The sequence below is a fragment of the Megalopta genalis genome, chromosome 2, assembly GCF_051020955.1.
Source record: "Megalopta genalis isolate 19385.01 chromosome 2, iyMegGena1_principal, whole genome shotgun sequence".
In the NCBI taxonomy this organism is placed as follows: domain Eukaryota; kingdom Metazoa; phylum Arthropoda; class Insecta; order Hymenoptera; family Halictidae; genus Megalopta; species Megalopta genalis.
Genome location: NC_135014.1, coordinates 16,757,493 through 17,910,925, shown reverse-complemented (window position 1 = coordinate 17,910,925; position 1,153,433 = coordinate 16,757,493). Strand labels below are relative to the sequence as shown.

General features: G+C 39.2%; 38 protein-coding genes and 5 long non-coding RNA genes across 103 annotated transcripts; 17 read left to right on the top strand and 26 right to left on the bottom strand.

Annotated features, from left to right (window-relative positions):
* The first annotated feature begins 112,629 nt into the window (after positions 1-112,629).
* On the top strand, positions 112,630-441,724 carry LOC117219293 (protein turtle homolog B). 2 transcript variants are annotated; one of them, XM_033468332.2, is made up of 15 exons: positions 112,630-113,369; positions 125,601-125,808; positions 177,535-177,667; positions 212,450-212,655; positions 267,722-267,832; positions 282,318-282,545; positions 307,264-307,415; positions 333,385-333,520; positions 400,503-400,633; positions 418,657-418,816; positions 420,409-420,756; positions 426,494-426,760; positions 432,116-432,355; positions 437,632-437,744; positions 437,927-441,724. In XM_033468332.2, the coding sequence occupies exons 2-15, from the start codon at positions 125,691-125,693 to the stop codon at positions 438,005-438,007; spliced, it is 2,424 nt and encodes an 807-aa protein (XP_033324223.1). In that variant the 5' UTR covers positions 112,630-113,369; positions 125,601-125,690; the 3' UTR covers positions 438,008-441,724. The 2 variants fall into 2 exon arrangements, with proteins under 2 accessions (XP_033324223.1, XP_033324220.1); XM_033468329.2 differs by having other exon boundaries at positions 333,379-333,520.
* Positions 441,725-442,974: 1,250 nt separating this feature from the next.
* On the top strand, positions 442,975-447,061 carry Atac2 (Ada2a-containing complex component 2). The gene is made up of 6 exons (XM_033468462.2): positions 442,975-444,753; positions 444,823-444,971; positions 445,056-445,280; positions 445,361-445,708; positions 445,787-446,308; positions 446,398-447,061. The coding sequence occupies exons 1-6, from the start codon at positions 444,350-444,352 to the stop codon at positions 446,751-446,753; spliced, it is 2,004 nt and encodes a 667-aa protein (XP_033324353.2). The 5' UTR covers positions 442,975-444,349; the 3' UTR covers positions 446,754-447,061.
* Positions 447,062-447,292: 231 nt separating this feature from the next.
* Positions 447,293-451,854, top strand: LOC117219359 (dnaJ protein homolog 1). Of its 3 annotated transcripts, XM_033468466.2 has the most exons (3): positions 447,719-448,308; positions 448,860-448,973; positions 449,758-451,854. In XM_033468466.2, exon 3 carries the CDS (start codon positions 449,769-449,771, stop codon positions 450,855-450,857), a length of 1,089 nt encoding a protein of 362 aa, XP_033324357.2. In that variant the 5' UTR covers positions 447,719-448,308; positions 448,860-448,973; positions 449,758-449,768; the 3' UTR covers positions 450,858-451,854. The 3 variants fall into 3 exon arrangements, with proteins under 3 accessions (XP_033324358.2, XP_033324357.2, XP_033324355.2); XM_033468467.2 differs by lacking the exons at positions 447,719-448,308; positions 448,860-448,973 and adding an exon at positions 447,293-447,619; XM_033468464.2 differs by lacking the exon at positions 448,860-448,973 and having other exon boundaries at positions 447,824-448,308.
* stl (ADAMTS metallopeptidase stall) lies at positions 451,844-456,022 on the bottom strand. Its single transcript, XM_033468461.2, has 4 exons — positions 455,305-456,022; positions 454,543-454,755; positions 453,677-454,449; positions 451,844-453,609 (listed from the first exon to the last, which is right to left on the bottom strand). The coding sequence occupies exons 1-4, from the start codon at positions 455,419-455,421 to the stop codon at positions 452,406-452,408; spliced, it is 2,307 nt and encodes a 768-aa protein (XP_033324352.2). The 5' UTR covers positions 455,422-456,022; the 3' UTR covers positions 451,844-452,405.
* Positions 456,023-456,687: 665 nt separating this feature from the next.
* gpp (DOT1 like histone lysine methyltransferase grappa) lies at positions 456,688-467,602 on the bottom strand. Of its 8 annotated transcripts, none has more exons than XR_004489998.2 (13): positions 466,719-467,602; positions 465,096-465,275; positions 464,688-465,014; positions 464,339-464,606; positions 463,582-464,260; positions 463,036-463,507; positions 462,348-462,962; positions 461,813-462,240; positions 461,507-461,740; positions 461,154-461,404; positions 461,005-461,087; positions 460,355-460,504; positions 459,579-459,616 (listed from the first exon to the last, which is right to left on the bottom strand). XR_004489998.2 is itself a non-coding variant. In XM_033468460.2 (12 exons), exons 1-12 carry the CDS (start codon positions 466,794-466,796, stop codon positions 459,097-459,099), a joined length of 3,906 nt encoding a protein of 1,301 aa, XP_033324351.2. In that variant the 5' UTR covers positions 466,797-467,584; the 3' UTR covers positions 456,688-459,096. The 8 variants fall into 8 exon arrangements, 3 of the variants coding, with proteins under 3 accessions (XP_033324351.2, XP_033324350.2, XP_076374729.1); XR_004489999.2 differs by lacking the exon at positions 459,579-459,616 and adding an exon at positions 460,100-460,286; XR_013032660.1 differs by lacking the exon at positions 459,579-459,616 and adding an exon at positions 460,106-460,242.
* LOC143258793 (uncharacterized) lies at positions 465,975-466,712 on the bottom strand. Its single transcript, XR_013032661.1, has 2 exons — positions 466,437-466,712; positions 465,975-466,344 (listed from the first exon to the last, which is right to left on the bottom strand). It is a non-coding gene; the product is annotated as an uncharacterized LOC143258793 (long non-coding RNA).
* Positions 467,603-468,305: 703 nt separating the features above from the next.
* On the top strand, positions 468,306-470,839 carry PSR (bifunctional arginine demethylase and lysyl-hydroxylase PSR). The gene is made up of 6 exons (XM_033468455.2): positions 468,306-468,738; positions 469,236-469,441; positions 469,533-469,815; positions 469,898-470,253; positions 470,350-470,585; positions 470,677-470,839. Exons 1-6 carry the CDS (start codon positions 468,666-468,668, stop codon positions 470,702-470,704), a joined length of 1,182 nt encoding a protein of 393 aa, XP_033324346.1. The 5' UTR covers positions 468,306-468,665; the 3' UTR covers positions 470,705-470,839.
* On the bottom strand, positions 470,602-480,466 carry Klp31E (kinesin-like protein 31E). 4 transcript variants are annotated; one of them, XM_033468443.2, is made up of 17 exons: positions 480,065-480,465; positions 479,054-479,172; positions 478,356-478,740; positions 477,836-478,282; positions 477,641-477,749; positions 477,355-477,558; positions 476,977-477,275; positions 476,652-476,895; positions 475,676-476,577; positions 475,239-475,591; positions 474,951-475,139; positions 474,765-474,884; positions 473,583-473,751; positions 473,413-473,518; positions 472,800-473,339; positions 472,446-472,716; positions 470,602-471,357 (listed from the first exon to the last, which is right to left on the bottom strand). In XM_033468443.2, the coding sequence occupies exons 3-17, from the start codon at positions 478,704-478,706 to the stop codon at positions 471,279-471,281; spliced, it is 4,383 nt and encodes a 1,460-aa protein (XP_033324334.1). In that variant the 5' UTR covers positions 478,707-478,740; positions 479,054-479,172; positions 480,065-480,465; the 3' UTR covers positions 470,602-471,278. The 4 variants fall into 4 exon arrangements, 3 of the variants coding, with proteins under 3 accessions (XP_033324334.1, XP_033324333.1, XP_033324332.1); XM_033468442.2 differs by lacking the exon at positions 479,054-479,172 and having other exon boundaries at positions 470,602-472,186; positions 480,065-480,466; XM_033468441.2 differs by lacking the exon at positions 479,054-479,172.
* Positions 480,467-481,335: 869 nt separating this feature from the next.
* On the bottom strand, positions 481,336-482,246 carry AIMP3 (aaRS-interacting multifunctional protein 3). The gene is made up of 4 exons (XM_033468456.2): positions 482,085-482,246; positions 481,781-481,984; positions 481,595-481,690; positions 481,336-481,497 (listed from the first exon to the last, which is right to left on the bottom strand). The coding sequence occupies exons 1-4, from the start codon at positions 482,166-482,168 to the stop codon at positions 481,366-481,368; spliced, it is 516 nt and encodes a 171-aa protein (XP_033324347.2). The 5' UTR covers positions 482,169-482,246; the 3' UTR covers positions 481,336-481,365.
* A 238-nt stretch (positions 482,247-482,484) lies between these two features.
* ras (Inosine-5'-monophosphate dehydrogenase ras) lies at positions 482,485-485,844 on the bottom strand. The gene is made up of 2 exons (XM_033468451.2): positions 485,331-485,844; positions 482,485-484,817 (listed from the first exon to the last, which is right to left on the bottom strand). Exons 1-2 carry the CDS (start codon positions 485,655-485,657, stop codon positions 483,573-483,575), a joined length of 1,572 nt encoding a protein of 523 aa, XP_033324342.2. The 5' UTR covers positions 485,658-485,844; the 3' UTR covers positions 482,485-483,572.
* Positions 485,845-487,139: 1,295 nt separating this feature from the next.
* Positions 487,140-490,887, bottom strand: LOC117219348 (uncharacterized). 5 transcript variants are annotated; one of them, XM_033468444.2, is made up of 11 exons: positions 490,750-490,887; positions 490,626-490,680; positions 490,411-490,554; positions 490,227-490,346; positions 490,040-490,156; positions 489,886-489,958; positions 489,584-489,817; positions 487,979-489,525; positions 487,685-487,899; positions 487,428-487,618; positions 487,140-487,335 (listed from the first exon to the last, which is right to left on the bottom strand). In XM_033468444.2, exons 1-11 carry the CDS (start codon positions 490,811-490,813, stop codon positions 487,303-487,305), a joined length of 2,793 nt encoding a protein of 930 aa, XP_033324335.2. In that variant the 5' UTR covers positions 490,814-490,887; the 3' UTR covers positions 487,140-487,302. The 5 variants fall into 5 exon arrangements, with proteins under 5 accessions (XP_033324335.2, XP_033324339.2, XP_033324338.2 ...); XM_033468448.2 differs by having other exon boundaries at positions 487,454-487,618; XM_033468447.2 differs by having other exon boundaries at positions 489,611-489,817.
* Positions 490,888-491,479: 592 nt separating this feature from the next.
* On the bottom strand, positions 491,480-495,917 carry LOC117219350 (solute carrier family 35 member F5). Of its 4 annotated transcripts, none has more exons than XM_076518618.1 (9): positions 495,616-495,917; positions 494,797-495,011; positions 494,580-494,729; positions 494,452-494,508; positions 494,196-494,390; positions 493,874-494,056; positions 493,477-493,793; positions 493,158-493,403; positions 491,480-493,058 (listed from the first exon to the last, which is right to left on the bottom strand). In XM_076518618.1, exons 2-9 carry the CDS (start codon positions 494,956-494,958, stop codon positions 492,989-492,991), a joined length of 1,380 nt encoding a protein of 459 aa, XP_076374733.1. In that variant the 5' UTR covers positions 494,959-495,011; positions 495,616-495,917; the 3' UTR covers positions 491,480-492,988. The 4 variants fall into 4 exon arrangements, with proteins under 4 accessions (XP_076374733.1, XP_076374731.1, XP_076374730.1 ...); XM_076518616.1 differs by having other exon boundaries at positions 494,127-494,390; positions 495,635-495,916; XM_076518615.1 differs by having other exon boundaries at positions 494,127-494,390; positions 495,616-495,915.
* A 558-nt stretch (positions 495,918-496,475) lies between these two features.
* Positions 496,476-506,866, top strand: BBS4 (Bardet-Biedl syndrome 4). Of its 2 annotated transcripts, none has more exons than XM_033468453.2 (10): positions 496,476-496,635; positions 497,021-497,163; positions 497,236-497,348; positions 498,123-498,217; positions 498,890-499,052; positions 500,125-500,278; positions 501,912-502,034; positions 504,545-504,716; positions 505,987-506,180; positions 506,705-506,866. In XM_033468453.2, exons 1-10 carry the CDS (start codon positions 496,551-496,553, stop codon positions 506,798-506,800), a joined length of 1,338 nt encoding a protein of 445 aa, XP_033324344.1. In that variant the 5' UTR covers positions 496,476-496,550; the 3' UTR covers positions 506,801-506,866. The 2 variants fall into 2 exon arrangements, with proteins under 2 accessions (XP_033324344.1, XP_076374734.1); XM_076518619.1 differs by lacking the exon at positions 506,705-506,866 and adding an exon at positions 506,272-506,313.
* LOC143258794 (uncharacterized) lies at positions 504,568-505,698 on the bottom strand. The gene is made up of 2 exons (XR_013032662.1): positions 505,584-505,698; positions 504,568-504,994 (listed from the first exon to the last, which is right to left on the bottom strand). It is a non-coding gene; the product is annotated as an uncharacterized LOC143258794 (long non-coding RNA).
* Positions 506,867-513,421: 6,555 nt separating the features above from the next.
* LOC117219212 (G-protein coupled receptor dmsr-1) lies at positions 513,422-610,203 on the bottom strand. Of its 7 annotated transcripts, none has more exons than XM_076518623.1 (5): positions 609,853-610,203; positions 548,928-552,543; positions 518,959-519,070; positions 516,945-517,129; positions 513,422-515,876 (listed from the first exon to the last, which is right to left on the bottom strand). In XM_076518623.1, exons 2-5 carry the CDS (start codon positions 549,515-549,517, stop codon positions 515,468-515,470), a joined length of 1,296 nt encoding a protein of 431 aa, XP_076374738.1. In that variant the 5' UTR covers positions 549,518-552,543; positions 609,853-610,203; the 3' UTR covers positions 513,422-515,467. The 7 variants fall into 7 exon arrangements, with proteins under 7 accessions (XP_076374738.1, XP_033324055.1, XP_033324056.1 ...); XM_033468164.2 differs by having other exon boundaries at positions 609,875-610,203; XM_033468165.2 differs by having other exon boundaries at positions 518,959-519,067; positions 609,875-610,203.
* Positions 591,095-613,133, top strand: LOC117219213 (uncharacterized). The gene is made up of 6 exons (XM_033468166.2): positions 591,095-591,292; positions 604,163-604,920; positions 605,587-606,081; positions 607,034-607,302; positions 608,186-608,449; positions 609,986-613,133. The coding sequence occupies exons 2-6, from the start codon at positions 604,193-604,195 to the stop codon at positions 610,264-610,266; spliced, it is 2,037 nt and encodes a 678-aa protein (XP_033324057.2). The 5' UTR covers positions 591,095-591,292; positions 604,163-604,192; the 3' UTR covers positions 610,267-613,133.
* Positions 613,134-617,491: 4,358 nt separating this feature from the next.
* Positions 617,492-620,955, bottom strand: LOC117219246 (uncharacterized). Its single transcript, XM_033468229.2, has 2 exons — positions 620,673-620,955; positions 617,492-620,559 (listed from the first exon to the last, which is right to left on the bottom strand). The coding sequence occupies exon 2, from the start codon at positions 619,966-619,968 to the stop codon at positions 617,887-617,889; it is 2,082 nt and encodes a 693-aa protein (XP_033324120.2). The 5' UTR covers positions 619,969-620,559; positions 620,673-620,955; the 3' UTR covers positions 617,492-617,886.
* Positions 620,956-630,585: 9,630 nt separating this feature from the next.
* Positions 630,586-631,318, bottom strand: LOC143263840 (uncharacterized). The gene is made up of 2 exons (XR_013037165.1): positions 631,078-631,318; positions 630,586-631,008 (listed from the first exon to the last, which is right to left on the bottom strand). It is a non-coding gene; the product is annotated as an uncharacterized LOC143263840 (long non-coding RNA).
* Positions 631,319-633,649: 2,331 nt separating this feature from the next.
* Positions 633,650-639,365, top strand: LOC117219303 (uncharacterized). The gene is made up of 3 exons (XM_033468341.2): positions 633,650-634,110; positions 635,703-635,742; positions 638,130-639,365. Exons 1-3 carry the CDS (start codon positions 634,059-634,061, stop codon positions 639,109-639,111), a joined length of 1,074 nt encoding a protein of 357 aa, XP_033324232.2. The 5' UTR covers positions 633,650-634,058; the 3' UTR covers positions 639,112-639,365.
* A 1,295-nt stretch (positions 639,366-640,660) lies between these two features.
* On the bottom strand, positions 640,661-645,993 carry LOC117219245 (guanylate kinase). 4 transcript variants are annotated; one of them, XM_033468228.2, is made up of 4 exons: positions 645,871-645,993; positions 642,706-642,973; positions 642,413-642,636; positions 640,661-642,336 (listed from the first exon to the last, which is right to left on the bottom strand). In XM_033468228.2, exons 2-4 carry the CDS (start codon positions 642,960-642,962, stop codon positions 642,215-642,217), a joined length of 603 nt encoding a protein of 200 aa, XP_033324119.2. In that variant the 5' UTR covers positions 642,963-642,973; positions 645,871-645,993; the 3' UTR covers positions 640,661-642,214. The 4 variants fall into 4 exon arrangements, with proteins under 4 accessions (XP_033324119.2, XP_033324115.2, XP_033324117.2 ...); XM_033468224.2 differs by lacking the exon at positions 645,871-645,993 and adding an exon at positions 643,639-644,182; XM_033468226.2 differs by lacking the exon at positions 645,871-645,993 and adding an exon at positions 643,917-644,073.
* Positions 644,373-649,577, bottom strand: LOC117219243 (ribosomal protein S6 kinase 2 beta). The gene is made up of 13 exons (XM_033468223.2): positions 649,107-649,577; positions 648,792-648,989; positions 648,626-648,707; positions 648,284-648,444; positions 648,107-648,213; positions 647,846-648,026; positions 647,598-647,763; positions 647,367-647,522; positions 647,025-647,284; positions 646,706-646,954; positions 646,398-646,636; positions 646,064-646,325; positions 644,373-645,993 (listed from the first exon to the last, which is right to left on the bottom strand). Exons 1-13 carry the CDS (start codon positions 649,233-649,235, stop codon positions 645,865-645,867), a joined length of 2,319 nt encoding a protein of 772 aa, XP_033324114.2. The 5' UTR covers positions 649,236-649,577; the 3' UTR covers positions 644,373-645,864.
* A 1,522-nt stretch (positions 649,578-651,099) lies between these two features.
* LOC117219287 (jerky protein homolog-like) lies at positions 651,100-654,395 on the bottom strand. Its single transcript, XM_076518608.1, has 2 exons — positions 652,174-654,395; positions 651,100-652,088 (listed from the first exon to the last, which is right to left on the bottom strand). The coding sequence occupies exon 1, from the start codon at positions 653,675-653,677 to the stop codon at positions 652,178-652,180; it is 1,500 nt and encodes a 499-aa protein (XP_076374723.1). The 5' UTR covers positions 653,678-654,395; the 3' UTR covers positions 651,100-652,088; positions 652,174-652,177.
* A 139-nt stretch (positions 654,396-654,534) lies between these two features.
* LOC117219288 (uncharacterized) lies at positions 654,535-656,776 on the bottom strand. Of its 4 annotated transcripts, none has more exons than XM_033468323.2 (5): positions 656,667-656,776; positions 656,337-656,589; positions 655,962-656,272; positions 655,168-655,865; positions 654,535-655,085 (listed from the first exon to the last, which is right to left on the bottom strand). In XM_033468323.2, exons 3-5 carry the CDS (start codon positions 656,096-656,098, stop codon positions 654,703-654,705), a joined length of 1,218 nt encoding a protein of 405 aa, XP_033324214.2. In that variant the 5' UTR covers positions 656,099-656,272; positions 656,337-656,589; positions 656,667-656,776; the 3' UTR covers positions 654,535-654,702. The 4 variants fall into 4 exon arrangements, with proteins under 4 accessions (XP_033324214.2, XP_076374726.1, XP_076374725.1 ...); XM_076518611.1 differs by having other exon boundaries at positions 656,482-656,589; XM_076518610.1 differs by having other exon boundaries at positions 655,962-656,589.
* A 7,294-nt stretch (positions 656,777-664,070) lies between these two features.
* On the top strand, positions 664,071-669,864 carry LOC117219332 (BTB/POZ domain-containing protein KCTD3). 2 transcript variants are annotated; one of them, XM_076518606.1, is made up of 11 exons: positions 664,071-664,292; positions 664,740-665,053; positions 665,116-665,286; positions 665,364-665,552; positions 665,621-666,100; positions 666,174-666,290; positions 667,851-667,990; positions 668,076-668,262; positions 668,351-668,629; positions 668,705-668,909; positions 669,601-669,864. In XM_076518606.1, exons 1-10 carry the CDS (start codon positions 664,231-664,233, stop codon positions 668,905-668,907), a joined length of 2,142 nt encoding a protein of 713 aa, XP_076374721.1. In that variant the 5' UTR covers positions 664,071-664,230; the 3' UTR covers positions 668,908-668,909; positions 669,601-669,864. The 2 variants fall into 2 exon arrangements, with proteins under 2 accessions (XP_076374721.1, XP_033324303.1); XM_033468412.2 differs by having other exon boundaries at positions 668,705-669,864.
* Positions 667,602-668,150, bottom strand: LOC117219335 (uncharacterized). The gene is made up of 2 exons (XR_004489992.2): positions 668,011-668,150; positions 667,602-667,928 (listed from the first exon to the last, which is right to left on the bottom strand). It is a non-coding gene; the product is annotated as an uncharacterized LOC117219335 (long non-coding RNA).
* Sras (Ras converting CAAX endopeptidase Sras) lies at positions 669,394-673,260 on the bottom strand. Of its 4 annotated transcripts, none has more exons than XM_033468417.2 (6): positions 673,120-673,260; positions 671,421-671,526; positions 671,208-671,346; positions 670,911-671,147; positions 670,777-670,839; positions 669,394-670,697 (listed from the first exon to the last, which is right to left on the bottom strand). In XM_033468417.2, the coding sequence occupies exons 2-6, from the start codon at positions 671,442-671,444 to the stop codon at positions 670,498-670,500; spliced, it is 663 nt and encodes a 220-aa protein (XP_033324308.1). In that variant the 5' UTR covers positions 671,445-671,526; positions 673,120-673,260; the 3' UTR covers positions 669,394-670,497. The 4 variants fall into 4 exon arrangements, with proteins under 4 accessions (XP_033324308.1, XP_033324306.1, XP_033324305.1 ...); XM_033468415.2 differs by lacking the exon at positions 673,120-673,260 and adding an exon at positions 672,064-672,377 and having other exon boundaries at positions 671,238-671,346; XM_033468414.2 differs by lacking the exon at positions 673,120-673,260 and adding an exon at positions 672,064-672,367.
* FBXO11 (F-box protein 11) lies at positions 673,184-696,845 on the top strand. 3 transcript variants are annotated; one of them, XM_076518605.1, is made up of 9 exons: positions 673,184-673,323; positions 674,346-674,687; positions 674,766-675,554; positions 675,792-676,644; positions 676,714-676,934; positions 677,012-677,230; positions 677,700-677,907; positions 679,500-679,677; positions 684,031-696,845. In XM_076518605.1, the coding sequence occupies exons 1-8, from the start codon at positions 673,227-673,229 to the stop codon at positions 679,627-679,629; spliced, it is 2,859 nt and encodes a 952-aa protein (XP_076374720.1). In that variant the 5' UTR covers positions 673,184-673,226; the 3' UTR covers positions 679,630-679,677; positions 684,031-696,845. The 3 variants fall into 3 exon arrangements, with proteins under 3 accessions (XP_076374720.1, XP_076374719.1, XP_033324309.1); XM_076518604.1 differs by having other exon boundaries at positions 680,065-696,845; XM_033468418.2 differs by having other exon boundaries at positions 679,500-696,845.
* A 3,939-nt stretch (positions 696,846-700,784) lies between these two features.
* Positions 700,785-713,777, top strand: side-III (sidestep III). Of its 2 annotated transcripts, none has more exons than XM_033468421.2 (14): positions 700,785-702,181; positions 705,313-705,445; positions 705,517-705,725; positions 705,844-705,954; positions 706,797-707,000; positions 708,577-708,722; positions 708,800-708,950; positions 709,808-709,938; positions 710,022-710,181; positions 710,481-710,777; positions 711,564-711,884; positions 712,509-712,808; positions 712,878-712,987; positions 713,385-713,777. In XM_033468421.2, the coding sequence occupies exons 1-14, from the start codon at positions 702,010-702,012 to the stop codon at positions 713,496-713,498; spliced, it is 2,559 nt and encodes an 852-aa protein (XP_033324312.1). In that variant the 5' UTR covers positions 700,785-702,009; the 3' UTR covers positions 713,499-713,777. The 2 variants fall into 2 exon arrangements, with proteins under 2 accessions (XP_033324312.1, XP_033324310.1); XM_033468419.2 differs by having other exon boundaries at positions 700,786-702,181; positions 712,869-712,987.
* Positions 713,778-714,685: 908 nt separating this feature from the next.
* On the top strand, positions 714,686-715,776 carry LOC117219341 (uncharacterized). Its single transcript, XR_004489994.2, has 2 exons — positions 714,686-715,332; positions 715,393-715,776. It is a non-coding gene; the product is annotated as an uncharacterized LOC117219341 (long non-coding RNA).
* Positions 715,606-717,165, bottom strand: MED6 (mediator complex subunit 6). Its single transcript, XM_033468423.2, has 5 exons — positions 716,821-717,165; positions 716,554-716,713; positions 716,302-716,476; positions 715,976-716,222; positions 715,606-715,898 (listed from the first exon to the last, which is right to left on the bottom strand). The coding sequence occupies exons 1-5, from the start codon at positions 716,846-716,848 to the stop codon at positions 715,819-715,821; spliced, it is 690 nt and encodes a 229-aa protein (XP_033324314.1). The 5' UTR covers positions 716,849-717,165; the 3' UTR covers positions 715,606-715,818.
* Positions 717,166-717,334: 169 nt separating this feature from the next.
* Positions 717,335-721,299, top strand: Naa80 (N-alpha-acetyltransferase 80). 4 transcript variants are annotated; one of them, XM_033468429.2, is made up of 5 exons: positions 717,335-718,723; positions 719,126-719,245; positions 719,320-719,453; positions 719,522-719,632; positions 719,723-721,299. In XM_033468429.2, exons 2-5 carry the CDS (start codon positions 719,133-719,135, stop codon positions 719,863-719,865), a joined length of 501 nt encoding a protein of 166 aa, XP_033324320.1. In that variant the 5' UTR covers positions 717,335-718,723; positions 719,126-719,132; the 3' UTR covers positions 719,866-721,299. The 4 variants fall into 4 exon arrangements, with proteins under 4 accessions (XP_033324320.1, XP_033324318.1, XP_033324317.1 ...); XM_033468427.2 differs by adding an exon at positions 718,808-719,000 and having other exon boundaries at positions 717,402-718,723; positions 719,522-721,299; XM_033468426.2 differs by adding an exon at positions 718,808-718,952 and having other exon boundaries at positions 717,403-718,723; positions 719,522-721,299.
* On the bottom strand, positions 720,233-721,646 carry LOC117219339 (flavin reductase (NADPH)). The gene is made up of 5 exons (XM_033468424.2): positions 721,386-721,646; positions 721,086-721,250; positions 720,713-720,802; positions 720,489-720,620; positions 720,233-720,426 (listed from the first exon to the last, which is right to left on the bottom strand). The coding sequence occupies exons 1-5, from the start codon at positions 721,456-721,458 to the stop codon at positions 720,281-720,283; spliced, it is 606 nt and encodes a 201-aa protein (XP_033324315.1). The 5' UTR covers positions 721,459-721,646; the 3' UTR covers positions 720,233-720,280.
* Positions 721,647-722,393: 747 nt separating this feature from the next.
* Positions 722,394-730,464, bottom strand: LOC117219337 (proteasome activator complex subunit 4A). 2 transcript variants are annotated; one of them, XR_004489993.2, is made up of 15 exons: positions 730,313-730,464; positions 729,322-730,084; positions 728,989-729,129; positions 728,741-728,912; positions 728,287-728,679; positions 728,045-728,193; positions 727,644-727,966; positions 726,609-727,578; positions 726,256-726,526; positions 725,803-726,186; positions 725,108-725,674; positions 723,460-725,031; positions 723,147-723,374; positions 722,584-723,081; positions 722,394-722,499 (listed from the first exon to the last, which is right to left on the bottom strand). XR_004489993.2 is itself a non-coding variant. In XM_033468422.2 (14 exons), exons 2-14 carry the CDS (start codon positions 729,570-729,572, stop codon positions 722,938-722,940), a joined length of 5,565 nt encoding a protein of 1,854 aa, XP_033324313.2. In that variant the 5' UTR covers positions 729,573-730,084; positions 730,313-730,464; the 3' UTR covers positions 722,394-722,937. The 2 variants fall into 2 exon arrangements, 1 of the variants encoding a protein (XP_033324313.2); XM_033468422.2 differs by having other exon boundaries at positions 722,394-723,081.
* Positions 730,465-731,700: 1,236 nt separating this feature from the next.
* LOC117219343 (uncharacterized) lies at positions 731,701-738,930 on the bottom strand. 4 transcript variants are annotated; one of them, XM_033468431.2, is made up of 5 exons: positions 738,600-738,930; positions 733,419-733,590; positions 733,198-733,341; positions 732,905-733,090; positions 731,701-732,785 (listed from the first exon to the last, which is right to left on the bottom strand). In XM_033468431.2, exons 2-5 carry the CDS (start codon positions 733,584-733,586, stop codon positions 732,198-732,200), a joined length of 1,086 nt encoding a protein of 361 aa, XP_033324322.2. In that variant the 5' UTR covers positions 733,587-733,590; positions 738,600-738,930; the 3' UTR covers positions 731,701-732,197. The 4 variants fall into 4 exon arrangements, with proteins under 4 accessions (XP_033324322.2, XP_033324325.2, XP_033324323.2 ...); XM_033468434.2 differs by lacking the exon at positions 738,600-738,930 and adding an exon at positions 734,104-734,194; XM_033468432.2 differs by lacking the exon at positions 738,600-738,930 and adding an exon at positions 733,974-734,173.
* eIF3j (eukaryotic translation initiation factor 3 subunit J) lies at positions 734,570-738,280 on the top strand. The gene is made up of 6 exons (XM_033468440.2): positions 734,570-734,731; positions 734,824-734,906; positions 735,444-735,572; positions 735,861-735,999; positions 737,625-737,792; positions 738,011-738,280. Exons 1-6 carry the CDS (start codon positions 734,716-734,718, stop codon positions 738,202-738,204), a joined length of 729 nt encoding a protein of 242 aa, XP_033324331.1. The 5' UTR covers positions 734,570-734,715; the 3' UTR covers positions 738,205-738,280.
* A 1,112-nt stretch (positions 738,931-740,042) lies between the features above and the next one.
* LOC117219342 (acidic mammalian chitinase) lies at positions 740,043-744,727 on the bottom strand. 2 transcript variants are annotated; one of them, XM_033468430.2, is made up of 6 exons: positions 743,797-744,727; positions 742,194-742,460; positions 741,831-742,112; positions 741,522-741,758; positions 741,024-741,447; positions 740,043-740,745 (listed from the first exon to the last, which is right to left on the bottom strand). In XM_033468430.2, exons 1-6 carry the CDS (start codon positions 743,853-743,855, stop codon positions 740,605-740,607), a joined length of 1,410 nt encoding a protein of 469 aa, XP_033324321.1. In that variant the 5' UTR covers positions 743,856-744,727; the 3' UTR covers positions 740,043-740,604. The 2 variants fall into 2 exon arrangements, with proteins under 2 accessions (XP_033324321.1, XP_076374717.1); XM_076518602.1 differs by lacking the exon at positions 743,797-744,727 and adding an exon at positions 742,553-743,011.
* A 145-nt stretch (positions 744,728-744,872) lies between these two features.
* On the bottom strand, positions 744,873-747,573 carry LOC117219345 (transmembrane ascorbate-dependent reductase CYB561). Of its 2 annotated transcripts, XM_033468438.2 has the most exons (6): positions 747,350-747,573; positions 746,628-746,751; positions 746,275-746,487; positions 745,986-746,194; positions 745,703-745,860; positions 744,873-745,615 (listed from the first exon to the last, which is right to left on the bottom strand). In XM_033468438.2, the coding sequence occupies exons 2-6, from the start codon at positions 746,665-746,667 to the stop codon at positions 745,453-745,455; spliced, it is 783 nt and encodes a 260-aa protein (XP_033324329.1). In that variant the 5' UTR covers positions 746,668-746,751; positions 747,350-747,573; the 3' UTR covers positions 744,873-745,452. The 2 variants fall into 2 exon arrangements, with proteins under 2 accessions (XP_033324329.1, XP_033324330.1); XM_033468439.2 differs by lacking the exon at positions 746,628-746,751 and having other exon boundaries at positions 747,350-747,565.
* Positions 747,574-748,002: 429 nt separating this feature from the next.
* Positions 748,003-749,919, top strand: Coq5 (ubiquinone biosynthesis protein COQ3, mitochondrial). The gene is made up of 5 exons (XM_033468437.2): positions 748,003-748,717; positions 748,805-749,217; positions 749,343-749,431; positions 749,499-749,622; positions 749,691-749,919. The coding sequence occupies exons 1-5, from the start codon at positions 748,558-748,560 to the stop codon at positions 749,778-749,780; spliced, it is 876 nt and encodes a 291-aa protein (XP_033324328.2). The 5' UTR covers positions 748,003-748,557; the 3' UTR covers positions 749,781-749,919.
* On the bottom strand, positions 749,885-752,741 carry LOC117219223 (uncharacterized). 4 transcript variants are annotated; one of them, XM_076518598.1, is made up of 9 exons: positions 752,527-752,741; positions 752,227-752,370; positions 751,957-752,160; positions 751,606-751,763; positions 751,164-751,533; positions 750,797-751,093; positions 750,450-750,722; positions 750,262-750,354; positions 749,885-750,190 (listed from the first exon to the last, which is right to left on the bottom strand). In XM_076518598.1, exons 1-9 carry the CDS (start codon positions 752,638-752,640, stop codon positions 750,023-750,025), a joined length of 1,821 nt encoding a protein of 606 aa, XP_076374713.1. In that variant the 5' UTR covers positions 752,641-752,741; the 3' UTR covers positions 749,885-750,022. The 4 variants fall into 4 exon arrangements, with proteins under 4 accessions (XP_076374713.1, XP_076374714.1, XP_076374715.1 ...); XM_076518599.1 differs by having other exon boundaries at positions 752,688-752,711; XM_076518600.1 differs by having other exon boundaries at positions 752,464-752,682.
* Positions 752,742-753,482: 741 nt separating this feature from the next.
* Positions 753,483-811,713, top strand: LOC117219258 (uncharacterized). 2 transcript variants are annotated; one of them, XM_033468245.2, is made up of 9 exons: positions 753,483-753,834; positions 757,806-758,178; positions 767,560-767,794; positions 803,087-803,309; positions 804,521-804,686; positions 805,670-805,948; positions 807,112-807,254; positions 807,937-808,197; positions 809,312-811,713. In XM_033468245.2, the coding sequence occupies exons 3-9, from the start codon at positions 767,767-767,769 to the stop codon at positions 809,454-809,456; spliced, it is 1,245 nt and encodes a 414-aa protein (XP_033324136.1). In that variant the 5' UTR covers positions 753,483-753,834; positions 757,806-758,178; positions 767,560-767,766; the 3' UTR covers positions 809,457-811,713. The 2 variants fall into 2 exon arrangements, with proteins under 2 accessions (XP_033324136.1, XP_076374708.1); XM_076518593.1 differs by having other exon boundaries at positions 767,555-767,794.
* Positions 811,714-813,665: 1,952 nt separating this feature from the next.
* Positions 813,666-821,269, top strand: LOC117219215 (kynurenine/alpha-aminoadipate aminotransferase, mitochondrial). 2 transcript variants are annotated; one of them, XM_033468175.2, is made up of 10 exons: positions 813,666-814,001; positions 814,170-814,253; positions 816,103-816,346; positions 816,467-816,632; positions 817,025-817,211; positions 817,344-817,460; positions 818,721-819,044; positions 819,142-819,268; positions 820,819-821,027; positions 821,121-821,269. In XM_033468175.2, exons 3-10 carry the CDS (start codon positions 816,280-816,282, stop codon positions 821,184-821,186), a joined length of 1,263 nt encoding a protein of 420 aa, XP_033324066.2. In that variant the 5' UTR covers positions 813,666-814,001; positions 814,170-814,253; positions 816,103-816,279; the 3' UTR covers positions 821,187-821,269. The 2 variants fall into 2 exon arrangements, with proteins under 2 accessions (XP_033324066.2, XP_033324065.2); XM_033468174.2 differs by having other exon boundaries at positions 813,666-814,078.
* A 624-nt stretch (positions 821,270-821,893) lies between these two features.
* LOC117219216 (uncharacterized) lies at positions 821,894-823,578 on the bottom strand. Of its 3 annotated transcripts, none has more exons than XM_076518595.1 (4): positions 823,438-823,578; positions 823,067-823,229; positions 822,915-823,000; positions 821,894-822,582 (listed from the first exon to the last, which is right to left on the bottom strand). In XM_076518595.1, the coding sequence occupies exons 1-4, from the start codon at positions 823,476-823,478 to the stop codon at positions 822,387-822,389; spliced, it is 486 nt and encodes a 161-aa protein (XP_076374710.1). In that variant the 5' UTR covers positions 823,479-823,578; the 3' UTR covers positions 821,894-822,386. The 3 variants fall into 3 exon arrangements, with proteins under 3 accessions (XP_076374710.1, XP_076374711.1, XP_076374712.1); XM_076518596.1 differs by having other exon boundaries at positions 821,894-822,270; XM_076518597.1 differs by having other exon boundaries at positions 821,894-822,017.
* On the top strand, positions 822,368-1,147,673 carry LOC117219214 (autophagy-related protein 16-1). Of its 5 annotated transcripts, XM_033468167.2 has the most exons (13): positions 822,368-822,533; positions 823,100-823,160; positions 823,484-823,565; positions 823,680-823,880; positions 823,961-824,274; positions 824,414-824,672; positions 824,762-824,924; positions 825,022-825,110; positions 826,389-826,442; positions 827,342-827,480; positions 830,014-830,119; positions 834,698-834,840; positions 1,141,230-1,147,673. In XM_033468167.2, the coding sequence occupies exons 4-13, from the start codon at positions 823,795-823,797 to the stop codon at positions 1,141,353-1,141,355; spliced, it is 1,479 nt and encodes a 492-aa protein (XP_033324058.2). In that variant the 5' UTR covers positions 822,368-822,533; positions 823,100-823,160; positions 823,484-823,565; positions 823,680-823,794; the 3' UTR covers positions 1,141,356-1,147,673. The 5 variants fall into 5 exon arrangements, with proteins under 5 accessions (XP_033324058.2, XP_033324061.2, XP_076374707.1 ...); XM_033468170.2 differs by lacking the exons at positions 822,368-822,533; positions 823,100-823,160; positions 823,484-823,565 and having other exon boundaries at positions 823,747-823,874; XM_076518592.1 differs by lacking the exons at positions 822,368-822,533; positions 823,100-823,160; positions 823,484-823,565; positions 1,141,230-1,147,673 and adding an exon at positions 1,065,391-1,065,869 and having other exon boundaries at positions 823,747-823,880.
* Positions 1,147,674-1,153,433: the final 5,760 nt, after the last annotated feature.

Below are 1,153,433 nucleotides of genomic sequence, written 5' to 3'. Positions count from 1 at the left end.
TCTCTAAATATCATGCTACGTGCTACAATTTTAATTATTATTTATTATATTCTCGACATATTTATTATATTATAATTATAATATTTATAATATTTATCATATTATATTAGTAATATTTATAATATTTATTGTATTATATTTGTAATATTTGTAATATTTACAATATTTATTATATTATATTTGTAATATTTGTAATATTTATAATATTCATTATATTATATTTGTAATATTTGTAATATTTATTATATTATATTTCTTATATTTATTAATATATTTATAATATATTTATTATATTCACAAAATTTATTTGATCGTCGCACACGTGTAACGTTAGTAGCGAACGTGTTAAGTTAATTTATTTCACTCGTATTTTTAACATTTTGTCATGCATAGATTGTATTTTCAAACATAAGCGAAGGTTTTCGTAAATGTGACACGCGCCACTATGATTCTAACGCATTTATATCCTTTAAACCGTTTCACGTACACGACCGGCCCAAGACGGTAATCTTTTCCTCTGTCTTCATAGGTCCTTGAATCAATTCCGAGTGCATCAAAACGTACGGCTCCGAGTTCGTTGGTTTTCGACGAGATTAAGGATAGGAGTTTCCGAGGCATCCCGCTCGCAGAAACGAAACGCGTTCCATCGACCGGTCGACGGCACAATTTCAGAGCACGGTAACTCAGAGCCCTGCAATTCCCTTTACGATCTTTCTTCTCTGCGAAACTCCGCATTATTGGCAATAGCTTGAAATTTCCGTACCGCCTCTCCCTTCTGCTCCCGACTTTTCTATTGCTGTTTGTAATTTTTCCGAAATGTTTCATTCCTTCGCTGACGTAATCGCTCGAGAGTTTCGATGGCCACTTGGACGCGAACGGATAGAAGCGAGGCACCGGTGCTTAATATCTAGCTTCGGACAGGATTCGATCACCCCCCGGAGGCAGAAGCCGCGGATGGGTACGTCGTGCCGTGTACCAATCGAGGGTTCCATAACGTACGGGAACCGTTCGTATTGGGTATCGTCCGGCCTGGAGTCCGACAGCTGACGGTGACGCACCTTGTTCCCGTCAGCCTAACTGGAAATATACCCCTGTCGAGACTTCGCTAATACCCGTCTACCCGATATTAACCGTGACTACTCTGCGGTCTTAGCGTCCCGTCATGCAAATTCCAATCGCGTCTGAGCCGCAAATTCATCCGGATTAAAGCATCCGGCGTACTCTTTGTTGGCAATGCAATTTTACATTGCTTCTTCACGATCCATCGGAGGTAGCGAAATTATTTCAGTTTCATCAAAATTGTAGGCGGGACCATTCGAAGGTGCGTACCATTCGCGGAGAAGAATGCTACGCCACTTCGCTTTTGCCACGGGAGAAATTACTTCGCGCGGCGGATCTAGCGGAAAAAATATTTTCTTTCGAGACGTTTGAAATTTTATTTATCGATATTTTCCAATATACAGGACGTTTCTTAATTCGTGGCGCAAATTGGATCAGGAAGATTCTGTGGCTGGAAATAAGACGAAAATCAAGAATAACGGAATTGCGTGGGAGACTTCGTGATCGAGGAAATCTAATTTAAACGTCGAATTATGGAACAGCCTGTATTCGCTGGCGGCGGAGTACAGAAGTTCTTCCCGGAAATTCTTTTCGGGTTGCTGTGAATTTCCCTGTGCCAGTCCTACGCCTATGTAATTTATGGCTACGTCGATGCTAAGGTTCGACGGAGTCGGTCAAGCGTGTGTGTGTGGCATGCGACGCGAATTCCCGGAAGACAATGCGAAGTGGTCTCTTTGGGTGTGAGTCAGGTAAGAATAACCGCGGTGCTACAAGGTATAGTAAATTCTCCCTAATTGACGCTCTGATTTTACACAAAAATGGATAATTTGAGAAGAGAAGATACGATTATTCGAGCTTTGCAGCTCGTTTGGATAGATGTTGAGAATCGGTAACTATAAAAAAGAGCCGCAAGGCTCGTATAATCGTATCTCTTCTTCCAAAATTTTCCATCTTTGTGTACAAGCTGACCCTCAATTAGGAAGAATTTACTGCACGTGGTAGGTACTAGGTACGTAACCGTCGAATCGTGGCATGTGGCCTCTGAATTGCCTTCAAATCGTGTCATGTGGCCTTCGAATTGCCTTTGAATCTTGGCATGTGACCTCCGAATTGCGTTGGAATCGTGCCATGTGGCCTCTGAATTGTCTTAGAATTGTGACATGTGGCCATCGAATTGCCTTCGAATCGTGGCGTGTGACCTCTGAATTGCCTTCGAATCGTGCTATGTGGTCTCCGAATTGTCTTAGAATTGTGACATGTGACCTCCGAAATGCCTTCGAATCATGGTATGTAGCCTCCGAATTGCCTTCGAATCGTGTCATGTGGCCTCCGAATTGCCTTCGAATCGTGGCATGTGGCTTCTTAATTACCTTCAAATCGTGGCGTGTGACCTCCGAATTGCCTTCGAATCGTGGCATGTGGCTTCTTAATTACCTTCAAATCGTGGCGTGTGACCTCTGAATTGCCTTCGAATCGTGGCATGTGGCCTCCAAATTGCCTCCGAATCATGGCACGTGGCCTCTTAATTATGTTGTGTCAATTCTTCCCCCAGAGTATTCAAATTGTTCACTAAATACTGAATCTTCAGTAATTAAATCAAAGATGTTGCTATTAGGAACAACTAATTGCTAATAATCCGCAAGAAATAATAAAGCTCAGAATAGTAGTTCTAAACATCGTCAAATGGTACAATTATGGAAATGGTCCTCCGGTCCGATGGTTAAAAATGATAACAGCAATTTTGCACGCGAGACTTGTGCCGAATCTTTCCAGAGGCGAATTATGGCAACGATTCTGGTCAAGAAGCCGCTCCAGCGAATTTTCAGCGGGCGTCGTTTGGCTCGTCATACGGCGGATGGATGACGAGCCCACGGCGTGTTCCGGTGGAAAAGTGCCGTTTCGTGTTTTCCCGGTATTTGCGGGGACATTTCGAGCGCAGGCGCTGCTAATTCGCCGCACTCGCTGTAATTAGGGGCCGTCGGTGGCGTTTTAGGTTGGCACGGTTACCGTGCAAACCGCACGCTTAATATAGACATCGCTGTTGCGAGCGTTAACGCGGGATCCGCAAACGAGGCCCGATCTGTTGCGATCTGAACCGACAGGTTGCGATCGAGAAAAAAATAACGCCGCCGAGCTTCGAAACGCTGCTCCCAATTTGTCGCGAGCCTGTAAGTATGATATTAGATATCGATTGTCGCGTTGGAGCGACGTTCGGGCGCCCGGCCGCACCGTCGGCCGTCGGATCGATACCTGTCGACGTTTCCGCTTGACGGCGCGTCAATTAATTTGCCTTTTAGCATTTGCCTATCTTGTCGTTTCGCTGTTTACTCTGTAACTGTTCCGCCGTGTTGTTCGTACACCACGTTGTCACGAGGCTCGATACGATGTACAGGGTGCTCCGTGATTCATTCATTACAGGAAACTGATTTAATGCTGGAGCTAGTACCTTCGCCCGGGTGTATGAGATAACAATGAGGCACGCTGCCGTAAAGCAAAAATACCCTGGTATCTCATGATACATGAGATGTCAACGAAATCTCATAAATATAAGATCTTATAACTGGCTGCAAGAATTATTATTAGTTTAATATCAATTATTACTTTCTTTCATTTATAATTAACATTAGATTCACGGAGCATAAGAAACAGCTGTTTTATATTAGTTTATAAAAGTAACAAGAAGGCATTTATTCTGATTTTTAACAAGTGTTATTGTGACATTTGCCGTGAGAAAACGTATAAATTGAATAAATAACTCATAAATGTATCTTTGATGTGAATAATGATATGAATAATTATAAATTAAAAAATTAGTGGCCCATTATTTTGGTTTCGTAAATCTAGTGTTAAAAACGTCCGAGACTCACCGAGGACACCGAGCTTAAGCGCAGATCTTCAAAAGCTGCCAAATTGTTTCTACAGTAGAAATTATAATATTTTATCATTTCTTACTGACAATGAAGCACGAACATGGAAAAATAAACTAATGGTTCAGCAACAAACGATATAAATAATGATTCTTTCTCCTATCTTTTTAATAGGTTCGATACTTTTTACATGTTATTTTATTTGTTTATTAATTTAATTTGATTCAATTGCCTTGTAAAACTAGTACAAATAATAAATTTATACACAATTAATTATCGCGTTACCGTTTTAATTTTTCGTTTGTAGAAATCTCGGGCTCGATAAATACGGATCCGAAGAAACAGCCATAAATATCCGAGTAGCCGACTATCTCATCAGTAGATGACGGATATTTATGTATTTTTGAAAAAGAATGCGTAGGTGGAACATAAATTAATGGAAAGGTTAAAAGACTTTAAAAGAACGCTGTCACATTATTATCAACATATTAGAGCTGTTTAGAAATAAAACAAACATTTATCTTACTTCAGTTTGTTGCAATTGAGCATGAAAATCATCTCGCATAAAAATCCGCGGTTTGCTCAGGTCAGGGTAATTACTCGGGTCAATTACTCGGGTAATATTTCTTTACCACGACAACCCGGGTGTCTCAAAAGTCACAGCTCTGTTAATATCTGCTCTACCGACTTTCGAATCCATTTTGTTCCTTTTCGTTTTTTTAGCAAAGCCACGCAGGCAATCTCGTTATTTTTCTAGCGGTCGAGAGTTATCCGCAGTCGGCGGAAGCCCTTCGGGGTTCGAGCGAGCAATTCGCAGAGATTCCTGCGGCGCTTTTCCTAATCAAGGATATTTCCGAGTATCGGACGTCGAAAAGGACCATCTGGTAGGACACGGCGGAGCCGGGAACGGAGGAGACGCAGATGGAAAACGAGGCGAGAAGGGATTGCCGATGGAACCGATAAAAGTGTCAGGTAGTAACCGAACCAACGCATAAGACTCCGTGAAAGTTTGAAAAAGGGTACAGCCGGCTCGGCGGCGTGGCTCGAGCAAATAGAAGAAACTGGATGGAAACGGGGCGGAAGAAGAGGTATTCGCGACGCGACAGAAGATAAATTTTACGACGCATAGACTACGACCTCGTAAAAATAGCGGACCGAGTTTAATTCTACGACACCGTCCCAACGAAGAGAAGCCCCGGCCGCATCGGGCTCGACCCGGAACCCGCGTAACTTGCATTTAATTGCGACCGATACGAACGATTTCGAGTAAAACCACCGCGAGAACTAATTTTTTTCTCGACTGCGATATAACCGATAACGATGCCACTCATTCTGGTTATAGGTCATCTATTGTCGCGACGTCGATGTTGCATCGGCGGCCTGCATTACAGTTTCGCTTTGGATTGCTGCGATAGGTGATCGTCTCATTTCGTGACTTATAACTCGGCTGCGGATAAGGATCCGTATAAAGATATGGAAAATAAATGTTCTCTACTCCGATTGCAACAAATAGAAGTGAAACAGTCATTCGCTTTCATTCCTATCGTTTTTAACCCTTTCGCTCCGAACGACGGATATATCCGTCATCCATATGAACACTCGCGGAGCCGAACGCCGGATATATCCGACATCCACATGATCGCCCTCTGGGGACGAACGCCGGATATATCCGACATGCTGGTAAAATCGCCTCTTGTTACTATTGCGTGAATCTTTTGACGAAACAAACAAACGACAGTCCGAAATAAACGACACACCATTCAAGTTATATTTGTTCTACCTGCATTTCCCATTATTATTGTGTTACATGTCATAAAGGGATAGAAAATCGAAAGTACTAACTTTAGGACTAATTATTATGTATTATGTTTTGTATTATGAATATTATGTTTTATTTTATTACTGTATATTATATATTATTTCTTCACTTTTTCCATTGTTAATGAAACTTTTTTTACCTATTAAATAACTTTATACCTTATGCAGAAATTATAACTATATTGTTTTAAAGAAAAATCCCTTTTCTTCCCAAATACACTATCCACGCGCAATGTGCACAATTTCGGCGGGTGGTTCCGTTCAGGAGGGGCGCTACGGCGGACTGAACCGCCGTAGCGAAAGGGTTAATAACTTCAGAATAATCTAACGCTACTGTTAAATTTTAGCTCCTGCATTTAATGTTTCGCATACTATCTACACACTTTCACCAATTTTCACTACATTGCTCACAGCCCATCCGTTAAAACAATTGAACTCCGGCCATTACACCCTGAATCACCAACTCCTTCCCATATCGAAAATCTTTGTAATATAAGGTTATAGTTCCTAAGCTTAGACTTGTTGCAGAGCTAAAGTATAATATCGTCTCGAAATATCTTGCACGTCGACATCTATTATGTCGGCCTACGTAATCCAAAGCATCGCATCACGGCAGTTTCACGTACACTAGACGGCAACGTCGATTTTTTTAACAGTCCCCTGCAAACCTTTAAACGTCAATTGCATAATATTATCACTCGTGCAATCATGCAATGCTTATAATATCCTGCTCCTATGTATAAAAATATCCATAATAATGTATACAAAGGGTTCAGGCTGTTTACCAACAAATAATAACAATAATACCCAACCACACCAAACTGAAAAAAACATAAACTAACTAATATTAAATACAAGCTAAAAGGACGAATCTCCAGTTACTGCAGCGAAACGCAAGGGAAAAGAAGGAAAAAACCGCTGTTCAGTCATTTCTAGTCCACGTATTCTATGCAGCGACTGGACGTTGGATTCAGTGACTATCATCGCAAGTATTAGCCGCGGGATTGTGCGCACCCATAACATCTATCTCCGTTTCAAATAGACAGCCACGCTAAATGCACGTGTGCAACGAATCGGGAGCACGGAACGAAACGTGACAAGGGCGAAAAAGGGTCGAATATCCGAGGGAACTGGAACGCTCGGTGACGAGCGTGCTCGGTGAACCGTAGATGTCCGAAATTAGCGATCGAATCGAATTGTCTCTACGCCGCAGCCCTTATCCTCCGTTTTATCGTGGCTCGTAGCCCGTTGCTCGCAGCTCGCGCGAGCATTCACGCGGCCACGGCCAATGTGTACTCGACGCACCCTCCATTATGCGGGCCCATTATTCAAATCTCCGTTCACCAGACTACAAATATCGTTAGCGCGCGCCCCTTTCCTCTAATAGCTGGGGTCTCGCTTCGACCGTCAGCCGATCCTCTTTTCACCGAGTGCACGCGATCGTCGCGTTTCCCATTTCCCGGCTCTCCCTTTCCCTTTTCCCGTTTCGAGTCAATCGAAAAAAGGAAGAGCCCGGGGGAGCTCGTTCGATTGAGAGATCCAGGGATCGCGTGACCGGCACAAATCTTGCCCCGCTACTTTTATCATGCGTGATCTACTTCCATTCGCGGTACATAAGAGCAACGAGAGAAATCCTTTTGTTAGCCGCCTGGGGTAACTGGGATCGAGGGCTCGGACAGGACCGATAGATTCCTGGAGGGAGACGCAAGGCGCATTTCATAACCCCTGGTAGGATATTGTAGGTTGAGGCTAATTAATCCAGAATTTGTTTAGCAATAGACTAAGGATAGCAAATGCATATGGATTTATACTTTTCGCAAATGCATATTTTTTTTATTGGAAATAGGTAAAGTTATGGTACCTGAACGGAAATTTGTTTTATCGTTTTATATTCCGTCCATATGTAATAGCATATATGATGTATATGTATATTATATATATATGTACATTACGAGAAATGCATCTTTCTTGCACATTTGTTCCATGTTCCAATATATTTAACCTACACAAATGCCCGCAGTTTAAATGTGATCATTAGAATGCGAATTTTGTATGCGGTTATAATATAAATGAGTAGATGAAACTTTAAACAATGAAAACGCTAAAACAATTTAAGGACGTCCACGTATTATTGTAATATTGTATAATATTGTTAAAGAAGAAAGAAACTGTCATTCGCCACATCTTTGCTGAAATTCACGAAAATAAGTTTTATTTTGCAGAAACATCCGCAGTCTAATTATGACCATAAATAATTAATTACATCCCCGGCTATTTATAGAACGTGTTGACCAGCTGAGAGAAGTAGGAGACCGAAGTAAAAGACAACTGCATACGATACTGATTCAAAGCCAAAGTTTTGTGGAGCATAGCCCCAATGTCGCGATCAGAAACGACAAGACCTCGTCGGTAACCCAACAAGTGCATGGATTAAGTATCGAATTTAAATGGAATATCGAAGTTTTCTAGAAGAACCTAAACTCGACTTTCGGCAGCACCGTCGGATCCGCAATTCTAAATTACGAGATGCAGTCGCGAAACGAATGAACGAGTCCCGGGTTACCTCCGGTAACCTCGCGAGGATGACTTTTCCCTCCATTCACGATTCCAATTCATTGGCCACCGTAACGAGCGTCGGGCGAGCGCGGAGCTCCGGCTCGGTAAATTAATTAGTAGTTGTAATTCACTTTCGTCGAATAATAATGGGAGGTGTAGACAATGGCGCGGCGGCTCCGCGCGACGAACGCTAAATGACAATTTACCCAAAAGCGACTTCGCTGGCTGTGCCAGTGGAGAGAGAGAGAGAGAGAGAGAGAGAGAGAGAGAGAGAGAGAGAGAGAGAGAGAGAGAGAGAGAGAGAGAGAGAGAGAAAGGGATAGAGAGAGAGAGAGAAAGGGATAGAGAGAGAGAGAGAGAGAAAGGGATAGAGAGAGAGAGAGAGAAAGGGATAGAGAGAGAGAGAGAGAGAAAGGGATAGAGAGAGAGAGAGAGAGAAAGGGATAGAGAGAGAGAGAGAGAGAGAGAGAGAGAAAGGGATAGAGAGAGAGAGAGAGAGAGAAAGGGATAGAGAGAGAGAGAGAGAGAGAGAGCCTGACTCTGACGGCGTAGCGCCGCGAATTCTCATCTTTGCTCGGCCGAATTTTAATCATTCGCCTAAAAACTCGTTCCTTCCGTGCAATCTGCTCCGGCGCTCTGCAATTAATTCCGAGCGAACTTGCCAGTCGATCGATCGCTCGTCCCCGAGGTGCCGCCTTTTAAAATCCCACCGGCTCTCTTGTCTGGGGAAACGGTCGAAGATTACGAAAATTTGAAGCAGGAGAATCGACGGAAACAACGGGCGACGCTAATCCTCGGAAAATTGTATCGTGAATCGCGAGTGACCCGGTGTAAATTTGAACGGTTCGCATTGTTCCTGGCTAATAGATACGGGACCACTTTAATTTAATTTGCTAAGCTTACAGGTGCGAGTTCTTGGTAGAATTGCTATTTTAACGTTGCAATGTGAGGATACCTCAATGACGCAAAATAAATAATGACATTGGGCCTGTAATATTCATGTGAAACCGAGAAATCAATCAAATCCTCGAAGTCATTGACATTTTTGTTATTTATATACCCACCGCGCTCTTTGCGATCGTTAGAGGTGTTTTAACAGAATTATCAGCTATGTAAACTCCTACAGCAACAACAAAAATTTCTTCTATGGCTCTCAAATCTTCCGACGCAATTTACACTATCTACTTTCGAATTAAGTCACCGTTTATATTATATTCTGTGATCTAAACTATTCTGGATACCTTACTATAATCTAACGTATTTTGACCGTTTAATTAATAAATAATTAATAATGATAGTAATGATAATAATGATAATGATAATAATAGTGATAATAATTATTCTTTTTTTGGTTTTTAAAGCGGCGGAAATTTTTCAACAATATCCCCGAAGCCGGCCAGACTCTCGGAGAGACTATCTATATAATAATAATAATAATAGTAATAGTAATAATAATAATGATAATAATAACAATTATTATTATTATAATAATGATGATGGTGATGATAATAATAATAATGATAATAATACTAATCATAATAATAATAATATTGATAAAGACACAACTTAAACAGTTAAATCGGCCATATAGTGTTCGATGAAATTCTTCCACAAGGATCGGACGATGTCTAAAAGCTATTACAGTAAACTCCTCGTAATTGACGCGCGGATCGTGCACAAAAATGGATAATTTGGGAAGATGAGATACGATGATCCAAATTGTCAAATTGCAAAATCCGAGCGTCGATTATGAAGAATTTACTGTATACGATACATTTGAATGAAATCACGACAGAAGGGAATACTGGTCCCATTTAAGACTTTATAAGCGAACAGTGGATCCGAGATAATGCGGAAATTGTTCGGAAATTGGGAAAAGTGTGTCAAGTTGACGGCGGCAGCGGACGGACGAAACTAAAAGAGAAAAAAAAAATACCGAGAACGACCGTCGAATTTTGCCGAGGAGAAGTTTCGTTGATCGCTTAACTTGCCGGAACAACATTTCTTAGAAATGTTTCTTGCTGTTTCGAAAACCGTGGAAGTTATCGCGGCGAGTTCTCTCAGGTGTCTCCGGCTGTGTTTGCCGAAAGACGGCCTCGGGGGAAATGAATGTTTGAAGGTAGCTCCGACAGTCAGCCAGCCAGCCAGTCAACCAGCCAGCCAGCCAGCCAGTCAACCAGCCAGCCAGGAAGAGAGTCAGCCAGCCAGCCAGCCGGTTGGCTAATTGTCGCGTTTCCCGCGATCGCTGTGTTCCGGCCGCGTTCCCGTTTCCAATGTAAATAGAGCCGTTCTTAATAACTCCTCGCGCTATTCCCTTTATGCGTTTCTATGCCCGATCCCGATATTAATTGAGTGGGAACGGCGCTCGGGGACGCGGCGTGTCGCGAATCAGGAGCTATGCACCTAATTCGCGATAAATCCTCGTTACATATCGTTACCGTTCCGATCGCATAACCGGCATAATTGTCGAGTAATACACCGGCAGGCTCGGCGTGCCGTTAAATCGCGAATTCGGTGCATCGAGCAGGCAGCCGGTCTCTCGTTTTCTCTGGGAACCGTGAACGCCAGGGAAAAGTGAAAACCTCGGAAGCGGGAGAAGAAGGCGAACGGCGCGCGGGCAGAGCCGTTTGTTCGAGTCGAGAATCGAATCGACCCGATTAATTTTTCGATTTCGACCGATTTCCGGCGCGATCTTGTCCCACGGAGAACGGTGTCCTCTCCTCTGTCCTCTTTCGCTCGGGATCGTCGTTACGACTGATTTCTGTTCGCGAACGGCGAGCTTCACGGCGCGCCTGGCAGGAAGCAGGGTAAACGAGTTCGGAATACGGCTATTAATCGTAAAACTGCTCTCCCGATCTCTTTTCTTCGCGCTCGGACACGTGCGAGCCGAAGCACGATCCCGCCACGGCGGGATTCCGCTCGAATCACGGGCTCCGTTGAGATCCGTGACGAGAGAGGCTACGAGAGACGGCCGAGTGCTCCCGAGTCGCCTAACTCCGTTCGTCCTCCGTAAATTAGATATGTGCGCGCGCTTGTTCAATCAATTCGGTCCACGTACACAGGCGAAAACGTTTTCGATATTCGTTTCGCCGATTGAAGTCCCGCATCGATAGCCGTCGGTTGCGTTCTCGTGCCGGCGCTGTTCGTCGGTGCCGGAGGAAACGCGGCGGGCAGCGGGACGCGCTGCGAGAAACGGGGAGAACGCGAACCAACAAGATTGCCAATCGAGAAATATTTGCGTGATTTTTTTCTCGCGCGGCCGAGGCAGCGTAAATAACCGTCGGCCGAGTAGCTCGCCGGCTGGAAGAGGGCAACGGGGATGGAAACGAAAATACTCGCCGGCGGAGGAGACTCGGAAATGAGGCAGGAGTGCAGGAGATACTTTCTTCGCGCCGGAATCGAACTGCTACTGGCCACGCGAAAGTCGATGTTGGATGGTACGAGGAGCGTCCGAAGTGCGACCTCCGAAAATTCGACAATTTTAGCACGAAACTTGTCGCACGTTGCCCGAGTATAACGATATATTGGGTTGGCAACTAAGTAATTGCCGATTTGTTCAATGAAATAAACAATTTTTTTTACTTGGAATGGAGTTTAATCTGTAATGTATTTTCCATTTTGTTCGATGACCTTTTGCCGTCTCTCCGACAACTTGAAAATTCCACGCTCGTAGAAAGTCTGATCCTTTTCGGCCAAAAACTGAGTTAAGTGAGATTTTACAGCGTCATCATCGTTAAAAGTTTTACCACGAAGGGAGTTGTCCAGGGATCGAAACAAGTGGTAATCCGATGGCGCGAGATCGGGGCTATATGGCGGGTGTAACATCAATTCCCAACCAATATCCATCAATTTTTGCCGAGTGGACAAAGACGTGTGCGGCCTAGCATTGTCCTGCTGGAAAATGACACCTTTACGATCGACCAATTCTGGTCGCTTTCCCTTGACCGCTGCATTCAATTTGTCCAGTTGCTAACATTCACGGATAATAAAAAATAACATAATAATAATAATAATAATATTATAATATAACATTTACGGATATCATAAAAATGGGAGTGAGAGACATCTATAACTGAAATCGGCAATTACTTAGTTGCCAACTTAATATATTCTTGTAAAACATTTCGTTGACAGTTTTTGCGGGAGCTGTCGATAATCGGAAGCAATGCAGCTCTCCTTGTCGCATTTATATTATATTAATTATGTTATACTAATTTTCTTAAAGAACCATAAAATATCCATGCACAGATATTCATATATTATTAAAGCGCGGATCTTTACGGAAAATAAAAGAAAAAAAAAAATATTCGTTGCAAGACGCAGGAGTCACTGAGAGATTTCTATCTTCCTTTAAATACGTTGTTAAGTTAAAAATGCTGCACTGGCATCATTAAATTGTTTTAATTTTACCACTGTTTTAAGTTGCACTTACTCAGTTTTGTTACAACTGCATAAAATCCGCAGTCTATATATTTTTTCACTTACAAGAGAATACAATCTACAAAATATTTTCAACGATATAATACATGCAAATGCAGTATGTACGCCATATATGATACATTACATTAAGTATATTGCATTACGTTACGTTAAATAAAGCAAAGTAAATAGTTAAATTTTTATACCCTACTTTTGAAGAAATGAAAAGATACATAAAGACATTTTAATCATTCAAGAAGCAATGAACATTTCCACGGTCTATATATTATTACCAATAAATGTTACTTTTTACTAGGGATCCATGAGCAGCCCACGTGGCCAGTTTTGTCACACAAGTCCACGTGTGCACTGCCGGGTTAACATCCTCCAATAACTCCTTCAATTCTTAGTCAAGTGCTTTACAAAAATTCGTAAGACTACTACTACTACTTCGGAGATGCTTGAACAGATCAATTTCAAAACGCAAGAACCGTTTCTCTAAGGGAAAACATTAGACGGAGCGTACCAATTCTGATAACAACAATTTCATTACGGTGTTGAATACAAAGCGAATTGGCGGGGGTGTAAGGATAGCGAGGATGAGAGAAGTTGAGCGATGCTGTTTTAAAGATAACCGAATTGCGGCCGCTCGTCCCCTGATTTCCATTTCCATTCGGAACCCAGGCGGCGAAAGCTTAAGAGATTCCGGATCCAGGACCCTGGATCGTAACGTTACTTAATGCGACGCTTTACGATGACAACGTACCGTCGAATCGACGCCGATAGGTCGTGAAAGGCGAGGACGAGAGCCGTCTAGAAACGGAGGCGGCGCGCGTCAAAGCCGCGACGTGAAACACGTAGAGGCCTTTGGCTGCGATTAGATAAGCGATTGCGCGGCGAAATTACCGCGTGGAACGCGACAACGGCAACGACAGGGATAATGAAGGCAACCGCAACACCGAAATTACACTCGGGATGATAATCGAGTTAGCCTCGCGTCGTTGTTCGCGCGCAACCTTCGCATCGGCGAGATTTCGATCCGCAGTCGCGTACTCGGTCTTTCGCGCGTCAAATGGACGCCACACATTTCGTTATTAGCTTTTGATTCAGGGATTGAAAAGATTCTGGTAATAACTGCTTCAAACTGTTATACAGTAGCTCGAGAAAGTATTCGAACACCTTTCGAGAAGCAATAACATCTTTAAAACTGAACTAAATGTCTCGATCTCGGTTTTTAGATGATAGTGGGACTAATCCACGAGACGATAACTGAGATGCTTTTTCTTAATTTTGCTCTTATTTGAAATGACAAAACAAGTAAAAAAACGAGAGTTTTTTTAACTTTTTTATCTGAGCCTGTAACAAAATTTAAAATAATGCCTTTCGTATATCTCGGTAACTTATATGCACGCTGATAATTTTATCGAAATTTGTTGACGTTGTTATGAGTTACAAATAGTTAAAGATCGCTGAAATTTCGTCCCGGTTTTTGACACTTTTGACCAAAAGCTATAAGAAACCTGCAGTTTTTGAAATCTATCGAGATAATATATGTGTGTATATGTCGAACTAAAGTTACCGAGATCTTGGAGGGGCGGTTTCTAAATGTTTGTTATAAGCTCAAATAAAAAAAAATAAAAGAGATCTTTTTACTTTATTTGTCATTCCAGGTAAGAGCAAAATTAAGAAAATGCATTTCAGTTGTTGTCTCGTGGATTAGTGGATATTAGTACCTTATAACAGTCATGAGAACATTTCGGTTTTTCATAACTGTTTCAAGAACCGAAACCGATATAATAACTGTTTTCAATCCCTGCTTCTTCTGATGCGTCCCGGCTGTTGTTCGTGTTGATCATGTTGCCGATGTTACCGATGTTGATGCTGCGGCCTGGGTGTTGTTCGGGGCCCTCTCTGTACACTCGTCGTCCGTGAATTCTGCGACACCGAAACAACCGACGAACCTCGCTTTGTCCCGATATTCGATATACTGGTATCTATGTATAGCTGATGACAGCCGACTAAACACCACCAGTGTTGCCGTACGATCTGTGCGTCGCGTCGATTACATAATCGGGCTAATTGGCTTCCTTTTTTGAAACACTTGATAACGTTGCTCGTCCAGTGGTATGGACACTTTGATGATGTCAACGTTGAACTTGCAGATTCTATTCCGGCAACATTCTTTAACTTCCGAAGATAACTCGTCAATCATCTTTAATCATTTTAGTGCCGAACAAAAAGTTTCTGAGAGGAAAAATACCGAATCTCGTTGACGTAATAAAGTTTTAGGAAGAAATGATTTAAAGTTTGTAGCATTTGATAATTACAAAATTTAGGGTAGTCAAGAATGATATATCGTTGGTCGACACTATTTGTTAACACTAGATCCAGAGAGTCATAAATGCGGGAAATGCATATTGTTTTATAATATTGACAAGATTGGATCTATCTGAATTTGATACTATTGCTACTATCATATACAGGGTGTCCCAAAAATGTGTCGCAATCCGGAAATAGGAGATTCTACGACTCATTTGAAGTAACTTTCTCCTTACCGAAAATGCAATCCGCGGCTTTGTTTACGAATTATTAACGAAAAACAGTGACCAATGAGAGGCCAGATCAGCTGGCGCGAGATGACCGAGTCAATGAGCCGAACTGGGCTTCGTGCGCTCGTTGGCTGAGCTGCCTCGCGTCAGGCGAGCTTGTCTCGCATTGGTGACTGTTTTTCGTTAATAACTTTTAAACAAAACCGCGGATTGCATTTTCGCAAAGGAGAAAGTTGCTTCGAATGACCTCAGGAACCCCCTATTTCCGTATTACGAGACATTTTTGGGACACGCTGTATGCCGAAATTGTATGCCGAAAAATTGTCGTAAAAACATCTTCATAACATCAGAAACTGATGTTACTCGTTTGGTAGTTCTACAATTAACCTCTTGACGTACAATGACGAGTGGGGTCGTCATCCGAGCCTAACTCATCAAGGGCCGTTTTCGGCGGACACCGTGCAGTATATAATTAGGTTACTCAGTTACTACACTCGTGCGTCGATTCTGGTTTGTTTAATAATGTTGCATCCACAAATCAGTGAACCAAATTTCAAAGTAAAACATTCTCTTTCTCAGCTTGCACATAACTGTTTAGTTGAGCCAAATTATATAGTATCTTTCGGACGCATGAAATTCCATTTGATTTGTGTGTCAAGGGGTTAAGGACATTTTGTTTCGAGGTAGACAATCTATCGTGACATCTCAATTAAATGTTCTTAGCCTCGACATCCAGAATCGAGCACGAAATGTTCAATATCCACCTTGGCCAAGTGAATCGATTAAAGGGTGACGCTTCAATTTATCCGTGCCGCCCCCCCCCCACCCCCCGGCAGTTTGTGTCCTACTTAATTTCCAATGGAGATATGGCGTAAAAGCCGAGGTACTCCAGACTGATGCAACACAGCCCCAAACAGACTAAATGCCGCCGCGAATATTCGCGCTGGTTTGCGGATCCTTTGAGCGGTGCGTGTTGGAGGTCACTCGGTTCGTTAAATTTCCACCGCAACACCTTTCCGCTTTTCTCAAAGCCGTCGTCATCCTAACCGAAAAAGCCTACTCTACACTCGCCTGGCAGCGTCACACGCTGCGGATCCTCTTCTACTCGTCCTCTTCGTTGTTCCAGGATCGGTTTCAAACGAAACTGGATTTTTAAAATATTGCCACGCTTTTCCCTTTTGAATTGTCTAGGAAAACCAGTCAATGTGTTTATTTAGAACTTTCAGCGCAACGAAATAGACCATTCTTTCGAGTAAAAAATTACCATCATGAAACAAACTTTCCTTAGTATCGATGTAAAATCCTGATGTAAAATAGTTGAACTCAACGAATACTCATCGATATGATAATTTGTTGCTTTAGCAAAAGTTGCTTTATAAATGTTACCGTCGAAATGGAACACACAATTACATCAATTATAATTTTCAATATCGCAAAATTAATTCTTTATTATCGTCGAACAATTTGTATGGAAGTGTAGAAACCTTACTGATCAATATGAAAACAGAATCAACCGGTTTTAATTTTCGTTATCGTAAAAATAATAAAACATATATTGTTCACCGATTGAAATAATTCTTGAAATAATTCAACGAAATAGACCTTTCTTTCGAGTAAAATATTACCATCATGAAACAAACTTTCCTCATTATCGATGTAAAATCCTGATGTAAAATAGTTGAACTCAACGAATAATCATCGATATGATAATTTGTTGCTTTAGCAAAAATTGCTTTATGAATGTTACCGTCGAAATGGAACACACAATTACATGTATATTATTACACAATCACATCAATTATAATTTTCAATATCGCAAAATTAATTCTTTATTATCGTCGAACAATTTGTATGGAAGGGTAGAAACCCTACTGATCAATATGAAAACAGAATCAACCGGTTTTAATCTTCGTTATCGTAAAAATAATAAAACATATATTGTTCACCGATTGAAATAATTCTTGCAAATATCTCTACAGATCATCGATTAACGACAAAAATGTGAATCTAAGTCTCGCTACACTAGTGAATAACCATTGTTTCCTGCGGTTCAAAATTTTCCTAATGTACAAGGTGGTCTACAAGTTACTAAACCTGAAACCAAAAGCAAAATACAGTCCTCGAAAATCAGTTATGAGAAAAATCACGACTAAGCAGATAGAAATAGTGGAGAAAATTAATTGTAAAAGAACTATTTGACTGTTGAATGGCCTAATGAATTCTGAGCCCTCCTGCACAAGGTGTTTCCATTGCTCCAAGGACCTCTCTAACTTCGTCGTTCACCGTTATAGGAAAATACGGTCGTTCCTCAGCTTTTGAGTCCAATAAATTCCGAAAGACAAAATATTTAAAGGGTCCCTGTTTGAACCCGTCGAACCGACGACATCTCCAAGTACTATTCTCACCGCGGGGGTGGAGGTCCGTTTGCCAGGCGAGCCTCCGTGAAAGGCAAGCAGCCAGCAGCGATATCGATCTTCCAGCAATCGCTCGGCCAGAGAGATGTAACGACGAATGGATTAGTGCCGAATTCCGGTCCGCAGCAATTTGTCAAGTAGCGGGACATTTTGGTCTGAGAATGTGTGCGGCCTACTGCCGTTTCACGAACATTCGACAGGATCAACGGTTGAGACTGAACACAAGACGGAGAAAAACGCGCTTACAACACGCGCCAGTCGCTGAAGCGACGTTTCGCGTCTAGACGACCTGCCCGGCCCGGCCCGACCAGGCCCGGCCAGGCCCGGCCTGGTATTATTGAATTCGAAATTTATGACTTTAATAGAGACTAAGTTTACGCGATCGTAATTCAAAGGAGGCTGCGTGTCCGGCGGGCTGAGCGAGCAGCCCGCCCTTCTTCTGCTAGCTGGCAACCCTTCGCGACGTTCCGCTACCTTCGTCCTCCCTTTCCTTACGTTCCGCTATGCTCCTCGAGTCGAATCGAGAAGACATCCCGCCGAGGTGCCACCCGGTGATTTGTGACCCTAGTCTGCACGGCGGAGTAACGAAAAAATATGTGTGAACCTTCTTGCGAAAGTTCGCCGCGAATCGCTAGGCAGATCGTCGAAGAAGCGGAAAAGTACGACTACTGGGTATCCCAAACGTGAGCCAATAGAAAACTGCGATTTCTGCGGTCGCGTTTGAAGTAACCTTTTCCTCAGTTATCAACGAAAAACGCGAACCAATCAGAGAGAAAGAGCACGTTCGACTACGCGTTCCGGCGTAACCTTTTTTGGGACACTCTGTATATATTCTGCTGTCTTGCTGCGTCGACAGCTCAGCGCGTGGTTTTCCGAAAATGAGCTGCCTGATTATACGCTTCTGGAACTCTTCCCGCCGCTTTTCTCGTCGGCGACACGCTTTGGTTAATCCCGAGACTAAACACTCGCGGCTATCGTTCGCTTCCGACTTTCGCCGGGCCTGATTAAATCGACGGTGAAATGTTTTCTCACAGTTTATTGGCTGTGATCGTGCTTTTATCGCAGATCCGGTGCGTGCAATGTAAAATAATTTACGAACTGGTCTTTTATTAGCAAATTCAACATTAATTACCTCAAAAACTATGAGCTGTCTGCCTCCAAAACCGGGTACCATTGGATTCAGCTTTGCAAGCTCTGTCGCTGTATCAAATCTCATTAGAAAGTGAGCGTCGATCCTAGGGAGCTTCCCTTGTAAGACGGGTTCGGAATCGTTCATTCGACTGACTATGTACTTTTATTAAGTCGAAGATGATATCTAATCTACACCTTAAATTTACATTCTAGCTTAAAACGATGCTATCTTCTCCTGTATACTAACTAAGATCATTGGTGGAGGGCAGATTGTGCGAGGTAACAGTAGGAGTTAAAGTTTTCGCGCAGCCAGTCGGAAGCGCGCGACGATTGTGGACATTAGTGTCAGGAAGTCTAACAAGTTTTGCGATATTAAGTTGTTAATGAAGATTTTATCGTTGCGAGAAGGGGACAAACACCGTCAAACATCTGGATCGTGAACCACGCCACGAGAACAGCGAAATATTCAAGGAAGTTTCAAGAAGAGACGCTTCGCTTTCGTCTTGATGAAGTTCCCAAGGTACGAAACGAATTTGGTAATTACACAGAAAATGGGGTTAACTCGTTGATTTCTATGATGCAATCTGTTGTTACTAGAACCCCCGGCTCGAAGTTCCCGATCGTATACACTAATGTACAATTTATAACAAATATTCGCATTTTGGTGTTATATTAGGTTCTTCGGAAAGTTCGTGCCGATTTTTGATAGGTGGCGTAAGGACAGGTCTGAATGAATCAGAACGATTGGAATCAAACGACATGCACACATATCGCGAAAGACGGTACTTTCAGGCATATTTGGAAAAAAATTTTGGTTACGATACGTTAATTTTTGTCATTTTTATACGCCTTCGAATATGAAAGAAAACAAAGTGCGCGGCCTCGGGTGTCTTTGATAACTCGACAAAAGTTGTTGGAGCTCGTTTGAGATGTTCTACCCCATCCATCATATTCGCCAGACCTTGCGTCCTCTGATTTCCACCTATTTCGATCGTTACAAAATTCCCTTAATGGTAAAAAGCTTCAACTCTTTGGCCAAGATAAAAAATCAAGTAGAAAAGTTTTTCGCTGGGAAACCTGAGAGATTCTGACAGGACGGAATTTTCAAGTTGTTTGAAAGATGGAAAAAGGTTGTAGAAAAGAATGAAACCTACATATACATATATATAATATAATAAATGTATACTAAAATTTAAATCTCTTGCGCATCAATTTTCTTTCAAAATCAGCATGAACTTTTCGGACAACCTAATAAAATGTTCTTATATGCAGTGGTGAACGTAGATGGGATCTGAATAAAGTAAATAAGTTCAATATAACACAATCTTTTATTTATTACAAAAAAACCCACAGAGGAAACAAATTGTTATGTGGAAAAAAGTTTCCGATCAGTACAAATGTTGGAAAAAAGTATCCGATCATTGAGTTATTAATACTTTGTTAAATCACTACGTGCTGGTGTGACACTTTTAATGCGTCGGAGCATTGATTTTGCGAAGTTTTCATACTCCATGGAGAAAATTTCTTTCCACGACAATTTTATCGCACGTCGAATTTCCTCTTTAGTTTTTATTTTTTTCTCGTGAATCAATTTTTTTAATTTTGTCCACATGTTCTCGATCGGGTTCAAATCGTGACTGTTCGCAGGCAACTTCAATGTTTTAATATGATTTTGCTCTAATTAGACTTGTACTAATTTGCTGCGGTGACAGCTAGCGTTGTCATCTTGAAAAAAAATGGTCGAGATCTTTAAAACGCATTGTTTGTATTTTCGTTCCCGATTTAGATAAAATGTCGAAGAAAGCATAATTCGAAAATGTTTGTATCATTCTAGTTAATTGTAAATTTTGCAAAAACCTGTTTACTCGTTGTCTGGAAAACTAATCAGACTAACGTCTCAAACAATTAATATCACTTGCCGAAAATGTTGTTGTCAGTAGCTGAATCGTGAAATTGGTTCAGAGCTTCTGCTTAAAGTGCAAAACCTTTTCAGTGCATTCTATGAGCCTAAACAAGAAAATACGTTATATAAACATATGTTATCGAGTGTTTTATTAAAAAGTTATAAACAAAAGTACGGATATCAAAGGGAAACGTTAAGCGATGTTTACATAGAATCCAGAAATGTATTTCCGTTCAATCGAGGGGATAAAAAACACGGCTCAATTATCGTATCGTTGTACATGCCAGCTGACACATTGCGATGAAACTGATGTTGAAAGCTTGCAGTTCGAGTTAACACGAGAATTTGCTTGCGCCCAGAAACAACTGTTACGGCTATTAAAAATTTCTCTTTTTTGTGAACGTTGTTTCATCTGTCCATAATTCTTGATCGGAACAAATTATTTTCACCCACCGGATCTGCAGTGGATAAAAAGAGCATTCGAACGCTTTTTAAAACGATATAGCTTCGACGTGTTTCCAGCATAATTAACCTTACGTTTAACGAATAAACCATATTAAATTTATTCACACATGAAACCATAAAAAATAGTGCTCCAAATTCGAACAATTTAGTGACCGGAGGTAAAGTTTTAAAAAAATCTTACTTTATCAGCGAGAAAAGTTCTCTTGAAACTTCGTTCATGTTTTTCGCGAAACTACATTTTTCAACCTGGCCGTCACGAAATCTCCGGAACTTATAAGTCCGATTTACTTCAAATTTTATGGAAATGTTCTTCATAGAATATTCTACAACGTGACGTACGCTACCTTTGATATGTCAACTGTTCGAATGTTTCAAAAGAACTTGAAGCTGATTTTTTTGTTCTACGAGAAGGAATTACGATATGAACAACGAACAGCCGCGCCATTTCGTACGATTTTTACATTTAACAAATTGAAAAACGAAGCTGGAACGTACAATTCCATTCTCTTAAAAAGACTAAATCTTTTGTGTAGTAATTACCTGTAAACAAATTTCTCGAACGTTACATATTTCTTAACACCTCGTGGTGGTGTCACCCCCGCCCCTTAAATCTAGAACACCCTGTGTATGTAGACCAAATTGCGGCTTCGGTTGAGATTCCGGTGGATAATGTCTGAAATATGAAGGAAACCGTTCGATCGGTAATCGCGAAACAATTTCTCCGGCGTTGAAAGCCTTCGAAGATCAATCGGACTTTGGCCAACGCCGGGATTCGCAAGCAGTTCACGAACGGACGACCCAACTTTTTAGAAAGGCGGGTGGATAGAGAATGGGAGAAAAGTAGAGAACGAGAGAGAGAAAGATGGCAAAGAGAAAGGGAGGCCGAGATGGGAAGACAAGAGGAGAGGAGAAGAGTATCGTCTCGAAAGTTTGTCGAGGGATTTTCATCGGCGTGTCAGAGCTATCGGTGGCGCGGCGGAACGGGCGGGGCGAGGGGCCGCTCGGGAACGGAGAAGAGCGAAAGAAAGTAAATCCGTGCAGGCGAGAGGCGCACAAAGAATACTATAGAAACGAGTCTTCATCTTGGCGCTCGAATAATAAATATGTACGTCCACCAGAAGCATTAGCGCGGAGTAACTCCTCTTTTTAAAGGAACGCGCGGAAACTTCCGCGAACGAAGTTCGTGAACTTCCTTGAACGGCTAACGGCGTAAAAGTATTGAATTCCGAACAAATTTTTGCCGAGCGCCGGCGTCCCGAAAAGTTTCCGTCGAGATCCGACGCGATTCGACGATAGTCGTGCGGCCGGTCGTCGCGAGCCGACGCGGCTCGAATCGACGGAACTCGCGCGGCTGAAACGTCCCGTCAATTAATGGACATGGGACGACTTATCGGTATTGACGTAGGCGCGGCTATTGTTTGTCGCCGATGTATTTACTCGATTATTACGTAGAATAATGACCGGCAGAGGCACGGTAATAAATGGGTGGCCCGGTACAATTCGATATTCCGTAGAAAGGATGATTAACGATACATTCGCCGTTGATACGGTATTGATCGGAATTACCCCGATTAATGAACCGTTCGGGGACGAATTATGCGAGACGTTCAACGCCGACCAACGAAACATCCCACGGTCGACTGCTTTCACTTTTTCGGAAACGTGCACGTGTTGTTTCACCGTGGACATTAACAACGCCATTGTTCGATTTTACGAAAAGAGCCTTAACACGTTACCGTCTGGATGACTAGAAATAGTAATTTGCTTGATTGCTCGTGAAACCATTTTCACGACGGTCGGCGATATTTGTGTAAATTCAACGACAACAATAACAACACATTTAATATAACAAATTTAATATTTTTTCTTTGCGTGATAATTATTAACACGTTCCGTGCCACGTGTACCATAAATGGTACACGTTAAACTTGACCATCAGGCCACGTGTACCATAAATGGTACACGCGGACATATTTATTTAAAGCGCTGAAGACATACATTTTGTGATACATTTTGTGACAAATTTGATTGTATAAAATATATTTCCACCAAAAGGATGAGAGGCATTGTAAAAAATGCTGTATAGAACAAAGCACATAAATTTGTTTAATCGTTATATACACAATAACTATTAATTACAATGTTTGACTTTTTTAAAGCAAGAGCTGCATAAAAACGGTTGATTCGGGCAATCACTACTTATCTACTGATGATATAATGAAATATTATGTGATAATGTATCAATCTTTAGTCAAAACATCAAATGGCCTGAACGACAAGTTAGGCAAAAATGGCTTGGCACGGAACGTGTTAAAGCAATCATCTACATAATTATTAAAGCATTACACACGTGTTGTGTGAGCGGCCGCTTACTCATCTACAGTATTTAAAAACTTTGGTTGGAGGAGATTTTTGGAGAGGAGATTTTCGCGTTAGACATCGATATCGAGTTCCTACTTCGACCTACAGTTTTGATGAAGTCTGATTGAATGAGAAGCTATCTGTTATGTTAACAAGAATTAGGAAGGATTGCAAGATTCGCTCTCAACAGAATAAGTCTGACGAAAGACACCGAAGCACATACGTATTATTGCGATAATTGTCCCGACTAGCTGAGGATGCATCTTGGAGACTTTTATAAAATATCATACAAAGCAACGATATAGAGCTTAATGTTTAACAAATTTCCTTTTTTGATGCATAAAAGTACGTAAAATTTTGATACGTAAACACGTCAAGTGCCAAATATTAACTGGAAAAATGCACACAATATCAAATTCATTTAATTAACGAAACCGAAACTAGAATGTGACAATTTACCATAAGAAATGTAGGTTCAGTTATTTTGTATTCTACCAATGCTAGCAACATTCATTTGTTCAATATATTACAATAAAGATGAATTTCAGAGACCTAGTTAAAAATTAGTGTCACCCATACGTGACTCACGCGGCACGTGAACGTGTTAATTTGTTTGTGATCTCATTTTAACTTAGCCGTAAGAAATTCACCAAATATGTATGCGGGAAATCGTCTCGAGTTGCTGGTTCGCCCGAGCGGAAAAGACCTCGAGTGCAAAGGGTTAAGATCTTATCATTTTTTTTTCTTACCTCGAAGAAATTTCGAGGATATTAACTTTCTTCCACGGACTGCTTAGAAAACGCGTAATCCAATCGAGCGTGCGTTAATAATAGGTACCAAGCCCTCCACGTCTGTTGTCAACCTCGAAACGGCCCATTCTTTCGCGTTTCCGCAACAGTTTTATATTTTAATTAAATTTTAATATTCAATGAAACAATTTCATATTTTCGTTAGGTCGGCGTTCCTACCCCGGCTCCGAATTTAATTAAATCGAACTACCGGGAGCTGAAAGCGACTGGCTCATAAATGCATTCATTGATTTATGTAAAATGCACGTAATGAAACTATATGAAATAATAAATAAAATGAAAATTTCGCCGGAGTCGGCGAGTGAAAAGGATTATTATGAAAAGAGAGTGCAGAAACGTTTTTCAATCTTCTCTTTCAATGAAGCCGAAATATTACCGTGGCAAAAAGATGGAAAGTTGGATAGACAAAAGAATGTTTGAACTGATTGTATGTGTGTATGTATGTATATGTGTGCTGCAACGGGCCGGTGAAAGTTGAAGTGTAGCAACATATGTCGAGTCGCAGTCGGGCCGCGTAGGATGCTTTAAAAACAAAGCGAGGGCTGAACGAATGGCGCATTTATAATGATTTGTTAGAAGAACGGGAGCCGAGGGTTTCGATTACGCGTTAACCGATATCCAAACCCCTTGTCTGCCCTTAAACGGGAAAAGGTTTATTCGAACAGCGTTTCGAGAGCGGCGAGGATTGTGATATTTTACGGGCCGGCGGAGAAATATTACGGGCCGAGTGTTATACGATCGAGTTTTTCTCGTGTAACGGCTGCGCGAATCGTTTCTCAGTAGATTTGCATTGCATCAATCGCGAAAAATGGATTCGGAATCAGATTTACGGGTTCCCGCCACTGTTCAGTTCGAACCGAGCAATCAGACGAATGAGTTTCGAGCGTCACGTTGTTTCTCTCGCCTCGTCCACCCTCGCTCTGCCGATGCTTAATCCAGCTTAGATCGCGAGCCCGAAAATTGCCAAATTTCCTTCACCGTCACGCGCGTTTTTTTTCGCGGAAATGATAAACACGCCGGCTACCAACTTCGACGCTGTTTTAATCACCCTGATGCACATCGCGGAGCTTAGTCATTTTAATTACATCTAGGATAGTCGAGCCGGTATCTCCGGGCTGACTAATTACCTTTCGTTCGTTTTTTCGGCGTAATTCACTTTATATTTATCGAATAAGACATATCACGTTTCTTGTTCTTTTATCTTGTTTATATTCGCATATATATTTATGCTATGTGCATTTGCAGTTCACAAAGCAATCATTGTAAGCCCACTTTTCTTTGAGATTGAGATTGCGTTACGCAGTGCAGACACATCTTATCACAGGACCTTTCGATCGATAAATCGATTTATTCGATTCCTTTGTAAATAAACAATAGATAGCGGCACTTATATTGACCACGGGGAATGACTAAACGAAACAAAACAAAAATATTTAAAAAATACTAAAAAAAAAAAAAAATTTCCTCACGATTTAATTATCATAAAAATTGTGCTTTGTGTTATTAGTGGAATTCTTACTTTTTACAGCTAATTTGCAACATTCTTATTTATCTCCATTTCGAAACTAATGGACCAATAGCCGCGCGCGGTGAACTGCCGTACGATTTTTTCCACGAAATTACAACGGTTTATACATCGACGATTTTTCATTTACCATCTTCGCGGTTGAATCGTGAAGCAACGAATAAACTTCCCAAGCTTTTTCGCGCATCGAACGATGCAATAACGGCCGACAGCAATTATTCCCATCTAGTAACACGAACGAAAGCGGAACGAAGTTTTCGTTGGTACCCTATATGCATTTTGTAGCCGGATGTTGAGCGCTTAAAAGGGGAGAGAATCGGCGACAATGGCGCATTCGCGCGATGCCATTCCACTTTGTAACAACGAACGTCAAACGATACGATCATTAATCCCCCTTCTACGGCATAGTGTTTGCTGATCGTGCATTCTCCGCTTAGGAAGGGAGCGACGGGGAATTCCTGTTGCCTTGCTCGCGAAACGGGACAAAACCGGGCCCAGACGGACTAGTAATCCGTCTAGTCGACAAAACTGTTCTACGCGGGTGGAGGGGAGGGGCAGTGCACGGCTGCACCGCTGCACGAGTGCACCGAGTGCAGACAGTAGCTACGGTCGGATAAACTTTACAGGCATATTAATGTAACTGCCGAGCGAAACGCTCCGCCGTGTTTTTTATTCGGAGCGCGCGTCTTTCGTAAATACCTTCCGTGTGCTCCTTCTTCTTTTTTCTTTCTTTTCATTTCGTCTTGCTCCTTCCTGTTTCTTCCGCTCCCCGATCTCGCAGTGTTTACCGATCCTCCGCTTCCTACGGCGCGGAGCTACGCAAACATTCCATATTGTCTGATGACGATAACGACCGCGTATATTTAAACAGTATTACACAGCTTCGCCTCCTCCTTTTCTTTTCCGATTCCGGTACGCGTGACCGTGTAACGTTTCAGAACAACGGCACCGTACCAACGGCAAACAGAGAGCGGCTCTGCGAATATTTTGAAACTGCTCAAACTGAACAGTGTGCTTTCGCGTTTGTCGATCTTCGGAAGATACGGGAGAAGCTGCACGGAAATATTGCGATTTTTGCTAATTGGAGCGGCGCGGATGTGGATGTGGAATTAACGTTGCGAACGTCTGAAGTGAACAGGTCGCAACTGGCGTAAATGAGGAACGAGAGAAAGAGATGACGAAAAACGTACCAATGAACATGCAGGTACTGGTAAAATTGAGCGTACGCTTTTTAAAGAGCAATAACTTTTTTAAACCGGACCAAGTGACTTGAATTATTTTTAGATGACAGAGGGACTGGTCTACTAGAAGATGACTAAAATGCCTTCTTTAATTTCGCTATTACTTAGGATAACAAAGAAAAATTAAAAAACTCGTTTTTTAACTTTTTTATTTCAGCCTATAAAAAAATTTTTTTAAATGCCTTTCGTAGATCTCGATAACTCATACGCATGCTGAAAATTTGATCGAAATCGGTTAACCCAGTGTCGAGCTGTAGGTGAAAAGGATATTAAAAAACAGCAGATTTCTTCAAGTTTTTGGTCAAAATCGTGATAAAACTGCGATTTTTGCCATCTTTAATTTATTGTAATTCGTAACAACGTTAACTGATTTCGATAAGGTTTTCAACGTGCATATAAGTTAGCGAGATCTACGAGAGGCATTTTTTTTTAATTTCCGTTACAGGCTCCGATGAAAAAGTTAAAAAACGTGTTTTTTATTTCTTTTTTTGTCATTCCAAGTAATAGCAAAATTTTTTAATAGTCCAGTCCCGCTATTATCTAAAAACGATTCGAGTCATCTTAGTCCAGTTCTAAAAAGTTATTGCGTTTTAAAAAGTGTACGCTCAATTTTGTGAGTCACTGTAAATGCTGTACACTTAATATTGTGGAAGCATAGGTGAAAAATAGATGGATGTGTTGACGAAAACCGAGCTTGTGTTGCGCAATTAACACACTATACGCGGCAAAGCTATTATTACATTTTTGAAAGTTTAATTGTTTTTTAGTTGCGTTATGTATTTTAAAAAATCCCCCTGTGAAATCCTAGGAAGTCCTTGTTATGTACTTGTTATCAAAATGTTATTGGCAATTTCGCAAATATTAAATATTTTTTTCATTAAAAACAGTTAAATTTTGTAGAAAGTTATTAATACTTCTCTCGCATACGGAGTTGCGACGATAACTCGCGGGGAAGGGGGGATAGTGGCGACACAATTCGATGTTCGCTTACCTCGGATAAAAATTTCTCTGCGTTCGATTTGTTTATATACAGGGTGGGCCGGAATTCGTAGTACAACCGAACAGACAGTGATTCTACATGAGAAAATAAGAAACATTGGCATAACATTTTTTTATCCGTTTCCGAGAAAATCGACTGTAAAGTTTGTAAAATTTGTTCACCTTTGTAAAGGATTTAGTTGTCTATTGTTGTAACGGAGGTGTCTCTGTCCAAGATCGAGCTTACAAACATTGACACCGATGGAAACATTCCGTTTACTAAGCACATAGTCGCAACAATTAATGCTTGTAAACACTATCGCGGACGGAGGCAACTGCGGTTGCTGTGGAATTGACATTTTGGGCGCCTGACACGGAAAATGTGGAAATAGAATAAATGAATGATAGAAAGTCGAGGTGACGTAGAATTATTTACAAGTATACAATCGGTCACGAAAATATTAGGACACCAGTCCGCCGAAGTAATGAAAACTTGCTCGTTTCACAATCTTTCTTTAATTGCTTTTAGACCAACGTTAATCGATTTCGATGAGATCTTTGGCGTGCGTACAAGTTATCGAGATCTATAAAATGCAATGTTTAAAGCTTAATCGCGTTCGTTCAAGTGGAAAAGTTAAAATATATGAGATCTTTGTATTGAATTTTGCAATTTCAACCTATTTTAATTTTTGCAGAAATTCAGTTCGCGATTGTTTGGTAAACCGGTAAACCCTCTAACATTTCAAGAAGTTTGTAGTCAATTCGGTCCAGTGTTCTAAGATTTATTACATGCTAGAAAGTGTCCGAACATTCTCGCGAACGAGTGCAGGTGCTGCATAATTATTACGGGCGTTTGAAATGGAATACGCAGATGTCGAATAAACGTGAAAAAAATGTAGAGTCCGTGGAGCACTCGCGGCTTACTTTTCGCGCAAAGAACCGCGCGCGTAATCGCAGGCAGTACGAAGTATCAAGATCCTCGATTCGAATTTATGATCCAGAGATAGGATGTTTAGGAGACCGTGTCATGAATCTTCAACGCGATTCCAAAGAACTGGTTTCAGGAGAAAAGCTTTCCCGAGGTTAGACGTGACTCTCGCCGGCAGCGACACCGTAAGATTTCATATTTCTCGCACTCGTGACCGCGTACTCGTTCCTCGGCTCTCTTACACCCTCAGAGTTCTTATCTTTCCATCGCAGTTGTCACGTTTCCCGCGCCCTTTACTCTCCGCGTCGGTTTCTCTCTCGCTCTCTCTCACTCTCTCTCGCTCTCTCTCACTCTCTCTCGCTCTCTCTCACTCTCTCTCGCTATCTCTCGCTCTCTCGCTATCTCTCGCTCTCTCGCTATCTCTCGCTCTCTCGCGCTCTCTCGCTCCTTCTTGCGCTCTCTCGCTCCTTCTTGCGCTCTCTCGCTCTCTCTCGCGCTCTCTCGCTCTCTCGCGCTCTCTCGCTCTTTCTTGCGCTCTCTCGCTCTCTCTCGCGCTCTCTCGCTTTCTCTCGCTCTTCCTCGCTCCCTCGCGCTCTCTCGCTCTCTCTCGCGCTCTCTCGCTCTCTCTCGCTCTCTTTTCCTCTCTGTCTCTCTCTATCTGTCTCCCCGGTCCCCTCTCGCCTATTGCGATCCGCCCGGTAATTCGACGCGTAAATAAAACGCGGCAGCTTGATACCCCTTCGTACTTACAACGTTTCGTTCAACGGGCCGCTCTGGTCCACAACGCGATATTTTAGGCTTTCCCGCTTTCCTCCTCGAGATTTAATCTTTTAATAAAACACACCGTTTGCTCGAACGGCGCCGACAGTTTTACTTCGGAATAAAGTATACGCGACGCGACGAAACTCAATCGAGTCCCGACCTTATTCGATGTAAGAATCTTTCCCGTTTCTTAACGCTTTTTGCCCGGGGTGTCAATTGCAGTTTCTTTTTTTACAACGCACAGTGCGTTCAATATACGATTTTCCATATGGCGACGTTGATATTGTTTTGAAAAGAATACGAAAATGCATTATAATTGATGAAAAGTGCCTGAATTTGTTAGCAATTTTTGTCATTGAAATTAATTGTTGCTCGTGAATTATTGATGGAAATATCTTTTGACAACTATATTAAAAATTCTTGAAAAATTATAAGGTATGCATGGTGGACGATACACCTTGTATCAAAATTATTATAAGTATAATGAATTCCATCTGTTTTGTATTCTGAACACGGTTTCGATAAGAGTAAACACTTGTAAAAAGTTCTTCTATTCATAATAGCTTTTAACTGGATTGGAAACAAAATTATATAACAAATTTTTTGGCAGTACCTGACGGATAATTCTTGCGCCATCTTTAACATAACATAATAACGAAAAAATGCAGAGAAGATGAACGCGAAGGTTTGTGAGGTATATTAGTAAAAGTTGATCAAAGTTAGCAAGATTATGCTTTCTGATGCATCTGGAATATGTTTAAAAAGGATGAAAAGAAAAACAGGAGAAAATAATCCGTCTATTTGTATACTTCAACAAATGTAGTATCAAAATACTATTACATTGAGTAACTATTGTAATTGTATGGTTTCTAATGGCCCTCGGATTGGTGGAGCGTTAAAAATCAAAATGGAAAGGATGACAAAAGAAAATCGAAATATATGTACATATATGTACTTCTGACAGAGGATTCGATTACAAACAGTAGATCATCACGTTGAATGCCACGGGGGTCACCGGTGACCGGCGCTCCCAAATTGATAGAAATATATATAATTTCAAACAAATGTCAATATCTAAAATTTGGTATTATTACCATCGTCGATTCAAACAGTGATCCCTGTCGCAATTAACACGTTCCGTGCCGAGCTTTTTTTACTCGAATCTTCACACTTTGATATTTTACTAAAACTTGATGTATTACGTGCAATTATTAATTCTCGTACACATAACAACGTAACAAAAACTTATCAACGCCCATTCTTGCGGTGGAAATTGATTCTTCGGTTCTAAATTTCTTGTCAACAATTTGTTCAGTTCACTAAGTAAACATGCAAGCGTGTACCATCGATGGTACACGTGGCACGGAACGTGTTAACATGTCAAACATGGTTATACACTGCAACTTATCTATTGCAGATAATATTTCAACATTATATGTATCGCATAAAAGAAAATTCATCGTGGCGCCGCGGGCAATTTCTGTAAAATCGGCGTGGCATTCAACGTGTTATGCTAACGGTAACGAAAGCAGACCCGTTTCACGTGCAATTTGCATCCACGTTCGTCCGAGCGTGAGGTGTTAACTTTTGAAGATTCTTTTTATGAATCGGTAAACGTCGTCTACATCAAGGGAACTGCGCAACAAAAGTTAAACCGCGTTATTGAATGAATCCCGAATAAATCGCGCGAAATTGTTTAAACTTTGCGCCACACAGCTTTCCCGCGATAAATTCGGCAATATGGCAAATTTGTTCGCGCGGCGGTGCCCTTTTCCGACAAAGTTAATTAAAGAGAGTCACGCGCGGCAGGATTTAGGGCAACAGCAATTGTCGAGCGCGGATCAAAGGGAGCATGGTAAAAATTGGAATTTTTGCGAAAAATATGTAGATCGATTTTTCCGAAGCTTCTGAAACTCGCGCAGCCCCCGAAGCGAAATTTTTTCTTTTCCGCGGAGGCAATCGGATTGGCAGCGTTATCCCCGGTGCGCCGATGTGAATACGATACACCGGCAGAGAGATTGATCGGGCTTAATAGTCCGTGCGAAATATTAAGAGGTTCATTAGTAGAGAAGTTCCGCGTCTCTGCGCTCGTTATTGGTTTATATTTCCGCGAACGCTGGAAGTCCATTAGGAGGACTGAGAAAATTCCACGTAATATAGCCCCTCCGGGCAACTCCCCGGGCTCGCCGGAGAGAGCAGCTCGCGAGCTCATCCCGCGATTTACGGCCACGGCCGCCCTCTGTCCGTCGTTAAAACTACGTCAATCCCAGGGAAATAATATATCGCGATCCCGCGATCCCGCGATCGAACCTAATCGCCGGTTGTTTTCGACAGTATTATGGGAAACGTCGCGTCGTCGGCCGCCGACGACTGCACCCTACGCCCCCGCAGCTCCTCCAGCGCCGACTTTCTCCCGGCAAAACTTTCCCGGACCGCGAAATATCGGCAGTTGCTAATTATCGTTAAGAGCGACCCTCCTGTTTTTGTCAGCTGCCGGGTAAGGGGGGTCGTCGTTCCACGGAATGGAGCCCGATAATTTCCGAAGAGCACGTCGGAACGATTAATCGCGACCGAGACCAGCTGATATATCGTCGGACGGGACGCGCGCACACGATGTTTCTCCGATCGATCCGTGTATTTTACTCGTAGACGCGGAGTTACGCGGCCAAACGCCCGGTCCCCGCGATCCTGCTCGATCAACATTCTCATTTAGTCAGGTTAAAAAAATCGATCTTCCGATCGATTCGAATCGCAGACGTCCGAGACACTCGGGGCCCGATATATCATACACCGATCGATATGGATAGCCGAAAAGAGCATTTGCAGCATGTTATGCCTCGTTGTTTTAAAAAAAGGTAAATTGTTTCTGTTTTAACACTTTATCGTCCGGTCGTGGTTGAGGCTGCCACTCAGTAAGGACTGGCTTAGTCGCGCGCGCATTTGCTCCCAGTACCGGCTAAATTTTCGCTATTCATTGTGTTGTGCTTATTCCTTTAAAAATAATAATAAATAATAATAATTATTATAATTATAATTCATATGGATATGGGGAGGTCAGCATACAGGAGGTCAGCTACTAACAAAACAGTAAAGAAGCGAAAACCGTCGATAGCTAAAAGTCGATTAATAGGCTATCGGTCGATAAGCATTGGCAATCGAAAAGCCGATTAATAGGCTAGCGATCGATAAACATTGGCAATCGAAAAGCCGATAAATAGGCTAGCGATCGATAAAGTGTTAAAAACTAATTCCCACTAATTGTTTCTACCTCGAAACACAGTAGCTTTCAGTTGCTTCTATTTAAACAAATATTAACGAATTCAAATTCTTATGTTCGAACTATTAAATTATAGTCAGCGTTCGGTTGACGCATCGTCGAGCTACAACCACCGAATGGTGTAAAAAATTTTTTTGCGTTTTTGATTGAAATTCGCGAAAAGTTGCTGTTTTCACAAACTTTAAATGTCGAGCTTGTAACAGTGTCAATCGATTTCAATGAAATTTTCAGCATGTACTATACAAGTTTATGAAAAACCGTCATTTTTTAATTCTTTCGTCATCCCAACCAATGGCAATTTTTGAACACAATTGCTTCGCCATTGTCCGGGTAAATTAACTGTTCCGACATCAAAAAAAAAATATAGATCGCTTGGACCAGTATTAAAAAAAAAGTTATGCATTAATGATTTCAAAATATTGTTACATTATTTTCAAAGTTTACAAGTCAGTAAAATTGAAAATCAATTTATATATATTTATTTTATAATATTTAATTAGAAAGTAACATTTATTTCTCAGTAACAACTTAGCCCAGAGCGTTAACAGCTTGCTCCACAACGGGGTAAGAATTGTCACTTGAGTTGACCACGAAAAAACGAGTTTCTGTGAAAAACTTATTGCGATATATTAAATTTGAGTTGATAATCTTAAAGTAGAATCAATTTACCAATAAGTTAGTCAGAAACGAAAAAAGTAACTGCATCATTGCGTAGTCAATTTTTATATTTTCTCAAAATTGGAATTTCTAGCCCCGATCTCCCCTAGTAAACTGATCCCTCTATCATCTAAAAAAAAACTTCACGCCGTTCAGTCCAGATTTAAAGAATTTATTTCGTTTTAAAAGGTGTCCGAATATTAATCGGAGTCACTATATAATTTTGAAACATCCTGTACATATGGGGGAAGCTGGTGTTCCGTTTATCGTTGTCGGAAATGTGTTGCCGATCTCCTGATTGCATGATTCCGTCTATGGTACGGTTGATTTTCTTTCGCCTCCAGTTTCCCAAGCTCTTTTGAAAGCGGTGGCCGGCACTCGCCGCGGTAGAACAGGGATTCCTGAAACTTCTTGTCCGCAGGAAGAGGACCTCGATTTTTCGATCCGAGACTCTCCGGAGAGAGAGCTCTCCTAGGCGTGGGAACGGGACTAATTGGATCACGCGTCAAATCTTCGAAGTTGTAACCGATTTATGAATGCGGCAACGCAACACGGGATCGCACTACGAGCCGGAAAGTTTACGGTGTCCCATCTGCGAACGTGCCTCGAACTTCCTCCCTCTGTAGCAACGTTATAGATCATTCGGCTCCCCTTAGCTGCATCGAGGACGCCTCGAAAACGCCTCTCGATCCGTTCTTTAACGTCGCACCGACGGCTCTCGAATCACGATGCGCGTGTCGCGTCGATCACCGGCCGGCAATTCGGCGGCGCACCGAAATCGAGTTTTTATTGGAACGATCAAGGCTCGCCGATATTTGCGGCAGCGCGTTTATAAGGGATAATAGGGGGGAGGGGGGCAGGATAGGAGACAATCGGGACAGCGTCGAGCACGGTAGTCGAAGATTTAGAGTAAGCGCGCTTAAACAGAGTTAGTGCGCCGAAACACGGCATCGGGCGTCCTCAAATAGTCTCTTGCGGTGTAACTCTGGCTCCCAGCGAAGCTTTCGATATTAAGTTGGCGAGCGTAGTGAACATGCTCGGTCGCTATCTCTGGCCAATGATCGCGACATCGATTCGCCCACCCTCCCGCACACCCGAAACTGTATTATCTCTGTTATCTGTGTCGCACGGCCGACGATTGCCAGTCTCCACGCTTATTAGCGGTCGCAAACCGTTCCGATGATATCCGTTTATGATTCCGCTACGAAGTCCCGGAAACCTCGATGATCGCGGAAATAATAAGCGTAACGAGGCCCTTTGTCTCCTTGGCGATCCTCCGATCGTTTTCTCCGTCGATCGATGAACTCCAGATCTTAACGCATTGCAGCCCGGATGGCTAGAAGTAGTCATTCTCTTGACCGCTCGTGAAATTTCGGAGAACTAAAAGTAGTGAAAACTTAACACTTAATCTTTTAGATACGGCTGAATTCTACGCGAGGCTATTTCTCTGTGGACGACAGAATCTGATATTTACAGAGTGTCTGTATATTCTTTCTGTATATTGTTATGATACAGTTATATTGTTAACAGTTATATTGTTAAGATAAGTCTGTATATTGTAAATCGATGTGAAGACAAAAGAAGTGTGAAACAATGCATATGAATTATTATTATTTGATTCAAACGATGGCCGAGTGAGCTACTAGAGTAAGCCACTATAGTGGTGCATCGTTCAGAGAGATGATATCCGCGAAAGCCACTATAGTGGCGCGTCGTGCCTAAAAGGTTAAAGACCGGCAACGAGATTTCTCGTTTTTATCTCCTTTCTCTGAAAATGATCTGTCCTAACAATAGTTGCTAAGCATTAGAAAATATTCGAACGAATTGTCAAGCTCATTTCGAGCTTGTTGAACACTGTTTGATATTCTCATAATACTTTCAATTTAAAGAAAATTAAATTTCCGCGAACAACGTCAAGAAAGGACACTAATTTGTGTAACGAAATGAGTTTTCTGCAGTGTTACGCAGACGATTTGTCCGATATATGTATGTATCGAGCGATGAAAACTGTAATTCTATTACTGATTCTTGTACAGCTTGTACATAAAAATGGACAATCTGGACAGAAATGGACAAAAGGAGATACGGTTGTTCGAGCCTTGCGGCTCGTTTTTATATAGTTGTCGATTGTAAACAGTCATGAAAGCCTGCTGCAATGTTATTTATAATCGTACCTCCTCTTCTCAAATTGTTTATTTTTGTGTACAAGTGGAGCGTCAATTAGGGAGGATTTACTGTATTTAGAAAATGTTGAAGGTTGTCTCCAAAATAGTGATAGCGATGACGAGATTATTCTGCGCAAACGTGAAGCTATGCAACTAAATATAAATTGAAGTGAGCCTGAACTATCGGAAAATGAAGATGTTTGGATAAAGAAGGGCAGAATCATAAATCTAGAAGCTTCTGAAGGCAATTCTGGAGTAAAAATTTTACCGGAATATGTTGAAAACATATCGCAATGTACTGCACTGTTTCTAGTCTTATAGTAAGCCTACGGGAAATAATATGCAGTCATTTAAGTGTTAATAAAAAAAACTAAATAATTAAAACTTTAATTTCTTTTGAAAATAAGAAACGCAAAAGTTTTCGCACAAACAGCCCGGACCGTATTCCGTTAATATTTGCGGTTGTGTCTGGGCGAGATGCAGGACATTCAAGGAAAAATGGAATTTTCGCAATCTCCGCGCGTGCCTTTGTAAGGTTCACGTTAATCGAGTTCAGGAAGCAAACGATGTTTCTTTGAATGCCGAGCTCTTCATTTATTCTCTGTTGAACGTTCTACGATGGTTCCTTTGTTTCTTGGAAGCGGCGATTTTTGCTTCGGATAAAGGTCGATTTATTAGGTCTACCGGAAAGTTCTGTCCGATAGTGTCACTTCTAGTTTCAATCCATATGCACATGTTGATTTGAGGCATATATGACTATCTCTCTTTATCATTGCATTTACACACATGTACTCTCCTAAATAAACTGAAACAAAGATGTCTCATGTCATTATTAAGCGAGACGCGATCGTGAAAACATGGCTACCGATGACAATGCCAGACCACGTGCTGCTTTGGCGACTCGTCAGAAAATCGCAGAGTTAGACTGTGAAATTCTGTCGCATCCACCATACTCCCCAGACCTAGCACCTTCCGATCATCACTTGTTTCTCTCTTTGCAAAACTTTTTACAGGAAAAAAATTCAAAACTGAAGCTGATGTCAACCAAGCACTAGTCGAGTTCTTCGCCTCTAAAAATAAATCATTTTTTTAAAATGGCATTACAAGTTGCCGTCACGCTGGCAAGAAGTCATAAGTAACGATGGAAAATATATTCTACAATAAATATTATTAAATGTACGAAAATTGTGTTATATTTCAATTCAAAAACGGACAGAATTTTCCGGTAGACCTAATATATTATCCGTTCAGGCACCTATCCGGTAGGCACTAGTCCACGTTCGGCAATCGTTAGTCGGAAAAAGTCTTCTATTTAAAAAAAACTGTCAATTGAAAGTGTTCTCACATTTATCTTTACAAGTTCTGTTCTGCACAGTACTGTTTTTAGACAGCGAAAAAGACAGACGAAGCAGCGACTAAAAATAGAACGTCGTTTTGACGTTCATGAAATATTAACCCTTCGCCATACGTTCACGAGTCTGACACGTGATGGAGATTTCTTGTAATAACCCGTTAAATATGAACGCTATACCGTTCTCTTTAGTCCGAATAAAATTCTAAAATTCTTGTCAGCCGGATTTAACCCTTTGGAGTCCGATTTAGTTTTCGTTCATTTGCGTTATATCTGAAGTCAAGTTTTACGTACATGTGTTAGGTCATTAAGTATGAATTGTCCGATTTTTGAGACTGAAAGTATAGTTTATTGTATCTCGGGCCAGATCGAAAATTTTAAAATATTAATTAATAGTAATGCCATTAATAGTAATAATAATAATATTTAATAATATATAATATATAATAATATATAATAATATATAATATATAATAATACTATTAATAGCAATGCCATTAGCAACGCAGAGTTAATTTGACGTAATTTTTTTTGGTCGTAATTAATTTATACAGAGTCAATTTGCCACAAGTCAGCACTATTGATACAGAGCCAATTTGACTTCCAAATGCCATTATTGACACGGAGTCGATTTGCCGTCAAGTCACTACTATTGTTGTGTTACGGAGTCCATTTAACGTACATCACCAGCAGTGTTACGAGTCAATTTGACGTATAGTCCTCAAGGAGGCACCTCTGTGTTTACATTCCCCTTACTGCCCCACTGGCGCGCCGCAGCTAGTAAGAGGGGGAACGCGAACACAAAGGTGCTTTCTTGTCGCGCGAGGACTATACATCATGACCAGTGTTCGGAGTTAATTCGGCGTACGTCACCGTTCTAAGGCTAACCGTGGAAAAGGAAAAGTCGTACATTCAATAATCGGCGAGCGCCGATTTCACGCGCACAACATATTAGCGAAAGAAACTGTAGTCCGCGATGTGAACGTGACGTTGCAAAGCCGACGGAAGATTGCTCAACCGCTAGAAATAGCTATGCAAATAATATCTGTTCGCAGGCGAATTTAATCAAGATCGCTTCTTGCATCGACGATAAGCAAACGAAAAGATTATATCGCGGCTGGTTGATAATCGAGCAATTATTTTCACGACAATCCACCGTGAATCGGGGAATTTGCGCTTTATTGGCGCCGCGGGATGCCGGGTTTACGAAAATTAATGGCAGGCCAAGTCATCCGGCCGGAAGATGAAGCCGAGGGTGATGAAATCCGTGGGCTGTTCGCCCGAATGCTCGTATATTCGACCTCTGAACCGACTCCGAGACGAAAACGGCGAACACGGGAAGATTCGAGGCCGGAGGTAAACGTTATTACTCCTTCACGCTGGATCCTTTTACTTACTTAGCGAAATTGAGCCGGTCGAACGAGCCCGGCTGCTCGTCCGTGTCCGTCTCCGTTCTCGAAACGAACGCGAAATTACCTGTTCATACCCGGAGGTGGTGAAATCCCGACGTTCTTCCTCCCCGCCTCTGCCGACACCGTCGTTACGTTCATCTGTGTCCTTCGAATTTGCTAATAAAAGTCCTCCAATCTCCTGCAAGCCGCTAACAAGGCCGAACGTGTTTCTTCGGGGAGAACGCTGACAGGGGAAGAGAGCGAACGTCGCTTCATCGTTTCGCGTAAGTCGGCTTACGTCCGAAGATCGATAAGCGATCGCTTGATACAACGAGCTCCCGGATTCAATTAGAAGTTATCGTTGCCACGCGATAAAGAGGAGGAGGAGGAGGAAACATCTACGACGAGTCCGGGAGGGCAGAGTTAGGGGACTGGGTAATTAGGGGGCATGTGAGCGTATCGAGCACGCCGGCAATTCCACGGTCAGTGAGCCAGCCTGGATATTTCCTGTAAGACAACGATCGGGATGGACGGACCTGCGGGTTAGGGAAATTCGAGATTTCCCGGCGGATCCGAAGAATTTCTCCGCCTAGTGCTGTCTCGGAGCCTTGCCCGTGGCTCTAGGCTGCGTTTCGAACATTTTTAGAGTCTATCTTGCCGAGACGGAATGTTTTCTAGCGCAATGAAATTCGCGATCTTGGTGTTATCTTTATCCGATCTCTCCTTCGGCTAAGCACATGTAATAGGTAGGAGCCGGCATTGCCTTCGAGACCGTTGGTTTCCTCAACAGAGCTGGCAGATACTTTTAGAACAGGGATGTCAAACTCGAAAGCTAACTTGGGCCAAATAAACAATGCTTAACCTTAGGTGGGCCGCAAAAAAAAATCAGTGTTCATAGAAACAAATATTTTTATTTTTTGACTAGTACATTGTAATAAAAATATATAAAGTTAAATTATTGTTTACGTCCTGATACTTGACATCTCTCTTTTCTGATACTATCTTTCCTATTTCGGGAGATAGTTTATTGGCCGAGACTACTTTCCAAATTTCTAATTCACAATTCTATTTTATTTTTACTTTGCGTCGGATATATTGACTGGGCCGCAAAAATGTTCATCTCGGGCCGCGAGTTTGACACCCCTGTTTTATAATAACAGTACAATACTTTCAGACTTCTTTATTCCTCATTTGTCCGTGAAAAGGTATAATCAACCATTTATAAGTCATTTATAATTTATAGTCAATCGTTTAGGAATAAATAAATGCCGAGACGTGTGGCAGTTTAATCCTTAGGATAAAATGTTTATTCGAACTGAACAATTATAGCACAGCGTGTACTCGCGCATTCAGCGAAATAACAATATGTATAATGTGCGGCGTCGTTGCCCTCCGACAAGGTGGAATGTTTTCTAATGTATTCGAAAATAAACAAAGTAAGAAAATAAAAAAATTGATTACGTCTCATTCGATTAACACGTTCCGTGCCACGTGTACCATCGATGGTACACGCTTGCATGTTTACTTAGTGAACTGAACAAATTGTTTACAAGAAATTTAGAACCGAAGAATCAATTTCCACCGCAAGAATGGGCGTTGATAAGTTTTTGTTACGTTGTTATGTGTACGAGAATTAATAATTGCACGTAATACATCAAGTTTTAGTAAAATATCAAAGTGTGAAGATTCGAGTAAAAAAATCTCGGCACGGAACGTGTTAATATAATGTTAATTATGCCCGAAAAAATACCAAAGATATCAGCAATTGGTCATCCCTCCTACCTAGCTGTAAAAGTGACGGATGCGCGCTGCTTTGTTGAAATAACAAGATTGAATTTATCCAGGCTTCTCGCCATTTTTGTTGTAATGTAAGCTTGAATGGAGGTATTTATTCAATCGTTTCTCAAAGTCTTTATGTTCAATATTTTAAATGTAGAAATTGCGAAGTAACTAACCCTCATTTCTGGGATCCACAGACCTTCGTAAAGCAATACAAATTGAATAATTATCAATTTGGAAGAGTTGATTGTCACTGAATTCTTCGATCGGGCCCACTATGCAGCGTGGTAGGTTTAATGTTATCCTAATTTTAAAAAAAATTATATCATTTTTCAAGTGTCCTTAAATCTATGGTCGCCTCTGTATACAAGGTTTTTTAAATTTTCGTTATAGACTCGGGTAAAACAGTTGAGAAAACATCATCTTTTAATTTTTGTATCACTCCAGTCAATTGCAATTTAAGAAAATGATGTTGTATACCCATTTTGTATATTCTAGAAAACTTGTAACATTTCAAAGCAATTCGTGCCATTTGGACCAATTTTAACCCTTTGCCGTACTTCAACTAGTCAGACTCGTGGTGGAGATTTCAAGTAAATAAGCTGTTGGGTATAAATGTTGTTCCATACCTTTAAGTCGCAACAAAATTCTATTCTCTCGTGACCAACGTTTAAACATTCAAGTAGATGCAAATACGCAATAAATATAAAGTTCCGTTTACTTCTAAGAAATCATTGCAATCGAGAGAATTCTAATCATTGTAATCGTAAAGAAAATGGTACGGCAAGGGGTTAATATCTCCGATAGAACGAGACAATTTTTGTTCCTTTTACATCATTCGTGTACCATCATTCCTAAGTTATGATAACAGTAGAATCAGTTCTCGTTTCGATTTAGAAGAAACGAACGACATACTTGGTCACTAGCTTATGCATGAAATTCTCGTCGCGAGTCCGACTCGTTGTTATAGTTCAAGGGGTTAAAAAGGCTCTTCTATCGTCTCGGTCGTGCAGTTATTAACGGAGAGCAGCACGTCTCCATTTAATGTTCGTTGCTCGCAGTCGGGCGCCGGAGGAGTTTTATTCTGCATAAAATTGAACGTCATTTTTCGCCGCGGACGACCGCAGCGACGATACCGATCGTCGGTGCCGCGCGTAGAGGTTCTTTGAAATTCGGCCCGTCTGGGTCGAAAGATACGTCGACGAGAGCCTTTCGATATCGATTGCCCCGTCGCTACTCATTATCCTTTCTTAAAGTTCGAGGCTGTTACGGGAATCGAAGCAGAAGTCGAGTGCTGCAGCGACGGTCGGCCTTTAATTGTAATTACTCCGAATGCGGCAAAAAGCTTCGGCGAGCTTGTGATCGATAAAAGGTCCGCGAGCGAACCCGGGGAGCAGACTCCGGCCCGTATGTACGTACGTGGAACAATTTGTCGAAATTAAACTGCCGCGCGATGCACGCGATGCCGCACGCTATGTGTACGCTGCGACCCGGCGCGCTTACTCTTGCTCCTGTTCCTGCGTCCGCATCGGGCCGAGGCTTCTCCATCCGCATCCCATTTATTTATCCTCGCCGCCACAGGAACTATCGTTCCGCGAAAGGAAACGTTTAATTGCTGGCCAACAATTAAAGGTCCGCCCCGGCGTCGTTCGGATAGTCGCGCACACGTGGCCGTGATAATGACCTGTGGCCGAGCAATCAGCTTCAAGCGAGCAACTATAATTCGATCGTTTCCCTGATTACACGGCCGAACTCAGAATTCCCCACCCCCTTGGTCTCGCCTTTCGTCTCCGCCGGCTCTTTGAAGCTAACTGCTTGCGGCGACAAGGAATTTCGGCCCTTTGCCACGGTGTCTCCACCCAGGCCTTTCGAAGCTCCCCATACCATCCAATTTCCGTCAAACAGCAGTACAACTATTTTTATATTTGTCTCGTCCTCGAACTCCCGTGATTCTGTTCAAAAAGATTGATATTAGTTAGTTAGTTTCTGGTACGATGCATAAGGATACAATGTTCTCCCTTTCGCACCGAAAATTAGAATTGAAAATGTACGAAACGAAGTTCATTTCAAAGTCTAATGTTACGTTGCCACAACACAATCGGAGAGTTTCCTAAATTGCCCTGATTCGAGAATATTGCGTTCATTTCAATTTCATATTCTTTTATTTTGTTTACACTTCAACAACATTATTTTTATTCTTTTAGTTTGTTTGTTTTCGAATAAAACGATTTAATATGTCCCATTCGATAAATAGAGAGTTAATTATGCCCGAAAGCAAACCGAAGCCACAGCATATGGTCACAATATGGCTTCACTATCATATGCAATGTGGACTACAAATGTACGCTTTTTATAACGCAATGACTTCTTTAAAACTGGATTAAGTTTTAATTTATATTTTAATTTTTTAATTTAACTAGACGATGATTAAAATGCCTTGTTTAAATTTTGCTATTACTTGGGATGACGAAAGGAAATTTTTAAAAACTCGTTTTTTAACTTTTTTTATCCGAGCTTATGACAAAAATTTAAAAAATGCCTTTCGTAGATCTCGGTGATTTATATGCGTGCTGAAAATTCGATCGAAATCGGTTAACCCCAGGGTCGTGCTACAGGCATTGAAAGATTTAAAAGCTGCAGATTTTTTCCAATTTTTTGGTCAAAATATGATAAAACAGCGATTTTTGTCATCTTCAATTTGTTGTAACTCATAACAACGTCATCCGATTTCGATAAAACTTTCAGCTTGCATATGCATATGTTACCGAGATTTACGAGTGGCATTCTTTTAAATTTCCGGTACAGACTCAGATGAAAAAGTTAAAAAAAACGAGACTTTAAAATTTTAAAAAAGCATTTTGGTCATCGTCTAGTAGACTAGACCCGTTATCATCTAAAAAAGATTCAAGTCACTTAGTCCAGTTTTCAAAAAGTTACTGCGTTTTAAAAGGCGTACACTCAATTTTGCGATATATTAATAGTAAGTGGTGAAGATAGTTCTGAATATTCGCATACATATAACAAGTATGTTGAATAACATTAACAGTAACATTAACAATATCAACGGCAAGTAATAATAATAGTAATAATAATAAGAACAAATCTAATTTGGACTGGAGCAGACCACTTTCTGATCCTTCAAATCGATTTCATCTGAACGATTTTCGTAACTGCTTTTTATATCCTCATGCGTTCCTCAGGATTTCTGTAAACAACGGACACATAAACTAGAATTTGTAGATTTAATCGTACGGAGAGAAACTGGACGTGGCATTATTCTTCGGTGCCGTTTCTGAGGATTAAAGCGTAGTGTGTCAAGCTGAATATTTCTTTAGACTGCCGGCATGATATCATATGGAGTTATTAAAATATTGTACCGTATTTTGGAGAATAGATCGTTCTCCTTCATCCGACACGATTTGTGAGGGAAAATATTTATGAAAATTAATGCGTTGCTAGATGCTGTGTAGACTGCTCCATAAATAATTTTGCTCGCTAAATATTGTTCTATATTTATATATTTAGGAAACTTCATATGTCGTTAGATGGCATGAAATGCATCATAAATAATTTTTCTCGCTAAATATGTTTTCAATATTTATATAAAATAAAATAAAAACTAATACATTATTTGATGGTGTAGACCACACTATAAATAATTTTGTTCATGAAGTATTTTTTATGTTCACATATTTATGAGAACTAATATGTTGCTAGATGGTGTGTAGACTGCACTATAAATAATTAGTCTCACGAAGATATTTATTGTATTTAAATATTTATGAAAACTAATGTCTTGCTAGATGCTGTAGACTGCTCCATAAACAATTTTGCTCGCTAAATATTTTTCATACTTAAATATTTAGGAAACTTCATATGTCGTTAGATGGCACGAAGAGTGCATCATCAATAATTTTTCTCGCTAAATATGTTTTCAATATTTATACAAAATAAAGTAAAAACTGATACGTTACTTGAGATGGTGTATCGAATATTTTGCCCGATAAATCGAGTGATACGAGGGACAACTACCTCCAAACATTCTGCAAAATACGTACCTAAAATAACTCGATATGGCATCATGCGCCGGCAGTCTAAAGGTTAAAGCTGCAGGTAACACGTAGCTTACTCCAAGGAATGAATGATTCTCTTTGGTGCGCGCCTCGCAGCGGAGAGAACGGCTGTTGGAATTCTTGTCCTCGATTAACCTACAACGGTGACTTTATGCTTTAATCAGCCGCGAAAGCAGAGTATTAAAAGCGGCTCTTGATCCGCGGGAGTTTTCACTGTGGGACATTTCGAAGGATTTCCTGTCATTGGAGAGTAATGACCACCGCCACGGTTTCTCCGCGCTGAATGCCACCGCCTCGGCATTCACGGAGCTTTCGTAACGGCGGGCTCGAGGATTTAACGAAGCTCGTTTTCCAAAGGGGGTACCAACGGCTATCGCGTATCAAGAAAACGAGCCTTAATTAACTATTTTTTTTCTTCCACTTGCTCTCTCTCTCTCTCTCTCTTTTTCTTTGCAGTCACGGCGCGGAAACCTCCCCACGTCTACGTCATTTCGCGAAAAGACCCCCGGGCAAACAAGATTATCATAGTTTAGCCGCATCCTTCCACGGCTTCAATAATTAAGACCTTTCTTCCCGAGGTCTTGTTTGCTTAATTGGCGACGGTCCTTTGGTGCTCGCTCGATCCGGCTGGCTCTATTTTCCTTTCATTTTTTCTGCTCGCCGTTGTAACCTCGCGAAACGAGCCTTCGCGGGACGCGAGACTTCTTCGTCACGATATTCCCGTTCGCGTCCTTTGATCTCTCGTTCATTCGATCGCCGGATCCCGCGACGTCGTTCATATTCCTAACTCCCTATTTCGTTCCCGTTCAGGCAAAAGATGGAAACTCTCGAATAACAAAGCGCGGCGATGCTCTGAAAAATGTAGATTGCAGCAGTATCGTCTAGGAGACGGTCCCGCACGAAACACCGGCGGATCCATTATTTTATTCATCCGGAGCATACAAATTACGAACAGGACTTTTCCAAAGCGATCCCGCCGAGCGAAAGACGCCGCCGCGATTGCATTCGGCGGAACAAAAGTGCGTGGCTGCGCCCGCCGGTCGACGATCGTGGAAACGGAATTGTGGCGGGTGACCCTTTGAACTTCGGGATCCCGCGATCTCCCGGCGCCGTGGAAGAGTTGCGTATCGCCGAAAGACGAAATTTCTGCCGGCGGAATGAAGCAGCCGTGGGAGATCGTACGAATACGAAACAAAGATGGCGGGGCTGGGCACGCGGGGCGGCGAGGGGCTGACAATAAAGGACAGAGGAAGAAGAGGCAGACGGGTCGACAGCGAACATAAAGCAGGCTACGTTGCTGACTTTATGGATTCGATTATTCGCGCTCGCTGCCTGTGCAGCAGTTCTCTTGACCCAGCGCGCGGGCCCAGCGGGAGAAAGAGAGAAATAGAGGAAGAGAGCAAGGACGGAAAAAGGGAGAGAGAGAGAGAAACGAGGGAAGAGATAGAGGGGAAGAGACTTGCTTCCACCAAGCATAATTTAAATTTATATCGGGCGAACGCGGTGAGTTGGCAAGTCTGCTTTAGAGGCGTCGTAAAAATGATTGCGTCGAAACGCGGCAGCCTTTTTTTCCCTGTTCCGTTCCAGCTGCTTTCTCCTTCCCTTTTATCGACCCTGCCCTTCGAGCTATCCTCCTCCCCTGCCCTCCCCTCGATCTACCATCCTCTCACGATTTTGATATTTGCACGCTCTGTCGCGAGCGAATTACCGAGACCCGCGAGCTACGTCGATCAAAGACCTCGGTCGTGATGCATTCTGCACGGAGCTGCATATTTTGCAGACAGAGAAAGCGAGGGACGTCGAAGCTGCCGAGTAGATGATTCGCATCCAAATAGAGGTGTCTGGGTTTATTTGATCAGGGAATTTTCATTACAAGTATTACGACACGCTATGTTTCTCTTATACGACGATGATCTTCGGGTTTATCACCGGACCGAGGATTTTATGCGAAATAAAAATGGTCTGCATCGATTCCAAAAAACGTAACAGCCAAATGCAGCTTCTTCTATTTCTCTTTTAAACGATCTTAATGAGATGGAACTAATGTTTCACACAACATTCTTGGTTTCTTGTAGTCTCTTCGCTGTTTTATGGTTCGCCTTTATATATATATATATATATATATATATATATATATATATATATATAAAGTGCGCAGTAAAATACCATTCAGAGTATTATAAAAATGATAAATAAATATTATATTATATTATTATTATTTATTTATTATTATTCTGTAAACCATCGCACAACATATCGACGATCTCAAAATTGTATTATGAATGATCAATCATCCTAACTCCGTACATGGAAAACAGATTTATATTGTACAATAATTATATTTATTATCCTTTGTAAGCGATAATATTTTATTTTGCATACATTTCGTTTATTAAATATAAATGAAATATAAACGAATAAATATAAATAAAATGTTTAATTAAATATAAACGAACGAATTGAAGTGAAATTATTTTTGCAGAAAGATAACCTTTTTGTGCCCAGAATAGCGTGATTATTAATGTTGCGGGCTTCATGTATGAGTATAGAGTTTGATAATTAGGGATTTCGAGGGGTAATGTAATTATGGAGGGAAACTTATGGAAATGGGAATGTTGTTGGAATATTTGTTTCCTCTAGATACTCCCTTTGCAAGCATAAACGACGACCGAAACGTAAAGTATGCCCAGGCAGGGCATGTAATATTTCAAAGCAACGGAGAAACAGCTAATGAAACCGGACGAAAAGTTTCGTTCGGTGAAAAAAGAAATCTCCGGGTGCAGACTGTATACCAATGTTTGTGCATTCATAGATAGCGAAACAAAATATGCTGTATCGTTTAATTTAGTTTCCGGGAATTGGACGATCATTTTATTCGATACATTGCCAATTTTCGGATGACTATAACTTTGTGAAAGACGATCGTACGATCTAAATGCACTCTGTCTCGTTTACAGGGTAAAGCCTCCACTTTCGTCCTGTGTTCGGCTGCTTTGTTTTTCAAACTGTTTTTGTACCAGGATGCAGATCAAAAAAGCGAAGGTGGTCTTATTTTCGCGAAAACATCGCCCTAAAAATTGTCGATCTTTGATCTGCTGTAACTTCGACACCAAAAATCGAGCAACGCGCCCGTTTTACAGAGTAAAGCCTCCACTTTTGCAACTTCGAACCGATTTTCTACGTTCTCTTTTGTACATTCTCTTGAAAATATTTTTTGTTCTTGGTAAGATATTTCAATATGTATCTCGATAGATTGTCGTTATATGTATATACAACCGAAACAGATATCGATAGGAAATATATATATATATATATATATATATATATATAATAATATATATATTTAATATATAATATCAATATATATTAATATATTTTATATATATATTTCCTATCGATATCTGTTTCGGCTGTATAATTTTGTTATCAGGAAAGTACTAAAATTGGACGATAAAGTTTGATAGACGTTTGTCCGATAACCGGCGTACCTTTACGGGAGAAGAGAAATTCTAATTTTTTGTTGCGGTAATAAATATAAAATAAAGAAGAGAATGAATGTTTATATAATTAATTAAATGAATGTTACATGAAACAGTAGCGTGATGTAGGAGCTCATTGTAGGAGTTCCACGATTATAAAACAACAACGACAATATTGGTTTTTGACATGAGAGTTGAAAAGAAACATGAAATATGCAAGGCGACGAAGACAAACGAAATCATACAAAATTTCACCACGTTTCCGAGCGTCCATTAAGCAGCCTCTCAAGGCGGGAAGAAAATGAGATTCAGCGGCCAAAAATTAATTTTTCGGTGTTTCCAAAAAAGTAAAATCATTCGTTTAATTGAAAAAGGTATGTTTACCACTAATGATTACCATAGAATGTTTTTCAAAAAACTTTTACTTTCATGCGATTAAAACGATTAACATAATTAAATTTATATATTATTTGTAATATATGATATAATACTCGGTAGACAGGTCAGAGACAAATAGCATAATAAAACTATATTAACAGTTGAACTGTAAAACATCGTGATTTTTTAATTCTGTACCATATATGTGCATAACTGTAGATGATTCTTGTAGCTGTAAACATATATTTCTGTATATATTTGGTTCATTGTATCGTGAAAGATTTGAAATCTAATTATTAAACAGAAAAATCAAACAAAAAGATGTTATCTTGCTCTTTTTCTAATATAATTGATTCAAGCGGCTTTGGCCTTTTGGATTAGTTAACAGTCATATCGCATAAAAATAAAAGCTTTTGAACAAAATCGTTGGTATTCATTAGTGGAAAACACTTCCAATTAAACTCTTTCAAATAAAGAAACGATTTCACTTTTTTGAGAACACCGAAGAATTGATTTTTGGCCGTTCTCATTTACTTCCCACTGTGCGACGAATAGGTCAGCTTTGGGTATATTTAAATCGTTCACTTAGTTACCGAATTTTCGCTAATTATATAAAGTAAATTGCTGTTACATTAGGAACATCAGAAAGACTAATATAACTTAGTTACCGAATTTTCGCTAATTATATAAAATAAATTGCTGTTACATTAGGAACAACAGAAAGACTAATAAGTCTGTACGAAATATCTTTAAAAACATGTTTCGAAAAATTGCCGAACGAAGCTCGCGTTTGTTCTGAACGTCGTCAATGGTACAGTTGCGAAAATGGTCCGCCCGTCCGAGGGTTAAAAGGGTTGCGAAGAATCGAGTCAGGCTGACCATTATTCCTCGACACCGTGCTTAGTGAGTGCCGGACGGGAGCGTCGGCCCGTTGAAAGGTTGCCGGTTATTATTTCCAATTTGAATAGTTCGATACGGAATCGGGTCGCGACACCGTCGTCGTCTGTCGCGAAGGGGCGTGGAGTCGCGAGAGTACCGGCGGGGCAGGTTGGCGAGCGGGGCCGCGCGGAGCCGGCGGCTCGCAAACGAACGAAACGAGTAAATAAGGAGACGCTTCAAACACAAAGCCTTATAATTTATGGCGGGTCTTTAATATCAAGGCGCTTCGCCGTTGCCCTGGAATTTCCAGCGAGCCAGCCAGACGGTGACAAGGGGTCGAGACCGGAAACGGAGGATGGGGGCCGAGAGAAGGAGGAAGAAGGAGGAGGCAGGGACAGAAGCGGAATGGTACAGAGGACTGATAGCGGATGATGCGACGAAGCCCGATATAGCAAAAAGGAAGGAGGTTTCTCTCGCGGTATCGAGATGGGCAAGCACGAACCGAGAAAGGAGAGAATTTCTCGCCTGGCGCGAGGCGACCCGACGCGGAGAGCAGAGTAAGAGGGGCCAATTATTGTGCCCAGTTTGAGGACTTTAGGAGTTTTCGCTACCAAAAACAACTTTAGCAATTTAATTGTCATTTCTCAAGGACTCGAAGGTAAATTTCAAAGTTTCTTTTGCCGATATCAATTTTCCCATAACACGAGTATCTCAAATCTCCTTTTAATATTAACAGAAAGAAATGAAAACGTTCTGGAGCCAGTTACTGCGTGTTCATGATCTACGAAAATCAGTTACTGTGCTCCCTCTCTGAATGTTGTGTTTAAAAAGCTAATTGTATCTAATTGTTTCTTTTTATAAAAAAAATAATTGCTTCTACTTGTCTCTGTTTTAAAAAATAATTCCTTCCGCATGTTGTTGTTTTAAAAAGTCAGTGCTTTTAATTGTTTCTGTTTCAAAAACTAATTCCCACTAATTGTTTCTACCTCGAAACACAGTAGCTTTCAGTTGCTTCTATTTAAACAAATATTAACGAATTCATATATGATATAAATATTAAGTTGTCGCATAAGTTTCTCTCGCACCACGCTAGGAATGACTTTAATTGGCTATGGGTGTCTCGGAATTATTGTAGAAGCGGGAACTGAGGGGTTCCTGAGGTCATTCGAAGTAACTTTTTTCTTTACAAAAATTGTCTCCGAGGCATCGTTAATAACTCGTAAACAAAGTCGCGGATTGCATTTTCGCTAAGGAAAAAGTTACTTCAAATGACTTCAAGAACCCCTCGTTTTCCTACATTATCATAATTTTGGGACACCTTGTACAAACGTGCAGGCTTATCTATTAACCTTCTGTAGTTAGTAGCCGTCTGGTCGTTGGTGACACAGTTTTTTTTAAAATTCTTTTCTACATTTTATTCTACGTTTATTTTATTTTATTATATTTTATTTTATTTTATTTTTATTTTATTCTACTATCTATTCTACATTTCTATGTTATGCCTCGTTGTTTTAAGAAAGGTAATAGTGGAAAGGATACTGCAGACCAGATTTGTACCGTTTATTGCGACAGTCTGCAATTCGTTTAAGAGATTTAGAGCGGACAATTTTGACTTGAAAGTTGAATACGGACCTTATCAAGGCCGTGCTCGCTGAAAATCCGCGATATAGTGTGCGTGAGATAGTGGACGGCACTAACATTCCCAGAGCAACGTTACCCTGATCAGGTTATGGGATATGAGCCGTTTATTTTGAAAGTGGCATAAGTCACTTTACCGTAATGAAAAGTGGTGATTTTGTAATGTTTATACGAAATTATTTATACTGAGAAGAATATCAGTATCCTGAGATAACAAATACAAGTAAATCATCTCGAAAGTTAGCATTCATATTTTTAAACGTGTTAAAACGCAAAGCCTTAAATATATCGACTTAAAAACAAAGTGACTTATGCCACTTTCAAAATAAACGGCTCACATATCGATCGATGCGAAGTTTGGGTGCCGCACCTATTGACGAAGACTGGCCTTATGAACCGCGTCTCTGCGTGCGATTTGCTTCTCCAGCGACATGAAAGAGATCCTTTCTTAACCCTTTCGCTCCGAACGACGGATATATCCGTCATCCATATGAACACTCGCGGAGCCGAACGCCGGATATATCCGACATGCTGGTATTGCGTGAATCTTTTGACGAAACAAACAAACGACAGTCCGACATAAACGACACACCATTCAAGTTATATTTGTTCTACCTGCATTTCCCATTATTATTGTGTTACATGTCATAAAGGGATAGAAAATCGAAAGTACTAACTTTAGGACTAATTATTATGTATTATGTTTTGTATTATGAATATTATGTTTTATTTTATTACTGTATATTATATATTATTTCTTCACTTTTTCCATTGTTAATGAAACTTTTTTTACCTATTAAATAACTTTATACCTTATGCAGAAATTATAACTATATTGTTTTAAGGAAAAATCCCTTTTCTTCCCAAATACACTATCTACGCGCAATGTGCACAATTTCGGCGGGTGGTTCCGTTCAGGAGGGGCGCTACGGCGGACTGAACCGCCGTAGCGAAAGGGTTAACGAGACTTATCACTGGAGACGAGATGTGGATTTTCTATCGAAGTGCGCATCGAAAACGCGCTTGGTCTAAGAACAATGAACCGTCAACTTCCGCGAAGCCTGCACTTCACCCGAAGGAAGTTCTTTTGTCCTTTCGGTGGGACTGGAAAGGTGTAGCTCCTTCCTCAAGGTGAAACCATCAATTCTGCCAAACACTGCAATCGGCTTGATAAATTGAAAGCCGCCACGGCAGAGAAACGGCCAGCATTGGCGAACCGACGAGGCGTCGTTTTTCATCACGACAATGCAAAACCGTATATTGTATTGGTTGTAAGAGAAAAGCTGTTACAGTTTGATTGGGACATGCTGCCGCATCCTCTATACTCCCCTGATCTTGCTCCATCGGACTATTACTTGTTCCTGTCACTACAAACTTCTGTTCATGATAAACGGGTTCCAATCCGTAAGCAAAATAAAAACGTACCTCGAGGAATATTTTGCAAGTAAGCCCCAAGAATTTTGGAAAGAGGGAATCAAGAGGCTTCCTGAGAGATGGAAGAAGGTGATAAAGCAGAACGGTTCATATACAGGGTGTCCCATAATTATGTTAATACCCGGAAAGGGGTTGTAGGGTGCTGCCACCTGCGCTCTTTGCCAGATGGATTTTCCATTTCCAATCCGACTTAATTAATATATATGTATATACAATAGATTTGTATATACAAATTTCATCCGTCTTTCCTCCTCTTCAAAAATATGATAGAGATGATTTGAGATTTGAAGTTATGTAGGTCTATCCTATGGCGCAGTAACAGTGCAGTTCCAGTGCAAAATAGATTCACTTACTGTGCACGATAAGTAAACTATAGAAATTAAAACCGAAAGCAAAGATTCAAATAGCAAGCACAATTAATATTGTGCTATCTTTCTTGGAACGTGTTTTTTCTTTTACCGAATATTCATTTTCATTTGGTGGTACTTTAAGAACGATCCGTCTTTTACACGTTTCATTGTATCAAATACATAGTGAATTGGATTTAAATAAAAGAAATTTAACATGTCTCATATTATGAGATTAATTGTGCTTGAAAATAAAGTAAAGGCACAGTAATTGACTATACAACAGTAACTGGCGCCGCTATCCTAGCTGGCTAAGCGAAAAGGCGAGGACTGCAGACCGAGGTCCTGGAGACACCAGGAGTGCAGCCACGGCTAACCGAGGAATGGAAATGCCGGATTGCCGGATGCTGATGGGAGACGCTGCTCGGCCAGGCTGAAAGCGGGCCGAGAATGTGCCGAGGAACTATTCGTCCGCTGAATTTTCAAAACACATTTCCCGCTTAAACCTCGGCCCGCCGAAGAAAATGCTTCCCGGAAGAACGAAGAATAACAAGCTGCTCTGCTTGTTTTTCCGCTGGCTTTACATTTTCTCCGACGCTCCGTGAGCGACATAGAGAGCGTCGGTCGATCGTATTTTCTGTTTAAATACGGCCGAACACTTTCTTTTTCTCCACGACGCTCGTGATGAATTTGAATTGGAAAACTGAGCGGAAGTTTCGATTCATACAGCGTTGTCGGGCATACAACGTTCGTAGAGACGAGCCGGCGCAACAAATTCTTGTTCGCAATCAGTCGTGCTAAGAAATCTCTAACGATTACCTTCGTACAAGGTATACTCCGATTTCGCGTGAATTTCACTCCGTGTACAGTGTGCATAGAAATTATATGTCACAAGTGATTCTACACCTTTGAATCGATGAAGATCTGCTAAAAAAAAGATTGACCGCAAAAGTGTCGTTGATCTTGAAAATCAAGATCAAAGGGTCAGATTTTCTTTTTTCATTGTAACGCATAGTACTCGTTGAGAGGAACGAAAGTCTAATCGTGGTGGAACGGGCCGTGTAGTGATTCTACGTGCAAAAATAAATTAAAAAAAAGATTAATATTTTTCTGCTCACTTTGGTTCACTTTGTACCATTTTGTTCCATTAACACCGCACACCTCGATTTACGCTTCAACTGATCGCGCACGTCAATGTGACATCTTATCACTCTGCAAAACAAGCTTGATTTGATCATCATTTTTGAAGGCTATTTTTAAATTCAATTATTAATTTTATTAAGTTATTTATTATTTTTAAATGATTTTTAACTCAAAGGTTAAACTAAATTCTGACAATGTACAATTGAGCCGTTTATTTTAAAAATGGCATGTCACTTTGTTTTTAAGTCGGTCACTTTGTTTTTAAATCGATATATTTAAGGGTTTTTGCGTTTTAACACGTTTCAAAATATGGATGCTAACTTTCGAGAAGATTTACTTGTACTTGTTATCTCAGGATACTGATATTTTTCTCAGTGTAAATAATTTCGTAAAAACATTAAAAAATCACCACTTTTCATTACGGTAAAGTGACTTATGCCACTTTCCAAATAAACGGCCCAATTATAGCCGGGCAATGTAACTCGATTTTAACAAGAAAATGCTATCCGACAGCAATCGGCAAACGCACCAATATTTCATTCACACGTACGAGAATCTACGATTACAATTTCGGGATGTTCAAGGACGTCGGGAACGTTTAACCAAAGCCTCTGTGACGCCTGACCCGAGCCAACAAAGACTGTGCGACGTCTGGTGTTTGGGAACGGGTGCTGATCGTTCGCCCGAACCCTTCCCCGTCTGCCGCGTCATCAAAGCGATACTAATTATTATCGTATCGCCGTCGAGTCTCCGTTAATTCGATTCGTCGACGGCTGGGAGCGGATCTCTAATAAAGGGGAACGGGCCAGGGGGCCAGGGAGCGGAAGTGGCGCCACTTGCATTCCTCCCCTGGGAAAACTTTTTCACTTTGTCTTTCCTGGATTCGATATAAAGCAGGAATATTAACGTGCCGCCATCTCGACGTTAATATTCCTCGGCGCTTCTTCTTGATCCACCCTTTCCCCCTCCCGGTCTCTTCATCTTTGCCGTCTCGCTCACCGGTTGAACCGGCCAGGCACTGCTGTTTCGGCTGTTCCGTCTCCGTTTAAAATCTTCCGCCGAGCTCCTCCACCCTCGGACTTTCCTTCTTCTTCTCTCCCCTTCCCCTTCCAACGTCGAATACCACCCAAACTCTAATAGAGTTTATTCTCGCAACCCGTTTTCGCGTGCTCGAGACCCGCCGCCGTCGTTTCGAGTCCTATTATATTCCTCGTTAAAGCCAGACGGACCCGTCTCGCATCAAACGTGACTTCTCTCTCGAGGATGTCTGTATTCCTTCGATTTCCTATCAACTTTTCCATAATTCTGTCCGCACGCTAATCACTAGGCTGCGAATTTTGATGCATTTATGTCGAAAACGGATATGTCAAATATTATAACAGTGAACACTTTAGAAGATTTTAAGGGTACCGTTGTATTATTCGCAACTTGTTAACGTTAATGGAAGGAGAAATATATCTCTGTGCAATAGTCACTTCTTACAATTTGTACTCTTAGTTCTCGTCTACATTATGCACATAAAATGCGGTACAAATTTCAGTTCGAAATCTTTATTATTATTATTATTATTATTGTTGTTGTTCGAGTTATTTCAATTTTAGTGATAATCAGAGTTCGGCAAAATTTTATTCGGATGACGGATAAGAGATAGGAACTAACGAATAAATTTTTATTCGACACTATCGGATAGTTTCTAAATAAACAATTTTAAATAAAAAGATTTACATAGAAGTTTTTAGATACAAACATGTACAAACACGATACAGACGATCTTGAAACATGTGTGAATATATTTAGGTAGACATCGCAATGTGCACATCACAATTTTTTATTTCTCTTAAATCGCATTTTCTAGGATAAAAAATTGTTTGTTTCAATGTAATAACGTTTAAAATTACTTAATCCACACTTGCGATAAATCCAACAAGCAACTTTCTTCCTCACAGTAAAAACGTGGACAAATTCGGTTTTCATCTTCTTTTTTTGACAATTGCGCAGTTCTATGAAAAATCTGAGAAAAATTAAGCGCACTGCTTGTGTTAGTACCGTATCAGAGAATCAATATCAAAATGGCATGGTATCTTTGTTTTCGAGGTATCTTCAATTTTCCAATTCCTTTTTGATTTTCCATTATTGATAACCACAGCTTGCAATCGAACAGTCTGAAAAAATTCTATAATATACGACATGAAGTCCACAATAAGCCACATTTTTTAAAAAAATTTTAAAAAGCCACCCAAGAAGAAAAATAGGCGGAAAAGCGCCCAACTTAATTTACCCTGTAACTACCCTCACGGACATTGAAATTTTGAACAGATGAGTTTTTCTTGGTCAGCCATCGAACGGTATAATAATTATTAAAAAAAACCTCTAGGGACAATTTCGACCATCTCAATCGCCTAGACCCTTTTTCGATAAAAACCAGCAAAATAATAAATAAATTGAAGCATCGAAATTCTTTGGGAAAACTGACTCGATGGTCGGAAGCTATGGGAAACGCTAAGCGGTGCGAGAAAAACCGTGACCCGATTTTGTGGGTCGACAAAAAGAAATGTGAGCCATTCGAACAGCGATCCACAAAGTTTCGCCATCTTTTCCGGGGGGGTAGTATCGTAAAACAATTTTAAGAGAGGATTTCAAGGGACGGGGAAGATCGGGTCCGAGACGGATCTCTTAGCGTATCGAGGGTGAGAGATCGACCCATGGAATTGGAATAATATGGAGTGTTCCCCGCGCCCTTGTGTCCCCGTGTTCCCCGTTGCCCGGATAGTTCGACAGCGCGTGCCAATTTCCGTCCCTAGAAATACAGTGCGCTCGGCCGGTCCTCGAACGACCTTCGTTCCGGCTTTGAAGGTTTTGCCCGGGCTTTATCGTCCGGCCGGAAGTAATTCCTATGCTAATCCCTCTTTGTCCACGAATTGACCGTGACTGTCCCGATGGAAGGCCCCGGCGCTGGGTAACTCCGCGACGCGTCGTACGTTCGATTTCGCTAAACGAGACCCCCTCGTCTTGTCTTGTCTCGTCCGATCTCGTCCCGTTCCGCAGCTAAAAACTCCTCGAATTCGCCGCGGGTCTTTCCTCTTGGTACCTCTTCGTTCCGTCGCGAAGCGACCCGACCTCGAAAACCAACGGAAAATATCCGGAATAAATAGACTGCGGATGTTTATGGAAATTCCCGTTTACATAGACCAGTTTCGGGAAAGTCGAGCCAAGCGGAACTTGAGTTCCACGCAAGCCCTCGCATCCTAAGATCCTGCCTCGGCCTGTTAGCTCGATTCCGTAGATAAAACGGAACCGTACGTACACTTCTCTAGTGGACTTTTTAATTGAACGGAAAGTTACGAGTAAAGTTGAGACCTAATTTAGACCTCCGTGTCGCCGGGAATTACTTTTTTTCACGATTACCATAATTTCATTATCCACCGTCTCCGACTGGAACCAAGGGTCCCATTGCTCGCACAGAAACGCGGCCCGAGGTCTGAGCTAAGCACACTATGATAATCATACGTTTCGGTGTACGCGTCTCTCGTTGGTAACGGTATTAGGGATGCAGATTCGAAGCATGTCGAAGCAACGGAATTTTGAATCGGAACCACGAAGGAAACAGTCGCCGCTGACACTTGGAATCGAAGCTGTCACGCGCGTATTAACACTTTATCGACCGCTAGCCTATTTATCGGCTTTTCGATTGCCAATGTTTATCGATCGCTAGCCTATTAATCGGCTTTTCGATTGCCAATGCTTATCGACCGATAGCCTATTAATCGACTTTTAGCTATCGACGGTTTTCGCTTCTTTACTGTTTTGTTAGTAGCTGACCTCCCCATATCCTTATGAATTATAATTATAATAATTATTATTATTTATTATTATTTTTAAAGGAATAAGCACAACACAATGAATAGCGAAAATTTAGCCGGTACTGGGAGCAAATGCGCGCGCGACTAAGCCAGTCCTTACTGAGTGGCAGCCTCAACCACGACCGGACGATAAAGTGTTAAGCTTTCATATTTGCACAAAATGTTTTTTCTCTCGAATAAGGAGCCCTTAAAATCTCGATGTTTAAAGTATCAAATCTTTCAGATAATTTACCGAGCAGATATAGCGTTTCAAGTGCAAAATTATAAAATTGGAATTGCAATTAAGTGGTTCAATTGTTCCTTCCGCAATGAATGGAAGGCGCGAGTAGATACATTTCAGTTATGGCGATATAAGCACGTTTTAATCAATGTGCGAGGAATATATCAAGTTAAGTTAAATGTAAACTTTGAGAACAGTTTCAGAATTCAGACGTTCAACATGTATCCACGTGAATTTTAACCGAAGCTGCTCCTAATTAAAACTTTCCAGCTGGTTTTAATTCCACGTGTATTTCGACAAGCAGACGTTCGCATTACCACAGCATTATTGCAAGAGATATTTAGGCGGAGGCATTTAGGTGGACCACCTTGTATATTTCTGACTTGATAATAGAATATCTGATTCCGCGACGAATTCAATGAATAATAATATTACGACATTAAAAATAATATAATACAATTTAATAATAATATAATACAGTAATAATAATATTACGACATTAAACCTTGTAATAACGCTGAAATAATTTTGGACACGATTAACAGATTTTCATCGCACTGCGCTACGAACAGTTGGAGCATGCAAGCTTGGCTTAGACGCAGACAGCCTTTTCGGCTCGTACTCGGAGGGCGCGTTAATGGATTCGTTTTTCCACCATCGCCATATTTCCAGCTGTCCACGCGATATGTCCGCGATTCATCCGTGTAACGGTCGATAGCTGTTGAAATATTTTTAAACGACCGTTCCCATCGCCGGGGAAATTCCTCTGGTCGGAAACGGCTGCGGCTCGTCACGGTGTTTGCAGCTCGGGAAATTTATCGCGCGCGATCGATTGGCGTTCAATCGAGCCGAGAATCACGAATTACTTTCGCCTTTTATTCAAATCAAACCGAATCGAATCGCATCGAATCGCATCGAATCGCATCGAATACGCAACGCGCCGGTTAATCAAGCGATCGATTTATCCCCGGTAACTTGGTTTACGATCGCGGACAACGAACCGGCACGGCCACGCGGTACGTGTGCGCGGCTCTATTTTCAACGTTAATCGCGGCCGAAAATATTCATTTGCGAGAGAATCGCGCCGCTGTGTGGACCCGGCGAGTGTTACAATGAGCCAATCGATGATCAGAAACGCATCTGTTCGCGCCTGTTGGCGATATCGGTGCATCGCGAGCGTGAAGCAGCCGCGTCGCTCGCGTGTCGGCCCGGCGAACGTTCATTGGGAATAAAATATGACTGCGCCCGGTAAAACGGTTCGTACAAACGATTTGTTTGGCCGGTAAACAGTGGCAGGTGGCCGACTAACGAGCGCCATTTGTGGCGTCCGACAATTACGCGCCGCGGCCCATTCTCGGTCGCAGGCTCCCATCGAGATTTTTCTCGCGTGTGTTCCGCCGCGACGCGACGCGCCGCTGCGCTGTCTCCCATTCAGAGCTGGCATAAGGCTGTTCCCTGCAAACAGCGTCGCCTAAAATTTTCATGCAGCCGCTGCACTCGCAAATGAAGCCGTACACTGCCCTCGATCCATTAGTACGCGGCGCACAGCGCGGGTCGCTGCGTGCCGAACGCGATGAAATATATGTTATATCTTGAATCATGTGTGTACATATATTTCTTTATATATTATTTTATACGATGTAAATATACGTGCGAAATATTACCGCTTCTGTCTGATTTTCTTTTTTTAAGCGAGACTTTATTAGTCGTAATTTTCCTCTTCAAAAGTTCTTCATCCTCTGCCGAATAATAATCTCGACTTGTATCAAGGCGGATTCTAAGAACATTAACTTTTCATCCAAATTTCATAGGTAAAGGATGAAATGAAATTTAAACGTGTTCGGTCGAGTACGTGTCACGTGCTCAATCGTAAAAGTAGCAGATATATAAAAACGAAATTTAGTAGACTTTAGTAGAATTCGGCAGACCTGATTCTGCCACACATTATTTCATTTAACCCTTGAATGCATGATTTTTCGTTTTGAATTTTAAAAAATCGTTTTTTATTCGAATGTAGTCATAGGTTACGTAAAAAATAAATAAAAAAATCTAGGTAATAATATCGAGTATTTATTTTGAAAAGAAGTTGTATGTAGACTTTTGGCAACAATATGCGTTTATTACTCAAATTATTGTAGACGTAAACAAATGGTCATGTATTTATATTATCTATTAGTATAGGAATTTTCACATTATTTATAAATGAAATGCAGCAAAGCAATTGCGATTTTTGTTGCGACACAAACCTTTCCTTTATAGGAAACTCGAAAAAAGAAAATATCTCTCCAAGTAACCCACCACATTCAAATGTCAAAAAACATATAACTTACTCGCCAAAGGTAATGTCAAGTCTTTTATTTCACACATGGTCTACTGTCTATTGTTATCAACGTGTGCTCGGAAACGCACATACTCAGGTTTTTGAGTAAAATTCAGTGGAACTGGAATGTAGACAATTGGCAACAATATGCATTTAAGGGTTAAAAGAACATCGCAATTAGAAACGACAATGCCTCCACTGTGCGGCGTTCTCGTTGCTGTCGTCGTTGTCGTTGTCGTTGTCGGGACCAGGAGGCGACATTTTTCGAAATCCGCGTCGAACCGAACGCTCTGCATGCAGAACGCGATAAAGGAGCCGACCGTGCCCGCCTCTCTGAAACATTATTCCAGCGAAATCTAATTTGGAGGTGCGCCGTGCACCGGGTGTCCCGCTCCGTTCGCGAATATTTACGAAACCGGCGGCGATGGGGGAAAAAGTGACGCGACTACAAGTTGAACAGATTCTAAAAATCGCCGACACGCGAACATCAATTGTGCTTTCTGAAATGCGGAGGAACGGTTTTCGACGCGTATGCCCCGATGCCATTTGTATTCGCAATTAAAAGTTTCCAAGCTACTCCACAATGCTGGGTGCGGTGTCGGTCACGTATGAGTGACACCAATTTTGAACTAGATTTCGAGGTTCATTCTGATTGCAACATATCGGACGAGCTGAATGTTTCTAGAATTTTTAAAATACAAAAGCGTGAAACTAATACAGTGTATGATAAATTTTTACTTTCCAGTGAAAAATTACATGCAATTACAGCAACTTAAACACTCTTCAAAGAGATTTGAGAAACTAACTGATCGAAAAATGTGCGCAATCGTTTAATAAATTATTCAGGTTTATTTGCGGGTCCGTCCAAATCAATCGGCTTTGATTTCCCTCGTTCTTGTTTATCTCGACAGGTTTTGTAGATGATCGAATTAAATGGGATGGACTGTAGCCGGGCAAATAGAACAGGTTCGCGTGTAGTCAGACAAGCGCAATCGACAGAGAGTGTACGGTTAAATGAGTAGAACACGAGTGAGCTATGATGACACAAGTGGAATAGAATGGCATACAAGTTAAATGGGATGGTCTAGCTAGTCCTGGACAATGTGGGGCAGACAAGTTGAGCAGGAACGCCCTGTGATCATGCGATTAGGATAGAGATAATTAGATCGTGGATCTTTATGAATGTATGGTAACGTTATTGCGGTTAAAATATAAATAAATTAAAATATAAATATAAATTATTGTAATTAAAAATAATTGACTTATAATATAAATATTCTTAGATCGTAATAATTTCTCCGACATATCTATAAAAATTTGTTTCCTTTTTTATCTTATTTAGTGCGCGTTTCCTGTAACTAAAGTTATTATATATAACAGAAAATTTATTTATATTTTATCTATTTATATTTTCTACACGAAAATATATATAATAACATTAGTTACAGGAAATGTGCATTAAATGATACAAAAGAAGAAACACATTTTTATAGATGCGTTGGAGAAATTATTATAATTTCAGAATATTTATATTATAAATTCTTACAACAATGTTATATAGACACAATATGGACTCCAAAAATTTCGTAGAAAAAAGAATTTAATGTATTTTCTATACAAAACTTTTTAGGCTACGTGACTCGGTGAATCATAATAAAAATAAGTATCATTTTTACTTCTTTTCTACTACAACGAACCTTTTCTTTGCTTTTGCTTTCAGAACTATGTTGAACCATATTTAAGCACCATTTAGCATAAGCTAATTGTGACCTAGAATATAAATATTATTATTTCACTTATTTCCTGACAATTAATTGAAATTTTCTCGTTCTTCATTGAGGTGAATAGAAATACAGTAAATTCTCCTCAATTGTCCTTCAGCTTGCAAATGAAAATGGAAAATTTGGGAAGAGGAGATACGATTATTCGTCATTATTGCCATCAACTAGAAAAACGAACTGCAAGACTCGAATAATTGTATTTTCTCTTCCCAAATTGTTCATTTTTGTTTACAAGCTGAAGAACAATTGGGGAGAATTTATTGTAAAGAATATGTTAGGTGAAATTGATAAATAAAATTATAAATGTCCTTAGGCATACTTAGCTGTAGGTTTTTCAAAAAGTTTCGTCGTCCGTGTCTTGATGAGATTTTCGACCGGTAGTTGGCTTAATTCTAATTTTCTGTGACGAGGTAGATTCTCATCATGAGTGTTAGTGTTTGTATGGATAATGTTTGATCGATGTACAGTTGCTTCCATTACTATTCGGATACAATAGTATTTCTTTATCATTTGCTTTGTATAAGATTAGAGTATTACAAATTATTCTTTTATGACAATAAGATCTATTAATTCAATACATTTTAAATAAAAAGTTGTCACACTTTCACGACTAATTAATATTCGAATATTTTGAGAAAGATAAATCTTTCATACATAGATAGCTTTAGTATTTCATACATGGTCAGATTATAAATAACATTTATTTAATTATCCTGAAGAAATCGAATCCCATTCTTGCTTCAGTAATTAATTTAAAAAATTAATTTGAAACTAATTTAAAAAAAAATTAATAATCTCTAGTTAACAATCATCGCGCGCGGTTTATTCCGCATGTTGGAACAAATGGGTTAATTAGATTAATCACAGAAGCGTAAAAATTTATGTATAGTAACTTAGGAACAGAGTGTATTCAGTAGACCAAGGCAGCCTTTAATCGGATCAGTGAAGCGATGCAGAATATGGATAGGCAAATGAATGGATCGCCTAATGAGCGGATTAATAAGACCGAATGTGTTCGTTTGACGAACAGAATACCGTAAATTCTCTCTAATTGAAGCAACAGATTGTACACACAAAAATGGACAATTTGGGAGGAGGAGACACGATTATTCGAGTCTCGCCGCTCGTTTCCACAATCGTCGATTGTCGACAACTATAAATTTCAACAACTATAAAAACGAGCCTCGCGGCTCGAATGATCGTATTTCCGCTTCCCAAATTCTGTCCATTTCTGTTTTTACATGCAGACAGACAATTGGGGAGAATTTACTGTACATCATCTTTTATTCGTAATATTTTTCGATGTCACGAACGGTACCGTGGACATTCGAGGGGACCCATTTAAGGGGGTCACCGTGTACATTCGAAACGGCAGTTCAGCTTTGACAGGGATTTAGTATGCAGGGGATCTTTCGATAGCGATGAGCGACGACGGAGCAAAAAAAAAATACGATCGGAATAAAATACAGGTAAATTTATCTGTTTTGCGAGAACTGCCGTCTGCTAACGGTGCCGTGGCCGTTGCCGTTGTCGCCGCTGCCTAAATCGAACGTATCGGAGCGATCCACGTGCAGGCTATCAAGCCCGCGATGGATCCACGGCATTCCGAGCCGGCCCAATCGTTTTTTCCCCTCTTCAAAGTGGATTCGAAACTCGAGCCGCTCCGTGTGAACTCGCGTCCCGATCCTGTCGTTCTTCTTCTCCCACACCGGACCTACACGCGCGCGGACAGGGACACGCGCGAGCGTGCGCGCGCGCGCGCGCGGGGGTGGAACGCGTGCGCGAGCTTCGAACTGCAAGCCACGTCGCCTCGCCTCGCCTCGCGTTGGCTCGATTACGTCAGCTTTAATTCACGCTCGTCTATCGAAACCACGGCCCACTAATTCTCCCGTTTTCTGTCTCCGATTGTCCACTGTTCTCGCTAACGAACCGCCATACCACGCGCGCTCGCGCGCTACATGTTTCCGTTGTACTTTGCTTCCGCTGTCGAAATCCCATTCGAAATCGGTTATCGCGTCCGGCGCTGCAAGGAACCGTTGCGAACCATTCCACTGTTTTCGCTCGAAAATCTACCGGCAACTAATTAATTGCTTTCCGAGCGGCTTCGCCGCTTCGGGAATGAAGCACAAAATCTACTTTCAGCCGGATCAAGCACTTCTACTTCGGTAACTTATGAGGCGATCGTAAGTCGGGTCTTCTGGCTGGCTACAAGTTTATTGTTCGTTTAACGCTGATCATTGATTTCTTTTACGCAGGGTGTCCCAGGTATTTTCGGCCAAATTTATCGGCATATTCTATCGGCGAGAATTATATGAAAATGTCTTACAAACGCAGGCTCAGAAATGCTTTATTAAAAAGTTAGAAGAAAAATAGTGTTTGTTGTAAGAATTAAAACTATAGGAAATTATAAGAAAAATAATGTTATCTGTTATTTACTTGTTCAAGCAATGTTTACTAACTCGTTCAATTTTTCATAGATGACACTGCTGTATTTTTCCGTTGCGCTTTCGAATTTTTCTTATAATTTTTTTAATAAAGCATTTTTGAGTCTTACACGACATTTTCTTTTTATTTCCGCTCGTAGATTATGCCGAGAACGTTTGGCCGTAGAAACCTAGGACACCCTGTACACTTGGCGTATTACAAAGCAATATCTCCGATATTGTTGCTAGAGGAATAAATGATCTAACCCACTCATTTTACCGAATTTCACATCTCACAGTGAACTATATTCAGAACTATACAATTAACAATGTTTATGTCCATTTGCAGCTTTCTTCATCAATTTTTCCAACCACATTTTCGGGGACACTTAGTCTAAACCTAATAGCCTTTCTCTTGTTCCTAGTGTAACAGCAATTTATTCAATTGAATCGCCGAAAAATGAGTAATTATTTGATGATTTAAATGCACTCGGGTCAATATGACCCGGTAACCGCAGTCCAAGAGTTAGTACCTATTGCAAGCACTCGAAATGATTCGTTTCGGTCCCACCAATGTGTAATGAAGCGATAATTTCAGACGAGGGATAGCCAATTCCCGTCGTGAACGCAGAAAATCCGTTTAGAGGACCGAAAACAGTATCGGTCTCGAAGATTTCAGGAGCACAAACAAATTTCTTCGGCAAATTACACTTTGAATGTTCGCCGCGTCGTTTTGCTTGAAGGGTTTCTTTGGAACTAGCCCAGAAGCGACGGCGGCGGCTACGGCCGTTAGTACATCAAGGTAGAACGGGGGGAAAATGTCTGCGAGCCATTTAAACCTCGTGCTGGGAATATCCGAAAGTTTCTACTTCGCTTCTTGCTAAAAAATTGTTCGACTCTCGTGGCCGTGGATGAAGCGAGAAAAAGAGGCAGATAAAGAAAGAGAGAGAGGGAGAGGGAGAGATAGAGATAGAGAGAGAGAGAGAGAGAGAGAGAGAGAGAGAGAGAGGGAGGAGAGGGATGGTTGTAACTCTCGACCGACCATTATACGAGCCATTTTCCCGGGCGTTTTCATTTCCATCGGGCAAGTTTGTCTGTTTGATCAGCCCGATGACTGCGAGAGATCGGGAGAGAACGGAGGTGAGGTCTCCGGTCACGGCCAGCGGTGAATGAATTACGTATAAAGTATGCGCACAGCCACAGGCAAGCGGTGTACCGGGAGCAGCGGTTCTTTACAGAGAGGAATTAATTATTTCGCCAGCTCTTCGATCGTTAATGAGCTTCGTGTAAGCTGAGTGCGAACACTTTAAGCCGCCATAACGAGCTGTCTTCCGGCTCGCTCGGTTTTCATTCCGCCCCTGGTCCCTCGCCTCGCGTCTCGCTTGCCGTTCGCCGTTCAACCCTCGACTCGTTCTCGGTGCCGAGCGAGACCCTTTCACGCCGCCCCATTCCCGCACGCGTACACCCTATAGACCGTACACCCTACATCGTGCACACCGTGAACTGGAACACCGTACACCGCCGCGAGATATGTACAGTATGTGGCGGCGTCTCCCTCGACCTTTCGAGTATGTGTGGCCAAGATATTTTCCAGGTAGCTCGTTCACTTCGCGACAGCTTTCCCCTTTCTTTACGCGCCGGCTATTTTTCTCTCCCGCAGCGCCGCCCTTTGTTTCCCGTGCGACCAGCGAAAACCCTTTCGCCTCCTCCACGGCCCGTTAATCTTCCTTTCGAAACGCTAAATAATATTATCCGACCGCACGGGATAAGGCGGTCAAGAGCGAGAGAGAGAGAGAGAGAGAGAGAGAGAGAGAGAGAGAGACAGAGACAGAGAGAGAGAAAGAGAGAGAGAGAGAAATAGATAGATAGAGAGAGAGAGAGAGAGAGAGAGAGAGAAATAGATAGATAGAGAGAGAGAGAGACAGAGAGAGAGAGAGAGAGAAATAGATAGATAGAGAGAGAGAGAGAGAGAGAGAGACAGACAGAGACAGAGAGAAATAGATAGATAGATAGAGAGAGAGACACACACAGAGAGAGAAATAGATAGAGAGGGAGAGACAGAGAGAGAGAGAGAGAAATAGATAGATAGATAGATAGAGAGAGAGAGAGAGAGAGAGAGACAGACAGAGACAGAGAGAAATAGATAGATAGATAGATAGAGAGAGAGAGAGAGAGAGAGAGAGAGAGAGAGACAGAGACAGAGAGAAATAGATAGATAGATAGAGAGAGAGAGAGACAGAGAGAGAGAAATAGATAGAGAGGGAGAGACAGAGAGAGAGAGAGAGAAATAGATAGAGAGAGAGAGAGAGAGAGAGAGAGACGAATAAACGAGCGGAACGTCCACGGCAGCCAGTTTCCACCCTCTTATGAAACGGCGCGGCGCGGCGCGGCGGTCCGTTGTTCGCCGAAGATTATTCGATGGAATCCAGAGTATCCTGCAACTATTTCATAGAAATCCGAGCCGCGCCGGCAACCATCCGCGGAATTCCAGGTAAAGTAATAAATATTCCTTCGAACTGCAGAGAGCACCGTGGCCCGCAGCCGCGGTGTCGTCTCCGGCGCTCGTCTTTCCGCTGTCCGTTTCCCCGTTTCTTCAAACCCTTTGCGGCCGCGCGATTTTCACGCTGCCGAGTTTGCTTTTCTATTCCTCGGAGGACTTATTTACGGACTCTTCCGGCTACCGGACGTTGCCCGACAGCTCGGAGACGGTATTTTCGGAGCAGGAGTGCCGTGAAAGGCTGCTTTAAAATTCAAAGTAACAACGACTATACGTTTTCATCTCTCGAATATCTCCGTTTCAATGAACGTGGATATAACACGGGTGGGATGGTTAACTGACGCGGAGAATGCGGCCCAATGTTGTCGCTAATAGCGTCTCAAATTCTCAAAGAAAGTCGACCGAAAAGGCCGGCCGTTTATCAACGTTTCCCACGAAAAAAGACTTCTCGAATAATTTCCGGGATGATGGACTGCACACAGTCGCGGCAGACTGTGTCCTTTATAAAGGCTCCGCCATTCCCGCGGCGCTGTCGTTTTGATCGATGCAAGCGCCGCTGAAAAATTCTCGCATTGCTTGTATCGCTGCCGGCTCGCGGGGATATTAATCTTCGTTAACGAGTCGGCGACCGCGAGATAAGAATTGCCGGAGCGGCGGGACCGGTTTCGGGGGACCGCGGCGTCACGGGCTTCGGAACAATTGCTTCCGTCAGGCCCGCGGACGATCCAGCCTTTCCATTCCGTAAAGTATTTAACGATAACGACAACGGACGACGGCTGCTTCCTATTGTATCCGCGCGGCGATCCGATGCGAAGCGTTCGTGACCAGAATCAGTTGTCCCGAAAGCGGGACCATGGGCCGAACCTTCGAGTGTCGCGCAAATGGGACGATTACGATACCACTGGCGATCCTGTTTGCTGAACGAACGTCAACGATATTTATGCCCTGGTCGGGGGGACCGAGGGCGCGCTATCATCGATCCGACGGTTTTCGGAGCCGAAAACCGACGCGGAAATGGCAACCTTTGTGCACCCGACCATCGTCTCGAACGACAGGCAGAGGTGGAGGGTTTTCGGTCTTATCTCGCGTTTCGAGAATCAGAAGGAAATCTCTGTTCCGCAAGTGTTGCCGATGTTCTGTTTCATCGTGGAACGATCGTGTCGTGTTGTTTGACACCCCGGCTATTTGTTTTATGATCGAGGTTTCTTTATTCTTTAGTGATCTGTTAAGTGGTGTCGCCTAATTGTTAATAGCTGCGTTAATTTTTTAATTAAGAAGGGTCAGAGTACCGTGATTTTGTTCTCGGTATTATTTTTACAGGTCTCTTGGGCCGTCGCGCATCCCACGCGCCGCTTTATGTAACTTTAATCCTTTGCGCACGAAGCTGAATTAACGCAAAATTTAAAACAGCTCTTCTGACCCACGGTATTTTCATTTTATGTAACCTAGTGCATTTTATATATATATATATTAATTTGAATTGAATTTTCATGCAACGGATTCAACAGTTTTTTTAAAAATATAAACAAGTTTGATTAATAAAATTATTTTGAAACGAGACATAACAATTTTTAATGACGCCTTGGGGTCGCTGCTCGAGTGCAAAGGGTTAACTGACGCGCCCGAACCAGGGATAATTCTCGGACTGCGGTTACGGGGTCAGTTTGACCCAGTGTATTTGAATCGTCTACTAATTGGTGAATTCTCGACAATTGAATAAAATAAATGGATGTTACGCTAGGAGCAACAGAAACACTAATAAGTCTACGCGAAGTATCTTCGAAAATATGTTCGGAAAAATTGTATTCTCGTCAATTTTATTGTTTTGAAAATGGGCCGCCGGCCCGGGGATAATTGTAATTAGACTGCGCATTTATTTATATATACACTTGCTTACCCATGTTTTGAAACTCTTCAAAAGGTGCTTCGTGGAATTTCTCTTTCATCCTTTTCGCTACTTCCCGGTCCTCCAGGATGAAAACATCCCTTAAAGGTCTCTGCGCGCTTTCCTAGTTTTCTGTTTTCTGCTTTTCTAGTTTATACTTTGAACATTTTGGTGGACGAAAATAATTACGACGGAAATATAGTACTGAAATTCTTACGTGGTAACTCAAAAATGAACTTTCAAACATAGACAAATAATTTACACGCGTTCGAGTCCGTAATTAATCTCTTAAGTGGAAATCACGCAGACATTTTCTGTGCGAAATTCGAATTTCTTGGTCGATGCCTATATAATACTTGCTGACCGTCAACACACACGTACGTAATACGATAATAATCGTTAATACGTAATAACAATAATCGATAACTGCTTAGCTACACTACCACAGTAATATTTATTGTGTTTATCGTATTAAATACATCGTATCTTCTTACAAAATATGATATAAAAATCGTGAAACAGAAGTTATAAATTTCCTAAGTATCGTGCTGCGTGTTACAGTTTTAAATAATTATATTCACAAAATTCATTCGACCGTCCTCGCGTGAAATACAAAATTTTTAAACAATTATTTTCGCAAAGATTCAGCTACTGTTCTTTGGGTGAAATACAAAATTTTCAAATAATTATATTCACAAAATTAATTTGACGTTTCTTCCGTGAAATACAAAACTTCTAAATAATTATATTCGCAATATTAATTTGATGCTTTTTACGTAAAATACAAAATCGTGGTCGTCGCACATGTGTGCCCGTTCCTGGCAGCGAACGTTTCAATCTGTTCTATCGCAAATGAAACGGTGACCACATTTATACAGACATAGTCGGTAGAGACCGAACTATTTTCATTTTATTTTGTGATAATGCGTCGACACAGAGTTGCGCCGAATGAACTTGTCGGCACAAGCACGTCTCCATGAATATAAATCGTAAGGCAAAGGATTAAACGCGTTAATGGGACCAGTGTACAAGACTCGACACAAGCCAGTAGCTCGAGCAACGAGGGGATCACAAATGGTTTCCAATTTTCGCATAACGATAACAATAATCCCGTCCTAGTCTGACGTCGCAAACTTGTTAAACAAGCTCTTCGATGTTCCGCCATCGAAAGTGTAGCTAGGTTAGCCAGCAACGACGAGACTCTCGACCAAGGAAAACGAGAGAAGAAAGACATGGAGCTAGAGATAGAGAGTGAGTTAAGTATTATACAGATATATAGTCAGTAGAGACCGAACTATTTTCGTTTTATTTTGTGATAATCCGTCGACACAGAGTTGCGCCGAATGAACTTGTCGGCACAAGCACGTCTCCATGAATATAAATCGTAAGGCAAAGGATTAACGCGTTCATGGGACTAGCGTGCAAGACTCGACACAAGCCAATTTTCGCATAACGATAATAATAATCCAGTCCTAGTCTGACGATTTTCTGCCATCGAAAGTGTAGCTAGGTTAGCCAGCAACGACGAGACTCTCGACCAAGGAAAACGAGAGAAGAAAGACATGGAGCTAGAGATAGAGAGTGAGTTAAGTATTATACATATATATAGTCAGTGGAGACCGAACTATTTTCGTTTTATTTTGTGATAATCCGTCGACACAGAGTTGCGCCGAATGAACTTGTCGGCACAAGCACGTCTCCATGAATATAAATCGTAAGGCAAAGGATTAACGCGTTCATGGGACTAGCGTGCAAGACACGACACAAGCCAATTTTCGCATAACGGTAATAATAATCCAGTCCTAGTCTGACGATTTTCCGCCATCGAAAGTGTAGCTAGGTTAGCCAGCAACGACGAGACTCTCGACCAAGGAAAACGAGAGAAGAAAGACATGGAGCTAGAGATAGAGAGTGAGTTAAGTATTATACAGACATATAGTCAGTAGAGACCGAACTATTTTCGTTTTATTTATGTGATAATCCGTCGCACAGAGTTCCGCCAAATGAACTTGTGGCGTCGCATCCCTCTACCTGAGCGCGGCCGCTAGCAAAATTCCCTAAAAAACACGCACCCCTAATAAAACAATTCTCCTCACATCTGGACATCTCGACCCGCACGGGACTTACCCAACTTTCTCCCTTCCTACGAAAGTCCATCTATTCCTTTCTTCTCTTCCAGCATAAAAGAGACAAACGCGCAACTCCAAAAGCTCGGTCCGTCCTAAGTTGCTAGTCCTACGACGTCACGCTAGTCGCGCCCGCGCTCATCGATAGCAATTCAATAAACTGCATTAATAGTAACCTTAGTCACGCGCTCCGATTCGCTAACCTTCCCTTCAGTGCTAAAAACTTGTCGGCACAAGCACGTCTCCATGAATATAAATCGCAAGGCAAAGGATTAACGCGTTAATGGGACTAGCGTGCAAGACTCGACACAAGCCAGTAGCTCGAGCAACGAGGGCATCACAAATGGTTTCCAATTTTCGTATAACGATAATAATAATCCCGTTCTAGTCTGACGATTTTCCGCCATTGAAAGTGTAGCTAGGTTAGCCAGCAACGACGAGACCCTCGACCAAGGAAAACGAGAGAAAAAAGACACGGAGCTAGAGATAGAGAGCGAGTTCGGTGTAAAATCTGTTCCTTAATGGAGAAGGGAACGGAGCTGTTTGCGTAAATGTCGGAGATCGACCGAAACGCGACAGCTCGTTACGAGGGTTCCTCTTGCCTTCCCGCCTTTTAAATTCTGCCCGAGGATTTCTCGGGGTAAAGAAATATTTTTTTTCGCACGCGCGCGCGGCCCCACGGCCGTCATCTCGTCCACGTTGATTCGTCCCGCGCGCAGTCCCTTAATTAAAAGCGGAAATGACGTCTGGACGGGGCATAAAAAGCTAGCCGAGACCGAGACTAGCGGTCGTCAACTACGAAATTACACTCGAGCGAGCGGTTCGTGCCGTGCCACCCACGCAACCCGCGCCGAGACCGGCCTTGGTTTCTTCGATCAAATTAGACGGGGCAACTGTGATTTTAATTACTCTCGCTGCGTCGCTCCGAATCATTCCCACATTAGCCGCCCCCCTGTTTCTACTGTTCCCTCGTGCCAGCCATCGGCGCTAACATTCTCCGAATGGGACAGTTGCTCGCATTGCAACCCCTCGCTGCTAAATATTCAATTGAACGCAGTTAGGGTATCTCTCCGACAGCTCTAATTAAGCTCTGCGGTGGAGAAAGTCGAATCGTATGTTAGCATACTGCCGACCGGCTGTTATTGACCCTCGAGGACTTTCGCGGGCTAGATTTCTACTCTACGCGCGGTATTTGTATTCATGTTTTTGCTACAGTGGCCCACAAAAGCGATAGTACACCTTTTAAAAGTCAATTTTGAAAAGTCAATCAAATGATTTGCATTCTTTTTTTTAGATGATAGAGGGACTGGTCTATTAAAAGATTACAAAAATGCCTTTTTTTAAATTTTACTATTACTTGGAATGACAAAAAGAAATAAAATACTCTCATTTTTTTATTTTTTTTATCTGAGCCTGTAAACAGATTTTTAAATATGCCTTCCGTAGATCTTGGACTTCATATGCGTGTTGAAAATTTGATCGAAATCGGTTAACCCAGAGTCGAGCTATAGGCGTTGGAAGGTTTAAAAAAACTGCAGATTTTTTTCAATCTTTGATCTAAATCGTGATAAAATTGCGATTGTTGCCATCTTCAATTTGTTGTAACTCATAACAACGTCTACCGATTTCGATAAAATTTTCAGCATACATATAGATTGCCGAGATCTACGAGAGGCATTTTTGAAATTTTCGTTATAGTCTTAGATAAAAAAGTTAAAAAATGAGACTTCTAGATTTTGAAACAGCATTTTGGTCATCGTCTAGTAGACTAGTCCAACTAGTAGAAAAAAATTCATTCACATTGTCATTTTTTGATTCTTTTAATCTTCCCAGTGTTTTAAATTGCGACCACTCAATTTGTCTATAAATGCATAAAATCCGCAGTCCCGTGATAAATATTATATTTCATAAGTTCGTCTCATAAGTTCGTGCCGCGAATATGTTTATACGTTTTGACGTGTTTCATTGATTTCGTAAACGAAGTCTACCACGCAATTTTGTTATTCTTGATTTTCGCCTTATTTCCAGCCACGAGCCCTACCTGACCTAATTTCCACCATAAATTATGAAACACCCCGTATATTCATCCAGAATACGAACATTGTTATTCGACCATTCAGTTTCCGACAATTAATTTATACTTCCATATATTTCGTTGATATTTATGAAAAAAAGCACTAATTTGTTTAGACGGAATCTCCTAAAAAACATGTTGAAAGAATTCATAAATAACATCGCAAATAATCCTCAGCTTACTCGGTTACATTTCTGTCAAAAAAACTCCGGCGTTCGAAAACCAAGAGTGTCTCTCGAAACTGTTTCCGTTTCAATTAAATTAAGTGCTTGTCATACGGTAGTTCTGAATTCGATTGCTGCCGGTAACGTTGGCGAACAATGTTGTTTGAAAAAAACCCGTGTTTCAGTTCGATAGTTTGCTGCGGCAGACCGGAGCGAAGACAGCTCGCGATTCCGAAGGAACCCGTTCGATCGATAGGCAATGCTCTCTCTTCTCCTCGATTATCGAGCGATTGATTCAAAGCGCGACTCTGCTATTAAATCGCGTTAAACCGATTGGGCGAGGCAGAGACGAGGAAGTAGAAAGCGGATCGGGCAGACGTCCGTCCAAGTTCTGGTTAAGCTAAAGTGGATTAGACGAGGCTGGGGGAACGGGGGGGAGAACGAGCGGGGAATAGCGCCGGGATTCGGACGGCTGCTAATGAAACGATCTTACGCAAAATCCCTCCGCAAGATTGCTGCCAGTTCCGACGATCGCTGTCGATCGATTCCGACACGTCCCGGAGCTTGAATTCCGACTGGCCGAACTCGGTCAATTTCTACACTCGCGGCTTATCGTTCCTCCGAACAATAACCTTAGCATTCTCACCTATAGATAGAAACATCTCCCATTTTTGTTGATGCTCGAATGAAATTATTGAAACAACAAGATTACCATAATTTTTTATTTCACTATACAGCGACCTTTCCGTAGAACCATCTGATATTTTGGTGAAATAGCGCATGAAATAGCATTTTAGAATTAATTTAAAGAACCATGTACAGTGTACCACAAAAATGTGTTCGGACACTCTTTAAAAGGCAATAACTTTTTAAAGATCGGACTAAGTGACTTGAATGTTTTTTAGATGATAGCGGGACTAGTCTACTGGACGATGACCAAAGCACTTTCTTAAAATTGTGCTGTTGCTTGGAATGACAAAAGAAAATCAGAAACTCTCGTTTCTTAACTTTTTTATCTGAGCCTATAACGGAAATTTAAAAAATGCCTCTCGTAGATCTCGGTAAGTTATATGCATCTTGAAAATTTTGTAACTAGTTACAACAAATTACAGATAGCAAAATTCGCAGTCTTATCACGATTTTGATCAAAAACTGGAAGAAATCTGTAGTTTCTTAAATTTTTCAACGTCTGTAGCTCGACTCTGGGTTTATCAATTTAGATCAAATTTTCAGCACCCATATCAGTGACCGAGATCTACGAAAGGCATTTTAAAAAATTTTTTTATGGGCTCAGATAAAAAAAATTAAAAAATTAAAGTATTTTACTTTCTTTTGTCATTCCAAGTAATAGCAAAATTTAAAAAAGACATTTTAGTTATCGTTTAGTAGACTAGTTCCTCTGTCATCTAAAAAAAATGTAAATCATTTAATTGAGTTTCAAAAAAGTTATTACGTTTTAAAAAGTGTACAAATACTTTTATGGGCCACTGTGCATGATTACATTCATAGATGTAACATTCATTTATAAGAAAAAAGTAAAATGTATTTCATCGAAAAGCGTTATTTAATAATATAATCGTTAATTACTTAATATTTAATAAAATCGATATTTATTTATAAACGATTTATTTATGAATCGTTATCTATAAATCGTTATTTGTATCCAGATTTAATAAAAAAAACAACGCTGCAATGAGTCGTAACTTCGTTAGTGGTTCGTTAATGATTTGGGAATGCATTCAGATTCAATAAAAAACTCCAATCTGACGAATGAATCGCAAAACGAATTCGACATAATATATGGAAACGTTGGAAATGGTTTCCATACCATTTTGCGAAAAAATTGAGTTCTTTTACTTTAGTTATCGAATTTGTCTCGAAACCCACTATTATAATGTCATTGAAAAGATATATGGTCTATAAAAATTAACACTATCTTGAAATCTCCGTCATTACTCCATCCAGGAAAAAAGTATTAACGCCAAGCGATCTGGACCATCATACTAAACACCTTTTATAAGAACTTTTTTTCATGTTATCAACCGCAGGTGAGATATTAGGGTAATGGGACCGATTACTACGAAGTTGGCAATTATTGTGCCTTTGGTTTGTTTTCGGGCACAATACACTTTACATTTACCGAATTAAACATATTAACATTTTGCACTTGAAATCCATTTTAACTGTAAATCTAAAACAATTTGACTTATAGTAGTATTTCTATTTAATATCACAAAGTGCATTTTATGCATTACACATTTAACAATTTTTTAAATCTAAACTTTGACAATATCAAAATTATCTTGGAACGTGACACAACAATTTTAGGGGTACCTCATAATCACCGCTCGAGTGCAAATGGTAAAATCTTTTTATTAACACCTTACAGGTTGCACGGTTTTATGAGAAACCTTCATGGGAAGCCAACGTTTTATCCTGGATTAAACTGCTATTTTATAAATAAACAAAATTATAATTAAATTATAGTTTGCAAATCAGCAATCAATTGTCAGGTAAACTTCACAAATATTGAAATTTTACGTTTATTATTATATTATCATTTATTATTATACTATATTATCATGTGGAGGGAGTCCCGCAGAGCGGCGCGGCGCCTCTACCGAGTGAGCATTGTAATTCTGAACTACGATGGGGACGCGACGCGACGCAGAGCTGCAGGTACAATACAATACAATAGGTGCCACCCTGCAGACGCACCACGCCGCTGTGTGGGACTCTCGCGCATGCGTCGCCTGCCCCCACTCCTTGCGTAGCGACTTTTCCTGAATACACTGCGCACGATGCACATGTTGTACCAACGGCCGATAACGTCAGTGTGTACCATGACACAACTATGTGTCAGCGGCCGCTAAAGTGTTAAAAAGTAAATAAAGTAAAAGAATAAATAAATGCCTCCTATTCGATAAATAAAAGATTAGTATTGCCCGAAAGCAAACCAAGAGCGCATCGGTAATTGGTCGGCCCACAGTAATCGGCTTTACTACCCTACTACACTGTTTTCATTTAAACGGGACACACTGTATGCAGGTATACAAAGCTCGGCGTCATTTTGTCCGGGGTTGTACAAGCAGCCCCGCGTGGAAAAATTTCGCCTAGCGATCGTTTGCGGCTCGCTGGTTTGCAAAAAACCAGCTAGCAAACCTCTCGCAGTTCTGCTTGGGGGAAAAGATGAGGGGCGGGAGTGTAGATCGACCGGAAAAACCGCGCGCGACTTCGCCGAACGAAACCGAATAAAGGCAAAACCTCGGCTCCCCGCGCTCATGGTACACGCGGTATTCTCCGGTGATTGGAAAAGCGGGCCATGGTGGGAGTAAGAGCAGCGTTTCCCGAACAGAAGCTCTAGGGTGCGCCAGCATAATGCACTCCGTGAGAAAAAACGGCGCCGCGAGCTGAGGAACGTTCGATCCCCGCGTCGGATAAATTTCCAGCCGCGAATTTATCAGCCGCGCCGGCACGGCGTCGGCGAATTCGCGTCGAACACGTGTTCGCAATTATCGTTGCTCGTTTCGCTCCCATTTAACCGTGATTTCCTATAGAATATCGGGCTCGGCGATGCTACTACCCGAGTCTACTAAATATCAACTTCATCCATTTTTCCATTCCGGATACTGTATATTCTTTTATCGATTAGGTTGTAATAATTTGGAGGAATTGGTCGAAATAGCAAATCGCCAACTTGTTGAGTTAATACTCGACTGCCATGCCACTCGCAATTCGATGAATGAATTATTTCTTGAAATTTGGAAGTTAAATGTTATGATACAGAAGTAATTTGAATTCATTAGATTAATCCTAAAATTCATTCGAGATTATTATGTCATCATCACTTATTTGTTATGCCATCATTAATGTGTTGCGTCAGTATTGATAGGTTACGACATCATTAATGTGCTATGTCATCATTAATGTGTTACATCATCATGCATTATGTCATCGTTAATGTGTTATGACACCGTTAATGCGTTACGTCATTATTAGTGTGTTATGTTAATTAGAGTAGATAATTTCATTAATGAATATAGAGTAGTAATTTAAGTTGGATTACAATTGGATTCATAAATCTCGAACTTGTCATGATTTCTCATTTTTCGTTTACATTTCATTACACAGGTTTCTACACAAACACAAATATCAATATATCAATATATATACCATATATATCAATATATTATAATTGAAATATTACAGCGGTATAAATGAGTTTTAAAAATTTTATAAGAATTTTCATTATTGCGATATTAATATTGCACAAATTGATTTCTCAGATAAAAAAAAATTGTCAAAATCGTGGAATAATTGAAGTAGTAATCTCAATTTCTCAGCGTACGTTTCACGAATGAAATTACTGAAACAACAAGGTAACCTTTCCATAAAGTGATATTTTGGTGAAATCTTGTTATATATATTCTGTCGTAGCAATGAATAGGTAGCGTATGAAATAACATTTTTCAACGCCTCCACTTTGACTCTGGCTTAACCGATTTCGATTAAATTTTCAGCATACATATAAGTTATCGAGATCTAAGGAAGACACTTTTTAAACGTTTGATAAAAAAGATAAAAAAATTAAAAAACGAGATTATTTTTTTATTTTACGAGATTTTTATTTTATTCTAAAAACAATTCAACTCATTTTGAACAGTTTGAAAAAAGTTATTGCCTTGTAAAAAGTATTCGAACATATTCGCGAGTCTCTCTACGATATGAACAAACTGTTTAGATTCTATCGTGGTCTCTCAGTTTCCGTGATGGGCGACCATCTTGTGTTAAGCATGACGGACGAAGAAATATTCGAAGATCGAGCGAATTAGACGTTGATAGATTGGGAATGCGGCATTGTTAAAACAGTCCCGCTAAACAATTATTCGAGGCGCGGCGCATCATTTTGTTCCCGAGTGTATATCCGCCATTTATCAAAAGCCATCGCGCAGACGGCTCGCGTGGGAAAGTTTTGTCCCTTCAGGCTACGGAACCCGTTCCGTTCTTGCGATCCGCACCCCGACGAGAAGAGAGGTGGGTGGAGTGGAGAGGAGAGGAGAGAAATGGATTACGCGGACCGGCAGGTCTGCCGATTCCCTGCATCTCAGTTTTTTCGCTGTCGCGGGCCGGTCCCGTCCCGGCCCGTCTTGTCCCGTCGCACTTCTTCTCTTTCCGATACGCGTTTGCATCTTTCGAAAGTTTCCGCGCGCGCGACTGTCGTTTTAAAAGCGTCGGATAAGAAGAAAAGCTTCGGAATTATGGTAATCCTCTAGCCTGTCACGAGGAGGTGGCCGAGGACCGCCGGCATCTCTCTTTCTCCCTCTTTCTCTCTCTCTCTCCCTCTCTCTCCCTCTTTCTCTCCCTCTTTCTCTCTTTCTCTCTTTTTCTATCTCTTTCTCTCTCTTTCTCTCTATTTCTCTCTCTCTCTCTATTTCTCTCTCTCTCTTTTTCTCTCTCTCTCTTTCTCTCTTTCTCTCTCTCTCTCTCCCTCTGCCTCTCACTTTCTCTCTCTCTCTCTTTCTCTCTCTTTCTCTCTCTCTCTCTCCCTCTGCCTCTCACTTTCTCTCTCTCTCTCTCTTTCTCTCTCTTTCTCTCTCTTTCTCTCTCTCTCTCTCCCTCTGCCTCTCACTTTCTCTCTCTCTCTGTTTCTCTCTCTCTCTCTCTCTCTCTCTCTCTCTCTCTCTCTCTCCCTCTGCCTCTATCTCTCTCTCCCTCTGCCTCTCTCTGTCTCCTTCCCTCTCTTTCCCTCTCTTTCAACCGTGTGTCCCCTATTTCGGAATTCTTCGGAGGACGATCCACGAAATCTTTGCGATTTGTTAGTCTAAACGATCGTTTCTTCCTTTCTAGCGGCGCGTGTTGCTGCGGATTAAACCGAAAGTTTACGGTTCCGTGGAAAAAGAGAGAGGAGATCCTCGTGGCGGAAGTTAAGCGCACGCGTCGCTGTATTGGCCCGGTTACGAGGGCACTTTTAGCCGGCACTAAAGACAGCACAATGCTACCAAGAAACCCCTTTTCCATTCTTTCCGGCGGGCCACGTTCTTAAGCTTTGTCTCGCCCCGAATGCCTCGCGCCTTTCGCTTTAATCCATTCCGCGGCGATAAGTGCGGCGAACGGCGAACATTCCTGTCGCGCGCGGCCGAGGCCGTGGCCAGAACTAGCGACGCGCATCGATTCTTAGACAATCGGTGCTTTAGTTTGCAAAGTCGATGTTTTAAGATATCGATTAAGACTGAACCGACCATCGCCGGTCAAATGGCCGGTTTCACATTATCGATTTCATCCACTAGAAATTGTTGAACACGTACAGGGTGTCCTATAATCATGCTAACACTCGGAAACGGGCGATTCCTGAGATCATTTGAATTCAAGCATTACATTTTAGGTGCGAGTTAGCGTTTCGACCGATTTTTCTTAAATCGATTTTCTGAGATTCGACGTCGCAATTTAGAACGATTACAAATCGATCTTTTCGAATGAATCGCCATTCCTAATTCGTATCTCTACAGGGCGTCCCAAAAATATGGTACTTATGGGAAATGAAGGGTTCCTCAGGACGTTTGAAGTAACTTTTTCCTTAGCGAGAATGCAATCCGCGGCTTTGTTCACGAGTTATTAACGAAAAACACCGACCAATGAGAGGCGAGCGAGAGCTAGCTAGGCGCTAGGCAGTCGAGCCAATCAGCGGAACTGAGCTTCCACCGCTGATTCGGCCGCCTTGCGCTAGTTGAGCTCGCCTCTCATTGGTCAATGTTTTCCGTTAATAACTCGTAAACGATGCAGCGGATTGCATTTTCGCCAAGAAAAAGGTTACGTCAAATGACCTTACGAATCACTCTTTTCCAGCCGTTAATATAATTATGGGACACCCTGTGTATCTCTTTATTCAGACACATACTATTATAAGAATTTTCGTTATCTGTTGAACACAGTTTGGACACGTGACACAATGATGGTGATACTAATTTCTTGATCGCTAGGCGTATCATGTTTAAGTAGTTTTATTAATGCATACGATTATTAATATTTTCCAGTACCTGCCGAAAATGTGTAAAGCATTCTTCTAACAGAAGCATCGATATTTACGGATGCTTGTTTGGAGAATACCAGTTATAGAAATTCGATACGTTTTACAATAGACGTTTTTAACGTCGATAGTTCTTTTCAACATCGTCTATCAATAGACCGCGGATCTTCGTGCAAAATAAAAATAGTTGGTATCAGTTTCAAGGAGCAAAAAGCGGATAGAAATGTCATTCCTTCTTTAATAATCTCAACAAGTAAGAAATGGTATGTTTAAACTAAACCTATCATGACGGTCATTTCGACCGGTTGCACATATTTTATGTGAAGATTATTGACGTTACATAAGTTCTTATGTAGGAAATGATTGAACAGACCTCCTAATTCATGCATACATTGTCATAAAATCGATTAACCGCCTAAATAAATTCGATTGTGCTATTCTTAAAAAATAATACACGCGAGAATCGCTTTCAGTGCTCGGTAGGTTTAGTGTTAATATTCTTAAATTCATTCAATCTCTTCGCAATTATGAATTTGTCTCACTCGTTCCTGCCATAAATGCATAAAATGCGTTTTACGCAATTTACCCGTCGCTAACTGGAATCGGGGCCAGAATGGGGGGTCACAATGGGGTTCAGAACGGCGGCGAGGGTGAACCAAGGAAACGGTTCGAGCCTCGACACGGTTCTCTCTCTCTCTCTCTCTCTCTCTCTCTCTCTCTCTCTCTTTCCCGATCCTTCCAGTGAAATTCGCGTGGTCGTTTGTTAGAAATAATCACGTTGCAGGCTCGGTTTGCGTCGAGCTCGCAGAGAGCCCGCGTCAAAAGCCCCGGAGAAAAAATCCGGTCGTGTACTTCATCTAATCTGGCACAAGTGCGAGCACCAGCAGCTCCGCGCGAGTGCTATGCCGGCTGCACGCGCCCAGAGAATCCAGCAGCGCCGCGCCGTCCACGCTTTCCGCATTCAATTTGTTACTGTTCCGCCCTCGGCCACGTTTCTTCCGAGGCACACTGATCTGGACACGCGTGTTTCGCGGCCGAAATCACATTTTTCTACTATTACATTTCGAACAAATTTTTGGCATACGATTTGCTATTTCAAATCGATACTGAGACACTTGAAAAAAGAACGTGATTTGGAGAAAATTCGTGGTCGAAATCACATTTTTCTACTATTACATTTCGAACAAATTTTTGGCATACCATTTGCTATTCCAATTCGATACTGAGACACTTGAAAAAAGAACGTGATTTGCAGAAAATTCGTGGTCGAAATCACATTTTTCTACTATTTCATTTCGAACAAATTTTTGGCATACCATTTGCTATTCCAATTCGATACTGAGACACTTGAAAAAAGAACGTGATTTGCAGAAAATTCGTGGTCGAAATCACATTTTTCTACTATTTCATTTCGAACAAATTTTTGGCATACCATTTGCTATTCCAATTCGATACTGAGACACTTGAAAAAAGAACGTGATTTGGAGAAAATTGGTGGCCGAAATCACATTTTTCTACTATTTCATTTCGAACAAATTTTTGGCATACGATTTGCTATTTCAAATCGATACTGAGACACTTGAAAAAAGAACGTGATTTGGAGATATTTTTTATTATTTCATACCAAATAGTATTATCTGGATAATGCAATGCTCACATACAGCGGGCTCCCATCAATATTCGGACACATTTTAAAACGCGAAACCTTTTTAGAACTGGACTAAACAACTTGGATTTACTAGATCATAATTAGAATGCTTTATTAAATTTTGTTATTGCTTAGAATGACGAACGAAAATAGTAAACGCTCATTTTTCAATATTTTTAACCGAGCACGTTGAAAATTTACGGATAGCAAGTGAACGGGCATTCGTCTCTTGATGCTGATTAAATTCTATATACGATATTTGTTGAAGTGAAAAACAAAAACAGAACACCCTGTATGCAAGATATAAAAGGAACATTTCCTACTCTTAATTATAAACGACTACGAAATATGTCGAGTGTCTCATTCTTTTGTCCAGCACCGCGTTTACTGCAGCAGCCCTCTGCTGTTATACTCGGGAAATTGCATTTTGGCCAATTTTTCGGGAAACCGTGCATCGTCGCGTTGTTTCCCGCGAAATCGATGCGCGGGAAGCGTTGGTTCGCGCTGTTATTTCGCAGTAAATCGCAAGGAATTCGGGGAACCGGCCGTTTCATATGCAACAACCTAATATTTTCGGAAAGCACGCTTTCGACGAGCGTCGTCGCCGCGCGGCGCACAGTTTGTAACAGCTTGAAAAAAGAGTAAGAGAAATTTCGCGGAAAAGCCAACGACTTCGTCCTGGTTCTCTCGCTCCTCTTCCGCTACGGCGAATGTCCTCGGTTATCCTCCAAATAAAAATCAACTGTCGCCGAACGAAAGTCGAGAGAGCGTGTGGCGCTCTCTCTCTCTCTCTCTCACACACACACACACACACACACACCCTTCCTGAATCCTTTGCCGAAAATCTTTCGGTCGATTCGCTCGATTCAGCCCGGGGCTCGACGCGTCGCCATTCGCGAGATTTCGTCAGTTACTTGGAATGACATACAGCACCGGTGATTCCTGTGTATCCGGTTACGCGGCGCCGGTTATACTATATTCTGAGAGTCGAGGACTTTTCCCTGGGAAATTCGAGGAGCGAGCGCTTCGAACACCCAAGCGGAAAATAAAAACCGGTTTGCGTTCGCGTTCACCAACGGGTTCACCGTCGCGTTCGAGCGGCTACGTCTGTTCGTAAATTTCCAAGAAAGTCGATCTTCTGCTTCGCCCAGTCGCCTAGACAGGAAGATCGTCTTCTCCTGCGATTAGGGAGAACTTCCATTCTTCTGACGGAAGTTGTTTCCGGAATTCGTTGCTACGATCTAAACATTTATATATTAGGTCCACCGGAAAGTTCTGTCCGTTTTTGAATTGAAATATAACACAATTTTCGTACATTTAATAATATGTATTGTAGAATATACTTTACATCGTTACTTATGACTTCTTGCCAGCGTGATGGCAACTTGTAAATGCCATTTAAAGTTTGGCAAATATGGTGCCAAGTATGGCAAGGTTTGAATCATAGGTTTTAGTAAGAAAATAAAAAAACCGAGTACAGTAATTTCTCCTGGAAATGCCAAATTTCTGGTTGCTGTGAATTTCCCTGTGCTAGTCATACGGCTGTGTAATCGATGCTATTTTGCGTCGTTTGCTTGGTCAAACGTGTGATCGGAACGTGACTGTCGAAACGTGGCATGTGGCCTCCGAATTGCCTTCGAATCATGGCACGTGGCTTCCGAATTGCCTTTGAATCGTGGCTCGTGGCCTCCGAAATGCCTTCGAATCATAGCACGTGGCTTCCGAATTGCGTTTGAATCTTGGCATGTGTCCTAGTTATCTTCGAATCGTGGCATGCGGCCTTCGAATTGCCTTCGAATCGTATCATGTGGCCTCCGAATTGCCTTCGAATCATGGCACGTGGCCTCCGAATTGCCTTCGAATCGTGTCACGTGGCCTCCGAATTGCCTTCGAATCATGGCACGTGGCCTCCGAATTGCCTCTGAATTGTGGCATGTGGCCTCCGAATTGCCTTCGAGTCGTGGCATGTGGCCTCCAAATTGCCTTCGAATCGTGGCAAAAAATTGGAAATAAAAAGGTTAAATCATCGTTTTTATTCTAGCATTACTATGTATTCGTATTAATATACACCAGCATGCTGGTCACTGCCTTTTGTTACCGACTGCCCCGAGTTTCTGTAAAATCGAGCCGCGAGGCTCGAAGAATCGCGACTTGATATTCTCAGATCTGCCGGTATCAATTCCGACTTCCGAACGTTTCTGAGAGAAATTACTGCATCTAATATAGAATTTTCGATTCGAACTGAAGTTGATGCACCGTAGATTTCGCGAATTCTAAGTAAAAATGATAGCATCGATGAAATGAATTCAACACCGACTGCAAGCGAGTCCATACGTGATGCAGTGCACATGTTTAAGTGACATTCACGAGCAATTTTTATTTTCGTCCTCTCACCGCGAAGACAAATGGACCGGCTGCTCTCTTACCGCGCGTTTTATTAAAACTGCGGCGAGGTGCAGCCAGAAACCGTTTCGAAACCTGACCCCGAATTGAAAGCAAGTTCAGCCGGCCTCGTCGGGGAACAAATGGTTTCACGGCGCGTTTGAAGCAGGAAAACGGAGGACAGATTACCGGGGGCGGGATGGGGGTTCGAATACGTGGTTTGCCTATGGTCGGCAAAGGAACGTTGAAATTTTGATGAGCGATGCGTTGCCGTTTCGAGCAACGAAGCCGCGTCCTCTCGTCGTCGCTCGTCGCGCGGCTCAGCAAAGAGGGAGAGATTGTTAGCGATTAAACCGGAATTCGTGCCGGGTCCGCGCGGCAAGGAAACCCAGCGAAATTTCCGCGTGACCTTTCTCTTTCTTTTCTCCGCCCGTTCGTTCTGCTCTTTTCCGATCCGCTGGAAACGCCGCGAAAACGCCGCAAACGAATCCGCCGGTCCTTGGTCTCCGTTACGTACCAACTCTGACGGCCGAGCCCGAGAGCGGTGTTTAGCAAAAGCGAAAACTGTCGCCGACGCAAAGCAGAAAAGGCCGCGGCGCAAAAGCTAGACGGACAAAAAGCGAAATCGTTTCACCCCGGCGCAACGGAATGACCGACGTTGGCCGGGCTCGCGTCTTGCCCGCTCACGGGCCAGGCCGGACCGAGCCATAGCGAACCAAAACCGAAGCGAGACGAAGCCGGGAGAACTCTTTCCGCGACCCCTATTTATCCTGCATTCTTCTCCCGACGGCTCAAAGGAACGTCGTCCTGCAAACGAAAGGGGCACGCGCCGATGCGGACCGAAATTGAAAAATTCAAACGACCGCCGCATTCTGCGCTCCGCCGTCTCGGCGAAATAGCCGGAATTAAGACGGAAATTCTCATGTCGCCAAACAACGAGGTACCACCGCGAGCTGCGGCTTGTACGAGGCTTGCTCGACGAAGGATGGACCAATAAATTGGTCGGACAATAAATTAACACCTTATCAAACGGAATTCTTTAACCCGTTGTTGAAAATATAGTATAACAGTTTTTTCATAGATTTAAGGACACTTGAAAAATGGTATCATTTTTCTTAAGACTGGATTAAAGATCTACAAAATGTATTTATAAATTTTCGTTGTAGGCTCAGATCGACAAGTCGAGAAGCATGAACCCCTTGTTCCATGAAACAAATAAGTGGAATTTGAAATGGATTAATAAACATAGACTAGGATCCAGTGTGATTGATAAATAAATTTCAGATCGATTATTAGCCTGGGGATCTTTATGCAAAATAAAAATCGTCTACCTGAATTGCATCGAACTAAAACAGTTAGCTTTCAGCTACACAATGTTTCTCACGGATGCATAAAATCCGCAGTCTAGCGATAACCCTCGACGGCCTATAATTTCCTCGAAGCATTTCATCTTGAATTGAAATCGCGAAGACTCGCGGCCGGGCGAAGGATCTCTCGTACGCGGGCTGCCCACTCGGCAATTGCGAAAGTTATCGTCGGACCCGATTAGACCGCGTTCCGATAAAAATTGTTGAACAATCGCGGAGAGGGTTCCGCGGAGAGGTTGTCACGGCCCGTGTATTACCGAGCCCTTTTCGCGATAGCTCTGTTCGCATTGTTTTATGTCACCGGCGCGGGGGCGATGCAAGGCCGATGCAGGGCGGCGTTCCCCTTAAACAATAATGGAACCATTAAGCGCTCTCGTCGCAACGAAGCATGCTCGGCGCTATCGCGAAAGCGTCCGGAGTGTCGCTTTAACGTTCTAGACCCGGAGCAACGGCGTTGCGAGTGACGGCTACGAAATTCAGGAATTCACCCGGAAATTACAGCGACCCACGAGCGGCGATTTATCGCGGCATTGTTAACCGTCGAATGTAGAAGGCCACCGCGTAACCGCATTGCCGGCCGAAGGGGAATCGATAATGCGAGCGAGCGAAAACAGTCGATCTCGCGATCGATCCCCCCTCGAAGTCCGATGTCCGCTAACGTCTTTCGCCTATCAACGATTTCCCAGCAGCCCGTTCGAATCGTTAGCCATATGGGCTCCGATAAGATCGACCTTGGACTTGAACAAGATCGGTCAATGATATTTGAAGGATACACGCGCGTATAGATCTGGCTATGACAACGATTTAGGGCATACAATGGGGGAGAAATACAGGATATTCGGAAAATCGTGGCACATCCGGCAAGGGGATGATCCTACATGCAAAAATAAGTCGAAAAAGAAGAATAACATTTTTTCATTTCACACTCCGTTCTCGAGAAGACCGAGTTGAAAGATGCGCCAGATTCGCGTGGCTCGTAATATGACGAGAAGTAGAATTGTTATATCATGAGCAGACGCGCCAGTTGATTCCTATTCAATGGTATATACAGAGTGTCCCGAAAATGTCTCGCAATCCGGAAATGGGAGGTTCCTGAGGTCATTTGAAGCAACTTTTTCCTTTGCGAAAATTTTCTCCGAGGCTTCGTTTACGAGTTATCAACGAAAAACACTGACCAATCAGAAGCGAGCTCGGCTGGCGCGCGGCGGTCCAGCCAACGAGTGCGCGGAGCCCAGTTCCGCTCATTGGCTCGGCCGTCTCGCGCCAAATGATCTCGCCTCCGATTGGTCACTGTTTTTCATTAATAACTCGTAAACAAAGCCACGGATTGCATTTTCGCTAAGGAAAGAGTTGCTTCAAATGACCTCAGGAATCCCCTACTTTTGGATTGCGAGACATTTTTGGGACACCCTGTATAATATTTAGGTTTCCACAGAATTAGAAAATGAAAGCATTTTAGTCACCGTTTAGTGAATTAGCCCTTCTACCTTAAAGAAAAAGAAATAGAAGTCAAGTAACGTGATAGAAAATGTTCTGCAATAAACACGATCCGATGATAGTGCGCTTAAAATTGAATATTATCACCGAGTTGACCAAGAGTTGTTCGAGATTTTCACTCACTTATAAAATGGAAACGCAGTTATGAATTTTCAATTATTGCAGACAGACTTAAGGTCTCGTACGCGGTGGCACACTTTCGACCCCGGCGGTCATTTCTTGCGCCGGAAACCGCCCCGAGAGATCGGAACCGCTGCCGCGTTTCGCCGATTCCGTTCGGTTGGCGTTCTACTCGAACGATCAAAGTCTCGCGTCGTTTGTGGCAGTGGAGCGAAGTGGCGCGCGGCACGGCCGCGTCCGTTGCAGCGCTGCATCGGAGAACGGGCCCACGCGTAGACGTATTATCGCGCCTTGCAGCAACTGCCGGCTGTTCTCCTTTACAGATTACACGCTCCTAACTTCGACGGTTAGCACCGCCATAAATCCGGCAACACAACCGGGAGACCCCGCTCATCGATGTACAAGTATCCCCGGCGTCTGTTACGACTCCGGGTTCTCCCGCTGAACATTATGCTACCCGCAACACAAGCGGCCGACAACTTCGCGAATGATGCACCGCCCAAGTTCCACGAATTTTCACCGATGAATCTTAATTCGGCCAGATGCGTTCGCCCCGGCTGGAACGAGCGGACGACGAGCAATCGGGAAAATTGACGAGGAGACTAAGATTTCTGTTGTTGCGGGCCCGGGCACTTGCTCCTCGGCTGTTGCGAGAAAATTAACGTGTTACGTCGAGCCAAGTTGAAGCCCGAGCAATCCCCCGACGAATTAATCCCTCGAGCCGGTGATTCAATTTCCGAGGATTCAATTACTTTTTATTGTAATATAGGGTAAGTTTGGGTATTACTACGGACGCCCCAAATACTGTGGTATTTTATAAAAGTGATAAAATCTATAACATTTCATAGTGTGTGATCTTCTGAAAATTAATCGCATAATTTTTTATATGTTTAATATTGATAATTTATGACGTACAAGTAACAGTAATCGCAGTTTCAATTCATTTATTGATTTTTGATATTCGGAAGCTTATGAAAACGTTCAGTTTTTATGAAATACTCGTCATGGCAGCTGTGAACGCTGATTCGGAAGGCTTTATATTTTCGTAATTAATAATAAACTACTCGTTTTAGCGTTATTATTAGATAAAATAATCATTGCTTTGATAAAAAATCGATATACATTGTCGCTATCATCTATTCTTAAATATTATTTACTAACACAGTATTCGGCGCATAGTTTTTAACTACGTGTGTACATTACTGTGGTGTTTTACTGAACTGCGTACCTTAACCTATACATATAGTGCAGTTCTCGAAGAGCCGGAGAGAACTACAGCGATAATGTCTTGATTCTAGGAATTATAGCTGTGTGTGTACATTTAAAAGAAAATGGGTTATGTCATCTTGACACGCAGTAATGGGAACGTTCGCAGTATTTGGCTCGCAGTAATAAATACATAACCGCAAATACATAACCGGTTTCTTTTCATTACGCTTTTTAATGAAATTTGTTGCTTTCAGAGGTCCAATATTTTGAGAAAAGTAAATATGCGAGTTAAAGAATAATAGGTATAGCTCAAGTTGTCAGTTCGTTGGCGTAAAAGGTCGTATTTTCTCTGTCAAAGTTCGCTTTCATTGAGAAACCGCAGTAATAGCGGTTAATATTTAACATTTAATATTTAACCTGAATAAATTGTAAACGTATACCAACGAAGCACGAAATATTTAATATAGTACGGCGTTTTTATACATATTTGGCAACCAATGCGGCGTCATTAAAACGACCGACATCACATTTTTTATTTCATAATTATTGAAGTCATAAAGCTGCTTCTATTAAAAATTGCTGAATATGTTCCTTTACTTCATTTTGAACAATTTGAATAAATCCTATCTTGTAATTCTTACGAGGCAATTTTTGTTAGTCGGCTTTAGATCTCGGTAGATTTAGTGTTAATCTAAGCAGAGACTGAATCTGAACAAAACACTAAATCTACAAAACATCGCACATTGTGGGGCATAAGGCGCCTAGAAACGATGTAAAATCCCGTTTCAAGAGTGCGAAAATTAAAAGTTTAGAAAAAACTATACAGGTTGTGAATTGAACATTCGTGTTGAGGTTATATGTCGAACATTTGTGGTGCAATTTTAAAACAATTTTTATTAATCGATAACACACGATTTCAAAAAAGTAAAATTATTATTTACAGCGTTGTTCTTTTCTTAATTTAATTAATTGCTAGACTCTGCGGATTTTATGCATTTATGACGAAATTGAGTGGCAATCGTATAGAATAGTATAAACGTTAGAGGAATTTCAAAATGTCAATCTATTCTTTGGAATTTATTAAAATAACTAAAGAAAGAACGAACTTGCTATTCAATCCGTGTGTTTTACAATTAGTGCAGACTATTTTTATTTCGCATAAAAATTCGCAGTCTACTAATTACTCGTGACAATGAGTATATTAGGTATATGTATATTGCATTGCGCAAAGTTTCATTTCGATAGTAGTCACTTTTGTTGACCTCTATTCCATTTAATATTTTCACTTCCGTTCTGAAGTTTTAAGGCAAAGTCTTTATTTTAACAATCGAACAAATTATTTGTTTCTAGGTAGCTAAAGAAGTAGCTAGAGGTATTTAATTAAAACTAAAATTCCAGTTGTGACATTCATCTGAAACTCGACCATAATTACTTCATGTATATTACATTTTGAATAGTTGTATTTTATAGTCATATCGTTATGAATGAATGTTGTTAACAATTTAATTTTCGTAGTTATTCCGTATGAATAAGACTACACATATAAAACGTCGTTTTTAAAAGAAAATACAAAAAAATAGACATAAACACATGTATTTCAATTAAAACGTCTCTTTTATCGCTTTAGGGTATTTTCTGTCTCGCAATGGATCGTTTCAATTCTAGCTGCGCTGTATTAATTAAGAGTGATTTTATAAAATCGTGCAGCAAAATTTTCGGGCTCGTCGAAGAGAGGAGTCTCTGATCTGAAAATGTATTTTAAAACGAGTACTGTGTGGCAGATGTTTCCGTTCTGCAAAATCGTTTGAGTTCGTGAAATTTGGCGAAACAAAAAGCAACTTTCCGCTCGGATGTTTAGAATAAAGCGTTTGTTACAAAGCTGAATTCGTTGGTACAAAAGAGTAGAACGAAGAGTGAACGAACTCCAGTTGAGCATCGTGTGATGAATCAATGGCCAAGAATATTTTATTTGGAATTGCTGTTCTGTTTTGACTCGGATGAGCCTACAGTATATTTGAACGTGCGGTAAATTCTCCCTAATGGACCCTCAGCTTGGAAACAAAAATAGTCACTTTTGGAAGAGAAAGTACGATTGTTCGAGCCTTGCACCTCGTTTCTATAGTTGTTAACAATCGACAATCACGAAAACGAGCCGCGAGCCTCGAATAATCGTACCTCCTCTTCCCAAAATGATCCATCTTTGTGTACAAACTGAGCGTCAATTAAGGAGAATTTACTGTAGTTCGTCGGTAATGGTTAAAGAGCCGCAATAATTTTCTTCCCAACGCGTTTTCGCAATCGGCAGCTAGTTGTTCCAGAGTTTGAAACTAGCTTGCATTGGATCGAGTGCATGGCAAGCATAATTATCGGAATCTCAATAGCTCTGTGTACTATTCGAAACTCGCGAAACGAAAGTTTGGTATTGAAATTGACTCGGCAAGTGACTGCGGTCCTTACCTGCTGCTGTCTAGCAGCAGCATCGACGTGGCAACGTCTGCGAAAGAGGAGCGACGAAGGAGCAGAGCCCTTGAAAATTCATCGACGAATGAAAGTTCGACGCGACGCGTCGCGACGATGCACGTCCGTCGTTACGGCGGGTGCACGGGTAAGCTAGGAACTTTCCTAAACGGTGTTATTAGTTCTTCCGTAAGAGTTTCGGGTCCTAGGAAGAAACAGTTGGTGCACGAACATCAGAACACTTTTTCTTTCAACGATGGGACACTTGCGTCGATCGTCAATGAACACTGCGCATTGTACTGGGTGTCCCAAAATTATGGTACTTCCGGGAGATGAAGGGCTCCTGAGGTTATTTGAAGTAATTTTTTCCTTAGCGAATAATAAAAAAAAAATAAATAATAATAATAAATAATAATAATAACTTGTAAATAAAGATTTACGAGTTATTATTATTTATTATTATTATTTATTATTTATTTATTATTCATTATTATTATTATTATTATTTACTATTATTTATTACGAGAAAAACACTGACCAATGAGAAGCGAACTCGTCTGACGCGAGGCAGTCCAGCCAACCAGCCGCTCATTGGCTCGGCTGTCTCGCGGCAACTGATCTCGCCTCTCATTGGTCGGTGTTTTTCGTTAATAAATCGTAAACAAAGCCCCGGATTGCATTTTTGCTAAGGAAAAAATTACTTCAAACGTCCTGAGGAACCCTTCATTTCTCATAAGTACCATATTTTTGGGACCCCCTGTAGACATACGAATTAGGAATGGCGATTCATTCGAAAAGATCGATTTGTAATCGTTCTAAATTGCGACGTCGAATCTCAGAAAATCGATTTAAGAAAAATCGGTCGAAACGCTAACTCGCACCTAAAATATAATGCTTGAATTCTCATGGTACTTTAAAACCGATTTACAAAAACATGTTGTTCAATAAAAAAAATAACTCAATATTAAGCGAACAACATTTATAACATTATCGAGATACCGATGGTATCTCATGACAAGATACTAGTTTAGAGATTTTGTTTATTTTTTAACAGAAAAGTTTATCTTAATCTTTCGTTTTGTTTATTTTTGAATAAAAAAGATTATTTTATTCTTCTTCGTTCATTTCTAAATCAAAATAATTGAATTCGTCTTATTCGATACATATAAATTTAAATATGTTGAAAAACGAACCAAAGGCACAGTAATTGGCCACCCCACAGCTACTGGTTCCACCACCCCATACATTCCCTAATATTCTACCGTATTTTGGAAAATAAGTAGACCTCTTTCACCTGACACGATTTTTTAGAAAACCTATTTAGTGATCCACCATCTAACAACATATGAGTTTTCATGTTTTCATAAATGTATTTGTTCTCACGAAACGAGCCAGATGAAAGATACGCGGTATAATATTAGTGACTTCATATGGCGTACTGCCGGCTGTCTAAAAGTTAATTCCGAACTTTTTAATACGGCGTGCGGCGTACGAGTTTACAATAGCCGAGGAAGCGACACTTATCTTTCTCGCGTAACAGTTCGATCTGCAAAATGTTTTTTCGTGCAGCTTCTGAACGAACCAACTTCCGTCCATCCAACTTGTTGGCGGAGGGCCGCATTATGGAACGTATGACAATGTACTTTCTCGACGCGGCCGCGCGCCCCGCCAGGTGTTTTTTGTGCATCGCCGGGAATTAAATTACGGCGAGGCCAGGTTCTGCAAATGTCCGGGTACTTGCCCGTAACGAGATTATATTTGTATCGGTACGGTGTTCATTAGTTGCGGAATGCCGCGCGCGTTTATCCGCGTATAAACTCGACAACGCTTTCCCTAATTTGCCCGGATAGATTCCCCGGATATACAACAAATACCCTTTTTCATAAACCGGACGTTTAAACGCCGCTAATCAAAGGAATCGATTCCGCTGTTTACAAATTAGTCGCGCAGCGCTCGCTAGGCGCCGCGCTCCCGCAATTATGCTAAATTAAAGGTAATTATGCACGTAACCGCGGCATTCGTTGCACTCGCATACAGACCGTGTTATGAGCGTTTTAATTTCTGCGCGCGCGAACGAAACCAACGCGGCGTCCCGTGTACCCTTAATTAATCGCGCGGTTCGTTTTCGATGCGTCGCATCGATGAAGCGGAACTTTGAATCGATTCCTGCGACCGGTTTCCACCGGCGTGCCGGTTCTTTTGATCCTCCATTGCCGAATTCTATTCAAATCTATGGAAACGCGAGCTCGCTCTGACGCCGGTGCATGATTTTCGTTCGGAGCGCAACGGAACTGCAATAAAAATCGTACAGGCACTAGCATTAATATTCGGACACCGTTCGAAACAGAATAACTTTTTTAAAAGTGGACCAAGTGAGTTGCATTTTTTTCGAGATATTAGAGAGACCAGTTCGCCCGGCAATGTGCACAAAATTTTGTTTAAACATTTCGAATAGTTGGAATGAACGAAATAAGTAAAAAATGTGTTTCGTACATTTTATCGAAATTAGGCGACGTTAGTGTGAGTTGCAAACAATTAAAGATAACGAAGATCACAGTTTTCCAAGACTTTCGACCAAAAACTGTGAGAAATCCAGGGAAATTGGCGTCTTTCAATGATTGACTCTGCGTTAATCGATTTCGATAAAATTTTCACTCTGAAAGTTTCGTTATAGACTCGGATAAAAATGTTGCAAAAACATCACTTCCAATTTTCTTGCTGTTGTCTAGTAGACCAGCTCTTCTATCGTCTAAAAATAAATTCAGTTTTCTTGGTGCAATTTTCAAAAAATTATTCCTTTTTAGAAATTGTCCGAATATTATTACAAGTGTCTGTACGTATGCGTTAAATTTTTTGGAACTGTTGTATGCAGGTCCCCGAACATCTGCGATTACTTAGACCGCGAACAAAATTTTATCGTCTCTTTAGAGGCCGCGAAATTTGAGCTCGAAGATCGATAAAATGTTTCGCGTTAGATGATCGTGAGAAAAAAATTCAGAAAAATCCAAAAGAGCATTTTCATGGAAACATCGAATTAAGGGAATTTTCAGTCCCTAGTTTCCTAGCGGTTTCACCCTGTAAAATGAATCTACTCTGGTTGGCAGAACGATTTTTTTCATCAAATTGCAGCGCTTAGACGTTGCAGAGCGTTATGAATAAATTTAATCGTTTATAATTAATGTGCGAAAGCATTATAAATGCAACGTCCACGCTATTTTATTCCAGCACGGATACACGATCAGAGATCGCACGAACTCGAAGCCAGAATAATTTTTATTTATTTCTTCTTTCATTTGATTTTCAATATTTCAACGGGAATAAAAATTGTCTGCATTATTTGCAAAATGCAAAACCTATATAGACGTTTCTTTCTATCTTGAATTACTTCGTTGCGTTGAACGTAATGAAATAGTATTTTTAAATTCTTGAAATATTTTCGTTGTTTTTTTATTCGGTCTACTCATTTTTCTCATAATTTTGGTAAATGGTAACAAGTGTAGGAGTCGCTACGATAAAAAAAAAGACAGAATACAGAAATACAATAGAGCAGAAGATAAACTATATTGTTGTAAATGGAACTTGAAACGAAAATTCCTATAACCCTTTCATGGACACAATACGAATTTTCAAGAATATTTCAATTCAATAGCAATTTTCAACGGTGGGAATATTTGAGCCTGGCGATCCATATGCGCGCTGAAAATGGGTGGGAAGCATAGTTAGCGGTGCCTATGAAAGGGTTAAATGACGAAGCTCAATCTCCTACAGATATCAAAATAAAATAGTGCTTGCGCTCGCGAGGGTAAACATAAATAATGTTCTGCATAAACTATGCAGAAAAGAAGGATGCGTCAGCGAGATAGTTGGAAAGGTTGACCTTTCAATCGATCGTTCACCGTGGAATTTGTATAGTCCGGAACACAGTGTACAGGAAAAGGGTAAAAACGCAGTGTCGACGTTACCCGAGAAATTTTCACTAGGCTCGTCGGACAGGTAATTGCAAAACTTTCCGCAAGGTTGTTGCTGATATCGATCGGGACCTGCACGCTTCCCGGCGCGAGATAAAAACAAAACGAAATTGCATGGGGATATATCGTTGATAAGCGGCTGTAATAAATTACGGATTTACAAGACACCTAGATGAGGTTTCGCTAAAGAAGATTAATAGGAGAAGATTAAAAGTATCCGTGCGTCTTCAACGAAACTTCGAGATCGCGCGTTTTCAGCGAGAACGTATTGCCCATTGGAAAATAAAAAAGAAAGAACGACGCTTTCTTGTTGGTGCTAACAAACTTTCCGCTCGGAAACTGTCGGTGATATCAACGGGAGAAATAATTAATGCCTCGAGCGGGCTTCAAAACTACGACGAGCCGATCGATACGCCGGATTCGCAGTTTTACAAATGAGCGCAAATCGTTGCATCGATGCACGCTAAATATTTATCAGCACAAACATGGACAGTTCCAATAGCGCGTCCGAGTGCAGTATAATACGCGAAAGCTGCGATTTCGAGCAATTCGGCGGTTCCAGCGTGAAAATTGCCGGAGAAATTCGGGAAATCAGTTCGATAAATACCATTTTTGAAAGGACACGTTTCACGTTGCAACGTGCGGGGCGATGGTACCTCGAAATTTTCAGGAAGCGTTCGCTGGACATTTTATTTTAAGGAAGAAGCCTCGGGTAAACCGTGAAAATAGTGACGATTGTCGGCAATTCTTTTTATAACGTAAAACATTGACGATACTTTTCGTCACTTTCCATACATATTCTTTGACATTTCAAAATACGTGAATTCTTTTTCGTTATATTTTAACGACGTTTACTGAAATAATAAATCTTGTTGCAGTCTAGCATATTTTTCGTTCGATCTAGAACGAAATGTAAAACGGAATTTTTTTCATAATAATACAACGCATCGTATGGACCAATATCTCGTTTAAGAACATTCGAGCAGATTGATAATACGCTGCACTGAAAACAAGGGCTAATTCTTGTGTAAAACTTTGATTTGAATTGTGCAATAAACATAGTTCGCGCGAATAGTGAATATTGTGAATATCTTATACGGAATAAAAATGTTATGCATCAATTGTAAGATAAAGGAGTCAAGTATAATTTCACTTTTTCCTGTAATATTTTTAATAAGTTGAAAAATTAGTACTCCAACAATCTCGTATGCCACGTAGATTTATAATGAAAAAAAAACTCCGTTTTACATTTTTTTCTAGGTCGAAGGATCATGGAGAACAAGATTTATTATTTCAATAAACGTTGACAAAATGTATCGACATGAAGACCGACGTATCGCGAAATGTCACAGAATATTTATGGAAATCGACGAAAAGTTTCGCCAATGCTTTACATAACAAAAAAAAATTGTCGAAAGTCATCAATTATGTCAACGATTTACTCCACCCTCAAAGAAACGTCCAGGCTGAAATGTCGAAGATTTCGATCGTTGCCGGCATTAACCCGTTAATTGTGCATCGAAGCGCATTGCAGAGCGCATCCTCGGCCTCCCACCGGTTATCTTTCCTTTCGCGGACAATGCCAGAAAAAAAGGTTTCGCCCGTTGAGAGCGAGGCCGCCGGACCTAATCGCATAAGCCTCTTAAGAAACAACTGTTCCTCGTAGACCTTGCTTTTTCATTTTCCGAGATTTCCCTGCAGAATACCGGGAAGAACGGCAGTACAGGTGACGACTATCCTTTGTGAAACGAGGACGAGCGATGTTGGTGACCATTTCACGAATACATATTTCTCGAACGGATACCGAACCAACCGTGCATACCAGGTGTCCCGAAAGTCGTAACCGTATCGCGAACAGCTTGTTCGACGGTGAAGCAAAAAATCAATGGAAAAAAAAACCGTCGGCCGGAATGTTTCCGTAGGAAATATCGCGCAATTTCCTGCATTACACTGCATATCGACGATAACTTCTCAACAATTCTTTCTGTCGTTAAAAACGCGCCAGCGATTCCGAGCTGCTCGCTTCGCGCGTTTCGACAATCGCGGCGCGCAATATTTCCCGCGTACTTTTGCCGTGCAACCAAATAGAACAAAAATAAAACGGAATCTGATAATCCTATTTTCGCGCGACCGTTTTCGATATGTTTTTTTTATGCGGAATTACCGAGCCTCCCGGCAGCGCCGCAGATTGGGTACGTACGCGGTATGAACAATTTGTGACTCGATTTCTCTGTGAAAAATCGTGCCCGGAGTTCAGAAGCGGCCGCCTGGCATTGTCCCGCGTAAACGTGAAAGCAGATGGCACGCCGTGCATGTAACAAGCCGTCATCGCTTTTATTACAATTGTCGCGTCTGACCGGGCGAAATGTTATGGCGTTTTCGATGATTTCCGCGTGTCCGCTAGAAAATATTGTCTTTGTTTTCGGGCGACCCCGAGGCCGTTAAACACATCGGCGTGTGCACGCGCGTGTGCGCGTTGCGTACGTACAGTGGCGTATATATTTTTTGTTGGCCCGGTGTTTTCCCGTGTCGGACAACCGGTCGCAATTTATTCGGGATCCGCCGGTTAGACACGGGGACGAAAAATATTGGATAATTTGCGAATGGAACCGCCCGCGCTCGACAGAATAAAATGTCGTAATCGGCCCGTTTTTTTTCTACCCTGTTGTCTTTGTGCCGGGAGCGCCACCATTGAAACGGCGCGGCGGGGTGCGGCGGGGTGCGGCGCGGGGGGAGACCTCTGCGCCACCGTAAATTAGCGATATTGAAATCGCGGAATACTATCTCGTTCATGAATTACTTGTCGTTTTGATCGGCGGACGCGACGAGATACATTGCTAATGAATTTCACCGGTGCATCGAACGCAAAATAATGCAACGCGATACACGCGCGCACGATCGGAAACTCGGCGAATTCCGCTATCCTCTCGACCCGGCACGGCCCGACCCGACCCGACCCGACGCGACGCGACGAGACGCGGCGCGACGCGAGGTCAATATTACGCTCCTCGAAAAGAAACGCCGAGTTTTTGCGATTACCTTCTTATTTGCTACTCTAAAACTTATTGTCTCGTGCTCCGTTTCATCATTTTATTAACCCTCGAATAACGGTGCCGTCTAAATTCTAATTTTCTGGCGACTATATTTTTTTGATTAACAGTTCGACTGCCGCGTCACCCGTGTGCGGGTGACGGAATTATTTGAAATTTAAGAAATAAATAAATTTAATATATATAAATATAATATAATAAATATATATATAATAATAAATAATATATATATATAAATATAAATTTAAGAAATTAAATTTCAAATAATATGGTTTAGTATAATAGATAGTATAATAGTATAATATAATATATAGTATAATAGTATAATATATAATAAAGTTAAGAAATTTTTATGGATTAGCATAGAAATATGTGCTAATCCGTAAAAATTAAGATTCGCAATTAATTAAGATTCGCAAGCGGTAAGAATGTTGAAATAGTAATCTATAGCATATAACTTTGCTTTGCAAATTTCACATTTAATTGATTGAAATACTTTAATTCTATGAATGTTTTAGATGTTTTCGGCGCGGCCGTCAATGTGTTAAATGCAATTGAACTTTTCACGTTTCATTTACTTCGCATTTACGTTGATTAAGCTTTATTTACAGCCGATAACGAAAATTCTGGAACCCCTTTTAAAACAGAATAACGTTTTTAGAACTGGTCTAAACGACTTGAATCTTTTTAGATGATAGATGGACCAGTCTACTAGACCATAAATAGAATCTTTTTTTTTCTAATTTTGCTATTGCTCGGAATGACAGAAGAATAATAATAAAAAACTCATGTTTGAGTATTCAAAGTCGATTTTTTATTTGTTTCTTATTCTTTATTTCTTTCTTTATTTGTTTCACCCCCTTCTCAGTTGTACCACCGATGTTGGGACAGCCTGTATAAAGTACCGAGATCTTCGAAACACATTTTTTTTAATTTTCGTTACGAGCTCGGATATGAAACTTCAAGAAGACGATATTATTTTATTTTATACCATCCCATCTAATTTTTGAAAACAATTTTTCAGCCATTGTCTAGTAAACGAATCCCTCCAACATCTCAAAATGATTTGGATCGTGGCGTTCGCATACTTCCGCGTCTCACTGTAAACGCCTAAACTCTGCAGTCTACTGATAACTTCGGCCAACATTGTAACGATAACTCTTTGAAGAAAAAGAAAAAAACACCAGGAAATATGCGAAAGCCGGGAACGGTACACGCCGTGACGTGTGCTCAGCTCGGAGATCGAGGCTCGAGATCAATTTCGACGCGTCTGAAAACTTTAATTCGCGGGGATCCATAAATTCATGAATCCCGGGGCTGTCTTATCGACGTGTCCGGCATCGTATCGCGCGGAAAACGTAAATCTCGCGGCACGTAGTTCGGTTCTCATGGTAGCCGGCGAGTCGACGATCGTGGACTAGTATGGCGGATTAAATCGCAATCGATCTCCCGCGGGCGTGGGATCCGCAGGATGCAGGACGAGGCCGGTCCGAGGCGGGCCGACGCGGGCCGCGGGATGCAGCAGGATCCCGACATTATGATAATGTATCGGCCATTGGTTGGGCTTGTGCTCGCCTTTGGACCCATCTGTCGCCACGGGAGCACCGGCTATCGGCAATAATTGCTCGCAATAATCCTGACAGGAATCGTCGATTCGCCGGCGTCGTTCGTTTCCAGGATCCGTTCCGACCGCCCCCGAGATTCTTCTTCCTTTCTTCGGGGACGTTCCAATAAAGGCGGCGGCACCGGACGAAAGTTCCGAGCTTAAAATTGCGCCGGCCGATCTAACGGGCGTTCTCCGAGTCGAGTTGCAAAGTTTATCGACGTGTAGGACCGAGGTGGCCGCGACTACCACGCCGGGGAATGATCGGCCACGTCGGAACAACGGCATTATGATAATCGATCGGCCCATTCGTTTCCTCGTTACAGCTGCGTTCGCATTCCTCGCGGCTCGTGTGCGCCGAACGCTCGCCGGAGCCCGTCGTTTCTAATAAACGAGCTTTCACCGAGACGACCGACCGCGTTCCCCTGCTCTCGAGGAACGGGGACGAACGGGGACGAGCAGATACGGCGGGACCAATCCTGCCAACTACTGGAACCTCCGGAGTTTTGACCACCGCTCTTCAATAGTCGGTTCCCATTTTCCTTGGACAGCGACATGTTTGGGACAGAGTCGGCCAGTGATCGATTATTTTGTGGTTAATTTTGTAATTGATTAGAAAAAGTAATCGCGATTGTCGTAATCAATCAATTAATCGAAAGGAGTCAGTAATCACGATTACTTTTAGTAAGCTGTAATTATTAATCTGAAATCTTGGACGAATGATTAATTTCTGTTCTCTGATCACTTGCTATTGGGTCTGGATGAGGGGCCCAAATAAAAAATTGTCTTCCATTGAGACATGATATACGAGCAGATCTTCCAAAAAGTATCCAGAATTATTATTAATTATCGTGGTAGCAAATTTTTCAGTTAATCATAATCAAAGAATGTCATATGTAATTGCATGATTAATGATCACTGTGTTAATCATGATTAAGCTGCGGATCTTTATGCAACATAAAAACTGTCTAAGTTAATTTTGCGAAATATAAATTGGTATTAGTATATCAATATAAATTAGTATTAGTATTAGTATTAGTATTAGTATATAAATATAAATTAGTATTAGTATTAGTATTAGTATTAGTATTAGTATTAGTATTAGTATTAGTATTAGTATATAAATATAAATTAGTATTAGTATTAGTATTAGTATTAGTATTAGTATATAAATATAAATTAGTATTCTAATAATCGTAGAAAGTTGATAAGATAATGTAACAATATTTCTAAATTCTTCTAATGTCATTACAGTTTTGTGTTTGATCCATCCATTTTTGTCATAAATACATAAAATACGCAGTTTTGTCCAAAATCATAGTCATACGTATCATAATATTCAAAAAAGCCCTTGACTCACCTTTGCTAAATTGTTTCTATATTTCACGACGAAATTGCATTCGATAAAACACTCCGGCGATCAAGATGTGCAACGAAACGACACAACTCAGCGAACGTGTTTAACTTTGTCGTGAAAATCTACTCGGTGCTTCTCGTGTCTTTCATTTCCTCGAACATCAGGCTGTGTATCCTGCAACGCTATTAGAAATTGATCTTTGGACTATATACAGCTAAGCTTCCGGTCGAGATATTGCGTTGAACGGTTACATAACGTGTTCTTTTCATCGGGTATCGATACGATATTCACAGAGTCGATCCAATAACATTAGCTTACAACCGGGCGGAGCGTGATTTCCCGTTCAGGAAGGCGTCCGGTTGGCGATTAATCAAGTTCGTAATTAAGTCGAACGATCCATAAGATCGAATAGCGCGGCGTCTTCACGGTTTGCCGATCGAGAAGCCGAGATTACGCAATCCTGGCAGCTCTTGTTACCCGATGAATACACGTAGGTAATTATGCGTGCAGCATATGCGCTGGTAAACTTACGTAGGGAATACATATCCTGTCACCTTGGGAAACGCGTGTAAGACAGGATTCGCGCGCGACAACTGCACCGGGTGGCCCAATAATAACGCCGCCTATCGTTGTTGAGCCACGAGCTTAATCTTCTCACGGTCTCCCCTTGTTCCCTCGCAACCCCGCCTCTCTCATATTCCCGTAGGAAAATTCAAAACAATCGGGACTTCGTCATAGAGATAATGGAAAGATCGGCAGCGCGTCGAAGCGTCACGTTCCGCCCAAAAATGATAAAACCTTGGACTAATAAATTTTCAACGTGAACGCTTTCACAATTTTTCAAAGAGAATACAGAGATAGATCGATTTGCATAATTGACAAAAATTATACGAAATCAACGATATTATACGATCGCGTAGAAAGAGTTGTAGTCGCCCTGATTTTTCGTTGCACAAAAAGACACGCCGATTTAAAATCCGGTCGCAAATTTTATCTACCGCTTCGGGAGATCTTGGGGAAACATCGGCGGGTCACCAAACGGCCACGATTTCGTTAGCTTTTTCACTTAAATCGATTTCTGTTTAAAAGCCCGAAGTGGCAGATAAATTTTACGAGCGGATCTGGAATCAGCGTGCCAAAATCCGCGGGAAATGATGTATAACGCGTCATAAAAAAAAGTCCAACTGAACACGGTATTGGATAAATCACAATTTCGTTGATATATTTCGAGTTCAAAAAACGTTCGTACTACATTCGCTCTATTTTTTTTCTCCTTATTCCGCAACGTTCCAGCGTTGACGTAAAAACAAAAAAAAAGAAAAGAAAAGTAAAAAAAACGACCGTCGGTTCTCATCTCGACTCTATCGAAAGTTCTCCGGTTTTGACAGAACTTTGTCACATCATCCGACTGTGCGACGTCACGGCGACGTATCTGCGAACGTTCGCGGAAAGGAACGGCAAGAGATCTCCGCGCGGTCTGGCAAAAAAAGGTGGAGTCGATACTCGTTCATATTAATGGCGCGTGCGAAATATTTCAGGGCCGGAAACCATTTAGCCAGGGCGGGGCACGGTCCTGGAAATTTACTCGAGCCCCGAGCAAGTCCGTTCCGAGAACGTTCCGAAAACGTTTCGAAATCGTTTCGCGAGTCCTTTTCGCGCGGCGGAAAAGGATCGGAATCCGGATGCGAGGAGAGCCAGCCGCTCGGAAACGCTCGATACCGGCGGCGCGGTCCGGTTCTCGGATGGGAATGTTGCTCGCCCTGTCCTCCCCTGAAAGAAAAGGATCGGTTGCGATTCAAGGTTGCGAAAAAACCGGCGGATTTACGGGGAAACGGCGGCGGAGGACGGAAAACGACGGGAAACGACGGGAAACGGGGAAACTAATGCGCCGGGGCTCCGCAGAATGCATCGAATGCTTGTTCGGCGGCGTTGCCCGCTAGGCTGCGGTCCGCGTTGACAGTTTCTTGATGGCTATTACATTTCATTGTCAACCGAGTGCACTAGCCCGGCAGCCGGGCCCGGATCCCTCGGGAGAATCATGGAATTCGACTCGTCCAACAAGATACGTGTCCCGGATGCAATTATTCGACCCGTTCGACCATTCTTCGGCCGCTTCGATTTCGAACACCATCGATTCCGATGTTACATCTACTTTTCCATTCGATGCTAACAGTATCTTCGAAGGAACTCGCCGAAATTGTTTATTTGATTTTTCTTCAGCGATCTCGACGAAGAGCATTTTCAAAATTCACAATTTCCCATATAGTGATCGTAATAATTTGATCATTTATTTATTCGTGTGTGCGGGATTCCCTATCGCCGAGTCTTCCGAACGGATATCTCGATTAAAGAATAACCAAATTTAGTATTATATTATATTAATATTATATGATATTATATATTACCAGTACTATGTAATATTATATATACTTCAGAAAGTCGACCAGAACGTTGGTCATTTTCAAGCGAAAAATCTTCAGAAAGAAATGTTTTTAACCAATACTGACACGTGCGTTTTGTACAATAATCAACGCCATATATTTCGCATATCTCATTGCAATGTTTATTTTTGCACTCCGCGTTAAAATTGACAGCGAATTAACAGTAGTAAACAAAACTGCACGGAATTTGTTTCTACAGTAACCTAAAAGTGTCAACTACCAAATCTGAAAACGAATAGTTACAACTTTAATAGAAGAATGACAATACAAACATAACACTATCTACTGGTGCAAACCGAAATTAGTTTTTTACCAACCAAATACATACATACTTTCGGGTCGCTGCTCCGCTTCGCTCAGCACACGGCACACGCACTCGCAACACACACATACATACCTTGCTCTCCACACACGTTCTTAACGCGCGCGCACTTCGCTCACTACATACATGTGTACGGGCAAAAATCCTTTATATTTCTATATAACTCTATTTTCGATTTTTTTTTTATTGTACTCGTGCGACGACAATATAAAAGCTGTTTCTTTTTAGTTCTTTTTCTGTAACAAAGGCTTTTATCATTTGTTATATGACGTAAAAATTGCAGAAACGTGCGAAACATTGTGGTTACTTAAATTTATTTGAGTAAAACTATCTCTTTTTTCATCAACTGCTAGATCGTCAGATGTTCTTCGAAATGGTACGTTTGAATGATATGTCTGATACGAAAAATAATGAAAATGTGTTATTGTTCTCATTAAATTATTCACTCGTTTCGAATGTTCTACGGTACTGAATTCAACGTATCTATAGAAACTAAAGATTGAAGATAACAAATATTCCGTCAATTTATTCTGATTAAAACAGTTCATTGGTTTCTTGCATTAAAATCGAAGTAGAAATTTCAACAACAAATTGGTGTACTCTGTAAAATCTGTAAGTTTCAAAAGCTGTGTGCATTTCGCCGTTAACACGTTCCGTGCCACGTGTACCATCGATGGTACACGCTTGCATGTTTACTTAGTGAACTGAACAAATTGTTTACAAGAAATTTAGAACCGAAGAATCAATTTCCACCGCAAGAATGGGCGTTGATAAGTTTTTGTTACGTTGTTATGTGTACGAGAATTAATAATTGCACGTAATACATCAAGTTTTAGTAAAATATCAAAGTGTGAAGATTCGAGTAAAAAAAGCTCGGCACGGAACGTGTTAATGTTTCGCGAATGAAGATTGTTTAGATTTCGCAGCGCATCGTTGTCTCGCAATTTTCTGCATTTTTCATTGTACCAGATTCAGACCGCTTGGTCATTTTTGATTCAACATTATCAATGCAACATTCTCACAACGTTTACAACGATCGTTAACGTTATTCGATAGTCGTCCATATTATCACCGTAGTCGAATGCAAATACGGACGAAAATTATATTCGTCCAGATTTAAAAACTAATTTATCCGCTGGTAGATCGCGCGTGCCTTACTCCGGCTCTACGAACGCCAATCCGTTAATTAACGTGTTAATCTATTATTAACATCGATTCTCTGATCCAATATTATCTACGTTGCGCGGCCGAATAATACTCAAATGTTCCAGAAATACGTTTCACGCCTTTAAAATAATTTAGTCTGCGAATCCCACGCGTTTGCACCGTGCATTCACAGTCAGCATAAAACAAGTAGCAGAGACTCGTTTCAATTCTTTTATAATAATCATTCGAAGGCTCGATTGATCGAAACGAATAAAATGCTTAAATTTTTCATCTCTCCCGCGGCCGAATGAAATCTACGACGACGAGTACGAGTTGCAAATCGATTCGTATCATTAAAACATACCAGAGATACGTTTCGTTCACCGAGCACAATTATGCGAATCTTAATTATCCAAATCGAATAAAACGCTGAACGAACGTGTAAAAGAAAATGTTCATCTTAGCTACTGACGAGTAACATCCGTCGATTCCAATTATTCCAATAATTGAAAAATAGTACGGGAGATGTATGTATTTGATCCGTCTGTAATAATTAAACTGCAGATTTCATGCGTTCGTGCAGTATAGTCGTGCCGAACAAATCGCAGAAGCAATAAAAATATAACGAACAAGTAACAAATTCGCATTCTATCCATGATCGAACGAAATCCCAACCGATGAACGTAATTATCCGAGTGATTGAAAAGTACGTTGCAATTAATAGATAATAATATTATTAGGATAATAATATTTAGCTGTTCTTTTTATCGCTTTTTCTTCAATATCAAGTTTTCTTTGCTTTCTAGCCTTCTATTTACGTTTACGCGTTCAGTGCAGTTATAATTAAACGTTACCGTAGCGTATATTTTCTTTACTATTTGTGTTTTCGCTTTTCTCCAACTATTATATATGTATTAAATGCGGCCATTAATTAACAAACAATCCCCATTTAAGCTCATTAAGTAAACAGCTAGTTAACGATTGTATTTTCCTTAATAGGGAATGCGATGAGTTAATAGGTTCTATCGAACAGAACCGCAAGTTACCGCAGCTAATCTTAATTACAATGTAATTAACTACATTGCAATGCATCGTTCGAGACAATGCTCAAAGCGGAGAACAATGTAGACGCATTGTTTCGCTCTAATGGAATTCACGGTTAAATCTTTATTTTTCGATGATTCGCTAAATCGGCAGTCCGCTGAGTAATGAAGACGCTTTCGTAAAAATACTTATAGTAATCACCGTTGTAAAACATATGTATCGCTACCAACAAACATGAATGTGTCGTTCTGTCATGCTTCCTTTAATAAAGTACAAATCAGCGTGAAAGTCGGCGTTTCGTTGCAAGTGCAAAACACTGGTTCGTTTTAAGTTGACTCTCTCTCTCTCTCTCTCTCTCTCTCTCTCTCTCTCTCTCTCTCTCTCTTTGATATGTAAAAAATACGGTACCCCTCGCCTTCGTGGGATCAGCAAAGCTATTCGGAATATTATTATTATTATATATCATTATTATTTATATTATTATTATATATCATTATTATTTATATTATTATTATATAATTATATATTATATATTATTATTATTATATAATTATATATTATATATTATTATTATTATATAATTATATATTATATATTATTATTATTATATAATTATATATTATATATTATTATTATTATATATTATATATTATTATTATTATATTATTATATATTATATATTATTATTATTATATTATTTGTTAGTCTAAAATCACATGAAATCAGTAAATACATTTCCAACATTGTGAAAATAGGGTTTTGTCCGCTGCTGAACCGGCGAGCGGCGCGGCGCATGCGAACCCAACGCGAAAACAAGGCTGGTAAAAATTGTGTTCGCGCGTTTAACGCTTCCGCCGTCCCCGTGACGCTTCTGCCGCGCGTTTAACACAACGATTGCTCGTTAACGATAACACGTGCGCATTTATTACGGGACCGCTGCACCGGCTGAATGACGTTGGAAATATGTCTGTTTGAGCGTAACCGGATCCGGCCCGCTTCGCTCGGGACGCCAGAGACCGAGCACATTTTTAAAAGCGCCGCGTAATTTCGCTGGCACGCGAACTTCCGACAGCTCTCTCTCTCTCTCTCTCTCTCTCTCTCTCTCTCTCTCTCTCATCCCTCTACATCTCTCTCGGGTCCAGAGTAAATTCGTTTCGACCAGAAATTACGTAATACGTTGTCGCGCGAGTTGTTACAACTTGGAAAAACGTTGCGTCCCGGACACAACCGCCCGTAATGTTTTTCATCCGATCGGGCGAATTACGGAGCGTTCGATTACCGCGCGTGTACGCGAGAACGAGCGCTCTGTTGGTTAATCGAGAAACGGTTCCGCGTATCGCAAACATTACAGAGATTATCGCGCGTTTCATTTATTTAGCAGCCGACTCGAACTCGACAGAGCATCGATACGGCTCTACGGGAGCGAGAGCCGCGGAGCGTAACTATGGCCGAACGCAGCAGGGACGGAGAGAGAGAGAAACGGCACTTTCGTTACACCGATTCCCGCCGTCCCGCCGATGGTTATTGTGTTCCACATTGTTGAATTTGTCTTGATATAACCATATATATGTAACCGTGCGCGCGGCGTTCCCACTCGCAGGATTGAAAGTTGCTTTAATTTCGTTAAAAGCGGTATGCAAATACGGAAAAATCATACGCACCTTTTGCGCTGTTTGCAAGAGACAGTAATTGGACCAGGGATTCATTTAGGCATTTAGTTATTGTTTATTGGTCCGGATGCGGAGAGCGCTATTAAACAATATATGAATATGGACAGGAATATAATATTATATATTGTGCATCTGTGACAAAAGCGAGGGGGCCGAATACAACGCATTCGATGGCAAACAAAAATTTAACAATGCTGTTCCATTGTTTTCAATTGATTCAACATGCTGAGAATGGAAATAAGTTTTTATTTGACTTCTGTTTATTGCAATCGAGCTAGAGAATTTTCATTTTGCATAAGGATCCGCGGTGTAATAATAATCGTGCATACAAAACGAGGATAACGAATGCTCGATTATAGTACTTGATCATAATAAAATGTTAAATTAGATTAAGCTACATCGGTGATTTCGATTTAGAGATTGACTAACGCTAAAGCCAGAATAATAAAACAATGCGGCAGCTTACTGAATTAATTCATTAACTACCCAATTTATATTTTTTAAAAAGTCCCAAATAGGGAGTGTGACAGATTGCATGAATAAAAAATAAAGAAAAATCATTTTTACTGCATGAAAAACAAAAGATGGTTTAAGTAACACATAGTTACTATAACCTCTAAATTACATATTTATGTATGGTATTTAATTATAATATAAAAACCAAACCAAAAATATCATGCTTCAAATATGATAATTTTGTAGTATTCAACTTACAGATGATTTCCAAATTTGTTCACTTGTTGAAAAGAAACGAAATACACCGTCTGCTATAAAGAATATTGACTGATATGTACAAAATGACATTAAACTGTCAAACGCATCTGATATATTCTTCGCGCCAAGTAGTGTACATAAAATTCCAAAATCCCCGAATGGGGATCGTAACAGTTAATGGGTTAATAATACATATTAGATCTACTGAAATGTTCTGTCTGTTTGCGAAGTGAAAGAATATAATAAAGTATTCACAGATTTCCAGGCGATTTTTCGAAATTAAAATATTTAGCGACTGACGTTAAAGTTTGAAAAATCTTAATTTATCAGAGAGAAAAGTTAGCGTAAAGCTTCTTTTACGTTTTTCTTGAAGCTACGTTTTTCAATCTGGTCGTCATAAAATCTCCGGAACTGTATATATACATCCGGCTTACTTCAAATTTCATGAAGATATTTTTCATAGCATGATATGTCAATTATTTAATTATTCATAAGCATTTAAAGTCGATGTTGTGAGATATAAATAGCTGTTTTTTTTTCTTGAAACTGTGTGACCATTTCTACAATTATTACAATTCTCGAAAACTCATACGCTACATTTCAGACAATAGTTTCGAGTTTATGAATCAATAAAATGTTTCTACCAGATTATGAATCAATAAATGTTCTACCAGAACGGGTTTCGGAAGCAACGAATAACTACGTCATATTGTACGATTTTTACTTTTAGAAAATTGAGAAATGAAGCTGGAACTCACATTTCTATTCTCTTAAAAAGACTAAATCTTTTATTTAGTACTTATCTAGAAAAACTATTCCTAAACTTCACCTATTTGTTAACACCTCAGGATGGTGTCTCCCCATTAACACGCTATCTGCGGATCACAAATCGAGCTTTCCATTTAATATTTGCGAAACTGACGATAAGATTTTGACAACAAGTATATAACGAGGTTTTTCGGATTTCGCAGAGGGATTCTTTCAAATATGTAACGAAATAAGAAAAAAATTAATTTGTTTAAAAAGATATTAATATATCTCTCCCGCGCGCATGGTGTCAAAAACGTTGAAGAAATAAATCGAACAGACAAGTCTTAGCAACCAACAACACGTCTTCTTTGTTCAGGGCAAATTTGATTTCGATGCCGAGATTCTTTACGGTCCTATAAAAATATCAGTAAGCTTTTCCAGGCTAACCCCGCACGGTCCGCGGGGATGGAGACGGGGGATGGCTATGAAAACGTGCTTCGTCGTTCGCGCTTCCTGCGAAAAAGCGTGCGATCTCCTCCCGCCTGTCTCCCGTGCGCTCGCGAGTTGCGAGATTAATGAGACCACGGGCCCGATAGCGTCACGGCTTTTTTACCAGGGTAATTAACTCGGGGGATATATCGATTGAGCCAGCGTTCGATCGAAATTAATCGAGCCCCGCGAATCAGAGATGGGAGAGCGAGCTTGGCAGTCTCTGACTATGCGGTTCTCGAGTGCCAAGGAGACGTCTACCACCTCGTTCCGCTTCGGACCGCTTCCTGTTTCCCTCTCAGAATCGATGACACGCGAGTCCCGCCCCATTTGACGGTTCCTGATGACCACTTCGACGACTTCGCCGCACCAATTCGAACCGAGTCAACGAGCCCGCGATATATCGTAGTCGGCACTTTCTTTCTTAGATTTCTCAACGTTATTCTGACCTTTTCTACGAACGTTGCAGTTTAACGATCAATCTACCACGATGGTCAAAATGACCGGTTCCACAAATTTTATTTAAACATTTTTGGCATTATTGGGCCACTTTTGCAGCAAATGATTGAATAAATTTCTTGATTCAAGCAAACATTATAATAAAAATTGTAAAATGTCGAAATAAGTTCAGTCTTGTAATTGCTAATAAATGATGAATAATAAATAATATAATATATTATATAATAAATAATAAATAAGTAGTAAATGATATGAATGATATTTTATGGTATCAGATTTCTGTGACGTTAAAAGTTTACTTCCACGAGTTCCCGCGAGAGGTGCTAATCAAACATCGGTGCTCTCTCTCTCTCTCTCTCTCTCTCTCTCTCTCTCTCTTTCTCTCTCACCGATACATTATCTTGATAAATTATATTTGTATAAGTGTGGTACCACTATGATAGTATAATTGTAATGGGTACTGCACATGCACATACAGAATAGAACAACAGAGACTCTCGCCGATAATACGAAAGTTTCGCTAGATCACCGTGATTTAGTGCTAAAAATATTTCCGTATTTTTAGAATGTGTACAGAGTGTTTCCTCTAACCGAGTACACTGAAATATCTCGGGATGGATTGAAGCTACTAAACAAATATTTATACAAAAGCTGTCAAAGAGGTGTCTTACGTAATATTAACAATTTAAATTAACAAGGATATTTCAAGTTCAACTGGATTTTTCTAAATCGGGTCATACATTTTCTTATTCGTATTACGACTGTACTCGGTTAAACGAAACGCCCTGTATATTGTTATTTATCACTGAATTATATCTAATTTACAACAGTAAAAAATTCACATTTTTCTTTATTGCACCGTGCATGAAACATGGCCTTCGAATGATTGAATGGCTTCGAGAGAGCCGAGCCAAAATGAGCTCAAAAATGATTTTTGTTTGTCGGATTGTCGAACAATTATGCGGAGATAATTTTGATATCATAAAACTGATAAAAAAAAATCGGGAAACGAATAAATAGCACAGCGCGAGAGACAAGGTCCCGCCAATGAGCCCAAATAACAGCACCGGGACAAAACTTCCCTCCAGACTCAAACAACTAGAATCGACTGCCACGACAGACGGGCCAGTGACTCAAATATTTGTTCGCAAGAAGCTGTTGCATTTGTTTGACCGAATTACACAGCAAGGAAGCTACTAACAAGAAACTATGCCGTTCAACAAAGAGCCGTGGACAACTGTGTTAAGAAAACGACGAGTTTACACAGTCGGAAACAGGTCTGGACCAATAAAAGCGCTACTCTGGAAGAAGACAATTATTTATTTACGCGTTTCCTATTGAATCCGAAACGGAACCGGATAGCTAGCGCATGAAATCGATCGCAGTGAAATCATCGAAACAAACTAATTAATATATCTATCAGAATAATTACATAATTCATTTCCCGCGGTATCATCTCGCAGTGTAAATAAATGATCATTTTCTAGGAGAGCGGCCGGTTATCGATCCGATTCTGCTCTTCGACGCGCGAATTACTATCAAAATCATTATCATCCAATTTATATTCAATCCCCCTCGAAACAACAATTGCATCCGTTACTATTTTATCGAAATAGTATGCCTGGACATCGTACACGTGCCGATGCGTCGCATGTTTTTGAACGGACGCGAACGAGGTAAATGTACCCGTTATGAAACACCGCTCGATTTTTAGCTGTTCTTGAAACAACAGCACAAACAATAGGATAAAAAATAGCCGGGGCACGTGAAAAACGGTGTAAAAATTCGACCTATATTTTCGAACGCGGCTCCTTCTAAATTCACGGACACTGCTATGTAACAGTCGGCTGTAAAAGGAACGTTCGTTCGAATGGAAAAAAAGATCCCTTGCAGGCATTTGAAATTCCTGTTTCAAAATAGGAACATTGAATATGAAACACGGGGACATGGCGCGAAGACGGTGTCCCGTAATATAAAGACACGTTCGTACATTACTATTTCATTCGTATTACTTTCATTCGTACGAAATAAATATTTAGAGATCAGACCGCGGAACTTTATGCAAAATGAAAATGTTCCAAGATGATTGCAAAAAAAACCCAGAAATGAAACAAAAATAAACTGTTTCTTCTAATAATTCAAAGAAGCAGGAAATGCTCTAACAATATTATCAATATTGATAATATTCTTTTCATTCTGTTTATGTCTTCAGAATTTTCAGAATATCATGTTCACTCGTTTCTGCAATAATAAGTGTATTCACTGCGTTATCCAGAAACATCAATTTACCGCACAGTAATATAAATATTCGACGACAACACCTTTCAGTTGTATTCAAATCGGTGACAATGTCATATATCCTTGGAAAGCGTTCCATAATGGGTACTTTTACCTTGCACATTTTTGGACAACATCCCGAAATTCTTCTCGTTCTCGATGCATCGCCTGGCCGGTCCGTAGCCTCTTCTCTCGGTTGTTCATCTCTGGAGCGTAGGCTGCGAGCTCGCACGAAGATTATCGAGCTCGCACGAGAGAACAGAGAGAGAGAGAGAGAGAGAGAGAGAGAGAGAGCGAGAGGGTGCGCAGTCGGGGGTGTCGTTGGGAACGGGGGTGCACGCGCGGCAGAGGTCCCGACTAGGTGCACCGGAGAGAGATCCAGCACGGCGGCCAGCGGAGGAGAGTAGCGGGGGGGCCGCGAGGGTGCAAGAGGGTGGAGGAGGGTGGTTTCGGGCGCAGGTTGGAGTGAGGATGGTATCCGTGCGCGAAAGTTCGTCGCCAGCATCCAGTGACATCGCGGAGCTCGGCGCGCGCGCTTCGTTTCCCTCGAGCAACGTTCCCACGCAGTGTTTGCAACCCCCGATGTCCCGCGATCGGCTAGCCTAACCGGTTAGGCTGGCCCGGTAGCCGGTCCACGCGTCCCTCGTCCCTGCAACCAGAGGATTTCTGCGGTTCCGGTTCGTAGATCCCGCGGGATCGGTCCGTTCGTCGGGATCAGTGATCGATATTCTTGTGTTTACGTCCCGATCGGGCTCCTACCCGCGATTGGATACGCAGCTGGTCGCCTCGATATCGTCGTTCGGGAACAGGAAAATCGGGCCCGGAGCCGCGAGACATCGTCGGTGGATCATCGGGATCCCGAGGATCGATGGAAACAGTGCGTGCGAATGCGAACGGAACTCGAGAACGCCGCGAGATGATGTTCTCTCGGGACAGAGTGGTGTGAGACGCGCGGCGGACACTTGAGACCGATGACAGGACGTAGTCAGGCCACGTGTTCGGCGCATAATTCAGCCTGGACTTGAGTTCACCGCGAGCGAGCTACTCTTCGGACCATGGTGTGCTGGTTGGAATAAAACGAGACAGAGAGAGATAGAGAGAAAGAGTGAGGGAAAGAGAGAGAGAGAGAGAGAGAGAGAGAGCGAGAGCGGAAGGGAAAGAGAACGCGCGAGGAAGTGTGCGAACTTACGTGCGAGTGTATCGGCGTGTCAGGTGGCTACGGAAGTCGGAGAACTCGGACAGGACACAGGTAACCGGAGCTGCTTTCTTCAACAAATTCGCCCGGTAATCACTGGATTCGGCCCCGGGAACAAAAAAAAAATCCAGCGCGGAACTGCTCTTTCGAATTCCTGTCCTCCGGCAGCGCTTCGTTACACTCACGCCGATGAATCGACCCTCGGATTTTTTCCGGCCGATTCTTCCCGGTAATCGATCGCCCCGTGGGCTTCGAAGTTCAAACGAATTTTCGGAAAATGCCGCGTTCGAGTTCTACCTTGGCTGCTTTGGGGACGGGGTCGTTAGAGGCAGCCCTTCGGCTCTGCTTTGCACGGTTTTTACCGTTTTTACTTCGAATTAAGTAGCCTGCTCTTGCTCTTCTTTTGAATCGCGTTCGAAAGCTGTGCATTTTGTTCGATTCTTCCTTTACCAGAGAGGGCGTTTTAAAAGTTGATCGTTCAGCTTACCTGATCCTCTGCCGTCGCGTCGATTTTGCATCTGGGGGGTTGGTTAATTTTGCAAATTAACGCTTCATCTACCAGCAGTTAAACGGTAATCCATGAAAAATCGAGCACCTTGCAAGCGAACAGCAACAGTAATTTTATTCGCAAATCTTCCGCGAGCTCCTCCGAGATTATTGTTTCAAACTTGTTAAGATCTTCGTAGACGCGGCGGCTAACCGAGCGACGGTTGCTAAAGTTTGGACGAGGGTCTAGAAGGTGCTCGATCGAAAGGGCCGTGTCAGGATCAAGTTGCAGAAGAGTTTGCGAGGAAATTTCGAAAAGTCGGTCCCACAATAGAATCATGATTCCCGATGCGACGCAGAAAGGTTTCGCTCGATGGCTTCCTGAATATTTTCTACTGCGCCAGCAGATACAGCTGTGTTATTCCCGAATGATACCTGCGCGACGAAATTTGTTTACCAGCGGCCGAATATTGGCCCCTTGCGGGACCCGCAAGATATGCTTGCCTCCGAAAAATTTTCTAGTAAATTCTTCTCTGACTTCGGTGGAGCACCGACCCCGCCATTTCCTCTTCCGAAGTTCACTCCGCTTATTCGGATTTTTCTCGATTTGTATATCCCTCTTCGTTTCTTAAGTTCTCCCCTTCGACCAGCAATAACGCGTTGCAATCGAAGATAAAATTGATTAGTCCTTGTTGAACAGCCAACCCTTTGTTTCCTGTGTATTTTCAAAAGAATTGTAACACTATTCTTGACCCGTTAACCGGGCAATTAACTGTTGTTCAACACGTTTCACAATGGGGACTGTTTTCTTTCACGGTGAAAAGTTATTTAAAGAATCGCTGTTCAATTGTTGATTATTTAATCAGACAAAATATTTTTCTGGCACATTTAGAAATGTAGACCAAATATTTCCAATGTACGAAGAATTAATTGAGTAAATAGCAATAACTATCTTACGGAATGCTATTTCTTGAAGCAATTAGGCAATTAATTAATTTTTATACAATAATTAATTCTTTTTCTCCATTTTCCTGTGATTTTATAACTAATTGGTAACTTCCCGTAAATATTCAATAAATGAATAAATAAATAAATTACCGTCGGGACATCAAGATCTCGATTCTTTCCCCAAACTTTTCGAATAACACGATTTCCACTTCTTGGTTACGTTTGTTCTTGAAGGAAATAGATGCCTTCAATTAATTACACCTTCCAATTAATCTATACGATTTTGGCATCATAGAATAACGTCCTGCACTAACAGATGATGCCTGTCCAAGGGATGACACCCTCGTTCGAAACTAAACTGTGCAAATTCGAAGTGTTATCATATGGTGACGCCAGGTTTTTATAAGCAAGAACGACGTAAAACTTCACGTATCACTGTTAAAAATTTCCATGCCGAAAAAAAGCCCGTTGGAGATGTCTTCCCGCTATGACGAATTATTTCGTCCAGATTGCAAATGTTTATGACCAAACTTACACGAAACGGAGTGACGAAAAATCGTGCTCGTGCTGCTAAAGGTGTCGCTGCATTTTGACGAAGACGAGAACATCGCTGAGTTTTATTAAACGTTTTATTATCCATACTTTTATAAGAGTAATGCGTAACATTCGCGGTCGAAGCGTGGCTGACACAACAGGGTTAATGCGCCGAGGAAGAAAATATAGCTGCATTCCCATTAAAACGGCTCAAGATTTTACAACCGCCCGGTGTTACCGTGACGAAAATAGCCATAACCTTGTCCCCGAAAGATGATCCAGCTCTCGGATAGGCTGCGACATTCCCACCACACGTAATGTTTCGCACGGAAAACATTTTTTTCTCGGCTGCCGCCCGATACGCTGATGGATGTCGCCATTTATCAGTCACTGGCTGCATCCTTGTCAGCGGGCATGACAGAGAGGATATCGCGAATTACGCTTCCCCGATTTTATTTTGATTTTCACCCGTACTTCGACGCGAGAGAAAAACAGGGAAAGAGAGAAAACGAGAGAGAGAGAGAGAGAGAGAGAGAGAGACAGAGACAGAGAGAGAGAGAGAGAGAGAGAGAGAGATTGTGTGTGTGTGTGTGTGTCGCGCTCATACACGCGCGCGCTTTAAAAAACATCGGCGGCAGCTCGATAAAAAAATAATACATTTCAATCGGTGATGCGCGAGACTACAATCGTTCGTGCGCTTGTACGCCTCGCTCGAAAAATGGCTACGGTGGTATAATGCGTAAGGTATAACACGGTTTAGATCGGGCAAATCGTGCGGACGGAACGCATCGTTCCGCTTCGACTTCCGTGGAAACGTTTCGCCTTCCCGACGATTTACGTGTTTTCGCGGAAATATAACCGCGGCCGAGAGTGAATCCGCGAACCGAAGCGCGGGCAACTTATTAATATTAACCGCCGATAATATTAATTGATTTCGTTTCACTGTTGATTTCGCCCGTAGTCTGAAGCAAGTATCGCCGAGGTGCTTCGATAGCTTTAAATAGAAGAGTAAGCCATCGTTTAATTTCTCTCTCATTTATTAATTACCGTAATTTAATCATCGATTGACTCATCGGCACTGAGGCAATGTCTTCGCTTCCGCGGAACATTGCACGTCGCATGCTCGCGTGTCTGGCCACGAAAGCTGACCGAAATTATTCACTTCGTTTTTGTGCAGTTTGGGAATGGAATAACGCCAATACTTACTATTATTTCGCTACAAAAAAGTTCGGGGTGTAACAAAATTTACAAACGAATTTATAGATGCAACTTAAATTATTTTATCTTAATGCAGACATTCTTTTGTAATTATGGATTTGAACGAGCTAGCGTCATCGAGTTTATTCGTTCTCCATCGAACTCGTATATTTTTTAGTCGTTTGGCCGGATTAGGCATAGAACAGCAATGGAACGTTGTTTCTTTTTATATTTTTTTTCCTCCTTTTTCTTGTAATTTTATAACGAATTGGCTACTTCCCGTGTACATTCAATAAATAATAAATAAATAAATTATCGTCGGGACATCAAAATCTCGATTCTTTCTCTAAGCTAATTTGCGCCTATTGGTTACGTTTGTTTTTGAAGGAAAATGATGCTATATAATCGACAGAATGCCTTTCAATTAATCTAGATGGTTCGCCGGGTCTTCGTTTGTCTTATTTGATCGAACTTAAGACTTCTACAGACGCGAATTGGTAGTTAATCCTTTTTATATCGATATTAACGCGATATCGAAACATGCGTTCGAAATTTCATTGGAAGCGTAAACAAACTCTGTATGAATTGATCAATTCAGTCACAATAACACTGGTAATACAGTACATATGTAATACTTAACGTAAAGTAAAATACACACTTATCTAAAGCACCTACAAAGGAGAGCTGGCATTAATATTACTTGGATCCGTAAAAAAATGTCGGTCAAATTTTCAGCACGCATATAAGTTACCGAGATCTGCGAAAGACGTCTTTTAATTATCGTTATAGACTCAGATAAGAAGTAAGAAAACGAGGGTTTTTAATTTTGACTTTTCATTCCAAGTAATGACAAAATTAAAAAAAAATGTTTAGCTCTCGTCTAATAGACTAGTCCCTCTGTTATCACTTTTGTGGCCCACTGTATGTACTTCACTGTGCGCCGTTCGACACTTTCCGCTGTCAATTCTGCAAATTTCGACGCGTAATCAAGTGGCATTGACTTCGGAGCACTCTCGCAAGAGGGTGGAAGATCGAATTTTGGGCTGTCCAACCCCGGAGGAAAAATATCGAGTGCTTTCAGAAACAGCAGATAGACGGGCGTATTTCGCGGGGGGAGGTACGGAATATGCGTTCGTGAGTTAACTTCCTTATCGCGTCGGGAAAAGACGAGGTAAAAGGAGATCTCCTTGTTTTCGCTGGGATTTCTGGAACGGGATTAAAGGTAAACTGATTAGCGGATCTTCTAAGCCGATTCCGAAGCGTACCCTTTTGATTGGGGCTAGTAGAAAATTAGCGTCGCCCCGCGTCGCGTCGGGTATTCGTCGCCTAATCGTCTCGGACGCTTCTCCGAATGTCGGTGGGCCTTTAGAAATCCGAGGGCACCCCGATGAACAGCAGGGCGCAGGGGCGGAAGAGGCGCGCGCGCTCGAACCTCGCTAATGGCCGTTTAACAGCCCTGTGAAAAGGCGAGAAGTGACTCGACTCGAACTTCTCGATATCTCGTCCACGTTGCGTCTTCAGCGGGCGTCGTCTCGTCGGTCATTTTCTCTCGGCTCGACTCGCTTGCTCGCGCGGTATTAACCGCTCCCCGAGGACCCTCCCTCAGACACTTCGATTCTCGTTTCGAACGCGAATCGACGACAAATTGGCCACCAATTACATCGCGCCGTTCGCTTCCCGGCCGTTTCCATCCGCTCGAGAATGCACGACGGCGCGCGATTCTTTGCTGCACGACGCGCCGCGCCGGCTCGTTCAAACGCTGGTACTATCGATCACAAGACACGAATAATTAGACCATTGTTTTCTCGCTTCGACGCTGCAAGTTCTCGCATCTTCGCATTGTTTTATCTTATTTCTCGCACTTACGATCGTTGCCGCGTAGAGCATGGCGTTCGAAGAATTATGAGGAATAAATTGCTTTTCTGATAGTAAGAGAAAGGTGCCGAATATCAGACCCAGTTTTGTTTAAATTATAATGCTTGATTAGAAACTGTAGGAGAAAGTTCGTCGACCGATCGCAGATAGATTCGAACCCGGATCTTTCGCTTATCGGGACTGACTGATTTAACCCGAGAAAGATAACCTACGTCGCAGAGGCGCCTGCGAAGACTGTTGATTTTTGTTAATTTTTCATTGAGGTCTAGTGATTTAAGTTTAAAATTACTTAAAATATAAAAAAATATAATATAAATGCATTTTATTTTTACAATAATGCCAAACCTTTAAAATGACTAGATTAACTTAAATAAATATCCATTGTTAGTATAAAATTGACGCCTTAGAAAAGCATGCGCCTCTGAAGCGTATGGTTATCTTTTACGTACGTTGTCATATGGTTATCTTTCTAGGGTTAAGGGGAGGGCAACCCTGTGAACATCAGCTACCAGTAATATTTACCATAAAATCTTGCAAATATATTCCTTTAAAGGATTTTCTACGACAAAGTCAAATATATAGAGATTAATTTTGTACACATATCTTTTTGGTAAGGAACAAAATTTTAGCTATAGAAAACGTTACAATTTCCACAAAAATAAAGTTTTCCGGCTGAAATTTTGTTGCTTCAAATGATCTAAGGAACCCACCACTTTCGGATTGCGGGACATTTTTGAGACCCCCTGTAGTGGCTCACTCTAGTAGCTCACTCGCTCTCATTCGATCTTCCTGTGCATTGTTTCGCATATCTTTTGTCTTCACATTGATTTACAACAATGTCAACAATATACAGACGGGATATACAGCATCAAACTGTGTACAGTACATATCAAACTCTGCCGTCCAGGGAAACAGCCTCGCGCAGAATTCAGCCGTACCTAAAAGGAGTTAAGGAGAGGTCTCGCAGTATGCAACTTCCCCACACAGCCACCAATTTAATATTGATATCTTCCGATTGGTCGTACCGTTATTTATGCAACAAAAATGCACGCGAACGTTAACTCGTCGCGTTTATTTATTCAGCTCGTTATTTATTTACGGCGCGTGCAACGCGCGATACTCAGGCAGTATTACATTGCAGTCACGTTTATTTATTTGCAGCGCGCGATACACGATTATAAAAACGTGCGAATTAAATCGCACACTCCACCCCGTTCGAAACTGAAACCCCCGAATATGTAATCAGAGTTTCGCCGGTATTTTGTTCGAGCAAAACGCGCAACTGGATTTCGCGAGAAGTTCTCGCCCAGCAAACGGCTGAATTTGCGTAAAGATCCGCGGCCGACCGGGCAACAAAGTTTCATTGCTTCGATCGCCTCGTCGCTCCGCGCCGTTCCGCGCCGCGTCGAGTTTCCGCGCGCCGGTTCGTCGTTGCGATTATGACAGACAGCGTCGTTCCGCTCGATCCGAACAACAGCAGACAACAATATCATTCCGGTGTCACGATCCCCGGTCACGTTTGTAGCGTACGATAGCTCGACTCGACTCGAAAGTAGACTGAAGTAATTCCGTGCGTCGGATGCGGAACACATCCGAGAGACAACTCTCTCTCTTCCGATCTCGTTGGACGAGCTTCGACGGAACCTCCCTCCTTCCGCCTGTTCCCGAAGTATGTATTCGGCGCCGGCTTTCGATGCCGAAGACGAAGCCGAAGACGAAGCCGAGGCGAGTAAAAAGCGGTCTCTCGTAATGGCGCGACGAGCACCGTAATTTCGCAGCGGAGATCGCTATCTCCGACGATAATTTCGACGTTGAGCTCTTGAAAACCAGAATGGATAGCATTTCGCAACCTTTACTGTCTCCCCCACCTCGGGCCGGCTATCTTCCAGAGTCGATCTTCTCGGTATAACGTATCGCGAACCGTAAACCAGGAATATATTTCGCGAATCGTTCAATGGTTTTACGATGCACGGTATTTGCTCGCGAATATGTTTACGTTCCTTTAAATCCTAATCTCGCGGTCGGACGGCGCGGCGTTCGAGCCATCCTCCGTATGTATATAGCATTCGCCTGGTTGATAGATGGAGTTTCCCCTCCCTAAACGACAAGCAGTAGACTGCTGCGGGATCTTTTAAATATTTTACGACGCCGAGTCCGAAAAAAAAAACAAACGGATATATGGATACACCGCGAATCCGCGACCTTAAAATAATCGATATTCCTCGATGAAAAATTTACGAGAATTGCTCGCGAACTGCATCCGTCCCGCAATTTACGCGAGTCTATTCTCACGCGGTTAAATTATAACTGGGCCGCGGATTCGATGGATTTATTTATAGGAAAATTTGATGAACGAAACACGGAACAGTGATGGCACAAAAAGGAATTCACAAGTACTGTCGCATTGGTGCCAATGTATCGACATCGTTAAATGAGTATATATATATATATTTTTATCGCATTCGTAGTTTACGTAATCGATAAGGAACGTTTATGTTTTGCATAAAGATTCGTTGTCTAATTTGAACACTATTTACGCGGTTTATTTTATACCCGTTGTCAATTTGTACGATCCGAATTTTTCAAGCCAGTAAATCTTTGCGAGGGTCTTGAATTAGCTAAAATATTAGCTAAAATATTTCGACAAAATTTAACGAAACGTTGCAGCAAATATACGAACTTAATAAAAGAAAAGATTGAGAAAAAATTGTTCAAACAAATTTGTAATATACAATGGCAATGAAAATGGAGTCGAACTTCCGAATATTTCAAGCGATCAAAGATGATGAATTTTTATGAATTAAAAGTTACAGTAAATTAACTTTTCTTTTCTGAAATGTCATAATTATATTTTTTTTATTAAACTGTATGAAATAAATATGTTCATTCTAGAACTTACGCCAATTAAAAAGAAAAGCTTAATTGTTTTGAATTACAGTAGCGACAGTGATACATTGATATAAGTGATAAATTGACTTTTCTGTTCTAAAATGTCATAATCATATTTTTTTTTATTAAGCTGTATGAAACAAATATGTACAACCAAAAACTTATGCCAATTAAAAGCAAAAGCTTGATTGTTTCAAATCACAGTAGCGATAGTGACACCAAATAAAATTGACTTTTCTTTTGTAAAATGTCATAATCACTTTTTTATTAAGCTATTTTTATTATACCAACATCAATTTCCAATACATTTTATTTTCTATTTTCTATTTCCGCGACCAAATCCTCATCGAACGGAAATTCGCGTGCATTTAGTGTCAGGTGTACAGCCATTCAAAATGAAAGTGTCGCGTGAAAAAGGCGACACGTTTGCCCGTTTTCGAGAGAGAAATTCTCAAAGATCGTCCACGTATTCGCTTCTCGTCTTATCTTTAGCGCGGGCATCTTATCATTGCGAATTTATTTACCACGAGCTCGCAGTCGCGCCGGCGCGGTATGTATTTTGCATACATATTCCGGCATGGCCGACGTAGCGCCGAGAATTTCGATAAGCACTTTTATCGGAAATTTCTCGAGTAATACTCGTCGAGGTAAAGTTCGCCGAGGAAAATTGGTTTGGCCGGCCGGCAAAAGGAATTCGATTTTTTGACCGTTTGGCGCCGCAACGTCGAAAGACGTTTCTCCGGCCATCGGTCCGGTATACCTCGCCTCTTATCTAATCCGTGAGAGCCCCGACACTTTTCTGTTTCCATGTGAGCGCCGTAGCCGGCCGGAAGGAAATTACGGTCCCGGATGAATTGTTTCCTGGCGGGCGAGGCCAGAAATTTCGATAACCCTCTTTTCCCGGGCCAGCCGGTATCGAATTGCGAGCAGACTCTATCTACCCGTTGCGCGCGCGCGTGTAACTTTGTTTCCGCTATCATCTGTCGGGTTTGTTTTTGGTTACAGGAAATGAAATTCTGCACTGTGTGCGGCCGCCGTGGCCGGGGGCGAACCGAAGAAACAGCCGTCATATCGGAATACGGTATCGACGCCGCGCGAACCTCATTTTTTTTCACCGACGGCTTGCGGGATATCATTCCATAGACGGGGTGTATGGTGCGGGTTGTTTACCATGGGAACTGGTAGTCGTTTTTCTCGACGCCCGTTAATACTCGGACACTTTTCAAAACGCGATAACATTTTTTAGAACTGGATTAAACCACTTGAATTTCTTTTTTGGTGATAGAGGGACCAGTCTACTAGATCATAACTAGAATGCTGTTTTTAAATGTTACTATTATAGTAAATAATCTCTGATTGACGCGCAGATTCTGCACAAAAATGGATAATTTGGAATGAGAAGATACGATTATTCGAGCCTTGGATCTCGTATTTATAATTGTTGACTCTTCCCAAATTGTCCATTTTTATTTCCAAGCTGGGCGTCAATTAGGGAGAATTTACTGTATCATTGACGAGCCAATCAAGAAGCATGGATTACATGCGACATTACATGCAAGGCTCGAATAATCGTATCTCGTCTTCCCAAATTAACTATTTCTGTGTAGAATCTGAGCGTTAATTAGGGAGAATTTGCTGTACTTAGAATGATCGATGAAATTTTCAGCAAGCATATAATTTATCGAGATCTACGCAATGCGCTTCTTAAATTTTCGTTACGGAGACTAATAAAAAAGTTGGGAAAACAGTATTTTAAAATTCTTTTATCGTGTCCACAAATTGCAATTTTCCAAAATAATTTTTTAACCATTGTTTAGTAAACTAATCCTTCTAACATCCCCACAAAAAATTCAGATCGGTCGGCCCATTCATAAAAAAAGTTATTCCGTTTTTGAAAGGTGTGCGAATACCTTTTTTGCCCACTGTACGTTGTACAAAAATTGCCATACGACGCATGTGTTATGTTCGCTGAATTTATTCATTCTTCTTTTATGTTCTTCACATTGTTAGTCGATCGTAACAATATCTACGCTCGTTTATAAAAACAAGAGACGTTTGTACACATATATCGACATTGTTCTATTTTCGGTGCTCTTGCATCGGACAAAATACTTCGCATTTAATCGGAAAGAAACGCTTACAAGAGGAAACGTTTTTCTGTGCCATAATTCTTTTAGAAAACCGGAATTTCATTTTTTATCGTGATCTGTAGAAATATCCCCATAAAATACTTAGAAACCATGGGAAATCCTTCGCTCGTTTTGCAACGTTTAAATTATATTTTGTATTCTCGTCACAAATTCTTAACGAAGCATTTGCGGACCTTTTGTTGTATAACATTTCAGTCTTATTTTTTACTTGTAGAACAATGTTTACAACGTGAATTTTCCGGCGTGCCCAAAAGAAGTAGCCGAAAATCGTATCTTGCCGAATTTCCGACATGAAATAAACGCTTAAAGATGGTTGTGCAGGTGCAGGGACAGCAGCGGACGGTGAAACCGAGCGTATGAAACTCGATTTGAAATAATTTCATTTTCACGGCGACATCTTGGACCGCCCGGTTATCGGCTCGACTCGAGCCTTTCCGTTTCTTGTCCCAGCATTCGGATCGAATTCTAATGTCGAGTTCCCTGCGCGGTGGCCGGCCATAATCCGGAACGGGTTTATTCCCTATTAAAACGTGCTCTTCCTCTCCTCTCCCCCCCTCTTCCTCGCCAACCACAAAAAGATGAATTATGAAGATTGAAAAAGCTGGATAAACCGCCGTTCAAGGGAAGAGAGAACTTGCGAACGCTCGTTTAACAATAGAAGATTATTAGACCGTGGATTTTTCTGCATCCCTGGCAAATACGATCTCGGGGAAATACAATAAAATACGTTGTTCGATGAGATTTAATATCGCTTGCGGTTCGACGCTGGATTAATCATATTTCGTGAAATAATTATTTCATTATCGATTTCTGCAGTGGAATGAACGCCGTTTATTTGTTCTGCAATTATCTGAAGAGCACTTTTCAATCGTGCGAACTCATCAAAGCCGGCCGGAGAAGACAATTAGCGAGCTGCCGTTATGTGAACAATGTCCCGTGTCCGTAACGTCTGAATATGTAAACGGAGTTTTACCGTAATGTAATTTCGTCCTACTCGACGCGCGTTGGCGAATTACGAGACCCTGCTGTAAAATGCTTCCCGGTTTAACCCCTTAAGTGACTAGCCCGTGACAGTCACGAGTTCGCACGCTTGTTGCTCGATGGCATTCGCTAAAATTTAATCGTGTCCAAATCGACTGTTCTGTACGCCATTTTATTTTACATATTTCTTTAGTTTTTCATCGACACTCCGCTGTCACACTCGGCGAAACTGTCCCAGATTTTATTTCTCGATAGAGTGATAAAATCTGGGACATTAGGGGATGATATTGTAACGAGAAGAATGTAATTAACGCGTTGACTGCCGCGTGGGCCATGTCGTTCGCATATGCGACCGACAGAATTCTTTTACCAATTTTTCTTACAATTTATTAAGTATGCCAAAGTCTATTAGGATCTTTTATGCAACGTGAAACATTTAACTCCTTTACTTTAATTCTCTCTTGTAAACTATATGTTTCGAACAAAAGTTGTTTGGTATAAAGTGCAGCATGCACGGCAACAATTAATTTTTTTGTTATTTTTGATACTATTCATTCTTTGATACTATTGCCAGAATTTGTATACAGAATAATTCATTAAGCTGCGCCATTGATTCATTTCAATTTATTTATATTCAATATATAATATTATATTATAATATTGTATATAATATAATATAGTATTATATTAAATATTGTATATTTATATTTAAATATTATATATATAATATTTTTTATTAATATATATATGTTATATGTATATTAATATATATTTATTATTGACATATTTTTGTAGGCGATCGGCTCCCGAAATCGCCGATGTAGCCTAATCTGAGTTAGCATTTTGTTATGAACAATAACTACAATCGGCCGTTCGATACTCTCTTATCTGCATGTTCGATCATTATACTAACATAGTTAATATTAGCTAATTAAGTTGTTCTGTCTTTGTGTATCTTTCGTGGACACTGGCGTGACACAATTAACATATTAACTATTAATTAAACGTACTTGGAAGTGAGATATCGCGTTCTAATAAAAGAAACTATGTTTCAATTATATTATATTTCGCAGAAAAATCGCGACAGCGGAGAGTTAAACAAAAGAGAACGCTGCGTTACATAGGAGTTTCAGCTTTAATTCTCGAATGTCTCTTAAGGGGTCACCTTGCCTCGACATTCTTTAAAAAATCTATCGACGCTAATGCGCTCGTTCCGTTTTTACAGTTACAGACCGATCCTTGTCCCGAGAACAAGACGCGAAAGTCCGTCGTTAGGATGGTTTGAGGGTGAAGTTGTCAAGAGACGTTCGTCAGTATGCTGTGGATATTGATCGCAGTGACGTGCATCGAGGTATCGACCTTTGCCAGCGCACAGCCGAAAAAACCGACCACTGCTCAAGAAGATGCGAACAACACCGAGCCCGAGCATCCCAGTGAGTACCCTTTTCGAGTTCATGCCATTGTAAAGATGGCGGCGAGCCTCTTTCAGGAAAACAACAAAAATGAGCCGTGTACCAACAGCCGTGTCCCCTTGAAAGGGATGCTGCAATCTACAAATGTATATGCATGTGTATAGTCAGGCCCGAAAAAATTGTCCAATGTTTTTAGAGACAAACAGAGGCTTCGAGGTTTCAAATTAGTCCAGATTTATTGTCGTGCAATTCTTTTCTGAAATCTCGTCAGGATTTTCGTTCTATCGGGGACCCGATCGACGCGCGTTACGATGCCTGAATTGAAATTTTTTGTTCAAGTTTCCAAACATATACGGTAAATTCTCCCCAATTGACGCTTAACTTGAAAAACAAAAATGGACAATTTTGGAAGAGGAAGTACGATTTATTGAGTTTAATATTAATATTAATTGATAAATAATATTATTATTTATATAATTAATATATATATATATATATATATATATATATATATATATATATATATACAGATTGTCAACAACTATAAAACTCAATTAATATTATATATTATATATTATATATTATATATTATATATTATATATATTATATATATTATATTATATTATATTATATATATATTAAAACTCAATTAATATTAATAATATTAATTATATAAATTTATATAATTTATATTATTAATATTAATTGAGTTGTTGACAATCTGTAACTATAAAAACGAGCCGCGTGGCTCGAATAATCGTACTCGTATCCTCTTCCCAAATAGTCCATTTTTATTTCCAAGCTGAGCGTCAATTACGTAGAATTTACTGTATCACTGACGAGCCAATGAAGAAGCATGGATTACCTGCGACATGTTTCGAAATTGGTTTTACAACTGTTTTGTACCGGAGGTCGGAGATTATTTGCAACGAAAAAGTATTAGTTTTAAAGTTTTGTTACTGATGGACAAAACGCGCCAGGCCATAAAACATTAACTGGTTAAAGCGTTATTAAAACGTTAAAAATAGCGGCTACTTTCAAAACTTAAAAAAAAAAATGACCTCGAGAGAAAGATCACGCGAATCATAATATTCGTAGATTTGGACCAAACATATTTGTTGCGTCGCACCTTTTCTCGTGTCAGCAAAAATAACAGAAATATTTCATTGGCAGGAGAAAAGAAACACCCTATACACAGAATGACTGGTACTACCGATTGTATATACTTTCGATACACGTTCTACTAACACAGAGTTATCGTTCCTCGGTTTATTTCATCGCGACGAAAATCCGGTCCCTTTGAGATCCAACATTTTTCGTCTCCGGGAGACCTTCCCCCTCCCCTCCGTCTCACCGTCGATAAACCGAAGCTCTAAATGAAAAATGAAATTCGTAGAAGCCGGCGAAGCAAACAGTATCCTGCAGCATTAATAAGACCCGGAAGTACATATTGAATGTCGGTCGGCGGTAAGATAGCCACTTGGAATTTATCGAACGAAAGGTCGAAATAATGCAAGGCTTTTTACACGTGGCCCGTTCGTCACAGCCCCGGTTCCCTCGTCCCGGCCGGCCCGCCGGGAAAAACAATTTGTTAAAATGGCTGCATGAACGTGCCTCCGCGGCAGAATGTTCTCTTTTACTGATCGTGTTGTGCAAACGAGCCGCGGGGCCCGGGGTAGCCGGAAAATAGAGAAACTACTCGCACAAATTCCCGCGCGCGCGGAACTTGTTCTCTAATTTATTCGCGAGTTGCCGCGCACGCCTCGCGAATATCAAAATTAATGTTAAATGGATACGTGAGCCGGGATTAGATTCGGGGGAAGCTCGTCGAACAACTTTTTCCGATAGCGGCGCGCCGCCGCGCCGCGGCCAATTAGCGGCGGACGTTCGTCGAGTGCAGCCAAGAAACGGCTCTCGGAAGTTCGACTCGTTTCGCGCACGGATTCCGTCGGATTGTCCGTCAAGGAAGAAGATCCCCAGGATCCGATCCGTTGAAGGAAGATCGCTGCGGGATCGGTAACGGCGGATGCGAAACGTCGAGTTTCGGGTAATTAACAATTACTAATTACAGCCTCCGTTCTATCCTGTAGATCGCAGAGTGCACAGCCGAAACTTCTATAAGCACGGTACTTTGGGAACATTGCGTCGATATACAGGGTGGGCCAAAATCTTTGTCCACCTCGAATACTATCCAAGGCAACGATGAAATAGAATTTTTTCCAGGGTCATTTTTTTAACGAAATTTCATGGACATCGATGTTTCTTTTTTTTTAAACGGAGTACTGTTTGTTTTTACTACGGTGCGACAGCCGCGGCCGAGACGATTTCAGAATGGTACTATGGAAGGTCATTCAAGATCACCAAAGACAGGGTCAACAGGGTCAAGATCATTAGAGTAGCAGCAACAAGGATTCTTTCATAAATAATAAAAAATAAAAATTACATCACAGTTACAGCGAAAAAGAAATGAACGAATTTGTTTTAATTTGTTAATAAATTTGTTTTTCAACCGAGCCCGGCGTCACGCGCGTTTCTAAATTTGGAAAAGCTGAATTGAAAATAAGGAAAGTGGTAGTTTCGCCGGCGTCCACGGGAAACCGTGCTTTGGGAAGATCGTGACCAGCATAATTTCCAGGCTAATCATAATAAAAATTTGAATAATTCGGCCCAGGCCATTTGTAATGAACTCGATCTTCATTTTCCCGTTGGAGCACAAAAGTACGTAGCCGCGGTCCCGCGACAAGAAGACCGCGCGGGCCCGCGAAAAATCAATGGCCCCACTTTTGTAGTCGTCTGCCGACGCGTTCATTTGTAATCGTTCATCAAATATTCATTGCTTGCAACACAGTCGATGTATTAGGTGTACCGGAAAGTTCTGTCCGATAGTGTCGCTTCAAGTTTCAATCCGTATGCACATGTTGATTCGAGACATATATGACTATCTCTCTTTATCATCGCATTTACACACATGTACTCTCCCAAATAAACTGAAACAAAGATGTCTCATGTCATTATCCATGGCAACGATGAAATAGAATTTTTTCCAGGCTCATTTTTTTGACGAAATTTCATGGACATCGATGTTTATTTTTTTTAAACGGAATATTATTTGTTTTTACTACGGTGCGATAGCCGCGACCGAGACGATTTCAGAATGGTACTATGGAAGATCATTCAAGATCACCAAAGACTGCAAAATCACAGAATTATTAGGTCTACCGGAAAGTTCTGTCCGATGGTGTCACTTGAAGTTTCAATCCGTATGCACATGTTGATTGAGACATATATGACTACCTCTCTTTATCATTGCATTTACACACATGTACTCTCCTAAATAGACTGAAACAAAGATGTCTCATGTCATTATTAAGCGAGACGCGATCGTGAAAACATGGCTACCGATGATAACGCCAGACCACATGCTGCTTTGGCGGCTCGTCAGAAAATCGCAGAGCTAGGCTGGGAAATTCTGTCGCATCCACCGTACTCCCCAGACCTAGCACCCTCCGATCATCACTTGTTTCTCTCTTTGCAAAACTTTTTACAGGAAAAAAAATTCAGAACCGAAGCTGATGTCAACCAAGCACTAGTTGAGTTCTTCGCCTCTAAAAATAAATCATTTTCAAAAAATGGCATTTACAAGTTGCCGTCACGCTGGCAAGAAGTCATAAGTAACGATGGAAAGTATACTCTACAATAAATATTATTAAATGTATGAAAATTGTGTTATATTTCAATTCAAAAACGGACAGAATTTTCCGGTAGACCTAATATATTATCCGTTCAGGCACCTATCCGGTAGACACTAGTCCACGTTCGGCAATCGTCAGTCGGAAAAAGTCTTCTATTTAAAAAAAACTGTCAATTGAAAGTGTTCTCACATTTATCTTTACAAGTTCTGTTCTGCACAGTACTGTTTTTAGACAGCGAAAAAGACAGACGAAGCAGCGACTAAAAATAGAACGTCGTTTTGACGTTCATGAAATATTAACCCTTCGCCATACGCTGTCAAGAAGTCATAAGTAACGATGGAAACTATATTCTACAATAAATATTATTAAATGTATGAAAATTGTGTTATATTTCAATTCAGAAACGGACAGAACTTTCCGGTAGACCTAATACTTACAACGTCTCGCGGAATTACCATTGAAAAGAGAATGATTGAGATCGTTCCGGGGATTCGGTTTCATCGGTGCCGAGTGGTATTCGTATGAACGACGAAAATGTTGCCGCTACGGGGTAGGATATCGGATCGTGTTCGCGCCAAAAAATTTGTCTCGCTGTTGGCACGAACGCGATTTCGGTAGGTGGTCCGGTTGTAGTCTTGTCTCGAATTTACGCGTTGCCCCCGTTCGTTTGCGAAGAAGCCTGGAATCCAATAACGGTGAGAAGTGGATTGTGCCGGGCGGCTTGGACGGAGTCGAAGGAGGGAGCCCGGGGTGGACCCGGAGTTTCTCCGGCGGATCCACTAAAGAAAATACTTTAGTAAACTCTCGGACTCGTTAGCGATGGAAAGTTAGCCCGGCGGGCAGCATCGGCGAGGAAGGAAACGGCGATGTAAATTTCAAAAATCGGAGAATGCCGGTTGTGCTGCTGGTCGCCGCGTTTCGGGCCCCGTCTATCGAACCGCTGAGTTACAGCGTTCCGGATCGTTTCGAAGCTTCCTTGCGCTCGAATTTTACGGTTTTTCTCGGGAACAGGCTGGGTGGGAAGCCTCCAGTCGGGACGGGAACGTTCAATCGCCCTCTTGGATGAAATTTCACTGCGCCCGAGGCTGCTCGGGATGTTCGGTTCGCCCAATAGCCTTTACCGCTGCGTAATTAATCGGTGTTCTGTTTCTCGAATTCGAATCGCCGGAACATCAGCAAACTCTCGAGTCCGATGTTACTCGCCGATCAGTTGGTTGATCATGGTGGAAGGTTTCTTTGGGTTTTTTTTTATTACTGGGTTATTGAATGAGGTCGCATTAACGGTGAAGTTATCAACGATCGCTTCTATTCTTATCAAATCCACATTCGTTCTTATAGAATCTGGATCAGATAGGAAAATTATTACAAAACATAAATGTAACGCGAGAGGAGAAGCGAAAGATGAATGCCGAATGGCAAGTTTGTAAAGAAACATATTTACGAAGAAATGAAGACTGGTATCAGTGCAAGATCTGTAGTAAAAGGGTAAATGAAATCTAAATCTAAATCTTTTTTCTGCTTGTTATGCAACTAATGTTTAGGATATTTGTTAACATCATTTTTATGATACCTCTATTCGATGATTTCGGTTAGTTTTGTTCAGTTTCCTTCTATGAGCAGGCATAAAATATTAAAATGTGATATTAACCAACGATGCGAAGAAAGATTTACGTAATTTAATCCTTTGCGAACGGAGTCGCTTGATCAGCGAGCGTCGCTTCGAACGAGATGTATTGGTGCGTGCAGTTGAGAAAATATACACATTAAACGTTTGCCTTTATACAAACTAAGACTTTATTTAAATAGAAGAAAAATTTTGTCAAAATCCAAGAAAACATATTTACATGTATGACAGTTACACTGTCCCATTCGATACAACCGATTGACGAATGGGACAAAATGCACTTTTTAACCCCTTGACGTACCATTCTCTTCGCAGTTGCTGCGATTAGAAATTTTTTGATTGCCATAATCTCTTAGAAGGGAAAGAAAATTGATGCTTATTGTGTGCCTAAATTTACTTGAATGCTTGAATATTGATGACGAGAGATTAGAATTATATTCAAATTTTAATGGACAGAATATATACTATATATATACTATATATATATACTATATATATATATATAGTATACTATATATAGTATACTATATATATGTATATATGTTATAGTATACTATATAGTATACTATATAGTATATATAGTATACTATATATATGTATATATGTTATTCACATATACATATATATGTTATACATATATACTCAATAGAGTATATATGTTATTCTGTCCATTAAAATGTGAATATAATTCTGATAATAACTTATAATTCTAATTCTAATGATAACTTATTAGTTATTACTAGAAATTTTTATGACGAGTCAGACTCGACAAAGTACGGCAAGGGGTTGAGAAGGTTTCGGACTAGGATTACTAGACAACATTCCTAAACAAGAGCGTCCCATTCATGGTAGTCTCCCCCTAAATCTGGAAACGGTTCGACGTCCGTTGGTTTCTGTTTAATCAAACGCGGCCAATTACCGGCGTCGGCTGCTCATCCTTCCGGAGCCGTTGTCCCGTTTCTTCGAATGAACAGCAAGAAACTCGGGCGAGCCGAATTCCAAAAACTAGTCCAGGAAAGTTGTGGACACGCCGGCGAGTCCCGGTCTTCGACTAGATTAGCGGTAACGGAGTAGCAGTTCACGGTGGATGCCACGAGGAACACGTACGGCAAACTGGATAGTTTCGTTGGCCCTGGTTCAACAACAGGGTTAACCCAATACTCGACTCGATACTTAACCGTCCAGCTAAACCGATTCCACTGGAATCCTCTTTCGAGCCGCGCTAATACGAAGAATCGAGGCTGACCCAGAAGAAGAGCGGTCGAACAGTTGAGTGGCTTCTTCAACGTCGGAACGAAATTGGTATCGTCGACGCGTCATAAAAACGGGACTGCCAGGAGACGTTGCGAGAACGTTCGGGACGTGTTTCACCGGTCTGTTGATGCTCCTCGAACCGACACGAGTGCTCGGTCGACGCGTTGTCTCTGCCGTCACGATCTTTATCGGCTTTTAATTATTACTTTCGGCATCGGTACGTTTCTCCGGCGACAGTTTACTTGGAATTGTGCGATCTGGAATCACTTGTACGGAATCCTGTAGGGTAAATTCTCCCTAATTTTCCATCAGCTCGTAAATAGAAATGGACAATTTGGGAAGCAGAGATAAGATTACTCGAGCCTCGCGACTCATTTTTGTAGTCGCCGATTGTCAACAATTGTAAATACGAGATGCAAGGCTCGAATAATCGTATCTCCTATTCCCGAATTGTCCATTTTTGTTTACAAGCTGAAGAAAGATTAGGGAGAAATTACTGTACTTCTTTTATAATACTAACAGCCAAATGAACTACACTATTGCAGTACAATAATTGTACTCATTTACGCTATAAAATACAAATAAATTATTATTATTATATTATTATTACTATTACATAATAGTAGTAATAATATATAATATTACTATTATATAATAATAGTAATAATATAAAATATTACTATTATATAATAGTAGTAATAATATATAATATTACTGTTATATAATAGTAGTAATAATATAAAATATTACTATTAAATAATAGTAGTAATAATATATAATATTACTGTTATATAATAGTAGTAATAATATATAATATTACTGTTATATAATAGTAGTAATAATATATAATATTACTGTTATATAATAGTAATAATAATAATAGTAATATATATAGTAATAGTAGTATAATTATTGCTATTATAAAATACAATCAACAAATGCCGTCTTAAAGATTGCCACGTATATTTGACCACGTCTGTATATCCTAGCTCAAATTTACAGAATGGCCATTGAATGACTGAATGATATAAAACAAACATAACTTTCACAAACGCATGATTTTTTAATCTTTTATAACTCTATTTGGAAACATAATCGGCGGACATTTTTCAATATTATACGTGAAAAACATCCTTTCAATGACCGTCATTGTCTGCTCACAAAAATAAACGTACGAAAATAAAATAGAAAATGAAGTAAAAAAGAAAATAAAGAAGATTGAAAATTAATAAGTTATGACTTTTTCAAACCCTTCAGTTGTCCAGTGGCCATCCTATGGAAAGATGGAACTATGCATCGATGTATTGCAATGTCAATTGAGAAGAACATTAACCCCTTGCCGTACTTTGACGAGTCCGACGTCCCATGTTATTCCGTCCTTTAAAAATTTGAATAAAATTCGAATCTCTCGTCGCCAATATTTTCGCATTCGAGTAAATTTAGGCACACGATAAGCATGAGAATTTTCTTTCCCTTCGAAGAAATTGTTGCAATCGGAAAGTCGTTGTTGCTGACAAGACATTGTTTTTTGTCGAAAACGCGAAGGAGTACATTTCGAATCTCTCGAATCCGGCCCCACGAGATCCGGAAATTTTGTGAACGGAATCTCGTGGGTACTTCTCTTTCGTATCGTTTCCCGGAGTCCCGGGGCACATGGTCGCGAGAAAGAATGGTTCGGAAACGACGAGGAATAGCTTTGTCCCGAGCGGGATCGGTGATATAGCGCACAGCTTGTCGCCGATGGTGCAAAGTCTCGTCTTCGGAGACTCCGTGGAGGTGTCCGGACATGTTTCTATCTAGATTGCATGTCGTACGTTCGGGCGATTCGATCCAGTGGAAGGTTGTTTCAGTTTTGTCCGGCGCGTGTCCCTCTTTCCTGTTACGACACGCGCGCGCGTCCGGTATATGCCTGGCTCGTGCGGTGTCATTGCACCTCACGTTTTGCACGTGTGTCAAAGAAATGCAGCGGTGCATCGTCTCGCTTCGCGTCCCTCGCCTCGCCTCGCCTCGCGTCGACCGGTCCCCTGTTTCCAGGTAACGACGCTGCTAAGCCAGACCGAGGGATCCTTCTGATTTCCATATCGTAATTAATTTCTCATTTACCCGGTGCACCGCATTAATTATGTGTCCCGCGGCGCCGCTTCGACTATATACATACCTAATTAGTTTGGTTTCGTCCGGGATTTATAAAGTGCGCGCGCGTGCGAGCCGCCCAGCGAGCTCCATGTAGCCAGACTAATCCGCTAAATCCCGATCGCAAACACACTCGCAATTCATCGGTGGTCTTACCACGTACTTCCTCTTCGTTCGCTGCCGGAAGCCGCGCCGCTTCGCTCTGCTCCTCTCTGCTCCGCTCCCGCGCTATCCTCCTCCATCTTCGATCGAATCAACATCATCAAGAGACCGGACGATTTTCGAATGCTCCTGGAATAGCTGTTTTCGAAACCGAACCCGGGAACCGCCATCAGCGGTTCCAATGAATCTTTCCAGCAACACACCGTGGAAATCTACGAAATGCTCGTTGAAATTGACGTTACCGAGTCCCGCGCACGTCGCGTGGCAAGATTTGTAGCAGGTCGAGTTAAGAAATATCGATATATTAGATTTTGAATCGATAGAGACGCTAACGCGTGCGGCTTGTCTTGAAGTAACATTTACTTTGATTTATTTGTCATAAACGAACCAGATGCCCTTTCAATTTTTTTGCGAATGTTTGATGTAATGATAATAACAGTGATAATAACAGAATAATAATAATTGGAATGTAAATAGAAACAATATGATTGCAATGTGCACAGCAAACGCAAATTAAACATCCTGGCTTCTAATAACATTATATAATTGATTTTACTATTGGAATTGTTGAACCCTAAATAAGGACTTGTGTATTATAATTTTATAATCAGACTGCGGATTTTATGCATTTATGACAAAAATATGGTGGTTGCAATTTAGGATAGAAGAAAGATTAAAGGAATTTGAAACTGTCAATATCTTATCTGTAATCTATTACAACGATGAGATTTTTCTTATTGCTTTCTCAAAGATGGTAGCCTAAAAAAAATGTAGAAAAAAAGAATTTTGTGTCGGAGAAAAAAGAAGAATTTCTCTATTTCTCTATTTCTCTATTTCTCTATTTCTCTATTTCTCTATTTCTCTATTTCTCTATTTCTCTATTTCTCTATTTCTCTATTTCTCTATTTCTCTATTTCTGTATTTATTGAACGGGCTATAGAGCCCTATTGTACAATATAAATAGATAAGAAAATAACAATCAAACTTACAAAACTAGAATAAAGAACGTTTGATTGAGTACTCGTTTACAATACAATGTTAACTTCAATTAGGTTACATTGGTGACGGACCACGTTTTGTAATGATCAACCAGCTGTAACTTTCTTAATTTAATTTTATTATTTCCTAATTTCTCTAGATATATTTTTGAACATCCAATATTCTGCAAGACAATTTAACAAAATATATCAATACTTTTAATGGTTCACATTGGAATGTCCTTTTAAGAGGTCTTATAGGAACGCTGTTGCTTCGGATACACTGTCCTCGAAGAAAATGCTTCTGCGTTTCGTGGTTTTCGTGCATTTAATGCTCGACGAAATCGTGTCTCGATCGTCACCGGCCGACAACTTGCTCGGGTCGTGAAAAATGAGACGCGTCTCGGGGGAAGCTTGTAGCGAAGGCGCTAGGTGAGATTTCAAGAAGGAGGTATTTCACCGCGGAGATACGCGTTTAAAGGTGTGCGAGAGAAGGGGACTCGATGGTAAATGCGCGCATCGTTGAGTGTCCTTTTAAGGGACGGTGAGTGTACTCCATCGCGCCTTGTCGAGGAGGGTTCGTTGGTCGCGGGGGGAAAGGGGGAAGGTGAAATATCGGGGAAAAATTACCTCCCGTAGGGGATGCTCGAACGGAGACAGTTTAGATAAAAATTCGCCGCGTTTCTCATGGTCCGCCCTAATTAAAGGGCCGAGATTAATGCGGCCAATTTCCCGGCTGCTCTCTCTCTCTCGCAGTCGATAGCCCGGTTTCGGAAAATTCGAATCCGTTCCGAAATTCCAGGACGTCGTCGGCCGTTTCGGTGACACACGGCGCTCTGCCTCTCGTATCTGCGAGGTCGAAGCGAGAGCCACGTCTCGCGAGTTTTCGTCGGCGAGATTTACCGTTCCGGACCGCAGCCCGAACGTACACACCTCCACGCAAGAAATTAAACTTTTTATCTGGCCCGGGAGCGTAGCGCGAGCTCCGGCGAACCGAGCCGTCTCGCGAGGAGGACATTAATTTGGCGGTAACGCGGGCCCGAAGTTGCCGGGAGAACGGCCACGATTCGTGGCCGCGATAGTTTAATTTACTATCCCGCGAACCACGTTAAAACTTTGCGACGGGGCCGGCCAGGCCGCCGCCTGCCGCCGGCCAATAGATCTCTTTAATAACCGCAAGCGGATCCGTAAACGTTGCTTCCTCGCGGTTTAAATCAACGCGAGCTACCGTTCGACGATCGACGATCGCCGTATGCGAAATGTCGGCCGTTCCGTCGCGTCTTAACCCTTACGTCGGCGATCGGATACTCTTCTGCACATTCTCTTTAAAATATTTTTTATTTCCTGTAATTACCCTTTCCTCCGAACTTCATCGTACACTTTACCTTTTACCTTTTTATCATAATTGTTTCAACCGTTCAGTAATTAATACGGATCACTGTGAACTCTTTCCTAATTATTTTCACAGCTCATTCCCATCCTTCAGAAACGCAGCTATTTTTCTATCTTTCTCTATTCGTTTCTCTTTTGTATTCTTCTTCTTTTATTTTTTCCGAACTGAACTGGTTGTATGTCTGATAAAATCTCTCATCTATTATGCAGGGAGTCCCAAAATTATGGTACTTTCGGGAGATTGAGGGGTTCCTGAGGTCATTCGAAGTAACTTTTTCCTTTACAAAAATTTTCTCCGAGGCATCGTTCACGAATTATTAACGAAAAACAGTGACCAATGAGAGAGGCGAGATCGGCTGGCGCGAGGATAGCACTAGACGGCCGAGCCAATCAGCGGGACTGTGCTTTCATCGCTCGTTGGCTCGGCCATCTTGTACTAGCTGCTCTCGCCTCTCATTGGTCACTGTTTTTCGTTAATAACTCGTAAACAAAGCCACGGATTGCAATTTCGCTGAGGAAAGAATTACTTTCAATGACCTTAGGAACCTTCCCTCACTTCCCGGAAGTACCATAATTTATTTAGTATATAGAATATAGTACCATAATTACGTACCTGTATTTTTTTGTACTGTAAAGTTTTGTTATATTTAGCATATAAAATCATTTTTCTGTAATAAAGACTTTTTTACCCGTATACGTGAATAAATAAATTATTATCACTATTAAAACAGCCCAATATATACATTTGTTTAACAGCCGGTATACCCGGGCATCCTCCTTACTTAAAATATATTCTAAATATATTTAGATTATTTTATTTTTTTTATTTCTAAACATATTTCATATAAAAAGTAACGAACTGCATCGATTGGCGCAACAAAATATATGCGATTCCATGTAAACAAATGAAATTGACCTTCCCACCTTTCTTACCCGTTTACCTATAAAAATCTTACTAACATCGAATTATATGCTCTCCGAAATCATTCAACTTGCATTTGAAACATTTTTCAGTGTCAACAACAGTTCGTCAGACTGGATCGATGTAAACTGGTCACGCCGCATAAAATGAACGAAAATGAATGTTTACACGATTACATAAACGTTATATATAATAAAAGACCGGCGCTAAATATAGGAGCTCGTCAAAGTGATTCTCGAGCGCTACGGTTATTGAACGACGTCGACAATTTTCGTTATTGACATAAGGGTTAAGCTGTCGAATGAAATTCGTTCTATCGCCAGCCACGTTCTCGTGTAAGCAGCTTTGAGTCTCTTCTTGCGGGGCCGGCTCGCCGGCATCGGTGCAACAGCTCCGAGACCCAGCTGGTTGCACGAAACAACGATCAAGCCGGTCTAACGAGTGTTTAAACTAAGCTTGTTAACCATCACGGCCCGGCAAGAAGCGACGACGGGACGCGAAAGCGAGGCGAAAGCGAACACAGGGACGACGACGATGATGTTGCGCCCCTTCCCAAGGGGTAACGGACTTTCTGCTCCGTTTTGCAACCAGGCCAGACATTTTCTCCGCCGGCGAAAAGAAACGCTCGCCGCTGATGATGCAAACCATCGAGGCGCCCTCTTCGGCGCCCAGCAACCAAAGGCAATTGCGAAGTTTTTGCCGGTCGCGTCGGCAACCATCATGTTTACAAGGGTCCGCGAAATATTCATCGCGAGCTCCAACCTTAACCCTTTCGCTCCGAACGACGGATATATCCGTCATCCATATGAACACTCGCGGAGCCGAACGCCGAATATATCCGACATCCACATGATCGCCCTCTGGGGACGAACACCGGATATATCCGACATGCTGGTAAAATCGCGACCTAATTCTTGGACTGCACCGCCTCTTGTTACTATTGCGTGAATCTTTTGACGAAACAAACAAACGACAGTCCGAAATAAACGACACACCATTCAAGTTATATTTGTTCTACCTGCATTTCCCATTATTATTGTGTTACATGTCATAAAGGGATAGAAAATCGAAAGTACTAACTTTAGGACTAATTATTATGTATTATGTTTTGTGTATTATGAATATTATGTTTTATTTTATTACTGTATATTATATATTATTTCTTCACTTTTTCCATTGTTAATGAAACTTTTTTTACCTATTAAATAACTTTATACCTTATGCAGAAATTATAACTATATTGTTTTAAAGAAAAATCCCTTTTCTTCCCAAATACACTATCCACGCGCAATGTGCACAATTTCGGCGGGTGGTTCCGTTCAGGAGGGGCGCTACGGCGGACTGAACCGCCGTAGCGAAAGGGTTAACCTTGTCGGCCGGTTGGGTCCGTACGCGAACCGGAACGCACGGAACTAGCATTTGAGCCGTTTATTTTGAAAGTGGCGTAAGTCGCTTTACCGTAATGAAAAGTGGCGATTTTTTAATGTTTATACGAAATTATTTATACCGAGAAAAATATATCAGTATCCTGAGATAACAAATACAAGTAAATCTTCTCGAAAGTTGGCATCCATATTTTTAAACGTGTTAAAACACGCGAACCCTTAAATATATCGACTTAAAACCAAAGTGACTTATGCCACTTTCAAAATAAACGGCTCATATACCTATGTATATCAAATAAATAACTCGTAAATGTATCTTCGCTGTCTGAATGATCGTGGATCAAAAAATTAGTGATGACCCATGATTTACACGGGTTCCGTAAACCTAGGATTAAAATAATCAGCTACGTGCGCATTTCGAAAGATAACAAGAAACAAGAAACATAGGCGTCGAAGAACGTCATATCTGAAAAAAAAGCTATTAACCATCTACACCCGAAAGGCTGTACCATTAGCTTCAGAAGTTAAAGCTCTACCGTTGCGCAAAGACTGATCAGTATGTCAGAGTTACATCTGGGCATCTTTCCTCGTAAGAAAGCGAGGTTCCATCGTGTTTGCTAATCGAATCGAATCGAATCGAATCGAATCGAATGGAATCCCGCCGAGAGTATAATCGTTAACAACACGAACCCCCCGATAATCGACAGTCAATTAGCACGATAACCGATTTCCAAGGACGCCTGGTACTCCTCCGCCGGTTTTCCATCCGGAGAACTACGACGTCCTCTATCCCGACATCCCAATGTCCCGACATCCCGGTTACTGCTCGCACAACGCATCTCTGCCCCATATCTAGCCAGCTAAATCGGTTAAATCGGCCGGCCGATGCCGCGTGCGGCTCTTCTATGTGCATAGTCAACCGGTAACTGCATTGGATGGATGTTGGCTGCGATAAGGCTGCGATGCACTCCGGTGTTGCGGTCACCGTTGCACCCTTCCGTCGTCGTCGCCGTCGCCGTCGTCGTCGTCGTCGCCGTCGCCGTCGTTGTCCTCGTCGTTCGCCGTCGATGTCGATCCGTTCTCCGACGTCCACGGATATCTCGCCTCGGTTCCGCGTCCGGAACCGACGTCGTTAGACCGCCGCGTCGCCGAACACGTCGGAATTAGTGGCTTCGGCGCGCACCAGCTATCCGGAATAATTCCGTCGTTTTTCCTCGGAGCGAGTCGACGCCCGCTGAGAAACCACGAAAATGTTGGCCGAAAGTTCTTGCTCGAACGAGAGTTGAACAGACGGCGGAGGAAACGGTGTAACGACCCCGGTCCTTCCGCGAGCAAATGCGTTTCCTCCCCCGCGTAAAGCGCTTCCCGCGGTGACGGAGCACGCCGGCCCGGATTTCACGAATTAATGCAACGTTTCACGAAATAATCAACTTTTTGCTCGGCCACCGCGTTCGACGCGCGCGCGCGCGCGCTCTCTCTCGCGCGTTCTCGCCGATGCAACTCTTCCGACTCTTCCGTATCTTTTCTTTCAATTGCAAATTTCGTATAAAAGTTAAAAGATCACCACTTTTCATTACGGTAAAGCGACTTATGCCACTTTCAAAATAAACGGCTCATATGTTGCCGTAAATATTACAATAACGCTGGTCATAAATCGGAACGAATGTCCTGTTGTTACTTTCGTAAACTAATGGAAACTAGCGTTAATAGTTACCTCTGTTAAAATTGACACTTCTATGTTCATAATATTATTTCATTAAAAATATTTTTGTCAGTTAACACGATCGCGGTCAGTAAAAATATTGAACGCGGGCTGCAAGAATTGACGGATGATTTAAATTAATTGCGACGTCCACGTTTTGATTAGTCACGTTTCGTCCGAGCGCTTAGAATATCACATTTTAATAGTTATATATTTTATGCGCAAGAGAAAGCTAAAATAAAGTGAAAATACTCGATGAACCAGTTAGCTAATACATTAACGTGCATATTAATATCAAAATTAGTTAACTGTATTAGTTATAATTAATTCTAATAATATAATTAATTACTGCAATAATAATTAATTATAGAATCGAATGCGTAATAATTTGGCTTATAAATTTGAATGTTGTAGCATTCGCGTCATTTTGCATCGGATTGATGTACTCGAAGAGTATTAACATTGTTAAAATATCTAGATGCTCTATTGATAAAATCCAAAAGTAATCATTTTCGTCACATTCGTTATTAATGTTCCCGTTATATTTTGGATGTCACTGCAAAAGAATCCTCTGGCGATAAACGTGTCGATCGTATAAGGTTTACAAAATGTTCATCTATAGACAATTAATTTCCAATATTACCGTTTCTGTCAAGGAAGTATATTACATTTTGCTCGCTCTTAGTTCCCGCTTTTAGAGCTCGCTCGTGGAGGTCGCCGTGTTACAGTTCGCCTTTAGAGCTCGTCTTTTTAGAAACGTAGTTTCTGACTTTCTTCACCGGCCCGTCGTTTCCTGTCAATCGATAGAGCAAGTCCGCGTGTAATTCGGAACAACGGGAAGAAATCACGTTCGCTCCTCTTCGCGACTACGGCATGGAATTACGCTCGGCGTTGTCGACGAGCTCGAGTGGCACGGATCGCGCGATCATATCGCGACGGCATCGACCGTGTCGTTAAAGCCGATGAAATGGGAACGATTTGCTCGCGAGTTGCCCGTCGGCCGCGTATCTCTGATTTATTAATTCCGTGCCGTAAATCCACGGCGACCCAGAAATATGCTCGCGCACAGCTCGATTCCTAATCATTGAATAAGAACTTTATCGAGCAAGAACTTCCAGGAGGAGTTTTATCGAGTAAAAGTTCCACCCTTCGAAAGTTGTTCAAAGGATTACCGTTTTAGGAACCTAAAGGTTGCGGAAACCACGTAACCCCGGCGATCTCGCGAGAGAGCTCCAATCCATTTAAGTATTTGCTAGATATTTCGAAACGATGTCAACGTGTGCCCGCGCGCGCGCGACCAAATGATCGAAATCTGAAACATTCTGCGCCACGGGATTGGACGGCATCGAAGCGAGGAGGGATTTTTGACCGAATCGGGAACGTCTTTCCCGATATCTATTCGACAGCGAACTGTGGAATAAGATTCGCCGCGATTCCGAAGTCGCGGCCGACCGCGCTCCGAATCTAATTAATTACAGAGTTTCGTCTCGGGGCGTCATTAGGACGGGAGCTAATTAAGGTGGATCAAAAACGATTAGACATAGCGGTTTCGTATCGCGAGCGACCGGGAACTTTTCTCCGCTCGGAATTCAAACGAAATTCTTCGGGAAACAATAATGCCAAGCGGGGGACGGCGCCGTGCCGCGCCGCGTCGACGAGCGGTCATATAATAAACCATGCCTGCCTGTGACATTTCCGTTGATGGGTATAATTACCGCAACGCTCGGCGGCGGCGCAGAATTTTGATAACGCCGCGCCTCTCTCTTTCCCGGTGCCCGTTGATTTGTTCCCGCGCCCCGCGAATTTTGGCCACGCGGCCGTCTTGCCGTTTCGATTTCGCCGTTCGCGTTTCCGGCGACATTTGCCGCGGGCTCGGTTTCGGTAAACACGTTCCGTGCCACGTGTACCATCACCATGTAGGTTCTACCACAATGTAGAACCTGAAATTTGATCGAAAAATGTCAAATTTGACATAAATTTTCAACGTCAATAATTGTTCGTTCTCTCAGTTTCTCAATTTTCGCTTATTCGAGAACATTTCAAGTTTCATTTAAAAAGATAATATCTCTAGCTCATTTCTGTCAAATGTTCTATGATTTTGACACAAGCCTGGTCATTTTTCTGCACTGAAAATCTTCTGCGAACATCGAAAATTCAGTAGTAAGTCAATCATGATACTAGCGAACAAAAATGTTTATATCTCAGAAATCGTTGACCTTTTGACCTATGCTTTTTTACTCAGTACAATGTATCCTAATGTGTATCTGTAAAAAGATAATATTCTAGCTCATTTCTGTCAAAAGTTCTATGATTTTGACACAAGTCTGGTCATTTTTCTGCACTGTGCGGCATCCGCGCGTATCCTCGACGCATAAACAGGGCATTAAAAAAAAATCATACGATATTAACACGTTCCGTGCCACGTGTACCATCGATGGTACACGCTTGCATGTTTACTTAGTGAACTGAACAAATTGTTTACAAGAAATTTAGAACCGAAGAATCAATTTCCACCGCAAGAATGGGCGTTGATAAGTTTTTGTTACGTTGTTATGTGTACGAGAATTAATAATTGCATGTAATACATCAAGTTTTAGTAAAATATCAAAGTGTGAAGATTCGAATAAAAAAAGCTCGGCACGGAACGTGTTAATCAATTCTAAGTTGCTCGGAAATTTGCCGGGCTGTTTGTTCTTCGCTCCAGCGTATGCTGTGTTCTGTGTACGATGCAGATGGACAAGCTTTCTTGCCACCACTTATTTTCTTTCTTGAGAAGCTCCGCGCGACGTTCGCTGCCAAACGAAATGAAATTCTTCGGTGTACGTTGAAGGAAGCAAACGCTCCTCGTTTCGGGTCTTCTCATTAGTAGTAAATGCATCGTAAATAAATATAACTTTCCTTTGAAACGCTTATGATCATAATTAGACTGCATAATTTTATACGTTTATGGCAAAATTGGGTATAGATTAAAAGCATTTTAAAACGTTAAGGTATTATTATTTAATCTATTAAGATGATTATTAAAGGAAGAATTAAGTTATTGCTATTTTCTATTCCTTGCAGTCGATGCAGATAATTCTTATTTTGCATAAAAATCCGCAGTCTAATGGTGATACGCGAAAGGAACGTGGCGGAAACCATTAACATGAAGACGAAGTGGCATTATACAAAGTGGCGATATAAATCTATCCGCAACTATTTTTAAAGTGGAGGAATATACTATCCGTTGCTTTGAAGAAGTCCGCTGAGAAAAGTGCAGGATCGATCCCCGGCAACCCACTTATTCTAACTCATTCGCAGAAGTAGGGTGAACGCGTTTCCCATATTGACAGAAATGTTCCTTTTCGATTAGTCCCAAGTTAGTCGTAACACTGAATTCCCAGGAAACGAGGGACTCGAGTTCGGCCGATTAAAAGCAAACTAATTTCCGTCACCTAGCCATTTTTGGCTAGGTGGACAGCAGTACTTTCTTCTCGCGTAAAAGAAGGCAATATTAACCCTTTCGCTACGGAGCGCTTGCGTCAAAATGTGATCGCTGTGAACGGAGCGTATTATTGAGTATTTAGCACTGAAGTACGGAATGTATTTCTGTAGTTCCAAGTTTTCCGTAGTCCAAATAAATTCAGATTTTTGTGATCTTGAGCACCTTACTGTTTGTCTTGCATGGCAAACGCTTTCATTATCGGTATATTCACTTTCAGTATTTCCACTATCACTCGTGAAAAATATTCTCCTAAATTTTCTTTTCCCCATTAAATACTTTACTATAATAATATATATTATATAATATATTAGCATATATTATATGTATATTATAATACTATATACTATACTTAACTATATTATAACTATATTATTATTATATTATATTATATATATATTATTATTATATTATAACTATATTATATACTATATACTATAATATATTAATATATAATATATATTATAATATATGACATTTTTTATAAATTTTCGTTATAAGTTCAGATAAAAAAATGTTAAAAAACGAGAGATTTTTATTTTTTTACCATTCCAAGTAATAGCAAAATTTTAAGAAAAAGCATTTCATCGTCTACTAGTCTAGTCCCTCTGCCATCTAAAAAAGAAATGGAAGTCATTTAGTTCAGTTCTCAAAAAGTTATCGCGTTTTAAAAGGTGAGCGAACACTTTCGTGGCCCACTGTACATTTATTGATAGCTTACTGAATTAACGTAATTACAAATTCTGTATTCCGTAACTTTCCTCACTTTCTTATATCCATAGAAAATTAGACATTTGTGTCATGGAAAAAAGTTGATATGAAACAAAAAGAACTTTGAGATTTACCTTCAAGTCCTCAAGAAATGTCACTTAAATGGCTAAAGTTGTATTTACCAGGGAAAACTGCTGAATGTTGCTAACACGGCACGGTAATTGGCTCCTCCACCTTATCTCCGGTCGCAATAATTTCGAGCAACGAGAGTTGCGGCTGGGAAGGGTGAGGGGGACGGATATGAAAGTCTTTCGACCGGAAGAAGTTTGAGTGGCAAAAGGAGGATAATCCGAGAGTTATGTATCCTCGTAGAATGATTTCGACGGCTCGCGAAATTCCGTATTTAACGGATGCCTTCCAGTTGGAAGCGCGGCTGGCCAAAAAGAATAGGCAAAGCAGAATATCTTCCTGGTTCTTTATGTCCGGTCGCCGAGACGGAATGTTGGCCCGTGGAAAACGGGTCGCAAAGGTTTCGCTGCAGCTGGCTTGCATACATTACGAGCCTTTATTCCGCGGCTACGTAAAATGGAGTGGACGTGGCGGGGAATGAAGCCCGACCAGCGAACGAATCTTCCTGAAAGACGGCTGGACGGAACGGAAAATCTAGAGCTCCGGGTATACCGGCAGATCTGAATCAAATCGCGGCTCCTTCTCGAAGAATGGACCTGGCCCACGGGCGAGAATAGACGACGACCAGAGGCGCGGACTGGCCGGCCTCGTTATGCTCCCTCGATGGCTCGCCGGGGCTTGGACGATTTTAACGAGATCGATTACTCGTTAGGCGAGTCGCGAGTTAATGAGCAGGGCCCGGTACAGTGAGGAATCGATGGATTATTCTTTGGGTTAATGGATTCGAACGGGGACGTTCAGCGGCTCGTGTGGGCATGGATTGCCCCCTGGGGCACGACTCCGGTCGCAGCAAATTTTCCTGTAATCAACAACTGCAGTGACTAATTCATGCACAGAGAATACTTGTTTAGTTGAATATTTGTTCGTAGGTATCTAGCATAAACGGGCCACAGATGTTCTTTGAATTTTCTACAAAGATTCAGCATAATAATAATAATAATAATAATAATAATAATAATAATAATAATAATAATAATAATAGTGGTAATACTAATGAAATAATAATAATAATAATAATAATAATAGATCAAGAATATTAATAATAATAGAATAACAATAATAAAGTCAACAATGATGAAAATTAAAAGATGAAGAATAAAATATGAAAAGTGAACAATGAAAAGTGAGAAATGCAGAATAAAAAAGAGAAAATGAAAAAGTGTGGTTTCTGAAGCTAAATTTTTGAGAACGTTGAGACTGGACTGTCACAGATTAGGGCTTCGTACAAGCTCGGTGGAACGTGAAGAGCATCGAAGCCACGCCCACTTAAGATACTTTAGCAAGAGAGTGATTTAACTTGAAGCGTCACTCTGCGAAATAAGTGATTTACCCTGAAGCTCTAGAATGGCCAGTGAGGTATATACAGCCTTTTAGAGTATTGTCCCGACTCCATAAAAGTTGGGAGCAGCGAAGTCACGCCCACTGAGAGCATTGTATACAGAGCGAGTAATGCATACAGTGAGTCCTGTAAATATTCGTACCGCTTTTAAGACTGTATAACTTTTTAAAAACTGAACTTAAATGACTTGAATCTTTTTATATGAGAGAACTATACGAAAGACTAGAGTACACTAGACGAGAGAGAGAGAGAGATGACTAAAATATCATTTTAGTGAAAATACTTTCTCGAAATGTCGTCATTACTTGACGTGACAGCAAAAGATGAAAAACTCTTGTATTTTAACTATTTTAGCCGAGACTGTAACGAGAATTTGTAGATCTCGATAACTTACGTGCATGTTAAAAATGTCATCGAAATCGGTGGACGCAGAGTCAAGCTACAAGTGTAGCTTGTAATGAGATGGTCCATAGAAATTGGGAGCAGCGAAACCACGCCCACTTAGAACATTTTATGCAGAGCGAGTAATGTATACACCTATTTACTTTTTTCTACAATAACATTAGCCTTGGAACGTCACTTTGTAATAGTGAAAAGCACAGATTGCTTGCTCTCTGGGATACCGTCCCGACTCCATAAATATTCAGATCAGCGAAACCACGCCCACTCAGAATATTCTGTTACATTGTCATGTGCCGCTGTAAAGTGTTGCTAAGGTAAATAAATACTCGCAAGACCATGTTTTAACCAGATCCCATTACATCGTTCATTCATAACCATGGTACAGGTGAACTTTAACCGAATCTCTACGTCTACTTTCTGTCTTGAGCTATAAATAATTTAAGGCAGTAGTTTCTAAGCTGACAGCCGGTGTTCACTTCTTAAATATTATATTTTCTGAAAAGCGTCTCTTGGCAAGTCAATATTACGCGGCTGGAGGACAAACTAGCGCGACGTTGTTAAATATATAAAACTGTCGCGAGTTTCGGGAGCAACGGGAACTTGCGAATTTGCATCTGCTGGCTCCCCTTGCCTGTGCCGCCGCTGCACATTCTGGCCGGGTCGTTAGTCTGTCTACTAACAGTCCTTAAAACCTTTTACAGTACGTTGAAAATATTTTTCAGGGGGAAAGCATTGCGTTTACATTTTTACCGTAGGAGGTCATTTCAAACAGATATTTCCATTGTTACGTTAACATGGAACCTTCACATTTTTTACTTTAACATCGTTGAAATTAGAAAGAGACTCTTCTATGCGAAACAATTCAGTACATTTTGGAACTAACACCCTTCGGTATTGTACTACGTAAATCTTTCATTCACTCGTTATTATTTCATCAATATCTCGAATGAATTCTTCGAATACAATTTTGCTCGAATAACATTTCGAATAGCATTTTACGAATCGAATTTTATTCGACTGTCCGTTTGAATAAATCGTTCAAATCAAGTTTGACTCGAATGACATTTCCAATGAATTCTTCGAATGAATTATTTGAATGAATATTTCGAACGAATTCGACGAATAAAATTTAAGTAGAATAATGTGACGAATACAATTTTGTTCGTATAAAACTTCGAGTAAATTCTACGAAACAAGTTTTATTTGTTATTCGTTATTCGGATGAAATATGTCCAGCTCTGCCTACGTACACTGTGATAAAAATTTCACAGCAACGGTCGTCGCTTTTACTGCACGGTAGGTTAACTCCGCAGTTTAATTCAGGCCTGAAACTAGAAAAGAACTTTTACGCAAAGAAATTCGCGATACTGTTACAATGGACAGAGTAGTATCAGGGTTGGGTAAAATTGAATACGACTAACGGATAAGAGGTAAAGATTGATGAATCAAATTTCATTGGACACTATTGAATAAATATTCAATCGAATACAAAATTATTCAAATAAGGATTCAATCGAATAAGATTTCATTCGAATAAAAATGTATTCGTGCAGAAATTCCTACGAAAATTAATCGATTCGAATAAAAACGATAGAATACAATGTGTTTCTTCGTAGTCCATCGATTTACATTACCATTTCGAATTATTCGAATAGAAAATTACACGAATAAAGAATTTTTCGAATTATTCCGGTAAAAAATTACACGGATAAAGAATTATCGGAATAAAGAATCATTCGAATAAAACAAGATTATTCGGATCGATGGAACAATTTACGACGGATAACGAATTATTCGAATAAAATATTCGACCGAAAGGAGTCCATTCGGACAATTATCTTCGATAAATATTTATTCGAAACAATGGCCGATCCGAATAATGGCCAACGGCGAGTAGTACAGTCAGAGACCAGTGCATTAAACGTTCTCGAATCGAAGTGAACGCAGGAAGGTGACGCACGGGGCATCGAAAACCATCGCCCTCCCAATTTCGAATCCGCCGACACCCGCGCAATTGTCTGGGGTTCGACGAGCGGGAACCGCAGCGCGTCGGTTTGCCGTAGGAAACCTCGAACGGGAGCGGTTCTCGCGAGAACTCACGGGATCGTCGAACATAAGTAGAATGACAGGGAGTCGCGGGACGTGGTTACGGAGGGGCACGGAGGCGTGGCGGGTGAATAAAAAGGCCTCCTCTCGTCGGAGCAGCGCGGCTTTGGCATAGTTGAGTGCCGCGGGAGCTTATTCACGGGTGACGTGATAAAGGCGCGCGATGAAACGATCGGGCTTCAATTTTGCAACGTGAACCTTCCCGGTGAAACGGAGATCGTGGCCGGCGACCAAGTAATTCGCAAACAATCGCCATACGGCCATTGTTGGCCACTGCCCACCTTTCAACCGTGTTACGCGATTTCGATTGGAGCCGGCACCGTGCCGCGGCACTCGCGCCGGGATACGTTGATTTTACAACGGGGCGAAATCTGCGCCGAGTGCACTGTAAAGGGGCGCGTGTACACGGGCCGGGGTCGCCGTGTTTGCCCCCGGGTTTACGCAGCGGACCGCGTGTGCACGCGGCTTAATTTTATAACGTTGTTTATGGATATATATATACACGCGCCGGTCGGGTGTCCTTTTTCGAAATTCTCCCCGGTCCACGCGGCTCGGCTCGCGGACTCGTCCGTGATTTACCGGGCGCGACAAATGCCGAAATGATCGCGCGCCAACGCCGATAAATCATTCCAGCCCTTCGGCGTTATCTTGATTTGTCAGCGAAGGAAAAAAATCGGAGCGCGCGTGGCCGGTCGCGCGCTGCATCGATGACAGCTCCGATGAGATATGTGGCAAGTTCGCGCGAAACGCAGCGACGAGACGTCGCGCTGGCTGCCAGCCAGTTCGGTAGACTGCTGGCTCGCTGTTTACCGAACTGTTTGGGCGGCACCGGATCGCGAGGACCACTTCCGGCCGGTCACGCGGCACCCTCTGCAAGCCGATACTCTGCCGATCCGAGATCTCGAACTCCGGCTCGCTTTCACATACTCCGGTGACATTTTCTAAAACCGCACCTTACGAGCATCGTGGATTTCCGGCAGCTTTTTGGTTCACGTGGATTCGCCACTGGATCGTCACCGGATAGGGAAAAACGGTGGAACTTGTCGATGCCTATTTTATTACCCGGTTGCCGTGTAGAATGTTCATCTTGAGAAATGAGAGAATGTTCATCAGAAGACAATTAGAAAGTATAAAGTGAAATGTAGAAGTATAAAGGGAATTTGTTTCGGATAGTTGAGAAAGTAGTGTACCAAAGAGTGCCTAAATGATTTCTTCTAAGATTGCGATGACAGTAAATTCTCCCTAATTCGCGCTCGGATTGTGCACAAAAGTGGACGGTTTGGGAAAAGGGGACACGATTGTTCGAGCCTTGCGGCTCGTTTTACGCGCAATTTACGATCACGATCGCGAATACGATTACGATTACTATTTACGAACACGGCTGCGATCGCGATCACGATTGCGGTTTACGATACGGATAACGATACGGAATTGTATTACAACGAACGCGTCTTCCAACTTCGGCGTACGATTACGAGAATTATTGCGTGGGTGCTACCGCCTGCCCTCTCCGCCAGATGGATTCTCCTTTCCAGCATGTAGCCGATCCGTTTCAGTTTGTATATACAGGGTGTTAAAAAAAACCATTCGATATTTATATGGTATATAGGATACATTGTACCGAGTAAAAAAGCATAGGTCAAAAGGTCAACAATTTCTGAGACATAAACATTTTTGTTCGCTGGTATCATGATTGACTTACTTATGGGGATATTTAAAAAGCCTGGTATATTCCTCGCCAATAAATGACTGAAATTTGATCGAAAAATGTCAAATTTGACATAAATTTTCAACGTCAATAATTGTTCGTTCTCTCAGTTTCTCAATTTTCGCTTATTCGAGAACATTTCAAGTTTAATCTGAAAAGATAATATCTCTAGCTCATTTCTGTCAAAAGTTCTATGATTTTGACACAAGCCTGGTCATTTTTCTGCACTGTGCGGCATCCGCGCGTATCCTCGACGCATAAACAGGGCGTTAAAAAAGAAACCATACGATATTAATATCGTATATAAGATACATTGTACCGAGTAAAAAAGCATAAGTCAAGAGGTCAACTGTTATTGCTCGTGGTGCTCCTTGTGAGCTTCGAGCTTTGTGGTATCTTGCACGTTAGTGTGCCGACTAAAAACTCTATTTGCTAACCGGGTGCTCCAACGATTAGCTTCCCGGGAGACCTCTGTATCCACTGACGACTCGAGATGTATCAGGGTGGATGAACAGATCAGGACTGTCGAGCAATCGTGTGGCCTCCACGAGGTCACCTCGGTTAGCCCTACCTTTACTTCAGGGTGGGCGGCGAGGAAAACCTGCCCAATCATGGCAGGCCCAAAAAGCGAACGCTAATTGGTTGGGAAAGGGTACCGCGAACGCCTCCAGATGAGCTTCCTCCTCATGGGAAAATTTGGAAATCTACCCCATCTGGAAGCAATCGCGCCGAGCGGTCCCAGTCCCAACTCCGCTAGCGCCTGGTCATAAATCAGAGATAAGGCCTTCACGGAGGACCACCATAAACCTGTCGACGGGGCCCATGAGAGTTACGAGGCGCGAAAACTAACACTTCTGCCACGGGGTGACAGGCCCACCCCCCTAGCCATCAAGGACCCACGTGTCTGGCCCCCGCCGTGAAGCCCAGATGGGGAATCCCTAACACTCTTGTTAAGATTCAGAACAAGAGTCTCATTATGACCTTTATAAACCCTAACATACCGCCCACCTTGAACTAATCTAGTTCAATTGCACTAAAAATTAAGCGAACATATCGTAATATAATGCTAGTGGTTATAAACTAGTACAACAATGAACTATGACAACAGTTGAATAATGTGACTAAAACTACTGAACGCAAACTATTTCTACTTAGTGTTCGCTTAGTCTTCTATGGGCAGCACACAAATTTGAGACGCTGGTCTCTTGAGCATTCCACGGGTAGTGCGAATGGTGGACACTCTGCTGATGCCATCCTGGCCCGGATGCAGCTCAACCACGCGTCCCAATGCCCACTTCAGGGGTGGAAGGTTGTCCTCCTTGATAAGGACCATGTCCCCGACCTTGAGAGGACTGCCGTGTCCCTGCTTCCATTTATGGCGTTGCTGGAGATTATGCAGGTAGTCTCGCTGCCATCGCCGCCAAAAATGTTGGATCGTTTGCTGTAGCAACTGGAACCTGTTAAGCCTATTTTGACGAATATCAGTGAGATCGGCATGGGGTAGAGCCGTTAATGCTTCTCCCACAAGGAAGTGACCAGGGGTCAATGGGTTGAGATCGGATGGATCGGAAGACAATGGATATAGGGGACGGGAATTGAGGCAGGCTTCAATTTGCGCCAGTATCGTGCACATTTCCTCGAATGTGAGCCTTTGCTCCCCTATCACGCGCCTCAGATGTGCCTTTACTGATCGAACCCCACGTTCCCATAAACCGCCAAAGTGTGGAGCGCGTGGTGGGATCAACTGCCACTGAATGTGGTCTTGGGCCAACGTCCTTGCGCATTTTTCATTGTGAGCACGGGATGCCAATAGCTCACCCAAATCCCTTAATTCATTTCTCGCCCCAATGAAGTTTGTCCCATTGTCAGAATAAATGACACGACACTTTCCTCTACGCGAGATGAATCTCCGAAAGCAATTCAAAAATGAGTCGGTGGTCAAGTCTGTCGATAATTCTAAATGAATTGCCTTTGTGGTGAAACATACAAACAAACAAAGATAAGCCTTTCTTATTGTCCGAGAGCGCCCGCTGTCCACTATCAAAAACGGGCCGGCATAGTCTACGCCGCAGGTAGCGAAGGCGCGAGTGGGGTTAACCCGATCGGCAGGTAGAATGCCCATTTGGGGTTGCGCGCTGATAGGATTCGCCTTGAAACATTTTATACAACCGCGCAAAACCTTACGCGTAATCCGTCCACCAGACACAATCCAGTAGTTAGCGCAAAGAGAAGCGCGCGTCTGCTGGCAACCAGCGTGAAGCAGTCGCAAATGCTCGCGCCTAATTAATAACGCGGGCAATGGACCCGAATTCGGTACTAATATCGGATGCCTCCGTGCGAAGCTTATTGGAGCGTTCTGGAGGCGACCGCCCACCCTAATGATCCCGTGATCATCTAAAAAGGGATTTAAGGAAAGTATAGAACTAGATCTTTCCAAAGGGTTCCCGGCCCTCAACTTGTTCATCTCCTGGCCAAAGTGTTGCTCTTGCACGAATCGAATTACAACGCGCTCGGCCGACAAGAGTTCCCCCACTGACAGTGAGCCACGATACTCGCTATCCGTACTCTTATTCGAACGCGGGCCCTTACGGCAAAATCTAAGAATGTAAGCTACGATTCTCAGCAGCTTGCTGTAACAAGAATACTTGTCTAACAAATCCATTATTACGTGGTCGCGGTTGACCGGAGTAGTTAGCTGTATTATTTGGGTAGGCCGTGCTTCCGGCACTTCCAGATTAATTAATCGCCGCTCCGCTTGAGTGCACGACTCGCCTAATTGGTGAAGCCTCTCATTGAATGGAATGGCTACGATGAAGCGACCTTCCTTATCGCGCCTTGTGTTTTTGGTGAAATGCTGTTCGCAAGGATCGCGGGGATCGAACAGGGGAGTGGAAGCACTAATTTCCTCGACCTCCCAAGAACGCGACAAACTGTTCTCTAGTTCGGCATTGGTTGCCGCGTGAAAGGACATGGTCCTTGATTGCGGTGTCGGACATCGCAGACTACCGCCTAACACCCAGCCGAGTCGGGTTTTCTGCAATGTTAAATTCCCGGTTCCCAATTTGATCTGACCAACGCATAAGAGATCCCAAAAGATTCCTGCTCCTATTAACAGGTCAATCCGACCCGGCGTCTGGAAATCGGGATCGGCTAATTCTAATCCGGTTGGTACCGGAACTCTGAACGTGTTCAAAGGGATGTTGGGCATTTCCTCCGTGATAGTTTCTATCACCAAACAGGAAAGACGCGATTTGAAATGGCCAGACGCGGATTTTAACCTTATCTGAGCGGAGGATTGGACTCTACTTTGCACTCGTCCCAAGCCACCGACCATCTTTTCGGTGGGCAGACGAGGCAACCCCATGCGCTCGCAAAGCTCTCTAGTTACGAAATTTGCCTGTGACCCTACATCTAACAATGCTCGGCATTTGTGATACCTTCCCTTGCCATCAGCTACTAACACCGATGCCGTTGACAGAACTACGCAATCAGAGTGGACGTTAGCGGAGCATGCTTGTAACACGTGCGACGAGGATGGCTCGCGGTCTTCCTCGCTGACCAGACTTTCCTGAGAAGTCGTCTCTCTATGGAGCAAGGTGTTGTGTAGCTTTCCGCATTTTCGACACTTTGACCGAGTACACGATTTCACACTGTGGCCAGGCAGTAAACAATTGAAGCACAACCGTGATTGCTTCACCGTGTCGAATCTTTTTGAAAAGGGCATAGCTAGAAATTTGGGACACTGCGCAATCACGTGCTGCTCGTTGCATATTACACATTTATCTATTTTGCTCGCAACATGAATCGCGGGTACAAAGGTCCTGATGGCTCTTTCACTATGCGCCTTGTTCCTGGGGCGATCAGCTCCATCCTTACTAACGTTCGATCTATTAGATTCTCTTCGGTCGAGATATTGGGACCGCTGCTCTAGGAACTTTGATAGTTCACGAAAGGTGGGCAACGAACTTGAGTTCGTGGTACGCTTATCCCATTCGTCTAGAGAACCCGCGTCTAGTTTTCTAGCTAAACAGGCGCTAATGAGCGCATCCCAAAGTTCCGCGGGTTTGAGAATTGATTCGAGAGCACGCACGTTATTAATTGCAGTATCTACAAATTCGCTAAGCCCTTTGCCACTCGGCTTCTTTAGTGGCTCTACATCTAATATGGAGTTTAAGTGGTGGGTCGTGAGCAACTTCGGATCATTATATTTTTCCTGCAGCCGTTCCCAAGCTAATTTGTAGTTGGCTGCAGAAACACTATATGACTCGATGACGCGAGCGGCCGCTCCAGTCACCGACGACGTTAGGTAATTAAACTTGTCGATGTCACCTAGTCTTTCGCTATCGTGCACCAACGAGATAAATGTGTCCCGAAAACGGATCCATTGGTTACAATCCCCTTCAAATATGGGGAGTTTGATTGTGGGTAGACGAACCGCGGGCAAGGCATCGGACAACGACGGTGTAACGCGATTCGAACTACCCGTCGCGGTAGCGGAGTCGCCACGAGCCTCTAATAGGCGTGCTTCGGCCTTGGACATCGCACTGAAATACGAGTCCTCAAACTGCTCGCGCTCGGCTAACTGCGCTTCTTCTTGCGGGGTACCTATGACGGCGCATTCTATTCGAGTCTGGACGTTATTGAAAAGTTCGTACAGGCCCTCATTTGCTCTTACGCGTTTTTCGAGGGCCATTAGATCCGCGTTCGCGCTCTCGGACTCGAGAAACCTTTTAAATATGGTGAGCCTGGCCTTCACAGACCCGCGCTCAGTAAAGAATGCCTTTGCTGCCTCCATGACGTGCACGACTGACAACAAATTAAAGGGATGGTGACTTACGGACTGGATGGAGTGAGATCAGCTTGACTTCTATCGTCCCACAGGATGCCCGTTGCTTCCTGGCGGCTAGCAGTCCTTTCTTGCGTGATCCTTGCCCAATGTCCGCAGTCTCGTGCACGAAGCGTGGACCCTGATGACGGCTGTCGCTTGTTCCTATCACGTCCAGAGGGGTGGTGAGCTCAATTCCCACGCACGGCAGCCGCACTGGATGTACAAGCTGACAGCGGACTTCCAATAGGTCGAAGTTCTTTCGAGTATCCGGCTCTGGCGGATCAAATGTTATTGGTCGATGCAACCCTTGAAGATGCACGCCGCTTGCTGCTATCACGTCCAGGGGGGTGTTGAGCCAAGTCCTCACACACAGGCGCCTCACTGGATGTACAAGTCGACGGCCAAGTCTTCAAACAATGTTACAGTACTGTGTGGACCTTTCCACACAGTATCCGGCTCGAAGGACCAAATGTTATTGCTCGTGGTGCTCCTTGTGAGCTTCGAGCTTTGTGGTATCTTGCACGTTAGTGTGCCGACTAAAAACTCTATTTGCTAACCGGGTGCTCCAACGATTAGCTTCCCGGGAGACCTCTGTATCCACTGACGACTCGAGATGTATCAGGGTGGATGAACAGATCAGGACTGTCGAGCAATCGTGTGGCCTCCACGAGGTCACCTCGGTTAGCCCTACCTTTACTTCAGGGTGGGCGGCGAGGAAAACCTGCCCAATCATGGCAGGCCCAAAAAGCGAACGCTAATTGGTTGGGAAAGGGTACCGCGAACGCCTCCAGATGAGCTTCCTCCTCATGGGAAAATTTGGAAATCTACCCCATCTGGAAGCAATCGCGCCGAGCGGTCCCAGTCCCAACTCCGCTAGCGCCTGGTCATAAATCAGAGATAAGGCCTTCACGGAGGACCACCATAAACCTGTCGACGGGGCCCATGAGAGTTACGAGGCGCGAAAACTAACACTTCTGCCACGGGGTGACAGGCCCACCCCCCTAGCCATCAAGGACCCACGTGTCTGGCCCCCGCCGTGAAGCCCAGATGGGGAATCCCTAACACTCTTGTTAAGATTCAGAACAAGAGTCTCATTATGACCTTTATAAACCCTAACATCAACAATCTCTGAGATACAAACATTTTTGTTCGCTGGTATCATGATTGACTTACTTATGGGGATATTTAAAAAGCCTAGTGTATTCCTCGCCCATAAATGACTTAGAAGAATCACGTAACCGAATCCACCATGCTTGTCAAAAAGTTCAACAGAAATGTGGAATTTTCGAGAGAGTTCGCGACTCTGTAACAAGAAGATGCGAAGCGTGTGGAGAAATGGAAGATGGACACGTGGAAAATCTTCTGTAAACATCGAAAATTCAGTAGTAAGTCAATCATGATACTAGCGAACAAAAATGTTTATATCTCAGAAACGGTTGACCTTTGGATCTATGTTTGCTAAAGCTTTTTTACTCGGTACAATGTATCCTATATACCAAATAAATATTGAATAGTTTTTTTTAACACCCTGTATATAGAAACTTCGTCCGTCCTTCCGACATCCCCGCGTTAAAAGCAGGGTCCTCTAGAATAGCCTTATCGATGAGTCCTCTAGCGGGACTCGGATGTAACGCTTCACTTTCTTTTCCTCCATATTCCACGATCATTTTCACGACAACATATCGCTGGTGAACGACGTCAACACACATAACACCCATAATCGTATACTGCTTTATTGTATTTCGTGTGTGTCACTATTTAATAATAAATAGAATAGTTTCAAAAACCTACTATCTCTACATTACCGATTGTCAACAACTATAAAAACGTGCCGCAAGGCTCGAACAATCGTAATTTACTGTAGTTGGATCGACGAAAAGAAGCTCACGCCTTTTTACCATTTTTACTTGAGAATTTCATCGAAATCGGTTAACACTCATTGCATCGACTTTTTTTGTACGTCCAACGAATCTCAAAATGTCTTTGCACAATCTGTTCCCTAATACTAATTAATGCTAAAGAAGAGAGAGAGAGAGAGAGAGAGAGAGAGAGAGAAACGTTGTAGCGCGGAGCTTTCGCATTGGGCTGCCATGAAAGTCGATTAAAAGACAGTGCGCAGCGATTGTGTAATGTTGAAGTTACTTTGAACGCGATTTTCTTGCAAAGTAACGTAACGAGGAGCCTAATTCTTTTTACTACTAACAGAAAAGATTTCTGTTCGAGCATATTAAACCAATTACACCGATCGCGAATGTTCGCTGCCTTTTTAAAAGTTCGCAAAACATCGTAAGCATTGTTAGACGATGCTTCTTTCCGCTTAAATATTATCGTTTAAAAAGTTCCCGATCTTTTACCTTAGGTCCCGTGGAATCCAAGCTCGCGTAATAGAACAGGAAAGCAAAAGCTGTCACAGAGGTAGAATTCTCTGCGTACTACAAAATGCAGCTCGTAAAAGCGAACCATCGTTATTTTGATAACTCTTCGTTCATATTTCTCCTGCACTTTAGTCCGACGATTGTGCATTACAATTGTGTGTTATTTCGGATTCACTGCCATCGCATCGTCAACAATTGTTGTACAGTTCTCGCATTTGTTAAGCGTTGTGCGTCAGACTTCGAAAGCTTGAAGACTATTAACACGTTTAGGCCGCGTCAACCACCGGTGGCTGACAGTGTGAAATATATAAAACTAAAAAATTTACATTCTTTTCATAAATTTTAAGTAATTTCAGGATTGTACCATTAATGTACTTAAATATTACTTATCAAAAATCTTTAATGGATTTTGTTGAAAGTTTCGACAACAAAAAAAACGGTTGCATGCCTTGACCGTTATAAATGATCTCATAAATGGGCGTGGCAGTCAACGTGTTAAATTATTATGCCGTTGTCTTGTGGGGCAACGCGATACCCGATCCTACATTTGCAAGAAAATCGTTTCTTTCCCGACGACGACGACGACGTTCCTTTTTGCAAAAGCTTGAAGACTATTAAAGTATTACCTCGTCTTGAACATTTGGTCATTTGGCCCCCGCATCGGAGAATATGCATAAACAACAACTCGAAAGAGTTCAATTACAACTCAAAAGTTTTCTCAGATTTGCAGCGTTTAAGCTGAGGCGAAGAATAACTTTCACAGATTATAATTATGCTACTTTATCCCGTTGATAAAGTAGCATATAGTATAGCAGTATAGTATATAGTAGTATAGTATAGTATTATAATAATAACAATAATATTTATTTATATAAATATTATTGTTATAATATTATTATTATAATATAATATTATATATTATTGTTATACCATTATTGTTTATAAATGTATTGTTATTATTTATAAATATTATTGTTATCATTATAATCATTCTCCGATTACGTCTACGCTTAACGCGCGCGCGCGCGTGATTGATATTTACTAACATTGAAGGTAAACAGCTACCCTTATTAAACGAAAATAATAAAAATTACATGCGCTGCGTTCGATTAAACAAAAGTATTTCAGAGAAACAGTGCCGCGCTGGTGTGCATGATTCCGTCCATCTCGTTAATTTGTCAAAGAAAAGGTGTCAATGAATGCAATGGATTGCATCGCGACCATTGAGACACCAACATTTCTCGGTCGCGGAAAACTGTGAGCTGAGCTGCGAAAAAATTTTCGAAAATTAAGTTCTGATCGTCGCGAGTTGCCGCCGCGCCTTACCGAAGGGAACTAGAGACGAAGAAAGAATTTCGAGGAAAGTTTGTCTGCGAGTTGTTCCCGAGTTCCGGAAAGATTCGCCCGGAATTAGTCGTCCGGTTCGGAATTTTCGATTCGTGCGCCACGGCTCCGGAAAGGGTCGCATTTAGATGGAAATCATTGGTCACGATATTGGATCGCGATGCCCGATCCTTCATTTGCAAGAAAATCGACGAGTTTGTCTTTGCTTTGTTACCCCGCCTCGTTTCTTTCCCGACGACGACGACGACTACGTTCTCTTTTTGCCCGCGGACCGTCCGCTGTGCGCCCTTTTCTCGGTTGTTCCCGCTTTCGCGTTGCTAGTTGGTAGCAACGGTGCCTCCGGCGGCAAAGGGAAAAGAAAAAAGCTTACATGTGCCAGGGATTGGTTATAAAGAACAAACAGAAAACGAGATCGAAGTAATTGATGTAGCAACGAACGGCGGTTCCCGCTGGGAGGGAAAGCAACGCAGCGTTCCGGCACGGCGAATGCTTGGAATCATCGCGCCGAGTGCATTATTTGGCCCGAAATCGAAAGTCTTTGGTCTTTTGCCTTTCGTCTGACGATTTCGCCTCGGTGATTCGTGTTACAATCGCTTCCGCACGGCTGGCCGCGTTCTTTTTCCGGAGAACCGCTGCTACCATTGCATTTCGAACAGCGAAACTTCCTTTCAATTAGATCTTGACGATGAATTTTCATGGCGAAACACAATGCTGCGCACAGTTCGCCAACGAAAATGTAATAAAACGAAACGAAAAAGTGCATCACATGAAAAATGTAGCCGGGATTTCTCGTTGTGAAATTCCGCTGTGCACGGATTTGGAATAATTTTTAGTATGCGGATTTTCATGCAAAATAAAAATAGCGAGCATCAATTGCAAGAAGTAGAAACTGTACAGCAAGTTCACCCTTTTTTTAATCAATGGATTAAAGGTGATGCATTGATGGCATTGCAATTTCTTGTTCTTTCCGCTGTTTTAGATTGCAACCGCGTGTTTCTTTTTATTTAGGGGATGAAACCAGCCCTCGAAGTTTAATACGAGAGATAGCTTAGAATTAGCTGAAAAATGATTTAATTTGTGGCACGTCTGGATGGGCGAATAATATTCTTGTTGTCGGTCACCCTTATCATGGGGTGAACTACCCCCAATCGTTTAAATGTACATTTAAAAAACTTGAAACCTGCTGAGTGTTTCATCAAATCTTTAATGAAGTTTTATCTTTAATCAAATCTTTAGATTAGATGCCAACAAATTATTGCACGATAACAAATTAGTAATTTTATTCAAACATACGATCTCTTCTTCCTCACTATGTCATCCTGCATTTAGTAATTTCTCGTAATAATACTAATTATGCATGTTTGTTGGTCGGTTTGTGTAAACCAAAGGGTATGTCATCTGTAAATAGATAGATAAATAAATAAATAAATGTCAGAGGACCACGAACGAGTTCTGTGATTTTTACAATGGATGAAGCCATCGAACATGGAATTTGTCATAATATTTTAAGATATTAAAATTAGAACTAACAAAAAGCAGTCAGGTTGATTGGTTTCTGATTTTTTCTTTCTTTTCTTTTCTTTCTTTCTTTTTTCCTTAATTTTTACACGAACGTCATCACCGAAGCATATATTATAATAAAAATCGTCGAAACCTTGAATAAATCAAATCTTGTCGTTGTTATAAATCAATATACATTGGTCACGTTTAAGGCTCGGTAGTTCCAGTGTTAATTGGTCATTGCGTTGATTGTTTACTAAGGGTGTCAATTGAATATCAATCAAGCTGAGACCATTGGGAGAGAGAGAGAGAGAGAGAGAGAGAGAGAGAAGAACGGGGATTAACAAAGAATTAAAAGATGAAGTAGAACTGCCGGATTTCTTGTCCCGCCGGTTTGGTTGGCCTGTAGCGATGCAAGTAGAATAGCCTCGCCTGTGACCAGACAAGCGCAATTGGAATAGCCTTCGGCCAAACCGGTAGAATACGGATGAGCGACGCCGAGACGAGTGGTTTGGTGCGGTTGCCATACATGCGAAACGGGACGGTCTATTCGCAGGCAAGTGATACAAACTCGTCAATGAGCGGACAAGTAGAACAGGATCGGATTATGATCGCGCGATTACCATAAAGATGATTCCTGACGAGGTTAGCGAAATAGAAACAATCTATGATCGGACGAGCTGTACAGGATCGGTTGAACAAGCAAAGCGAGATTGCTATAGATAGACACGTGAAATAGTCTCGCAAATGAGTAGATTGCCGGAATAGAGTGGGATATGCTGTCTGACAAGTAGAACACGACGATCTATGATCGGACCACCGCTATATTTTTAAAGTAACAATGGTACAGTATATGAAATTTTTATAAGGACACTGCTTTTTTAATAAAAATGTGAACAATTTTGATAATGTAGCAGAAGAAATGATAGGAAATAATTGAGGCATAACAGAAAGCAGAATATTAGTATGCAGAAAGGAAAAAAAAAATCGTTTATATTTAGCATAACTAAGATAATACAATTTATTGAGGTTAATAATGTATAATAGTTATATAATAATTAATACCTATTATTATATATTAATTAATACCTATTATATATATATATATTAATTAATACCTATATATAAATTATATAATAATTAATACCTAATAATAGACAACCTCTATTGTTAATTAGTACAAATGTTGTTTGAAATGTAGTTTCATACTATTAACTAGTTTCTATAATAAGGATTACATTAATATTCCGCTGTCATATTAGGTCAAAATGGCCCAAATTTTTTTCCGACAAAGACAAAATGTCTTCGAGCTCATGTAACGTTCGACATCGGCTACACGATACAATAAAAATATCATAAGATTATAAGCATGACCTTGGAAAAGAAATATTTTTATAACATAATGATTTCATCGAACAATTCAAATAGCATGCAAAATATTTTTTGTACCCCCGAAATTAGAGGAGATATTTGGGTGACCTTATTTAAGCGAAACACCCTATATTCGGTAAACGAAAGCAGACTTACAATTTCAATAATTATTGAATTATTAACAGCAGTTAATGAAAATTATACCATCCGCGCCGATGCAAAACTCTACGAACAAATACAGAGAAATGTTCCGGATACGTTTCCGCGGCGGTTTTGTTTTATGGCGGAGTTCATTCGATCTCCAGCGTTTGCATCGCAATTACCGCGATACTAATTGCTCGCCTCGAGCCGTACATTACCGGCGATCGTTGCCGAATATTTACGATCGATCCCATACATCCGGCGCGGTGAAAAATACCGGTTGTTTCGTTGGACGACACCGCACGACTACGAATTTTTTAATCGGCCCCGGATAGGGAGATAATGTCATTATTATTCATTTACTGTGTTTACGGGTATACAGAAAATACAATAAGTTCGTGGTAATGCGAACGTCTCAATTACCGTTGCTTCGAAATGCTGCTTGTATCAGTTTTCGCGACCCAAATACCGATAAATCCAAAATATTTCTAATTTGTTTTTCATGCATTTACAAATATATTTATACTGAATTAACTTTCCGATGAACCATGTTCAACTTAAATGAAACTATTAACCCCTTAACTTGTAAGCTCGAGTTAATTCGAGCGCGCTAAACAGGCCAAACTGTGCACACTCGAGATAATTCGAGCGGCGTTGTATTTTATGCTGCTATAATTTTTCACACTCGAATATAATCGAGAATTGAAAATAACAATGTGAAAGCAATGAAAAAAAATCGTTTTATTGATATTTATCATTTACATGTGTAAGTTATAGCACTTATTTATTCAAGAATAAAATATAACCTTTTTCCATGGAACAAAAGAGCGCAGTATATCAAAATTCTCCGTCAAAAGAAAAGTTGAATCAGGAAAAAAATTGATTTTTTTGGCCGTTTTTTTTCAAAAAGACTGTGCGTCAGGGGGTTAAAGTACAGAAATTGTAATAAAATATAGGATATGAAGACAGTTGGCACACTTCTACAAATTTTCAGGTTATGTAGATCGATTACAAAATATCGGTAATATGACAAATGTTCGAAAACGTGATGCAATTTTATACTGCTGCATTTATTCTAAAACTGTGAAACTAGAAAGAATGATAAAGTTCACACTTTCTTTGTAAAATCGTGTGATTTTTATAGTATAAAAACACTGCTTATATCGACCGAAAGCTAACTGTTTAAAATGATCATCGTCTACATAAATTCGATTTCTCAACTATATCAGTAAGTGAAATGTATCGTTCGCGGCAATTACACATTTTACATGACATTAGTGCAATATTTATGCATATAAAATTCAGTCTATATAACAGTTATACTATTAACAGTTCTTTAAAAATAAATAAATTTGATAACGCAAAAATTTTTGTAGAACATCCTACTACAATCTTGAGTGGAGCCATCATTCTAGTACAAAGGGTTAACATCATATTTTAATTAACAACACAGCAAACAAACAACTATAATTTAATCATTTTCTTAGAACTTATTAATTAAACTGTGATGCTGAATCTAAATGATATAATATCAATTATTAATATAATATCAAATGTTACGTTCAAATCTTATTGTTTACAATTCTTGTCATATTATTGCGCGATTATCGTTAAAACAAATATAAATAACCTTATTCCGAATAACCTCGGTAATTATTATCCTTACCCTAGTCATGTCAGCGAGCCGATATTGGTGTGTTCGCGTAATAAGAGGCCACTCTGAGGAATCTACGTTGTACGCTCTCGATTAATCTAATGCGATTTTTAATGCTTGGATTAAAATGCGCTCCGTAGGCGGCCTCGCGCGACAGCGGGCGAGCACGCGAACGAGTATGCGAACGAGTATGCAGGGGCGAGTATGCGAGCGGTCGCGTAAAACGAGTTTCACGAGAAAATGACGACTACGCGGCGGAGTTTGTCGGAGAAATTCGTTTAAGTCGATGTCGCCTCGGCGCTCGTCGACGAGCGGAGGACCCGTCGTCGAGGGGCTGCATGTATTTCACCGTGGAAACACGTATTGCATTTACGTTAGCGTTACAACGACTTTAGGCAAGTACGTGCCCTAGCAAACTGCTGGCTGCTCCGTTCTGTAATACAGAAATTCGTTTCGACCGGCAGAATCACGGAAGAACCGGCCGCTGCCGGTCGGCCGTTCGCGTCCCTGCTCATGCTCCTGTCCCCGTTTAGGGTAGCCCATTGCCATCCAGTCACCGGGCTCCGGATTCATGCTCGACAAATTGGAAAATTCAATCAAACGCGCGCTTCGACGATCCTCGTCGCACTTTTTAATCCGTGGATCGACCGTGCTAGCCGATCCGTTCTTCTTTGATACCTTCTCGCTTTCTTTCTTGTCAATTCGCTGTTTTAATTCGATTTAAGAGATATTTTAAAGAGAACGTGATTTGGAGATTGTCTACCATCTCATAGCAAATAGTACTATCTGTGGATTACGCTATACTGACATATCTTTAACACTTGAACCACCAAACCAATCAAAATGACTTTTTTCATTTTCAATTCCCGATATCATTAAAATATTTGTCTAAGAATTTTTCAGGTGAACTTTATTATTCAAGCATATGTTATAATAAAAATCTTACGAAGTACAAACAAATCCAATCTTGTGATTGGGTAGTTCCAGTGTTAAATGACAAAAGCATTAATCACCATATCCCGCTGTTTCATTTTTACGTTCTTTGCGTGAATCTTTTTTTTTATATGTACGTCAGTACAAAATTTAGTGAAAATAATATTTCATTATTTTTAAAACCCAAATTGTTATTAGGAAGACAAAGCTATAAATACCTTTTTCTTTAAACTTTATCGTTTAAACATATCTCAGTATTAAATCAGTATACAGGTTGTCCCAAAAATATCTTACAATCCGAATGAGATCATTGGAAGTAACTTTTTTCTTGGCGAAAATGCAATCCGCGGCTTTGGTTTACGGATTATTGACGAAAATCCCTGACCGATAAGAGAACCGTGAAACTGTCTTGATAGTGAACATTAGACTTATTATTTACGTAATTACATATTTACACATTTATATATTTTTGCGCATATTTTGCACATTTTTCACGCATAAAGTTCATATGCATTTTACACATTTATCGTGCAAAATCATCGGCAGCATAATTATTATAAATCTATATAAAAGTGTTAGGCTAGAGCAGGTTAAGAATACTATTTAGTCATAATTCTGTCCCCCGCTCTTATATCGGGTCAAAATGACCCACATTCTATTTTCCGAAAACGTGAAATTAATCATTAATTCGATATATTTAGAAATGAGATATCGGTCTCCAATAAACGAAACAATATTTTAGAACGTTCAAATTATATCCTCAAATTTTAGGGTCTCAATAGTGGCTCTACTTTTTGAGTGACAGCTGTCTGAATATTGCATGACACGCGTGCTTCGTGCAGGAACTGTGACAGCGGAGAGTTAATTCCTTGGAAACCTTATATAAATAGCTTTATATTATTTAAACATTGATGACAAGAGAACAGAATTTGATTCCGAGTTAAGGGAACGGAACAAAATTCGTACGTAGCAGCTTATCGCTTGAAATCTCCACCACGAGTCTAACTCGATAAGATTATGGCAAGTGGTTAAAAACAACAGGAAAACTCGCTGCGACGACAGAAGTAAATCGTAGCCCCGGCTAGAATAAGATTCGTGTATTTCCAACGAATTTAGAAAATCGTCGCTCGGAAACCGAACAGCCAAATCGAGCAGACATTGACTTAGAACAATCGAAGTTCCGCGATACGTTTCGTTTCCCTCGAATTTTCTGATCCGGATAATTTCGCGGGGCACCCTTTTGCGGGACGGGCGAGCCCGGGAATTCGTTTCTAAGCGCAAAAGTTTTCTCGAAATAAACGTAGCCATGGTCTCGGGCCGACCTGTATCGCCCCCTCGCATCGCTCTGCATCGTTCTGCATCGTTCTGCATCGCATCCCAACGCAGAACGTTCGAACTTCGGAGCAATTATCGTTCCCGTAGCGTGTAGCGTGTAGCGTGTAGCGTGACGCTATTAGGGCCGGGCTGATTCCAGGACGCTGTCGAGGAAGGAACTTGACGGTTCCGGGAAGACGAAGAGGAAGAAGACGGAGAAAATTAATAAAAATACCTTGCGGCCCGAGCAGCCGATTAATTAAAACTTTTGACCGGGCAAGATTCATCGGTCGACCCCCGCCGCTGTTTTCCTCTCTTAGCATTTTCAGATACCATCGCTTTCAGCAACGGGTCGCGCTTTCATCAAGCTTTTCCACGGGAAAATTTGACTGTCAGTTCAGAGAAGCTCGATGCTCTCTCTCTCTCTCTCTCTCTGACGCGGACGTTGAAGCTGGGCGAACGAAAAAAAAGACCAGCACTGTTAACCCGCTGTGTTATAGAATACGGTTACACGTGCTCCCGGCGTCCAGAGTTTCGTTAAGCTGTGCATTTTTTGCATCAGTGGAGTGCAAAGAGCGAAGAGAGAGAAAGGACAGAGAGATAGAGAGATAGAGGGAGAGACTCGCTATGTTTGCGCGATTAACAGTAACGCCGGCTACCGCGGCTCGTTCATCATCCGCAAGTAATTAAACTTGTGACAAGAAAATCAATTGCTCTCTTGTCCGTGTGTTCAAAATATCCGAGGATGATACCTCGCTTAATCATGGCTTCTGTTCCCTATACAGGCGATCCCCCTTCCGGATTGATAAAAAAATCTTCCGACGCGAAAACAAGCTGGCCTGCGATCGATATTTTTGTACAGCGTCCAGTCGAATGCAACGACACTGTCGAGACACAGCGAGGCCCCAACTTCACGAACAACGCAGTCGCGACCGCAACGTACGATCCGCAAAATTTGGTAATGTGACATTTGTACGTACAGTCGCCTCGGAAAGTACGTTGACGCCTTTTCAAACGGAGTAACTTTTTTTTACAAAAATTGGTTCAAAGGACTTGAATATCTTCGAGATGTTAGACGGACTGGTTTTTTTATGAAATTAGTATACAAATAGTTCTTTTAAATTGTAATTTATTGGAATGATAAAAATATTAAAAAACGATATTTTTTCAACCTTTTTTTTATCCGAGCCACTAGCTACAGCCACTGAAAAATGTAAAAATTACCTGTTTTTGCTTGAAATTCATGTAAAACTGCGATTTTCGCGATGTTTAATTGTTTACAGCTAATAACGAGGCCAACCGATTTCGATGAAATTTTCAGCGCGCACATAAATTACCGAGATCTACGACATGCACTTTTTTAATTTTCGTTATGGATTCGGATGAAAAAGTTTAAAATACATCGTTTTTTAATTTTGTTGTCATTCCAATCAATTGCAATCTAAAAAAACTTTCTGCACACTCGTCTCAAAGAAAGCTGGTCGGTCTAACATCTCAAAAATATTCAAGAACTTTGAACGAATTTTAGAAAAGTTATTCACGTTTGAGAAAGCATTAATGTACTTTCCGAGGCGACTGTACATTGCTGAACGTATTTTCTACTTGCGTACAATGAGTTTTAATGTCCTACGTAAGGTTTTGGGATCTCATAAATTGCAAAAGGCATTTTTTGAATGTCCGTCATAGGCTCGGATAAAAAAGTTAAAAAAAGCGAGACTTTTAAATCTTAGAAAAGCATTTTGGTCATCGTCTGGTAGACTGGTCTCGCCATCATCTAATCAAAATTCAAGTGCACTCAGTGCAGTTCAAAAAATGTCATTGCGTTTCAAAATGTGTACGAACGCTTTAGTGAGTACACTGTGTGTATTAGCATTGTCGCGAAAGAGCAAAGCGAGACTTACAAGCCGTCCGAATTCTGCACACGAGTTTGCAATAATCGACGAAGCAAGAAACCCGTTCGCGGATTACAATATCTTACGTTTCGCCACGACCGGACTTCTCCGCCGGCTCGTCCGGCTCGTCGCGATTTCGGTGCACGTCCGCCTCGTTACCCGGTGAAATAGAGAGCCGCGTGAACAATCTGAAAAAAAGGTTCACGCTGCCGCAACTGCGTAGATTGCGCCATTGAAACGTATCGCGAAACACTTGGATCCAGCAAGCGTTTTCGGCGTTTGTGCGAGCGCAACGTTACACACGCGCCGGACGAAATCGAACGAGCGAAATTTCACCGGACTATCAAGCGGGGGTTGATAATCCGGACAACGCGACGAGCCGTCGCTTGTACCCGTTCGCAACAAAAGGGGCGAAAACGTTGCTTTTCATTCCATCGATTTTATCGCGTCACAGCACAGGCACGGGGCAAAGGGTGCAGAGCTCGCGCCTCGAGTACGGCACAATGTTGTTGCATTAACGGAACATTCATCGGAGAGCCGACATTGTTTGCGCCGTGATTAACTTTTGACCGTCGACGATGGACGGACGGAGGCTGCGGCGGAGGCAAAAGCGGAGCTGGCCGAGCGCGGCCAAAGTGGAGCAGTAATTTGCCGCGATGTGTTTGCGATAAATTCGAAAAACAAAAAGCGGAAGGAGGAGCACGAGGCCGCGCGATTTAGCGGGCCGGTGTTCGCGCGGGACGGGGCGGTCAATGAAAACCCCTTATTAAATAATAGCCGTTACCATGGGACGTTCGCGCAAATATACCCGCGATATACACAATCGTACATTCATATACAGGATGTTGAAAAGAACCATTCAATATTTGTGTGGTATATAGGATACATTGTACCGAGTGAAAAAGCTTTAGTAAACACAGGTCGAAAGGTTAACCGTTTATGAGATGTAAACATTTTTGTTCGCTAGTATCGTGATTGACTTGCTACTGAATTTTCGATGTTTACAGAAGATTTTCCACGTGTACATCTTCCATTTCTACACACGCTTCGCATCTTCTTGTTACAGAGTCGCGAACTCTCTCGAAAATTCCACATTTCTGTTGAACTTTCTGACAAGCATGGTGGATTCGGTTACGTGATTCTTCTAAGTCATTTATGGGCGAGGAATACACTAGGCTTTTTAAATATCCCCATAAGTAAGTCAATCATGATACTAGCGAACAAAAATGTTTGTATCTCAGAGATTGTTGACCTCTTGACTTATGCTTTTTTACTCGGTACAATGTATCTTATATACGATATTAACACGTTCCGTGCCGAGCTTTTTTTACTCGAATCTTCACACTTTGATATTTTACCAAAAATTGATGTATTACGTGCAATTATTAATTCTCGTACACATAACAACGTAACAAAAACTTATCAACGCCCATTCTTGCGGTGGAAATTGATTCTTCGGTTCTAAATTTCTTGTAAACAATTTGTTCAGTTCACTAAGTAAACATGCAAGCGTGTACCATCGATGGTACACGTGGCACGGAACGTGTTAATATCGTATGATTTTTTTTTAATGCCCTGTTTATGCGTCGAGGATACGCGCGGATGCCGCACAGTGCAGAAAAATGACCAGGCTTGTGTCAAAATCATAGAACTTTTGACAGAAATGAGCTAGAGATATTATCTTTTTACAGATACACATTAGGATACATTGTACTGAGTAAAAAAAGCATAGGTCAAAATGTCAACGATTTCTGAGATATAAACATTTTTGTTCGCTAGTGTCATGATTGACTTACTACTGAATTTTCGATGTTCGCAGAAGATTTTCAGTGCAGAAAAATGACCAGGCTTGTGTCAAAATCATAGAACTTTTGACAGAAATGAGCTAGAGATATTATCTTTTCAGATTAAACTTGAAATGTTCTCGAATAAGCGAAAATTGAGAAACTGAGAGAACGAACAATTATTGACGTTGAAAATTTATATCAAATTTGATATTTTTCGATCAAATTTCAGGTTCTACATTGTGACGTGTGGTTGGATTCTCCTCTTGTATTGTTATGCATCATTTCCTGCAGATTCTATCACGTATAACGTTTTGGAGAAAAACAAATTATTTCGTTCATTTTTTTCTTCGAAATAGTTCTATAACCAGTTGGTTTGATTGCATGCACTGCATTTATTCATTCCAATAAATATTGGAGTGAGAGACAGAAAGAGAGAGAAAGAGAGAGAGAGAGAATATGTGAACATATACAGGGTAATCGGTTTAATTTGACTCGGTAGAATATTTCGCGGCGCACTGAAGTTATCAGAAATACGTTCCTACAAAAGTTGTTTGGTACAGAGGGGGACGTTAGATGATATAAACAATATTTTTACAAGTGTAGTAGTGGCAGAGATATTGAAGTCAAATTAATATTTCTAAATGGGACTGTGTATTTTTTTTTTTTTTATCTATAATATAACATATTTTGTTGAGACGACCTATAGTACAATGACCTATAACATGATATTATTCCGTGTAGTAAAATGAAATAGTAATAAACGAAATGCATATGCTATCGGCTAGCTGTATCAAATGACGCTGTAAAAATGATCGAGAATCTCTCTTTTACCTTTTGGTTTCTACGCGACTATATTATTCATTTATATCAAATCGATTGTTTTGTTTTTCGTCAGCTGATCATCTTATGAAGAATATGCGAATGTTGCAACAACTTGTGCATAAATTAATATTAATTTGCACTTATCGCTATTCAATTTGTGTTAGAAAGTATTTAAAAATTTATTGTCCTTCAACATGATCGCCATCGTTAAGAATACACGTATGCGAGGAAATAACAGAAAAAGTATAAAAGCATATAGAAAAACAAACTTTCAAAGGAAAAACTGGATTAATCCGTCTTTTGTTCTCCAATTTAGAAGTGTCGTACAAATTTTGCTGCGAAATTTCAATTCGGGTTAACAGAATTTATACAGGATGTGTTCCTGGAATTTCCGCGTTATACGAGGTTCGCGAGTTACGACTTTTTTACAGAGATATAAACAAAACTTGTTATATTTCGTTAAGTTTCAGTATTTCAGTCGTGCTTTCCTTTACAGGAGCCTGTTCTATAATTAGAAGCGAGTGTTGATAAACACAGAGCTATCGGATATCCTTGTAGCTACACCAACCATAGAATAAACATTATCGAGCTCTGTTTCGGTCGATGTGTTGTTGTACGGTAACAGTTGAACAATTATCGAGTGAACTAGCATCAGGATACCAAGATTTGCGAAATGCTGAATACACTTTGTATACTGTTTCTGCAATGGAAATGCGCGAGTTGCGTAATTTACTCGCGGATTCTCCAAAGAAAAGCAACGACTGAAATATTGGAACACAGTAAAATAATGAAGTATCTATTTTTTGTTCATATCTCTGTAACAAAGCGTTAATTCGCAAACATTATGTAACATTTCTTTCTTCTTTTGGTCCTTAGATTAAGCTCTCGCGGTATAGCGGGAAAATCCCGGGACACCCTGTAGAAAATGATATATACAGTGTCTCAAAAATGTTTCGCAAACCGGAAATGGGAGGTTCTTGGGGTAAATTGAAGTAACTTTTTCCTTAGCGAAAATGCAATCCGCGGCTTCGTTTAAGAATTATTAACGAAAAACACTGACCAATGAGAGGCGAGCTCGGCTCAGCCAACGAGCGCATGACGCCCAGTTCCACTGATTGGCTCGGCTGCCCAGCGCTTCACCGCTGACGACGCGGGCCGCCTCGCGCCAGCCGAGCTCGCCTCTCATTGACCAGCGTTTTTCATAAATAACTCGTCAACAAACCGGCGTATTGCATTTTCGCTAAGGAAAAAGTTACTTCAAATGACCTCAGGAACCCTCTATTTTCGGATTACGAGACATTTTTGGGACACCCTCTATAACAATAAGCCACAACCGATATACCTTATAACAGTTACGAGATCATTTCCGTTCTTCATACCTGTTTCAAGGAACCGATATCATAACTGTTTTCAACCCGTGATAACAAGTCAAGAAAAAAGAATGCAAACACATGTCCTAATGGAAATAGCAACATTTTACCGAAGAACATCAAATTTGACATAAATTTTCAAAGACAAGTACCATTTTATAATTGTGTTAAACAATGTTCTGTAAGAATATAGAAACTAACAAGAAATAATCTCGAATACATGTGCATATAATAACCCTGTATTCGCTAAATAAACTATCTGGTCTAAAGAATTAATAAATAAATTCTGCATAATATTCCATTGTGTTCTAGAATATTTTGAGTTTAATTTAAAAAAGAAAGTCACCGCTCTGTCTCGCTTCTGTGAAAAGTTCTACGATTTTTGTACGAACTTGGTCTTCTTTTCCTCAATGTGCGCCGAATCACTGCGGATCAACCCGATTACGGCACGCTGATCCGTATTATTTCGAGAAGCGATTCGCAGCTGCGCTCCCCCGCTTGTTCCTTTGACAGCTCGTGGACCCGCAACACTTTTATCCGCGAATCACGGTCCGGTGAGCTTTCCACGGCAAAACAGGAAACGCCAAAAGTAATTGCTCGAACGTCGACGGCACGGTCAAAGGAGCCGGACTAAACCGGTAATTAATCCAGTTGCGCGCGAACGAGCCCCGACGTTCCCAGCGGCGCGTCCCAAATTTTCGGAAATCAGGTGAACCGCGCGCATATCTGCGTTTGCGCGTGCAACCGCGGCTGGCGGGATCATTAACGTTTCTGTCGAAGCGTTCCTAAATTTCTCGGCAGTTTGTCCTTTTTCTGCGCGGTGCGTTCTCTCCAAGTTCTCGACAAGTTCCTGCGGGTTCACTCGTTAGCGCGGATTATCCTCGTGTACGAGAGCCCCGCGCGAGCATAATTTCTCTGAAGGCGTTACGATAACGGTGAACGCGGACCATTCCGGCAAAGCGAGTCGACGAGGGAGGGGAAACGAAACCGGAGGGGGCTCGACACGATTACGGCGAGTTTATTTTAAACGAAGTTCGATTTTTCAGGAGACCGTGTGCGTCGTCGCGGCCGTTAACGAAATCGTAGACGTCGAAATGACGTTGATCTGTATTATGAAAACGATTTCCACGACGTTTCCGACTGTCTTAACTCTTTGTACTCGGAACCATTTTAACTCTGAATCCAAAATAGCCTTTCTGACCTACGTTGTTTCCATTTTAACACTTTATCGACCGCTAGCCTATTTATCGGCTTTTCGATTGCCAATGTTTATCGATCGCTAGCCTATTAATCGGCTTTTCGATTGCCAATGCTTATCGACCGATAGCCTATTAATCGACTTTTAGCTATCGACGGTTTTCGCTTCTTTACTGTTTTGTTAGTAGCTGACCTCCTGTATGCTGACCTCCCCATATCCTTATGAATTATAATTATAATAATAATTATTATTTATTATTATTTTTAAAGGAATAAGCACAACACAATGAATAGCGAAAATTTAGCCGGTACTGGGAGCAAATGCGCGCGCGACTAAGCCAGTCCTTACTGAGTGGCAGCCTCAACCACGACCGGACGATAAAGTGTTAAATGACTCAGTGCATTTTAACTTTCGACGGTTTTTCGAATATAAACGAATTGGATGATTCAAAAATTATTTTCGAATGTGATGGAACAATAGATCTCGATACGAAACGTGTTGCAACTCGATATAGAACACGGTGCAACGCGTTACAATAATTCTCAACGCGCCATTTAGTATTTTACCCTCCGCCGGCAAGGCCTCATTTTTTTTATTATTTTAGGCTTTAATGAATCTGGAAAAATTCTGTAACATTTCACCTTCGGTCGGCAGTGGCCAGGTCAAATTCGACCGAAGCATCAAATGTTCGCTTGAACGGAGATCGGAACGAAGGAATGTATTTCCGTCAGGTCTTGCAGATCAGTCGGAATCTATCGAGGAGGAAAGATATATAAAACACATTCCGTTTTCTAATTTCGACGATGACATATTCGTCTTATAAAATTATATCTCCAGATTTCATTTGCTTCGTATAAAATTAGTGTCTTATAGTTTCGATAATTTTCTTTTCTTTTTATCGTTCTTTCATCATTTTACTCGTGGTACAGTTTCAGTGTGTACAGTTTTGACGTAGAAAATATTGGGCCAACCCGATATATTAAAATGAAAGAAATTAAAGCAAATATACAGTTAGTGGAAAAAGTATTTTTGATGTTCGACAAATTGTCGATATTAGACCGTTACAATTTCGTAAACGCGTGTCGTTTACGAAACTACTATGTACGCTACGCATCGTCCATGTTCCTGTAACATGCTCTTTCGCATAATACAACAGGTGGGAAACTGGAGACGTGCACTTCCTAAAAAATGTTACGGATCGAAACGTATATAAATACAGTAAATTCTCTCTAATTGACAAACCCAACTTGTACAAAAAAATGGGCAATTTGTGGAAAGAGGAGATACGACTATTCAAGCCTCGCGGTTCGCTTTTATAGTTACTAATTATCAACAACAATAAAAACGAGCCGCAAGGCTGGAATAATCGTACCTCCTCTTCCCAAAAAATCCATTTTTGTTTCCAAGCTGACAGTCGATTAGGGAGAATTTATTGTGCACCGAAATATTTTGTGCGCAATTGAGCCTAACACTCTTTACGTAAAAGAAAAATCGTAATTACCAACTACGGTATATTTACTTGAAATCAGCGAGTGGAATTTTTGCGTCGATTTCTTGGATTGCCTGACCTAGGTGTGTAGGGGGAGGGTCATACACGGCTATTGGATGAAACGACTCGAACGGAGGGGCGACTCGCTCGATGCATATCTGCATTACTGCCGGAAGTGCTCGAGTCGCCGGTGTCGGGCGAGGGAACACGGCGGGTGTCGTGAACCGTGCTGAAGCGTCCACTAAGCGTCGAACGACCGACAACCGATTTGTTTTACGCGCGGTTACGGTTTGTCGTTCGAGCGTCGTCCGTCCGACGAAATTAATGCTCGCCGTGTACTCGCGTCGAACGCGTAATCCCCAGCTGGGCGCGTCGTTTATTTTCACACGCGCCCCGAACGCGCGGAACTTCCGAAAACCTCGAAGCCTCTGAAAAGAGAGAGCTACGTGCTCGTACTTTTGTTATTTCGCTGGTATTATTTCTTCATTTCAATAAATATTCTCAAGTTCGTTACGTCATCTAGAAACATCGATCTATCGAGAAATCGCACAGACATTCGATGATAACACTTTTAATTGTACCTCCCACGTTTAACACGTTCCGTGCCGAGCTTTTTTTACTCGAATCTTCACACTTTGATATTTTACTAAAACTTGATGTATTACGTGCAATTATTCATTCTCGTACACATAACAACGTAACAAGAACTTATCAACGCCCATTCTTGCGGTGGAAATTGATTCTTCGGTTCTAAATTTCTTGTAAACAATTTGTTCAGTTCACTAAGTAAACATGCAAGCGTGTACCATGGATGGTACATGTGGCACGGAACGTGTTAATTATACCCCCCCGTAAAGCGTTCCATAATAGGTACTTTTACTTTACAAGGATCACTGTTCAAACTCTTGTCGTATTATATTCGTTATAATTAAAATACACATTTTTCGATTGTTATAATTTGTTAGAAGAAAAGGGAATATGTATTTATTGTGTGCCTACATTGATTTGAATACTTAAACATTGACGTCAAGAGAACAGAATTGTATTCCGACTTCAAAGAATGCAATAACATCCATAACCAACAGGTTATAACAAGAAATCTTGATCACTGATGGCAAAAACGTAGCAATTTTTTATACGGATCGAAAGTATATGCGATCATAAAAATGTCAATTTAAGGTGCTACCAAGGCCTGGCCTGACCTAGAGAGATCAATAAAGGAGCAATAAGGGTGCTTCGTTTGGAGTACAGCTTATTTTTTGCTGATTCTGATCTATAATTATTATCTATTCATTATTGTTGTTAATCTCTACTAAATACTATTTAATGTCATCCATTAATATATTATCACACTCACGTTCTATAATTTAATTTCATGTAACGAGATAATTATTTTCGGATAGACGGTTTCTCATTCTCTCCCCCCCCCCCTTTTCTTGTTCCTCCTTTGCTGATCGATCGAACGAAATAATTGTCAAACTATTTCAAAGAGAAAAATCAATGAAATAGTTTCTTTCTTCTCCGATGGATATCCATAATGGACAAACCAAAATTAAATCTATGCGACTTCGTCATCGGTAGACCGCGGATTTTATGCATCTATGGGAAAGATGCATAGGTGAAGCATAGGACAGTGAAACAGTGAAAAGAAACTAAGAACGATGACATGTTAATTGCAACTTATTAAAATTATTTAACGAAAAACTCGCGATCGATGCAGGCAATTTTTATTTCGCGTCAGGACCCGTCGTCTAGTCATCAGATAAATATCGTATCCTGTTAGTGTCAAATAGAAAGAGAGTCAAGGAAATCGGAGGGTGGCGTCGCGTCGTCGCCGCGGCCCCGGGTTCTCCTTCGCCCGCCGACAGGTGATTCATTTCGCGCACGATTTTCCCGTCGATTCGCCGCCATGAAAGATTAAACGAGCCGCATGCGTGCGCGCGATTCCTAGCGAACCGTTAAAGTGTATTTTATTACGCGGCCGGTCGCGCCGTGTGCGAATACGCCGAAGGGTGAATACGAAAAACCAATAAATTATTTCCGCCCTATTAACGTAACCGTCGATACTCTCCGCCCCCGTGGTAATGGATCACTGGCAGTGATTCTTCCTTTTTTGAGAAGAAGGTAACTCGCCGCGCCACGCTGCCACGTCATAATTCTTAATTCCAAAGGTGCTCGAAGCTCGCCGCGGCGACCTCGATAAAAGCCTTTTAAACGGGACGTCGATACATTCTTCGTGTCCCGGGGTCGCCGCCGCCGCCGCCGACACTACCGGGAATTAATTACGAGCATCGCCTTCGAAAATGAATGGTCGTTCGCGAGCTTTTCTCCCCCGGTTCCCTTTTATGCGTGTCTACGAATTCGAACGCGCGTGAATTGCTCTCGCTTCTTTGTTCGTTCGCGCGCGATTCCTCTTCGATTATTTACACCTTCCTCCGTTGCCGCGAAGAATCACGGCTAATTAACAGCTTTATCCCGCACTCGTAATTCCTCGTTACGGGTCGCGCCGTTTGCCGAGCAGAGTTTTGAACGCCGTCGATGTGTTGCAGTACCGATGGAGTCGATACAAGGGGTGGCAGGACAGAGAGCAACTTTGCCCTGTAATATACAACCCCGCGAGCCGAACGATGCCGTCTCTATGGTGCTCTGGTTCAAAGAGGACAGCGGCGAGCCACTCTACAGGTAAGCCATCATTGTTATTTACGCGCGAGAGTGTGCGAGAGCGAGAAAAAGAAAGATAGATAGATAGAGAGAGAGAGAGAGAGAGAGAGAAAGCGAGGAGAATGAGAGACCTTTTAAATCTCCACGCGGCTCTTTCGCCGATATATTCAACGAGCCTGTCGTCGCTGCTCGCGTGTGCCCTCGTACCGCGCCACCGCAAAAACCGAGCACCGTTCCCGGATTGTTGGAACCGAAAGAAATTACCATTGGCTCGCGCTTCGATCCTGTTCGCCGCGCAGAAATAAATCGAGGCTCGAACCAATGGGGAACTACTCCAGCCCCGGCTGTGGTCGGAACTGCGGTTCCAGCTGGTCGAAATTAAGAATTCTTTCGCCGATGAGTTTGACAACCCCGCGGTTACTCCGGTAGCTAAATCCCGTCGGGGCTGGGTATGCTTCTTACGCTGCTTGCTTGCGCAACGCGAACGATGTTCATGTTGATTGATTGAATTGTTGATTCAGTTGATTGAATTGTCCCGGTATTACATTGAAAATTGTTTAACTATGCGCTGACTATGCGGCGTTGTTTAGCAACGTTTAACTAATTCGTACGTTTCTTTTTGAACGTAGTCTCGATTGTGCGTTGGAGCTAAGCAACTGGAATTGTTTTATAATTATTGAATTATATTCAGTTATGTGGAATAACATTAATACTTTGCGTTGTTTGGACAATCGAGTAGAATTTTCTATTAAATAAAGAAGGTATAAAATAGGTTCACTCTCTGCGAGACGTCTGTGATTCAACTAGGTGAAAACTATAACGATTGGAAAAGACAAAATACATTATCACATGCTGTCGCGATTAAATTGTATCGCGTGGTGAATAGAAAACTATTTGCTATATTGATTTTTGCATTCAACCTATTTGTTGAAATTCAGCGATAATTAAAACAGCAAAACGGAAATGTTGATAATGAAAATATGGAACAATAGAAATAACGGAGACGTACATTTTTTTGACACTATTTTTACCGAAAGGATCAAAAGGCATCTTTAAACAATTTTAATTTCACACTATTTTTACCCAAAGGAATTAAAGGACATTTTTCAATTATTTTTTAAAAATGAATTCGGTAAATTCTATCTGTACAAAATATCGGTAAAAATAACATCGAAATTGTATTTCAATAAAAGTAACGAATAAACAATTAATCATTATTCGGTTAATTACTATTCGAGTTATTCACTGGACAAATATGAATAATAAGATGTATCTCTTATTTATGAATTCAAATTTCAAAGATTACGTATTAATTATCATCCAATTGTTTATTATTTGTATTCGGCACAACTCATTCATAATTAATTCATAATTAATGTATTTGAATTTCCTAGTGTTTTCTATTTGTACACCTACTGAATTAGGAATTGCATTCTAATCTAATTGAATGGTCATCTGAATTACAATGTAATCGAATTACACTGTAATTGTATTACAATGCAATTGAATTGCAATGTAATTGAATTACGATGCAATTGATCAAGCTATATCTTCTTTTTGGTTCATGTTAGGAAAAAATGTGAAAGGAGAAAGATGAAAAGCTTTAAAGGAGTCATTATGTGAAATAAATAATTTTTCCATAGTTGGGCGCGTAGAGATCGTGTGAACATTATCGACGTATATAAAAAAAAAATGAATGCTTACATTTCTTTCCCATATATCAAATTCTTTCTTTATTCTGCAAAAAAATATGTTAGGGCAATATTATCGAAAAATGAATAGTTTAAAAGATTTTTTGAAAAAATGTCTTCTTCCATCACCTTTCCAAAACATTCTTAATATTTCACACAACGCTTCTTAATCGTTTCCATTGCCGAATTAAGTTGTTGCTTGGCTATTGCTCCGCAACGAACTGTAATTTGTTCTCTGCAGAACAAAGAAAGGATTCGATATATTCGAAACAAAAAATGTAAATATCCAATTAGAAAAACGTCGATGATCTTCGCATGATCTCAACGCGTCCACCTACGGAACAACTATTCACTTGACATTATGTCCCTTTTAAGACCATTTATCTTTCTCCACTAACATTGTTTCCTAACCAAAACGAAGATCATAGCTTATTACAGTTCCGTGAATCACCCTGTAGCCGAACAAAATCGCATCCTCTAAATGGTACTTCGAGTCGGGGAACACGAGAAAGAATCGTCGACGGACCAAGAGCGTGCGCACAGGTTTCCGGTATGAAATGTCGAATCGTGGCAGTCGGCGATCGGTAACAGAAACCGGAAAGATCGAGAAGGAGTACAGCCGAGAATCTCGGTTGCAAGCTGGAGCTTCTCGAGCGGGCATTACGTCGCCTCGTAAAAAAGTCTTATTCCGCGGAAAGAAAAATGCATAAAAGAGGCGCAAACTCGGTTTTATTCGTCTCGCGAGCAGTGGATCCGAGGCGGGGCCAGACCCCCTGCCCCCCTGCCGTTCATGGTTCGCCGGCACTCGTACGCCGGTACTCGACGATAAAAACTTTCGAAATGTCTTGGTTCGAAGGCGCCAATGATATTCGAGCCGCGGCGAGAGCTGCAGAAGCAGAATTCAATATTAATATTTAATCTCTGCGAGCGGATGCCAACGGCGAACCGGGACCGTGCCACGGGGAGAATAAATTTGGTCGCGAGTCGGCCCCGCGGAATTCATGCGAATCCTTAGGGTTCGCGACGCGTCGCGAGTCGCGAGACGGCGAACTCGCAACCCGTCGTGCCGCCGCGTTATTCCAACGACCCGCCCGGACAAAACTATTTCGTCGAATTTACGATAGAACCTCGCGGAAAGAACCGGCGGCTTCGTAATACGCAACGATGTCGTAAAAGATTCCTAATATCCCGCCGCAATCCCGTAAAATATTCCGTTAAAAATCCGACCGCGTTTAACACTTTGACTGCCGCGTCAGCCGTATGTGGCCAACGGAATTATCCCCGCGGATTTGAAGATTAAGCTAACCTGTTACATCTTCCACGATTCCATTAGGCTGCGAGGAACGTATGGAAAATATGAAAATATTTTATATATATAAGAATAATAAAAATAATAAAAATATATAATCTATTTTTATACGTCATTTTACAAGACTTAGTATCAAAGAAAAGTTTCCTTCGTCAGCTAAAAGCTTATCGATCGTAAAAAAGAAAATAGGAATATCATTAGACCTTGTTTACTTGCACGATGCCTTGCATTTGACTGCACGCTCTATAAATGCACAAGAATACGCAGTTTAGTAATTAACCATCCGTAGACCAGGTGAACGAACTGAACATTATCTGTCTATAAATATATATAATTTTAATCAGAATACACGTTTAAATGGCGTTTCAACGTTTTAATAATTAGCACTGAAATGTATTATTAATAACGACAGTTTTAAAACCGTTGCCTCGTGTTGTACGATTTCACTTTTCAATTTTGATTTGATTGAATAAAATGTCGTTTCCACTCTAAGTAAATACCAAATATATGTGATGTACAAAGCGAAAGCGTTTGCTACACTTAAATATAAATAATTACGATACACGTCGAGTGTCTTATACATTATTTTGTCCAGCATTACCGAAACTATTATCGTATCTCATTTTTAGACACTGAGAGTCAAAAGCGTGATCACAAAAATGACGAATTCCTGTTGCTCTATGACATTCCGCGTTATGAATATTCGCCACTGAAATTTAATTCCATTCTGATTGATGGAGCTATCGATGCAAAATTGACTGTTCAATCAAGCGTAATTTGGTAATGCACCGCGTTGTTATTAAATAGAAATATTCAATCGAGTGGCATGCATACCTACTACTTCATCCATAAAGTTTGAAATCCAAATGGCGCCGAATTAATGGTAAAGGAACGAGGAGAATTGAAATTAAATTTGTGAAAATTCCGTAGCACAAAAGTCAAAGTACGAAATGTCTAGAATGGATGTCCAAATTATTGCCACATTAAATTCATCGCGTTAATTATTTCAGAAGTGATTCGACCTAAAAATCATTTCAATATGCAGCAGAATAATGTTTAAAATCTCTTTGATCAAAGAGAAGCGTTTTATATTATAAATATTATGTGTTAATTGCCAACTAACGGAAAATGTAGTGCAAAGGAACTGCAATGTCCCTATAGCTGTGATTTAAAAAATCGTCGTGTCCGTATAATTGCCACGAACGTGACTCAATCACTGTCATTCCTATTGACTAATTAATGAATTACAAGAAATTATTGCAAATCAAATCATTGTATATGAATAAACGTAACGCTACGTACGCGCATTGCAAACAACACAGACAATAAATGAGTGCAAGCAACATGCAAACATTTCACGATTTCGATCAAAATATCAAACTTCAAACAAGACAGATTTCAAGCTGGAAGCATAGATTAATGTATGCAGCGTATGCTGAGTATACTGGGCATACTATGCGTGCACGACACGTTAGTCGTACCGATTACTGACGACAGTAACATGGACAGAACAATAGAACATTGTCCCAAATGCTGCCACCACTAATTGTTATAAACTAACAACAAACGTCATTACACTTTTACCACTATACCATACTTTTTCGACTACAACTTTTCTTTCATTCGCATCAGTCGCATTTTTCACACGCTAACGATCCATTCATGATTTAATATAACTTATAAATATAAGGTGTTCCAAAAATGTCTCATAATCTGGAAATGGGGGGTTCCTCAGGTCATTTGAAGTAACTTTTCCCATAGAGAAAATGCGATCCGCTGAGTTGTTTGCAAATTATTAACGAAAAACAGCGACCAATGAGAGGCGAGATCAGCTGCCGCGGTACGGCCGAGCCAATGAGCGAAACTGAGCTTCTTGCGCTCGTTGATTGGGCTGCCTCGCGCCGGCAGTGCACGACTCTCATTGGTCAGTAATTTTTCGTTAATAACTTGCAAAGAAAGCAACGGATTGCATTTTCGCTAAGGAAAAAGTTACATTAGATGACCTCAGGAACCCCCCATTTTCGGAATGCGAGACATTTTTGGATCACCCTGAATTAGTGTGCAATGTTTCCCTATTATTACCTGAAACAAAATAATAGAATGAATAATAATAAAAATAAAATAAATAATAATAAAATAATAATATAATATATATATATATATATATATATATATATATATATATATATATATATATATAATAAATAATAATAAAATAATAAATAACTATCTTTCAAGTCGATCATATAAAATATGTGACTAAAAACAGAACAATTTTTATTTATCAATTTCTACGAAATTTCAGAATAGTAGAATGATTTTTGTTCCACTTCATCTTTGTAGATATAGCAAAATCACAATTTTGACAAGATTTGCTCCGGGTTGCCGATGAGCACTTGCATCAGAAAAATCTTTCGAGCGTCAACGATTAAGCAAAATAATTAAAATGGCAGTTATATGAGCAGTATGCCAATAATCGGTAAATCTGTGCTTCTAGAATTATTTTGGTCTTGCGGAACGTTTTGAAGGAGTAGATTGGCAATCAACGCGTTCGTCGTGACGGCAAAGGGTAGAGGTATCGGAATTCGAATCACGGACAAAGTGGCAGTGTTTCGACAGTGCTCGTTGCGATTCTCTAGGCGGCCGGTTTGAAACGCCGCGCGACCCGACAAAGTTCTTTGGCCGCGCGGTTTCTTCTCGCTTGGTAAAGCTGCCGAGCAATTAACTCTTCGCAGTTTGTCGCAGTATATTTCGCGCCGTTGAAGCACCCCGTGCTTGCGGAGGAGGACTATTACATTCCTGAATGTGCAAGCAGTTTCTTTTTAATCCTGGCACGCGTTTAATAAGCGCACTGTTGTCCGTTCCGTAGAAAGGCGGGATAGTTAACGCCCCTGCCGCAACTCGGAATAACTCGTTCCCTCTTCCTCTCTCTCTCTCTCTCTCTCCTCGCCCTCTCTTCCTCTCCTCGTTTTCATCTCGTTCTCTGTCCGGCCGTAAAAATCTTGGAAAATTCTCACGAAAACCATCGCGAGTACACGGCTCCCGTGTCGCGATTCCTCGGTCAGCAAAAGCCATGAAAACGTGTAAAGGAACAAGAGTTTCCTCGACGGGTTTCCGTTTCCGTCGCAGTTTCCATTCGAACGAGTCGGCTCCGGAATCTCGATGGCGGAGAGAATGCAACGTCTCGCTCCGAGCAACGCAACTTTGCATCCGAACGCTTTCTAATTAAGTCCCTCTCTCCTTCTCTCTCTCTCTCTCTCTCTCTCTCTCTCTCCCGGGCGCCGGCGGATTTGCATTTCATAAGGGACGTTCATTTACTTTACGACGATGAAGCACATTAATTACAGAACGACCGTGATGGGAGCGTGTATCGCGCTGACGGAGCTATTTGTTATCCAGATCGTAACCGCGTATCCTGTGTAACTTCATTTATGCAGGTATACACAGCTGTACCAATGCATGGCTAATAAGGGGGATTGATCGACAGCCATCTTGAAACTCGTGCTAGCCGGGCGTTCGAGAAAGTGAGTCGTGTACTACGCGTTATCGCCTCCTTCAGCCTCGCAACGAAAAGCCATCGATCCCCGGGCTCGCGTCGATCCCATCTCCCGCGAGCCGACGATGCCGATCCGTGCCGCGCCTCGTTAATTGTAAAGCGACTCCCTTATTTCGTCCATGGAAGTGCTTGTTTATTATCGTCTACGCGTGACGGTCGCCTCGAACGACAAATTAATTGTTCATTAATGTGAATTTTTTCTATGTCACACGAAGAGTTCGGCTCATTGAAATATTTCGTTTAATTGCATTTGTTTGGCACAAACGGGCCGGGGACCTTCTAATTATTCTACAACAATTCGACGCAATAATTGTAATCATAATATAATAATGGCAACAATAATAATGATAATAGTAATAATAATTGAATTAGGAAGAAGTGACAATAGTCACAGGTAACAATAGTAATAAGTAATAGCCACAATAGTAACAGGCATCGCCCCAAAATCATTTATACAAAATCTACAAATGTTACACTTGTCACATGCATACATATAGAGCAATCATTCGGAATACAACGACAATAGCATGAAAATTTCTGCAATAGAGACACCATCATAAACTTGGCATCGCCCGTGGATGATGGTCACAAATCAGAGGGGAAATCCTTTGAGAACTCATTACAATAATAATAATAGTAATAGTAACAATAATAGAATAATAATGAAAATTAAAATAATATGATTTCAATATACAAAGCAAATACAAACTAAACATCCTAGCTATATTATTATTATATAATAATATAATATATATATTAATATAATAATAGTAATTATATATATATATATATTAATTATAATATATAATTATATATATATAATGTAATTATTATACATATTATATATAATTATATATAATATATACAATTATATATAATGTAATTATATATAATATATACAATTATATATATATATAATTATTATAATTACTATTATTATTATATATATTAAAATGATCCATAAAGAAGTCAATGTCGTTAGTATATGTGTATAGTCAAATTGAAAGTCTTGCTCAAAGGATCCGTGTTGTATTTCTTATTACATATATTGTTGTACGTATTTCTTAATTAAAAAATAAAAATTTCTTAATTTAAATCCTTTGAAAGTCTTGATAGGATTCTATTTCACCTATCCATTCTTGCTATGGATGCATAAAATCCGCAGCCTGATCATTATAGAGAAAACGAGGACACGGTGAACATACACAAAGATACGATAGGTTCTCATAAAAGATTGCGGATGGTTCAAATGAATCGATTTCGTAACGCTAGGCTGGTCTAATTGCCACGTCCAATGCGCAGCTGTCCGTTATTCAGAGTAGATGCTTATAAGACTGACCATAAATTATTTAACACAATCATCAAAATTTGTACTTACATTAATTCAGTAAGCGACGACATTGACCTATTCTCTGGCTCTACCAATAAATTTAGGCAATCGGCTCTCAAAATCACCAATGTATCCTAATCGAAGTTATCATTTTGTTGTAAACAAATACTCCAATTGGACGTTCGTTACTCTAGTTTTGTAAGTCCGATTGTTATTTTCTTATCTATTTATATTGTACAATAGGGCTCTATTATCTATAAATAAGTAAATAAATAAATAAACAAATAAATAAATAATCTAAAAATAAATATCATGACCATTTGAGAATGATCTCGTCTGGATTCTTCGGCCAGTGGATCGATGAGGGCGCAGCGTGAAGCTGATCGACGCGCTCGAACAATCGTTTTTCACGCATTCGGCCGGTTCGACCGAACGTTATCTCGTCAATATTTACCGTCGGAGTTGAATCCATAGTTAACGGTTTATTAGCTTGTCGTGAATTAGCAGCTGTCATCGTCGCGCACTAAAAGAGATGATTTATCGATATCGACATCAAACATACATCGACATCATTTATTGGAGGCAGGAAATCTAGGTGGACGGCGGACGCGCGAGATAAAAGCGACGGGGGCCGATATCGGTGCTCGCAAATGCAAATCAGGTCGATGATCTGTGATCGGTCACCATTTATCTATCGGCGGGGGCTGCTAGGGCGTCACCGGCGATTTCGGTCGGGCTGCTACGTCCGTCCGTCCGGGTTATCATTAAATCTCCATCGCATTCATAGAACTCGCTGACCAATTATTGCGGTCAGCTTACACGGATAATCGGAGAGCCGCGTCCGCGCGGTTACGTTTCCGTTACGTGCTCGCTCGGATGTCTTGTCGACCGGTCATTGTCCGCGACCCTGGACCTCGTTAAAAGTCTGATAGCAATCGAAACGATTATCTGTAATTCCGCCCCGAGAACCGGAAACCGTTTCGAGCGGCATCGTCTAACAGGAGACGCGGACGAAACTTGATCTCTCGTATCTTCCGGCGAACGATCGCCTCTCTTTCTCTTACAAGGAGAAGTTCCCCAAGGCGCGACACTCGCTCCTCGATGAGATTTCGCACAGTGGTAGAGCTCGTAAAACCGGATCCAATGATACCCGGTTTTTTCGGACGGCTTATAGTTTTCGGGACATTTATTGTTAAGGTTGTTAGAGTAGCAAAGCCAGGAAGATAAGCTGGATTTCGGGCCGTGGCATCGTGCGGTGCGGTGGCGAGGCGGGGATGTGAAGGAGAAGAACCTATGGGAGAACTCACTCGTTCCCATTCCTAATAAGAATAGCCGCAACCTCGCTACCTCTACATATAACTCGAAGATATGCCTACGTGTCGCCTTCATCGTTGATGCCTCACCACGGTGCTTTAAATGAAAAAATGTTATCCTTTTCGTCGACTTATTTTTGCACGTAGAATCATCCTCTGATCGATTGTATCGCGACTTTTCACCCACCCTGTACAGAGTTTCGATTATTTCAATTAATAACGATGAAACCATAGAGGGATCTCAATCAATCCTCGACCCACCATTTTATTCTGTTGCACCATTAATTAACCGACAATAACAAGAATCGAACAATCAATTTGGAATTCGTATAATCGAAGTTCTACTGTGTCCGAAAAATCTATTTAACCCCAGCTCTCTCTCTTTGCTGAAATCGCTCCAATTTGATCACGCAAGCCGATCTATTTCGCGTAGAACGACCCGAATGGTCGGTTGGGCGTGACAGTGGTCGTGATCCGCGCATAGTCAGAGCCCATCAACGCGATTCGCGATTTATCTAAACGGTCCAGAGGCACGGCAAGAGAGAAAGAGAGAGAGAGAGAGAGAGAGGAAGAGAAAAAGAGAGAAAGAGACAAGAGAGAGAGAGGAAGAGAAAAAGAGAGAAAGAGAAAAAGAGAGAGAGAGAAAGAGAAAAAGAGAGAGAGAAAGAGAAAAAGAGAGAGAGAGAAAAAGAGAGAAAGAGAAAAAGAGAGAAAGAGAAAAAGAGAGAGAGAGAGAGAAAGAGAGAAAGAGAGAGAGAAAGAGAAAAAGAGAGAGAGAGAAAGAGAAAAAGAGAGAGAGAAAGAAAAAGAGAGAGAGAGAGAAAGAGAAAAAGAGAGAGAATCGCAGCCTAGAAAAATCGGTCGGACCGCTCGTTGTCCGAGGAAACGAAATTCTCGGACGACCAACGCTATTAGTTAAGCGACGTCCAACTACCGCGATAACGGTTAATCGGGGACCGAGGTACGCGTGACAATAGCCCGTAATAATGGTCGGGTGGGGGGGAGGGGCGGTTTGTCGGTTCATCCGTACTGTTCCGCGTACGAGAGGTCCGCTACCCTGTTGTGTAACAGCGTAGACAATGGAGCGATAATTCGAGCCGGTGGAACGCGGCCCCGGGCTGGCAAGACGCGTGCACGGTTCTACACGTAAGTCGACCACAATACCGTCGCGGAAACGGGTCAATTAACTTCTCGATCGGGGACGTTACCATGGACGCGTCGACATTTAATCGAACGCCGCGCCACATCGCGCCGTTGCGTTCGCCAGCTCGAGGCGATCGACGCCGATCCCTCGATTAAAACGCGAGGCTCAAGTGGATTCTCTCTTTCGCCTCTCTAACGTCGCGCCGCGCGCGAATAATGACCGTGATGCTCGAGAACAGCAGCGCATTAATAACATCGTCGCTCGCAGTTGCGAAGCACTTAATCCCGTACACGGACCCGCGAAATGCTTTAAAATTATTATATCGTGCTTTGTGGTTCGGCTAATAATTGAATACATCATCAGGACTGAATCAGGTCAATGGTATTGCTATTTATCGTAATTTGCACCGTTAAGGCCAAGGGACTTGATGCACAATTCTAGATTGTTTATTCTTCCCGCACTCTTACCCACTCCGCTCCTCCCTTATTTTAATTTAATTTATTTGGATATTTTGCATGTTGCGTATACTCGGCATGTTTAAGTTACAGGGTGTCCTAAAATTATGGTACTTCCGGGAAATTAGAGATTCCTGAGGTCATTCGAAGCAACTTTTTCCTTTGCAAAAATTTTCTTTCAGGCATCGTTAACGAATTATTAACGAAAAACAGTGACCAATGAGAGGCGAGCTCGGTTGACGCGAGGCGGCCGAGTGTTCACTCCTCATTGGTCAATATTTTTCGTTGATAATTCGTAAACAAAGCCAGGGATTGCATTTGAGCTAAGGAAAAAGTTACTTCGAACAATCTCAGGGACCCCTCATTTCCCGGAAGTACCATAATTTTGTATACTGTATACTGTAATTCGAAGTATAGTGCATCAGAATAACTGTACAACGTTTCTTGATACTTTAATACTAGCCGTGGTCAAAATGACCGGTCAAATGACCGTTTTCTTATTTTACTTTAGCGAGTAAGTAGCCGCCACAAGTCATACTGTTTAAGTGTATCTAAAAGAATTAAATTTATAGTTCCTATTAAAATAATGGCAATTTATATTATATAGACTTAACAGTTAAGTGTTGTGGTGTAGAACATGTGGTAGTAATTTCTCCCTTGCGGCTTGTTTTTATAGCTACCGATTGTCAACAATTACAGAAACGTGACGCAAGTCTCGAATAATCGTATCTGCTCCTCCCAAATTGTTATTTTTTCTGCGCAATCTGAGCGCGAATTAGGGAGAGTTTACCGTAGTTAATAGCGTGCATATTTACATATTCTCATGCACACCTTGCATGTTTTTCTTGCACAAATATCACATGCATTCCGCATATTTTTCGTGTACAAGTGTCATATGCGTTCTGCATATTTGTCGTGCATAAACATCCGCGGTCTAATAATAACGTATCGACCCCTGGCAGCCGAAAAGGTTAATACAGTAAATGCAATGCGGCGAAGATACTGAGCGAAGTTTTGCGAGCACCGTAGTTCCTGGAAGGCTTCGGAGAGGATTTTCGAACGGAGAACGTACTCGCGTGTCCACAACGGTGACCGCATCTCTTCGAGCCAGACAATAGAAGGATCGCCTAATGAAAATTGGAACCGGTCGAGACGGTCCGCGATCGTAACGGGACAACCAGGTTCTCTTCTTTGGCCGAGGAAAGAGGACAATGGATTTCGTAAATCTCGTTCACCGTCATCCGCTCTAATATAATAATTCTGGCGGGCGTTCTCGCATTCTCGGCCGTCGTAAATACGGCCGCCGATTGTCTGGCAAGGCGAGTCGGAGCGAGGCATCCGCAATCTCGAGAGGATGCGGATTCGTAGCTTCCTCTCTCTCTCTCTCTCTCTCTCTCTCTCTCTCTCTCTCTATTTCCCTCTCCCTCTTTCACTCTTTCCGCGGATCGTAGGTTATCGATATACCGAGGAGGTCGTTACATAGAGGCCAGACGAGTTTTGTTCCGGTCCCGTGGCTAATTCCGCGATCGCGTCTCGCGAGACGCCGCGAATCGATACGGCGGATCGGCGGATCCGCGGATGAAAAATCTCTGTAACAGCGCGCTTCGATTCCGCTGGCTCGTGAATCGAGAGAAATGAATGTGAAGCCCTCCCTTGCTTCGCCTCTTGCCCCTCTCTCTCTCCCGCAGTTTCTCTGACTCTCTTTTTCTCTCGCTGTCTCTCTGTTTCTCTTTTTCTCTCCCTCGCTGTCTCTCGATCCCTCGTTGCCTCTCTCTTTCTCTCGCTGTCCCTCTGTCTCTCTTTTTCTCGCTGTCCCTCTATCTCTCTTTTCTTTCGCTGTCTCTCTGTTTCTCTTTTTCTCTCGCTGTCTCTTTCTCGCTGTCTCTCGATCTCTCGTTGCCTCTCTCTTTCTCCCGCTGTCCCTCTGTCTCTCTTTTTCTTTCGCTGTCTCTTTTCTTCTCTCTCGATGTTTCTCCGTCTCTCGTTGCTTCTCTCGCTGTCCCTCTGTCTTTCTTTTTCTCTCGTTGTCTCTCTGGCTCTCATTTCTTCTCTATCACTGTCTGCCTCTCCCTTCCTCTCTCTCGCTATCACCCTTTCACTCTTTTCCTCTCTCCCGCCGTCTCTCTGTTTCGTGTCTGTCTCTCTGTCATTCTTTTTCTCCCTCCCGCCGTCTCTCCGTCTCTCTTCGTCCCGCGCGACCGACGCGCCGCGTCCCATTTCACGAGAGTTCGCGAGGAAGAATACCCATCGAATGAGAAACGATCTATTACGGAGCTATGAAAATGATTCCATTGAAATCGAAAGAGCTTAGAGATGAAACCCACGGGAGCGGGGAAATACTCGATACAGATCGAACGATCATCCGTCTTCTGGGATTGCCGCGAAACGAGTGCATTGTGGACTTCGCCAATCACCACCCTTTTCCAGCGGTACGCTCTTTTGTCACCCTCCCTTTCTTCCACGCCTCCCGATCCCCCCCGAGCCGCTCTGTCGCCGCCGCACACTCCCGGAGCCTCTCTCGATCCACCTCCGCCGAGGCGCGCAACCCCGCCGCGCGTCGCGGCCTCGGATTCGACTCTTTTGTTCAAGTTCTTCCATTCCTTAAAGCGCTCTTCCTCGTCAACGAGTCACGGATAAAATCGATCCTCGTGCTTGTTCTGCCTACTTCTTCTCGCTTCTCCTACCCGGAAAGTAGGGATACTCCATTGGTCCGGCGGGCGTGATCGAAAAAATTCGCGCCGCGGCCCGCGATCTGGCGGGCTTCAATTTTCCGGGGAATATGACAGTTCCGTGGGAAATGATAGCGAGCTACGATTCTCTCTTCTTGCTTACCGAGATCTTGCTTGTTCCTTCGCGACGTTTACCTTCGATTTCCTCAGCTTTACGTGGCTGGAACTTTGTAGAATGCGTCGGATGCAACATACTGTCTCGGAAATTAATCTCGTGTTAGATTCAATATTTTTTCAGTCACCTTTTACGTTCTATTTTCGCTTTACTTGGAATCGATTTGTTCGCAGAGTTTAACGCTAATTTCACCGAGCGCTAAAATCACACATTTATTTTTTATTATAATATTTACTACAACTTGAATTTTGTTATAAATTTCTGATTGTATATCCGACGAAATAAATGTATTGAATAAATACCCATAAATTTTTGTTTTACAATATCAATAATTCAGTTTAATTTAATTTAATTTAATTTAATTTAATTCATTTTATTTTAACTGATTTATGTATACGGGTAAACACACACACACACACACACACACACACACATACACACATTTTCGCAACGACAGAACAAAAACGTATCATATCTCGACTGACAGAGAATCGGCGAATCGGCAAATTCGGTAAACAGTTTAAAATAAGCAATAATCGTAAATTAAGAAATTTTGAACGCGTGAAAACGACGCGTTCCACGAACCTGGTGTTAAACATGTTCGTTAGAGAGACTTGTCTTGTGCTATTGCAGACACTTTTCCACGTGACTTCATCGCACGAGTAGCTGCAGCGTTAGGAACACACGTGGTCTGATTCGATAAGCATTCGTACCGGCGCAATATTCCCCCCGAGACAGTACATTTAGGATATACCGCATCGTTGCGTGTAAATAGTCGTATTTATAATGGCAACAAGGTTTAGCAGCGATAACAACGCCTGGCTCGAGTAACGAGGTCAACGAAAACGATATTAAGAACTGTTCGAAGTTCAAACTTTGCTCGCCAGGGACATTGATCGACATGCTTCGTTCTCAATGAGCTGCCACCGTTTTTATTTATCGGACATTGTTCGCGTCGAGGAGTAAAAACGACCATCAAAATCAAGGGCAACAACACAGCTCTTTCGACAGGCATTGCAGGATACTTTGGGATATTAGGAAACATCTATTTTTGCTTTAAATAAGATTACATCGATAGGTTACATTATTTTATTAAAAAACATTTGATGACAAGATCATTAGATTTCGTTCTTCCTCGTGATGCGAATAGATCAACCCCTTAAATGACAGTAGACAATTTTATTTTACGCATTTCTGTATTCTTCATCGAACAAGAAAATTACCTTAGTTAATAAACTAGTTGCGGCTGTGCAACAATACTTATACGGTGCAAATTCTGTCAATTAACCCCTCCCTCCCTCCTCCATTCCTAACCCTTTTTCTCATTTTCCTAATCCCAGTACATATCTGGGATTCTATTTTGTTTGCTCTAGCGATTTCATACTGTATTATACTCTTCTATTTTCACCGTTTTCGCATTATTTAAATATCTTGATCGCTTGCTCCATCTTCTGTTGTATCTTTCGCTTTCTTTACTTCTTTTTGATATGCTAAATTATCGACGTAATTACTTAGTTATTTATTTTTGTTTAGAAGCACGTATTTCCTCATTTTACACCGGAATTATGCGACTTATTGTCATACTATCATACAATTTGTCTCATAATTATGTTAACACCCGGAAAGGGGTGATTCCTGAGGTCATCTGAAGTAGCTTTTTCCTTAGTGAAAACACAATCCGCGGCTTTGTTTACGAGTTATTAGCGATAAACACTGACCAATGAGAGGCCAGATCAGTTGGCGCGAGGCGGTCGAGCCAATGAAAGGAACTGGGCCGCCCATTGGCTCGCGCCAGCTTATCTCGCCTCTCATTGGTCACCGTTTTTCGCTAACGCTTTAGCGATCACTGACACAACAGTTCTGCCATGACACAAACTGGCGTTAACGGCCGCTGGTGCAACATGTGCATGTATCATGCGCAGTGTATTTAGGAAAAGTCTCTGCGCAAGGAGTGGGGGCAGGCGACGCATGCGCGAGAGTCCCACACAGCGACGTGGCGCGTCTGCAGGGTGACACCTATTGTATCGTATTGTACCTGCAGCTCTGCGTCGCGTCGCCGTAGTTCGGAATTACAATGCTCGCCCGGTAGACGCGCCGCGTCACTGTGCGCGAATCCCTCCACATGCGCCGCCGGCCCACTCCTTGCGTAGCAATTTTTCCTGAATACACTGATCACGTGACGATCGGTACCAGTATCGGTGGTACAAGCTACTAGTCACTTTCGATTTGACTGTGAACGAGTGCCAGATCGCAATTTACCTTGATAATATAATAATAAACCTAATATTTTAATATTTATGAAGTTTACCTGACAATTGATAGCTGATTTGCAAACTGTAATTGAATTACAATTTTGCTTATTTGTAAAATAATAAATCGTAATCGTAACAGTAAATAGTAATCGTAAACAAAGCCGCGGATTGCATTCTCGCTAAGGAAAAGTTTACTTAAAGTTAACATAATTATGGAACACCCTGTATAAACAGGCTATTTCTCCCGTTGATCAAAAAACAAATATTCTTATCCTTCTTGTTATCAGCATTAAACATCGTCTCGCAAACATGCCAGAGTGTCGCGCTGGGTATCCGTCGCAGAATCTCGAAGAAATTAGAATTTTGATTCGCTCGATTCGATTAGATTCTGATTACTGGAAGTATATTGATGGAAGCCGGGGGGCGTGTCGCGTCGCGCTGCATCGTTTCGAGCTTGGGCACGATTTATCGAACCGAACAGGGTGATTTACACAACGGCGAGGGGTAGAAGAAAAGTGGAAGGGTGGGGGGGGGCGAGCGGGGCTGTGTTCGGATATTACGGAGCGGAGATACATCGCCGGCTAAGGAGCAGGGTGGGAAACGCGCGTAGAGACGTTTAATGTCGGCGTCGCGACGCGGGAACAGCCGACAGCAGACGACACGCGACGGATCCCCGTGTTCGCCGGCGCGGTTGCTGTCGTCGCTCGTGTAATCGGATATTATATTATATTCACCGATCGGATTGATATCTCTGTCCTATTATGCGGCGGCATGAATCCCATTTCGAAGAATGCCGGGCCGCGGTTTCACAGTGATATTCGAATGGAGGGTAGATAGGCGGCGTGACGAGGGGGCTGGCTGACGGAAAGTGACACCCCAGAAATGACGGGGACGGCGACTGTGCGGGATGGGACGGCGGGAGAGCTGCAGCTGCAACCGGAATCAACGATTTCGTCCGATCGAACACGACGCACGGTGCACAGTCTTCGCGGGCGTTCGGGACGAAGCATAAATGTTGAACTAATGAATTTTCAGAATAAGCGCTGTAACATTTTTTTTTTTTTAATTGTACACGGATGCACCGATTTGTGCAAGAAACATACAATTATATTAAAAGAATTGAAGTCATTTTCGTTTCTTCTGAGATTGATAATGTTTGCATAATATGCATTATTCAGTTGTTTTTAAACTAAGAACCGTCTAACATGAAGTAACGTAGAACAAATCGGAGCGATGTTTTTTCGTGTTTCTCGTTCGAAGTCTCGTCAAAATTGATAAATAGATAAACACAATAGATAATAAACGTAATAGATAAAGAATAAACATAAAAAAGGAAGTATGAATTATTAAAGATTGTAAGAAACGATTTAGTATTTATGAAGACACCGCGACACTAAACACAGATTGTAAACGTGTAATTTATCACAGAACAATTCTGACAAGTATTTAACGAAATGCACGAAAATTTGGAATTTCAATTCTAATGAATTTTTATTATAAATTTGGATTACAATAGGTTTTTAATAGAAATCTGAATCTCGTATACTTTGAAGAGAAATTTAAATCTTGGTACTAGCGTAATCCTTGACGATACGTGGATTTTGGTAAACACTTTGTACATTTATTAATATCCTCTGATACAGAAATTTACGGTTTAAATACTTTGGTTTTATCAGTTTTCTTCATTAACGCACATTGTGCGACGATCACGGAAATCAACGCGATTTCCATGCGGACTTATGGCGACCTCTTCTTCTCTCTCTTTTCCTCTCTCTCTTTATCGATGGCATTTGATAAAACGGACTCCGAGCGTTAATTAAGAACCGTTTGGAAATCGTTTTAATTAAGAAATTAATTCAATTTTTCGAAGAGGAATGGCTGGTTTGCCGTGTTTCTTCGCTCGGACCAACTGAATTACGAAATTAAAAGCATCGCCGCGATCGTCGGACACTTCTGGTGCTCCTCTCGTCCACTCTGTCCTCCTCTGTCGACAATCTTTCAACGGAGATTAGATCGAAATGGCTGCTGCTAAAAATTAATTTTCTCGCAGGTTTGTTTTAACCGTTGTTTAGAATATTCTATTGGAGGCGTAGGAGAAATGATCACACTTTTCTATCTGACTGAAGGAACACTACACTTTTTATACAGATCGAAAGTACAGTAATAATTGTATCTCCCCTTCCCAAGTTGTCAATTTTTGGGGCGCAACCAAACTGTAATGCTTGGCTGTATATGCTTGAAAGTTCACAAAAATGTCAATTAAAAGTGCTAGCATGGCCAGGTCTGATTTTAAAAGGTCAACCAAGAAGGAAGGAAAAATAAGGGTGCTGACTTTCGTTTGGAGTTCAGTTAATTTCTCTGCTGGCTTCTATTTAATATTATCTATTTATTATTGTTAATCTCTGCTAATTCTTATTTATTTTTTGCTATTTATTAATCTATCATCACTTACGTTTTATAATTTAATTTCATGCATGGAGATAACATTCGTCATTTTTCCCCTCATTTTTTCTTCCTTCTTTGTTGACCTCTCAATGTCAAATCAGATCTTGATAGCACTTTGAATCACATTTTTTGTGATCTTTGTAGCGTACACTTTCGATCTATGTACAGTCACTCCATTAATAATCGAACACCTTTTAAAACGCAATAATTTCTTCAAAACCGGGCTAAACGATTATTAATCTTGCTTTTACATTAAATTTCCGAGACAACATTGCCAAAAATAATTGTTGCTAGAAAATTTTATGTTTGGCTCCTGCTTCTAGTAATCGATGCAGATCTCTTGCATTAGTCGCGAACCGAATCTCTTGCGCAAACCGAAATAGAACAGTTATACTAGGAACCGATAGAATATTCAAGTATAATAACCAAAAACGGAACCGATAAAAGCCAGAACAGCTACATCTTCCAACAGTTCTGGATACTTTCTTGGTTCTCCATAACAGTTTCAAGAACCGAATCCGTTGTCATAACTGTTTCCAACTCCTGCTTTCCGATTCCAGTTCGTTCATCAAATTACTTCGATTTTCTGGGAATTTTTCGAGTTGTGATTTTTGCCAGTTAACAGATCAACAAGGATACATGTGCGAATCTATTGTAAATAGTCTGCACTCTTCTATCGATCTTCTTTTCAATCGTCCACTACTTTCTTTCAAACAGAATTTAAGGCGTATTACTTAATATCGCAACGTTATTATAGTCCGTAGGGCTTTATCATACTAATTTAAGGAATTACGGTTATCTTATTATACCTAACTTCTGTATTTTCTTTTGTAATTTTATAACTAATGGGTGGCTTCCCGTACATACTAAATAAACAAATAAATAAATAACTAAAATATTATCTACACTAAACGTACGAGCAATTAGAACTACTTGTTCGATGGAATACTTTCTTGGAGAGCGGTAACTAAGGATTTTGAATGTTTGAACAAGCTCGGCTCGCGGAGATTCGTTCGCGATTTTTATTTCTCTCGTTTTTTTCTTCGACTGCCGCCGCGGCTCCTACCGTTCCCCGTAACGTCGTGTCGCGGCAAACGCTCGGGGAATCGTAAATATCGTATAATTTCGATCCACTTTCGCGGAGCGAGGTAAACATCCAGGCACAGATATCCAGTGCAAACTAATTTCCTGTTCGATGCGGGACGAAGTACATGGAAGCAATCGCAAAGTTTTCTCCGATGCAAGGCCGCATTATAGTCGGCGCTCTGTTCGGGGAGAGACGATCCTTTCAGGCGTTTCATTAATTAGCGTTCGCCGCCGCTTCCTTTCCATATTTCGCTCAACTCCGATGCGAGGCACTTCGTTTTCCGGCTGTTTCCGACGCCCCCGCCCGCCGACCCCTTGTGTTTCGCCGGGTAGAAACTCGTCCCTCCGTAACTCGTTAATTTGACGCTACTTCGCAGCCGGAGATTCGTTCGAGGTTCGGCGCCTTCCTTCAGAATCGGCGAACACTGCGTACCAGACGATGAATATCTCGCGGTGTCGAAATCATTCGACGATTCTTGAACGAGGATCAGCGCGGCTTGCGGCGCACACTGGGCCAGTTCGAGAAATTCAGTGACATTCTGTTAGAACTTTTGTACCATTCGTGATATTGCAATGAAATTATCACCAAAAGTATTTAGAAAATAGTCATTTTGAACTATGGGTAATTAAATATTTTTTGCCTTTGTTAAACAATAATTTTGAATTAATTTTCATTGATATCTTTTATGGTAAAGAAAATTGTTGAAACGTGATTTTTGCAAACTATTTTGTAATTTCTAAATATATATTTCATATTTATGTTTTACACGTGAAACGTTTTGTAGAATATGTAAAATATAAATTCTCTTTTAAATCAACGCATAACAAAATTTATCGGAAAATTAAAAACGCATCGCGAGTGTGACGACAGATATTTTTTATAATCATTGATAATAATTATAATTTTTTAATGGTGCATTCCAGTAAACAGATACCATGAAAAAACTTCTGATCATTGTAACTATGAAGAAAATGATACGGCAAGGGGTTAATAATTTGTCAACAAAAAAATACAATTCATGAAAAGAATTCTTGTCACCTTTACCTTTCATTGAATAAAAACTTTTATTTGTATTAGAAACTATTAAACCGTTAAAAATGCATTGAAATGACATTGAATTGTGTAAATGTTGCGATAAATCCTTATAAAACCGTGTATAATAATTTCGACCGTCTAAATCGACGAAATTGCCTACTGTGCGATATTGAGAAAGCGCGAGTAACGAAGTAAGGAAGTAAGTAAAGTGATTGTTGAAACGTCGAAAATTACGGAAGCTATCGAGAGGCGAACGATCGGCGAATAATCTGAAAGCATAATGCACGGGATACGAATAATTTCCATCGTCGATGCAGCAACCTCGCAACTTTATCGATGAAACCGTGCAAAAATTGCCGGAAAGCTACGCGTCGAATTTGTTTCGCGTTTCTCGCATTTCTTCGTATCGGCACGAAAAAGCTACTTGCCCGTAATAATTTCACAAGGCTGTACGATCCCGAACGTTGGCGCGGAAATTCCATTCCGCGGGGAAACAAATTCCCCGGGCGGCCGCCGCTTAAAATTTCAAATGGAAATATTTGTTCGTACGAGAGTTATGATGTAGGTACACAGTGCTTAAAAGCGTGGCACCGCGGCGAACGCCCGAAACACCGAAGTTTCGAGCACTTTTTTTTCGGTAATGTATAACTTGAAAAATTGCCAAACATTTTTTACACGACTTCCGGTCCGCGCGGAGCTGCCTCTGTCGCGAGATTCCGCTCGTCTTTTTGTTCCTTTCCCACCTATTCTCCGTTCTGGCCGCCTTTTGTCGCCGTTGTCGCTCGTAGCCCGCCGCCTTTTTGGACTTGGCCCACACGTTTCTTCACGGGAACACCCTTTTTCCTCGTTTCCGAGTGGACGTGGCAATTCCGCGGCCGGGGCTCGACTTGCGATCAGCTATGCTTAGCGCAAGAACGATTTTAATTCTGTTAGTTGTTGGCAAACGTCTATTAAGATCATTTCAACCCTTTGCACTCGGAACAGATTTCGCGCACGAACATTGAGATTTCGTTGTACAGAGTCGAACCGAAAGAGAAATCATTATGCTGCTCGAACATTTTATGGGAACTGATAAATACAAGATTTTGTGTTTTTAATTGTGCATTTTTTAACCTTATTATTATGCGTTTTTCGCTTTACGGTATCGAGGAAAGTAAGAATTATAAAGAGATGTCAGAGTGCAGAGGATTAATTGATCGCGATCTAGATTTGTACCCCTTCTTCTCAAAATCAATAGAAACTGTTCGATCTCGGGAAGACTGGACGTCAAATTCTGGGACGCTCGACAGTCCTGGAAACGCGTTCCACTGACAGTTTCCTGCTCCTCCAATTGAAACGATTTCCATAACGACTATAAAACAATTAGAAATTCACACGCAATTAATCAGGCCAAAACTGAAATCACAACGAAGACGAGACATCACGAACTAGACAAGTTTCCTTTACGGCACAGAGTGGGGAAAAGTGACGAAGTTCTGTCAATGAAGTTCTGAATTTCTATCACTTTTGATAGAAATGAGATAAACAGTGATTTTATTTTAAAATCAATTTTATTCAAAATCGAGTCGAGAAAGAGGAATAATATTTTTTTAAATTAATGCTCCGTTTTGGAGAAAAATTAGGTTGAAAAAGTAATACTATCGAATAGGAATCAAGTGAAGCCACGCGAATTTGACGCATCTTTCAACTCGGTTTTCTCGAGAACGGAGTCTGAAATGAAAAAATGCTATTCTTCTTGTTCGACTTATTTTTGCACATAGGATCATCATTCCCTTGCCGGATGTACCACGATCTTCCGAACACCCTGTACAAATGAAATGTTACGAAAAGTGCAATATAGCAAAAGAAAAGACTGCTTAATTTGTCGGAAACCTCCGAATGTTGCTCCAACGAGCACAGTAATTGATACACTTATCCTAGACGACGCTAGCGAAATGCCGAAACAAAATGTACCAGAGCAACGCTGTCCGAGGTTTAATCGTGGGCGAAATTTCGCCGGCACGAGCGATAGATCGCAGCCAGAATTCGCCGGCGAGTCGGGTTTCGATTGTCGGGAGCCGAAATTCGCGGTGCATTAACGGCCGGGGCAACATTGCTGCTGGCCTGTTTCGCCCCTTTAAATTTTTACGGCACGATGCGGGACAATAGCGCGTGCCGGGCTGGATTAGGAGGATGAGCGAGGATGAGGGAGGATGACGCGGGGAATATCAGCGAGCGGGAATTGCCACGGCAACTGCAATTGCCGTTAGTCACGTTCGCCCCGAAAGAAAGGCGGGAAAGGTGGTGGAAAAACGAGCAGCCGGGCGGAACGCGACGAGCGCGGCCGTCGACGTTGCGGACAGCGGAGAGTCTTTTATCTGCTTACGCTTTATTTGCATCCGCGGCGAACACGCCGGACCGCTGCCGGACATGAACTCTCGTCTGGCTACGACGAGAGGGCCCCTATCTATCCTCGTGTAAACGCGAGCGAGCGATGAATATGAAAGTATCGCGCACGCGTCGGCTCGCGTCACGCGGCACCGCGACAACCGATCCTTTTGTTCCCGCCGTCCATTTCGGCCGAAAACAGCTTCCGCTCGATCTGCCGTTCCGCAGCCACCGAAACCAACGGACTCGTTGGCGAACCAATACACAGGCTTCACCCTCCTACCACGCATTCGCCGCGGGTTCCGCGCTTTTCTCGCGCGAAATCGAGGGTGCTTCGCGATTTTCGTCCGAGATAAACGGACCGCGAATCCGGATCGGTCCGCGGTAGTCTTCTTTCACGATTATTATTATCGCTGCGTCGCCTTTATCGCTCCGGAGGTGTATGGTAGCTAATGCTGTTCGGAAGTCTAGTAGATTCTGCTGAATCGCATTCCTGGTTAAATTGGTCAATTTTGACCGCAGTTCGGCATTATTCGAGTTGTTCCGAATTTATCGGTTTAGCTGAAGTAATCATTCGAATGGATTCTTTTTAATCGAATATTTTATTCGAGTAACAATTATTTATCACTCGTCATAAGTTAGTCTATCTATTTAATCGAATAATTCTTCATTTTTTGTTCTAATAATTCTTTATTTTTTATTTGAATAATTCCTTCACTTTTTGCTCCAATAATTCTTCATTTTTTATTCGAATAATTTGTCGTTCCTTATTCGGATAAGTTTTATTTATTTATTTACGAATAAATGGGCATAGGCTCATATAGTACATAGAATTTATAACAAAGAACTTTTCCATTTTTTCTTGAAATAATTCTTCATTTTTTCATTAAATAATTCTTCATTTTTTTATTCGAATAATTCTTCATTTTGTGTTCGAATAATTCTTCATTTTTTGTTGGAATAATTCTTCGTGTTTTATTCGAATAATTCTTCATTTTTTGTTTGAATAATTCTTCATTTTGTGTTCGAATAATTCTTCATTTTTTGTTGAAATAATTCTTCACTTTTTATTCGTATTTATTCTTCATTCCTTATACAAATAAGTCTTCATTTTCTATTCGAATAATTCTTCATTTCTTGTTCGAATAATTCTTCACTTTTTATTCGAATAATTCTTCACTTTTTATTCGAAAAGTCTTCATCTTTTGTTGAAATAATTCTTCATTTTTTATTCGAATAATTTATTCGAATAAATGAAGAATTATTCGAGTACATTAAGCATACATACATATACATATGTGTTGTAACTAAGAATCCTGGAACGCACGATGACTTCCTTTGAACCCGAAGAAAGGTAATTTACTTATTAATCAATGATCAATCGCGATCAAAACTTCTTTCATTCGAACAAGAAACGTTCGACACAGATGATTAAGTATGAAATGTCCCCTTCATTTAACAACTTCACTACAAAATCTGCGCATTTCATCCTCGATGGCCTAATATTACTCGCGAATTAGTTGCCGATTCGAGAACAGGTCCTTTGACATTGAAAACGGTAAACGAATTCTTCCTTCACAAAGTTCACGGTGCGAAGTTCCCGCTCGACGTTTTATGGACACCATACTATCCAACGATCCCGGATAACGTCCGAAATTAGCGTCCTAACGAGCTCTTCGGAAACTCTAGTCGCGACAACAGGGTGCCAACCTCTCCAGATTCTTCCATTTTTCACGGACTCGTGCACAAAGAGAAAGAGGAGCATGGTCGACTGCCGCGAGGCGTCGCAGATTTACTCGTGGAAAACAAGTGACTAATGGATCAAACAGGTCACCGACGTGGATTAATAATACCCGGAGAAACGGAAAATCCGCAACCGGTGGACGGCGGACGGCCGCGGACTCGGCCGGATGAGCGACGAGGGGATGATCAGCGGCGCGGCGTTCGGACGCGCGCGGCCGCTCTTACATAACCGGGCTCGAATTTTTCAGCGAACTTTCGCGATTCGTCATAGTCGGTGGGGTCCGGACGGGGAAGTTTGCCTCGGCCTCGGCCGCGGCCCGGCCCCGGCCCGAGCTTCAAACTCAATACAGACCGAGCGAAGTGCACTCGACCGAGAGAATCGGATACCTTTTACTTTGGAGATCGAGCTCGCCGAGATGGCATTAGAAGATGTATCAGAGTCGAGCCTCGAATGCCCCGAGGAGAAGGACTCGCTTCTCTCTCCCTTCCGACGGCACGGACAACTTCATAACTACTCGCCGAACGGACAAACATCATATACGTATGTATATATACACTGCGCGGACAGCTCCTTTGCCCGGACGAACTTTTAACCTGTCCTCGAGCCGGTTACCCTGCCACAGAGCCCGGATAAAAATTTCGCTGTCGACTTAATCTCTGTCCAGCAATTTTTTGTCAGTATGCCCTTCGACTTTGCTTCCTGTTGCGTTTTCAAATATATCAAGTATTTCAAATATTTCCGCTGGGGACCGAATTTCGCGGGGTCGTAAAATTCCGGTCGCTCGCTCGCGACGATACTTCGAGGAGCTGTTTTAATGAACGAGCGCTTTGTAATGGAACAAATTGTTGAAATTTTACCGACTAGCGTCGATCACTGTGCCTGTTGAAACGACGTCCGAGGTTTCCGTCGAATTAAATGGTTTCTTTTACCGACATCGTGGAATTATATGCAAATAAAATATTGAAATATTTTATGTAATATTGTTACGGCGAATTGTCCAAATTATGTTGCTGTAACGTGAAACTGTCTTGTTGTGAACAACTCCTTAGGAAATAATGGAAGATAGGGGTTGCCACGGAATAGTAATACCAACAGACAGTCGAGAGTCGAGATCGGACCGTCGAACGATTAACATTACGAATTCAAAGATCTGTAATATAATTGAATTGTATTGTGTTATATTCTATATTAATTGTAAATAAAATGCAACGACGCGAGAAAAACAGAGAGATTCGCAGCAATATATAATATTTTTATATAATATATAAAATATTGAAATTAAATGCAAATTTGATCATGATTGGGATATATAAAGAACACAACAATATTTAACGAAATATATAAAACAGTTTTCGAAGGATATACTGTGCCCTTAGGAAGCCGTGGGGAAATCTCGAGTGACCCGTTCGAATACAGCTAATTGCGGCTAGATCTTTCCTGGAAATTAAAGGTTCCTTCGAGGTTCCTTTGAGGTTTCATAAACGTTTGCTTTTACGTCATAAAGTAAGGCTCTCATAGTCTCTCTCAATCAATTAAACTGAACCACCGACAACCAAGAACGCACTTCATGACAAATTATTTTCAGCTTATGATTGTTAACATTAGATTTACGGAGCACAAGAAACAGCTGTTTTATATTAGTTTATAAAAGTAACAATAAGACGTTTATTCTGATTTTGAAGTGTTATTGTAACATTTGCCGTAACATATAAATTGAACAAATAACTCATAAATGTATCTTTACGATATGAATAATCGTGAATGAAAAAATTAGTGACCCGTCATTCTGACGGGTTCCGTAAATCTAGTGTTAAAAAAAATTACGTTTTCATGTAACTTATATTCCTTACAGTTAACATAGATAATTTTTATTTTGCATCAAGATCCGTGGTCTATCAATAACTGTGCGCATATATTGGCAGACGATCAAACAAAAAAGTTCGCAACATGTTCGCAAATGTTCGCGCGACGAGTCGATCCTCCATGTCATATGAGCCGTTTATTTTGAAAGTGGCATAAGTCACTTTGTTTTGAAGTCGATATATTTAAGGGTTTGCGTTTCAACACGTTTAGAAATATGGATGCTAACTTTCGAGAAGATTTACTTGTATTTGTTATCTCAGGATACTGATATTTTTCTCGGTATAAATAATTTCGTATAAACATTAAAAAAATCACCACTTTTCATTACGGTAAAGTGACTTATGCCACTTTCAAAATAAACGGCTCATATCCATTTTAATTTGAAATTTCGCAGTTCACTTGCGATTTCGGCGAGCAAATACAATAACCCGCCGTGAGCGAATACAATGGCATTGTGCGAGCCAATATCAATGAAACGCGCGATATGAAAAAAGAAGCAAACGCGTCCGTATACTTTCGTGCGAAGCGACGATGCGCGCAGTCGGTCCGGGGGGGTTGATTCGCTGTTACACCGTAACGCTTCCGGTTAAAAATCATTTTAGCCGGCGCGGTCTGGCCCGACGGGACGCGCGGGCCACGAAAGTTAACTCGCGCAAATTATATTTTCCGGTCGAGCGGAACGAAGGAGACGAAGAAGACCGTGGAAGGAAAGAAGGAAGAAGAAGGGCGGCCGGCGCGGCGGCAGCGGAGGGCGCCGAGCACCCGGGAAAGGTTGCCGGGCAGGGTCGGTGGATAAAACGACAGCGGGAAAAGAGAGAAATGTGCTGCCGCAGTGGCGACGCCGTCTGCAATTACAATGCCTTAATTTTATGCGCGAAGTTAAGCTCCTTTTAAGAGTCCCGGGAGCGGTTGGTTCCCTTCCTGGCCCTGTCTCCGAGCCATCCCCGACATCCCCCGTCCCCCCCGACTTGGGGTTTCCACTTTCCACGTCGTCCGCGGTGCACTCGTTCCACCGACACGAGCGTATTCATGGGAAACGTTCTTCTGCCAACCGGCAAGATTCTCCATCGAGCCGCGGCAATTATTTTAATTTGTTTAGAGACCATCTCTTCTCCCGTCCACACCTTTCCCTTTCCACCGACGGCCGACCTCTCAGGGACCGTTCCATTCGCGACGATTTTATTCGAGACCGACCATTCTTTCACCTGGGCTCTCTTCTCCGGTTTTGTCCGCCTTTGTCCGACTACTCGCTGCCCGCAAAAAAAGGTAGTCCAAAAACGACCCTCTGCCATCTTTGCCCCCTCGAACCACATGCTGGTCTTCCTTAACAGTTTCCCCGGCCGTTGTTTCTGCAAGTTGATTGTCCGCCTCTGCTCGTACCGTTGCCCTTGCAACGGCACCCCGGTGTCCGAGACACGCCGATTTTGATGAAACTTTGCACAGTTGTTTAACCCGTTGGCAATCTCTTTGGAAAACGTGTAAGTCAGTGTAATTGTACTGTGGATGTACGATTTTATTCGTATTTTGATCTATTGCATTCGGATAAGTCAGAAGGCAGTTTGTTTAATTACTTGTAATGTGAACAGGGTGTCTTGTTTGAGCGAATATAGCAGGATATCTTGGAAGGAATTATAGTTACCAGAAAAATGCTCCTATGAAAATTGTTTAGTAGGCTCTACATCATTAGTATTAATTGTTTTTTCGTGAGTGGAAGTAGTACAGGAGATCCAAAGGTCAATCTAATTTTCTTAAATGAAAGGATACATTTTTTTCTTCAGAAAGTAACAGCAGGCATTGAGAAAAATCCAATGAGGTGCTATATGAATTTTTCCGTTCTAAATTTGTTAGAAACTATTTTGTTTAGCTCATTAAGTAAACATGTAAGTATGTTCCATTGGTGGTACACATGGCACAGAATGTGTTAAAATACAAAACAGACACGGAAAAGATAAAATTGTTAGACGAAATTTTCTTTGGTAGGTCAAATGAACACTTGCGTAGAGTTTCCTTAAAATCGGCTTTCGTAATCTCGATACGATCTCTCCTCGGACCAAGCAAAGCAGAACTGCGGATTTTATCTATTTTTCTTACAATTGGCTAGGTTAAATACCAAACAATGAAGACATCGGAAGAATTTAGAGATGTTCTTACATACTCCTTAATTTATTGAAACTGTTAAATGCAGAAGTATATTTTTACTTAATTTTTATTCTTTCCAATTCATCAACCCCTTGCCGTACTTTAACAAGTCTGACACGCGATTTTCTAGCAAAACCCTGTTAGGTATGTGTTGCGTCCAGAGACAAGGGCCATAAAAAGGTCCCACCATTGGGGAAACCCTCTCAGGCCCCAACAAGGGTCAAGGCAGACACCCCCCTCCAAGGGGTGATTCGTGCCTTAACCAATAATAAACAATCTACCTCCATCCACGGGTGCTCTTCCACGACTTTCCAGCGTTGGAAGAGCATTCTTCCACCAGCGCTCGCAGAGAGTACAACACAAAAAATAGAGTTCTCTAAGACTACTAGAGACCCTTCCACGTCATTAATTTGCCGTAGGAAGCGCGAATCGAGCGTACAATAGTTCGGTCGCGCATGTACGTTAGGCGACTAACCGAACGTACGGACAAAACAGTATGAACGTTATTCCGTTCTTTTAAGTCGGAATAAAATTCTGTTCCTTTCTCCGTAATACTTAAGTATTCAAAGCAATGTAGGCACGCAATAAATACAAATTTCTCTTCCAAGAAATTATAATAATCGAGAAACGTCTAGTCGACATAACTGGGAAAAGAACGATACGTCAAGGGGTTAAGAAAATTTTTATTTCTCACGAGGATCCTCGGTCTGCTAATTTTGTTCCGCATTCCAAAGAAGGCACGGTGCAAAGAAATATTATAAACAAGCGCTAAAAATAAAATAAATTTCATTCTCGAAGTCCACTTCGAAAGCCGACCAAAGCGCGAACGTCTCGAACAGTTTCCGGAGAAGGGATGACAGTGACAATAATCGATCTTTGTCCGGCGGATGGAGAAACCACGCCGCCTCCTGGGGCAGATCGAACTGCGCATCGTTTCTGCCTGGGCGCCGGTAAATTGTATTTATCCTGTTCGTTGCGTAACTCCGGCCGCCAGGTCGACACGCCTCGCGATAGGAAAACGTCCGAAGCAGAGAGAGCCACGGGTGAAACCAATTACTTGCCGCCCCGTTCTAATCGCGTCCCGTCGTCCGGTCCGATCATCCGCGTTCTCTCCGCGCCGGCATCCTTCTCGCCGGCTTTTTACCGGTATTTTTACGACGCCGCTGCTGCGTCCGGGCTGCCTTCCACCGAAGACTTCTCGGGCGGTTTTCATTAGAAAGACCGACGAAAAATTGAATCGAGACCGGAAGACGCCGCGCACCACCCCGCCGTCGCGTCGTCGTCATCGTAGCAACGCTCTGCGATCTCGCCGGGATTAACGGGTCCGCCGAGGTGTTCGTCGTTGTTTCCGAGCGCGGCCGGACTCGTTAGTTTTTTTCTCGCGAGGCGAGTCGAGTGCCATTTGTACAGATTTTATCCGGTCGACGAGGGCGCGCGGAGAAAAACGGCACGGTAATTAAGAGTTTTTCCGAGGGGTAGAGTGGGGAGGATGCGCGATCTCGATGCCTCTTTAGTTTCTCGTAAATCAGCCGACGCGGAAAGTAAACGAGCGACGATGCTGTTTCGGGGGCTGGCGGGGGATGGTGCACACCGACGACGACGACGACGAGTCCGTCGAGATCGGATCACCTCTCGGTGGCTCTCGGCGCCTCTCGGAAAACTCTCTCGAGTCATCGTGCTCGTTAAAAACCGATCCAATTTGTCTTACGACCGCGGACGAACTGCGCGCCCGAATAAGACCCCGTTGAAAAGTTGCCACGGACGTCGCAGCGACGTCCGACGAAACGGGACGGAACGAGGCGGAACGGGACGCCCCGTTGATCGACCATCGGACGTCTTATCGCGGCAACTCGGCCGAACTTCGTCGCTCGATTAGACGCTTCGAATCGCACCCCTCCTCCCCCCGTCGACCCACCTCGCATAATTGATCGACGCCGAGCCGAAAACTTGCACCACGAATCGCTCCGACAAGAAACGAACCGAAGAATCGCATTCGAAATCACTCGGACAAAATTATTGGCTCTCGAGCCGCGGCTGGGTGGATGTCGCTCTCAAACAGAGTAGCGCTAATTCAATAAGATTGTAATTCAATACGTAATTTAACTACATTTTATTATATATTATATTACATTGTAATTTCATTATGTAAATCGAACCTTCCAGTTCAATTCAATTACTAATTCTTTTAATCACTATGTGATTGAAATGTAATGTAATTGAAATAAAATGTGATTGAAATATAATATAATTGAAATATAATATAATTAAAATATATTATTATTGATACACAGTTCTTCAAATTACGTTGACATAAGCCTTGACATAACCAGAACTTCGAAGAAGTGGGATACATTTTTATGTTCTTCAAAATTAAATCATGTTTTAATTGAACATAAACTTCGATTATTGGTTGCAGATGAAATATTAACTTAATTTGTGTAATTCGTTATTTATGAGAGTAGCTATAGCTAGCGGACGCAAAAATAATATCCTTCCGTTTATTTTTTAATTCATACTTTCGATTCAATCACATCGAAATTCTTCATTAATGTAATTGAATTACCTACAATAGTATTTCGTAATTGTACTCCTATTGAATTACATTGTGATTTAATTGAATCGAGGAATTACAATGAATTACTGGCGCCTGAATTACGAATTACAATGTAATTAAATTACATTGTAGTCATAATTCCTTGAGTAATTCAATTGTAATTCTGTAGAAGTCTGTTCGCAGTATTTTTTATCTACATTATTTGATCAGGAATGATGACGACATTCAATATTTAAAATGCAATTGTGTGTAGTTTCTTATATCGTACAAAAACGTGTGCCAAAACGAATTTTGTGCTTGCATCGCTTGCTCAGAAGAAAAAGAGAGATCGAGAGATCGGACTGTAGGTGGACAGCGATCGTGTGGTGCACCGACGAGGTTCGTCGTCAGGTTAACGTCTGACGTCAGCGCGATTGGTGTTTCCGTCGGACGAAACGAGTCCTTGGAAACGGTTCGCAGGTGCACGTCGGTACTCTGCAAGTTTACCGCACAATCCAGCGATTCATCGGGCGAAGCAATTAAAGTTTGTATGCGAGTTTGATGATCTTTGCTCCGTTTCGGGCTGTCTCCGGCTGTGTACGTGCACGCTCGATTACACGACCGCGGGTCCCGGGTCGCACAAGTACTCTCGGCGAACCCGCTCTGTGTCCTCTAATTACGCGTTAAACGCGGGGAGACGAATCGGAACGATTCGTTATCATAATTCGGGATGTCTTTGCTCGCCGCGCCTTGTTTCGTCTCGTATCGTATCGTATCGTATCGTATCGTCTCACCTAAGAGGAGTTGCAGAGGACTCGTGGAGAAAATGCATCGGAATCGCAAAGAAAACACAGAGCAATTGCAGAGGAATCGTAGAGGAAACGTAATGGAAGCACAGAAGAATCGCAGAGGAGTCCCAGAGGAGTCCCAGAGGAATCGCTGAGAAATTGCAGAGAAATCGCAGAGGAAATGCAGAGCTATTGCATCGCGAAGTCCCAGAAAAATTGCATAGGAATCGTAGAGGAATCGCAAAGGAGTCCCAGAGAAATCGCAGTGGAATCGCAGAGAAGTCCCAAAGCAATTAGAGAGCAATCGCAGACGAATCGCAGAGGAGAACCAGAGAAATCGCAGTGGAATCGCAGAAAAGTCTTAGAACAATTGCAGTAGAATCCCAGAGGAATCCCAGAGAAATCGCAGTGAAATCGCAGAAAAGTCCCAAAGCAATTAGAGAGCAATCGCAGACGAATCGTAGAGGAGACCCAGAGAAATCGCAGTGGAATCGCAGAAAAGTCTTAGAACAATTGCAGTAGAATCCCAGAGGAATCCCAGAGAAATCGCAGTGAAATCGCAGAAAAGTCCCAAAGCAATTACAGAGGAATCGCAGACGAATTGCAGAAAAGTCACACAGAGCAATTAAAGAGGAATCGCAAAGAAGTCCCAGAGAGATCGCAGTGGAATCATAGGAGAATCGCAGAGGAATCGCAGAGGAATTGCAAATTAAGCGCAGAGGAATCGCAGAAGAATCGCAGAGGAATCGAAAAGGAATCGCAGACGAAACGCAGACGAAACGCAGAGGAATCGCAGAGAAGACCCAGAGAAATCGCAGAGGAATCGCAGGTGAAACGCAGAGAACGACGAAGGCGTGGTTTGGAGGCGTGAGTGACCACCCGATCGTCTGGTACCAGCGCTCGATCGGCTCGCGAGAGTTTCGTCCTGCCAACCGAGCGGAAGACTCAATCGGATTAGAACGGTTACCCCGCTGGTGCTCTTCGGAAAGTCGTGGTCAGCAGAAAGTTTCGCGCGATGAAAGGCACCGGAAATGAAGAAAAAAGGAGGAGGATCGAGCAAGCGGGAAACAGGAATTGGATCCTGCGATCGTCCAAGGCCTGTCACGGAAGAAACGTACATACGTGTACATGGATCCGTCGGGTGATAGAATGTTTGCATCGAACACATGGCCGGAAATGTTTTAGTTCGCTAAACCTTGGAAGAAGAGCTGTCAGATCGTTTTACGTGCTCGTCTCTGGATCATGTATGCGATTGTATGTTTCTTAATCGCTATTCTCGCGGCACGTTGCATCCTTACAAGATGATCTCGATTCTTTGCCTGTGCGCTTTAATTAAGAAGATCGTCAACTTTCTCGTAGACACATTGACTCGCATATCAGTAACAGTAAATGAAAAACTCCAAAATCGATCATTTTATCTGGTTTGTTAGTTCCACATTTAAAAAGAAACAATGATACAATCAACTTCCTACTTATATCTTTATTATTTCTTAATGATAAATATTGTGCGTTCTTTATACGTACATTTTAATTATTAAACAATTCATACTGATATAAAAGTAGCGCGTTGTAGGCAAAGCCAGAAGCTATTTGACATCAGACGTCACTCCAGTGGTCACAATAATTAATTGACACACTTACGCTAGTCCAACGAATACGTCTATACTGCGGAACGCAAGGTAGAAACAGCTTGAACAGGTATCGAATTTTGACTTTTAATCAACTTCTCGATGGAAACGCGACACCGTGAGACGACGAGAACGAAGTAGACGGATCTGAGATAGAACGGGAAGGAGAAGGGACCAAGCAGACGCAGGTGAGACCAAAGTCGTGAGAGAGAGAGAGAGAGAGAGGCTCGCAGTATATAGCACGGCCGGGCGTAATATCACGTCGCGCGCGTTTAAGGGGTTAAGGGTTAGACCCGGCGATGCGTTTGTATTCGTGTCAACGATCCTGCACGGTTAAGCGGAAATGCCAAGTGGCGCGCTCTCGTTGGCCGATGCGATGCGTCTGACGGCGAGTGCGCGATTACACTTGCTCCGACGACGTCTCATCTTTGAGTTCTCGAGGATCCACTGTCCGTGATCCACGCGTACGCGTGCCAATTTATTTCAAACGTCGACCCGTCGAACGGTGAACGAGCAATCTATCCCGTCGAAGATGCTCCATTTTCGTTCGAAATGATCGCCGCGTATCTCGTAAGTACGATTTACAACGATCGTCTCGACCTTTCGTAGCAGCAGCTCGATACTAACGAGACAGTTTGAGCAAGAAATTCGAACGATTTTGGAATTAATACAACCCCGTTTTCATCTATCTTTATGGCCCTCGTATTATCGTTTCTCTTCCAGGCAGTTCATATCGGCATTGTTCCAGCAAAGCTATACCGAAACTTACATGTATAATAGCGAAATTTGAAATGAATACCGATATTGTTTCGGTATTCCGTTGACGTGTGGGGAATTAAAGATGCCAAGCTTATTTTACAGAAATCTCAGCCATCTCAATTTTTGAACAAATATATAATAAATATAGTAAAGAAAATTATACCGGTTATTGACCTCTGCTTAAAGAGAATCTTGAACATTAGAATGAAATCTAAAAACCGGAAAAATTGCAGGCAAATTAGATAATTTAATAATAAATAAATATATATTTGTATACATAATACAATATTGTATTAGTATTTTTATGGTTGAAATTAAATTATCTAATTTGCATCGGTGTGTGTACCGATGTTTCACTAGCGCCTCTCGCGGAAACTCGTGGAAGTAAACTTTTAGCGTTACAGCAATTTTGTGGTGGGGAATTCGCTGCTCCTTAGACCATGACGTCACAGCATCGATGAATAAAGTATCGATCGATTATCCTCGAACGGTAGATAATTGGCAACACGTTTCTGTTTCAGCTACGACGCGAGAAATCGACAGTTCGGCAAGGCGAAGTTGTGGAGCGCGCCGACCTTCTGGGGCGACAGAGCGACGTTCAGAGCGAGCCCGCCCGCGCAGCTGACGATCCGAGACCTGCGGCAGACCGACGAGGGAGTTTACAGGTGCAGAGTCGATTTCCGGAACTCGCCGACCAGGAATCTCAAGGTTAACTTCACGGTTATCGGTAAGTCCACCGTCCGGCGCGGTCCGTTTCAATCTCGCGCGACCGTTCCGGGAACTTTCCCAGTTTCCTTGATCTCCGAATAGCCGCGCGTTTCATATCGAACCGAACGAGAATTCGATCGGCGAGACAAACCGGAGGGTGTTGGGACCGGTTCCGTGTGGCCATTGGAATTTAAAAACACGATCCGCGTATTTTCCGTTAGCCCGAAAACTTTGCCAGTTTCGCGGGAAACTACCTGGAAAGTTGTCGCAGTTTCTGGACATTGCGATGCTCGGATAGATCGCTGGGAACTCGGGACCGCCCCGGTGCAGGAAGGGCAAGATCGTAGCGACGTATCGGTGGTCGGTTTCAAGCAAGATCGTTGATTGGAAGCTCGAATTCGGAAGCGATTGTGCGACGGGAACGACGCGTTTTGCGGTCGATCAGTTTGCCGAACGACGCCGAATACCCGTCCCGTTGGATCGGCCAGCCCTGCTCTCGATTGTTCGAGCCCCGTGCCAATGATTACAGCCAAACTTTATTCGGTGGCCGAAAGATTGATCAACCGGAGACTTCGGACAATGATACCGACCTCGATCCCAGACAATAACGGATAACCGAATCGGTTTTCGGAAAAGATTTCGGGTTTGTTGGCCGAACGCTCCGGTAACTCGAGTTTGTTTAGACTAGGCATTGCAAATGCAACCTTGCAACCTTGAGAGCGAAATGATCGATTTTATTGAATAAATTGAATCAATATTACACGAATGAAAATATAAATTGTCACCTCATGTTACGATAATTTATAATGTAATAATTCAATTTCATTAATTTACATCGCAATAATGCATAATTCTGCATATAAATGTTATAATATATTGGCTGGCCGATTGCTGTTCCTTCGATTCCTTTTTTGTAATTAATTTTATATTTATCGAATCCGACACATTGCGTGCTTCCATTCAAAAATAAATTAATAGGAAGCGAGAATATATATGTATATATATATTATATTATATTATAATATATATATATATTATATATATATATTATATTATATTATAATATATATATATTATATATATTATATTATATTATATTATATTATATTATATTATATTATATTATATTATATTATATTATATTATATTATATTATATTATATTATATTATATTATATTATATTATATTATATTATATTATATTATATTATATTATATTATATTATATTATATTATATTATATTATATTATATTATATTATATTATATTATATTATATTATATTATATTATATTATATTATATTATAATATATATATTATATATATTATATTATATATATGAGCCGTTTATTTAGAAAGTGGCATAAGTCACTTTACCGTAATGAAAAGTGGTGATTTTTTAATGTTTATACGAAATTATTTTTATACTGAGAATAAAATATCAGTATCCCGAGATAACAAATACAAGTAAATCTTCTCGAAAGTTAGCGTCCATATTTTTAAACGTGTTAAAAAACGCGAACCCTTAAATACATCGACTTAAAAACAAAGTGACTTATGCCACTTTCAAAATAAACGGCTCATATGTATACACAGCATGCTGTGCTGTATTCGTCGTTTCAAGGTTCAATGAAGATTTATATTTGATTCATTGTGCGAGGTTCAAACTCGGTGCACTTCTGCTGCCACGTTAGACATATCTTCGCTGAATATCCGGGCATTACCGAGCACTAATAGCGACTAGCAGGATTGCATTTCACATAATCGATCCTGTACATAAATGCTATTCCGGCGGAAACTTGGAATCGATGTCTATTTCAAACGTACATTCTAAATCGCCCTATTCATCCGAGCTTATCGTATGATGTTATTTGAGAAGTGCGTGTGATATCATTCTATACGATATTATAGAGCCATACAATTCTATTATAAAGCGACGTCCAATATAATTCTATCTCGTTTTGGATGACTCTATGCCCAATTTGGAATAATATTGAATTCTAAGGAAGACAGAATCGTATTGAATGTTTCATGGAATAGAATTGTATCGAGCGATTCTATCTCTTTGAAATTGCGTCATATTGCAATAACTTTTCAGATAGAATCACATATCATAGAATCATCCTTTAGATATCTCTCTATGAAACGCTGATCCGAAATTGCGTTATACGAATAGGTATCGACGAAATACACATCTATCAAAAATATTTTCATTATTATTGTAGAGATAGCAGATTTGGCAACTATCCTATTTATTCCTAAACAGTGACGCACACAAAATGTACAATGCAAAAAGACAGCGAAGCGATACTTTTAAAAAGGCAGTGAACATTCGCGGTCGTTGTAATTGCTTTAATATGCTAGAACTGAAACTGTCTCTGTTAGTAGAAAAAAGAATTAGGCTCCTCGTTACGTTAGTTTGCCGGAAAATCGCGATCAAAGTAAATTCTACATTACACGAACGCTGTGTGTGTGTGTGTACTTTTAATCGACTTTCATGGCTGCACGATGCGAGAGCTCCGTGCTACAACGTTTCTTCTTTAATATTAAAAATGATCGATATTCGGTTCCAATTATTGCACGATTATGGGACATACTGTGTAAAAACTCTTTTTGAGATTCATTCACTTAAAAAATTGAATACGTAGAAATTTTGTCTCCATGAATTCGTTGGATGTACGAAAAAAAGTCGACGTAATGGATGTGACACCGATTTCGATGAAATTCCCAAATAAAAAAGTTGAAAAGGCGTGAGTTTTTTTTCTCGCCAATCTAACTACAGTAAATTACGATTATTCGAGGCTTGCGGCTCGTTTTTGTAGTTGTTGAGAATCGGTAATGTAGAGACGGTAGGTTTTGGTAACTATTCTATTTATTACTAAACAGTGACGCACCCCAAAATACGATACAAAAAGAGAGTAAAGTAGTGTACAATAATTCTCGTAATCGTACGCCGAAGTCGTAAACCATATTAGTAAGCCGTGTTCGTTATAATATAACGTTATAATACAGGGTGTCCCAAAAATGTCTCGCAATCCGAAAGTAGGGGATTCCTGAGATTATTTGAAGCAACTTTTTCCTTAGCGAAAATGCAATTCGCGGCTTCGTTTACGAGTTATTAACGAAAAACAGTGACCAATCGGAGGCGAGATCATTTGGCGCGAGACGGCCGAGCCAATGAGCGGAACTGGGCTCCGTGCACTCGTTGGCTGGGCCGCCGCGCGCCAGCCGAGCTCGCCTCTTATTGGTCAGCGTTTTTTTTATTAATAACTCGTAAACGAAGCCTCGGAGAACATTTTCGCAAAGGAAAAAGTTGCTTCACATGACCTCAGGAATCTCCCATTTCCGGATTGCGAGACATTTTCGGGACACCCTGTATAATTCTTATCCGTACCATGAACCGTAATTGGTGCGCTGGTCAACCGTTGCGAGTCTCTTTCGTGTTCGTTTTTAATTACAAATCGACGAACGTGTTAAACATTTCAATCCAATTAATCGGTCTGTTTAATTTGTAACTTTATATTCTATTTTTATTCCAGGCTCTCGTTGCCCCATAGCGAGCTCTCATTACCCCATACGTGGGGCAAAGAGGGCTAATTGCTTCGTTCGTTTATACACAGTTTCACAACTACTTTTTCAAATGTAACGCTTCGGAATTATATATTGAAGACGTTCATCTATAATTTAAATTTGCTTTAGCATTCTTTTACCAAAGGAAACGTTTAACATCCCTCTCCAAACTTTTCTGTGCTAACTCTTTCCCGGGTCTCCCCTAAAAAGTTCGAAAATACGGAGGCGATAGAATAACTCACGCGACGCGAGCGAACGATCGTTCTCACGATCGCGACTTTGAAAAGGGATTTTTGGCGACGGAGGATCGGGCGTCTGCAGCAAAACAATCGACGGGGTTCCTTAAAGACACGACGGCCGAGAGGAAGAGAACCGTAACTCGCATGGAGCATAGAAGCGTATCAGGTTTCGCGTATCGGCGAGGGCCGAAACTCCTGGCAGGCTTCTCTCGATACTTCGCCGAAAGTCTAAGACGGACCCAGAGGACGTTGCTCTTGTCTTCTAATAGAATCGAACCGGTATCGTGGTCTCTGTTTAAGGAGAACCGCTCTCCGTACCCTCGAAACCGGGCAGAAGCCCAAAGTCCTTTCAGGAAACCCCTAACCCAATTTACTCATCGATCGACTATTAAACTGAGTTAAGCGCCGACTGTCGATTCCGCTCCAAGGAGTACGCGGAGAAACTTTAAGACGTACCTAAAATCTGCCGAAACGTGAAACGGGGACAAAAGCGGGCCACTGTCGATACCGCGACCGATCCTGGCGACCTCGCGGCATCTACCGGGCGTCTTCTTTTAATAACTCGCGATAGATATCTGCGAGCGTACTGCGAAAATAAATCCGGCGAACTGGGTCACATTAGACTAAGAAGTTGGCCGACGAAGGGAAACTATCCCGGAACATATTTTCGACAATAGTTTCCAGCTGATAGAGAACCAAAAATAGTCGTTCCACATTCGCTAGCAAATTTCTCGAAGTTTCATCTACGCGACAATTGATTGTGTAATTCTTCCAACTTCCCGGAAAGTAGAATTCAATGTTAACCTTCTTGCGGATGATTTTTTTCAAACATTAAGCTTTCACAGTCGAGTGGTGTCCCATCACGTTTCGACATAATTGTAATGTTATAGAATTTGTTTATATTTGACACTTTGACGGCCGTGGTAGACATCTCGAAAGTTTCATCAAATTGAAATATTTTATTCAGTGGAATATAGAATAATTGCACAGCATATTTATGTGATATACATTATTTTTGCAACATTCTTACCTCTTGCGAATTTTAATAAATTTAAGGAATTATAATGGACGAACGAAGAAATTAATGTTCGAAAATGAAATGCTAAATAACTGTCACCCACGTATGGGTGTCGCGGCGGTCAAGGTATTAATAGTGTAATTACGATACACTTTTTTAATAGTGCAATTATGATATACATTATTAATAAAATAAACGGGATAAATTTGGTTAATAATGTAATTATGATGCATTCTTCAAAAAATTACGCTAAATACATTTTTATAATTCAAGTTTTCGCGAAGACACGTCTACGTGAGTCCATTAATAGTGTAATTGTTGTATGAGCCACAAAATACCATTTTGTACGTATAAAACGCACTAGGTTATGTAAAGTGGAAATGCTATAGGTCAGAAAAACTATTTTGGACTTCGAGTTAAAATTGTTCCGACTGCAAAGGGTTAATAATATTTTCCTCAGTTCATTTGTCAGAGGCTTAACTAATGGGAAATGCGAACATCGTTTTCTGATCTGTTGTTACGCACACCCCCGTCCATAAGTCACCAGACATTTACTTGCTCCTTAAAATAAGTGTTCGGTGACTTGTAGACAGGTGTGTACGTAACCGTGTAACGTGTTTGCAACTTCTGAAATAAGACGTACAATCCTAATGTCAACGCAGCGTCGACATTCGCCCTCAAAGGAATAAAGAGGTGATTCTCTTTCAACCCCTTGTAAAATGCACATCGTGTCAAACTTGTGACGAAGACTTTCAACAGAATCTACTGCATGTAGATGTTGCTCATACACTTTAAACCGAAATCAGATTTAATTTGTCTGTTATCGTCTGTTATCGAAAATTGGGCTATTGAGTAAAGCTTTTAATACTTTTAACCCGAGAAAGATAACCTACGTCGCAGAGGCGCCTGCGAAATAAACAACTGACTGCACCGTTTTCATAGAGGTCTAGTGATTTAAGCTTAAAATTACTTAAAATATAAAAAAATATAATATAAATGCATTTTATTTTTACAATAATGCCAAACCTTTAAAATGACTAGATTAACTTAAATAAATATCCATTGTTAGTATAAAATTGACGCCTTAGAAAAGCATGCGCCTCTGAAGCGTATGGTTATCTTTTACGTACGTTGTCATATGGTTATCTTTCTAGGGTTAAATACGTTGGACTATTGAATAAAACTTTTAATAGTTTTAAATACTTTTCAAATGAAACTTTTTTAAACTTAAATTATAATAAATCACTAATATTGTAACCTATTTTGAAGTATAGTACTCCTTCCTCTGACTCGATTTGTAGGAAAAAACATTTCGGAATAATTTAAACTAATAAAACATATGTTGTTAGATGGTGTATAGGTGTAGTTTCCGGACTTGCCGGTATGTGGCCACGCCGTAAATGATTTTCTCAGAGGTGAAAATATCGCGCTGAAAACAACTAACGAAAACATTGCAATCTCGTTATATTTTTTTAATGTATGTAAAGTAGCGCTACGCCTAAAATCTTGTTTAGAAAATGATCACGGCGAAGTTGCATTGCCATAAACGCAATGGAAACAAATATAATGAACAAGATTAATTAAAAACGGAAACCATAGAAAGTGAAGAAAAAACAGAAGGAAAAGCAATCGCAAAAATACTTTCAACATCCATTTTTCCATTTCGTTAGCCCGGAGTAACTGTGCAATAAAGTTGTAAATATATAACTTATTATTAAGATAATATACAGTTAAGTCAATTAATGGTAACTTTAGAATTTATTCCACTTGTCCCCCCAACCCATTACCCGCCGCAATTAAAAAATACAAAAAGAAATTAAATTGAGCTTATTAGTTTTAACCTGAAGTTTACAATGATTTAAAGCAAAATAGTGGAAATTCTTAATACTTTCATGAAGCACGCGACATGTTCTCACTGTTTTAATGCTACTTTATTGAAAAGTTGCAGTTTTTAAAAGAAAAACAATTTGAAAAAGTGTCCCAAAAATGGGACATTGGCGGATGATGGTTTTAATATCATGTCACGCGCAACAGATTACATTTTGAAACGCAAGGCTACATCTTCGAAAACACGACTTACCACGCCACTATGATTCCGGCACACTCATATTCGTTTCAGTGATATTTCGCGAGCGCGCAACGATCGGACCAATTTTTCAGCGGCAGGTTTGCCGATCGATTAGCAAGTTTTTTCCGCTAGGGACGGCGCAGCGTCTCGCGATATCCGCTGGAATAAAGCCGGCTGGTTGCTGCTGTTCGCCGAGTTATTCTTGAAAGTTAATACCCGACGTGTTTGTTCTTCCCGTGCATATTGAAACCGTGAGTTTCTCGCGAAATCCCGAGGGTTCCTCGGCGGAGCTGGAGCCGCCTCGCTCGAGGAGGGTCGAGGGGCCACGATAGAAACTTGCGAGCGAAAGCTGCTGAGGCGTCGAGTCGGTGAACGTTAATCCGATTAGGATTTGGTTTAGATTTTGACAGGGTGCGCTGCCCACCCACCCTATCTCCTCTTTGCCCTCTCTCGTCTCCTCCCTCCTCGGAATGCCCAGGGATCGTTTAATCGCCGATTACGGGAGAAATTAATTTCGTCTTATCCAGCTTCCCATTCGAGCCTGTTCTATCCGGCGCGCGGCGGTCTATCCGTCGCGACAGCGCAGCGCATCGGCACGGATGCGCGTGTCGGTCTTTGCGCGGGTCGTAGCTTGGAAAGTTCTCGAGAGACGGGCGCACAGGAACCGGAAACCCGGCAACGGTCTCGATAGCACCGAACACGTCCCGCGGGGTCGCCGAAAATCGACGCACTCGCTAGCCACGAGAATCCGCGACGCGCGACGTTTAAGCTGCTTACCGGAGATTATGCATCCGCTTCGACGCGGGACGGTGCATCGGGATCCGATGCGTTGAACCCTTGAAGGAGAATAATGTCTCCCGACGAAGCCATCGTCGCTAAAAGCTCCCCGCTGTCCCACTACTCTGTCTGCCACCGTTTAAGCCTCTTACCACCAATTACTTTGAGTCGCCGACCAGCGGAAAAAGGAGGGAACCAAGTCCGGCATCAAACAGTTGCCGACTTTGCTCTCGGCGGGATCCGCTTCGGAACGAATCACTTCGGCGAACATTTTTTGCGAAAATACCGCGCCCCTGCTCTTTGTGCCGGGAAGGGGGGAAAAAACAGCGGATGCGCGCTCCCCGAGAAAATATTGATGGGAATTATGCTCGAGCAACGGAAGCCTTCGAAAATTTAGCTCGATTCTCGAACGGTTTGCTGGATTTCGTTCCGTAATATATGTACGTTCTGGAAAAACATTGTAGCGTGGAAAAATGTTGGATAGAAATTGGCCGAATTCGACCGACGATAACTCCGCGAAGGATCGTAAAAGTCGCAGCCACGTTTCTTTTTTTTTTTTTATTAAAACCGAAGGATCAAACTTCATTCGTCCGCGAACGGAATCTGTGAAAAAAAATTCGCCGTGCATTTCGTTAAACTTGGCAATTGTGACAAACGTGACCCCGCATTTAAAGGATTGCAGCGGCGAAGGCGCATCGAACTTAAAATCTAGAAACGCAGTTTTAAAATGGAGGTTTCAAGCTTTAATTTAAAATAAAAGTCATCATTCTACGATGATTTTTCGCGGAGTTATCGTTAGTCAATTATGGCCAATTTTTGCCCAAAATTTTTCTGTGGTGTAATTTCTTTGTGCAGTATATTTTTGATGAAATTTTAGGCTGGCATTTTGGATACAATCAGTGTCAGAAAGTTTCCCTCTAGACGCATTAATACGAAATTTACTAAACACATTCGTTGTTCAGATAGCGTAAATTCTGTTATTATTTGTAGTTGAATGTAATGGGGATTATAAAGTGGATATTTCTGTTGGAAATTTAAACAATCTCTGCAATCTTTGTTTGAAATTTAAGCAATTTTTGTTTGAAGTTTAAGCAATTTCTGTTTGAAATTTTAGCTATTTTTGTTTAAAATTTAAGCGATCTCTGCAATTTCTGCTTAAAATTGAAGGGTAGGTCAAATGAAAAGTCTCATAAAGGTCGCTTAAATTTTAGCTACTTACATTTTTAACTACATATAATGGTATTTCACATTTCTAGACAACTAATGTGTTCAGTAAATTTCGCCTTAATGCGTGCGATGGAAAACTTTCTGCCAGCACGTTTTACCATAGACCAACATGAAATTTAAAATTCACGATGAATTTCTATTCAAATATTTGCACGCGTGTTACATATTTTAGTATTCGCCTGTTCGAAATATATTTTCGTTTCATCTGCGTCTCTTATTACAAGAAAGCGGGTCCACACACACACATTATGCAAAATAAAAATTCTCTGCATCAATTGTTAATGTGTAAAAGTTATTTCTTCTTTGAAATAATTTCAATGACTCGAGACTAACCCTATAGTACTCTTATATACTTTTGATATTTTCACTGTGTCAGATTTCAGTCCTTCACTTTTCCCATAAATGCATAAAACTGACAGTCCACTCGCTACTTTTCGAAATTATAAAATATGAACCATAAAACATGTGAGAACGCTATGCGAAAGCCGATATTACGATGGGAAAATTTATATTTATTTATGTTTTATATTTTAATTTATTCTATAAATAAATATTATGGAAGGTTGTCTCCAAAACAAGCTAATGGTTAATACATTGTAGGCACACAAAAGATATTAAGCATGGGATTAAAAAATGGAGTTCTCCACATGCTTGTTCGAACAAGCAAAGAGGATCTTCCAATTAGAAAAATCATGGAAATCGACGCGTTGCAACCACGCCTGTATCTTTTGGGCTAGGTATATTAACCAGTTAGCTGTGTTTTTTACGAGAATACTCGCGAAAAACAGTCAGCTGATTAATCGTTTAAATATTTGACGAGTGTAGTCGTTATAACATAAAATGTTGTCATTTATTTGTGACGATCACATTCGTGAAAAACAGCTAACTGCTTAAGAAGGATTTATTTCTTTATTAAAATCGATTTATTTCTTTATTAAATGAACTGATATTCTTCATTAAATAAATTGATATTCTTTATTAAATGATATATTTTATAAAAGTGTAGTATTTAACCCTTTGCACTCGAAGCTGTTTTAACCGAAAATATAAAATCATTTTTCTAACTTATAGTATTTATACTATATTATAAATATATATAAGCTATATTACTATGCTATATATACTATATTATATATTTATATATATAGTATTTTACTTTATATGACAAAATGCATTTTATGCATATGGAATCGACTCTTGGGATTCGCACAACAGTCGCAGTCTTAACAATTTTTTACGTCTAACCTTTGTTAATATCAAAATTATCTTGAAAGGTGATACAACAAATTTTCGTGGTGCCTCGGAGTCACCACTCGAGTGCGAAGGGTGAAACAAAATATAAATAAAGTCATACGTGTGCAGTATAATTATAATAACTTGCACACTTCTTAAAGAGATCGCAACAGCTAATCTCGCACAATTCAATTTCGAAGAAATTGTTCTCTTTCAGAGTATTCAGATTTTAGCGAGACACCGCGGCCAATATCGGAAGAATGGACAGCGCGATCGTCGCACCGATTGGTTTTGTCCAGAGTTTCGTGTTTCTGGTTGGACGTACGCCGATTCCGATATTCGGCCCCTTCCGTCAGTGCCGCGTTCGCTTGAAAAACCCGACGCAGCTTTTGCCCGAGTAAGGTCTATTTCGGAAAATTGAAAAGACCTCTCCTCGGCGTCTCTCGCGCGCGCAGCTCGACGTCAAAATTGAATCGGTGCACGCCCGGTAAGACTACTTTATACTCCGGAAAATACTTTCGGAACGAGACGGGGGCAGGGCGGGAGAGATAGAGAGCGAGAGCGAGTCGGAAATGGGGATTCGTTCTCGGACGAAATTTACCGCGGCTTAACAACACGCCACGCTTGGCAACGCTCCGCACCGCTCCGCGCCGCGCCACGGTTCCATCGCGGCGCTTTTTCTCGGAGCCCGACAGACCCGCGAATTATTTATCGCGAGCCGAATAATGCATCGCCCAACCGTAACTTAGACTCCATTCGGGGGGGCATAGTTCCCGGAACAGGTAATGGAGACGCGTTTTAGCGTCTCGAAGCGAGACAACCGCCGCCCGGCTACTTTGTCTCTCCCGGCGAAATAAGACTGAGCGAAACGAGGAAGTTCCGGCTTGGCCTAGCCGGAGGTAGATTACTTCCGCGGACATGCGGTTTTCCCTCCACCCCTCTAAAGAAATCATGAATCGAGCCTCAATAATGTACCGACCAATCGAACTCCGGCAAAAGTTCGTCGAGCGGCCGAGACCAATCGAGTCGGCCCGCGTCAGATAGAAACTTTCGACGGCGGCGGCCGAACAGAGCATCGAACCGGCAAGTTTCGAGTGCACACAGTCGGCGACCGAACGCGGCGGCACTCGACGATTTTTGTTTATACCGAATATTTACCGGCGGATCGTCTTTGCCGTTACCGTCCGTATCCACTCGGTGTTTACGAACTTCCGATCCTTCCGTTCAAGAATATTAACCCTTTTGGTTATTAATCCGGTCGAAAGTATCGTTCTTATGCGATAATACCGAGCCAAGTTATCGTAATTTTGGTAAGGTTTAAGACAAAGTTATAAATACATTCTTGGAAAGCTATAATTAGAAATTTCGTTAAGGGATGCACTGAGAAATTAATGGATTATTTAGGAATTATTTAGGAATTAGGGATTATTATTTTATTTGGGGATTATTTAGGAATTTAGGAATTATTTGCGCTCGTAGTCATTTTATTTTCAAATCAAAAACACGGTTTCTCTTGGTGCATTTCATGCATATAAAACTCAGTCTGGTGACTCGTATAACTCTTTATTTATTTTATTGTACTTTTAACGGGTTTTTGGATATAAACAAATTCGATAATGCGGATATCATTGTGGAACGTGGTAATACAATTTTTTGTGGTGTCAGATTGATCTCAGAGCCACCAGCCGAGCGTGGAAGGTTGAACAGTTTAGGATACGAACTTTTCCTAAATGTAGCCAGCTACGATATACTGTTGTTCGGCACAATACGGGTTAAACCATCCAACGTGACATCATTAATTCACTTATTTATGTATTCATCGAAGTAACGTATCTAACTAAGCCCAACGTAACATACACAGAATAAAAGGATTTAAAAGTATATGGAACGTGTCCGACGTGTTACATACAAATCAGTAATGTCGCTTCACAATTGTAGATATTTCCAGTGAAGAAAGTGTTAGTGCAGAACATTAGTATTAGTTTACGAACATTGAATTACTTCAGATGACCTCCTTCCGGCTGTTAATATAATTATGGTGCACCCTGCATAATAATGTATACTTTCATTTTCATCTTCAGAACTTGAAAGCACACAGGTACGTCTTCATTTACGTAAATTCAAAATATTTTCCAATTCCTGAACATTTCCTTTGTCCATAATCTCATTGTCACTACTTCCACTATAGAGTTCAATTTCATTTTCTTCTAATTCACTTCCTTCGTGCTCATACAATTCACCATCCTCGATATGACAGCATTCCATTGGTATATTGTTCACATTTCGCAACAATTCAGAGATTTTCAATCGTTTTGCCATTTTTAGGTCTTGTCAAATATCGTTATATAAAAAAGAGTTCCAACGATTACGATATACAAAATGACCGCTTGAAACAACGTCGAATTATTACTTACGTTATATTACAATAATTTGTATTGCATTTATATATTATATATAGTTTTTAACATTTATAAACAACAATTATAAACATTTATATATAATATAATATGTTATGTATTAATACACAATATATTAATACATAATTTACTTATTACATATTAATTTTATATTAGATCGCTATGTTTATGTTTACGTTGTTATATAAGACGTTGCACGCGATCAAATTTCATGACAAAACATCGCAGAATCTATCTAAATATCTAACACAAACAGATTACAAGATGCTTCTCCACTTTGAGAAGTACCAGTCAAAATTACTGATATTAATGCAAGTAGCCATTAAATTCATTATATCACAAATTTACGTATCGCTGCAAAAATCGTCGCATCATTGCGGACAAAAACATATAACGCAAAGCAAGAATTTAAAACTGAAATTGCGAAACCGGTCGTTTCGACTGGTGCGGTAGTTCTAGCGTTAAGCAAAATAGGGTCATAGTCATGGTCGGTTAGAAACATCGCTGTCGCATTTATTTCAGTCGAGTGACCATCTCCGCCACGCGAATTTCCATGCATCGTTCTTTCATCAAATACCAGATTGTCGAAGCGGTTCGATCATTGGAATTCTATACACATTAATGCAACCACCGTGACAACAACACAGAGACACGGCCCCCGGGGATTGATACAACCGTCGCGTCGCGCCGGTATCATCTGCGATTCCGATTCTTCCCGTTCCACTGGGCACGTCCGTCCAGAGTTCCCATACACCTATGTACGTTCTTTCGAAGGAAAGTTGATCGCGGACCGGCTACGAAAACACGACGTGGCTCATTAGCCGGGAAGACTGTCCACGGGAATTTAAAAGCGCGCTGTTCTCCAAGGAGGAAACTAGCTGTATCGAGTAGCCCCGTCTCCCTTTCGCCGCTTTTTCCCTCTGTTATTTCGCTCGACGACAAGCCGAGCAAACGAACGAGCTCTCGCGGCCCTCGAACGTGCGCTCTCCCGTGTAGCCCGTACGTTTATCTTGTTTGCCGCGTTCTTAAAGCGAACTCACGGACGCGAAGGAGTTGTTGCAACGAATAAAGAGGAGAAATCCATCGCGGCTCTGGTCCATGTATGTATGTACTGCCGCTCGCTGGATCGATCGGTGCCTGCTCCCGGATCGGCATTGTTCGCTCGCGGTGCCGTGACACGACAGAGGGATTCGAAACGCGGATACATTCTTCTTCCGGGCGACGCGAGGAAGCCTTGAAATAACACGGAAAAAATTCGTCATCGACCGGACCCCTCGCCGAGACGTTTAACCCTTTCGCTACGGCGGTTCAGTCCGCCGTAGCGCCCCTCCTGAACGGAACCACCCGCCGAAATTGTGCACATTGCGCGTGGATAGTGTATTTGGGAAGAAAAGGGATTTTTCTTTAAAACAATATAGTTATAATTTCTGCATAAGATATAAAGTTATTTAATAGGTAAAAAAAGTTTCATTAACAATGGAAAAAGTGAAGAAATAATATATAATATACAGTAATAAAATAAAACATAATATTCATAATACAAAACATAATACATAATAATTAGTCCTAAAGTTAGTACTTTCGATTTTCTATCCCTTTATGACATGTAACACAATAATAATGGGAAATGCAGGTAGAACAAATATAACTTGAATGGTGTGTCGTTTATTTCGGACTGTCGTTTGTTTGTTTCGTCAAAAGATTCACGCAATAGTAACAAGAGGCGGTGCAGTCCAAAAATTAGGTCGCGATTTTACCAGCATGTCGGATATATCCGGCGTTCGACCCTAAAGGGCGATCATGTGGATGTCGGATATATCCGGCGTTCGGCTCCGCGAGTGTTCATATGGATGACGGATATATCCGTCGTTCGGAGCGAAAGGGTTAAGCGGCCAACAGCATACCCAATTACGGTGGCAGACGAATAGAAGGGTGTTCGTTCGAACGGTCGCGCCGACTTTTCAGGCATTTGCACTAGTCTGATAACAAAAATGTTTGAAATTAAAGGTAAGCACTTTGAGCAGAACGAAGTGCAATAATAAGAATTTCGAGACGTTTTTTATTTGATAAAAAGATCGGGTCACTTTGTCCTTTCTTTTTTTTTTAAATAGCTGTAGGTATTTTTGATTGTGTACTGTTATAGCTGCACAGCTATACAGGGTGTCCCGAAATTATGCTACTTCCGGGAAATGTGGGGTTCCTGAGATCATTTGAAGTAACTTTTTCCTTAGCGAAAATGCAATCCACGGCTTCGTTTACGAGTTATTAACGAAAAACAGTGACCAACGAGAGGCGAGCTTGGCTGGCACGAAGCGGCCGAGCCAATCAGCGGAACTGGGCTTCGTCCACTCGTTGACTCGGCCATCTTGCGCCAGCCAAGCTCACCTCTCATTGGTCACTGTCTTTCGTTAATAACTCGTTAACGATGCCTCGGAGGAAATTTTTGTAAAGGAAAAAGTTACTTCAAATGACATCGGGAATTTTCCCGGAAGTATCATAATTATTAAATAATTATTATAATTATCATAATTATTATAATTATATTGAAATTTTTAAATACACAAGGAGAAGAAGAAGAAAATGAAAATTCTCGATGAACATTACATTGATATAATGTGGCTATTAAATTTGAATGTTATAGCATTCATGTCATTTTGTATCAAAATGAAAATTAATGCTGTTGCATTCACCTCTACGAATGCGTTAGTACAGATCGTGACAAAAATAGGAAAATATGCTCGTTTTACAAAGGGAGGAAAACATTAAACGGAAGAAATTGAAGTAACGACCTTGTTTGAGTGAAGTACATAGAGCAGCACGGTTGAAGTTTGCTCGCGAAACGTTCATTACAAGAAAAAGTTGAAAAATATTATTTTTAGCGATGGGAAAAGTTAAATTTAGATGGCCTTCTCGGTTGGAATTTTTATTTTCACGATTCAAGGAAAGAAGAGCTGTGTCGAAGTCGTCGCTAATTGAACGGTAATGTTGGTTTGTTCTTGTTTGTTGACGAAATAAAACAAGAATTACAGTAAATTAATAGACGAACAGTTAAATAGATGCGCAGTTCATATCGCAGACAATGAATCCATTTTCAACGGGATAATGTCGCTATTCATAGCGCGTGAGTTGTAAGCCAGTTTTTTGTTTGAAAGCAGATTCAAGTTTTAGAATAGTTCGCCTGCCCACATGACCTAAATGTAATCGAAAACGTTTGGAGCGATTTATCTAAAAAAGTATTTATGCGGGTGGAAGACAATGTAAAAATGTAAATAAACTAAAAGAATGCATTGTTCCAAAGCGCAACGAATTATCACAAAAACGAATAAGAAAATTATATGTATGATACAATTCGAAAGCCGTTGCTAGATGTAATACAACGAAAAGGTGTTCCCATCGAGTATAAATATAACAATTGTCGAAATATTTTTATAAAAGAAATACCAATTCTGTATTACTGTCTTATATTTTTTCTAATCAAAAGTCAATTTATTTTGACAGTCTTTCATACAACTCCAGCATCGTATTTCCTTGCAGATTAAGATCATGTAATCACAATCTGAAGATGATCTATCATATATATATATATATAAGAAGATTATATATATTATTATTATAATATATATAAGATTATATATATTCTATATATTCTATATATATATATATATAGAATATATATAATATATATAATCTTCTTTCGAATACATGAAAAGCATTAAATGCCTATAATGCACTTGATTTGCCACCATATTCTAAGGCGTACAAGACTGATAAAAATTAACGAATCGTAATCAAACTTTTTTCCAAATATGGCCGAAGTTATCTCTTTTAGAATATGTACACATGTCATTTGCTTTCAATAATTCTGATATATTCAGTCAGGTCTCTCACGCTACCTACCGAAAATCGGCACGAACTTTCCGGACAAAATACCTTGCAAAATACCTTGTATTTTTGCCCGGCACTGTATACTTTTTAACGACTGTGCCGTATCTGAGAGATAGCTCGGTCCTTTATTGATCCCCGCAACGTTGTGTTACGACTCGGAAGCCGCACATCTTGTTCCATTCCATTGCTAGAATTTACCGTAACATTTCAATGTTCTGTCATCACTTTGCGATCCAACGATTTCTCTATATCTATGTTTGATTTCGCACGAATCAAGCTTCCAGTAAATTCAATTAATTGGCCATTCAAACTCTTGTTTAGAAAATGATCGAGATTATGATAAAAGGATTCCAAAATGTACAGATACACACACATCGGTATATAAATTGTGCTGCGTCCAATTAGAGAAGCTAGTACATATCCTTCATTAATGCTTCATATCGTTGCATCACGATTTGGTATATCTTGTTCCATTTCATCGCTAGAAACTACCGTAACATTTTACGCCATCCCTTTGCAACCGATTTGGTCTCGCATCGATCGAGTCCTGCAATAAATCAACTGAATTGTCAATTCGAATGTTATCAAAATTATTAATCGCGCGATATGAATATTTCGTTCGCGCGCAATCTCGAACACAAGACAATAAATATTCTTTAGTAAGTTTCCTTTTCCCTTCTGATTTTTGCATATGTTTGTTCTTCATATTTTTCTTTATTCTTTTAAAGAATATTCGATTCCGCTGTTGTTGTTATACAATGATTAATTACACGTTTATGGATGTTAAGTAACCAATCAGTGTCTCTCGAAGAAAAAGTTAGAGATTTAAAATTCTCGTTTTAAGTTTAGATATAGTTTAAATATAGTTTAGATATACATATATAGTTGCTAAAAAAGTGGCTAAAAAATTCATATCACAATGTTCAAGCAGGACGAGAAATTATCTTTCGGGTACATCGAACAAATATTTTCTTCTTTATACAGATGTCTATTTCATATCTAACCAAATTAGGACAGATGAATGTGTTTCAATAGTCATTTTACATTATACACATATTTGAACCATGTATTAATATCTTTCATATACATATTTTGAGATATTCAATGGGTTTAACGTGTAAACGACGAATACGTAAATCCTATATGCTACAGTTCAATTAATGCAAAAACTTAGATTTTATGAAACCGAGACATGCAACGAATTAACAGTCACAGAATTAACCCAATTAATTTTGCGACGACCATAGCAAAAGTCGAGAAGCGACTAGAAGTAGAAACCGTAGAAGATGGCAGACAATTTTTATTAAAAATAATCAAAAGATATCCTTGAACCCCTTTGGTAAAATGATAAAATTATTTATGAACGCTATTTAATAAAATAGCGTTAAATAGAAACGATTGAAAGGTGTCGACACCGTCGGTAGAAACAGCGTTAATCATCGAGTCAACGTCGAGTATCTCGGCCCGTTACGCGTCAACGATCTGGGGATGCGAGTTTCATGATCGCAAGGTCGACGACGATCGAGGAAAGGAGAAAGGATCCGGGGGTAAAGATCCGCGGACGGTTCCGGCTGCCATATTTTTCCGCTCCAGAAAGCTCGTTCGTCTTCGGCGAGGCAGCGTTCCCCTTTTTCTTATCTTATGCAACGCGCTAGTTGAAAAGAATAGGGATAGGTATAGGTTACGTCTGGGCGTTCAACGCGAGCTCGATCATCTTCGACAGGACGTTTGCCACGTGGAAACGGAGAGGTATTATTTCTCCGCAAGACGAACGACAAAGGAAACCTTGTCTCCGTCCCTCCGTTATCGGACATTCTTCATCCGGCACGGAACGACTACCGAAGCGGGGTGAAATGTAAATTCCTCTCTTCCACGGCATAATTTATAATTCTCAATTGAATTTCTCGGCTCCTCGCGAGCCCCGCGAGACGAACATCCGACGTTCCGGCTCGGTATCTTGAATGATAACGGGATGGCACCGGCGACTTGGATCTTGATTTTTCTGAAAATCCACGCGGATGGAAATTTCTCTCTCTCTCTCTCTCATTCTCTCTCCCGTTCTCTCTCTCTCTCTCTCCCGTTCTCTCTCTCTCTCTCTCCCGTTCTCTCCCTCTCTCTCTCTCTCTCACTCTCTCTCCCGTTCTCTCTCTCTCTCCCCCGTTCTCTCCCTCTCTCTCTCTCTCTCTCCCGTTCTCTCCCTCTCTCTCTCTCTCTCTCGCTGTCTATCTCACTCTCGCTCTCTCTCTCGCTCTCTATCTTCCACTCTCTCTTTAACTCTCATTCTTTTGCTCTCTCTCTCGCTCTCTATCTCCCGCTCTCTCTTTCTTGCTCTCTATCTTCCGCTCTCTCTGGCTCTCTCTCACTTTTTCTCTCTCTTTCTCTCGCAAGATAAACGCCGCATGAGAGACACAATTTTACGAGGGAATTCTTTACGTCGTTTGCATTTATTTGTCCTTGTCGTGCAGCTTTAAAAAATCTACTTGCTTTAATTTAAGTAGGTGTTCTAGTGTTGATTGATTTTCTACAAAGTTACAATCGATTTTCTTACAGTCACAATTACTGTATATTGTACAAAAATTACTGTATATTGTACGAAAATATTTACAAAGTTTTTCGGTTCAAAAAACTTAAAAATAATGGCATCGACTGCATCGAAACATACACGAATTTCTAAATCACGGTGCTATCATGGTGCTACTGCAAGAACTGGAGCAAAAGCAAATGCTTGATAATTACAAAAATTACGATATTTTGAAATTCGCTACACTTCATACATATATCACGTTCCAAAATAATTTCTACATTATCAAATTTGTTCATAACTGCAAGATTGTTAATAGCGTTACTATAGCATGGGTCACAAGACTCAATTTCGTGTGCCTAAAATGCAACGAATCATATAAAATGGAAATAGTGTATAATCTGGATTTCTAGTTAAAATGGCGTCGACCGCAAAGAGTTAGATAAAATACTTCAATTTTATGCAATTTACGAGCTCGTTGACGTGGCCATCGAATTAATTAAGAACTTTTTAGGAAGATATTCTAGAGAGAATATGGCGACACGAATACGACAGATCTTAAAACGAACAATGTTCGGTGTCACTGGAATGCCACCATGTTCACTCTATTTAACTGCAGCCTGTTGGCACACGTAATATTTGTACACAATTTATGCTTCCATAACATACATTCAATATCCTCTTTATCGTCTACCTTACTCGTGGCAACATGTAATCGAAACAAAGAGGTCTGAAAGCGCAGCGTCCTCGAACAATACGAGCAGAAAAGCGTTTGTGTGTTTATTCCAGTCTATTATATTATTATCATTGCGGAGCTGCACAAAGCGTTGCAGATACATACGATTGACAGGAAAACTTGAGCCAAAGTGGAACTCCGTTAACACGCAATTAACATAGTAAGCTGATACGGAAGGCCAGAGGGATCGGAACGATCTTCATAATTCGCTGAGAACTTAGTAGCAGCTTTACCAAATTTAAATCAAGATTAAAGCCCAATTTCGAATGCGAAAAACTTACTTAAATCTCCGCGTACTATATAAACGAATCACTTCGCGGAAATCGACATAATTACGAGCAGAGCATACACGTTAATTAGACGAACTAGCTAAGCGAGTTGATTCGAAAAAGAGAAGAGAAGATGAAATCAAAGAAGATTAATCTTCCTTTTGCATTGAACATCGCGGTAAATTTGGAAATTTTTATAGTGACAACTATATAACATCTCTCCAGTAACATCTCTTTTCGTCACGTGTTCCATAACTTTTTAAATTTTAGTGTTGTTAATACTCCTCATAATTTATAGTGACAACTATAACATCTCTCCAATAACATCTTTTTTCGTCACGTGTTCCATAACTTTTTAAATTTTAGTGTTCTTTATGTAGTATTATGATTTATGTGCCAGTATCGTTTATAGAATTATTTATATTTATATTTACATTATATTATTATATTATTTGTATTTATTTATATTTATATTTTGTATGAATATAATATGGAACATATAGTCATTAACATGTACGTACTAATATTTCGTTTTACAAAAATTTTACAATTATTTTGCATAAATTTCTCGTGTTTAGCGAATTTGGCGATCAACCATGCTTTTTCTCTACCAAAATCTTATCTTTGTTTTTAATATTAATTCCAACAGTGGCTGCAAGAAGGTTTACTTTTTTACTGTTTTCAAACACTCTCATTTTATTTTGGAAAGGTATTATTATTACATTATACTTGTTTCAAGACTAGTACTGTATAGGTACCGTATAATTATAGTAAGTATATAGGGCAGTGGAGCTGATTACTGATGACCAATTGCTGTGCCATTGGTTTGTTTTCCAGCATAATTAATTGTATATTTATCGGATAAGACATATTACAATTTTTTATTCAAAAATAAATAGAATAAGAGAATTATCTTATTCAAAAATAAACAAGATAAAAGAATTTTTCTATTAAAAAGTAAGCAAGATAAGCGAATTTTTCTATTAGAAAATAAGCAAAACAAAAGAATTCTTTCCCCGAAAAATAAGCAAAATGAAAAGATCTTTTTATCCCAAATTGAACACAATAAAAGAATGAAGTGTGTCTTATTCGATAAATATAAACCTAATTATGCTCGTAGATGAACTTAAGGCGCAGCAATTGACCACCCCACAGTAACCGTTCCCGCCACCCAAACTTCTTTTCGAACACATCGATCACCGTTGAACAGTGCAACGCCGGCACGTAAAAATTATGGGAGCAAGACGCCGCGGCATTTACTCGTGTGGTAGCTATTTATCCAGCGGGGAACGCGAACCGCGTTCAGCGTCGATTCCAGTAAAATGGAGATCCCGTGGAGATCGGCAGGTATACAATCGGAATAACGTTGGTTTCTGGGCGAGTTCCGTAGCCTCGGTCGGTGACCTGCTCCACTTGCGAAGTAGCTTGATGGTTCGGGAAAGTACAATTGGGATTCAATTTCGAGGCAGAGACGCGCGTTGATTACGCAATCTCCCTTTGGCGGGAGAGAGGAGGTCGAACAGGAGACCGGAACGTCTTTGAGGGGAGCAGAATGCGAAACGTGGGAACGTTAGAGGATAGAATGCCGAGGACCTGTGATCGGGACACGTTCAACGGCTGCCGGCTCCTCTCGGCTTGGTTCGGCTCGGCTCGGCTGGGCCACGATAGGTCAGGATACGCTGAACCCGAAGCCGAAGTCGGACTCGGAGCCGAAGCCGAGGCCGAAGCCGAGGCCGAAGATAGGAATATCTAGGACGTCGGGGAATCGTACGCGTGACTCGAATATCCTCGATTCTAGCCGGCTGCTCTACCGATATCGGCGAACCAGACTCGCAAAAGTAAAGATATTTCTCGCAGGGGGGGTCTAATCAACGTGTCCTCCCCGTCTTGTCGTCGAGACCCAAACGCCGCCCGACTTCCGGTTCTCCGATACAATAACCCGCTCGACCACCGGATACGGATCGTACACGTGTACTCCGAATCCTGATTTTGAGAAACCCCGCTCGCTAATACAACGCTACGGACCGAAAGAACAATCGAAATTTTCTCTCTGTGCACGACGCTTTCGGACGCTTTGCCGAGTCTCTTAACCCGGCAGTACACACGTGAACTTGTGACCTAATGTACCCATGCGGGGTACATTTATTGATAATAATAATAATTATTATTATTATATATAATATAATAATATAATAATATATATAATAATAATAATAATAATAATAATAATATAATAATAATATATATATATAATAATAATAATAATAATAATAATATAATAATAATATATATAATATATAATAATAATAATTATTATTATATATATATATATAATTTTTATGTCTCTCCATGAAAATTAATATAATATAAAGGTAAACAAATATTCGTATTATTTATAGTTCCGAAGTTTGGCAGAAATTTGTGCTGGCTGTGACAAAACATAACCGAATACCTCTCTCTCCCGCAGAAACGAAAAATCTTACAAGTAGACTGCGGATCTTTATGTAAAATTAAAATTGTTTAAGTTAATTGTAAGAAACATAAAGTAATTGAAAATAATTTAATAATTATAATAAGTTGAAAATGATGTAACGATATCCTCAAATTCCTCTAACGACCTTAGAATTTGATCCACCATGAATTTGAGCTATGCATTTATGGAGAAATTGAGTAGATGAAATATAAAATTGTGAAGAACAAGAATTTAATTTCTGTTTCTTGCGATCGTCTTCGAAAAATTTTAGTTTACACGAAGGGCCGCAGTAAAAAACATCCCCTATTTTAGTCGATAGACACGTACCAGTTTGTAACAACAATGTATAAACAATTGCCAAGAAAAATTGAAAAAAAATTCTTCTTTTCAAATATTGTTTAATGAAATAACTTTTCCAGAAATTTTGTCCAGAGACCAAATTCGTCGATCAAAGAGACATGTTTTAAAGAAAAATTCATTGCTCTACTCCCTCTAGTTGTCGAGATACTTAAAACCCTCCGACTTCGAGGACAAACTCCAATATCTTCACCCTTTAGATACAGATCATCGAAGATATAAAAACATACGTGCGAAATATCTCTCAACGAACTATCGGGTTGGCAACTAAGTAATTGCCGATTTGTTTAATGAAATAAAAAATTTTTTTTACTTGGAATGAAGTTTAATCAGTGATGTATTTTCCATTTTCTTCGATGACCTTTTGCCATCTCTCCGACAACTTGAAAATTCCACGCTCGTAGAAAGTCTGATCCTTTTCGGCCAAAAACTGAGTTAAGTGAGATTTTACAGCGTCATCGTCATTAAAAGTTTTACCACGAAGAGAGTTGTCCAGGGATCGAAATAAGTGGTAATCCGATGGCGCGAGATCAGGGCTGTATGGTGGGTTTCATCAATTTCCAACCAATATCCATCAATTTTTTCCGAGTGGACAAAGATGTGTGCGGCCTAGCATTGTCCTGCTGGAAAATGACACCTTTACGATTGACCAATTCTGGTCGCTTTTCCTTGACCGCTGCGTTCAATTTGTCCAGTTGCTAACATTCACGGATAATAAAAAATAACATAATAATAATAATAATAATTTTATAATATAACATTTACGGATATCATAAAAATGGGAGTGAGAAACATCTATAACTGAAATCGGCAATTACTTAGTTGCCAACCCAATGTATTATTACTAAATTCTCGTTAAAATCAGTCTGTTACACTCGTAAAAGCTGCACCGCGAGACAAAAGACTGCGCGTGCCGGCAACGGTGCCCTAAATGCTAAAACTACGCAGTGGTATCGTTGCATTCCGACACAGGGTGTCCCAGCTAAATGAAATATTCAGTCCCGGCGCAACCTGTCGGAGAATAATTGAAATTCCTTAAGGATTCGTAACGAAGGAATACCTGGAGCGTTTCTTGCGCCCTCCTATCGCGGGGATGATTCTATTATAAACGTCAGGAAATTTCGAGAGGCGGAACGATTGCTTATCGAACAGTAATTGATATCGAGCCGGGTTGCCGGGAATGCTTTCGAAGCGTTCCCCCGAGATTCCGGGCAAATGTTAAAACCTGGACGAGAAGAAGTTCGAGTTGCTCGGTCGTCGCGAAGATTCCACGGAATCTGGATCACGGTGGCGCGAGAGAGCGGGCCGTGCCAACGAAAGTAAGGCTCTCGAAAAACTCTGCTAGTGGAAAAGATGAAAGCCGGGGGGTTAGGTCGCGGACCGAGAAACTGTTAAGTAAATCTCGGGGGCGGGCGCGGCGCGGCGCGGTGGGTCGTCGGACTTTTAAGTAACACGAAGGAAAATCTCGTCTCCACCCTGGTTCGGTCTCGATTCTGTGCGCGCCGGAGTTCCGCGTGGCTGGAGGCAGACAGCTGCAATCGGCGCGGCCGACGCGACGGCCGGTCGGGATTAAGATTTAGACCCAAAGCAATTAGAGAGAACGCACGATGAAAGCGCGACCGCGAACAACGCCGGCTCCCCGGATACAAAAGTGTGCAGAACATCGCGATGAAAGGCTCGGCAGCGTGGAGAAGCTAACCGCGAGCCGGCTGGCCGTGCGCTGCGCTGCGTTGCGCTGCGCTGCCCTGCTCGGCGAAAGAGGATCCGCGCTCTCCAAAGGCTTCCCTCTGGAAAAAAAGTAAGCGGAATGAGAAAAAGAAAACACGCCGATGCGAGCTTTCGATCCACGCACGGATGCTGATTGCTTCGCATACCGTTGCTCTTTCCTTCATGATACGCCTCGCGATCGGAGAACCACGATGCCTGTCCGTTAGGCGAGCCTACACTCACGCGGCAGAATAACGAGAAGCCAGACTGTCGTTTTTATGGTAGAAGTTTCGCTTAGCGGATCGGAGAGCAGGCGAAGGTTAATCGGTCTACAGTAACGTAGGGATTCCCTATCGCGAATCTTCCGAACGGATATCTCGATTAAATAATCACCTAATTTAATATTTTAAAGATATATATATATATATATATATCACCTAATTTAATATTTTAAAGATATATATATATATATATATATATATATATATCTTTAAAATATTAAATTAGGTGATTATATATATATATTCTGGTGTAAAGTTCGATGTATAACGGCTTCGAGGCTAGACGCTGACTATGTACTTTCGCCCTTTCTTTCTGCTTTATTCTCTCGCCCGAGACACTGCACTCGTTTGTTTCTTCTTCTTGTTCGGAGATCGGAATTGAAACCGGCAGATCCGAGAATACTAAGTCGTGATTCTTCGAGCCTCGCGGCTCGTTTTTATAGAAACTCCGGGCAGTCGGTAAATAAAAGGCCGGAGTACATTAACGCTTTAATGGCCGTTCACATAACACGTGTATAATGCTACCGCCGAAGGTTATTGGAGAAACAAAAAAAAATGGACAAAGGAAGCTTCTTTCTATTTAGTAAACTGTGCTATATTTAACTCGTTTCGTATATATGAACATTTGAATAGTGATCCCATTCGGAAATTAAATTACCAAGATTTTTTACTTAAATTCGTTAACATGTCAGTAATAAAAAAGGGTGTATGAAGGGATTGTCGTGTTTGCTATGCCAATAAAAGTAGAAAACCTATATATCTTATATGCAAAACTTTCCAAGTACCGTAAAATGTAGGGGTGATTGCTTTAATAATTATCATACAAAGGAAAAATATTAAATGTGTTGTTATTGTTGTTGTTTCTTTTTGGTTTATGTGTATGTTCGCACATGTTGAATTATTTCGTGAATTTTCATAAAGTTTTTTTTAAATTAATTCTTTAAAAATATTGAATACATAGTAATGTTAGAATAAAAAGGATGACTTAGCTTTTTTATTTCTAATTTTTTGCCACGATTCGACAGTCGCGTACCTTGTATCACTGCAATTTTTCTTACCTGACTAGTAGCAATAAATTACATAGGCGTAAGACTAGCGCAGGGAAATTCATAGCAACCCGAACTTTGGCATTTCCGGGAGAAATTACTGTATTTGGAAAAGCATAAATTTTCTTTTCACCAGGAAATATCCACAAAAATTTTTTAAATTTTCAAGATGTCTGACCTATAACCGAGCCGCACTACTTTTTAGCAAGAATTTTTAGATTTGTCTGATTTACCGTTGACTTGTACTACTGGGACAATATTCGAATGTTTCACATGCGTGTCTGACTTGTTATTGATTTACACGAACATTTACAACTGTGACACGTCGATTTCTGCGAAATTTTAATATAATACCGTGGAGCCTCGATTATCCGGATTACCTCTGATATTAAAATTCTTTTTTATCTGAATACGTTACATATGTAAATATTTCAATCGAAGGTGATTCATATGCAACAGTTTCTATCATAAAAACGAATACAAATTTAATCTGTTACCTTAATTAAGTAATCGCTCTGTTGTCCGAACAGTTATGTTTCTTTTAATAGTTTTAATTTTTTAATTTACTTTAATAATTTTCCTTGTCGAAAATATTTTATATGTATTTTTTATACCTGCAATGATCCATATCTGCGGGGTTAAAGCAAATGGTCTTTGCCCTCAAAGCCGACGATTAGGTTATAGTATACCTTATATACCATTCAATGCATATGGCACCTCAAAAAAAAAACAACTAACCAATTTACCACGGAATTTATGTGGATCCAAATGCTGTTAGAAATTTATGTTATCGGCTACAAAATACATCCGAAAGTTCTCCTTTCTACGTGATCGGAAAATTTCTTTAAACAATTTTTAATAACGTTAAAGGCTATTAAACATTTACTGTATACAGGGTGTTCGAAAAATCGTGGTACAACAGGCAAGGGGTTATTCTACATACAAAAATAAGTCGAGAAAGAGGAATAACAATTTTTTTTCTTTAAGGCTCCGTTTTTGAGAAAAATTAGGTTGAAAAGGTAATACTATTGAATAGAAATCAACTGGCGCGTCTGGTTATGATATGCCAATCCTACTTCTCATAATATTAACAAGCCACGCGAATTTGACGCATCTTCAACTCGGTTTTCTCAAAAACGGGGCCTCAAATAAAAAAATGTTATTCCTCTTTCTCAATTTATTTTTGCATCTAGAATCACCCTCCTGCCGACTGTGCCACGATTTCTCGAACACCCTGTGTATAAAAATTAATTTAGAATCCTTTGCGACCGCTCGGAACAACTTCTACATCGACAACAGCGGATCGTCGATGCAACGCCTCTCCAGTCCTTTCCGGAAGTGCTTTCACTGAACGGCGAAAGAAACTGCGCGCGATATGCAGCCGCGAAATGCATCGGTGCCGGCCCGGCGGATCGAAGCGTGGGTGGAATGCGGGGCGGGCACCTCTCAGGGGGGAGGGGTCTCGCGGGGGACGATACGTGGGACGGTGTTCGAAAGGCGTCGATACGGCAACTTTTCCAGAAAACTTGCTAACCAAAAGGATTGACAAAGCGACGGATCCGGCGAGACCGGTTCGTCGGGGATAGCGCAGTGCACTCGTGCAAGTGCAGCCTGCGCGGGTGTTCCGGAGCTGTCGGAGATGGCGCATCCAGATGCCAGGCAAATATCCCGGCGAACCCCTCGGGAGAGGCGATCCGACGACACGTTTCTCGAATCGGGTTTGCGCGGCGATACCGACGCAATTTCAAAGATGTTTGTCTCGCGCGCGCGCGCGACCTTCTACTTTCGAAACGGGCCCGATAGCGTCGCGAGAGGAGAGCCGTCGCGTACCGAGAACAATTTCCATGAAATTTCAGGGGGAATCGCGTCGCCGATTCGTGGACCGGCGGCTGGAAAATTGAAAGCGAGCCTTGCGAAGGATAACTGCTTCATCGAGGACGAGACAAAAGGAGCGGGAGTGGGTGAGGAAAGGTGGGGAGAGGCGAAGAAAGGCGAAGAAACGGAAAGAGAAAGAAGGGAGAAAGCAGGAGAGAGGAGAGCTGGATGACGTAAAAAGGAGCAAAGAGCACCCATATGACGGATGTTCGAGTCTCTATGGACGCGGCAGCTGCGCCGCCAGCTAAGTATGTAATATCGTTCTCGGAGTCGCTGATAAAATTCTCCGGAGAATCTCCGCGGGACCCATATACGGCAGCGAGTACAATGCGCCCGGCGAGAAGGATCATGCATTTCTCCCCTTTGAGTTATACGTTGTCTCGTTTTAATTCCGTGCGGCGCGGATGGAACGGATGGCGCGAAATCGTCCGTTCGAGGCGCGAATTCTCGTCGCCTGTCGTCGCCGCCCCCTTGCCGCGGCACCGCCGAGGGAATCGAGAGAAGCTCGATCGCGATAAAATCGAGAATGGGAGGATCGTGACGGGTTACCGGTGTATTGTTGCCGGACCGGAAGAGAATGGCCGGCGATCGCGTCGCGAGTCACGCTCCTGACGAACTGCCGTCTGCCCTCCGCGTCCGCCGACGTGAAGCGAGATAAAGTTATGACGACAGCCCTGGCGAAGAAACGCGAGGATATACGAGGCTTGTCGTTATTATCGGTCACGAGCCACGAACCACCTACCGAACGACCCTTCGTTCTCCCGGCATCGGTCGTGCACCAGCAAATGTCGCTCCCGTAATTCCTCGTGTGCACAGGTTTTCCAACGCGTTCGACGCCGATCGAACCCGCACGCTCCCATGAAATCAGGTTTGGCGGATGTCTTGGAGAAACCGGAACTGGAAGGTTGATATTTGAGCCGTTTATTTTGAAAGTGGCATAAGTCACTTTACCGTAGTGAAAAGTGGTGATTTTTTAATGTTTATATACGAAATTATTTATACTGAGAAAAATATCAGTATCCTGAGATAACGAATACAAGTAGATCTTCTCGAAAGTTAGCATCCATGTTTTTAAACGTGTTAAAACGCAAATCCTTAATATATTTATCGACTTAAATAAATATTAAATAAATATTAAATAAATAAAAATATCGACTTAAATAAACGGCACATTTATCGTAGGGTAATCGAGCCGGTTACTTGTTTTCCGGCATAATTAACTTTATATTTATCGAATAATACATTCAATTTCTTTTTTTATTACAAACGTAATCGAGAGGTGCAAATTTTGTTATTCAAATGCTTCGAGGAAAAAATCGAGATTTTTCGATGTCCCGAACGAAACGTTAATCAAGGAAAAAATTAATCAAATCCATCGACTTTTTCGATCATTCATTAAACCCTTTCGGACAGAATTTAAGGCGTATTAAGTTTAGGATTAAATTAATGAAGGACTTACCATATTAATTTAAGGAATTGCGGTTATATTATTATTATTCTATACTTCCCTTAAATAAATAAATCAAATTGCTTCTATTTTGTGTAAACGAAACCAAACTTTTCCGGATTAACACTAGATTTACGGAGCACAAAAAACAGCTGTTATATGTAAGTTTATAAAAGTAACAATAAGACATTTATTCTGACTTTTAACAAGCGTTATTGTAACAATTGCCGTAAGTAACATATAAATTGAATAAATAGCTCATAAATGTATCTTTAAGATATGAATAATCGTAAATTAAAAAATTAGTAACCCGTCATTTTGACGGGTTCCGTAAATCTAGTGTTAAAGCTCTCGACCTAATAATGAAGCACGCGTGTTTACTCGTTTACTGCAGTGCGTGGTACCGCACGAACGGCATTGCGGATGATAAAGAATAGTCATTTTCTTGATTGCTCATAAAATGCCGGATGACTAAAAATAATCAGAACTTAACATAAAAAAAAACTGAATAGTTAAAACTTCAATTCTTTTCTATTCTTTTTTTTGAAAATAAGAACTCCGTCTCGAGCATGCCGGCTACACGCAAAAGTTTTCGCACAAACCGCTAGGATCGTATCGCGTTAACAAAAGCAGAAATATAACTTCCCACTGCGAAGAGGAAAGACCCGATTGCGAAACGAGGCGAACAAAAAGTTAATTCCCCGGCTTAACAGGTTAATGTTTGCTTCGTACTGTGAAGTATCCGGAAGCATAAAACGCTTGTTTCGTTTACTCCGGGAAGCGCGGAAGGGTTGAGGTCGTCGGTCGCGCAGGAAAGGGTCAGACGGCGAGGAGCCGGCGGTTCCCGAGATTTCCCGCGTAAGGGATACGTCCTTGAACGTTGACAGGCGTAAGACGCTCGGAAGCGACTTGGATTTATGTGCGATGGAAATTTTGCGAACGGATCGAGCGTCTCTAGAACTCGTGGAAACGGCACGGTCCGCAATCTATAACATAATGCGAGCGTTCGACGGCTGCGATGGTATCGAGCGACGGCTCTCGATTGAATCTCTGGCCGGCACTCGCGGTCGAAGCCGCACCAAGACGTAGCCGATCCTCGCCGATCCTCGCCGATCCTCGCCGATCCCTGCCGATCCTCACCGGCGAAATCGCGCCATCGCGATAAATCTCGATATCGTTCCGGATACCGTTCACCCTCAGCCGGCACCCTGGCTGATCAATTTTATCGCCCCCGGAATCGTCTGCCCCTCTACCCCCTCCCACCCCCCCTCCTTTTTATATCTATATACACGCACGAGCGGAACGGCCGCTACATCGCCTGCATCTCGAAAACGTTTTACGCCGTCCTCATACTAATCGGATATTGTTCGGATCGGTACTCGAGCTATGGGTGAACGGTGTCCCACCTAGCACGCTGTCCCGTTCCGACGATCGAGCCGGCCGAAAGTCGATTTCGTCGGAATCGTTTCGCGTGAAAAACCCTACTGGAGAACCCGGCACTGCGAGTGCCGGAGTCCGCAATTGCTTTCTGCTTTGCAGTTGACAGTAGTTTGGAATTTCGGCTCGTAGCTCCGGAACCGCGCGCGCTATCATTTTGACCCCGTGGCTCGGAAACGATCTCCAATTGCTCGTTGTTCGTTCCCGGCAGTCGTTAAAACTCGATCGGCGGTTGCCGAATCAACCCTCTGTCGCGCGCATTTTTATGACAAGTTCCAACAGATATATGCCGGCGTTGCTGCACGTGAATCAGAGCGCGTAGGGGAACACGGGACACGAACCGACATCCGTAATGTAGATTTCTTGCTAACAAAAAGCCACGTGGCGAGGCGAGCTTTTAAACAGCAACGAATACCTTAATTGGACCTTGCGGAATCGGGAAACGGAAATTCGTGTCGAAGTTCAACAGATAGGTCGAATACGAACATCAATCCGGCAAATAGTATCTTTTATTTTCCACTTTGATACGGTTTAATCGCGAAGAGCGTGCAGCGATGCGTTTTGTTCTTTGCCGACCGTTCTATTGTTTCGTCGAGTTGAATCATGTTAATTAGAGCGATAATCATGATGATTAGAGTGAATTAGAGAATCATGTTAATACGAGAGATATCTCGTAAAGAGAAAACGTATTCTATGCCTTCTTTAATTAATAGACGGATTAATTGATAGTTGAACGGTGTCAAGTGAAATTATTATTCTCGTAACTAATTGTATAATTCCAATAGTTCTTTTATATAAGAATTATTTGGTTCAGAGGGTGACAAGGTTTCTCGAAAGTAGTCGAATATCAGGTTTTGCCACATTGGTGTGGGTTATATCGGATACCGAATAACGAATACAGTAATTTTTCCGAGGAATGTTCGAAGGTCAGGATTGAAATCGGCAGATCTGAGAATACTAAGACGTGGTTCTTCGGGCCTCGTGGCTTTATATAGAAATTCGGGGCAGTCGGCAGAAAAAATACAGCGGTCAGCATGCTGGTACACATTAATATGAATACATATTAATTTAATAAAATTATATTAATTTAATAAAATTATATTAATTTAATTAAATTATATTAATTTAATAAAATTATATTAATTTAATTAAAATCTACAGTGTTTCGGCCGAATCGCGGACCGCGGGTCAACGCACGCTCGACTTTCGATGTACGCCGTCTCGCCGTTTTTGTCGAATAAACGGCGAGGCGGCAAGACAATAACACGATCGACGTGCGTTGGCCCGACCGTCAAACGCTCGCCTCGGCCTAATGTATACATGCAGCGTTTTTGCCTTGGGAGGCAATGACCGGCTTTCGACACCTGACGATGCGTCACCTTGAGCATCGGCCAGGTGTCTATATATACTGCCGCAAATGTGATAACGGCGAGATTCTCCAAGTATCGTTATCGCTTACAGACAAGTTTAATTTAGCGCCCCTTGCGCCTATACGAAGCCGTGCTTCAATTGTTATACTTCTGTCGTAGCCGTGCTACACTGCATACGCCGAACGGAGCCGTGCTCCAAAAGCTTGTAAATCAAAGGACTGTGGAGTCCAAATCAATAAATCGCGTGTCGTCTCCTCCCGAATTCCGGCGCTTTAATTTTGTGCCGTGCGCAACATACAGTAATGCTAGAATAACAACGACAAGTTAACTTTTTTACTTCTAATTTTTCGCCACAAAAAAGCGCACAAAAAAGTGTGGGCAGAAGCTAAGGAAACGGCCTATACAAAAGTCTGTGAAACGAAATAAGAACTGCACGTTACTCTGCGACTCGGACAAAACTCGGACCATACAATATCGTTGACTTCCGACAAATTATTTATTCAAAATATGCGTTACTTGCGGCAAATATTACGATAACACAGGTTAAAAGTCCGAATGAATGTCTCATTGTTACTTTTCCAAGCCAACATAAAACAGCTGCTTTTAATACTCCGTAAATCCATTGCAGAACTACGGAACATTTGTGAAATTAATTAAGTCCCCAATCGGCAACGGCGCGCGACAAGAGCGTCGAAACAAAAGTGGAATACGGAAGACGAAATAGCGACGCTTTCCTTCGGAGGATATTTCTAGGATCGAAAGCAAATGTACACCGTTTTATGCAAATTATATAACCGAAAACAATTTCGGCTAGCTAGACCGAGCAAATACTCTGCCGTGTGTGCGACGGCGAATCAGAGGACGGGGAACAATCCGAGAGCGTTGAAACACTTGGCACGCTAGTGCGGATAATTGTTGGGCGCGGAGCGTAGGTCAACAATTACCCGCGCTCGGAGTTAGTCAGCGAGAATATCGCTGTTATTTGCGGTCGAACGATGGAATTCCTCGGGAGAAAGCGCAGTCGAGGGAAACAGCAGTTGAATAAAAGTTCTAAAGCAATCTGCCGGGCATCGATCCGAAAAAACGCGGGACACGCATGGCAAGCATTCCCATTGTGTTTCGCTCGATCCGCACGCAGCGCCCAGCCACTTCGGACAAGGGTTCGTACTCGTCGAAGGAGCAACGAGACCGTTTGTCTCTGTGCCGCGATCGGAGCGTGTGCTGCGAAGCGTAGAGGAACGATCCTGATACGGTAACCGTCGCGCCTCGGTATCCTTGCTGTCCTAACTGACGCGCTTTAAAAGAACGAGCAGACCGTGGCGCTCGCTGTACGAAAACAAATGGGAACGTCGCTGCTGGAAGATCGGGGGAACGTGCACGAGAAAAACCAATGGGGCAGACGGGAAATATTTGCGTAATCCGGCCCGATCGAGTCCAAGGGACAACGAATGGGAGCCGGCGTTTCATTTAACCCGATCGCTCCGGATATCGAGGCTCCGAGCGAGCGAATCCGAAGACGGTCCATAAAAAGGACTATACACGCGGCCCGAGGATTTATTGGAGTCTGGACGAACACGCCGGATCGAATCGGCTGTTTCCCTGCTCTCTGGCATATTCGCGATCCCGCGGGAGTTCTCGCAGCGAGACACGCCGAGCGCCGTGCATGGAGGGCTCTCGCGAGGAAACGGATGGCAGGAAGGGCGAGAGAGAGAGAGAGAGAGAGAGAGAGAGACAGAGAACAATGTCAAGGGAGGGAGACACGGCCAGGCTGCCTACCGAGGAAGCGAAAGACCGACAACAGAACGGAAGGAGGCCGCGCGCTGAGTTACGGCTACGTCGGAATCGTTTACGAGGCCGTAAAATTCCACATTATTCATCGGACGCAGTCACTCCCCCGTTCCTCCGTAGAAATTACCCGCGGACGAATTCCCGTCCTTCTCCCGGCAACCTGTTCTCTTCTATCGTCCAGCGAAATTGCATGGCAGGTGGTTATAGCGACTGTGATTAAGCATGTTCAAGTCGTATCGATTACTTGTGACGAAGAATCATGATATGAAATTGCGGCTGAGTTTTGCGTTCGATCAATTGAATCTGTGCCACGCGAATGCAATGCAATCATCGAATCCAGGGGTTATCCAACAGTCCTATCAGACTGTTATGGAAACTATAGACATTGGCGCATCGCTGTTTGTCATTACAAGTGATTATACAGGGGTCCCAAAAATATATCGCAATCCGAAAGTGGCGGGTTCCTCGGGTCATTTGAAGCAACTTTTTCCTTTACAAAAATGTTCTCCGAGGCACCGTTAACGAGTTATTAACGAAAAACAGTGACCAATAAGAATCGAGTACGGCTGACGCGAGGCGGCCCAGCCAACCAGCGCGCGAAGCCCAGTTCCACACATTGGCTCGGTCGCCTCGCGCCAGGCGAGCTCGCCTCTCATTGGTGACTGTTTTTCGTTAATAACTTGTTAACAGTGCCTCGGAGAACATTTTTGTACAGGAAAAAGTTGCTTCAAATGACCTGAGGAACCTGCCACTTTTGGATTGCGAGACATTTTTGGGACATCCTGTATAACTTAAACGATGCATGTTTCTTAACTTATGTCGCGCAGCTTTTGACTTATTTCTTCGATTCAATTTGATTGTGGCCCTTGTGTACAAGTATGTTTGAGAAAAAAAACTTGTTGAGCATTGATGTATGGGATGCTGTCTCGTTATGCTATTTTTAGTTCCAGCCTATGTATCTTAGGAAACAGAATATATCGAAATGTACCAAACGATTACGTTGTTTCTTAACTTTCGTCAGTAAGTCTATATGATTATCTGGGTATCGAAAAGTATCGATCGCTGATGATAGCTGCTCAGAAGCCTCGATCCTTTATAAGTACAGTAAATTCTCCCTAATTGGTCCAGAGCTTGGAAAAATGGACAATTTTATTACATTATATTTTATTCGATTTCTTTTTTCATTAATTATGTAGCCAGTTTTGGAAAACACTCTTCCAAAAGGTACCGATGTTGCCATTACGTAAAAATATTCTCTTGCCAGTTTTTATATCATTGGGTATTTTAATATATTTGTGTGTGTTTCAAATACGTTAATGGACAAACCTGAAAAATGAAAATGATTACACTAGTTTAATGCTATTGCTGTTAGTATTTTAATAATTTTTAATATCAAATAAACAGAGATGTTTCAATGAAATGTCAAATAGACATTGAACATCTCGAAAGATGTAAAACGGGTATTGAAATTCTCATAGAAGTATCAAACGGGTATCGATACTTTTATAAGGTATCAAACAGGTATTGATACTTACACAGTGGTATCAAACGGGTATGGATACTTTTGTAAGGTATCAAACAGGTGTCAATGCCTCCTATTGACTACTTTGGTATCGAATCGATTGAATATCATCGACGGTATCGGTATCGATCCGATCACTAGGTGGTACGTCGCGATAGTAATCTATGTATAATATGATAATCGGAACCGGACATCGGCAACAAAGCTTTCGGAGTTTTGTGTGCCTTTAACCCTTAAATGCATGATTTTCTGTTTGGAATTTTAAAAAATCGTTTTTTATAAGAATGTAGTCATAGATCACGTAAAAAATAAATAAAAAAATCTAGGTAATAATATTGAGTATTTATTTTGAAAAAAAGTTGTATGTAGACTTTTGGCAACAGTATGCGTTTTATTACTAAAATTATTGTAGACGTAAACAAATGGTCATGTATCTATATTATCTATTAGTACAGGAATTTTCACATTATTTATAAATGAAATGCGGCAAAGCTATTGCGATTTTTGTTGTGACACGAAGCAATTAGATAAATCACTCCTTTATAGGAAACTCGAAAAAAGGAAATATCTCTCCAAGTAACACATTGAAGGTTATCACCCACCACATTCAAATGTCAAAAAACATATAACTTACTTACGCCAAAAGTAGTGTCATGTCTTTTATTTCACACATGGTCTATTGTCTATTGTTATCGACGTGTGTTCGGAAACGCACATACTCAGGTTTTTGAATAAAATTCAGTGGAACTGGAATGTAGACGATTGGCAACAATATGCGTTTAAGGGTTAACGCGGCAAGTGGTCTGAAATAGACGTTCAGCGGAAACCGGGTTTCAAAGAGTTTTAACAAGCTTGTCTGATTTGCGTTAGTCGTACTTGCTGATCACGGTGTAGGAAGAATAGGTGGCCCGACGCCCATCCCAACTACGCTGATCTTAATGAGGCAATTCCGGCGATAAGATCTCACTGTCAAGAGCTTGTATATATATGTGTGTGTGCGCGCGATATCGCATACATGCACCACAGACGATGTACTTTAAAATACTCTGCACAGATACGCGCGTGTTTTACACGCATGATTTATCGCGGTATAAAATCACCAATTAATAAATTTCGTACAACTATTTATTATTATTTTTATGAATAAAAATATTTATTATGTATTTTATAAATGAAATTATTTATTATTAATTTTATGAACGAAACTATTTTCATTTATTACATAAGCGAATAAGTAACGCACTAGAGATCGATTTTGTTTCTATGCTTATAGCGATACTCTTTCTTTTATACGTAAACATTTTTCATTCCACATCTGCACATATTCTAACTGTTTTAACAATTTGATACGAAACGGAAGGTAGAAATTATAAATGCAGTTGAAAACGATATTCGTTATAGAGGTATACGTTATACTGAAAAAAGTTCGTGCGAAAAAAAAGAAGTGATTTAATTAACGAAATCCAAACTAGAAAGTTCGAATTGGTCATAGCGGGCGCTGTTTGAACGCTTCTCCTAGTTAAATTCAGTTTGTTCGAATATATTGCAATAAAAATGAATTTGGGAAACTGGCCCAAAACGAGCGTCGCTCAACGTGTTAAACGAGGGATTCAGTTAGGATGTTTCTTCCTAAGGATCCGTGACGCGGCTCTTTCCGGAATTTTAACGATATTTTACCACGTATTCAAAATATCGGCGAGAATTTTTTCCTTGAGAAATCTCACATCTTGCAGAGGATATTAGATGTTTTATGCAGCTACTTCTGAACAGAGTTAATGGAGAGCGCCCGGTTGGGGTCGCTTGAGATAAGGCGATCTTTAAGATTTTGTTCTCGGGGAACCGCCGCGCGGATCGTTCCAAAACTTTCAAAACGTTTTACCACGTATTCGAACAACAAGTGTGAATTTTTTCACGGAGAGATCTCACAGTGTTTAACAAGTATCAGATGTTTTACGCTACTATTACTGAGAAGACTTAATTAGGAGTCTCGTTGAGGTCGTTCAGGATAAGACGATCTTTAAGACTTTCTTTCTCATGGAATCGCAGAGCGGATCGTGCCAGAACTTTCGGGCCACTTTGCCTCGTATTCGAAGAACAGGTGTGAATTTTCCCATCTAGAAATCTCGCATCATTCGCGGGATATTAGACGACAGCCAACGATCGAAATCACGCGCGTTCAGCGACGGACGTGTGCTACCGCCGCCGTTGTAACTCGCGGAAAACTAATGTCACTGCTCGAAACGAATGCTATTCGCATTCTCCATAGGTGAGTTAACGATCAGAAAAAGTTTGGAATTATGGTAGTCGACAGCGTCCGCGTTCGGGAAAAATTGCGATCGCAGCGGGAAATCAGGGCGCAACATTTCCGTAGGAATAATCGGAGCGGCGGAACAATGGCGGGCGTTCCGCGGAGAAATTCAATTGGCCGAGGGAACGACGGGACCACGAATCGCCGCTTGGCTCGTCCGATAAATCTCGATATCGCGATCAACGTCGCGATACATCGTCCACGGCCGCGCTCGGCCGTGGCTTTTACTACCTTGTAAACTCTTGCCGCCGATATTTTCGCGGGGAGGCTACGCCGGCCGGCCGCCGATAGAGAGGATAACCGTAAAACTGGTGTACGGTCGCGTTAGTCGATGTCCTGAAATAAATCTCCGAGTAATCCGCGATAGAAACGGACAATTTAGGGGACGCTCTCTGTCTACTTTCGAGACTCGGTATCCTAGCGCTATCGTTCCCAGGCTGAAAAACCCGACAGACCCCGTAACTGGATATCCCGGCCGCGATATCGCGGTGAACGCGATATATTCCGTGCATAAATCTCGCGCGGCTATATCGCCGCGCAATACGCGGCTATTATCCGCAGACCCTCCGCGAGATCCGATGCCTGACCTCGCCGCGAGTGTTGCAGATAGATAGGCAGTTTTCCTCGACAAAAGGACCACGTTTCCCGTCGGCCGAGGTCGATGTTTCCGCGCACGTGCGCCCGGCCGTGTCTGCCTTCCCCGGATTTCTCCAGACGAGTGTCTTCCGGGCGACGCACCGGCCGGAAACCAATCCGAAACGCTCGTTTCTAATCCCGAAACAACGATCTTTCAGACGACAGGACAAGCGCGTCGATTACCGTGCGATCCTGTTTATTCCGTTCGAATATTTGCCGGCAGCAAGAATTACGATTGAATTATTCGAGGAATTGTAATTACGGAATGATTCGATTACATTGATATTCGTAATTCAGATCGTCATTCGATTATATTGCAGAATAAGTCAATTACGTTGTGATAATTCGTAACTCGAACGAAAAGCGAGGCCGCGTTCACGCGATATCGCTTTTCTGCATCGATCCGATTTCGCTCGATTAGATCGTTCGGTGGGTCCCTATCGTTCAATTGTCATGTCAATCGAACCATTCCGCTTCCATTCAACTCCATACCACACATTCTCTAGGCCGACACTCGTTGGTACAAGAAACATGGGAAAGATACGGATTCGTAGTTCAATTACACTTCGGTGTAATTTGTGTCGGTCACATTGTATTTGAATTACACTGCATTTGAATTGTCATTGTACTTTAATTATACTCATGATCAAAATAATTAGTAATTGGACTAACTCATAGGTTTGAATTACTCGATTTAATTACGATGTAATTCTCAAGTATAATATAATTGAATTACAATGTAATTCGACTACAATTATGTCATTGAATTATGATGTAATTCGAATATAATTTCGTGATTAAATTACAATGTAACTCTAATACAATTACGTAATTGAATTACAATGTAATTCGAATACAATTGCGTAATTGAATTACAATGTAATTCGAATACAATTGCGTAATTGAATTACAATGTACTTCGACTACAATTATATCATTGAATTACAATGTAATTCGAATATAATTTCGTGATTAAATTACAATGTAACTCTAATACAATTACGTAATTGAAATACAATGTAATTCGAATACAATTACGTAATTGAATTACAATGTGATTCGAATACAATTGCGTAATTGAATTACAATGTACTTCGACTACAATTATGTCATTGAATTACAATGTAATTCGAATATAATTTCGTGATTAAATTACAATGTAACTCTAATACAATTACATAATTAAAATACAATGAAATTCGAATATAATTACGTTATTGAATCACAATGTAATTCGAATACAATTTCGTAATTGAATTAGCATGTAATTACTGTGTAATTCAATTAGCATCACACGATTTCACATGACGTGACATTAGTACGTGATACAAAAATTTGTATCATTCTTCCGAAACTTCCGTAATCGATTTTCAGATTCCTGTGTCAAATCTCAAAGTAGTTCCACGCACCTTTTCGCATTCTTAAGATGATTTTTGGCCAGCTGTCAGTTCGCTTAAGAAAATGATTCGAAACGAGAAAACAATCTTCTTCGCGATTAAGAATATCGTACACGCAAAAGTGGGGTACCTTCCTTTTACAAAAATACCGTAACAGTCAACATGAAAAGCTGCATCCGATAAGTATGATTCTTGATTCGCTGTCTGTACACGCGCATGATAAAACCTTAGCGTCTGATGTTCAGGCTCGGGCCGGAAATTACGTCGACGGAAATACGCGTGCGTCCGGTTACGGGGCCGCGAACAATCGCAGCCGTGGAATGGGGGGAGGGGGGCGGACGATCGCGGGCTTCCTGGTTCCCTTGCTTTTAAAGTAACAGTGCCGCCCCCCTGTACTCCCCTTCGCAAGGACAAGGATCGCTTGTCAAACGCAAACGTTCGACCCTGCGATAAGAAAAATGGAGGACGGCCGGTGCATCGGGCGAGGGGGAGGATGAGGAGGTGGATGAGGAGGAAGAAAAGACTCGCGGGACGCGAGGAGAGAAGCGAGACAAGCAGGAAAAGCGACGTGGAGAGAGAAGGAGAGAGGAAGAGAGAGAGAGAGAGAGAGAGAGAGAGAGAGTGCAGGGCAGGTGGAGCGAGTCCATCTTTCCCGGTCACGTTCCCTCGGAGTCGGCAGCGTTCGTAAAACATCCAATTTCCGTAGAAGGCGCAAACCATAAAACACCACAGCGGGGTTCTATTCCAATGCGGCGGAACGACGGCCACGCGGGCATCCTTGTTCGACGAGTTTTATCGTTCGAGGATCGACGCGCGAGTCCGTGACAAGCTGCTCGAAAACGGAGGCGTTCTCCGCAACGACCGGCCCCAAGGTCGCCGTGCATTCAGCAGGATTTCCACCGGAAACGTCGATAAGCGGCGTTTCGGGGACACTGGAATCGGTGACACAAATGTCGAAGGTTCCGACAGAGGATTGACCACTGGTCTAGCACCTGCTTACAAGGGTCTGGCATGTAAATCGTCATAATAACTGTCCAATACCCTTCTGTTACTTCAGATTTTTGGGATAGCAGTCGACTTTCAACCGATATCTAGATTATATATATTATATTGTATATCTATATATAGATTACCACTTACAATAGATTACACTATTGGGTGTTGCAAAAGTAATTGCGGCTTTCAAAACGGATAGCTTATAAAAATATCGAAATCAGTTTTGCAACAAGCCAACGCAACTCATAGCCTTATTTGCATCATTAATAACTAGACAGCGGATTTTATGCACGTATATATATCATATATACACGTATATATATCATATCATAACGTTATTTACATCATTAATAACTAGACAGCAGATTTTATGCACGTACGGGAACAACAAGTATGTGAAATACCAAACAATCGAAACAGTTGAAGAATTTTAAATTAATAGGTTATTTTTATCTAATATTTAATATTATTTAATAGCAAAGGTTTAATTTGATATTCGACTATTTGTAATTCATTAAATTGTTTAACAGAGGAAATACGTTTTTATCTGACTTCGGTTTGTTGCAATCCAGGTAGACAATTTTTGTTTTTTACATAACGTTTCGCTGTCTACTATTAAATAACACTGTTAAACTCTTGCAGTACAATCTCGCGACGGAGATTGCTAGTAATTATCTGCTAACACATGGATCGCCGCGTTAGTCACATATGTGTGACACTAATTTTTAACTAGGTTTTGAAACTCGTATTTATTGTAATACATTCGAGCAATGTGAATGATACTAAGATTTTTAGAATACGAAGGTGTTAAACTACTACTTCCCATGATGGATCTTAACTTTCTACTTTCTGTTTCGCGTTGACCTTCCGTGAGCCGTTGCAGGGTCTCGCGAGACCCGCGAATTAGAGTGGTATACTTTTTCGGTATACTTTTTATACTTTAAAATATATACTTCTCTTATTGTATATAATAGAAAATTAAACTGTTTAATTTTTAATTTTTTAATTTTATCTTTGTAAATAGTTTATTAGACATGATAATAAACAATCGATCTACCAGGCTACTTCTATTATAAAACATAACGGTGTCATCAATGACAAATTTTGCAACTATGGAACTCATTCCAGGCATCTTCCCAAAAAGAGGTCGCAACCAATATTCGTAAACTCAGGTCAGACGTGCTTCGACAGACGCCCACGCAACTCTTTAAGGATTCCAGTTCGAGTACGATGCTCGACGGATCCTGTCAGCGGCTTATGGAAATTGTAACGCTCCCCTTTTTCCATTCCGGTCGCGTTCGCGCTCTGAATCACTCGCCGGAATCCCGACGAGGCTGTAAATAAGCTCGACAGAGTTCTTTAATTAAAACACGGACTTTAATTGTCGCTTCATACGTCCACGGCTGCGAGGATAAAAACCCAAGATATACGGGCCAGTGGGTGCGCAAATTGCGAAAAATTTATAGGCTAGCCGGGCGTAGTTCGCTGGAAGATAGAACGGCCACTTTCTAAACAGATTTCTGACGGCGCGGTGATCTAATACGCTGTAGATCATCGCCGAGATTTTACGCAATCCGAGAAAATGCATTTCCGTTGTCTGATCGAAGGATATTTTCTACCGTGCAAGATCGATTGACCAAAAAACTTATCTGCTGTCTTGCCGAAAGATATTTTCTACTGCACAAAATCGTTTGACCAATAAATCTTTTACCCCAGAAGATTGTGAAACTAAGACTGTCTGAACAAAAAATCTTTTCTACTGTACAGGATTGTCCGACCAAAAAGTCGTTTCTACTATACAAGATTGTCTGACCAAAAAATCGTTCCTGCTGAACAGCATTGTCTGACCAAAAAGTCGTTTCTACTATACAAGATTGTCTGACCAAAAAATCTTTCCTGCTGAACAGCATTGTCTGACCAAAAAGTCGTTTCTTCTATACAAGATTGTCTGACCCAAAGTCTTTCCTGCTGAACAGCATTGTCCGACCAAAACGTCGTTTCTACTATACAAGATTGTCTGACCAAAAAATCTTTCCTACTGAACAGCATTGACCGACCAAAAAGTCGTTTCTACTATACAAGATTGTCTGACTAAAAAAATCTTTTTTACTGAACTGGATTGTTTCACCAAAAAGACGTTTCTACTATACAAAATTGTCTGACCAAAAAATCGTTTTTACTGAACTGGATTGTTTGACCAAAAAGACGTTTCTACTATACAAGATTGTCTGACCAAAAAATCTTTCCTGCTGAACAGCACTGTCTGACCAAAAAATATTTCCTGCTGAACAGCATTGACCGACCAAAAAGTCGTTTCTACTATACAAGATTGTCTGACTAAAAAAATCTTTTTTACTGAACTGGATTGTTTCACCAAAAAGACGTTTCTACTATACAAAATTGTCTGACCAAAAAATCGTTTTTACTGAACTGGATTGTTTGACCAAAAAGACGTTTCTACTATACAAGATTGTCTGACCAAAAAATCTTTCCTGCTGAACAGCACTGTCTGACCAAAAAATATTTCCTGCTGAACAGCATTGTCTGACCAAAAAGTCGTTTCTACTATACGAGATTGTCTGACCAAAAAATCGTTTTTACTGAACTGGATTGTTTGACCAGAAAGACGTTTCTACTATACAAGATTGTTTGACCAAAAAATCATTTCCACTATACAAGATTGTCTGACCAAAAAATCATTTCCACTATACAAGATTGTCATACCAAAAGATCTTTTCTCCTGGATAGAGTTATTTCACCAAAAGATCATTTCAACTGAAAATAATTGTCTGACGTAAAGTTCTATTCTATCCTAGAAGATGGTCCGACGAAAGGATCTTTCCTTTTGTTCAAAACCGTCTGACCAAAAGATCTCTACTCTACAAGATCGGCTTACCAGAAAGTCTCCACTGCTGCAGAAACCTCCCCGATCACAGAATCTTCTCATCGCGGTAGAAGAAGACATGAGCAAAAAATCTGTTCCACCGTGCAAGACACGCAGCAGGATGCTGTGAAGGTACCACGAAAATCCAGGGCAGAGCTGCAGCAAAAAATCCTAAAAGTCTTGTTATACCTACGGCGTGTTGCACGAGTTGTTCGCACCCCGTAACCGGCGTAGTAGCGATTCGACGGCGGCGCCCGAGGCGCTTAATCGTTCGATTCGACGTCGCGGAACGTCGACGGAAAACAGCGGGACGAGAATCGCGACAGCCCGGGCCGTTATTGTCATGAAAAATCCAACGGGGAATACAATTGCGACGGGAAAGGTGTTTCGGAGAATACACAAAGAACTACGTGCGGCGCATAACCAGGATGGCGGAATCCGTGGACAAGAGGGGCGGCGGGGAGCGGGGATCCGCAGCCACCATCGGCGCGGCACGCCCGCGTAAAAATAACATCGCCTCGGCCGGAATTTTCCTAAATTTTTAACGGTAATCGTTACGTGGGTTCGGCCCGATACCCAAGTCACGCAGCAGCCAGTCACCAACACGCTGGCATGCAACTGCAGCTCGACGTGCAACCGTCGCACACGTGCACCGCCGACGCCGACGGCCCCGCTCGTGTCCGTCCGTCCTTACGTCTGTACGTCTTTCTGACGCGATGAGAGCCGAATGCAACCGCCGCTCTGAGAATCCGATAAACTCGAATCGTCCGAATATTTTCTCAGCCCCGTCGAATATCTACGGACCGGCTTACGGATTAAACAGGAGCTCTTACGAATTCCTCGACGGTTTCCGGTTTATGACGCCGGATCTTGGAACAGGGATCATCCGGTCGTCCCAGTCCGGCTCATAGGTTGAACCGCTAAGCATCTTGAGAAAGAAAAATTCCCGCAGGATCACTGTTTTTCAGGATTGCGTGGTCAACGACGTTTGAATCCAATCTGATCTTTTTCGATCGCAATAATATCATAGATATTATATATTATTATTATATATATTATTATAGATATATAGTTATATAAATAGCTTCGTATTATTTAAATATCGGCGACAAGAGAATAGAATTTGATTCCGACTTGATGGAACGGAACGACATTCATACCTAACAGCTCACTGCTAGAAATCTCCACCATGAGAACGACTTATTAAAGCAAGTATAGTAATGAGGGGTTGTTCTTAGAAAAGAGAACGTGTTTATTCTTCTTTCTCTTTGATACTTCTTTTTATATAGAAACTATGCAATTCCTTGCATCGGCGTTTCTCATATATGTAGAGGGTATCCCGTAATTACGTTAACACCCGGAATGGAGCGATTCCTGAGGTCATTTGAAGAAACTTTTTCCTTAGCGAAAATGCAATCCACGGCTTTGTTTACGAGCTATTAACGAAAAACACTGACCAATGAGAGGCGAGCTCGGCTCAGCCAACGAGCGCATGACGCCCAGTTCCACTGATTGGCTCGGCTGGCCAGCGCTTCACCGCTGATTGGCTCGGCCGCTCAGCCGAGTTCTGCTTCTCATTGGTCACTGTTCTTCGTTAATAACTCGTTAACAAAGCCGCGGCGACCATTTTCGCGAAGGAAGAAGTGTCTCGTAATGGCCTCAGGAATTACCCGATCCATTAAATTCGAATATTTTCAGGCCACCCTGTAAAAAAGCCACGGGGTCCACTCGCGAGATGGTCAAAGCTCGCGGAAACCTCTTCAGACCAGCGCGGCGCGGCGCGGTGCGGCGCCGAGACCGTGGCGGGTGCTCTATCTTCGCGATTAAACGCGTCGGTAATGGATACGGGAGGAGGCCGCGTTCGTTAAAAGAAAAAGGACGAGGCGGGAATGGCTCGAGAGCGAACTAAATCTCCGAAAGTAACGGGAGAGTCCAATAACGAGTGCGTGATACAGTCTGGAAGTCGATAAATCTGATCGGTGTCCTGGAAAGTCCGAGCCGGCGAGCGAGGGAGCGCGCGGTCGAAAGTGGAAGTGGAAGCGGGAAAGTGGAGTTCGTTAAACGAGCTTAACGTGTGCCGTCGCGGTAAAGCATTACTCCCGGCTAACGGGCCGTGTTGCAGACCCTATTAGCAATATATTTTCTCGGTCCACCGGATCCGCGGCTCGGCCATTGTGCCTTGCCATTCCGCGCCGAGCCGAGCCGAGCCGGGACGGCCGGCTTGCAAGACGCGTTTTCACCTTTGGCCTCGCGGACCGGAAACTTCACGGTCGATCCGGAGGCCGGACTTGCAGTTAAGTCGCGATTGAGAGTTCGCCGTTCCCGCGAGACGCCGAAGTTCCATCGGAAGAGCGCTCTCTGCTCGCGGGAAGAGCCGAACACGCTTTGAAAATATTTTCGCAGATTTCGCAGACATTGTCGGGAGGCGGGACTGTAACGCAGCAACAGCGTATTATCCGACGTTAGTGATCGGATCGATGCCGGATCGACACTTATCGGTACCAGCTCGCAAATTCTGATACCGAATCGAGTACTATCGAAGATAGAAGTATTGTTACGAGCCGAGGGCCAGGCAGGTTGGGTGGCCGGAGGTTGCGTGCAATTGGGATTTTTGATAGGGGTGCGTAGACCAGCCGATGCTTATTTCGGCACGGATGGCTACCTTTAAGGTAGGGATAGTATTTATTTGGGGAAATTGGTATTAGGCTGCCTCGTAACTTTGTAAGAAAGAGAAATAAAGATATACCTCGAGCGGTAAAGATATGTCTTTGTGGGTTATACCAACCACTGCTTCGAAATAGGAAATGGAAATAATTGAACTTGTAACCCAAGAAAACTGGTGAAAGCGAATTATTTATATATGTATTTCTCTTTCTTACAAAGTTACGAGGCACCGATACACACCGATCGCGAATATTCGCTGTTTTTTAAAAAGTACTGCTTTACTGTATTTTTGTATTGTATTTTGTGTGCGTCACTGTTTAGTAATAAATAAAATAGTTTCCAAAACCTACTATCTCTACAATAACAATAATATTAAATTGAACTTCTCATTCACATCTTTAAACTATACGAATAACGCAGATTACAATTTTTGTCGAATTAGAACTGCTTAACTAAGTTACTGTTTTAATAACTTTTAATATGAAATAAATACAGATGTTTTAATGAAATGTCAAATAGATATTGAACATCTCGGGTATTGAAATTTTCATAGAAGTCTCAAACGGGTATCGATAGCTTTTCAAGGTATCAAACAGGCATCGATACCTCCTATTGAGCATGTATTTTGGTATGGAATTGATTGAATATCATCAATGGTATCGGTATCGATCCAATCACTATACGACGTAATTCGTGGTTTCCCTCCGTCCCGTGATCCTTCGGGCACGAACGCGAGACAACAGAAAACTTTGCGATCGAGAATCGCCAGAAGGTATCGCCGAAACAACTCCAAGACCGTCTTCCGAGTCAACGTCGACAGAATTTCCTCAGATATCGAACGAATCGGCTCCGAAAGCGGCCGCGGGCTATCGCGGAGTTTTCGATAGCCCGTGTTTTCTTCCGTCGGAGTCTTGTTTCGAATCGCAACGAGAGGGATACACGCGACGTACAGGGTGTCGGGAAAATCGCGGTTATTCTATGCGATAACTCAACTTAGTATTCGGAGACGTTCTAAAGCAAAATGTATAATCGAAGCTCATAGCTCTAGCACTCGTCACTGACTTTTGCCGAAATTCCGCCCGGCTAGTTTACGAAAGCACGATCTCTTAACTCTCATTTCTTTTTAGTTGCCAATAATATACCACGTAAGTGGTAAGTGAAATGGCCTCTACGCGCGAAATACGTGGTATCTATTGGGTTGGCAACTAAGTAATTGCCGATTTGTTCAATGAAATAAAGAATTTCTTTTTACTTGGAACGAAGTTTAATCTGTGATGTATTTTCCATTTTGTTCGATGACCTTTTGCCATCTCTCTGACAACTTGAAAATTCCGCGCTCGTAGAAAGTCTGCTCATTTTCGGCCAAAAACTGAGTTAAGTGAGATTTTACAGCGTCATCGTCATTAAAAGTTTTACCACGAAGGGAGTTGTCCAGGGATCGCAATAAGTGGTAATCCGATGGCGCGAGATCAGGACTATATGGTGGGTGTAATATCAATTCCCAACCAATATCCATCAATTTTTTCCGAGTGGACAAAGACGTGTGCGGCCCAGCATTGTCCTGCTGGAAAATGACACCTTTACGATTGACCAATTCTGGTCGCTTTCCCTTGACCGCCGCGTTCAATTTGTCCAGTTGCTAACATTCACGGATAATAAAAAATAACATAATAATAATAATAATAATAATTTTATAATATAACATTTACGGATATCATAAAAATGGGAGTGAGAGACATCTATAACTGAAACCGGCAATTACTTAGTACAATAGTTAACCGTTTGCCGCACGATTTATTTTCAAAGAAACGTGCAATTTAATTTAGCGCAACTCTGTGCGACGAGTTGTCAGAAAGCAAAATTAAAATATTTCTGTTTTTATTTAATATGTTGACATAAATGTGGGCACTGTTTCATTTGCCATAGAACAGATCGACAAAGTAATGCTAATATTACTAATGTTGAATAAAAATTGAAAAATATCCCGTTTAAGTTACAATGAAATTAGGAAACAAATTCTTAATAGAACTGAAATTATTGTGAACAAAATTTACGAACTATTTCAATTCCCTTTTAACTCACCACACTCCGATACGGCGACACTAAATTATTATCTATTATGTGAAATGCAAATAAAAACACAAAATCTCTTATTTACTAATTTCTATAAAATTTCCCATTGAGTGAATATGCTTCTCTATAGCAGTGTGTGGGAGCATTCCAGTTTCCTCTGCCAGTTCCCTTGTCGCTGAACGCGAATTTTCGTGTAAAAGTTGGTTTAATCGCTCTTCATCGAACTCAACTGAACGGCCAGAACGAGGTGCACCTTTGAGGTCAAAATTTCCATTTTTGGACCTGGCGTACCAATCACGAGCTGTTCTTTCAGCTGTGGCACACTCTCCATACACAGCATAAATGTCGCGAGCAGCTTTTGCGGCTTTATAACCTCGATTAAAAGCAAAAAGAAGGAGATGTCGAAAATGCTCGTTTTACTCAACTTGACATTCCATTTGAATGATCTGAAAACTAACATAAATTAACTCGAACAAAAAAAAAACATAGATTCCGATAGAACAAAACATCCTCTTTCGAATGATTTAAAACATTATGCCAAAAACATTTAATGACATGCGGAATGTTAAAATCGAAAAACAAACGGCGGGAACTTAGTTGCCAATCCGACATAAGAGCCACAGGAACTGAAACGAAGAATTGCAATGTTTAATTACATAACTGTTATATCAATCACGGACTGTTCCATCAATGTCTCGTGTACATGGTTCCTATCGCAACAGATCGACGTTGGGCCAAGCGACGAATTCCGCGTGTGCCTCGATGATTGGGATCTTACCGATTTCTCCTCTCCTTTAAAACGCGGCACATCCGTGTTTTAGTACGCAGCTGTGGCAGGACACTTGCTCCGGGAACTTTCGGAAGACGCGCTGCTCTCGGAGGCCGCGTCTGCTCTATGGGGACCACAAGGACGGCACACGGTGACGACGAAAGCGGCTTCAGTCTCGTCACGTTCGACGAGTTCCCAGAGTTCTTCGAGCTGCTAACGCGTATCGTTCCTTATTTCGCCGACCGACGTCGTCGACCGTGGCTTGTCGCCTTACGTGCGATCTACGAGGTCGCTTCTTCTCGCGTTGGTGAACGCGAACGCCCGGCCGTTATGCACGATCCGTCTTGCATTTGTTTACCCGTGCGTGCTTTCTCGTTCCTCCGTGGCCGTATAACCGGCGCTGCACAGTTTCCACACGTTTTCCGAACCCGGAACCCATGTACCGGGTGTACCGGTGTCGCCGGACCGTGTTGCCGCCATTGTAACAAAGGAAGGAACCGGGCTCTTTGTGTATTCACAGTAGAACCGTTGAACGTTCGAATAATAGAACAAGCACAGTGCCGACGCCTCCCTGTCTTTCGAATAAGTTAAGGTACATTGTTGGTTCCACGACGCAGCGGAGCTTTCCGGTTGCATTTTTCCGGCACGCTTATCGGCCGGGAGGGAAAATCGCGGGACGACCGACCGGGCGAGCACCCAGTGTGCTCACGGGCCGCAGCTATCTCTTCCCCGCCACGATCCGGATGCACCATTTGCGGGATATTCTCCGACGCTATCGGGACAAGACGTGCTCGGCCGCCCGTCGTCCTCCTTTCCCGCTCATGAACTCGGGACCGCCTATAGATTCCACCCTGTCGTCTGTTGCTCCCGCAAGGGGCAGACGTTTGTCCGACAACGCGGCGACGATTACCATGATTCCGATTTTTCGCCGAGTTTTCGTCGGAAGCCGAGCGCACGACGGAAGGAAGACGCCGGCGCGCGACGCCGACCTGCGCCGGATTCGCGATGCTCGTTGCTCGGGTTTTATGCCGGCACTATCCCCCGTCCCGCCTTCTTTTCAGTTTCCACGGAAATCGCGTAGTCGATATCGCGATGCGACAGTGTCGAGGGACCCAGACGGCCCGGAATAGCCTGTTTGCTGCAGAACGTATCGCTTCGAACCACGGCTACACTGTCGGCGACGGATTCGCCCCCCCTCCTCTTTATTGCAATAGTGCGTTTAACTTCCGTTTTAGAACGTACCCGTCGTTCTTCTCCTCGTTCCCGCTATTACGCAATTTTGCATTCTCGCGAGCGTTGACGTTCGCACGGGCGACCATGCCGCACGTAGATCGTTTCGCAGCTTTCGAATTTAGCGCTTCGAATACTGGAGTCTATCGGGCATTAGGAACATTCTTTTTCATCATAATGCCAGCAGCGGTGTGACTGCTTCTAGGTACCAAAGCAGAGGATCGTATGTTTCACTTGTTTGTTATTTATTATTGGACAAGCAACTATAATATAATATATAATATATAATATATAATATATAATATATAATATATAATATATAATATATAATATATAATATATAATATATAATATATAATATATAATATATAATATATAACATATAATATATAATATAATATAATATAATATAATATAATATAATATAATATATACATAAACTATAATGAATAGACTGCGATTTTTCATGCAAAAGAAAAATTATCTACATCAATGAGAAGAAATGGAAACTAGCTAGCAAGTTCATTCTTTGTCCAGTCGTTTCAATGGATTAAGAATAATATTATGACAATTTTAAAATCATTTAATCGTTTTACTATCTTAAATTGCAATTACTCAATTTTACTATAAATGTATAAAATGCGCAGTCTAATAATGAAGTTACTATCCGAGAGCAAGAACAATTGAACGTTCTTAGAACCGTTTTCCAAATAAAGGTACAATAATAAGTGTGAGACCTAATCGTAACAATCCGAGTGATACAAAGGGACGCTGGAGTAAAGATCACAGTAAAAACCTATCTCACGTGTCGTCTAATAAAGACATTTTTACAGCAGAAAATAGCTGGGTACATTTTAAATCTATTGTTAATATTTATAATTTTGTAATAGAATTTCACAGTAGAATTTCACTGACCCAGATTCGATTTATTTGAAAGTTGGGCGATGCCAGATCTAGCGAACTTCTACCGAAGTCCAATTATCTGACCAACTGTCGAACGTTACTCCAATTACGTGAACAGCTATGCTGGTATTATCGTCTGAGAAATGAATTCACTGAAATAGCGTTAATTATGCGCCTTCCTGAATTAACTTTATTGCACAAATGCACACTGTGAAACCAACGCGAAATATGGTGTTTTTGTACTAGTAAATAAACACATTCATTTTAATACTAAAACATTAAAAATAATAAAAAATAAAATTTATAACATTCCATAGCTGGTAACGAATTGAAAACATTTTTCCTGAACAAAAAATTCACTTTATAAAGTGAATATATATATTTAAGGGTATAGTTAAAGTTAAAGTTAGTTATTATTAGTAGTTATATTTAAATATGTATATATATTTAACTATACCCTTCAGAAATACGCACGTTTTCTTACATAACTTTGATTAGAATTTTATGATAGTGATATAATTGAAACTGTGGGCTGCTAACACCTGCGCTCTCCTCCAGACAGATTCTTCTTTCCCGCAAGTAGCCGATCCGTCTTAGTTTATATACAGAGTGTTCCAAAATTATGGTATTTCCGAGAAATAGGGGGTTCCTGATGTCATTTGAAGTAACTTTTTCCTTAGCGAAAATGCAACTCGCGGCTTCGTTTACGAGTTACAAGTAGTTGGGATGACATATCGTATAAATCTATCCGGTTGTACGAAGCGGAGTCTTGTGGAGTTTTTATAAACGGAGTCCATATTAATATCCGTTTAATGAAAATCAATTCCAACCAGCACGCGGCACCCGAGTATGAAACGAATACGTCCGAAAGGATTAACCTGCACCGATCCACATAACAAATCGCTTAGTAACCGTGTTTGTCCCGCTCGGCGTCCCGGATTAAATCGTAAGGAAAGGGTTTAAAGTTTCGATTGCTCGCAGAGGAAGATCTCCATTGTCCGTTCGCAAACTGCGCCCCGTAGAATCTAGACGATTGAAGGCAGCGAGACGAGATCAGCCGCGGCACTAATGCACGTCGAACCATCAAGTTCTCGGAGTTGTTTTCGCTACGTGCCCGTCCTTTCGCCCCCGTCCACGGGTCTCCCTTCATGGAGACTCGCGTCAGTTCCGCTTCGAATGGGAAGAGATCGTGATCGCGTTCGTTCGTTCGTTCGAACGTCGAGCCATAAAATCGGCGAGGCAACCGTTCGGCCCGGGGATCGATTCGCGAAACGAGGGGGATACGGTTTTGCGAGGGATTCTCGTTCCGGTCCTTTCTCCGGAGAACGATCCTCCGGTTCACCGGCCAGCCGTGGAGCCGGAGGAACGCCGACCTAACCAGCATCGGAGAACCACCCCAGCCGATGCGGAAAGACTCGCAGCCGACCCCCGGGAGTCTGTACAACGGGACGGACGTCGTAATCTTGGCCGAGATTACAGCCGGGCCGCCCAAGACGCCGGTTTAGCGCCGCTAATGCTGGCATTCACGACCTTTTATAGCAGGTTTATCCGGCGAGCCGCCTCGAGACACCGACCTTCCCCCCACCCCCACCCCGCCAGATCCAGATCCGATGTTCCCCGTCTTCGCCATTGTTCTTCCGTGACAATCGAGCCGCTCTCTTACGGAGACGACCTTCCACCGCCATTGTTCCCGGCCGAACGTTCAATTTTCTGCCGGGAGTCCCGCGCCCCGCACCCGGCCGCGATCATCCGACGCTGCCGACCGATTTCAGCTGCCCTTCGATTCCAACGAGTTCGTCCCTTTTCGATTCTACCAGCCGATTTGTATTCCGACTTCGGATTTTATGCTCCAAGAACTGCAGGGGCCTTCAAACAAGTAATCCGTGGCAGATTAACCCTACGCACTCGAAGATATTTTAACGATTGTATGCGGAAGCTGTCGGTGTTGGACTTATCCGATAAATAGACGAAAATGATCTTCCATCATCTTCCTTGTCGACTTTATGTGGTATATTTCCGTAGGCATTGACGTTAACTTGTCGAACACGCTGAAAATTTGGATACGTATAACTTTTGAACCAATGAGTTCCGCACATTGTAACTTGCATTTTCGATATTTTCTCGGCATTACCTACAGGAATATGCCATAAATGTCGACAAATTTTGGTTACCCATGGAAAACAATAGACCTAATTTATAATAATTTGTAATAAATAACTAGTTATAATCGTTAATCATTACTCAGATTTGTTTCGTCCGATTATTATAAATCAGTTATAATAACTAACGAGTTATATAAATGTTAATCATTAATCACATTACTTTTTGTCCAACGCTAGACTGAAGTATCTATAGCAATTTATACGGAAAAAATGAAACATTTATTTTAATTAATAGCGCATAAAAAGAAGGCCACCTGATCACTACTGATCACCTAAGCCTGATCACATTCTAATAATCATCTTCGAAATTACGTAATGCAGCGCCTCGTGTACTTACTATACTATACTATACTATACTATACTATACTATACTATACTATACTATACTATACTATACTATACTATACTATACTATACTATACTATACTATACTATACTACATTATAGGGTATCCCAAAAATGTCTCGAAATCCAGAAATATGGTGTTCCTGAGGTCATTTTAAGTGACTTTTTCCTTAGCGAAAATGCAATCCGCGGCTTTGTTTACGAGTTATTAACAAAAAAACACTGACCAATGAGAGGCGAGCTCGACTGGCACGAGGCGGCCCAACCAACGAGCCCGCGAAATCCAGTTCCGCTCATTGGCTCGGCCGTCTCACGCCAGTTGATCTCGCCTCTCATTGGCCACTTTTTTTCGTTAATATCTCGTAAACAAAGCCGTGGATTGCATTTTCGCTAAGGAAAAAGTTACTTCAAATCTCCCCATTTCCGGATTACGAAACATTTTTGGGACACTCTGTATACTATACTATATAAACGGCACTGCTTTACCGATTCATACGCATTCGAATTCCATTGCGAACTACACCATACGCAAGATCGTCGATCCCGGCAACCCAAAACTATGGCGACAACGTACTTAACCCCTTGCCATACCATTTTCTTCACAGTTGCAACGATTAGAAGTTTTTCGATTGTAATAATTTCTAAGAAGAAAAGAAAACAATTTATATAATATTTATTGTATATCTACATTTACTGAAATATTTAAATAACGACGACAAAGAATCAAAATTTTATTCAGACTGAAAAGAACGAAATACCATTACAATACTTAACAGATTATTGCTAGAAATATCCATCACGTGTCAGACTCGTCAAAGCATCGCAAGGGGTTAAAGGCGGTTTCTTAGCCGTTAAACTCTTAACGATTACGACTAGTCCTTACGAGAGTCGGTACCAAGTTTAATATTGGCGGCAAAGATATTCCGTTCCACCGTGAAACTCGCTGGACCGTTTTCGATTGGAAAGATCCTTGAACCAAAGGAGCGCGGATTAAAGGGTAGTTCTTACGGGACCGAGAAACATTGGCGGACCGGTACAGGGTACGCGTTTTCCATCCTCCGTTGCGACAATGGTCGAGGGCAATTTCCATCCGGCATCCGGTGAAGCACGCGACGTGACGGGATGAATCTCGGCCTGTTTGCGGTTGCCGAGAGCGAGGGCTGTATCGCGAACCAATCCGGTTGATGAAAAAGTGGAAGTAGTAAAAGAAGAAAACGATGAGGAGGAGGGCTCTAGGTGGAGGGGAAAAAGGTGGGCCGAGAGACGGAAACGGAAGGCTCCGGCTCGAGTGGAAGCTATTTTCCTTCTGCAGCCGTCTAGTCTCCGCGAGAACGCGGTGTTATTCCGTTACCCCGCGATCACGGCCTCTTTTGCTATCGTTTCCACGTCGGGGCGACGTCCCGGACGTATTACGTTTCACCGGCTCACGTTTCGCCGACTGTTTTCTGTTCGCAGTGCCGCCAGCCAAGCCGATAATCTACGACGCCAAGAGGAGAGACATGAGCAAACTGTTCGAGGCCTACCCGGAAGGTGCGGATCTGTTCCTTGTATGCGAGGTCCACGGAGGTGAGTGTCCGACGGTTTACTTACCCAGATTTACCGCCGTTTGTCTTCACCTGGTTCCGATTCCCGCCATTCGTCTTCCGAAAAACTCCTGCGTCGTGGTTCCTGACGCAAGCTCGGCCAAAAGTGTTGATCTAGGTTGGAGTTTGCCAACGGGGCTGCCACTATTCATCGGTGGGAGGATCTGGAGACTTTTAATCCTATATCGGAGTCAGGCTCGACATTGACTTTTGCATAGTTATCTTGTATTAATGTATTAGGTCTGCCGGAAGGTTCTGTCCGTTTAAGAAATGAAAGGAGATAATAGATTTTTCATAAATTTAGTAATATTTATTGTACAATATAATTTCCGTCGGTACTTATGGCCTCTTGCCAGCGCGATGGCAATTTGTGAGCAACATTTTTCAAAAATATATGTCTCAAATGAACGTGTGCATACCTATCGAAATTTGCAATGACATTATCAGACAGAACTTTCCGGTAGACCTAAATAATTTGTTTTATATTCATAGTTTATTTAGAGGGTGTCTAGTTCTACCGGAATATATGTTTTGTTTTTCTTTTGTTCGAGTTAATTTACGTTAATTTTCAGATCATTTATTTTTTATTCTTAGAGTGTTTCATACTTCTTCAATCTTGAAGTGCTACTAATATCTTGAACTAGATTTTCTGCTAGCTTGTTGCTACGATTAGACAGTCTGCCTTTGTACCTGCTGTAGTATAGTAGCATTTCTTCTGCCACTATTGGTATATTTAGGTCATTTCTAATTCGAGCATTGGGTATATACATACCAGGAAGCGTTGACAATGTTCCGTAACGTACTACATACATATATTGGAATCTCTGAATTATTTGAATACTAGAATTAGATGCTACTATCCAGAGCTGGATTCCACACATCCGCACAGATTTTCATCCCTTGACATATCACTTCCTTCGCAGTTACTGCGATTAGAAATTTTTCGATTGCAATAATTTCTTAGAAAGTAAACAAAAATTGATGCTTATTGTGTGCCTAAATTTATTTGAATACTGAAACATTGATAACAAAGAGATTAGAATTTTATTCGAATTTTAAAGGACCGAACAACATCTATGCTCGATAAGTAATTACTAAAAATGTTCACGACGAGTCGGATTCGTCGAAATACGGCAAGCGGTTAATAAGCATTTGTACACCAGTATCTTGTCGTCTAACGCGAGTTGAAACTTTTTGCAAGGCCTTAACCCTTTGGGTACGGCTGAATTCTGCGCGAGGCTATTTCTCTGGACGGCAGAGTCTGATACTGTATATTCTGTCTATATATACAGGGTGGCCCAAAAATGTCTCGCAATCCGAAAGTGGCGGGTTCCTCAGGCCATTTGAGGCAATTTTTTCCTTTACAAAAATTTTCTCCGAGGCGTCGTTAACGAATTATGAACGAAAAACAGTGACCAATGAGAGGCGAGCTCAGCTGGCGCGAGGCGATCGAGCCAATGTGTGGAACTGGGCTTCGCGCGCTGGTTGGCTGGGCCGCCTCGCGTCAGCCGTACTCGATTCTTATTGGTCACTGTTTTTCGTTAATAACTCGTTAACGGTGCCTCGGAGAACATTTTTGTAAAGGAAGAAGTTGCTTCAAATGATCCGAGGAACCCGCCATTTCCGGATTGCGAGACATTTTTGGGTAGACCCTGTAGACTGTTATAAATCGATGTGAAGACAAAAGAAGTGTGAAACAATGCATATGAAGACGATTATTTGGTTCAAACGATGAGCGAGTGAGCTACTAGAACAAGTCACTATAGTGGCGTGTCGTCCAGAGAGATGACATCTGCGAAAGCCACTATAGTGGCGTGTCGTTCTAAAAGATGACATCTGCGAAAACCACTATAGTGGCGTGTCGTTCTAAAAGATGATATCCGCGAAAGCCAACTATAGTGGCGTGTCGAGCCTAAAAGGTTAAGTTCCGATTTTATTCGATCGAAACAGCCGCCATCTCGTTCGAAATCCCGCGAACAGCTTTGAAAGGAGATCGTTCATTCGATCACCCATAGCTGTTAATTACCGCTCAAGCCACGGACTCGTAACATCCACAAACCCGACGAGTTAATTGGCTCGTAGGCGACGCAGAGAGCTGCCGTCTCCGATACCGATCACGAGGGTAATGGATGGCCTGCGGAAAATACTGCGGGCCACCGGCCGGACGAATTATCATAAGTAGCCGCGCTTATAACAGGTAGAGCCCCGCGTTCATCCGTCACACTCGATCAAAATTTTGAATCGAGCCTCGCTGACCGTGGAAAGGAAAACATGCCCGCGGGTGCACGCGATGGAGAAATGCATCGAGCGTGGAGAAACTAAAGGGTTTGGATGGACTGGAATTCTTAATAATATGAGACTTTTTACGAACACTGTTTCACGCAACTTAATAATCTACGACTCTAAGTAGAGCGATTTGATAAACGCACCAATTCGTTGAAAGGAGACCATTCGTTGAAAAATTTGATTGCGATCTTGCCGATATTATCTTCCATTACGTTTAGCTGGATCGTATTGTTTAGCTTCGGACGAAGAACTCGCGCAGACCTGAAATGAGGCCACACGAGACTATGCAGCCCCAGTGCATTCCCGCGACCGTAAAATCGACGATAGCTCCGCCAATGCATCGAATTCCGATCTGCGACTCGCTATTATTTATTTCCAGAAAAGAAATGTATTTTCCGGACCGGTTGCTCGAGTCGGCGCGCATAAACGGCGCTGGCCGATTTATTTATCGCTTCGTTTCCGGCGTCGGATACCCGGGGGCCCGGGCTTTCGAAAAATGGCGTCCCGCGGGGTGGAGAATGTGTCGCCGCGTTAGGATAAACGGAAATCGTCCCACGCGCGGTAATATCTGGCTTGTCGTGCCGCGACGTCTGGCAACCGGAGGAAATCCGTGCGCGGCGCGCAGGCGATCGCGCGTAAATCGCTGGAAAAGAGATTGCGGAGGCGCAAACGTCTTCCGAATCTTGCGTACCGAACGAGAAATCCTATTTCCTTGAACCGCGAGTATTCACTGGCGCGAGGCCAATTCCATTTAAAGACGGCGTTCGCGTACTCGAAACGAAGTAGGCGAACTTGAACGAGGACGGCGGATAGGGGATGGATGAGGGTGGGCTGCCGAAAAGGAGGGGTCGCGAGCCGCACAAGAGTCTCGGAAAGAGTCCAGCTTCGTTTTTCCGGGACTCCTCGCGGCCGACGGTGTCCAAGCACCCGGGGATCGCGATTCTGGAGCCACGCCAATTTTAATCCACGAAACTGACGTTCGCACGGCACGAACCTCGACGTCGTGCTTCGTGCTCGATCATCGGCCAACCGAGTCACCGCCATCTTTTTCTGATACGTCCCACGGAAACGCGGGAATAACCGTTAGACGCATTCATTGTTTCCGGGCGCGATACCGCGGCGAGAACTGTCTTCCGCAATACACGGTTCGTCGGATGAGTTCAAAGCTGTTGCCTGAGACTTTCCATCTTCTTCGAACTTTTACCTAGCTACATCCACTTTTTCGTGTCGCAATGTACTTACTTCGCTGGAAGTGTCGGCGTTAACCTGGTTGCCATTTGTTTTGTATCGTCTCTCCTACAAGCAGAGTTCGGCAAACTTCGTTCGATGCACGAGCAACAGAATAAGAATAACATTTTTATTCGTTATTCGCGGATAACGAATTCGTTTATTCGATAAATGTTTATTCGAACGAGAACAACATTTTTATTCGTTATTCGCGGATAACGAATTACTTCGTTTATTCGATAAAAGTTTATTCGAATGAGAACAACATTTTTATTCGTTGTTCGCGGATAACGAATTACTCCGTTTATTCGATAAAAGTTTATTCGAACGAGAACAACATTTTTACTCCTTATTCGCGGATAACGAATATATTACTCCGTTTATTCGATAAATGTTTATTCGAACGAGAACAACTTTTTTACTCGTTATTCGCAGATAACGAATTACTTCGTTTATTCGATAAAAGTTTGTTCGAATGAGAATAACGTTTTTATTCACAGTTATTCTTTGTATTTAAGTATGTTGAAATAAAAATCGTCGTCTTAAATTCTAACTATGTGATCATAACCAAATATCGAAAAATTAACGATATTCAGAAGAAATAAGTTAAAAGTAGCGCTTATGCCAGCAGTGCCTGATTTCCCATTTTGAATGTTGAATTTTTGATAACTGTATTCGAATTCGGCAGCCTCGAAAACAAAAGGGTACCGATTTTTGTAAAAATTGTACGATGTTATGAATTATGTCCGACTTTGGTCATATCAAAAGAATGAAAAGAAAATTAAATCTCGCTGTGACCGAAATTCTTTTAAATTTCGAATTCCTCTTTGTCCCATGGCACGCTCGCCGCGTATCATAATTGCGAGCTGTGTGCCTAACACAGAACGTTGCAACGTTTGTTCTCTCACACTGATACAAGCGAGAGCTGTACGACGCGAGGATACGAAACAAATGGATACGCAGCTTTGCACTTAAACGAAGTAAATGACCTGACACAAATTCACTGTTATTCCGTAGCGCAAGTCATTAACGCGGCGATGTACTTAGATGAACAATTTAGGAAGTTGTTGCTGGAACGTTAACCTACTCGCAGCATCGTTTCGCCAGGGGTGGTTTCCTGTCGGCGGAGAGCAGGAGCACGGCGTAAAATACGAGGAATCAGGATTTCTGATTAGAGAACAATTCTTTCTCCTGTCGCAGTTTCCAAGTCATGTCGGAACGTGGATGTGGCCAAGGCGAATGTGGTTGCAAGTAGGTGATTGTAAATGCATGGTTGTGTGACCGAAATGATTGAGAGATGAATAGTAGATGAACGGGCACCGATCGATATTCTGAGCGAGCGGGATCAAATCGATCCGAATGATTCCACGCGAACGTAACGTCGCTCGGTCGACGACACCACGGCGAAACCGAGCATATTGTCTATCAAAGGTTGAAAACGTTCTGAAAATAGCTGTCTAAAATTGTTATATGTACATATATCGGTTTCGACTGAAACAGTTTCGGATCTTTATGCAAAATAGAAGTGTTCTGCATTTGTTCCGAGAATCAAAAATCTCTCATGGATTTCTGTCTTTCTTACTTACAAATAAAACGCAATTTTATCCGAAAAGCCTAATATATAGATTTATATAATATAATATATCTTATATATAAGATTGTAATAATTGTATTTTATTATATATACAGGGTGTCCTTAAAATGTCTCGCAATACGAAAGTGGCGGGTTCCTCAGGCCATTTAAAACAACTTTTTCCTTTGCAAAAATTTCCTCCGAGGCACCGTTAACGAGTTATTAACGAAAAACGATGACCAATGAGAGGCGAGCTCGGCTGGCGCGAGGCGCTCGAGCCAATGAGCGGAGCTGGGCTTCGCGCGCTGGTTGGCTGGACCGCCTCGCGTCAGCCGTACTCGATTCTTATTGGTCACTGTTTTTCGTTAATAACTCGTTAACGGTGCCTCGGAGAACATTTTTGTAAAGGAAGAAATTGCTTCAAATGATCCGAGGAACCCGCCATTTCTGGATTGCAAGACATTTTTGGGACACCCTGTATATATATCTACTCGAATAGTTTCTTCGAATAATTTTACAATATCTATTCGAATAATTTCGTAATATCAACTCGACTAATTTGAGATAAATAGAATAATTTGTGACGAATAACGAGTAATGTCAATTCTCGACCGAAATAATCGACAAGAAAACAATTCGAATAATACCCAACTCCGCCATCTGCGGTCTATTTCCTGCGGTAAGGACAAACGCGCGCCGCACTGGTCGGAATCCTTGTGCCCAAAAGAGACTTTGCGCCCGGAGTGCGGCGAAGTCGACAACGGCTGAGGCATGAACGGTTTTTCTCCCGGCTCCGTGACATAATTCGTTTGAAAATGCGTGATTCGGGTGCCGGCTGACGCAGGAATCGCGGGCACATAATTGTGCATTGCGCGGGGATCGGGTTTCTCGTGCGAACCCGAGAACCCGTTTATTCGAAAAGCGAATTATACGTCGGGAGGGCTAGAGACGACGAGTGGCAGCCCGCTAATCGACAAAGACGAGGCACTCTTCTGTCTGTAGTGAGTGGTAGCTAGGGAGAGAGCCTAGGAGAGCAAGAGGGAGCCTAGGAGAATAAGAGAGAATGGGGAAAAGAGAGAGAGATGGAGAGAAAGAGAAAGAGAGAGAGAGAGGAGAGAGAAAAGCTAGAAACGGAGGAAAGGGGAATCGAGGGTGAATGTCACACGCTCTCGACTTTCCGGTTTGCGTCGCGGGGAATTATTTCATTGCCTCTGTGAGAGGCGGAAGCAGAAAAGGTGGAAGGCAGGGGACGCGGACCCGGGGATTGCCGTGGGAGGGCTAGAAGAGGGATCTTTATTGCTCACCGGGCTTCCACCTGGTATCATGGATGGCGCAGGTAGGTATATATCACGGGGCTCGCGGGCTGGATACGACTCGGTCGTAATAATGTTACGCGACGGCGAAGGAGGCACAATAAGAAACGAATTTTAGTGGCTCTCGACGGTGTCCGCCCGGCGTTTCTACGACTCCGGATGATTCTATTCCGGCCGCGCCGGCTCCTGTTACGGTCACAGCGATCACGTCCTCTCTGATTTTAATTCCTCGTAAAACCGTGTTTACCCGTGCGTTCCGCCGCGGTATACTTCCCTCCTAACGAGCTCTTTCGCGAGTAATTAGCCTGCTCGCGATTAGCGCTCTCGCCTCTCGGTTTTATCGGCTGGCCATTCCACGCTGTTCGCTCCCACTTTTTCTATTGTCGCGCGTCACTTTCGAGAAACCGGGTTTCCCCGAAACACGCCGCATTACAGGAGAATCCCGCGACAACTGTCCAGATTCTAGCCCCATCACTGATGGAATAACCTTTGGAAGCGATCAAGCGTTTGCAGATGCCCGACGATCAAGCAAAGCGTCAAGCGCGTGATCTTTTTGTACGAAACGTTTGTCATAGTATTCGTCGCGTTTTTCGTTGATTAAAATGGTCTCAAACACGATATAATTACGATTATAATTACCATCTTCGTCTCGAAACGATTCGATTTCGATTTTCTGATCTTCTTTCTCTCTTCTTCATCTAAAAGAATTGCTGTAACAGCTATTTCTTTGGTCGACAAATTAAATCACGTTTTGTATATGTAGAAAACGAAAATAAAGAATATCTATCATGAAATTTCTATGAAATTCAAAGTTTTGTAACTCGCGTTCAAAATATCGTACAGAGATCTCACAGTTGTTGACAATCTCCTCTTCTCAAATTGTCTATTTTTGTGTATAAGCTGAGCGTCAATTAGGAAGAATCTAGTGTACTTATACAATGAATACATACAACACTAATACTACAGGGTGTCCCAAAATTACGGTACCTCCAGGAAATGAGGGATTCCCTGGGTCATTCGAAGTAACTGTTTTCTTAGCGAATATGCAATCCGCGGTTTCGTTTACGAGTTATTAACAAAAAATAGTGACCAACGAGCGTCGAGATCAGCTGGCGTGACGCGGCCGAGTCCGCCTCTCGTTGGTTCAAATGACCTCAGGAACCCCTCATTTCCCGGAAATACCATAATTTTGGAATACCCTGTAGATTTGATCGGACCAAGAACGACAGGATACCGGCGCGGCGATGTGAGCACGATAGGATTTTCCAGAGCCGGAATCGAGACCGAACCGGGAACGGCACGATGGCGTGTTTAATTCCACCGTGGACCAGCGAACAATACAAGCGAAATAGAAATATACGCAACGCGAGTCGCGTTAAAACAAACATTTTACCGCGGTCCGCTGGAAAATTGCATTCGAGGCGACACTCGAACAATGGGGCGACGCGCTCGCCGGGAAAGGTGACGCGCGGAAAAGACTGAAGACAGTATATTGTGCGGCAACAAAGCGTTTCAACTCCTCGATCGCGCGTCGGTGGCTGCGAGCGAGCCAGCTCGTTCCACGAGATACGAGGATGGAGCTTTATTTCACCCGATCGCCGCCGATTAATCGTCATCTATCTACCGACTCGGCTTCTCGCGGTGCGAAACAGGATAAACGACCTCGGCGAGAGATACAGTAAACTGTTAGGTTTCTCGGACGCTCTTCTCATCCGATTTAGTATGCGTGGTTTCACGATTTGCTACTCAACGCACGATTGAAATCTGCAGATCTCAGGGAAATTCTGCCCAACAAAAGGATGACGTTCTTTTGCTTCTCTGTAGAATGTTTCGAGGACCTCGGTCTGTATTTCACTTTTGAAATGCTAGGTCCGCGGTCATAATTCAACAACCAACTGAATAAATGTCTTTCGTTGGACGAAGAATGAATAATACTCAAGGGTTTAGAAGTTGTTAGATAACACTTGTAAAAGTTGTTGGATAAGATTTTGGAGGTTGTCAGATAACACTTTAGAAGTTGTTGAATATAGATCAGCATTGTTTTATTCTTGGATACATAGACACGATGGGAAAAGTCTTCGCACACCTTCTGGAACGGAATAACTTTTTTAAAGTTCAACCGAATGGCTTGAAATGACTGGATATAAATAGCAATTGCATGGAACGACATTCTTAAATTATGCAGAGACAAGTGACAGGTATTAAAAGATGACAACATCTTTTAGGTGTCTTCCAGTTTTTGGACAAAAGTTGTGAAAAACTGTGGTTTTCGCAATTTTCAATTTTTATAGCTCGCAACAATAGCTCGTTAACCAATTGCAGTTTTTGCACAGCATATTAACTCATTGTCTAATAAACTATTGGGTTGGCAACTAAGTAATTGCTGATTTGTTCAATGAAATAAAGAATTTCTTTTTACTTGGAATGAAGTTTAATCTATCATGTATTTTCCATTTTGTTCCATGACCTTCTGCCATCTCTCTGACAACTTGAAAATTCCACGCTCGTAGAAAGTCTGATCCTTTTCGGCCAAAAACTGAGTTAAGTGAGATTTTACAGCGTCATCGTCATTAAAAGTTTTACCACGAAGGGAGTCGTCCAGGGATCGAAATAAGTGGCAATCCGATGGCGCGAGATCAGGGCTATATGGTGGGTGTAACATCAATTCCCAACCAATGTCCATCAATTTTTGCCGAGTGGACAAAGACGTGTGCGGCCTAGCATTGTCCTGCTGGAAAATGACACCTTTACGATCGACCAATTCTGGTCGCTTTTCCTTGACCGCTGCGTTCAATTTGTCCAGTTGCTAACATTCGCGGATAATAAAAAATAACATAATAATAATAATAATAATAATTTTATAATATAACATTTACGGATATCATAAAAATGGGAGTGAGAGACATCTATAACTGAAATCGGCAATTACTTAGTTGCCAACCCAATAGTTCTACAACTATTTAACACAAATCAAGTCGTTTGGTCCGATTAAAATGTGTTGTTCAGTCTTCTACGGTGTATGTAGACTTTTCCTAAGTGTAAGTTAACGACCAAGTAGATTTCACTAAGAATAAGTTGATGTCTGGTTCTTCAGTTCTTATTGCCTTTCATTTCGTTTAAATTTCCGCCTCTTCGTTGTTCCTCCACGGAAGATTTCATGTTCGCGGCAAGTACGAGAACACTGTGAATAACGTTAATCCGTCAACGTTACGTCAAACGAATGGGCTCACGTAGGATCAAGAACAGCCTCATTACGTCCTGTGTCATAAGGATCGTTGCTCGTTGCGCATTTGAATGCAAATTTCTCTCTCCGATCCTACTTTTACGTGCTCATCAAAATATTACAGCCCGCGATATCGGTTACAGATATGTTGGGTACTTAACGGGAAAGGATTTTCTTCGTAATGAAATAGACCGAAGAACACAGTAGCTCGTATATATTAATATTATTATTTTATATTTAATCCTCCTAGTGCCGTGCAAAAGAGTCGTGTGCACCTCAGCGAAATCTACCAAATCTATTTGATGTGGCTTGCTAAAGTCTCGAAAAGGAATTACAAAAATTTAGTAAAACCTGACAGTTAGAAAATTCAGAAGTCAGTTCAATTACATTTTTATTAAAATGAATTCTAACGGAATTCAAGTATAACCTATCATAAATCTAAAAACAAACTTGTCTCTCTCTCTCTCTCGGTTAGACTATATTATTAATTTCAATTATAATTTATTTCTAGAATAAAATTCATTGAATTGCAATCACCCTCAATGAAAACCAATTAAATTAAATTTTAATGAAATCAATTCCTAGTTGAATTTATATAATAATGAACTAAACCATGAAATTGTATAAATGATGTTAAAAATTACATCTAACCTGTAACCATTTTTTTTTAATAATTAATGCTTTCGATATAAATCAAACAACCCACCCTGGTTCATATCTTTATCATAAACAGAACGGAAGTTATAGAATTTTGTCGCGAGAATACGGGTACGTTCGGTGCACCGCGGGGCCGGTTCGAAGAAAATGCCGCGCCAGGGAGCTCCGTAATCTTCCTCGGTTCCTCCGGAGGCGAGAGGATTCCTCGGAGAGCCCGAAAAAAAAAGGAAATGTCTCGCCGAATCGTATAAAAGTTCGGTCGGAGAGTTTTCCCCGTTAATTTCGTAGATTCCATTATTCAAAGTAATATCGGACGTTTAATGAAAGTTAAGCATTTCGGAAGTTTTCCCTCCATCCGCGAGAATTTTTTCGGATCCCCTCGCGAGGGATGGCGCGGACGACGAGCCGCTCGTAAACTGGCTGCAATTAACGGTTCGCGGAAACGCGTGCGCGCTTCTACTTCGCGTCGACGTCGATGCAAACTTCTTAAATTTACTGCCTGCAGGGCCGGCGCGGCGCTAACGAATGTCCTTCTGCTTCTTTCCCCCCGCGATTTTACCGGAAACTTCTGCCACTTCTGCGTGTTGCATCGTTTCGAGACGCGTACGCAAAATATGACGGCGTGCAGTTCATTCTGCAGAGTTCGTTCTGCTCAGTTCGTTCTGCACAGGCGTCGGCGAATAAAGTGTTGCAGGCTGTTCTCCCATGGTGCGTTTCCATTCGAGAGTTTCCATCGACAGTTGCTTTCGGCAGTACAATAAATTTTCCCTAATTGAATTGAAGTTTTTTCTCAATGATATTTCGACCATCAAGACGGTTAGAACACGAGAGCTAGAGGCAGTTCCACCAAATGGGCTAGAACACGCATTTGAATCACTGTTGAATCGCTGTGACAAGTGTATTGAAACTGGGTGAGAATATTTTGAATAAAAAAAATCGAAAAATACTCATATATCTTGTTTCAATGACGTTTTCCTCGGCCAGTCTCGAAACTTATTTGTCGCACTGTGTACAATCGAAAATAGAAAAACCGTGCAGTATAAAACAAAGCACATAAGCTTGTCTAATTGTTATATATACAATAATTAATAATTACATGATATGGTTGACTTTGTTAAAACAAGAGATGCATGAAAATGGCTTTTTCGGGCAATCCCTGCAAAACGTCGTTACTCTTATAGTTTTTTGTCTTGCTGCTTCAGTCCCTCGTTCGTTGCTCAACAAATTCGAATACAGCAGGTTCTTTGTACAAATCGAAGAGTTTCGGACTGACTGATTTTTACAATCGAACTGACCGCAGCACCACGTGTACCATTTATGGTACATAAATAATAATGGTACCATAAATGGTACAAATACAAATACAAACGTACAATTTATGTACCATAAATGGTACACGACGCGATAACTGCTCTAAACAAGCTAACTACTTATGGATTGACGATGCAATCAAATATTGTGTGATAATATATCGATCTTTAGTCGAAACGTCAAATGACCCGAACAACAAATCCAGCCGAAAACGGCTTGGCATGGAACGCGTTAAGGAATTGTTTGCCCGAAGGACGCAAGTAAAAATGTCTGGAGAATTAGTCGTACGATGTGTCCGACGGATCTGCCACAGGATCGCTTTGGGGACGGCGATCCGGGTCCTTTGTGCAAGTGATCCTTCGTCTCGGAGCCGCGACAAGGTAAACGCGAACGGTTGAGCATGGCAGGAAGGAGGACACGGCGTCTCTGGCGAAGCGTGTCCATCGGCCGGAGTGTTCTGCGTCGCTTATGCGTGGCAAACGGGTTGATTGTCGACTAGGACAATCCTCCGAAGTTGAACCAATCGGAATGGACAGCGCGGGGCGGATCGAGTCCGCGTGCCCGAACCCGAGCCCGAGCCCGAGTCCGAGTCCGAGCTGTAGCCCGGTGTCTACGTATGTGTATCAGAGGCTGCGGGCTAGTCGTCAATCACGCCGACCGACGGGCCTTACTCGGCCGCAACAATAGCGATCGCAATGGAAACCGCCCGACGTCCGTTCGTCAATTTATTGGTCCCGATGTACCGCCTGCACCGACACCTAATTTCCCAGGTTAATTATTCCCCTCCCAAGCTTGTCGGCCAGAAATCGCGAGCCGCAATTCCTCCAAGAACCTCGCCGCGTTCTTCGCCAGCTGTATCACGCGAGGCCGCCGTAACGTCGCGAAGACTGCGAGAGACGTTTAATTGACAGCCGGATCGACCATGAATCTCCTCACCAGGGGATATGGAAACCATCCCACGGCCGCATCCCCTAAACCCAAACGACGCTCGCATTCCTCGGTAATAGAACTATAGCGTCTCTCGAAGTGTGCACATGCGTCTTGTCTACGTAAATCGACGCGCAAGCAGGGTTGGGTGGTCATTAAATGTTGATATGCCATCCGGCACATGGTCACGTGCCCGACATGCGATCGGGATATTGCGAGAAAAATAGGGCGAGACTAATCGGTATGTCACTATAAGTGACATTAACTAAGTCTTAACTTTAACTTCGGCAAACTTAATCGAATTCTACCGAAGGTATTGGTAGGCAACTTTTAATGATTTCTATTTAACGGTAATTTTATCAAAGGGGTTAAAGTACGTCTTTTAATCATTTTGAACAGTAACGATTTCCTATGTTCTACGTTTTTCATGTGATCAATCGTTTCTCGACTTTTGCTGTAGCCGTCAGAAAATGAATTCGGTCAATTGTGCGATACGAAATATCGGTGAAAATAGCGTTAATGAAATCTTGAATCTGAACTGAGAAAACCAAAGCTCGATGTTTGCATGATAGTGGACTGAATAAAATGATCGGCCATGTTCTGTTTTCTATGTAATCGCTTCTCGACATTTGCTGTAGCTATCGCAAAATGAGTTCGGTAAATCGTACAATACAAAATCAAGTATATATAAATATAAAATAAAATATAAATATAAATATAAAATAAATAAAAAGTAAAATAAAATAAAATAAAATAAAGTTATTAAATAAATTATATAAAATAAATTGTATAATAATTAAATTACACCTAGCAATTTGTGCCAGAAATGCATAAAATCCGCAGTCTAGATATCTATCTTCGTTTATCCATAATGTTCTACCTCATGTTCTACCTCGGATGTACGAGTTCATAATCGAACCTTTATTATACCAATTGTTATCAAGCATATTCTCAGATAACTGAGAATGGTGTAAACCGATTGGTATGAACCAATCCCGTATACACGAGTACGTAATTCAATTAGAAAACAGCATAATTAACGAAGCATGTAATCCTTACGGCAGATATATAATATAATCCTTAGTAGCAGATAGCAACAATTTTTCAGAACAGCGAACAAGATAATTAACTCTTAATAAGAATATAAAAAAACTTACGAAACTCGTTTTGTGTTTCAATTGATGCTGTTAGGTTACAGACGCCCAACGGTTAAATAGCCGTTTCCTCGCACCACCGGTTACAATCATTTTAACACTTTATCGACCGCTAGCCTATTTATCGGCTTTTCGATTGCCAATGTTTATCGATCGCTAGCCTATTAATCGGCTTTTCGATTGCCAATGCTTATCGACCGATAGCCTATTAATCGACTTTTAGCTATCGACGGTTTTCGCTTCTTTACTGTTTTGTTAGTAGCTGACCTCCTGTATGCTGACCTCCCCATATCCTTATGAATTATAATTATAATAATAATTATTATTTATTATTATTTTTAAAGGAATAAGCACAACACAATGAATAGCGAAAATTTAGCCGGTACTGGGAGCAAATGCGCGCGCGACTAAGCCAGTCCTTACTGAGTGGCAGCCTCAACCACGACCGGACGATAAAGTGTTAAGCTGTAGCCTCTATTATCCGAATTGATAAATAGGAACACAGTGGAAATAATAACTAGCGAACCGCTCTGTTATCGGAATACCTCGGTCATCCGAACTGTATTCTTGCTTACTGATTCACTTCTCCGGCCACTGTAGCAGCCGGGTCAATTTGATCCGCCCCCACTGTCAAAGGTCGTATCGCAGAATGCATACAATAGGAGTATGCAAGCAATAGCCCGTTATTGTCGCGATGTATTATTCGGGCACAGTAATTATCGACCGGATCGATTCGTAGAATGACAGGAACGAATTGTTAGAATCGTATTTCAAGGCGTTCGCCCGTTTTGACGCAGGTAATCCTCGGCCCCGTGTGACATGGTACCTGGAGTCGCAGATAATCGATGCGCCATCCGAGGTTCGAGAGACCCAAGGGCTGGCAGGCGAGACCAATGTCGTGACCATAAGCAACGTGACGCTGAAGGGCCTCACGAGGAGTCACTATCACGCGAAATTGTACTGCAAGGCAAACAACACCCATCTGGCGCCGCCGCTGACCACCGCTGTCATCATCGAGCTTCACAGTAAGTGGTCCTATCGATTCTCCGTAGCCGCTAATTAAATTTACGAGACAAATTGAATTCGATCGCCCTCGAATTTCTAGCAAATACCCTCAAGTTTCCTCTCCCAGGGTTTCAGTAGAAAAAGCTGATCGTTCTGAACAACATTTTAAATTGTATTTGGCTCTGTAATGGTATTCTGAGGGGTCTCTTATGACCCCAAACAAATTTTATGCAGGCGCGGTACAAATATCCATATGTAGACAGCTTTTAAGACGGTATAATCTCTCTAAAATTGAATTTGAGAAAGGATTTGAATTGTTTTAAGATGATACAAGGGCCATTTTGCTAATCACGTGCGTGATTAATGATTACGAATCAAGTAATATGATTAATGATTACGATTTCTAAGTAATCAAGTAATCATGATGATGATTAAAATTACTAAGTAATCAAGTAATTATAATAATGATTAAAATTACTAAGTAATCAAGTAATTATAATAATGATTAAAATTACTAAGTAATCAAGTAATCATGATGATTATTCAAATTACTAAGTAATCAAGTAATTATGATGATGATTCAAATTACTAAGTAATCAAGTAATTATAATGATGATTCAAATTACTAAGTAATCAAGTAATCATGATGATGATTAAAGTTACTAAGTAATCATGATAACTTAAGTCATCGAAACAAATATAATCGTTGATCATGATTATCACAATAATTATTAATCATGTAACAATTATATTTTTTTTATTCTGACAAATCTAGTATTATAGTATCATAGTAGATGATAATTCTGAATAATCTTAGAAAATCTGCATGTATTTCATGATTCAACTCTTTCTATCCTAGCCCTATATCCTAGCCCCCCAGTAGCAAGTGATGACAAAAAATAAATGAATCATTCGTCTGCGATTGCAAATTGCTAATCGATGATTACAGATTATCAAAAGTAATCATAATTACCGATTTACTCAATTAATGATTACTTGATGAATGATTAACGACCACCATGATTACCGTCCATAATCAATTACAGATGTAATCAAGATCAAGACAGGCTTCTAAATATTGTCGACTCGATAGTATCCGAATTAGCAGCGCATTTGGCGTGTTAAACGCGAGTCCTCCGACTCGAGTTTAATTAGCCGAATTGCTGTGATTCGGTAGGCGTTTTTGGGGACGGTTACGGCGTGCTAATCGAATGTCATTGAATTCGGTGAGCTGGGACTGCTTATTGAAAAGCCACGTAAAGTCGCCGATCCGTGGGAAACGGCGCGAAAGGAGCGGTTAACAGCACTCTCGATTAGAAGGTAACGATAGGGCCGCCGGCTTTGCCGAATCATGGGAATGGCGTCGCTTAGGCCCGTGGCCCCGAGACAATTTCACTTAGGTCGACGATTCGCGGAATCGGCGCATACGAAACGAACCGTTCCGTAATGCTCGCTCGTTCCACCGACCAACCGACTTACCCTACAAACGGCTGTTTCAACTTCTTGGATTCTTTCCACCGGTTCGCCCGGCCCCCCTGCTCCCTTGTCTACTTTCCTCGGCAACCCCGTGCAACCCCAGTTCGTTCGAGACGCATTATTCGCGGCGCGGCACCGAGCACACCAACCGCGAAACATATTAAAAGCATAAATACGCCAGAGCGGAGCGACGCGCGCGGAAAAATGCCGGCCTTCCCGTCCCGGCCACCCTCGCAAACCCCTGCGACACCCGCCCCGCGGCGACATAAAGGATCCCGAATGAATTTCAGACGGGAATTACGCGAAACCGGTCGGCAGACTGAAACCGACACTCGAAGATCAGCGTCCGCCGGTTGAACCGTCCTGCGAATTTTCATTTGCAAATTCCAATCGGAAGCCTCGCCTTTCGTCGGGACCACGGCAATTTTCCAGCAGGCTTTCCCCGTTCCCGACAGCACTCGCTGCGAATTCTGATTAGAGGAGAACTGCCACGAATGGGACACTTTTGGCCAGACACCACGAATGGGACGCTAATTCTATAGTTTCTAGTTTGAGAAAGATCAATTCTTTTATTATTAGGTCGAGTCGTAAATAACGTCCGTTCTTTTATCGGACATTTATTTTGTTTTCTCTTTATTTATTTTTGTTTTGTTTTTTTTTCTTTCATTTATTTTGAACGCCTATCTATTTAAAGAACGCAAAATCTCGTTTGTCCCGGTGACTCATAGTGGGTGGACACGAACAATAAATTCTACCTAGACGCATCGGAAGTTATTTTCGACTCGAGCTAGTATAAGTTGACTGCGGATTTTGTGCATTTATGACGAATATGGGTAATTGAATCATAAAATTGGATTTGACAGAATTTGACAGTATTGTTACGCTATTTTCAACTTATCAAAATTAATACGAAAATCGATATATTTTTATTTAATAGTTGTCGACAAATGCAGGCCACTGCAAGAAAATATTGTATAATAATGTCGAGGACAGTTCAAGAAATAGTTTCCCGTTGAGATTCCAAGATATGTTTTACCATTTTCGAGGAAAGTTAGGCGAAATAACGTTGACAATATTGTTACGCTATTTTGAATTTATCAAAATTAATAAGAGAAACAATACATTTTTATTTAATTTTCGTTTCTAGTAATCGTTGTCGACAATTTTTTTTTTCATAAGGTAGCGCAGTCTAATCATAAAATTAGATTAATTATAAGATTATTCGATTATTATATTTCATTTTTTTAAGAACTACGTTTTGTTCCATCCATGAATTGGTGCATTGAACGTGACGGTGTAACAATATAATGTAATATTGGTATCAATCTTATAAGTACTGTTCGTTTATTCATTGTAATCACATATAATATTGCGTACTAATCTTAAGTGACATCGATCTTCTTTACAGATTCAATCTTCTTTCGTACAGACAGAAATGAACAAAAATTTCTGAATAAAAATATCTTAAAAATTAATGACATGAGAAGCAGAAAAAAAGGTTCATAAAAACTCAGTCAAAAGTAAAACTGTACTTTATATAATACAACGTTACGAGAGAAAAGAGAAAGCATGGGAAGTACTTTCAAGCATAAAAAGAATAAATTGAGCCGTTTATTTGGAAGTGGCATAAGTCACTTTACCGTAATGAAAAGTGGTGATTTTTTAACGTTTATACGAAATTATTTATACCGAGAAAAATATCAGTATCCTGAGATAACAGATACAAGTAAATCTTCTCGAAAGTTAGCATCCATATTTTTAAACGTGTTAAAACGCGAACCCTTAAATATATCGACTTAAAAACAAAGTGACTTATGCCACTTTCAAAATAAACGGCTCAATTGTCTGACACAGTTAGGCATCAACTGGCAGCGGCTTTAAATTAGGTGTGCTTGGATACGCATGATACGGTTGTAAAACAGGTATAAATTTATTCTATAGAGAGATTCACAATTTTTGAGATAATGGCAGTGTCCCGTTCATGATAGTTCTTACCTACCCTCGAATGGATTGTTTCTTTCTTGCCGCGTGGCCGCTGCCGAGGCTCGCGTTCTCATTCTTGTTCTTTCTCCTTCCGTTTCTGTCCCTGCCTGTTCCACTTTTTTTCGTCCCGTGCCAGAGCATCCTTATCGATTTCGGCTCCTCCTATCCCGGTCGCCCCGCGGATCGCAGACAACGATGCTGTTCACGGTCCAAACACCGACCACCGAAACCGACTAACCGCTGGTCTCTCGTAAAAATAACGAGACCGCGCTTTTATCCGAATTTTTACACGATTTCTATTTCGAAGCGAGTTTTGAACGTTCCGAGAGATTTTGACACGTTCGCGGTATTCTTCTCCCGTGGGAAAATAATACGCGACACCGGGGCGGATCGCGAGGATCATATCGCGAGTTCTTGCTCGTTTATGGTAATAATAATAAAGATCCGAAACGCCCAGACCGTTTCAAGGCGATGCGACACTTTCGCTCGATGCAGAGTTTTAAATCGCTTTGTGCAAAAGCGAAGGTAAAAACTTTAGGAGACCTTCCGAACGCTTGTAGTCTCCTTGACGTGTTATAAATGGTTTGTGGAAATGGGTTTCTGTTTGCTTGTCATTGAGTACAATTGTTTCAATTTCAACAGCGAACCGACCGAATACCAAATAGCAGCACGCGCCAGTTGCTTTTCAAGAACGACGAGACAGAATTTATTTAAACTCTTCCCTATTTTTATGATAGCTGGAACTAAGAATAAATATATTCAATCGTTCTCTATGAAAGAGTCTTCACGATTCCAACAATGTTCAAACAAAAGTATTGTTATATTTGAGTAATTTTATATCAGTAAATTCGATCTTGAATGATAAAATTGAATTAATTTATTTACTCTTTCTTGCATGGAATTTTAAACGAAATACGTTTAGGTAGGACGATTCGAAATTACTTGTACACTCGTGTGCGGTGGAAAACTCCTTTATTCGTTCGCGGACTTTGTCTCTTGACGAGTCGCGGTGCAGTGTGGCTGTTGTTAGAGAGCGAATTGGAGAGGGGATGACGTTTCGTCCGGGGTACAACGTTTCTTCTTTAGCATTAATTAGTATTAGGGAACAGATTGTGCAAAGACATTTTGAGATTCGTTGGACGTGCAAAAAAAGTCGATGCAATGAGTGTTAACCGATTTCGATGAAATTCTCAAGTAAAAATGGTAAAAAGGCGTGAGCTTCTTTTCGTCGATCCAACTACAGTAAATTACGATTGTTCGAGCCTTGCGGCACGTTTTTATAGTTGTTGACAATCGGTAATGTAGAGATAGTAGGTTTTTGAAACTATTCTATTTATTATTAAATAGTGACACACACGAAATACAATAAAGCAGTATACGATTATGGGTGTTATGTGTGTTGACGTCGTTCACCAGCGATATGTTGTCGTGAAAATGATCGTGGAATATGGAGAAAAAGAAAGTGAAGCGTTACATCCGAGTCCCGCTAGAGGACTCATCAGTAAGGCTATCCTAGCGGGCCCTTGCCTTAGACGTTGGGATATCGGTAGGAAGGACGAAGTCTGTATATATAGGAATTGAGGCGGATCGGTTACTAGAGGGAAGAGGAGCCATCTGCTGGCGGGTCTGGAGGTAGCCGCCATATTCGGAAAGCTTCGTGAGCAGCGCAATTATGAATTTTGAAGGGATTCAAAGTGTTTAATTGCCACACCAACTACCTCAAAAATTTGCTAATATATAATAATATATTATATTTAAATTTGCTAATATATAATAATATATTATATTTAAATTTGCTAATATATAATAATATTATATTAATAATATATAATTATTAGGTTTAATAACGATACGCTAATAATAGTATTTGATTGAATGAAATCGAAATTGAAAAATTCAGCTCTTTAACATCGATGATGTCAACGATCCCACGTTTCGCGGATCCTAATAAAATCAAAACGACAAAATAGATCGGCGTAAAGATCGATTTTCAAAACTATGCAAACCATTGCGTCACCCAAAAATGGGCGAACAGGGGCGTCGAAAGCGTAGGGCTGTGCACGATGAAGATTGCAAAAGAACGAGTGAAACAAACAGCGCGACAAAGATCACGATATTCATAGCAAGCAAACGTGGCGTCGCACGTTGCAACGTGATTGGTCTGAGAATAGGCCAATAAAGAGGAGAGGGGCTGAAATTATTTGTTCGCCGCGGCTTCGATTATCGGGGACCCAGTTACCGCGACGAACTTCAGCTCGTCTCGAGAGTGGTTTAAACCCCTCGGTTCTTCAGCGCGTTGGCGGAGGTACTTTCGAGAGTCGTTACCCCGTTCGCGACTCCGTGAACCCACAAATGTCTCGAGTTTCGTTTCCATTCGCGGAACCGTGCTCCTCCAAGAAACTTCCCGCCGATCGCCGGGGAGGAATCTCGAATACTTTTTTTTTCTTCACTCGCGACAGATCGATCCGAGCTCGCTGACGTTCGCGCTAATATACGTACCAATTAAGGTCGAAACTGGAGATCATGTTCTTGAACGTGTATTGAAAATATACGTGTAAGTACACGTGTACAGGCGCGCTTCGTATACACGTATTTCAGTACGCGTTATAATAAGGATACATATGTATACTCGTGAATGGTTTCATGTACAGTGGCCCACAAAAGTGTTAGTACACCTTTTAAAACGCAATAACTATTTGAAAACTGAATTGAACGACTTGAATTTTCTTTTTTAGATGATAGAGGCAGTAGTCTACTAGACGATGACTGAAATGCTTTTTTTGAACACATAACTCGTTTTTATAGTAGTTGTTGACAATTGGTAACTATAAAAACGATCCGCATGGCTCGAATAATCGTACCTTCTCTTCCCAAATTGTCCATTTTTGTCAATTAGGGAAAATTATAAATATACTATAAATATACTATTATATAGTATATATAATATATATATATATATATATACTAACGTGTCTCTTGGGTGTTGAGAGTTACATTTTTGTTTCTTTCTTAATTGTTCACGTACGAACAAAGACTCTACATTACGATTATGTTATAAAAAAAAGAAAATATTAATCTTTTTCTTCGTTCCATTCCTCGCATCACTGTGCGACACCGAACACGTTGGCACGTCCTCCACCCCGAACGACGAGCGTTCCGCTAAAAAATACGCTCGATAGGAAAACGAACCAGCAACATTGAAGTAACATTTTTTAAATGAAGTTTCCCCCGGGAACGCTGTCGTCTGGCCGGCATCCGACCGAGACCCCTTTGTCTGGCGAGCGGGAAGACTCGCAGCTTGTTAGCCGTTCCCGAAGTTCCCCCGATTCCGCGGCGCTAATGAAAATGAACCGAACCACTCCCCGGGTGCGGGAAAAGCTTTGGTAATTTACGGGCGGCGGCGGCGGCGTAGTTCGCGGGACGCTTTTCGCGCGGTGTAACGGGCTTGTTAAATATCGAATATCGAGCCGGAAAGCAGTCGCGAAGAAGCATCCGTCTTTCGAGCGCCGCAGTTCCGGCCGATGCGCCGCACAAATATGCGGATGCGATTCGTCGGGGGAACGGAAAAAAGTCGTCGGGCGAGACGCGGTCCGCTGCATTTTCGGCCGACGCGGCGCGCGTCGCCGCGCTCTCGTTAGACTTTCAAGCGCATCGATCGAGAATACCCGCGATTCCCGCAATTATTCGACTTACGCCTCGGCTGTCGCTGCCAATTAGACGAAGATCCCGGAGGAGACTTCGGGTCGCTCTGGAACACCGACAACGCCGGATCGATCGTTGAAACAGTTAATTTTCGATAGACTTTTTCCTGCTCGTTTCTCCGCGTCTTTGTCTCGTTGTTCGTTCGCAAGAAAACCTTTCGTGCTTGTCCAGCGTTCGCCGGCCGCTCCGCTGCCCCTAGTTCCGCGTCTGCGAAACGAACGGACGTATTTCAACGCGAATTAGCCCCGTTTCAGGAGATCTTCGTCTCGTGGAAGTTTACTTTGCGATGGGAAAAGCTGCACGCCCCCGAAAAAACCACTCTTTCTCAGGGCCGTTCTAAAAGCACTCTTGGAATTTGTAAAAGTAATCACTCCCCGGTTAAATACCTCGGACCGTACGGATAATGATATTAACGCCGGCGGAACGGCCGGGCCTTTTAACGGGCACAACGAGATCTCGTAATCGCGAGCTAAGCCCCTGTTCGCCCAGCGCTCGCGCGCCGCCCGCTCGCGGATTTCAAGCTGTTGCATATAATTAACGAATTACACACGAACTGCCGAGTTACGTCGCGGATATTAAGAAACGCGGTCCTGACGGCCGTCTTTGCGCCGCCGTCATCTTTATTTCATTTCATCCGCGCGGAATTCCGGCCATTTGGCGACGCTTCTCCAGAGAGGACATTGTTCTACACTCCTCAAAATAATTAACCTTCTGATGGCGGACGCGTCGGATCCATTTGGGCCCGGATTTACAAACGTTCCATCGAAATTCTAATTTTGTGGCGATCGTATGTAATTATTAACTATTCGTGTTGGAACTGATAAAAAGGGTTAATTTTGGTCTTGACAAAGAGATTTTAATAATATACAAATGAAAATTAATCGTTAAGGTTTGAATAGATCTAGCCGTGGCTACCATGAATGTACAAAAATAAAGTAAGACATTTATTCGGATTTTTGATGAATGTTATTGCAATATTTGCCGCAAGTAACACATACAGGGTGTTCCGTTTGAAGTAACGCACTGAATTATCTCCTAAACTAATATCATAAATATAATTGGTCCTTTCGTACAAAATTATATATTTATATAAAAGATAGAAACCGATCTGGTTCGCGCCGATCTGAACACAAATCATGTAAGATTTTAAGTCGAACAGACTTAATAATTAAACTACTACACTTAATCTAATCCTTAATTCAACATCGAGGTCACAAACATTTTTATCGATATGAACTCTCCAAAAATATTGTGCTGTTATCCCTAAGGTAATTTATCTATTTATTTTTAATAAACAATCTCACTTTATACGTAAAAATATGATTCTAATTTTTTAAAGTTATTTAAATTTAAATATCTCCCCAATAAAATAAATATATCATCATTTATCACTATATTAACGTTAATTATAATAAATTTATTTGTTTAGATCGTTTCAAAAAATGTTGCAAATTAATCTTACTCTGTTTCGAAGGGAGTGCCCTGTAATGGTCGCAAATTCTTACTGGGAGCATGTTCTTCCGAGATTTCAAGGTGACCTTGGATTTTTCTTTTAATAAAACTATATATTTTTGTATGTAAACGGATCGCACACCTCATGGTCAATTCATTGACCTGTAACACTTTGGTTTTTGAAAATCGTTCAAAGCCATTTAATGCTTTTAACGAAAATTTACCGTAAATATTCTTTGTCATTTCAAGATACGTATATTTATTGTCGTTACATTTTATCGACGTTTACGGGAAAAAATAAATTTTATACCCCACGAACCTCCTGGTCGACGATATTGATCGGCGTGCAATCTAGCACCTTCGATCTTGAATAAAGAATAAAATGGAGTTTTTTTCATAATAGCGTCGTATGATCGTAAATTCTGTTTTTAGAAAATGCAGAAGGAACGATGATACGCGACTCTCTTTGAAAACGAAAGAGTGATTCTTACCGAAATAAAAATTTCACGCACTCGCGTATTATCATTCTTTCTGCATTTTTTTTTAAAATAGGATTTAGGTTCGCACGATGACATAAATTTCTATTATATTCGTTAACCTATAAAACATAACCTATAAACATTATTTGATCTTATCTGTTTAAGAAAAAGCTTAAACATCCGGCAAAACTGGGGGAACTGCCGTATCACGAACATTTCGAAACGATTTGTCGAGCAAGCTCCCGCAGATGCATTTTAACATTTTTTGATGCTCGTTGTCACAGACCGTGCAACGTGTTGCGTCCAGAGACAAGGGCCATAAAAAGGTCCCACCATTGGGGAAACCCTCTCAGGCCCCAACAAGGGTCAAGGCAGACACCCCCCTCCAAGGGGTGATTCGTGCCTTGACCAATAATAAACAATCTACCTCCATCCACGGGTGCTCTTCCACGACTTTCCAGCGTTGGAAGAGCATTCTTCCACCAGCGCTCGCAGAGAGTACAACACAAAAAATAAAGTTCTCTAAGACTACTAGAGACCCTTCACGTCATTAATTTGCCGTAGGAAGCGCGAATCGAGCGTACATGTTCGGGCGTTCGGTCGCGCATGTACGTTAGGCGACTAACCGAACGTACGGACAAAACACAACGCAAGCTGCGGGTTGCATTCGCCGCGGTGCATTAGGATGAAAAGTTACGAAACGATCCGTGCAGGTTGCTCGGTTTCGGCCTTGGTCGTCGGCGGGGGCGGTCATGAAATATTTATTCAAATATTTACGGGGAATTTATACGCGGTGGCCCATAAATAGCCGAGTCGAACGAACGCGAGTCTATCGTCCGAAGTCCCTCTGCCTCGGCTCGTTAGACTTTCAAGCAGTTGGTCCGAGTGGCCTTCGATTATTCGCGGCGTGCTCGTCTAAGCTGGTTCCCAATTAACGAAACATCGGGAAACGAACTTCCGGCCAGGGAAGTTACTATGTTTCATCGAGACGGCAAGTTTCTAGTGGCCGTTAGAGCTCGTCGTTCAAGAAAAATACCTGGGAAATTCTCGAGCGGTTCGCCACTTAATGCTAGCTCTCGGAATTCTCGTCGATCGCCCCATGAAACTTCCCCTAACGAAGACGAATCGCTCCGACGCGCGACGCACGGTGATCTCAAATCCCAGAAACTTGGCCAATTCGTAAAAATGATTCGGATCTAACTGGACATTACAATTACAAGTATTAGTCGTAGTAGTAACAGTTGTAACAGTAGTAGTTGCAGCAGTAGCAAATAGTGCAATTTTAGTAGTAGTAAATAGTGCAATTAATAAAACAAGTCACATACAGTTTTCATATTTTTTCCTTATACATATACAAGGTCTACCCAAAAATGTCTCGCAATCCGGAAATGGCGAGTTCCTCGGATCATTTGAAGCAACTTCTTCCTTTACAAAAATTTTCTCCGAGGCACCGTTAACGAGTTATTAACTAAAAACGGCGACCAATAAGAATCGAGTACGGCTGACGCAAGGCGGCCCAGCCAACCAGCGCACGAAGCCCAGTTGCGCTCATTGGCTCGGTCGCCTCGCGCTAGCCAAGATCGCCTCTCATTGGTCACTGTTTTTCGTTGATAACTCGTTAACGGTGGCTCGGAGAAAATTTTTGTAAAGGAAAAAGTTGCTTCAAATGATCCGAGGAAACCGCCACTTTCGGACCGTGCATGGGTGATAAAAATTGTTTAGCAAACCTGCTGATGAATTTTTAGTATAGCGTATTAGAAAAATCAAAATTGTTTTGTATCTGTAAAATTCGTTACAGATGTAATTTCTACATTAATTCATGACCTCTATCGTTATAGTATGAAATAATCTGTACTGATTTCGTGCGAGTTTTATGGATATTCCTGTGGCAGTCAACATGTTAAACAGCATTTGTTTATTTATTTATCTATTTATCTATTTATTTATTTATCTATCTATTTGTTTATTTCTCTATTTATATACTTATCTGTTTATTTATCTATTTATTTATTTATCTATTTGTTTATCTACTTATTTATCTATTTATTTGCCCATTTATTTATCTATCTATCTATTTATTAATTTATTTATTCACTTTTCCACGGGATAACCAATTAATATACGAGGAACGAACAAAGATTGAAATATTTCTAAACAGATCGTATAGCAATCTACCAAAGCGTTTTCTTGCGGAGAGACGAAGCTAGGAGGAGAAATTCGTGCGGCGTTAAGAAGATTCCAGGTCAGTAATCTTGGAAGAAGGTAAAAGAAAACCGCCGCGCAGATCTTTCACGAGACTTGCACAATAAAGGTCGTATTAAAAATTACAACTTCGGTCGGTCACAAAGAAAAATTCTGAATTGCGGAATTACCACGCAACAATTACAGCCGGCCAAGTAAAATCAGCGGAAACAGCGGACAAAGGCGAAAGGCTCGTCGTCGAAAAGCGACGCGCGTAGACGGCCGGCGTCGCAAGGAAAGATAATTAACGGCGGAAAAGGGTCGGAGGTTGCGCGCGACATTTCTTTAATCCGTTTAAGGGCGCCGTAACTAATTTCTTTCGCGTCGTCTCGGCCGTTCGATCGATAATCGATTACGCTAATTTCCCGCGAACAGGGCAATCTGGGCGTCGGAAGGGCGTCGTTGCGTTTGCGATCCGCGACCGCGGGATTTCGTTGGACGATATCGGCTCGGCACGTAGCCCGGAACGAATTTCATTCGGCATTTTCTCGTTTTGCGTTCCGAACAAAAACTAGCCGAGCACTTCAGACAAGAGCGAACGCGTATCGAGCGTATTCCAGCGCGACCGTTTTCTCGTTTTTCTTTTTTTTTTTCGATTCCGGCCAGAGGATAGAGCGGAATATTTAACGGACGCCACGAACTCTCCGGCGATTTCCAACCCCCTTCCCCCCTCCCCACGCGATACCGGACAACGAAAATGGCAATATCATCGTCCGTGGTTACACCCGACCGTACGGAATTGAAACATTTTTCGAGCCGTTAGAACGGAAACGCCTCGGAAACGACCGGCCTCGTTCACGACTACGCGTACGCCACTGTCCATAAGCATTTCGACGTCTATCGCGCGTTTTTCTCCGGCGAGCTGGCGTTTAATCGATATCGCGTTACATTCGACGATCACTCGGAATCAAGAGCACGCACGATCGCTCGTTATGTCTGTCTTCGAACGAGTAATATATGGTCCCGCTTCAACATCCTATAACTTTCGCGTAAACGTCTGTTTCGACGCGATAGTTTTGAACGACGATTGTACATTTCCGCTTGACGCATTCACTGCCAAGCCTATTTTTTGTTTTTGGAGCGATCTGTTCTAGACGCCAATATTTCTTTTCCTTAAATAAGTAAATAATGATAAAAAATTGTAGTAATAGTAATAGTAATAGTAATAGTAATAGTAATAGTAATAGTAATAGTAATAGTAATAGTAATAGTAATAGTAATAATAGTGATAATAGTAGTAGTAGTAATAGTAGCAGTAATAGTAGTAATAATAGTAGTAACAGTAATAGTAAAAAATAATAATAAGTAAAAGCTGGCGATAAGTAAAAAGCAATAATATGTAAAAAGATAATAATATGTAAAAAATAATAATATGAAAAACATAATAAGTAAAAAATTAACAAATAAAAAATAATAATAGGTAAAAAGTACTAAGTAGAAAATAATAATACGGAAAGGTTTAAATTAAGTAAAAAATTGTGAAGAAAATGGTAAGACAAGGGGTTAAAGTGCTTCTAATTTTTATACAATTATAAATCGTAACTACCCAATTTTGCCATAAAATCCGCAATTTACTGACAAGATATCTAGGATGCTCACGTATTTCATTTCTATCTTTCTCATCTCTTTTGCATTAATATTATCAAAAAGAAAAGCGTGATACATTTTAATCCACGAACTTTTTTTCCGTTCCATCGTGAAATTCGTCGACTGCCACGTTTCATGTTCCTGGAAAATTTGTAATACGTCTGTTACGTTGCTGCAACACAACGGCAGAGTTTTCCCGATAAATGTGACGGGTTCTTGTCCCGATCGGAGAATTTCAAAGACGCGCCTTGTTTTAAATCCCCTTTATTTTTTATAAATAAATCCTGCGCGGATGACACGGGTAAATCCGTGGTTCGGTAGGACCGAAACAATAAGAATAAATCCAATTAGAACTAGAGTATTGTGGTAGGCCAATAAAAAGTTCTACGTCTAACAGGTAAATATTTGCACCAATCATTTCGCGTTGAATTTCCGTTGATGGAAATTGAGCTATGTACGTCGCGTTAACGGTGCGCCGAATGTGCGTTCGCCTAGGTAGCGGGGTAAACATTTGCACGCTACATGAACGTGGCGGCGCCGTGATTGCTCTCCAACAAACGTCCATCGTCTGATGTAAACTAGAGTACTTCTGATCGCAATCGTGGTTCGAGGGATCGTTGCCCAAAGAACTGTGATGAAATCGTCACTCAGCATGAACAAATGTGGCGTCGTCGTGGCTTGAGAAGCTGGACTTTAGAGGAACTATTATGCGAAAGAAAAGAGAAGAAAATAGTGGACTGATCAGAGATTATGTAAATAATATATAAAATAATATGATAATAATATAAATAATATATAAAATAATATAACAATAATATAATAAATAATATATAAAATAATATAACAATAATATAATAAATAATAAATTGTATGTGTGTGAAGAATGAAAGGATGAGGTGTGGGTCTGCAAATGATAAATCCACAAGCATCTGGAAATGGTAAATCCACAATGGTATGTCCATTTATTTGGCTCGAGGCTGAACTAAACAGTAAATAATAATAATATTTCACTGTTTACATCGTCAGTGCGGTTTTTTGCTTGTTTCGTTTCATATTCTTTGGTTGTTTTGGCTGAGTCATTGTTTCAGTATCGTTCTAAGAGAGAAGAGAAGAAGACACCTTCGTGTTTATATTCTCCCTGTTACTTACTCACTACGCCACTGTCGCAGCTATCGATCGCTATTGACCGAAAACAGTGACGAAGATCGACAGCGGTCGCTAGCGACCGATAGCTGCAGCAGTGGGACAGCTAGCAAGAGGGGGAATGTAAACACAAAGGAGCCTTCTTCTCGCGTGAGGTCCATATCACCTCCGGGTTAATTGGACGGAACTTTTACTTGCACCGTTTTACAATGGAATTCTTTCTTCCGGGATTTTCGTAGCCGACTTTTCAATTTAATCGACTTGCGCGTTTTCGTTGCTCTTTGCGATCTTCCAGCTTTTGTTCGACCGTAATTCATTCCGTACTTTTTTAATCCTCTATAATCGAAATTATGAAGCTTAAAATATAATATAATATAATATAATATAATATAATATAATATAATATAATATAATATAATATAATATAATATATATATATATATATATATATATATAATATAATATAATAATTATACGCTTAAAAAGTATAATAAAGCTTAAAATCAAGAAATATCAATCTTAGCACATATTTATAATTATTTAAATTATGATAGATTATATTAAATATTAATAACTATAATAGGTTACATAAATTAACCACGAATTGACAGATACAAAGAGATTGAATTTTCTCCGATTTGTGAAAAAGTCGTATTTGCAACGTCGTGTCTAAAAACACATGACAAAAAGATATCTACATATATGCACCTTCAAAGTTAGACCACATCGCAGAGGGTTCAAATTTCTTTCTACTAAACCAAAATATAATAACAAATCATCCTTAATATTTAACTTCACGGAGCGCGTGAAAATACCGCGTTCCAAAATTGTTTAATTTACGATTATTGAAACTGCAAATTTGTTCCGTGAGACGAATATTAAACATAAAATAGTGACAATAACAATATAAAATAGTTGATTTTGTATCTCCGTAAACCAAGCATGTTCAATTAGTTTCATTTCGATGATGGCTTTGAGGCTGGAATTAACAATAAACGATAATAATAATAATTCACTGGGGCGTATCGATCGAAACCGTTTCAGAATATCAAAATTCATGTTTCTCTGAACAGTGATAGTTCAACGCGTTTTTAGAGTAGCTGATTGATGTCGCAACGCCGCGCCGTGGGTTTCCGGCTCGCATACCGCGTACCCGGTGATTCGATTAAAAAGTCTCGGGTGCCGATCGAGAGCGCGGCGGCCGATGCTGGGAATTAATATTAATAATTTCATAGGAGACCGCGTCGGTTCATCGGTACCCGGGACTCGTCCCGTCAACGGCAAACTTTCTCGCTGGACAAACAAGTTTAAATGAAATTGCCGGCCGCGTCCCGCCGCGCTTCGCCGCGGGAACCGTCCGACCGCTGACGGATATACAGGAAGAAACCGAACACAGTTATGTATACATACCATCGCGGACCGAAAGGTGACGGCGACGATGCAAAAGAACCGCGAGGGAAATGCTAACTAAAAAACAGGTTTAAAGTCCCGGGAAAATGCTCTCGAGAAGGCTAATCCGATCAAACGCGACACTTCCCACGGCGGCTCTTACGTCGAGCCAAAGTTTACCGAGTTGCATAATTTCTGGACCGATCGGCGCAATTTAATTTCGTTCGAACGTCGTGTCGCGTCGCGTCGTGAGGATAATGCCATTGCGGGAGGAGCTAAATATCAGGCACTGTTATATGGATGATCCTGGGATTTGGAGTTAGCCGTTCTTGGTTTTGCTGTTTGGACTTATCTGCTGTTTTTTTTTAGGCGAAGAGCAACGTATACTTAAAATCGTGAGAAGTAGGATGATTTAAAGAAATGGATTATTTCCTGAAAAATCATTTCTACTCTATACTGCACATGTCATTAAATACACGTCGTAAATACATTAAAGAAATAAAATTTATACATATCTTAAACACATGTTGTAAATAAATTAAATAAATAAAATGTATGCAATCTTAAATACACGTCATAAATACACTAAAGAAATAAAATTCATACAATCTTAAATACACGTCATAAATACATTAAAGAAATCAAATTTATATAAATTAATTTATATAAATAATATCATATATATAATATCATATATAATATCATATATATAATATCATATATAATATCATATATAATATCATATATATTATATAAATAATATCAAATTAATTTATATAAATTAAAAAAATCAAAATAAATAAATTAAATAAAATGCTCATTTTAATCAGCAGTCATAAATACATAAAATACGTGAAGTAAAGAAATGTTGATTTTCTAAAAAATCATTTCTATTTTAATACGTGTACATATACATAAATTTTCCAAGAAATACGTCGAGAAGTGATCCATGCAGATGCAATCCTGCGTCAGGAACAAGATTCTCTTCGTAAGCCTGCACCTCGAGTCCATAAATTGATGCAATATTGTCCAGAGAATGAATATTAGATCATGATATACATGGAAGAAAATGAAAATCCTATAATGGAAATATACATAGTAAACGTGCACCCGGGTAGCCGGCTGCTGACATGGCAAACAAGTGAAAGCGAAAGCCCACGAATCGAACGCAGTTCACGTTCGAAATCAAGATTCGCTTGTACAGGCTCAATTGCACTGACCGAGTCGCGTACCACGGACGCTATCTTCGTTAAGAATTGCGTAGCATAGTTCCAGCAGCAAAAACGTTCATCGATCGGGGTCCGCGTGGCTGGTCGATGCTATCGGCTTTGAAAAATCGTCGCGCTGCACCGTGGCATCGGGAACGATGGGGGTAAGGGGAGGTAGAAGACGCTCGCTCGCAATCGACGGGAGTCTTGGTTTCATTTCCGACGAGACGCGCGAAATGAGGAAACTTTTTGTTTGGACTGGGAACCGGGCCGCTGTCTCGAAACACGCGGAACTGTCGGGATCGGTAAGCGCATCAAAATTGTGGACACACACAGGGGCGAACAAAAAAGTTCGCCGGAGCGTAGTCTGTTTCTGACACAGATTTCAACCGGGCCAAAACGACGCGCGTCGCTTCTGCCCCCCTCCCCTCCTTTCTGCACCCATCTAGCCCCGTTGGTACCCTCTGTACCCCCTCGTTACCACCCCCGCATAACCCAGCAGGCCGCATAACGCGAAGTTTCTCCTTCCGTTTCGCTCGGTTTTTGTTCACCGCGCCGCTAAACGAAAATTTTGCACGTGAAATTGCCTGGCGCGCTTCACATAGCAAAAACAGAATTTCATGTTTCGCAGATTATGGGATAATAGTGTTTACCGTGAAGAGAGGGGATGGGGTGGGAGAGATGGCGGCGGATGCGCGGAGCTCTCTGCCCGATGCTGAAACGCGGCCGGCATAATATTGCATCCGCGGGTGCAGCGTTGCCCGGCGACGAAGCCCCGCTCCGATAAAATTCATCGCGCAAAGCATAGTTTCGATCTTCCTGGACCGTCTCGCGGATAATCGAGCTCCCCGGCTATGCCGAAATTAGCAGCTAACGAATGCTCCGAGAGGAGGGACTGCTTCGTTCGCCGGCCGATATTAAAGTCTCAGATTCTGACGTTGCCGGGATCTTAAGGATAATTTTCTTTCTCTCGTCAAACTTTTGCACGCAAATTATTAGGAACTTCAAAGCCACGAGATACTGTGAAAGTGATAGAGAAAAATACAGCGAGCTGCGAGCTAAGAGAATCATGGGGTTATGTGTCACAGCGGGCATAATTCAGTCCAACACGTTATGAAGAGGTACAATGGCGCCAGAAAGTCTCCGCGTACTAAATTTGATTCACGTATATGTATAATGTAGAGTTATGTTGCTGTTTTAACGCTTCATTTACCAAAATCATATGCTATTAAGTTCTATGAATCGTAACAGTTTATTTTTGCCAGAATCCTGTCCCATCGATTATGTTAATCTTAACGTTTTGTTTACCTAAGTGCTATCCTATGGATTATGTTAATCTTAACAGATTATTTATCAGAATGCTATTCTACCGATTATGTTAATCTTTAATACTTTATTTACCGGAATATTATCCTATCGATTATATCAATCTTAAGAGTTCATTCACCAGAATTCTATCCTATCGATTAATATCAATTGTAACAGTTTATTTACCAGAATCCTATGCTGATACTAATACTCTATAGTAATACAGAATTTTATATTAATTTTAATACTGTGGAGTCTCGCATATCTGAACGTTTAATTTTAGAATATCCTAACAAGAAAATTATTTGAATATTTCATTAAACTTCTCTACTAGATGGTAATGTATCTGAATAATTCAATGCTTAGATAATAGAACGTTTGGATGCTAGAATATCGTCAGAAAAATTAGTTTTCAAGTTTGATAAGAGGACTCTCTTCCAGCTCGTTTTTATAGTTGTTGGCAATTCGTAACTATAAAAACGAACCGTATGGCTCGATTAATCGTATCTCCTCTTCCAAAATTGTCCATTTTTATGGACAATCTGAGCGCCAATTAAAGAGACATTACTGTAACTATGAAAACGAGTCGCAAGGCTCGAATAATCGTATCTCCTCTTCCCAAATTGATCATTTTTCAGCGCAATCTGTGCGCGAATTAGGGAGAAATTATTCTAGTCGGCTTCGCCATCCTATTTCTACGTAAAGAAGTCGCTGCATATTCTAAAGTCGTAGCCGGCCGAGCGAGCAGAGTTTGCAGATACGTGCGACAGTTTCGTCAGACCTCTAATTTCCATCGAATTCGGCTCGAAGAAGATCGTATCGGCGGCGGTAGGATTCGGGATTGATTCCGCGAGAGGAACGGGGTCCGTACGCCGGTACCTGCGCTACACACGTCAGAATGAAAGACATAACTAGGGTTATTCAAGCGGGACTTGGCTGGCGCGGCAAATTTACGTCCGAGGAAAGTTTCGGGTCTTGCACGGATCAGTGAAAACTTGGGAATCTTTCGCGGGCGCAAGCGAGGCACGCCAGGCCCCGCCCACGCCGTGCTGTATTTATCTCCGTAGAACGAAGTCGAAGAAGTTGCCGAGCGATCAGAATCTTTCTAAAGGCAGAACGAACCGTGGCCTCCTCGCGTAACGAGGCCGAGCGGAAACTTTTCTGCGAACGGTGGCCGCGAACGTTCCCCATGGCCACGCCATCAACGAACCGTTCCTCCTCGGATCCAGAGTTAACCGGTCCGAGGATTCGATTGAAAAGGCTCGGGAAACGTTTCGTAAGACGTCGCCGCGGCCGCCAATTGCACGAACAATTTCACCGGCGAGAACAATGGCGAATTATTAAAGGTCGATAACGAGGCGCGTTGTCGCGGCACCGGCCCCGCTCACGAACGTTTAATTAATACTTGGTTATTTTCCCGGTGGCCGAACTCCAGGTCACAATTCTCGCCGTCCAATTAATAACCATACAGTTCTGGCGGAAGGCTGCCGTTAACGAGATTCACTACGAAACACCTCCTCCCCACCCGAGCACGCTAGATTCTCGATTCACGAATCACCGATCTATTAACTGTACAAATTAATTTGTCGCAATTAATCTAGTGTTCGTTCGTTTTAACGTCTCTTGCTGCGCATGATGGACTTCGGGAGATTCAACATTTAGAAATCTAGAGGATCTGTCCGGAACGATGACCTTTTTCGACGATTCTTTGGATTCTTCAAACGACCTTTGAAGATATTTCGATTAACCGTTCTCATCTACGGATATCCGAGTTTGTGTCAAGGCGATGTCAAGGTTATGTCAAGGATTCTTCAAACAATCTTTGAAGATATTGCGATTAACCGTTCTCATCTACGGATATCCGAGTTTGTGATAATTACAGTTAGTTCTCCCTAGAATGCCAAATTTCGGGTTGCTGTGAATTTCTCTGTGCTATTCCTACGCCTGTGTAATTTATTGCTACGTCAACGATAAGGGTCGACGGAGTTCCCGAAAAACAACACAAAATGATCTGTACAACACTTTGGTTGCCACACCAATAATGTCGAAAATTTAATAACATTAAAGCATTTTGTTCAATCGAATTCAAATTGAAAAGTGAACTTGTATGGCATCGATTACTTTTCTCAACGTTTCTACATTTTGCGGGTTCTAATAAAGTTAGCAAGGTATAACGGATTAGCGTGAAAATTGATTTTCAGGTTTGAAGTAATAATTCTGTCACCCGCGTATGGATGACACGACAGTCGAAGTATTAAATGAGTCAGATAAGAAAAACCGCGGAGCTACAAGATAGGCACTAGCTCTGTGACCGTCGTATCGTGGCATGTGGCCTCCGAATTGCCTTCGAATCGTGTCATGCTGCCTCCGAATTACCTTCGAATCGTATCATGCGGCCTCCGAATTGCCTTCGAATCGTAACGATAAATTGGAAATAAAAAAGTAGAGGCAGTAAATATCGCTCTCTTCGTATCGATATGATCATCCGATTTATAAACCTGCATCGAACTGACGAGATATAAGCTTTCGTTTTTATATAAAATAAAAGTTAAGTAAACACTTTTTATACTCACATAGCTGTATCATACTTAATAAAAAAAATTGAACAATCACTTCGATATAAATGATTTATGGAAATTGGACAATCATTTCGATCCGGAGGGAGTAGATGTTTAGAGTAGAATCTGTCAGACCCCGTGTCCGCGATTAAGGGTTAAATTCGCTGAAAAAACTAGGCCAGTTATAAAACGATTCTCGATCATCGATTAACTGAACCACCAATGTATCAAGTTCTATGTGCAAATTAATTTCTCAGGATTAGTCGATTGCTTGTCCATTTTCAAGCCGTGTGTCATATCTTCGCTCGGTGCGTTCGATTTTCCGAGTGGGAAAATCTTTTAAATCAAAAGGCAACCTTTCGCCGCACAATGTATTCCTTTGTCGAACCTTTACATTGTTTAACACGGCATTGAATAATATCGCGATCATATTCGCTGGAGAATAGGATTGTGATATTACGATCTCTTGAATTGTACGGGTTCGTATAAGCTACAAACGTAGAAATATTCGCGATATAATTACAAGGTTCCGGATAAAATTCGTGCAGATTCATTATACTCTGTTGAACAATGAGCTTATTCATTAGCTGCGTCTTTTTTCGGCGAAATCATGCTTGCCCGTTGCGAAATCATTAAAGTGTTAGTGTTCTATTTTTCACTAGCAGAGAAATTGAAAAAGTCGACGAATCCCTTAAAAATTCGGCTCGAGCATTTCTTTGGCGCGCGATATTTTTTTTCCTCGGCCCAATAAAATTATCTTCCACTCTTTCCGGGCGAAATTAAAAACTGCTCGGGACGAAGAACCGTACAACGTGGAAATATTACTTTTAATTACCGCAATTCCATTGTAGTCGCAATAATCGCGTTACTTAACGTTCGGCGACCTTTATTATAATAAATCTCCAACGAAACAAATTGATTGCATAATTTTCGACGAATGTATCTTTACCATTTTCACGGTCGTGAATTAAAAGAATTGAGAACTGTCGTATCGGCGGCTCGACAATCTTTTTCTAATTTTATTTATTTATTTTATTTATTTATTTTTTGGACGGGTTATAGAGCCCTATTGTACAATATAAATAGATAAGAAAATAATAATCGAACATACAAAACTAGAATAACGGACGACTGATTTGAGTACTCGCTCGCAATAAAATGTTAACTTCGATTAGGTCACATTGGTGATTTTTTTCTACATTTATCGGTAGAGACAGAAAATAAAAATTTATTAACACTGACTGCCGACTCAGATTTGAAAATGAATTTTCACATTGTTCTATTATATCTTCCTAATTTTATCTGGGTCCGCAAAACGTGAGAATGTTGAAAAAATAATTGATGGCATATAATTTAACCTTGCAATTTTACTTTGACGAAATAAAATACTTTAAACTGCACGACATTTTTGTGGTTGTCGGCGTGGCAGCCAAAGTGTTAGTCATTAACAACGATACATAATAACTAGCATAATAATTAGACTGCAAAATAAAAATTTCCTTCATAAATTGCAACGATCATGAACAAACCAGAAATTTCGTTCTTTGTTTAACAATTTTAATAGTTAAATTCTTTTAATCTCTCTAATGTTTCGAATTTCCCCAATCTATTTTAATTATAAATAGATAAAATCCGCAGTCTAATAATAATAGTTTATCGATGTCGACTCGAAGAACCGTTTCTTACATAGTGTAATGAATAAAAAATACGATATAAAAATAATTAAATATAGGTACAAAGAAATGGAGCAATGTAACATGATACGAAAAATGACGAAAAAAACACGAAAAATGATCAGCGTAACATATATATATATATATGTTAATATATATATATATATGTTACGCTGATCATTTTTCGTGCTGCAATAAGAATGACGGAGAGGAAGTATTGAAATATATATATATATATATCATGTTACATTGCTCCATTTCTTTGTACCTATATTTAATTATTTTTATATCGTATTTTTTAAAAAAAATGTTAGAAAAAGAGCGTCGCAATTGGATCTAGCCAATTAAATTGGCGTCGACTCGAAGAAGGTGCAGAGTATCGGGATAGGAAACGACGTTATTGCACGTCACGTCATATTCTGCACGTTACTGCACGTTAATAAAAATAAAAGGTCCTAATGCTCGGCAAGTTCAGCGTCAAGTTCATGAATGTTTGAAATCGCTGAGGCCAGGTAACTCGAGAAATTCGGTCGGAGAAACCTTTGACAGAAGGAAACCGCGCGAGTTTTTCCAGTGCCCGATGAAATTAGCTTTTCTCTTTCTCCGAGCCGAGATTGAAAACTGCTCGGAGTGAAAGACGAAGCCACGTGGAATAATTAGCAGCGACTTATTAAGTTCGAAATATTAGAAGCTCGAGGACAGGAGAAATCTCGAGCACGGTTCGAGCCCGGTCCGGCTCGGCCCGTCTCGACTTTGCCATTGAAACACTTCGCCGAGTGCCGAGAGTCGAAAAGTTTCGCGAACAAGTGTTCTCCTTGCGTTCCCACCGGATAAACCTTTTGCTGGACCTATTTGAACCTTTCTGGACCTTTTCGAACCTTACTGGACCCTTTTGGATCTTTTTCCAACGGGTTTCCGACTGTGTTTCGCTATCGCGGTTCGTTTCGTTTAATAAGCCTCCGCGCGCGACTGGCTCTCTCCCTCTCTCTCTCTCTCTCTTTCTCTCGTTCTCCTCGAGTAATTTCTTAGTGCTCGCAGTTTATTCTCGAAGATAAGGGAAGAAATCCGTTGGACCGTTCGGGGCGGCACGGGGTCTCGATTATTCCGCTCGATAGTCCTTATCGCGAGCATGCATTCCGCGCTCTCTCGGATTAGCCAGGCACACACACGCGAGCTATACCTTCCGGATCGGCTGCGCTGTTTGAACTTCGACTCGGATCGTCGACGTATTTCTTCGTCGTTGCGAGTTTACGCGGACTCGTCGGATAAGCGCGGAAGGATCACTCGAAAGCCCGCTCGGAAAACCGGGGGTCAGCGACCGGGGCGTACGATGCACAATACTTTTGAAATCCGGGAAAACGCCGACGAAACCTTGCATCACCTTGGCATAACCGTTCGTGAATAGAATGAGCTACGTTAAAAACGAAATTAGAAAGAGAATCGATGCTTGACCCCAATGTAATAGTTATTGTTACCAAACTGATTAATTGTAATGATCCGCGATCTTTTACGTGAATCCACCGTGGTTTTCTGCCTCATCAACAAATCTGTGGTTCTTTGTGCGGAATAAAAATTCTGTATCTCGATTGCACCAAACTGGAGCGAAATAAACATGAATTTCCATTTTTAGCATTTTGAAAAAGTCGAAGAGAAGAGAAAAACCCAAATGGTATTTCTTCTTTCAATAATTTTAACACGTTGAAAACAATTTTGCGATGTTAATAAATTCTTTTAATATCCTCGCAATTTTCTTTCTCAATCGTATATTTTTGTCAAGAATGTATAAATACCGTAGTCTACCGATGACGTTGACATCTTCACTGATAATTTTAATCAGTTTAAAAATCAACTATATAATTTTATCAGAAGCTACGATGTATAGTTTATGGTTGCTTTGTACATTGTGATCATATTGTTTACGTTTTCATTTTTATTGTTATTCTATTATTCTTGTTATTACTATTATTATTATTATTCTATTATTATTTTGATCATTATTATTATTCTATTATTATTATTGTTACTATTATTATTACTGTTATTATTATTATTCTATTATTATTATTATTGCTATTATCACTGTTTTATTTATTACTACTACTATTATTAATATTATTATCATATTCAATTTTTGTAGAAAAATTTTTTATGCAAAATAAAAATTGTCTGCATCGTTTACGATAAGTAATCTTAATAGTTTTTCTCTTAATAGTTTCAACAAGCCGAAAGTAACACAATCAGATACGTTTTGCCTACATATTTTTGTCACGAATACGAAAAAAACCCGCTGTCTAGTTACCATATTAACGCATTATCTATAACCCATGTAATGTTTTAACTTAATAACAATGCAACAGATTTTTCTGAAATTATTCTTTAAAAGAAAATTGTCGAGCTACCGTTAGACACGTTTCAGTCGTTGAAAAGCCTATTAAAACTCGTTAATATATGCGAATTCGTTGGTATTCACAGGGAGCAATCTACGTCGCCAAATAAGAGCATACTTTTGACAGATGCGTTTCTCGATGTCTGTTCGCAGTGAAGCCACTCAAGGTCGAAATTATGGGGAAGGACAAGATCCTATCGGCGGGAAGGAGTTACGAGGCGAGATGTCAGAGCACGGGATCAAAGCCGGCAGCCGACCTAACCTGGTGGAAGGCGTCCAAGCAGCTCAAAGGAACGATCAAAAACGTGAGTAACAACTGATTAAAATCTTTGCCGCGGATTAACCCGCCAATCCGGGTGACTCGCGGAGTCGAGTCGAGTCCGATCGAATCGCGTCGGATCGAAGCTCGATTCAATTTTACCTTAATCCTTTCCGCGCCGTGGGAACGCTTTGTCGTTCGTTTCCTCCCGCGAAGTAAGGCCGAAGACGAGTTCAAAAGGAAAGAAGCGAGAGATTATGAGCCGAGAAAGAGAAAAGAACGAGACACGAGCAACGTTTCCGCGACGCGGCGCGGCGGAATGAAGCGTATTTCGATGATTGGTACTCGGGCTCGGATGCCGTTCTATAGCGACTGCAAGCCGATTCGTCGATCCCTAGAAGAAGAGGGTAACTCGATGACGAGCCTCGAACGGAGTAGTAAACATCGAGTGACAGGGGATTCCGAGAATAAATTTGTTTTCACACGGATCTCGAACCCCTTTTCGTTCCGGCTCCTTTCAAACACACGCGACGCGGCTAGAAAGACTCCATCGCGTACCGTTAACACTTTGACTGGTATGTCAACGACCTCAAAATTTTCGCACAATTGAAGCATTTTATTTATTTATCGATTAGTTTATTTAGCATCGCCGGCCAATCGCCCGTTTAGTTTCTCGACAAAATTTCAACATAATAATAATCATAATGGCAATAATAATAGAAATAATAATTTTAATAACAATAATATTATAATAATATAAATAATAATATAAAATATAATATATATAATATATATAAAATATAATATAAATATATATAATAATAGTATATAATAATATAATATTATAATAATATTATCTTCGGTTTAACGATTTTCGATCGATTTTCCCTGTTTAAACGCATGCAACAATGGTGACAAAAACGTGACATGTCACGAATATTCGTATGCATTTTTTGAGAATTTCGTTTAGATTTTTAAGCTGATAATTATAGTTGCAAAAAATAAAATAAACAATCTTAGTCCCAAAAATGCGGATTTCTTATAGAAGTAGCTCTGTCACACCGACGAACCTTATTTAACCCTTTGCGCTCGAGCGATGACTCGGAGGCACCACTAAAATTTGTTACATCACGTTTTAAGATAATTTTTATATTAACAAAGTTTAGATTCAAAAAATTGATAAGAGTGTAACTGTTGCGTGAGTCCCAAGCGTCACTTTCATGTGCATAAAATGCATTTTATCTTATAAAATAGAAATACTGTAAGTGAGAAAATTGATTTTATTTATTATTTATTAAATAACTTCGAGTGCAAAGGCTTAATAACAAGAAATCATCAAAATAGTAACCTGAGAATTTTTTCAAACGTTGTTCATTTGGTGCGCCATGGTAAAAGAAGAAAAATAAGAACCACTTTTTGGCGTCCATCGCCCGAAAAAGAAGCAACTCGCCCTGAAATTACTCTATTTATTTTTCATTCCGTAATGATATTACGTGAGATTAAACATTTTATTTAAGCAAATAACTCTCGTCACCCATTTACAGTGACATGACACACACACACACACACACACACACACACACACACACACACACACACACACACACACACACACACGTATCCAAGCGTTTCTTTCGTGTCCAAGGGTTTTTCAACCAGTCGTCGTCCATTAGAAAAGAATATTGTGACCGATCCCCGACGGCCGCGGGAATCAGAGAAAGCCACTGATTTTCAGCAACCCTGATATTTCGGAGCATGCGACACGAAGCTCCATACGTTGATCGATCTCAGTTTTCTAGCCGCGGTTCTATTAGCATCGATTACTCGCGCGCAACTGCAAAATTGTTCGACGCACCCGACGTGCGAGTATTTCCACGTACCATTGGCTGCTATAGCGATCGCTGTAGGCCATAGACCACACATAGACAGTCGCGAAACTTTTTGATCGCGGAAACAAACTCCTGCAGGCGTCGGGTGGCGCGCAAGGGGTTCGATTCTCACGACACCGTATTCGAGATCAGCGGACCGAGTAAAAATCGATCGGCAAGGCTATTCGACGTCCGCCGCCGGAAAAAATCAACCCGCGGGTATACCAGACGGCCGCGCTCGAAAAAATATTGTTTTCCTCTTTGTTCCGTTTACTCGTCCGCGCGTAAAATAACCGCGTTCAAAACGACAACCCGCGACGGCCCTCTAAAGAAGCCGGATCCGCGCGCGCTCCCGACCGGAAGTCCGGGATAATAAGATCGATAAAGTCCTCCGGGATAGAACGAGGAGCTGAACGATCCGAGAAAAAAAGTTCATCGTTCTCGCAAAGACGCGCCGGAAAGATCTGCCGGGGCAGATATCGGCGAACGTGTACTTGGCTTCCTGCGGGGCCGCCGTTACCACTGACGCGAACGTATTCCGAAACGGTTTCGTCGAGCCATCAGGAATTCGATGATGAATCGCTGTCGTGCCGACCGAAAGCCTATGGGACACCAAAAATTCAGATTTTCCGACCGATGGAATCTGCCGCGGTTCGACAAGGCATCTTGCACGTTTCAATCGGTGATATTCGACTTGCGAGAATCGGAGATGCGATCTTCTAGAGTTGCGGATATTTATCGAATAAAACAGATTAAAGTTCTTTATTCCTTGGTTTGTTCTTTCATTTCGTTTGTTCTTTAATAAAATAATTTCTTCATTCTTCTATTTTATTTATTTTCGAATAAAGACATTTCTTTGTTCTTTTATTTCGTTTGTATCTGAGTAAAAAACTTTCTTTATCCCTTCATTTTGTTTATTTTTGAATAAGAATACTTCTTGATTCTTTCATTTTGTTAATTTCTGAATAAAATCATTTCTTTGTTCTTTGTGCATTTTTTAATTACAAAAATGTCTGTCATCCTTCATTCTGTTTCGATAATTAAAAACAATCTCTTCATTCTCTCATTTTGTTTATTTTTGAATGAAAATACTTCTTTATTCTTTCATTTTATTAATTTCCGAATAAAATCATTTATTCATTCTTTGTGCATTTTTCATTACAAAAATTTCTGTCATCCTTCATTCTGTTTCGATAAACATAAAATTAATGCTGCTCAAAGCGAAATCAGGCCAAATGCACAACAATTGATCACTGTACGGCAGGAGTGTCAAACTCGCGGCCCGAGATGAAATTTCTCCCGAAATAGGAAAGATAGTATCAGAAAAGAGATGTCAAGTATCAGGACGTAAACAATAATTTAACTTTATACATGTGTGTGTTTATTACAATATACTAGTCAAAATAAAAATATGAACATTGATTTATGGACATTGATTTTTTTGCGGCCCACCTAAAGTTAAGCATTGCTTATTTGGCCCAAGTTAGCTTTTGAGTTTGACATCCCTGCTGTACAGTAATCCACTCTACCAGCCTAGCGATACGAGGAACATTTTCCACGACTCATGAAAGTCCAGGCACTTCTCGTCCGAAGAATGCAAATTGCGAAACTGCCGACTTCTAAACGGTCAAATGAAGAGTATCGGAAACCGTGGTTGTGCAATCTCGAAATGTGAATTTCGGGAACGCGATCGACAAGAACGAGTAGCGGCTCCGTGCGATTTCTTTCCCGGGATGACTAATTCCTGATCTTGCTATTGCATTTACGACTACGACGATGATGGACCGAGTCGCTTTAATCCACACGGAGAAACGAAAACCGTTTGCCCGATTAGCCGCTTGCAGGTGTACGCTCGTTAATTCACTTTATTCGAGACTTTGATCCGGGCCGTTGCGATCGTTTGATCGAATCACAGCTGCCAGCGCAAAGATACCGTTCTGTTCCGGTTGACGCTGCACGAGCGGTTTCGTTTTATTTCGTCGGACGCTCGTGTGTCCACGATCCGCAACCCTTCCGCAACGGTTCGACGTCTTCGCCGTTTTTCTATCGTCCTCCGTCGATTTGAATGGTTGGAGAGTAACGAGTAACTTTTTATTCGGAAACTTTTCTATTCGAATAATTCGAAAAGGTAATATGGAAGATAAAAATCGATGAACTGTGAGAAAACACTTTACGTGCTGTTTTTTACTCCTATCGATTATTTTCCGTTTAGGTTCCTGTACGAATAAAATTCTTCTTCGTATATAGGTTAAAACTGCTTAAATAAATGAAAAAGTAAATAAATTCTTCTTCGAATAAAATCATATTCGAATGACTTCTTTCTTCGAATAAGATTTTATTCGGATAAATTTGTATCCAGATTAATTGTTATTAGATTGAATATTTATTCGATGGTGTCGAACAGTTTCGAACAAATGTTTATCCAGATAACGTTTTATTCGATTCAATATTAATTCGATAGCGTCGAACACAATTTTATTCGTTAGTCATTGTCTTCCATCCGTCGTACGAATAAAATTACGAACGTTCATTATTGTTATAATTATAGGACGAACGATAGCATTAATATTCGATACGTATGTTGATCCAGTCAATAAAATGTATTCGCGTGTAATTCTCGTACGTATTAAAATTTAATCAATCTTTCGACCACTACCGTACATAATACATGAATCGCAAATGCGCATGGCACAACATCTAAGGCAGGTTCGACCGAACCGAATCGCCAGCCGAGTCGCGATGTAACCGTGAACCATTAAACGTTCGACTGCTTAATCTAGGAGCCCGTTAACGACACGATAACCAGCGGTTGTCCGCACGATCGAAACCCTGGTTCCATGATTTCACTCGGGCCTGATCCATCGGGCGGCCTGTGAATCGGTGACGTTTACCGATGGACCCGTTATCAATCCAGTTCCTCCCAGATGGTTCGATAGCAATTACACGGACGCACCCGATAAATTATTATCAAGCCGTCTGTCACTCCCACGAAACTATTAATCCGGTCGCAATGGCAACATCGGCCCCCGCGATAAATCATCCCCTGGAACTCTTGCGTTTTCTACGAGGCTCGACGTCATCGTTAACGCCGTTCGCTTATTCTACCTTGGAACCCGTTTGCAGCCGGGCTACGGATCCCTTAACACGTTCTGTGCCGAGTCGTTTTTACTCGACTTTTCACGCTGGCCATTTGATATTTTACTAAAACTTGATATATTATATGTAATTATTAATCATCGTATGTAATAATAAAACAAACTTATCGTGACCCATTCTTGCGGTGGAATTAATTCTTCGGTTCTACATTTGCTACAAACTATTTTGTTAACGCATTAAAGAAACATGTAAGCATGTACCATCGATGGTACACATGGCACGGAACGTGTTAACGGCTACGGTTTTAACCCTTTGCAGTCGGAGCCATTTTAACTCGAAATTTAAAACAGTTCCTCTGACCTATAGTGTTTCCGTTTTCTACGAAATAGAATTTTGCAGCTCGTGCAACAATTACGCGATTAAGAGTTTCATAAATATAAAGAAAATTTGATAACGTTAACATTATTTTCAAACGTGACATAACAATTTTTAGTGGCGCCTTAGAGTCGCCACTCGTCTGCAAAGGGTTAACACGAAGTGATTTTTTTTTACAGTAATGGCAAAATTGCGAAAGACAATTGTTCGAGGCCAAACGATGCAATGAGACCCGTGCGGACGTCGCGCGTGACAACCGAACGAAGAACTCTCGCGAATAAATCACGACACTGAGACAATAGAACATACAGGCTGATTCGCTAAAGTTGTTACAAAATTACAAAGCATTTTCTCGGTTATCGTTAACGCTTTAATGACCGCTCGCGTTACATGTGTTACCTCCGAAGGTTATTGGGAAAACAAAAACATGGACAAAGCAACTTTTTTTTTATTTAACAAATTGTGCCATATTTAACTCGTTTCGTACATATGAACATTCGAATAACGATCCCATTCGGAAATTAAATTACCACGATCTTTTACTTAAATTGTAAAAAAGAAGAATTTAAATTATTGTCTCGTGGATTGGTACCACTATCATCTAAAAAACAAGATTGAGTCATTTAGTTCAGTTTTAAAGAAGTTATTGCTTTGTAAAAGGTGTTCGAATACTTTTTTTACCTACTTATATGTTCAAACTTATTCCCATTGACTACCGCACGTCTTTTAATTCGTACTTTTATTCAAACCGTATTAGCCGATTTTGACGCAATTATTCAAATCGCGGCGATCGATGCGATGCTCGATCGGCTTATTTTAATAATTCAACAATTTGGTGCCTTAGTGTCACCGCTCGAGTACTAATGGGTTAACAAATAAATGATTAATTGAATTTAAATAAAAAAATTTGCTACGTCTCGCGCGATAAATATAAAGTTAATTATGCTTGAAAATATGCAAAAGGCACGGTAATTGGCGACCCCGCAGTAACTGGCTGCGCTAACCAGCTGCTTATTTCTTCAAAAATTATGCTGCTTCATTGGAGGGCTTATTGCGTTAAAAGTGATCAAATCACTGCGATCCGAGAGCCAAGGAAATCCAGAGGCGCGCCGCTGCCACGAAAATTCGGTCTCTCTTGGCCGACTTCCTTCCAATTTCTTAATGACCCCGAAGCTTCTTTCTTCCCTCGTTTGATTCGCGAATTTCTCCTCGCTCGACCTCGCCAGAAGCGGACAGGTTACGGATTCGCAAAGGTACTTCCTCCGTGCCGCCACTTAAACGTCGCTCCCACGAGACGGCCCTCCCTTCCGCAAACATTCCCTCCGCCCTTGCGACAGCACGACCAAAACGAAAATTTCGCCACGGTCTCTCCTATCCGGACTCCGTTTCCGCTGCGTTCCATTCAATTTGCTTTTATCGTATAAGTTCGTCATAATTAATAATTCCCGATGACTTCGCAAACTGAAAACGGTGGAGTGGAGATCGTTCGCAGTATCATTTCTGCTCCATTTTATGGTTATTTGATGGGATCTTTATTTTCCCTGGATCGCTTAATCAATGAGAAAGAATTGTTACGCTGCGAACCTCTCTGATCGCGATGAAAACATGAGCAGTCGCTCGTAAAAGTGTTCGTGCACCTTTTAAAACGAAATAACTTTTGCAGAACTGGACTAAACGATTCGAATTTTTGTTTAGATGATAAAGGGATTAGTCTATTAGACAATGACTAAAATGATTCTTTTTAATTTCGCTATTGGGATGACAAAATAAAATAGAAAACTCTCGCTTTTTTAACTTTTTTTGTCTGGGTCTATAAGGAACATGTAAAGAATGCCTTTCTGTAAAAAGATAGCCTTCGTAAAGAATATCTTTGCGTTGAAAGATTTAACCCTTTGCACTCGAAATCGAATTAACGTAAAATTTAAAACAATTTTTCTGACCCACGGTATTTTCATTTCACATAGCCTGGTGCATTTTATACGTATGAAATTGAATTGTTCGGCTCGTGCAACAGTTACGCTTTTAACAGTCCTTCAAGTATAAACAAATTCGATTAATAAAATTATTTTTAAACGTGACGTAACAATTTTTAATGGCGCCTCGGAGTCGTCACACGAGTGCAAAGGGTTAAAAAAGATTGATAATTTCTGGTTTTGTGCTCCATGAATTTTTCTATACTCGTATAAAGAATTTGGTTTATACAAGATTAAAAAAGTAGGGAAAACGCACGGATGAGTTGCAGTAAAACAAAAAAATTGAAACAAAAATGCAGAAGTTGATTAAATTAAAAAATCGACTACAAGAATCTCGAATGAAAGAATTCCACTGGAAAATTGTGCAAGTGAAAGCACCGTCCAATTAGCTCAAAGTTGATTCAGCCAAAACATCTGAAAAAAGATATAAAACGAAAACAACCAGAAAATCATACTCGTGATGTATACAGTGGAATATTATTATTTATTGTTAAAATGACGAGTACCAAATTTTTAGATTCGCTTTTATCGAGATTGTAAGCATACATTTACGGAGAATTAATTCCATAAGTTTCTTTCCTTAGGCGCATTACTATGATAAAAATTAATAAAAATAAGTTTCATACCATAAAGACAGTGGCAAATTATGCTAAGGTGGCATCTAAAACATGAGGCAAATCAAAAATATCCGCCGTCCTGGAATGTTTGGTAACTTGGTATGCTAAAAAAAAAAAATTAGTATATAACTCACACGCTATAGTTAAATTGGATCATTAAGCCAACATTTATGTTATTGTGGATTATGTTTATATTATGTTAGTTATTTCACAATAACGTAAAATTTGACATTTTGGATACCGCTCAGACATGGATTGGACTTTCAGAAAACATGATTGACCATTCTCGAATTGCTCATTGCTATACTCATGCGTCAAAACGACTAGTATAGTAACTCTTGCAAGTTGCTTGAAACACATATATACATACATGGGTTTCTTCTACGTGCGTGTAGTAGCACTGCATTAGATTGCCTCACTGTTAACTGAACTTTACGCCAATTCAAATTCCAAGTGTAGTTTTCCAATTAAGAAACAGGTATCAGCATGAGTGCAGCCTCTCCTGGCCCAAAATCGAACGTAGATACCATGCTTGTAGTCCGTGGCTGAGATTCCTGCAAAGTTAACCCACTGTTGCATGCACAAATACATTTGGCTGTTACAGCACCTAAATAATAACACGTAAAAAAAAAAGTAAGAAAAAACAATAATATTTCAGGATTCTTATTACTGTTCCCGTATGAGAACTCGATACAAGTACACGAAGATATTGTTTAGATTTTATTTCGTGTGAAGCAATTTTCAATTATATTTATCCACAAAGACAGATAACATTTTACTCGCGAATAAATAAATCGTGAATAAACTGTTCGCAAATAAATTTTACTCGTGAATAAATCATTCGTAAATAAATTACTCGTGAATAAGCTATTCGTAAATAAATTACTCGTGTATAAGCTATTCATAAATAAATTACTCGTGAATAAGCTATTCGCAAATAAATTACTCATGAATAAATTATTCGCAAATAAATTACTAGTGAATACGCTATTCCCAAATAAATTACTCGTGAATAAGCTATTCGTAAATAAATTACTCGTGAATAAACTATTCGTAAATAAATTACTCGTGAACAAGCAATTCGCAAATAAATTATTAAATTATTTATTGATTCGAATAAATATCTGGCACTTTAAACTAGTTAGCTATTTTTAGAGTTTAGTTAAATACTAACTAGTTAGTATTTTTAGTTTAAATGCTTAGGAGTAACGCTTCTTAAACTATAGAATATACGAAATTAAGTTCGCAATCGCTAATAATATGCAATAGAGGGTTAAAATCGCCGAGCATTCCGAGTCAATTCGAGGTATCAAGCAGGCGTGTAGATCGACAAGACGTTCGAGTTTGTCCTCGAACGACGACACGTCCGCGCGAAATTGGCGGCTGAGAATCTCGACGAAAGGGGGTGTAACAGAGGGTGTAAGAGAGGGAGAGAGAGAGGGAGAGAGGCTGGGTGGTTGGGATGAGATAGGATATCGCGTTGAATCGCAAGCCGTCTCGAGCCTGTCTAGGGTGTCGTCGTTGGGAACGATACTAGCGGCGACCACGATGCCCGAGTTGGCGCCGCCTAATTTGTAGAATCCATTAGTCGGGACGAGGAACATCGTTCCGCGTCGTACTTCTGCCCGGAACCGGTGACAGCACGAGTAATAGCGAAACTGCGGTAATAATAGCAACGGGGTGGGTGCCGTACGATTTTGTGCCTCGTGGCCGCAATTCGCGACTAGTCGACCGTCAAAAGCCGTGATCTTGGTATCTTGGTGATCGTTCGATAAAACTCGCGAGGGCGTCCTTCGACCTCCGCAACGTCCACAATGATGTCCGCGACGTCCTAAGGGACGTCCGACTTCCGCGGTTGTTGCGATCACGGTGGAATTACTCGGGCCGACCGGGTTCCGGAGAACGTTCGCATTGGGAAATCTCGAAGATTTTTACAAGGCGGTAGACCGGGTCCCTCTCGGTATAATAAATTTCGACGCCGATAGCAATCTTCCCGCATCGATGGGCCCGGGATGCACGGCTAACAGGAAGCATTCCTCCCGGCGAGGAAACCGAGTGTGTACTACCTTTCGATAGCGGGAGCCGTTTTCACGGCGGATACGCCGCTGTGAAAGCCCCGCGAGTGTTTGGACACTTGGGACTTGACTGCGGCACTTTACGAGATCGATACATTACCGCGAAAATCATTATAGCGACTGGTCAAGCGTCGATGGTTACTTGACGTCGCACGGCGATACGGATCCATGAGAACACGAACTAAAGACAAGTTTTCAATCTTTTTGGAAATATATGAAACTTTAGATTTAAGTTCTTGTATCCGTGAACTAACGTTCTTTCTTTTCGATCGAATAAACATTGTCATCTCGTCCGCGGCGGAGTTGGGCAAAAATTAATCTGATTATTCATTGAATTACAATGTAAGTTTATTACAATGTAGTTGAATTAGAATGTAGTTGAATTGCAATGTAATTGAATTACAATGTAGTTGAATTATAATGTAATTGAATTGCAATGTAATTGAATTACAATGTAATTGAATTATAATGTAATTGAATTACAATGTAATTGAATTATGATGTAATTGAATTACAATGTAATTGAATTATAATGTAATTCAATTACAATATAGTTGAATTACAATGTAGTTGAATTGCAATGTAATTGAATTGTAATGTAATTCAATTACAATATAGTTGAATTAGAATGTAATTGAATTGCAATATAGTTGAATTACAATGTAATTGAATTAGCGCAACTCTGGTTGAAAATGATTATAAGTCAACATTCTTTAATCAAGTATATAATGAGAAAACAAAAAAAGAGCAGTCATTGAGAATTAAGTCCCCCATGTCCAGGACTCAAAATTGCAGGAAAAGGGGATTTCGAAAATGAATTCGTAAGAAACGAAGCGGCTCGAGAGTTACGGGCGGCCGTGTCGTTGGCATTCCACCACGCCTGCCGCATTGTGTTCCCGGTGCTCTTTTTTTCGCCCCTGTTCTTCACCCCCTTCGTCCCTTTGTACCTGGCTTCTCGTATTTCGTGGAGACACGCGTGCGTCCCGTGATTTTTAAAGCGTGGCCGTCCGCCCACGCCATAGTTTTCCAACGTGGTTATTCCACGGGACCGGGAAACCTTTAAAATTTCGCGACTCCAGCCTCGTTTAATCCTTTTAATATTCAAAAGTTTCGCAACGTTTTGTTGTGAAAATCCGCAACCCGATGATGACCAGCCACGATTATTTTCATTAACCCAGTGTTAAGTGCCGATAAATCAGTAATTATCATCAAACTCTGGGTTAATCCGTCGGCGAGCATAGGCCGCGGCAGATGCGGGCCTGCAATTTCAAAATAATAATTATTTAAAACATAGCGACACAGCTGTTTGAAGATTTACGTAATCCTCTATCGTTTCATTGCACATTTAATGCTACACGGCAATAGTGATTTCCATGCATCTGGTCCAAAAGCACTCTAGCTTAATCATTGAAAGTCCATTTAAGGATTAACAAAAGTTGTCAACGTTTCGCCAGGGACATTTTAATGAGAACAAATGTTTACGAAATGAGATTTCGGGAGAAATGGAAAATTGTATAGAAATCCTCTATAGAAAAATAATTAAGTAAGGTATTATAACAGAATAAAATGTTTATACACTTTGGGTAACAATACATTTTCTACTAAACGAGATGTCATTCAATTCCACTTTTGATCGAACTTCGAATAAGTGGAAATTTCAAAGCATTCATGCTAATTTGTACAACTGCTATACATTATGCAAAAAAATTACCGGAATATCTGAAACAATTTTGAGATTTATTGAAACAATTGTTTGTACGTAACAAGATACCACCGTACTCAATTGTGACGCTAAGTTCGATAGAAATGAAATCCTACGTCTACCACTTTCAATTAATTTTTATAAGCTTCCTCAAAGTTCAAGTTGATAAAATGATTGCATAAATAACAGAAACGTGGTTGTTGACTTATATAAAAGCATGTTACACACTTTGCATTTGATGTTCTACAGGGAATAATAAAAATAATTAATTCTACTTTTGATGTAAAGACTTTCTCTAATATTTTTGATACTGATGTTGTACTCACTTCAAAAGAAAAAAAAAGATACTATTAATATAAAAGTTGAAAAACTGACTTTCGGCTATAAATAATCGTGAAACTGTATTAAACATTCTAAGATGGCGGGAAAGGAGTTCAAGATTTGCCATGACAATCAACAGCTTCGTCCGACGAAAGCATTGAAAGAATCAAGAAATGTTTCACACATTCGTGCATAACCAACGTTCGTCTATTAAATCGAAAAAACTTCTTCGACGAGAAACCCACCGTACACTTTATGACGAACAGAATCGTATAAATCGCGTATTCGTCAATGTGATAACGCAATGATCGTCTTACAGATTTAGCTTGTTTTCCATGCTAAGCTCGGCTTTTTTGCTGTTGTCAGCCAATAAATTTGTCTCCTTTTTATTTGTAACGCAAATAAATGTTCATAAATTCCGATTTAGAAGAAAAAACGAAAAATTTGTACGAAGATCCTCGCTTTAATGATACAATGCTGCCCTCGTGTGCTTCCCGTGGAGCAAGTTGGCAGTTGTTCGATCGATCGATTACCATCTCGAAACAGGGAAATAGTTGAGCAGGGTGGGATCGAGGGGTGGATATCGTTGAGCCGAAAGGATCAAACGCGTAACGAGAAGGACAAGGGAAAGCTGGTTCGATCCGCAGCCGGTACTTCCGGCAAGATTAGGCGTCTCGCGGGACGTCCTATCGAGCGAATCCAAGCGGTGCGGAGCGGCGCGGAGCGGCGCGGAGCAGGACAGAGCGGAACGAAGCCGTTCCGATAAAATTAGCCGAAAACCCTCGACGGTTGAGCGGCTGCGATATTAAAGCGGGTAAATGAATTTCGGATGAAAAGTGTAACGACGTTGTATCCCCGTGTATCCGGTATAGTTAACCGAAGAGATGGAAACGTTGAGCAGTGGTGCGCGTTCGCCTCGTATGGCCTCGGCCCGGTAATTTAATAATTCACGCCGCTAGAAAATAGCGCATCCGAACTGCCGACAAACTTTACCTACCAAAAATTAATTACTCGATTAATTACTCCGCGATGAAGCGTCACGGAGGCGAAACGTTCTCGTCGAATTAATTACGAGACGTCGCCGTCGCCGTCGCCGTCGCGCCGTTACGCTTCCGCTTCGCTCAGCTCCGCTCGGATCCGCTCGGCACCGTTCACAGCGCCGCGCTTCGTTTTGGGAAAAACACGGCGTCGTAAATTTTCCTTTCGGATACGAGTCCGACCCTCGGCGAGGAATCTCCGCGCGATAAGTAATCAGTTCCGCGAAGATTCGACGTCGTTCGCGCAAACTTTCCAACGACGGCGGACAGATAGATAGATAACCCTGCGTGCGCGTGCAACCGGCCGACCGACCGATCGATTTTCATTAAGGAAATATCCGGCGAGTCTCCGTCGCTGGGACATTTTTTCCCAGGAATTTCCACGGTCGCAACTTAACTCGTTCGGACGGCCGAAATATTCACAAGATCTACGGGCATCTTCCCTAATGTCGATCAAACTGCAAACGATTTTCCTCTCTAATCTGTTCGTCCCCGCGGTCTGAAATCTTTTCATCGAATTTCAGTCATTTCTCAGAGCTTACCTGCAATAATGCACTTTTATGCGTAATATTAATGCATGATAATGCATTAAATAATTCAATAATAATGCTACAGTAATGCTATAATAATAAACACATTTTTTTCTACCATATTGTCGAGGACGTCATCTCCATATTACACGACATTTTTTATCAGCTTATTACTCGATTTAGAGTAATGGAAATGTGAAATATTTAGCTTCTCGACGTATTTAGCTTCAAGATAGTATAGATTGCGATTGACAAAATTACTGTCTGCACATAAACGTGCGACCAGAACATCAGAAAAATTTACTTTATTTGATTATATGTTTTCAAATGCACTTCGCCTTCCGCGACGTAATTTTCTGCTCTTTAACAGAAGTTTGAATGTGCTGCCACAATTAGACATATATTTTTTTTAAATATGGAAATATGGAAATATTGAAGAGAATATGGAAATATTGAAGCGTCATTCACATCGTTGTACAGTAGAACAGAACCTCGATTAACCGAACTGGATTTTCCTCGTTCTTTATTATTTAGATTTCTGATTATTCCAAGTAATAACGACGAAATCATTGTAGAAGGACCTCGATCAAACCTCGACCAATCATCTCATCCTATTGTATCAATAACTAATCGAGAATAAAAAAAGAATTTAGCTATCAATTTTGAATTCGGTTGATCGAAGTTCTACTGTACTCCAACAGAAGTTATATAAGCCTAATGCTCGGTATGGGTCACTGGAACACCATAGAAGGGTTGATACACTCGAAGGAAATGTAAGAGCTTTAATTCGTTTTGCGTTCGTTTCTCAGCCGGGATAGAACGAAACACCAATAGTAATCCTTATAGCAATACTGGCAAAGGACCTTTCCTCTTAGTCTATCCTTGTTGTTAGTGTAAATAATCCACCGTCAGCGGTAATCCTGCCGGAGAACCTCGAGAGCTTTCTTTCGGAAATTGCAGCCGGCTAATTTTCCCAGCACGGGAAACGTAGGAAAAGGCTTGCGCGGCCTGTTAACGGATCAGAGTTTTTAACGCGGGACGAGGTCGTTCAGAAATTCGAAATTTCCTGAAAGGCAGAGAGACCGAGCGACCGGAAATGTTGATTTATCTCGCGGAACCGATTTTCGAGCGATATCGCGACGCAGCACGATGTTTTAATCCCGCTTTAATTCTAAATTCAAAATCGTCTTTCTGATCCACAGCATTTTCATTTTGTACAAATAACACGAAATTTAGTCTTGTGACTCACAGAACAGTTACGTTTTTAACAGTTCTTCAAATATAAACAAATTTGACAATGTATACACTACTTTGAAACGTGTTATAATAATTTTTAGCGAAGCCTCAGAATCGCCACTCGAGTGTAAACGGTTAAAATGAGCGTATTAGAGAATTAGTTATATTAGCGACAACTAGACCGCGAATCTTTATGCAAAATAAAAATGATCTGTGTCAATTGTAAGGAACATAAGTTAGATGCAGATAACTATACTCTTTCAATAGTTGTAACAAGTTGAAAATAGTGTAACAATATCCTCAAATTCTTCTGTCTTCGCTGTTCTGCACTTCGCTTAGCAATTTTTATTAGAAATGCATAAAATCCGCTGTTTACTGATAACTACGACTTTATAGAATTGTTTTTCTTTTTTTTTTTTAATGTGAAACATTTAAAATGAAAACTGAATTATTAGGATTAAAAATGACAGTTTTAGAAACGATGATAGAAGTATTTTATTTACACTTCTCCATTCCATTTCCCATTTACATTTCCTCTAACTGTTTCAGTTAGTTATGTTCGGCGAAACTGTCTTCGTCAGAGTCATTAGTCAACAGCCATTTGGAATATAGAAAATAACTTTTTACTAATATTTCCTAAAGGCATTACCTATATGACGATTTTGCAGTTCTTCTTGGGTACATGTCACACTGCTTTTACTAACTCTAAGATATAATCTATGACGGTTCAACTTTTTTACTTTTAGTTCTTTTTACTTTTAGATTTTTCTAATTAAAATAGGACCAAGCATAACGTATTCTGATTACCACATTTGCTTATAAATACGTATCGAGGGCAAATCGTACGACTTGCACGCCCTAAATAACTTTTAAATTATGCATCTAATTGATGTGTCGTATTCACTTTCTTCTGTAGATAGCATAATTTTCGAAATTCCGAGGTCAACTTTCTCCTTTCAAATGCATTCTAACTAATAACTAATGTCTAATATAGTCAGGTTATTACGAATGATATATTATATTATAATTATATTATAATAATATATATTATAATATATTATATTAGGTCAGGTTATTACGAATGATATATTATATTATAATTATATTATAATATATTATGTAATTATATTATAATAATATATATTATAATATATTATATTAGGTCAGGTTATTACGAATGATATATTATATTATAATTATATTATAATATATAATATTATATTATAATTAATATAACTAACACAATTATGTCCTACGAATGACTACTGTCTAACGTTCTGTAATCGTCAGTCATAATTACAGAAGCGATTGTAATCATAATCATTAGACATTTTTCCGATTACATTTCGTTCAACTCCGATACGCGGAGCTGAGCGAAACGGAGCAGAGCTGAGGAGAGCGGAGCGCAGCGCAACGCAAAGTCGACACAGGCTGCCTGAGATTCCTTCCGAGCCGCTCTCTCGTGCAGCCTGCTCCACTTCGGAATATTTTCACCGTGAATTACGGCCAACCCAGCACTTGTCCTCCCCTCCTTTGCACATTTATTTTTCCGCCGAGCTATGACGGATTTAGCGATCTCGTCGTCGCTAATAACACTCGGCACGACAATGCGCGCCAAGATTTAACACCGCCGGCATAAAAACCAGGAATGCGTACATTCAGGTGCTCCGCGATTTTTATTATAACCTGCACGACAATAACGTCGCGCCTTCATAAATTCTGTAATCCTAGAACAAAGTATGTATAATAAGGAGATCGCGGATTTTATGCATTTACGAAGAAAGTACGGAGATGAAATGCAAAACGGTTGAACCATTCAGAGGATTTAAAAACTCTGTTGTTCTCATTTCAACTCGTTTGCGCTGGATCTACTTGAAATTACGGAATATTATTTTGAAATTACGTATATTTCAATAACGGAAATATGTTTATTCAGATGCGTAACGATTTTTAACAATTATTAAATGGATTTTCCGTATATGTATGTGTACGATGTATGCGTAAATGAAATCTAGCGTTAAAATCATTCAGGAGAGAAATAGATATGCAAATACAGTCATTTCTCCCAGAAATGTTCGGAGGTCGGAATTGGAACCGGCAGATCCGGGAATACTAAGTCGCGATTCTTCGAGCCTCGCGGCTCGTTTTTATAGAAACTCCGGGCAGTTAGTAAAAGAAGGCAGCGGCCAGCATGCCGATGTACATTAACAATTTACAGGCCGCGCGGTTTTATGAGAAATCTTCATGGGTTTAATACAACGTTTTATCCTAAACAAAATTATAATTAAATTGCAGTTTGCAAATCAGCAATCAATTGTCAGGTAATCTTCACAAATATTGAAATTTTAGGTTTATTATTATATTATCAAGGTAAATTCCGATGTCGCACTCGTTCATAGTCGAATCGAAAATAAATAATAGTTTGTAACACCGATACTGGTACCGAACGGCGCTGTGAAGGGAGTCCCGCACAGCGGCGCGGCACGTCTACCGGGTGAACATTGTAATTCTGAACTACGATGGCGACGCGACGCGACGCAGAGCTGCAGGTGCAATACAATACAATAAGTGCCACTCTGTAGACGCGCCGCGCCGCTGTGTGGGACTCTCGCGCATGCGTCGCCTGCCCCCACTCCTTGCGTAGCGACTTTTCCTGAATACACTGCGCATGATACACATATTGTACCAGCGGCCATTAATGTCAGTTTGTGCCACGGTATAACTGTTGTTTCAGCAGCCGCTAAATTGTTAATATGAATACATAGTAATGCTAGAATAAAAACGATGACTTAACTTTCTTGTTTCTAATTTTTTGCCACGATTCGAAGGCAATTCGGAGGCCACGTGACACGATTCGAAGGCAATTCGGAGGCCATATGATACGATTCGAAGGCAATTCGGAGGCCACGTGATACGATTCGAAGGCAATTCGGAGGTCACATGCCACGATTCAACGGTCACGTACCTGCTACCTTGTAGCTCCGCGGTTTTTCTTATCTGACTCACACCCAAACAGTTCATTTTGCGTTGTCTTCTGGAAATTCGCGTCGCATCACACGTTTGATCGACTCCGTCGACCATTAGCATCGACGTAGCAGTAAATAACATAGGCGAGGGAAAGCACAGGGAAATTCACAGCAACCCGAAATTTGACATTTCCGGAAGAAATTACTATATATAGCTCCTTCATCTTGTAATTCACAAAGACAATCTCTATTTCGCATAAAAAGTCAGATAACGAACAGACGCGAAACTTTATACGAGAGATACAAATGTTCTTTATCTGTTACCAGAAACAGTAACCGATTTCTTTTGCTAATAATTTTCCTGGATTTAAAGCAATGCGTTGATCGATTAAGTTTTGTCATAATTGTTTAGAGTTACAGTCAGCAAGATTTTCCATGATTACTTAAAATTACAGTCACTAAGTTTTGTCATAATCGTTTAAAATTACAGTCGCTAAGTTTTGCTATAATTGTTTAAAATTACAGTCGCTCAGTTTTTGTGATGAATGGATAAAATTCACTGTATAGTTACGAATCTTTCACTATCATTTATAACAATTTATGTACAGGATGAGAGATAATTTTTCGAAATCCTTTCTGAGAGGTGAGCTCTTGCATTGTTTTTGAACGAGACCAAAATGTGCTAGTCGCACGATAACGTCGCTAACGTTTCCCGGCAAGAGTGTCCTCTTAACCGCGGATTTGAAAGGAAGGAAGCTCGTGTGCCGGACGTATGCGGCGATCGCGTGGAATAATTTACAAGGTTGTCCGGCGTTAGTCGGTGTCCGGTGAAATGCTGTATCTTGGCGGTTGTCCGATACGCCGATGTTCGGGGTCGACACGGTTCGGTGAAATCACCGAATCACTCCAGAAACAAGAAAGACCCCGTGAGTAATTTATGCCCTCCGACGAGTTCGCGACCGCCACGAATTTTCGGTCGTATTCGTACCACCAACTCGACCAATTCCCCTCGATATGTAGAAAGCGAAACGGACGAACGACACACAGTTGCCTCCTTACACACTGCTTTAATCTGCAATGATATACAGTAATTTCTCCTTAATTCTCCTAAGAGGAGTATTGGATTATTTTCTCTCTTTTGAATACTCAGAAGTTTTTCCTTCTAGCATATAAGTTACAAAAACGAATCGACGACGCCGAGAGTCTCGCCAGAGTATCATTAGATAAACAATGATTTCATATGTATATAGAACAGAGTGCTCTTTGTCTTTAGGTGACGTTTTTGGTTTCGTCTTTGTGAATAGTCTTCAGTCTCCTGGAGCAATCAGGAGAGTAAAGACGGTCCTTCCTCGTACATCAAATTAATAAATTAAAAGGGATAAGTTTAATTCACTGCGTTTTACTTTTATTTATCTACCCATTTCCAATAAGGAGGTACGATTATTCCAGCGGCGATTATTTTTGCGGCTCATTTTTATAGTTGTTGACAAGCCGATACGATTCGAGCCTCGCGGCTTGCTTTTATGGTCGCCGATTGTCAGCAATTGTTCACATTTGTTTCCAAGCTGAGCGTCAATTAGGAAGAATTTACTGTACAGTAATGTCTCCCTAATTGACGCTCAGATTGTGCACAGAAATGGACAATTTGGGAAGAGGAGGTACGATTATTCGAGTATTGCAGCTCGTTTTTATAGTTGTTGACAATCGATAAAAAAACGAGCCGCAAGGCTCGAATAATCGTATCTTCTCTTCCCAAATTGTCCATTTTTGTGCGCAATCTGAGCGCGAATTAGGGAGAAATTATTCTTTGACACTTCGAAATAGGTTTTCTCGATCTCAGTAAAAACGCCAAGAAAAATCGCACTGCATACAGTTGCCCACAAAAGTGTTCGTACACTTTCTAGAACGCGATAAATTTTTCAAAACTAAACTAAATGACTTGAATTTTTTTAGATGATAGAGAAACTAGTCTACTACACGATGACTAAAAAGCTTTTCTTTAAATTTTGCTATTGCTTGCAATGAAAAGAAAAGATTAAGAACCCTCGTTTTTTAACTTTTTGTAAGTAATAAGTTCTAAGTAATTTGTTGTGTAACTCGTAACAACCGAGATCTACGAAAGACATATTTTAAATTTTCGTTATAGGCTCAGATAAGAAACTTAAAAAACGAGAGATCTTTATTTTTTCGTCGTTGCAAGCAACTAAAATTAAAATTAAAGAAAAAAGCACTTCAGTCATCATCTAGTAAAAAATCATCTCTGTCATCTAAAAAAAAAAATCAAGTCAGTTAGTTCAGTTTTAAAAGGTGTACGAACACTTTTGTGGGACACTGAATCTTTCCAAGAGCAACCAGTATCGCTGATACTTTGAAGCGAACTAGCGGGTGCCTAGTGCGACCATCCGAGCCGCGGCTAGATTACTATCGCCTCGTGTTAATGAAGTCCATCGAACCGCCGCGCCGCGTTTCGTTCGTTATCACGAGACTGTGAATTTTTAAGGATCGTTGCCTAGACCGTCTCGCATTAATGGCAAGCAACCCGTGTTCCGGCTGCTAATAGAACCGAACCCGATCTCGCCGCGCCGGTTAACATCGGAATTTCACGTTAACCCCGGCATGTCGATAATTCGATTTTAATTCCGGTGGGTTGTGTGCGCGCTCGATAGCAACACCGCGACGCGGCGCGGCGATGTGATCTTTTTTTCGCGTGATCATTAGCTCGCCATTGTTTCCTAGAACGGCGGGGAGAGAAGACGGGAACGAAGGTAATCAGCTGGCACACGGTACGCCCGCGTATATTTACCGTTCTCCGGTCTGCATGAATAACGATCCCGAAATTTCGGGCAGAGCCGTCGCCATAAATACGCCGAGGAAACGTTCCGGGCCCGTTTTCGAGGAGATCCGACATTCCCCGTGTCAGCTCGGCAGCTTGCAGCGAGCTCTCCTTCTCCCGATATGGCTACAGTCTGTTCAGCGAGAGACCACCAGGTGTAAACAAAAGATTCACGGGCTGACGCTTTGTTGTCGCTGACAGCTCGTCACGAAACTTCTAATCTGCACGGTCTGGAATCGAATGCCGATCAAATTCACTCTTTGCGCTTGAATGGGACTCCGAGACACTCGTACACTCGCCGTGGAATTAACCTTTTAGGCACGACGTGCCACTATAGTGGCTTCCGCGGATATCATCTTTTAGAACGACACGCCACTATAGTGGCTTCCGCGGATGTCATCTCTCTGGACGACGCGCCGCTATAGTGGTTTGCTCTAGTAGCTCACTCGCTCATCGTTTGAATCAAATAATCGTCTTCATACTCATTGTTTCACACTTCTTTTGTCTTCACATCGATTTACAACAGTCTACAGGGTGTCCCAAAAATGTTTCGGAATCCGGAAATGGCGGGTTCCTCGGATCATTTGAAGCAACTTCTTCCTTTACAAAAATGTTCTCCGAGGCACCGTTAACGAGTTATTAACGAAAAACAGTGACCAATAAGAATCGAGTACGGCTGACGCGAGGCGGCCCAGCCAACCAGCGCACAAAGCCCACTTCCGCTCATTGGCTCGATCGCCTCGCGCCAACCGAGCTCGCCTCTCATTGGTCACCGTTTTTCGTTAATAACTCGTTAACGGTGCCTCGGAGAAAATTTTTGTAAAGGAAAAAGTTGCTTCAAATGGCCTGAGGAACCCGCCACTTTCGGATTGCGAGACATTTTTTGGTCACTCTGTACAGTGCACATCAGACTCTGCCGTCCAGAGAAATAGCCTCGCGCAGAATTCAGCCGTACCTAAAAGGTTAATCCTCACCGAAACTATCTGAAAAGTACTGAAATCGGCAGAAAAATATGAGATGTTGCATACTTTATTTTTACCATTTGTATATTTTAAATATTTATATTATATTTTAAATATTTCACTTTCAAATTTGATCAAAAGAATTGCGCCAGTCATACACGATCAGCATTATCGCTCGAAGTGCCAACAGGAAGCTCTGAACTAACCAGTACAGATGAGAAGCAAATTGAAACTGATGAAGCTAAAACTAGCGATACTGATTGAAGTGAAACGTGACACATTAATCGCGCCAACTCTGCTCAATTAATAATTCTAACCGTACAATTTTGCTCGTCCGCTAAAGATCACGTTATACCAGCTTTATTTCGCATGTGTTTCGAGCAAATAATATTCGATGTTGTATGCAGCTGCGAATAGCACACGACGCGCAACGAAGTGTTAATTTCATGAATCTTCCAACTGGTCATTTTTGTCACGAACGCGGTAAAGATAGGTGGAAGCGTTCGTCGATGTTTCGTTCGGGTCTTTTTTTTTCATTCAATCGAGATTCGCGGGGCTCTCGCGACGAGAACGAACGGGTCTCGGTTCCAAAACCGAATCGCGGAGATTCGCGACGGCGATTAGCAAGGAACAGGCGAGGTCGACCGGAACGATACGAAAGCGTAGGAGGATCACGATGTCCCGGCAGCTCCCCGGGGTGACGTCAATTGTCATGGAGATTTAGCTCCGCCGCTTGTAATTCGGAATTACGTTGCAATTTAATCGCGATTTAATATTTCAGAAATCCTCACCCGCTGCTGTTCCCGCGGCAGTCTTTACGCGCGAATAATTTCACGAGAGAGAAAGAGAGAGAGAGAGAGAGAGGCGCCGACGAAAATATAATAATAATTCGTTTCACCGTGGTTCTTCGCGAAAGAAAGATGACGGCGACCGCTTTGAATAGAGTGCAAAGAATGTGAAGCTACGGATGGTAGACCGGACGTTTGGAATACTATAAAGTTAGGTGAGAACAATTGAGAAAGCCCGGCTCGATCCCATTTGCACAGTGGTAGGTCGGACTCGACGCGATGGTTTCGAACATGATCCGACGAATGTGTATGTTATGTACTTTCTATTATATTTTTCTGTTGTCGAGTCTTTTTTATTTTCTCGTCGTTCCAGGCAATAGCAATATTGAACAAAAAAATTGTTCTGGTCATTGCACAGCCCTCCAAAAAATTCAGGTCACTTGAAAAAGGTTATTTATCAATTATATATATAACTTTTTCCAAATCAAACAAAGTGACTTGAATTTTTTGAAATTGATTGGTGAAATATATATATTTAAAATTGGGAAGATATAATATATATATATATATATATATATATATATAGATTACCGCAAATATTAATTGATGAATATATATATATATATATATATATAAATTAATATTAACATTAATATTTGCGGTAATCTATTATATCTTCTCAATTTTATTAGCAAATATTAATTGATGAATATATATATATATATATATATATATATATATATATATATATATATATAAATTAATATTTGCGGTAATCTATTATATCTTCCCAATTTTATTAGGAAGCTCGTAACGTAAGAATATTGACGAAGTAATCGATATCGTACAGTTTAACTTTTCAATTTTATCAAATTTTTGATGTACACGTACGATAAACGCTTATCTTGCACGTGTCAAGAGGTTAATGGAGGGTTGAAATGTGTTAATCAAAAAGCGTGAGATGGTGAAGTGGGTTGGTCAACATTCATTGTGCGGAATAGAATCCGTCGGTATTTAATAACCGGTTTATTCGGACGAATTTGTTAAATTCCGGATTCAAATACCAAAATCGATAGGCGCGAGTTATTTCATTAAGAACGTATCGTTTTCATTTAAAAGAAAAAAAAAACACCACGGGCTCGTGTACATTTTAACCACACTCTGGTCTTGAAGCATCAAGCTGGACGTTCGACGTGCGAATTCCTGAACGCATTCTATTATGTTATTCCATAGCGCCAGCCATACAGCGACGGATAAAAATGCGGCAGCCTTTTCACGTTTCAATTGTATGTATTTTATTCTTTCGGAAAATTCAAAAGCCGAACCGGCTCGGTTTTTCGACAACCAAAAAAACGCTAGATCCCGAAAACAATTTCATAGCGATTAAGTAAACAACGTTCCCGTTTGTCCTCTCGTGTTTATCTCGGCACAATGACCGACCGTGTAATCGAGATAAATCGTTGTTAGTCAACGCGGAATTCATCTATCAGCATGATGCGATTGTAAATTAAACAATACGTTTGCTTTTATGATTCGTACCAGACAAATCTAGTTTAATGAATAGAACGATATCCCCCCGCAGCTCTGTCGATTATTCAACGCTTTGGAATCTCCGTGCAAATAAAACATTTCGTGATAATCGTACGCGCTCGCGTTAGAACAAAAGCACTAAAAGTGACTTGTTTGCGCTGCCTTTAGGAAATAACTGAACCGTGTTTGTCGAGATACCTAACCATTTTTATTTCGAAATACGCCCGAATAAATAGATACACAGCGATCGGCATTAATATTTGGACACCTTTTGCAAACACAGAATAACTCTCAGAGTTCGATCAAATAGTTTGAGCTTTTGTACACGTTGATCGTCGCGTCACCTGCGCGTGGATGACAGAATTATTTCTCCAAATTAAAAATGAATGTTTGCGATCTAGCCTGCGGATCTTTATGCGCGACAAATATGCGAAACGCGTATGATATTTATGCACGAAAATATGGAAAATGTGCACGAAAATATGTAAATATGCACGATATTAAGTGTGTATACTACATTGTATACTATAACATACGCTATATTAAATGTTAAGTGTAATACTAAGTATCAAGAACCGTTTCACAGTTATTCTGGTGTATTGTACCACACGAATTTCAGTATATTACAAGCATTTATTCTAAATTTCATGACGTTATGGTGGCGTTGTTGGTGGCGATTGTCGGTAAAAATTAATTAGTACACCGAAAATGGCCGCTCCACGTCACATGATGTTAAGGGTGCATGTTTAACTTTACACGAACCATATGGGGGCAAATTAATCCCAGCGGCGTAAACAGATGCGTTAATGTTCAGTTAGTCAGAAGCGGACAGATTTTTATGTTTTTGTTATTTAGAGAATAAACCGTTTATTTTCATAAATTATATATTTGTAGGTGGATAATGTTCAGAGTATAATTAACCCCTGCATGGTTCAGGGCGTCACTTTTCGTCACCTGACTAAACGTACGAAATAAAGAATATATTTCTGAAATCGTCTCACCACCTTCTTCTAAAAAACAAATATGCATTTGCATAAACATCCGCGGTCTAATGATGATATGTTCAGCGTACTTTACACGAGGAGCAAAAAAATACAGAAAAGTCGAATAAGCGTCCGATATCATTAAAAACATTACAATAGATCCTTTCTTATCTAAACGTTTATTCCTGTAATATCCTGATAGTGAACGTTCTATTATCTAAAAATTTCATTCGAATTCTCTACTACGCGATAATGTATCTAAATAATACAATAGAACGTTTGGATATCAGAATACAGAAAAATAAATATTCGGATATGGGAGTCTCTACTGTACTTTAATTTTATAAAATTGTCGAGGCTGTTGAGTTGGCAGACAAAGTATTAAAAAAACCGAACTGTTCAATTTACTGGAGGATGTTTCTGACAAATGTATCGAGCGCTCGAATTTAAAAAACGCTCGCATTTCCATTATTCGACGTATGTTGGTCGAAGAGACAAAAATGTACGCGTCAGATCGTAATATAAAAACTCTAGAATCATGTTAATTGCGTAACGTTGAATACTAGTAAAACAGTAATCGGGTAATTATGATGAAAAATCGACAGGAAAAATTTCACGCGTAAGAATCGAAATTTACGAGAAATTGAGATCGGGAAAAGGTCGATGGGTCTGTTCGATGTCCCAAAATTATGGTACTTCGTGGAAATAAGAGGTTCCTAAGGTCATTTGGAATAACTTTTTCCTCAGCGAAATTGCAATCCGCAGCTTTGTTTACAAGTTACCAATAAAAAAAACAGTGACCAATGAGAGGCGAGATCGGCTGGCGCGAAACTACCGAGCCAATGGGCGGAACTGAGCTTCGTCCGCTAGTTGGTTCGGCCCCCTTGCGCCAGCTCACCTCTCATTGGCCAGTGTTTTTTTGTGAATAACTCACGAACGATGCCTCGGAGAAAATTTTTGTAAAGGAAAATCTTACTTCGAATGACCTCGGGAACCCCTCATTTCCCGGAAGTCCCATGATTTTGGGACACCCTGCATAATAAATAGATGACGCTACATAAGTAGAGTCGTAGGAGAGATGATTTTCTGGTTGACTGTATGAGGGCATTCCGGTCAGTTACAGGAGGACGGGACCAGCGTGAGCGTGTTGCAATGGACACCGTCGATCGAAGACGAAGGAAAGTTCCTAGTGTGTCGGGCGACGAATCCGAAGCTGCAGGAGGCAGGCATCGAGGATCGATGGAAGCTGAAAGTCCACTGTGAGTACACGAATACGCTTTTCCGAGCATTCCGAGCGCTCGTCGTCGAAGCCGGGCGAAGAGGCCGTTCAAATATTTTTATAGAAAAACATCGAGTGAATATTTCGCACAGTTTACGATACTTGCCGCGGCCACCTTCCTCGCTCGTGTCACAGTTGTTCGCACCCGATCGAATTTGAATAAATCCGTCGGGGAGAAAGCGTGCATGTGCGTTATTATTAGTTTGTTATGCGTGCCAGAAAAATTCTCTCGGCAACATCAAATTCGAAGCGCGATTCGCGCGTAAAATCGGTCCCGTTACGATTGCCTTGAAAACTGTTCGTTCGATCGTAGGAATTGATAACGCGAACGATTGTTACACTCGTAATTTTTGTACAAATTATGATTTGTTTAACATTCCGAACGAAACGGGGACGCTCGACGTTGCAGCAGTATTTAGTTGAAAATGAAATACTGCGGTCGATTGCAGTTCATTTTCGATAAAATACAACGACATAATAAAATTCCCATTAATTAATTCTCGTACTGAAATGGCAATGAAGCCCTTTAAAGGAATAAATCATAATTTTGTTTTATTCTTGCGCGTTTACAACATACAGGGCAAGTCTCCCAACACGACATCAAATAAATCATAAAATATTCGTTGTACAAAAAAGTGTTTCAGATAGAAGTTGCATGGTTTATATTAGGGAGAGGGGAGGGGGCATATTATTCTGTAATCAATTTTACGGTTATTTTGCTCTTCTATTAAGATACGAAGGTCGCCGTCAATTGTTTAAATGGAACGATTTATATTTCTTCCAGAATTCGAATAAAGCGTCGAATTCCACACGAAAAAGTATTATACCGAACAGTGCCTAAAATAAATAATTACTGAAATATTAGCAAAAATAAATTCTGTTTACAAAGAACTTTGTTTACGTGCGTCCAGTCAGTATGGGTAATTATTTCGTTAATATCTTAGTAACTATTTATTTTAGACCCTATACTTAAACCCTATTTTAAACCCTATAATACTTTTTGTTGTAGAATTTAATGCTTTATCCGAAATTCGGGAAGAAATATAAATGATCTCATATAAAAACTTTTATACATTTTATACATTTTTTATACATTTTATACTTTTTATACATTTTTTCGTAGAACGAGTATTTTATGAGTTTTATTATGTCATGTCACGAGGCTCACCCCGTATACTTCACTCTCTAAATTAACTAAACGATACGAAAATATACGAACATTTAATGCGAACGAGTAAAGATTTATCATCGTCAACAAATCATTATTGACAATTAATACCAGAACACGTGATTGTTAGAATGACATATCGTAAACAAACGTCGTAAACGAAAGAAATGAAAAAAATTGTTGCAACCCCTTGAATTAGTGATTTTTTTTATAAATGTATCCTCGTGCGAACAATTCTGGGAGTCGCTGCGCGTGACTATAAAATCGTCGCAAATTCGATAGCAAATGTGTGTGTTATAGCACTTTTAATTCAGCCATCAGCGCCTCAATTCAGAAGCTACTGTCCCGTGCAAGGCGGCGTCGGCGACCGGCGGTGAATATGAACCGGATTCGATTCCTCGAAGGAATATCGAAGCGGGAAGTAGGGGGAAGAGACAGGGCTGTGCAGCTGGAGTTATCGGTAGCAAATAACCTGACATTGATTGGAAGCTTCCGATCGGTTGTAGCGTAAGATAGCGCAATTTAGCGACGCATTTGCATGTCGCGCGGCGTCGCGACGCATTCAATAGGAGTCTATCCATTGTTAATCAACTCCTGTACACGACTGGGAGCATCCGCTGGCGTGCACGACTGAGCCAAAGACGCGATACGGTTTCATTGTAGGACCTAACGTGGTAATTCGACTCGCGACGAGGATCCTATGATTCGGATACTAATTCGATTCGATGGATTCCCTTGACGTACGACGTCGTTCTCTCTTGCATTCACTCCCTCTCTCTCTCTCTCTCTCCCTCTCTCCCTCTCTCTCTCTCTCTCTCTCTCTCTCTCTCTCTCTCTCTCTCTCTGTCTCTTTGTCTCTAGCCCATGTTTGTGTCTATCTGCAACGTTTTCCCTGAACGACATATAGGCGACCTTAGCACGAAATTACACGCCGGCCAATCTGTCCTGGCAACGTTTACCTGCATAACGTAAGCCAGAAACGTCTGCTCGCCGGATACAGATACGAGCTATCGTTATCCGTTTATTTACGACCGCGTGTCTGATCGGCCACTCGATGCATCCGCTATTATCCTCGTTTCCAGCCCACGCATATATGTATGTGGGAATTTGGCATTAGTCCGACGGATAATCCTATCCCGATGCTCCGCTTCCAGGAATCTCCGCAGAACCAACAACTTATCGAATCGATTTCGTTCCACCGGCTCTAAGCGGTTCTCCCTGCTTAACTCTGCAGGAAAAAATACCGTATACTCTCTATCTCTCTCTCGACTCCCTCTATAGCGCCTCCTCTCTCTTTCTGTCTCCCATTCGGAGAGTTGTACGTTTGGCGTCTAGCGAACCGGTAAATAAAAGACGACAGATTGAATCCACAGCCGATTAAATCGTAGTCGCGAATTATGTTTTCCTTAATATATCACTTAATGTATCACTAAATAAATCCCTTAATATATCACTTAATATATCCCTTAATATATCACTTAATATATCATTTAATATGTCACCTAATATATCACTTAATATATCCCTTAATATATCACTCAATATATCACTTAATATGTCACTTAATATATCAATATATCCCTTAATATATCACTTAATGTATCATTCAATATATCACTTAATATATCCCTTAACATATCCTTTAATATGTATACTTAATTTATCCAAATGTTTCATACAATTTATATGTTACTTACGGCAAATGTTACAATAACACTTGTTAAAAATCAGAATAAATGTCTTATTGTTACTTTTATAAACTAACATAAAAACAGCTGTTTTTTGTGCTCCGTAAATATAGTGTTAAAAAGGTGCGTAAGTCTAACTTGAGTGAAAGGTGGGCAAGATAATGAACTTTTCGACGATTTGATCCACCTTGATCCTTACTACGAAGCTTAAACAATTTTTTTAATTTCCTAAATAGTTATGTGCTGAAATATTAAAGCCTCGCTCTTGCAGCAACGTCTCAGAATTCGATTTACAAATTTGTCTCGTCCTTTCACAGCGATTTGAGCGAAAAGTGGTTGGGTTAATGACCTTTTTGGTCATTCGATCGCCTTTGATCGCGTCCCTACGAAGCTCCCAAATTGTTTTCAGTGCTCGCAATCGTGATAAGCTCGAAAATTAAAGTCTCCCCTTTACAATTTCGTGTTATTGATTTAATCGTGCTTCGAACAGAAATGCTGTATTGTCCTGCTGACTATTTGATCGACATAGGCCGTTTCTACGAAGCTTGAAAATTTGTCTCCGCGATCCCAACCACCGTTGACATCGAGATTGAAGTCTTCTCTTCGCAATGGCGCCACAAAATTAGCGATACGATTATTCTTGACCACATTATCGTATTACGAACGCACGGCAAACCGATCAGCCAATCGGTCGACGAACTCGGATCGCCACACATTTGAAGAGCGAAGCAGACCCTTAAAGCTCGATGTACACAATCCGTAGAATCTGCAATTTCCGCGAATTCGCTGGGTGCCCAGAAACTTCTGGACAGCCGTGCAGGTGCACGTAGCGCGGCATCGCTTCGTTCGTTTCGTTTTTCCCCGATTGTCCTTCGTCGACATAATCCTCTCGCAGATTCGCCGATCGTTATGGTTGGCTCGAAGCGGAGCGGAGCAGAGCAGAGCCGAGCAGAGCCGAGCAGAGCGAAGCAGAGCAAAGCAGAGCGGAGCAGAGCGGAGCGGCGTAGAATCGCGAGTGTAACGAGGCGTGCGGGGAACGCCGGTACGAGCCGTGTCTGATGAAGCACGTATCGTTACCACTGACAGCGCGAGGCCGACGTTGATGGATACGAGCCTGTATCGTTAGCTACGGTAAACTGTACAGTTATGGGCCGCTTTATAACAATAATGGTCGGCCGTTCTCACGGCGTGGCGGAGCGCACTCGATCGCGCAAGGAACATCCCCCGCCCGCAGATCGTTCTGTCACTGGATTATGCTAAAATATGGAAACGATTTACGCGGGCGCGACGACGGCGACGTAGACAATGACAACGCAGACTGCGAGGACGACTCTCTCTCTCTCTCTCGCTCTCTCTCTCTCTCGTCTTTTTTCGTCGTCGCGAGCCGAAGGAAGGCGGTTGGCGGCCATCGCCGCGGCGGTCGTCCGCGCTAACGATATTTACATATGCACGCGAATTCCCGCCGGTATTTACGAGCGACGGCCACCGTTTATTCTGCCGCGCACGGAACGCGACATTTTATTGGAGTGTTTACGCGGTTTAGAAGAACACGGAGCCTGTGCAACCGGGAACCCGGGAACCGGGAGCATGGAACCGAGAGCCTGGAACCGGGGACCACCGGCACACCCGTGAACTATGGCTCGCGTAAATAACTCCGAAGCTATTTACAGGGTCGCCCCCCTTGGGTTATGACCGGTATACACCGGACCGGCTAAAACGTAACGGAATACGGTGACCAGGTGTCTGAAATTTGCCCAGAATTATTATCAACGTTCCAGACCTTTTCTGCCATTAGCCATTCGCCGGATCGCCGCGCGCGCGCGCGCGCCTGTACTTAATGGAGGGCATTTGAATTTTAGTCCACCGTTAGCCTACACCGTTATTACAACAGTATTCGGATCCTGCCACCATACTCCCCCCCCCCTCTCTCTCCTTCTCTCTCTCTTTTTCTTTCTCTCTCTCTCTCCTTCTCCCTCTCTCTTTCTCTCTCTCTCCTTCTCTCTCTCTCTCTTTCTCTCTCTCTCCTTCTCTCTCTCTCTTTCTCTCTTTCTCTCCTTCTCTCTCTCTCCTTCTCTCTCTCTCTTTCTCTCTTTCTCTCCTTCTCTCTCTCTTTCTCTCTTTCTCTCCTTCTCTCTCTCTCCTTCTCTCTCTCTCTTTCTCTCTTTCTCTCCTTCTCTCTCTCTCCTTCTCTCTCTCTCTCTTTCTCTGCCTCTGTCTCTCTCTCTCTCTCTCTTTCGCTTTCGCGTCTCGTCCCCTTTCGATTCCCTTTCAGCTACGTTCCGTTCCGTTCCGTTTGGTTCGGTTTGGTTCCGCATCTCCGAATTGATTCCTCGTCGCCAGGGAAAACCCGTGCCGCAGCCGGGGAACACAAGCTATTGAAATTCGAGCATCGTGTCCCGCCGAGGATTCGGAACGCGATAAAGCTGCATTACCGGACGTAGCTTAACGTCGTTCCCGCGTCCTTTGATCCCCGGGTAATTATATAAGGGCCGCGTTTATCGCGGGGCCGCGCCGAAAAACGGCGCGGGGACGATTCCGATGCGATTATGCGATTCCCACTTGGACGATAATGTAAGCACGCGGTATTAACTGTGGAACAACGGAGGCAGTTTTCTGAAATAATTTCTCGTTAAGCCTCCGCGCGGGGAACCGCTGTTTATGTTCTTGAAATATGGCTCCACGTCCTTCGGGGCAGTTTTCGCGAGTATTCTGTGACACCGTTTGCAGGGGCGAGTATTCGAGATGTGTACGATGACTCGCATTAAGATTAGGGTAACTTTTAACCCGAGAAAGATAACCTACGTCGCAGAGGCGCCTGCGAAGACTGTTGATTTTTGTTAATTTTTCATAGAGGTCTAGTGATTTAAGTTTAAAATTACTTAAAATATAAAAAAATATAATATAAATGCATTTTATTTTTACAATAATGCCAAACCTTTAAAATGACTAGATTAACTTAAATAAATATCCATTGTTAGTATAAAATTGACGCCTTAGAAAAGCATGCGCCTCTGAAGCGTATGGTTATCTTTTACGTACGTTGTCATATGGTTATCTTTCTAGGGTTAATACCGAATTGGTTGCAACGAGAGAAAATAAGGGAACTCGAGTTTCTCAACCTTTTTTTCAGCCGAGCCGATTACGGAATATAAATAGCGAGCTTATAACGAAAATTTGAAGAATGCGTTTCGCAAATGTCGGTGATTTATGCGCATGCTGAATTTTGCTCGGTGATTTATGTGCATACCGAAATTTGTTTCGAAATCCGTCCGCGCTTTTATCGGTTACGAACAATCAGGGGTAGTAGTTTGCCTGTTAACGGACGATCAAGATTATTTCGAAAGAAATAGGAAAAGTTTCGCTGATTTTATTTTCCACGAATTTCGAGTTAACATCGTCAGAATTCGAAATAAAAATAACAGAGCGACGAACATCGTCGTAATATTAACATATTTATGTTGATATTGTAATATTGTTAACATATTGATGTTTATCAACCTATTTAGGTTGAAAGAAACATAAGCTTTTTACTTTCTTGTCATTCCAAATAGTAGCAAAATTTATAAAGAAATGTTTCAATCATTGTCCTGTACACTAGTACAGTCCCTCTGACATCTTCGAAAAATTCAAGTGATTTCGATGAATTCGAAGAAAATTATTCTGTTTTAAAAGGAATCCGAATATCAATGCGAGCCACTGTATGCAAGACTCAAAACTCTATATCTGTTTGCTGATGCGAATTGATTATCGTTTAACAGAGTTTAATGAATCGATAAATTTGGAGAAACGACGCTCATTCGTTATCTCTTCTCGTTTACTCCGTACATCTCACACACGCGACCATGCATACATGCGTGTGCACATTCATATATTGCGGGTATATATGCGCTTTAATAACGCGAACAATTATTTTTATCGAATTAAGCAAACGACTGCAACAGCGAAGATAGTTCTCATCTTATAGCTGCTATCGCAGCTTCAACGTAATCGTAGTATCCTTAGGAGTGTAATTGCAATTTCATATGCATGAAATTAAAGAGATCATATAGGGTGAGGATATTCTGGGTCAGAAGAACGGAGGTCCGCGCGTACTGGAGACGAAATAGCTTCGTATGCGACGGCTTACGAGTGAATCCAACACTAAAACCGCTGATCTCTAAAACGAGCCGGCGCCTATTCTACAACAATGGCGAGATTCGATTATGCTATGACACTATATTATGCTCGAACAAAAAGTTCATCAGAAATTTCTCATTGAAACATTTACGCAGGGTGTCCCCGAAAAAGGTGACCGAACTTCGGTATCGTATTCTTCACTCACCAAGGATGAAAAAAAGTCATATAAACGTAAGTCCGGAAACTCTTTGTTTTCGAAATACAGTAAATTCTTTCCAATGACAAAATTCGGAATACAGTGAATTCTTCCTAATTGACCCTCGGTTTGAAAACGAAAACGAACAATTTGGGATGAGAAGGTGCGATACTTCGAGCCTTGCGGTTCGTTTTTATAGTTACCGATTGTCAACAAATATAAAAATAATAATAATCGTACCGCCTCTTTCCAAATCGTCCATTTTGTTTCCAAGCTGAGGAACAATTTGAAGAGAATTTACTGTATACACAGAGTGTCCCCGAAATAGATGAGCAAACTTCGATAATGTGTTCTGCACCCTTTAGGGATAAGAAACGTCATATAAACGGAAACTCTTCGTTTTCGTTGTAAAATAACCTTGACGTAACCCTTTATGCTGAATTTCTGGTATTTAAGAGAAATTTTCCTAAGGGAAACAAGCCTAAGTACAGTAAATCCTCCTCAATTATCCTTCAGCTTCTAAACAAAAATGGACAATTTAAGAAGAGGAGATGCGATTGTTCGAGCCTTGCGCCTCGTTTTTATAGTTGTTGACAATCGGCAACGCAAAGCTCGAATAATCGTATCTGTTCTTCCCAAATTACCCATTTTTGTTTACAAATTTATAGACAATTGGTATGAATTTATTATCATAAATATATTCTCACACAAGAAGAAGGCACCTTTGCGTTTACATTCCCCGCTTTTACTAGCTGCCCTACTGCCACAGCTAGGTAAGAGGGGAATGTGAACGCAAGGGTGCCTTCTTTTCGCGTGAGAACGATACAAATAATACAAAGTGTCCCAAAATTATTGTATCAGCGGGAAGTGAGAGGTTCCTGAGATCATTTGAAGTAAGTTTTACCTCAGCGAAAATGCGATCCGCGGCTTCGTTTACGAGTTATTAACGAAAAACAGTGTCCAATGAGAAGCGAGATCAGCTGACGTGAGACGGCCGAGCCAACGAACGCCCACTTCCGCTGATTGGCTCGGCCGCTTAGCGATAGGCGAGCTCGTCTCTGATTGGCCACTGTTTTTCGTCAGTAACTCGTAAACGAAGCCGTGGATTGCATTTCCGCTAAGGAAAAAGTTACTTCAAATGACCTCGGGAACCCCTCATTTCTCGCTTGTACAAGAATTTTGGGATACCCTGTATAATCAGAATGCCATCATATTACAAACGTACTATAAAGCCATCAAAATAACGTAAAAAGTAGACACGTCTTTCTGCTATATTACCTCATTTTAGTCAGCACGTAAAGGGTCGAGCCTAGACGGCCTTTCCTCCGACATCGTCATCATATGAATCCGTAACGCTGAAAGGATGAAAGGTCGAACGAGCGAGCAGCGTGACAAAGGTGAAACCTCAGGCACGCGCCAAGTAAACGGCAGGGAATTCGAGGACACTTTTGGGGTGTTCGTTCGGCAGCGAACGTGTTAGATGCACAATCGCAATTAGCAGCCGGGAGGAGGGCGGGTGGAATAGGAGAATCGGTGGTGTCGGGTGGTTAACGATCTGTTGGGTGGCCGGAGAACCGTCGCGTCGCGTCGCGTCCCTTTCCAGCAGCGGACGAGCCGGCTGGAACACGCGAGGCATAGCGCGTGTTCATTTGCCGGAAAGCTATTTCCTAGGTTCCATTACCGGACCCTTGCTGCGGCGCCCGCCACTGCCATGCACCGCGCCGCATATTTGTGTATTGTGCACGCGGGTAAACGTGTACACGCGTGCACGTTCCCTCGTCCGGGCCGCGCGAATATCTCGATCGAATCTCGAGAGCGCGCGCGTTTACGAGGTCGAAGTGGACGCATAAAAGCGGCCCCGGGAAGCGTGTAAGCCGACGCGCGATCGTAACCGGATTCGCGGCCGAAATGTTACGCCAACTATCGTCAGTCGATGTAGACACACACACACACACACGCCTAACCCGCAGGAGCGCGCGACGTGCGTCCCCTTCGAAACTCTCGTAAATTCCTCGGCCGCGGACGGCTATTAGCTTATCTGTTGCGCGGTTCATCCAATTAGCGACCTTCCAGGTTTACGCCAGCCACGCGTCATTCGATCGTTTGCCTCCCGTTTAAAGTCTTTGTGCGGCCAATCGGACGATTTGCTTTGCTCGAAGCATGCGAGCATGGGAGTCGATGAACGATACGCGAGGGACGAAGCAATTTTGATAATTGTGCCGGAGGTTTTTTTTTGCGAGGATCGCTGTTTCAGAAACCGAGCTAACTAATTTGACGTTCTGACATGTCTGTTAATTACGCTGTACTCCGCTTTTTAGGCGAAATGGAAATGTTCCGGGACGATTCTAGGGAGGAAACAGAAGTTTAATTAAAATAATCTTTTTTTTGTTTCTGAAGTTGTGCATCAACCCGAGGGTCATCGGTGGACCGCGGTTTTTATACATTTGTGACAAAAATGAAGCTTGAGATAGAAACTCGGAACAATGACATTGTTATTTACAATACATTAAAATGATTTCAGACAGGAATATATGTCTACGCAATTCACGTTTCTTGCATTCGATGCAGAACATTTTTATTTTGCATGAAGATTCCGAAACTCGGAACAATGACATTGTTATTTACAATACATTAAAATTATTTCAGACAGGAATATATATCTACGCAATTCACGTTTCTTGCATTCGATGCAGAACATTTTTATTTTGCATGAAGATCCGCGGTCTGATCGTTAACAAGCACGAAATTACAGTAGTTACTTAATTTACAGTAATCGATAATCTACAGTACGTTGATGTGTATCAACAAATTTAAGAAATCCCAATAGTTCATTGCATAGTTTGATGTTGTTCAAGGTTCATTTGATACTGTTATTGTTTGTCGAATGGAGACATCTTTCTCTTTGAAAAAAAAAGAATGAATTGTTCCTAGTAATGATATCAAAAAGTTGAGTGAAAAGAGTATTGTGAAAATATCATCGAATTCTTCTTATGTGTGACTATGAAAACAAGCCGCGAGGCTCAAATAGTCGTAACTCTTCTTTCCAAATTGTCCATTTTCGTTTACAAGCTGGGTGACAATTGGAGAGGATTTACTGTACTCATTTTTGACATAAATACATAAAATCCGTAGTCTACTGATTTATGACCCAGCTCGTGCACTAGACTCATTCTGTTTTAATCATCGTTTCACTCGACTCAAATTTATTGAATTCTGCAAACACGTTTTTACTATCTTTTGTATATTTTGTATCTACGTATTGTGACGATTTTCTGTAACACTACGGAGGCTTCTAGTTCTTCTCGTCGATGAACACATTTTGTTTATTAACTGATGCGACTGTAGACTGAATTATTTATTTACGAATTAATGTGAATCCGATGGACGACCGCTTTATGCGTTTGGCTCCTTTGATGTCTTAATATCAATTATTATATCACTTTGTATAAAATAATAAGCTTAAAAATATTGTATTATAGTACAGTGTCCGCAGATTATTTATTATGTGACAAGAACGGGATTTTTTAAAGACAACAATACATCCTTAGAGATCTATAATATAAAATAGTAATAATACTAATAAATTGAAACCTGTTCATAAGAAGTGATCACTGTGCACTATAAACAAAAAGCTTATGGTGCGAAAAGTTCTACAACTGATTACTACGAATTGAACAAACAATATTAACTTCTCCTATACAGGGTGTTTCATAATTTCAAAAACGAAGCCTCCCACGCAATTATACACCATGAACTATAGAACACCCTGTACATTATATTACATTTCAACTGTACGAATCACTAGGTGGAGATCGACACCCCGTTGGGACGCAAAACAATTAAATAACAAATACATGCTACGTGTCCATAAAAATGCTAAATCTAGTATTTAAAATGCGTTCTTCCTCTCATAAAATCTTTTCACTACGGGGCGGCAAGAATATATTAGCCTAGGCCGGCAAAAATCTAAATCTGCCTGCAATGTGTACCGCTAAGATTGAAAGTGTCAAGCTGCGCGCCGTAAAGCGAACGTTGCTAAACAAACAGAACGCGAACTCCCATAAAGAATGAGATTGCACAGTAGCAGAGCAACATTGCGAAATTTCGACAGCCGAGTTTACCGGAGCCAGTGAATGAGAAAAATTCTGAAAGGGGCGCAGCGGAGCATAGAATGGTCCCGCGGAAAGCGAGCACGTGGCCGGGTGGCGAAACTCTATCCGCGAAAACTCTCGCTCACTGGAAATCGCGGAAGATCGTAAAGTTGGGTCTGGAAGTTATCGGGAAAGTCGTTCGAGAAGCGGACAGGGTTCGGCAGGTGGTCGATCTCACGAGAAAGAAGAGAGACGCGTCTTGTCTCGCGTCGCCTCGCGTCGCGACGCGTCCTCGACGGAAGCGGGCCTGCAATTTCACGGACGAACGAGCCGCTTCGCGTGCTGTTCGATTAGAAGACGACGCTAGTCATCGTCCGCGTGCTCGCCGGCACGATGATCGAAACTTTCCGAAGTGTACACCGCGTCGGGAATCGCGAAAACTTTCGCCCTCGCGACGTAGAAGAAAGTTGTCGGGCGTGTTCGACGCGTGCGGCCACCCTTCTTCGCGGCCTCGACCCGCGCGTCGCCACGCTCGTTTACTCGGCACGGTCGCCTTCATAATCACGCCGCCAACAAAGGGAGAAACTTTGGCAAACAGGATATGAACGTACCCGTGAGCGTTTGGTTCTTGGCTCGGGCGATACGCCGGCAATGAGTCGACTCGGACCGGAATTATGGCTGGAACCAGCCCGCTTTGTTTAGCCGAACGAGGCCGGCCGAGGGCCGACCGGAAGTTGCGGCCCGTCGAAGTCGACGCGGCCAATCAAAGTTGCACGATGTCGTTAAGCACACCCCAACGAGCTCGTCGCTGCTACAGAACGGCATTATAGGACCCTCCGTCGCCCAGTCCTCCGCCGCGGAAACTCGGTGATTCACTCGTGTTTGTCTTCCACCGTCTGTAGTCCATCATCCATCCTCTCGCGAGCACAACATTTTTCGTTTACAGAAATAACGCGTACCACGCTGCTAGAAATACACGCGGCCTTCAGCCTACGGCAGCGCGCTACGTTTCAATCTAAACGAATTTATGCTTTTCTTTGTCGTCGTTAAACATTTCCCGGGAAGCGACGGAAATGTGTTCGTTGTATGTCTCTGCAGCGACTTTAATGGTCGGACGTGGATATCAGATAGACTTCATTTTATTTCAACCCATGCTGCGTTTTTCGAAATGTTAGAGTCAATTTGCAAAACCATTAGAAAGAAACTTCAATATTTGCTCTTTTCGCTTGAGAAACGCGTCTGTACATACAGTCTGAATATGAGCCGTTTATTTTGAAAGTGACATAAGTCATTTTGTTTTTAAGTCGATATATTTCAGGGTTTGCGTTTTAACACGTTTCAAAATATGGATGCCAACTTTCGAGAAGATTTACTTGTATTTGTTATCTCAGAATACTGATATTCTTCTCAGTATAAATAATTTCGTATAAACATGAAAAAATCACCACTTTTCATTACGGTCAAGTGACTTATGCCACTTTCAAAGTAAACGGCTCATATGTTGATTTAAATAACAATCGAAAGCCAATGTCGCGTTCGAAATTTCGGCGGCGCGGCGTTTCGTCGATCAACGAGAAACCATTTATGCACATAGTGAACTGTCTCGGGAAGCGTCACACATTTCCTAAGAATTTGCAAATCAATCAGCAAATTAATAAAATAATAAAATAATAAAATCCTAAAAAAATTTTGTATTTTAATAAAATAATTAAGCCATAGTCGACCTAGTAGCTTTGTTTTCGTTAAATTTACGTAACGATACTTTTTCATAATAAAATTATTAATTTGTTGATTGATGTGTCTTAAAATAAAGAAATTTTCATTTCTTTATTTCTTATCTTTCAATTTCTCGGTTCAAGGTCGCCCGAAAGACACGCTATAACAGATCGTTGAATTCGTCTTGACACGAAGTACATCAACTTGAAGTAAAAAAATATACAACGCCATTTAAAAAAAATTAAGGTGACCCTGACTTTTTGTTGAAAAAATAACAATTCTTTAAAATTAAATAATTTACCTTACAGTAAACAGAGAACGTATAAACATTTGTTCGAAACATTTTTTCGTCAGCACGGGAAAATGTGGGCAAAAGTTAGGAAACACCCTGTACATATGTATAATAATATAAAAATAATTGTTATTCGAATAAAATATTCGACTAAAAAGAGTTCATTCGAATAATTATCGCAGCTAAACATTTATACGAAAAAATTTGCCCAACTCTGCTTCACAGTTAACAATTTCCACGGAGAAAGAGCAAATTTTTGTTTGCTGTGTGCAAACGTTTAATCTAATGATCAAATATTGGTAACGAAGAAATAGAATTCTGTTTCGGTTTCAAAGGAATTGGTAACGCTCGGGGGTCTTCTAAATTCTCTGCGGAATCTTCGTAACGAGTCAGTCGCGATATTATAGCGCGGGGGGTTAAACGAATGAAGCTCCGCGAATACTGTGTCAATCGGAACTGGAGGAAGAGGAAAATGGCATACTTTTGCAGTGTGCAGTGAACGCGGTAGATTGCGAACAGTCGCGTTCCTCGATTAGCCAAATCCGCATAATGCTCGTGAATAGCAAGTTTCGGGATGTAATCTGTTTTACGGAGCAACGGCCGGGAAAGCGGCGAGGAAAAGGGACGGGTGCTATATGCCGTTTCAAAGGGGAGGCTTTTCGAAATGCACATTCAATGCCCCGCGCCTTGTTTCGTGCTTCGTCACACAGTTTTGCCGTATACATTAATTAGATGAAACACGGCTTGTTTCTCTTTGGCGCATTAGACGATTCCCCATTTGCCACTGCAGTCGAGACCAAGCCGAGCCGAGTCGAGCCGAGTCGAGCCGAGTTAAGTCGAGTACTACCTATTTACCAGTCTGTGAATCTTTACAATATTAAATCATTAATAGACCGCTGACCTTCGTGCAAGTTTTCATTATCAAACGTCATTTAACAGAACTTGGAATCGCAGACAAATTTCGTTTTCCAACTAAACGACCGCTCGGTGCAAAAATAAAGTAGAAATGCTATCAAACTTAACCTTTTAGGCACGACGCGCCACTATAGTGGCTTTCGCGGATGTCATCTCTCTGAACGACGCGCCACTATAGTGGTTTACTCTAGTAGCTCACTCGCTTATCGTTTGAATCAAATAATCGTCTTCATACGCATTGTTTCACACTTCTTTTGTCTTCGCATCGATTTACAATATACAGACTTATCTTAACAATATAACTGTTAACAATATAACTGTATCTTAACAATATACAGACAGAATATACAGACACTCTGTACAGTACATATCAGACTCTGCTGTCCAGAGAAATAGCCTCGCGCAGAATTCAGCCGTACCTAAAAGGTTAAAATCCTTTGTTATATAGTGTACAATAAAACACAAGATACAAAAGGATATATAGAGAAATAGAGAAATAAAGAAATCAGTCAGAACGAAGTAAGAGAGAAGAACTAGCTGACGAAGGAAACTTTTTTGAATCCTAATTTTATGTAAAGTGACGCATGAAAATGCGAATTTTCAGACCAGCAGACTATTTATTATTAACGTATAGAGCGCGGCACACGCGCCACAAATTCAAACCGACGTCACATTTAAATTATTCAGTATTTTAGGTTCCTAAAAATTATTGCTTATTCTTCGGTTCTTCGAGAATAGGGGTGAACAGCGTTTTGGGGGTGAAAGTTCCACGCATGCCGATTTACACAGGTTTCCAGCGCACACTCCACAACTTTTTGTTTTCCAATTTTTTCTGAATCGAGTGCCGATCCGCTTAAGAATAACAGAAGAGAAATTGTTCTGTTTATTGATACTCGGCAAGGAAATATTAGAACGGGTTTGTATTTTACGAGTTCCTGGCCATTTTTATGCATTATGAATACGTAAACACACGCAGTTTAGTTAGCGAAGCTGTTTTTGATGGAAGATACACACTAACGCTCCGTGTACGCAGGGGCGAAAGTTTGTTCAAACGGTATCGGATTGACACGATGGCAAAGGATCGATACACGGTGGAAGATCAACAACAAAATTTTCAAACTGCATCGGCGAAAATAAAGGAACGAACATCGATCGCCAGGTTACGGTATCTTCATACGGGGTACAAATTTCCTGTTGCAATTTTCTCTGTTCGCAAAGTTGAAATCTTCAGCCGTGTATCTTGGCGAAGCAAAATATAAGCAGCATTATTAGCGAAATTAATTGATATTGTTCTATGAGTTAGGTTCGATCTAGGCAATTACGAAGGAATCTGCCTCGTTCACAAGGATTAAATCTTTAGATATGGAGAGGAAATTTTTAGCGGATTAGTTGAATTCATTAGGTAATTAGATTCGATTAGGCATTTATTTCCTGGCTGGCAAATTTTATTTTAAATGGACCGCAATGAGTCGCCTAATCGTCCGAACCAAACAAGACTATTAAAGGTACTGTATATACATATAATCATAACGGGCATAACAACTAATCGATGATTTTCTCCAAATATAGTAATGTTTAATATTGCATTAAACAATATTGTTTAATACAATATAATCGATGATTTTGAATTCAATTTAAAAACTGACAAATTGATAAATAAATTGATAAATACCCCCCTCATGGTAGGGGTAGCGACTCGAAGCATAGCTGAGATGGTTCTCTTTCGACGGCCAATCGAACGGTACAAACAGAAACCAATTTGAGAAGACATTACCATTTATATCGCATATAATTTTGATTAATCATATACAGTGTTCGTAGTTTGAATTAATCATTTGTATCGGTAACAATTTGTATTAATCATTTATATCGCTTACAATTTGGATCAATCATTTGTATCACTTACAATTTGAATTAATCATTAACCAATTTGAATGAATCAATCCTTAACCATCTTATTCGGCTGTAGTCGTTGGCAGACAACGAACGTCCGCAGTCGAAAGTTTCGCAACGGCTGTTAAAAAGGACCTAACTGTCGGTACAGCGGGCAAGGTAACGCGGTAACCTAACAGCATCCTTGCTATCGCAGAACTGACGCCTCGGTTTGGTAACTGCTTTTGGCCTTTAGCCGCAGTCCGCGATAAATAACCCGGTAAAACCGACGGCGAACGTTTATCGCTAGCTGTGATTTGTTGGAGCAGCAGCCTGACGGGTTCCACCGATCCGCGGCTTCCCCGTCGAGAAATCATTTCATTTCCTGCCTGTTTCTTCGTTACATCGCACCCAACGCTTTTCCGCCGTCGCAAACGCCGTCGCGCTGCCGTCGTCGCCCGCCATCGTCGGCGGATTTTCTTTTTCTTGGGCGACGATCCGGGGATTGCCCGGGGAAAATTGCGATGCGGGCGCGCCGCCCCGGCAAGTACTTCCGGTATAAAGCGGCTTTCGCAGCGTCGGAAGCTGCGATTAACGACAATCCAGCGGATCTTTAATCCCGTCGACCCGATTTCCCTCCGGCTCCCTGGAAAATATTCAAGTTCCATTAAAGCCTTCGTCCTCGGGAATGTTTCGCTTGCCCGCCATTGGAATTTCTCAAAATCCAGCCGTTTATTCGAATCTTATGTCTCGCGGATTTCAGCTAATCTTCAATACGAAATTCTACTGTGACAAGTTCAAAACGCCGATCGGTTTCTACGGAAATCGAAAATACATGGACCTCCGCCCCTCGACTCACGCGGCACGGGAATCGCTTTTTTATGGACTAAATTATAATATACTGTTATATAAATGGAGGTTTAAAAAAATAGAGGTGTCCTACAAATGTCCTCCACCTGCAAAACAAGAACTATTATCGCCACCGGATGGCCCCCTTCGTACTGTGCAATTTTATTTCGGCAAATATTTCTTTGGAACTTGTAGTTTCGAAGATATCTGAGGTGCTAATAATTATGAACTATATATACTATATAAATACTATAATATTTTTGCGCAGAATTTTTGTACACATTTCCGAAATAGAGCTTTCCTAGGGTTTTAGCCGTGTTTGACCTTTTCAAACCACTGTGCGATGTTGCGAACCATTTAGTGGAATGCAGCAGAGTTCAAAACTTCATGCTTACAGACTTTTAACGCATTTCCCTGGATACTGTGTTTTCCGAAATTGAATAACGGTCGGCTTCAAAACAAATTGACCAATCAATTTCGAACGGAGCTTATTCGTCTCGTTACAAGTTTGTTCAGGCACTGTACCGACAACAGTTGCTTTCCAGTTTTTTTTTAATTTTATCCCGGTACACGGTCTATTTTTCTGATGAAGCGACGTGTTTCGAAACCGTTGCTATTTTCTAGCCAATCTAGTGCAGTAACTTTATGTTTATCCAATACAGCATATTAATTTTTTTTATTAAAAAACAAACAAAGTAAAAGAATACAATTTTTTATAAAAAAGAAAATAAGCAAAATGAAGGAATACAATTTTTATACAAAAAATAAGCAAAGTAAAAGAATACAACAATTTTTCTATAAAAAAACAAAATAAAAGTATGGGAAGAACATTTTTGTTAGAAAATGAACGAAATAGAAGTGAACGAAAATATTTGTATTGATAAACAAGCGAAATAAAAGAATGCAAAAATTGGTCAGCTCCGCATTGGTCGCCGCCACTATCCTAGCGCCATTTCTGACAAAAACACAGGAACTATTGCATGAGAAAACCGCCTGCAAATTGAGAACACAATTGAAAACAGATTTCCGCAACTGTCCTGCAAGGTGAACGCGAACATTATGTCACTTCTTTCGGGCAATTGAACTTTATGATGCGCACACCAGACAGCAATGTTTTCGAACGTTTCGAAGGAATTGTTGGACAGACCGCAGCCTGAAAGTTCGTAATCCGAGGAAACCGAGCACCGTTCTTCCGTCGTTTACTTTCGGATCGGAACGGCGAAACGGAAAACTGCATATCCTCGGGCACGGCGCGGCCCGGCCGGGCCCGACCCGAAATTTACGAGGCGCGACGTCCCCGTTATTATCATCGCGGTCGTTAATAATAATTCTCCGTGGCAGCCGATGCATCATCATTCCGAATTAAGCTCGGCTCAAATATACCGCCTATCCCGCGGACACGCTACACCGTCGTTATCGAACGCACGTTTAATTTCACACTAAATTTTAATCTCCCGTGCGCGACATTTATTATGCATTATCGAGAAACGCGGCTGTTAGCAAGAACGCAAATTGATTCTGATCCCGCGACAGCATATTGCTCCGCAGTCCTCGATCGCGCTCCGTTAGCGCTGCAAAAGTCGCTGTTTTTCCGCCGTGCCGATTCCGTTCCAATCGAACGAATTCAATCGGTTCCGGGCAGCATAATTGGACGAGAGTCGTGCGCTACCAACCGCGCAATGTTATGCTGCTACAATCGCGGCTGGATTCGGCGAAAATCGAATATTAAAGACCTCGTCCGTGCGACAAGGATGGACGTGGTTCTTTCTTTAACACACTATGTGCGGGAAAGGTATTTAACCCTTTCGCTACGGCGGTTCAGTCCGCCGTAGCGCCCCTCCTAAACGGAACCACCCGCCGAAATTGTGCACATTGCGCGTGGATAGTGTATTTGGGAAGAAAAGGGATTTTTCTTTAAAACAATATAGTTATAATTTCTGCATAAGGTATAAAGTTATTTAATAGGTAAAAAAAGTTTCATTAACAATGGAAAAAGTGAAGAAATAATATATAATATACAGTAATAAAATAAAACATAATATTCATAATACAAAACATAATACATAATAATTAGTCCTAAAGTTAGTACTTTCGATTTTCTATCCCTTTATGACATGTAACACAATAATAATGGGAAATGCAGGTAGAACAAATATAACTTGAATGGTGTGTCGTTTATTTCGGACTGTCGTTTGTTTGTTTCGTCAAAAGATTCACGCAATAGTAACAAGAGGCGGTGCAGTCCAAAAATTAGGTCGCGATTTTACCAGCATGTCGGATATATCCGGCGTTCGTCCCCAGAGGGCGATCATGTGGATGTCGGATATATCCGGCGTTCGGCTCCGCGAGTGTTTATATGGATGACGGATATATCCGTCGTTCGGAGCGAAAGGGTTAAAAAAATTAATTCTTTTTAAAAAAATTTAGTTCTTTTCAATCTCGTTATATATTTTAGAGCAGGGGTGTCAAACTCGCGGCCCGAGATGAACATTTTTGCGAGAGATGTCAAGTATCAGGACGTAAACAATAATTTAACTTTATATATGTGTTTATTACAATGTACTCTGGTCGAAATAAAAATATTTGTTTCTATGAACATTGATTTTTCTTGCGGCCCACCTGAAGTTAAGCATTGTTTATTTGGCCCAAGTTAGCTTTTGAGTTTGACACCCCTGTTTTAGAGGACCCCTCTGTAAAATCCTAAAAATCCTCATTATATACTCGTTATTAAAATCTTATTGCCAGTTTTGCAAATATTAAATGTTTCTTAATTAAAAAAGAAAAGAAATTGCTTAGATAGGTATTAATACCTCTTCCGCTCGTACTGCGTTAATTTCACAGTGAAAATTGGAAGCTTGACGAATTTCCAAGGTTATAGTTTTGGGTAATTGGTATCGGTGAATTGCTGGATTAATGAATTTTAACGTTAGTTGATTAATAACATTTGATTAATAGCTGATTTATAGCATGAAAGGAAAACGTAACTTATATATTTATTCTATTTTAACATATATTTTATAGTTATATTATATTTATTATTTATTATATTATATTATATTTATATTTTAACATATATATTTATTCTATCAAGCAATGCAGATACTTTTATATGAAGGAGATAGACAAATACTACCTCAGAATTTGTAAGACACAACTATGCATAGGAACAGCACTGTTGTAGCCTGTGTAATTATAAAATTAAGGAATAAATAGCAGCGACGTGAAGCATAAAAAGAAATAAAAGCATAAAATTCTCCCTAGAATGCCAAATTCTCAGATCTGCCGGTTTCAATTTCGATCTCCGAACATTTCTATAAGAAATTACTGTATCTTCAGAAATATGTTTTGATAAATAACTGAATAGATAAGAGTAAAAAAAAGGTTCATGGCTGCATATCGACTTCACAACGAAAGTTCTAAAATTTCGTGCACAACTGTTCCTGAATTGTTTGGCTCTTGTGCGTATATCAACGTCACGCGCGGCTGCGAACAAAGCCACCGAAAATGGAATTAATACGCGAAAGGAATTGTTTTAGAATCCGTCGGTTTAGCCGCAGCCATCGATCACCGGCCGACGAACCCCCAATTTAATCAAGTTCCCTGAACATACGTTTCGCGAACACGTATCTTGATTCCGTGGGTTTTATTCTAACCAATCGCAAAAAGTCTCCTTTTCGCGGCGCTGTCCGATAGAAACGCAACGTTCTCGCGTGCACGTTTACCAGTGACGCAGATGATTCGCTGAAGATAACAATACGAATCAACAATGCAAGGAAACGTAATTAACGCAGCATGGACCGGCACTGCCGGCCACGTTCCCTCCTTCCGTTGAATACGGTGTTTGTTCAGAGCCGCGATTCACGGTTGCCCGTATTACAGCATTCCCCCGCGCAAATGCCCCGCTTTGTTTGCATAAAAACGTTTAACAAAGCCTCTATCGCTTCCGCGCGAAGCGACTTGCAACGTGTCCCGGCACTCACTCCCGGCATTCCCGGGCAAAGCGAAAGATGGAAGCCACGCACACCACGGAAACGAAGGAAGTCTCCCGAGATCCCGCTGCGCAATAATGCAATTTTTCTTCCCGGGTTTAATGGCTTTATTTATGACCCCGTCGACTACAATCGGCCATTAGTGGATTTCCATTCGCTTGTCACACTTATCGGCTTTTAGAACGTATAGGTCAGCAGACGGTGTCCGCGTTTGCGTTTTATTTTCATCAGGGTTAACGCGTTAAATGCCGAAGCATCGCCTAAAAATATTTCTAACAAAATCTAGGTTACACTGTTAACGAGATTCAAGCCATTGGAATTCATCCTACAGTAGCTCGCGAAAGTATTCGAACGCCTTTTTAAAACGCAACAACTGTTTTCAAACTGGACCAAGGGACTTGAACTTTTTTCAGATGATTGCGGGACTAGTCTACCAGACGATGGCCAAAATGCTTTTTCTAAATTTTGCTATTACATGGAATGATAAAAAGAAAATGAAAAATTCTCGTTTTTTAACTTTTTTATCTGAGCTTATGACGAAAATTTTAAAAAATGTCTCTCGTAGATCTCGATAGTTTATATGCATGCTGAAAATTTCATCGAAGTAAATTAATACTTCATCGTGTCTAGTAAACTAATCTCTTTGTCATCTAAAAAAAATTCAAGTCATTTCGTTGAGTTTCGAAAAAGTTATTGCGTTTTAGAAGATGTACGAACACTGTTTTTTCGAGAGAATTTTAGATGAATTTCTTTATTCGAGCTTACAGTGTGACACGAAAGTATTCGGACACCTTTTAAAACGCAATAACTTGTTTAACCCTTCACTAGTATGTCTATTAAAACTTGCACAATCATTATTAGCGGTCTCACAGATCGCTAACGTTTATTGCGCTATTATTGACATAAAACTGGTAAAAATAAAAAATAAAAATCAATTGTTCTTACTTAACACATATTGATGAAAGGGTTCAAGTCCGATCGAATAGAAGCAAATGTATTAAAAACGTTCCTTTTTTATACAATTTTACAATTTTGTTGACAAATTATATTAACACCACAGATGAATTAGTAACGGTCTCACAGACCGGAAATAGTAGTTAGGGATTACGAACTATTATACCGGATGCAATTCCTTCTTTTTTTACAAAAATTCACGAATTGAAAAACGCTTTCGTGCGCTGATAGCGAACGTCTTGACAAATTTATCAATCAGCAGATTGTAGCCAAACTTGATAATTTAACGCTATAACTACCAAACCAGTCGAAATGTCTGATCTCTGATTCTTTCTTTTACAATTCTAGATATTATAAAAATGTTTCTATGAAAAATCTATAGATAAACATCTTCACTCAAGCATAAATACATTATAACAGAAATCGTACAAAGCTTTAATAAATCCGATTTTGTCAACGTGATAAAACAATATTCATTGGTCGTATTTATGGCTCTCGGTGGTTCTAGCGTTATAAATAGAATATAACTCATAAATGAAATTCTAAATCCCGATAAGAAATTGTGTCGCCCATAATATACGACGTATGGCGTGCGCGACAATCAACGCAGTCGGGAACGCGCGGCTGTTTAAAACAAACCGGACAATTTATGCGAGCACTACTCGGTGCACCGGTGCAACGGTCAAGTTTTCGGCTGCGGCTGACGTTATTCGCGTCGCGGAGGCAGTCGAGCGAACACCAAAGTAAATCGTGATTTCGAGCGGCGAGAAACATCCGGCAAAGTTGCGGAAGAATGCCGCGAACGGTGTGACGCGTCGCGACGCGGAATCGCGAGTTTCCAGCTCGGATGGCTCTCGCGTACCGGGCATTTTAATAAAACGCTGTCCTTTCTCGACCATTTTTCTCTCGCCGGTTTCCTCGTTGCCCTTCGGCCGAGGTCGTAGGACCGACGACGTCATACAAAATGTCCTTTCTCTACTCTATTTCGTTTTTCGCCCCGCGCGTGAAAGTTGCAATCCCGAACTCTTTCGGGACCAGGCAGCGATATCCGGATTTCAAAAATGTTTTATCTGTCCGAGCGTCCTGTTGAATAATTCAGGTTTCCGTGTTGGCAGTAATTTCTGCTGGAAATCCGGTTTACGTTATATATCTCATGACACTTTGGTTTATTAATACCGTCACATAAACCCCGTATTTTGCTGGCAAGCAATTTCTTTCACCTCCTGTTCGAAGATTGATTTAATAGTAAATCTACCGTTATATCATGCGTACCGAATTTTGTCACAACGGATCAAATGACCCGTCAAAATCAAAGTCATATTTTACGATGCGCGTGTAACAGAAATACACGATTTGGCTCTAATTTGTTTATTTATTTGATTTTTAAAAATTTGCTAAAATGGCATAATCTATATGTATATGTATTAGGTCTACAGGAAAGTTCTGTTCGTTTTTGAATTGAAATAGAACACAATTTTCATAGATTTAATAATATTTATTGTAGAATATACTTTCCATCGTTACTTATGACTTCTTGCCAGCGTGACGGCAACTTGTAAATGCCATTTTTAAAAAATGATTTATTTTTAGAGGCGAAGAACTCAACGAGTGCTTGGTTGACATCAGCTTCAGTTTTGAATTTTTTCCTGTAAAAAGTTTTGCAAAGAGATAAACAAGCGATAATCGGAGGGTGCTAGGTCTGGGGAGTATGGTGGATGCGACAGAATTTCCCAGCCTAGCTCTGCGTTTTCTGACGAGTCGCCAAAGCAGCACGTGGTCTGGCATCATCATCGGTAGCCATGTTTTCACGATCGCGTCTCACTTAATAATGAAATGAGACATCTTTGTCTCAGTTTATTTAGGAGAGTACATGTGTGTAAATGCAATGATAAAGACAGATAGTCATATATGTCTCGAATCAACATGTGCATATGGATTGAAACTTGAAGTGACACTATCAGGCAGAACTTTCCGGTGGACTTAATATATACTTCTCTTCACGTCAAATGGGTCATCACGTTGTTCTATGTTATCCACGTCACTTTCAGATATATTATTATATATCTATATTATTTACATTTTATAATGATTTGAAATATCTCGAATTTCTCGACATTCTTGGAATTGGAATGAAATAAGAATTCTTGACTCACAGAATAGCGCTGCAACTTGAAACGGTCAAACTAAAAATGAAATCTGACATTCAATAGGTATCAAAAAGTACAATAAAATATCGCAAAATTATGATGCGATAGCAAAAGTGATTTTATCACGCGATCCACTGCACGAGCCAGTAGATGGGACTATTAAATTAATACTATTGTTCATAATTAATCGGTAGGTTTACTCTTTTTAATACGGCAACATACTTCGAAAAATATTAGACGGTTTTTATCCACAGAAATATATAATATAAATAGCAATTTTAATAAGTTTAAAAAGGATCATTTGACCGGTCGCGGTAAGTTCAGTGTTAATAATAAGAATTCCTCGGCGCGTTTTCGTGCAAATCAAGAGGCCCTGTTTGGCGAGCCTCCGTTGCGCCGGTTCCGGGCATTTGTCGAGAAGTCGTTAATTGGGGAATCATAAATGTAAATTGACGAAACTGGAAGAGTAACCGTGATTGGAAGCGCGGCGGGCGGGCGGTCGGGGCCGAGATTTCCCGTGGAAATATTGCACCGAAATTCGAACCGATCGCTACCGTCGCTCATCAATCACGTTTATCACGACGCCCGCTCTCTGATTTTTCTTTGCTACGGCTGGTTTTTCATTTCTTGTTGACAACGACGCGATGCGACGCGACGCGACGCGACGAACAAATACCGGGCGACAAGAAATCGATAAGCGAACGAACGAACGGGCGACGCAGCAATAATATATTCGAGACGACGGCAGCGGCCGGTCGCGGGAACCCGGAAGGATGTTTACCGTTTGAGAATTTCGTCCCGTAGGAAAACTAACAGCAATTAGGAGGATGTAAATCGTAAACGGTGCGCGCGTCGCGATCTGCGAAGCGGATGACGAAGGGACAATAGATGTTCCCTTCCGTTGCGTTGAGTGTGTCCTATTTAATTTGATCAAGCTGCAATTTAACCGTTTGCGTGCCAGATGGTTCTGAAAAAAAACAGGATCGAAAAGCGCCGAAGAGCGCAATAGCGCTCCTTCGATTATGTGTCGAAAAAAGCCGGAAAGCGCAATAGCGCTCCTTCGATTATGCGTCGAAAAAAGCCGAAGAGCAATAGCGCTCCTTCGATTATGCGTCGAAAAAAGCCGAAAAGCGCAATAGCGCTCCTTCGATTATGTGTCGAAAAGAGCCGAAAAGCGCAATAGCGCTCCTTCGATTATGCGTCGAAAAAAACCGAAGAGCAATAGCGTTCCTTCGATTATGCGTCGAAAAAAGCCGAAGAGCAATAGCGCTCCTTCGATTACGTATCGAAAAAAACCGAAGAGCAATAGCGCTCCTTCGATTATGCGTCGAAAAAAACCGAAGAGCAATAGCGCTCCTTCGATTATGTATCGAAAAAAGCCGAAGAGCGCAATAGCGCTCCTTCGATTATGCGTCGAAAAAAGCCGTAAAACATAAAATAAAACGTTATGAATGAAAATATATATACTATTAATTTAGAATAGGTAACAACAAAATGCAAATTGGATTACTGACAGCGATGCGGCGCGTGACGTATACATGCGTCTGAAATACTGAGCACGTTTCGACAAATTTCGGGTGAGCCGTAAGTCGTCTGTTTCGGCCAAATGCCCTGGCTTCTCTCGACACGAAATCTGAGCGCAAAAGTGACTCGTGGTACGCAAACGGTTGAAAACGCTCAACAATCGAAGAGTGTTTGTGTAACACAAAAATGTAATTTTATAGGAGGAAAAGGAAACTGCCATCTTCGAACTTATTAACAAGACTCGAATTCATTTTTGTCTTCACACGTAACTACAGTAATTTCTTCGTGATTCGCGCTGAGATGATAGACCTTTTTTTATAGAATATTTTTACAGACCTTTTAGTCCTCTTATATCTTTTTTCGTATCTTTTAGTCCTCTTATATCCTTATAGTCCTCTTCCTCTTGTCGTTAATAAATCGCTACACGATTAAAAAAAGGTCTATACGTCTACATTAACTGTAATTAGAGGAGAAAATAACGTCCGTATGTAGAGTAGATTATACATTCGAAACCTTCGTAACGAACTTGGGATAATGACAAAGCTCTGACAACGTTCTCAGCAACTCGAACGTAGAATTTATTCATGAAGCATTAAGCAACGCTTCGAGTGGAGTATAAAAACAGGATGTTGGATATAATAATTACTGTATTTAAGTAGAACGTAGCCCGGGAACATGCTGTTACAGATCTTGCGAAACAAGAACTTGCAATCCCAAAAGTACAATGACCACCAGCGGTCTTGTTATACAGAAGAATTAACGCATCGCTATCTCTAATCATACCACGGAGCTTCGGATGAACTTTTCGACTCGTTGACGAGCTTGGATGCTCGAGCTTCGGTCTAGATGACTCGATGAAAGGCAATGTCGCGCAAAAAGGCGACATTTCCTCTTAGGGAAAGCAAGATCTCATTCTGTCGTTAGTCCTGTCTCTCGGTGATTTGCGTGTCGGCATGCGAATGTTAGCGGTAACGAATAGCTCGGCATGCTCGACCGACAGGATCCCGTTCCTCGCGAAAAATGGGCGGCTCGGAAAAAAACCGGCGAAAAATAGATGAAATTGACAGTCATGGAGCTCGAAATGGTACTGCAACGGTCTATTAACCTCGCACATTTTGTATCCTCGATGACGCTGGACACGGTTTTCGAGACCTAAGGAAGGAGAAAGACTATGGAAATCTCGTGGTCTTTGAATATCTTCAAACTGAGAATGCAGACATTTGCAATCAAAATGATCCATTTCTTTGTTTTACAAGGAGAGGCGTGACACTCACGCTTCGATGAGATTTTGCACAGTGGTAGAGCTCGCAAAACTGAATCTGATGACACCCGGTTTTTATTATTTATTATTATTATATTATTATTATATATTATTATTTATATATTATTTATTATTATTATATTATTATTATTATATATTATTTATTATTATTATATATTATTATTACTATATTATTATAATATTATTTATTTTCATTAGGAATGGGAGTGAGTTAGTCTTCCCGTAGGTCCCTCTCCCTCACTCCACCACCTCTCCCATACCTCGCCACAAAATTTCTGCGACGATACAAGTTTACTTCTACGATTTCCCGCGAGAGGCTCTAATCAAGCATCGGTGCTCACCGATACATTCCTTTTTTAAATGACGAAATGTGATACCAAAGTTTCGTGCAATTGTTTCATTTCTCGTAAATAGTACCAGGTATATTTCTCGCTGTATTATAATGTTTTTGCACATGCATATCTCCTCGACAATTTAAATTCTTTTCGATACCGGTCCAAAATGGCGATTTCAAAACTCAAAGATAAATAGCTGTCTAGAAACCGTAACAAGATAAAATTACGCTATTACGGTCTGCATAATTCTCGCTGGGATCTCGCATGAAATTAACACCAGGATTCTTTAATCCTTGGACCGCGGAAGTTTAATCCTCTGCACTTTTAGGTCTTAAAACGTCCAAACGTTCTTTTTATCTCGAGTTGCAGACCGAACGCAAAATATCCCCTGTCAAACCGACGCGACGCGACGCACGGTCATCCTGTTGAAGAGACTCATTGTCAGTGACGTTGTACCAACAGATCAATCTACTCCCATTGACATTTACCGAATGGATTAAACGCTAAAGTCAACTGCATTTTATTAACAGTGTACAGAATGGTTACGATCTGGTGGTGCAATCGAAGCTAAGATAATTACATCGGATAACAAAAATTTCTTGCGTCGCAGAGAAATTCTAAAAATATGCCAGACAGTTAATGTAAATTTTACTGTTCCGTTTCGTGATCAATATGTTCGTCGAACTGGTAAAATATATGGAATATTAAATTCTTCTTGTTTCCAAAGCAGCTAAATATAAGTACAGTGGGTAACGAAAGTATTCGAACATAATTTTAAACTTTTTAATAGAGGTATAAAATTACTAATAAAAATTAATACAAAAATTTATTTTTATAACTTTTCGACTGAATTTTATAAGGTGTTCGAATACTAATGTTACACGAAAATTCGATGTTCCTTAATATCTTTTTAATTCTGTAGATAACGTTTTACGCTAATTCGAAAGTTTCTTGTATTTTGACATTTATATACTCTACTTTAACCCTTAACGGTCCAATGCTGCCATACACGCGGCAGAAATCAATAAAACCGTAAAATCTGGCAGGAAACATTGGAAGAATAGGCACGATTGTTTCGATGAAAATACATATATCAACGAAGCTTTATTTTAAAAAATGAATATCTCTTCTCTATATTTGATACAAAAATTTTCAGTAAAAAATTCCGCTTCGTCTGAAAAACAGCCTGGACTTGGCAGTGTGTAAACTGGAAATAAATAGTCCCCTAAGGGTTAATATATCGTAAAGTATTTTTTCCCTTCATTGTATATTTATTTAAATATATAAGGTAAAAGGTCGAAGTTATACTAGTGTTCGAATACTTTCGTTACCCACACATACAGATACAGAGACAGAATTTTCTCCGCAGCCAGTAAACAAATTATACATGGATAATGTTGGACATTTTCTAAGCAAGGACATTGGTAGACCTAGGGAAAAATAGATTATTTTTGAAGTGTAGTAAATAAAATAAACATTATTATCTTCTCATGTGTGTGTGTAGTGCAGAATTTGGCAAATAAAAACTTCTTTCGATATTGTAATTACACAGAAATATTTAGCTATATGAAAAATAGCATTTCCATATTTGTATATATTTGTATATTTAACTACGTAATACTCATGTGTAACTACTATTTTAAAAGAAAGTTCATTTCTCAAATTCTGTATTACATGAGAAGATAAAAATATTTATATATATTAACTATTATATATTAACTATTATATATTAATTATATTATATATTAACTATTATATATTAATTATATTATATATTAACTATATATATATAACTATATAACTATATAACTATATATATATTAACTATTTACTATTTCGAAAATCTATCTTTCCTCAGTCCTGGACACCGCTGTTGGATTCGTAGACAAGTACACTTTATTGAGCCGGTAGAGCACACGTTTTCTTTGTCTTTCCGCTGTTCCCCTAATTCTTATGTTCCCGGAACACAAACTCGGCTGTAGCATCGCATCAACCCCACCGGTACAATATACGCAACAGATAATAAACAGCGAAGGTGTACATCGAGAAACTCTGAAAATCGAGTCAGTTTAACTGTAGGAACTTACGGGCCTGGCGCTTCGCGTGCTGCCAGTAACTTAAATTGTTTAGCAACGAGGACGTAGGGAAACGGAGAAAAGACGCGGGGTCCTGGGAAGACGACACGCCGTTTCCGAGATTCATCGAGAGTGAATGTAGGAAGATTTACTCGCCTCGGGGTAAGCGTCAGCGCGAAGCAATCTTTGAGGGTTCCGACGCGCTGCGACACGGCCAGTGCATCGTTAAACGTAGGAAAGGGAAGCGGCGCGTGTCGCACACGTCCTGCACACTGTACACATGACCGTGCGCCAATGTGCGACGGTGTGTTGCAATGCGGGTTACGGTATTTCGATGCATATGCATAGGGAGAGCGCGTGCTTGCGACTCGCGCGAGCCGCTGGCCCGATGGCAGGCAACTAGCGCGACAGAACCGGGCTTGCGAATAGCGGTGATGAATGAGGAAACCGAGTTTCTACTCAAGACGGAGCCTCGACTTCCGAATCGAGAGGCTTGTGAGGGGACGGGCGAGACGTCTCGGAAGATATTCGCTTGCTGCGACCGCTTTCACTCGCTTCGGCCTCGCTTCGGCCTCGCTTCGGCCTCGCTTCGAGTCGTTTCTGACTCGTGCTTCTCTCGAAACACATTATGCGTCGACCGAGCTGAGCAGCGACTGTCATCCACCGCAAATTCCTTCGACGTTCCTGCGTCCTCCTCCAGGAGCCATCTCCCGCCCTTTCCTCGGCAGTTTCGACTCTCCTCTTTTACTAAAACCCGGCTCCCGCTCGGTTTTCTCTAAGGGGCTAATTCGGCATTCGGGACGGGAATGTTCTCGCTTGGAATTCGACACCGACCAGACCAACTGCGTCGAGCAATTCTAAATATTCGATATCGCGTCGCCGCACCGAGATTCGGCTACCTCTCCGCAAAGACTCGACTGCCATTCGACTCTGGCTGCCAGACATTGCTAACGCTGATTAGCGCTGATTCTTAATGGATTCGTTCCCACGAAATAAGGAGACAAGGAATGCAGAGACAGGGTTGCGTTAAGATTGTGTCAAGCGGTTTATTCGGCGTTTTGTACGCCGCAGTTCGTAATCGCGTGTGATAAATGACGAAGAGAACGCGACATACAAAACTCCGAAACGGTCCTGTAGTCACGGTCTAATGCGTCACTTGTTTACCATCAAGTGTCTTGAACCCTAAAGTTCTTTACGGACAATTTTCGACTCAAATAAGATCGGTATACATCGGCATACTGTCTATTTTCCTTCTTTGCAGTATTTAGTAGTTTGATGTACGATTATTTTCTCTAAGGAAAATATTATGGTCAGGATAGAAATAATATTAACCTTTTAGGCACGACATGGCACTATAGTGGCTTTCGCAGATGTCATCTTTCAGAACGACACGCCACTATAGTGGCTTTCGCGGATGTCATCTCTCTGGACGACGCGCCACTATAGTGGCTTGCTCTAGTAGCTCACTCGCTCATCGTTTGAACCAAATAATCGTCTTCATATGCATTGTTTCACACTTCTTTTGTCTTCACATCGATTTACAACAGTCTACAGGGTGTCCCAAAAATGTCTCGCAATCCGGAAATGGCGGGTTCCTCGGATCATTTGAAGCAACTTCTTCCTTTACAAAAATGTTCTCCGAGGCACCGTTAACGAGTTATTAACGAAAAACAGTGACCAATAAGAATCGAGTACGGCTGACGCGAGGCGGCCCAACCAACCAGCGCACGAAGCCCATTTCCGCTCATTGGCTCTATCGCCTCGCGCCAGCTGAGCTCGCCTCTCATTGGTCACTGTTTTTCGTTAATAACTCGTTAACGGTGCCTCGGAGAACATTTTTGTAAAGGAAAAAGTTGCTTCAAATGGCCTGAGGAACCCTCCACTTTCGGATTGCGAGACATTTTTGGGACACCATGTATATTACGTTCAGCTGTTACTGGTATGTTGCTGCAATAGAATGTTGATTAATAGTAGAGTTTGATTATGTCTCAGGATATATGACAATAGCAATGAAACAGCTCGTTTATCGCGATAGTATTTAGGGGATTAAACAACCCTTTCTGAATACTAACGTTTAATAGGCATACTCCTAGAGTCGAATATTGAGGAATATTGGGAAACTTGATTTGGAAACACATTTTTTAAATTTTCGTTCCAGGCACAAATAAAAATTAAGTTAAAAAACGATAGTGTTCTATATTCTCGTTTGTCATTCCAAGTAAAATTAAAAAGAAAGTATTTTAGTCATTGTACAGTAAACTAGTCCCTTTAACGTTTAAAAATAATTCAAATCATTTGGTCGAGTTTTAAACAAGTTATTGCATTTTAAAAGTTGTTCGAATCCTTTTTACCTGTGGTCGCAAGGAAAAACGCCGAATGTCATGCATTTTCACTTCTTCCTAAAATATTGTCGCTGAAAGTTCTGATCATCGATACTTCGTATTAGTAACGTTTCAAATTGCATAATTTTAGTGATCTTTTCCCTGATAAATATGTAAATCCTACACGCTACAGTTCAATTAATGCATTAATCTGTTGCCGTAGTTTGGCGAGTCTAACTCTTGATGGGAATCATTGTGTCTGCGATGAAAATGTTACGGCAACTTGAATTGTTCGAAATTGCGACATGCGGTGTTCTTCCTCGTAGCCGCAGAACTATGAAGCTTCCATGCAAGACAAAAGTTTTGCCAAGTTGATGATAAGGAACGGAACGCTGAAAATTAACTTTGTTTCCTCGGAAGCAAGTTTCGTTCGAAACATATTTTTCGACAATGAATAGCGGATCGATTAAACGAAGCACCGTGTATAATCAGCACTATCGCAAGCTGGATTCCGTGCATCAGCTATCAAAAGAGAAAACCAAGCAGAGCTTTTCAGGAAAATCCTGAACGTTGGGTCTGCGCGCGTCTAACCGCGAGACGCTCGTTCCTGCCTCGAAAGTTTCTCGCGAGACAGGAAAGCGGATAGAACCGAGCTATCGGAGTGCCAACCGAGGAAACAGGTAACACCGGGCACACCGCCGAAATAATTAAGGTACGATGCTTTGAACGCGATTCTGAAAATCGTTTCTCTGCATTGCCCGCCGCTTCGAGAAAACTCGACCTCGAAGGAAGAAGCAGAATGTCCGCCTTTAAGAATTTTTTGCGGTTCAACCGTGCAAGTAACGTAAATGTTTCTGACATAAAACGATTCTGTGGACTTTTCCAAATAGAGCAACGTAGATTTTTGTATTACTGTGTGTAATTGAATACGTTTGTACAATTTTTCCAACGCCCAGAGATTGGATCATGCAATAGACTGATACGTGCTCTAGACAATACAGTAATTTCTTCCAAATTCGCGCACAGATTCCACACAAAAATGGACAATTTGGGAAGAGGAGATACGATTGTTCGAACCTCGCCTCTCGTTTTTATAATTATTGATAATCGGTAATTATAAAAACAAGCCGCGAGGCTCGAACAATCGTATCTTCTCTTCCCAAATTGTCCATTTTTGTTCCCAAATTGAGCGTCAATTAGGGAGAATTTGCTGTATACACCACATGGGAACACGGATTTTCGTGCTGCAAAAAAACCACTACAAAAGACTACGAAATGAATTTCGTTCCAGATCGAGAAAATGGAATAATTTCGTAGAAGGCATTCAGCGGTGCACGGTTGGCTCGAAAAGTTTTCCAAACGCATCTAACTGCTTACAATGTTACAAAAAAAGTATACCGTTGCATCGGAGAGTAAGTCTATTCGAAACGTGTTGGTACAGCTTCCAAAATTCTAGCAGTTCGCGGTTTTCAAACTGAAATCCTCGTTTGCGCCCCCATAAAACGAAATCCCTCGGAAACCGGTTTCGATTAAGCCGAAATCCGTAAGAATCGTGCATCGGTTGTCGAAACGCAAAATAAGCGTTGGCCATGCAATCTAATCCGCGATACCTGATTAACGTGGACACGGACATCAAATATATTCGCTTTCAAGCACGTTTCGCGCGAATCGATATCGGGCGCCGCGACGCGACGCGCCGCGCTGGTCGCGCTTGTTTCGTCCGAGGTGGCGAGGCATGATCGAAGAGCGGCCGCATCGATAATTCCTCGTGAAAAAAGCGGAGCAAACAGTCCCGCGGAAAAATAAACGTACCGAGTAAGAAAGAAATACGTGAACTGAATGGCGGAACCCGGGCAAACAATAGGAAAATACAGGGATATAATGCGCGGCGGTCCGGCTCCGTTGAAAAAACACGCGGTGCATAATCAATTAGAAGAACCAGAAACGGGAACGTATTTCGAGGCGGGGAACCTGCCTCAAAATAAATCGCGCGCTTTCCAAAAAAATCGCGATGAACAAACGCTGTTTTCGCTGCGGAAGTTTCGTTTTTCCACGGCGCGGCACACTGCGCTGTTCTCGAACGGAAAACTCTTAGCGTTCCTACATTGTTTTTACCGAACACCGCATTTTATTGTTTTCCTGGCCACGGTTGCAATGTCCACGTTTCTTATTGAAAGTTGAAACTTGGTCGCCGCCTCAACGTGTTCGCCACCAACTACGACCGTTCTTCCGACATCCTTTCCGACACAATTACGCACGAATGTCTAATCTACAAACTCCTTCGAATTAACCACCCCTATCTATCTTGTCAAAATTCATAAACAACAGATAGTTAACGGGAAATTTTCTGTACCCATAATTTATGGTTCCATTGGAACCAATTCCAGTGCCAGAAATATCACAGCAAGGTGCAAGGATCGCTATCAAGCCGAACTCTCTTCTTCAAATGCAGAGTGCGTCATCGTTGGATCGCGGATTTTATGCATTTATGGCAGAAATGAGTGGATGAAACTGATAACAGTGAAAGGATTGAAAGAAGCTAAGATTATTGGTGTACGAATTTCAACTTAATAGAATTATTAAAGAAAGAAAATTATACTTGACTCGTCTGTCTTGCAATTGATGCAGAAATTTTGTATTTTGCATAAAGGTCCAGAGTCTAGTCATCACGTTCGATGAAGTTTTCAGCATGCATATAAGTTACCGAGATCTACAAAATGCATTCTTTTTAATTTTCGTCATAGGCACGAATTAAAAAATTAAAAAGAAACATCATTTTTTTCATTCTTTTATCACGCCAACAAATTGCAATTTTTGAAAACAATTTTTTAGCCCTGGTCTAGTAAACTAATCACTCTAACATCCCCCCAAAAAATTTAGACCGTTTCGCCTAATTATAATAAAGTTATTAAGTTTTAAAAAGTGTATGAATACTTTCTACACCCACTGTACATAGTAATGCTAAAATAAAAACGATGACTTAACTTCTTCATTCCTAATTTTTTGCCACCATTCGAAGGCAATTCGGAGGCCACGTGACACGATTCGAGGGCAATTCGAAGTTCACATGGCACGATTCGAAGGCAATTCGGAGGCCATATGCCACGATTCGACTCCGATCGTGCACGAACATGGACAATTTGAGAAGAGGAGATACGATTATTCTAGCCTTGCGGTTCTTTTTTATAGTTATTGACAATCGATGACTACATAGGCGTAGGATTAGAACAAGGAAATTCACAGCAACCCGAAATTTGGCATTTCCGGGAGAAATTACTGTATTTCTTTTTACCATTCCATAGAAAAATTGAAAAAAAAAGTGTCCTCGTCATTGTATAATAACCTGTATACTCTCTAACATTTAAAAAAGATTCAAATCTTTTAGTTCAGTTTCAAAAAAAGTTTCAAGTCATTTAGCCCAGTTTGAAAAAAAAGATTCATGTCGTTTAAATCAGTTTTAAAAGAAATTATCGCGTTGTAAAACGTGTACAGATACTTTACTCCGTCTCTGTAGGTTTTTAAAATTTCCGACATTCTCGTATAAAGCAGGGCCTGCTCGATAGCCTTGCCGATGAGTTCTCTAGCAGAACCGGAACGAAACGCTCCTCTTCTTTTCCTCCAATCCACCATCATTTACAGAGCCGTCAAAGTATGTTCCAGCCAGCGTTACATCGTTTGTCAAATATTAAAGCAATTTATTATGCTATGTGCTACGACTTGAAATAACAATGAGCATAAAAATGGCCAGATTCTTGTAAAATACGAGAGATCTCGAACGTCGCGTACGTGCGACAGTGGCCCTGAACATGCTAACACATTGACAACATTCTACAAGTTAGAGACACTTCCTCTTCCCGAAGCAGACATCATTTCTACCGCAATAAAGCGTTCGATAAATCCGTGCACTGCATTTTATATGATACAGTTCTACGTCTAAATCAAAAGGAATTTTCGATCTCGAGCGTTCCGAGTTCCGTGCTTTGGCAGCGACGGCGTCATGGTGAATCGACGTTGCAAGGAACGAGGTTTCAAGACTGCTAAACGGCCGCCCCCGGCATTTCGCGAAATTTCCGTCTTTCAAAAATTCGATGCCAAAGAAACCGACGGTGCCATCCATTTATTCCAAAGCGATTGTAACATTTCGCTTGATAATTATCCGTGGAAGAAAATTGCACGCCGTTTTCCGAAGCCCGTTAATGCTCGGAATCGTAACGACTGCGAATCGGTCGCGGCCATAGTAACTCGTTGAAAATTATGCGAGAACGTAACACGGGGGGGAAGGAAGAGACGCAGGAAGATCGCATTAGCGGGGATCGAAACAGTACGTCTACAAATAAACCGTTCGTAAATATTCATAAGACTTTTCCTGGGATTCGAGGTATGGTTTTGCCGACAGGGGGTGCGCAGTTTCCCCCGGTCGGTAATTAAGGCAATTAACATGCGAGCCTGCGAGTAAAACCGCTGCCGAGGAAGCGACGCATCCTACGGCTTTTCTTTCGGACCGACGAGAGACTCCACAATTAAATACACCTCCCGGCTTTTCTGCGATTTATCGGCCGCGATGTACCGTCGACCATTAGGAAGATCGCACCGCGGCGCGGCGCGGCTCGGCGGAGGTCGTATAAATTTTCGATAAATTTTTATCGCTCGAGAGTGGCTCCCAACGATCGAGAGATCTCGCGCAATGTATATAAAAATCCGCGGATCGTTTCGAACATCCTGGGAGCAATGCTTGTCGGGATCGCATCAAAGTGTACTCCGTCGCGTAAAGAACGCGCTCTCCTCGCTGTTCGAGTTCTTCGCCTGATTCGCCCTCTTCGCTCTTCCCGAATGCAGCTGCAAGGTTCGGTGTAGTTCGATCGCTCCTCGCAGAAAAGATTCGATGAAATTTATTTTGCATAAAAATTCGCCGTCTATTTATTATGTGCCCGATTGTAACAGATCGTCGAGGATGAAATTTCTAGAAAAGAAGGCGAAGTTGGTCGATGTAACTTACAAATATAAGGAGTTATTTTATTCATCGAAGTATGCACCCATAGGCACTTTCCAACAACAACAAAATAGTACAGTAAAATATTAAGCACAATGTCAAATAATAAGCTGTTAAAGTTGGCAATACTATTAACTACGAATTTCATCCTTGCCAATCTAGTATATTAGGTCTACCGGAAAGTTCTGTCCGTTTTTGAATTGAAATAGAACACAATTTTCATACATTTAATAATATTTATTGTAGAATATACTTTCCATCGTTACTTATGACTTCTTGCCAGCGTGACGGCAACTTGTAAATGCCATTTTTAAAAAATGATTTATTTTTAGAGGCGAAGAACTCAACTAGTGCTTGGTTGACATCAGCTTCGGTTTTGAATTTTTTTCCTGTAAAAAGTTTTGCGAAGAGAGAAACAAGTGATGATCGGAGGGTGCTAGGTCTGGGGAGTATGGTGGATGCGACAGAATTTCCCAGCCTAGCTCTGCGATTTTCTGACGAGTCGCCAAAGCAGCATGTGGTCTGGCATTATCATCGGTAGCGATGTTTTCACGATCGCGTCTCGCTTAATAATGACATGAGACATCTTTGTCTCAGTTTATTTAGGAGAGTACATGTGTGTAAATGCAATGATAAAGAGAGATAGTCATATATGTCTCGAATCAACATGTGCATACGGATTGAAACTTCAAGTGACACCATCGGACAGAACTTTCCGGTAGACCTAATAATTCTGTGATTTTGCAGTCTTTGGTGATCTTGAATGATCTTCCATAGTACCATTCTGAAATCGTCTCGGTCGCGGCTATCGCACCGTAGTAAAAACAAATAATATTCCGTTTAAAAAAAATAAACATCGATGTCCATGAAATTTCGTTAAAAAAATGACCCTGGAAAAAATTCTATTTCATCGTTGCCATGGATAATGACATGAGACATCTTTGTTTCAGTTTATTTAGGAGAGTACATGTGTGTAAATGCAATGATAAAGACAGATAGTCATATATGTCTGAAATCAACATGTGCATATGGATTGAAACTTAAAGTGACACTATCGGACAGAACTTTCCGGTAGACCTAATATTTTATCTATTTACTCGAATGACAAACATATGTGTTACTTGCGGCAAATATAGCAGTCTAAATGTCTCATTGTTACTTTTATAAACTAACATAAAATAGCTGCTTCTAGTCCTCTGCAAATTAAATTAAAATTAAAACCGCGAGGACTTATAGACCGGCCAACAGAATATGATCGTAATAAAATACGTACTCAGAGCTCTAGAATTAACGCAGCTTCGAAAGCAAAATACCAGGCTTACTTCGAAGAAAGAGATAAGACGCAAACGACTAAGTAGACTTCGTCCAGCTCTCGCAGCGAGCTCTGGGAGACCGAGTTAAATGGCGAAAAAAATATCCGGTCGCGGGCTAAAGCATCGAACTTACCGGGAACTCTGACAGTTCCGACAAACGAGATCGATCGACGAATTCGCCGAACGACGGTTTACTCGATACAACCGGCCTCTGCGAGGTAACAGGGCCAGCGGAGGGTCTGTTTTACGTTCTGGGCGGCCGTAGGGTGGCCGCGGGACGACCGAAGGGCTGGCAACGCAATAAAAAAGCCCGGCATTCCGATCAACCGATTCGCGGGAACCAGCCACGATAAATTCGTTTGCCCCGCGACGCAAGATCCGACCACCTAAAAGCAAATTGTCCTCCGCGGTACTTATTTTACGATCACATGCCGAGGTCCGAGTCTCTTCCGAGAGGGTTCCCGGACAAAAATAAAAGGGTCGCCGGGAGTCACCGCTCCATGAACTTTCGACGGCCACCTTTCACCATCTTCCGATTTATCGGCGCCCATAAATCTCCCGATCGCCGGTCGTAAAGCCGTCGACGTTGCCTGCCATGAATGTCTCGATACTTTGTCAGTTATGTGCACCGTAATGAAATAAAATCACCCTCGGGACAACTTCCGGTGGCTCTTTCCGGGAAGATTTTTCTCGGTGGCTCGCCCTCTCGTCCCGGCGCGACCCAGTTTTCCTGGCCCACCGGCGAGATATACGCGGCATGAGGCCGAAAGTATGGCAACTCCTCCGGCAAAAGTAAATCAAAAGCGCGCGGCGAGATTGTTTTATCCGAGGCTCAGTTTTCGTGGAAATCGAGTTTGGAAATCCGCTGGGTGTTCCCTGCACTTTTCGAGCTGAAACGCGATTCGCCCGGACGGTGTAATGTCTTATTCGGCTTTTGTTCGCTCGGCATTCATGGTTGTTCGAGGGAACAACAACGTATCGAATGTACGATCCTACGTCAAATTCAGTGTTAGGGTATTCAGTGTTAGCCTATTGTACCGAGTTCAAACGGAGAGGTAATTCGTACGGAAATTTTATTGCTGGGATAATGTTGTTGTAGCTAATTATTTATGCTGCCCACCGGCCAAATACTATTTATCGCGAGGATATAGTAAACTTTCGAGCTCAATGTTCCCCGACACAAAGCCTCTGTACGCAGTTCTGTATTAAATGGAACTGAAAACAGATGGTTACACACGCTGGAATTTCTTTTAGCTAATAATTTGTGTTGCTTACTGGCTAAATAGAAGTTATCAAAAGGACAGAAATATTCGGATATTTTTTAACACGAAATTTGAAAGCACAGCACGAAATGACTTGAATTTTTTTTAAATATAGCAGGATCTAGTTTCCTAAAGAATCACCGACAAAATTTTTGCGATAACTAAAATTGGTTGAAATGGCAAATAAACGAAACAAACTTATGTTTCGCATTTTATAGATCTCGATAACTTGCATGCTGAAAATTTCATCGAAATCGGTTAACGTTGTTGTAACCTATAAATAATTAAAAATCATAACCTCGACATAACCTATAAGTAATTAAATATCACGGAAATAGCAAATTTTCATTATTCCGTGCAAAGAACTCTGGGATGTCTGAAGATTTTCACATCTTGCAATGCTCCTAGCTCGTAGCAACGTTCGAAGTAAAATTCAAGTCACTCGGTCCAATGTTTTAAAATGTTATTCTACGTTAAAATGTGTCCGAATATTTTCGCGGCCGACTCTAGCAACTTTCCAAACTCAATATTCTCTGGAACAAAGCTTCGAATGAAAAGACGTTGAAAACAATGGTTGCACGCACTGAAATGTTATTGATGCAATTGTTCTCTCGGTCGATAATAATAACAACGATAATAAAAGACGTTGCCAGCCGTCTTTTGATGAATTTTTGCGCGCTAATTGCTCGGCTATTGACTGTTTTGAGCAACGGCAGGCCGACGATTAAATCGACAGGAAGAAATTATTTGCGTCGGTGTCGGGGCCATTGTCAGCGACGAAACGGTTCGACGCGACGTGCGACAGGGGCGCAGAAACCGTGAACTTCCGTGGGATTAGAACTTTGTTATGGAAATTGCTGGATACAATTTCAGGGACGAGTTTAATGGCACCGGGGCTTTAATAAACGTTAAGCGTTAACGAACCTCGTAAGAAACATAAAACGCGACCGCCGTCTCGACAGCCAGCCCCGCGGAACGGGGAGAAGCTTGACAGGTGGTGCAATCCCGGAAGTTCTCTCGCCGGGAACTAACTTTACGAGGCTTTTACGAGGCATCCGATATACTATTTTACAAGTAATAAGAACGTCGAGGCAGCTTTCGGCCTTGATACCCCGCGAACTCTCGACGAGTCTCCTGCGAACCGGTCTCTTAGTTACGCGTTTACGCGCTTCAAGGTCCTTTAAACGTCGTTCACAAAGAGACACGATGATTCTATCAAAGGGAGCGTTTCCCAGATCAAATTACCACATTCAAATCGCGACTTAGCTATCAGAAATACACGCGGCCCATTTTTATTTGAAATTTTCCGGTTCGAAAATTACACTTGGAAACTTCTATCGACCTTTTTGCATATAAATAAAGTGATACGTTACAGATAATAATTATTTATATATGCAGCTGCAATCCTTTGTTACAAAAAGAAGGAAAAAAGAAAAAGAAAATATTTTGTACAGCCGTCACTCCAGTATAATAAAAAGATATATATATTTTTTTTCTTTTTATTTCTTTCTTTTTTTTGTAACAGGGGGTTGTAGCTGCATATATAAATAAAGTGAGAAGGTAAAATATGTTATGGATAATATAACAAATGTAACCATTTCCACAAATGTCGCCATTGCTGAATAAAAAGAATGATAAAATACAAATGAAAGATTCATACAAATTTTTTCTTTTGTCTATCTGAATTAATGTCTAAAATGTTCCATCTAATGTCGAATTTTCCAACAGGCAATCACGTAAATTAAATATGATTCAGTGATAAATAACAATATACGTATCTAAAATTATTTTTACACTCGATGGAAGAAACAAAATCACGAACATACCAGAAATATTAAATCACAGAGTGTCATTTACATCGTTAACTGCATCAACCAGTTTAATTCATTAGCTATTCGTACGAACCTTAAGAAGATCGTCATTGATCCGAAAGAAATAGATTCAGTATCATTGATAAACCGCGGATTTCTCTGCAAAATAAAAATTGTCTGCATCAATTGCAAGAAGCAGAATCATTTAAACAAATTAAAATGTTTGAAATTGCAACCACTCAATTTTCCCATAAATTCATAAAATGGATAGGCAGAATTTCAATGAAAATGTTAAAAGAATTTAAGAACATCCATGTATTATTTTCGCCTCGTTGAAATTATTCAAGAAATAAAGATATTTTTGTCTGACTCATCTACGTTGCAATTGACGAAGGTAAGTTTTATTTTGCATAAAGATCCGGCAGTCTACCAGTCAGTAACATCGTTAAACGGAGACTGGAACAAGTTATTCTGCACATTGGATTAGCGTCAGCCGCGACATTCGGAACAATAGAAATACAAAACAAACGCGGTTACAATGGAACTGGGAATGCGACGCAAGAATGAAACTTTCCGTTCGCGGCTATAGTCTACTGTTGCCGGTAATCGCTGTCAGTGGCCGTTGTCTAACGAACGTGCTCGTCACGGGCCATCAGTCATCCTATGGCTGAGTCGGCCGCGGAAACTCTTGGAACGCTGCGAATTAGTCTCCCCGCAGCGAACCGGCGAGCACCCTGCTTCGGATGGAGCGGAAACTTTTGGGATTCTCGAGTTTCGCATTCTCCGCGAAATTCGCCCTAATGGACATTCGTTCGGCGCTGCGGCGCTATTGCGAGCGGCACGCTTCGTTTTAGCTGCCCTTCTTCCGATAGTTATTGTGTTATTATTTCAATTTTATTAAACTCGAACCTGCCGCTCGAATTCGCCATCTCCGAGAACTCTGATTGCTGCGAAAAGCTTATAGCCAATACACCGACGAAAATACTACTCTTATTATTAACACTGAACTTACCGCGACCGGTCAAATGATCCTTCTCGATATATACATTTCTGACAAAAACGAACAGCAGCAATTTGCAACAGAGTGAAGATTGATAGAATTAAAAAACATCGATACATTTCTTGCGAGCATTGAGGTTTAATCACGGTGTATAAATTTAACAGTGAACGTATTAAAATAATAACGATGTTATAGTATATTTAAAACTTAATATTTAAATTATTAAATGATATTTAAAACTTGGACGACTGTAGTACGTCGGCTGTTCAAAAGATGTTAGAAGAATGTAATCACGCGTATCGCCACGATGATTAGAGGAGAATGATGCGACGCTGATCAAATGATTTGAGAAGAATGCTGTGTAACTGGTGAAATAACTTGAGAAGAATGAATCCAGCTCGCTGTGTAAAACGCTTCCACGCACATTCGAGCATTCTCACGTGTGCAGTTTCGATAATGGACGTGGCAAAAGTAGTAAGAAGAGCTACCAGAGGAGAATTTGGGTAGATGGTGGAGATGACGATTTGAAACGGTGAGAACGGTGGAGACAACATAAAACTGAACGGACAACATAAAACCGAAAATAAATTAGTTCCTATGCAAATGGTTGCGGTGCATGCCGGAGCGCATTGATCGTAGGACACTTCGGTACGAAGCAGGTTGAACGTTTTAACGGATTAACGTTTTCGCAGGGTCCGTCAGCCAATTAGCACGGCACCACTTTAATCAGTAAAAACGAGGACCGCCCTTCGGGGCAGAAATTGAAAGTTCGGCGCCATGGAAGTTCCGCGGATTCCAATATCGCAAAATTCCTTCCGGGGCGTAGTCGCTGGTAACTGCCGTGGGTTCAATTTTTGCCTGGGCCCCGACACTTTTTCGCGGCGATTCGATCCTCGTTTTTTAACGACGCAGGACGGGAACCGATAAAGGAGAAAGTTCGAATGGTGTAACGATAACCGATCCGCCGGCGGATAGGATGTTTCGCTGGCTCGGGGCCGTTTCGGATCTCCGGCCGTATAAATGCGTTCGAGGATTACGAGCGCGCCCAGTTAATTTTCCCCGATGATAACGAACCTTTCTTAACGACGGCAATAATCATTTCGTGAGCAACGAGCTACCCGTTGCAGCCCGGCTGAAATACTACTCGGAAGGTGCAAGCTGCTTCTCAAACCAAGCAGTTCCCGCCGGCTACGGTCGGACAACTGTCGGTAGACTGAATCGTTGTCTAACGATGATTATTTAAGAGCGATAACGATCGTCGAGCCAATTTGTACGGGTCGTTGCTCCAAAAAGGATGCTGGTCGTTGTACACTCGTCGCTTAGCGAAACCTGAATAATGCAAAAGAATAATAAGAATCGCTGTGCGTACGGTGTTATTTCATTCTCACTTTGCTAATGTTCACAGACACGTTAATCTTTCACGGTGCAATAAAAATGGTAACGTACATGGTGATCGTGCATCAAATTTTAATAAGTCATTGCAAAGATGGGACTCTAATGTTCGAAACTTTAGTCATTTTAATAGCGAGGCAAATTTCTCGAGCTTCGTAATTTCTTGAAGTTCGTTAAAGCTGATCAAATGATCGATAGATTGGCGCATGCCTGATTTCCCGTTCAACTTGCGATAAAATGGCAGCAAAACAACGCTCGAACGTCCGGTTTTCAGAAGTCGTTGAAGACTCTAATCTACGAAACTTTAGTGATTTTAGTTGCGAAGAAAAATTGTTGTTCTCCGTAGAGACGATCAAAGTTTCTCGAATGGTCAAAAGACCACCGCCTGGCACATTTTTCGTTTAGAGTGCCATAAAAGGGCAGTAAAATATCGCACGAGAAGATTTGACGACTAGCAGTAGAGAGAAAAAGAAAGAGAGAGAGAGAGAACTCTAATCTTCGACTCGGCAGTTACTTCAGTCAGAAAGATAATATTTTTCAGCTTCGTAGGATTCGTCGTGAGAAGTGCCATTTCCAATCCCCCCTCCCTATCCCTTCGTACATTGGAAATATTTGATTTGTATATTTTCTAAATGTGACATAAAAATGCCAACAAATATTTCGTCAAAATAAATCATCGTCAACTGAGAAAGCAACGTTTTTCATTACTATAAACGCGTTACTACAACTTCCCGCGACGATGGTAAGAGTCCCCATTATGAAACACGTTGAACGAAACTCAATTCCCGGGTTAACAGGTTAAGAAGATTCTGTCTCGAGCAAGAGTATGATTCGAATCGACCGCGTCGGGGCCACTTAATAATACCTTCGGAAACAAATCCGAAAGCCATCGGCGCGCAGTTACACCATCGAGCAAGCTTATAAAGTCCCGGAGAGAAAACGGAACCGAAGAGAGGGTCACGGAAATGCGCGTAGACCGGCAATCGTTTGGAAGTAAAACAGGAAAACATTTATTCGGCGTTCCTGGCTGCGCAAAAGCCGGGATGCCGGGTGAAATTGGCCCGACGATAAAAGTCCGTAAAATCCGACAAATTATACTGCGAATCGCGGATCGGGAACGCGCTTCCCGTAACACGACGATTATGTCGACGTTCCAGTCGGATTACTAATAACCGATAACGCGTTGTTGCCTGTGTAGCCGGTGTGTCCCGATGGGTGGCCCGTGGCTCACGGGTCTCCCGAATCTGCCGGCCCGAATAATCGCGATCTAGTGGCCCGTGTTTTTTTATCGAATTTAGTTTAGTTCGCGTTCGATCGACAGCGGAGAACGCGGCTCGCGCCGCGCCGCGCTGGCCGAGCGGTGCGGGAAACGCGGTGAATTGACCGACGCGATGCGTCGCGACACCCGTCGCGTCCCGGCCCGGCCCGGCCTGCCCGATGTCGATAACGTCATCCTTGTTGACGACGGGACGTCGCGACGCGTTTCCCGGCGTGTCGCGAAAGAAAGGAGCGCGATATACGTCGACACGCTCCATCGATCATGATTAATTAATGCGCGGCCCGCGAACGATGCCTGTCGAGTCGTTATCCGCTCGAACCTGCTTACCGGGAATCTGCTATCGAGCTTGCCAACTCTGTTCTCTCGCTCTCCCTGTTTCTCTCGCTTTCACTCGCGGCACGAGCCACGAACAGGCGGTATCGATATTGCGGTCGAGTGGCCAATTTACGAATCTATACGGATCCGGTGATTTACGAACGACAACGACGAGAACTCACAACAAATTCCGCTGAACCGGATAATCCGGCGACCGTGCGAGAGACCTTCCGCTTCCGGCGGAACGCCAGCCTCCAAGGAACAAAATGAGCACGGGTTTAACGAGACGCTTGAAATTCATTCGACGGAACACGAGTCGCGAAATCGAGACGGAGCGGGATCGATCCATCGAGAGACAAAGGACCTCGAGAAGCACAAGCAATTTCGGCGTATTTCGACGGCAGGTGCTCTCTTACGACGGCCACAGTGTCTCGAACGCTGCCCGGGGAACACGGAATTTAGGTGGAGAAGAAAAGTGTCCGTTGCCCTAAGCTCGCACACTTTTCGCTGAACTGGCGCAGCCGACTTAAATACGACCGGTGATCGATAACTAAATATATATGTAATATATATTTTATATATGTATATGTAACTATAATGGACACGCAGACAGTCTCGAAATCAGCGCACTTTTCCAACCACCACGTCAGCCTCGCACTTCTGGGAAGATAGATTGCGTTCTTGTGCAGGAATTCCATCGTGCATTTCACGGTCAATAAAATTGCACTAATCGTCAATCACTGATGTCGATCAGTACTGCGACATTTTATATTTTTCTGCTGATCTCAGTAATTTCTGGATAGCTCTCTTCAGTGATATAATCAAACAGCAAACAAAATAACAGGAATATACTATTTTTGTATAATGACGAGAACGTCGATTAATCCCCGCTGAAATCAGCAGAAAAATATGAAATGTTGCATACTTTATTTATGCCATTTTTATATTTTGAAGGGTTCTGCCTGTTAAATAAATATTTATACCTAGATGCCTGCGTCAAATGACGAGCATCAATTTACGTTTACACATATGCTTGCATAAAATTATAACCCATTATTTATATATATATATATATATATATATATATATATATATATATATATATATATATATATATGATTATAAAGATTGTAATTCTTTATTTTCTACTCGATGACATAAAAACCAATTTTGAAAAAGTTATTTATTATTATAACCCCTTATTATTGAAATCTTATATGAGAAATATTACAAAATATTGGAACCCGCCGCGAAAAGTATTTGACAGCTTTTCAAACGGAATCACTTTTTCAAAATTGGTTTTTATGTCATCGAGTAGAAAATAAAGAATTACAATCTTTATATTTTTTAAACGTTTCCAATGGTATTGTATTATATTTGCTCATTTTTACCAATAATTGCACAAAATCCGCTGCTTCCCCATAAGGTATGGGAAGGGATAGTCGCGCGAGAACACCACGATTAAGTTCTATGCGAGTCCCGCGAGCCCTGCGTGACAATGTTCGTCTTCACATGTGATCAGAGGATGCACCGGATTCCGCAGAATGCGGTGGCTGCGAAGGCCGCGGCCGGAACAAACGCTGGTAACGAACGTGTAAAACATTGTGCAGAACGGTTGCGGATAGACCGTGAAGCATCGGCACGTTGCGCGTTGCGTCGGCAAAAATCTCGGCGTTATAACCGGAAAAGCATTACCAGCGGAATTATGGAAGCTGCGAAGAGGATGAGGAGGAGGAGGAGGAGGAGGGGGCCGAGGAGGAGCGGAGCAAATCGATCGGCGGCGAGAGGGTGAGAGGGAGCGGAAAAAATGAGAGAGGAAGTCGAAAAGGGGGATCCGCGAACGAAAAGCTTTCGAACAATCGGTCTGTACGAGGGGCCACTTCGCGATATGAATTCTGCAGCGTGTGCCGATGGATCGGCTCGATACGCTCGAGCGGAGTTCTCTTGGTCGGTCGGTTGTCTCATCGCGCTCCGCCGATGAACCCGATTGATACTGGCGCGGCGCGGACTTCCTGCCGCGCTCCCTGATATTTTCGAAAAGGCTCGGGCGCTATCCGATCGGGAACGGATACGTGTCGCCGCAGAAACGGACGGATTACGTGTCCGGCAGATCCGAGCGGAGCCCGTGCAACGATCTTCCGAGAAATATCGAGAGATCTCGATCCGGAGCGGAGAAAACCACCGTTCGGCCGATGCTTAAGGAATTTCGGACGGACCCGGCGGACACGGTCCTGGGAATTTCTAATTTTTAGGTTCCCCAGTATCGTACCGGCATTGGACCGCTCTGGATCCTGTCCGGATCTGCACATTTTTAGATGCTCTTTGGGATTTTTTTACAAGGAAACAAACGACTGTTTCGCACTGGTTTCTTGCGAACACTTTGGCTAATAGGATGGAGAGGCAAATTACTGGTACTCTGTTTGCTAACTTGAAGAATTTCATCATGAACTAAAAACAACTTCAACGATTGATTGACATTTCTTAAGAACTCATAGGTAAATTTCATAGCTTCTTCTAACGATATCAATTCTCCCACGATACAAACGTGAAGAAAATTTCGCGAATTCTGTGTAAAAGGATCGAAATAATTTTCGTGTTATTTTAAAAACTGCCGTCTTTTACATATTTATTTGTATCGAACAAAGAATGAAATGAATGTAAATAAACAAATTTTATATGTCTTGTGCGATAAATGTAATGTTAATTATGCTTGAAGACATAATAAATCAAAGGCACGGTAATTGACACCAGTACCTTACTTGAGATGGAAGATAAAAGAGCATCGATTGAGTTTCTAACTTTGCTTGAAACGTAAAAGGCACGCGATGTTTCAAATATTTTAAAATATTCTCCTAAAGTGGCAAATTAGTAGATAAGGCATTCTAACTGAAGACCTCAATTAGAACCTTCACTATCATCGCGGTTCATGGCTTATCTTAACAATTCGACCTTCTTAGCCTTAGTCTTTAATTCTGGCCCCTAATGTAGTTCTAAGTTTACTAATTCTTTTAAAATTTCATTTCTTGTCTTATGTAACAATGGATTTTCTCCTTGAAACCGCGAAACAATTAAATAAATAAACAAAGTGAGGTCAGGATTTTATACTACGATGTAGTATAAAATTACAAGTCTGTAACACGTTTTACTCAAAATCGAGTTAACACTATACAGGGTGTTCGGAGAATCGTGGTACAACCGGCAAGGGGGTGATTCTACATGCAAAAATAAGTCGAGAAAGAGGAATAACAGTTTTTTATTTAAGGCTCCGTTTTCGAGAAAACTGAGTGAAAGATGCGTCAAATTCGCGTGGCTTGTAATATGAAGAGAAGTAAAATTGGTACATCATGACCGGACGTGCCACTTGATTCATATTCAATAGTATTACTTTTTCAACCAAATTTTTCTCAAAAACGGAGCCTTAAATAAAAATACGTTATTCCTCTTTCTCGACTTATTTTTGCATGTAGTATCACCCCCTTGCCGGTTGTACCACGATTTTCCGAACACCCTGTATTATTTCACGCCGTGGTTTTACCTATAAGATCATTCTAGTATATGTGCACAGATTACAGATATGCATCGCCCAAGAATACTATCTAACGATGGTGTTGAAGAAAGGGTTTACATACCAGTTTCACAATAGACCATCTAAACTGGTTGTTCCATTGTATCTAAAGCACAGTAGAATGACGTCGCCAGAGTTGGGTTAAATTTGATCCGGATGATGGATAAGAGATAAAGACTAACGAATACGATTTCACTCGACGTTATCGAATTAATATTCAATCGAATAAAAGTTTGCTTGGATAACAATTTGTCCGAATAAGATTTTACTCGGATAAGAATTCATTCGAGCAAAACTTCTATTCTAATAAGAACTCATTCGACCAGGATTGTACTCGATTCATTCGAACAAGATTGTGTTCTCACTCATTCGAATACGAATTTATTCGTGCAGAAATTCATACGGAAAACAATCGATTCAAGTAAACATGATAGAATATAAAATGTTTTTTTTTTAAACGTTGTATCGGTGTTTGTTCGACGTCGGATGTCGCATCGCATTCACTGCGACCACGATCTAAGTCTAAATATGGTTGAAATTGATTCCATCCTGAATATATTCGTACAAATGTATTCTTATAAAATTACGTGAAAACAAGAACAGTCGACGAGAATAATTATTCTCCTTATTAATTGAATAATTTTACAATTCGAATAAATTATTCGAACAGTTTCCTAATTCGAATAAATTATTCGTATAATTTTACAGTTCGAATAAATTATTCGAATAATTTTACAATTCGAATAAATTACAATTTTACATTTCAAATAAATTCCTCGAATAAAAAATTATTCGAATTGGTAGATATAATACAGAATTATTCGAATAAATAAATAGAATAATTTATGACGAACAACGAGTAATCGCTGTTCAAATATTCGAGTAAAATATTCGACCGAAAAGAATAATGATCTTAGACAAATGAGCCGTTTATTTTGAAAGTGGCATAAATCACTTTTTCTTTTCTTTTTCTTTCAAATGAAAAGATACCGTTCAATTGTAATTAGTGTTACCATCAACTCGATTTTTTTGAAAAAGTGACTTATGCCACTTTCAAAATAAACGGCTCAAATATGTATTCGAAACAATTCGAATAATGCATCATTACAACTGCAGTGCCGCTTATAAACATGCTATATGTGCTTTATTCTCAGTTAATATTCAATGTTCAGTTTACATGAGTACATCATAATTTGAAGAAGGATTGACTCCAAAATACGCTGTGCGACAAAGAGAGCGAGAGAGACTCGGTACAGCACGATGAAGAGAGAGAATGAGATAGACGAGAGGGTCGGCATGTATATACGTATATACCGTGCAACTCCTACAATTATGATATCGACGAAACTTTCTAGAATAACGTATCGCACGAACTGTTTCGAAACTTCTCACCCCTCCCCCCCCCCCTCTCTCTCTCTCTTTCTCTCTCTCTCTCTCTCTCTCTCTCTCTCTCTCTCTCTCTCTTTCGTTCTCGCCTCTCGTGCAGCCAGAATGCCTCCTCGAGTCTCTCTCGATGACACTCCGCTCGTTGTTTATGTTTCGAGAGCTAAGAGGGCAAAGCTGTGCCAGCCGCGAATATTGGATACAGTCGCACGCTACTCTCCGAACTTTGGATTATGCATTACCGGCGCATACATACGCGCATACGCGTATGCACGCGCGAACGCCGGGCTACGTATTCCAGAAAGATATTTATCTCTATTTTCCGTGGACGCGCATCGATCCATCCAGGATACGCGTGTATCCTGCGCCGCATCCTTCTCTGTAGCCTCCGTATCCTCCGCATCCTCCTCTGCATCCTCCTTTGTATCCTCTCTTATGTCGTGTCCTTCGACGCCACGCGTCGCGACGACCGCCTTTGTTTTCGACGTTTCTATTACTTCGCGCGAGTTACCTTTTGCAGCGGAAAACTCTCTCTCTTCCTCTCATACACGCATTCTTCCTGTCTAACTTCACATTCTCTCTCTCTCTCTCTCTCTCTCACTCTCTCTCTCTCTCTCTCTCTTTGCCTCCGATTCACGCGCTATTCCCAGCGAAAGCTTCCGCTTGGCACCGGGTTTGATGAATCGAATTCACCCGACAGGAATCTCTGGTGTCTCCGCCGCGCCACTAGCACGAATAATGGCTACAGTTTGGCTGCCAAACTCGCCCCAGTCCTTCTTCAATGCCGGCCCTTCGACAACCGAAAAGCCGAGCCTTTTCCTTCTCCTGTACCTTCCGCCGCGGCTCCCCAATATCTGACCGAGCAAATCCAACGACGCCCGATTCGAACGACGGAATCGCCAATGCAGACGCGACAACTGCCACTCGGTTTCGTCGGTACGTCCACCGTTGCTCGAGGAATCACTCCCGGGAATCCTCGTCGTAACCTTTCCTTGGATCTGCTAGCCAAATACCGACGTTGCACGATTTGAGAACTTCCGGTCGTCCTAGTTTACGTCAGTTTAACACTAGCTTTTGCGAAGCACTGAAAGATCTATTGCTATCTCATTTTACCTTTTTAACGTAGCTATATTTATTCGGATTTTCAATACTTTTGCTTGAAACATTTGTCTGTAGCAACAAATTCGTTGCGTAGATTCCCCGGAAATGTATCTTCACGATATTCGCTCTTAGCAGTCGGAAGACTTTTCTGATGAATTTTGGAAAAATTGTGATTTTTCTATACGAAGACGAATTGAAATAAATATTAAAAACAAAAATAATAATAACAATGATAATAATGATAACAATACTAATGAAACAAATATTTTATTGATGTCGGCGAGAAAAATTCTTTTGTTACATAGTGTATAGTAATAAAATGATATATACAAAGATATGTAAAGAATAAATATAAATAAACAAATAAAAAAGATTGAGAGAATAAATGAGAAGAAAGAAGTAATATATAAGAATAATATGTTAAACGATACGTCACGACGATTTACATACATTGCTGTGAAATTTTAATGTAATAGTAGAAATCAAGAGATTTTGCGTTTTTATTTATGTATTTTAATAACATATAATAATACGTAATGACGTCACAGTGAACATGATGTATAAGCTGCGTTAGTATATCTGCAATTTCGAAAGTGTGGCGCACCGATGTTCTAAACGTGTTGAATTGTTTAAATATAAAATACTATATTTAGCCCAGATTAAGAGCAATGAATTACTTACTGGTTAGAAGTTACGATCCGATCTCTATTTTAATCCTCTTTGCAGCTTTCGAAGCAACGCGCACGCACCATTCTGTTAAATAATGTTCAAAATTAAATTCTAGTAGTCTACAGGCTGTCTCAGAAATATATGTCAATACTTGAGAAGCTGAATCTGCACACTAAAATACAGTGGCCCACGAGAGTTTTTTATTTTTATCTGTCACTCCAAATAATAGCAAAATTTAAAAAAGACATTTTGGTCATTGTCGAGTATGCTAGTCCCTCTATCATCTAAAAAAAATTCAAATCATTTAATCCAATCTCAAAAAAGTTATTGCGTTCTAAAAAGTGTACGAACATTTTTGTGAGCAACTACATGCTTTATTACATCTTGCCCTTATACATATATGTTTGAGACATCCTGTATATGGTCTAAGATTTGAAGTTCTGTTATCGCTAGGAATTGTAACCAACCCCAAAGAGAAAAATACAAATAATAATACCGACAGGGGGCACCGGCCGCAAACAGGCACATCTACCCTATAGCTTCATTTCTCTGTGCCATACCCTCTCTCTCTCTCTCTCTCTCTCTCTCTCTCTCTCTCTCACTCTCTCTCTCTCTCTCTCTCTCTCCCGCAAAACAATTTTCGTTCGTACAGAATACACCTTTGTCGAGGGTGATCGCAGAAAAGATATTTGTAATTTCGGGCACGAAAGGACCGGTTCGCGGGGGACGAGCGTGTGCTGCGTGCCGTTCTACGTATTTCTGTGTGACGCAATGTCGCTGGAATTTTCGGCCAGGCATCGACCGGTTGTAGAGGGTATCAATAATGATTGAATAACAAAAAAAGGGGCGCCGGTTAACTTCAGCGCCCGGCTTTACGTGCTAAATATTTTTACTACTCGACCTGTGTATTTACGTCGGACGCGGGCATTTTGTTATAAATTTCGAAACGGTCGAGGAAACGTAACGTTATTATCGTCTGCCGAACAAAGCGATGAAAACAGAAGCGGCAGCGGACCGACCATCGAGCCGGGGCTAATGTTTTTATTTTTATACAATTATGCGTTATCGATGAAAGCTTTTCGACGGGCCGGAATTGCTAGCGTTTTCGGCTTTCCCGTTTCCCACTCATAGCAATCCGCATTGTTTTCGCGTGCTTGGACCTGGAGGAACCGGCAAAACGCGTGAAACGTTCTCTCTCTTTCTCTCTCTCTCTCTCCCCCTCTCTCTCTCTCTCTCTCTCTCTCTGTATCTCTCTCTTCCTCTCTGTCACTCTCTGTATCTCTCTCGCCACCTCTCATCCTCCCCTTCTCTCTCTCTCATCCTCCCCCCTCTCTCTCTCTCTCATCCTTTCCCTCTCTCTCTCATCCTCCCTCTCTCTCTCATCCTCCCTCTCTCTCTCTCATCCTCCTTCCCTCTCTCTCATCCTCCCCCATCTCTCTCTCTCTCTCTCTCTCTCTCTCTCTCTCTCTCTCTCTCTCTTTCTCTATCTCTCTATCTCTCTCTTTGTGCGTGTGCGTGTATGTGCATGTGTGCGCGCGTGTGCGTACGTGTGTATATCTGTGTGTCCTTTCCCCAAAAGCGCAATTTATCGGTATCGAAAACTCGGCACTCTCGCCTGGCGATGCCGCGTGAAACATTTTCCATTGTCGAGAAGCGGGGAACAAGTTCATCTGCGCGGAACATTATTGTTTTCGGAAGAGGCGGCGCGGTGGGCGGGCGCGGGACACTCGACTCGCTCTCCGTAATACCTGCGCGGTGTAAAATTCGATGCAAACTTATACGAATAACTTTGTACGTTGCGCTAATGATTTATCCAGTTTTCGATTAGGCTAAACTACCAGCCGAGCCAGCTGCGGTGTGCATTCTCGCCCGCTAAATCGAGGACACGCCCTGCGCCACGATTCCGAGACCTTAAGGGAGGGCATTCAGGCGAAAAGCAATTCGATAGGAGTTCTTACGCTGATTAGGATTATCTGCACATTATCTTTTTTGTCAACTAATTCTTCTGACAAGAAACCAATTCTTTTTTTGCGAAAAGAAAATCGAATTGAAGAATCCAGTAATTAAATAATCAAAAATTCAGTAAACATTTCAGATCGAAAACTTTATCGTTGTTCGCGTTATTTTAGTAATAATTATTGGCATTATGGCCGTCTATGTACATATCAGAGATGCGTGAAGTTTTATTCGCAAGACAGATAAGAGACAGAGACTGTAACGAATAAAATTTTATTCGACACTGTCGAATAAATATCCAATCGAATAAAAATATATCCGGATACAAATTTATGTCTCGTTGCAAATTGCTAGTAGTGTACAAGCCTGTTCGAAAGAAAGGTGATGCAATTTTTGTTTCTCAAAATACTGATACAAATACAAGCCTTATCATTATCAATTACAAATAAAATCTTATTCGGGTTTTTTATCTAGATAAATTTTTAGTTGATTGGATATTTACTCGATACCGTCGAATCAAATATTCGACGGTATCTGAATCTCTTATTCGTCATCCAAATTAAATTTTTCCCAACTCCCGATAGGTACACAGACGGCCGCAATATCAATAATTATCACTAAAATTGAAATAACTCGAACGGTAATCAAATTTTCGAGCTGAAATTTTTACTGCAATTTTGTGTACGCAATGGTGAAAAGAATTTGGGTGCGGATTTTTCAGTGCAGCTTTCTAAAACAAAAAAAATTGTTATTATCAAACAATTTAGTTGGTAAAATAATTTGCACATAATTGGAACCAGGGTAAAAAAAATACTAACAAAATATGTACGTTCAGAATTTTATCTGGAAAATTGTTAGTAACTGATTTTTCGTCTGTATGCCCTCGCTTAAGGCAGTACGCTCCGACACGCGATTTTTTAGAACTATTATTTGCAAGTAATTACAGTGGAATTTTCTATTATGCTAGGCCGACGCACGAATAATTGCGGCTTTCGTGGCTTTAAACTTCGACGATAAATTGTTATTCGAATGCGCTCGCGTGTTGCACCGGCGCGCAGTTCTCTCTATTGATTTGTGCGAATGGTTTTTGCCTTCATTGTTCCGGAATGTCCATTTGACGTTGTCGGAGCGAAGATGCGAACTATTTCAACGAACGCTTTCAAAATAAAAAGTTGGTCCTGCCATTAACCGCGAAACCTACCGAGCCGGTTAAAATGGCCGTTTATATGATTTTATGTCGCAGTATTTGAAATTGTAAAAACTCTTTCATAGAAAGCTATTGAATCAGTATCATAACAGGCTACGTGCGGGAGAGGTATTAATACCTTTGCAAAAAATTTAACTCTTTTTAATTTCGTTATATAGTTGAAAAAATCCCTCTGTGATATCCTAAAAATCCTCGTTACATGCTTGTTATCAAAATCTTATTTTGCCAGTTATGCAAACATTGAATGTTCTTTTAATTAAAAACAGTTACATTTTTAAAAAGGTATTATTATTAATTAAGGTACCTCTCCCATACATAGCGTGTTAATGCAAGCATATGTTATGACAAAAATGTTGAAAAGCCTGAATACGTTATGAGGCAACTCACGCCAGTCACTTTCAGTGCACGATAATTTATTAAGGGGTTATTAAGGAGTTACGTCACTGCCGCGTTCAAAATTTAGTCATATTTTAATATAACAACGGAAGAAAAATATTTATCGATTTAAGCTTTTATAGCTTATTCCAAGTTACTGAAATAGTTAAAAATGCCAAAAAATCGATCTCCAATGTTTGTTACATGTTACACTAAAGACATCTGCAAAATTTAGAAGTAATTGATCGATTAGATCTCCAGGCATTTTGCACATCGTTTTTGAAAACACAATTTCGGGAAAGCGCGTTTAATATTTCCGAACGCGTTTAATTTTTCATACGTTTTACTTATCTACTATTTATCAACCATCTTTGCTTCGTAAATATGTCGCAGTTTAAAATATTCGAACTATTATTATTTAATACGAAAAATGAAATTCGACTCGTTGATATATTCCTAAGTGTCCTAACACCTTGATCGATGTACTTCGACGAGTTCTTGTAAGCGTTTTTCGCGCTAAATAACAGAATTATACATATAGTTCCATATTCGAAAACGAGAACGGCAAAGACGATAATTCTCTTTAATGCTGCCTCGTTTCGAGGATCGAATGGGGATTCTCTCCATTTTTGAGTCCACTCGAGAAATTTCGCGTTCGCCCTCTCGATCAAAATCACACGATCCGAGGACATTTAATCCGAACATTGGAGAGTCGGTCCCGTTTAATATAAAAAAAACCGGTAATTGAAAACTTGAAAAGTTTCCGAGCAAATATTTAATGAGAAAACGAGCACGTACTAGGAAAGGTTCGTCAATATTAGCGCGGTATCGGCCATATTCGTTTCGGTATTTACTTCGCTGCTCTTTCGCGGATACTACAAAAGAAAAATATCGTTTCTGGTGGAGGTACTCTTTTCCCTCGCGGTCTCTGTGATCTCGATACTGTAACGACGAACCGCCCGCCCCTGCGATTCTTATCGGTCCGGCAGCCTATCGTCGCTTCAAACAACCCTGGAAAAAGTTCCAATCGATGGAGGCAGAAAAATCGGGAATATCGAGTTTGCGGAACTAACAATTAGCAAAATGGCCCCGAGAGCAATAAGAGACATATAACTTTGCTACAGCTCCCGGCTGAAGTATTCCTTCAAATTAATTAAGTGAGGAACATTGCAAATATCCGTAGGTTTGATTTGAACATTTTTATCGTTAACCCGCTCCCTCGATCATTTCTTTCGTCGTTTATCTTCGTCGTTTAAATAATGTATTAAATGCTACGTTATTCGAAAACCAGAGAACCAACCTCATCAGAAAATTACAGTAAATTAATTAATCTCGCCCATTGTTGTACAACGTTGTACCCTGTTAATCCACGGAAGAAATAATGCACTCCACCCGTTTCTATTTGCCTGAAATATTGTCAAGAGAGATTCAAATTGCTCGAAATAAGGCAAAAAGAGCAACGCAACTCTATTATGAAATATATAATATATAATATATAAATTATACATATAAATAAGACAAAAAGAGCAACGCATCTCTATTATGAAATATATAATATATAATAATATAATATAACAAATAATATATATAATATTAAATATATTATTATATTATATATTATAATATTATATAATAATAATAAATAATATTTATAAATATATAAATTATATTTATTAACTGTAATATTGTATTAAAATATATTTACTGCAAACTACGACATTTAAAAAATTATCTTCTCCTATATAAATAAATTTTAAATCGTTTGGAAATTGTAAAAGAATGTATCTGAATATTACTTGTAACCAAACAAAATTTTAATGAGTATTATTAACCCTCGCAAGATGTCGATTTTGACACAGACTTATTTAAATCGTTCACTGAATTACACAATCTTCGGCATTTAAATAAAGAAAATGAAAATGAAATAAAATGAAATAATAATCTTGTTACGTTCTGCTCGGAATTGTTAGAAACAACGCGAATAGCACAACAGTTGAAAAAGTGATCCGCCGTCCGAGAATTCAAACACGGTATTCGCAGGTTTCGCAGAATGTTACAACGCGGCCCAATCGAAAAGAAAGACAAAACAGGTTCGGCGCTTATCGCGTTAATGATAAAGGCGAGTTTAACGACAGCGCCGGTGCCATTTCGCTACACATTATACAAAGAACGCGCTCGGAATGCGTAAGAACGTATTTCCAGAAATCCGAGCAGACTGTGAAACTTCGAGACCGCGGAAAGGTCTCGGTCGAAAGCGCAGCTTTTCGGGAAGCGTAAAAATTGGGAAAGCGGGATTTCGGCCACGAGTTGCCGCGCGGGTCGCTGCTGGGAAAACGTTTCCCGGGCACATTCGTGCGTTATCGCGAACGTGGCATCGTAATCGTAAACCGTCGCCCCTCGCTGCCGATAGAATGTTAGCGCTGGCCGGCCATCTCGGAGATAGTCACGGGACCGGAAAGCTCAGGTCTCGCCTCGTTTCTTCTTTAATTGCGCGTGTTATTAAAGGACAAAGGCGGATCCCCGTAAAATCCATTTTTTTGCGCCCGTTTAAATGGACACGGCCAGTAAACGCGCCGCGCCGTTTGCCACGGCGGAACCGGCTTGGCTGCTGCCGGAAATTTTCGAGGATGCCGGGTGCCGCGCCTGCGCGCATAATGAAAATTAAACCGAGGCTGGCCCGACGTATAATTGAACGTGCCACGTGCACTCCGGAACCGTCCATACTGGCCGGAGACCTAAGTAGAGGACAGAACTGGATACGTGGACCCGACGTCGACCGTTTATTGCGTCGACCCAACCTTCGCGTCGGACACGGTTGTTTCCCCGTTGCTGCACCGTCGTATCACCGTTGCATCTCCGTTGTATCGCCGTTGTTTCCCCGTTGTTCCGTCGTCGCCGGGCTCGTCGATTATTTTTTATCGGCAGCTTCGCTCGCGCTGCATGCGCAGCAAGAAGCTCGTCCTCTAGCGGGAACGTCTCTCGACGAAAGTTTAATCCAATTATAAAACCGTTCCGCGTTCGATAAATAAACGGAAAGAACCCGGGAGCTCGAGCGACGATAGGCAGTCGGCCATTCCCGTTAACGATCTCTTTGTTAGCGCCGCTAAAAAGCTCGCGCGTGACGTTCGAGACACGAGCCGCCGCGCCTCTGAACGCAGCAATCCAGGTTTTGTAATGCGAATGCGGTGCACCAAGGCAATCACTATTCCCGTGCACCGCGGCACACGAAAGTGTTTGTTCGCGGGAATGACGTTTATTCCATTGAATTTTATTGGCCCTTTCAGGTCAATCCGACGCTATTTACGATTCTTTGAAATATTTATATTCCGATTGATACTCGTGTTATCCGGCTCTTTCATCGAATGATAAAACAGTCGATGCGTTGAGCCACAACAACGGGATCCAATTATTTTCGACACTGATGGAAGCAGAATTTATTGAAGAAAAACATTATTCGATTCCGACGAGGCAAATTTGATTGCGCGAGCGACATTGTTCCGTGGGACATGCTTGTAGGATATTCCGATGTCATCGGTGCTTTCAAATGGGAAAAGATACTTTTACCATTTAGGAGACAGCGCTCTGCTGGGGAAAAATTGATCGCTTGCCAAATAATCTTTTACCGCGAAAATGGATCGTTTGCAATAACATTAATCGAAACAGGTCATGGTCCAAGCGTGATGAACCAGCACAAACCATATTGAGAGCTGAATTGCATCAGAAAAAGATTATGCTGTCAATTCGGTGGGAACATAAAGGTGTTGTGTACTTTGAGCTGTTTCCAAGCAACCAAACGATCATCTCAGATGTTTACTGCCAACAGTTTACGGAATTGGAGGAAGCAATCAAAGTAAAAAGGCCAGAATTGGCAAATCGCAAATGAATCGTGTTCCACCACGACAATGCGAGACCTCACACATCTGTACCAAATTATTGGAGCTTGCTTGGGAGGTGATGTCGCATCCTCCATATAGCCCCAAGATTGCACCATCGGATTATCATTTATTTCGAAATGTACAAAACTTTTTAAATGGTAAAAATGTCGATAATAACGATAGCCTTGAATCGCACAAAAAATCGAGTTTTATTTCACATTGAAATACCGAAATTACTTTCCTGCCAAACAAATATAAATGAATAACAAATACAACTACAGATTCAAATACAAATGCAATTGCAAATTAATTACAAATTACAAATACCACTATAAATACAACTAGAACTACAACTAGAACTACAAATACGTATTTAGTGTACCGCGCTCACGAGTTCTTCCAATACTAATCCCAATCGCTTGAGAACACTTGAACTCTCGCCCGATCTTGTGTCGACTACTCGTTTTCGGCGCAAATGTATTGGGTTGGTCAGAAAGTTCGTGCGGTTTTCGGCGATCCTTGAAATTAGGAGTTCCAAAATGCAACTAATTTCAGTTTGTTTGTCTAAAGCAAATACAGTGGAAGCTCGATTATCCGGGCTAAGAAGAGCGACATAAATGTTCAGATAATAGAACAGTTACTTACCCAGTTGAAACGTCGGACGTCGTCATTATTGATTTGTACAATGAATCGTTTCGTGAACGATTCGCGTTCGATTTGAGGAGGTCGCGGATAAGAAGTATTTAAATAATAAATGACTTCGACATCGGAGAAACGGATAATCGAGATTCTACTGTAATAATAGCTTGACAGGTGACAGTTTTATTTCAAATTGCACGGATGGATTTCGGTAATCTAGTTCAGTTGGCAGGTTTGACGGAGATTGAATGATGCAAAACGGGAAAGAACATTTCCGGCAACTTATGTCATTTTATTTCAGAAAATGCATACGCTGGGAAATTTGTTATAACAGATGGTGTAACAGATGGTAAAAAGGTCATGCGTAAAAACGGCCAATGCATAACTGAATAAAGACATTTCTCTTGTATAAAAAGAAAGAAGCTTCGTACTTGTTAAACACCGCGCGGACATTCTGACCAATCTAATATAAAGTGTAAATACGAGAAGCGCCGAATCTATTTGCTGTTTCCGTTTTAATCGTCGAATGGGTATATCATGCGAGATAATCTGGGACGAGATGGGCGAGGCTAGGCCAAGATTAGCTGAAAGTCTGAACGGCATGGTTGTACGGTTGTACACGTGCTGGAAGAGCAGTTGGTACTTGGTAGAGGGCTGTGCAATTCTATGCGACCCCACGTATTCCGTGAATCGGAATTCGAGTGCATATTGTGTCCCGCCGCATGCCGTTCCTCTCATTCCGCAGCCTCCGCTCGTTGCGCCGTTCTGATCCCTCAGTTACGTCATTCTGATCGATCTGTTTCCGATCCGGTCGATCCACAGTTCCAAACAAGCTAAACTGGAAGTTCAAGTTAAATCGAACTTGAACTTGTAGCTTTCGACGGCTCGAACTGCGGGATCTTGAGAAGAAAAATACCCTGGATGCGGGAGTATCAACATGCTCGAGCTAGCTGCCGAAGATCTTGTTCTTTCTATCCAACGATCAGGGTACGATATGTCGATAATCTAGAGGGACTTAATTTTTAAAAATTGAATTAAACTATCTTTCTTGTTGTTTTCATGATGTATTCGATTATAACTGCTTAGAATGTTGGTTTATGGTCATTTTTAACACTAGAACTACCAAATCAGCCAAAATAATTGGCTTCTGATTTTGTTCTTTCATATTTTCTGAAATTATAAAAATGTGAGAAACTTTTTTATAAACTGCTTCACCGAAGCATATATTATAATAAAAATCGTACGAAGTTCGAGTGAATTCAACCTCGTTGTTGTTATAGAATAATATATGGTATATACGATAAGAAAGACAAAACGGTCTTGGCGCTTAACCCTTTGCACTCGAATGGCAAGTCTGAGGCACCGCTAAAAATTACTATATAATATTTATATATATATAATTAGCTATGTTTATTTAATAAATTTGTTTATATCGAAAGAATTGTTAAAAGTGTAGTTATTGTATGAGCGAGTAAACTGACTTTCATATGAAAACAATACAAAAATAATACAACACTGGAAGAAGTATCTTTGTCTCGAAGTTAAAACAGCTTCGAGTGCAAAGGGTTAACATGTTGATATTCGGTCGTTGCGCATGAAATCGGTGGATATGTACAGTTGCCCACAAAACTGTTCGTACACCTTTTAAAACGCGATAACTATTTCAAAACTGAACTCAATACTTGATTTTTTTTAGATGATAGAGAGATTGGTCTACTAAACAATGACTGAAATGTTTTTTTCTTTAATTTTGCTAGTACTTGGAATGACAAAAAAAAACTCTTGTTTTTCAACTGTTTCATCTGAGCCTATAACGAAAATTTGTAAAATGTTTTCTGTATATCTTGGTGATACATGTATATGCATGTTGAAAATGTTATCGAAGTCGTTGTTGAGTTACAACAAATTAAAGATCGCAAAAATCACAGTTTTATCACGATTTTGACCAAGAACTGTGAGAAATGTACTGTGCAGTTTTTAAAATCCTTCAACGCAAGTAGCTCGTCTCTGCGTTATCCGATTTCGATCAAATTTTCAGCACGCATATAAGTTACCGAGATCTGCGAGAGGCATTTTCTGCATTTTAGTTATAGGCTCAGACAAAGAAAGTTAACAAACGAGGGTTTTCAATTGTTTCTTTTCATTCCAACTAATAGCAAAATTAAAAAAAAAGCTGTTTAGCCATCGTCTAATGGACTAGTCCCTCTATCATCTAAATAAAATTCAAGTCATTTGGTTCAATATGAAAATAGTTGTTGCATTTGAAAAGGTGTACGAACACTTTTGTGGGCCACTGTAAGTAAACGCCAAATCGAAAAACCGTCATTTCGTGCGCAACAGCCCAGCAGAGTCCTCATAGAACACAGCTTTAGATAGAAGATTCAATGTTCATTAAGAGATCCTAGAGTCTGTCGCAGAGAAGCCTAGAGATTGACGAGTTTCTTCTCGCACTCGGAACCTCCTCCAATTATTGGGGATTCCAAGTTTAGTAGAATCCTGGAAGACTAAAGTTTCAGTGGGAGGCTTCAGAGGTTGGAATTCGCGTAGAGGAGCTTTGGAATTGACAAGTTCTCTTCTTAGCGCTGCAGAATCTCCTATAATTATTAAGGATCCTGGGGTTCGGGGCTCGAGTCGTCGAGTTTCAACTGATTTGCGTTTGAAGCAAACCTTGATTTTTAGACAATTTTTAGCGAATTCTCAGGAAATGGCTTAGGAAGATCTAATCTCGCGGCGTTTCCTAGTCCGCAGCGAACTGTACGCCACCGCAGGGTTAAAAACGTCCGCGTGACGGAAGGAACGCGTGCCACGAGAGGAAGCACGACGGAATACGAAATGCGTTCGAATCGAAAACGAAAACACCCTTATCGTGGAAAGGAAGAAGAGAGAGCGAGAGAGGAACAGAAGAGAGAGAAAGAGAGAGAGAGAGTTCGAAAGATCGCCGCGGGCCGTGTCCCCTATTCCCCAGCAGACGCTTAGTGCCCATTCACGGGCCGTTCTCCTCCCTTTTCCGTGATTTTTCCGGTTTCCTTTGGCATTCCGATAGCTCCGATGTTCGCTTCGTCGAACAACCTCCGCTCGCACGCTCGATTATTCGTCGAACGACCAATGGATAATTAAAACATCCTTCCGGTCGCTGCGTTTCTTTCCGGAAAAGCCAGTTCCCACAAAACGCGAACAAACAAACATTAATACATCATATGTGTGGGATAGGTATTTACTTGCATAAATTTCGTTATATATTTGAAAGAAACCCCTATGAAATCCGAAAAATCCTCGTTATGTGCTTGTTACGAAAATCTTATTGTTATCTGTGAAAAGCGAAGTTGTTTTCAAACTTCGCCGGCTTTCTTTCCCTAGGTAGTGTAAGTAAATCTTTATCCGTGACACGCACACGAAATGTGTTAAGAAAAATAATGTCGTCGTTAATACTTTTCGTGAAATCCAAGCAATTATTTTGGATTTTATTTTATTTTTTTAACGCGCAGATATATTTTAATTGAATAATTCTAAGAAAATACGCGCATAAAACGACGCCAGCTTTTGGAAATAGGCGACACTATACAGGGTGTCTTAGAAATAGGTGTCAATATTTGAGAAGCTGAATCTACACACTACATTAAGTAAAAAATATCCTATTGACAAGTGTCTTACGTACCTCACGTTTACAAACAATATTTGTCGCAATGAATTGGGAAAGATGTTATGTGTTATTCTCGCGACTTCAGTACAGTTCTGTAATGAATTCATATACTTTTGCTGAAATGACTGTCATGCATTTCATGCATGGCCTTGCCAACATTAGTCATTTATGATTCGCAGGATATTTTTTACTTATATTAGTGTGTGGATTCAGCTTCTCAAGCATTGACATATATTTCTGAGACACCATATATAACGACCGATATATGTATATTATACAACTAATAAGTACTACATATAATTGTAACCTAATGGTAATCAGTCACACTTGAGCAACAGTATTAAATTGTAAAATAAAAGTGCTCGGTAAAAGGATGAAGAATTAAACGTTTATTTTTACAATAATTCCAGAATTGTGAACCAAATTTTAAACTTGTTTTTACTGGATTAACGTCACTAGAATCCCTTGCGGTAGAAGCTCTTCTGCATGCATAACAAATGAAACATAGTTTCGAATTTAATCAAATTTACACGGTTCGAAATTAGTCTTTGTTAATTTAGTATACGCTTGACACGCACGGAAATGACTGGTGAGCGATTAACTCTTCCAGTGCCGACCAAAAGAGTCGTGTTTTTTACATTATTTTTTAATTTTTCGAATAATTTCTACATTTCTTAAATCCTTTTTAAATCATTTTTAAACGATTTGTAAATAATTTTTGAATAACTTCGTAATAATTTTTGAATAATTTAATTAAAAGAAGCACACAGTAAGAAATAAGACTGATATTTATTAGAAAAATATAAAAAAATACATTTTCTCAAGTGTATCCAATAACGATATACAGGGTGTTCAGCATAACGGTCGCATGGATTTTTGAAGCATTTACGCTAATCTGAGAAAAATAAAATAAATTGCATTGATATAAATATCGAAAGATGTTTTATCAGATGAAAAACGAAGATCACCTTGCAAGAAAAAAAATCAATCGCAATTAGTTGCTCGAACTAAGTGATTATTAGAATCCGTGCACATATATTGTCCGCGTGTTCTGCGGAGATCGCGAGCGTCGAAAATTTGCAAAGTTATATATATATACGTAGGTATTAAATAGTTATCTACCTCGGACCAATGTAGCGACCATCCGGTGCTCTGCAGGTTAAACTAAAAATTTCTACATCTTTTAAATCCTTTTTAAATCATTTTTAAACGATTTGTAAATAATTTTTGAATAACTTCGTAATAATTTTTGAATAATTTAATTAAAAGAAGCACACAGTAAGAAATAAGACTGATATTTATTAGAAAAATATAAAAAAAAATACATTTTCTCAAGTGTATCCAATAACGATGTACATTTACGCTAATTTGACAAAAATAAAATAAATTGCATTGATATAAACATCGAAAGATGTTTTATCAGATGAAAAACGAAGATCACTTTGCAAGAAAAAAAATCAATCGCAATTAGTTGCTCGAACTAAGTGATTATTAAAATCCGTGCACATATATTGTCCGCGTGTTCTGCGGAGATCGCGAGCGTCGAAAATTTGCAAAGTTATATATATATATATACGTAGGTATTAAATAGTTATCTACCTCGGACCAATGTAGCGACCATCCGGTGCTCCGCAGGTTAAAGTGCTAGTTACTTTTCCGTAACGATACCGCGATTGAACAGTTTGATTAAACCTTTGCTACGGGCCGAATAATGTTTCGATTAATTGTAGCAAACTGCCTCCCATCCAGGTAATATCATCGATTTAGCACGGATCGGGAATCGGGGGATCGGGAATCGCGATGCGCAAGGAACACGATGGCGATTCGGCCGGCAGCGCGAGGAACCACGCGCGATAAAACATTTCCCGTTCGATTCGAGCGCGACGCCATTAACCGCGGCGGTTTCGCGTTCGAGTTCGCTGGCCCGTGTTCCGCACGAGCGAAAATGCAAATTTCATTAAACGAAGCCCGCCGATATCCGAATATTATCGCGACACTGCGTCAACCGGCGTGCTCGATTCATAAATAACGTTCCGGCGGCTCTGCCGACGAGCACTTTCGGCCGATCGAAGCCCTCCGTTGCGCGACTGGCTCTGCGCCGTAATTGTTAAGGGACCGTTGAAAATCCAGGTCCAGGTTTATTGCATTTTTCTACGGATTAACGTACCGAAAACGCTTTAGAACCTGTCGATCCGGTATCGCGGATCGAACAATTTAACTGTACCACGAAGTTTTCATTATACGTTCGCCGCGACGAGGCGGGTTTCGATGACTTCCGAACGGAATAACTTTTTCAACCCCATTTTCTTCGTAGTTACAACGATTAGAAGTTTCTCAATTGTGATCATTTCTGAGACGAGGAATGACAATTTATATGTCTCGTGTATCTCTACGTTTGCTTGTACGTACAAATACGGACGACAAGGATTCAGAATTTTATTCAGATTAAAAAAAACGGAATAAACTGTTCATGCATGACGGGTTTATTAGTGGGCATCTCCGTCGAGAGACAGATTCGTCAAAGTATGACGAAGGGTTAAAATTGGAATAGGGTAAGTGTATCAATTATTGTGGTCATTAAAGTGACATGCGAAGTTCTCGACAAATTGAACAGTATCGTTTATCTGCAGTAGCGAACACATATTTAAGACCACGTGAAAAATGGTATATCTTCTTGAAACTCTAATACTTTTTCTAAATTTTGCGATTACTTGGAATGACAAAAAAGATAATTAAAAAACTCATGTTCTAAAGAAAGTTATACTGTTTTTCAAGCGGTCTTAAATATATGTCCGCTACCGTACATCGCACTTCTTAAAACATTTCAATGAAACGCTTGTGTCTTTTGTATAAGTACGAATTTTTTCATAATTGAATATATATATATATATATGTATAAGGATTGACGATAGGAATTTTCGATCTTACTCTGAACTATTATCACATCGTGATAGCGAATTGATAACACTAAGAAATGCGGTAGATTGAGGACTCTTACTAAACAATACGTTGGTGGATAATTGTTGAATAAGCGAGAATAAAGAAGGCTATTCGCGTGAACAGGTCGATTATTTCGTTAGCGACCTCCGAAATAATGGTATCGGAGAAAATCTTGATAATTCTGGAGAATTTTTGTGAGAAAGAAGTGGTATACATGAAAGAGTGAGTGCATGTGTGCGCGACAGTTATGTATGTGAGTAAAATAAGATTCAAGCGTGAGGTGTACAAGCTGAGCTATGAAAATTGAATTTAGTTTACTGTGATTATTCATTCTGCGTTCAAAGACTATCATTTTTATAATTTCTTGTTCGCCGTTGAACCTCCTTTTTTTAAATGTATTTGTATCTTCGAATTAAATAATTGCTTCTGAACCGTTACCTAACTTATAATATCAAAACTATAGTATAAATTTAATGGCACAAGATTATATTACAAAACTTATAACTACAGTATAAAAACATGGTATAAAATCTTTTTTTTTCATTTATCCAAACACGTATATCTTTTGCTGAAACTGTTCGAGTGAATAGTACCGTATACGTATCAAGAATACGTGATCTTTATTGCATATCGCATGCATGTGTAACACATTAGAAGAACCTTGGAACGACCTTGACCGACGCTAATGTATTTTTATTGTATTTGTTTGTTTTCCTTTAGTTGAGCCAATCGTCACTCTGAAGATGGACTCCTCGTTGAATCCGAAGAAGATCAAAGAGGGCGACGACGTCTACTTCGAGTGCAACGTTAGGGCGAATCCTAGGGCTTACAAATTGACATGGTTTCACGAGGTACGTTGAAGCGACGACAGTCGTTCCTCCTCTTCCCTCCTTTCGCTGTCGCGTCAAAAGGAGATAACCCTGCGCGTTCGGGCACCGGACGCGACGTTGCGAGACGAAATAGAGGGAGGGAACGTGCGATGGCGCTCGTAAAAAAGCTTCTCGATGAATCGACACGGGCACGTGAAATTAGGCGACACGGCGTACACGGGCCGGGAGAGGGTTTCTCGTCGTGTACGTTTTATCGCCCCGGCCCGTAAAACACAGGTACAGAAGCATAAAACTGACGTAATAACTCGGCCGCGCGATACCGTCTCCGGAATTCGGGATATTGTGCTGTAATAGAGAGCGAAATATAGTACAGTTCGATAACTGCCCGGTTTTTCGGAGTCCTTTTGCTTTTCCGCGCTAATTGTGACGCTTTCTTATCGTCAATTTTTACCTCGCGCGGCCACCGATTCTCGTTTAATACTTCGACCGTCACGAATTTAAAAAAATTCCACGAAATTAAAAGTATCGAATTTAGGCGAAACGAAAATGGAAAAGTTTAGTTGTGTCGCGTCGACTACTTTTTCAACAGTCTCAGGTTTTATGGATCCTAATGAATCTAGGATGATGTAATTAGTCAGCGTAAAAATTCATTTTCATGTTTGAGCCATATTTCACCCGCATATGGCTGACGTTGCACTCAAACTACAATTAAAGTGTATATTTTATAAAGAAATTATACCAAGTCCGTGCATTTCATGCACTTGGCAATTTTCAATATAACAAACACGGCCGCGCATTTAAAGAGTTACAGTGGTGAGGGTGCATCGAACTTAAAATCCAGGGGAAGTATTTTAAAGTAGAGGTTTTTTTTTCGAGCTTTAATTTTCAAAATTATTTTTAATTATTATACAACTATATTATATAATTATTATATATATTATTATATATTATTAATTATTATATAATTATGTTTATATTATATTTAATTATTATATTATTTAATTTTCAAATTTTTATCGAAAATTTTTCAATGCTTTAATTTTGTCAGCAGTACAGTGTATATGTAACTGTGATAGCTAAACATTTAGCTAAACATTTTCATTTCGTCGCCGGAAACTGTGAAAAAATTCCGAGAGAATCGCCAGATAGAGCCTTGAATTTTTCTATAACTTTTCATTGAACAATCTCCTTCCGAAGAACTTCGATAATAGTCCGTTTTCAGGCCTGCAGACGAACGGATAAGGACAGAGTCACCAATCTTTCTAAATCGTCGCGAGCTGACCGTTTTTCCTCTGGAAATAGTAGAGTCCGCTAAGCAGCCAGTTTCAGAGCTTTGGAAGTACCTTCCGGTCTCTGAGAAAACTCGCGGCACATTTGCGAATGGAAACTCTCACCACTGTTTCCCGTTGTTATAGCGCGCTGACACAGCACCACAGTAAGACGAATGACCATTCTAGAGGTCAGGAAAAAAGTCATACATCGTTTTCTCCTATTCATAGCGAATGAAATGACTATTTCAGACCTTTCTACGAAGATAGGACCATTTAATAAAACTGTATATCTACATATACATACGCAAAATATTACTATTACTATTACCAACTACTACTATTACTCACTACTTATATGTATATAAACACACCTCCACATATCTAAACTATACAAAATGTATAAATATAGCAATATATTTTCGAATATGTTGTATATAAATATACATGTATACAAAGTGAATAGTTATGAATAATATAAATATTAGGTCTACCGGAAAGTTCTGTCCGTTTGAGAAATAATAGATTTTTCATAAATTTAGTAATATTTATTGTACAATATAATTTCCGTCGTTACTTATGACGGCGTGATGGCAATTTGTGAGCAACATTTCTCAAAAATATATATGTCTCAAATGAATATGTGTATATCTATCGAAATTTGCAATGACATTATCGGACAGAACTTTCCGGTAGACCTAATATCAAATAGTTAAATATTACGAAATAAAATCGGAATCCGAATCGTAATCGAATTCCCAATCAGTATCGGACTGTGAACAATTTTCGGACTCCACAGCGACATCGGACGGTAGTTCTGGTTCAGTAATCAATTGCAGTACTTCTACATGCAATGAATTGTTATTTCCCTTCGGTATGTCCCTAGAGTGGTGGAGCCAGTTACTGTGAGGTGACAAATCGCTATGCCTTTGCTTCGTTTTCGAGCATAATTAACCTGATATTTATCGAATAACAATTTTAATAAAAATATTGAGTATGTCTTATTCGAAAGACTCAATATGTTTCGCTGGAAATCGCAGCGATTAAGTCTGAATCTGTTGAAATTCTAGTAAACTGTCGTATAACGAAAACACGTTAAGTGAAACTTGTTATTCATTATTAATATCGAATTTCTTGCATTGCGATTATCTTCTTAATGATATGCAACGGTCATTCGCGCCGACTGATTTGTCAACTTCTCTTCGTTTGTACCGATGATTTCATCCGAGAGTATGCCGCAGACAAAGGGTTGAATGTGTTGTTAAGAAAACCAAAGTCAATTATTATAATATAATATATAATGTATAATACTATAATTATATATATATATATATATATATATATATATATATATATATATATATATATAATATAATATAATATAATATATAATAATTATATATAATTATATATAATATATCATAAATTATGCGAGTATTTTTTTATGCAAAACATTTCGGAGAAAGAATATATGAAGGATACGATGATTAGTCCCACTGGCGAGAGTTTAAAACGCGTCGTTGCCGATGAATGGGCCAGGGGAAATAGGCGTGAAGAAGGTAAACGGGGTCGTATCGCGAGGCCATTGCTTTTTGGACCTGGGCCGCCAAAAATCTCCTGGAAAACTGGTGGCCGTATCGTCCTGGAAAGCCCGAGCGTTATCTTCGGTCAGTCGAGGATCCTCGAGTTAAGCCTCTTAAGGGGGATTATGCTTTCCGTCATTCTCCCGGTGCGAACGGCTCCAAGTTCTCCCAAGGGGTCGCTGAAATCCGGGGAGCATCTCGTCCCCACTCCCCTCTCCCCCTCCTATTCCTCCCGTTCGTTTTCAGAACGATCTTTCGAGCCGGTTCGCCGGTTTCCGGCTCGTCTGCTCGGCTGCAACAGCCCGTCTGCAACAGCCCGCCTCATGCATGCAAAGCCGACAGTTTCGCAAACCGAATCGAACGGCAAAAACCTCCTCCCACCCCACGAATCGATTCTTCCTTCCTCGCAGCGATTCGCCGAGGAGTCCTGTACGCGGCGATCCTCGCTCCCGTTCTTTCCAGTTATTTAGTAAAAAATTGTTATTCAATGAAATACGGGGCGGAAGAAGGCGTTCGGAATCGGCGGACGTTCCCTTTGAACGGCTCACAAAGCTCGCGAAAAAGGGGACGAAAGTTTCCGACGCGGACGGAACGGCTTCTCATTCATCCTTTCGCGCCACCGGGAGCTATGGTGGCGGGGTCTGTGTCTACCGAGTTACGGTGCAAGAACCGCGATGAATCGACGACAGGAAGCGACAGCGACATTTGAAAGGATTTCGCGAATTATTAATAGACAGCGAATGTTTATGCGCCTCCATATTTTCGAGCTCGAGAAACGGCCCGGCGAACAGGTCGACAAATATGGCCAAGTTTCCGTCAAAATCGTAGAAACTGCGACCGAAATAAGATTGTTTATAATATAGGAACCGATAAGATATTTATTCGGATTTTTAAGGAAAGTCATTGTAATATTTGCCGCGAGTAACACGTATTATTGAATAAATAACGCGTAAATTTATCTTTACAATCTGAACGATCGTAAATTAAAAAATTAGCGACTAGTCAATTTAACGGGTGCTGTAAATCTATTGTTAAATTAAACATAAAACGTTCTATAATAAGAGAAAGTTACAAAGAGCCTTTACAAATTACCTTGAAAATTGATATTTTTCGATAAAATTTTGGTTTATCCATTATGACATGTGATTAGATTTTTTTTCTTGACTTGTTGAGACAAAATTTTTTTAGCATGACCAGACCGCGGATTTTATGCTTTTATGACAAAAACGAGTGGCAGCAATTTGAAACAATGAACAAATTAAGATAATCGAAGAGTATCACTATCCTCAACTCGTTGAATTTATTAAATAAAAAATTAAATGTATATCTGGCACCCGCCTCTTACAATCGACGCAACTAATTTTTATTTTGCATAAAGATCCGCAATCTAGCCAAGACTATTGAAAGACTTAGACTATTTTGAAGTCACATTTGATCTTGTTCTTCTCGTTAGAATTGAGCAGAGACTTTCAGATATACAAATTTTTATATCATAATTTTGCTGTTCTTTCAGCTCAGACAGTATCTTCGCCAAACGCCTTCTCAAGAGGCCGAGTATTTTTCGTTCAGACTAAAGAAGCCTGGCTCCTAGAGGGTTAAGTAGCCGCAGTTAGTGCGCCAATCGATTCCAACTTCATTACCCCTGCAAATATATTCACGAAACTTCTATACGCGGTCCCCGAGACGGTTTAGAGATCGTTAATAGAGTCCTCCATTTTTAAGATGTACACCCGATTCAAAACGCGAACGGCACCCGCCATCCCCCCATCGCGAACCGCGACTTCTTAATCGAGCAAATCGCGTGCGATTCTTAATTAACGGGATCGCGGTAATGGCAGAAATTACGGGCGAATGAACTCGAATAATCGGGAGCTGGTAAAATCGGGTGCGACGGGGGCGTGGGAGGACAGCGGCGGGTAAAAAAGTTTTAATAAAAGGACGCCCCCTTTTCCGGGGGAATATGATTCAACGCTGGAAGGGTCGAGGAAGGAAAAAGTAAGAGGAATTCGGTGAATAAGTAACAGAGTTTCGAAGTTTCGGGGGGAGTTCTTCTCGTGGCGGTGGGCGGGCCGAGCCGAGCGCGGGGTGGTGGGGGTGGGCGGAAGGGTGTTCGAAGGCGTCCCGAACGATCCGTTGGCCGGTCCGAGCGATATCTTCTGCGCGGAAGCGTGTTCGCGTTCACTCTGCCGAAATTATTGTATATTTACGAGCTGCCGTTGCCGCTTCCGGTCAGTCGGCGATCCCCCGGCCGAGCCGCCTCCGAGCCAAACCAATAAATTGGCCACGAATCATCGAGCAGAGCCGGTTTACCAACCCGTAAAAACGCCCGCGTAAAAACGTCCACGCGATGAAAATTTCTCGGCGAATGAATGACAACCGCGTGAACCAGCCCGGAGAATTTCGGAACATCGGTAGAGAGCCGGCAACAACGCTCGCGAAAGTCCCGTTCACCCGCGATTAATCGCGCCACCCAGCCATCGCAGGAGCCGATCGAACCGAAAAAAGGCGACCCCGAATGTCCGCCGTGTTTTAAATAACACGCTTCGCGCCGGCTGGCGAAACCAAAGAGAAATGAACCTGCGGTTCGAGGAACGCATTCGATGATTAGACTGCGGATTTCCGTGTCGACGTTTCCGCAGATTAATTCTCGGACGTTCCGCGCGCGGCAAAAGACTGCTCGTTTTGGTTCGGAAGAAGAGACAAATATTATTTGGTGCGCAATCGATTCTCTGGAATGGCATGAATGCGCAACGTTCTTGGTTTAGTGATAACGTTCAAAGAGAACTGTTCAAATTCTTAAATCGGCGTTGCATTCCCAGAAGAAATATTGACCTCTTTCCGTGCAGAGTGCACTCAGCAGTGGGCGTATCCTTGTTGCTCTTCCATCAGCGACGCTACAACAATGCTCCGCAGAAGCAATCCGTCTTCATATCTCACCTGATTTGAATAATCTCCAAAAAATCTATTTCTCCAGGCCACAATGGTCATTTCTCTGTATAGAAAGCCCCAAGAAGGCGTGACCTCGTTGCCCTCGACTTCGACAGAGCTAGAACAGTGTCCCACGGTGCCAACCATGCCTATATGTGATATAAATGCAACAATCTCCTAAACATTTAGCTGTAAAAGCTAAAGCTTTCCTTCTGTCTATCTTAAGTGGGCGTGGCTTAATTGCTCCCGATTTCTTTGGAGCCAGGAGACTGCTCTACGGAGCCAAGCATACCAACTTCAAATTCAACAATCCTCTCAAAATCTAATCCTGAAATCCTCTATGACTATTTCCTCGTATCAAATGTTTCAAATGGGCGTTGCTTAATTGCTTTCGGTTTCTTTGGTGCCAGGAGAGTGCTCTATGAAGCAAAACATAGCCATTCTGATGTCTAATTTAAATTCCAAAAATCTTCCAAAATCTAGCTTTGAAAAGCTTCACGACTAATCTCCTAGTATCAAATGTCTCAAGTGGGCGTGGCTTAATTGCTCCCAATTTCTTTGGAGCCAGAAGACTGCCCTACGGAGTCAAGCATACCCATGCCCATACCTAATTCAAATTCAGCAACCTTCTCAAAATCTAATCCTGAAGTCCTCTATGACTATTTCCTTGTATCAAATGTCTCAAGTGGGCGTGGCTTAATTGCTCCCGATTTCCTTGGAGCCAGGAGAGTGCTCTATGAAGCAAAGCATACCCACACTCATATCTAATTTGAATTCAATAATCCTTCCAAAATCTAAGTTTGAAAACCTCCACGACTATTTCCTTGTATCAAATGTCTCAAGAGGGCGTGGCTTAATTGCTCCTGATTTCTTTAAAGCCAGAAGACTGCTCTATGAAGCAAAGCATACCCATACTCATATCTAATTTGAATTCAATAATCCTTCCAAAATCTAAGTTTGAAAACCTCCACGACTATTTCCTTGTATCAAAATGTCTCAAACAGGCGTGGCTTAATTGCTCTAAATTTCTTCATAGCCAGAACGCTGCTCCAGAGGTCAAATGTTGCCTAAATCCGCACCAAAGTAGCGGCGAAACTGTCGTTGAATCATGAACGAGAAATATGTACGAGCTGTCGCGTGGTTGGCAAGATATTAAACGAGATTCCTCCGTAGCGTCGCGTCGCGTCCCGTTGCACACGCGCGTCCGTTTTATCGCGTGCTCCCCGAATCCCGTATAACATCGCGCGTCAGTGTAAGACGTTAAATATTCGCATTCGCGTCAGGACGATAATACGTATTCGCGGCGAGCAAGGAATATATTTGCTTGGCCGCGTTCTGCTCGGATGCCGGGCAGGCGTTAGGCAAGACCGATAACCTCCATTCCGACGGTATATCTCGGCACGCGCGTCCCGCCACCGCATCGGCTTCGCCGCGCATTCTTACCCGTCGGATTATGCATAAAGCATAAGCTAGTTTTCTTCGTTTCCCTCCGAGCAGCCTCGAAACAACGATCGCCACGGTCCCGGGACGATAGATCCGGCAAGAACTGTTCCGCGTGGTTTGGTCAGTATAAAGCATTACAAGCTTTGGACAATACCCGACGCAGACAAGTCGTCTAACGATTGCTGAAAATTTGGCAAATCGATAGTTCTGTAAAACGCGATGGAATCTTGCTCGGAAGCAGAAACATAATCGTGCATTTTTCTTTCTTAAGTTTTGCAGGGTGTTTCGCGTGTGTGTGCACCCGCTACCGAAATACCGCGATTCTAAAAATCTCTCGGGTTGTAAGGCCGATCACGCTAAGCGTCTAATTAAAGGGAAACAGCTGTTTTAGCAGGTCTTGACCTTAAGACTGAATTTGGAGCACTATAAACTAGACTCGACTCGATGGACTAAGGTTGAAAGATTACGATAGACGGTTGATTAGAAGACTAGCGTGAGCTGATGTCGACTAGAGTTGACTGAAGCAGGCTGACTGCGATTTAGAGATAGATTGAAGCAGACTGACTGCGATTCAGAGCTAGATTGAAGCAGATTGATGAAGCAGACTGAAGCATACTGAAGCACACTGAAGCAGACTGAAGCAGACTGAAGCAGACTAAAGCAGACTGGAGCACACTGAAGCACACTGAAGCACACTGAAGCACACTGGAGCACACTGAAGCACACTGAAGCACACTGAAGCATACTAATATGAGGCGGATTGGTTTCGAGTTTTTACACTCTTCGAAGACAGAGAACTAGAAACTGATTGGCTAGTAACAAGATGGAAAGGGAAGTAAAAAGACCAAAACCGTTGCAAGCTGGCGAGGCTGCTTTAGAAGCTACTTTTATGCCGGAAAGAAGACGGCTCTAACAAATCATAAACCCAAAAGAGACTGAAAGAAAGAAAACTATGACTCTACGAAATTGAAGACCTAACGAACGTGACTTTTTTGTTAATTGCATGCCGTTCGTTGAAGGAATATGAGCGTTGTCCCGCTAAGCCAGAGGGAACTCCCTGAAAATCAAGCCACTTTAAAATTTGAACAAAAAAGCAATTTGCCCCAGCGAAAGTCGGACGGACCAAGAACGAAAATTCCGTCGAGAGACGGAACAAGTTTCATATTGAAGTTTTTAGTTCTATGTTCTTGTATTTTGGTATATAGTATACAATGTACCATGGCAAACGGATCTTATCTAAGTTTCGAAATTTATTTTGAATAAAACATTTCTGTGCAAGCATACATTGTAAATTTTGTCTTCGAACATATCTAGTAACACCAACATAAAATAATCGTATGTCATACCCAGAGTTGTGCTCGTTCATTTGCATTGTCATGCAATTACATAATTGAATTACGCCATTCAAAGCTTTCAGATGAATTCAATCACGAATTATTTTAATCACGAGTGTAATTGCGCGACTGCTACGTTATTGTCTTTTCGCTGTAACAAACGGTAATCTCGTTGATCAATAAAGTTATTAACAATTGTTCTTGTTGTTATTATTATGTACATTTGATAAAAAGCAATCGCGCCATGCCCGTGTAGCGTGCAAATGTTTGCCACGTTTCCTAGGCGAACGCACATTCGACACGGCGTTAACGTAGTGCATCGATTTATACATCCCTCAATTTCCACCGGCAGAATTTCAACGCAAAACGGTTGATTCAAATATTAACATGTGTGATACCACTGTCGACAACGACTCAATAATATGCGCATCATCAGTTTACCATGCATAACTTACTGCTACATAGATAATTCCCAGTGAACTCTGTTCCAAACGGATTCATAGTTCTGCAAACCATCCCTCGCTTACTTTGCCCGGCAATGACTCGCGACAGTCTGTGTCATCTTGTTTTCGACTTTCATCTCTACCATCTGTCTTACGCTAGAACTATGTCTCCCTAACTGACGCTCCGATTGCATACAAAAATGGATAAATTAGGGAGAGGAGATACGATTACTCGAGCCTTGCAGCTCGTTTTTATAGTCGTTGACATTTCGTAACTATAAAAATGTACCGCAAGGATCGAATAATCGTATCTCCTCTTCCTAAATTGTCCGCAAATAAGATTTAGCGCAAAATTAATAAAATTAAATTGAGCGCAAAATAAACAAGTCCTTATACAATCTCGACAGGAACGCGTCCAAATTCTGTCGGTTTTCGCGAAATGTAATATCGGTTAGAACAACGCGTTTTAAATTCGAGTTAATAATAAAGTTAATAATAATAATTATTAACTTTATTTAATATTACAAAATTTCCAGAAATGCGGAATATTGCAGTCGACGAATTTCAGGATACATAGTACGAGAAAGATTGAAATGCATGTCATGCCATTTGTGATAATTTCGATCAAAAAAAAGGTTAAAAAATGAAATGTCTCTAAGCATCATCAATATTTTAGTATCTATTGGATTGTGAAGCACAAAATTATAAAACGCGCGTGTACAATTTTTATTTACCACTATATTGAACGGGCCGCTTTTATCGAAGGATTAACGCGCGATGGCCTTCGACATCGGGAACTCGCGTTTAACCCTTTCGATATGATGCCACTGAGGCACTACGGACCACTATAGTGGTCGTCCATAAGATGCATTATATTGCATAATGTTATTTCCTCTCATATTGTGTAAATTAAAGAGCGCATGCTAAGACATTATAAAATACCCTGGAATACCACTTATATATATATAAGTGGTATTCCAGGGTATTTTATAATGTCTTAGCATGCGCTCTATATATATACGTATATATATACGTATTGGTATTCCAATATATAAGTGGTATTATTATTATTATATTATAGTATTATTATATATATTATTATATATAGTATTATTATATATATTATTATATATAGTATTATTATATATATATATAATAATACTATAATATAATAATAATAATACCACTTATATATTGGAATACCAATACGTTATAAAATACCTTTTATTTATAAATACCCTTTGAAGAAAAATGTTTTCGTTCGAAAAATTCATTCAATTGAAGCAGCTTGGGTTCTCCGCCGACCGCCGCGGAGTACCGACACCCGCCGACGATCGCCGTCGCTTAGCGTGCAGTGATGTCGCGGCGCTCCGTTCGGCAGAAGTACCGCGGCGGAGAACCCGCCCGTAGCGAAAGGGTTAATCGCTCGCCATGCCTACGGCTGTGCGGCGCGAGCCTCTTCGTCATCGGCCTTGAAAAACGATGACCCGGAAACGCGGTGCTAACGGAGCCGTGTGCGTGCGCGTCGCGACGTTTTACGTGTACCGTCGCGATAACACGGCCATCATATCCCGAAACATGCAGGTAAATTGGTGGAAAGTCCGCGTTGATGTAACGCGTCCAACGGATCCTGTTTCAACCGCATATCACCGCGACACGCCGCGCCGTTATCCGTTGCACCCGTTGCATCCGTTGCACACGCTGACACTCGACCCCGTTCGGCTGTCCAGCTTTTTTCCATTTTCGAACGAACGGATAGCGAACCTGCCAACCGACTCGCGGTTATGCGTCAGTGTACATTTACGTTGCACCGGTGACAAAGGTTGCACAAACGTATCACGTTTCGTAGGCGCAGCTCCAAGGAAGCTACCGATGTTCGTTTGGGCGAGATCGAAGGGTGCGACACCGCGACGAATTTATGATACATTTCGCGCGAGTCACTTCCACGTCTAGCGGGAGAAAACCCCGGTGAAATTTGAACAAATTCACTATTTAGAAAATATTTAACACGTTGAATGCCATGCCGGTTTTACAGAAATTGTCCGTGGCGCCACGATGGATTTTCTTTTATGCGATACATATAATGTTGAAATATTATCTGCAATAGATAAGTTACAGTGTATAACCATGTTCGACGTGTTAATTGCGACAGGGGTTACTGTTTGAATCGACGATGGTAATAATACAAAATTTTAGATATTTACATCTGTTTTAAATTATATATATTTCTATCAATTTGGGCGCACCGGTCACCGGTGGCCCCCATGGCGTCACCGCCAAGTTAGGTGCCGGTCACCGGTGACCCCCGTGGCATTCAACGTGTTAATAGTTTCAGAACTGACAATAAGATTTTCGTAACAAGTATGTAACGAGGATTTTTAGGATTTCAAAGGGGTTTCTTTCAAATATATAACAATATTGGTACAAGTAAATTTTTAGAAAGGATTAAGGTTGTAAGTGGCACATTATAAAGCACATTGTAAATACCATAAAACTTCGTATTTAACAATTTTTTAAATGTGTTATACCTTTTCTGAAACATAGTGACGATGATCAAAAATTCGTAATATCTTCGAGCAGTTGATTTCACTTCAAGGACCGTTGTATAGCAAACTTTGCAAATTGTTCCATTGTTTTTGAATGACTTGAACTCAGAGTTCGACAAAAAATTTCATTCAGATGACGGATAAAAATTCGTACAAGAATTCGTACAGGAAAGAATTGATTTGGATACAAGTGATAGAATATAAGGTGTTTTTTCATAGTTTATTGATTTATTTCTTCCATATTATCTTTTCGAATTATTCGAATAAAAAATTATTCGAATGAATAGATGGTTTAATTTATTTTTATTTCTTATGTTTTAAGTTTCGTCCACTAATTTTTACAATAAGTGCGTACAAATCCTCAGTCTAGTTAGTAAATTAAAGATATTGAATGTTTTAAATAAAATTCGATCTGTGATTTTCACAACCGGATCAAAATTTATTATCGATACGTTTTTGCTTTGATCTTGTCGGAGCATTGAAGAATCACGTTGCAAATGAAGATGAAAAAAAAAATACAAAAAGTGATGCTTTCCAAAACAGAAGTATAAACTATTGTATTCATAAAACTCGTCTAAATTACAGAAAGACAATAATATAATATAATATAATATAATATAATATAATATAATATAATATAATATAATATAATATAATATAATATAATATATAATATATATAACAATAAGACATTTATTTTGATTTTGAACAAGTGTTATTGTAACATTTGCCGTAAGTAACATATAAATTGAATAAACAACTCATAAATGTATTTTTACAATATGAAATCTAGTGTTAAATATATTTTGTTATTTAAAATAATTTAACAACTGATACAAATTGAACGAACCCTTGGCATTCATACGAATCACACCTAATTCTCCAGCATGCTACAATATTTACATTCGCCTACTTTCATCGCACGTTCTGATTGTCAAACTGATTCACACTCTACAATTTTTCAACACCAACTCCGCACCCTTGTTAAGCGGATCAGGCAGTCGCAAATAAGGTGTTGATCGGTTTTTAAAGAAGATCGCTGGGAACACCATCGTCGAATAATTATTTTCGCGCGTAGAAGTGGCTGATCAGAGGCGAGGCTTTCAAAGGCCGAGCCGCCGCGATGGTATCGATTGCGGCGATAGTTTCGCGGAGAAGAGGTTCTCGGAGAGTTTCGGGAAGAGGGAGACGATGGAAGCGTATTCAGTTTCGGTGGGAGAACTTGCCGAGTCTACAATTCCGCGGCCCCCCAGCCTCAATTCCTCGCGATTCTTGGACGCGGCAAACCGAAAGTTCGCGGCGGCACCCGGACCGGAACGGAGCGGCGCGGCGCGAGGCGAGGGGTTCAAAAGCTTTAACGAGTCGTGATTTTAGCGCGAGTCCGATGAAATATTCAAGTAGACTGCTAGCCCCGGGACATCCGCGGTATTCCGGGGGCTCGGGAAATAATCGAGTTTCAGAAATTTCCATCCATCCGGGGGCTCGGTTACCGGTGTGAAGCGACTCGCGGCCGCAACCCGCGTGCAAAGCCTTTGTCGGGAACTTAACAGGCAAATTATAATATCGTCTATGTGCTCTCTAGCTCGCGCTCCGCCGCGGCGAGGCGGGGAGAGAGGCGCGGGGCGAGTGTGAAAATTCGCGGGCTCGGGAGCGTTCTAATTCACAGCGGCGTGTCGAGAGTGTGTATATATACATATTTGTAAACCGGTGGCCAGGGACGACTATAACAGAGGGTGCAGGCGCGCGAACGCGCACCAATGTCGCGGCGTGCTCGCGCGGGGTATAACGAGCCGACACGAGCCGGCGAAAGAGAACGGAGACAGAGGATCAAGCGATGTACATCGTAAATTCTCTTTGTGCGGGCCCTCGCAGAGAACGACGGTTCTGCAAGCGGAACCACGGCCGCAGAGCTTTCGAGTTCTCCGGAACGAGAGTAGTCTCGGTCGTCTTCGACCGAGCCCGAGGAAGTCGGAGCACGCGGCCACCTAATTCTTCGTTTTTAAGTGAAAACAAACGATCCTGCAAACTACTCTCTCTCTCTCTCTCTCTCTCTCTCTCTCTCTCTCCCTCTCTCTCTCTCTCTCTCTCTCTCTCTCTCCCTCTCTCTCTCTCTCTCTCTCTCTCTCTCTCTCTCTCTCTCGATCTTACTACTCCGCGCTATCCTCTTTCACGGTTGCCAACGGTCTTCCGAGGAGTGCCAGGTTTTCCGACTCGGAAAAACGGGGATTACATGCCGGGATGCGTCCTAGCTTTTTTGGTAAATCGAATCGGGCCATGCAAATCGCTCGGAGATTGCCACATGCTCGCAAATTCTTTTCCGATTCCCAGGAATCGCTGAATTCCGTGAAAAATCCTGTTCGAGATCGGAAGGAAAGGAGTTGCAGAATGTTTTGCTAAACCAATCAAGAGATGTATCTTTCGATCTTAAAGTTGCTGTGCTGGAATATCTTGCCGGAATCGTGCTAACTGATCGCTGAAATGCGGATTTTATGCGTTCTTGGGAAAAATGACCGAATCGAGAACGAAAATTGCGAAGATACGAGAAGAATTTGAGGATATTTTGATATTGTGTACAACTCGTTGTGATATTATTATTGAAAGAGGGAAGACATTTTCATCGGACTTGCGTTTCTCATAATCAAGTTACACGATTCTTATTTTGCATAAAAATCCGCGGTCTACTAATCACAGGCAACAGATTATTTGTGCAGATGTACTTGATTATCCTAATCTGCGACATCCGAATTCCTTGTTCTACGAGCACATTTCACAGATAAACAATTCAATCACGTACAGACTGATTGTACAAATCGGTAAGAAAATTTAATCCAGCTACGGTGCATAGTCGTAGAAACAAGACGTAAATTTGATTCAGTCGTTAGATTACTTTAAATAAAAAAATATATTTAAGAAATTAATTATATTATCGTCTTCCTGTGTAATTTAGACGAGTTTTATGAATACAATATCTTATTCTTTCGTTTTGGAAAGCAACATTTTTGTATTTCTGTCATGTTCATTTGCAACGTGTTTCTTCAGTGCTTCGACAATATCAAGCCAAAAACGTATCAAAAATAAATTTCCGCATTTAAGAAATTAAAGTTTCGATTCGACTGTGAAACTTACACATCAAATGTTATTTAAAACATTCGATATCTTTAATTTAATAACTAGACTGCGAATTTTACGCACTCATTGTAAAAATTAGCAGATGAGATTTAAAACATAAGAAAAAAATTCTAGAAATTTGAAATTGTTTACGTATTATTTTCAACCTACCACGCTGATTAAAGAAACGAGAGAATTCCTATTGGGTTCTTGTTTACTGCAACTGATAAGGAAAATGTTTATTTCACATATAAAGATCCGCAGTCTGTTAATAATGTCGTTTTTAAATACAAGTAAAATTATTCTAAAGACACAGAAACCAGGGGGGGGGGTGGCACGGTAATTGACACGCTTGCCCTGGGTAAAAAGAACTATCGAACTCGTCGAAAGCATCAGACGTCGCTTTAATGGGCACAGTATGTAATTGGCACAGTTACCCCAGCTGGCAAGCGACTGGCCCTTGGCAAAACGGTGCCAACAGTAGTCCTCGTTTTGTCTCGCTCTATTGGGATCACGTTGCTCGACGAAATTCCGCCGATACGCTATGCAGCAAGGATTTGCTATGCATCCTCGTTACCGAAAGCCATCGCGCGAGCAGAAGTTAATCGACGATAGCGGCCAAATAAACAAGGCACGCGTTGGGTAAATAAAACACGACCGATATACCGCGGCTAGCTGCGCTACGCGATGCAACTGGATGCAGCTAGGGGGTCGTGTGTTCTGTACACAGCGCGCGGGGCTGCTTCGAATGTGGAAATAGCAGTAACATCCGGTACCGCGAACGGAGACGCATCGTTTCGCAATCCGAGATAGTTTCGAATCGCCCGGGGCATATTCTTGAGTCGTATGGTTCGCACGTACAAGTTCTCGCAAACTCCGCGGGACCGAATGAAACGGATACGGCTCTCGTTACTCGTATAAAACAGGTACGAGGGGGCGAGGTGCCGCGTGTATTTGGCAAAGCGACCGCGTTTCCCCGTGTAATTCTCTCGCCGCTCCCACGTTTTTCCTCTGAAAACTCTCCCCCCGGAAAACAACGGCTGCTTGTCCACCAAACGAGCGCCGAGAATAGACGGAAAGATTCTCGAGAACATCTTTTTCGGGCGGTTCGATAGCTGCTTCAATCTGCAGTGGAATCTTCGGAGCATCAAAGACGAACGGTAGAGACGGAAAGTTTCTTCTCGCAATTTCTCGATAGTTAGTTCGGTCTTCGGTATAGTCTCGTAAGCATGAATTATGAACGATATATTCGAAGATCTCACGGCAGAAGGTACAAAAATGACGATAAGTCATTCGGGACAAAAAGACAACGATTCTTTGTCCAGCGAAATTCTCTCTAATTGATGCTTAGATTGCATAGAAAAATGGACAGTTTGGGAAAAGGAGATACGATTATTCGAGCCCTGCAACTCGTATTTATAGTTGTCGATTGTCAACAACTACTAAAACGAGCCACAAGTCCCGAACAATCGTGTCTTCTCTTCCCAAATTGTCCATTTTTGTTTGCAAGCTGAGCGAATGAGCGCTCATTGGCTCGATCGCCTCGCGCCAGCTGAGCTCGCCTCTCTCATTGGTCATTGCTTTTCGTTGATAACTCGTTAACGGTGCCTCGGAGAACATTTTTGTAAAGGAAAAAGTTGCCTCAAATGGCCTGAGGAACCCGCCACTTTCGGATTGCGAGACATTTTTGGGACACCCTGTATATACAGACAGAATATACAGTATCAGACTCTGTCGTCCAGAGAAATAGCCTCGCGCAGAATTCAGCCGTACCTAAAAGGTTAATATTCAGGATTCAAACGTAAGATTTTGTAAAGGAACTTTGAAACCTGCATCTCTCGAGAAAATATAAAAAAAGAAATCGATTTTCTGAAAGATTGACTCTAGGATAGCCTCTTTAACACGTTGACTGCCACGCGTATTTACAACAAAATCTCCTACAGGCCACCTGTGCCGCTATAGGAAGCGTGCGCTGTTAATTCATATCTGTTTCTATTCCTGCATGAACAGTTGGAATCTTTGCCGAGTACCGAATGGTATAACTTAAAATCTCTGCCCTTATTTGTTTTCAATAATGAAAAGAGATCGGATTGCCCGGAAGGAGAAGCATAAATAAAATTACATCGTCAGATTCTGATTTGGATACTGATAAATATAATCTTAGTGATAATGAATGTTATGAAGATACTATCGACGAGATTTTACGAGAATTGGTCATGGAAGAAGAAAGAAATGTTGATGATACTGAGGAAGCTACAGTTCAAATAAGAGATACGAAATGGACCGATCAGAGGCACGAACATATCTGAAAAAACCAACAACTTTTTGTCCAAGCTGTCCTGATCAACCTCAACTTCGCAGAGAATGTTTTAATGTTATACACTGCGAATAATTTTTTTAATAAACCATTTTTATAAGAATTCAATAGTTTCATTACCTCCTGTAGAATATTTGTCGAAATATTTTCGAAAATCCTTTGTAAGTAGTCAAATCAGCGTCGCCCGAATTACGGGCGACGTGGCCCGATGAGAACTTTTGCTGTCACCCGAATACGGGTGACGCGGCAGTCAACGTGTTAAGCGAATAAAAGCTGAAATGTTGAAGCAAAAAGATCGGAGAACTCTTGGGGACAAGGTCATGAAACCGTACCTTCGATGTCCAAGAAACGAAATTACCAGACAAAGACAAAACGAGTGGAACTATTCTCCTTGTATCATCGAAACTTGCCAAGCGGCCTCGCCGGCATTTGCTTAGCGAACGCTACAATGCGTTCCCGCGGAAGATTACGGTTAATACGGTGGCCGAAAGGTTCGGGGACGAAAGTTCCGCGCGAGTTCCTCCGTGGCGTGTTTTTAGCGGCGAGGTAAATTTCGAATCTTTCGCGTGCGCGTCAGGCTTTATGGCTGGATAGGAGGCGGAGAATGCGCCCAAACACGGTCCTAACTTTTCGAAGCTTCGCCGTCCATGCCGCTAACTTTCGCCCGGTACCGGTTCCCTCGTAACTGAGAGGACTTAACTATGTATGGTATACGCAACAAACCGTGAACCGGATTCTCCCGCATCCTTCCCTGTTCATCCTTTTGAAAGCTCCGACGCTTTATACCGAAATAACATTTCCCAAAGATCGCGGCAACCTACGCACCGGCCCCCGCGTGCTCCGCGATCGTCTTTCTTCCCGGCAACCATCGGAAACCGTCGGGAGCAGCGAATTGAAAACGATACTCCGACTGATACTGCCCCCGGTGTCTAGATAAATCCTGACGTCCGATAAATTTCAACGATCGGCAACCGGTCGGGCGTGTACTTATAGCGTTTGGTTGCCTACTTTTCCAGCTGGAATCTCGACCCGGAAATTCTTTGATGCAGGATCTATTCCCCTTTGTTTATTCAGGGAGAAGAGCTCCATTACGACGTCACCGCCGGCATAGTGCTCTCGGACCACTCTCTCGTGCTCCAGAGTATCACTCGGGAGTCCGCTGGAAGGTACACCTGCATGGCCGTCAACGTCGAGGGCCGTGCCAGTTCTAACGTTGTCAACCTCCAGGTTATGTGTAAGTATAGCCTCCAGTCTACTTTCGTCGCGACACTCTGGAAAAAAAAGGGGGGAACACTTTGCCCGCAAACGTAAAACTTGCTCGCCGCGTTATTCCTTGCGGCCTCGACGATGATGCACGCGTGGTATAGTGCGTCGTCTCTCGCCGCGTCGAGAAGAGCCAGGAGACGCTGACAGGAGGTGCTTTGTTTCTCTCATTTTTCATTCAACTTCCTGAAGCTCGACTATTTAATCGTTGTTCACATGTTGCGTGATAAGTTCGTCGCTTGGAAATACAGTAATGTCACTGTAATTCGCGCTCAGATTGTGCACACAAAAAATGGACGATTTGGGAAGAGGAGATACGATTATTCGAGCCTTGCGTCTCGTTTTTTATAGTCGTTGAATATCGGTAGCTACAAGGATTCTCAAAATTATGGTACTTCCGTGAAATGAGGGGTTCCTGGGATCGTTTGAAGTAACTTTTTCCTTAGTGAAATTGCGATCCGCGGCTTCGTTTACGAGTTATTAAGGAAAAACTGTGACCAATGAGAGGCGAGGTCAGCAAGCGCATGGCGGCCGAGCCAACGAGCGCACACTTCCGCTGATTGGCTCGGCCGCTTAGCGATAGGCGAGCTCGTCTCTGATTGGCCACTGTTTTTCGTTAATAACTCGTAAACAAAGCCGCGGATCGCATTTTCGCCAAGGAAAAAGTTACTTCAAATGACCTCAGGAGCCTCTCATTTCCCGGAAACACCATAATTTTGGGACACCTTGTACAAAAACGAGCCGCAAGACTCGAATAATCGTATCTCTTCTTCCCAAATTGTCCATTTTTGTGCACAATCTGAGCGCGAATTAGGGAGAATTTACTGTATACTCGTCTATCAGGCTGAACTTTCTCGATTCGAATGAAAAAAGAATCAACTCGGTCCGATGTATAGTTTCTGAGAAAAATACTTTCTCTATTTTTTTTTATTTAGCTACTGAATCCCCTATGGAAGTATTACATACTACATTAGTTCGTCGTCATAAAAATTACAGCTAATACAAGATTTATACTCTTACAGATTCTCTAATGTCTGTATTGTCAAGTACAAGGTAATCCAAAATTAATGACCGGATGCCAATCGAAAGGTCCGGAGATTGTTTCATAAGAAATTCATGTACTAACCGTTAGAGGTACAATAAACTCCTTACATAGCATAAAGATAAGAAGAGTAAAACAGTTACAAACTGTTTCCGTAAAAATTACGGAAAATTCTACAGCTCGAATTCTTCTCGGTAAAACCAAAAACGCGACGACTTAATCTCCCCCCCCCCCTCAATAGTACATGTATTGACCAATAAGTCGTTGCGTTATTTTCCAAAAGGTTTTGTTTCCGTGGAAAATTTGTCTTTCATTTACGGAGAAAAAGAAACGCAATGACTTATTGGCTAATACAACCTTTAATAATCCAATACGACCTTTAATAATGCACGCCGAAATAATCGTGCAACGAGTATAAAGCGTTTTGCAACGAAAGCGGATGAAAATTGTAAAACTGGAAGGTAGATCGCTAGATTTGACAATGTCCGATGGCTGTTGATCGTTGACCGTTTCTGTTGCAGTCGCCCCGATCTGCAAGCACATTTTAAACTTGGCCAGTTGGAGATACCAGAACGCGACGCCGCCTCCTTTGAACGTTCCCGAGGAGATTCACGGTGCTTCGAAACACGAGACCGTCGGCCTGGTCTGCGAGGTCGAGGCTAATCCGGCCTCGATCAGCTTCCAATGGACGTTCAACAGCAGCGGGGACCTCACCGACATTCCGTCCACAAAATTCACTAACGAAGGCACGTCGAGCCGGCTGAATTACACACCGACCTCCGACATGGATTACGGAACTTTGGGCTGTTGGGCCAGCAACGTCGTCGGTCACGCCAAGCAGCCCTGTCTTTACCAACTGATCGCAACAGGTCCGTACCCACTTTTAACCCAACTGATATCCCGGACAATCGACACCGAACATACAATAGCATACTCTAAAAGTTCTCTCCCTTCTTTGTCGACTCCTTGCGGTCCTTGTTCCTTCACTTTTACTTCACAACTTGTTATAACAACGTGTCGTGCGATTGTATGCACTTGCACTTACGAACGAACATGCAAATAAATACATTTTCATTGTTTGTATTATGTGGTACATTTTACATTTTTATAATCTAGTTCGTTTTATTTCTTATATATTATTTGATGTATTGGGTTGGCAACTAAGTAATTGCCGATTTGTTCAATGAAACAACAAATTTTTTTTTACTTGGAACGAAGTTTAATCTGTAATGTATTTTCCATTTTGTTCGATGACCTTTTGCCATCTCTCTGGCAACTTGAAAATTCCACGCTCGTAGAAAGTCTGATCCTATTCGGCCAAAAACTGAGTGAAGTGAGATTTTACAGCGTCATCATCGTTAAAAGTTTTACCACGAAGGGAGTTGTCCAGGGATCGAAATAAGTGGTAATCCGATGGCGCGAGATCAGGGCTATATGGCGGGTGTAACATCAATTCCAAACCAATATCCATGAATTTTTGCCGAGTGGACAAAGACGTGTGCGGCCTAGCATTGTCCTGCTGGAAAATGACACCTTTACGATTGACCAATTCTGGTCGCTTTTCCTTGACCGCCGCGTTCAATTTGTCCAGTTGCCAACATTCGCGGATAATAAAAAATAACATAATAATAATAATAATTTTATAATATAACATTTACGGATATCATAAAAATGGGAGTGAGAGACATCTATAACTGAAATCGGCAATTACTTAGTTGCCAACCCGATATATACAAGCACAGTGGGGTCCTCGACTTTCGCACACAATTGGTTCCTGAAAGTGCGTGCGAATGTTGAATGTTCGAAAGTAGAGGGATCTACAATCTATATTTTGCACAAAAATTCGTCTAACTAAAACTTTCAGTTTAACTGTTAATATGAAAGTTATAACGTCGAGTCTGGTTTGACTGCAAAGGTTTAATGACCCGTCGTGCCGGCCACAATGACCGGTCTCGCATTTGTTTCTTTTTCTTTTTTAAATTGCACTAATCATAAAGACATTTTCACCGGAAATGACTGAATAATTTCAAGCATACATTTTACGACTATATAAATTCAATCTTGTTATTCTTATGAAGTAACACGTGTCACCTAACATTTGCTTACATTGCTCGTTAGGTTTAGCGTTAAGCACCTGCACGGTGAAACTTAGATCTTTCCAATGAACTGCGCGCAACCGGCATAGTTACGTATTCTAATCGAAACGTTCTCTCGCTGCTTTTCGTCGAACTAACTGTCGCCCGAAACTATCGCCGCAGAATCGAAGCAATCACGTCGGTTAAATTGAAACTATAAAATTGGAATTTCCCCCCGACGAATGATTTCTTGAACATTTTGCGAACACGAACGAAAAATCGACACACGTTGCGAAAGCGTTATTGCGAGGCCAGCGAAACAATCTGAAATCAACGGCCGGTTTTTAATCATCATTTCTCCACCGTCCCGGTGTGTCATTGTTCCGCGAGTATCATAAATATCCTGCGCGCGATTTCCGCGTGTTATCGTTGGCTAATCTCGTTAGCCGGGGCGTATCCATGGTTAATAGGAACTGCGGCGTGCAACGCGCGGCCGTGCGTTCTCCGTTTTCGTTTTTCCGCAAAAACGAACGCGCGTGAAGCGTGCCACGCGTGGCAAACGAGGCCTCGTATTGTGTACAATTTCTCACGGTGGACGGCGCGCGGCCGCGGTAAAAACTGCAGCGGAGTCCACGCCCGCGGTTCGCATAACTTCATTTTATCGCGCAGCGAAAATTGCGACGCCATGCCGCGCCATTTCGCGGCCAATGAAATTATGTTCCGCGGCCGTCATTATCGACAATGGTGTTGCATTAACTAGATCACCTGTATGCAAATAGCCGGGTGAAAAAGCTTCCGGGAAACAGTGGTCAATGTGCCGCCACACAGCGCGCAGCCGCTGTGTGTTTCTTTTTTCTTTTTTTCTTTTCTTTTTTTTTTTGTACCGTACGCAGGACCCTGTGTAGAACGCGCGACAAGAATAATCCTTCGCGGCAATGCGAATTACCGGATCAAACAGCTTCCCTTCGTTTCTCCATCCAGAGATCCTTTTTTTTCTTTTACTTCGCCTCGATTAGCTTCTTTCAACCTGCAATCCCTCTCCTTCCGGCTTTCCCTCTTAAATTCGCGAGCTCGTGTTACGCGTTTCAGCTACGGGAAGCTACGCGAGAGGCCGAAGCGAATGCAAAGTAGGAATTCTAAAGGGACGATTTAAAATTTAACGGAGCGTGCGATTCATGGCCCCTTTGTTTAGAAAGCAACTGGAAGCATTAAACATTGAGAGAACGCGTCGCGGAATTTGTCGCAGAGCGAATTCGCGGGAACGAATTGTTGCGTCGCGTAACTTGCTTAAGTAGACTGCGGATTTTTAGGCAAAATAAACGATCCAGTCGATGATCTCAAGCTGAAAATAACATACAGGGTATATTATCGACAAAATCAGAAATTACGATACCAACAAAATTAATAATTCGCAAGATATTTCATACATAATTTACTATGTCGAATTTTCACGACGCGACGATGCATTTGTCATCATTATACTGCGGATCTTCGTGCGCTCATAATGTGTGCAAATCTTTAAAATTCAAGAAAACTTATAAATTAACGAGGTCTGATGACATCTCCATTTTCTTGTTGCAATCAACAATCTTTAATTCTAATTCTTGAGACATTACGTATGAAAACGAGAACTCGCATAAAAATCCGTAGTCTAATCATCATCATCATCATTATCATACTTATCGTTAAAACAGTAAAATATTTCATCAAATATTAATTCTTTTTATTGTACAATATTATATAATTATTTATTATATTATATATAATATAATTATTATATTATTATATATTATTATATTATTATATTATTATATTATTATATTATATAATTTTTATTGCACAATACAGTAGAATCTCGGTTAACCGAACTAGATTTTCGATGAAACCATTGAAGGGCCTCGATCTATCATTTCGTACTATTGTATTAATAATTCATCTAAAATAAGAACAACTTAACTATCAATTTTTACTTTGAATAATCGAAGTTCTACTGTATCACGATTCAAATCCAGCATCTTCCTGACGATGCCAGAGCAGAAATCACCGACAATTCGAGAAAGACGCGGCATCTTTTCGCCGGACGAGGCCGCAAGCTCCCGAGCGTTGTCGATGAAACGAACGTTCGTTGCGAATCAACGAAACGCGAGACCGCTTTTTAATTATTCCTCGCGTCGGGGGCCGTGGGCACGGGTTCGTGCCAGCCGAGGGTAACGCGCAACAGTGACCGAAATCCTCTGGGAACAAACACGGGACGAAAAACCGCGTTATCCGCAGCTGTTCGGTGCCGGTTCGGCGTCCATGGTTCGCGTCGTACGGGGCGTCGTGTGCGCGGCTTTTTGCGCGAATTTCATGAAAACCATAATTGAATATGTTCATTACCGCGCACGGGGGTGGCGTTTGTGTTCGGGGCTCGGGGTGACCGCCGGCGAATCTAATGACCGTCGCGCGATCGGGACTCGAGGACCTGTTCGCGGACAAAACCAGCCCAAGAGCCGAGACGCCGGTCGAACGGAATTAGTTTGGTCCGCGTCGGGCCGACGCGATCTTACTTTGAAAACGGCTAACAGTTTCCCCGTTCGATTCGACCCGAACACCGACGACCCGCGCGACTCCCAGCTCGCCCCGTAATTGGACACGTAATTTATTTCCGGCGGGTAACAACGTGTTTCTTATGTAATTACTGGTCAGTGTAGTTTTTTGCCGGATCCGTGAAACGAACGCGGAACACCGCGCCCCGCGCTCCGTTTCCCAGCAGACGGTAATAGAATCATCGCGATCGAAACGATGACACAAGGGCGCAAATCGAAGCTTGTAACGGAATCATCTTCGTCCGAGTTCGCTCCTAAACAAAGAGAACCCGCTATTGGGAAACGAACGGGAACACTTTGGAACCTTTGTTGATACTTCGTGTGCACGAAATATGTCCGTCGAAGAATTAGTACCTCGATTAACCGAATTTTCCTCGATTTTTGTTGTTTAGACTTTCAATTGTTCGAAGTGATAACTATGAAACTATAGATAGTACTACTATTGATAGTTCTACTATTATTATTAAGATATTATTAATATTAATATATTAATATAATATTATTATTATTATATTAATGTTATTAATATATTATTAATATATTATTAATATTATTATTATATATATTATATATAATAGTAGTACTATCTATTGTTTCATCGTTATCACTTCGAATAATTGAAAGTCTAAATAATAAAAATCGAGGAAAATTCGGTTAATATAATATAATATATATAATATGTATATATTCGAGTAATTGAAAGTCTAAATAATAAAAATCGAGGAAAATTCGGTTAATCGAGGCTCTACTGAAGAATGATATCTATATATCTATTTATTTATTTATTCATCATACAGGCCCATTATACCCATTATACCCATTAGTACACAGTATTGAGAGGCGTGAACAGTGAAGAGAACAGTACAGAGAACAGTGTTACAAAAACAGAAAGAAATGTATTAAAATTACAATATCCGCATCGTACAGATAAATAGTAAATAAATGTACAAAGTTCAGTAATAAATCGTACATTCCAGATATTTTGCGAGACGCGTGAAAATCCACGCACAGTGTTATTATGGATATACTAAAGAGGATAAAATTTTCGGTTTCTTGATGCAGATTGACCGCGTGACAAAATTTCAGACATCCGATTCATTTGCATGGGAAGAAGCATTGCCATTTTTTTTCGGAATGGTTTCAGCGTACGCTTGTATGTAATTAATGGAATATGTTGCATCCATATTCATAAAGTTGGTTTGTTACGTTTATTGCGAATACTCCGACTACTTTTATTCCTGTTAATATATCCACGGTGGACAAAAATAACGTCGTTTCTCTTACTTAATATATAGAGACCGATCAAATATCTCGAAAATTTCATCGAGCTACATAAAATATTTAAAAAAAACTGCAGATTTCTTACAATTTTTGGTCAAAGTCGTGATAAAACTGCGACTTTCACGATCTTTAATTCATCATACATATAAGTTACCGAGATCTACGAAAAACATTTTCTAAATTTTCGTTACAGGCTAAGATAAAAAGAAAGAGAGATTTTTATTTCTTTGTCATTCCACGTAACAGCAAAATTAAAAAACAAAAGACTAGTCCCTCAATCATCTAAAAAGATTCAAGTAATTTAGTTCAGTTTAGTTTTAGTTTTTAGTTTTAGTACTACTTTAGTTTTAAAGTAGTTATATTTGCGGGCCACAGTAAAACTTGATATCACATCAATTTTAATTTTACAAATAGCTGATCAGCAAAGTTCTGTTTGCCCCAAAAGCAAGGCTTGGATCTTTTTTACCATTATAGACGGTAATTGTAACGGATAATAATAATTTACCATTATATTAAATAATAATTTATATATATACCATTATAGCACCGAATCGTCTAGCTTTCCTGTAACAAATTCCTGAAAACGACCCAGCGCGATGTTCGAAGACAAGTGCGAAGACGTGACTCGGTGAACTAACATCGATGATTTTCGTGTGATGCAGGCAAGCCGTACCCGTTGCAGAACTGCACGGCGCACAACCAGACAGGCTCCTTGATTAGGATATCTTGCGAGGAGGGCTACGACGGCGGTCTGCCGCAGAAGTTTGTGGCGATGGTGGACAAGCAACGGGTGGAATCACCGAACCCCTATTGGGAGCTGGAGCTTCACAAGCCGACAACGATCGCCCTTTACGCGGTCAATATGAAGGGGTCTAGCGCGCCGGTGATCATGGAACGGGTGGCGTTGAAAGGTGTAGCCAAGTTTACCGGTGCGTAAGTACCTGCACACACCCGACAAAACTCGGAACGAGGAACGCGCGAACACAGACGGATAAGCAACGCGCTCTGTATCCGCTCAGACACGCCGCCATCTTCAAAAGATCCGACCTCGTGAAACCTCCTCCCGTTTCGAAATAGAGAGAGAGAAAGAGAGAGAGAGAGAGAGAGAGAGAGAGAGAGAGAGAGCATCCACTCTCTGCGATCGTATATCTCGCGTGACGGCTGTGCATCCGCCTATTTCCCGTCCCGTTCTTACTGTTCGGTAACGCGTTTACGTAAAACATCGCTTTAGCGTGCCGAGATTAGCCCCGGAGCGAGCCGAGTCGAGCAAACGTCGAATTCAGACGAGAATACCAGTTTCTAGACAAATGAGATTCAGCCGCGAGTCTATCTTGCGGCAGAAACTTCGCGGAATTACCGGTTAAGGATCTTGCCATTTTTGAAGCAGACAGCGTTCCGAAATAGAAGTTCTCCCGGATTTCTGCAGCCATAAATCGTCGCGTTACTTTATAAGATACAGTAATTTCATCCTAATTCGCGCTCAGATTGCGCACGAGATAGGATAATTTGAAAAGAGGATTATTCGAGCCTTGCGTCTCATTTTCATAGTTACCGATTTCAACAACTATAAAAACGAGCCGCGAAGCTCGAACAATCGTATCTTCTCTTCCCAATTGTCCATTTTTGTGCGCAATCTGAGCGCGAATTAGGGAGAAATTACTGTACATCTTCGTCTTGTCGGCGAATTATCGGCGAAAATCCAGACTGCGGATATTTGTGCAAGATAAACATTTTTCAAGACGATTGTAAGAAACAGGAATTAAATAAAATTAGATACATTCCTCTTGAATCATTTTTGATAAGTTGAGAATAGTGTAACAACATTATTAAATTTTTCTTGTGTTTTCACAATTTCACGTTCTATGTCACTTTTTGCAGAAATTAATCAAATTCGTAGTCCGATGATAAGAGAAAAATTAAATTAAGAAGTTAAATTATCTCGTTGGATCAACCGGTTAACTTTTTCCGACGAGTGTACTCGTCGTAATTGGACTTTGAATTTTATACATTTATGACAAAAATGGATAGATCAAATACGAAACTAGAAGGACAATTTTAAGACAGCTTTATTTAAGGATATCGTTACATTATTTTCAACTAACCACGATTATCAAGGAAAACGAAAGATAGTTTCATCTGATCTATATTTCTTACTTCTTAATTTTTCTTTTGCATAAAGATCCGTAGTCTAGTCGTAACAGAAAATATTGCCATTTCTTCATAACAAGTTTACTCGTAAAAAACAGCTAACTGTTTAAAGAGGATATATACAGTCGGTGTAAAAAGTATTCGTACATCTTTTAAAACGGAACAACTTTTCTATAATTGGGACCAGAGATCTCAATATTTTAGGGATGTTAGTGGGATTAGTTTACTAGACAGAGGCTAAAAAATTATTTTCAGTGTTCACAAAGCATCAAAAGCATTAAAAAATGTTGTTTTTTCAACTTTTCTATCGGAGCCTGTAACGAAAATTTCGATCGCATGGCCCAATTACGAAACAGTTATTCCGTTTTGAAAGATGTACGAATACTTTGTACACCGATTGTACTTTAATATTCTTCCTTGAACTATATCTTTTAGAAAAGTGTTGTATTACAACGAAATACGAAGGAAATCAAACGTGCACTAATTACTAGACAGCGGATTTCATGCATATAAAATAATGAAAAGATTGGAAGAAACAAAGAATGTTGATGTATTAATTTCGACTTATAAAAGATATTTGAGAAAGAACGAAAATTCTACATAGCTCCCACGTCTGGCAATTGATGCAGACATTTCTTCATTCTGCTTAAAAATCTGCAGAGTCTAATAAATGTACACTCTTTCGAAGAGATTGCAACAGCAAACTACTTGAGCGCCGTGCATTCGATCTGAATTGGCGGACACTCTTCGACCAATTGCTCGGACATAAAGCTTCAACCGGCTCGATACCGTCGCGTAAACATATTAATTATTATTTAAACTTCATACCGATATGTCGGCGTTAATTACCTCTCATTAACAGTCATTTAAATACTGAATCGCCGACGCGATCGACGACGGATCATCGACACCCGTTTCACAGAGAAAATCCGCTGGAGCGGCGCGTGTACTCGAAACCTCGTCAATTAATTAGTTTTGGTCGGGACGCGTGAAGTCTTAGGTGAAAACGGACGGGCACAGGGGGGTGTAGCCTAGTAATAGAAAAGCGGGCGACCTCAGCGAAATCCGGCGGGGCGATCCGAAATTTATGAGCTATTACTATGCATTCTGTTTTCTCTCATTCGTTTCTCTCTTCGGAAAGTCCCCGGCGAGGCGTTCCGACTGTTCCCCGATAGAAAAGCGGCGTCGTGCCCGGCCCCGAGACGTTTCCGCTAGCCTTAATTTCTCCGCGCGTTCATTAATCTTTCGCGACAACGAGGATGCGCTCTCTCGAAACGGGAAATTCGAACGCGACCGACGTCCCCCCCGACCCGGCACGAGATTAATCTCTTCGGAAAACGTCGAACGAACGGCGCGCAATTCGCGAGACGTTCGCAGAATCGAATAAGATCACACTTAACTGCGAGAAAGCTTTCCGAAGATGGTTTCGATAATTTCCAGGAAGTATTCGGGAACTTTCGAGGACTTAAATCAGAGCTGGAAGAATCCAGTTTGTCACAGGGCTGTTTCGGTTTCCAGGAATCTTCGAGATCGCTTCGAAAAATCCACGAATCTGTGGACAACGATTGCATTTGAAAGAGTTATCGAATACAAATTAAAGCGGACAGATTTCATTTTAACACTTCGACGGCCGTCGTCGTCTACGACGAAAGACTTCGCGAAAATTTCTATTGTTAAAGTCGATTCACCTCGATATTTCTTGTAAAATTTATCATAATTATATTCTTAACGAAATTTAGCCTATTTATATTATTAATTAATAATATATATACTATACTATTAATAATATATATATATATATTATACTATTAATAATATAATATACTATTAATTTATACTATTTAAAAATTGTACCATAATTAAGCTATTATTAAAACTTCGACTGCCGGGTTACCCGCGATATTATTTAAAAGTTAATTTTTAAAAACTAATTTTCACGCTAATCCATTATTATTTCTTCATTTTATTCAGATTCGCGTGAGGTAAGAATGTTGAAAAAGTAACCGACGTGGTATAACTTTGCTTTGCAATTTTAATTCAATCGAATAAAATACTTTTTAAATACGTTTTTGGCGCGGTCGTCAAAATGTTGAGACAAGATCGTTTTTGTTTTCGGAAGAATGTTCAAGACCATGTCGGAAAATCGATGATCTCAATTAGAGAGATCTCTCTTAGATCTGAAAAAAAAACGATTGTATTTGAAGAATTAATTTCAGTCCGACATTGCAATGTGTTCCCGCAGGAATTTTGAAACTTTATCGAGTTCAAAGAGTTCAAGAGTTCTTTGGTTTTTTTGAAGACTTCGAGATCGCCTCAGAAAATCGGATACTCGGAGAAAAATTGTTGCACCTTAACAAGCTATTTCGGATCGATTATAAATTATGTTCTTGTCGAAATTTGTCAACCTTATCGAATTCAAATTAAAGCTGAAAGAGTCTATTTGAAGGCAGGATCGTTTTGGCTTCGAAGAATCTTCGAGATCGTGTCGAAAAATCGATAGGTCTAGGAGCAGCGACTTGGTTCGAAATGAAAGCCAATAAATCCTGAAAAAGGTATCCGATCTCTTCTGAACACCTGAAACATTCGTACATCGTATTTGCACGCTGGCAGTCGACGGCAATAGAGGATAACAAGAAGTTCCCGCGATTGTTATCTGGTTGCCAGGGATAGCAACGCGTGAAATAATAAACACGTTAATCGAACGGCGCCAAGCGGCGTCGCGCCGCGCCGCCTTCTCCTCGAAGTTTCGCAATACACCCCAGCGAGACCCTAATTGGAACTAGATTAGGTTCCCCGGAAATTTCTCGCCGAAATTCAACCGCAACGTTCGCCATCGAGCGCAAATGACAAACAAGTGAATTAGAAACTGTCATGTACTGTACTTCGAAGTGTTTCGTCCGCGCCTGCGGAAACTTTGCCCGGGACTCGCTGGGAAAAAGCCAACTACTGTAATGCCTCGATAACTGCCTCATCCCAGCCAGTGTTTAATGTAACTGTCGTACTTTATCTCCGCAAACTTCTGAGAACCTGGTTTCCGTTAGCTCCATCTTGAATCCTTAAAGACGCCCCTGCTCGCGAACCCCTGGCAGCCGAGTTAAATAATTTCGGTAGTTTTAATGTTTTCCGAAATGCGTCAATATTGCACGAGGTTAGTTATCAATTTGTAACAAAATGTAGAAATGCGAGCATAAATTGCACAAACTGGTAAGAAATGTTTAATGTCCTCTCCGCAAAATGACCTGAAGAACGGACATTGTTCTCCAAATCGAATATTTCTTATATATTTATATATATAATATTAATATTTATTATATTATAATATTATATATATAATATTAATATTTATTATATTATAATATTATATATATAATATAATATTTCACTTTATTTTATCTGTTACTTCATGTTACCATTTTCACAACTATACAATTGACGATGTTTGTAACAATTCTGCGCTTTATTCAATCATTTTCTCAAATATATTTTTGAAGATATTTCACGTAGACTTATTAATTTTTCCGTTATTTCCAGTGTAACACAGCCATTTATTTCATTTAATTGCTGAAAATTGACCGAAAAGCTGACCATTTAAATAAATCGAATTACAAACGACCCGGCAACCGCAGGCCAAATAATTCCTTATATTTGTAAGTTATATGAACCAACTTCGCCTTCTTTTCTACAAATTTCATCCTTGACGACCTGATAATATCAGAAACTGTTAAAGAGAAATCAGAAACCAGTTATTTTAACTGCTCTAACGATGCTAGCGTTAATAATGAAAAAATACGATAGACAATGTTAGCCCCGATTGTTGAATTTCGCGAATTGCTTGGAGGGGAGGGAGTAATAAACGACAGCCCTCGACGAGTTCTTGAATCTCGAATTATCGAAATAGCTGTCCCCATTGTATTCTATCCGAGTGTTTCTCGTTGTATTTCCCGAAATCTTTGGAAGGCCCGAAAACGCCAGGGGTTGCCTGCGACAGTAATCGAGGTAAGACGGTATCGATTCGCGACCCTCGGAAGAACAAGCCCCGCAGGAGAACGAAGGACGAAAGGGGAGCGGGAGAAAAGACGTGAAGAGAGTACAAGTGGATACGAGTAAAACCGTCGTCTCGATGATTTCGTTTATAGGAGAATCGGTATCTTCGGTGGACATGTCACCGATCCTGATTGGCCTAGGAGGGACAGCGACCGGTTTGGGTTTAATCGTGACCGGCGTGCTGATGGCGCTTTGGAGGAAGCACGCCGCCACCCCCGCGAAACCGAAACCATCCCAGCAACCGAGCATCGCGACCTTCGCCGGCAAAGGCGAGGAGGAGGACGGGAATCCTGATCTCATACCCACCACCGCCTTGACCAATCATCTCATAGGTAGTACACCGAATGTATTCAGACTGTTTACCATTTTCATCGCAACATATGCTTGGATTAAGATATTAACCCTTTGCACTCCGCTGTCCCCTCTCGTGGGACATCGCATATATATATATATATATATATATATATATATATATATATATATATATATATATATATATATATATATATATATATATATATATATGTATATGCGATGTTCCACGAGAGAGAGAGGGGACATATATATATAATAACATATATATATATATATATAAAATATCACTAATGCTAGAATTATATATATATGCGATGTTCCACGAGAGAGAGAGGGGACATATATATATAATAACTCGTAAACAAAGCCCCAGATTGCATTTTCGCAAAGGAAAAAGTTACTTCAAATGACCTCAGCTACCCCTCATTTTCGGCTGTTAAAATAATTGTGGAACACCCTGTATATATATATATATAATTCTAGCATTAGTGATATTTTATATATATATGTGTATATATATATATATATATATATATATATATATATATATATATATATATATATATATATGCGATGTCCCACGAGAGGGGACAGCGAAGTGCAAAGGGTATATATATAATTCTAGCATTAGTGATATTTTATATTATACTATTAGCATAGTTTATTAGTGATTGCGGGGAATTGAGTTATTTCAGCGCAACTTTTTCAGACACGCATGTTTCCCTGAAGCTTTCTCTTGAAACGGCACAAGAAATCAAATCAAAATACAGGGTTCCCCGGAAAGAATCGTCCGATTTCAAAAATTTATATTTTAAAAAATTACACACAGAAAATTATCATTCAAACACGAATATAGCGGGAAAATGTGCGAGTTTTACTTTTTATTATTTTTTTCTTATGTACCAAACCGTTGGATTGGTCGCAGTTCATCCGATGATATGGTTCTACACAGTTGGCCTCCGAGATCACCCGACCTAACCCCATGCGACTTCTTCCTTTGGAGATTTGTGAAGGGTCTTGTCTTTGTACCACCTTCACCTACAAGTGTAAATGAACTGAAAAAACGCATTTGTCATGCTGTACAAACAATTACCAGAGATACGTTACACCGTGTTCGGCAAGAACTTTCATATCGCAATGATGTCATACGTGTAACGAAAGGAAGTCATATCGAACACTTGTAAACTAAAACTCGCACATTTTCCCGTTATATTCGTGTTTGAATTCTAATTTTCTGTGTGTAATTTTGTAAAATGTAAATTTTTGAAATCGCATGATTCTTTCCGGGGAACCCTGTATAATAAACTTAGTCCCTCGAATATCTTCAAAAAATTCAAGCCATTTCGCTGAATTTGAAAAAAGTTATTCTGTTTTCAGAGGTGTTCCAATATAAAAATGTGAGACCGTAGAAGAGTTTAAGGCGAACAGATCAAATTTTACGCGATATGAATTATGCACCAGTTCGTAGAGTAAAATAAAATGTAGTAAAAGGCGTATGAACGCGTCAGGACGTGTTCAACGATCTTTTCTTTTCAATCCAAGTAACAGCAAAATTAAAAAAAAGAAAGCTTTTTAGCCATCGTCTAGTAGACTAGTCCCTCTGTCATCTAAAAAGAATTCAAACCATTTAGTACAGTTTTAAAATAATTATTGCGTTTTAAAAGATGTACGAACACCATTGTGGGCCACTGTATATCTGCGAATAATGGATTCTCGTGACTGTCGCGACAACAAATGTGCCCATAATTATGAAAGTGGTCTAAGTCAAAATTAAAAAAAAAATGAATTTATCACTTATTTCACACGACATGATTTTAAGCTAAATTTATTCAATGTAATTTTTACGATATCGTCAAAAATGAACCTTTAGATAGTAGTTGTAATTACAACGTTATACGGAATTCGTTTAGTGTTAATTATGAAAGTGGTCTAAGTCAACAATTGAAAGAAATTATATAATAAAAATCATACGATAAAAATGGATTACTTTTTTAAAATGATTAATAAATGTTTATGAATTATTTCGTTAAAGTTGTCGTTTCAAATGGACCGTTTATTTTGAAAGTGGTATAAGTTCTTTTTTTCAAAGAAATTCAAAACGCCGAATCTGAGCTTGTATCGTCTAAATACCCCGCGCAACGCCACTTACAATTTCTTTCGATGACATTGGACTTACACCACTTTCAAAATAAACGGCTCAAATATAAAAATCACAATTTTTTATTACTTTAAGTCAATTATAGGACATTCAGTTAATTTTGAAAATGGTCTAAGTCAATTCAAGCTTTAAAAACATTTTCCTATGAAATTCGCACAAAATTTCATATCTACAATAAACTTCCATTAATCAAGACTGATAAAATTATAAATTAAAATGTCGCATAATGTACAAATATTTTTTAACTTATTCAAATGCGATTCATTAACCCGAGAAAGATAACCTACGTCGCAGAGGCGCCTGCGAAATAAACAACTGACTGCACCGTGGATGACGCAAAGACTGGAAGCACCCACTTTGCCAAAGCATGTGCGAAGCAACATTGAAAATATTCTTCCAAAATCTGCTGTACAGGCTTCCACAGATGATGAAGAAGAACCCTCAGCCAAAAAAAGGCGTTATTGCAGTCTTTGCACGTCTAAAAAGAAAAGAATATCAAAGATGACCTGTGCCAAATGCAAAAAGACAGTTTGTGGTGAACACAAGAAAGACGTTTGTCATGACTGTCTCTAAAGAAATTTTTTATAATATTATAGTTTTTTTTACACTGATTATGTTATAGTCTACTAGTTTGTAAGGATAAAACACTATTTTTTGTGATATTTTACTGGATTTGTTCCCATAAACCGAAGACTGTTGATTTTTGTTAATTTTTCATAGAGGTCTAGTGATTTAAGTTTAAAATTACTTAAAATATAAAAAAATATAATATAAATGCATTTTATTTTTACAATAATGCCAAACCTTTAAAATGACTAGATTAACTTAAATAAATATCCATTGTTAGTATAAAATTGACGCCTTAGAAAAGCATGCGCCTCTGAAGCGTATGGTTATCTTTTACGTACGTTGTCATATGGTTATCTTTCTAGGGTTAAATATCTCGAAACAAGAAATATATGACTTAGACCACTTTCATAATTATGGGCACAAATAATTTCCCCGATATCGTTTGCACAAACGGGACGATTCGACTTGAAAGTATCCCGAGGAACCTCTCCTAGAGGAGAAATCTAAGGTTAAGCTTCGTATACTCGCCACGGCCTTGACCAATCATCCCCATAGGTGATACACCGTGTGTCCCTCAATTCCTCGGCGTCCGAATTCCTAAAACCTTGACACTTCCCGAATTGGAAAACCGTGCGGGGAAAAGTGCAGCGAACGTAGCAGCGACCGGGCTATCGAACGGCGCCCGATCCGTAAATGTATCCCGTGATACGAATAGCCTTCCGTCACGTTTGCTGAATTTTCTACTCCAAACTGATGAAAGTGCCCCGGCTAAACGAGAATCGTAAATACATCGGGTCGCGTCTTAAACCACAACCGGATGCTTACAAAACTCTCAAGGCAATTGCACCGGAGAAACGTTACATCGATCCAGGACGATGCAAGCTGTGCGCGCTGCTCCGCTGAAATTCGCCCCGGTCTTCCTTCGGTTTATTGTTTCGATGCCTGAAACGGCAATTAAACCGCAGATCTTTTACGCGGACCACCCGTCCCCGTGTCTCGGTTACACGAACACGCGGGAAATATGACATTCGTCGGCTGAAAGGTTCGCAACGGCGGAAATAAAATAGAAATATTTTAGCACTGAAGGGAAGGTTAGCGAATCGGAGAGCGTGTTTGAGGTTACTATTAATGCAGTTTATTGAATTGTTATCGATGAGCGCGGGCGCGACTAGCGTGGTGTCGTAGGACTAGCAACTTAGGACAGACTGAGCCCTTGGAGTTGCGCGTTTGTCTCTTTTATAGTGGAAGAGAAGAAAGGAATAGATGGATCTTCGTAGGAAAGGAGAAAGTTGGGAAAGTCCCGTGCGGGTCGAGGTGTCCAGATGTGAGGAGAATTGTTTTATTAGGGGTGCGTGATTTTTAGGGAATTTTGAGGATTAGGAACGGTACTTGTTTTATTGCTAGCGGCCGCGCTCAGGTAGAGGGATGCGATGCCACAATATAATTCGTTTCTCCGTTCGGGAACGCGTACGCTCGTATTTCAGTAATTTGCATATGACACGGACGAATGAAGATCCGCAATCTGCTAACAATATGTCCGCCATCTTTCCTATGAAATATGAAATGTACGCATTTCCTAGTCGAAGCTTTTCGGACGGATTTCGTCGAGCGACGTTGACAAGACCGAATGTATTTCGACTTTTTACCATTTCGATCATAGCATATGCTTGGATCAAGATATCAGTTCGTTCATTTCAATAAAAATTGAAACCGGGCCATCTTGGCCGGCTCGGTAGGTTCGGTGTTGACGTGTCACGGAAATAGTCAATTTTATGCACATCGTTATACATATAAAGCCATAGTGGACAGCATAGTGATCAAAGAGCCTAAAGCTAAATTGTTTCAATATCTTATAATAGAGGCGCGTTGTTTTTGATCGCGCATTTTAACGATCAAGATAAACAGCGAAAGAGTAATCCCTCCCCAAAAAACACTTGCAGTGCAATGTAAAAACACCAAGCAGTCGAGTGCTGTCGAAGATTTCTTTTTATTTTTTATTTCTTTTTTTTTAGTTGATTACTATTCCCATTCTGAATTTTTGTTATAACTTCTTAACACGTTCCGTGCCACGTGTACCATCGATGGTACACGCTTGCATGTTTACTTAGTGAACTGAACAAATTGTTTACAAGAAATTTAGAACCGAAGAATCAATTTCCACCGCAAGAATGGGCGTTGATAAGTTTTTGTTACGTTGTTATGTGTACGAGAATTAATAATTGCACGTAATACATCAAGTTTTAGTAAAATATCAAAGTGTGAAGATTCGAGTAAAAAAAGCTCGGCACGGAACGTGTTAATAAAGCTCTATATGACCTATGTTTACATCACATTTTTTTCTTACTTTGTGCCATAGAATATACTGACAAAGTTTGCACATTAAAACCTGGGACACCCTGTATACGTATATGCAAACTCTGGGATTCTCGCGACCGCCGCGACAATAAATGATTTCTTTGAAGTCGTTTGCGCAAACGGGACGATTCGAATTGAAAGTTTCTCCCGAGGAACCTCTCTCCTAGAGGAGAGAACTCTAAGGTTAAGCTCCCCTGAAACTTTTTTCAGATAGGAAGCTTTTACATTACGGGTCGCTGCCACGGAGGCCGCGACAGCTGGAGGGCCGGGAGATGTCCCACGATGTCGTGGAGGACTCGGATTATCCGCGAGCATCGCCAAACGTGAGTAATCGGATTCTCATCGGCGAGCCGTGCGTCGCGCGCTGCGAAAAACGAGGGGGTTTCAGCGCGAACGTCGATAAATCGAGATCGATGATGAATCGAAATCGGCCGGGAGAACGTTCCCTCCGCGCGGAGTGGCTACATATTTTACGGCCAAGCGACGCTCTTCTGTCTTTTTGCAGACGTTTTACAGCCTTCAGAGACCGCACCGATATTCGGAGACCGTGATTCGGAGCGCGGCGATACAGGAGAGCTGCATCTAAGAGACGGCCCCGAAGGAACGGGGGACCATGGGATCTTGGATCACCCTGGCCGTGACTGGACGGTGACTGACACGGGAAAAATCAAAAAAAGACTAAAGCCATGCTTACACGACACATTGTACACGTTTCAGCGTACGAAGACATTATTAGCCACGACAGAGAGAACAGTATGCCTTTGTAAATATTGTATATAAATAAAAACACATCGATTTCGTGTTACGCGGCTCGTCTCCCACCTGCGTTTCCGCGTCCCCCAAGGGCCCAAACATGCTATCGCGCTGTTCCCGGTCCGGTATCGGTCCACTAAAATATTCTTTCATTGATTTGTATCGCAGTGCACGGACTCCCGTTCCAGCGTTGTAAGCTTGTAACATAAAATTTCATTGTATTGTTCGCGTTATTTTATATCATGTACACATAGCTATTATTATGAGATTTCATTTATTGCGACATTTATTTCAAAAATATTTTTACCTGAGCGCATGTTCACCATGAATTTTACCTCGCGTCGAAGTTTCACGCCATGACACTGGAACTGAAAATTCTATCGGGTTGGCAACTAAGTAATTGCCGATTTCAGTTATAGATATCTCTCACTCCCATTTTTATGATATCCGTAAATGTTATATTATAAAATTATTATTATTATTATTATGTTATTTTTTATTATCCGTGAATGTTAGCAACTGGACAAATTGAACGCGGCGGTCAAGGAAAAGCGACCAGAATTGGTCAATCGTAAAGGTGTCATTTTCCAGCAGGACAATGCTAGGCCGCACACGTCTTTGTCCACTCGGCAAAAATTGATGGATATTGGTTGGGAATCGATGTTACACCCATCATATAGCCTCGATCTCGCGTCATCGGATTACCACTTATTTCGATCCCTGGACAACTCCCTCCGTGGTAAAACTTTTAACGATGATGACGCTGTAAAATCTCACTTAACTCAGTTTTTGGCCGAAAAGGATCAGACTTTCTACGAGCGTGGAATTTTCAAGCTGTCGGAGAGATGGCAAAAGGTCATCGAACAAAATGGAAAATACATTACAGATTAAATCTTCGTTCCAAGTAAAAAAAAATTGTTTATTTCATTGAACAAATCGGCAATTACTTAGTTGCCAACCCAATATTTAAGAATTGATTGTAATATTCTAGAAATATAATAAGAAAATATATTATACAGTACTTTCTCTCTCTCCCTCTCTCTCTCTCTCTCTCTCCTCTCTCAATAATACGCATTCTTCTCCCACATCGCGCTCGAACACTTCTCCTGCATATTTTAAAAACGGCTCTCTTAATAGTTCGTCCAATACATATCCAAAATGATGCAAATTATTGTATTATAGAGAGTAATAATCAGGGTTCTTCATTTTCTGGAAATACAAACCCCTTAAAGCTTCGTATGCCGAAATATTGGGAGAGAGTACTGTAGAATAAAAAAATATAAATTTTATTTTCTCATTTATTTACACATAGACTAAAATTAAAAAGCAGTGGCGGTCATCGGCACGTTCGATAAACCGTTTGACGCGCAGATTGTTGGGCCAGTGAATAATGCGAGCGACAATTTAGTATTTTATACTAAAATAAAGTATTTAGTATTTTATACTAAACGATAAAATTCGTACGGCAACTTAAAATAGAAGAAAAACTAACCCTTTGCACTCGAATGGTCTTTGCACTCGAGGCGTCATTAAAAATTGTTATGTCACGTTTCAAAATAATTTCATTAATCAAATTTGTTTGTATTTACAGAGCTGTTGAAAGCATAACTGTTACATTAGGTCATATAAAATGGAAAAACCGTGGGTCGGAAAAACCATTTTAAATCTTGCGTTAATTCGGCTTTGAGTGCAACGAGTTAAAAGAATTGAAAAATGTCGATGTGTTAATCTATTGAAGTGATTAAAGAAAGAACGAATTTACTATATATAGTTTCTAGTTGTTGCAAATTAATGCAGACAATGTAATAACGTAGTCTAGCAATTACTCGCCTCAAGATCGATCGGCGCTGTAATTTGTCTGTCGCTCTTTTGTTTCGGTCGTATACCGTCAATCCATTCGTAACCGAGAACGGCACGATATTGGCACGGCGCGAAGTGGACCCGGTAGGATTTTACTGTACCGAGATCGGGCCGGGAACAGCGCGATAGTGTGTCTCAGTCCTAACTCTGCGCTTAACTTGTATTTGCATACGAAGTGAGAAATGCTCTCCCGAAGAAGAAAGAAGAAGCCGAGCCGAGCCGAACCGCGACCATTATCGTTGGTCCTTTCGGATTTGGTTCAAGTGTGCCGCGTCGTTCTCGCGGCGGTTTTAATGCAGCCGTGAAAAATGGAAACGACGGTGTAGACGACGAACAATAAGAATCTTTGGAAAGACGCGGCGAAAGGTGATCACACACGATCTACGGAAACTCGGCTCAAAAAAGATCCAGGCCAAGGAAAGGGCACGATTTGTCGCGCGAAAACGAGGCCGCGATAATCTTCGCTTCGGGACGCGAGAATCTCGGATACCTAAATGAGAGCTCTCGTCGTTGTTAGAACGGAATCTCTCTTGCGCTAAATGCACGCCGGACTGACCCGGTCCGGTTACGAATCACCGAAGCATCTTCGATCGAGGGTTATACACTAAATTCTCTCCGACTGACGCTCGGCTTGGAAACAAAATTGAACGATTTCGGAGGAGTGCGGCTTGCTTTTATGGTCGCCGATTGTCAGCAATTGTAAAAACGAGGTGTAAGGCTCGAATAATCGTATCTCCTCTTCCCAAATTGTTCACATTTGTTTCCAAGCTGAGCGTCAATTAGGGAGAATTTGTACAATAATGTACAAATGTACAATAATGTCTCTCTAATTGACGGTCAGATTGTCCACAGAAATGGACAACTTGGGAAGAGAAGATACGATTATTCGAGCCTTGCGTCTCGTTTTTATAGTTGTTGACAATCGATAAAGAAACGAGCCACAAGGCACGAACAATCGTTTCTCCTCTTCCAAAATTGTCCATTTTTTTGGACAATCTGTGCGTCAATTAGACAGACATTACTGTACAGTAAATTCTCCCTAATTGACGCTCGGCTTGGAAACAAAAATGAACAATTTCGGAGGAGGAGCCGATACAATTCGAGCCTCGCGGCTTGCTTTTATGGTCGCCGATTGTCAGCAATTGTAAAAACGAGGTGTAAGGCTCGAATAATCGTATCTCCACTTCCCAAATTGTTCACATTTGTTTCCAAGCTGAGCGTAAATTAGAGAGAATTTACTGTACAGTAATGTCTCCCTAATTGACGCTCAGATTGTGCACAGAAATGGACAGTTTGGGAAGAGGAGATACGATTATTCGAGTATTGCAGCTCGTTTTTATGGTTGTTGACAATCGATAACCGTAAAAAAACGAGCCACAAGGCACGAACAATCGTATCTCCTCTTCCTAAATCGTCCATTTTTGTGGACAATCTGTGCGTCAATTAGACAGACATTACTGTACTTGCCACTTCGAAGACGTCCGCGTAAATAGGACGCGTTGTCCTGGAGATAATAGTCCGACGTTTCTATTCCGAGGACGTTTCAAAGTTTCAACTGCAGCACTCGTAGCTGAAACGTACAGAATGTAGATCGTCGTGACAGTATCTCGCGAATCGACGGGACGATGATCTTTGATATCTTTTATGATTGGAACCACACGATTTTGAATAAAAGTATACGAAGAAGGAATATTGGCGCGTGTCACTATCATTCTCCCGTTTCCCATCCCAGAAATACTGGAGTTCCGAAGAAAGCTACCTGACGATTCTTTTTCGAGAATATTGATTTGCTTCAATAATGAAATCGTCGTTTAACACGTTGAATGCCATGGGGGTCACCGGTGACCGGCACTTAACTTGGCGGTGACGCCATGGGGGCGCCACCGGTGACCGGCGCGCCCAAATTGATAGAAATATATATGTAATTTAAAACAAATGTCAATATCTAAAATTTTGTATTATTACCATCGTCGATTCAAACGGTGACACCCCTGTCGCAATTAACATGTCAAAAACACACTGTAACTTATCTATTGCAGATAATATATCAACATTATACGTATCACATTTTAGCGGTTCGTTGAAAGTGTGTATATTTGGGCGAGAAAGAGAGGGGAGACGTTTCGTCCGGGGCCCGCTAGAGGACTCATCAGTAAGGCTATCAGTGTTTATAAGGCATACAGAATTATAGCGGAACTTAAAAATAACTATAAAAATAAACGAAAAGTTCTTATAAAATATCGCAATACTAATGTATAGATAAACATTAAGGTCTACAAATTATTATTTATTAGCCGGAGGAGTATCGGAAGATTACTCCTCGTTAAACTAATTATTGCATTGCACAGAAATGTCGCAAATGTATCTATTTCAGTCTTGCATCGTAATTTTTAAACTTAATTCTAAATATATACATGCTTGCCTTAGACGTGGGGGTATCGGTAGGAAGGACGAAGTCTATATATATAGGAATCGAGGCGGATCGGTGCTAGCGGGAAGAGGAGCCATCTGCTGGCGGGTCTGGAGGTAGCCGCCACAACATAAAAGAAAATTCATCGTGACACCACGGAGAATTTCTGTAAAACCGGCGTGACATTCAACGTGTTAATCGAGAACAATTCGAAAGTAAAAACACGCGTTACTTTGTACATCTTGTCGCTGAGTATTAGATCAATTTTGCTGTACAATGAATTATTATACGCGCTTACCACTTCGCGAATAATTTCGAATAGGAAATAACACGAAATTGAACGAGTCAATATTATTATAAGCAACATTGAAGAACGGAGTACTGCAGCGAGGAAGTGTGTCGGACGTATGTATGTTACGTTATACATATTTACACTGAAAGCAATTTCTCTGGTTAACGCTGCTTCAATCGCTTCTGCTGAGTTTAAAATTGTAAGGGAAATATATTCTTTCATTTTGTTTTTTCTTTTTAATATTATCGAATGCTAGGAAGAGACAGGAAAATAACCCTAAATATTACACAAATTAACTATAATTTAAGTTAATCGTTAGACATTGAGCTGTCGAGTGCGGTTGTTAACGAACCGAATCAAAATGAATCCCCACACACCATCGTTCCATTCGAAACGAATGATTCTTGCCACTCTAGCCACAAGGTACCACGAAAATTTCGGTAAGAATCATCTGCTCCGTAAAACCTTAATTCAGCCCCACTAGAGGTGGTGGCGAAACGCTGAAACTGTTGGGCAATGTGACCGACAAAATAAGATCTTAAATCTGTGTATCGCCGCAGCCTTCGACTCTAGCGGTAACTCGCCGAATTACTGACTGTGTTTCGCGGCCTGTAAGATTGCTATTTTATCGACTTCTTCAATCTTACATGATTTGACATTTATTTACACAATCTCACAGTTATATTATTCGTTTTATAGATATCATTTATGCGTAGGAAGTAGTTTATCTATCAAATGCCGAGAAACATCAGACCATATAATACATAGAATTAATTAAACAGAATTAACACAAATTAATTTTATTTATGATAAACCACCGTAACAAGTATTAAGAGCCTTTAAGATTTCTATTCTATCGGTTTTTTCCCTTTTATGGTAATACTAAAGTTAGTAATAAAATATTAAAATACATATTATATATTTACACAAAGTGGGTGCCCCATTGGATCCCTTCGTCGGTATTGATTGCACATAGCTTCGGTTCTACCGAACCGAGAGAAGCGAGCAGCGGAGCACATGGCGGCAAAACGTCGTGCACGTGTTGCCGATGAATATTTTCTCGGCCTGTTCGAAATGTAAATCGTTCCGACACTTCTATCGGACCGTTTCTTCTTCAGAAATGTCTACAGAATCCGATTCTGGGTAGAGCTTTCGTGCTGGACAAAGAACTTTTCGTAAAAATACAGAAATATTGAGTTGAATTGAGTTTTTTTCATTCGTAATAGAAAACGCCGGTGGTTCCATCTCGTATTGAACAAACAGCTACACAACCTGCTGAATCCATAAAGTCACGTGACTACCTTAGTCCGTTAAACTATTCGTCGAAATTACCGACTCTTGTATGTATCTCATCTCTGGTGCTGTCACATTGTATCCTAAAAGTATACAGATGTATAACCTCCAAACACACGAAATGCTAATTTTTTCTTATAACATATTTAATTTTTTCGCACACAAATTCTTGAAACTCCTAACGATATTTTGTTAATAAGAGAATTTAAATTACAATTTATGTCTAGCTGACAAGAATGTCCTACTTCAAGTATTTAACCTAAATTAATAGAGCACATTTGTATATTGTAACAATCTGTATTTTATTTCGTGAATAAACAATGTCTCAAACAGCCGATGAAGAAACAATCAAATTAGATCCTGCTAATATCTCCGAGGGCGAAACTTGTAAAAGCTGTGAAAGTTTGTGTGATCCGTATAAAAAACCAGCGTTGCGATGTGGTGGATGCTCGAGGAAAATTCATATAGGATGTTTGAAAAGAGGAAGCGTTCCAGTGTCCTTTGTGGGAGATATATTTTTTGAATTGAATTGCTCTAATTGTAATCCATTTGGTGAGGAAACGGTAGTACGTAACAGAATGCCATGGTTGAATGTAATTGTATTGACTCTGTACAATTTACGAGAGAAATCAAGTGGTATCAGTAAAAGGGGGTACTTTCATTGGAAGTCTGATATCAGTACTTTTGTAGATCGTAATTGGGATTACTTGTTTAAAAAGACTGTGTAAGTTTTCATCCACAATTCTAAAGGAATATATTAATCGTCAACTAACTCGGCTTCTTATATTTACAGTAAACGAAAAAAGAACTGGATTGGTACCATATCTGGAACTCTTTCCCATTATAGCGGAATTTTTTTTAAGTCAGGAACAATAGAATTAGGAGAATCTGGATGGTGGAGGTTGATGGACAATGATCCACCTGAAATTCTCATTGCCAAAAGTAATTATACATATATAATGACATATACAATAGCATATATAATATTTAAAAGAGCAAAATTATATCTATAACATTGAATTATAGATGAAAAGATGATATTAGACCGTAAGAAACAAATTGGTAGCCAAGCAAAGTCATCAGGACGAACGTATAGTAGTCCAACTCCATCAGAATCAAGTATATCAGTTGGTGAAGATAATACTTGTGGAAATGAGTTACCAAAAAATGAGGGATGCTCTGTGTACTCACAACCCTATGCTCAATCTAACAAAACATTATTCGATCTCTTACTCGAAGAGAATGAACTAAGTACTATATATATATATACATACATCACAAACAAACATGAATAAATTATAAATGTATTCTTCAGTATTTTTTAATTCCAGATATGGATATCGAAGATGATTCGATACTCAATGAGCAGAGCGACACTCCATCTTTATCAGATTTAATAAGGGACTGCCAATATCAATCTAATAACTTCCATTTCTCCCAATTATTGGATGATTTTACAACTGAATGGGTATCTAATACAGATACTACATCTGAAAGTAATAGTAATTTTAAAACAGATCAGATGAAGGAGGAGGAAGAGGAAGAAGACGAAGAAGGAGAAGTGCTGTACGAAGCTGATAGTACAGATAGTATGAGTTCTATTCAGGAACAGCCACCAACTTCCTTGTTTAACGTAACAAATCACCGTCCGTGGCCGTGGCAAAGGAATCATATTATAGGTAACTACATATTACTTTGGAGTCCCCTTTAGTTGAGACATTCTGTACATTTATATTTATCTCTCTTTCATTTTACAGATGAGAAGGTACCACGCATGACATCTCAAGAAGAAGCTTACTTGTTGCAGCAAGTAAATAAGTCTGCGCTCAACTCCGCGCCTCCAAAGATCAGACGATTTTACAGAAAATTAGCTGTGAGAAAATTGAAACGCGAACACGGTTTACCTCTGTTAGATGTTGATAATTTTGGATTCAAAGCAGAAGAACCCCACAAATCGTTAAAAGATTCTGACAGAGTATTAGACCGATTCTTCGGCGATGATTTAGGATTATTTGAGCAAAGACTGCAAGGGTACAACGAACCGACGTCTGTACACAGTCCGTATACTAACAGACTTCTGAAGCCGTTCATAAGAAGAGATATTTCTTGCCGTCCGTTATGGTTAAGAGTAATGGAAGAACTTCGTAGTAAAGTAAATAAATCGAATCCTAGATGGAAACCGCCGCCAACAGCGCCGATTGATTATTCTTACGTTAGACCACAACACATACCTGCGATCAACAGTCTGTGCAGTCAGTTCTTTTGGCCTGGCATCGATTGTAAGTAAACATAGCAATTGCGTAACAATGTCGCATCATTAATAGTTATTTTTATATATACATCCAATTACATATACGATTTCTTTCAGTAACAGAATGTTTGCAGTATCCTGACTTTAGCTGCGTCGTGCTCTATAAGAAATTAGTCATAGGATTCGCGATTTTAGTTCCTGACGTTGGTTACAATGAAGCGTACATTTCATTTTTTTTAACCCGCCCCGAATGGCGCAAATCCGGCATCGGGACATTTATGTTGTATCATTTGATACAAACGTGTATGGGGAAGGATGTTACGTTACACGTTTCGGCAACCAACCCTGCGCTGATTTTGTACCAGAAATTTGGTTTTAAAGTGGAGGAGTTCATTCAGGATTTCTATGACAAATATATGCCTCTAAACTCAAAGGAATGTAGACATGCATTATTTTTAAGACTGAGCAGATAGATGTAAATTGATCCTGCGCAATACACGTGAAATATACGAAATATTAACTTAAAAACAGTTGCTATTTTATCGCAACAATACCACTGTAATTACGTTTATACAATATCGATTTCAATCATATCGCCGTAATGTCATCGCATTATAATTATTACTACTTTACTATCTGAACTTTAGACTGTGTTGCTATTTCGATTACAGTGCGCTATCTAGAACAATTGGTGACCTTTTATTGTAAGTGATTTATATTGTAAAACAACTGCGGAGATTTCGATTGTCGCTTGCCTAAATAAAATCATTAATTTATTTGATTTCGTATAACTACTAAAATAAGATAGAGCTATTTATTGTTCCCTTGTGAACATTGGAATAAATGTAATGACTAAATCCACGAAGATTTTTACCAGTTCGATCATAAGACGTAATGCAAATGGAGGCAAAAATCATTTGGTTTTTAAAATCCCATGCTTATGAATAGTGGCGCCCTTCGTGGCGAAATCCTGAAACTCGTAAATAAATGCACAAGTCTCGAGAAATCGGTGGTATTGTAAGCGAAGTATTTATACAGGACACACTGCGGATTAACTGTGGCCAGATCCCTTTGTTGTAAATTTTACTTCCGCGAAAAGAAAGAGATCTTGATTTATTGTTGAAAAGTGATATATGACCGTCATAAAATTGATCGAACTAGCTCGGAACACCTAAATTTTGTTTCATACTTGGGCGTGAAGCAGCAGCGTGAAAGTGCAAGGAACTGATACCTGTGTTTTGCTTCACTTTACGTGTTACAAAAACAAGCAAAATATAATCGAGAAATCATAAAACACAAAGAGAATTTTACGAGAAATTCCCACAGTGTACGAATAAAGGTAAGCAATCGATTCCGTTAATCACACGAACATTCAATAAACTAGTGATCTTAAACTGCCAATGCCAGTAATTGGGATTTCCTGTAATACATATTAATTGTTTAGAATACGAGTTTCCTAGCACGGTTGAATTTCACGAACACGGTATACAATACATGCGCAGAATTCTTACGTCCACCCAGTATGTATCAATACAGTAATCGACTCACTTCAGACTATAAAGGAAGCAACACTTTCGTCGTGAATTTCTTATCTTTGCCAACGATTCTTCAAAATTATGACCTCGGAGCTCTGAATAAGAAATCAATTAGACCAGTAAAATTAAAGATTTCGACTGTACCGACCTTTCATCGACAAAACAGTTTGGATATTCGAATTTCCCGCGCTCGGCTAACGCTGACAGTTTCGATCTTTTATAAGAGAGGGGTTACTGACGTCATCAAATAAGCGCTACGGAACTGCCGTCAAGCCATTCTCGAAAGTTCCGGAAGCCGCCAGAAGGAAAGTTTGTATATATGGACGGCGCAGCTTACGCGACACTTTAGTACGTGACGAGAGGTGTTAAATGTTGTCTCGACTGATCTGTCAGAAGCGAGCATCTCTTTGGTCATAGTTACGTTTTACGGAGAACCCAGTGAACTCAGTGCCGATTGGATTTTCTGGTTCGAACGATTTCAAGAACGAAAATAGTAAGTATCGAGCTGGAAATGTGAACAACGAGATATGGATTCCACCCATAGAATCTGTGAGATGTTCGCGGAGGGGAAAAAAATATGGGTGGCGGGGATTCGCGTTCGCGTAGGCACGACGTATCGTTTTACCACAGTGGAAAAGAGATTTTCAAGGTGGAGAATCGGGACCAGTGTCGTGAACACGGATGAATTTATTTTTACGCTCGCTCGAAATCGTTGTAAGCTTGTAACAGCGGACACGTTCGTGGCTTATACGCGCTCATCATTGCCAGAAATAGATATTGGTGAGATATGTACGTGGGTGTGCGTTAGAACGATATCCATGCGCTCCTTTTTCCATGCATATATCGAGGAAAAAAGTGGCGAACCGTTGATATCGTCTTACTAGATATCCTTCTTACGGATGCACCTCGTTTGCCTCAACAACGAGGCTGCTCCTTTGTCGCGGACGATAGTGTCGACACGAGAAACGTCGTCTCTTCGACGTCTCGGAACTACGAAAGTCACTTCGTTAGCTTATAATTATATAGCTGTTTTCATAATCGCAGGAGATACACGTCGCGCAACCCAGTCGCCAGTCGATGTAACGTTCCAGCACGGTCAGGAGAAAACGGAGCAAGCTCGGAGAAACGGTTCTCTATTAGAAATTTCGTGTGTCTTAGGTTGGTAAACTTTAGTCTCGTGCTAATTGTGTCACATACGGAAGAATCTAGATTTTTTTAGTAGAACGAGAAATGTACACCGTCTCTACGAAGGAATTTCCGTGACCATACGCGGGTAAAAGATACGTATTTCCGTGCCCGAAGGTAATCCATGTGAGATGAAAGAAAAAAAACGTTCTTCGCCGTATGACGTCGAAGTCGTACTTGAAACTTCTGAAAGAGCCGTACTTTTATGGTCACGTTGCGTTAAACGCTGTTTCCGAAATCGTCGATGTTGGATGTCGCACTGATTCCAAAAAATATGAATACAGTGATGTAACAACATTGGGATTAGAGATATACTATCTGTGCCGTGATTTCGATATGTGCGAGACCGTCTCGGATGGGATCGATGATTTTTCAGTTTAACAGGAAAACACGCCCAGACACCGAATTACCTTTTATGTCTAACAAAACCGTACGCGATTTAGTGGAAAATGATTAAAATAAATTGGAGTAAACACATATAATTCAACTTCGCGTCGATTTGAAGGGATAGCACATAAAATGATTAAACGTAATTTAACAATTAGAAAGTAATGACACTCCTTGTATTTCGAATTTTCGAAATAATCGATCGGAGTAGCTCGACAGAAAATCGCTGTTTGGTTCATTGAAAGGGTTTTGGTCCTTTGTATGCTTTGCAGTTGGTTCATTGTTCTCGGACGTAAATTTATGCGCATATTAAGTATTTGTTGTCACAAAGGCAACACATCGATTTTATTCTTCTTTCTGATTGTTGCAGATTATTAATCGATGGGGAAGGATTATTATAAAATATTAGGCATAACAAAAAATGCCACAGACGACGAAATCAAGAAAGCCTACAGGAAATTAGCTTTGAAGTACCATCCTGATAAGAACAGGAATGCTGGGGCAGAGGAGAAGTTCAAGGAGATAGCAGAGGCTTATGAAGTGCTATCTGACTCCAAGAAGAGGGAGGTATATGACAAATATGGTGAAGAAGGGTTGAAGGGAGAAGGTGGATCAGCTGGAGGAGGGGCTGGTGGAAGAGGACCATACACCTTCCATGGAGATCCAAAGGCGACCTTTGCTCAATTCTTTGGCTCCGCGAGTCCTTTCAATCCCTTCTTCGAGTTTAATGGTCCATTAGGAAACAGTGTATTCAGTTTTCACGACGACGATATGGATATCGATGACCCGCTTGGCCTGGGAGTTGGAACAGGGCGTGCACGAGGACGTGCACAGAATGCCAGTGGACCGGGTGGAGCTTTCAGGTCACATTCGTTCAATTTTGTTGGACCAACGTCTGGCAGAGGAGGATCCAAAGATCGTACTCAAGATCCTGCCATAGAACACGACTTATGCATCAGCTTGGAGGAGATTTTAACTGGATGCACGAAGAAGATGAAGATCTCTAGGCGGGTTGTACAACAGGACGGAACCACCAAGAAGGAAGACAAAGTCTTAACAATCTATGTAAAGCCAGGATGGAAGGCTGGCACAAAAATTACTTTCCAGAAAGAAGGCGACCAAGGTCGTGGAAAAGTACCAGCGGACATAGTTTTCATCATCAGGGACAAGCCACATCTACAATTCAGAAGAGAGGGCAGCGACATAAGATACACTTGCAAGATGAGCTTGAAGCAGGCGTTGTGCGGCACCGTTATTGAAGTTCCTACATTAACCGGCGAGAAGATCACGTTAAATCTGATGGGAAAAATCGTAAAACCAAACTCGGTCCACAGGATTCAAGGTCACGGCCTACCATTCCCTAAAGAACCATCAAGGAAAGGCGACCTTCTGGTTTCGTTCGATATCAAGTTCCCCGATGCGTTAACGCAAAGTGCTAAGGACATATTGTTCGATACTCTGCCAAACTGAACACGTAAATCGAAGGAAACAAAAAAACCATATATGGATAATTGTCATCACAACGACAGTCCTCTAATCGTCCCGATTAATGAGAGTAAACACTCGTGTACGTTCTAGTACATATTGCGTGGTTAGAGAGCTGTGAAAAATATATTTGTTGAGGCAAGGCAAATAATAATAATTTCATCTCATGGTTAGGGAAAATGTGATTTTCACGTTAGTCAGATGTAAAAAAAAAAAGAAGAAAAGAAAATTAGTTTTTCCTATTTGAATTTGAGCGCAAGTTCGTTTTTTTCGTTAGAAATCTCGAACGAAAAAAAGAAGTATAACATGATAGAGGATGTAAATTGCTTTCTTAGTACAATGACATGGTACTTTGTCTCTTCGCGCAGAAAGAAAGATCCTAAATACTGACACTAAGAATAAATATATTACATTAATTTAAATGCGATTTTTCGGCGAGAGTTTGTTGCAGTGCAACTACGTGTGAATGGAAGTTTAAATTCGTTCATTCTGTACATTCAGAGTATGTAGTCTATTGCATATGTGTTGGAACGAATGAGAGATGGTGTATGAATGGTATGTATTATGTTCATAGTATAAATGTGTGGAAATGTCTGGCCACATGAAAGTGACAAACTCTGCGGAATATGACAAACGAACCACTATCGTTGCCCAATCATTCACGTAGTGTAATCATACTTTTCAATTCCCATCTAAATACAAGCCTCCACACGATGACAGCCCAAAGGACTGTAGCATCAAAATATTTCAAAGTGAAATTAGTAAAAAAATATCTAATCAGCATCCTTTGCACGTTCGACAACGATTAGTGAAACGTTTTGTCATATCGAGAAGCAGTCGTGCGCGTGAAAAAAATAACTCTTTGTAATATCGAGCTGATTGTTTTTCTTATGTCGTGCGTTTTCTTAATTTTAATGGTTGGTTAATTATTTGTACGCTAAAAATAATATCGATACAATTAAATCCACAGATACGTTCCGTATTTTTTTATTTGATCCTTTTGTCTCTCGATACTCGCTCCTACGCTGGATATAACGTCGGGACACTCTTAAAATAGGCCCCGAAGTGGGTGACGTCATCGTCCTATCTCCCAACTCCCGAGATACTTTCACACACAGCTGCATGGGTGAAACGGTAGGATCCCGATGCAAAATACGTGCACGCGTGTATTTATATAAACTCACGTTTCCCCCTCGTTTTTCGCTTGGCGCGCGCGCTACGCACGTAAATGATTAGCGTATAATTCCCGGCGTAATCATACTTGCACCGCATGCTCGAACGGCGGTTGGGGTTAGATAATAATAACTCGGACACCGGAACGCGGGAGTAGGTGGACAGGTCAAAAATACGCATGTGTGTATCGAGCCTTTGACACGGTCTCGAATCGCGCGATCAATGATTCCGAATCGAATTTCGTAACAAATAATTCTACCGTTACGATCGTTGATTCTTAAATATACGTACGTGCAAGAATAAAAAAGGAACCGCTTTAAATCAAACCGATCAGTCCCATGTTAAGAAAGAACTTCGTCGTTATTTCTTCAAGTGTTGCAGGTCGAAGTCAGCCTCCAGCGGCGAATTCGCCAACTCGACGTAGTCTTTATCGATCCATTCGTCCTCGTCGGGCGGAAATCCAATACCGCCAGACAAAGAGGTCAAGAGTGGCCGGCCGTCCGGCCCCAGGCTGAAATACTTGATCACCTGGTCGTCGAGATGCAGCCCGTCCTTATGCGCGTTCTGGGGCCCGAACTGAGCATCGTCCCACAGCCGGCCCTTCAGCGTCGTCTTACCGAAACGAAAGTTCTCCGGCAAACAATGATGCTGCCGACAAAAATAATTTTGTCCCTGCTCAGCGTGGCACCATGTACCATCCGGGTAGTATGGGTCAAGGCCAAGGTCGTTTAATTCGACACGCGGCGTGTAATAAGATGCTATGTCTTTTCGCCGACAGAATATAGCGCAGGCCATCCATGGCCTTTCGGGCTCGTGCGGTGCTTGCAGCCCGCCACCCTTGCCGTCCAATTCTGGCAGACTTTCGCTGAACTCCGCGCACCTAAGCGTCGCGAAGTCCACGCTACTCCTACGCTTCTTCTTGCTACAGAGTTTGTCGTCCCTGCAGAGGACGACATCGTACCGCGGCCCCTGACAGTCTGTTTCCGCGTTCTCCGGTGTCGGGCTATTGCAGAAGCGACGCCTGCTCCTGGCACCACTCGACTTCAATAGGCAGCCGCTGCTGCAGGCTCCCGGGATCCATTCGCTCCATCCTACGGGCCTCGCTTGGGGCAGCTGGGGCCCGTAGGGATCTGTTCCTGAAACGATTTGCAACGCATTCTTACACTCGCCGCCCCGGCATTCTTTTCCAGGCGCACAGTAAGTCCCATCCAAAGCTGGCCCGGCGATGTAGTAGCCGCTTCTATGGGGCGTCTTGCACTGCAACGCCTCGCAAGCGTTGTACAAGGTTGCTACCGTGGCATCCTTGTCCCGTAGCAGCACCTCGCACTGCTTCTTCGCCGTCCATACTCTTCCAGGCAGATCGAAGAACCTCGCATGGTCCAGCCGATCGTTCGGCCGCTTGTAGGGTCTATCTTTCAAGCAAGGCTTCGTGTAGGTCAGCTTCTCGGCTACTTCTCGGCTGCATTTCGACCAGACCGTCTCGCCGTGGGTGCCCCTGCTCGGCGACATTATGTAGCCATCCTTGGGACAGGCGTTCCCTGTCGAATCGTGATGCATCCCTAGGCTTTTTGGGGAACGAGATCATCTTTTGTCTTGGTTTTTTTATCCCGACGGTGATATTCGATACTTACTTGTGACCGATCTCGTGCGCGGCAATGTAGACGGATGTAAATCCTGCGGACGGAAAGGGCTTGCCGAACTGATTGGTGACACCCAGTTCAGCTATAACGCAAGAATACTGATCGATGCACACTCCGCCGACCGTTGCAAGACCCATGGTAGCGCTGTTCTTCTGTCCAGCCTCTACGGCGTAGAAATCCAGTCCGGAGACATAGAGCCCCATGTCCCAATGATCGGGATGGTATTCGTCCTTCTGGTTCTTCTTCATGGCGTAGTTGCAGAAAGAATCTAACAAGCTACCCCTCTCGCCGTCGAAATGGGGCAGATCTCGGGGCTGCTTCTGCATAATCTCCAGCCTCACGAGGGAGATGTCGATTAAGATTCCTAAACTGGGATGATGGTAGACTGCTTGAACACCGTTTATGTAAGCCAACATCATGTCCCGGATGTCCTCGTCGTTCCTGTCGAAGAAGGGCGAGAAAAGCTTGTAGCCAGGCTCGTCAAAAAAGACCGCCAATTCCAAAGTTAAAGCTTCTTCGAGATTGTTGTTTCTGATCTCTTTCGGTTCTCCTTCGTCGAGGACATTGTTATCGAAACCATTTCGCTTGTAATGCTTGAGTTCGTCCTCGAAGAGGATGAATGGAGCTTGGGCCCTTTTAACGATATGCGGCTCTCCGAGTGACTCCGAACGTTGTTTGATACGATGATCGTTGAAAAAGGAAATATCCTCGGTTTGCAACGGTGTTATTTCGAAGGTGATATTGTCCAGGAAGACCAGACCGTGCTACGGCGACAAAGGACACCATTTTGTCAGAGATTTTTCTCTTCATTTGCGATGCTTAATTTTGTTTGTTGCCGTTAAAAATGCAATACTGACCATGCCGCGTTCCTTACAGAGACTAATGGCTGCCGAACTATAGTCGTTCCGGTGCAAATAATGACAAGAAGACGGCTCCCTCAGATCCTGCAACTCTTCTAGGTCGTCGTCTTCGTTGTGCTTCCAAACACGAAAATTCGGCGTCACGATTCTATCGTTTCTACGTAGTCTCAAGTTAACGGATCGATCGAAAGCCTTAAAACTTAGCGGTACCTGCAATTTATTTATGCAGGGAATTCCCAGAAGTAAAAGTGAACGAGAACCGTCACAGAGAATGGTATTCAGTGACCTAAGCATCATTCACTATTTCCATTGAGCATACATTATTTAACACTTTATCTGCCGGCGGTTACTTAATGGTCTTTTAAACGATCGACCGTTAATAGCAAAGAATTTCTTAATAAGCAATTTCGTCTGTAAACCAACAAATTATCTCTCAATACATATGATATAATAGTATTTTTTAAAAGAAATATATCTTCAGCAGAAACATCGTCGAGCGATTTCATTATCTCCTTTATCGAACTATTAAATCATAACTGAAGGAACTCCACACTATTTACCAGTGTTCAGAAATAGCAAATCAAAGTAACAGAGGCAATTAGTAATTGATAGATACACGAGTCAAGCTGTACTCTTAATTATCTTCAAACGCGAACTGTGCGCTGCAGATTTTGTTCTCGTCGGTTCTGTACGTACGTCTTAATCTTTACCCTAAATGGTCACGTTAGTAATGTTTTATTAACGAGTACGATCGTCTACCTCCGCGCTGTCCTCCGTGTTCCATAATGGTAGCAAAACGATTTCCGTGTCCCCGGTGTCCCACGTGGCTGCTGCACCCAGCGAAGCCAGCAATATTGTTTTTAACGCGAAGGCCATATTATGGTCGTTAGATTTCAAGTTCAAGTACGCGCAAGAATGACGGACATGTTCTTATATACTCGAGTGGGTGCATAACGCATTGCGAAACCCGTATGTCGTTTATCATTGCAAAAACGTGCACAATATGAGCTGTAATGCTGGCACCTGTATCACGGAGAGGTCATTCACATCGAGATCTGAATGAATTAAACAATACTAGCTCTAGAATGGCATGCATCGCTGACTTTTACCCTCACCGGTTATTTTTAATATGTATCACTTGAGAGAAGACCATTAATACAATTTCCTATGATTGTACCATATTTATAGAAGCTAAGCGTTTCTCTTCTAAATAATAATCCTATAAGAATTTCGGATGAATCCGTCTCCTAAAAATACAAAAAGGCAATTAACTTCGACAAATTGGAACCTCTTTCAATTCTGCGCACAGTTTGCGTATAATTACATTCCCAGGACCGTTTCGGAGATTTGTTGTAATCCCGTGCACAGCCCCCCCCCCCCCTAAGTCCATTCTCTTCTCTGCGCAAAAATTGCATAGAAAACGCTCCGAAATATACATACCAATTTTGAGCAAATAGTTTTCTTTACAATACACGAAGAAACAAATTGTTCGATAATTCAACAAACATCTGCGCCAGTATGGAAGTAACGCAGGAATTTATGCAACACCAGAATAAGGTAGAAAACATTTTTAAGAATACAATGAGTTCATTGTGATGGATCGGTTAAGAATGTAGTGAGTTAAGTGAAAAATGTAGTATATTTGAATGCATTTGTTGCTCGACGTACAAAATTGATGCTATAGGAAATATAATCTGTTTTCAGGTAGAACTTTGTACTTTGTTGCATTTTGCAGTATACACGTATCTGCATACATACATGTCGAAAGATATCATTTTACCGCTTTTCTAGACGTTTTCGGCGTCACTCACTCACATGAAAAACGAATTATTACACCTAGATGTAACTAGATCCATTACAACAGAAATTCTTCATATTGTATCGATTACAACGGGCATAATCAAACAACATCTGAATGGATGATATACGCTTAAAAATGTGTCCTCCGTTCTATGCTTGTGTTTGTCGATTCTCTTCTCGTCGCGCTCCAAACGGAAATCGAAACAGAAAATTGTTCAGCACACTGCACACAAGTTTCCTTATTTCCGCAAGGTAACCGTGATTCGTAAAATTCTGTGTCGTCGTGTGACAATAATTACAATCGCCGGGAAGGTGGGAATGAAAGAGAAAACTATCTGCATCTGCTTGTTACAAAAACCTTAGTATTAAAATATTTCAATAAAAACAATAAATAATCATGATCAATAATAAAATTAATAGAAGATTCGGCAGTGTATATAACACGCTAAACTTGGCAGGTGCCTACATCGTTATTTAATCGTTTATGTGTTAATGTATACGTCGGAGGGGGTTGGGAGGATCGGGGTGGGAGAAGAGAGGATTATTAAATAATTCGATAACTAATTACAATTATATACGGCGAGCCGGTCAAGTTATTCCTTTTTTACAAGATTCATCGAATGACGATTGCTCGGAATTGTGTTCTCGTTTTTTCCTGTTTTCCTTGCTTTTTTTTTACAACATTCCGATACTGCTATATATACGACACAGTGACTAAAAAAATCTTTTATACATAGACGCGCATAGTCGATGTTGCGTCGCATCTATTTACAAATTCATTCTCGAATTCGGCGGCGATCGTTGCTATCGATCCGAACGAGCACCGCCGACAAATCACCGGTTTCAACTTTTCTACTCGATAAACACGCAGAGATCATTCTTTGGATGCATTCTGCACAATCTTACAAATCAGTGGGTAAATTTGTGCCGAAAATGAGAAAACGAATTAACTTTCGGTGAAATGACTATTCTTTTCACTGTCTGCCACCGTAACGTTCTATCAGCGGCAGTGAACACTTCAATATAAAACCTTCCTGAAACGATGGAAGATTGTTGATGGAGGACCATCGCAGACACTATTAGACTTTTAGAAAACTTCCTGTATGTACAATTTTAACTCTAATACTAAGAATAAATCTACAAAACACATATTAGTTACTGATATATTGACTTTTAAAGAGTTCAATTAAACTGTCACTCTAAATTTTTATTTCAGAATAAAATTCGTATTCATTGAATACTTCTGCAATTTGTTTACAAACCACCGAAAAATATCGTAAAAGTGTATCAGACATTTTTCGTCACTATCTGTGTATAAAATACAATGTCATGTTTGTACAACGAGATTTCTCATTACTCGCACATTGTATATTATCTGCTAGTATTACGGAATAACTAAAACACTTTTGAAATACTAGCTGGAATGAGAACATTTGTACAGAATTTAGAATCTCAACCAGCAGTACCGTTCTACTTTTGGTATTGACTATTTTTGGCATAAGATTAGGTGTGGTCACATTCTGCTATTGAAACCTATTTTATTGTTATTATTTACTCCCCCAATTCTTGCCGGAGTACCACTTTTCCGATTATTGTGATCCTTATCGGGCAATTTACATATACGATTTGCTCTTAATTTTATTTGTCCTCTTTATTATTACTTACTTAGGTGAGCGATATATGTATTGAGTTCAGAAGATGGGCCCAATGAATTCGATTAATTTTCTGTTAGTAACTGTACCTTCGGAACATTTTCAAGTGGTTTGTATCTAAACCAAAACATTTTGAATAATTAAAATAGAATTTATGAAGTTTTATAAAAATCTAAAGCGTACCTGGAACAGCCCCCTAATGAGAGCCGCGTGTATAAAACTTACGGCGAGTATTTGCTACGAACACACATAGGTTTTGGTAGCTTCTGTCCACATTGTTTCGTTCACCAACTATCGTCAACGTGCAGCATCCATAATACATGGCACATTTTTTGCACAGCGCTTCTCTTCTACTTTCCTTTTTTACTGCCCTACAAACGTGTGACAGCGATGTACCATAATTACAGACGCGCATTACAAACCGTTCGATTATCCTTCTGGGAATATAATCTCTATGGTATAATAGCATATATTTACGAAGGCAAACACATTCTCACCGTATGTCATATATCAAATAGTTAATATTTATCCCCTAGACTCGATTTATCTGTTTTTTTTTTTTTGCTTTACCCAGAAAACTGCAATGGGCTAATAATATTAAGTGTTAAAATGCTTATCAGTGAGTAATGTATAACAGTGTGACTTCGCGTTTTTTCTTCACCTTCACATCTCTTCGATATACGCGGGTGTATACAGCTAAATATTAAATAGCTTCTTTACCATTGAAATAGATTTTCAATTTCGCAGTACATTTAGCCTCGTAAATTTTCTCCATAGAAATAAATATATATTTCTTCATGAAATATAAAAAAATAAAACAAATTACCGAGCTCTCTGTCTTAGCTCAGACATCACTTTCTCTAGTACGAAACAAAGATCTAATAAAACTTGAATGCGATTTGCCCGCATTCGATTCAAGTGTCGAATGTACTGCAACATTGTACGCATTATTTAATAATAATAATAATAATAATAATAATAATAATAATAATAAAAATTACTTTAACCGTACTACAAGGAGCAGGGGAGAGTAATAACATTGTTATCATCAAAAGAAATGATACATCATCCGCAATCAAGAAACGCAGACGGCATTCTCTCAATTCTGCAAACCTAACAACCGTAAGAGAAATCCTTAGTTAAAAAGCTTCATACTCAATGATTACAAGTATAAAAGTCGGATTAAGATTGTTCGTCATTCGAAGGCCACTGTCCTGAATGATTCCAATCCCAATCCTTGCCTTTAGGACGAAACTTACTGGTGCCTCCAGAGTTATTCCAATCTCTATGAAAAAACTTTTTCTTAAAATGATGCCGTTCAGGGTCGGGTTGACGTTGATACTTCAGCGGCACCGAGGATGCGCTGTTGCCGGTGCTGTTGGAGGGATTTGGTGGTCGAGGGCTGGTTGGTGAAGGAGTTCTAGGAGGTCCTAATGCTTCATCGGGAGAGGGAATCACTGGTGGAGGTCCTGTGACAGCACTATCAGAACCTAGTCCGCTGTCAGGACTCGTGTTCACTCCCTCGGTAGATCTTCTTCGTTTGTCCAGCTCGGTAGAGGCGAATGCGACCAATCTATCGAACCCAGAACTGATTCTATCCTGCCAATCCGCTTCTCCGTCTGAAAAACATGTGTTAGTTAGCCAATTTCATCGATTAGTCTTCACAATATTCTGACAAATTTTCATAAAAATAAGCCAAGAACATTTCTCAATTGCAGTAACGTCTACTGTCAAGTAGTTTGTCATACATCATTGTATGCATGTGCAGAAGTATAGTTATATAATGTTCCGTATGGAAGAATTAATAAAAGGAAGTATGATGAAATAGTGGTATGTAAAAAATAGAAAGAAGAATAGTGTTTCTTGTCATGCTTACTGATGAAAGAAAAAGGTTGAAAGAAAGTGGAGAATATTGTAAGAGTAAAAAAGTTTTATTTATTTAAGTGTAACTCTACTTAAAGTACAACTTATGAATTACATATCTGCTGCATATGTACATGTTTACAAGGAAGGAATATATTCATGCAAGAAGAACATGCACTAAAATTATGAAAACCCATTGACTAAGGTAGATTGTTACCCATGGAAATCATCAGCATGCTTTGTTTTTTCTGTCTCGATTTCTTATATGTACGAGTATGCTGTAATTGTTAAACAACTTTCTTCGAAGAGACCGTGTCCAAGTTTGGCTTATTTTCATGGAAATATTTCTTTTTTTTTACTATTATTTGGTATCCTCTTTCTTCTATGAGATATAATAGTGGATAAAAATGCTATGTTTTGCAATGGCTGTAATAACGAAAATTAAAGAAAAAAAATGGAAAAAAAATTTTGAACAACCCCTGTGGGCAACTCACCAGCAACCACGAACCAACCCACAGGCAGCCATACATTTTCATTTCTCCCTCTGACTTGTGTCTCAATCTCTAATAAAACAAGCTTCAAGGGTTGTGAGTGAGACTGAGTATGTGACAGACAGAGCTAACCAACAAACAGCTACAGTGCATCTAACAAATACAGCAAACAACAACAAAAATAAATATAAATAAAGATCGGGTACCAGCACCATAAGAATAAGGTAAACCTTAGACAACAATTTTGAACCATTAGTGCGTCAAAAAAAGAAAATGATAGAAGATGCATAGCAGAATCTAACAGTGTGTGGAAAAAAGATAAAGCAGAGTATTTTTAGTAAAAGGTTTGTAAAATACAGGAATATAGACAAAAAAATAAAAGAGTACTGAAAGAATAAATAAATCATATTATAAGTGCAGGATCGAACTACTGATAATAGAAAGTAAAATATAGAACTTAACTTATTTTGGAGAACTTTTCTAGTCTATTACTAGCTTTATAATTCATTTCATTACACTGTTCAAAACCAGTATATTATTTCTTTATAAATAGATTACGGATCTTTTGCCAAAATAAAATGAAATAAAAAATAAAAGAAGAATGCATAGAGATCCACAATCTATTTGTAATCTACGTGTAATCTCAACTTTACATTGTCATCTCTTCAGCCAGCCAATACAGAAAGCATATTGAAAAAAAAACTTGAGTGTATACATTCCAAAGCATTTCCTAATCCTGCAATCGTAGGAGAACACGTTACAGGAAATATAATGTGAAAATACGGGATGCTGTCCTGCTTACCATCGTCGCCAATACCGTTCCGTTGCCTCTGCGTGGTCATTTGGGGTTCATCGACTAGTGGCGTAGATGTATTCGAGTGCGGTTCTACCAGAGGACTCAATGGTGCTCCGCTTGTGCTTATTGACGATACGACCGCCTCTGTTTTTACTGGCATCGAAGGCTGTGATTGACAAATGGCCGTTACAATGCCATTCGTAGTCGTACTACCATTACTGTTACTACTAGTTGCATATCTAGGATATGGTTGAAATCTACAACAAAGGAAACATGTGTTACATACTGTTTTTAAAATATGAATGTCATGAACGATTCGATGAGAAAAGGAAAACAAAGCTTAGCAGAAGTTGCAATACCTTCGACTTGTAGAAAGCATTGACTCGTTTTTAACGTTATGATTGTTTAATATGCGAGCATGTAGGGACGCTGCCAGTCCTTCTACTGGCAGAACTTCACCGTTCGATCCAGCCTGAGATGAGTGCAAAGGTGGCGGAGGATGAGATTGTGCAAGATTTTGAGAAGGATTGTCAGTGAAATACGATTCATGGTATGGTTTGATATCTGCACGAGGTAATTGAACTGGTGTATACCTGCAAAAAAGAAAGGATGTAAATTATAGTGGAATCTCTCCGGGATCATTTTCAGGCATACATGTACAATACCTCTGAGCCTGTGTTACAGGTGTGAATAATACAGATGATCTCGAAGTGGCAGTTGGAGTGCAGGTTGAAACTGCTGAAGAAGTTGGTGCATAACTTGCTACGTGCGCGAGGGTTGATAAACCAGCATCACCCTCTGCGCTAGCAGGTCTGCTGATGGGGGAATATACAGTTTCCGGTCTTATCATCGCGCTCATGTCAACGGCAGCATTTATTATGGATTGATTGGAAATTTCAAGCGTCCTCTCTATTTCTCCACTGACCAAATCACCGATTGTCCTAGTGCCGAGCAATCCATTTCCTCCTGCTACAATACGATTGTCATGACTCGGTTGCCTGGAGTCGATTGTTGGCCTATCAGATGGTGTTAAGTGAGATGAAAGGCGTTCTTGGGAGAGATGACGGCGAAGTGCTAACTTTGCAGGTGAAACCTACAATGATATTCATCCTTGAGTAATTCCTGGGGCTATGATTCTATGATGAACACACAAATAATGGTTATAAAAGAAATACAGTGTTAATAATTCGAACAAATTACCTGTGTATAATCAGGGGTTGAAACATTTTGTGGTAACGCGATACGTTTTCTATCGGGCTCAGTCTGATTTTGTAATTGCATTTGTTGCTGTTTATTTCTATTTTGTTGATCTTCGTTCAAGACACTTGTGATTATACTTTTTAGCCTATCCTCAAAGTTCGCGACCCTGGGTGGCTCCTGGGTCCTATTTGCTGTTTCCTTATTACTCGTTTGTGGTATCGAGGATGATATCGAAGATGACGAAGTCGTAGAAAAGCTAAGAGATGCTTGTGGCAGTCTGGTTCTAGAATTGCTACTTGTACTAGTATTTTGCCTATTTAACATGCGACCAGCTTCTATCTGTCTGCCTGTTTCCAAAATCTTTTGCGCCAATATCTCCGGATTATTCTCTTGTATCTTGCCGATGTCTGGGACATCCGGCCATTCTTGTGATCTGGATCGTCCTTCTCTGCTTTTTCTCGTCGATCCACTTTTACCATTTTGCTGTTGATGATGATGCTGACTTTGTGAATGCTTACTACCCGCTGCTTCCCTCTGCTGTTGGACTAACGCAGCAGCTTGTTTTTCACTACTTGCTCTTTCTAACACATTCAGCTCATGCTCCAATTTGGATACCTGTTTAGTAAATTCAAATTATAGATCGCCATGTGTATTTTCTTCATCTGCTTGTATAAATGTAAGTACATACCTGGCAGTGCAGTCTTTTGCGCTGAGAAAGAGTCGCTGATATCTCTTTCAGTATATAATCCTGCGTGAGTGGTTGAGGCGGATTCGACATACCATTAGCATTCGTTAAACTATTGTACTTTTCCTGCAACTCTTGGTGTCTAAGCGCCGTCAGTCTAGATTGTTCACTTTCCATAGATGCAACTTGTGCTTGCAATTTACTCGCCTTAGCTTGCAACTGCTTATGTCTAAGAACTATCTCCTTAGCTTTGGCAAGTAAGTCTCCGGGTGACGTAGCATTTATACCTAGCTCAGTCATTCTTGCTTTCAATAAAGCTACGCTATCGTCGATTAATACTTTTATTTGTTTCTCTAGTTGCGCTGCTCTTGATTGCAATTTCGAATTTCTCTCCCTTTCTTTTGCAATGTCTGTATTCACTGATACTCTGTACTGAGGAGTTCTCATTGATTCCAGCATGAGCATGAATTGGTCCCTATGAACAAAAGAACCGTCGTATGAACGTATGAACGATAAACGTATTATACCCACTTAAGACGTGAACAATACCTGTACAAGTCCAGAAGTATCTGTAAAGCATAAGGAGTGGCGGACGGAGCAGGTGGTATGCTAAGTTCTTCGTGTACAGAGGTGGAATGTGACTGCAAAGAGAGCGATAACGAAGATAGCTGTTGATCCACGCAACCAGGCGCGGGAGGCGGTTTCTTCCCTAGAGCTTGTGGGGACGTGCTGAGTAGCGTTTGACTGTGCAGCAAGTCCAGGCCAGAGATATTAATTGCCTTCTTGGGCTTGGACTTCTTTACACCTCTGCCTCTCTGCCTGCCTCTAGCAGGAGGTCTCGTAATACCGTTTGTTTTCCTATTCAATTTCCTACGAATTTTATTTGGCTGCCGACGACTTTTAATAGTGCCGTCATCCGCATCCGAGTCGCTATTTGTCCCTTGCTGCTCCGAATGATTTGGGCTCTCTAACTGCCGCGACAAATCACGCTTAGCTCTGTCACCTCGTTCGCCTCTACTTGTTACCTTATTATTACTGCTGGCAGTGTTATTTATCACAGAATCGGAGTTTTCGTCCCCACCTTGTTTGTTATTCTTTAAACGATGGAAATAACGTTCTAACTTGGTACGATCGATTACATGTAAATAATAAGACACTGGTTTACCAGTCCAAGAAACAGAACCCTTCAGTGGTGACATTTCCGAGACGTGCATTATTGTACCAATATCTGTGAACAAAGAACTCGTATTCATGACCATAGTTTTAAGTATTCATTTGTATGATGTTCACAAATAAAATATATTACCACTGAGATTTCTATCCGTTATACGAAAGTTAAGGGGGCAGAATGATTTCGATGATACTATACGTGCACCGTCCCGCAAGTCAGCAAACCGTTCTTTCAGCTGGTGATCCACCGTCGGACCAAACGCAAAATTATTAACAAACACTATTGTTGCTCCGGTAATGCTTTCACGATGTTCGTCAGCTAAAAAATCGCCTTTTACCAAACGATACTCGCCGCATCTTTTTCCATACCAATTCAACCATTTACGAAAGTTTACTTCCATACTCTAATATTTGACAGAAATAAGAAGCTTGAACATATCGAAAATTTGTAAAAATACAACCTACACATTAAAAGAATGTCATACTTGTGCATATCTTGACGGTACATCGGCTCTTTCTACACCAACACAAATTTTGCACAATGTTGCTGCTGCCATTTGAAGAACTACTTGGCCAACTCCAGATCCCAGGTCAACGAATACATCGTCATCTGTTATTTCAATCTGGTCGATCATTTGACACACAAGTTCGTAACTAGTTTCCCCATAAACTTCCGGTGAGAAAGGTTCATACTGATTCAATTTATCAGGTTCTACTACAGCCTGATTATATGTTTGCTGAAGTATATGTCGCAGTAAACCTCGACTAGGTCGTTTATTTAGCCTCTGAGATGGTAAACTAGTGCCCTTTTCCTGCATTAAGTACATTTCAGGTTTTTCAAACAAAAAAACAGATTCTTACTGAATTATACCATTGCTAAATATTCTACTTACCAATTGAACTAAACTATCAATTGCTCTATTGAATCTGTCGCATAAATTTTTCATACTCTCATAATCTCTGGTATCATAATCACACAAAATATTATTTTCAAGTGGTAATTTCAAGTCCGGCAAATCTTCACAAACCCATCTCATTGTTTCAACAACATCAAGTGCGCCATCGTGTCGGTCCTATAAATAGTTAATAGATAAGATGTATTCATACAATAAATAGAATTTGCTATTAAACATTGAATATTTTCTTTATTTATTTTAAATACAATGATAAATTCTATTTGAAATAAGATGCTTTATTGCAATTATAATATTTTGGTACAAATAGCAAAATCTTTTTTTTTCAACAAATTTTCAAACAACCCTTCAACAACCCTTGAAAAGAAAGTGTTATCAAAGAGGATAAAGCAATATAACAATAAAAGTTTACAGCACGCTATAGATACTGTAAGTATACCTTCTTTTTTTGACATTTCTTAAAGTCATAAATCACAGTGCCTAAAGTCATAAATCACAGTGCCTAAATTTATGATCACAATACCTAAATTTATGATCACAATACCTAAATATATGACCATAATAAAAATTTACTGTGTCCATTCACCTGATGTTGTGTATGGGAAAAAATGTCTTAAAAAAAGTACCCCTAGTATACTCTGTATATAAATAAACCATGTTACTATGTAGATTTCTAGAAGAGAAATTTGTACAAAAATATAATAAAACAATGCTTTAATCAGATTATAGTAAACAAACCTATTTATTATTTACTATTTGAAAAACAAATGTTATTCTACTCTTATTTCTCCTAAAATATTCCTCTCTCACTCTCTCTCTCTCTCATTCACATACAGACAGGTATATAAGATACACATATACAGTTATTTTTAATTTATTTATGAGTATAAGATAGAAAGAAAAATATATATGAGCATCTTTAATTATAGTAAACATGACAGCGTAACTGCACTGTTTTGCTTTATGATGTTCATCTCTGTTTAATTACAGACAAAAATTGTTTTATGAATTTCCATATGTAAAATTAATTTCACACAATATTATCTACATATGAAAATAAAGTTGGGTTGTAAAGAATTAATGCTTTGCAGTTGCACTTAGTTTAGATACGAATGCTAATATAATTAAATACATAATCATGCATGTTCCCCTTTAAAATCAACAACATCAACATTATTCAATTTAAATGGACCACTGCAAAGTTACTCCGCTGTTTTCTTGACAGAATCTAATAATAAAGAAAACATGGGTACATTCATTTAAGTTTTTAGAAGTAAACGTTTTTTTTTTGTACTGCAACGTAGGGTCATTTTACGATACCTTCGCAATATATATTCAAACATTTCTAGTTCCCGAGAAGAGACCGTAAGTGGCTTAACGGCGACATCGTCGAAATAAAAACATGTGACATGTCGTTTTGGTTTATAACCGCAGAATTCGCGTCGCACGATGAACAGTACGATCAGCTGTGTGAGAATGGGGGATAAATGGCAGGGTCATAGGCGGTAGGCGTTCGTGGCGGCATATTAACGTGTAGGCATCGGTTCGATTCGAAGAGAAAGAAAAAGAGAAAGAAAACTAGAATTAAATAATTGCACTCACGGATCCAGATCCGGAAGTGAGGGGCCATTGATAGACGATCGGTTCTGCTCCGGCTGGCGAGTGCAGGCGCAGCTCCATTTTAGCAGGGCCGTCGTCCTCGTCCCCGTCGTCGTCGCCGTCCACTTCTCTGGCAAACCGTTTCCTCCGTAAGCCCAGCTCTCAGGGTCGCGTGACGTAACCACTTGGAACGAGTACCGTTCGCAACGGAGGATCTTTGTCGCTCGTCCTCCCCGCACTAGGACACTACCACCACGTAGACGACGCTCGCGGAGGACCCCCCCGCTCCGCGGTCACTTCCCCAGACATGTAAACGAGACGAAGGGGGCCACCTTCAGCGACCGTCGACCCACGAGGATAAGAGCGTCGCGGCCGCGAAACCAACCATCAAACCACGTCGAGACGATCGAACTGAGCTACGGGCCACGCCGAAAACGGCCACCAGGAACACGGAACACGAGGCGCACACAACAGAAAAACACTGACAGACTATTGTGCTAGCTCGAGAAACAGCGGTTTGGGGGGGGATGACGACATCAAAACATGGCGTCATGCCTCTTCCTTCTACCGTGTCGTGCTCGTGCGGCAGCACATCCGGGTGTTCGGCGCCAGCCCTAGTAATGCGCAAGCGCCAGCCCGAACCGTTGAACTTTCGACCGCGGATACAACTTTCTTGTTACGTTAATGCAATTTTATAATGCATTCAGCGAGTGCAACAATTTCGACGGACTCCTATAGTAATGAATCCTGCAAAGAAATAATTGTATCTTACTAAAAATAATTTGTTTGATTAACTTCATAGTTGCCATTAATTGTAATTATTATATTTTATAATTCTGACAGTTGTTTCATTCTTCGTTCCCAATCTTTTTATCTAAAAATGAAGGCACGAGATTTTTTGGATATTTGTACGTAATGTTGTCAAAAATCATGTTCGGAACGTTGGGATTCATACAACAATTTGTTTTAAACACACGCGAAGTGGTATCTTAATGATGTTTACCTGAAATTTTCATTTAAAGTAAAATTATCTACTACTTTACTAAGAACATGTAACACTTGAACATGATTGTTCATTGTTGTCATGAAACAATAATGACCGCACCATCTATCAACAATCTCACGTAACTTTTGCATTCACGTAATTACATATGTATTTATACATATCCATATGTATATTTATATGTAGTCAAAAACTCTTTTAAGAACATTACATTTTTTATGTAACATATATTGCAGTTCATCTACTTTTTACGTAAGAATGTAATCTTTAAATTAATCTCCTTTTTATTGTATTTTTTTTAACTTTTTTTTTGTAAAGAACTATATTAGAAAAACAATTTTATTACTATGTATTCGCAACTAGAAGTTCTATTAAATTTAGAAATATAGATTTAATCATATCGTTGAATTCATTTCATCGATATTTTGATGATACCTGTATTACCCACTGTGCGATAAATATGCTTGATAAGTACATATATCGATATCGATATTTCTAGAAGCGCAAAGCGCAATTACGTTTTCAGTATGACCTATTGGTAGGACATGGTATTTGTCACGTAGGCAATCGCAAGCAATCGTATACAAGACTCAGCGCCTCTGTAGATGACACACAGAACTTTCAATACTACACAATTGAGACCGTAGTGTCACCGTAATCACGAGGAAAAGTGTACGGAACGCCGGATGCACGATCGATGAAGGTTTCAAATATGAGATCGAAATAAAAGAATTCGTGTATTTGCAGACCATTAACAGAAAAATGGTGCCTGCTAAATGTTCTTCAAATATATGAAATCATCGGCCAATGTTTTGATACACCACACGGAATTTATATGAACTAAAGAGTACAGTTACCGTTGAATGACGTGTTGCGCATATTTCTCGTTTGTAAATTGTAAATATATTGTAACTAGGTTAATTAGGTAATATAACGAACGTGTAGCCATGGCCGAGGATCTGAAATTAGACCACCGTGCAAAAAAACGAATCAAAGAGGTTAAACGGAAGGCAAGGCCAGGTAAACACGTCATAACCTAACTTTCTAACCTGTACGTTGACGTGATAATGGGCGTAGAATTAATTGTAACAAACAACTGTTCTTCACGATTTATTTTATATTGATAGTATGACTAGAAGTAATTGTGACACCGTTTGTCTTCTCGTGACGCTCGTCGTTATATACTGAATTTGGAAAATGCGACACAAGACCGAAACTGTCTTTGCCGACCTTGGATGATGTAACTCCAAATTTACTGAAAGTATCACGATAACATATATGTAACACTGTAACATGACGTGCTTACAAGTAAATAGTTTATCGTTTCAATCTTATGTATAACGATCAATCGATTTTTTTATCATGTAATGTCAGTAAATAAGTAAACAAATTTGGATGTTCATGAGACTTTCAATGTTATATGCTTATAGAGCTTTTACATTTGTGTTCTTAACGTGTCTCTACCCAAGCATTGGAACATTGTTTTTCTTACTTCCAAAACAAATCCATTCTTATAGAACTTGGAGATAAAGCAGCATGGACTCAACATGGCTACAATAAAAAGTTCGAGTCCTTCTGGAATGTTAACGATAACGTAGATCGCATTGATGAATCCAAAGTATCTACAGAAGAATTTATAGAGAAATACGAGAAACCCTACAAGCCTGTGATAATTCAAGGTGTTCAAAATGGCTGGAAAGCCCAATGCAAATGGACTATAGAGGTTCATAAGTAGTAATGCTCAACTCATATTATTCAAAAACAAGATGCTTTGTAGAAATCTATTGACAATATTATTTTCTATTGAACTATAGAGATTAGTAAAGAAGTACAGGAATCAAAAGTTTAAATGTGGAGAAGACAATGAGGGATATAGTGTTAAGATGAAGATGAAGTACTATGTACGTTATATGCTTAATAATGAAGATGATTCACCTTTGTACATCTTTGATAGTTCCTTTGGTGAACATCCTAGACGAAAAAAATTGTTAGAAGATTATGTTATTCCTATATACTTTCGTGATGATCTTTTCCAATATGCTGGGGAACATCGAAGGCCACCATATCGTTGGTTTGTTATGGGACCAGCCAGGTCTGGTGGGTATTATTATTACACTTAACAGTTTGAGAGAATTGTAATTCATTGTTGCATAACATTAATTAATGAACATAATCACAGGTACAGGTATTCATATAGATCCATTAGGGACCAGTGCATGGAATGCACTAATTTCAGGACATAAACGGTGGTGCCTCTTTCCTACTCACACTCCTAGAGAACTTCTCAAGGTGTCTGCACCCGAGGGTGGTAAACAGAGGGACGAAGCTATCACGTGGTTTTCCATTATCTATCCTCGCACAAAGTTATCCACCTGGCCACAGGATTGTTTGCCAATCGAGATTTTACAAAATCCTGGTGAAACAGTGTTCGTTCCTGGTGGTTGGTGGCATGTTGTTTTAAATCTTGATGAAACTATAGCGGTTACACAAAACTTTTGTTCTCGTACCAATTTTCCAGTGGTATGGCATAAAACGGTAAATATTTGGATCTTAAATATGTCCGTAAAATATAACTGATTATTTTTAAAGCTTATCAGAAAATGTTTTTAATTGTTTATAATTATATTCTAGGTACGAGGAAGACCAAAATTGTCACGTAAATGGTTAAAAGTACTCAGGGATAAAGAACCAGAACTGGCAGCTCTAGCAGAAACAATAGACGTGAAAGAAGACACAGGTGTTGCTAGTGATTCTTCTAGTGGTTCATCAAGTAGTTCTTCGAGCAGTAGCAGTAGTAGTCAATCCGAAGATGAGAGCGCTGATGACAGCGGTCAAGAATCATTGACGGCACACAAAAAGAAGAAGAGGTATATAATACCCATATTTCGTGTTGTTATTAATCCATTTATTCATTCATAATTATAAACATAGATATAATACTGTTTTTAAATTTTTTAGAAGAAAACTAAATAACAGCCAACCCTGACAATATCAAGCATTTGGGACCTACAGAGACCTCAGACTGTACAGTATTAACCAACAATTATTGTTTGTACTAAGAATAAATATAATTATTACCACCTTCATGTTCATAATAAAATAAATGCTAGATAATACCAAAGTTATTCTTATTAAGTAAATTCGTTAAAATCCTATGCTTAGGCGGTTCACGATAATGCACATAATCTTTGCTGAACTTTTATTTTAAACTGTTACATCTTTGGATTAGGTAATATTTTTATTTAACATAGAAAAGATCTGCTGGTTCATCGTTTAAAATTCATTCACTTATAAATTCTATTCTTATTCGAAGCCTATATGCAAAAAGGCAGTAAACGCGCGCGAAACTTAGAAGTTAAAACGAAAAACATTTAGAAAACAAGAACACACTATTTACGTTCAGGAACATAAAAATATCGATATTAATGTCTCAGCAAGCAACAAGTCAGGTGCATTATCACTCTTAGACACTGGTTATTCATTGTTTTTGTAATAAATTAACAAATAAATAGAAAAAAATATGTAGTTACGAAATAAATACGAATATTTAAATAAATGTATTAGCTTTTCAATGAGTTGCTTCTCTGGAAAGTTCTTGCGTCTCTCTTATAGTAGCTCCATAGTCTCACCGTTCCGTCACTTCACGTTGACACGGTGACCATGCAAAGCACCATATTGGAGTGTAAACAACATAGAAGCAAAGTATAAAAAAATTAAATTAAACTCACGTTCAATAGATCTAGAAGTTTGTGAATTATTACGAGGATATTATCTCCAACTAGTTCATTCAATTAAACACAAAACATTTTTTACATACAGATACATTCATAACTGCAATCACACTATCAATGACTTACAAACTGGCATTAGTTACGTTTCAAAAAGCAGTATTTCATACACACAGTTTTGATAGAAATGGAAATGAGTAGAGTAGGATAGTAGATGTTAGAGCGGAACTTTAAATCTGTGCTGTTTCTTAACAAGATATACATACTCTATTCTATCAATTATTAATAGTAAGTATAGGCGGAAATGGAAAACAAATTATAAATGTAAATGTGTAATTCACATTTACGACTTTTAGGTTGCATAGTTTTGTTATTGCATCAAATGACAAATTTGAAGAATACTTAAATATATAAATGCAATAAGGAATAAAATGTTTCGAGTATGCAAAAATCATGTAGATGAAGAAACCAAATATTAAATAGTAAAATAATGAGATAGCTTCATTTGCTGTTATTCGTAGCCGTCAGTTAGGTAATTATTTTCAATGACGACAAACATGTTAACATCTTGAGAACTACAAAATGTAATTAAACAAACATGCGCGCATTACCACATTAACAATCTATAAATGCAAAATAAGTATATACAGCAATATAAAAAAATAAGTTAAAGGGAAACTGCGGAAATGGACATGGATATTGAGGGATCAGGGACACGCCACAGCTTCACCTCTCCAGAGCTGCAACCAACATTCAAGATGTTATTCTATTCAAGAAAGTATTTACAGACACTGAACCCAAGCAGACATTGTATAAAATCTAAATTGTTGCGTATGCTTCGGATCAGTTGAATGAAAATAATGACACTGTCCAACATCGATTTTGCGTTTCAATAATCAATGAGCGACTCTTATAGCGTAACAAAATCCATAAGAATCGCCTATTGGATATTGAAGTTAAAATTTATCGAACAGTGCAAAGTTAATGAAATATACTTACTTGCTCGCAGTAAAAACATGCTGCTGATTAGTTATCACAGCATTGATAGCGGATCCGTGTGCCCGAACTTCTCCAATTGGTGCACACTCCCCACCTTGTTCCTTTGGTACAGACCACGCCTTTAGAACTCCTCCTCGACAACCTGAGACCATGATAGTTCCGCTATTAATCATGCATAATCCCAAAATCCAATCTTTGTGTGCATTGTTCAGTGATTGAACTAGTTCCATTTTATGTAGATCCCAACGTTTAATGCACATATCTCTTGAGCCTGCAATAGAGGGCAGTTTTGTACTCTTTCCTTTTAAATAAGATGATAACTGATAAATGGAAACTAAAAATAATGGAAAGTACCAGAGAAAAGTGTAGAATCGCACGCGGTTAAACACTGAACTCCATCGTAATGTGGTGGTGCCAAACACACTGACTGACCAGACATATTAGGCTCAACAAGCGATATCAAATGATCCTTACTACCAGCTATCACTCTACCATCATTCGCAACAGCCAGGCACATTACTGCAGCCGTATGAGGCGTACCCAATCTTCCTATGTGCGTCAATTTTCTAAGATCCCATACTCTAACTTTGTCACTAGCTGCAGCGTACAGTTCTTGTTCATCAAGACTAAGTACCAAATCGTTGATAGCAGTTTCACCCATTGGAAGTTGAGTTGATAATGCAATTTGTCCACTTTGAGCTTGGCCAGATGAGAACAAAGTTTTTATGCAATTGTTGGCTGCTCTTAAATCCCAAACTTTTACATAGGCAGAAGATACGCTGAATAACAAGTTCTGTACTGGTGAGTACTTTACTGCAACAACGTTGTTAGGATGACCAATTAACGTGAGATTTTCAATTCCGGTTCTTAAGTCCCATACTTTTACAGTTCGATCTGAAAGTATTACATTGTAACTCGTAGAAAAAAGATTTTCAGAAATTTGTATGGATTACTTTGAAGCTTATACCTTTTGATCCACTAAATAATAGATCTTCGGTCGCGCATATAGCTAGAACGGCTTTACTATGCCCCTCTGCTACGTGAGTACATTGCAAAACGGCTCTCGGTGGCGTCTGAAAAGTTTGATAACTTGTTATGACCACCTAACAAACTTTGTTGGACTTTTATTACTTTTACCTTGCCTTGGCATTGGGAAATGATGCCTTTCATAGGCTGTGGGTATGTCGACGCTGGTTGCCTACTCGCTGTCAGTCTGGAGAATACATTTTCTTCCCTACTGTTGAATCGGCGATAAGTGGTCGGTGATCCAGGAGGTGATGACACATCTGTATGTGCTACCTGTTCCCTAGTTGAGGGTTTGTTATGTTAGCGTGTTAGTTAGCCGGGTTCTTGGCAATTCTAATCCAGGCTAAGTTATCTTGGTTCGATAGAAATAATTTTGGATCATGCAAGTGCACTAAGACAGAATGATAAATCGTTTTAATTAGTGAAAACATCAATCAATGGTAAGTGTATTAATGCTTGTAATTTTTTGTATTATCAAATATATTAATACAAAAAACTACTGAATATTAATCAGATATTATTAAACATACATTATGGTTCATTAAATGAGGTAGTAAAATAATTTTAACAAACAATGATCCACTGAGGGGTCTTCGTGTGTATTGCCGTAGTACAGTGCACGTTAAATAATTGTGTGTTTATTTATTAACTGACATGTATACAAAATATCTGCTTACATATATACAAACTTTATCGACTTTCTTACGAAGCTTTGTGACATTTATACATATTTATACTGCAAATGCATAGAAATATATATAAATATAATACAATGAATTGTACTTTGTTAGGTCAAACTTATTAAAACACTTAGAATAATAATTGTAAAACAATATCATAATTGTTAGCAATTTGCCCAAGAATGAAAAAAATTTTAAAATAAATTTTAAACATTATATCAACTTTTGTGCAAATTATATACTTCTGCTTAACATAATTTGTTTGAGTTAGTAATCTTACTTAAAAATTTATTGACTTAAAACTTAACTATTTGAATTTTCCTTGTGCAAATTATAAAACAATTTTATTAATAGTGAAGAAATATATTAGCTTTTTGAATATTTCCTTTGTACTGCGATGCGTGCGACAAAGCTGTGTCGCAATAATCTGACTTTTTTTGGCTACAGTTCAAGTATAATTTTTTGGTGAAGGCACCGATAAATGCACTTGTTTTAAATGATACACATCTTTTTTTAAGGAAAAAATTTTGCCAGTAGTGCGTAGAACAGAGCATCAAGACAAAGATATGTAAGAAATACAAATATAAAGATGTGCTGCAGAGTTATCACTCACATGGAGCCTCCACCAGGATGCAATGGTCGTCGGAGCGGCCTTGGTGATGTACTATCACGTCGACTTAAAGTCGGAGATCCTCCAGTAATATTGTGCTGACTTCTTGTCAATACCAAACCTCTAAACAACGAGAATATAGATATTATCTACTTACAAGCTTAACTGTTTGTAAGAATTTATACTCACTTTAAACTACCTGGCGCACTAGGTACCCTGGTAAGTGGATGATTATAGTTCTGACTTTGTTCTTCTGTCTTTATATTGTCTGGATTTGCTTGCACTCCGTAAAGAAGTTCTTGAGGTTGTGTAGTTCTTCGTCTAACTTTATTGTTACGTTGTCTTTCCTCTCCCATTATAACTTGACTATAACTTTCGCTGATATTTCAAATTACAATGAAAATATTAATAATATACAATTTTCGATACACATACATTGATATTAGTGTATTAATCAAGACATGTTAAGTAGCTTACATGTCCGGTGAGGAGCTCCTCGAACTTGGAGGGCTGTAGTTCATCGTATTATTGTGATGGTTATTCGTAAGGGATAGAAGATCTCTGTCCCTCAATACATGCTCCAATAACTGATGCTGCACATCGCTTTCCTGTGCAACTTGGTTCAGCCGTGATTCCATGTCTCGTACCTCAAGTTGCTTCTGAGCTGCAACACAACTTTGTTCCACAGTGAAAGCCAGCATTCTTTGCAGTAAGTATTGAGCTTCATCCACTGTTTGAACTGTTGATATGAGAGCTTCAACTCCTGGTTCACCCTCTGTTTCTCCATCACCCACTTCCATCATATCTCGTTGGCATTCGGATATGCTATCCTGTGAAGAACACAGTACACAGTACTACACTATCTTGAAGAACACAGTAGAAACATACTACGCAATACAAGAAAAAATACTCACCTGCAAATAACTAATTTTACTTTTTACATTATCAATCTCTTCGTCAACGTCACTTGGATCTCCTCTTTTGCTTGTTAAATCATTCCTGAGTTTCTGAAGCTTCTCAAGCTCTCTGCCTAGTTCCTCGCGTTCCTGAAGGAGTCTTTCCATTTCTCTCTCAGTTTCTGCAGCCGCCTGTTTAGCCAATGCTTGTTTCGCGATTGTTCTTTCAAACGTCTGCCATCTTTGCTTCAACGCTTTCGGATTAATCGGTTTAGGTGGCGCTCGACCTGCTACCTTCTGACTGAGACCTCTGTCTCGTTTTCTGAGCGCAGTAACCTCTTCTTGTTTACGTCTCAACACCACCTCTTTCATCCTTTTATCAGCTTCCAGAGTTCTAATCATGTTTGCATTCTTTCTGCTTTCTTTACGCAATTGAGCGATTTCTCTATTCCGCCTCAACTCATTCTCCTTGTGTCTTTGAGCCTCTTCTCTCATTTTATTCAACAGCTTCACTTTAGCTCTCTTCATTTCTGCAAGTTCGTTTCGCAATCCTCTTAATCTATTCTCGTTTTGAGACTGACTCTTTAGTAGTCTCGCGTGCTCCTTTTTAGCAGACTGTAAGAGTCGCATTTCTTTTTGCATCGCGGTCAGTTTCTTCTCGTACTCGTCACGCAGTTTCTTTACTTTTTCCGTCGGCGGTGTTGGTTGTTGTTGCAGAGAATTCAACACTTTGTCCCTTTCTTCTTGCGTGTCTTTAATACGAGCTTGCAATTGCGCGAGTTTATCCTCGTAATGCTGTTTCATAGTTTGTAGTCGCCGCTGAGAGAGTTCTAACTCCTGAATTAACCGCTGCTTCATATCTATATCCGATGTTAGAGCCTCTAACTCACGACCCATAGCTGCCTCCTCTTCGTCTTCTTCTACAAAACATTGCATGGCTATTACGAATGTGTTCATTCAAATACTGCTATTTTGATAGCTTCTGGATTTATACCTTTTCTATCAGAATCATCATCGGAATCATCTTCGCTCGCAGAGTCTTGGACAACCTCTGCATCATCGCCTTCTCCTTCCTCACTCACCTTATTGGCAGTATTGCCACTATACGCTTGCTGCTCTTTTAGTGCAGACAGCGTTTCAATTTCCTTCTGTAATTCTTTTTTGGCGTCATTTAATACTGATGTAGAATCATTTTGAAATACATATCCAGAGTCACCATAAGGATTTGCTGCATTAACCTACATAAAGGTAACAATTATATCACAAAATGACTAGTCATATACTATATTCAAATACGTTAATTATAAATTTGAATGTACCTGCAATTGCCGTTTTTTTAATTGTTGGTACATAGCTTCTGCTTCCAAGAGACGGGCTCTTAGTTCCTCTATTTCTTGAACATATCCTTGTACCAAGCTTGTAACTTCACCATTTCCACCTGATGATATCCACTTACCAGCAGCTTTTTCTGTTAGAAGAAGAACGTTCTTCGCAGTTAATGCTTCAACAGTCTCTGAAAGAGCTTTGACTCTAGTACGTAGACTTTGTAGCTCACTGTTCAACATTTGATTTTCATGCCAAGCATCGTTGACACCATCTTCACCAACAACTCTTTTGCCTAAGGGAACACATATTAGATTAGGGTCAACATATAATAATTTTATATATTTTAATTATTTCATGTCCTGTGCAAACACCTTGTCTATACTCCATTAATTCTAACTGAAGTTGTTGTATCTCTCTTCTTAAAGAAGCTATAGTTCTCGAGCTCATGTCTTGATTAATTGTAACTTTGTTCTTTATATTTCTTGCTCTATTTGCATACTTTAATGTGCTTAGAGTTTCCATGAAATCTCTGTCACTTGGTGACACACAGGCTATCATAACAGTCTGACTATTCCCTGGAAATATAAAGCATAATTATAAAAATATCAGAAAGGTGCTCATGTTATGTAGCACATCTTGTATAGTAGGTATTGTTACCTCCAAGAGAATCTTGAAGTAGCCTAGTCAATTTAGAATCTCTATATGGTACATGTAAAGCTTTCTTTGTTTTGTCACCGAGTGCTGAAATCACATTACCCAAAGCCAACTATAATTAAAAAAAAAATAATAGTTATTCAAATTGAAGATATTATTTCTTTTAAATGAGAGCTATCTAAGCCATCTAAATCATACCAGTCCACAATTTATAGATATTCCCTCTTTCGCTCTATCTCCTGTAGCACCAGTTCTTTTTAATCTTTCTGAGCCAGCTAAATCTACAAAATGAAATTTTGCAGTTAAAGTTTCAAACTCGTTTGCTGGTTCCGTTCCGCTTGTGTCGATATCAGCATCCGGATCTTCAACTTTAACGCATCTTTGCTGCCTTATGTGTAAGGTAAATATTGCGTGTGATCTCGACGACTGAGTATTCATTTGTGTGGACCCAGTTGTGCGCGATAATGCTCCTAATCGTAAATAGTCTAGCGCTTGTTCCAAACTAGTTACAATTCGTGGTTCAACACCAGCTAAGTGAATGTTGCCAGAAGTGTCTTCATGAATGCGGGCCCCACCTCTTGGTCCACCTGGTTCCAACAGATCTTTCAAGTCTTCATTATACAATTCCAAAAATTGTGCAGTAACCTATTGGAAAATTAATATGAATTATAGTATTGACAATGTTTTAAATAAAAAATTAATAGAGACTGTTACACACCTTAAATTCAGGAGGCATTTGTGCACGTTCCCTAGCATGCTGTTGCTTCTCTGCTATTCCATCAAACAGATGCTTAATTGCTCTAGGAATAATGCCAATAACAGATTCCTCAACTTCTACATCAAAACCAGTACCCATTGTGTAAGTTTTGCCAGAACCAGTCTGACCATAAGCTAGAACTGTTGCATTGTATCCATCTAAAGCACCTTCTATCAATCGTGCAACACATGTGTCATAAATTGTGCCTTGTCCAAAACCAGTATCAAAAACATAATCGTATGTGAAGGCCTTGTCTGGTCCAAGAAAGACCTGGGGTTCTCCTGGAGGTACTTGAGTACATATCCTACACATGTCAATCACTTCACGTGCTACCTGAGGCCTTATTCTGCAATTAAGAACAAAGCATTGATTTATATAGTTGAAATAGTATTTTAATTTCAATTATAAATCAATAAAATGTTACTTTATTTAAATAATTATTTTATTTCAGGAATATAGATCATTTTATCGTAATTTCAAAAAGATCAAATTTCGAAAATATTTGAATTAATACTGCGATATGCATAACACAATTAAGCTATTAATATTTTCAATTCAAAATTTTTTTTCGAAATATTGATAAATATTAATAAATTATTGATTTTGCTTTCGGACAGATTTAATCATACAACATCTTATTATTCATAACTTATACATACGAAGCACAATCGACCGGTGTAGCTATACGAGAGAGTATTATATCATTTATTACGTGGGAGATATTGCAGGCTCTGGACTGTATGCATCAGCTGTTTATAGAGTGTCATTCACGGAAACCCTGCGAGAATCACTCAAAGGTAAAAAAGAAAGGACACACAACGCGAGATAAACAAAAACAGATACAAACAGGTGCAAAAAAATGCAAACAAACAGATATTACGAGATCACGCAAAAACGAAGGGGAATGTGGTGGGAGGTAAAAAATTCATTCATCGGGAATCGGGATATGCGTACATTATACAACCGGTAATGATGCCTACGCACCTGACTCTTTAAAAGGAGATATTATGTGATTGAAGTTTGCAACGAGCTACTGCGCAGAGAAAACATACCGATCAAATAATAGTAATATACTTTATCACAAAATACAATAGCTCGGAATATAAGACCGAAGACGAAGATAAAAATTTGATTGCGGTGATCTAATTTGGATGTCAATATTCAGAGCTAATAACCAGCGACTTCGATCTGAATAACCGTGTATAAACGTCGCAATCCGCATAATTATTTTGCTACGGCTACGGGAAACCCGGAACCGTTTCAAAATTACGAAACGGTCTAGATAGTAGAATTTTCTAAAATCGTGAAAGTGTGACACGAGCCGATACGTTTCACAATTCTAATTATTGAACTGGTAAAAACGGTGGTATCGGTGCAAAAACGTACCAAAAAACAAGGGACTAGATAAGATATACCGGGCAAACATGTCCAGACAGTATGTAAATCGACATGAAATAGAATGATAATTAAAAAGCAAATCGTCACATTTTGAATTCGAATGATATTTCGCGGCAATCCCTAGATTATAATTAACCGAATATTGCTGGCGGTAGAAGCTGTCACCGCGGAAAAAAGTATTAGTCCGCGATAATGCGGCCTGGTCGATGGAGGAACGTCTTTCTTTCAAATTTGTTAAAAACAAGCAGAACTAAGTTATTCGTGATACTTACCGTACGGCGACGCGTACACTAGTGTCATCAGCCATCTCGACGTCGTTGATTGTGCAATTCTTTAAGACGTGACAGCGTTTGAGACTTCGACGAGGAAACGAACAAAAACCTAGTACGATTAGGCCAAAATAATTAGGCGATGGTTAGAATTTCTCGATGCGCGAGTAACCTGAATGCGCACGCGTTATTATTTGCGGTGCCCGTGAAAATTTCGCATTTTTTGTCGTGAACGCGCGCACAGACGACCGTGAAATCCACTCAAACATCTCTAATACTCATAACGAAAGGAAAATCGCTATCCTAGTGTCGCGTTGGTCCAAGCATCCAAGGACTACACAGATCTTGGACTGAAACTGAAATCAGTCGTGACGGACATCTTTGATTCTTTACGGTAAAAATGGCGGTTTAACGTCATCTGTCGATAACTACAGGAAGTGCAACAACGCAATCGATCGATTGTTACCGACCAGTAATTTTTCTCATTATTGGTAAGGAAACTGAAAATTTTTGGGCGATCTTTCAAAGTGCACTTAAAAATGTAACAACTGAATTTGTATGTGAACTTTACCGCATTCGTAAACGGAAATAAATTTTGCACTGCAGCATCAGAAGCATGACGAAACAATAAATGTTTATCTAAATCTGTAATTAGTTACATTAATATGCATTAAATAGTCATCAACATAAATTTAATTTATTCCGTGCCGAGCCGTTTTTGCTCGACTCTTCATTTTGGCCATTTGATAGTGTGTAATTATTAATTATTGCATATATAAGAATGAAACAAACGGTTTATGACCAATTCTTTTAGTGAAAATTAATACTTCGTCCTAAAATTGTTATAAAATATCTTTTTAGCGCATTAAATAAATATGTAAGCGTCTACCACCTAGTGATACGCGTGGCTTGTAACATGTAAATAATCTACTTACACACTTTATTTTTATTAAGTATATAAAGTTTTGTTGCATGCTATTTTTTTCATCTTCGCTTCTATTGTTGTTAGAAGCTGATAAATGTTAAATGCTCAATACAGCTCTTAATTATTTGAAAGAGAATTTGTAACAATAACATTGTCCAGAAAATTGTAACTTTTTTCATGTTTTAATACAAAGTAAACTGCATTAATTTTTCGGGATATTTCTTCAATTATTCAAAAAATTAAGAATCTAAGAAAAATTCTTATTGAATGAAAAAGCTATAACATGTAATAAATTTAGTAATAAAATAGAGAGAAAAGAAGAGGAAGGTCAAATTTGTTGGGCAGTTAATTAATCCATGATTGCACATATATTTCAAATTCATAAGAATAAATGTAACAGATAAAAGGAAATCATATCTAATTGTTGCCTTAACTTTTTCTCTTGTTGCATGTTATCAAACCACCTTGACACATGCACATACTGAGCCTTTTCCTGGTAAGTCAATTTTTGCTGCAACAAAAAGAAGAAGGTTAAATAGATTAGATTGATCTGTGTAATCTACTAAGGATTCCTGTCCTACATATTATATAGTGCTTATTTCTATTACCATTATTGAGTGTAGGACATAATACAATGTTATGTCAGCAATAGTTTTCTTTGTGCCAGTTAGGTATGTGTTGTCTCTCAGAGCAATATTTAGTTCCTATGTCAATAAAATATTTAACAAGCTTGCACTTTATACAACTTCTATTCTCTTTCATTATAGTTACATAAATAGGCGGATCAATATTACCTGTAAAATCCTCTTCGTGTTAGCGAGAGTATCAGCATAATTAATACAAACTACAGCATACTCAAGCCATTGACGTGATAAAGCTTCCTCCTCACTGTTACTGCCAAGTATTTCAGGGCATTTAGAATTCTTGATCAATGATTGAATTATCGTGCCAAATCCTTCAGTTGTTTTATTAGACGTTTGTTCCGTGCTAACAACTACCTAAAAAAAGAAAAATCAAATGAAATCGTTTATGAAACGATGTATAATATGAGTCGCTTCTAAGATTCAAAAACAATTTTTGTAAAAATCTATTATTCACATTTTCATGCATTTCTGACTGTACTGGTGATACGTCTAAGTAATTTGAAATCTTTTCTAAACATTGAACGTTACATAGAACCATGGTTGCAAATTTTATCTACACCTAGCTTCTGTACTTTTTGTATTCGTCTACGACGGTTGTAGGTTATGTTTGAAAAATGTTAGGTTATGTTTACAATGAGCGCGAAATTTGAATTAAAATATATAATCAAAGAAAACTACGTAGTAGAGACTAAATAACAGTCTTATAATCTTACTATTAATTGAGACAACCTTGGATAAGGACGTAGAAAACTACGTAGTAGGTACCAAATAATAGTCTTACATATTATTATTCATTGAGATAACCTTGACTAAGGAATACACATTAGATAATTATAATGATGAAACGCAATAGATACTTTTCAACGTTAGTAATGGGTTTATTTCAAATATACAATTTATTTTAACAATACCAGTATAAAATTTCGGAGTTATAGATAATAAAAGATTGGAGTAATATACTTTCATTAATCAGTGTATTAAAAATTACAAAATTAATTGACTTAGTTTAAATATTTGGACCTAAGTCTGTTATTTTGAAAAGATAGTTCATGTTAAATGAAGATCATAAAAATATATTTTAATAGTTTACATTAAAAGAACATGATAAATTAATGTAGAAATCTAGGAAACTGGTTTATTTTTATTGTTCTATGGTGTAGTAGGAATGAATATTCAGCTAAAAAGTAATTATCCTGATGAACTATCTACTTTTTAATGATCCCACAGTTTGGCATTTCTTCTTTTTGCTATATTTGTTTACATGCTAATGTTATATTTCTCTTGCCGCATTATGAATATTCAAAAAGTAGTTTTCTTATAAGATTTAAAGACTTTCATTAGGATTTCATTAGAAATTTTAATTAGCAATTTTAGAGGCTCCTTAATAATTATACATTTTTTGAAGTATAAATCAGGTACAGTGAATGCAGCAAGAAAAAATATCTTGATACTGTACAGTTACAATTTGTTTTTGCATAGAGTAGTAGCTGTAGTATTATGTAATTTGTAAACTGAATATGTGACAATTTTTTGAAACATTCGAGACAGTAGGTAACTTAAATTCTTTATAGAATTTCATACTTCCATAGATAGTGTACTTTCTCCAAAAATAAATCGCGTACTATTTCCTGTACACATGTATATGTACGAAATACATACTCATACTTCAAACAAAGTCATGTAAGTACACGGTAAAACATTTTATACATAGAATTCTAGTTAAAATTAAAAATGAAGTGTGTTATGTATAATAATCATAAAATACATTTCACTTGTCCACTATTAAGAAAGGACTTTCCTTTTGCTAAAATATGAATAGTCTGGCTTCTGGTAAACAATTTCATAACATCATACAATTCGACAACCAGTTCTTCAAAATTGACAAATTATATGCAATTAAATGCAGGTACCTTTTCAAGTTGCTCATGTAATATCTACCTAATTAAAACAGTCGTTTTTCATATGAAAAAAGACCATGAACATTTCCCTCTTGCTGAGCAGAATGTGTTCTCCTTTCAAATTTCAAATCCCCACTGTACATCATGGTTCGTAAAGCAGAAATAGATCTAGCTCCTATATCTTGACATCCATGTTTAATTCCACATTGCAAATAAGGCAAGAATTTTAAAACAGTTCCTTTGTCTACTATTGAACCACTAACACCTTGGGCTACCTTCATTTTGTCCATTTCGTTATGGAAATATCTATCCATTGCAGAACCATGTGCATCTTTTCTATTCATGGCTTCCAAAGAACCCATTCCTCTGTACTTTTTAAGACGCACACCATCGCTAAAGAAATATTCACCTGGCGCTTCCGAAGTTCCAGCCAACAAAGATCCCATCATAACAGTACTAGCCCCCAAACTTAGGCCTTTAATGATGTGACCAATGGATTGAATGCCACCATCTGCTATAACGGGTACTCCAAATCTTCTTGCGTACTCCGAGACTTTATATACAGCAGTTGCTTGAGGTCTACCAACAGCCATAACTTCCTGAGTTATGCAAATAGAGCCAGAGCCCATTCCAACACGTAAGGCATCAGCACCAGCTTCTATAAGATTTTTAGCTTGTGAAGTAGTTACAACATTTCCAGCAATCACTTGCAACTCAGGATATTCTGACTTAATGTACTTAATCATGTCAATCTGGTATTTAGAATTGCCCTGAGAGGAATCCAGAACAATTACATCAACACCTGCTACAGCAAGAAGTTGCAACCTCTGTTTATCAGAATTACGTGTGCCAATGGCCGCACCAACTAACAATTGTTTATTTTCATCTTTACTAGCATTTGGGTAACTCCGATTTTTCTTCAGATCAGTCCTTGCCATCAGAGATACTAGTTCTCCTTTGTCGTTAACAATCGGAAGCTTTCCCTTCTTAGATTTCTCAAGGATTACATTTGCTTCTTGCAGCGTTACACCAGCAGTTGCTGTGATCAAATTCTCTAATTTTGTCATAATTGTTTCTAATTTTGTTAACTGCTGATTTGGAGAACTCTCTAAAAAGTCAATATCCCTAGATGTGACAATACCCAACAATTTACCCCCAACTTTGCCCGTATCTGTGATAGGGACACCACAAAAACCATGCTCAGACTTGACATTCAAAACATCACTGACTGTATGATGAGGTGACAGAACAACTGGGTCTCTAATGAATCCATGTTTATACTTTTTCACCTAGAAGCACAGTTGAAAAGAAATGTCTACTATGCAATACTAATAGTATACGAAATTCAAACAATTCTAATGTTTACAAGGTCTATTTTTATCTCTTCCCACGTACAAAAAGGTAGACATAAACAAGATTAAAATAAATGCACTAATAACATAATGGAAGCTGTTTTACAAAGAGATTTTCGTTATTACAACATAAACAATTACGTTAGCAATTAACATTTTTAATCGGTGAACGACGGTCAACAATTAATATTTATAATCTGTAATCGCGACTACATTTATTGATCGATTGGATCAATCGTAATATTTTATGGTTAATTATTTTTAATCGTTAGTGTGAATCGTACAATTACGTTAGCAATGTTAACCAATGTTACACGATTAATGCCGAGTTCTGAAACCGGTATTCGCATATGACTACGAAACGAAGACGCGGTAGACAAAATGGTATGGGAGTATTGCGCGGTCATTGCAGAAGAAACGGAAAACAATTTGAATTTAAATAGAATATACCTTGTGCACCTCGTTGGATTGGTACTCAGGTGTGCAATTGTGATGTATAATACCGATTCCGCCGCAAAGTGCCATGGCAATAGCCATATCGGATTCTGTAACTGTGTCCATGGGAGATGAAACAAGCGGTGCCTTGAGGAGAATTCTCTTGGTCAAAGGCGACACTAATTCAACTTCGTCGGCGGTAAAGTCTATGTAGCCCGGTAAAATAATGAAATCGTTGTACGTGAGACCGTCACCGTTGGCAAACAATTGTGTTGCTGAAAGTCCGTCATCCGGTAATGGTACGTCCGCCGGTTTCGTATTGCCGATCATATAGTCTGCCATTCTGTACGATTTTTTAATTATTTCGGGTCTTTCTTTTGAAAATTCGTTAAAATTATAATTGATAAACGCAACTAGCGTACGAGTGAATCGCCGCTCACGTTCTTTTGGCACAAATGTTTCGACGGCAATTCCACCGTAGTTACCCGCTCGGAATCACCAGGCGAAATGACCGAAATCAACGTGCGTACAGTGCCTTTGTAGTGTGCGGGTAAATTATGTTTCCGTTTCTCGTACACTGATGACGCTGCTATCGTTTGTGGTTTGATAGTGCGATGTCAGGTGGCTACCATGAAGTTGTTGATAATCGCAAGTTCTGTAAATGATAATGACCTCCCATCCCTCAGCGTTTTGTTCGCTCCGTTCAAGAGTAAAGGAAGCTATTTTATCCTTGCTGTCATTGGTTGGTAATTTGTACGGTAATAATAATGGTACATGTTCAGTCATGCCTTATACCATAATAAGCATTTTTATCCCCGCCATTTTAATGCGCATCCAGGCCGCGTAGTTGCTTTAGAAAGAGAATGGGAGATGATCGAGAGAGACGGAACGAAACCAGCGGGCTCTACGCGTGAGAAATCTAGGCCGTTTCACTTTACCGTGGTTTGCAGTTTCACTCTTTTCGCGCATCCGTACGCCTGGCGCGTACTTAAAGTACAAGTCGAATATCGCGCCAAGCGTTTCAGATGGAGAGCCAGGCAAACAAATGCGCGAATAAAGTGAGACCGCAGGCATGGTAAAGTGAGACAAACTACATTGTCGGTGTAACTTGTTTCGCTTGTGGTTGGGCTGATGTCATACTCTCTTTCTCTCTCACCACTTCCCCTCTTTGTCTAAAACTGTGAGGGCAGCACTGTTTAGCCGTGAAGCGTCAACCAATCAGAGGAGAAGCAATTTCTCTACCTGCTTCATAATTTTAAGCTGGTCCCCCCCGTCTTGGTTTACTACGATGAGGCATTACTGTATGTAAGCAGTCACTTTGGTTTTGTCTTCTTCCCTCATTAACTTCTTTCTTTCTCTTGAAGACCTACACACTAACACTGCTGATTGCACAATGGAACAGTGGGGAGAGAAATACGCACACAGTTATGAAGGTCACTTTAATTGATTGATAAGAAGCGTTTACTGCATTTAAATAACTGCATTTAAATGTCTCCCTTACTGACTCAATTTGGTAAAATTGTATTGAAAGTACTAATTTCAAATGGTGATAGTAATAGGTATCGATTCTAAATAAAGTAGTGAATTTTATTACTCTAAGAAATTTCCAACAATTGTTATCAGAAAATTTAAAATTTAAAAATTATCGCCATCTTTCACAAAACTTTCTGAATGTAAATGACATTCAATTTATAGTAAATGCTTTATTTTGAATAAATGAGGCAAAGAATTTTAATATCGTTGAGGAGGGTTTATAATATAATTATATATATATATATATCATATATATCAATAAGAATTGACTGGGTGATGATTAAAGATAAATTATCTTAAAAGACAATTTTAATTGTAAATAAATACAAAAATCCAGGTACACGGGTGCAAATGCAATTATAAAAACATGTGTCTGTTATAAAAACGGATATCAACTTATATCAATAAAATCATAGTTTTTAAGCTTCAGCATGGCACGATGATCATCGCTAATTTATACGATATTGTTGCATTTTTTACATGCAGGCTAAAAATTATATAAAATTATGTAATGTTTGATATGATTAGTGTAATTTGCTGAAAGCATACATATTATTATAGTTTTATTTTTATTCTTACTGGGAAGAAAAAAATTTGTTTTATACCACTGAAGATGCCACCAAATGCTTCTTTGAACGATGATAAAATATAATCCATTATGAATTCTAAGTAGCTCAAATTTTCATAATCATCGTACACTTCGTAATTGAAGTAGTCATACAACATTGGTAAAAATATTATTAAGATATACATCATGCCACCAAAAAAGACTAGAAATTATGTATATCAATTATTAAATATACATGTATTGTAAATGATAGTAACCCGATACTCACTGATGGATTTAAGTTCTAAATATTGTCTATCATTTTCACTTGCTTTTTGATATTTTACTTTTTGAAATACTGTTTCACCATTATTAATCCAGTCTGGAATCACATTATTTTTACTTGTAGTTTGTGTGTCAACCAAGGGATCGGTTGGTGACTTTATATTTCCATTTAGATATAACTGACTTGTTTTCACAATATTTGGTTGAAGTTTTGCGTCTCTGAAAGCCATAAATCATTAATTACTTAATCAAATACACCATTTTTTATTGGGAAAACTTAAGTTTTTGTATAACTTACAATGCTTTATTAATCACGCTAGACAGAGCCGAACATTGTTGCAATGTTTGGAATTCAGGGTTCAAGTTTAATTGTTTCTGAAAACTCTTATCATATACTTCATTTGACTTTTCATTCGTAACTTCTGGTATATCCATTGTTAATTTATGCAAGTATTGTGATTCTATACTGTTCGTATTTTTTATTTTGTGCTTCAATTTATTGTAATACTCCCAATAACTTTTATTCAATAATTCCTGGGTTTTGGGTGGAATACCTTTTGGACTTTCGACTGTATCATTTGTATTCGATCTTGGAGATATTTCACATTTGCGACACGGCTTTATGTTCTGATCACTTTGAAAAAAACTTTGCTCGACGGGATTTAAGTTGCTCTCCACTTGTGCAATTGCACGGTTCTCTTGGATGGATAATTTAGCATTGGAATGATGATCAATCTTTTTTATCCTGTGACTATTATGTTTTTGAATATTTGTTTGGCTACATCTATATTTATTAGATTGGCAATTGGGCCATGCTGACGTGTAATCAGAATCCACTAACGCAGAGTGAGAATTTTTCTGAAAATAGAATCTTGCTTTTCTAGAAAGTTTTCTAGGTGCTATCTTCTGCTTGAATGTTATGTGAGGCTCAGAGCTTCTATAAAGTTTCTTTGTACACTCATTTCTTGAAGAAGTTAAATTTTGTTCTGATTTATTTCTCGCTTTTGTTTCATGATTGCATTTCTTATGTTCCTGGTGTGACTGATCTTGAACAGAAATACCTTTATTTGATTGAATACAATCGTTTTTTTCTTTTGATGTAACATTTGATTTTTCATAATCGCATGAATTAATCTTGTGATGTTTTGTTGCAAGCTTATTCGCATCATTAGGTTCTTTCTTTTTAACGTTCTTCAAAAAAATAAACTCAGAGTCTGTTGTTTCCCCTCCACTCGTATTACACATATACTTTTTTATGCTTGCATGTTGCAACATACTATTGTGAAATTTCCCTTTAATTATGTTAGGAATATAATATTCAGAATCACTAGATTCTTGCAGTTTTTTATGTACCTTTGAACTCTCTAGTTTTTTAGATAAATGTGTAATGTTTTTCCTATTTTCACTGGCTACAGTATTTTGTACTTTTAATGCATCTTTTGCCTTACTATCACTAGTATGTTTTTCTCCAGATATGACTTTTTCGGCTTCTAAAACTAATGGTTTGTGTGTGTCTTTCGCTTCGTCCAATGATGTTTGCTGAATTTGATTTATAGATTTATTATCAGAAGCATGCACACCGTGTTCTACTTCTTCTTTTAATGGAAATGCAATTAAAGTTTCATTTTTCTGTTTGGAATTAGACGGACATTGTTGCATTGCACTGCTAGCCTCTGCAGCAGGTATTGGAATTGGAATGTTTTTGTAAGTGAGTATCGGAACCTGCACATTATAGAACTGTTTCAAACATTCTTGAGGTACAGTGATCGTGTCAAGTTGTATTGCATTTAAAGGATGCGGTTGTACTTTTGGGTCCATCACGAAAAGCAATTGACCATTATTTTCCTAAACGTATTAAAATAGTAAGGAAATTTATCTTTAATGTTAACAAAACGATGCATACTTGCACTTGTAAAGAAGTTACATCCACCTGTACATTTGCGTCATTCATCGATGTCCTCGATTGATGTTCGTTGCAACTTATACTTTTCATAAATTCAATCTTGTCTACAAATTCAGTTTTATCACTTTTCTGTAAAATATTATTCACATTCTTCCGTTGCTTCAGCATTGATTCTTCATTGCTATTTATATTCCTACTTGCTTTAGAATTCTTATATTGTCCTGATGATAGCTCCTTATGCATTTAATATTGATAAAATATTGTTAAAATTTATTAATACTCGTTAAGTGTATTTTGCTTACCAGTTTCGCATTTGGATCTTTAATTTTGCTTGTATCATATAATTCCTGTTTTTCCAATACTTGCATTTGATATCTATATTGACAAATTCATTACTGCATAAAAATTATCATACATAATAATAATAGGATATTCTCAATTAAAAATTATATGTACTGATTAATGTTCCTCTCTGGCGCTATTTTCGTCATTTTTTCATTGTCTAAAGTCTCCATGTCTCCTTGGTTTATTCTCGTCTCTGGTAGATCGTGGTTCCTTTTAATAGTTTTAACTCTGATAAAAAAGAAATATAAGTAGCTTTTTAAATTAATTATACTTAGTAAGTAGAGGGAAAACAAGATACTTTTTGAACCGAGGATCGACATAGCCAGGGAGTCTTTTTAATGTGTGTGAGCTTGAAGTATTTCTTTGATAATTAAAAGAAGAATATGCACTATCCTTTGTCACTGCAGATTTAGGAGATCTAAAATTTTGAATATACAAGTTCATTTATCTCAAATTTTAAAAAATATAAAATTAATACTTACTGATTTAATGGTGTTTGGACTATAGTACGACTTCTTCTTGGTGATCCAGTTAAAGTGATTATACATGGAGGTTCAACAGTATCGCTGAAATCGTCAACTATTTTGCGTTGTGGTATTTTTGGCCATGATGGATCAGCTGGTATGCTGAAAATATTTAAAATGATAGAAAACATGTTCTTCCATTATCATTAGAGACTTAATTTAACAAACTATACCGCAATGATCCTGCGTTGCACTTTTGTGGATGTGGTAACAAGTTTTCACTATTTACTAAAATGACACATGCGATTTTAGTATCATATTGTTAGTAGAAACTATAAGCAGATTGGATTCTGTTACCTTTTATGTTCAACTGAAGTGCATTTCGTTTATCTTGATATGCCATATTGAAGCAGTCAAACATTTCAAATCATTCTGGTTTTTTGTTCAATACATTTGTCCAAATACTTTACAAACTAACTATTTAAATGATTAATGGTATAAAAAAGCAAAAATTGTACAGGTTTGACGTTAATTTCATGTTATATAAAATACTTGGATTATACTTCAAGTTGAATCACACTTGTTTTCCTGGAGTCAAATGTTCTGAGTACCATACAATGAAAAATAGCTGGTATTGAAACAAATTTCTTTTTATTTGCAATAAGAGTTCTCTGTACAAAAGGAGCTAAGGTGTTATTGTGATCAGTCATTTTTATTAATGACATATATATTTATATAATATGTATATAATTATAATCTTAATTTTAAAATATTGTATGTACAATAAATATACAACTGTAGTAGATGCAGGAACAGTAAACTATGATCTACATCAGTATTTATAGTTTGATTTATGATACACTAAATTGAAGTATATTTGCGCACCATAATATTTATATCACAATATAAAGCTAATATTATTATATTTATGTTGTGTTCTTTCTCGATCTTTCATTTGCAAAATATTATATAAATTTTCTTAATTAAGAAATGTAATTTTTCGTTCTGTATGTATTTGCATGTGGTATATGTGCAAAGTTTAGGTTTGCCTAAAAATCATTAACTTATTAACACGTATATCTGAGAATCGTTTTTAAATGTTCATTTATTTTTATTTTCATGTAATAAAAAAATTGTGCGCGTTGTTAGTTAAAATATACTCGTTAGTATCTCATGAAGAAATCATATACTCAATATAATAAAGTACATACATTCATCCAGTATATGACTTGTACAGTGTATCTCCGTGAATAAATATATTAATTATAGATATCGTAATGTATGTAAAATCTACTTTAACAAAGGAATGTTTCAGTATAATTACTTTGACTAGATTTGAGAAAGATGATATAGTTATCACTCATACAAAAATTGTATGCCATAAAATTTATCAATTACTGTTCAAATTCTTTTTTTCTTTTGCCAGCATGTTCGACAGTATTATTGAATTTTAAATTGGTCCAAAATCTAAATATATTTTTTATTACTCCTGTCTTATATCATTAAAAATTGCACAAATATCTCAGACATTGTCCTAGAATTGAGGGCATACTTCGTACATCGTGTACCACAAATAAGTACGTAACAATTAACAGCTACTTTTAAATAACAATAAAGATTAGGATATCTTTCTCGAAATTATATAACAAAAAATATAAGTTAAGCTCTATTATGATTCTTACAGTTTTTCTGAGCGATCTTTAAAAACTAATACTTTATCAAAACAATGCTTAAATGATAATGATAACAATTCTAACGTAATTACACGATATAAAATAAGTATTTTTCTGTTTCTCAGACTTTCCTCCGATTACGAATATATTAAGTAATTTGTCTAAGGATATTGAGAAACCAAAAAGTGTATATAGCACTGGTATTTCTATAAGCTTCTGTAAATACGATACAGCTTAGCATATAGAATGTAACTGTTCTGCAATGCATGGTGATTTGAGAAGTGTATAATGTTACTCAGAGAAACTTAATACCTTCAACCAATGTGTACATCATGTTAGTTGAAACATCACAATTAATATTATTTGCTTAATATGCTATTGAAAAATATACAATGAATACGAAAGCTAACTATAACTCATAATAGCTAAAATTCTGTGTTGCAGAAAAAAGCATTCAAACTCAATTTACTGTTTTTTTCAAAATATAACGTGCTGATGATGTTAATTCGATATACACGAACAAAAAGCTTAATGATTAATTTCTGTTGTCTCTAATAATGTGTATATCGAGTAAGCGCAATTATTGTCTGGCAGTTTTGTAGCATTCTGCATAAAAACGAAATTTAAATTTTCTTTTATGGCAAATCAGTAGAATAACATATGCATTACAGAAGATTATGACTATGTAACGACATTGCTTGGCACTATCTTCGAGATAATGCTTCATAATTAAATATGCATAAATCATTTAACTTAAAAAATATGCAGAATCCTTTTATCAAAACAGATATTCATATCAAGAAGACGTATACACAGTACATTAATGAAGATTATGCTCGTCGATGAAGCATTTGTAGTTAGGTGTAGAAATATACATACATAAAGGACATTTATTACACAGTTTCCTCATAGTTATTGTCGAGTTAAGCTTCATGTTCACCGCTATTTATTCCTATCAGCGATTCGGTTTGTTCTGCTTCAAGATCTGGCATTCTGAAATTTTTAATGTCAAAATCAATGCAACAGTTTAATATGACCATAACATAACTATTTAAGTATTAAACTTCAATTACAGTTTCTTATCGGTAATACCTTGTTGATCTGTTTTTTCTACAAATCCAAACGTAAATTCTTTTAATTAAATCCATAACTGGATCCCAATTATCATAATAGGACAGAAGAGACACAGTTAGAAATGCTAGAAGCATCGGAACTGTTCCTAAATAGAAAATGTATGGATATTCGACTTTCTTTAACAGTACATCGGCTATCATCGACATCGGCATAATTAAACTAACTGCCAATGTTGCTATAAGGGACGATGTTAAAAAACAACCCCTGGAAGTATAAAACAACAGCACAGTCAGCATCGTATATTAATATACAGTTTTAAATTCTTTCATGATCTTACCATAGCCAAAGTACTTCGCTTAAAACGGTACCAATAAGACCATTGATGATTAAAAATGTCCACTGATGGGTATCTGGCCATTCAAATGCCTCCCAATGACCATAATGGAGGATAAAGAATAAAGGCCATAAAAGCGTCAAGTTAAAAAGACCAACAAAACCAAAAAACATTGGTATATCCATCTTATCCTCATGATCTACTTTTCTCTTTAAAAATACAATGTAAGCAGCATAGAAAAATGCACTGACTAGCGCTAATATTATACCAGTGGGTATCCTATTAGTTTCTATAGTTAAATCTGAAAGACCCACTAATACCTTAAACATTAAAAAACAAAGATAAATTATTTGTACTATCTCAATCATGAAGCTTACATTAAACACGAGAATATACATACTAGCCCAAAAATGCTGATGGATACAGCAACTAGCTTAGACAGTGTAAATTTATCTCCTCCGTTGCTCGGGAAAAAAGCAGCAAGGAATAATGTGAATAAGCTAGAAGTTGATGACAATACTGTTACAACTCCTGCTTCGGTTTTTGCTAACGAGATCTGATAAGTATAATTCGCCATAAACCACTGCAATATAATAAACAAGTGTTAGCTCAATACTTACACAATTGCTATAAGTTGCTAAATTGCTACATACAAGTAAACAAAACATAAGTGCAATCTTAGCAACTTTTTGCACAGAAAATTTATTGGCTTGTCGCCTCACATGCTCCCCAGCTCTTAAGCTAGCTTGGTAACTAAGTCTTGCCAATAACGCTTCCGTGGCGTCAGTTTCTGACATATGCCTGACTTCTGCTAACTTACTAAATCGGACAGAACGTATTGATGAATCATCACTTTCTGTGCCTGAGGAACGATCACAATGATCTGGCGTTTTTATTGGAACAAATGTTGGATCACTCTGCAATGTTACAAGCTTCTGTTAATATTAATAATATAATAGCGAACAAAGGAATGCTTACCAGACTTGTATTGGCTTCTGAATAAAAGTTATCATCTTCAACATTAGGATCTATAAACTAAAAAAGAAGATAAGAAAACAAATGTAAATACAATTTTCTAAAAGAGGCTTATTTGCATGTGAGTTTACCATATATGTGGCAGGTTTGTTACACTGATCCCGCCATGGTGGCCAAAAACATAAACCCAGCAAATAAAGTGTGAACATAGATGTTTTTACATATGTACTAAAAAATGGCTTTTCAAATGCAGCTTCTCTATAAATGTACTGAAATGTAGACTATATATTATTAATATATTATAATATATTATTAAAGTTAGTATATATTATTAAAGTTAGTGCTTACTTTAGTTAATTCAGAACTGGAGACCCAAATTATATCTACCAGAAGTAAAACTAAAAGTCCTAGTACAAGTCTTTGAGATTTATTCATCATTGCTGCTAGTTTATGAGGATCCTCCACCATCCCCTGCTGTCTTCGCTGTCGTAGTTCTACGGAGCAGCTCATGATGCATCCAGAACCCTTCTTCTTTGATTATGACATCGTAATAAAATTGATTGCTGAAATGTCAACAGGATTTGTTAAGTTATATAGCATACTTACTGAGTGCATACATTTATGGGATTTAAACCCTAAATTTACAATAACATTAAAAACGTAAAACAAATCAAATTTCTGTTGATGTCTGTTTGTCAGGCATGACAATCAATAGAAAGTGGAAGACACAAACTATCTACATTAATGAAAGAACGATTCAAATACATTGTAACAATTTCTACAATAATGATTCAACAACGGGAACTCACAATAGAAAAAGCACATAAATCATTTGTGCGTGTGTTGGAGGAAGGCAACAGAAAGCATGGAGACAGGAAACAATGGATTAAAAACAGGGGACAAAAAAACAATGTTCAAGGTTTCCACTACTTTAATGTTCTCTTTTCAGCTACAAGTTTCTGTCCAACGGTGTTTCGATATAACGTGACATCGAAATTACGAGGACATATGTGTCTGTAAAAAAGCGTTTGTTGGTTTCGTGATTGATAACAGGTGGATAAGCGGCAAATGTGGGATCGTAAAGATAACCTATAAAAACTGTAACGGGGGTGAACAATGATATAAGGACGTGACGTTCTACGAAAGTTCAACAGAGAATCGACTCACAATAACAGACAACCCTCACTTTCGCAGCACTGGCAACTAATCTATGCAGTTTGCCTACATCTTGCTATCACGGGACCACGAGCATTGTATGCCCATCGATCAACTGCTCAATCGGCACTGTTCACTCGACGAGATACAGTTTCAACACCCCCGAAATGATTGAACTCAGTTTCCACGATAAAATCCCTTCTGCAATCGAAATGTTGCAATCCTTTAATGTTTCCCTCGTTATCGTATCGGCGAAACTACACCAGTAACCAAGTTGATGCGCTATAGACGTTTCGTAGTTTTTGTTATCACCCCGATGGCGCTACGAGTCTCGCACGGTGCATCTTTTTGTCTGGTCGACTTTTAAATCCAGTATGTAACCGGGTTTTTGTAATAAATCATTTTCCTCTTAATCGTCACATAAGTAGCCTTTTTAACAGGATTGGCGTCTGTAGAGCGTAGCTTTGACGCCATATACTTTTTATTCAGACATGTCAGAATAATTATTATGAAGACATTACAGGTTATTGTATGGTTTTCTTTTGACGGAACAGTAAGTAGATTTATTAGGCTTTACTATTTATTTTTAGACGCAAGATTACTCCATGTATTTATTAACTTCTCTATGAAAGATTTAGGAAATATGTAAGGACCTAAATAGATTAGGAAAATAAGCGGGCACCAAAAGATGTGCAGAAAGTTAGACCTTGAGTTAATGTACATGCTGTAGGTTGAGTTAGCCCAGATAAGTATCGTACTAGATGCCTAAATATTTATCTCGTCATAATTTTGAATCGAGAAAATTAATTAGATGGTCGGGTTGTGAAAGGGGCTTAACGCAATGGTTGTCATGGCAAAGAACAGCAACACATACCCACTAATGTCATGTTACTACTGCAACAATGCAGTTCGGGAAGGTTACGTGACGTTGTTTTAGTGTTCTAACAATGGCAAACAATATCCTTAGCAATGGTCGGATTCAACAACAAATGACAGTTTCGCAACGGCTCAGAAACGACAAAGGGAAGAAAGGTGTTTTTCTTTTGGTTCTCGCGTAATATGCGAAACGATCGAGCGCATATATATGCTTAAAAGTTTGATTGACAATGCTGGATTAAAAATGGGTTTAAATTCAAGGCTGATAAAAGATAAGAATTTGTTTATGAGACGACGATGAAATCATTTTTGAGAATTCGTATAGTACCCGTTGATATCGTATCGAAACATCTGATCGATAATCGCGGATTCCACCACTTCCGGTTTTGAAATAGAAATCGTGAAAACTATCGTAAACTACGCCAAAATTTATTATTATTATTATACTATTAACTTTTATAAATACAAAGATACCAGACAAGTTAATTATTGATTAACTACAACGTAGGCAAATAATAATTATTCTGATTTGTTGGATCAGCACCGGAAGTGCCAGCCATAGAATGCAACAATTGGTTGCTGCATCGCCATTATACGCGGCACGAGTATAAAACCTGCAAGATCTTGATCGACCAGGAGCTACTAAATTCAAACGGACACAATGAATATGCGAATTATTTGAAAGTATGAAAAATGTTCACGCTAGATGAAAATCTAAAATATTCAAACTACGCGTTCTTTCTGGTTTTTGTGCAGGGGTTGATCCTCAGGAGGGAAGGAAAAGTTCAGGACTCGTTGAACTGTTTTCAGGCAGCGTACACCGTCAATTCAACGAACGTTAATACTGTCAAGCAGATTGCCAAGTCACTGTAAGTAAGGAGAATGACATTCCAGCAACGTGATGGAGATTAAATTGGATTCAGGCATTGCCGAGCGGTACTTAATCTAATTGGATTGTTATTTACATGCTGCACAGTGTTTGACCAGAAAGCGCGGTCAAAAATCGATTTTTAAAATTTTACTTAAATCGTAAAACTGTTGTTTCTTCAGTTAGTTAAATGTCTGAGGAATTATATATCAATCTTCTTTTTCTGATTGATTCTGCATTCATAAAGCTTTAATTTAATTTACAAAATTTACAATTCTGACGATACGCGTTCCTTTTTCAACACGTTCACTTATTCGTAATTTTCAACTTATTTCCATAAATTACATAAATTTTGGTTATACAGAAGTTTATTAGCTAAGTACAGTAATATTTCTTTCTAATTCGCGCTCAGATTGCGCGCAAAAATGGACAATTTGGGAAAAAAGAGATACGATTATTCGAGCTTTGCGGCTCGTTTTTTCAGTTACCGATTATCAATAATTATAAAAACGAGCTGGGAGGCTCGAATAATCGTATTTCCACTTCTCAAATTATTAATTTTTGTGCGCAATCTACGCGTCATTTAGGGAGAACTTACCGTATAACTACATATATTGTGATCTTAATTTACCCTTGAGTATAAAACTTTATCGTAATTTCTGGAGACAGTTTTTTATATTAAAACGAATATTGTATAGTTAAAAAATAATGTTCTCTATACTAGTGTTAATCTCTTTGACACGACATGCTGCTAATAATACATTGTTATCTACAGTTTGATAATGGGCAGCCATAAACGAGCAATCGACGCGTATCTAGAAGCTGAGAGGATATCCAATATACCAGACTGGGAAATTTATCTGAACCTAGGCAAGGCTGTTAACCAGAGCAAAACGTACAGGATGGTTCATCAAGATGCACGTATTTTCATGCATGAAATTAAACCGTGCATATTGATATGAAATTTATACGCACATCATATAAATGAGCAGAGTTCGTTTTATCCAAGTATTATCCATCTACAATTAGGTTCTGCATGAATTAATTAATATTATCATCATTCTGACCGCATATTTATATTTAATTGACTGTACGGTAATTTAGGCCACTTGAAAATGATACAGAAACTCATGGGAAATGCAGGGCATTAAGTGGAAAATGAAAAATATTTCAAGCTTCTTTAGTTTATATTTGCTTACTTACTGTTATTCAATAGATTTTGAAAATCTTTTGAAAATAGATATATCTATTGAAAAGATAATACAGTTGTTGAAAATTCTATTGATTTGCAGTTGGTAGAAAAATTGTTAAGCGATGAAAGTTTTAAGAACTCATCTTTAGGCTAAAATCAATACGGTCCTCTTTAGATTGTTCCCGAAGCTCTGTGTTCGAAAAGCTGCATAAAAATATAATAGCATTCGTTTAGCAACGGGAAAACATTCTCGTCGGTGGCATCATCGATGGACCATTCTGTAGATCGTAGGTCTTTGAAGCGGACTTGACAGTCGTGTAGCATGTTTCATCCTATTCTCTTTTCTTCAGGGGAGTGTTATGTCAAGCTGAATGAGTTGCACGAAGCAAAAAGGCATTTGAAGAAATCGATGGAGCTAACTAAGGACGAGTCACCGTATATTGCTTTAGCCCGGGTCTACCTTCTGGAGGATCATGTTACCGAGGCCCGGAACGCTTACGCTGCGGCTCTTAGGTAGTAGCTGACCAGGAGAAGAGACGAGAGATTGTAGTTCGTTTTCGTTTTAATGTATTCTGCGATTAACGCGCGCTTGACCTCGCGCAGGAATCTTGCACGCGCGGATTTAATTTCCTGCAGCCACCGCGTCGGCTCGGATGATCTTGTTTACGACATTACGACCCGAGTTCCACCGTATTATGTTTCTGCTTCTCATTTCTCGTCGCCGGGCCGCGGGTTAAAAGAACTTGTTGAGCGAACAGAAATGACGTTCGGCAGATAATTTGTCTCAGCGGTGATTACCATCGCGGTTTCCCGGCTTCTTTGATGATTGGCAACCTCAGATGGCATTTGTTGATTGGCAACCTCAGATGCCAATGAATGGAAATTTAAATGTCGCTCGAGCTTGACTACCTTCTGACAATTCAAAATTCTAGTTCCCCTTCAAAGGAGACAACGAGAAGCAGAAATATTTGTTCGTTTTGATAGAATATTTTTAAGGAAACTTCATGAACTTCGTCTTTAGCTATCACCATTAGTTTTCGTGGAAAGGGAAGTTAAGGAACACTATGAACGCTCTGTTCTGTATTATAATGAATCTAAATTTCTAGGAGATTTGTTGTGTTGAACATACAGTGGTAATATAATTGTTGTGTTGGTGGATATGAAATTGTAATAAAATGTAGCATAGAGAGCATGATTGAATTAATTAAAGAATTAATTTTCTTTAATAAATCTCGTTATTTACAGCGCAGGCGTCTATTATACATATAATGGAAATTGTTTCGATAAAGTGAAATGGTAAATTAAATACATTTTCATTATCCTACACGCGGAGCAACAATTTGATATTCACCAACAAAATAAATTGACAAGTATTTTTCCAAGAATTCGAAATTGTTCAATTCACTTTAACGGTTTAAAAAACGAGAAACTTCTCGTTTTAGCTGTAGGGAAGATTAGCGATTGCACGGAATTGTTCCGTGGCATGAAAACTGTGCGAAAAATTTGAATCAGCTAATACCGGTAATCGAAACTGCTCGGGCATCGCGTGTCACAAATTTCCCGACCGATTTTCCTGAGATTTCAGCGAGAATCCCGAGTGCATCGAGGCCGCGAGCGAATTGGGTCTGCTCTACCTTAAAACCGGAGACGTTCAACGGGCGTTCCAGCAATTCGGGACCGCACTCGCTCATTCCCCGAATTGCACCAAAGCGATCCTGCCGGTCGCCTACGTAATCCAGGTGAGCGTGTGGATCGTACGGTATGCCGAGCACGAAACATTTCCAAAGGAAAGAGAAATTGTTTCCGCGTGTAACACGATCATTCACTCATCCCACCCTCAATTTCGAGCGATGCGATACATACACTTCCGATCGAGAGCGAATATCGAAGTCGCAACCATGTCTTATTCGTGTTCTTACCTTTGAGCTGGAATCGTTGCGAACTGTTCGCCGATTTTGTAAATATGTTAATCCTTATGTTGTCAACCGAGTACCAGATTGTCTGTCTATTATAATTTCTTAAAAAAATGTCCTTGTTCTCTTTTAAAAATAGATCCATTTTGAATATCTTTTTTTTGCACACCTTCCTAAAGTCTTCAAATTACTTGCACATTTGGTTGCCAACATAAGAGTCAAAATGATGAAAAAGTAAAAAAGGCGAAGGATTCATATATACATGGTTTGAAGGAAAACCAGAGTCGATGAAAATGTATGGTCTTGGTAAAATAATTTCTTTAGGTTTCAAGCAAGTAGAAAGTGGATTTTCATGCAGATTCTCATTTTCGATACGTTGCTCTATAACAATTAGAATTTGAGAAAAATTTTCTTTTTCAACTAAAAAAAAAGAAAGAAACGTTCCTCATTATAAAAATAAAATATAGAATATTATTGGTCCCAGCCAATTTACATGTTTCTTTACATGTTATAAATCTGTGCATGCCATTGCACACATTGCATGCCATAATTGCACACACTAATTGTGGTTCCATTTAATAGATTCGATCCAATAGCTTGTTCAGTGAAGTACTCCGTCCCCTACATTAAAAAACAACATCGTTACATACGTCCTAAAATAACAGCAGAAATTCTGTTTTAAAATATTGATTTCGGCGGTGGAACAGTTGCAAGCACACGCCAATGCTACGAGTAACAAGTATTCCGCAAAGTGTATTGAAATAGTGCATTAGCTAAATTTGATGTTATCGATAGTTTCCCACCCGAAAATTGGTTGTGCGGTTGCTGTCTAATGGGTTTAATGGATTGTTCGATGTGCTGCAGTGCAATCGCTTTTCATCGAATTTTCGAACCCGAAACCATTTTTTCGATGTATAAACAACACGTGGAACATGAGATACGTAAAAGTATCGCTTTCGTAAAGGTTTCAAAAATCATTTTATAATATCATTTTTCCTATAATATTAAACCCATACACATTTCTAGTAATAACTTATCGAGTATAGATGTTATTCTGTCGTTTAAAATTGGAATAAAATTTTAATCTCCTGTCATCAATATTTAAGCATTTAAGTAAATTTAGGCACACACACACACACACACAATAAGCATCAATTTTCTTTCTCCTCTAAGAAATTATTGCAATCGAAAAATTTCTAACCGCAGTAACTGCGAAGAAAATGGTATATCAAGCGGTTAATTTCCAGCGTGTAAAGGGCTGATTAATAGAACAATATTAAAAGCAACTGATGTAATTGGAGCCTTTCAACGTGAAATCAATTTCGAAAGCAGCGCATTGAATATTTGTTCTTCGCGTCATTACAAACTCAATTTTCTTTTTTGGTAATGAGCACGTTCTGAACACGGCGAGTTAGTATTGCTAAAATAATGTTGCTAAAATATTCATTCTGTACTTTAGAATCACCAGGAGTACGATGTGGCGCTTTCTAAGTACAAGCTGGCGGCACAATCGATCCCGGAATCGCACGCCTTGTGGAACAACGTGGGAATGTGTTTCTATGGGAAACAGAAGTTCGTCGCCGTTAGTATCCCATAATGGACGTGATTGGCTACATAGTCGTTGGGCACACCTTATCCTCCCATTTTTAACATCGGGTTGGCTACCTTTGACAGCCCTAAAGCATGGATTTTCTCAAACGCAAATTGTTTAATGATAGACATAGATAGAGTCAAATTTTTAATTTATTTTCCATCGTCATTCCATTTGTTTAAATACAAAAAGAATTTAATCATTATTTTTGTGCAAAATAAAATTGCATATATGCATAAAATGTACAATCTACAACTTATCCTCGAAATTGTAAATTATGTTAGAAACATCTCAAAATCCGAATGGATTTTGTCTGCGATGGAGCAGACATTTTTCGTGCAGAAGCCATTAGAAGAAACTACAACAGAGTGTCCATTTTGCACTGAAAAAATAAAACAGTTATATGAGGCATTGCCAGTGATTCTCATCCAGGAGGATCTGTTAAAATCGTCTTTTGATTATTGATGTACGACGCTTATGTTGAATAATCTTAGTTCAATTAAAGTAATCTGTATAAAGAATGAGTAAAATTGTTGAAAATGACCGAATAATAGTAGTGGTCGAATAAGCTTGTTCTTTATACACGACAAGAAGACACTGCTTTGAATTTAATGACGTTAATTAATTTAAAGTCCATTAAAGAGGACGATGCACGCGCGGCCCCGTCTCAGAATGACGGCCGGGACACACTTGCGTTCTGGAGGAACTCGATTAGGCGACAAGATAGAAGCATGCAGTTGCTGCATCGGCTGCAATATGCTGCCGAACTAGGAGAGGATCGGTGACGTAAATTACTTGCCAGAGGTTCCTCTAATTGGAAGTGTAGTTCACCCGAAGAAGACGATTACATTGTGCTAAACAGCACCGATTCTATCGAAATTTCTTTTAAGTACTCGCTACAACATCCTTTCGATTAGAGAAAGCGATTTCAAAAGAGTTCATTGGGTTCGTTAATAATAGAATTAGCTGTAAATACATAGAACGGCTAATCAAGTGCAAATATTGAAGAAAACATAGCGTTTTCGAGCAAGCACGTCTTCTCGAGCAAGGGTATCATCGAGTCGTGCAACCAGAAAATCTGAAGAGATTCTACGACAGGAAAGAGATTGTTCAGATTCTTCAGAACTGTTTTCCTGCAATAAGTCGATTAATCTCAAGGAAGGACGACTTTTCTTGAGTCGCTTGAAAAAGTAGCTACATAAATAACCGATTAATTATAAGCCACGAGTCACTCGTGTCCAGATGTTATATAAGTTGTCATAATTGAGACAGGAAGAAATGAATCTATGACAGCGAAGCTTCGAGTACTGTTCAGTGTTTCTCGATAGCGTCGATAACATTTAATCACGGATCAGTCAGCATGATTGACAAGCATCCGTGAACGAGGATGCCAGCGGACCGATCGAGGCATTTGCATCGAACTGATTGCTTCTTTCCAACTATCTCAAAGAGTCGAAGCAGCGTCTCCGACAAAGTGGTCCTTCTTGCGCCAATTACCGAGAAAAACATCCGTTCGATCGAGTCGAGGCGGCACGATGGATAGAATTAAATTGCGAAGCGTGATTAAATATTTCCAGCATCGTAATAAGGTTTTTCGGTGGATCGGAAACCTGAGAACGTTGACAATAGATTCTCCATTTATTATCCTAGGGCGTGTATTCTGAAGGCGAAAGTTCATTTTGCATGATGCAGCTGGAATGCATCATTCTGAATTGCAAAATACGGAAGTTCTATTTTATCATAAATTGTTTAGAACTTACTTTCACACATATTTTGCAAATGTGTGAGTCGGTATACTTTTGTTTGAACTTGTTTGAAACGAGACACTTGTATCAAAAGATGGTCACGAACGTGTTCTAAGTGCTGTCGCACAGAGCATAGTTTCGTTCAGTAATGAGATATTGATCTAACAGTTCAAATAGATCCGTGTAATCATTTTGCCCGATAGAAAAACAGAACTGTGTCAACTTTGCCGAGTTTCTGGACCACCGTGAACGGTAAAGGGATCGTTTGCGAACCGTGGATCCGCTTTGGGAATGCAGGGGTGCGTGCCTGAACTTCCTTAATCCAGTCCGTTGTCATTCCGTAGAACGTGGTTACGCGTTAGCGAGCTAAGATTCCGAAGTTAAGTGGATTAAGCTCGAAGCTCGGCTTTAGCTACCTTGTCGCTGATAAGAAGAACTCACGGACCTTATGGGGGTGGGGGGTGGGGGCACGGGGATAAGAAAAACTAGGGTTGCCAGGTCACGCGTTCCGCTCGGCTCCTTTGACAGGCCCGTTTTTATCGTCCGACCCGCGGTCGTCTGATAATAATCGATTCGCCCCGTTTTGCATAATCGAAACGACTCGCAATCCCGATTTATTAACAGAGGAGATCAGATAATTGCGTGCATTTACGTGCTCGACGACTGACCCACGCGATTCACGCGAGGATCATTAATTACTGGTATCGTGCGCCAATTACCGGACAAAATCGGTTTAACATTCTAATTTACTTACAGGCAATTACATGCTTGAAGAGGGCCCACTATCTGAACCCGTTGGCCTTCATGCCCGCCTATAATCTCGGCATGGTATTGCTGACCACCGGACAGCCAGCCTCAGCTGCTATTTATCTGTGCGCGGCGGTCAGCGCGGATCCCAAGAACCCTATGCCGTATCTTCTGCTAGGACGTAAGGCGAACGTGTACTTCGATTGATTTTCGGTCGACCGAAAAGGGGCAGGAGGCAGCCGAAGATTCGATACGATAGAAGCCCACGGTGTCCTTTGCATGTGCAACTTCTGGCCGCTGCAGCCATCATTGCATAGCGGAGTTGTGCAACGTATTTTGATTGACTTCGGGATTTGGTATTTGCCGTTAGTAAACATTTGAGCAGTTAGGCACCGCGTCGGTGATTTCATTGGAACAGGCCTCACAAATGTGGTTACATACTTGTAAATGATTCATTATCTAGAAACGAAAGTGATGCGTAGATGATATAGGGATTGATCTATGTTAATTTGGTCAAGGATCTCGTTTAAAATCAAGTATAACGAGCAGTTGTTCAAGCGCATTATTTTCCTGATTTTGTAGTTTTCTTCTTCCGAGTTCAGAAAATAGTCTGTACTTAAGAATTGTTATTCTAATTATCGGATCGAGTTGATTTCTTTACACGGATCAACGGAGTCTGTGCTATTGTAAGGATTCCTCGTTTCATTGATAAATACATACACGCTCTTCGTATTCAGTAATAAGAACGTTTTAAGTGTCCAAATGATTATGGATGGCTAGTGCAGTTAATTTAATTAAAAGCGAAAGCACCGGCAATATGAGTGATAGATACGACTTAAACTCCGATTCTAGCGGGTGTCCTAGGGTAAATTTTATCTGTCTAACTTCACTCAACTCCACGATGTTTTGGAAAGTGGGCTAGTTTAACTACCATAGGTCAGATGTATATGCTATGAACTCATCGATCATGCTTTACTGTGATTACCCTAGGTAACATTACCAAAAACCAAGTTCCTGTTCGGTTAACAAGTCATTAAGGATATTTTACCTTCAATTTCTAGCCGCTACACCCGAAGAATTTCTTAAATACCAACGGAAGCAATGTAGCAGGCAGACGTCTATAATACGAAACGAAGAGAAAGATCAGGCTCAGAGTCACGAAGTTATTTATAACGACAGCCATCGGCGCACGGTTTTTTCTCCGACCATGGACGGCCCGCAATTTGTCCTGTTTTTCTGTCGTTACGGCGCCGCAAGTTCCGTCGGCCATCGCAATATGTCTCCGTCTTGTTCGCAAGAAAGAGGATAGCGGGATCGCCGATGCGGATAGTCCACTATGTCATTGTCGCATAGGAAATTCTAATCGTATCGTCTGCGCCTTCCCTCCTTTCGGCACTCGAACAGCACACCTACGTCGACTACGTGCTTAATCGTTATCATGGTTGTTGCAGTCGCATTGAAACGACTCGACGATCTGGAAGGCGCTGAAAAGGTCCTGCAGAAGGCGCACGCGCTCTCGCCCCAGGATCCACTTGTACTAATTAATTATGCGATTGTCCTGGACGCAGTGGAAAAAAGGAGCATTGCTACCGAACTCTTGACTGCCCTCAACGACATCACTGCTGTTTTAGACGTGGATCAGCAGGTAAGTCTCTGGAAAGCTTGCGAGAACCTTGATTCTTTTTAATTTTATATTTGGCAAAAGTGTAATTACGTCATCATATTTTTTTTTCTAGCAAGTTTTATGCAGACGCGTATGTTAAGAAATAATAGGTAAAATCTACTAGGTAGTAGCTAAATCATTCTACGGATGTATTAGTCGTTGAATTCTTAGGATTAGAAAGCGTGTAAAGCACAAATAGATGTACCCTAGAGACCTGAAAATCAGTAGGTCTTCTAGGAAATTTTATGTACATGAATATGGGGTAGAAAATGGTAGAAGCTAGAAACCGTGGCTAAGTATTTCTAGCAATATATAAAATTATTTAATGTTTAAAATCAGAATATGTATAGAACATAAAGAGAATACGCTCTAGAGTCCTCATATATAAAACTATTTAATTAATTCTTCGGATCAGAAAGTACATAGAATAGAAGGAAAATCAATTTTAGAGTCGTCGAGATAAGAAGGTACAAATTCCTTAATGCTAGGCTTCTGTGTATCTCCAGATAACGCAGACGGCGAAGAGGCTATTGACGAAACTTCAACAGGAGAAGGCGTCCAGTAACGAGGGCGCGAGGGTCCTTAATGAAGACGAAGTTTGAAGCGGCAGAGAAGAATCTTGAGAATTTCCATGGAAACGAATAAAACTCGCTTACACGCGCGACTAACTCTCTTTTCAAAGAGTTTATGAAGATCAACCTACTCCGTGGGATCGTCTCCTTACCCTCGATACTTTTTTCCTGCTCCCTTCAGGACCACCGCGAGTCCTTGAATCATCCACTGTCATCCCTCTAGGTGTAGCCATCCGCGCGTGAAGGGGACCTAGTTTTTTCATTTAACTTTCTCCGCGTGGACGTGGTCGATTCGCTTGGTCTCGCAGGATGTGCCTCTGAAAGTGTCAAGGACTCTCGAGGACAAGTTGTCTGAGATGGAAAGTGAATATGCCTTCGTTACGAGTGCATACAAAATTGCTCAGAACAACATTATATTGCCTTGAAGTGCATTTGTCAAGGTTGGAATTGAGGTTTTAAGATTGTCACTGTGTCCTTCTTAATTGGGATAACAGTAAAGCACGTGGCAGCATTTTACTATTGTGTAATAGCTGACACATGATAAAAATGAACAAACAAAAATACTTAATAACCGATGCTAAAATTATTACGAAAGAAATATCTTCGTTTTCGTACTTGATGTAGACAATTTTTATTTTGTATAAAAATCTACACTTTCGAGATTAATACAATCAGGAAATTATATTCACGTCAGAATGGTTCTGTAATGGCCATTTAACACTAAATCTAGCATGCCCGTCATTTTGACTGGTTTCACATTTTTTATATTGAGACTGTTAACATTATAAAGATTCTCTTATAGAAAATGATTGAGTAAACTTCTCAATCCATGCACACTTTGTAATAAAAATAGCGGAATATCCAAATAAATTTAGTCTTGTCATTCTTATAGTACAACATACGTTATTAGTCACTTTTAATGCTTGGTAGGTTTAGTGTTAAATGTTTTTCGTTCGCACAGGACATAAGGTAGCAAGATAATAATTATTATTTAATCTGAATTCAGCTTCACACACAGAAACGGCATTAATGTACTCTCGGTTACTTAGAAGAAGTCAGTCGTTTCGACAGGGAAGAAAAGACGTTATTTCACTTGCTCCGCCTGACCTGCACGCCCGTAGTTCCCATTCTTCTATGACCCACTTCTATTGGTAAACGAGAAGACCCACAAGCTAATCGACATGAGGAGCAAGGGGGACCGGTCGCCCTCTTCATCTAATCACGTCTCTTGTTCAGCGCATAACTTAGCCAATAAGAAACAAAATTCTCGAATCAAAACAAATTGGAAGAGGCTAGGTGGGGCGGGCAACCGACACCCCTTGCCCCTTGTACCATTTAGTTTATGCGTAGTGCTTCATTTTTTTGTTTCCCGATATTGCTTCAGGTTCTTAACGTTATACGTTAACGTAGGCGTAAGTTAATCGAGTTAATCGAGATGTTAATTAGTAATTGCAAATAATCATGTGTTCATCAGAAGAATCTGAAGTTAATGCTTTTGGGATAAGTCAACGCTCTAGAATCATGTACCTCTAAACTAAAAACATGTTTTGAGAATTTTTTGTAGAAGAACAAACAGAAATTTTTCCACGAATATTATTGGATCTTATAACGTATGTATTCACGAATCATTATCCATTTTATCTGCCAAAAATAATCAAATTCGCAGAAGTTACGAGCCTAAGAGAAAGTCTGGAGAAAAAAATGGCAAGAATTAATTCATTAATGTCACTGCTAAATTTCTGGTGATTAGGTGCCAATGTTTTCGCCAACAAAATGTCTTTCGTTAATGCTGGAATAGGATTCTTTAAAGAGACGTGGACACAGTGGATCAGAGGCATTTAAACTTGACTTATATATATATATATATATATATGATTTAGAAGGATAATTGATTTAAAGCTTCTCGAAGATAGGATGGTTCTGTACAGGATGAAACGTGCAGTAAGTCCATCGGTGCGTACTTCTGTACAGATTTCCTCTGTTGATGAGCGAACTCGATTAAGATAAGCGACAGAACGATGCACTGTTGCGAGGAGGGAACAGGAGCGACCGGTAAAATTGGCGAATGTAAATTGTCTCTCGGAACGATGGAGAATATGCCATCGATCGCGTCTATTTCACTTGCACATGGACCGCGGAAAAAGGATCGTACGAAGACGTAAAAATTCCCAGAAAAACAGAATCGATCTATTTTTCTATGAAATAAAGAGAATGAAGATAAGGTAGTCATCATCGAGACTCGTTCGCTGTCACGGAGATTTACGAGTCACGCGAAGATTATTCGTGCGTGATAAAGGATGATTGATCGATTGGAAAATGTGTAGGCGAGTCCCGGTTAAAGTAATCCTTTGAATGTTCTAACAGAGCTGTTGAGCTTTCCTGTAAGTCGTAGGGTGGATCTTTATGCACTTATGGCAAACATTGCAGGAGGTAAAATTTGGTGTTTCATATTGCCTGCAGTTTAATAGAGGAAATATGATTTTTAGGCGCACGAAATTTCTCTCTTAAACTGCAGATTTTGTGCATTTATAACAATGGCAAACATATAGATACATTTTTCTATTCAAGTTTTGTGAATTAGTTTAACAAGAGTATTTTCATAAAAATTTAAAATCTGCTTGTAGTAAATAGGTCATGGACTTTGTCGCAAAGAAAACACGTTGCTTACTACATATCTCGATCATTTGGATCGCAAACTTCGTCATAAAGGAAGCTCATGCTACCTATCATGCAATCTACTATTTAATCAAGGTTCCTACCAGGTAAAGAAGAATATCAAGTCCCTATGCAAATTAATTAAAATTTGCATCCTATCGAGTGCAGTTAACACTTACTATAAATCATAAACATTTGTATCTCGTTCATAAACTCTCTGTTATTTTTCGTAAAAAAAGTCCGCGTTTCGCCAGTCGTCCATACCGAATGAAATCACATCAACGGAGCACGTGAAAAGTTGAGCGATGCGTCGAAAAATTCCGGTGGACGAGCTTTTCACAGAAAATTTTTTCCTCGTTGGGGGGCGGAGTTCGTCAGGGTGCCTTAGCAACGCGATATCTGTGCGCCCTGGGAGTAACCAATGCATCGTTGAATCACAGAATCACGTTGAATATATTTGACATACAATTTGCATGCGGTGTGGTTGGGTATTAGTCTGAATGACAACGCGTGGGAATGTGGCCAGCGAGGTGTCCCTCGATAATTTGGACTGTTCGTCAATCTTCAGTAAATGAACCGGTTTTCGTTTTGTTCTTCAGGAAAATCACGATCGATGGGCTCGTTAATTTTATGGGACACATTCTAATTGCGAAATTCAACATCGATTTCATCTAAAGTGGATGTTTGAACTTATTTCGTGTGACGTAGTTCATGCGAGGCTTTTTTCAAACATGACTCCTTGCGAACATTATCAATAGACGTACGATGTGATACGATTATGGTAAAAGTGAATGAGAGAAATACAAAGTAATTGAAACATGACGGGCGATTTAATTCGTCATTCACTGCTCTTTGTCGCAATCAAGGTAGAATTGTTTCGCGTGAAGACCATAAACATGCGTTTACTGGCAATATGTGAAGTTGTTTAAAGTTCATTTGATGCTCCAGTTACTTGGTATTCCAGTGAGATAAAATTTTGTTCTGTAAAAGGTTTTTATCGGACATCGTAATATTATAAAAAGCGTTCCCGTTCTCTTTATAATAACGGAAGAAAAGGAAACGAATGGAATGAAATGCTTTATATAGTCCAGTCAACAACAAATGATCCAATAAATATAAATTAATCGCCGCACATAAAAATGAGCCTAAACGAATGCCAGGAGAATGCATCGTCCATAAAATAATCGCCACGATCGTTCTCGTTTAATTTCTTCTAATTAAACAGAGCGACAATTGTTATTCCTTTTCATGTGGGAGATTCGCTTCGAGAGACACTGGTGAATAAAAAGATGCTTCTGCCTCGTCGAAAAATTGTTTTTCATCGGGAATACACAAGAGACACATGGTTTGAAAGCGTCAAACAATTATGCGGAGTGTGCACAGTGTAGACGCTTGCATTTCCATTAATTAAAACACGATCGTATGTGTTTATGGACGATATCGTTTTGATAGCGAAAACTAGGACCCGTTGGCACATGAATTGAATAAACCGCAGCGTACGGTTGGTTCGCGAAACAATTTCGGGTACAAAAACATTTCAGCTTTTATATATCGAATACTGTCGAATACTCCTATATTTATCGCTGGGGAAAGTCTAACCGATCGATCGTACGCAAAATAATTATATAATCGTGTACACGTTCGTTGCAACTGCCGAAGAATTAAATACGCCCCAAATACTGCGGTATTTTATAAAAGTAATAAAATCTAAAATTTTACAGTGTGCAATCTTCTAAAAATTTATTAATTATTAATTTTTCATATTCGGAAACTTATGAAAACGTTGAGTCTTATGAACTATACCCGTAATGGCAGCTGTGAAGGCTAATTCGAAAGGAATTTCTATTTTGTTAAATAATAACAAACTATTCATTTCAGCGTTATATTTAGATAAAGTAATCATTACTTTGATAAAAAATCGACGTACACTGTCACAATCATCTATTCCCAAATATTATTTACTAACACAGTATTTGACGCACATAGTTTTCAACTACGTGTGCACATTACTGTGGTGTTTTACTGAACTGCGTACCTTAACCTATAATAGTGCAGTTCTCGATGAGCCGATACGAATTACGCTTGATCGTAGAGTACCTATACCTAATTTGTAAAGTGCTACAGTGATAATATCTTGATTCTAGGAATTGTAGCCGCGTGTGCACATTTAAAAGAAAATGGGTTATGTCACCTTGACATAGACACATAACCGTAGTAATATATGCGCACGTATGGTTTCTTTACGTTACGCTTTTTACTGAAATTTATGCTAATATTTTGAGAAAAGTAAATATTCAAGTTAAAGAATAATAGGTACAGCTCGAGTTGTCAATTTATTGGCGTGAAAGATCTTATTTTCTCTGTCAAAGTTCGCTTTCATTGAGAAATCGCAGTAATACCTACCACTTGCTTTCGCTTATTTTCGAGCAATTATCTGAAGAATATTTCGGACGGTATTAACGAGCATTTCTCGAGGCTGTTGAAGGTCGATTATGGTCTTTTTGCTGGCTGTCCAGGGCTGCATATGATCGTTCGAAGCGTTCACGGTTCGCTTTTTCCGAAAGGAAACGAAGGAACCCTGAAATCGTTTCTGAAGGGTGTTTTTTTTCTTTCTCGGGTTATCTTTAAGCCAATTTCCGATAGAGATGCGTTGAACCGGTGAAACTTAAAATTGCGAGGTCGAGGATAGTAGTTAACACGTCGACCGCCGCGTCGGTCACACATGGGCGACACTAAATTTTCACCAATTTTGAAAATTCATTTTCATTGTAATATATTCGAACAAATTGAATTCGACTAGGATATTTCGGAAACGAAAGAGTTCTAATGTCATCCATTATGATAAATAATAACTTTCTAGTTTTGGTTCAATTAATTAAATTGCTTTGACTTTGTGGGAATTTTCGTGGTCGATCGTCGGCGCTGAACGCGTTGAAGAGGAATAAGAGATAAATAGAGGTATTAATTAATTGAAAAGGTAGGCAGCGGGGTCTATCGATCTTTTGCGACGGAGAAGATAATTATTCTCTTATAATTGAATGTTAGATTTTTAGGCTGTTATATCCAAGTAACTTAGTCTATTGTTCACATATTGGAGTCATTAATATCGAAATTTTATTTAACAGTAAAATATGGAGATTTAGGAAAAAGGTTCCTTGCTGCTGAAATATCAACAGAGATAATACAGCCGATTTTCATTGAGATTTGGTTGGCCAGGTCAATATACGATACAGTATTTGATAACAGTAAATGTAGAAACACTGTGCAAGCAAACTCGAATCCAATCGTTGAAAAACTATAATATAAAATGCTCTTCGTGAATCAATATCCAATTCATACGAGTTCGAGACCAACCAACTTCAATCTTCCAGAGCAAACTATGATAGCGTAGATAAGGCCACATTCAAGGAGCTAATATTTGTAGGATGATATCACTCAGATATGTGTATTAGCTTATCATAAGATCACGTAGTCGCAGGACGTCTATAACAGATGGAAAAGTTGCAAGATTTAAGAACGGTTAAATCGACGTCCTTATGATGTGTTTTTATCAACAATCTGTTAACTCAACCTTAGAATTGTCCTATAAAAAATTTCTAAACAAAAATGAACAATCTAATGGTGTATAAAAAGGTGATCAAATTTGTGTTCCCGTTCGAGAGTGTTATCAGATAAAAGCTAAAATCGCGGTTAGGATTAGACAATTTTTAAAAACATTCTTAACTAATCGGACGTCACTGAAAATATTCACGCGCTTAACACATTGTTAATATTGTCCTGTAAACAAAAGGGCAAAGCAATCGTAAGAAAATGGAGGTCAATAAAAAAAAAGAAACGATCGAAGTTCTATTTAAGAACATTGTCAAGTAACATTTAAATCACGCTCAGAAAGAAAGAAAAGCCTCGCGAAAACAAAGTCAAGGGATGCATTTAATCGGGAACGGATGTAAAAGGACAATTCTGTTGATCCCAAGGATAAAAATGAACGGAGTCGCGTTTGATACGGAAATGTTTATTCATATTCTATATAAATCAATTCGTCCTTAACGTTTACATGCATGGAAGCCTATAGACTTTCAGCCGGGCTCATCAGCCGAAAATCCATCGCAGCATTTCCATCGATCATACAAAACTAAACGCGAGTGCACATGGATCGTTGTTACCGTGGCGGTCGCTCAGTATCGTATTTACAGGCGCTACGTTTTGCGTTGGCACGATATATGCGTATGCGTATGTCTATTACATATATACGTATCTATATGTAATTTTATACCGATCTCGTTATTCCGCGTGATCGCGCTACATTAATTAACGCGCGTGTAATGCCGCGTTTACACAAGCCCAGATAATCTTCGCTCGCTGTCGTCGCTCGCGCGCCAAATTCTTAACGATTCGTTGTCAAGTGCAGACGCTATCGATCGACCGGTCGGCGCAAAAATGAACAAAGGGATTATCGTCGATGCCCGAACCTGTCGATCAGGTGTAATTTTATGAAAATTTGTGTTGCATACAGGGAACGTCCCCCTCCGACTTTCACTGAAACGCGAGTAGCGTGTAAAGCCGTACATCAACGGCTGTGCCTTACACGGTTGGCTCGATGCAGGTCGTGCTTGAACGTTAAATAATGCTTTGCTCGCGATAATATCCCGGCGATTCCATATGGCCCCTGCAAATACCATGACGCGAATAATTTGTATAATCCGTTAAAGGTGTTATCAACATTAAGCTTCGTACGCTCCTCGAAAATTATTGCGAACAGGATTCCTCTCTGATATTTTTTTCCGACGTGAAAAGAAGCTCGTCTAATTGCTTTGTTTTCATGGCGCATCATTTATTTTCTTGAATGATCTATTAGCGTGATACAGCAGCTGAGAAATTGAAGATATAATTCAAACGTTTGTGGAAACGTTAGACAATTTTCTTCGTAGTTGGAACTACTGTAAATTTGATGATTGAATCTTTCTCTTTACAAGGATTCCTTACAACATGCTACATGGTTCCATTCTTGTCCTTTCACGGAGCTCAGAACGAAAGATGTGCCACCAGTTTTATTTCACCGAAGATTTTACACTATTGGACTTGCTGCTCGTTTCTTTGTCAGATTTTTCGAAAGAAAAATCGTACATAAATTTTGAAAAATGAAACTGCGATATTCCAATCAATAATGGATTACAAAATTAAAAAAAAAATTGTCAATTTCTTTCTGAAATCGTTTCAATTTATAACACTCCCAAGAAGAAACGCATCTTTAGTTTCCCTTCGTCCACACCAAACACAATCGTGTTAAAAAAAAATCGACGTATAACAAAGATAGAAGCACCATGCATTAAACCCAGCTCATTTTTATCATCGCACAATTTTTATTAAGTAAACTATAATACGTCTTCGGAGCCACTTTGCGCAAAATCAGTTCGAACAAGTTCCGAAGAGACCGTCCAAAAATGACAGAAATTTCGAAGGGTAGTTTCTGAAAAGTACAGCTCTAATATTTGGCTGTTCTTCGGAGCAAAGTTTCTTTGAAATCGGAGCCGAGGCTTCCCGTTACCACGTTTCCTAAAAAAAAGAAGGAAAATGATCTCGCTTCGGAGCTCCGACGAAGTTCGAGTAGAAATTTCTCGCAAGTAGAAAAATTAATCGGAAACCCAGCCTCTTTGTTCTCGCCGATCCGCGATCGGCAGTCGGCGCAGGCAAGCTTGAGACCCACGGTCCACAGTGCAACCATAATTTTCACTGTTTACTTTCCCTATGTTTATTTCCTAGAAGACGATCGCATCGCAGCCCTGACGCGGTCTATTTGCTACTCGGTATTGGCATGTCGGCAATCGTGCCACCGGAGCATGTCGAACAACGTAAAAAAAAACTGTTTATAGATGCGAGATCTCCCATAGATCTCTCCAAGAGCTTTCACTTAGATCTCTTCGAGTTCTCTTTGAGATCCACTGTTCACAAGTTCGGTGACAGTTCGGCATCATCTCAGCATCTTCTAACATTGTCCAATTTCAAGGCCTACAGTCGCGTGGTCTCCAGACCCTTCAGCCTGCATCATACGTAGGTGCTCTGCACATCTGTCTGCTGAGTGGTAGGCTGCCACTTCTTCATGATCCTGGGCTTGAACAGCTGGCCGAAGGTGGTGCGAAACTGTCTGGACATGGAGCAATATAGAATGAAATTAATGGCGCCATTCAGCAGGGCCAGAATGTCCATCAGCTCCCCGAAGTTGTGGTAGCAGGTGCGGAAGAAACAATCGCCCAGTACACCTGATAGAAGACCTAGGACTCCCTGAGGTATCTCCGTGACCAGAAACAAGAGCAGTACGGCTACTAACATGTTCGTGGTCCTGTCCGCTCTTTTGTCTGATTTGCTGGGCTTCCGGGGAAGCAGCCCGTTGCCCAAGATCACTGCGGGTTTAGACTGGTTGTAGCTCTTCAGGGCCTGCTTCCTACTCTTCGCTCTGCAACAGAGGCGAACCGCAAGATTAAGGTAAATCGAATCAAGAGATTGTTCTGAAGTGAATCGCGGTTTTTAGATCTGCGATACTTAATTGTTTTATTTTAATATATTGAGCGTACCAAAATTACGTTACTTCCGGGAACTGAGGAGTTCCTAAGGTGATTATTATATTATATATATTATATTATATTATATATATATATAATATTTTATTTATATATTATATTTATATATATTATATAATATATATTATTATATTATTATATTATTATATTATTATATTTGAGGTAATTTTTTCCTCAGCAAAAATGTAATCCGCGGCTTTGCTTACGAGTTATTCACGAAAAACACTGACCAATGAGAGGCGAGATCGGCTGGTGCTAGGCAGCCGAGTCAACGGGCAGTGGAAGACCAGTTCCGCTCATTGACTCGGCCGTTTTACGCCAGCGGAGCTCGTCTCTCATTGGTCAATGTTTTTCGTTAATAACTCGTAAACAAAGCCGCGGATTGCATTTTCGCGAAGGAAAAAGTTACTTCAAATGACCTCAGGAACTCCTTATTTCCCGGAAGTAACATAATTTTGCGACACCTTGTATAACTGTATTTACGCTTATTATGCAATTTGCCGTTTGAAAGCGTAAACGTTGCCGCGTCATTTAGTGTCGTGTTTAGTCAATTTATCATTTTCGCAAACTCTTTGTCGAGAAGAAAATTGTGTAGAAGCTTAGAAAAAAGGCATTTTAGCTATCGTCTAGTAGACTAGTCCCTCTATCACCTAAAAAAATTCGAGTTCAAATTGGCTGAGTTTGAAAAAAGTTATTACGTTTCAGAAGGTGTACAAACACTTTTGTGGGCAACTCTGTATTTCCGGCGATCACGATGCTTCAAAAATACGTTTTTGAGATGTTAAACGAGCTAGGGAGATCCCAGCTTTTCTTCAGGTCTCAAAAAAAGTCAGAAAAGAACAAGGTGACTGAGATTGTTGATTTAATGCCGCCTGATTCAACGACCTGTACATTTCGTTGCCTGGAACGCGGTTTCCTCCATTAATGGGGTATTACTAGATTACCTGTAGAGTGCTTTTATCAGCCAGCAGCTAATAACTGTGAGAATGACGCAGGGCAGAAGCTTTACGACCACACCTAACACCCAGAAGTTCAGCTGGTAGAAGAAGTCTTTGTGTCGGGAGTAATCCGCGTCAACGATGTACGCGATCTCCACGGTACCGTTGTCATTCAGGGTCTGCTGCCTTATCTGACGATCATAGAAATCATTTGTCTTACGTTTTCATCCCCTTTACAAGAACATCTTGTTCTCACCGTTTAACCTTCACACCTTTAGTACCGCGTCTCTTTATTATTTGTTCAGATTTGTAAATTAATTTTCGCGGTAATATAGGGTAGTAGAGCTGGTTATTGTGAGGCGGTCAGTTGCTCTGCCATTGGTTTGTTTTCGGGCAAAAATAATTCTTTGCACTCGAAGCTGTTTTAATTTGAAATTCAAACCATGTTTTCTGATCTAAGTATTTCTATTTTACATGATTTATTGCGATCTATGCGTATGAAATTGAGCTGAGTGCAAGGGGTGGTTAACTTTATATTTATCAAATGACACGTGTAAAGTTTTTGTATTAAAAGATAAACAAAATCAAAGGATAAAAAAATGTAATATTAAAAATTTAAGAAACAAACCAAGAGCACGGCAATTGGTCATCCATTATTAAATAACTGGCTTCATTACTGCATTCTATGCAAAAAATTATTGGGATCTGCAAGTGTAAGAAGGTTCAATCTTTATTACATTAATGTGTTGTTTATTCAAAGCAACCGAAAGTGATGAAAAATGGATCGTTTAGGATAATATTAATCGAAAAAGGTTATGGTCCAAGCGTCATGAACCAACAACTTATGAAATTGGAGGAAGCAATCGAAGTGAAGCAATCGTGTTCCACCACGACAATGCGAGGCCTCGCACATCTTTAGCATTTAATTGGAGCATAGCAATTATTGGAGTTTGGTTGGGAACTGATGTCGCATCCTCCATATAGCTCCGACCTTGCATCATCGGATTATCATTTATTTCGAAGTTTACCAAAGCTTTTTAAATGGTAAAAATGTCAATAATAACAATAGCCTCGAATCGCACTTGATTGAGTTTTTTTACTGATAAGTACCAGAAGTTTTATGAGCACGGAATCATGAAGTTACCAGAAAGACGGCAAAAGGTCATCGAACAGAATGGACAATATTTGACTGATTATCATTTCTTAGTATAGAAAAAATTGAGTTTTATTTCACATTGAAATATCGAAATTACTTTCCTGCCAATCCAATATTTAGTCTACTCGGCTACGTCACGACAGAAATGTCTAAATTTGATCAAAAGTCAGTTAACACGCCACAAATTGTAATCAAATCTGGCTTGCTCGAGTACGTGACGACACAAAGTTCCTAAATGTCATCAAAAGGCAGTCAATTTATGGCGAATCCTAATCTTTGGTTTGGTCCCCGCGCAAACTTCCGAAATCTGATTAAAAGGCAGCCAATACGCCATACATCCTAATCGAATCAGTTTGCTCGAGTATGCATGTCGTGATACAAAGTTTCTAGATCTGGTCAAATGGCTTGAATTATTGAGGTTGCTCCGTTGACATTCGAACTGTTAAGGAAAGAAAATTCTACTTTATTTTTGCATAACCTTGTGGTCCATCGCCTTTAGAAACACGTCTCTGCAAAACTCTCAAGCCCGAATTCACAGCAGTGTCAGAGTTATTGATTACGCAAGTGAAGTTTGAAATTTTAAAAACGTTTATATTCCCGAAACTTTTGCTCGCTGTTGTATATTTAATCGACGCATCGTTCTAGTTACACGCAGTATACAGTATCGCATAAAAAATTGCTCACACGGTTTGAAAATCGTCGAGGATGCTCGAATGTTCAGAAGCTTGAAAATTAAACACAACGTGACCACGGATTTTCGTGGGATTGAAACTTTTGCGGACGAGGTTTCTTAGGATTTCGTTAGCTCGGCTTATTATTCTATAATTATTCTATTATTCTATAATTACACGGTGGAAGACTTACGCCAAACACAAAGTAGCTAGGTGCACATGCGACGAACGGTGCTAGAAAGCTGCTCCAGAGGGCCAACTTGCAACGAGTGGGCGTGCACCATGAGTTGTTCTGCGGAAATCTGCTTCAATAAAACGATTCCTTATGAATTATAATCATTTCATATTTCCTAGTGTCAGGTTATTCGCATCAGTTTATTTCTTGCTTATTTGAAAAAGATAATACATTATACATTTTTCCTTCTTAATTATTCGTGTAAACTCTGTCATGTCTAAACTGTGGATTTTAAAACAGTGAAAAGATGAAAAGTTAGTCCATTCACATAAAGATCATTGCAAGAAGAAAATTCTATTTTATGAAAAAAGAAATACAAAATAAAAAATCAATTATAACAACTAGCAAGAAGAAAATAGAATTTTTTCTTGCTAGTTGTTATAATTGATTTTTTATTTTGTATTTTTTTACGGTAAATTTTTATTTTTCATAAAGATCTACAGTTCGGCCGTATCGTTTTTACATAATTATCGTGCTTTATTTCTTTCAGTTCGAATATGTATGCAGAGATGCATGAATTGCAGGCACAGCCGGCATCAGAAATTTGTAAAATTTGTTTAGGCTCGGACGATCACAGACAAAACGTAGAACAGAGAATTTTTGCAGTTCTGATTTTCCAAGTTGGCTCCGAAAAAATTGATAACTGTATTATGAATTTTGAACAGTCCCAACAAAAATCTTCCCAAACGTCACGTTCTACTTTCGGGAAATCCGCGAATCTAGTCACGAACAATGCAGAAAGCGATTTTTTCATCTCTGGTTTTGGTCGTATTTTCGAACAAGCAACCATCATGCAATCCTTGATTTCAACCGACGCTGTCCAACAATTTTTCCAACGCATTGTTCAATTTTTATTCGAAATTTTCTGGGTCATTTCCAACGAGTTTTGCGGCTGGTATTTCGCACACTGTGATAATGTAATGCTGATCTTAAATACGAAATTCCTTAGAATTTAATAATGCAATATGCACTTGACAAATTTAATAATTTGCAATATTACCACATTAAAATGTCAAACCGTTTTGCACGTTTCTGCATATTTCTATATAAAATTCCCATTAGAATTTGCTTTCATAAAATTGTCCCAGCCAGTGTCCACAATTTGAAATTAAATTTCTATTCGATCAATTCGTGAAATCCGCATAAATTTGCTGTACAAACACCGAGTTTTTATGGGATCAGGGATAAAATGGAAAATGCAGCGGTCGGTGTTTTGTTAACGAATTCGAAAGCAATAAAACGTGACAAAAACCTCTCCGACCTCACGCGCATCTCCATCGCATTTGATTTGCAACAAAATCTCGTTGGCGTTGGCAGCGAGAACTAATCGATTCTGTATAGAATGACACAAAAGTTTATCTACCATGAGGAATGTGACAACGTTGCTCATTCTCCAGTATCGACGTGGAAACAGAAAGGAGAGAGCCCTCCGGGTCACGTTCATTTTCTAGAAATTTCGTCGAGAGGAGGAAAGTAGAATCGAAATGGACGTTGTCGGTGCAACGAAATTGTTCGGATTTGTTAGATTAAACGCATGTATCCGAGGACGCTTCGTGGAGATTTCATTGTTCTCTTCGACGCAGCCGGGCAAGGGATTAATAAAACTGTTCGTGCTTGAATTTTCCCATTAAACAATCAATTCCCGAACAAAACGTTTCATCAATCTGAAAGCGATCTCCGTGATACAGGACCTTCTACGATAAATATCGAAATTTGCACTTGATCCCCGTAATCTCCGACCTTCGATCCCCGCAATACTGCGGATCTAGCAAAATTCGCGTAAAGGACCACGCACTGTCAACTAACTGGGACATTTTTGATCTTTCGATTCGTCGTGATCCTCGGCTTCCCATTTTCTGCGGAAAAATTCACCGATGTCGTAGCTTATAAATTTATTAATTTAGGTTAATATTTCGCTTTTCTAATTTCACGACTGATAACAATTTACAAAAATAAGAGCGGCTCTGCCGTCACCATTTTATGAACCAGAGAAAATCGGAATAACTTTAGTAAAGAAATGTTTGCAGAAATAACAACTGGGTGTAATGACAAAAAAAGATAAATAAAATTTGAAAAATGAGATTTAAAATTTTATTTACCGTAACTACCCAATTACGATGTTTGCAAAAAATTTGTTACGATAAGATCCAAATCGTTTGGTCCAATTTTGGAAAAGATATTTTTCGTTTTGAAAATACACATTATGTATAAGACCACGACTGTATTTTCATGCTCTCCATAGGTCGCATAACAAAATTAGATACAGGGACTAAACTAAAATTATTTCTATCGTCGACTAACGCGGCAGTCGACGACACGTTAATCAGAAGTTTCGGTTCTAAGAGATTTTTAATAGAAATTTGAAATTGTAACAGATCTTTAATAGAAATTTGAGTTATAATAAATTTTTAATAGAAATTTTGATTGTAATAGATTTTTAATAAAAATTTCAATTGTGATAGATTTTTAATAGAAATTTCGATTGTGGTAGATTTTTAATAGAAATTTCGATTGTAGTAGATTTTTAATAGAAATTTCGATTGTAATAGATTTTTAAGAGAAATGTGGTTAACGGAACAAATTGACCGAATTTCCAGACGCTCGCGAATTCAGCGAGCGAGTGTTTTTGGGGGAATTTTATTGGTTTGCTTTGTTGTGTTTTTCGAAATGTGCTTCGCTTTTGTCGGTCGGTTTGAGGAAAGCGACTGTTTGTGCGCGGGATATCGAGAACTACGCGCGAGATGGTTTTCCTTTGTCGGTCCGCGTCGCATGATTCTTCCCGATGGAAAATTCTCGGAGGAAAATCGGACAATTCGTCGCGCTTTTATCGCGACACGTTTCCCGCGACATAAATTCGCAGTTATCGCTTTCTCCGGCCGCGTGGACACGTCCTTGGCCGTTTCCCGCACTAAATCAATGCAAGACGTAACTTCCGCACGATCACGGCGAAATCATCGTTTACGAAATCCTACGTTTTTTTTTAATCGTTTTGCTTCACGAGATGATCGAGTGCACTGAGCGATCTGCAATGTTGATTACAAAGTATTGAAATCGAAAGGCGCGTCCAGTTTTTCGAGTTTTTTTCCGGGGAAATGTATACCAGATTCCCTCTGACAGACGTTATTGGTTCTTGCAAAGTACATACGCGACGTGTATCGGGAATTTTTTCCATTTGAAATTGATAAGCCTCATGGGAGATATGTGCCATGTTTGGAAAATCGTTCTTTCAATAACGCTCTATCATGCTTTTGTCAATTTGGCGCTACATTACCGGAAATAACAAATTTCACCAGTTTTAGGCAACGTAATCAAACGTCGGAGAATCTTTAATGGAAAATTCGTCGGTTTTGTTTCTGGAATATAAAATCCAGGCAGATATGCATTCAAGGAATTCTATATTAATATCTAAAAAATAAACGTGCGAATATTGGAACAAATTGATGGAACGGTTGTCGAGATATTTCCACGAGAAACGCGGAAATTTTAAAGCATCCGAGTAGGCGTATTTCTGTTGGACCATCATCCCGGGAAATCCCATGAAATCAAAGTAATTCGGCGAGCGAGACTCTTTAATCCTCTTAGGTCCTGGAAATCCTAATTAAGTCAGCTTCGCGCAAACATATCACGGTCGAAAATCATTTTTAAACGCGGAGTACTATTTCAGTTTCTAAAAAAAAAGACAGCATTTAATAGGTCCACATAAAAAGGAGGCTATTATAATCTCCGAAATGATAAAATTCGGTCACGAAAAAGATTCTACGATATTTCTACAAACGATTTCAATTCTTTTCCATTTTTAAGAAACGTGTCGTTAAAATTGTATCCGTTATATCATGAAACAAAAATCTCTGAATAGAATCGTACACACGATTCGCTGTGAAAGCAGAGATTGAAAAGTAAAGTTTCAGTTTTAAAATGTGTCCAGTTCAATGGTTCTATGATTTACGTTTACGAGATCACAACAGATCGAGCGTCACCAGGGCAACAGATATCAATTACTTACTACACGACAGATCGAAATAAAAAAAAGTGCTACCGTAATAGCATTAAAACATTTGAGCCAGTTGATTTATCGATATTCGTTTTTACTCCAAATGCGAAGGGTTAAAGTCGACGGGTAGCGTCGGTCGGGGTGCAGTGAATATTATACGACTGTTTCGAAAGTCTGCGCTATTAAGTTTCATTGGCCGATGGTCGATTGACGCGTGACGAGCAACAGGAATCGGATTTATTCGTGCCTGATCAAAGCCTCTGCCATTCTACTGGAAACGACTGACCAGTGCAATCGACCTGGATTCTGGATTAGCGCGAACAACGATCGGCTCGAACCGAATTGTCCAACAATATTCTCTATCTGGCAAGGGAATTGTTTCGTACTTTCCTTTCACACATTGTTCACTCGGCAACGATGGTGAAAATTCCACTCGACACATAATACCTTTTTTTTAATCGTTGAAATTTCATATGCGATTTATTATATTAACACATCGCGTGTTACAATCCTGCATAGAATTGCGAAATATTGGCTCGATTACATACAAAACAAGGATCGATTACATATCCATGTGAAAGGGCGTACAGTAGGACAAAAGGAAATTGTATAGTATCGTGATATTCGCCAATTAAACCGTTCGGGAAGGCTATAAAATATGACAATACGCTTTGATGTCTGACGTAATTATAAATATGGAAATATCCGATGACAACAGAAAGTCTAATTTGACGAAGGTTTGATCTCACCCTTTGGATCGGCACGATTAGGTGTTTCATCTTCAAGATGACAATCTGGGATTTTTCGTGATTCTAATGCAAGCAAGGATATTAAATAAAAGTTTAACCAATCTGATTGTTCAAACGAACATTTGAAACATCTTGATGAAGCACAGGTAACAATTTAAGTGAAAAGTGGAGAAAGATCAAAATCGTGTACGTATGTGTCATTAATTAATCCTGAATAATTATTTACAATATGATACAATTTTTATTCATAAATCGTTAACACATTAAGCGCCAAGCCTGTTTTGCCTTTCTTTCTGTTTTTATCCCACGTTATAATATTCTGTGAAACCTGCGAATATGTACCGTATTTTAATAATACTCATTAAAATTTCTTTCGGTAAGAAATAATATTTACGTATATTCTTTTATGATCGCGAAATTATTTAAAATTTATTTCTATAGAAGAATATGTTTTATGTTTTTTAAATTTTATATCATCAGTCATCGGTGATTGGTGCGAAAGTATAATGTCATAATAATAATAAAATAATGTAATAATACAATTTTCGCATGCTTAACCTTCCCGAAATGAATTTATAAACAGACTCCAAATTATTGCTGTACTATTTACAGATTCTGTTGTTCGCAAAAACTCGTGATAGGGTTTCACTTTGTGATCAACGTTCCTGTAAACGGAAGTAGTTCGAATTTCGATCCTTTTCACTTTGGCCATTTTACGAAGGGATTCTGTTGAAACTCGTTTTAGATTTGTGTAAACTCCGAACCGTTGATAACAATAATCTCGTATTTCTTTTCGGACGTTCCTCTTGTTTTGCCGAATTATTTCACTGGATGTGTCTCTTGAAAAACGTGGAGGAGCTTGTGTTTAACGTTTTTGTTTTCGCGTACGGATGACTCTAACCGCCGTTGACGAAGCCTTCTCGTTACGCGGGGAACGTTATTCTTTCATTTGTTAATTTCGCCTCTCGTCTTGGCAGAACGCTTCCCGATTGTCATGGAAATTCTTTTGTAACACGGCTCTCCCTTTACTCATTCTCCGCTTACGACGGGTTCGGCGATGTCACTCGACCACCAGCGGCCAGAAAAGAAAAATGTTTAACGAAAAGTAGCCGTCCTACGGTAAAAGCGCTTCACAATTTTCGTTTAATTTAACCTTGCACTGACCACCGCACTGTCTGCCATTTTTTTTCCGTTATTTTCTGGTTGAAACATTTCGTGAATTGCACATCTAAATGGCAAAATAGTTTGTTAATCATTTTACTCGTACACCCGTCGAGAAGAAATTGAAACTTTTCGAGTTACAAGTGCGTCTACGGTGTTTCAATTAAAATTTTCGTGGAAACATTTCAAATACTCTCGAATAATTTTAGAAACAATTTGCTGAAAGAAATCGCACACGTTAATATTGGCGTGTTAATAACAATTTTAATCCAGCAAAGGAGAAGTGAAATATTTAAAAAAACTTTCCACAGGATTTTCATTCGCAATTAATTCAGAATATATTAGAACTCATGGTAGAAGTAAATTAATCGAGAATAATAGGCAATCAAGTTCTGCAGGAGCATATAACAGCAAATTGAGAAATCCATACAGTAGAAAACGTTTTGTAAATGTTATACTGTCCCGCTGTGGATTCAGAAATTACTGTACGGTTTCGCAACAATTTCAGCAAAGCAATAATTTAATTGGACATTGTTTATTAACGAGTCTGCCGGTTTAGCAGGCGACAAATGCATTAGCCTTTTCGTATTAATTAATCCGTTCACTTATATATATGTATACATTCATTTCCACTAAGCTAATAGCGTGGAATTGTGCCGTAATTACGTCCGTTTGAGCGAGTGAAAACGATTTTGTTATAATTTCTAAAGGTGCATGAATCTTAAAAGTCACTTCGTATTTTCAGTTTACATATTATTGAATAAATTATTTGAGTTTATAATTTCTGTTAGAATATATTGAAAATGTTATACTAGCTACGACGCGAAGGAAAAAGGTTTTAAATGTAAAACGCATACACACACACACACACACACAAACATTTCGGAAGTTCCCTCAGTATCGATCTTCAGCCGATAAGAAGATTCGTACGCCACTGTCCATATTCAACGAACATACATACACCGTTCATGAGAAAACATGAAAATCCGCTTTGCTTTACTCTCTTTCGTCTATATCTGCTGGACACGAGGAAGATACAAAGTAACAGTAAGATCTACAATCCAAATCTTCTACAAAGAAGCGTCTTTATTTCCTCAAAGACGATCGCAAATATAATCTTCAAGCATAAGATGAAAATATTAATAGAAATTAAAAATACTGTTGTAGTATCTTCAATAAAATAAAATAAATAGGGAAGAACATAAACGCAGCCAATGTAGACAATTTTTATATTGCAGAATAATTTGTTGTCTAATCCTTGGAAGAGTATCTCTAGATCGCTTTTTACTAAAATGATTAAAGAAAGGAAATAGTCCTAAATGGCTCCTGTTTATTGCAACAAACGCAGACGATGTTTATTTTGCACGGATATCCATAGTTCAATCACAACGCAATAATACTGTAACTGTGTTCCAGGATCGAAGAAGAAATAGAAAAATCATTTCTCCATCCTCGAGGCCGTCGGACAATGCTCCAGACCGGATTTAATGGAGTCAGTCGTTTTTGCGCAACGATGAATGAATCTTGCAGAAGCCCGGGCCAACTGTCGCCGGAAGACGCAATTTAGCAAACAGATAGCGGTCACTCGCTGCGTCGTCCCAAAGGCTGAGCCCTTATCTCGCAGGATTGATCCTTATATATGTCCTGCGGTGAATCTTGCCTAACAGCGTTACGCGAATTTTTTGCCTAGCCGTTTAGTGCCGTAGCGAAAGTAGCTAACAAGATTGCGAAGCTTCTGAAATTCCTGCAGGCCTGTAAACTCGAGATGAACAAGCGTTTCAATGTGCTTGGATACCCTCCTAGCCTGGAATAATGTAGCAAACGATCTAGCGGAAAAATGTTTTCAAACTTTAAATCAGCAACGGTGCCGTGGGCTTCTCGCCATATTTCGCGAATGCTTGCACAAAGCCATATTCGATGGACGTAATTTTGACATTTTTTATTATATTCTCAGTCAGTGTTATCGTCCAGAAATATTCTATAAAAATTGATAACGTATAGTCGGCCACGGAATATATGACAAATTTACTGAACTGGTTAAAATGATTTATTTTGAATTTTGCACTCTGCTGTTACCGGAATCGTCGAATTTTTTTCGATTTATAGATATAGTATAACGTAATTTTTAGAAGCAACTGCTGTGCTCCACATGTCGAGTAAACATCCAGCAAGCAACAGGAAAAAAGGTCGGAGTAAACACTTTAGCCTTTAAAATGAGCGCAGATGGAATACTTCACGATTCTTTTAGACGAAGTTACTGGAGTACAAAGATCAACAATTCTTCGATCAAACTTCCGTTTCGTGCAACAGTGTATCTCGATTAAATTTTAACGTGCTTTTACTAAACTAAACCTTGAAATATTCACGGCGACAGTTGACACAGTTTCATCTTTAGATCCTCGAAAAAACAACGTATTCTTTTTGTTGCGACGGCAACACCGAAGGTCGAACGTCCCTGGCCATCCCTTGAGCAATTAAGCAATATACCTGCGACAGTAAAAAATACATCCGAACGAAAATACCTTTCGACCCGACGAACGGACAACACGACTCATAAATTCCATATTTCACAAAACGGAAAAATTACAACCCGAACTTTCGAACAGTTTCCCACTCCTCATTTCAAGTTCCTTCCGACACACCCATCTCCAATCAAAAACGCTTCATTTTCTTCCACCAAAACCCACCATCCACCAATCAACAAAAAAACCGAGGTGACAAGCGGAAGGGCACCTAGAACGTTAACACGTTCCGTGCCACGTGTACCATCGATGGTACACGCTTGCATGTTTACTTAGTGAACTGAACAAATTGTTTACAAGAAATTTAGAACCGAAGAATCAATTTCCACCGCAAGAATGGGCGTTGATAAGTTTTTGTTACGTTGTTATGTGTGCGAGAATTAATAATTGCACGTAATACATCAAGTTTTAGTAAAATATCAAAGTGTGAAGATTCGAGTAAAAAAAGCTCGGCACGGAACGTGTTAACCAGAACTGTTAGAACTCCCAGAACTCGTAGAACTCTAAGAACGCAGATAGAACGCAAATAACGCATCGCTAAGACCATAGCTGTACTGTAATATTAAAGTGTACATAAAGGCAACCAGCGACTTCGTTCAACTTAATTCCATTTGGAAACATCGCGCATATACACTTTTACACAATAAACCTGTGAATAAGACAGAATTTTTTCGCTTAAAGTATGAAGCGAAACTGGCTCATCGTTACAGTATAAAATAAATAGGTTAACGCGTATCTCTATTTATAAGGGGCGGTTTCCGTCGGTGTTGAAAAATGGCCGGCAACGATAGCGGATAACAAACCACTAAAATTTTGGACTAGTTAGAACACTCAGGTCTCATTTCGGCGAAAATCAGTTCCCCTGAATTCAGTTCTGCCATTCTCATGTGCAAACGAGGCGTCCATAAAGCATCCCATCCTGAACCAAGCCGTGCCGTTTCCCGGAAATGAGCTGGAAATTTTCCGGTGGCGAGAGGCACACTTGCAGCCGGCGAATTAAATCATCTATGCCGCTTTGTGTTCCTAGTTCTTCGAGGGGATCATCGAGTCGCTCGGTACAACACCTAAGTGTCGAATAAATATTGCGGCATTGCTTTAGCTTCGATGCTCCCCTAGCGCTAGGTACCATCTCGGGCACTAGTTTCGAGGCACTAGTCTCCGCTTATGGTTCGCTATTATGCCGAGGGGCAGTGGCGGCGAACACTTCCGAGGGCTCCGAGGAAGCTTCTATTGTGCTTTTATCTTACGAGGAGACGCAGCCGAGGACAGCAATGTCGAAATTCCCTCGGCTCCGGCTTTTCTTTTTAATACTTGACCTCGGGAGAAGGGTGCTTCTGAAAGCATTATGCTCTCGAGAAACCTCGTTCGGGCGGATTCTGATTTCGAAATTGCAATAATAGCCGGGCCGATCTTGCTCTTCTCATACTTCAAATCAACAGATTTTGTTTTTATTTAAAAGTTTACGGTTTAAGGAAATTCATTGCGCGGAACGCGTGAGCGAACTGCGTATTTTATGCATTTATGGGAAAAAAAGATGTGTTGGTGTACTAATTCGAAGTCAGTAAAATTATTAAAGAAAAAAAATTTAAAAAAAAATTGCATGAAGATCTACACACGAAGGTTAATCTTAAAACTGTAAAGTATAATATAAGTTAATCTACGAATTTTGAAATTAAATTTTTAAGATGATAGTTCGTCTGATATTGCTACATATTTAAAATCAACAGATGTGTTTATTTAAAAGTTGCAGTAAGTAATGAAGTAAGAATTGACCTTAAAATCATAAATAAACATTTATGTCAACTTTAAAGTGTATGGAGAGCGAGATGTGTGTGTGTGTGTGTGTGTGTGCTGAGCGAAGCGGGGTAGCAGCCCGAAAATATGTATGTAGATATCGATTAAGAACAAACAAATTAGTGCAGCGTCTCGAACTAGAGAATAAGGAAGTAAGAATATTATATATATATAATAATAATAATATATATAATATATAATAATAATAATATATATAATATATTATACATACATCGAACTTTGCACTAGAATATACATATTTCTTTCTTTAAAATATTAAATTAGGCGATTCTTTAATCGAGATATCCGTTCGGAAGACTCACGATAGAGAATTCCGCATATATTTAAATAAAAAAAGGAAAAATACGAACGAAATATAATAGCAATGAACAGAATGATAGAGATGAGATAAGTATGATGATAAATATCGTGCACAATAAGAATGAAAGTGATCGATTATTTATTGTCCGATTAATTATAAACATGCAGTTGCAGCTTATAAGTGTGTGATCGTTTGTTTGAAGGATTATCTTCGTTCAGGAATTTTAGTCGTCCATTTCGACGATCCCCAGACACGTTCTGTGGTTATCGTACGAGTCGCGAGGGTAATTCACGCGATTTACGATATTCAAATCAAAAGACGTAAAGTGCTGAGGACGTTGGAATAAGACCACGATGGCGAGAGGTAATAAGATAAGAATGGAGAAATGTGATCGGAAAGAAGGGAAGGAACGTTGATGTTCAATATGTACTCATGAATATCAATCGACTCGACGTCCGAGAATTCTTCTATTCGATTTGATTGCTGTTCAAGAGGGAAAGTGGTCTGCTTTAGGTATCTGTAGAATCAAATTAGAATTTGGCCGTCGAAACTATGGGAATTTGACTTTGAAACTATTCGGCTGGAATATTATGCAGAGAGTGTTGGGTCTAATGGAAACTGTCATTCTGTTTTTGAACTTCCTGTCTTCTCCATTGTGTTTCAAACGACAACTTCAACATGACGGTACCGATTTTTATTCGCATGGAACGTATATATCAATCTTTATTGACATGAAATATCTATGGCAATATTTATTCACACGAAATATCAATTTTCATGCTTACGAAATATCCGTATTGATTTTCATACAGGTGAAATATTTGTGTGCTAAGAATATTAACTCCAATTAATCTCTCCACATAAAATTCTCTCCAATAAATTCTCTCAATAAAACAAGAGTACATGTTTTCCAAAATTTTTAAGAACGAAAACTCTTTGCAGTTGATTCATTAATACGGTTCAACATTTTGTGTCAAGTTATTTATTACTTGATTTGTACCAAGTATCACGAAAGAATTGATTTCAACGCGGTAAAACACAAAATTACTTTTCACATGCCAGTCGTACGATTGTTCGATATCGAATTCGAAATAAAATATACGAGTGAATAAATTCACGTAATAAATTCGCCAGCGAATGTAATTTTGTTCGCGGGCAAATTTTGCTGCATAATATCGCGAGTTAATGCAACGAGCGTACAGCTAAATAAAATTTTAATTCTGATAACGATTACGGTAATGATAAAATGCAAACTCAAAGCGAACTCCGTTCTGACCTGCTTTAACTTTGTGTTAATAAACATATTAAAATATGTGTTCTCTATGTAAACGAGTATATCAAAATTTAAAGGAGCTAGAAATATCCTCTGTATCTCTTGGAATCTAGGAACAGCGTTAAACTTGTCAGAAGCAAATTGTTCATACAGCGAAAGCGGATCCTTTTCGAAATTTCTAATTAGAATTCATGATATGTGTGTAATCTACTTCTGAAACACCGCCGTCACCGCGTAATCATATGGCATATCAGACGTTTCTCTATTAACCATAGCGCGACTCTCTCTCTCTCTCACCCGCATTACACGGAGATTCGCTGTAACCGTTGCAGGAGGAAAAACAAATTTGCGAACCACGTTAATTTCTGGCTCCGTATCTTTATACGACTGCGCAAAATTTCGTTTTAAATTCATTCGTACCTCCATCGAGAACACGTTTAATTCTGGAACCCCATTTGACTATTTCTCATTTGCTGTATTGACTTTGAAGTAGCCTCTCGTGCGGACTTTAAAAATGATGAATTGAGGATTGAAAATGTTTCAATAATTTTATTAAATTGTTGGCGATAAATTGATGCTCTTAAATTCTTTTCATCTTTCTACTATTTTATATTTTATCTATTCGTTATCGACGTAAATTCGCATAGTTTACCTAATAAATGTGCCTTCTTTGAACACCGTTACCTCACTTTAAAAATGTATAATACAAAGAGACTTAAACATTAAAGCCTCAACTCTTTGTACTCAAACGACGACGCTGAAACGCCACCAAAAATTACCATACCATAATTTATAACAGAGCGGATTTTATGCATTTATCGCAGAAAAATGAGCGATATGTGGTTACCATAAAAATGATCGAATACAAAACAGTAAGAACATCAAAAGAAATTAAAGACACTGTTACAGTATTTTGAACTCACTGAAACGATTAAAGAACGAAATTAATGTCCACGTCTATAAATAATTGTTACTTTGCATAAAAATCCACAGTCTGCTCGTAGCAATTCTCATATTACTTTGACCAAAGTGCTAATTTAAGTGTGGCATAAATTGAAGAAAATATTACAGAACGAAATTCTTCTTGGCATACAAAATTGTCTCGATTTGATGAAAATTCTTGATGAAAACTTGATAAGTAGTTCGGGTGGAAAAGATTAAAAACTTATGGTCAGAAGATATTTAAGGTCGGATGATTAAAAAGTTCGTTGAAAGCTGCAAATCTCTTTCGTCACTTACTCTGACTATTATTTTTGTTTCTAATTCTTACTGTTGATTTTACGAACCGATTAACTTATCTATTAACATTCCCCGTCGGAAGTTCTACTCGGTTTCACAAACTTGAACGCTGTTCGTATCATAAATGATCCGATGCTTGACGAACAGCGTTATTCGCATAATATTCCATTTGTGCGTTGCACCTGCCAATGATTCGCGCCGGTTCAGTTAACTTTATAGACATATTGCGCGTGATTTAATCAGCCACTGGGCATTCTACACGTCGCGATCAGCGAATTTCTCGGCACGTAAATTTTCTCATCTCTGCAACGTGCTGCATCGAGCGCATTTCACGACAGACATCGAATTTCAGATTTCTGTAATTAGCTCGCGTAAAATATTTTAACAAATTGAGATTCATCTTGCGTCCATGTTGACCTATAGTTGTAAATATCTCGTAGAAATTTTAATTTTCTTACAATTAGTTTCAAGTTATAGTTTTCTAATCTCTTGACAACGTTGCATTTCAGTCGTTCATGTTTGTCATAAATGCATAAAATCGCCAGATTATTTATTATGCATCCATACGATCGATCATGTGTCAAAAATAAAATTCTTCGTTTGCACATCGTAATCGAAATCTTCACAATTCGTGGGAAAAAAGCAACTATTAAAGACAAATATTGAATAAGGAATTTTCATTAGAATTTTTTTTCTGTATTGTTGTATTTTGTATTGTTTGCGAGAAAAACAGGATGCTCAGAAGGTGTTCTACATGGATGATTGTGTAAGCGGTCGCCATTTTGCGTAACACGTGCGTAACACGAGAATGAAATAATGCGATCTTTCCGTATAATTGCGAAGATAGCCATTGAATGAGATTTTGCTGTAATTGCGCACGATCTTCCGTGTTTTGTCCACGACAATTTCCGAGTGAAATTGCAAATAAAATGACGGTTAACTTTACCCGATTTCCATTATGCAACGTCGGTGTGCCACTCGCTTCTTGCGTCATTTATGCTTCAAATTCGATCATCCATTTTGTTCGATAATCGACGCATCAATTCCATGGTATGAGATTATCATACTAAATTATTTAATTGACTTGTTTAAATTTACTAATCGTCCGGCTAACGTAAATTGCGATTGTGTAATCCGGTTAAAAATACATCAAAACTTAGAAGGTTCGCGTTACGTTCGCGTGAAAACGAAATTAGTTTTTTCCTGCTTAATCCTCGAGCTCCATCCGAGTCGTTCGCAGACACTGCTAATTGAATGTTTAATTACGCGAATCCTGAAAATTATACTGGTAATTCCGTCATTTCAGGCGTTAAAATTAAACGGGAAATTTGATGAATGCATCGTCGATTCGATCTGTTTTTGGTATAATATTTTTCGCTGCGACAGTTGTCCTAGCAATCTCTTTTACACGGATATTTTGCGCACGTGTAGGATGTTCTGTATCCCGCTTTATTTATTCTTACCCAGGATCGTGTAAACGTTTGCTGCGAGCCAACAATTAAAAGTGTCCAATTTCTCGAGTTCGGTTTGCGGTTGCAGAAATTCTCACACACATTGAAGCAGTATTTTATATTCGGTATATTATTACGACGATTTTCGATATATTATTGTTTGCCATCGTGTTTTTATTTTATTCTTCGAATGCAGTCGATAAACTTTCTACTTTATTGTGTCTTTAGATGCATATTGCATTCACGATGATAGTAATGAAATCTCGGTTGTGTTAATTTTATTCGTCTGACATTTTACATCTTTATAAACGTTCGTAAAAATGTTTCAAAGCACCTGCAGCAGAGAATGGTAACGCTGGCAAAAGACAATTACTGAATAATTGCTTAATTGTACAATATTGTGCTCGAGTCGCGACAAACTCGTGATGCAATACAATTTCATCTTTCGCTGGTGACATTTCGTTATCTGGACATCCGAAAATGGTTGGAAGGCGTAACATATTTATTAATATGTTTTCATTGATTGTACAATGTTATACTCGAGTCGGCGAGCTCGTGATGGAATACAATTTCATCTTTCGCTGGTGACATTTCGTTATTTGGGACAATATTTTCGGACATCCGAAAATGATTGGAAGGCGTAACATATTCATACGTTACATATTATTATTATTATTATTATTATTATTATTATTCATTATTGCTATTCAGACTTGTCTGTCTGTCTGTCAGTCTGACTGTCCGTTGTCATCATTATTACTATTCATATTCGTTATTATTATTCATTATCCATTCATATTACTATTCATTATATATTATTATTATTATTATCATTATTAATCGTATTATTATTCATATGGTACGCATCGCGAGCTTGCCGATTTGAGTGCAATATTGTACAATGAAGTAATTATTTAGTAATTGTCGTTTACCAGCGTTACCATTCTCTGCTGCGAGTGCTTTGAAACATTGTTATTGAAACGTTTACAAATACGTAATATAAAACGAATAAAATTAACAGAACCGAGATTTCATTATTACCGTCGCGAACGCAATATGCATCTTAAGACACAATTAAGTAGAAAGTTTATCGATTGCATTCGAAGAAGAAAATGAAGAGACGATGGCAAACAATAACAAGTTGGACAATTATTAATATACAATGACCCTATTATCCAATACAATATTCTTTGCACCAATACGAATGCAACGTAACCGATCCATCTTCGGTCTACTAGAATTATTAATAACATCCCTGTTAAATTCGCATCGTTGTGAAACGAAACGTTGGAAAAACGTGTTTACAGCGAAAATATGAAATCCTGTTGGAGAGAAAACGCCCCGAGGAAAATGTAATATAAAAGATTCCCCCGTTTATTTCGTCTGCTCTCGAAGACAACCGCTTTTCTCGAAACCGAACAAGTTTCTAGTTTCAAAGGGGGGGGGGGGCGGTCGACTGTTATTCAGAGTGCAGTCTCCGATTGTTTAAATTGAAAGACAAAATATTGTTTTTGGAAACTGACGCGCCCGTTGTTCTCGCGTATCCGTTCAACCAACGGGGAACAATTTTCTGTTTCGCGCAGTTCACAAAAAAGATAAAACACGTATAGCGAGCTGGTTCTGCACGATATCCGGATTATATGGAGCTCGTTTACAATGGAATCGAAGATTGGTTTTGGTCTGATATCGAATAACGCTTTCGGAAAGGATATGGGCGATTTTACGGGAATTCGATTCAGAATTCATTGAACGGACAAGATTTTTAAATTGTCATCGGTTTATGTTCCGTGTTTCCGGGGTTGGTGTACGTTCAGAAGGAAAAGCCTGTCCTTTAACCTTCTGCCATTGGAAGCTATTTTAACCCCAGACCTTCCGTTCTACACTATTTCCATTTGGTATAATTGTTTTAATTTGATTCGTATGAAATTGAACGCATTTGCCCGCCTTTCACAATTCATTAAATGCAATTAAATTGCTGGAGAAATTTTCAGTGCGTCAGAGGGTAAATTGGTTGAATTATGGTAGGATCCTCCGAAATAGCGCAAAAGATTTCAACAACAAAATTAAGCTTCATAAATACGTAACGGCCACGGTGTTGCATCTTCGATCAGGGCCAATTTCATCAATAATGTCAATTTTGTGCGCATATGGTTGTTCGAAATTGTAACACGAAAAAGAAAGGTTCATCTCGGTCGCGCTTTTCGAACCGGTTCGTGTATATCCGTATAGACAATTAGCGAATGGTACGATCATAGCAAAGCAGACCGCAAATAGACAAATATAATGCATCCCAATATTGCTGTTCCCGTTAATTAATATGGTTCCCATTGTTGTCGCACGAGATTAATATTGTTTCCTTCGCGATACATCCGAACGATTCGAAATCACCAATGGAAATATTCGGCACAGTCGGATTAGAGAATTAAATAATTTCTATTAATTCGTATCACGTAGAAATATATTCATAATCAACTCCTATTAATCGTTTCAATACGAATTATGCTAATAACCAGCTTGAAAAAAGCGTTACCCAGTTAATCGTCTGATCAAACGAACCGAAATAAATATTACAATTTTCTAAAGATCACATACGTAAAATGTCAAGGTATTTTTAAATAGTTCTCGAGGACAAAGAAAAATTAAACTGGTCTTGATCTTCGCTATTAATTCGAAAGTATGCAATTTGATAGAAAACATTGACGATTTGAAAATCTCGAAACGCTTTAACCTCCAATTATTTTTCTCTGCGACTGTTTGTAGACCAGGATTATTAAGAACATTCATTTCTCTTACCAAATTAACCATTTGAAGGCGAACGTCTTCATAGTGACGACATCGGGACTGTATCTTGTTCCAGAAGTCGCACACATGCAATTTGATTATGTACGTAACAAAAAGTCACGGTATGTATTATATATTGTTCGTTTTCCCTATCCCTTAAGTTTTCGATACATTATCTAATACTCTAACAAATATATTCTTCACTACTTTTCAAGATCATCGTCCTCAGAGGGTTAAATCTATCCTTCTTATCAAATTAAATCTCTTTTCCCTTAACACTGAAAAACAGCGAAATTATTTATCGCGCCGTTTTTACATGAAACAATGAAATACTCGAACCCGATGCCGATAACGTGGCGACATTTGTCCTCAAACAGCCGACCCTTATCGCGCCTTCCTCTGACCTTTTGTTCCCCGATCTCGACAGGAGAGATGTTTGAGGTGGTCGTGTCGCATTGTTCAGTGCAATATGCGTAGTTTAGGATTGGGTCTATGTCAGTGGCGGCCTAGAACCAGCTTCATTGTTCGAAGCAACATTACACACGTTACTTATACACGTGTCCCATAAACACCAAATGGGAATCCGATCTCCTTTTGCCTACCTACGCAACCTACACGGTTCGGATCGAGACGCGCGCATGCTCGCCTCCTGACTCCCCTAATCAACGACTCGGTAAGTATGTTTATTATTTACCCTGAATTATTCAGCGATTTGCCGATGCCGTGATCATTATCAGCGATTCGACAAATATGTACGCGACTTTAATCGTTTGAGTCCCAAGCAGCGCGATCGCGCTGTTTAGATTTGCGTCGCGTTACTGACGCGCGCACGTCATAGCATAGTATATATAGCATAGTTGCTTATTTTTTTTATTTTGTTTGTTAACCATGATGAGCGCTATCGTACCGCTTAGTCCTCTTCGCAATCGATTAGGTTGCAGCGTTATCGCGCTGTTCGCCATTATCCGACCGTGTTTTCTCAATAACCCCTGGGACTCGAACGGTTAACGAAGTCGCCGGCCGATTTTTAGACGGTATTTGCTAAACCTTCGATAAATATTTAGCCCTTTCTAATTAGCCGTTCGATATTCCTACACGTTTATAATTAAATCTTCTAATAAATTATGCGCGCCATCGGTGACAGGAGTGCCGGCCAGCAAAGACAATACTCGTGCCCGGCGGACGTTGTCTTTGGGACTGTGCGAGTGTTGCCTCGCTGTAATTAAACTCGCTGCAATTCTGGTGCAGTTGCATCGGTTATTAGATTATGCAGAAATTTACGTCTTACATCAAGGATTTTCCTGAGAAAATGATTCCTTACAACTCGGCGCCGACTGTAGCGATCACGTTTTTAACAGAGATTCTTCTTTCCATCACTTTTGCATGTTGGAAATGAAGTTACGCGTCTTCCTATGAGTCCGTAAGATTTCCAGCTTCGCGGCATTTCTATGAGTATTGAACGCGTGACATCCGGTGATCAGATTAAGTAGAAATTCTGTTCACAAGGTAAGCAAGAAATATTTACGTGGTTCCAGCCTTTCTGCACATTTTGAAATCGAAGTAACAGAAAAATTATTCGCTGTTGCGAAATCTACGAAATCAAACATCGGCAAGATACAGTGGCCTACCAAAAGTGTTCGTACACCTTCTGAAACGCAATAACTTCTTTTAACACTTCCACGACCGCGCTAGAGATCTCAAAAATTTTTATAAAATTAAAATATTTCATTCTATCGAACAAAAATTACTAAGCAAACTTATATGGCATCAATTACTTCTTCAGCATTCGTACCTCATGCAAATCTTGATAAAATTAAGCAATCAGTTTTAATTTTTCATTAATCATCCATTCGGTCGTCAATCGACTGAATTTAAAACGGGGAGATCTCCCCATTCGGTTGGCTAAGTGTTAAAACTCAACTAACTCTAGTAGACGATGACTAAAATGTCTTTTTAAAATTTTGCCATTACTTGGCATGACAAAAAAAAAATAAGAAACTCTCGTTTTTTAACTTTTTTATCACTCTAGTTCAGTTTCAAAAAAGTTATTGCGTTTCAAAATGGTGTACGAACACTTTCGTGGGGCACTGTATATTTCACGTATGAAATCAACAAAATCCATTTCACCAATAAACTCCAGACAGTGCAAGCAGCACTGATGCGAAAGATAATTACGAGAGATTCGAACAGCGCCATCAGGAGGATCCAATGGACAATTTTCTCACACGATTCCAGAGTAATCCAAACGAAGGGCGAAGTCGCGGCAAGAAGATACGATCTCGGGCGATTCGTGCCTAGAAATTGCGAGAACACGGAACGCACTTCGCGGGTAAAATGTGTTTCCCGGGGTGATAATTGATATTTGGTATTGAGATAATACAAACAGGTGCGAAAATAGATCGATCGGTGCCTGGGAACCGTGGCTTTATTTTATTAGCGTCATCGCGGCAAAAAGCATCGCCGCCCTCAGGAATGCGCGTTACATTGATACATCGGTTCTATGGTTATCCGATATTTTCGTTCACAATTTATTACAAACGTATTGCCTTGCGCTGACGTATTTAACGCGAATCGTATCGCGTTTCTACATACGTATTTACCGTCGCGATATTCCGCCACATCGATCGCGTTTCCGTATTGGGAAATAATACGAATTTTCTTAACTGCCTTGGAAATTTCCTTTAAATCTGTGTTCACGAGACGAGCGCAGCTTCCGAGAACGTCTCTTAACTTCCAGATGAGAGGTTTCACCGAGAAATCTACTATTCTTACTCGGCTGTATCTAATTCTCGTGGAATACTTGTATAAAGGTTTTATCCTTCGAAGAGGTTTAGAAACATTTTGCTACTCTGATCTTCTATATTTAAAAGTTTATTAGTTATTATATATTTTAGTTAGTATATTATTTATTATCTTTTATTATTTTTATTTATTTATTATTTTTTATTTAGTTTAGTTTTATTTTTTTTATTATTTTTATTTATTTATTATTTTATTAATATATAAGTTTATTAGTTATTATATATTTTAGTTAGTATATTATTTATTATTTTTTATTATTTTTATTTATTTATTATTTTTTATTTAGTTTAGTTTATATTATAGTTTATTTCGTTGGCTGCTTTTGATCCTTGGAGTATGCTTATTATCCAATTAGCTGTTTGCAGATTTTGTGTTATGCGATTTATGATCAATCGATCGATGTACGCTTTTCACGAGGCAACTCTTCCAATGTGCACCTAAAATGTGCAACAAGAAGTAAGCAGCGACGAATGAGTTACCTTGAAATCAAGAGCAGCCAAAGAGATACACTTTCTAGAAACAGAAAATCTGTTTCAAATCTAAAAGATCAAACTCAGGGATAATACTAAACGCACGATAGTACTAAACCTTTCAACCACTTAACTGTTTTCAACGACTACACTCCTCGCGAAGAAATGGCAATATTTTTTTCTTATGACGAATATACTCGTCGTGGGTAAAAATTTGCTGTTCAAATTGCAATTGTAGCGAAAACTAAAATATATTCGTAAATTTGAAGATGTTTTGAATATTCGGAGACCGAAACGAGATAAAACGGACAAATAAAAAGATATAAAGAATTATGATGAAAAAACTGTGGGTAGTATATTTTATCAACTAAGGTAGTATATTCGTCACGGCTTATCTTGAAAGAACCAACAATTATTTCACCGACAAATATTTACATTGACTCTCGTTTCACGAGACACTTCTTGACGCTTCGTGTATAAGAAATGCAGAGATAGAGACAATCTGTTTTACTGGGTGTGCGAGAAAAGTGGAAAAAGTGGAAACAGTTATGAGTGTAGAGGAAGAGTGAGCACACCACATGTATTTGTAAACGGAATTATTATTCGTTCCCAGGACCCTGCAAAACATAATCATGCACCAGAAGCTCTAATTATTACAGTTTGCAATAAAATAAATGAACTGGCTGTAGCTACTGATTAGAGACCACGTAAAATTGTCGGAAATGCAACTGTAGAGGCAGAGAAAATTATTCAACCGCAACTTCCGAGTAATTCTGCTTTGAAACAGCAAGTGTCATATAAACGACGAAAAAATAAATCTGCTAAACCATAAAATATTGACGAACTTAATTTGTCCGACGAAATGTTGAATACTTGGAATGGAAAACCTTTCGTAAGAGTTGTTGAAGAAGAATCTGAATGTGCAGTGCTATTTGCAACAGCTGCACTTCAGTCTCAGTATTGTGACCTTCCGTTGATAAATCCATTTCTTTTACCGCAAATAATATGTAAAACATAGCACTGACAATAAGTGTGTACGATACGACGTTCAAACGTATATTTGGTATACGGCCCAAAGTTCTAAGTGTCTCGATAAAAACATTTGTCAGTGATTTCGACGTGTCAGTATATAAACAATGTCGGTGAAATGCAGTGTCGCTGAAAACATTGTCGGTGAAATAATTGTTGGTTCTTTCAAGATAACCCGTGACGAATATACTACCTTAGTTGATAAAATATACTCTACCCACAGTTTTTTCATCATAATTATTTATATCCTTTTATTTGTTCGTTTTATCTCGCATTGGTCTCCAAATATTCAAAACATCTTCAAATTTACGAATATATTTTACTTTTTCAGTACAATTGCAATTTAAACAGCAAATTATTAGTATATTCGTCATAACAAAAAAATATTGCAATTTCTTCACGAGTGTATTCGTCGAAAACAGTTAACTGGTTAAAAGTACTAGTACTATTCTACGTTTAGCATTATCCCCTTGTTTGATCTTTTAGATTTGAAACAGATATTCTGTTAACACATTTTCTGTTCCTGGTAAATGTATTTCTTTGGCTGTTCTTGTCCTTTGGAGATCATCTCTTCTATTCGAAAGGGATTTTCTGTTTCTAAAAATTTTGTTTGTTCAGCTGCTTTTGATCCTTGTGGTCGACGGAATATTCCTTTCATAAGGTACAAGAGTATTCTACGGCAGTGATATGCTATATTTAAAACGGATTTTCTGTTTCTACACAGTTCATTTCTTTACACGATTTTAATCCTTGCACCGTGTTGGATATATCTGCGATATGGCTTGGCGAAATTTTCAGCATTAAAAGAGTAATCAAAAAAAGGATGAAAAGAAAGAAGTGTGAAGGAAACGACAGAATATGTTTGCGGATGGAACAGACTATAAATTTTCACTGGAAGCTTTAGTTTTTTAAAGCTTTAGTAAATTCTAGAAGAGATAACATCTTATCGACGGTGTGTTTATTGCAGTGACGCACAGCATCCTCACAATGAACAGTACGGTTTTGATTTATCTGTTGATACTGTTGTATCTCGTGCTTGTATTTACCGAGCAAACACTATAAATCAAGAATATCGACCGCCGACAAAGATTGTTAACATGCAATGTACCGCTTTGTTTATTGTAAACATTAATTATTGTTCTGTGAAGATAAGTTTTAATTAAATTAAATTAAATGAAATGAAATGAAATTAAATTAATTTACTGAAATCTGGTAGGAAACTTTGGAAGAATAGACACGATAACTTTGATGAAAAGATATCAATATACTTCTATTAAAGAATAAATATCCTTTTTTCATATTTGATATAAAAATCTTTAGAGTACATAATTTCTCTTCGTATGGAAAATAGCTCGAACTTGACGGTATGTAAATTTGAAATACATCCGGTCCGCTAAGGATTAAGTTAATGTTACATTATCTTTACACATACATAATATTTACGAACGTGAATTTCGTTCAACTGCGATGCAATATTACAATAAGACTGCGGATACCAGTTTTCATGCATTTACGAGGAGAAACCAACTAAAACCTACCGAAACAATTAACAACTGTCAAAGATACGGACAGCAATTGTAGCAATGCTCATGTTTGCTTTAAATCCAATTTTCAACTCAACCTACTCACACCGACCAGTTTCCTGTAAAAGTTTCGTTAACTGCAGCTAGTGTACAACTTCCGCAATTCTAACTTTCTTCTTGCACCGGAAAGTACGGACTTCTCATCTTTGTTTATGACATTTCTATCACTATAAACTGCAGAAGTTTCCGTGTTAATTGTAGAGATGACAGTTCGAAAGTAAGCCATTTCATGGCTCGACGATATCAATCCTCATCCGCCCCTTATATCTAATTTGGCACAGTTTCCACGAATACTGAATTAATAGCAAGTTCAGCACATGGTTTAATTAGTTGCGAACCATTCGGTATTTTATTTGCTGTCGAACACCATCAGAAACAACGAACTATTAACGATTAATTAACAGAATATTAATTTGTTTGATTCTCCTGTTTTTCCTTCAACGAGGTAGTTTACAAAGCTAATCAACGTTTCATGATACTACATTTTGACCATGCTGAATTTTCATCGTTAAACTGCAGAAGCGATGGACGGACGAGAGTTAATAAGCTGACATTAATAGGGCTCAGAAATTCTGCTTTAACCGTGTCGTAATTTAGATACTCATCATTGTCATTACCGCACAAAATCCGCAGTCTATAGGCGACCATACAGGTTGTAGTATACCTGAGAAATCCACATGCACAGTATACCTAAACCAGGGATCCTAACCATCACCTAACCCTAACCGAAACCTGGTTTACCCAAGGCTCGGCTACTGTAATCCACAATAACCCTAGATAAACGATTCCCAAGCGGTAAACAGAGATGGTTACGCAATTTAAATCGTAGTTACTATGCATCGAGGGCTTGAAATGCAAGAAAATAGTATGTAATCGTGAAAAAGAAAACACACGTTTTAAACAATGCATCGCAATAGAAGGACGCCATTTTGAACATTTAATAAAATGATACAGTAAATAAAAGTAAGTCATTGAAAATTTCACGATCAATCTATCTCGATATTCTTTGTCGTACGAAAACGTGTGCGTGGAGCTTGTTATTATTATATATAGCTTTAGTTATCGTTTGTGGTTCGTTTAAAAATGTCATCAAACCGTAAGCGTAATAAAGATATCGAAGATCTCATTGAGGTATACAGGGTGTCCCAAAAATATATGTTTCGCAATCCGCAAATCGGGATATCTTCAACTATTCTGATCTAATTAATTTAGATGAGTAGATCAATTATCATTAATTTAGATCATTAATCAAGGCTAATTAACTGGATTAATATCAAATCGTTAAAACATTTTTAATTACAAGTTGGTCGGTCATTTAATGGATATACAATACAGGACGTCCCAAAAATGTCTCGCAATCTGGATATGGGGGATTCTTAAGGTCATTCGAAGTAACTTCTTCCTCAGCGAAAATGCAATCCGCGGCTTTATTTACGAGTTATTAACGGAAAACACTGACCAATGAGAGACGAGCTCGCCTAGCGCTAGGCGGCCCAGCCAACGAGCACACGAAACTCATTGGCTCGGCCGTCTGGCGCCACTTGATCTCGCCTCTTATTGGTCACTGTTTTTCGTTAATAATTCGTAAACAAAGCTGCGGATTGCATTTTCGCTAAGGAAAAAGTTACTTCAAATGATCTCAGGTATCCCCAATTTCTGGATTGCGAGACATTTTTGGACACCCTGTATAAATCAGAATCTTGTCTCTGCTGCACAAAGAGAGAGAGAGAGAGAGAGAGAGAGATCATCATGACCGAATTAGTAAATAAATTAAAGAAATCGAAAGGTGTGCTAATCAAACAAATTAATATTCTATTAATTCGTAATTAGTAATTTATTGTTCTTTGTGGTGTTCTACAGCAAGTAAAATACCACCGATCACCGCGAACGCGTTATCTTTTGCTGATGCCACGATTTAACAAACTGAAGAAACTTCTGCGGTTGACCCTTACGTATGTATGTGAGCTTCTTGCCTATGTTGGTCTATCTGTGAGTTTACCTGCCCTGTTCACCTGTGTGTGTGTGTGTTATCACTGTAGCTCGGTGCTCGAAAAAGACAGTCTCCAGGCAAATTCTAATCGATATAAAAGTGTTCCGGCTCGTAAAAATCGGACAAAGGAACTAACAGCGCAGAGGACATCATGTTAACCGAGGATATTGCATCGACCGGTTCCTTTCAACGCTTTCTCGCAGAGTATGTCGTTAAAGGAATTCCACCGACGGTGAACTGTGGCACCGAGGACCACGAACGAACGTTTCATGTTTTATTTAAAGGATTCCAGCTGACCTTTAATTGCTGAGCACGCGGCCCGCGTGGACGATCGAAGCCCGTGAAAGGGAATCAGTTATTCCGTTAATGTGTTTTTCTAATGACAGCAGAAGTCGCGGAACGGTGAAACTGCAGGCCAGACGAGAATTTTCCAATCACTGATACCAGCCGGAGATTCTCGAGAATCGTCCGAAAGTAATTCACTAAATCAAAGGCGGAATTTAAATTGCGCTTTTCGAAAATTCTCGCCGCCTCGTCAAAGACCAAAGATATTCCTTTCACGATTCCACTGTTCCGTACTTGTTGTATACATGCATGAAATTGCTTTAATAAACACCCGTTGTCCTTGCGATTTACATTATGTAAAAAAGGGACCCGCGATGCATGTATTGATGCATTTTTTTGTATCTAAGTAAACATCACCGGACTTTGTTGCGACCAGTGCGAGCAGGAAAATAAGTTACGCAAAGAGTGGGATAGGCGACTCATGCGCGTGAGTCCCGCACAGCGACGTGGCGGGTCTACTTCTACGACGAGACAGAGGCTCTATGACCCGTCGCTATCATAGTTCAGCATTACAGTAATTTCTCCAGGAAATGTCAAATTTCGGGTTCCTGTGAATTTTTTTGTGCTAGTCCTACGCCTATGTAATTTATCGCTACGTCGATGCTAAGGGCCGACGGAGTCGGTCGAGCGTGTGTTGCGAATTCCCGGAACACAACACAAAATGGGCGTGTGTCAGATAAGAAAAACCGGCGAGCTACAAGGTACGTGACCAATCTCCGTCGAATCGTGGCATGTTGCCTCTGAATTGCCTTCGGATCGTGGCATGCGGCCTCCGAATTGCCTTCGAATCGTGGCAAGAAGTTAGAAATGAAAAATCATCATCGTTTTTATTCTAGCATTACTATGTACAGATTGAGCACAAAAATGGATAATTCGGGAAGGGAAGATACGATTATTTAAGCCTTGCGTCTTATTCTTTATAGTTATTGAGAATCGGTAACTATAAAAACGAACCGCAAGGCTTGTGATGTGTGCAATCTGAGCAGCGAATTAAGGAGAAATTACTGCATTCATATTAACGTATATCGACTTGAATTTTTATAAAAACGAATCGCGTCTTAGCGCGACTTAGTACATATTCTGAGATCTGCGTGTTTCGATTCCAGCTTCAAACATTTCTGGGAGAAATTACTGTATAATCTATTGGATACCAGTGCATCAGGGCGAAGTCGCTCTCGCACTTTAAACGAACAAATCCACGTTCAACTTTGAAACTGCATTGTATAATGTTCATGCGGTCGACGCGCCACGCCACTGTGCACACGTCACCTATCCCCACTCCTTGCATAACTTATTTCCGTGTCCGCTCTAGTTGTGACGCTGGAGTTTGTGTTTGCAGCAGATGTTTATGTGAGTCGACCTTAAGCGTGTTCGGCCATTTTTTTAACGATCTTTTTTACAACTACGTTGATTCACAACTTTCACAATTGCGTTTACTTTCGTTCCTAGACTTTGGTAACAGAAGAGTAAAATTTGGTTTCCATTTCGAAGAAATGAATAACATTCATACTTAGCAGATCATGCATGAAATTTGGATCAGGAATCCGACTAGTTATTGCAGTGTAAGGGTTTGATGTTGCGTCTCACACGTCGATCTTGATACGAGGAATTTTTGATGAAAAATTCAAGAATCGCTATGACTCATCGAGCATCATATTCACCGGATGTGGCCAGGCATGATCTTATCCTATTTCGCAATCTCAAATTACCATTTTGAGTCGATTGTAGCCATAAAAGAGAATTCGTAGGAATTGAAAGCTATACCTTCGCAGTCGTTTGAATAATGTTTCGATGACTGGGAGAAGCGTTGGCGCATGTGTATTGCTTCGGATCGAGCTTATTTCGATGGCGACAAAACCGATTTTCATGAATAAATGAGTAGTCCGTGTTTTATCTCCAAGTCCCGGGTACTTTTTTTCTGCATAATGTAGGATGATGATGTCGCTCGTAATTTGTCGCAGGAGAATTTTACGCGGGTTTTATTACAGCCACATTTTATAATGTTTCATAAATGGTAAAGTAACGGAAAACTTACGAGAATTGGTTAGGAAACGTTGAAGCAATTTCTCGAGCTTTTAAAAAAGTATGAGTGTTAAAGATTCCTTAGACTCTTGCAGTTAATAAAGGTCTGTCGTCGGTTAGTTACAAAGTCGTATATCGAAGTAATTTTCCTCTTCGCTTTTATGCTTCACCCTTAAGCGCGAAGCTTCCTAATTAACTATAAAATTCTCAGCAATTTTCGAAACCATTTAAATTTGTTAAGGACTTCGAGTATTCCCTTTGATATACGACATCGGCTCTCCATATAGATTCGGTTATTATAAGTATGCAGCAAAATATTCAGGGGCAAGCGATTCAAACAAAAAAATTGTTTCAGCTTTGCAGGAGCTCAAAGAGTCTTCGGAACGTATTACGATTTTCTGTTTAATGAAAGTGTCCCGTGAACAGCGTTCGCTATGTATCGCAGTTCCTCCGATCCGTTCCCGTCCGATTCGTCGAGCAGAGAGGATACACTGTCCAGTCAAAGGGCTGAATGAGATTTCACGGGGAATTGCGACGGTTAATCAATGTTCAATGTGGCGTTTTATTAGCGACGACTACTTTATACCGTATTATGTCATGTATGTACCTAATACACGGACACCTTCCGACGCTCGGTTAATGTCGACGTGTGGTTGGTTATTGGAACTGTAATTAAGGGATCGTGCCTGGTTGGATGGCCGGAGTGTTATTGATCTTTAGGAATTTATTTCTCGAGAGTTGTGAAACTTTATCGAGAAAATGTTTTCGTATTTTCAATGACTTATCTCAGGGAGTGGCTTAGAATTGTTATGCTTAAAAATATTTATCGATTGTAAAATTATGCTTGTCCTTCTGGAGGTCGCGTTAAAAATACGAGGATTTTTTTATCTGTGATTGAAAATTTGGTAACAGTTGTGCCATGATCGACTAATGGATCTTTTGATATGTTGATTGGTGACAAAATGGCGGACGTCTCATTGCATTCGTTTCTAATCAATTTCAAGAATATGTATTGTCATTTCGGCAGAGCTTTTCGAAATCGGTAATTGCGAAATTGGGATATTTTTAAACAGGAAAGTTATGGTAGTTAGAAACAGGTAGTTTTAAACAGAAAAGTTATATATATATATATATATATATATATATATATAACTTTTAATATATATATATATATATATAACTTTTAATATATATAAAATATAATATATAAAAGTTATATATAAAAGTTTATTATAAGTTTAAAACTACCTGTTTCTAACTACCATAACTTTTCTGTTTAAAAATATTTCTATTATATATATATATATATATATATATATATATATATATATATATATATATACACTCTTATAAAATACACTGCTTCAAATTACGAAAACATTTTACGAACGAAGTTTTGCCGTTTTTGAGAAGAAAATTTTCGAAGATCATTCTTTTTGGATCTCGTAATTGAGCAAGATTTCTTTAAGAATCGAAAGCCTGACACTTATGTGCGTAGTTTCCGTCTTCAGAACGTTGCATTCGACGGGTGCACAGGTGTCGGTTACAATGTTCGGTGTCAGAAACTGACCGAATAATCGATACCACGAACATTCAGACCCGACAACGCGAGAGTCCGATTAGGTTACTTCGGGCTGCGGATCGAATTTAGCTCCTGATCAAGTTAGGCTGCGTTTAATCTGTTTGTAATCCAATCTACGGTAGGTAATGACTTTATTATTCTCCAGTTCGAACCACGTGTGATCGTGTAGGTCCTCTTATGCAGTGGATCAGTTTAGATGCACTGTAGATCACCAGCCGGTACAAAGTCGGTCAAAAATAGCTTTGATGTTTCGTGTCCAAGGTCGTGAAAGCCTTTAAATCAAGAATCAAGAATTATTCGCTAAGATGTTATTATTATAAAAAAAAGAAACAAATAGAAAATGGCACTCGAAACCATTTTAACTCTAAATCCAAAATAATTTTTCAAATCTACAGTATTTGCATTTTATATGACTTGATGCACTCTGCGCACATGAAATTGAGTCTTGTGACTTGCACACAGTTACACTTTCAGCAGTTTCTCGATTATAAAGAAGAACAAAAAGTATAAACGATTAAATAAGACTCGCGAACATTATCAAAATAATAAAAATCACGACTTCTAACAATACTTCATATAATAAACAAATGAACAGTTCAGAAAGAACAATACATTACCTTTACAACATTGTACAAGTTAGAATTTACATTTAAACTTCCAATATCTTGCACATCATGTACACACGCGTCGAATCGATGAAATGATGCAACAGTGTCACAATGAAACTTGCATCGATTTTTCAAAAAAAAAAAACAACAAATTCTATATTATTGTTGCAGCAGATGTGTAATTTCTATTCATCTGTAATAGGTCCCACTCACCTGATAGCGATGTACCTCCAAATAGCGAGAGTGAGGGTGATGGCGATGCTGATGGTGTGCAGCAGCTGCGTGAAGTGCATATGGAACAGCACGAACACGGCCCATCCGTACGGGAAAATGGGCCTCTTGGGCAGCACGATGTACTTGTAAATGGCGAACGGTATGTACTCCAACATGACCAGCATGTCAGCGGTCGCCAGACCGGTCAGAATCTTGTTGATCGACGCGGCGACCATGTTCTTTCTGGTCAAAACCACGATGTTCAGCATGTTCGCCAATGTGCCGAACAAGCAAACGATAAGCGCCACGTATCCGTGATAATTCTTGTACTCGACGGTGAGATTCCTGACGGTCCCGTTGCAGTAGCAGCCGGATGTCTCGACGGTCGTCTTCTGCGTGGTCAGGTTCTCGAAATTGTAGTTGTTCACATAATCGATGTCCTCGTCGGTGATGTTCCACTTATGGAACAGGTCGGTGTAATTTTCCAAGTGGTTCATTGTCACGCGACGGATCAGCGACCTCAGATGCAGCAGGGTTGCGTTCAGATGAACACGGCGCCAAGCGTACTCGCCGAGGACGTGACGGAGCATCGCATCCTGGGATCCGAACGACGCATCCTCCTTCTGAACCAATTTGTTACTTCGGCGATCGTTCCCTCTTCTTCTTCTCTTCTTCCTGAGAGCATGGGAATCTCTGTCTTAAAGTTTCGTCTGCTAACCGGGAAGAATGAGTTGCTGTTCCATTTTCTGCCTGGTGCAAACAATGCTTTCTCGGATCAACCTATTCAAGATTCAGAGCGGAAGCATGGAAATCCTTATCCTAAACTTTAGCCTCTTCATCGAGAAGGGTGAAAGGTGGTAGACTAGATGCAGTCAACTTGATCCTGGCTCAATTTATTCCTCTTAGAATCCTTCTTCTTCCTCTGACGCTGTTGGAGTAGAATGATCGGATTTACGCAACGGGATTCAAGGATCAGACAGAGAGCATACAAATCTCTATCCTGTAGCTCAGCCTGTTTATCGAGGAAGATGAGTCGCTATTTCATTTCATTCTTGATTTCACCAATACTCTTCCTTACGTTACATCGATTTATTCCTTTCAGAATTCATCTACCACCGATGTTTCGTGGCTGAATGGTGTAGGATTAGGGCATCGAGCACAAAAATATCGATCTGTACACTGTTCACTGGACGTGCAGTCAATTCACTTTGGCAGTCTCCTCGTGATTCAATCGATATTCTTTAACCCAGACCAACTTCATCCTCCATCGAACCTTCACTCGACAACATCACGATAAAATGCCAGGGTTCATTCACCGAACTTGAAGAATAAGGGAAAGAGAGTGAGAATGTAAATCCTGAATCTTAGTTCTTAGGTCAACGATTCTCCATACATCAAATGTTGTAGCAACGTTCCTACAAAACTTTTGCTGCACCAACGTTGCTCATCTTTCGCCTACATCTTCGTCAGCATCTAAGCTCGAAGGATCGTCCGGCTGGCGGAGCAGAGAGTCGCTATCAATCGCGCCTATTCTTACAACTCTAATTACGTCCTTACGCGAAAGCTCGCTCGGAGATCCTTCCCGAACGCTTTCCTTATTGGACAGGAGCAGATGCGGCGTAACAATCTTCAGGATCCAGCCGAACGGATACGTCTTGCGATAGACTGGAGACTAGGTCACGTTTTGCATGTCGTTCGATCGTTCCCCGAGGAATTGCATTCTTCCTTCGGGATCAATGATCCCGATATCGAATCGTCCCGCAATATCCTGGCGCGGTACTTTGGGCGTGTGCACCTCTTCAGGGCCGAGCGCGTTTTCCTTATTACTCCCAGCGCCGGTGTACCTGTCCTCTCGTGGCCGACACAAATCTGCTCGACGTCACGGCGAATTACTTCGCGGCGGAAGTTCGTGCCACGCGCAACTTACGACGCGCCGGGGATGCATTCCGCTCTCTCTCCTCAAGGTGTGTTTTCTCCGTGTGTCCTTCCGAAGTTTTTCTATTTTCCTGCACGCACAGCACAGCCGGCGCACCCTCCTCTCGTGAAAGTTTCGCGGCGAAAGTTTCCCTCGCTCGCAGCTCGTCAGGAGACCCTAGACCTTGAAGAACTCTCCGGGAATAACTCCTCCCAACAACGTCCTCCCGGATGTTATCCCGCGCGCGGTTATTGATGTTTCCAGCTCGTTTCCCGTGTCCCTTGCCGTCCCCTAATCCGACGATCTGCATTCCCGCCGACTAATTTAATACCGACGATTCGTTTAGCGTCTCTGTTCGAGTCACTCCGCTCTATCCCGTGATCCAGAAAAATCTCCATCAGACGCATACCGCGCGCGGCTTCGCAACCGCGAGATGCGGGACTCCCGCATTTCCATAAACCAGCCTCGAGCTAGTTATATCGGTCCTGCCAATCAATGCACTGATTTGTTTCGGCCGATGCGTCACAGGGAGTTGCTATTCTTGCGAAAGCGAGGAATCGATAATAGATTCTTGGTTGGTTCAGTTTTTAGACTGTCCAGAAAACGGTTCGGCAAGGCGTCGTTCAGATGTCGATACGCGAGGCAACGTTAACTTTTTGATGGTCGGCTGGGCCAGGTTAGAACCTCTTTCAATTCTTTTATTGAACATTCAGACTTCTTAATCTAACAGGTAGCTAGGTCAGTTTTGTTATTACCATTGAAACTTGATTTTCTAATTCCTTGCACGATGATCTAGCTGGGAGTCTTCGATATACAGAGTCAATGCTCGCCCAAGCATAATCAAGTGTCATACAATATTCTAATTCTTTAATCTATTAGATTAATCTTAATACTTTAATCTGTTACATAGTATGCAGCGCGGTGTCCGGGTCAGTTTGGAACCAAGTTCTAAGTTCTCAATCTGTTTCCTAATTTCTTCTTTGAATATGCAGCTACACCAGCTAGGGTAGTGGAGGTTCAATGTTGACCCAAGCACTGTCAATTCTCGGCCGATATTTAAATTTTTTAATCTATTGTGTAGCTTGACTAGGAATCGATAAATTTTGAGCGTCGAGGTGAAATCTAGCAGACAAGAATTAATAGTCCAGGCTGACGAGAAACAGTCTTCAACGCTTTATACTTTCCGATCTGTTTCGACCCATGTCTTTAATCCTCAAAATTAATCAAATAACGTGGAGACCGATCGAAGACGAACCTCGGCGAACTTCTTTCCGAGATCCTCAAATGAGCTTTCACCTTGTATTTCACTTTATCTCAAATAATCTAGATGCCGGTGGCAGCGTTCGTCCCATTCGAGGATAGAGAGTTTCTCACGTTAGCCGGTGATCTTCTTAACGCAGGATACCATGGCGCTACCGTTCCATCGGGTCCTGGTGTCGGTAATCCCATAGGACACGGTCGACGCATCAAAGACAACTCGTGACGGATTGAGACGGCCACGAGGCGCGACGTTCGTAACCTTCGAGGATCGATTCCGTCTACGACCGCTTCCTCCACCTTCTCAGGATCCTCTATCCGACGGACAACGCCGTTTGTCCCACACCTCTGATGCGGTGGAGATTACCGAGTTTCGGGTGGACCACCGCGAACCCTCTTCTACGCTCCTCTGGCCGCTGAGAGGATGCTCCCCCGGGGCCGGACCTGGAAAAGATTGTTTGCGTTCAATCAGCCGTGGTTGCAGGAAATACTAATAAGAGTGTCGGGGCAGTCATCCCGCGAGAGGATTCTAAATTGGGAACCCCGTGGCTCCGGAGATTTATTCGAGACCGGTGGGCTCTGGCATACTGAATAAAATGATCCATCGTCTCATTGTCCCTTGAATTTATCGACACGCTGACTGGCTCATCCATTTGCCACGAATTATAGGTCGAATTATACGCGAAATCGGGCGCTTCTTGGAGTACTGTATTTTGCAGCAGGTCAGTTGAAGGTCATGTCAAGGTTATTAATGACATACTAATTTTTAATGGTACATAGGATTGGAAAGTTGTCTCACAACGAACAGATTAAATACAGCGGCTCACAAAAGTGTTCGTACATCTTCTAAAACGTAGTAACATTTTTAAAACTCAAGTAAATGATTTGAATTTGTTTTTAGGTGATAGAGGGACTGGTCTACTAGATGATGGCTGAAATGGCGTTTTTTAAATTTAGCTATTACTTGGAATGACAAAAAAAGATAAATGACTCTTGTTTTTCAACTTTTTTATCTGAGCCTACTTTCAATTTGTTGTAACTCATAGCAACGTGAAGCAATTTCGATCGAATTGTCAGCATCAAAAAGTTAAAAAGCGAGAGAATTTTATTTCTTTTTGTCTTTGCAGGTTGTATCAATATTTAAAAAAAGTATTTTGGCCATCGACTAGTAAACCAGTCTCGCTATCATCTGAAAAAAGTTCAAGTCACTCAGCCTGGTTTTAAAAAAGTTATTGCGTTTTAGAAGGTGCACGAACATTTTTGTGGGCCACTGTACATCTATTTGCTACTTAGTTTCGAGAAAAAGTAGATATTTTCATTCTTCCCAAAACTAACTGGAGTTTTGACTAATAAAAAAATAGGACAAATCACCACCAAGGTATTCGAAATTGAAATCATTCTGGCATAGAACAGTTTCTGTTGGAGTTACTCGTTCATCACGGCTCACTGGTTTGCCAGTTTTTCCGAATTTTGTTTGTCCTGTCAAACGTCTGCGTTGCACCGCATCAGTTGCACCGGTCGAAACACAGAAAGCATGGCAACCGAATACCTTTGCTAGTACTGACAACAACGCGAAAAATATTGCAGATGTTCCACGGCGGCAAATTGTTTTCTTTTCTTTTTGTTTAGACTGCGAATCGATTTTCGATTTGATGGCAAGGATACCCAGAGTCCTTTTAACCGAAAATTCTAACAAAGAACCCTGCTTCTACTGCTGCTGTTTTTGGTCGTTTCGTGGCTTCGTGTCAGTTAAAATATTAAAAGATCATCGTTATCGTTCGAAAAAGCGATAACAACTGTATCCGTAATTAATTACGGATTAAATTAATTAAAATTATTGTTTAAAATACACTTATCAAGCTTCGGATATATCTCAGTCATTGCAAAGCCCTTTCACCCCCTATTAACCCCTTGACATACCATTTTCTTCGCAGTTACCGCGATCAGAAATTTTTCGATTGCAATCATTTCTTAGGAGGAAAAGAAAATTTATCGCGTGCTTAAATATCAATGGCAAGAGATTAGAATTTTATTCCAATTTAAAAGGACAGAATAATATCTATAAATAATCCCTTTAACCCCCTATGAACCCCTTGACATACCATTTTCTTCGCAGTTACCGCGATCAGAAATTTTTCGATTGCAATCATTTCTAAGAAGGAAAAGAAAATTTATCGCGTGCTTAAATTTACTTGAACGCTTAAATATCAATGGCAAGAGGTTAGAAATTTATTCCAATTTAAAAGGACAAAATAATATCTATACACGTTATATTATCACTGGAAATAAACTCGCAGCAAGTGAAGTGTTGCTAACAGCGGAACGAGGTCTATTGTTTCTGTCGAAGTAGAAAATTGCGTATTCAATCGTATCTGCGACCCGATATTCGGTCCAGTTTCAAGAGTACTCCTGCGGACTTCGAAAAGGGATGTTAAACTCGCATAGAGAATTTGGTTGGAGCGTGTTCGGTCGTCCATGACGTCCAAATGAAGAAGCTTACTGCAACCAGGGATTCCTTTCCCACAGAGTTTTCATTCACAGAAAAACCGCACGCTGCCGGCTGAAAGAATAAACCTTGAAGCTTCACTGTTTACCGTCTATAAAAGCTCCGGGAATTCTTTCTTTGAGGGGGAAAAAACGAGAAAAAAGGGGCCGGGATGTAAGAAATAGGTGATACGGGACTCGAACTCCCAACTTCACGACGTTTTTACGTTCAAAGTTCCGAGGTCGCGAGCCTTCTTCATAACAAAATCTCTTACGCCATTCTTCTTGACGACTCTACGAGAAAGAAAAACAATTCCAAACAATTCTCGTCTTTAATCTAAATTTATAATGGCTTTCGCTTTTAGACCAAGTCGACAATGCTGTCCGCAGTACCAAGGTGCACGCTTTTAACGCGAACATTCCCTACGACATTTTGCTGAAGGATTTTAGGATACACTGTAAAGTGGATGATAGAATAAATCTGAGATTTCTGCATTTTCGCTGCAATGAACTGGTCTTTTCGCTGGAGTTATTCATAGCTCCAAGATTCAAATTGTTTCAATCAAGAAGTATCTTTCATCGAATTGCACAAGGACCTTCAAGGACTTCTTCGAGGACGATTGAAATTGATTACAACGTATTATAATTCTTTAAACTAGTCAAGCTGTCTAACGTGAGGATCTCTAGCGGGATCTTTTCCCGCATTTTCCAGTAGCTTGCAAAAGAACGTATTATATTTATAATTGAAAATTATGATTATATATTAATAATTGAAAATTATGATTATATATTAATAATTGAAAATTATGATTATATATTAATAATTGAAAATTATGATATAAAAAAGAAACATGGGTCTCATATTAGGTGCCTTCACTCTAATGCTATTCCCAGTTCCAAGATCCAAAGTTCCTCAATAAAAAAGTACTGCGTTCTTCACAAAGACTTCCGCATCCTCGTTTCACCAGAAAAATTGTTTAATCTAATTCGATGTAATGTGATAATCTATTGTTGGCTCTACACTCTACACGATGCGATCACCAACGCGTTTATCACGGTGGTGTTGGAACAATAGTTAGGGACCTCCTTGTGTAACAATCCGGAAACGGGAATGTGCGACGGTTAATGACGTCTGCTGTGCCCGCATTATTCCGCTGTTTTCGAAGGGAGGAACTTCGAAACAGTCTGTGACACGCCGTTCCACCGAGATGTTACAATGATCTCTCGAAGAGACACCAGGGACACCTATATTATGAAGATCCTCAAGCCCAAGGCGTGCTACTCTCATTCCCAGCGTCGGGTTTCCACTGCCTACAGATGCAAATCCGGTTTTACCAAGGAAGTTTCTCTTTTCTCGCTGACGAACTGAATATATTACAGTATTATATCGAAGAGGAACTATTTCGAACAATAGTCTCCTCCATGTTCCTCGAATTGAATTCCCGTTTCATGAATTACTGAAGTTTTTGTGTGCTTCGTCTTGAATATCTTTGTTGTTTCCCAAAAGATATTTGCTTCCATGTTATCTTTTCGGTAACTTTTTAGATCTCCTTCTTTTTCTACACGAGACCAGCCCATTTTCGATACGTGCGACGATAATCCTTTTCATTGGAAATTCGGTGACTATACAGGATGTCCTAAAAATGTCTCGTAATACGGAAATGGGGGGTCGCTGAGGTGATTTGAAGAAACTTTTTCCTTAGCGAAAATGCAATCCGAGGCTTCGTTTACGAGATATTGGCGAAAAGCCGTGACCAATGAGAGGCGAGATCAGCTGGCGCGAGGCGGCCGAGTCAATGAGCGGAACTGGGCTTCGTGCGCTCGTTGGCTCGCCAGCCGAGCTCGCCTCTTATTGGTCAGGGTTTTTCGTTAATAACTCGTAAACGAAGCCGCGGATTGCATTTTCGCTAAGGAAAAAGTTACTTCAAATGACCTCAGGAACCTCCCATTTCTAGATTGGGAGAAATTTTTGGGACACCCTGTAATTAATCATGATAATTCAAGGTTACGACCAGAGAAATTTAAACACGCAATAACATTCAAGGACCTTCGTACGTTTACTCCAATTTGCACCGGTGATAAATAAATGTATTCTGTTTTAAAATAAAATATACTCTGACCTGGTATGATCTTCAATAATTATAATCGTGGAATCCTTAATGAAAAGGATTCTTATTGTAGATGTTTAACGCTAAACCTACCGAGCCCGCCATAATTCATCTGTTCCACAGTTTTTGTTAATAAAAATAGCGGAGGGTCTAAATAAATACAGTGTCTACAGAGAGTGTCTAAATAAACTTATACATAAACTTAACTTAACTTAACTTATATATAAACTTAACAGTAAACTACTTATTGTTAAAAAGGAGAGGTCCTATTTGAAACCGTGAAGGAGATCATGATGTCTCGAAAAAAGATAATATAAATAAAATAAATAAAATAATAATAATAATAAGGATATTTCAGATGCAAACCTAATTATTCGCTTATCACATAAAAAGAATTTATCACATCAGAGTGGCAACTACAAAGTAGCTTTAAGCATTGAAATAATGCTAAAATAATTGATGACAATTATGTTTAATTGCTTTTCGCGCGACAAGTGGGTTAACTGTTGCACAAACGCAATCATTTTGATTAATCCCGACTCTTTCAGCTTCCAGAAGCTGGAAAATGTTAAGTGAATGTGAAACTCGTTCCCGAAGCTTGAAACAAACAATTTTCGCGAGATCAAAGGCTTCGCTGAGGTTGGATCCTGAAGTTCTGTTGCAAAAAAAAAACAAACGGGAGACTTTTACCTAAAAAAAAGTTTTACAGCAGGGTGTTCTCGTTGCTGTAATCTCGAATTTCAAGCGCGAAGTTGTCTCGTTAGACAGAAATCGGGGAAAGTTTTGTTCCCGGAGAAGTTTCTTGAAGTTCAGAGACTCGTTTTGGGGCTTGCTGTCACATTTTCAGTAATGATCTCGAGCGTTTATCGTCTGAGAACCATTTAGGTTGTCTGCTTTGTGTAGGTGGCCGCGGAAATGTTTCTCTGCTTCGACTGAGGCGCATTATGCTGCAAGGACGATGACGTTAATCCTGTTTTCTCCTCTTGGGAGAGAAATGGGTCTATTTCACGACAAAACTCGATTGCAGATGGAAAAAAAGTGTGCGGTTCCTTTTTGTCTGAAACTGTTTCAGGGACTCTCTTATGCCTCCGACAAATAATAATCACGGCAACACTTGTTTAATAACCGATAACTTTTCTTAACGTAGATGTTCACTTTCCTCGAATTTTCACAGTCGAATGAAAGAAATGTCGATTAATTAATAACTCAAAATTGACAAGTTTATTGATACAGAACTTCAGGAAATATCGGCGGTTGTGTAATTTATCACGGAAGACAATAAACGCATAGCGAGTTAATTTATGCATCCAAAAATTTGCTTCCACTCGAACCCAATAATATTATAACATAAAGTTTTAATTAATGTCCCGCGAACGCTGGGTATCGCTAAAGTAACAACGCATGCGCGGTTTTGCACGCGTTGCATACTACATTACGTTATTTAATAACTTTCGAAGTATGTTGTGGAGAGATATTTCGCATAATCAAACAGCAGCTGAGAGCGGAGACGGTGAATAAAACATCGCCTTTGAATGCTTGAATGCGATCGGTTTGAAAATTGAATTCGAATGGAGATTTTACGTGCAAATACTTCCAATCGAGTGCGATAGGTGTTGCTAATCAAAAGCATGATGTATAATTACCATCCAGGCACGCATGGCCTTTGAACGTGTTGTGGCCACAGATTAATTTGTTAATAATCCGAGGATAACGTTTGCAATCTTATTCAGTAATGATAATTCCAGTTTCACAATTTTTCATCAGAAATTGTTGAGAAATTACAGGAACTCTTTCTGTTGAATTATGTGTAGAGAATTGTCCTGAAAATGTCGAAAAAGTCTTGTCATTCTTACAAAGTAACACATGTCGGTCGTTTTTAGTGCTTAGCAGTTTTAGCATTAAAAGTTGAACAACGCGAAATAAATGTGACGGAACGTGCGTGGTTTGAAATGATGGCCTTTCTTAACTATTTCATAAAGTTCAGAGACCGAAAAGCAGGCAACTGGAAATTCATCTGTACAGAGGAAGAAGCCGTGAAACATGAACCCGATAATTAGTATCGCCGTTCGATAGTTCTCGTTAAACTTTAATTCCTGACGAATCGGCACGGTTAATCCTGCTCGACGCAAAAGGCAGCCATTTTGACGCTGAAGAAACTCCGATGTACATATATACTTGCCCACAAAAGTGTTCGTGCACCTTTTTTAACTATTTTAAAAGTGAACTGAATGACTTGAATTTTTTTTAGACTACTAGACGATGACAAATGCATTTTAGACATTGACTAAAACAGTTTTATGGTTTTTAGAGTTACTAAAGAATTAAGGAACATTATTGCATGGGGAGAAGCTAGAGTTCTATGGGAACATAAATTTTCCGTAGATATCGCACAAGAGTTTAAATTTTAATTTTATGCAGTGTCCCAAAATTATGGTACTTCCGGGAAATGAGGGGTTCCTGAGGCCATTTGAAGTAACTTTTTCCTTAGCGAAAATGCAATCCGCGGCTTTGTTTACGAGTCATTAACAATAAACACGGTCCAATTGGAGAGCGAGTGCGGCCGGCGTTCCATCTTAGCGGTCAATGCAACGTCGCGCCGGTCTTATGACACAGCGGCAGTGGTCGCGAGGGCGGGGCGTTAGGCGTGTGCGATCTCTCATTGGTCAGTGTTTTTCGTTAATAACTCGTAAACAAAGCCGCGAATTGCATTTTCGCTGAAGAAAAAGTTCCTTCAAATGACCTCAGGAATCCCCCATTTCTCGGTGGTACCATAATTTTGGGACACTTTGTAGATTTAAATCGAAACTTGAAGCGTTGTTTTCGTCTGTTTCTGCCTGTCATCTTTCACATTCACTGTTGCGAATGATCCACGATGTACATTGTACTAATTATCGGACTCATGTTTCACGGCCTGTTCCTCTGAATTCCCAGTTGTCTGCTTATCGGTCCATGAACCTTATGAAATAGTGAAGAGAGGCCATCCTCTCAAACCGCACACATTCCATCACATTTGTTTCACGTTGTTCAATTTTTAACGCTAAAACTGCCGAGCACTAAAAACGACTTTGTAAGAATGACAAGACTTTCTCGACATTTTCAGGACAGTTCTCTATAATTCAACAGAAAGAGTAATTTCAACAACGATCATCCGAAAACGTATATTCTGCTTAATCTTTCGCTCTGGAATGGCGTAGTACGCATATCGTTTTTCGTGAAGAACTAGATAACAAATAAATAGCGAAACTAGTTGGACATACAACAAACGTCACATTGCATTGTATATTATGCATCTTACTGTACGAGATTATTAAAACGAAGATCTTCATCAAGCTGGTAATCTTGTAAACAATTGTTTCATTCGTCACAAGCGGCTATTAATTTTCCAGCGCGAGAAGTTAAGAAAATTAATCGTGCAAAAGTGACAAATGAGACAACAATTGAATGATAATCAAATAATTGTTTTCGCAAAGTTCTGGTGTTTTGAGTACTCGACGACACAGTAGAGTTTATGCGACGATCTAATATCAGAATAAAAATTCTATTCAACAGCGTCCTGCCGTAGCATTTTGCGCCCCGATAGGATTCAAATTCGCATTGTTCTGCTCCAGTCGCAGTAACAACAGCTAAAGCGATAGAAAGGAGCAGCTAAAGCAATAGGAAACAGCGTCGGGCGCGAACCGTTCCCGGCGACTCCGCGAACGTGACGCGAGCTTCGAATTCGCAGCACGAAGTTTCGAGGGCCGAACTTTTCGCGTGCAACGTTAAAGTCGTTTAAAACGGCAACCACCAAAGAAGACTTACTACCGAAACAGTTAAAGCGACCACTCGATAATCTAACCAAAAGTTTCGCCGAAAATGGTTCAAACGAAACTGCTTTCGAATTCGATTCCCGCCGGTGGATCATAACTTTGGACTGGCCTCAATCAGCAAATTCGCAACTGTGTTCAAAATGTTACCGTGCCGTGCACGAGCGTACCGTGCCGCGCACTACAAAACGCAGTGGACGCGCGTTACAACAATTTCCCGGAGCAATTTTAATTATTTCGCAGCTTTAATTTTGAACTCCGCGAATGCCAATTTCGATTTGCGCACGAAATAATGGTTTCTGTCGTACAAGATTGAAAATGAACGGTAGAAAGATTTCAATTAGAGACTTTCGAATCAACGCCGGCAGTTTAAAGTCTAGATTAAAACGAAATATTAATCGTTTTCAATCGAAGCAATTTCAGCTTCAAAGCGAAATTATTCCTTCGAACGTGAAGCATTTAGATTTTGTATTATTTTTCGTGTCGCATGTATATGAGATTGAGCTAACTTGATTGATTGAACGAAGCTTTTAAATATAAACCGATTTAATAATGCAAAAATCACTGTAAAGAGGGGTGCCACCGAGTCGCCATTTGAGTGCGAAAGGCTACATTGTTTCCAGTATGCGCTAATAACGCATAAACAAAGCCGCGGATTGCATTTTCGTTAACGAAAAAGTTACTTCAAGTGACATCAAGAACCCCCGATTTCTGGATTACGAGACATTTTTGGGACACCCTGTATTATGCAGCGCCGTACCCATCGCTGTGTTCGTCACACACTCATCAAATCTGCGAGTTGGTTCTACAAAGCTAGTTCTAAATAAAATATGATAATAGTAATAATAATAGTAATAATAATAATAATAATAATAATAATAATAATAATAATAATAATAATAATAATAATAATAATAATAATATATTTAATAAAATAGTAATAATATATATTATTTTATATTATATATTTATATTAATATATAAATATTAATAATATAATAATATATTTCTTTATATATATTATATAATAATATAATATAATAATAATAATAAGAAGAAGAAGAAGAAGAAAAATAATAAAAAAAAGAAACATGGAAAGTCTGCATGCCGAGATTGACAAATTTTCACCTCTCCTCATTTTAGTTCCCTCTCGCCTTAAACGGAGACCTTATTAGAAAATCACATCACGCTGAGCCTCATTAGTCGAAGGGCAATTTAGAAGCGCATTAAACTCCGCAGACCCGACTCCGCTGACTTCCCAACATTTCTATAAGACGCCGATGAAAAACTACCCTCGCGCAGACATTACTTTCGTTTAGTTTAGCGATGCCGCAACACGATGCAGTTTTTCGCTCGCCACGGTCGCGGAGGTATTTTCTCCTTAAAATACAGAGCCGTTGGAGAATCGAGGGTCTTTACCGTAATTGTAGGAAATACTGGAGCCGATAGGAGGTTCCCGGTATTTTTCCTTGACCTCCCGCACCCAACAATGGCACAGAGTGACGAAGTTGTGTCAAAATCAAAGAACTTTTGAAAAAGTGGAATTAAAACGATGAGATTTTTTACGTTAAAGCTGAGAAGTTGTGGGATAGGGGAAAAATAGGAAGAATGTGGTGTGAACATTTTTTAATCTTGAAAATTTATGTTAAATTGTGATATAATAAATTTATGTTAAATTTATGTTAAAAACGTGACAGAGCTGTTCAACTACAGGTAACTCTCTTATAACACGGTAGATAGGTTCCTAGAGAATGCCGCGTTGTGTGAAACCGTCTTATATGAGACCCAGAGTCGGTACAAAAGAGAAGATTACGTAGAGAAAACTTATTAAGAACAAGCATTTTTTAAAATTTCTTATAAGCAACTTAACTTTTATTAAAAATACAAATGTATGTATAACACAAAATGAAAAAGAAAACAAGAAGTATTATTTTCATTTAATGTAACCTTAACATAATAATAATAATAATAATTTTATAATATAACATTTACGGATATCATACAAATGGGAGTGAAAGACATCTATAACTGAAATCGGCAATTACTTAGTTGCCAACCCAATATATAACCTTAATTATAGTAATTATATTTTCCCGCAAAGGCACTATAGTCCATTATTTCTTCCCGTCATTATTTTAAGGTAATTTAGTTTTTAAATATGTCGAACAAAAATCACGTTATCCATAGAAGTACAGTGTTGTACAAAGGTCTTCGCAAATTTTCTTGTCATGTTAGAGCGAAACAGTGTTATAAGTTGCAGTGCTATACGAGGGTTTCCGCAATTTATTCTATCGTGTTAGAGCGAAACCGTGTTATAGGATGCCATGTTGTAGGAGGGCTACCTTCGACACAACTTCGTCACTTCGCCTCACTATGCGCCCCGAGGAGAAGTGACAGCCGAGTGTGTTCGGCTTGTTCGACTTGTTTTCGCTCGAAATTTTTAAAGAGACGGACAGATCCTCGCGCGCGCGCGCTGGTTTAGAACAAAAATCGGGGCAGAGTTAAATGTTTCGCTGGCGTGTTATGACAGCGAGCGACGAGCACTGACAGTTGCGCTGAATTTTTTGCCCAGAATTTCATTCCTTCGTGACGTTCCTCAGGCAGTTTCCTGCCGAGGCTGTTCCGCTGCGTTTTGTTGCGCTGTCACGGCTTTGGGAAGGTTTAGGCTTAGCGAACAGGTTTAGCTGCGCCCCAGTTCGTGCTTAACGACTCGTCTTCCGTGGTACACGGCCGACGTAAATTGCACGTTAACAAAATCACCAAAGTTCTACTCGTTTTTTGCGTTCGCTTGCTTGTCCGTCGGTTGCAATGGGATTGCTACAGTTCGGCGTTAATTAACAGAAAGCTCGACCAGCACTAAAAGTGACTGACGCTTTGTGAAGATGATTTTGATTACAAACAAAATGATATTTATTACAAGCTTGCGTTAAAATATTTATTTAGTCATTTTCTATGGAAGAGTCTTTATAGTTTCGGCAACTTCGAAACGAAGAATGTAAAGACCGTTGCGACCATCGCGATAGGTTTAGCGTTAATTGGCGACTGAAATGTTCAGAAAATCAGGCTTGGCATAGTATAAATAAATAGAGAAAGCAATCGAGAAGAATAAAAAAAAAAGAATGAGGGAAAAGAAAGAATAAAAGGGGAAAAATAAGAGGGGAAAGAATGAAAAAAGGTTAAAAGAGTTTATAGCGAAGAGATCTCTTGGAAACATTAACTATAAATTAGTCACTATTTCAATCGCACACATAATAAATATTAATTGCATGTAGAAACAATAAATGAGCATTTTACCGACAGTAACGTCAATCATGCATCAGGAAGTTAGTACTAGTAATACTTAATCTAATCACTTCTCACACAAATATTATTTAAAAAAGACATTTTTAAGATCTTTTTCAAAACAGTCCAATTATAAATGATCTCACTACCTCTAGCTCTACTTTCATCATCACGAAGCTTTCCGTAGTAACTCTTTTACGCACATCCTCGTCGAACCTGTCCAAAAGCTCTACACCTCGTCGCTCAACTTTCGCTGGTAATTCGTCGCGCTAGTCGCCTAACAGAATGCTTGAACGAAGATCTCGCTCATCGCTTCCGCTCGACCCTGTGCTTATTAATCTCGCTCGGTTAATTAATATCGAATGCAGCGCAGTAGCGATGGATGGTCGCGGTGAGCGGCAAACAAAATAAGCGTGTTTACGATGCCCGGAACCGGGTTTGCGAAATTGTCTGCGAAATCGGCTGGCAAATGGTGTGCATACCCGCCGGCCATGATGCGTGCTGTTTAACTGGCGTACGAACGGTTCGCGTGGCGTAAGGTTTTGATATTTGGATTCACGATCGATCGATGCCCAAGATCTCGTTTTGCACGTAACATTGATAACGTTTTGTCCAGTTTGGCGGACCAGTTCAACGTGTTTAACCGAAACACGCTGAACCGTGATCGATATTTTGCTGGACCGACGAAATACTCGCCGTTTAGCTGACGTTCTCCGTTGCACCGACATCAATGGGAGGCCATTGTTGGCCGGGAATACATTAAATTCTCCCTAATTGACTCTCAGATTGTGCACAAAAAATTTGACGATTTTTGTTGTTGACAATTACAGTTGTTGACGATCGGTAATTATAAAAATGAGCCGCAAGGCTCGAACAATCGTATCTCCTCTTCCCAAATTGTCCATTTTTGCGTGCAGTTTGAGCGTCGATCAAGGAGAATTTTCTGTAATTAGAATCTTGTCTTCCCTTTTTTTAAAGCATAAGGACACCATAGGACATCGACAAAGCTGTTTCTGGCTCAAAACAGTAATACTACCGTATTTTTACTTTGTCACTAGGATACCACTCACACTATATAAACATGACAAAGATATTATTATTAATGTAAATCAAATATGAGAATTTTATTCGGATGACGAATAAGAGACAAGGATTAACGAATGAAATGTTAATCGACATCATCGAATTACATGTCCACTCGAATTAATATTTATCTCGATAATGATTTATCCGAATAAAAATTCATTTGAATGAGAAGTCATTTATTATTCGAATTAGAATTTATTCGAAAATATTAATCGATTTGAATTAAAATAATAGAATATTGTGTTTATCCACAGTTTATTGATGAATTTCTTCCGTGGTAATTTTACAATTAACATTTTTCTTCGACTGCTGCATCGGTAAGTTTATTACTTAGATTGGAAGGAGAACGGTTAACATTTGTTGGCACTGTTATTCGAATAATTTTAGAATCTCTATTCGAATCATTTATTCGAATGAAAAATGAAGAATTATTCGAATAAATAGATAGAATAATTTATTCGAATGAAAAATGAAGAATTATTCGAATAAATAGATAGAATAATTTATTCGAATGAAAAATGAAGAATTATTCGAATAAATAGATAGAATTATTGTTCACGAATAAAAAATGAAGAATTATTCGAATAAATAGAACAATATTTTACGAATAATGCATGATCGCAAAAAAGAATTCATTCGAATAATGATTTTAGTGCTATGTTTGTGTGTGTGTGTGTGTGTGTGTGTGTGTGTGTGTGTGTGTGTGTGTGTTATTATATGTTCTGCGTTTTGATAGGAATAATTACAAAGTTCTACTCCACGTATGTAAGTATGTTCTGTAGACTCTTTTCAATAAGATGATGTGGTTTAACATTGTTTTATGAGTACCGAAACATGTTTACGTCTGACGTCACATATGTCTGGAAGTACTTTGATGTTGACGTGGATTCAGAGAACTTAAAGACGTCCTTAAAGACGTCCTTAAAGACGTCCTTTAACAGCGACAATTAAACAGTTCCAACTTCGATAATTGTATCCTTCAGACTCTCCCAAACAAGATGATGTAATGCAAATTAAATTCCGAGTTCGGTAACGTGATTAAACCGTAATTACGGTGGAAAGGACGCTTACAATCCAATTGCGTGTTTAAAAGTATTTTGTAATGCGATACCGGTAAAATGTTTAATAGAAAAATTGTTCCTGCAGACGGGATAGAATCGGACGATGAGTTTTGTTTATTAAATTGTCAGAAAAAGTTTCTGCTATTGTACATCACGCGAAAGAATCCCGCATTCAAAGTTACATTAGCATGATTCACGAGTTGCACCCCGATTATCATTCAAGCCGTACCTTGAGACGATAACGAGTCGAAGAAGTTTCTTTTCAGTTTCCTAGTTTTATTAAGCGCTCGTGCAACCTTGTTTTTTGAGATGCTGCCTTTCTTCCGGATCTTTCTATCATTACCTTACTTGTAACGCCTATGGCGTCCATAATGCAGCGGAATCGTGGATTTTTGTGAATCAGAAAAGCAAGAGGAAAATTTCTTCCTCTCTAACTTTGGACGAATATCAGTTGCTCGAGTATCGAAACGAATGTGACAGAAGGAAACGCAAAATTGTGTATAAACTTATTTTCGCTAGAAGAACTTTCTGTATCAAAAGGATACTCTCAGCCTCGAAAGTCTGGGCATTCTAACAGAAAGCTGTCCAATTTTGGAAAAAACAGGACGAGAAAACAAGTAACGAGAAAACATCGGGGATTATACGCGGATAGCTTGAAGCAGAATGGCATCGGCCAACTCCCCTGGAACCCGGAGCTTTCGAAAAAGCGGCTTTCGTCGCGTTGAAGCTGTGCCAGAAGTTACGAAAGTCGGAAAGGGATCTGACCACTGTTCAAACGACAGTTTAGATTACAAACTCATATACTACTTGTAAGCTCGGTCAAACGACTGAGCCAACGTGCTCGAAAAATGAAAGTTTTCTTTGGCCGAATTACTTGCCTCGGAAGTTAACGCCGCCGCAACGACCGCACTAGTTCTGAACCCATAACAGGCAAACTATGTTTTAGGAAACGGCGAGACATGCGACAGCGGTCGAACCGACAATTTAATCAACGATTTCGTCCCACCTCCGGTTAGTGGCTGTGAAAATGCGGGAATAGCTTTTCATTGAGAGACATTAATGATTGAACAGTGAAACTGTATTTCGTGAAGGTTGTATGAAGGATATTATCAAATATTGATATTGCCATAACGAATTCTCTAATCAACGACAACAATCAATAGTCAATCGATCCAGCAGTTTGTCAATTAGCTATGAACAGTCTGACTTACTGTTTGTCTGTCAAGTAGTCCTCCTTATCAATCAATCGATTTACAAATTAATGAATTAATCTATCAATCGGCCTACTATAAGTATTCTATTAAATAGTCTACTAATGAGAATCTTTTGTTCCAGTAGTTTTAATAAATCGGAAATAGTGTGAACAGTTTCACTGTTCGATCTCACCGGGAAAACGTGAAAAAACACCTCTCATTTCCCGGAAGTACCATAATTTTGGGATGCCCTGTATAATCCGAAAATTAGCAACGATATTTTGCTTCCGAATTAATAAATCCCTTTTACTAGCAAAAGTTGAAGTTGCAACAGATAAACGTACGACCCCGGTTTCAGAAACGGGCAAATCCGAGCAACCGTCCGCATTCCGCTCATTAAAGTTTGGCAACGATGGCGTCGACCACCATTGAATCTATCGAACATCATCCTACACGTAGACAGGTATATAAATTATTCATGACATGGCGTCTAGACGTGGCCAACGGTGCAAGAGTGTAACCGTGACTCGTTCCAAAGATTTCGCACATTCACGTCGGCGATTCCTACGAAAATGGCGATCCCTGCGCGGAGACCCAACGGGGATCGACCATATTGGCTTTAACTGTTTCTAACGGGAGACGCAACTGAGGTTTCACAAGTAGCTGTTTGAAATGATTGTAATTTTAAGAAGAAACCGCACGAATTGCAAGTTTCTCAACATTTCTGTTGGAAGCTGAATAATAAAATATCGACAAATAGCCTGCGGATGTTTGCGCGAACTTGCGCACACAACAGAGACTTCGAAATGAAATTATACATTCTTGCTGCGGTAAAAACGAAGTCCTGAGTTTTTTCCAGTAGAACCTTGTTTAGCATACGTTGTTTATACGAACGAATTGGTGGTGGGAGCTTGTGGCTCGCGGCCGAAATGACTCGTAGGTCATTAAATACGTCTTGATATGCACTACAATGCTACATCATAAATAATAAGTGTTGATACGCAAGAAATGACGATGACCATCAACACTCGGAAGAAATGATCTTGAAAGAAAAAACCCATCAATCATAGTATTCGTACCTTTGAACCACAAATAAATCTGTTACGATACATTTTTTCAGATAAACAAAATTAACGAGGATATTTCATTGTGCTTGATTAAATGTACTGTCGGAGATTTACTGACTTCGATCTATACTCTATACCATGTAAACATAAGCGGAATGTATAAAACCAATTTCAGTTTGTAAGAGATAAAGAAGAAAAATAATGAAATAAATCGTGACAAACACAAAGGAAACGTTGGCAATGTTATCGGGAGAAACAACATACTGTAACGGACAGCAATGATAATTTCGTTCCATAAAAATTCTGGTGATATACGAGACAGTTAACATCAACAGACAATTAACAGCGCAGCAACTCGAACAAAAACGAAGTTTCCAAGCTGAATCGTGATATTGAAGAAAATTCTGCACGGATTTCGCGATCCGGTAATTTCTTCACAAAATAAATTTTTGTTGTTACCCAAAAATGGAAGTTGGAAAATTAATTCTTACACAATTCGATTCCGCTTAATAGATACTATAGAAATATATTTTTCCAAAATTTTATTTGAAAAATTACCAGCGTCTGATTTTCAATCGAATGCCTCCCCCATCCCCCTTAAATCTCGTATAGAAAAGCGCAGCTTTGTTGCAGTAGTTAAAGAGACAGGTTCGACATTGCCCTGATTAACGAAGACCTCGGACGAGGTAACGAGATCGTTAGTTCCGTCCCGAAGAAAATTGACTTTCCAAGATGACCATTACACGTTACGTAAAAATCGACGTAAAAAATCACGGGATTTTCATTCGCTTCCAGGTGTAGCCATCGATCGAGAACACACACCCTCTCTTCCGATATTCATCCATCACCCGGTGCGAGCCGTGCCATTGTTCACGTTGTAAATCGCATTCCATCGTTATCGCTCAAGGGTTCGCAACGAGTGACCATTATTCTCCGTTTGGCGCGCGCGGATTCTTGCAGTTCGCCGATTACCGTGCCTTAATTTCTCGAGCTGATCCATGCACCATTTATTTCTGCAAACGGTTCGTCCAATACCGTTCTTGCATCAATTCCCAAGTCATGGACACGCGATCTTAAACATCGATCATGTCGATTCCCGATTAAACGTTTCTTCGACGTCCTTCAGCACAGTCAAGATGTTCCCTTGGAAAATCGATCGATTCTGCTATGGGCGTGGCAATATTTCTCTATCGACAGGTGCAGACTGATTCTGCATGAGAAGCTGGATGGCAAAAATGTAGTAGAAATATTCCATGGTCAGCTTCGTTTCCGCGAAACTCGAGCCGCAAGGCGCTACTTCTCGGACGCGTCCGGCGTACGCGATCAGACGCATTTATATGCCGATGTAACGGAAAATAATGCTTTCGTTCTCATATGAGCCGTTTATTTTGAAAGTGGCATAAGTCACTTTGTTTTTAAGTCGATATATTTGTTATCTCAGGATACTGATATTTTTCTCAGTATAAATAATTTCGTATAAACATTAAAAAATCACTACTTTCCATTACGGTAAAGTGACTTATGCCACTTTCCAAATAAACGGCTCATATAAGTCTACATCGAAAGCAGTCTAAGAGCAAACGCATTATGGTTCATTTTAACTATAACGTATGAGAAAAAGTCCAAAGAATTATCGCAAGTAAGAATTAAGATAAAATTGACTTATTCTTCACTCAATCGAAAAAAAATGTTTATACGTATGTCTCCTCACCATTCAGCAAATTTCTTATTAAAATGCTACAATATTCCTCTTCATCTTGCTCTTGTACATATCTTTAATATTCTCTTTCCTTCTGTCAACATTCTCAACACAATTTCCTCATCATCTTCTTCTTCTTTTAAAAAGTTATTTCACCTTCTCCACACACCGTCGTTCTATCCGATAGACGGGAATATGCTGAATATAAAGAATTATCGCAAGTAAGAATTAAGATAAAATTGACTTATTCTTCACTCAATCGAAAAAATTGCTTATACTGTCTCCTCACCATTCAGCAAATTTCTTATTAAAATGCTACAATATTCCTCTCCATCTTGCTCTTTGTACATATCTTTAATATTCTCTTTCCTTCTGTCAACATTCTCAACACAATTTCCTCATCATCATCTTCTTCTTTTAAAAAGTTATTTCACCTTCTCTACACACGCCGCTTTATCTGATCGACTGGAATATGCTGAATATAAATGTATCGTACGCAGATCATACGCGACGCGCACGCGTTTTATAGAAAATATCATCTCCTGGCGAACGTTGCGTCTGATCGCAAGCGTCGAAGACGTCGAATACGTCCAGCGGTTTAAGTATGTCGCTTGTAAGAAATCTTACCTTTACGGTCTCGTGATGCGAGCACTATGCTGTGAAATGTGGTCTAACGCGCGGCATCCTTAAGGAACGAAGTCGATTTTCTCGGGAACGAAGCGTCGCACGCCAAGATCTCATCATACATTTTCGATGCAGCTGTTCCCGTAGAATCATCTCCATTCGGTCCCGGCTCGATCGCTCGAGTAGCCTTTGCAGGAGAGCTTCGAGAGAGTGCACATGATCGCGTCTTTGTTCACCGGTAATTTCTGTCGTTCGAGGGAAGCCTCCTTCGGCGTCATGCTCGCCACTTAAGTTTCCGAGGGAACGACAACTTGAGCGTTCCGTAGACGGAACCATTAGAGGGAGACGCGATGATCGATGCACTTCAAACACGGACGATTTCATTGCAAACAACGAGTGGATTCGTTAAACGGATAACGAGTTCTTCGAGCGGAGCAGAAGGATGATAAACCGGTCCGCGTTGACTGTTCCTCGAAACTGTAATCAGCGACTGCTCTTTGTGGATATGCTCGCTGCATATGCTCGAGGGGCACTCTTTTTAATGACCAGGCACTTTGTGCAGTTCTGACGAGAATGAGAGGAATGAAAGGTGTTACCTACAGTCGCCGCTGGATATACGTCGACATCTTCTAACACTTTGGGGCACCGTAGGATTAAAAATGTCCCAGCTTTTTGATGCGCGGTAATGTATGGTGGGACATTTATTTTATTATTTATTTTATTATTTATTTCTTAATCTTCTTGTCATTTCAATCAATTGTAATTTTTTTCAAACATTTCTTTATTCGTTATTAGACTACGGATGTTTAGGCAAATAAATATCTTTTTTGTAAATAGATAGATCAATGGGGAGCTGGATTATTTATGTAATGATACTTATGTAATGATGTAATGATAATTATGGATATTTATGTAATGATCAGATGATTCTTCAGATAATTCGTCATTTGCCGTGTACAAATACGCATACATCATGCTCATCTGAAACATTTATCTTGTTAAATTAATTAAAATTATTAATTTAAATTAATTAATAGTATTAAATTAAAATAATTTAAATTATTCATTTAAACTCAATTAATTTAATTTGTTAGTCAACACTTGTATCGTAATCGGTTTATGTCGTATACACGCCACAGCAAATCATGTTTTCGAAACATTTAGTGGCTGATTGAACAGGTGGAGTTATTCGTATTTCGAAATCAAGCTGTTCAGTTTTATTATTGAAATGGCAAGTTTAATTTTGCGCGAGTGCGTTTTAATATTTGAAAATGCCGAAATTTCGAAAATGTAACATTTCATTAGTGAGAAGCTGGATCGAACGTGATCTCAATTTCATAATTAATGAAAATAATGAAGAAAGTATTTACCGTCAAACATGCAATAAATGTGTAAATTATTAACCGAATATGGCAACTAATCTGATGTAAATTTTTATGTTATTTTACCGACGAACGCCGCCACCGAACGCCATCAAATTTAGAAAAAATTCTGTAATACACCGGAACTCGAAGTGTAATACATCAGAATAACTGTAAAATATTTCTTGACACTTAATATCAGACTTAACACCTAATATACAAAATTTACTATCGTGCATATTTTTCATATTTTCGTTCCTTCCTTTGCATATTTTGAATAATGTGTTATTTAATAAATTTATAATATGAATAAATTACAATATAAATTACATTATAAATAAATATTTATTCATAATGTATTCGTAATAAATTTCATGTACGTTTTGCATATTTATCTATCAAACCAATAGTACGAGAAGAAAGTTAAGAAAGAGATAGATGGCTCATATTTCTCTCACAGCAGATGCGGCAAATTTTCATTCTGCATACAGATCAGTCCAATTATAAGAGAGACGAAATCCGTCTCTCTGAATTGATGCGGAAACTTTTATTTTGCATGAAGATATCTCCAATTGTAGGAGGAACGGCGTCCGCTTCCCGAAATTCATGCAGAAATTATCATCTCGAATAAGAATCGGTTTAATTATTCAACAGAACGAAAGAAATGCTCGGTTCCTATCTGCTTTCATTAATGCAGACAATTTTTGTTTTTTTTTCTTTCCGTAATCCACCTGAAAGTCTGTAGTTCAATAATAATTGAACAAGCAAATGCGAATAGGAAACCAATAGCCGGAGGTGCGGCACAATACGTACCGTGAGAAATTGAGATTCCAACAATATTTAACAATTCAATATGTACATTTATGAATAAATAACGCGTTACCGGTACCGCTAATTTAACGAAGTTGATGTTTATTCACTTCTACTTGTTTATTTTCGCTCGACTTGACCGTGCTGCGTGCAAGTATAACGTCACATCGCATTATTGCACGCGGTTGACTTGCGACGAATAGGCTCCGCGGCAGTAAATTCCAATAACGGTGGTAAATTAGGCAACAAAAATTAAGAGCCTGCGATCGAAGTATCAAGTCCCCGTTTTCTGTTACATTCCAAACAATAGAACTTACAGTGGCCCACAAAAGTGTTTGTACACCTTATAAAAGGCAATAATTTTTTTTTAAAACTCGACTAAGTGAGTCGGATTTTTTTTTAGATGCTAGCGGAACTGGTCTGCCAGACGATGACCAAAATGATGTTTTTAATTTTGCTGTTACTTGGAATGACAAAAATAAATGATTAAAAACTCTCGGTTTTTGACTGAATGATTTTCATAGATCTCGGTAACTTATATGCATGCTGAAAATTTGATCGAAATCGGTTCACGTTGTAACAAGTTAGAACAAATTAAAGATCGCAAAACTCGCAATTTTATCACGATTTTGACCAAAAACTGGAAGAAATCTGCGGTCTTTTAAATCTTCCAACACGCCTGTAGCTCGGCTCTTGGTTAACCGATTTCGGTCAAATTTTCAGCACGCATTCAAGTCACTGAGATCTACGAGCGGCATTTAAAAAATTTTTGTTACAGGCTCGGATAATAAAGTTAAAAAACGAGAGTTTCGTTTCTGTTTCTGTCATCCCACGTAATAGCAAAATTAGAAAAAGGCATTTTAGTGATCGTCTGGTTCCTATATAACCGCCCAAAAAATTCAGGTAGTTCAGTTGAGTTTAAAAAAAATTATTATTTTTTTGGGCCACTGTAACGACAGAGTTTATTTTATTACGTTCGAGCTGGCTCGAGTAGGGGCCTTTTGTTTCGGCGGGTGTCGCGCGAGCATGATTGAAGAAACATTGGGGGAATGAAGGGTCCACCCTCGGTGGAGGCTCGAGGGTATTGGATTTCGTACGGAATACAAAGTGTTAGAATTCAAAGGGAATCGTTGGTGAAAAGAAATCCTGATTGGATATCGTCGTGTTGGTCGCGTTGAATCAATCACGGCCGAGCCGTAGAGGAATTCCAGGCGACGTTCTCGATCCACTCGCGATCCACGAAGGACTCGAACCTCCGGGGATCCGCTCTGTGTTTTTAACTTTCACTATTCCGCGGAGGAGCACCTGCGACTCCATCCGAGAACCGGGCAAAACGAAGGCGATGTGGCTCTTCGAAATTGAATATCGATTTATCACTTATGCGAACTTTCTGGAACAGATTCGACAACTCCTTTAGGTGTCCTAACCTCTTCGAATAACAATTATCGATTTCGTTTTAACCTGGAAAAAATTTTACTCTTCCATTGTTTGAAACCCAGAAGCATTTGAAGCAACCATTTAACACCGTCACGTCAAAGCCTTGAGAATTTTATAAAATTAAAGTGTTTTATTTAATCGAATTAATTATTGGAAAATTAAGTTGTACGATGTCAATTGTTTTTTCAACATTCGTGCATTTTGCGGATCCTAATAAAATTAGGAAGACGAGATAGATTAACGTAAACAATAGTTATCAAATGTGAGAAAATAATTCTGTACCCCACATAAGGGTGGCGCGCCGGTCAAAGGGTTAAAAGCATTTGAACCATTAAAAGCATTCAAAGCGTTGACAGTTTTCATGAAATATAAATAATTAAATAATACAACGAGTAAGAGAATTCTTTTCTCTTTAAGAGAATTCTATTCTTGAGACTAATTTTAAGCAAGGGTACCTTCCCAAAATTTTGTGTATTCTGTAGTTTGATCCACCCAGTATATATAAAGTGGCTCACAAAAGTGTTCGTACACCTTGTTCGTACGTCTTGAATTTTTTTTTAGATGATAGACGGACTAGTTTACTAAACGATGGTTAAATAGCTTTTCTTTTAATTTTGCTATTACTTGGAATGAAAAGAAAAAATGAAAAACCCTCGTTTTTTAACTTTTTTTATCTGAGCCTATAACAAAGACTAAAAAAATGCCTCTCTTAGATCTCGATAACTTATATGCGTGCTGAAAATTTGATCGAAATCGGTTAACCGGGAGTCGAGCTACAAAACAAAATTCGAGTCATTTAGTTCAGTTTGAAAATAGTTATTACGTTTCAAAAGGCGTACGAACACTTTTGTGGGCAACTGTATATTGATGATATACGATCAACTTTCTGCTTCTTCTGGTTTCAAATCATTCTGACAGTCTACGAGTAACCTCAAGCAAGATTTTCTAGGAATCGTAAGGAAATTGAAAGCTGCATACTGTCGAGGGAAACAAAATGGCGCCGCAAGGTGGAGAGGCCCGGAAGCGGGAGTATTAGGCGAACCTCCAGGAGGAAACAGGCTTCTCCACCCCGAATCTGAGTGTCGCGTCGAGAGTGACGTTAATGGATATCGATGGCGCAATTTATTGTCACCGAAAAGTTCTTCCGTTTTTTCACCCCCGAGCAAGTTTTAAAAATGTCCTGCCTGATTAAACGGGACGATCCTCCCGTCAAGGAAACTTTCTACTCTCGGTAATTTCGGTACATTTGAGCCGTTTATTTTGAAAGTGGCATAAGTCGCTTTACCGTAATGAAAAGTGGTGATTTTTTAATGTTTATACGAAATTATTTATAGCGAGAAAAATATCAGTATCCTGAGATAACAAATACAAGTAAATCTTCTCGAAAGTTAGCATCCATATTTTGAAACGTGTTAAAACGCAAACCCTTAAATATATCGACTTAAAAACAAAGTGACTTATGCCACTTTCAAAATAAACGGCTCAATTATTCAGTTGAATCAAATTATTCTTTTATTGGGAATTATTATCGTTGTTGTTTCGTTATTGATATTTTCTTTCGTTACTGTTGCCATCGTTTCCTCGTTGTTGTTATATCATTGATTAGTTTCTTGTTATTGTAGTTTTGCAAATATATCTATTATTTGTTATACCTTACGCACGCACTGTTAGACACTATTTATTATTCGCACAAGCTTTCGTCCTTATAAATTTTTTAGAGTTTGTAAAATTTGGTTTATTTTCGTTAAATTTTTGACTTCGACTTTGACTAAAAAGTGTTCTGTATAGAGAGGGTTTCAGAATTTATTTTACAATTAACAAAATAAATGGTACACGTTTCATTTGTTTGCTGTGTGTCGCAGATATTAATTTACAAATGGCTAAAACGCAAACCCTGAAATATATCGACTTAAAAACAAAGTGACTTATGCCACTTTCAAAATAAACGGCTCATTTGTTCTGTGTATGTTATTATTCCGTCGGGAACGTGAAAAACGACGTCCACGAGGCTTACCGGCTGTGATCCGATATTTCACCGCAATTCCGCGTGGAACGAGATTTTTGCTTTTAGACCGGGAATTCTTTTCTTCCATATTGAATCAACAATGCTCTGACGAAGATGGGCGTTATGTGCTGTCACGAAGCCTCGAGTAACGCGTGCGAACCAGAAAAAAAAAACTGCCACTATTGGAAAACTGTCATCGCGGGGGGAGGAAAATATAATATTTTATGACTTCCAGAGATCGTCGAACGAGGACAGCGATTTTTAGGTGTTTTTGCTAAGTAATTACGGAGCACGAATTTGAAGATGATCATCTCGTACAGGAGTCTGTAATACTTTTAAACAAACTTTAATATTACTGTGTCAGATCCCAGAAGAATGTCGGAATGGGAATGAGAAGAATATCAGAGAATGCTGTTATATTATTTTCAACTCGTTAAAATGATTAAAACGTAAGGTACGCAATTGTAAATACGCAATAGTATGCTCTCTCGATTTCATAAGAAAAGGGGTTTAGGATTTCTGAGACGCGTGTGCTGCTCGAAAGATGTTGGACGAACGTCCGACCATGATTTTCCATTTCTACTGGCTTCGCACACCAATGCCCATATGGATCATGTTCTAGATGTTTCATTTATTTAATAAATTATACATGCAGTATCGAAACGTATTTCATTGCAAATTTTTCATTTATTTGCACATGTAGAATCGAAACGAATTTTATTGTAGATTTTTTACATATTCGTATTGTAACCGTACTATTTATTGAAACACTCGCATATTTCAAATGTAGGATCGAAACGAATTTTATTGTAGATTTTTTACATATTCGTATTGTAACCGTACTATTTATTGAAACACTCGCATATTTCAAAGTACAGTAAATTGTCCCTGATCGACGCTCAGCTTGCGCACAAAAATGGACAAATTGTCAATTTTTGTACAAGCTGAGCGTCAGTTAGGGAGAATTTACTGTAACCCCGGTTTATTCCAATTAACATAGAAAATAATTAATATGCTCAAATATCTACAATCTGGTCAACAATATTAATAAATACGTATACAAATCTTAACGTATACGCAATAAAAGTTCTCAGCACGATTTAACGTTCCAATTTAATGTTTCAATTGTCCTCACAATATTTCCCAGTAAAATTATTGTGCCCGATTATCGAAAAAGAGCTTCGTGCGATAAATTGCTCTCGACGAACCAAGTAAATAGAATGTTACGTCTGATAGCGTAGTACAAACGATCCCGAACGGATATTTCAGGGTATAGCTGGGGCGGAAAATCAAAATAGCAGTAACGTTGTCTACATTCCGCGAACATTCGATTAAATGCATTCCTTATCGATCGACCAAATTTTTACATACCTACCGATATTTCTTTTCACTCCACGGCGCATTTTGTAGAACGTGCGTAACTGCGCTCTGAGTAACAGGTTAATAACTTCGAGGAACAGTTCATTAATTATCGAGCGTAATAGAGAGCGTAACAACGCAACGGGGCGCGGCGGTCTATGGGAACCATTGAATACCGGACGATGTTTATGAAAAATGAAGGAACTTATGGATATTCTGCGAGTCGAATTTACGACGGAATTTCGGGCAAGGTGTAGCTCGAAATTATCTGCCGCCTTGCGGCTTATCCCCTTCGTTATCAGAACTAGGTTCAACCTATTAACACCTCGCGGCTAGGCCTTGCGGTTCAGCCTCGCTGCACTTTCGATCCGACATCTCGCACTTCGCCAGGCATTGATAGGACTATTCTTGGTTCAGGCTTGATGGAACAATTTTTTGTTCAGACATAACGAAACAATTTTTTGTTCAAGCTTGATGAAACAATTTTTCGGTCAGACTTAACGAAATAATCTTTTATTATGGATTAATGGGACGATCTTCTGATCAAGCTTAATTAAATAGCTTTTTGTTCAGACCTGGCGAAACAATTTTTTGTTCAGGCTTAACGAAATAATTTTCTGTTCAAGCTTGATGAAACAATTTTTCGGTCAGACTTAATGAAATAATTTTTTATTCTGGATTAATGAGATAATCTTTGGGTCAAGCTTAATGAAATAACTTTTTGTTCAAACTTGAAGAAACAACTTTTTGTTCGGACTTGATGAAACAATTGTTTGTTCAGGCTTGATGAAACAATTTTTTGATCAAACTTGACGAAACGATTTTTGTTCGGAGTTAATAGAACTATTTTTTGTTCAGACGTGAGCATTTATATTGAGTATTCAATCGATTATAAATTATCAGGACACATTTAGCACTGTTTTAAGTTGCTTCTTTTTAGAGGAAATACCCTAAGCTCTTGTTTCGCACAGTTCGATAATTGAGAATTCTTACGCGAGAATCCTGGAGGTTATGCGTTATTAAATTATTATTATTACGTTATTAAATTACACATCGTTTCCAACATTCTCAACCTTCTGATGCCGTAAGATCTTGATCTTGACAGATCGAAACTTGTTCAATATTTTCAATCTCCTCAAACAATTAAATGCAGACAAAACCATAACTCTCATGTCTTATATACAATTAAAAATATCTATAAAAATCTGGCATTTTTATTGTCTCGTATTCCACCTCTGCCAACTTTCGATTCACCAACAGCCCAAATAAACAGAAACAAGCCTAAGCCAGTCCTAATACAACATTCCTCGCAAACAAACGAAACCGCAGTGGACCACAAACAATTCAACCAAACCTGCAAAACAAATTAAATCGTGAACGATGGTACTCACAGCGTGGTCGACGGTTAAACTCCGCCTGTCCCGTTCAACAATGCCACACCGTAAACTTTGCCAGTTCAGCCTGCGTTCACTGTACCCGCGATTCCCATGGCAACACTATCATTCGGCCAGGCAACTACAACGTTCCCCAAACTTTCGCCTTGCGAGAATATAAACCGACTGCCGTCGCGAATTACCAGAGTAACGGATAGCCGAGCAACAGGTTACATGTTGTCCCCAGCGAACATCCCTTTCACGCTGCCAGAAAATTACTATCCCCTGAACTGGATACAAAACCGTCTCACACGACAGGAAACAACGAAAAATCCACACTGATCTTTCGATGAAAGAACACCGATCGAACAGAACAGAATTTTTTTGACAGTCACTGGGGGTCGTTATCAAAGTCTCACGAATGATTCGAACTGGCAGGACGCTGTCTGCGGGTGCGGATGTCGGGCAACAGGTTACCGGAGGCCGAAAACACCATACAGAAGCGGTGCACGCCGGGTACGGTTTGATGGTCACGGGGTTACTGGTGAAAATTCACGAGGATCCTTCGCTCCCTCTCCCAGAAGTCCGGCGTCCTTCTCCCCTCTCTCTCTCTCTCTCTTTCGCTCTCTCTCTCTCACTTTCTTCCTCTCCCTCCCTCTCTCTTTCTCTCTCTCTCTCTCTCACCTTTGTCAGGATGAGAGCCTGCGCGGTGTTACTTCCAGCATCCACGCTCTCGCAATTACATAGACCCTCATCGTTCACCAGGAAAATCCTTTTGGTACGTCGAGGATGCTTCCGGTGCTGATTGATGCACTTAACCAATCTGAGACCTGTTTTGAAGGCCACTCACAGTCGCCGGAAACTATAATTTTTGTACGAATTTTATTCCTTTCGTTACTTATTTTATTTTATCCTTATATCCTTTATTTTATTGTTTTTTTTAGTTTAAAGGATAGAATAACATCTATACTCGATCAGTTTATTACTAGAAATTTTCATGACGGGTCGGAGTCGTCAAAATACGGCAAGGGGTTAAGGTACACGAAAGTATTTTTTTTTATTCTGCGTTCCCAATAATGTGGAGGTATTATTTTTAGACTCGAGATTTTATACATGTGCAGACAACATTGCGTAATTGCAATTTGAAATAGTTAAAAGATTGAAAGAATTTTAAAACGCCAATACATTATTTTCAATCTATTAAATTATTGTCTTGCACACGAACAGTATGTAAAGTAAATACGAAACAGAGCTAATATGTATGATCGTACACATCTTGAACAAATGAAAAATATAATTACAAAATTTTAACCTGACACACGCGTCATTTTCTACTATTTCTGAGTAAGTCCTATTTATTATTCTGTGTTATCTAAAAAAAAGAAAACAGGTTGTCGATTAAATCATCGGTCTAGGGAAATTTCGCAGTGACGGGACAGGAAACTTTAAGGGCACAAATTTCCGGAAATTCGTATAGATGTCGATACGCAAGAATATTTAAGAGTGTGGGCCATTTTGTGTTCCATTGAATACCACAGCACCTGGTGCTGCTTCATTGTGCAACGGAGCCGCGATCGGTAAATGTCAAAGAAGTTGAAAGAAGCCAAGAGAAACTTGAGACGAATGTCATCTCGTATTTGAAACCGTCTTTTCGTCGTCCGGTTGCAGGGTTTCGGTACTTTTTCAAACGTGCAAGAGGGTTTCCTTTTTAATGGAAACTGGCAGCTCTATTCCTCTCGCTTTCTCTCGAATATTCGAGTACACAGAAGAATCGTGATGGACTTTTTCAGCGAACCGTGCCCAGCACATTTTTCTGACGAATATTTTCGAATTTCACACTTGCTTCTCCAAATTCCATCGATAAAAAACACTCTTCTGGAACAGTCGAACTAACGAGATTTATCCTCGTGGGATTATCCTCCTTCTGGGATTTCATGGTGTGTCAAATCAAATCGATCAATTTTAGATCGCTAGTCGATCACCTCGTTTTTACCGGTATCATCGGTGTATAAAAATATTAGCGCGATGTTAGTTTTTGTGCACGAAGTCGAGCTCGAAAAGCTGAGCTCAGCTCTTTCAGTTTATTTAATATAATGTAAATGAACAACTTCATGATAATATTAAAAACTAAGAAATGAAGAATAGAAAAATAATAAACTCTAGTAGGATGCACTTGGACCCTTGTCTTTTTATAAACTTTTCACTTGTATGCCATAGTTGCCCTCGCCAAGCTTTCTCAGGAAGTGAGCCAAAGGACAAAACACACCATTTTTTTTAAAACCAACCATTTTTTTTCGACAGTCATACCAACTTTGTCAGTCTCACACTCACTTATACTAACCATTGAAGCAATTGCATTGCAACAGTTACCGATTGTCGACAACTATAAAAACGAGACACAAGGCTCGAATAATAAATAAATCGTATCTCCTCCTCCCGAATTGTCCATTTTTGTGTACAATCTGAGTGCGAATTAGGGAGAAATTACTGTATATTGCCAATTTTGCCAATTCTTTAAACTATTGTTAACACTTCAAAAAATCCTGTCGCTTAAAAAGTTGGAAACTGTATCTTTTATCGTCCCATTCTTTTGTTAACTCAATGAACGATATAGCAAAATTCCAGTCGCAAATTTAATTCGATCTGAGGCTACGAGAACGTTTGACTCCTACCCATTCTATCGCTGGTGCCCGGAAAGGATTTCGCGGACTTAATTAATTTCTTTGTGGAATTAAAACATGTTTCACCACAGCCGCGCGCGCGGTAGAGCTAACGAAGCGAAACTGAGTCTTTATTCATAATGGTCTCAGACGTTTCACAGCCTCTCTGGATATCGTCACAGCGATGTTGCTGTCATGGTTGCCGTTCAAAGAGATCCGCCATTTTGGAAACTTTTCGTCGAGACAATTATTAGGATAAGTTCGCAACAATTTCTCCGTTAGCTTCTTGATATTTCAAAAAAAAAAGAACGGAAAAATAGTTAAAGCAGTCTTTTTGTTTTTCCATTGTTCTCAGCCGAGCAAACTCATTAATTGTCCTCGATTGTTTGATCCGCCGCGATCGAAGATCCGCCATGCCATTGTTGAATGTAATGAGCAAATCAACTCGTGCAGCAGCTATTTTCATCCGACGCAGTTCAACTGACACAGAGCCAGCCTAATCCCTGCTTGAATAGCCAATTTACCTTTGTAGACGTAGGATGCAATTAACCGTGCAAATTATGTTAGCCGACACCGAGCGCCGGATTCTCAGCCCTGCCATTTTTGTGATCGAGTTTCGAACCCACGCAATTATTGCCGTCAGTCGAATCAGTGCTCAGCCCAATTACTTCCCTTTCAATAATCGTCGATCCTATTAATTAGCTGCGTCGTTGAACAATCGGCGGGAATTAGTATAACGATTAATAGGAAATTCGATGATAATTTCCATATCTGCTGCCGCCGTTCTAATTGATCGGCACCGGCGTATCGGATCAGATCGGGACCAACTTGTCGACTCTACGTCATTATTCGCGACCCGTCCATATTCGTCGCGATACGATGGCTATTCTTTTTCCCTCAGAATAACGAGCCAAACGCAGGAACTTATCAAACATTTCCGTCATGATTTATACGATTGCTCGAAAATATGAGAAGCGAACCACTGTTGCGAATAAGTCGTTTCGCAGCGGCACACTTTATGTTGGCGCGGCTAATATCGAATAATGAAAGTGGTATTCGTTACCTCTTTCTATGCATAGAGCCTCCGTGATTTTAATTAGACGTCTCTGAAAGTCGCGCGTTTCTAGATCGCGTTACCTCTATTTCCTGCAACGATACAGTTAATGTTTGAAACAAGCACCGTTTTAATTGGAGAGGAAAATAATTCATGACAGACATCGCAGAAAGCACGATACGAATTTCTATACCGCAACAAAGACATTTGCAATATCGCTGCTTTCACAGAGATATCTCGAACAACGCGCTATACTGGATGTATCGAAAATCGTGGGACAACCGGACATAACTACATATATATAGTTATTCTAAAAAATAATAATAATATTCTAACAAGCAATATAGTTATTCTAAAAAATAATAATCGAATAAGGAGTAAAAAAGCTCTGTGTTTGTGGCGAATCCGCATTAATATCAAGGAGTAAAAATTCAAAAGCTGACAATTTTTAAATGAACACCAATTTTTCGAAAATTCAATTTTTCGTAGGCTCTGCCTATCGATAAGAAAGAAATGAGGCCAGAAACTCCCACTACGAGGGAGTTCGCACGGAGACATTGAACCTGTGAACGAGGATCACCTTCTTGCGACACTATCGGTCATTCAACGGATCCTGTCAACATCGCGAAGGGTCGAAAGATCGCGCGAAGAAACAAGCTAAGTAAATAAGAGTGACAAGGGTGCCAAAAAGAGAGCTCAATAAAAACTTCTGTTTCCATTCTAATGGAAGGGACAGGGCTTTTCATAGTTCATTGAACCGTCTGGAGGTTATCCTGGTGTCCCGATTTGAAAAGGGTGTCTATTCGATCGCAGAAAGCTGCGGGTATCAGGCTCGATTGATTCTCCTCGATCATAGTCGTCGGAGACCGTCACTTAGGCCCGTATTTTTTTTCACGGTCGAATGGTAGACCGTCTGGAAGCACTAGGGTACGTTGACTCCGGATCAGTCATTCGTGCTACGGTTTTGACAAGGCAATATTTCCTTAGGAACGCAAAATAAAACTTTTGCATTGAACTGTATGAATTGTTTGTAAGGGAGATGCTTTAATGTTTAGGTCCCTGATAGTTTAACCTTTTAGGCACGACGCGCCACTATAGTGGCTTGCTCTAATAGCTCACTCGCTATGCACTGTTTCACACTTCTTTTGTCTTCACATCGATTTACAACAGTCTACAGGGTGTCCCAGAAATGTCTCGCAATTCGGAAATGGCGGGTTCCTCGGATCATTTGAAGCAACTTCTTCCTTTACAAAAATGTTCTCCGAGGCACCGTTAACGAGTTATTAACGAAAAACAGTGACCAATGAGAGGCGAGCTCAGCTGGCGCGAGGCGGCCCAGCCAACCAGCGCACGAAGCCCAGTTCCGCTCATTGGTTCGATCGCCTCGCGTCAGCTGAGCTCGCCTCTCATTGGTCACTGTTTTTCGTTAATAACTCGTTAACGATGCCTCGGAGAAAATTTTTGTAAAGGAAAAAGTTGCTTCAAATGGCCTGAGCAACCCGCCGCTTTCGGATTGAGAGACATTTTTGGGACACCCCCCCCCCCCCTGTATATACAGTATCAGACTCTGTACAGTACACATCAGACTCTTCAGAGAAATAGCCTCGCGCAGAATTTAGCCGTACCTAAAAGGTTAAATAGGGAACAAACTTTTGTACACTCTGCAGAAATATTTGATTCTGCAATTGTTTTCATGCGTGCGTCGTTGGTGCAGAAAGAGTTAACTCAGGAACGCAAAAATAGGAAACAACGGAAAGTAACGGGTTGAAAGTCGTTTTGAATAAACAATGCTTAAACCAAGGTTACATGAACATTCGATAAACAACATGGACAATTTTTAAACAACGATTGTAAGAAAATTGATAATACGAAACAAACCATCTTTAAACATTCGCACTCGAGATTATTTTAACTCCAGAATGATGTCATTTGTTTCAATATTATGGTGTTTCCAATTGGTATGATTGTTTCCATTCGATACACGTGAAATTGAACTTGTACACTTATAGAAGGTTTCTATTATTTAATAGTTTATCGAATACAGATAAATTCAATAATGCGAAAATTCTTTTGAAATTAGTGCAGCAATTAGTGTGCAAAAAAGGGTTAATTCAATATTTGAAAGAAAACTGAAAATAGGAAGGGAAGTATTTTTAACCCCCACGATCGAATGAAAATTAAAAACAGAAGTGAAATAATTTTAGCACAAGATTACAAGAAAACTGAAAATAGAGAACAAAGGTTTTACGACGATAATTAACAGAAAATTTAAAACAGATTATCTTCAGCCGAACATCCACTGACCTATTAACTTTTAATCGTCGGTAAATATTTCCGTGAAATATTATATCACAAGATATAATAGAAGGCTTCAAAGAGGAAACGGGGATAATTAAAGGACGAAGCGACGAATTAAAAAGGCAGACGGAACTGTGAAAATAAATCTCTGCGATTACTCACTAAAAAGCACAATCGTCCGCAATTCATAAGAATTACGATCAATATTCGATTAATATCATTAAATTTCAAACCGTTTTAATAAATCCAGCAAATATTCTTTTATTTGCGAAAGATAAGAAGAAAATCCACGGTTCCGAGGAGGAAGCTCGAAACTTAAAAGTCGAAGTTTAATTGAAAATTTGCATCCGTCGAAACCTTCGGCAACTATCAGCGCTATCTTTGACGAGGTGTTGGCCCCTTACGCGGCTCATGCTAGTTTCAAAGCTAAACAATATTACCGAAATTGCGCGTTTCCCCATTTTCAAGTTTAACAACGTTTCATCTTATTTAGCACTCTTACCGAATCCGACGTTGAAATTAAATTGCTACTAATTTGGCAACCGAAAATTAATTCAGGGAAATATTTTCATTTTCGTGGAAATCAATCTCAGCTTCGCTGATTGAATAAAATTGAAATATAGTCTTCTTTCTCGTCGCAACTGACAATTAAATTTCTTAGAATCGCTCCACGCTGCTTTATTTTTCCATCGCCGCTTTTTTTGTATTTACTTCGAATTGGTTTCGGGAGACAATATACGAGCAAAATAATGCGACACGATGCGCGAGGCAATTTAATTAAAATCGCCGATGCAGTGATTCAAATAATAGCCGATTGTTCGTTTCCCAGCCCCACCTTACCCGTTTTTCAGGGACCTTTTATACGCGTTTGCATTGGTGGAAGCGAATCGACGAAGGCCACCTGTTCCATAAAGCTTCCACGTCGCATATTTGCCGTGTTAAAAACATAGTTCGGCGGGCATGCATTTTTCATCAGTATTAGGGAAGACCTCGAGAACTTCCCAGCTGCTTACCACGAAGTTCTGGAACAGTGCTCGAAGTTAATCTCTTCCGCATCGACTGCTTCTCTCGGGAGTTATGCGGATTAGGAATGCAAACTTTTTCCACTGCCTCGGATGAATGTAACGCGCCCATCGGAGACAGCCCTGAATTATAAATTGGAAAAGTGCATACACGATTTTTACCGGAGAATACTGAAATACGAATCAATCACTGACTCCCGCACGGGATTCACACGTGACTTTATAGTCACATTAAGATTTACAACCCTTGGCAAATTGATTGCGGATCACATTTTAGCCATTTGTAAATTAATATCTGCGACACACAGCAAACAAATGAAACGTGTACCGTTTATTTTGTTAATTGTAAAATAAACTCTAAAACCCTCTCTATACAGAACACTTTTTAGTCGAAGTCAAAAATTTAACGAAAACAAACCAAATATTACAAACTCTAAAAAATTTATAGGCATGAAAGCGTGTGTGAATAATAAATAGTGTCTAACAGTGCGTGTGTCAGGTATAACAAATAATAGATATATTTGCAAAACAACGATAACAAGAAACTGATCAACGATATAACAACAACGATGGCAACAGTAACGAAAGAAAATATCAATAACGAAACAACAACGATAATAATTCCCAATAAAAGAATAACTTGATTCAACTGAATAATTGAGCCGTTTATTTTGAAAGTGGCATAAGTCACTTTGTTTTTAAGTCGATATATTTAAGGGTTCGCGTTTTAACACGTTTAAAAATATGGATGCTAACTTTCGAGAAGATTTACTTGTATTTGTTATCTCAGAGGATACTGATATTTTTCTCGGTATAAATAATTTCGTATAAACATTAAAAAATCGCCACTTTTCATTACGGTAAAGTGACTTATGCCACTTTCAAAATAAACGGCTCAATTATGCGCAAGCTGAGGAAGAGAATGTTTTATTTTGAAATTTGGATTATTGATTTGTGGATGCAGATTTTGTTATTGGTACCGTCGAGTATGAGACAACCGAGTAATCTAATAATAGATTGTTAAATTATTATAGTCGGAAACAGCTCTCGACGAGTTAGTCTCGTCAAAATCTACAGTGGCACATGCAATGAATGACGACCTCCAACTCGTCATTGCATGTCAAGGGGTTAAGATCTGCGAAGTTCGATAAGCAGATTGTCTATCGCGCGGAGATTATGCTGCCTTGAGATTATGTAGGCCCGTGATATCCGATCTCTCGGAGTTGGTCTTTTGAATTTCGTGAGGGGAACGTCGTGTCGGGAGATCTTGCACGGTGACATTCCAGGGCCTCGATCAGGAACTCGTTATTTTGCCTGATTTAAGCGAAGTTTGCCTTCCTCGGGCCGGGTAAGCACGTAAGTTGACAGAGTTGTCTACCCATCGTAAGTTTGCTTTACAGAATGTGGACCAAAAGTTACACAGTTTCAGGAAGATCCAGCATAGCAACGAAGACGCGTGATTATTAGCTTGCCATGGCATGCAGCGACGTCGGTTTACCGGGCCTCTTAACTCCTCCAGGTGGAATCTATCAAGTAAACTCTGTGTGTTGAGTGACGAACGTTGCAGCGACATATTTAAATAGTCTTCCGGTAATAGAGAAAGTTTCTATCGGGACAGACTTCAACCCTCTAAATTCCAGGGGTTGGTGCGTCGCAGTAGTCAATCATTATTTATTTATTTGTTTGTTTAGCATAAACTTATACTTTCTTCCACATTTTCAGTTTTCTAAATCAATTGGAAAATGTTCAGAAAAATAAAGTGATTTGGCAACAGTAAATTCGTATGGCATCTTTAGGTATCCTTTTGATTTTGACAATTGCTTAAATATATTTATTTTGGAAGGAGAAGTCAAGAATAATGCTACACGAAACAGTTGCAAATAATATTAAAAATACTGGAGATTTGTATAATGTTAAAAATACAGAACACTTTATCTATTAGTAGTCTTCTTGTATAATAGTCTTTTCAAAATCGACAGTCAACAGGAGGATGCTTCTTAAAAAATACCTCAAAAGCGACAGCAATATCGTTCATAATCCAACAAATTATTTGGATTAATATAACGTAAGAATTTCCTCTGAAATTGTTGTTTAACTTTCACACCGTGCATTTAACTTTGATCAGCGTCAGGGGTGCGTGCATTTCGTTTGCCATCTCGTACAAATACATCTCGCACAATAATCTACATACATACATATACGTATATCGACGGCTGAAGTATTTTCTCGTTCTAAATAATTTTACTTAGCTTGTACAAATACGCGTCTAAAATGGTTAATGAAAAATTATCGAGCTTCTTTTACATACTTTGAGAAACCTGTCGATAGGTTTCCTGTCAATAAAGTGTTATAAATTTTATGAGCGTACTTCCAAGTCTCCATTGTATACTTATCCGGGTTAAAAGATTGTGACAATAGACGAAAAATCGATTATCCCCTGCTGTCAGCATCAAGTTTCTCGCGCAGGTGCTTCTTCGTTCACCTCTGGCGGCAGTAGTACAGGGAAGTTATGGTCAGACGCGAATGCAAGCTGAAACCGTCGAGCTGCTGGCACCATCAATTCCTATGCTTTCTAAACAAACACAGGATCTTATGGCCGCCAATACCGTTCACACAGAGGATTAAAAAAAAAAATAATAACTATTCAACTTTCAAATAACCATTGTAAAATTAACGTGTATCCAACTTTTAAATAACCATTGTAAAATTAACGTGTATCCAACTTTTAAATAACCATTGTAAAATTAACGTGTATTCAACTTTTAAATAACCATTATAAAATTAACACGTATTCAACTTTTAAATGACCATCGTAAAATTAACAGGAATTCGATGAGATGATTTTCTCTTTGAATTATTTGCAAAACTACAATCTTCAGTCGTGGCCACGCAAACTGCAAATCTTTTTCTTTGAGATTTTTCCTTCTATCTTCGAATAGAAACTATGGCAAGGTATACAAATTCTTCAGGTATTTTTCCTGAAATTAGGACACTTAACAACTGAACTTTTCCTTTTCAGTGAAAGTGTTGATCATTCATGCAAGATGGCAGACGATTTTTTTCTCGATAAATCATTCTAAAGCAAGAGTAAGGGAGCATCATTGTAGAACTTCTATTTCCGAGAAATATATACGAGGGCATTATACTATGCACAATAACAAACGAGAAGACTTATCCACCGACGAAAATCTATTAGTCTCTCAAGGAAAATAAATACGTCGCTTTTGAAACATTAAGACAGCTCCTGCTAACTCTGTCTTCCCACGCGCTTAAAGCGCCCGTTAAATAAACTTGCGAGGATGAAATAACCGGAAATAGCTTCCTAAACCGCGACTGGTGCTTAAACTTTAAAGAAGAACTTCCTGTCGCCGATCGTCCTAAATTTCGTTCTATGTAGTCCGTTAATGTAAGTCCGATAATCCGAATCACTTGTGGATATTAACACTATGCCGTCCGCAGACCTTAGATATGATTCTTTTGTTTGACGCCGGCACGACAGCTTGGAAATTTTAGATTTAAAAAAAAATTTCGAAGATGGCGGTCATATAAATTCCTAAAATTAAGATAAGTCATCCAAGAATTTTCGTACTTAATTCTTAGTTAAATAAGCACAATGCTATAGTTCGTTTGCTGTCTTTTAACACCCAAGAAATATAGTTCAAATGTTATTTGTCAGTCACGGGTCGCGAAGGGTGGGTTTTATCGTCGGTCGCTCCGCGGAACGTCTCGGTGTTCGGAAAATTTTATTCATGGGGTATTATATCGTTCAGTCGTTCGGTCGCTGTATATAGCCGTCGAATTCGGTTGTCGCGTATTCGGCTGGGTTATAATATTATATTTTTATTATCATTTTTCTCGAAATCGAAGAAGCTTGAGATCGCGCTTGACATCGCGTTTGGGATCGCGTTTGGGATCGTACTATTGAAATCGCGTTTGAGATCACGCTACATTGAGATCGTGCTATTGAAATCGCGTGTTTGAGATCGCGTTATATTGAGATCGCGTTATATTGAGATCGCGATATTGAGATTGCGTTTTTGAGATTGCGTTTTTGAGATCGCGCTGAAGATCGCTCTTGGGATCGGGCCCATGAGTCGTCGTTCGACAATTATGAATCGCGTTTAACGCAATCCGTGGTGACATGTCCGTTTCCGACCGCGTCTGCTAAGAAAGGGCATTTTATTCGACCCGCGCTGAGCGAAGCCAAGCCGAGCTTACCTAGTCGATGCAAAGCCAAGCGTGCAAAGCCGTGCCGAGCTGAGCGAAGCCGAGTCGAACGCGCTTCAGATCGCGCTGAAAATCGCGCTTGGGATCGGGCCCATGAGTCGTCGTTCGACAATTATGTATCGTGTTTAACGCAATCCGTGATATTCGCTTCTGTCCGGTAAGACATTTCGATCGACTCGTGCCGAGCGAAGCTATGCCGAGTGTCACAGCAACCTTCACGTGGTGAGACTGGGGCAATCGATGTAATTTTCTATTTCTAGTCGGTTATAAATCGAAAGAAACCTCGATCGTTCTATACGATACGAAATCTATAATTACACCGAGCTAATGGCTGTGAAGCAGAGCTGGAGAAAAATAGATTTTTTGAAATAATAAATAGATCACAGAAACAATATTATATATCCCCATGTGATACAGAATTCAATAAATAATGATCATATATATGAAAATACCATTTCAAAAAATATATTTAACTACATAATATCCAAATGTAACTAACATGTCCGAAAAAGTTCACTTGTCAAATTCTATATTACATCGGAAGATAGAAGTATTTATTGATCCATTCGTCTATTTATTTAACTACATAATATCCAAATGTAACTAACATGTCCGAAAAAGTTCACTTGTCAAATTCTATATTACATCGGAAGATAGAAGTATTTATTGATCCATTCGTCTATTTATTTAACTACATAATATCCAAATGTAACTAACATGTCCGAAAAAGTTCACTTGTCAAATTCTATATTACATCGGAAGATAGAAGTATTTATTGATCCATTCGTCTATTTATTATTCCAAAAGTCCATTTTTCCTCGTTCAATATTTCTCCCTTTCCTATTTTTTTCCAAATAAACGGTTTAAATGCGAATGAAGATGTAGATATGAGAAGATACCGACCCTTTTTAACGTCCGCTTATCAGATTTCCTCGAGTGCCGGCTCGAGCCTCGACGCAAGGTTTCAGTGGCCCGACGAATTCCGCGCCGACTGGCTTCGAACGATACAGATTACCGTTTCATCCGCTTCTGTTCGCTTCTGTACGCCTCTGTTCGCTTCCGTTCGCTTCCGTTCACTTCCGTTCACTTCCGTTCACTTCTGTCTGCTCCGTCTCTGCTGCTGTTTCAGTGACAAGCACTCTCGAGAATGAACTAGCGAGCCGTCGACGTCGAACACGTAAGATTTTTGAATATAATCTCTGCGTTTTCATCGTGTCTGTTTTTGTGACACTTCGAGCGTGTCGCGCCGACACCGCCACAAAAGTTTCACAAACTTAAGAAATTTCATTCAATCGAGTTTAAAATTAAAAAGTTAAGAAGCTATGACAGCCAATTACATTTTCAATATTCTTTCGCCTCGCGGATTCTAGTCAAATTAAGAAGATATATTGGATTAGCGTAAAAATTAATTTTCTAATTTGAATGAATCATTTTGTCATTCACATATGTGTGACGTGACAAACAAAGTGTTAAAGGATTTAACAAACGTCGAACTTCGATACATTTATGTGAGTGCTAGAAATTTTTATTCTTGGTCGTTTTCGGTTTTTATTCTTGCGTGTGTTTTTGCGTGTGTTGAAATTATCATAAGTACACCGCGGATCTTTATGCAAAAATAAAAGATTCCTGTATTGATAACAAGATATAGGAACCACATGGAAAACCGTTTCTGCCTTTAGCTATTTTAATATAGAGACAATAATATATTGACAGTCGTCCAATTCTTTCGATCTGCCCACTAGTTTAAATTTCACCTACTCCATTTTGTCATAAATCCATAAAATTCGCGATTTAGTCATAAATATAGTGCAAGATCAAAATTTTTGGTGTCGCCTGCAAGACACGGGAATTGAGTACTTTATTTTTGCGCTGCTAATAGCTTTGGTAAATTGATTGAACACCAAACCTATGGAGCCAGTCAAAGCAACCGGTTACACGTTGTTTGTTTTAAAGTTGTTGAAATCATAAAGACTCTTTAATGGAAAACAGCTGAATCAATATCTTAATGCAAGCATACATTATATGATCAAAATGGGGAAACACATTCATCATACTTGTCATCGTTATGAAGCGACACACATGGCCATTTTTAGTGTTCGGTAGGTCACATACAATGACGAGTTAGGGTCGTCATTCATTTCATGTGCCACTGTAGACTTTGACGAGTCTAACTCGTCGAGAACTGTTTCCGACTGTAATAATCTAACAATGTATTATTAGATTACTCAGTTGCTTCACTCGTGCGTCGATTCTGGTTTGTTAGTAATATTCAAGACACGAAACCCTCCCACTTTTTCGACAGTACCAATAACAAAATTGCATCCACAAATCAGTAATCCAAAATTCAAAATAAGACATTCTTTTTCTCAGTATACACATAACTGTTCAGTTGAGATTTTAAATAATTTATATAGTATTTTTTAATCAATACAAATATTTAATATTTAATATTTAATATTTAATATTTAATATTTAATATTTAATATTTAATATTTAATATTTAATATTTAATATTTAATATTTAATATTTAATATTTAATATTTAATATTTAATATTTAATATTTAATATTTAATATTTAATATTTAATATTTAATATTTAATATTTAATATTTAATATTTAATATTTAATATTTAATATTTAATATTTAATATTTAATATTTAATATTTAATATTTAATATTTAATATTTAATATTTAATATTTAATATTTAATATTTATATAAATAAAATTAATAAATATTTAATATTTAATAAATTTAAACAATACAAATTAAATAGTATTTTTCGGACGCATCAAATTCTATTTTATTTGTATGTCAAGGGATTAATCCACAAAACCATTTCCCAACGCATAAGATTAATCGTCGAAAATCCCGATTGATTCTATTACGAAATTGGTCGAAATTGTCGACTGTGTGCCCGTATTATTTTCATTCTGAATGAAAAGTGCCCGTCCCTCGCGGGACGAGAAGCGTTTGCAACTGACACCGGCGATACATCTTTCCGCTTGCTGCTTACGCAACCATTCTGTCAATGTCGATGCCTAAGACATTTGGAACAGAAAAATTACTCATTCGAGAATCGCGGGACTAGCTCGATCCGCGAGAAGAAAAGAATATCCGCATATCCTGGGTCTCTGAACCGTCAAAGTAATTTATGGATTATTTTGAAAGCAGTAGGAATTGCAATTCCGTCAAATCGACTGGTACGCTGTTACGGATTCGGTTAACTTTGCTTTTCCATTTCCTCCAATCTGAAGCATTGATTTCTAATGTCTTCAATTCGGATGTAAAAGAACAGTCAAAATACTCCCATCCAATTATCATTTATTTAAGCCAAAATTCTTTACAGAATATTCTTTTTCTTCGTATCCCTTACGTTTTCTTAATATTCAGGAACTGTGGAAATATCGGCAAATAATCGATGATCTATCAAAGTGAAGTCTTCAAATTTGAAAATTATAGCGATCCAAATTTCGAAAATCGGAGATTCAGTTGTTCGAATACTTTCCAGTGCGGTTGTATATTATTACATTGTTATTTATAAGAAATTTATATAGAAACATATGTAATAAATATATAAATATATGAATATATGAATATATGAATATGTGAATATATGAATATATAAATATATGAATATATGAATATATGAATATGTGAATATATGAATATATAAATATATGAATATGTGAATATGGGAATATGTGAATATGTGAATATGTGAATATGGGAATATGTGAATATATAAATATATGAATATATGAATATATATATATGAATATGTGAATATGGGAATATATAAATATATGAATATATGAATATATATTGTATATATATATATATATATATATATATATATATATATATATATATATATAAAATATATTATAAAAATATTCCGGCCTGAAACTAATTACGAAAATTCAAAGTCTTCTTGAAACGCAATCATGCTTTATTAATTGTTTTTATACTTTGCTCGAGTTTCGAATTTCAAAATTAATTTCACGGTCAACCGCGCCGGCTTCAATTTTAATTAGTCCGTCAGAGATGGAAAGCTATGATCTCGAGGCGATAATAAATTCTTTGAAAGGGATGTCACGTCGTTCGACGGCTACATTATACAGCCAAAGAAGGAGTCGTCTTTCGGTCGCTGCTTTTAATTAGTCGCGAGAGGGCGAGAGTAAATAAGAAAAGTCGACGGAAACCTTTCCAACACTACTTTTGGAACAACGGAAGTTCGCCAGTCGGCGCGGCATTCCTGGCGAAAAATGATGCCAGCAAATTTTGTTGAAGCCCCACGAAATTCGGAAGCACGGCTGCCTCTGTCCGAGTAAACAGTAAATATGCTTTCGTTTATTTCGACGCTTTTCATGATAAACTGGCGCCCGAAAAAGCGACACAATTCAATTCATTTAGAAACGGGAATTGGGGCAACAGGGTTTAATATTATTATTTTATAAGTGAATTTACCAATTTTTCCATCAGTTTCAGTGAAACAATTTTCGAAATGCATAAGCATATATAAAATTATCTTTACTCGACAGATTACTGTCAAAATTAATGTCTAGCTCTGTGAAGTAACTTGCGTCGCCTCGTAAATGATAGAATTATTTGTCAATACATAGAAATTAATTTTTTAAGTAATACACGCAGGTTTTTAAATGTGATTGCGATCTGAAAAGCACAAGAAGCTGGAAAAAGGATTGAAAGAATTAATAGGACGAAATGTGGAAGGTGAAGGTGCACGATATTAATTACTCCCTCGATCCCCAACTCGATTCAATTTACTTGATAAAGTAGAAGCCGAAAGGTTAAGGTTTACTGTATTAATACATATTGATCACAGGGATCAATGAAGCGTATGAATCATTCGCAGGAAGCAGACAGTTCTCCACGATCGTTTGCAACTTTCTGATTTCATTCCGAATCGATAGTATTTGAATGAGACCGTATTATACATATAAGACAAGATTCTGACGAAGTTTTAACGACGAAATGTTACCTCCAAGGGGCGCTTTATGCAATGCCGATAGGCCGTGTTGACTCGATCCTTTACAAGGAGCTGATTTACGATCTTCGACTCGTATCAGAAGTCCTTCGTGTAGGCGAGAGAAATTATTGGGCCAGGCAAATTTATTCCTTTCGGCTGCATCGTCCTGATGGATTACCATTTATTTTCTAATCGATGCTTTCGACGGGCAATATGTTTTCTAGAATGGCTTCCTTTATCCCTTGTTTGTGTGAAGAAAATCCCACGGGATCGATAAACTTTTCTCTCGACAGAGAAAAACCCCAATCTTTTCACGCTCAAATTTGATTTCCCGGCCACTTTCGTCCCATTACTTTCAATCTAACATTTTCAATCTTATTGTACCAATTACAGTAAATTCTCCCTGATTAACGCTCAGATTGTGCACAATAATGGACAATTTGGGTAGAGGAGATACGATTATTCGACCCTTGCGGCACGTTTTTATAGTTTTTGACGATCGGTTAAAATATAAAAACGAGCCGCAAGGCTCGAATAATCGTATCTCCTGTCCCTAAATTGTCTATTTTAGTGCACAATCTGAGTGTGTGTCAATTAAGGGGAATTTACTGTATACCTTCAAATATTAACAATACAGATTCCAATTTTCTTTTTCGACTCAGATTCTAATTTGATTTTACTGCATTTCCTTTATCTTCAATCTTACTTCTTAGTATTCAAAAATTGCCGTATCTTCGTTAGTTCTCTGATTGTTTCTATTCAATTACACGCTTGAATAATAATATCGCGGCTCTTACTTTCAAGCACAAGTTTCAAGATTCGGTTATTATATTTTCTTTATCTTCAACACAACTCCCTAGGATTCGAAAATTGCTACACCTTTATTATTATTTCTAATCATTGCATTTATCCGGTTGAATAATAATATCGCGGCTCTTACTTTTAAGCACAAGTTTCAAGATTCGGTTATTATATTTTCTTTATCTTCAACGCAACTCCCTAGGATTCGAAAATTGCTGCATCTTTACTATTATTTCTAATCATTGCAATTATCCGATTGAATAATAATATCGCGGCTCTTACTTTTAAGCACAAGTCTCAAGACTCGGTTATTACGTTTTCTTTATCTTCAATGCAACTTGAATAATAATATCGTGACACTTACTTTTAAGCACAAGTTTCACGACTCGGTTATTATATTTTCATTATCTTCAACACAACTCCCAGGATTCGAAAATGACTACATCTTTATTATGATTTTCAATATCGTTCCAATTATACGGTTGAATAATAACGTCATAATACTCCTATCTTCCGAACACGTTTGAAGACATCCTCGACAACGAAAATGGCCTAACCCACCATCATCGTTACCAGCATTTCAAGGAAACGTGGGCATAAGCGACCGCGCGAATGCGGCGATTAAACGATACAAATGCAATTAACCGTGCCTCCGGGCCGGACGTTATTAGGTCAGTGAACAAAACAGTCTGATCATTTCACGGGAATTTGAGTACTTAAGCTGCGGATTCATATGAAATTTCTCGCATATCAATTATCGTCGTGAACGACAAAGAACGTGCGCGTTATAGTATTTCTCACTGGCGGATTCTCCCGCCAACACGTAAGTCGTGCTTTCCCGATTAATAACGCAATTAATGAGATACCTAACGACACGTAGCAGGATGGTTGCACGCGTGATGCAGTTCGGCACGGACATGATATCCTTTTTCCCGGCTGCGCATCCGAGGTTAAATTATTGTCTGCCGACGCTGAACGCGTTGTCGAGCTACCAGCCGCAGCTTTGTCAGGATTAGGATTTACAGTGACGCACTTGTATGTGCTGTATGTGCCTAGGTATGTGCAGACTCGTTGTACATGCCTCTGCACATGTCTTCCGGGTGCATCGTCTCACAGCGAGTGGATCTCTCCGCATTATACCCTCGGAAGATCGTCGTTTCGTTGCATAAAGGATCGAAACGTGGATTTTTAACGTAGGAATTTCTAGCGACAAGGAAAAAAATGATACGGCGTCTTTTTTATTAACCCTTTGTCCTATAGTACGGTGTCAGACTTGTTATGGTGATTTATGTGTTCATGATTTATGTTCCGTCCCTCAAAGGAATTTTCGTTCTTCGTCCGTTCGACTTTGTTCGAAACGAATTGCTTTTTTGTTCAAATTTTAGAGTGACTTGATTCCCGGAGAGTTTCCTATGGCTTAGCGAGACAATACTCGTATTCTTTCGACGAACGGCATGCAATTGACAAAAGGTCACGTCTGTTAGGCCTTCAATTTCGTAGAGCCCTAGTCTTCTACCTTTCAGTCTTTTAGATACATGTTTTCTTAGAGCCGTCGTCTTTTCGGCAGTACTTTCTCAGCAGTATTTTTTCGGCAGCACTCTTCCGAGCACTTCGATTTATAGCAGGCTCACCAGCTCGCACCGCTTTGACCACCCGCTCAGGATTTCCCGCTACCTGCGGCACTGCGCGCTACATCACTTTTTTACTTCCCTTTCCATTTCTTTATTAGCCAATCAGTTTCTAGTTCTCTGTCTTCGAAGAGTGTAAAAACTCGAAACCAATTCGCCTCATATCAGTCTGCTTCATTCTGCTTCATTCTGCTTCATTCTGCTTCATTCTGCTTCATTCTGCTTCATTCTGCTTCATTCTGCTTCATTCTGCTTCATTCTGCTTCATTCTGCTTCATTCTGCTTCATTCTGCTTCATTCTGCTTCATTCTGCTTCATTCTGCTTCATTCTGCTTCATTCTGCTTCATTCTGCTTCATTCTGCTTCATTCTGCTTCATTCTGCTTCATTCTGCTTCATTCTGCTTCATTCTGCTTCATTCTGCTTCATTCTGCTTCATTCTGCTTCATTCTGCTTCATTCTGCTTCATTCTGCTTCATTCTGCTACATTCTGCTTCATTCTGCCTCACTATGACTCACTATGCCTCACTATGCCTCACTATGCTTCACTATGCTTCACTATGCTCACTATGCAATTACTACGTATTGTTAATTACATCCACCTTGTAATTACAATCATCCAAATTCGACCGGTTAGTTAAGGGATTGATAGCATTATCTTCAACATTATATGACATGCGGTGTCTGTATACACTTTTGTTTGCCACTGTAGATGGGGAGATACCATCTTCTTCGCAGTTATTGCGATTAGAAACTTTTCGACCGCAATAATTTCTTAGAAGGGAAAGAAAATTGATGCTCATCGTGTGCCTAAATTTACTTGAACGCATAAATATCGACGACAAGAGAATAGAATTTTATTCCAATTTGAACGGACAGAATAACATCTACACTCATCAAGTTATTACTGGAAATTTTAATGACGACTTGAACTCGTCAAAGTATAGCAAGAGATTAAAGTCTTCTAAATCGAAATAAAATTCTACCCTTTTGCCGTCGATATCAACACATCGAAGTAAAAACATTAAATATAAATGATCCGCGTCACGTAGAAATTTATTAATAACAAACGGGTGTTAATCCAATGTAGCTGCAAAATAAGTCGCAGTACAAGGGGTTAATCACTCTCGATCCTGGATTGTCTACGATATTTGCTCGATTCGTTCGCCTGGTGCTCCGCTTTTACGCTTCGAATAATTTATTCGCAGATATCGATAATAATAACGTCATACCGCGCGAGCAAGCGTGTGATCGTCGCTCCGCGTTTTGTACGGATTAATATCATAATTTAATAATCGTGTTTGTTATGTTCGCCGAGGGATCGATCTCGAGAGCAGTCCTTGCGCGATTTAAATTCGCAGAATTGAACATTTAATGGAAAGTAACACCGTATCGCTACATTTTGATGTGCATCTCTCACGAGAATACAATTTTCCTGGAAAAATTGCTGATATGAAAAGCGGGAAGTACATGCAGATTTTCAGTAATTCTGCTGAATCCGAGCTCGCACGGAGTTCCTCGATTTTAACCGCGTTGCGGCGGAAGCGTGGGCTAGAAATTGAGAATGGTAACCTGCAGAGTCATCACGTTTGTTTAAAGGACGGCGGTTGACTCATTCGGATTAAACGCTGATGAATTAAAGAGTTTCCGTATACCGCGACGAGGTTAATTTCAGAAAAACTGCACAGAAAATTGCAAACTCTGGAAAGCAGAATTTGAAAATGGTTCACAGTCGAGGAAGAGTCGTGCGACGAAGAATTTTTCATTTCCGTGGATCAAACTGAAATAACTTCGAAGAAAAACAGCGAACTACGACGAAAGAGCTGGATAAAAAATTGAATTGTAAGCTCGGAGTTAGGGTAAACTCGTGCGAGGAGATGGCCACCGTATTTGTTCGGGGTACTTAGAATCGTGTTCAGCCAACATCTCCAACGAAGAACTTTGCCAACTATTCTTCTGTTTCATTAGGCAAACCGGAAGAACCACAAAGGACAAAGAACGGACTTGAGAAAGTAGAGCACTGAAACACAAGTTTAAAGTCGTGGTCGAGTTAGGGAAGACCGAGAGCAATCGTGACATTTTCATAAAAATCTCGTTATTATGTGTTGTCTATGAAATAATCTGGGATTATGATATTTTTATCAGATAAAGCGTGCAATTATTTACAATATATATATATATATATATATATATATATATATATATATATATATATGTATGCAAAGTCAAGTTACAAGCGTCAAAAGATTTTAAAAACTGCAGATTTCTCACACTTATTGGTCGAAAGTGTCAAAATTCGGAACAAAACTGCGATTTGTCAAGGTCAGCCGATATTGACGAAATTTTCAGCATGCGTGTAACTTATCGAGATCTACAAAACTTATTTTTTAAATTTTCGTTATAGAGTCAGATTAAAAAGTTGGAAAACATGAATTTTTTAATTCTTTTTCTCATCCCAAGTAATAACAAAATTTTTAAAAAAGTATTAGAGTTATTGTCTAGTAGGCTGATATCCCTCTATAATCTAAAAAAAATTCAAGCCATATAGTTCAGTTTAAAAAAAAAGTCATTATGTTCGCTGCAGTATAATATTTAGTAGTAATTGGACTCAATTCTTGTGATTTAAAAACAAAACCATAGACATCACCCCACCCCCAGTTTTAACCAAAATTATACCTTTCATACTTAAACTAAAGGATAAACCGGATGGCAGTAAAGGATGTCGAGCATTTGTTTCTTTCGATGAAATTCCGATAACTACATACGTTCTTTGATCGGAAATTTCCACTGTAACTCTTTACCTCTGTAACTTCTAGCCCCGGTCTCCCTTGCTGGAAAGAACGACGCTCAATTCAAATGTCAATAACGAAGAGAACTTTCCTCTTTCATTGAACAAACAGTTGGCGCTACGGAAAAGGCGACAAACTCGGGAAACTAGGATATTAAAACATAATTTAAGAGTGCGAGCGAGCAGAGTTAGAACAACAATTATAATATATCTACATTTGTTCGATAAACGATCGTGCATAACTCGAACGTAAATGAAACTTGCAGATATTCGCAAACCACGGTTTTATCCTTCCTTTCTTTCTATACATCAAACTATAGAGATAGTAGGTTTCGGAAACTATTCTATTTACTACTAAACAGTGACGCACGTTCTAATATAATTTGTCGCGTTCTGCCTCGTGCCGTGCGAGCACATCCTTTTATTGGTGCGCTGGTCAACCGTTACGAGTCTTCCTTCGAATTTGGCCGTTTCGTTCGACCAGAAGTACCAGAAGGATATTCGAGCCTTGCGGCTCGTTTTTATATTGGGTTGGCAACTAAGTAATTGCCGATTTGTTTAATGAAATAAACAATTTTTTTTTACTTGGAACGAAGTTTAGTCTGTAATGTATTTTCCATTTTGTTCAATGACCTTTTGCCATCTCTCCGACAACTTGAAAATTCCACGCTCGTAGAAAGTCTGATCCTTTTCGGCCAAAAACTGAGTTAAGTGAGATTTTACAGCGTCATCATCATTAAAAGTTTTACCACGAAGGGAGTTGTCCAGGGATCGAAATAAGTGGTAATCCGATGGCGCGAGATCGGGGCTATATGGTGGGTGTAACATCGATTCCCAACCAATATCCATCAATTTTTGCCGAGTGGACAAAGACGTGTGCGGCCTAGCATTGTCCTGCTGGAAAATGACACCTTTACGATTGACCAATTCTGGTCGCTCTACCTTGACCGCTGCATTCAATTTGTCCAGTTGCTAACATTCACGGATAATAAAAAATAACATAATAATAATAATAATAATTTTATAATACAACATTTACGGATATCATAAAAATGGGAGTGAGAGACATCTATAACTGAAATCGGCAATTACTTAGTTGCAATTACAACTATAAAAATGAGCCGCGAGACTCGAATAATCGTATCTCCTCTTCCCAAATTGTCCATTTTTGTGCGCAATCTGAGCGCGAATTAGGGAGAAATTACTGTATTTATGTTCATCTACTCTCACGTCTCTCATATCCTGATTATAATCAGAATATATGAATCAGAATATAACCTTGATAATTATCAAACTCATTCGCACGTCGCTCATAATGTTTCACGTCTATTCACACTCCGTGGTTTTTGGAAAACCAACTCCATAGTTCCCACCTAAATACCAGATTTTGCGTGGATACCCACAGGCGAGCAAGTGAGAACCCGTGACGACTCGCGGAATATTTAAAAACTTGATTAAATTTCCACCCGGTGCAGGTATTATTAAGAAGCACCGGCGCAGCCTCATGCCCGCCGTCGGGAAGGTGTTTTGTATGCGGATGGAGAGAGGAAAAGGTTTGCCGGCGAGACGGGCTCCTCGGATCGATTTGCTCATTGTTCTCGAGCTTCATGGTTTTCTCCGTGGTTTTTAATCTCATGGATATCGGAGATAGGAGATCGATGCACCCGGAATGCGACTTCCGGAACGGAGCTTGACACCCTCGGATTAGGAATGCTCGAACGCTTCCTTAGCGCCGAGTCGAGTTATTAGAAGATCGGATTCTCTAAGTCGATCGCGAAAAGAATTTAATTAGGACAATCTAGGACACTAGATCTGCTGCGTTTTGTTGCCCATTGTGCCGCTGAATCTAACTTATTTATTTGTTTAAATAGACTTTAAAACGCTTTACTTATATATGCTTCCTTATTAGCTCGACTATTCGTACTAATCAGGAAATAATATAACAATTACGTAATTACATAAGCTATGGCAACAGTCATAAAGACGATGAATGTAATTTTAGATATACGCATATTGTATTAGTGTTACTTATTTCTTAATCTCAAACGTAGGTCTGCTGCGAAATTTAAGCCACACGCACTTGTTTTTATGTTCTTATGTGTTCACGAATTGTCGTCTTTTCCTCGACATCTAAATCCGACCCCATTATTTGCCACTAGCTTAACTTCGAAATCATTTTTGCAGTCTTTTGTCGTAGTTCTTAGAAAGTGTGACGGAAATGATAAATGTTCGTGCCCCGAGTTCTTGCTTCATTGAAAGAAAGTTTTCATGTTCTTTGTGAAGGAAGGAAATCTTGAAACGAAGAGACGATTTTTATGGACAACAGAAATTGTTTGTGCCAGATACGCGAAGTTATTTAATCGAAGTTATTTAATTAATGAACTCGTGACAAGAACGTCAAAATTTATCATGGGATATATTAATTTGATTCTTTTGTATTCTAAAAATCCCAGTAAGATCGAGTTTGCTCGGTATAGTATAACAAAAATGCATTTCAAAACCCAGTTAAAAGTGTCACCCGTGTGTGACATAAATTCACAAGGACCCGAATTTTGGCATTTTCGGGAGAAATATATATTAAATATATAAATTAATAATAATTAAATATATATTAATGTATATATTTCTCTCTATATATATATATATTAGCTATTATATTGCTAGCAGCTAGTTATGATGATATAGAATATAGAATATATTATATATTATATATTATATATTATATATTATATATTATATATTATATATTATATATTATATATATTCTATATTCTATATCATCATAACTAGCTGCTAGCAATTGTGTTGTAGTATTACGTGCAACACAACGTAGAAGAAAATATAGAGGCAAAATAAAGCAAGATAAACGTAGACATGAAATATTACGGCCGTGTCACACCGGATCCGATCAAAAGACGATAATCAGGTTATCGTTACGAGTGCCACGGCAATTGAAGTAGCATCATGCGTGGCATCCTGGGAGCTACACTCGACGTATAAACATTTTCTTCGGCGAAATCGAGTCTCGCGATGCATAAAGTTGCAACACTGGTTCGTTAAGGCCCTTTGAGGAATATCGAGTTTCAATATATGGTGGTATTGCTCTTCCCCGTCGTTCGTATATCCGCGCGCTGTTCGCAGATCGAGTCGCAAAAGATGATACTCTGACGCGCGCAAGTAAGCATTCGAGGTGCATTATTGCAAAAATTTATTGCCCGAGGTGTCGCCGGATCCTGTTTGAAGCAGTCGCCCCCGGTTAAAGAGAGACGGCACTCGCTCGCGTCTGCGTTCGAAAAATGTCTCCGAGACGGTAGAATGACAAATTTTTTCGCGTCTTCCACGCTGAAATGGTTCTCCGCTTTGCACCCAACGCGTCGGTGCGGCCTTTTATCTCTGCGTATACTTCGGTTCTAAAAAGACGAAACACTGATGAAATAGTCCTGAATTTTGTTCCCTCGAATAAGAACTTTCTGGGACTTGTGCACTCTACCCAGCGGGAAAATTGCCGTTTTATGCACTGTTTTATTTAGACCGCGGATCTTTATGCATTTATGGCGTCTGTAAATTCGTAAAATAGAAGGAAGCGTAATTTAAATTCTCTGCAACGAATATACTAATTAGTTGTTTAAAAAATGATCTACTTACAGTGGGAAATTGAATACAGCTCAAATATATTTATTTGACTACATTTATCTTTTACGTTAATTTCTCTGTCCCATCAGTTTGAATCGATTACTATAATTGTTCATTAATAGTAATAACAATTAACGGTAGTAATATGCAACACGCATTATTATTGCGGCACGAGTTTTGCATGGATTATTTGCTCACTTTCAGCGCGCAAACACTGACTCCATCACCGACAAGATGTCCGTCGCATTCCGGACGGTCCTCCACATGTCCGTCATGTTCTCCCTCGCCGTGTGCGAATTCCCAAATACCTGTACACGGTCGAATAATTATTCCGTGGTCTATTCCATCCTGGAGAAGTGGGCAAACACCACGAAAACGGCTCTACTAACAGTCGTGTTCGACGATTACGATGACGAGGACACGTCCGACGACCCTCGAGGCATTTTGAACTACGTCAAGGTGCCCAGTCGGCTGATCACGCTGGATCACATGATGTCCCTGAGCTGGCAGCACCAAGAGGAGGATTATCGAGTGGTCGAGCCTGGAGGATGCGTTCTGCTACAATTCTCGCAGCTTAACCGCCTGAAGAACATCTTGGATTCGCCTCATTTATCTTCGTTTTGGCATCCTGATAGTTTCTATGTCTTGCAAAGCCTCGGGACAATAAATTTCTGCAAGCTCGAACGATTCTGCAGGTGGTTGTTCCAGAGGCTTTGGAGAACCCGCAGGATCTACAAGATAATCTTCCTCGCCAGTGATTCATCGAGAACGATTCGATTCGATCCTTTTGGAAGAGTACCTCAGGAAGGGTACTTCCTGAAGATCGATTACACGAATCTCACCGACGTTTCAGACCTTTTCGAGGAGAGACGCAGCTTTGAGAAGCATCCTCTGCGCATCTCCATCTTCGAATCCACCACAATGACTAAGCAGGGAGACCAGTATGGCGGCTTGGACTACAGGCAAGCTTCGACTGCTTTAACCTTCGCATTCCCACGTTCTGATTTACAAGGTGTCCCGAAATTATTGTACGAGCGAGAAATGTGGGGTTCCTGAGGTCATTTCAAGTAACTCTTTCCTTAGCAAAAATGCAATCCGCGGCTTCGTTTACGAGTTATTGACGAAAAACAGTGACCAATGAGAGGCGAGATTAACTGGCGCGAGGTGGCTGAGTCAACGAGCGGCCGAACCAAGCTCTGTTCATTGGCTCGGCTACCTCGCGCCAGCTAATCTCGCCTCTGATTGGTCACTGTTTTTCATCAATAACTCGTAAACGAAGCCGCGGGTTCTATTTTCACTAAGGAAAAAGTTACTTGAAATGACCTCAGGAACCCCTCACTTCTCGCTCGTACAATAATTTCGGGACACCCTGTATACTTTACGTATACAAACATTTTGAACTAAAATTTTCTTGTTACTATTATCTTGTCGTACTTTTTCTACATAGTAATTACATTTGCTATATTTGTTTCTGCATCTGTGTCGTTGATCTGACGTAAACAAATGGCAGACGACATCCAGTGTCTCTAGCTCTGACTAGACTGAATGACTCGGACATGGTCCGGCGAGGCTTGACCTTGATACGGTCTTCGTACGATTCCCGTACCGACCGTCTAACAATTCCGCAGGTATTTGGAAGGGATCACAAAAAAGATGAACGTGACACCGATATTAGTTCAGGAAAAGGACAAGCACGGCTGGAAAGAAAACAACGTATTCTTCGGCACCCTCGGCCAGCTGGTCTACGGCCACTGCGACGTGTCTTTCAACCAGTTCTTCGTGAAGGACTACATGACCAAGCAGATCGAATTCACCGCCGCCATCAACAGCGACAGGCTGTGCGTCGTAGTGCCGAAGGCTCTTCCAATTCCCGAGTACCTGGAGATCCTGAAGACCTTCAGCGGCGGCTGTTGGCTGTTGATCTTGACGAGCTACTTCGTTATAGCTATCATCTACACGTCTATAAAGGACGCGTCGATCGCAAATAGGGCCGCCGATTCGCGCCAGAGCTGCGAAAAAGTACGCGGATCGCGCGAATATTGTAGCGATCCACGCTACCTCGCAGATCAAAGCGGAACTGCGAATGAAATCGCAGGGAAACGCCACGGTAGACCGTACGATGGGTGAGTAGCCGTTCAAATGCACGGATTGATCTTTTAACCGCAAGCCCCCTACGGACTGTTTGTGCTCAGCCCGTTGAAATTATTTCTGGTATTTCGTTTGCTCGTCGGTTTATGGTTCCTGGGCAGGATCTCCGGAAGCGATCCGCATTCCCTTGCTGCTTTGATCATTCGACGGGTGGTAACTCTAATCCGTTTGCATCTGCGCGATCTTTGCACATCATTTTCAATGCATGCCACCTTGTCGCATCCGAAGAGCTGATAACTGTGAATTATCCGTTGCTTATTTAGTTGTATAAACTGCGACACTTTATAAGTTAGGCGCGTGTTCCCGGACCTATCTGCTTGAATAACGGCGGACAGCGTCGTGGGAACGAAGAAAAATATTATTTTCCAAACAATATAAGCACTGAACTTATTTAAATGTATATGAAATTATTCGCTGAAATATTTAATATTAATGATTTTATTTACGTCAGAAACTAAGCGAAGCTTCAAGGATACCTAATTGGAAATTCTCACGCGGACGCTATTTACTAAGAAAACAAAATGGCGACTAGGCCATTTTGTTGCCCAAAATTTAAAGGCACGTATAAGTAAAGAGTAAAAAACAGTTTAACGAAACAGTTACTATAAGTGATTTTATGAACGCTGAATACTAATTGTAAGTAACATCTGAAAGGAACCTAATCGAAATTCTCACAGGAAATCAAAATGGCGATTAGGCCGTCTTGTTTCTCGAAATTTAAAAGGACGAATAAATAAAGAGTAACAAGCGGTTTAACGAACTAATTGATCTAATTGATACTACGAACTCTGAAGACCAAGAACAAGTAACGCTTGGAATGATTCTAATTGAAATTCTCACGTAACTACTGCGTAGAAAATAAAACGGCAATTCCGCCACCGGCAGTTCCGCGAAGTGTTCGCGCCTCGAGTATAATTTTGTTAACAGATTTTCTGCGGCATCGCATCCGAGCCGACTCGAGGGGGCAATTTTCCCGAGGCTAATGATTCTCGTGAAATACTTCACGGAGATCATGCTGCACCAGACGCAGCCTTTCGAAAACACGAAGCCCTGGTTTCCAGAACGATTATTCGTGATGTGCAGTTTGTGGCTCAGCCTTATTCTCAATGGAGTGTTCGCGTCGCAGCTGGCGGCCAGCTTCAGCAGGCTGCACTATTACGATGACATCGACACTTTGGAGCAACTCGAACAGAGCGGTAACTACCCGCTTCCGCTTGCGTCTATTGCTCGAAGACGCGCGCAAAAAGACGACAATTCCCGTGCACGTAAGGCAAATCGTTGCAAATCACTTCGATATTTCTCCAGCAGATTTTCACACTTTCCTAACGGCTGATTCATGGATGAAAAAAACTGTGTCAAACTAAGCGCTTGCATTTTTTAAAAATGAACCGCAAAGGGGAAACTTGGGGCTACATTTCCAATTTTTCTCAACCTTTTCAATTTTTACAAAATTGTTCAACGCATACATGTATTTCCTTGTTTATTTTACAATTGTATTTAACAAATACGATATTTTTACAGCAGGGAAAGATTGAATATATATCGCATATATATATATATATATATATATATATATATATATATATATATATATATATATATATATATATATATATATGGTGAAATAGCTCATAGCCAATGAGCGGAACTCGGCTGCATGCGTTCGTTGGCTGGGCGGCCTCGCGCCAGCTGAGCTCGCCTCTTATTGGTCAGCGTTTTTTGTTAATAACTCGTAAACAAAGCCGCCGATTGCATTTTCGCTAAGGAAAAAGTTACTTCAAATGACCTCAGCTACCCCCATTTTTGGTTGTTAAAGTAATTGTGGAACACCCTGTAGAATTGAATCTAATTTCTCATATGATAAATGGTCAATATTCTTGTATTTTGGAGAAGCGAAAATTAAATTTTCTTTTAACTGACCTTTTAAATGACCCCAAGCATAGCTCGTCTACTGGTACACGAGATAAATATTCTAAGATACGACTGACGTCGTTTCGTTTTACGAGACAGAATTCTAAATCTCTGAGAATTTCGAAGTGCAGTCGATATGTTTCTAAGACTGGCCCTTTTTCTTTCCAGGACTGGAAATTCTGACGAGTTCGAGGGACATCATAGACGATGCTCTGACAGACGCTACCTCTCCAATACTGAAACGTCTCCATGATAGAATGATGTACGCGAACGAGACGGAGATCAAACGAAGATTATTCCAAAGCAGAGACGCTGCGCATCTGTACCAATTGACGTTGCTGCCGTTTAAGTACGATAAACATCAAAGACGAAAGCTGCATATCGTCAAAGAATGTCCCAAAGATTACATCCTGGCTAACATCGTACGGGAAGGTAAGTCCCCTCCTTTCGCGACGTTCTGATTTTATCAAATATTGGAAGCAACTTCCGAGAAAGAGTTTATCGATCGTGCACCTTTTAAGATTACCATTGCTGAAAAATTACTACAGATTCAACTATGCATGTAGCTTTAGATGACATATTCGTTTTAGAAAGAAGTCTGTTAATTTTATCAGAAAAAATTCCTAAAGATCAGGCTTGTATTTAAACATGATCTATTAACCCTTAACCGGATTACAGTTGCCGCGGCAGTCCCGCGCATCTTTGAACGAGTCATACACTAATGTACGTTAATGTAATTGTTTGAGAAGTCATGCAATCCCCTATTAACTCATTAATTTTGAATGAAAATGAAAGATCTAATCGAAGTGTCTCTAAAAAAAAACACTCAAAAATGTAACAACTGTTTGCAAAGAAGTTGATCTTTTCATATCATTTTACATTACGTAATCGTGGATTTCATATTTATCCCTTCAAATTCCCGCAGAGTAGATACGAAACAGTGTTCTAGGATCAGTGGGGCCGCAGCGGTTCTGAAAAAGCGTTTACAGTAAATTCTCCCCAATCGACTCAGCCTGGAACCAAAAATGGATAATTTGGGAAGAGGAGATGCGATTATTCGAGGCTTGCGGCTCGTTTTTATAGTCGCCGATTGTCAACGCAACTATCAAAACGACACACAAGGCTCGATTAATCGTGCCTACTTTTCCCAAATTGTCCGTTTTTGTTTCCAAGCTGTGCGACAATTGAGCCAAACGACAATTAATCCAAACCAATTGAGCCAACAAAGTGGCATAAGTCACTTTGTTTTTAAGTCGATATATTTAAGGGTTTGCGTTTTAACACGTTTCAAAATACGGATGCTAACTTTCGAGAAGATTTACTTGTATTTGTTATCTCAGGATACCGATATTTTATTCTCAGTATAAATAATTTCGTATATAAACATTAAAAAATCACCACTTTCCACTACGGTAAAGTGACTTATGCCACTTTCAAAATAAACGGTTCAATTAGAGAAAATTTTACCGTATCTAACTGGAATTGGCAGTCCGGTTAAGGGTTAACACGTTCCGTGCCGAGCTTTTTTTACTCGAATCTTCACACTTTGATATTTTACTAAAACTTGATGTATTACGTGCAATTATTAATTCTCGTACACATAACAACGTAACAAAAACTTATCAACGCCCATTCTTGCGGTGGAAATTGATTCTTCGGTTCTAAATTTCTTGTAAACAATTTGTTCAGTTCACTAAGTAAACATGCAAGCGTGTACCATCGATGGTACACGTGGCACGGAACGTGTTAATAAATCTACAGATGGACCCGTACAGATATTATCTCTAGCAAAAACTGAGTGACTGAAACACAAACCTGTGAAGACAGTGCTATACCTTGTGCAACTTTCCAACTTACTACTAGTCAAACATCCAGGCTACGTGGTGTCAGGAAGCGAGTAGATGTCACCATTGCCATTTGCCATCGACGACAGTTGACGCCGCTACAGGATCGCAAACACTGTTCCAGGATCGCCGTTCCGCGACCGCATAAACAGCATACTCTCCAGGCTAAACAACGCCGGCTTCTATGGGAAATGGTACCGGGACCATATCGTATCCCGGTTGGCAAGCCAGCAGAATCGCAAGGATGAATCGATCGTGCACAGGAAGATCACGGTCCGGCACCTGCTCATCCCGTTCGCGATTTTTCACTTCGGTTTGGCAGTCAGCACGATCGTCTTTATCTACGAGCGCAGAGATACTAACCGTGTCGCGGCATCGACGAAGCGGAAGCAGATCAGAGATTAGGGGGAGGGATCGTAAACTGGCGACGACGTGGATGTCGACGATGTACGGTGGTTAGTACCTTTTCAAGAAAAGGTTGGCCACGATACACAATCTCGGACGATTTTTTTTGTTTAAATCGGTACCGTTGTGTTTTTTCGTGGTTGTGTTATCAAAATCGTATGTTATCGGAAATGAAAGATTCAAAATGGAAGATCAGACACTGCTCGTATAAGCATTCTTCTGAATTTATTTTTCGCGAACGTTCTCGATCAGTTTGGATGTTTGACTTTAATTGTATAATTGCAATTTAAAGTTTAAAATGTGATGATCTTAATTTCCAATCAGTTTTGTAATTAATTATGGGAAAAACGTTTACTTTTTTGCTGAATTTTGTTGTCCGAAATAGTAATAAAGGATATTATCGATTATAAATATTGTTTATAATTGATAATAATTCTTTAGTACTATTTTAGACAACAACATTCTGGAAAATAAACGTTTCTCCATAATTAATTACAAAACTGATTTGAAATCAAAATCATCGTATGAAATGAAAAAAGCATCGATATAACCAAAAATTGTCTGCAGGAGCCAAATATTTTCTTTCCATCTATTGTACAATTAAACTGGTCGTTTACAATCGTTTACAGTTAAACTATCGTTCTTTCTGTATATCTGCGTCAATTTAGAGAGTTACAAATAGTGCAATTACTTTGACTTTAAATACAGTTCTATCCATAAAATGGCATTTTCAGCAACTGAATAAGCAAATGCGAGTAGAAAACTATTCTATACTTGATACTATAGCAATATTATACGTACATATATTACAAGTGCATATTTCGAAACTTACATTTTGGCCAACATTTTAAGAAAAGCTGCGACGTCTACACGTTGGCCTCGAACGTTCCGGCAGACGAACAAAAGCCAAATGGAATAAGGGACCCACTTTTCGATGGAGAAAGACGTGCTTTTATATTCTGAACGAGAAATGGCTCACCATAAATTTCGAATTTCCAACGATTTTTGCCAGCAACGCCGTCCGACTTGTTTTTCTCGCGCCTCGTCTCGCCGTTATGGCCGTTGCAATAAAAGGTTTAGGGCGTACCGGCGATTCTTTGATCGGTATCGGTTACTGCGATCGTAACTTTCGATTTGATCCGATAACCTGAAATTTAGTGGTCTAAGAATGTTTGAAGTCCTATGATTGTGTGTGATTAATGTGCACAAATTGCACTAAATGTTTACAGTGGGTCGCAAAGATGTTCCGTTCACCTTTTAAAACGCAATAACTTTTTGAGAACTAAACTAAATGACTTGCATTTTTTTTAGATGATAGAGGGACTAGTCTATTGGACGATGAATGAAATGGTTTTTTTTTTAAATCTTGCTGTTACTTGGATTCGTAAAAATATAAAAATCTCTCGTTTTTTAACATTTTTATCTGAGCCTATAACGAAAATGTAAAAAATGCCTCTCATAGATCTCGGTAACTTATATGCATGTTGAAAATTTTATCTAAATCGGTTTACGTTGTTACGAGTTACAACAAATTAAAGATCGCAAAAATCGCAGTTTTATCACGATTTTGACCCAAAACTGTAAGAAAACGATTTTGATCAAATTTTCAGCACGCATATAAGGTACCGAGATCTGTAGAAGGCATTTTTAAAATTATCGTTATAGGCTCGGATAAAAAAGTTAAAAAAACGAGGGTTTTCAATTCTTTCTTTTCATTCCAAGTAATGGCAAAATTAAAAAAAAAAAAGCTTTTTAGCCATCGTCTAATAAAGTAGTCCCTCCGTCATCTAAAAAAAAATGCAAATCATTTAGTTCAGTTCTGAAAAAGTTACTACGTTCTAAAAGGTGAGCGAATACTTTTGTGACCCACTACTATATATCATATCTGTTTAATAAATGTCGAATGTACGCTGATGTGAAACATTTTAGAATCGTTCTTCGGACGAAGAAATTGATGTAACTTCTTGAGAAAAAAAAAATCGTAGAACAATCTACCTAGGTTTATTTTATGACGTGGCAATAAATTACATAGGCGTAGGACTAACACAGGGAAATTCACAGCAACCGAAATTTTGGCATTTCCGGGAAAAATTACTGTGCTCCCAAGTCAATTAGATTATGCATCATCATCGTCATCATGCACGAAAGACAACAGACTAGACGCAACATTGATTTTCATCCTTTGCATCGCGTTCCTCGGAAAGTATACTGATCTGTCGATAACAGTGAGTTGAATCTAAAGCGACCCTGTCGAAGTCGGAATAAGCCTGGCACTGATTCGTGGCGGAAATTATTTAAGCGACCGCGTCGGTTCGGAAAAGAAGATCCCGGTTGATTAGAAGGCGGGCGCGCGATTTATTCGAGCGGATTCCATGCGTCAGCTTCCCGGAGAACAATAGGCGGGGCTGATAGAGGAGCACTTCCGCAACAGCCAGCAGCTACAACTTAATCGTGCTTACAAAAAGCCCCGGCTACGGAGAAATGAGGTACGTGCCGCGAATCCCGTATCTGCCGAGGCGGGCCTACACCCCTTCGGCTGCACGACGAACTCGCATAATTAATTCATTTAACGGCGTCTCTTAATCAACAATCTCATTCGACTGCGCTGCCAGCTGTTATCGGATGGCTAAACAACCGTAAACTCCGCGAATTTCTCGACGACGAACATTTCGAATTCCCCGAACTTCACATTGTTGCCCCGACTTCGTTTAATCTCGTGATCCTATTATCCCAACAATAGAAACTTCTAATCATCGTCGAGGAATTTTAACCCTTACAATGCCGAACAACGATGTATCGTTGTCGGCTGCGCTTAAGGAAATATTATATTCTTAATGTTTTTAATAAATAACAGTTTCAGTTCTTAATTCATGTTCCTTTTTCAATTTCCTAGGTATCTGGTTTTACGATATTTTTATTATTCCTTTTTGGAACTCTTCGCCGAACTACGGAGGCCCACAAAAGTGTTCGTACACCTTTTGAAACGCAATAACTTTCTTAAAACTGGACTAAGTGACTCGAATTTATTTTATTTTAATGGTAAAAGGAGTACTCTACTAGACGATGACGAAAATGCTTTTTCAAAATTTTGCTGTTACTTCGAATGACAAAGAAAATAAAAGACAACAAATTACTAGCTTACTTACTTAATCCTTTACAATACCTCGATAGTGAAGATTTCTAGTAGTAACTTACATTTGAAGTCCGAACAAAATTCTGTTCTTTTGTCAAACGATAAATATCAATAACTTTTTTCTTCTAAGAAACAGTTACAATCTGTAAGGTCATAACGATCGTTAGACAATGGATCAGCATAAGTTAATGATTAAACTTCAGATCTTCACATATTTCCAGAACACAAGACTAACAATTGTTTTATATTCCTAATTTTACGTACGACAAATCTCACGCGAGATTAACATATTGGGTTGGCAACTAAGTAATTGCCGATTTCAGTTGTAGATGTCTCTCGCTCCCATTTTTATGATATCCGTAAATATTATATTATAAAATTATTATTATTATTATTATTATGTTATTTTTTATTATCCGTGAACGTTAGCCACTGGACAAATTGAATGCAGCGGTCAAGGAAGAGCGACCAGAATTGGTCAATCGTAAAAGTGTCATTTTCCAGCAGGACAATGCTAGGCCGCACACGTCTTTGTCCACTCGGCAAAAATTGATGGACATTGGTTGGGAATCGATGTTACACCCACCATATAGTCCTGATCTCGCGCCATCGGATTTACCACTTATTTCGATCCCTGGACAACTCCCTTCGTGGTAAAACTTTTAATGATGATGACGCTGTAAAATCTCACTGAACTCAGTTTTTGGCCGAAAAGGATCAGACTTTCTACGAGCGTGGAATTTTCAAGTTGTCGGAGAGACGGCAAAAGGTCATCGAACAAAATGGAAAATACATTACAGATTAAACCTCGGTCCAAGTAAAAAGAAATTTTTTATTTCGTTGAACAAATCGGCAATTACTTAGTTGCCAACCCAATAGAATTTTTCGGCAGAGCCCATTGGTCGCTGATAGTTGGCGCCGCATTGACGCAAATTATATATGCTCGTTGGGTACGGTTAATGACGTATCGTGCATGAAATTCATGATATCGCGAAGAGCGGAGTTTGCATAACACGCGCAATAAGTTACAAGTGTTCCGCATAATGAAACAGGTAATTAATGGTTTCGCGAGCCGTGGTGAGAACTGCGTTCGCGATGGGAGTCCTCGTTCCGGCAGCACGTGCCGGATAAACGTACCCGACGATTCCCACGAATCGATAATTCGGCAAGATATTTTTCCACGTCGCCGAGTCGCGTTAATAATAAACAAGATCGTCCATCTCTCTACGAAAAAAAAAAAGACGGAAGACGCGAGAACACGTTTCAACGACCTGTTGTGTCGTGAAAAGAGCGACGAGTAGGCGTCGATGGAAACGATAAGCAGCTGTTGCGTTCTCAAAGCGTCGAATCCGACTGGGAGTGACACGGAGAGGCTAATTAAGAAGGGAACGGTGAGGGATCGTCGCTGTTTGGGCTTTGAGATGGAGGATGGCTGACCTTTTTGACGATTCATTCTGTTTGTGTGGAAGCAATCGATGTTATGAATTAGAGACTGCTTCCCACACTCTTCTGACTTCAACGATGGCAGAGGGGAATGGAGGAAACGAAGAGGAATGCAATGTAAAAGTAAGTAATAGTACCGAATTTTTGTTTAAAGACATAGAAAAATAGGTAACAATGAATTGTTCGCTGCTATATTTAATTGTTATATTTATTGTGACAATGTGATCTATGTTTTAACTTGAATGAAACGCAACTGAAATTATGAAGTGGCCGATACGTGTACTAAAAACGCCGCAGTAGCTGTTTGAAATTTGTTTTCACAGTAAAGAAACTTTTATCATATAGAATTAATCTTTCCGTCAATTGAATAAGATAAATATTTTCCACTGAATGTTTGTTAATATCTATGAACCAAATGGATAGAGTAAAATGGATTTATGACGAGACGTCGCGTGATGGCAATACTTTCAGGGCCGTTCATTTTCTATAATAAATGCAGCTGCAGCTAACAGTACGAGTACAACAAGTTGGTAATTCCTTAATGGACAAGGTAACTCGGAAGTTTCTTCGAACCCAACCACCTCGACATAATTATCTGAAAGTTTTATGTAGCTGTGAAATAAAGCTGCGATATAGCATCTTAGGGGACCACGATTCGGATATCCGAGAAATATGTTTATGCTTTCCTGAAACTGGAGCAAAGTTTTCGTTCGCTACCTCGGAATTCCCCATACTTAAACGGGAGCAAGAATGCGAAATAGCGTAACGTCGAAATATTAAAGTGTGCGTGTAACAATCTATCCGCCATCTTGATTCAGCTGTTTGTATTCCAACAGCAAGATTCTCCAACCTTTTATAGCCACAATAAAATATATCTCACTTTATGACGTGCAGAATATCCTGTCTCGGTAAATCGTACGAAACCACACTGAATAACCAAACAGCTTTTGTGTTGATTAAAAAAATGGAGCTTTGGAGTGATTATTCTACAACAGATGTGAACGACGCACGCAATCTGTAAGATCGTTACATCTGTAAATTTTTTTGCAATCTTTGATGAAACGTGAAGTTGATCTTCGTTTACCAATTCGACAAAAATAACAATTTACTCTTTGCGGACACTTTTTCAAAATCGGATCAGACAAATTGAAATGTTTTAAATGTGTGAAAGGCTAATCCACTAGACAACATGTAGAAAATTGCGTGAAAATATCAGTTGGTTGGAATAACAATACAAAATAGAAGAATTACCTTTTATGTTAATAATATTAAAAATATTAGTGATATTAGTGATATTAATGACATTAGTGATATTAGTAATATTAGTGATATTGGCGATATTGGCGATATTGGTGATATTGGTGATATTGGTGATATTAATGATATTGGTGATATTGGTGATATTAGTGGTATTAGTGATATTAGTGATATTGGTGATATTAGTGATATTAGTGATATTAGTAATATTAGTGATATTAGTGATATTAATGATATGAGCGATATTAGTAATATTAGTTGTTCAAAATTATAATCTAATAATTTTTCTCTAAACCCGAAACAATCGCAAAACCATTCCTTGCACGTACAACTGGGCCAACGTATAAGAACGCTGACACTATTTTGTAGGCGGCATCGAACTCGGCTGATCGAACTGGATGTCAGCCCGGGTAAATGACCTGTAATAATGCACATTGAACAGCCGCATGTTTATACCATCACGGTGCACTTGTCGTGCCCGGGTTATCCTTCCAATAATCCTAATATCGTAATCCCTTACTCGTTTTCCATCGCCTCCCGCGCAGTACGGGACATTGCCCTCGTTCACTATGACGAACGTTCTGTGCTGCCTAGTGCTTCCAATATTCAAAACTCCCACTCTTGCCCCTGTTCTATCCGATGGTCCACGACGGTATAAATCGTGACCACAAAACGCGAGCGCATCAGTTGTAATCCTGTAATCTCCTGTAATCTCTAATCTCAGCGTTTACTAGCACATTTTAGGATCAGTAAAGTTTATCTTTCACGTAGTTATAGCTCTGTAACCATCACTGATCGCTCGATCTAGTTTATTACTATACGCTTCGCAGTTTCACCTTCGTCACACTTGCGCGCTTCACGACATTCATATTCATCTCCTTTTCTCGTATCATTTCATCATATTCTACATTCTGTATTTGTCTTCTATTTAACTTTGTTCATTTCCTTTTTATTTTTTATCTAATTCTTATAATATACTTTGTTTTCACTAGCATACGTTCAACTCACTTATTTTTCATACACTCTATAACGTACAATCTTATCAAATCAATGGCTAGAGTTTCCAACATTAGTATTATTAGTGACATTAGTAATATTAATAACATTGATAACATTAATAATATCAGTAATATTAGTAGTATTAGTAATATTAGTAATAATAGTAACATTAGTGATGTAAGTAATATTAGTAATATTAGTAATATGAGTAATATTAATAATATTAGTAATATTAGTAATATGAGTAATATTAATAATATTAGTAATATTAGTAATAAGTAATATTAGTAATATTAATAATATTAGTAATATGAGTAATATTAGTAGTATGAGTAATATGAGTAACATTAATAACATTGGTCACATTAGCAATATTAGTAACATAATTACCAATTATTATACATAAACAATTATATTAGTAATATAATTACCAATTATTATACATAACTAATTATATTAGTAATAGAATTACCAATTATTATACATAACCAATTATACTAGTAATACAATTACCAATATAATTAATAACATTATTAGTAACAGTACTAGTAATATGATTATAATAATAACATAAGCAATTTTCAGTAATAGCAATATCCTGTCCCACATATCCATTCACAATTCTCTGTTATATAATCAAGTTTTTAACTCCTACACACAGCTCCGGCCTGTAAAAGTTTAATCTCTTGATCGTGTAGCCAATTCGCCAAGCTTTCCCCCAACCATAAACAACAAAAAGTCTTCAGCCTACGATCAGTTACCTCCCCTAAATTCGCTACGATAACTAGTCAACCAAATCTAGCTCGTCCAGCCATATAGACTTCCACGAAGAAGATGACACCGGAGCCGATCAAGCCAGCAAGCAGCAGCAAAAACGTGAGCGAGTAATGGCTCAGAGTGAGTATGATCTTCCTCTTCTCGTTCTTCAGCTTCCGCCTCATCTTCGCGATCGTCAGCTTGAGCAACGTCTTCTTGATCCAGAAGTCGGGGAGCCCGGCCTCGTTCAGCCTCAGCAAGACGAAGTTCACCCGTTCTGCATAAGGCGATGGTGACCGCATGACATAGGACACGCGATAGTTCATGGGAAACTCGTCGACCACGTAGATCAACGGGTTGCCATCCTTGTCGTAGTACGCGTAATCGCCGAGCAGCATGCTGTAATACCTGGTAATGGCGATTTTATTATCGTACGCGACCAGAGCTTTCGTCTCCCTCCGCGTGCAGATCACGTGGATCATCTGTTGGAGCTTCGTGCCGACCGGCGTGTCGTCCAAAAAGGCTGTCTTCAGATTCGCGTATTTGGTGATCAGCATTTTTTCGGAGCCTATCACGTCCTCCAGCGTGCGCAGCTGAGGATAGTGGAAGGGCTTGCTCAAACTGGAGACCAGACCGCTTTGATAGACGCCGTTCACTATGAGTCCGAAGAACAGCGTGCCGGCGAGCAGGAACCTTTGCGCATGGGTCTCTTCCCTCGGGAAAGGATAGCAGAGTTGTTCGACGAAATGGAAGAACTTTAGCATCGGCTCCGGCATTTCCGGTGGTCCTCTTCTAGGCTTCGAAGCCATCGGCGAGCCATCCGCCATCTCGTTCAGGTGTCTCCTAGATTCATCACAGAGAGAACTCATCCCAACCTGCTCAGCCACCTTTGTCCGACGATGTGCCGGGCTGACACTCTTCAAGAAACGCCACAGCAAAGTGACTAGAACGTTGTATATCATCAGCACGGCCCACAGGTCCTTCTCGAAGGGCATGAACGGCATGTAGGCTTTAGGCACCAGGCCGGAATCCGGCGACAGGAAGCACAGCTTGTCCTCGTACATGGAGGACGTGAACTGGAACTTCGTGTGTCTGGGATACTGCTTGACGAAGAACCCGGTGATCACCATCTCCGCGTTTCCGTTCTCGATCTCTTTCAGCGACTTGTCGAAAGGATCGTTCATCTTGCAGGCAAATTTCCTCATGAAGTTCATGCGGAACTTACACTTCAGGGCGTCCTCCAGGGCGTAAACTACGTATCCGTCTACCTTGAACAGTTTCAGCCGGTGCTGATCGTCGTAGCCGATCCCCGACAGCAAGGATTCGAAGACTAGCACGTTCAAGGGATAGTTGTTCAAGTTATGAAAGGTCTCAAACAAGCGAGTGTTTTCGTTCAGTATCTCCTCTCGTGCTTCGACAGGCTTCAACGTCGTCACACGATTCTCTTCAGGGTGATTCGAAGACACGTTGAAGACGGGGCCCTTCGTCGCGGCAGATTGAAAACACAGCTTCCTAACGTCTCCAAATTCGCCATCTTTGATCTCGAACGGTCTAAACCCAACGAGACAGCGAAATTTATCGCGCAAAGACACGATCATGATTCTGTAGACCCTGTGTTTCCGCCACAGCGTCTTCAGCAAGCCTCTCCAGTCCAGCGTGACTTTTCTGCTCGTAATGAATATCAGATACTGATTGCTGCTCTTCCAAAGTCCCGGCTGCCAATAGATGTACGCGTAGAGGTTGTATAGATCTCTCGCGAAGATGATCCACGTGAGCTGCGTTCGATTCGACAGGGTCTCTGTCGATGACAGATCCCGGAACATGACCTTGAAGGCCTCCATCGAGCTCTCGTTGACGTATTCGAGCAGGAAATCGACGAAGCTCGAACGAAATCTCGGCAACACCACTGACAGCGTTAAGGGACGGAACTCTGGAGACTTGTTGATGAAACTTAGGATCCTCTTCAGGTTCTCGGTCTCTTGGTCGATCGAGGGACCGGCGGCTGCCATGAAATAATGCAATCTGTTGTGCAGAGAGGCGATTCCCAGAGGCGACGCGGACCGTAACTGAACCACCATGCAAAACAGTATCGAATACATCAATGACGTCTTCATGGTCCCGCGATGCTCGTGGCGACGACGTCGGCGAAACAGTACGAGAGACGTTTGTTCACATCGTTCGTTTGGAGCGATCTTCTTGTTGCACACGTTATGGTTCTAGTAGCTCGTTTCTAGTTGACGACGATAAAGAAGCATTGCCACGTTATTCCAAGATGTTACGCTCCTCTTCGTTGCTTCGTTTGCAGCTTTAGTGTTCGCGTTAATGTTATTATGTAATGTTAGTATTTGGTTGATCGTATTCTTGACTGGAAATATTATTCTATAACTTTTGGAGATCGCGAAATTGTTATTATCATTGTGTTCTCTTCATGACCTCTCTTTTATGATTTCAATAAATAAGCACGGTTAAGCTGATATTAGTTTATTCACTCTAAAACCACAAAATATTGTACTCCCTTTAATTCTTCATTCGGAATCTTAAATAACAGCTTCGCAACAAGCTCGGTGTCTCGTTGAATTCCGTACATACTCCTCCGCAACAGTGATCCGGTACCAAAATGGCGGTGTCCCCCGATTTCCGGCCCCGGTCGTCGCGAAACGAATAAACAAAACGTGGGTATTCAGCAACGGCTCGCCGGAAGCGAGCTATAGTGATATGAATGCCCGTCAGATCGGAATCTAAGCAGAGGACTCGAAACCTCGAACCAATCGATAGCGACTGTAGAGACGCCTCGGAACACGAAACTGTCATAAATCACCTGGTTCGACGCTCCTCGGGGGCTATAAAAGGAGAGCCGGCTCGAGGCTCGAGCACAACGTTATCCCTCATTTTCCCGCGAACTCCGCGATAGAAAACACAGACAAACGACCTGCTGCTTCGCGCGGCGAATCTCGAAACAACCGGCTATCGACGAAGCCGCGAGACCGTACGATGACGCCGCGAAACGGAAGGATGGTATCGTTAGCTTCGGCAACTTCGTAGGCTTCCAGGTAACTTCGCGTCGGCGTAGTCGACGAATAGAATATTTAAACCCTCGGGGAAGCGCTGAAAAAAAGCATAGAAAAATGTACATTGTAACGCTGTAAGGACATTTTAATATTACATCGTTGCTATCTCTATTATCAGACTTTCGCGTCTACTTCAAAACAAAAAAAATTTTCTTTCACAGAGAATTTTGTACGGAAGAAGTTTGCACGGTATCATGAAGAAGAACGAAAGCATCCGCAACGGATCGCGAACGTGCGTTTAATCCTCCGCGAGGAGGGCCATTTAACTTCACATTTTTCTCCATCAACGTCCTTTTTCTTCTCTTCATCAGGAGACACCGCCATTAAACTCCATTAGCTTATCGCCCTATTAATCTAATTACTGAAATTCTTCCTGCACAAAGTTCACGGGCTGGTCGTTGCAACTGTGTTTTCAGCATAACCGCGATATCAACACTGTGCTTCCCTTCTCCGAAGGATCTTATACAGGGTGATCCGCCGAAAAGCTGTTACTAAGCAATATCTCCATTATCATTAACGATACTTAGAAATACTGGAGAATCAAATTGTACAGTTCGAAGGGACCACGATTCTTCGAGAATGAAAATTTTTTTAATATATTGATCAGATTCTTTCAATTAAAATGAGACCAAACACGATATGCTTTAGACCATATTTATTTATTATACGAGCTTGAACGTTTCTGATTGCAAACAAATTAAGTGATTCATTGGAATAATTGCTTGTGTCAACATTAACCCTTTGCACTCGAGCGGCGACTTTGAGGCACCACTAAAAAATTGTTATATCACGTTCCAAGATAAGTTTTATATTATGTAAGTTCAGGTTTAAAAAATTGTTAAAAGTGTAACCGTTGTATAAGTCGCAAGACTCAATTTCATATGCATAAAATGCACTTTGTTATATCAAATGGAGATACTATAAGACAGGAAAATTATTTCGGAGTTACAGTTAAAATGATTTCGAGCGCAGAGTTCAATTGAACGATTAAGAGACTTAATCTAACAGACACAGTAATTTCTCCCTAATTCGCGCTCAGATTGCGCACAAAAATGGACAGTTTGAGAAGAGGTGATACGATTATTTGAGCCTTGCGGCTCGTTTCTTTTTATATTGGGTTGGCAACTAAGTAACTACCGATTTGTTCGACGAAATAAAAAATTTTTTTTACTTGGAACGAAGTTTAATCTGTAATGTATTTTCCATTTTGTTCGATGACCTTTTGCCATCTCTCCGACAACTTGAAAATTCCACGCTCGTAGAAAGTCTGATCCTTTTCGGCCAAAAACTGAGTTAAGTGAGATTTTACAGCGTCATCATCGTTAAAAGTTTTACCACGAAGGGAGTTGTCCAGGGATCGAAATAAGTGGTAATCCAATGGCGCGAGATCAGGACTATATGGTGGGTGTAACATCGATTCCCAACCAATGTCCATCAATTTTTGCCGAGTGGACAAAGACGTGTGCGGCCTAGCATTGTCCTTCTGGAAAATGACACCTTTACGATTGACCAATTCTGGTCGCTTTTCCTTGACCGCTGCATTCAATTTGTCCAGTTGCTAACATTCACGGATAATAAAAAATAACATAATAATAATAATAATAATTTTATAATACAACATTTACGGATATCATAAAAATGGGAGTGAGAGACATCTATAACTGAAATCGGCAATTACTTAGTTGCCGACCCAATAGTTGTTGACAATCGGTGACTATAAAAACAAATAATCGTATCTTCTCTTTCCAGATTGTCCACTCTTGTGCGCAATCTCACCGCGAATTAGGAAGAAATTATTGCACCTTGCTGGTTCCACGAACGAATATCTCACCTTTCTTCGAGGATTCACACTACATCCGGCGATGAACGAACATCCGTTCGGCTGGCGCGACGTCCCTCTGCTGAAGTTCCTCTCGGAGACATAAAGGCGGAGTTTCGCCGGAGTTTTTCTGTGCCCCGCGGATGTTTGCCCCGAGCATTTCGAGGGGACGTTTATACCGTAATTTGCGGGGCCCTCGACGTCAGCCGCATGACAAGTCATTAAGTCGAGAATTGTTGCTCCGGACATTGCCGGACAATCACGCGGCCGAAACGAGCCTGTTTTCATACCTCACCCCTAATTCCCGGGGACTATTCCTCCTTAATCACCCTTTCATTTCCACCCTTTATTTTTTCTACCACTTCTTCCTTCGATGGTGTTTCCTCTGTGCTCGATTCCGAAGTTTCTCCCTCGCCTGCGACTCGATATAATTACTCCGTATAGTTGTTGCGGGGTTCGACTTCGTACAATTGTAATTGGGCCATGACTCTTTACGTGGACAGAGATTTTACAGGATTTATGGAAAGAAATTGGAATTATATCGATCTTTAGGATTCATGAAACGCGTAGGCTATCGAGACGTGTACATTTGAACTGCTGTAACTTCGTGAAAAGAAATCGTACTGCAATCTTTCTTAGCTGATTTTAAAACACGAAGTCACTACTTTCGCATTCTTAATCGTTCGTTTCTATAGAAAATAATGTTTACCTTGTTGCCGCGAGTGAAATGGTGAACGCAACATATTCTTCATACGCAAAAATTACACAAATATAAATATCTGCACTGACCTGGAAACATTTTTGTAGAAACTGAAATCATTGTGGATTTCAAAATTGAAGCCTCCACTTTGCAACGAACTATTAAAATCTATTATACGAGTTTTTTTCGTCGTTTTAGTACACTTTGAATGACAAGCGGGCCGCCGATTGAAGTCAATAACTTTCGTAACTTAATCAATAATTTACGATATAACGAAAATAAATATAGGGCATTGCGGCGGAGATGATCCGCCATCTTGCGTTGCCGGTTGGTATACAATTTCCGCGGATTACCTGATAAAATGACGTTTCATTATACCCTGGAGCACAATATCCTTTGAGAACGAATTTTCTCGCTTACCTTTGACGGTTTAAACAAACTGTCGAAAAACAGGCGAGAGAAAATCGGTCACGTTAATTCCCGCGCGCGCTCTGAAAATACTTTTATTTAATTCAAGTTGCTTACAGTTGCGGATCTGCAGCCGAGCCGGATATCGTTCCCCTATTCAATTAACAGTGAAACGCCGGTTTTCCAGTCGGTGCCGCGTCAGAACATTTCGTTGCCGCTTTTATCGCCGGTTAATTAATAAATTTTGCTACCGGTCGCTCGGCGACACTCTTCGCAATTTTGATTTTAATTAAAGGCGTGGGGTGACACCCGGCGCGTTAATTAAATCTGATTTATCGTTCGACCATCTAAGTCACTTAGCGTGCATTCATATCGCAAGTTTGGGGCCTGCCCAAGATGACGAAGCTGCAGAATTAGCTATTCGAATCTCCAAACGTGAAAGTAATCCTCCCTGCTAGCTACAATTAATTTCCAGAAAGTCACGGCTCTCGGAGGTTTTTCATTAATAATATTATACTGCAATGTACGCTCCAGACTAAATTATATAAATATGAATGGATATAAAGTTATTTATGCGCTGTGGAAGTTTAATCGCGCGGCTGCTGGCGAACTTTTAAATCAACAGATTATAGAATTATCCGCGTGTAACTGTCTCGCCATTTTCATAAATAATTCTTTTTAAATATATAAATGCGAGCTGAACGGATCTTCCGGTGAAAGAATCAATTGTTCGGTTCCTCTTTGCATAAAACCCATTGGACGAATTAATCGAGCACATTTCGTATCATCGAGGGCACCTTTTTGTAATTCGATCATTACTGCCTGTACCTGTAGAACAATTTGTATGGTAATTTACAACTTTAGCGGAGCGATCTGGGATTCGGAATTTGTTGAACATTGGAAACCATTTAGGTTTATCGTTCGCGGTATCATCGAAGTAAGACTAAAATCGTCACGTGGTTCGATTTATTATTGTCTGATACATTTAATCTGTATAAACAATTAGAAGAGTTGAAATAATAGAAAAATATTTCAATTTCGATAATCATATTTCTTTTCCGTAAAGATCAGCATGCTCCTGATTGTTTAGAAACTGAACATGTGTGTGTGTGTGTGTGTGTGTGTGTGTGTGTGTGTGTGGTTTCAAAGTAATATAATAACTGAGGAATTAGTTAGATAACAGATGAAAGTCGTGACATATCCTTCAATTTCAGTATTGGTTCGTAACTTCTTCGGTATCTGTTAGAATGAATTTTTCCTTATAGTACATAATATGCTGCCTATTAACCTAATCATTACTGCAACCGCATATCTAAAAATGGCTGCGATGTCTTGCGAGCTTCTCAGTTCTATTGTTCTCCGTAAACAATGTTACGCTTTGCATAATATCAGATCCCCTAATAACAAGTCTCATCTGTTTGCCAATCTAAAAAAAAAAAAAGTAGAAATCAATAATGACATTATATCGTTACTTTACAGAAGCGATACGTGCATTTACAAAGATAAATAAGACATGTTCCATTTCGTTACCTGTCGATAAAGCAAGTTTTCAACTCTCCGCCGACTCCAACTCGCTCATAAATTAACGCTTCGATCAATTACAAACAAAAAGTAACTTCAAATAACCTCAGGAACCCCTCATATTCCAGAAGTAACATAATTTTGGGACGCCACGTAGATGAAAATTTGTAGAAAATAATAAATATATATATAATAATAAATAATAATAATATAAAATATATAATAAATAATATATAAATAAATATATAAAATATATAATAACAAATATATATATAAAATAATAAATAAAAATATTCTTTAAAATCTAGAAGGTTTATAATGCATCCGATCAATAAAGCACAAAGGATTCGAGAACAATTGAAGAGAGCTGCGTTACAATCGGGTTTACTATCAGTCGAGACGATAAGCGTTAAGAAAAGTAAAAGCAGAAGAGAGTAAGGAGGAAAGGTGACAATGTCGTCGTTCGTCAGCTTTATTATATTTTCTCTTAACGATAAGCGTTAAGAAAAGTAAAAGCAGAAGAGAGTAAGGAGGAAAGGTGACAAAATGTCATCGTTCCTCAGCTTTATTATATTTTCTCCAGACGGCAGCGATAGCCGATAAGAGTGCGAATCGCGGCGCGTGTTCTCGCCCAAACGAGTTCGTCCCACGGCGATTCCTAGATGCGATCTGAGCGCGAGGATCAGCCGATCGGAATCCGTGACGAGGTCGCCGATCGTAAAATCGGGGGAGGGCATTCGAGTCAACAAGCCCCGAAGGCTATCAGCCAGCAAGATTTCTTCGGCTAAAGGCTGAACTGTCTCGAAAAAAGCCGCGCCGGGCCGCGTGCAAATTTGGGATCAGGGCAAACAAAGCGCGATCGCTTATGCCTCTTCCGATAATCCACGGTATCTTTGAGTTCGAGTTTACAGGACTCGATATCCCGGTGGGAATGATGCGGATTTTGTAGGATCGACCGTTTAGCTAAGAAACCGCTGGATCTTCGAGTATATTACACTCGCACTTTTTTAAGGAAGTTATGATCTCTTTGTGTACATTTTTCCGCGAGAAAGATTATCCTTCACTTCAGGAGATTTGTTTAGCATTTTTTGCAAGTTTGAAGATCTTTGCTTTTGTTACGTCATTCATGTATGGGAATTATTTGCTAAAATTTGACAATTAATTTATATCTTTGAAATTTCATTAGGTCTCGAGAAGCATAAGAATGTTGGAACTGTGATTGATGTTATACGATTGAACTTTTCAAATCTCATTTCATTAAATAAAATGCTTTAACTTTATGAATCTTACTTATGGTAAGAGCACCATTGAGAGTGTAGCACGTAGCAAAAATTTGTGATTTTCTTTGCAACACGTGTGCGACGATAAAATGTGATTTGTACTCGAGCGAACAGACTAAGAGAAAATTGTTGAGATCGGTGGATTTATAGAGGTCGCGAGTTGCTTCGACTTTTTGCAACAATAATTTTTGTTGTGTAATTTAGTACAGGTGACAAGCAATCTCTTTCTGCAGCGGATCGGAAATGGAAAACCGATAATTCGCGCGGCTGCTTGTAACCGCAGCCTTGACCCTCGTGTCCCGTTCATGTGTCTGTGCTTTCTCCATGTGTCTGTGCTTTTCCAATGAAATCGGATTAAAATTAAGACCGAATTAACGAACCGCGACGAATAGATCACAGATCTTTATGCAAGTGTCAATTTTTATGGATCATTTTGTTGATGATAGAATGAGAAAGCAATACTAGTGTAATTAGAAAATTCTTAGAACGATAATGTCGTACGTTTTAGTTAACCCTTTGCACTCGCATGGTGACTCCGAAGCACGATTAAAATTATTATATCACGTTCCAAGGTAATTTTTATATTATCACAAAGTTTAGTTTTAAAAAGATTATTAAAAGCGTAACTGTTGTAATGAATCGCGAGATTCAATTTCAGATGCATAAAATGCACTTTGTCATATAAAATGGAAATACTATAAGCCAGAAAGATTGCTTTAGATTCACAGTTGAAGCGGCTTCGAGTGCAAAGGGTTAATCCAAATGTTCTCTTGTATTTGTAAAATATTATTATTAATTAGGAACGATATGTTGTTCACGCATGAAATTAGGAAAGTTTGTTCATAACGTTGTTTCTGTTCTCCGAGGAAATTAATAGACGGCATTGAAAAAAAGTTCAATCTATTGCTTCGGCTTATCTTTGCACGTGAAACAATTTCCTGTCCGTTGAAACAGCCGATGCGAACTATATCCTGTTTGAACAGTTAGTTCCCTGGGCTCCTTTTATCCTGGAACATAAAGCACTATAACATCGAAGTCTCATGATTCGACTGCGGATCTTCATGCAAAATAAAAATTGTCTGCATCAATTGCAAGACGTAGAAGCCAAGTGCAATCCCGTTTCTGTTCCAAATAATTTTAATAAGTTGTAATTAACATGTCAACATTCTTAGTTTCTTTTTATTTTTTCACTATTCTATATTTCACTTATATAGATATTTTCCATAAATGCATAAAAAAAACCCGCGGTCTACTCATGACCATTTTTTAGAATGAACAAAGCGTTGTTAGATAAAATTAACAATTCCACTGTCGTTTAGTCGTTTTCTGCAAACGTTTTGGTTTAACTTCATGCAGTAAGACTCGAATGCACCCCGATTTTACAATCGGCGACCTCGTCAATTTTCTACTCCTCCGAAATTAATTATACTATTGCGTTTATTCTGCCCGTTTAAAATAAATAAATAATAGAAAAAAGAAGAAACAATTATCTAAAATATCTAAAATGCTTTGTTAATAGACTCTGTACAGAGAATTTTCAAAGTCCGTAAGACCTTTCTCGAGCATTCCGTTCCAACAAGATGCAACGTCCAAACTTTGATCGAAAAATGTAATTTATTCGCTCTAGATGATTTCGAGAGATGCATTTTTGGGAAGTGCATACCCGAAAGGGTAGAGATTGCATAATGCAGTAATGGAAGAATGTGTAATAAAATAGTATCTAGTCACTATTATATTATATTACTCGGTTTCGTGTAAATGCACTGCTATTCAATGAAACTGTCTCAAATGTAGAAGCAAACGAACATTAATTTGCTTTCTACAAATTGTTAAATCAAATTCCTGCGCTTCCCTCGCTCCTCTGTCTCTTAACTAGCCCCATTAAAGATGCCAAGAAACTCCCCCTTACAATCAAAGAACTTAATTTACTCGATCCAGATGATTTTCAAAGATGTATTTTTGGCATCATTCTCCTCCAAGTCTCTTCGATGGATCATCGAGCTTTCAAATCTCGGTCAGAAATTCTTCCAAACCATTAATTAATCGTCAAACCATTAATCCAAAATCTAAGAGGACCATCATTTTCCACGGTGCTCTTGACAACAGCTCAGAAATTCTACGACGATTTTTTTCATTATTCTCATACGACCCGCGATAAAGAGTTGCGAAGCTGTCGTTTTCGCTCGGAAGCCCTAACGACACCGATCTATATTCGAGGTCACGGAGCGATAATCTCGTCAAGGGGCAAGGTATTCAGGGTCGTGTGACAGCGGTGAGTTTGCCTCGAACGCAAATGGGTTGTAAAAAGAAACGCGAGCAGCATTATTTCGACCTGCAGAACACGAATGTTATTTTTACGGGCGTTGATGGAGGAACTATTTCACTCGAGAACGTCGATTGAGTGGAATGGCAGAGAACTTTTCACAGTGTTCACGATTTGAAATGATCTACTCGTGTTGTCAGTCGAGAGGAAACCGCTGACCGACAGTGATCGATCGGGCCCTGAGAATACTTGGCTGGAACGTCGCATTAAAAACGGATTTTTACGCGAACCTCTCTCGTTGATTCTAGAACCTTGTCTGCGAACAACGAGTCAGGCGAATGGGACAATTCTCATCCGAATAAATTATCTAATTCCTTGAAAAACGTAAAACTACGCAGCAGAGTACAGTACTTGGCCTTTTTTACAATGACCGGCTGTCATATGTTAATCGTATCACTAATAGTGCTTTCGTTTTCGTAAGAACTTTAGGGATCCTTTTACGTTCGAAACTTCATACAAGGTGTCCCAAATTTATGTTACTTCCAAGTTAAATTGATCAATTAAACTAGGGGTTCCTGAGGTGATTCGAGGTAACTTTCTTCTTTAGAAAAATTGTCTCCGAGGCATCGTTAACGAGTTATCGCCGAAAAACACTAACCAATGAGAAGCGAGCTCGGCTGCCGCGAAACGAAGCCCAGATTCGCTCACTGGCTCGGCCGCCTAGCGCCAACCAAGCGTTCACTTCTCATTCGTCACTGTTTTTTGTTAATAATTCGTAAACAAAACCGCGAATTGCATTTACGCAAAGGAAAAAGTTACCTCAAATGACCTCAGAAACCCCTCATTTCCCGAAAGTATCATAATTTTGAGACACCCCGTATAATTCATACGTACTATGTCACTTAGCTACCGATATTGTAGTCTCTTCAGCACAACATATTAAATTCATCTGCTTAAAAGGACTCAACACTTTGTTATATCTCATCAATTCTCTACTCCTCCGAAATTAATTATACTATTGCTACTACTATTATACTAATTATACTACTGCCCGTTTAAAATAAATAAATAATAGAGAAAAGAAGAAACAATTAGAAAAGATGTCTAAAATGCTTTGTTAATAGACTCTGTACAGAGAATTTTCAGAGTCCGTAAGACCTTTCTCGAGCAAGAACGGAACCATTCAACTCTAACTTCCTGCGCAAATCCAGAAAAGCCTGAGTCCTCTGTTCCGTGAAGCTTCTCAATAACTTCGGGAACTTCGTAACCAAGACGCAAAGTCATATCCAGTCTCCATAGAGTCTCCTAGGGGAGCGTAAATCGAAAACAGATCCTCATGCGTTCCCGCTTACCATTGCCTTAGATTTAATACGAAACCTGATGCACGGATGCACAACGACTCGATAATGGAACGTGCGCTCTTCAATATTTCATCCTGGGGGAATCGCACAAAGCGTTTCCATGCGTGGAGATAAAAAGAAATCGGCGGAGAAACAGAATTTCCTTCGGAGCGACGAGGAAAGCCGGGAGCGTTTCGATTTTTTTTACCGTTTCGATTCCGGCGTGCGGTTTCGACGAGAACTTTGACGCTCGGTCAAAAGACAAGCAGGTGGAATGCGTGATGTAGGGGGTCTTATTTTAGCGTACCTCTCGTAGGATATAAAAGTACTACTTTCGATACTCATCATCAATTAATTTCGAAGTACAGAGTGAATAAGATGGCAGTGGATAAAGTGAATTTAACCTTTTAGGCACGACGCGCCGCTATAGACGGCCGAACGACGAACAACAAGGGCCCACAGTCAAGGCCTGAATTTTTGCGGCAGTGAAACGTCGACTTCCGAACGAACGCGTCGAATAAATGATTATCCGCGAACGAGTCTCAGTGATCTTTCTTAATGTCCACAAGTGATTCGGATTATCAGTGATTAATTAACTGATCAGTGTTTGGTGACAGTGCAGTGTAAGTGAACCTCGCAAATAACCATACCAGAGGTTCCTCCAACAGTATCCCTCGAATGTTGCGGTCATCGACCTGAGATCAGCTGTTCGTTGTACGAGGTCAGTACGTACGTGTCAGCAAATGCATCCTCAACTAAATGGGTAAAGTTTCTTATCGATAATATTTTTCATATTTCTCTAAAAAAACAAATCCTTTACGTACCTTAACGCGATTATTTATTATTAAATCAGCTTTGCGAATCACTCGTTGAATTCTGTTCGGACACGGAATTATTTAAATTAAAATATCATTTACGAACTTTCTTAATCTTCACTGTACACCTTGCATAAAAATTTTCTGTGGTACACATAAGGTGTCATGCACACCAGAAAATTAAAACGGCTGTCACGGTTAAACTACATATTATTTCGAGTCCGAAAAATTAGTGAATATTCTTCAGACGTTCTAAAGCAAAGGCGAACACCGTTTTTCTTAAAAATATCACTGTTATGTAGTAAAAAAAATCCGGAAAGTTCTCGCTTCGTGATTTGTTCAATACTTCGAACGCGGCTCGAGTCCGTCCCCCGACCTTCTGTCAAAGCCTCGTGCTGCGGACTCTCTCGCGGACTCTCTCTCTCTCGCACCGTCACCTCTCATTGGCCAGTGTTTTTCGTTAATAACTCGTAAACAAAGCCGCGGATTGCATTTTCGCAAAGGAAAAAGTTACTTCAAATGACCTCAGCTACCCCTCATTTTCGGCTGTTAAAATAATTATGGAACACCCTGTAGAGGCTTTCGCGGATGTCATCTCTCTGGACGACGCGTCACTATAGTGGCTTACTCTAGTAGCTCACTCGATCATCGTTTGAATCAAATAATCGTCCTCATACGCATTGTTTCACACTTCTTTTGTCTTCGCATCGATTTACAATATACAGACTTATCTTAACGATATAACTGTTAGCAATATAACTGTATCTTAACAATATACAGACAGAATATACAGACACTCTGTGCAGTACTTATCAGACTCTGCCGTCCAGAGAAATAGCCTCGCGCAGAATTCAGCCGTACCTAAAAAGTTAAAACATTGCATGTGATATAAGTTCCAGAAAGGAAGCAACGCATCGGTTGCTTGTAAAAACTTCTGCGACACGTTGAGAAGTGAAGTTGTAAATGTGCGGACCTGCCGAAGATGGTTTGCCAAATTACGCTTCGGAGGTTTTAGCCTCGAAGAAGATCGTCGATCCGGGCGGACATCAAAGGTCTATAATGACATTTTGCGATCCACGTCGAGTTACCCGAAAGATGGCAACGAGTGGTTGCAAATAATCGATATTATATTACTGATTAAAATGTAAAATAAACGTTGTTGAAATGTTGGCTGGGAAACGTGGAATTTGTCACTGGCATTGCCGTATCTTTTAATAATATCCCGCTTCCGCGTTGCGTCGCGTTGCGTTTGTTTCCCTTTACGGCAGCGAAATTTCATTTGTACCAGCTGGCCCCGGCAAAGAAAAGGCAAGGCGGAACGGCGAATTATCGAATTATACAGCGCGCGAACGTGTCCGTAATAAACCGTTAGTTTCGCGAGCGATAAACAAATTATATCCCGTATCGTAATTTCATTTCGCTTCTAAACTGCTCGCCGATATTATCCCGCGCCGCGTGAGAATGTGGGCCGGCCGCGCACAAATTGAACAGAAATTAACATTCATCCAGGACTCCGAGTAAATAATTACCGTAGTTTCCGCACGCGCCGAGTGTGCTCGATTCTTTCGGTGAACGATCGGTTTTCATCGAGTGTTCGATTCGAGGGCACTGAAGGGAGACATTGGAAATAATGGTAACGGATAATCACGAGAGCTTGCGTTGACGGTGATTGACCAGCGCATTTTCGCGTTTATTTTGTTAACACGTTGAACGCCACGCCGGTTTTACAGAAATTGTCCGTGGCGCCGCGATGGATTTTCTTTTATTTGATACATATAATGTCGAAATATTATCTGCAACAGATAAGTTACAGTGTATAACCATGTTTGACATGTTAATTGCGACAGGGGTTACTGTTTGAATCGACGATGGTAATAATACAAAATTTTAGATATTGGCATCTGTTTGAAATTATATATATTTCTATCAATTTGGGCGCGCCGGTCACCACTGGCCCCCATGGCGTCACCGTCAAGTTAAGTGCCGGTCACCAGTGGCCCCCATGGCGTCACCGTCAAGTTAAGCGCCGGTCATCGCTGGCCCCCATGGCGTCACCGTCAAGTTAAGTGCCAGTCACCGGTGGCCCCCATGGCGTCACCGTCAAGTTAAGCGCCGGTCACCGGTGGCCCCCATGGCGTCACCGTCAAGTTAAGCGCCGGTCACCGGTGGCCCCCATGGCGTCACCGTCAAGTTAAGCGCCGGTCACCGCTGGCCCCCATGGCGTCACCGTCAAGTTAAGCGCCGGTCACCGGTGGCCCCCATGGCATTCAACGTGTTAACGAAGAGGCATCGTTTGAAACAAGAGAAAGAAGATATCGTACAAACACTTTCAACTTATTCAGATAATTAGAGAATTTATGAAGTTTCTGAGTGACTACCGTTTCGTACAAATTACTGCAGAAGACTTTTATTTTGCAATTACGCCCCGATGAGTTCTTCGTCGCCGACTGTTCTCGCGCACGAGGTAATAAAATTAGAACGGGGATAATAATTTAGAAGTCCGTGCCAATAAGAAGCACTCGCGAGGGACCGCTAGAAAGCAGGAAACACGCGCGCGTGAAATTCACGGATGCGAACCGTTCTCTGGAAAGAAAAACAACGGTGCTCCATTTAATCGTTCGATCGACGGGGATGTATAGTGTTTACGCAGCCCCGTGTCGCAAACATTCATTTTTCCGAGTGGAATAAAAATGCACGACCTCGTTCCGGTGAAGTACATTGTAAAATACGGCCAGTGCAAACAATGGCGGTGAATTAAGTATCACGAACGAGAGCCTGGACGGGGATGACAGGGGCGGGAGAATATGTCCCCGATTCATTAAACACTGTTGATACTTCACCGAGAGCTGAATTCGTCAGTTTTCCAGCGGTGCTTTCTCTGTCGCGGAATTAGTCAGCGGAGGAAATGGCGGTTTATTTCGGGCCGATCTGAAAATACGCGCACACGTCCCGCCCCAGAGGCTCAGTTCTCGAACCGACGAGATAGGACCATGGCTCTTAAAGACTGGCTGCTCTCAACGATCGCGATTACGATCTTGATAGGTACGTACCTGGCCAGAACACCTCGTGAAAATCACACCTGAACGGCCGTGTCCAGTCGCCGTACTTAACACTTCGTTTTCGGAGCGCTAAAAGCAGCCATTTTACTTTGCCCGAGAGAAATAACGAAAATACGTTTGCGCAGATTTCGAACGATTTTTATCGTATTGTGTGCCCGGAGTAATCCACGAATGTATGTCCGCAATCTTAATAATCGTAAATTGAAACATTTGCAAACAAGTCGAGCGTTAAATGAAGTGCTTCCCGGTGCCGGATCTCCATGAAAAGAGTGAAATTGCGGACTCTTCTCATTCGCATCCGTTCGTATCGACAATTTTATCCAAAGTTACCTGAACTCTAGATCTCGATAGCCAGCGTAAAGATCGACGTTGAACAATGATAATTTGTCGAAATAATTTGCTCACAGTGTGACTGATAAAATATGTAGTTCATTGTGAAAAATTCGTCTAGGCGACAAATTGTTAACAAAGCAGGTGCAAAAGTGTGAAGAAAAATTGATAATTAAGGTACAAGTTCTTGTTCGTTGTGTTTCGATTGTTTAATAAACGACGAGTGTCTTGTGTTAAACGAACTTCCTCTGCACATTCTTTTTGATTTTCATCTTTTCGGATGACTTTGGATTTATTTTTCGAAGCCGAGATGATTTCTATAGTTCCATCTACGTAGTATTCAATCTGTCACAAATGTCGACCTACTTGAATAAATGACGCTGTTCGATTTACAGTAAATTCTCTCTAATTGACGCACGGATTATATACAAAAATGATCAATTTCGGAATATATCCGTCAACTCCTCTTCCCAAATTGTCCATTACGTTATTCGTAAAGACATGCAAAATAAATCACAAACATAAACGGATAATTTTCCTTCTTCTCGAATTTGTTTAATTTTATCTAAAAAATTAATCGACGCCCCTAAACGATGCGATCTCGTAGCTTTGCCCTTAATTGTTGCACTTTAAAAGCTGCGTAGACTGTTGCGGCCGATATTGTATTATTTTGAGATATATATATATATTATATATATCTATATATAATATAATAATATATATATTATTATATTATAATATTATTATATATAATATATATATATATTATTATTATTATTATTTTGAGATATATAATATATATATATATTATTATTATTATTATTTTGAGATATATATATTTCTTGAGATAACACAATGTCGGTGAGTTTAGACTGCCTCAGAAAATATAGTCTACTATTTATTTTTCAAATACCTGATTGACACTCCAAAAAATCGAATAAAATAGAAATATCTCTTGAGAAACCCTAACAAACCATGAGTTCTAAATTTAGAACGGTGTAAGTGTCGAAAGTATGAAGGCAAATATAATAATGCTTCCAGAAGCGATATTGTCACCACTTTTGGGACGTAACTTTTACGAGTAACTGTTTCTTGACATAAATAAATATCCGTTTCCTTCGGTCGCGGGGGAGCAACCGAGAACAGCAGACCGCAGCACTCGTCCTAAATTCTCTGTTTCCGGAAAGCTCCGGATCATTTCAGCGTACGCTCTATGTTAATTAATTGTGTTTTCGTTTCCGCCAGGAATATCATCCGTCTCTGCTTGGAACCCGGATATACACCGGTACGTATTCCATTGTAGCATCTTTGTGAACGTTTCGCGAGACGAGAACAATTCAAGATTCGTTATAGAATATTTTACGGGTACTAGAATGAAAAGAATAATGAGAGATATATGTATATAGAATTTAAAAATGGAACTCGCTTTGCAATTTAATTGCTTCATCAACCCTTATGTAATGTATGATGCATTAACCTATTTCTCTTTCCATTATCACATTCACTTCCAACGTCATACATGTGCGATGTTCACGATCTTCTGCTCCCCATCAAACTAATTTGATGAACGTTGACATTATATGTAGGGTAATAATCAGAAAGTCTAATAACATCTGTTTGTATAATTATCGTAGTATTTTATAAAAGGATGTACACTACATTTAACGAAACACTTCAACAGGGTAGGTATACCACGATAAAGCGATGGAACTGATCGAGTTGATAAACATTTCTTAACCCTTTGCACTCGAATGGTGACTCTGAAGCACCGCTAAAATTTGTTATATCACGTTCTAAACTAATTTTTATTACATTAACGAAGTTTAGAATTTTTTAAAATTGTTAAAAGTGTAACCGTGGTGTAAGTCGCAAGACTCAATTTCGCACGCATAAAATGCACTTTGTCATATAAAATGAAAATACTATAAATCAGAAAAATGGTTTTAGATCTGATATTTTGCACTCACAATGTTCTGTATATGGAATCCTGAATTGTCTCCGATTAAAAACGATATGAAACAAAGCCATGCACATTTCATTCTTATAGTCTTGACACTTTATTATCCGGAAGCCTTACAATGAGGCCTTATAATAGACCTTTTAATGGCTGTGCTGTATGTGAAAGAAGCTCGGCAATTTTCTTTTCAATAATAGTTCGAAAAGAAGTTGTTACATCATATTATTCCAAATAATTTGTTGGATTATCAATGAAATTGCTGTCGCTTTCTAACTATTATTTCTTTTTAAAACTCCCAATTGCAGATCTTCGTCTTTAATATCACTATTCGAAAACTGCCGGTAGATAAAATGTTAAGGGTTTTCTATCCAAAGAGATCACATTCAGACAATATAGCACGCAACCGTTCAAATTCGAAGACCCTCGACCCGAATACTACAACCTGGCAATTCTTGCGGATCGTTTTTCATCCAACGAGAAAAATTCCAGACAATGGATCGCGACCGTCCGAATTCGAGGATCCTCGATCTGAATCTTAAGAAGCTCCGGTTGCAGTTTCCTTTGCGGTCGCCGGTACGAAATTGTTTCAGTGTCTCGTGGAAAGTGGAGAAGACAAATGACAGAGACGCCTGAGACGTGATAAAATTTCATATCCGTGACCAGGTCCCTCTATTTTCCCATTGTTGAAACGCGCGGAAACGTTGCCCAACAAAACGAACAGAAATCCTTATATCGTACTCCCATTCGAGTTACTGATTAAAAACACCGACACTGTTTCTACAGCTCGAATTACGCATGGATTATGAATTAATCGGTCGCCAAATCAACGTCCGTCGAAATCCGATAACATCGAAATATTTCATGCCGTGACGCGGAAAATAATCCGAAATCTCATCTCGTTGATTATTCTGTTAATCGCAACGTTTTTCCTTTTTTTATCCCGCTTGCGTTCCTCTCGCATCCCCTTGCAAAAACCACGGAAAAATATATGTCTCTTGCAATCAATTTGGTAAAAATGCTATTAACTCCTTGTTTTATAATAAATCAAACTCGTGATGAAGAATTTTGGACAGAATCGGACAAACCGCGAATTGATGCTCGTTTAACTTCACAATTTAGCAATAAAGATTAGATAGCCATTAGAGAAAGATTAATACGTTGACTGGCTGCTAATAACTTCAAAAGTTCCACAAAAACGAAGGAATTATTTAGTGAAATAAAAATTGAGAAATTATGATGATGATGATGATACAGATCTTTGTGCAAAATAGAAATGTTGTGCATCAATTGTGAGAAACTAATTAAGTTGGTCAGAAACTAATTCCTTTTTCGGTAAATATTGCAACAATCTCGTCAAATTCTTTTAATGTTCCATCTGTTTCGTGTTCCACCTAGTTATTTGTGTCATAAATGCATAAAATCCGCAGTCTAACGATGATAGTCAATAATTCTCCAATCTTCTCGCATTTTGCATAGAAACACTGAATAAATTGCTCAAAAATTGATTTTTAAAGAAAAAGACGATTGAATCAGCATCGCTAAAAAAGACGGGGGGTTGAATAGCTACCAATTAGAATTGTTCACCAGAAAATTAGAATATAGAAGGACATTATCGAGAAGAAACCATCATCGAATTTGTAGTCTCGAAGTAAACCCGTGCTTACATTTCGACTAAACCCCAGCGAATCACGATCTAATCACATTTTTCTCGGCAGCTACGAAAGCTACGACCTGGACAGAGGTCCGGTGTTCTACGAAGCCTATTATCCGGACAATAACGACGAGTCCCATGGAAATTACCAAGAGAAACGGTACTTCGACCGCGAGGCGGTCCTGGAGAAGACGTACCAAGTTCCGTCCCAGCATTTGTCGTACCCGGAAAGGACCGTTCGACTGGGGATCCCGCAGGACCAAGCAGGCGATCCTCCGCAGGAGGTTCGTCTACCGACGGAGACACGGGACCAGCCTCTGGACATCAAGGAGATATCGAACCTGGCCAGACGAGCAATCTCCCGCGACCTGGAGAACTGGAACACGCTGGAGAACTATCTGGACCGTGCCAAATACCAGGATTCCCCGTATCGTCGGAGGATCGTGATTCCCGAGCCGAGGTACGGGGCCCAGGAACCGAATCGAGGGATTGGAACGGGTCCGCAGAACACGTTCGAAGATCGACGAGACTTCAGCCGCGACTTGTACGAGGAAGTTCGAGAAGAACCGTTTCGAAGGGTGCCGGAAGCGATGAGGAGAGTATCCGCCAGGGATCTAACTGGAAGGGACGCCGTGGAGAACTTCGGATCGGTTCGGTATCAAGATCAAGATCCCGAGGACGTAGCCAGGCTCCGAGGAGCGAGAGACAGCGTGCCGTTGATGAGAGACACGCAGGATCAAAGGGTCGCGGACTCTTTTCCGCCGGAGAACATCTTTGCCCCGCGTCCTCAGGTTATCAATTACATCTTCTCGAAGAAACCGATTGTATCTGCGGAGAGTGGTAATCAGATTGGTTCCGAGACGAAGGAGGAGAAGCCCTTGCCTAGAAATTATGGGGATAATCTTATTCAAGAGGAGATGAAGAAGCAAGAGGGGAAGGATGTGAAGGTCACTTCGATCGAGGTCAGCGAGGTGCCCAGACACAAGACCAGGCATCATCATGGCGAATGGCCGAAGCGGGATTATTCGAAACGGCAGCAGCAGTGAAGATCCACAATTGAAGTTATTATAATTATCTGCTAGGAGATTAACGCTGAGGAGAAGTTTCAGGGGCCTGAGTCTTGGGGGTTGTACGGGGTTGGTTGCTGTGAACAAGACTGGAAGGGTGACTTTGCGCCTAGTGGACAAAATGGGGGGAAATTAATGTATGATAAAAAATTTGTATCGCATTTGATATTGTGTTGAAATTGCAGTGGTTTTTTGTGTTCATACAGTGAGATCAGTGAGGAGGAAATAGTTAATTGGTTTATCGAAGTTATTGAGAGACCCTACCTATCTCCTGCTTTGATTGCTTTATGTCTACGTCGCTTTTTTGTAAGAGAAATTTTCCTACGGAAAGAGTCTTCAAGCACCTGTGGAAGCAGTTCGAAATAATGAGGAATGAGGGAAGAGATAAAGGGTGAGATAACGGGATCACAAAATGGAAGGTAGGAATAGAAAAAGGATCACTATGAGATACGAAGAAAAGATAACGACCAGAGGAGATAGAATATTTAGGACAGTAGGGATCTATTATAACGGGATTTAGGAAGGAATTTTCAAAGGTCTCCTTGCCCTTATGCCATGCAAATAAAATTTATTTATTATTATATAAATGTAGAACAGATGACTCTTGCCATTTTTGCTATAGGATGCAATGTAAAGTCCGGCAGAAACTACTTGCTGTTTGGCGACGGTGGCGCCTCTTATGGCGAAATCCAGAAACTTTGTTCAGAATCTATACAGCGCCGATTCGTAAGCGGCGAAAAGCTAAAACTGCTAGTCAAACGATACCGACCGACATCTCGAAATTCTAAATAAAAATGATTAACCATCGATTTTTGCTAACAGTTACAACGCTATTAATTTTTCCCTAATTTGCGTTCAGATTGCGCACAAAAATGGACGATTTGGGAAGAAGAGACACGATTATTCGAGCTTTGCGGCTCGTTTTTATAGTTATCGATTGTCGACAACTATAAAAACGAGCCGCAAGGCTTGAATAATCGTATCTCCTCTTCCCAAATCGTCCATTTTTGTGCGCAATTTGAGCACGAATTAAGAAGAGATTACTGTAATTGGCGCTGTATATATCTTTGAACTAGAGGCCCTCTAAGTAAGTCGCTTACAATTCAAAAGAGCTTTTTCTTCTCCCAATTCAAGAAATAAAATAAACGGTTTAGTCTTTCTAAAAGAATATAAATGCAAGTTTCAGCTTTGTTTTTCAAATTTTTACAAATAAAAATCATACAAAATTGCGAAGTTATTCGTAACACACAGTGTGTGTAGCATTTAGACAATCAGGAGAGCGAGACGCGTGACGGGAATCAGAAGGCGTAGCCCTCGCGAACCTCACATGTCGCATACCGATAATCCCGAGCCCCGATCTGAGATATCTGGATTTTGGTTCATGTGTATAATATTGTAATTTGATGCACAATATTGTAATTTGAACTATCTACTGTACAAATATAATTTCTAAGACATCAATCTTGTTATTAAAACTGAACTATCAATTACAAATTACAAAGAGACATTGGAAAAGAGAAAAGCCACATTAAGTTGACTGAAATATTTATTCCTTACGCTACAGCAATAGTATTATAATGTTCTACAACAACGTTTACGTATATCACTATGCTTTGTCTACGTTAAACATTCGTAACTATTAATTACAATAATACAACCATACAGGTATTAACAAGTAATAACCGTGTATAGGAAAATATTTCGTCTTTTACGATCGCGAAATCAGCAACATATTACAGCACTGACGGGAATACTCGTAACAATACGACGATTTCTTTTATTTTTAACGAAGATTCTTAAAGGAATGTCCACGCAATCGCGTTTGTCTTACTCTTCATTCGAATGAGACATTGTACGGGGACGATGGAACTTATTAGTTAATGAGTTGGAACACAACTTCGTTTGGTGGATAATCTCAGGTATCTATATCTAGAATATTTATAATTAATTCATCGAACTAATTCTTCCTCCCCTACCCCTTTTTCTTTTCGATAGCGAATCTGTTTCTCCCGGTGTTATCGTTCCGCAAATCGATAGTCACCCACACGTCGATCAGATTTTTGTCTTTTCAGTTCGAAAATCATTTCGTACTCACGGCGAGAATCGAAACTAATTCGCTACCTCTCGTACAACATGCAAACACTTATTTACTATAATTTAAATTGTACAAACGATCAACTAGCGTCTAGACTCGTACACGATCCACTTCGATGTATAAATAGCAGTTTAAAAAACAAAATACAATAATACTCGCAAAGGATTAATAAATTCCTAGTCATGCGTGTAGCAAATGGACTGCGAAACTGCGTAAATTTATACTCTTATAGATTTAAAGTAACAAAAAGATTACATGCTATTCACCATTAACAGTAGTGGGGAAAAAAGGAATTATAAACATTTGACGATTTTCATAGACCGTAAACGCATAAAGGCAGTCCAATAATAAATAACAACTTTGGATTCTTAAATCCACAACCTTTCATATACGTATATACCGCTTCAACACTAAATAGTATTAAGTTTCTTCATGCTTATGAGATTAATACCTCACTGGAAGGTATGTACAACTAAGGCTTTTATTCATCTTCGATCAGTCCGAAGATATAAAAATAAATTCTTTCCCCCTATGAAACGCTCAACGAGCGTATAATATAGAAAACTTTAGAACAAACGAGTTCCTGTCACTTGAAAGATCATATATTTTAAAAAATAGAAAGTTGCACACAATAAATAAAGCACTATCATTCGTTAAATTTGTATAGTAAACTTCGGCGCATACAAGATCTTAGGCATCCTGCATACTCATATAGTTACTCTTCAATATTACAAATATCTTACTGCTGTATAAAATTATCTGTCTAAATCCATTCCCTTTTCTCGACATGGATCTACTGTACAGTCCGTTGTGTAACAATTACTTATTACTACGAGTTATCTAATGATATATAAAAATAATTATGACCTAATGTCAGGCAAATGTATTCTTTTGGGAAGCATTAATTTAACAGTCTGCAAATGTATGAATGATTTAAAACGCCTTATGTAGTGTATAAATGTATGTTTCCATTTATACCACCTGCTTCTATTTTATACCAGCATCGGATTTTTGTTGGATATTCTCGTTTATAAACTCTTTTAGCTCCTCATATGCTTTATTAACGTCGTCGTTTACGATTATTAAATCAAAGTTACCAGACTTCTGACCTACAATAATTTCAAAATGCAGAATGTTATAATCTTGTTTTGTATGACTGCTACACACATTAAATGCGTATTATACCGTATTCTATTTCTGTCACGGCGATTGATAATCTATTCTGTAAAGCCTCCTCTGTTTCAGTTTTCCTGTTCCTCAATCTTTTCTCTAGCTCGTCCATGCTTGGTGGCTTGATAAATACGTACAATGGATTCAGAGAAGTTTGCTTCACTTGTTTCACCCCCTGCATTTCAATATCTAATACACAGATTTTACCTTCCCTTTGTACATCTTCCACCGATTGCTTCCTGAACAAATTAAAAGCTAAGTAATAAGACAAATATTGGAAATAATATTTAGTTCTCACAAACAATTACATAGTGCCATATAAGTTTCCACTAAATGTAGCAGTCTCAAGGAATTCTCCCGTTTCTATCTGTTCCTGCATCTTTTCTTTGGATGTAAAGTAATAATGCTTTCCATCTTCTTCTCCTGGCCTGGGTTTTCTAGTGGTATGTGAAATAGAATATCCATATTTTTCCGGGTATTCCTCAAATAGCTTCTTTATCAATGTACTTTTTCCACTTCCCGATGGACCACACACAACTAATGGACGTGGACCTTTTTGAAGCATGTTATAGACACCTAAAAATAGTTGCAACAATTATATATACATTATAAATTGCACCATCAACTTCAATACACTATGCATAACTCGTTCATATAAAAAGTATTAAATGCTATTGTAGAATTAAACGAACACCTAAGACTACATGACAAGCAAATTTAATTAAGCTATAGAATCACTTCGTACCTGTAGTGATTGCTCTAAGAACAGAAAATGATATCATACTTAAAAGATATATGTACTGTCATCTAAAAGTCCTCAGAGGCTATAAAAAACGAAAGAGTTTGCGGAAAGATCACTGTATCTCTGAGAATTCTTAAGAATCAACAATCAAAAAACATAAATATTGTTCCTAACATGAATTTCCATTTAAATTTCGATAACATTCACTGAAAGCGTTAAACTTCGTTAAATCGAGAAAAGCTGTGTCAAGCGGTGACAAAGAATACGAATATGCGGCAGCGTTGAACACAGTCGAGCGGTTGATTAGAGATGCCGGAAATCTTATAATTAGAGAACGGTCAGCAGAAAAACGGGCGCGTAATATTAAATAGGAGTGCAGTAACGGTGCACCGGCATCGAAACCGGCATCGTTCGTAACGTGTTTAAATGATTACGAGCCATGGGGTGAAGTTCGACTGCAGACCTTTCGAAATATTGATTTTTCAAGAGAAAAACATACCGCAAATTGTGCAACTTCCGTTACATGACCATTCACCGGCTGAGACAAAATCCTGGTGCATTTAATTTATTAACATAGCGAGACATTCGTCCGATTCGAGACGAGCCAACTGTGCACTCCTCTTTATAAATAATCTTGTCGAAACGCGATGCAAACGTAAAACACGAACAAATTTGACTTCATTGAACACATCGCACAACCCATGAACTACCCTCTCCAGTTTCTATTTGGCTTTGGAAAGAAGAAATTAATCAGTTGGTTAAGATTCTCTCACTCACCTTAACAGAAAGCGCAAATTGACGGATTAAAATAGAAAACCACTAGAAACGTGTTCGGTGCAAACAGGAAAAAAACCAGAGAGGCCTGCAGACGAAAACTGAACAGCGCGAAACACAAGTTACTCGGCTATGTTATACATACACACACATACACTATGTACAATATTCACGTTTCCGTTTAATATTGAGCGCATGCGCATACATTGATGCGGCTAACATAAAGTCACATTTGATTGTTTAGATTATGTAAAAAATGTACATTTGTTTCAGGAAACGTTTTCATATGTCTAGGATAAAATAAATTTTGAATTTCGTTAAAATATCCCTGTATATCAGCGCTATACATATTGGTGTTAAAGTGAAGATTGTTAAATTACTTGTTGATTTATGACCATTATATTTGACAAAGATTCGAATTATTTATTTTGCGTAGTAATAGGAAATATTTCTGTGGACTTGCTCTTATTTCATGTTTTATTTCGCTACCTAATGTCCCTTTTACAAGCTAGTACTTTTAAAAGGAAGATCTCTAGCGCTGTTGTAAGACTATACGTTTGATAACAGAAACAAGTGATACGTTCGCAAGTTCGGAATGTCGATAACGTGACATATCTTATATAAATAATTACGTAAACTCTTTGGATAACAAACAGTAACGTAATTTCAACATAAGGTATAGACTATTTTAATTAAAGAACGTTCGATATGATAGACAGCAAAGAATAAAACGACCGTGTTTTATCTTTGCATTTATTAAATGTATATATAGATATAAATATAAATATAAATATATATATATATATATATATATATATATATATATATATATTTCACATTTATTTATATCATCTTGAATATTTAAATGAGAATAATTTACAATACAGGTTATAGATTTAACAGTTTTTCTAATATTCCCGTGTGTATCGTATTATTTTCTTCCTCCACATATCGTATTAAAATCGAAAATATGAATTTAAATATATATGTATGTATTCTATTCTATACACATACAGAATTTCTCTTTAACCCGAACAGTAGTAATTGATACTGATGATTAGAATTCGAATAGTTGTTGTATGTAACGGCACTCTTATAAAATTATTATGTACTAGTTATGCTTGAACATTGCACAAGAAATGCTAGATTTAGATTGACAAAATATAGTCTTTTTTTATTGTATATATGTATGTCTTGTGTGTATATCGTAGACGTTTCGCAAAAATAAAAATACATATATAACTAAAAGACAATGAAAAATTTTTTACAATATATATATGTATATATATATTTCAATATTTTTAAATTACTATGTTTTGGTAGCTAAGATTAGGGGATGTTAAATCTCGGTATGGCAATGCATACATGTAGAAATGCATGCACACATGTTTAACATAAAAAATATATATAATGTATAAATAAATATGTATCACATTATGTTCATCGATCCGATATAGATGCTCACTCACACTCAATAAACGTTAGAGTAACAGTAGGTAGAAGAAGTAGCAATATAGTAAGATTAATAGTCGTAGCGACATTAAATGTCTTCCCCTTGTACTTTTTTAGCGTGATGTACTCTCGTGTGCGTGGCAGATTCATTTGCATATTTATTTAATATGGGGTGATTCGATAATCGATGGTACAAGTGGTACAGCGATTCTAGATTAAAAAACTAAATAAAAAAATATAGAACATTTTGTTATGGATTCACTTATAGTACCTATCGCTCGATAGAGCGAAAGCCGAATGTTATACACTTGCATGACTATTTGTAACTATTATTTATAATAGGTACAAATAATAAATAGTATTCTAAAATGGCAGGAGACTAACTTTACTCTTGAACGTTTTGAACAACACTTCATTTCCAACACTTTTTAAAGTGGAATCACTGATCGTCCACATGTACCATGGGTTGCCGAATACTTTGTACAATGAAAGACTTGTTTTAAACCTCAGTGGGGCCTGACGGTTTTGCTTGCGTTCTTCGTCGGGCCAGTTCGGACATAACAACAGGACCAATATGAGGAGATCGTGGACAACTAGACATAGCTTTGTAAGTTTCAGCAACTGCTCTCTGAAAACATACGTCCAAGGAATTACACTCTGTTGCTACACAAATTGCACTTCGAATAAATAGAGCATACTATTAGGCTGTGTGGATCTCTAACAGTGTATGGTAAAGGTTTTTGCGGAAGACGATGGCGGTTCATGATCCACGGGTACTTTAAAATGGCAGCTGCAGTAGGCCTTCTGTTAGGATCTACATGTAACATTCTTTTCACCAATTCTTTAGCTTCGATGGAAATATGACACCATATACCATTCTCAGTGTCTATGAAACCGGGTCCGATACGATCCAATATATCAGTTGCGCTATCTCCGGGACTGTTACGGAATGGAGTGTATCTAGTATGCAAATAAAAATGATCAGTACCGGATAATCTTTAATTTCTGTTTAATCAACATGTGTTTAATTACCCGGCTAGCATAATATATAATAAAACACCAAGTGACCAAATGTCGCATGCCGCGTCGTATCCTTGGCGTTTCAGTACTTCTGGCGCTACGAAATTCGCAGTGTAACATGGAGTCATTAGTAAACCGTTTTCTGCTCGCAGTTGTTTCGCAAATCCTAGATCGCACAAGCAAAGGGTCCCTGGATCAGCCCCTGGTCTTGAGTACAATATATTGGATGGCTTTAAATCCCGGTGAACAACCTAGCGTTTATGTACATAACATGTATCATATGTAATTTAAAGCTGACGTGAATGAAGATAAATAAATACCCCATTTCCATGCAGATATTGGATTACATTGGTAATCGTGTACATCACTTCGGCAGCTTCTCTTTCTGTTAGATTACGTCTTTGCAACAAGCGGTCGAATAGCTCTCCGCCTCGCAATAATTCTAACACAAGGTAAGCTCTTTTATCGTCTTCATGAACAGCCCTCAATGTTACAATATGCGGATGTCCTCCGTACCGAAGCAAAATTTCAATTTCTTCTGTTGGATCTCTTTTCAATTTTTCAATTACCTGCGATTAGAGGTAATGATCAGCAGACAAAAGAAATTGATATATTACAATAAAATATTGGATACTGTACCTTCACTGCAAATTCTGTTTTGGTTACTTTATGAACAGCTAAGTAAACGGTACTGTAACTTCCTTTGCCGATTTCTTGTTTGAACTCGTACTCGTCGGTTATGGAGACCGGACTCACGTAAGACAGGAAAGTGGCATTCAGACTATCACAGTGTTTATATTCCGGAGTTTTAAGATGATCCTCAAGAAGGCACGGCGCGACGAAGCTAAAGCCACGGAACAACTCGTGGGCGTTAGCGCTTGGAGGTACTCCAGGAGAATCTAAAATATTTTATGATTTTATTTATCTATTATTTAGTCTTCGGCAGCACGCATTAGAAATCGTATCATTTGTTCGCGATACCTTTAGGCGTTTTACATGTAAATTCACTATCAAAATAAAATGCATCGTCATTTTGACTAACAGCTGGCTTAAAGGGAGGTTTTATTTGTTTTTTTAGAAGGGCATCCCAATCGATTGTCGCGAAAAATACGTGCTTTTTGATTTTTTCCACTCCACCTAAAATAAAAGCAGAATAATCAACTAATCCATTAGATCTATTGTTCTTTGAATTATAGAGTGATTGGTGATTACCAGATCCAAGCCTATTTTCAGGATTTCTTTTGAACAGTACTCTGAGAAGCGCTTGTGCTTCTGGTGAAATGTTTAATGGCATACTGAGTTTTGCTTTTAATATCTGCGTCATTGTTTCCTTGCGATTGACACCTTGAAACGGAAGAGCTCCAGTCAACATTTCGAACTACAAATATAAAAATTTACAATTTATAATTAGCAGAGAGTAGAGTTATTTTTAGTAATCCTCTGTAGGTGATGCAACCAACCATAAGAACACCGAAACTCCACCAATCGGCGACGAACGAATGCCCTTTACGTTTAACAATTTCCGGCGCCATGTATTCCACGGTTCCGCAAAAAGAATATGCTTTACAGTCTTCTTCTAAAGATTGCTTACTTAGACCAAAGTCAGTTAAAGATATATGGCCTTCAGTATCCAGCAAAATACTATTGTAAATGAGGAGACCATAGTTAAACATGTGTAGTCATAGAATGCTCCTACTGTTAATAAATAAAATAATACAAACTTTTCCGGTTTGAGATCCCTATAAATAATTCCAAGTTTGTGTATATGATCCAGTGCAAGAGCAAGCTCTGCTAAATAAAACTTTACATCATCCTCAGTAAACATCAGCTGCAATCAAAATTAAATGTAAGTGTTGTAACTTTTCTAGTACATATTTATTTAAATAATTAAGACCTACCTCTTTAGCCAATCTCGAAAATAAATCACCACCTCTCAGAAAGTCTAAAATTAAATACAGCTTTCCTTCTGTTTGGAATGCATAATGTAGTCGGACTATGAATGGATGCTCAACTTCTGCTAATATATTTCTTTCCATTTTCGTCCTAACTCTGTCTCGAACTGAGACAATATCAATATATTAAACCACTTAAAAAAGAATAAAGAAAATAGTTTAAATTGAGAATTGCTCTAAAATTCTTTATGTACAGAAACAATACAAGGACAAAGCAAGTATTCTTATACTCTAATTCATTTAGTAAAGCTTTCAGAGCCATTCTCATACATTTAACACGATAAACACCTTTTAGTGTAGCCTTTTTGAGAACTTTCATGGCGTAAAGTGTTCCACTATCTTTACCAACAACTTTCCTCGTTAAGAATACCTAAATAACCCAAGAATTTTACTAGCGTGAGGATATAGCTTAGCAAACACGAGATCCTTTTCAATTCATAGGATATGCGTATACCTTTCCAAAGGATCCTTGGCCAAGAACTTTGAGAAGTTCGAACTGAGATGGATCTGCCTTTTCGTGGCCATCACGTACCACTTCACGAACTTCAATCTCATGAGATTCAGAACACCCATTTGAACGCGGCTCAGCTGCATTCGCCTGAGTAATCATTGCTTCCTCCTGAGATTCTGCTGGCAGGATCTCTACACTTCCCTAAACAACAGAGATGATTATTGCATTCAAATCATTCTATCGCGATTCTGTTGTCATAAATTATAATGAAACGGTTTTTGAAATAATAAGATGTTTTGACAATTGAAGTAACGTTACCTTTTCATTCACATTTTGCTCGGACCAAGGAACCGTCAGATTCGCTAACGGCATTATATTTGACGTCGCGTTATTATTCGCAAAACTGTAGAAATTGTCGTAAATTAATCCCGCGTGTACGGTCGTCATAAATTATCATTTAGCTGCGTTTAGTTTACAGAAATTCGCAGACGATACGTTGAAGCGAAGGCGTTCAAACCAGATTTCTGACACAGACCGGAAGCACCTGCTTTGCGACCTTAAATATAGCCGAGAGAAATGGCTGCTTTACAACGAACCTCGCCAAAATTTCGCAGAAATATTCCAAAATCCATCAATTTCTAACGTGACACGTACACGGGACACTATATGTACTTTTATACAGAAAGCGTTTAAAAGCAAACAAGTAACACACACCACTGAATTCATTTAAATCCCTAGTCGTTAGAGCCTCAATTTAAGTATAAGAAGTCACCTTTACATACGCGTTATTGATTAGGACTGTCAACAAACAAAGAGAAAAAAAACTTAAAGTACGAAATATATCATAAAGAGCGCACAACGAATACACGACACAGAAACAATTAATGCATTCAAATTCGGACGAGACAAGCAAAATTATTTTCTATTTTGAACAGTTTTCCTTACTATTTACGCTTTTTCGGCTAGAATGAGATTCTGAAAGCCCAACACTTGTGCACGAGATGATAGTAAAATGATTCTCGAAATATTTCTGATGAAAATTGTACGTTATCGAGTTTTAAAAAGTACTTAATATGGGAACGAGACAGGTGCGTGTTATTTTGCACGAAAATCTGTCGCAAGGTATTGACTTGACAAGTTATGCGAAGCGTTGCGTCAATATAATGTCGAACAAGTGATCGGCTTTAACGCTACGTCTTTTAATCTCTATCTTTACAAATTCTACTGAAACTCTAGTAGATAATCAATCACAAATTCGGAATTTTACAAGTTAATACATTACGAAAGAAAATATCATACTTCAATTTTATATAAAATACACGCAACTTCAAAACCTGTAGGAAGAACTCAAAAGTTTACTCAAAGATTCTTGTGGTTTTGTGGTCACTAGATAAATTCCCCAACCGATCCTTCGGTAAATAATGACTCACACAATTACACAAATAAAGATTGCAGAAAATGAAGAATATCAGTCTCAATAGTACGAAACAATTTATTTCAGCGGTGTTCCAATTATGAACTGCTATTATTCGATATTAATTGTTAATGGTATTGTTTTCCATTGATATGTACATATTTCGTTTCATTAAACAAGATTAAGGATAAAAGTAAGAAAAAGTACCTATAGTACCATCTATCACAGAACAATTTAATTGTCGAACAATTTGTATACTATTCGCAACGTTAGAGGGCGCCACAATTCACTTTTCTGAGCAATACAGTCATGCCTCACCATAATAAGCAATTCTGCTTCACCATAGTAGACATTTTTATCCCCACCATTTTAATGCGCATCCAGGTCTGCGCAGTTGCTTTAGAAAGAGAACAGGAGATGATCGAAAGGGACAGAACGAAACCAGGGTGCTCTATGTGTTAGTGTCCACACGGACGAAAAATCTAGGCAGTCTCACTTTGCCATGCTTACGATGCTCTTAAACTTGAACATTTTTAAGTTTCTATTTTCTCTGATAAAAATTGCTTGTCTTTATTGCGACATATATATAAACGAATATATTTGATATCTTCTGAAAAGCATTTCTTCCCAATGAATTAGTACATTACTGTGTGTAATATATATGTTTAAAAACTAAAAAAGGCTTAATGATATGAATAAAATTTATAAAATTCTTTACAACTGACAAAGTATATATATCTTTTAAGTTCGAAAGAGTTCCACATTAAAACAAGGCGGAATGTTCTCAGCACGTTTTTTTCCGCATTTCCTAATGTAATATGGTTGTTTATTAACGTGTGAAGGTCTATGTTGAACTCTAATATACAGAAAGCACTATTCTAGTGCAAAGACGGACGCTAAGCTACAACATTTTTTATTTGACAGTTTTATTAAACAATTACATGGTAATTCGTCAAGTTGTTAAAAAATCCATTTTTAATTTATTATATATATTAAAACGTTAAAACTGTTGAAATTTTTAATTCGACAATTTAAATATATTAATCCAAGGGATCCAAGGGATATATATATATATTGTTTTGTAAAATTGATCTATATGTTACACAATCGTCGATATGTATTTCGAGAAGGTTCTGGGATAAGTTCCGAGCTGTCAATCAAGATCCTCTCATCAGAAGGCATCGCCTCCTACGTCTCGTGGCCAAATCCTTTGGGAACAAAGTCTTCATTCTTTAGCAAGCTGGCGTCGGATCACTTGCCTTCTTCAAACATATACATATAGCCGCTAGCCAGAAGATCCAATGTAGTCACGAACCGTCGTTCGTTGGCAGGTCTGTTTAGATTCACTCACTTCTGAAGCCAGATGCATGTCAAGACGCTATCGTAAAAATGTCAAAGATTGTCGGTCCAAAATGAGTATGGTTGTAAATATGTGTAGTTTAGAAATAACGTTAACAAGTTTCATCACATCTACACATATAACTCTTTATGAAAAGCTTTATGCAATAAACATCTTGTTTTAATATGGAAGGTACTATGTCTTGGTATAAAAATATTAAGAAAGGTATAAACAATTGCGACATCGTAATTACATACAGTAATTTCTCCCGGAATTGAAACCAGCAACTAAGTGGCGATTCTTCGGGCATCGTGACTTGTTTTTATAGAAACTCAGGGCAGTCGGTAAAAACAGCCAACGACCAACATGCCAGTGTACACTAATCCAAATATGTACATAGTAATGCTAGAATAAAAACGATGACTAATCTTTTTTATTTTTAATTTTTTGCCACGATTCAAAGGCAGTTTGAAGACCACATGCTACGATTTAACGGTCACGTATTTAGCACCTACCACGTACCTTGTAGCACAACGGTTTTTCTTACCTGAATAATGTAAAAAAAAGCTAATTTATGAATAATTCAAATTCTTTCGCGACAAATGTTTATCATTTCATAAATAGAAACTTACTTATCTAATTCTCCTTGCCCAAGAAAAATATTTTTATTCCCTGCACCATGCACTGTACGCAAGCTGGAGCTGTTGCACTGTAAAATGTCAATCTTTCAAACATTACACGTAATTCATTGTTCCCAATTTCGTTTCTACACCCTTCATAAATCATTTCTTGCGGTTCTTCTTGAAGTTCTGCCGGTTCTTCTTTTATTTCTATATCTTCGATGTATCTTTCTTCTTCCTCACATTTTAACAAAAATTGTGTAACATGTGCCAGGGTGCATTGTTCTCCCGTGATCTCACTTATCATGCCTTGCCAATCAGGTTCCAGCTCTCTGGTTTCCGATTGAATGGAACGACTAGCAGGATTAATAATTTTATTCGATGCATTTTTAATATCTCTTTGTGTAATTACCGACCAGGATTCGGATAAAATGTCAATACAGTTTTTTATTGTGTAGTCGGAATAAAATTCACTTATTCCTCCATCATACGTTAAAACACGTTGCAGGAGTTTCTGGCGGAAAATTCTTTTTGTTTTCTCCATGATCCTTTCTTGATTCATTGATTTAGAAATACAAGATCTTGAATTGGTCGGTAAATACATAATTTTAAATTCTTCATTTTCTTGCAGTGAAACATTATGGGCTTCGCAATTATCTAACAATAGGATTACTTTCCCCGATATTTCTTTTTCCTCCTGATATTGTTTTACAGATGGTTTGAAATGGTTTTCAAACCAATCTAAAAATAATGTTCTGTCTATCGATGCATTTGTCTGCGATTTAAAAATTACAGGCAATGAAACCTCGTGTCTCAAAGCTTTTGGGTTTTTATATCTATAAATAACAAGAGGCATAATCTTATGTGTGCCTAACATATTAGCACATAAGCCAATTGTAATAAGTTCTTTTTTCGTCTCATGTCCCCATAGATTTTTTTCTCCTCCAGCCAGTATTTTCGTCGGAACGGTCTTCCATAGAAGTGCACTTTCATCCATATTGTAAATATTTTCTAAACTTATATTTTCTTCCTTTATCATTTCTTTTAAATTATTTACAAATGCATCAGACTCAATCTGATCAACATTATTTTTCTGCTTGTTCCTATCTACTAAGCTTATGCCATTACGTCTTTTAAATTTGTTTAACCATCCACGACTTACTTTAAATCGCGAATATGACGGCAAATGTTCTTTGAATTCCGTCGCTTTTTTTAATATAAGAGCATCGGTTACACGGTAACCAAATGTTCTTCTTTGTTCGAGCCATGCCAATAATTGTTTTTCTATTTCGTTATACAGTGGCTTGAATAATCTTCGTCGCTTTTGTTCGCGGCTACTTTTATCTGCAAACGCATTTATTTTTGTAGCATTTCTTTCAATTCTACCGAGTGTTCTAGCCTCAATGCCATATTTAATTGCAATTTGTGCAGGTAACAATTTTTTCTCTCGAAGATCCTTCAAAACAGCCAAGCGTTGCTGCATGTTTAATAATGTATATTTTTTTCTTGGTGGCATATTATTAATATTAATGATATGTGTATATGCTTAATGACATGTAATAAACGAAGCTATTATTAAGAATTATCTCATGTATCACTAATCACTAATATGTATATATTTAAGTAACGATTACTAATAACGATATTAATTATATGTCACTTATTATTAATACCACTAATAACACAAAACGATCTTAGAAATAACACCATGTATAGCTCCCACTACGTAACGTGTGTCTTATTCGACGATTCGAACAAAAGTGACCAGCGACTTTTGTCCTCGCAGGATCACTCCTCCACTTCGATTCCCACCATTATAGGATTATTCGCATTTTTTCTGATCGACTTTTTCAGGAAAACGCGGCTTCGGTTCTAGCTCTTGCCCTTCGTCGCCACATCTGAAACCATTGCAGATTTGGCGACCATATTTTATGGTCGATGGTGAAAGTATAGTAAACTGTTCCTTCATGCTCTCTGTGAAACATACACTGATACTCTCACATTGTCCAACGAACGTAAGCTTGTTTTCTCGCCTTTTCCGTCGAATAGTATAACTTCACTGATATTTTCGTTTGATCAATAATACTCTCACATTGTTCCTCATCTTGGAAACAATAATGGACAACTTTTCAAGAATTATAAAAACAAGTCGCATGGTCCGAATAATTGTATCTAAAATATCATAATAAGTATTCGACTCCGATGGTAATTCGCTGGGTTTCCGATTCTGCCTCGATGGCTGCAAGGTTTCTATTTTATTCATTTCTTTTTATACACGATTTCATATTTATTTACTCCATCAGAGTTATGTTGTTTGTCTTGCAAATATCATTTATTCATAAGAAGTAATTGTTAATAAATTGTGTCAATATATTAGATCTTTTAAAACACAGTACTTTTAATACATAGCATTATACAAAATATTTTAAGTACTATAATATATCACACACGATGGAATAAAATAATAAATTAATTTTAATTATGATGGAACACGATATTAAGTTAAATATATAATAAAAACTCTACACGCGCAATTCTGGATCATTCGGTTTGAGTAGATTGGTGTGCTCTAGAAGGTATGGGTAGAACCGTATCGCCAACGGTTAACGATCCCTGACGGAAAACTTGTGTTTCTGAAGACACTCCTCTAGGAGATAGCATCCTAGGCATCGGGTCCCGAGCCTTGATCTTCCCACGACGTCGCTTTGGAAGTGGACTCCTGGTCTCGTGTTCTGGAAATTCTAAACGCATTCGTCTCTGCAATGAGCTATCTAGAGTGTCTCTGGAACGCTTTCCAGTTCTCTGCGAGAGTGCGGTCACAAACTGTGACATTGGAATGAACGTGTTTGATGTAGATGGTCTTGTAACCACGTCATCTGTTTGTGACACTTGTCCCCTTTCAATATTCTGGGATAGGGTCATGGCTGCATGCAAAGTAATGTCGGGTTAGATTAAAACGATCCTTCTGCAAATTGTATTTTTACAAAATGACAATGATGTACCTACCAGAGATACTGTTCACGATAGACTTCACGGCGCTAGCTACTCTATAGAAAAGTCCTCCGGAGCACGTACTATCAACCCTGCTGTTCGACGAATTAGAGTCTCTCCTGGTGACTTCGATCGTTCTGTTTGACGTGGAATAAGATTCTTGACTCCTAATGCCGTAATTCATATAGACGGGCCCTATTGTACGATTGCAAGCAGGCCAACCATGGTTGCTGTCACACTGATTACTTTTGGAAGTGATACATTCCAGCTTCTTCAAGCCAGTGTTTACAAGGTCGCTGGTAGAATGGATGGAACTGTTCTCCACGACCATCATCATCACTATCCTCGTCGAATTAGGAGATTTATTAACATTCACGCTGCCTATGTTCGGGCTGCAATTTTCTTTCTGCGTGTTCTTCGCGTTCTCTTCGTTAACCCGTATTCGCGAGTTGGGAATACTATCGCAAGTCTCGTAGAACTCTTCGTTTTCGGTAACATTAACGTTACTGCGCGTATTAGACACCAAGGTAGACTTGTCTTGATCCGAGAATCGTACTTTCTTCGAAGAATCCGATCGCCTCGTCTGAAAGTTATGCACCACCTCACCTTCGACACCGGTCAGCTCCATGTCCACGACAGCATGATTCGCGCTGGAATGCATCTTCGAATTGTGTTCTTCCTGTTCCTTCATGACGCCCAGCTTTTTGGAGTTGCTTTTAGGAAAAAGAGAGTCCTTATTGCTGCGACTCGATAATACTTATCGGAAAGGCGTTTCCTTGTGCGAAGCTGAACACGAGAAGCTGACGTACTTGCTGGTGGTACTGACACGGTTGTCGCTGTGACTCTGACTCTTCGACAACAGGGAGTTTGTCCTCGGAGTCTTCGAGGAGAAATCTCGGACTATCGGTGTCTTTAAATCCAGCTTGATTTTTTGATCGATCACCATGGGGGTGCTAGTATTCCTGTACGAGGAATACCAGCTCCGGAGGTGAAGTCAAGGACGCGAAGTTCCCTTTGTACTAGTTTTCCTTTCCGTCTGTCAATGGCAGCGTTCTCAGCCCGTACTTTTGATCCGAAACCATAGAGTGCCGATGTGGAGACTTTCACCACTTGCAGGCGCCTTTATTGGCATGAAACACAAGTGAAAGAAATTTACTTAGATCTTGACGAAGTGTTTTACTTACTGTACTTAGAAGTGATTTATTTGTTGTACTAAGATCCTGATTGAATTGAATTATAACAACTGTCGAACGATTCCAAATATTTGCTCTGCTTGAATCATTTATAATTTATCGTCGAGCGTCTGTTACGGAAATTTCTGGGTCGTACACAACGGACTCTTCAACTGCTCCTTCGAATCATTTTTCTTCTGGCACGGTTCTTAGCATTGGATGCAACAGAACACCTTCTTACAGAGACACAACAAACCCGGCTTGCCTGTTGAATGACAAATTTTCACTTAATAAGAGGTTTTGTAGATTTGAAGCTTTTGTTATAACTTCCGACAAAAATACCTCAACTGACGACGCGTTTCGAAGAGGTCACATCAACTGAACCGATTCAATGTTTACTGTTTCATATTGGCTAACGCGCCGTACACTGAGTTTTATCTGTAGTAACAGCAATTTGAAAGAGATGATTCTAATAGATGGCAGAATTTGAAATTGATTTATATTATAAATAGACGAAAGTGTAATGGAAATTATATCAGTTATATTTGTTTCTGTATTTGTATGCTAAGATTGTAAAAAAAACTGGACCTTCAACCGAAAATAGTTATGCTATCAATTTGATGGGATTACAAAGATGAAGTGTTTTATGAATTGCTTCCAAGCAATCGAACTGTTTCAGAATTCAGAAGTATATATAGCTATATATATAAGTATATATAAGAAGTAAGTATAACCATTATACAGAATTCTGAAGTATACTGCGAGCAGTTAGATAAATTACAAAGATCTATCGAGATAAAGCATTTAGAACTGTCGACTCGTAAAGGAGTCGTCTTCCATTACGACAACGCCAGATCCCACACATCGCGTAGGACAAGGCAAAAGATACAGCAGTTGGGCTGGGATGTCCTACCACATCCACCACTCCAGACGTTGCCACAATAGAATTTCATTTGTTTCGTCCTTTACAAAATTCGCTGATTGGAAGGAACTTAATTTTGAAGAGACTGTTGAAGAGCACTTGCAACGATTTCTTGCGGGGAAACATGGGAAATTTTGTAAAAAGAGGATTATGAATTTGCCCAAAAGATGGAAAACTGTTACGAAACACACAGTGGAGAATATGTAATCCTATAAAGATATATATGTAATCCTTTGTATACAAAAAATCCTTTCTCATTTACGCGTCAAAAACCGCACGAACTTACTGGCCAACCTAATAGAATCACAAACATAGGATCCTTACAAACATTGCATGCAATGCTTTTTTGTCTCAGGCTCTGAATTACCGACTCTGTAGGAAATGCTGTAATACGATGGCGGACTCTACCGAAATGGTACGGTCAGCTAGTGAACTACATCCGACTGCAACAGAGAAGCTATATGGCTGAAGTGGCTAAATTTACAGCGTTGCCAGCTTTTAAATGTGCATTGTTGCCGCGTTATATTCCTACGAAAACTATCGATATCTCCGGGCTTCGGGCCTCCAACGAAAGCGTTCAGCGAATTATTCTCTACTTGCCGACGACGGCACGGACTCGGGATACTTACGTATCCTAATGTGTGATTTATTAACGTGTGAAGGTCTATGTTGAACCCTAATATACGAAAAGCAAAGCTACTCTAATGCAAAAACGGACTCTAAGCTACAACTTTTTTTATTTGACACAGTTTTAGTAGAGAATTGTATGGCAATTCCGTTGTGTTGTTCAAAAATCCATTTTTAATTCTTTATACATATTAAATCGTTAAAATTTTTGTTAAATTTTTAATTCAACAATTTAAATATATTAGTTCAAGGGATCTATATGTTACAAAATCGTCGATATGTATTAAGGGGACCGGAATGTTATGTCGTTTGTTTACATTAAATTCCAACAGATAAATATGCGCAGAAACGACATTACTTTTCGGTCCTCCTAATACCTCGAGAATGTTCTAGGGTAAGTGTCGAGAGGTCAATCACGGTCCATTCAACAGAAAGCATCGCCTTCCCCACCCCGTGGTCAGATCGTTTCGGAACAAAGTCCCAATTCTTTGGCCAAGACGGCGTCAGATCATTTGCCTTCCGAAAACGTACATTGTCTCAATCGGAAACCTTTCACGCCCGATAGTCGGAAGGTCTGTCGTCCATCGGCAGGTCTGTTTAGATTCACACACTTCTGAAGCCACGTGCATGTCAAGACCCTATCGTAAAACTGTTAAAGACTGTCAGTCATTCATTCCGAATGTGTAGTTTACAAGATTCATCACATCTATACATAACTCTTTATGAAAAGCTTTATGCAATAAACATCTCGTTTTAATACGTAAAGTACTATGTCTTGGTACAAAAATATTAAGAAAGGCATAAACAATTGCGACATCATAATTGTTCATACGTTCCCATATATGTATATGCTGATATTCGTACATATACAATAAATTCTTTAACATTGCCCTGTGCTATTCCTACGCCTATGTGCGTTATTCCTACACTTACGCGAAAGTTCGTCGGGATCAGTCAAGCGTATGATGCAGCTCCTTTGACTAGAATTCCCGGAATGGTAGTCATAATACAATAACATAACTTCTTTAATTTTAACATTTCAAAACTAAAAATTTTTCAACATATTGCTAATATAGTTCTCTGATTAAAACGAGACCAAACATAATATAGTTTCGACAAATACTTCTCATCACATAAAATAAAATCAATCACGATGTAATTGAATAAATGTGATCTAAAGCATGTCGTATTTCGTCTCATTTTAATTGAAAGAATCTGACCAATATGTCAAAACAATTTTCATGTATAAAAAATTAGAAACAAAAAAGTTAAGGTATTGTTTCTACTCTAGCATTATTGTGTATTTGTATTAATGTACATCAATATGCTGACCGGTAGCTTTCAAGTTTCCGACTGTCCCGACTTTCGTTCCAACTCTCCCTCTCACACACTCTCGCTCTCCTTCTCGAGATGTCGGCAACCATAAAAGCGAGCCGCGAGGCTCGAAGCGCCGTGTCTGGATTGCCTCAGTTGGCTATTTTCGATTCCCAGACGCGAGACTACTAGGGAGGATTTACCGTAACAACTCGTAATACAATAACATAACTTTTTAAATTTTAACATTTTTAGACTGAATTTTTTTTCAACATATTGCTAATAGTTTCCTGATTAAAATGAGGCCAAACAGGATGTAGTTTGGACAGATATTTCTGATTGCAACAAAATCAAACACACGATATAATTGCGATTAGATTTATTTATTTAATACTTAATATGCTATTCATTTTATTCCAGTATCGCTATGACTATATAAGTAAAATACATTGTTATACATATTAATAATAGCTGTACACTAAAAAACTACATCGATATTATGCATAATTATTGATATATTAATTAGGTAAGTGCAAAATTATATTCTACATTAAATTGTTTGTAGTGTAACATCCTTGAAATTGTCTAGTATCGTGGCCTACAGTGATGCTTTTCTTCTATTTCCTAATAACAAATAATGTAAAGAAGACTAATTTATGAATAATTCAAATTATATAGGCGGCAAATGTTTATCATTTCATGAATACGTACTTACTTATCTAATACTCCTTGCCCAAGAAAAATATTTTTATTCCCTGCACCATGCACTGTATGCAAGCTGGGGCTGTTGCACTGTAAAATGTCAATCTGTCAAATATTACACGTAATTCATTGTTCCCAATTTCGTTTCTACACCCTTCATAAATTATTTCTTGCGGTTCTTCTTGAAGTTCTGCCGGTTCTTCTTTTATTTCTATATCTTCGTTGTATCTTTCTTCTTCCTCACATTTTAATAAAAATTGTGTAACATGTGCCGGGGTGCATTGTTCTCCCGTGATCTCACTTATCATGCCTTGCCAATCAGGTTCCAGCTCTCTGGTTTTCGATTGAATGGAACGACTAGCAGGATTAATAATTTTATTCGATGCATTTTTAATATCTCTTTGTGTAATTTCCGACCAGGATTCGGATAAAATGTCAATACAGTTTTTTATTGTGTAGTCGGAATAAAATTCACTTATTCCTCCATCATACGTTAAAACACGTTGCAGGAGTTTCTGGCGGAAAATTCTTTTTGTTTTCTCCATGATCCCTTCTTGATTCATCGATTGAGAAATACAAGATCTTGAATTGGTCGGTAAATACATAATTTTAAATTCTTCATTTTCTTGCAGTGAAACATTATGGGCTTCGCAATTATCTAACAATAGGATTACTTTCCCCGATATTTGTTTTTCCTCCTGATATTGTTTTACAGCTGGCTTGAAATGGTTTTCAAACCAATCTAAAAATAATGTTCTGTCCATCCATGCATTTGTCTGCGATTTAAAAATTACAGGCAATGAAACCTCGTGTCTCAATGCTCTTGGGTTTTTATATTTATAAATTACAAGAGGCATAATCTTATGTGTGCCTAACGCATTTGCACATAAGCCAATTGTAATTCGTTCTTTCTTCGCCTTATGTCCGCATAGATTTTTTTCTTCTCCAGCCAGTATTTTCGTCGGAACGGTCTTCCATAGAAGTGCACTTTCATCCATATTGTAAATATTTTCTAAACTTATATTTTCTTCCTTTATCATCTTTTTTAAATTATTTACAAATGCATCAGGCTCAATCTGATCAACATTATTTTTCTGCTTGTACCTATCTACTAATCGTATGCCATTACGTCTTTTAAATTTTGTTAACCATCCACGACTTACTTTAAATCGCGAATATGACGGCAAATTTTCTTTGAATTCCATCGCTTTTTTTAATATAAGAGCATCGGTTACACGGTAACCAAATGTTCTTCTTTGTTCGAGCCATGCCAATAATTGTTTATCTACTTCGTTATACAGTGGCTTGACTAATCTTCGTCGCTTTTGTTCGCGGCTACTTTTATCTGCAAACGCATTAATTTTTGTAGCATTTTTTGCAATGCTTCGAAGTGTTCTGGGGCCGATGCCATATTTAATTCCAATTTGTGCAGGTAACAATTTTTTCTCTCGAAGATCCTTCAAAACAGCCAAGCGTTGCTGCATGTTTAATAATGTATATTTTTTTCTTGGTGGCATATTATTAATATTAATGATATGTGTATATATTTAATGATATATATAATAAACGAAGCTATTGTTAATAATTATCTCATGTATCACTAATCACTAATATGTATACATTTAAGTAACGATTACTAATAACGATATTAATTATATATCACTAATTATTAATACCACTAATAACACAATACGATCTTAGAAATAACACAATGTGGAGCTCCCACTAGGTAACGTGTGTCTTAACCGACGATTCGAACAAGAATGACCAGCGACTCTTGTTCTCGCAGGATCACTCCACTACTTCGATTCCCACCATTACAGGATTGTCGGTATTTTTCCTGGTCGACTTTCTCAAGAAAACGCGGCTACGGTTCCAGCCCTTGCCCTTCGTCGCCACATCTGCTACCCACCGTTGCACTATCGAGCTGAATTTCGAGGATCTTGTGACTAAACAGTGTCGTTCTCCCTCGGCGTATTCCATAGTCGATAGAGGAAGTACAGTAAACTGTGCCTTCTCGCTCTCCGTCAAACGTAGGCTGATACTCTCACATTGTCCCTCGAACGTAGGCTTGTTTTCTCGCATTTTCCGTCGAATAGTATAACTCCACTGATATTTTCTTTTGTACGATATAGTCTTATCTTGTTTCTCAGCTTGGTTATCAACAATTATAAAAACAAGCCACAAGGCTCGAATAATTGTATCTAAAACACCATAATAAGTATTCGACTCCGATGGTAATTTGCTGAGTTACCGATTGTGCCTCGATGGTTGCAAGGTTTCTGTTTTATCGATTTCTTCCATTATACACGATTTCATATTTATTTACTCATTCATATAGTTACGTTGTTTGTTTTGCAAATGTCATTTATACATAAGAAGTAATTATTCATAAAGTGTGTAAATATATTAGACCTTATAAAAAACAGTACTTTCAATACATAGCATTATGCATTATAATATATCACACACAATGGAATAAAATAATAATTATGATAGAGAGAATGCATTATTAAGTTAAATATGTAATAAAAACTTCGCACGCGCATTCAGTTTGTATAAATTGGTGTGCTCTTGAAGGGAAGGGTAGTACCGTGTCACCAATGGATAACGATACCTGACAAGAAACTTGTGTTTCCGAAGATACTCCTCTAGGAGATAGCATCCTAGGTATCGGATAGCCCACTTTGGAAGTAGATTCATAGTCTCGAGTTGTGGGAATTCTAAACGCATTTGCCTCTACGATGAACTATCTACAGTGTCTCTACAACGCTTTACAGGCCTCTGTGAGAGTGAGGTTGTCACAGTTTGTTAACTGTGACATTGGAATAAATGTGTGTAGAGATTCTTGAAACGCTAGCTTACTTGCTGGTAGTCGCCGTGACTCTTCAACGACGGGGAGTTTATCTCCGGAGTCTTCGAGGAGAAATCCGAGACTATCGGTGTCTATAAATCCAACTTGATTTTCTGATCTGACATGAAATACAAGTGAAAGAAATGTACTTAGATTCTGACGAAGTATTTTACTTACTGTACTTAGAAGTGATTTATTTGTTGTATTAAGATCCTGATTGAATTGAATTATGACAATTATCGAACGCGATTTCAAATATTTGCTCTGCGTGAATAATTTATAATTTATCCTCGAGCATCTGTTACGGAAATTTCTGGGTCGTACACAACGGACTCTTCGACTGCCCCTTGGAATGATTTTTCTTCTGGTACGGTTCTCAGCATTGGATGCAACAGAACACCTTCTTACACACACAACTAACCCGGTTTGTCTATTGAATAACAAATTTTCACTTAATTGGAGACCTCTAATTAAGATTAGAGGTTTGTAACTTTACTTATTATACTTCCGATAAATACCTCAACTGACGGCATGTTTCGAAGAGGACACCTCACCTGTGTTATAACTGTCACTTACTGTTTCATATTAGATAACATAAACTGAGTTTTACCTGTACTAATGTCAATTTTAAACAATTATTCTAGTAGATGGCGGAATTTGAAATTGATTAATATTATGAATTGACGAAAGTGTCGTAGAAATTATCAGTTATATTTGTTTCCGTATCTGTAGGCGAAGGGTGTAAAATAATGATCGAAAATCTAGAAACAGTAATATTTTCACTGAGATTTCTTCTCCTCCTTGCTGATAAACACATTTTTATTTAATATGACGAGGATCGTTATGTACGGCATATCTCTGTCTCATGGATACTGCTTCGCTGTTGTCATAATTTACACATTACATAATACAAAACATCTATTCATTAACTTCACAGATATACCGCAATAATAATAATAAATTATATGCTAATACAATGAGAAAATCTCTAAAACGAATTCTAGCATCGTAAAACTTACAAATTCAATAAAGTTGTAAATACTTATATGCAGAAAGAATGTATAAAGCCATTGCAATATACTTCCTTTAAGTACTTAATTATTACACGTAACAGTACGCATGTTTATACAAATAATATATATATATATCTTATTTCTGTAGTACACGTTTCATTTTAGCAAAAATGAAGTACATATTTGGGATATTCGCTTTTTACCACGTCCTTAAAATTATGAACAGCCGGTAAGATTGGTCACGACTCCGAAAATATTTTTCGGCTGATTATAGCGTCCTCTTTTGGTGAAGCGTAGGAGGCACGCATCACATGTGCTTCACTACACTACCATTGCTGATTAACACAATCGGAGCGACCACAGTGGTCATAACCCTTAAAAAGGGATTTATAATTGTTGATTTTTTTGGTGATAATTACTAACGTATGACACGACAGGTCTACGCTAGTTACAATATTTGAACCAGTTTTTACAATGGCCGTGCCTTCTTCATTCGCTGTTGATGATATCGTGCACTTAAACGTCGGAGGAACAAGGTATAGAAAGAGAAAGTTTTTTGTTTAATTTCCCCCGTCTATTACTTATACAATTTTTTTTTTTTTTTAATTGATTGCTCCAAGTTACGCATTGTGACGCGCGTAGTTTACAAAATGCTACAATAGAAAGATTTCGATTGTATAATATGAGACTTTGTATATGAATTTTAATGCTTTGTATAAACTTTGTAGATAGTATCATTACAGGTGGATTATAAATTAATTAAATAATTTCTATTGTGTTGTTTAACGTTCACTGAAACCAACTGCAATGCTTTCGATATATTTGGACAATTTGTCAATAAAATCTACATTATATTCACAAATTGAAAAAAAAAATTAGAAATATAAAATTTGTTATGCATTGGTTTCACATGTTTTGATATAGATTGCTAATGAGATAACATTTTTTATGCTTATAATTCTTGTGTTCATTCTTTTGTTCAGGTTTTCAACATCAAAACAAACATTAACATGGGTACCAGATTCATTCTTTACCACATTATTAAGCAACCGTATCGCCAGCCACAAAGATGAAGATGGAGCATTGTTTATAGACAGAGATCCAAAACTGTTCTCTATTATATTGAATTATTTAAGAACTAAAGACATTGATTTGAAAAGTGTAGATCTTCGTACCTTGCGACATGAAGCTGAGTATTATGGTATATTACCGTTAGTTAAACGGTTAATGTTATGTGAAGATTTGACACAATCTTCTTGTGGGGATGTTTTGTTTTATGGTTATTTGCCACCTCCAAGTAAGTGTTTACGTGATCTCATAAAGATTAATGGAATTATAAATTTGTATGTTTTGTCAAAGGTATACCATTACAAGAGCCCACCACCACCGCCACATCAAATGCGTCAGATGTATCTGTTCATAGTAGAACTACTACTACTACTACCACTGCTACAAATCCAAAAGCAGATGCACCATCAACTTCTCAGAGCACAGCTCCATCAACCACCAATGCAACTCAAAATAGCAGTGGTAATAATTTTTTATTGAAATAAATGAATTATTTTAATTCTACATTATTACTATTATTTAATATGTTATTATTTTAGGTCAACAAAACCATAAAGGTACGCTTGGGACACATGTAAGGAATTCTTCATTGGACTACAGAATTCAGCCAAGGGGCTTGCCGTATTCGCGTACATCATCTCTAGACTTAAGGCATGTTAGGAATAATTCAGCAGACTTGAACAAATTGCATAAGAATGATTTAAGTTTGGTATTTGGACCCCAGCAAGGTAAATGATCAAAAACTCCATGTTTACAAATTCTAGTAAACTCTTGCTAATACTGATTATTCACACAGCTTCTTCTTGGGTGGATCCTTTGAGAGTTCAAATCATAAAGGCTCATCACAATTGGATTGTGATTGCTTACGCGCATTTCATAACATGTTACCGACTTAAAGATTCATCTGGATGGCAACATGCATTTACTAGTCCTCACATTGAATCAGTAATCGAAAGGGTAGCAATAACATCGAAATTAAACACTAGTGTAGACGTTAACATGGTCGCATTTTCTTATGGGAATCAAGTTACATTATGGAGCGTCTCGGCAAACGGAATAAACATAAACATTGGTACATTTAATTTAAATGTTCGTATAGAATATTTATTTTTTATTGGGAGTCAATTAGTTGCCTTGTCTTCTACTGACAAGATTGGTGTATGGCATGCTATGACACACCATTGGCAAATACAAGATGTAGTGCCCATTTTGTCATTCGACACGGCTGGCTCTTTTCTTCTCTTGGGGTGCAATAATGGATCAATTTATTACATTGGTAAGAAGGATAAAAACATTTCTAATACTTAGAACAGATTTTCTAATTGAAATTACATGTTCCTGACTTTCAGACATGGAAAAGTTCCCTTTGCGAATGAAGGACAACGATCTACTTGTAACCGAATTGTACCGTGATCCAAATTATGATCCCATTACAGCCATATCCGTTTATTTAACGCCAAAGACATGTAAGTTTTCACGAACGCTCCTTACGTAACACAGTATTATCTTGATAAACGGCTTAACACGAAAATTCAAAGGTAAATAATAACTAATTGATGGTTCATAACATTGAGTATTACAGCATCTCTATTGCAGAAACACCTTTTCAAGTGACGTACAAATAAATGGACTAAAATATAATTGTTTAATCTGCTTATATTGAGGAATGTAATAACAAACGTCACTTTAACGATAAATGCTTTTCTCTTTGTTTTACATTAAAGATTTATTAGATATACTGTTGTGTTACACTTTTAGCTAGAATATGAGTAAGCAAATGTAAACATAATTCTGAATATAGTCTGTTTTTCATAAAGAGATCAAGTTATTGATAGATTGACACACGAAAAAAAATACTCAATTTATATGCAAAAATTCTAATGTCTCTCTATCGCAAAGTGTAATACTATCCCATAACTATTAATGAGAGTTTATTATTACATTCTTTGCTTCATGATTTCGTACAACTGGATATATAGCACAAGGCAAGTATGGGTCGATATAACAATGTTCTATAATATTCTCACATTCAAGTCACGGTTCAAAATAACATGTTTCTTTACATTTTGTATTGCATTGATTTGAATACTTGTATCCATACCCTTCCTCTCCAGACGTAGTACATCGTTTTGCACTTTTTAATTAAAAAAAAAACATATACATATATATATATATATATATATATATATATATATATATATTGATGTATATAAATATATATATATATATGTGTTTATATACATCAATTGCTTTCATTCACATATACTTTGAATACGAGCACATTGAGTAAAATAACTTCTGTCTACACAAAAACACTTTTAAATGTTATTTTCTCTTTTAGATTGCACTAATCGCACACAGCCCGCTTTTCCTTATGCGTCCAGTTGTACTACCGCAAATTATGTCGTTTCTATGTCCCATTTATTTTATTAACATCTGCTTGGAAACATCGGTTATGCAATTTATTTGTCTGGGCTCGAATTAATTTTCATTCATAGAGCATCCTGCTTGCTCCGTTCAATCCAATATATCATACAACAGGATCTGAGAGGGGAAGGAAAAGGAACAGTCAACACGTACCTCTTCTTGCATATAGTTGTTTTACATTTACATAGTTTCAGACGCATATTAACATCATTCTGTTTGTTCAGAACAATTGAATCGTTATCGCCTACTTTGTATATATATATATTTTTAGATACTTTGTAGTAAATGTCCAAAATTTTCTCTGAAATCTAAATTACATGTAGCTTGCTAATGAAAGAATACTACCAATGTCTTGTTCTGCATAATTATTCTTTATTGATTGTCACAGTACAAAGCATGTGATATAAAGATTTTTTCATTTTCTCTTCATTGAAATATATGTGCACAAAGGATTTTTCCCATTACTCTAATTTTCAATACATGTGATATTTGCATTGTATCACCTACATTTTTTTTTAACAAGTGTATGTAGTTCACATTGACGACATAGGAGTTTTTCAAGTAGAATGGTCTTGTATAAATTGTTACTCTTTATACAGCTCTGTGTGGCAACTGGATCGAAATTGCATACGGCACCAAATCCGGCAGTGTTAGAGTCATTGTACAACATCCTGAAACTGTAGGACACGGACCACAATTATTCCAGACATTTACAGTACATCAAAGCAGCGTGACAAAAGTATGTTCATAGTTACTTACTACTCTACATAGTATTTTCTGTCTTCACTACTTGTAATCAAAGTAACAACAAATTTCTTCTGCAGGTAACATTATCAGAGAAGTATTTAGTATCAGTTTGTTCCGAGTATAATCACGTTAGAAGCTGGGCTGTAAAGAGGTTCCGTGGAATGATCTCTACTCAGCCTGGATCTACACCGGAAGCAAGCTTCAAAATTGTATCCTTAGAAGCAATTGAACCTTGCATCAGCTATAATGCTGGCAATGATTTCGGTATGTAGAATTAATATAATTACACTCTATTAATTCAATATTACTAGTAATAGCAAAGAAATTTCATTGACTGTACATTACCATATAGGGCCGTTCGGAGAGCAAGATGATGAACAAGTGTTTGTTCAAAAAGTTGTACCTGAGACTGATCAGTTGTTTGTACGCTTGGCATCGAATGGAAAACGAGTGTGTGTAATTAAATCGGTAGATGGTAGCATTATTAGTTCATTTTATGTACACGAATGCGAAGGGTCTAGCCGAATGGGTTCAAGGCCAAGGCGTTTCATATTTACTGGCCATTCTAATGGTACCATACAAATGTGGGATCTTACAACAGCCTTAGAGCCGACATTCTCTTCTACGCAAAGTAATTTGTTATGCCTGAAAAATACGTTTAGTACTACTTTGTACTAATTTGTGCTAATAAATATTTTGGTTACAGATGTTTCCGGTGGACCTACACCTGAAGAACTTTGGAAGCTATTAGATCAGTGCGACTTAAGCAACAGTTATTCCTCCACACCATGTATTAGTCCGTGTCCATCAGTTATATCCCAATCGGGCCCTAGCTTAAAAACAAGTAATGTACTGTTCCTCAACCAATCGCAAAACTTTGAAGCCACTCCTGGAACTAGCCAAACCTGAAGGTAGCGTGAAAAGAAATATTTTTTACATTTTTTTATGTTATTAAACATAACTGAATTTGCATTGCTAGCATCTGCATTTATTTATTTATTTATTGATTACGGGTCATTTACACGTAAAAGTCTGCAGTTAGAGTTCCTAGTAAACGATTCTTCTGATATATCTGATGATTTTCGTAATGATTTTCTAAGTCACTTTATATGAAGTGTAATATGAAAGTGATATGTAGTTAACAAAGTATATGCACATTAGACATAAGAACTGTATGATAGAGTAATTGTATGATAATTGATGTGTTTGATAAGAAAAAAAATAATGTTGTTTGAATATTAAAATTGAACACTATTAATGTATTAATTGCAATTTTATGATCTAAAATGTTTTTGAGTAAAAAGATTTAATGTGACGATTTAGCTATAATGTATAATTATTTATATATTATTCTAATGTCAAATAATAGGAGTTTTTTGAAATTGATCATTGGTATATAATACAAGTTAAAAGTTTATTTATATTTACATATTCTATATTACTATGTTACAAAATGAATGAATCCATCCACGTTGTAAATTCCGTTTTTTAAGACACTTAAAATATAACAGTAGATTTTGTTGGAAAAATGTACAGTTTAACACAATGTATATATTTATATATAAATATATCATTCAACACTTCGAATTTCCCTTTCTACAGGGAAAGCTTACAATATTATTGACAAATCATTGTGATTAGTATTTGCGCTTCAATTGTACGAGATCAAACGTGTAATTTATGGGAAGCACACAACAGTGTATTGTACAAAGATCCGTTAACAGGATGTTATCACAAAATGTAAACTTCTCTATATTTCCTCATGTTTTTACTAGGTAAATACTACATAAAATATTTGTAACGAATATATTGCAATGATATTGTAACTGTTACCTCTGTGATTTAAATAAACAATAAGTATATGTATCATGATGTTAATTTTCGCTCGTGAGTCAACTTGTAATCGTGTACATGTCATTAAGTTACTTTAAGGTGAATGTGAACTTCTTAAATTATTTGTGAATTTTAAGGTGAATTTGTACATTAAGAAAAATTTACGAAAGATGATCTTTTAGAAGAAGTCATTTTTGTTTTCTAATTTGAAAATACACTATTTATTGTAACAATGTCATATTATTTTCAAGTATACAATCTTTCATCAACATTTTAGTTTGAAGAGTTACTTCGCCTAGAGAGTAATTTATATTTATAATTACATCTACATAAGTCCAATGATAATTGAGGTATTACAGTAATTTCTCATTAGCACTAGATCGCAGAATTAATTTGTGTCTCAACAATGTGATTGTACAAAACATTCAGTATATAAAACTTGATTAGAGAGATTGTTATACTTTCTTCGAAATCATTATTAAAAATTTCACTTATCAAAACGGTGAATAATTGAAATTTTTAATTGCATGATTTACCTCATATCTCATAAGAGTGTACAATCATGCAATATGAATTATAAAAACGATGTTAATAGTTTAGAATTATCCTAGTTCAGTATAAAAATTGTGAACAACATTAGTGACATTGTTGCAAATGAAATTTCTCTCATACAAAATTTTTATTCCAAAATAATTCATTGTGAAATAATTTGGGATCCGTCATTGGCATTAACAAAAAACAAAAGGAAACTAATCCAAGAACAAATAGAGAAAACTTTCTCAATGGGTCCTTAAATGCCATAGAAAGATCAGGAAATTCCACACCATTACAAAAAGAATGTACTGTCAGTGGTGCTACTAAATGTCCTATTTACAAGAAATACGAATTATTGCATAATTATATATTTAAACGAATCAATAAAAGAAGTAAGTACGGTTGACATACCTGTCTTAACAAATAGAAATGCTGCATATGCTCCGAACACCGTTGTGTATCCAACGTGAAAACCTGATTAACAAATTACAATTACAAGTCTGTCGACACTCTTAAATTTCATCTAAATTGCAAATAGTACTTACATGACATAGAGACAGCATGTTTAAGTGGCATGCCTTCTTTTAGTCTATATACTATATGATGGAAGTGAGCTACTCCGAAGAACAATGAGCATACAAATATTGCAGTAAGTGGCGCAAAGCATTGCAAAAGTAATGGCAACATACAAGCTCTAAATGTCCATTCTTCGGTCAAAGGAGCAACAACTTGACTTCTCCACCACGTTAATGTCCTTATATTTCCAATTCTATACATAGACTCTGAAACAAGTAAATTTATTAGTTAATACATTAGAGAAAAAAAATGTGTGAAGCACTCACGGGTACATAATCTTCTAAGACCACTAAAACCTTGTACACATAATGGTCCTAAATATAGTATCATTGTTAACAATAATGGTATCACAATTGCTTGAATTAAACCTGCCCATCTTATACCTAGTAACTCCAGAAATGTTGCCTGAAACAATATAACTTATTAACAACTTGAAAATATCCATGTACAAAAAAAATACAATGTAACCATGTAATTACCTGTTCAAAGTATTTTTCATTCATTCCAAAATACAATGATGTAGGAGATATAAGGCATACTATGAAAACACTAAAAAATCTTCTTTTTATAGTTGAAGGATGTTCTCTGTAATTATGAAACAAAAACAAAAATTTCAAAGACATATATATAGGAGATAAGAATGTTTGATTAAAAGCTTTATCAATTGATCTTCCTGTTATTCAACCGATCATCATTTTTATTTGTATTAGTATCTTGTTACTTTTATATAGAACGTTTTACATTTAAAAATCTTCTGTGATTTTAAATAAATTTTAAATACAGCTTTCCTGATATATGAAATTTTATAGAGGTAAATGATTCAGATGGATAATAGGTTAAATTGAGGAATTTTGTTTTTTAAACAGAATGTATTGTAAGTTTTAAACGCGACGCTGGATAAAAAAGAATTCAAGGGTGGAGGTCCTTATGATCGTACGAGTGGGAGAAATTGAAAAAGAGTGGCATTCGCGTTCACGGGACGACGTGAATACAGTTACACTTTGTTCATGGTACCCTGTGGTTCACCGTTAACAGAACCAAGAGAGCATGTTACACGATCGCAGGAGAAATGCTTATTTAAAAAAGCAGATCGACATTCATCGCCGGCCAGCTTTCTTTTACCTATCGCACGGGTTTCTCCATACATAGAGACTTGCAACGTACACTACAGCGAGACCAAGGCATAATAAAATTACGGACACACAGGACATATCGGTATTTTGATCCGCGGTCTCCATAACCACAGAATACTTGGCAGAACACAAAGCACTACATCAGAGACGAAACTGCGGCATTTTTCAGAAACAATTTTCTGTACACATGCGTGAACAAGTTGTGCTTCATGAATAAGGTCTGACACCTCCTCGATATCGCAGGTGCATACGGACGGGACACTGTTCCGCGAATATAGCTGCAGACTTTTAAAACCTCCAGTACGCTTGCGTATATAAATTCTGTTCCATAAACATGACATAACAGAGACGATAAAGTCGTTAATATCTAAACGAATATAAATACAAAAAATTGTTGGAAACTGAATAGAAACATTCAATCACACATACTTGATAGAAAACACAGTGTCTCATAGGGCTACTTTTTAAATATTCCCGCGCTTTTCAATACTTTGTTCCTTCGCGTACGGCGTACGGTGTATTGTATTCTTATGTACCGGACGGTATACAAGTACAATGTTCTAATTCGAAACATTAATTTGAAACTGAATATTATCAAAAAAGTGACATTACTTGGATTTTTACTTTGTTATGCTTGAATCAATTTATACAATAAATGTATTTCCATTATTGGTAATTTCAAAGCCACAAATTCGTGTGTTCATACGCACTTGAACACAATGTCCTGAGGCTATGTTCACGGAAGATCTAATTGCAGACGCATGCGCACAATAGAGACTAGCTGTTGAAAAACGGCAGATTTCCGCCTCTGTAAGAATGCTTTATGGTTGAAGTGCTCGGTGCCGTAACTCCATACTTACTGATGTTAGTCGCTTGTGTCGCGATCCACTGCGGAAGAGGGGATCGGTGCGAGGGGGTGGCAGGCGAGTGAGAGCAAGTGAGAAAAGGATCGCTTTTGGGCAGGGTAGTAGGGTGGTCAGCGCGGAAAGAGGGGATGAGCAGAAATTCATCCGATTGGCGGTCTAGCACCAGTCGGCAGTCCTACCGTCAATGAGAAGATGGCCGCTGGGCTCGGTGGAAGTGTCGCCATTGTTTAGTGTTTAGTTGTTTCACCCGTTTCTCGCATAATTTTCGTCGGGAAGCACGTTAAAAATGCCAAGCGCCTCGTTCACATCAGGGCGCCACTACGTGCGAAGATCCCGGAGAAAAGGCGCGAACAGGATCCCTCTGCCTTCGAGAACCACCTCGGGTAAGAGAGCCCTGCATCCAGACCCTCGGTTCACTGCTCACCTGTCGTCTCTCAGCTCGTTTCTTTTCCCTTCACCTACTTCGTTATTTCACGGGTCTAACCCGATTTCGTCGATTCTCTATGCCTCTCCCGATCAACCGACATCCTTCCTCATCGTTACTCGTGTTTTTCGTTTACCATTCCGGACATCACGTAGAGAGAGCAGGACAGAGACGACAGTTAAACCTTACGCTGCCCACGTCTCTTCTCTCGCATGATTTTCTCGCAGTCCGGGATGCCCGAAAAACGCGACCGCCGATGACGTTTGTTCGTGGTCTCGCCGCACTTGCACCAGCCCTTCTTTCTTTCGGGGACATCGATCACCGTATCGCGTACACTTCGCGATTGTCAATTTTTACCGTGGAATGTCGGCTCAAAGTCTACACTCCTCACCCCACCTCCCCTATTCTTTTTTTCGTTTCTTTTCGTGTAATTCCGATTTATTAAACATCCAGCTGCGGGACCGTAAGAACGGGTCCTCGCGTGATTCGGAAAAACTATCGGCCCACGATCTCGGGGACATGATGCACCTTTCAATCTGATATTGCACCAGCTATAGACTTTGTGTTAAATTAGTATAATGCTCCACTTTCCCAAATCACTTTCTGTGCATTGGAGATGCAACTGCAACTGTCACTGTTTCTTTGAAAATGGAATTATGAAACTACTCCCTTTTGAAATATGGTTTGATAACTGATTGTGCACATACATTGAATGGATAATGCTAATATGTTTTAATTTCCTTATTAGCATCCCTTACATGCGGTTTATCTTCTGTTCATATTTTTTACTCTCTTTATATGTCAATTACCAAATGTAAACTCTGTTACTTGTCACAGTTTGCAATTGATACTCTGATATTTGTCAGGTGTCTGTTTTTGTTTTATTTATCAAGTACCTGCAGTGATACATTAGAATTTTGATATCGTAGAAGGTTTAATTTTTATACTCATATTTTGGTTGCAATCATTTTAATTTTTTAGCCGAGGCATGCGATTTGCCATGTTCAGCATCGAATCAGATACCTCCTGGTGGTGGAGTTGGCGGTGGAGGAGGAGGAGGAGGAGGTGGAGGTGGGGGTGGAAGCGGTGGAAGAGGATCTTCTCCCAGTGTTTCAGGTGTTGCAGCACCGTCACCTTCCCCATCGCATTCACATTCTTCCCCTTACGACTTAAGGCGTAAAAGTCCACCTCATCCGGATCCAGCTCCTGGTACCAGCTCTGCCTTACCTCCTTCGGGTGGCAGTAGTATCGGAGCAACTCTAGGTTCTTCCTCCTTACCAGCCAGAAAACGACCTAGGCGGACATGTTCATTATCCACAGATGGTATAGTTCATTGATTTTCAATATGCATTATAAACATTGTTTAATATTTTCCTAAAGTGTCATTAATCACTTTTGTAGGTACAAACACAAACGCCGCAGCACATTACCTTCAGTACGAGTTGCCGGACGAAGTGCTGCTTACTATATTTAATTATCTAATGGAACAAGATCTGTGTAGAGTTTCTCAAGTTTGCAGACGTTTTCAAGCGATCGCGAACGACACTGAACTATGGAAGTCTCTGTATCAGCAAGTTTACGAGTACGATTTACCACTATTTAATCCAGCACCTTGTAAATTCGAATTCGTGTCTCCGGACGAATCGGATTACCACAATCCATGGAAGGAGAGCTTTAGACAATTATACAGAGGAGTGCACGTCAGGCCGGGATTTCAAGATCTGAAGGTCAAGGGACGGAATTTGCCATACTTTAATACTGTTCAGGCAGCGTTAGACTATGTAGATGAATATAGAAGCAATAGTGGTTCCACGTCGAACAATAGCACAAGCACAACCGGCCAGGGGAATTGCTGCGGAAGTAATTCCCAATCGGAAGAGGGAGCACCTCAACATTTAGTTTTCTTACACGCTGGTATATACAGAGGCGAATTTCTTGTAATAGACAGCGACGTCGCATTGATAGGAGCGGCACCCGGAAACGTGGCAGAATCGGTTATACTCGAACGAGAAAGTGAGTCTACAGTTATGTTTGTAGAAGGAGCAAAACGAGCTTACGCCGGCCATCTCACGTTAAAGTTCACCCCTGACGTTACCAGTACGGTGCCGCACCATAAACATTACTGTTTAGAGGTCGGCGAAAACTGCAGTCCCACGGTGGACCACTGCATTATTAGGAGTTCAAGTGTTGGTAAGTTAGTAGAAAACTTTTAAGAAGCTCTTTAACTTATTAAGTAACAATCATCGTATAAATTATTTTTATAGTAATGTTCAAACTGTGGGAACTCCGTTTACAAGTCGCAAAAGTTTCCCAAAATCTATAAAACCCAAATCCAGTTTTTAATTCCTTGTCGTTTGCATGTACTTCCACAGTCTAAGTTACAATTTTTAGTACACGATTATATTCAAACATTTTCGTTCTCTGCAGTTGGAGCAGCCGTTTGTGTGTCGGGCGTAGGAGCCAATCCTGTGGTGAAGAATTGTGACATATCGGATTGCGAGAACGTTGGATTGTATGTGACCGACTACGCGCAAGGAACATACGAGGACAATGAAATATCTAGAAACGCGCTGGCTGGTATCTGGGTGAAGAATTACGCGAACCCAATCATGCGGAGGAATCACATCCATCACGGAAGGGACGTCGGCATATTCACGTTTGACAACGGCCTGGGTTACTTCGAAGCCAACGACATTCACAACAATCGGATAGCTGGTTTCGAGGTGAAGGCCGGTGCTAATCCAACGGTGGTGCATTGCGAGATTCACCATGGACAAACGGGCGGGATCTACGTCCACGAAAACGGTTTAGGTCAATTTATCGACAACAAGATTCATTCGAACAACTTCGCCGGTGTTTGGATCACCTCCAACTCGAACCCGACCATACGTAGGAACGAAATTTACAATGGTCATCAAGGGGGCGTATACATATTCGGCGAAGGGCGAGGCTTGATAGAACACAATAATATTTACGGAAACGCTCTAGCCGGCATTCAAATCAGAACGAATTCCGATCCCATCGTTCGACACAACAAGATACATCACGGTCAACACGGCGGTATATACGTGCACGAGAAGGGACAAGGTCTGATCGAGGAGAACGAGGTGTATGCAAACACATTGGCAGGTGTGTGGATAACCACCGGATCTACACCTGTGCTTAGAAGAAACCGTATCCATAGCGGGAAACAGGTCGGCGTTTATTTTTATGACAATGGACACGGTAAATTAGAGGACAATGATATTTTCAATCATTTGTATTCGGGAGTACAAATAAGGTAAGATCATCATTGCTAGGTGAATACTGTTGGTTTTGTGACTCTAACTGTGTCTCTATGATGCTGCAGGACTGGAAGCAATCCAGTGATACGTGGGAATAAGATATGGGGCGGACAGAACGGCGGCGTTCTTGTGTATAATAGCGGATTAGGTTTACTCGAACAAAATGAGATTTTTGATAACGCGATGGCGGGAGTATGGATTAAAACCGATAGCAACCCTACGTTAAAAAGGAACAAGATATTTGATGGACGAGATGGTGGTATTTGTATATTTAACGGTGGTAAAGGTATATTACTATTTATTTTTATTGCCTGGTTTTAGCGTGAAAGATTTGCGAGATTATTAATTCTTCTTTTTAAACAGGTGTGCTCGAAGAGAATGATATATTTCGTAATGCGCAAGCGGGAGTGCTTATTTCTACACAGTCTCATCCTGTACTAAGGAGAAATCGAATCTTCGATGGATTGGCAGCCGGCGTTGAGATCACAAATAACGCGACCGCCACGCTAGAATTTAATCAAATTTTCAATAATAGATTCGGTGGTCTTTGCTTAGCAAGCGGAGTTCAACCGACGACTAGAGGTTCGTATTTTTTAAATTATTATTTTACTAATTCATTTGCTCATTATTACGCTGTGAATTCAGTATGCAAATTTCCCTACTACTTTATAATCAGAATGAGAGTAAAATTTATTTAAATAACTCTTTTATTAAAAATAAAGTGAGGATACCATTAATGCTTATTAATTGAATTTTACGCATTTATGAACGCATAAAGATCCATAATCTATTTTTTAGTTAGTAACTTCTCTTTAAAGTAAGCAGCTTCCTAATTAGAAAATCTATGACCTTCCTTCATTAACTTCCTAATTACTATTGACGCGTATAGGCGAACAACAAATGTTATCAGAAATTATTTAAGTAGGCGTATGTATAATACGATTCAGTATAAATCTGAAAAATGCACTCTGATAAAAAATTTTATGTAGCCCAAAAATTAAATTGTCTTTTCGTATTAATTTATACAATTTAATCGTTTCCGCTATTACAGGCAATAAGATATTTAATAACCAAGATGCAGTTGAGAAAGCAGTCGGTAACGGCCAATGTTTATACAAAATTTCGTCGTACACTTCCTTCCCTATGCACGATTTCTACCGCTGCCAGACATGCAACACGACAGATCGCAATGCAATTTGTGTGAACTGTATAAAAACTTGCCATGCTGGTCACGATGTAGAATTTATTAGACACGATCGGTAAGTATTTTCAATAATTGAACTTGATCGAATAAGAAATTTCTATTGTTAAATACGTATATACAGTAGTTTCTCCGGGATTTACCAAATTTTGGTATGTTGGGATTTGTACCTGTGTTATGGCTACGGCCCTGTGATTTATTGCTACGTCGATGCGACGTAGTCAATCGAGCATGTGATGCGGCACGCGATGCGGCTCCTTTGATTCAAATTCTCGGAAGATAACTCATAATACAATGACATAACTTCTTTTTAATTTTAATATTTTAAAACTGATTTTTTTTAGCTTAATGATTAAACTGAGACTGAACATGATATAGTTTGGACAAATGTTTCTGATTAAATAAAACCAAACACAATACATGTAATTCCGATTACATTTGTTTATTTAATTTTTATCGCGTAATTCATTTTACAGTTATTCCATTATCGCTGTGATCACATAAGTAAAATACATTGTTATACATATAAATAATAACTGTATAGTGTATTTCTAATATATTAAAGTAATCTATTCATCACAAGTCTTACAATGATTATGTATACATTAAAAAACTGCATTGATATTATACATAATTATGCTTATACTAATTAGATACGTCAAAAATGATATTCCATGTATATTGAATTGTTTTGTGGCGTATCATCTTTATGGCCTACGATGATGGTTTTCCTCTATTTCTTAATAACAAATAATGGAAAAAAAATTCATTTATGAATAATCAATTAAGATTTGTTACGTAATATGGTTTAAAGCATGTCGTGTTTGGTCTCATTTGAATTGGAAGAATCTAACCAATATATAAAAAAAAATTTCATGTGTAAAAAATTAGAAATAATAAAGTTAAGTTATCGTTTTTATTCTAGCATTACAATGTATTCATATTAATGTATACCTGCATGCTGACCACTGGCTTTTAAGTTAGCCGGCTGCCTCGAGTGTTGTTCTCTTTCTCTTTCTTTCACAAATACAGACGCACGCACGAGGTGTTGGCAACTATAAAAGCGAAGCTCGATGAATCGCGATTTAATATTCTCAGATCTGATGTTTTCAATGCCGAGTTCTGTGAACATTTCAGGGAGAAACTACTGTAAATCTATTATAGAATTTAATAGAATGTTTATTTATTTATTTACTTTCAGTCTCCTAGCTGTTAAAAGCAATTTTGTTTACAATATTTATGTTCATTAACCAGCTCTCTCTCTCTCCCTCCCTCTCTCTCACTCACTCACTCTCACTCTCACTCTTTATCTCTCTATTTACCTTTCTAGCTTTCTTGTCTAGCACCTCTTCTATCTCATGTTTTCATGATTATTAATATTCTAACCATAAGCTTATAGATAACTTGTTAGAGGTTCCTACGAGATTTTACATTTTTCTGTATTCTGTATATTCGTATTTTTATATTGCACTTGTAAGGCATCTATGGAGAATATATCCATTTCTTTTTCATTTTACGTACTTCGGAGACAGTTTCATAGAAGCGACGTAAATATGTTAGTTAAGTGAATGCTGTCTAAAAATTAATGAAGCAAAACTAATTCACGTGTACATATATCAGACTGGTTTCTAATTAGTGAACTTTTTTCAGATTCTTCTGTGACTGTGGTGCTGGAACTTTAAGTAATCAGTGTCAACTTCAGGGTGAGCCAACGCAGGACACAGACACGTTGTACGACAGTGCAGCACCGATGGAATCGCACACGCTTATGGTCAACTAGGAATTAACCTAAACTAAATAAAACAATCAAACGACACTGAGACAGCCTGTAAGTCCAACACATTGTAAAACACGGAGTAATTTGTTGCTGAGTTCTTTATTATGGCACTTGTTCCTTCGCGTCCCCGTTGTGATTGTTATATTTTTTTTTTAAAAGCTATAGTTATTGTTAACATGTTTCAATTAACGGCAATTTCATCGGCATCGTTATCATCGTCATCGTCATCATCATCATCATCATCATCATCATCATCGTCATCATCATCATTATTGTCATCGTTATTTCTATTACCATTTGACCATCCATCCATCTCACTGTCATTGCTATCGTCATAGTCATCGTGGTGGTCAAAATCACTCATTTATCGCATCAGTTTGCATGAACTCGTGGATCATCGTCATTAAGAAATATTATATTTTTTTATTAATAAATTAGTGCCCCATCTTGACGTGTATTTCGACGGAAGACGGATGTTCGTTGCTGAATAAGATAATTAATGAATGAAGATCCGATCTTTTCCAATGCAAACGCAAGTATTATTCGAATAAAGGAAACCGTATCTTCGATTTTCTCGCGAATCACGTAATAAAGAACTCCGCAACGAAATGAGCCATCGACGTTTAAATAATCAAGTGACAAAAGAGAAGAAACACACGGGACTTCCTCTGTAAGCCGAAAAGAAAAAAAAACCTAACGATTATAACGTCAAATTTATTTAAAACGTGCTAACCGAAGCGACGAAACACTAAACAAATAAAAAAAAAGTACGCGATAATAAATCATACAAAACCGGAATCTCCAGCTTCCGGGATCCGACTTCTAAGTTCACACTTCAAAAAAGGGAAACAAGAGAAAATAAAAGAGTGCAGTGTGAGTCTGTGTAGGAAACGAAACGAGGTCTAAAACGAAAGCAGAAGCGAATCCGAAACAAAAGGAACACATGTGTATACGTTTGGTAAATGGAGACACGTGACGGTCGGTGATGTTTTAATACTAAGCAAACGTGAAACGGAGAGGGGAAATAAAACTGTCTTTAAATAAAGAATTTAAAGGGACGCTCGTGCAATGCGATGGCATTGATTCATAAAACGAAAAATATCAATTTAAACAAACACAGGAAAGCAGATAAGCGAGAAGAATGAAAGAAATGTTTAATGTTTAAGTCCACACGATATAAACACACAGTGTCGCGAATGTAAATTGTGTATATCGTAATTAAAATGAACGCGATCAAAGCGATCGATTAAAAGAAAAAAAAATATGGAACGCCGCGCCGTTTATGTGTCTGCGCGAATAACGTTCGCTCTCGTTCGAGACTCTTTTTTTCTAAAAAAAGGAAAATATTAAAAAAATAAAAAACAAACAAAACCGAAAAACTAGCCAGTGTAATCACAGAGAACGCAGATAGAAATTGATCACGGGGAACGAGTGCGTATTGTGTATTTACGAACGATGAAGTTGCAGGGGGACGATCGACCCGGACTCTCTCAACTGGATTAATTGCAGGAGGGAATCGTACGAACGAGAGAATTAAAACGGAGCGAGTGCGACTTCGGTGAATAGACACGCATGTGAAGATCAACGGTGAACGATCGTGGAGACGAAAGGAGAAAAAGAATAATGTCCGAGAACAACGGGGAAGGCCGGAGACGAAGACGATACCCAATGAACGACATGCTGGAACAGATGTCTAAAAAATGTGATATTGTAAGATTCACACGACCGGGGAAAACAATAATCAAAATGGAACAGAAAGCAAACGAGAAAAAACGTCTATTAACGCGCGATTCGAAATAATTCTTTCCTTTCTTTTGCTTCTTTCTTTTCTCGTTCTTGTATTGTATAAGAGGTGTGTGTGTGTACCTATGTAGCACACGCGTGCGCGTATACATACATGCATGCATGCATACAGTTCTTCGATTGTATCCTGCGCATTGTGAATAGTGATGGCCCTAATCGCCGTAACGTGGGAAGAGATGGGGGTAAAGTGCATGTAATAATAACTGAAAAAGACAGAGTTCTAAATGGAAAGAAAAAAAAAATGATAATGTCTCGAATCTTCACGGAGTATTTACAAGATTAATCACGTGCGGTCGATGTATACCAGTGAGAAAAGCGACGAAATATTTAAAACGATAAAACATAAAAAAAGGAAAACAAAAAGAAGAAAGAAAGAGAACGATAGAGCGGAAACCGATGTATACTGTCGCTGAGGAACAGTTTTTAAAACACGGATACGGGGGGTGGGTGGGGTGGGGGATAATAATGAAAACTCGAAAATGTAATCTCGAATTTTTAACGAAAAGTAATCCGACTTTTTTTAATATTACGTTTAGCGGTAAAAACAAAAGAAGAAGTCTAATCGTATTATTGTAATTGTGTATCGGCAGGAGCGGCGCAGCGTCGCGTCGCTTTTGCGAAAAAAAAACAAACGGACAGAAAGAAAAAAAGAGAAAGAGAAATCGCAAAATGAACGAAGCGCCTATTAGCGATAATTTTAGACACGCGACCCGCATTCACTTGAAACGAGGCACGAACGTTTGCGATACGTGTGGTTTTAGGTTTGATCGTTCGATTGATGTAATAGGTAATCGTCGATCGCGGAACAGGGCAACAAAAAGAGGAGAAAAGAAAGAACGAAAACATGTTCGCACGACGAGATTTTTGCCTGCGAATAGAACGGAATGAAAGCAAATGGGAAAAAAAGAAAATCAATCTCTCTCTCGTGATTCATTGACTGTGTACCGTACATCGTTGCACGTACCTTTTTTTTTGTAAATGATTGTTCTTCTTGTCTCTGTTTTTTTATGTCTCTCTTTCCTTTTTCTTTTTTTTTCCTCGGCAGAACGGGTGAACGGTGAGAATTGCCTTTGAACGCGATTACCGACTTAAGGTCTGTAGTATTATTACACCGCAGTGTCATATTATATATATAGCGTAACTGTATCGAAATGTTTAACACGTTATATATGCGCACTGAGAGTGAATGGGATACGCATGAGAGGCATGGCGAAGTCAAAGGCATTTTTCATGTCGCGTGGCATCACACAGAGATCATGAGAACGGGAATGCGATCATTCCTCGCGTTCCCTCAGCGACATACAGATTCCTTTTACAGTTAAACTGTGCTCCGTTATTTTATTTTCTATTTGTACAATGCGTCCCCCATCTCTGGAATTATTGCTCTACTGTTCGGCTGTTTCTTTTTTGTTTTTTCTTTTGTTCCTTTTTGTAACACCTCGTTTGAAACTTTAAGCATAGAAAATGCGTGTTTTCAAACGAATGTACGCACGAAAATTACCTCATATTAAGAGAATGGAAAACGAAAAAGAAAAACATAATTTGCTAGAAGTTATCGAGCGAATGAAAACTGGAAGTCCTTCTTTGGCGCGCTCTCTATACACACACGTTGTAATTATGATTAGCAAAATTTATTCGTCGATCGTTTTAGTGCTTCATATTCTTTTTTTTTTTGATACTGTCTCGAGTATTATTTACGAACTGTTAAATATGTTTATTGTAACTAACCGGCTACTGAAATTATAAGATAGACGATTGCGATTATTTTTGTGGCACCTTTTATTTTTGTGTTCTTTTTAATAAGTATTTTATTGTCTATCCTATTTCTATATATTTACTTTTTTTTCGCGTAAACGAGGAAAATCGATGGGTAATTTTGGAAGCTGAAAGGAGGAACGAACGTTTTTCTGTGATTTCTATCCTCTCGCGATTTCGAAGCGTGTTAAGTAATTCGTATGCGACGAACATTGATCCTTGCCGCAGCCGTGTTTAATGTTTTTTTTATTGTCTGAATCTTTTTAGAGTTCGAAACAGCTTCAGGTACATACGAATAATAATGAAATCGATGTTTAAGGTATAAAATAGAGATTCGTGTCGCATTTTTTTAACTCTTTATAACTCGACATTTTCAATTAATAAAAAGAATATGCGAGCCTCGCGACTCGTTTTTATAGTCGCTGATTGTCAACAACTATAAAACAGAACCGCGAGGGCTCGGATAATCGTGTCTGCCCTTACCAAATTGTTCATTTTCGTTTTCAAGCTGGGGGACAATTCGAATGAATTTACTGTAACGTGATTGAAAAATTACAAAATGGACGAATTTGTTTGCTCTACGAAGAGGTAATGAAATATCAAGATATTAACTCTTACTCTCAAGATATTACAAAAATATCAAGATATTACATTACTCTCTCTCGAAGAAATGGAAGACTATAATGTGTGATTGAAAAGCTGCCTGGTGTTATAGAGAAAAAGCGATGCTTGTGTTTCGGCTGCGGTACGATTTCAATGATTCCCCGGTTCTACTTGTTGAATGTATTTAGATGTAAGCTTTGATCGGCAATAGAGGTCTATTGTGTTTTGTTTGAATTCATGTAGCTCCGTGTGCAAAAGGAAAGGTCGACCGACACTCTCTGGACAGAGGTTCGTTCCCGAACAAGAATCGAAAGGAAACAGATACCGGTGCCTAGGGAACAATACAAATTACCGATTCCGCACGCCTTCGACTCTCGCTACGCTAATCGTTTTTATACAAGAAGACCAATATTAAGTCTGCCGATTTATAGAGAAAAATGTCAATGACCTTGCAATTTCGTACAGACTTGTTCTAGCGATACATGTGCACTATAAAGTAACGAATATTTTGTGTTATAAAGATGTTTTAGACAATCATTGAACAATAGAGATTTTTTATTTTTCGAGTATAGAGGTCAAGGTCCGAATAAACCAGGTGCAGTACGGCGAGGGTGGATCGTGTAGGTTTCTGTTCGTTAATGAGGGAAGCCTGTGTGCACAATGATCATTTATTTTGTCTGTATGATTTTGTTCGTTCATATAGGAACGTAGCCAAGCGAGATCCAACAAACGGGCACACCATCCGAGTATCCGCGATCGCACATGAATGAATATTATATCTCTATCGAAGTTGTCGCGTAGCACAGAAAGAGAGAGGGACGCGTCCGCCGTATACCCCGATTCTCTATTTAATTACGTTGCAATCTGTATTACGTTTTAGAGTTTGTTCTCCTTACTTCTGTTTCTTTCCTCTCCACGCTTCGTTCGTTCGCGTCGCCCTAAATATCGCGTATCCGGTGTGTGTATCCTCGTTTCGCTCGGGCTCGATGCTTTGACGGCCTTCCGACGCGGTTTAATCACACTTCCGATTATTACTTAAATTAAGATTGTATCATAGAGCTCGACCCTCAACTGCCGAGCCTGATTCCGAAGCGCTTCCCTTTACTTTCGCGTTCTTTTTTTCCTCGAGCCGGCGCGCGTAATACAAAATTAGTCGCTATTGGAAGTGTTCATCCGACTGCGGAGCTCTGTGCACATTATGAAACGTGTCTCGAATGTTGTTTCACGCTGGTTCTTAATTTGTCGAAGTCGTTCGCGCGGAAACAATATTGTTAACAACTGGAACCGCTGGTCGGGATCAAATGATTTGCTACGAGACAATTCGATCTTGTTCCAAATATTTATCCGATGTGAGTTCACGAATATCATTCGAGAGACAATAAGACATAAAATATTTGTTTTTTCTCCGCGGATGTAATTCTTCAAATGGCGCACACTCTCTGCTAACGAATACACGAACAAGTCACTGATTTTCTTGGAATTCGCCACGACAGTTGCGCGTCGAACAATTTCTCGATGTTTGTCTCGCTAAGTGTACTATAATTATGCTATATATGCGACAGCGAAGAAAATTAGCTGCGACGTATGGTGACGCGCGGGTATGCGAGAGGTTTCCGGCGTCGACCGTGCGGCCGTCAAAGTGTTAGCCGTGAACGGCGTAGTATCTCGATCTTCGTTAAAAAAAGTCGTCCCCGTTACTTGTACTTTAATTTATCGGATCTTCCCGCGGCGTTGTTTCATCATCGTCATCCTCGCGTTCTCCGCGATACATCATTCACAACTTTTCTTTCCGACGAGTCGCAAACGGTATCACCTCTTTCTCTTTTAACTCATCGTTTCCATTCCATTCCGCGTCACGAGAGCGTCTCGCACCGATTCTCTTTTTTTTCCGTCAGCAACGAACTTGCCATTTATTACGTTAGTTGCCATAGTTCTCTCGAATTCTACTTTGTTTTTTTTTGTTCTCGCGGTGGAGCGAATAGATAGAATTAAATAGTTTAGGAACGGTCCTCTTTAAAAATATTCATAATGTAGTTAACGAACAACAAACACGAGCCACGTGCAGACGAAAGGAGGGAAAAGAAAGAGCGGAACCACGTGCCCGCGAGAAACTAATACCGCAACGTATTCTGTACATATTAATTTGCTTATTATATATATGTATATATATATGTATATATATGTGTGCTTATATATACATATATATATTTAAAAAAAAACATTGATTATACTATTATTAAGAAAAAAAATATATATATTATTACAAATTGTAACTTTTATTTTTTATTTTTTTCGCATCCTTGTTAATCGTGTGCCGCTCGCGATGTTCCGTTGTCTTTTCTTTGGTTCGCCGCTATGATTTCGTACGATTCGATCATTCCTGCGAACCCGACAACGTCCAATCATCTCCTTCCTCTCTAATTGGTTTTACTCTTTTTCCTCTTTTTTTTTTCTTTTTTCTTTTTTTTGTTTCGTTAAACGATTCGTGTTCCGTTCTGGATTCTCGTGCGACGCCCATATTTGTACAGCGAGGAATATCGATCGCGTCCACGTCGATGAGGAATCACAAGAGATTATTGTTAAACTGCTCTATCGCACCACGTAGCCACACACTACGATGTACAGTATGTTTGTTCACGGATGGAAGTTTAATATTTAAGAGACTATACGATAATTGTAAATAGCAGACAGCCGTAAACGTTGCGAGGGAAAAGAGCCGCAGCTTCCTTTCGACCACGGGAGGGAAACGATCGCGTACGGCGTCGTGTACGCCATGGCCTTAAAACGTACACCTAAACGCTCTAGTTGTAATACTTGTAGCGGTGCCCCCGACCCAATAAATACACACAGTGACTCACATATGAGATCTTCGATTCTACAATGAACTCTCTTTTTAATTAAATACAACATTCTTCCGCGACTAATAAAAAGAGTATTTACCAAGCGTCCATGTTGATTAATTTTTCACGTCTTTCTCGAACACGTTCGCTGGGTCGTTGTTATTTTGAATAAGAAAGCAACGTTACGCGTTTAAGGAACAACCCTCTGTAATTCGGTCTCTTTTTCAAGTCTGAACAAATAGTACGGTACGCTGCGAAATCGCGGCGAAGAAATTGTTCGATTACAAATAACGCGAAACAAGACTTGAAGAATGCAAATAACAAATGTGGGACTTCGAAGTTGCGCTGCGTTGCAGGGGGTTACAGATGAGATAATGTGTTACAGACGAAGCAAAAGGGTAGATAAGCGAGTGTAGGCTTGTATAAGAATTTTTGCACTGTTTTTTGGAGACTGCGTGGATAAATGTGCGGGTCACTGTAACAGTATTTCCTCCGTACCGTCGCGCGAACATGGCGAGCCGTTTAAGAGCAAAACAAGCTATCCTGTCTTTGTCCGCGATTATTGTTATTAATCGCGACGGTATGGAGGGAACACGGTATGCGCGCGTGTACGCTGTTTCTCGAAGCTCCATCTCGTCCATTACGGGCTCAGAAATCGAGGGACGTCGATCCCCGAATCTCTAGATTTGGCAAATCGGCAAATGTTGAATTAGGTTGACCGGTGATCTAAATAAATTAATTGTATTCTTTTTGATTAATTATATTAATTATATATTACGTTCAGATAATTTCAATGAATTAGAAATTCTGTAAATGTTTCTGCTCTATTTCTGCACAAAATCCGACGTATCCTTGACATACTATTCATTTCATCGTCACGAATGAATAATGCGCTTTTTTTTTCATAACGCTGGTAATGGATGATCGGAAATCTTCAACCGATAGCGTACACATTATTGGTAATTTCCGCGGTGTTTTTACGGGGTGAACCTTTCGAGCAGCTCAAGTAGCGTGAAACATTTCATTGATATTTGTTCCTTTCACTTTCCATCGGGTGATATGTGCCCCTTATTTTTCATTCACGAAACGAAATAGGTGTGCATCTCCAAAACACTTATGGATCACCTTCGAATGTATCGCCTGACGTGAAATATGTATTCGCGAGGAGTATCACGGGCACATTGCACCCCCATGGAAGTTAACACTTTGATTGCCACGTGGCTCATAAAAATTTATCTACGTATAATAACCTGTTAAAGAGAGCGAATTTATTCGCGTTACCAGGAGGGGTTAAAACGCGCGATCTACAAAACTAGAATTCTCCGGTTCCGATTCCGTGACGAATTTCCTATTTGAAACAGCTCGTTCCGCGGATCGCCCACGGTAAAAATAGAGCAATCAACTTAAACGGTTTCCCTTGTTCAACAAATTTGCAAACGCCGCGAACGCTTAATTCTAACGATCACGTGCAAGAACGGCTCGGACAAGTGAGAGAAAGCTTCGGATTAACGTTGCATATTCTCGAATATAAACGACGAGTTAACTCGTTATCCTCGGCTGCCGAGGATAAAGGAAAAGGAAAGAAAAAACAGCTCCGACACTATAAAATCTTTATGAGCCCGGCAGTCAAAGTGTTAAGGCAGCAGGCCGGCCGGAGTTGAGTTGCAATCTAGCAGATGGGAAACATAAACGCAGCCTTACACTGTATTTTCATATAGTACAAGAGGATACGGCGGGGAGTTGCTTATAGTTAAGTGTCTAATCCGATAAGTTCGCCGTTTTTGTATCTCGGCTCTGCTACCCCTGGCAGAAAGTGTTCGATCGAAACCGATAACGTTATCGTCTCCATTCAATTATTTGCATACACACCGGAGAGATAAAATGTTCTCGAGGAAACAGAAGAAAAAAAAACTGAACGATGGTTAACGAAAACGTCGGCGTAAATAGTAACAAATGACGTTCTCTGTGTCGAAGCCGAAAGTATGTCCGCGCGCACCCGAAATCGAAAACTTGTGAGAAATTATTGCTATCGTTTCAATCATTCAAACAAAAAGAACGAGAATCCGATCAAAATTCGCAGCTTTCTTAAAGCAATGTTCGTTCGTTTGTCCCTTTCGTTACGAAGTTTCGTCGATTTACGAACGTCCTCCGATCGCCGCTTTCCCCGAAATATATTTTCGAACGTACTTTCGGATAAGAAGTTTGAAAGAAAACGCTGCAGACTTATGACAGAGCCCGATAAACAGCCAACAACGTAAGTCGGCGACTGAAGACAAGCCGGCGAAGCCATTGGAACGCTGAGTCACAGGGTTAAAAGACTTTCTACATCAAACATGCGAATCGCTTCTAGCACAGGTTATTTCTTCCGTTAAATACTCTTCGCCAGAGGTAGCGGTAGCGAAAACTCAGAGCTGGAAAATTGGCGTACCGAACTGCGGTAAATTCTCTCTAATCGACGCCTCAGTTTGGAAACAAAAAACGGGCAAATTGGGAAGAGGAGGTACGATTATTCCAGATCTCGCGGCTCGTCTTTATCATTTTTGACAATCGGTAACCGTAAAAACGAGCCGCAATGATCGCATCGTATAATCGTATCTCCTCTTCCCAAATTGTCCATTTTTGTTCACAAGCCGAGCGTCGATTAGGGAGAATTTACTGGAATATGCACACACCGGATTTCCCCCGTGAGGGATGAATATCGATCGCGGACGTTTGTACGAACACCGATTTTTCTAGCCGAATCTCGAGAATGTGGAGCCAAGCAAATTCTCATCTTCCATGGCAACAGCTTCACGTTGGACAAACAATAAACACTGTGTATCAAATCTCCCCGTTGAAGAATCTGTTTATTGCACAGTTTCTCCGTACCACGCTGTTCGCTTGTAATCGTGCTTTTCGAACTGGTTTCGTTGCGTACACTCGAAAACAATGTGGTACACGGTAGGTTAACCCTTTGTGGGGCACAGGATTTCGGAAAATAAAGTAGACCCATGTTGCGCAGAAATTTCATCGCGTTTCAAATCAAACGGTATATTTTTATTAACAAAGCTATCGCGTAATGTGGAAGCACTAAAAAAGAAGTAATAATAATTCAATTCGATTCAATTTGTCGTTACAGGGTGGGACTCGAATAATCCCACCGTGCCACATGGGTTCATGAACGTTCTCGCGTTGAGCTATTGCAATATTTCGAGACAGGTCTAAAAATGTCCCACGTTCACCAAAAACAAAAAACAAAAAAAACAAATGGGACATTTTTAATCCCACCGTGCCCCAAAGAGTTAACGAATCGGATGATGCGACAGATCGAATCGGGCGTGGGTGGTGAACCTTTTTGTCAGTCTATTCGCCTATAAGTACGTCCCACATGCGAACTTGCCAGCTCTGAACAGTGGTAGATCGCCTGGAAGTAAGGCAATCGCGTCTCGATGCAAAGAGGGCGAAAGAGGGCATGTTTTCAAGTGCTTCCGCGCCGAACACGAAAGACGAAGTTGTTCCCCGATATCCGAACGCGTCGCTGTTCGTCGGTGATATAGTGTCTTAACGCCTGGGCGACGCGGCACCCGTCAAGAGCGAATAATTATTCGATTAATTAATCGCGCGAACCACGCAGAGAAAACGAGAGGAAGACGAGGGGGGGCGGAGATTGATGGAAAACGGAGAGAAACGGCGCACGGTGCGAGTGCGAAGTGAGAGAGAGAGAATGAGAGAGAGAGAGAGAGAGAAAGCAGGACAAATATCTTTATTTCTCACGAGGCCGCGCGATCGTGAAAACCTGTACAATAAGCTATCTGTAAATATGACACGCGTTAAATTATCTTATACCGAGACGGAAGCACGCTTGTCGCGGCCGAAGATTCCCGAGGGACGCGTGAGAACAAGGAAGCAGGGATGGGATCCGAGTCTGTTCTAATAGCTTCGTTTTTCGCGTTCGATTATTTCGAATCGGAGTGCGAGTTTCGCGCGCTCTTCTCCAGTTTCGGTACGGCAAATGTTCGAATGTGTTCAATTTTCGGGAAATGAAACTGGACTGCGGATTTCGATGCACTCGCCGGAGAATCTCATTAGAAAACGATGCTGTAGAAACTAATACGATTTTATATTTTATTGTTAGACCACCGAGCCCATCGAAACAGGAAACCATATTTTGCTTGACGGTTTGCACAGAATCCGCAGCCCACCGATTCTGCTCGATTGATTCTCTTTAGCGTAGCGTAATCGCGAGGTGTCGGACGCAGTCGTGATCTCATCTCTGGATTCCGTTCGGATCATCTTGTTCCCCATTCGACGAGGTGGGCTCGATCGCCGCGTTTTACAATTACGACGAACGAATTACGCGGCCCGGAAGTGCTCTGCGGACGAGCACGCCGAAGCCTGAATCGAAAGCGAAATAATAAGAAATAAGGAACGAGAATATAATCGATCGCGACTTTTCTACGAGAGAAACCAATCCGATTAATTCTTTCCACGCGATTTCCTATATCGTAAGACTGCGCTGCCGCGACGTTTCGAGAACGAGAGACGAAGACGGATGGATCGCGAGGACCGTAAAACGCCGGCCCCGAAGAGCACTCGGGGAGCTGACAGTGTCCGTTTCCAGGGGGTTGAACACGGTTCTGATATCTTCAAATAATTGCACAAAATAGCAATAAATTCTCGCAAACCAATATTCCGTTTCGCGCGCAAGTTCGCTCGAAGATCATCGAATGCTACTTTTCTTTTTTAACGATGTCAAGTACTCTTAAGTATCTCTCGCCGATGTCAGAACATTTTTTCAAATCGAATTGAGACTATTCTATTCAAGCTTTCTCAAGCAATCGTAGTAAAAGAAGATCATCCGTCTAAGCTCGAAGATAGCCTGATTGCTCCGAACAGAAAGTTCGTTCGATAACTAGACTGCGAATTTTATGCATTTATGACAAAGATGTGCCGATCGAACGCAAAATAGCATAAACGCGTAAGCAATTTGATAATATTACTGTATTTACTGTCAACTCGTTAAAATTATTAAGGAATGAAATAAACGTCTTATGTAGTTCATGTATCTTGGAATTAATGATGACAATTTTCATTCGGCAAGAAAATCGGCGCTTTAATGATAACCAACCAGCGGATCCTCGCTTTCGTGGATCCTTTTATATATATATATATAAAAAAAGAAAAAACATCAGGTTGAGAGAAACAAAGTCGATTCACGAAGGAACGAGAAATTCTTTAACATAGAATAAAACTATCACGAATGCCTAAAGTAGCCCAATCGTCGCACTTGTCGGTAGAGACTATTTAGCTGTTCTCACGAAGAGAACGTGATTTACCTAAGAGCCACATTTGAGAAACCGTTTCAACCCCTGAAAAAAGAGCAAAATGGCCTACAGACAGAGGAACGCGTCCTTTTATCGCCGATGTCGTTTCACGATTTTCGTCAGGCCAGGCCGACGACGACGGATTGTATAGACTTAGCCGAAAACCGATGGGCACTCGAACTGTCCTCTAAAACGACAGAGACCGGCTAGAGCCACGTGTCCTGAGCATTCCTCGAGGAAGGCAGCCTCCTCAACGATAGCCTCGTCGAGATCGTAGTCTCGCACCTGCACGATCGTTTTTTCCGAGTAAGATTTTTTCTCCGCGACGGCGACTGTATCATTGTATAAATAGTACCTAGCCCGTAAGCCCGATCGCGAGGAGCTGACACACGACGATCGAGAGCCGATCGACGTTCCATCCAAGGCGACGCAGCCAACTTTATTTTTCCAGAAGCTCGTTCCGAGAGATCCGGGAGACCGGGGATCGTCGATCCCGCGGCCACGGCCGACAGGATATCGGTTTCCGATATACGGATCGCAAGGGACAAACGCGAGTTCACGTCGCGATCCTCGCGAAATTCCCGTGTATCGTTTGCCTCTATCGACACGTTCGACCGCGGCGAACGCTCTTCGACACGTTGATCGCCGGAACGTTGACCGGAAAGATCAAAAGGGAAGTCGACCGAGCGACAGAAGCCGGTCCGGAGCGATTTTTATACGAACACACTGCACTCGAACATATATTCAGAATTGTTAGATCGAGTTATAAATAACTTCCATTCTTGTGCCAGATATTTATTTCGTCTTTTTCCATTTATTTTTATTTTCATTTGCAGGATGTCCCAAAAATGTCTCGCGATATAGAGATGGGGAGGTTCCCGAGGTCGTTCGAAGCAACTTTTTCCTTGGCGAAAATGCAATCCGCGGCCTCGTTCACGAGTTATTAACGAAAAACAGTGACCAATGAGAGGCGAGCTCGGCTGGCGCGAGCATACGAAGGCCCAGTTCCGCTCATTGGCTCGGCCGCTTCGCGCCAACCGAGCTCGCCTCTCACTGGTCAGTGTTTTTCGTTAATAACTCGCAAACAAAGCCGCGGATTGCATTTTCGCTAAGGAAAAAGTTGTTTCGTATGATCCCAGGAACCTCTAATTTCTGGATTGCGAGACATTTTTAGAACACCCGCTATTTTGAACTCTTATCTATTTAATGACAGCAGAAAAACTCGTTTGTCCCGGTGACTCATAGCGGGCGGATATACGAATAGATTCTACTTAGCTAGCGTCGGAAGTTATTTATGACTCTACCTAATATATATTTTAGTCGCCCAGGTGTACGTTGAAACATGTTTCACGATAATACTGTAGCAGAGAAAATGAGTCGGGTGGATCCGAGACCGGGATTCGAACTCTGATCTTTCGTTTGCTGGACGACTGCTTTAACCAATTAAGGTCCATTTATACTCACCGACGAGCCGGGCTGAGTGTTTTATTATTTTCTACTGAACTATAAATCGACCTTTGCTTCCTTGACATACAATGACGAGTTGGAGTCGTCATTCATTTCATGTGTCACACTGTAGACTTTGACGAGTCTAACTCGTTAAGAGCTGTTTTCGGCCCCATCCTTCAATCTTCTCGACGGTACCGATAACGAAGTTGCATCCACAAATCAGTGATCCAAATTTCAAAATAAAATATTCTCTTCCTCAGCTTGCACATGATTGTTCAGTTTAGTTAAATTAACCTTTTGCACTCGAGTGGTGACTCTGAGGCACCGCTAAAATTCTTGCATCACGTTCCAAAAGATAATTTTTATATTATCAATGTTTAGATATAAAAATTTGTTAAAAGTCTAACTGTTGTACGTGTTACAAGACTCAATTTCATATGCATAAAATGCACTTTATCATGTGAAATGGAAATACCGTATGTCAGAACATTTTTTAGATTTAATTTAGATTTACAATTAAAATGACTTCGAGTGCAAAGGGTTAACACGTTCTGAGCCACGCGCACCACCGACGGTACACGCAGATATATTTATTTAATGCGCTGAAAACATTATATTTTATTCCAAATTCAATTCTGTAAGATATATTTACGCCAAACTAATATGGCATTGCAAGAAGTGCAGTATAAAACAAAGCACACGAGTTTGCTTAATTGTTATATATACAATAATTAATAATTACATGTAATGATTGACTTTGTTGATACAAGAGATGCATAAAAATGGCTTTCCAGGCAATCGCTGCAAAATTATCGTTATCCTTATAGCTTTTTGTCTTGCTAGGCTCTTTTTACCAATCGAAGAGTTTCGAACTGAGTGTCTTTTACAATTGAACTGACCGCAGTGCCACGTGTACCATAAGTGGTACACGATGCGATAACTGCTCCAAACAAGCGAACTACATACGGATTGATGATGTAATGAAATATTGTGCGATAATGTATCAATCTTTAGTGAAAACATCAAATGTCGCTAACGACGAGTCGAGCAGAAACGGCTTGGAACGTGTTAAATTGTATTTTTCGGACGCATCAAATTCTGTCTCATTTGTATGTCAAGGGGTTGAGCCACCCCGGCCGGCCGACATCGCATTCTCTCCTCATAAACACAACACGCAAAGAAATATGCCGACTCCAACAATGCCGCGGCAGGCTTGCGTCGCTCGATCGAATCTCCTCGTATTTTCGGAACAGACGCAATGCGTGCCACCGAGACTCTCGTCAGGGTACTTGCCTTCCAACACTTTCGTTCGGTACTTGTACACTAAGGTAGAATATTTTCGTTTCGAGCACCGAGAAGTCTGGCGACCAACGTGCACTTCAGCGAATCGCGACAGTACGATCGTTCGCGCCGATCGCTTTCCGATGATCGTGGTTAGGCAGACTGCAGACAGTCGCGAGTCCACGCCGTATTTTCTGCGAAACGCGAGAAAACAAGTGCCGCCGCAGTTTTCTTTGAAATGTCAACGAGGCGAGGCTCAACGGAGCTCGGCACAGTTCCGTTTCGTTTGTCGATTCAACGGCGACGCTCGTAACGGATCTCTTGTAATTCTAATTTGCTTCGCGCTCGCTTGCAAAAATGCTCGGTTCGTGCGAACTTCCGTGACTGCGACAACTTGCGCGCAAACTTGCGTTTTTTCTTTCAAGACCAACCTTTTATTACCCCGGAATGAAATTGTATCACCTAAATTCTGATCTGATTTCGGACCGGAGAAGATTCTCAACGTAAAGGTACGAGGTGTAGGGGGGTGGGGTGAGGAGGTGGTCCTCGACTGCTAGCTAAGGGCCTCGAGAAATGTTCGCTCGCATAAAGATCCGCAGTCCGGTGGTGATCTAGAAGAGTTTCATTCAGAAAATGCCGCGACACCGACGAAAATTCGCGACAGCTCCGAGCAGGAAATATTCAAGAGCTTCCTCGAGATGTTCGTCTCTTGGACGAAGCGTCCGATCAAAGAAACCGTCTCGTCCCGCAAGCTCGCGAAAGTAAATTGACTGTGTCACCTTGCGCACGCCTGTACCATACTGAAAACGCACGAATTACCATGTGTCATATAAGTATATATATATATATACATACACACACACGTATACATATATATATATATATATATATATATATATATATGGATATATTTATATATATGTGTGTATATGTATGTTTATATATATATATACAAAGCATTATATATACATACATATATATATGTATATATAAATATCGAGACGAATAGAAAATCTATACATATATATACATATGCGTATATATATATATAAATATACATATACATACATTATAAATAAACAATAACGATAATAATTAAGTACCTTACATGTGTAAGAGCAGTATCCAAGGAATCCGAAAACTAGTTGCACCAAGTGCCATAGCCCATAGGTCACAGTACGTTTAAAAAGCATAAGCGGGAGGGACGCGTAGCCGTCGCTAGACGTCGGCGGAAACGGGAGAAGGAAAAATCGTGTTGACAAACAAGAAAAACAGAGGAGGTGAGAGAGAGAGAGAGCGCGCGAGCGAGCGAGAGAGAGAGAGAGAGAGAAAAAAAATGCGAAACGAAAGAAGAGAATTGGGTCGGCGCGTGGTTCGACGATGACGGCTGAGTCGCGTTCTCGTCGCTCATTGTTCACGTGGAACGCACACGCGAAAGAGAGAGCGAAAAAGAGAGAGAGAGAGAGAGCGAGAAAAAGAGTGAAAATGCAGAAAATGAGTCGAAGCATAATGATCGGCTAGAGGACACGAGTGAGAGAATGAAAGAGAGAGAAAGAGAGAGAGAGAAAGAAAGAAAGAGAGATTCTCGGAGTCCATGGGGCCCGAGATTTCCGGTGGGCCCGGTTTCGCCCATCACGAACAACGTTTTAGAACTTACAGACACCAACATGACAATATCGATTCTATGAAATTTATTTCCCGGTCCTGTTGCTCGGTTATAAACTACCCCCTTTGCCCCTTCAACCAACAACCCATCATACAGACAGAAAGAGAGAAAGAGAGAGAGAGGGAGGGGAAGAGAAACTCCGGACATCCGTTAAACTGTACATTTTTCGCCATTGTTTATTTTTCGACATGTTAGTAATGCGATTAGACGTGGTCCCGGCTCGCGAGAGATCCGTGCATTTCCCGTTTAGTTTTTGAAAGTGAGACGAGAGTGTGTGTGTGTATGTGTGTGAGAGAGAGAGTACACGCGCGCGAGAGAGAGAGAAAATGTGAAAAAGATTTGTGAGACTTGGCCGAGGATGGATCGAACGCGGTGTGATGAGTGTGACCTTTGCGAGACATTATCAATTACCTTAAACAAAAAATAAGACAAAAAAATGAATAAATAAATACTGTAGTAACGTCGCAATTGTATGTTGTAAACATTACTATTTCAAATATACTGTCATTATTAACAGGAGAGAGTTTGTCACTTTGGCCACACCCTGGGACACGGGTTGAAACGTTCTGATAATAGGTATATGATATATAATATATATCAGAAAAAATTTATATCTATTATATTATATTATATAAATATAATATAAATTATATTATATAAATTTTTATATATATATATAATATAATATAATAGATATAAATTTTTTCTGATAATAGGTACATATTTACCAGCAACTCGGAGCAAGTATTGCAAAAATTGTGATTCTGCTATGCAAAGTTGTATCGAAATAAAAATCGTTATACTGTTGTGGAGTTTTGTAGGAATTAATAAATTAACGATTTTGCGTTTTTATTTACGTATTTTACATGATTACTTTAGAAAGATAATAATTTAATGTTGCCGCGTATCAGCGACATCGGAGTGCAAAGGATCAAAACCTTGACTGCCACGCTGAGATCCTGGAACATTTCATGAAATTAAAGTAATACATTTAATAAAATTGAAATTGAACAGTTGAGTTGCATGGAATATGCTTTGACAACCTAATGAAATTAGGAAGATACAGCAGATCAACGTGAATATTCATTCGTAGATATTCTGTCTCTCGAAAGATTACAATTCCAAGTGTAGAGTCATTGTTGTCGTCAGAAGTTGATTTTTAAGAGACGCTTTCTATCTAGAGTGGCTGCAAGCATAAGTTGCTTCTGGGCCACTGTTCCGGCTTCGTCAAAATCGAAGATCGTCAGAAATCCCACTCAATGAACAATAACCGACGATTCTCTAATAGTTCTTTCAAAATTGAAAACCAACAGTTGAGAGTTCTTTAACGAAAAGATACATCTATCGTTACAGTAGAAAATCGGATATCACAAAAATGGACAATCTGGGAAGAGTGGATACGATTATTCGAGCCTTGCGGCTCGTTTTTTAGAGTTGTTGGCATTCGGTGACTATAAAAACCGAGCCGCTTAACTCGAATAATCGTATCTTCTCTCCCCAAATTGTCCATTATTGGTGCGCAATCTGAGCGCGAATTAGGGAGAAATTACCGCATCTCGCCTCTGATATTTCCTCTTGACCTTCGCAAAAATTTAGAATCCGTTGCAAATGAATAAGCAAATGTTTCTAAAAAAAAATACGGTGTTTAATCAAAGAAAGGCAAGCGTAAGTGTTATCATTAACGGTAGTCGATTCGTCGAGAAAGCAGGCCATTTCAGCGAAACGATTCGCGCGATAAAAACTGGAAATATCGCTGTTTGAAATACAGTGTCCGTTTAATAACAGGAGAGAGTTTGTCACTTTAGCCGCACACACGGCCCCTGATGAGGGACTCTCTACGGGGTGTTCCTGAAATAGACGTGTTTTGAGAGTACGGGCACGGTGACGTGCGAATGAATAGGCCGAGTGTACACGCGAGTCTGGACACCTTTTTTCACCCCTTTCGGCACACAGGCGTTCATTGTTTACGGAGATTGAATGTGACACTTCGTTTTATCTTCAGGGTGAGTAGAACACGGCCCCGGAGCCCAACTATTGCTGGAACGCTGTGTATACGTTGCACCGCGACCGTCCGGCTACGGAAAATTATCGACTAGAATCACACTCGGTATTTCCACAATAGAGAAAGTTTATTGGCGTGACTCCAGGACAATATTCTTTGGGAGATTCGAGCTGCTCCCGTGCCTTAGACTCTGCCGTAAAGAGTCGGATATATACTCTGTCCATTGAACGGACCCGATAATTATTTCGCTATCCTTGTAACAATTATTAACCGCGAGCCGCCCTTCGATTTTCCATCGATATCCTTCGCTACGGAAATCGTCAAATCGTTCGGCTAAAATCACCACGGACTTGTTAATGTTCACGCGAAGGGCGGTTGCCCATTGAGATGGTCAAAATTGCCCTCAGAGGATTTTTTAACGAATATTATACCGTTCGATAGTGAGGGTCGATCTCAACTCATCTGTGAGGGTCGCATTTTCTAAGTTAAAAAATTGCTTCCTTCAATGTGATAACGTTTAAAATGACTTAACCTATATTTGCGGCAAACCCAACAAGTAGTAACTTTCTTGTTCACTTTTTTCTTTTTTGACGATTTCGCAGTTTTACGAAAAATCTGAGAAAAATTAAGCGCAGTGCTTGTGATAGTACCTTATCAGGGAATTAACTTCAGTATTCTTGTATTCTTGTTTTCGAGATATCTTCAATTTTCCGATTTTTCTTTTTTGGTTTTCCATTTTTGATAACCACAGCTTGCAACCGAAAAATCTGAATAAATTCTGTAATATGCGGCTTGGTGCCCGAAATAAGCCACATTTGTTTCAAAATTTTAAAAAGTCACCAATCTGGGGAAACGATCGAGAAAGCGGCCAAATCTAATTTACCCTGTAACTACCCTCACGGACAAGTTACAGGGCTGAAATTTTGCACAGATGAGTTTTTCTTGGTCAGCTATCGAACGGTATAATACTCATTAAAAAACCTCTAATGTCAATTTTGACCATCTTAATCGGCTAGCGCTTTTAAGCGTAACGATTTATTTTTAGATTAGTTATTCTGTACTCACTGAAATTACAAAGGTGCTTTATGCACTTTGTGAAAGAATCGTTGACACTAGAAGTGACTGTTTTCTGATTTCATTTTTTGCAGTACCTGATATAAAAATATTTCTAGAAGAAATTTTTAGGTACGCTTCTTTGTTGAAGTATATTATTATAATACAAATCATACGAAGTTTAAATAAATTCATTTATTGTCATAAAACAATATACATTACTCGCGTTTACGACTCGGTAGTTCTAGGCGTTTGCCAAATTCATTTGTGTACGGTGCATACTATCGAACACTTCTTAATAACAAACACGTGATCAGCTTTTTCAAGTGACACTATCGATAAATTAAGAATTCGATACATTAAAAATAAATTTCGCTCAACGAACCCTCCGATGGAAGATCTATGTATATACATTCCGTGTAACGTGGCCTGAATTATTGGAAGCAAACAACTTTGAAAGGTACGTAAGACGGGCAATAAATATTTGAGCCCTCTTAACCGAAAGTAATACAGATTTAGAAGAAGACAAGTTGATCGGGCGTTCTATATTAAATAGTATTAATCACGTCTGCAATCGCGAAAACAGAGAGAGAGAGGGAGAGAGAGAGAGACGACCGAAACTCGTTTAACAGTTTAACAGTTTCCCCGTGGAAGCACCCTCGCGAATTTACAAACAGCAAAACAAAAAACTCGAAATAGGTCACCCCGGCTCGTCTAGTAGTTCCAGCGTTAGGAGCGAACAGGGTAGAGACGAAGGTTAAGCACGTCCACCTGCGTGTCAGAGCTAACTTTTCATATCCGGAACTCCGAAAACAACCTCCGTCAAATTCGCGAGCAGATCAATTAACATCTCCGGCGACGATCGACAAAAATTCCGCGAACACGCGTTTCTCCCATTCGCGAAGAAGCCACCCCCCGAAGTCAGGTTCGCCCGAAGCCGTGCGAAGAGATGTCGTAAATGGGTCGTTTCGAGGAGCAGCGTCTCCGGAATCGAACAACAAAGAGCAGAAGAAGGTTAAAACACGTCCGTAACCGCGAACCGTAGCGTTTCTGCCCGTCGTGTTCCGAAAAACCGCCGAGAGGGTGGCAAAAGTCCGCTCTCCTCGACGAAAAGAAACGCGAGGGGCCGGTGCTCGATTCTCGTGGATCGTCTGGTAGACCGTCATCGTCGGGTCAAAGAGGATTTTCACCCCCCGTTTGGAAGATAGTTTAATAGTTCGCGTCTCGCGACCCCTAACAGTGAATAGCGGAGCGGCGAGCTGCGCCGAGCGGAACGGCGCGGGGTGCGTGTAACGGGGAGGATCGGGACCCGAGAGAAGGACGGGCTGCGCGCGGGGGCGTAAAGAGGGAGAAACGGCGAGGCCCGAGGGGGGGTGTTGGGAGGCGAGCGAACGGTTCGTCGTCGTGAAGGTTCGTCGCAGTTCGCGGGTGGTCGCGTGTGTGCGTTGCGCCGAGCACGCTCTCGCCGCCGCGCGGGGGCTATATATTGTGCGGGAATCGAGAGCGTCGAAACACGAACCGAGATCAGACTGACTTTACGAAAATCGATCGGCGCTCATCGTCGTCGGGTTAGCGACGCCTGCAAACCAGCGTGTGTCCATTCGGGAGCGCGGTTCCACGGCAGAAACGACCGCCGACGGCCGGTCTCTCACCCTCTCTCGGGGCCTCTCTCTCTCTGTCTCTCTATTCCCCTTTCTCTCCGTCGCGGTTACTCCTCTCTCTCTCTTTCTCTCTCTCTCTCTCTCACTCCTCCAAATGTCGAGGGTGGCCTGGTGTCCCCCGAAGCACAGGAACGTTCCTCCTTGCCCCGGCTCGAGCGTAGCAGGCTCTCGTTGGTGGTGCGGCGGTCGCGAGAAGGTGATCGAGTGAGCGGGTTTTCCTCGTCGGAGACGGTGTGCGTGGGTGCGCGAGTGCCGGACCGACCTTTGACTGGACTCGGATGGTCGTGAGGTCCGACGGGGGCTACCACGGAAAGTGAAAATCATCCTGGAAGAAGGCGGCCCTCGCGGCGGACGTCCTCGCGGAGCACGAGGAAGCACCCCTAACCGTGTCCTGCCCGCGATCGCCATTAAGGAACGGCACTCGGCGTTCGACAATAATCGAAATAGGAGAGACTGCACATGACCCAGTTGCTCTCGGAACCTTCCCCTCGGGCAACCGCGTTTTCTCTCCGTAAGTAGAATAAATCGAAATCGTGCGAACGCACGCTCTCGGCCAGCAGCACACGGCGGCAAGAGCTCAGAGCAGCAGCAGCAGTAGCAGCAGCATCGCCAGGCTAGGCAGACGAGAGAAAGGGGATCGAATTGATTCGGCCGAAGGTCGGTTCGCGAACGCATCGTCCGCGGATCGGTCCTCCGAAACGGGATCCTCGATGCAGGATCGGGAGGAAGCGGGCAACGGTTCGCTCGAAAGGTTCTTTCTGCGCCGGATTAATCGGTGAGCGTGTCCTGCGCCCTTTCCCTTGCCCCTCGCACGGGGGTATCCTACAGAGGACATCGCACGAGGAAGCGGCGGGAGGAGGTGGCGGAGGCGGCGGTGGAGGAGGAAGAGGAGAAGGAGGACGTCTACCTCTTGACGTGGAATGATAATAAAGGAGAGCCACAGGACAGGCCGGCGCGGGGCGACATTATGCAAGCAGTGGATTTGAACGGAACGAACTCACCCCTCAGACCATCCCCCTTTGGGATGGCAATTGGGGCGCTCGCCGGGGTCGCGATCAAGCTCGTCATCAGCGGGTACATACTCGCCGTGGTCGTCTACGTGAACGCCACCGGCAACTGGGGCAAGGACGATGACTTGGGTACGTTGGTCCCGGATAGATGATCCCCTCTGGCACACACGCGAAACAAACTCCCTGCCTAGGTAGCTTGTATACGCCATGGTCAGACACGTGTCTCGGCGAACACCACGCTCGGACAACCCGGACGCGAATACGTCGGTGGGTGAAAGATCGTTGCCCGACCGGCCAGATTCTACGCGGAGAAATAAGTCGATGGAAAGAGTATAACGTTATTTTTCATTCGAGACTGCGTTTTCGAAACATAAGTGACGATAGTATTCGATTCCTGTGACGATAGTATTATTTTTCTGTAATCTAGTTTCCCTCGAGAACGGAGCCTTGAATGAACAAAAAGAATGTTATTCCATTTCTTCGACTTATTTTTGGCATGCAGAATCGTCCCGTGGCCGATTGTGCCACGATTTTTCGGCCACCCTGTAGAGAGGGGACCGCTAATTATTGAGTAGCTTCCCTGCGACCGTTGTCTGATCAACGGCGGGCCTGCTCTACTTCCGTCGATAGCACGATTGCTCCACTTATGCTGATCGGATAACCTGCTTTTTTGGGGGAGGTAAACGAGTGTGCGCTCCGATTGCAAAGTATTTCTCTTGTAGATTCAGGGGACAGTGCTCGGACACGTGTCCGAGAGCGAAGTACATTTTCGTAATAGGTCGAGCAATCGGCATGTAAATATAAAGGGAGCGCTAATTGTCGAGTAACTTTCTAACCGAAAGCAAACCTTGTCTATTGCAATGAACGGTATATGCGATTGTGGCGATTGCGTCGTTCGCGTGTTTTTCTTTTTCGGTAACCGAACTTATGCTATTATACGTATACAGGGTGGCTGAAAAATCGTGATAGAACATGCAAAAATAAATCGAGAGAAAGGAATACATTTTCTTCCTTTAAGGCTCCGTTTTCGAGGAGAAATGGGTTGACAAAATAATGCTATTGCATAGAAATCAAGCGGCACGTCTGGTCATCGCATACCAATTCGACTTCTCGTCGTACTACGAGCCATACAAATCAGACGAATCTTTCAACTTGTTCTTCTCGAAAACGTAATTTTAAATTTAAAAAAAATGTTACTGTTTCTCTCGATTTATTTCTCCATGCAGAATCGTCCCCTGGTCGATTGTGCCACGATTTCTCACCAACTCTGTATTGCGAGGACATTTCTTCTTTAGGAAATTCAAAGGCGCCGGTCGGACACGTGTCGGACTGAGAAAAAAACTGCACGCTTGACGTGACGTCAGTGCTCTGCAAATAGCAAAGACGAAGCAATTATTGACCAACTTGCCTGCGAGGGGTGTCTGACTAAAGGTTAACTTTGCTGGCATAAGTTGAAAATATTCCGTAGGGCAGCGTGCGATTATCAGACTCTGCGCGTATTCGAAGCGTATACGCGTGTGCAAACTTCTGGAAAGCGAAAGAAACTGCATACTTAGTAAAAGTGTCTTACGCGTCAATAAAAAATAGCAGCAGAAAAAATGCGGACTAAATTGAAATGCTGTTAACGATATTAATTGGCTATGAATTTATCTTCGACTCTTTTCTACTGTCTATAAATTATACCAATTCTTATTTGACTGCTCTTAGTCCCGCATATTAATTTCCATAAAAATCAGTACGAAAATAGAATCGTTTCTTTTCTTTTCTTCTTTAATTTACTTATAAACGGGTTCAACCCTTTGACATGATGAAATACAGATCCGCCAGATCTATTTACGTTAAGCTATATTTCGTGCAAAATCTGTCTAACGTTTATCGAATAACAATGATTTACGTGTGATTTGCGAGCGCTAAATACGTCTTCTCGAGTAAACAAAGATATAAAATTATGGAACATCATTCTCAAGTAGATTCGATCGGTGCTGATCGGGCGCAGGTGCGTCGAACGGCGAAATGCGATCGGTCGAACGGAATGCAAACAATGCGTAATAGAAACTAATGTTCGAACCGTCGCTTAGCGTGCCTGTACGTCGGTCTGAGCAACGGCAGACCTTATCTACCGAGGGGAACGCGGATGCTAGCCGGGTCGAGGGGAATTAATCGTTTGTTGTTAAGTATTTCGTGTTCCTGATGATCACATACGTGCCTGACAAATGATTACGCCCTTTCCACTTGGATAGATACGGGCCTGCACGAAGCAGAGAGCCCCGTAGAACTAACGTCGACGCACACATCGGCCCCCGTAAGTAGCTTGTGCACGCATTGGTCAGACACCCGACCGAACTCTTCTCGGATTCGTAGCGCTAAAAACGGATCGACGTTTCTGCATGCGATCTTGATATTTTATGGGATCGGGGAAGGGGGTAAGGCGACCAGTCTTGTGTACACGTGTCCGACCGAACCACACGAACCAACCACTTAAATAACTGCGAGCCTATGTGGGTCAGCGGATAATTAACAATCGAAGAACGTTCGGAGAGCAAATTCTAAATATTCCACGGATATATTCGCTGGCCAGATTCCTGCGAGTGCGCGATCGCGGAAATACTGGGACATTGTCCGACCAAGCACATGCAACATCTACTTAAATAGACAGCGACATAGTTGTATCGGCCGGCAGCCGGACGATCGAAATGCATTTTGACGGTGGAACTCCGGCCGGCGGCGAGCCAAAGCAAACCATGTCAGATATTTCCATTTCAGTTATCGAAATCGCGGAAGCCCTTCTGTTTAACGATTATTCAACCCCGAGCGAAACGTAATATTTTTCGTTTAATCCAATGGAACGTAATACTGCTGCGTTTTATTTTCGATTCGGCTAAACTAATTATGAAACAAATGGAACTGGCTGCGAATGATTTCCGTTTCTGCGCGTGGAAATGTGAACCCGCACGAGATGCTGCACGGACGATCGAGTTATAATATTTTTCGCGTTCGAATGATTATTCCGAGAAACAATGGAGACGTCGGAATTCTGCCGTTGATTCAGGCCCGTCGCGAAAGTACCATCGCAAAGGGTTATACGCTTGCTTCGGCGAATAACTACCCCGCCGCAATATCCACGACGAGAACGTCTCAAAATTCATGAACGTAACTCGGACACTAATAAATAAGTTCAGAAAGTTTCGCAGAACCAGATCGCACGGTTCACCGTGAACAAATTCGTTCACTTCCCGTGATCATGAATTTCGTTGTTCCAGTCGCAACATTCGAAGTCAGTGCCGTTCTGGGGAGTACCGCTAGTTTGCCTTGTGACATTAAGCCGTCCACGCGAGAGGATCGCGTATACATGGTGCTTTGGTTCCGCGATGACGCGGTGAAACCGATCTACAGGTAAAAAAAATCGGGAGCACACGGCGTCGGTCCGCGGCCGGCGAACATTGAAAAGGTCCGCTGGTTTCCAGCTTCGACGTGCGGGGAAGGGCGTTCAACGAAGCCCTGAACTGGTCGAACAGCACCGTGGTCGGGCCGAGGGCGTACTTCATGACCGTCACGAAGCCGGCCACCCTTTCCCTGAAAGCGGTCCAGCTGGATGACGAAGGGATCTACCGATGCCGGGTGGACTTCAAGAACTCGCCGACGAAGAACTATCAAGTGAATCTCACTGTGATCGGTATCGGAACTTTTCCCTTCTCTCCGCTTTGTATACCTTTTAAAGGGCGATCGTTTATCCTAAGATCGAGCCGGGACGGGGAATCGACGTGTTTCATTCGTCTCGTATTGGTTTGCAGTTCCGCCGCACCAGCTTCTAATTTACAACAGCTCCGGGGCGGTGGTGGAGAACACCGTGGGACCGTCGCAAGTCGGCGTCGAGTTCAAACTGTCCTGCGAAGTCAGAGGAGGTGATCTATCAACCTTTTTTTTTTCCTCGGTCCCGTACGGATAAGGAGAGGCTACTTTGGAACTCGGTTTTCAACTATCTTCTCGGGATCTTTTTACCGTCGGGAAGCTTCTGTCGCGGCAACCCGACTCGAACTCTTTCAATCATTCTTTACCGCGATTCGCGAATTTCTTCGCGATGGGAAGATCGGAATCGTGCTCTTTCTTAACGCTGAATCTACGAAGCCAGTCAGAACGACCAGTTTCACGTTTTGTACTTTAAAGTTGCTGCAACTGTGAAGGCTCTTTCATGGGAAATAATCGAATCAATTTCTTAATCGAAGAAATCATTGCAATCGAAACGGTGGAAAGTTTAAATAAATTCAGTCTTGGTATTCTGGCATTGAGCAACGCACATTCATCGCTTTTAACCCTTTACACTCGAGACTATTTTAACGCGAGAATGAAGACCTACAGTATTTCCATTTGCTATGATTGTTTTTATTTAATACATATGAAATGGAATTTAAATAAAAGTAGTATAAGCTATTTACTTATACTCTATAAGTTATTCTATATTTATTTATTTATTTATTTATTTATTTACTTATATGTACTATAAGTTATTATATATATATTTGCTTACACTGTAAGTTATTGCTTCTATTATTTGACGATGTATCAAAATTTTAATAACGTGGAAATTCTTTTGGAAATAGTGTAGCAATTTTTAGCGTCGCCTCAGAGTCGCCGCTCGAGCGCAAAGGGTTAATGCTCGGTAGGTTTAGCGTTAATGATTCACTAGATCCGCGACGAATGATATTTCGCTGGGAGACTTTTGTGAATAGTTTTCTCGCGTGTTCAGGCAAACCGACGCCGGTGGTCAGCTGGCTGGTCAACGAGAAGGAAGTGGACAGCATCTCAGAGGAAACCGAAGGGAACATAGTGGTCAGCAAGTTGAGGATACCCCAGCTGAGGAGGGAGCACAGGAACACCACGTACAAATGCAGGGCTTCGAACACGAATCTTATACCTCCGTTGGAAAAAACGGTCCTCTTGGAAGTCCTTCGTAAGTGCGGAAAACCTTTGAATACTAAAGACAAAGAGAAAGGACCCTTTCAGGGTCCAAATGCATTGCCGAAGTTAACGCGATAATTCCTAGGCTAAGCCTACGTCACTATTGCCCATATGAGCCGTGTCGTATCGATCAAAATGGCCGGTTTCACGATTGTTCTTTTAAAATCGTTGAAATTACCAAGATATTTCCGCGAGAAATCGATGAATAAATTTTCTAACTCAATCACACGTTATAATGTCCGAATAGTCCGAGTAAATTGATTCTTGTACGGTAAGTTCTCCCCAATTGTCCCTCAGCTTGTAAATCAAAATGGACAACTTGGGAAGAGGGAATACGATTATTCGAGCGTTCTGGCTCGTTTTTATAGTCATCGATTATCAATAACTATAAAAACGAGCCGCAACGCTCGAATAATCGTATCTCCTCTGCTTTATTATTATTTATTTATTTTATTATTAATTTACTATACAATAAATTCTCTCTAATTGACGCTCAACTTGGAAACAAGAATGGACCATTTGGAAAGAGGAGGGACAATTTTTCCAGTCTTGCGGCTCGTTTTTATAGTTGTTGATAATCGATAACTATAAAAGCGAGCCGCAAGGCTCGAGTAATCGTATCTCCTCTTCCCAATTTGTCCATTTTTGTGTACAAGCTGAGCGCCAATTAGGAAGAATTTACATTGAAATACATTTGAGCCGTTTATTTTGAAAGTGGCACAAGTCGCTTTGTTTTTAAGTCGATATATTTATGGGTTTGCGTTTTAACACCGTTTAAAAATATGGACGCTAACTTACTTGTATTTGTCATCTCAGAATACTGATATTTTTCTCACTATAAATAATTTCGTATAAACATTATGCCACTTATTATTATGCCACTTTAAAAATAAACGGCTCATATGTTGGTCACATATGGGTAACTTTAATTTTCCACCAGTTCTCGAAATTCATTTCGACTGCAAAACATTCGAACGAACTGAATTTTACTAGAATATTCAAAATGCGCGAAACAGTCAAAATACTGGCCACTATGATAAATTTCAACTCTGTAGTTTCATTAACCCTTAACTGCTATACTATTACAAATTACGTAACCGCTATTAGCGTTCTCGCAAATTTTGTTTACGTTCATTGCGTTATTATCGGCATAAAAGTGTCGAGTGAAAAATCAAAATCAACTGTTCTTACTTCGCACATGAATAACGAAGGGGTCCAAGCTATTAAAAGCGTTCCTTTCTTTACAATTTTTCATAGAATTATGAATAAGAATTATGACTAAGTATTATGAATAAGAACTATGATTAAGAATTATGAATAAGCATTATATGAATAAGAATGACTAAGAATTATGAATAAGAATGAATAAGTAATCACAAGTAAGAATGATTAAGTAATTATCGGTAACGATCTCATAGACCAGCTATAGTGGTTAAGAGTTAATTAAATCACTTCGATTTTACGGGACCTTCTGAGATCGATTCTCGACGCTTAACGTGTTAAAAGATCGTCTGCCTGTTCTTCTGCGAACGAAAGAGAAATCTTTACTAAAAGATTGACGATTTCAGTGAAGCCATTGTCGGTGAAGATCCTGTCGAAGCCGGCGATCCTCGAAACAAATAAGAACTACTCGATCGCCTGCGAGACCACCGGATCGCATCCTCGAGCTCGAATCACGTGGTTGGAGGGAGACAACGTTTACCAGAACGGCAAAGTAAATAGCACACGACGAGGTTCAGAGAGATCCTGGACTATTTCTCGGCATCCTTAAATAACTCTCTGTCCACGCAGGTACTCGACGGCGGTAACATCTCGGTGGTCCAAAGCACGTTGGAATTCTCGCCGGTCCCGGACGACCACGGGAAGATCCTGAAATGCCGGGGGGAGAACCCGGCACTAACCGACGCGTACTTAGAAGACTTCTTTCAATTAAACGTAGCTTGTGAGTGCTATTAATTAATATCGCGTTCGCCTCGGTATTAATGTATGGAAATTGTCGACAGAGGGAAGTAGAACGCTTCGGTTTGATTTGACCGTTTCTAATAGAGCTGCGAACGATCTTCGAAACGGTCGCGTTTAACGTATCGATTTGAAACGTTTGTTCAGAATTTTCAATATTTGTTGCTAACTCGAGGGTATACCGTGCTGTTATCGACCTTTGGACGGCGGACATTTTTCAGCATTTATGGCAACCACGGCTGGATACGTTCGAATCATTTATTTTCGTTTGCATATTGTTAAAACCTCTTTGTATTAATTAATTTTTGTATTAATTATTTGTATTGTTTGTATATTGTTTAATCCTTTTATTAGTTTCAGTATTGATACTTTAATGGTATTAATACTCAATGGTATAATAATACTCGATTAACTGGTATTGATACTCAAATTTAAAATACTTCGTGTAAATTCACGTGAAATAATTCAATAAAACAATAATTACCTACAATCAAAGACGCAGCGACGAAATACGAAGACAATAGCAATATCCACACTTGTTTACGTTCATCGATCATCGATTCAATTGCGATGGTGAAACAGTTTCATACGAATAAAAATTGTCCAAGACGGTCGTGAGAAACATAAACAAAACAGAAGCAAATTGTTTCCTCGAATCATTTGGATAAAGCGAAAACTGTGACTGTATCGCTAAATTCTTGTTACGACTTCGCAAATTTCATATTTCAGCTACACACGTTTTTGCCATAAATGCATAAAATCCGCGGTCTAATGACGGCACAGCGTGTCCTCGAGCTAGCACGTGATCGGAAGATCGTTCTAACTGTATCCGATGCTTAGTTCCACCGAAAGTACAATTACACCTGGGCAACACGCTGAACGCGGAGAAGATCAAAGAGGGGGACGACGTCTACTTCGAGTGCAAGATCTGGGCCAACCCGCAACACCATAAGATCACATGGAGGCATAACGTGAGCAAGCACACGCGGTTCCAGTGAGCAAGTAGCGAATTAAAAGGGCATACGGTTTAATACGGTTAATTAATTATTCGTAGGACGGCGAGTTGACGCAAAACAACTCGGCCGGAATAATCATGAGCACTCAGAGCCTGGTGCTGCAGAAGATCGGCAGAGACAATGCGGGCAACTATACTTGTCGCGCAAGCAATGTTCGCGGAGAGACGACGAGTCCTGCGGTTACTTTGCGAGTACAGTGTAAGCGCTCCTTTACTAATTAAATCGAATTACAAGCGGAGGATCTCCGTTCGCGTTCGTAGCTTTAGCAAAAAAGATCTTGGAAAATTTCCATTGCAACGATAATCGAGAAGACTTGCCACTTCGAACAAACGCTGGCATCAAAATTCTGCAGAATCGCAACCACGTACACGGTGCTCTATGCGTGCAGAAACAGCGTTCGCGATTTTATCGTGGAAATTGATCGAATTAGAGATGACGATGTCCGAAATCGATGCGACGGAGTTCAAGTTGTTTCTCCTTTGTTCGAACGAATATAGTTGCCCCAGTGTGCAAAGCGAAAGAGATATCGGTGATCGGCGCCTCGCTGGAGGAGTCCGTGAAAGTCCGTTGCGAGGTGGACGCAGATCCGAACGAGGTTGAGTTCGTCTGGGAGTTCAATAACAGCGGAGAGAACTTCGAGGTCGCGCCAGCGAAGTTCGACGGCAATAATGGGACAATGAGCGAGTTGGTGTACACGCCGGTGTCGGAGAGGGACTACGGTGCTCTAACTTGTTGGGGTAGAAACATGATCGGGAAACAGGAGGCGCCTTGCATCTATCAAATCATTCCTGCGGGTGAGCAACGGCTGCGATTCAGCCGTGCGGACTGCGGATATTCGTTCGGATCGTTGTCGATCGTGACGTAAAATAGCAAAAGACCAACCTCACGGAGGATTAAGATGGCTTCGATTAAGCCCGAATTAAAACTGTCCGTGAAAAACCACGATTTCAGGATTGACTTCTTCCGGAAATAAAAAACTGCCGCGAGTGTCTGATTTGCCAATATTTAAATGAATTTGTCCAGGCAGCGAAGTAGATGCTATCAGATTGAAATATTTCTGGATAAATAGATCAATTCGCCTGCTTCGATGTATAAGATCTTTCGAGTACCTTGTTCGATCAAAATGTGTCGATAGTCTTCGATCCATACACCTTATATCGCGATATTTCAGAAATTGGCAATTAATTAATCGTCTTTTGGCATTGTATCCGCAGTCTGATCACGAAACTATTTAGTATCGTTCGATCGATTACCTTGACTCCTTCCGGAAATAGAAAAACTGCCGCGAGTGACTGATTTGCCAATATTTAAATGAATTTGTCCAGGCAGCGAAGTAGATGCTATCAGATTGAAATATTTCTGGATAAATAGATCAATTCGCCTGTTTCGATGTACAAGATCTTTCGAGTACCTTGTTCGATCAAAATGTGTCGATAGTCTTCGATCCATACACCTTATATCGCGATATTTCAGAAATTGGCAATTAATTAATCGTCTTTTGGCATCGTATCCGCAGTCTGATCACAAAACTATTTAGTATCGTTCGATCGATTACCTTGTAACGTACTGTTCGCACACAGTGAAACCGAATCCGCTGAACAACTGCACGATAAAGGCTTCGCTGAACCAAAGTTCCGAGATCCTGGAGGTCGAGTGCGTGCCAGGATACGACGGCGGCCTCAGGCAAGAGTTCCGATTAGAAGCTTACGAGGTGGTCACGGGAAATCTGCGAGTGAACGCTTCCAGCATTTCTGCGGACGTGCCGTTATTTCGTATCGCCGTGGCGGACCTGCTTCCAGCCACCCATTTCTACCTTGTCACGTACGCCGTGAACGCTAAAGGAAAAAGCGAAGTCAGTCTGCTCGAAGATATAATGCTGAGGGACTCTGAGAAGCACACAGGTTAGTCCTTACCGTTCAATAATACGTTCTATTCGCGTCGATTGTAATTCCGACAGTCTGGTAAGTCTCCCCAGTTTTCACTGTCGAGGGCACCCCGATGTCTGATGTGCACGCCGATTTTGATTAAAACTTTTGCACCTAGATGTACCCTAGAATTCAACCGTATTTCTTTTTGCGCCTGTTTTTGATTTTAAGGGAGAAATCAACCCTCTTATTCGAACTGCTTCTTCTACGCAAGAGTTTCTAAATCGCAAACAACAAGCCAAAAATTGTTCGAATGAATGTTATATCGCATTTCTGAGTCCGCGAAGTGTGAAATTTTGTTGAAGAACTCATGTTTTTCTCGCCTTCGCAAAAGTTAAGGCAAAAGAGGACACGAACGGAATGCAGTTAAATCCTTAGGTAGGTCTAACGAACACTTATGCAAAGCGTCGTCATTATCAGCGTGCATCAGTCGTCACCGGGTCTCCTTTGTAAGAACTGGACCAAGTTGAAAGGTCGTTGACCGTTTGCAGTCTGAACATTTAACAACAACAGAGGTCAACAATAAAATACTGTGCACAGAAGAATGAACGATAAGCAGGTCGGTAAGCATTGACCAAAGACGATCGTTTCTGTCTCCAGACAGCGGAATCAGCATGGTGCCTCTAATCCTGCTTCTGATCGGCTGTTTGATGGCGTTCGTCGTCACCGTGGTCTCGGTGCTCCTGATGATGTACCGACGAAGAAGCGCGATGAGCATCACCTCCCCGGTGCTGATCGAGCCGTACATGAAACAGCCGATAATCACGCCGCCGGACTCGAGGAACAACTCGATGCTCGACGTTACACACGGCGATCACACCTACTTCGTCGAGTACACGTTGAAACAGGTGACGGATTACGCGCTCAACAATCAACCGGACATCATCCAGTCGCCTCAAGGTATACATCTGCTCCGTCGCCGTGACACGCTGCGCAACCGATATTGACTAATGCTGGTAGTTGTTTCAGACCAGGAGAAGATTAAACGGGAGCCGCAACTATTTCTACCTGTGAGACCGGACACCCTATTCGCGTCGTACGACATCCACAAACAGGGGCTTCAGACGAACAGATGCAGCGTAAGTTGTCGCGTGTCGAAATATTTTTCATAATACATTGTTATTATATGTTATATTATTTTCGGATATTATTCGAGCCTTGCGGCTCGCGTTTTCATGGTTACCGATTGGCCAACAACTATAAAAACGAGAGGCAAGGCTCAAATTATTCGCAAGGCTCGAATAATCGCATTTATTCTGCCTAAATTGTCTACTTTTCGTGGGCAATCTGAGCGCGAATTAGAGAGAATTTACTATACCTCGTTAGCAATCGCTAAACAGTTTGGATAAAAGAAATGCTTAAACAAGTAGGGTTGCCGATGGCAACAGAATATGTTCGAAGTCCTCCCAAGGTCACCGAAGCGCTTTCGGTGCCGGTGCACAATGTCGTGACGTTCACCAAATTTTCTGGTTGCAGTTGAACCCGTTCTCTGCGAAATCCTGGGAGCCCATAAGCTTCAAAACTGACCGTACCCTGATGAAGGAGATCATTATCGCCAACTCTATACCTGGTCCAGAAAGTTGCGTGTAAAGTGAGCCACGCGTAATGAAAAAAAAAACACGAGCAAACATATCAGAAGGACCGATCTCGAAGCCTAAAAAACAATCGTACGTTAATCGTCGCCGGTGCAAGGTGAACGGGAAGAACTTAACGAACTGCAACTGGTCCTATCCGGATCCCGCGATCGGTGAACGCTACGGATTACCGGCAACGACCTAGGAATCATCAAGGCGACTAGTTGCATACTAACTAAACGCTACACATGGTGTATTATTCCAAGTTTAATATATTTTGTGTCAAGTCTTAGAACGTTCACTTATTTCGCATGTCGAACTTCCCATTTGGACGCGACCATAATCGACCGTATAATGACCGAACTGCGGATTTTATATATTTACAGGAAAATTCAGTTAGTGAATTTATTATATATATATATTTTAATATATATATATATTTCCATGCAAAGCATGGAAAGAATTTACGAATGCTGTTACGTCCTCGGATTTAATTTTACATAAAGATCCGCAGCCCGATAACATGAATGTCTTTAGTCAACCCTCGTACGTTCCTCGAATGAACATTCGTCTATTCTCTATTTTCAGATTCTGTACAGAATTCTGCATCTGTTTAATTCTGCTGTGATTTTACGGATTTGTTTAAAGTATATAATTATGAATAAAATATAATTTCCAATCGGAAATGGATGAGAACCAATGTACAAGGGTTAAAATAACGTGTGTTTAGCGGGCGTGTACCGGAAGGACATGACGCACGGCTGACCCCTGTTACAGAGGTAGCCGCGAAAGAAATATAAATGAATAATAAACATAATCGCAAGAATGGCAATGATCAGAAGAATTATATTGCGTAAGCGCCGACGCGAGTTTCCTGAAGGCTGCACAAAAGTGTTTTGATTAGCCGTTGGTTCGCTTGAGGAACTGTCGTACGGCGTTACGCTTAGTTTGGTCTCGTCTGGTTCTGACTTCACCTTCCTGAACAAAAAGAACTTGGGACTCTTCTTTTCCAACGGGAATGCTACATGCGATTCCGCCGTAGAAGTGCTCGTGCGCTGGTGAATAAAAGGGCTGTTTCAACCTTTCAACAATTAATTGAAAATTACACTCTCGTGTCGCATTATTTCACTTGGCTCTCTTGGGATTCCCGCATCTGCTCGCGTACCAGCCGAATCAGTTTGCATTTCAGGTGTCTCAGGTTATTGATAAAATCGTCTTTCTCGTCCTGCTCGTGCAGAAACGTGTCCAAAGCCTCTGTATCACACGTGCTCTCGTCGCAAATCATTGTCTTTTGGTGCTTGAAAAATGAAAGATTTTATTTTTAGTCTACCGAAGCTATTTATAAATAAAATGGAATTTTATTTACTCTTTAAGTAAACTTATAAAATGAACTTAGAAGTATAATATCTTAATTAATCAGTTTAATATTCATTTTGAAATTTTATATAAATATCCTACTACTAAATAAATTTAAACAGGGCAATCTTAATAGTTCACTTAAAGAATAACTTCTACTTCTGTTAATTTACTTATAAAAATATGAGTATACATGGAATTCCGCAATCTATTGGTCACAGTTACGTACAATTTTTCTGCAGCAAAAGAAAAGATCAGACAGAATCGGTACAATCGAAAAGCTTAAGAAAAACAAAGACTGAACTACTAACCTACTCTGACACCACATCAAAATTCTTCCTATTTGTAATTGCTCCATATAAATTTTCAAGTGTAACAACACATATTTTAATACTTAATAAGTAACCTCTAGTACAGAAATGCTCGGCCGGTGTTTAAGGAGCAATGGAAATGTCATGCATTGTATTCCATCATACATAGAAGATAATATGAAAGTCTGTAGCAAATTGCCTTTTATAATTTCGATTAGGTAGCATACGGCTGTTTTTTTACAGATTACAATGAATACAGTTTCACCTCCTTCCCTCTTATTTCGGCTGTTGAAACATGGAGGCAACCCTCGGCTCTCAAAATCAAAATGCCCTAGTTCTAAAAAACAGGAAAAGTTGCAGAACGAACTGAAAAATTCGAAGAAGGAGCAAATGAGACAAGAAGTATTGGAAAGTGCAGTTGATTTAGATTGTCCATGGTGTAAGAAGAAACGATAATGAAGTGAAAAATACTTAGCTCGCTTTTAATTTGACATCGGTCTTAATAATTATTCATCAGTATATACATCAATTTTTATAATCCAGTAGAAAGTATACTTAATTGAAATTGTTAAATGCTTATAGCATTGTAAAAAATTGGGACTATACTAAATACACACTTAAACCTAAGCTCTTAATATACACTATCCTATATTTTCTCATAAGATTTTGCTAGTTAACCTTTGGCTTCTTTTCTGGTGGGGGTTTCATATCTTTCTTCTCGACTTTCACTTCTTGCTTGATCTCTATGGCTGTAAATGGAAAAAAATATATTAATTCCACAATTGTCACTTGGTTAACGAGTGTTTTTGATTTTAAGAAAACATACAAGATTCTATAGGTTGATGTACAGGCTTTGGTGCAGGTAATGGGAATTTCCGAATGAGCTCAGCTAGTAGCATGTCCACTCTTTGGCGTTGGAACAGTGAACTAGGTTCCTCACGAACGGGAGTTTCTTTTTTTGCTGCCAGTGCTTTGCCATTTTTGAAATCCCAATAGTATCCTTTACTAGGATGATATCGAGAACATGAGCTAGCTTCTTCAAAAGCAGATTGCAGATGATGCACTGTGGATAACTGCAAAACATTATTTATGATTGAGAAACACATTCATAAATTTATCAATTTGTTATATTTATTATTAAATGAAAAATACCAATCTGGAGCTGACAACAGATGCTAAATCAGGTGCTTGATACACAACACCTGCTATAATATAGTAGTCGGCAAGTGGTGCTGCTACAGTGGGAGAATGTCGATGTTGTTTTCTAATAACGTACAAAATGGGTTCTTGAACATGTAAAAGAATGTATTCTAGTCCTGTCATATTTCTGAAATTCAATAATCAATTATTAACTTTGCCATTACGTATATAATATTTTAGTACTATAATCTGGCAATTACTCACTGTAATTGCTCAGGACTGGCACGTTGCATTTTAACGGTTTCATTATTGCATGTTCTGTCATAAAATGGATTACTTCTTTCAGAAAAGTAATCCATTATGTTGTTTGGGTTTAACACAGGAATCCACGCACTATCATGCCAAGAAAGTCCCAAAGGATTTTCTGTCAATTTAACAAAACCGAAAAGTAGAGGTTATATTAGAAAAAATAGTTTTCATAACATTAATAAAGTTATTATAATTCTCTAATTAAAATTCGTAGAATATTACCTGTCACAGGAGCCCTCCCCGATAACATTTTTGTTTCGAACAGTGTCAGTACAACAAATATTTAAATATCCGCTTTATTTACTCGCCAAGGTAAAATTGTTGATGCAGGTTATGTTTGATATTTTGTATTAATATCAGTGGAACTTAATAGAAATATTAATTATATTATATTATTAGTTATAAATACATTCTACGTAAATAATTGGAATGTTATTGTACTTCGTTTCGACTCTAACAATATTATTACTGAGCGACTGAGCAGTACAAATAAACCTGCATTTCTTCCGAGACAGTCAGTGGTTCTCAATGATCTAAAGATACACTATCACTTAGAAGCATCAATGTTTATATCTCTCAATAAGAAAAATATGATAAAAATAAAAAGTGGTAATAATACAAGAGCAACTATGATTTGTTGATATTTTTGACCATACAATTTAAACAATTTTCGAAATTAAAGAAAAATTTTTAAACGACGCGGAGATAACAAAAATGCGGAAATGATTTTTCTACGACTTTAATTCTTCTATTGAATCTTTCTTTTATAGTAATCATAGAAATGATTACATATTTAATTATAGTAACACATACTTCAATAATACATTAACTTACTCTATACTGTCTTAGTAATATTAAAAGTAATTATTTAACATTAAATACAAATATTTCAGAAGTGTTTGACTATTTTTCTAGGGCAACCTGTTAAAATCGCGCATCTTAAATTATGGTTGTTCATTTTATGCACGTATATTACGTTATAATAAAATTTATTACAAAAATATTATACATAGTAACAAATACTTATCGGATGATGAGCAATGGTACTTGAAAATGAGTACATATTGGTTTTTAAAACTGACATTGTTTGCAATGACAACAAGCATGTGACTGTTCGCCCTAATCTAAGACGGCATTGACAAGCACTGCCGAAATAAAGAATGCAGAACGCCGCTCACATATAGAACAGAGGCTATTAAGAAAAATGGGTCAAATGCAAAAAAAGGTTCTCGCGTCCAAAAGGGAATGGGTCATGGACAAGTCGTGAGAGAACGTATCACGCTCGCAGAAAAATTCTTCCACAAAAGTCCTACACGTGTTTGATGTCCAAAGAGAAATGAAACATAAAAGGAATAAAGGCACTATTACTTAACAGAGAAGCAGAGTCGACGATTAATTAATGTACTACATTCAGAAAAATTATTAGAAAATGGAGCTATATACGTAATAATGTACATAATAAAATACATATCAAAGTGTATCACGATACAATTAATTTCCAATACATAAACAATGAACTTTACTGTTTAAAAAATATAGAAGACGATAAAGTCTACGAAGATTCGTTCAAGTTCTTATTTATTAATTTTATATTTATATTGAATATTTCTTTCAAAAGAGTCGTTCTCGTTGTCACAGTTAATCAAAATGAAGACTTATTTGATCTGTAAAATTAAATGTAGATTTCGAAAAGTTGGGTCAGAATCGGCCCAGGAACCGTCGTCTAGAGGTTAAAAAATGAATTAACAAAGATAAAAGTGGGGTAAAAGGTTACGTTCAAAAACTTGATCGTATGTTTTTCTTTCACGTGGCTCTATACAATATTACATTATCGAAATTAATAATTCTATGTTCATTGAACTGAATGGAAGGAATTCGAGTAATTTGAGCAGTCTACGAATACATTCGAAAATACGACCGCTAGGAGTGTTATATCCAACAATGCGGCTGGGTGCGGTGAAAATTTTACATAACGGTGGGGATATGTTCAGCAGAAATATCGTTCCTAGCTCAAGATGACACTAATCTGAAAGCTATTTCCGCACGAGATACATACAGGTGGAGAAACACAGTGACCTTTAATCTTTTGTGTCAAGTTCTCGTCGTTTGCAAATAAAAAAATACGGTAAGGATATCTGCTGCTAAGTATTTCTTAAGACTTCTCGATACGTGTTAATACTTTCTATTTTTTGATGACTGTCAATGGCAGGTTGTCGTGGATCTCTATTTTGGACCAGGATAACTATTTTCCGAGAATTCACATGCTTTCATGAATAAGCCTTGGCGCCTAATTATTCGTGAATCATAAATACCGTTTTAATAGTTCCATTATCGGATAAATTTCTTTGGACATTGTAATCTATCAAGAACAATAATTAGCATGATTGTTGTTTTTGTTTTAAGTAATGAATTATAATATAGCAATCATTGTAGAAATGACATTTTAAATAATACTAGAATGAAATCAATAGAATACTAATATCATATGCTTCCTGTAGAATGTTATTTTTTTTTAATATATTTGCAGAAAGATTATGACAACAAATAATAAGGAATATTCTATAGTCCCTCTTCATAGAAGACCAGAATTAATTAAAGACTGTTGCATATTACTTAATTCTGAATGGCCAAGGAGCGAAACTGCACGGTACATTACATACATTTCTACATTCATCTCAGCATCATTATTTCCAAAATTAATTCATTTTTTATATAAAATAGGTTAGAATCTTTAACTGTATCATGTGACAAATTTCCCACATGTCTTATACTTATTAACAAGGAGAACAGAGTCCTTGGTCACTGTAAGATATCCCTGATACCTAAATTGCGCCACAGTTGTTTCATACAGTCAGGTACGTTTACTACGAACAGATTTTTAATAAAGAAAAACAGTATAACAATGTTCTTCTTCATATTTTAGTTATAATCGACTACAAATGTAGATCCCAAGGGCTTGGATCTAGATTGCTCCATGGTGCAGAAGATTATGTTAAAAGGAGAGGATTTAAGAATGTATATTTAACAACGAAAGGTCAAGAAGTTTTCTATCTTAAAAATGGCTATAAAACCTGTGATCCATTCAAAGCCTATGGAATTAATGATGTTGTATATTCTACTGCAGCATTTACAAAATCAAAACTTAAAGAAAAATCTATACAATTTTCTGGCCCACCACCTCCACCAATGCCAAACTTTCGGATGCCAAAGTTCTATGATTTTAATGCAATTGCTCATAGAACTCATATGGTAAAAACATTACAATAATAGTAATGTAATGAAACACGCTTTTACACCTAAGTCCTTTTCATATTCCATTACATAAATGTTGCAGATCACGCATTATTTATTTACTTAGTAAATTATTTTTGTAATTGTTCATGCTACACTAATACTTATCATTTGTCCAGTACAGTCATAAAAATTAAATTATACAATCCATTCCAATAATATACTGAAAACAATATTTTCGAAAATTGTACAGTTTCTAGAATCAATGAAATATTTTTCATACAAACTATAATCTTTTCTTGTGTTCGTACTTTTCTTATTTATTCCTATAAAGGAGTAAAAAGAAGTTGCAGGAGAGAACATCTGTAATTACCTTTATCTAATTTAATAGATTATCCAAAGATAACATTAAAATAATTTTTATTCATGTATGATCATGTGTCAAATTATACTAAGAAGCAGTTGCTATACCACAAACTTTCTGATAATGTTCTGCTTTCTGAAGGCTTTCGACAAGGAAAGCACCTAAATCATATTTAGAAATAGCACGACCTGGAGATTCATCGTGCTTGATTACATACTTCGAACTTGGTGCATCTAAAAGTAAATCATGTAATAATAGACACTTAGCTCGAATATGTATTTATTGTAATACATACCAGCAATATGTGGCGGTAATACGGCAATCCACTGAAATTCGCTTGCCTTGAGTAGATCAAACATACGTTGATGATCTGCATTTAAGTCCTTAAATATAGCAGGCACTGCTTCAGGTTTATAGAATAAGAATGCTGTAAATAATAGAAAAATTATTTAGATATATGTAAAAATGTCTTAATTCACTTTAAAACAAAGATTGTTGTAAAATAAATTATATATTTACCAGACAAACAAACAGATACCACTTTTACATTATGGGTTCTCATAGCATCTATTATATTTTTCATACCCTGAGATAACACTGTAGTAGGACCTGAAACAATTAAACATAAAAATATTAAACTTAGTAAATTCAATGTAATTTGAAACTCTATAGTTCAGTCATATTTAATGCAGTTAATGATTAGTGACTAGTTGAGACAATTCAAATAGTTGATCATATTTAATCATTACTAATAATGGTTAAATTTTTAATTTAACTAATGTAACTAAACTTATAATTACACTAATCACGATTATTGACAATTTCAATTGTAAGAATTAACCAACCAAACAAATTAAAAGTGGTCTTCGATTAATACCTCAAATATACTTACTTAAATCATTTCTTGTACCAAGGACAACAACCACCCCATCTCTATCAGATATTGCATCTGATACTTGTTCAGCATTAGTAACATCCCCAACAAATGTTTCTATTTTATCTTTCAAATTTGTCGGGATTTTGTTTTCATCTCTCACGAATGCTCTTACTTTTAATCCTAGATTGTAAAATGTGTTCTTGAATAAAAACTAGTATGGTCCAATGAATACAGTTTATATTTGATAATTTTCTGTTGTTTCGAACAAACCGGCTTTTTTTACAGCCGTCAATAAAGAATAAAAAAATACGTCACCTTTCTTTACAGCATCATTTAAAGCACATAATCCTGTATTCCCAGTAGCCCCAAATATTATTATTCGATTCATGGTGACACGGTAGTTACCTGATAAATACTGCAACGTTATCAAAGTGAAGTAATAGATTTGTCAAACGTGCTATGTCATCTCTACGTAGCAATTCAAATTTACAGTTTAAGGGGATTTACAAGCGAGACGGTTTCCTATTTGTTTCTGCAGATACGTCGTCCCAACACTGCGCAATTCAATAATAATTGATGAATGAAGTCACTAGACTATACTTAACTGTTTAGGTTATTTCTAACGTAGATAGCATAACCTAGTGTAAGTAAGTCGAATTTATTAAGCTTATATTCATACTACATATGAAGTAATTATAAAAGAATATCTTAGAAGTACTGAAATATTCAGAAAATTCCGCTGCATCTATACCATGCAGGAAGGTTTATTTATACGTGCAAATGAGAAAATTTAAAAATAGCGCCATTTGTGAGAAGTGGTGCCGCATGTGATGAAATTACGAAACAAAGTTAGGAGGTTCGTATAGCACCAAATCACATAGTGACAAACGTTCAAATTGATAAACACATTACCGATTCTAATTCTTTTAGAAATGTCAGATGGCACTACTGTGCATTTTGTAGACTCTACTCTAACGGTAAATTTGTCTAACAATTGAACGAAGGGCAAAAAATTTGAAAAGTATAATAGATGAACTGATTATTGAAAAAACCATTTTTACCATGTCTGTACTTCCGTGAGAATTTTTCTTAAATTCAGTTTAGAGGATCGCATTCTGTTCTAACTATGCTGAAGAAAAATGCAAAAATTATATTGTCAAGAATGTGTGTGTGTGTATGCATATATATCTATAAATACATTACACCTGATTAATCAACCTCTTAGAATGAGAATACGAACTAGAAATAGAAAGATAGCAAATTTTACAGCTCGAAATTTAGCAATTAAATGAAATATAACAAACCTAACAGCTGGTACATAGATTTCTTTTGCTTTGTACACAGTACATTAATTTTCTTTATTTTTTTTGTACATAGCATTTAGTTTGATATAAAAAGGAGAGTTCGTACAACTGTCTCGTCAATAGAACTGTAATCATTTGTAATCAATATTACACGAGCATAAATAACAACTTTCGATAAATTTAAAATTAGTAATTAGTATAAACATTACCATTTTTTAAATTCCTCTGAACACTGGTATAGTCTCCATACTTGGTCTTTCATAGCTTTAATTAAAAACTTGTAATTTCATTTTCTATTTCCTTCTTCACGGCAACAAATAAATTTTAATAAACGTATTATATTTTCATTGTACAACACCAATTAAGTATTCTCTAAATATTTTTCGTCCAATTACATTGTTATTACTATAAACGAAGTTTTATTTTTTGTTTGTTCATAATCGTTCTCGCGATTATGATTCTTGTGATTAAAACTATGTTTCATGATCAGCGTGCAGAATTGCACGTAAAAAATGCTATATAACAACCATAGGAAACATATGATACAAACTGAAATACTTCTATTAAGAATAATGGGGCGGAGGTATCGTTAAATCTTGCAATATAGTTAATTGTTCTTGTGTGAAATGTTGCGAATACCCATTTATCCCTCTCCATCCATCATAATGGGTTCTCTTAAAATCATCCAGAGTCTTCCTAATCGTTGTCTATAAACAAATAAAACCGCATTATACAACGATTTGAAAGTATCATAAATTGATTGCATACTCACCGGTATTGGTTGTGGATCATTCATGAAAGGACTGAGGAATTCAAAAATTGATGGAACATAGTCAGGAATATCATACGGATGGGCTTGAATGAATGAACATAGCCCTAATATAGCTCCATGACGAATTCTTATAGCATCAATTTTTAATTCCTTCCTTGCTGTCTCCTTCTGCTGATTTAAATTATCTTTCTTATACAATTTGGTTTTCGCTTTCTTCTTAAACTCCTCCTAAAAATTGTCAATGAAGATAATTGTCAACGATACTCTACGTATAGAATATATCTTACAGTAAAATTATCCTTAGGCTGCTTACCAATAATTTTTCTTGGTTTGGTATAAACGTACAATGCAACAGTCCACTGAGACATTGGCCAGCACTTTTTCTCACTTCAACGCGTTCATCTTCCAACAAATATATGACTGTATCCTTCACGCAACTGACCCACGCGGAGTTACTTAAAAATGTACTGATATTATGAAATATCAATACTTGAAGGAATTGCAAACAAGTGGACCTCGTCCACCACGACGCGTGCTTCGACATGCTCACTACTTTGTCTAAGACTAGTGGCAAGTCACGCGGTAGAGTGAGCCCTTGTGCAAGTAATGCTAAAGTATGGGTACATAATTTGGCCAATTCCTCATCTGTGTCACAATTTTCAAGTTGACATATAATAGGAAATATTTTATAAAACTCTGGCTGTATACCACTCGGAGAACGGAGGACGGTAATTGAGATCCATTTGCAAACTGTTTTGAACAATCGAATCGCTATCTCACGGTCCTTCGCGACTTTTTCAGAGTCCGTAGAGGAATCATTGAAATTAACGTTTGCTACCTGAGCGGATAAAGAGTGTTCTTCCTTACTTGATACTAAAGCACTTTCGGTGACAAGAGTTTGCAATCTCGGTAGTATTTTATTTACTAAATCCTCTACTCTGGGTGTCCACTGATTACTTGAGGAATTTGGAAACCTGAAGCTCACGTTGAATACGCTCACTAAAACGGAACCCAATCTTCCTCTCACATTCTCAAAGGGACTCGCTAGCAGCCTATCTTCTGTACGTTCTAGCAGACGTTGTAACAATTCTGAAACTCGCCACGATTGTTCATCGAGTGCCGCCTGCAGGATAAGCAAACGTCCACATTCGACAAAAGACGCCTCCGAATCACCAAGATGTGATTCTTCCATTAAGCATTCCAATAACCAATGGTGTCTATTTGGATCTCTGTGTCGCTGAGCGTTTGCAAAACACAGGCCCCAATCCATTTGAGATTCAACCGTTACATTAGATATCGCGTGTCTTATAATTGGTAACAGATTTTCCCACATTTCGGAAACCATGTGGAATGGCCAATGTTTAGAGCCTCGAATAATTCCAGCGATTATCTCAGACGCGCATCTTTGGCTACCTTTCTGTTTGTCCTCAACTAGCTTGTACAAATGTGGTAAAAATTGCTTCAAGTACACTATTCCATGGTTACGAAAGACACCTTTGAAAACTAAAAATCTAAGACCGTTGAATTTATCAACTTTCTCTTCGATACTGAAAAACGTTATTAGTTTCTCAATATTCTGTGGGTCATTGAAAAAGTGATCTACTTCTTTCTCGTGTTCCGTTAACTTTCGAACATTCGAATCTAAGCACGGTTGTTCAGACGACGGCGCGTATATTTCTATCTTCTTTGGCCACGTGTAATATCCAGTATACGTGTTGTGAACGAATTTAGGCTCATCCCATTGTTCTGGGGTCAGAGGACGAGTTTCGTAATTATATTGTAGCCAAGCGTTGTCTGGTCTTGGTCCTGGTACCAATTTCTTGTACTGATCTTGCGAATCTTGCGCTTCACTTATCTCTGGCAAAGCAGGAGGATCGATAAGTACCTTCGGATTAAAAAATTATTATTTAGCGTGTATATAATTCGTTATATATTATTTCATAATTCAATGAATACTTTACTTTTGGATGTTTCCGTTTCAATTGTTTCAAAATGTATACGGCTACTCTGGTAGCGATTTGTCTTTCTTGTAATGAATCGTGTATCAACGCTCCCATGAAATAACGAATGACTTTCGGTGGATAGATCTGTTCAGGGTGAACTAAATTTCGGATGAAATACATCGCCATCAATCGATGTCTCCAGTGCAAATTCTTCTCCAGAAGGGCGTTCAATAGTTCGTCCATCAAGCCGGTGTAATAAGCTAAATTATTCTTTCCGACCTCTTTAAATGCTTCCAAGCCTTGTTCTATCTCGTTCTCGGTTGGCAAAGGAAAATTTGGTCGCGGTTCACTTGTCCATAACTTGGATGCAGTTGTTAAACAAGCTTCTGGTATTTCGTGTGAAATGGCAAACGTGGGAAAACGTTTATTCACAGAATGCACTAAAATATCTTTCAATCGCACCACAGATAGTTTTTCGGATATCTTGGACAGTACTAAAGCTGGCCATAAAGATCGTAGCGTTTTCCAATCACATTTCATTATGATAGACTCTTCTGAAGAACTGAACAAAATATACAAAGCACCCTGTTTCAAAAAGGTAAACAAATATTATAACAGATTGAAATACATGTATTCTACGTGAGGTATTAAGTAAATTAGAAGTGGTTCGCTTATTCATAATTGTGAGTATTAATAATTGTTTACAATGTTACCTTATGCGCGTCATGGTACTCCTCTGCGTCCTTTTTTAATATATCAATTAATTCTGGTACAATAAACGTATAAGAGTAACTGAAATATCGAAGAGCGCGAAATAGATGATATTGAGCCTGTTGTCGCACATCAGCGTATCTGCTGGTGGATAATGTAAAAAGTTGTAGCATAATCTCTTTATGAGTTTGCGTTAAGTTGAAGCCCTGCGAACGTACACGCGTGTCGTGTTGGATATCGGCGCATTGCAGTATAAACGGCTTCAATAATCCTTTATTTCCTACTAATTTATTTTTGAAAAGTTTGTTCGCGACTTTAAAATGCCTACGTCTTATGTCACAATCTTCGATACGGTGGATCTCCCCCAATAAAAGTCTATTCCAAATCTAAAATTAAGAACTTTCATTCATTAAAATCGTCAGCAGATCTCAAAGATATTACGTATAAATACATACATCCACTAAAACTTGTAAACTTTTTGTATCATCTTCTACATGCTTCAGTATCACTTTCTGAAACTTATTCATAAGTTCTACGATAAAGCGTCTTACGTTGCTACCATCTGGCATTGTGATTATTTGACGTACGCCAATCGTTGGTTTAAAGGGCACAGACTTTAAAGATGATTTCACTAAAATTAGTGGTTCCTCTTCCCATAATGGTAATACGGATTCACAACCTTGAACAATACTGTTCACAATGTTCAAACTAGTCAGCAGCTCATCCCTAAAATTATTCATCCATATAGCATTTGTTACAGTCTGTTAAAAATAATCAAATAACTGCTGATAATAGCACAGTAGCAAACCTTGATAATGTTTTCCAGTCTTCACAATATTTCTGTAGCTTACTTATTTCAGGCAATAAATACTTATAGAATATTTGCTTTAATACAGTCATTTCTTTTTCCTCGGGAATGTACCATTCAATTTTCAAAGAATTAATTTCCAATCTCTGGCCCCAATGTATAACCTCAGTGGTTTCGAATCGATCTGGTAAAACTTGAGACAACGAATACATAATAGATCCTAACAATGTGAAAGCCAAATTGTTTCCTTCTCTTGACTTTAAAACTAGCACTCGATCAAGAACGGTAGTCAATTGATCCATATGTGGCAGCAAGTGTTTCCCACGAGTATCCACGAGAGCAGATAACAATAACATAACATACAAAAGACGATTGTCCAAATTCTCTTCTTTAGTAATGTCATTACTTTCGTCTGTGATCTTCAGAATAGTTTCCGAAAGTAGGGGTACCAATGAACGCAACGTTGCTTCTCCATTGACACGGGCGAATAATTTACATATCAATGCGGCCAATTGTCCAGCGACTTTAGTTTCAAGAATATGCTCAGTTACGAACGCACGCAGTTTGTGCAAAGCGCATTCAAAAATCTTCTGATTAGTCTGGGCCAACACAATTGAGCAGACTTCATGGAGTACAGTTTGAATAACTACCTCTATCTTACTTTTGCTATTGTCGGTACTACTCTCTAATCGAACTGATTCCAAGGAGGTGGCATCAATGAAATAAAATACTCTATCAAAAAATTGTAAGACAAAGTCTTCGAATTTGGAGGTTGTCTCATAAATTAATGTTTCCTCTTCATCCATTGCCGTAGATGGATCAGGAGCATCCGCGATTGGTATATAGGCGACATAAAATGCAATTAGATGAAAAATTATGCAACACTTTTCTGTGTCGCTTGGATCGATACCAGGCAACAGTAAAAATAATAATGGTAGAACATGCGTTGGTCCTTCAGGGTATGTATACCCTGAAACAATACTGCAATGAATAAATCTCTTAAGAATTATAAACGATAATTTTTTTGATTAATACCTTTATTAACATTTCTAGATCCTTCAACCATTGGTCCAGCTATAGCTTCCAAGTAGCTTAATGATGTATACAGTTTGTACGATTCTGTTGTAAGCGAGCCCAATACAGGAGACACATTCTCTAACACATCGTGAATGACTAAACTGGGTCTCATAGAAGCAAGGTGATATAATATTTCAGAAACATTGCTAAAACCTGTTTTGCTGAACATGGCCGTCATAGCTACCGGCATCATGCTTTTAACGAATGCATCGACATCGCTATCAGTTAATTTGTACTCGTCAGGCACAGGTGTCTCCCATGTTGGTTTAGGATAGCGTTCTCTACAGTAACAGAAAAGAATCTTGTAATTTAAAAGAAGTCATTACAGAAATGCATACTAAAAGAAAAATGATAACTACCTGCGCAGACGTCTGATAAAGTGATATGAAAGCTTCATAAGGAGATCCTTTAACCTTACCAACCATTGACCACAGTTGGCTGGATGAAGGTATGTATCTATTGTTTTCAAGAATTTTTCGAAATACATTTGTGCACTTGAACCATGTCCCTAAAATTATTGAATATCAGGTATAATAATATTTTATAGATTTTTAAAGGTTAAATACTATGAGGATTTTCTGAATTTATAATCTAATCTTACCAATACTGATACTATCCATATAGCCATAGTATCTAGTTTGTGACAACTGGATGTCCTCTGTTTGTTGTATGCTACTGGTAATCCCAAAGATCTCACAAATCTAGTGAACATTAATGGAATATATGGTTCCCAGTTTATGTAACCAATGTTGTAGGAAGCCAATCTTGCCATTAAATTCATCATTTCGTTTTCCCATTTTGGTGCATTATTACAGACTTCCCATAAAGACATGAATTCATTAAACCATAATTCATGTCCAATCGAATGATATTTAGGAGATAATTGCAATGGTAAAAACCATTCTAACAATTCCATTTTCATAAACATTGGTGCACGATCGAGGGGATATAGTGTTGGTCTCAATTCATCTAATATCTCCTGTGTTGTGCTTAACTATCATAATGAATTAATCTCAGTCGTTTCATAAACTTATTTGAAAAAAATAATCACTTACAGGAAAATAAGGCTTTACAGCATGTACAAGTATGTTTAATGTATTTGTTAAGCCAGCAGAATAACGATACATCCCCAATGACGTCTGTGCACTTGATTGCATATGACAAGCTAATTTGTAAAGAGGTTCCCATGGTAGTTCTAGCTCTTCTGGAGATATTAGTGCCTTTTTCCTAATTGTATTCAGATGACAATAACTCATGTTTAAATCGTTTAAAAATGATAATATAAAATCCATGTAAAACTTACTTTAATAATGATATTAACGTCAAACAAGATCCACTCATTACATATGGTTCTAGATCTGGAATTGTAACTAGTTCATACATTAATTTGATCAAAAGAATATGGTCTTCTTTACTAAACTTTAAACCATATATCTTTATATACCTATAACAAAGGCAGACATGTATTGCACCATAATATTGTCAAATTTTTATGAATATTATTTTGTATTCGTTATTGAAACAGTAAGTGACTATGCCTATTAGGATTGCTCCGAATAGTTGTAGTTTCGGATACATATTTTGAATTACGTGTAAAAGTACAAAATTTTACATTGCATGTAAAATATCTACTTACTCGTACAACCTAGTAACCCAAATGACACAACCAGGTTGCAATTCACGGAGCATAATAGCTCGTCCTAAATTTCCTTTGATTTCGGCGAAAAGAGCTTGTGAATCCGAGTCCAACTCATCCACATAGGGTAACAATTTATTATATATAAGTTGCTTTTGATAACGAATTTTAACACCTCTGTTAGTCTCGTCCATGATTTCTTCCTTCTTTGAACAGCTGTCGTTGACCGTACCTTCTTGGCTTTCACACATGATTATTCAGAATGTACTATTGTTATGAGCGAGCGATATAGGTTAAATAGACGTGTCGCACGAAAGAACAGGCGATATAATGAGAAAACATTGACGTTGTTGAGTCAGCGACAACTTGCTTATTCGTCTTCATTTTTATCGAGTCATGTTTTGTATTGCGGTAGCCATATTTGATATGTTAACTTCCAAAGAATCGGATTAAAAATCCGTACTGCCGTCAGTGCCTCTTTATAGAACTACAGTAATCTCTCAATTCAAGAACCATATCCGGGAGCAACGAGGTTCTTAAATTGAGAGAATGCAGCGAATTGCTGTTCTCTGATTGGCTAACGAAACACAGAAACAGTGCTGCCCTCATAGCCAATGGACAAAGAGAAGAACTAGCGAGTGAGGAAGACAGCACGGCATCGGCACAACATGCGAAACCAGTTACACAGCACCAATGTAGTTTGGCTCACTTCACGTGCTTGCCGTCTCACTCTTCTCGCGCATCCGTACGCCTGACGCTCCATCTGAAACACGCGGCGCGATATTTCGCCTTGTAGGATTCTCGACCACATTTGCCAGCGAATTTGCGAATGATGCTCAATGTATGTACAGTAAATTCTGCCCAATTGGTCTTCAACTTATAAACAAAAATAAACAATTTGGGAAAAGGAGATACGATTATTTGAGCCTCGTTTTTATAGTTGATGTCCGTTGCGTATATTTCGAAGAATTTAATAGTGGATTTCGGTTACCGTATTCGTGTGGATTTCGGCTGACTCTTGAACGAATTTTCCTTGAAATCTAAGAAGCTTGATTTTGCGCTCGAGAACTTTGATGCCGGCTTGAACATCTCAACGGTATAATACCCCAAGAATAAAATTTTTTGAACACCAAGAAGTTAGAACGAGCGATCGAAAATAATGCTGTTACATTCTTCACGATCGGAGCGAATAAACGAAGGCATGTCGAACTCGCGGTCGCGGCCTGCGTCTCCTTGCCCCCACTCCTTCGACAGGACGACTCGTAATCAAATTCTGCCCTTCAAGTTACCGTATTATGTTTTTGAAATCCTCATGATGTGTTATAGCCGGCGCGAAGAATACAACAATAACAATTTGTTTTCAAGTCAGATCGAAACCCGCAGCTTGTTTACGACTCATGGAAGAAGAGGCCAGCCCATCGCCCGCTTTTCTTTCTTTAGATTAAAAGCCAATTTCAATTGCACAAATCTATGATATTATTTCTGGCTTCTTAATATTTATAACAATCCTATAAAATGGACTTCGTGAGCATTCCAACGTTTCATACGAAGGTCACCAATCAACTTTACTTATGGTTTTCGACGATATACAGTAAATTCTCCCTAGAATACCAAATTTCGGATTGCTGTGAATTTCCCTGTGCTAATCTTATGCCTATGCGATTTATTGCTACGTCGAAGCTAAGGTTCGACGGGTCAATAGGGTGGATGTTGCAAAATTTCATACTTTTTGTGTCATTTAATTCTGAGACCGTTTCTCATGATTTAATGAAGAATTTGCAAAGAAATCTTTCTGTTTGGAATCTGCTGAGTAATATCTTGTTACCAAAACATTATATTATTTATAAATTTAATTCAAATTCTCTACTAGGCGATAATGTCCCTAATTAATACAATGATTAAATAATGGAACGTTTGCATACGAGAATATTGTAATAATAAATGTTTGTTTAAAGAGTCTCTACTGCATGTGGCTCGTATCTATGGATGGACTTCTTGTTGTAAAAAATCAAAACCTCCAAAAGATATGAAACAATGCAGATTTTATATGGAATCACTCTAGTGGCAGAATTTATATTTTACAGTGTTCGGAGCGAATCGCAGCTCGTGGGTCGATGCACGCTCGACTTTCAACCGCGATCAAAGTCGTGGTGTTTTTCGATCGACAACAGCAAAAGTTGAGATACAATAAACAGCTCGCACCACCAACGTACACTGACCCGACCGCTAAACGCTTGCCTCAGCGGACAATTCGAACGTCGCATCTGAATTGTCTCTTTTTTGCGAGTCAACCGTTCGGCAATCGGCGTGTTACGATGAACGGTTTTCTTTGCTTCCTTGATTTATGCAGATTTTCTCTTGAAAAAATTGTTCACTAAATAGTTTTTGAAAAAACTTGTTTATTTAATTGCTAATTATCGATGTATCTACTTACATTTCTAAGTAACAAAATTAAAATTGTTTTCTTCTTCTATAAATTGAAAAGTTTGATCACCACCAAACTATCAGCTTCCACATACGATAGTGTCGTACTTAGAAATAATAGAACTGAAGTTTTATTATTTCTTGTATTAAAAATTAATGTATGTCGTCAATACACTTAACTACCATGAATAAAATGAACTTATCACATAACAAATCTTAATTAAAATCGTATCGTATTATATATATTTTCAACAAATTTTAGTTTAACTTCCGTAATAAAGTCCGTATTTGATAACCCAAATTTGATTGCGACATCTGTTTAATTAACAGATTAAAGAAAATAACGATACTTCTTCATATACTTTAAGAAGTAATGATTCATTTACGTGTAAGCATGGTGTCATTATGTAGTAAGTACAACTAGAATACTTCGAATAGTAGTCTAAATAAATCTATGTTTCTTGTGAAGCATCATCAGTATCATCATTCTCGTTTTCTTCATAGCCAAATACACTTTTGTAATGATCCAAACTTATATCCTCTTTGTTGCTTTCATTAATTTCAGATCGTATTTTCTGATAAGCAATGGTAAATCCTCTCCCAGTACTAATTTTCCTTGCTTCCTCAATGGTAGCAGCTATTTGCAAATTTACACGTTTTGTTCTTTCTTTGTTCAAATATTGACGAATACTATTGTTTTTAGTATCTGTTTCTTTGGACTTCTCACAGCTTTTAACATCATTTCTGGTCATATTTATATTTTTCTTGCTGGTACTTTCCTGACTACTACGTGCGGAATTACTGTTTTTATCGCTGTAAATATTATTCGCACTGTTTTCTTTATGACTTTCTTGTGAAAAACTGTTATTTATTGTAGATACATTTTCCTCAAGCAAAGAGCTATCTTTCTTCAAATCGACCTTTCTCAACTTTGAAACCAGGTCTCCAATGTAGATATCCTTATCACTATAATCCAGTGTCTGATCCAAATATATTGCTTTAGCAACATTTTTGGGCATTCGTAATGGTGTTTCTAATTCCTGTTAAAATATAAAAGGAATTGCATTAGTAATTGATTTGAAAATATTGAAATAGTAATATATCCATTCATAGATGAATTAAGTATGAAAGAAAGAATAAAACAATTAAGCACATTTACCACCACTGGTTGTTTCTGTATGATACTACTAACATCAGTAGTATTATTGTGTTCATTTTCAATCTGTGCTATTCTTTCCCTTTCAGAGCGTTTAAATTGTTTCTTCTTAGACTTTGATAAGCCGACTGCTGACCTCATTACATTCTTAGCTTCAGAGACAGCTAATGCATTATATGTTGGATTATTCTAAAAAAAGTAAATAATTTCATGAATTCATTTATCAGGTTTTATGGCAATAAAGCGTAATCGTATGAAAAACAAGAAAGTATTCCAATAATATTTTGATTACTTACTCCAGACCAATCTTCATCAGAGATTACATCAGTCTGCACATTGCATGCATCTTCTAAAAGTACTGTTCCAAGTTGTTTCCCTGGTTCAAGCGTCATTCGATAACACATCACATTTCCATTACTTATACATGTTAATAAATGGTGCTATAATAATGAAACATTAATGTTAAAATAAAAAATTTCTATTATAATAAAAATTTCTATGTTTATGGAGGACATACTTCATATTCTTCTGGATTCAACACATGTGTAGCATCAAAGGGGCATGTAACTTTAATATCCTTTGGATAACTTTTGCGACACTTGAGTATATGCCTTTGAATTCTGCCATCTATAATCCGATGGGCTGCATTGAAAGGACATATGGTATAAGGCCCACAAGCACTCATTTTTCTAAACATTAAATAAATAATAATGCAATTAGTATGTACATTACAATGTAGAATGTTGTATAATAACTGTTATTAACATATTGTATAATATTAGCAAGACAATTTTTTTTACTATTTATAGTAAATATCCATAGAACTCATAGAACTTGTAGAAAACTTCTGTTTGTTGTCAAAATATGAACCAACTGATTTTAAAAAATAAAACTATATATTTTTTTAATAATCTAATATTACTACCATATGTAACATTAAAATAACATAATAAGAAAGAAATACTGTAATTTCAATATTTTTCAGAATACAATACAGCGTATACAATTTTTATACACTTTTATATGCCCTGTATGATTCATTAATAACGTTAAATAGGTTATTACTACTAACTGACGTAAATATTTACAATGATATATAATCTGTAAATCAAACAATGCACAAAACAAGTATTGAATTATTTGATTTTCGATAACTAGCTATTGTTTCAATATTTTCTAATTGCGCAATGCGTTCACTTTACTTGACTTTTGTTCACAGTAAAAGCCACAAAGTTTTACATGTGGCAAAAAATGTTTCTGTAGCTATGTATTCTATGCATCTGTAATATAATGGCGCATCAACATCGTTTTCATGTTGTACATATATATAAAAAAAAATTGCCGATACTATAATATTTGGAACATGACATCACAAAAAATGGTTTTAATATTCAATTTTAAATAATTTTCAAATTGTTTAACTTATTATGAATAAAGCAAAAATAAATTAAGTGGCAGAAAATTGGTACTTTCTGAAATAAAAAACTTGTTCGTATAACAAAAATTTAGTCTGCATTTTCGTCAACTATTTATTTTCATCTTGCCAATTTCCTACTTGTCCACTTTAACTATATAGTATAAAGCCTTTACGCAATCGTCGTCTATGATGTTGCTTTTATATATAGAGTGTTCAATCTATAAAACATGTGATTTGAGTTGCACCACCACTACCTTGTAGGAAAGGCACACTCACACGTTTTCCTCGCGCAGTATGGCCCGCTCGATTCCAGTCGCAATCTGTTCAACCACGTTCGCTCAAAGAGGTTTTCTTTCATTTACAAACGAAATCGTCCGTAAATAATTAAAGATTCATCATGGATGACGAATGGGGTATGAAAAGATCGATATACGAGTGTCTTGCCTAATGCATCACCATACTTCGATTCAAGGCAACGAAATGATTTTAACCTTCAACATTGCAGATGTCGTAGACGCTGAGGGGAAATTCGACCTAGCCATCACATCCAACAAGTGGGAGGGCGAAGATGAAGAGGAAGACGTCAAGGTTCTATTTTAACGATTTTCTAATATGGTTAAAATAACACATTGTCGAAATTTCGTTAGACAACCAGTCGTTCATAAGTGTGGTTAACCTTGCATGCTGTCGATTAACACGAGACCAGTAGTACGACAGTTAATTATTGGCGAACAGATTTGAAGTTCGCTGTGAACGGGAGTGAATCGAAAATTCGAATTAACATTTAAACAAGGAATTAAAAATTTTATTAGAATTTAATAATACATGATTAATAATTTTCAATTGAGAAAGAATAAGGTGGATACCAAAGTAAATGAATTTAAAATTTGAGTCAGTGTAAATATTAAATTTAACAACTGACAGAATTGTGCGTGGGAATAATTGTATTCATATTTGAAGTGAAATAATATTGGTTTAAAGTTTAATTGATACAAATTTTAATCGATTAGTTACATACAAATGCTTGGAATATATTTTCCTATCAGCACTGGACTTCAGAAGTTTTGGCGACTAAAAATATTCTGTATGTGCTTACTATTTTTATAAAAAGAATTCATTCAACAGGATAGTTGGGAAGATGTCGAAGAAGAGAAGAAAGAAGTAGAGAAGAAAGAAGTAGAGAAACCTGCAGAATTACCTAAGGCCAAACCAAAGCCAAAGAAAGCTTTGGCGGAAAGGATTGAAGAGCGTGAGGTATTAAAAGTATTTAATCTAATATCCAGAATTTTAATTTATTATATATATATATATATTAGTTTCTGCTATTTATTTAATACATTTTATTGTACGTCTGTTCTATAAGAATTTAATAATTTATTCAAAATATTATTTTTAGTATTTGCAAAATAACTTATGTTTCTGTATCCATGTAACTAATTATCTTTGTAATTGATTCAACTTAGTGGAGTAAATGATCTCTAACAAGTAAGCATTGTAAAATATTTATAGTGTGTGTAATATTTCCGTTATTTTGTATTGTAGAAAAAAGCAAGAGAGGAAGCCGAGAGGAAAGCGAAAGAAAAGGAAGAGAGTTTAACACCAGAGGAAAAGAGAGCAGAACAATTGAAACGCCAGAGGCTGCAAGAGGAAGCTGATCTACGACTTGCCATGGAGACATTTGGTTTGTCCAACCTTGTTGATTTTTCTCATCGCAAGCCGCACAGAACCGACAGGAAATGACTGCGTTAGAAACGTTTATGTATTAACTCTTTGCGCTCCTACTTTTATTTAAGCAAAATATTGATATCAATTTTCAATGAATTCTAAACATCTATAGTTACAATCATGAAAGTGACAAAATGAAAAGAGTACTACTATTTCTATATAGACATTTATTATTTATCTTCTTGGAGCATTGAATAATATGTATTAATTTTGTTGCTCTGTCAGAAATTTGATCTATTTGACTGACTCTACAGGATTACTAATAATATTATAAGTTTGCATAAATTGACAAATTGCTGAATTTATAACAAAGGAAAGTGATATAATAAAATTTGTAAAATACAACTAGAATATAAACTTAAGTATAGATTTATCGTTATTTATTTGATTCAAAGTTTGTTAAATTTTAATTTATATTTAAATATTGCATATTATATTTTTTAAATTTGAAATACTTCTCAAAAGAATTGCAATCATGAAATCTTTTTTCGAATCTCGTACTATCTTTTAATATTAAATTTTAGTAAGCTGTAAATTGCTTTCAATTTACTCAGACAAAATTTGTTTATTTCAATGATCAATTAAAAATTTTGTGAACATACAATGATCTCTGTTCTGTAATTGTGAATTAATGAAATGTTCATATAGTTTAAGGAACTATTTATTGATGGACTCATTGGACTGCAAAGGGTTGATCCAATATTTATTGCCTGAAAACGAGTTCTCAATGGCTTAATAATCTTACGCTTTGTCTTTCAAAAACTAATATAGGTTATATCGATAAATATCGAGTATTATTGGTGTAAGAATCGTAACAATTATTTTGTACGTTTTAAATATATACATACTGATCGAAGAAATAAGTAACTATAATCAACATTAAATTTGTGACAGTTTTTTTTTGCTTTTTGAAGTACCGTATAAAGTATTTTTTTATGTAAATTTAAAATGTAGTTATAAGGAATCTATAAATTTATAAATAGCCTTTATATGCTCAAATATTCTGCATACTTTTTAAATATTATATTACTATAAGAATTAAGAGAAGTTTTCGAAAAATGTTTAAATTCAAGAATATTATATTTTTAAAAATGAAGTCATTATTGCAGTTTAATAATTGCTTTAGCATTGTCAAGCTTCCAGTATTTCCAAATTACGACACATTAAAAAAGAATTGATTTGGCGCCAGGAACTGTACTAGAGACATAATGTATTTAATCGAAGTAATACAGTCTTCAAATAAAATATGAAATTGTTACTGTGCGAAAAAAATAAACATTCCTCTGTCATGAAAAAACAAATCAGACGTGTCTTATTTATCAACATTAATCTCCCGTACCGTTCCTGATGAATACATTATTTTAATGAAAACAAATATTAAGGATTTCGTAAAAGATTTTGTTAACAGATTTTGCCTTAAAATTTTTTACTGTTAGACAAAAATTTGTATATTTTATAAATTAATTAAACGTACAAATAACACTGTTAATTATTATTATTGAGATTCAAGAGCTCATAGGAAAAAATACTTAATGTAATCATTAATTTAAGTAATTGTAATTATTATTTCTTCCTTTAAAGGTGTAACTACTGAGGAAGGTGTGTTGAGCCTGGACAGTACAGTGCCTGACACGAAAGAGGAGTTTGACCAGTATGGTTATGTACTTGCACAAAAAATAAATCAGTTTGCAAAGCATTCTGAATTCCCTCCATTTGCAGAAGAACTTGTTAAAATAATCGCCCTAAACTGTAAGTACATTCACTTCTTAATTAAATGTAATATGCAATAGTTTATTATAATATTCTATCCATATCAGTATAACAATATTTTTAGTCACATTTAATTTGTAAATTGGATAACAAAAAGTTTTAATAATCAGGTACTTTCTTTGTTCGCTATTCTTCCATAAACATGAAACGGATATTTGTTACTTTGTTTCTGATTATACTTTGTGTATTATTTCCAGTATCTTCAATAAATTTGAAGAAAGTGAAAACAATGATCGATAATCTGTTGATCGAAAAACAGAAGGTCGAGAAAGGCGACAAGGCGAAAAAGAACAAGGGCAAGGGAAAAGCGAAACTGAATATCGAGGGTGAAAACACTCTTTTGAGCGAATACGGCGACTATGTTTACGATGATTACAACGATTTCATGTAGCGACCTTTTCATCCCATATTCTTATTATTCCCCATCCCCTTTTCTAGTCGCCTAAATACACGCAGATGGTTATTAACATTTTTGCAGATTTTATATCCTTTATTCTCTCTCTTTTTTTCTCTTTTCCACTGTATACATAATACGAACCCCTAACTTCGTAAATTACTATTGTTGGTTTATGGTTACGATTTTGAAATGTTTTCCTTTAGAATCCCTTATTGTATACATACAGATATTATATATTATATATATATAATATACACATACACACACATACATACATACATACATATGTAGTAAAGATTAACGTATCATCTGACGGATATAAAAAGATCTTAACACGAAGTGTTAATGTGCGTTTCAAGTACGAGTGACAGAATTGATTGATAACTCACCGATCGATTAAAAGTGTCAATAATCCCAGAAACTAAGTAACACTAGCAAAGAACACTTAATTAAATCTACTCACGCGTTTACTGTATCAATGTATAAAACAATCTAAGTTTTGTGAACTGTGTTAAGAAAAACATTCGAAGTTAAAAGACACTGTAAACAGGAAGGCACGAACACGACCTTCAGAACGCGGGCGTTGTGGAACAATTAAACCGTCGCATCGGTTTCGCTAAGATTTTGAGATCAAAGGATCTACAGTTTTGAAACCTACTTCCTGCGCATGCGTAAACAATCGTCTTGATGCGAGGAACTGTACACGGTAGTTCCTTATAGTTTTATGTATATTTACATATACAGCGCGTATGTTTGCGATATCTACCAATGTTTAAATAATACTATATAAAACAAAGTAACGTACTTTATTCTAGGAATTGTTGGAAATCCTTACCTAGTAAATATTAAGCATAATTATTGAACAAGATCATAAGTAATTTAATTATACTTTATTAAACATTTTGGTACATATAATTTTTCACAGAAGAGGGATGCATAGTGGAAATTGAAAAAAAGTTTAGTTAAAAAGTTTCTTTTGAATGTGGACGAAGTTTTTTTGCGTTTATATATTTATCGTCGAGTTTCTTAACTTACAACAATAAAACTAAGACTCTCTTTTCTTCATTATAATAGAGTTAACAATATTGTTTTATCTTCTTTTTTCTTTGCTAATAAATTGTATTTGTTAATAAACTTGTTCAACTCCTTTGTAATAACATTATATATATATATGTTTTATTACATTCATTTAACATATTGTTAAATCTGCTTTCTTTCTATTACATATAATTAATTAATTCTTATTACAGTAGTTTGTTTCTTAGTTTTATTGCAATAATTTCTAATAATATATATGTTGAGGTAATATTAACGAAAATGCAGTAAAGCTATATCTCTTTACAATCTACTCATCAAAATGATGGTAATAAATTAATTTTTATTTTATAATTAGATGGCACGTTGAACTGGTTTCAACTATTTAAATAAAAATATCTTGAATTTTTTTTTGGCTGCTAGGACAAGAAGTTACTTAAATTGTATATTTTTATTTTTCATAAAATAAATAAAGTTTATATTAAAATATTTCATATTCTTTTGCAGACTGTTAAAAACATCGCGTATAATTAATAGTAAACAGAAAAAATGCTAATCAATGTCTATAAAGTAATTTGACGAAACTTGTAATTAATTGTTCTTTACAATTATAACTTGAGGCTACTATAATTTCTAGCACTCTTCAACTAATAAATTAAACCGAAAAATTTATCACAAAAAAAGTAAATAGTCTTCTTAAAGCATAGGAATTGTGTATAAAGTATAGGAAAATCAAATTTAATAAATCAAGTTACGTATTCAAATAAAGGAATAAAATTAAATATAAAAAGGTTAAATGAGTTTAAAACTGAAATTTATTAAAATTAGAACTATAATCAAAGTTAAGTAAAAGAATTCGATACAGTGTATAAGGGTTTAGTATCTATACAATGAATATGTTCATGTCTTATTTAAGGTGGAAACGTGCAAATTCTTCCCCACTATTTCATATGATATGATTATACATAATATTATATCGCAAAATAAACCGTGAGCATACATATTTTACGTACACGAAAAAAATCATATCATATTTTTGTAACAAGGAAGAAAATACATTATATTCAGCTTAATAGCATCAATTTAAAATCATGATTGTACTTTCAGGTATATCTATAATTGTATGTAAGTAGTAATCAATGGGAATACTTCCAAGTAATGGAAAATTATGAATTATATAGAATAAAAATACTGTATTAATTAAATTAAATTATTGATTTTGTACTGCAAAATGTTAGTACAACTTTACAAAAAGTACTCAGAATAGCGAGAGTAAATTTAGTGTTATTTCATCGGGAATGAAATGTTTCTATTCGGAATGTAAATTACAATAAAAGAAAATTTGGTACCATAGATACTTCAGTCCTGATGCCTGAAGACTTTTGTAATCATACGAGTTAAAGGAAAAGATTCGTTCATTTTACACGTGGAGTTCCAGTCGTCAACATTTAAAGAGAAAATCATCGCGCCTCCAAAATTGTTTGCACGAATCCATTCAGCCTGAAAAAAACAAGGAATTAGTTATTAAAATAAAAATAGGAGATTTGTTAAGTTTTAATGTATTTTAACAAATTAACGCGTATGCTTTAAACTGAATGTACTAGATATTTCAACACTTCCTAACAAAGGATACTAGCACACCATTCATTCGTCTCTTCCGTACTTGACCGCCATACAAATTAAGGCATATCATATAGTTTCAAAGAACGAAATGCTTATTTCAAGCTAAAAGAGTTATGTTCCTACAGTACAATTGTGATAAAAACTTTTATGCGCACCTTATAACGGACACTTTCAATATCGTCATATGATATCCATTCTTTATCTTTATAAGCATATGGAACTTTGCTTTCATTTTCGAAAACGCTATCTGCACCGTTTTGAAGGAATTGGCAAACTTCAGAATAGGCAATGAAACCCAGGGTACCTAATTTTCCAACGCCGTTTGTTGGAGCAAGTAATCCATGATTTAGAGAATTATCCAATGTATAAGTGTGGCCACAAGCAGGAATACCGATAATTAATTTTTCTTTTGGCATGCCTTTCGAGAGCCAATAGTGTGCTGAGAAATTAACATTTAACGTAGAAAGGTACCCCGAATCTGAAGAACATGGAAACAAGGGTGCATTGAGTCCAGTGATTGGATAATACCAAACATAAAAGTGATAATCATAGGACATAAGGTTTATAAAGTCCACGTATCTAAAACAATTAATAATTATTAACAGTAGGCATTGTGCAGTAACATAAGTAATTATAATTTAAAAATTATTTACTTTGCCATTTCTACAACATCATAGCTTTGCTCAACAATAGCTTGAGGAGCAGCCACAGCAACAGAAAGAATTAATGTTTCTTTGGCTCGTTGAAATTCTCTCCTTAATTCTTCTAAAAGTTGTGTGAAATGAAGTTTCTCGCGATCGTCAGCTCCAAGCCACGCTGGAAATTCCCAATCTATATCTAAGCCATCAAAACCAAATGACTTTGTCACATTTAAAACAGACCTTATAAATCTGTAATAAATATTGATTGCATTCAAGACGAGTGTTCTATATTTAGATATGATAGAAATCAATGCGTCTTACCTTTTTCTATTAGCATGATTCTTTACCATTTCTGAAAAACCGAAGTGGAGCTCGTTACTACCGCCAACACTTATCATGACCCTTAATTCTGGATGCACCTTTTTGATGGCAATAACGTCTTTGTAGGTTGATGTGTTACTACCCAAATCGAGGCTGCAGTTTACCACGCTCGCAAAACCCACGATAATATGCGTACAAAGATTAGGGTCAATGTGCGACGGACGGAGCTCCCAGAGCGTGTTCAGGTACTCCGATATGGTGTAATAACAGACAATGATCTGCCTGCAAATTTCACATAGCATTATAAGGATTATTTATTTTTTATGTAGCACAATCGGGAAAATATTGCTATAAATATATTGCCTTGTGGAGTTGGTGTAGGACTGCTGTGACGTACTGATGGTGTAGTTCCTGTCCGCATTCTGGTTCTCCTTCGTCGACTCGGCGTACATCCAAGCCCGACGTAGCCACGTAGCAATCTTGGCATTTTCGAATAGTGTTTCTGTATCTAGTGTCTCAACTTTTTGAGAACTTAGAATGAGAATTCCAATCCAGGCACGTGTAATAAAAAGTATTCCTAATATTAGTGATACCAGTACCAAGCACAGTACTTGTGTCATCCAACGAGGTCTAAGACAAAACATGTATTTCTTTTAAATTTAGCCATTAATTTAATTAAATTTAATGTGTAGCATTTATTAACACTTATTCAGATTTTACACCTCTAATCCGATACATCTGCAGCAAATCTAAGACTTTGACGTAATCATTAAATGTATTTTATGTGCTAAACTGATAAATTATGTCAAACATAAATTTTTAACAAACTTCCAATACACTTATGTTCAGTTTCAACCCAAGAAACCTTCTTGTGCCATAGTAAATATAGAACAATCAATATGCCACACCTGTAACTTTTGATATACACCTATGTGTTCACACATACACTAAAGGCTATGAAAAAATAGAGGAAAAGAAATGAAAATATTATAACACGAAATGTTTAATATTAATGTGTATAAGCTAATAAAATTCATAATGATAAAAAAATAAACAAAAAAATTCAGAAGCAGTAAACCTCATTTTTATAGCATCTGAGTAAAAGTACAAGTAGATTTTAATTAATACCCATAATATTAGTTATTTTATATATAGTATAGTAATTATTTGTTGTCAATATGTAAATAATTATACTAATACTTAATGCTATAAAATTGGTAAAAAAAGTTATAAGAAATACATTAAAAATGATTTTACTGTAAGTGATTAAAACGATACTATAAAATATTTTCTCATTATTAAATATCCTTATCCATAAATATGTATAAACTAATTGATCTTACGACGTCAATTTAATAAAATTAGATAATATATTATGATATATTATAGTGTGAATTGATTATATTACTATTGATATGATTTGTATAAATTAAATATTATATTTCACATATGTTTAAAAATATTAACAAGAATTACAATTTTATTAATAGTTCGAAAATTTATTTGCATACATATTATATTATGTTCGAAACATAATGTATTCGACATATTTACTTTTGTACATATAAAAGTTAACGTAAAAGATGCAAAATGTGCAACGTCGACAAAAAGATTGATGTAGGATACGTCTGTACTAAAAAGTAAGTATATAATTACTTTACGGAGGTTCAATGAAACTCGTACATTAAAGTGGAACACAAATAACTACAGACTATAAAGAGATTGTACTATGTTATTATTAAATAATATTATTCTCTGACATCAATCAAGAATCTTATAGTTTAATACTTTTAATTGCTGTATTGTACGTTTTTAAAAACTAAATAAAAAATGCTGTCATTCTTATACAGCAAGTAATCAAACTGCATGTATATGACAATAGAATTGCATTCAAGGTTTGCATGACATGCATGTTAGTATACACGATAGATAATGGTTTCGATAGCAAGTTAAAAATATGACTTACTGGCGGACGTCCGTTAACAATTCGTACTTGGCCTGAGGCACAGGAATTTGGTTAACCATTGAACGCACAATGTTCGTCGTGATTGACGCTTGAGGACGCTAGCCCTCGAGGGTGTCTTACCTTACCACTTTTATTACTACACCCCGTGCGATGATATATGTATGTACTAATACATATACATACGTAAAATATATATATATATATATATTATACGTGTAATACATACATTGTACATGGAGTTGACGTTCTGTGTAGAAAAGGATAGTGTTCTATTGCGCATAACCGCATAGGAGCTTTGTACGGACAGCTAAGTACATAGCGGGAAAATTTCAAACGTATAATACTAACTGACTTCAATAATTCTAACACTTCAAATGTTTTGAGATACTTAAATCTTCATCGAAATTTTAATTCTATTTTTACAAATCAATGAATTACATTTACAACGATGATTAAACTCTTTTCTGATTGCAATTGGAAATAAAATGTTGTTATTCTGTTTTTAAAAGTATTTATAGTCACAATAGTTTGTTCCTTCCACTTACATTAGAATCAGACTTAAAACATAAAAATAGAGTGGACAACTACAGTAAATTTTCCTTAATTAACGCTCAGCATGGAAACATAAATAGACAATTTTGGAAAAGGAGGTACGATTATTCCAGCCTTGCGGTTCGTTCTTATAGTTGTTGATAATTGATAACTATAAAAACCAGTCATAAGGCTCGAATAATCGTACCTCCTTTTCCCAAATTGTCCATTTATGTTCCCATGCCGTCCATTTTTGTGTACAAGGTGAGCGTTAATTAGGTAGAATTTACTGTATTATGATTATGAGTGAATTTCAAGTGTTTTTCGCTCGAAAAACAGAATATAAAAGAGGGGATGGACTGAATGATTTGAAAAAACCTCCATTTTCAGATTCACATTTATGAGTCTACTTGGATGGCGAATTTTAATTATTGTCTTTATGCTGAAATGCTAACTACTTAATTACTTTATGTTATTATGGATCAGACTGATTTCTTACGAGACTGAGAATTTTATCAAAAGTCGTCAAAATGAAAATCACGAAATTGCTTGAAAGATATATGTGCAATTATATATTTTTGACAATAAGTACATTCATTTTGATAATCACAGTATAATGCACAATCTTTGTAGAGTCACAGAGCTTTTATACATCAATACTTGTATAAGTATAGAAGTAAACAAACTTCGAACATTCTGTTCAACATTATGAACATATAAAAAAAATATAACATATATATATAAAAGACATATTATAAGAAAAATATTCGTGGAAAACAATATTAGTAACATAAGACTAGTTTCAGAACTAGATTCAACATTCCTCCCATATTGAGTAGATAGAAGCATAAAATAGCACCATGGTTAATGTGCAAGAAACACATACTGTAAAACTTTGAATAGTCTTGTAAGCGATATAGAATTCACATTAGGTATGATTCAATATGTAAGCCATAAACCAATTCACATTGTATGTTAAAAGTACAGTTTTTGCAAATGTTAGTAGTAACAGTAAAATAATATAAAAATATTGAAGATTTGGTTGATGTACCATACATAAATGTACCTAGAATTATGCTTACAGAATTCAGATATGTTTTTACAGTTTTGTAGCAACATCAATATTTACTGACTTCTTCCTCTAACTAGAGATTCGTCCTCGGCTTTGGGAAGACGCTTGTATCGTTCCTGTGTTACTATATAAATGGTCAATCCACCAAAGAGAATTAATAGAAGTCCAATTATATTAATCACAACTGCTTCGCTTACAAGCTTCGAGTAATCATCCCTAAAGTCATCAAATATTGCATTAAATACAATGAACCATATTGGCAAAAAACAGCGAATCTCACGTGTATGGTACGGAATTACTTACTGCAATGCAAAAAAGGCTTTTTCATTTAGTCCTATAAGACAGGAAGCAATTACACCAACAAAACCTGCAATCCCAAAGTATATGTGAATAGGCATGTAGGATGAACGTAGTGGAACATGTAATCCAGGATAGAAGAAAGATACAAAGCCAGCGAGCCACTGAAACATTGTAACAGTGCATTATAATCATAATCTTTAAACATAATTTCAGGATATTATAATCATAATTTAGGTAAATCAACATTAAAGACCTATTCAAATGGTAAAAATGATTACTCTTGTACCTGACAGCAGAACAAAATTACACTAGTAAGCCCAACCCAGCTATGAAGACTGTACATGTTTGGTATTGGTGTTGGACTTAAGTTGTGACTATCAAACACAGCGACTAGAGCAATTATTATTAATACAATTATGAATAACATCAAGCCACCATGAATTAACTTCAGGCGATTTTTTCGGGCGTTTCTTTGAGTTCTATATATTAACATCCCTAGAAACATTAAAAATATTAAATACAATATGAAAATGAACTCAAGTTCAAATATAATTTCAAAAGATATGAAACAATACCATTTCCATAAAGAAAAACAAATGCAATGACCATTAACAAAGGATGCCAATTAAATTCCAACTTTGGATCAGATCTCCAAGCAAAACCACCTCTGTAATGGCTACACCAAACAGTAACAAAGATTACCAATATTGCTCCAAGAACTTCCATAATAATTGTAAGAGGTTTAAAACCCTCTAAAGATAAGGGTTGTTCTCCAATTTGCTCCATGTCTGAAAATCAATGGAATAATTACTTAATTGGGGTTGAAAAAAGTTCGAATGAACTGGATATAATTATAAATATATATGAGAGATAATTTTGATTTTCAGTGTATATCAAATGTTTTGCAAAATAAAGTGAAAGAACATACCTAAACACAGTTCATAATTATAAGGATAGTCTGCTGCCATGGTACAAATAAATGAAACAAATTCTTTATGTAACAAAACTCTAAATGCTCTTTATTTTACACAATACTGCTTGGACTGATCCACCTATTATTTGTAATGAATTTTTTATTTATATATTATAATAACTTTTTACTTAAGAACATTATATTTAAACATAAATCTACATTTTTGTATATGATTAATCTGAGGCAATATTTAATTTCGTTTTGTAATTACTATATTTACATATATTTATTATTATATATTTTTATATATTTCAGATTTATTACTATATTTATACATGTATATATATATATATATTTATGTTTTTATAATATTTACAATAACATTAGACTGACTAAGTACATACGGTTATTGTTTAAAAAAATATATATTTTTTCTATATACATATAATCTCGAAAATTTATTAATTTTTTAAATGTTAGGAACAGTTAAACATAATGTAAGCATGTATAAATATGAAAAATAAATATTATATGCAATGTAATGCAATGCGGACGATACGTGGATGGTATGACATTATGCAACATTAATCTCGTTAATAACGTTATAAAAAGTAAGTAGGTTAGATTTCATAAAATATTCATGTTAAATATAATTAAGTCGAACAATATGAAGCGCATTATTAATTTAACAGAAAGGCAAAGTCAAAAACAATGAAATATAAAATTCATCGATTTACCTGTAGATTTGCTACAAGAAAGTTTGAAGCGAAAATCAACAGGTACCACACGTACAGCACCAATGACGTCAAATAAATTATCGATTTTTCGTAGTTCTATACAATATGATGCTTAAACGTATCGCACTTTTAATCAACACAGCAACTGATTATAATCAAACAATAAATATTAATTATTTCAATTTCATTGTAATTTTATTTCACACAGAATAAAAAATTTAAAAATAAATAGATAAAAAACGATGCATTGTTGAAAACAAATTTTTGTGTGGGAAGTTGAAACAATAACATTAAGATTAAGATTAATATAAGATTCATATTGAAAGTATAATATTCAAATATTTTACAGAATTGTTGTAATAGAAGTAAAATTTGTTTGCATCATAAAACAAAATTGATCTTTCATTCACGTAGGAGTTAGCAACTGAATTTTTGTTTACTATATAAAATAGGTTATAGATGCAGTGTGCAATTACTACTACATATACAAACGGAGTGCATACAACGCATGTATCTACATATGTTGTATGTTATCACCATAGTAAGCCAAAGCGGGGACAACCGGGTTGGAATTATGAAGCAGGTAGAGAAACTGTTTCTCCTCTGATTGGTTGACGCTTCACAGCTAAGCAGTGCTGCCCTCACAGTTTTGGACAAAGAAAGGAAGTAGCGAGTGAACAAGAGGGCACGATATCAGAGAGACACAAGTGAAACAAGTCACACCGACGACCAATGTAGCTTGTCTCACTTTAACAAACTTGCGATGCCACTCTATTCGCGCATACGTTTGCTTGGCGCTCCATCTGAAACACTCGAAAATCCGTAAACTACATTTTAGATAATAGTTTCTACTTTATGAATCTACAAAACAGTTACACATAGAGCTTGCTGGTTTTGTTTTGTCTCTCTTGATCATCTCCCGTTCTCTTTCTAAAGCAACTGCACGGACTTGGATGTGCATTAAAATAGTGGGGATAAAAATACTTGCATACTATGGTGAAGCAGAATTGCTTACTATAGTGAGGCATGACATGACTGTCATGTGATTTGGTGAACGAATTTACAACGCGCCATCTGAAGAAAATAATAGAACTACTAAAAGTAAACCTTTAAAGTTCTGCTTATCAAAAAGAAAAACAAAGAATTAATTCTTCATTGTTTGCTGGTTATGATTATGATTGAAGATTTCATTATTGAAACATTTTAAAATGATTGACAAAGGAAGATTTTTTAAAAGTTTATTTAAAAACAAGAAGATAATATTTTCTTGTGAAAAGTATTTGTCGGAAGCTGCTGCAAATAATAACAATGAGAAGACAACACATTTTGGATTTAAAACCGTTAAAGAAAGCGAGAAAGTAAAAGAAGGTAGATGTTACATATTTAATCAAACGAATAATTCTGTTATAATCATTTAATATAAATGTTTATGAATGGATTTATAAACTTCTTTAGTGTATTCTGTATTCGAGAAGGTAGCAAATTCTTATGATCAGATGAATGATGCTATGAGTCTAGGAATTCATCGTATTTGGAAAGATATATTCATTCAGAGACTTGGACCAACTCATGGAAGTAAATTATTAGACTCAGCTGGAGGTACAGGAGATATAACTTTTAGATATTTACAGTACTTGAAAAATGTACCTAATCGTCAAGGTATAAAGAGTTCTGTAACTGTTTGTGACATAAATGAGAATATGTTAGAAGTAGGAAAAATTAGAGCAGAAAGACAAGGTTGGCTTAATCAAGATAGTGTTGCAATTGATTGGGAGGAATGCAATGCAGAGGAACTTCCCTTTGCTAATGATTCATATACAGCTTATACAATTGCTTTCGGTATAAGAAATGTTACACATATTGATAAGGTGAATCAAATTTCATTATGATCTATTGATATTAATTGTAATGGCCATTATAATTATACAATATCAAGTTAGATTAGATTCTCTATATTTAATATATTACAAATATAAAATGAAAATACTTTTAGGTTCTGTCCGAAGCATACAGAGTACTTACACCAGGTGGTCGTTTTATGTGTTTAGAGTTTAGCCATGTAAACAATGATGCCTTAAGATGGTAATTACTTGTTAGTTATTTTATCTTGGATTGTAGGATTATACTAACAAATAAAATTTTTACATAGGCTTTACGATCAATATTCGTTTCAAATGATACCAGTATTGGGTACTCTTATAGCAGGTGAATGGCAAGCTTATCAATATCTTGTTGAAAGTATCAGAAAGTTTCCAAAACAAGAATGTTTTAAGGTAAATGAATTGAAGTGATAGTAACATTTATGTTAGAAGCAAGAATTTTCATTCAAGTATTGTTTTAGGAAATGATAGAAGAAGCTGGATTTCGAAATGTTACTTACGAAAATTTAACTTGTGGAGTTGTGTCTATTCATTCAGGGTTTAAATTATAATGTTTAATTTGTTATTTTGCGTCTATTCTGTAAATTTAAACTATGTTCAATAATTAAGTAGATCATTTAATTACAATTGTATATTGACAATAATGCACAATATGTATAATAATAATAATTGTATTTTCTGAAAATATAATTACATTTATTTCTCTTGCAATAATGTAAGTATAAAATAATTACAATATATTATAATTACATTACTCTATATGTTAATATCAATAATAAATTACAATTAGATTTTAAATATTATTTTTCCTTAGAAACGATTGCAATTGTTTCTCAATTAGTTCTCTCTTGTCTTGAGTTATATCAATGATTTTAATCACTGTTGGTTTTTTATTAATATCTAACTCCAATTCCAAGAGGTCATGTAAGGTTTTTATCCTTCTTTCTGCGTTACGAAAACTCTAAAACATTTCAAAAATATATAAAACATGAGCCAAATATTAGATTAAATAAAATATTGTACAACAGATACCGTTCTAAGTTCAAGTTCGATTTCAGGATTTTTTTTTAATTTCTTCTTTAATGAAAATTGCTGTACACTGAAACCTAATAAATTTTCAAGAACCTGAAATATTTACCGATTGATTTAAAGTACATTCAATAATATGTAAAAGCATATTTTTTACATAATTTAAATGTGAGTGAGTTTTAATTACTCACTTCATTTGTAAAAGTAACTTCTATTTTTCCAGTACCATCCACTAGAGTAGCATCTAAATTCCAAGATGTGTTTTGCTTTGATAATTTTCCGAGAACCTCTACGCGTCCGCAAATTGTTTTAATAGTCTTTTCTGTTATAATATCATTATTTATATCATAGATAAAATCACAAAGTTTTACATCTGGAGAACTAGATCTATTTGTAAATTCTGTGATTTTCCTATCAATTCTGCCTTTCTTTTTTATTACACGATCCGATGGAGACATTGGAATCTAAAAGATAATATTGTTAAATTATATCTAATAATAAAAATGAAATTATTATTTTCGATTATTCAGTAATATACTAGTCTTTTCGCTCCAATAGAAGGCATAGTTGTATCTGTTGATTGAACACAAGATCTTGAAGTAGATGCATTTTTCGACGAGTTCGTTTTATTCATAAACCATGGAGAATTTGAACGAGAAGATATTTCTTGTTTTACTACAGATTTTTTCATATTTTCATGCTTCATCTCTTCAACCATATCGTCGTCGTTTATTATAATTAGATCGTCGTCTTCTTCTTTTGGGAGAGCTCTAAACGGAGCTCTAACGGACATTTTTTGTTCCGGTTGTGATTCAATAAGCTGGCCTTCATCAACCTGAAATTAAGTTCTGTAATTTCGACATTAAATCAGACGAATCATTAAAATTATGTAATAAATCATTAACCATTTCTAGAAAGTAATCGTCGTCGTCTAAAATTATTTCCTCACTAGATCTATGATCATTTTTCTTTTCTACATTATTAACAATAACGTTTTTTCTTTCGGCTTGTACTGTACAACTGTAGTTGCTCGTATTTTCAATATTGATGTTGGTAGAAGGATTTTTTTGCATAGCTTCAACTTGCATTGTATTAACATTAGGCTGTTTTTGACTTTTCCTGTGTGTATTTTCAATTTCAGAAACTTCTTCAAAGTTTATCTCAAATTCATCTTCAAAGATATTTTCCAATTCATTCGCTGGTTCTTCTCTTTGTACAATGTTATTTGATTTGAGCTCGTTATCACCATAAGGATCTGGATTTTCTTCAACATTTCTGTGGATAAATTAATGCATCCTATTCAATTTAAATCTTAAATCAATAGTACTAATTATGATTCCTACTTACAAAGCTCGAGCCAGAACATTTTCTAAAGCATTAGGAATTAGTAAACTATCCACTTCACCACCAATTTTTTTCAACTTTTTTTCTTCTAACAATAAAACACCTCGACGGCATCTTACTGGTCCTATTATCATAACTTTGTATCCTGGTAATAACATTTCCTTGAATGGAAAAAAATGTTAATGTTTAACAACAAATTTTTAATCTTCTCTCATATCATTAACTCTTTTGCAACTAGCAGTTTTTCAGGATTCTAACATTATAATGCTAATGAAAAAACAGAAATATTTCTTTGTATCTTAATTGATGCTAAAGAGTAAAAAAAGATAAGTTTTATAATGCTTAATGGCATACATTTAATATAGACATAGGGTTGTATTCAATTCCAATTATATCCTGTATTCCGTCCGTTAATTTTAATTGTATCATTCTCTTTTTCGGGCATTTCCATTGTTCCATTTTTTGTTCTTCGGTTGCCTCTACCTCTGAAAAATGAGTATTTCTGATATTCTGTAATTGTTTATATTTGGATGTTGCAATATCATACATTTGTTCCACCTTAAATAAGGAATAAATAAATAAATTATAAGTTCAGTTCAACGTACCATATAAATATTGACATACCTGGAGAATATAATTTTCAGGTAACACAATAGACTTTTGCCCTGAAATATTACGTGGTAAACTTCCATTTTCATTATTAATTTCTCGCAAGTTGCTAAGTTGCCACTGTATTTTTACAAATTCTAAAATCTCCTGGTTACTCGACTAAAATAAAAATGATTTGAAATAAAAAGATTATAATATAATGTTCAGATATTCACAAAATCTGACACAAAAACGAGATAAGGTAATGCCTGCCTCTTATGTTACAAAATTGCTCAAACGTTTCGAGTTATGTATAGTCGGGAAATGATTATTTACATTTTGGTTTTGCTGTACATAGAATTGTATACAATCTCTTAACCAGTCATCATTCATTACATAGAATTCTGATTTTAATTTGCGTTTTACACATCTAAATAAATCCTCGGTCATAGCTAATGTTATGACAGTTTTATAAACTAATCACAAGGAATTCTTACAGTTACCATGGTCCATGGCAGTCGCAAACAGATGCAAAACTCTAGCGTTTCCCGCACAAAGCAGTGCAGCCAATCGCTAGATGAAAGTTAAAGTTAAAGGTCACTACAGAATCGTTGCAGGGTTAGTGTTCTTTCCATGAGTGCATTTGGGAACTTATGAAAACGAGATTTGAGTAAATCGTCGTAATACAAGAGGTTTTACTTCTGAATTTATAAGTTTATTATCTCGTTTGAAATGCAGATATTTAAAAATTCGAGTTGAGATCAATTTACGCATGTACCATATAATAATACTGGTTAAGCAAATACAGGTAATCTCTGTATAATACGGTTGTATACTACGTGCACAACATGGTTTGAGAATTGGAAACAACCCCCATATAAAACGGTATCCTAGAATTGAAAACCCACGAATTAAAATATTCGAAATATTTCTCTATGAAAGAAATTACGTACACACCACTTAAACGAAAGAATAAAAAAATATAAATAGTATCTAGACTACTTACTTGAAAGGATTCCATTATTAATAACAGTAGACCATTACATCGTAGCGATATATGAAACATACCGAAACTTACAAGAGTTCTGATACTAGTCAAAAAAATAGTACGATGCGATCGAAAAATTCATTGGTTCATTTTTAACGTGTTTCCGTAATTTACCACTGTAATCGTCTACGTCATTATCGTCCATGGTCTTGATTCCATTGCGTCGTTTTTTAAAGCCGTTACGGCGTCGCTGCCGGCCGCGTCATTGTTATCACGGTTTTATCATTCTACAATGATTTTCATCCCCGCAGAACCAGTTTATTCGAGCCTATTTTTAGTCCTTCGAACATACATCTTTCCTGACAACCCTAGTGGGGGTGAGCTACCCTTAGTGGGGATTTAACGAGGTGGGGGAAAGGAGAAAGCCAGCCGTCAGGGCAACGCATGCCTTCTGACGTTTCAGTAGGCCGCGCGAGCTCGTACGTCGTGGACGTGTTATCGGAGAAAAGTGATTTCCTATTCTTCTCCCTTTTCTTTTCCATGTCAATCCGGTCTGTTTTCTTCTCGGCGATATTCTTGTGTGTGATATGATTCGTGAATGTGTACTGCGTCGTTTCAAGTGAACTCGTCGCAGACCGATGCACGCGTTGTAGGAGGTACGTATCCATGCCCGTGTAAAATACGAATGCGTGTACGCGCATATACATGTACCTCTGTGCACGCACGTACAATGTACAATGGTTCGATGTATTGGTGAGGTCGTGTGTAATAAGTAAACGATGGCTCACCGATTTCGAACGGAACGTTCAGCACACGAAACACGAATCCGAGAGAAACGGATCTGAAACGCGGAGAGCATTCGAAATTAATATGTTAGGGGTTACATAGTCGTAGATGTTGAAATTCGAGGGAAACGTCTTCGTGTCATTCCACGTCGTGTCACAGCGATCGTTCCCTGTCCGGGTTAAAATAATGCGAAGCACCTTTTCTCATACCCGCGACACTGGATCGCGATGCCGATAAAACGTTCTCGGGAATTTAATTGGTCTGCTTTCGTGCATAAATTGTAATATCGATTTAATATACGGGGCTTTTGAACCGTTTAGAAATGTTAACGGGTTAAATCGAGTCGAAGAATGAGATGGTATTGGATCGGTAGAACTTTCGTTGGAATTTACCTTTCTTTTTTTTAATATTGTGTACAGCGTAATAGGAGAGACGATGTGGGTGTTACGTGTGTCGAAGATGGTTATACGAGAAACATATGTGCGAAAATTCGTGTACGTGGTATGTAGGTACGATCAGGATGTTTTTCGAAGTATGTAACCGCCAAAATTGAGAATGCAGCCAAGGTCGTAGGATCCGCGGATTTATGATAGCCCCGACATGACATACGGTTTTAATTCTTTTCACACCCTGTGGCTATTTATTGTCGCGATTCGCGCGTAACAAGTAACGTATGTGTACGGAATATATCGCGCGGTCACGGGTTCTACCGATGATTTCGCGTGATAAATCAAATTTTATTTGTTCTCGTTGACGGTCAGCACGTTCATATCTTTTTCCAGTTAAATGATTACTAAACTACTCGACTTTTTGTTTTCTGTTTTTAATATTAAAAAGATATTATATTTCGTTCTTCCAATTTCGGAAAATTTTTTCGATTTCTATTCGACATTCTTGTATCGATAAATTAAAGAGAACGTAATTTTTTATTATACTTGAATGCAACGGATTTCTATCGTCTTTGTGGTCAGCAATTAATTAAAAGCGAGCGTTGGCATTTGCTTTCGCCGTGCATGTATCTTCGTTTGTCATTTGTTTTTCATGGTTTGTTCGTGTAGTTTACAATTGGGAAATGGCGAATGGAAAATTCAATGTGCAATGTTACCGTTCCATAGGGCAGCGACAATGCGTACTTGAAAATTGAATAGAAATTCATGATTCGTCTTCGACTTGAATAATATTTGTGAAAACTCGCTCATCAACTAAGCGAATATAAAAAGCTGTTTATATCTTCGATATGTCAAGAAAAATGCACAAATGTTCGTTTATGTATTTGTAGTAAAGATCTAATGATGTCTCGCTGAAAATTAGAAAGGAAACCGCGTTTGTACATTTATATTGTTGCAGTCGGATTATTGAAAACAAAGATCCTGTCGCTTGTACTTGCTTTTTTTACAAATTTCTGCAGCAAGTTTTAATGTCTGCGTAATCGTACCAACAAGGAACGCGTGCTGATTAATTCAATTCGTTGGGATATCGTGTTACTCGGTGGAAAATGATTCTGTGCTTGGCGGGACAGGTGAAACGATGGGGCAGTATTACCTTTAGAATTATGTATTAATTTCCATACTACCTAGGACTTGTCGTTTATTTATGTGCAAGTGTGCACAATATGGATTGTAGAGCACGCGTGGTCGGGAATGAAATTTACGACATATACCACGGCGGAATGTATATGGTGATGTGTTGAGTAGCATCCACATAGCTATTACTCTAATTGTATTCTACAGCTTTTCTTCCCGTGGAGAGCATTTGAAATTCTCACAACTCATAGAATATTAAAAGTTGTAAAAATTGCATAGAATAGATTTCGAAAACGCAGCCCCATGTTAGAAAGCTCATTAATTTATTTAACAACGGAGTATGTATCTCCGGGAGAACTATATTACTCTATTTGTGACGAACAATTTAGAGTGAAATAAGTCTATGTACACATGTATGCATTTCTTTAATTAAGCGTCAATTTATAAAATTTGATAATGTATTCTGAATTTGTTCTCCGTTTAATTATAATTTCAGTTAGCATTCAGTTTCGAAGTGTGAGAGAGAAGTTTGTCGTTTCACGTATAATGAATTTTGCGATCACCTTCATTGACGAGTCTTGATAATTTGTTATAGATATAATTTAACATCGAAGAATACGTAGGAAACGAAGATCGTCTATTTAAAATTTCATTCGAGTCGAATTCAGGAGATATTTAATTAATCTAAAATTATCAGAAATTCGAGGTGTCATTGATTAAAGGGAATGATCATTGCTCAAGGAGCAAATGGATGCGACGTATGCAATTACGTTCGCTTTTTAAAAGGAATATTTTCCCGGTTTCCAAATGACTGTGGAAAAAGACGGTAAAAAAGCTGCACGTTGAATTTTTATGATCAAGATGCGAGAGGGTTGCTACCCCTTTGGGAATGTCTCACTAGCGATGTCACGTATCTCGCACAAAAAGCCTTAGCGAATCTTAAAATATTAAGAAAGAGATTTACCATTGTTACCGATCGTTTCGCGAAAAGTTCATCCCGACATTTTGCCAGGCTTTTTATTTTGTTGATGCGAGCGAGCTTGAATTTACAATTCCAATCCAGTAGAATGAAAAGAAGGATCTGTATGTTCAATTAATCAACATTGTTGATCGTTCGTTCAAACGAAAGTAGATATAATCGTTTAAGCGTGATTAACATTTTAATCAGTTAGGCTACTCCGCTGTGGACACAAAATCAATACAGCGAAACATTCCGAAATAAAGCTGAACTATTTTCAAATAAACACATTATTCGAAGTACCGTTCTCAAAACCGTTCACGTTTGCGTTAAACGAAATATTTTCGTAACAGATGAACATTTTTAGAGTTAAAACACTGACGGATGCTCAACCCGGACATTCAGAAAATTATTACGTAACCATTACGCAACCTGTTTGCTATTCAAATTCATTCGAAGGGGTTGAAATTGGTTGATTTTATTTTCTAACTCGTAAACTGTAAAAGACAGATAAAATGTTCTTAGACAAAAATTAGTCCTTGCATGTTTAGAATTTACCGTTTGTTTAAACAATTTAGTCGGTGCTTAACACGTTCGCTACCAGTGTTAACAGCTTCTATAGCGAATTTATCGCATTAAATGCAACTCTCATAAAATGTGATCAAAATATCCCCAAAGAAAAGCTGTAAATTTTCTAAGCATCATGTTACGTATTCAAATTTTAATACGGAAATTGTGTTCAGACTTTTCGTCATATTTATTATAGATTATACTTCATTCGATCATTTCCCATGAAGAAGTCTTCAATATTTCAACAATTTTAAAAGAATAAAAATGTAAAATCAGGCATTTTGAGCGGCTCGGTAGGTTGACCGTTAAATAACAACGTACACAAAATTCGTTCGACGTTCTATCCGTGAAATCTAACGTGAAATACGATATATTGACAACGGACATGTCTATTTCAACCCCTTAGGCTGACTTTGATCAGCAAAAGTGAATTTCGTGTTGGGGATTTCTCTTTCTGCTGCAAGCAATACGCTCGCCTTCTGAAATAGTATTTCATCCCAGGGACGTGTTCAGATTTTGTACGTGATTTATCGCGAATTTGGTCGGCAGAAGGGAATTTTTGGTGGAGGATCTTCCTTTCTAAATAAACTGCTCGCTGTTTTGTAATAGTATTTCATCCGCGGGACGTGCTTAGACGTTTTATCTTGTGTGTGATTTATCGTGCAGTAAAAGGGGCCGCAGAAAAAGAAAACGAATTGTCGCACGAATAAATAAAGAATGCAATTGTTGCGAAGGGTGTGGAGCTGCATGGGACGCGACCCCGTTTTAACTGGTGTTCTTCGGTTAACAGGTGAACGTCGATCGAAGTGCGGGGGAACGATGTACCGGCGAAAGGATGAAGAATAAAGACGCGTGAACTGTTTTTCTGTGACGGGGTTGGCCGTGACGGAGAATGTTCGCCGAGAAATTGACTTTCCTGAAGTGAAAATCGAGAACCGTCCCCGCGGTGCTTCGGAGAGTGACGATTGAAATGTGATAACGGGAGAAAGGGGGAGCAGGCAATAGCGAAAAGTTCGGGGAGAGGGTAATATGTACTTGCAAACACCGAAACAATGTGCGACAAAGGAGGCTCCTAGGAAGGAAAAGTTGGAAACTACGAACCACACTCTGGAGACGGTCGCCTCCTCAATGATGAAGACAGAAGGCACTTCGTGAAATCCGAGGTGAGTTTCTTCTTTGTTTTCATCCCTGCCCCCCCCGTTCTCCTTCTTCTTTCGAATATTAAAATTCCGGATTTTAATCACAACGCTGGCTTTCTCATCTCGCGAGATCGAACCGTTTAATTCGTTGTTACGGAAACGTGTAATCCGTTGTTTTGAAATCGTTTCTGATCGAGATTCATGCAGAAGTTGTTCATCACCGTTTGCTGGGCTATACTTTTTCCGACAATTTGCCCTATGATCCACGGAACTACGGTCTTCCTTTTTTAATAGCAATTCAGTCGCGACTTTGTAAGCAATAGTTCTCTTTGGAATCGTTGTCTAATACAAAAAATTCTGAAATTTCTCTGAAATGTTGAGATTCCAATCTTCATACTTAATTTTACGAAAATTAAAATAAGGAAGTCGTCACTCGGCTATCGATTAAACAATTCCTAGTGATAACGGAATAGATTTGTTTTTGTTAATAAGCATATGTTTTCCGGTGTTTCGTAAACTCGTAGAGTCTACAAATGCATAAGTGAGGACTCTATGCGTTTATTTCATGTGCTGTGGAAAATTATTATTATTGGTTATCGAGAACAGTTATTTGTTTATTTATTTATTTCAATATTGTAACGTAACGAACTCTCTGTGTTACAAAATTAGAATAGAAAGCGATAACCGTCGAACTGACAAGTAACAAATGGAACTCGCCGCAATAAAGAACGACAGGATACAGAAATAAAAAAATGCCTAAAGGTACAAAATATAATTGCTGTTATCTTAATTAGATAGAATGTTATGGGTGACGCACGTAAAACCGAAGTTTGAAACGTAAGCGTCCGATGCGATTCAACGGATAATTATTAACTCTTCCGGTTGTCCAATCATTAACTATTCGATTTATCACTTGACTACGATCTAATTAACTGCGATATCAAAAGATTTACCAGTTACTCGGCGGCTTAAATTGTATCCAATATAGAAGAACAGTAAGGCAAAGTCGTCGGAAGTTTTCCTGTTCCGTTGGAGTGAATATTTTTCGAGAACAATGCTTTCAGCGAGAGATCTTCCTTGGCAATCTAATATTTTAGAAATACCTGGGCGAACGGAGGAAGAAATACATGAAAAATTGAAGAAGGGCTTGCCAATATATACTCGGAAGACTTGGTCTTTTAGATTGCGCTGTTACAGAGTGTTTCAGAGAAAGCTGAAACATAGATAGGTGTTACAATCGAGTATTCGCGATCTTCACCGTCGCTTTCAATACATCAGTGAGAACTGTCTGCCAATGGTTTTACATTTCTAGTGGATTTATTATATCTTTGTCGTACTTTGACGAGCCTGACTCGTCATGAACATTTCTGGTAATAACTTATCGAGTATAGATGTTATTCTGTCCTTTAAAATTGCAATGAAATTCTAATCTCTTGTCATCGATATTTAAGCATTCAAGTAAATTTAGTCGAAATTTTCTTTCCCTTCAAAGAAATGATTGCAATCGAAAAATTTCTAATCCCGATAACTGCGAAAAAAATGGTATGCCAAGGGGTTAAGGATAAGTACTAACATCAAATAGCTTCCCAACGTAATCATCAATGTGCTATTCAATTTCGACGTATCGTTTTGATTCACTAGCAATGACTCAAAGATCAAGAATAAAGAACCTCTCAAACAATTTTTCAGTGGTGATAGCAACTTCGTTCGTAAACCAACAAATTACATCGAATAACACTAATCACCTCTGTTGGCATCACCTTTCTTTGGATATACTATGCAGTGCTGTAAATAATTATGAATCGAAAGTAACTTTTACGTTTTTAGAGATATTTAAACAAAAACTTCACAAAATACGGTACAGTAAATTCTCTCTAACTGACGCTCAGATTGTACACAGAAAAATGGACAATTTAGGAAGAGGAGATACGATTATTCAAGCCTTGCGGGTCGTTTGATAGTTTTTATAATTTTAATTTAAAAATTTAATTTTTTAAGTTACCGATTGTTTTTTTTTCGTAGTTACCGATCGTCAACAAATATAAAAACGAGTCGCAAGGCTCGAATAATCGTATCTCCTCTTCCCAAGTTGTGCATTTCTGTGTACAATCTGAGCGTCAATTAGAGAGAATTTACTGTATTCGTATATTTCTATATGATAAGTAATAGAAAATAGAAATATAGAAGCATGGTATTTTTGTAAGTTTTCGTTTAGACATGACAGCAACAATGTAAAAGTTACTTTCAGTCTATAATTACGTACTCCATTCTAGTCAATAATAGACTTCGCATTTTCATCTCTTCTTCGATATTCTTTTTCTATGTCCAAAATGCGTAGTCTAATAATTAAGAAACTCGTCAAGAAGTCACCACTGGACAGACATTAAAGATTCATAAATTCACCGTAGAACAGAGCCTGCAAATGTTATTCATTTGTTTATTGGTGCTTTAAACCAAATGGTTTATGTTGATAATATGCGGAGCAGAAAGAGAAGCCTGATAATGGAGGGAGTTTTGGGAGCAATGAAATTGAATTTTGTAAGGTTGAAGGGCAAGTTTGGGAGACTGTAATCACGAACCACACGCGACTGTGCTCCGTCCGAGATCTTAGACCATATATCTACTTATATCTAGATACGGTTTTAGGTAATTTTCTTTAGGCAGAGATCAAATCATGCGCGTGACGTCAGAAGGAACAATACGTTGAAAACGTTTAACTTTCAGTAGACAACTTCAATTGATTAAGTATGAAATATGCATATTTCAAGAATTATAATTTCGCAGAACGTGTTCAAAGCTTAATTCAGAGATGCTGATACTGTTCAATCTATAATTATTTTTCTACAATTTATTCTGGCTTAAAGAAGTAACGACAACAATAGTCGGATTTCTGGGGAAAAATCCATTTTCTTTTTTACACGTCGCGTGAATCGGGAGCATCTAAGATTTGAACTTGAAGTTGATGCGATGTCAGCCATTTTGAATGATGATTTTTTACTCAAAGCGTGACGTCAGAGGGCACAGTGATGTTTGCCTATCCGGGGGGTTTCTATACACATACTATACATATGCCCCGCCGCGACTAGTAGTATACATGACATGTGTGGAACCGAGACCGAGACCGAGACCCGAAATAGGTGTTTCAGCAGAAAACGTTATCAGCATCAGTAGCGAAGGGGCGGTACTCCCTTGGCGAACCGAGGACGTGTTTCTCTTTAAAAGAAATTAGCAGTGATACCTTTCAGGGCTCTTGGCCTCCTCTCGAGCACTCTAGAACGCGGAGTGCACGGGCACGAGCCTTCCCCAGTCCTCTGTGTGCTATCGCTGCCCTTATTATACGATACTCCGCCGCGAACTGCATCTTTGTCACGAGGAACATTAGAGAATACACGACGAGAATGAAACACGGGGATCAACGTTATTTTTTTAAATCTGCTCTGAATTATTTACTCGCTTGATCGTAGACAGTTTCTTCACGGCGCTTGAAAAATCACGAGGTTGCATTACAAATTTTGCAAGAATTCGTAAAAAGATGTTAAACGGAGATCAATAGGATCTTTTGAATCTGCTCCGAATTATTATTCGCATTACCGTAGAAATTTTTCACGATTTTCTTCGTTCGTGACATTTTCTTTTCTTCGCTTGAAAAATCACGCGATTGCATTAAAAATTTGTAAGAATTGATGCGAAGATGTTAAACGGAGATTAATGTGATTTTTTAAAATCTGCTCCGAATTATTATTCGCGTTACCGTAGAAATTTTTCACGATTTTCTTCGTTCGTGACATTTTCTTTTCTTCGCTTGAAAAATCACACGACTGCATTAAAAATTTGTAAGAATTGATGCGAAGATGTTAAACGGAGATTAATGTGATTTTTTTAAATCTGCTCCGAATTATTATTCGCGTTACCGTAGAAAATTTTCACGATTTTCTTCTTTCGCGAGATTTTCTTTATTCCGCCTGAAAAATCACGCGATTGCGTTAAAAGTTTGCAAGGATTTTCGCGGAGATGTTAAACGGAGGTTAATGTGACTTTTTTTTTTAAATCTACATCGAATTATTATTCACGTTACCGTAGAATTTTCTTCACGATTTTCTTCTTTCGTGACATTTTCTTTACTTCGCTCGAAACATCTCGCGAAGTCTTGGAAATCAGAATTTCTATGCGCATTTCCCTAAACGGTCACTTTGTTTTATTTATAAAAAAGATATTAAAAAACGAGATTGTACACGATTAAGCAGAAGTAGATATATAGATATAACTTAATTTTAGGTGCGAGACTTCACAATACAGTCATCCTGATACTATATGACATAACAAATCAGTTATAGTTTCGAATTGAATGATTTGATGAAAATTTAGGAAAAAGTGGGAGGAAATGGGCAACGCGTTATTTTCTAATGTTTCATACAGCCTAATTCACTTCGAATTTCGTGGAAATCTAGTCAATGTTTAACACATTATGTGTGCGGGAAAGGTATTAATATCTTTCTAAAAAATTCAATTTTTGTTTGATTAAAAAACATTTAATATTTGCAAAATTGTCAATAAGGCTTTGGTAACAAGTATATAACGAGGATTTCTAGGATTTCGCAGAGGGATTCTTTCAAACATGTAACGAAGTTAAACGAAATTTAATTTTCTAAAAAGGTATTAATACCTCTCTCCCGCGCACATAATGTGTTAATCTTCAGTGATCCGGTTTTTGCTACTACAGTGTCCGAAAACGGGCAACTATCTGTGCTAGTCAACTGAAATGGTCTAACTCGCAACATTTGACTTGCGCGTGCACTTACGTTTTCCGTTATAGAAACGTTGAAGATTTCGATGGAAAAATGCTCTCCAAAGGTTAAACTGGCGAGGAAATTTACGATGCAGCTCAAGTTTTTCCTCGAGCAGCAACGTTTTGACATTTTCTTCGTAACGAAACATTCAAGGCAATTTCTTTTTGCAGGACGCGAGCTTTTAATACACTTTATACCGTTTTCTTTTTCACGTGCTACAAAGCAATTAGGCGAACGCAATTACGTGGGTCAGGAAGATTCGCGGGTCGGAGGATTGAGAGACAGCGAAGCCAGTTCTGAAATGGTGAAAAATAATTGTTCGTTAAGCTCGAACGTTGCTCAGTCGTTATACCTTTCGTTTCAGGGGTAGCGTACGCGTTAATAATTAACTTTGTCTCGACGAACTGAAAATACGCGCGAGCTTATCGCACGCGAATTTTCGCGTTTGTTCGATCGGCCGGGCGTACAAGTTTATTCATTGTTAATCCGCTAATTCTCAGTTATTTTCGTACGCGTATTTGCTCTCAGTGCATAATACATCTTGTTCATCCTCATTTGGCAAAAGTAGCACAAAAATAGACGCCGAATTACCGCAGCTGTTAACTAATCTTAAAAAAAAACAAAAAACACTTCAATTTGCATTGTTGTATACAAAGAACGCACGGTATTATTCGTAACTGTTCGCGCGATATGCAATTGATGCTCATCATTAAATCAATGTTTTGCGTATTTCTCAGTAATAATAATTAATGTTGCGCCCAGTGCGTGTTAATCCTATCGCCGGTACTCATGCGTTCATTTAGTATGAAATTAATTGGATCTACAAGTGTTCCCGACAACAGTTCACGACAATTAACAGTGGACACTGTTCTCTGAGAACTATACCTTATCAGTGGTTCGACAAAAAATACAAAGAAAATTTGTATAAAGATAGTTATGGTTTCCAGAGCGATGAAAGGTCCTTTGCAAGCTATTGATTCGGTTTTTAAAAATTTAAGGGAATCTGATCTATGCAGAGAGAGAGAGCGATTGAATATGTTCGATGGGGTTTCTCTTGAATTTCACGAAAAGAAACGCTATCGCGCGTTTCCGATTTATTTTAATACCACCGTCGTCACCCCCTAGGGGCTCTGTTTGCGACGTGACAGCAGCCACACGGAGTACTATAGCGCACATTGATAACGCACGGGACAGTAAGTGTTACAAAAGTTCAGGAAGGAAGTGCGTGCGGCTCGCAAAGAGTGCTCCATAAATATCGGAACCTGTCGATTGGTTATTATCAATTATCCACTCGAGCTCGTCATCAAACAACGCCCGGTAACCTCCTATCTTTACACCTTTTATCCGCAGACTGCTCCGGCCCCGTTAATTCGATGGATCGAAACGATGCAAAAACGTTATCAGTTATCAGCTATCAGCGGGAGCTTGTTAACGGTATCGGCTGATAAATTTGAATTTATGAGATCAAAGCTTATCGTCGTCCTGCGACAATCACTACCGTGTCGAACATATAAATAAACGAGCGAGATGAAATTCTAAAAACAAAAATCTGCCAAAGATTAAAGGTATTTTGCAATGGAAAGCAACTTTTACATTGTTGCTGATATCCAGACGAGAACTTAACAAAATATCATATTGGAATGTTTCTATATTAGAAATAATAAAAAAATAGAAATATACAAATACGGTGTTTTGTTAAGTATTTTTTTTTTTAATATACAGGATGCATCAGTTAAAGGAGTCCACCTACAGTGCTGTGAATAATTACAAACTCAAAGTAACTTTTACATTTTTAGTGATATTTAAACGAACACCAAAAAACACTGTATTTGTATATTTCTATTTTCTATTATATCTAGTATAGAAATATGACGTTTCGTTAATTTTTTGTTCAAGTATCAATAAAAATGTAAGAGTTACTTTGAGCCCATAGTTATTAATTAACACCACTGTATAAATGAGTGAGAAATATTTGAGAAACTGTAGAATTGAAAGGTTCGCACAGTTTGATAGCTTCAGAAACATTAATTAACACAAGTAACAAAGATCTAGTTATGAAATCGAAATTTACACAAATATTTAGTATTTAAAAATTCTGATTATGATATTTCGACGCTTTGTGAACACTTGACAGGGTTGATGTTTTCATTGGAATTTCGTTGCTATGGTTATGGCCGTTCTACATTTCATTAATTGTACTGAATAATTAAATTCAGAAATACAATTGATTATTCGTCACACGGAGCCACGGAGGCTACGTGTGCGCAGACAAGTCGAACAAGATAATTCATTAAATAGATATAAATCGAAGTCCGTTCGACATTGTTACATTTTTATAAGCTTGTCGCGAGAATTGCAATAATTACTAGAATTGCAATAATTCTAGTAATTCAATCTTCCAATGATTCTCATATTTAAACTTCTATACTATTTTAATAAGTAATTCGTAACCATTTCTAAATTCTTCTTTTCGATATAATAGAAGAAAAGTTACTGATATTTTGTTCGTAAGTAATTTAATCAGTGGTCACATTTCATCTCCACTTTAAGATTCGAATTAGCTTTTGTGTATGACAAAATCTGTTTTTATAAAATTATAAAATATAAATAAAATGTGTAAAATATATAAAGAATATTTTTTTGTAAAATAAACTGTGCACGAACGCGTATAGAAATCAAATTTGATTTTTTAATAAAGTCTCTCAATATGGTTTTTTGTATGAATCCTCTTATTTTAGTTTTCCTTTAACGTTTTTAAGAATACGGAACCAATCACCTATTCTTTCCTATGTATGTACCTATACACGAAGTCTTTTTTTACACGCTATTGTTTCACACACGTTTCTTTACACAGTTTTTTTCTGGAACGTATCTGCCGTGTCAAAACAGAATTGAGTGTATTTTCTTTTGTACAGCAGCGTTTTTTTCCGTGAATAAATGAATGAGATGAAATAATGCTATCACGCGTTTAATATTTAAGGTTTCATACTTGAGAGTGAATTATTTGGTCATTTTTGTCTGCGATTCTCAGCCGTCACCTAATTTGTTAACGATGAAATTGCAAAAGTGTTACGAGGTCAAACGTTTCGGGAAAAGGGCACGTGGAATTCTGGGCATATTCGCGGGCGAATCGATGAAAGCAGATTCCCAGCACAATGCAACAATTTCGAAAGACGCTCGAGTGTTTCATCTGCCGTCGACATCGATTTGAAAGAATCGATCCCTCCGAATCGGAAGGCTCTTGAAATATTTGAAAGTTCCCCCGCGGTCGCCCGCACTCGGCTTGAATAATTCAAGATAACGCTCCGGAATCGCGACACAGCAACAATTCCCCGCGAATCTTAAGAATTCTAGACCGTTGCTCGTGGAATTTTTCGAATTCTTGTTTTTCACGCTGGTTTCCCGGGCTTCTGGAACTCTATTTATAAGCAGCTCCGCAGGAATCTGCCGAATTCCGGTTCGACCAGCTTTTCCATTAAAGTGTTCTGCCTGAAAACAGAAAAATCAGATTATCGCTCTCCATCGAAACTTCATTATTCCCGTTCATAAGATGCAGCAAATTTCATTTCAACAGATCGATTGTCGCGAGCTAAGTGATTGGAATTTGTTGATAGGCAACATGAAAATTTGTTGAAACATTCCCAAGAATATTTTCATTGAATTCTCGTTTGGCAAATTTTAGCACCTCGACGTAACAGTGTCCTCGAATTCTTCCGAAGTTATCCTTGTTTTCTATTTAACAACTCATTGGTGGCGCGAATGCATAGAAAACGCAGTTTATTCGTTTGTAAAAATGTTTTTCACATAGTTATTCTAGATGGTAGAATTATTCTTCACGAGACGACCTGTATGTGCAGTTGAAAGAATATACAAATGCATCAATTGTATTAGCTGCATTGACTGTATTAACTGCATTGACTGGATTGACTGCATTAACTGCATCAACTGCATTACCTACAGGCGGGAATTAACTGCCATTTATTTTCCAGATAAGGTTTTGAAAATACGCAATTTGATAGCATTTCTTACGCTGATTCGAATTATGTGCAAATTATTTCGCCAACTAATTCGAATTCTTATCCAGATGCATTTCTATCTAGTTCAATTTTTATTCGATTGGTTATTCGTTAGTTTTTATCTCTTAACTGTTACTCGAATAAAATTTTACCCATCTCTGATACGTATGTATTATACGTGGTCAACAAGAGGAGAATTGTGTATACAAATTTTTATTATTAAAAAGATTAGTTGGTAAAATAATCGAATGCATAGTGTTGACGATACGAATGAAACATCGTAAATAATGTTCGTCCTGATAACAACGAGAGAAGTACGGTAAATTCTCCCTAATTGACGCTCAGATTGTGGACGCAAAAATGGACAATTTCGGAAGAGGAGAAACGATTATTTGAGCCCTGCAGCTCTTTTTGTGGTCGTTGACAATCGATAACTGTAAAAACGAGCCGCAGGAACAATTGTAGAGTCACGCTATCGGCAGAGACGTTAATTTTTCGATTTGGTTAACTGATTCGGGTTAACGCCGGCGCATGGCGGCGTGTTCATTATTTGTGAATAATAGTTGAAAATGTTGTTCTGTTCTCGTGTTCCGAGAGGGTAGGCGATATCGGGCATGATAAGGATGAACTCGTGGCCGTGGGTGAGACGGAGATGACCACTAGATCCGTGCCTCGTCCTGAAGACGAAGACGAGGAGGACGAGGAAGAAGAGGAAGAAGAAGAGGAGGAGGAAGAGGAAGAAGTCAACAAGGAGGCTCGTTCGAGTCTACGATATCACTGCCACTGATATCCACTCTCTCGTCGCATCGATGCCGACCTCTGCATCCATTGATAGAGGTAAAATATTTTTCTTTCTTTTCCTTTCTCAATCACTTGCCGAAAATTTCGAGAAATATTTTCCAAAAATATTATTATTCTATATTATTACATTTCTCGCTATGGTCGACAGTGTTTCGTGTACAGAAACATCGCTGTTCCAATTCAATGCTGAGACATTCGAAAAAAAACGTGATTTGGAGATATTCTACTATTTCATACCAAATAGTATTATTTTGATAATGCAATACTGACATATTAAATGTATATGGCAAAGCATTAATCACTATATCCAACACTTTTGTGTGTATCTGGAGAATTATTGGGATATTAAAGTATTTATATTTATATAAATTTTTTAATTATATTTATTTACATTTACATTTATTTTATTTTATTCTATTCTATTTTATTTTATTTTATTTCAACATACATTAGTAAAAAATTTCGTGAAAATAATATTGCATTATTGAGCATCTCAATTATAGAGCAGTGATATGTAGACCGCTAGAAGGTAGATTATAGACTAGGTTTACAGAACGCGTCCAAGTTATGCATTCCAAATCGTTTAATTTCCGATTATTGCAATCATGAAGATGCATTTGAGGGGAATTTATTCAATAAATTTATGAGATAATGGTGGGCATGATGTACGATTTTGGCTAGTGTATTGGCTGGTGTACATTTTTGTCTCGCTGTATTTGAACTATTTTGCATTCTAAGCATTTTAGTCAAATTCACTTTGTTTCGTATATAATATTATAATAAATATGAATTTCGAGAATTAGTCGAAAAATAGTGTCATCCCATAAGTGACCGACGCGGTAATAAACGCGTGTTTCATTTCTTGCATTGATTTCATCACTAGGATGATGAATCATTTCTAGACTGTGATTTTGTGCATTTCTATACACTATTTCCAACTTACTAAAATGATTAAAGAAAGGAAGACGTTTCTATCTGGTATACTGTTCGTCGCCATTTTGACGTACGAAATGTTTACTTTGCACAGAGATCCCAGATACTATACTTAAATATGATAGAGTCAAATGACACTTCAGTGGATCGAGATCAGCAACAAATATTACTATATTGATGAATCGATGCTGCGGCATGGGAACATCTTTCGCTTATTGTCATTGATCCACCTGCAGCAGTGGCCTATGCAGTTCAGATGCATCAAAACGCAAATGCCAAATATTACTATTCAAACAAAATGTCTTTCGCATCGTCTTCGCGCAAAGTTAATTAGTCCGTAGAAATGTTAATCGCTATTTGTTTGTGCTTTCTACGAATTCTAACGTAAAAATTCGATTTGTGCAGAATTACAATTCAATTACAATTGAATACAAGGGGATTTAATTACAAAGTGATTCAATTACGTTATAATTCAATCACATCGTAGTTCTTCGTTCAATCGAATCGTTCGTTCATCGTAGTTCTATTCAATTAAATTACAATGTAATTCATAATTGCAATTGGAGTACGATTACAAAGTACCAAGTAATTCAATTACGTTAATTACAAATTATGATTACGTATTACGGTGTAATTGAATTAAGATTACGAATTACGGCGTAATTGAACTAAAATTACGAATTACAATGTAATTCAATCAAATTACGAATTATGATGTAATTCAACCAAATTACGAATTATGGTGTAATTCAATTAAAATTACGAATTACAATGAAGAGGATATGCAGAAGAGACGTACGAAAGAAAAAGATAAAAATGTACCTCGCTTCTTCAAAGTAGCGGATGGTAATTTGAAGAACTGCATTTCAATTACATTGTATTCGAATTACACTCTCGATTAAAATAATTAGCAATTGAATGAACCGAAAGGTTTTTCAAAATTATGTAATTGAATTGCACTCGTAATTAAAATAATCATGGATAAATTTGCCTGTAAGTTTTGAATTATGTAATTGAACAGCGCCGTAGTTGAATTACCATGTAATTGGAATACAATGTAATTAAACTGCGAAATTGTATTGCAACGTAACCGAATTAGCATAGCTCCGGTGTAAATACATCTGCGAGGACGAGCAGAACTTTCCGAGCAGAACTTCGCGTGCCGGAAGCGATGTTCCGAATCATTTTTATCGGATATTGCTTACAATATTTTTGGACGTCGGAATTCGATTTCGCCGGAATACCTCAGTGCACTATGCATCGAGACGAATCTCATCCGAGGTTGCAGATGTTTAATAAAAAAAGTTGTTATAGCGGGGCGAGCTAAATATAACGGCTAGATGCTTTCTCGGCAGAAAGTGTATGTACAAAAGATGTTTCGTAAGGCTGTTACAAAATTAAACGTTAACTCGAAAAATATTTTGATACCACCGGCGGGGCGACCGGCGCTGCACACGGATGCACCGAATAACGGAGCTGAAAAATGCATTAGCCTCGCGGCGTATGTAAATTAAGCGAGAAGAAAATAGAATTGATTTGTCGGCCTGCTCACTCTCCCTCTCCCTCTCCCTCTCTCTCTCTTTCTTGGAGAGTTCTTGTTACGGAAAAAAATTTGGATCGCGTGAAAGAAACGCTCCGAACGCACCGGTTCCATCTGGAGCTCGGCCGATCCGTGATAAATGGAAGTTGTTCCGTTGGCAACGATAAAATCGGCCAAGTGAATCTTGACCCGATCGGCGATTGTTTACGCTCGGGACCTTGATACTCGCCAGACCACCGAAGAAATTTCGGAAACTGGCTTGCGGCGAACTCGGCCGGCTGCCTCTGTTCCTACGCTTGTTTCCCTCGGAGAAGACCGTTTTTTCCCCGGCTCTCGGGCGTACCTTCCGCTGCGAGGATTATTCCCCGCGGGGAATATTCTTCCAATTTTCTTTCAGGTCCGCCTCCGTGAAAGAGCTCGTTAGCTTTGAATTAGAGCTAAATATTTGATCGATATTCGGCTCGAAGCGACTGGCCGGAAACGGCCGCGAAGAAAAATGTTGCCCTCTCGTCGGCAGTACTCGCGGACCCTCGCAATTAGATTGCGGGCTATTTAAAATCGTGTTTCGAGATCGCCTCGCTAAGAGAGCAACGAAACGGATACTTTACGAGAATGCACGTTTTTACGCTTCGTCGCTCGCGTTCATTCGGCTCCTTCGATGAATCGCTAAATATAAACGTGCCGATTGTTAACACGTTTCCCGCTCGTCTCGCGGAACTCCATTCTCCTTTGCATGCTGCAGCAAACGATTGTGTTCCCGCGGCTCTCTTAACCGCCGTGTCTCTGCTTGGAAATATTGAACAGTTTTCGGTTACAATAATCTGTCGGGGAATGATTTCGCATGTGCAATACTTGTGCTTGCAAAATGTGCTCGAACACATTCTGAAACGCGAATTCTGAAACTGGATTAAATGACTTTTATTTTCGTCTTAAAGGGATCAATGTACTGTACAATGATTAAAATACTTTCTTTTTTTTAAATTTTTGCTATTACTTCGAATGACAAAAAATATAGAAAAACTCTCGTTTTTTTAACTTTTTTGTCTGAACCAGGATGGAAGATTTAAATAAACTCGTTCCGTAGATCACGGTAACCTATAAGCATACTGAAACTCTCATTGAAATCGGTTTGCGCAGAGCCACAGCCATTATACAGGATGTCCCAAAAATGTCTCGCGATCCGAAAGTGGCGGGTTCCTCAGGTTATTCGAAGCAACTTTTTCCTTTACAAAAATTTTCTCCGAGGCACCATTAACGAGTTATTAACGAAAAACAGTGACCAATGAGAGGCGAGCTCGGCTGGCGCGAGGTGACCGAGCCAATGAGCGGAACTTGGCTTCGTGCGCTGGTTGGCTGGGCCGCCTCGCGTCGGCCGTACTCGATTCTTATTGGTCACTGTTTTTCGTTAATAACTCGTTAACGGTGCTTCGGAGAGAATTTTTGTAAAGGAAGAAGTTGCTTCAAATGATCGGACGAACCCGCCATTTCCGGATTGCGAGACATTTTTGGGACACCCTGTATAATGCAATACTTGCTACAGCCAAATTACTTGTTTTCGTTGAAATCCGTAAAATTTTCACGATCTTCCATTTTTTGCAAGCCGTAACAACGTCAACCGATTTCGATGAAATTTCCGGCATGAATACAAGTTGAAATAACGAATTATCGAAGAAAGCCAAATCGAGATTTCGTTTTCGAAATTCTTGTCGAATATACGACCGACTAATATGTCTGTCCATCACACGATTATTCTACTTGCAGTCAGCACTCGCAGTATTACCCCTCGAAACTATTTCTCAACACTGCGTAAGGAAAGTCATACACTATTTAAAAAGTGTCGTATCTTCAAAGTGCATAAAGTATCACCGAACTTTTTTATTTACTCGAAACCTTGTTGTTTGCTTCAAACGTGCCGAAGTTTCTGATGGCATACCGTTGCATTTGAAAGACGTGCAAGTTAAATATGTTAAGGAACGAACTCGATCAAATCATTACGTATTACGCTCAATGTAAAAGGGCGAAGAGCTAATTGGTTGGCAAACATCTATGCGGAACAATATCTCAAAAATATTTTAAAAACATTTTAGAAACATCTTCAAAATATTTTAACACTTATATGTATATAATTTTAACACTTTAATGGCCACTTACACAACATGTGTCTGTGATGCTTTAATAATTATCACACAAAGGAAAAAATATTAAATTTGTTGTATTATTGTTGTTGTTGTTGTTGTTTTTTATGTGTATGTTCGCACATGTTGAATTATTTCATGAATTTACATAAATGTACATAAATATTGCCGGTCTCTGGCGACGTTTGACTGCGTAGACGTGCGGTCATTAAAGTGTTAAGAACGTCTTAAAAACATCATAAAAACCTCTTAAAAGCATCATAAAAACCTCTTAAAAACATCATAAAAATTCATAGCAAGAATCAAAATATTTTGCACAGGATCAGTTGTCCCAATTTTTTAACTTGTCGACGGATCTGCGTTGCGTTTCTGTTAACATTGTTTTACTATAATCTGTCATTCTTGTCAACAAGCTCAAAGACACGTTCCCTGAAAAATATTTCGAAAAAGATTTCGCTGGTGTCTGCTAGATCAAAACCAAAATAAACTGCATCATGGTGTCCGCAGGCTCTAGGCACTTTTCTAATGACTCTCTGGCATCATCCCTCGTCTCCAACCCTCACTCTCTCTCTCGACTTGTCGATGTATTCGTTTGTTTGTTCTGTGCACTTTTTTCGGTGACGATCCTGTTCTACACTCGGCTCGCACTCGAGAAACTTGAGTTTCCCTTTTATTCTCTGTTCCCTGTTAGACTGTCTACCATCCCCGTACCGCCGAGAATGACTAAACAGTGCTGACAAGCCTTTCTTTTAGATCGTAATTTTATACATGGAAATTTCATTTTCGATAGATCTGCTGATTTTCCGTGTCAAAATTTGTTACCGGCTTCGGGCAGTCTCCGCGGGGAAACCGTACGAAATCTATCTCGATCTTTCCGATCTAATTATGATCGAAATATCAGAGAAATACATCTTCTAGTGTTCGTCACGTTACTGAAATGTTGCTAGGAGAATAACCAGACTCTATTATCAGACTACGGATTTTTTGCATATGTGGCAAAAATGAACAGATATAATTTCAAACTGTTGAATTTCAACAAATAGGTTGAATACGAAAATCAATCTAGCAAACAGTTTTTTTACAGTTTTTTTTTATCGCCTGATATGATTTAATCGCGAAGGCATGTGATTTTGTATTTTGTCTTTCCTAATCGTTATTGTTTTTTACCGAGATGAATCGTGTTGTCAGTTAACGCAGACATCGCATAAAGAGAGAACATATCCTATAACTTCTTTAATTAAATAAAAGTTCTAATTGAAAGCACAAATAGTGAAAAGTATTAGTTATTTCCATAACCGAAAATGTCGATGTATTATTTTGAACACATTAAAATTGTTGAGGAATAAAAAAGCTTGTTTTTGGGTCTTGTGCCTCGCAGATGACGTGGTCAATTTTTATTTCGCATGAAAGATCCGCTGTCTAGTTATTGCGCTCACTGTTGAATATTCGCGAACAATACACGTGTACGTCGCAATTAGTTTGATTCGACTTGCCACAGCGCGCCGATGGCATTAAATCCGACAGTATTTCCTATGCAATTACTACACTGCTGGATTCTATGCATTTATGACTAAAATAACCAGGTTAGATACGAAACTGTGAAGGCATTAGAAGTATTGAAGAACATTTTTCTATCGTGCAGAACTTACTGAGAGAAGAAAGACATTTTTGTCACACTTAAGCTTCTTATAATTAGTTTAGACAATTTTTATTTTCCATAAAAATACGGAGTCTAGCGATTACACTGATAAACACGATTTTTGTTACCTTTTTTATGTATTTTTTTTCTCGCTGAATCCGAAACCGAAATCCGTTTCTTTCATCGTCTATAGTTTTTATTTAACTCCGCTGCTTTCATTCGCTGCTTCGAATGAAACAGCAATGCCTCAAATGAAGTGTCAACGTCCTGGCTGAGATCACTGCTGGACACTCAAACGGGATGTTCCAGAAGCCAAATATTCCAGAAAATCAATAAGTGGCACGTTTTAAGTTATGCTTTATATCTTGTAAAAATATACGATTTCATTAACCCTTCGCACTCGAGCGGTGACTCATTACAAATTGATCTACCACGTTCCGAAATGATTTTTACACTATCATATTTCTTTGTATCTAAAAAAAGCTGTTAAAAGCGCGATTGTTGCACGAATCACAATGCTAAATTGTATATGCATGAAATGCAATAAGTCGTGTAAAATGGAAATACCGTAGTACCGGAACAGCTATTTTGGATTCGGAGTTAAAATGGCTTCGAGTGCGAAGAATTAATTATCGAATATCGAACTTCGGGCTACTAAAGAGAACAAAGTCTGACGCGATAGAAAGAACGGCTCGCATATTTGAATTCAGCGTGAAAAAGAAAAACACTATATCCTAGATCACACATTAAACCTTGCGCGACAAGAAATTAGTTCAATTTTGTAGACCGGTGTTATCGGTAGGCGAGAACAATTGTTCGGGAACCACAGTGGAGGCAGAAATAAATGTAGCTGGATGAACACGTGGCAACTCTCCATATGCGGGAATTTTATTATAGCTTGCCGAGTTGTTCCGTCACGTGAAACCGCATTTTTTCCCCAGTTGGATCGCTGGTCACGGTTCGCCATTCAGTATGCCGCGAGTACAATAATTTGTCTGACGAAATCGTGAATGAAACGCTATGGCTAAAATATTACGTGTTTCATTCATTTGTCTTCTGTAAATGGAACCTCGATACCTCTCGAAGCTCGTACAGTACAGTCTGGAGCAAAGCTTGTTGAAATACGATTGAAACGCAGTTGAGTTTAATCATGCAGATTTATGTTCTCCGTGGAGCGAAGACACTCGAGAAGCCACGAGGGCGGGGAGCTGACTTTCTCGATTTTAATCGCGACTTGTCAGAAGCTTTTTCTCTATTAATAGCCTTTCGGTTATTAACGATACAGCGGGCATCGGTACAATACTTTTCGATTAGCCGTTGAGTAATCGCAGTGAATGCCAAGCACGCGCCAGCTCCGAACGCGACCGAAAATACGATTAAAATAATGGTTCGAAGAATCGAACACACGTTCAGCTAATCGAACTTCTACGGTACATTGAGATGAATCCGAGCCGAAGGCCACAGTCTAAATTCGTCCCGTTGGATTTGCAGCCTCTTATTCCCTCTCATGGATTCTACACGTGACCTTCGTACATCGGCGTTGTAAATCATCCATTTTCCGAACGAATTTAGCCCCACCTGACCGACGATTTTTTCGCCACCGTACACCGCCAATCTTCTCCGCGATCCACTCAATTCCTGCTCGCGACGAGTTCAATTAAAATATCACGAAATTCCATCGAGATTCCATGAGAAAACTTCTTTATCCACGTCGGTATTTATCACTACAACAGCGGACTGCTGGTTTTTATTTCTGAACTTTTTATCTTCGTTGACCGTTTCATAAAAAAAAAACACCTAAAATACTTCGTTTATTTGGTCGAAGATTTCTGCAGATTTCTTGTCTTGCATATATTCCATTTTATACAAGCTAGTGCATTTTACAGTTCTTTTTTTTTTTAATACGAACAAATTTAATAATGTTAAAATTACTTTGAAACATAAGAATAACAATTTTTAATAGCGCCACTCAAGTACAAAGTTGGCCACATTATTCGAAAAACGTGTTATTTTGATAATATTTCGAGTAAATCTTATTCAAGAAATATATCAAATGAATTCTTGGAATGAAATTTGATTCGTTTAATATCTTGGATCAATTCTTCGGATAAAATTTGATTTGAGAAGTACTTCGAATAAATTCTTCGATTAGCCTCATCGAATAAAATTTTATTCATGTAGATTCATCGAATTAAATTTTATTCATATAGATTCATCGAATTAAATGTTATTCGTATGGACTCGTCGAATGAAATTTTATTGGTATAATATTTCGAATAAATTCTTCGAATAAAACTTGATTCGAGAAATATTTCGAGTGAATTCTTCAAATGAAATTTTATTCGAAATATTTTTCGTTACACGCGGTAGGGCTGTGTAAATCTGCAATAATTTAATATCAAATAAAATGCATAATGAAATATTAATTATTTATAATATAATAAATAATCTAACTATAAACATTCAATTTATTAATAAAATTTGTTCCATAAAATTATGTGTAAACTATAGTGTTAATTAGAACGTATCGCACAGGAGCATAATAGTGCTAGGATCGCACGGTTAGAAACGTAATTCGTTGATTGATCAAATCAGAGGCGCAATATACGGTTTTTTATTAAGACATAGGGACGCAGGTTAAACGATACCGGTTTTAGTTTATTTGTCGGCAGGTTCGGTATGTTTGGCAAATACTTTTCTTTCGCGTTTGAGGACGAACTTCAAAGCTTTCGTCATTTTTCCCGCGTTGCGAAAACTGCCGAACCAAGCTTGCCGCTTTTAAGTAGCTCAAGGTTTGCAATAAGACTGTGCCGGTGCTGCGGCTGAATCGTTTCAACAAAAACCGAATTCCTTTTTGAATTTTATTGAGGTCCGCGCGGTTTCTGTTTGCTTGGGAAAAATTTTATGCTCGCCGAGCTTCCTCGAGAAACGAGCGTTTGACCGCTTTGCGCGATTTCGGGGACGGCCGGACGCATTCTTCTGGATTGAAATTGCATCTCGGCGATTGAAAGCGTTAATTAAGGAACTTCACGTTCCTTGGAACCACTAAGTATTTATATAACTAATATACAAATTGCTCTTAACAAGCTTGTGTCTTTCTAAGAGCCTTGTTGAATCAGTTTTTATTTCAGAAGTAAATCAAATAAAATTCAATTCGCATCTTGACAGTTCAAAAATTACTACAATGGCACAGGCATTTCATTAATTAAACCGAAATTAGATATCAAAATTTATCATAGTACTTACTAGTTGAACCCTTTTGCATTTTATAAGTCCTAGTAACATTTATTTTGCGCGAATTATAAATAATATATAATAAAATTATCTTTACTTGTTATTTGGTCAAGAAAATTATCTTTACTTGTTATTTGGTCAAGAAAATCATCTTTACTTGTTATTTTGTCAAGAAAATTATCTTTACTTGTTATTTGGTCAAGAAAATTATCTTTACTTGTTATTTGGTCAAGAAAATCATCTTCACTTGTTATTTGGTCAAGAAAATTATCTTTACTTGTTATTTTGTCAAGAAAATCATCTTTACTTGTTATTTGGTCAAGAGAATTATCTTTACTTGTTATTTGGTCAAGTAAATTATCTTTACTTGTTATTTGGTCAAGAAAATCATCTTTACTTGTTATTTTGTCAAGAAAATATTTGTGTAATAGTAATTATTGATCGCTGCAGTCTGACCGTAGTCGGTATTGTTTTTAAAGCTTGATAACGGTGTATAATTGTTTCGAGTATATCGTTGGACCTATGGAGAATATGTGAAATAAACATGAACGGTTGACGAGGTAGCGAGAGGCAAACATTATAGAGGATAAAAGTGAGACTCGATCAGAGAGAGGCAGGCTTTCAATGGAAGTCTAAACGGCGATAATTAAAATTATCCGAACTATTGATGAATCGAATCTAGTTTACGCGGTGAACATGAGCGATTGCAGTTGATTATTTTAATGACCCTGGGATACAATGGTGCTTGGGAATCCAGCGGATGGACACCTTTTTTAATGGGTCAAGTGTCAACTACTAATTACACCGGTTTTCATCCAGCCCGGCGGGCTCGGTTCTCGCTAGAACAGTTAATTCGCGACTGTGGAACCATTTTGGTTCACTGCATAATTATCACGAGGAACTAAAATCAGTCGAATATTCTTCGACATTCGGAATTATACTTTGCGACTTCTCTCTCTCTCTCTCTCTCTCTCTCTCTCTCTCTCTCTCTCCCTCTTCCTTTCTCTCGTGATTTACTGTTGTAAATGTTATTAACACTAGCTTATGGAACTCGTCATTTTGACACGTACCAAATTGTTTAATTTGCTATTATTGAAATTATAAAGATACATTTATGGGGAATTTATTAAATTTTGTTTCATTGGGCATACATTATGATTAATAGACTCCGGATCTATCAGTCATCTCGAAAAAATTCACGTCCTCTGGTACAATCTTAAAGAAGTTATTCCGTTTTAACCAGTTAGTTGTTTTTGATGATTATACTCGAGATAACACAAAATATTATCATTTCTTCATGACGAGTATATTCCACGATTATATTCCATATGCCACGATTCGAAAGTAATTCGGAAGTCAAATGACACGATTCGAAGGCAATTCGCAGGCCACATGCCACTATTCGAAGGCAATTCGGAGGCCATATGCCACTATTCGACGGTTGCGTACCTAGTACATATCACATACCTTGTAGCTCCGCGGTTTTTCTTACCTGACTTACACGCAAACAGACCATTTTGTGTTGTCTTCCGTTAGGCGTAGGACTTAGCACAGGGAAATTCACAGCAACCTGAAATTTGGCATTTTCGAGAGAAAATAGCAATCGGGAGATAGTAATCCTGATCATCAACAAGTGCGAAATTAGGGGACGTTACGTCCAAAAGCTCGGTGGGTCCACATTTTTATTCAATCTGAAGAATCTTCGACGGAGTAGTATCGTCGGAGGGTGGAAAAGTGTAGGTCGATCCTTTGAGTATCAGGTGCAACGAAGGTTAAGGATCCTCGCATGGGCGTAAGAAATGTGTTTACGCCGGTGAAAAAGATTGAACAGTAGTAGAGTAACTTTGACAAATTTTTATCAGAATACAGTGAATACAATACAAAATCTAGTTAAAGGTCCGTATTGTACACGCTTTGAAAAATAGTTACAATTTTTTATTTACCTTTTTTTACAAAATGGCGGAACCCGAAGCGCAAGCAAGGATTCTCCTTCAATTTTCGACAACACCTACAACAAGAAACCACAAATTTTGTAGTTCTACGTAAGATTATCTCGGAAAGTACGTAGCGAAATGAAACAATATCGTCTTTTTTTTGTGAGAATGGTACAGGGTAGAAGAAAAGTTTTGTATTTTCGATAGAACATGTGAAACATTGTTTATAAAAGGAAAAGTTTTCTATATCGAACGTATGTTTTTGCACAAAACCCGATGCCGAAACATTCTACTATCTAAAAATTTCATCCTGTGTCATCATCAATGTGTCTAAGTTATACGATGCTAGGATAATAGAACGTTTGGATAGCAGAATGTTGTAAAAATAAATGTTCGTATAAGGAAGTCTCCACTGTACTTGCGTAAGTGAATCTATAAAGAACAATGTTAAAAATTATTGGTAGAATTTTTATTGTATTGCTTTCCCTCTTGTTTCAAGAAGATCTTAAATAAATGGAGCCTGGAACGGGCAGTGCCTGAAGAACCTTCAACCTCTTGTCGTGCTTTGACGAGTCTGGCTCGTAATTTCCAGCAATAACCTGTCGAGTATGAATGTTTATCGTTCGTTGAATTCAGAAAAAAAATTCTGTTCCATTTAAGCATTCAAGTAAGATAGCAGGCATATAATAAACGTAAATGTTCATTTTCTTCCAAGAAATTATTCGAATCGAACAAATTGCTTAATTATCGCACGTGATAGAAATGGCACGGCAAGCGGTTGACATCGTTTTCAACCGCTCCAAAACTTATTGTACCCGTTATTCGCAAGACTCCGAAGCGTGATCGAGGCGAAAGAAGAATTTGCATTTTTTGAAAATCCTAGAGTGTCGTTGACCCCTTAGAAGAAAAGAGTGTGCACGCGTGCGAAACGGCGAAGGATGAGTTTTCGGTGGCGTTAAATCGGCGCGGCGGCGCGGCGTCCCTGTAACGGGCAGCGCTCGGGGAAAACAGATGGTTAATTTCGATAAGACGTCGAGCTTATTATCGAGTGGGCGGAGAACGGAAGGTGGGCCGATGTAAGCACGTATCGTAGCTTTTGTGGCTGGCAGAATGGATTCCATAATGAGATGCCGTGTAAACTGGGACATCTAATTATACTCGAGTGCACACCACTCCAGAAACGGTTCGGTCGTCCCTGGACCGCGGGAGCCTGGCTCCTGTCGAAACGATAACGAATATTCAAGGATCAACCGACAACCGACGACGACGACGCTGACTTTCACAATACACGCCGTCCGTAATTCACTATGCCGTGCATACTACCCCTTGCCAATGAGTCCGCGATACTGCGGGATCCCCGATCCGCGGATAATAGTATTGGTAAACGCTGTAACGGACCTCCGTTTCGCGATTCTGCTTCTGCTTCTGCTTCTGCCTCTGCCTCTGCTTCTGCTTCTGCTTCTGCTTCTGCTTCTGCTTCTGCTTCTGCTTCTGCTTCTGCTTCTGCCTCTGCCTCTGCCTCTGCCTCTGCCTCTGCCTCTGCCTCTGTTTCTGCTTCTCATCCGCACACATTGAAGGGAACAGGCTCGTCATTAAAGGGGACACCGATCTGTTTGGTACAGGAATTTCGGGATTGATTGGTCGTGAATCGACCGTCGCGTCGCGGCGCACGGATTTGTGTATGTCGTGTGCGGTGGGAATCGTCGGAATCGAGTTTTCGAAATGCTCGTCGAGCGGAATTCTTGCCGCAGCTGGCCCGAAACGAGCTCGATTCGTTGATGGAAATTTTATTGTCGCTTTTCGCCGCTTGTTATCTGGAATTCGTAGAAGAATGAACGAGTTTCTGATTTATTTAGGACGGGCTCTTTCAACGCACAACGGTCTCACGGCTGAGATCAAAGCACAGGCTCATTTCGCCGCTGATTCGCAACGCTATAATGATCCAGATAATCGATGCGATTAGTTCGCGACGTTCTCATTACTACGTTGGTCGGTACTAGATAGTCTGCGGATTTTATGCGGACATAATGAAAATGGGCAGGTGAAATTTTTGGAACATTGAAAATGTTAAAAGAATTGAAGAACGTCCGTCTTTTATTTTCAACTCGATGTAGTTATCGAAAGAAGAAAGAAATTTCTATTTGACTCGTGTTTGTTGCAATCGGTAGATTACTTTATTTATATACTTTTATTTTGCACGAAGTTTCGCAGATTAGTTATTACGGATTGCTTTGAACTTGGAGGACTTTTGGGAATTGTAATAGGGCAGTCAATGTGATAACACGTTATCCTGATAACCGGCTATGATGAAATATTTCGTCATATCTGCAAGACTATTTCAATGGGTATGAAATTATATTGGAATATTTCGAATGAATTCTCTGAATAGTTCGAACAGATTCTTCGAATATTTCGAATGAATTCTTCTCCGAACAGTTACTGAAATAATGTGAAGAAAATGAGTGAGGAGTTGTTTTCTTTATAATTTCGGTTTACTTAATAAATTTCGACGAATTTATTCGCAATATTACTCGAATAACATTTCATTCGAAATGTTATACGAATAAAATTTTCATCGAAATATTTCTTCGCCATATTATTCGAACAAAACTCTATTCGAAATGTTATTCGAATCAAGTTTTATTCGAAATATTATCTGAATAATCAAATTTTATTCCAAGAATATTCATTCGAAATGTAATTTGAATAAAACTGTGTTCGAAGAATTTATTCGATATGTTATTCGAACAATGCCTAACTCCGCGGACGACAGGTATAATTTGATCAGGTTTCGAAACATGTTTCACCCATTTAGGAAGCAATCACTTTAATCAATCCTCCAGTTTTAGTTTGCTTACCCGAAATTGCGGGATTTTATGGAGTATAAGATGCGGCGGTAAACGCGTCAAAGAAAATGCGAGAACAAACGCGTCTCTCCGCGAAAGTGTCGACAAACGTGACAGATCTCGCGGCGATCGTTCAACACTCCGTTCTAATTGTTAAGCTCCGACTTGGCAGCCTATACGCGACCAACGCGGCGGCCAAAGTGTTAATTCCGCGTACAATTAAAATTCTTCCTGTCGCCGTAACTGGGAGACGGATTCCGTAATAAGAGGGCTTAAGAAACTGTTCCGCGCGACTCTAATTTTCCACCGCCTAGCTGCACCCTTGTTTGAAACACAAACACCGTCACGATATTCTCGGGCCAACTGTCGAGTAATACAATTCCCATTCGCCGGCTCCGCAACGATATATACAGTAAATTCTCCCTAATTGACGCGCAGATTCTGCAGAAAAATGGACAATTTCGGAAGAGGTGATACGATTATTCGAGCCTTGCGGCTCGTTTTTATAGTTATTAACAATTGGTAACTGTAAAGGCTCGAAAGATGACATTAGCAAGGCTCGAATAATCGTATCTCCTTTTCCCAAATTGTCCATTTTTGCGTACATTTTGTGCGTTAATTAGGGGAAAATTACTATACCGTTTCCCCGCAAACTCCCCGCTCCTTGCGATTAAATAATTCAATTTTTAAGTTACAAAATCGAGCCGATTCCACTTCCTCGGAACAAACATCTCCAGCAGTCGCGCTAGTGGAAATTTCTTGCTTGTTTATCGGGTCGCCGATTCCTGGGTTCGTGCTTCCCAAGGATTGCCAGTTGCTAGACAGCCGTCAGAAAGTTTGCTAACCTTTCGCGAGAGTGGCCTGTTCTCGGATCCTGATTTTTGTTGATCCTCAAACCGAAGTCGGTCCATCGCCACAGTGCGGCAGTCATTAAACAAAGTTAAAGAAAAATCACTGCTTCAGATCTACTCAAAACTGTATATACGTTGTGTTAAAATGTCTAAATAATCATATTTGGCAACAGAATGTTCAACAAATTCAGCAGGAGATTCATTTGAAGTGAGCTAGTCTCTGCTAATTTAGTTAATTTAGTCCGTTAATTTAGTTAATTTAGTCCGTTAGTTTACATCGTTTTACAAATTAAAGGCCGCTTTACGAAATAGTCTTTATAAAAAATTATGGTCAAGCGCCATATTATTGTAATTAATCCATAGAAATTTTATGATACTTATATGCAATATAACATTTGATTTCAAATGAAATAATTCAGTTCAATTTATTTTCCTACACAACATTTATCTATTTTCTCAACAAGATTAATGCATCGACCGTATTAAAATAGTATCTTTAAATTGTTTAAATGTTTTCACCATTTAAGTTGTTTCAATGTTTTTGAATGTTTCATTGTTCTTATCACAAATGCATAAAATCCGCAGTCTATTTAAAAGACTGTGCGAAGCGTAATTGTTGCTTGAGCCACAAAATTCAATGTCGTACACATAAAATGCAGCAAGTTCATTGATTCATAAAGTTCATTCTTGTTAATCTCTTCTGCTTTTGACTATTTACGATTCAGCAAAGTTTCATCAAATTCGGGAGGCCGATTGGACGATGTACCGTGTGATGTTCGACGGATAACTACGTTTTCTGTTCCGTTTGAAACGCTTTGAGCAGAATTTCCTACGGAGATAGTGCAGAACTGCGAATCGATTCCTGTCAATAACCGTCGACTCTGTCGAACGTTTTCGAAAATCGACGGAAAAGGTTTTCAGACCTTATTCGATCCAATGTCGTTGGCACGGCTGACTGTCAGTGAAATGATATGTTGAGAATGAAACGTTCCAAAATATTCCCGTGTATGGCTTAACCCATTAACTGCCAAATTTCTTTTTTAATTTTTGTCAGGAAAAGTTATGTATGCACCAAAAGTTGTGTAACAGTATAATTATATTCAAATTATGTTTCGTTGTTCACATATTTTATATTTTTTAGAAAGTTCCAAATGGGGATTGTGGCAGGTAGCATGAATAAAAAGGAAAGAAAAAAATTTTTTTTTATTGTATGAAAAACAAAAAACTGAGTAAGTAACATATAGTTACTACAACCTCTAAATTACATATTTATGTACGGCATTTAATTATAATATAAAAAACAAACCAAAAATATTATGCTTCGAATACGATAATTTTCTTGTGTTCAATGTACAGATGATTTCCAAATTTGTTCACTTGTTGAAAAGAAACGAAACACAAAATACACACAGTCTGCTATAAACAATATTGACTGATATCTATAAAATGTGTAAATCCAGGGATAGAAAAGAGAATCCAGGATAACAAAAATATTCATTTATTCGAAATCAACAATCAATATTCGATGTTCTAAATTCGAGAGTCTCAATGAATTTTCATGGCAGAACTATTATATTACGGGAGAACCGTAGAGTAGTGAAGCCGGTTATTGAGGGGCGACCAATTGCTTTGGTTTATTTTCGAGCATAATTAACTGTGTATGTATCGAACAAAACATATTAAATTATGTTATTATATAAGGCTGGGACTTATTAAATGCTTATTAAAACCAAAGTGTAAAATTGTCTCGAATAGTTTTTGATTCTTCTCAGTTTCTTTTTACATGTTTTTAAATTACATATCCTTCGTACAATGCAGATAATAATTGTACTTGTTTCTCAATGTTTAAGATTATTCCCACTATGTTAAAACACCATAGATAAATAAGCACGTTTTGAATCCATCAAGTAATCAAAATAATCTTCGAACATTTTATTAGTAATTTTAATTTGTTCGTAATTATTCTTATATGTTTGTAATTATGTTTATATGTTTATAATTGTTTTCTTCTAAGTTAAAATACTATAAATAAATTACTAGGTGCGTTTTATACACGTGAAGCGAGACAAATAATTTTGGCCAGCGAAATCGGGCAAATATCTCATTGTGTGGCATTCGTTGCCCCATAAAATTCGTAGGTGACAATGCGCGCGTTTAATTTTCTTCAAAAGCAGAACGGTTTGCTCCGGTGCGCTCACCGAGGACATAATACTCGAACAACATTATACCCGCGAAATAATGACGATCGCGCAAACTATTCAGGTCCCGTCAAAACTTTTGCACTCAGCCGACATTAAATTGCGCATCAACAATTCAGCGGACCGTGTGATTTTCCCGAGGGTTGAAACTAAATATATAATTCGGTTCGGCGATTCCTTATTTCATCCCTCGTCTTCTTATGGAGGCAACATCGAATTCGTCGGAAGATAGCGGCGCGGTCTCTCCCTTCCCCCCCTCTCTCTTTCTCTTTTTCCTCTCTCCCTTTTTCCTCTCTCTCTCTCTCTCTCTCTGTTTTTCCTCTCTCCCTTTTTCCTCTCTCTCTCTCTCTCTCTCTGTTTTTCCTCTCTCCCTTTTTTCTCTCTCTCTTTTTCCTCTCTCCCTTTTTCCTCTCTCTCTTTTTCCTCTCTCCCTTTTTCCTCTCTCTCTTTCTCCTCTCTCCCTTTTTCCTCTCTCTCTCTCTCTTTCTCTTTTTCCTCTCTCCCTTTTCCTCTCTCTCTTTTTCATCTCTCCCTTTTTCCTCTCTCTCTCTCTCTTTCTCTTTTTCCTCTCTCTCTTTTTCCTCTCTCTCTTTTTACTCTCTTCCTTTCTCCTCTCTCTCTCTTTCGTTCTATCTTTGTCTCTCTCTCTTTTTCCTCTCTTCCTTTTTCCTCTCTCTCTCTCTCTCTCTCTCTCTTTCGTTCTATCTTTGTCTCTCTCTCTCTTTCTCTATGTACCACTCTCTCTCTCGTACACCTGAAAATCCGCGGCATTGTTTCCCGTGATCCTCATTAAAATTGCTTGGTATCGAGCATTCCGAGTCAATGCCTCGGAAACCAACTGACCACTGACCGACCCGGCGGCCATTGTTTTTCAATTCCGGAAGATTGGAAGCGTTCCCGAAATACCAGTTATCGAGCACATTCGGCATGCAAAAGCTGGCGGGATTGGCGAACGGGGTGCTGCCATTGAAAGAACAATCGGTCCTAAGCAGTGGGCTTCTTTGGAGCATGCGTCTCTTTCCGACGTAACGACTTCTATTTTCTTTCCCCTTCTGGTTCTCTATTGTGTCGTTGCTCTCCGTTTTATATTTATTTACGATCGCCCCGGGTTCGGGCGACTTCGTCCGTCTGAATGGAAGACGATTTTTAAGGAGCGCGTCCGGCACACGATTATTTAACGTCGCTCGACTCGCGTGCAATATGCATCATCTCATCTCGCGACGCGCTTTTCCGTATGCGGACACGTTCTCGATCCGTTCATTTTTAGGTCGCCGTACGGAATGACTGCATTTTCGGATCACGAGCAAGATAAGTACATTTTTGGACCCTGTACAAAACAAGTGCATGTTAGGATCGTGTGATGAATAAGTGCGTTTTAGGATCGTATGAAAAATAAGTGCAGTTCAGGATTCTGTATAAAATAAGTGCATTTTACGATTCTGTATGAAATGTGTGTATTTTGGGATTCTATAAAAAATGAGCACACTTTAAGATCCTGTACATATTAAATGCATTTTAGAATTCTGTAGAAAGTAAGGGGGATTTTAGGATAACGTGCAAAATTAGCGTGTTTTAGAATCACGTACAAAGTAAGTGTATTTTAGGATCATTTACAAAATAAAGATCCTATAAGAAACAAGTACATTTTAGGATCCTGTACAAAACAAGTGCGTTTTAGGAGCATCTACGAAATAAGCACTGTTTAGCATCATAACTAAAATAAGTGGATTTTAGAGTCACGTGTAATATAAGTGCATTTTGCGATCATATGCAAGACAAGTAAAAAATTGGCGCGTGTTAGGATTTTGTACGAAATAAACGCATGTTTGAATCGTGCGCATAAACAAGTGCATTGTGTCTCGGACACTCGTGCAGGGTTAGCTCCATTCAATCATTCATTTCTGCAACCTGACAGAATTAGATAAAACAATCATGTAATAGTAAAAGGTCGACGAAAAAGGGCACTCTTAAACAACAATCAAAATGTCGTACATTATTTCGAAACTCTTGCAATATTTGATTTTTCAATGAAAGATAAACAATCCTCTCCTCAAAAACAGTAATTTCTCCCTAATTCGCGCTCAGATTGCGCACAAAAATTGGGAACAGCAGATACGATTATTCGAGCCTTGCATCTCGTTTTCATAGCCACCGATTATCAACAACTATAATCGAATAATCGTATCTAGCTCGAATAATCGTATCTGCTCTTCCCAAATTGTCCATTTCTGTGCGCAATCTGAGCGCAAATTAGGGAGAAATTACTGTGCTTCGAACAAAGGTCCGCAATCTATTGATAAATAGTAATTTTGATATTACAGTAAATTCTCCCTAATTCGCGCTCAGATTGCGTACAAAGCCTTGTGTCACGTTCTTATAGTTGTTGACAATCGATAAGTATAAAAACGAGCCAGAAGGCTCTCGAATAATCGTATCTGCTCTTCCCACATTGTCCATTTTTGTGCGCAGTCTGAACGCGCGAATTAGGGAGAAATTCCTGACTTCCCACAAGCGACGCAGAGAACTTATTTCGCAGAAAAATCCACAGTGTATTCGCCTATTGGAACGACGTTGTGCACAAAATGAATGCACCGATTTTCATTTCCCGATTAAGGGATGCAATCAAGTAATGTGATTTTATCTAGTCACTATGTTCTGGATTGAAATGATCTTGCGCTTGTTGCGAGCGACGCGAAGCGTTTATTTTCCAGAAAAAGATCCGTAACGCGCTACAAATTGAAATGTCCTGCGTAAATTGATAAATGTGCTGCCTCGCATTTCCTGATTAAGGGACGCAATCACTTTAGTCACTTCCTTCTGGCCTGTGACCGAAACGACCTGTACAATTTTCTGCTAAATTGTTGCTCGAGCGAAATTACGAGGTCAACGTGCGGTTATCCGTTTTCGAAAAAATGTCTGATAGAACCATCGCGGACGGTCGGCGCACGATGCGAAACGATCGGGCCAAGGGCGAAAGCTGGCATCAGTTTTTCACAAGTTCTCCTGGAACATCTCATCGTTCTTATCGGGCGCGGAAATATATCGGATAGATGATAAAAGCCGCGTATTAGCCGTAATGGATCGGGCGGTACAACGCACGGAACAGATGCATTAAGTAATTGCATTTGCACAGTGCCCGGCGACGTTTCGAATTGTTGTCATTTCACTAGACTAAATATTTGTGGAACTCGTGTATAACACGTTCTCGACTTATCTCTCCGCTAATGAATTTGTTTCCTGGCAGAGTTCGGAACCTACCGCGAACCTGCCTTGCCGCGGCGTAGAACTCTCTTCGGAAGGATTTCGATTTTTTTGCTTCGCAGTGCCTGCAATTATGAAGATGAGAAGCTGTTAAATACGTTTCACAGCCTTTGGCACAGTGCTGATTGATTTGCCGTTATTAGATTTTGTGCGAGCTTCGGACTGGCCAAGTCGCGTAAAGCTTCGTCGAGAGAGGATTTAGACTTGTTACTGTACAGTTTGTGCAAGTACGAAGGTGAGAAGTTGTTACATGAATTTTATAATCTTCGATACGTTTGATGCCAATTCATTTGAAGGTATTATTAGACTGCAGAGTTTTTTACATTGAAGATTCTGTAGAAACAATTGGATTGGCTATAGTTATATCATGAATGGTAATATAATGTTATATAGTTATATAGTTATATATTATTGATTTCCCTACAAGTGTAATTACATTACAAATGTAACCAATTACAAGTGGTCCATCTCTTTATAGATCACATACCATACAAAGAAATAAAATAGATAAAATAAAAAAATAAAATAAGAAAATGAAATAGGATAGAATAAAATATAATACAATAAATTAAACCCAAATAAAATAGAATGGAATAAAGTACAATAAACTAAACTCAAATCAAATAGAATAGAATAAAATACAATAAATTATATTCAAGTAAAAAACAATAATTTATACAACATATTTTAAATTACACTATTATTAAACTATTATTAACTGAATTGGCTATAGTTAGTTCTATGAAACTCTTGTCACAAGAAAGAATGTCTTAAGGCAATTCAGGAACTATTCAAGTCGAAATAGGATAAGTTGTTGCCGGTTCAAAAGAAGATAAAGAAGACTTTTAGCGCACAATGTTTGCTTCGTGCATCGATCGCAGAGGATCGGACAGTTGTAAATCGTGGATGACGCGTCTGAAGGCGTTAATGAGCCTGCAGTGCTGTCATTCGAGCAACGATTCGTCGGATTTTCGACCCGGTCCCGTCTCGAAATGCATTATGGGAATCCGTCGAGGCTGCAAGCGTCGCCGGGAAAGCGGCAGCCCGTACACAAAGCGAAGCTGGGGGACGCGACGGTACGGCTTTGAGGGTTCATGCAAATGCCGATTTCCATAAACTAATTTTTAATATCGAGAATTGAATAAAAGTAATAAGCAAACCACGGTCGTTCATGCAAATCCGGATTTCCATGGGCGAATTTCAAGTATCGAGGATTTTATGAAAGTAATAGCAAACCAGCGACGCGGCTTAGGCGCAAAACTCGGAGCAGCAGGATCGCTCGTGAAGCCTTAACAGAGGATTAATTTCTGTAGATCGGGTTCTTTTCATCGAGATATAAATCGTTGAATTGTTAAATCAAATATCTTCCGGGTCGAAGGAACCATTCGAGCGCGGGAAGGTGCTCATTAATAGAAGAGAACGGATGTTTTCTCAAACGTTCAGCCTCAAACGGTCTTTATTTCGGTATAATCTGATCCGTTTCTGGTTTCGAACGGGCCCGTATTGTTCCTACAATCGAACGTCGGATTAAGCGACGTCGGATTAAGGATAAACGGTGCTCGGCCGACGAAGATTCGACTCTGAGACGACATTTTCTATCGGATCGAACGCTCTCCGATGTGGAGGCGGGTCTGCACAATATTAACCGTTGCTAACCAACCAATTTTCACTCGATCGTATCGATTTCTTTATCATCGAGCCACCAAGTATTAATTCCGCCGATGTTACCAATTGAGACGGCACTACTCGTCGCAAGAGGCATCTGATCGAGCCGAACGTCTACGGTAGAAAATTATTCTCGCAGGTAAAAAAATGTCTTATTCGGTGATAAAAGACACCGAGAATCAGAAATCGGACCAGCGAGAAACGAAACGTTAATACGGAGATGCACAGGTTTAATTGTTGAAATCTGATACAATTTAGGAAAGCATCTTGGACAACTAAGACAGTAGCAACTCGGTTTGTGAACATAGAAAAAATGGTTAATGAACGGCGAAATGATAAGGACAATAGTTGCCCATCGTGCTTCCTAAATTTGATACAATATTTACTTATTTTTCACTATTCCTAAAGTAGGTCCCGCTGTAATTGTCTGCAAAATATTTGGAGAAGTATCGTTAATGAAATATAGTAATTTCTCCCTAATTCGTACTCAGATTGCCCACAAAAATGGACAATTTGGGGAGCAGGAGATACGATTATTCGAGCCTTGCAGCTCGTTTTTGTAGTTACCGATTGTCAACGACTATACTAATACTAATATACTAATACTAATACTAATACGATTAATATTACTATAATACGCTACCACTTCCCAAATTGTCCATTTTTGTTTTTTAAGATTTATTTGATGTCATAGTTATGACATGTTATCATAGGATAACTGATACGCGCGCTGAAAATTTCATCAAAACCAGTTAACCTAGTGTCGAGCTACAGGCGTTGAAAGTTTTTGGTCAAAATCGTGATAAAACTGCGATTTCTGTCATCTTGAATTTGTTGTAACTCATAACAACGTCAACCGATTTCGATAAAATTTTCAGCATGCATCTGACCTACCGAGATCTACGACAGGCATTTTTTAAATTTCCGTTACAGGCTCGGATAAAAAACTTAAAAAACGACGATTCCTTATTTTTTTCTTTCGGTCATTCCAAGTAATAGCAAAATTTGAAGAAAGCATTTTGCTCATTGTCTAGAAGACTAGCCCCGCTATCATAAAAAAAATTCAACTCACTTAATCCATTCCTAAAAAAGTTATTGCTATTCTTAAAAAGACGACTACGAACACATTTATGGGACACTGTATTCGTATTTCTTCGTTGAAATATTTTCATCGAGGTCTGCTAACTGTGTGCATCGATGGACCGCTAAAAACCTAGCTAAAGACCCTAAAGTTGAAGACCTAACCGTACGGGTAGCAGAAAGCAGTAGCACTTGCTTCTCCGTGGTCTCGGTGGCAGGTCCTGGCAATTTGTAAACCAATCAAGAGAAAGAAGTCGTCCTTTTCTTCGCGATGGACAAAAGGGGTCGTGTCGGATGGGAATCGATATGGGGCAGGTAGGCGGTCGAAGGCATTTCAGCTTCGGGGGCAGAGAGAGAGGGTAGACGGAGGACTACGTCGGGGTGGTTGAGCTGGCAGGGGAGCCAGGTATCGATTCCAGGCTGCAAGAGGAGAAAGAACCCCTCCCGTTGCCTCCGTGCCCTCTTCCCAGCCCACGCACTACGGGTCACCGGGTCAAAGCTCACGGCCGGCTCACTGTTGCTTCTGCCTTTTCTTGTCGTTATTTCAATAGTACAATGTTCCCTGGCCTGTGCTCCGAAGAAATAGGAGAGCCCTGCGACAGGCAGCGCGCCGCCCATTCTGCTCTCGCGATCCGCAAACTATGCCTCGCGAAATCGGAGGCTCTCGGATCTCTCAGCGACACGACGCGCGACGTATCGATTCTACGGGGAATCGTCGAATCCACGGAATCCGCTCTATTCGAACCCCTAGTCTAGACTTGCGGTCGCACGTGTCGTGAAAACAACCCACCCTCGTTTCACCGTGACTATCGCGTGGGTGATGCCATAATCGGGATGCTGCTACTTCCGACGAGTTTCTACATTTTTTTTCTTTTTCTTGAATATGGGACTTCTCGCGCTAAGGCAACAATCGGACCTGGGTAAAAGTATTTCAGAAAATATTGGAAATAGTCTCTTGGTCGCGGGAAATAATGTTTCAAGATTTATTTGACGTCGTAGGGATTAGTACATGCATTGGAAATGGTTATTTATCCGGTGGTAAAGAGAATTATTAATTGAAGTAGTATTTTTTTAAGATTTATTGGAAAGAATTATTTGAAATAGTATTTTCTTAGTTGTTTGAAATGGTATTTTCTGAAGACGTACTGGAAATAATTATTTGAAATGGTATTTTCTTAAAAAATACTGGAAAGGATTATTTGAAATGGTATTTTCTTGAGAAATATTGGGAAGGATTATTTGGAATAGTACTTTCTTTTGATATACTAGAAATAGTTATTTGAAATAGTATTTTCTGTAGATGTACTGGAAATAATTGTTTGAAATGGTATCTTCTTACGAAATGCTGGAAATAATTATTTGAAATGGTATTTTATTAAGATGTGCTGGAAATAATTATTTGAAATGGTATTTTCTTAAAAAATACTGGAAAGAATTATTTGAAATGGTATTTTCTTGAGAAATACTGAAAATAATTATTTGAAATAGTATTTTCTTAAGATGTACTGGAATAATGATTAAAAATAGTATTTCATGTGTGTAAACTATTAATTATTTGAAACCTTATTTCTTGCGATTAAAATCTATGAGAGAAAATAAATCTATAGAAAAAGTACAGACACATATTGTTTGGAAAAATAAGCTTTTCCTTATATTTCTCTTAACAAATATAATTGGAACACTTAACGTGTGTGTGTGTCTGTTTGCTTTTAACAATCTGAAACAATAAGAGATACACGGACGTTCATTTTTCATAAAACTGTAAGAAGAGTTTCCTTGAGTTTTTGTTAAAGTGAAGAGTGAAAAGTCACAAGTTCAATTAGGGGTTGGAGAGCCGCCATTTTGCGCTGGGACAACTCGGTTCGAATTAAATATCACGTGGAACAATTTCTTACCGAATTTCTCCGAATGCCATTCGTAAAATGCGAACTAGGAACAAACATCTTCTTATTCTAATCATTCAAAAATTCTGCAATAATTACGTACCGAGGAACCACTAAAAATGGTTCTACCACATTCCGAAATAATTTGTGTATCATCAGACTTGTTTATATTTTTAAAAAGTGTTAATTTTGTACGTCGCATTGGTCAAAGGTTCAATTTCGTATGCATAAAATGCAAGAAATCATATAACAGAGTTAAAATAGCTTCAGGTACAAAGGGTTAAATACGTTTCCTTTCGTATTCGTCCAGCATCGTCATTTTCGCTTACATTTTCAAACGAATCTTCCGGGTTAGCGATTTAGTGGCAGCACTTTGGCATGCCTCTACGTTTAGGATCGCACCCTGAATTCGATCACAGCAAGTTCGAACGTTCAAGTGTAACTAGTGAATTCCACGGAGAATGGGAAAAATTCTTGTCCACTCGACTGGCAAAATTTCGCTCAGACTCTGGCGTAGTAACTCGGTAAATCGTGAAGCGTTTCCCTTTAGAAGCGTGCCGTGAGAGCCGAAGACTCATTATCGAATATAGAGCGGGGGCATTGGGACCATGTGGTACTACTGGTTCAGAAAAGTCATAGCGTGGCTATCGAATTCCAGCGATAATCAATAGCGCGGAACTTTCAAGGGGTGTCCTATAGAGTGCCATTCAATCGAGAGCCGCTGCCTCGAGAACGATGAACACTTTCGGAACAAAGATGAAGGGAAAAGTCAGGCAAAACAATGTAAACTAAAAGGGCCAGCACTTTTTTCCATCGACTTTCTCCGTGGGAAATTCTATTCCCATGGAGAGCCGTGTTCTCCGCTCGGATTCCGAGCGATTCGAAACGGCGAAACTGAAAATCGTTTCGCGTCCGACAAACTTAATGGCATGCCGTTACAATAATTTTTCTCTCGGATGTCACGATCATTATGCTAAGTACAATTATTATTTTCTCAGAATTTATTTGGTATATTTCTTTGAATTTGCAAACTGTTTAAAATATGTTTTAAATGTTTTATGTTTTAAATGTTTTTCAATTTAGATTTATTTTTTCTCATAGATATTAATCGTAAGAAATAGAATTTCAAACAATTAATAGTTTAGATATATGAAATACCATTCCAAATAATTATTTCCAGTACATTTTAAGAAAATACTATTTCAAATAATTTTATATTTCCAGTATATCATAATAAAATACTATTTCAAATAATTATTTTCAGTAGATCTTAATAAAATATTATTTCAAACAATAATTTTCAGTCCACCTTAAGGAAATACTACTTCAATTAATAATCTTTTTTACCACAACATAAATAACCATTTCCAATGCATGTACTAACGACACTTTCTTAACTCTTTGTCGTATTATTTTTAATAATAATAATTTCTAGTATTAACTTATTGAGTATGGCTGACTATTCTGTCTTTTAAAATTGAAATAAAATTCTAATCTCTTGTCGTCAATATTTACCCCTTTTCACTCGAGTGGTGACTCTGAGGCACCACGAAAATTTATTACATCACGTTTTAAGATAATTTTCATATCAACAAAGTTTAGATTTAAAAAATTGTTAAGAGTGTAATTGTTGTGTGACTCCCAAGAGTCAATCTCATATGCACAAGATGCATTTTGCCATATAAAATAAAAACACTATAAGTTAGAAAAATGATTTTATATTTACAGTTAAAATAGCCTCGAGTGCAAAGGGTTAAGCATTCAAGTAAATTCGGACACACAATGAATATCAATTTTCTTTCCCTTCTAAGAAATCACTGCAATCGAAAAATTTCTAACCGCAGCGAGTGTGAAGAAAATAGTACGTCAAGGGGTTAAGAAACACTTCTCCTTCGTTCAAGCTGGCATTATAACAAAAATGATGAGAAGTCAAGATAAATTCGGTCTCGTTACTTTCACAAAACAGCACGCGTGTCTCATCTTTATAGAGCTCTGTAAATTTCGTGTTAACAAATCGTTAGAACGAAGTTGAATATCATTTTGGTATTTTCAGATTTCGAGGTATGATAAACTATGAATATGCGAGGATATATCGCCTCAATTAGCGAATTCGTAATAAAGCGTTTATACGTACTATCGTTCTGGTGTAGCTCGGGTATGCTAGTGTGTGTGCTATACGGGCGCTGTATATTGATTCCAACGAACAGAACCGATGGAGCCTGTCTTACGCTGTCTCGATAAGACCTGTCGCTGATAACGCCTCGCTATTTTCCACGCCAGGCCATTTTACCCGCTTCATTTTCAACGTAAAACTGATTTCTGAAGCGACGTCAGATATTTATACATCAGACCCGTCGAACGAATGCCGCAAAATCTCTCGCACAGAATCATAAAATCGTAATTTTCACGGAATTTCATCGCATCGTCGAAACGATTCAATAAAGTCGAATAATCTGCGGCAGACTCTCACGCGAAATATTCTCCTGTATACCGAAGTATGTAATTGAATTATTTGTAGTATCTTCGCGAGCAAATTTGCTACATCAATTGAAGCATTTTATTTTTGATCTTCAGAAATTTTGCGAATCACAGAGTCTTTCTTAAATGTTTCCGGAATTTAAACGTAACGATTTACAACTATCGCGATCCTACGATTGTTCACAATGTAAACTTCTGTATAATATTTCCCGAAAGTATAATTTCTGTATAATTTTTAATGTTTTTTGTTACGTTAAAGGATCTAGAACTCGCGCGTGTAAATAAATTCTAGATTCTGAAGAAAGAAACGTCGATGCGACCCTTTGGGACATTTAATTGAGGAGATAAAATATGGTCTCATATCGGGCGACTTAACTCTGCGATTTTATTGAGAGGAAACACAGAGAATTAGGAAAGTTGAAAATTGGACATCTTCGGGATGAAATTTTTGAAAGCGAGCAAGTAGTGAGAATTCCTTGGACAGCACGATCGGAAAGGAGTCGATGGAGAGATCGTTGTCCCTAAAATAGTAAATAGATCGCGTAAATGGGGAAACAAAGACGGGATACGCGATGAATTCCGCGAAATTCCGAGATTTTGCTTAGGAAGCTACGAATAAGGGGGTTAATAGGTCGATTTAAGCGAACGAGGACGACAACCTGTGGCTTGGTGTACGGTAACCCTCAAGGATCCTGCCTTACAAAATCCTCGGAGAGCTTTAAAGCCATTTGCTGATAGCCTCGATAACAACGAAGCTTGCTTAAAACGATCAGCGTGCAAACTATGGCCGGAAAAAAAGGAGACGACACGCGAAAAACTGCTCGGCCGGTTTGGTGAAACAATTTCCCGGACCGCTTTTATGCTGTGCGCGTGCACGCTATCGATAGGAACAACAAGAGAGATATTCTAACGACCAGTCGGCGAATCTTTGTGCGTTTATGGAGTTTGCAAATCTGCGTAACGATTGTTACTCGCGATTTTGTTGAAGCTGACGAGTTCTCTAAATGTTCGTGCAGATATGCTTAACACGTTGACTGCCAAGCTTATTTTGAAGAAACTGTTCTTGGCGCCAATATCTTTTTTTAAACAAATAATAAGCGAAATATGATAATAGGTATAAAGTAATAATAGGTAGAAAATAAATAATAAGTAAAATATAATAGTAATATATAATATAATAATAATAAGTAAAACATAATAATATATAATAATATATAATAGTAATATACAATATAATAATAACAAGGAAAAAATAATAAATAGAAGATAATAAATAAGTAAAAAATAATAAATAAGTTGTTTTTATGTGGCGCCATTTTGTTAGTAATGAACCCTAAATAGACGCGTCGGCAGATCACGAGTTATCTCATGGTTGGCAGTCATGGGATAATAATTGCATAGTTACAGGTGCTTCCAAAAACGAGTTTCTAAAAGCTCAGAGAGTCTAACTGTCGGATGCATTTAGCGTTGCTTTGAATGAAATTGAATGTTTTGAGATCTGTATGGACTCGGACTGTGGCAACAATTTAATAAAATGTGGTAGTTTGCTTTGCTTTGAGGACGTAGCTTTGAGGACGTTGAAGCAATCAATGCGACGTGAAATGATTACGCGGAATTCTTTGCGTACATTAAAGTCTATTACGAGGGAAGATGACCTGCAACGAAAATATGGCCGGAAGAGATGCGGCGGAGCAATTGCGAACATATTAAGTTTCATTCAAACGAGATTGAGATGCGCATACGCTTTTTTTTCAGTGCGGAAAGAAAATATATCGATACTTTCGACAGCGTTATGTTTACGCAAACATGCGACTTCTAAGTATTACGACCGATAAAAATCGAAAAAAGATATCTTTACTGTCTACCGTTTCCAAATCATTCCGTACGTTCATTTAATTCCTTTTACAGACTTTTCCAAGAATTATGAGAACTAAGGAATGGTTTAAATAATTGGAGAATGAAATGTGAAGTGCATTCGATACTTTCGACAGGATTGTACTTATGTAAACACGCGACTTTCACAAAAATTCCAGCTATTAGGTTCCGAGAAAAATGTCAAGAATTGCGACCAATAATAATTGGAACAAAATCTCTTCGATCTCACGTTTTTTCGATCATTTCGAGTACATATTGAATTGATTTAACGGGTTTCGATCGATCGACATAACGAAAAAATGATTTAAGTAATCGGAGAACGTGAAGAACGCCGTTCCTCGGTTGTGCCATTCATGCATCAGAAATTCCTCTGTTGTCATCAGAAACGAGTTTCATGTCCGCCGAATGGAAACTAAATCTGACAAATTCAGCGCCACTAACGAGATAACTCAATCGCTTTCCGCTGGGATTCTTCCTTTTCACGGGATTCAATCTGATTTCTCATTAAGCGTGCTGCACAGTGCCTTTCGTTATAAAATCGTTGGGCGCCCGTTCCGCCGTGAGTTTCTATCCTCGTCGCATTGATCGTCGAACCAGCACATGAGCAAAATTCTTTCTTTCAACGGGACGGAGATCATGTAAAGCGAGACTCGTAATAGCCCTCGACTCATTACGTTTCGAGGGCCGTAGAAACTATCGGAGCTTTCGGTGCTCGTCGTGTTTTCAAAATCGATTCCGTCGCTTCCCAACGAAACGCGAGAAAGAAGGTATCGGGAAGAACAATGTATTTTTATACATTGTGATTCCCGATACCTTCTTCCTCGCATTTTTTCTTTTGATAACAGGGGGAAATGAAAACGAGCACTGTCGAGTCAGGAAGCAGGCATTATTACAACGAATATTGTGCTAAATCTACCGAAGCTTGAAACTAATTAACGACAAATGATTGCATTTATTTAGACATTTCGTCATGATTATTGAATCATTTTTCATGATTAAATGAGTCTTTGAAATTCAGCTACTTTAAAACGAAAAATATGAAACCGATCATTTCGAGCGGGTCGGTAAGTTTAGTGTTAAGTCATCTAATTTTCTAGGGAAAATGGTTTCGAATTTTCAAAAAATCCTTGCTCGCACAGAATTAATGAATGTTCGTGCATCGTGTTTCAGGCCTTAATACTAGACCGCTCGTATTGTCGGTGAAATAATGGTTATAACCGTGCGGGTATCGTGCAGGTATCGTACACCATTCAGTAGCGGCGTAAGTTCTTATCAATGGTAGAAGAATATAGCTCTCCCTTACTTAGCATTGTCGGCCAGTGGTTCGGCTAATGGAAAATTTATAGGAGTTTACGACAGATCGATGTCAGTCTGGAACACTTGTGGATTGTTAGGGTTACGTCTTCGGGTAATCGAACTTGTATCTCTATTTTCTAACCTGCCGATAGCCGATCGTATCGATCTCAAACGTGCGAATGTAATTCATTTCCCGTTTAATAGCTCCTGGTTGCTTTCGAAAACTCTCGCCGTTCTATTCTTTATATACTTCTTGGCAGTGCTAAATTTTGTCGACCATAGTTATCAATTAGAACAGAGTACATTGCATCGATCAACGACATACAGAGATTTCTCCCTAATCTGCGCTCAGATTGCGCACAAAAGTTTGGGAAGAGAAGATACGATTATTCGAGCCTGGCGTCTCATTTTTATAATTGTTGACAATCTGTAACTATACAAACGGCAATAAAGATAAATAATCGTATCTTCTCTTCTCAAATTGTCCATTTTTATGCGCCAGTCAGGGAGAATTTACTTTAGGAATCAAAATCCTCGCAGTAAGTTTCTCATTCTTCCGTCTCAAACTCTACAAAAATACATAGTCTTTAAAAACGTATCAGAGAAAAACTAGAAAAAATTTGTTGCAACAATTTTTGATGCACAATATATACAGGCTGCCCCAAAATTGTTGTACAAGCGGGAAATGATGGGTTCCTGAGGTGGTTTGAAGTAACTTTTTCCTTTGAGAAAATGAAATCCGCGGCTTCGTTTGCGAGTTATTAACGAAAAACAGTGACCAATAAGAGGCAAGATTAGCTGACGCGAAGCGACCGGGCCAATGAGTGGAACTGGGCTTCGACCCCTCGTTGGCTCGGTCGTCTCGCGCCAGCTAATTTCGCATCTCATTGGTCACTGTTTTTTGTTAATAACTTGCAAACGAAGCCGTGGATTGCATTTTCGCTAAGGAAAAAGTTACTTCAAATCACATCAGGAACCCCTCATTTCCTGCTTGTACGATAATTTTGGGACATCCTGAACAGTGAATTCTCCCCAATTGTCCGTTAGCTTGTAAACGAAAATAGACAATTTGGGAAGAGAAGGTACGATTATTCGAGTCTTGCGGCCGCGATTGTCAAAAACTCTAAAAACGAGCCGCAGAGATCGAATAATCGTCTTCGCCCTTCCCAAATTGTTCATTTTCGTTTACAAACTGAGGGACAATTTGAGAGAATTTACTGCATATTCAGCATGTTTGAATAGTACTTAAACTTCAAATCAAACTGAATGTTACTAGAATATATAGAGTAATATTATTCATAACGATAAATTTTGACTCTAGTTTCAATTTCTTGAATCAAATCACTTGGATTTTGTGGGAATCTTTCAGGTTGATCTTCAGTAATTAATGTATCAAGATGATATTCTAGCGTAAATTTTTCGTTCAACCGTGTTCCTTTTTATCTTTTTGCGAAGCAACCGTGACACCTTTTGCAATTACGTCTACAAAGTTTATTTATGCGTATTCCAATATCATTGAAAAAGTTCTCTGATCAGAAGAAGTTCAAATTGGTAGCGATTGACTACTGTGAAACGTGGCCGAGTTTAAAGTACTGAACAAAGCAATTTGGAGGGACAGATCACGTACTTTTTGTCCGCGGCTTATTCGCGCAAAGGGCGCACGAAAAATACCGTGTATATGGCTTTGCAAAACTGCTACATCGTTGAGCGTGACGCAACAACGGTTGTTATTCCGTGCACGTTGTTTTCCAGATCAGCGGGCACGACGAGAAGTCGAACACGCGCCGAGTACAGATTATTCCCCGTGGGACGTGTTCCCGCGACGAACAGAAGCCCGGGGGATGCGCGATTCTTGCTCGGACAGTCAGAAACACAGTCGTTTATCAATTTTTGCGACGTCATCGATCCGGAGTCAATGTTGCATGCGCTCGAGCGCATTACGTATTTAAATGCTCGCGACGAGACGCGGCGAGACGGGACGTGATGCGCGATGCACATCACGCTAGCTTTTCTTTAGAACAATTTGGAACTCGAGCGAACGGAGACGTCACCGTGAAACGCGTTCGAAAATATCAGGTCGTTGCTGGAGCAATGGCGGTCTAGCTTTCATGCTGAATTTCGGAGCTGCGATTATGCTTTCGTTTGATGACGATCGACAGCTGGATAAGTCGATTAACAGTAGCAAAGATTATAATCTGTTAATGCGCTAAATGTTGAACGAACATCCCTAGATGTGCGCTGATTTATTTAATACCACCAAAATACGAAAACGAAATATTACATTTATTGAGATTGTAGGGGCACTTCCATTGGTAATTGTTAAGGAATAATTTTAATTTATTATTCGAACACGTTTCGATATCAAACATTGCAAAAGAACTAAGTGGATCCAATGGTAGAATTTTTGTAAGGCAACATTTTAACGCTTGGTGGTATTAGTGTTAACGAAACTGTATCTTATTAGAAAAATTGATTAATAATGAGGGAGATTAATCTGTTGACACGTTCAGGCACCATAGACGTACAGTAATTTACTTAACACCAACCGTACCATTACTGGTCAAATGATCATTCGACGGCAATTTTTATTCTACAGTTATTGAAATTGTAAAGACACTTTCACTGAAAATTATTAAATAAATTTATTCATTCGAACACATATCAATATGAAAATTGCAGGAAAGCTAGACGAATTCAATGTTGTAATTTTTATAAGACAACGCACACTAGTTTTAGCATTCGATACAGTCAGTGTTAAAGATACTGTGTTTCATTAGAAAATTTGATTCACAATAGCAGAGATTAATCTGTTGACACGTTGAGGTGTTGGTTGCACGTTGCGAGTTGGTTGCAACTCACAGAGGTTGAATAAAAATGCAATTCTTCTTCTCGTAATTTCTCGGTAATTTTTTCCTGCTGTGTTCGTGTAACTTTTTATTCGACCATTTCTGTCCTTAATGCACAACATTTGCAGTTCGATTTATCACAGTGATTACTTTAATTTCTCACGCGAATTACAGTAATTTCTCCCTAATTCGCGCTCAGATTGCGCACAAAAATGGACGATTTGGGAAGAGGAGATACTATTATATTATAATAGTAATATATATATATATATAAGATATATAATAGTAATAGTAATAGTATATATATAATAGTATATATATATATATACTATTACTATTACTATTATATATCTTATATATATATATATATATATATATATATATATATATATATATATATTACTATTATAATATAATAGTATCTCCTCTTCCCAAATCGTCCATTTATATATATATATATATATATATATATATATATATATATATATATATATATATATATAGTATAGTGTATATATATATAGTAATAGTAATAGTATAATATATAATAATAATAATCGTATCTTCTCTTCCTAAATTGTCCATTTGTTGTGCGCAATCTAAGCGCGAATTAGAGAAAAATTACTATAGCGTCTAAATGTGAACGAAAATTCTGTTGCTCGATCACAGTCGCGTGTTAACACATTAAGTGCCGAATATTATAACTCGAAAAAAATTCGCACAATATCAAAGTGATTTAATCAATGAAACCGAAACTGAAAAGTGAAAATTTACCACAGAAAATATTCGTTCAACTATTTTATATTCTACAAATCCTAGTAACATTCAATTTGTTCAATATATTACAATGAAAATGAATCTCAAAAACCTGGTTAAAAATTAGTGTCACCCATGCGTGACTCGCGCGGCACCGAACGTGCTAATAAGGGAAAACAGATTCGTCGTTAGAGTTTAACCCTTAAATGCATGATTTTTTGTTTTGAATTTTAAAAAATCGTTTTTTATAGAAATGTAGTCATAGGTTACGTAAAACATAAATAAAAAAATCTAGGTAATAATATCGAGTATTTATTTTGAAAAAAAGTTGTATGTAGACTTTTGGCAACAATTACTTTACTTTACTTTATTACTAAAATTATTGCAGACGCGTAAACAAATGGTCATGTATTTATATTATCTATTAGTATGGGAATTTTCACATTATTTATAAATGAAATGCAGCAAAGCAATTGCGATTTTTGTTGTGACACAAAGCTTTCCTTTGTAGAAAACTCGAAAAAAGAAAATATCTCTCCAAGTAACACATTGAAGGTTATCACCCACCACATTCAAGTGTCAAAAAACATATAAATTACTCGCCAAAAGTGATGTCAAGTCTTTTGTTTCACACGTGGTCTATTGTCTATTGTTATCAACGTGTGTTCGGAAACGCACATGCTCAGGTTTTTGAATAAAATTCAGTGGAACTGGAATGTAGACAATTGGCAACAATATGGATTTAAGGATTAATAACTTTTCACTTCGTCTGTCTTTCACTGCAGACGAGTGTCGTTTATGTTCGATGTTGGAAGAAAGAATCGATTGATGAAACGTGTTTCGGCATGATCTGGACAGCTGCGAATGTTTTTCCGTAGGTATGGGGAGCGTCGTAGGTAGCAACGTGAACGTAAGCAACGTAACGACGAGAAGGATGGACTCAACGACGTTCTTGCCGGAAGCGACGCCGACCCTCAGCGAGCGAGAGCAACTCAAAATTGAATTCTACAAAACATACGACGTGATGACCGGGGTCAGAATCGCGGCGACTCTCGGTGGTTTTTTCGGTCTTATGATCCTTCTGCTCGTTTACAAAAGCAGGCAAGTGCTTCAAGACTTACGTATGTTACGGGGATTATCATACATAAATCCTTTAAACAGAATTTTGGTTTGATTTTTTCTATCTCAAATTTATGTGGATTTCCTTTTCTTTTATCTGGTTTCCATTCTAGGGATATTATCTTAGAATCTTATATAATAAATAAAATAAATATATTGGAAATTTTATTTATATACATTGCAACAGTATTTACTATTAGATGTTCAATACTAATTATTACAATCTTTGATTAGTAAAAATAAATATATATTTATATATGAATTTATAAGTGTAATAAATTTTATATTTGTTTGTAAATTTTTAATAATAATATTAATTTTATTTTCTCGGTTTAATTACTTTAATATCGTAAATAAGAATTTTGTTTTTATAATTAAATTGGATAAAAGTTTATTACTAATAATGCATTTCTTCGGATTAATTTTTTATTTAAAATTAAAAGAGATCAAACATAATTTTAAAGCAATATCATTCACGGTAAGAATATTTTATTTTATATTTTATATAAAATTATTGATTTAGTAATTTTGAAAAATATTATATACATAATATGAAAAATACGCGAAAGCCTTGGAAAGAATTTTCGGATTGAAGATGATTAATATGTATTTTATTTATAACAAAATGAAATAATTATTGGGAATTTGATTTTGGTGAATTTGATCTATGTGGTAGATATAATTATATACTCTATGTTTATTTAGTCTCCGAAAATTAATATTTTTTCAGTAGTCTATTATAATCTCCTAATCTTATTAAGATTCGCAAAACGTAAGAATATTGAAAGAGTAATTAAATGAAATACATTAATTTCGTGAAATTTTTGCGATTGCTTTCGTGGCAGCCGAAGTGTTAAATACAGGATGTTCGGAAAATCGTGGTACATCCGGCAAGGGGGTGATTCTACATGCAAAAATAAGTCGAGAAAGAGTAATAACATTTTTTTAAGGCTCCGTTTTTGAGAAACATTAGGTTGAAAAAGTAATACTATTGAATAGGAATCAACTGAAAACGGAGTCTTAAATAAAAAATATGTTATTCCTCTTTCTCGACTTATTTTTGCATGTAGAATCACCCCCTTGCCGGTTGTACCACGATTTTCCGAACACCCTGTATAACACGGATGATCTGCATAAGCAGGAAGTTGTTCGAGCAGCGGAGAATTATTGAAACGAGGCCATATGTGATGCAGGTGCAAATCGAACAAGCATTTAGAGGATCCAAGACTGGCCGCAGCAGCGGCTGCAGCGGTGGCCGAAGAGGAAGCTGAGGAGAGAGCCCTTGCAGCCGCCCTTGAAGCCATCGCTAGATTACCACCGAGGCCGGATCGGGGTCCTAGGCGGTCTCTTTGCGTCGAGGTCAGTCGCTAAATGTCGTTCGTCGGAATCAGCAAGCACGCGCAGAAAATCTGCTTATCGCAATCAACGCTCGCACTTGCGGGTACTTGGATATCCTGAATTCCTTTTGGGCATCTAAGATTCTTGCTAGCTGCGATTGCTAGCACAGATTAATCTCATTAGAAAGTCTGTTCGAAGATAAACGGAATAAATATTTCACGGTGCTCTCTCGAAAATACTGTAACTGTAAATTCTCCCTAATTGACGCTCGGATTGTACACGAAAATGGACGATTTGGGAAAAGGAGATATGATTATTCTGGCTTTACGGCTCGTTTTTATAGTTACCGATTGTCAATAACTATAGATGTTCCATAATTATGTTAGATCACCCCGGAAAGGAGCGATTCCGGAGGTTATTCGAAGCAACTTTTTCCTTAGCGAAAATGCAATCCGCGGCTTTGTTTGCGAGTTATTAACGAAAAACAGTGACCAATGAGAGATCGCGTATGGCTCTGCATCAGACGTGACGCGACATTGGCCGCAAGGGAGCGCCGGCCGCACTCGCTCTCCGATTGGTCCATGTTTTTCGTTAATAACTCGTAAACAAAGTCGCGGATTGCATTTTCGCAGAGGACAAAGTTTCTTCAAATAACTTTAATAACACTTTCCGGGTGTTAACATAATTACTAATTAATACAGTACATATATTATACGTACAACTATATGTATACGTATACAAATCGAATAATCGTATCTCCTCTTCTCAAATTTTCCATTTTTCAATCGAGGTGCCAGTGTAGCGCAAATAAAAGAGCAAAAAGTGTAGTGTAATGGAACCACTGAAATCGTTTTTCTTGGCGTCATTTCGATCGTCATTTTCCCATAAGAACGTCACGATTGTTCCAGAGGACAATTGTCCATGATTTTCGTAGATTTAGCATAGTTTTTCTATCCAGGTTCTATGTAATACCGCGATGCTGATCAACTGATTTCATGTTAAAGCTAAGTCAGTCGCACTCGCCGAGGGTTGGCCCGCGCTTCGCGTCGGTCGGTGGTGGCTACGAGGCTCTGTTAATGGCGCCAACGAAGCAACCGAATCTGGCACCTCCCGAGGAACAAAGACGATGCAGTTCGGTGACCTGCAGCAGCACCGGAAGTAGCTACCTCGAGAGGAGAGGATCTGCGATGCCGGTACCGTGTCTGTCGCTTCATCCTACGTACGTGACGAAACACGCTGCCCACGACGAACCCTGGGACCTTTATTATCCCATTGATATTCAGGTACAGCACGGCGACCTATCTTCTTCTATTGATAGGCAACAATGCGAAAGTATTCGAACGCGTTATTCACTTACTATTTATCAATAGATTGTGGACCTTTGTTCGAAGTATAAATGTTCTACATCGGTTGAAGAAGACTTGAAAATTCATCCTCACCCTTAGTTTCTATTATTTGATTATATTTATTATTTTTATTGTTTTTATTATTTCTATTATTTCTATGGTTTTTATTATTTTTGTTAATTTTATTATTTTTATTATTTTTGTTAATTTTATTATTTTTATTGTTTTTATTAGTTTTATTGTTTTTGTTGTTCTTATTAACTTTACTATTTTACATTTCTCATAATTTCACATAAAATCTGTCCTTTTACACGATTTTTCATGCATTTTGTTTCTAGTTTTACACAGTTTTTGGTAAGATTTTATACTACTGAAATTTTCTCTCGTGTTTCGAATACCGATAACTAGACTGTGGATATTTTTCGCATTTAGAACAGAAATGTTAAACGACTTTTAACTGTCGCAAATAATTGGAAAAAGAAATAAATGTTTACGTAGTTCCTGTATCTTGAAATTAATGCAGACGATTTTTATTTTACATAAAAATCCGCAGTCTACTGATAATGTAATAGAAAGAATAGTGAACAATTATATCAAATATGTTATATGTTATATGTTATATATTATATTATTTTATATTTTATTTTTTATTACATTATATTATTATATATATGTTAATATCAATTATGTTAAATCAAATATGTGGATTAACATCGTTACCGTTGTAAGCATTGGTTCCGAGAAAATCGTACTCGTAGATTCGTCGAACACGTTCCAGTAGACACAGTCTGTCATGGTCAGACGACACCTATTGAATACTCGCCTTACCGCTTGTCAAACACGCGTATCTCGTAAATAAAGCCACGCATGAAAAAGTGTCATCGTATCCCATTCAATTGTGCGCTTCTGCTTAACGACGTATCGAACCTCGTTTGTTTCGAAAAACAAAGCGCCGCGTGACAAAAATTTTATTCCACACGCTCGGAGTTATTTCTTCGCGTGTTAATCAATTCGCATTAAATATAAACGTTCGGATGCTTTCGCGAGCCACTGTGCGTTTTATAGAAACGTCGATAACATGTCGAGGAATTCTTGAACAGGTAATCCAACCAACCCCAGAGCTTTCTCCGTGCACAAGCGAGGCGGGTCTTTATGCGAACGAATTCCTGCTCGCTGGACCTACCGGTAAAAGGGCGCCATTGGCTTCCATGGGCAGTGTCGATCCTCCGGAACCGGACTCGAGGTATGCGACTTCCGTTTTCATTGTTGCAAAGAGCTTCAGCGAATTCAAGACCGTCAAAGGAAATACAGGAAATTAGATATTCTGATAGATATCAAGGGTGAAAGACGCCCTTTCATAAGATCGCACAAAAATGGATCGTTTTAAAGAATTTATCACGCAAAAAACTTACGTGATCCAATATTGCAGACGAAGTTTTATTGCATCTCGTATTTAATTCTCAACAGACGCTTGTACCATGAGCGACAGCAGTTGTTGAGAAACATTGTAATATTTCTATTTAATTGTGCGGTCAAAATGTAATTTTTCCTATTAATTTTCTCCTATTAAAATTTGTACACTAGAAGCTAGAATGAAATATCAGAATATCTATATAATTAAATTAATTAAAAGTTAGAACAAATTTTAAAATTAGATTAATTAATATTAGATTAATGTCTAGAATTAAATGAACAATTTTTAGCACTTTTGGAATCTGCACGATCCCAGTCGTTTCTGTAAAAATCTTCATACTGCTCGATTATAACGTCTTGAATAAATTGTGCGAAAGCTCATCTGTTCAACAGCATCGAATATTTTCTGTATAAAATTCCTCAAAATGACATTCTATTTGATGCATTTAACTCGATAAGGGTTAATTCGACAAGGCGGAGTGACTAATACGATGTATTTTGCGATTGCGCAGGTCTTTGGGTTCCGACTCAGTCTTCCTGAGAAACGATGATCAAGAAGAAGAGTGTCTAGACACGGAGGACGAGGTGTCCGGGTTCTCGACCGACTCGGAAGCACCTGGACCCAGTTCTCGACGGTTCCTTCGGGTTCCCTCGAGGAAGAAGGAGATCGTCGAGAAGTGGGATGGTTGTACAGGGTGTGTGCCCAGACGACGACCTGGAGGGAAACCTTGCCAGACTTGTCGCAGCATCAGCGCGGCTGTCGAAACTTCTAGGTATCTACCTGGTCTCGGTTTCACTGTACAGGGTGTCCCAAAATTATGGTACTCTCGGGAAATGAGGGGTTCCTGAGGTAATTTGGAGTGATTTTTTCCTCAGCGAAAATGCAACCCGTGGCTTCGTTTACGAATTATTAACGAAAAACACTGGCCAATGAGAGACGAGCTCCGCTGGCGCGAGACGGCGGAACTAGGCTTCGTGTGCTCGTTGGCTGAGCAGCCACGCGCCAGCCATGCTCGCCTCTTACAAAAATTTTCTCCGAGGCACCGTTAACGAGTTATTAACGGAAAACAGTGACCAATAAGAATCGAGTACGGCTGACGCGAGGCGGCCCAGCCAACAAGCGCGCGAAGCCCAGTTCCGCTCATTGGCTCGGCCGTCCTGCGCCTCTCGCCTCTCATTGGTCGCTGTTTTTCGTTAATAACTCGTAAACGAAGCTGCGGATTGCATTCGCGCTAAGGAAAATTTTACTTCAAATGGATTTTACTTCAGGAACTCATCATATTTCTCGAAAGTACCATAATTTTGGGACATCCTGTATGCATCATCGCTCCACGTTTTTATTTTAGCTAAGGAAAGCTAGCGCTCGCATCGCGATCATTGCAGAAACTGCAATACGTCATAATCAGAATACAGATCTCTGTACAATATTTATGCTATGGAACAGAAAATTCATCAAAATGAAGATCTTAAGAAAGTCAATGATAGATGCAGGCTTTTTCTTGGTTCCCAATTAGTGAAAAGGTTTCAGGAAAACTTTGCAACTTTGTAGAAGAAATTACATCTTGAAGAACTACGCCTCTTTGGTTTTGACTCTTTTTATCCTCAATTATTTTTTAAATAAATACAAACAACTGGGGCAGATCTTTTGAGGCTGCTTTTATGAGTATTGCTTGCGTCGATCGTTAATATATTAAATTGAATTGATGCTGATGAAGCAATGAGCTCTCCGTATTTTCTATCCTTCTAAAAATCTGCAAGTCAGTCTTTTAGTTTGCACAGAGATCTGCAATCTACTGACGACTGGCACAGAAAAGTATGATAAAACTTTATCGCCCGCATCTGTAAAGTGACGCAAATTGAAATGTGTCATTGTCAATTTGTTGACAGGTCACAGACAGTGTCGACGAGCACCAGCAGCCAGAGCAGCATCGGTTCTCCGCCATGTTCACCAGCCATCGAGCTCAGACACAGACCGCCACCGGCGCCGTTACCGTCGAATCCACCCGCCTGGTCCCAGGAAACGTTATTTTAGTTACATGAAAGGTGTCGGCGGGGATAATATATTTCGTGGTCGGGTCAGTAATCGCACAAAAACGTCAACCCTTCCGAAGCGGAATACGAACAACGGACAATCGAAGACATCCCGCATGGGTGAATTCACAAATTTTCACGATGGTTCGTTAAACGTTGTATCCTATCTCTAAACTGGGAGAAGAAAAGGATCGAGAGAGAGAGAGAGAGAGAGAGAGAGACGGAGGCCACGCGCGGAAAACTAAAATAGGTTAAACTATTAGAAGAGAAGAACATTTCAAGTCGGTGTCGTTGATGTTATTATTCTAACGTGAAGAAATTAACCGAGGAGAGGGTGTAACGAATTAAGAACAGGAGGGGAATAGGGAGGATGTAAAATATTGTTGACGAGGGAAGCAGTAGGGAGTTCCAGATCAAAAAAACGGGGGAAACGGACTTGAAAAGACAGTCGTAATTAGATGTAGAAAATAATAGCAGCATTTCTGGGAAGACGAAGTTGCCGATGATGTCCAGTTCTCGCGAGGACGACAGGATTCGACACGGTTGCGAGAATCGTTCGAAAGGAAGAAGATGGCGTCGGACAGGGAATGAACGGAAATGCCAAAGATGTTTGTATAGTAACTTCTAAGACGTAAAAGGAACAGAGCAACTAAAATCTAACAGACTAAACATAATCGTTGAAACGAACTATTGTAAAAAGTGGAAGAGAAAATGTTAGCGTTCGATAGTTATACTGTAAATAAGAGACGACAGAATCAACAGAGAACTCGAATTCCCTTTTTTCGTACTGAAACCAAAGAAAACGGAGAGGAGGAGCAGAAACGGGCGACGGACACGCGTCACGTTCGTATCGCGTCAGAAGAAGATAAAGAAAGAAAAAAAAATAGAAGGAAAAGAGAGGACGAAGAGAAAATCAAAAGTTCGTAAAAGACGTTGATGTAGCTGTGCGTGTGCAAACATGGGAGAAGAAGAAAGAGAAACACTTCGACTTCGTGTTATCCATGTTCGTTTTTTTTTTTGTACTCTGACGTATCTGTGTATGTATGTATGATATGCGGAATTTAAAGTAAAATTAGATTAACCCAGTCGGAAATTTTGCGAGCGAAAGTTTCTAGATAGGCTGCGGATATTTTGCATTTCTACCGAAGAAATTTTTACACGGATTTCGGTCTCTGTTACGTCCGACAGGATTTAACGAAAATGTATTCCGGATTTTGAATTTGCACAAACATCCGCAGTCTATGTACGAAGCACCGCGGTTCGCTAATTTAATATTCGATTTAACATTCGATTGGACGATCGTTAATATTTCATTGGCAATAGGAGATTGTTTGCAGACTGCGGACGTTTACGCAAATTTACACTTTTATAGACCAACCTAAATATAATTGTTTCTCCTTTGTGAACGATTTAAGAATGCGATGAAATTGTTTGCGAATAATTTGCGAATGTTTGCGTATTTTCGCAGATGGCTTCGACAGTCGTTTAAAAAGATCTTGCAGCTTATTTCCTCTGCAAAGAGTATTCTTCGTTAACTTATGTTGTAAATGCTTAAACAATCGTTGTCCATTTTCATACATTTACATCGAATATTTTTCTGACCGCAGTCTGATCATTCATCGAGACAACAATGATCATTTTAATTAAAAAAAGATGCCGGAACTCGATCGGAAATTTGCCGAACGCAAATTCAGTTTTTCTACCAGCCCAAAATCTCTGAAGTTTCTGTCTATAGTTTGATTAATTTGTAATCGTCTCGTGCTTAGTTGATCGATTAATTAATGACGCTTCGATGACTGCCAATCGAAAAGCAGAAATCCTTCGTGCGTGTACACGTGCTTACGGTGGAACGGTGAACGCGTGACTGAGTGTATAGGCGTGTGTATAACGGAGTGCGCACATCCTCGTGCATAGAAAACTAGAGATCGAAGCCAAATATTACGTAGAGTCGACAATTTTTCCGTTGATCGGGTTGCGTTTACGATCTTCGCTTTGTACTTCAATCTAGAACATTCTCTAAATTAAGACACGCTGGCGCCTCGCTTGATCGTCGAACGACTCATTAATTTTCCGATTTCCTGCGACCAAGAATCTGCTAGTCAAGAAAGACACACCTGTGTTTCCAATTCTTCAACTTCTTAAAGAACTTTTATTGTAATCTTTTGTCACGTTTTCGATCAAGAGGGAAAGAAATTTTGTATTTTTCGTTATTTTTGTTTGTTCTACGATTTTAAATGATTATTTCACTATGCAAACTATTTTGTTCGTTTCTTTGTTCCCTGATTGCAAGTATTCTGTATCCTTTTTACAACATTTCTCTTTATCAGTTTTGGTACAATTTCGTTTTAATTTTACGACTTCGATTATTAGTCTGTATTACATTAGAACAAATGTCACAGTCATATATATATTTCATTTATTCCATCAAAAAACTAACGTATGCATATACTATCAGCTGTTTCAATTTCCAATGGATGATACACTCACAACGACTACAATCGACATCTACGCTCGCATGGCTAATTTTCTAAGCTTCCCGCCACAAATGACCGTGTCCAACGTTTGCGAGTGTTTAATTGACGCAGTTACGTTGCTTCTGACTAAATACGACGAACGCGAACCCGATCACACGTTCAAACAAAGAGTAACAACGCGAGACAACTTCTGTCGGTGCCTTTCCGCCGGATCTTCTTCCATTACCATATAGTATAACCATCGTTGCAGTGACGACACGACGCGGTCAGCGTATCCTGCTGTCGTCCGAATACTTAGAATGACGATCAATCATGTGATCAGACCTATGATCATTCAGAGGAGAACCGAATTGAGAAGTGATGTGAACGCGAACGGTGAAATCGTCCGCGTGAAGCCAGCGAAACAGCGACGGAAAAATATATCGTTTAAAATGAGAGAAGGAGAGAGAGAGAGAGAGAGAGAGAGAGAGAGAGAAACGGACGAACAAACAATAAAAAGAAGCAATAGAAATCGTGTGTAAATTAGAGCGAAATAATAGAGGAAAATGACGCAAACGAACAGACGAACGAGAACAATAAACGAGAGGAAGATGAGACGATTAACGATCGCGATTACGGTCATGATCGTGGACAGGAGCTCCCATCAACTTTTTCGTAACGATCGACAACAAGTCTTTCCCGATGTACGAAGAAGAAAACTTTCACGGTTATCCTGCTATCAGTTTCTTTCGCGGCGACTTTCTCCGACGGAGCTTCACCTTCCTTCAGGAAGGTTGTGCCAATCGTCGACCATTTGCAAACTGGATCCTCTTCATCGTTCGTTCTTTACAGCCCCGCTACGGTCTTCACGCTCTTCCAATCGCGATCCATCGGATCATCGGATCGTTGAACTGTAAGAAACTCTTTCGGCGATTAGACGTTTCTATTTTCGAACGTTTTCGTTTTTTATTTCGGGAAAATAAATGTTTCAATCGCGACCGTCGAGAGAAGTGTCTTTGGCACTTCGTGAGTATGTATTAGGGGGACCGGAAAGTTATGTCGTTTGTTTACATTAAGTTCAAACAGATAAATTTTTAACTAGTTTTTATTTTCAATCAATGATGTAATCACTCTCATTATCAACAACCTTTTTTCATGTAGTATGCAAATTTTTAGTATGCAAAAAAAAGGGATACTGACATGCGCTGAAACGACATTACTTTCCGGTCCCCCTAATATTTGGAAACGATTAATATATGAGCCGTTTATTTTGAAAGTGGCATAAGTTACTTGGTTCTTTAAGTCGATATATTTAAGGGTTTGCGTTTTAACACGTTTAAAAATATGGATGCTAACTTTCGAGAAGATTTTTACTTGTATTTGTTATCTCAGGATACTGATATTTTTCTCAGTATAAATAATTAAATATATATATTATATATTATATATTATATATTATATATTGTATATTGTATATTATATATTATATATTATATATTATATATTATATATTATATATTATATATTATATATTATATATTATATATTATATATTATATATTATATATTGTATATTGTATATTATATATTATATATTGTATATTGTATATTGTATATTATATATTATATATTATATATTATATATTATATATTATATATTATATATATATATATATATATATAAACATTAAAAAATCACCACTTTTCATTACGGTGAAGTGACTTATGCCACTTTGAAAATAAACGGCTCATATTTGCAGTGACGACTCGCTCGCTGTGCTCCCAACAAAATGCTCGCTCGGAGATGAGATCACTATATTTGTTTCGTATAAACAATGCTGAGTGGGGACGACGCGTTGTAGATGGAAACGAATCGTAGTGGGAAACGACATGTGGTAGGGAAGCATGGACCACATGGACAGCGTTGCTATTCCTCTGTTATCATTTCAGATTTACACAATATGTATATCGCGAATCTGCGAAGACTCTGGATCGCAGTTTCAGTTCCGATCCCGTGCAACGAGTGAGCGATCACTGCTTATTTATCGCAAAAGCAATTTTAGCGGTGTCATCTGTTTCGCTAAACATTCTCAGTTAGTTTGTACATCCGTTTGACATGTTACTGTCTAAAGAAATGGTGCATCTGTAAATTACCGAGCAATTAATAATGGTTAAAATGCCGTCTTTTACATTTCATTGTGAAAATGTTACGTCTCCGTCTCTGAAATGTTACGAAATGTTACATTTCATTGTGTTTTAAGGTGACAGTGGCACCAGAATCCTCCAGTCCGTCATCCTGTTTCGTCGATTTGAATTTATGTTTGCGGCGAAATGAAGAGAAAATCGTAAGTTGAAGACCGTAGCAACATGAAAAAGTGTTTCGCGATTAAATGGAGCCACTCGAGGATGATACACTTTCTCTTGGACGTACCAATGGAAGATCCGCTGTTTCCTAGACACACACATTCGCAGAAAATACTTTCCGCTAGAGAAAATTTTATCGATTGAACACAAAATTGGTAACGTTCGAGCAATGTTTATGGTTACATCTTCTCGTATTCTTGAATAGTCAATGGAAAAGAAGAATCGAATCGAAAACAGCGTGGTTATAGAGAATATGCAATTTGTTCGTTGTTCTCCAGTTATGTAGCGATCGCAGTTGGATAATCTTACGTAAAATAATAGCGGGAAGTAGCTGTTAGGCAGCACGTGTCTCTTGAATCGCGAAGAGGATAATGACTTGGAACTAGCGGTTTGTACCTTGGTACTTCGGTGTATTGTTGTCGAGGCATCAGCATGTAATTATAACGATTAGACTGCGGATATTTACGTAAATGATCGGTTTTACAACAGGTTTACAAAAAAGAAAGCAACGATAAGAAAATTCGTTAATAATTCGTTTGCCATTTCCTTTACTTGTTATTTTGTAAACTGCGGATTTTGTGCACTTGCCACACGATCGAACAGAGATGAGTCAGCATTTTCAGATGATAGAGCTTGTTAAAGAGTGAGAATTTTCATCCGGCATAATAGATACGCAATCTATTGATTACTATCGCTTGCAACTACGACAATGAACGCTAAAGACAACGGTAAAAATTGATAATGTACATTGTGCTCTTGAGAAAAATCGCCCTTAACAGGTTGAATGCCTAGTTGGGGTTGCATTTGAGTGATATTAATCTTTGACTGGTTTTTTCCATTTTTATCGCAATATAGTCGAACAAACGTAATTTTACTAGGACGTTTAGAATGCGAAGGCGTTACAATACCATCCACTATGACAGACTTTAACACTCCAGTTTCAGTTTTACTAATTGAATTGCTCTGAGTTCGTGGAATTTTTTGGGTCGATTCTCGGCACTTAAACGCGTTGATAGACGTGCGAAGCTCTCTCAAAGTTCTCGCGACGTTTCATCTTCGCCGATTAACGAAAGCACGCCGGAATGATTGTGCGCAACTATCCGCAGCCTAACAACAATGAAAGTATTCTTTCTACATCCGTGCCCCGCTGGAATTCACTCGAACACTGTCGCGGAGCGTTTTTTTTTCGCAAGAACGATGTACCCGATGAACTTTAACACACTGTTTATAACAAAAACAAACTCCCTACGATCTCCGAACCGAACAATTGTTTCTCGACGAACGAATAGTAGAACACTCGTTTCCTTCGCCGTATCTCTATTTTTTCAGATACCGAAATAAAAAGATGTACGTGTTGAGCATAAAATGTTGAAACAATATCCTCCGTGCTTATTCATTTCACCCGTCTACCAACGAGAGACAGACTCCCCCGCCGCGTGTAATTTTTATCGCCGTAAAACATCAATTACAATTCAATTCTGCACGATACGATCGGATCAGATGATGACGATTCGATCGAAGCCAGTTTATAATCAACGATAGCCTTATCTTATTTGTTTGCTCGTAACTGTCCAGTCATCTCATACAGGCGCAATCATTTAAGGTGACACGTGAAATTCAGAGGCACATTCGTTTATTGATTGCGCCATTGATTTTTTGACGACCACATCGAAAACTGCTTATCGGCTATACTAATAGTCGATAACCCGAGCTGTTGATAACACGACCACGCTTGTTTAGATATTAATTGGCATCGGTACTTAGTAGAACCAGTCTTACAGCGGTTTGCTTGCAGTGCGAAGACGATTAGGGTTTATCGGTTTCTTCCAGTGATAATTCGAACAGACTGTATAACAGTACGTCTTGAATTGCCGAATTCGTTGTGAGGAACGCTTGGAGAACTGGAACAAGATATACAACTAGTAAAAAATAAAAGTGAAAGATACAGGCAATTTGGGGCAGAATTAAAGAGATCGTGATCGACGAGAAATTCCGCTGAAATTAATCATGGACTGCAAACGATTTATCACGAAGATTTCGAGCAGACGGCAGCCTAGCATACTTCGGCAATGGGGTAGGAATGTTTTGCATTGCTGCGAACTTGAATCGGTGCAGCGTGAAGCATTTTTAAGATTTCTGAAATATTTTCATCGAAGCGAATCGAATGTTCGTTGATTTTCTACGATTTTTCTAGCGCAAAAGTTTATCGCAACTCCGAACGGAATTACTTTGGCGAACGGAATGCCGAACACGGAAACGTTTCCTTTCGAAGAAATCTCTGTTAAGTACAAAGATGGCAGCCGAGTAATGCTGGTGGGAGAGGAATTAGGGTGGGCGCTTCAGTACGGCCCATCTCAGGGGTAATTCTTTCATTTAATTCAGTATTACGACGACTAATCCTTTGCATCCCATTGACGACGATCATTATCTGTACCTCATTAATAATAATAATAATAATTAGACTGCGGATTTTATGCATTTATGGCAGAGATCTGTCGCTGAAATATAAAATTGTGACGACATAGGAAGGATTTTAATCATATTGTTACACTCAAAATTATTAAAAAAAACAATTAATCTTTACTCAATTTATATTCCTTACAATCGCGTTGGACAATTTTTACTTTGGTATGAAGATCCGCAGTCTAATAATAATAGTAGCAATGCTATTTTCATTTATATCAGAGTAAAGCAAACTAATGGAAGAAATCACAATCATTTTCAATCGATTGAAACGACTAATATTTTCAAGATACCCGCCACTGATACAGAAACTGAAAGAATTTCAAAACTATTGGTCCAAGCCGAAGTATGATAACTGGGACATAGTGATTACGAACGGCTCGATGGATGCGTGTAACAAGGTTTTCGAAATGACGCTAGAACTTGGGGATCCCATGATGCTTCAAGCACCTGCTTACAATGGAACCTTGAATGCGGTGAACATTTGTGCCTCTATATTTCAAGAATCGAATATTTTATTGTATACTTGAATTTAACATACACCGCGATCGCTGGTGCATTGTCTTATTTCACCGAAATGATCTCATGAATGCAATTATCATTTCCAGCTGATACCGTTGTTACCAGAATTCCTTGAAATCAGGCAAGACAAGCATGGAATAATTCCTGATGAAATTTCGAGGATTTGCGAGAAGAGATTGCAAGACAACAAAAAAATGCCAAAGGTATTTAAATTTAATTTATCAATGTAAAATTAATTATTATTCACGAATTTTCTGAAACAATTCCAAGATAAAGTCAAATTATACATATTTTTTTTTACATTCTCTAACAATCTTCGTAAGCTGAATATAATATGTTTTTGCAATTTGTTGTTCCGAATTTGTCCTATTCGTGCACTCTGCGCGTAGGATGAATGCTAGACGTTAAATAACAAGGAATAAATGACACGTGTAAGAATGATAATTTCAGATATCTGAAGAGTTTGCAATGATGTGAATTATCTCTGTTCCGTTATTAGTGTATTACGTTACTTGCAACATCATGAAATCGCAATATTTCCAACCTCGCTCTGCATTAACTCGTCTGTTTTTATCTGACGTAACAACAAGTGGTCGTAAATCAATATCATGTGCTCTAATGGACTCAATAGGGGTAATATCATTCACGACACGATTTACGTACGAGTATGCACGTCAGACTGAATTAATCGTGGCTTTTATAGCCCTGTTATCACGTTCGGTTAAAATGTTCCGATGCTCGCACATGGTTTATGCGTAACTCACCGATCCGTAACGGCTTTAGGCATGTCCAAGTGACGTATAGTCGTTACCAATTTAGCAGCATTGCATCCTCGAAGGGGTGACGCTAATGATTATCGCAAATTAGGTCGACATTTTTTTTTGTACGTACAAAATGGAAAGATCACGCGATACAACAAGTTCCTGCATCGATCTCTGGAAAAAATTCTCCTGCAAAACTCTGTAAAATCTCCAATCTGTCACTATTCCTAGAAGATCGATCGTTTGATCGATCGATAAAAGATCTCAGAACTGATAATATTAATCTTCACGCGACTCTCAAACTAGATGCACAAAAGATGGAAGGCTCTATTTTTATTAGAAAAGTTGGATAAATTTTTTATATTATGGATATATATATATATATATATATATATATATAATATTATAATATATTATAATATAATATAATATAATATTATATATAATAATTATATTATAAAAATCATATTATAATATATTATAATATTCTCTCTCTCTCTATTATAATATAATATTATATATATTTTTTATATTATGGATAAATTATTTCATTTTTAACACCGCCGTAAAGGAATTATTTCCATTAATTGGTGCAGCTACTTGCGAAATTGTCTGTATGATTTGGTCTCTGCAATAAAAGATCACTAAATTAATATAATTAAATTGTACAATTTTTACAGTAGCATATTGTTCGCTTCTCAGATTCTCTATGTCAATCCGACGGGATCGAATCCTACAGGAATAGTCATGCCAGAATCTCGTAAAAGGGAAGTGTACGCGCTGGCACAGAAATACGACTTCCTCATCGTCGAGGATGATCCTTATGAATTTCTTCACTTCCTGGATAAACAACCCACGACGTTCTTAGAATTGGACACGGAAGGACGTGTGCTACGTTTGGATTCCTTCAGCAAGATCCTCAGCTCTGGTCTCCGACTTGGCGTTGTCACAGCTCATAAAACATTTATCGAACGATTGATCATGCACATGGACGTTACGGGTATTCATGCTGCCTCTTTGTCACAGGTGCATACTTCAAAATATATTCGACAATTGTTCGGCAGGGAAAATATCTTTTTTTATTGATATCATAGGATAATACAACGTGCTTTATTGATTGCAGATGCTGTTGTACAAATTGTTGAGCGCGTGGGACATGGAGAAGCTGCAACAGCACTTGAATGGTATTCAAAAATTCTATCGCGAAAGACGAGATACCATGCTAGCTTCGCTCGAGAAACATTTTACAGGTAATTTTCTCTGAATTATCGTTTCCTTTCAGCAGTAATTGCTGCAGCATAGTTCATCGAGTTGGCGTGCCAAATGACGAAATGAACGTTAACACGAAACCTAGCGAGCACCGATTGTTCATGCTCGTTGGTGCTCCTTGTGAGCTTCGAGCTCTGTAGAATTTTGCACGTGGCGTGCCGTCCGATTACTAAGTCTCTTTGTATCTCGCGAGTTCCTTATGGTCTCACGTATCTCTCACGATGTCTCTAGAGTCCCTTGTGGTCTCTCCTGACTCTCGTGTATCTCCTGAGTCCCTTGTGGTCTCGTGTCCAGTGAGTCCCTTGTGGTCTCACGAATGTCTCTTTTATTCCGAACCGTGTCTCTGACGATGTTTCTCTGACTAGAGGACCGGGGTCATCCCTAATATTACCTCGGTCCTCCCTACTCTTCTTGACCTAGGGTGGGCGGCAAGGAATTACGGTCCAATCGCTGCAGTACCAGAAACAGTGAGGCTGCCCCAAAACGGTGGGCCGGGAGTTAGCAGGGAGAATGGCAAACTAACACCTGCTAAACATCCCGCGCTGATGGGCCCACGTGCCCAAACAGTGCCAGGCCCAACCGTAATTGACTGGACCGTGATCAAGGACCAGGAGACGTTATGACGGGGCCGTACGTGCCCGGGAACGGCCAAAGACAGACCCATACCGTCGGGTTACCCAAGCACATGGCCCCTGCCATAAATCCTGGCCACTTGGCCGCAACACCGATATTTCCCCATTTTTATTATACAGGGTTCCCCGGAAAGAATCATTCGATTTCAAAAGTTTATATTTTACAAAATTACACACAGAAAATTAGAATTCGAACACGAATATAACGGGAAAATGTGTGTGTTTTTGTTTAGAAATGTTCAATATGACTTCCTTTCGTTACATGAATATGAAAGTTCTTGCCGAACACGGTGTAACGTATCTCTGGTAATTGTTTGTACAGCATCACAAATGCGTTTTTTCAGTTCATTTACACTTGTAGGTGAAGGTGGTACAAAGACAAGATCCTTCACAAATCCCCAAAGGAAGAAATCGCATGGGGTTAGATCGGGTGATCTCGGAGGCTAACTGTGTAGAACCATATCATCGGATGAACTGCGACCAATCTAACGGTTTGGTAGTTCCGTGTTAAGAAAATTCCGAACCTCCAAGTGCCAATGGGGTAAAAAGTAAAACTCGCACATTTTCCCGTTATATTCGTGTTTGAATTATAATTTTCTGTGTGTAATTTTTTAAAATATAAATTCTTGAAATCGGATGATTCTTTCCGGGGAACCCTGTAATGTGGGCTTTAACTAAGAAATCTATTCAATCATACGATCGTAAAAGATTTTATATAGCATCGACTATCTTCAAATAAAAAGTGCGAACGTAATGATTGGCATTATGGGTTTAGCGTTAACCGCGAATCTCTTGCGAAATGATCGAGAACTGTATGGGGGCATAAATGAAATTTGGCGAACTTCCGTTCGATTAAATTTCATCGAACGAAATTATGCAGGCAACAAATGATTTTGCAGGCTTGGCGGAGTGGAACGTGCCCGAAGGTGGAATGTTCGTTTGGATAAAATTACCTGGCATCGAAGATGTATCCGAGTTGGCTTTGAAGAAGTCTATTTCTCAGGGGATATTCATTATTCCCGGCCATGCCTTCAACTGCGATTCCTTGAGGCCCGATCAACATATTAGATTATCTTACAGCTACGCGACTCCGGAAGAAATCGAGAAGGTCTCTTAATTTGTTTCTTCGATTCTTTTTGCTCCGTTATCTATCTTATTCATTGCGGCGCTATTCTGTATGATTATTTTATTTTGTTCGCAGGCGATACCCATTTTGGCGAAACTAATACGCGAGGAGATGAACATGAAAAACGGGGCATCGAAGTGACCAACAAATTCCAAGCTTGTGCAATTTTAAATGTGTAATTGCAAAAACCACAGAATCGTAATAAAGAAATTCTTTGCAATTAGTGACACGACTTTAACATTGTAATGGAACTTATATGTATATATAAGTATTATTATTATTATTATATATATATACATTATAATCAAATTGAATTCTTCGTTATCCTCCATAGAAACAGAGAAATTTAAGTGTTATGTTTTTTGTGGTTTCCTTATATATATATCCTATAAATACTGAATATTGGAAGAAATCATTCGTGACGTCTTTTCCATAAGAAACAATATAAATTTCGGTACGAATTTTCTTCGAAGGTCCGTATAGTGCTTATAACGGCAAAACGCTCAAACTGTTAGCCAAAATCGACTGTTGGTAATTTGGCTACCTATTTTAGCAATGTTGTTAACCTCGGATATTTTACCATGCGATTTGTTATTGAAAATAATTAATAAAATAATGAGTATTTTAATAATTATTTATCCTGGATAACTTAACATTTGTAACAATTCCTTTTGCGAACAGCAGATACCGAACTACTTGCTCTGAAAGAGTCACCTGATTGCATATCTTCTGGTAAAGGCTTGAAATATATATATATTAATGATATAAGCATAATATATAATATATAATATTATATATTATGAAATAATATATAATATTATAATATATAAATGAAATAAGCATTGATCTCTGGGCTATAAGTCAAATATATTTACATTTAAATATTTCCTGCTTCACAACACAGTCCCAGAGTTCTCCGTTCTAATCATAGAGAGTCCCATAGAGCCGCTGGTCTTTTTTTTTTTACTGAAACTTGATAAGCAGGGTTTCCAGTTGCCGGCGTTATAGGAGCGACCCTCGCAACCGCACGCTCCCCGAAGGCAAACATCGATATGGCGAGAATGCGCCAATTAGCAAAAAGTTGACTTACGCGACGTTACATGACTACATCGCGTCGTGTCGGCGCAGATGTATCGCAGTTGGGGAAGTCCCTCTTTCTATTCCTCTATTACAGCACTTCAGTTTGTTGACTAGTCGTGAGCAAGTGCGGATGCGAGGGATGCCCCTATGACGCCGGCAAATGGAAACACCGATGATTAGTCTTACATTTTGTTTGCACAAGTGTTAATTATAATATCATCAATAATATCATTATAATATCAATAAGTGTTAATCATAATATCAACGCAAGTATGACAATCCATCGAAGACTTCATCTAACTCTTCACGCACCCCGAAAACGGCTAACGCGAGAATTGATATATTTCGTTCCCAAGAACGACGAACCGCGTGGGTCGCAATTGCCATGTACTTAGCTTCATCTTGAAGGTACTTCAAATGCTTGTGATCATATCCCTCTAAGATTATTATTTTCTTTCTGTTATTATAGAATAGATTAAATATATTACATGCATTTTGATGTTTCCCTTATATGTCGTTTAATGTTCACCCTCGTATGGCGGGACTCAAAGCCACTTTGAACCAAAGTTCTAATGGTGCATTTAAAATTCTAGTTTTCTAGTTAATTACTAATACCAGATATAGCAAAAGGATTAACATTGACCTCAAAGCAGACGATTTGAAAATATATTAAAGAAAATACTTGAAGGTTTGGTTGGACCTCATCATTGTAACCAAGAAATTTTTAAAAATATTCGTGTTTCGAGAGTAAGGAATGACACTTTTACGAAATTATGAATTTATTCTTACCCATTTTGAAACCACGTTTCAAGATAGTGAGATTTCCCGGTATCGTTCTCCAAGATCATATAAAGCTCTATTAAAGATCGTATTATCTAAAATGAGGAAATGAGAATTACAAAAATTTTGATTAAATAATAATTGTTGTGTTTCATTCTCACTAATGCCGTTTCTGTTCTCCGAATCATTTGTAGGTCAGTATTGATAATTGAGTAGAACACATAATCCGTTGGTGCAACATAAAACCTGCCATAGGTATTGTGATTTTTGGAATTTTTTACGAATTGATATTTTTCGGGTTTCTTAATTCTTTTTCCGGATTTGCTGTAATAGAATTATACCAATGAATTATATATTGTATAATATTGTATAATATATATTGTATATATATATTTATAATAATATATAATTTTTATAATAATATATAATATATATTGTATAATATTTGTATAATGAATTATACAAATGAATTTGCATTGCATTTAATTCAAATATGTTATTATTACCTACAAAAGCACAGTTTTGTTTGTACCTGTTTTTACGTTTTTCTATCTTTTTATTCCAATATTTCATTGTAGGACAAATTCTCTGAACTCCGAAGATGCAAATGAACAATAACTTTTTCCGGCATTTCAACGTTACATCTTCTCATTAGCTAACGTATGTACCGAACCTAGATTAAGTCGACTGTGGCATAAGGAAGGAAACTGTTTCATCGTCTGAAGCACATTTTATTTTAATTTTCACGAAAATATTTCATTTTTATTGTCTCAGAGATTACTTTCTCTTCGCGACGTTTACGATGTAATAGGCGCCGAATGAAATCTGAGAAAAACATTTTATCTTCCGTTATCGACCTAACTGAAATTATCTTCGGAATGTAGATATCATGAACTCGCAAACAGAATATATCGATGTTTCGGACAACCGGCAATTTCAGGGTAACAGTATAGTGTTTGGTACGCTTAGGTTAGGGTAACTATTTTCATAATTAAAAATATTTGTGCAAGATCTAAATGTCATGTGATTGATACGGCATTTTTCGATGTTGATAGTGATTTATGTTCGAATGCGACTTGGCTGAAAATAACTAGATACTTTTGTGGAAAAGCAGTATATGTTCAGAAACGAGGATTGTCAGAATATCCACCAACTGTTCTGTCAAATGACTTTTATGCAACTTTGATAAGAAAAGACAAGTATAAGGAAAGTCTACGGGAATTATTTAGTATTGCAAAAATGGCTGCTAATGAACCAGGTCTGTCACCATATTCCAGAGAAGATAATAACTGGAGGAAAGATTTAATATTACAACTTCAAGAGAGAAATAGAAGACAAACATATTGTTTCGCTGATCTCATTAGTTTACGTAAGATTTCATAATTTATATAGTTCAATATGATTATTTCTATAAATAGAATGCATTTAATTATAGACTTACAATTATATTAAAGTCTAGCTACAGGATATCAACTTAAGTAATGTATCGTGTTTCTTCCGAATTATAGACAACAGACTGTTTGAAAGTACAAACACGCTGCGTGGAGAAAACATTCAATTAACAATAGCAAATGAAACACTGCGCCGCAATACATCCGGTGGAACCCCTATGTCGGGTGCAACTGCAGATCTTGAAGCCCGTCTTTTGAAACAGGCTGAAGAATTAGCGACTCTACATAAAAGAAAAGGAGAACACACGCAGCAAATAGTAGATCTAAATAATAAACTGCAAGAAATGACAAAGGAACTTCAAATGAAGGAAGCTGGGTATAGATTTTTCTGTTTTTGTAAATACTAAAGCAACGAGAAATGCTTCTGCTGTACCGTAAAAATTCTTGTATTGTTCAAATTTACAGCCTTGCTGAAACTATAGAGATCAACAAAAATTTACATGCAGAAATATTGAAATGTCATACTAAAGAAAAAGAGCTAGAAATTATTAATCAAATGCTGAAAGATGAACATCAGGCCTTGCAACTTGCTTTTGCATCTTTAGAAGAGAAACTTAGGAAAGCGCAGGTACTTCTAGCAAGAAATTATTTATCTACAGATAATTATGATTGAATCGCTATGAGATTTTAAATTATTTAACAAATCAAATTATAAACATTTTCAGGAAGAAAATCGTCTATTAATAGAACGCTTAATTAAGTACAAAACTCGAGACGCGGAAAAAGTGAATGAAGAAAACGATAACTTCCTAAAGTGAGTAGTTATATATTTTTTTACTGTATCAGCTTCTCACTAACATATATTTCCTTTCACAATTAACATTTTATGTGTCCTAATTTTTATGTGATTGGGGTGAATACTGTATCGATGTTTTTCTCTTATCGAGTATTGTTTAGGTGCTACTTGTTGAGATAAAAAGTAGTTAGAATATGTGTTTTTACACTTGGTATATTCAAACTATCCATTTGTTTCTTCAACTATTTTCTTTAACTTTCCAATAAAATATAGCAATGTGTATTGTGAATGTATATATTTTCTTATATTTTTCAGAGATTCTAAATACTTTATGCACATTTTTCAGTAATAAATCAGATTACTTAAGTTTTCAGAGTTCTAGTGAGACGTTGTCATTACAAACATTATAGATGCGTCTCAATAATTGATTGTCATGCTACACTTATCGCTGCTTTTATATTCAAACTCATTATGAGGTTGATAAGCAGTTGATAAAGAGAATATTTATGTAGATGCGTTACATTTTTTAAATAGACTCGTTACAAAAATTGTAGTCACAGTTCTGCGCAAAATTTAAATTGATTTTCCTAAAAATTAAAATATAAATATTTTTGTATATACATATATTGCATGCATTTAGATCCAGGTGTCAAAGAAATAATATTACTTGTACCGGTTAAAGAAAAAACTCTTAACAAAACTAAGATTTCGTTAACAACATTTTAACAAAACGTGCAATTCGTACTTCACTGTAGTAAAATATTTCGCACTAAACTGTAATTATATGTTATTGCGAAACGATTTTCAAATTTTCATAACATTTCCTTGTTACTAATCCGATTTACTGATACATTAATTAAAAGTAATTTATTTACTGTTTAATTTACATTAACTTGTATATTACAACTGATAATATTTTAGCAATGTATATAAGGATATTTTTAAAATTTTGTGTGGACATTTAATAGAGTGATTTCTTGAGTTTAATTGTGCGTCACATAGCAAGTTTCATACTTGAGACATTAAAAGATTCACGATCACATGATTCACTGTCACTAGCCGTTCATTTTTACATAAAACTAAACGTCTAAATATTCAATGCTTGGTAGAAGTGTTTAGATGCGACACACATCAATAATAATTACTCAGACAATATACTTCTAAACACATTCGGCAATACAGTTCATGAAATATTGAGGTTTCCGCAGAGATAAAGATAAAGTGGAGACGCGAGATTCCGTTGCTGTAGAGTTTTCCTGCACTAGCACATCACACTGCTTGACATTTTCGTTTCAGTGAGAGTTTTTCCAGTCCAACAGCCTTTTTGATGCATACCTTGTCAAAGTTCGGGTAAGTCTTAACAAAAGACGTGATAAAAAAAGCTACGCTTCACGCATCATTTTGCAGCTTCGAGCGGTTTGCTAAACGAACATGACCGTGTACTTACACGTATCATTTGTTTACGTTCGGTGTACAGCTACATGGCACATATCTCGTTAGAAATAACGACTGTATTAATGTTTCTTCAAACTGCAAAATGCTTAAATGGCAGTTTCTGCTTACCATTAAACGCACACAGTGTGTTCAAGGCAAAGGTTCGAGCTCTTCAGTGCGAGCAGTATTCATTAATTTGAGCTGATATGAATAATTTCAAGAGATTGTCGAAAGATCAATTAGTAGATAGTTCTCCAAATAAATAACTGTGACTTTTCTATATTTATTAAATACTAAGAGAAATCATAGCAAATCTAGTCGTCTCGTCCTGGAGGATTAAAGATACTATTTTTGGGAGGAGGGATTCACTTTGAATTTAATTTCAATTACTAAATAATAAAATAGATATAATTGAACAATAATAGCCTCCGAAGATACTCGATCGACATTTTCCATTCACTTTGATGATTACTACCGATCACCGAAGTTTCGAGCTGTTCCACTTAATACGCTGTTCACATTCGAATATTAACGATATTAAAATATAACGATTGTCAAGCAGTCGGATAAATATACGGCTAATAACAACGCAGTGCCGTCATCATAATAAATAAACAATTAATGAGTAACAGCAGCTAAGAAGGCGGTCCCGACTAATAGTTTTCAATTGCATGAAGCATAACAATCGGATGATTCGTTCACAGACACACGGTGTTTTCGACGTTGTACATGGGGTATTTATAGCGCGACGTATCCTGTAAACGTCGTCCACGATTTCCCGTGACTAATTGGCCGCGTGTCTGTTCGTTTTTCAGAAAGAGGCAGGCGAAGGTGCAGAAGGAGTTGGAGGACGCAGCCCGCGACACTCGACCTGTTAGCCCTGATCGATCGAGTTTAAAAGAAGGAATCGCTGGTCTTCCTACCGCTGTACCAACAAAAGTGTCCGCTACGTTTGTACGTTGACAAACTTTTAATTTATGACATATTTTATACATACTATTTATACATATAGACGTATACCTACATGCATATACGTTATCGCAACCGTCGTAATGGTTCTGGTACAAACGGTCCATTAATTTGTTGTAACACGGAGCTGCATGTTTTGTAAGAACATTATCGTGCGCGATGCGTGACGATTGATTGATCTTGTATCGTGGAATCGATCGATCGATACGAGAGTCTCTTTCCCTTTATCTCTCTCTATCTCTCTGTTTCTCTCTCTCTTTCTTTCTCTCTCTGCCTTTTCGTTCTAGTATGATTAATTTCTAGGGAGTAATCCCAGTGAAAGTAAAATCGCTAGGAACTACGATAGCTGTACGATAAAAACCTAATTTACATAAGGAGTGATTTATGTAGGAGTTCAAATTTTCATACGTATTTATTTTTCTATGTACAAGGAGAGTACAGTTGAGAGGAAATTGTTGTTCCTACGGACTGCAGTCAATTAAGCTTTTTTCACAGGATGGAGAGAAAATTGTTTTGCTTATGTTCGGATCATGGCGGTACATGGTACTGGAAGACGTCTTTTTCTATCGTTATTCATTGAATCGTATATGTTAATTAGCGTTGTTACACGCGGATTCGGAACGAACGTGCGACATTACTGATTAAAAAGATTAGATCGACTGACGTGTTATAGATATTTTATGAAATCACACAGAGTAACGAAAGTATACGTTAAAAGTTATACACGAGAGTACTATAAAAATGTATATATAATCTATACAAAGTATATACGATCTTGTTGATACGTTTTTTGGACGATATATCAGTATTTTTCATGGACATCAATGTAGCTTGTTAGTAAAGATTGTATTTGTTGTATTAAAGCATTCCTATCCAGGACACGTGTCTTTTTGGTTTAATGTTAATGTCTCGTATTTATAATGTTAGGTTGTTTCATGGGATTATAGTACAGTTCTTCTCAGAGCACCTCGAGTATTAGCGTACTCGTCATTGTACTGAACTGCCGTTTAGTATCGCATCAATCAGATGATCTATCATTATGCTCTCTAACAGACTACGATTAAGAGACCACTTATTACTTGTAACATTTAATATACTATTTAAGTGCCACTTTAACTTAAGTATGCTTGTTTGGTGTTTACGATTATATCGATGTATTAATACCTATTTATACATATATATACATATATATACTATATATAGACATAAAAAGTTTAGTCGCAGTTATTTTGAGTTCTCAAGTTACTCGAAGTCTAAAGAGAAACTATTATAAGCATTGAAATACATTTTTCAGAAATATTGTATATTCTCTTTCGCCGTATTTTTTGAGCAGTCGATAGTATGCATGTCTCCTTAATGTACTCTTCTATTAGAGCCCGCGGAGCCCGCAAAAGGGTATTCGCGGTATTTTACCAAGTCGCTGCTACAATCCGAAAACTGAACATTCGCGTGAGAAAGATAACACCGTTGGAAATGTGGAATGAAATTTGTTCATACGGGGCTTTGTTTTCGAAACAGGAGAATCGATCGTTTACTCGATCATTAATTTTAATCACCTAATTGACATTAAAACATCGTGGCAAACCGAATATAACCGAATATACATTCGAACGCGGCCTGTTTATTTTTTTTCATTCGAATTCGAGCGAGACCGGTCGTTATTGGGAAAAAAAACACACACACGAGCCACGCGGGACGGTTTACAGCACCGGTGTCCCCACAAAGTTCCATCGTGGATTTACTCGAAAATAAAGCCTCTTATGAAAAAAATTTCGTTCTAAATTTTCCACGTATTTTTTCACGTAGAAGCTCCTCGGTTCTGGTTGTACCGCCGGCTCGACGGTCGGTTGTGCAAGCTTTTAAATCCTTTGGCCGCGTAAAATATTTAGTTCGACCAGAACGCAGACGATCCACGGCACACACGTACAGGCACGCACGCACACGCACACAGTATCAGTAGTTAATGTTTTGCGAAGAGGAAAATATTTGCATCATTAAAGTATTCAGCGTAGTGTACATTACCCCTCGACGCGGTCGATATATGCTTCACGTAGGAGAACTCTAGGCAGTATAAATTTATCGTAACATTTAAAATCGTGCGCGTTTTCTGTTAACGATCATAACCACGGGCACACGCGTATACCTCGCGCTCCCGTTATCGGGGCCATTTCTTCGCTCCCATTAGCTCGTAAAGTGCTCGCGGAGAGCATTTTTCATCGCGTTCTTAAATCTCCGGCGTATCCGGACACAAAACGTTTGTTGGTAGATAACGCAGCTACGAGCCGAGCGGATCAATCGCGCGACGATCGAGGAAAACGAAAGCCTCGATCTCGGCGAAGGGGTGCTTGTGCATCGCGAGGGGCGTGACTCGCTTGGATTCTTAATTCCCGACCGCGGCCGGAAGCTTCCCGGGGGGGAGGAATTTTAATTCGATACGCTTGATACATTAACCGTTGCTTCCTGCATGCACGAGTTTTTTTCAAAGTTTTATACGTCAAGCGTTTAATAACCCTTGCAGAACGCACACGACGGGGAAGTTTACGCCGTAAAGTGGTCTCCCGTCGACAGGATCCTCGCCACCGGTGGAGCCGACAGGAAGGTGAAGCTCTGGACCATCTCAAAAGGTGATTAATTAATTAAAGAAATTCGTATCGTCGGTATACTGACCTAGAATCGCGGCAGAGAACTCCGGTTTACGCGCGGCTCTGCGCCGCGTCTGGCGAACGCGTAATTAATGTTGTAATGCGTAATTAATCAACGAGACCTCGAACGACCCCTATTATGCGAGAGTCGCATTTCTCGCCGGGATCACTCGAGTTCGTAATCTATGTAGCGACGGCGTTGTTATATTAATATCCGTAATCAGCTGCAATGGAATCAGTCAATTATCAGACGCGTCTCTTTCCCTACGTCACGATTCCTCACCGACGCGAACACCTTGACGACGAACCTACCGACCGCTAAATGAGCCGTTTATTTTGAAAGTGGCATAAGTCACTTGACCGTAATGAAAAGTGGTGATTTTTTAATGTTTATACGAAATTATTTATACTGAGAATAAAATATCAGTATCCTGAGATGACAAATACAAGTAAGTTAGCGTCCATATTTTTAAACGGTGTTAAAACGCAAACCCTTAGATATATCGACTTAAAAACGAAGTGACTTAGGCCACTTTCAAAATAAACGGCTCAAATGTATTTAAATGTAAATCCTTCCTAATTGGCGCTCAGCTTGTACACAAAAATGGACAAATTGGGAAGAGGAGATACGATTACTCGAGCCTTGCGGCTCGCTTTTATAGTTATCGATTATCAACAACTATAAAAACGAGCCGCAAGACTGGAAAAATTGTACCTCCTCTTTCCAAATGGTCCATTTTTGTTTCCAAGCTGAGCGTCAATTAGAGAGAATTTATTGTATAGTAAATTAATAGTAAAATAAATAAATAATAATAAAGTAGGAGATACGATTATTCGAGCGTTGCGGCTCGCTTTTATAGTTATCGATTATCAATAACTATAAAAACGAGCCGCAACGCTCGAATAATCGTATCCCCTCTTCCCAAGTTGTCCATTTTGATTTACAAGCTGAGGGCAATTGGGGAAAATTTACTGTACAAGAATCAATTTACTCGGACTATTCGATCATTATAACGTGTGATTGAATTCGAAAATTTATTCATCGATTTCTCGCGGAAATATCTTGGTAATTTCAACGATTTTAAAAGAACAATTGTGAAACCGGCCATTTTGATCGATACTCTCGATCGAACTCGCATGCCTCCGAGGACGATCATACGTGCCTGTAAGATTGTATTATGAAAGATCTATTTTCTATTTAAATTTTAAATTGATAAGTTATATGTTTCGGTAGTTTATTTTATTAGCGACACATTTGGAAGAAACGCGAGATGGAACGCGTTGAATCGAGAGAATCCAAACGTTTTACAATACTTGGAACACTAGAATGATCAAACGTGATGCATTTTAGACGTATTTTCCAATAAAAATCGTGCTGTGTCTTGACAAATGGAGACTTGTTGATATTCGAAGGCAATACAAACTGGCCGATTTTAGTTCTTGTATCGGGGAAGAAAATCGGCGAATCTTCTATTGTGTTTCATTTGTAAAAACACGGTTTGAAGGTATACGTCCTATAAGGTAGATGGAAATGAATACCACGTTTTAGGAAAAAAGGTCAATGTATCTCCCATTTTGTATTATTTACAGCAACACATTTTTGAGAAACGCGTCTTCCAAATTCAACAGAGAAATACCAAAGGTTTTATAGAATTTCAGAAGAAAAATGAAAAGTTATGACAAACTAAAATTGTTTAAGCTAAATTATAAGAATCGTAAGTTCGTCAAAAATATGTTTCCTCTCAACCTAGCGAAAAATATCAAACTCGTTTGACGTGGTTTGCCGAAATTTCGCGTAGAAATGATCAAAATTTTGTAAAACCTGATAATTAGAAAATTCAAAACGGAACAAATACAGCACAATAGTAGTTTGTTATCTTTTTTAATGCATCCAATAGGTTGAAAATAATGTAACAGCGGTCTCAAAGTCTCAATAATTATTCCACTGTTTTGTGCTCCACCTACACATTTTTCTCATAAATATATAAAATTCGCATTCTAATTATAATGTAAAAATGTTCTCGAATTCATTCAACGTCTCTGCAGCTTCGTATTCGGCGAGCCATTTTCCTCGAGACTGTATAAAATCCGCGCTTGTCCATCTATACCTAATTTGAGAAAAAATGCGTTTGACGAGTTACACAGAAGGGAACGTAACGTTCCCCACGGGATCTCCGAGTTGAAAACGGGCGAATCCCTGAGGAACTTGAGAGGGTGGGAACACGCCGGTCCCACGATCGTCGATCCACGAAGGCGCAATGTTTGCTCGAGATAATTCAATGGATAATCATTTTGTTGCGTTTAGCGGGGCCCCGGGCTCGGCAATAAAGTGATATGAAAGTCAGTTTGAAACTTCATTAAAACTTCCCATAATGAAGTAATTAAAACTTTGTTAGCATCCTCCACCGTTCATGAATACAAATACGCCGGCTAGACATCTGGTTCTGTTCCGGGGGACGAAAAGAAGGATTTATACTGGGAAATGATGCCGCGGCGCGCCGTAGGAAATCAATTCTTGCCCTTAAAAATTATTCTTATATATATATATAATAATTCCAAAAAGTTTTATTTAATTGATTAGATTTAAACGATCCGCCACGATCGCGTTGCCGAATGATTGGGTCGCGACGTAATCGGCGAGCGTCGCGTCGATTTCGGCGCACAGTAGTCCGCGAAGCGGTAATTTATGGTCAATAGTCAATTTTTCAAATTTCATATTGAAAAAAAATTTGTTCTTCCTTCGATGTTTCGAAATTCATAGTATTAGTTCTTTCGGATAATTCTATGAGTCTCGGAGAAAATCTTCAAATCGAAATTAAGATTATTCCTTATAATTCTTATATATTCTAGTTATTATTACATATATTATGACAATTACATATTCTAATTATTATATATATAATAATATAATATATAATATATAATATATATATTATATATAATATATTATAATATTATTATTATATAATATATATATTATAATATATTATAATATTATTATTATATAATATATATATTATAATATATTATAATATTATAATATTATATATATAATAATGAGAATATGTAATTGTCATAATATATATAATAATAACTAGATATAGTATAATATTATATACATAATATTAAATATATGTATTATAATAATTATATATTCGTTATAATATTATTCCTTTCAGCATATTAGCTTATAGCAAAGTGTATAATACGTTTTTCTGCATGTAAACAACTACATTTCAGTTATTCATGCATTCCATAATAATGGTTTAATTCATCAGGAAAAAGTATTAATTGTTTACCAACTTGAACTTTGCGAAAGCTTATAAAAAAATTGATTAAAAGTGACAGGACATCGGACTCTATTTACACGAAAGCTCGCGCTATCGTTAACATGTGAACGTAACTTTTAAGCGCAAATACCTGCAAATGTGAATTCTGGGCGGACTTTAATCGTCCAATGCGACTGCGGTCGGACTGAAACTTCCCAACGATTTTCCACACATTTCCAATGATCTGGCAACAAAATGTTTCCAACAAGAGTTCATCGGTATTCATCGTTCTACAAATTTCAATGTATAAAATTTCAGACTCAAAAGTTTTTGTTGCAAATAATTAAAGTCACTTCGATATTTTGGTCGCCAATATATATCTTCGACTTCGTAACATTGTAGCTGGTTCGAAGACGAATTCAATGACCTGCTATACCGTGTGCTTAACCCTTGTAATGACATTAAAATAATTTGAATCAGAGATCACCGCTTCGACTACCGCACGGACTGCTGTGCAGCGACGCGTTCAATCGATTGCGAGCGTTATTGTGTACCTGTCCGGCAAGGTATAAGAGAGGTTGCGACCTCGGGGTCATTTAGCAGTCGCATCAGCGAAGGCGTGCACGCGTCGTGCCGTGACGTCTCGCGACGCGGCGCTTTTCCCCACCGGCCGCTTTAATGAAGTATGTTAACGAATCAACAGGTTACTTGGGCGGAATTCGCGCTCGCTATCGTATATAGGCGAGCATAGAGCCGCCTATTAAAAGCCCTGGCCGCCCCGGCAGAAACGTTCTCCGACCTGGCACACTGCGAAACGATCGCGTGTGTTATAACGTTCCCGAATGTAATCCCCCTCGCCACGCTGCAAATTGGATGAAACATCCGTCCTTATTGTACCGGTTATATCCGCTTAACTTGCTTTCCCGTGTCTTCCCACCCGCCCCCGGATCCACCCTTTTCTCGACACGGGCTGCAGCTTGTCTCACCCTCCCCAACCCCTTTTCGAAATCTATTTGCCTTCTCTTCTCCTCGGCTCTTCGTCCTATCGAGCGGCCGACGTTCGTTGACATTTCGCGTTAAGCTAAATGAAATTTAATTTGCTCCGACAACCCGGCGAAAAATTGCGAAGCTCGAGGCGCATTTTATCGACGCGACTGCGATGCGACGCGACGCGACGCCGACGGTCGAGGGACCGAGCGATCCGTGTATTGTGACCGATAATAGTCTTCCTGTTTTCCTTTTGTTTCCGTTCATCGCGCGCTTCGTTTGATCCGAAATATTCCGTTTCCAGGTACGTCGGAGAGCAAAGGCATCCTGGTCGGCAGCAACGCCGGAGTGATGTCTGTCGATTTCGATTCAACGGGGACGCTGATCCTTGGGGCATCGAACGATTACGCCAGCCGGGTGTGGACTGTCAGTGATCTACGTGTAAAGGTGAATGACAACTTTGCATTTTTTCCCCCGTTTCATTCTATCGATTTATCGAGCGCGCTCCGTCCACGTCGGACGATGCTCGGCCGGATCAAACGGAATATTTATTACTGCTCGTCCGATCGGCTGTTCAGCTTTTTAGCTGACCGCTGTGAAATAATAAGAGCGGCGATTTCCAGCGGTGGGCTCTGACGGGTCTGGCGACTGTTACGAAAGCAGTCAGGATGGAGGAAGTTAGATGAATGAAGTTTCATATGAATTTTATTTTTTAACGCTAGATTTACGCAGCACTTGAAACAGCTGTTTTCTACTGGTTTACAGAAATAACGATGAGACATTTGTTCCGATTCCGAACGAGTGTTATTGTAATACAGTGGAACCTCGATTATCCGGTCTTTTAATATCAGAATCATCTGTTATGCAAATATTGTTCTCGTGTGCTCAGGTCACTTTGAGGCAATTCATGCGTGAAACGATTTATTGTATAAATTAATAAAGTTGACATCTGGCACTGTAATTTATTGTAATAACTGTTCTATTATCTGTACATTTATGTTACTCGCTTTGGCTCGGATAATCGAGGTTCCACTGTATTTGCCGCAGGTAACGCATAATATTTAATAAACAAAACATAAGTGTATCTTTACACAATCTAAATAATCGGAAATTGAAAAATTAGCGATCCATCAAATCTACTGGTTCCGTAAACCTAGTGTTAAAATGTTTATTTTTCCACTGTTCTGTGTTTCAGTTTTCCAGTTTTGCTATAGGGTTGTCTGTTACTGTGGGGTGACTAATTGTTGCGCCTTTGGCTTTTTTTGGCATAAGACATATTATATTTTTATTTAAATGTCTAAAATTACATGTCTTATTCGATGAATATTGAGTTCAGAGTCACAGCGATTGGTCGTCTCACAATAATCGACTTCATTATCCGAAATAAACAAAATCCGGAATCTAATAATCACTATAATTGATTGAAACACAATTGATTTGTTGAACTCGTTAGAGCCCCCTCCAATTCACCCTTTTGCAAGTCAAATTTTCTTACGTTGTTTCCTCAGATCACTGTAATCGAAACAAAATCCAGTGTAAATTTATTGCCCAGAAATTCAATATTTTATTGCATGTAACAGTCAAGATAAAATACTTCTTTAATAGCATACATTGCTTAGTCTGCAATGGTTTTTCTGCAGCAATTCAATTTTTTCACTAAAGAATAATTTCTAAATTGGTCTCGGTTGTATACTACTGGAAATTTGATCTGGATAAGGGTGGATCTGAGCTGCAAAAGGGTGAATGATTTAACTAAAGGCGATTTAAATAAAGGCGATTTAAATAAATTTCATTTACAAAAGGTGAATAATGATTCACAGAAAGGTAAATACAGTTTACAAAAAAAGAGAATATAATTGACAAAAAGGTAAATATAATTTACAATTTACAATCAGGTGAATATATTGAACATATTTTCCAAAAAGATAAATAAATGAGATAAAGATAATTATATAGCAAAATGTTCATACGACTCAACAAAAATTTCAATATGTTTCGCGAAAGCGCGAATATGTTTTCCAAAGGGGCGATTACGATCTATAAATGATAAACGGTAAACATGAACTGCGAACAACGCGCAACAGCGAACGTTTAGCTTCTTCCACCACAGATCCGACCTGTTCGTTTCCGCGAGTAAAGCGTCGACCCTGAACGCGCGTTAGTTCACCTCTGTCCAAAGTTCGTTCTTGGACTCGAGGACCTCGGGACGGTCCGTTAGGCAGCGGGTACCGTTTTTGCGACAGGTCGAGTTCGAAGACGGATCGCGACTCAACAGAGAAAGAGAGAGAGAGCGCATACTTTCACTCGGCGAGCTTTTACGCGGACTTTTATCGTTTAATTCCGACCGGGCCGTGCTTTCGAACCGGCGGCGAAAGTTACGGTATTATTACCCGTGGAATTCATTTTGACGAGCGTTTATGTCTCGGCATTAGTTCGGGTAATGGCGGCTTCACCGTATACGGTACATTGAGCAAAAGCGACCGGCTAGGGGCTCGGCGGGGGCGGGGGGGAAAAAAGTGGAATTTACATGGAAGGTGGAGAACAAGCGACCGAGAAAGTACGGTAACGACGCGTACTTACTTTCCCGCCATGAAAATATGATTGGCTCCGGGGACACGTCGCAGGGAGTGTATAAACAGATGCCCCTCGCAAAACGCGCATTAAATTACAGAATATGACTGACAGAATACTAGAATACGAAATTTATCGTCACCTTCTTCCGCGGCCTATTACCGGCTGACCCGAGTAAATCTGCCGGCAGGCTCGTAAACCTAATGACGATTCGCAAAAACCACCGCGACTATGGCTATCGTTCCCGTGAAATCACGCGGGAATCGCTTCGCCTCGCCTCGCTTTTGCCTCGCCTTCGCCTTCGCCTTCGCCTTCGCCTCTTCGCCTTCGCCTCTTCGCCTTCGCCTCTTCGCCTTCGCCTCTTCGCCTTCGCCTCTTCGCCTTCGCCTCTTCGCCTTCGCCTCTTCGCCTTCGCCTCTTCGCCTTCGCCTCTTCGCCTTCGCCTCTTCGCTTTCGCCTCTTCGCCTTCGCCTCTTCGCCTTCGCCTCTTCGCTTTCGCCTCTTCGCCTTCGCCTCTTCGCCTTCGCCTCTTCGCCTCTTCGCCTTCGCCTTCGCCTTCGCCTTCGCCTTCGCCTTCGCCTTCGCCTTCGCCTTCGCCTTCGCCTTCGCCTTCGCCTTCGCCTTCGCCTTCGCCTTCGCCTTCGCCTCTTCGCCTTCGCCTCTTCGCCTTCGCCTCTTCGCCTTCGTCTTTGCCTCGCCGCGGCTTCCGTCTCCGCCTTCGCCTCGCCGCGGCTTCCGTGCCGTTGCTGCTCTCCGGTGCCTTCCAGTTTCGTAATCTTCGACGGAAGAATAATACTGTCTCCTCCTCGCCGATGATATCGATATTCCCTCATCTAAAGTTCGCCCCAGTTTCGCCCCTCGCCGTCGCCCAATATCATCGGTAGGGGACCGAAAGTTTCGCGGTTCTCTTCCTCGTCGGCTTTTCTTTCGCCCTTTTGTCTGTTCCCTATCGAAGGACCGCTAGCTAGTCGCGAGCAAAGTCATCGGAAGAATAATTTTTTTCCTCCGTGCAAGAAACTCGACTTCCCGCAGATACCACCCCCGCACCTTACCGTCGGTTACTCCTCTTTTTTATTTAGCATTTGGAACGTCAGCGGAGGTTTTCCCTCGGCTCACGTTGACGTATTATTCGATTGCACGAATAGCGATGTCGACGTTTTTGTAAGCTAGCTATTTGGAAAAGCGAAATTACTTTTGCAACACAAACCAGTACATTTGTTGATTTATTTTCGGAATACGTCGGGTTGCTGCAAAAGTAATTACGGTTTTCCAAATAGACGGCTTACGAAAAGATCGTAATTACTTTTGCAACGAGCCAATTGTATACAGTCTGGGACAAAAATATATTTCGTTTTGAACGTAATTTGTATTTATTTAATATTACAGCCGACATGTTGTTTTTGTACAAACGTGCAAAATACCGCTATGAACGCACGCAAATGAAATGGAATCGAATTTCGCCGGTCTAAACTATTTTAAGATAAAGAATTTTTATGGAAATATAATGCGACCAAATGATAGAATGTATAGACATTGAGTTAAAAATTATGTCTAGCAATTTTGTGGCTCCTCTGCATTTAATAACAGCCATCGTTCTCGTTGGCAAAGATGTCTAGAGTTTTTATAATATGTAGTACTTTTTTTGTTGTAATTGCTCCCATTGTTCATTGCTCATCTTGGATACATTTTTTTAATTCAGCAATGTTTCCAAATTGTCTGTTATTTTCCTACGCAGCTCAAGATCATGTCATTTACATATCTGGATGTATTTTTACGCCAGCTACATCATGAAATAAAAAAATTATATAATTATACGCAAAAAACATCGGTAATCTTGTAAGAGCTCCGAAAAGAATGACCTCGGAAAAGAAATATTTTTTGCAACACAGTGGTTCTTTTAAATCATTCAAAGAGCATGCAAAATATTTTTTGTATCAAGATAGATATTTAGGTGGCCTTACATACAGTGGCCCACAGAATTGATGGTGCACCTTTTAAAATGCAACAATTTTTTCAAAACTGAACTAAGTAACTTAAATTTTTCTTAGATAATAGAACGGCTAGTCTATTAGACGTTGGATAAAAGCTTTTTTTGTAAATATTGCTATTATTTGGAATGAAAAGGAAAAATTAAAAACCCTAGTGTTTTAATTTTTTTATCTGAGCCTGTAACAAAAATTAAAAAAAATGCCTTTTGTAGATCTTACGCGTGCTGAAAATTTGATCAAAATCGATTAACCCAGAGTCGTGCTACAGGCGCTGAAGGATTTTAAAAACCGCAGATTTCTTACAGTTTCTGGTCAAAATCGTGATGAAACTGCGATTTTTGCGATCTTTAATTTGTTGTAACAAATCAAATTAAAGAACGTGAACCGATTTCGATAAAATCTTCAACATGCATATAAGTTACCGAGATCTACGGAAGACATTTTTTAAATTTTCGTGATAGGCTCATATAATAAAAAAGTTAAAAAACGAGAGACTTTTATTTTTTTGTCATCTCAAGCAGTAGAAAAATTAAAAAAATAAACTTCAGTCATCTGACTGAAAGATTAGTCACTCTATCATCTAAAAAAAAAGTCGAGTCATTTAGTTCAATTTTAAAATATTCATTGCGTCTCAAAAGGTGTATGAATACTTTCGTGGGCCACTATAGGTGAAACGTCCACTACATGTATGATACAGTGCTGAACAAAAAATATACGATACTCGGCACATTTCGTAATTCATTATATATTCCAAGTGTAACAAATTTTCATTCTGTACGTTGCATATATCGCATACAAACTTTACAGCGTGTATATAAAATCTTTAAGCCTTTACGTTGTTCGCCCCTCCCCCCCCCCCTCTCCCGATTGTTCGCCTGACTTCAAAGAGGACCGGATTCGAAATGAGTGGAGGGCAAAGTCCCCGTCGTTCGCCGGTTTTACTGGACTTTGAAGTGCTTTTACTCTTCCCGCGGTCTCGTTAAAATTGTTGTATCCATAACGTTGCTGTTTTACTTTTACTATCGGCTTGTTATCCGTTTGTATATTTTATTGAATTTAATAGCGTCGTTCGCGGGACAAGGAAATCCGCGACTCTTGTTTATGCGATCTTCTTGTTGCGCGGCTTTATGGGACGGCGTGTTCCAGTAATAAATATCAATCAATGATCCACGCTTTTCGCGCGCGAGGATACGCACGAGTTGCGATTCCATTTGGAAACCTTGATTTTTGGAATCCGTGGACATATTCGCCGTGGACATATTTGCCGCGTGATGAAATTCTGTCGATTAGTCGGGATTCCGAAATTCGTAGGAATGCTGGTTTTTGGAATTTTATTGCGAAGGTTTGCATCGTGTTTGGCACGGGAAAATTTATTATAGAGAACGCAGGAATCCACGGTTCGCATTGCAGGCATATTTCCCCATGCGCGTACCTTTCATCTTTCAAATATGTGTTGAAATGGCAGCAATTTGTTAAAGGCTATCCTACCATTGCGACCATTTTTTTGTTTATTAAACTAAAGCTTGAAATCTCGATTTCACGATGCCGTATTCTAATCGGGGATGCGTGAAGTCCGAAAAAGTATACCGAAAAGAAGTGCAAAATTCGACGCCCTTTACGAACTTGGAATTATGTCGCTATGACTATTTTTTGCTCGCAGAGTTACAGCACCTTGAGCGATAAATGTGCCGTCAAGGTACACCGCGAGCAGATTTTCGCGCGCGATTAGTGTATTTTCACTAGTGTATGTTGTAGTGCACGTCGAGTGCGAAGCGAGTATACGTTTTCGTCTGAACTTGTTGAGCTTGTGTTTAAAAAATTCCGCGAAATCACTATCACCCGAGCGTCCCTCGAAACGCAGCGAACTATTCCCCGGTGAAGTTGTTGCTCTCCCTGCCGACTAATATTCGCATGTTCCCCGGGATGATGTTCCCGCGAACCGGCGAGGTGAAAGTATCGCGATAGCCGCCGCGCGTAGTAAAATCCTCCTCGCGTTCTCGCGCGGGCGCGGCAGAAATTCAGAAAGCGGCGAGAAGTAGATCGCGCCGGGTCGCTAGGTTTTACAGCTTCGCAATTTCATGACGTACTCGATAGGCCCGTCCCCTAAGTTGCATTGTAAGGCTCATTGTGGCAAGCTCGGCGTGCGGGTAATATCGCCGTTTATAGGTCCGCCGTTCGCCACCGGAATACAATGTGTAATATATCCGCGGTAGGACGCGGCCGGGAGTATTGTTCGCGTATCGTCCGGACGTGTTAAATGTGATTATTCGTCGTCCACGGATCTCTGGACCCTTATGTACGAGGCCTTGGGTGACCACGGGATCTCTCCTGGATCGGTTGCTCCCGTTTCTCTTCACCGTGGCGTACATTTCTTTACCTCTTGATCCGTTCTTTTCCTGTTGCACGTTGCCGCCCGTTGCCGCGGCCCCCTTGCATTTTTTTTCGCCGCGGCTGGCTCTCGAAGCAGCCTCGGAGCTCGCAAACCAGCAACTGCAACCTCCAGTCAGCAGAGCGACAGTTTTATTCTGAAGATTGGCGGCCAATGGCGCGTAAACTTGCGGGGAAACACGTGAACTGCGAGGGATCCGCAAGCGTGCAAAAGCCCCGAGCCAACGTTGCCCTGCTATTCACTGTTGAAAGGTGCGAGAAACCGACCGGCCGGCTGATGTTTATTCTCCGGTACTTCGTCTGAGCCCGCGTAACAACGTTTCCCAGACGTTATTCTCGGAACAGGAACCCTTCATCAATTTCTTCGCCGGTTCTGGGCCAGTTTCTCTCCCGTGGCAGAGCTCTCTCTCGCTCCTTTTCTCTCTCTCTCTTTTTCTCTCTTTCTCTCTCTCTTTCGCTCTTTTTCTCTCTTTCTTTCTCTCTCGCTCTTTTTCTCTCTTTCTCTCTCTCTCGCTCTTTTTCTCTCTTTCTCTCTCTCTCGCTCTTTTTCTCTCTTTCTCTCTCTCTCGCTCTTTTTCTCTCTTTCTCTCTCTCTCTCTCGCTCTTTTTCTCTCTCTCTCTCTCTCTCTCTCTCTCTCCGAGGTGCAGCAGCAGAGAAGCCCCCTCCGGTATCACGGCCGTGTCAACGCGCTGCCGCGTTCCTCTCGTCCTGTAAATTCTGCTCCCCTTTATTTGGTTTCCCTTCTTTCCGCGGACACCAGCGAATAAAACGCCGCGTCGCGCAGTGCTTCGAGCATATGGGTGTTTCACGACCAAAATCGTAACATTTAAAACTGATCAATTCTCGACCTACGTACGTTAACACTTTGATGGCCGCACACGTCTACGCAGTCGAACGTCGCCAAGAGCCGGCAATATTTTTGAAGAATTAATTTGATAAAACTTTATGTAAACTCTTGAAATAATTCAACGTGTGCGAACATACACATTGAACAAGAAAGGACGACAACAACAATAACAACGCATTTAATACAATGTATGTGATAGTGTGATAATTATTAAAGCAATCACTTACGTATGGTACTTGGCAAGTCTTACGCGTAAAATATATTGGTTTTCTAATTTTATTTCGCAAACACAACAATCTCTTCGTACACCCTTTTTTTATTACTGATATTTTAATTTTTACTTATTATTTACTTATTATTATTTTATTTTACTTATTACTTTATTTTAATTTTTACAACTGATACTTAATTTTTCGGCTAATCTTTCGATTGGATCGGGACGAACGACGCGAGATGTTGCAGGATCGCCATCATTAGTTTTAATCCACGCACTTGCTAATTTAAGTAAAAAATCGTGGTAACTTAATTTCCGAATTGGATCACGATTCCAATGTTCATATATACGAAACGAGTTAAATATGGCACAATTTATTGAACAGAGAGAAAGTTTCTTTGTCCATCTTTTTGGTTTTCCAACAACCTTCGGCAGTAGCATCACACACACGAGTGATGCGTGAGCGGTCATTAAAGTGTTAACGATCTCTTTTTGTCGAATAAATAGTTTTTCTTATCAATATTTAGTATTGTAGTGTTGTAGAAATTGTTTATTGGCTAATTTTTATTCGAAACTCTTTTTATTAAGAATTACTGGTTGCCGGTACATTGAGTGTCGAGGAACAGACTCGTTGTTTATAAAAAGATTGTTAATCATTAATTGATCGGTGTACGAATACTTTCTACACCCACTGCACATATATGGCCCGAGGTCGTTACAAGCAGAATTTGTTTGTTTCGACGACGATGTTCATAACTCCGCCTGTGACGATTTCGCGAAATTGCATGAACGATTTCGCGAAATGTAAGTGGCGCGAAATAGAAAGTTGATTTTTCGAATTTTGTCGATTCCACGATGTACATGTGCGTCGCTTTGTCTCTCTCTTTCCCACGGCCCTCGCGCCCTGCCGGTCGACAAAACGCCCCGGCCGCTCTCACGTCGATTATTCAAAGTTCATTGTTCGCCAAAGGAGCGGCCGCAATTACGGAACTTCAATATTTTCGTTCGAAACGAATTGCCCCTCTAGGAAGCGGAATCGTTCGCGGATAGATTTTATTCAAGCAGGTATAATGGATGCGGCCGAATTCATGAATAAAGTTTTTACTTTAATCATAGGAGTACCTCTATTTCCTCGATTCCCTTTCCTTTTCTTCCCCTTTTTTTTTCTTCTCGCGCCGCGGCAGTTTTTCCAAGGCGAACGGGATCTTTCCTAGTGATTCAGTGGAATTGAAAGCCACGGGTTATCATCTGTTTCTTTTACCTTCTCTCTCTTCCTCCTCGTCCCTTTTTTTCTTTCTTTTCCTTCTTTCGCCGCCCGGAGACTACACGAAGGCTTCTTTCTATACGGGTTTCTCCGTTCCGCGCGTTTCTTCCCGCCACTGACCTGGGTTCTTAAATTTTATATTTCTTGCCAGACCCTTGTTTGTCACCCTCCTGGCAGGGAAACGATGCGTTAAACGAATATCGATGGTATTGGAGGGTACCTGGCCAGGGCGATAATGGACTCAATTTCGCGGCAGTAGGGCGCCAGTCGTTTGGATTTCTCACGTTCCCGGCGACACTCTATCGATTCCCCTCGGCGAAACCCTCAGTGATTTCCTGGTCGCCTACCATTGTGGAATCGTCATATCTTTCACCTCTGCCACCGCTCCACCGATAGAGGTTACAAACACTCGCGTTTCTTGTCATGTTCTGCCCATTGTTCGCGTTGCAAGTTACACTCGTGTAACGATGTTATGAATCTGCCGTGGCTCCCGCCGCTCTAACTCGGCCCTGTCACATCGGTATCGGTTGTAAACTCGGATGGAACATGTGTACATTGATCCGCTATAAATTATACCGACCTTGTTTTCCAACGGACTTGTCGAATCGAACGTTTTCGCGGCAGAAAATGTTGCTTCGATTCCATCGGGTCGCGACGATTTGACGCTTCGCTTCCGAAGAACTCGCGACTCTTTCGCTCGGCTTTAACCCCTCGGCATAGAAATAAAACGGAGTTTGATGCGTCCGGAAAATACTATTTCACCCTTTGCACTCGAAGCCATTTTAACTGTGAATCTAAATTAATTCTTCTGGCTTATGGTATTTCCATTTTATGTGACAAAGTGCATTTTGTGCATATGAAATTGAGTCTTGCGACTCGTACAACAGTCAGACTTATAACAATTTTTTATATATAAATTTTGATAATATAAACATTATCTTGGATCGTGATGTAACAATTTTCGTGGCGCCTCAGAGTCATTGCTCGAGTGCAAAGGGTTAATTTGGCTCGACCGAACAATTATGTGCGAGCTGAGAAAGAGAATGTTTTATTTTGAAATTTGGGTTACGGGATTTGTGGATGCAACTTTGTTGTTGGTATTGTCGAGAAGATGGGGCATGTTGAACATTATAAACGAACCGGGATCGACGCACGAGCGAAGCAACTGAGTAATCTAATATTATACTGCACGGTGTCTGCCGAAAACAGCCCTCGACGAGTTAGTCTCGTCAAAGTCTACAGTGGCACGTGAAATGAATGACGACCCCAACTTGTCATTGTATGTCAAGGGGTTAATCCGATTGGTGTCAGCAGTGCGATTATCCCTTTTGACATAAAATATTCGTCATCTGGCGTAGACCAGATGTCCCAATTTAAGTGTCTTTAACACTAGAACTGCCGAGCCCTAAATACAACTAACCTCTATTGATTTATTATCAATAGAGGTTCTTTTATAATACATGGTTTATTTTAAAGAAGTTTGCCGTAAAATTTTTCATTGGAACATTTTTATAATATCTGCTATTGTGAAAGAAAAGATCAGGAACCTGTCATTTTTACCGGTTTCGTAGTTCTCGCGTTAAGCTAATTTTTACTTTGCCGCAGCTGTCTAATTTGTATCTAATGCACTAAAAATATATTTCGATTTCTCAGACATTTCTGGCTTTAGGAGTATCTTTTGCGTGACAAAAGTTACTAATTTAATAATGTTTTTAAAGAAATAAAAATGGCCTGTGTCCTTTCGGAGGCTCTGTCCTCGATAAACACCACGACGCGTCTGTCAAAGGTTGATTACTAACAAAAAGAAGGATTTATTTACTATTTTTTACTTATTATTTATTTATTTCACCCTTATCGGTTGCTAGCTTTGTACACATGATTCTCATTAGGTTGTAAGTATGCGATAAATTCTCAGTACTGTAAGAACAACATTTAAAAATTATTTATTTTTTGACAAAGTATTACAGATGTATGAGTTTCAAATAGTTATTTATAAGTTGGCAATGTATGATATTTTTTAAAACAGTCTCCAACAACAGTCACCAGCAGGAACTGTTGTCACGTCAGAGACGACTTACGATCGTTAAGGGTTAAACAAAAAGGAAACGATGACGTCTAGTACATATTTCTTCGAAATAGGCTCGTCAGCGAATGTGTTAAATATACGTGCAAAGTTAATTAAAAAAAAAGTACATTAGCTACGAATAATCTAATTGACACGACTGTAGACAATTTTCGCATTCGTTGGCGTCTCGCGTGCTTTCCCCTCACGTTCTTCTCCGATACCAGTGGACAAGGGGAGACGTTAATTATCAGTTCTATCGAATTAAGCTGGAATCGCGTGTAACTCTTGTTAAACCCCCGCGGCGAGCCCGCGGAGGTTGTCCACGGCGAATGGTTGCGTCTTTTATTGATTTATACTACCGTCGATTACGGAATGCTACCGCATTAACGTGCACTCCCCTATCGACTTTGTTTAGTAATTTCATCTATGCGCGAGCGCGCGCTTCGAGTAAACAACCGTCTTGGAAACGTCACGGTGTTCGAGCACGATTTTTCCTGTACAAAGTCGCGGCTTTCAATTTACCGGGGTGCGTGTTCGCCGTTGTACTGGGTGTATCGTCGTAGCGAGTCTGAGTTGATTATTCATTGATATCCGTTAAGACTCGCGAAAGGCGGACTTTCCTATTCGCAATTCCATTAGGGGGCGTGAACAACCACCACGCCGTATATTATGCGTCATGTATATCTTGTGCACCGCGTCAAATAGACGATTAGGGAGAATTAGCGTTCTCACGCCTCGTAAAATCTTCGACTTTCTTCCAGCCTCCTAAGAAGTAGCTGCCAAGTGTCCGTCGGAAATAGCTGAGAGACTTTTTGGTAGCTTCGCGATGTGGTGTGAAAAAGAGGTCGTAGAAATGCGAATATGGCGAGTTGTGTGGATGCTGATCTTTTTATTGGTACAGCAATCGTTCGAAATGGCATGCAGTTGGATAGATTATGGGGAATTGGTATTTGGTGAAATACTTGGTGGAGTCAATTTTTAATCGTTCATTCATTTCATTTTAGTCATTTGTTCGCGGGTAAAAGACTTTATAGTATAAAAGAAGGTAATACAATGTCGGTAAAAACGAAATAAAATTAATAAATAATATTTATTATTTAAAAAGTTATTATATAAAGTTATATTAAAGTTATATTATTATACGAAATTATATAAATATATATTTTATTATTATTACTATATGATGTATAATTTTCTTATAAATATACATGATATTATTATACAAGATATAAATATACATAATTTTTTTATAAACATACATAATATTATTATACAAGATATAAATATATGTAATATTATTATATAAAAGTACATAAATATATATATAACTTTTTTATAAATGTACATAATATCATTATATAAAACTACATACTATATAATTTTTTCTTATAAATATACATAATATTATAATATAAAGTAAAAAAAATATCACTTATAAATGTTAATGAGATGATTATTGGGACTAGGGACTGCTCAATTGCATTTGTTTTCGTGTGCACGGAGTTAGCATGATCAATCGTTCTGTTAATATTATTTTGAGACCCATATGTTGTATGATGCTTCACAGAATCTTTCTTTTATTATTATATCTTTCTATTATTGTTTGGAAGAAGAAGAATTCAGATAACAGACTACAGGATCCCTTACGTATTACTTCGAAATTTGTATTAGCGGATGAGCTTCGAAGGGGCGAGGGAAATAGTGCCTGTGATGTGCCGCGATGCTGTGACTGTTATCATCATTATTATCATAATGAGATAAGTTGAACGAGGTTCATAATATGCGCAGTGCGCTGTTTCGGTTAATTCGATTATCGAGGTGAACGTGTTAACCTGTAACCCTGGGAGCTTGCACGCTACGTGGTTAAAAATTCACAGATAAACTGGCACGTTTAATCGTGCTGCGATATTAGTTCGATTTTATCTTTTATCTTCGAAGATGATATTCAAAAATTCGTTAAGAATCTTTCGCGTGTCGCGATTGCGGCAATTGCGTGAGATTAGGGTAAAGTTGTCTAATGCGAGAGATCCAAGTTCGATCGAGTAGAAACAAGTGCATTAAAGATGTTCCTCTTTTTAGAATTTCTTTCTACAATTATGAATAGTCGTGGATGACCATATTTCTGCAACATTTCTGAAGGAGTTCGATTATATTATAAATATCTTAAAAAAATGGTAACTGTATAATTATTTTCATAAATACTATTGTATAATAGATGATGATAATATTCAATGAAGTTTAAAATTTACTAGTTATATATTATCAAAAATTTAACAATTATCTTCGAAATTGTTTAATTGTTTAATATAAGCCAAAAAAGACAACGCGAAAAAAACTCTAAAATAAAACGTATAGAAACTGATACTTTAACAAATGATGAAGAATAAATTATTTTGAATGATGAAAGCGATTTTGTACATCCAAAGTATTAAAAAGAAAGCAAAAAAAAATTAATATTTTGAAAAAGTCAAATTGGGTCTCCTATTAGGAAGTTACTTTTCTTACTTTTAATATGCTACTTGTGCGACATATTGTCATTCTATCGTAACGCAGGGACCTTCTCCAGTTGATTAAATAAATATGATTATTATTATTATTATTGTTATTATTATCTTTCAAATCTGCGAATTTGCATGTACTTTCCCTGCATTTTCCGGTAGATCGTAAAAGAATACATATTTCAGTTTTTAAACGTGTATCTACTTTTGATAAAAGTGTTTCTAATCGAAGATTATAATTTAAAAAAATAGGCCACATATTAGACAGTTTTAGCCTAATAATACCACGGGATAAATTCGATTGTGGATAAACGAGGAACAGTACCCGAATTGGCACACAAAACGCGTCAACATTAATTGCCCGATTAAGGCTTACCCGTGTTCTCAAGTGAACGCTCGTGTTCGGATACCGATGACTCCTCTTTCGTGCAACCTGTTACGGGGCCGTTGTACAGATCAGTATCCCGTAACACGGATCCGGAATTTGCATTTGGTCTGTTTATGTTTTTGAGAAACACCTGGTACAGCGCGGCGACGGAAACTTTTGCAATTTCTGTGTTCCCGGCCGGTGTAAATGTTCTGGCTGCCGGCCAGGGACAACGTTTAATGAAATCAGCGCGTTTGTATTGAATAACCCACACGGAACAATGAACAACCTGTAGATATTTGGCCAGCTAACTACGTATTGTCTTGGATCGCGACAGTCGCGCTCCAGTTTACCCGCCCGATTTTCTGCGAAGAATCGCGCGCAAAGTTTCCACTTTAGAAAATTGCACAACTTTGGGCAAAAAGTTGCGCGAGGAAGCGGGGACTTGATTGTTCCGAAGCGTTTCAAAAACTTTTCTGTCAGATTATCTTCATTAAACGTTTACATTATCTTCGCGTTCTTCTTTGTTCCGGCTTTAAAGAATCAACATTTCATTAGCATCTGCCGAGTTCGAAAGAGATCTTTATGAAATAAAATAGCTTCCGAACTCAATCGAGTGAACAGTTTTGAGTGGGTTAGAATTACAGTGGCGTAAGTGTAAAAAAGAAATGAAATAAAATAGTTTCCGAATTCAATCGAGTGAACAATTTTGAGTGGGTTAGAATTACAGTGGCGTAAGTGTAAAAAAGAAATGAAATAAAATAGCTTCCGAACTCAATCGAGTGAACAGTTTTGAGTGGGTTAGAATTACAGTGGCGTAAGTGTAAAAAAGAAATGAAATAAAATAGTTTCCGAATTCAATCGAGTGAACAATTTTGAGTGGGTTAGAATTACAGTGGCGTAAGTGTAAAAAAGAAATGAAATAAAATAGTTTCCGAATTCAATCGAGTGAACAATTTTGAGTGGGTTAGAATTACAGTGGCGTAAGTGTAAAAAAGAAATGAAATAAAATAGCTTCCGAACTCAATCGAGTGAACAATTTTGAGTGGGTTAGAATTACAGTGGAGTAAGTGATATTTTCGAAAATTTTGACTTACGTCTGGATATGTAATTTATAGATGCCAAAATGATGAAAAAGCAAGTGAAACGAATAATAAAGTTACTATGAATTAACGTAATTCTAAATTATCTTAACACTAAATATGGTCGGTAAACGATACAGACGTTAGTAGACAATAACACCCCTAGTTTCTCGCAATGATAAAATTGTGACTTGCGCCACTGTGATCCTAATCTGCTCGATCGTGCAAAACCAAGATTAGAAAAAAATGAATTTATTTTTCTAATAATTTTTATCAATCGTCGAGAAGAGAGCAATGTTTCTAAATGGTAACTTATCAGACTGTGGATTTGGTGCATTTGTAAGAAAAATAAATAGATAAAATCTAAAACGGTGTGCAGTCTAAAAGAGCTTAATAATACAACATATACATGCAATCTATATAGAAAAATTTTATTTTATCAATATTAGAACTACCGAGTCCTAAACCTGACTAATGTATATTGTTTTATAACAATAACAAGATTAATTATTTCATATAAAAATGTCTAACAAAAACATGTTTATGGCATCAGGAATTGTAAAAGAAAAAATGTGGAATCAGACATTTTCTCTGGTTTGGTAATTCTAGTGTTAAACCCTTGCCGTACTTTGACGAGTCGACTCGTCGTGGAGATTTCTAGTAATAACTTATCAAGTATAGATGTTATTCTGTCCTTTAAAATTGGAATAAAATTCTAATCTCCTGTCGTCAATATCTAAGCATTCGTGTAAATTTAGGCACACGACAAGCAGCAATTTTCTTTCGCTTCTAAGAAATTATTGTAATCGAAAAATTGCTAATCGTAGTGACTGCGAGGAAAATGGTATGCAAAGGGGTTTTAAGCAAATTATGTGTTTTTCCTTTGCGAGTGTTTCAAGCGATTAGCTTGATAGTGCACGCGCAGATAAAAAGATATTCGAAAGCGCAGGCTTTATGCCGCATCTCTAGACCCTAAGAAATAATCTGAAGCTAATCCGCAAACACTGTTCACGGAGCTCGCGAGCCCAGCTTCCAAATTTACCGAGAGGCCGAGTTATGAAGTTTCGAAACGGGAGCGAGCGGGCTCCGCTGGCAAACGAGACCATGTTTGGGGACTTAGGGTAAGAGGGCCGCAGCAGAAAAATGGTTCATCGAATGTTAAGGATCGCTAACTGGGTAAAAGGCGAGACAGTGACCCCGAACTTTTCAATGGGGTAGTGTACACAGCGTGATCGTCGGAACTGGGCCAGAGGCTGTACAAGTCCTTTCTAAATACGTCTGGAAAAAGTTAACAGGGGACAAAGTTGCGAGGGGTTAGCCCAGCCATATTCTTCCGTCAAACAAAGCAATTTCCGAGCGGCGGAATGAAGATTAAAAAGTCAGGCTCTCCCGATGTGTACCGAATTTATGACAATTTCTTTCGTCCCTGGATCCTTCTTGTTTACGCTATTCGCGATCCCTCCGTAAAAGGAAGCGAACGTTTCAGCATCTCTCGACGAAAGCTCGCTCGAAACGAGCTGCGCCGTTGTGTCTACGTTTGTTTCTCGGTTTCCCCTGCAATTGTGGAAATCAATTGCAGTCGCGAGGGGAGAGAGAGATAGATAGATAGATAGATAGAGAGAGAGAGAGAGAGAGAGAGAGAGAGAGAGAAAGAGAGGGAGAGAGAGAGGGAGAAAGGGAGAGTTTCAAATCCGCTTGCGAACCACTTAGAATCTCGAGAGCGCACAATGTTCCGATTAATGTTAATTAGGTGGTCAAAACTCTTTACTTAATTTCGTCATAATAGTAAGTTAAATAACCAAAGAAGGCAATACGTCAAATAAATAAATCGGACGCTGGTGGTGGCTCTAAGGCAACAATAAAAATTGTCATATCACGTTACAAAGTAATTTTAATATTATCAAACTCATTTATATTAAAAAAAAACTCTTAAAAATGTAATTGTTGTCACAACATTCAATTTCATATGTATGAAATGCATTAGATTATGTAAAATGGCAATACTCTAGGTCAGGAAACTATTCTGGATTTCGAGTTAGAGAATGACAACGACTGCAAAGGGTTAATATTTCCTTGTCGGTATTACTCCTAAAGCCAGTTTTACCGACACAAATGAATTTAAATACACATTGCGTTACATTTCATGAGACGATTATAAGTACTTATTTAAGATTAGCATCAACAGGACGGATTCAACCGATATCAATAACGAATTTAGTTCTATAAGCAGCGAAGAGATTGATAAATATATTTCTCGGAATTTAATTATCAATGAAAACAGTTTTTTGGAATTCAATTATTAATATAAACAGTTTTCTGGAATTTAATTGTTAATACAAACAGTTCTCTGGAATTTAATTATTAATACAAACAGTTCTTTAGAATTGAACTATTACTACAAACACGTCTTAGGAATTTAATTATTAATACAAACACTTCGTTGGAATTTAATTACTGATACAAACAGTTTTCTGGAATTTAACTGTTAATACAAACAGTTCTCTGGAATTTAACTATTAATTCGAACAATTCTTAGGAATTTAATTATTAATACAAACACTTCGTTCGAATTTAATTACTGATACAAACAGTTTTCTGGAATTTAACTGTTAATACAAACAGTTCTTTGGAATTTAACTATTAATACAAACAGTATGTTTGGAATTGAATTGTTAATGAAAACAGTTCTTTGGAATTTAATTATTAATACAAACAGTATTTTTATCTGAAACAAAATTATTGTTAAGAAAACTAGTAAATAAATAGTCAGTAAATCGAGAATCGTGTATAAAGTTTTTTGAAATGTTACTTCGTTTCGTTAAGTGCAACAAATAATTTTGTCCGGCAAGCAGCTCTAATCGAAACGCTGTAGAGCTCGTTGATTATCTCACGCTCCATTTTCGCGGGAGGTGGCGGGGGGGGAGGGGGATGTGGCAACGCGCGCGGATCTCGTTAGAACCGTCGAAAATCCTTTGCCGCGAATTTCCTTGGTTGACGTTCATTCATTAGAGAGCCTGTCCCAGTTCCTTGAATCGCCTTGTACATTATCGCGCGGAAGGGCGGAAGCCAGCTCTTTTCACGTCCCGTTCTCCCTTTTTCCTTGCCTCTCTTCTTTATGTCCTCGGTGCGAAAACGCTCGACCCCAGTTGCATAACCAGGGCCGCGAAAGTAATTAGTATTTACGCCACTTTCAAAAGCGGCGCCGCGCCGCGCCGCGCCGCTCCGGTGTCTTCTTTTCTTTCATCGCGCAGAAGTATGTTTTAACGCGGCGTAATGCACAGAACCATGAACTTTGCTCGGGTATTCATAAAAGCGGCCGCCCAAATAACGCCTTCCTTTGTAAATGTGAACGTACGCCTGTTCCTAAGTATATTCGCGCGCGCGCCCGCGCGCGTGTCGGTGTGTCGTGTGGGTTTCCGCGAGGGAGGACAGCGCACAGAAACAGAACCGGCCCCCGGCACTGATACGCGACGCTCCGCCGGCACCCTCGTCCTGTATCAGTTAGACGTTAATTAGAAATTAATGCCCAGTTTCTGGCGCGTCTTGAATGGCGCTAATGGTCAACCACGCTCCGCCGAGATCCGCCGTCGCGATTGTTGCCTGCACATTCGCTCATCAGCCGCCACAATGCCGGAATTTTGTCGGCTACCGTCGGTCGGCGTTATTAATATACCTCTAATATTAACCTATGCTTTTGCAACGTATCTGACTGGAACATTTTCTTGGAACTCGCGAGAATAACGGGAATTACAGTTCGTTTTAGTTGCGCGTGCAACCGATCGTCAGAGTTTTGGGCATCGTTCAAGTAAATATTCATTTAAATGACCGATCGCAACAGTCTACTCTTCAGCAATGTCATCGAGTAGTCCAAAATAGAAATACTGTATGCCAATATTCCTGGACGTCAAACAAGCATTCGATAAAGTTTGGCACGATGGCCTTATTTTTCAAATAAAAACTTTCTTTCCAACGTATTTCAAATTTTCGCTCCAAGTCCCACTTAATTGGTCGTCAATTCAGAACAAAGTAAACGATGAAACATCGAGCTAGGATTTCTCAGGGCAGTGTTTTGGGCCCGAATCTATATCTACTATAAAGAGTATCCCAAAATTATGGTACTTCCGGGAATTTAGAGAATCCTGAGGTAATTCGAAGCAACTTTTTCCTTTACAAAATTTTTCCCCGATGCATCGTTAACGAGTTATTAGCAAAAAGCACTGACCAACGAGAGGCGTGCTCGGCTGAGGCGGTCGAGTCAACGAGCGGACGAAGTCCGGTTCCGCTGATTAGCTCCGCCGTCTAGCGTCAGCCGAGCTCGCCCCTCATTGGTCACTGTTTTTCGTTAATAACTCGTAAACGAAGCCGCGGATTGCATTTTCGCTAAGGAAAAAGTTACTTCGAATGACCCCAGGAATCTCCCATTACCCGGAAGTATGTAATATCATACATACATACATGTATCATACATGTATATATCATACATACATATATCTTACATAGTGTGTATCATAATTTTGGGACATCCTGTATAAGGCAATAATAAAATCCATATGCACATATGGAATAGAGCTATAGTGTTATGCCTCTAAGTCTAACCTAAAGATCATGCAAAAAATGTTCCGTGACACGTCTCTAATGATACCTTTCGTGAAGGCTTGGGTATTCCCTAGATAAATAAAATAATGCATGACAGGAGCGTCAACCATCATGCCAGACTCGGCTCTCAGCCCAACTCGCTCACTCAGGCATTACTTCATCAACCCGTTAAAAGAAGACTGAAAAGGCTACGGCCATCGGACCTCAATGAGGCCTAGGAGGACTCTTCTATGGAAGTCTCCTCATCATGATGCTATAGGAGTCCATGATACGAGCTCATTCGAGCACATTAGCTTATAGAATGTAAATATTCTGATGGTTAATCTACAACAAAACAACAAAAAATGATTACTTAATCAGATTGTACAAATACCTTAATGTATTACTTGCGCGTTACTTGTACTGGTTAAAAATACCGAATCAACGTCTTATCGTCACTTTCATAAACTAATATGAAACAGCTGCTTCTGGTGCTCCGTAAATGCAGCGTGAATGCATCCGCTGAAATTTTTGGAAGTCGTCACTTCCGACGTTTTTTCCTCGTAGCAACAGAATTAAGATCGAACAAGCGGCAAAAATCTGTGCAAAGTCGCACAGTTCGGTAAATCGTGGCATCGGGAGAGAACGTTGGCCGAACAAAGGCGACAGGCCTGACAAACAGTGTCGTTCTAACGAGAATCGTCAAAGAAGGTGCAGCAGAGCCACGGCCCGTGATAAAGCACACGGACCGGTGTCACGCGATGTGTAACAACACGCGCGGTGGCTGGCTGTGGCATAGCGGATACAATAAATGCGCAGTGTCTCCGGAATGGGGCGGGGGCTCTTGGCTAAAGTCAAAAGTGTAAAAGCTTGCGCTTTCCGGCCGATTTCACCCTTTCGCTTTTAACTGCAACGAAGACCTACATGCACGGTTCACGGAGCGCTTCGAACTTACAGCAGCGTGGCGTGGCGCGGCGCTCGGTTGCATATGCGCGGTCAGAGCGTACGAGTACCAGGCATCCGAAGAATGGGGGACTCGAATCGAAGCTAAATCCGATTTAGATCGGGGGTAGTCATTGTGCCGGATCTATAATCTCTTCGAAAGCTCTCGGCGTCGTAATTGGAGCATGTCTTTTCTTCTTTGTATCCGCTCCTCCCTAGCCTATTTTCCTGGCTTCTGCATCCCCCTCCCCCTCTCGTTCTCCGCATGGCCGCGCGCCGGTAGAGACGGGACGCGCTGGCGAAAAAAAGAAAATGAGAACGATCTTTAGGATCCGCGCGCGGCGCTCGAGCAACAGCTCCGAACGAGACACGCGGGAACCCCCGATGGATCGCAGATTTCAACGAGACGACGAGGATCACCGATGGCAATCACGATGCACCGTGGAATAGTCGGTGTTCATCTTCGGGAGTCTCGTTCCGTAATTGCGCGTCCTCCCCTAATTGGTGCACCCATGGCGCTTTATTCGAAACCGGACGTTTATGGGAACGTCGCCGTTTTCATGGGGCCGTTCGCGGAACTCCTGAATCGGCAGGATATTTATTTCGCTGCGACACGTTCGTCATGGTTAGAGCCCAATAAAAACTTTCGTAATCTTCGCCGAACATTTTCGTTGCGAGCTGCATCGCGCATTTCGCCGATTTACGGAATCGTTTCATGCAAGAATCATTCGCGTCGCCTTTATGGGGCGCGGTGGGATGTTCCAACGATAACATGGACAACGCCGATAATTTAGTAATTATCGCTTTTTCATGATATACACGTTAAGAGCTTCTTTCACAGTATTCAGTAATCTTTCGAATTATGGTATTGAATGTAACATATTATTTTAAAGGGAATCCAAGATGTTCATTGTAGCTTGATAAAGAAAGCAGGATAACGAGGAGCTAATTATGTAACTTCTGTTTGAAACGTTTTTTAAATATAACATTCAGTAATTATTGCTTTTGGACTATATACACGTTAAGACCTTCTTTCTCAGCATTCAGTAATCTTTCGAAAATGTGAAATCGTTTAAAATGACGATTGTTAACCTAAATGTTCATCGTTAACCTCTTGACATATCATTTTCTTTGCATCAAGTCGCATATTACAGAATTTTTTCAGATTTTTCGGTTGCAAATTGTGGTTATCGAAAATAGAAAACTAAACAAAAAATCGGAAAATTCGAAAACAAGAATACACACACTAAGCTATTCTTAAATTAATTCCCTGATAAAATACTATCACAATTAGTGCGCTCAATTTTTCTCAGATTTTTCGTAGAACTGCGAAATCGTAAAAGAAAATGGAAATGTTTGTTTGACATATATATAATTATATATTTATTTGACATATATATATAAATATTCATACAAGGGATGACAAGGGATTAGAATTTTATTCCAATTTTAACACTAGATTTACGGAGCACAGCTAGCAACAGCTATTTTATATTATTACTTTTTTATATATTATTATATTATATTACATTATTTATATTATTTATATTATATTATATTAGTTTATAAAGGCAACAATAAGACATTTATTCTGACTTTTAACCAGTCTTATTGTAATATTTGCCGTGAATAATATATAAATTGAATAATTAAATGTATCTTTACGATATGAATAATGGTAAATTAAGAAATTATAACTACAATTAAATAACACATCTGTATCCAATAAATTATTACTAGAAATTTTCATAACGAGAGTCGAACTCGTTAAAGTACGGCAAAGGGTTAACATAGCCTTACGCGAATTTGCCGCATGCTGTGCCGCAGATGACAATGGTCCCGCTGGTCTCGGCCGTTTTTTCCGGAGCTGCAGTTCGATAATGAGATTTCTTCCTCGGCGAAATACCCATGTAAATATTTCGTGGTTCGGGACTGCGGGCGACCGGAGCTTACCCGGTTCCTTCCCGGGAGTGAAAATTATGTTCGCCGGGGCAGACGCGATAAGCGTGACTCGAATTTGTCCTGGCCCCCCGTTGTTCTTCCATTCACGGCTCCCAAAGCTCCTGCTGTCTTCCCGCATTTCTCCGTCGCGTCGGCTGTCCCGTAACTGACACAGAACCTTCATTCCGCGACACGCCTCGAACGCCGGATCGAGAACGAAACTATTTTCGATATGGCTCGGCCATTCAGCGCTAATGAACGGCGGGTTGTCTTCGAATCATTCCGGAATAGGGCCTCGCCGAACTCCTTGGTAGGAATTTAATTAATGGGACACCGTTTGTATGATTGTTATTCACGGCGCCATTCGCGAGGCTATTTTCCTCTCTCCGCTCCAGATATGAACCGGATTTAAATTAAAAGTGTTGGGAGAACTTTCACGCGGGATTTCAGCCCGACCGACCCGCTGAATTCGGAGCTAATTAAATTCGGAGCCGGGCTTATTGCGGATATTAGTATTGTAACTCCGACGCGATTCTCGTTATCGCGGCAATTATAAGCGGGCAGGATCGCGGTAATTCACGATCAAGAGGGCTCTCCAAGTGTCGCGTCTTTGCCTACGCGTTTCCCTGATCAGTGCCTCGTTTATTTCTGATCAACCGGCATCAAATCCGACCGATGCGTAATCACGGTCGAGTCCCCTTTGAAGCGATTTTGCGGCGGAGCTGTTGATCTCTGTTAGTTATAATTAAATCTGAAGCAAGCACAGTGCGGTGCGTCCTGTATATCAGTAATTAGCATCGGTGTCTGCGTTCTTTAGAACTATTTGGGAAGAGGAGATACGATTATTTGAACCTTGCGTCTCAATTTTATAATTACCGATTGCCGACAGCTATGAAAACGAGCCGCGAGACTCGTATCCCCTCTTCCCAAACTGTCCATCTCCGTTTACAAGTTGAAGGACAATTGGGGAGAATTTACTGTATTGAAATTGTTCAATATTTAACACGTTGACTGCCACGCGTATTTACAACAAAATCTCGTACAGGCCACCCGTGCCGCTATAGGAAGCGTGCGCTGTTGATTCATATCTGTTTCTGTTCCTGCATGAACAGTTGGAATCTTTGCCGAGTACCGAATGGTATAACTTAAAGTCTCTGCCCTTATTTGTTTTCAATAATGAAAAGAGATCGGATTGCCCGGAAGGAGAAGCATAAATAAAATTACATCGTCAGATTCTGATTTGGATACTGATAAGTATAATCTTAGTGATAATGAATGTTATGAAGATACTATTGACGAGATTTTACGAGAATTGGTCATGGAAGAAGAAAGAAATGTTGGTGAGATACCGAGGAAGCTACAGTTCAAATAAAAGATACGAAATGGACCGATCAGAGGCACGAGCATATCTGAAAAAACAAACAACTTTTTGTCCAAGCTGTCCTGATCAACCTCAACTTCGCAGAGAATGTTTTAATGTTATACACTGCGAATAATTTTTTTCATAAACCATTTTTATAAGAATTCAATAGTTTCATTACCTCCTGTAGAATATTTGCCGAAATATTTTCGGAAATCCTTTGTAAGTAGTCGAATCAGCGTCACCCGAATTACGGGCGACGTGGCCTGATGAGAACTTTTGCTGTCACCCGAATACGGGTGACGCGTCAGTCAACGTGTTAAACAATATAGAATACGTATTGATTAGGAAAGGACTAAACGTGATGAAAACGGGAAATATCGCGTACCGTATCTACAACTAGGATTACAACTACTTCACTTAATTCTACAACTCTCAACGCTCCTCTCACTCGACGACTCTCGAACACGCTCTGTCCACTCCGAACACGCTCCTTCGACACAATGCCTGCCTTTTTTAAAAACGTGACAATCGCATCCGCCGGCTCTCCGTCGCCAAGGGTTTTTTTTCATCCGACCACCGGACTTCGCCAACGTTTCTCTTTTATTGCCTACCATAAATACAAAGTCTTAAAACTACGGTCTCCTAAGCCTAACACTCCTCCTCGTCCTAAACGTACCCACTAAATTACGATACTATAATACATATCCATAACAGTTGTAACCTTTTCTTTCGTTTCTCGCAACCGTTTCGAGAATCGAAACCGCGATATTACACATAACTGTTTTCAACTCCTGCTCTAAATCGCCTGCACGAGAAGATCGGCCCCGAATGAGAAACACCGCCGACGACGCAGTCGTTGAAAAGGGTTCATCAAGGTCGACAAACGCACCTTGATTTCCATGCGGCAGGTGTTAAACATTCGCGGCGGGGGAGGTCCGCCCGATCGGGCCGACAAAGGGACCGGTCACAAAGGGCTAACGAGCCGTTAAAAAATTAATGCCTGAAATTGGGATTTCTCGTTACGAAAGGAAGAAACACACCTCGGGGTCAAAAAGAGAGGGACGTCTGATTGCGGGGCACAAAGGAGTCGTTACGTCCTCGGTGGCGGTGCTAGGCGCGGGGCGACCTGCGCTGCAAGCGAAAGACATCGACGGGGATCCTGGCCCTGCAAAGATTATAATTAAAGACAAATCTTTATTCGGAACAGACCGGTGTTCGTTCGGAAGGTCTCCTCGTGATCCGGCGTTGCTATAGTTACGATGAAAGCGGACAGGAATATCGACCGAGGCGCTGCGCTAGGCGGACTGCACTCTCGGCTTCGTTCGGTTAAGTCGCCGGTTGCCAGAGAATAAAGAAACCGGCGCAGCGGGTGGGACGAGAGTGTTAGGCGGGATGCTGCCGCCGCTGTCGGTGGCGGTATTGCGACGCGACCGGGGAAAAAGATAATTAGTTAATTCCCTGAAGTATAAGTAAGTGGGAATCCCGTGTCTCCCCGACCTCGCGGGACGCTCCGCCGCGCCGCAAGACGCGGAATAAGACACAGAACAGGACGCGGAACAAGACGCGGAACACTGCTCCCCCGCTATCCGTCGGAGCTTGGAACGGTTCGATCGGATGGAACACCGTTCCGACGAATCTGCTTTCAGCCCTCCGCGTTCTTAATGAAGTTATTAACTCACAAAGCGGCGTAATTAACGGAGGGCTGCGGACAGAGGGAAGTGTTTCGCTCGGAAAATCGTATTGAATGCGGCAACGTGATCGATTACGAGTCGTTTCGCTGACCACGAAAAATCAATCGGCAAACGTGACCACCGTTCGGATAATGGAACGGCTACTCGGTTGCTTTGATAGGTTCGGTTTTTATTTCTGTTCATGGCTTCGAATGAATTGTTTATCTGAAAGCCGGTACAGACAATTAGATTTCTTAGATTTCTCGACAATTAGATTTCTTAGATTTCTCGACAATTAGATTTCTTAGATTTCTCGGATTTTTGTTGATTTTTAGCAGATTTGTTTCGTCGGAGGGTAGTGGAGCCGGTTACTGTGGGGCGAGCAATTGCTCTGTCTTACGTTTGTTTTCGGGTATAATTAATTCATCGAATAAGGCATGCTAAATTTGAAAGATTTAAAAATTCTATTGATATCAGAAACTGTATTAACATATTTTAATATATTGTTAAATATTAAAAGAATATTCTTTAATCTTGGTTATTTGTTAATATACGTCTTATTCGACAAATGTAAGTTAATTATGTAGATACCGATATCAATTGTCGGTAATCAAAATAGAATTTTGATCGTCGATAATGATTATTCGTAACCAATATACATATTATATAATTCTGGTTATCCGTAATTATTATTCATAACCAATAACTGCTTCGTCGATTATAATGTATGTTATCTCGTCGTCGATATTTGTTATTTGTAACAAGAAACAATTTTCGTCATCTATAATGATTATTTGCAACCAAAAACTATCGTCATTTATAATGGTTATTGGTAACCAAAAAAGATCTAGTCATTCATAATAATTAATTAGTAAGAAAAATCATTGTAAGCGAAACTTCAATGGTTGCACTTCAATTTTTTCTCTTTCTAATTGTTACAGTTATGGTTTCTGCAACAGTTGCACTTTTAACAGCTTTTTTTAAACATAAACAAAGAATTATAATGTACTAAAAATCGTAGACTATTTCTCTCTTATTCTCTCTCTCTCTCTCTCTCTCTCTCTCTCTCTCTCTCTCTCGGTCGTCTACAATTGTCCAACAACTGTCATTAACACTTTGACTGCCGTATGCGAGTGACGAAATTATTTAGAATTGAATTTCTATGTTAATCCATAAAAATTTCTTAATTTCATTAAGATTCGCAAGAGCTAAGAATGTCGAAATAGTAGTCGATGTCATATAACTTCGCTTTGCATGTTTAATTTAATTGATTAAAATTAATTCTATGAAATTTTGAGATGTTTTCGGCGCGGCCCTCGATGTGTTAAGTGTCTACGATCGACTTCGATCAATGTACGCCGGTGCAAAGTGAAAATCAGAAATTATTCTAGAACGACGATGGAAACCGCCGAGTATAGTTACGGTGTTAGATCGATTTGCAAAACAAGGATTAACGCGGGCCGAAGCGTTAGCTTTTTATGAGACTCGAGTGACAAATAGTGAGGTCGCGATAATGATTCTAATGACATTCGTACCACGTATTTTTCTGTCGTTGAACCGCACGGCTTAACGTGATTTGTCGTGATGAATGGTTCGAATTGTGCGCTCTGAATATTTTGTGCTGGATTCGCGTTTACGGGAAACTTGTACGCCGCCGGTACAAATAATGATAATTTATGACTGAGTTGGAGCCCCGTCGACGTTGCTTTTGTGCGAGCACGTTGTGTTGACACTGGACTCCGTTCTCCGGCCGATAAAACAATGCTAAATTCGTTTCAAAACCCATAATTAAAACAATACGGAAGAATTCTTAAACAGCGAGGAGCATAAAAAGATCGGATTAATGCCTTTGGCCTTCATTTTGGACGGCAGCCTTAAAATGGCTCCTTCACGCGGCAATTTCCGCATCTTCGCGTTCGCGCGTTACGTTAATGTCGTTTTCATTTGAAATATTTAACACTGCAAAAAACTGCGGTTCATTTTATAATTCATTTCGCGCGGATGGGGATTCAGGCACCGGGAATAAAATTCAGCCGAGAGAGAAAAGTGCGGCGAAATTAGGTAAATGTCTTCATTAGCGTCCACGCCCTCTTTATCGCCCGTTTGTTTTTATTTCCCGCAAAATGCGAAAGAATAAATAAATGCGTTCCCGCGGAACGCTTTAAAACCACCAAGCAAAAGTATACCGGCTCTTAATTCGCGCGGAAGTGCTTTCATTTAAAGCTCGTGACATTGTAAAATCGACGATAACTCGGAACACGAAACCGCAAGAATAGTTTTCTGAATCGAATTTAAAACGAGTCACGTGATGCGCGCGTATAGAATATACGCAGTTTTCATGGTCATATTCGTTTCGAATCGGCAGCGAAAATATTCAGCGAATCAAGCACGGCGTGTCGATGTTTTGATTATAAAATCACGAACTCGCGAACTCGTGGGTACCTCCGTGTCCCGAGTGCTCGGTCGAAAATACACAGTTATTACCTGCAAAATGGCCCTCCCGGGACAAAATTCACCGTGGACCTGATTATTTTTTTAGATGAAACGCAATCAACGCACCGGTTCGTAAACGGACCTCTCTTAACTCCACTATTTATTCGGATAACAATTTTCCAGGCCGAAGAAGCGGTACCTCACCTTCTTTTAATATTTGCTCAACGGACGATTTAATGTTCCGCTTTTCAAGTTTTATTCTTTCGAAAAGAATTAGTTCAAAATTTCCATGGCAATTTTTCTGCACGAATTTTTATCCAGACGCAAGGTGAAAGGTTGATCAAACTTTTCAAGTAATTAACGGTGTCGTTACATCGAATAAAAAGCTTACGAACAGCTTTTTGTGCCCGCAAAAATGGGATTTCTCGTTGCAGTGAAAGTAAGGAGCGTACTAAATGATTTCCAAAATAAGTCCCAATGTTTTCATTCACTTACCCGCCATGGTTCGTGTAAAGTTTTCCTTTTTTAAGAATCGCCTCTGCGCACGCAAGGGTAGTGGAACCGATTATAGTAAATTCTCCATAGAATACCAAATGTTCGGGTTGCTGTGGATTTCCCCATGCTAGTCCTACGCCTGTGTGATTTATTGCTACGTTGATGCTAAGTCTGTTTCGGTGTGAGTTAGATGAGTAAAATCGCGGAGCTACAAGGTACGTGACCAATCGCGACTGTTGATGGTCAAGTTCTCCGTTGAATCGAGGCACGTGGCCTCCGAATTTCCGTCGAACGTAGCGTAACGAATAGCATAACTCCATTGATATTTTCTTTCGAACGACATACATACCTTCTTTGACGTTGTCTTTAACATTTTTCTAATGTTCTTTTTGTTATAACTGCAATTTGTGTAATGAAATACAATAAGTTACTTGCTACGTATAATGAATAAGTATGGTCTAAAGCATGTCGTGCTTGGTCTCATTTTAATTGAAAGAATCTGACCACAATACATTAACCCATCAATGATTCCCATTTAGGGATTTTGGAATTTCACGTGCACCTCTTGGCGCGAAGAATACATCAGGTACGTTTTGACAGTTCGATGTCATTTTATACATATCAGTTAATATTGTTTATAGCAGACGGTGTGTATTTTGTGTTTTGTTTCTTTTCAACGAGTGAACAAATTTGGAAATCATTTGGAAATATGTAATTTAGAGATTATAGTGCGGTTATATGCGGTTACTTACTCAGACTTTTGTTTCTCATACAATAAAAAGAATTTCTTTCTTTTTATTCATGCAACCTGCCACAATCCCCATTTGAGACTTTCTAGAAAATATAAAATATTTTAACAACAAAACATAATTTGAATATAATTATACTGTTACTTTTACAACAACTACTTTTTTTACTGTTACTTAGTACAACTTTTTCTGCATATACATAACTATTCCCGTCAAAAATTCGAAAAAATATATTTGGCAGCCAATGGATTAAAACAATATTCATGTATAAAAGATTAGAAATAAAAAAGGTTAAGTCATCGTTTTTATTTTAGCATTACTACGTATTCGTATGAATATACACCGGTATGCTGGCCGCTGCCTTTTTTTGCCGACTGCTCCGAGTTTCATTCTCTCTCTCTCTCTCTCTCTCTCTCTCTCTCTCACGAGATGGCAACTATAAAAACAAGCCGCAAGGCTCGAACAATCACGATTCAGTGTCTTCTGATTAACGTTTTCAATTTCAAACTCCGAGCCTTCTAGAGAGAATTTACTGTACCGTTGTGTGATCAGTGCAGGAAAATAAGTTACACAGAGAATGAGGGCGGGTGACGTTTGCGCGGGAGTCTCGCACAATGGCGTGGCACGTACACCGTAGTTCAGAATTATAATGTTCACCCGACTTGTTATCCAACTCCTTGCGTAACTTATTTTCCTATTCGCACTGGGTGTGACCAATTGCTGTGCCTTTGGTTTGTTTTCGGGCTCAAATTAACTTTATATTTCTCGAATAAGACGTATTACATTTTTCTGTTCTCTTATTTTGTTTATTTTTTAATGAAAACATGTAATATATCTCTTATTTGATAACGAATAAGAAATAACTATTAATCTAATCCCGAAAACTGTTATCTTCTCGAGTGAATCGCACATTTCAGCGTTTCGTGAGACGCTCTAGCTGCAGCGAATGCCACAAACACTTGTTCAGTTGTTCGACATTTCCTGCCTCGTTGCCTGTTAGTGGCGTCACGTGTGACACCTCCATCACGTTTTCAACGAGCTGTTTCAAACGTCCTGATCGAGGACAGTGCGTCAAACGTTCCTCAAACGGATTTTGACTGCTCGATATATACGTTACCATTCTCCTTTGAACTGCAGCCAGCTCGAAAGTCGTTTAAGCGTGCACACCATCCCGAGGGGTTAAGGGATTATACTCCTTTTAATGGTCGAAAAATAAGGCTCTTTTTGGGAATTTCTTTCGAAACTATTTACGAAGCAATAAAAACGAGGTTTGGGCAATTTATTATGCATATCTTTGAGTACTTAAATCAATCTTTTACTTTCTAAAAAAGTATAAAATGGCGACCCAGTGGCCGGTAGAAAAAGGATGTCTTTTTTGAGTTCCTTCACGAACGCTGAGGTTGGAGACGCGCATCAGCACCAACATCAATTTGCAAAATTTGTTGTTTACCCACGGTAGTTTCGCGAGAGGAGTACACACGATTATTGCGAAATATTGTTTTTTTTCCAAGAATCTAATCTATCTAAGAATATATACTTACTATCTTTAAATAAATAGTTCTAATAAAATAAGCGTATCTGCTTCTTTTTCATCCATTCACTATAATATAACATGCGATATAATACTATATATATATATATAATACTATACTATACTATTATATAATACTATTATATAATATAATACTATACTATACTATTATATAATACTATTATATAATATAATACTATATATAATACTATTCACTATATAATAACATGTGATCCAATTTTAACCTCTCAGGCACGATTGAATTTTGCGCGGGCTGCTACTTCATACGACAGAATTTGACGCGAATTACGCGTGAACAATACAGCACTGCAATGACACTGGCGTATCAAAAACAACGACTATACAGGATGCCCCAAAATTATGGTACTTCCGGCAAATTAGAGATTCCGTAGGTCATTCGAAGCAACTTTCTTCTGTACAAAAATTTTCTCCGAGGCATCGTTAACGTATTATCAACGAAAAACAATGACCAATGAGAGACCAGCTCGGCTGGCGCACGGGGACCGAGCCAATGAGTGCACGAAGCCCAGTTCCATTGATTAGCTCGGCCGCTTAGCACCAAGAGAGCTCATCCCTCATTGGTCACTGTTTTTCGTTAATAATTCGTTAAAGATGACTCGGAGAAAATTCTTGTAAAGGAAAAAGTTGCTTCAAATCACCTCAGGAACCTCTCATTTCCCGGAAATACCATAATTTTGGGACATCCTGTATATTCTATTAACACTGTTGTAAAACGTTGGGAGGGCAAAAAAGTGTGAAGCAGGACAAATGAAAATGATCGTTTAGTTCAAACGGTGAGCGAATGAGTCGGTAGAGTAAGCCACTACAGTGGCGCGACGTAAATAAGATGACATCCACGAAAGCCACTATAGTGGCGCATCGTACCTAAAATGTTAAATGTAAAGAAATTTTGTTTCCCGTGAAATATGATTCGGCTTTCGCCTGATCCACTAAACCTTTAGCCATCCTAAGGTTAAATTCTCACACTCGTATTTAGTAGCGAAAACTGCCGAAGTCTGCCAACAGGGACACAATAATTGGCTCTTGCACCCTAGCGTACCGAGGGGTGGGTATGAATGAATGGCGGTTTCTGTTCGAAGGAGCTCGTCAGATCCCGCGCGATTCGGCGTGGAATGACACGTGTCCGTGCTCACTGCATTCATCAATTATGCATGGGGCCGATGTATGGGTGCACCGGCAGGGTATGCGCGTCAGATGGTTTGCCCCTCCCTCTCCGGGCAAAGCGTCGGATTTTCAAATAGACGCGCGTTCCCTTTGACGGCGGTACATCTTAGCGGGCTCCTCTGCGGGAGTAAAAATTCACGGCGGCGTAAACACTTCGGCATAACGTTCGCGATATAAAATCGTGCCTCGGATTTCGAGCCGGTACGGCGCGGCGACGCGGGCCGGGGCGGTGCGGCGAGAACTTGCCAGCGGAAAAGGAAAAGCGCGGTGTGCTACCTCTATCAGAAGCAAGGACGAAGATTGATTCGCGGCAGTTCACGGTGCCAGCGTCTCAGATTTTCTATCTAGACAGCGTGTATACCGTGGCTGTGCGCGAGGATGAAAGGTCTTCGAGGGAATAAAGAACCGAGGCGTTCCACACACATACCGACCGCGCGACAGGCTTACCCCTGCGCGTACCGCGGTGTACCACCGTGTTTATTAACTCCTGTCTGCGAGAGACAAGCGGCGAAGTATTCTTTCGTTAGAGACGATAACCGGCTGTCCGTGTGCGCGATGCGTTCCGATTCGCAGATAATCCATCGAACGGGACGATCTTTAATTCTCGTTGCGAGATCGATTTTCGAACTGATGCGATGGAATGCGATCGGATGGAATGCCGACGGAAGACGTACCTTGCCACGCATTCGTCCTGGAATCTGTTCCGAACAGGGTCACCATCTTGTTAGCAAGGGACTGTACTACAGTCGACTACAACACGGTGCTTTGGTTGGTTGTATACATCGTTCCGATGTGTGGGTGTTGCAGAATTATGTTACTTCTGGGAAATGAGGGGTTCCTGAGGTCATTTGAAAAGTAATAAATAGTATAAGTCAGGAAAACGATTTTGGATTTACTGTTCACTTGCATCACATCAATATTTAAGCATTGAATTAGACACACAATAAGTATAAATTTTCTCTTTTTCTGAAGAAATTATTGCAATCGAGAAGGTTCTAATCATTGTAATTGTAAAGAAAACAGCGCTTTAGATTTATCAACATTAGAACTGCCAAATCTGTTTACAATTCCTGGTATTATAAATAATGGTGTTGTGAGAAATTTTTCGATGAACTTGGTGGGTTCCGGAGATCATTCGAAGTAACTTTTTCCTTAGCGAAAATGCAATCGGCGGCTTTGTTTACGAGTTATTAACGAAAAACACTGACCAATGAGAGGCGAGTTCGGCTGGCGCTGGGCGGTCCAGCCAATGAGCGGAACTGCGGTTCGTGTGCTCGTTGGCTGGGCCGCCTTGCGTCAGCCGAGCTCGCCTCTCGTTGGCCAGTGTTTTTCGTTAATAATTCATAAACGAAGCCGCGGATTGCATTTCTGCTAAGGAAAAAGTCACTTGAAATGACCTCAGCAATATGCATAGAAATAATGTCTGAAGATATAGAGATGTTCCTAATAAATTACTTTTAAATCGATCTTGGCTCTGCTATTCGGTTGACAAGAATATGGAGTCGGATCTCTGAACAAAAGAAACAAAACTACGAACATATCGAGAATTTTAAATCACAAAGATCATATCGTTGAACTCCAACAATATCTAGTTGTTATGTCAACATTTTCGCAGATTTTATACACAGCTTCTTCCAATATGGAGAATCCCGATCTAAAGGATACTCTTTAAACATTAAGATACAAATAGTTTCTACAAACGCATGAGCTATACACAACGCACATGTGTATTTAAAATAACATAAAATAGAATATTATTGATATTCTCATATAATCCAATTAACGAAAGCAATTGTATAAATAGAGATTATGCTCAACCTACAATGTTTCGTGCGAAAGCATTCATTTCTTCAATGCATCACTAATGTCATTTCAATCCTCTTTATTAGGCTTCTTAATTATTATACATGCACTAAAACATTTTATATATCTTATAATTAATTTTCACGTCATTTACAGTTTTACATGACATTCCTTATTTATTTGACGTAAAAGACTTTACCCGTAAAGTAAATAAATACAACATAAATAAATACAACATAAATAAATAAACAAATAAATAAATAAACACAACATAAATAAATAAATAATGCAAACTGTGATATAATGGAATCGTGCGAACGTCAAACAAAAAGCGGAAGAAATCAGAGACCGTCCATCTCCTGCCTCGCCAGGGTCTAATGATATTAATTCACCTTCGAAAGTTCTTCCACCCTGTGCCCACCCCTCGCGCGTCGTAAATAATACGTGCGCATTCCGTGTAATTTAATGCTCATTAATTTCACCAGACGCTGGCGTTAATTTATGCAGTTTTCGTCGTGTCTTGGCGTTCTAAACTTCATCGCGTTGGTTCGCGCGCCCGTATAATGGAGAATAGTTGCGCACGTTGCGAACCGCTGAATAATATCTTTGGCTGGTACACTAAATGCCATTCTAATGGAATTACTTACTAGTATTTTAGTTCACGAATGGACAATCTGCGTGGAAAGCGCATGGATTATCGTTCCGAAAGGTCTGGCTTTTTATCACTAAAGTAAAAATATTCTCCGCGTACTAATTATCCTGCATCCTCTTTCGGCAAATTAAGACCACCCTTCTTTACGTTACGTTTGGTAACTTTCGCGTAATACGTTGTTCATCAGAAATTTGCTTCTTTTACTCCAACATCTGTTGCATTTTATCTCCGAAAGCTGCAAAGTTCGATACTCTTTACGAAATTGCTCTCGATATTTCTTAAGGGATCGTAAATCGTTTTACGACAACCGGAATTTTCGCCAGCTTTAGGGATAGGATAGGTTTCTTTCGCTCGAATTTAGGGCTTACTTTCTGCGGTTATCTCGAATTTCTTGATCCCCTAGCTTGAATCAAGGTTATTGTTATGAAATTTTGATACCGAGTTCAGCGTTGGGCACATTGCCCGAATTGTTTCGAATAAATATTTACCTAAGATAATTTTCCGAATGAACACTTTTTGGACCAATATTTCATTCGAATAACGACTATTCTTTATTCGTCACAAATTATTCTATCTGTCTATTCGAACAAATTCTTCGAATAATTCTCTATTCGAATGAATTCCTCGAACAATTCTTTATTCGAATAAAGTCTTCGAATAATTCTTTATTCGAATAAAGTCTTCGAATAATTCTTTATTCGAACAGATTCCTCGTACAATTCTTTATTCGAACAAATTCCTCGTCTAATTCTTCATTCCAGTAAAGTCTCGGAAAAACGTTACATCAATTTTGTAAAACTTGACAATTCAAAAAAGAAGAAGAAATAGGAAATGAAACTATTATTTGTTAAAAATATTAAGAAAACAACGTTTTCTCAAGTGTAATCAACAACGATACACCGTTGTTCAGCACCTGAAAGAGTTGAATATAAACAAATACGATAATGTAAACATTATTTCCATACGAGACAAAACAAACCTTAGCAGCGAGTCATAGTCGTCGATCGAGTTAAACGGCATCCGTGAAAATGAACGATTGGTTGCAAGTGACTGTCGTCGTTTTGTGAGAGTATACGCGCAACACAGTGACGTAACAATCTGCGAGCATTCCGACTGATTGCAACGGGCTCGAATGATGAGAACGATGATCTGTGGAAGAGGTATGCGCGCACCTTAACCCGAAGTCACTCGCGCCGAGTCACCGATGACTGATGATCGGCCGAACGAAAACGAAAGTTCATTGATCGACGCGATCGATAGTGCTTGTACATGCCCTGCCGATGGTATCGAACGATCAAACCGTAAAACAAGAGGTAAATTGAGCTGCCACTCGACGTATCGTGGCTCTTCCTTGTAATTCGCAGCGGCGAACTTACTTTGCTTTTTCACGCGACACGGTTCGCGCTGCAATCAGCCTCCTCCCACGTTGTATACCGCATCTCTCTCTCTCTCTCTCTCTCTCTCGCTCTCTTGCTCTTTCTTTCTCTCTTGCTCTTTCTTTCTCTCGGCGCGAATTTTCTTACATTCTGTTGCGGCTCTTTTTCCACCGGTTTCCCTCTATCCTCGTTGTAAGTTGAAAACTTCGAACTCGAACAGCATCGACAGGTGCAACATGGCCGAAGTTTCCTCCGCTGGCTGAGATGCCGACAACGCGTGCAGACTCCTCGATTTGTTGAAATCGGAAGTTTCGATATTCTTGGTGGGATTTTCGGCTAAGTATCCTCGTGACTTCGCCGACCACGTAACGCTCATTTTCTGCCGCACCACATAACTCGGGCACCCTAATCTTCAGGGAAACGAGTTTCCGCGTCTCCGAGCTTTGTCATTTCATGAAACCGTTTTCCTACTCGAACGAAACTATCGTAACATCGTTATTCGAAAATAGGAACTTTTCTATAACAATGACTGTATTTCGGATTGTTTCATGAAATGTCAGAACGTTTTTAGAGCAGTTTACAAAATGAAAACATGAAAATTTCTTTCGCAAGAATTTTTGTAAGTTTAGCTTTCCGATCCTAGCGGGACACGGGTGTCTCAGCAGTCTTATCTGATCGCCAAAAGATAAAGACTATCGAATAAATATTCAATCGAATAAAAATTGATTTAGATACAAATTTATTCGAATAAGAATCTATTCGTACAGGAATTCATACGAGAAACAATTGATATGATTAAAAAGGATGGAATATAGCGTGTTTTTTTCATGGTTCGTCAATTTAAAAAACCTAATCTGTAGAATAAATTATTTGATTTGCCAGGGTTGGGGATTATTCGGATTGTTTCGAATAAATATTTGTCTAAGATAATTATCCGATATTTTATTCGAATAATTCTTTGGTTGAATATTTTACTCGAGTAATTCTTTAGTCGAATATAATAATATTTCCATATTACCATCTCGAATTGTTCGAATAAAGAATTATTCGAACAAGATATTCAACTAAAGAATGATTCGAGTAAAATATTCGACTAAAGAATTATTCGAGTAAAATATTCACAACTAAAGAATTATTCGAATAAAATATCGGATAATTATCTTAGACAAATATTAATTCGAAACAATCCGAATAGTGCCCAACCCTGGCAAATCAAATATTTCATTTTACAGATTAGGTTTTTTTCTCAGTACCATATTGCGTCAATCTGTCAGGGAAATTGTTAAGACAGAAGAAGGTCCTAATAATAAATGCAGTTTTGAAAGAAATCGAGACGTAAAAGGTCCAAATAGTTCGACTTTTGAAGCAGCATTTACTGGCGAACGTGTTTTTTGGTCGATTAAATTCCCGCGTTACATCGATCGGCGTGATATTCAGTGTACGTAACACTCGATGCACACGGAATACGAGAGAATCGAGTTAAAGAAGCGAGATTCGTGCCGAGAAGAGATGGATATTAGATGGATGCCTCTCTTCCCCGTGTGTCGAAGATAATGTGATTTCACGAGGTGTTCCCACGCGCCGTGAACGCCGGGTTGCCCCGCCGTCTATTTGAATTTTATATTCGGTGTGCATTGTTCCAGTAGGACAGGCTCGGAACGGTCGATCATTCGGCATCATGGAAACTACATAACGTGCTTGCATTTCGCGGACTCGAATTGCGCGAATCGCTAGAATTACTCGGATGGCACAAATTTAATGCGCAGGGCCGCGAGAGAATCGCTCGAACCTATCGGGCACGGCCAAATTTCCATCGATCCGTGCATGTCACAGGTGTGTCAAGCCTCCAGGTGATTTGTCACGCGAATTCGAATTGAAAATTTGAAAAACAGAAAATCGTTTCCCTCCGAGGAGACTCGATTGACGGTTCCGACGAAAAAAAATCACGCGTTTGCCGGCCGTTTTTGCTCGATACGCGTTTGATATTCTCGAGAAAATTAATATAGAGGCTGTTTATTTGAAAGCTTTCGATCTAAAAATTTTGAAAACATCATATTTTATCGGGAAAAATGTTGAATACAAAAGTTACACGATTTCAAGGGGAAAATATAAATATCTTTTTCGTGTGAAAGAAATGACGAAGTTTCATAAGCGAACAAATTTTTCATTTTATTAACCCTAAAACGACGACCCCGCAACATTTTTAATTTGTCTGCGATCGTGTAAATGAATACTAAAACATTGCGGGTTACATATTATATAACCTATAACATATAAGATTATAAATATAATTATAAATATAACATATTAAATATATACCAGCAAAAATTGATTGTGATTAAAAATCTGTGAATAAATATATAGTTTTCTATTTAAAGAAACAAAATCAACCTCCCAATAACTAACAAAAACGATTGACAATAACAAGAGAAAAATAAAATAGTTGCATTTCCCCCCTTGAAATCGAGTAACTTTTGCATTTAACATTTTTCTTCGAAACGTTTCGTTTACGAGATATTTATTAAACTGTTTATTAAATTCGATTAAAAAGCTACAGTTCTTGCAGACGAACTGCCAATAGTTTAACACTTTGACTGCCAGTCTAACAATCTCAGAAATGTCATCAAATTAAAGCATCTTATTTAGTGAAATTAAAATTGGAAAGTCAAGTTGCATGTGACATCGATTACTTTGTCAACATTCGCATGCATTGCGGAATAGATTAGTCACATGCATATTGATGACGCGATTGTGGCAGTGTCAAACTATTTTCTGGATCAAGAATATTTCGATATGATTATTTGTATATTTATTTATTTTTTTCATTATTTCTATATGATTATGTACCTTATTCGAGCGTTGAAATATATTAATTTGCACAAATACATTATTTAACATTGTACGCTACATTTCGTATTACCAGGCATCGTTGCTTACCTCCGTTTACCAGCATTGTCCATTAATTTCTTTTGCCTGTTTGATTTTCGCTTTGAACCGGTGGAAATTCACGTAGACAACAAATTTTCTACAATATTAACGGAGCGTAGTTCGCAGCATAAACGTGTTATATCGTACTTGAAGCAAGTACAGTTCATATTAATCCTAAACTCAAACTCCGAGAGTTTACTTCAGACTCTTGCATGCACCCACTTACTGGATCGTGTACGAAATTTAGGGAGTATTGCAACTAAACGTGACAAACCATACAGTTCGCTTGATAATTGTCTTGTCGCTGCATCGTATCTTGTTAAGTAGTTGTTTTCCTTCAAGAACTGCTCTTTATACAGCAACTGCATCCGATAAGTAATCGGGCTTTCGTTTTGCCTCAAGTTTAGATTATGGATCCATTCTTTACACATCGTCAAGTAAACTATCTTCTGAAGAACTAGTTCCATTCGGGAGGTTTTGTAGGAAAGAATGTAAGTGTTAAAAATACAATTTTCTAGGAGGAGGAGAAAACATTCAGCTATCTTTAAATTATTAAGAAAACTTAGTTAAACTTTATCTTTATATGTAACTGAAATCACAATTGCTTAAAAACGTGACAGACCTTCGACGATCAAATATGACATTAAACAGTTTAACAAGGCGTTGGTACTTAAACTGTTTAATATCATATTTGATCGTCGACGTATTTGATGCTACAGTAACACTTTTAACAGTTTTTCAAATACGAACAAATTTGATAATATGAAAATTATTTTAAAACGTGATATAACCATTTTTAATGGCGCCATAGATTCGCCACTCGACTGCAAAGGGTTAATTGCAGAAAACAATGTAAGTACCAATGCGTCGTTACATTGTTTTCTGCAATTAACCCTTTGCAGTCGAGTGGCGAACTACGGCGCCATTAAAAATGGTTATATCACGTTTCAAAATAATTTTCATATTATCAAATTTGTTTATATTTGAAAAACTGTTAAAAGTGTTACTGTAGCGCGAGCCACAAAATTCAATTTCACATGTATAAAATACACTAAGCTACACAATATGTAAATGCTATAAGTCAGAAAAGTTATTTCGGATTTTCAGATCAAATAGCTCCAATTACAAAGGGTTAACATTATTTACAACCATTTCTAAAAAGATATTGCATCTAAATGGTGTATTATTTTACTCCCATTGGCGCACAGAATACTTAAAAAAAAGATTCTTGGCGCTTAGATTGTTTCCTGAGAACACTCCTGAATTATCGAAAATTGATTCTCTTTTCGAGAGTCATAATCGACGATCCTGTGCATATTGCACGGTAATCACCACGGATCTATCAATATTTTATCTTAAGACCATCGCAGAGAGTCGAGAATAATTCAGCGGGCAAGTATCCGGCGTCTTTAATCCTTTGGTTAGCCTGTTTCGCGACAAATAAGACGGCGTCGGTGAACGTGGAGGAGTAAGTAATTTAGCGATCTTCGGGGATCGTCGTATCCCATCAGGATCAAGCAGGAAAATGCAAATCGTCTTTCGACTACAGATCGGAGAATCCTCTTGAGATCTGCCGCGGCACGGCTCGGCTCGTCTCGCGACGAAAATACCTGCGCGGCCGCGACGATTCACCGGCTCCCAGACACTCTCGGTCTTTATCATAACACTTAGAAGAGACCGGAGCAAATGAATTCCCAGGGTTCGCGCCGCTCGCATACGGAGAACCGACGGCGGCGGCCGGATTGGGGTGCTAAGTCACGTCGGGATACCTTTCCTATCGATGCTTGATGTCGCTGATTTTAAATGCGATCCCCGTTCCCGCGGGGCTCTATTGGGTTAATAGAATGTGCCGCGATGCAACGCATAGAAATACTCCGTCGCGGTCTTAACTCCGTCCGGAACGAACGTTTAGGGCCCCTCCATGTATTTAAGGTAACTCGATCAAATTCCGGCGAATTCGATTCTACAGACGCTGGAATACGAATTAAGCTTCCGACAAGGCCGGTGGTGGATTTTTCGATAAAATGAAACAGCGCGCGCGATTTTTTCGTTTAAAGCTCGACCGTGTTTGAATTAGCCAGTTCCTGGATCTATTATATTGGGTTGGTAATTGCCGATTTGTTCGATGAAATAAACAATTCTTTTTACTTGGAATGAAGTTTAATCTGTAATATATTTTCCATTTTGTTCGAAGACCTTTTGCCATCTCTCTGACAACTTGAGAATTCCACGCTCGTAGAAAGTCTGATCCTTTTCGGCCAAAAACTGAGTTAAGTGAGATTTTACAGCGTCATCGTCGTTAAAAGTTTTACCACGAAGGGAGTTGTCCAGGGATCGAAATATTATATAATATTATAGTATTGTTAAGAAGACTGTTGTTAGGAATTTCGTTCAAGACTGCAAAAATTATTTAACACTGTACCTGTATCTAGTATTGAAATTGTATAAAATTAATAATATTAAAATGCAACGTGTGTTGTTTTACAGGAATAACACTGAATTTATAACTAGACCGCGGATCTTTATGCAAAATAAAAATTGTTTTCTCCAATTGCAAGAAAGAGGAATCGAACGGAAATCTCTTTCTTCCTTTGGTCATTTTGCTAAGGTGAAAGTGGTCACATTGACATTATTTAAGGTCTTTCCCTCCATTTATTCTTTTAAATCGCGCTTGCACATATTTGTCATAAATGCATAAAATTCCACAGTCTATATATAACAGACTCTTCGCCACTTCTGCGATTATGTATGCTCGAATTCAGATATCTATTCGATTATTTCCTGCGAAAGTGCAGTATTGATCATTTCAATATTAAGAACGTGACATTTCGTCCAGCACAACAGAGAGATTTAGCATTCAAATCCGAGCAAAGTATTTTACGTAAAATCGTTATCAAGGTAGCGACAAAGTGGTCGTAATCGAATGATTAATAACACCGGTAACAGGCGCGGACACGACAAAATAATTACTTTCCTGTCCGTGCGAGTCAGTTAAACCAACGAAAACTCTTGGAAGTTCTTAGTTCGCGCGAACGCAGCTTCGTCACCTTCTCTGGCTCTAGCAGTTTCGCAAAAGGAAGTGCCGAGTTTTCGAAAAAGAAGTAACTCTCGAGACGGTGTGTGTCGGATGGCGTTGAACGGTCGAAGAAATCCTTTGGCGGGGAAAACATTTTGTTAAACACCGCATACATAAATTCACGGGTCTACCAATAATAATGCTCGAAAGTTTCTGTAGGAAGTCGGGGAAGAAAACTTCCAATATCGCCAGGACGCCGGTTAACCGTCGCAACTTCTCGCGGAGCCATTTTTCGATCTCTGCCAACTTTGATATTATTCGCGCCTACGTCGTACATAAATTCAAACACTCCGCATGCATACGTATCGGTCATACATATATGTATGCGGCTACATAGCCGATGCCGTCGCCGCCGCCGCCGCCGCCGCCTGTGCCTGCCGAGTGGGTATTATTAATTCGCCTCGTACATTACACCGGTCCCACGGATTGGTTTCGCCGGACGATTTACAGATGGTTAAGCAAGTACTTCGGAACATTGTTTTTCGGGCAACCGTCGTGATATCGCAACGGGAAAAGTATGCGAGACCAACGAAATGTTTTGCACGCTCGCGGGTTTTTGTCACAGTTCGCATTCCTGCATCGGCGTCTCAACCAAGTTCTCGGCGATTCTATCACATTTTTGGCACTCGCTACAGATTTGATGCATTCACGGCACAACAAAGTGTAGGTATCGCTTAAAATAGAGACCGTAACCGTTGTTACCGAAACGAGACAAAATTGTAGCGTAACCGTTAAATTCTAGCTCGAGACGATTTCGATTGCTAATCGATGATTATGAATGATTACCGGCATCATTGTCGTTCATGATCGTTATTCGGAACCAAAAGCTATGCACTATTATCATCGTTATGTTGTTCTATAGCTCGCAGAAACGATGGCTTTACGGCATGAATTGTGCAAAGCAGCGTTTTCTTCGTTGCAAAATTGAGAGAATGAACAAAATGAACGCCGGCATCGACTAGAAGACCGGAGGTTTCTAACGTGCACAGGACTTTGTTGGTCGCCTAGCAGCGCCACAAAGGGCAGAGACAATGGTAATCAATTATCGATCACCGATCGTGCGTTAGAGCTTGAATTGCTCTTTATTTGGACGCGGTAGCAGCAATTTATTCGACGCACGGCTATCCGCGACGACGCGACGTCCCGTTACCGTATCTCATTCCGAAGAAACCCGCGGCTAGGGAGAAAATAAAGGGACAGAGGGGCAGGGAGAGAAAGCGGGAGAGGAGATGGATAAATAGATAGATGATAGATAGATAAATAGATAGATAGATAGATAGATACAGGATGTCCCAAAAATGTCTCGCAATCCGAGAATGGAAGGTTCCTGAGGTAATTCGAAGTAAGTTTGTCCTTGGCGAAAATGCGATTCATGGCTTTGTTTATGAATTATTAAGGAAAAAGAGTGACCAATGAGAGGTGAGATATGCTGGCGCAAGGCGGCCGAGCCAATGAGTGGGACTAGGCTTCGTGCGCTCATTGGCTCGGCTGCCAAGCACTAGGCGAGCTCGCCTGTTATTGGTAGGTGTTTTTCGTTAATAACTCGTAAACAAAGCCAGAGATTGCATTTTCGTAAAGGAAAAAGTTACTTAGAATGGTCTCAGCTACCCCATATTTCCGTAATGCGAGACATTTTTAGGACACCCTGTAGATAGAAAGATAGATAGATAGATAGAAAAATAGATAGATAGACAGATAGATAGACAGAAAAATAGATAGATAGATAGATAGATAGATAGAAAAATAGATAGATAGATAGATAGATAGATAGAAAAATAGATAGATAGATAGATAGATAGATAGATAGATAGATAGATAGATAGATAGATAGATAGATAGATAGATAGATAGATAGAAAAATAGATAGATAGATGATAGATAGAGCGAGAGGGAGAGATGGAGAGATGGAATGAGAGAGAGAGAGAGAGAGAGAGAGAGAAAGAGAGCGAAAGAGAAAGAGTGAGAGAAACCGAGACAGATGGATCCTCTCGGTCTCGGTCAAGTGAATGCATAAATTTTCCCGGTGTATTTTTTCAAACCTCTTGCTTTGTGCTCTAATGTCCGGGCTTGTCGTCTACCATAAATAGACTAATAAACAGCCCCGGGGTCAATGCCGACACAGGCTCAGGCTGTTCTCCTTCGCTGAGAGCTACTTCCGAGTCTAGGACAATGTTGTTCGCGGATGGAGCAGAGAGACCGTTCTTCTGTCCTCTCCTCTGCAGGCCGCGCTTTAACGCTGCCGAGTGCCAAGCAGCGTCAAAGCGACTCCTCCTGGAGCAGCCAGGAATATTTTCAGACAAAGGTAGCGGGGAATGAACAACCGGCGTGGCGCGCGTCGGAATGAAAGTATTAACGCCGGGGACGTTGCCCGAAAGATCCGCCGGCTGCGAATTCGCGGAAGATACGACATGCATTTCTACGTGGCTCGGATACGATAACAATGGAGGAAGCTGTAATACGAGCGGGAACCTTGTAAAACACTTTATTAAGTCTTAAAGTTTTCAGACAAAGAACGGCCCCGGGAACCGAAATAATAAACCAAGTACGTAAGGAGCAGTGATTTCTTGAACGAATACATATAGAGGAGGGCTCGCGGGTAAGATACACCGCTTTGTGTATCTTGTGCACAGCGGCGACCATAAACGCGAGTCAATGGAAGGGAAAGAAGTACATAATCGCCGAGAAGAAGAGGCACCATGTTTAACGCTAAACCTACCGAGCCGGCCATAATCACCGGTTTCACATGTATCTTTCTTTGAAAATTGCTGAAGTTATAGGGACACTTTCGTAGGAACTATTTCTTCGTTTGTGCACGCGTTGCGATGAAAGTGGCGATAAGTAAAAATAAGCGCGGTCTTTTCATTCTTATGGAGTTACACGCCATTTTTTGTAGAACTACCGAGCTCTAAACGTGACTAATACGTATCGTTCGATAACGATGACAAAATTGGATTTATTTCAACTTCGTACGATTTCTATTCTAATATACAGAGTGTCCCAAAAATGTCTCGTAATCCGGAAATGGGGGATTCCTGAGGTCATTTGAAGTAACTTCTTCCTTAGCGAAAATGTAATCCGTGGCTTGGTTTACGAGTTATTAACGAAAAACACTGACCAATGAGGCGGCCGAGCCAACGAGCGCACGGAGCCCAGTTCCGCTCATTGGCTCGACTGTCTCGCGCCAGCCGAGCTCGCTTCTCATTGGTCACTCTTTTTGGTTAATAACTCGTAAACAAAGCCGCGGATTGCATTTGCGCTAAGGAAAAAGTTACTTCAAATGACCTTAGGAGCCCACCAAGTTCATCAAAAAATTTCTCACAACACCATTATTTATAATACCAGGAATTGTAAACTGGTTTGGCAGTTCTAGTGTTGATAAATCTAAAGCGCTATTTTCCTCACAATTGCAACGATTAAAATCTTTTCGATTGCAATAATTTCTTCAGAAAAAGAAAAAATTTATACTTATTGTGTGTCTAATTGAATGCTTAAATATTGTTGGCAAGTGAACAGAATTTTATCTGTGACTCTTGACACACACACAAAACAAAATAACATTCATACTTAAATAGGTTATTGCTTGAAATCTTCATCACGAGTCAAAGTCGTACTAAATCTGCAACGTTTCTACTTGATTCATAAGAAAGGAGAGTTCAAGTATAAATGGTTCAAGGCGGAGGAACTTTTGATGTAAAGAGGATTCCGCAAGCCATACTTTAGTATTCTCCTGGCGCAACTCATACGCAGCTTTTGAATTGTGTCCAAACTTATACTCCACAAAATTCTATCAATATTTCGTTACTACGCTGATTATCAAAGTAGGAACAGCTATGTAACATGAAACTTCTTTCATCTATTTGCATCTATTTCATCGAGACATCTAATTTTTAAGTAATTGAAACCTTGAAGATGAAATATCAAAATCTGCTCTACTTTTACCACGAGGAATTTTATGGTTATTCAAATGAATTTGTTCACCGTCCTGGCCAATGATTGTACTTTTAGTTTGTTTACTGACATAATTAGTTATATTTATCGAGCAAGACATATATTAAATTCTTTCCATAAAAAGATAAAATGAAAGAATAAATTATAACACGGTACACAGATATCTTATTTTTCTGAATCCAATTTGTATATTTCTATTTTCTAATATTTCTAATATAAAGATACACAAATATGGTGTTCTGTTAAGTTTCTTCTCTAAATATACAGGGTGTATCGGTTACAGGAGGCCATATACAATGCTGTGAATAATTACAAACTCAAAGTAACTTTTACATTTTTATTGTTATTTAAACTTAAATTGTATTTTCCATGATATCTAATATAGAAGTAAACAAACATCATATCTCGGTTAACATTAGAACTGACAATTGTTATTTTATAACAACGATAAGATTGGATTTATTTAAACTTCCTACGATCTCTGTTGCAACATATGCTTGAACGAAGAAGTTCGTATAAAAATTTCTGCTACAACAACATTTATTTAACATTGACTACAAACATTTTTTCAATATCAGGGATTGCAAAAGAAAAAAATATCAGAAACCAATCGTTTCGACTGACCTAGTGATAAAGTCGTTGCCGGCTAAATCTGTCGTCGACGAAACCCGCGTCGAAGAAATTTCGAGCCTCCTGTTTCGCGAGTCCGCTTTGTAGAAAGAGAATCATGCGACGGTTCTCCGAAGCGAACGACGCCGAAACATGTCTCGTACGACGAAAAAACAAGGAAGACACTTGGATAGAAGTTACGTATAATATGTACAGTGTTTCGCGGTGAATTGCGGAAGTAGTTGAGTTAACAGTGTGGGGTCCGATCGAGTGTTCCCGCACATTCGTCATCCTCCCGACGAGCGGAGTGTGTTAATTCGACGGTCACCGAGGGAAATCGATACCGCGTTCTACGTAAGCTCGAACATTGTCAATGATAATCACGCGGTCCCTCTATTGTAACGTTATTGGCCGGTGACGGGCATTGTCGATAGAGGGGCCGGGGGGTAGCCAGCCGGCTCTCGACGGTGTGCAAACAATTTAAAGGGGAAAACGTAGTTACGCGATTAGCGATCGCGCGCTCTCCGCGCCTTCCACGCGATGCTTGCTGCATTATGCCTATGTTACCTAACTGGCCCAGCAGTTTGCCGGCTTGCGGAGGAGGGGGGACGTTGGAAGGTCGAAACACCGTAAAGGAGGAAATACGAAAAGATCCGCTTCCAGCTGTTCAACGGACAAGAACGGCCCCGGCTCTGCGTGTACTCCCCGTATTACGCGCGCGCGCGCGCGCCCTCCCTGTCCGTGTGCCTCTACGCGCCTATGCACGTGTAAACGTAACGAGAGGATCTGCAGGAATAGGAACTCGGGTCTTGCAGCTAACCCACTGCGCGTGTAACTAATTGCTTTTGGATTCCGGCCACGAACGGCCGTGGTTTCCGGGGTCCGTCGACTAGGCTCCGGTTCCGCGAATCGGGGTATCAATTAATTATCCGGCTTCGGCGTAACTGCGAAATCTATAAGCGGTGTTTACTCACAGTTTTTCCGTGCCGGCAGAAAACCCGCCAATGGGGGAGCCAGGGCCGCCGCCGCTGCCGCGCGGCGTAACGGTGCCGGGTTATTGAACGTTTTGTTTCGGAACTGCGGAACCCTTGATCCTTCTTTCTGCCGCCATCGCCACCGACGCCGCCTGCTAACGGTTAATGGCGTTTGCCCGACCGAAGAAAAATGAGCGAAAAAGCAACATGCAACACGTAGCTGCTGTGCTGCCTGCTCGATCCTACGGTACACAGAAGCGGGCGCAACAGAACCCGGCTATCTCCGCGTTTTACGATGTTTGGGAATAGTTACCGCCAAACGAGCCGGTAAATTCGATTATTATAAGCGGTTGCTGCCGATTCCGCGGTTCCGGATACCGTTGCCTTCGTTCCTCGGTTCATAATGCCGCTCCACGAGTTCGTAATCGGGCGACGCCGTTGCCGCGGGTTACGACAAATCTTCGTTAACCTTCGCAGTGCCCGAGAACAATTATACAATCGTTGCTGTGTGGCTACGTCTCAGGAAGTTTGTTCTCCTGGTATTTCTTAGTGTTCCTTTATGAATTCGCTGATTATTATCTTTCGTTCGATTAAACGAATCAAACCGAATTACGCTTATCGTTACTGTAAATTCTGCTTAATTAACGTTCAGATTGTCCACGGAAATGGACGATTCGGGAACATGAGATACGATTATTCGAGCCTTGCGGCTCGTTTTTATAGTTGTCGATTGTCAAGAACTATAAAAACGAGCCTGTAATGGTCGTAACTCCTCTTTCCAAATTATCCATCTTTGTGCACAATCTGAGAAAATTTACTCTCTCTCTCTCTCTCTCTCTCTCTCTCTCATCTCTCTCGTCTCTCTCTCTCTCATCTCTCTCGTCTCTCTCTCTCTCTCTCTCTCTCTCTCGTATCTCGTCTCTCTCTTTCTCTCGTATCTCGTCTCTCTCTTTCTCTCGTATCTCGTCTCTCTCTTTCTCTCGTATCTCGTCTCTCTCTCTCTCTCGTATCTCGTCTTTCTCTTTCTCTCGTATCTCGTCTCTCTCTCTCTCTCTCTCTCTCTCACTCTCTCTCTCTCTCTCTCTCTCTCTCTCTCTCTCTCTGTGTGTGTGTGTGTGTGTGTGTGTGTGTGTGTGTGTGTATCCCAAAATTTACTGTATATTTACAGCTATAAAAACGGGCCGCAAGGCTCGAACAATCGTATCTCATCTTTTCAAATTGTCAATTAGGGAGAATTTACTGTACCTCGTCTTCAGTGTTCTTCGTCTAGGCACTAGACACTATTTTAGGCGCTAAAAGGGTTAAGCAGATTCCAAATATCTTTGCTGTTGGTGAATTCTTGCAGAAAAGGAGAGTTCTATGCTGCTGGATAAATTTGGATAAAACAAGAATGCGTAGAATTTTCTCATAGAAAATTCATTCTTGATATTCGTAATTCGTTGAATTTCGTTCGAGATCGTCGCGAATAGGAACGTTTTGTGAGCCAGTTGCAAGGAAACCAGGCCAGATAATTAAACAGAATCTTTCGTTTCTGATTCAGGACATTTTAAGTTGTGAAATTAAATTTGTCATTGAAAAATTTTTTAAACAACGTCCGAAGCGTGGATCGAAGTGCTGCCTCTATTCGTCATGCAATTCTAGCAAATCTTCTCAATTTTCCGAGTGGTCAGTTTCATTATCATCTAAAACAAATTCCAGTCACTTGGTTCAGTTTAAAAAAAGAAAAACGTTATTTTGGTTTAAAAGATGAATACGAATACTAAAATATTCATCCGTCATTGCATGATCGACGGAAATCTTCGCGAGCTCGCGGTTCGGAAAGCTGGAGATTTTCAGCAAACGGCGGAATTATGTCTATAATTCATCAGATCGAGTCTAAGCAAACCTTCGTTCGAGTCCGATGAAGTTAGAATTTAAATATTAACTTGCGGGCCGATTGTGTTCCCGCGTGGAAAATGAGTAGCGATCCTTTGAACGCAGGAGGTATCCTGTGGTTCCGACCCCTCTCGTCGGTCTCGGGCTTTCAGGGATCCTCACGGTTGCCAATTATGTCTTGCCGAGTCTAACTAACACTCCTCCATCCGAACATTTCGGAATTCGTCGAGATAAGGGCTTGGTCCCGGCCTTGGGGGATACATAAAGCGGCGCTGCGAAAAGAGATGCTCGAGATGCATTTAAGCCCCGTGCCGGCTTTAAGACGACTTCGCAAGGAAGATGGAGTGCACTTCTTCCTCTCTTCCTCTCTCTTTCTCTCTCTCTCTCTCTCTCTCTCTCTCTCTATGTATTTATATAGGTAACTCTCTCTTTCTCTCTCTCTATGTATTTACATAGATATATATATTCTCTCTCTCTCTGTCTCTCTCTCTATATGTATTTATATAGGTAACTCTCTCTTTCTCTCTCTCTCTCTCTCTATGTATTTACATAGATATATATTTTCTCTCTCTCTCTGTCTCTCTCTCTATATGTATTTATATAGGTAACTCTCTCTTTCTCTCTCTCTATGTATTTACATAGATATATATTTTCTCTCTCTCTCTCTCTCTCTCTCTCTTTCTCTCATGTATTTACATGGATATATATTTTCTCTCTCTATCTTTCTCTCTATGTATTTATATAGGTAACTCTCTCTTTCTCTTTTTCTCTCTTCCTCTCTCTTTCTCTCTTTCTCTCTTCCCCCCCTCTCTCTCTCTCTCTTTCTCTCATGTATTTACATAGATATATATTCTCTCTCTCTCTCTCTATGTATTTATATAGGTAACTCTCTCTCTCTTTTTCTCTGTCTCTCTCTCTCTCCCTCTCTCCAATAAGAAGTGCTTCCATTTTCGACCGAAAGAACAAGCAATTACAACTATTGTATTGCTCTGAACCGTAGTAGTTGTAAAATTTAAAATTTATTTAAATTAAAATTAAAATTAAAAACGCGTTGTAAAAATTTGACTTACGTCTTAAAATGCAACCTCGAATCACGCCAAAGAAGAATAAACAACAAATGTTCGACACACAATTTGTTTGATTATGTGAGAGCAGAACAAACAGAATTTATTATGGCAATTTAACCCCCTGTCGTACATCCTGACGAAGTTCGGCTCGTTTAATCGATCGCAGTTTAATAATATCGTAAAATCTACAATCTAAATTACTTTGCTGTTATACATTCTTACAAATTCTGGATTCTAACGAAGTTTAGCTTAATCGATGGATCCTCATAAGAATTGACTCGAAAATTGTTTCAGACATTTGTGGCTCTGCTTTAAGAATGTTAGGCGTACCAAAAAAATGAAGCTTTCATTCTTAAACGAGTGAAAAATAAATAAATGAATTTAAATTTTTGGAAAAGTCTACGAAGTATATACTTTGCTTAAAACGTAATTTTACGTAGTTAGGCGTACCTTCGTCCTAACTAACATATCTGATCATCCAAAAAAAATGAAGCTTTCATTCTTAAACGAGTGAAAAATAAATAAATGAATTTAAATTTGAAAAAGTCTACGAAGTATATACTTTGCTTAAAACGTAATTTTACTTAGTCAGGCATACCTTCGTCCTAACTAACATATCTGATCATCCAAAAAAAATGAAGCTTTCATTCTTAAACGAGTGAAAAATAAATAAATGAATTTAAATTTGGAAAAGTCTACGAAGTATATACTTTGCTTAAAACGTAATTTTCAAACAGCCTGAAAAGTGGCAAATCAGTAGACAAGACGTTTTTTAACTAAGGACGCCGGTGTAGTTCGACTGTGATGATTTTTATTGAAAATCTTCGTTCACGTAACTATAATTCGATTCTTGCAAGCAATTATATATGTATACGCATGTATGTCTCTTTCTCTCTCTTACTCTCTTTCCATCTCTGTTCCTGCTCGTAAACTTCTCCTGCGAGCAGATTTACTGTCAGTACCCGAGCCAACGTTTTGCGCGAGACGCAAGTTTGCGCTCAGACTTGAAAGGCCTCTGGCAGCCGCCCTAGGTGACATTTATGGTACAACCTGGTGACAAATGAAACGTCACTGATAAGGGACGCTCGGCAAATTAATGCGTCGCTCCTAGTGGAGTAATAACGGGCGTTCAACTCAGTGTCGACGATGAAGCGGATGCTCGACCCCAGCGCGCCCTCACAACCTCTCCTATTAATTCATTAATTAACATTAATCGGTCGCTACTGGCTCCCTCGTGAGGGATTATCGGCGACTCTTTAATGCTGTCAGGGTCAGCATTGAGCAAGGTCATTGCTGCGAGCTTTTACTTCACGGTCGTTCATTGAAAAGCTGCAGGCGACGTTTGCACGGTCGAATCCATAAGTTCGTGGGATTTTAATCTCGATTTTAATTTCCCGCTTGGGAAATTAAATTATATTATTGTTCAAACAATAGTTAAATTATTATTATGGAAATAATAATAATGTTGCCTAACAGCTATGTTTCATACGTCATTCGATAGTTTCGGTCTTCTCGTGTCGTGCGATTGTTTACTTATTCGCTCCGTGCGAGTAATACTGATTAATTTTTTGAAAACTACGGAGTGTCAAGTCAACAAATATACCGTAATGTTTATTCTTGTTAACTTGACACACTAGTTTTCAAACAAATATTCAGTTTATGACAAATTTAATCGTGCAGCGAAACATGTCAAAGATGAATATTATTTCAATTGTTAGAAATATAATTGTAAGAGAATCGTAAAAAATTATGTAACAATATCCTTAAATTTTTCTGAGGTCTTTACAGTCTTGCCATCGAGTGACGCATGAGACGTAACTGTTATATAGACAATTATTAAGCGTTTAAATCGAAACGAACCCATCAACTGTCACGATCCTCATTTGGGGATTTTGGAATTTTACGTACACCACTTGGCGCATATCATATCAATTAATATCAGTTAATATTGTTTACAGCAGACGATGTATATTTTGTGTTTCGTTTCTTTTCAACAAAAGAACAAATTTGGGAATCATCTGTAAGTTGAACACAAAATTATCATACTTGAAACATGATATTTTTGGTTTGGTTTTTATATTATAATTAAATACCATACAAAAATATGTAATTCAGAGATTATAGTATATAGTATATATATAGTATATACAGTATATATGCCACAATCCCCATTTGGGGCTTTTTAAAAGATATAAAATGTTTTAACAGGGGTAAACATAATTTGAATATAATTATATTGTTACACAACTTTCTGCGCATATACATAACTTTTCCAGTCAAAAATTAAAAAAAGAAGAGATTTAGCAGTGGATGGGTTAAAATCACACGAATTCATGGACCGATCCAATATATTTTGGTTGTGATCTTCTTCTTCTGTGCGAACGAATTTCTCCCGATATTCTTTAACAGCGTAGATCTTTAATATGCATTTAATCGATGCAGAATCGCAATCAGTATGCGATTTTACATATTGCACTCGTTCATCCGTGCACGTACACATCCATCGATCCATTGTTAAGATATTGTCACTGTTGCGAGACCATTTTTTCCAAACACGACAAATCTTTTCAATGGAAAAAGCAAAATTGCAAACCAAGGTTGTACGTATCAGTATGTTACATTAGTTCTGTTTAATTATGTTTCACCTATTTTCTTAATCAAACGAGAAAGCGAGCAACGTTAGTTTACCGCAATGTGAAAATTCTGGAGACTTTAAGACAATGAAACGACGAACTGTGCACGTCAGTAAATAAGTTTGTTGTGTTTAATGTATATTGCTTAGCCACAGACATGTTGCATTGCTGAACAAATTGTATTCACATTGTGCTGTTTGTCTTGTTTACGAAAGCTGCTGCGAATTTGCGGATCGCAAGGATTTACGGAGTGATCGGTATGTTATTTAAAGTAAAATAAATCTCGGTGTATCGATTATATAGCCCAGTTTACGTTGCTACCGAAATTATGGCACGTTCGCGTCGTAATCGGTTTATAATTAAGATGAAAGATAACGCGCATTTTCGTTAATATATTCGCGAATGGTAATCACGTAATTTGCATTGAAAATTTCATTTTAATACAATGATAGAGCAGGTGCGGTTATTAATGGTCTCGGTAATGATTTATAAGAATAATAATACTCTGCTTACATGTGTTTAATGGCCACATTATTTTTCAATGAGGATATTTATTACATGTTGCTATATACGACGGTGGTGCCCATTTACTCTGCTTTGTTGTTTTTTTTCACTCGAGGAAACAATCAGTTTTCGCGTGCTTAATAATTTTCGTGTTTTATATTCAATTAATGAGTTATCACCGGATCTGAGAGTTATTTGAATAACGTAGTTTAAATAGATGCGACGACTTGTAGCAGAGTCTCTCGTATCCGTACACCCATTGTTCTGCTCTTTTCGCAGAATTTCAGATAGCAACAACTGATGCGATCAAACGAGTTCGACAATGATTTGGTAATCCGATAATTTAACGAACCCGAAGATTACTCAGAAACGCAGAAACAAATTTTCAGTTTCATCTGGATAAAAGTCCATTTATTTATCGAAATTTGATCAACGAATTTTTATCCAGGTATTCACAGAAGCCTAGAAACTTGATTGCTTGTTCGAACGACCATGTCAGAAGAATAATGATCCCATGATGAAAGAGTTAAGAGCCTTATGAAACCTGTGAACATCGTACAAAGAACGTCCACGAACAACGTGAAGTCGATTCCTTAAAATATTCTTGAAAAAGCAGACAAAATATTGCTTACAGCGGCTCACAAAAGTGTTCGTATATTTTCTAAAACGTGATAACTTTTTTAAAACTTAATTAAACGACTTGAATTTGTTTTAGATGATACTACACTGGTCTACTATACGATAACTGAAATGCCTTTTTTTTTTAAATTTTGCTATTACTTGCGATGAAAAGAAAAAATTATAAACTCTTTTATCCGAGCTTGTAACATTAATTTAAAAAATGCCATAGATCTTGGTAAAATTGAAAATTTGATCGAAATCGGTTAAAATAATTTTTTATGCACCACCTCGAAATATCGCAATAGCTGCATTGAATTGAATTATTATTTTTTTATGTTCTTATATTGTGTGACTCCTTCGTTAATAAAAATGTAACAATTTTGTTTAATTTAAAGCGCAATAAAATTTCTGCGCAACGTGGTTCTATTTTATGTTTCGTTGCCAGAGTCGAGCAACAGGCGTTGATCGATTTAAAAAACTGCAGATTTCATCTAGTTTTTGCTGCGATTTTTTAATTTTTTAATTTGTTGTAACTCGTAACAACGTGAACTGATTTCGATAAAAATTTCAGTATGCCTATAAGTTACCGAGATCAACGAGAGGCATTTTATAAATTTCTCTTATAGGCTCGGATAAAAAGGTTAAAAAACGAGAGTATTTTAATTTCTTTTGTCATTTCAAGTAATAGCAAGATTTAAAATAAACTAGTCATCATATGATAGACTAGTCTCGCTATCATCTAAGAAAAACTCAAGTCTCTTAGTCCGATATTAAAATAGTTATTGCGTTTCGAACACTATTGTGTGTCGCTGTATGTCAATTATACGTGAAAAGAATTCAAAAACCTAGTGAAAAAAAATTAGTCATCATCCGATACACTAGTCTCGCTATCATCTAAGAAAAACTCAAGTCTCTTAGTCCGGTATTAAAATAGTTATTGCGTTTCGAACACTATTGTGTGTCGCTGTATGTCAATTATACGTGAAAAGAATTCAAAAACCTAGTGAAAAAAAACTAGTCATCATCCGATACACTAGTCTCGCTATCATCTAAGAAAAACTCAAGTCTCTTAGTCCGGTATTAAAATAGTTATTGCGTTTCGAACACTATTGTGTGTCGCTGTATGTCAATTATACGTGAAAAGAATTCAAAAACCTAGTGAAATTTCAATAAAGAAATCACAAAACGTTCTCAATCGAAACAGTTTAAGCGACCAATATTTTGCAGCTAATTCGGCATTGTTGTATCGAATCGCGAACACTCGGAAGCATTGCTTTGTTTCGGATATTCTACATAAAGGATCAATCAACAACAAAAATGAGTAATCGCAGCGATCGATTTCAATCGACGCGCGACGACGGTGGGCCGGTCAATGTTTCACGTCCGATACGGCGTCAGCTGGCAGGAACGACTTTTCCAGACACGAAATTCTCCAGGAAAATCGTCCTGCATCTCCGGTACACTTGCATTTATAATAATCGTTCGATGGCTCCTTTCGTCTTCAATCTGATTAAAACGCTCGTACACAGCGGCTTGTGTTTATTTAACAAAGAAACCCCGGTTAAGTCGCTCGAGCCTCCGTCTTTTCTGCCGTCAGATTTTCAAAGCAAATCGGCGAACTCCGGCAACAGCTGGCCGGGTGCAAAGTTATTAATGAAGCTGGCCGATTAGTTGAACCGAAACGTCGAATTTACCGCGCGGCGAGTACGTACCCGCGACAAAGCTCCACAGCCGAAACTCTGCGATAAACATCGAAACTGTAAAATAGCGGGACGCTTATCGATCGGATAGTTCGCCGGAAGTTATCGAATTCATTCGCACATGAAACCGAATTATCTTCCGGCGAGTTCTGACGCGATTAGTAAGTTTATTCACTAAGGCCGGCTCCACAATGAACGTGAAATCATTACGGTGTAACGCTTATCGAATACCGAATTTTCCTGGTCTGCTGGACCAAATTATCAATTGAAACTCAAATTGACCTATTGATGCGAAACTGGCACGCACTTACTCGTCTCTCTCTCTCTCTCTCTCTCGTCTCTCTCTCTTGTCTCTCTCTTGTCTCTCTCTTGTTTCTCTCTTGTCTCTCTCTCTTGTATCTCTCTTGTATCTCTCTCTTGTCTCTCTCTTGTTTCTCTTTTGTCTCTCTCTCTTGTCTCTCTCTTGTCTCTCTCTCGTCTCTCTCTCATCTCTCTCATCTCTCTCTCTTTCTCGTCTCTCGTCTCTCGTCTCTCGTCTCTCTCTCTCTTGTCTCTCTCTTGTCTCTCTCTTGTCTCTCTCTTGTCTCTCTCTTGTCTCTCTCTTGTCTCTCTCTTGTCTCTCTCTTGTCTCTCTCTTGTCTCTCTTTTGCCTCTCTCTCGTCTCTCTCTCTCTCTCTCTCTCGTATCTTGTCTCTCTCTTTCTCTCGTATCTCGTCTCTCTCTCTCTCTCTCTCTCGTATCTCGTCTCTCTCTCTCTCTCTCTCTCTCTCTGTGTGTGTGTGTGTGTGTGTGTGTGTGCGTGCGCGCGCGCGCGCGCGCGCGAGCACACGTGTTCGCATGTGTCGGTGTTGGTTCGCGTGGGTCAGAGTGCGGAAACTTAGCCAACACCGGCGCGATCCACGCGCATACCGCGATCGTTTACAATTTATTTTCCCGGCGAACACAGAACGTAGAAATTTTCTTTTCCTTTTTCGATCAATTCCCCGGCTCTCCATCACCGGTCGATTTTTTTTTTCCTTCTCTTATTTTCCTTCGAGCACGGCGCGGACCGAGAGAAATCGAGCCGCGGCGGTTGCGACTGAAAATAGTGATAAATAACGATCACGTCCCATTAAGATAAATCGATAGGTAATGGAGCCAGCGGATTGTAACTGACAGTGCGGTGATTGGATAAGCTATCATCAGCCGGAGCGTTTTGCATTATGCAGTGCACATACGCTGAATACAGTGTTCTGTTTTGCCAGCGACCGATCGGGAACCGTGCGCGCTCCGTAAATTTCACCGGCATCCATTGTGCTTGCGGAATTCGCCGAAACGCCGCCCGAAAACCCGGCCGGCCAATTTACACTGAAAAAGATCCGATATGTGTCTTGTTTGGTACGATTGAAATGTTTCGAACCTTTTGACACTTTTCATGATTTCATTGTTGCGCCTCTTCTGGAACACGTGCACACCGTGGCTGTTACTGCACTGTGGTTTCTTCTTTTTTGTTATAGAGGCGGGTGTTAAATGGAATTTTATTTCTTTCAGTGGTATTTACATTGTGGACTTTTTTATGCAGGTTAAACATTAGTTGCGTCGACGGCAGGAAATATGATCCTATTGCACGTTAAGTATGATTGGGTGATAAATAGCAATATACAGGTTGAGTATATGACTTAACATTTAATATTTTTTTTTCGATCTACGATAAGACGAATATAGCTTTCCATTTAAAAGAAAAAGAGGAAGTTTACCTTGAAATTTCTAGAACTGCGCTATGTACAAGAAAGGTAAATACAACATCGTCCTACCCCCCCCCCCCCCCCCTTAATGTTCGATGACATTTGTATTCAAGAATTTTTAATTGTGGGCATAATTTAAAAGTTATCCTAGGGTGTGGAAATTATGCGACTCACCCTGTATATATTTTCAAAATACAGAAATGTTTTTAAGAGATTATTTATAAACTCAATCTCGAAAGAAAGAGAACTACGAATCCACACCGAGATCCACAGAATCAGAACAACTCGTGTGTTAATTAGACTGTGGATTTTTATGCATTTATGACAAAAATGATTGGATCACGTATAAAACAGTAAAAACGTTCACTGTAATAAAATTAATTAAAAATAATAATACTGTCAAGAAACGAAATAAATATCAATGTAGCTCTTGTATCCTGCAATTAGTGCAGAGAACTTTTATTTTTCATAAAAATCCACGGTCTAGCGATAATATAAGAGCAAAAAAGACAGAGTTCATTATTGTAAGCGTTTTTATAACCCTCGTACATCTTACAGGTCGTAAAAGTTTAACTTACTTGATAGATTGTAGCTAGTTGATTTCATAGTTCTAGGTTTTAGTGAAGCGTTAATCGGTTTAATAATTATATCGAATCTGCAGTCTAGTTGCTTTTGTATGGACTCCGATAAAAATTGATTAAGCAATTGTTTCACATATCCGCAACTCTATAGTCAATAATGCTGAACATAACTTTGACGAGTAATGAAGATAATTGAGTGAGTTGGAAACGTAGCGGCGTAAGTGACAGTTTCGAAAATTTTACCTTGTGTCTGAAAATGTAATCCATATCGCCATTTTTAGTTATATTCTCCTAACTAACATCTCTGATTATCAAAAAAACGAAGCTCAAGATTAATAAGATCTGACGAGCGTAGTAAATTTAAATACACAAAAGAATTTAAATAAAACTTAAACAAGTGAAAACAAATAAATGGTATTACGAAAATAATTGTATTACGTAAAAATAATGGTATAAAATAATAAATGGTATTATGTAAATAAAAAATGGTATCTACGAAATACATAGAATAGTCTAGCTTTGCTTAAAGTGTTTAAAAATCTCCCGAAAAGTGGCAAATTGTTAAACAAGAAATGTTAACCAAGGACGACAATGTACACGCCGAAATGTTATAAAAATACAAGTGAAATAAATGATGATGAAGTCACTATAAATTAACTTAACCCTAAGTTGCCTTAACAATAAATTTGCTCATTAAATAATATACACGTCGGTAAACAACATCAGTCCTGGTTTTCAACGAGGAAAACGTTTCAGGTCGCCATGATTCTAACCCTCTCGTTTGTATCGAACCGGATCGAAGTATCGAGCGATGATTTCCTCGATCGTCGTCGAAAATTGTTGTTCACGCAGCTGCAGTTCGGTTCGTCCAAGGAAATCATTTGATCTTCTAGAATCGAAAATAACGTTCTCGCTCGGTTCATTTCGGCGGTGCTGTAGATCGTTAGAGACACCAGGAAGGAAATACATAGGAAGCGGTTGCTTGAAAACGTAAGGAATACACGGCGGAGCAGCGATCTGAAACTTTTCGGTAACGGTGTAAGTGCTATTACAGTTGTCGGCGAAGAAAAAGGGGAAGTTGTAAATTAGGCGAACCGGCAGACAAAAGCAGATCCGAAGTATCCGAGCCGCGGCGGGAGTCTAATGCCACGTATCGGCTTCAAAGTTTTACTTTTCGTTTGCAACACTTGTGGAACTCTCTCTCTAGTGGTCACGGAGCTGAGAGAAATTCTCTAATAGCTATCGTTTCTACTGTGGAGAATCGAACTTGTAGAAGCCCGCTCTGAAGTGGACACGATGCTCCATTGCCTCTTACCTCGTTTCCTAGCTCATCCTCTTTTACATCGTTTGAATATTAAATAAGGATGATGTGCACCGACGTCTCCTGTTTCATTATTAGAGAATGCGGATTTTATGCATTTACGACAAACATTGGTAGATCACGTGCAAAATAACATAGACATTTAGGACATTTTTTGGTGTTGTATTACCGGCGGCTCATTAAATATATTAAAGGAAAACAGCATTTAAATAATGTGAAAATAGTATTGTATTACTGTCGACTCGTTAAAATGATTAACGATAGAAAACATTTAAACCATTTGAAAATAACATTGTGTTTACTGTCGACTCGTTAAAATTATTAACGAAAGAAAACAGTCTAACAGTTTGAAAATAACGTTGTATTACTGTCGACTTGTTAAAATTATTAAGGAAAGGATACCGTGTAGACAATTTGGAAATAATATCGTCTTACTCTCGACTCATTAAAATTATTAAGGAAAGAAAAAGTAGATTTAAACGATTTAAAAATAGCGTCGTGTTACCGTAGACCTATTAAAATTATTAAGGAAAGAAAAAGTAGATTTAAACGATTTAAAAATAGCGTCGTGTTATCGTAGACCTATTAAAATTATTAAGAAAAGGAAACGCGTAAACAATTTGAAAATAATATTGTCTTACCGTGGACTCATTAAAATTATTAAGGAAAGAAACAGCCTACGTAGTTATTTTGCACAGAACTTTCTTATTTTGCACAGAAGTTCGCTGTCAAATTGATTACTCATAGTGCATTAATTTCATATTAATTTCACTTCAATGTTACATAGAAGCTTCAGTAATTATTGGAAATATTTGTGTCGATAAATCTTTATTCTGTATCTTTCTCTCTCCTAGAATATAAGTTTTCTCGAACTTAGGTGTTTTAGCATGACGTGTTAGCATGACATATGCGTCGAATATATTATATTTTTATACGAAATAAGTTACTTGTAATTACCTAACTTTGTCTTCGGTTTAGAAAATGTCGAAACAATGTAATTCAGTAATTACAGCAATTTCTCCCTAATTCGCGCTCAGGCTGCGCACAAAAATGGATAATTTGGGAAGAGGAGATACGATTATTCGAGCTTCGCGGCTAGTTTTTATAGTTACCGATTGTCAACAACTATAAAAACGAGACGCAAGACTCGAATAATCGAATCTCCTCTTCCCAAATACTAACTGGAATACTAAGTGCGATTTGAGCGCGAATTAGGGAGAAATCACTGTATTCGCAATACTTTTTTGTAGTTTGTCTCAACATTTTTCCGAGCGGATCTACAAGTCCGTCACGTCTGAAGATCCGCGCGCGATCGAATTATACGAGCCGTTTATTTTGAAAGTGGCATAAGTCACTTTACCGTAATGAAAAGTGGTGATTTTTTAATGTTTATATACGAAATTATTTATACTGAGAATAAAATATCAGTATCCTGAGATAACAAATACAAGTAAATCTTCTCGAAAGTTTGCATCCATATTTTTAAACGTGTTAAAACGCAAACCCTTAAATATATCGACTTAAGAACAAAGCGACTTATGCCACTTTCAAAATAAACGGCTCATATTAAAAATCGTCCGCGTCGCATCGGTTCTGTTGCACACGATGCGCTTTTAGCGGCATATAAACATGGGACGCTAGGCAAAGCGTGTAACCGTTTAATTACGTTTCTCTATAAAAGCAACGAAGAAACTTGATATTTCACTTGGGGAGAGGAGAGGGAGGGGGGGTCTGTTTGAACTACTTTCCGAAACGCATTCCCCATGAAGTATTTGCGAAAGTGCTTTCAATGCTTATTAAATTATTAGTCTTTCGCTTTTTAAAGCTTACGGTAGATCGTTTGAAACTGCATTCGTTTGATCACGTAATATCTTGATAATTCCGCGGGCAGGATGGAGCGCGGGCATTAACGTGAAACCTGTGTGTACCATAAAAACGGGATCCCGATCGTCGAACGTTGATTGACCGTATTTCGTCCCGAATAGGTCCGCGCGATAAGAAATGTTTTTCTCCTCGATTCCTTAACGCCTCGACTGCCCGTAAAAATCCGACGAAATCAGACCAATTCATTCCGGCAATATAAAAATACCGTTTTGTCCGAGTGCTCGATTCTACCGCGACGTTACTCGACGTGATCACGAATCCGTTTGATCCAATTTAGCTTCGACGCATCGCCCTACAGATAAAAGTGCATCGTGCGGTGCAACGGATAGTCGTCTCTTCGAATTATTACTCGTTTGTCTTTCAATGGCTTTCGTGTTTTGTTCGTAGAATTGTATCGAAATGTTAATCGATGAATTTAGTCGATACATTAATTCGAATAAAATTTTATTCGATACATTATTCGAATAAAATTTTATTCGACGATTTTATTCGATACATTATTCGAATTAAATGTTAGTTGAAGAATTTACTCGATACATTAATCGAAGAATTTATTCGAAACATTATTCGGATAAAATTTTATACGACGATTTTATTCGATACATTATTCGAATAAAATTGTATTCGATACATTGTTCGAATAAAATTTTAGTCGAAGAATTTATTCGAACATTATTCGGATAAAATTTTATACGACGATTTTATTCGATACATTATTCGAACATTGTTCGGATAAAATTTTATTCGAATCATTGGTTGGAAAAAATTATATCGAAATAAAAAATGTCGAATAAAATTTGATTCGAAAAATGTATTCGAAGGATATATTCGAAATAAACAAAACAAAAGAATAAAAAAATTGAATATGTATAATTGGATAAATAAAACCTTAACTATGCCCGAAAACAATGCCTAATAACCTTTTCTCTCAGCTTGTTCATCGTAACATAGTTTCGTTTACTGAATTATTTCTAACAAAAATTCATTAACAAATTGTTTTACCGGTACACGACGTAGCAGTCAAAACGCTGTTCGTCGCGCTCGCGCAACTTTCGGTGATGCATGGCTCTCTTAGTATATTTCTGCGTTCATCTTTACGATGGGACGTTATTTATTTGGAACTCGGAATCCAAGTTCCGCGACCCGCGCGGGAGCAGTCGTTTCGCCGCTAGACAACATGATCGAGTATAAGATTCCCGGTCGCCATGTATGCAGATAAATGACTGGACATTATTACAACGGAGCTAGATAATTTGTAAAGCGAAATAGACGCGACCCGAGGCAAATAGCCGGTGTTGTTTGCCAAGCGCATATACGAAAAGTAGAAAACCCGATAAATCTTCTCGCATTTTCTTGGGAGAACGTTTTATTTATAACCTGTTGATTCACGGATCGTGTGCCAGTTGATTCTTAGATCCCCTCTTGGATTTATCGTCGTTTCTGTAATCTATAAACCTGTTAATTCGGTGGAAGTTACATCGGCAAACCATCTTCGACGTTTTAGTTCAAGACATCTGGATTTTTGTAGACCGTCGAAACGTTCTGCAAAATGTTCTCGAATGCAGCGGAAAATTCAATAGGTTGAAAATGATGCAACAGGCCGTTTATTTTCTTTTATGGTCACTGTCTTATGTGTCCGTCTTTCTCATTAGTGCGTAAAATCCGCCGTCTGGATTAGCATCCGCCACAACTTTCCGGCACAGCAATTATTTGTGTAGAAACAAGCTTCTATTGTTCTCGATATTATAATTCTTTCTAATTGACTCTCAGATTGTACACAAAAATGGACAATTTGGGACGAGGAGATACGATTACTGTATTATTTTATTATATATTATATTATGTTTACTATATACTTAGTATTATTATAAAATATACTATAGTATTACTATAAAAACGAGCCACAAGGCTCGAACAATGATATCTCCTCTTTCCAAATTGTCCATTTTTGTGAATAATCTAAGCGTCAATATGATATAAAATAAATAATAATATAACGATATAAAATTGATCAGTCGTATACGATATACATACAGTGACCCACGAGAGCTCGTACACTTTTTAAAACGCAATAACCTTTTTCATACAGGCTCAGATAAAAAGGTTAAAAAAGCGTGAGCTTTTTGTACCTTTTTTCTCATCCAATTGCCATTTTCGAAGACATGTTTTTTTTGCCGTTGTTTACGAGGCTAGCCCTTCTGTCATCGAAAACGAATTCATGTTTGATCGAATTTTGAAAAAAGTAATTCCGTTTTCAAAATTGTCCGAATACTTTCGACCATCACTGTATATATTTTAGTGGCTACAGCGGCGATCTTCTCGCTAAGATTTCATGTTGAACACAGTAATTTAGAGATAATTTGAATAAAATTGATTTCATTATAAATTTTACTATTCATAAAACAATCAGAGGCGACCGATTCCTGCAGATTAATAATTCTTCCCTGGTTTTCAAACGAAGCGACTGTATATGCGTAAATAACGGTAGCCGTTTAGAATGAGAATTAATGAAGTGATCGAACGAATTTTAATAAAGTTATCAATCACGCTTCGCTGCACCCCGCGGCAACGGAATTGGTATATTCAAGATGCGGCTCTTGAATTGCAATGCAAAGTGTCGGCCGATTCGACGACCAAAGTGAGCAACGTTTCTTTTCCGCGGGAATCTAATAAACACTTTCTATGGTTTCGACGAGACCGAAGTGAATGATAAATGGTGAAGCCATTGGCGAAGCATTATTTATCAATACGGAAAAATATCTTTCTCGAGATCGTTGAAATCATTCACTCCTGATACTCTACCTTCGAACAACAAAACATTTGTGTACATCGCGCATCTTTGTATTTGTTGTATGCGTTTATTATTCGGACAGTATTAGAAATTATAATTCCTCGAAGTTGCTGATCGAATTGTTTTTCTTTTTCGCTTTTTAACACGTTCCGTGCCACGTGTACCATCCATGGTACACGCTTGCATGTTTACTTAGTGAACTGAACAAATTGTTTACAAGAAATTTAGAACCGAAGAATCAATTTCCACCGCAAGAATGGGCGTTGATAAGTTTTTGTTACGTTGTTATGTGTACGAGAATTAATAATTGCACGTAATACATCAAGTTTTAGTAAAATATCAAAGTGTGAAGATTCGAGTAAAAAAAGCTCGGCACGGAACGTGTTAATGAGATAGCATCTTACAACGAAAATAGCAATTCTAAAATTTTGATAGTTCGTAGAGAGAAAAGCTACAATGTCACGTGACGAATGCATTTATTTAATCTGCATAGCTTCGTAAATAAAACTAAGCGAAGGACTTTCTCCGGTATAATGTTTAAAAACAAAGCAGGACCTTGTCCTAAAATGTATTAATAATAATAGTGTTTCGATAAGGAAAGTGTTATAATAACATTTATGAAAAAATAGAAAAATAAAAATAAGATAGCCATGAACAGAGATAGAATGGAACAATCAAGACTACAATAAAAAGAGCATTGCATAATAAAGATGGCAGTGATATGAGTGATGTTAACAATACTAATAGGAGTAGGAGGAGTAACGGTATATAGTAATAACGATAATAATAACAATAAACATAAATAATATAAATAATAAATATAAATAATATTGTAATAAGAATAGTAGTAATAGTAATAACAATAAGGTCAAGAATTATTAGATATAATAAAAATATTAGATAGAACTCCTTACATAATCTTTATAAAATAAATAAATGAATCCCATGATATTGTAATTTTTTTTGTAATGGCCAGCAACCATTTAAAATTGCAACTATCATTTTGGGACGCACCTTGCACGTGTGCTGTGTAGGGCGGCGTAATATTCGGTACAGACATGCGGATGCTAATGATTCTATTGTTGATACAGCGGTTATGGCCTGGTTATGACTATCGGGGAATTATGTACATAGTTCATGGCTGTGTTATGTACACAGTTTTCAGTATTCAGTATCCAGGTGGCTGATGTCGTGTCATAATACAGAAATCGCTTCATCCGGCGTTAAAGGAAGGGAAAATACCGACGATGAAATCTCAGTCTAAAGAGGGTACCAGGATTATTTGTAGAAGCTCCTTTGAGCAACAGTCTGGCTCATTATTCCGAAGCTTATCGTGGAGTCTTCTGCAACAGCCAAAGTGGATGGCCGGGATTTAACGTACAGTTCCACTGTTCCGGCTCAAATTTTTGCCCTTAATGAAACACCTGATCCCGATTTATGTGTCCGCGTCGAGGTTCGTCGATCCTCTTTCCTCGTAACACACGTACAATTTATAAAGTGTAAGAGGATTTCGGAAATTAGCTGTTGTCGCTGAAACTTCGAAAAGGCGTGCAGTGGGTGAACACAGTATCGGCGCATCTTTTTAAGCGGTATAATTTTTCTAAAACCGGACCCGGACGACTTGAACGTTCTTAGAATGACAAAATAAAGAAAAAATAAAAAATCTACGCTTTTCCAATCTTTTTGTCCGAGTCGAAGATTTAAAAAATGCGTCCTGTAGGTCTCTGTAACTTATATAATATAATATTAATATATATAATATAATATAATATATATAATATTATATAATATAATATATAATATTATATAATATAAGTTTAATAATATATTTCGATTTCGATGAAATTATAATATTAATATATATATATATATATATATATATATATATATATATATATATATATATATATATATATATATAAACAACAATATATATTAATATTATAATTTCATCGAAATCGAAATATATTATTAAACTTATATTATATAATATAATAATATATATATATATATATATATATATATATATATATATATATATATATATATATATATATATATTATTAAACAATGTCGACCGATTTCGATCGACAATTTCATCGAAATCAGTCGACATTATTACGAATTACAAATAATTAAAGATCGCGAAAATCGCAATTTTTTCCTGATTTTTGGCACTTTCGGGCAAAAACTGTAAATACGTAGTCTGAAAATTATTGCATTTTTTAACGCCTGTAACTTGACTCTACGTTAACCGATTTAAACAAAATTTTCGTTAAAAAACAAGTTTTTTAATCTTTCATTCCAAATAATAAGAAAATGATAAAGTATTTTAGTTCAGTTTTAAAGAATTTACTGCGTTTTAAAAATTGTGCCAATACTTGTTTTTACCGACTGTAAAAGTTAAACGTAAACTGGAAAACAACAACACGTTTGATACGCCACATTGTTTAACGAAATTCGAAATCACTATAATTCTGTGGCTTGTTAAATCTGTTAATTCGGCATAATCCGCGTCATATTCGAATTTCATCGAAATTCCGGGCGTCTCGTCCAAAATATGATCCGTTCGACGTGGAACAGCACTAAAAGGTTTTCTGCGCGAGCTATTAAATTATTTAGAATAATTATTTTCGGCTTTCACTAAATTATCAGAGTAGCTGCCTCGCCATGTAATTGACCTATTTCTTCAGTAATTCCGCCGGTTTATGTTCACTCGAAAATGTCGCCTAATTAATTGATCAAAATAATTACAGTTAATTGAATCGCGCTAATAACAAGTGCACAAGGTTCTTTGACCTTGATATTTAGGCGATCGATGGAATTATTTCCAGCAGCGTAAAACCAATCAGGTTTTCTGCGTTCACTGTTATGGCTGTCATCGGTGAACAACGTTACCATGTTAACAAATAGTTATTTCGTTGGCTATAAAGTTAATGTAGTTTAACGAAGTTAAATCATGGACATCGTTGACGCTTGTCGATACGTGCAAAGATTGATTTTCATGAAACTTAATAACAACGCATATACGAATTGTTGTACAACGTATGTACGAAATATATACGAATAGCGTACGCCGATTAATCACGTATCCTGTAAAATACCCGCTGAACGAATAATAAACAACAATAAGGTCCAATAAATTGTCGCGAACAAACACGATCGAACGCTCGCATTTGCTCTGTCATTGTAGCTACTTGCCTTTCAATTTCCATTCAAACACGCACGTGAAAAACCTCGAGGAATTTCGAACTTGATTTGTAAGTCTCTAACAATGTTTGCGCGATCGAAAGCACTGTGTGCAACGAAAATTAGGTCGTGCTCCATAAAAGGTTGCTATCCTGGCTACAGTCGTATCTACCGGGTGGATGAAACGGAACAAAATGGAACCCATTCAGATCACGTCCTTAATTTTCTTCCCGGCTTTCAGCAAATTGTAAACTACTTTCCGACTGTTCTTGATGGTCGCGGCAATCTTTCAGAAAGAAAAACTTCTGCTCTTTCAAAGCGAGGATCGGTTTAACTTCTTCTTGAAGTTTCTTTTTCCTGAAGATATACTGCGGATATTAATATTTATAAAAGACACTGACAGATATCAAACATTGATAAAGGTAAACAGTAACATTGATAGAAAGCAGACGTCTTTCACACGTTGTTTGATTTGTTTTCAAGGTAGACTTTTCCGTGATTGGCAACATTTCGGGGACCATCCATCTACCAAAATATTATCTTTTCTTTGTACGGCCGCTTCCGAAAACAGGGTCGGTCCATGTTGTCGTTGATTAACATGTTGTGTTTGATCAAGACGTTGCTTAACTCCGACCTCTTGGATTAGGTTCTCTATAGAGTAAACTCAAAATATGCGGTTGCTAATCTAGTTTCCTTAGAATTTCACAGCCAATGTGTTAATGGCGTTGTTGGGACTTGCTTACAGCAAATTGTTGTCGGGCGAAACCTGCATTAACGGTGAACTCTGATGAAGTACATCTTATTTCTCTTCGTTTCCTGTTCTAGACGCTGAAATAATTGATTTATAAAAATCGATTCGGCGCAGTTTTCTTCAAAAATGTGTCTCAGTCATATTATTAAGAAAATTTACTCTATCTATATTATCAATGAAACGTTTATCTAAGACAATTATCCGAATGAATTCCTCGTAGTCGAATATTTTATTCGAATAATTCATTATTCGTCGTCTATTATTCTATTTATTCGAATGATTCTTTGTTCGAATAATTCGAGAAAGCAATATGAAAAAAACAAGTCGACGAACTATGAAAAGACACGTTACATTCTATCGTTTTTGTTGAAATCAATTATTTTCCGCATGAAATCCTGTACGAATAAATTCTTATCCGAATAAAAAATCTTGTTCGAACTAAATTCTATTCGGACAAATTTCTATCTGGATAAATTTGTATTCCATTGAATATTCGAGCCGTTTATTTTGAAAGTGGCATAAGACACTTTTTTTTTTTAAATGAAAAGATACCGTCCAATTGTAATTAGTGTTACCATTAACTCGATTTTTTTGAAAAAGCGACTTATGCCACTTTCTAAATAAACGGCTCATTTAACTCGATAGCATCGGATACAATTTTATATTCGTTAGTTTATTTCTTTGATCCGTCATTCGAATGAAAGTTTACCCCAAATCTGATTGCAACAAAATGTGTCGATGAAATTGGTCTTCGGATGGCATGCGACTATACGCGAATATCTATGAGACCCGGCTTCGGCGGACTTATATTAACGATTTACGCGGACGAAGTGCCCGAGACGATATCCGAGGGACGACCGGCGTGCAAAAGCAACGAAACAGAATCGAACAAAAAATGCCCGTGGCTCCCGAACCGAAGTAGGAACAAGGGCGAGCGTTACCGAAATTATGGACCCGGACGCCCTGGTATCGGGAATTAGAGGTGTATTTCCAAACTTTCGTTCGTCTCGATTCGCAATCTCGCTTGCATATGAAACGCGCGAAACGAATTTCGCGTTCGTATAAACCATGCTGCGCTCGAGGAAGCGAGGTAGGGCCGCGGAGAGAGTGCAATTTATATATATATTTTTTTCGTTCTTTCTCTTCTCTCCGGCGATTTTCTTCTTTTTTCGGAGCGGAGGGGGGAGGGGGGTGAAATTTCCGTCGAATGAGTGAGCGAGTGGTGAAAACTTCGCGATCAATAAAATCGCGGAAACTTTGCATCGCGCGCTAACTTTCCGTGGTGGGTAGACTGGCTCTGGGCATAGGCAGAGGCGGGGGAAAGGGAAGTCAGCTTTTCCGTTTCGTTTCTCATCCAAACGAAAGATTTGACAGCGTTGCCTCGCGATGCGAAACAGCGAAAGGCGGGCGAACCGCTGACGGAAGAAGTGCCGGCCCGGAGAAAACTCGCGGGCTTTCCAACTTCATCATTTGCTTCAGTTTCTGCCGGCATGTACAGATACATGTGCTACCCGAATCCCGACGGTCCACGGTGGGCCGAGAAACGCGATTCTAGCAAATAAAAAATCATACTCGTCGGATGCAGCACTTGGACGTTGACTGTTACGATATCTTTGTGAATGGAAGGTATTTCAGTTGTTACGTTTGCAAGAGCTTTAATCGCGAAGAAATTCTTTTTTAATTTTGTAAACTTTCAATCCTTTATACTCGAAGCCATTTCAACTCTAAATACAAGATAGTTTTTCTCTGACCTATATTATGTCCATTTTACACGCGTTAGTGCAGCTAATGCATATAAAATCGAGTCTTGTTACTCGTGCAATAGTTACCCTTTTACCAGTCTCTTAAATGTAAACAGACAAAAATAATGCAGAAATTATTTTGTAACGTGATACAACAATTTTTAGTGGTCATCACTCGAATGCAAATTTTTTCAATTGAACTGACAGGTGCATGATATTTATCATTTGTTAATTATACGGATACATATGTATATGTACTATATATATATATATATATATATATATATATATATATATATATATACTATACATATATATAGTATATATACATATAGTATAATATATATATAGTATAATATACTATATGTATATATATACAAATATCTGAGATGTAGATGTTCCAATTTATGAACAGCTTGCATTTATCAAATTATTATAGATATTAGGTTTACATAATAATAGTAAGAAATGGTATCTTTACATTCTTCAAACATTACTACGGTGCAAGCATAAAAGTGTGTAGTATTAAACTTGTACCGTTTTGGAAACGCGTGCTTCGTGTAAGACACACGAAATTTTTCATTACTTTTCTTTATTTTTATTATTAGAGTATGGGTGAGCATCAATTTGTAATTATACAATCACGTGTTGACATGACCTAAACATTTAATACTTTTCTTTGTATTTTCGTGAAACGAAAGAAATAACAAAAAAGATTTATATTACATGAAAGAAACGTTAATGAATGTGCTATGCAGTAAATTCTCCTTAATTGAGGTGCACAAAAATAGAAAAATTTTTGTGCACAAAAATAAACAATTTGCGAAGAGGAGATACGATTATTTGAGCTTTACGGCTCGTTTTTATAGTTACCGATTGTCAAAAACTATAAAAACGAGCCTGCAATAATCGTACCTCCTCTTTCCAAATTATCCATTTTTGTGCACAATCTGAGAAAATTTACTGTACATCCCAACGTGCTTAGTCATTATTTCTCACGTGATCACAATTTGGTGCGAACGGTGCGCAAAAATACGTACACAGCTAGTTTTCGCGATCCAATCATAATCCTTTCGTACTTCTATTGCGTTCGCGACTGTTTGAGACGCTCGCAGACATTTGTGACGACATTTTTGTTCGTCGATGGCAGCAGCGACGCCATTAAAATTCATTTCGATCGACTGCGACGAACTATTCGGTTGGAAAAAAAGCTGGACTTCCTGCTCGGTTTCGTATTCATTCTGGAAGTTTCACTGCGAGCGAATGGTTTTGATAGAACTTTAATAGCTATTTCCGTGTGCGGCGATAGTTCGCATGGTAGAAAAACAAAAAAAAAAACGAAAAAAACGACTAAAAAAAACAACAAAAAGAGAGAATAAAATCGAACAGTAAATAGTTCGCCGTATAACTTAGAGGATATTCGATTTTAGTTCGCTGTCGGTGGATTGCTGCATATCGTGCATGTTTGATGGTCGAGTTTAAGTGCCGAAAGTTCCACATCGCAAAAACTCGGCTAAAAATGTTCGTCGAGTGTAGTTATTTCCACGTAATTTGAGTATATAGTGACTATCACTTAAAATCGTACACCTGGGAATTCAGCCGATTTTCACGTATAAAACATGAGAATTATATAGTGTTACTAAAAACGCATATATAGACGTGTAGTTCAATTCTTCTTTAATTAATGTATAGCGACAGAAGAACAGAACTTTCAATAATTATTAGTAAATTAAATAAATTTTGTTGTTACGCATGGAACTAGCTCGCCAGTAAAATTTTCAATTTTCGCAAAATTGGGGTGTTATTTTTTACCATCCTTCTTGTAAAGCTTTCTTTAGACTTTCTTTATTTGTAATATTATGTAGTCATATTATGTCAATTCTTCTTTTAATTAATGTATAGCAACAGAAGAACAGAACTTTCAATAATTATTAGGAAATTAAACAAATTTTGTTGTTACGTATGGAACTAGCTCGCCAGTAAAATTTTCAATTTTCGCAAAATTGGGGTGTTATTTTTTACCATCCTTCTTGTAAAGCTTTCTTTAGACTTTATTTATAATATTATGTAGTCATATTATGTCAATTCTTCTTTAATTAATGTATAGCGACAGAAGAACAAAACTTTCAATAATTATCAATAAATAAAATAAAATTTGTTGTTACCTATAGAACTAGCTCGCCAGTAAAATTTTCAATTTTTGCAAAATTGGGGTGTTATTTTTTACCATCCTTCTTGTAAAGCTTTCTTTAGACTTTATTTATAATATTATGTAGTCATATTATGTCAATTCTTCTTTAATTAATGTATAGCGACAGAAGAACAAAACTTTCAATAATTATCAATAAATAAAATAAAATTTGTTGTTACCTATAGAACTAGCTCGCCAGTAAAATTTTCAATTTTCGCAAAATTGGGGTGTTATTTTTTACCATCCTTCTTGTAAAGCTTTCTTTAGACTTTATTTATAATATTATGTAGTCACATTATGCCAATTCTTCTTTAATTAATGTATAGCGACAGAAGAACAAAACTTTCAATAATTATTAGTAAACTAAATAAAATTTGTTGTTACCTATAGAACTAGCTCGCCAGTAAAATTTTCAATTTTCGCAAAATTGGGGTGTTATTTTTTTACCATCCTTCTTGTAAAGCTTTCTTTAGACTTTCTTCATTTGTAATATTATGTAGTCGTATTATGTCCAATTCATTCTACGCATGTTCTGTCACATTAATATCCGATTGGGTGTTTGAAGAATTTTAGGGCAGTTATACACTAAAAATTATACACAAAGTTCGAACTTTCCCCTTTAATTTGAGGACCGAATTAAGTCGTTGCGATATTTTCTAGCAAAGTTACAGCACTTTAAGTGTATAACTATACCTCCTTTAGCGACAAAATTTTTTGGTGGCGACAAAATAAATTTTGGCGAAGAAATAAGTAATGCTTCGTTCGTGTTTTGTATACAAATTCTAGTTACCCTTTTTACGTAATATGTATAAATATTAATAGACTCGGCGTTGGATCGATCGAACTAAACTTTACGCATATAGTCTATAAACCGGTTCAACGAGAATTGGCAGGAAATATAAACAGCTACACGCGAGCGACATGGTCGGAACGAGGGCCGGGAACGTAATTCTATATTAATGTGATATCGTTAAGTAAATGTTATTAATATTATTATTAGGTCGCGGATTTTATGCATTTCTGAGAAAAATGAATAAGGTCAAATATAAAATTGTAAAGGAATTGGAAGAATTTGAGGATACTGTTACATTATTTTTCAATTTATTACAATTATTAAAAGAGAAAAGATATTTCTATTTATAACACACACATATTTCTTACAATTAACTTAGACAATTTTTATCTTATATAAAGGAGACATACGAAAGCATAAATTAAGGTACGGAAAACTATATTTCTACATCCAATTTAACTATTTGTTCATCACATGTACATATTTCATTGTAACTCTGTGTTTGGACTGTCAGAATTGAAATTGATTATAAACGATTCAATTAATGTATCGATATCGCGGTCCAATTAACAATTCGGTCGTTTTATTCGGTTTTCACAATAAAACTAATACAAACTAAATATACACAATATTGATGCATTAACTGAATCGCTTATAATTAATAAAAATTCTGACAGTTCAAACACGAAATCAGAGTAACATTTAATACGCATATCTAATAAATAGCTAAATTAAATGTAGAAATATAGTTTTCTATACCTTAATTTGTACATTGATTTGTCTTCTTATTTAAAATATTATATAACAACATTAATAACGTTTAATCAGCGATAACATATTAACATCGAATTACGTTTCTGGTCCGATTTCTGGCCACTCGCGCGCAGCACCTCATATTTCCTGCCAAATTCTCGTTGGACCGGTTAGAAGCTTATTTGCCAGATAGTTGCATTCTAACGAAGATTGCAGCTCGACGTTCCTTTGAGGTTCCGTATTAACGATGAAAATACGAATTTCCTATTTATATAGATTTCTCGCTCGGAGAGATTCCTCATATTTTCGATAATACGTAATCCGGGTGGGGGAGTTTTTCGTTGAATGAACCGCGTTGATAAGATCGCGATGGATTAGAGCCGCGGAGCGTTATGGGACATGGCCCGACATCGGATTTCGAATAATATCAGGCGGGGATGCTGAGAATCGAATTTTAGCTGTCCTCAAGTAATACAGTTAGGCGAGGTCCGGCCGAATACGCGGAAGAACCAGTGTCCGGCCGGGATGACAAATTGTACTTTAAAGCGCTCGGTGAAAGCTGTTCCGACGCACAGCCGGAACACACCGGATCCGAAAGCTCTGTTATGGATGACAAATCGTCGTAGCAGGTGTTTGGACGAGGTGCGATCTTCCTCGGAACTTATCTACGTGCCCTGGTTGTTTGAAACGAGCTTGAGGTTCTTGACGTCTGAAAGAAATGATTCCCGTATATCTCTTCACTAATAGAAAACGTGTCAGTCCGAGCGTATTTGTAATCGCGGAAACCGCACCGCTTCGCGGCGGTGTTTGTTGGCTCGCCGCGGTATCCACATTCGAATCACTGTAACAAGAATATTCCCGTAATCGGGCAAAGTTTTATCCCGACGACGGATAAAAAATAATAATGGCTGACGAATAAAATTTTATTCAACCCTGTCGAATGCGTATGCATTCGCTCGAATAAAAATTGATCTGGATCAAAATTTATTCGAACAGAAGTTATATTCGAACACTGTCATATTATATTATATTATATTATATTATATTATATTATATTATATTATATATATTATATTATATTATATTATATTATATTATATTATATTATATTATATTATATTATATTATATTATATAATATATATTATATTATATTATATTATATTATATTATATTATATTATATTATAATTATATTATATATATAATTTTTATTATTATATATATATTATATTTTATTTGAACACACAAATATTTGATCGAATACAATATCTAAATACAAATTTATCCGAATGAAATTTTATTCGAACAAGATTTTATTCGAATAAGATTTTATTCGGATAAGAATTTATTCGAATAAGGATTCATTCGAATAAGATTTTATCCGAATAAGAATTCATTCGAATAAGATTTTATTCGGAAAAAGAATTTATTCATTCAGAGCTTCGTACGAAAAATAATCGATTTGAACATAATCGGAGGAACATAAAGTGTCTTTTTCATAGTTTATCGATTTATTTCTTCCATGTTACGTTTTCGAATTACTGGGATAAAGAATTTTTCAAAATATTCGAAATAAAATATTATTCGAACAAATGGATAGAATAATTCATGATCAATAGCGAATTATCCGAATAAAATATTCGATTCAAATTCGTTAGTCGAAGAGAGTCAGTCTTTTATTGTGTTGTTCGAATAAGTCGACCTTCTTTTAAAGCTGAACCGCTCGTTACAAAGCGCACAAGTCAAGATTCTTAAATAAAACTGCACCCTTTTAAACAGAATAACGTTTTTTCAACGTGGTCGAAATGACTTGTATTTTTCTGAGATATTAGACACACTAGTTTACTAGGCAATGACTACGATTTTTTCTTTTTTTATAAAACAGCACTTAGTTAGAATAAAAAAAAATACAAGTAACCGGCGTCTTTTAACTTTCTCATCCGAGCGTAGAAAGAAAATATGAAAAATGCGAATTTTTAGGAAATTCAAATTTTCAACCAATTATCACGAGTTCCACCGACGTAACGGTAAATCAGAAAAGCATGATGAGAAAGAGAGATCCTCTCGCCTTCCTCCTCTCTCGAAAAAGAAAATTCCGGCTAACCCGACTTTTTCCCGCGGTTTGAAAAGGGATCATCCCTGACGTATAAATGAATACATACCAGTAGTACGGCATCGAAGACGGTCGTATTTGACATTCTAATGTATTAATAACGGTACTGTCCACTTTGCGAGGGACAAGATGGATGTCGGGCAGAAATTGTTGGTCATTATGATGGATCCCGTGTCCGAAAGGTTTAATAGAGGCGCCCCCCCCCTCTGGTCGAGGCCTATAATATTGTCCGAGTGAAAAACTCGCGTACCGTCCGCCCCGTGGTATTTGATCCAGAAGACGACGAGGCCCGGGCAAACTGTGCAAGACAAATTTTTTGTCCTCCCGCGAATGTATCATCGTGTCCTTGACATGTGTGCTTCATCCATCGATAAAACGTCCTAGAGGATACATATATGGCGGAGAAAAAGAGAAACCGATAAAGAGACAGGAAGTATACAGTAGGGGTCAGAGTTGGGAAAAAGTATTCTGATTCATGATTAACGATTATGACTCGTTAGTTGTTATAAATTATTATAAATTAGATATAATGATTATAACTCGTTAGTTGTTACGATTAACGATTATGACTCGTTAGTTATTGTAAATTATTATAAATTAGATATAACGATTATAACTCGTTAGTTGTTATGATTAACGATTATGACTCGTTAGTTACTGTAAATTATTATAAATTAGATATAACGATTATAGCTCGTTACTTATTGTACATTATTATAAATTAGATGCAACGATTATAGCTCGTCAGTCATCATATCCAATTTATAATAATTTATATAATAATTTAGATACGATGATCACAGCACGTTTATTATCATTAGAGTATGCAAAATGGAAATTGTATACACATTAATTAGAAGATACAGGAGCTACCGAAACATTTATTTGTGTTCTTAGTAATTTTAATGAGTTGCAAATAATACAATAACGTTTGTAAATTCTCCAAATGTTTTTACTGTTTCGAGATTGAGCTACACGTTTTTGTCATAAATGCAAGAAATCCGCAGTCCAGTTATCGTATCTAATTTATAATAATTTTTAATAATAAATAGATACAACGATTATAACTCGTTAGTTATCATATCTAATTTATATATATATATATATATATATATATATATATATATATATAGAGAGAGAGAGAGAGAGAGAGAGAGAGAGAGAGGGAGAGGGAGAGCGAGAGAGAAATTGAGAGCGAAAGAGAGAGAGAGCGAGTGCGGGAGAGAGAGAGGGAGAGCGAGTGAGAGTAAGAGAGAGATTGAAAGAGAGAGAGAGCGGGAGTGCGGGAGAAAGGGAGAGCGAGTGAGAGCAAGAGAGAGATTGAAAGCGGAAGAGAGAGAGAGAGGGAGAGCGAGTGAGAGCAAGAGAGAGAGGGAGAGCGAGTGAGAGCAAGAGAGAGATTGAAAGCGGAAGAGAGAGTGCGGGAGAGAGAGGGAACGAAAGAGAGCGAGAGCGGGAGAGCGGGGGAGGGAGAGTGCAAGATCAAAAGAGAGAAAGAGCGAGAAAGGGAGAGGGGATAGACAGTGGGGGAGGTAGCGGAGCGAATTTCGTCTGGGGTTATCATCGATCATGGCCGGGGAACGAGCCATAAACCTTCTATCTGCTCTCCGTGGCCACGTAGAAAAGTTTATTGACGAGGCCGACTAGCCCGCGGCCTTTCGGCCACGAGAATAGACGGCCAGCGAGAGCCAGAGACCCGGGACCCGGGACCCTGGACCCTGAACCCGGGGATGATGGCGCTCAGCATCTGGCGCAGCCTCTCCTCGGATCCGCGTCCATATTTTCGGTGTACTCGGGTTGGTAATGTCCGATTCGTAGCTGGCCTAGGGAACGCGATGGGGAAAGGAAGCGGTTCCCGAGGATATATAGCTTGGCCACTAACGATAAGAGATTGAGCATAATAGCAGCCAGCCTTCCCACGGACATAGTTAGCCGAGTCCATGAAAAATATTAATGGGACGAGGTCACCCGGACCGTGTAAGTAAATTTCGCAGGTGGATGCCGAGACCAGAAAGAAGATAAGGACGCAGCAACGAGCCTGGATTTCGGCCGTGTTACACGCGACCCTCTTGATGCTCCTTGTCCCCCGGGGGATTACCTTTTATTCCGGCGAGCTCGTTCTTGATCGATGCACAAATTATGCCGCCGCGGCCTGCAATTAGTTGCATTTTTCTCCACGCTAATGGCTGGCTTCTAATCGCCGTTTCCATTTGCTAAGGCGTTTCGTATGGTGGCTTCGAAACGGCTAGATTTTTATACAGTGCTCTGTTGAGAGATTTATTGCCACGTCTGCGAGTCCTCTGTCCTCGAAACGTTTACAGTTATCATCGGGGACCAGGATGTTGAGACGTTTACGCAACGTCTTGATTTGCTGCTTCTGTTCCGTCAAACTGCAGCACAATAGAAATCGATTTGTTCTGTTCACAAGTAAACGTACAAAATCTCTTGCAGTCCATTAATTAGATCAGACCGTTTTTGTACATTGTTGCGATTAACATTCTACGGTTTTTAAATGACTAATTGGTTGATCCATTTTCGTTCTGTTTGTCTGATGTGATCTGAACAAATGATAATCCAAGTGTTGAGCAACATTTTCTTAACTGCCATTAGAATGCGTATTAATATTATATTTTGTTCTTTACTGTAAAAATGAGTGCTTACCCGTATATACGAATAAATTAAATTAAATTAAATTAAATTAAATTAAATTAAATTGAAATAAAAAACCTTGACAGGTGGAAGAATATTTTCATTTAAAATAAATCATTTGCACGAATTTGCCACTTTTCAGGATATTTTAAAACATTTGGAACATCACGTGATTTTTAAGCAAAGCTAGACTATCTTATACACTTCGCATAATTCCAAATGTAATTCCTTTTGTTCGTGTTCATTTATTTAAAAATAAATTTTATTAATATAAAGCATCATTATTCTAATGAACAAAAATGTCGGTTAGGACGATATAACTAACGACGGCGGTGTACCGATGCACCGTGTTCTGTCCAAAAAGCAACGAACATTCTTATTGCCTTTCGTGGTTTCCTCAGGATCGGTGCTACGAAAACATGTTGCCGCAAATTTTATGCGACCGAGAAACCAATCGCCGATAAACCTTATAATTCTTCCGTGGCAATTTCGGGAGAAGCGTGTCTTTACGTGCACGTTCAAAGGATCGTCGGTGACCCAATACCCATCAGTAAGGTTTAAAGCGAGTTCCACCAATCCTAAACCCGTTCGCATGCACTAGGAACTTCAATTGATTTAGTCAGCACCGGAGGGAAAGGTAATAACTTGGTTCGTACCGATCTGACCTCGGTAGAATTACTGGCCGATCATTAGCACGAACTGTTTTTACTGCTATGGAAAAATGTTCCATCGATTTAACAACGTTCCCGAAGTGGGACAAGTGTTTCGTTCGATCCTGCAGTCTCTGACCAAACAATTAGGGGCAACCATCAGTTTCCCACGGTAATCGTAGAATTATACGGTTAGAACGTATTTTAATAACGTTACATCCTTATTAATATACATTAGTAATTTATATATTATTGCATATAATGTATGATATACTATATTATAAATATATTGTAATATATAATATATAATTAATATATAATAATATATAATAATATATAATAATATATTATAATATATAATAATATATAATAATATATAATAATATATTATAATATATAATAATATATTAGAATATATAATAATATATTATAATATGTAATAATATATTATAATATATAATAATATATTATAATATGTAATAATATATTATAATATATAATAATATATAATAATATATAATATATGGTATCATATATTTAAAATAAAATTTAATATAATATAAATATATTGTATTGATTTGAGATATAATTATAATCATAGGTGATCGTATAATCATAGATATTTGGCAAAACTATCTGAAAATAGTGCATACGATAAAACAACGGGTAAGGAGTGTACGATTTAATAACAGCAAAATAGTTAAACACAAATGATCAATGCTATGCACGTATCTAAGAATGAGACACACTATGTATGTACGTGTTTTGGAAGATAATAAAAATGATTATTAGGTTATATGCTGACAAAAAAGGAAAATTATGAGAGGATGGAATTTTTTGTCCAGAGACTATAGGAGACTTCCACTCGTTCCATCGAGCAACAAATTGCCTCTTCAAGAGTTTCCGTAAGCGCTCTTGTATTATACACGATCCCCTTTCTTGTACTTGACTCAGTGGAACTAATGTTTGACGAAGTGAACTCAAGACTAGTATCATAAACCGTAAACGATCTATATATTATACGCAATCTATATGATTACGTGATTCCAATCTCTTTGGATCAGGTAATAAAAGTTGATATCTGCATTCATATCTGATGCACTAATAATTTTATAATAAAATTTATGTAATGCTATGTTCGTTAATGAAACGGGATAGCGAGCTCCAAATGACTCGGAAAATTACGAATTTCTTATCGTACACAAGAAATAGTAATAGAGAACATTCTTCAGTCAGCAGTTGTGCATTATCTTATTTATCTTTCTGTGCTCTCTGTATCCATCCTGCAACTTGTTAATACTGTTAATATTGCTGCATTCCAAGAAACATGAAGGTAATACCAATCGCGTTTTTTCTCCTGAAAAAAATGTACACCCGTCCCTTAATTTACGCGAATTTCCGTTCCAGGTGGATTTGTTTTACGCGAACGAAGATCGCGTAAGCAGAGTCTGCCAGTGTGAACGAAAATACATAGAAAATAAAAGCTAGTACAAGTTTTAGAAATACATATTTAGTTTGCACACCTTGACAGAAATATAATATAACAATTTGAAAAACGAAAGTAAATTTTATTCAGTGTCGCTATCGCTACTGTAGTTTAAAACGATATGAACCCTTTGTCGGATTTTCGAGCGAAGGTTTTAGCGAATTTTCATTGTTAACGTAAATTTTTTTCGGATGATCTCTTTCTCGATATTTTCTTTCACTAAGTTTCCATCAATTTACCGATATTCGCTTTGTGTAAATAAATTTTCAATTTCGGAGTCACCATATAGGTACTCGTAAATGAGGCTTAAGATTTGCGTGGTGAAATTAACAACGTCTAATAAACATTATAACTAATACTTTTCCTATTTCGAACGTAAAGTGAATACGTAAAGGATTCGCGGAAACGGAGAAACATCTCGCGATCTCAGGTATTTGAATGTTTTATCTGGACAAAAATGTGTATACAATATTATATGTGTGTATCTAATTTCTAAATGATAAATATAATGCAACTGTCAGTAGAACAGAAAAAATTTGTCAACATTAAAAATTAGAAAACTTAAAAAATAACTTCTTTTGCGATTAGAAATGTTGTAAACATAACAATTGATGCAACTTCCTTTCACGAAAATACCGTAACAATTAACATTAAAAGCTGCATCTGTCGAAGTATCATTTCTCATTTGCCAGTGTTTCGGCTCACTGTGCGGTGTGGTGCTATCCACAGTTTCGCAAATGCTTGCAGACACTCTACGCCAGTGCTCGGAACGCTTTGGAACGCAACATTGGGCTCCGCCTCCAGACTGCTGCCGCAACGTCTCGCTCCCCGCGTTGCTTCATCCGCCTACCGCCGTAGCGTCTCGCGCGCCGCGTTGCTCCATCGGCTCGCAGCCAATGGAAGCAACGCGGGCATCGAGACACTGCGGCCGTGGTTAGGAGGCGGAGCTCAATGTTGCGTTCCGAGCCCCGTCCGACGCAAAGTCCGCAGCCTATCAACGTACGAACAGAAAGATTTCTCTGTAAATCGGTTCGCGTGTTAGCGCCGGTGCGATCGAGCTTCGTAATTGTCTCGGCGCGCTGCAGGACCGTGTTAATCGAAGAGAATCGGGGCACTGTTCGCGGGTGCAGACGATATTCTCGGAGAAAACGGGGCGCCGTCGGCGCGTAAGGTATCGCGTCGGCGAGGAAGCGAGGTTTTCGGCGAACAATTCGCACGCGAAAGCAATTATCTCGGTCGGGTGTGCGCGTCTGCGTCGCCACCGCCGCGTGGCATCGGGCTCGTTCACCGAAATATCCGATATAATTATTCCCGATGATCACGGTTGAAGCTCGCGTGTCTCGATTCCCGGCGACGATCGCTGGGAAGCCGTTGTTGCTCGACGAGAAACGAGAAATCCGGCCTTCGGCGTCGAAGACGCCCGCAGCATCTTCACCCCGCAGTCAAACTTCGAATAAGCTATGCGTCATCCGGAGTTTCGCGGAGCCGGAGACCCAACAATTAACCGTCAACGACAGCCAAGTTTTCCCATTATCCATTAACCTAATTAGACGAAATTTTGCAGTATTGGCTATCCGCTGAGGGAGAGACAGAGAGAGATAGAAAGGGAGAGTAAGAAGGAGAGAGAGAGAGAGAGAGAGATAGAGAGAGAGAGAGAGGGAGAGAGAGAGAGAGATAGACAGAGAGATAGAGAGAGAGAGAGAGATAGAGAGATAGAGAGAGAGATAGAGAGATAGAGAGAGCAAGAGAGAGAGAGAGCAAGAGAGAGAGAGATAGAGAGATAGAGAGAGCAAGAGAGAGAGAGAGAGAGCAAGAGAGAGAGAGATAGACAGAGAGATAGAGAGAGAGAGCGAGAGATAGATAGAGATAGAGAGCGAGAGAGAGAGAGATAAAGAGCGAGAGAGAGAGAGAGAGAGAGCGCTCGCGAAATATGGTCATTTACCCATTAGACAAGCACCGGGTACACATCGACGGCTCGTTCGATGACATTTATTTTCGGGGTATCGTTGTCTCCGACGATAATTCATACTCGCTAATTGAACGCGATCGCATTATCAAGTAATTAACGTCGTATTATTGCAGGACATCGTGCCGCTTCACTTTGTTCAATAATTTCATTTAATCCCGAGAACCATCGGTCGGGATCGTTTTTCGGTGTTCGCGATTTTCAAATAAACTCCGTTAACGAGTTATTCCGTTCGACGTTGTTCCTTTTTGTTCGGAGGTCTTCTGGGTGAACATTAAATGACAATAAGAACGGAGTTCGGCGAAATTACTTGGATTGCCTTGAAATCGATTTCACGGCGACGATTTTAATTAATGACTCAATTTGGAGGATCTTCGCGCTGGAAATACGAGGTTTTACCGGATTATTCGTCGCAATGGCGGTGTTGCGTACGAAATGAAACGTTGATTTGCAAGAATCTAGCTGATTGTGTTTCGACATCATTGACGAAATGCGTACGTACAATGTGAAATTGCAGAGCAAGCAGATAATTGTGTTGAATAAATCAATGAATTCTCCGAAGATAAACTCCGGCGATAGTTCAGCGAAGTTCAGTATGCTTGCGAAGCGGGAAGGAAAATCGACGAAAATTTCTTCGACCTTTCCAATGCAAATGTAAACAATCTTTGTATTATCAAAAAATGACTGCTAAATATTTGGTTGGCAACTAAGTAATTGCCGATTTGTCCGATGAAATAAAAAATTTCTTTTTACTTGGAACGAAGTTTAATCTGTAACGTATTTTCCATTTTGTTCGATGACCTTTTGCCATCTCTCCGACAACTTGAGAATTCCACGCTCGTAGAAAGTCTGATCCTTTTCGGCCAAAAACTGAGTTAGGTGAGATTTTATAGCGTCATCATCGTTAAAAGTTTTACCACGAAGGGAGTTGTCCAGGGATCGAAATAAGTGGTAATCCGATGGCGCGAGATCAGGGCTATATGGTGGGTGTAACATCGATTCCCAACCAATATCCATCAATTTTTGCCGAGTGGACAAAGACGTGTGCGGTCTAACATTGTCCTGCTGGAAAATGACACCTTTACGATTGACCAATTCTGGTCGCTTTTCCTTGACCGCTGCATTCAATTTGTCCAGTTGCTAACATTCACGGATAATAAAAAATAACATAATAATAATAATAATAATAATGATTTTATAATATAACATTTACGGATATCATAAAAATGGGAGTGAGAGACATCTGACAACTGAAATCGGCAATTACTTAGTTGCCAACCCAATAATTTGCACGTATTGGATACGGATTTTTCAATCCGATCCTCTTTTTTTCACAAAAAGAACGTCCTTTAATCATCAAGAAAATTACTTGGAAAAATAATTCGAACATAGTTCGAATCACCATTGAAAATCCTGTCGAATTGCATACTTTCAAAATATTATCTAGAAAATGAGTGGTAGTTGATCTTCGGCCGAATGCTCTCCATTAAAGAATTTGAGTTACGTTGGAACTCGCCGCTGGCTTCTTGGACCGCTGTCGAACTGGCAGCATCGAAGTCATCGGTCAATAAGTAGGGAGGAATTTCGCTCAACGGGACAACAAGCAGAGGAGTTCCCTCAAATCGATTCTTTCGCCGGCCTGCTGTACAGTCTACCGCAGACCAGTGAACCGAAGGAAGTCACAGCCCCGCCTTTCTCACCAATTTTCTAAATAGAATTTTCCGAAGACCAGACTCTGTCCGAACCGAATTCGGTTCCGCGTCGTCGGACACGTTCTCCTCCTCCGAAGAGAGCAAGCCCTTCGTCGGCTCGCCGCGGCCTATGCAAAACAGCTTGCATAATTTACGAGTTATTCGAAGTTGATCGTCTTCCCAAGCTACCTGCAGCTGACTTTCCAAAAATATAAATACACTAGGGTTGTCAGTATGCAGCGTTTGCTGTGCGAATTAATTCGCGGATCTTCGATCAACCCTTAAGTGGTACGCAGTATTCTGTTTCTGTTTTATTTTGCAGCAAAAATTTAATTTTCGGGGATGTTATCGTTTCGTACGCTGGAAGAAAATCAAATGCAATGGAGGCTTTATTTGCAGTTTGATCAACGCATCTCTTCTGCACTTTTTATTTCGGGTCTACCATGACCCTAATATGTCGGTTATTTTTTGTTAAAAATAGCGTTTCTGTTAAGGGTTGATAAGTGAGATCATTTGCGGTTGTCACGTTTTATTGGTAATTGACGTAATTGCTTGTAGAAAAATTGATATTTAAGCTTATTGTTTAGAAGAAAATGATATAAAACAGATATTGTATTGTAGATTATTTCCATGTTATTAAAATAAAAAATATTTCATTTTCTTTGTTGAACTATCAAAAGAATAAAAATATCAAAGTAAATTATTTGATTACGATATCGAAATAAGATACATGTGCAAAATAATCTCGGGAGAGATTAAGATTGCTCCAAATAAAAAAAAAAAGAATGAAATATATATATATATATTTATTTCACGCCTCAGCTGTAGATTATCAAAATAAACTATTTTACACACCGAAATTTGATGTCCAGCTTGAAATACTGTTTCATTTAAATCGTAAAGAATCCGTTATATATTTAAAACAGTACAATATTTCAAATATTTTCCCTACAAACATTACCGACTTCCGTCCACAACCGCGAACAGAATTTGCCGAAAAAGTCGGCAGCTCCGATTGCGAATCCTTAAATCGAAATGAACTAACTGCGAGGGCGTCGAATTAATTTGCACAGCAAACAGCACCGGCCGCGAAATGTGTGACAGTCGGTGGTCAAATGTGATTGATATTGTACGACCATGGAATGCCTGTGTCGCGTGTACGGAGCACGGATCGCAGAGGTGAGCTTGAATGAATATGAATGCCGTTGTGCGGGAGTGGCGAGGGTGCTTATATCCTGGCGCGGTACGATGGGCGCTGTGTGTGTCGTCATCTGAACGGCGGGGCGTATTCGAAAGTGCTTTCGGAATGACCGTTTCGTCGGCTTTTTAATTAACAATTTCCGAAAACCGTTAAAAACTCCGCCGTTGTCGACGTCGCCTTCGCCGCCTTTGGAGGCGGAGAATAAGGTCGAACGAACGACGACGTCGAGAACCCTATACAGCGCCTCCGAATCCTTAGCCACGGATAGAGCTAATTAAATCCTAGCACCGACCTTTACTTGTACTCGCAACCAAAGCGAACGTGTCGAAAGCTCGAGGAGGCGTTCACACTTAAATGCAATTTGCATTTCATTAATTCGCCGCGATCCCGGAGATTTTGCTCGTCTGTCTTGCCAGACCTAGCCCGTCCCCCGCAGCTACGTTTCAGTTTTCCGCTTCCTGTTCGCTGATCCCCGGCCCAGGGTTCCTGATGTCTTCATCAGGGATCGCCAGACACCGATGTTTGCCTGGAAGGACCTACAGAGCGAGGGAAACGCAAGAGACAGAGAGAGAGAGAGAGAGAGAGAGAGAGAGAGAGAGAGAGAGAGAGAGAGAGAGAGCGCTGACTAAACGCGCAGCTGATATATCCACCGGAGCTTGACCGTGCCATTATCTGAATTTTACAAACTGGTGGATGCTTGTGCTTATTCATTAACGGCCACCATCCGTTTCGCTGCAATTCCTTTCCTGCTTCGGTGGGACATTAACCCTTAAATGCATGATCTTTTGTTTTGAATTTAAAAGAATCGTTTTTTATAGGAATGTAGTCATAGGTTACGTGAAAAATAAATAAAAAAATCTAGGTGATAACATTGAGTATTTATTTTGAAAAAAAGTTGTACGTAGACTTTTGGCAACAATATGCGTTTATTACTAAAATTATTGTAGACGTAAACAAATGGTCATGCATTTATATTATCTATTAGTATAGGAATTTTCACACATTATTTATAAATGAAATGCAGCAAAGCAATTGCGATCTTTGTTGTGACGCAAAGCAATTTTTAAACTCGAAAGAAGAAAATATCTCTCCAAGTAACACATTGAAGGTTGTCACCCACCACATTCAAATGTCAAAAAACATATAACTTACTCGCCGAAAGTAATGTCAAGTCTTTTATTTCATACATGGTCTATTGTCTATTGTTATCAACGCGTGTTCGGAAACGCACATACTCAGGTTTTTGAATAAAATTAAGTGGAACTGGAATGTAGACAATTGGCAACAATATGCATTTAAGGGTTAATGATTTTCCCGAGTAATTATTTGCTGTAGGATACGTCTGATACAGAGCAGCTTGCGAACTAGTTTGATGCAACTTCGTATGCAAACGCTTATATCGATGTGTTCGAACGACTTTTAGTTTTAATTCGCGCGACGACTATAGCAGAAGTCGAAAAATGGTTACCCAGAAAACATAGGAAATAACTATGAAATAATTCTAAATAACTATGAAATAATTTTGCATAAAAATCCTTAGTCCGGTGATAATTACAGCGAAAGTCGAGAAGTAATTACATAGAAAACGCGGATCGCAGTAAATAATCTTGATTAAAAATCGTTCAGACATGTTCTTCAACCGGTTTAGTAAAAATAATAGAAATTATTGTGACTATTACAATGAAAATAATTATAAATTATTATAATTAAAATAATAGAAAAATAAAAGAAGTTAAACAGAAATGATTAAAAAGTGTTCCTTAAACCTCTTCGTTAGAAGTGGCGTCAACATTCTGAACTTCGAAGTTCCAAGGAATCCCGAACACGTAGGAAAACAAAAAATGTTGCTCGAACATGAGCGATTGAATATTGACCAGGAATTATTGTTTCCCAGACCAGCGTGGCATAGCTGTTGGTTTAGCTGTGTTCGCACTGCGGTATACATCGGGCTCGAAATTCAAAGTGACGTAAGTGCGATCAGCGGCTAAGGGTGCCGGCAGAGGGGAAAAGGGTTCTCAGCTCGCGCTTCAATAACTTTTGGTCCCGGTAATCCTGAAATAGTGGTACTTGTGCCGAGAGAGGCATATATTAATAAGGACGAGGCAGCAACGCGTACACCGCTGCGCCACGCCGTGCCGCGCCGCGTCGTTCGTCCGTAGTAAAAAGAGATGGAGTTGAAGGGGTTAGAAAGGGGGCGGTTATGATTTTCTCGCCAGCTGCTCGCATCCCGATATGCACTGTATTAACGGTATAATATGCCACACCACGCTCGTACCGCCCGCATCCAATGTACCTCTCGGCCCCGCGCTCTCTTACCAGTCCTCTTTCCGCTACCTCCCTATAACGTCGCACCCTTACTTCTCCCCTTTGCCCCCCTTCTCATCACCCTCCTTCCCGCCCTCGAACCATCGCTTTCTCTCTCTCTCTCTCTCTCTCTCTCTCTCTCTCTCTATCTTTCTCTCTCTCTCTATCTTTCTCTCTCTCTCTCTCTCTCTCTCTCTCTCTCTCTCTCTATCTTTCTCTCTCTCTCTCTAACTTTTTCTCTCTCTCTCTCTCTCTCTCTATCTTTCTCTCTCTCTCTCTTTCTCTCTCTCTCTCTATCTTTCTCTCTCTCTCTCTCTTTCTCTCTCTCTATCTTTCTCTCTCTCTCTCTCTCTTTCTCTCTCTCTCTCTCTCTTTCTCTCTCTCTCTATTTTTCTCTCTCTCTCTCTCTATCTTTCTCTCTCTCTCTCTCTCTCTCTCTCTTTCTCTCTCTCTCTCTCTTTCTCTCTCTCTCTATTTTTCTCTCTCTCTCTCTCTATCTTTCTCTCTCTCTCTCTCTCTCTATCTTTCTCTCTCTCTCTCTCTCTCTCTCTCTCTCCCCCACGTTTCTATGTCGTAGCGCAGGCCAGCGTTTCAACGCCATCTTCTCCCGGTCTATGATGTAATTCACATCTTTCGACCGTCATGAAATATTTAAAGGTTCATTCGCCATTCTTTACGTAACCGTGCACGGGCTGCGTCAAAAATTGACGTGCACTCGAAAGATAAGTAGAAAAGCTCTAGTCGAGTAGTAGTCCGAACTGTGCTTCACGTGTCATCCATTGTAGACCGCTGCGGAATATTTGTATCGGGGAATGAAATCGGCGACGTACGCGTCGAAGTGAACCGCGTTTGCAAATTCCGCCTTTGCAGACTAATTCAGCTTTCGCAGATTAATTCAGCTTTCGCAGCGCGATTCAGCTTCTCCGGTGCAAATTCAGTTTTTTCCCAGTGAAATTCAGCAGCTCCGGTGTGACTGCGCTTTCTGCGATAATATCGATCGATTACGTTGTCTAGCTGAGAACGTTCTACGGTGTTTTATAATCTGCGATTCTTGCCTAAGAATATCTTCGTAAATTTTTCTGTCGCAGTGAATGTTGCTCGCGTGTCAATGAGATACCTGTACTAACGTAACTTGTGGTTCTTTTTTTGGAAAATTGTTTTCTGAAAGAAGATCTTTAAACTGTTTCCGAACGAATAGCTGTCTTCGTTACACGAAGATCGGATTGTTTAAAATGAAATATTCTTCTAAGAATAGAAGCTTCCCGGAGATCAGAGTTGGTCATATTTTCCAAGACAGCACAAAGACGTCTAATCAACTACTAATAAATTAGCAGTAGTATACACGCGTGAGTAATAAAAAGAAAAAATTGTATTAACAAAACAAATTGATTTTAGTTGAAATATGTGCGCCTTCTTTTCTAACACGGCTCAGCGGCCAATTTTGACATTTTTTTTTTTCGTCTGCCCTCAGTCATGGATTCTGGCAGATCCCAAATATCTAAAATAACCAAATCTAAATTCTAAATTGTCTAAAAAACGCATCAGGATATATGGGACCATAACCCACTTCTGAAAGTAGGAGAATATTGATGGGAGAGAATCGACCGTTCGGTTAGATCGGAATCGGGATTCGAACCTGCAAATCTTCGGGTTGCGCCGGGCGCCTACCTTAATCAATCGAGCTATCAAGACCGCTCGGCAACACATTCTCTTATAGTTTGTTTTACCGATGCGGGTGACAGGCGCACACCGTAGCCATTCAAAGCACGCGACTGATTTATTTCAAAAACCATGAAAACATAACAAACGTCTTAAAGAAATATTTCAAGTGTCTTAAAGACGTCTAGAAACAGACGCCTTAAAGACGGCTCGAAACAGATGTCTTAAAAATGGCTCGAAGCAGACATCTTAATGACATCTCGATACTGACGTCTTTAAGACAGCTCGAAACAGACGTCTTAAGGACGTCCATCTTAGGGCGTACGACGTTCAGACCTGAAGTGAGCTTGAGTTCGTTCCAATTAGACAAGAATTCTTGAAAATTCTTTTATAGGAATTTGTTCAGAATTATATTATTCAACACGTTATTCCGATAAAACGATTCGAAAAATTCATTCGATTCATTATTCAAATAAAATTTTATTCAATTTGATTCATTATTCGAATATAAAACGTTGTACGAAGAATCAATTCGTAACTCCATTAGAATAAAATTTTATTCGAATCATTATTCGAAGAATTTATTCGATTCAGAATAAAGAATTTATTATATTTATTATATATTATATTATATATTATATTATATTATATTATATTATATTATATTATATTATATTATATTATATTATATTATATTATATTATATTATATTATATTATATTATGTTATATTATATTATATTATATTATATTATATTATATTATATTATATTATATTATATTATATTATATTATATTATATTATATTATGTTATATTATGTTATATTATATTATATTATGTTATATTATATTATATTATGTTATATTATATTATATTATATTATATTATATTATATTATATTATATTATATTATATTATATTATATTATATTATATTATATTATATTATATTATATTATATTATATTATATTATATTATATTATATTATATTATTATATTATATTATATACATTTATTATTATTATATTTATTATTATTCGTAGAATTTATTCGAATAAGATTCGATTCGAAAAACTCATCGGAAATCGAGACAAATTTGATTCGACCAATACCCAAGCCTAGCAGATATACGCATCGAGTTCTCGGTTCACCCTCAGCTCTGCCGAAATGTATAGTTACCGTCCGAATTTCGTTCGCCGGCGATTACTCGCTAACACCGCGGATCTCGGTGATCTCCGCGTCGTCGAACAAACGCGGCCCGGCATTTCCCGCGCGGAATTACGATTCAGTTGTTACCCCAGGTGGTGGCGGTCGGAAAGAAAGGATCGTTTATGTGTTGCTTTCGCTAGGATACGCCTCGTTCCTTATTCTTCCGTCGCGTTTTCTTCTGGGATTAGCGCGAGCAGATGCACTGGCCAATCTCCTTGATCCCCGGAACGAAGAGGAAGAGAAGGAGGTGGAAAAAGAAAAGCCCGGAAAGAAAAGGAAGGAAAAGTCTGGCGGCGTTCGCGGCGCGGCGCGGCCCCGCTAAGGCCGAGGGGGGTTTTGCTTCTTGAATACAGCCTGCGTCGAAACGCCTTCCGGCTACGCGTATATTGATTCGGGCCGGCAAAGTGCGGCGTAAATATTCATGATACTATTTGAAGAATTGCGGCTCAGGCTGGTCCGATCCTCGAAGGAAGGTGAGGGCGCGCGCGGCCCTCCTCCGGCTCCGCGAGCTAATTGCAATTTCAAATGTCATGAGCAGTAAATCCAACCCGCTGCCCCGAAAAAAAGTCGCTGGCTCGCGCGCGCACAACTTCGCCGCTTAGATAGGGTGCTCGCATGCGGTGTGCTCGCACTTTTATTTCGGCATCGCGCGCCGCGCCGCGACTCCGGGCAACGTGTGTCGTCCAGTTGAGGCGATAAAACGCACGCATAAAATAAACGCGAGCACTTATTACAACCGCGGCGGCTCGTGGAAAACCGACGCGCGGCACAGTGGTCTCTGGTCGGTTTCCATACAAAAAGCCGGAAAAATGCCAATTTTAAAAAATCTCCCCGTGATGCATCATTTATTCGCCAGTAGTCAATTAAACATGCGGTTTATTTTGGACACGGCTGCATGACTTCGAAGTAGCCCAGCTCCGAATCATCTCTAAATTTATGTCATCGTTTATAATTATTTTGTTCTTCGAAAATAAGTAATTTTTAATAACTCTTAATGTACTCAGTACGTGGTTAAATTTTGTCACAGGACGCTTTTCTTATCTCTCACATTTGTTGAGTCATGCTCAATCGAATATGTTGAATTTGATCGCATTTTGAAGAGCGACGCTTTACAATTAATAAGAATATAAAAATTGGCTGCTATTAGCTGCTGTCGGAAAAATCATCTAATAATAATACCAAAATGGCACTCTGTTGAAACTAATGAGAATAATTATGAATTATTTTTCCGAGCCAGTTCATGTCTAATATGAGGAAAAGAACGATCAAAAAATCGAAACCATTTCTCAAAGAAACATGCTTGCAACATGAGAATGGAGAGGATGCTCAATTGAATTGAATCGAGAACAAAAATTGTATTTTTTAAAAATTTGTCTATAAACAATTAAAACACTGCATTCCGTTCTCATCATTCTATCCGAGAAAAAAACCCAAATATACATATATACTAGTAATATAAAATGAAAAAGTAAGGCATAAATATATAATTTTATTATATATATTATTATTATTATATATATATATATATATATATATATATAATAATAATAATAATATATATAATAAAATTATATATTTATGCCTTACTTTTATATATAATAATAATAATATAATAAATATATATAATAATATAATATAATATAATATAATATAATATATATAATAATAATATATATAATAAAATTATATATTTATGCCTTACTTTTTCATTTTATATTACTAGTATATATGTATATTTGGGTTTTTTTCTCGGATAGAATGATGAGAACGGAATGCAGTGTTTTATATACATATATATATATATATATATATAAGTCGTTATATGTTTTTTTCCCGCTGTTCGTATGGAAACCGACCACTGCACGATGGCCGCGCTCTGTCCTCGGAACTCGCGGAAAGTACTGTCGGCCCGATGGCAACGGGATTTCATCATAGAATCTGATATTAAAGGTGTAATAAACGACTTCTTTCCGCCATCTTTTCTTTGATCAACAAACGCGAAATATATTTATGCCAGCGCTTTTATGCGATCAATTAGACACCCGGCGGAAAGGGTTTAATGTCCCCTGTTGCTTTTCCTCGCGAACTCGCGGGAATTACGCGGTCATAATCTCACTCGTCTACGACTAGCTTCTGCTCGCGTGTTCTTCTGTCGGCGAGATGACTCTTCTTTCGCGGTTCTAGAGTTGTCGCGAAATAAAAATGTCTTTTCCGCGCACCGGAAGTTTAACGCTAAGACTGTCGGACCCTAAACGCGACTAATGCATCGCTGTACTAATTCAGTACTGAGACATTTGAGAAAAGAAACGTGATTTAGAGATATTCCACTATTTATAGTGCAACACTGACATGCCTTTAACCTTAGCTGCGGGCGACATGTGTACACGTCACGAGGAAATGACAATTATACATCTTACAACAAAAATATATTCATAAATTTCGCACATTTTAGAATAATTCTAGAATAACTTGTCGAAGGAAACTGCACTCAGTGTAATCGATAAAACGCATGCAAAATTGATCTTAAAAATAGATCGATGCAGCTAGGTGGTCATTTGTACAGGGCAAAAGCATTAATCATCATATCATACTGTTCCATTTCTACGTTTTTTGTGCGTATCTGGAGAAATATTTGGATATTAAAATATCTATATTTATATAGATTTTTTAAATTATATTTATTTACTTATATTTATATTTATCTTATTTTTTTCAATATATTACATTAGTACAAAATTTCGTGAAAATAATATTTTATTATTTTCGAAAACGAAATTATTATTGGGAAAATAAAACTTTAAATGTCTTCTTCTTTAAATTTCATTATTTTTTATCACATCTCAGTATTGAATTAGTAGAGTATATTGACAATTAGATTCATTTAAACATCGTACGATTTCGATTATAACATATGCTTGAATAAAAATATTTTATCTGAAAATTTCTCGTAGAAACATTTTCATGATATATCAGGAATTGTAAAAGAAAAAAATAGAAACCAGTCGTTTATACTAGTTTGATAATACTAGTAATGATGAAAATAAAGTATTATCGTTGTTTTGTAATATTTTTGCAAAAATTGTAAAAGCCTTTTTATTTAATTAAAAAAAGCAGGATCATCGTAATTACTTTAAAGGAAATAATATTTTCTATTGACTACGAAAAAGTATTAAGGCATTTTACTCGAAAATTAGTTAGTTTAACCGTTAAAGAAATGCATTAGAATGATCTTTCGTCTTTGAATTGTGTAATTTTTGCCATAAATCCGTATAGAACCGTGTTTCCAATCAAAAAAATAATTTCCATCGTCTAAATCGACGAAATAGTCTATGAACCGGCGCAATACAGTAAATTCTCCCTAATTTTCCTTCAGCTTGTGAACAAAAATGGACCATATGGGAAAATGAGATACGATTATTCGAGTCTCGCGGCTTATTTTTAAAGATGCCGACTACAAATAATTATAACTAATTATAGAAACAAGGTGCAAGGCTCGAATAATCGTATCTCCTCTTTTCAAATTGTTTGCTTTTGTTTACAAGCTGAGGGAAAATTAGGGAGAATTTACTGTACTTCCACGCGCAGCGGTTTCTCGTCGGTCTTTTCTGGTTCTTTCAAACGCCGGAATCGGCCACTTTTCTGGTCGCACGGCCGCGCATGTGTCGGTGCTGTCGGTAGGCCAGAGATGCCCGTGTAAAGCACACTTTATATGGCAAGATCTGTCAGGATCCGCTGCCACCGCGAAAGAAAGGACGATCTGTTGCTCGCGCGGCTGATTTATCGGGGAAGAAGACACTGCGACGATTTTCTTTGATGCCCAAGCTCGCTCGCTCTGCCCTGTCCTCGCTGCTTTCTTGTTGGCCACTGGTATCCGGTTGATTGCCGGCCGATCGATCGTCTCGAATTCAGAATATACTGTCCGGACGGGTAAAATACGCGGCCAGATGAAAATGCAAGCTATAAAATTGCCGTGCTCCCGGCCCCGATCCGGGCGGAGGCGAGACACACCGGGGCCACCTGCCTGTATTAAAGTGTCCGGCTCGTTGTAACGTATGAAATGACTTCGTTGTCATGGGAGGGCAATTCTCCGCCTGTAAATAGATGACTTTCCAGGATACCTATCGACACGGCCAATTCCGTTCGCGGCCGTAAACACGGTTCTATGGTGAATAGGGGATGCAAGGCTCAATCTCTGTCCGCAGGGAGACTACCGGCGATTTAACATCATCAACATTTCAGCTGCTTTAATTATTAATCAATCGAACCAGCTGCCTGAACATATATATCGCGGTTTTGGCACATGACGCGCAAACACCGTGACTTTACTCGGAATCGTTTATGCATTTTGCCAGCGTGTTGCGAGATATTCTGTGTTGTTCGATGAGCAGCAGAATCTTGGAGAATTTGCGAATTATAAATTATTTTTTGTGGAAACGTATCGCGCGAAGTGTCTAGTCGTTTCGTTTTCCGTTTTAAATTCCGACATCTGAGAAGTTGCAGCCAACTAGCGACGCAGTCTGGTGTAGCTTTATTCGTGTGTTCCTATTATTATATATGTATTCCTTTTTAATCTTAGATGTATTGTACACCATTCGATTATGTATACACATAATAAAAGATCAAGGGGTATACTAGTTTTATTAGAATCACTAGTTACGATATACTAGTTTATATGTATTAGCTTTATTAGTTTAGGTATACTAGTTTTACTAGAATCACTAGTTTTGATATATTAGTTTTACTAATATTACTAGTTTAAATATACTAGTTTTACTAGTTTAGATAAACTAGTTTTATTAGAATCACTAGTTTCGACATACTAGTTTAAATATACTAGTTTTACTAGTTTAGATATACTAGTTTTACTAGAATCACTAGTATAGAGATGTTAGTTTTACTAACATTACTAGTTTAAATGTACTAGTTTTACTAGAATCATTAGTTTAGATATACTAATTTTATCAGTATTACTAGTTTGAATATACTAGTTTTACTAGCATTACTAGTTTAAATATACTAGTTTTACTAGTTTAGATATACTAGTTTTACTAGAATCACTAGTATAGAGATGTTAGTTTTACTAACATTACTAGTTTAAATGTACTAGTTTTACTAGAATCATTAGTTTAGATATACTAATTTTATCAGTATTACTAGTTTGAATATACTAGTTTTACTAGCATTACTAGTTTAAATATACTAGTTTTACTAGTTTAGATATACTAGTTTTACTAGAATCACTGGTTTAGAGATATTAGTTTTACTAACATTACTAGTTTAAATGTACTAGTTTTACTAGTTTAGATAAACTAGTTTTATTAGAATCACTAGTTTCGACATACTAGTTTAAATATACTAGTTTTACTAGTTTATATATACTAGTTTTACTAGTTTAGATATACTAGTTTTACTAGAATCACTAGTATAGAGATGTTAGTTTTACTAACATTACTAGTTTAAATGTACTAGTTTTACTAGAATCATTAGTTTAGATATACTAATTTTATCAGTATTACTAGTTTGAATATACTAGTTTTACTGGTTTAGATTCACTAGTTTAGATATACTAGTTTTACTAGCATTACTAGTTTAAATATACTAGTTTTACTAGTTTAGATAAACTAGTTTTACTAGAATCACTAGTTTCGATATATTAGTTTTACTAATATTACTAGTTTAAATATACTAGTTTTACTAGTTTAGATATACCAGTTTTACTAGAATCACTAGTTTCGACATATTAGTTTAAATATATAAGTTTTACTAGTATTACTAGTTTAGATGGCATATGTAGATTACATATTAAGACACAAGTTAAAATTTTCAAAAATGTCACTTAACTCACTACGATCCTAATTCACTGAATTGTTCGAAGACAATTCGACTCGCATCCGAGTCGCATTCAACCTCGATAATTCATCGAAGTGGAGAAAGAAGCTAGATCTCTTGAAGTCGAAGCGAGAAGAAGCATCAGAAATGCATTCTTGCGTCAGCAAGGCGAGGGCTAGTTTATTCAAGAAGTTAATTAAACAACCAATCGACCACATGCGATACCAAGGAGATTATTCTACACGCCACAGTCAAGGTTATAACTCACTCGGGCCGTGGGTATTTCCGGTGCAAATAAGAGCAACGGATAAGATTCTGAAGAATTATTCATTGAGTGGTACGCTCATTTCGCCGCCACGAATAATTAGTTATCCCTCGGTTTTCGCTGTATCGGATGTCAATGTAAAGTACGCGCCGGAGACCGGTGTATTAATCAGGCTAGTAATAAAATTGCTTTTCTAGTCGGTAGAACTTAGCCGGGTCGCAATATGTATTTATCGAGGGGTAGAATCAAGGCCCTTTATCACTGTTCTACAAGCCGGGGATGGTATTTGCATATTGGCCGCGGCACCTGGTAGTTCTACGACTTTATGGAATTTATGTTTACGTCCGAATGAATCGAAATAACATTTGTCGTTGCTCGTTAACATCCTGTGCTTGTAGCGATAATCAGAAGTTTCTTCGATTTGGAAACAGGCAAACCATTAACGGATCGTGTTCGCAGAAGGGCGGTTACTAAACAATTTCACTTCTTGGTGAAGAAAATGTTAAATCAAGTTACGCAGGTGTTTGCACTAATAAATTTGTTTCATTGCGTTTAATTCGTTCGAGAGAAAGTTGTGATAGCTTAGAAGGGAAAGCAGGCTGCAATTTATAGCAGCGGTGTGGTAAATGATAATAAAAAAAGAAACAAATATCGAATGCCCTTTGAAATTATTTAATGGAACTTCGATGGTTTCTTTGGTTGTTACTTTAGGCATACAGGTAAATTAGGTCAACGAATTAATAAATTAATTTTATTCGCGAAGACAAGTAACATTTTAGCGATGAATGAAATATTTGTGAATGAACTATTCCCAAAGAAATTATTCACGTATTAATTATTCGCAAATCAACTATTCGTGATTAAACTATTTGCGAATAATTTATTCGTGAATGAATTATTTGCAAATAAATTATTCGTGATTCATCTATATGCGAATAATTTATTCGCGAATAAGGTAATAGTAAAATAGGGTTTATAATAAAGTTATGATTTTTAATATTATTATTATTAAAAGAATGAAACTCTGCAAGAAGATCTACATAAAAAATTTGTGAAAAGCAACCTGTACTATTCTATCTATACTATCTTTAGTTTAGTATTAGAGCCATTCAAAAAGACTCGAACTGTTCGTTTGAAATAAATTATTCTGTTTGGAATAAATAATTGTATTTGAAATAAGTTATTCTCTTTCAAATAAATTATTCCATAAGAAATAAATTATTGTGCCTGAAATATATAATATATGATTATAATAATATATGATATAATTATAATAAAATATAATATTATATATATAATATATATAATATAATATTATAATATATATAATATAATATTATAATATATATAATATAATATTATAATATTATAATTAATATAATATTATAATAATAGATGATATAATATATGATTCTATGGGAAAAAAGAATGATTATCTAGATAAGATGCCATACGACTAACGCCCCAACCCTGACACTAGATCACTATTCTCACGTTATGCCCATTAAATTAATCGATATAACATTATCCTGTCTGACCCGTTCACAGTACTTATTCTGAAATCAAGAGACATCCTCTCCGACATCTCGTTCTGGGATCGCCTGAGAATTTTCCCAGGTTGCCGGCACAAAAATCGAACTACAAATGCAGGAAATAGATTTTTAAATATACGCTGCGCTCACGTGGCTCATAAGAGGGAAGAAGCTCCCCTATTATTTCGTTCCACTGTCTGTGACACATTTGCATGCCGCGGCGCGTATGCATTCCAGTTATTAGCTCGAAAATTACAAAGCCGGAAAACACAGGTGTTGAGCTGATCATACCTCAAAAACTAGTCAAACGATGCCCCCCGTTCTCCTGTGGGAAGTCGCTTATAATCTTGTAAATGAACTTTCTTGTGCTGCTCGCCGAAGGTAGGACTGGTGAACACTAACAAATGAACCTCCGCGACTGGAAACACATGCAATCGTATCATCGAATGCGCGTTCGAGACGCTTAATTTCGTCGGAGTTGTTGTTTTAACTGGTATACCATTTCGCTACCGGTGAGACAAATGCGACTACCGTAGACGCTGAATTCGTTGCCGAACTGCTGGTCGTGTAGATTTGTGGCAAAGTTTTGCACAAGCTTTTTTTCGCAAACTTGGCTGAAAACTATACGTACGCGAGCGAAAGCTGTCAGCGTTTTTATTTTACTTTTGATACAGGATGGTTTCGGGATTTGTATGTTAAACGTTTTCATTATTTAAATTTTATATTAAGAATATATAAGGATCTTCATGCTTTATCGATACTTGTTGAAGCTGTTTGAGAAGAAAATGGTGTACGATAAACGTGTTCTGTTTTTTGCTCAAGGATTTTAAGAGATTATCTACCAGAGATGCTTTTGGAATTTTCAAATGCATCGGAATGCATCGAAATGCATTGGAATTTTCAAATAATTTATAATTAGTGAGTGCCTAATAAGCTGTTTAGTGGCATTAACTATTTCAATCGGGCACCAACAAAATTTAATAATTCCATTTGGAATTATCATTTAGAAAAAGATTGCTTAGATCCCTGTTAATGTTGCATAATAATTATAAATCCTATTAACAGGCTTCCGATAGATAACGTATTAATCAGTTAAACCTAAAATGACGATGTGCTTGAATTCTGCTGGTATATTTTCTCTTTTATGTTCTGTCCATTTATGTTCATTTATGAATGCATAAAATCCACAGTCTAATAAATTACACATTAAAGAGTGATGTGTAAATTATGAATTTTCCTGCGAAATCAAAATTTCACGGTGCAGCTTAAACGAAAATGGAGATTTTATAATAATAATTATAATAAAATAAATATGATATTTATACATATTTATATATATATATATATATATATATATATAATTTTATTTATATATATATTTATATATAATTTTATTTATATATGTATTTATATATAATTTTATATATATATATATTTATATATAAAACAAGAAAAAATAAATATAATAAAATAATTAATTTTATCATAATAATTTTTTTCTTAACCATTTTGTTAAGGATATAAAGTAACAGTGTGCTCTAGTTCCTCCGATATACAATTCTCTATTTTAATTTTGTTTTGTCGTGTTCCGCGTAGTGCTCATCGAAGAATCGCTAAAATTGCAGATCTTGCTGGTTGCTAAAATCTAAAATCTAAAATTGCTGAGTCAGTTGGATATCTTCTCACTTTCTTATGAATTCAAGTAAGTTCAAAACAAAATGACGGTGTTCTTAAACTTATGTTTCGTACATTTTACATTTATGTTTCGTACATTCGTGTTCATTTATGAGAGCACTAAGCCCGCAGTCTGCTATATTGCACATTGACGACAAGCGACGTGTAAATTTTAACGTGAAATCAAAATTATTTGTACGAATTCTCTGTGCTACGAATGGTTGATACTTTTCTTAGAAACGTTGGCAAGTAAGTAAGCCATAAGGTAACGGTGCACCGTAGTTCTTCTCACAGACAAGTTTCTATTTTAATTTAATGCGGTTGCATTTATCGTTCGGAGCGCATTGAAAAATCGTTAAAATTGCAGATCGAAGAAACCGATGTCGGTCCGATGTTTTGTGATTTTCTGAAGCATTCCAGTGAGCGAAAAATAAAATGTGTTCATCGGGATGCGTGCTTGTGATTCTTGCATCGTTATAGAAAGCCGAAAGAACGATCGGCTCATAGAGAGGCTAATGTCTTCGATAAGGCCGAAGCAGTATCGGTTCGCAGCCGCTAAGAAACCGAGTCGTTTAGCCGTCCAATTTCCATAACCAGAACCAACGACGCCTGGAGCGTGCAAAAATGAAATGTTAGATGTTTTTGCGGTGCACCGTAAACGCGAAGCGCAGGGACGCGGATTTGTGCGATAGTTCGCCGCACTTCCGATCACGACAGAAGTGTGACATCGTTCGGCTCAGTTCCGCGGCGTTCCTACGCGTCTCGGTTTGTTAATTAATATGCAAGACCAGTGTTACCGCGGCGCTGGGTGTTTATGGATCCTGATTATTAGGCCGTACAATGTATTTCGCGGCGCATTACATCGGACGAATGTAAATTCAACGTTCGAATAACATTTCTGCAACCGGACGAATAACATTTTTCCGATCGTTTACGATCGATTTGCATACGCGTGCGAACCGTACGAGCAGCTTGCTCGCCCGTCTATCTGCAGGCGCTATTGAATATTTAATCAGGTTGCACCATCGCCGAGCCGGTGTCGAACGATATGCAATTGTAATGTGCAGGCGTAATAAAGATTTCAGTGCGTTACGATCGAACCAAAGTAAAATTCTTAATCGCACCGTTTTGCTGCTCCACATGCGGCGAGATGCGCTTCCAAGCGCGGATGCTCGATTCCGAATTGATTCGTGGGAAGATCGATTCTTTTGGTTGGAGGATCATCATCATCATCATCATCGGACTGCGGATCTTTATGCGTTTACGAAAAAAATCAAATTCTGTATACGTGAAAAGAATATGTGATGAAATGCTGTTATAATGTCTTGAACTTATCAAACTTATCAAATGGAACGATTTATCTTTATTTAATTCTGCGTTTTTCTTGCAATCGTCTTGGAACATTTTTATATTGTATAAAGATCCGCCGTTTAATCATATGAGCCGTTTATTTTGAAAGTGGAGCAAGTCCATTTTTGGTTATTGCGAGATATTTAAGGGTTTGCATTTTAATAAATTTAAAAATATTGGTAAGTATTAATAGACATATTTTTTTTGTATTTTGTGGTATTAGATAAATGTATGTTTATAATCCGATGGTGTTTAGAGTGCTGGCTAAAAAATATAAAGGTTTTATTATAACTAAATGGACTTGCCTCACTTTCAGAATTAATGAATTATTGTAATCGTTAATTTAAATAGATGATATTTCAGTTGTATCAGCCTTTTCTTAACAATGAAAACAAAATACTATTCAAATTAATATAAATATTTATTCATTTGATAAAAAGTGAAATAAAACAAAGAAAACAGTTCTTAAATATTATAGTAGAAAATATAACATAACAAAAAACAATTCATTTTTATTAAGAATTTCAATGAAATCATACATTTTCGTTAATCAATTATTTTATACGTATAATTATATTGAATTTTAGTCAGGATTTAACATTTTAAAATACTCATGGCGAATATTTATTTTCCTAATATAAGAACAGATATATTGTCAGATGTAGTAGGTCTCCTTTTTCTATATGTATATGTATAAAAGGTAATTTTATATTTCCGAAATTACTTGGTCTTCCTCGTTGTGGTGATAAGTCGATAATTTTAAATTCAGCGTCTCGTTCTATCGAAGTTTTGTATAACATTTTGTATGGTGTTAAATTTAGGATACCAGAAATTTTAGAGACTTCTTCGTGGGAAATGATTGAACAAATGATTAGGTTCGCGCCAATAAGTCATCGCGTTTTCTTATACGCGATATTCATAGATGGCAATACAAAAAAACGCATTGGCTCATTGGCCAACCTGATGCATTATTGGAGCAAGTTTTGTAATTAAAATTTTACAAAATCTAAATTAATTCTGACTTATTTCGCTCTTATGAGTCAATGGATAATGGCACGGCAGGCTTAATGTTGAAAGGTGTACGAATACTGAAGTCCGTAATTGTACGTACATTTAGATCTGATGGCTTACAGAATCGAATGAGAAATATTGGACTGTTTCAAGGAGATCGACTGTTTTATTTCTGCATCAATTTGTCAATAGTTGCGTCGCGGATGCAAGAACTCTCTGGGAACGAGCGTTTTTGCGCCGGCAACAAATCGTCTCTGTTCTTTTGGAATTCTCGTGGTCAATCAGCGAGTCGTATAATTCACGATCGATAATTACGCGAAGTAATCAGTTTTATGCGGCACAATAAAATCGGACGGGCTCTTGCTGAACTTTTATGCCGGTTCGTTGAATCGACAGGGAAACAGTTCTTTCTCCCACGCGGCCAGAAGAACCGCCTAATGCCGAGCCGCAATTAACGGCGGCGCGGCGTTAAAAATCGTATAATTGTTTCGCATGATTTATCGGAATTGCGGAGATATTTCACGCCGTCCCGCAGAACCGCGGGCCGCGTGCCTCGCATAATTCCAGGTCGCAAATCACCTTATATCAGCTTCGAAGCATCGGCCATAATTCAGTGCCGTAACGTGAAGTGAAATTCGCGAAAAAACAAATGGCCTCGGGATCAATATTCGCTCGTGACTTTTTCGCCGGGCCCTTTACGGCTGACGGAAGCGGAGTTCTTGCTTATCAGTTTATAGCGATAAAATTGCTTCTTGCGGCCGTGTGCCGCGACGTTCTTTCGGATTTTCATTATTTAGATTGCCGGTTAATGAATTCGCCGACGAAATGTTCGAGGCGAGCGCGGCAAGAACCACGATTCTTATTAATTTCCATAAACAGAGACAGGCCTCGCCACGATAATTCATGGGCTCCGATCGTGCCCCAGTAAAAATATGTATTGGTTTTTTCGACGTATGCGAAATTAGTCGTTTGTCACGGTAACGTTTGCTTCCGACAGTATAACACGAAACGCGACGCCGTCTACTACGCTCGACGCCGTTCGTTCGCCTAGGAGACGTAATGATTGCCATCCAGAAAAACTTAATTGGAGGATGCACAGGAAACATTCGTTCGCATCTCGCGACATTCATCTAAACGCAAAATTGCTTGACAATCTGCCGATCCGACCATGTAATGGCTACTTATCCATTCCAATGCCCTGTCCGGCAGAAAAGAAAGTTCTCAATAAAGTAAACGGACCGCCGCAATAATTATTTGCATATTCTATTGCGTGCGCGGCGGCCGACGTGTAGAACGCACGTTTCAATTTAATGGAAGCAAGAAATTTCGCGGTAACGAACAACGTTCAAAGAACCCTCTACGATTTATCGGCTTCGATTCTAACGGCTGTTGACCTGGCCAGGGGTTTAGAGGTTGTTTTCATTCCGATGCATTCGATTAAATCTTGTTTCGTTGGGATTTTTATAGAGCCGGCATTCGATATTCATGTACAAGAAACGCTCCGCCGTCGCGTTGCATTTACATCGTGACGAGTATGCTCGTCAAAAACAGCCGACTGCTTGAGAAGCATATACACCGATACATATGCTCCGATATTCTTTATTGAATTGGATATTTTATAACGAACTCCATTGAATTTCATTGCGGGTTACAAGCGGCCTGTCTCCGCACATGTCAACATACCGTAAAATTAAATGAATAAGATAAAATTCAATAATAAAATAAGATACAATAACGTGGAATAAAATGATGCAAAATGAAATAAGAGATAGATAATATTAAGATAATATAATATAATATAATATTATTAAGATAATATAATATAATATAATATTATTAAGATAATATAATATAATATAATATTATTAAGATAATATAATATAATATAATATAATATTATTAAGATAATATAATATAATATAATATTATTAAGATAATATTATATAGATAATATTATAATTTGTAATATTAAAAGAGAAGATAATATTACAAAAGATTATAAAATTGTATGTTTCATGTAAGTGTTGTGTTTAAAGAAAATGTGAAGAACATCGAACAAATATGGTATAATTACAGTAACTTACGCACCGTTTATAGCTTCAGCCGTAATCCAACAAATTATTTGGATTAATTTAACGCAACAACTTCCCTCGAAATAATTATTTGAAGACTAACCATCGAGCTTCTCTCGGAAATGATTCGGTCGTTAAAAAGCCAACTGGCAGGCTTTTCGTATGGCGTTAACATCGTAGGTATTGAACAAAATTCACGGTGAGCTTCACTCTTCGATGAAAGATCGAACTAATGGTCGATGCATGTATGTTCTTGTGCTACTCTAGCTCGAAACATATTTGCAATTCAACTTCGTAATCGAAGGTAACGGTGCGTATCTAATAAAAGGAGAATGTAATGGTAGAGGCTGCATTCTCTTCGGGGGCGATTTGTCACACTGTACTTCTGCGTGTTTAGTGTATAAAATGTCGTCGCTTAATTCAGCGACGTTTCGTCGAAACGGCCGCTGAAAAATTGTGTACACTGGCGCGGCGCGACGCTCGCGATATAATTAACGCCGATAAAACCACTTGCCCTGCAAACGGAAGCTTTGATGAGACTTTAATTGGAGCCCTAATTGCGAGGACGGGCAAATGAAAGTAGCAGAAACGCGCGCGTTAAATCCTTTACAGACGATGACGGCGCCGGCGAGGACGACGACGACGTATGGGTCTATTTCTTGGATGGCGCGAGGCAACGGATCGCACGGCGTTTCTGCGATTATCCGGACCATAAGTCGCGCACATGTTAATTCTAATGCGCGAATTATAACGCGACCGTTGCCTTCGGCTACGCATAATGCTTAACAACGTCTTCGCCGTGAAATTCCTCGATGGTTGTTCACCCGGAAGTAGCAGTGCACTTTTCGTTCCTCGGTCGACGCGGTCGATCGGTGTCGAAAATTCATTCTGGCGGGGGTATTTTTTTAACACTTTATCGTCCGGTCGTGGTTGAGGCTGCCACTCAGTAAGGACTGGCTTAGTCGCGCGCGCATTTGCTCCCAGTACCGGCTAAATTTTCGCTATTCATTGTGTTGTGCTTATTCCTTTAAAAATAATAATAAATAATAATAATTATTATAATTATAATTCATAAGGATATGGGGAGGTCAGCATACAGGAGGTCAGCTACTAACAAAACAGTAAAGAAGCGAAAACCGTCGATAGCTAAAAGTCGATTAATAGGCTATCGGTCGATAAGCATTGGCAATCGAAAAGCCGATAAATAGGCTAGCGGTCGATAAAGTGTTAAGAATTACACGATAACGTTGCTTTAAACGAGTGGCACGCATCCCGAAGTACGTTAAATTCTCTTCGATTGTTCCTCATTAAATTTGTTTAATGAATTTTAAATACGCGCATTGTGTTTATAATGCATTTCAAACGTGTGCTTTATAATGTATTTTAAATCTGCATTTTGTAATGTATTTTAGCTATAGTACGTATTTTAAATATATTTTAAATATACGTTTCCCAATTTATTAGGTCGAGTATAACTATATATATTGTTCCAAATATATAAAGCAAAAAAAACAAAAAGAATAAATAAAAATACATATATATTTACTTTATATATTTGGAACCCTTATCTATTTAGTGAAAGTAAAAACTGGTTTGTCCCGGTGACTTAACAGTGCATAGATACGAACTAATTAACTAATTAACTAACTAGATTCTACCTAACTGCATCGAAGATTATTTACGGTTCGACCTAATACTATATGTATTTCAAATGAATTTTAAATCTGTGTCTCAGACGTATTAATATCTTCTAAAGACCGGATCAAAAAGGGTTGCGAACGGTATAATTTAATTGTGATAAACACGAATCGTTGAATTAAAAATTACATTATTGCACAAATGATCTCTGACGGACTGAATAATATGTTCGATACATCCAGTCCTGAAACTGTTCAAGATTGTTTCATTGAGAGTTGAGAATTTCATTTAAATGCTAATTGGTGAAAGAACGTTCAGAGAGATATATAGTGGTGTGAATTTATTTATTGCACTTACGAAGTTTTTATAAATTTCTATAGATTATATTAAAAAAGATTATGGCCTCAGATGCAAGAAGAAGAAGAAGAAGAAGAAGAAAAATAAGAAGATAGTTCAATGTCGTTGATTGATTGATTTTGGTAATCATAACGTACGTCGAGTGTCGAGTAACGTGAATGTTTATTAACCCTAGAAAGATAACCATATGACAACGTACGTAAAAGATAACCATACGCTTCAGAGGCGCATGCTTTTCTAAGGCGTCAATTTTATACTAACAATGGATATTTATTTAAGTTAATCTAGTCATTTTAAAGGTTTGGCATTATTGTAAAAATAAAATGCATTTATATTATATTTTTTTATATTTTAAGTAATTTTAAACTTAAATCACTAGACCTCTATGAAACATTAACAAAAATCAACAGTCTTCGCAGGCGCCTCTGCGACGTAGGTTATCTTTCTCGGGTTAATGAAATATTTATAGGCCGCGTTTATTTTTCGTGCAATTAACGCGAGCCACACGGATCGGCATCAAAATTGAAATGCGCGGTTGATTTGCGAACGAGACGCATGTCGAATCGCGATCGAAGCATAGTTCGCGATCGGCCACGTTAAGGAAATATTCTTCGGGTTCTCGAGCAGGTTCGCGGTACCACCACGGTATAGTCTAGACGAAATTAACGCAGGTGGTTGCACTCCGTTGATCAGGCTCGTGGAAGTGCACTGCTAGCATGATTTATGGAGTACTAATTAACGCGTGAGCCGTATCGAGATATAGCGGATTCGATGGCGTTGTGTGTATGTCGATGATGAACGGTTCGTTTACCGTCCTGTGCGCCGCCGAGGGAGTTTTCGAGTGGCTGTGCCGTGACGGCGTAGGAGATACCATAGGCTGTTATTTTCGTACTTGTTTCGTCGCACTTTGTTAATTCCATAGGAAACCGAGAAATTCCGTGTTCCGTGTACGTATCCACGCGTGTGCACGCGGAGCGGCCAGAAATTACAGGCTCTCTGCGGATTCGCAAAAGGCGCGGACCGCGTTTAACAAATCGTTTTTGCTGATCAACCACGGTGCAAAACAGGATCAATTACAGCGTCGTGTAGGCGTACGGCAGGTGTAATTGCCTTCAGCAGAAAAGATTGCTCAGTTTCATGCTACATGGGTAATCAAAGCCTGCGTGGCCTGCGTTTTCCTTTAACTGCGTTTTCTTGCATCTTTAACACTGTTCGAGACTTTTTTCTGAATAAACTATAACACGTTTTGCAGTCGCATTTATTAGGTTTATTCGTATATGTTTCGACAACATTTGTAAATTTTTCGGGTTCAAAATCGAGAATTCGAAGTTCGAGTTTTCAAATGGAGTCGATGGAAATGGTGGTGAAAAGTAGATGGATTTCAAGAAGATCGTCTCAAGGTGACCACGATTGCGGCCATTTTGTTTAGCTCGAGTGAAAAATGTGTAAAATTCCTGATTGGTATGAGTTTAGCTATAACAGGTACTAGAATAAAAGAAGAAAGTCGATAATTTAAAAAATGACAACACTGCGAAATTTGATCGTCGATTTTTCTTGTTGCATTTAAATATCGAGAGCTTAAACAAAATGTAGAGATAAGAATTTCGACTATAAGATAACAGTCTTTTAAATTAACGTGATTTTTATCTATTTAACATTACAACATTATCTTTCTGCAAGATTACGAACTTGCAAAATTCCACTATTAACATAGACAAATAAAATATAATTAAATTTCACCGGTCTAGACAATTCTATCCGGGAAAGAAATGAACATTTCTGGGAATATGATGCGACAAAATCCTAGCACATTTACCTAAAAATGCTTAAAACGATATCAAGATCGAGTGATCTCGCTGGCCAATCCGGAACGCGAATTTTTTCTCGAGAAAAGTACTCTTTTACTACTCTCGCAGACATCAAGTTTTGTAGACGTATTCTCGGACCTGTATCCTTCAAAAAAAAGAAGAAAAAGACTAGAAAATAGTCTTTCTTCAAAGCCTAGAATACCTCCTTAAGAACAGCCCGGTTTTTATCGAATTTTCTCGGAACATTTAGCCGATGATTTCCTGCGAAGCATCTTTATCTCTAGGCAACAGTTTTATCCGGATGCCGGGATGATGAAGCGCAAACAAGGGCACGGTAAAAATTGATCTTCCCTCGGCGAGTTAATTTCTAAATAAATAAAACGTTTCGTTAGCCCGTCACCTTTAGTGCATCGGGCACTCTGGACAAACAAACTTCACCGGGGTCCATTAATCTTCATAATCTTGGCTCTCGAGGCGCGCCGAAAAGAACTTTTTCATATATATATATATATATCTCCTAGAGCGAAAATACGCTGGGTGTTCATACCCGAATGAAAAATAGTTATCGTCCGCTATGGGGAACCGGGGCGGGGAGAGTTCGCTTTCTTCCATGAAACACTTCAATTAATACGAAACACCGAGATTTACATGGATTTAGCTAGCCGGCGGCGCTGAAAATTTCTTCGTATTCCTTTTGTTTCCCGGGAAGAAGAGACGCGGAATAGCGGCAAGAGAAAAGTTGAATGGCTCAAGGCGGGGCTTCCTACGCAAGTGCAATATGCAGTTTCTCAGTTTCCGGAATCACCGCGCGCGTGTTTATCATCGAAAAGTGGCACAGTTTTCAAGTTTGCACACAAGCTTTTGCAGAACGAGCAATAGCGCAGCGAGCACATGGTCCGACGAACGAGGTCCGGATACGGTGAACTAACTTTTCCAATTAATTCGCGCTATTTTAATTTGTCGCATCAATCTTCCGTGCCGAAACTGCAGCGCTCGGGAAAAAAGATTCGATTCGAAACTGCGACGACGGCGAATCCTATTCGTCTCGCATCGCTGCCGATTAAGCGGGAACAAGCCTCGAGTCGCCGTCAAGTAGCCATCAGCGACTTCATCGAACGCCGCGTTCATTTCAGACGGAAAAACGAATGTTCGATACCGGCTCACAGTTTCGTAAGCCTCTATCGGTCTCGTTCTACGGTCGCTAGGGTAAGCGTGTGGGTATTACTGCGGACGCCCCAAATACTCTCTCTCTTTCTCTCTCTCTCTCTCTCTCTCTCTCTCTCTCTCTCTCTCTGTGGTTTTTTATAAAAGTAATAAAATCTAACATTTTATAGCGTGTAATCTCCTAAAGAATGAATCTCATAATTTTTTATCTGTTTAATAATATTGTGCGTGTATTAATAATAATATTGTATGTGTAATTAATATTTAATATTGATAATTTATGTCACACAAGTAACTGCAGTCGCAATTTTAATTCATTTATTGACTTTTGATATCCGGAAGCTTATGATAACGTTCAGTCTTATAAAATACTCGTAATGGCAGCTGATTTGAAAGGCATTTATATTTTGATAATTAATAATAAACTTATAAATAATAATAATAAATAAATAATTCAAATAAGTTAAACGCTTCCTCCGAAGATTAAGATTCTTTACATCGTGACTGAAACGGACGATGCTCAAAATCATTTTAGTCCATTGTAACTTACAAGAATCGGAACATGAAAAACAATGTAAATATTGCTGGATAGCGTACGAAGACTTCTCGAAGTCTAAAGCTTCCTCTCAAGATTGAATTCGTTAAAAATGTGATGAGACGATCGGCGTTGAAAAATATTTCAGCGCATCGTGACCTGTAAAAATTGAGATGCACGAAACTAAGCAATAAAACTTGTTGTATAAGGAAAAACGGAATAATTTGATCGGCGAAAGCATTGTTGTTAGCGAACATCGTGCGGCTATCGTTTAATCAACAAATAGAGAGAGAGAGAGAGAGAGAGAGAGAGAGAGAGAGAGAGAGAGAAGGAGAGAGAATGGAAACAATAGATAAGACTTTATTCTCTAAGGATTGACAGAAAACTCCTAGTTCATTCGTTAATTACAGGAAGATATAAATAAATGTCTTCTTAGGATCCGCCTAAGTACGGAACAACAGATACTGTTCACACGCGAGAAGAAGACACCTTTGTGTTTACATTCCCCCTCTTACCAGCTGTCCCACTGTCGCAGCTAGTAAGAGTGGGAATGCGAAGACAAAGGTGCCTTCTTCTCGCGTGAGAACGATACATCAGTAAGTCTGCTAATAGTTTCGCAAGAATTCGCCATCAGATTCGAAAATATCTCTTTTCAGTCCAAGAACTGGCACGAATATCTACCTCGTTGTCTTCAAGCATCACGACTTCATAACCCCCCCGTTGGAGATTATGTTATAATCGAATCTAAACGTTTAATCTTACATGTACACGTTAAGCAGAATAAAACAGAAACAAGAACAGAGCTTAATCTTTAACGAAAAATCAGGAACGGGAAGGAAATAAATGACTTCGTAACAGCAGGCGTCCACGGTGGCAACGCTCTCTCGCCGGTTGTCCGTTTTTCGCCTCTCTCACCACACTCACAGCACTTATCCATCAGTGAATTACTTCACGCAGAACACACGATTACGATTACCAACTTCAACACCCGCATCCTACGATCAGTCGAAAGACGACGGCTCAATTTACCCTCCTCTGCCGCTTCCGACGACGATTTTCTTGTCTCCCGAACGCACCCTCGAGAATCCTCGAGAATACTCCTCTAAGTGTGCCGCGAAACGGCCGGCTCTCCGGTGTCCTCTATTAACGGTAGGTGTCCAGATTCGACGGTGAAGTCTGAAAAAGAAGGAGTTCCCGGTTTCCCAAGGACGGTTTAGACACTCGACACCGAAAATGTCTGCGTGCGTTTGTCACCGGACGTTGCGTTAGAAAGTCTCCGATGGAAGCGCAGGAACTGTTCTAAACGGAGAAGAACGAGCAAGAAGAAGAAGAAGAAGAGCAGAGCGAAAATGGTCGCGGCCTTAAAGTAGTAACTCGAGGGGAACAGGTTCGATTGTGTAACGCGGGCCCGCAGGAAACTCTACGCGCTCGTAAATCGAGAGCAGACGCTTTTGTGTATCGAGTGACACGGTCTCGGTCGAATTCGCAGCAGAGCGGTGCACAGAGACGACAAGCTCGTTATCACGCGTGTGGTCGCGAGCCACGACAACAGAGCGGAGCAGCCTAGCAGCAGGAAGAGGAGTCCTGTGTACCAGGCACAACAATTCCCCCGGCGACTCCTACACGCTGGTTTGCACATCGCATTATCAACGACAGATATCAAAGCATTCGTAGAACGCGTGTCATAACGCGGGCCTGTACAAGCACCGTCGAAGGTTAGTCCTGTTCGATCCTTCCAGGACGAAATTCACGCGGCGAATTTGCTCAGCAGTTCCACTTTACACGGGGCTGGGGGTGTCGCGATCGAGGCGCGGCTGCCGGCCGGCCGCCCACGGCTTTCTATATCCATCCAGAACGCGTTATCGATTCCCTCGGCAACGTATGCATGGAAACGAGTGGACATCCTTCTACGTTCAACGTCTCTCATGACTTACCCAGCCACAACATATTTATGCATATCGCTGCGACTCGAGCGCACCTTTTCTACGAGTGTCGCCCTGTCGAGTGTGGACGAAACGGTGTGTTCGTGGCGCGACCTTGTCTGCTGCGCTATTCTGGCTTCGCAGAAACTCGTGGAGAGTTTGTCTAGAGTTTGTGTAGATACGCGATCGAAATGATAGTCAATGTTCACTTAACGATTTCGTTATGCGTACTTTGTCTTCGAGAGAAACGAGCTGAAAAGTTGCTGGGCTTGTACGAAGGAGGATTTGTCTGATTGCGATTCACTGGTTCCACTTATTCTATATAGGAATGCGAATAATGCGTGTGCTGTTATCTCTTTGAGGCACGGTGGGATTAAAAATGTCTCATCTTTTTAATGCATGGCGGGACATTTTTAGACCCACCTCGAAATATTGCAATTATAAACCCATGTGGCACGGTGGGATTATTTGAGAATTATTATTATTTCTTTATGTTTTTATATTATGCGGTTCCGTTGTTAATATAAAATATATCAATTTTGTTTATTTCAAAACGCGATAACATTTCTGTGCAACATGAGTCTATTTTAATTTCTGAAATCCTGTGTCTCAAAGAGTTAAGAAAGAACTGATTCTTCATACGTCTGTGCGTGTGTGTGTGATCAGGTCCAACTGGATTTACTTATTCTATATAGCAATTGGGAAATGTTATTAACACGTTCCGTGCCACGTGTACCATCGATGGTACACGCTTGCATGTTTACTTAGTGAACTGAACAAATTGTTTACAAGAAATTTAGAACCGAAGAATCAATTTCCACCGCAAGAATGGGCGTTGATAAGTTTTTGTTACGTTGTTATGTGTACGACAATTAATAATTGCACGTAATACATCAAGTTTTAGTAAAATATCAAGGTGTGAAGATTCGAGTAAAAAAAGCTCGGCACGGAACGTGTTAACAAAAGGAGGTAGTTGAGGTGTCTGGTCGTATCTGCTGTTTTTACTTATTCTATATACGAATGGAAAAGTGCTATTGACAAGGAAGTTGTTGATATGTCTGATCATGGCCCACTATTTCTACTTATTCCATATACTATTTGAAAAGTGTTATTTAAAAGTAGTTACGGTGTCTCATAATGGTCCACCCTTTACATTTATTTTATATAGCAATTGAAAGGTACTGTTGCAAAGAAAGCGGTTGTGATTTTTTGATCATGGCATGCTGTTTCTACTTATTATAACCGATTGAAAAGTGTCATTCAAACGCAACAGACTGAAGTGTCTGATAACGATCTACCACTCCTACTCATTACATCTACCAATTAAAGAGGCTTATTGGAAAGGAACGGGTCAATCGTGACCCATCGTTTCTACCTATTTTGTATACCAATGCACGCTGAACACCGAATTCTGAAACACGTTTTTAACATTTTATCTACACGACGATTATTAATGACCGTTTCGTATCCAAAAGAAGTTTAACAATTTTCTTATGATTAATAGTCTCGAGGAAACTTCGTAAATTGTATTACTCAAGATAACTTGTTGCCTCACGGATAAACTTTTTATCATTACTGAACAATTTCTTAATGATTCATCTTCGATATTGAAAGCTGCATTAAGCAATCACTTAGGGTAAATATTGAAATTTTATTCTTCATTTTCCATTTACCTTTCTAATTCATTTTTCTATAGCAGATCCATGCAACATGGAACCAAGAGATTTTCCAAAAGATTTAATTATTACCTTATTATATTATATTATATTATTATATTAGATTACCTTATTATATTATATTATATTATTATATTATAGTACCTTATTATATTATATTATTACCTTAACATTTAATTATTTTGGTCGAATATAAAAATGTAATCAAGTGTATTCACCTTTTCTAGATCCTTACAGTCTTTGAGTGATTTTAGAAGGAACATTTTTGAACAATAACTGGCTTATCTCGTTTTAATTATCTTTCTGCCTTGACGCTGTTTATAATAGTTGTTTTCATAGCAAACAGTTTAAAACCCTCGCGACTTACTTCCACTTACAGCTGGCGCTTTCAGTTTTCTAGGTCTGGGTCGTAGTTGGCTGACAGGGCCATTTATCTTCGGTCGTCTTGAATATATCTTCCGTTTAGGTCGCAGAGAGTATGCAAGAAAATTGCCGGATAGGGTCGGCAGCTCCAGACAGGCCTCGTAAATTCGTACAGGATTGCTTTTTCTATCCTAATTTAATCAACAGTCACTTCTAAAATCTACTATCTTCAGACTCGTCTCGTTATTCTAGCGACGCGGAAACATTTGAATTATATTTTAAAAAATACAGAATTTTACATTGATCATTTCACGTGTCAACTTAAATTGCATACGTCTGCATTGACCCTAGATTTACGGAACCCGTCAAAATGACGGGTCACTAATTTTTTAATTTAAGATTATTCATATTGTAAAGATACATTTGTCAGTTATTTATTCAATTTATACGTTACTTACGGCAAATGTTACAATAACACGGGTTAAAAATCAGAATAAATGTCTTGTTGTTACTTTTATAAACTATTATAAAACAGCTGTTTTTGTGCTGCGCAATGTGCTCCGCAAATCTAGTGTTAAATAACAACCTATTATTCGTAGAAATCTAGAAAATATTAATTAGGAGTCTAGAAAACACCGATATAACCATAGTACCACTGCGTGTAATCAACCGTTCATATTTTGCATATTTCCTGCATATCTCGCGTATATTCTGCATATCTTGCCTATTTCGTGTACGTTTATTTACACTTTTCTTGCATATTTGCCGCATATACTGACGTATTTACAAACACTGAATAATTAAACAAACCTGGCTGAGCGCAACAAGCCACGGTCGTATTTCACAAATCTCCATTTTCGCAGAGTGTAATTGTAAAACCGCGAGCTCATTTTCGAAATTCGGCCGAGTGATGAGTCGGCGTCGGTGGGATATATTTTTTATATTGAACGTATACAGGGTGTTTCATAACATGTGGCACCCACTTCGGGCGTTGATAGGCTGCGACTTTGTGAAAAAAAATTGCAGCCACGTTTCTTTCTTTCTTAATTAAAGGGAAAGTTATCGCATTGAATTCATAATATTATCGAGAGTGTCACGATTTCTAAATAACATTGAAATTAGCATACCTCCTAAACTAATGATTTTTTAACAGAAATAGATTAATACTTTTCTGCAAAGAATATCGAGGTGTATCAACTGACGCAACAAAAAAAAAATTGGTAAGATCGTCGACAGTGGCATAATTTCCTAACAACATTGAAATTAATATACATCCTATATTAATGATTTTTTAACAGAAATAGGTTAATACCTTTTTGTAAAGAACATCGAGATGCATCAACAAATGCATCAACAAAGTGGCAATATGTGGTAACTCTGTGTACACAAAAATGTTCGTACACCTTTCAAAACGTAATAACTTTTTTAAAACTGGACTAAGTGAATTGAATTTTTGTTTTAGATGATAGCGGGACTTACTTACTTTTTTTAAATTTTGCTATTACTTGGAATGACAAAAAAAAGAAAAATAAAAGCTCCCGTTTTTTAACTGTTTTATCCAAGCTTATGACGAAAATTTAAAAAATGCCTCTCGTAGACCTCGGTAACTTATACACAGTCTGAAAATTTTATCGAAATCAGTTCACGTTGTCGCGAGTTACAACAAATTAAAAAATTAAAAAATCGCAGCAAAAACTGGATGAAATCCGCAGTTTTTTAAAAATATCTTTCAACGCCTGTAGCTCGATTCTAGGTTAACCGATTTCGATCAAATTTTCAGCACGCACGTAAGTTATCAAGATCTATTTAAAGCATTTTTTAAATTTTTGTTACATGGGTTCAGATAAAAAAGCTTCCAAAGATACCATCCCAAGTAATGGAATAATTAAAAAAAGGCGTCTCAGCCATCCTCTACTAGACTAGTCCCTCTATCACCTAAAAAAGAAATTCAAGTCATTTGGTTGACTTTAAAAAAAGAAATTATTACGTTTCAGCGAAGGTGTACGAACACTTTTGCGGGTCACCGCGTGTATCTGTCACGGCCTCGCCGGCGAGTCTGATTCGGTGTCTCTTTTTCCGAATTTCCCATCCACTCCGTTCCCGGAACGGGGATCGAGCACTTTCCGTGGGCCTTTGTGTTTACTCTTCGAATCAGCGGATTACCGAAGCCGGCTGGCTTCTCCGGCATCGCCGGGAATCGCGGTTACCTGTAGAGTGAAATTGATAGATTCGAGCTTTGCATTTGCGCCGGGGCCATCCCATTTCCATATCCAAGTACCTACTTCCGCCTCTAACCTTCCCCCGGCGCCCCTCGTAAACCGCTCGCTCGGGCTGGTAGTTCCGCGCTCTCTTGGTTAGCACGACAAGCCGAACATCACTCGAATCCTCGATGGAATCCCCGGGAAACTCTCACTCGACCGCTTATCGCCTTCTCAAGCTCCCGACGTCGTAAGGCTTCAAATATGAGATGCATTGAGAGCAGATGCGGCTGATGCAGAAAGGATCTATATATGGGAGAGAGAGAGAGAGAGGGGGGAGGAGGGGGGCTGTGCGCGCAGAGCCACGTCGCCTGCCGAGAACTTCAACCCTGGTTGGGGCCGTGAGGGGGGAGGGAGGGTTCTATGTTCGACTCGCTGGAAATCGCGATGTCGGGATGATTGAATTTTCGTCGATGATCTTGGACGCACCGAGCGTGATCATGTTTGGCCGCGGCGGGAGCCTCGTCGAACCAACCGGCGCGGCGAGCACTCGAAATTCAGCTCGCGTACGGCCCGGAATTAACGAACGGAGCCGTCGAGTTTATTGAGTTGCCTCGCGTGATCCGACGCTTCCATCCGCTACCACCACCACCACCATCGCCCCCTCAACTTTTCAAGATCCCGCTTCACAATTACCCTTTCCCCGTATAATTCACCGGGAATTGTTTGCGCTCTCTTTTAATCGACGGTCCCATCCCCGAGCGTACTCGGCGCGACAGAAATTCGGCGGAATTATCGATCCGACGATTCTCCGGCAGGTTCCTGTTTCTCGAGATAGATCTGGAACAGGAAGACGGAATAATTTGTTTCGTTGATTAGCCGTGCTGTCCACTTCAGTTACAATGATTAGAACTTTTTTTCAATTGTTTTTTTTTTTAATTTTTTTGAACTTTCTGAAGGAAAATTGTATGTAATTGTGTGTCCATGTTTACTTGGACGCTTAAGTATCGATTACAAGAGAAACAGATTTTTCTTCCAACTTGAACGAACGGAATTAACGTTCGTATTTTTTTAATGGGACATTGAAGTACGACAAGGGGTTAAATGTTAAAATATATATTTAACTTGAAGTATAAACTATTTTAATTTCAAAATCAAAACATCTTTTCCGGTTTACTGTTTTTTTTTCTATTTTAATTTAATTCTAATTTAGTTTGTATTGAAATTGGACCTATCAATCGTGTCAGGTGCACTTTCTCGCCAAGAGAAAAGGGAGCATAAAAGTTAACGGGCTTCTATGAAGGAATTGAATAATAATAATGGTTATAATAATAGTACAATAATAATGTTACAATAATTTACAAACGATAGAAAGAAAGAAGAAAAAGATATGGTATAAAATAAATGAAAAAGACGAATACTGTAACAACAACGAATGTAAATTAAATGGTAATAAAAGAGAAACAGAAACAACAATAATTGCTAAGAATAATGAAAAGTAATAGTAATAATAATGATAACAATGATGTGGCTGATCATGGTGCACGCTTTCTACTTATTCCATATACATAGAAATATACATAGAAGATATCATAATCAATTGGATCTACTTATATATACTAATTGAAAAGTGCTATTGAAAAGTTGAGGTGTCCGATCATAGTATGCTGTTTCTACTTGATATCTATACAGTTTGTAAAGTGCTATTGGAAAGGAACATATGTCTGATCATGACTTGCCATTTCTACTTGACCATTAAACTAATATACATACTAAACACGATTTTAACATTTTATCTACTGAAAGATTATTATTATTCTACACCTAAGAGAAATATTTAACAATTTTCTCATAATTAACGGCCTCAAACAAAGTTTCTAGATTGTATTACTCGAGATAACTTGTTACCTTGCGCAAGTGAAATTATGGCTTTTTGATAATACATCGCTTGCTTCCTCAAGAATTGTTTAAATATCGAATAATTTAAATATAAAATAACGTTTCGGAATTTTTCTGTGGTTCGATTATTATTGTTGGACCATTGGATGAATTTTAATAAATTCTAATAAATTTGAATAAACGCTTTGGCATGATTGAATGAAATATCTGGTCCGTGATAACTGAAGGTATTAAAAAAAAAGGAAATTTTATTCCTTTTAACGTTATTATATATTATATATTTAACGTTACGTGGGTTAACGTATACAAATTTGTGTAGAATTGTAGGAGCACGAGATGAATAAACGCGATGCGTACGCAGCGAACGTTATCGATGTAAAATGGATGCGCGTAATCAGAATGTAGTTTGGAAGACCGAGATCGCGAACACAACGAACACACACGTAGAAGCCACCGAGTAGAAGCGACTGAGCAGGTCTATGGGCTTCCTCTGCATTATTGGCCATAGTGGCTTGCAGCGAACACTATTCAGTGAAAATTCTATTAACTCGGTCGGCGTTTTGATACGATTTGATTTGCCAAACTGCACACACACATGTGCGTATGCTTTGCAGCAGATTATTAGTTGAAGCTATTCATTTCCAAGAATAGCTCAAACTGTTATCCTAGGATTCTCTTGCGAAACATTCTCTTCCAAAGTTTGCATTGTTACGTTAAGGAACTTTCCCACTTAGCTAAATTATTTTATGAAAACATTAAATCACCGAGTAAATAGAGTGTCTGAGCTTTTAAGAAGGCCACTTTGGAGATTAAGCTTATTTCAAGGTCGCGTTATTATGACCGAACGTAGTTTTACGCAAATGTACATTAAATATATGTTACAGTTTGTGATAAATGTTTTAGAGTCTTTTTGAAGTATATATTTTATAATAATATATACATACAAACATATATTATTAATATTTATATGGACACATGGTTAGAAACTAATCAGTGCAAGTCCACTTTTCTTTGAGAATCAGTTACCCAGTGCAAGAGCACATCTTTGTGTTGATAAATCAATATAGTCGATTTCTAAAATAAACAACAGATAACAGCACTTATATTGATCACAGAAAGACTAAACAAAATTGTTCAGAGGCTACAGTTCTTTTTCTAAAAAAAAATGTTCACATTTTTATTTTGTTTCTCTTTTGGTTAAGTTCATTTGTATGTCATCTTACGTGAAAAATTATGCTTCCCATTATTAGTTGCATTGATATTTCTTCTGCTGATTTACAAAATCCTTATTTATCTCACTTTTAAGATTAACAATATATAATATAATATTAGGTGTCAATGAAATTGAAAATTCCTTGAGGGAAAACCTTGCATGAAAATAAACCCTCACTTGGAATTAACACTTCGCACTCGAGTGGTGACTCTGAGACACCACTAAAATTGTTACATCACGTTCTATATAATCTAGGTTTAAATGTAAAAAATTGTTAAAAGTGTAATGTCTCGTATGAATCACGAGACTCAATTCCATATGCATTAAATGCACTTTGTCAGATAAAACGGACATATTATAAGCCAGAAAAATGATTTTAAATTTACAGTTAAGAGTTGAGTAAATAATAAATATAAGAGTACGAGTGCAAAGGGTTAATCCCACGATATTATTCATATTACGTAAAACAAAATTCGTTGTGCCACGGTAATTTCCAGAGCTTTTCGACTGGCCTCGTGTCACGAAGACACCCTGTGCTCGCTGTTTGATGAAACTGAGACGGTAAAAGGATAGTCGGAGGCCCGAGCTAATCCCAGATTCATAGTCCGTTCGCAGTTTGTCCGTATTCGTCTTGACACGTACGGTAATGCACTATCCACGGCACGCAGCCGCTAAAATCAACAACCTGTGGATATTTGGCAATCTGCTTTGTACGTGGCGAACGGCTGCGGGGGTTGGACGCGAACAGACGGCGAGATAAATAGAGAACGGTGCGTGGCAAAGTAAGACAGCGAGCCCCGGAGAAAAGGTCGGAGCGAGAGCGGAATGGATCATCGATGCCGAAAACGGCGAAGCGAGAACACGCCGGGGTGAAGGTGTTTGCTAGAGGTGTACGGGAACCCGAAAATCCCGGGAAGAGATCGGGTCGGATCCTGAAAGTATCTCATGGCTCGAAAACATCGGCATTTTCTAGAGCTCCAAGAAATTTCAATAGATCAACGATCTAGAGCTGCAATCGTTCATAATATTTGGAAATATTCGAAAATTCTGAAACATCTATGCACTTTCGAGAATTTCAAAATTCTAGACAAATTCCAAAATACTTGGAAATTCCGAACAAAATTTTATCTGTGCGTGTGTGCATGCGTGTAACCCGAAATTCTAAGGAATTCTACATTTTTGTAGAAATTCGAAAAAATTCCAAAATATTCGGAAATTCCAACGAAAACTCGATCCGCGAATGAAACCCGAAATTCTAAGGAAACCCTAAATTTTGGATGATCTGAACATTCTAATAAATTCCGAAATACATGCTCGGAATTGTTAATGATCATTCTGGTCCACCTTAAATCGCAAAATATTCGGCAAATCTAAAATTCTATGGGATCCCAAAATAATGAGGAATAAAAAATTCTACGTAGAAATTTCCAAAACATTCGACAACACCAACGAAAATCCTGTCTCCGTACGAAACTCGAAATGCCCCAGAATTCCAACGATTTCGAATCCAAAAATTCTGAAGAATCTCAAAATTCCAGTTAATTCCAGAATACTCGGAAACGTTAATGAAAATTCTATGTTCCACAAGAAACCCGATATCCTCGGTAATCCCGGCGATCTCGAATTACAAAATATTTTCGGCAACTCGAGACGGACCGTCAACCGGAGCCAAAAAGTTCCCTCTGATGTCTACTGTTCTGTCCCGAGAGCACACAGCGGCGGGCCGCGCGAGTTGTTGAAAACGATACCCGTAACTGCATCCCGTCGCGGTGCAGTGGCTGCACCGAAAACCGTCGGTGCATCAGGACACCTGCGTTTTATAGAACACACGTCGTGTCGCGTCGCGTCGCTCCGCGCAAACTCAAGGCACACGAATCCTCTTCGGCATGCATTGCTTTACCCTCCGCGGGAAACAATTGTGACAGACGTTTATGGTGTTTGAACAGATGCCTCCGTGCATGAGCGAGCATTCAGCTCGAATTGCATGAGCGGGAACGTTCCTCGCTGACGCGCGTCTATGTCAATTCTCCGGCGGGATGAAACCGATCGAACGGGTTCAGGGATTATGCGATTGAAACCTGATTACGTATTCCCGTTGGCTTTTTTTAACGGCGATGCGATCGGAGCCGATCGCGTACAAGGATCTCCTTGAATGTGTACCTACTTACGGAACCGAGGTTCGTTTCATCAGTTACGAGTGCTGCCTAAAAATCATGGAGATTCCTGGATCATAATTGCGATCCACTCGATTCGAAGTCCACGGGATTCTTTCGTTTTTCCGATTAACCTACTTCGACCAACGTGTGTTGTCTAAGAAAATGTTCGGTTGTTTGGAAAGTTCATATTAAATCTTTTATGTGAATACAATGAAACGCGAACTCCGCTTCACTCCAATGTGAAGCGAACTTTCGAATCAACCTAATGTACAGTTCGTTTGAAAACAATTGATTAGGTTGTTCGGAAAATTCGATTCACATTTCGTAGATTCGTTTCATTCGGTTCGTAGAAAAGATTCGGAACGAATTTTCCGAACAACCTAATGTACGTTTCTATATCGAATTTTATGGTTTAGAGCTCTTTTAGATAGCAGATGTTTCACAATCGGTTTAATTAATAATATTAAATAGTCCTTCGGAGACGAGTTACATACTTTGAAACATTTGTTTAAAATGTTTCGTAATAGACATACATGTTTGCTTCAAACTGTGAACTATCTGCGCGAGTAATATTTACAAACGAATAATATGTTTAGAATGTCGATTTAACTGGGTAGTTTTAATATTGAATTTTTTTATTTCGTTCGTAAAATATTACAATGGATTCTCAGTAATTGTGGTGCCGTGAAACTTTGACACGAGGTGTATTTTATAGTGAAGATATGTTCTGGTAAAGGTTTGAATGTATTGTTTAAGTTTATTCTATAGTGTCTTTTTTAAGTCTGCGGATATGATGATCCGATCTATGAAGATTTTAGTAACTGAGAAATAATCTGAGTAACCCGTGGATTGGTGAGTTAATTTAATCTTTAACTGTAAATATTTTTGAGTCGTCTCGACATATTATTTCTTTAGCCATACAGAGTGACCCAAAATAATGTTACCTCCGAGAAATGAGGGATTCGTAACGTTATTTCAAGTAACTTTCTCCTTAGCACAAATGCAATCCGCGGCTTTGTTTACGAGTTATTAACGGAAAACGCTGACCAATGAGAGACGAGCTCGGCTGGCGCAAGGCGGCCATAGGGCGTCGTCCGCTCGCCGGCTTGGCCGCCGAGCTCGCCTCTGATTGGTCAGCGTTTTTCATTAATATCTCGTAAACAAAGCCACGGATTGCATTTGCGCCAAGGAGAAAGTTACTTCAAATGACCCGAGGAATCCCTCATTTCCCGGAAGTAACATACTTTTGGGACACCTTGCATACCAAGGAGCATCGCATACGAGCCTTAACGTTTTAAATCGAAAGCGTTGTAGGATTCGTTATTATCGACTAACGAAATAATTTAAACAATGTTTCACCTTCATATTTCATAAATTTCATCCAAATACAATCCTCCTCCGTCTTCTCGAACTCTGCCTCAGTCATTAAATCCAGATAACAATTACAGGCGAGGAATCAGCAAAAGGTTCCGTAACGCGAGCGAGTTTCCTCGAGGAAAAAAGCTAGGTAGCCGGGCATTTAATTCTTACGAACTCGACGGGAATCCTGGCATTCATCTACAAATTGGTTTCAAATAAAATTAATTCCTGTAAATACTAACCCCTTCAGCAAATCCCCTTTGTCGCAAAGGATTTCATTTCCCGGTAAGAATTGCGGATCTAATTTGCTCGTTGCAAACAAGAACGGACAAAGTGTCCGCGATTAACGAAGCACGATTTTCTCCTTCGATTCTCGTTCACGCCTCAATCCTTCCGCGTACTGTTATCGAAAGGACACACCGTTACCATTTCAATACACGAATAACGTGGATTTTAATTAAATTCTCGTCTTATTCGAATCGACCTTAACGATACGGCTTATAATCAGCTCGTCGCGATCGATTATCGGTTTAATTGATCCGTTCACCGTATTCTCCCGGCTCGTCTGCCCCCCTCCTCCCCCCCGTTCAACAGCGTTCCATTATTTCAAAATCGCTTTAAAGTGTCGCCGCTTCGCCGGGCATTTCGAATTAGCGGGGGCTGGGTTCGCAGGGGTTGAAATAGCCGCCAGGGGATCTGCGGGTTCGTTGCAACTACGTCTTACAACGACTCCTTCGCCGCTCCCGTGAAACTCCCTTAAGGGCTGTTCCGGCGAAATGAATAATCCTCGTGCGACTTCGAGATGTATCGCTCTTCCTGCGTTCCATTAACTTTCATGCCGGGTTGGGTTTTTATTAACGTTCCGGTGACGCGTTTCTTTTGCTTGAAAATCAAGATTCGAGGTCAAACAAAATCATAAAGAAATTCGCGAAGTTATGGTCTCCGCAGGCTTTCGTAGTTCTGCGAAATAATGAATGACGAGACGCGCCCTTTGTATTTTTTTTTTGTATTTTACGATCGGCGTTCCTTTATTTTTCAACGAAATGTTAAATGGCGTCACCTAGCTGTCGACAAATTGCATTAGCTTTTTATCACGAGCCACAGTGGCGTGATATTGACCCCGGTATTAATTTTACGGGTCTCTTGGATATTTTTTTACGTGATATTTTTTGCACGTAAAAACAAATTTACGCGATCTGTATTCACTGGTTTATTTATAAATTTATAGAATCAGTTTGTGATGATTAAAAAGAAAGGTGCGACTACTTCAAATTACAGTAGCCATAGTGACACCGAATAAAATAATTTATACTAACTTTTAATTTCGATACATAAAATATGCGAACGTAAATTCGCGTATTAATACGTTCCGTGCCGAGCTTTTTTTACTCGAATCTTCGCACTTTGATATTTTACTAAAACTTGATGTATTACGTGCAATTATTAATTCTCGTACACATAACAACGTAACAAAAACTTATCAACGCCCATTCTTGCGGTGGAAATTGATTCTTCGGTTCTAAATTTCTTGTCAACAATTTGTTCAGTTCACTAAGTAAACATGCAAGCGTGTACCATGGATGGTACACGTGGCACGGAACGTGTTAAGGGACCTGTGCGGTTTTTAGTTTTAATGATTTTTTACGATTTGAAACTTCTTTGTTACAATATGTTCTACATACACATAATATGTATATAGTCCTCAAACGAAAGTATTTGGAACGTAAACCCATTGTTCAATATTCAAATATTGAACAATATTATACATTGTACAAATCTTTCGACGACCATATCGAGAGCGCCGCACAATTCGCTCATGCCAAAACGGTGTATACAGCAATGAAATTCAGAGGCACTCTGCCCGTAACCTTAGGACGATTGTAAACGATGTTTGTAATCTTACGTCGCGCTTCCTAAACAATTTCGGATCCCAACGAATACACACCGACCGGCGCATCCGCTTCCGAAATCGTTGGCGATAGTTTACCGTGTAAACCACCGCCGTATTTCCACGCGCGTGTAAACACAGAGACGCCCCGTCGAATCGTAAAATATTCATCGCCGGATTACATCTGCCAGTCGGGTTATCGCTGATATTAATTTGATTGAGGTCAAAGGTGCCGTTTAGCGAGAAACGCGCTCGCGCGCGCGCAAAAAACGCCAGTTATTGCGGGCACCGTTGGATGATCGTTGGGAACCGTGTTGAACGTTTCACTGTAAACACGAACGACTTCCACGTGAACGGTGGAATAGGAGGCAAACAGTTTCTGCCGTTGGTCGTGTTACTCGCGATTGGCTGCGAATTATGCTTGGGAATTGAACACGCTAATTTCCATCGATGGAGTTCCGGTTGTCTTTCGTTCGGCTAATTAAAAATTGCGAACGTTAGCCGCGAGCTTTACACGAAGACTGTCGCCTGTGGAATATTAGATTGTAGTGATTGTAATTTCTGGAGCGAGAAAAACGATTTTTAACAATTTCATCGTTTCGCGATAGTCACCGATAGACCGCCGAATTGGTAAAGCGATCTGGTGAAGTGCAACAGAGTAGAAACGTCGAGGGAATCTAGAACTGTAGTCACAATATTTTGAATGTAACGAAATTGTTGAGTTTATGCAATGATGATAAGAATGATTATACAAAGTTCAATATAGTATAAATGTCAATCATATTGTTTGAGACATTAAAATCGTTGGCTTTATGCTGTGATGTTAAAAATGAATAGATGAAGCACAATGCGGTATTAATTATTATAATATGCTATATTTGTACTATATTATATACATGTATATTATAATAATTAATACCGCATTGTGCTTTATCTATTCATTATATATAATTCATTATATATTGAATAGATAAAGCACAATGCGGTATTAATTATTATAATATACTATGTTATATAATATACTATATTTATACTATATTATACAAAGTACAATATAGTATAAATGTCAATCATGTTGCTTCAGTCATTAAAATCGTTGGCTCTATGCTGTGATGTTAAAAATGAATAGATAAAGCACAATACGGTATTAATACCACCAGAATTTATATCTATAGTCACATTATTTTGGAAATATTGGACTTGTTGATTTTATGCAACGATGATAAAAATGTGCGGATACTATACAATACGATATTAGTGTCAAAAGAATTTAAAACTATTCTCACACTATTTCGGACATATTAAAATCGTCGATTTTATGCAGCGATGATAAAAATGAATAGATAAAGTACAATACAGCGTGAATGTCAATAGAATTTAGAATTAGTCACATTATTTTGGATGTATTAAAATTCTTGATTTTATGCAGTGATGATAAACATGTATAGATAAAGTACAATACAGCGTGAATGTCAAGAGAATTTGGAACTACAGTCACATAATTTTGGACGTATTAAAATTGTTGATTTTATACCATAATGGTAAAAGTGAATAGATGAAGTATACGAGATACAATACAAATGTCTCGAGAATTTAAAACCATCGTTCCATTGTATTGGACACATTGAAATTTTGATGTAGAGACGATAAAAGTGGTCGAATAAAGTAGAACAGCTCGAAAACATCAAGAAACATAAAACAATTATTTTGGACCCATGAAAATTGTTAAGAAGAACAAATCGAATTGTTCGCACGTAGCTTCGTCTTCTTCTAATTAGCACGGTAAAATGTTGCGGAATAGTAACATCTTAATTATTTTTTTCCGCTTTTGTTTCGCGTGGCATCGACTAAAAAGTTCTCGGTCCTTTTTACGAGACGCAGTTTTTCGTCGAGGAGAGTAAGAACTTTCCCCGGGCGCGGAATAATGAAGCTACTTGAAAGGTGGCAGAAAGTTGTCCGGCGTAATAGGTAATAGATCGTTTAATAAACTTTAATTGAATTTTTTTGTAAGGTCCTGCCGCGAAACTTTCTTGAAAAGCGCAAGGACACTTTTCGGCCGGGACCCCAGCGTTCCTTAAAATAGTTTCACATTTACGAGCGATAAATGTGTACCGTATATGTACAGTAAATTGTCCTTAACCTTTTAGGTACGGCTGAATTCTGCGCGAGGCTATTTCTCTGGACGGCAGAGTCTGATGTGTACTGTACAGAGTCTGATACTGTATATACAGGAGTCCCAAAAATGTCTCGCAATCCGAAAGTGGCGGGTTCCCCAGGCCATTTGAAGCAACTTTTTCCTTTACAAAAATGTTCTCCGAGGCACCGTTAACGAGTTATCAACGAAAAACAGTGACCAATGAGAGGCGAGCTTAGCTGGCGCGAGGCGATCGAGCCAACGAGCGGAACTGGGCTTCGCGCGCTGGTTGGCTGGGCCGCCTCGCGTCAGCCGTACTCGATTCTTATTGGTCACTGTTTTTCGTTAATAACTCGTTAACGGTGCCTCGGAGAACATTTTTGTAAAGGAAGAAGTTGCTTCAAATGATCCGAGGAACCCGCCATTTCCGGATTGCGAGACATTTTTGGGACACCCTGTAGACTGTTGCAAATCGATGTGAAGACAAAAGAAGTGTAAAACAATGCATATGAAGACGATTATTTGATTCAAACGATGACCGAGCGAGCTACTAGAGTAAGCCACTATAGTGGCGCGTCGTTCAGAGAGATGACATCCGCGAAAGCCACTATAGTGGCGCGTCGTGCCTAAAAGGTTAATTGACGCTCAGATTGTGCACAAAAATGGACGATTTGGGAAGTGCAGATACAATTATTATTCGAGCATTGCGGCTCGTTTTTATAGTTGTTGACAATCGGTAAATATAAAAAACGAGCCGCGAGGCTCGGACAATGGTGTCTTCGCTTCCCAAATTGTCCATTTATGCGTACATTCTGAGCGTCAATTAGGGAGAATTTACTGTAGTGGGATTCGCATTTCATTTCGCCGAATGCAGTCTATTTCCGTGCACGTGATTTGTCGGTCAAGAAATTAAGCGGAAAAAGGGCACCGTTCAATGGGCGACACTAATAGGAGGTCTCCGGATCCAATTCTTCCATCGGGAGCGTCGTCGGTGGCGCATTCACCGTAACAGACGATAGTTTCGCTAATTGGAAGAGACAAGCTGAATTATTATTAGAAACTTATAATTGGGACGAAAACTCAATAACAATTCCGGCTGGCCTCCGATTACGCGTGAAACTTTCGGTATGGGTCCTATTCGAAAGCTGGCCATTTAAAAGCCTCGATTATTGTTCTCCTATCGGAGCATGTCAGCGCGACTATTCGTTTCAATCAATAACAACGTGACAAGAGATGGACAAACATTTTTCGATTCTAGATATTCGCGGACAACAACGTTCCCCGAAAATCAATAATCATACAACGAATCTTCGACACGGTTTCATTTCGATTCTTCATGCGACCATTTGCGCAATTAATTCAGTGGATTATTATTCGATCTAATTCGTAACAATAACAGTGGTGAAATAAAAAGATTTGTTATTATAGTACTAGAAAATTGTCACAATTTTAATACATTTTCTAGATTAATCTCCAAATCCATCAGCCTCAGTGTTTGAGAATTTTGGAAGATTTCATTTCGAAGGGGAAATCAAATTTTGCAACTTCCAGACCATATGGTCGTATACCATTACAAGGTTTAAACATGTTTAAAAAATATTCAATGTGACCCTAACACGTTCAATCACGTGACTGCGTCGATCTATTTTTAAGATCGATAACTCGTAAACAGAGTCGCGTGTTACATTTTCGCTAAGGAAAAAGTTACTTCAAATGACCACAGGAACCCACCATTTCCCGGAAATACGATAATTTTGCGATACCCTGTATATCTAGAATATTATGGTTAATGGAAACAATTGCTCCTGAAATTTCAATCGAATTTAAACCGTGGCAAAACAAATGTCATCGCGTAAAAAGAATATTGAATGTATTTTTCTAGACCGTGTTGAACGAAAACTGTGTAAAAAAAAGAATGCTCGTTTGAAAACAGAATTGGGTGAAAAATGCTGGCAGTACAAAACTGGCGTTGGTTAGCAGCATCACACATCTATGACAACCATCATTTTGTATTTCACGTAAAGTACATCAAATGAATTTTTTGAGTGTAGTAATTGTGTTTCAAATTGTAATACACAGCATGACGTTTAGAGAATTTATAGCATCCCTTTGACGACATTTGCATCGTATTTGATAAGATATATTTAATACGATAAATACAATAAATATTATATATATTTATATATCATATTATATTACATATTTATATATCATATATATTATTTAAAATTTCAGACTGACGTTTTGGCAAGATTTTAAGCTAAAGTTTTTAAACACGATATACAAGAAATTATATAATATTGTTTAAACATTTTGTTTCGATACCATAAGAACTTTCCTTTGGTTTGTTTCGTGTATTATATATACAATGATAAATAATATACGTAAAATTAGAGTCCGTTTTAGTCCAAAATTTTTGCCCTCCCCTGAATGAAGTATCCTGGCTACGCCCTTGCTGGTAGCGAACGTGTTAACCGGGAAAATTATTAAGGTCAAAGAGGTCAATTCAGGTCAATTTATTAAAATTTCAATGATCAAGATCGAAGCTAATCAACGAAGTTGTGAAATTAATCGTAGTGCAAGGAGTTTTACGGACGTGGTTGGCGGGCCTTTCGTGAAATGATTTGCCGGGCCCGTTAAAAAATTACGAATCGGAAGAGTTTGCGCGATCGCATCAGAGATAACGAACAAGGGAACACCGTCTTCCGTTCGATGGGCAAACTTCAAAGCGGTGCCACGATTTTCTATAGACTTTCTTCGGCGTGGTCGGCCGGATTCCTATCGCTTTTTTGCGGCAACCGTGTTTCGTTCCCATTGTTCCGTTCTCTCCGGTGGATTCGGCGGGTGTCTTTGTTTAAAGGAACCCGCCGGTGAAAGGCCTCCGAGAAAGATCCTTTTACCGCGTACAGCGATAACGATAAGCTCGTGATAATGATACCAATTCCACGTGACGTTCTCGCGGGAGAAACTCGGCGAACCTGGGGGGTCGGTCGACGCAGTTTGAAAACTAACCGCAATTCCTACAGATGTTCGCACGTAATTACGTTCGTACGGGACGTACGTGGATCCACTGAGAAAGGAGTATCTTCTAACGCTTATCGTTATTACCCTAATAAATCAGCTTAATCCCGGCCCTGCCGACAACCGTGAGAGGGGGGGAGGGGGGCACCGAGTGTTACCGGAATCAAAGGAAAATGAGACAGGGTGATTTCGGTCCACGCGCCTCCCCTTCTCTTGATTCCCTTCTATTTCTCTTGCTTTCCATCCCTGTCTCTTGCTTCCCGAATAATTATCATTCAACTCTTCGAGACATACGATTTTGTAACTTACTAAATTATATATTATATATTAATATAACTTACTAAATTATATATTAATATAACTTACTAAATTATATATTATATATTAATATAACTTACTAAATTATATATTAATATAACTTACTAAATTATATATTATATATTAATATAACTTACTAATTTATAGATTTACTAGATTCACGGAACCCGTCGAAATGACGGATCATTAATTTTTTAATTCACGATTATTCATATCGTGAAGATACATTTACGAGTTAATGATTCAATTTATAACTCGCGGCAAAAATCACTGGTTAAAAATTTCAATACAAATCAGAATAAACGTCTTATTGCTACTTTTATAAACTAATATAAGGCAGCTGTTTTTTTCTGCTCCGCAAATCTAGCGTTAAATGTTTGTTTCCGCTTATTGTCTATAATCAAATCGATCAATTTTATATTGCCAGTCGATCGTCTCGTCTTTCCTGGCATCACCTGAGTCGCTGTATAAGAACTCTAACGCGACGTTAGCTTTTGTACGCGAAGTCGAGCTCAGCTGTTCGAGCTTTTTTAGGTGACAGAGGGACTAGTCTATTAAACGATGATCAAAAAGTTCTTTTTTAATTTTGCCATTATTTGGAATGGAAAGAAAAATTTGGGAAACCTTGTTTTTCAACTTTATCCGAGCTTATAACGAAAATGAAAAAAAAGTGTTTTTTGTACATCTCGGTAATTTATATGCGTGCTGAGAATTTGATCGAAATCAGTAAGGATTTTTAAAACTGCAAATTTCCTACAGTTTTTGGTCAAAATCGTAATAAAATTGCGATTTCTGTGAACTTTAATTTGTTGTAACTGATAACAATGTGAACCGATTTCGATAAAATGTTCAACAAATATATAAGTTACCGAGATCTGCGATAGACATTTTTTAAATTTTCATTATAGATTCAGATCAAAAAGTTAAGAAACGAGAGATTTTTGTTTTGTCGTCATTCGAAGTAATAGCAAAATTAGAAAAAAGAAGCATTTCAGTCATCGTCTAGTAAACTAGTCCCTCTATCATATAAACAAAAATTAAAGTCATTTAGTTCAGTTTTAAAATACTTATTGCGTTTCAAGAGGTGTACGAACACTTTTGTGGGTGACTGTAAGCGCGCAAAATCCTCAGTCTAGCGATAACTTCCCGCTGCGAAGAAGTTTCCCGTTGTGAAACGAATTGCTAAAAGCTGATAAAAAGCTGAAGTAATCGTGATTATAAAATCAGCGAACAAAAGTCAATATGATAAAATCGCCGGGCAAGCAATAACAGTTTTTCCACGCGAAAAACGTCGGACCACTTATACGACATGTGTTTGCTTGTTCTCCGAGGAACGCGGGGAATCGTCGTGGGACGCGAGCATTAACACCGGAATGTCTCGGCTAAGAAAATCCATCTCGAGTGACCGAGGGCCGTCTAGCGCGTTCTTTTGTCCGATTAGAAGTGAAAGCGCAGGTGGCAGCCCCTCGATGCACCGGATGCACCGGCCGGAATGCGCGGCACGTTCGCCCCGCTCCGAAAGAAACCACCCCTGGCCAGTGAATGTAGAATGGCTGTTGTAATCCGAAATATTTAGCGTATGTGGCGTACGAGCTATTCCGTGTCGTATCGCGCGATCCATTGACACCGTAGCTGTTGATTGCTTTCCACCGTCGCGTCCCGTCGCGTCCCGTCGCGTCCTGTCCTGGCATCTGTTCGCGATCCCCGAGAGCCAGCGCGCGACCGTTTTGTCTAGAATCCGTGGAATTCCGATCGCCGATTTTCCGAAATTAATCCTGCGATGCTGAAAACAACATTGCTTCGCGTCAATATTTGTCGCTCTATTGTTTTTCATTATTAGACTGCGTATCTTCGAGAGCGAAAGAAAAATCTTCTATGTTTCGTTTTGCGAGAGCCAAGTGTAATTTGATAAGCTCTTTCTTTATCAATCGTAGGTTTAGGAAACCCGAAAATCCGAATGATGAATTACTAATTTTTTAATTTTTTGATCATTCAGTTATTAGTTATTTATTCGATATACTCACAAAATCGAGTACTTTTATACGTTCTGATGCACTGATGCACTGCTAATATATTAAATCGAATATTATAGAATGTACAAATTTCAAGATCTTTAATTGCATTGTTTTATTGAAAATACCCCTGCATAGATTACAATGCCAATTTAAAGTGAAAAAGGAGCTTATCAAATTGCTCTTAGCTCTCGCAAAAAATGCATGACTATTTAGATACATATCGCAATCTGCACATCATAATTTCTTTTTCTAGGTTAAATAATTGTTTGTTTCAATGTTTAAAATTACTTAATTTACACTTGCGGTAAACCTAACAAGTAATAACTTTCTTCCTCACAGCAAAAACGTCGACAAATTCGGTTTTCATTTATTTTGACATGACTCAACAGGATAAAAAATCTGAGAAAAATTAAGTGCACTGCTTGTGATAGTATCTTATCAGAGAATTGATATAAAAACAGCACAATTCTTTGTTTTCGAGAAATATTTAATTTTCCAATTTTTTTCTTTGGTTTTTCATTTTCTATAACCACAGTTTGCAACCGAAAAATCTAACAGAAATTCTATATCATGCGGCTTGATGTTCAAAATAAGTCACATTTTTTTCAAAATTTGAAAAAGCCACCGGAAAAGCGTGCAATCTAATTTACCCTGTAACTACCCTCACGGATAAGTTCTTGGTCAGCTATCGAACGGTATAATAGTAATTGAAAAACCTCCAAGGGCAATTTTGACCATCTTAATCGGCTAGATCCTTTTCAGCAAGCATTTATTTCGACGTTTAACACTACTTAAACTCGTCAGAACAGCAGTAGTATCGATTGAGAAAATATTTACTACATTTTAACACATAAACAATGCAATACTTCTTTCTAAATCTTGCATGTCGATAGTTAAATGTAATAAAAAAAATATGAACCATCAATTTATATATAAAACTTCTCTTTTTCTATACGTTTTGAATCCGGAGGCACGGAAATTGGGACATCTAGCCTACGTATTATACAATTCATTTCGTCGATCACCGTGGACAATGCCTAATGGAAAAACTCCGCGTGCACATTAGCCGACAAAAGCAACACCCGGACAAACTCCGAGTTGGATCCGGAACCTTTTCAGAATTTTTTCCCCCGTGTCATCTTAACTCTAGACGGTTCGGGAGTGTCTGAAATTTACGCGACGTATGCACCTGTGTTTGCGACGGCCGACACGACGGTAAAAGCAAAAGAGAGACGGGCCGGTCCCCGGCTAAAGGAACGCCGGGGAAAGCGGAGAAAAATCACGAGTATCACGCGAAATTCACGTTGTCGCGACTGTCCGTCGCGGCGTTTCGCCCTCAGATGCACGCTCGCCAACCACGTTTTACCCCGGCCCTTTAAAAACCCGCGCGGCCCGTGCAGCCGACTGTCTGGATAAGTGTAAAAGCGGCTGCACTGCCAACTACCTACCGGATGTCTCGCGGCGCCTCTAACTGCTGCCAGTACAGAATAATAAAGATTGTTCTGTGACTGGGAAACAGCGGGAAAGCACACGGTCCAGGAATTACACTGCTCAAAGAAATTATAACATAAAAGATTATAACAGAAAAATGGCCAACTTTGATCGACGATAATTCCGCGAAAAATGATCGTAGAATGATCGTCTTCTTTCAAATTATAGCTTGAAACCTGTACTTTAAGACAGTGTTCCTGGATTTTAAGTTCGATGCACCCTTACCACTGTGACCCTTCAAATGCGAGGCCATGTTTGTCACATTGAAAATTGCCAAATTTGACGAAAGGCACGGACTTCGTCAAATATTTTTGGGAGATGCCGTTTACGGTCAAATGAAGAGTTTGATTCTTTCCCTTTGATCGTAAGGAAATGGAACGCGACTGCGATTTTTCTTCGCGAAGTTACCGCACTTTAAAGTAACCCTCACATTTTTGTCATATACCACCTGTGTTGGCGTTATCGGCAACTTTGCGAAAAATAATCGCAGCCATGTTTCTTTTTGCTTAAATTCAAGGGAAGTTTCAACTTCATTCGAATGGAAATAGCATGTCCGAAAAGAATTTGACAAAATTCGTACATTTCGTCGAACTTGGCAATTTTCAAGGTGGCAAACGTGGTCTAACATTTATAAGATTACAGTGGCGAGGGTGCGTCAAACTGAAAATCGAGGAACATTATCTTAAAGTAGAGGTTTCAAGCTTTAATTGAGAGAAAGATGTCCATCATCTTACGATGATTTTTCGCGGAGCCATCGTCAATTAAATTTGGCCAATTTTTATCCAGAATTTGTCTATGCTGTAATTTCTTCGAGCAGTATATTTACCGGTTCGCGTTGCTTGACGTGTTTGCCATTAATAAACAATTTCACAAATGCTTTTACGTTTAAGCGGATTTTATGGATTTATGACTGAAAGAATTTTTAAAAGCGTTATCGCATTGAATTGATTGAAATTACTTAAGAAAGAAGGAAAATATGGTTTCCTCTTTCTGAAAATCGATGAACTTAATTTTTCTTTTGCATATAGATTCGCAGTCTATTCATTAGTTTAAAATATTATAACATAGCGTTACACATTAAAGGAACATCAATATATTAATATCGACGTCTTGTCACATCCGAGTCTCGAAACTCATCACACTTCGATCCCAATTAAATGAATAAAGCACGAGACCACTTTGGATGCAAAATAAATGATCGAAGTGCGACAAGTATTTCAAATTCCCTAAAGAAACGTTGCAGCACAGAGAATTCATTATTGATTAAACGAACACAGCGTTTAATATGTCCGCAGCTGTTCCGATTCCATAAAATGGTCCAGCACCGAATGAGTTAATCGATTGATATTCAGTTATGACCTGAAGCGTGTTCTTCAGATTTTACTTCGCTCCGAGGGAATAATAATGGAGCTCTTCAGGAGTGTGACAATCGATCGATGGTTCTAATTAAGTGTTCAAACAGTGAAGACATCGTTAAATATTCATGCAGGCGGATGAAACATTATAATTTGTTTCGCATTCGTCACGAGACCCCTAAAATGACAGAGTCATCAAAATCGAAATGGAACGTAACATTTGAAATTTAACACATTATGATTTTAATGAGCGTTCTCCAAGGAGGTCTTTTTATCTCCTGAAAAAAGGTTTTCTCTCCTCTTGTTGACCCTCGTCCGTCTCTCGTGTCAATTTGACACAGTTTTAAGGACACCGAGGAAATAATCAGTTCTACAGATCGTTTTATTAATTATCGACGACGGGAATAATTTGCATCGACCTATCGCGGTCGCGTGTCTGCAAATATCCTGCAATAATTTCGTTTAAATTAGACCGAATTGACCGAAATGGCAATTGTTTGGAACAGCGAAACGAACTGAAAAAATTACTTTTACCAACATTTTTATCTGAGGCAATAACGTGAAATTAAATTATGCAAAAATATTGTTATTCAATCTAGTAACAGCGACAGTGGTAGTTAGTTAGTAACAGTAACAGTGACAGTAATATGATTTTAGTAATAATAATGTAAGCAATTTTCGGTAATAACGATGTCAGTAACTTTCAGTAATAATAATGTAATATTCAATTATTCGCATATGCTTTTACACGTAAGAGCACGTTCTCCTTTATATTAGAGCATTAAAGTCTCACTCTTACCTTAGGTTTTCATTCTCAAAGACGGAATTATTTATCATTCCGTGTCTTAAGGGGAGCTTCCGGTCTGCGAGGCTAAAAAGAAGGTCATTTTATTTTGTATCTTTTGAGCGTACAAAAAAGTTACATGACTTTTTACCTTGTAGAACTTCACCTTGTCGAAAGTAAAAGACCACGTTTTATTGGGTTTTTCAAAAATTCTTTTTGGATGATGCAACGTTTAGCTCCTCGACTGTAAATTCGAAACCAAAAGGTCAAATATATTAATTATTAAGTATACAAAATTCCACTTTCTCTTTTTTATCATTTCCTGACACTTTGAAGTCAAATATCACTTTTTCAATCAATTTTCCACAATTCCACGACGAATAAATAATCAATGTATATAAGAGATCAAAATCAGTTTGTTCTTACTTTCACGAAGTGCTCCGATTTTGACAGTTCGATGGCACGGAAGCAAGCACATAAAAATCCCATTTTTAACATTTCATTTACATTAATCTTTCTTAACAAGTAATCAATAACGGTCTCACAGACCTGCAATAGCAGTTAAGGGTTAGTACTCGGAACTACTATTTGAACGCACAAAGAATTCGCTCTTTTTTCTTCAAATTTTCAAAGCGCCCTTCAAGCCGTGAAAGCTAAAGGACGGGCGAGCGTTAAAGTGTGCTCATCCATTAAGCATTTCGGATTGGACAGCTGTTTTAAATGGGCGCGCGCGTCAAAGCGTGGAATAAATCGAAAGGTCCGCGGCTTTTTAAACTTGAACCATCATCGGGGTTTCTTTGGAAACAGCGTTTCACGGAGCGTGGACGCTTTTCAAGACTGCCACCGCTGTCGTTCAGAAACCACGAACGCCCCCCTTAATACATGTCAGCGTGGATCGAGTGGAGCTGCTCGCCTCGCATTCCGGTCAAAGAATCTGAAACGCGAATATATTCCATTCGCGCGATGGAATTTGACTATTACGAGGCGTACTACGGCCGTATTATCGGGCCGCGCGTTGGCGAACAGGTCGCCGAAATACGATAATAAACGTTTCCGCCGGGGCTCATTTGAAATTTTACCGGCGTCCCAGAAATGCATCACTTCTGCAAACGTGATAACAGGACCGAAAGGAAACGCCGGATTTATTTGGTGCGCGCCCCGGCGGACTCTTCGTTTTTCTCCTGTGGATAATGTTTTAAAGTATTCTCCGTGGCACGAGGCAAGATACACTCTTGAAATGGTAGCGCGCGCGGCTCCGCGGAGTGCAACGTTTGTTTGCACGCTCAACATATTTAGAAGCACGTCTGAAAGGATAGAAAACATAGCGCGCAGCGTCGAGCCGCATTGTTCCGAAGTTTATTACAATGCAGGATATTGCGTATTTCCCGGAGACTTTTATTATACTATAATCTATAACATCCGCGAACTTACCGAAGAAACATAAGTACCGGCAACTGCTTTTTGCGCCCGTTCCAGGCAATAACGAATTCGCGGAAAACTTGAATACGAATGCACAGTTAACAGCGCAAGAACTGTCTTTTCGCGCGAGAGATGAGTTCGGCTCCGCGATGGTCCGCGAACGGAATAACCAATTTGCCGTGGACATTTCGGTGGGAGAGTTGCGCGCGTGCTCTTAACGTGAATATATGAGCCGTTTGTTTGGAAAGTGGCATAAGTCGCTTTGTTTTTAAGTCGACATATATTTAAGGGTTTGCGTGTTTTAACACCGTTTGAAAATATGGATGCTAACTTTCGAGAAGATTTACTTGTATTTGTTATCTCGGGATACCGATATTTTTCTCAGTATAAATAATTTCGTGCAATAATTTCGTCAACCTTGGACCAGATTCGAGTAACATTTCATTCGGACGACGGATAAAAGGTAAAGGCGAACGAATCAAATTCTATTCGACGCGCTATCGAATGAATGTTTCATCGAATGAAAATTTATTCGTATAGATATTCCATCGAATAAATATTCAAAGCAATAAAAATTTATCTAAATTCAAATTCATCCGAATGAAAATATATCTAGACAAATATATTTATCTGAATTAAATTGCGTTCGAATGAGAAAATAATTGATTCGAATAAAAATGATAGAGAACGTTTTTTCACAGTTTATCGATTTACTTCTTTGGTATTATTTTTTCAAGTTGTTCGAATTGAAAAACATTCCCGTTTTTTTGTTATTAGTATATTAGTTAATTTTTGTTATTCGTTACAATGCATTTAGAGAGGTACGTAATTATTTATGTAATATAATGTTTAGTAATATGATTATTATATCGATATTACAATAGTTCGGGAAAAAATTCGATCTAAGCGAATTCATCGAGTCGTCTAATTCTTTATTCGAATAATAATTCTTTAATAAAGAATTAGACGATTCTTTAAATTCGCTTAGATCTCGATATTACAATAATTACTATCGATATTACAATAATTTGGAAAAAAATTCGATCTAAGCGGATTTAACGAATCGTCCAATTCTTTATTCGAATAATAATTCTTTAATAAAGAATTAGACGATTCGTTAAATTCGCTTAGATCTCGATATTACAATAATTACTATCGATATTGCAATAATTTGGAAAAATATTCGATCTAAGCGAATTTAACGAATCGTCTAATTCTTTATTCGAATAATAATTCTTTAATAAAGAATTAGACGATTCGTTAAATTCGCTTAGATCTCGATATTACAATAATTATTATCGATATTACTAAAAATTATATTACATAAATAATTACGTACCTCTCTAAATGCATTGTAACGAATAACAAAAATTAACTAACTAATACACTAATAAAAAAAAATAACTAATAACAAAAAAACGGGAATGTTACGTAAAACACGCTGTTATGTCACGGAAATGAGATGGACCTATCATTATTCCGGTCACCGTAGTTTCTCATCGAGGAATTACCCTAACAAAGCGACAACGATCGATGCAAAAAGAGTGATAAGGAAGAATTCTATATAGTGTCGGATGCGGCATTGTGTGTGTGTGAGAGAGAGAGAGAGAGAGAGAGAGAGAGAGAGAGAGAGAGAGAGAGGCGTGGATGATGGCGGGATTCTGAAGAAGTTCGGCCTGGGAGCGAATCGATTCGCAGCCTTCGACAACTTTCGGTCTGTCGATTGGGAAGCGAAACGGGTCGTTCTTCACGTATCAACGTTTGCGACCGGGCATTGTCACTGTGACCTCTTTTAACTCTATAGAGTCCTATATAGGATCAAGTCGTTATATCCATACCGCGGATCGTTTCGGTTAAGTTGTCTCGTGCGAATTTTCTGTCTGGTCCACGTGTTACTGTAACGGCACGCTTGATTGCGAAGATACGACTGGTGATGCCATCCGAAAGGAGACACACGGTCCACCACGATACAGCGAGACGCAATACGGAAAAGTTGCAATTTATTCTCTGAAAAAGAATTCGCAAGAATTTGTAACAAAAATTCAGAATAGGAATAGTAATCAACTAAAAATAAAAAATAAAAAATAAAAAAAAATCTTCGATCGATGTCAATCATGTATTGTCAACAACGGTTATCAATACATTTCGAAATGTATTAATAAACACAGCTTACACAAACACACGGCATGTGCTGATCCATTCAAGCCAATGCTCGCAGTAACAGCAAGTTGATTACTATTCCTGTTCTGAATTGTTGTTATAACTTCTCAATAAAGCTCTATACGACCTATGTTTACATAACATTTTTTAGCACTGAAGGGAAGGTAAGCGAATCGGAGAGCGTGTTTAAGGTTACTATTAATGCGGTTTATTGAATTGCTATCGATGAGCGCGGGCGCGACTAGCGTGGTGTTGTAGGACTAGCAATTTAGGACAGACTGAGCTTTTGAGTTGCGCGTTTGTCTCTTTTATAGTGGAAGAGAAGAAAGGAATAGATGGACTTTCGTAGGAAAGGAGAACGTTGGGAAAGTCCCGTGCGGGTCGAGGTGTCCAGATGTGAGGAGAATTGTTTTATTAGGGGTGCGTGATTTTTAGGGAATTTTGAGGATTAGGAACGGTACTTGTTTTATTGCTAGCGGCCGCGCTCAGGTAGAGGGATGCGACGCCACAATTTTTTTCTTACTTCGTGCCATAGAGTATACTAACAAAGTTTGAACATTAAAACCTGGGACACCCTGTACAATATTTTCTCCCGAAAATCGTCTCGCTTGCTGTAGTAGCATCGTCGCCTATCACACGGCAAAAGCAATAATCAACGACCAGCGATGTAAAACACACGGCACGCGGAAAATCGTGGCGATCGAAATTGGGAAAAATTTTTCGCCGGTTCGCGCAGGATTCGCGATAACTTGATTAAGCATGCGAGGAGGAGGAGGAGGAGGAGGAGTGGGGGACGAAGAGGGTGGACACTGGGGAAAAGCATTTAGAGTGACTGAATTATCGCGACGCGTATGGAAGTCGCACTGAATATCGATATCGGAATTATAAGTCGGCAGATATTCGAGCGTCTCCTGTTTCGAGCTTGCAGCCTCGCGCAGCTGATTCGTGTCGGATGACACCTTCCGGGACACGAGCTCGCAGTCTGCCAGTGTACCCGTGCGGTAGGGCTGTGGAAGTATCGATAGTCGGCAGTATCGATAGTTTCCTACAGTTTACAAAAACTGTCAACGTGTAAATAATAAGAATAATGAAACTACAAACACTATCAATATGTAAATGATAATTTAAAAAATATATATATAAAATATATAATATATATAATATATATATATATAAAATATAAAACTGTTACAAACACTATCAATGTGTAAATGATAATATAAAAAAAGTATATATATAATATATAATATATATAATATATAAAATATATAATATATATATATAAAATATAAAACTGTTACGTTTTCTAAGCACTTTGGGATCTTCAAATATTTGTGTCTCAGAAACTTTATATCACACGTATTTCTCATGGTAGTATCTCATGATAGTGCTATCGATGGTCTGTATCTTTTGAAGCACCATGAGAAATACGTATAATATAAAGTTTCTGAGACACGAAAATTCGAAAATTCCGAAGAGTTCGAAAAATATAAAAGTTTTATATTATATTATTATTCTTACTATTATTATTATTATTGTTGTTATTTATTAATTAACCGGGCAAAATATCCTTTAGATTGTAGAACATAATATATACAGTGATTTAATTTGAAAATTCACGGTGTAAATTGCGTCGGGAGATTTGGGAATCGCAAAGCAAATTGACTTTATTGCTAAATGTCTGATAATTCTTTTTATAATATATTAATAGAAGTACAATAATGAAGTACAATATAATAAGAATCAGTGTAATAGACTTCACAAGTTGTGACTGCGATCACTGGTTTTTATTTTCAAAAATTACTAAATTAAATTAGTTTAATTATTAAATTGCTAAATATTCTTTCCGACTCTACCGAATATACCGGTGCTTAAAAATATCTTTTTGCACAACTCCAGCAAGGTATTTAAAACATTTCCATTTACTTAGAACTAGTAAAAATACTTAAATAATTATATTATCGATGTGGGGACAGAAATATCTAAATGTTCATTCAACACTATTTCTATCGGAGTTCGTCAAAAGACATCTTTTAATAATTTCTACTTAATATTATTTATTCTTAAAGAGTTAGAGGAAATTTTTTTATAATTTCTTGACTTTGCATTTATGAGAAAAATGTACAGGCGAAACATAGAAAAGTGGAAAAATTGAAAGGAACTAAAAATGTTTCAATTTTTCCACTACACTGGACTGCGGAATTTTATGCAAATTAAAAATGACGTTGGTGTCACGTGCAATTTTGGTTCTCTCGTAAATAACTCTAATAAACTGTAATTAACATATCAAGAAACTAAAAATATATTAACATGTTAGTTACAGCTTATTGAAATTATTTAAGAGAGAACCAAAATTGCGCGTGGCTCCAACGTCTTGCAATTGACGCGGGCAATTTTTAATTTGCATAAAGTTTCGCAGTCGGTTATTCGGTAAATTGTATAATCCAAAATATCGGTAAAAATAGTATTAAAATAATAAGATACTTATTAATAGATAAGATACTAAATATTATATAATATTACATAATATATTTTAGATAATAGATATAATATAATAGATAATATATTAGATAATATATTAGATAAGATACTAAAAATAGTATTAAATATATCGGCTACTTTGCTCGGAACTGTCGATAGCAAGAGAAACAATCGATAGCTTCCGATAGCGAAAGTACTGTCGCTGGATCTCCATCCGTACCGTGCGGGTGTAGTGGAGCGGACGCGTGGGCGAATCTCGCAGGAAATAGCCGCGTATAGATTCGATTACACTTCGGTCGGCGTGGACCGCGCGTGGAAGCGGAGCAGTTGCATTCGATGGAGTGTTAAAGTTTAAGGAACGATATTCATCCTGCTAGCAATTTGCGCGTTTTCTCGCCGGCACGGTCGACCTTCCGAGAGGGGGGAGGAGCCGCGACAGCTGAAATTAATTTCAGCCGATTCAATTAAAGCTCGGACGGCGAGCCTTCCGCGAAATTCGAAACGGAGAGAGCGATACGTTGAACACTTAGCCGAGCCGGAGGAAAAGCAAAGCTCCAGAAAGCTTTCTCGATCGATTCCGCCACCGTAGAGGTTCCTCTCGCGGCCGACGTACAAACACGGCTCGCGACGGGCGGGGCTGCCGATATTCTTTTCAATTAAATCGGCCACGGCCTTTCGCTCCGCTTCGTTTAAAATTCGCGTCTTGCGTGAAATTAAATCTTCGTTCCATTAGTGACGAAATTACAGCGCGGACCTTGAGTTCTCTATTTAATTGGCGACGCGAGCCGCGTCCGCGGCCGGCCATTCATTGCAAGCGACGCGGACAATCCGCGCGAATGACGTTTTTTTCACCCGACGCGGCGCGGCGGTCCCGGGCCGTTCGTTTTTCCTTGATCGTTTACGGCCGCCGGGATCGATTCGATTTGTTGTACCAACGACCCGATTATCGCGCTCTTTATTGCCAATGGATAACGCATTGCGTCCTGTTGCTTTTAATCGCGAATGCTGCTTTATGGTTTAGCTACTTTATTCGATGCCGCGATATTGGAAAGCGTCGCTTGGGGAGGCGATTCGATCTGCGCGGCATGCATTTCGCTTCGAAAACGTTCCTGTTTCGTGTTAAAAGTACCTCTGCCCCGAAGGATCGTTCGACCGAATCCTCGACGGCAAATCATATTCTAATTTTTGGTAGCATGCATTCTAAAATTAACGGTCTCTATGCACTCGGACAAATTATTTTCAGGCACGCCGCTCACAACATCGCAAAGTTCGTACTTTCCCCTTTGATTCGAGGGCCGAATTAAGTCGCTACGATTATTTCCTGCGAAGTTACAACATTTTAAATGGTAAATGTGCCGTCGACAGTAGAATCCTATTATATTCTTACAGTGAAATCATTTTTTAAGCCGACTTTTGAACAATCCAATCTGACAAATGTTATGCTTCCTTGCGATAGAAAAACATTTGGACACTCGTTAGAAGAAGTTGAGATATTCCAGTTCTTTGAACGCAATCGGAACGAAAATATTTTAAGTATTGTACAATTTCATCGACACCGGCGTAAGGAAAAATTCAAACTCTCGCGTCGCAGTCGGAAAATGATAGTGAATACGTGACTTCTCGGTCGGCGAAATTGACGTCCTTATAAAAATGTAGCGCCGAGGTGGAGCGAAAGGAAAACGATATGGGATCTATGAATTCTGCAGAATCGCGTTGCTCTTCGATTCGTGGTATCGTCGCGAGCTGATATTAATTGAATCGTAGACTAATCGCGGTGCAATAATGTACCGCTGTCCGTGAAGATGTACCCTAATCGGTGCTTGAAAGAGGGAGAAGATCATGCTTGAAGCACAATGCATCAGCGGAACACTCACTTAGCGTAATGGAAGATAAGACGATCCGCAGTGTAAATTTACTATGCTTCTTGCGTACTTTCCTGATAAGCGGCCCAGTTATCTTCGGCTCTGAACTTTATGAAGACAGACCGGACGCTTAGAAGCTCGGTTTGAAGCGTCGTTACAAGATTAGCTGTTACACAATAAATAATGCCGCGGACCCCGATAAATTCTGGAAATTGAACCGTGCGAACGTGTATCTGGTTAGCTCGACGCGATTACGCCGGATAATCGCGTTTCATACGAACATGGAATGTTAACCCTTTGCACTCGAAGACATTTTAACTGTAAATGTAAAATAATTTTCCTGACCTACGCTGTCTCTATTTTATATGACAGAGCGCATTTGATGCTTGTGGAATTGAATCTTTACACAACGGTTATTTTATGTTATATATATATTATATTGTATTTTATTATTATTTATTATTTATTTATATTTATTTTATATTATATATTATGTTATTATTTTAGCTTTACACAACGGTTATTTTATGTTATATATATTATATTATATTTTATTATTATTTATTATTTATTTATATTTATTTTATTGTAGCGTCGCATTCCTCTACCTGAGCGCGGCCGCTAGCAATAAAACATGTACCGTTCCTAATCCTCAAAATTCCCTAAAAAGCACGCACCCCTAATAAAGCAATTCTCCTCACATCTGGACACCTCGACCCGCACGGGACTTTCCCAACTTTCTCTTTTCCTACGAAAGTCCATCTATTCCTTTCTTCCCTTCCAGTATAAAACAGACAAACGCACAACTCAAAAAGCTCAGTCTGTCCGAAGTCGCTAGCCCTACGACACCACGCTAGTCGCGCCCGCGCTCATCAATAGCCAATCAATAAACTGTATTAATAGTAGCCTTAAACACGTTCTCCGATTCGCTTACCTTCCCTTCAGCGCTAAAATTGGTGACCCCGACGTGATTTGAAGCGAATCTGACGATACGCCAACGCGATCGAAAAAAGTAACGTGTCCACCATAGTGCGCGAATTGCCTTCGAACATAAAGAAAATGAACGGGAACAACTTCCTCGGCAACCTCGGCACGGCCAATGGCATTCCAACGACAGGCAACTCTAGCGCTGTCAACCCTACACACATCGACCGCGTCGCCGTTCGGATTCCTCCGTTTTGGCACAATGACCCGGAGATGTGGTTTTGCCAGGTGGAAGGACAGTTCGCTGCAGCCGGGATCGTCGCGGATGAGACGAAGTACCACTACATCGTGGGGAACCTGGAATCGAAGGTCGCCCAAGATGTCCGCGACATCATCACAAATCCGCCACCCTCAGATAAGTACGCCAAATTAAAAAACGAACTTATCAAGCGTCTCAGCGCGACACAGGAGCAAAAGCTGCGACAGCTCCTAGAGCACGAAGAGTTAGGGGACCGCAAGCCTTCGCAGTTCTTGCGTCATTTAAGAAGCTTGGCCGGCAACACGGTACAGGACGAGATTTTAAAGCCACTGTGGCTCTCGCGCCTGCCGAGTCAGTCACAATTCGTGCTCGCGCCGCAGAACGACCTTTCGGTTGACAAACTCGCGGAGCTCGCCGATAGACTGACGGAAATCCCGACGACGCGAGGCCAAATCAACGAGGTACAGCAAGTGCCGCAGACCCTCGACACGTGCTCGCTCATCGAACGGCTAACGATGTCGTTCAACACCAAGCTTTGCGAGATGGCGAACACGATGCGGCAGGAAATCGCGGCGATATCGCGACAACAAGATCAGCGTGGGAATCGCCGAAATACGCGCTCACGCCCGCGTTCGCGTTCGCGATCAAGATGGCAGCAGAGACCCGACGGACCGTGCTACTATCATTCGAGGTTCGGAAAGGACGCGCACAAGTGCGCTCAGCCTTGTTCCTTCTCCTCGGGAAACTCTCAGGGACCTCGTTAATGGCGGCGAGCGACTCCTGCCCGACCTCGCGCCGCCTATACGTCACCGACGCCGCGACCAAAGTACAATACCTGATCGACACGGGCGCCGACGTCTCCGTATACCCACGAAAACGCGTTCGCGGTCCGCGAGAAAAGTCGGAATACGAATTGTATGCTGCGAATAATTCGGTGATCACTACCTACGGCACGATCCCGATCGACCTCAACCTCGGATTGCGTCGCCAGTTCTCATGGAACTTCATCATCGCGAACGTCGAAAAACCGATCATTGGCACAGACTTCTTGTACCACTTTGGTTTGCTAGCCGACATACGCAACAATAGGCTAGTCGACAGTACAACGTCGCTAATTTCGCTCGGGAAACCCGCAGGAGACGAGGTGAGCAGTATCAAAGTCATCGTTGGTACGTCGAAATACCACGAACTGCTCTCTCGTTATCCCGAAATTACGCGACCGAAAGGTTCACTTGCGATGAGGGATATCAACCACTCCACTCGGCATCACATCCGTACGACGCCCGGACCACCGGTATCCTGCAAGCCTAGAAGACTTGCGCCGGAGAAGTTCAACGAGGCCAAACGCCAATTCAACGAGATGATCCGCGCCGGCATCGCACGACCATCGGACAGCCCGTGGGCCTCGCCTCTGCACATGGTCCAGAAAAAGAACAGCGAGTGGAGAATATGCGGAGACTACCGACCCCTCAACGCCCGAACCATACACGACAACTACGCGCCACCCAACATCGAAGATTCGACGCAGAATCTCCACGGAAAGAAAATTTTTTCCAAAATAGACTTCGTGAGTGCGTTCAACCAAATTCCGGTCGCCGAAGAACATATTCCGAAGACAGCGATAATAACGCCATTCGGCCTCATCGAAATGTTGGTCATGACGTTCGGCCTTCGCAACGCAGGACAAACGTTCCAGAGGTTCGTCGACTCCGAATTTCGCGATCTCGACCCGGCATATCCCGATTCAAGATTCAAATCCGTCCTCATCAAGTATATAGATGACTTCCTGCTGGCTTCAGACGATGAAGAACAACACTACCAGGACCTGCAAGCACTTTTCGAAAGGATAAAACAGCTCGGCCTTGTGATCAACCCAGCGAAGTGCGAATTCGGCGTTTCCCGGATGGATTTCCTCGGATACAACCTATCCGAAGCAGGTATACGCCCTCCGGAAGAAAAGATCGAAGCCATAAGGCAGTATCCAAGGCCGCGTACTGTAAAGCAGCTTCGCCGCTTCCTCGGGGTAATCAACTTTTACCGGCGTCTAATCCCTCACGCAGCGCAGACACAGTCACCGCTAAATGACTTACTGCGTGGGAACGTTAAAGGCAAAATGCCGATAACATGGACTCCGGAAGCCGAAGCTGCCTTCGAAAAGTGCAAGAAGGACTTGATCGAGGCAACCCTGCTCGCCCACCCGAAGAACGACGCACCACTCGCCGTTGTCACCGACGCCTCGGACACCGCAATCGGCGCAGTTCTGCAGCAGCTGATCGAGAAAGAATGGCAGCCCCTGGCGTTCTTCTCGAGAAAGCTTAGCTCCGCCGAACAAAAGTACGCAACGTACGACCGCGAGTTACTCGCAATGTACGCGGCGGTGAAACACTTCAAGCATATGGTCGAAGGAAAAATCTTCACGATTTTTACCGATCATAAGCCTCTCACATATGCTTTTCACCAAAAGCCCGAGAAGTGTTCACCCCGCCAAACACGTCATCTGGATTTGATCAGCCAGTACTCCACCGACATCCGACACATAGCCGGAAAGGATAACACCGTAGCCGACGCGTTATCCAGAGTTGACGCACTCACAGTAACGATCAATTTCGACCGATTAGCCGAATCGCAGCAAGATGATCGCGAGCTGCGATCGTTCCTCGAAGACACCGACAGCGGACTCCAGCTGAAACAAATTGTCGTACCTGGATCTCAAGCGCCAGTGTATTGCGATCTGTCAACCTCCAAGGCTCGACCCTTCCTCACGGCACCGTTTCGCAGGCCCGCCTTCGACTCCCTGCACCAGCTAGCTCATCCAGGCATCAAGGCATCGGTGAAGCTTACGACGCAAAGGTACGTGTGGCCCTCCATTAAAGCAGACTGTACGAGATGGGCACGAAGTTGTATTCCGTGCCAACGATCAAAAATCTCGCGCCACACATCGGCACCAGTCGGCCGGTTCACACTGTCCTCAGCTCGGTTCGAGCACTTACACATCGACATCGTCGGACCACTTCCCATGTCCGAAGGATTTAAATATCTGCTCACCTGCGTCGACCGTTTCACCCGATGGCCGGAGGCATGGCCCTTGGAGAACATCGAAGCAACAACAGTCGCTCGCGCCCTATTTACCGGTTGGATTTCCCGATTCGGCACACCGCTCAGGATTACATCGGATCAAGGACGACAGTTCGAGTCACACCTATTCAAAGAGTTGAACGCTTTGTTAGGTACGACTCATCTCCGCACGAGCGCATACCACCCCGCAGCCAACGGACTCGTCGAGCGCCTGCACCGCCAACTCAAGGGTGCTATCAAAAGTCACGAGGAGGAGCGTTGGACAGAGGCACTACCAGCAGTATTGTTAGGCATACGATCTGCCTGGCGAGACGACCTCAGCGCAACCTCCGCAGAACTCGTATACGGTGAAAACATCCGGCTCCCTGGCGAATTTCTCGCACCCCAAAATTCGAACCAGCAACCGACAAACCAATTCACCTCCGACCTGAAGAACAAGTTCGCGTATCTTCGCCCAACAAACGGCACAAGGCATGGCCGGAGATCCGTCTTCGTTTTCAAGGATTTAGCATCCTGCCACCAAGTGTTCGTCCGGAACGATGCCGTCAAAACGCCGTTACAACGACCTTACGAAGGACCGTATCGTGTCGTAAAAAGGCACGAACGCAACTTCATCATTGCCATAAAAGGAAGAAACGTCAACGTGACGATCGACCGATTGAAACCAGCCTACACCATGCACGAAGATAGCGAACAAATACAACAAACTCCAGATCCACACAACACACAGACGCCACACACAGACACCAGCAGGAACGGAACAAAAAATCCCGTATCACCAGCGACAAATCAACGACGGTCCAACCGAAAAGTTAAATTTCCAGATCATTACGGCCTACCAATCAGCAGCGAACATATCTTCGATTAACTTCGCCCACATTCTCTCCGCTACACCTTCGACAGGAGACATACAATTTAATTTCATCCATGATCTTCGGAACCAATATCGTAAAATACTCAGAGTACACAAACAACATTTTTCTTGCACAAAAACACTAACGGGGGAGTACTGTAGCGTCGCATTCCTCTACCTGAGCGCGGCCGCTAGCAATAAAACATGTACCGTTCCTAATCCTCAAAATTCCCTAAAAAGCACGCACCCCTAATAAAGCAATTCTCCTCACATCTGGACACCTCGACCCGCACGGGACTTTCCCAACTTTCTCTTTTCCTACGAAAGTCCATCTATTCCTTTCTTCCCTTCCAGTATAAAACAGACAAACGCACAACTCAAAAAGCTCAGTCTGTCCGAAGTCGCTAGCCCTACGACACCACGCTAGTCGCGCCCGCGCTCATCAATAGCCAATCAATAAACTGTATTAATAGTAGCCTTAAACACGTTCTCCGATTCGCTTACCTTCCCTTCAGCGCTAAATTATTATATATATTATATATTATTATATATATTATATTATATTTTATATTATTATATATATATATATTTTTTATATTATATATTATGTTATTATTTTAGCTTTACACAACTTTATACAACGGTTATACCTTTAACAATTTTTCAAATCTAAATTTTGTTGATGTAAGAATTATTTTGAAACGAGATATAAACTTTTTTTAGTAGTGCCTCGGAGTCACCTCTCGAGCGCAAAGGGTTAATATAAGTTCGAGCATATTCGAGATTTGACTTTTCATCGAACGGAAGAAAATTTCTTTGAGAGATCGGGAATTATTCGTAATTAAATAATGTTCCAGAGACGTATAAAAATTGAGACAGCTATTTCAGATCTTTTCGTCCCATTAGGTTTACGCAACGCGCACCATATTTGATGCAAAATTCGTCAGCTTTCTCTTCAAACGATTATTATTACTGTAATCAAAATTCTTCAAAATTGAGCGCAATATTAGAAATTGTTCTTGAAAATTATTACAATTAAATGTAAAAATTGATAGTACAAAATTGATAGTACAAAAACCGTCACCTTTCTCTTTAAACGATTATTATTACCACAATCAAAATTCTTCGAAATTGAGCGCATTATTATAAATTGTTCGTGAATATTATTACAATTAAGTGTGAAAATTGATAGTACAAATTTCGTCCCGTTTAATTTACAAAAACGTATATCACATTTGATGTAACAACCTTCGCCTTTTTCTTTAAATGATTATTATTATTTACACTAAAATTCTTCTAAATTGACAGGAACATCGAGAATTATACGTAAATAAATAATGTTCCGAGTAAATAGAAAAATTGACAGCACGATTATTCGTAATTTTGAAATTATCAAAAATTATTTGTTAATAATATTCCTTTTAATATTTAACGTAGTATCCTTCGCATTATCATTTTAACGAAAATTCTTCAAAATTGTCCGAAAGATCAGCAATTATTTGTAAATAATGTTTCGTTTAAGTAAAGATTCGCCCAAACCGTTCCGTGATAGAGTAACAAAACAAAGTTGCATAACCAAGCGTACACGCTATATACCGTTCTTGGATTCTTACGTAAGAATTTCTTCGTCGATGCAGAGAGCAGCTCCGAGAAATCCACTTTTTTAATTGCCTTGTCAAGAAGCGTTGCGCGCGGAACAATATTATTTTCCTTCTGAAATGGAAAGAGGGCATAATGAAAGGGAATGTACCTAGAGGGGACTTAAACACCAGCCCCAAGAGATTGCAAAGGAACGGCCATTGTTAGGGAGCTGCTTACTTGGCAAACGTGTGAAATCAGCGATGTCTGGCGTCTTAGTCGCAAGAACTGGACTTCCTAATTGCAAACTTCCTGCGAAAACCTGCGCACTCGTTAAATACTACCTCTTACTGAAAGTCCTGAGGGCTAAATATTGCTCGAAAATTGAATATTCTTTCGTTATGCTCTTATTTATGCATCTGTGGCATTTGAAAATTTTTAGCTCGGTTTTTCAGCCTCGATGCGCCTTTTAATCGGTGGGAGAGATTTTTATTTCAATCGAATTTAACACATTGTGTAACCTATAAGAAAATTCTATAATGATCCAACTATTAGTAATCATTATGAACGCTACAAAGTTGAGAAACTTTTAATGCGATATCACTGACCTAATGTCGTACAATCTGTTATTAATACTAGTCGATATTAATACATTAATTATACTAGTTATATACTATATTAATACTAGTTACTATCTGCTTATTAATGCTAGTTTTACTAAAGAGATAAAAAAACAGCTTATACATTAATTATACTAGTTATAGTTATATACTATATTAATACTAGTTACTATCTGCTTATTAATATTAGTTTTACTAAAGAGATAAAAAAACAGCGTATACATTAATTATACTAGTTATAGTTATATACTATATTAATACTAGTTACTATCTGCTTATTAATACTAGTTCTAAACTAAAGAGATAAAAAAACAGCTTATATATTAATTATACTAGTTATAGTTATATACTATATTAATACTAGTTACTATCTGCTTATTAATACTAGTTCTAAACTAAAGAGATAAAAAAACAGCTTATAATATTTTAATTAAAAATTATTTTCTAAATTGAATCACACATTTTCTCAATTGACTTTCCAACTTGTTCGAGTTGTAAAATTAATTTCATAAAAATGGCTGTATACAAAAGATTGGCAAAAAATAGTATAAAAAAACGGAACCTGCCAATTTCGTTTCAAATAGCGATCCCAAAAAATAATTAACTTTGGTTATTTGTAAGTCCGTCGAAAAATTGCGAAATCCTTAGCTACGGATCGCGGGTGGAACAGTGATACAATCAGCATTCGAATGATAATTGGACAATCGTCGGGCACGTTCGTGCAATGAGAACTAGAGCAGATATTTTTGAGAGATTGCGCGTACGTTGGAGCAGACGGAAGATAACGTGCGGACCTTTTTGATACTCTCGCATTTGTGCCTGGAAAATATTGGAAGGCGGCACACATTAGCCGAAAGGGTGATCGTTTTGGTGTGGAATGACTCCGCTGTGACCGGCACTCTCGAGATAGCAGTAAAACGTTGTTAAGTCCATATGGAGAGAGGAAATGCGGCGCATACGTAATGAACCAGCAGGAAAGTCCGGGATGCTTTAATTATTCTTTGAAATTTACTTTTTCCTCCGCCCGCATTACGCTCGGGTGTTTTACAAGCATAATTTCTTTAGCAAAGATGTCTCTGTTAAAATTTTAATTAAAACACCGTCAACACCGCACAATTAACTTCCAAACAAAGTGGGACACGGCCATTGTACAATCAAGATACCCGAATAATGAATAACAGAAACATTTTTGCCGTTTCCGCGTTTCAAAGCCTCCGGACGATCAAAATTCGCTAATTATACTCGTAGTTTGTCTCTGCTGCCTCGAGGGTGTGTGGCTTACGTATATGTTCCTTACATTGTGTTCCTTCGATGCGCGTGCAGTAGAATTGGACATCGGTCTCGAATGGGTTTCGAATAAATATTTACCTAAGATGATTATCCGAATGAATTCTTTTCAGCCGAAGATTTTATTCGATTAACGATTATTCGTCGTAAATTATTCTGTTTATTTATTCGACTAAAGAATTATTAATAAACACTTTGCATTCTATCGTTTTTATTCAAATCGATTGTTTTCCGTATGAATTCATGTACGTATAAATTCGTATTCGATTGAATTCTTATAGGAATAAAATAAATGAATAATAATAACAAAATCTTGTTCGATTGTTTTTATTACCTAGATATATTTTTATACGATTGCATATTTACTCGATAATACCGAATAAAATTGTATTCGTTCAGTCTTTATCTCTTATGCATTATGCGAATAAAATTTTGCCAAACTCTGGTATGTGGCAGGGCTTCGGTAATTATATAAACGAAATAATTATATAATTATATATTTATATAAACGAAATAATTATATAATTATATATTTATATAAACGAAATAATTATATAATCATATAACGAAATAATTATATAATTATATATTTATATAAACGAAATAATTATATAATCATATAACGAAATAATTATATAATTATATATTTATATAAACGAAACCTCACCCATAACCGTTTCGTTCTCGTGGACGGGTTAAGTCGCGATACAGATACTGTTCGTACAAGGTCACAGACGAGATATCTCGTAGCGTAATTTCACTTGCGCGATATCACGGACGTGTTATCCAGCGACACAATACCGTTCATACGATGCCACAGACGAGTAAACACGCTTTAATTCGAGAGCAAAAACGGAAGCGCGTGTTTACTCGTCCTGCGACACCGCACGAATGGTATTATTGCATCGCGGGGTAACACACACGTCCGTAGTGTGTGCGAGATATCTCGTCCGTGACCTTATCACAGTATCGGTGTCGCAACATGACACGTCAGCGAGAGCGAAACGGTTAAATGTAATCATCTTCGAATATGTGTAAAAAATTCTCTGATTACTCTCCCACTAATTGAAGGTAATCAATCGAGTTTTGTATAAATTAGTATTATTAGTATCATCAGTATTATCACACACACAACACACACACAGTATTATCAGTATTATTAGTATTGTTAGTATTGTTAGTATTATTATTTTTAGTATTTAATATTTAGTATTACTATTATTTTTAGTGTTTAGTATTTAGTATTATTATTATTTTTAGTATTTAGTATTTAGTATTATTATTATTATTTTATTATTATATTATTATATTATATTATATTATATTTATAGTATTGTTATTATTATTAGTATTTCTGAGCAAAGCTTGACAAGTAGAATTTAGTATTATTATTATTATATTATATTATATTTATAGTATTGTTATTATTATTAGTATTTCTGAGCAAAGCTTGACAAGTAGAATTTAGTATTATTATTATTATATTATTTTATTATTATATTATATTATATTTATAGTATTGTTATTATTATTAGTATTTCTGAGCAAAGCTTGACAAACACCGTAGAATGTAATCGAATCCAAGAACAGCATTTTCAAGAAAAATGTTTTTTGAAAAATTATAGTTGCAAATTGCAATTAATCTTATCGTTACAGCCGGCTAATTTCCGTGCTTTTAATTGCCGTTGTCCGACTGAATTCTTCGAATCGTTCAAAAAATTATAATTAACAATTACTTTGGTCGGTAGAATCGGACAGTCGTTGGATGTTTAATTTTCTAGTCCACCGACAGCATTTTTCGAATCGTCTGAAACAGTACAATTACAAATTACAATTGCTTTGGTCGGCGCAGCCAGCCAATCGTTGCACTTTTAATTTTGTAGTCGTTGTTCGACAGGCCCCAGAGAGTGGTACCTAAAAATTAATTATTCCGGCTCGCATTAACGGACGGGAAACGCGATAATTATTGTCTTCAACAGCCATAGAGCACTTTCAGTGCCGTGTAATGTGCACGCGTTCGTTCGGTTCTTCGATGTGCTTCAGTTTTAAATTACAAATTCCGTCATTACTTTCGGAACAGTGTCGAACGGTTCGTTGGCTCGACGCGATCCCCAATTTTAATTGCACGCTGCAAATGAATCCGCGGGGCCGCAGAGACGAATGCAAATGCCGCCGGTTCGGACTTCAATCGAACGTGCCGATAATTGCGTTAAACCTATACAATTTTTCAATCGATTTAAGCTTGAGGTACATAGCTCCGCGCGAGAAGTTTCGCGCGACGCGACGCGTTAAATAAAGTTCGCAGCTCGTTTCGCCGGCACCCGTGAACACCGACCAATTATTTGCTAAACAAAACTTTACTTTTCCATGGATCGATTCGTTCCACGTAATTAACGTTTCGAGGGCATCGTGTCGCATGTTTCTGCGGCTGACAGCGCCCCGCGCGACCGATCCTGAACGATACAAACGAACACGTTTAATGAAAAATGTTCGATTGCAAATCGATCTGTCTTTTCTGCTCTCTCTCTCCCTCTCTCTCTCTCCTCTCCCACGTTCAGCGAGAATTCTTGCTGCTCAAGGAAGTTTACTTATTCTGCGATAGTCTAAGAAATCGTAACTCAGTGAAACGAAAGAGTTTGTTGGGGCAGATTTTATGCGTTTATGGCAGAAGTGGTTATGCAAAATTATACAGAGTGTCCCAAAAATGTCTCGCAGTACGGAAATGGCGGGTTCCTCGGATCATTTGAAGCAGCTTCTTCCTTTACAAAAATTTTCTCCGAGGCACCGTTGACGAGTTATTAACGAAAAACAGTGACCAATCAGAATCGAGGACGGCTGACGCGAGGCGGCCCAGCCAACCAGCGCGCGAAGCCTAGTTCCGCTCATTGGCTCGGTCGCCTCGCGCCAGCTGAGCTCGCCTCACATTGGTCACTGTTTTTCGTTAATAACTCGTTAATGGTGCCTCGGAGAAAATTTTTCTAAAGGAAAAAGTTGCTTCAAATGAACCGAGGAACCCGCCACTTTCGGATTGCGAGACATTTTTGGGACACCCTGTATATAAAGTAATTATAATAGAAGAATTAAATGATATTGTTACATTGTTGTCAATGTATTAATCCTCGGGTACCTTCGTTGTTTCGACTTACAGTGGCCCACAAAAGTTAAAACGCAATAACTTTTTCAAAACTGAACCAAATGAATTGAATTGTTTTTAGATGATAGAGGGGACTAGTCTACTAGACGACTAAAAAAACTTTCTATTAATTTTAGCATTACTTGGAATGAAAAGGAACAATTAAAAACCCTCGTTTGTAACTTTTTCTATCCGAGCCTATGACGACAATTTAAAAAAATGCCTTTTGTAGATCTCGATGACTTATATACGTGCTGAAAATTTGAGCTACGGGCGTTAAAGGATTTTTAAAACTGCAGATTTCATCCAGTTTTCGGTCAAAATTATGATCAAACTGGGATTTTCGCGATCTTTAATTTATTGTAACTTGTAACAACGAACCGGTTTCGATAAAATTTTCAACAATCATATAAGTTACCGAGATCTACGATGGACATTTTTTAAATTATCGTTACAGACTCGGATAAAAAAGTTAAGAAACGAGAGATTTTTATTTTCTTTTTGTCATTCCAAGTAAGGTTTCATATTTAGAAATAACTGTTTTAGAGAAAATAAAAGTCTGTTATATCCTCGAGCACGGTAAAATATATTATGATACTTATTATATACCCGATTATATATTTTATTTATTTATCTGAACGACAAAGCAGTGAACAATACTGTCTGAGTTATGAATACAAATTTTACGCGTGGGATAGAAATCAATCCTTCGAAAATCCTTAAGGCCTGAAACTATTCGAAGAAAGGATACAATGTTCCTTAAAATAAACACCGAATTCTTTTATTTTGCATAAAGCTCCGCGGTCCGTTAATAATTACGAATTTGCCACACGGTTTGTCGGCGCGCTAACGATAGAACAAATCCAAAAGGAATCGTCCGAAAAAAACGGAGCGGTCCCGTCGGTTTATCGAGCATCGGGAAAAATCGAAATTCTGTTCTTCCAGCGCGACGGTCCGAGCCGAGGGATTTCGTTTCGGCGCGATTATCTCATCGGCGGCGTATTACAATGGTCGCACGCCGGCGCGTCGCCAGATTTCCCGCAGACGACGAGAGGCGAGACGGGCGGAACGCGCGTGCCGTGCGAGCCGACGCGGTGGATTTGCCGCGAATTCAAAAAAAAAAAAGGAAAAAAGAAAAAAGAGAGAGAAAGAAGAAAAAAGGGAAAAAGAGAAAAAGGAAGCAAGCAAAACAAGAAAAAGCGCTCGGAATATAAATTCCATGCGCGCCGGTTTGCAAAGTTCGGCATTGCAATGCGCATGCTATCCGCACCCATATTGATTTGCTTTCTCTCCGCGAATACGGGCGGAAGTTTAAAGAGTATTCTAACCTGCGCGGGACGCGTGTACACACACGCGAATGTGTCTATCACATGGTCTCGTTTCTCGCTCTTACGAGGCCTGGGGTAGCTTTTATGCAGCGGGCAGGCTCTCGCGCGAACGTGCGTCGAGCAATTTACGCCTACTCGGAGCGCCGCGGCTAATTCGGTCTACTTCCACTGCCTCTTTTTATTTCGCGCCCTATTGAAGACCGCCGAGCGCGCTGCCGCCGCTGAAAATTAGAGGAGCGTTATATCGCGGGCTCCTGCCGGCTACGCTCCGGATCGAGGATCTTTAAGCGGAGAACCTCAAGACTCGAGCTCTCGCAGCCCCTCGAACCCGGCTTGCCAGTCGTGATTCCCGCTCCCCGGAATCGCCGTGGGAATGTTCTATCACTCGGGCGAGTTTTAATGCCCCGACAGTTTTGAATCGTTTCAGATCTCTTCCGAGTCGTCTCGCCGCTCCTCGCCGCGCCGAATAACATCGGGCTACGTCCGCGGCCCTTCGCGTTTATCGCGTAAACTTTCATCGATTCCAGGTTTTAGTCGCCGCTACAATGACACGTGGGCATTTCCGTGGCTTCGTTACAATTGTGCTTGAATAAAAAATATAGAAAGGTGCGATAAATTTTATCGCCGTGAATCATTACTTCAGATTTGGAAACTAATTTTGACGACAGTAGAAGTCGATTGATCTTTTAGTGACGCGATTAGATTTACCGAGCGTTATACGCGGATGTTTCATGTTGCTTCGTAAGTATTACTAGCATATATTTATTGAATAAATTCCCTATAAATGGATCTTTGTAATTTCTGTAATTGAAAATTGAGCAGTTCGAAAGGTGACGAAACGATGCGTTCGGTAAATCTAGCGGTAAGCTTAGAATAAGCCTTGTGGTGGCCGGTGAGCCTACATAATTTTTAATCTGTCTGCAGACGTGCAAATTGATACTAAAACATTGAGGTTACATATTGTATAACCCCAATAATATATACATAATATATTAGATATTATATTATTTATTATATATTATATTATATTATATTATATTATATTATATTATATTATATTATATTATATTATATTATATTATATTATATTATATTATATTATATTATATTATATTATATTATATTATATTATATTATATTATATTATATTATATTATATTATATTATATTATATTATATTATATTATATTATATTATATTATATTATATTATATTATATTATAATATACGGGATGTCCCAAAATGATGGTACTTCCGGGAAATTAGAGATTCCTGAGATCATTCGAAGTAACTTTTTCCTTTACAAAAATTTTCTCCGAGGCATCGTTAACGAATTATTAATGAAAAACAGTGACCAATGAGAGGCGAGCTCGGCTGGCGCGAAGTGACCCAGCCAACAAGCGCACGAAGGCCAGTTCGTGCTAATCAATATAAAATAACAAAAAATATTTACGTTGATCGAAGTCATATAATCGTATTTTTGTTTTCTCCCAATTTATTTTTGCTTCTCGTAAAATTGTTTATGAAAATAGAACGAGAATAAAATTAACAGAAAGGTAAAAAAAAGCTAAAAGTAATGATTCGAACAGTAATGGTTCGCGTCCAATTGACGATTCCATGATTGAACGAGATTGACTCGTTCAACAAGAGTGGTTTGATCTTCGAGCAAAGTAGAAGCGGCATGCGATGATCAGACACGCTAACTTGTTATATTTAATGGCGTTCGTATGAAACACAGAGATTCGCAGAAGAGTTCATGAGAGGATGGTCCGGCTATTAAAAATTGTATTTCTCGTTTCACGGCACGGGAGACAATTTTCTTTTTTGTCGTTTTAATTTTTATGAAAATACATCGTTTCAGTTCAAAGTTGTGCGCTGCAATATTCGCTGCTCAACGAAATGAAAAATTTGCTGATATTCGTACTCGCGTAGCTTCGTGCAAAAAAATCGCACGTCACTCTGGCTGTGCTCATTTTAAAGGGTCAAGTCTTTACTTTCACGCCTCCGAATTTCGTTCTTTTTTTTCAAAGACTCTTTTAGACGCGCACGCGAGGTGAAAGTTCAACACGAGGCATGTTGACATCAAGCTGTCGTTTCGGATACGACGAAATCGCGACAAAAAAACGTAGATTGACTTCTGACGCGTCATTGCAAAGGAGAAACTTCCCTCTGTAAGATCGTGTTAAAAATAATTTGGAAAATATTTTTGTTAACTGCGTCGAGTCGTTTGTAATTGCAAACATTTTAGAAGAAACAAGGCAACCTCAATTTTACGCTCCATGTTGCAAAGAGAGGAATGTTTAAAAAATCATGTTCATGGATGCGATAGTAGAGACTTCATCCTTTAAAATGAGCAAAGTCCGAGTATTTGAAGATTTTTTTACGCGAAGTTACAGAAATTCGAAGATCGATCATTTTTAAGAAAAACTCAGCGTCTCTTTCATTTTTTAAAGTGTGATAATAATTTATTATATATCGATTTTATTACAGGTAACAATATAGATTATTCACTTTTCATTTCTACATTATTTGACTTCTCTTTTTTGTAAGATCTAATTATCGCAAATTTTAATTGCGATTAATTATTTAATTGCGAATGCAATTTTAAAATTGTAATTTTTTCTATTGTTTTAGGTAAGCATGATCAGAGTTATTACTTCGTGAAGTGCCTTATTGGTAAGTTACGTCAATACAATAAAAATACACGTGAGAAAACAGTACTTACATCTATCAGTATTACTGATAGTATATTACAGCTGTTTTCACATATCTGTAATACTGAACTTTAGTTTTTAATGTACTTATACAGACGTGCCTGTTCGAGCTTCGAACAATTTTGGTTTCGTATTACGAAAGCGATTGTTAGGTGCTTTGTAACTGCCGTTTCAGATAATACCTTTAGCATCAGCTTCCGGTAGTTCCGCAACGTGAATATGTAACTTAACAAAATCCATTCGAACTTCATATAAGCGCCGTTCATGGGGTGTTTGAGTTACGCATTATTGGCGCGGGCTTTATCTATTATGGTATAATAAATTTGATAATACCCTGCAGTTTTATAATGGCAAATGAACGCCGGCATTGGGAGGGTCGTTAAGACGCAAAGTATGCAACTCTGAATAATACTTGCATCCCTAAATACTGTCTCGACATAGATATCTATACATGTAGTAGTCTATACAGTGGTCTGTACATACTAGTCATAAATGTCTATCAATTATTATAACATCTATTTTTATGTAAATTTTTCTATCTTACATTATTTTAGACATTATTTTGTTCTATTCATCTGAAATTTCTCATCGCATGATAAAATTTAAACTGCGGATTTTATGCATTTATCACAAAATTTAGTAGCTGCAATTTAACCCATTAACTGCCAAATTTTGTTTTCGAATTTTTGGCGGAAAAGTTATGTATATGCACAAAAAGTTGTGTAACAATGCAATTATATTCAAATTATGTTTTATTTTCTTAAAATATTTCATACTTTTTAAAAAATATTAAATGAGGTTTGTGGCAGGTTACATGAATAAAAAATAAGACATTTTTGTTATTGTATGAAAAATAGAAGACTGAGTAAGTAACACATAATTACTATGACATATTTATGTATGATATTTAATTATAATATAAAAACGACCAAAAATATCATGCTTCAAATATAATTTTGTTGTGTTCAACTTACAGATGATTTCCAAATGTTCATTTGTCGAAAAGAAACGAAATACAAAATACACACCATCTGCTATAAACAATATTAACTGATATGTATAAAATGACATTAAACTATAAAACGGAAAATTCCAAAATCTCCAATTGGGTATCATGGCAGTTAATGGGATAAAATAATAGAAAGATTGATGCAATTGAAAAATGTCAATGTATTATTTTTAATCCATCAAAATAATTATAGAAAGGAAGAATGTTCTATTTAGTTTCTATTTCACAGAATCGATGGAGACAGTTTTCATTTTGCATAAGAATCCACAGTCTAACGATAACACTTGTATCCACATTTATGTATAACATAAACATGTATTATCAAGCTGTCGTTTCAGATACGACGAAATCGCGGCAAAAAATCGTAGATTGACTTTTGACGCGTCATTGCAAAGGAGAAACTTCCCTCTGAAAGATCGTGTTAAAAATAATTTGGAAAACATTTTCTTATACATACAAGTGTACATATGTATGTACACTTGTATATATAACGCAGATTTTCAGTTCTGATTTATTTTGATGTCGATACTATCCAGAAAATTCGCAATGTACCCGAGAAAAATCAATTGTACGTTTAATATTCCAATCGGAATTAATTTTTCATCGTTCTTGGATTGAAAGCAGACGAATAATCTAGGCGATAGTTTCCCTTCTGCGCATTCTGATCGAAGAAAGCCCCGTACCAGGTTCACGTTGGTAGGTCAGTAAGGATCTATTTTCATTCCATCTCGACGTAGGATTAGAGTCAGATTTTTCTGCAGCGATGTTGTTCTTTAATTTACGAGAAACGTAAAATGTCATCAGTGGTCGTATTATACGTGGTAGTTCGTACTAACAACGTGCCCTGCCCCAACAGTCGAAAGGGTCTTGCGTCGTGATATTTTCTACAATTTATTATTCCTCGCTACATCTCGTCCCGGAAAGTATACACGCTTTTTTCCACCGGCAATTATGGTAAAACTACCTACTATGGAACTCTTCTCAGAGAATGTAAAATTATCATCGATTTTAATTAAAAGTGTTATTGTTGAATATTTCAACAATACACTGTTCGATAGTTTGACGTTTCTAGATGCGGTCATTTCTCCCTAATTCGCATTCAAATCGCGCACAGAAATGAACAATTTGGGAAAAGGAGATACGATTATTCGAACCTTGCGGCTCGCCTTTATAGTTACCGACTATCAGCAACTATAAAAACGAGACTCGTATAAAAAGTTTAATACTCGAATAATATAAATATAGTATAAATAATATAAGTAGTATAAAGACTCGAATAATTATATCTCCTCTTCCCAAATTGTCCATTTTTGTGTGCAATCTGAGCGCGAATTAGGCAGAAGCTACTGTAACGTGATAAACTTTGAAATATTTATTCAATGTCGACGAAAAAATTATAAGTGAACTAGTAAAGCATGAACATGTGCCTGTTATGGAACATCGTTTCCGTTCCATAAGTCGGTACAATGACAATGCGGAAGTTCGCGTAAATATCTTTTGTACAGCTGATTCTTGCACAACGGTATTTGCGTGGCAAGAGATTTATAAAGTAGAATGTTCAAAAATATGGGTAGAATTTTTGCGTCCGCTTCTCGTGATATAATAATAGGTACTTTCATCATGCTTCATTTATTCCGTCGAAATTGAACGCGCGGAAATCTTGTTACGATTCGCGATAGCATGGCCGTTCAAAACATGAAAGCGATTGCTCGACAACCTCGCCCCTTTTCCATCTTTGTGCTGCACGGCATCTTCCATCGAAACAGGGAATTGATTTCCATCCATTGTCCATCGTGATTCACTTTACGTAACCTTAATTAGTTTCACCGTTGGGACGAGCATTGCGAACACTGCCGCGCGTGTTTGCGTTCGCCGGAGAAGCGGCAAACTTTCGTTAATTATGTTCATTATGCGCGTTTGGCCCGGCCGAGGAATCGTTCGCAGATTCTTGCTGTTGGACGTCTCGAATTGCAAACCGTTTAAAGAACTCTATTAACACGTTCCGTGCCACGTGTACCATCGATGGTACACGCTTGCATGTTTACCTAGTGAACTGAACAAATTGTTTACAAGAAATTTAGAACCGAAGAATCAATTTCCACCGCAAGAATGGGCGTTGATAAGTTTTTGTTACGTTGTTATGTGTACGAGAATTAATAATTGCACGTAATACATCAAGTTTTAGTCAAATATCAAAGTGTGAAGATTCGAGTAAAAAAAGCTCGGCACGGAACGTGTTAAAGGGAATGCGAACGCAGAATCGGAAGCACGTTGCGTTCAATGCGATTTATATGAATTTCAACGGAAAAATAAAGACTTTAAAGTCTTGCGTCGCTCGAGAAACGCGCAAGTTTTAATAGATTATTTAATTGCAGTTATTTTTTAATTTAGTGTTGAGATTTAGCCTGCAATAGGGTAACGAAACGAGTTAAGAATTATTACGGTTAAAAAAAGAAATAGTAAAATACGCATTTTTCACCGTTTGTAGACACTTGTACACCAGTTCCGGTCATGATTAGTATCATTTCTGGCCACCTAAAAATTGAACGCTTCGGAGCCATTTTAACTGAACATCCAAAATCGTTTCTCTGATTTATGGTATTTCCGTTTTATGTAACGTAGTGCATTTTATACCTGTGAAATTGAATTTTGTGACTCGTGCAACGATTATATTTTAAACAGTTTTTAGGATATAAACAAATTTGATGATATTAAGATTATTTTGGAACGTGGTATGAGAATTCTTAGTGGTGTCTCAGAGTCACTACTCGACTGCAAAGGGTTAATACTACACGTATCATAAATTTGTAATAAGAAAGAATATGAGCGATTAAAATGCAACATAATCTTAAAAAATTTCACTTTTCTATATTTTATTTTATGGTACTCGAAAATCTCGATGTTGTAATATATAAATGATGTCTAGTAATGACAATGTATAAGTTGTTTTATTTTACTTATTTTAAAAAATTTTTGTTTCCGTTGTTCTTTTATATTTTTCGTTTCTCTCGTTCTTCGTCTTTCCTTTTTCTTCCAATTTCCTTGTTTTTGCATCCAATTTATTTATTTTTTCATTTCTTCTGCTTTCTCCTGTTTTGTCGTTCTTGCTATTAGTATGTTTAGATTATGTAAATCTAGCTGCTCTGTTTACAGTGGCCCACACAAGTGTTCGTACACCTTTTATTGTATATATATATATATATATATATATATATATTATTATACTAATTATTATACTTATATTATTATACTTATATTATATATATTTTGTACACCAATAACTTCTTTGAAACCGGACTAAGTGATTTGAACTTTTCTTAGATGATAGAGGGACTAGTTTATTTCACCTAAAAAAAATTCAAGTCGTTTAGTTAAGTTTTGACAACACTTTTGTGGGTCGCCGTATCTGGTTGCATCAATTGCACTTATCCACTAGAAACAACATATTTACTCGTTTGAATTCTGTCGATCGCTGGCAACTCCGATCAACTTCAAATAACAATCTACGAACAACAATACGCCGACGGCCATGAAAACCCCCATGTTACACTCACTGCCCCATGCTATAATTTACCTTTGACGAAATGTTCGAAACGAATCCCCGTCAGCTGATCTCACAATACCTCGCAGTCACCTACAGCTTTTCCCAGCCGAAACAATAATTCCACCTGGTTTCCCGCTCGCATCAATCGTTTTCCCATTTCGCGACAGTTTTCGGCGGAAGATCGGCCCCGATCGTGTCGGGAATAAAGATGGCGGAGGTCGTCGCGGGGTTGGAGAGAGGCGGCGATAAGATGTAGGGAAGAAGTATCGGGCAGCCCGGGCAGAGGGGCGAAAGTTGCGAAATGTTTTCCATATCGGAGGACGTTTTATAAGGAAAGTTTCGGCGTCGGGAGCCCCGCGGGGTAAAGTTTATCATTTAGAACAAAGGTTTGGTTCGAGCGGGTGGTGACTTTTCTGGCCTGCCGGTTTCGCGGCGGGACACGCGGGGAGCGGCGGAAGGGTCGAAACAAAGCATCGCGAGACACTCGAGGAGCAGAGGAACATGGAGAAAGAGGACGGGATCGGGAGGAACGGGCGCGAGCGGCGGGACGAGAGGAGAGGGGGGGAGCGGGGAACGAGCAGGAGAAGAAAAGGAGAAGTCCATATGTTCCTCTGTGAGCTGAAAACCATGCGGTAAGATGGGAAACCATCTTCCCCTTGTCTCTTTAAGGTTAGACGTCGTCGTAGTCTTCGGAAGAGTCTTTTAGGGCGGGCTGGCAGGATGGGGAATAGGAGGTAGATCGTTACCAAAGGACCGCCATTCTTGCCGGCTGTATTTAAAGGAAAATTGTCCGTACGAACGTCCTCTCCGGCCTCGCATACACGGGCGCGCGCGCGCCCACACGCGGAGTCGTAGGCACACCGATGCACACGGACGGTAACGCAGACGTAGCCATGTTCGAGCGTGGAGAGTTCCTGAGCGAGCGAAATGCGGTGACTCGAGGAATCTTCCGGAACAGAGCTGGCCGCAGAACCGGAGCGTTTCCTCCGCGAGTGTACGGTAATACAGGTCACACACAGCTCGTACGTAGTCACACTGGCTCTCCCCGCCGACATACTTGGAATCGGCTTCGAAACGGAGCTTTCTTTCTTCAACTGTATTTCTCCTTCTATGCGCCGGGGGTACTTCTGAAACTCTCTGCCGACCCTTAAACCGTTCTCCTAGCAGACTCTGGAAGCCCCGGCATCGCGATCGTGGGAGTCCATCGTGCGAAAATAATCTCCGTTCGAGCTCCTTGCCCGCCGCCCTATTGTAATTCGAATGGACTCCGCGAGCGTAGACGCGACCCCCTCTTACCCCTCCCTCTCTCTCTCTCTCTCTCTCTCTCTCTCTCACTCTCTTTACCTATTTTTCGCTCTTTCACTCTCTAGCTCTCATCTCTCGACTCTCGCCGAGCGCGATTTTATCGGCGAGCAACTTTTGCCAGCCGGGCGGCCGCGCAGGCGAAACTCGGGCGAGCTTGTTACGGCACAAATACGCCACCTTTTCGCGGATTGTTGCTTGCGTAACTGATATGCTGCGGACGAGACACACGGCGACTTTGAAAACCGGTCGCACGTTATATTTTTGATTTCGGAAAAAATTCGACGTCCTTCACCATTTGAAAACGAGGGAAGTTTGTCCCTATTTTCAACTAGAAGAACGAGGAAAGGTGATCAACGTCCGTTTTTTCAATGCTAGCGTGACTCTGGCCTTAGGTGTGCCAGATATACATAGTTTAGGATCGGTCTAGATCATGTCAATTAGCGTATTATACGATTATTGTATATACGTGTTCCAAAAATGTCTTGAATTCAATAAACGTAAATTGATGCATTGACAATTAAAAAAGGACAAGATGTTTTTCAATACGAATCGTTCATTCGGAATTAAATATTTATCAATGTTTGTCAAGGACGATATAAAAAATACCAGAAACTATTGGAGCGTTCCTGGAATTCGCGGAGCAAAAATTATAACAAAACGGAACGCAGTTTTAGCAAGAAATCCCGATTTCGAAACAATGTTCAAAATTATTGAGATTTTGCTAATTTATATAGATTTTTTTTTACTACATTTATTTATATTCATCTCATTTTTCGACCACTAAATTATTATTGTAAAAATAAAACATTAAACAAACATCTCAGTATCGAATTACATCGACGTTATGTCACTTACATATTTCGTCCGATTTCATTGACATAAACGTCCGCAATCCAATTACTATACAAAGCAGTTTCGCCTAACGAATACACCATGTCTCGCCTAACGAATACTAACGTCCGCCAGAAATGCTGCGTGCGCTACAAAATCATCGACTAAGTTTCCGCGATCTGATCGCAAGAAGCTCGGAGATACCATGTTTTCGTCGCATGATCGCGAGCGGAGTATCCCGACGTTCTTCCCGCGGTAAACAATCCCGAAGGAAAAGGCGAACAGGGATTCCGTTTGAAATATCGATCTCCCGCGGCCGAACGTAAATTTACCTTCCGGCCGTTAAAAGCACTAAATTACCAGCCGGTAAAAAATGTTTTGTTTCCCTTTCGCTGTGCCGCGCGAACGCGAACAGCTCCGTTCTCGTTTCCCTGTTCGAAACTGAATAAATGATTCTTTGGAGTATCGTCGGCACGTGCAGGGACTGCCGAGAAAAAGATAAAACGGTGCGCATATTCTTGGGGAGGTATCTACCCTACAGCGGGTAAGACTCTTGCCGGCAGGATAGACAAGACGATTTTATAAATGTCCTGTTTTCCGTCCATTTATTCTTCCGTTAAATTGCAAGCTTCTTATTTTCGGTTTTCTAAAATCCCTTCTCCGCGTGCGAAGCCACTTCATTTTTATGTGTGCTGGCACAAACAATGGCATTAAATTAAAAGCCACGGAAAGTGCGGTTGATTTATTCCGCGCCACTTTTGCGTCCGGTTTTACAGTTCCATTTCACAAGAACTCGCTTACTTTTACGAGCTAAAATAACACGAATCGCATTCTGCGTTGCTTGTTGCGCGATCAAATTAGGAGCGTTTGGACGTTGTTGCTCGAAGCCAACGCGACGCACAGTGTTCGATTCTATAGGGTATTTTGGGACGAAATTAATAATCGGAGTAATAATCGGATTTGATCTAATTGGCTGCTGATCTATGACATGATCATGTTATTACAGTGTTTTCAACTTATTGGGTTCGTTAAAGGATTTTTCATGTAACCTGTATTCCTTATAATTAGACTGCGGATCTTTGTGCAAAATAAAAATTATGTAGACGTTTATTTATTTCTTTTTAATAATTTTAATAAATTGTCGGTAATATATAGCGACGTTTACAAATTGTTTCTATGTTTTTGCTATTTTGCATTTGATCTTGCACATCTTTGCCATAAATGCTCAAAATCCGCAGTTTACGTATAATTAACTTAAGCGATTATTATTTTGCAAAAGAATCCACGATTTATTAATAACTCTTAAATTAATTCATTTTCGACCTAGGATACTTAATGCATGTTATACAATATATACATGTCCCAAAATTATTTAGCACACTATGCCCAGTGGAGGTATTAATACCTTTTTAAAAAATTTAATTTTTTCAATTGAAAAGCATTTAATATTTGCAAAACCGACAATAAGATTTGGATAACAATTTGTACACAGCAAGGATTTTTAGGATTTCGCAGAGGGATTCTTGAAAATATTTAACGAAATTAAAGAAAATAAATGTTTTGCAAAGGTATTAATAGGTATTAATTTATAATAGTACCTATTAATACTTATTAATATAATAATAATATATAATTTATAAGTTAATTTATAATTATAATTATACTATAATATATACTATATATATATATATATATATACAGGGTGTCCCACAATTATTTTAACAGCCGAAAATGAGGGGTAGCTGAGGTCATTTGAAGTAACTTTTTCCTTTGCGAAAATGCAAACCGCGGCTTTGTTTACGAGTTATTAACGAAAAACACTGGCCAATGAGAGGTGACGGTGCGAGAGAGAGAGTCCGCGAGAGAGTACGCAGCACGAGGCTTTGACAGATGGTCGGGACGGACTCGAGCCACGTTCGAAGTATTGAACAAATCACGAAGCGAGAACTTTCCGGATTTTTTTTTTACTACGTAACAGTGATATTTTTAAGAAAAACGCTGTTCATCTTTACTTTATAACGTCTGAAGAATATTTACTAATTTTTCGGACCCGAAATAATAAGTAATTTAACCGTGACGGCCGTTTTAATTTTCTAGTGTGCATGACACCTCGTGTGTAACATATGAAATTTTTAAGCAAGGTGTACAGTGAAGATTAACAAAGTACGTAAATGATATTTTACGTTAATGGTATTTTATTTAAATAATTCCGTGTCCGAACATAGTTCAACGAATGATTCGCAAAGCTAATTTAATAAATAATAATCGTGTTAAAGGATGTAAGGGATATGTTTGTTGGAGAAATATGAAGAATATTATCAACAAGAAACTCACCCATTTAGTTGTAAAATCCACTTCATGCACGGAAATGTGTGCAGGAGGATAGTGCATTGACCTCGTACAATGTATGATGAACTGCACAGCTGATCTGTATCCGACGGCGACGAACAGAAGGATATCTCCAGGCAGGCAATTTCAACGTTTACTTTCACTGCATTATCACTAAACACTGATCACTTATCAATAATATTTATGGACCAACTTTCCTGGGTTAATATGTATAGCTCTGAAAAGAGCCGATTTTTTTATGCGACGCGTTCGAAGTTCTCACTGTTAACGACACGTATGTACCGCGTTGTCGAGATGAACTGCAGAAGACTGGCACGATGGCCGACTGTGTTTCGTTCTCCTACGAGCGAATTTCAACTGTTTTCCATCGAACGCGAACATTGTCAGCCATCGTGCTAGTCTTCCGCAGTTTATCCCGTCAACGCGGTATGTGTTCTTAACGATATGAACTTCGAACGCGTCGCATAAAACAATCGGCTCTTTTCAGGGCCATACATATTAACCCAGGAAAGTTGGTCCATAAATATTATTGATAAGTGATCAGTGTTTAGTGATAATGCAGTGAAAGTAAACGTTGAAATTGCCTGCCTGGAGATATCCTTCTGTTCGTCGCCGTCGGATACAGATCAGCTGTGCAGTTCATCATACATTGTACGAGGTCAATGCACTATCCTCCTGCACACATTTCCGTGCATGAAGTGGATTTTACATCTAAATGGGTGAGTTTCTTGTTGATCATTTTCTTCATATTTCTCTAACAAACATATCCTTTACATCCTTTAACACGATTATTATTTATTAAATTAGCTTTGCGAATCATTCGTTGAACTATGTTCGGACACGGAATTATTTAAATAAAATACCATTAACGTAAAATATCATTTACGTACTTTGTTAATCTTCACTGTACACCTTGCTTAAAAATTTCATATGTTACACACGAGGTGTCATGCACACTAGAAAATTAAAACGGCCGTCACGGTTAAATTACTTATTATTTCGGGTCCGAAAAATTAGTAAATATTCTTCAGACGTTCTAAAGTAAAGGTGAACAGCGTTTTTCTTCAAAATATCACTGTCACGTAGTAAAAAAAAAATCCGGAAAGTTCTCGCTTCGTGATTTGTTCAATACTTCGAACGTGGCTCGAGTCCGTCCCGACCATCTGTCAAAGCCTCGTGCTGCGTACTCTCTCGCGGACTCTCTCTCTCGCACCGTCACCTCTCATTGGCCAGTGTTTTTCGTTAATAACTCGTAAACAAAGCCGCGGATTGCATTTTCGCAAAGGAAAAAGTTACTTCAAATGACCTCAGCTACCCCTCATTTTCGGCTGTTAAAATAATTGTGGGACACCCTGTATATATACTATAATATATACTATATATATACTATAATATATACTATATATAATATAATAATATACTATATATAATATACTATAATTTATAATTATAATTATACTACTTATACTTATTAATACCTTTATAATATTAAAGGTATTAATACCTCTCCCGCGCACAGTATGTCAATAATTCTATGCCTACAGGATCGAGCACGGTGCAACGAGTGCAGAAAGTGCATCGTCTTAACCGAAACGTCGACTTAATACGTCGCGACGTTACCAGCCGCGATATAAATTACAGCACGGGTGTCGCACGTCCGTTTCTTTATGGAGATTGAATTCGACAATACCGAGCTGCAGCGAAGTGACTAAATCCCGTTCTAAGCATTTTTCGAGGCTGCGCCGCCGGGTCCATTATTTGATTAACTCCGGACGCGCGCGGTGTTCAATTGGACTGAAAATCAGGTGTAAATTCTTCCATGTCCTTGGTCTTTGTATTGGATCTAGCATGCGATGTTTGTCGAACGATTCCACGGGCACCGGATTTCTCTTCTTTTTCCCGTCCGCTCGCCGTCCTTTGGGCGGTGTCGTTGGGAAATTAATTTGTTTGCGAGCAGAATTTCATTTAATCCGGTGAGCGAGTGGGCTAATGGAACGAACCGTGGCTCTCTGAGATTGTCTGCGAGGCATCTCTACCTATTCACTGTCGCGGTGTTACGGACGACAAAGGGCCGCTGGTACTATATGCACCTGCGTGAACTTCGGTTTCGTTTTTATTCATCAGTGGCTTCGATCCCCTATTATGTGTAATTCCGAAGCACTGCGTCATTTCCGTCCGAGCACGATATTTATGCTGGATTTGAATGCGAGACGAACCGAGCCATCGCACGGTGGAATATTTTCAAAAAGCTGGCCAAAGTACGATTTTTCAAGTGTCGGTTGTCAAATTGAAAAATGTTCGTTGTCTCAGCTATTGGATCATATGATCAATAGTGTAGTAGTATCATTTTTTTTATTTATATGCAGTATCATATTTTATTTATATACAATATCATATTTCATTTATACACAGTATCATATTTTATTTATATACAATATCATTTTTTATTTATTTACAATTGCATTCTTTCATTTATATATATATATATATACACGGTTGTATTTCTTTTTATTTATTTTCTTAAATATCGCTTGATTATTAGGATCGTTTATATGCGACGAAGATGTTGCGTAGGGTTTTACATTATAGCTTTCAGCAATTTTCGCTTTATTATTATTTTTCTATTTAAAATTATTCAAGTTTGAAGATGACCTATTATTTACTGCGATGTTTCCCATTTGTAGAATTTTCGTGAAAGAAATTTTTAGACTTTCAAGCGAGTCTCGATGTTATTTCTTGCGTCATTGGAAATCGTATAAGTTTCTGTTAACAATGCAAAAGGAATTGTCTGACAAGATGTGCCAATATGGTTTTTTTTATTATTTTTTTGTATCATGGTGTATGAAGCAAAATGAGGTACATTAAGTGATAGATTATGTTACTATATAAGGTTGTAGCTTTTTAAATAAGACAAAGCTGGAGGATAACATCGTTTTGAATAATATTTAATTGTTTCTTCTCATTTTTAATACTTTGCAATAGTTTTTAATGGTTTTTAATCGTTGTAATAATTTTTAATAGTTTTTAATAGTTTCACACACTTTTTCATGATTTTCAAGTTGTTTCTGATTGTCTTCAGCTTTCTCCACATGACTTTTAATAATTATGCAGCCTCAACACTATGCAAATAATAATAATATTTGTGTTTTAATGTTTAAAAATAATTCCCGCTATGCTACAATACCATAAATAAATAAATAGGCACGTTCTGAATCGATTGAACAATGAAACTAATATTTCGAATATTTTATTAATAATTTTTATTTTTTTATAAATACTTTCCCTAAGTTGAAATACTATAAATAAGTTAGCAGATACATTTTATACACGTTAAGTAAGAAAAGTAATTTTAACCACACTATGCGTCAAACGATGCCGGTTAATTTTGCTTTGTGCAAACGTTTATACTTAAAAACTAATTAAAACGGGAAAATAAATTCCGGCTGTAAAGAGTGATTTAAAATTCATCGTCCTTCATCAGTTTGCGGTAAAAGAGAGCTACTGGACTGTAGTACAGTGATGGAATTTTATTTGATAAATTCTCCCACAAACAAACTCTTCATGGAACCTGGTGCTACGCAAAACAGTTTATTTTAACAAATACATATTTTCGTGTCGTTCACGCGTTCAACGGCGTTATTATTATTATTGTTGCAATGTATTATATTATTCTGTTATGGTAAGGTAATTCAAGTGTGCTTTATAATTTCGCGCCGAGCTTATTACGATAATCGAGTTCGTTCGAGTGCGGAGGCGACTGTGTTCGTTTGAAGTTTGAATTTAAATTCCACGTGATTATGTACGATATGTAATGAAAGATTGAGCAGTCGTTACAATTCGTTTCCATTATTCCATTTATTCCCGGTTGAATGCGGATCGCTATATTATAATTAATCTTTTGTTTATTTTGCATACAATAAAAAAAATTTTTTTCTTTTTCTTTTATTCACGCAACTTGCCACAATCCCCATTTGGGATTTTTTTAAAAATATAAAATATCTTAACAACAAAATATAAGTTGAATATGATTATATTGTTACACAGCTTTTCGTGCATATACGTAACTTTTTCCGTCAAAAATTCAAAAAATATTTGGCAGTTCATGATTTATTAAGACCGTTAGTCATTTCGGTAAGTAACTATCACTGATATACTGTTCAATGGACTTTTCGTTTTGAAAGGAATGTGTACTTTACACCAAAGTATATTTCATAATAATAAGAAAATGTCGCCTTTAACTTATAGTTTGCCGAAGTTTTTATTATCTTTCTTTTCAAAATAAAGAAACCACTAAATACGGTAGAGACTCTCTCATCTGAAGATTTATTTTTGTAACACATCCTGATACCGAGACATTCTGTCATCTACAAATTTCATTCGAGTTCTCTACTATGCGATAAGGTGCCTGGATAATGCAATGATTAGATAATAGAACGTTTGAATGCCGGAATATTGTAAAAATAAATGTTCGGATAAGGAAGTCTCTGTTGCAGTGTATTAATGTTATTTATCATCTGACTCGAATAAATTAGTAATTTCACTCTCTTTCTTGAATAAGTTTAACGAACTGAGAAATTAATGCATCGTCATTCTCGCTTTCTTTCGTCACTATGGCCAATTTAACCTTCTTGTCACCATGATCAAAATGGCGATTTCTTCCTTTACAATTCTACAAACTTTGAGATGCTTGAATAAACGATATCATCGAAGCAGGTTTTTCTAAGGAAAAATTTTTTAAAATCGAAACAAATTCCATCTGTTCACTTTTACGAGACAATGCGCGGCAACCGCCGCTTCTGCTCGTTTGGTTTCGCGTTAATCCGGCTGCTTCGGACCGCTCGCATTCGTTTCCGCCAGAAATGCGTAAAATCCGCAGCCCGTTCACGGCATGCACGGAATTATTCAATATTACCGACGATTCCGCAGCCATCGCGGCATCATGTCCGACAATGCATTCGGGGCAACGGATTCGCAGACGAGATAAGGCTGTTTGTGCGCCGATTTCAGGGCCGGGCTTGACGAACGCTGCTATTGGCAGGTATTAAATAAACGTCGCGAAGACACACAGCCCCGGCTAGCAAAAGTATCGCGAGAGGATACAGAGAGGAAACCTCGGCGTCCCCTTCTACGGGGGAACCCTCTCTCTGCCTTATGGTCTATCGATTTTGTTATCCAAACATAGAGTCTGGCTTCGCGACGCGGCGCGGCGCGGCGCGGCGAGTGCGATGGAACACTTTAAGAACGAAGGTCCCGTTTTATTTCAGGCACGTACATAACCGGTCCTGGTTATTGTGCTGCCACGGGAAAGTGCCTTGTTCAAGTGAAACAGATGGATACCTCTCGGTGTGTTCCCCCTATTGCTGGCCACCGCGCGTCCCCTTTCTATTCACCGGTTCGCTGATGAAAGGGATGGAAACCTGGGGGAAAAACGGAAGATGGGCGCTCGCGCAGGGAAAAAAGTAAACTATTTTTCCCCGTTCGTGCTTTTCTCTTCTTGTTTCTCGTTTTTCTGTTTTGCCTCGTTTTGTTGCACGCCTCCTCCCCCCCTCCCCCCCACACACACCCTTTTTTTCCACCTGACGGCTGTACGCTAACTGTCCGGGACTTCGCGTACGGGATTACGAGGGCGACGCTCCTCCGGTTTCTCGAATTAACCTTTATGGACCGGGCTGATTTGAATTTCTGTCCGAGTTTTTCGGATTACGCCGGAGATCCTCGGATTTTGCCGGTCTCGCGAAATCGGAGATGCGCACGGTCGCGTCGCCGTTGTTGGATCTGTCGGTGATCGTTGGTTCCGTCGACTTCGATGTACGAAGAAATTGTTCAAACACGATCGCTGTGCCTGAATGTTCGCATTTATTTCGAGCATGCTATTGGGTTGCTCGGAAAATATTGGGTTGGTAACTAAGTAATTGCCGATTTGTTCGATGAAGTAAAAAATTTCTTTTTACTTGGAACGAAGTTTAATCTGTAATGTATTTTCCATTTTGTTCGATGACTTTTTGCCATCTCTCTGACAACTTGAAAATTCCACGCTCGTAGAAAGTCTGATCCTTTTCGGCCAAAAACTGAGTTAAGTGAGATTTTACAGCGTCATCGTCGTTAAAAGTTTTACCACGAAGGGAGTTGTCCAGGGATCGAAATAAGGGGTAATCCGATCGCGCGAGATCGGGGCTATATGGTGGGTGTAACATCAATTCCCAACCAATGTCCATCAATTTTTGCCGAGTGGACAAAGACGTGTGCGGCCTAGCATTGTCCTGCTGGAAAATGACACCTTTACGATCGACCAATTCTGGTCGCTTTTCCTTGACCGCTGCATTCAATTTGTCCAGTTGCTAACATTCGCGGATAATAAAAAATAACACAATAATAATAATAATGATTTTATAATATAACATTTACAGATATCATAAAAATGGGAGTGAGAGACATCTATAACCGAAATCGGCAGTTACTTAATTTCCAACCCAATAGTTTCGTTTTTTTAGAAAACTTTCGGTTCCTTGAGGGTTTTGGATGTTGTTAAATGGGTTATTTTTAATGTTGTGCTAATAAATGGATTTTAATGTTGCGTTAATAAAGACAGGAAATGTCAGAAAGTCATAAAACAATACATCTTTAAATAACAGTTAGTCTAAACGTCAAAAGATCGTCTTTCATTCTTCTTTCATTCTTTCACGAGAGAAACGTTGTAGATAACAGTTAAAATCGATAATAGTTTAAATAATAGTTACTCTGAATATTAAAAAATCGCCTTTTATTCTTCTTTAATTATACTAGTTTATAAAAGCAAAAATTCAAATTTTTTATCCTAACTTCTAACATGTGTTATTGTAATATTTATCGCAAGTGTCGCACATATTGAAGAAATAACACAAAAATATATCCTCACAATCAGAATAATCGCAAAATTATAAAATTGCTATTTATTTTGACGAGTTCCGCAAACCGAGCGTCAATTACAAAATATTTGGTCGCTAATGATCTCGCAGTTACTGCGACCACGCCGAAACGGATAAAAAGAAGGGATTCAAATCAGCCGTGCATGAAATGGAAAAACAATTGTACAAAATAAAAGCGGGCAGGAACGATAAAGAAAGTGTGAAAACGATCGGCGTTTGTGTATGTATTCGGCAGAACGGTGACAGTTTGTATAAAACATTTGAAATTTAGCGCTTGTATGTAAACTTTTCTGGCCGATGGCAACCGTTCGGTCGAGCGCGACGTTTGTTGTTTAATTGATCCGCCGGCTCTGTGCCGCGCCGCGCCGTCGTGTTTGGCTCGAATAAATAAAATCTAAGTTATATTCGACAGCCTGGAAAACGGTCGACTGGTAGGTTTACTTGATCGCTCGTCAGCCGTGCTCTTGGTTAATACCGGGGCGTCGGTTGTTTAATTGAAGCCTCGCACGCGCCCGACAAAGTCCGACCACCGGATCCGAATGATAGTTTAACATGTCGCCACCAGCCGTCGTGTCCTGTTGTATCCGGTAAGCGTGCGGCGGATAATCATTACGATCGGACACGTAGGCCTGTGGCGAGCGTACTCTGGTGACGATGAGCGAAGTACTCGCCGGCTTTTTGTCCCACCCTTTTTACTCTGTTCCTACCCTCTCCGCACCGTTCCGATCAGCTCGGCTCGTGGCTCGCGTTCCGACCGACCCTCGTTCTCTATCTGACAATTTAAATCGAGTTAATTAAAGTCATTTCGTAAATCACGAATGACATCCTCTCGCAGAGAGAGAGAGAGAGAGAGAGAGAGAGAGAGAGAGAGAGAGAGAGAGAATGAAAGGGGGATGGGGTGAATGGTTGTTAGGGTCGGTCTTGGTGCTCTGAAACACGACACGGATTGATTCCGCAAATATTTTTGTTCCCGCTTGCGATCCGCCATGAAGTATTCTTAAAATGTTCCAGCGAAACTGGGAAATATTGTGTTCCCTTTTTTAACCCTTCGCCGTACCATTTTCTTCGTAATTTCAATAATTAGAAGTCTTTCGATTGTAATAATTCATAAGATGAGAGAGGGCAATTTATATTCATTGTGTGTGTACGTATGAGCCGTTTATTTTGAAAGTGGCATAAGTCACTTTACCGTAATGAAAAGTGGGGATTTTTTAATGTTTATACGAAATTATTTATAGTGAGAAAAATATCAGTATCCTGAGATAACAAATGCAAGTAAATCTTCTCGAAAGTTAGCATCCATATTTTTAAACGTGTTATAAACGCAAACCCTTAAATATATCGACTTAAAAACAAAGTGACTTATGCCACTTTCAAAATAAACGGCTCATATACCGAAATGTTTAAATATTGATGGACAAGTAATCAGAATTTTATTCGGATTAAAAAGAACGAAATGGCATTCATGCTTAACAGGTTATTACTAGAAATCTCCATCACGTGTTAGGCTCGTCAGAGTATGGCAAGGGGTTAAATTCACGCAATCGATTTTAAAAATTGCACCGATTTTTGTGCCACTTTCCAGGTTTCGTTCGAAACAACTATTAAAACGGATAACTTTACTAAAATTCGACTAAATGATTTGAAGTCTTTCTCGGATGCTAGTGGAATCGATTTACTAGACTAGTTTTCTATTAAACCATAGGAAAAATTATTCACATATGATTGGTCATTGTTTAAATAATCTTACTGTTACTAATTCTTTTTTCATTCGTACTAAATCTCATAAATGTTAACAGAAACATTAATAAATATTGACAAACATTAATAAACAAAAATATCAACACAACGAAAATATCGAGTCGATTATGCTACCAGAATTGATGGAAGGCGAAGAATCGAATAATACAGAAAAATTCACAATAATGTCGCCCGCCATTGACACAATGCCGATTTTTTTATACCTCGGTATATTTAAGAGGTTACTTCATTTATTTACTCATTTAATTATGCACTAAATATATATTTTTTAAAACAAGGTCGATATTATCGTTGAATTTCTGAATTTCAGAGTTAACAACAATTGCTTTGTTATTAGCGCTTATAAAATGAATCCTGCACGCTAGCTACATTTGATTTAACTGTTTCTGTAATTCATGAATCGCAATTACTAGATTATTTGGTGCTCATTAATCTTTAATACGATTTCACCATACCCGCGATCCTCTATCAAATAGATAACATTTTCAATGAACTCTGTCCAAGTACAGTAAATTGTCGATTATCAACGACTATAAAAACGAGCCGCAAGGCTTGAATAATCGTATCCCCTCTTCCCAAGTTGTCCAGTTTTGTTTACAAGCTGAGGAACAATTGGAAAGACTTTACTGTAGTCTGATAACAAATTTCTTTGCGATATTAATAAATGAGAGCATAAAATTAAAAGAACCACAATTGCGATGTTCGATAAATCATAATTATTAGATGATTTAGTGACCATTAATCTTAAATATAATTTCATTATAACCGCGAATTTCTATCAAATAGATGACATTTTTATTCAATTCAAACCAAATAGCGTAATAACAAATTTCTTTGCGATATTAATAAATGAGAGCATAAAATTGAAAGAACCACAATTGCGATGTTCGATAAATCATAATTATTAGATGATTTAGTGACCATTAATCTTAAATATAATTTCATTATAACCGCGAATTTCTATCAAATAGATGACATTTTTATTCAATTCAAACCAAATAGCGTAATAACAAATTTCTTTGCGATATTAATAAATGAGAGCATAAAATTGAAAGAACCAATTGCGATGTTCGATAAATCATAATTATTAGATGATTTAGTGACCGTTAATCTTAAATATAATTTCATTATAACCGCGAATTTCTATCAAATAGATGACATTTTTATTCAATTCAAACCAAGTAGCGTAATAACAAATTTCTTTGCGATATTAATAAATGAGAACATAAAATTGAAAGAACCAATTGCGATGTTCGATAAATCATAATTATTAGATGATTTAGTGACCGTTAATTTTAAATATAATTTCATTATAACCGCGAATTTCTATCAAATAGATAACATTTTTATGCAACTCAAACCAAATAGCTTGATAACAAATTTCTTTGCGATATTAATAAATGAGAACATAAAATTGAAAGAACCACAATTGCGATGTTCGATAAATCATAATTATTAGATGATTTAGTGACCGTTAATCTTAAATATAATTTCATTATAACCGCGAATTTCTATCAAATAGATAACATTTTTATCCAACTCTCTGACCAAATAGTCTGATAACAGTTTTTCTTCCGATGTTAATAAATGAGTAAATAAAATTGAAAAAACCTATATTGCCACCTTCGACGAGAAAATTCGTCGAAGTGTTCAGAATTTTTACGAGTGATATTAAGAAGGATTAAATTCGATTTGCGTTCATTACCATCGATTCCATCGCAACCAGTTTCGCAACGGATCGTGTCCTGCTCGTCGCGCAACAAAAAAAAAAAGATTAATGCATTTTTTGCAGCTGCGTCTTCTCGTATCCTCTTTCGCTGGCTATCCAGCGACCCTTTGACGTTGCGAGTTTAATCGGCACAGCAGAATTTTTCCCTCAGAATTATATCACGGTTGTAGGCGCGCCAACGGTTCAAGCAAAACGGATTTTAAGCAATTTCCACCGCATCAAAGTGCTTCGGTTCTGGCAAAATGCATTCCCCGCAATTTTTCCGGTATAAACGTGATTGCGGATGATGAGCCATGGATCGCCATTCCCTTTGTGATATTTTTGGCCAGTTCTAATGATTGACGCGCGCGCGTCCGTCGATTATGGAAACCACTTCCCTTCTTCCACGATTTGAATCGGAGCGCGTGCCGTTCGACCGATTCCACATTTCCATCGACGTATTTTTTTCGCGCCGCAAATTTTACGCGGAACACGAATTATTCGAATCGAAATTTTCTCATATTCAAAAAAAATATACCGTCTGCCGTTGGTACAATCAATTGACAGTAATTCGGCGAAAATTCGTTCTTTCCAGCAAATGGTCCGCAGATCTTTTACATTTATGTAAAACATTAACTTGTACAAATTTTATTTTGCATAAATATCCGCAGTCTAGTTGTAAAAGCCAATCCCTGCAATTCTAGGCTGAGTGGTACATTTTTATGCAGTTTTAACAAACAATAAATGTCTGAAAATTTCTATGAAAATTTTATACGATGCTGTCTCTCGATTCGAATTTCTTCAAATTTCGACAGAAAACCAAGAGTCGTCTGTACCGTTAAATTTATACGAACCAATTCTTACACTTTTGATGCAATTTTCAGCAGGTATGTACACACCGGCGCTCATTAGTACGAAATATTTATGTAATCAGTTTTAACATCGATCGAACATCTTACAAATACAGTTTATTCTATGGATTAATTATGTTGCCCTACAAACTTAATACTATTCTTGCACAGTACGAACAATATTTATTAGAAAACAATATTGCATTAATTGCTTAAGCGTAGAAAATGTAGACATTACTTAACGACGAGCATGCTCGCCGATGCTCGAGTAAACAACTTGGGAGGCAAAAGTGTCCTGTACGTTGAGATTTACACGCTGGAAGGTAATTCCAGTGATAAAAATGACAAAGGAGCTCGCGATTATTGCGTTGGCTGGTTTTCTGTTAGCACAGCAATAGTTGCAGCGGTTACGATCCGGGCGGTGCATTCGGGTTCAATTGTTTCCTTCCCAGTACATCATAATCCCGTGCAATAGTGCCGATCGTAGCCCGGCATCGTAGACATTATTTAAGATATCTTGCCGCGCTAGCATGATATGGCTCCTTCCGAGGTAAATTGGAACGACGGAACCGAGCAATGGAGAGCGTTTGCAGGACTCCTCTCTAAGCCAGATTAGGGAGCCGCAAGAAAAGCACTGCTAGGAAGCTTTGTTCAGGCTGGAACTGGTACGTCGTGATGAGCAATGAAGTAGCCGATAGCGTCTCTCTAAGCATCTCAGGGGAGTCTCGGATGAGAAGTACTCGCGTTCTGCCATCCTCCGATCCCTTTCTATCTCCTGCACCTACCAATCCTCTCTATCTACAACCGTTTGCGTTTGCTACGTTCCAGTCCAAATACTGGTTACCCTACACCGACTCTCCTCATCTCTCTCTCTCGCTCTCTCTCTCTCTCTCTCTTTCTCTATCTATCCATCTCTTGCTGACGCAGCGTCGTTTAACTGGATTGTTTCGGAGTAATAAGTCCTGTGGCTTGGTTTGATGAAGTTTGACGTCGGTCGCTGGGATCTTAGAGGATTTGCTAACCTCTTTCTGCAGGATTTAAAGATCTCGGTAAAACGAGAACTCGGCGGATCAGAGAGAGACAGAGCTGGAGAAGAATATATCGACCTGGTTCGGTCGTGTTTGACATCGATTGGAAAGCCCTTAGAAGATTTCTACCGTTTGAAGATTTTCTGTAACGGAGAACGCGGTAGATTAAAAAGCAATGTTGAAGGAAGTTTAGCGATTTGGTTTGGTTTTGTTTGGTTTGACATCGATTGCAGATGTATTGCACGGATAATTAATATAATTTCGATGGTTCTGAAGATTTTATTGATGGAAAGGTGTATTAGTTTAAAGATTGTATGTGAAAGAAGCTCAGAGATTTCTTTTGATTTGGTTTGACGTTGATTGCAGATGTCTCAGAGATAATTAAAGTAGACAACGATTTTGTTCATGGAAATGTGAATTAGCTTGAAGATTGTAGACGAAAGAAGCTCAGTGATTTCGTTTGGTTTAGTTTGGCGTCGTTTGCAGCCGTATAGTTTGCAGAAATATGCATTTCAGCAGCCAGGAAATTGTTGGAACTGCAAATATTATCTCGACGAGTTTTCAATATTTATACCTCTTGCACAGTAAGCTTGTTTAATGTTTTTTACTTTTGTACGATTTTGTACGATTGGAATGCTCTTAGAAGATTTCTACCGTTTGAAGATTTTCTGTAAAGGAGAATGCGGTAGATTAAAAAGCAACGTTGAAGGATGTTTAGCGATTTGGTTTGGTTTTGTTTGGTTTGACATCGATTGCAGATGTATTGCACGGATAATTAATATAATTTCGATGGTTCTGAAGATTTTTATTGATGGAAAGGTGTGTTAGTTTAAAGATTGTATATGAAAGAAGCTCAGAGATTTCTTTTGATTTGGTTTGACATTGATTGCAGATGTTTCAGAGATAATTAACGTATTTTCTAGGTTTTTTTCGGAGATTTTGTTCATGGAAATGTGAATTAGCTTGAAGATTGTATATGAAAGAAGCTCGGTGATTTCGTTTGGTTTAGTTTGGCGTCGTTTGCAGTCGTATAGTTTGCAGAAATATGCATTTCAGCAGCCAGGAAATTGTTGGAACTGCAAATATTATCTCGACGAGTTTTCAATATTTATACCTCTTGCACAGTAAGCTTGTTTAATGTTTTTTACTTTTGTACGATTTTGTACGATTGGAATGCTCTTAGAAGATTTCTACCGTTTGAAGATTTTCTGTAAAGGAGAATGCGGTAGATTAAAAAGCAACGTTGAAGGATGTTTAGCGATTTGGTTTGGTTTTGTTTGGTTTGACATCGATTGCAGATGTATTGCACGGATAATTAATATAATTTCGATGGTTCTGAAGATTTTTATTGATGGAAAGGTGTGTTAGTTTAAAGATTGTATATGAAAGAAGCTCAGAGATTTCTTTTGATTTGGTTTGACATTGATTGCAGATGTTTCAGAGATAATTAACGTATTTTCTAGGTTTTTTTCGGAGATTTTGTTCATGGAAATGTGAATTAGCTTGAAGATTGTATATGAAAGAAGCTCGGTGATTTCGTTTGGTTTAGTTTGGCGTCGTTTGCAGTCGTATAGTTTGCAGAAATATGCATTTCAGCAGCCAGGAAATTGTTGGAACTGCAAATATTATCTCGACGAGTTTTCAATATTTATACCTCTTGCACAGTAAGCTTGTTTAATGTTTTTTACTTTTGTACGATGTTCGATCGAACTGGTAATAGCATTTAGGTTTTTTGTGTGAAATGTTGATGACTCAAAAGATTTCGTAGAAAGCGCACAGGTTTTGATCACAATTTTATCATTGTATTCTTTTAATAGAGTACCTCCTCAGCAGTAATTTCAACAAATGCTATAACTTGATAATTATTCAGAGAATCGGGGTATTGGCGAGTTGGCATTACAGTTCTCTCGTATTTACGATTCCAACAATATTGTATTTATTTATTATTCTCCACTGGGTATACGCGAAATGTTTCAGCCACTTGTTTCATTATATTTCCACGGTGCGTGGGAGGAATTAAAATAAATTTGGAATAATGAACAACCGAGGGAAAATTACAAATGTAACGAAGGGAATACAAATTATTTATCTAACGGCAATTTTTATTAACGGATCGTAATCGAAGATGCGATTTATCGGGAAAACATGCGCACGCGGCGCCGTGGACATTTTTAACTCTCCTTTACCATGTTCCATTTTCATTATCGCTACAATAAAGTGAATTAACGTGCCCCGCAGAAACAAAACGACGTTAACCGTGTCTGTGTGTGTGTGTGTCTGGGTACAGCGGGATGAAATTATTTTGAGGGACCAAGATTCGGATACTGCATTTCGAGTTTCCAAAAAATGGTTGACTTTGGTTCACTTTCGCGGTATATCGTTTGTTTTTGTTGATTTTTTACATGACATGGTGGAGTAGAAATTGAAGGCCCTTTTCGGTTCGATAGTGCTACAAATTGAAACGTCACTAAAATCATAAAGAAATTTTTTCCCTGCCGCAGTCTACCATAAGTTCAAAGATTGAAGTCTTTCTATTATAATGACACCACTTGATTTACGATTTTTTCTCACCGCTTTATGAAACAAAAACGAGAAACGAATTCGATCACGCAGAAGCCTCAGAATACTGCAAAGTTGACGGTACATCTTCCATTTAATGCTCGGTAAAACGATGCAAAAATTCGTAGATCAAGCTTTGAGATGCCACTGTAATGGGAAGGATCAAATCTTGAAATGTGTGTTAGGTTTAAGCTCCAAAAATTTGTTCCACGATTTCTAGACACATTGCAATTTACAGCATTTTCAACTCGAAAGGAGCGTTCGATTTCCTCTCCGCCGTGTTATGCAAAAGAATCTTAAACAAAAATGGACGACGGTGCTGCAAAAGTAGAAATTGAGTGCTTTAAAATAAATCTAGGTTTACCATTGTACAATTTTTTCCCGATGTTACAGCATTATATTATATTCACGATTTTTTGAAAATCAGAAAAATAGCGTCGAAGTGCTTTCGCTAACGAATTGTCATTTTTCGGGCGACAATCCTTAATTCTATTGCAAGTTATAACTAGACTGTCGGTGTTATGCATTTATATTAAGAATGGATATGTGAAATTTCAAACAATGAAAATATTGAACGAATTTGAGGACATCGATGTATTTTATATCGGACTCGTTGAAATTAGAAAAAGAGAAAAAGAAATTTTTATTTCAATCATCCTCGTTGCGTTTGACGAAGATAAGCTTTGTTTAGCATAAAGATCCGCGGAATAGTTATAGGAATGAAAATATCGACGATTTTTCGACGATTTAGTGTCCGAATGCTTTCGCTCACGGCCGCAGCTTCAAGAAACACGTCCGCCGTTCAGTATTCGGCAAACTTGAATTTGCCGCAGGGATTTTGTTTTCCTTGGGGCAATGTCTGCGATACAATTCTTGAATTTATTCACACCAAAGCCACATCGTTCGGCTCTCTTGCTTCGGTTGCCCGATGGGATACGACGCCGCTGGTCTACGGCGAATAAGAATATTTTTTCGTCTCGTTTTTACTTGAATCCTCGGTCGCGTCGTTTCGCCAGCTTTGCCTCTCCGCCTCGCAGCCTTGCTATCCGCAGCTGCGCTATATCCACGTTACGCTGAAAAAGATCCGGTGAACATGGTGTTTCACGAGTCGGGATTTGTTCGACCCTCTGCAGGTATCCAATTTCTTTCGATCACTATAGCAAAGGAATTCATGCGCAGCTCGAAACGTGCCAGTTCCAGTTTCACTGTTATTCATCGCTAAATTATTCGACCGACTCCCGACCTGATCGAAACCTTCCCTCGATCCTCGGCAAGTATTTGTTCGATTAAATTCACTCGAGGCTCGAAGCATAACCCTTTCTTACCTGTGACACGAGCCTCTAGTCATCTGGAATATTGCTCTTACTTAACCCGAAATTCAATTTTTCTGTCCGGGTATTGGAAAGTGTACTTTTCTTTTCTGGACTGTGCCGTAATTTTATTGAAAACTTGGTTCGCGGAGTTTGTATTGAATTTTATTCGTTTTCTTCGCGATTAAAACGAGTAGAAGTTTTCGACTGTAATCACTTTTCAGAAGAAAAAGAAATTGTACACTAGGTGACTCGAAATTATGGTACTTCCGGGAAATGAGGGGTTTCTGAGATCATTTGAAGTCACAAGCGCTAATGAAATAGCGAAATCGAATTTTTTGCGCACATTTCACACAGTCTTTTCTGGTATTTCTTTGAATGGTTCACAAATCGTTTCAGTTTACCTGATAAATGCATTGTAGATGTTTCTACAAATCGGGAGTTTATATAAACCAAAATGATAAACAGATTCGATTGACTAATTGGAAAATTCGTTATGATAAAATAATATAGCATCGCCACAAGTATTTGTCATTATTATTGCTGATTTTATGCGTTTATGGTAAAATTGGATAGTTGCAATTTAAAATACTAGACACATTGAGAGAATTTAAAATTAAAGTTATTAAAGTTATTTAAGGAAGAAAAAACTTGTTATTCGGTTCATATTTCTTGAGACATTTTATATTTTGCATAAAAATCCGCAGTCTAATTATTAAGCACGTCACCTAGCAAGTTAAAAATGTGTAATTACCATGAATGCATAATGATTCGCAGCTTAGTCTGATAAAACATTCAAGAAACATATTGAAGACATTATACACTCAATCACAAAAGTTTAACCATTTTAGAAAGAACCTTAGACATTCGTTGAAATATTCAAGTAGACAATTTATTCAGATGTTTGGAGCTTTAAGAATAGAGTTTAGGGTTGTTGATCATTTTTTCAACTACCAGCATGGTGCCATATGGAGTCACCAATATAGTACTGTATTTTAATAATTCTCTTATATATATATATACTATACTCTATATTTATATTACTATACTATATTACTATATTCTCGTACTATATTTTTAATAGTTCTCTTTTATCTAATTGGTTTCGTAAGAAAAATTATTCAGGAAATCTAATATGTTGTTGGACAGTGTAGATTACACCATAAATAATTTTCGTCATTAAATATCTTTTATATTTAAATATTTAGGAAACGTAATATGTTATTAGACGGTTCACATCGTACATAATTTTCCTGACTAAATATCTTTCATAATTAAATATCTAGCAAACGTAACATGTTATTACATCATGTAGACTACACGATAAATAATTTTCCTGACTAAATATCTTTCATATTTAAATATTTAGAAAACGTAATATGTTGTTAGATTATGTAGACTACACAATAAATAATTTTCCTGACTAAATATCTTTCATAATTAAATATCTAGCAAACGTAACATGTTATTACATCATGTAGACTACACGATAAATAATTTTCCTGACTAAATATCTTCCATATTGAAACATTTAGAAAACATAATATGTTGTTAGATGGTAAAGAAAAAAGCCAGAAATAATTTTTCTCACTAAACATTTTTTCTCACAAATCCAGCCAGAAGAAAGGGAATTACCTATTCTACAAAATACGGTAGAATATTAGTAATTCCACGTAGCACCATGCCGGCACTCTAAAGGTTAATAAAGCACCGAAAATATGTATCGACGCAGGCCTTTATATTGCCGTAAAAATTGATGCTCCGCGGTCGAAAGTGTGCTCGTTTGAAGATACGAAAAGCTCGGCGATCGGGTTCATGAATGCGAAAAATGTGTGTCGCGGAACCCGCAAGCATCGTTATGAAACGGCGTTTTCGTTCTCCCCGTGGCAGGTATTTTACGACAAAAGATCATCTCTCCGGCCTGTTTATATCGTCGACCGCGGTGTAACCGGTGTATACCGCGGCCGCGGCGCGCGGCGTTATGAATTTGCATTGAACAAATATTACCGTGATCGGCCTGTTGAAATGCCGTGTTTGGTCACGCGATCGAACCACAATTTTGGCAAGTGTACGGGTACATCCATCGTGAACGAGATGACGGCTGCGTAAGGGCATTGTTTTCAGTCTGAAACCAATAAACGAGGCCGGGGGATGTGGCGACGGGTGGAGTAGTTTCGAGTTTCGACCCCTTGCGGAGGATTGAAGGCAAACGAAACGCAGCGCGCATACCTATCGATCTGTGAAAATCGATAGGCGCGAGAGCCGTTTATTCATCCAGTCGTTCGTCGAATATATTGTTTCCGCAATATTGTTCGACATTGGGCACAGTTTTTCATCGACCCCGATATACACGCTCGGGCTTACACCAAAAATGCTCATAAATTCCAGGGGGGGGGGGGGTGGGAGGGGGCGCGCGTTCCGTTTTCTCCCGGCCGAATAAATGTGACGTTGACCGGCAGACCTCAAGAACATGCTGGCTACGGTCGACATTATTGCCTCGGCTCTCCCTATACAATCTGTCAGACGTCTAACCTGGACCTCCATTCAATCGAATATCCGTACTCGCCTTTGTGTACCGACAATTCCATATTTCTTGTCATTTTTAATGCCTGAATTATCAGATTATGCACCCGGAACGTTACGGTGGAATAAATTATTTCTGAATTTTCGATGAAATAGCAAGACGCGGGGACTCGCGAGGAATTTCCGGTGACCGATGTACAAGCCGATTTTGATGAAACTTGCCACAATTGCTCGTTAAAACTATCGAAGAATTTTAGCGTAATTCTTTCGTAACAAAGTTGTGCTAATTCAATCACGTTTAAGTGGTTATTTAATTACGAAATTGTTTGTTATTTGGAAGTTCAAATGAATGATAAAAATAATTACTTATTATTTATATAGAATTGAATGAGTTATTTGAAGCGATATAATTTATTTATTATTTATGAATCCAATTTCAGTTATCATCTAATTGTTTGTCGTTTATATTCGGCACAGCGGGTCAAATAAATATTAATTACACTGTAATTACTAATAATAATTTAATGAAATTCGTGTAATTCAATTTAAGTCGTAATTCATGTAATTGAATTACTTAGTATTTTCTGTACTCCTACTGAATTACGGATTATGTATATTTAATTGAAGTTTTATTGAATTCAATTTAATTGAATGGCGATCTGGATTACGAATTACAATGTAATTGAATTACTTTGTAATTATAATTCCTTGAGCAATTTAATTGTAATTCTGCACAACTCTGGTTCGTGCTCGTTCTTTTACTCTAACCAATTAGGTTAACTGAAATGTTGGAAATGAGAGGTTTTTTTTTAATCTTTTCTTGTCATTCCAAGTAATAGGAAAATTTAAAAAAAATAGCATTTTAGTCACTGTCTACTAGTCTAGTCCCTCTGTCGTCTATAAAAAAAAAAATTCAAGTCGTTTAGTCCAATTTTAAAACAGTTAGCACGTTTCGAAAGGTGTACGAAAACTTTCGCGGGCAATTGTATGCTCTTCAGTAGAATAACATGCCGCAGTGCACTCAGCGAAAGCATTAAAAGACTATTAGTTATTATACTAATTTTCTCGAGTAAAAGATATTCGCATGTTGTATCGATCAGTATAAGGTCGCCCGAGCTTAATATCATCGAAAATTGTTGAGAACATCTTGACCGAGCTGTACGCGAAAATGGCAGACAATTTGGAAACTATCCGTAAACAATTACAAAAGTAATCACAAAACAATCGATTACTGCCAAACTCTGTTGCTCCGCCTACAGTATAGATTCTATCCGAGTTTGAAGCGTCATCCTCGCGACACAGGAATATCCCGAATCGATAATTAGCTAGAACGGAGGCTGATGTCGAAATTAATGAGTATCACCAGCTAAGTAAAAATACCATTATAAGCTTGGCGATCGACAGCGTCTACGTGTTTCATGTCGGGCAGCAGAACTATAAATTCGTGGTATTATCGTGTTCTCGGACAATCGTTAACCGAGAAGAAGGATTATTACGTGTCTATCAGAATTTAATCGCGTGAACATCCTGCGTTTATCGTAAACTATCCATTTCCTCCGCATTTTCCTCGAGTGATTCGGTTTTATGGCGGATCGTTTCGGCGATGTTTAAAATCGCATGAAGTCCGTTTGTCGGGTTCCTTGACCGTTCTAATAGCCCCGGACGATCACAAATTGTTTCTGCTGTTCCCTGGAACTGTTCGAAGCGCTATAACGCTCGGATTAGTGCGCTGCGTTTACGTTAGATGGGTGTAAATGGACAAATGGGTCGCTGCTCGCAGCAGCAGCAAGATCGAGGGACATCGGTTGAATCCGGGTCTCCGGTTGTGCGGAGTCGATCAATTACATATTATAAAGTATGGACAACGCCCGGACGTTGCCCGACGACAGTAACCGGAAAATATTAAGCAGTCTCGGATTTTAGCCTCACTCGGTGACGCCGTTCGCGTAGAACGTTCCGCGGCATTTGCATGCGAAACGCGGCTCTCCGGCAGCTCGTAATCGCAATTTCAGATATTGAGAACGCACGCGGTCGGCGACTTCTATTTAAAATCATCCCGAAGTATATAAAGTTCCAACGCGATCGCGATAACGAGGCGCGGCTATTCCGCATCCGAATCCGGCTGCTTAGGGTCGAACTACTTTGTCCGGCACAACATTTACATACACGTGTATCCAAACGGGCGCGGAGCCCATTTAATGCCGAACTATCTAACACACGTAATTATCTGAAACTCCTCTTTATTACGGAAATCATTTTTCACTGGAACTGGAATTCCGCTCGCGAAGCCACCCATAATTTTGCGATCGTTAATTTTTGCGATTTTTGTTCCATTCGTTCGGCGAACGTACGCTCCCCGATAATATTGCAAGTAGATTGCGGACTTTTATGCTAAATAAGTATCGTCCAAGCTAATTGTAAGAAATGGAAGTTAAATGGAAATGTGTGTTCGCTCCTTTAATAATAATAATAATCAGTTGGAAATCGTGCAATGATTTTCTCAAAACCGTGGTCTAATTGTAACACTAATATGTTATATAATTAATTGTAGTTATAATTATACACTGGACAAAATTCTTATTCACAATACAAAGTATTTGAAACTATGAGCCACGTAACGTTATCTGTAAAATATAGATCATTTATATTTATTATGTAAATATAATATATATATTTATATTATTATATTTATTATGTAAATATAATATATATATTTATATTATTATATTTATTATGTAAATATAATATATATATTTATATTATTATATTTATTATAGTTATAATAGTATACTGTTTACGCAGGATCTATAGCTACATTTATGTTTACAACCAGCGACGCACTTTTGTGCTTAAATTAACGTTGCTTCTTAATTGTTTTCTGGCTTAACACCTGTTGGCAACGACGCTGCAATTTACGTTTCTCACCATCAGGCGGCAAAATAAAGTCTCCTTTAATAACGCATTCCACTTATCTCACGCTCCAGTATTTTCATCCTGATGAAATTATTGAAGAAAGGGTGACATTTCTATTTACCTTTTGTCCCTTGCAATTGACACGGACAATTCTTGTTTCGCATAGAGACCCTCAATTTAATTATCCACTATTCTCCTCTGCCCTTTCAGAAATACTAATCGTGACGACGTTAAAGAACGATTCTTCCATGCAGCATTCAAGGAGAAGAAAGTCTATTGCAACGTAGATCCACTTAAACATCTTCGATTTGACTTTGTTTTCATTCGTACATCAATCATCATGAATGCATAAAATTTTAAGCAGCGACAAAATTGAAAAGGAAAAATGTCAGGACTATCTTATCAAGATTATTAAGTAAACGATGAAATTTTTCATTCATCTTTTGTAGAAATACTAATTACAACGATGTTTGGGGCATGATGGGATTAAAAATGTCCCATCTTTTTGATGCACGGTAATGCACGGTGGGACTATTCGAGTCCCGCCCTATAACAACAAAATTGAATTGAGTTATTACTATTTTTTTTATGTTTTTATATTATTAAATATACCAATTCTGTTCCATTTAAAATGCAATAGAATTTCTGCGCAACATGGGTCTATTTTATTTTCTGAAATCCTGTGCTGAGTTAACTCTTATTTTCTTAATAAATTTTATTTAAGTATAATAAGTTTTCTTTGACTTTTATTTTATTTTTTATTAAGTTCTATCTTCTGAAATCCTGTCCTGAGTTAAACCACGCAAGGCGACGTCAATTTTGAGCATCTAGATCGTTCACTGAATTATTGAATTTTCGGCAACTAAATAAAATAAATCGCTGGTAGATAAAAAGGCCGATAAGTCTGCAAGAAGTGTGTTCAAAAAATACGTTTCGAAGAATTGCGCGAATAAAGCTGGGAATTGTTGTGAGAACATCGGTCAATAGTATAGTTGGATTAAGGAATGAAAGATATTTTCACGATCGCTGATCACTCATTTAATGTTAAAGTTTCCCGAAGCAGGCGGCACTTAAGAGGAGGGAAGTGATTCGGCGTATATGCGCGGAGTTTTACGGACAGTGTTACGGTGTTGTCGCGGCATGTATACGAGGTCTAGCGCGATTTGATTGCCCCGGGTCCCGAAGACCGCAGGCTTCTGGAATCGTGTGCTCGATAAGGAATCGGCCGTTGTCGAACGTGAATAACAAGAATTGACGGCCGGTCCCCGGGAAGCGCGTGAACGTAAACGACAAGAATAAACCCGACGGGTTATCTGCCGTATGGGATAATGTACTCTGAAATAGTGCACATTCGGCGGGACATTAAAGTGAAGAAACCGCAACCGGCTCGCAGAACAGGAGCCTGGACCGTCGCGCTACCGCCGCCGCGGTGAACTTACCCCCTCGTACCGAAACTATTTTCATATTTGATAAGATAGCCATCTAGCGCGGTCCTGGGTTTATGGGGGAATATTGAATTGAACGAAACGCCGGTAAACATGCTGGGAAAGTTTGCCGGATAGTTCGAACTCGCACGCTTGATAGCGACGAATTAACTAACATTCGTGTACCCTTTGGTGACCGGTGTTAGGGTGTGGTGAGGGGCAAGGGAGAGAGGCAGAAGTAGAGAGAGAAAGAGAAAAATAGAGGGAGAAAAAGAGAGAAATAGAGAGAAATATATAGAGAGAAATAGAGAGAAAGAGAGAAATAGAGGGAGAAAAAGAGGGAAATATATAGAGAGAAATAGAAAAAGGGAAATAGCGAGAAATAGAGAGAAAGAGAGAAATAGAGGGATCAAAAGAGAGGAATAGAAAAAAGGAAATAGAGAGAAATATATAGAGAGAAATAGAGGGAGAAAAAGAGAGAGATAGAAAAAGAGAAAAAGAGAGAAATATATAGAGAGAAATAGAAAAAGGGAAATAGAGAGAAATATATAGAGAGAAATAGAGAGAAAGACAGAAATAGAGGGAGAAAAAGAGAGAAATAGAAAAAGGTAAATAGAGAGAAATATATAGAGAGAAATAAAAAAAGGGAAATAGAGAGAAATATATAGAGAGAAATAAAAAAAGGGAAATAGAGAGAAATATATAGAGAGAAATAGAGAGAAAGAGAGAAATACAGGGAGAAAAAGAGAGAAATAGAAAAAGGGAAATAGAGAGAAATATATAGAGAGAAATAGAGATAAAGAGAGAAATAGAGAGGGAGAAAAAGAGAGAAATAGAAGAAGGGAAATAGAGAGAAATATATAGAGGGAAATAGAGATAAAGAGAGAAAGAAAGAGAGAGAGAGAGAAAGGGAGAGAGGGCGGAGATCGTTCGAGTATAAGAGCGTTTAATGCTCCCCGGAAAACTACGTAACACGTGACAGTTATAAGTTGCATCGTGCTTTGCACTTTTCGAGAGTTCGCCAAACTTTTAAATATACTGCACTTTTAAAGCCCTGGGAAACTTGAATTCTATAAATAACGAAACACTATCTCGGCGCTCCATCCCGCGGATAACGTGGCACCCGCAGCTACACAATTTTCAGGGCGAGTCGACACGACCGTCGTCCAGGGGTAATAAACAAAATTGCTCCTTTAATAATTAATCGTTACTACGGATCAATTTATGGACACGTAAATGGCACCGTTTATTAATGCCAGGCGAGGGGGAACGCGACCGGGTTATCGCCGCGTCGTAAAGCACGAAAGAAAGGTGATAGTCTTTGTACTCGCGGCGTTAACGAATGTAACTGGTTACTATCAACCAGTTAGCTGTTTTTGATGAGTATACTCGTCGTAATACAAATTATCGCCGTTTCTTCGTAACGAGGGTGCTCGTTGGTAACAGTTAACTGGTTAAGGAGGATATATAATTCGACGTGCTTTATTAAATTATATTTTATAAAAGTGTTGTACTTAACCCTCGAAAGCGGTTCGACGTAAACGCTTACGCGAACGACGCCATATTGGCTACCATGTATATAAGAAAACGGCATATTATTATAAATTTTTAATACGATACAAATGCGTATAATGAATATTTCGTGGTTCGTCAATATACGTTCGCAATTCGGAAGTTAGCGAAGCCTTTTTGCTTTGTGCAAGATAAAATTTATTAGAATAAAAATAATCGAATTCTCACCGATTTAGTTATCGGCTAGAAAGGTTAAAGAAAATATGAAAAAAGTCAAACATGCGCAGCGTAATTACAGTAACTGAAAGCGCTTTTCAAAGAGAATGGAACAGCTGACTGGCTAATGGCTACATAGTGACGCAGGGATAAGTATTATTACATACTAATTGAAACATTCGAATTTTTAATTACGTTCGATCGTCGAGTTTCATATTTTCATTTCATAATTATCGAGATCACAGCATACAACTGCTTCCGTCCGAAATTGTTCAAGCTATTCCCTTGTTGGTGGTTATTATAAAAATTGCGAAGAGTTTAAATAAATACAGTCTTGTAATTTTTGATAAAACAACACTTAACAGTTATTCTCGGACCTCGGTACTGTTTAGCGTTACGAATTAAATTATGTTCTCCGCTCATCAACGTTTGAACATTCAAGTAAATCTAGACTCACGGTGAATAATGAATTATCTTCTCCTTCCAACCATTATTACAATTGAAAAAGTTCTATCGCAATTGCGAAGGGGAATGGTACGGCAGCAATTTGGCGTGGCAGTTACAAAGTGTTAACAAATTCCACGCGTTTCGAAATTTAAAGTATCAGGAGGTCGTTTCCGATGCAGCTCCACGTACGGAGCCTTTTATTGTCGGTGTCCTACGAATTTCTGCGCGGCGCGGCGGGTTTATGCGAATCCGTGTTATTAATATTCATCGGGTTTTTTTCGAACTTCGAAAGTACAACTGCTAAAAGTTCAGAGACTAAAAATAACAGTAGCGGTGCTAACGAGAGATTTGCCAAGTGGAAGATATTCAATCGACCGAAGTGTGCTGCAGGAAGTAACTTTCTTGGCACGGATACCTCTGTTTCGTTGATTACTGGACTTTCGGCTATTAAAGAACTCGGAGACACGTCGGTTAATAGCCGGGCCTTCGGAACTAAGAACGAACGAAGGGTTGCTCTTTTTTTTATTACCGGCAGACTTAGTAGCACCTGGAGTACTTTCTTATTCGTCCCCCTTTCCCCTTGGAAATTGTACGATGCTCCTGAATCGTCAACGTTTCCCTTTTATTTTTCTGCAAAATTCTACGATATTTACTTTCCACTGTACCAAGCAGACGAAACGCTGAGGAATTATCTGCCCTCAAATACAATGGGTGATAAAGTATTCGTACCCTTCTTCGAACGGCATAACTTTTTAAAACCGTACTGAATGATTTGAATATCTTTTTAGATGACAGAAGGATTAATCTACCAGACAATGATTAAAATACTGTTTTTTTTATTTTTCTGTTACTTGAAATGATAGAAAAAGAAAATAAAAACTCACGTATTTTCAACTTTTTCTGTCGGAGTCTATAAGAAAAATTTGTTTAATATATTTTGTAGATCGAATTCGATAAAATTGTCGGTACGCATGTAAGTTACATTCTTTAAATTTTCGTTGTAGATTCTGATGAAAAGGTTGAAGTCATTTCATTGTTCTATTTTCTTTTCTCCAACTAATAACAATATTTAAAGGAAAAGTATTTCAATCGTTGTATGGTTCTTCAAACATCTTAACAAAATTCATGTGATTTAATCAAGTTTTGAAAATGATATACTATCTTAATATATATTTAATATATATAATATATATAATAATAATATAATTATAATAATATTAATAATATAATTAATAATAATAATAATTAATTAATAATATAATTATAATAATAATATAATATATAATAATTAATATATATAATATACTATCTTAAAAGCTGTGCGAAAACTTTTTTTTATCCACCGTAGTTCTCGCTGTTACTAACACAGCGAAATAACACAATTCTATTTGAAAAAAAAAAATTATCCTAAATTCTTCGTCCTCAATCATTTCCTCAATCGAACGAGACAATTTTTCGTTTCTTGTTTTCGGCTTCGTTTACTTTTATCCTTAGATTTTGATGAAAGCAAAATCAAATTTCGTTTCGATGTAGTCGAAATGAATGACATTCATATTTAATAAACTATATACAAAGTCTTCACGACGAGTCTGACGCATTGTTACAGTGCAACGGGTTAATAGATCGTAATCGAAATTGATTTTCAAATTTGATAAAAGAATTCTTTTAATTTCACTGTACAACAACCATATTGTCAGCTTTACTTGGGGAATCGGTTTCTGTCTTTCGATTCCGAATTAATACATCGTTATTACATTCGTTCACATTATTGTGTTCTGACCGCATTATTATCCGCATGACAAGCTAATTAATAATGCCATTTGTGGCCGTACAAATAATTAAAACGGTCGAGATGATCGAAGAGTGGGATAAACGTAATTTACAGATGCGAACAGGCAAGAAACGTGTAAACAAACATATCGTCGCGTAATAGTAGGCGGTTCGTTGTAGCATGGTAATGGTAAATGCCTCATGGATTGATAATACCGTATTTCGTCAGTAAACCAACAAATTACAGATGCGATTCGTAGCGAACCGCAGTATGACTTAATGAAGATTCGTCCGCGGCCCAGGGAACCGCAGTGCGTATGATGAATTCACACTTTGATGGAGTAATGCGAGCGTTTCATCGAAGTAAATAGAGCGCGACAGCACGTTCCAGAGATTTGCAAAATACACAGATCACCGTGAAAGATTGATTCTACGGGGGATTTCGCACCACATTGACGCATCTAATTCAAACCGACGGAAGCGACGAAACTGCTTTATAACGTACACGGTCGCGAAAACCTGCACGCGCGCGTCTCGAATGTGTACAAATTGCTCGCGAATATTCGTCTCGCGCATGCTAATTAGCACTGATCCTACCGAGGTCCAAAAGGGACTAACAAAAATTGCCTGACAAGATTGAATTTATTCAAATTTTTCGCAATTTTTATTATAATGCGTGTCTGAGTAAAGAAATATGTATATTCAACAATTTTTAATGGAACCAGCTTTATGACTTCAATAATTATGAAATGAAAAAAAATGTGAAACCGGTCATTTGACCGACGGTGGTAGGTCAATTAGTATATTATATTATATTATATTATTTATAATATTATATATAATAATATATATATATATATATATTTATATATTACTATAGTCAGCTTTATGACCTCAATAATTATGAAATAAAAAAAAATGTGAATCCGGTCATTTGACCGACGGTGGTAGGTCAATTAGTATATTATATTATTTATAATATTATATATAATAATATATATATTTATATATTACTATAGTCAGCTTTATGACCTCAATAATTATGAAATAAAAAGAAATGTGAAACCGGTCATTTGACCGACGGTGGTAGGTCAATTAGTATATTATATTATATTATATTATTTATAATATTATATATAATAATATATATATATATATATTTATATATTACTATAGTCAGCTTTATGACCTCAATAATTATGAAATAAAAAGAAATGTGAAACCGGTCATTTGACCGACGGTGGTAGGTCAATTAGTATATTATATTATATTATATTATTTATAATATTATATATAATAATATATATATATATATATTTATATATTACTATAGTCAGCTTTATGACCTCAATAATTATGAAATAAAAAGAAATGTGAAACCGGTCATTTGACCGACGGTGGTAGGTCAATTAGTATATTATATTATATTATATTATATTATTTATAATATTATATATAATAACATATATTTATATATTATTGTAGTCAGCTTTATGACTTCAATAATTATGAAATAAAAGAAAATGTGAAACCGGTCATTTGACCGACGATGTTAGGTCAATTAGTATATTATATTATATTATATTATTTATAATATTATATATAATAATATATATATTTATATATTATTATAGTCAAATAGTATTAATTTATTAGTTGACACCGGGCGCCAAATTTACATTCGTTAACATTTATTGTACAATTTATTGTACAAAGATGAACAAGTGAAATTTCGAGCAACAGATAACATCGATATCTGTAGTTTATTGAATCATCGAATTCGAATAAGGGTCTAGTGTTAGTTTAAATTCATTTTTCCAACGAATTGTCGGTGAAGATGAAAAATAGTCCCGTCCTTTTGACAAGTTCCATAAACTTAGCGTTAAAAGGAAACAACATTACTTACGGTAACAATAAAAATAATCAATAATACCCTAACAATAAAAACAATTCGGATTTCGTAATTTTCATTGAACGAACGACGTTCGGTTTATCGGCAGACCGTGTCAAAACAGTTGAAAATTTACGCTTACCGAACAAACATCGTCGTCGGAACAGACCTCCCCCGTGGATTGGCTGCGTATTTTTGTCCGGAAAATGAATAACAATCGATCGATGATTTTCGTTTGCACTTCGTTATTGGGCGCGCATTGTTGCGCTAAATAAATATCCGTCCGTCTGCGTTCCGCTCGATCCGGTTTATCCGTGGCCGCCTCCGTTAGGAAATCCTCGGCGATTTTTTCCGGCCTGGGTATCGGCCCGCTTTGCATTTCACTCGCGGGTTCTACGACGGAATGAGACAAATTTAGCGCGCTGGTTCCAATTTTCCGAGGGACGTCGTAACGATGGCTCGAGACGCGCGAGCAGATACGAGGAACGAAGTGGAAACTCTTCGGCATTGCTCATATAGAGGAAAATATATATTCCGTCCGAGCGTCCCGGATCACCCCTCTGTAACCTTATCGGCGTTTGGTCCATCAACTTGACTCCGGGCCCGTCGTTGCCGGAGATCGGCCATCAATTTCGATAGCGAACCCTTCCCGGCCGCCGCCATCGCCGCTCCTTCCGCGCTAAATTCACTGGAATCGGGGCAACTCGCTGGATAAAACTTCGAACATTGATCTCGATTTTCGTACGAGCCAGTTGTCACTGCCGACTCTCAATCTTCCAGCGACCTGTCGTCTCTGATACATGCGTCCCGCTCGAGAAACATTAGCATTCCCGATTGTTTCGTTCCTCTTCGTATCGATGACTTCTGACGCCGCTGAAGAATCTGCGAAATGTTACCGTCTTCGCGGTTGCTTTGTTCCCTGAATCTTGGTAACCGTTGGGACCGCGGCAATCGATTGAAAGATTAGTCGCTGGCAATCCTTGGGACCAGAAGAATAATAAATTGATCGAGCAATACGATCTCTTAATTAGCTGGAGGATATTTCTTTAGAGTGATTTAGGATTTGTTTAGGTTCAGAGGACTATATATAGATTATATTATAATCTAGGGAGAATCTACGGTAGTTTTAAGTATCTAGTAATGTTATTCTCTGTACTTCTTTACAGAATCTCTATTTACCTGATTCAATTACATTATTTCTACACTGCCACGCCGTGAACAAATATTTCCCAGCTAAAAATAAGAGATTCTATTTTTGAATCAATCTATTCTCTTCTGATCCTAGATCAATTCCAAGCCACCCTTAAAAAATATTCTTCTGCTAATTAAAAGATTATATTCTAGTCTAGTTGGTTTAGGTTCAGAGGACTAGATTATATTATAATCTAGGAAGAATCTACGGTAGTTTTAAGTATTTAGTAATGTTATTCTCTGTACTTCTTTACAGAATCTCTATTTACCTGATTCAATTACATTATTTCTACACTGCCACGCCGTGAACAAATATTTTCCAGCTAAAAATAAGAGATTCTATTTTTGAATCAATCTATTCTTTTGATCCTAGATCAATTCCAAGCCACCCTTAAAAAATATTCTTCTGCTAATTAAAAGATTATATTCTAGTCTAGTTGGTTTAGGTTCAGAGGACTAGATTATATTATAATCTAGGAAGAATCTACGATAGTTTTAAGTATTTTGTAATGTTATTCTCTGTACTTCTTTACAGAATCTCTATTTACCTGATTCAATTACATTATTTCTACACTGCCACACCGTGAACAAATATTTTCCAGCTAAATACGAGATTCTATTCTTGAATCAATCTATTCTTCTGATCCTAGATCAATTCCAAGCCACCCTTAAAAAATATTCTTCTGCTAATTAAAAGATTATATTCTAGTCTAGTAGATTTAGGTGCAGAGGACTAGATTGTATTATAATCTATTCATCTATCTATCTATCTATCTTATTATCTAATCTATTATAATATAATCTAGTCCTGACAAGAAGCCATAAGTAACGATGGAAAGTATATTCTACGATAAATATTATTAAATCTATGAAAATTGTGTTATATTTCAATTCGAAAAACGGACAGAACTTTCCGGTAGACCTAATATTTATTCAGAAAGAGTCAAGACCTTGTTGTCAGACTTACATTTCCCGCTATTGACACGACCGTAGAGTGAACGTGTTAAAAGTCATGAGACACGAAACGAGATGCGTGCAGCATTGAAATTGCAGCAGTCGCCGATCTTGGAAATCGATATTGTACGACAAAAGCGGCTCGAAAGAAAAGCTCGGAGCGGACGGGCGAATGACTGGCATAATTAGCTTCCTGTTCGCATAAGTATTTCGCGGCGCGTACGGAGGGCCTTCCCGCCCCCCGTTCCGATGAAACGCGATCGATCATTGTTAGCCCTAGTTAGTAATCAGGCTGGTTGCACGAGCGGCGCTGCTAAAACGTGTATTCGACCGAGCATTTAATAACGTTCAAGCATTAATTCGCGTTTCAGCGGGCAGGCTGGCTCCGGCAGATTGATAGCGCGACCACTCGTACGCGATGATTCGCCGATAAAACCTCTTATTAGGGGGGAAGGGCGACTGTGTGCTCAGCCATAAAGGGCCCCGGCGCGGCAGTAAGCCCGGGCGTACAAGGTGTGAACAAGCCGGGGCGCGATGTAGCACAGAGCGCCCGGCAACAAATCTTACAATAACGAGCGGGCATCGATCGCCATCACCGGCAGTCGCGGAGCTATCAATTCTTCCCAGCTGGCCTCTCAAAAAAGACGGCCGTTTAGTGCCTTTAACACGCACTCGAAAGCCGTTTTACGGCCCCCACGGCTCTCCGCGGCTCTGCGTAGACGAGCATCGCCGACAACGCGCTATTCTCCGCCGTTTAACGTGTCACTAGCTTAGCAGCGGACCGATTTTGTTGCCTGTTTCTGACATTGGACGCAGATGTCGAACCAGAGGCGAAAACCGTGCGAGAAAAAAGAACATCGTAGGACGAGTCGTGGCCACAAGACTTTCGATCCAGAATTTATGCAGACCGAGTCGACCGAATCACGCCATTTTGATACAGTGGGCTCGCAAAGGTGTTCGTATAGCTTTTAAAATGCAATAACTTCTTCAAAACTGAACTTAAATGAATTGAATTTTTTTTTAGACGATGGCTAAAATTCTTTTTCCTTTTTTAAATTTTGCTATTCCTCTTTCGATGAAAAGAAAAAGTTGATAACTCTCACTTTTTAACTTTGTTTTATTTGAGCCTATAACGAAAATTTAAAGAACGTCTTTTGTAGATTTCGGTAACTTATATACTTTGCTGAAAATTTGATGGAAATCGGTTAATCCAGAGTCGAGCTACGGGCGTTGAAGAATTTTTAAAATAGCAGATTTCTTACTGTTTTTGGTCCAAATTGTGATAAAACCGCGATTTTTGTGATCTTTAATTTGTCGTAACTCGTAACAACTCGTTTTTGCCATGAATGCATGAAATCCGCACAGTCTAGTCATGTGATTCATATTTGGATGATTATTTATTCAAAATTGAAAGTTCATTTCAAGACTTGCAAAATTCATGGATATTGAAAGAGTATTCAAAGAGCATAATGATTTAAATAATATATATAATATAATAACCATATTAATAAAAATTATATTATATAATATATAATATTATATAATATAATTGTATAATATAATATAATTGTCAACGTTAGGAAAATTGGAAAATTTTTGTGCGAAATAAATATAGATTTATTTAATATTTTTGTTCCTCATTGTAATATTTATATTCGAACAAAAAAACTGAATTCTATCAGCATTTTTAGAATGCAAAATAGTTGAGATGCTTAGTTTAAATAATAGTTTCAGATTCATTAATCAAATCAAGAGTTCACCCTAATGGTATCGTTCGAAGGACGCAATTTTACTAAATATGGCTTACAAAATGAAAATAAAAAGATTAAATACGTATGAGTCGACAAACATTAATACTATCAAAATGAAACTTTAGACAATTCACATACGCGTATTAGGCTAGTGCACTTACTGTCGTCAGTATTTAGTTCAATTAAGAAAACAACAACACTGTAAATAATCATTTTATAATTCGGCATCATTTTCGAGTTGGGCTTCTCTGAAAATGAAAAATAATTATATCACCTTGCGACCCAAAATGTTCATTTAACTACCTGTATAAGTGTTTTTTCTCAATTATTTATTTTCGCACTCGCTAAACGGAACATTTTTACCGCATTCGGATGGCTCTTGCCTCGACAGCGGAGTGGTCAGATGGAGGCCGATAGGGGATCCTTTGTCTGACGAGAAAACCATGGAGATGCGTCGTTGACTGTGAATTATCTAATTGCGACATCCTTGCCGCCGTTTAATGAGATACAATCTCTGGTCCAGGGAGACGAACGAGAACGCGATTTGAGCGTGATGCGAAGTATAGAAAATTATATGACGGCTGTGATGCAAATACGAGATAAACGTCGTTAGACGGAATGACAAAAGAAAAGAGAAATAATGACGACGGCGAGTGTACATATCCCCGGTTCCGGACATGCGAACGAGCATGCCAGTAATTGCGAGGAAATTCGATGTTGCCGAGCATGAATAACGCAAGTTGTTCTAACAGTTTCGAGGATGAATGGAAAGAAAACGAGACCCGGCCGCATAAACGTTCCGAACGTTTTCTCGGCGAGTACGCTGTTCTCCGCCACTTACATTAATAGCGGATTTATTCCGGTCTGAAGTGATGCTTCTTCTCTATGAAGCAGAGAAAAAAAAACATACGGAGAACGAACGAGTCAAAACGTGCACTTCGTACGTCATAATTTGCGCCTTTTTCTTATTCGCGGCTCGTACAGCCGCTCGCGAAATATGCGGCTTGAAGAGCTGCGCGTCAACTTTATAATATGTTGACGTTGTTCCTGTTAACGGAGGCTCGCGTTTATTAAATCCGAGTGATGCCGAGTTTCTAGAGCCACGTCGTCTCAACATGCCTATGATATTCCATTAATACTAAACCAAGCCACAACTCGTCACAAATCGGCCGCTGTCACATGTTTTTATATTTAGATTGTTGAAATTGTAATGATTCTTCCGTAGAGGAAATGCTTGATGCGAGTATACGTTATAATGAATATCATCGTGCAAAGTCGAAAGAGATTCAATCTTCTCGTCGTTACGAAGTAACACACGTCAGTCACGTTTAGGTGTCGGCAGGTTTCACATTAACCCTTCAACAAACCCCTTCTATTTTTCGGCATAAGTAACATTGTGGGGTTGCGTTGTAACATATAATATACATACTATAGTATAATATTTTATACTATATTATATTATATTTATATTATATTTATATTATATTATATTATATTATATTATATTATATTATATTATATTATATTATATTATATTATATTATATTATATTATATTATATTTATATTATATTATATTATATTATATTATATTATATTATATTATATTATATTATATTATATTATATTATATTATATTATATTATATTATATTATATTATATTATATTATATTATATTATATTATATTATATTATATTATATAATATAATATTATATTATATTATATTATATTATATTATATTATATTTATATCATATTATATTTATATTAATTCACGATTATTGACATTACAAAGATACATTTATGGATGCTCCTGTATTTTATGCATTTCATTCTATTGTAGAACGCTTATTGTTTCGGAAGTTTTAAGGTCAGCTTGTATGTGCAAATAATGATCACTGGAATTAAAACAACTGGAACAATAATAAAGTTTTCGAGCCGAAATGATTACCGCAATTTCTGTTCACGATGTTGAAGAGAATTGTGTATTGATTTTCCAATCCAATTATTTTTTTCATAAACGGAGTATTTTTGTATTACGAAAAATATTAATTGGCAAAATTATTTGCACGTAATTCGTATCAGCGTAAAAAATGCTATCAAAATACACACTCTCTAACTTTTATCTGGAGAATTACTGGTAGTAAATTTTAACCTGAACGCCTTAAAGGTGTCTGCAGAACTAAACACCACTTCTTATCTCATCATAAGTTACTTAAAATTATTAACACTTGGGCGGCCGGGGCTTGGGTCTATATAGACCCAGGTTAAAAATATTGTTTGACCATCTGGTTTCTGTCGATTAATTAAAACTTTCACTTGTTCCATTAAAGTTGATTAGAAAAACTAATTTATGTAGAAGAAGTGCATAACAAATGTACGCTAGAAATGTTCACGAATAATGAAAAATTATCTTCAGCACAGTTAGTTCCATTCTTGTCGAAAAGGTCCGCCGTTCGAGCGTTAACCATCAACTGCTGGCGTACGTCAATTCGACGTATTATCAGTCTGCGAAACGAGCTATGAAAAATTTGGTCCCCACTTGGAGGGGTTAAACACAAGAAACAGAATCCTTGCTGCGGAAAGCTTTGATGCAGCATAAACGACATCGATAGAAAAAAATGCGAAGATGGACCAGCTGTGTCCTCGGTTCGGTTATTAGCACGTACGTAATCCTCTTAACGCGGATTGGAGGGCCGCTAACAATAACGAAAGCGCGATAGGGGAAACCTCGTGGCGGAGAGGGCGACAGAGGATTTTGTCGAGAAGCAGGAAAGAGATTGTCGGCGGTTCGCAGAAGTGCGCGGAAGACGCGGCACAGACAGAAGAACACTTGGCGTTACATACCTCGGTACATTTATAGAAGCTACCCAGCCAGCGCCGTATTATCATAAGTTTTAACTCGTGCTCGCTTCTTGCTGTCACTATAATTACGCGTAATGTCGCGTGGCCTTGCGAGTTCCGACTCTTGCCTTCTTGTTTCGCCCGTTCTTGCCACGAGCCCCATCCTTTTCTCGCCCGGCGCGCGGACTTCTTTCTCCCTCGAAAACCCTCTCGGTGTCCCCACCCTTCCCTTTTTTCTCGCTTTTCCGCATCGTCTGTCTTCCTGCCTCTTCTTTTCCATCCCCGGTTCTCCGGCACAGGGAGACAGCGGACACACGGACGCGCGCACGCAGAGGCGAGCTCTCTGCATCCGTTGAGAGCAGCAATACACGCCCGCGTTAATTTCAAAGGGATACATAATAATACGAGGACGCGAGAGCCGGGCTCTGACCCTTGGCGATTTTCTCCCGGCCTCTCCTTTAATTGCCAGCCCTTCACCGTTCACCACCTGTGCTCGAACGTAACCTTTTTTTTTAGGGGTTGTTTTGCCGCGGCCACTAAACCCCCGACCTACCGACAACGGTTTTCCTTCGCCTTTTCCCACGTCCAGCTATCCTCGCAATTCGGAGATCGGCTCGGACCGTGATAATTACTAATTTGGGACTTTAATTGCCCGTCACGGCCTGCTATGTACCCGATTTTAGTTTCCTACGCACATCTCTCGGTTAATTCCACATTCGAAATATTACGTTCACCGACGTCTATGTACCGAGTAAATCGCTGCAATTTTGATTTTTGGACGTCCAAAGAAATTCTTAGACGCTCTTTCATGTCTCTAAAACATTGTATAATAACACTTTAATGACCGCTCACACAACATGTATGTGATGCTTTAATAATTATGTAGGTGATTGCTTTAATAATTATCACGCAAAGGAAAAATATTAAATTTGTTGTATTAAATGTGTCGTCATTATTGTTGTTGTTTCTTTTTGTTTCATGTGTACGTTTGCACCTGTTGAATTATTTCATGAATTTGCATAAATATTGCCGGTCCCAGACGACGTTTGACTGCGTAGACGTGCGGCTGTTAAAGTGTTAATGTTGATTACTATGTGTTACCGTAATTTTGTCCGACAAAGCACGATCTTCCAAACATCGTGGCGAGGGTGAGGAATTACGCGAAGATTTCTAAGTAATTATTTAACGATCATTTGAGTTTTGTATTTTTCGATCAAACAATTCTTGGATAACCTTCCTTTTTTTTCTAGAATTACATACGCTAATTTTTATTACTGTATGCTGTCGTAATTTTGTGGTGCAAAACACAATCTAAAAGAAAGAACTGTAAAAAGAATGGAAAATTACGTGAACATTCGCGAATAATTATTAAATGATCATTAGCGTTTGTGTTTGTTAATCAAAAGATTCTTGGACAATCTGTCCTGTCTTTGGGACGATTTACATTAATTAATTTTTATTACTGTATATTGAGGTAATCTTGTTGATTGCACAATTTTCAAAACATTACGAATAGATTGATAAATTGCAGGAAGTTTTGTAAATAGTTATGACCGTTTGGATTTGTATTTTCGGATAAACAAATTCTTGGATATTCTTTTCTGTTTTTAGAATGATATGACACTAATTTTGGTTATTCCACGTTGCCGTAATCTCGTTCGGCAAAGCAAATTTCCAGAATGCTTTGGAAAGACAAATTACTTGAGGATCCGTAAGTGATGATTAAATAAACAGTTCTGGATTTGTACGCTGCTATGTATGAATTTAAACGATAACATAACACACAGCTTCGAATTAAAAAGAATAATCGTTTTAACACTCTAAAACGGATTAATTTTGAAGATTGATCACAGATTCGGCATTAAATGTCTATTACTATATTTTCTTCGCTTTACATTCGCGATTCATTTAATACCGACAAAATAATTCATAATACATTACTCACACTGTACAGTAATTTCTCCCTAATTCGCGCTCGGATTGCGCACAAAAACAGACATTTTGAGAAGAGAAGATCTTGCGTCTCGTTTTCATAGTTGTCGACAATCGGTAACTATAAAAACGAGCCGCAAGGCTGGAACAATTGTATCTCCTCTTCCCAAATTGTCCATTTTCGTGCGCGATCCGAGCGCGAATTTGGGAGAAATCACTGTATTCTGTTCTCCATACAGCAAAGAACGTTGTGCAAAGTAAAATCGGACTTATCGGTAATCGAGGCAGGAATCAAAGCAAACGAGAGAAGAGATTTCATGCAAGACCTGAAAAGGATGCACGCGGAGGAACCGCGGAGGGAGTTCGCCGGGTTTAATTTATCACTGGAAAGATTGAGATTTTTCATCTATCCGCGCGTGCCCTGTGTTTCCCGGTGTTTTCCTTTTATTGTGCGAGACAAACGTGTGTACATATTTGGTCATAGCTGTGGAACGCGCGTTTTGCAAAATGCTGGCGCGCCGAACCCCTGGGAAATCATATGGCACGGCTACAGTCCACCATGCCGGCGAAGAAATTTACTCTGCCCGACAAAAGCGATGTAATTCCTTTACAGGTAACAAGGATTGGAAGAAAGAATCTGTGCCGGGCGTCTGCAAAGTCAAATTCCTCGTACTAATGACGGTACCGGCTGTGCCTTCGACTCGGATATAACTTACGGTCGAGCCTTTTTGCGTGAACGTTGCATTTCCTCGAATGTTCTGCCAGAGTCGATTCCATTTGAAACATGAACGATGTAACGTCGTAATCCTCACCGTAATTGTTTTTATTTTTTTCAGGTAAGCATGTTCGGACTGATTTGCATCGTCGTATGCTGCGTCGGTGAGTAGGATCGATGTAATCAAAAAATATGCACGTGAAACGAATGCTTGTACAATCGTGCACAAGAGTCTTTGATGAAAGTGAGATTACGGATGTGAAAGTAGAGTGTTCGCTCTTTAAAATGAACATAGATCGAATATTTTAAGATCTGTTAACACGGTGCTGTAGAAATTCAAAGATCGGCCGTGTTTCGAACATAATTTAGCAATTTTACTTTATCGCTTTGACTGTCACACCGAGAACTTCAGAAACGGTGTCGAATTAAAGTATTTTATTTAATGAAATAAAAATTGAAACGTTATAAGCTGTTTGGCAGGAATTATTTGTTCAACATTCTTACGGAGATCCTGTTCTTTGCAGATCGTAATGAAGTTAGGTGTACATAGTATGGCATAAAAGTACTGGTATAAAAATTGATCTCCGAATTTAATTTTGTTCAACCATTTAAATTGACTTTCGTTCAACTGGTTTCACAATAGAAACATTTCCCTTCGCAATGAGAAGTTAATATTAACACGTTTACGGTAATAAACGAATCGCTTTTCACTCGTCGGTTATATATGCTGACAAGATATTTTATGTCGTATTTAGAAAATATACGAATCAAATATTTCCAGTGTTCCTTAATTGCATCGTTGTTAAATATGCATATACATATATTACCTGGTAGATGTTGCACAATTTTATTTAACATATTCTGATACCCTTATTAGTATACTACATATAAAAAACGTCGTAATGATGTTTGAAACTAAACCGTACAAATTCGAAATATTACCATACGTCGGGTGTCCCAAAAATGTCTCGCAATCCTGAAATTGATGGATTCTTGACGACATTTGAAGTAACTTTTTCCTTAGCGAAAATTTAATCCGCGGCTTTGTTACCGAGTTATTAACGAAAAACAGTGACCAATGAGAGGCGCGATCAGCTGACACGAGACGATCGAGCCAATGAGCAGAACTGGGCTTTGTGCGCTCGTTGACTGAGCCGCATCGCGCTAGCCGAGCCCTTTTAACCCTTTCGCTACGGGCGGGTTCTCCACCGCGGTACTTCCGCTGAACGGAGCGCCGCGACATCACTGCACGCTACGCGACGCCGATCGTCAGCGGGAGTACCGCGGCGGAGAACCCAAGCTGCTTGAATGTTTTCGTACGAAAAAATTTCTCTCCAAAGGGTATTTATAAATAAAGGGTATTCCAGGGTATTTATAACGTCTTAGCATGCGCTCTTTAATTTACAGTATGAGAGGAAATAACATTATGCAATATAATGCGTCTTATGGAAGGCCACTATAGTGGCCCATAGTACCTCAGTGGCATCTTATGAAAGGCCACTATAGTGGCCCGTAGTACCTCAGTGGCATCATACGAAAGGCCACTATAGTGGCCCGTAGTACCTCAGTGACATCTTATGGAGGGCCACTATAGTGGCCCGTAGTAGCGAAAGGGTTAAGGAAAAAGTTACTTGAAATGACCTCAGCAACTCCCCATTTCCGGATTGCGAGTAACTTTTGGGACACCTTGTATAGTCACGCTAGGTTTTAATGGACAAGAACGGCTTTGCTTAACGCGTTAATTGCGTGAACGATAATTAAGCAATTTGCATATTTTAGTTTCTATTTTAACATAGGTTCCCTGTAATTTGCGTTCTCGAGTGCGATCAGTCCAGGTTCAAAAATCGCGCGCATCATGTTTAGAATCAAATGCGGGATCCTTACCTTGCTTTATCTTGACGTCCGTTGCACAAAGCCTAACTGATGAGCCCAACTAGCTGATCCAGGATGAAACGCAGAAGGGATTGGGCACGTATAAACTCGAGCTCTTGATACCCGAGCAACCGAGTACCTGGGCATAAGGGTAATAGGGTTACGGTTACCCGAATACACGTATGCTACGGCTAACCGATAAAATACGTTTAACCTTTAATACAACGGTTTATAAATTTTTATGGAAAATTAACTGCAATCCCGTTCCAGCATAACGTTCGCCATAAATTTTACTTTATTTTTGCTTCAGCAGAATTTACGGGAAAGCACCGCGATTTTTGTACGGATTTTCGCCTGCAACTTCTATCAAGGAAATTCTCATAAGTATTTTTATACGAACGGTGTAAGCTTCTTATTGTTTATTTCTTCAAACCGTTTTGAAGAAATGCACGTTTTTACTTTTTATATTCGAACACAACCTAGCCGTTTCCAAGGCTTGGATAGAAATAGAACGGAAATGTTCATTTTTATTCATCTATGAGATAGACGAGTCAACGAGGCAGGAAACAGTGAGAAACGTTCGAAAGATTAACGAAAGCTGTTACGGTGTAGCCTTAATCATCCGAATCGTCATAAATTTCAAGTATTTTTATTTTCGTAATATATTTACTAAATAATAATAATTTTACCCTAAACTGTGAGACATTTTTTTTTAAATTTTAAATATAATTATGTTTGAATTATAATATTATTTTAATAATTTTTGACCCTATTAAAAAATTATTTAAATAACATTTTATTTTTAATAATTAAATACTGATTTAAATAAAAAATTATTCTAGCATTTTTATTTTCATAAGATGTTTACTAAATAATAATAATTTATCCTAAACTCTGAGACATTTTTTAAAAAATTTTAAGTATAATAATTAATTTAAATATAATAATATAATTCTGTGCCATCTAGATGCGTTTCTCATGCAATCTAAATCCTCGATCTAAGATTACTCTTGTGCAAAAAGTTTGTCGAATGAATTAAGTAGATTAACATACTATCCGCGGGTCACAGATCGAGCTTCACTCGCGTCTAACGGTGGAATTCTGAAAGAATCCGTCTTTCAAAAGGCATTTAATATTTGCAAAACTGACAACAAGATTTTGATAACAAGCACATGACGAGGATTTTTAGCATTTCACGGAGGGATTCTTTCAATTGAGCCGTTTATTTTGAAAGTGGCATAAGTCACTTTGTTTTTAAGTCGATATATTTAAGGGTTTGCATTTTAACACGTTTGAAAATATGGATGCTTACTTTCGAGAAGTGACTTATGCCACTTTCAAAATAAACGGCTCAGTAATACGACGAAATAAAATAAAATAAAATTTTTTAAAAACGGTATTAATACCTCTCCCGCACGTAGTATCATTAATACCGCCGGCAATTAAGTATTCTATTAAAAGAACATTCGTGTACTCTACTCTGCACTATCTTCAACCGGTTTCGCCATTCTTCGATCAAATTTCGCAAGCAAGTTTGCACCGTGAATATACAAGCGTGAAAATTTCGTCGCTTTGATCAATTTTAAGTTCCCAGGTTCGGTGTTCCCAACGAAATCATTTGGAAGCTGTGCGATTTTTTTCGACCCGTTCCGGTTCGTCAGAAATCGATACCCGGCGCCGATGCGGATCGTTCGTCGACGCCGCGGTAATGATCGGCGATCTAATAACGCCGTTCGCAGTATCTCGGCTCTCCAGTGGGTCATGAAAGCTTATTCCGCGTTTATCGTTTCTCATCCGTGACACACGCGGCGCCGAACGCATTAAATATGGAGAAGTCGCGTGAGCGTGTCCCGTTTAGCCTCGAGTTTTTATTTCGTCAAATAAAATCGCCGGCCCCTGGAATCCAAGTGTCGCGGGAGGGTGAATGTTAACGCGAGCTGGTTGCGAGCCGTAAAGGGGATGACGCGTTTCCTCATTTGCATGGGACGCGTTTAAACGTGCCGGGATTTCACTCACGATTTTACCACGCGCGATAAGCAGAGCCCGATAATGGCAATAAGGACGGCAATTTGTCGCTCACGCTCGAAAGAATAATTTTCAAGCAGCGATCGAGCGAGTATCCCATGGTCCCGTTCCCTAATGTACACGCCTCGCATAATAATCCCCGTAAGTTGCCCTCTTAACACGCACAAATTGCAACGTATGCTGCCTCCCCTTCACTCTCTCCTTTTCTCTCTCCTTTTCTCTCTCTCTCTCTCTATCTCTCTTCTTCTCTAATGAACCTTTCGAAAATTGCGCCGCTGCACGAGGCCAAGAGTTCCGGACTAGCGTATAATGGTTTATTAGAAGGTGGGAACAGAAGTTTCCCACTTTCACGTGACCAGCCGTGTCTTGGAAGTCGTCGTGGCCCCATCGCAAAACCACAGCTTCCGCGCAGCTCGGGACAAGCTTTACGATGCTTTAGCCAAGATTCATTCGAAACCGATATAAGGAGGGGCAATTAGGCCGGTTTATAGCGGTCTTTATGGCAAATTAGCCAGCTCGTGAAACCGGCCACTTCAATACGCTCGCGTTTTTCCTTTGTTGCCGAGCCCGACCACGGATTAAGCCGGGAACGATGATGTGTTCCCACTTCTTCGTCTTCTTTTAACATAACTACAACGCTAACACTCCATTAGTGCTTTATCGTAAGTGCAAACACAGGCCTCGATTATAAATCCGAGGGACTTAACACTTTGACGTCGACCGTCTTGAGAATTTCATAACTAGGCTGTGCGGATTTAATGCATTTCTTTTTCTTTTTCTTTCTTTCTTTTTACAGAAACAAGTAACGGCGATTTCAAAATGGTCGAGGAATTAAAGTATCCGAGAGTGTCGATGTTTTATTTTCAGTTTGTTGAAATTATTATGGAAAGATTTAAATGCGCGCGTTTTGATTCTGCACGAAGATCCGCAGTCTGTTCATAAGATTGAATTAAATTGAATTAAATTGAATTAAATTAATAATGAAAAGTTAAGTTGCGTGACATTTATTACTTTTCTATTTTTTTTTACGTGTTTTTTTTATCTGAATGAAATCAGGGAAACATAGCAGACCAACGTGAAAATTCATTTTCAATGCGGAGAAAATAGTGTTAATCGAGTATAGCAAAGGAAATACTGCAGAACAAATGTCTAGTTTATTTATTTTGGAGAGAGAGAGGGAGAGAGAAGGATGCGAATATACCCAACTAGAATAAAAAAATATCAAGAAGAATTGATAGATATGATTGTCAGTAGACGGCTTTACACAGGTCTGAATCGTTGACTCGTACTACTGAATTTTTCTTGGCCGCTGTTCAAGTTGTCATACTTTCTCCTCACTGTATTCAATAAACTGTGCATTTTCTGCATCCATAGGACGACTGGTTAAATGGAAAACAATATAGCGAGGACACAATAAAATTTTACGAATATCGATACATTAGTTTTACCTTGTCAACAGTATTAAAAGAAAAAGCACATTTTTATCTGATTCCACTTTTATACGAACGATGAGAACAATTTTTATTTTGCACGAAGATCCGCAGTGTAATTACTTCGATTTTCGTCCCTTCTTCATCGCGACATGTCACATATTATTTACACAACAATGTTAAATTTCTAGAAAAATATGAATTAAATAGGACAGAGTAAACTTTTGTAGATCCTGGGAAGTTGACCTCGAAATTTCGAAGACAACACTACGAAAAAGTAGTGAATACAACATCGCCTCCCCCCTTAAAAAATCTACAATTTGATATTTAATGATTTTTAATTAGATGGATCATTTGAAAGTTATTTGGAAGTGTGCAAGTTATGTGATTCGCCCTGTTTATACAACAATTTGATAAACCACTAAAATTTGTTATATAATAAAGTCACCACTCGACTGCAAAATGTAAATAAATTAGCATCACCAAAAAAGCTCAACTTCTAAATACATTCACTGTTTTTCATTTGCTCAACGAATTTCGATAACGAAAGCATAAAATTACAAGTCCAACAGTATAACACTCCGTAAAAATACGCCACCGTGGCCGAAAACGAACACTGATTCGTCGAGCTTTGACCGGCACAAGGTCCTAATCAATAAAATCCGCGAGGACCAGCAATCTGGTCGCGTAGCTTAAACAATATCAGACATGTCCGTGGATCAGAAATAAAGGCATGCATTCGGGGTTGCAATTTATAGTGTACTTGTTCTGCATACGCGACACATACATGTATTTCGCTGTAGGTATCTCTTCCCTTTTCGGTCGTCTCTATCGTCTCCCGCAATGGTGGCCAACCGCCGACCATCCCTCACGCCCAATTCGGATTCATATGCAAATGCGAAAGAGAGGAGAGCGTGGAAGGAGCGCGAGCAAAAGAGTGAGACACGGGTGGAAACAGACAGAGAAAGAGAGAGAGAGAGACAGGAGAAACTGGATGTAGAGAGGAAGGTAGTGTGCTCGCGAGATTTCGGCTACGTAGAGGGTTTTTAGTGGGGACTGCTAATGCGGATGGCCAGTTTTCAGTGATGCGGTCGCTATATAGGACCAGGGGGCCGACACACAATGGCCAAGTGAACGAGTCGATAATCGATACCGGTCCGGGCACACTTGATTCCGCTCTTGATCGCGCAACCTTCGATGTATCTACTCTATTCCCTGACCTTTCGTTACTCATTGTCCACCCATCTTTCTCTCTCATTCTTCCTCGTTCCCTCTCTCTTTCTTTCGCTTTCTCTCTCCTTCTCTCTGTCTTCCTTTTTCGTTCTCTTTCTCTCTATCCTTTTACTCCTATCTCTTTCCCTCTTTTTTCTCTATCTCTTTCTCCCTTTTTCTCTCTCTCTTTCTCTCTTCTCACACTTTCTCTTTGTCTCTACCCCTCTTTTTCTCTCTCTTACTCTCTATTTCTTTCTCTCTTTTTCTCTATCTTTTTCTCCCTATCTCCTTTTTTTCTCAATGTCTCTTTCTTCCTATCTCTCTTTTTTTCTCTTTATCTCTTTCTTCTCTATCCCTTTCTCCCTTTTCTCTCTTTTTCTCTCTCTTTCTCTCTATCCCTTTCTTTCTTCCTCTCTCTTTTGTTCTTTCTCTTTCCCTTGATCTCTTTCTCTCTTTTCTTTCTCTCATTCTCTCCTTCTTTCTCTCCATCTCTTTCTTTCTTATCCTCTCCCTCTCCCGTTCTCTTTCTCTTGTTCTTCTTTTCTCATTCTGTCTCCCTTATCCCCTCCCTCTCTTTCTCCCCCCCTCTCTTTCTATCTATCCATCTATCTACCTATATCTATCTATGTATCTATCTCTCTCATAGCCGCTCTCGGGTCTCCTAGGCTCGCAGAACGAACGAGCTCGTTTTCTACCTTCCCCCCTCTTTCCCTGCCTTTTTTTCCAAGACATCGTGCAACTGCAACGGGATTTGCATAATTGCGAGCGATTGTTTGTCCCCGTATCATGGCCACTACGTACACGCTCGGGGACCTCGGCGCGCTCCTCTGATCCTGATTCATATGCAAATGACGGGGCTACACTGGCGCTCCGCAGCGCGGAATTGAAGAGTGCCGCTTACTGGACCACACACTCACCCCTAATTCCCTTCATTCCTCTTTCGTTCTAGCCGCTACCCAATCCTTCCATCGTCCTCGTCCTCGCCCTCGCCCTCATCCTCATCCTCGTCCTCGACCTCTCTCCTACACCGTTCTCTTTTTCTGCCGCGACGTCTCGTGCGCGCCGCCACGGAGCTTCAATCATCATCACGAAATTCCGCGTGCTTACAGCCGGTTCTTTGCCCGGCCATCGATTCATTCGAATGGCCGCTCTTCGTCGACGAAACGCGCCTCAGCTCGCAGTGGGACGGTAATCACGATTCTAGTTAGTCGAAATTAATATTTATCCGAGGCAGCTTCCTGCATCGTTTTATCGCGATTGTTGAATTATGTATGGGTCAGCTTTGTGTAGCAAATGCAAGGATACAAATCGGTGTCTAATGCTACGGGAGAGCTGTAAATATGTTCCTTCTGCATTAGCATGGAATAAGAAGTCGATCACATAATTGTGAACAATTATATTGTCTAAAGCATGTCAAGTTTGGACTCATTTTAATTGGAAGAATCTGACCATTGTATTAAAAAATATATTATGTATGCGAAATTAGAAATAAAATTATAGCGGCATGCTGACTCTTGCCATTTTTTGCCCACTGCCCCGAATTTCTCCCCCCCCTCTTTCTCTCTTTCGTCGTCTCCCTCTTGCCCGCTCTCTCTTGCCTTCTCTCCCTCTCTCTCTCTCGCCCTCTTCCTCTTGCCCTCTCTTTCTCTCTCTCTCTCGCCCTCTTCCTCTTGCCCTCTCTCTCTCTCTCTCTCTCTCTATCGCCCTCTCCCTCTTACCCGCTCTCTCTTGCCTTCTCTCCCTCTCCCTCTCGCCCTCTTCCTCTTGCCCTCTCTCTCTCTCTCTCTCTCTCTCGCCCTCTTCCTCTTGCCCTCTCTCCCTCTCTCTCTATCGCCCTCTTTCTTTTGCCTCTCTCTCTCTCTCTCTCTCTCTCTTGCCTTCTCTCCCTCACCCACTTTCTCTCTTTCTCCCCCCTCTCACGAGGTGTCGGCAAATATAAAAACAAGCCGCGAGTCTCGAATAATCACATTTCCTCTTCCCAAGTCGTCCACTTTTGTTTATGTGCCGAGGAACAATTGGAGAGAATTGACTGTAATAAGCGACGGTTCGTACAGAGAAATCGTCGAATTACATTCTACGTTGGAATTCATAATTTACAATATTTTCGTGCTGTCACGGTGTAAAAGCAACGAGTTCATTTAAAGGACAATTCGAACGCCCACTTATCATCAGTGTAATTTTCATAAAATACTCGGACAATTTCCAACGGACTGAGATGGGAGAATAATACAGCCGATTTCATCTCGGTAATCAATTTAAAAATGCGATACAATACGATCCGATACTGGTTCTGTAACAAGCAATTGTCCAGTCAGCAGACGCTGGTTTAAGCATGAATATAAAATCAAGATTGGAACATGAAATCGTATTTGCGGCACCGCGTTGTCGTTTAATAAGACAATCGAAATATCGATGAAACCAGATTATCGGAACTGATGCGATTTTTATAAACCTGGGCAGCACGTGATGTTCCGTCACGTAGAACCTCCCGCAGACCTCTCTCGTGAAGGGTTTATGGCACGGACAAGCGTGGGTCATCTGAGGAGACGGAGACCTTTTTTGGCAGCTGCCGAACATCCGGGCAGTGTCTCCGTCTTTTCTAATGATCGCGACGTGTCGTAAATCCAAAAGGCCCGAAAAAAAACTCCCGCAATAACACTTGAGATTTTTGAACGCGTCTTGGGAAAGTTAGTCCCAACCGTCGCGGGGATGACATCTCAAGGCCCAGAGGACCTCCCCAACCACGCAATTACGTGTCGCACCCCTCTTCAAGACAAGGCCCGTGCAGGACGGTACGAGAGGGTGGTGACGAAACGTTCGGAGGACGCTGATTGGGAAATCGTAATTTTCGAGAAAACCAATCAGTGCATCCCGGCATGGAGGTGGAGGTTCCTTCAAGAATCTCAAGTGGGGAAAAGGGTATAAAAAACGCCAGCAGTCGAGGCGAATTATTAGTGGTTCAGTAGTTTAGTAGCAGTATTATTATTCTTACAGTCGCCTTCAAAAAGATATATTCTCGACCCGGAGTCTCACTCGTGCGTCAAACAGTCTCAATCGTTCGGAGACTCACTCGTCGCAACCGGAGACTCATTCGACTCGGGAACTCAATCGCTCATTCATTCGAAATCGGTCATTCGGACCGATAACCATACAAAACCGACGCGTCTTCAAACAAGTGAAGCCCGGGCCTTACAACCCCGGTAGGGTTGACGTTCGATCCCCGCGCGTCAAAAAGGCGTCGTAAAAGCACGGCGCTACACGTGATTCGCGGTTTGTTGACACCGAAATCCGAACAGTGTATCCAACAAAATTGGCAACGACTGCCAGAAAATAACATTCGAATCCTCCTCTAATTAGCTCCTCCTTTTAAAAGCCGGAAATTTACGGGCGCGTTTATACTGGCCGTAAAACAATGGCACAAGGGTACAATAATATTCTGACGTTTTCTGATAATAATTCCCCGGGCCGGCTAGCAGCGTAACGGAAAGCAGAACGCGAAAACCATTTGTTCAATACACTCGTCTCGTTCGAATGTTCTCGATGCTTTTCCAAATTGCAGTCAACACACACTCAACGGCCGATACGCTTGTCCATTCGGAGGCAATAATTTCCCAATACTCCGGCTGCAAACTTCCTGATTCCAGTAGGACTATTAATTATCGAGGGTTTCGTCCCGGTTTCGAACTTCACCGTGCAAATCGGAAGTGCGTGTGCGGGCACCACGTATACACGCGAATTCGGCCGAGTATTACGGAAATTACAACCGCAATACGCGCGGAGCCGAGGTGACTGGGGGATCGGAGCAACCTGCCGATTTCAAGAACACTTACGGTCGTTGCATGATACAAGAACGTGATTGCTGCTTCCCCCGAAAGGCTACCGGAAAAAGATCCTACGCGAAATATACAAACGCGCCGCCTGGTCTTGTAACATTTTCGAACACGTATGGAAACAGTTCTGGAACTTTTTCATTTCCGTAACGGTAAAATCGTCGAAAAGTCTTCCGCTTTTATGCATTGTAGGTGATACATGATAATGAACGTGCGTGCGATATTTGGAATTTCACCGAGAAACTATGTTTCCCCACGAAGGGATACATTTTACTCGTTGAAAAAATAGAACAGGAGGGAACTAATTTGTTTTTTTATTTCGTGACTATGGAACAATAGAAGAGAACATTTTTTTAATACAAAAATTCAACGCGGAATACAGTGAAATGAAATTATAACAATACTTCGGTAAAGCGTGCGACCATCTTTTCTACCTTTACAGGCTTGGTTCTATATAGCTAGCTTTTTTATACTATTAAAATCATTAGTTTTTTACATTTATTTATTAATTATTACATTATTACATTTATTTATTTATTTATTTTTATATTTATTTTACATTTATGTACATTTATTTTTACATTTACATTTATTCTATAGTTTTAGAATAAATAGAGCAGGATACAGTAAAATCTCCCTAATTGACGCTCAGTTTGGGGCAGCAAAAATGGACGATTTGGGAAGGAGAGGTATGATTACTCCAGCCCTGATTACCCCAAATACTCCGTAATGAGTGTACATAACCTACAAATTTGTAGATGTACCGTCTGTGTTTATACCTTCTGTTTAACATGATTTGTAGACTTTAAAAGTTTGATTTAAATTGGATAGGTTGTGAGAAAGTTAATTTAGTACAGCTGTATCAAAAAATGAAAGGAAAACAAATTAGAAATATTTAGGACTCTTCGATATTTCGGTGTTATTTTCCGCTAATTTCATATGAAATTTAAGCCACCGACGTTCTGAAAATATTTAGCTACATAACTAGACAACTAAACGATACGAAATGCAAGAAAAAGTGAACATTTACGTACAGCTAAAAATATATATACAGGGTACGGCCATTAACTTCGATCACCTCGACTATCTTCGTTATTTGTTGAAATACAGGAAAACTTTATTAACAAAAGTTGTAAGGTTTGAAGATGGCCATAATATGACGGTAATCATTTTTCCGCAAGTGGAGGAATTTTGAAGATTTTAGGGTTATCCCAATGTATCTAAAAAAATAACTGATATTCAAAGTGGTTCAAAGTTATCGCCGCACCCTGTACGGATGAACGAAAACTGATCGCGAATGTATCGATAACTGAGAGACGGTTCATTATCCTAACTGAAATAATTGAAACTGACCGTCCTAAATCTCTGATCGCCGCTGTGCAGGACGATCGAGCCGCAAACGGAGGAACAAACAACAGCTCCGTCCATCGTCCGGCGTCGCATAAAGATTAACGCGCCGCTCAATACCCGCGAATCCCGGATATAATTTATCGGATTAATGAACTCGCGAGCGGCTGTTGCGCAATTCACGTTTCCCTCCGGGTACGTGTCCAGCATCTCGACTGCAGGCGCGTGTCTTGATTAGCAAGAGCCACGTGAATATAAACGCCCGGCACACGATCCGGCGATATCATCTACGGTTCTTTCAGCGCCGCGACGCGACGGGGCAAGAAATCATCGCGAAATTTCCGCAAACGGGCGAAACACGTTACACGCAGAATGAGGGAAAGAGAGAGAGATAAAGAGCGATAGAGATAGAGAGAGAGAGAGAGAGAGAGAGAGATAAAGAGCATAGAGATAGAGAGAGAGAGAGAGAGAGAGAGAGAGAGAGAGAGAGATAAAGAGCGATAGAGAGAGAGAGAGAGAGAGAGATAAAAAGCGATAGAGATAGAGAGGGAGGGGGAATGAGCGACAGAGAGAGAGAGAGAGAGAGATAAAGAGCGATAGAGATAGAGAGAGAGGGAGAAAGAGCGACAGAGAGAGAGAGAGAGAGAGCGATAGAGATAGAGAGAGAGAGAGAGAAAGAGTGACAGAGAGAGAGAGAGAGATAAAAAGCGATAGAGATAGAGAGGGAGGGGGAAAGAGCGACGACAGAGAGAGAGAGAGAGAGAGAGAGAGAGAGAGAGATAAAAAGCGATAGAGATAGAGAGAGAGGGAGAAAGAGTGACAGAGAGAGAGAGAGAGAGAGAGAGAGAAAGCGATAGAGAGAGAGGGGGAGAGAGAGACAGCTGCTGATGGCGCCGGCGTGTGGAATTCACGTTGGCGATGCTGGCATCGTTCGGCAAGTTATTCGCAAAGTCCGCGAGTCACGTTGCAGAACTTGTATAACGCGTCGCCGGCTCGTGCTCCGCGGTCGACTTCATTCCCTTTCGGTGGCTGGTAATTAACGGCGCCGCTTTCAATGAACCACAGAAATCCGCCTGTCGCCGGCTGTTCGGCCAGGATTTTTCATTTGCGGAGCTTGAACTTCGCCGAACAATTTAACTTCTGACCGGGGAAGGTCTACACGCCGTGTTCCCCACATGGAGAACAGCGCCGCGGGAAAAAGCTTAATGAAACGCCCCGGCCGCGAGAACTTTCTTCGGAAAGTCGGGGCCCGGTCGTGGCCCGCGGGTCTCGATATACCCGGTCCTCGGACCAACTTCGGTTACATTGCGCAAGTCTTTTAATATATTATTACGCCGGTAATTATCGTTCTTTTTATTGCCCCGCCGGCAAGAACTTCCGAGCTAATTTCGTTCGTTAACGGCAACTTCGACGGTCATTATATTTGGATGGTTTTCTTGGCTTCTGTATGATTTCGCCGGAGTTGGACGCGCGACGATGGCCGGATAATTCGAACATCTTGTTTTCGATTCAATTAGAATTCGGGAGGTTCCGAGACCAATGAGTTTTTATTAAAATTAAAAAATTTGTGCACGACATGCGCAAACACATGTGCAAAATATATGCGAAATAGTGAATAGTATTTATTGTATTTTGCGTTATAATATGTGATCATAATTTGTTCTATGTTGTTTTACTGTAAGCGGATGTCTTTTCTTGCTGAAGATTCGTTTGAAAGCTGACAACACGTGTCCTCTCGACGTTACAGAACGTAATTGGTGTGCATGCGTGTTTTTGTTATTTTTGTTACACGTTTCGTTCTGTACCATGTTCTGATAAAGTTTCGAATCCTGGTTTCTTTTTTAGGACTTTCTTCCATCTACTGCGAATGTCGATAACTATTTTCACTAATTCATACAATAGTGGCCCTCCCGTTTTCAATTTTTTGCTGTCTTGTGAGAAGATCATATGACTAGACTGCGGATTTTCATGCAGAATAAAAATTCTCTTTATCAATTGCAAGAGATATGAACTAAATAGCATGCTCTTTCTTTTATCAATAACCTTAATGGTTTGAAAATAACGCATTGACATTTTTAAATTCCCTCAGTGTATCTACTGTTACCCAAATTTGCTATAAATGCATAACATTCGCAGTCTAGATATCGCATAACCGTTCTTCACAATTGTATATATGTAAACTATACGTATACACACGTTTATTATATCGTCGAAGAAACATGTTTTCATGTCCATGGACGGTAATGCGTTCGCTAGACTTTATGATACGATCTTTTCTTTTACAATTCCTGATACCGTAAAAATGTCTCCGCCAGAAATTTGCATGCTAACTTCTCCATTCAAGCATACATTATAATAAAAATCGTAGGTAGTTTAAATAAATCCAATCTTATCATTGTTATAGAATGATATATACATTAGTCACGTTTAGGGCTCGGTGGTTCTAATATCAAAGATCCTACCGATCACGCAACGGCAAAATTTTTCAGAATTTTCACAAGTCACAACTATTTTCAAACAGAAAAATATTCTCTGGACCGAGTGCGAGAGTAATGGAAAAAAGTGGAACAATGGTAGGCATAAATACAAAAGAACTTCCGAAGTCGCAAAAATTTCTCAGCAAGGAGGAGAAGAAGAGGAGGCACTTCGCGACCTGTTTCGTGCAGAGGAAAGTCCTCTTTACGGCCTTGAGATAGCAGAATAGGACAAGTGCCATAAATAGCTGACTATTTATTTGAAAGGCGCTTTCTAAAACTTTGAACGGGTTTTCCTCGGAACGTAATTCGTCGGTCTTTACCGCGGAAAAATGCTTTTGCTCGATCGGCTTGTCCTGCGAAACCCAAATTCCACGTTCTCTAGACGTCACTGTTATCTCGTCGAGGAAACTAATACGAAACAATAAGAAGAAATACCATCGCGAGCGGCGCGCGACCATCGGAAGCAGGCGTCAACACGGTGAAAGCGAAAGAAAGCTCGGGAGTAAAAAGAAAATCAAAGTTAATTCGACGAAACTTCTCTCTTCACCTGGCCGGAACACGACAGAATCGCGAAGTTCGGTTGACTCGTTACAAACTCCGGCGAATTCGATTCCCTGTAATCATTCTATTGATAACATTTCTTCGGGGAACTAACCGCCGGGCCGGCCACGCGGGCTGCGAAACTTCACGAAATAAAAATTATCCTTCACAAACGACCTGTACAACGACTCTCTCAAAGGTGATGAGGAGAGTGTTCCCGCCGGCTGACCAGGCATCTTCTTGTTCTACTGAAACGAATTCCGCAACTCCGATTCCACGGGAACTTCGAAAATTCCGGCAACTTTTCGCCTTTGCCCGGAATTGCACCAGCAGATTTTCCTATTGCGGCAACTTCGAATCCCCCCCCCCCCCCCGATTTCAGCCAAACATTTTTGTTTACTTTATACCGCGCCCGGTTCAGCAGCTCGTCGAATTCCGCGAGTGCGCCGGTTCTAAAATATCGGGCCGCGATCGATACTAAAAATTCTGTAATTAACACGTTCCGTGCCACGTGTACCATCGATGGTACACGCTTGCATGTTTACTTAGTGAACTGAACAAATTGTTGACAAGAAATTTAGAACCGAAGAATCAATTTCCACCGCAAGAATGGGCGTTGATAAGTTTTTGTTACGTTGTTATGTGTACGAGAATTAATAATTGCACGTAATACATCAAGTTTTAGTCAAATATCAAAGTGTGAAGATTCGAGTAAAAAAGCTCGGCACGGAACGTGTTAACCCTCTCGCAAAGAGATTCGAACGCGCGAACATATTTCAAATTTATTCATAACGGAATGATTTTAATTTGGATAAAATTGCTCCGAGGTAAAACTACTACTTAGTAATGTGACGCAATTATGGTAACACGATAATATTTGAAATGTTCTTATTGAATTTTTACAAAAGTTAATTACATTATGAGATGCGAACGGGAAAACAGAATTCAAATTTATTCGCAGGTTGAAATCGATTGTACTTCGTGTAAAATCGTTTCGACGTAATATAATTAATATTGAAATAATTACAATATTCGAAATATTCTTATTCGATTTTTCGGAAATTAATTACAATATGAAACGCAAACAGGAAAGCATAATTAAAATTTATTCGTCGATTGAAGTCGATTGTACTTCGGGACAAAATCGTTTTCAAGTAAACTAATTAATAACGAAGTAGTCACGACGATACAATATTCGAAATATTGTTGGCCAACTTTTACCGAATTAATTACAAAACGAAATACAAACGGGAAAACATAATTACAATTTATTCGTAATTTGAAAACGATTGTATTTTGGATAAAATCGTTTCGAAATGAAACAATTAATATCGAAATAATTATGATAATACAAATTCGATATATTCTTATTTGATTTTCACGAAATTAATTGCAAAATAAAATACGAGAACATCGCTAAAATTTATTCCGTAAGTCGAAGCCGATTGTACGTTGGATAAGTATTGTACTTATATAAAATAATTAATCACGAAATAATTACCGTCATACAATATTCGGAATATTCTTCTCTAATCTATTTGAAATTAATTACAAAATAAAATACAACCGGAGAAACGTATTTCAAACGTATTTGCGCCGGTGGGGGCCGCGCTTCGTGTTCTAACTTCGGAAAAAGCTGTGTTTCGCGAAAGCGTTGTCGAGTCGATGCGCCCAGTGATTCAAAGTGCACATCGCGGCGAGATTCCGATAAATTACAGAAGCGGGTGATTTATTACGCGAGTCCGCGATTGAATGAGTTGAATTAAGCCCGGAGCCCGGCTGATCTGATCTCACGCTGTCCAGGAAGGTCAAACCGTTGGTCAAAGTAGTGTGTGTGTTTCCTTTTGGTTTCCGTGAATCTCGCGAATACCATGGATTACTGATGCGTAGGAATACCGAGCTGCCACTGATGCGTACACATCCGTCGTTTAGAAACACGCGCACGCGGCCGGCCCTACAGGAGGGCTTTACTGATTACTCAGTTGCCATAGAAGACAACTTTGTGACCAGCCAGGAGGTAATCACTGTGCCACGGCCAGCGTGCCCCGGGACTTTAACGACTCGCGCGGCCCTAACGATCTGACGCCGTATCATGTGGGGATACCCCGACAATACGATTTCTCCCCGCCGCAAAATCACCCCGTGCTCATCCTCATCGGTATTTTTCAATAAAGATGAGCTACGCCGTTCAACCGCTACGAGGCTCGCCGGTTTTTGCCGGCACATTCTCGCGCTATTATCGTCCCGGCTCCCGGATCTTTATGGAAATTCTGGCTTTCTTGCCGCGATCGTCGGCGAACTATAATGTGATTCGAATTGTTTCCTTCCATTTAGAATTTCCACGGTAAAAACCGCTAAAACTCCCACCAATATCCGGGGCGATCCTCTGGAGAGGATTACTTGAATCCTTTAAAGGTCGGCGTTCCTGTCTACCCCAGGAAACCATCCTTCTCGGTTAGCCTAAATGAAGCCTAGGATCATCTGTCCGATGAATGAACATTCCCGAGTTAATGAACGTTTCTTGTATTTCGCGAGAGCTAACGTTTATCGTGTGCCCTTTTTCGCTAGGAAATTTCTGCAATAAGGTGAATGTTCTAGTTGACGGGACGTCGATTTATATTATCGTTGACATTGAGCTTTGTATTGATAACACGAATGAAACAAATGCTGTTTTTGAACGTGGCATATATCGTACGGAAAATAATGTTTTAATACAGAGTAGTTCAGAAGTCTGTAAAGGAGATCTGCTTATAATTAATTTGTAGTATATAATTAATTTGTACTTCACGCTTTTGCAACGAGTAGGATATGTATTAACTCGTTAAAGGATGTCAAATTGAGAGATATTTTCTTTTTGGACAAAATTATTCGTTTAGTTTTATTAAAAGTTAACTATTTATTGCATTAATATATATATATATATATATATATATATATATATATATATATATATATATATATATATATATATATATATAATCGTAAGTATTTATATTGCATTAATTTAACTGCAAGTATTTATTGTATTAGTATGACTGTAAATATTTATTGCATAGCACATAGGTACACGTCAAATTAGAAACTCGTTAAATATTTATCTTATATGAACGTAACCTCAATTTCTTCATGGAAGTCTTTATTTAATCTTACTTAATATTCCAGTGTGTGTCTGTGTGTTGTGCACTAAGTAGTTAATTCTTAATTCTGTTCGTATTTCATTATAAACCGTACAATTAATTCTTAATAATATTCTGTATTTACTTGCATTTAAAATTATATTAATCTGTACTACCAATGAGAATATACAACGTTTTCCCTGTTTTGATAAAAATTATATCTTTCCATTCGATATTTTTATGCTTAATATATGAATTAATTGTAAACTGTTTGTCATTACACTTTGTAATTTGTTCGTAATGAGAGAACATATTCACACAGGAGGAGTTGGGTACAGGAAATAATCATGCTTATAAATTACAATCATTGAAGAATGAAAAAATGCAGAGGCAAGCTTTGCTCGGCATCGGTATGAATTTATCAACAGTTAAATGATAGCTCATAGTATAATACTGTGGGATGCTACCGTCTGCCCTCTCCGCTAGATGGATTCTCCTTTCCCGCAAGTAGTCGATCCGTCACAGTTTGTATACAGGGTGTCCCAAAATTATGGTACTCCCGGGAAACGAGGGGTTCCTGAGGACATTTGGAGTAACTTTTTCCTTAGCGAAAATGCAATCTGCCGCTTTGTTTACGAGTTATTAACGAAAAACAGTGACCAATGAACGGCGAGATGCGCTTCGAACTGGGCTTCGTGCGCTCGTTGGCTGGGCCACCTCGTGTCAGCCGAGCTCGCCTCTTATTGGTCAGTGTTTTTTCGTTAATAACTCGTAAACGAAGCCGCGGATTGGATTTTCGCTAAGGAAAAAGTTACTTCAAATGATCTCAGGAAGCCCTCATTTCCCGGAAGTACCATAATTTTGGGAAACCCTGTACATACAAACTTCGTCCGTCCTTCCAACATCCCCGCGTCTAAGACAGAGCCCACTAGTAAAATCTTGCTGATGAGTCTTCCTCTTCCTTGAATGAGTTTTCCTCCATATTCCACGATCACTCTCACGCAACATGAAGCTAGTGAACGACGTCAACACATAACCTCCACAATACAATGATTTGATTAATTTTATTCTTATATGAGTCATATAACGGGTATTGCCGTAGAACGTGATTTAAAATTTCCCGTTAATAATCGCACTTGCACCTTCTTCTTTTGTCATGCCTATTCTATTGTATTTAAAGAAAACGCTGAATTACAATGATCTGCACTCATCCTGTCGACAGCGACCATAAATTGCCTTGCCATGTTTTTACGAGCCTGCCGCGCCACAGTGCCAGTCTGGCCAGCTTCGAAAATATTTTTTAGCATTGGCGGTGAACAATGTTTGATCGCTGAATTTATCGTGAAAATTGTACAGTTGAAGGTACAACAATATCTCGATAGAAACTTTCTCTAGGCAGAAGACAAATGATCGATGACCCGATCCGCGAAACCACCGCTGGGACGCGTACAAAAGAATCGATTTTTCTTGTTCCTCTAAACCAGATGATCCCCCAATACAAAAGCATACGGGTACAATAAAGCTCGGGGCCGCTTCTGAAACGAGGATGCAAGATTCGTGGGAACATATCGATGGCTCGATCTCTCGATTAATTCGTACAAACCGGAGGCCGTCGTTTATCAAGCGGCAACGGCTGAGTGAGGGGGTCGAGGGGGGAGAGACGTGTATCGGGGCCAGAACAAACCGGAAGGCCTCGATGCTTTTAGGGTTACGAGCTCGTAAGCCATAAGTGATATAGTGCCGACGATATAGACCGGCTGGAAGATCGAAACGACAAATCGTGGCCCCGGTATCAACAAGGTGTTCCGGCCTCCGAAGATAGAGGCCCGATAAACCCGGTAAACGTTTCAACTTCCGCGCTGCCTCGCTATTATTCATCCAATTCAGAGCGCGCTCGATATCTGTGCCGATACCCCGGGCAAAACTCCGCGGAGACTTCCCCTTTCGCAGCTTTAGGCTGGCCGCGAGTAAGCAGTAACACGATTCATTCGTCTATTTGTACAGGCCCTGTGAAGCTGGCTCTAAAGTGGCCGTCCCTATCAAAGACGATCTCGAACGTCTGTTTATACGGCAACCGCGCTATCAGATACAGACTGGATTACGAGCTCGGTATCGTCTACTTAATCTTACATCGGTAACCGCGGGCCCATTTGTATCGCGTGCACCGGAGCCGCGTACCCTAACTCGCACTCTAAATACTCGCGTCCGCTTTTCCCGCGAACAATCCCACCCCCACTGACAGAAACATCCGCTCCGCCGTATCAGTTTACAAGCGAAAAAATACAGCGACTTCATCATGCTCCTGGGGGTGACTTCTCGAGATCGTTCAACTTCCTGCCGTGGCCGCAGCAAAAAGAGATTCAGAGGAACTGCGAACGCATTTGTCTAATACAAATGCTGCATGTTCCAGCTGTCTCGACTTTTAAACGTCGCATGGGGGGGGGGGCGCATTTGCCCCGAAAACAAGGAAGATAGTAATTTTATAAAAATTATTATTTATATGATTATGTAAATTGATATTATTGATATTAAATTAAATTAAATTAACAATTTGTTCATTGTTCATTGAATATATAGGTTACGATTTACTATGACTTTTCTGTACAATTCGTTTATTTCGGGCACGACTACGCAGCGTTGTGTTTCTTATTACTTGTTGTTGTTCTTCGATTTATTTTAATTAAGCGAAGACAGAATTTGATGTACTTAACATGTACTTAAATGAATGAATTTTTAGAAATTAATGAACATGTAATAAATTATACCAGAGCAAGCTTTTTTATTGCCTATATTTTTCAAGTTATATGTAGAATTAATTATGTTCTGTTTTTATTTCACTTTTTAACTATGAGTGCTGCGAGATGCAAAGTGTTCGTTTTGGTAACATTTGAAAGGGTCTTACCTTCCTTTTTAAAAAAATATTCACTGCTACTAAATACTACTATAGTTTGTCGATTTATTTATTGCATATTACCTTTTCGAATTGTTCGCATAAAGAATTATTCAAGTAAAGAATTTTTCGAATTATTGAAATGAAGAAATTTTCGAATTATTCGAATAAAGGACTATTCGAATTAAAAATTATTTGAATAGAAAATTATTCGAATTAAGAATTATTTGAATAAAGAATTATTCGAACGAATAGGATAATTTATGACGACTAATGAATTATTCGAATCAAATATTCGACTAAAAGGAATTCGACGCTTGAATAATTATCTTAGATAAGTAATTACTTATCTAAGATAATAAATATTCAATACTATAAATATATCAATATATCAATATTATAAATAAATATTCAATAATAAATATTCAAAACAATCCGAATATTGCCCAAAATTCTGGTAATTAATTGTATTATCAACTAGGAACATTGCTAAAGAAGTTACAAAATGAATAGGAATATTTAAAACCGAAGGTGAAAATTGACTGACAAGTTTCCCCATAAACATTCTCACCGACATGTACAGCTGGCACACTTTCACTGAACCCCCGTGACGAGCCAGGCCGTGAGAAGCCGGTTTAGTTTTAATTGCATCGAAAACTTCATTGGAGTCGCCTAATTCCGGGCAAGCCCAGAATCAGCCCGGATCATTCGCGGAAGCTGTTTCCAGCGACGGGGCTGGTACGCGGTGGGCGGCGCGAGAGTGTTGGGAAAAAAAAAAAAAGAAACGTTAATCCACCTTTATCACTGGGTCCGTGCAGAAAATCATCCTCGGCTCGCTTGCGTCAGAAAATTACGTCGCGCGTTGTATAATTTAACGCTGCTCTTTCGCGCGTTTCTGGCCAGGACAGGGTAGCCATGGCAACTCTGGAAGAGCGTGGTCCGGCTGCACACCGGCCGGCTGCAATTCACGCGAACAAACGTCTTTTAACCGTTATTAATTGCCAGGTATTAATATAAACGGTGAGCTTAAGGAGAATTAATGTACCCATCCGCGACTTAGCAGGCTCGCGGAAAATCTGAACCCGGCCGGATTTACGCGGTTATTCGAAAACCTTGCTCCGACCCGGGGAAAATTAGCGTTAGGTCATACACGACCCGCCGTATTATTTCCTCGGGCCCGCCACCCACAGCTTCTCCGCACAATGGCCCCCTGTTCTCGCGAGCCCCCGCTCGATTAACCTTTTAGGCACGACGCGCCACTATAGTGGCTTCCGCGGATATCATCTTTCAGAACGACACGCCGCTATAGTGGCTTTCGCGGATGCCATCTCTCTGGACGACGCGCCGCTATAGTGGCTTGCTCTAGTAGCTCACTCGCTCATCGTTTGAACCAAATAATCGTCTTCGTATGCATTGTTTCACACTTCTTTCGTCTTCGCATCGATTTATAACAGTCTACAGGGTGTCCCAAAAATGTCTCGCAATCTGGAAATGGCGGGTTCCTCGGATCGTTTGAAGCAACTTCTTCCTTTACAAAAATGTTCTCCGAGGCACCGTTAACGAGTTATTAACGAAAAACAGTGACCAATAAGAATCGAGTACGGCCGACGCGAGGCGGCCCAGCCAACCAGCGCGCGAAGCCTAGTTCCGCTCATTGGCTCGATCGCCTCGCGCCAGCTGAGCTCGACTCTCATTGGTCACTGTTTTTCGTTGATAACTCGTTAACGGTGCCTCGGAGAAAATTATTGTAAAGGAAAAAGTTGCTTCAAATGGCCTGAGGAACCCGCCACTTTCGGATTGCGAGACATTTTTGGGACATCCTGTATATGCAGTATCAGACTCTGCCGTCCAGAGAAAGTTCCTCGCGCAGAATACAGCCGTACCTAAAAGGTTAAATATAATGTTTGCCTCGTTTCGAAAACGGCCCCCCGCCCGTTCCCGGCGAACGCTGTGTCGTCTCGACGCATATTTCGGTAATTGTTTCTTCATCGTGATTTATTCGTTTCCTCGTCGCGTCGTTGTCCAACGGGAACGGAATTGATGCGAGCGCGCTTGGCCAGCTTCCATTCGATCCCGCGGACATTTAAATTGAAGAGCCGATGAAAAATTATGGTCTCGTTCGATTTTCGTTTCGCCCGCTGCCGCGATGAGTTATTCGCGATTTTTCTTTCACCGTTACAAGCTCTGTCGAGAATCGGAAACGTATGTTCCACTATTCCGAGATAATACGTCGATGATTCTGACGTCGATGTACTTTCACACAATTCAACGCGTTTATGGGTTTTACTACGTTCCCCGTCGGCAATTGGATCTCTTCGGGCTAATATTTCAGGCTTTATTTAAGCGAGGGCATTCGGGCGACAAAAAAGACCACCGGCAATTTTCCAGATAAAATTTCGAGAATACGCATTTCGATAGCATTCTTCACGAGCTGATTCGAATTATCTGCGAATTACTTTCTTCTGACAATCTACAATATTTTTTTGGTGGTAAGAAAATCGGATGAAAAAATCCGTACGCAATTCGCTTCAGCATGATGCAGACAAACTGGAATAAAAATTTCAGATCGGAAACTTTATTATTGATCGAGTTACATCGATTTTACCATTAATTATTGGAATTACGACCGTCCATGCACCTATCACAGTTCGGCAACATTTTATTCCGACGACGAATAAGAGATATAGACTTAACGAACACGTCGAGTAAATATACAATCGAACACAAATTTATCTGGATAAAAATTTATCGACCGTGGTATTAACAATTATCGCTAAAATTGAAATAACTCGGACAATAATAAAAATTGCCAGCTGAAATATTTACTGCAGCTTGTGTACATCACGTTGAAGTGAATCGGCTACGGATTTTATACGATCCGATTTCTTTTTCATAAAAAACAAATTTTTATTCTCAGAAAAATATTTTTATTCAAAAAAAAGATGGAAGAAATAAATCGATAAACGATGAATTCCATATGAATAACCGGACGAATAAATTCCTGTTCGAATAAAAAATCTTATTTAAGTGAATTCTTATTCGAGTAAAATTTCATTCGAATAAATTTTTATCTAGATCAATTTTTATTCGAACCATCGTCGAAACAAATTTTATTCGTCTTTATTGGCGTCTCAGCCGTCGTGCAAAACAATTCGCCGTATAAATCAGGGGTAAAAGCTAACTTGGACCAAATAAACAATGCTTAACTTTAGGTGGGCCGCAAAAAAAAATCAATGTTCATAGAAACAAATATTTTTATTTCGACTAGTACATTGTAATAAACACATATATAAAGTTAAATTCTGATACTTGACATCAAAAATGTTCATCTCGGGTTTGACACCTCCGGTATAAATCAACGAAACTTTAGCCTGGCATTGTAACCAAACAACTGTTCTATTATCCGAACACTCGAGTCCTCCTCGTTTAGTCCGGATGAACAGTCCCGACGATAGCAAAACGCTCGAACGTCGCGGATTTCACGACGCCGAGGGCCCTAAACTTCTGCGAACGCGGCGCGGGGCAGCATTACAATTTTCTGGACGTTACAATGAATTGATACAGCGTTCCTCGGCGCGCTCGGTGGCTGTATCAACAAGCGAAATTCCATGTCCGACCATTAATTAAGAACTGATCCGTTGCGCCATAATTTCCGGGTCTTTCATAGTCTGTCTTATCTCATTCGCAGATAAGCGTGTTTGTTCATACTTCGGGGCCGGTTACAAGCCAGTAAAACGAGGAACAGGAGCCAGCCGGCCGGGTGCAAGATCAGATCGAGTGTTGCCGGGTAATCCTGGAATCTGGCTGGCTCACGCGGCGCGCCCCTTTTTCATTCATCTTTTCACTTTCACCACCGCGTCACATTAACGCACGCAATTATTACGGCCGTTATCGCGGCATCTCTCCCTCTCTTTCTCTCTCACTTTATCTACGTTTCTCTCCCGCTCTTCCGAGCTCTCTTGTGCCGGTCTCCCGGAGGAGCAACGCGGAACGCTCGTTCCCGGTTTTTACGCTATATTAACGCATTCGCGTGCCAAGAGCCGAGGGGAGTCTTTGCCAGGCTGTGCTCTATGGCCGGCCTGTGTATGCACGCACGACTCAGTCCAACTCAACTCGGCTCGGCTCGGCTCGACTTGACTCCAACAAGCTCTCTCTCTCTCTCTCTCTCTCTCTCTCTCTCTCTCTCTCGCTCTGTCGCTGCCTACGGAACTTTTGACATGCGTGTATTTACCAACCGCACAGACTCGGCGGTTGGTAAATTGCATATCCCAATGTACGCGCTAGGGTCATACATGTCCGCCGGTGTGTATCGAGTTATCCCAGTTCCGAGCCATAGACCAGTCGTGGTTTGCCTGCTACCGCATAGTTCGCAATGCTTCTAATTCTGCCTACCTCTCCTCACTTGTCTCTCCGCTTCCGTTTACCTAACTCATTTCGCCGTCCTCGTCCATCCTTACGCGCGGCCCTCTTTCACTCTGCCACCGATTCCGCTCCGCTCCCCTTTGCCGGAGATCGGCGAGCAATCGACGGGGACCAAGGAGAATGGGAGTTACGAACCCCGGAAGAATCAAGCGAACTGTCAGCTTCTGGATTCCTCGGATCAGATGGAATCTGATCGTGGATCAGATTCGAATGAAACTCGCGGCTCGTTTTTTATGGGTATCGATAGCCGGCAACTTTAAAAACGAGCCGCAAGACTCGAGTAATCGTCGTCACCGATTCACAAATTGTATATTTTTGTGCACAGTTTGAGCGTCGATTAGGGAGAAATTACTGTTATTGAGAATTGTTGGGGAGAGCTTTCACGAACCATTTATGCTGGTAATCGGCAATTTAATGCAATTCGGGATTTAAAAGAATGTATTAAGCGGGAATAGGAGAAACTTCCACGAAGTTTGTTGAAATCGTTACCCACACAATCGAATGGTAGAAGTTATAGAAAATAATGGAGGCTCGACACATTATCAAGTACCTACATAATGCATATTTTCTTGTTATTTCTTTCAAAAATTTCATTTGTCTGCCGAGTCACTTCACAAGTGTGCTATCATTTCGCCGACCATAATTCTGACAGTTATACCAAGAAATAAAAGGGTCAATTATTATTTACATATATTATTTAATTATTACGTTTCCCGAGGACAATTTATACGAATGTCATTGGAAATTTGTAACCGTTTGCGAGTGTAAATACAGAAACTTAAAATCTTTACCGGTGTGCTATCTTTTTGTCCGACAAGTGTAATATGAAAAATATAAAAAGAAGCTAACAAATATAAGAAATAATGAATGTAAAAAAATAAATGAATATTCGTCACAGCCACGGATCAAAGATCCCGACGCATCCTCTCGAACTCCATAGCCACCAAAATTTATCATTTGAAGATCTCCCAAATTTGTTCACTTGTTATGATATGTATAAAATGACATTAAATTTTCAAACGCATCCGACATATTCTTCCTGCCACAAATGGTGTACGTAAAATTCCTAAAGATCCCCAAATGGGGACCGTGGCAGTTAATGGGTTAAGAATGTTAAGATCTAGTTGAAAGTGTAGTTCACTCTAGAAAAAACTTCAGCAAAGCATTCTCACAACTTCTATACAATTTATTAAAATCATTCAATTGGTACGATAGAGTTACTTAACACCAGATTTACTTAGCACTAAAAGCAACCGTTTTATATTAATTTATAAAAGTAACAGCAAGACGTTTATTCTGATTTTGAACGCGTGATATTGTAATATCTGTCGCAAGTAACACATATCTCGAATAAATAAATCATAAATGACTCGTTTTTTTTTAGCAATATAGTAATCTATCAATTTACTAATCAATTTACTATGCCGATACAAACACATATTTTTGTACTTATAATTCTTGCTGGATATAGACGAAACTGTTGCGAGAGAAAAATTCTACGTTTCGTACGGTTTCGCGTTTCGAAATTATCTACGGCAACGAATTTCTCAGGGTCGTTAGTTGCAGCAGATTTGAATGGAAAATTCGTTCGCGAAATGTTCCATGATTTTTGAACGTAACCCAATCCTGCATTGTCCAATATTTTCGTATTTCCTAGTCGAACGAGAAGTTACAACATAAACGGATAGAAAATACATATCATTTATCGTATTTTTACAGAAATGCTATCCCGATGTATCGCAATAGTGACACAAAAGTTTGATAGAATTGTAAAAACTTGTACAGATTCAGCAGCAGTCCCATCGAATTAAACTACATATTCGCGCGAACAAGGAAAACAGGAATTTTTAATACTTTCAACGAACGATCCCAACTTTTATTTGCATCTAATTACATTTTGTTGTCCCAGATGAACAACCGTGCCCGGTCGCTGCACGCGAGCGACGTGATCGGACCGGGGCCGAAACGTAATTCAATATTAATGTGATATCTGCGACTGAAATCCGATCGAGATGATTCTGTCGCAAGGTAAAATTTATGTCGCGGCAAATAATATAACGTTCAGATTTGCGAATGGAACAGAAGTGATTTCACGAGTCACCACCGGAACATGCTGAAAATCGAAGGAAACGTGTCGAACGTGTCGTTCAAGTAATTGAACACAAATCGTGGCAATTACGCGCGGCATGGATACATCTCGACGGAATCGTTGTAATTAATTTAAATTCTGACAGTTCAAACGCAGGATTGCAATGGAATATATAATATGTAATGAATAGGAAAATGAAACGTAGAAATGCAGTTTTTCGTACCTCAATTTGTACCTTCCATTGCCTCCATATTTACATATAATAATGCTGTATTTACGTATAATAATGCTAATAATATTCAATTAACGATATCACATTAATATGGAATTACGTTTCTGTTCCGATCACGTCGCTCGCTCGCGGCTGTTTAATTTCCTGCGAATTCTCGTTAAACCGGGCACAGTATCTTTTTGCCCAAAATTACAATTGATTGTCTAAATAAAACACCTCTGGTTGTATATCGTCGAAATTCTGTTGCGCTGTGTATATGTGCTACGTTTGATCGCTTCGCGCATGGATACAACAATTTAGTTTATTGTGTCGTTTTTACACGTGCTCTCACATTCTCGGTTTACCATTCGCACGTAGCGCGCCGCGGAATATTAAAAGCAAGAGCGCGCGCTATGTTATCATCCGCCGTAACCCTTCTGAATGATACATAATAATAATACGGCGCATTATGAACCCTGAATACTTAGTAACGCTCAAAACGGGTATGAATGTAACAACTTCGCTCTCGGCAATTTTTCTTAATTTGTTAAATTACCGTCTCTTCAAAATCGTGCGTTCTGCTATATAAGAAGGCCTCCTAATGACCGATACGGGTCGTCCGTGATTTAATCCGTACTCGATGCCGGCCAACCAACTTTTCCGCCGTACAATTACTCACGGACACGTGGTGGATGTTGATGCACGCTTACAATTAGTCATAGAACTCCCGAGAGGCGAATAAAGCACCCCTAATGAACGCGGATTCAAGGAGCGCATTATTTTCCCAATCTAATAACGATTTTCGAACGATTCAGTCTTCTTTCCAGCTAACTCTTTCATTTATTAAACCGTTGCGGACGCGTGTCCGCGGATAACCGACCGCGCTTATGATAAATTTCCGGACATTTCTCAAAGACAATAACGTTTTCCAAGTTAATCTTCGCCGGACGACTCGACATTTTTCCAGACGTTAGGAAGGCTGGTTTACCAGAGAATGCGTGAAGAACATTTCGCAGAAACATCTTGCAGTTGTTTTGATAATACAAAAATTTCTTTATTCAATATAATGATATTTAATAGCAACAAAAATAAACTAAAAGATACGCGAAGTATGAGCGAAAAAGTATGTGTGCAACATTTATGCAATTTGTATGCACTTTTTGTGCAAACTTGAAGCTAAGCCATCTGGAATGTATTTGAAATTGTTAATTAAAAATATGCATATCTGTAGAACATTTTATTATATTTTATATATTATAATTTCAATTATGATATACGGTAATAGATTTTCTTAGTGTTGTTTACAGTGAGAGCTGGTTCCTTTTATTACTTAAAATTGGTTTAGTTTTCCATAAATATTCGTTGTCTAGTTATAAAACAAAGGATACAACGGTATCTTATGTTACGTACGTTAAAAAACTGCTTGGCAATTCTCGTTCTATCAGCAGCTTCCTTCACAAAGAACGAAATATTGTATACATTATGTTGAACAATAAACAGAGCTTTCAACGTTTATATTTCCCAACGCCGCATACAATGCGAGACCTCCACAAGCTACGTGGGAATCTTTCAATAATAAATGTCACGGTAATACCTAAAATTAAAGATACCATAAAAAATTGACGCATCATTTTAAAGAAATATATTTTACTTTTTTTTTACATTTCCTGTTTTGATAGGCTTCCCCTTGAAAGCAATTCTTTTCCTCGTAAATCCACGCATTATTGTTATAATTATATTAATTATATAATTTATATATATATATATAAAATTTTATATATATAAACAATAATTGTAATTTATAATTCATATAAATTATATAATAATTATTATAATTTATAATTAATATAAATTATATAATAATTATTATAATTTATAATTAATATAAATTATATAATAATTATTATAATTTATAATTAATATAAATTATATAATAATTATATAATAATTATTATAATCATATAATTTATATTAATTATAAATTATAATTATTGTTTTTAAGCTATTGCGACTACAGTTACATGTAAAGATAAAAATAAATCTTGTTTTGCCGACAGTTTCGAAGATAACAGTGTTTTCTCTTGCTCTTGAAAATTACATTTTTCGCGCTTACACGTTGCCTGGAAACGCTCCTCAATTGTGTATTTCCCTTTACCGAAGCAACGAGTCGATGTATCCGTCTTAGCAACGACCTCGCTCAATTTTCCCTGTTTCGAGCAATTTTGCGGGGCCGGTTACTCGGGCCAGCGGAATCGATGTTACGCTTAATTATGTCCCGAGCTCGCGTGTGTTCGCCAAGATTGGCGGAGGTAGTAGGGTCGGGGAGGGGCCGGTAATCCGGCGATCCTCCATTGATTCCCCGGCAACCGCAAATTTCATCTCTTTCCCGGGGGCCACGTGTTTCGGAAATCGACGAGGAATGCGCGCCGGTAACGTCCCGGCCGGCAATTCGGCACACTGTGCGCGCTTCCTGCAATCCTCCGGCGCGCCGCTGCGGTTACGTCAGCGTAAAAATGATAATAATCGCGGCTGAAACGATGGGTCCGGGTAATAAGGATATATTCCCTCACCCCGGCCGCGATACCACACGAGCGTTACACTTAATTACGCCTTGCCCTGTCCGCCTCGTGTGCCTCGTCTCGGCTATCTTAGCGCGGCGTGTTAGCAGTAAACGCTTCGCTACGTATACCAGCGATATTAACGCGCCACGATGGTGGTCTGTCCTCTCTTCGTTTGCTATCCCGCCCCGTTTCGACCTGTCCGAGTACGCCGCGCTTCGCTGGCTACCGCGGAAACTAGTTTCGAAACGCGATTTTCCCGAGCGACCCGTGAAGCCGGCCGCGCGCCGACGGAGAAAAGGTTCTTCACGCGGCGGATTCTTTCTACGTTTATTATCGCGCCGCGCCGCGCCGCGGAACGGACGCGTTTTAATAAGCGCGGCTCCAAGGTGGCGCCTGTCAACCGGAAGCCGATCAACAGGCTCCTTCGTGTCAGCGCTTGTTAAAGCGCCGATAATGGTATGAGCGGAATGCTGTTATCAATGCGCGTTAGCTTTAACTCGAGTTCGAGCGCGAACCCTGTCGTCTGCTCGATTATGTCGATTCTTGAACCGCGGACGCTTTTGTGCGCCTTTTTCTCGAGCCCTCGACGCACGGCTCCGGCGATCATCTTTCAGATCGTTGAATGGAAAAATGTTGTTCCTTTTCTCCGATCTTATTTTCGCATGTAGCATCACCACCCGACCGGATTGTACCATGTTTTTCGGTGCGGTGGGCTCGTGACATGTCATTATTATTATTTTCCGTATGAATAAATTTTTACTTGAATAAAATCTTATTCGAACGAATTCTTATTCGAATAAAACAATTAAAATATTAAAATTAAAAATTAAAATTTAATTTAAATTAAATTTGTATTCGATTGAATATTTATTCGATAGCGTCGAACCAAATGTTGTTCATTAATCCTCTACATTTATCCGTCGTTCGACTAAAATTTCGTCCAACTCTGTTGCCCAGTCTTCGTCTCTCGAATCTCAAAATACGATCGCACAAACGATTTCACCAGGTTTAGAAGATCGTTTGCAGGGAATCATGCCCGAAAACGATCCAAAGGCACAGCAATTGGTCAGCACACGGTATAATCGGCTCCATTACCCCTCCCATAAATCCTCAGAATCTTCAATCACTTTTTCAACACACCGTACATAGTGATAGGGGGCAGGGCGGGAATCCGTGGAGGCTAAAAAACGATCGCGGACAAATTAATACGATGTAAGAGAGATTGTAACAGTCGGCGAAGTATGAGCCGCTGAGAGTGTAGGGCCTTGCTCCCGCGCAAATCGTGTACCAGCATATGTGTATGAGACAGATAACATCTTCTCGGGGGGCTAAGTGCACCTGCATCCCTGCGTCGCGGCACCGTGATGTCCCATGGCCTCAATGACCCCATCTTCTCCGTGGGTTCTGCCCTTTCTCACTCTCCCTCTCTCTGTCGCCCCCCTTCGGGGTTCCTCTCCCGTCCCTCCCGGCCCTTCCGATTGCTTCTTTTTTTCCCTCCTCCCTCTCCTCCGCGTTCCTCTTTCATCCGCTGCTACCGCATTCAGTTCCTCCTCGGTACCTACTTGCAGGCTCCATGGTTCGCTGGCTCCCCGTATCGTGCGGCTGCCTTTTTTCTTCTCCTCTCATAGTTCCATCTCGCCTAAGCGCCTCTCGCGAACGAGAGACCTGTGCACGCAGACGTGACCACGCGGATCGCGAGCCGGACAGCCGAGCATAAGTCTTTCGGCGCGGATACTGTTTCGGCGCAACGTATCTCGGAGATGGTAAAAGTACCTGCTGCGGAACGCTTTTCAGAGGGTATCATACATTTTGCCAACAATACATTCTCTTTCTGTGTACCACTTAGGTGAAATATAAATTCTATTTACCGATCATTGCGAAACATCCGTAACGTAAATTAGACTGCGGATTTTTATGCAAAATAATACACGGATAATAAAAAAATATACGGTACATCCTACATGAGAAAAGAAAATAATAGTAATAAAAAAATTACTTACTTATGTGATTCAAATCTTATTTATTGCAACAACTTAAACTATTATGACACTTTGAATTGCACAAGAGTCCCTTGCTTTTACAATTGCATTTATTTGTGGAACACTTCCTTTTGCAATGACAGGTTTTGGACCTTCACCAGAGCATATCTGTGTTTGTCGACACACACCGGAGAGGGTCCGAATGTACAACAATGTAATGAAATATTCGATCTTTCACCGACGTATTTGGTATCTGTTGACATTCACCGGTGAAAGTCGACATTCTCCAATTTCGGTCATTCACGGTAACATATATATGAAATAACTTTATAATGGTGTATACTATGCGGTACGCTATAGTTTCATACAAAAGTTTATTCCCTTTTTTTAAAGCGAGTAACTTTTGCAACACAAACATTTTTCACGAAAATGTGTTGCTTTCGACGTATTTCGATGTATGTATACAGAATGCAAAAGGACATAATACCTCGGTCTTTCGGTCTACGCAAGTACAGATACCATAGGCCGCGGGAAACGCGCGGGAAATGCGCGGAGCAGAGCGGATCATAGAGCAGAAGAGGAAGTTTGCGCAGGCCGCAAGAGTCAAAGCGGCTTTCCCGCTTCCAGCTCGCCGCAGAGTACGTTTCAATCGAGTCGTCGTCCGCCTTGGAGGACCACTGAGCCTGATCTAAATCGATACCGAAGTTCAGCCGACTTCGGTAAAATCTTCTGATCTCCGTTGTCCGCGGGACAGAAACTTCTCGGACCGACCGCAGGCTTGATGATCGAAAGTCAGCCCTCTATCCGTCCCGCGCTCCCTTTTCCTTTCTCCTCCGATTCCCCTTGATTCTCCCTGCCCGTAATTGCCTTTGTCCGGGATTCTTCGGAACTAGTCGGACCGTGCTACCGCATACCGTTTCCGCATACTTCGGCGAATTATTGAAGAATAAAGAAATATCGCGGCCGCTGCGGTAGCGGCTACCAGCTGCCCACGAAACGCGTACATGGCCACCACAACGCTAAAAGCCTGGCCCATGTAATTGCCTGTCAAAGCAGCCTGGACTCTGGCGAGTCGATCTCCAAGTTCCATCGATCGACGCCTTTTCTTGGTGGGTGCTTAAAAAGTTTGCGCCGACTCGCGTCTCGTCTTTCTTCGGCGATTCCGTTCTGCCTTCGAATTCGAACGCTTCGTGTGAGAGATACCGACCTGGCAGAATTCAGAAATTATTTGTATTTAATTGGCGAACGTTTTTTTCGTCTTTCGCGGAGTAAAAGTGCCTAACATGAGACACATTTTCCTTTTAATGACCGGACTCACATTCTTCGTTTTCAAGTTGTTTAAAGTATGGAGATCTTTCTTAACGTTTAACGGATGTAAATTTACGTTTTTCCATCCTGATTTCCGAGGACGATATTAAATAAATAACTCTGCCAAATTTGATAAAAATTAGTGTTGATTTAATAAAACTGCAACGCTTTAAAACCATACATACATGTTTATTTAATCCTATTAAAAAATGCCCAGAAACCGAGAAAGCAGAGAATAAACAACCCGTCTGTTAAGCATGCGTTATAATGAAATGGCGAAATGTTTAAATAAATACAATGTTTTATCGTTATAAAGAGCTCGGTTTGTTCAGTGTTAAATCGTAATTTTCGATTAAATACGTTCTTATTGGAAATAGACACACGTTCGAAGATTAAACTATGTATTCTTCTGTATAAAAAAAAATTCCACTTTGTAATAAAGGCGAAACTAGAAGTATGGAAATTCGCAAATTTGAAAAATATTGTCTCACATTGGGAAAGATCTTCATATTAGGCAACTTGTTGTAAAGTTGTGAAGTATTCTGAAAGTAATTTGTTATCGCATGAATTCCATCCATATCCAATGCCAATTTTGGCAAATTTTGCGACGCATTGGAATCGCTGTATGTTTCAGCGTATTTTGCAATCGGAACGTGACGTTTGTCAAATACACTTCAACAAAGTGAAAATCGTTACTTTGACGAGAAATTTTCGATTGTTTAAAAACTACGCGTCGACAAACTCGCCGCGCAAACCGGCACAAAGAAAGATTCTGCACTGAAAAATAGAGATAATTGAGTTTCGCCGTCGGTAGAAGCAGTCGACCACGATCAAACAACCGTTTCGATGACATTACATGGCAAGTATAATGTCCTCGAAATAAAATATTCTACGCGCGACATATCCTAAACAAATTTTATGGAATATTATTGCGTCACCTTTTTATGCATCCGCATCCGTTTGCCGTAACATAAATTCGTTAATTACTTTTGGAATGCTTAGCTCGCGTATCATACGTTATCTCGTCCGTGCCATCCGCTAATGCAACTCGTGTGGTAATTTAAATTCTTGGCGACGTTTCTTTTTTGATCGTTATAAAGTCTTAACCGCTAATAATAATATATCGTCTTTATAGCAGGCGCGATCATTAAAAGCAAAAGTCAATAGAAATAAGAGGAGCGGCATTATGATAAGTACTTACGATGTAATGTAATGAGAGTCATGACGATGTGAATGGGCCATATTCCGTGGGTTTTAACAGCGCCGTCATAAATTTCTCCGTGGCACTGCAACGTGTATCTGTAAATGCGAGAAATGTAAGCAAATAACATTTTATTAGATGAATATTTAACCGCTGATAAGGAAATCTTAATGTTTTACCTCATTTGCAACTTCGTGAACTGAGGGACTTCCTCTACTTTTACACTAAACGCAGAAATTAACGATCCCATCGGTATCAAATTTGATGGACATGCTCGTTAATGTTTGCAGAATGCGCGGCAATTTTTATGCGCGGGAATGCTGACATTTTGTACAGTTTTAATGCTTCGATTATAAGCTAATGTAAAACCAGTAGTTTGTCTGCACGAGCAAGACAATTGCCGCAATTTGAGTAGCACCGAACCAGAACCTTTATTCGAACAAACGAATACAGTAAATTCTCGCTAATTGACGCGCAGATTGTGCACAAAATTGGACAATTTGGGAAGAGGAAATACGATACTATACTTGTACACTATACTTGTTGACAATCGGTAATTATAAAAATGAACCGCAAGCCTCGAATAATCGTATCTCTTTCTCCCAAATTGCTCATTTTTGTGTACAATCTGAGCGTGAATTAGGGAGAATTTATTGTAACATTTTAATCGTAGAATTCATTCGAAAAGAAATAAAATTTTATTCGACGAATTTATTCGCAATGTCGTTCGAACAAAATTTGATTCGAAACATTAGTCGAATAAAATTGTATTTGAAACATTAGTCGAGCAAAATTTTATTCGCAAAATTCATTCGAAATATTATTCGAAGAAATATATTCGAATAGAATTTTATTCGAAACATTAGCCGAGCAAATGCAATTTTATTCGCAAAATTTATTCGAAAGAAATGTCAGCATGCATATAGGTTACCGAGATCTACGAAATGCACTTTTTAAATAGGCTCAGCCAAAAATGTTAAAAGTCGAGGGTTTTTTATTTTTCCATTTCAGGTAATACCAAAATTAAAAAGAAAGAAGAAGTCTTCAAAAAATCAATTTGGCCCGGTTTCAAAAAAGTGTCGCGTTTTAAATGACGTCCGAATACTTCTGTCCCCCGGTGGACCTAAAATTCAAGGATTACAATCAGAATCAGCTTAGAAGTTCCTGCGACATAGTCAAAGAGTGAACACGCTGCATCAGTTAGTTACCCGATTCCGTATCACTTTTTATTCCGATCCTTAGCTACGTCTCGGATTACCTCGAAATGACCGCGTTATGCCCGAGCCAGCTGAAAGCTCGTTTTCCAGTTCGATTATGACTCGCCGGTGATTGAACAATCTCGTGAATCCTCGCGGCGGAAGTAAGACGAGTCGTTTAGCATGTCGGACTGCATCGTGGTTTCGCGTTTCGTCCCACGTGCGACATCGCTCGGAACATTCAATCCGGGGCTTGACACGGAGGAGGACAGGGCCCGGTGTGTGCCGTGGCGATGCACTTGTATCGATTCGCATAACAACTCCGCCTTATGTTAGGAATACGAGAACCAATACGAGGAACAGGTGTCTCCCGCGGGTCGTGTACAAGGATCGTTCCGAGAGTTAGGGACGGCTGCTAGAAATTACGGCGGGAATTTCCTCCGGTATATCCGTATGACCGCCCCCTTTGCCCTTTCGTTGCTCCTTTTACCGGCGGTGCCCTGTCCAATTCGGGATTCGTGATTCCTGCCGGAAGGAGACAAGAGGTAAAGGCCACGCGAGCACACGTGTACCCGCCGCGTGTGGCTCTGTGTGCCTGAGTTTGCCTAAGTGTATCCGAGTGTGTTCCGTTGCGAGTGTGCTAGTGGCTGTATTCGAGCGCGAGAGTGTCTGCGTGCGTGCCTGTGGATCGGGAACAGTGTTCGGGGTCGTGCGCGAGGGTTGATATATGTGGTAAAAGGAGAGAAAGGGCGGCTAGGCTCTCTCGGATTTTCTCGTCGGCTGGGAGAAGAAATTGGGAATTTCACGCTTCCGTTGGCCATTCGAGGAGGACTGGATGGGGAATAAATATGTGTGGTATATACACGGCTCTCCCAGCGTCCTTTAATGGTTCTAAGAAGCCCCCTCCCGCCCCAACCCCGCCTCGACCGATCTGCTCTGCAGTCCTCCACGAGGCGGCCCCACTATTTCCATATCCTTCTTCGTATTTTATCGATAATATTAGGTGGTTATTCCGGTTCGGTCATCCAAGCATCTTACGTGGACCGGTCCACTGCGGAATTTCCAGAGCTGAAATAGCACGTTCGTTATTTTCGAGCGGTCTTTACGAGCAGTTTTACATTTGTTTCGCCGTCGGGCCGGTAGTACGCTTGTAAGAGCCTTTCTTAGCTTAATTGTTTGGGAATATTGCGATTTCTGACAAGCTGTACGGTGAAATTAGGAATGGAGGCCTCCGAAAAACTTTGAAAATATAAAAAATATAGAATATATAGAAAATATAGAAAATATACAAAAATATAGAAAATATAGAAAATATAGAAAATATAGAAAATATAGAATATATAGAAAATATAAAAAATGACCAGACTTACCCATAATTTACCAAAAATTTCGATTCGAGAATGGTAAATATACGACAATTTTTACTAAGATCAATAACTGTTAGGTTCAACTCTGATTTCAGTTGTCAGCCTTGCACGTAATCACCCCTAATAAATAATTTAGAATCCAATAACAGAGCATATCCAAGAGAATATTCAGTTACATTGATCGGAAAGTCTGATTGTAATTTCATAAATCAAATAAATGATACAATTTCTCTGTTAAATTGCAATGTGTAAGAGAAAATGTGAAAATCGAACACTCTCTTTGATTAACGTTTCTATATTTATATATGTGTATATAAAGGATGTATATATTTTTATTTAAATATTATAATATATTATTATATATATTATAATATATGATATATATTTACTTTTGGGAATTTAACATTACATTGACAACAAGAAATTAATAGAATGGTTCTATATACGACTATTGTTAATCTGGCCTAATTCCCTTTGAAAATTGCATACTTATGTTTCATTGAACGAGTGTGCAGTCTATTGAAATTTTAATCCATGGAACTCATTTAGTTTTTAATACATCGTCCACTATTGTCATACGCAATACAATTCTGACAACGTAATCGATTTTTAATTAACGGCACGAAGATGCTGTTCTAGTTAGGGAAAAGTATTTGATCCGTCATGACGTTCGCTTTCCACGTTAAGCCCCAAAAATCTGGCTCGTCCAAGCCATAATTCTTGCTCCAAACACCTTTTGGCAGAAAATGCAATTAAGTGGGGAGCTGAAAATCCAACAGCAACTTAGCTCAGCGGAAAACAAGCCCATGAATCTTTTTGGAAGTCCTCGCGTTGCGTGGGGTCCCACGATACGTTAATTGCCGTCGAAAGTGGAACGACGGAAAATGTTCTCGTTCCTCTGTTTATTTTTCCTTTAGACTTCTACTTTTACGCTGTTCCACTTGGATTCTTATCTATCAATCTTTTTCAATTCTCTAAACAGCATTTCCCATAAAAATGCATTCTTGCCTTGTCAGAATTTATTTATTTATTTATACATTTATTTGAACATTTTAACGGGGGAACCCTTTGTGTTACAATATTTGAACAGAAGACAACGCCTGTCGAACAAGAAACAAGAAAAGTTGTGATCCAAATGTGTGGTTTTTATGGTTCCATTTATATCCTCGATTGCCAAGTTCAATCTATAACTGGTTCAAACAGTATCTATCTCAAAAGTATGTTCCCCTACTGCCAGACTTGAAAAAATTCTCCATTGACTTAAAATCAGTTGTTGGAAATCAAGCTAACAGTTATATAAGGTGTTGCACTTCTTGATGCATGTGGATTATGTGGTTTTATTCGGATCTTCGCTTCTGAGTTATCTTTTTAATGCAAACGGTTCGAAAGTACGTTTACTTCTATTCAGATTTCTTGTCAGCTGTTTTAAGGTTTTGTGACAGAAACAAATCTTGTTTCTCGAAAGCAACATTATTTCTATCAATGACAGATTGATCTAAACACGGAATTTTAGTAGAAAGTTAATTCCGGATATCAAATATTCATATAATGTAAATAATATATAAATATAAATATTCATATAATAATTTATAATTCATATAAATATTCATATAATATAAATAATATTCATATAATACAAATAACATTCATATAATACAAATATAAATGTTAATATAATATTTCAAAGCTGCTAATCAAAAATTATTCCTGCCGAATACTTAAGATTATTTGTTTCTCGTTTCATTGTCATATTTTCCAGATGAATCGAAGCACGTAATTGAATCGTGATTCAGCGGCAACAAAGAATTATTAATGCTGATGCGCTCGTTCATTATGTAAGGTGTTCTCTGGCAGAAACTAGGTCCGCGTTTATGCTATCCCATTAGTTTGATCCATGTTGGAGTTCGGGCATTAAAATAGGTATAATCCCTGTTATATGCAATACCGCGTTGCTCGAAGCTGGAACGGGCGGTAAGTTGGCAAAGTCTATCCGCAACTTCGTAGTTCGTTCAACTAATAATTGATCCATAAAGTGCTCTTCAGACCTGGAGTTTCTTACAGCCAACTTTTCACTTCCGACCGGTCGGAAAAGATGCACCACGGGCTAATCAAATTTCAATGATTTGTGGTGGTCGTTCTGATCTTTCCTGCGGTGCTGCTCATTCATTAAACTCTTCAACCATGAGCCGGAAAATTCGCGTGCTCTCGTATTTCTATCCTTTTTTCACTTCCGAGCATTTTTTGTGTGGAAAACTTCGTACATTTTCTAACTAATAATAGCACAATCTACGCACAAATTATAAAAATTCAACGGTATCCAATAATTCTCTGAATGATTGGTTTTGATTTTTGATTTTTTAAATTCCTGATATGGTATTATGAAAATTTATTTATTATTATTTATTTATTATGAAAATATTTCTAGACGAAATTTTTAGATAACGTTCTTTATTCCAGCATATATTGTTACTAGATTGCGGATCGTTATGCAAAATGAAAGATGTCTGTATCGATTGCAAAGACGTAGGTGCAGATTGCAATATTTTTTCTTTTTTAAACGATTTCAATAAGTTCGGATATTAATCTGTTCATATATTAATATGAATATATTTAGTTCCTTTCAATCTTTTTAGTATTTTATATTTCACCTATTCATTGTCATCATAAATACATAAAATCCGCAGTCTAATTATTTTATAAATCGTACGTAGCTCAAGTAGATTCAATATTGTTACTAAAACTTCTTTCCGACAATCGATAACATATGTAAACCGGTACTTATCGATAATTGGAAAACAGCGACGTCATCTTCGAATTGGTTACAATAGCTAAATGAGAATCTCATGCCCCCATTCTCAGTGAAATCCTATTATAAAGTTATTTCTAAAGTAATAAAGTAATAAAGTTATTAACTTAATAGTATTAAAGTAATAATGTTAATAAGAATTTCAATCCTGCATTCAGAGTCGGGCATTATTCGAATGAAATTTTGTTCGAACTTTATTTCGTATAAAATTCTATTCGAATAATATTTCAAGTAAACTCTCCTATAATAATAAAGCTTTATTCGAACAACATTTCTGATAAAATGCTATTCGAATAAATTCTCCGAATAAGATTGTATTCGTTATTCGTTGTTCCAATAAAATATGCCCGACTCTGGTTATATTTCAACAAAAACATTTGCCGAACGATTATTGATCGTCACTCGCAAAATTGAAGTTTCGAAAGCCGGAGCAGTTCGGGTCGTTCTCGTGAGAATTATTTCGTTGAAAGTTAAATAAAGAATTTCCCTTTTTTTTCGAATGAACAGTTCCTATATCTTTGATCTCTGCCCGGTTGTTTGCGCAAGGTGTCTATCTGAATTATATAAAAAAAAGTGTATACCCAGGTAAAATACAGCAGTTCGGTAAACACGGTTTGCTATTTCTCTAAAAAACATTCGCCACTGCTTCGGCATACGTCCCGAATTTGTCTTTCGGACTTCAAGTTCAATAAACAATATCGAGCTGAACAAACTTCGATTTTCATCCGGAAGGCATTTCCGAATTTAAACGTGTTTAAATAGCTGTGAGAAACTTTTCACTGTTCCGGCAGCTAACTTTTTCCCGTTCGAATGAAAACACGCAAACCGTTTCGATGCTACGTTTCGAGTCTGTATTTCCTTCGATATGGAAAATCCGGATTCGATACAGAAATGTTATAAGATCGCTCACGGGTTAGTTTACTCTTCCAGTCAAAATGTGAAGCGAAGAAAGATCTGTATATTTTTGTGGCCAAGCATTCTTTTCACATGAAAACAAACGAGAAAAGAATTTGATATAACATTTTTTCATCCGGGGCTCCGTTTTCGAGAAAATCGGCTTTAGAGTTGAGTATACTAAATGTCCCGTATACGGAAAAGTGGCTCCCACTGATAACCAACCTCGTATTCCTCAATTATAATAATATGAACTTATATATGAACTTATAGCTTAACCAAGACTCGACGTGGCCGCACTGTTCTGACCCAACTGTCCTGACCCAACTGTTCTGACCCAACTGTTCTGACGCAACTGTTCTGACTCAACTGTTCTGACTCAACTGTCCTGACCCAACTGTCCTGACCCAACTGTTCTGACCCAACTGTTCTGACCCAACTGTCCTGACCCAACTGTCCTGACCCAACTGTTCTGACCCAACTGTTCTGACTCAACTGTCCTGACCCAACTGTCCTGACCCAACTGTCCTGACCCAACTGTCCTGACCCAATTGTTCTGACCCAATTGTCCTGACTCAACTGTCCTGACTCAACTGTTCTGACTCAACTGTTCTGACCCAACTGTCCTGACCCAACTGTCCTGACCCAACTGTTTTGACCCAACTGTTTTGACCCAACTGTTTTGACCCAACTGTTCTGACCCAACTGTTCTGACCCAACTGTTCTGACCGAACTGTCCTGATCCAACTGTCCTGACCGAACTGTCCGAACTGTTCGAACTGACCCGCGGCATCCGATTTTTGTCGCTTATATCTCTCCGGCGGAAACATCGTCTGTCTCCTCTGCCTTTGTCACCAAGGTGACGGTTACTCCAAAGGGTTACTCCTAAGGCTAAACGCGCAGCCAAATAGCCCTGTAGCGGTAGGCGGCCGGTAATTATTTTCCAGCAACATCTGCTATACTCGTGAGATTGTTAAAAAAGTCAATAAAATCATTTTCGACTTGCAACGGCCAGGGAAAGTTTATTACTTAGTCCTTGGCCTCTGCAAGCGAATCCTCTAACTGTTATTATTGTCGCCGGCCGTGTACCGCGTGTGCTACAAACTTTATTAAGGATTTAGAGTTGTCGTTTATCCTTCTACTGCAGTTGCTTCCGTATGAGACAGCGTATACAACATTAATTGTTGCGAACTGTGTGAATGTTTCCATCATTGTCAATGTTTGTAAATTTTACCTCGGAAAGAGGCGACTGCGGTAGAAGATTAGACGACAACTAAAAACCTTTACGAAGATGAACAAACTTTAAAGTTGATTTTCTCGAAAACGAAGCTCCGGATGAGAAAATATTGTACCAAATTTTTTTTTATTTTTTCGCTACTGTATAGGACAAGATAAAATGTGGAGAAGATTGCTGTGACCGTCTATTTTAGGGTTGTTGCAAAAGTAATTTCCGTGTTGTTTAAGCTATCTATTCGAAAAATTGAAATTACTTTCGCAAAACAATCCAATAGTTGTATGTCGAATAAAATTTCGCTACACAATTTTATAATTTTCTTAAACAATGTTCTGTAAGAACATAGAAACTAACGGTAAATAATATCGAACGCGTGTGCATCTAACAACCCCGTATTCGCTAAATAAACCATCTGGTTTAAAGCATTGATAAATAAATAAATAGACAAATAAATAGAAGTTCTCCTGAAATTCTTTCAGCTCTTACACAGCAACGTTTTCTTTCACTTTCCGAAATCATTGAACAAAGAAAAAGCCGGCGTGAAAGTACCTCCTTCGCCAACTGTACGAGCCATTGTAACTTTTAACTCTTTAAGCTTTTTATACGAAACTTGAAGTACCTACGTGGAAGAATATGGGCTCTCGTGTGATGCTGGGCTATGAATCTAGCGTGAATTTCAAACTTGCAATTAGTTTCCGACAGCACTTTAACCCTGCTATTTTTACATTTTCCGGCTGTTTAATTTACAAAAGCTGCGCTTTAGTACCCGTGATTTCGAGGAAGCGGAGAACTAAAGGGGAACACTAAATGACACATTTAGCGACGTTTTCGCTAAAGCAAAGTTCCGCTACTTGCGCATTTCACGCCGGACTGCTGGCTTTTTAGGGGCACGTAATGTGCATTTTATTAAACAATCAACAGGTGACAGCCACGGAATAATTTTACAAGATTATGTAGCTTCGTATTCTCGCAATTGATGCAGTACATTTTAGCATTCGAATTCGATGTCTGAAAAGTATAATGAATTCAGCAGTCTTATTGATCGTCGATATTTGCGATTTCTGTGTGAATAAAGGCAACTGTACATTATGTAGAAAGTGTACATTGTGTTTGTTTTATGCGTGCGAGAGTAAACGAATTGAATAATTTTCCTTTATCTAGAATGTTGTTATTTAATTTATGTGTGAGTATGAATATTACAGTAGAACTCCGAATTCATAATTGATGATTGATTTCAATTCTTTTTATTTTCGATTAATTATTAATACAATTGTGTATAATACAAAATCTTAATAATAAAGATCGAGCAAAATCCAGTTCGGTTAATCGAGGTTTCACTGTATATGAGTTCTTTCATAGTGTTCATATATATCATTTATATACATATATATAGTGTTCATATATTTATATCATTTATATATTGTACATTGTCGTTTCATACATTTCATACATTAACACTATGACAGCCACGTCAAACACTACTAAAAAATTTCACAAAATTAAAATACTTTATTTAATCCAAATGAGAAAGTTATACGACGTCAGTTACTTTTGCAACATCTTCGCACTTTGCAGACTCTAATAAAATTTTTGTTTACGCGTTTCACACAATAGAACTATCAAACCAATCAAAATGACTGGTTTCTGATTTTTTTGTAACAATTCCTGATATTCTCAAATCCTTTCATTAAACCATATATTATAATAGAAACCGTACGAAGTTTGAATAAATCCAGCCTTGCCATTGTTTCAAACCAATATACGTTAGTTGCATTCAGGGCTCGGCAGTTCCAGCGTTAAAGCTTCATTCGTCACTGTATTACACCGCCAAAAATTATGCATGTGTACTGGAATCGCGTAAAACTTAACTTTCAAAACCGAGGAAATTGCTCCCGTCAGCAACGTATGGATGACGCGGCGTTTAAAGTGTTGAATTATCAATAACTGCCACTTAATTCTCGCTGATTAACTTTGCTGCGTTTAGCATTTCGGCACAGTTGCAGGGCTAAGCGGAGCCCGCCTGTATATTGCCGTAACCGATTCCGATTGTGTGGGGCCGGTTAAACGTTACCGCGGAATCCGCTCGCTAATTCCGTTTCTCATTTAGCATGGATCGTTCGCGATCGCATCAGTGGCGTCCTTCTGTGCTGGCTGCGCCGTTTCCGGAGCGGCGGGCCTTCGAACGCACATAGTTTCTGGCAAGTATGTTACCGCGACTTAACGTCGGTCTGGCGTATCTATTCTACGGGAAATGCGGTTCATGAATACGCGACGCCCGCGGTTCACCGGCGAGATTTCCGTAAACGCGAGTTCTTTGGAGGACGCCGATTCTGCTGAACGAGCGCGCGCGCGCGCGCACGTGCGAGAGGGATAAATGACGTTAGCTAGAGAGAGGGAGAGAAAAAGAGAGAGGGGGAGAAAGGGAGAGAGAGGGAGAGAAAGAGAGAGGGAGAGAGAGATAGAGAGAGAGAAAGAGAGAGGGAGAGAGAGCTAGAGAGAGAGAAAGAGAGAGGGAGAGAGCTAGAGAGAGAGAAAGAGAGAAAGAAAGAGGGAGAGAGAGCTAGAGAGAGAGAAAGAGAGAAAGAAAGAAAGAGAGAGAGAGATAAAGAGAGAGAGGGAGAGAGAGCTAGAGAGAGAGAAAGGGAGAGAGAGAGAGAGAGAGAAAGAGAGAGGGAGAGAGAAAGAGAAAGAGGGAGAGAGAGCTAGAGAGAGAGAAAGAGAGAAAGAAAGAGGGAGAGAGAGAAAGAGAGAGGATGAAAGAGCTAGAGAGAGAGAAAGAGAGAAGAAGAGAGAGAGAGAAAGAGAGAGGGAGAAAGAGCTAGAGAGAGAGAGAAAGAGAGAGGAAGAGAGAGAGAGGGAGAGAGAGAGAGAAGGTAAGGTGGCTGGCATTGAATTAGGAATGGCTCTGAATACGCTCACATTGGCCGGGAGGAAATAAAAAGGGGAAGCACTTACTCAGAACGACGAGTGATAAAAAGGACTGAAAAATATGTTTGGACCTTAGTGGCGGAACGGCACCAAGCAATCGGAAGAACGGCCGAAGTAATGCCGGACCGGGACGGCGGATGAAAGACCTCCGCCCCCCCTCCGCAGCCGCCCGCTCGGTTCAATGTTTTTATGGAAATCCGAGAAAGTAATAACTGCGAGCGCGCGCGCGGGTGAAGCCGGCACCGAGTTCTTGCGTAATGAGAAGACTTTCGGCCCGAAGTGACGGAACGATGACGAAAGTTTCTGTTGCTTTGAGTTCTGTGTTACAAGCGCGACTTCAAAACCCTGTGAATTTTGCAAAGGCGCCGCCGACGCCGACGCCTGCCGCCGCGCGATGCTACGCGACGACAGTCGCGGTTATTAAAAATAGCCAAATTTCACGGCGACCCGTTCATTTCATTGGAAGAAGCGATGCAATGAGAATACGACGATGCAACCGTCGATTCGCTCGGAGTTCGCACAACTTCTTCTACCGCGCGAGATACTTCGCGAATTTTCTGATTTTCGCGCGCTTTTTTCTGATTTTTTCGAGCGCTTCGCTGAAGCTGTTGCACAGCAATACAGTAATTACTCCACGAGTGTCACAATTTTACTGTGCCATGTGGTGTCGCGGTGCTGCTATATCGCTACGTCTCTACGTGATATATCGATTTTCTCGCTTCGTCGATGCGAAGGTTCGTCGGAGTCAGTGAAGCGTATGATGCGGCACGCGCTGCGGTTCCTTTGACTCGAATTCCCGGAAGACAACGCAAAATGGCCTGCTCGGGTGTGAGTCAGATGAGAAAAACCGCGGAGCTATAAGGCACGTGGTGGTAGGTACTAGGTACATGCGTGACACTGTTGAATCGTGGCATCTGTTCTCCGAATGTCGTCGATTGTCGACTTCGCTGATATTTTCTCTTTCGAACGACGTATGTACATACCTTTCTTGACGTTGCTTTTAATAGTTCATGGGTAATTAAGAATCGGTTTTTCTAATGCTATGCGTAATGATTGTTTTGTCCGTACGTTCGGTTAGTCGCCTAACGTACATGCGCGACCGAACTATTGTACGCTCGATTCGCGCTTCCTACGGCAAATTAATGACGTGGAAGGGTCTCTAGTAGCCTTAGAGAACTTTATTTTTTGTGTTGTACTCTCTGCGAGCGCTGGTGGAAGAATGCTCTTCCAACGCTGGAAAGTCGTGGAAGAGCACCCGTGGATGGAGGTAGATTGTTTATTATTGGTCAAGGCACGAATCACCCCTTGGAGGGGGGTGTCTGCCTTGACCCTTGTTGGGGCCTGAGAGGGTTTCCCCAATGGTGGGACCTTTTTATGGCCCTTGTCTCTGGACGCAACAATGATTAAATGCGGTTTAAAGCATGTCAAGATTATTAATATATTTAAAAAATGTTCACGTATAAAAAATTAGAAATAAAGAAGTTAAGTCAGCGTTTTTATTTTAGCATTACTATGTATTCATATTGAAGGGTTAAGATGGGGTAATGGTGTAAAGGGTTAAAATGGTGATTAAAGTGGCCGCTGCCTCTTTTTGACAACTGCCACGAGTTTCGTTCTCTCTCTTCCTCCCTTTCCCCTCCCTCCCTCACTGCCCCCTATCCCTCCTTCCGTCTCCCTCTGGCACCCTTAATCTCCCTTCCTCTCCCCCATCTATTCCTCTTTCTTCCTCCTCCTCCCTCCGATGGAAGAAGCAAAAACAGAAGCGCGTGTTTACTCATCTCTGGCACCGCACGAACGGCATTGCGTCGCGGGACAACTCATCCATGGGATCGCAGAAGCGGCATTATGTCGCGAGATATGTGAGCCGTTTATTTTGAAAGTGGCATAAGTCACTTTGTTTTCAAGTCGATATATTTCAGGGTTTGCGTTTATAACACGTTTCAAAATATGGATGCTAACTTTCGAGAAGATTTACTTGTATTTGTTATCTCAGGATACTGATATTTTATTCTCAGTATAAATAATTTCGTATAAACATTAACCCTAGAAAGATAACCATATGACAACGTACGTAAAAGATAACCATACGCTTCAGAGGCGCATGCTTTTCTAAGGCGTCAATTTTATACTAACAATGGATATTTATTTAAGTTAATCTAGTCATTTTAAAGGTTTGGCATTATTGTAAAAATAAAATGCATTTGTATTATATTTTTTTATATTTTAAGTAATTTTAAACTTAAATCACTAGACCTCTATGAAAAATTAACAAAAATCAACAGTCTTCGCAGGCGCCTCTGCGACGTAGGTTATCTTTCTCGGGTTAAAAAAATCACCACTTTTCATTACGGTAAAGTGACCTATGCCACTTTCAAAATAAACGGCTCATGTATCTCATCTGCGACCTTACACGAACAGTATCGTTGCGACGTAACACGTCAGAGAGTGCGAAGCGGTTAAGTATCGTTAACGAGAGAGATAACGAAGATATTGCTATGTAACAGCTTTACCGAGTCACCCTGTATATTGTACAATTACATTCTTAATTATTTCGATGATTTTGGATCTCTGAATTCTAAATTGGTTTCACATCGAACGCAATGTCAATTGCACGAAGCTGAATTCTGATTGTTTATCTCCGACGGAAATTCCCTCTATATTCGTTTCAAATCGGAATGACGAACTGGCACAATCGAATATCATAATCGCTCGCAGATCCAAAGTAAAGAGCATTGTTGCACAGCATACAAAATCATTTCCATTCTGCAAAACTTAGTTTGGCGAACGCTGTATTAACAGTTCAATGTATTCCTTTGTCGAGTGTTCTACTTCGCCGTTCATTGTTGCGTTTCTTTCAATATTGCTAATGCTTCTGGCCCAAAGAATATCGATTTGTAGAGTGGCTGGTACCGGGTTACAAATGGCGAAGAATGGCAGTGGGGTATAATGCGGTTTTCAATCGACGGTGCAGTGTTTGGACGGAGGAATTTTTGCTGGCGATGATTGTCGAGCCATCGACTGCTTTTGATTATTATACGACGTTCGAATGAAAAGCATAAAGTAATTGTTCAACACATTGACTGCCGCGTTGCCCGTATACGGGCGACGGTATAATTTACTCAGATCAGGAAATCAATTTTTACGATTATTGAGTATATATCTTCCTAATTTTGTTAAATTCAACATAATGTGAGGATGTTGACGACAAGATAACCGATGTTGTACGAGTTGATTCTTCAATTTTAACCCTTTGCTCACGAGAGGTGATTCTAAGGCACCACTAAAAATTCTTTCATCACGTTCCGAAATAATTTTCAGATCGCCAAAATTGTTTATATTTAAAACGCTGTTATAAATCATAGTCCAGAAAATCTATTTTAGATTTAAGGTTGAAATGTCTCCGAGTGCAAATTTCTTCGCTGTCACAATTCCTATTCGAAGCACGTGTTCCATACAATTTTTCAAACAACTGTCACTCAAAAACTAGCGATATCATTGAGATCCAAAAATTTGAGAATATAATCTGAGTGTTCCAGTCTTTTACACTCGAAGCCACTTTAATTTTAAATTTAAAAAAATTTTCTGATCTACGCTGTCTCTATTTTATATATGACAGAGCGCATTTCACGCGTGTGAAATTGAGTCTTGTGACTTATACAACAGTTATGCTTTTGACAATTTCTCATATCTAAATTTTATTAATGTAAGAATTATTTTGAAATGCGACATAAACAGTTTTTAGCGGTGCCTCGGAGTCACCACTCGAGTGCAAAAGGCTAAGGGCAAAGGGAACATCGTTTCCTTTATCAAAACTCGATATCTCACTTCCAAGTATATTAAATTAATTGTTACTTTCGTTCTTCTCGTGACAATATCACTTTTCGAAACAAAAATGTGGGGCATTTCGGAGGATTAAATAAAATACTTGAATGTTATGAAATTGTTGAGGTTGTTCGCGTGGCAGTCGAAGTGTTAACGAAGAGTGTGCTTAAAAATGTGTTGGCCCAGGTTAAATGTTTGCTTTACCATAACTGTGTTCAACGACTGTGCATCGCTAAGAGCGTCCAGCGAAATGGTATCTTTTAAGCGTCTTTCTCGCGTTAATTGTATTTCTTAATTTATTTAATTGCCGGAGCGGTTTGTTCTGCGACGCGAGAGCAGAATTTTGTTGGAACGGTGGGTTTGAAACAAGATACGGATCTCGGAAATAACGCGGGGACTATGTGCAAACGTAGTGGGCGCACTTTAGGTGTTAATCTGGTTATATCAGCTTACGTTGCTTTGATACTAACAAGTTGTAAGACATTACGATCCAGTAACAGTAAGTTCTCATTGTTCGGAGTCATTATCGCAGCGCGTGTAATACCTAAAATTGAAAATCATGTGATACGCGTTGTCTGTAAATTTTAGATCGTTGCAGTAAATGCTGCACGATTGCTAAAGCCTTTCAAATAAATATATATATATATATAACAGTGCAAGAAAATAAACTACCGAGCAGGTCGACGTTTAACGCTTCGTGGAATATTTATAGCGCATAAAGCATTCGAAGAATATCAATTGTTCATAACTTCGGGTTTCTTAAAGTTTCTTTTAAATTCATTACGAGCTCGCCGGGAGCGTTAAGTCTTTGAAAGTTCCCGGAATTTTCAAACAGTTTAAGTTTCGAGCAACATTTAAGGCGATCGGACTCTTTACATGACCAAATTGCTTGAAAACTCACAAGAATGAGAGAGAGAGAGAGAGAAAGAGAGAATTGAATGCTCGTCACTACTTACGCGAAAGCTGGCAAATCGTCTCCGCCCTAAGGGGACGAGACAACTTCAAAAGTTTCTGAAATATCGCGGTTCATAGCAGGAAGCGTGCCAACGATCTTGTAACGCCCACTTACCCTGAAAGTCGTCTTCATCTTTTTCCGCTATTTCCGATTACAAAGGTCCTCGAGGAATCGAGCGGTCGTCGCGAAGAAAGTCCACGTTTTCGGCCGAACCGATTCCTAAAATCGTCTTTTGCAACACTTATTTTAGTCGCAACACACATCAGTCTCTCAATTTGTCTCACGCGAATGAAAATAGCGTAAATAGAATCTGTAAGTGCAAACATAATTATTCATGTCAATATACATTTCAATTATAATCTTGTTATAAAAATAGTTAATTGTAAACCATGCGGTCGCTGATGAGCTCGCAGTTCATGCGATCACGCTAAAATAAATAGACTTGTAATAATAATAATATTATTAAAAAATACCGGAAATAAAAGCTAGTGCAAGTCTTAGAAATATATGTTTGTTGCACACAGCCGAACAACACAATAATAATGACAAAAGCATTTTATTCGATGCTACAGTCGATACTTTCTTCTCAATGCGCACAGAATCATCATCTTCATCGTTTCAAATATTCGGAAGTTCGACTTCATTTTCATTGTAAATATAAATTTCCTTCGGTTGGTTTCTTCTCAATATTTCGTTGATATTCGATGCATTGTTTCGTTAAATTTTGTCGAAAGAAGGCACATTAAATATTTGGATCAATGTCTACAACCGCACTTTCCTGCTTTTTTTGCTAATTCAAGAGATTTACAGAAATTTACAAATTGATATCGCGTATAAAAAATACCGTTTTAATGAGCGGTATTTTTCATTGAAGGCTTCTTCTTCAAAAGTTTAATTTTTGCATAATAAAAATAGCAAGGGATTTACGTGCTTGTTGAACGATCACAGAAAAATTGTCGATCTCTGTACCGATGTAACTTCGTGTAAAAAAATCTTACGGCTATCTACTTGTGCTCATTTCAAAGGGTAGAGTTCCCACTTTTACGTCCTCGAGCTCACTTTTCCTCAAGAGCCTTTTTTATTACTAAACGGAGTGACAAACTGAAGTTGCTTACCGATGGGGCACTTTGTGTTTAAAGTGTAATAAAACCGCGGCAAAAAATCGTAGGTCAACATTTGAGAGGTCCTTGTAGCGAGAAAACTTGCTTCCGTAAGGCCACGCTGGGCCGAGTATAGACAAAAAGCGTTTGAACGATCCGGAGTCGTTCGAATATGTATAATTTCGAAGAGAAGAACATCAACTTTGGTTTCGCATCTCGATTTATAATGAAAGAAGCTCTCGGAAAATGTCGAATACCGAATATTAAAGGTCGAAGTTCTTACAAGCAGCGAGCTCGCCCTTTAAAACGAGTACAGCTGGATGATCATGAGATTTTTTCTCACGAAGAATACAGTGGTCCGGAGATCTCGTCGATTTCGCGATCCTAATTCAGCGATCCTAATTTCGCGGAGCCACGTAGCGCCACTTTAAACTTCCGAAAACCGGTGAAACGGCGACCGTTTGAACTTCTCGGCTTCAAAGAAGGGGGAAGAAACGTCTCGAATGTTAAAATTGAAAATTTCCAGCGTCAAAAATCGCCATGGGACAGGCAGGAGGAACGTCTGCCCTGAAAGTTCGCAGTTCTTTCATTTTTCCGTGCAATCTCTTTTAAAAATAAGACAGGAATTCTCGTCAAAATGGCCTCCACTCATCATCCGACATTCCAGCAATCTCCCGGGTTGGGTTGGCCGTGTACCGGGGCCCTGTTCCTTCTTGGCCGGTGGATTTTCTGGAATGCGCGGTGCGCGCTCGATATCTTTCGCCAACCGCGCTCGTAACGCCTCCATCGTGCCGCAATAAATTGGATCTAGTTAACTTTAGAACCGCGATACGTTTCTGATAGAGAATTTAATACTTCATGCGGCGATGGGCTCTGCCGATGGCGGTGTTAGAGCCGGGCGCAAAGCAACGACTTCGGGGAAAAATTTCCCCGGCGAGCTTTGCGACAGCTAAACGCGGTAAAAAACACATTTTATGTCAGAAATCATGAATGTCTAACTTGTTCCTTTATGTTCTACAGTTCGCATACGTATCTGGTTTATTTTTCAGTCGATGCTACGCCACGTACGCGATCGCAATTTTTATATGCTGTTGTTTCACTTGATTCGTTTTAAATGCCAAATGTTACGTTGCATTTCTCAAATAGTTGAAATCCGCTAAGATCTTTAAAATTTCGTAAACATGGATGTTTCGGCTGATGATAGAGTAGTGTAACAAAATTAGGTAACAATTTTTGACAATATTCTTCGTGTATTTTTTCTTCTTTTTTTATATAATTGGTAAATTCGTAGAATCATGTTTTTGAAACGATCTTTTAAAAATTGTATTTTAGAAGTTTTATTTATCGGTAAATTCATCGAGACTTATGAATTACGGGGTGGGGACAGATAATACACGTGTTAATTTATGTTATTATAATGTAACAATATGTTATATTTTATATATTATAGCAATATATTTTATTATTTTATTATATATATTTTATTATTTTAATATATTTTATTAATAATATATTGTTATAGTATATTCTACAATGTATTATAATAATAATATAATAGTAATTGTAGTGTGTGTAATAATAATACATTCTACAATATACTATAACAGTATATTCAATAATATACTATAACAATATATTCTACAATGTATTATAACAATGTATTCTGTCGTATATTACAACAATATAATTCAATATATTCATCACGATGCTTCATATAAGACAAAAAGTATCAAAAACATAAAAGTAAAGAAAAAGTAAAAACGTAAAAAAAATTTCTATCACATGTCATTCAATTTCAAAGAACTTATAATTGATTTAAATCCCAGATGATTTTAAGATTGTCTACTCGAAAATATTAATCGAGAACAGATAAATGGTAGAAACAGGCATAATAATAATCACATTGCCCATATGTCCACTTAACTGTTGCTAAAAATTTTCCTCGCAACAAGCATACTTTCATAAAATGACTTTTCATCGCGTTCAGCGTGCGATTGGCCCATCTCGCTGCGGTCCTCCAACCCGGTCCCCGGTGATCCTGTTCCTCTATTCTCGGCACGAGAGAACCCCTCGCGGTAGCATAATAAAATTTCCGTAAAGAAAACGGAGAACGCCGCGACAGACGCCGAGTGGAATTTCCTTGTCTTCTCGAGACGCCGACGACGCCCGACGTCGCGCTATTACCGCACCCTCGAGCGAGCCCTCCTCCGCCGCGCTCCGGGAAAAAGTTTTGTTGATTCCCGCGAATTCATCTCAGCTAATAGGATTTTAATAAAACAGCAACCGAGAGAAACTTCGTTGAATCGGGGACAATTGACGGCAATTAATTATGCCGCCGCAACGGATTAGAACTTCCTGTCGCCTTTCCGCGCGCTTCTGAAAGCCATCCTCGCGATCTAGTTAGGCAAGCAAACCGTGCAATTCCGTGCACAGCCCGTGTTTTGTGCGACGATGACGCCGTAAGGCGGCCCGCGTTGTAAACGCAATTATCGAAACGGATATTATTGTTGCTGCGAGCTGTCGGGCAATTGTCGTCTCGCGTCAGGGCTAGGCTGCTGTTTGCGCGAACCGGTGACAGAGTAATCAGCTAATTACTCTAGCAAATTTGGATTTTAAGGACAATGCGCCGGCTGATCTTGAACCAGCGATCTTCAACAGATATCGAGGCGAGAGATTCCGGACGAAGTTACGTAGCTGTCGAATTTATTTATTTTTGATTTAGCATTTGAAGTCTCGGTTTATTTGAAGAAACGACTAGACCGCGGATCCTATTGCAAATTCTCATTTTCATGAATCGTTTCCTGGACATCTAAAATCTGGAAAAATGTCTTACATCGACTATAAAGTTTATTATGGTGAACATAGAATGATAATATAAATAATGTCCATCGCTATACACGGTTTATTGCATTGTACTAACTAGCATGAATCATGTATGCTTCGAGATCCGCTGCCTACGAATTACAATATAGAGTGGTGTGCATTATTATAGACTCGAAGTAACTTCCACATTGTTACTGTTTTCTGAACGAAAACCTAATTTTCTAATTTTTATTATTTCTGATATAGAAATATACAAATATGATATTTTATTAAATTCTTTTTAAATAGGGTGTCTCAGATAGAGGCCACCTGCAGTGTTGTGGATAATTATAAGCTGAAAGTAGCTTTCTTATTTTGACTGATATTTAAACAAAAGTGAGAAAAGTCTATTTTTCTGTGTGTCAATTTCTATTATTTCTAACTTTTTGCTTAAATATCATTTATACTTGCTGTTTAGATATCACTGAAAATGTAAAAGTTACTTTGAGTCTATAATTATTATATACATATATAATTATTATATATATATATATATATAATTATATATACATCACTGTATGCGGCTGGATATGTAAATTGTATTTTTTAAGGAATTATTACGTTGAGTGGTAGTTGCAATTTTATTTTATGCATATTTTCAATTAATCTTGATCTTCCAGAGTCGTTGAGCTTACGTTGCCGTACTGTGTGATTTATCTCCTCTCTACCTTGGTTGTACTTATATGTAGTTTGGATTGCTTATGATATTAACGCGTGCGAGAGAGTCCGCTAAGTTAGAGCGGCGGGCTCGGATTCGATTTATTGTTACAATAAATTCTCGCGTCAGTTTTTCGCACGTTTACTATGGTTTTGATGCTTTTCACTATAATAGCGTTGAAAGTATTTTTTTCCCTTTAATATCACCTTGTTCTTTAATGATATTTTCCGCGTTAAGTTTGGTACATTTTAAATATGTTTGCAAATGGAGTTTTCGAGAATATTATATATTAGTTTTATATATGAGTTTTCGATAATATTTATATTATCGAGAATATTATATCGAGAGCATTGATATTTGCTGTCGATTTAGCCAGAGAATCGGCATTCTCGTTTCCCCGAAATTGACAAATTTCATGGTACTATTCTTTGAACTTTATTGTACATTTCCATTTTTGTATTTCAAAGATATATTGTGGTTGCTTCCAATATTTATCCCGCGGGCAACGTGAGATTCGCGTTCTAAATATTTTGTAAACTTTAGGAAAGAACACTAGATTTAGAAAATCTTTAATTTTAAATTGAAAAAAAGATCTTTCTTCGTTTTTACTTTTATAGCCTTTTTCTCATACGCAAAAGTAAAAAATCGAATACTTCGTGGAGAACTTGGAAAGTTTGTAAATATGGCATTGTTGTGGTGATTATTACTTGACGCTCGAATGACGAGGCTCGAGTCCACTTGGACCCAGAATATAAAAATTGTCACCTCGTTGTCTGATTTCTGACAATTAATTAAAATTATCACATGTTTCATTAACCCGTTGGCATACAAATAAAACGGAATTTGATGCGTCAGAAAAATACTATTTAACTCGGCTCGATTGAACAGTTTATGTGCAAGCTGAGAAAGAGAACGTTTTATTTTGAAATATGGAATGTTAAGGTTAACATTGTAAACAATGTTTACATTGTTTCGATATCAGTTTCCATACTGGTGCAGATGTGCAGTTGTTACGGTAAAATTCCTAGCAACCGTACAGATAGTTTCATTCGCATACGAATAATTGCATTCTCGCGACATGAAATTCTTTCAACAAAATTTTTCCAAATAAAATATCGAAACGTCAATTGCGCCGACGTATAAATTCACAGTCGCTAACGACTATCCTTTCGGCATGTAAAGCAACGCGCTACTATTTTTCAACGAAATTCCACGTGATCGACATGTATTTTCGTGCACGCGGATGTAAATGAACAATTACACAAATAACAGCGTTTTCATCGTACAGCATTGCGTTGGATTCGAGCAAATAAAATTTAAAGCTGTATGCACGCGAGCTTGTATTTTTTCTTCTGGTTTTTCCACGACAAACGAACGCGCGGCGCGAAGCCTATCTGTCAATCTGATTGATCGTCGGGTGATCTATCTGTTGTTGGTCTATTCGTCATGTGCGGCTTTTATGAACGGGAAGATTCAATAATATGACGAATCATTCTGATAATGCGTCCTATTAAACGACAGCAATGAAGACGACGATGATCTTTGATTGCGTACTCTGACCTCGTCGTAAAGTACGACACGGAGCAAGAGAGAAAAAAAAAAGATAGTCCTCCAATAAATTGATGGTCGTACATTTTAGTTCCATAAAAAAAAAGAAAGAATGGCCATTGATCCATGAGGGAGATGAATCGCTTAACTTGAAGATTGGATGGGGAATCGAAGCGATAGATCGTTCGTTTACTGTCGACTTCGACCATCTTTAAAATCCCGTCTAATCCCTGTCATCCCGAGCCTCGGTCTTCAAAGCCGTTCGAGTTCAAAATTCTCTGGCTCTCGATGCTAATTGAAATAAGAGAGCGAATCTTTTAACCGCGCCTCCGGATCGAGGGGTAAATATATTCAAATCAACCCTTTGGTCCAAGTATTCGTCGAGAAATTATCCCATTTAGTGATTAGAGACGGTCCTGGACGTCTACGGTGACTCAAAGTCAGCCATAATGGTATTTGATTAAACGTAGAGACGGGTCGATACTTGATTTTTAGATTCGCGAGACTCGTATCCGTCATGTAACGAGACGAGACGTCAGGTAGCTCTGGAATCTCTGAAAACCAGGATGGCTTATTATTTTTCTATTCTTTTCTAAATAGTATCTACTCTGTCAGTAACTATTAACTCAACAGATTCTTTTCAGAAAATCAAATTATTTATTAAATATAATTACAGGAGAATTAAATGTAGTTACAATTCAATTTCTTCTAGATATAAACGATTACAATGGATTGGTGAAATCGTGTCAATTAAAATGCGTCTAAAGTCTAAATACAAGCTCAATTCAATTATTAGTTAAATAAACATAAATTCGATATTATGTATATATTAATAGCATTATGTATATGTTAGTAATGTATCATACCACTCTACCTGCATACGCTGATCGTTAACTTACTTTCCGAGGCGACTGTATATCCCTAGGGTAAAAATATTTCGCTGTTGCTTTTTGATAGCAGCAACTCCTTTGGAACGTACAATTCTGTGAAGATTTCTAATCAATTCTGTGCACAGCATGCAATTAAATGAAATTGGCGCTTGAACTTCGATACGCAAGTATATCTTATGAAACGTTCCCCAAAGCTACCTTCGAGAACATAGAATCATCTTTTTATACTATGCATGATCCTATAACCAGGTGTCCTGGTTACCGAAGACACTTTATATCATGCAGTTTGGAATGAGATTTATTGCGACGTGTAGAACAACGTGCTTAAAGCTTGTACCAGACTTTGCTATTAAGGATGCCGATGCACAGTCTATTTACGGTACAAACGACGCTCTGGTAAAAGGAAAAGTTTCAGGGAGACCGAAGAACAAAAATCCATAAGAGGAGAGAAAGGCGAAACAAAATCAACGTCACAATTGAGGACATTTCTGAAAAAAGTGACCCATATATATATATATATATATATATATATATATATATATATATATATATATAAAATAATAACGTTTTACTTTTGTCAATATTTAGCTGTGTTCAAATTGTTACCTAAGTAGTTCCTAATGAACGTTATTGTTCTTGAGGAATATTTATATATATATAAATATTCCTCAAGAACAATAAAAATATTATATTTATATATATATAAATATTCCTCAAGAACAATAAAAATATTATATTTATATATATATAAATATTCCTCAAGAACAATAACGTTCATTAGGAACTACTATAAATATAATATTTATATATATATAAATATTCCTCAAGAACAATAAAAATATTATATTTATATATATATAAATATTCCTCAAGAACAATAACATTCATTAGGAACTACTTAGGTAACAATTTGAACACAGCTAAATATTGACAAAAGTAAAACGTTATTATTTTTTTTATATAAGAACTGTATTATATTATCTTAACAAATATAAGACAACATTTAAAATCTGACGAGATTTACGCATTTCTTCGGTTTGGCTTTTGGGTCCTTTTTCCAGAAATGTCCCGAACTCCAGCTACGAAAACGAATTCGATATGAGCTCACTATGTGCGGGAAAGTTATTAATATCTGCTTAAAAAATGTAATTCTTCTCAAATTTCGTTATACTATATTTTTGAGATTATGCCTGTGTGTTCTTAAAAATCCTCGTTATATCCTTGTTATAAAAATCTTATTGTCAGTTTTGCAAATATTAAATGTTTTTTTAATTAAAAGAAGTCAAATTTTTAAAGAGGTAACACCTCTCCCGCACATAGTGCATTAATTACTTTCTGCGCTGTCGTCGGCAATGAATGCCAGATTTAAAACTTGCACGATCAAGCATATAATGAACCAATTGTGCCCAACAAAGTGCCACGAGGAACGAGCGAAATTAATTATCGTGGAGTGGGTCCCGGTCAAGCGGTTACATCAATGAAATCACGTAGACGGAAGAAACGCCGGCAAAAAGTGACCGAGTCTGGAAGTAGTAGACGATGTCAGCAAGAGGAAGTTAAAAAAAAAAAGGAAGAAGGTCGGACGATGAAAAACTGCCTGAAGCAGCGAGGTTTTTTTAGTACCACCATTCATCGTTAACCGCTAGGACCAATAACAAAGCGTGATGCGGCAGACAGAGCGAGAAGAGGATTCACGATCCTCGCGATTTCTTCGCTTTTGCACGAGTCTCCTACCATTACGGCACATGCACGCAGCGAAATACATATGTATTAACATCATAGCGCAACGGCTGGAAACTGGCACATGCCACTTGAACATTTCTAGTCTTTCCGATATCTAACCGCGGAGTCTTACGGAACAAGCGAGATTTTCATCACTTTCGAAAGATAATCGGCGATAGGTAGACTACGGATTGTCTGCATTCATGACAAAAATGAACAGAAGGAACACAAGACTGTAAGAAAACATTGAAAGTTTTATTAAAATTAGAAAATACTGTTATTAATTTATTTACTTATTTATGCTTCAAACCAGATGGTTTATTTAGCAAATACAGGATTGCTACGTGTACATATGTACGATATTACTTGTTATTATTGTTATCAGTTTCTAAATTCTCTCTCTCTCTCTCTCTCTCTCCCTCTCTCTCTCTCTCTTACTGAATATTGTTTAAAGAAATTACGAATTATCCTAGGCCCTTTTATATTATTCCATTCTAACAAATCTATTAAGACAGCAACGAATTTTCAATCTCACTTGAGTTTGTCCCAAGTGAGAAATATAGTTTGTATTTTCCATGAAGATCCGCAATCTACTGATATGACATAATCAGTTATGTTATTAGCGATACAGTGATAACTTTATCTACACATTATCTAAATGCAACGATTTCATTTTTGAGAATCCACAATTTATCATTATATCAATCATAATCAAAGCAGATCGTAATCAATCATAGTCGCATCAATATGCGAATATAGTAACATATTTATGTTACTATTATTTAATTATTTAATTTCAGTTGAGATTATCATGTAGACAAAGATGTTTAAGATCCTCTTTGGTATAGCATAATAATTGAAAATCCTGTTAACCCTTTATACTATAATAATTTGTTTATACTATATAATTTGTTTATACTATATAATTTGCTAACACATTCTTTGTTCTAATAATGTTTCTAGAGGATTGAAACAATTTTTATTTTTTGTTATGTCTATATTTACGTTCGTACCTAAGTTTGAATAAATTTTGCTTCGACTTAGACTTGCGGTAGATAAATTGTTAAAACTTAAAATATATGTGGAAAATTAGACGAAATGACAGGCCAGCTAATGTATTATTCATTCTATCGAGGAATATCTTTGTTGCTTGCATTTTATTTTTATAAGAAAATGTACGTGCGAAAGCCATGATTTTCGTACATCCTCAGTTTCAGAGGGTAATTCTGTTTCTCACTGTGTCATGTTTCAAACAACGTTTAGGAATGTTTTTCAAAGAAGTATTGTAGGGATTTTCTGGTTCTGGGAATTGATTAAATCGAAACGCTCCGAATTCGCTGCTCAAACTATAAATCTCGATACTTTGTTTCGCTTTGGCGTAACACGCGTGTTTATTTGCTAACATCCCTACAGTATCATCGCATTTTTTGCTTTCGGTTTCGTCGCATTTTCTGGGTATTTAAAGGCTTCGAAGTTCAACTGCGATCAACAAGTTCAATTGTTCCCTACCGTTCGATCATAATCATAACTTCCTTGTGAATTTTCGATTCGAGCTCTATATCTCTCGATATTTACGAAAAACTGTTAGCGGCGGCCATCTTGTGACGTCATGCTCGTGAGATTGACACCACTCTGGCCGAATATTGCAAATATCTCCGGAATAACTGCAAAACGGATATTTCTACAACCGAAGCCCAGTCGTTTAGTCTTTCCGGAATCTAAATTTTCCACTTGTGAACTGCATACTTCGATATTAAAGCGTCAGTTTTGGTCGATAGAAACCTCTAAAACTAATATACGTATATGGTTTTCTTGTATGTGTGGCTCGTCATAGTGTGCGGCGACCCGGGCCCTTATCCGACAGAGCAACGTCGAAAACGTACATCCTTCAACGATTTCCGCGTCACGCCGCGCCGTCCGTGTTATTTTAGGATAATGACTGGGATGATAAAGTGTATAACTGAAACGACCTAAACTGAATTTATCGACGAACAAGTATATCTTACTTACTAAACAACGATAGACACTGTATAAAAGATAGAATTCGGCACGTGAGCGGCTCCGATGTACTCTCCGCCGGATCTAAAACGAGACTCCGTCGCCGACACGACTACTTCCATAAACAACTCTGCCTAATTTTCTCCTATTGGAATTGATTAATATTTCTGCCTCATATATTTACAGATATATCGGTATTGCATTAGCCAGATAATACTATTTGCCACGAAATAGTAGAATATCTTTAAATGACATTATTTTTTTAAAAATTTCTCACAATCGGTACTGAATTAGAATATGATATAATAATAATAATAATAATGTAATTATTGGAAATGGGTAGATAAATAAAAGTAAAACGCAGTGAATTAAACTTATCCCTTTTAGTTTATTAATTTGATGTACGAGGAAGGACCGTCTTTACTCTCCTGATTGCTCCAGGAGACTGAAGACTATTCACAAAGACGAAACCAAAAACGTCACCTAAAGACGAAGAGCACTCTGTTCTATATACATATGAAATCATTGTTTATCTAATGGTACTCTGGCGAGACTCTCGGCGTCGATTCGTTTTTGTAACTTATATGCTAGAAGGAAAAACTTCTGAGTATTCAAAAGAGAGAAAATAATCCAATATCTCCTTACCTGGGTTTTTTTGGGACTATTTTCCTCCGAGCGCAGACCCTAAACTCCCCGAGAGCGATATGCAATAAAAAGGACCGTTACCGCTCCACTCGGTTGACTCTTAGGCAGGTAGGCTCAACAACATCTTTGAGGGCCGTGTCATTTAACAGTCCGCTTTCTCAAAGCCGTGAACCGTGTAGTCGTTTCAACGGCCGTTCGCTTTGAGCGGGCACCGCCCCCGCAAGAATTTCGCCGAATCCTTCGGATTGATGGACCGCTGAAAATCAATTACCCAACGAGCCACTCGAGCGACCGTGGCCTTTTACAATCGGCAGCCGGATCGATTCTTCCGCGTTGCATCAAAGAACGCGATTGATTCCGCCAGGAGGAGTCCTTTCCTTCGCGTAGAGCCTGATCGCGCGGGATTCGAGGAGGGGATTCCGAATCGATGTAATTATCTTTTTACTACGACGCGACGACGGCGCCGGTCGAGGCCTCGAAACTTTCCGGCTGTCATCTCGGCAAGAAGTTGACCGGAGCGACGTTCAAATGGGATTCCATCGGATGGACATTTCGAGTTCCGCCGTAGAAGGATTGTTACAGTTTTTTTACGTGTGCCGCGACATCCCGCGGCATTATATTCTGATGATGGATATCTAATTGGATCGGATGCCTATGAAAAAAGCCGATTTAATATACACTTACAAAGGAGAGGACTTACACAGGACACGCCTGTGGGATCGCCGATTTTAATGGAACCTTTTGTGACGATTCTAGAGACAAAATAAGCAGACACCTGGCCGAGCTTCTTTGTCTGTGTATGCATGTACAGTGACCGGCTATGGTGTTCGGACGCCTTGTGAAACGCAGTAATTATTTTCGGACTGGACTAAATGACGATGTTAAAGGGTTACCATACAATTACTAATTTTTTTTTTATTTTGTTTCGTCATTCTATGCAATAAAATTTAAACAAAAAAACGTTCTACTTATGGTTTAGCAGACTGGCCCCTCCATCATCTAAAAAAAATTCAAGTCGTTCAGGCCAGTTAAAAAAAAGGTTGTTCCGTTTTAAAAAGTGTCCCAATATTTTCGTTACCGACTGTATAATATATGTTTCTCGTTTACAACACGAATTGTTTACTCTTCTATGGTCTTCTACAGTTCATACTACAGAGTTCTAGCACTGTTTACATACAAAATTGGTTGGGGTTAGGTATGCGAGACGGTAAAGAGGATCGGCCCGTCAACGCAAGCAGTGTTTTGCACATCGCATGTTTGTTTTTTTTCGTATGAATGGCCATGCCGGCCTAACGGTCGGCCTTCTCCACCTCCTAGCCTATCCAACCACAACAAACTACCTATGTAAACATTGCTAAAACCGTGTAATGCGGACTACAGGTCACCGCAGAATAGTAACACTCATGTTGCAAGCAGAGAATATTGTACATTAGATTTGAGATGTATTTTTGTGAATACAGTAAATTTTCCCCGATTGTCCCTCAGCTTGTAAACAAAAATGGACAATTTGGAAAGTGCAGATACGATTATTCGAGCCTTGTCTTTATAATCGCCGATTGTCAACGATTATACAAACGAGCCGCGGTACTGGAATGATTGTATCACTCCTTCTCAAATAGTCCAGTTTTTGTTTACAAACTGAGGAACAATGCGATGAGAATTTACTGTATCTCGAAAACTGAATGTGTCTGGCGGTAACATATGAGCCGTTTATTTTGAAAGTGGCATAAGTCACTTTGTTTTGAAGTCGATATATTTAAGGGTTTGCGTTTATAACACGTTTAAAAATATGGACGCTAACTTTCGAGAAGATTTACTTGTATTTGTTATCTCAGGATACTGATATTTTTCTCGGTATAAATAATTTCGTATAAACATTAAAAAATCACCACTTTTCATTACGGTAAAGTGACTTATGCCACTTTCAAAATAAACGGCTCGTATATGGGGAAAAGTTGTTCAGAATGATGAGCTATATTTCAAAGTCAATACGCTTTTCAATTTAACCTTTTAGATACGGCTGAATTCTGCGCGAGGCTATTTCTCTGGACGGCAGAGTCTAATGTGTACTGTACAGAGTCTGATACCGTATATACAGGAGTCCCAAAAATGTCTCGCAATCCGAAAGTGGCGGGTTCCTCGGGCCATTGGAAGCAACTTTTTCCTTTACAAAAATGTTCTCCGAGGCACCGTTAACGAGTTATCAACGAAAAACAGTGACCAATGAGCGGCGAGCTCAGCTGGCGCGAGGCGATCGAGCCAACGAGCGGAACTGGGCTTCGCGCGCTGGTTGGCTGGGCCGCCTCGCGTCAGCCGTACTCGATTCTATTGGTCACTGTTTTTCGTTAATAACTCGTTAACGGTGCCTAGGAGAACATTTTTGTAAAGGAAGAAGTTGCTTCAAATGATCCGTGGAACCCGCCGTTTCCGGATTGCGAGACATTTTTGGGATACCCTGTGGACTGTTGTAAATCGATGTGAAGACGAAAGAAGTGTGAAACAATGCATACGAAGACGATTATTTGGTTCAAACGATGAGCGAGTGAGCTACTAGAGCAAGCCACTATAGCGGCGCGTCGTCCAGAGAGATGGCATCCGCGAAAGCCACTATAGCGGCGTGTCGTTCTAAAAGATGATATCCGCGGAAGCCACTATAGTGGCGCGTCGTGCCTAAAAGGTGACTTTCCCACCAAATGACACCAGCCGATTTTCGAATCCGCGGCAAGCGTGTGCCGCGAAAACGGCGCGACAAGAACGACAACGCGCACGGAGGACAGCGTGGACGTCGGAGCGGGCAAATGATCCGCATTTCATTTACGAGGCAATAATACCGCGCGGTGAAACGGCTCTCGCTCTCAGATAAGTGAACTCGGACTCCGGAACGATAGCGCATCTACATGTTAATTATTATTATCCTCTATCGGGGCGCGTTCTTATCGTCATTTTCGAGCAGATTGCCGGTGGGATACCGCGAAGAAGAGGGAATACGTTCACGGTGCGCGCGGCACCGCGCACGCTACAACTCCGCTCGGCCCCGGCTCCCTTGCCCTAACGATACCTATCATTTGAACGTAAATCGTCTCGCGTTTCTGCCGACATTGGACGCACACAGCGACGATTCGCCTCTGGAAATCAGATCTCCCCGGGAATGACGCAGCTGTTGGGTACCGCACTGATCAGCAGGAAGCGTTTACCCACTGTTCGATGCAAGAAATCACCACGCCTTGCTACGGCTTGCCTCGGCACGGCTTGGCTCGACTCGGCTCGCCTGGCCTCGTCTCGTATCGCTTCGACTCGCCCCGGCTCGATCTGCTTCAACTTCAATCTCGGAAAAAAGACATCACGCGCCGGCCGTGGATAGCAACGGGCCGGGCGGAGTCATTGATCCGTCGTAAATCCGCGGCCACGCAATTCGGGTTTAATGGCCCGTTAAATATTCCTTGTAATACGATATTTACAACATCGATAACCATCGCCGCGGTGTATTATATCACGTGGCAGTTGCGTGGCAGTTACCTGTCGCGTGGCTGTTATCATTTTACCGCTCCTCCACTTGCCGGCGTTGACGCCACCGGCATCATAAAAGTGTCGTTCCCTTCAATGTTAAATTGTGGGCTTAACGAGTCGAATCAAATCCGGTATGCGTTCGGCTCGGGATATATCTGCGTCGCCGCGCGTCGCGCGCCGCCGCCGCAGTCGCCGCCGCTGCGTCGTTAACGCGTAGAAACGCCGGATAATCACGGATAATTGCGGCACTTCGGCTTCTGTATGGGACGCAAATTTTATTTCGCTATTATAAAGCTCTATCGGCCGCGGCAAAGAGTGCGACTCCAATTAGACTAAGCAAATTCTCCTCTTGAGGGCGCCGCGACTCTTCGTTCTTTCTAGGCATTGGCACGGTTTCAGGAAACGATGCGAAATTGAAGCGGTGAAAGTAGAAGATGGCGATGGGGATGAAAAATTAAAAATAATAATATAATGTAATAAATAATATAATATATAATATATTATATATATAATATAATAAATATGTATTATTTTATTTTATTATATATAATAAAATATAATAAAAAAGTAAAATAAAATATATAAATAATATATATTATTTATTATATTATATATATATATATATATATATATATATATATATATATATATATAATATAATAAAATAAAATTGGACATCTGGATTTCTGGAAACTTGAGTCCTCGTTGAAACACTAATAATAATAATAATACAATAACAAATAGATCATATAAAAGTGGATGTAAACATTCTACCCATAATTTCGGACGTTGTTCTTTATAAATTTACTCACGCGAGTATTGTTATGTAACGATCAGCCGTGAAACAAAATTTGTACGGATGCGGGTGTTTCCAAGCAAGAATATAATTTTAATAGATCAAAAATAGTACACTGATATTATAAAATTCTTTTAGTCTCAAGTATAACTAACTTTACTATAACTTTACGTATAACTCCTATCACCTCTTATCTACTCTTCGCATATCAAGAGGATAATAGCCGTTAATAATTAAATAAATAAATAAATACATTTCAAAATAAAGATCATCAGCATCAATTGAAGGAAGTAGAAACTATAATAAAAATAGCAAGCGTTTCTTAAATCATATATTTTAATAGATGTAAAACAGTACATTGATGTTTTAAAATTCTTCGAATCTTTCTGCTATTTTCAATTCAATCATTTTTATCATAAATGCATAAAATCCTCAGCCCAGTAACAATTTCTCGAAATGATTTCTCAATAAAAAGTTATACCATATAATACTTTGACGTGCTTCAACGTCATTAATTTTTAATGACATATTTCTCCATTCTTTATCGCACAAACAATGCGTCTTAATCATCCGGAATCGACGCAACGGTAAATCGTTTGTACAAAATGTCTTTTAGCTTTCCTATCCGGAACTGCAAAAAGTTTTTCAATTCGCAACTGTCACAAGTGCATAAAATCCACGGTCTGGTATTAAAGATCCAGGAATCCGGATCAGATCCGGAAGCATTTACGTAAATTCGTGGGTCCCGCGACAATGAGCATTTGCATGGAACGGAACCCGATGTACCCGGCCCGGAAACCAACACCGTTGCGCACCGGGTGCATTAATCAAGTTCGACCGAACGTGTTGCGAACGTCTTGTAGAACGTCCCGCGTTTCGTAGCCATTAATTGGTGCAGCCTGATTTATAGGAGTCGTGGGAAGCGAAACATAATCCCGGCGGCCGGGGTAACTTTAAGATTGAAAATTTGTCAGCCGAGTAAACCGCTGCTGCGGAGAACCGTTTCTCGTTATCGTGCGCCGGCCACGAAACGGGACGCGTGCCTGAAATTTCAAACTGCCCCGGAACAATCCGTGAACGGGGACGTACACGACTAACGTTTCCGCCGTTCCCTTCGACCGTCAGTCGATCCGTGTCACGGAAGAAGAAACGCCGTTTGCTATAGAATTCCGACTGACAGTGGCAATTGACGGAGGGAACGAATGGCCGCCGCGGCGCGACGCGTCGGGACGAGGTAACAGCGAGCTGCAACGAATGGCCGTTCTTGTTGGAGAAAAAAAAAACTCGTTGATCATTTTACGCTGTTCAGGATCGATATGATTCCACAGCTGGGAACGAGGTTCTTAACAACGATCGGCTCTGTTCGAAATTGTTTCACGCGTATGAACGAGTACTGCACAAAACTGCAACTGGAATCTGCAATATATGACTAAAGTTTTTCTTCTTTTTTTTGTAGTTTAATGTTTAAGCTCTTGCACTATGATTTATTTGACAGTTACGTTGATTAGCACTTCCTTCGTCGTTACACGAGACATTTATTGTATGTATGTATTATTATCGTGCATATATTATTTGCATATTTTATTATTATCATGTATATGTTATTATTACATTATTATTATTATTATTATTATTATATCATATTCTAATTCAATACCGATTGTGAGAAATTTTTAAAAAAATAATGTCATTTAAAGATATTCTACTATTTCGTGCCAAATAGTATTATCTGGCTAATGCAATACCGATATATCTGTAAATATATGAGGCAGAAATATTAATCACCATATGTCACTGTTCCATTTCTACGTTCTTCGTATCTGGAGAAATATTGAAATATTAATATATCTATATTTATATAGATTTTTTTTATTATATTTATTTATATTTATATTTGTTTTGTTTTTTTCAATATACATTAGTACAAAATTTAGTGAAAATACTATTTCATTACTTTCGAGAATCAAATTGTTATTAAGAAAATAAAACTTTAAATGACTTTGTCTTTAAACTTTATCATTTACACATATCTCAGTATTTTTATAATTAAGTAATCAATTGCAAAAGTAATTACTGACCAACTGTGTTACATTGTGACGTCTGCTAAATCGTCATTCACTTATTCATTTATTGTTTATTGGATGGGCTGTAAAGCCCTATCGTACAATAAAGATGCATAAGAAAAGAACAATCGAATATTTAAAGCAAGAGCAACGAACAATCGATTCAAGTATCAAGAATTTGAAATAGCTTTTGTGGTATATTAAAAACTATCGTCTTTAACGTGTTTAATTTTAACAAATAAATAATAAATTGAGTTTAAATATAATAAATCGATAATAAATTTAAATAATAAAATCGACAAATTTATCAAATTAATAACTGCAAAACACTTGCTTAGATTAGTAAGAAATTAGCGTAAACTAATATAAATTTTTCACGAGCTCCAATTTTGAGGAAAGTATGAAAATTGCACGATGATCCCGAGTCATCTTAGGATCAAGCATGATTGCCAGGGTTCGTTCGAGCAATAAACATCGGCGGTCCGGTTAGATATGAATTAGAGAGGAAAATCTACGATCTGAAATTCAATAGTCGATAAATAACACGGTCCGTGAATTCTGTAATCGGTACTTTGTACTATGCAGCACCGCCTGAAGTTGCCGAGGCCTCGGCCAACAGATAAATACAATCCTGCGAGCATCCATCGTCATCTATGCCGCGTGCCTCGAGTGTTAGAACGCACCGGAATCACTTTGCGCTTCGAGCAGAGTTCGGTTGCCGAGCTGCGTCAGCTCGTATCGATGGCTACCCGGAAGGGAAACGTTTCTGTTCGTTAACATCGACGAGAACCGAATAGTTGCTCTCATTTTCGCAAAAGTTAGTTCAATCGCAATCTAGATAGGTAACGCGCCATTAAGTGGACAGCAGTGACAGCAGGTGGCAATAGCCAGCAGGTGGTTCATCCTACGTCCTATCTCTCTACTCTAGTTCTAAATAGATTTTTTATTATTATTATTATTATTATTATATTACTATTACTATTACTATTATTATTATTATTATATTACTATTACTATTACTATTATTATTATTATTATTATATTACTATTACTATTACTATTATTATTATTATTATATTACTATTACTATTACTATTATTATTATTATTATATTACTATTACTATTATTATTATTATATTACTATTACTATTACTATTATTATTATTATTATATTACTATTACTATTATTATTATTATATTACTATTACTATTACTATTACTATTACTATTACTATTACTATTACTATTACTATTACTATTACTATTACTATTACTATTATTATTATATTACTATTACTATTACTATTATTATTATTATTATATTATTATTACTATTACTATTATTATTATATTACTATTACTATTACTATTATTATTATATTACTATTACTATTACTATTACTATTATTATTATCATTTTATTATTATTACTATTATCGTTACAATCACCGCCTATTATTGCTAAACCTTAATTAAGCTTGGCCTAATTATAAAACAGTTATTCCGTTCTAAATGATGTGTAAATACTTTTTTCATCCACTGTGAACACTTTTGTCCGTAAAAATGCTTGTGTCGCGATAGTTTCTCTTTGTAGTTTAAAAGTCGTTTCATTTGCACGTAGCGGTGTAACTTTTCAATTTAGTCAGTCTTACGATGAATTCCCTGTCATCAGCGACTTGGTAAAAATTCTGCGAACAGAATCCAAGTATTAATGTCGGACCAGCGGCGACGTATATTATCCGAATAAACATGGCTGCTGAGACGTTCCCATAAAAAAGTTATTCCACCGTGAAATGAGTTTCCCTCGAAAACATTTCGCTAGCCATTGGTAATGCCGACGCGAATGTTTGACGTTCGATCTCGCCGGGGGCCGAGCCTGTCGTTGAATCCCAGCCATTGTTTATTTCCAGATTCTGTTCCCCGAACTGATTGATGCGTATTTTCACAGCTTGAAATTTTTACGCGCTCTACTTTCCCCACGTTTTTTGAAGTTTTCGGTCGGTCCGGTGAATTTGATTCAGTGCTAAACCCGATGCGCCAAATCCCTTGATCAATGACACGAAGTTTCCACTAGTGCCCCCAATGGCAATGATTTCACTAAAATGCGCGCTCACGAAGCCCGATTGATCGGTGTCAATTCTTCCGCAAAACACTCTCTGTCCGTGTTTCCGTAAAATTTAATTTAACCAACAAGAAAAACGAGATTCTCGAATGTCCGACCTTGGGCGTTCTTTCCGTTTCACAAAAAGCCAGATCAATAATTTTGATCTAGAATCATTCCGTGGACTCTTCCGCATACATACTAGGCAATCGCAAATCGTTTAACACGTTCCGTGCCACGTGTACCATCGATGGTACACGCTTGCATGTTTACTTAGTGAACTGAACAAATTGTTTACAAGAAATTTAGAACCGAAGAATCAATTTCCACCGCAAGAATGGGCGTTGATAAGTTTTTGTTACGTTGTTATGTGTACGAGAATTAATAATTGCACGTAATACATCAAGTTTTAGTAAAATATCAAAGTGTGAAGATTCGAGTAAAAAAAGCTCGGCACGGAACGTGTTAATTAACATTATGCCGTTCGCAGATCTTAGATACGATTCTTTTGTTTGACGCCGGCATAATAGCCTGGAAATTTTAGATTTTAAACAGAAATTCGAAGATGACGGTAATATAAATTCCTAAAATTAAGATATGTCATCCAAGAATGTTCGTACTTAATTCTTGGTTAAATAAGCACAATGCTATAGTTAGATTGCTGCTTCTTAACGCCCAAAAAATGTAGTTCAAATGTTATTTCAGTTTTTTTAAAATGGCACCAAAGTGGTACCACCGGTATACAACACATAGTTTTTGCATGGCACCAGCGTGGTGCCACCGAACGGCATAGTGTTAAACATTCATATGTACACGATTACATGTTTAATTGACACGTTCATACATTCACGTTTACATATTTATTTAATGCTCTGAAAAGATGTACTCTGTAACACATTTAAAACTGATGAATGATGAATATGTTTCCACAAAAAATGTGAGACATTCAAACAAACGCGGTATAGAACAAAGCGAATAAGCTCGTTTAATAGAACAATTAATAATTTCATATAATATATACATTTTTGATATTCCTAGATAACGCAATAAACTATATACAGAGTGTCCTAAAATTATGGTACTTCCCGGAAGTGAGAGGTTCCTGAGGTTATTCGAAGTAACTGTTTCCTCAGCGAAAATGCAATCCGCAGCTTTCTTTACGAGTTATTAACGAAGAACAGTGACCAATGGGAGGCGAGCTCGGCTAGCGCGCGGCGGCCGAGCCGACGAGCGCACGGAGCTCGATTCCGCTCATTGGCTTGGTCGCCTAGCGCCGAGCGAACTCGCCCTTCATTGGTCAGTGTTTTTCATGAATAACTCGTTAACGATGCCTCGGAGAAAATTTTTGCGAAGGAAAAAGTTGCTTCGAATCACCTCAGAAATCCCGCATTTCTCGGAAATACCATAATTTTGGGACGTCCTGTATATGTATTTAACATGAATAAAACGTAATACAAGTAAACTAGTAAAGTACGAACACGTATCTATCACAATTGGAACACTATCGAATGGAACACCGTTTACAAAAATTGAAGTAAACAATATGGAACACTATGTTCTCGCTTAAAAACGCCCGTACTATGCATTATTTGTGTGAGTGAATTCGTAAAGAACACTTTCAAGAAGACACGCGTGTTCTCGATCGTATTATTTGTGCTACTGTTACAAGAATGTGTCACGATTGAGCGGTGTTTCACAATAGCTAGCATTCCCACGTCGACGAGTTAATCTGACCGAATGATTTCTCAAAAGTTAGACAACGTATTCCGCGCGTAAGACTGCTCGAAACGCGAGTTTAAACGCGATTTTCGTGGAAAAACTGTGGCGACGTAACGGGCACGTAACCGTGGAGCAGTATTAGTAAGTACATTCGCGAGTGCCACGCGCTCGTTGGCGCAGTCACGCCGTCAGCTGGGCGCGCGCTAAGCCGGGGGACACGCGAAATTAGTCTGCGAAACGTAGGAAGCTCGTCGTCCGCGGTTTTCTTTCGGTCCGGGAGAAGTTAGCAACGTATTCAAGAAACGTTAACCGCTCATTTCTTCGCCGCGTTAGCCTGCGAATACCAACTCCCCCGCAGCCTGCGCCTCTGCCCGAGTGACACGGAGCATTATTCTCTACTCGCGAACGCAATTCCGTTCTCCTTTGGACCAGCTCCGGCATCCACGACGCGCGCCGCGGCGTTTTACCAAACGGGCGTCGGCGTCGTTGTCGCGGCGTCGGCATCGGCAGGAACTCGCGCACGAAAGTCATAGGCGATATCCGTCGTGGATTCAACACGACAATATTCCATTACCCCGGCTCGGTGGCAGCGCGCGCGCGACGCCGCTGGGGCTGTCAGGGCCGAGAGTGCGCACGTAGGAGTCTGTTGTGTCACGTAATATTGACTATCGAATAGATAGCAAGGCTGCACGCGGAGGAAACGGCGGTTGCTACACGGTTGCCGGCTTCGTACAAGCGCGTCGGGTGCGCGCCGGATGTGCAGTTCTTATGCAAACTGGCGTCAGTCCAAGTCCCGGTATTACGAGGTGTCAGTTGTGTCACCTCTTACGGCAGCCCTTGTCGACTCGATTCGTGCAGACTCGATCCTCGACGTGCTTCGTTTCGTATCCAGGCTACCCACCGCTGCCACGCGGCTTTCTTCTTTCTTCTCGATTTCGTTTCCGTGTTGCTTTCTTCACTTATCTTTCTCCCGGTTTCTCCTTGATTGGCTAGCTTCGTTCTCTGGATCAACGTTTCGGCGTGTAATGACATATAGTATAGTGGAACCAGTTACTGTGGGGTGACCAATCGTGCGTTTCATTTGCTTCCTGGCATAATTAACTTTATATTTATCGTATAAGATGTATTCAGTTTTTTGTATTCTTTTATTTTGCATATTTATGGATGGGAAAATTTAATATGTCTTATGCGATAAATATAAAGTTGATTATACCGGAAAAGAAAGCAAAGGCACAGCAACTGGTCATCCCACGGTAAATCGTGTTCGGTTCGTTGTCAGTGTTGGATAACGTATATTTATAGCAACTAAGAGCTGCCTCTGTTAAGTTAATTGTTTGTGTTTGGAGGGTTCTTAAGATATTTATTCTGACAGACGTCGAGAAAATATACAAGGTGTCGTAAAATTGTCGTATTTCCGGGAAATGGTGGGTTCCTGAGATCGTTTGAAGTAATTGTTTCCGTAGCGAAAATGCAGTCCGCAGCTTTGTTTATGAGTTATTAAAGGAAAACAGTGACCAATGAGGGGCCTGCTCGGTTGGCGCGAGACTGTCGAGCCAACGAGTGGACGGAACCCAGTTCGGCCGATTGGATCGATCTAGCGCTAGGCGGGCTCGCCTCTCATTGGTCAGTGTTTTTCGTTAATAACTCGTAAACGAAACCGCGAATTGCATTTTCGATAAGGAAAAAGTTACTTCAAATGACCTCAGGAATCCCTCATTTTCCGGTAGTACCATAATTTTGGGATACCATGTATACATGAACAGGTCGAAAAATTAGTTGAAGATTGAAATTGAGAAAAATTTTTATAAATTGGTCGCAAGAACTTCGAAAATTGTACTAAGTATACAAAGAATTATTCTGGTATACTCGATGAGATCACTGGATTTTTCCAATTATGCTATTGAAATAAGAATATCCATCGTTTCAAAGGTCATAGAAGACTATGAAACACAATGATGGCGGTCGTCAATTTCAAGGGCCTATAAGAATGCCATTTGCCGAGATCTAAGTGGCGTCCCTAAGGGCTACGAAACCTCGATAATCTCAGAATTAAAGGATCATATTCTGAATTTCTTCAGATACCAAAGAAATCATGATTCCTCAAGGTCTTGTAAATATGATGGGCTGCGGTTCGAACGTCAAGCTGGGAATTAAAAAAGAGACCGTGATTTCCGAAGGTTTTGATAATAATGTAAAATGGCAAAAATTCAAAGGTCAAATTGGAAATCCACAAAACGATCGTGACACCTAAATAGTTTGGTGATAAAGTAATGCAAAAAATCAAAGGTCAGGCTGGGAATACAAAAAGAAAGAACTGTTATTTCTGTCTTGGCAATATAAAGGGCCAAAATTCAAAGGTCAAACTGCGAATACAAGAAAGAACTCTGATTTCTGTCTCGGCAATATAAAGGGCCAAAATTCAAAGGTCAAACTCGGAATCCAAAAAAGAACTCTGATTTATGTCTTGGCAATATAAAGGGCCAAAATTCAAAGGTCAAACTCGGAATCCAAAAAAGAACTCTGATTTCTGTCTCGGCAATATAAAGGGCCAAAATTCAAAGGTCAAACTCGGAATCCAAAAAAGAACTCTGATTTCTGTCTCGGCAATATAAAGGGCCAAAATTCAAAGGTCAAACTCGAAATACAAAATAAGACCGTGATCTCTGAAGGTCTTACCCCAGCAATGTAAAGAACCAAAGTTCAAAAGTCAAATTGAAAATCCACAAGAAAACTGTAACTTATCAAGATCACGGTAATGTAAAGGGGCAAAATTCAAAGATCAGACTGGAAATACAAAGAAGGACCGTAATTCCTCAAGGTCCCGGTAATGTAAAGGCTCGGGGATTCAAAGGTCAGACCCGGGTATTCGAAGGACTATGATTTCTCAAGGTCCTGAGAAAGCAAGCTGGCCACAATTCAGAGGTCGTACTTGGAATCCAAAGTATGCGATCGAAGCGCTGGAAAGTATAACCGAATATAACCGCAGCCAGTCGTCCCCTTTTCAGCCCTGCGAGTACAAGCCGGCTACCGTAGGGTACAGCGGCGATGGTCGAGGCAATAGAGGACGCGCGCGTGCAGCTACAGGAAAGGCAGCGACACAGGGAATGTGCATGAGCGTACACGGCTTCCCCGCTTTCTTTTTCTACCGGAGTCGATCCCACGAGTGGTGAATTAAGGGCGACGCGGCCACGATACACCAGCTTCACTGTCCTGTTAACCCATTAACCCTAGCAGCCTGGTCTCGTTATCCCGCTCCCTCGCCGGTTGTACGACGACTACTTTCGAGTTATGATCGCCCAGTCACGTTTCCTTCGACCAGCGTGGGATACTGGCGAGAAACCCACACGTCGCGACGCGTCGAGCCGCAAAACCCGGCTCGCGAGTTTATACGCGGCAACGCGCGGCTGTGCCATTGAATTCGCGAAAGTCCCATCATCCCGCTTCTTCTTCATCGCCTCCTCGAACGCAGACCTACGCCGCGTACCGGGACGAACAGTCTCGCGGCGTCGACGAGCAACGAACAGCGGGCTTCGCGTTTCCTGGAGGCGCGGGTCTGCGTGATGCACGCGCGTACACGTTCGCGCGGCCCACTTCTCACATCTGCTTCGCGATTCATTGCGATCGATCCGCGCGATCGACTTTTTCCCCCCGATCGCTTTGGAACGACGTTCGGTTTATAGACTGTTCCGGTCTAGAATTTTAAAAGGATCGATTTCTTCTTCTCTTCCGCTTTTCACTTTCTATGGTGATTCGGGGATACGTAGACAAAAGGAAATATGATCCTAAAAATGATCAAAGATACAGGCTTTTAAGCGGCAGCTTAATTCTTCTCGAAACGTCATTTTTCGAACTGGTGGATGAAATATCTGTACAAATTAATCGATCAATTTATGCGAATTTTTAGTCCACTTAAACTTCTTCGCAGCCCCAATTAATATATCAAGATTCTCCTCATCTTTGAGGAATGTGAAATTGTTACAAAATTTATAAAAAAAATGTGATGTTCGACTTTAAATGATCCTTTAAAATCCTTTTTTAATGATTTAAAATTCACTGTCTCGGAAATTTTATGCAATTTAAGAATATACATAAACAGGGTGTTAAAAAAAGAACATTCAATATTGACATGATATATAGGATACATTATACTGAGTAAAAATGCTTTAGTAAGCATAGGTCGAGAGGTCAACCGTTTCTGAGATATAAATATTTTTGTTTGATACTAGCAAACTAATATAACAAATATATAATATATAAACAAATATAAATATATAAAACTAATTAAACAGCAATAAACAAATCAAAGAACGTATGAAACAACAACATTATATAATAATTATAAATATATATAAATATATATATACAGGGTGTCCCGAAAATGTCTCGCAATCCGGAAATGGGAGGTTCCCGAGGACATTTGAAGCAACTTTTCCCTTTGTGAAAATGTTCTCGGAGGCATCGTTTATATATATATATATATATATATATATATATAATATAATATGTATAATATAATATATTTACGTTTACACATATACATACAAATATATATATAGGGTGAACCAAGTCTAAAAATTCCAACGGAAATTGCTACTAGTACCATTCGATAGAGCGTACCCGACTTCATTACAAACAATCTTTTGTTTTCAATAAAAATCACTCCCCTCCAGTTTAATAGGGATGGAGGAGTGGTCCGAGACCCTGTATATTGTAAAGGGCTCAGCGCGTTATATAAAAACATTTAAATATAGTTAAAAAGAATACAAATTGCTGGGATAATGGTCCACCGATTTTCGCCAGCACTTCGACAGAACAGATTAATTCGCGACAGAGACGAAGCTACACCCCGGCCAAGTCGCGACGAAGGGAAATCGTTCCCCATTTTACACGATCCTCCCGATGTTCCGCAGTCTTATGTAAAGATAATAGCCGAGCGATGTTGGAACGGCGGGATCCGGTAAATATCACCGTTTAATCGTCGCCTAAGTAAATACCTTGTGCAAAGGTTTAGCGCGCGCAATGAAGGCGACTCCGCTCGGTGCCGCTTTACGACGCCTATAATTATGTTTTTCAGCATCGACGGCCGGTCCGTTGCGATGTCGCGATTTTTCTCGTCCAACGGCCCGCGTATCGATCAAACGACCAATTTATATTCCGAAACGGCAGTCGGTGTTCTTTTTAGGCGGTGAGTAATAATTCCCCAGGCCGCGTTTCATGCGCGGCGAATGAACCCTCGACGAAGCGTTCTTTTTTAGGGACGAGCGACACTCGAGACTTCGGATCCTCGAAACCCCTTGAAAGTCGAAAAGTTTCGATACCACCGAACTCGATGTACCCATGTACATAATAATTTGTATAAATAACTTAACGAGGATATTGTGACGACGTGAATTTATTCTTATTTAACCAGCGATAATCCAATTGAATTTGTGTCTTGACTTCAGGCACATTTTAATCGGTACGATTTCGCCAATACATTGCAGTCGTTTATATCCAGACATTATACAGGATGTTTCATAATTATGTTAACATTCTTCCTGAGGTCATTCGAAGTAATTTTTTCCTTCGCGAAAATGCAGTCCGCGGCTTTGTTTACGAGTTATTAACGAAAAACTGTGACCTATGAGAGTCGAGCTCGGCTGGCGCAAGTACGGTTCAGCTGATTGGCTCGGCCGCGTAGCGCCTGCTGATCTCGCCTCTCATTGGTCACCGTTTTTCGCTAATAACTCGTAAACAAAGCCTCGCATTGCATTTTCGCTAAGGAGAATGTTACTTGAAATAATCTCAGGAATCATCTCTTCCCGGCTGTTAACATAGTTATGGGATACCCTGTATATCCAAAAATTGAATGTAGATAATACAATCTAATGTGAAACACTTTTTTCAGGAGGTATAAGTTTATCATTGATTTTATTACGACTGAAAAGTGTTATCGTCGAGTATTTACGCTACTATTCGTATATTGATGTTTCTATATAACGCAATGAACTTTGAAATATTTACTTAATATGAATAAAAATTAATACGAATAAAATAGTGAAGTTCGAGCGTGTACCTATTACGGAACACCGTTTTCGTGCCATGTCCCCATTTTTCATGAAACGGAACAGTATGAATGTACAAGCTCAGAAACACCCGTATTCAAATAAACATTTTTTTATGCAGCTGATTGTTCGATAATAGTATTTGCGTGAGTGAATATATAAAATTGTGAATTTATGAATTTCTAATATTTTAGGCTAGAATTTTTACATCCCCTTTCATAAGCTCTAACTACTTTTTATCGCATTATTTCTGCTATTACTTCAAGAAATGACCCTAATTCAGCGATGTTTCATAATAGGTACTTCTAGCTTATGACTACATTTAATTTTCATCGAATTATATCGAATAAATAATTTGTTTTTCTGCAAAGAATTTGTCAAGATATAAGTTCCTGACAACATTAGAACAAGGAAAAAGGAAGTGAATAAGCATTTCGGTTTCGAATTCGAGTTTCGCGATTCTAAAAATCAGGTCTCGTCCCGTCTCTGGTTCTTACAGCAGGAATCCGCGCGGGATAACGAGTTACAACGATCTAGTGCTTAAATTAATTAATACGCTCGTTGCGTTACCCCGCGGCGCGCCTTCTCCACCGTTCATCCCCTGTCGATTAACTATCTGCAAGGGGGGGAGCCGAACCGAAGCGATTGGAAACTCTGGCTCGCGGTGTCTTCTGCGCCCGCGACGGCCAAAGTGCATTATGTAAATCGACGGGATAACTAGGTAATTAAAGTACGAGAATAAACTACGAAATGCTTGAATTCCAGCCTAAGTTCATTTCATTTCACAGTCCCTGCCCTCCTTCTTCCCCCGTCGGCGCCGGTTTCTTGGTCGCCCGAGCAAGCCCGGCCATCCTTTCTAGCTTTCACCCATTCCACGGGATCCCGAACTCGCTAACGAGGAAAAGGTCCCTTATTTTTGAATCTCTAATTCCTTTCCTTCGGCCTTAAAAGTGGACCGAGTGAATAAATGGCCGGCGGAGAGGCGCGCGGCGCGGCGCACCGTTCCACGTTCCGCCAGCAAAATCGTTGTCGTCCGGCCCGGCCTGCTCTCCAGCACGGAATACCAAGATAATTCGAATTCGCACGCGCCTGCGCCAAAAGGAGGCAGCCTCGAAAAATCCTAAATTCTGCTCGGTGCACCGATTAAAGAGATCGGGATACGGTCCGTGAATGAGAATTAGATTCGGGATACAGCGCGGCGCCGTACGGCCCTGGCGCGAATATCCGATACTTTAAATAATTCATGACCGATATTAAAACTAACTCGGTAATGTAACTGCGATCGGCTGCATCCTCTCCAATCCTTCTTTCTCCCCTCGTCGAGGTAATTGATTTATCTGCACTTCTGTTTATCTATCCTGCGATGTTTGCGTCTAGAATCTGGTCCGAGGGAGCGTTCGATTCTTATTCGCAGTACCTTTGCGAAATTCGAGGGCTGAGACGCTTTCTTCTTAACGCTAAATTTACGGAGCACTGAAAAAGCGGCAGTTTTTTTTTCTATTGATTTATAGAAGTAACAATGGGACGTTTATTCTGGTTTTGAACGAGTATCGTAGTACTATAACTATCGAAGCATAAATAATATAGTAGAATATTTATAGAAGTATAAGTAATATAGTAGAATATTTATAGAAGTATAAATAATATAGTAGAATAATCGAAGTATACTATCGAAGTAACTATCGAAATATAAATAATATAGTAGAATATTTATAGAAGTATAAATAATATAGTACAATATTTATAGAAGTATAAATAATATAATAATATACTTCTGCTACTATAGAACTATTGTGATACTTGATGCAAGAAACATATATATTGAATAAATAACTCATAAATGTCTCTTTAGTGGAATAATCGCAAGTGAACAAATTAGTGATCTGTCATTTTGACGAATTCTGTAAATCTAGTGTTAAATGCAAATAAGATTCAATTCGATATTAATAAAAAAATTTATTATTATTAATTTTATTTATTATTATTATATATATATATATATATATAATTTTATTTTAAAATTATTGAAATTATATAGACTCTTTCGGAAAGAATAAATGAATAAATTTCTTAAATCCAAGCATCGTGAATCGTGATCGTTCTAAAATCTCTTTCGTTACAGCATCCATTTGTTATAGGATCCATCGATTGATACATATACATATATGTATATCGTCGAATATTTTTTTTCTCAAATATACAGCACAGTTATTCCTGGGCGCAATGATTTTACACGAAATAGGATACATTTAATATAAAATAAAAGAGCATTAGAACATGCAAACATTCGTACCATAAATTTAATTCATAGTATTTTATACCTTGGACGTATATGTAAATTTATAAAAAATTACAAAAAGAGAGGGAGGAGAGGAATACATCAATTCTACTTTTATTGTATTTCCCCGTGTTCGTTGCACCATGTTCGTTCGTTGTCGGATACATGCATAAATAAACCTTGTAAATGTGACTGCAAAATGTGTTCTAGATTCTTCGCAAAAAAATCCCAAAGAATACACTAGAATATACGTTAGAGAATAATACGATAATTAACGTAATTGAACGTAATTAGAATAACACGTTAACCGTCGAACAACGGGCCATTATTACAATTATACAATTAACGATGCTTGTGATGATTCTCAGCGTTATTCACGAATTTCTCCAAACATGTTTTTGAAGATACCTCGTATCTTCAGCCATTTATTTCATTGAATTCCCGAACATTGTCTAATTAGGTGACGATTTAAATACACTGGATCGCAGGACGAGGGTTAACCCTTTGTACTCGAAGCCACATTAACATAAAATTTAAAATAGTTCTTCTGGCCCACGGTATTTCCATTTTGTATAACATAGTGCGCTTTTTGTTACTCATGCAACAATTACGCTTTCAACAGTTAATAAAATTATTTTGAAACGTGACACAACAGATTTTAATGGCGTTTCGGAACCGCTACTCAGGTGTAAAGGGTTAATAGAAAATCGTTTTTATTTTTGTTGGTGTAATTCTAACTGCATGGAAAAGTTTAAAAAACTGAAATGCTTTTAACTCATCTAGAGGACTAGGCGTGACCCTTTTCACCTGTCTGATCACTCACTCACGTGCTTTCGTACAGTGGTGTTTGATTTTTTTTCGAATTCTAACGAATGTTGACTTAGCAATTTGCATTTTATTTTTCTTAAACCTGTAAATAAATTAAAACCTTATAAATACCTGTATTGTTACAGGGGCTAGAGAAAAATAGATTTTTGGAATATAATAATCATTTTATTATTTAGATTCATTATCGCCTAGTAGAGAACTTGACTGAAATGTTTAGATAATAGAATGTTTTTTGGTATCATTTGATCTGATACTACTCCACTAAACAGACTATAAATATCTGTATCTTCCGAAGAATTTGACAAATAAACTTTTTCCAAAATAATAGTTACATAAAAGTGAAATATATTCGAACAAGCTAATTCCATACGTAACCGCTGTTCCAAAAACAGGTTATTCGTCAAATTCTGTGTTACATGTAAAAATCAAAATATTGCTGTCAAGGAAGAAAAATGAAAATGATAGTCTCCTTACAATTTCACAAAACTCAATTTGTCCCCGGTCCTGGTCGTTACGCAAGTGACGACAACAATCAAGAGAGAAGATCGCACCGCGAGATTCTGAAACAGGGGAGCGGACAATAATAAAGGCCACCGTATCTTCGGACGGTTTCCGCAATGGACGCTGCGAATTCCGCGCGGCAAAATAGCGCGGCCGATTTCGGGATTTTCGGAACAGTTGTAACAGGTCGCGCAATTGTAACCGGCAAATATCGGGCTGGCCAAGCATCGCCACGAACATTAGCACCCGGCGAAACGTTCGGGGACTATAATCGATCGATCCTCATGGAGGTTTCATCATTGTTTGTATTTCGGCCACTCAGGAAGGGGTCAATTCCATGGAACGTTGGACGTGTTGGCTTCGTGCTGATTATTCCCTGACCTCTATAACTACCTGTTTGGATTCTCTGGCCCTCTTTGTTCGTCGGCCGGGTATCCCGGTATCTGTCGGTCTCACTCCTCCAGACGCGTGTGCACACACCACCCCCCACCCCCCTCGCCACCTACGCCGCCTTTGTGTGCAGATTTCTCTGTCTCCGTCCACGGTGCACCCCGCGGCTTCGCTCAGCTTTCAATGTCTTCTTTCTCTGTCGCCCCGGCACGGTACGCGCCGTCCTCGGATCGGCGTCCACGCAAATGGCGAACGACATGCACTGAATGTGTTCTGCATTTGATAAATGGTTGATGCGGAGTTATAATTCGATATGTGCGTATGGCACACGTGTTTTGTTTGACCAGATTTTGCCGGCTACCGGGCGGCAAGCGGGCCGGGGCCGGGGCCCCGCCGCTTTCGCATTGTTAGCGAGCCTTACCCCGTGGTCCGCGCTGAAATTTCGGCCGGCCAATGCTCATCGATACGATGCCCATCCGCCACGGTGAACACGTCGCCGAATTATTATTGCATACGATATTAATATCTTTCGGTTCGGCCGGCACGCCGCGCAGGACGCTTTAGCGAGCTCCTAATGCAATTAGTGCTCTCTACCTGCCGCGCCAATTTTAGGTATTCCCGCTCGCCGTGCGTCACGCGAAATGCAGGCCCTTGTAGCCGCGCCATCGCATCGCGTCCCTCCGATCGCTAGATCCCTATCGGTTCTGCGAAACCGAGCAACACACACTTGCCGTGGAAGCTATCGCACGTTTAGAAGAATAAGTAGGCGAGGCATACTGAATTAGAATTATTAGAATGCTCGCGCGTGAATTATTGTTCACTTTCAAAATTAATGAAAATAAAGATAATGATAAAATAAAAATAAAACGAAACAAATGATTCAAGTAAAAGTGAATATTTTCTTATTTTTTTCTCGTTTTCTTATGGATTTCTTTTTTCATACGAATCTGAAGCCAGCAATTAATTTTCGTATCAACTAGAGAATTCCTTTTAATGAACGCATTGTAAGAATGCAATTTGTTTTTACCAATATCGTTATCGTCGGTAGATCGATTCTTTGTTGATGTTGAATTGCATTAAATATTGGCGGGTCAGTATTATTCTTGTTATATCATGAACAGACTGCAAAATAAAAATGTTGTGCATCGAATGCAATAAATATTGTTGCAATAAAAATTGTTATAAATGCATAATATCATGAATTAGTTTAAAAAAATTTCTTTTGTATCGACTGGAAAATTCTTTATGATAAACGTAAAGTAACAATGCAATTTAACTTAACCTATATGCTCGTCGTTAGTAGATGACTTTTTTACGTCATTACAACTATTATACTTCGTTCAGAAAACCAATTACGGGAAAGATGCTGAACTTCGTTAAATATTTGAACAATCGTATTCCCATTTTCTTATGGATTATTTTAGAAACATTCGAAGGCTGCACAACATTTTGTATGAATTAAAAAATTCTTTCTGACAAACATAAAGTAACAGTGCAATTAATTTTTAGTTTCACTCTTCTATCACAAAAAAAGTCTTCCACGAATATTTTCCTAATTTCAGTATTCATCGACTTAAGTAGAAAAAATGTAAACGACGACTTATCTTTTGAAAACAGGTATTCTGCACCATCGAACTGAAACACCTGTATCCGCGAAGCAACCGTAAAAAATTAACTTTTCCACCGTCCCGTGATGTTGGAGCAAAAAACAGGAAGGTTAAGTAAAATAACAGGAGGTTCCTGGAAAAGCTGCGTAATTGAGGAAGCTCGCGTGGACGCTTATAATTTCTGTTCATTTTTCCTATTAGCGTGTCGGGTGGGGGCGAATGTTATCTGCACACGGCACGAGTTCGTTAGGCGAGAAAGGGAAATGACAGACTCGAGGCAAGGAGAAATTATACTCGCAACATACTGTGCTTCAATTACAAACTGGACCCTCCCCCGCCTTGCCGCGTAGATGCGTTCAGAAAGAAACGAATGCTTCGGCTATGAAAACTACTTTATTATTTGTATATACGGAAGTAATATTAGGATTTTTTGCGAACACAGATCTCATAAAGTTTTAATGAAAACTCACTGAATGCTCCGCACATGTGTCGGTTATAGCTGAGTCCACGTGCAGTGAAATACTTTCTACGTAAGTGGACAAATACGAGCGAACGTACGGGTTTTTTTCGTAACAGACCGGAACCGCTTCGCCGCCTGTCTTGTAATCAAATATTAGACGCGGCTGAACCCGGGCAACTTTCGTTCTCGTTATCGTCGCGATCATTTCCGTAAATTTAGTATCCCGACGATAGCGATAAAAAGCATCTCTCCGAGCGCAATCTTTCGAACAAGCTTCGTCGATAGCCTGAGGACTTTGTGCTGTGATGACAAAAATGTACTTCGTCTTTCGGAAACAATATCTTGAACTTGTTTTAACACAGTTTTGCATGTCGTCTATCCATTTGTTTCTTCATTCAACGGTATTCTGAACTTTTTTCTAACGATTTTACATTTGCACAATTCGTCTATTCATTTCTTTCTTACTGACAATATTCTATTATCTATCTGTTATATTATATATTATATTATATATATTATCATATATATATTAATATTATTATATTATTATATTATTATTCTATATTATATATATATATATATATATATATATATATATATATATATATATCTGTTATTATTGTTATATCCTGAAATTTTGTTTAACGTCTTTACACTCATGCAATTTTCCTATCCATTTGTTTTTTAATGACAATAATGTGAAATCTTGTCAAAGCCTAATCCATTCAATGCTAACTATGAGATGCAGTCCGGGGCAAAAAAATAGCACACTTTAAAACTAACGTAACTTTTATGTATTTAACATTACGAACAAGGCTTTGTTTTCATACAATCTTGCAAAATAACACTATAGAGATACACGAATGAAATTGAATTGCATTTCGCCAGTCTAAACAGTTTTATTTAAAAAACAAGAATTTTTATGGAAATACAGTGAGACAAAATGATAGCACATTTAACTATAAATCATATATAGCAATAAATCATGGAATGATATTTAATGCTTAATATTTTCTAGCCTTATATTTAGTAGCTGTAATATTTTGTAATTCCTTTACAGTTATTAAACAGTCATCATTATCTGTGACAAAGATTCATAGAAATTTTTGATACTTTCTTGCTGGCAACGTACAAGCGGACACAGGGAGATTTCTCTTAAAAAAAATATAGAATAACTTTTTCTTCTTGGGAACTTATACGATTCGTCATCTATTGATTTATTGCTGTACATAATTTATAGTTAAATGTCCTACTCTATTTCCATAAAAATTTTCTTCTTCCAAATAAGATTGTTTAGATTGGCGAAACGTAATTCGATTTCATTTTTATATGTTCACAGCGGTATTTTGCAAGGATGTATAGAAATAGAAGAATCTTGGTTGCAATGTAAAATAAATAAAAATTACATTCACTTTAAAGTATGCTATCTTTTTGTCTCGGAGTGTATCTCGTGGTGGAGGCGACGTGTCTGTTGAAGGTTCGCTACCAGCACAGAAAGGGATTTATCTATTATTTTTTACTTATTATTATTATTTTTCACTTATTATTATTTGTTAACACGTTCCGTGCCACGTGTACCATCGATGGTACACGCTTGCATGTTTACTTAGTGAACTGAACAAATTGTTTACAAGAAATTTAGAACCGAAGAATCAATTTCCACCGCAAGAATGGTCGTTGATAAGTTTTTGTTACGTTGTTATGTGTACGAGAATTAATAATTGCACGTAATACATCAAGTTTTAGTAAAATATCAAAGTGTGAAGATTCGAGTAAAAAAAGCTCGGCACGGAACGTGTTAACTATTGAATAAGAATGGAAATTAGTCAGGTCGATTCGGTGCCTCCATCCGTGTTCCTCGGATCGAACAACAACGCGGCATCGAAACGCAAGAGTGACTACCGTTCGCTTCACAAAAATTACCATTTAATTAGCGGCCGTGAATTAATCCACGGTCGAAGTGTCGATACGGCCGAGTAGGATTAAGCAGTCCGCTTCGGTGCGACGTAGACAAAGAGGCGGAAACTATTGCCTTAAGATCCCGTTCAACGAGATAGCCTTTCGTTAGCCGCTTGCGGAACTAATAAATATGGAATACTACAAAACGAAGTGAAGAAGAAAGTGGCGCATAAAGTACTTCCAGAAGAACACATTTCCTTCTTCGAGTTTTAAAAGCGACCCTTTTATTTTCCCCCCTCCCCCGGTTTACCGGAACGATATTTTCCAGGGGCGACGAATCACTTCGCGAAATTCTATTAGTTCTTACCTTTGACACACGGCGACGTTCCAGTTAATATCGCGAGCCGAAGCATTAAATTATCCATAATTAATGGTAAGTTCTTGCCATCGTTCGCGGTAACAACCGTCGCTATTTTCACGTAATGCGCGTAACAATTTTCCACACCATTATGTTATTTCGTTGTTGGCTCGGCGAAAAAAGCTACGCCGAGCTCCCGTTACAAGCATAGCCGACGGAACTTGACAATTGCCCTAGAAAGTACAAATAAATTGTCCTTGGGAACATTTGCGAATTTGCATTTCTCTGAATTCCGAAACGACTGCTGGATGTAAGAGAAACAGGTAACAATTCATGCATAATGTTACATTCCGTTACATTGTTCTGCTTGAATAATTGCTTAAGAATTATTAACAACAAATTGCTTTTTTGACTCATTGTCAAATTAAACTCATTGCTAAATTAAATACCAATTAAATTATGCTTTACTCTGATTAAGGAAGATTATAAAGGATTAAGAAGTTTAAGCATATTTTTCTTACGAATTATACGTAACTTGAAAACATTGAAGTGCAGAAGTGTGTAAGTGACTCATTTAGTGGTAAAGTGGTGTAACTACAATATATATATGTATATAAAACGAGCTTCAAAGTTCAGACGGGAATTTCAAATTTCTTGTCACTCGTAAAATACATATACGTACAACTATAATAGTATAACATTTTTAACTATAATATATATAAATATTTATATATTAGTTATAGTTATAAGTTATAATATATAATATTAATAACTATAACTATTATATATAATATATTTATAGTTATATATTATAGCTATATTATATATATTGTAGTTAGTTATATGTATATACAATTATATTATAATATATATATAATTGTATATACTATATATATATATATATATATATTAGTTATAGTTATAAGTTATAATATTAATAACTATAACTACTATATCTAATATATTTATAGTTATATATTATAGCTATATTATATATATATTGTAGTTAGTTATATGTATATACAATTATATTATAATATATATATATATATAATTGTATATACTATATATAATAGTTATAGTTATTAATATTATAGTTATATTATAATATATATGTTAAAAAAGTTATATATTATTATAATTGTACGTATATGTTTTACGAGTGACAAGAAATTTGAAATTCCCGTCTGAACTTTGAAGCTCGTTTCTTCGAAACGGCATAATGATCACTTACACTCCTTTGCTTTTGACCGCCTCGATTTCAGCCAGTCATCGACTGCTAAGACGCGATCCATCCGAACGGATCGGAGTGCTCGGCAGAAAGGCGATCGCACGGCGCGACAACGTCGGGAACGAATGAACCGATCGCGGTTCGCTTATTTCCCGCCGCCAATAACAATATAACGAATATACGTATTGAGCCGGGTCGCAGGGCTGTCGCCAATGAAATATGCGCGACGGATGTAAACCTAATTAAAAGTCGCGTACCGTCACGCGGCGGCGTTCATCGCAAACAATAATCGCGGCCACTAGAAATCAATCCCGTCGATGTTTTATTAGCCGAGCGACGAGCCACGTCAACCAGACGTCGACGAGATTGTTCCCCGAACTTCCATTGCCGCCATCGGGGACGCGAAAAAAAAAGCCCGAACAACAACAACAACAACAAAAAATTGAAGGGAAGAAAAAAATATGCGACCGCGTACAAACGACCACCAATACATTTCACCAACACCGCAACTCGCAATGCATCAACGCCGGCAATTTTTAGGCAGCTGGCGGTGGCGGTGGCAGGGGGGAGGCTGGCTTTTGATGCATCGCCGTAATATCGGCGATACATTAATTCAAGGTGAATAGGAAATATATCAGCCGACCACATAATTTTCGCTCGGCCTCCACTCGCGTACGCTTTTCCTATTTATTCCCACGGAATCGTCCCTCCGCGCGGTTTGTTAAATAAGTCTCCAATGCGTCCGCGCGGAATTCGCGATCATGATCTATCGACCCGATGTCTCTTGGAATTCGGAGGCGACCACCGACCGTCGCCTATTCACTCGCATCGCTCAGGAACGCTGGGAAATTTCGAAAAATATTCGCTACGGGACTGTGCCGGTCTTTATCCAGAATAAAAATGTTGACGAGAGCGTTGTCGGTGAATATTCGATGTAAAAGCGCGGATCTCTCGGCGAAATACAAATTTTGACAAGCGACGAAAAATAAATGTTCACCATGGGTCTGTACACCTTTAGGTAAAATGGCAATGTTGGACGATATCCATTGTAACATTGCATCGAGTTGGCGGCAAAGTTCTGTCGTATTTTAGATGAAACACTTTGAATCACAGTTTTAACCCGAGAAAGATAACCTACGTCGCAGAGGCGCCTGCGAAGACTGTTGATTTTTGTTAATTTTTCATAGAGGTCTAGTGATTTAAGTTTAAAATTACTTAAAATATAAAAAAATATAATATAAATGCATTTTATTTTTACAATAATGCCAAACCTTTAAAATGACTAGATTAACTTAAATAAATATCCATTGTTAGTATAAAATTGACGCCTTAGAAAAGCATGCGCCTCTGAAGCGTATGGTTATCTTTTACGTACGTTGTCATATGGTTATCTTTCTAGGGTTAATAACGTTTATTTACATTTTCATCGATAATATAACATCCCATTATTTGCAGCTACCCGTTGCCATCGCAAAATGTCATTATCGACCTTGGATGGCCGCCCAGATCGACGATCGTCTTTTAGATTGAAATCTCCGGAACGCAATTTGGCAAACCATCTTTGGCAGATCCGAACATTTACAATTTCACTTCCTTTCTGGAACTCATACCACATGCAATGTCTTAAATGCACTTTATCCAGTGCCGTCTTATTCACTCTGTACTTCGCGACTAATTGATGAAGGGTATTGAAAGTAGTCGTCTTATATCCTACGAGATGTACGCTAAAATAAAACCCCCTCACATGATGCATTCTAGCTGCTTGTCTTAACCTGACAGGTAAAATTATCTGCAGGTAGTGAAATACGGCAGAGCTCTCCCGTCAACCCAATATATCTTTGTGTTAAGTAAAAATTTTGACGGAGAACATTTACTGTGATACTATAGGTTTTTAGGCACAATAAATATTTTGACACATGTCGGAAAATTTCCACTAAGGGACTGCGGATCTTCGATTCAAATAAAGACGTTGGCGAGTTTTGAAAAAATTCTACTATGAGACTGTAGATCATTGTGGAATGCAAACGTTGCGGTGAAGTTTAATAGTCGCTGTAAAAATGTGGATCATCGTGCATAATACAAATTTTGACAGGTGTCAGAAAATATATGTTGACTACGGGGCCGTACATCTTTAATTAAAAGAAAAATATTGACAAGATATATCTTGTCAATATTCTCCATCAACATTTTTATTTTATATCTATATTATATCTATTATTTTATATCTATTTTATATCTATTTTATATATATATAAAATAGAAATATTATATATATAAAAAAATAAGTATATATTATAATATAATTAAAATATTTTATAAAAATATATATTATAATAAAAATAAATAAATATTATATATTATATATTATATATATAGATATAAAATAGATATAAAATAGATATAAAATAATAGATATAATATAGATATAAAATAAAAATGTTGACGGAGAATATTGACAAGATATATATATATATACATATATCTTGTCAATATTTTTCTTATAATTAAAGATGTACGGCCCTGTAGTCAACATTTATTTTCTGACACCTGTCAAAATTTGTATTATGCACGATTCGCTGTAAAAGTGTGGATCTTTGTGCCAACTACAAATTTTGGCACCCGTCGGAAAATTTTCACCGCGAGACCGTGGATCCTTAATTAAGATAAAAACATCGAGAAGCGTTGGTTTTCTACTGCGAGTCTGTATTTAAGTCAAGAAATTAATGCTGACGCGCGGATAAAAATATCTACACGTTTCCATCAAAATAAAAGTTAATCCATTAGGAAAAAATTTGAAAACTATTCGGCTGTGTAGTCTTTTATTCTGGTGGCGAATTTTATTTTGCAACAGATTTATTGGGATATCGGCTGCAGTAAGAATTGTTCATTTTCGATCGTGCACGGTCGAGAAATAGTTAGAAATGGAAAACGTACGAAGTTTCGGAGGATCGTGTACAAATCACGGAACATAAATGCGGATCGTGTGCGTTCTCTTTCTATTTTCTCTATTTTACTTGAATTCTTTCGCTTTTATTTTTCCGGCTCTTTTTTCATTTTGAGGAATTGGCTTCGGCGTATAGTGTTTGTTTCCCCCATCATTCACGTGGTTTTATTTTCTCGGTTTACGGTGGCCGTGAAAGTTATTGGTGATTTTGCTCTCGCATCGATAGCGACAAAATGTGTAATGGATTTGTAAAAGTGGTCGTAGAAGTATATTGAGATGCACCGTGCCTCGCGAATATCATGCTGCTATAGTGATCGCCATTGGCCTAACCGAAACAATCACAGTTGTTCAAGAATGAAAAAAAAAATTGCGAACATTCAAAAGGGCTACAAAAATTCCTGTCCTCTTCAACTCCGAGACTGAGTGTACAAATTACTTCATTAACATTCACTTCACATACTTACATTCATTTCCGTAGCTTCTGCAAAAGATTTTCACTTCTATAGAAGTAGGATTATTGCTTCATTAATTGGGATTATTGTTAATTAGGATTATTGTGTTTTACTAATTAGGATTATTATTATACAAGAGAGATCTTCCTCTTCTTGATTATCCCTCCTCCCCTTCTCTTCTCCTAACCCTTTTTTTCATTTTCCTAATCCTAATACCTCTTTTTGTTTTTTTCTAACGATCTCATAGTGTATTATTCTCTTTTGTTTCCTCCGTTTTCACATTATTTAAACATCTTGATCACTTTATCTTCCATCGTATCTTTTCTTTTATTGTTTTATTATTTATTAACTCTTTTCCTTTTTCTTTACCTCTTTTCGATATGCTATTTGTGCGACAGGATCTTTCTTCCGATGATCAAATAAATATTTTTATTAATATTATTAACACTAGATTTACGGATCTCGTCAAAATGACGAGTGACTAATTTTTTAATTTACAATTATTCATATCGTAAAGATACATTTATGAGTTATTTATTGAATTTACATGGTACTTACAACAAATGTTACAATGACACTTGTTAAAAATCAGAATAACCTTCTTATTGTTGCTTTTATAAACTAATACAAAGCAGCGGTTTTCTGTGCTCCGTAAATCTAGTGTTAAGAAAGCTATCGTAACAACAATGCATTTAAACGACTGAGGAAACCGAATCAATGGTTACAAAAATAGAAACATTATTCCTTCTTATCAATGTATACATACGCGCATACTAATTCGCGTTCAGATTGCGCACAAAAATGGACAATTTGGGAAAATGAGACACGATTATTCGAGTCAGCTGTACAAAGAAATGATTACACGAACACGGGTGTTTCTAAGCAAGAACACACTGTTCCACATTGTGTACTTCAATCTTGTCGTTGTACCGACTTACGGAACACGGGAACTTGCTACGGAAACGATATTCTGTAATAGATACATGCTCATGCTTTACTAGTTTACTCGTAAATTATTTTTTATTCTTACTAAATAACTTGTTACTTCTCTATCGATATTAAATAAATATTTCAAAGTTTATCACGTTACAGTAACTTCTCCCTGATTCGCTCTCAGATTGCGCACAGAAGTGGACAATTTGGGAAGAGGAGGCTCGAGTAATCGCATCTGCTCTTCCCAAATTGTCCATTTTTGCGCGCAATCCGAGCACGAATTAGGGAGAATTTACAATGTTTTTATAATTTCCGCAATGTGTTCGCAAGCTACAAAACCGTAAAACTTCACGATCCAGCAGTTACGAATTATACCGGACACCTTTTAATCGATAAAAATGGAATCTCGGTTCTTTTTTTATCGCCAACGTAACCGAAACAGTAGGATAACTCTGACAAATACATACATACGCTGCCACTCCAATAAAACTGTATGCGCATCGCGCGTTTCATTGTTATACGTTTCCGCGCGGTATCTGTGCAATCTTTGGAAAATGATTTCCGATTTTACTTCGCCGTCCGAGCGAAGTTACCCCACTTTTGTCCGAAACCGTATCTTCGACGACTTCGTATAAAAATAGTCGTTTTACGAGACGTTTTTACAACTGTACCTTCTCACGCTAGCCTGGCCGGGAGCGAAGGGGGTGCGGGGGGGATAGGGGTAGAGAGAGAGAGAGAGAGAGAGAGAGAGAGAGAGAGAGAGAGAGAGAGAGAGAGAGTGGCTCGGTTCTAACTTTAACAATCACGGGAGCGAGAGAAGAATTTATTGGCCGGTGGAAAAGTTACGGTGACGCCGAAATATTAAATCATGCTCCGCGTCTGGCCGGCCGGCTGTACTTGCTGCGTCACAGTTGTAAAACGCGCGATTACTCGTGACACCGGGAATTGCCTAAAGAGTTAATCCTCGAAGCGGGAAAGTTGCCTCGTAGCTGTAAGATGGTATGCGCGTTAAGAGCCCGCTGCTTAACCGCGAGTGCAACCGAAGTTCAGCGCGCCCGGATCCTTCGGCAACATAAATTGCATCGCCGACTGTACGCAGGGCTTCCGCGAGGATCGAAACGTCGCGACGCGTCCCGTCGCGTCGCCACGAACTTCGTTAGGAACGTCTTCCGTAATTGCTCGGATTGCGAACCAGGCAGTAAATGTTTTCACCTCGTGACACACTTGTGATCCGCATTCCGCAATCGCCGATCAGATTTGCCTAATGCAAAACGTTCGACAAAAATCCGCTCGATCGAGTTCAGGATATTGGTCGCCAGCTTCGAGCGACACATTAACCCGTTCACTGTGAGATACTCTAACATAATGCTTCGCACTCGAGTGGTGACTCCGTGGCCACGAAAATTGCTATATCACGTGCCAAAATAATTTTCAAATTGTCCGCTATGTTAAAGAAACTGGGACATAATTCTATATGCACGAAATGATCTAACGTGGGAAGTTTGTTGGAGACTCTGAAAAAAGTTTTTTTTTTGTGTTTATTAAAGGTCATGTCGACTTTTTTTGGTTATTTGTAGACTGCGGATTTTTACGCAAAATAAGAATTTGACGCAACAGTTGGGCCGTTTATTTAAGGGTTTGCGTTTTAACACGTTTAAAAATATGGATGCTAACTTTCGAGAAGATTCACTTGTATTTGTTATCTCAGGATACTGATATTTTTCTCAGTATAAATAATTTCGTATAAACATTAAAAAATCACCACTTTTCATTACGGTAAAGTGACTTATGCCACTTTCAAAATAAACGGCTCAGTTAATAGTTGACCGCGCGGATTTTATGCATTTATAACATAGACGAGTAGATGAAATGGAAAACGGTGAAGACATTTAATGAATTTATTGATATTATTGTATTATGTTCGACTAGTTAAAATTGTTAAGGAAGGGAATAAGTGTTTATTAAGTTCCTGCATCTTGCAATCAATGCAGGCAACTATTATTTTGCGCAAAGATACGCAGTTTAGTTATAGGAGACAGGAGCTAAATAATTATTTATTTCGTTTCTTATGTGTCTCGATAAATTGAGAATAATATCTTGAAATTTCTCTATATTTGTACTGAATATATTTATGTATTTATACTATATTTCTCTAAATCTTGAATTCCGCTAGTATTTGTACCATCTTGCGTTTCATCCATCCGTTTTTGTCATAAATGCATAAAATTCGCAGTCTACTTATTAGTGATTACGTCGTTCCCTAAGAGCAACACTGTTCTTTAAGAAACATTTTCGTTCGTTTTTCAAAAACGTTGTAGTCAGTGATTCACTGGTATCCGACAATAAATGGAAACTTCCTAATTTTTCATGGTGTAGCATATTAATCAGCCAACCAAAAAATGAGATAAAGTCAAAGCAATCTAATAACTCACAGTTTCTATCTGTCGTCGTTTTGCCGTAGTACCTCTTGTCATCGACTGATAGATACTTTTTCATTTCGCATATGTTTCAAAGGATCATTATTCAATATTGACTGCAACTGTGAATCACATATGATGCACGACACAGCGTACGTGATTCATGAAACAAACATTGAGAATTTCATTTAGAAACGAATTCGCGGAGTGCGGGCAAATATAGACGCGTTAATAAAAGTGAATATTTGATAAGATTATCTCTGTGACAAGGATTCTTTTAGTCATGAAAATTCAGTATCTCCGTAGTGACCTTTTAGTCGAGAGATTAATCTGTTAATTTTCATTTTATAAAACCCGATACGAGGATGTAATTGAACTTGCCAATTAGAACCTTTTTCCATTAGTAAAATCGATGCAATTACGAATGTTTATTACCATGTTGACTGCCACACGAGAGCTCGTAAAAATCAGAATAATTCGGTATCGGTATAATACATTTATTAATTTAGTATCGGTATGTAATAATCAGAATAATTTATTTCACAATATCAAGATTGAGAAGACGAAGACGAATTGAGGAGACGGAGGTATCCCCTGTGAAACTTCTGCATCTTGTACATCTTAATACACAATCATTTACCGAATAGACTGTGATAAATAAACTGTGGATCTTTATGTAAATCAAAAATTTGTTGCAACAGTTATAAGAGACAGGAGCTAAATAACAATTTATTTCATTTCTTAAGCGTTTTAATAAAAATTGAACATAATATTACAAACAATCTTAAATTTCTCCGATATTTGTACTATTTTGCGTTTCATCCATCCATTTTTGTCACAAACGCATTATATATAAATCCGCAGTCTAATAATCAATGTTGAGCTTCCATCATGACGAATGATTACCAGAAGCAATCATGATTACTGATTTATTTCAGTAACAATTGATTAATTAACACTAGATTTACGGAGCACAAAAATCAGCTGTTTTATATTACTTTATAAAAGTAACGATAAAACATTTATTCTGACTTTTAACAAGTGTCATTGTAACATTTGCCGTAAGTAAACATATAAATTGAATAAATAACTCATGAATGTGTCATTACGATATAAATAATCGTAAATTCAAAAATTAGCGACCCGTCATTTTGACGGGTCCCGTAAATCTAGTGTTAATGATTACAATTACCATGATTATTTTTCGTAACCAATTACAAAAGTAGTCGGAAAATAATCGATTACTGTCCAACTCTGGTTAATATAACAACGCCATTGAGTTTGCAGGAGAAGATCAAATCTGATTTGACGCGACGATGTTCGACCGGCCATAAATTTAGTTTAAATTCTATTGGATAATAATGCTCGATTGCTATCACAGAAGTTCCCAAAGTGACTAACAGCTACGCTTGAAAATGTACGTCGAACTCTTTCAGGCATTCGTGTCTGGTATCCAGTGAACCCTCGACTCACAAAATAACATAACCTTGACATAACCTTGACATAACTCTTTCAGACACTCGTGACTGGTATCCAGTGAATCCTCGACTCACAAAATAACATAACCTTGACATAACCTTGACACAACTCTTTAAGACAATCGTGACTGGTATCCAGCGAATCCTCGACTCACAAAATAACATAACCTTGACATAACCTTGACACAACTCTTTAAGACATTCGTGACTGGTATCCAGCGAACCCTCGACTCACAAAATAACATAACCTTGTCATAACTCTTTAAGACATTCGTGACCGGTATCCAGCGAACCCTCGACTCACAGAATAAAATCGAAACTCTCAACGTCGGTTCTTGTGTTTTCGGGACACCCTGTACGGCGAAGCGGCCGGCCGATTTCTCCAGCTCGGTTTCGTCCTGCCATTCTCCGGCAGGGAAGAGCGAGTCTGGTTCACGAAATAATCGACGGTGAACGCAGTCAGTCGGTTAATGCTGTGTTTGTTAAAGCGATCGTATACTGGAACGTGTTTACCGTGCCCACTGTGTTTTACGATCTGCGTCCAAACAGCCGACAAGATACGTACCAACGGCGAAGTATCTCCGACGTTCCAAAGCGTAAAGTACCCGAAGAATAGGAGCTGCTACCTTGCTGGTTCGACGTGCGTTCGAAAAGGGATCGGCGCCGATTCCGTGCGACACACGGGCTCCCAAGGTTACCGATATATCGATATGAGAACGGACGTCGCTCTATCTCGGGCTGGCAGCTCGATCGTAGCCGCGTTTTTCGACGTTCAAGCTGCTCGTTTCCAGAGCGGCATCATCGCCGTTCGCAACGAAGTGGCCAAGAAAATACCGACGCAGAGCCACAAGGTATTTCAAGAATGGAAGCTGCTTATTCTTACAACCGTAACGCTACCTTTACGACTATCTCGATGCAGCTTCACCCTTTGGGAACGGTTCTTTTTCATGGTCTGTGCTCTTTCTCTCGTCTCTCCCTCTCTCTATTTCTCTCTATGTATTTCTCTCCTCTCTCTCTCTCTCTATTTATCTCTTTCTACTTCTCTCCCCTCTCTTTTTCTCTCTCTTTCTCTCCTCTCTCCCTATTTACCTCTCTCTATTTCTCTTCCAACTCTCTTTCTCTCTATTTCTGTTCCAACTCTCTTTCTTTCTATTTCTCTCCTCTCTCCCTATTTACCTCTCTCTATTTCTCTTCCGACTCTCTTTCTCTCTATTTCTGTTCCAACTCTCTTTCTTTCTATTTCTCTCCTCTCTCCCTATTTACCTCTCTCTATTTCTCTTCCAACTCTCTTTCTCTCTCTTTCTCTCCTCTCTCCCTATTTACCTCTCTCTATTTCTCTTCCAACTCTCTTTCTCTCTATTTCTGTTCCAACTCTCTTTCTCTCTATTTCTCTCCTCTCTCCCTATTTACCTCTCTCTATTTCTCTTCCAACTCTCTTTCTCTCTATTTCTCTTCCAACTCTCTTTCTCTCTCTCTCTCTCTCTCTCTATTTATCTCTTTCTATTTCTCTCCCCTCTCTCTTCCTCTCTATTTCTCTCTCTCTCTCTCTCTCTCTCTCTGCACTCTTTCCGTCCCTGTCTTCGTCTGCCTATGTTTCCGTCCCTGTCTTCGTCTGCCTATGTCTCCGTCTCTCTTTCCGTTCTTCGGCTTTCTCTCGAGCTCGCCTCTAAACTCGCGGAAAATGCGAACAAACATGGTCGACCCGAATCCATGTAAAACACTGGCCGCGCACCGTTCGTTCGCGTCCGTCGAGGAATCAAGCTCTCCTCCGACTGGCCGGGTAATCGATAACACGTTAATGAGTGAGCTCGTTAATTTACAAGCGAAACGATTCGATGAATAAATTGTTCTGTTTATCGGGAGGCGGTGATCTTTCGCCGGTACGTAGCGGTCTCCGATGTAATGTTGAATTCCGCTGGTCGTTAGAGCCATTGTTGCTCGGACCGCGACGTTTATGGTCACCGTTGGCCAATTTCCACTGGATCGTCGCGGTACTTGAACGGTCCTTTTATTTTTCTCCCTTTGCCAATTACCTCGCGAATTGTAACAAAGTAATTATTGCGGCTGTTGCGCTCGCAAATGGTAATGGTTCTTTCGCAAGTACCGAGGGCGGGCTGGAAGATCCGCGTGTACAAAGAAAGTGCTATTTAACGTCGTCGATCATTTTACTTTTCTTACATTTGTTTATGGAGGTCGTATTCATCTTAACGCATTACCGTCCGGATATTACCGAAAATACAATAAATTCTCTCTAGTTGTCCCTCAGCTTCTAGACAAGAATGGACAATTTTGGAAGAGGTGATTATTCGAGCCCTGCCTCTTGTTTTTATATTTGTTGATTATTTATGTTTCTTATTTATATTCGACACAGCGCATGAAATAAATATTAATTACATTGTAATTACTAATAATAATTTAATTTATTTATTGTAATTCGGAATTCGTGTAATTCAATTACATTGTAATTCGTAATTCATGCAATTCAATTACATTGTAATTCGTAATCCATGTAATTCAATTACATTGTAATTCGTAATTCATGCAATTCAATTACATTGTAATTCGTGATTAATGCAATTGAATTTTTTAGTATTTTGTAATTGTACGCCTATTGAATTACGAATTATGTACATTGTAATTTAATTGAATGGCGATCTGAATTACGAATTACAATGTAATTTTTTGTAAACCATGGAGTGTCAAGTTAACAAGGATGAACATCTCTGACATGTTTCGTTTCTGTACGATTATAAATTCGTGAATATTCATTCTTCTTAATTACACAATCTATAGTTTTCACGAACTGTCGCTACCATTGATGAAAAAAGAGTTCGTCCGAGAAAGGAAAGCGGACGTTCCACGTTCCAGGTTTATTTTTGAACAGGGCAACATCCGCTGCCGTTTATCATGCACATTTTTTCATTCTCCATTATTCCTTCTTTTCCGTGTTCCCTCGGAATGCTTAATATTTAATTCGTCCTGCCTCTAAATATTTAACCGCCAGCTACTTCTTACGAATCACCTTGCTATAGTATTCGCGCAAAAAGTTTATCGCAAGCATTTTCGTGGATCTCGAACGCGTGCCCGTAATTCCGTAGATGATTGAAAGCGACAACGAATATTTATCGATATTTCGCGGCGCTTGTTATCGAACGTGACGTGAACGTTCCTAAATATTTCTCGCCTCGTGTAATTTTCAGCGAACAGTTTGTCATATAAACGAGAGGGAATCGTATGCATATCGAAGCATTAGCGGCGCACGTTCTCCATTACAGCTCTGTGCGAATATGATTCGCCAATAGCCTATCAAAATTAACTAATAATTCATTCGGAGATATTCAACCGGCTATTGCTTTGTATTATTTATTAATATTGATCGCCGGCTCATGCTATATATCAATATTATCGTATTAGCGTGCGGCGCATCAAGCAGATGTCGTCTTCCGTGGTTTCCGTTCTTCCGCGTGTTGTCCACTGTTTTATTCTCTTTTAATTGATAGCAGACTGCATCTAGACGGGAGACACGTTAATGATTAACACCGGCGAATATACGTTCGGAACTGTGGTTTAGCGAAGCTGATTTATGATTAGGAAGAAAAATGATTGACGTTGCGAAGATATCATTTAATAATAAATGATGACGATACTTGTGAAGACTATATTTAGCATGCGTGTATTTTTATTTATGTTCTGTTTTGTTTGACGGACTGAGAATATTTTTAATATACACCAAAGGCTATAAGCATTGTTTAATTCGATCTAAACTGTTTCATAGGCAAGCGTTCATTTTGGAGAAAGTTTAACTTCATTGAAAAAATTCTAATATTTCTAGTAAGCTAGAAATATCATTTATCGCACAAATAATTTACTTGCTTTTAATTGCATCGATTATGGATGACCAGTGCACATTGTTTATGCAATGAAGACTGGAGAAATATATCTATAGAAATTAATGACGTTCAAGCAATTCGTTCGTTAATGACGTGTATATAATATTCTATCGAAAAATTATTTTGAGAAGTTATTACTAGACAGTGGATTTTATGCATTCATGGTAAAAACGAGTAAGTGCAATTTAAAATAGTAGATAGATTAAAAGAATTGAAAAATGTTAATTTAGTGTTCTTAACCTATCATTGAATAGTTTATTTTATATTTCTTGCAACCGATTCGGACACTTTTTATTTTGCATAAAAATCCACAGTCTAATAATTACAAATAATTACTGAAAAATGTTGTACGTTCTGTAAAAAACATTTTTATTTGTTAAAAATAACTATATTGTTCAAAATAGAAGCTGTCATGTCATGGTTTTTTCAGAAAGCCATTTCTAATGATAGAAATTCAAACACGTCGAACACAATCGAACACATCGAAAGCTTCATAAAATTAAAGTATTTTATTCAGTGAAATATATATAAAAATTGCACGGCAAATTTATGCGACATACATTACTTTACCAACATCCTTACGCCTTGCTAATCTTAATAAAATTAAGAAATTATGATTGACTGGCAAAGAAAATAATTTTCGAAAATTCAACTTTAAATAACTCTGTCACCCACATGTGGGCGTCGCGGCGGTCAAAGTATTAACAGTGTAATTATAAAATACACTTTTATAACAGTGCAATTATGATATAATTAATAATTAATATAATTAATATATAATATATATAATTATATATATATATATATATATATATATATATATATATATATAATATAACCTTTACAAATTTGTTTAATAATATAATTACAACGCGTTCTTCAAGGAAAGCTACACTGAATCGATTTTTATCATTCAAATTATCGCGAAGTCACGTGCACGCGACTCCGGCCGTCAAAGTGTTAAGAACCTCCGAAGCAACTGTAACAGCAAAAACCATTGCGGACGATATTACCGAAGCATGGAAGTACGTTCGGTAGGTTTTGAAGCGAGAATTAATTGGTAAACGCAGGGGCAAATGGTTACGCGAGCCGCAAAGCGGGCGCGCAGCAGCCCTCTGGGGCGCATGTTCGGTTCCCCAATTAGGTTTAAACGTAATCCCAGCAATTACGGCATTATCAGAACTATTCATTCAGCGTCTGGTTAATTAACGCGCGGCTCTTTTAATTGTTCCAGGTATGTGTCGCGGGCGGCGCTTTGTCGCGAGGATCCGGAGAACCCGAAGCCAAGCCAGGGCAGGTAGAGGAGCGAGCGCTGCTAGCGGTTAGGTCTGTTCGTCGGCCAAGCCTGTTTTCCGGGTGACGCGAGCTGGTTGGCCGCGTAACCGTAATACAAGGGCGTAGGTTCGCGGTGGTACAGCATCGTCTAAACCTGAGAGACACTCTTTCCACCGTGGTCTCCTCGCTAGCCGTGAGCGATTTCCATGCTCGTTCGAAACTGTGACAGATGTCGGGACGAGGTTCGATGTTCGCTCGCGCCACGGTTTTAGGGGATAGGGAAGCTCTTATACGAGCGACGACGGCAGCCCTGAGTAGATGTGGCGCCGTCAACGTGTCCCATCAACGCGAACCTATAAACCCTGCCTGCTCGGAAATAATATTGGGAATCCTGTTCTCTCTCGCTACGCGCCTTCTTCCTCTTCGTCGTCGTCTTCTTCTTCTTCTTCTTCTTCTTCTTCTTTTTCCTCCCCTTCTTCTGGATTTTCTTCTCGCCTCTCTTTACGTGCAAACGAAATCCTCCGAGGGCGCGAAGGATTTTCGCAAAAGGGGGCCCACGGTGAATAAAGGTCACGACTTCGAAACGATCTCGTGTCCCCTCTGCTACACCGAGCCGCGGCGATTGATCCACGCGAAAATAGCGAACTGTAGCGGCATTCGTATGCGAACCAAACCGTCCGGACACGTTACACGCCGGCGACTCGGCGCGTAAAAACGTTAGATTGTCCCCGGGAACGACGACGCGCTCGAACGAAAAATATTTTGTTTATGCAGGCCGCGATGGAGAACGAAATAAAACCCCGAACCCGCCTGATTCTTCCCCGCCGAAGAAGAAATCGGACGACGGCTGTAAAGCTCGTCTCCTCCGGGCGCCAACGTTCTCAAGGAAATCCCTTCGAAACTGTTCTAGGTGTGCATTTAGTTCTTTGCGCTTTTAATTCGGCGGGAGGCGCTTCTGGGTAAAATTTACCAAAAAAGTAACCGAGTAAAATTGAGAAGACTGTTCGAGTTTTTGTTACGATCTTTGAAAGAGGTTCGATGAAGATATTCGGATTTTTGAGTTGTGCTCGCATTTTGAGACACCGCGTCTCAATATAAAAATAATACGGTTGTGAAGAAAAAAAATTCCAAAGCCATGGTTTTTAATATTTCGAGTGCGGGTATTTTTGACCCGGTAGCAAGAACTTGTGTTACAATCTTTTTTATTAGAAAAGGGGCTGAACTTGTAGGGAAGGGATTCTCTCTTTAGATTTTAATGGGGCTTTGTTTAATTACTTTGTTTGAACGTACAAGTGACAGGAAAAATATTAACAATTACCAAATACTTGTTTTGATGATAAATCCTTAATATTAAAGTTTCTTACATAGCCTTACGAATTGCAACAATGAAGAGGAACGAGTCTAGCCATTTAGGCTAGAAATTAAATCTATTAAAAAGAAGAGATTATCACCTTTTGAAGTTGCTACCAAGCCGAAAAGAATTTATATTCCCACACCTAATAGAAATCGTACGACTGAGTAAGAATTTAGAATACACGATGGAATATTTTTGGAAAGAATGAGTGAATGAAATCGTTCGCGTGCGCGGTTCAAGCAATGAGAAATAATGAACCGTATCACGTGATTAACCTCTAGACTGTCGTGCCGGCATGATGCCATATGGAGTCGTTAATATTGCACCGTATTTTAGAAAATAGTTCTCATTCGGCTGACTCGTTTTGTGAGGGAAAATATTTCGTTTTGGTGTAGGCGACACGCATACATCATAATTACATATCAAGTTTCCTAAATAGTTTTTATCACAAATTGAATCGGATGAAGGAGAACTAGGGTGGTGGAACCGGTTACTGTGGGCTGTGACCAATTGCTGCGCTTTTGGCTTGTTTTCAAGAATAATTAACTTCACATTTGTCGAACAAGACATATTAAAATTTTTTCATTCTTTTATTTTGTTTATTTTTGAATAAGAAAATTGGTTATGACCTATTCGATGGATATAAAATTAACACATTATCCGCGGCTCACAAATCGAGCTTTGCTTACGTTTAACAAGGGAGAATCAGTGAATTTTGAATAAATCCGCTTTTTAAAAAACATTTAAACATTTGCAAAATTGACGATAAAGTTTTATTCAATATTTAAAGTTTTATTTATATAACAAGCAAAACATGATTATTTTTACTTATGCTTCATAAATATTGAACACATATTTAAGACGTGTATGATAACAGTTTAAAAAAGAACTCATATGATGTGGTGAAGAAACTTTAAAGTTGATTTTCTCGAAAACGGAGTCCCGGATAAAAAAGTGTTAAACCAAATTTTGTTCTTATTTTCTCACGGTCTATTTTTCCCGGCTCAATTGTACTACGAATTCCGGTCCACCCTGTATAACGAAGATTTTTAGGATTTCATGACGATGATAAAAAGAATTAAATTTGTTAAAAAGTCATTAATACCTCTCCCGCAGATAGTGTGTTAATTATGCCCGAGAACACGTCAAAGGCACAGCGATTGGTCAGCCCACACTAATCTGCTTCACTATCTTATTCTTCAAAAGACGGTACAATATTAGTGACTGCATATGGCATTATGTCGGCAGTCTGAAGGCTAACGCTGGGCCACAACGGTCAATTTATGGGTAATTTATGGGCGAACTTTGAATCGTGTTACCAAGGATGCTTATTATGACTTATTACAGCAATAGCTCAATAAATAGGTGTATTGATTTGCTGCAGGCACCGTGCTCGAACTAAAGTATTTGTAAGCAATTCATTTGAAGATAAGAGCAGACTCTCGACGCTTTCGCTCGACTTCCCTTTTGTACTTTTTCCCTCCCTTGAAATAAGTATCTTGAAAACGCGAAGCACTCGTTACGCGCTGCACCGGCAACTTCGTCGTTGTTCAGAGTACCCCTTCCCCCCTTTTGTCCTTATTAATGTTGTTTTTTGTCTCTCTCTCTCTTTTTCTCTTCTTATCTCTCGACCTCTCCCGTGGAATTTTCTACGATGCCGAAGAAAAGGAGTAGCTTTACAAGTCATTCGTGTCATGACTAGTTAACGAGGATTCAGATCGATAATAAGATTTACGATTATTCAGAAGAAAAAAGGTCGAGAACATCCTATTCAACGAGGGCCGGCTTTTCTTCGCCGTGCAGAGAATATCATTTTTGTTAACTGTTTGCTTTTCTTCATTCTTCTCAACGTTCCGGCTTATTTCTGTGCTTATTACCTCGACATTCATTAAAACAATATTCAATAATGAATTAGGAAGTTCAAGGAGATACTATTATTTTATGGAATATCGATAGTGTATCTGTGTGCATGAGCAATAATTGAATGGATATAATAATAATAATTAATATGGATAATATTATTATCCATTTTTTATTAATATTATAATAATGGATATAATAATAATAATATTTTCGAAAAGTTACTTCAAGTTAACTTAACTCTAAATTGACTTAACAATACACATGGCAGTAAACGATAACACTCCTTGTTCCTTACAATGAGGAAAGAATGTGTATTATGTCACTTCGACCCTCTCAATTTATTCAATTATAATTTTCATATTCAATTTATTTTATTATATTTTCAATTTATTTATTTTTACATTATAGCAGGGTTAAAAACTGTCCCACCTTTTGCTTAGTTTTCTTATGCATGATGGGATATATTTTAACCGACTTGAAAAAGTTGAAAAGTTGTAACTCATAGTTGCATAGTTTAATACTGTAATTAGACGGAAATTCTGTGAATCAACGGTGTAAATGTGTAAATAAGCGAAAGCAAACGTTCACACGTGTGTGAAAACGCGTTAAAAATTCGTTGATACTGTAGTGATTGAGGTTGGCGAATTTTGCGGTGCCGTGAGATTTTGTGAAATTTTCATAACGATATATATTCCGTGCAACAATGAAAACAAAGAGACAGCGTTAGATCACCCGTTCAGTCGGGCCAGTGCGAGTCACGTCGCTCTAATGATTGCCAAATAAAAATTCGGCGAGGTCTTCCGGCGACGAAAATACGGTTCGGCTGTTCAAATGTTTTCTTTGTCAAGAGATAGCTGCGAAGCGTTCCCCCCTTTTTTCAATAGTTTACTTTTTAAACGGCGCGGAAAAAGGAACGCCACGTGGACGAGTAACGAGTTGGCAAGACCCGGGTCCCGGCTCGGCTCGGCTCGGCTCGGCTCGGCGCGGCGCGGCACGGCTTTTGGCGAATTTCGTGGAAAAGTTTGTGCGTACGACCACGATTGGACCGCAGGCTTCCGCTTTTCAGATTTCCCTCCATTCATTGCAGTTGGCGCTCGTTTTTTCTTCCTCTTGCTTCGTGCGCCACGCGTTACAAATTGGTCCATGCTTCATGCGAGGTCACCCCGACACTGCGAGGCGTCTGCGTTGGAGTCCCGTGAAATACCGCGGCCCATTACTTGCGGCTTGCAACTGCGGATTAATTAACGCGCATTAATACCAAGATGCGTCGCGAAACCCCCCGGCCGGAAAATCGGCCCCGCGGATAATGCCCCGTGATTCGGAGATTTTTCGACATCAACACGCATTAACACTGCCGACGGCTTCCAAGTAATAAACCCGATTACCGTTTAATTAGGCCATCTCATAAATCCTTGTCCAGTGTTCGCCGCTATTCGAATAAAATTGTATCCGAGTGAAAGTAACGAATCCATAATTAATCATTGCTCGGTTGCTTACTATTCGAGTTGTTCATTATACCAGTTATTGGTGAAACTTTGTTCGTTATTTATTATTCGTCATTTTTTGTTCACGTTGGATAAGCTTATACCATTTACCCCAAGAATGTTTAAAATTATTTATAATTTTTATGCTTTATATTTATCTGCATCCTTAAAAATATCTATATTATTTATTCGGAAATTTTACACAACGAATAACAACTAACGAATAAATTAAATTGATTTCTTACTCGTGGATAACGTTCTTGCCTCCTGCACTGGCATCAGAAAAGTCGTCGATCTCGTCGTGCAACACATTCGTCGGATGAAGAATTCTTAATCGGGTCGAATTAATTCGGTAATGCAATCCGGCACGGTCGTGTTTGCGGGGAACGCACAATTATTATTTAATTTAGATTCCGCGATAAACAGTTGTAATGAAATTTATCGAGAATATTACGTATCGAACGATAAACAGTCGTTTGTAGATTGATTGTACATATTTAACTCGTGCAGTTGATGTTATCGTCGGTGAACATTGTGCTGTTCGTAACATTATTATCCAGTTAGTTATCGTTATCGAGTGTGTCTAGAAACCATTAGCGAGTTGTTAAAATATTGAAGTAAAGTGCTAGCTAATTATAGCTTCATCAAAATATCGAATATGAACACCACATCTATCCGGAGATGCTTGTCAACCTAATTACGTCGCTCGACACCGCATTAATTTGACCACGAAAGAAACAGCAAATTAATCCGAATCAATACACTCTTGATACATTAACTTAATGTTAAGCTACGTTCGATCTCGATGACTTCAAAGTATCTTTACAATCCATCTTTTCTTTCGTAAGAGGTTCGGTAATTTCGATGTAACATTCGTGACGTCAATGCTGTACACAGTATGTTGCTGAATGAATATTGAATATTCAAATATTTGATTGCAATCGATGACCAAAGAAAATCGAAAGTTCTATTAGGAACCGATGCCATTAATTATTCTTTTCACTGCACAAAAATCGTATATTAGGTCTACCGGAAAGTTCTGTCTGATAATGTAATTGGAAATTTCAATAGATATGCACATATTCATTTGAGACATATATTTTTGAAAAATATTGCTCACAAATTGCCATCACGCTGGCAATAGGTCATAAGCAACGACGGAAATTATATTGTACAATATAAATATTACTAAATGTATGAAAAATCTATTATTTCCTTTCATTTCTCAAACGGTCAGAACTTTCCGGTAGACCTAATATATGGCTCGGAAGCCAATCAGTGTATCAACCTTACAATTTACACAAATAAGGTTCTCGCAAATTGGCAGTAAAAAGTAACAACGTCTCCAATAATGCAGAACACAATTTTGATTACAAGATAACATTCAAGTGAAACGAAACAGGGAAGAAACAAAAGAAAAATATCAGTGTTTTTCTAGAGGAGACAAATTAATACAACGAATTAATTTAGTTATTTCGTCAATATAAATGTCGTTATATATTATTTATGCACGTTGAAATCGACTATATTGATTTATCGACCGGAAGGTCGTATGCATTTATTTATCAAATAAATAAACCGTTCATATGAATCTATTTATCAAATATTAAAATCAACTTGTTTATTTATATAGAAAGATTTCTTAAAGGTTTCTTATTCTTGTATACCGTTTAAATAAACGAATTTTTCAGACGAACACAAAGTGACAAACGTTGTACGATCTTATTACGAAAATGATGGTGAACAAATGATCGCGTTCAAGTTTTGTTCCAGAAAACTGTTTCAACGATTCATTTCGACAGAGACATTCGGCGTTCCGTTTCCCGCGAGCCACCCGGTGTATTTCATACGTCCAGGTCGCGCCCGATACAATTGCGCCGATCATTTATGCGTGCGCCATATCCTCACCACTTTTCAAACCGTTTAATTTCGGTGTTCACCGCGGCCAGAATTGAACAGATATTTTAGCGGCGGAAAGTTATCGCGGGCGATGCATCCGCGAGCCGCAAATCTCGGTACTGGAAGATGAATGAATCCCGGGGTCAGGCTTGCAACTTGTTTAAATTACTGCCGCGAAAAAGTCGCCGTCGAGGGTGAATCGCGCGGTCGTTGTTCCTCCACAATGACGGCGTTTCGTGGTCGCCTAAGGCTGCGGTTTCGCCGGCTATGCTGACAAACCCGCGGCACAAAATGTTAGACTATTACAATCAGATCTGCGGATTTTACGCATTTTTTGGCAAAAACGAGCGTATGGAAATATGAAATTGCGAAGACATAAGAATTTCATAATTTTATTACGCTATTTTCGACTTATTAGAATTATTCGAAGAAACAACATATTTTTATTGGATCTCTGTTTCCTATAATTGTCTTCGAAAATTTATATTTTGCACGAGGATCCGCTGTCTAATTATAATATACCGCGTGGACGGTGTCGATGATCTTTATTTTCAAATTGCCTGCAGTCAACGCGACGCGCAGTGGTCCCAAACGATGAATTAGCTGTTCATGACGATTTTAGCAATGTTTTAAGATATAACGACAGTTTTATAATAAGTCGTTGAATTCGTCTTGACGTCAGCCATGACATTATTAACTAAAGAAGATATAGTAACGATTAAAAAATCGAGTTCACTTTAATTTTTTATTTAGAAAAAAGTTCTTTTTAATTTTTTATATCGATGTATATAGAAGACCGAGTACTAATTAATTTTTGTTCGAAACAGTTTTGTTCGGGAATGACGGAAAAATTGCGATAACATGTGAATGATAAATGATGTTTGTAAATTTTTATTCTGTCAATAGTACATTTCTCGTACTTGAAAATGCTGTTGTCCGTAAGAAATCTTGCTTATAATTTATTTGAACATTAATATTCAATTGACTACGGAGAATTGTCAACGTTATCATATGATTAACAATTAATACCTTTTAACTCTTGATACATCGCGCTCTCTTTCAAAGTGGAATGATTTCTACATACTCTCTCTCTCTCTCTCTCTCTCTCTCTCTCTCTCTCTCTCTCTCTCTCTCTCTTTCACCTGCCTAATCATGACAACATCAGTTCTCCCAACGTCGTCCATCCATAAAAATGATTATCGTTTAAAGTGGTTCTGTTTCCGGAACCGCGCGGAGCGTCGAGAGATTATTGTTGTTGTTTCTGTTAATTTATGATCTTTACATCTTAATGATGGTATTTTTGTTGTTACCTAATAGTGTTGTTGTTCCATCATTGATTGAGGCCACTGTGCGACGTCGCGTAATGGAAACGCGTGCATCGATAAATGCATACGAACCGCGTAACTTTAACGAACGGTCATAATTATCGAACGCAAGTCGATGCACGCCTGCATCCGTGGCTCCGGGTATGCGCACACACGGTCGCGGAATTTTCAAGAGGACTGCCGATGTTTCCATAGCGACCGATCGCCGCGAATAGATCACAGGTGTCGGACTATTATTGAGTTTTGTTAAAAATTACAAATATGTTGGTAATGTTTTATTAATCCGTATAAGACTGTGGATTTTATGAATCGGTTGCAAAAATTAGTTGATGATACGCCAGTCATTTTTACATTTTTCACCTTCAGATTGTTTCTTTTATTTGCTTTGTGCAAAATACCTAATTTTCTCTGTCAATTTCAAGAAATCAGAGTCGACTAAAAAATGTGTCTCCTTTTTCTTAATGATTTTAATTATTTAAAAATATTATCCCAATAAATTATTTTCAGTCTTATATTTTATTCGAATAACAATTATTCATTGTTCGTCATGAATTATTCTAATTCGAATGATTGATCGAATAATTAATTCTTTACTCGAATTATCGTTTATTCGAATGAATTATTCGCATAAGTTATTCGAATAGAGATTGCGAAATCATTCGTTTGTAAAATAATAGTAAAATAATTTTCATTGAGATTTTGATTTGGATTGTAAAATAATGCTAATAATATTGTCGACTGTTTCTGTTTCTACGTAATTTTACAAGAGAATTCGATTCGTTAGTCTTCATCTCGTGATTATTAACAGTCAACTAACAGTTTGGCTCCATCAAACCACCCAACATGCTTCCATGATCTTCTCTTTTCAAATTGCAAAATGAATGATGATCGAACAAACGTATTAATTCCAGCACACGTTGTAACAAAACTTCGAAACGTCATATCACAAATGTATTGTCATTCTTATAAAATATCGCATACCAGTCACGGATCCGCGATTCAATTGTAGCAATTTAAACTGTACCATCTTTTCATGGAATAAGAAGCAATCGATTATTAAAGCGTCTGCAATGTTACAGTTTGAATACCCGTTGTTTTTTTAGCGAGAAAATTAAAGCGTCTGCAGTGTGTTACAGTTTGAATACCTGTTCTTTTTTTAGCGAGAACGAAATATAAATTCGAAGTTATTCGGTTTTTCGCGGATCCTGATTCGCAATTTCTCTGAGGGATACATGATCCAGGTAATTTCGTTCACCACAGTTGATGCGAAGTGGTAAACGGTACTGGTTGTTCTGTGGTCTGTCGCGTGTTAGCGTATTATATTTACGAAAAACGCGTTGTAACATGGATTAGTTTCCCGCCGTTTGAAGGGGCATTCGATCATTCGACCACCGAGCGTTTAACTGTATATTCAATTATTCTAATACCCCCGTTTCACATCGAACGCCCAAGTCTCACTGCAGCGAATTGATAATGGTATTAGTAACGACGAAATAATGTCGAATGCATCGTCTGCAGCTATTCCGTGAAATAATGCAGTTCCATTCCGTGAAATATGCAGCGATATAATTTCTCCGATACAATATTATCGATCTTCTAATAAAAAATTTGGTCAATTATCGTTTCATCCGATCGAGCACCGTTAGTCTATGAAATTCGATGATTCAGTTCATTTCACAACGAACCTCCAATCATTGCGCAGCCTTCAAGCACCGTCTGAAGTCATAATCAACTCATACGTGGGTTGTACATGCATATGCTAATTCATATTTCAGTATGTTTACTGCAATTGGATACATCGTACATTTTGCCGGGTACTGTTGGTTTCTTCTTGAAGAAACCAAACAGTATCTGTTTCTTTAAAAAATGCGACGATATATTGCCTCAGCGTGCTGGGAACATTTTAAGCGATATTGCTGATACAGAATACGGCCAACCGTGTGGCACAGATGCGCAGTAATATCAATTAAACATTCAGCCATTCAATTAAGCTGAACGCTCTGTGTTATCCTAATATGTTCTGCGTGTAAACAATCGAACCCGAAGGCAATCCATACGCGATACGATTCGTCAGTATATTTTAGCCAAGCTAATATAACTAATTGTAACCATGTACTATTATCTGCACGTTCGTACTCTACTAAACCGAAGTTCCGCTTCAGTCAATTTATGAATTTACAAGTATTTCAGAAAGTATAAATCTGTAGCAATTTTGCTATTTATCAACAAGAACATGTGTAAAATTAACTATAAAATTGAAATTGTATATTATATATACACTCCCGTCTATAAGTCTTCGGAGACTTACTTATTTGATTTTTAATTTTGATATATAATATGTATTAATATAAAATAACCTTGATATATATATATATATATATATATATATATATATATATATATATATATATATTTTACAATTATATCTGTATTGTAATTGTAAAATCTATATATATATAGATATTTACAAATATATATATATATAGATTTTACAATTCTATATATCTATACGTATAGATTTTACAATTATGTCTATATTTAAAATTATTTCGTATATAGTATCCAAAATTGCATAGAAATACTTATCTAATATTCGTTCTATTAATTTTGTTAATACTTGCAACGTATTCTTTTCCTAATCTTCTTGCATTCTTGTATTCTCTCTCATCTTTTCCGACATGGGACACGTTTCTATAACTCTTTACCCATAATTCCCATCATACCGTAATGTGTACTTCATTATTCTGGCCTTCTTGGTTAAATTATTCCATTTAACGTATCTGATAATCCAAAACATGAAGCCTTAAATTAATTAAAGTCATTTTGAAATAAGTGAGAACAAATAAATGGAATTACATTTGGAACCGTTTGAAGTACTGCAGAATATTCTAGCTCCCAGTGCTTGCAGATAATTGTTGATATTTTTTGCTGTAACAATAATTTATCAGATAAATAATTCTATAGATATTAAAATTTAGCAATAAGATTGATCCAGACAATCGCGTCTCTGCGTTCTGAAAATATCTTTCCTCGGAATAAACGAATGTCTGGCGACTTATGGACGAAAAAGTAGGTACAAAATTAGGAGATTAACGAAGATACAGAGGAGATTAACACGATTCAAGGTTAAATTCAAGTTGATCGAGAACGTAGAGGCCAATCAGATAACGATGCAATTAAAACGTTAAATCACGCGAGAATTGGTCGCTTAAGAAAATTCGCGAAGTCAGTACATTAGGCTCCGAATGCAAGATAACGAAACCGCCGATTGTTCTGAACTCGTTCTTCGGCGCGAAACCGTTAAAAATCTTGGCTGCACGACGTATACCATAAATCCAAGTGTACCATGTGCCATCCATAATACACACTGCAGAGAAGCGTTCGAATTATTCTTGAAATTGGTCCCTGGCGCCTGAAGAGATCAACGGGCGCCTAATGTGGATAGAGCCGCGTGAAATACCGCGGCCGCGATGCCGTTAAAAAGCCACTTGTGGCCCATTACTCGAGCTTTACGAATGGGCGCGTGCGATTCGCGCATTAGAACGAGCCCGAGCTGATAATGGCTGCGCGGGTCACAGAAGAACGCGTGCTCGATCTAATCGCGTGTGTCGTGCGTGAGCCCGGGGTCAGAGCTCAGCTTACCGGTCGTTCTCGTTAAGATCGCACAGATATCGCATCGCAGAACAACTGCGCTAGAACTGAGCTAGAGAGCGAGCGAGCGAGCGAGCGAGCGCGAGAGAGTGAGAGCGAAAGAGACAATGAAATTGAGAGAAAGATAGCCGGAAAGTTGGAGTTTAGAGAAAGAGAACGAGAGAGTCGGAGAAATTGAGAGAATAAAAGTCAGAGAGCAAAGAGTCAGACAGAAAGAGAGAAATAAAGTCACAAAACAAAGAGTCAGATAGAAAGAGAGAGAAAAAGTCAGTGGGCAAAGAGTCGGATAGGAAGAGAAAAGGAAAGACTGGTAGCAGAGAATCAGATAGAAAGAGAGAAAGTGAGTCAGAGCGCAGAGAGTCAGACAGAAAGAGAGAAATAAAGCCAAAGAACAAAGAGTCAGGTAGGAAGAGGGGAGGAAAGACTGATTAGCAGAGTGTCAGGTAAAAAGAGAGAAAGAAAGACAGAGAGCAGAGAATCAGATAGAAAGAGGGAAATAAAGTCAAAGAACAAAGAGTCAAATAGAAAGAGAGAAAGAAAGTCAGAGAGCAGAGAGTCAGACATAAAGAGGGGAGGAAAGACTGATT

Excerpts from the sequence above, each read along its gene's own strand:
- LOC117219332 (XM_076518606.1), top strand. The coding sequence starts at position 664,231 with ATGGCCGTGCCTTCTTCATTCGCTGTTGATGATATCGTGCACTTAAAC. Across the intron at positions 667,991-668,075 it reads ATCAAAGCAGCGTGACAAAA|GTAACATTATCAGAGAAGTA; the intron begins GTATGTTCATAG and ends TTTCTTCTGCAG. Across the intron at positions 668,263-668,350 it reads TAATGCTGGCAATGATTTCG|GGCCGTTCGGAGAGCAAGAT; the intron begins GTATGTAGAATT and ends ATTACCATATAG.
- AIMP3 (XM_033468456.2), bottom strand. The coding sequence starts at position 482,168 with ATGGTTCTATGTAACGTTCAATGTTTAGAAAAGATTTCAAATTACTTA. Across the intron at positions 481,985-482,084 it reads AGTCAGAAATGCATGAAAAT|GTAGTTGTTAGCACGGAACA; the intron begins GTGAATAATAGA and ends TTCTTTTTTTAG. Across the intron at positions 481,691-481,780 it reads ACACGAAGAGGATTTTACAG|GAACTAAATATTGCTCTGAG; the intron begins GTAATATTGATC and ends TTATTGACATAG.
- LOC117219213 (XM_033468166.2), top strand. The coding sequence starts at position 604,193 with ATGTCCGTCGCATTCCGGACGGTCCTCCACATGTCCGTCATGTTCTCC. Across the intron at positions 607,303-608,185 it reads GGAGCAACTCGAACAGAGCG|GACTGGAAATTCTGACGAGT; the intron begins GTAACTACCCGC and ends TTTTCTTTCCAG. Across the intron at positions 608,450-609,985 it reads GGCTAACATCGTACGGGAAG|GATCGCCGTTCCGCGACCGC; the intron begins GTAAGTCCCCTC and ends ACACTGTTCCAG.
- LOC117219288 (XM_076518610.1), bottom strand. The coding sequence starts at position 656,098 with ATGGTGATCGATCAAAAAATCAAGCTGGATTTAAAGACACCGATAGTC. Across the intron at positions 655,866-655,961 it reads CGTGTCAGTACCACCAGCAA|CAACTCCAAAAAGCTGGGCG; the intron begins GTACGTCAGCTT and ends TTTTCCTAAAAG. Across the intron at positions 655,086-655,167 it reads TATCGTGAACAGTATCTCTG|CCATGACCCTATCCCAGAAT; the intron begins GTAGGTACATCA and ends CTTTGCATGCAG.
- Naa80 (XM_033468427.2), top strand. The coding sequence starts at position 719,133 with ATGACAACAAATAATAAGGAATATTCTATAGTCCCTCTTCATAGAAGA. Across the intron at positions 719,246-719,319 it reads CCAAGGAGCGAAACTGCACG|GTTAGAATCTTTAACTGTAT; the intron begins GTACATTACATA and ends TATATAAAATAG. Across the intron at positions 719,454-719,521 it reads CAGTTGTTTCATACAGTCAG|TTATAATCGACTACAAATGT; the intron begins GTACGTTTACTA and ends TTCATATTTTAG.
- LOC117219342 (XM_033468430.2), bottom strand. The coding sequence starts at position 743,855 with ATGGTTAACCAAATTCCTGTGCCTCAGGCCAAGTACGAATTGTTAACG. Across the intron at positions 742,113-742,193 it reads TCCTACACCAACTCCACAAG|GCAGATCATTGTCTGTTATT; the intron begins GCAATATATTTA and ends TGAAATTTGCAG. Across the intron at positions 741,759-741,830 it reads AATCATGCTAATAGAAAAAG|ATTTATAAGGTCTGTTTTAA; the intron begins GTAAGACGCATT and ends TATTTATTACAG.
- LOC117219245 (XM_033468224.2), bottom strand. The coding sequence starts at position 643,699 with ATGCACCAGGATTTTGTCTCAGCCGGTGAATGGTCATGTAACGGAAGT. Across the intron at positions 642,637-642,705 it reads GGAAACTTATATGGCACTAT|GAAGCAATCGGTGGAAGATG; the intron begins GTAATTGTTTGT and ends TAATTTGTTCAG. Across the intron at positions 642,337-642,412 it reads CGTGACAGAAATAGAATACG|GTCAGAAGTCTGGTAACTTT; the intron begins GTATAATACGCA and ends AAATTATTGTAG.
- Klp31E (XM_033468441.2), bottom strand. The coding sequence starts at position 480,099 with ATGGCTGATGACACTAGTGTACGCGTCGCCGTACG. Across the intron at positions 476,896-476,976 it reads TAAAAAAACGGCAATTGCAG|GTTAATGCAGCAAATCCTTA; the intron begins GTACATTCAAAT and ends ACCTTTATGTAG. Across the intron at positions 476,578-476,651 it reads TGATGATTCTGATAGAAAAG|AAGAAGACGAAGAGGAGGCA; the intron begins GTATAAATCCAG and ends AATGTTTTGTAG.
- eIF3j (XM_033468440.2), top strand. Across the intron at positions 735,573-735,860 it reads AAAGGATTGAAGAGCGTGAG|AAAAAAGCAAGAGAGGAAGC; the intron begins GTATTAAAAGTA and ends TTTGTATTGTAG. Across the intron at positions 737,793-738,010 it reads TAAAATAATCGCCCTAAACT|TATCTTCAATAAATTTGAAG; the intron begins GTAAGTACATTC and ends TATTATTTCCAG.
- PSR (XM_033468455.2), top strand. The coding sequence starts at position 468,666 with ATGGCCGAGGATCTGAAATTAGACCACCGTGCAAAAAAACGAATCAAA. Across the intron at positions 468,739-469,235 it reads TAAACGGAAGGCAAGGCCAG|AACTTGGAGATAAAGCAGCA; the intron begins GTAAACACGTCA and ends CCATTCTTATAG. Across the intron at positions 469,442-469,532 it reads AATGCAAATGGACTATAGAG|AGATTAGTAAAGAAGTACAG; the intron begins GTTCATAAGTAG and ends ATTGAACTATAG.
- LOC117219293 (XM_033468329.2), top strand. The coding sequence starts at position 125,691 with ATGCTGTGGATATTGATCGCAGTGACGTGCATCGAGGTATCGACCTTT. Across the intron at positions 125,809-177,534 it reads CACCGAGCCCGAGCATCCCA|TACCGATGGAGTCGATACAA; the intron begins GTGAGTACCCTT and ends GATGTGTTGCAG. Across the intron at positions 267,833-282,317 it reads TGTATGCGAGGTCCACGGAG|GTAATCCTCGGCCCCGTGTG; the intron begins GTGAGTGTCCGA and ends GTTTTGACGCAG.
- LOC117219216 (XM_076518595.1), bottom strand. The coding sequence starts at position 823,478 with ATGAAATATTGGAATAAAAAGATAGAAAAACGTAAAAACAG. Across the intron at positions 823,230-823,437 it reads ATAGAAAAACGTAAAAACAG|CAAATCCGGAAAAAGAATTA; the intron begins GTACAAACAAAA and ends ATTCTATTACAG. Across the intron at positions 823,001-823,066 it reads GGAGAACAGAAACGGCATTA|ATAATACGATCTTTAATAGA; the intron begins GTGAGAATGAAA and ends TCCTCATTTTAG.
- LOC117219343 (XM_033468431.2), bottom strand. The coding sequence starts at position 733,586 with ATGAGTGCTTGTGGGCCTTATACCATATGTCCTTTCAATGCAGCCCAT. Across the intron at positions 733,091-733,197 it reads CTGATGAAGATTGGTCTGGA|AATAATCCAACATATAATGC; the intron begins GTAAGTAATCAA and ends TACTTTTTTTAG. Across the intron at positions 732,786-732,904 it reads TACAGAAACAACCAGTGGTG|GAATTAGAAACACCATTACG; the intron begins GTAAATGTGCTT and ends ATATTTTAACAG.
- LOC117219348 (XM_033468444.2), bottom strand. The coding sequence starts at position 490,813 with ATGTTTGACTGCTTCAATATGGCATATCAAGATAAACGAAATGCACTT. Across the intron at positions 490,555-490,625 it reads TGCAACGCAGGATCATTGCG|CATACCAGCTGATCCATCAT; the intron begins GTATAGTTTGTT and ends AAATATTTTCAG. Across the intron at positions 490,157-490,226 it reads GTCGATCCTCGGTTCAAAAA|AGTTAAAACTATTAAAAGGA; the intron begins GTATCTTGTTTT and ends CTTTTTTATCAG.
- LOC117219214 (XM_033468167.2), top strand. The coding sequence starts at position 823,795 with ATGAACTCGCAAACAGAATATATCGATGTTTCGGACAACCGGCAATTT. Across the intron at positions 823,881-823,960 it reads TTTGGTACGCTTAGGTTAGG|TGATTTATGTTCGAATGCGA; the intron begins GTAACTATTTTC and ends CGATGTTGATAG. Across the intron at positions 826,443-827,341 it reads CATACCTTGTCAAAGTTCGG|AAAGAGGCAGGCGAAGGTGC; the intron begins GTAAGTCTTAAC and ends TTCGTTTTTCAG.
- side-III (XM_033468419.2), top strand. The coding sequence starts at position 702,010 with ATGCAAGCAGTGGATTTGAACGGAACGAACTCACCCCTCAGACCATCC. Across the intron at positions 708,723-708,799 it reads ACGTTTACCAGAACGGCAAA|GTACTCGACGGCGGTAACAT; the intron begins GTAAATAGCACA and ends CTGTCCACGCAG. Across the intron at positions 709,939-710,021 it reads AGATCACATGGAGGCATAAC|GACGGCGAGTTGACGCAAAA; the intron begins GTGAGCAAGCAC and ends AATTATTCGTAG.
- FBXO11 (XM_076518605.1), top strand. The coding sequence starts at position 673,227 with ATGCCAAGCGCCTCGTTCACATCAGGGCGCCACTACGTGCGAAGATCC. Across the intron at positions 676,935-677,011 it reads TATATTTAACGGTGGTAAAG|GTGTGCTCGAAGAGAATGAT; the intron begins GTATATTACTAT and ends CTTTTTAAACAG. Across the intron at positions 677,231-677,699 it reads AGTTCAACCGACGACTAGAG|GCAATAAGATATTTAATAAC; the intron begins GTTCGTATTTTT and ends CCGCTATTACAG.
- LOC117219223 (XM_076518598.1), bottom strand. The coding sequence starts at position 752,640 with ATGACCGAGGATTTATTTAGATGTGTAAAACGCAAATTAAAATCAGAA. Across the intron at positions 752,371-752,526 it reads ATGTACAGCAAAACCAAAAT|TCGAGTAACCAGGAGATTTT; the intron begins GTAAATAATCAT and ends TTTTTATTTTAG. Across the intron at positions 751,094-751,163 it reads ACGATTACTTTCTAGAAATG|GTTGATGAAGGCCAGCTTAT; the intron begins GTTAATGATTTA and ends ACTTAATTTCAG.
- LOC117219345 (XM_033468438.2), bottom strand. The coding sequence starts at position 746,667 with ATGGCAGCAGACTATCCTTATAATTATGAACTGTGTTTAG. Across the intron at positions 746,488-746,627 it reads TAATTATGAACTGTGTTTAG|ACATGGAGCAAATTGGAGAA; the intron begins GTATGTTCTTTC and ends ATTGATTTTCAG. Across the intron at positions 745,861-745,985 it reads TAATTTTGTTCTGCTGTCAG|TGGCTCGCTGGCTTTGTATC; the intron begins GTACAAGAGTAA and ends ACAATGTTTCAG.
- Sras (XM_033468414.2), bottom strand. The coding sequence starts at position 672,179 with ATGGAGACCGCGGATCAAAATACCGATATGTCCTGTGTGTCCGTAATT. Across the intron at positions 671,527-672,063 it reads TGGAGAAACCCGTGCGATAG|AGAACATCCTTCAACTATAA; the intron begins GTAAAAGAAAGC and ends TCATAATTACAG. Across the intron at positions 671,148-671,207 it reads TCTTAGAAGATTATGTACCC|AGTCTATGTATAGAATTGGA; the intron begins GTGAGTGCTTCA and ends TACTTGTTTCAG.
- Atac2 (XM_033468462.2), top strand. The coding sequence starts at position 444,350 with ATGTCTCAAACAGCCGATGAAGAAACAATCAAATTAGATCCTGCTAAT. Across the intron at positions 444,754-444,822 it reads TACTTGTTTAAAAAGACTGT|TAAACGAAAAAAGAACTGGA; the intron begins GTAAGTTTTCAT and ends TTATATTTACAG. Across the intron at positions 445,709-445,786 it reads GCAAAGGAATCATATTATAG|ATGAGAAGGTACCACGCATG; the intron begins GTAACTACATAT and ends TTCATTTTACAG.
- LOC117219337 (XM_033468422.2), bottom strand. The coding sequence starts at position 729,572 with ATGTGTGAAAGCCAAGAAGGTACGGTCAACGACAGCTGTTCAAAGAAG. Across the intron at positions 728,913-728,988 it reads ACGTTAATATCATTATTAAA|GAAAAAGGCACTAATATCTC; the intron begins GTAAGTTTTACA and ends GAATACAATTAG. Across the intron at positions 727,579-727,643 it reads ATCTAGAAATGTTAATAAAG|GGTATACATACCCTGAAGGA; the intron begins GTATTAATCAAA and ends GTATTGTTTCAG.
- LOC117219246 (XM_033468229.2), bottom strand. The coding sequence starts at position 619,968 with ATGAAGACGTCATTGATGTATTCGATACTGTTTTGCATGGTGGTTCAG.
- LOC117219359 (XM_033468467.2), top strand. The coding sequence starts at position 449,769 with ATGGGGAAGGATTATTATAAAATATTAGGCATAACAAAAAATGCCACA.
- LOC117219350 (XM_076518616.1), bottom strand. The coding sequence starts at position 494,958 with ATGAGCTGCTCCGTAGAACTACGACAGCGAAGACAGCAGGGGATGGTG. Across the intron at positions 493,794-493,873 it reads CCATCAGCATTTTTGGGCTA|GTATTAGTGGGTCTTTCAGA; the intron begins GTATGTATATTC and ends TTAATGTTTAAG. Across the intron at positions 493,059-493,157 it reads AGAAAAAACAGATCAACAAG|AATGCCAGATCTTGAAGCAG; the intron begins GTATTACCGATA and ends TAAAAATTTCAG.
- LOC117219303 (XM_033468341.2), top strand. The coding sequence starts at position 634,059 with ATGGCTCTTAAAGACTGGCTGCTCTCAACGATCGCGATTACGATCTTG. Across the intron at positions 634,111-635,702 it reads CGCGATTACGATCTTGATAG|GAATATCATCCGTCTCTGCT; the intron begins GTACGTACCTGG and ends CGTTTCCGCCAG. Across the intron at positions 635,743-638,129 it reads TGGAACCCGGATATACACCG|CTACGAAAGCTACGACCTGG; the intron begins GTACGTATTCCA and ends TTTTCTCGGCAG.
- LOC117219287 (XM_076518608.1), bottom strand. The coding sequence starts at position 653,677 with ATGCCACCAAGAAAAAAATATACATTATTAAACATGCAGCAACGCTTG.
- LOC117219339 (XM_033468424.2), bottom strand. The coding sequence starts at position 721,458 with ATGAATCGAATAATAATATTTGGGGCTACTGGGAATACAGGATTATGT. Across the intron at positions 721,251-721,385 it reads AAATGATGCTGTAAAGAAAG|GATTAAAAGTAAGAGCATTC; the intron begins GTGACGTATTTT and ends TTTACAATCTAG. Across the intron at positions 720,621-720,712 it reads GGTATCTGTTTGTTTGTCTG|CATTCTTATTCTATAAACCT; the intron begins GTAAATATATAA and ends TATTATTTACAG.
- MED6 (XM_033468423.2), bottom strand. The coding sequence starts at position 716,848 with ATGTTATCGGGGAGGGCTCCTGTGACAG. Across the intron at positions 716,477-716,553 it reads GCCAGTCCTGAGCAATTACA|AAATATGACAGGACTAGAAT; the intron begins GTGAGTAATTGC and ends ATTGAATTTCAG. Across the intron at positions 715,899-715,975 it reads ACATCAACCTATAGAATCTT|CCATAGAGATCAAGCAAGAA; the intron begins GTATGTTTTCTT and ends TTCCATTTACAG.
- LOC117219258 (XM_033468245.2), top strand. The coding sequence starts at position 767,767 with ATGCCGACCTCTGCATCCATTGATAGAG. Across the intron at positions 767,795-803,086 it reads CTCTGCATCCATTGATAGAG|GTATGGGGAGCGTCGTAGGT; the intron begins GTAAAATATTTT and ends GTTTTTCCGTAG. Across the intron at positions 807,255-807,936 it reads CCTCCGGAACCGGACTCGAG|GTCTTTGGGTTCCGACTCAG; the intron begins GTATGCGACTTC and ends GCGATTGCGCAG.
- LOC117219215 (XM_033468175.2), top strand. The coding sequence starts at position 816,280 with ATGGACTGCAAACGATTTATCACGAAGATTTCGAGCAGACGGCAGCCT. Across the intron at positions 817,461-818,720 it reads ACAACAAAAAAATGCCAAAG|ATTCTCTATGTCAATCCGAC; the intron begins GTATTTAAATTT and ends TTCGCTTCTCAG. Across the intron at positions 819,269-820,818 it reads GCTCGAGAAACATTTTACAG|GCTTGGCGGAGTGGAACGTG; the intron begins GTAATTTTCTCT and ends ATGATTTTGCAG.
- gpp (XM_033468459.2), bottom strand. The coding sequence starts at position 466,796 with ATGGAGCTGCGCCTGCACTCGCCAGCCGGAGCAGAACCGATCGTCTAT. Across the intron at positions 462,241-462,347 it reads CAACCCCTGATTATACACAG|GTTTCACCTGCAAAGTTAGC; the intron begins GTAATTTGTTCG and ends ATATCATTGTAG. Across the intron at positions 461,405-461,506 it reads ATGCTTTCTACAAGTCGAAG|ATTTCAACCATATCCTAGAT; the intron begins GTATTGCAACTT and ends CCTTTGTTGTAG.
- ras (XM_033468451.2), bottom strand. The coding sequence starts at position 485,657 with ATGGCAGACTATATGATCGGCAATACGAAACCGGCGGACGTACCATTA. Across the intron at positions 484,818-485,330 it reads AATCCAACGAGGTGCACAAG|GTGAAAAAGTATAAACATGG; the intron begins GTATATTCTATT and ends CTGTGCTTCTAG.
- BBS4 (XM_033468453.2), top strand. The coding sequence starts at position 496,551 with ATGGCAAACAATATCCTTAGCAATGGTCGGATTCAACAACAAATGACA. Across the intron at positions 497,164-497,235 it reads AATATGCGAATTATTTGAAA|GGGTTGATCCTCAGGAGGGA; the intron begins GTATGAAAAATG and ends GTTTTTGTGCAG. Across the intron at positions 500,279-501,911 it reads CGGTCGCCTACGTAATCCAG|AATCACCAGGAGTACGATGT; the intron begins GTGAGCGTGTGG and ends TCTGTACTTTAG.
- stl (XM_033468461.2), bottom strand. The coding sequence starts at position 455,421 with ATGGCCTTCGCGTTAAAAACAATATTGCTGGCTTCGCTGGGTGCAGCA. Across the intron at positions 454,450-454,542 it reads TCTGTAAGGAACGCGGCATG|CACGGTCTGGTCTTCCTGGA; the intron begins GTCAGTATTGCA and ends TTGTCGCCGTAG. Across the intron at positions 453,610-453,676 it reads GCGCACGAGATCGGTCACAA|CCTAGGGATGCATCACGATT; the intron begins GTAAGTATCGAA and ends TTCCCCAAAAAG.
- LOC117219212 (XM_076518623.1), bottom strand. The coding sequence starts at position 549,517 with ATGCTCCGTCACGTCCTCGGCGAGTACGCTTGGCGCCGTGTTCATCTG. Across the intron at positions 519,071-548,927 it reads TGGAGGTACATCGCTATCAG|CAGATTTCCGCAGAACAACT; the intron begins GTGAGTGGGACC and ends GTTTTATTGAAG. Across the intron at positions 515,877-516,944 it reads CTGATAAAAGCACTCTACAG|AGCGAAGAGTAGGAAGCAGG; the intron begins GTAATCTAGTAA and ends CCTCTGTTGCAG.
- Coq5 (XM_033468437.2), top strand. The coding sequence starts at position 748,558 with ATGATTGACAAAGGAAGATTTTTTAAAAGTTTATTTAAAAACAAGAAG. Across the intron at positions 749,218-749,342 it reads ATGTTACACATATTGATAAG|GTTCTGTCCGAAGCATACAG; the intron begins GTGAATCAAATT and ends AAATACTTTTAG. Across the intron at positions 749,432-749,498 it reads AACAATGATGCCTTAAGATG|GCTTTACGATCAATATTCGT; the intron begins GTAATTACTTGT and ends ATTTTTACATAG.
- LOC117219243 (XM_033468223.2), bottom strand. The coding sequence starts at position 649,235 with ATGACGACCGTACACGCGGGATTAATTTACGACAATTTCTACAGTTTT. Across the intron at positions 648,990-649,106 it reads AGCAAAATGTGAATGAAAAG|GGAAGTGTAGAGATCCTGCC; the intron begins GTAACGTTACTT and ends TCTGTTGTTTAG. Across the intron at positions 648,445-648,625 it reads CAAAAAGGCTACACTAAAAG|TTCGAGACAGAGTTAGGACG; the intron begins GTGTTTATCGTG and ends ATATTGTCTCAG.